General features: G+C 34.4%; 10 protein-coding genes and 10 non-coding genes across 22 annotated transcripts; 10 read left to right on the top strand and 10 right to left on the bottom strand.

The window, feature by feature from the left end:
• Nucleotides 1-118,086: 118,086 nt before the first annotated feature.
• On the top strand, nucleotides 118,087-118,248 carry LOC149418313 (U1 spliceosomal RNA). Its single transcript, XR_016303060.1, has one exon. It is a non-coding gene; the product is annotated as a U1 spliceosomal RNA (small nuclear RNA).
• A 95,689-nt stretch (nucleotides 118,249-213,937) lies between these two features.
• Jra (Jun-related antigen) lies at nucleotides 213,938-216,920 on the bottom strand. The gene has a single exon (XM_089638446.1). It carries the CDS (start codon nucleotides 216,595-216,597, stop codon nucleotides 215,767-215,769), a length of 831 nt encoding a protein of 276 aa, XP_089494572.1. The 5' UTR covers nucleotides 216,598-216,920; the 3' UTR covers nucleotides 213,938-215,766.
• A 6,016-nt stretch (nucleotides 216,921-222,936) lies between these two features.
• LOC149418311 (peptidylprolyl isomerase domain and WD repeat-containing protein 1) lies at nucleotides 222,937-260,932 on the bottom strand. The gene is made up of 9 exons (XM_089638733.1): nucleotides 260,474-260,932; nucleotides 259,797-260,096; nucleotides 258,265-258,352; nucleotides 256,758-257,204; nucleotides 255,995-256,187; nucleotides 241,623-241,857; nucleotides 232,184-232,372; nucleotides 229,694-229,845; nucleotides 222,937-225,367 (listed from the first exon to the last, which is right to left on the bottom strand). The coding sequence occupies exons 1-9, from the start codon at nucleotides 260,589-260,591 to the stop codon at nucleotides 225,224-225,226; spliced, it is 1,866 nt and encodes a 621-aa protein (XP_089494859.1). The 5' UTR covers nucleotides 260,592-260,932; the 3' UTR covers nucleotides 222,937-225,223.
• A 741-nt stretch (nucleotides 260,933-261,673) lies between these two features.
• CNBP (CCHC-type zinc finger nucleic acid binding protein) lies at nucleotides 261,674-264,576 on the top strand. Its single transcript, XM_089638732.1, has 3 exons — nucleotides 261,674-261,832; nucleotides 263,452-263,719; nucleotides 263,802-264,576. Exons 2-3 carry the CDS (start codon nucleotides 263,475-263,477, stop codon nucleotides 264,064-264,066), a joined length of 510 nt encoding a protein of 169 aa, XP_089494858.1. The 5' UTR covers nucleotides 261,674-261,832; nucleotides 263,452-263,474; the 3' UTR covers nucleotides 264,067-264,576.
• Nucleotides 264,577-274,922: 10,346 nt separating this feature from the next.
• Nucleotides 274,923-900,618, bottom strand: Ptp36E (protein tyrosine phosphatase 36E). Its single transcript, XM_089638731.1, has 17 exons — nucleotides 900,362-900,618; nucleotides 872,840-873,775; nucleotides 651,781-651,804; nucleotides 571,695-571,813; nucleotides 450,885-450,972; nucleotides 426,793-426,869; nucleotides 422,301-422,435; nucleotides 398,478-398,618; nucleotides 384,444-384,610; nucleotides 327,497-327,632; nucleotides 307,777-308,026; nucleotides 291,150-291,226; nucleotides 286,464-286,595; nucleotides 276,776-276,904; nucleotides 275,795-275,982; nucleotides 275,161-275,296; nucleotides 274,923-275,036 (listed from the first exon to the last, which is right to left on the bottom strand). Exons 2-17 carry the CDS (start codon nucleotides 873,066-873,068, stop codon nucleotides 274,956-274,958), a joined length of 2,109 nt encoding a protein of 702 aa, XP_089494857.1. The 5' UTR covers nucleotides 873,069-873,775; nucleotides 900,362-900,618; the 3' UTR covers nucleotides 274,923-274,955.
• Nucleotides 280,753-280,871, top strand: LOC149418309 (5S ribosomal RNA). The gene has a single exon (XR_016303029.1). It is a non-coding gene; the product is annotated as a 5S ribosomal RNA (ribosomal RNA).
• LOC149418308 (5S ribosomal RNA) lies at nucleotides 281,397-281,515 on the bottom strand. The gene has a single exon (XR_016303061.1). It is a non-coding gene; the product is annotated as a 5S ribosomal RNA (ribosomal RNA).
• On the bottom strand, nucleotides 281,838-281,956 carry LOC149418307 (5S ribosomal RNA). Its single transcript, XR_016303059.1, has one exon. It is a non-coding gene; the product is annotated as a 5S ribosomal RNA (ribosomal RNA).
• Nucleotides 282,280-282,398, bottom strand: LOC149418306 (5S ribosomal RNA). Its single transcript, XR_016303028.1, has one exon. It is a non-coding gene; the product is annotated as a 5S ribosomal RNA (ribosomal RNA).
• Nucleotides 283,250-283,368, top strand: LOC149418305 (5S ribosomal RNA). Its single transcript, XR_016303058.1, has one exon. It is a non-coding gene; the product is annotated as a 5S ribosomal RNA (ribosomal RNA).
• Nucleotides 283,691-283,809, top strand: LOC149418304 (5S ribosomal RNA). The gene has a single exon (XR_016303057.1). It is a non-coding gene; the product is annotated as a 5S ribosomal RNA (ribosomal RNA).
• LOC149418303 (juvenile hormone esterase-like) lies at nucleotides 583,741-586,932 on the bottom strand. Its single transcript, XM_089638725.1, has 3 exons — nucleotides 586,631-586,932; nucleotides 584,753-586,107; nucleotides 583,741-583,997 (listed from the first exon to the last, which is right to left on the bottom strand). The coding sequence occupies exons 1-3, from the start codon at nucleotides 586,847-586,849 to the stop codon at nucleotides 583,751-583,753; spliced, it is 1,821 nt and encodes a 606-aa protein (XP_089494851.1). The 5' UTR covers nucleotides 586,850-586,932; the 3' UTR covers nucleotides 583,741-583,750.
• LOC149418302 (esterase E4-like) lies at nucleotides 592,168-619,290 on the top strand. Of its 3 annotated transcripts, none has more exons than XM_089638728.1 (3): nucleotides 592,168-592,561; nucleotides 602,696-604,053; nucleotides 606,528-619,290. In XM_089638728.1, the coding sequence occupies exons 2-3, from the start codon at nucleotides 602,777-602,779 to the stop codon at nucleotides 606,718-606,720; spliced, it is 1,470 nt and encodes a 489-aa protein (XP_089494854.1). In that variant the 5' UTR covers nucleotides 592,168-592,561; nucleotides 602,696-602,776; the 3' UTR covers nucleotides 606,721-619,290. The 3 variants fall into 3 exon arrangements, with proteins under 3 accessions (XP_089494854.1, XP_089494853.1, XP_089494855.1); XM_089638727.1 differs by having other exon boundaries at nucleotides 592,168-592,806; XM_089638729.1 differs by having other exon boundaries at nucleotides 592,187-592,316.
• TRNAK-UUU (transfer RNA lysine (anticodon UUU)) lies at nucleotides 625,027-625,099 on the bottom strand. Its single transcript has one exon. It is a non-coding gene; the product is annotated as a tRNA-Lys (tRNA).
• On the bottom strand, nucleotides 674,942-675,014 carry TRNAY-GUA (transfer RNA tyrosine (anticodon GUA)). The gene has a single exon. It is a non-coding gene; the product is annotated as a tRNA-Tyr (tRNA).
• Nucleotides 765,552-768,935, top strand: LOC149418299 (uncharacterized). Its single transcript, XM_089638724.1, has 2 exons — nucleotides 765,552-767,792; nucleotides 768,013-768,935. Exons 1-2 carry the CDS (start codon nucleotides 765,638-765,640, stop codon nucleotides 768,099-768,101), a joined length of 2,244 nt encoding a protein of 747 aa, XP_089494850.1. The 5' UTR covers nucleotides 765,552-765,637; the 3' UTR covers nucleotides 768,102-768,935.
• Nucleotides 900,619-942,103: 41,485 nt separating the features above from the next.
• On the top strand, nucleotides 942,104-949,117 carry LOC149418297 (glycine-N-acyltransferase-like protein 3). Its single transcript, XM_089638730.1, has 4 exons — nucleotides 942,104-942,464; nucleotides 944,993-945,226; nucleotides 945,989-946,224; nucleotides 948,003-949,117. Exons 1-4 carry the CDS (start codon nucleotides 942,450-942,452, stop codon nucleotides 948,424-948,426), a joined length of 909 nt encoding a protein of 302 aa, XP_089494856.1. The 5' UTR covers nucleotides 942,104-942,449; the 3' UTR covers nucleotides 948,427-949,117.
• A 7,656-nt stretch (nucleotides 949,118-956,773) lies between these two features.
• Nucleotides 956,774-961,813, top strand: LOC149418296 (uncharacterized). Its single transcript, XM_089639088.1, has 4 exons — nucleotides 956,774-956,977; nucleotides 960,570-960,808; nucleotides 961,037-961,402; nucleotides 961,750-961,813. Exons 1-4 carry the CDS (start codon nucleotides 956,774-956,776, stop codon nucleotides 961,811-961,813), a joined length of 873 nt encoding a protein of 290 aa, XP_089495214.1.
• A 306-nt stretch (nucleotides 961,814-962,119) lies between these two features.
• On the top strand, nucleotides 962,120-1,152,641 carry Nckx30C (solute carrier family 24 member Nckx30C). The gene is made up of 6 exons (XM_089639087.1): nucleotides 962,120-962,905; nucleotides 1,046,123-1,046,312; nucleotides 1,066,377-1,066,573; nucleotides 1,069,534-1,069,666; nucleotides 1,070,455-1,070,707; nucleotides 1,149,033-1,152,641. Exons 1-6 carry the CDS (start codon nucleotides 962,120-962,122, stop codon nucleotides 1,149,271-1,149,273), a joined length of 1,800 nt encoding a protein of 599 aa, XP_089495213.1. The 3' UTR covers nucleotides 1,149,274-1,152,641.
• On the bottom strand, nucleotides 1,075,698-1,075,770 carry TRNAV-GAC (transfer RNA valine (anticodon GAC)). The gene has a single exon. It is a non-coding gene; the product is annotated as a tRNA-Val (tRNA).
• Nucleotides 1,152,642-1,153,433: the final 792 nt, after the last annotated feature.

Raw genomic sequence — 1,153,433 nt, 5'->3', positions numbered from 1 at the left:
CGGGATGCCATAGTCTCGCTGGCTTCGGTAAGCTGGAAGCATAGTCTCGCTGGTTTCGGTAAGCTGGAAGCTTAGTCTCGCTGGCTTCTGTAAGCTGGAAGCATAGTCTCGCTGGCTTCGGTAAGCTGGAAGCTTAGTCTCGCTGGCTTCTGTAAGCTGGAAGCTTAGTCTCGCTGGCTTCTGTAAGCTGGAAGCATAGTCTCGCTGGCTTCGGTAAGCTGGAAGCTTAGTCTCGCTGGCTTCGGTAAGCTGGAAGCTTAGTCTCGCTGGCTTCTGTAAGCTGGAAGCATAGTCTCGCTGGCTTCGATAAGCTGGAAGCTTAGTCTCGCTGGCTTCTGTAAGCTGGAAGCATAGTCTCGCTGACTTCGGTAAGCTGGAAGCAATTGGGAGTCTAAATATTTTATTTATTTAATAATTTTAAGTTAGCTCACATCGTCGTGTGTGCTAATAGTTTTAGAAATATATAAAAAATACAGTAATTGTAAAAAATTGATTTTTTTTTAATAAGACAAGGTTTTATGCATAGCATTTTCATTATATTATATAGAGATATTTTCAATTTGTATTAGTATTTCGGATGACTAATTATTGCTTATAATTATTTGTAAACAATAGATATTTTAAATATTTAAATGTAAGTACATATGGAAGTGTATAAATGTAAGTCACAAAAAAAACATCAATATTTGAGGAAAATATGTTTTCTCAATACCTCTTTAAACTTAATCATCTTCTCAATCTCAGTAACTTCCTTCGGGATTTTATTATACAGTTGGACGGCCTGGTAAATGAGAGATTTCTGGGTACTTGATTTATTTCTTGCTGGCAATCTGATTTTCCTTTCATTTCTCGTTCCTTGTCCGAATACCTTGTGGTTGTAATTTATTTTTCTATTCAGTTCCTAGACATCATCCCTATTTTATTTTTATGTATAAAAATAAGTACATTAAAATATATAGTTTGTTTTACCGACATAAAATTTAGCTCATTTAACATATCTCTTATCCGTGTGTATATGTTATATGTATGTATTTAAATGTTATAAATTGACATAAAAAGTAACCAGATGTAAATTACCAGACACTTCACAACATTTATCTTTCCCATCTCCTTCCCAATTATGGCTGCTAATGTACCAATAGCTCCGTGGTGTTGAGAAATACATACGTTATTTAAAAATACGCGAAATGCTCACGATGGAAATGAACGCAGGAAATTCATGAAGGTTTATGACAAACTTTGGCGATTGACTCTTCCTTAGTTTATCTGTTGCTTGTTGCGTTCTTCTCTTATCATTTGCCTGGCTTTGATTTACTATATTTAGTGTTGTTTTTGTCGTACATTATAATATAATAGTCATTGTCAGCTGACCACCGTACCACGGGACTGGAAAGCACCGGAATGTGAATATATTTACCCATGTGTACATTTATCTACGTTGATAATTTTTAAACATGTGATGTTAAAATAATTTTAGAACGCAATTTGTTTATAATAAAACGTGACCCAAATATAAAACCGCAAGACAATAACAAGATAATGTTGAAACCGTTTTTTGCAATATTAATTATTATTGTCAATCGTATTAAACTTGTTATCAATGACAATGACATATTATTAAATGGTAATGAGTACCTTAAAGTACCATAGAATAAAGACGAACATAAGAAATTCTTTGTTGGCGTGTTTTTTTGATCCAATACAAAACTGTGTTTCATCATTATTATGAAATTAAATTGGGATGCCGATATACAATGCCAGGCAAGTGTAAGTGAGACCGAAGGCTGGCTAAATGGCCTAGAATCAAAAGGTATTAAGACTTTCTACCGATTTGTAACATATTTCTCTTGAACACATAAAGTTTTTAAGTTTCTAAAATATTATTCCCTACGCAAAAAAAAATTTCAATATATGCTTCGAAAATTAATTAAAAAACACCTTTTGTTGATGTTTTTCTCTTGCATAAATCAAAACAGGCGGCTGGTGTTAAACGGGAATATAAACCTTATCGCCATCTACATAAAAAGTGTTATTGTTAGCAGCTCTATTCCAAATGTTACTCGATATGGTGCATTGCCTTAAAGTTAAATATTAATAAAAAATACTAATTTCGTTTGTCTATTTATCTGTAACTCTGGTTCAATGAACTCTAGAACTCAGATTTGCTTTGAATTTTTAAAATTGGAACTGATAGTGTGAAAAATTCAGCAAAGCGATAGACTAGGTATAATTTAATATTTTACCAGAAATTTTTTTATTCCCTTTTTCGAAATTGTGTAGAGGTACTCAGAAGTAAAATCACCCTGGTGTAAGACCAACATTTAGAATTAAAACATTGCTTGAAATGGCTTTGGCCGTGTTTGGTGACTAGATCTGAATAATCAGGTACTTACTCATCTTCATCCTTCCCATCTCCTTCCCCTACCAACTACCTTCAGCCTCAGAACTTACCCATACTGGGGAACTGGGGCTGCCATATTCTCACAGACTCCACACGGTTGGGAGCAGTTGGGACTCTTGTGTGTTATTAACATAAAAAAGTCACGCCTAATCTAACAAACTTAACCTAAACTAACCATTTGAAACATTTCTAACCAATCTGCTAACGGATTTGAAAGCGGGCAAGCACACTATTACCTAAACTGCATTCGAAAATAAAATTGCTGGAACTTGATTTATTCATCTGTAATAACACACGAATACGCCCATACTAACCGCTATCTAACCTTACCCCACTTAAATTCCCTCCACACTAACCACCAAATAAATCAATCGTAAATGCACATTTGCCACACTAAAAATCACAGGATATTATAATTCCAATTTCGAAAATGGGAATAAAATTTTTTCTGTTAATTATTATATTATACCTAGTCTATCGCTTTGCTGAATTTTTCACACAATCAGTTCTAGAGTTCATTGAACCAGAGTTACAGATAGATACACAAACGAAATTATTATTTTTGATTAATATTTAACTTTAAGGCAATGCACCATATCGAGTAACACTTGGAATAGAGCTACTAACTATAACACTCTTTATGTAAATGGCGATAAGGTTTATATTCCCGTTTAACACCAGTCGCCTGTTTTGATTTATGCAAGACAAAAACATCGACAAAAGGTGTGTTTTATTTTATTTTCCGAAGCTCAGACACAAATATTTAAATGTTTTACGGATCATTTTCTAAAAAACTTAATTAAAACCGTAACCGAAAAGGGGTTCGTAAGTAGGAGATTTTGAACTTTTTGAACAGTTTTATAGGCCTAATACTTTTTAAGTTGTTAAGTGATTAAGTTTATAAAAAAATTTATATGTAGAAATAATTTTGTCAATAGTTTTATTTACCAAATTTGAGGTTGTAATATAGGATTTTACTTATTAACTGCCGACATAAAGATTTTTTTGTTTTCAAACCAGTTATTCGAGATATTTGATTACGATACTGTCACACTATGACACGATATCTCAAACATTTTTTTAAATAAAGGAACATTGCTTCAATTTAGTGCATCATTATTAATAATGTCTGTAATCACAGAAGGTCGCCGTGGTCTTCAACTAAGCCTTGACGTGAATTAATTGTGTCATTAGAAACAAAGCGACCGCTCTATCCACATAAAAAAAACCGTAAATAATACCCAGAAGGCAATAATATTAAATGCACTTATTTATTTATTTATTAACCACTATAGCGAGGCCATGTATCGGATACAAAAATATAACAATAATAAATAAATACAAAACCCAAGCACTTATTGTAATCTGCTCACACGACTAAATTTGGAATTAACTCTTTAAAATATGTCGCATATACGCAATACAATGCATTACACAGTAACTAAAAACATGTAGTAACAAACAAAAAATATTGGCTTATTTGTCAACACCAGTAACACAATCTTTCTTTGGAATTCTCTAACTTTTGTGCCTCCGACTGCGCGGCCTTCTTTATTCAAAACTTAAGTTTGGATTTGAGGACAAAATACTTGACAAAACTTAATAATTATTTTTTTCATCAAAAGGTATAGCAAATATCTAGTACGGATATGAGATGCTTTATTTATGTATTTGTATTTTAAATTAGAAAATATAAGCCATTCAATAGTTCAATTTTTCACGATTGTAGAGGCAACTTTGACAATTATTGTGAGGAAATAATAATAATTAAAAAATAATCTTTTCCAACCTGCTATGTGAATTAATAATAATAATAATTGTATAATTTGTAGAGCGCCGTTTTTGTGAAAAATCACCTCAAGGGCGCTGTACAATTTATTTCTTAGGATCTACATTTGTTATTTAGAAAAGATACCAAAACATACTTACCTGGCAAGTCACTTCCGACAAACAAACTTATATTAAAAATAAAATAATTAAAACACTTTGTTTTTACCACGATAATCTTTATTTTTTATATAAAGTCAACATGTTTCGAGAACAATGTTCTCTTCATCAGGACAATTAATGTACTTAGTAATTAATGTACTTAGTACATTAATTGTCCTGATGAAGAGAACATTGTTCTCGAAACATGTTGACTTTATATAAAAAATAAAGATTATCGTGGTAAAAACAAAGTGTTTTGATTATTTGATTAATAAAATGGTGCCACAAAGTGAAATTGCAAAATTTGAAGAAGTTATATTAAAAAGTTTATGCTTATAAAAGATAAAACTGCACGCAGAGGACACTATATCAAAAAACACTGGTCATCGCATGACCTTAAGTCTGCTATAGTTTTTATTTTAATTTAACTGTATTTTAACTCTCTTAAAAAGCCTACAAATTGTTAGTTGTTATCATTTTTATTTATTTATTTTTAATTATTATTTTTATTTATTTTATTTTATTTTTAGTATTTTTTTACATTTTGTTAATTTAAATTGCCGTCGACTGTGAAAGTGGAGGTTTCTGAAATTATGGATACGACTGTCTGAAAGGGTAAGGGTAAGGGTAAGTTTAGACCTAAATTCTGTCGAGTCTGCGATCATTCTCAAATCATGCGGCAGTCCATTCCAGGCTTTAGGTCCTGACACGGCGAAAGCACGCTCACCGAACTTAGTATCTGGTGTGCGCTTTGGTTCCTTCAACCTTCCGATAGCTGATGACGTTGCTGACCTAAGGGTTGACTTCGGGAATTGGAATCTTCTGGAATACACAATTCTGATAAGTAAGCCGGAGCCATTCCGTTAAGTGACTTAAATACCATCCAGCATACCTTGAACTGGATTCTTTCAGGACATTTGAGCCAGTGCAGATTTTTGAGATGCTCTGAAATGTGGGAGTATTTATGTATGATATATTAATTAAAACAATAATAAAAAAGGCGTTTTTGTATCGGAATTTCAAGTTTGTATACGACATTGTGTTCCAAAGTAAATCAGTCATTTGAAAATTAAATTTAAACCCGTCAAAGTAGTTTTTCAATATATTTGCATAGTAAAAAATGTAAGTTTATATTTGTAGTAATTATTACCATTAAGTCACGAATAATTGGCAAACCTGCCACCCAAATCGTTAAAATCGATTTTTTAATTTCCCATATTTAATAATTGGAAACAAAAATAAATAAAGTAGTACAAGATTTTTGCTACAACTTTGATTAAAAAAATTCAGTTAATTTGGGTATTTCGGCCTCAAATAATTTTTTTTTTGTGAAAAAAGTCGCGCAGCCTTTATACTTAATGTATTTACTAATCATTTTTTTAATTAAGTGTTTTAAGTCTGACTTGCCTGTTTTAAAATCTATGTACTCTCTTCATTGAACTCCCTTTAAAATTCGTATTTTTATGTAAAAAATAATTTCCTTTTAATTGTATAATTTTGTCATGATAATGAATTATAAATTTTATTGTTATCATTTTGTAATATATTATCACTCAAATAAATAAAATAACCAAATTATAAAAAAAAAACTATATTGTATAAAAAAATAAGATAAACATATTATATAAAAACAAAATAAATATTTTGTATAAAAAATAATATAATCACATTATAAAAAAATAAAACAACATAAACATAAAATAAAATATTTAAGATCAATAATATTGAAACAGCATTTATTTTGAAATATGGGTATGGCGCGGAGCCAAAAATAGCATCCCCAATTGCAGTATGTTGTGAGGGTGAAAGGGGCAGAGAAAGGAAGGAGATGAGGTGGAGGAATTTGGGAAGTACTTGACTATTTAGATCGGGTCTTAAAACACGGCTAAAACCATTTTAAGCAATATTTCTGTGATATCCTTAAAGCTGCTGCCACACGCAAAGCTCACATCAACAGATAATATAAAGCACAATAGCTCTCGCCATACAATCCCATACAGACCCGACACACGTAAAAAGATAACGCGCTATAAGTGTGGTTCTGAACTTCGCTAACCGAATTTATTTTACGTAACCACTCCCGAAGCGATATTTGAAAAGTTATGCGTCCCCCTCTCCGCCGTAAAAAGGAGAGGGGGTCATTTTAATTACGGAGCTACCAACTAAGTTCCGTGTTCCCTTTGACAGCCATGACATAAGCAGCCTAATAATGCATTTCTTATTTATTATGTTAGCTCATATCGTCATGTGTGCTAGTAAATTTAGAAACATAAAAAAAAACTTTATTTGGCAACAGTACTTAACATATATTTAAAATATAAATATAATCAATATTTGAATTTGAAGTAAACAAATTTTCGCCCTTTCAAAATTAATCATATTTTTAATCTCACTAGGTATGTTTATATGGTAATATCATTCGGTTTTTTGATAAAGTTGGACGGCCTGATACCTACATAGAGAAGCTTCTACTTTGTTCGTTTGTTGATTGTTTTCAATTGTTTTCCTGGGTAATCTGGTTAACTCTCGTCAGCTCTCGTGCTCTCTTCTCGTTCACTGCCCTGGTGTTGGTCGAGCTGTCCAACAGATCCAGCAATAGGCGACAAGTATCATCCATTTCGAAAACGTGCTCAAGCTGTCAGTAAGTAAAGTTGTCACTTTGACAGATGAAATTATGTTCCTCGGCCGCTCTCGAATTCAACTGACCCCCTCTCCTACCATAGGAAGAAATATTTGATAGCGTCGTGTGTCGGTAGAAAAGATGATGCGCTGTACATTAACTTTTGATGTGAGCTTTGCGTGTGGCAGCAGCTTAATATTAATGATAGAGCTCACCCATATTTGACATTCGTAGTAGCCTATTTGGTTACCAATAGATGGCGTTAGCTGTGGTGGCCGAAGGGATAATAAATAAGGGAGGAACCTTGATGTCGTGGTCCATACTATACAAGCAGCCGGCTAATTCAGATATCATAGCCCATTGTCAATCTATCACATTAATAGTAAAGTATTTTGTTGAAGCCGGAGTTATATTTGATCAGAGAGTTAGTGAGAAACCCCGGAGACATCAATATCAATTCTGAATCTGTCTTTCACTAGGGCGATACGATATCTATTACTATTTTAGGCTAGTGAGAGACGTCACAGGGAGAGATAGAAAAATCAAGATAATCAAAAACCGAGTCAGTATAACAGAATAGTATCGATGAATGTGAATGAAGCAAATTTTATACCAAGACATAATAGTTGTGCGGCGGTTTATTTTGTATTTGTACCCCTTAGATGAATTAAATGTATGTCAAAGGTGTACGGTACCATACAGGGAAATTATGTAATTTTTTTTTATATTTAAATATTTTTGTCTACATTTTTTATTACATATTAGCTAAGACCTGATTTATCACTCGTCTGAATTCTTCACGCAAACGGTTCACAATTTTGAAAAAAATACTAAATTTCAAAGCAAATTTGAGTTCATTGAAGTGAATTTCACGCAGTAATAAATCACATACAACCGAAATTAGAAGATATGTTTGATTATTTAGTTATGGATTTCATTATATCATGTCTAACGAAGGATTCGTCCGAAACCGGTCGACAGTTTTAATAAATTAGTGGTTAAGTTTTTTTTTTCATTTCATCTGATTTTTATATAAAGTAGTAATCTGAAGCATCAGATATTTATATATTACTGGCTTTACACAATGTTTTACGAGATAAAGTCAGTAATGTTCCTTTTATTTTGAAGTTTTTAAAATTTCACAAATATATATCAAAATTCATGATGGATGATGATTTAAGAGAATGAGGGTGCCTTTTAGAAATTTCATTTATACAGTAACGTTCCTCTTGTTTTGAAGGTCAAGTATTTAAAATTTCATCAATCTCGAAATAAAACTGTAGATTTGTATAAGAACAATCCACGCCGACTACACTCTGCTTCATATGATATACAGCTAGTTTTCGAAAGGTGCAAAACATGGTGTAAACAAAGAAGAAGACAAAAATCCACTGACTTAATATGTTTTGGTTCTAGCCCATTTAGCATGAGCTTTGTCTCTCTTAAACTTACCTGGCACAGTATATCGCTATCCCATTTGATCTAATATAAAATTTGTTGATGATGAAACATAGTTATAAATTTGAAATTTAGGCAAAGAATAGTTTAACTTTTGGACCACGAAATTCGCCCTCATTGCATTTCTTTTATTCTTATTTATTCTATGGTTAAGTATTCATCATTGTTCAAGCAACGAATGATGATAGTAAGAGGATTACAAATATTCTAAGCTGACTTGTAACCTGGAAATATTCGCCGTTAGTCAAATGATGATACCTAGGCATATAATAAAATATAGTTGTAATAAGCCAATAAGTCGGTTATCCTATGATATATAAATTGTATTAAAATGAATGGTCTAAAGTTAAATTTACATTGATGTCGAATTTACGGAGGTATTACGAGACAGTACGCTAAAATAAAGCCAGAATCCTAAAGACGTAAGTGAAGTAGCCATGCACAAAAAAATTGCGACGCGCGGTGTTGGTGTATTGGACAGATGCGATTGAATTTGCTCTACAAAATTTCTAAAATAAAGTGGGAATCTTAACGACATAAGTGATGGAAGTCGCATAAAACAATATTTGACGCGCGACCTAACGTAATGGACAGACCTACGGTCGACTATGCCCTAGCAGGCCTAAACAAACGAGATTTCCGTGGGGTTTATTTTAAATATTTCTAATAAATGTTTCTAGAGGGATCCCTCGGGAAGTTACTAATTCATCATCTAGAAAAATGAAAACATTTTATAAAATTTTTAAACCGTTTTACATAAAATATTTGAATGGTAAGGTACTATTTTTATTAATCTTAAATATATACAACTTACATACGTAGGAATCCCTTTAAAAAAATTTGAGATTTTAGTAATACGTTCATCAGAAATAGTTAAAATATGAGCGTCGAGCAAACCCTCGTTATTAGAGACTTATGTCGCCTTAATTATAATTCGTTTAATTGATTGTGTTTGACGTCACATTAATTTCGAGAGCCTTCTGGTCACGTATTACCATATTTGTATATAAAATGTACTCAATAAACTTAATCTTACCAAATATTGCTATCGGCTGACACAGGTAGATAACGACTTAATGAATGTTAAAACGTCACAAATCAGATAAACAAAAAAAATGTTATTTGATAATAACATGTTACGTATGAACACGGAATGTTCCATGCAAAATATTTTTATAAGTTTTTTTTTCATTGAAGAAGATATTATTAATTAATATAAGCGAAACATGAACATGACACAGAAAAATAAAAAAAAAGTAACGGTCTCAACTGGGAATCGAACCCAGGTTCTCTGCCTTACCCGGACAATACGTTAAACGTTATTTTTGTCGATCTCATATTTTAAATTCAGAATTAACAATATTATCCTTCAACTAATTTTGCCAATTTTTTTGCAGCTATCTTTTTGAATTTTAATTTAATTTAACATGTAATTGTTGGGTTGTGTAATATAATGTGTATTTGTTTGGTTAGCTGGAAGAAATAGGATGTAACCTATAAGCTGTACCCTTTGTACCTACTCTGTATTTTTGTACAATAAATATCTTTTTGAATTTTCAATGATAACAAAGTTACAAAGAATTAGTTTGTTGCCTACATAGGGTCTCAAAAGTTAGTAAACGAAAAATTATTTTAATAAATTTTACAAAATCTCTTAATAAATGAATACGTTAAGAAGGTTAAATATTTGATCGAATATCTCTTAACAGGTGAATAAGTTAAGAGAAAGGAAGGTTAAATATTTTATCTCATATCTCTTAATAGGTGAATAAGTTGAGAGAAAGAAGAAGGTTAAATTTTTTATATCATATCTCTTAATAGGTGAATAAGTTGAGAGAAAGAAGAAGGTTAAATATATTATCTAATATCTCTTAATATGTGAATAAGTTGAGAAAAGGGAAGGTTAAATATTTGATCTAAATAAGTTTGAATTAAGAATTTACAGGAAACAAAAGAGAGTTTTTCACTTGTCACGTTTTGTATTAATTTTATGAGACAATAATGGTTTTAGATATATTTTAATGTCATTGGGGATGAAATAGTCCCATTGACTGCTGGGACTCAATAAAACAAATCGTAGTCATTGGATTTTTCCAGTGAAATTTATTTTTTCCACGAAGATATTTGAGATTCTCTGATTTAGGTACATTATTATTATAGGAAGACTTTTACCATTGAAAGCCAAAAATATTACACAACAAATTGAAATTATGCCATTGTTATTGATATAATTTTACAAATATTTAAACAATAATTAATGTTATAAATAATAACAATAAAACGGACGTGATGTTCCGCAGGCGAGTGTTTATTATATTTCATTGATTTGTTATGCAATGCGATGCAGTAAATAATAACAGATGGAACAATACGGAGAATTGCAAGAAAACGGCATTTGGCGGTCACGGCGGACATTTTATTATTTCACGACAAGATGGCCGTGACACAAAAGGCTTGATTGATGTATCAACTTCTGATTTGCATATTAAATTAAAAATGTTACGTATGATTTGTGTAAGTCATTTTAAAACAAATTATATAAAATATTTAATTGGGGAATGTTAATACGTTTTACAGTTCCAGTAAAATTACCAACATTTACTACAGGTATACCCCATATGTAGATTGATGCATAGTATAATCGTTACATTAGAAGAGCCGTGAAAAATCACGGGATATTATTTTTTTAAAGTTTCTTTATTCATTCAATTGTTTGTTACATGCATTGAGGATTTTTCGACCACCATGCTAGGCACATACCCGTGTTATGGAGGTCAATTGTAGGATTTTTGAAGATGAAAGTATTATAAAAAATTGTGGTGTCGGGATCATTACCATTCAAAAGACGATCAGAAATTAACCCTTCGAAACTTGAAAACTTTCGGTATCTGTCAAAAACTTAAACAAAAGAAGTACACATTTCAAATATTGTAATCATTAATTAATACAGTAATTTTGGTACCTACAATATTGCTTCTCTAAATCAATCACACATCAGTTAAAATTTTGAGAATCTAAGCCAAACCCAGTTTTAGATGTCATTAACCTGAGTTACACAGAGACACCCCAATAAAATTATTATTTTTGAGAGACTTTTTTTAACATCAAAGCAAATGATGTTACGACTTGACAATAGTGAAAATATGTGTTTTATTTAAAATTCCTGATAACTAACTGTGCAAATTTTAAGACGCAGGACGTCGGTGGATAGATTTTGACACTTTAAACATATTATCTGCATTGAATTTTCTCTCATTTTGGATTTATATGGGAAATTTTCAAATGTTCTGTTCGCGTCCTCGATTCATTGCTATGGAACATCGACCAAATAGATCCTTGAAATTGCAAAAATTTTTAGCAAAAATTATTCGCCTGAAATACCCATTCAAATTGAAAATATCTCCTGAGTGAAAATGATATATTTCATTATAATTTATTCAGATTTATATACTATACTGAACAGGCTTTATATTCGTTTATTTTCTGTACAGGTAGATACTATATTCAGGAACATACTTACCTGGGAGGTCAATTGAGATTAACACTGTTTAATTGTTTAGTAGAGTAATTTAGATTTATTTTGTACGCAGAATTGGGAACACTTTTATAATTGGAAATGCCATGATTAATTTCGGTATTTATTTAAATATTTTCCATGATATTTCATCAAAATGACAATTAAACACGTAAAAAGTGATATAGAGTCATTAAAAGCGATGAAACAAAAACTAGTTTAAATAGTTCCCTATTTAACCTAGTTTGTGTTTGATGATTTTTCATGAATTTTTTATCACTTTTTATATGTGTGTTGAACTGTCATGATGATGAAATTCATCAAAATGACAGTTTATCACCATTTTAATAATATTTATATATTTATCTTCATTGATGTGCGTGTTTAGGAGATTTAATTAGAAATTGTCGTCCTAAATGTGATTCTTCCCTCGGTATGATACACATTGAGGTAATAGGCTTCGAATTATATAAATTCAATAACAAGTGTGATTTGGATATATAAGACACTACAAGAACTAACACTATCTCTCAGTTAGGTATATGTAATAGTCTAAATGTTTTAATTTGGACCTGAATTCTGTTGGGCTTGTTATGGACGCATAGTTCAGAGATGAAGGGTGGGACCATTTCATTGATAGATTTAAACACCATCCAGCACAATTTTTACTTTCTGGATTCTTTCAGTGTATTTATAAGTACCTACTCAGGCGTCCAGCTTTGGAGCTATGCAAATAAGCTTCCTTTAATTTATTTCACGTTTTTCGGTACCGCGTGGCTCTCATCCATCTGAAGTCTGCTTCAGATCATCAGCCCATCTTTTCTGTGGGCAACCTACGATCTTCCCAAATTTCATGCAAAATAATAATTAGTTGAAATATTTACACTTTAGTATTAAAAAAAATCTGAATTTGTAGAATGCGTGTTATATTATATTTTGCAAAATTTAAGTGGGCAATTAGGATCATTAGCGTGTTACTCCGAAGTTCTCTGAGTAACACTATTCAACTGTTTGTAGCAAACAAATCAATTCTCGGAAGAGCTGTATCTGGTATGGAAATTTGGGAATGCTACGAGTGTGGTTACTCACGGCCTGCAATGACCGGTTTACACGATTCTTTTTTAATGATAAACTAATGTTTATAAGACAAGGATTTTTATGCATAGCACAAAGGATAACAAATTTGTGCTTATAATATTTTTTATACTTTGTGCTATGCATAAAAATTATTACTTTGTCTTATAAACATTAGTTTATCATTAAAAAAATAATAATATTTAACAAGTCACAATATTTCACCAACAAATGTAGATATAATATAGTAGAAAATAATAACTGAGGGAATACAAGAAGGCGCTGCTCAAAATCGCAATACCTTTGCACGAAGATTTCGTCTCCCACCCGGCGCAGCATGCCGCTTGAAGTCCCGAAAGCTCTTCTGGGCGGAAGGAGAGAGGCTCTTCCGATTACCTCTCACCCCAGAAGATAGGTGGAAACTTGAGTGGCAAACGGTCAACGTGGAAAATGCCCATCTCATACAGGACCCCGAGAGACAGCTTGGGTTCTCATTGCCTCGCAAAACCTGGTCTGCCATCAATAGGTTAAGGTGCTTCCATAGCCGCTGTGCTCACATGATGCACAGATGGGGTCTTAAAGAGTCGGTGATGTGTGAATGTGGCGCGGTGCAGATCACCGAACATGTGGTCAACGAATGCCCGCTCCATTCATTCCCCGGCGGGATTGATGAGGTCCACATCCGCGCCTGAGGCCCTAGAATGGCTCGCAGACCTAGATGTCCCCCTCTGACCCCCCCACCATACGAAAGAAGAAGAAGTAGAAAATAATGCATGTTAATAGTGATTTTGTTAAAATTACCATCGATTGTTTACGTGACAGCCATTATTATAGATGCAAAGTTTTAAGGTTAGTTTTTATTCGTTTCTTATTTAAACCGAAATATGAACCTATGATCATAAAATATGTGCTAAGGCCCTTACTTTGGGTGAAATTACAAAATAAATTTAAAAAAAAACATAAAAACCATTTTAATAATATTATGTCAAAACAACGTGAAAAAAATTCGTCAAAATATGTTCGTTTTTTTTTTAAATTAATTATTTTTTTAAATGTTTTTAAAATAAAATTCGCGTATTAAACGTGTCCATATTTTCTGTCTATTTACTGAAATTATTTGACACCTTTTGTCGTATATATAATATAATATGAAAAATACTATAAAATATGTTTATTATTATTTGTGAACGTGTATTGCTGTACAAACTTTGCACATAATGTTTTTATGGTTCTGTTATGTAAGTGTTCCCATTTTTAGACTATTTAGTATCTACCGTCCCAAAGCATTATTTCTTTTTTAAGGCAACTACATCTATAAAATCATCATTATAAATTTAATGTTCGTATAGAGAAAATGTTTTTTTATATGGATCTCGATGTACATAGGTTCCATATGGGGATCGGTATGAAAAAAGGATCGTGTAATCCGGCCATAACCTTCTGCTACAATCTAACAGATTATTAATGAAGATGAAGACGTGTGTTTTATTTTTACTGAGCATGGCCAGTTTATCAAGTTGAGGTTATTCGAAAAAAATATTTTCTTTCAAATTAATTAGAAGTATTAAGTATTAGAACTGCATAATATTGCAAACACTTTTTCTCCTTTTTTAAATCATTTTCTGAAGCCATATTGTAATGTGTGTTCTGAAGCCATATTGTAATGTGTGTAACTGTTTGTTGCAAAGTTTGTTAAGCAAACAAACAAATTCTCGGAAGAGTTGTGTTTCTGGTGGTATGTAAATTGGGGAATGCTGCTCCTGGCTGGTGGCTCACGACCAGGAAATTCAGCGCGGACGATCAATAAAGCCTTATGTCAATACGATATTGACGAAATCCATCATCTATGGTCAGTTAGCGATATTTGCGAGCACGGTCAATATAATATGATTCCGACAAAGATGTCGGATAAGCAGTTATGTCTAATTACCTAATGAACTAATTGACTCCCCTTTTGGTGTCAAAAATTACATGCGGGCTCACAAAGGTACATGTTTATTAATGATAATATTTCAATACGACATTGTCCATTTATTATTATTTTTAACATTTACATAGCCGTCTGACATTGATGAATGTCAATTAATAAAGAGATGCGGCGGTGTTATCAATCTCCGCGACTGTGCTTGGGAAGTTATTATAAAATCATCGGTAGTTACGCCGATCGATCCGATATTGTAAAATTATCGATTTAACTGTGCTTGACTTCCAGTAACTCTCCCCGCCCACTGCATATCCAATATGGCTTGCTACAATCTTACAGATGATAAATGAAGAAGAAGAAGACCCGTATTTTTATTTTTATTGAACATGATGAGTTCATCAAGAGGTGTTTTAAATAAATATAAACTTTCCCGATTTATAAATAGCCTGAAAAAATATAATTTTTTCCTACTGCAATCATTATAAGTGGAAAATATTATTGCGCATTGACTTAGCTAAAGAGAAATTGAACCCACGATGCCTGGAAGGGAACCACTCAGCTAATATCATTTATAGTAGAAAACAGAAGTGGCCCATTACTGAAACTGCCAGCAGTGCATTTAATTTTAAAATAATTGAATAAACAATACTGCAATGCATTTATGAAAATATCACGAAACATGAGTGACATGTGTGAATGTTGTAGCGCTAACATTGTAAATCAGTATTTCTAAATGAATAAATTCCAAACGCATTGGATTGCGCAAGATCAAAGTGGTGCAAATTTCACCTTTTTAGGTAATACATTAATGCAAATTTTGGAAGCGGAAATTAACCCACTTCTTAACATCCGATTGAGCTGAAACTCAATATATAGACTCGTTGTTAATGACAGTGCATTGTACCAATTTTTGTGGTAACCACGTTCATACACGTAAACATATACGCATTCCTCTGAAATTCGATGATATTACAGATTACAGCAGTTAATATACGCAATAAACGTCGGTCTTATCTAATTTTCACTATTTACGTCATTCACATCGTCCCATATTGACAATTATACTGTACAGACTTTTGTACACATTAAGTACACCCAAGTACATATTTGAATAAAATTGATCGTTTCATGTATTCTTCCTCGACATACGTACGCATCCCCGACTTCTATTACCATTCAACTTCGCGTCAGTTATTATTCTCCTTATACTCCTTTCTTCGTTTTTCTGCTTCAAACAAATATAATTTTTGCAAGCTTTAATTGAGAAACGCGGTCATTGCAGCGCTCTCCCGGAACTGAGAATTAGCCTAAACCGGAAATGCCATCGCCATTTCGCAAGCGGCCATTTGCAACATAAACTGCGGGTTTTTACTCGTCAACTTTAAATATTTACCATAAGCCAACATCCCACCAGCCAACCAACCAACGCCCGACACCTTCGCACTATATTAGTATCAATTAACTCTTTCTCAAAAGTGTTATTTCAATCGATTAGTGCTAAAAAGCTATGAGTGTAAACTCTTCTTTTATTTTTTTATTTGACTCCTCACAAGAGCATCCCTGTCTGTACAGTGTAAAGGCAGGGGAGTTATGTCGCCACCTGGTTGGGCAGTGTTGTGAGGCGGGTTAAGGTAGATTTATTAATGAAGAAGGAAAAATAGATGCCGGTAGCTCGTTCCACATACAAGTGTTCCACTCGTGTAAGTCGAGTTTCACGCATGCGCACTTGTACACCGGGGATCAATGCTGCTAGCTCTTTAGAGCAGGCTCCATTAAAATACCCGTAGAACAGACTCAGCATGCTCACATTGCATTAGAAATGGCGATCTGTGAGATTCTTAGGCTGGAGGGGTGAAGGAACTAATCGTTCTATTTTGATGTTAAATTCATCGTTTCAGTTAAAAAATAATAACATTTTATATTGTAAATTAATAAGAACTTTAACTTCTTTACAAAATATTGATCATTTTGGATGTTTAAAATAGGAATAAAATTACTAAGGAGCAAAAATATGTAATGAGAAATATCAATGATGGCAGCTTGAATTGATTGTCATACAAATCTCCAGCTTTATTTCGAGTTTGATGAAATTTTGCATACTTGCCCTTCACAGCAAGCGATAGGTCGCAATCTTCATGAGATTAAAAAAGCGCAGCGCACGCAAACAGAGCAGAATTTTGATACTTCTTGATGAAATTTTGCATACTAGACATTCAAAATATGAAGAAATTTGTTACTGCCTACATCTGTTGTAGAAAAATCGTTACTACCTACATCTGTTGTAGAAAAATCGTTACTGCCTACATCTGTTGTAGAAAAAATCGAGAAAATCCCAGACAATAACGGGGACTTCAGCTAGTAGTCAATATTTATAAAAATCTGCAAAATATTATAAACTCTAACTGTGCAAATACAAAAATCTACTTTATATATGATTTTAAGTGTTTGCGAAACATTACGTAGTAGTGCAAAAGCATGTGTTTTTGGTATGAAATTTTAATCTTATTATTGTGGAAAGTACCACTTAATAATAATACTTGGATGACTTGTATAGCGCCGTTTTTGTGCAAAAACACCTCAAGGACTTGTATCGCTTTGTGATTTGTTAGATTTAATCAATCAATCAGTATTAATTTAATTAATCTAGTATTAGTTTGTTGCTAGAGCAAAGCGAAACCGGTCGGTATATAAATTAATTTAAAACTCTTGGTTTTACACAAAATAATTTATTTATTTTATTTTTATGAATATTTTAGATGCTTTAATTAATTAATGCGAAACATTATTGGTCTTTGAAATAATCGTATAAAAAATAAATAAAGTTTTTATTGTGTCCAGAAAAAATTAAGGATAGGCCTATAAACTACTTAATTTAAGTAGTTTATAGGCCTATCTATTTCTTTTAACTGTCTAAGTTAAAGCTAAGTTAAAAATCTCCTACTACTAAATTAAGTATTAAATAGGCCTATTTCTTTTAACTGACTTAAGTTAAAAATCTCCTACTACTAAAATACTCCTACGAATTCATCTTCATTTATATTTTTATTGTACAATGTGGAAAATATATTTGTGTCCGAACTTCGCAAAATAAAATAAAACCCACTTTTTGGTGATGTTTTTTCTTGCATAAATCAAACCGGGCTGGCGGCCGGTGTTGAGGCGAAGCTTAATGCTAAATTACTATTTTTATAAATCTTTATAACGAATTGGTGTACGTTATGAATACCAAAAAATATGTTTTATATAATAAGGATTATTATTGGCCCGATTTTAAATGTTACACGACGTGGTGCAGCGCCTTAAAAAACGATTGATAAAGGCAGGCGGATTTTACCAGATGTGTCTTTTTATACCGAGCATAGAAATTAGCCAAAATATCTGCATTTAAATCTAAATAAAAAATATTTCACTAAGGTTTTTTGGCACTATGTGATCGATTTGCGAACTGATATTCAGTGGGTTTGTTGTTTTTATATGTTTATATCAATGCGTGGGTCTTTACCGCAAAATGTTTGAAAAACCGTCCATCCGGCAGACAGGCGTTCATTATTATACATATTATATTATTTCATCCTTGTATTATTTATTTAGTGGGAGGTTATACTCTCGATTATCCGGGTGCGCTAATGTGACACAATACATTTTTTAATAATTAATATATTTATTTTTTAAGATTTACCGATGGCAGCTCTCACCCATTCGAAGCTAACAGTTATCTCCAAATCGTCAGTCCATCTCAACTGTGGGTTACATCTGGTTCTCTTTCCCAAACAAGGACACCTAATAAAGATTGGATTATTTGTTTAGCGTCGTTTTAAAATTTTAATTAATTCAATAACTTATTACTTTGACTTATAACTATAACTAATCTTAATAGGAATTGAACCCAGGATCTCTTGTATTACCGGGACAAGCGTCTTAAACCACTGGGTGTCAGATTTTGGAGGATTGTGATTATCACCATTTTTAATGGGTTGTTGGCTAAATGATTCTGTGATTCTCTTGATAATTTTATGAACAAAACAGATCGCTTGCGTTAGAGGAGATTTAAGGCTAAACCGGCGCCTGGACCACTGGAGAGAGAACAAAATATTTGCCGCGCGAGGTATCGCGCGCAGGTTCACAGTGATACCAGTCTCACATGAATGGGGGTAAAAGTAATGTTGTTATTATTTTCAGGAGATGTAAACTCCCTATAATTTACTATACAAGATGTTCCCGAACTTTTCAGTCACGGAACTCTAAAATGCCGCCTCGATGTTGAAGGAACCCCAGCAAGATTCGGAACGTACATTTTATGTGCTTTTTAACTTTTTCAAAATATTAAGACAGACAACAATAAGATAAACCAGAAATTCTTCGATAGGAAAATTTTAAATATGTTTTTAAGTCCTATGTCCTCAATGTGTACCATTTCTACAGGACCTCCGTGAGTACATATGTCCAGAGCGAAATTCTTTCCTACAGAGACTCCTGTGTCGAGTTAATAAGATTAAAAGGCACCTTACGACCTGGCCGGGGTCTCCGATGTTAGAGCCGTAGTCATGGGCCTTATGGGACAAGGCGGAAGTTCGGCTCTGAATACAAAATATTATCATGCTATTGTGTACCATTCTTGTATTTCATATCATGTGATATTTAGTATTAATGGAACTGTACACCGCTAGATGTCAGCAGAGTGTGGGTGCATTCTTAATTTACGAGTTGATACGCGTCTTGAAGTAATAAAAAGGTTGCATTTTACGGTTTTGCATATTTTGCACTCCCACAAACGGCCCACAGAAATATACTAAGTTGGTAGGAAAATGTTGTACATTAAAACAAATCTAATTAGATATTCTATTGGATTTGAATGCTTAACTACTCAAATTATATTTTCTATGAAATAAAAATTCTTTGCTAGTTTCTGTAAAAAGAAATCTATGAATGTGTTTACACTCTCCAAGAAAAAAATATTAAATACATTATTTATGAGCTGTTTTTCACATGTTTTAAGTGATTCGAAACTTCTGCAGAAGAGTTCCAACCGAGTGATCGAAACCAAGCTTTCCGATTTGAGGAATGTTGGCTTAAAGGGTAGGGGAAGATCAATCGAAAGAAGGAAGGTTGGGAAGTTGGTACCTGATTATTGCGATTGGACCACTAAATATTGCTAAATCCATATCAAGCAATGTCAATTTTTCAGTTATGTAAATAAGTCTATGTGTGGGCTTGTCCGTGTGCCAGAAGTAACCTATTTAAGATAATTAAGTATTTTTTTTACTTACGATCGATCAAATGTTTTCAATTATCGGAATTCTTCCTTAAACAGTCCAATTTCCAATTTGAATAATTCATCAAATTTCAAAGTTAATTTTCAAGAACTGTTACTATTTCACTTTTGTTAAACATCTCGCAAGTGACATAATAACAGAACTTTAATAGAACTTTCACATAACTTGAAAATCAACTTTGAAATTGTTCAAATTCTCTGAAACAACTCGTCCTAGGTCAATTTAATTTACTTTTCTGAGGCGACAAGAGCTTTCATTTCAATCGGTAATGATCATATGATTATTGTGTGCAAAGTGAGTATGCTTTTTCTTACGTTTTCGATGTAATTTGCCTGATTTTGAACCAGTGACCTCCAGGTCCAGGGTCGAGGATTCTGTTACGAATGTCGTCAATGAACGAATAAATAATCTTTTACTCATGCAATAATTGTAAAATCACTTTGTGGCATCATCATACGTTCCTATAATAACACTTATGACATAAGAATAAACAAAAATATAAGTGGCAGAAGTTACTTAGTTTGTTATCAATATATATATTGATTCACCTACTCTACTGCAACTCATTCCCTTCAATGTCCCCTCGCAAAGACTCAGAAATAATGAACTGCTCTTCCTCAACCATCATTCGACAAATTATGGATATTTTTCACCATTGTCCATAATGTGTAGACTGGTTACCTCAAGTCAAAACCTTTTTTGGGATAAGTCTGAATAATTTTTGCCAGTCGCTAAACAAGTGACGGAATATTATAAGTGTCCTGTGGTCCTGACCCACGGCGTATTCTTGACTTGTCACTTTATTTTCTTATATTATATCTACCATATGTCCTTGCTTTCATGTACCTTTGTCTACTCCTGTATTTTACATTTTACTTTATTCGTGTTATTATTTTGTAATTTGGACGATGTCCGTTAGTAAATAATAAATAAAACTATAAAATAAACAATAATATGTAAAATAATTAGGTATTGAATTTATACAGGTGCTTGATTTACTGTAATCAGTGATTCCTGACAATATTTGGAGTAAAAAATGCAGAAAGAAATTTTGGTCTCTGGTAACATTTTTTTCAACAAAACATAAAAAGTCAAGTTGGTATTGGACAGATTTTTTTTGCTTAGTTTTGAAGAAAAAATGTTTGAAAAAAAATTTAAAGTTACCGGTACCAAAATTTCGTTAAGATTTTTTACCTTCAATAATGTCAGGAATAACTTCTTAAATTATATGAAATACCTCCCTTAACACAACTGTATAACAAAAACAAATATAAATGCAAACTACAGAATCAAGGTGTAATCAAGATACCTAAATGCCTTGGGTTCTATCTAACATCTCTTAACCGATTGCTGTGAAATTTTGACGCAACGTTACATTCAAATACGCGTGTGTTTTTATATACCTATATTAAATAAATGTCACACAGGACAGGTAAAAACATCGCCATCTGTTGGACGTAAAAAACACGAGCTATTGTTTCTCTATCTGCACAACAATACTGAGCAACGGCAATACGTTGCGAGGTACAGCTAGTTTACAATAAAATAAAATAGTACGTTACAAAGATAATTATTTTTCCTTAACATAATTTAATTTAAATTTAAAAATGCGTCTTGTCGATGCGATGGGTTCCCGAACTGTAAAGGGGAAGAAGATGTACATAATTTATGTTCATAAACGACAAAAAAGTCATCTAAACTTCATGGAAAAAAAAACTGCATCTTTATTGATTCTGCAAATAACGATTTCAGTTTACACCCGCTCCCCTTTGAAAAGCTTTGCCCTTGAAAGTTGGGCATTCCCTCTTTTGGGTGGAATCGATCTGCTTCGCCCCCTGCAACCCTGGTGCTACATGGGGCTAGTTGGGGTAGGGGCGGGGGGCGTCAGGCGCCCCGTGGCGTGAGGGGGGTGCTGTTTCTTGGAATTTCCATTCTTCTCGTGAAGTCACCCGCGCTACAACCCTCCCCCTTCCCACCCAACGCGTCTAGCCTCATTGGGCTGAGATTGTGTCCCCCCGTTTTGTTTACAGAACTACATATTATTTGGTGGCGAGAACAGCTATGCTATTACATTTTTTAACAATAGGTATATCTTCCAATAAATACTAAGTAGGTAAAAACTACTTTGCATCAAATTTTGTTTATCGAATCAGTCAAGCTAAGTTTTTTTTAGGAAAGTCCCGGAATGCGCAAGTAAATTTTATTTGATTAATTAATATTATTTCATAAAAAAAATACTGAGTGGAAAAAAGCGTTTTGATGCAATATTACCATTCGGAATTAAAACGTTGTTTAAATGGAATTAGTCGTGTATAGTGACCAGCTTTGAATAGCTAGGTACCTTCCTCGCCTTTGTCTACCCCATCTCCTTCTATTCCATCTTCAGCATCACGACATACCCCAATTGAGATGCCATAATCTCACTGGCTCCAGAGCAGTTGGGAATCTTCCCCGACTTATCTTACTCGACTAGGTTTTTTTCACAAACTTAAATTTCAGCAATCTACTATATGAATGGATTAACCTCTGCTCCAACTTGGCTGGTCAGATCTCATAGATTTTACGATAGATAGGATTCCTCAGTTGGCACCAACACTAAAAACCTGATAATTATAGTTTTTCCGCTTCTACCAATCCAACGCATTTATGAGGTGTGTGATGCAGTACGAGTATAATTGTATTGTAGTGTGTTGTTAGATAGCATGCGTACTGTTTGTTAGTGGAGTAGACTAGGTACGTCAATAGCGAGGAGACAGGAGACGGGAGCCATGGGCCCGGGCACCGCCGGGCAGTCTAGGCCAGGGGTCTGCACACTTCATCGGCGGAGGGGGACCAACCAGCGGTCGACAACTGAAGCTACTTCAAGGTTACTTAAAAATCAATAATTTGTTGTTTTTTTTATTTCTTGAAGTTCATGCATGGACTTGTACACCTTAATACAAGCTAGCTTTCGGAGCACTACCTACAACAATGCATTTACAAACATATTTGGGCTCCCGCGCTGTTGCAGCGCTTCGACAATGTTTTCCCACAGCCTTCCTTATGTTATGATTACTATTGTTATTCTTTAGCAAATGTAAGAACTCCATAGTTTGACCATCTATAAGTAGGAAAAAATATTCTATAAACCATTATTTGTTCTATGTCTGGACGACACCTACGCCAAAAGTCTCGCCGCCAACATTTTACTTCTCATCTGAATAGGGCTCCAGAGGTTGCTACACGAATCTGAATAATATTGTAATGTTGATCACAGCTGTTACAAAGGACTTGCAGACGGAAATGTTCGACGTAATAAACATTATTTTCTATGATTCTAAAATGGTATGTCTTCCTTAATATAAATTCTCGGTAAAGCTAATCAAGCGAATTTCTAAGGATAAACGATAAACCTCTTCCAACGTAATCCTCCCACTGAAATAATCTCCTACACCGGGGGAATCTACGCAAGTGGAATTTTGTCTCTCGAATCTTGATTATTTACTGAAGAAGCTCTATACGTACATATCTTCCGGTTGTATGTGTAGGTTCATTATACAGGGTGTATCGGCACGTACCCGACAAATTTTAACCAGCGATTCCTGAGCATATATGGAGTAAAAAATGTTAAGGCCACTTTGCTGTTGGGTATCGTTTTTTTTATAAAAAAATTTACTATTTATATTTTCACCACATGTCACCACTGTTTTATCCTTTGTCAAAGTTTGAAAACCCATCTGGCAATATTTCATTCGAATTCCGTTGAATAATGTACGTATGTACGTATGCCGCGCTTTTACAATCACAAAGAAATGGCATGGCACCATTCGTCTCATTTTTAACTACTATTATTTAGTGTGTACGAAAGAGCGAAGACCCTTTTCGACATATTTGCTAATAACAGCTGTTGAACACGAAAAGCAATGCCAATGACAGTGATGGAGTGTGGAAATTTTAAATTTTTTTTTTAATTGAAAAAAAAATGTTACCGGACAGCAAAGTGCTCATAACATTTTTTACTCCAAATGTGCTAAGGAATAGCTGGTTAAAGTTTGTCGGGTTAGTGCCGATACACCTGTATACCAGTTGCATCGTTGCATGTAAAACCACAAATGCCTCAAAATGGAAAAAATATCATATTTATTACAAGATCATCACTTTATAAAAAAATCATAACTTTATTACAAAATCATCGCTTTATTACAAAATCATTACTTTATTACAAAATCATCACTTTATTACAAAATCATTACTTTATTACAAAAGCATCACTTTATTTTGAGTTTTCTTCGATTCTAAGTTACAGAATTATAAATACTACAATAAAATAAATAGTTTAGGGGTCATCTAAATGTTTTCAACAGTACTTAGTATGCAGATATCGTAATCAAATCAGACAGGAACGTAATATTCACATGCATGGATTGCTTACATATAACTTATTTAAAAAACTTTATTGCTCCGTAAAAGAAAAATGAAGTTAGTGAAGTTGATAAAATAATCGTTTGGAACAAAATTAAAATTACAAATAGTAAAACTTTTTTGAAGAATGTAAAAAACTTTCCAATTATTTAAATACGATCAACGTATTAACTTGCTTACGTGAGTACGGCACAAAATAGTCCTAGCTGCTCCCAACCTTCTGGAGCCAGTGAGAATATGCACGGAAAAAAAATACTAAGAATCTCTTTAAACTATTCGTCTTCCTGTTAAAAAACGGTATGGTAGGCCATTAAGTAATGAATTGTTTATTGTTTATTGTTTATTGTTTATTGTTGTTGTTATACGCCCATAGGGGCTTTTACATAGATTATAAATAAGTTTTACATAAGTTATCGAGTTAGAATTTATACTAAGAGTTATAAAAGTGAAGAATTTTAAAAAAATATACAAGTAGTTTTTGAAGAATATGGCGTAAAGAAACATTTTAAACAACATAATATTTAACAATAACAAAGAACAAAATATAATATAAAACATTACAATAACATATCTAATCGTTAAATCTATTACAATAATTTGTATGATTCCACAAAGTGTTGGTTTAATTTGAATTTAAGATTATAAAGGGAATCATGGAATATATCTATAATACCACCAAACTTGTTGCCCAAATCATGCATCCTATTGGTAAGTGAGTTTGACTGATAGTTGGTTTTATATGTGTCGCAAAAGAATGTTGTATTTTGTCTAGTATTTCTTGTCGGTACATAGAGTTTAATAGCAGCAAAATTGATAGGTGTTCTGATAAACTTGTAGTAAAATATGAATGTTTTGTCACGATGTCCGAACACGTGTTCATAAAAATCATTTTGTATTTTGTCATGATATATTATAGAACTATAATAGATATATTCACGAATTTACTAACTCTTTATCAGGAAGCGGTTTGCAGTTCCGTTTTAACAGGATAACCAATAATTTAAAGAGATTTTTGATAAATCTGCAATACTAATTTTTCTCCGTGGGCATGAAGAGAAGTGACGGAAAGGAAGAGAAAGATTGGGAAGAACCTGGCTACTCAGAAGTTGTCCACAAACAAGGCTAAAGCCGTTTCAAGCAACGTTTCGATTCTGAGTGGTGGTCTATCACCAGGGAGATACTGAAATGTGCCATTTACTACCGCTCTGGAACATGCCGCATACATATTAAATATTATTTAAAATTAATATATTCTGAAATAACAACTAATTAATCGAAATCAACTTGCGCACGCCAAGATTTAAATCTTCGTAGCTAAGGATCGTAACTACTCACGGAGATTTCTCGCTAAAAACAATTAGCAGCATTTTTTTACTCTTGGAAAAACTGAGTAATTCTTCAAATATTAGCGAATATTGTATTCAATGATTAAATTTTACAATTTGAGGTTTTACTCGTTAGGTAATTCCAAAAATAAATTAAAAAATCATCCTAGACTTGTAGAAAAGTCAATAGATGTCGCACATTAAAATAAAAAAAGGATATATTTATCCACACCTTCTAGATTCCATTTAGTTCGGGAAGAATCTTATATAAAGACAACAGCCAATAAAAATGTGCTACAAGAAAATGAAGATGATTTTGGTAGTTCTTAGTCGAAGTATGATACTTTTAAATATGACCGAAGTCGTTAGAGTCGGATTAGCTCAGTGGTAGAGCAGAGCTCCAGCAAGGCTGAGGTTCTGGGTTCAATTCACACATGTGACTGAATCTTTTTCTGTTTCAAATATTCGTTTTAGAATCGCTAATATTGTCTTCAATAACTAAAAAGATAACATATTGTTGGACAGTAATAAAATGGCGTATGTATTGCTTTATGTACTAAATGAACTAATACATAAATCAATGTTTCAAAAGTCATCGTTGACCGATGATTATCAACCCCTGAACACGCCCGCGCCCTCGGCACACAGCCCACAGCCGTGCAGTAGGCAATAGGGGCCCTAACGAATATTTATGGGCGGAGGGTGCATGTTTTATTGGCGCTGGGGCGGCTAACCCTCCTACCCCACCGTACTACAACTGTACCCCGAGCTGTCCGTACCCACCATTATACTCGTACTCCGATATTATCTCAATTTCTCGATGGACTGTTTCCAAATCGCTTTTTTATTTTATTTTGATTTGTGTTATTGCGCAGAAGTAATTGGGATTCGTGTATGTAGGCACCATTTTAACTACAAGAAGAAATGATATATCCGATGCAGCGAAACTTTTGAATAGACAAATCTGGCATTGTGATATTATTTGCCCGAAGTTTGGACGAATTTTTTTTACGATACGTAATCTATTTTTATTAAAACTACATATTTAACTATTATTTTTTGGTTTCCGAGGATTGAATATTCCTTCCCAGGGACTAGCTCTTAAGCTCATGTGAACTTTAAAACTTTAAATAAGTTTGTCTGAGGATTGAATCTTCCTCTCCAGGGATTGTAGTCAACAGCTGCACCAAATCCCAATTGGGTAGAACCGACATTTCGTATATTAACTGCTGTAATGTTATCCGATTTCAGAGAAATGCGTCCGCATGTGGGTACGTGATTGCAAAAAAAAGTTGATAGAATGCATTGTCATCAACAACGATTCTATTTGCCGATTTTTAGCTCTTTAATTTTCGCTTCCTTGATTTACATTCATTCATTCTTCAAAACAAAAGTGAAATCCAACTTGTATTTAAAAAAGAGTGTTTCGATGTGGGTTTTTGTAGATTTGTGGGTATGTTTCATTTACAAATCTACAATTTTATTTCGAGATTGAAAAAAAATGCACATTTACTATCACAACAAAAGGAAGGTCACTGTCTATATGTGATTTCGAAAAACCACCCCATCCTCTTTTGTGATACTTCTTGCAAGAGTTTGCACAATTTCAAAATAAGATGAATATTCTTGTTTACACCTGATTTCTAAAAACTCAGGAGACTTCAGCTTGTACTTCTAGAGATTAGTCTCTAAATAGTAAAAAACAAAGTCCCTATGTCAAAGTCTGTCTGTGCGCTTAGTTCTTCTAAAGTAGGAAACGAATTGTGATGATTTTAGGGTTTTCACTATCATTTAGAGAATTTCTTCCAAAAGGTTTATATAGATATGCACATTATAGAAAGTAGATAAAAGTTTACGACAACGCCGGGTACACATGAGCTAGTAAATAAATAAAGTAACCTTTAGATCATCATCAAAATAGGTCATGACAAACTAAGTTTAAAAGTAAAGACATCATTTATATTATTTTAACGAGGAATTGTTTTACTCTGTAGATTATAAATATCGTTTTCTGAGATAGATTTAATTAAATAAGTGATTTTTCAAATCTTTGTTGCATGTTGTCATTCCAATTTTCATTTCAATTACAATTTTCAATTTGATTGTCGCGTGTTCTTAAGACTTTCCCGAAGATTTCTTTTAACAACTCGCGCATTCCTCTAAGCACCCATTTCTATGTATATTCACTTTAATCCCTGTATTAATCCAAGTCTAATAAATAAATATTTATAAACATAAACAATGGAAGTTGAAAGTTTTTTTTACTTCTACCATCGTGTAGAATCACCTCGTGAAGTTAGTGCACTTTACCCACGTACTAAGTTTATACTTGTAATTTACTTCAAAGACATCTTGCAACGGTAGTACCCCTAGTAAAATGAGCCGTTTATGTTTTAACACATTTTTTAGTAAATAAATTGCTTAAATCGATATTCTTTTATGATTTATCCCATCGAAACCAGTCTTTCGTACTTCTGATAATCGTATTTCACTACCATCAGTCTACCTTCGTTCTAAATTTCAAACAACCAACTATGGTATCAAAACCCCACTAGACAAGTTCTTATTAGAAATTACTGATTTCTGCCCTTGATTACTCGGTCCGTTAAAAAATAAATGTTAACATTATCCCGCACGGCGTTCCTGATGAAATAAATCAAATATCACATCAGTATACATAACAAGAATGAACTATCATTGCTTAAAATCAGAAAAAAATCATAATACTAATTATAAAGTTAGAAATTTTAAAAATCCATTACCTATTGTTTTATGAAGTAGTCAACCAATATGGGTCATTCGATATCAGGTTTTGAAATCATTTCGATCAAAATCAGCATGGTCACGATCACAAAAAGTGCTGAAACTGTAGTTTAGTAGCAGCGGTTTACAAGTAGTATTCTATTGAAATAGTTGAAGGGGTCTGTTGTCGTTCAAAGCTCGCCTCAGTAAATTAGCATTGGAATGACAAGTCGGGCGCCGCGCTGTGCCGAATAAAGCAATAAAGATACAAAGTTAATTATTAATGTTGGCTAATAAGCGCTAAGCGCCGCAGGCGTGCTTATTTAACCCTGTCATATGGAATTAAATATATTGGTAACCTTATTGAATGTTTTTATTTGCTTAAAGAGTAAGAAGACACGTTTAACCAACTCAGTGCATCAACGAATTAGTTTGTGTTTTTGATAGCTAAACATACGCCGTTTCAGCGTAGGGGTAGGCAGAGAGTCTCACTAACAACTCGGTCCTCGAATACACTCCTTGCTTCATTTGAATTCATACAAAGTCTCGTACATACTCTTCTATTCATTCTGACTCCTGACATGGCCCGACTTAAATATCTGGTTGACTTCATCGTGCCATGTCTTCCTCGGGCGTCCCCGACTTACCCCTAAACGAGGTTTAAAGAAAAGAGCCAATAATATAATATGTGTACAAACTATATGCAAACATGTAAAAAATTATTGTCAAATAAACGTTTTTATTATTATTATTATTATTATTATAATAGCTGAAGAACTGTTTTAGGCTTTGTTCAAATAAATAACATTGTCCATGTATAATAAAAACCTAGTAACATTGAAAGTACGCAGGCCCAGATGAAAAAAAAAATATCTGGTTAGTCGAAAGAGTCGTTTCTGTAGATATTTTCTGCAACTTATAGTATAATAAATTGTTTGTTATAAAAAAACAGTTCCTTATTTGTCTGCCAGCCGTGTTTGTCAGTTACTGCTATGGTGGCCAGTACCCACAGATAAGTGTGTAAATCTGATTTTTTCATTATAATCCGATGCCAATATGCCATGAATTATAAATAAAGTTTGATGTAACATAATAACATGTTGTGAAATTTTTTTTTCAGAAGTCTCAAAAATTCACCTTTTATGCATATTATGAATGAATCAGATACAAACATTAAATTGTAGTAAAACGTCAATGTCTTCGATACAATAATTATTTTTTGTTTTACCCTTTGGTTATTTCAGCGTTTTTGGATGGGGTCCAACAGTTTACTAAAACTTCCTTCATTTGATGAAATAATTAAAAATTTTAAAACTCTTAGAAAGAAGTCTTGTATCCAACTTGAATTTTACTATTAAAATTTTCAATGGAATTATAGACAGCCCTGATTTACTGATCCTAATCACCTTCATCAAACCAACTAGAACAATTGCAACAACAATATCAGTACTGAGTCAATTAAATACTCGCTTGTACCTAGATTGCATGCAGTTGGCAATTCTTTCGCAAAAATTGTAGATATGTTCAACTGCACGGAATAGTTACAAGAAGAGTATAAATAATATATTTCAATAAAAATAATAATTAACGTTAGCATAATACTATTTTTTGCATGTCTTATATATAATTTTAATAGCAATATAAAAAAATACATATTTCACATATTTGTAATATAATAAAAAGGGGCTTATAAAAAAAAATAAACTAGCCGACGTTTACCCGGCGTTGCTGGGAGAATTACAAATTTTAGGTGTGAAGTTAGGATGTGAATATTTTTTTGTGTTTTTTTCGGGATTTTTTTTTCTCCATATGTACGTAAGAATAGTCTTAATGTATAATTGACGAATATCTAGGATTTTAAATGCATAAACCTTCTGGAAGAAATTCTCCAAGTGATAGTGAAAATTCTATAAAAATCCGTTACGTAGTTTAGAAGAACTAAGCTCACAAAAACAGACGCGGATATCGACTTTATTTTACACTATTTAGAGATGAATACATTTATTAAATTTAAAAAAATCTATTTTGATCGGTTTTATTTATCTATGAATCATTTTTCATAATTTTATTGATACACGTGATAGAAGCAAAGTTAAAACAAATTAAGGAAAAAAAACCTGTCTAATATATTTTCCAAACTTTATATACCCAAGCGAGGCAATTATTAATCCCCGCAGTAATGACAGGGTTAACAGAGTTACCGGCGCGTCTCGACGCCCTGGTCTGGCGTCCAGGCGGGCGCCTTTGTCCCCCAGACCCGCCAGTAGAATTGTAGCCATTGTAGTCGGTGTCCTAGCGCCGGCGTCGCGACGGGGCTGGTAGCGCTGCCGCCGCCGGGACGCTCAAAGCTAATAACTCTACAGGAGTGTTGAGTGTGGAGGAGGTTTGCGTTTGCACTGTGCATGTTCTAGGAAATATTAATGTTTTACTCAACTTTCTATTTACAGGGCGATTGGAAACTTACGCATTTTTTGAAAATTATTTAGAAACAAATTAAAAATTTATACAAAAGCAACAAAACAAAAAACATTGTAAACAATATGATTGAAATTATCTCAAATAAATAATATGTTTACAATTAGCTACAAGCAACAATAATTAGATGAGATTTTTCACGGCAAAAAAGCATCATAGTGATTTAGTTTTATGGTATTATTCCGTGTTGAGCTACATTCTTCTTCAGCAAACGTTTTGGACATCGTTACTGTTTTCATGAATAGGGCAGATGTGTAATTAAACATTACATTATGTAATTACCATTACACATCTACTCTGATGATGGACTCTGTGATGCTGTCCGAAACGTTGGCTAAAGAAGGCGTAGCGCAACACGGCACAAATACCCAAAAATAAAACAATATAATAATTAATTTGTTAATTTTTCTACAGAGAATCGTTGCATACAAACAAACGGAGATGTTGTCCTACGTATACATACGCAAGCCGAACTTCCGAACTGAACCTCAACTTATAAGAAAGAAATTAAGAAACCGCGAATGTCGCGAAACGCCGCATACAGTTGCTTCGTTCCTTTACCGTAATTCGGGGCTCGGTTCGCGTTACGGCTCGCAAATGTATACGTACTATAACAATGTTGAAGGCAGAACAAAGTTACAACAAAACAGTTCAAAGATTTTACTCTTTTATTGATTTGATGAATTTAGATAATAAGTCATTTGACAATATTTAAATTATTCATTAATACACATCAGATTGGATTTTTGAGCGAAATAATGTAATTTGAGAATTTATCAATGTTCTGAAGTTCGCTTGTTTCATTGTTCAATCTTGAAATATCTTGGTATAAAATTATTATTAATCCTGTATTATTTAGGTGTAGGTATATTTGTCCAGAGCAATTCAAAATTTCTTGTAGATCTATCTCGATTGGACCTTCAATGTATTCAATGCATCATATTTCCCGTCCTGATCGACTTCTCTCATCCTCTATCCATCTCTCTCGGGGTCTGCCTGTGGGTCGCTTCCACTGTGACACAAACTTGGTTATAATTTAATTATCATTTTGGCATTCTTCCTAGACGTCCAGCCCATCGGAGTATTTGGGACCTGCAGAATATTATACCTAGTGGTTCTATATGGGCATTAGCTCAATTACTTCATGGATTTGACATCTACCTGACTGGAACGTATGCAGTTTGATATAGTTATTCCGAACTGCAGTTTCCTGATGATAGCCAACCTCATATAGGAGAGGACACTGAAAGAAGAAACAAGATCTTATAAGTATGGCATCAATCCACTATGACGGCCTCCGTGACCGAGGGGTAAGGCTCTCAACTAGCAATTCGAAGGTCACGGGTTCAAATCCCGGCGTGCGCAAGTGATTTTTGATTAATGAATTTGTGTTATTTCACAATTTATATATTTAAAATAATATATAGTATGTTTTCGGCATATTATATTTCGACCACCACAGAGAATTAAAAAGTTGCTTGAAATGGCTTTAGCCGTGTTTGGTGACCTGATCTAAATAGGTAGGTACTCCCCCACCTTCCTCTTACCCATCTCCTTCCCCGCCCCACTACCTCCAGCCTCACCAAATACCCCAATTTGGGATGCCATAGTCTCACTAGCTCCTAACGTTTCGGAGTAGTTGGGACTCTTGTGCGGTATTCACATAAATAAAAAACAATAGCTTCAAAATATGTTGTCTTAATATTATTGCACCTGATTTAATATAAAAATCATGTCACTGTGTACCGTATGATAATCATATTAAACTTCAATCGGAGAACTATCTGTGGGAGTTTTATTGTAGTTGAGCACCACGTGGGAGGGATTGTGGGGGGGGGGGGAGAATCCAACAACTTGCCTTGAACGACCTTCAAAAGCAATTCAATTCAATTATTTGGACTTCGCATGATCAGGAATTTTTATTGGTCTACAGAATATTAAGATATTTTTCTAATAAAATTGAAAAACAAACATTTCTTGAGAATTATTATTGCGGCATTTTCACAGCAATACCATAATATTATCAAGTATCTTGAAGCTCTTGAGTTTTATTCGTTATCAGAACGATCGAATTTATTAAAGTTTTATTTTTATTATAATAAGAGTATCAACCACTATTCTCATATCTTGGTCCTAAATTATATAACAAAATCTCTTCACAGCTGAAACTGTGTGAATTGTCATCCCACGGTCAAAAAATAACAAAATGGTTATTAGATCTAGGCAGAACTGATTTTGAAATATTACTAAAAATCTGACTGTGATAATTATTTATCACGAACGCCTAGTTGTATCTTCGCTTTTACACACTTATTTTCTCTCAATTTTTTTATTTTTCTTATAATCGCCATTAGTGTATTACCTACTTGATTTGCTTGTCACATTATTCAACAAGATAGTATTACTATTTTTTCCGACTTTATGTCCGGGTTAAATAATCCCCATAGGAAAAAATAAACCCTTCCACACACTTTTCCACAAATGATCATCTAGTCAATCAATATTATTCAAGTGCATTATATAAGCAAAATAAATACAAAACAATACAAAAACAACACGTCAACTCACCAGAGATCATATGGGAAAATAATTTACCGACTCCAGATATTTTCATATCAGATGGTTCGGCTCGGTAGAACTCCTAACAGGGCCTATAAATCCTACTGATCCCTCAACATAAATATTTAAAAATCTTTCGTTATCCTACATGTATTTAAAATGACTGATTTTTGCATTTTTATATATAATTTTTTTGATAGATCTAATACGCCTAAATTTTTAATGAGAGAGCTAGGTATAATGCCAGTAGCCGAAATAACAAATGGTAATATTTTTGTAGTCTGAGAATGCCAAATTCTTTGAATTGTATTACTTTTATGTATTTTGTAATGTCACTGTTATATAATTGCCATTGTGTACATGTATGATAATTTGAAACCTGTTAATTTGACTGTCCTAAAACGATAAACCTTCCTGGTTGGGCAGTCAAAAGCTTCCTTCCAAATAATGTAATGTATCTTTTCAATATAAAAAAAAATAAAATATGAGTTACATTTTACAAAATATTAAATTTAAGGTTCTTGATAAGCGAACCACGATTCTTGTTTTGGTTGAGGTAAACCAAATGACCTCTTCAGCAGGACTCTAACTACTCATTGTCCTGCACCGCAGTTGGAGAAATGGATGCATATGTCAGTCACTCCTGGACACACCAACCCCCAAATTCCTACCAACCACTCATACCTGTTTCCTTTATTTCCTTAAAAAGACCCCCTGAAGAGCATCCCCAAGAATGCGGTCTATAGACTTTAGAAAATTAGATCATTGATATTGAGAAATATTCAGTGAATCTGAATATTATATATTTACATACTTAGGTTGTATGCAGAGATGTACTTTATTTCAAATAAATCCATTTCAAATGGAAATGCAAAATGCAAAATGGGTATTTTCCATTTTGCATTTTAAATGCTTTTCTAAAAACCATTTTGCATTTTGCATTTTAAATGCTTTTCTCAATGCATTTCGATTTTAAATGCTTTTTTGCAACATTCTTCTTACTATCTCCACTCATCTTTTTTTTATAAGCCCCAAATATCAGTCGGTCCTCAACCTCGCTATGAGAGATAATTTACATTTATCACGTTGCTCCCTGGTAGGAGCCCTGGCAATTGAGTGATACCATTACAAAAAATACTGATTCAAATACTGAATATGGGGCCATGACGCTGTAATATTAAATGTTAGATAGCAGTTTCTATGTTTTTACGTTGGCAACATTTGTCCCGCGCAAATTTTTTGTGGTTCATAATCCGTAGTCGTGGCATTTTTTGATTTACCATCATGTAATATGTTTGTTCTACATTGATGTCCATTATTAAATGACAAAACTTTTTAAAAATTCTATAATTATTTTGATTGTTTGACCTGAGAAACCATTTTGCATTTTCAATGCATTTTGAAAATAGGTATTTTGCATTTTGCATTTGAAATGCTTTTCTAAAAACCATTTTACATTTTGCATTTTCAAATGGAAAAGTTTTGACCCATTTCCATTTTGCATTTCAAATGGTTTTGGGTACCCATTTTGCACATCTCTGGTTGTATGTATATAGGTATTAATTGGTTAAGTATACACTTAGATATAGCAGATCCCCTTCCTATAATTCCATATTCAATACGAGAATGACATAAAGCGAAATAGATTTTTTCACGTCTTCTTTATTTGCCATCATTATGTAGTAAAATTAATAATATGTTTACAATTACCTACAAGCAACAATAATTAGATATGATTTGAGGTTTTCACGGCTAAAAAGCATCATAGTGATTTAGTTTTAAGGTATTATTCCGTGTTGAGCTACCACCTTTTTCAACAAACTTTTCGGACTGCGTTATTGTGTCCATCATTAGGGCAGATGTATAATTACATATTACATAATGTAATTACCATTACACATCTACTCTGATGATGGACACTGTAATGATGTCCTAAAGTTGGCTAAAGAAGGACGTAGCGTAACACGGCACAAAACCCCAAAAAAATAAATAAACAAACAAACATTTCAGTAAATCTGAATATTTCTAGAGTGAATTGCTACCCCGAATTATAACATTTGTCACGTGAGAACGGGTCGCTTCAACGATTCGTACAGGGGTATAAAATTTGGCTACGTAGTAAAAAAGTAGTCTTCCTGTAGTAGTTATAAAATAAGATCTCTGATATTGTGAAATATTTAGAAAAGCTTAATGAATTGTAGATGTTATGACCATTTCCACAAATTAGAGTTATGTAATACGTGAACAGGTAAGGAAAGGTTAATGGTCTGTGATGAAAACCGGAGCTGAGATGCAATGCAGGTGTCCTGATTTCGGGGGAAAACCAAAGTAATAAGTGCAATCTACTATAATGGTCGTTGACTGCGGTTTACCTGGTATTAGGTGTCGAAATTTTTTTGTCGGTTTATCAACCAGAGTTATCCGTCGTAACGAGTTAATTTATCGTAATTTTTAAATACATCTATTTGAAGGTATGGTAATAATGATATTTGGATGATTAGGCGCTGTATGTATTTAGTTTATATATCTGCACTGACGATGCACACCGTAATGCTGTCCGAAGTGTTGGCTGAAGAAGGCGGTAGCGCAACACGGCATAATACCCCAAAAATAAATCATTGAAATTCATCTATATAAATTTTGTTTTTGTTTCCGGTAATGAATGAATGCAAATCTTGGAAGCGGAATTTGACCCATTTCCCGACATCCGATCGAGCTGAAACTCGGCAGATAGGCTCTTTATCAATGACTCATTTTTAAATATTTTATTTTGGTATGCATTTCTCAGAAAATTGATGACATTAAAGCAGATATGAAATAAACGTCGGTCATACCCGATCGGCATTTGGCGAGGTTTCTAGAATAGTCGACATCAGTTCCTGAGTAGGAAGGTTCAATCCTGAGTCAAACCAAATGATTTTGTTAATTTAAAAGACATTTTAAAGTACATGTATTGTGGTAATAAAAAATCGTTTTTGGCGGGATGATTTAAAAAAAACACGAACTCGTAAATGGTTAAGTGATATAGTTAATAAACTTATAATAATCTTTCTAAGTTCACATTTGAGTTACATTGTTATTTTAAATAAACTCCTCATTTACCTATATAGCATCCCCATGTCACAGGCCCCAAGAAAAATGATTTGTCTCAGGGCCTTAATTGTTTTAATTACAAACAAAATTGTTTTCATACCAAATACATAAATTGCCCCTGCGAGCTGAACCGCGAGCCGAACCACGAAACATGGGAAAGGAACTTTATGGAAACCAACCTCAAACGGCGGATCTCAAGTGTATACGCGCCATAATACGTAAATCAACATTTTGAAAGAACTCGAAACATAATTGGCCAGGAACGAACAAATAAAAAACAATCAGTAAAAAAAATATGTTTTTCTACAATACATCAATTTTTATTAATAGTATGTACTTAACATATGTATTTATATATTATGACTGAGGATTGACGCTTCCTCCCCAGGGACTGGCTCTTAACTGCTGTGAATTTTTAAAATATCTTTAGAATTAAAGGATTGAACCTTCTTCGCCAACGGTCTGGAGTCAACTGTGCTAATAACTGTGCCAAATCCCAATTGGGTGGGATCGACAATTATTTCATATATTAACTGCTGTAATGTAATCCAATTTCAGAGAAACGCGTATATATCCGAATGTGTATGCGTGATTGCCGCTGACAGGATGCGTTGTCTTGGAAAACGAGTCGATCTGCCGAGTATCAGTTCGATCGGATGTCGGGAAGTGGGTTAATCTCCACTTCTAAGATTTGCATTAATTCATGCATTAAATCTAAAACAATTTCAAATAGATATATTTAATAAAAATGTACAGATAATGAATACAAATTGAAAAACCGGACCACATAAACGCAATATACAAAGTAATAAAAGTGTGTAACAAATCGTATAATTTCTTAGGATCCATATTGAACCGGATACAACAACATTTCAATCAACGAGAATCAAATTAAACCATCAACACCACGAAAACTTTCACAACACCTGCTACTTTTACAGCATTATTTACTTGCCGGGGCAGCAGATTCAGGTAATAGATAGGTCTGTAATTCAACCTACCAGTGAATGCACAGAGCCTTAGTTGAAAAGTGAAAGTAGTGTGTTTTTTATTAAACTTTGCAAGAGCCGGAATGATTTGTAGTTTGTATGGGTACATTGGCTTCACTTGGCAATTAAACAAACTAAGGTCCGCTTCTTGATTATGCCATGAAGAATAAAAGACAACGGGTGGGAGAGTGTTTTATACGTAATTATTAATTGCAGTCAGGGCCGTCTTTAACATGATGGGGTCCCAGGGCCAGAAATCATCCGGGTCAACCATTAAATGATGTTTTCATATTTTTTTAACAGACTGCTTCCATTAACTAATCACATGAACAGTAACATTGGCCCGGTATATAAGTAGATCCGTATCCTCGTTATGTGCGACATTTCTCATTCAAATATGGGCTATATCAGCCGGTTAAGCCTAGGCAAAATAGTTCCCCTTTTAGACGTCGAGGCGCTAGCAGTAACAAATGTCAAATATGACATTTACGTGATTAGTTACGTACTTCCATCTCACCGAAACATACGTAAATTGCCTACTTTTATCAGTATGGACCATTATGTTCAACGAGCTATGAGGGATGTCGATGTTATTAATTGATAATCAATCTAAAATAGACAAGAGTCTGGTAAAATATTATAAAAGGGATTTTTTAACGTTCTCACAGTATTTTAAGCGGTTTTTTCGTCATATTTTCATGAATAATGAGCACCATGCTGACAGTAGAGAGCATAGATATACGACTCACGTAGACAGTAATTTGGTTTTACATAGAAAAATTCATTCGTTAAAATCTAAGACACCAGTTCCATGATAACTCAATACAATGACAATTCAACACACCTTTAAAAAGTGATGTAATTAAAAGCGATTAACCTACGTAACCTATTTATCCTATCTATCTCGTTTTATAGGTGTGTTGAATTGTCATTTTGATATAAAGTACCTACTAACATTATTTTATTAATTAAATATTCTTTACTTGAAATGCGTAATTATTTTGTTTGAATTTTAGACAGAATGCTTAGATGAATTAATAGAGTGAAGAAATGCTTCAGAGACAACGTGCGTGGTTTCACTGAACTAGGTCCAATGGACAATGGACACGCTAAAGGACTGTTCACATAGCTATTTCATTTGAACACACATATTCTTTCAATGCCTATCCTTTTCGTAAGCGGTATCTACTACATTTTTTGTTTGATTATTATATATGAATATAACGTGTCTTGTATTTTTATAGTGTCATTGGGTAGAAGTCATACATTTTCAAGTTTGCTTACATTAGAAAGATAAATTTCTTTTCCTGAAAGGCATATATCCTGGGAATATATTTATTTTATAAATACTTTCGGCTTCAACATTCTTACAATGAGGTATTTATTTTATGAATGTTTTACCTTCCAAATTAAATAGTCAAAAGTTAAATGAGTTAAATAAATTTAATGGTTAAAATAATTTTCAAAGTTATCATTGTTCAAAGCCTGCCAAAACGATCGAAATCTGATGGGGTACGCCTGACGTCATACGTACCTCGGTTTTCCGGATTCAAATGCACGCGGCCGATCGACCGTTAGGCACCGGTCAGAAACAATGCCGACCAATCACAGGGCGTTTATCGTTTTAATCGTTGTTAAATGACGATTCATAAATGCTACGTATAAATATACAAAATAAAACTGATATATTCGGAATCAGTATTTGTTGATCTACATCAATATATGTTTATAAGCCATAATATTGTTCACTCAAGTTCCTTATATGTCGTGTTTTGTCACGATTCTGCGTTAGTATCTACTTCAATAATTGTATACATTTATTGTCATGCCGGTTCATTCACAAGAATTTATTTAGAAGTTTTGGAACGATTTGACATGACTTGGCTGGGGTATCGATGTGAGGCCCGCAGCCCGCAGCTGGTCACATTCTGATCGGCCGACCCACATGGCGGTACAGGCCGGCGGAGGCGAGGTCAACGAGGGTCAATTAGAATGGTCCTCGGGGGACAATATAATATTATATTCATTCATACTAAATTTTATTGCCTGTATTGAATAATATCATTCATTTATAATTTCAACTAGATACTGTGTTTGTTCGTTAGATAAAATACTGATGATTTTAGCAACTATACCTATGTACAAAAATATATAACGAGGTCGCTTGGAAATGTCCTGGCTAATTAAAATAAACATCTTTCCACGTACTCAGAACGTGTTCCAAGTCCTGACAAATCTGTGCTCTCCGGGACAGGAGTACTCCTAATTGGGTGATACATTAATTTGTATCGGTAACCGATAAAACAGAGAAGTAACAAAATTGACTAGAGAATAATTTGGGTTAGGTCAGGTTACTTTCGGTAAAAAATCTTTTTTGAAATCTGAAATGGTCGTGTTTATTTGAAATTGGTGCTTTGTAATTTTTCAATATTATGGTATCTAACTGCCTGAAGAAAGTTTGAAAAAAGAATTGTCATTGGAAAAGAGATAGTGACGCGTCTTTGGACAAATTGTATAATTCCTTATTTGAAATTTAAAAAATGTTTAATAAAATATATGGTTTATAATTAAGTAGGTACCTACTTACAAACTTCTATAAATTCCTATTCAAGTTATATTGTTATCGAAATATCGTGAAACTATCAGCCCATGATGAAATAATAACAGAACTTGAATAAAACTTTCACAATACTTGAATTTTATCTTTGAACTGTTCAAATTCTGTCAAACAACCTGGTTTTTGAAAAGACCCGAGGTTTTTTGTTCACAGAACTACTAGTTTATGTTAGTATAGGTTAGGGTAGGTTAATTATTTATTTAAGTAATAATATATTACAAAATAATATTTATTTATTCATTCATTTTTTCCTCCGCTGCTCATCTCACAAGAGAATTCCTGTGTCGAGATGAGCAGCTTTACAATTATATTCAATCAAATAAGTAAATCACATAACACATGCACAGATGGATTACATCGAATATGGGGCTCCTAAGGTGATTCATAACGGAAGCCACGACATGGGCAATCCAACAAACCAATCCATCAACACTCTCAGCCTGTATGGATTTTTAAAAATTTATTTTAACCATTTGTTTGAATAGATTCAACTAACCTTTAGTTTTTATATTTTCACCGAGCATATTATAAAGTAACGGAGCTTTATAAGAAAAACTCCTTTGTCCAAAGGATGTTCTGGTATTCACCGGCTGATACATTAAAGAAGAACCCAATCTAGTGTTGCGAACTTTTTGTAATCTTTTGGCAGTATCAATGTTATTTTTTTAAGATAAACTAATGTTTATAAGACAAGATTTATTATGCATAGCACAAAGGATAACAAATTATTATGAGCAATAATTAGTTGCCTGAAATATCCATACAAATTGAAAATATCTCCCGAGTAAAAATAAATGCCGCCGACGGGAATTGAACCCGCTAATTAATTCAATATGTACTAGCACTTCAATCAACAATTTTATCACTGCTTATTATATTTTTTTCACCTGTAAACAACCAATTTTATTTTTGTAGGAAAGGCTTTGTGAGTGCTAATTTTCCCACTAGATGGCGTCGAGACATATTATATCTACATTTGTTGGTGAAATATTTTGACATGTCAAATATCATTATTTTTTTAATGATAAACTAATGTATATGCCGTCGGCGGCATTTATTTTTACTCAGGAGATATTTTCAATTTGTATGGATATTTCAGGCAACTAATTATTGCTTATAATAATTTAGTATCAATGTTGTTGAAAATTTTACAAAGAATATTTGTTATGTACAACTGCCATATTGACATGAACTCACTTTAACTATATAATAACTGTGACTAATACAAAAAAACCTTCTTTATGTGTATATTATTTTTTTGTGCAACATTTAAAGGCTCTAGGGTAGTCTTGTGACAAGAACCCCAAGATACAACATTATATAAAAACATTGATTGAACAAGCGCACAGTATATAGTTTTTAATGTAACTATGTCCAATATATTTCTTAGGGTTTTAAGATGTAGGATAGCTTTCTTATTTTGTTTGTTGGTACAGTAATATGATTGTTATATTATTTTTATAATACATTACTTCAACTAGCATTCTTCTCTTATCTTCAATGTTCCATAGATTAATAATACCATAGATTACCGACCCCTGGACTAGACGGACAGCGGAAATTGTCATGTGCCACTTTGACCCGCGAGTCCGTTGTCGCCGCGGGGCCACCAACCATCTAGTCCAGGCGCCCGGGCCTGTCTGCTGTCTGCTGTCTCTGCCACATCACACCACACCACAACCCAGTACCTACTCTGGCACACTGCAAGGTCAAACGCAACGCTCGTTGTATTCTACGTATTCACAGATGGCGTTAATTAATTAATTTTGTTTAAATACGCTTTTGCAAGGTATTGCTTTACAATATTAAGACAAATCATTTGTTTGCGCCCGTATATACGCAATATTAATATGAATCAATAGTTTTGTTCGTTTAAAGACTTAATTCTTTCGAGAAAGGCACACAAATACAATATTTTACCGATGATTCAATCCAATATTGTATTTGTATGCCTTTCTCGATAGAATTGAGTTTTTATATGGACAAAACTATTTATTCATATTCATATTGCGTATATGAGGGCGCAAACAAATAATTTGTCTTAATACTGTAAAGCAATACCTTGCAAAAGCGTATTTAAACAAAATTAATTAATTAACGCCATCTGTTAACACGTAGAATACAACGAGCGTTGCGTTTAACCTTAAGTACCTACTTACTCTACTCAGTCGTGGGTCGTACACCCATCGGCACTGTAAACACTTGGCTGCTTCATATTAAAAACAGTCCTCCGCAATACCGATCGTATTCAGGTAAGTTAATTGCAATATCTATTTTTTTAGATAACCTGGTGCCAGTAAGACCCTCATCCATGGCAATCCCATTTGGGGTATGTTGAGAGGCTGAGTTTATTAGGGAGGTGAAGGAGAAGTGGAAGAGAATGGTCAGGGCCTCGATTCTCGACGAAGTCATTCTACTCGAAAAACAAGTGGTTCGACCCACTCGTTGTTCGAGTGTTATGAATTTTGACGTTTGGCGTATGTAAGTATGTGCCTTTGACGAGACTCAAGAATAAGAATGTCGACCAATGTATGTACTATAGACGGTGATTGCGAGCGGCCAGGATTGGACAGTCGATACCCTGGAAGTATCCGAGTAAAAATGACCTGACAGTTCGGAGAACAAAACTCAAAAAATTTTCTATAGATTTTCACACTTAATCCACACTGCACAACTACACGGAGAAAAATTAATAAAAATCTGATCAAATTATTTTTAATCCGGTTAAAAATTGGAATGCAGGCCGTTTTCTGACAAACTTTTACAAAATTCCTAATATATCGGAACACTTTCATTTGCCATGATAATATAAAATATCATTCGTGTTTTACTAAAAGCTTATCAGGAAACCTATTAATCCATTCGTTAATAAGAAAAGTAATATGAAAAGATTCTTAATAAATTAGTAATGGTCATTTTTCTCCGTTTGTACACCTCTTGATATGGACAGAAAAGAAAGTTTTTTTAAAACAATGTCCCTCTTGGTTTATAATGTCACATTCGAAGATGCAGTGTAAGGAGAACGTGGGAGGGAGGAAAAACAAATGCCGGCAAATCGTTCCACTGCCGAGCTGTTGAGCTCAAGAATGGGTAGTAGAAACGACCCATTCTTGTGTGACAAGTGTCAAACATTCTTAAATTGATATTTTATTATTAAGGCTTATTAACTTATCATGAAGGCATAAATCGATTTCTCTCCGTGGAGGAGCTACCGTCGTCGACCTTGTAGGCAATGGTGCACAGTCGACAAACACTAAATAATCATAAAATAACGAACTTGAATAGAACCTTCAAAGAACTTGAAAATCAGCTTTGAAATTTGATGAATTGTTCAAATTTCAAAACAGATTTCCAGTTCTGTTAATGTTATATTCAAGTTCGTTATTTTATGATTATTTGGCTAGTTGTTTCACTAAACTGAAATAATAACAGAACTTGAAATTTGATGAATTCTTCAAATTCTGTGCAATAATCCGTCCTTAGTGTTACACCAATCATATAAGTCGAATAAATAAATTAAATAGTAATTATTCTTAATATGAATGCATCTCAAAAAACAGTCGCCGGAACGCGTTTATGGAATTTATATTGATAATGATAAATGATAATGAATGTGGGAACGCCTGTAATTAATTTAAATAGGTTAAAGAGTACTCACCCACTGTTGTAACTGGTAACAGTAATGTGGATAATATATGAATACAACCTATTGATTATAAACTGTAGTACACGCATAATTATAGTACATTGATATTGTAATGGTTTGGAAAGCAGTGATCGACAAACTGTAAATTGCAAGTGAGGTGTTTACGGGTGTTTGAGGTGTAATATAATAAAAGCAAACTGGAAATTTTCAATTGAAAATTTAACTTATATTGACATTTTTCTGATGATATTACACTATGAATAGTTGTTATATCTAAAATCAAATAAAAATACTGAATAAATCATTTTCAACTATGTGAAAAAGACTAGAAACTAGAATCTTAACTATTTGAGAGAGTAGGATTGCAACAATAACATTTGGCTGTCATCAGTTGTTTTGTTTTGCTCTATCTAAAATTAATTTTTTACCATTTTTTTTTGTTTTCTGGCAAAAAAAAAGTGTAGTGTGTTGTGCCTTGAGGTTTCTTCTCCCTCCTGATCTTCCAGGAGTCACTTTTCGCTGCTGATTTCCAGATATTTATAAACTTTTTTACTTCTGTCATTTTTCATACTATTATTGTAGTTGTTTACTGTTGTGAATAATGGAGGAAGATTTCCCTCCTGGACCCCCTACAAAGCCCCCAGATCCCTCTCCAGACCCCCCAGACGGGGAAAATGTAGAAATTTCTGACAGTGATTCTGTCATCTTGACTTCTACCAAAAAAAGGAAATTTACTCCTTCTTCCCCAATAAAACTTGACTCGCCTTCGACTTCACTGTCCCCACCAGCACTTTCTCAACTTCCTCCAACAAACTTTTATTCTCCTCATTCCCGTGGCCCATTCATAGCATACGCCCAAAAAACTGAGCAAGGAAAAACCATCCACCCTCTTGAATTTGGCAAATTCCTATCAAATAGCAAGAATCTTTCAATCAAACCTGGAGGTGTAAAAGCCGAGGGTCGCTTCCGAATCTCCGTCGAATTCCTCTCAGGGCCAGCTGCCAACAGTTTCATCAAAAATATCTTCATTTCATCTAATTCAAAGTTTAAGGCATATATCCCTACTTTCAATGTCACTCGCATGGGCCTGGTCAGAGGTATCTCGACCGATCTGTCCATCGAAGAAATTCTGTCTTCACTTTCAACCCCCCAACACATTGGCAATCCCATAAAAGCCAGGAGGCTAAATTACAAGGACTCCTCTGAGGGTATAATTTCCTGGAAGCCCTCCCAATCTGTCGTTATCACCTTTGAAGGTCAATCTCTTCCCTCCCATATATATTTATTCTTCAACTCATTACCAGTTGAAATGTATACTTATCCCACCACTCAATGTTTCAATTGCTGCCGTTTTGGTCATACCAAAGCTGCATGCAGATCTCAACCCAGATGTTTTAAATGTGGAGAAAACCACGCAGCTGACCAATGTCCTTCTTCCTCCTCACCTAAATGTTTTAACTGCTCAGGCTCACATACAGCTATCAACACTTCTTGCCCAGAACAATCTCGCCAAAAAAATATTAAAATTTCTATGGCCTCTCAGAACTTGTCTTTTCTGCAGGCTTCTAAATTATTCCCGCCTGTCAAAAAATCATTTGCTGAGGCTTTATCCAGCAACTCCTCATCCAACCCTCTTCCCTCCACTACAACAACTTCTTCTCGTTCAACTAAATTCACATACAAAAACGCTATCTCTAAACCGGCTCCTGGATACGATCAGCAACAACACAACTCACTGCTCTTAAATCCCAATGGTTCACCTCTTTCAAATGCCACAAATGGGTGTGCAAATAATTATAATCCGTCCTCAATGAACTCTCTTAAACTTTCTGAAAAACTCTCCCAAGACAATTCTTCATTTATCCAAACTCTTATTATTCTTCTAATTGACCTTATTTCTTCTCAAACTAATCTACCGTCCAACGCTGCTACTATTATTTCCACATTAAAATCATTTATTCAAAATGGCTCTTCAGGATGTCAGAATACTTCAGTGGAATAGCCGAAGTGCTATTTCTAACAAATCTGATCTCCTTAACCTATTAAATTCCAACTTTATTTCTTTGGCTGCTATCTCGGAGACTTGGTTTACTCCATCCACCCACTTTAATGTGGGAGGGTATTCCTGTCTCCGCGACGATCGCCCGGAAGGTTCGGGCGGCGGTGCTGCCCTTTTTATTAAAAAATCCATATCATTTTCCCCAATAATTAATATCAAACCCCCCAATGCTGACTTCCAAATGGTTGCAGCTAAAATAAAGGACACATCCTTTATTTCAGTCTATCTTCCCCCAACAGCCCACTTCAATAAACAAACTTGGTTGCAAATTGTAAGTCAACTAAGCCCTCCTTTCTTTATATTAGGCGATTTTAATGCCCATTCCCCCGTCTGGGGTTCTGCTTTCTCCGACCGAGATGGTCGAAGTGTGATGGATTTCCTAGATCAATCCAACCTTTTCCTTTTGAATGACGGATCTCCTACTAGGATCTCACGCCCCAGCACAAACCCCAGTGCAGTGGATCTCTCGATATGTTCTACTAGTCTGGCTTCTCTCTCCTCGTGGGTGGTGTCCCCCGACCCTTGCTCCAGTGATCATTTCCCGATCATCATTACTTATCAAACTTCTTTCCAATCGGACAAGTCTCATATTTCGACAAAGATTAAAACGAAACACACCAAATGGGATGAATTTAACTCTCATATGGACAAGTTCCTACTAAATTCACCCGCCACCGATATATTTTCCGTCAAAGATGATTATAATAACTTCAAATCAATGCTCATAACTGCAATAAATAAATCAAATCCTCCCCCTAAAACTAAATCTCTCAAAAAACTCCCTCCAACTCCCTGGTGGGATGAGGAATGTTCCAAAGTAGTAAGAATTCGGAAAGCTAAATCTCTTTCCTATCGTTACAATATGACTATGGAGAACTATCTTATATACAAAAACGCTGAATCCAATGCCAAAAGGGTATTGAGGTCAAAAAAAAGATCCGGGTGGTACAACTTTTGCAGTTCAGTATCTCCGAACACTCCAATTTCGGAAGTTTGGTCTATGATCCGAAGATTTCGATCCTCCTTCAGTTCACCATCTCCTCGAGCGTCCCATTCTAAATGGATAGATGAATTCTTGGACAAAATTGCCCCCCCTTCTGTTCCTAACTTAGATGAAATAACGCCCATCTATAATACTCCCATGTCTAATCATTGGCTAGACTCTCCATTCACCTTAATTGAGCTAAAAAATGGTTTATCAACAGTCAAAGACTCATCTCCAGGCAGAGATGGTATACCTTACAGCATAATCAAAAATAGTAATGATAATGTTCTAAACCACTTCTTAAGCATCTTAAATAAAATCTTCCAGACTGGTATAATGCCTGATGACTGGAGTTCTCAAATAATCATCCCTATTTTAAAAACAAACAAATCTCCAAATTTTGGATCCAACTACAGGCCAATCGCTCTTTCATCCACCCTCAGTAAACTTTATGAAAAATTAATTAAAAACCGATTAGAATTTTTTGTCGAGAGTAAACAGCTTCTCTCTCCATCTCAATTTGGATTTAGGAAAAAAAAATCCACTCAGGATAACCTTGCCATCATCAGCACTGATATTAATTTATCAATTTCTAAACAGGAAGTTTGTCTTGCCGTCTTTATAGATATAGAAGGCGCCTTTGACAATGTTTCCATCCCAATCCTGAAAAAAAAACTTCTAGGCCTTGGCCTTCCCCCCATGTTTGTCCAATCAATTATTAATCTATTTCTAGATAGAAAAATTTTCATTGAACTTCCAGATATTTCTCCTCAAAGTAGGTCTATTTGGAAGGGTTTACCACAAGGCGATGTATTGTCCCCCTTACTGTATAATATATACACATATGATATGCATGTCACTATTCCCCCACAAATAAAAATTATCGAGTTCGCAGATGACATAGCTTTCTTCTTATCATCCAAAATCATCCCTCTTGCCGTCAAATATCTTAACGAAGCCATGAATGCCCTTTGCACATGGCTCACGTTACATGGTCTTGAACTTTCAATCCAAAAGACTCAGTGTGTCACCTTCTCAAACCGCCATAAAAACCCCCCCGTTCAAATTTTATTTAAAAATTCTCCAATCTCCAACGCTTCTGAAGTAAAATTTTTGGGAGTAACATTTGATAGGAAACTTAAATGGTCTTCCCATATTAATAATTTAGTTACTAAATGCGAAAAAAATTTAAATATCATCAGATCATTATCTGGCGTTTGGTGGGGAGCTCACCCTACTTGCATTAAGTTGCTTTACAATGCACTTATTCGAAGCCATCTCGACTATGCCTGCCCACTTTTTAGTACTGCCTCAAAAAATGTACTTAATAAATTAGACAAAATTCAATCTAAATCTTTGCGAATAATAACTGGAGCGATGCAATCGTCACCCATCAATTCCCTTCAAGTAGAATGTTCTGATCCTCCTCTTTATTTAAGGCGTCAACTATTTGCTGACAAATTTGTTCTTAAATGTTTAAATTCTAAATGTCATCAGGTTATCCCCAGCGTCTCGTTGTTCATTGACTCAAACCATTCATCTACAATCAGAGCTTCAACTAAACCTATTCCTGACATCTGTAAAAATTTTAAGTCTCTCTCAGAGCTCCACATCATCCAAAATGATCTACTTCCCTTATACAAACTAAAATATAGTCACGTCACCCTATCCCCAACAATATTAGAAGGGATCGGAATCTTTAAAAGTCATTCCAATCTCCCGGCCCGAACTGTCAATAATATGTTCAATGACATTATTTTATCTAAATGGCCCAACTTTTCTCTTTTATTTACTGATGGATCCAAATCTCCCGACTCTCCTAACTGTGGTATAGGTATTAACGTTTACCACAATAATTCTAATGATAGAATATTTCATTCAATTTCAAATCAATTTTCAATATTTTCAGCTGAGTGCATTGCAATAATAGAATCTCTCAAATATATAATCAAAAATAATTTTGAACATTCCCTCGTTCTCTCTGACTCTCTCAGTTCCCTCCAAAAACTTAAATCCAGTCCTCTTCTTCATCCTGATGATCATTTTGTATGCCTTATTCGAGTGATGATAGCATCCATTCAAAGCTCTGGTAAATCTGTAACTCTGATTTGGATTCCTGGACATGTTGGTATCATGGGTAATGATATTGCGGATGCCTTGGCAAAACAAGGAGCGTCCAAACCTGTTGTTACCCTCGTAAACCACATTCCCTTATCTGACATTTTTTCCATCATCAAAGAAAGATCCCGCAATGTTTGGTCAGAGTATTGGCACATTGCTAGTCAATCCAAGGGAGCCTGCTATGCCTCAATTCAAAGGACTATACCATCAAAACCGTGGTTTCAGCAATTCCCTCATTTTTCCAAAAAAGAAATTTCTTCACTCATTCGAATGAGGATCGGTCATTGTTCCGTTCCTTCCCATCTTTTTAAAATTCACGTCCTTGACTCCCCAGATTGTACATTCTGTGGTCTAGAAGTGGGAACTTTAGATCACATATTTTTTGGTTGTCCCTCTCTAAACAAATATCCTCTCTTCTATCAAGCCTTAACTAAAATTGCCTCCCCTCCATTCAACATTTCATCTCTTTTAAGTCTGAACTCGACTCCAATTTTCATTATAATTTTGAAATTTGCCTATTTAAATAAAATTAATATTTAAATTCACCTTTCAATACACCTTTCTCAATAATTTTAAATGATGGCCAAGAACACCCTTGAAGGGTGAAAGCCAGAAATAATGGAAAAAAAAAACTATTTGAGAGTTTCGTAGACCTATTCCCGTCAGTAATTTCTAGGTTATCCAAATTATTTACATTTTATAAATTTTGCAAATTGATGACGTTTTTCATCGTAGAGGCCAAAAGATATTAGAAGTATCTTTGTAGAGGCCTATAAATCCATTATACTATAAAAAGAGAAAAAAATAGACAGCTAAAACGATAATTAAGGAACAGAGCATTTGATTCCTTAGAACAGGCAATCTGACTAGATAGTGGACCCATTTAAAATTAGTCAAATTGCGCGCCTGAAACACATATTTTAAACATTGTTCCACATCAAGTATTGAATGAGGTGTTGCAGTGTTCCGCGTCAAATATGAATGAGGTGTTTCAGTATCTTACATCAAATATTGAATGAGAAATTATTAATAAATTAGCAAAGAGGTGTTGCAGTGCCCCACTTCAAATTTTGAATGAGGTGTTGCAGCGTCCCATCTCAAATATAAGATGTTGTATTGTCCCGCCAAAATGTTTAAATGAGGTATTGTTTTCTCCTACCTCAAATATTGAAATGAGTACCTAGTATCACACAATTATAGATTGAAGAGCACTGGTATAGACGTATTTTAATACTGGTTTACGTTCCGAATAGCACGGATAATAACTATTAGGTCCAAGAGCAAGAACTCTTCGCTTAGCGGCGCATTTAGAATAATTCTAGGAAAGCATTGGGAGATCCACTTACTCGTACCGCCGCGCGCCGGGAGAGTTCGGGATTGCATAAGTAACAGTTATTTGGGTCATTTATAGTTTTAATTCTCACTAACAGTTAATAACTAAATACAGTAGATTCTCTGGTAACTTTTATTGATGACCTCTTAAAGATGGATTTAGCGGTGTTCCCCACCTTCCTCTACCTATATCCTTCCCCTCCTCGATACTTTCAGCCTCACAAAATATGAACATACCCCAATTGGAGATGTCATAGTCTCACTGGATTCAGACGTTTATGACTCTTGTGCGGTATTTACATTTAAAGCAAATCTTATATTTAACCGGTACAATAATATTATACTAAATAAAAATAGTAAATTATGCAAACAATAAATTTTCCACTGCTGGTAAATGAAATTATAATAAATACTAGCAGACGCGTTGCTCGACTTTACTCGACATTTTTTTCTTTCCGGAAGAAAATCTCTAAATAATAGTGAAAACGCCTTCAGAATCCGTTGCAAACACAGACATAGGAATTAATAGACGAGAAGATAATGGCGAGGGGTAAAATCAACTGCTGAAGAACGAAGGGAGTAAGGCTGACTGTGATTCGTCAATAAATCAATCTGACAGTAAATAGGCATCTCGCATTATAATATCACCATTTACTTCTTAAAAGTAAAACCTGCTTTTGAATGAATAGACATTTTTACATGGGAGCGCAAATTACTCGCCACGTTATGAACAAATTTGCGAAGTCCAAATTCGGCAAAAAAATTCGGTTCTATGTTCAGAGTCGAATATTTCGTTTAAGTATTTAGTTAAGACACTTTTATAAATGTTCATAATTTACTTCCCAGCAACCAACCAGCTTTGTGTTTCGCGTCCAGACGTTTCTCGATGTGATAGTATATGTTTCTAAAACTGATCTATATTATACGATGTGAATATGCTTAAAATAAAGTAAAATAATGCTTATATATGGAATGTAATACGACAATTGGGTTTATTCTCTTTTTCACATCTATTTTTACAAGTTTTCATAGTACAAGTCAACATTTTGCCGTGTTATTTCGTAAAATGAACCGATGATGCCTCGACCATAGTTCGCACAAGAATGATGACGTCACGTTTTCAAATTTCACTTGAGGCCATACGCGAGCACAGCCGGCTCCAATGGAACCGGTATGGGGAGTGGGGATAATACGCTTTTAATCACTTAGGGCAGGTCTACTAATATTCATATGTCTATGGTTGCAAAGTTAGAAAGAACTATACCCACAAACAGACAGACAAGGATAGCGACCTTATTTTAGTACAAGTTGATTTATACCCGGCTACAGGCTATCCTTAGAAGAAAGACATAGTAGACTTTTCTGTAGGCCTTTTTAAGATAAACAATGCCGTGGTATTTTAATGTATCTCAGAAGGTTTGGCCAGCGTTAGCTATGAAAAAAATATTTTATTTACTACTTGATTACAAAACATCAACTTTTCTCTACTTTCTATAAATATAATGCATGTATTATACATATTAACCTTCTGGAAGAAATTCTCTGAATGATAGTGAAAACCCAAATTTAAAATACAAATTTAAAAAGAACTGAGCGCACAAACAGACAGACGCGGAAAGCAATTTTGTTTTACACTATTTAAAGATAATAGAGATATCGATAGAGCAAAGAAAACTAATTGAAAATAGGTTTTTTAATCTGTTTATTTATAACTGACCACCATAACACGGGCATGGTTTTTTAATCTGTTTTTTTATAACTGACCATCATAACACGGGCATGTGCCTAAAATGGTGGTCGAAAAATCCTCAATGCATGTAACAAACTATTCAATGAATAAAAATACATAAAAAAACGGTACCGAAAATATTTAATAGACTACCAATGACAATGAAAAATAATAGCATTTGTACTGCCAAAGTTAAATATAATCTAAGAAATTTGCTATAAATAGAGATGCTTCATATTAATGCCCTACTGAAGCCCTTGTTTTACTAATAAGAATTCACACTACGACTTACAATTTTGCAATACCTCATGTACCTACCTATATCTATGAAGCTGTTGATATAATTGCTCGTTTGTACCTGTATGTTATATAATGATTGTTCATTTATGCCTGTATGTTATACAATGATTGTTCATTAGTACCTGTATGTTATATAATGCTTCTACTGCTACTTATACATTTATACGTATACTATTTCTATAAATTTAACCCATTGATTAACTGTTAATCTATCATCATCATTATTATACACATATGTCGTTTGCAAATGTACCACGTAATTAAAATAATGTTTTCAATAGGTAACTGCTGACAAACTAAGTAACTTAACCGATTTGATTGATAGTAAATAAATAAAAAAAAAACAATAAAGTAAAATTAAAAAAATATTTTTACTTAATATATTGTTTTAGTGACCACCCTACAGAAAACCTTTCGCGATCCCATTCAGGGTCGCGACCCATGGGTTAAGAATCCATGGTTTGCACTCTGGACGAGGCTAATGAAAATGATATCGATAATTAGCGCATATCGATTATTTAAGATTTGAACGGACTAAGAAGCGCCAATTCTCCTTCTGTTAAAACTGTTTTTTTGTAGATTCGTGTGTTGTCCTTCAATTGAAACATAATAGTCATAAGTATCTTGGAAGCACACTTTAAAATTAATCAAGTTGATAGCCTCGTTGGCTGCGTGGGCGCGCGCTTGCCTGCGGTTGCAAAGGTCGCGGGATCAACTCCGGCCCGGCAGCAAGAACCATTGAATTAAGGAATTTTGATAGTTCAACTCGGCCAACTTACTTCAATTAGACGCCATTTAAAAGCTGTAATAATTACAGTTAATCGTGAAATTAAAAATTATGCGGATAGACATTAGCAGTAAAGGATTTCACTTTTTTTTATATAACTGATGTGTATTAATAAATTTGCCACGGTAAGGAACCCCAATGAAAAATATTATGGCTTAGATAAAATTATGTTCATATTCATCAAAAGACGCTGATTCTAAATATACAGGGTGTATCGGCAAGTACCCGACAAACTTTAACCAGCTATTCCTTAGCACATTTGGAGTAAAAAATGTTATGGGCGCTTTGCTGTCCGGTAACATTTTTTTCCATTAAAAACAAAAAATAAATAAAAAAATCCACACTCCGTCACTGTCATTTGCATTGTTTCTCGTGTTCAACAGCTGTTATTAGCAAGTGTGTCAAAAAGTGTCCTCGCTCTTTCGTACACACTAAATAATAATAGTTAAAAATGAGACGAATGGTGCCGTGCCATTTCGTTGTGATTGTAAAAGCGCGCCAACGTAGGTACGTACGTACATTATTCAACGAAACTCGAACAAAATATTGCTAGACGGGTTTTCAAACTTTGACAAAGGATAAAACATTGGTGACATGTGGTGAAAATATGAATATAATTTTTTTATTAAAAAAAAATGTTACCGGACAGCAAAGTGCCCATAACATTTTTTACTCCAAATGTGCTAAGGAATAGCTGGTTAAACTTTGTCGGGTACGTGCCGATACACCCTGTATAGTAGTAGTTCCAGGGAGAGGTTGTGCGTGACATTGTCATTCAGTATCTTCTGCCCTTTTCGTTTTCATATTTTCATATAAGTCGTGTGAAAAGGAAGAGGGTGATCATCGATGACGTACGTACATACCTCTCTCTGGGACTACCATACACATTTTTGGAATTGAGCATAAAATATTTACGAATAAAAATCCAATTAAAATCATCATTATCATTATAACTGGGTTAATGAGCTAGCCACTTGCAATAACTTTTAATTGGCTTAGTATAAATCACAAAAATAATTTTTCCACAGTTAATCCACACGGCATCCTTAGGTTGGGTTGTTTGAAGTCCCGTCACATTTTATCTGCCCTCCCAATAACTACGATCATTTAAAATAAATGATTGATTCGCTCCTTTTCCCAGCCACGCAGTTCAGCAGATTTCATAAAGCCCAGCTACACTACTCGCGAAGTTGATCGAAGTTGATCGAATACGATAGTGTGGGCACGAACTTCACTTCGCTTCGGGCAACTTCGCTTCGCTTCGCCCGACTTCCGATTGTTGTCGGTAAATGCGCCCGAGTCAAAGGACTCGAAGCGTTACTCGCGAAGTTGCACGAGTGTGTGGGCACGCACTTCGAACTTCGGCTAACTTCGTCGAGGACTTCGTCGAAGCGTCGAAGCGAGTAGTGTAGCTGACGCTATAGAATCGCAAATTTCGCCGATTTGGAAAGAAGTGCCTACCTACACTACACTTAGATAGTTCAGCGTCGGCGATTTTTTTAATCGTCTACCAATTGGCGAGAGATTATTGACCTCCCGACACCCAAACCGCTGACACCGGGTATTGTCCCCACTAGAAACAGCGCAGTGAGCACATTTCTCTTCGGTTCATTATCCGGCATACTCCATTATTATAATTTTATCTATCTGCATCACAAATAACTAATTGTTAAAATAATTATTTATGTATTTCTTCCATACCCAAAGTTATTAATGTAGGTATTATTTTTATTTGAATTATACCTACGTAGAGGTAAACAATAATGATTAGTAAGTAGTACATCTTTGAATTGAGCTGGTGCTTTAATTATTTACTAGCTGTATCCCGCCACGCGTTGTTATGGCCCTTTCCAGAACTTTCAAGAGCATTTTCGGAACCTTCTAAACTCATCGACACACTTCGCCACCCAGAACCTTCTTGAACTTTCTCCTTCCAGAACCTTCTAGAGCATTTGAGAACCTTCATGAACTTCCTGGAACTTTCCAGACTCACCGTCACGGTCGGCTGGTCCATTCTGAAATAATCTGAAGCATTCGCTGCCTTTCCATAACAAATCACATTTTCGTCACCCACTCCCACCCAGGCTCAGCCACCCCAACCAAGCTCTCTTACTTTCGATGTGACACCAAGGGCTATCTACCATCATTACCACCGGTGGGTGGCAGTGGATGGTTGTGCAGAAAATTATGAAGGTAGGGAAAAACGATTTAAACGAAAAAGATTTAGTTTATTTACGGTTCACGTACCTTTATATGTATAGAGAATAAAACATTTTTACTTAAAAAAGGAATACAAACAATTATAAATTACACACTAATATGATAATTAAATTTTATAACTAAAAGTTAGAATCAGGCCTTAGGAAAAGATATGTTAACTAATAACTTAAACAATTAAACAACGCCTCCAATACAATCGATATTTTTAATAGTAGCCTTGAAGAATTCAAGAGGCATGTCAATGCCAAAAATCACTATTTATAACTTGTTATTTCCATTATTTTTTCTTTCATTGTTTCGTATCATCAGTCAGATAGACACACAGTCTGTAATACATAAAAAAATAAATAAAAAAACTATTGTCAAAAAATAAGTGAAATGCTTTCGGAGCTATTAAAAATATCAGTACTTCTGCGTATTGGTAACCTAACTGTGTATGCATGGTAAATAAATAAATTAGTATTGGCATTATTATTACAGTGAAAGATTTTAGTTCATGTGGCTCTGTTAAGAACATGAAATGTAATCCATTGCAATAATGCAGGGCTGCCAGTAAGGGATTAAACAAGAAAAATTACAGAAACCAATCGGACAGCTTTATTAATTTAAGATTTTTCATTCTACGGTTATTGTATAAATTTTCAATGGGAGTATTAAATTAAATTTATAACCTGAAACAAACGTCAAGAAGGGACTGTTGCCTAGCACAAAGCCAATATTGTCACGATAGTAAGTTTTAATCAACAATCTCGGTGATTAGTCGATACAGGCTAGCATCGCCAATTATATTTGACAGTTGACATCGATTAAAGTATGGTTAGTTTATCGTTTGCTGTCTAGTCGATTGGCATCGTTAAATAAAAATTTCTGTTCGAGTAAACATCAATGTTTACAAGAGATGGGAAGGCTGACTGGGATATTAAAGGTAGGGTGAATGCAGGTAACCATCGACCAAATATATCTACATCAATGTAGGTAACTCCATTAATGGAGGACTGAAAAAAAATGTCCAAAGAACAGAAGCTAGCAGTCCACAATGGAGTGCTGGAACTTACCCTGATATATGGAAGTGAGGCATGGAACTGGCAAAGAAAGGATGAAAGTAGATTGAATGCTAATGAAATGAGATCCCTGAATCGTATGTGTGGGTGATCAATGATCAATGATCAAAGGCTGATGGAAGCGTAATGCGTAAGATTTAGAAAGGTACACTTAGATTGTTTGGGCATGTAGAGCGAATGAATGAAGAAAGGAGTGGAAGGACAATATATGACGCATATGTGAATGGTTGAAGAAGTTGAGAACGCTCGAGAAAGACATGGCACGATCAAGTGAACCAAATACTTGTGTCGGGCAGTCAGAATAATAGAAGAGTGTGTATGAGACGATGTATGAATTAGAATGAGACAAGGAGTGTGTGCCAAGACCGAGTTGTTTGTCGGTCCATCCTCTCTACCTACCCCTGCGGGGAAACGGCGTGATGGTTAGTTAGTCAGTAATAATCATTTTAAAATCTCATAAATATTTTGACCATCGTCAATAAGCATTGCAATAAAAATCATTGCAAAAACTCGCGTACAGTACCTACAGCGATTGCTTATAGCAAAATTCAAGCGTTGAAATAAAATTAACAAATTCAAAGATTGAATTGAAGAGTTGTTTATTTCGATGGTACCTAACCTACGTTCAGTACTCGCCTCAAGTTCTTGAACTTGTCAACCTGTTTAATATTCCGATGGGAAAGTGTTGTGTTGTGTCGTGTACCGATGCTTTGCGCGGCGATATTAATTTAAATATCGACAATAGGCAGTCTTTAATGGATTCGCATAAATTAGTCCCGCCTAACGCGGCTCGCAGATGGCATACCAATTGGGCTCGCCAATACGGGAGGATAAGCCGAACCCTGCCCCCACCCACCCATCCACTGCACATCACACGTGAAGGGGTTGCTAATTACGGCATAGTTGGCGCCATAACTCCCCAATCTTGGGGAAACCTGAATTGTATTCGTCAGCGGCAATTCTAGAAAAGTTACCAATCATATTGACACTGTATGCATACATCTAATGCAATTGAAATATAATAGACCAATGTAATGAGTCTCTTGAATCCATTTTCACTCTGCATGGTTTTGAGAGATTCGCGTGAATATAAATTTTTATTGGGAACTGTAAGAAAAACATGTATGAAAATATGATTTTACAAACTAAACATCACAGCGAAAATAAACAGCGAAGACGCTGTAATGAAATCTATCTATAAAAATAAAACTATAAATACAAAATGAAACAAACACTCATTATCACAATAATCACTATTAATAAATATTATATTTTATTGTCCTGAAGAAGATTGAGTCCAATCGAAACCGGTCGAGGAATATACCTCAAAATAAAGTGGTTTAAAACTAAGTGTTTGTTTCATTTTGTATAATGTAGCCAGCCACAAAGTGTTTGCTTTCTTCGATAAAACTATAAATGTTCGTTTGTTCACAATCCTAAATCTAGGAAAATTCTTCACCGAATGCTTTGAAATTTTGCGTTCAAATACGCGTGTGTTTTTATATATTATATAGATATCACCAATATGTTGGAAAAACATGATTTTTTTTAAAAACAGCGCCATCTGTTGGAATTAAAAGCAAAAAGTGCTATTTTCTCTCTACCTGCACATACAAATAAAGCCCCAGCAACGCGTGGCGGGGTACAGCTAGTTGAGAATAAATACAGTGGAAGAACCCTAAACTATATTGTACCTAAAATATTAGAACTGCTAGTCAAAATTACATATAATATCGGAGAAACAGAACAGAAAAGATGTATACAGTTTTTTTTCTATTATTTATTTCCAATTTTTTTTTCGAACATAAGTTTACTCATTTTTAGAATATAAATTTACATACGCATTAAATTTAAAAAGAGCTAAGTTCAGGGAGAACATAAAGGCACTGCCTGTGCGGTAGAAATATAAAAAAATACTAAAATACAACATCAAGCAAGATGTAATGTAAATTATTAAGCTACGCTATAGTAATGAAATGTAAATTATTGAGTTAAGGTATAGTAATGTTATGTAAATTATGAAGTTTCGGTATAGTAATATAATAACGTTATGAAGAAGTGAAACATAATGCGTATATATATGAACGTGCGTACGTAGGCGGGCATTTTTCTTCGAGTGTGGAGGATTGTTGACATTGTCGCGTTTCGTTTATTGAGGGGTTTTCGAGTGCTTTTTTGAATCCGTGGTATTAGATTCGAAACACAGATGTTTGTAATGTATATGTGTGCATGTATATATTTGTATTTGTATGTCAATATATATATACGCCCTACTGACGTCCTTGTGTTGCTAATTGACATTTACATAATGACATTATAATGCTGCATGTACACGTATATCTACGAATCTATTGATATAACTGTATTTATATTTATCTGTTTTTTAATTCTTTAACTTATTATACTTATTGACGGCCGGCATAGTCCAGTGGTAACGCATTGGACTGCCATTCCGAAGGTCGCGGGTTCGAACCCGGCGTGCGCAAATAAATTTTATTTGATTAATTTGTGTTATTTCACAATTAATTAATTAAAATAATATATAGTATATTTGCGGCACGTTCCAGAGTGGAAGATACTACCAGTATCGCCCTGGTGTAAGACCACCATTCAGAATTGAAACGTTGCTCCAAATGGCTTTAGCCGTGTTTAGTGACTAGATCTGAATAGCCAGGTACTTCCCCACCTTCCTCTCTCCCTTCCCCACTTACCTTCAGCCTCACAACATCCCCCAATTGGGGATGCCATAGTCTCACTGGCTCCAGACGGGAGCAGTTGGGACTCTTGTGAGGTATTCACTATAAAAAAAAATAACAAACTGTTGATACACATTCACTTATACTGCACTGTCAATTTAACGTATTGATCTAAGCTGTAACTCTATCTATGTCCAGAAACTGTTAATATACGTTCATCATTATTATACAACTGGCTAAACCCCGCTACGCGTTGCGGTGGTTAGTCAGTCTGTGCAGATAGGGAAACAATATCGCGGGTTGCTTTTAAGTCCAACAGGAGACGTTGTTTTCAAAATTAATGTTTTTATGACATCTATATAACATTTTAATATATTTATATATAAAAATAATATATAAATAGTAAACACGTGAAAAAATATGAAATGTTATATTGTAGGAATTGGTGAAGCTGAAAGTATTGACATAGGAATGCCCTAGTGAGACATACAGATTATTTTTTTTTTTATGTTAAAAACTATTTTTTTATTAAATAAATAAATTTATACATATTTGACACAGCCTATCTTCTTACCTATCAAAAGATAGTTATACACTCAAATATTAACCATTCAATTGAACACCGTTAGTGAACTTTAAAAATCATTATGAATTATGATTTAGATCTGTAAAAAATATTAATAAAAGATGAAGTTAAACATTTAAAATAAGTATTGTATTATAAGCAACTACAAATACAACATTTGGCCAAAAAATTGTCAACTCTCATTCAAAACTCACAAAAATATTAAAACAGTTAAATCTCAAAAATAAAGTTTTATTCGTGACATAGGGAGATCAGAAATATACAATATATTGACACCATATACGTACAGACTGAAATCGAAAATACTAAACTCAACTAAAACACACATTTCCTATTTACATTATTCGTATTTCCAGCACCGGAATAAGAGAGAAAGTGGGACACACCCCATGATTTGACTTTTTGAAACCTTATTTATGTATAATCCTCAGACCCTGTATATAAATTTCCAAATTAGAAAAGAAATGTTTGGAATATTATATAATAGAAGAAGAATGGTGATTTTTCCACAACATGCAATATTATTGAGATTATATTATTGATTTAACTTCAAACAATAAATCTAAGTATTTATCTGAAATTTCTGACCATTCGCGGCCTTAGAGCGTGAGCACACAGAGAGCGGTCAGGAGTTCCGAGTTCCGCGTTCGGCGTTCATTAGAATGTACTGATACTATAACAACAACGCACACAGCGGGCAGTCAGACCGCGGCGGTAAAAACGGAACGCCGCGTTCTAAGAGTTCTTTTGCCGCCGAGGCAGAGAACGCCAGAACGCCGCGATGTTTGAGGTTACAAACACAGAAAAGTTAATTGAATTGGTTAGGGAAAGGAGTTTGTTATACGATTTAAGTGATGTAAATTATAAAAAACGCGAAAAAAAAGTAGAAGCTTGGTTTGAAATTGCTACTAGTAAATTTAAATTTTAAGTAAATTTTATTATTAGTAAATTCGCCTTGTTCTTCTCGCGTTGTGTTGATTGGGTGCACCCAATACTTTCTTTTCTTTTTAGAAGCTGTTAAGCTCCACAAGAGCAATATATTTTCATGGATGATGAACTTTCTAGTGACATGTTGCATATGCAAAGACCCAAACGAAACTAGAACGCGAGAATTTGAACGCTGCTTGTGTGCGTTGGAACTCTTGAGCGGTCAACGGTCACTAGAACGCAGAACTCTGACCGCTCTCTGTGTGCTCACGCCCTTAGAATTTTTTTCCCGAAATACTACTTTATTGAGATTTTATAATTGATTTAACTTCAGTCCATGTATTCTAGTATGTATCCAAAATAATTGTTTTTTTTTCGAAATACCACACTATTGAGATTTTACTTCAGACCATTATATTCTTGCATGTATCAAAACTTTCAGTCCGTTCGGCGCCATAGATCCTGCGAAAACAGCGAAATACCACTCTATTAAGAACTATATAACACTTAAAAATTCGAACCTAAGTGTAGTATATGGGCCTGAGAAAAAAATTTAAACAAATACAACTTTTTCTAGATTTTACTATAAATTTAACTTCAGACCGTATATTCTATACTATGTACGCAAAATTTCAGTCCGTTCGGCGCCATAGATCCTATGCAAAAACGGCTTTTAAATTTCGAACCCAAGTCTTGCAATAGGGCCTGTGAAAAAGATTTTTTTCCCAAAATACTATTTTATTGAGATTCAACTTCAGACCATATATTCTAGTAAGTATCCAATATCTCAGTCCGTTCTGCTCCTTAGTCACTGAGAATTGGACTTTAAACTTTCGAACCCAAGTCTTGTATTACCTGTGAGAGTGACGTTTTTTCCCCAAATGCTATTTTACTGAGATTTTATTATTGATTCTTAACTGTTAACCATATATCTTTTTACACTACCAACATTTCTGTCCGTTCGGCTACATCGATTATGGCTTTCAAAGTTCGTACATTCAAAGTTTCGTTGCATTGAAAATATAGATATTTCCCAAAATCTTACATTACTGCGATTTTTTTTATTGATATCTTCATCTTCAAATCACAAATTTTCGCACGTATCCATTATTTCAATCCTTTTGGCGAAGTAGATCCTGAGAAAATGGCTTTCAAAGTACGAACTCAACTACCCAAGTCTTACTCCTACATAAAGTTTAAAATGAAAGACCATCAACATTGTGTAAGTACCTTCATAATCTTATCTACCTCTGGTCGTCCTCAAATTTAACCAAACCGGTAATTCTAATCTTTCGAGGGATCAATGGCTGACAAGTGTGTTCCTTTGGTTACCGGCTTTGTTCCTAATCAGCTTTGTTAACCAGAGTTGTGTGGTTTACTGAAAACTAGCCGGAAGTACAAACGGTTGGCTTGGAGATTAACATCTTCTGTGAATTCTAACAGGTGCCCGGTTACCGCTAAATGTTTAATAATATTACCCAAAACTATAATACACGTAGGTTTTTTGAAACATTGAAGTAAGATATTAAGTAAGCTTATATAGTTAGGTTATATACTAAGTATCAGTGTATCAAGTATCAGTGATTTACTAAAGCAAACTTGTACTACATACGGAAAAATAGCTTGCGGGTGTCTCGCTTTTCATCAAACCTGAGATGCGTTCTCCCAAACTAGAATCACATTCGGTCAACGACAATTCTAGTTCATTAAACCGATCATATGAAAAATAAATTTAAGCCCATCAAAATTATTAATATTTTTAATAACATATTTCTTTTTATGTAGGAAAGGCAACACAATTTTTTAAAGTAATTACCATTAAGTCACAAATAGTTCCCAAAGTTTTTTTGCTAAAAAATATTTATTCAGTTTGGTTACATATTTTGGCCACAAATAAAAATTTCAGTTTTGTATGACAAAGTTTAAGAACTTTAACCATCTGCCACACAATGCTGATGTATTTATTAACAACAAAAGTTGGCTACCTCTAGATTTTAATCAGTAGTTCACAATTAATGTAGCATGATTATTATTATAATAAATATAACGTTTTGTTTTAATACGAAACGTGCGTGCGTCGTGAGTACTTGACTTCTATCGCACGTTCTGTTTATACCAACACGGCGATAATTAACGTCTGCCTAATTCGATTTACAACGCACTGAGGGGAGTACTCAGTACATCGGGTACACTTATAAGGAGATGGAGAAGGAAAAGAACGTGGGGATAGTTTTATGAGCTGTCGGGGCAATGACCCGAAGTAACTCCAGAGAATTATCTCAAGTCAACATTCAGTACTATTTGTCCACCGAACCAATTCACTTTGATTAGACAAATATTTGAACGAGAACTGACAAAGCAAGCCGACACTTTTTTAACAATGCTCATTATTATGTTATTGGAACAATGAGATACTCCAGTATTTTTTTTTTACTTTTGTAAAATATTCACGGTTCACAATAGGTATCGCGATCAGAGTTACTATTGGATTACTATAGTATAGTTAGTTATTAGTCTACAGAATGGTGGTACTCGATCTGTTATTAGAAATTGAAATCTCGTTGACATTAACAAACAATAATTAGGAGTGTGTGTTCTTCGACCTATTAAATTAGGGAATTTTTCAAACACGTGTTTTTATCTCCTTTCTTTCTCCCTTCAGCCTCACAACATACTAGAACTGGGTCAATCGACCAATTTTACACGGAACCAGGCATCCGGGTCGTGAGAGCGGGTAGAAATACCCAGGTGCTTACAATCTACGTGCGCTCGCCACACCACTCCGGTCCTGGAACCGGGTAGTGAGATTAGGTCGCGAGAGTGATTAAAAATAATCCCCTCTTTTTGGAAGCTCGTGAGCGGGTTTTGGATGAGCGGGTCATTTGCGATCGATCCAGGACTACAAAATATCCTAATTGCGGATGCTATAGGCCCTCAGGCTTCAGTAATTTGGGACCGTGAATATATAATAGATAACAGAAAGAAAATAGGAAAGATCAGTATACGAAATATTCTAATGACATTCTTACCTAGGAATTTAAATTTATCGGTAAATCTTATTTCAACACATGACAGATGTTTGATGATTCGATACTTACGTTGTTAGGGAAAAATAAATACAAACACTTCTAATATATTTCTTTGAAAAATCGGTGTCAAGGAATCATGTGTGTATGCTACACGTAGGTGGCAGTTGGGTACCGTCGCCGAGAGATCCGACGGAATATCTCTTTCTGTTACATGCATTGTAAATGAGAGTGAGGGAGAGGTCACAAAGGAGCTATCCGAGGTTCGCCTGTATTAATTGCCCTGACCTCTGGGGTCAATTCGTGGGCGCTGTAGGTCACGCCCATTGTTTATTATATCAATGGATCCTCTTCGTTTCATCCGTCGATAAGTTAATTATTTTTAATTGACGATAATCTGTAAATTATCGTATCTATGTTTGAAGTTATCAAGGATCAATGGTTTATTTATGTATTGTGTGACGGCCTCGGAGATGTCGACAGTTGGATATGGTTCTATTCATGATCCATCTACTTCTGAAAACAGCTTTTTTCAAATTTCGGTATAAGCCTCCACACTTCTTTAATATCCATATTAAAATTGTTAACATTGACAACGGTAAAGGTTTTTATCAACGATATCGGTAATTAGTATTGAGATGATCATTAGTCGGTTTGTAGACCCTTGCAAGCACTATCGAAAATTGCCAATGACATTTTTAGTTGACATTTGACATCGACTATCGAGTATGCATTTGCGGACCTTAACGCGAACCGAGCCACGAATTACGGGAAAGGAACGAAGCAACTGCAAGCGGCGTTTCGCGCCCTTTGCGGTTGCTTCGTTTCTTCCCCATAAGTTGAGGTTCTGTTCTGCAGTTCGGCTCGCGTATGTATACGTAGCATTATATGTTTATCGCGCCCATTCGCTCCATAGAATTCAACAATGTGAAAATTTCCGAACTTGTAATTTAAATGATCGGTTTTAGATTTGATCTTGGGGAAACGGAATTTGGGTAGGTATTCGTGATGTCATGAAAAGGGGCTTTTTTTATGGGAAAAGGGCCTTAACCGCTCACGGAACCAGTGGGACTATGGCATCTCTAATTGTGGTATGTTGTAGGGAGTGTAGAGAAGATGGAAATGGGGAAAAGAATGGTAGGTTAATACCTGACTATTCAGATCTGGTCAGCAAACATGGTTAGAGCCATTTCAAGCAATGTTTCAATTCTGAATGTTGGTCTTTCACCAGGGCGATACTGAGTGCGTCTACCACTATATCTTCGCACGACCAACAGGCACAGTTTTTGATTAAACACACACATTTCTAATGTAGGTGCATGGGGACATGTAAAGTGATGTTTTCTGCGCATTCCTGCCTCAAGTGAAAAATTATTTATCTTTAAAAACGTATAATTTTCAAAATTTGAACGTGGTAAGAATAAATCATATCAGACAAGCTACAATGTAAGTAGGTACCAAATTTATTTTATTAATTGGTGCAATATTTGAAATGCGTATTTCTTTTGTATAAATTTTGACAGATTTCGTAATTTGTCAAGTTTAGTATTTGAAAGGTAAATTTCTTCTTTTAAAAGGCAATGATCCTGCCTTGCATATTTGCTTCTCAAATAAAATTAATATTCATCATTAAAAAATATATAAAACAAAATCTTACAAATTACCATAAAATTAGCGAATATTAAAGTTGATTAAATTCCATGTTCCTACACAAGACAAAATGTAACATACTTCTGCAATACATACAAAACCAACTATCAGACACACTTACTAACCAATAGGATGCATGATCCGGGCAACAATTTTGGGAATACTATTGATATATTTACTGACTCCGTTTATAGAAGTCATCATCGTTTATCAAGCGTACTCTATACCGGCACTTTTTTGAATCCTTGAGAAAATAACTATTCTACATGGAGTATAAGAGCAGAATTTACATAGTAATCTAACGAATATTATACGCAAATTAATAAAACATGTAACAGCTACATAAAATAAACTAGAAACCAGAACAATACTACTTGTAAGACAAATCACTAAAATCATTAAAACTACATTATCAACTCTACTATAATTTGCTGGGCGTAAAACCAAATAAAACAATATATTATTTATGTTCATTAGAAAAATGAGTGTAATTATTAACCAATCTTTAAATTAGTAAAGCTGATTTTGTGGGAGGGAATTCCCTGCTATTAATGAAACCACAAATACGTGAACCTTTTAATTGAACGCTCAACAACTGATCGAAGCGATAACAACAAAGACATCAGATACAATAACAATATGGCCTTGTGAAATCTGTACCTAATGTGGAGGGCACGTCGCAATAACACAGACTTGTTATTGCAACCGAGGCTCTTTGGTTTATGGTGAATACAGTCTTTGTACCAAAATCTCAATGACCAAGCGGTAAGTTTGAGAGGTTGCGATTTCAATCACCCATGAGATCAAATTTAATTTATATGCCCTTGATCGCAGTACCTTACCCTAGAAATAGAATAAGTACAAACAAGGTTTATGCGTTACCTATATATTAGAAAATAAATGTATAATAATATACGTACTATCCTTTAATGTATCCATCCTTATTTTTAACAGAAATTGTCTAATTTAACACCTTAAAAGTACAACGAAAAATATTTACAGTGAAATATTGTTTTAACTAATCGCTGGTACTGTACTTAATCTACTTTTATCGAAAGAGTTTAACAAATATTTCTTTAACAAAAGTATTCTCGTAGAAGATCCCATGCACTTGTTTACACTCCGAAAGCGAGGACTTCTGCCTATCAGAACACACCAATAAACGATTCTGCATTGACCATCGACATTTTTAAAGTCACTTACAGACAGTTCAGCAAATATCTTTTGATGTGTGTCACAAAATAGTAAAACTGCCCTATGACCTTTTTTTACTTAAATTTAATTAAAATTTTACGTCATATATTGCTGTATAACCGTTTTTATGGAGAACTTGAATAAATTAATAATAATAAATATTTCCTACACGTGTGATTTATACCGATTTTAAAGAAAACTGAAATATAACTGCCAGTTTTGCAATGAAGTTTATATATCTGCTTTAGAAAGAATTGTGATATTTTACAACGTTTGATCAATTTTACCAAAAGTACGGCAAAATTGAGCTTACTTTGGGCGCACGGTCAACGGTCACGACCGCCACACTAAAAGTTTTTCGTTAAACACAACACACTTACTATCAATGTATAACGTTGCTTAAAATGGCTCTAGCTATGCTTCGTGACCTAATCTGAATATGAAGGTAGGTAGGTACTTCCCCACCGTATCATTCGATAGTTACGATCATTCGAGAGTTACGATCTTTTGAGATTAACGATCATTTGAAAGTTACCATCACTTGAGAGTTACAATCATTTGAGAGTTACGATCATTCGAAAGTTACAATCATTTGAGAGTTACGATCATTTGAAAGTTACCATCATTTGAGAGTTACCATCGTTTGAGAGTTACGATCATTTTATAGTTACCATCATTACGATCATTCGATTATGATCATCGATGTATGTATGTGAAAGAGGCAAGGAGTGTGTGCCAAGACAGAGTTATTTGGCGGTCCGTCCTCTCTGTCTACGGTTAGTAAATTTGTCATTTTGTTTACGATCATTTTATCTATGGCCTATGCTTTATATGCAAGCGTTGCTAATGTTATGATATATGTAATTTTCCACCGCAAGATTAATCATTTATGTTCTTTCCTTTTTAAGTTCTATTTTAAAAGCCATCAGAGAACACTGTAAACAGGTAAAAATGAAAGGTCGTCAAGAAACAGGTGTAACCACAAACGCCTCATTATCCCTTGACGCCAAAACCAATAACATTGTTTATCTGAATTCTGAGAAATGTGAATTTTTGCTTTGGTTTTCCGCGTGTAACGACCTTATCATCAGCCATTAATACATGCGGGATAAATAATATAATTTACATTACACAACTTATATAATACCTACGTGTGAACTCCGCCAGTACAGTTTGTACCAGTCAGTAAAATAAATATGTAGGTAGTCTTGGAGTCATGAAGATTGCTTGATATGAGCAATTTTTATGTTGGTAAATCAATATTGCATATGAAATCGATAGTGTGATGATAGGTTTTTTAATTACAAATATTTTATTTGAATTTCTGCTAGTAACATTACTATTTTCTATTAAATAATTAAGGTAAGTACGTAATAGTATTCATATACTACCCTACTACTCTTCCATGGAAGCGTTGGCTTGTGGTTGCAAAGGGAGTGTACCATTGATGTATTGTATTTAGTCTATGGAGTTGTACATTATTGTAGTTATTTGTAAGTAATTATTAATTAATAATAGTATAGGTACATGTATTGTAGTAAGTACATTGCAGTGAGAAAGATAAAAAATATAATTGTACTCCAAGTTTGGTAAATGTGATATAAATGTAATTCGTATCTAAATGAATGTAATTAGAAATAGTGGATGCAATCTGATAATAGTTTGAATAGTCTGTGGTTAGTAATAAGATAGATCATTGTAGAAATGTATCATTTATCTGTAGAGCGCCCTCGAAGTGATTTTGTACAAAACGGCGTTTTACAAATCATCCAATTTTTATTGTCATTGTAAAAAACATGATATTATGTAAATATGTAGAGTAGAAATAGTATTTGAGATATAAGTTATTTTTAAGATCAATTCATGTGGAAACAGATTTTTTGATAAGATTGTCACAAAAAATTTAAATATTTTTTCACAGTGTTCAATGTATGGGTTTTGTGATTAATGCTTCTAGTTTCTTTCGGTAGTCGATTAAAATAGTTCTTTCTTTGTAAATACAATAATTTTATAGGCATTGAAACATTGACCGGCCGGTGGCCGAGTTGACATCCTCCATCACAACGCAAGCAACATTTTCAGCTTACTGTGGTGGTAGTAGGAGATTTTCAAATATTGTCAGGTTATTCGTAACCCGGGAATGTTAGTCTTTCTTTTTTAAAAAAAAATTATATATAGGTACATTTGATTCGTTTACGGTTTTCAGTAATTTAAATATTTTAAATGATAATTAAATTAAGTAAATTAAATAGGGAATTTGGGACATGTATGAAGAATGTTAAAGTGGTAAAAGCGTAATAGAATGTACGGGTGTTATGATTGAAATGTATTGCAGATGTAAGTATCTAGTCCAAGAGTTCCAACTGCTCACAACCGTCTGGAGCCGGTGAGACTATGGCATCCCCAATTGGGGTATGTTGTGAGACTGAAGACAGTGGGGAGGGGAACGAGATGGTGGGGGAGTACCTGGCTATTCAGATCTGGTCATCAAACACGGCTAAATCTATTTCGATGCTGAGAGAGCCATCAAATGAATGGAGTTGGGATAGGTTTTCATGTTCAAAATAGATTTCCGTGGCTGCACTATTCAGTTTGGTAGCTAATGGATTGCTTACCGAAACGTATTATCGTTGATGGAAGAACGATTCTCCATATTTTATCTCCTCTGTTATTAATACCACATAATATGTATATAATAATATATGACCCACAAAAATCTTCGGGCCGAGCGTTGAATTTATAATTACGTTTAAATCGTCCTTCGCGGGGGCGGGAAAGGAGTCTTGCCTTATTGGGGAGAAAGGATACGAAACGTCATTTAAATTCCATGGATATTTGGGTTTCGCGAAGGGCTATAATTATTTATTAAAAGATCTCCCCACCGTAAACCCAACGATACCCGGTTGCGGTCAGAGTGTCAGTCAGTGCGGAAAAAACGAAAATTAAAAATGTTTGCCACATCAAAACACTTAAGGCGATGCCATACGTAGTAATGTAAAATCATGTGTTTTTGGTTTGAAAATTTGGTCGCCTAGAAATGTTTCAGATGCTTTAATTAAATATTGCGAATAGAATACATCTTGGCCTTTGAAATAATCGAGTATTTTTTAGATAAGTCTTTTTATAATCCCAGAAAAAAATAATGTATAAGCCCTATGAAAACTGCAAAGTTCAAAATCTCCTGCTTACGAACCCATTTTCTGTTATGATTTTATTGTATAATGTGGCAAATTAAGTTATTTATAAATTGATCGAAATTTTTTTAAATATTTATGCCTGAACATCCACAACATAAAATAAAAGGCACTTTTTGGCCATGTTTTTTTCTTGCATAAATCAAAACAGACGGATGGTGTTAAGCGGGAATTTAAATCTTATCGCCATCTACGTATGGGTTGTTATTGATAGCGGCTCAATTTAAAATATTACACGACGTAGTGCATTGCCTTAATATTCTTGTACTTGGTTGAGCATTGGACTACCTTTATCAGAAATCAAAGCATAATGAATAATGTCTTTTGATTCAGCAAATATGTAGGTACCTCCGGTAAGCAGATGGACATTGTTTCTGTAGTTTTTATTATATGTCCACAGTCATGCATTATGTGGAAGAGTTTGTAATGGAAGACGTTACACATTTTGGCTTGTACGAGTGCAACTCAGAGATGCAGTCTTCTGGGTGAAGATTACCCAGATGATAGCCAACCTCCGAAGAGCCAGAAAAACAGCAAATAAACAAGTTAAAACAAGTTTTGGCGCTAACAAAAAATTGTCAAAAGAAGCGAAGCCAAGAGTCCATAATGGAGTGCTGGTACCTACCCTGATGTATGGCATTGAGGCATGGAACTGGCAGAGAAAGGACGAAAGCAGAATGAATGCTGAGATCTCTGAGACGTTTATGTGGTAAAATCATGAACGATCGTTTGATAAATGTAGAGATAATGTGAGCGTAATGAGTAATATTAAGAAAAGGGACGATTTGATGGTTTGGGAAGATGGTTTTAGAGCGAATGAACGAAAAAAGGAGTGTAAGAAGAATTGAATTGAATGGTAGAAGAATTCGGGGACCTCCAAGGAAGACACGATCAAGTAAAACAGATACTTGAGTAGGGCTACGTCGAGAGTCGGAATAACGGAAAGTATGTATGAATGTGAAGAATGATTTGTTTGGTTGCCCGTCCTCTCTGCCTACCTCTGCGGGGAAACGGCATGACGGTTAGTTAGTTAATTATTTAGTCACAAGTTGCAATTTTTCCAAAAAATTGAAAAAACTACTTTGGGTTTCTGAATAAAAATTTAATATTTTATTTATTTATAGTTCCGTCAAATAATTCAAGTTTCCAGAACAGATAAAGTTAGTGGTTGGGCGTCACGATTAATTCAAATTTCTGTAATGATCATAAATAAACCATTATCACATTCCAGCAGGCTTTCTTCTCCCATTTGACTGAAGACAGGGCTCGTGTCATAATACGCTAATGCTACCATGAATATTAAACATTTAACAACTGACTACCACTGCATTAAACATTTAACTACTGCGGCGGACCTTCCCGCTCCACATTTGATTACAACTGGAATCGATTGCGTTAAAATTAACATGGAAAAGGAATTGTGGCAGCTGAATGATGAGATTTCTGGGGAAATTTCCCAATATCCGGGGAAAATGTATTCCACCGCCTCCCCAAATACTTTTATTTAAAGAGAGAGACATATTCCCGGGATACAAATAATCAAACAATATTTTAATATCCTCCTTCTACCAAGACTCCAAACTCCACACAGGAGGCATATCTATGCCATCTTTGGGGATGCTATATGGATGGTCGTTTTAAGGAGAGGAAGGTATGAACACGGGTCTTGAATAGACGTATGTTGTAGGATGGAGGAAACACAGATGCCGGTAAATCGTACGATCATGTGACAAATTTCAACGGCGTACAATGTGTTTCCCGGGATAAATGTCGCTTTTGCAATGATGGTGGACTTAGATAATGGAGGATCGAACCCCTTTGATTAATTGACTACTAATAATTTAACGATTTATCTGGTAGGTACCTAAATACTAAAGAGCTCCGGAGTTCAGTTTTTTGTTATTCAACATTTTTTGCATCACCTCACTGCTGCAGCTTCAAACAAAATGCAAAACAGACCGTACACCGAATCGTTCTTGACATTTATACCTACAATCTTAAAAATGCAAAACACTTGACCTGGTTCTTTCCGTCAAGCTGACAGAGCCGTCATTGTGTTGTATTTGATTGCCGCCGCCATTTTGCTAAGCGTCCCCCGATTGAATACAAAAACGGCGGGAAAATCAACAAATACCCAATAGTCTCTACTCTATGGTTATGTCAGGAACTTGTGAAGAATTTTAATTGCTTTATTATAATCGGAGCTGTCCGCTTATCACGACCAATAAATTAATAAAAATGCTGCTCTATTATTCGCGCATTTGAAAGAATAAAATACATTTGTAATGGACTGATAAACGTAATTGAATCACATAGCCAATCAGCGATTAATCAGCCATCTTTGACCAGTTGTAGATTGGCTGGTGATGATAGTGCCAGATAGTACGAGTATTATCGCGGGTTTTCCGAACATTTTAATATTGAAAACGTGCAACTTTTAAGTCACTTTAATTGATTAGATATGTTCTAGTTTTACTCGTTAGTATAAATACATAAAAAAATCTTAATTGTTATTTAAAGTTTTTTGAAGTGAAACTTCTTTACGCGCGTCATGCAATTTCTAGGACCGGAGTAAAACCGACTCATGACCGAAACGAAAATGCGGGTACCCCCACCACCGATTAAAGTTCATTTGATCTAGTCAAAGTTTTGAAGTAACATATAAATGCTTCTTAGCTCATCTCGACAACTGGCGTTGGTGGTGTAATGGTCAGCATAGTTGACTTCCAAGCAGTTGATCCGAGTTCGATTCTCGGCCATCGCACATTATTTTTTTGTTTTTAACGCCTTTTTCATTCAATATCTTATTTTTTAGTAGGTCAGAACATTTTTTAAAAGAAAATAATATTGCAAAATAATAAAAACACTTATCTCACTGTGATAAAACATTACTCCGCTAGAGCGCGCTTTGCGTTATTGTGTTGGATTAAAATTATTATCTAATCCGTATATTATGATAATTGTATTACATTTATTTAATTAATTTATTTATTTTGATAATATGTAATAATTTACAGAAAAAAAAATTAAAACTATCTCCCTCTGATAAAATATCCGTTCGCTAGAGCGCACTACGCGATCTTGTGTGGGATTCTATTTCTGTACATTGTACATTATTTTTAAAAATATATTATATTTTGGGTGTGATGTAGGTAACATTATAAAACATAACAAGCTCTCATATTTTCAGAACCTACATAATATAATCAATTTATGCGGCTTTGCTTACAGTTGGTGCTCAGCGTGGTTGGCTTTCAATCAGTTAAGCGAGGTTCGATTCTCGGCTGTGGCATTTTTGAAGTGAAACCTTGTTGAGGTGGGGGAGCCGCTCACGAACGTTCTCTCTCTTCTCTTCTTTCCTCTCTCTCAGACACCAGCGAACTGCGCCACGCCAAGCATCAGCTGAAACTAGAAGTTTCACTTCTGTCTTGCGTAGGCTTGACACACCCACTTTTTTTTTCCCGTTAAACTACCATTAAGCATTTTGTCAATAGGATGAACATGTTCAGTTACAATGTAAATATGTATACATAACATTATTACTAATTATAAATGAACATAATTTTGTTGCTACTTATAAGATATTCAGATATAAAGATATTTAATTACTGTCATATTAGAATACGACAGTAGTTAAATGTTTCTAATTAGACTTTAGATGTCTATTTTTTAAGGCTTTCTAATGGTACCGTGGGAAATGTATTTATTAAACAAATACAGTCTTTACTTACAAAGATTCCCTGATACGCCGCTGCAGCGTTGGTATAGCTATACGAGGAAGACTCATAATAACATTCATACAATTTTTTTTTAGTTTGGCAACATTTTGTTCCAAGCCTCAAAAACACGGTCAATTTTACATTTCGCGTTTTGTTGCTAACTTCACGTTTATTCAGATGATATTTGTAATTTCATTGATCCGTTGTGTTTTTATTTGCATAAAAATTCAGCCAATTCTATTGTGCGTTCCATTTTTGAAATATTTCTACGATAGTGCAGCAAACGGGTATTACTTTTATTTTTTTTTATTTTCATTACGCGACAGACCGATATTTGTCAAACTACGCGAAAAACGTCAAAATTGCCAGCATTTTCAAGGTGCTCTAGTTAGAGGCCAGCGATTATGAGTAACGTTTTCCACTATCCCGACCTTATACGTCCGTATAATATTTATACCATGACGGAAGATGTCTATTTTTGTAAGCGCTCTATTTTTATAATGTGTATTACAGATTTATATAATTCTACTACAATACACATGACATAATTTTGAATATTTAACAATAATATATTTTAGAGTCCTTTCCTAAAATGACTCTTGAAACTGTAATGCTAACTAATGCTGTAAATGTCAAGAGACCTAGAGATTTCATTTAGCAGCACCGCACTGTTCTACCATGTGGAATATAGAGCAAGTCGTAATGTCGACCCTGGCCGTAGTTGTTCGGTGCGAACAATTTATAGCATTCCAAGAGATGTGGCTATCAATAAAATATTTTATTATTTTAAAAGCTGTTACTGCAAGGGCCCCATTATGGCCCCATTCCTCCCAGAATGGAGACGTTCGTAGTACGTTTCAAATAATGAATCGCGGGTACTCACCATGTATTCTCATGTTAAGATCACTTAGATTTTTTTTAAATTTGTTCTTATTCTATGTATTTTTGCTGGTTTAGGGCCCAAACAGCAGAAGCGTATTCTAGTTTTGATCGTAAAATTCAGTTGAACATAGATGTCATCGCTTCGGGTTTGGAAATTATTGGGAAATGTATTTGTTGAACAAGTAATATTTATAAAATAGTCAGCACATTGGTAGAAGGTATCTACTGATTACGCCTAAAATATCCCAAGAACTTTTTTACAGTGAATTTGCAAATTATTCAAAATTATCCAAATATCACAAGCCAAAGTACATTAAATTTATGCAAATCCCCAGTTACGGACATAACAAATCCATCTTACTCCGAGGCGAACAAAGAGAACCGAACGTCGTAATTTTTATTGTTCATTTAAGTGAGCGTTCTTGAATTTAATGGTCCTCAGTCCATTATTCCATTTCTGCAGGTAGTAATTTATAAAATTGTCTAATAGTTGGAAACTGTCGAGTGCCCTAAAACGTTTTTGAATATAAATGTGTGAATTAAATGCTTTAATGCGTTACTTCAATCTAACTACAGTCATTTACGTGGACTGAGGCGTGTACTGCCACTAATAATATGTACTTGTAAAGACATTTATGGAAATTCTAATAATACGACCAATGTAGTTTCAAAAGTATGAACTTTTTTCTGGTTATGTCAGAATCTCTTTGTTTGTCATCTTAAGTTGTCTGTAAATTGAGAGAAATAAAATATTACTTTGAACTTTTTACCGAAGAATTTTGACTACGTGCACTGCATTTAAACATATTTTCCATTTAGTACATTTATATATATTAGTACATATTAGTACATTTTAGAAACTAAAGTAAAATAATATTAATATTTACGTATCAAAATTTATAAAAACTTTCCTCCCAGGTAAATTTGAAAAAGTAAGCACAACAGTACCTATACGGAGAAAAATGAGTATTGCTACTTTAAGAAGAATCTTGAAATCTGGTTAAAAACGGAATTGTAGGCCGTTAACGAATGAATTAATAGGTTTCCTGATAAACTTTTAGTAAAATACCAATTTATTATTACGATATCGGAACACGTATTCATAAAAATCCGAATATATTATCAAGCAGATGCATGAACACGTGTTCCGATATATTAGGAATTTACTAAAATTTTATGAGGAAACGATTTATACATGATTAGTATTTTTGTGTAGCGCCGTTTTTTTAAAAATAATCTCAAGGGCAATGTGCTAGGACAAGAGATTCGAAGAGATTCTCAATACTTATTTTACTCCTTATGGTGCCTTGGGTGTTTACTTGTTTACTCCATGATGTTACGACTACAGATAAGTTCAATGATAAAACTACGTTAGTTCACCTCTGCCAAAGGTCACCCCAAGTGGTTCGCTACGTTCGGTGACTTAGCCGGGGTGGACGGGTTCATGATGTGTGGTCTGTCGGGACTTGGTAGCCGATTGAGGAAGGTCTTTTGACCTCTCCAGCTGGACTCTCTGGAACCATCGCCTTGCACTGCAGTGGGAGGGATGAATTTATACGTCACTCCTGGACACACTTACCCCCAGATTACTACCCACCCTTCATATATTTTTTCTTCCAGTAAACAGACTCTCCATACAACATCTCTAAAGATGACACAGGCCTTGAGGAAAATCAATAATTACAGTCCGAAAGCGAGAACTTTACCTATCACAACGCGCCAATATCAACAGAGCGTCTCAATTGCCTATTCTGAATTGACTGTCGACATTTTTAACGTCACTTACAGACAGTTCAACAGCTGTCTTTTGACGTATGTCACAAAATAGTAAAACTGCCCCCGTAACCTTTTATACTTACATATACCTCAAATTTGTAATGGAGAACTTATAAAAATCCTTTACCTTATGTGGCTTCCAAAACGTAAAGGATAGGTCCAAAAATATTTTTCCGTAAAATGTGGGTCTTTTCCAGAATATCTAAAAAGTGTATATTTTTGTGTGTAATAGCTTCAACAAGGTTTAGTAAACAGTCCGCTGTTATTCATGGTGTCAAGACCGCATAATACCGATTTGTTTGGGATATATTTAGGTAATGAAAAATGAAAATCGCCGAACGAGTGAATTGCTTATTTTTCTGGTTACTGACAGAGGAGTGAGTCTATACACTCTATACTATACCTCCTGGGAGATTTATTGCTCCGTCAGGACTTCAGAGATGCTGGAATTACAAAACAGTAACACATATTATTTTGGAAATCAATATAAATTTACAATGTAAATATTATTCTTGTAATTATTTATCAAATGTCGGTCATCACTCTGTCTGTATTTAGGGATCTGTCTAATTAATTACAACCATATTAAAAGTAAAGCAAATTTTTCATGTTTCGCATGTAACTTTTTTAAAGTTGCGTAAACTTTGCAGACTGAATGTAACTTGGATTTATTTCCTACTGATGTTTCCATTTTAGTGATTTGTTAACATTAGCGGCCATATTCTGGCAAGGAGTAATATTCTTATCACTAAAATAAAATCTCATTTTATATTTTGTCTTGTTGGTACATTTGTTTGTAGATTCCGTTTCCGTTTCAAAATGATTCAGTAAATATATATTTCTTCAGTGTGAAATCGTCGTGTTTATTAGGACTTTCTCATTCGCACTTGTCATTGATATATTGAGGTTTTTGAAAATAATAAAAAATGTTACATAAAATAAAGGTTTTATAATTAGGTAGGTAGGTATTAAAGTACCTACTTATAAATCTTACAATTTCAGAGGAGATTGATTGATTTATTAAATAAGAAAATAAATTTAAATATTGAAGACAATATTAGTGATTTTTAAACGCAAATCTGAAACAGAAAAATCAGAAAAGGTCTGAAGACAAGGGTCCTGGGTTCGAGTCCCAGATGTGACCGTTTCCTTTTCTGATTTTTCTGTTTCAGATTTGCGTTTAAAAATCACTAATATTGTCTTCAATATTTAAATATTATAATTTGAGGTTTTACTCAATAATTTATTCCGAAAAATAATAAGAAAATAAATATAAAAAAACTTTATTTGACGGGATATGTATCTACTGTTCACAAAACTACTAGTTATGTGTTGTTATAGAGATTCGTTCTGTGACTCGACTGCAGTAGTGAGTGTTCGTGGGTAAGTTACAGTGTCTCCGGCTCCAGCTATGAGGTATATAGTGGTATAGGTATAACAGCAGGCGACTGAAACGTGTCTGAAACGATCTGAAACGATCTGAAACATCTGAAAACAGAACAAAACTTCCCCTGACTCACTCAACACTTATATGTACTATATTGAGATCAAGTGGTTCAACTTCTTACTATTACATTTGCATTCGGCGAGATTGTTTATTTATCGTTATATCAAACCAATTAAAACAAATTATGGCAAATTTTATTTATTTTCTTAGATTAACTACACTATGTGGAGAGTTGAAGAGTCCCACTAAGGAAAGGGAGGAGAGGAAGTTCAGGGAAGGAAAAATGTGTGTGGGGGGGGTCATATGGGGGTCAAGACCTGGACAAATCTCTCACCCCGTGAACTCGGACACCCCTGCTAATCACCAAACGTAGAGAACCACTTGAAGTGTTCTATGGCAGAAGTGTTGGTAATCCAACCAATGGTTCCCAGAGCGGAGGAGGAACCCGTATTATACATGTATATACACATTTAAACTTAAATTGAATAAATGTGTAATTTGATTCACACTACAAATATTATTTAATATGTATGTATAAGGATTTTATTAGGACGTAGGTAACTACAGGGTTTTCCAATAAGATGTGTTATTTTGAATAGCCCGCTATTTCGGTAGATGTTACTTTTGAAGCTGTCATTTTTTGACATTTGACAAGTAGAAACTACGCCATTAATAAAAATGGAACGATACACGCTTCAACAACGCATTGAAATTATTAAAATTCACTTGAGTGAATCAAATGCAAATCATCTTGAGTGATGAGGCCCATTTCCACCTCGGTGGCTTCGTCAACAAGCAAAATTGTCGCATCTGGAGCTCGGAAAACCCAAGAGTTATTGTTGAAAAGCCTCTTTATCTTCAACGTGTGACTTTTTGGTGCGGTTTATGGTCCGGCGGAGTCATTGGAACTTACTTTTTCGAAAATGAGGCTGGAGAAACAGTTACGGTGAATGGATTGCGCTATCGAGAGATGATTAATGATTTTTTATGGCCGGAATTGGATGGTATTGATTCGAACAACCTTTACTTTCAACAAGACGGCGCTACGTGCCACACAAGCAACGAAAACATTGATCTTTTACGGTTAAATATCAAAATAACACCTCTTATTGGAAAACCCTGTATATAACTTTAAAAACCACAAATAAATAATAAATAAATCTCTAAAGATCCTCCTGCCAAATTTGCTAGAAGAGACACAAGCATTCGTGCGTATAAATCACGCACAAAATTGATAGAAATTAATAAAAAATTAAATTAAAATATAATTTAATTTCATAGAAATAACCTTTTTTTAAATTTGAAACCCATCAATTATACAAAAATAATGTAAAAAATTAGTTGACAATGGCCTTATTGGATTTAGATCTACCATTTAAGTGCTAAAATTTTAGGTCAATTGAACAGATTACTTCGGTACTTCGGGCAAAGCCGGGTGATAGATAAGTAGTATTTGATTATAAAATCTGCATCGGTCTCAATAACCAAATCAATGTGAAAAAATCACTAAGCGATTAGTTAAGAAAAATAGGTTTCATTTTTTTACCTCCAAGACCTCCAATGCTCCCAATGCTCCAACCAAACCTACCGAATACACGTTTCGACGAGATATTAGTAGGTAATAGCGCCTCTAATTGTATAGTTCTATAAATACGAGTACAATATAGTTAATAATATATTTACAATAATAGTTAATAATTATTATACATTATTAGCACATTTATAGAATCCACAATTAACAAAACAAAACCAGACTTATTAGCACAATGTGTAACCACGTGCAGCGGAAAAAACACAAGCAAGATAATTAATTTGAACAGGTTTTTCAACAAACAGCTATTATAATATAATAAACTTTGTTGCTCTTTCAGTTTTCAATATATGTTTTATAAATAGACCAGCAGACAAGGGGAAAAATCAGCGTACGATTACATTTCGTTGGTTTTGGTTTAGAATTAATGTCGTTGTGTTCGGATTTTTACTAGTGGATTGTTTATATAATAATACATGATAATGAATCAAGAAATTTAAAATGATTTTATCTTTGAACGGGAAATCGTGTATTATCGATTTATTGTGCTTCCTAAATCCTCCTTATTCAAAGTATCTTAACATTCTCTTACAAATTACAATAGGTATGTGAAATAATAAATGCATTATTTATGAATCCCACATGATTATAACATGTGACGGGTGTGGATAACATTGATTATGTTTATTATAATTTAAGTACTTATAATAAGACAAATAAAAGTAATGAGTGGTGATTAACATTCCGATGAAAGATCATTATTATTTTATTGTACGTACATACGAGTAGGTACTTACGTATTACGTTTATGTTCATTATGCTTTTACAGTGATACTTCACACAGGCATTTTATACAATGCTTTTTTTCAAACTGATACGATGTGGAAACTATAGCGGGACCCATATGAAAAAAATATTGCTTTATTGGTCTTGCCAGTCCAAATTGCAACACGGACCGCGTTAAGAGGAAGCTACAAGCCAAAAATGTGTATATTCTTCGTATACCTTATATTGTAGGTAATAGGCGTTAAAATCGCTTGACAAACGGAGTCTAGAAACATTCGATTAGACACAAAAAAGTGGTTTTTATTTATTTTGTAACTAATTTTACAAGAAAGCAAAAAAGTCAATAAAATGAAACTGTCACGAATAATCTTAGCTATAATACTGTATTTTTTTTTTAAATTTTATCCTTTACGCATTCACACATTTCTATTGGAAAATGTTTTTTTTTGTAGTTTATATTTTTTATCGAGTAATTTATGTTTTTATTTGTATTCTACTCAAGCGAAACAATAGAAAAACCTTCAATTTATCTAAAACATATTTTTTGGTATTCATAACGTACACCAATTCGTTACAAAGATTTATCAAAATAGAGATTTAGCATTAAGCTGGCCGCCCTGTTTGATTTATGCAAGAAAAAACATCACCAAAAAGTGGGTTTTATTTTATTTTGCGAAGTTCGGACACAAATATATTTGCCACATTATACAATAAAAATATAAACGAAGATGAAGTATAACCTTCAATTTGTATAAAGCATATTTTTGGTATTCATGATATACACCAATTCGTTATAAAGATTAATCAAAATAGTGATTTAGATAAATTTTTCCAAGGGCCAAACAGGTTAAATACTTCATGAACTGGGGAATTAATTTTGGTATTCTGTTACTCGCAAGTCACTCGACATGGTTTTTTTCCACTGTGAGTCAGTGTGTGACTATTTAAATCAGACTTTTGTCAACATGAATAGTTACAGTTGGAACTATAGTGGTTTTCGTGTAGCTACGTCAGGACACGAGAATGGTTTTCTCCTCTGTGATTCTACTATTTTAATGAGACTTTTTTGAAAATGAATAGTTACAGTTGGAACAAGATAGCAGTGATCTCTTGATCACATGGTCATTTTTATTTTTATACTTACGATTTCATACAGATAGTTGCCATTAGAGAAGAAATAATATTTTAGGACGGTACTAAATCGTCAAAAAATGGCAACACCTTGGACGTAACATAAACCAATGTAGCGGATATCCGAAACACAGATCGCTGCAAACAGATATCCTATCCCAGTTTGTGCAAATACTATCGCATAAATTTGAAATATCCTCTATCAAGCCACTGAAATTCTGTGCACATGTCGCGATCAGTGTTGTTAAGGCATGTTTGGCGCCATTCGCCATTTCTCTCATTAAACTTTATGGCTGACAGATATTTTTCTTTTTTTAACCACCAACTCTGGGCAACTCTACGGAGCACGCTTTTGTGAATAATATATATGTACCTACCCACATAATATTATTATGCGATGGAGACTGTCGCATGGAGTGGAAAAATATTAATGTTTTCGGGGAATCGGATATGGATAGAAGTTGAGCGTTTGTTGGATTTAAATTAGCATGTAAAGTGGATTCACGAGTTTTTTTGACAGCTCTGAGAACAAAATGATGATTTCTTTCTTGGTTTTGAATGTAATAAATAATAAAGGTAATTGACCTGGTGTTATTACATCTGTTGTCGATCTGTTATAATATTATTTCTTGGAAATTGAAGACAATCAAGAATTGTGCTTTCTGTGCAACGAACTCGCTAATGTCGAAAATATAAAATATTTAGGAGTATCAATAGACATAAATCAATCACATATTAATCAAACCACTTCTAAACTAAGATATCTTGCCTACATAATTTATAGACTTGAGGAAATTCTAAACATTGAAAAATTGAAAATTATCTACTTTTCCCTGGTGCAATCTTCAATCACTTATGACATAATAGGATGGGGTGGTGCACCTGATACATTTATTAAACCTTTACAAATAATTCAAATACATATATTCAAAGTTATATATAACAAAAATAAAACATTCTCGACCGACTTATTATACAAAGAATCTAAATTATTTAATATTCGTAAATTATTTATGTTACAAACTATGAAATATATATTTAAAAACAAAAATTATTTCAAAATAAATTAAAACAGAATGAGCAAAATAACAAATGATTTATTTTACACCCCATAAACCAATACTAAATTAATGCAGGCACATAGCAGTTTCATTGGTCCTCGTACATTTAACCTTCTATCACTACAAACTCAAATGATAAATGAAATGATAAAATATGTAAAATAGGTAAAATTATGGCTGAATGACGCAGATATTGAAAAGCTTTTTCTATAAATTTATCTATCCTTCTACAACTCATTTGCTGTAACTTTCTAAACTGTAGTACATTATGTTTTCTCTTCATTTTTTATAATAACTAAAACCAAAAAAAAAAAACTTTTTCACTTATTCCACTTATGTATTTAATACTTTAGGTACTTGGAAATATAGTAATCGTTTTTATACTACTCACACTCAGGCAGTGCCTTAGTGGGTTTTTATTTCTTGTTTATACTATTTGTTATTATGTATTATATGTGTAAATAAATGAGAATAAATAAAGTTAAAAAAAAATGTAGACCCTTTTAATAATTTATTTGATTTGATACTACTAGCATCTTTGTGTGATTGCTTATTCATGTATTGGGTTATTGATTTGGTGTATTGCATGTGTTGTCGATCTGTTTAAATATGGCTTATTTCTGGCAAATTGAAGATGATTGTAGGAACTATTAATAATTTAATTGATTTGATTCTACCGATGTTTTCATATGATTGATTATTCATTTTACGGGTTAATTGATCTGGTTTATTGCATGTGTTGTCGATCAGTTATAAGATTGGTTATTTCTGGCAAATTAAAGGTGATTATAGGCACTGTTAATAAGATAATTGATTTGATACTACCAACATGTTTTGCACTATTGCTTATGACATAACCTAATGTATTACATATGTTGTCGTCTGTTATAATATTGAATGTGTACGAGAAATTGAATGATTATACCACAAGAATAAAGGGCAAATAAAATAAAAAGTTGAGACATAAAATATACATAATATATAAAAACTTTTTTTCAACGATTTTATTTCTATTTTATTTCTTGTTATATTTTTATTATAGCCACTAGTTTCAGCTTATTAAGACATCCTCAGACTGGTACTGTTATTCATTATTTACAGGTGAGGATCAACAGGAATGGTGAACAATGATTTTATTTTTATTTATATGGATTTTCCCATCTTCGTTGCTGTGTGTTATTTCACGATTGAATTTTTAATTATTTGGCTATTACCTGCAGGCTTAATTGCTGAGCTTTTAGAGAATCATTTACTATTTATTTAGGGAATACCTTAATTATAAAATCATCTGTAGGTAAGCCTATCGATTCGATATTGTAAATTCATCATTTCACTCTGCGCGGTGTATTACTCCAGTTATCAATCTGATACATACATTTTTGCATTCTTTTGGGGATATTTATAGTGAATACTTAAATTGACCTTTTGTGATACTATTAATCTATGTTTCTGTAGAGGTCGTCAGTACATTGATGAGATATACGACTAAGTTTACAGGTATAGCAAGATAAGATGTCTTATCTGCCCAATATACATATTCTCATGTTTTGTAGGTCAATTTAAACATCTCTCCTTATCGCTTGAGTATTTACATCTGTTGAAGATACAAGATATGTGGAACGTAAATTATTCCGATTTACTCGTACCTAATCTGGTCATAGATATTATATTGTTTCTTATTCCAATACAATACACATTCTTGGTTGTAGGTTATTATATCTTATTAAACTAACATTAACATAAAATTTTATTATTATTCAATTTAAAAATTAAGCACTAAGATAATTCTTTTTTGTAATAACACTTAGATGTAAAAGGGAGATAGATGTAATTGTCATTAAGGCTCCGTAGTAAGCGTTCAAAGAAGAAGATTGTTAGAAAGGGAGATGTGCAAATACGAATGTTAGAGGGAGAACGCTAATACTAAAAAAACGATTATAATTAAAGCCAAAAAGCGTACATATTTAATAAAACAGGTCTTATTTAAAATAGAACAAAAATCTGTGGACAAAATATGTCTAAAGTAGCATTTAAAGAAACAATGGAGTTTTTTTTAATACCCATAACATGTCAAATAACAAAAGAACATTTATTTTTGAAAAATTTTGAGCATGCTTTACGATTTTGTTTCTATCAAAGTAATTTCATGTAATTACCGTTTAGGCTCGGCAAATATAGATAGATATTATATGAAAAAATAACATATATTTTTTAATAGCTTAATAACTCAAAGTGTTGAAGGAAAATATCTTATAAATGGGTAGAAATTCGGAATGCGGGGATTTGAAGCAAAATTATTACAACACCTGATTTAATATTGACATTATGTTAAAATCTTTTAATTTTCACTAAAAGCCCATTATTTTTTCACTAACACATTACATTATTAAGAAGTTTAATATAAGGAGAGAAATGTTACAATAAAAGATGCTATGACAAAAATAGGACACAAAAACATAATGTCAAGTCAAGACAGGAATAAGATTTTAATGGAGTTCACGACTTCTACCATATCAATCCAAAATATTACTTGCGTAATGACTGACAAAAATCATTTGGGCTTACACTGAAAAATTCAAGTCTTTACATTATAGACATTGTAGAATGGTATCCACAATTTGTGGAGTGTTGATTGAGGAAAAACAAATCATTGTTTCCGATTAAAAGATATTTAGAGAATACAAATTTTAGATTTGCGATTATTGAAAAAATAAATATTATAAATTAAAACACAGAAATCGATACAAAATTTCATGTACTTCGATTTTTGTGATTTATGGTGTAGTACTTTGATTAAATCGTAAGAAATTTACAGATAATTTCGTCGCGTATGTGGAAGCCCGTGAAACGTGGATAATTAATTAATTGAATTACTGTTAAAAAGATTGTGCATAACTGATCTTAAGGAATAATAAACCCACGCACATGGTATATAAACGTAGATGAAATCCAAAGATAAATGAGGACAATCATAATGTATTTAAATTAACCCTGCAGGTGTCATTCGCAATATGACACTGTTCTCTATTCGAGTGATGACACTGGTCTAGATATAGTCCAGACGTTCTTCTAATATCTTTGGTCCAGACGTTGTCTCCAGACTCTCGTCAGGTATCTGTCTGCCGTCTAGACTCTGGAGCCAAGATCGTGGAGCCAGTGGAAGTGGATGGTGCAAGTAGTCGCCACCTCACCAGTTTACCAGATTACTCACGTGTGGTGATTTCAAGCTAATTATAAACGTGATGGTGAGGGTCTGACAAGATTTGCGTGGTGAAGTGAATTGTGATGATGCGAATATGATTATGTTATCGAGTTTGTTTTCTTCGCTTTATTTGTATGGTGGCGTAATATACGTTTTATTATGTTCTGTGAACAATTATTTAAACAACTGAAACAGCGCTCTGAGATCCCAGATAAATATACGAAAAATTAATCACTTGAAATGCATACAAAATTACAAAAACAATTATGATTTTGATTCTGTTTATTATTACATGGAATCATTCACAATACAAAAATGTGATATCCACTAGCCCAGATCCGTAAAAAATCACAGGGAGAGTCTGAATTATTCTTTGACAAATCGATGGGTATCAATTTATAAAATTAATAAAAAATCTCTTAAATATATTATATTCTACACGTAGAAAAAATGAGTATTGTTGATTTATTAAAATCCTGTTAAAACGTGATAGCCATACATTTCCTAACAAACTATTAGTAACTAATTAACTAACTAACCGTCACGCTGTTCCCCGCAGGGGTAGGCAAAGAGGACGGATCCGCTCTATATATACACTCAAACCATCTAAGCATCCTTTTCTTAATCTTACTTATTACGCTTACTTCTGCTTTGCATTTTTTGCGGATCTCCACATTTCTCACACGATCATACATGGTTTTACCACACACACGCCTCAGGGATCTCATTTCTTCAGCATTCAGTCTATTAGTTTTTATAATATATCGGAACACGTTTTCATGTTATTATATAATCACGAAATGCGAAAATATTTAGAATTTATATGAACATGTGTTCCACATTTATTTATTTTATTTATTTTACGCCTATTAAGGCGTTTACATATATATAACAATATTTACAAAATTATACTCGTAAATAGTGCAGTAAAAAACTGTTTAAAACACTTGCACAAAAATAAAAATAAATTAAAAAAATAATTGAATTTGATTCACACAGTATGCAGGTACAAAATACTAAAAATCCAAAATATTCCCCTACTTGATGCAAAAACTTCTATAAGGTATGCTTATATATTGAAATTGATGTACTAAATACATATATCAACAACATCGTAATATTTGTTTCCTAGCTGTTGAATCCGTCGCATAGGAGTGTGATATTGGGACGTTGATATAGAATTGCTACAATAATATTTTTTTTTTTTTTTTTTTTTTTATAGTGAATACCTCACAAGAGTCCCAACTGCTCCCGTCTGGAGCCAGTGAGACTATGGCATCCCCAATTGGGGGATGTTGTGAGGCTGAAGGTAAGTGGGGAAGGGAAAGAGGAAGGTGGGGAAGTACCTGGCTATTCAGATCTAGTCACTAAACACGGCTAAAGCCATTTGGAGCCACGTTTCAATTCTGAATGGTGGTCTTACACCAGGGCGATACTGGTAGTATCTTCCACTCTGGAACGTGCCGCAAATATACTATATATTATTTTAATTAATTAATTGTGAAATAACACAAATTAATCAAATAAAATTTATTTGCGCACGCCGGGTTCGAACCCGCGACCTTCGGAATGGCAGTCCAATGCGTTACCACTGGACTATGCCGGCCGTAGGTATATGGTAGGTACTGTCCTGTAACTGACCTGTTTTTCAAAAAAAAAAAAACTTTTTATAAACCATTACCGTAACACATTCGTGTTTTACTGATAGTTCATAATGAAATCTGTCAAACTCATTTTTAAAGGCCTGCATTCCCGTTTTTAACAGGAATACGAATATTTTATGAAATTTAAAAAAAAAAAATTATGTCAGCATGTTTTCTCCAAGTAGGTAGGTACTTTATCGCCTGTCTGAATTCTTCAAAGTTTCAATTCTTAAAATGTCACTTACATCTAAAGCAAATTTGGGTTCATTGAACCATAGTTACGCAAGACGCACAGACAACCGAAATTAATATATTTGATAATTAGCATGTGTAAGATTTTTACTCCAAGTACATAGGTATGCATGTAAATAAATATCTTTGATTACATCCGAATCATATTTTTCCCGTTTAATGTTCACATTCTTTTCCGGCAGCCTCAAAAAACAGTCAATTTATTATTTCACTTAACTAAAAATAAAAATATATTCATCCTAGACTTGTAAAAAAGTCAATATATGTCGCACATTAAAATAAAAATTGATATATTTATCCGAGACACTATTTAGATTGCATTTTGCTCGGGAAGAAGCTTGCAATCATACATAAAGATAGGAGCAGAGATGTGCAAAATGGGTACCCAAAACCATTTGAAATGCAAAATGGAAATGGGTCAAAAATTTTCCATTTGAAAATGCAAAATGGTTTTTAGAAAAGCATTTCAAATGCAAAATACCTATTTTCAAAATGCAAAATGGTTTCTCAGGTCAAACAATTAAAATAATTATTTATTTATTTATTACACGCCCTAGTGGGCTTTTCTTTAAAAAAAATACAAGCATTTTGTATCAGAGTAAACACTTAAAAATTAATACAATAAAGTAGAATGTAAACATAATAGCAAAAATGAATCCTCACGCATATAATTGAATTTAAAAGGTTCAACAAAACAAAATAGTAGAAGCGGAGAATGTAAGTATGGGTACATAGGTCTATTTGTGTCTAGAAGAATAAAAGTGATAGAATATACAACATTTATACTGATTAGTTTTCAAATGAAATATATCACCCAGATCAGAATATTTGTTTCCGAGATTGTGAAGTCTCGGAATCGGAGAATTTTGGTAAGCTAGTGTCCTGGTGTTATTGAAGTAAAAAGGTAAGAAATGTCGGCATGATTTTTTGGGAACATGGATATTGATACATTGAAGTAATTCGGGACAGTCAATTTTAAAATGTAGTATTCTTTGTAACAGTATTAAATCTGTGCTTATTCTTCTTTCTGAAAGTTTCAATAGAGACATTTTATCCAAGAGGTAATTGTAATTTATGTTTTGTAAAGGAATATGCAATTTATAATTTATAAACCTTAGAAACTTCCGTTGAATCTTTTCAATCTGAATGAATATCTGAATGAATATTAAAAAATGGAGACCATAACGTAGAGTTATACTCAAGTTGACATATGACAAGGGTTTTATATAACATAATAAATGTTCCTAAATTATTGAAATCTTTTGCAGCTCTCAAAACAAAGCCAAGAGTCTTTAGGGCCTTGTTGATAATATTATTAATATGACATACAAAGGTGAGTTTACTGTCGAACATAATGCCTAGATCAATAATTTTACTAACACAAATTAAATTTTCATTATTTAATGAATATTGAAAAAAATAGGATTACATATTTATATAATTATAGAATTTTTAAACAATTTTGTCATTTAATAATGGACATCAATGTAGAACAAACATATTACATGATGGTAAATCCAAAAACACCACGACTACAGATTATGAAACCACAAAAAATTTGCGCGGGACTAATGTTGCCAACGTAAAAACATAGAAACTGCTATCCAACATTTAATATTACAGCGTCATGGCCCCATGTTCAGTATTTGAATCAGTATTTTTTGTAATGGTATCACTCAACTGCCAGGGCTCCTACCAGAGAGCAACGTGACAAATGTAAATTATCTCTCATAGCGAGGTTGAGGACCGACTGATATTTGGGGCTTATGAAAAATAATGAGTGGAGATAGTAGGAAGAATGTTGCAAAAAAGCATTTAAAATGGAAAATGCATTGAGAAAAGCATTTAAAATGCAAAATGCAAAATGGTTTTTAGAAAAGCATTTAAAATGCAAAATGGAAAATACCCATTTTGCATTTTGCATTTCCATTTGAAATGGATTTATTTGAAATAAAGCATATCTCTGGATAGGAGCCAGTAAAAATGAGAAGATGAAGATGATTTTGGTAGTTCAATATAGTTAAGTATGACCGTAGTGGATAGGGTCGAATTAGCTTAGAGGTAGAGCAAAACCACAGCAAGGATAAGGTCCTGGGTTCAATTCCTAGATGGGTCCGAAAATTTTATCTGATTTTTCTATTTCAAATCGTTTGAGAGCCGCTAATATTGTCTTCGACGGTTAAAAATTAACTAATATAACTTTTGCTATCTACTATTGATCGTATCTGGGATTCAATAAATAGTTAAAATTATTATATTCAACAGTACCTGCGTACCTATTACAGAAGTAGGTAGTACCTGGACGGGTTGTTTCGGAGAATTTGAACAATTGGTCAAATTTCAACGTTCATTTTCGGGTTCTGTGAAAGTCTCTGTTATTGAAAGTGTCTGTTATTATATCATTAAAGGTTAGTTTCTTGACAACACTGAAATAATAACAGAACTTAAAAAAATCTTTCACAAAACTTGAAAATTAACTTTGAAATTTGAAGAATTGTTCAAATTCTCCGAAATAACCCGTCCAAAAGGTTAGACTTGGGAGACTTGAGACGTTAGAGGAAGGTTCAATCTTCAGTCAAATAAAAACATCTTTGAAATTGGCTTCTATTGAGATGGCACGACCAGGTCGAAAAATGAAAATAGATCTATTATAGCATACAAAATTATTTTTTTACAAGTTGTTTTTTTAATAATTTTAGAACCAGGCGTTGCTGGCCTGGTAATATGTAATGTTGTGGTTGTTTCTTAAATTTATTGTGATACTGCACAAGAGTCCCAACTACTCCCAAACGTCTAGAGCCAGTGAGACTATGACATCCCCAATTGTGGTATACTGTGAGGCTGAAGGTAATATTGAGGGGAAGAAGATGGTATGGATAGGGAGAAAAAGGTGGGGTAGTATCAGGTTATTCATATCTGGTCACCAAACACGGCTAAAGCTATTTTAAGGAACGCTTCAATTCTGAATGGAGGTCTTACACCAGGGCAATACTAAGAGCATATTCCACTCTGGAACGTGGCGCAAATATACCTTATATTATTTTGATTTAATAAATTGTGAAATAACACAAATTAAATAAATAAAATTTATACTAGATTAGATTTAATAAAATACAATCCCGTGATTTTTCACGGATCTATCGTTTTTACAAATGGCTAAAAAGACGTTGTATACATTTCGCCTTCACAAATTACTTTGCTCTGAGATTTTTGTAAAAAAAAGTATCTTTAATCTCTTGGGCAAGTTTAGGAGATATTCTTCGCAGACAACACACAACCGTAAAGTATTTTGGGGAGATATATCTCCCATCTTGACACGGTCCCATAAAAGTTATGCTATCCCATTTTGTATCATGGTGAGTAATATGATTTAAACAGTATTAGAAAGAGAGAATAACGCGCTTTCAGTTTGCATTAAAAAAATGCCATTAATGCTCCGGAAATTTTTTAAATAGTTCTATGAAACAATGTTAATTATTTGAAAAATATTTGTCAAAACTTTTTTAATGAATATTATGTAAAACGAAAAAGGTGAAGTAACAGTATCTTTTATAATACCTACGTTTTTCTAATTAAAAATTATGTGTAGCAATTACAGTTTGCATGATTTAAACCATCGGTAAGCGACATTAAATAGTTAGGATGCGTTGTTTGAAATTTGAAAAATTCACCAAATTTCAACTTTCATTTTCGGGTTCTGTGAAAGTCCTATTTAAGTTTTGTTATTATATCATTATAGGCCAGATGTTTGACAGAAATGAAATAATAACATAACTTGAAAAAATCTTGCACAGAACTGTGCAAAATGCAAATCTTGTTCAAATTCTCTGAAACCACCCTTCCTTAGTTTTTTTTCGTTAAAATTTTTATATTTGCATTTTTTATGTGACCTCAAATAGCACCCCTGCCCGTACAGTCTAAAAGCAGGGAACTATGTCACCACTCGGTTGGGCAGATTTGTGAGGCGGGTTAAGGTAGGGGCTGTAGAAAGGGCTGATTTTATAAAGGAGGAAAAATAGATGCTGGTCGCCAATCTAAATGACTGTGAATGGGTGTTCCGCTCGTGTCCATCGGTGCACCAGTGCACCGGTAATCAATGCTGCTAGCTCCTTAGAGCATGCTCCATTAGAATATTTGTAGAACAGACACATCACGCTCACATTGCGTCTGTGCATTAGAGATGGCAATCGGTCTGTTAACAATGGATTGTCAATCGCCCTCCTTTGCACAGAATCAAGTAGCTTAAACCAGCCCAGAGGTGGCTTCCAAATTCAATTGTTGGGCGTACCTACTTAAGGTTTGTATAGGATTAGCAGCTGGTCACTATTGATGAATCTGTTAGCCTTGTAGAAGATGCCCTGTTTCTTGGAAGCCAGATTTACTCGGGCTTCTTGATCTTGAGAGATTCTTGAGAGCCCCGATACTTGAGCTGGTACTTACTGCCAGCATTTCAATGGAGTCTTTATTGGAAAGATAAGCAAATATACCGATTTGTAATACTAAAATATGATAGAGTCTTTGTTCTGCTTTCCAGAACAATATTTTATTTTGAAATAGATAAAAAATAACGAATTTATCTAAATTTGAATGAAATGGGGAAATATTTCCTGTGCAATCTGACAGTTCACATATTATAAGACGTACATTGCAAAATATTATAGGCTTTGGAGGTTCACTAAGATTGATCTGCAACAGTAGAGGGCGCGTTATAACACACTATGTATAATAACCAAATTAATTCGCAAGATCACAACACAATGAATCACCGAGGTCCCCGTCCTTCTAGTCTCAAGTCTCTAGTCAGCCGTGATTTATTTGTAGACTTTGCGTGTAGGAGGCAGAGGAATCAATGAGCCAAATATCTGACCACAGCCAGAAATATTCGTTCCCAGAACTGACAACTACTGAGAACACGCTCGAGTGGCCGCCATTTCTGCCATAGCTGCCATTGCTGCGTGCCGCATGTCGAGCTGATGAACGATTTGAATTTCGAAACATCAAGAATTTTGAGCGGGACTCGTTATGGCGGGCGAGGGTAGGTACTAATTTTAAAAATTTCCACGATAGATATTTGCATTCCGGGGAACGCGAGGGAGGAAGAAATTAGGATATGTAAGGCTCTCGAGTCTCGACCATGAATCTATATTGTATGCTAATCAGTTTGTGGTTTTATTGTGGACTGTAATCAATATTTGACAACTATTGGAGTATATGTGGTTAGAGCAGTTCCAATTGGAATAGGATTCTGACTTTCCCTTGGTCTTTTCGATCGATATTATGGACTTGAGGGCACCACATGGTCATCACTGCACAAGCTTCCGTAATAGACTCGAATCGAATGCACTGAGGGGTACTACAGAGATTTTCTTAATAGAGTGGTAATGTATAAATAAATTGTTGAAATCTCCCTGAATTTAGGTTCTGCACACTGTCAGACAGAGACATGTAATTGGGCAACCGGTAACTGGGTGGAGGAATGCAGTAACATGTGTTAAAGAGAGGCACGTTCCCGAGTGTAAGATACTTTCGTAACGCACTAGCAAAAGACGAATTCAGTATGAAGACGTTGCTTGAAATGACCAGTCGTTTTGACCAGATCTGAAAATTTGAATAGCAAGGTACTTCCCCCACCGTTCTCTTCCCCATCTCTCTTCCCTTCCCACTACCTTTAGCCTCAAAACACACCGCATTTGTGATGTCGTAGTCTCACTGGCGCAAGATGGTTGGGAGCGGTTGATATTCTTATGTAGTATTCATTTTTTTTTAAGAATATGGAAATCCTAAAAGAATGAAAAGCTGATGTTAAAGCGTAATGAACAAGATTGGGAGAGGGACGCATTCGAATGGCGGTCGGGAAAGCCCCAGGAGACGTAAAAAGACCAAATGAATCCAACGAATTATGGCAGAATATAATATTGATGAAAACGCGAGACAATTAACAGTGCTCAAATTCAACCGGAGCGATGTTCCTGTTTACATGTTGATATTACCTTTGGTGGTTGTGGGGCATAAAAAATCATGATACACTTGTCGAACTTCGCCCCACGCTTAGTACTACGCAAAATATATAAATAACACTTGGTTTCAACTTAATTACTACAACAAATAACTACTTAAGTGGGGGAATGGTAAAAGATGCATTAAAGTTTGAAGGTTAGGAAATATGTATAATTTTTTTAATTAATCCAAACTCTCAACCTAGAAACCTATTCTGTGCCTGTTTACATCTTTTCCGACTTAAATAGTTATCTCCATTAGATGTTTAAGTTGAAATCAAGGGTTGTTTTTTAAAAAGTTTTGGCGTGATGCGGAATTTGATAAATTTACCTAAAAAATTACTAATTACACACAGTTGGTATTATTATATTATAAACATGACATTGTCTATGCCTACTTCTTCAGGATTGTATTTACTTCAAAACCTCTTCCTGAGCACTTAATCGATTGTCGACCAGAGTGGTTGACAAATAACATCGCATTTATAATCATGTTCCAATTAAACACCAAAATACAACATTTACAAAACAGTGGTTTTGTATAACAGAACTTTTTTTTTAAAAATTGGACTCGGTACAATGTTGCTGTCCAATGTCATTGAAGAAAATTGAGAAAATATAACAAATTTATCAAGAGAGACAGAAAGGATATAATATATTACAAAAGTAGCCCATTGCTCGTTTTTTCGAAATAGGAACTGAGTGTTCCGGTTGATATCATTTTTTGTTGAATGGCACTGGGAAGAAAATAAAATAAAAGTTATATTTCACATCCTGATGAAGCTCGACCGTAGCGAAACCGGTAGATGTAATAATAATAAAGTCGTGGTTAATAAACAAAGTGTTTTATTTGATTTAATAAAATAAAAGTGTTGTCAAATTCCAATGTCGAGAATATTGCGTAAACATCTGTAAATACAGACTATACGGATAAATGCAGTAACTCAATGGAATTCTTTTCTTGTTATCATTTTTGATCTACCATAAAAAATGTTGTTTGATGGTCCTTAGACTTTTTTTATGTAAAAAGCTTCCCCAATTGGGGTATGTTGTGAGGCTGAAGGTGGTGGGTAGGAGAAGGAGATGGGGAAGAGGAAGGCGGGTAAGTGCCTGGTTATCAGTCAGATCTGTCCACCAAATACAAGCAACGAATCAATTGAATGGTGGAACCAGGGCGATAACGAAAGTATTTTCCACTATGGAATGTGCCGCAAAGATAATGACTTCAACAAAATATTATTTATATACATTTGGAACAAATTTAAGGTGACTTTTTGTCCTTATTGGGATTCATTTCGAATTGCCTTCCTGTATTTCTACATACCATCCGTTCTATTCTTCATTTTTGAAAAGATATTTTCGAAATATGCCCAATTAAATTATATCAATGTGTAAATTAGTGTTCCCTTTCTCCAGCTATTGAAACTATGGCCAAAATACCTTTGAGGGGTGAAAGCCATGGTTCCATGATAACTCAACACAGCGACAATTCAACACACCTTTAAAAAGTGATATAAAGTCATTAGAAACGATGAAAAAAAAATTTAAACCTAACCTAACCTAACCTACTTAACCCAGTTAATAAAGTTTTTGTTTCATCACTTTCCATGACTTTATATAACTTTGCTGTAAAAGTTGACAGACTGCGTTGTCATCGACAACAAGTCTATCTGACGAGTTTCAGCTCGATCAGATGTCGGGAAGTAGGTTAATTTCCACTTCCAAGATTTGTATTCATTCATTCACGAAAACAATATCGAAATTCAAGTAAATGTTTTTAAAAACGACCTAAAATCACAAAATATATTCCTAATATATTATTAGGCATTTACCAACAAGCCAACAAATATATTCCTAATATATTATTAGGCATTTCCCAACAAGCCAACATCCAGCCCTCCCTTTACATTTATATTCACTATATTCCCCAAATAATCCAAAAATATTCCACGGTACGGAGAAAAATGAGTATTGAAAATTTATTAAGAATCTTTTCAAATTATACGTAATTCCGTTAAACACCCGATTGCAGGCCTCGAATGAATTGGTAGGTTTCCTGATAAACTTTTAGTAAACACGATTGTATTATCACGATGTCGGAACACGTGTTCATAAACCTAATCTTTTCGCATTTCGTGATCATATATTATCAAGGCAAATGCAGGTCCATGAACACGTGTTCCGATATATTAGGAATTTAGTAAAAGTTTAGGAAATAAGATGGGAACGCAAAATACACATTTACGTAGTTAAGAGTCCAAACAAACACACCTCGGGATACCATGCAATGTCAATAAGTTTGTCAATATCGCACCGATAAGCACCGATAGTCACAACGCGGTATAGGTAAAGGTACAGGTTTGCGTAGTTTCTATTGATAACTCTTATCATTATCTATCGTTTAGATACGGCTTCCAAACATTCCACGATAAGATCGATGCTGGTAGGTGTCCCTCCAATCAATGCGATAATATTAGAATTCGTAAAAACATTGCAAAAATATTAAAATTAAATATAAAAACTTTTGTACGTTTTTAGGAACCACATGCACATTACCGGTTTTAGACATTCATACACTGTCGCCGGAATACGCATTTCCGGTTTTAGCTATTCATACACTATTGCTGGAGTATACATTGTCGGTTTTTAGCCATTCATACACTGTCGCTGGAGTATACATTGACGGTTTAGCCATTCATACCCTGTCGCCAGAGTACACCTCGCCGGTTTTAGACATTCATACACTGTCGCCAGAGTACACCTCGCCGGTTTTAGACATTCATACACTGTCGCCAGAGTACGCATTGCCGGTTTTAGACATGCATACACTGTCGCCGGAGTACACATTCCCGATTTCAGCTATTCATACACTGTCGCCGGAGTATACATTGCCGGTTTTAACCATTCATACACTGTCGCCGGAGTATACATTGACGGTTTTAGCCATTCATTCCCTGTCGCCGGAGTACACTTTGCCGGTTTTAGACATTTATACACTGTCGCCGGAGTACACATTCCCGGTTTTAGCTATTCATACACTGTCGCCGGAGTATACATTGTCGGTTTTAACCATTCATACACTGTCGCCGGAGTACACATTGCCGGTTTTAACCATTTATACACTGAGGTAACAAATCCATATTAAAAATGACTTGTTTTACTTGTGTAATCATTGATGTATTTTTAGTCTATGTGTGTAATAGATATTTTTTTTTTTTTTTTACAGAAAGACAAACATTCCCGGGTTACGAATAACCCAACAATGTTTGAAAATCTCCTACTACCACCACAGAAAGCCGAAAATGTTTCTTGTGTTGTGATGGAGGATATATAATTCTTATATGTAAAGATTCAGGCTGCGTATGTTTGTGTTCGAAAAACTCGAAAAGTAGTAGATCATATCGCTTTGTTCTTATTAGTACCACGAGTGTTTAGAGAATGGTAGAATAAGTCCCTTGATTCGCCCGAAGTCCCGAGGAATACTAACGCAATATCTTTGCACCGGAATGACACATTTAACAGTATAATTGTGGTATACAGTAGTGAATGGTAGACGAAGTAGGAGACGCCCAAGAAAGACTAGCAATAGGGAAGCATTCCGGGGTCCACAAGTATATTATATTTTTCAACTTCAGATGCCATATCGGGGTACCAATTTAGTTGTATACTTTATTTTAAGTTTTTCCTTCACGTTTGAATGTGTTACATTTTTCAATCGAACTAGACAAAAATAAGCACTTGTTTTCATAGATAAATTACAGAGAGAAAACGCTTATTTTAAGTTGTCACTAACCTAGAATACCTAGAAAAAACATAACAATCCAATCCCTTTTTCTTTTTTTATGTCCTCTGGAAGGCAATTATTTAAACGGCTCCATCTATCTACATAATGGATCACTCGCCATGTCTACTTAAGGCGATGCACTACGTCGTGTAATATTTTAAATCGAGCCGCTATCAATAACGCCCCTTACGTAGATGGCGGTAAGGTTTAAATTCCCGCTTAACACCATCCGCCTGTTTTGATTCATGCAAGAAAAAAACATGGCCAAAAAGTGCCTTTTATTTTACTTTGTGGATGTTCAGGCATAAATATTAAATTTTTTTTCGATCATTTTATAAATAACTTAATATGCCACATTATACAATAAAATCATAACCGAAAATGGGTTCGTAAGTAGGAGATTTTGAACTTTAAAGCAGTTTTCATAGGCTTCATACATTTTTTTTTCTGGGCTTATAAAAAGACTTATCTAAAAAATACTCGATTATTTCAAAGGCCAAGATGTATTCTACTCGCAGTATTTAATTAAAGCAAATTTTCAAACCAAAAAAGACATGATTTTGCATTACTACGTATGTAATCGCCTTAACTGCTTTCAATGAGGAATTTTTGTATGACTCTCTTTTTTTTCCATTATTTCTGGCTTTCACCCTTCAAGGGTGTTCTTGGCCATCATTTAAAATTATTGAGAAAGGTGTATTGAAAGGTGAAATTAAATATTAATTTTATTTAAATAGGCAAATTTCAAAATTATAATGAAAATTGGAGTCGAGTTCAGACTTAAAAGAGATGAGATGTTGAATGGAGGGGAGGCAATTTTATTTAAGGCTTGATAGAAGAGAGGATATTTGTTTAGAGAGGGACAACCAAAAAATATGTGATCTAAAGTTCCCACTTCTAGACCACAGAATGTACAATCTGGGGAGTCAAGGACGTGAATTTTAAAAAGATGGGAAGGAACGGAACAATGACCGATCCTCATTCGAATGAGTGAAGAAATTTCTTTTTTGGAAAAATGAGGGAATTGCTGAAACCACGGTTTTGATGGTATAGTCCTTTGTATTGAGGCATAGCAGGCTCCCTTGGATTGACTAGCAATGTGCCAATACTCTGACCAAACATTGCGGGATCTTTCTTTGATGATGGAAAAAATGTCACATAAGGGAATTTGGTTTACGAGGGTAACAACAGGGTTGGACGCTCCTTGTTTTGCCAAGGCATCCGCAATATCATTACCCATGATACCAACATGTCCAGGAATCCAAATCAGAGTTACAGATTTACCAGAGCTTTGAATGGATGCTATCATCTCTCGAATAAGGCATACAAAATGATCATCAGGATGAAGAAGAGGACTGGATTTAAGTTTTTGGAGGGAACTGAGAGAGTCAGAGAGAACGAGGGAATGTTCAAAATTATTTTTGATTATATATTTGAGAGATTCTATTATTGCAATGCACTCAGCTGAAAATATTGAAAATTGATTTGAAATTGAATGAAATATTCTATCATTAGAATTATTGTGGTAAACGTTAATACCTATACCACAGTTAGGAGAGTCGGGAGATTTGGATCCATCAGTAAATAAAAGAGAAAAGTTGGGCCATTTAGATAAAATAATGTCATTGAACATATTATTGACAGTTCGGGCCGGGAGATTGGAATGACTTTTAAAGATTCCAATCCCTTCTAATATTGTTGGGGATAGGGTGACGTGACTATATTTTAGTTTGTATAAGGGAAGTAGATCATTTTGGATGATGTGGAGCTCTGAGAGAGACTTAAAATTTTTACAGATGTCAGGAATAGGTTTAGTTGAAGCTCTGATTGTAGATGAATGGGTTGAGTCAATGAACAACGAGACGCTGGGGATAACCTGATGACATTTAGAATTTAAACATTTAAGAACAAATTTGTCAGCAAATAGTTGACGCCTTAAATAAAGAGGAGGATCAGAACATTCTACTTGAAGGGAATTGATGGGTGACGATTGCATCGCTCCAGTTATTATTCGCAAAGATTTAGATTGAATTTTGTCTAATTTATTAAGTACATTTTTTGAGGCAGTACTAAAAAGTGGGCAGGCATAGTCGAGATGGCTTCGAATAAGTGCATTGTAAAGCAACTTAATGCAAGTAGGGTGAGCTCCCCACCAAACGCCAGATAATGATCTGATGATATTTAAATTTTTTTCGCATTTAGTAACTAAATTATTAATATGGGAAGACCATTTAAGTTTCCTATCAAATGTTACTCCCAAAAATTTTACTTCAGAAGCGTTGGAGATTGGAGAATTTTTAAATAAAATTTGAACGGGGGGGTTTTTATGGCGGTTTGAGAAGGAGACACACTGAGTCTTTTGGATTGAAAGTTCAAGACCATGTAACGTGAGCCATGTGCAAAGGGCATTCATGGCTTCGTTAAGATATTTGACGGCAAGAGGGATGATTTTGGATGATAAGAAGAAAGCTATGTCATCTGCGAACTCGATAATTTTTATTTGTGGGGGAATAGTGACATGCATATCATATGTGTATATATTATACAGTAAGGGGGACAATACATCGCCTTGTGGTAAACCCTTCCAAATAGACCTACTTTGAGGAGAAATATCTGGAAGTTCAATGAAAAATTTTCTATCTAGAAATAGATTAATAATTGATTGGACAAACATGGGGGGAAGGCCAAGGCCTAGAAGTTTTTTTTTCAGGATTGGGATGGAAACATTGTCAAAGGCGCCTTCTATATCTATAAAGACGGCAAGACAAACTTCCTGTTTAGAAATTGATAAATTAATATCAGTGCTGATGATGGCAAGGTTATCCTGAGTGGATTTTTTTTTCCTAAATCCAAATTGAGATGGAGAGAGAAGCTGTTTACTCTCGACAAAAAATTCTAATCGGTTTTTAATTAATTTTTCATAAAGTTTACTGAGGGTGGATGAAAGAGCGATTGGCCTGTAGTTGGATCCAAAATTTGGAGATTTGTTTGTTTTTAAAATAGGGATGATTATTTGACAACTCCAGTCATCAGGCATTATACCAGTCTGGAAGATTTTATTTAAGATGCTTAAGAAGTGGTTTAGAACATTATCATTACTATTTTTGATTATGCTGTAAGGTATACCATCTCTGCCTGGAGATGAGTCCTTGACTGTTGATAAACAATTTTTTAGCTCAATTAAGGTGAATGGAGAGTCTAGCCAATGATTAGACATGGGAGTATTATAGATGGGCGTTATTTCATCTAAGTTAGGAACAGAAGGGGGGGCAATTTTGTCCAAGAATTCATCTATCCATTTAGAATGGGACGCTCGAGGAGATGGTGAACTGAAGGAGGATCGAAATCTTCGGATCATAGACCAAACTTCCGAAATTGGAGTGTTCGGAGATACTGAACTGCAAAAGTTGTACCATCCGGATCTTTTTTTTGACCTCAATACCCTTTTGGCATTGGATTCAGCGTTTTTGTATATAAGATAGTTCTCCATAGTCATATTGTAACGATAGGAAAGAGATTTAGCTTTCCGAATTCTTACTACTTTGGAACATTCCTCATCCCACCAGGGAGTTGGAGGGAGTTTTTTGAGAGATTTAGTTTTAGGGGGAGGATTTGATTTATTTATTGCAGTTATGAGCATTGATTTGAAGTTATTATAATCATCTTTGACGGAAAATATATCGGTGGCGGGTGAATTTAGTAGGAACTTGTCCATATGAGAGTTAAATTCATCCCATTTGGTGTGTTTCGTTTTAATCTTTGTCGAAATATGAGACTTGTCCGATTGGAAAGAAGTTTGATAAGTAATGATGATCGGGAAATGATCACTGGAGCAAGGGTCGGGGGACACCACCCACGAGGAGAGAGAAGCCAGACTAGTAGAACATATCGAGAGATCCACTGCACTGGGGTTTGTGCTGGGGCGTGAGATCCTAGTAGGAGATCCGTCATTCAAAAGGAAAAGGTTGGATTGATCTAGGAAATCCATCACACTTCGACCATCTCGGTCGGAGAAAGCAGAACCCCAGACGGGGGAATGGGCATTAAAATCGCCTAATATAAAGAAAGGAGGGCTTAGTTGACTTACAATTTGCAACCAAGTTTGTTTATTGAAGTGGGCTGTTGGGGGAAGATAGACTGAAATAAAGGATGTGTCCTTTATTTTAGCTGCAACCATTTGGAAGTCAGCATTGGGGGGTTTGATATTATTTATTGGGGAAAATGATATGGATTTTTTAATAAAAAGGGCAGCACCGCCGCCCGAACCTTCCGGGCGATCGTCGCGGAGACAGGAATACCCTCCCACATTAAAGTGGGTGGATGGAGTAAACCAAGTCTCCGAGATAGCAGCCAAAGAAATAAAGTTGGAATTTAATAGGTTAAGGAGATCAGATTTGTTAGAAATAGCACTTCGGCTATTCCACTGAAGTATTCTGACATCCTGAAGAGCCATTTTGAATAAATGATTTTAATGTGGAAATAATAGTAGCAGCGTTGGACGGTAGATTACTTTGAGAAGAAATAAGGTCAATTAGAAGCATAATAAGAGTTTGGATAAATGAAGAATTGTCTTGGGAGAGTTTTTCAGAAAGTTTAAGAGAGTTCATTGAGGACGGATTATAATTATTTGCACACCCATTTGTGGCATTTGAAAGAGGTGAACCATTGGGATTTAAGAGCAGTGAGTTGTGTTGTTGCTGATCGTATCCAGGAGCCGGTTTAGAGATAGCGTTTTTGTATGTGAATTTAGTTGAACGAGAAGAAGTTGTTGTAGTGGAGGGAAGAGGGTTGGATGAGGAGTTGCTGGATAAAGCCTCAGCAAATGATTTTTTGACAGGCGGGAATAATTTAGAAGCCTGCAGAAAAGACAAGTTCTGAGAGGCCATTGAAATTTTAATATTTTTTTGGCGAGATTGTTCTGGGCAAGATGTGTTGATAGCTGTATGTGAGCCTGAGCAGTTAAAACATTTAGGTGAGGAGGAAGAAGGACATTGGTCAGCTGCGTGGTTTTCTCCACATTTAAAACATCTGGGTTGAGATCTGCATGCAGCTTTGGTATGACCAAAACGGCAGCAATTGAAACATTGAGTGGTGGGATATGTATACATTTCAACTGGTAATGAGTTGAAGAATAAATATATATGGGAGGGAAGAGATTGACCTTCAAAGGTGATAACAACAGATTGGGAGGGCTTCCAGGTAATTATACCCTCAGAGGAGTCCTTGTAATTTAGCCTCCTGGCTTTTATGGGATTGCCAATGTGTTGGGGGGTTGAAAGTGAAGACAGAATTTCTTCGATGGACAGATCGGTCGAGATACCTCTGACCAGGCCCATGCGAGTGACATTGAAAGTAGGGATATATGCCTTGAACTTTGAATTAGATGAAATGAAGATATTTTTGATGAAACTGTTGGCAGCTGGCCCTGAGAGGAATTCGACGGAGATTCGGAAGCGACCCTCGGCTTTTACACCTCCAGGCTTGATTGAAAGATTCTTGCTATTTGATAGGAATTTGCCAAATTCAAGAGGGTGGATGGTTTTTCCTTGCTCAGTTTTTTGGGCGTATGCTATGAATGGGCCACGGGAATGAGGAGAATAAAAGTTTGTTGGAGGAAGTTGAGAAAGTGCTGGTGGGGACTGTGAAGTCGAAGGCGAGTCAAGTTTTATTGGGGAAGAAGGAGTAAATTTCCTTTTTTTGGTAGAAGTCAATATGACAGAATCACTGTCAGAAATTTCTACATTTTCCCCGTCTGGGGGGTCTGGAGAGGGATCTGGGGGCTTTGTAGGGGGTCCAGGAGGGAAATCTTCCTCCATTATTCACAACAGTAAACAACTACAATAATAGTATGAAAAATGACAGAAGTAAAAAAGTTTATAAATATCTGGAAATCAGCAGCGAAAAGTGATTCCTGGAAGATCAGGAGGGAGAAGAAACCTCAAGGCACAACACACTACACTTTTTTTTGCAAGAAAACAAAAAAGAATGGTAAAAAATTAATTTTAGATAGAGCAAAACAAAACAACTGATGACAGCCAAATGTTATTGTTGCAATCTCGTATGACTCTCTTAGTAACATGAAATTAAATCAATTACAACAATGCTGGGCCGTAATAAGAGAAATTAATGATTTAAAAAGAAAAATTACACCAGACGCTGATTTTCTATCGGACAGCATTATTAATTTTAGATTTTGCATTAGACAGTTTATTCAGATTTTTATGTTTTGTGCTGTATTTTTTTCAATAGAATCTGAGTGAACCTTATAATGCGGTGACCAAAAGGTAAGTTATACTGTATTTAAATATACAAAAAATTTAAAGTAGATATAATATTCAATAGTATTCTTTAATTCTTATTTTTTTCGTTGAAATCGTGTCCATATTTAACTTTTACTACGTATACGTAATTAGAGTCTTTATCAATAAAATTAACAGTCAATAATAAGATTACAGTGTAAACATTATTTTTCTGCACACTTATTGAGAGATAAAACAGCTCCAATCTGTCGGTGTTATTTATTTCTCTGAAAATAGGATCGACAGTAAATTTTCCGCATAATACGACTGTCGTAATCTGCGTCATAAACCTTCAAAGGGACTTCACCGAATCTTACATCGTGTGAATTTTATTTGTTTGGTTTTAATCTTATTTTTTTTATTTTCGTACGTTATAAACGCTTTAATAATCATACTCGTAGGTAGTAGGTACGCACGTGTAAACTTATCGCAGATTTATTCATTTATCCCTGTAACCAGTGGACTCTGGACTGATGATAGGTTCCGGAAAACATGCGAGCATTCTGAAACATATTTAAACACTGGCTGATCAATATATCCATTTTGACTAAAATTTTAAATACAAAAATGTAGGAGGTACATCATAAAAAATATAAATATGTGTATTTGTATAAACACTGCAAGTGTTTCTTTGATATAGATAGTTTTAATTAGGTATTTCGTTTTATTGAGTCGGTAATTTGCGTGTGCGTCAAGTATTCTCATTATACTCCTTTCTTCGTACATTCGTTCTACATGCCCAATCCATCTGAGCGTCCCTTTTTTAATCTTACACACTATGCTTGTATCAACCTTGCATTCTTTGCGGATCTCCACATACGCCTCAGGGATCTAATTTCTATAGCATCCAGTCTACTTTAATCCTTCCTCTGCCAATTCCATGCCTCACTGTCATACTTCAGTGTAGGCACCAACACTCCATTTTGAACTGCTAGCTTCGCTTCTTTTCACAGTTTTTTTGTTAGCACCAACCGAGTTCATTAAGGCCCCGTAGTAAGCGTTCAAAGATGATTTGATAGTGAGATATGTAAATAGGAATGTTAGAGGGAGCGCATTAATATTAAAACAACGATAATAATTAAGCGAAAATGTTGAAAATAAAACACGATACGTTTGAAATAGAGCAAAAATCTCTAGACAAATGCTTTAGTTGCATTTAAAGATACACTGTTTATGCCTATAACATATTAAATAACATTACCAAAACGTGTTTTAAATAATTTTCGGAGCTTACTTTGCGGTTTTTTCTATCGAGGGAATTTCATATAATTAACGTTTCGGCATAACAAATGTATGGATATTATCTTTAAAAATAACATGTATTTTTGGTGACTTAAAAACTTAGAGAGTTCACGAGAAACTTGTTATAAATCGGTAGAAATTGATTAATGGAGTTACCTGCATTTTCCCTTCTTTGAATATCTCTATCAGACTTCCCATAATATCTAATAAACATACTTTCCAAGTGCACAAACTCATCCATCTGCCCCAAGTATTTATAAACTAATAAACGTATTTCAAATTTTATACAGCTGATAAACAACCGTTCACCATACTTGAATAATTGTTTATTAGGCCCTTATAATTCTATTTTTAATAGCTTTAAACCTCTTCCATATATATGTCACCTGGAGCTGACATCTACATAATACAGGTAAATAAATCTCGCGTATTCTAATGCAAAGTTTTGTCAACATTTCAAAGCAATCGGTAAAGAACTTGAGGAGATTAAAGAACGAACACTTACATTTTGAACGAACGAACACTTACATTTTGAACGAACGAACACTTACATTTTGAACGAACGAACACTTACATTTTGAACGAACGAACACTTACATTTTGAACAAAGGAACACTTACATTTTGAACAAACGAACACTTACATTTTGAACGAACGAACACTTACATTTTGAACGAACGAACACTTACATTTTGAACGAACGAACACTTACATTTTTATTTAAATAGATTACAATTTACCAAATAATTCCTTTTCATTTTCATTTTCTTAATTTTTCAAAATTGTATTACAATTTGTACCGTATCTTCAATATGGTATTAGTTTACAACTTGTTGATAACCAGAGATGTGCTTTATTTCAAATAAATCCATTTCAAATGGAAATGCAAAATGCAAAATGGGTATTTTCCATTTTGCATTTTGCATTCTAAATCCTTTTCTCAATGCATTTTCCATTTTAAATGATTTTTTGCAACATTCTTCCTACTGTCTCCACTCATCTTTTTTTCATAAGCCCCAAATATCAGTCGGTCCTCAACCTCGCTATGAGAGATAATTTACATTTGTCAAGTCCCTGGCAATTGAGTGATATCATTACAAAAAATACTGATTCAAAAACTGAACATGGGTCCATGACGCTGTAATATTAAATGTTAGAAAGCAGTTTCTATGTTTTTACGTTGGCAACATTAGTCCCGCGCATTTTTTTTGTGGTTTCATAATCCGTAGTCGTGGTGTTTTTGGATTTACCATCATGTAATATGTTTGTTCTACATTGATGTCCATTATTAAATGACAAAATTGTTTAAAAATTCTATAATTATTTTGATTGTTTGACGTGAGAAACCATTTTGCATTTTCAATGAATTTTGAAAATAGGTATTTTGCATTTTGCATTTGAAATGCTTTTCTAAAAACCATTTTGCATTTCAAATGGAAAAAAATTTGACCCATTTCCATTTTGCATTTCAAATGGTTTTGGGTACCCATTTTGCACATCTCTGTTGATAACTAACTTTACGTAATGGTAATAAATTGACTTTGTCATTCATTGTCTGTCAATATACATCTCATCACTCTTTAAATATCGTAACTCACTTCTTGAATGAAAACATCCTGTTCCATTTGAATGTTTTTACTTACAAATTGATATATGACATTCGTCAAGGTCTAACACCTATGCATAACCAATACATCAAGTTAATGTTGGCTCCGTAAGTATTCATAAATTCTCCTAGTGGACGTTTAGATGATTGGATCTCAAGAAATAGGTTAAATATAAAGAAATTCTTTTATATTTTCGAAGAGAATCTTGTGTTTATAGGTCAAATCCATATATTACGTAAGAGTTAATTAAAAAAATACATTACTGAAAACCACTGCGCTCAGTATCTTATCAAACCAATGTTCTTCTATGCGAAAACGTTTTTCTTGAAAGTTAAAAGTGAAAAAAAAAATTCAACATTTTATATATGCTATGATCGTGTTAGGAACATCGACCAAATATTATCTAGACAGGACGTGTGAACCTTCAAATTAACACCGAAACCAAAAAATATTGGTTTAAGAAAACAATTATCAAAAAGTAAATGCATTATCTCGCAGTGTAAAGATCGAAAGAAGTATATTTGTTTACCTTTTGTTGGTACGGAGCAAATTTGGCTTCCAGCAAGTTTGTCCCAACGCTAGCTTTGTGAAAATCATTTTTTAAATACGAATAGAGGGTATCGCGGATTTCAGCTAAATGGATTTAAAAAACCTTATGGATAGCTTCGCGGCGACGATTAAAGTTACAGTTGATAAATTACTTATATTTTTTTAGCAATAAAACTACACGCAACAAATTACCATCAAAACTTTTGCCACAAAATGACCGATCTTTGCTGTTTTCGAGTACGCTTTTAGCAGTGGCGCGAAGGCTTCCAGGCAGGCCGATAAAATGAACAAATATAAACAAGGAATTTGAGCGATAACTTAGGGAACTTGCATTTATATCTAAGCTTTCGAAGCAAAGCATCCGAATACGATGGGGATTTTTTTTTTCAAATTTCGTTTTCTATGCCACGCTCGCAATTATGGAGAAAGGGAAGGTGAATGTAAATATATATTAATTTTGTTTTAATTTGCAAATTTCAAAATTATATGAAAGATTGGAGTCGAGTTCGATGGGGAGTTATATTATGAAGTTACTCATATGTGGTGTTATATTATATTGAGATTTGGTATGAAAGGGCTAATCTATTGTTATTATATATCGATGGGTGGAAGTATATCATGTTTTGTGGCGTTGCGTTGTTTGTATTGCTGCTTTCTCTCGAACAAAATGAAATGTTTTACGAATAAAATGTAATCGCCTTCGACCAAATGAAGAATGCAATTTACTCTGCAAACCAGCCGACCGATTATAATAGTGCGCGTGTGCAATCGTATTCAGTACACCGATAGCAGTTTACTGCCGGTTTTTCATGAAGATAAAATAATCGACTTGATATAAAGCAAGAACATAAAAAACAAAATGTGATAGTTAAAAATTATTTAAAAAATAATGTATTTTTCTGAATATTATGAATACTTGGGTACCCACCTATCTACTGAGCCTCATTTAAATACATTTTATTCTATAAAGGGCTAATGCAGGAAACTTCATTAATTAAGGACTGAACGCGGTTGGCGATAGCAAAAAAAAAATGTTCAAAAAAGCGAAGCTAGCTGTCCATAATGGAGTGCTGATACCAAAGATATTAGAAGAACGAGATGTGCTATGAGCAGTTCATACTGTGTGGAATTGTTTGGCCGAGTGTCGCCGGTTTTGTTCACCAATACTACTGCAAACCTTCGCTTGCGCTAAGGTATCCGCACTAATACATAGAACAGATTTCTGTGCGTACACGTCCCGATACCGTTCAAAGTACCCTAATTAGGTAGTACTCCGCCTACGGTCCGACGGACAACATAGCATATCTCGTTCTTCTAATATCTTTGGCTGATACCTAGACTGATGTATTTTTATTTTTATTTTTTATAGTGAATACCTCACAAGAGTCCCAACTGCTCCCGTCTGGAGCCAGTGAGACTATGGCATCCCCAATTGGGGGATGTTGTGAGGCTGAAGGTAAGTGGGGAAGGGAAAGAGGAAGGTGGGGAAGTACCTGGCTATTCAGATCTAGTCACTAAACACGGCTAAACCCATTTGGAGCAACGTTTCAATTCTGAATGGTGGTCTTACACCAAGGCGATACTGGTAGTATCTTCCACTCTGGAACGTGCCGCAAATATACTATATATTATTTTAATTAATTAATTGTGAAATAACACAAATTAATCAAATAAAATTTATTTGCGCACGCCGGGTTCGAACCCGCGACCTTCGGAATGGCAGTCCAATGCGTTACCACTGGACTATGCCGGCCGTCAACGGATGTATGGAGTGAGGCAAGCCTTGTCATAGGAAGGTTGAAAGTAGACTGAATGTTAGGATTTAATTTGAATTTAAAATGGAGTTCTACAAATTAAATTTGATAACAATAAATAAATTAAAATATTATAAAGTTATTCATGATCCGTGTATGTTTGATCCTATTTGAAATACTCAATGCACCGAAATATCAAATAAATATAGTATCTAAGTATGAAACGGTAATAAAGCCTGTAATTTACAACAAGGCCCACCTATCACAAGTACCCACAGTGATGAGAATAATTATTTAAATCTGCTTGCACTTGTTGTAGAAACAAAAAAAATCATTTCACACACTCGTGAGCCCCGTTCATCTCCTCTTGGCGCGCGGCCAGCTCGGGGTGAATCATACTTCGGACCACGGACCAAAGGTGGCACTTGACTTCACTAAATTACTATTTTATTAACTAGTTGATATTGAAAGAACGATTCTTGGAAATCTGATGTGGACAGAGCTCATTTATTTATACTGGGTTTTACAGATGTTTTCACTTACGTGAGAACTATCCAGTTACAAAAACCTCAGTTAATTTACAGACAAAAATTTACAATTGAATAACAAATACATACTTTAACATAAAGGTAAAAATTTAATTAAATACAGGTTACGTACAATTAAAAAACCAAACAAATAATAATATAAATGTAATATTCGAAAATGTGTTACTGAAAAAATAAGAAAATACACAGATTTAGGAAATGAGATTAAAAGAATTTTGCATTCTCAGACTGTAAAAATATTACCATTTGTTATTTCGGCTACTGGCATTATACCTAGCTCTCTCATTCAAAATTTAGGCGTATTAGATCTGTCAAAGAATTTATATATAAAATTGCAAAAATCAGTCATTTTAAATACATGTAGGATTACGAAAGATTTTTAAATATTTATATTGAGGGATCAGTAGGATATATAGCTCCAGTTAGGACTTCTACCGAGCCGAACCCTCTGATATGACAATATCTGGAGTCGGTGAATTATTTTCCCATTTGATCTCTGGTGAGTTGATGTGTTGTTCTTGTATTTATTATGCTTATATAATGGACTTGCATAATGTGGATTGACTAGATGATCGTTTGTGGAAAAGTGTGTGAAAGGGTTTAGTTTTTCCTGTGGGGAAGATTTAACTCGGACATAAAGTCGGATAAAAAACATAAGCTAAGTAAAATGACAAATAATACTAGGAGAGACAAGAGACACGAGAGTTACAGTGATACATTATATAATTATCTAAACATATTATTTAGCAGCAGCAGAACATTTTTTTTTTGAATCTGAATAGATTATCGACGAAAATATCTACTTCAGCACACTCAATCTTAGTATACAGTCGACACATTTGGGTTAGAGGGCTTATCATCTAAATATTATTAACATTATGGAATTAAATTTCTGCTCGTTGTAAAAAACTTGGTCTGGATCACATTATTATGAGGAGCTCCTTTTAACATTTTATTTTCGGTAATTATGTTTGGCTGAAGCTGCGAAATCTCTCGAACCGTGAGTTACGGCGTTATGAAATTTGCACAGGTTTAACTCTGTATTATTTCTAAGTCAATGCAAATATTTTTAAATAAATTAAAAACGAAAATACTTGGTGTTAGGTCACTTTATTGATAAATTTTACTGTCTACCGGTTTCAATACCTCCGTACTATGATCAGGACAGTTAAAATAAAATTATGATTTAATTATCATAATTTTTATAACTGTGAAATATTAAAATTATCATACTAAGACGTCACATTTTAAATAAGAAAAAAAAATAATATGTTCTGAAACCAGTCCGAATCCGAAATAACTTTAAAACCCTTATTTCTGAACTAATATACATAATATGCACATATGATAAAATATTATTACATTTTCGTATAGCTTATTTGGAACTGCTTTTAATCTGTTTTCTTAATTCTTGGACAGTTTATCTCACAAATGTAATCCATTTCACAGCACATAATATCTGTAAATGCGTAAATACTTGCCAGTTTCCCTGTGTTCATTCCACGCCAATAAAGTTATTTTTCATCCCCTAAACACCCTTTATTAATTTGTCTCAATTCGTACATTTACCTAATTTGCATTATTTCTCCGGGTACCAGATAACTCATCAAAATAACAGTAAACCCACCTTTAAAGTGATTAAACAAAAACTTGGTTAAATTGGATAGGTTAGGTTTTTCATCGCTTTTAATTACTTCATTACTTCTGTCAGCTCTTACTAATCTCCAGAATTTGGCTGAATTCATACGGGCTTTAAAAACAAAATTATTTAAAAAATCCTACCAATAAAAACAGTAAATAAACTTCTTTTCGATATTTTATAATAAGCCATATTCTAAAACTTACAGTAATTGTTTGGTTTCGGTTGCCTCCTTATTGTACCTTTTAAAATGTCCGATTAGAAGATTCTCATTTCTGAGCACAAACTGCCTCCTGTTTTGTATCATGTTTTTAGTTTTTATATTCTTGTTTCGTCCTGTCCTGCTATTATTGTTATTCTAAGTTTTGTCATCACTTTGTATAAACAGTATATTTAGTGTTATAATATTAGATCTGTATTGGGTAAGGCACACTGTAGGAACAAAAATTTTAAGAACATGACCACTAATACTAAAATACCGTTTTTAAGTTTATTATAGTAAAGCGCAATTGAAGTGAAATGACACTCAATTGCGCTATATAAATGACATATTATTATTATTATTCATATAACTTTTTAAAGGTGTGTTGATTCGTTATTGTGTTGAGTTATTATTGAACCATTTTTCGTTACGTAACATGACGGTAAACTTTTTTGCCTAGGATAATATGAGCGCTGTCGTTATAATAATAAACTATATTTAATTAATTTTTGTCACCAGGAACCGAAGAGTTCAAAAACAAGTTTCAAGATCAAAACCGCATTGCTTGCAAAGTAAAGCAATTCGACGTGGAGTTTTTCGTGCTTCACAGGGAACAATACAGTACTTTTTATTATTCAGGTGGTATCCTCACGCAGTCCCATTTCCTTTCGCAAACAAGAAATTTGCTACCCCAGATATTTCCAAGAGCTATCGAACCAATGTAATATTTCTTGAAACCCGAGGTTGCCCCCGCACGAGCAGCCAATGCCTTTCTGCACCAGATCTTTTTTTCCTCCGTCACCTATTTGTATTAGCAGCGGGTTGTCCCAAGATTCATCTCCCGCTCTAATGTCTTCTGTCTTCGTGTGAGTTGTTTTCCTCAGGGGAAAGGGAGCAAAGCGAATAATAGAGTTACTGTTACTACCTCTCTACCTACATTATTATACCTTCACTACACACAACACGTAACAAACGCACGTGTCTGTGCTTGTCCCAATCGCAGGGCTTTATTTTTGTGTTACATCTGGAACAAAGGAGCTAAGATTCGGGATATTTGGACTGTATCGACTGCTGCAGGATAATGACCTCTTTTGGATTAAAAATGGACGAGCCCGGACGAAAGTAGAAGAAGATAAATGTAGCCAAGAAAACAAAGTTAATTTGGGTATCATGTTTCTCAAGTCTTAAATACATAGGGAAATAGTCAAACTAACGAACCATCAAGCCGATTCCCCGCAGGGAGGGATAGGCAGAGAGGATGGACCGCCTAATATCTGGGTCTTGGCACACACTCCTTCCCTCATTCACCTTCATGCATCGTCTCATACATACTGTGACTTTGATAGAATGGCAATGGAGTTATTAGCTTGGTTTAAAAGCTCTAGCTCCTTTCTCAGCTCTAGTTCAATAGTAGAATTTCAATGGTAGGAGTTCAATAGAAGGAGTTCTTAGCCAGCCGAGGAATTGAACTTTTCGGCTGGCTAAGTCTAGCCAAGTTTGGCTAGGTTTCGGCTTACTGAGGTCGTAGTACGACATTTTCAGATATTGTCAGGCTATTCGTAACCCGGGATTACTATAACAACAATTTAAAAAAATAAATTGTCAATAGTTGATACTTTATGAGAAAACTGTTGGTATTTTTCATGAAAATTTTTACAGTCCTAGATAAATGAAGCATTAATAAAAACCAAATTGGATTCCTGAAATGAAGGTCAAGGTACTGAAAAAAAATCTGAAGCACGGAAATTGTGTTCGTTTAGTGATTTATAGGTGTATTAAATAAAATTTTGGTTTTATTTTATATATTTTTTTATAATTTTTTCATGAACGTTTAAGATTAGTAGCACTAAGAAAAATATTATTTTTAAATTAAGGTATGAATACTGAAAAAAAATCCTAAAACACTGGTATGCGGTAAATATTTTTTTTTAATATGTGTTTTCTAATTTTTTATGCATTATGTTCTGGATGGAGCAACAAAGGTTCCTCTCCCGGAAACAAATCTCTTTTACCATAGTTATGTTTTGTCCATCAAAATTATTTTTTATGTACTCTCTGGAACATGTTATTATATTTGTAGCATTTTAAGGAAGTTAAATTGAATCATTGAAATAATCTTTAGGTATAAAGGTACCTAGATAGAAACAAATATAAAAACAAATTTCGAGAAATTGTAAATTTGCTGTGTTAATTTGAAGTTTCGTTTAGAATATTCGCGACTAAAACAAAATAATAAATAACTGCACGAAATCCTTACTGGGGTTACCGGAGTACCCCGTGATAACATCACATGGATTTGTAGATGAATTAAGTAATTTATATGATACATTCAAATCATTTTAACAGGTAACCAATTCTTAAATACATAATATAGACGGGGAAAAATATAAAACGTAGAAAATAAATATATATATTATAGAAATTAAAGATATTTAAGGACACATAAAAGAGCTGCTGTAAAAGCGAATGCTGTAGATTGAAGTTATGCATTACATACATGACATACAATATTTCTAAAATTAGGTAGTATAATGTTTAAAAAGGCAAATAAAGGTGCATTCTGATTTAAATTCAATTTCTTTCATGGGGTTATTATAACGTTTTAGTAACCATTTTTGGTTATATATTCAAAACATATTTTGTATAATATGTTCATTTCCTGAACCATCTTAAACCAAGGGCTAAGTTCAAGTTAAAAAATTTCTTTGATGCATTTTTACTATTGTTTTCAAAATTAAATAAACAAAAAAAATCATCATATCAACTACTAAAAATATTTTTAGAATGAGACAAATTTTTAGAAAATATGTAAATAATAAAAATTAATAGACATGATTAATAATAATTCACATTCACAACACAGGTCTCCTAAGTCCCCAAAAATAAAAATAAATAAATTATTAAAAATTATATCTCCAAATATCCTCAGCTGAAATTTTGCAATCTCTCTGCAACAATATTAATATTTTCTATGTATCACCCCAGTCAGGAGCACTCCTGTCCCGGTGTAGGTTAGGAACACATGCTCTGAGGATAGGAAGGAGGTTGGAGTTCAATCGTCCTGTATACATGATAAAACCTAAATTGGAAATTAGGATGGGCGGGAAGAAAGGTTTTGATTTAGTGTTGTTTTTTGCTTTCTTCTTCTTTCCTGTTCTTGGCTCTTTTTGGCACTTCTCGACTCTTCTTGGCTCTTCTTAACTCCTATTGGCTCGCCTTGAATCTTCTTACATCTTCTCCCTCTTATAGGCTCTTCATGGTTCTTGCTGGTCCTTCTTACGGTTACGCGTTAGGAAAGTGATGGGCTCCCTCAATCAACAGGTAAGAAACCTGTCACGGCTTCCACCTAGAGACCTCGCCCAGGGGGACGGCGTACCACCATTAAGTCGAGCAGAGGTTGAAATCATAATTAAGGGTTTGGGTCCGAAGAAGGCACCGGGATTTGACAGATTGAACGGCATAATAGCGAAGAATGTTTGGATCCACGCTAAAGAGGAGCTTTGGAAAGTTTTGGAAACGTGCTTGCGTAGAGGAGTATTCCCTACAGAATGGAAGAAAGGCGTGCTCCGGATTATACCAAAGGGGAATAACAAGCCGAGAACAGATATCGGAGCCTACAGACCCATCACTTTACTTCCAATCTTAGGTAAAATACTGGAAAAAATCATCAAACATAGGCTCCGTCTCACCCTGTCTCCACCCTGCGGCCGCCAATTTGGGTTCATCCCCGGTAAGTCCACTGAGCACGCCATTAAGTATGCGCTTGAATGGGTGAGGGTTTGTACCAAGAAGTATGTAATTGGAATATTTTTGGACATCTCGGGTGCCTTCGATCATGCGTGGTGGCCGATGATTTTAACTAAGTTGAAAAGTCGTAATTGCCCGCCTTTACTGTTCAATATTATTAGTGATTATTTACGTAACAGAAAGTTTATTGTGATGTATGGTGATTTTTTCATCATACGTGACGTTAACATGGGCTGTCCACAAGGGTCAGTCCTCGGGCCTGACCTGTGGAACATCCTTTTTGACGACTCCTCTAGGTTACCCTTGCCTGAAGGATGCATATCGGTCGACTACGCAGATGATAAGTTTCTTTTGGTCTCAGGGGACAGCAGAAAGGAAGTGGAGAGTAAAGCAGAAGAGGGTCTGCGTGAAATTCTTGAATGGGGTAAGAGAAACAGGCTGAACTTCGCTCCCCATAAGACCGTGGGACTCTTGATGAAGGGTATGCTCAGTCGTGCCAGAAACCCTACCATCAGAATGGGAGGCTCCACTATTCGTTTCGTTGAAAGCACCAGGTATTTAGGCGTCACTTTAGATAGATCTTCTTCGTTCCTAGCGCACGTCAAGAGCGTTTCTAGCAGGGCCCAGGCCCTATTCTTGAAATTGAGAAGGCTCTCAACGGCTGAGTGGGGATTGCGGACTCCGGCACTTCGCCTCATATATAGGGGTGTTTACGTGACGCATGTCTCGTATGCAGCTTCTGTGTGAGAGCACCGGCTGGATAATGCATTGATCCACTTGGCCCTCAAGCGGGGCCAACGGACTCCCCTGTTGGCTCTTTCGGGCGCATATAGGACTGTGGCTAATGATGCATTACCGGTTCTGGCTGGTACACTGCCGATTGACTTGGAAATAAGGGAAGTTTTGACAAAAAAGGCATTGACAAGAGGTAAGGCCGCTGTCCACCTGGGAGTCGAACTGACACCCGGTGGAGCGGTGTCCCTTCCTGGCTTATTGAAAGCCATGCGAGATAGAACGCTGAGTGTATGGCAAGAGCGATGGGATAGGTCGATGAAGGGTAGATTGACTTTCTCTTTCTTCCCTTCAGTTAAAAGCAGAATGGAAGGGGCGCACATAAAACTGGATCACTATATGACGCAATTGGTGTCCGGTCATGGGGAGCTCAGGGGGCGGCTACATAGTCTCGCCTTGTCTCCTCATCCGAACTGTTCATGTGGTGACACTAACCAGACAGCCGAGCACATTCTGTGGCACTGCGAGTTGATGAAGGATGCCCGAGAGGAAATGTTGGATGGCTTGAGAGGGATTACAAGACCGGCATGGAATGCCGATCTCGTGTTGAACAGAGAAAATTTTGAATGCTTCAAAAAGTTTGTAAAGTCCTGGGTAGAGAGATGGCCTGTGCTTAGAGTTGCTGATTTAGATTAAAATCATCTTTGTTTCAGGTGCCAAGCGTATTGTTCCTGTCACTCCACGGTTACTCCTCTTATAACAAATTTAATATTGTTTATGCGCGATTGCTTTATGTTTTATTTTTATTTTTATATACTCATTGGTTTTACTTTCTTTGTCTTATGGCATGATCGCAATGCATTTATTATTTTATTTGTTTGTTTTATTATTTCTTATTCATTTATTGTGTATACTGGCTTTTTACACCGTTTTTGCCAATTCTTTACACTGTTTTTTTTTTAATGCACATTCTTCCTTTTACTTTTGAATTTGGGCCTTATTTATTTATTAGGATCTCGTTGATAATGATAATACTGTTTCTTTTTGTGTTTTAGCTCTTTAATACTATGTTAATCTTTTTTTTCCCTTCTTTTTTTTTTCTATTATGAACGGTCAATTTGTTGTTGATCACAACTTATTTTCTACGTTTGTTATTTGCCTTTTTATTTGTTACTAACAAATTGGTTTATGAATAGGTTGTCGAACTGAACTCTATCGTACTGTATTGTTCATTTCCCCACCACGGGGGCGGATAGACCCTGTTCCTGCATCCAGTAAGGTGACATTAATCCGGGGCGGCTGTCCCACGAACCACGGGTGCCTCCCCCGGCATCATGAGCGGGCCTGGGGAATGTTTGCGCGAGCCCGGTCCCCTTCCGTCCTGCCTCCGGTGACCTGAGGCTCACTTCATTCCCTAGGGTCTTTGGGAGTATCTCCCCCCCCCTCCCCCCATTTACATTTCTTCGAGGGTACTCTCGGAAAACTGGCTAAGGGACGCGGGTGCTTGGGATCGTTGTGGCCAGGCCGCTTGCCACGCTCATTCTTGCCGGGACCGCCCCGTGATAGTGGGGTAAACTGCCCTCGATACGCGGCTTGTATATTTTTATGTTTCAATCATACTTCCACTTATAAAATTTGTGCTCCTTATTTATTATTTAATTTTAGATGCCAAACCACCAGGCGAACACATTTCATATGTGTTCTTATTTTGTGTTACTATTAATGTAAGTATGCATACATTATTTCGTACTAACAATCATGCATGCAGGGACATTGGAGGATCTAGATTCATTTTAAAATAAATGTAGCTTCTTTTTACAAAATTAGAGTCCTGACGTGTGCGGCTAAGGAGGTTAAACAATCAGTTTCCTCACACAGCCGTCGGGAAAGGGTAGGTCCCCTCCAATGATGGGCTCCCTCCAATGAACCTTCGTGCCTCCTCTTGTTTCTTCTTGGTTCTTCCTGTCTCTTCGTGTCTCTTCTTAATTCTTCATGGCTCTTCGTTTCTCTTCTTGGCGCTTCTTGATTCTTATTGACTCTTCTTGTCTCTTCGTAGCTCTTCTTCATTCTTCATGGTTCTACTTGTCTCTTCTTGGTTCTTTTTGGTTCTTCTTTACGCCTCGGATGCTTATTTATTTTCTCACCCCTTCTTGGCTCTCCTTGACTCTTCTTGAATCTTATCATTTCTTACCTACACTTCTAATCTGATCTTGTCTCTTCTAGTCTCTTCTTGCACCTTTTCGCTCATTCTCGGCCCATCTTGTCTCTTCCAGTGTCAACTTCTGAAATTACCCAACTTTATTAGAAACCTAACTAAAAAATTAAAAAATTAAATGTTTTGTATGAACAAAAATTCCTAATGGTATCACACATATTTATCTGAACACAAATTCCTAATAAAAGACACTATTCCTAATGGTATCACAGACGGAATTTGTATTTTTAATAAGTCTAAATGATGAGTTTTAGTTTTAATGAATTAAGTTGTAAAGCGCCCTTACCCAATAATCATTATTATTAGCTAGGTTTGAACAGCGAGGTAGACCATTGGTTAGTTTGACTGTGTAGAGATGTCAGCACTTTCGCACGAAGCTCGCGTAAGGATGCTTCCCGCCGCTCTATATATTGACAAGTAGGGGACAGTTACAGCATACTTACCTGGCGTAGGGGACACCGTGATCACTAAGGCGGTACCCCCAGGGCGAGGCTGTTCCATTGCACTCCGGTTCGGCTGACCCTTGCGATTATCCCTAATGCGGATAACTCGGGCGCGTAATTTTTGGTAGTCGGGACTGCGTACGCGCTGTCCCGTCATGAATCGCTTGAACGATATCTAGAGGCTAGAGGCGAGGAATCGGACTAACTCGTCTTGATACTTACACTGGGTACTAACGGTGGATCCTGTGAGTATTAGAGGTGGGCCCTATGAGTACTTTTCGTTACTAGGTACAATGAGTACAGGACAGGTACAGTGAAATAACGGTCTGTACAACATAATTCCCCACAAAAAAACAGAACTTCACTCTTCACTCACTGAAAAAATTTTGACCACAACCAAAAATTCATACGTGATACCCCACGATAATTTTCTAAATCCATGGGGGGGAGGTAGCTATGGAATTCCATGTCGAAAAATTCATTCTCCACATTTTTCCGGTCGCAAAATATCATCATAACAAATAAACAAATACCCATCAGGAATAACCGTCGAAAATACCCATCAAAAATACCTACTAAAAATATCGATCAAAAATACCAGGTGAAAGTACCTATTAAAAATATTTAGTCCCGGTATAAAATACTAGAGTATTTTGGAACCAGGACAACCAGGTATTTTGGAGATTAGTCACAAGTACAAAGTATCGCATTAAAATACCCGGTACTTTTACTGGGTACGATAAATAAGCCTCACCTCTAATGGGGGGGGGAGTAGTTACAGAACTTTGTGAAAATTTTTTCACCAAAAACAAAAATTCATATGTGATTCCCCACAATAATTATCAAAATCCATGGGGGGAGTTCCCTGTAGAAAAATTCTCCACATTTTTCTAATCAAAAATAAAAAAAAGTACCCATCAAAAATACCCATCAAAAATGCCCGTCAAAAATACTTAAAAAACCTATTAAAAATACCCATCAAAAGTACCTACAAAAATACCTGGTAAAAGTTAAAAATATTTAGTCCTAGTATAAAATACTTGTCTGTATTTTGGAACCAGGTATTTTGGAGATTTGTCAAAGTATCGCATGAAAATACCCGGTACTTTTACGTCTCACCGTTAGTCTGGTTAGGGAGGTATAAATTACAGCACATGAACCGGAACAGGAATATCGACCATCCCCATCTATACACACAAATATCTAGAGATATGAACTTGGCTGTCACTGCTATTCCAGTTACGACTGATGTGCCGGTTCTTTATTCAGATATTTTGGAACCGGCTCTGCCGGAGGTTCCTAGTGGTTTCTAGGTGTTAGATCCAGTTACACTAATAGTTTATTAAAAAAATGTTATTTTTGATTTAAAAAATTCAAAAATAACCAGTTCTGCTGAAAAACACTATCGGTTTCAGTGACAAAAAACACTGATTGAAAAAACCCTTCGATCATTTACGACTCCCGCCTGTGAGGGAAAATTTCTAATAATATTTATGATAATATATAGGTAGTCGCGTCCTGCAGGTTTGTATTCTTTCTAGCCAGTACAATATGGCTATTCTTTGTAAGCAAATTTGAAAAGGAAGTTGACACACATACACAGAATAATAAAAAGGTTGGGTCCTTAAAAGTAAATTATTTTTATTTGCAGACTGAAAAAATAAAACAGTCCTAAAAATAACAAATGTAATTAGCCCTATAAAAAAACACTTCCCAACCGTTACACTGTGTTTTTGTTTAACATTGTACAAAGCATGTAAAAGTTTAGACTCGAGTTGGTACTAATAAAAAATATTTTTAACTCTCTTTTTTAAATCCATTCATCATTTTGGCATCTCTGACAACGAACTCACGCATGCGCATTTTGTACGCGCTGTGGAAATTGAGGGCAACAGTGTGTTTTTAAATATTCTTATAGTTCAATATATTTACAACTTATTTGTGTTATTTACCATACGACTAGCAAGCCGAATATCACGGGTTCAAATCCCAGCGTGCACAATTAACTTTATTTGACTAATTTGTGTTATTTCATAATTCATTCATTTAAAATAAGATACTTATACAAAAATTAAATTAATATTTAGTATACTTGACTTACAGAGTGGAATATACTCTCAGTATCGTCCTGGTGTAAGAATTACAGTGATGAAACAATTTCTGTGAATTAGATATTTCATGTTGACATGTTTCCTTGTAATGTCTGGTTAGTGGTATGTATATTCCTTAATCACCAGGTGTTGTATGAAGTATATAAACGTGTGTATGTATGTAGAAATTTGTGTGTATAATATGTATGTGCACTGAACATGATGCCACGTTTGAATTTGGTCAGTGAATCCGAAAGAAAGTCAATGTTTGAGTTTAGACAAATATTATTGGGAATATGAAGAGCTCACTTAATTGGCGAATTAGATGCTGCATTTGCTGTGTAATTAGGCGTGTGGAATAACACTGTATGTCGTATGTATTTTATACCAATATTCAAATTGAATTTGACTGTCTAGATTTTAATCTTACAGAATGCGTTGCTAAAACTTATATCTACCATAAATAAACGTCATTTTCCAGTAATTAAAAGCAACTTCAAAACAAATTATATTTTTTCATTGTAAGAACGAGATAAAAATAACAGCTTTGTTGCAAATTCCGTAAATAAAAGGAACGGATTTTTATTTTTTTTAATTCTCTGAAATTTTTCGACGTTTTCGTTAAAAAATATCTGTGATAAGACTGATAAGCTTTTTTCAAATTTTTCCACGTTTGAAATTAAAATATCGCAAGTTTTAAATATTTAAGTATATTTTTTTTATTATTTATTTATTTATAATGTATTACAAAAAAGATGGTAAGTAACACATTATTCCCAATGAGTTGAGATAAAACTCATTACGGGAAGTACAGACACATAAAATACATTTTACAAGGATATTACACTTTTAAAAAAATACAACATATTGAAAAGGAAAAGAAAAATAAATAAAAAGGAAAAATACATTGTTAAGAATAGAGATTTTAGAAATACTGAGAGACATCTATACACATGAAACATAGTAAACCAACATATGAAAGCGAGCGAAAATTCACTGGTTTAAAAACATTTTCAGGAAATAATCTTTAAGCGTTTTAACTAATATTTTTTTGTTAGTTACTGATTGCTTTATTTCATTAGGTAATGCATTGTATTGTCTATATGCAATATATTGTAATGAGTTAATACCAAATTTTGTTGTGTGGGTAGACGATGCTAGGTGTATTAGATTTTGGGAGCGTGTTTTGTGCTGGTGTATGTCTGAATTAAATGCTGGTTTGATGTTAGTGTGTGAGGATCTATGTATGATTTGTAATATTGTACAAGTGATATTGTATTTAGGTAGAACCGTAAAAGGAAGTATGTTTGTCTTTAAATATATATCTTTGATATGTATATTCCACGGTAGACGGTAGATATTCCTTATTGCTCGATTTTGAATCACTTCAAACCCAAAAATCTAACAGCAATTTTTTTTCTATTTTTTTTTAAATTCTCGTATCTAAAATTAATAGATTGCCTGGATAAGCAATGTATATATTTCTTCATGAACTATTTTGTGAGAATTTCTTATTTGGTAAGGTTTTCACTTACACGGTTGTCTATCAATTGTATAAAATTATCACCACGTTTATTAGCAAGGCTGTATGTTTAGGGAGGTACTCAAATTGATGAATACTTTGCAAAAGACACCTTTGTTCTTGTTACTCAAAAAAATTAAACAATTTTCGTTTATTTGGGAAATAATTATAATTAATAACAACCAAACGCATTTTTGGAATCACTTGATTTGCAATCACAAGACACAGTATGCAGTCATCAATTCTTTTCCCTCAAGGTTTTTAGTTCTGTTAAATTCGTATTAACAACCACAGTCGAGAACTTTACCCCTCGACCACAGCCTCTATGGTAAGGTTCTCGACTTGCAAGCTGGAGGTCGCGAATTCAAATCCCGGCACTAGTAAATTTTATGTGTACAGTATATACTGTGAAATATACACAGTATATATATGACCACCATTCAGAATTGAAACTTTGCTTGAAATAGCATTGGCTGTGCGTGGTGACCAGATCTGAATAACCAGGTACCTCCCCGACTTCCTCTTCTCCATTTCCTTTCCCTCTCCGCTACCTTCAGCCTCACAACGTAGTCCAATTTGGAAAGCCATAGTCTCACTGGCTCTAAAATAAAATTAAAAAAAAAACTATAGATAAGCGTACAATTAAACATTTTGTGCGTTGGAAACCCTGCGTCGCTCAGTTAGATTGATGAAAGTGGTCATAAAGATTTATTTCTTAATTGAGAAAATTGTCAAAAACCAACTAAACACGGTGTGGATAAAAGTTATAAGGAACCGGTCCGGTTCGCTCCGGTCGGATCTGAAAGTTTCCTAGAGAATCCCATTATAAACCTACCAACAAATAGAACCTGTAATTTTGCCAAGACGGTGACTAACGCTCGTGTTGTCCAAACACCTCGCCCCGTGTGCAGCAGACTGATAATAGGAACCGTTTACCTAGTTACGAGATAACTTCTTCTAGAAGAGAGTCAAGAATAGAGACGGTGTACTAGAGAGGCTGTCAGGTAAAAGATGTGGTCTCACCTGAGAAATAATTATTTTACTATGTTTTTTTTTCTATCTACAATGTTCTCATCCAAGACAGTTTGTTTTTGTTCTTGAATCTAGTGGAGAGACAATATTTATAAAGAAGAACATATTTAGAAAGGGTAACAAATTTAAGCAAATTCCCATATGTATAAATATATGTTGTGCCATATAGAGACAGTCGGGGGCTCGTAGAATAATTTAATAGTAGCTTCGTTTTAAATATATGTTGTGCCATATAGAGACAGTAGGGGGCTCGTAGAATAATTTAATAGTAGCTTCGTTTTAAAATCAAAAGTAGATTCTTGACTTGAGAACAGATAGAGTATAAACCGGTTCGGGAAAGTTGGGATTGTTTCCCCGGTTCCCCACAGAGGTAGTCTGTTAGGACGGACCGCCAAACAACTACATACTATTCTATTATTCCGATTTTTACCAGCTACTAGTATTAGGTAATTAGATTAACTTACTAGTTATAAAGAAGTATCAGTACTTACTTTTTTCTAACTATAAGACTTAGTTGTAAGTCATTAGTTATAAAGCTTTTCCCAATTCACTTATTTATTGTTTTTGTGTTTAATTCGTAGAACTCCATTTTTTTAAATTTAATTAAAATCAATTTAATATTACAAATATTAAGTTCTGCGAGTATTTTTTGGTTTTTGTTATTGTTACAACTGTTTCGGCTTTCAAGGCCATTTTTAAACTGTTGTTTTAGTCACGTTTAGACGACTTATTTATATGATTCTATTTTACCCCCTCCCAATTTAAAATGATTTATTACCGGTTAAACCGATTTACTGATAAAATAATTGTGACAATAGATTTCATATTCTGTGGGGGTATTTTGAGGTCTGTTTTCCCCACATTAATGTTATCTTAATTAAAGATAATCTAAGGAAAAATCTAAATATACTTGAACAATTAGAAATCAATAAAAGATCCAATAACACTAATAAGACATTAATTAATAAAGTAAGGAAAAATATTTATTCCCCGCTTCTAAGTATGTTCACAAAACCTAAACAGTAAAACACATTTAAATAAATTAATAACTGCTACATAATTATTAAACATCTCATCTCATCTAAGTCTGAATTCGACTCAAATCTTTCATATACTTTTGAAATTTTCAATTTAAACAAATTAATATCTAAACTCACTTTCCCTCTCTTAATAAATTAACACCCTTGATGGGAAACCCAGAAACATTTTAAATAAAGCACCCTTTTGGGGTGCAACTTCTCCATGAATAAAATTACTACATATTTTGTATATCAGTGGTTTCTACGGGCCCCCAGGAGTCCTCGTGACCGCTGTGTGCGTGGAAAACTAAAATTAACTAATAAGAAAGGTTAAATATAAAGATAAAAAGAAAATTATTTTAGTTTCTGAATATTACAATTTTGGTGATTTTCTGAACTACCGTACTAGAGGCTCGTGCCCGTATTATTTTAATAGTCGCACATGATTTATGTAAGAATAACAAAATAATATTTTGTAGAACAAATAATAAAACATAAGTGAAAAAGATATGTTATGGTAACAATTTTTTTTTTAAATTACATTTATGTAGAAACCATATTAGAAATAAAAATAAAGATTAAACTGTTTGATAAAAAGATATTTTAAAGAAAATAGAAATAAAAAAATATTAATGGTTAAATTAAAATACATGCAAAATTGTAAGAAATTATTTCATATTATCATTTTTTGACACAGGTTAATCGTGGCACGTAATTATCGAGAAATGAACCTATTTACGGCGACATTGTCACATTTGAATTTAGTGATATAATTTTTTTTAAATGATTTAGTTAAAACTTTTCTTTAAACGGTTTTAGGAACTCATATATTCTTTAAAGAAAGCTCGCTCCCTTTCAAATAGTTAATGTTGAACACGGATAGTAAAAAGGGTGTACAATTATTTTTATTTTTATTTCATGCTAGAGCAATCCCGATATCTTACAAAACTCATTGTAGGACGAGAGGAACTTACAATACATAAGTGGGAGTTAATGGGTACAATTTTACATTGGTATCTTGATATCAAAATTATAATTTTCACATACGAAACAGTACAAAAATATCATAATTATAAGTTTCACATACGAAACAGTACAAAAATATCATAATTATAAGTTTCACATACGAAACAGTACAAAAATATAAAAAGGGAGGTTAAGTAGAACAAACAAAAAAATAAATAGACAGGAATTTACGAAGGTACTTACCCACTAATACATTGGTAAAAAATAGATAATGCTAGATTACAAATACAGGGGATAGAAAAGAAGAGAGAAAGAAACAAAACACGACAAGAATTAGGTATTTTCGTTTTTACATGTAAAAAAATATTCTTTTAAGGCCTTACTTTGAATTTTTAGATTATGCTGGCTGTATTTATATACATATCTGGAAGAGAGTTATAGAGTGTGTAGGCAATATAGTTAAAAGATTTTATTCCATATTTTATAGTGTGTGTTAAAGGAATGCGGATTTTATTGTTTTTTTTTTATTTTATTTCATTTTATTAACGCCTAGAAGGCTTTTACATATACATGTTATGGGTTTTGTTGTTCAGTAGCATTATAAAATATTTTAATTACATAGCATAATAAATTGAGTATGAACTTACATATCAATGTGTAGGGTTATTGTTATGGTGTTATTATTTTATAAACATAAGCAAGTAAAGTTTATTGTACAAAGTACGTCGGTTGAATATTTTACAGAACATAGGTTAAACTAATACATAAACTTGAGAAAAATATAACAGATATAGGTAGGTAGTTAAGTAGATACAATTCAAGTATATAGTTACGGTGTTATTGGAATTTGGACAATGAGTTCGATAAGTTTATATAAATATAGTGTAGTTACAAGAGTACAATAATTTAAGTAGGTAATACCCACAAGACAGGTAAGTTTGTTATTATTATTATAAAGATAAACACTACAGTTTGTTGTAAACCATCTTTGTAATCATCAATCTTTATTTTGCCCGATTGGGAATTTTACAAAACAAAGCTTAGTTAATGAAACAATAAAATATGCGTTTGAAAAAAAATTATGAATCTGTTACAAACATTCTAGTATACTGTATTTTAGTTTACTATTGTTATTCCGAGTATTGTGGTTGTGGATGTCTTGATTGTAAAGTAGCTTGATGTTAGTGTGGGTTGATTGTTGTTAATTTCTAGGATGATGGTCGTGATTTCATGTTTAGAAAGGACTGTGATTGTAAGGATAGCGGAAATTGAATAGATGTCATTGACATTGAATTTATTTTGGTGTTCAATTAATGTTCTTCCAAAAAAATATTGTATACCTACTGCCTACCAACATTATAATAGGTAGGTACGTATGTTTTGATTTGGAAAAATAATACTAATCACATTTTGCATTCGAATCAAGCGATATAAGTACTCATTTTAAAAATGTTTGCCAAGAGATGTCATGTTAAATGTCTGAAACAATCATAACTCAATCAGCCAGGAGCACTTATGAGCGATTATCCTAACCCACGCGCACATTTTTCGGTCAATTATTTATGAACATTTTGTCTGACAGCTAAGGTCACCGCAAGGCGTAAAGGGTCACCATTCACCATGGGCCCTATCTGACCATGGTGAATTATGCCAAAATTAGCACATAACCTAGATGATGAATTGTAATGGAAAACATATTTGTCCATAAACATACTAACCAATCGCAATGTAATTTGTACTAACTAACTAACTAACTAACCATCACGCCGTTTCCCCGCAGGGGTAGGCAGAGAGGACGGACCGCCAAACAACTCGGTCTTGGCACACACTCCTTGCCTCATTCACATTCATACATCGTCTCATACATACTCTTCTATTATTCTGACTCTTGACATGGCCCGACTCGAGTATCTGATTCACTTGATCGTGCCATGTCTTCCTCGGGCGTCCCCGACTTCTGCTACCATTCACATTTGCAACATATATCCTCCTTACACTCCTATCTTCGCTCATTCGCTCTACATGCCCAAACCATTCATTCATTTTTTTATACCAATTGTGTAATGTTGAACATCTCGGGAGGATGATAAATACACGATAAACAGATATTTGATACCAATTGTTGAGTGTTGAATATCTCGGGAGGATGATAAATACACGATAAACAGATATTTTATATCAATTGTTTAGTGTTGAATATATCGGGAAGATGATAAATACACGATAAACAGATATTTTATACCAATTGTTTAGTGTTGAATATCTCGGGATGATGATAAATACACGATTAACAAATATTTTATACCAATTGTGTAATGTTGAATATCTCGGAAGGATGATAAATACACGATAAACAGATATTTTATAACAATTGTTTAATGTTGAATTTGTTTAGTGTTGAATATATCGGGAGGATGATAAATACACGATAAACAGATATTTTATACCAATTGTTTAGTGTTGAATATAACGGGAGGATGATAAATACACGATAGACAGATATTTTATACCAATTGTTGAGTGTCGAATATCTCGGGAGGATGATATATACACGATAAACAAATATTTTATACCAATTGTGTAATGTTGAATATCTCGGAAGGATGATAAACACACGATAAACAGATATTTTATACTAATTGTTTAGTGTTGAATATCTCGGGAGGATGATAAATACACGATTAACAAATATTTTATACCAATTGTGTTATGTTGAATATCTCGGGAGGATGATAAATACACGGTAAAAAAATATTTTATACCAATTGTGTAATGTTGAATATCTCGGAAGGATGATAAATACACGATAAACAGATATTTTATACCAATTGTTTAGTGTTGAATATATCGGGAGGATGATATATATATATATATATACGCGATAAACACATATTTTATACTAATTGTGTAATGTTGAATATCTCGAGAGGATGATAAATTCACGATAAACAGATATTTTATACCAATTGTTTAATGTTGAATATATCGGGAGGATGATAAATACACGATAAACAGATATTTTATACCAATTGTTTAGTGTCGAATATCTCGGGAGGATGATAAATACACGATTAACAGATATTTGATACCAATTGTTTAGTGTTGAATATCTCGGGAGGATGATAAATAGACGATAAACAGATATTTTATACTAATTGTTTAATGTTGAATATATCGGGAGGATGATATATACACGATAAACACATATTTTATACCAATTGTGTAATGTTGAATATCTCGGGAGGATGATAAATACACGATAAACAGATATTTTATACCAATTGTTTAATGTTGAATATATCGGGAGGATGATAAATACACGATAAACAGATATTTTATACCAATTGTTTAGTGTCGAATATCTCGGGAGGATGATAAATACACGATTAACAGATATTTGATACCAATTGTTTAGTGTTGAATATCTCGGGAGGATGATAAATAGACGATAAACAGATATTTTATACTAATTGTTTAATGTTGAATATATCGGGAGGATGATATATACACGATAAACACATATTTTATACCAATTGTGTAATGTTGAATATCTCGGGAGGATGATAAATACACGATAAACAGATATTTTATACCAATTGTTTAGTGTTGAATATCTCGGGAGGATGATAAATACACGATAAACAGATATGTTATACCAATTGTTTAATGTTGAATATATCGGGAAGATGATAAATACACGATAAACAGATATTTTATACCAATTGTTTAATGATGAATATCGGAAGATAATACACACCCGATAAACAGATATTTTATACCAATTATTTAATGTTGAATATATCAGGACGATGATAAATACACGATAAACAGATATTTTATACCAATTGTTTAATGTTGAATATATAGGGAAGATGATAAATACACGAAAAACAGATATTTTATACCAATTGTTTAATATTAAATATCTCGGAAGGATGATAAATACACGATAAACAAATATTTTATACCAATTGTGTAATGTTGAGTATCTCGGAAGGATGATAAATACACGATAAACAGATATTTTATACCAATTGTTTAATGTTGAATATATAGGGAAGATGATAAATACACGAAAAACAGATATTTTATACCAATTGTTTAATGTTGAATATCTCGAGAGGATGATAAATACACGATAAACAAATATTTTATACTAATTGTGTAATGTTGAGTATCTCGGAAGGATGATAAATACACGATAAACAGATATTTTATACCAATTGTTTAATGTTGAATATATCGGGAGGGTGATGAATACACGGTAAACAGATATTTTATACCAAATGTTTAGTGTTGAATATATCGGGAGGATGATAAATACATGATAAACAGATATTTGATACCAATTATTTAATGTTTAATATATCGGGAGGATGATATATACACGATAAACACATATTTTATACCAATTGTGTAATGTTGAATATCTCGGGAGGATGATAAATACACGACAAACAAATATTTTCCCAAAAATAAACTTATTACTTAACTCAAATGACAGTATTTTCTATCCAAATGCTTTTAACCCCTCAGGCTAATTTGTTCGCTTTTCGGAACAGCTCTTGTGTCTCCCTTACTGTCATGGTGAGAAATGAGATCTAAACGCTGTTAGAGAGAGAAAACACGATGCTTTATATTCAAATCTAGAAGTTAACCACAGAAGAATTCAAATTTTCTCATCTATGAAACCAAAGGTTACACCCGCAATTTGAAAAAATATCAATCATGTATCAGGCAAAAAAAATATAGATGACAATAATGTTTGTAATACATTTGTCTAATAAAAGGTGTATTTATTTGCTATCAGTAATTTTATATACAAAAAACGTAAGGTAAGCCAGTTTATAATTTTTTTTTTGCATGAAAATTTTTAAAATTGTATGAATTATATATTTATTTCTAATTATAAAGCACATAAGTCTATTTTATAACATTTCAAAAGCAGTATTTAGTTATTTACAAAATAAATATTCAGTGTAAAGGTACCCAAAGAAAAGTTCGTGGACCCCATTCTGCATTTCGATTGTCATATTAACCCCTTATTCTAATTTGTTCAGTTTTGGAAACAAACAGCTATTACCCGTAAAGTTAATATGTTCGCCTTTGGGACCTGTTCACTTTCTGTGTGTCACTTTCTGTAAAAGTTAGGAAATATGAAATAAACGGCGTTAGAAAGAGAAAATGCCAAGCTTTATATTCAAATATAGAAGTTAACTATAGATAAATTAAAACGTACTATTAAATCAGAGGTTCCGAACGAAATTTGAAAAAATATATATGAAACTTTCTGATTTTAATATTGATTATATTTATGTAACGACAACAAAGTGAGATAAAAATTATGTTTTTAATACATTTGTACATAAATATGTGTATTGTTTTGGTTATCTGTAAATTTAATTCCGTGTTTAGAAGAAAAAATGTAACTTTTTCAAGTTCGCTTTCAAATTTTTTTATTTGAAAAATTATATGTTTATTTCTAATAAAAAAAAATTAAAGCGCATTTCATTACGTTTTAAAAACAGTCCAGTTGCAAAAACAGTCCAGTTGCAAAAACAGTATAGTTGCAAAAACAGTCCAGTTGCAGAAATATTCCATTGATTTGGATTTTATTATAAAATGGAAATACACATAAATTTACCGACCTACTGACAGAGTCTTTAAGAAATATGCCAGAGGCTTTTCTTAGACTTCGCAAAGATAGCTTCGCGACTTACGTACTTACACTGTGTTAAGGCGAAGTTTAGTGCTAAATCAACATTTCGATTAATCTTTATAACGAATTAGTATACATTATGAATACCAAAAAATATGCATTTGATAAATTGAAGCTGTTCCTATCATTTACCTTGAGTAGAATACAAATAAAACAATATCTACTCAACATAAAATTTGAATGTAAACTACTAAAAAATGTATTTTTTCAATAGAAATGTATGAATGCATAAATGAAACAACTTTAAAAAAATACAATATAATGGCTAAGATTATCTGTGACAGTTTCCCTTGAATAAGTTTTTTGCTTTCTTATAAAATTGTTTACAAAAATTATTAAGTACATACAAACAAACACTTTTACGCATAAAATCGAGCGTTTCTTGACGTCGTTTGCCAAGCGATTTTAATGCATATTACCTATATTCGTGACGATATAAGGCATACCAAGCACATTTTTGGCTTGTAAACGAATAAAAACGAATGGTATCAATCCTACGATAAACAAGTTCAAACTAAAATTAGTTCTAATCGCAAAACCCAGCAATCCCAGCATATTTTACCTCATGCACAATCATCATTACGCAACACGCGTGAATCACAACGCAGAAAAATCTGCCAATTTTGCAGCCAGCAAGAGATAAACTTGAAAACGCGGGTCCATCCGCATCCAGCAGAGATAACGGCTCCAACATCCAACATCGAGTTCCCCCGGCAGACTGATATAGATATAGACCGGGTATCATCGTATTTATCCATTTTCCGGAAACTGTGCGATCGCCAAGGGCGCCATCTCATCGCTATTACATTAGCTTACTTCCTGTTCCATAACTTGAACTGGTCGGATGTGCCGGTCCGGTCCATTCGTGATAACTGTCTTCGCTTTTGAGGATGATCTCAGCGATTCTAGCTGGAAAACAAATTAAGATGTTTAGTAAAAAAGTATTTTATTTCATTTTTTAAACGTTAAACTGCGTAGTTTTATGGCTGCATTGATGAAATTCATAGTATATAATTTTATATTTTTGATTGATTGGTTGGTAAATGCAACAAAAATACACTTTTATGTTTTAATGTGAAACCTCACAATAGTCCCAACTGCTCCCTTGGACATTTGTGAATGGTATCCATAATTTGCGGGATGTTAATTGAGGAAAAGCAAATCATTATTTCTGGGTCTACGGGATGGGATATTGAATGGATGAATTATAAGGGATGAGTTGCAACAAAGTATGTGAGTCAATCATAATGTTAATAATTTTGAAAATGCAGAAGAGATCAAAGTTCCTACGTTTTTCTAAAGAATAAAGATTTAATTTTACTTCAAGTTCATCCTCTTTTCAGCCTTAACCTCCAAGTGATTCCTCTTAAGAAGCGATACTGTACGGACTCAATATTATAGAATAGAGACCAAATAACGCAGGCATATTCTAAATTAAGGCGAACCAACGAACAGTAAAGAGTTTTAGGGTAATTATATTCTTGAAGTCACAGGTAATTCTATTGATGAAGCCAAGTAGCTAAGAGATTTATAAACCACATTATTAATATGTTTGCGAAAAGACAGCTTGTAATCCAAAGTGATACCAAGGTCCTTAATATAAAATTTAACTTGATATAATTATGCAATACTTCTATTCTCTATACTACTATCCCCCAACGTGTTCCAATATTCGATTTGTTAATATCGGTGTATGACTTTTGTCCAGCTAGCTTCTTTGCCACGCCAGAAAATTACTGCACATTAATTTTAGGAACTTTGTGACGAGAATTTTATAGGGAAAAGTAAAGTTGAAGTCCTTAGTTAAACAGATCTCTTCGCCAAACACAAATAAAGCCACTTCAAGCAACGCTAAAGTTACAATTTCTCTTAGATTCAACTTAAAGTTACTAGCTTCGCGCGTCACAAAACGTTAACGTAAAACGTAACCGCAGAGTTGAAACGCTATCGTATTTGAAAATAAATTAATGCAGATGCAATCTCTTCGGAAATACGTTACGGACGTCAGAGGATTACAATGACCTTTGGCTCAAAGATAGAGATGGCCGACAAGCAGTCTGATGGAAGAAGTCGATAACGTCCGAATGCAACTAATTAACACCTGTACAAGATTTATTCTGAGAAATTGTGTTTGCAATACTTATCGTTTTATTAACGAGCTGCTAAGAAAACTCAACAGATCTGACAATGTGAATCTTCTGTATTGAAATCAGCAAATATCTACCTACATATATCTAATGACAGAATGAATTCAGCTCATGTCTTTTGCATTCTAACAAAATTAAATATTTCATGTCCATGGTTGTCCTCGCTTAAGCACAAAATCGATTTGTGTACCACATAATACAGCGAACAGTGTGCTCCGACGTTCTGAAATTTACACAGCTTTTTCAGTTAAGAATTTCTCTTTAAACTTATAATGTTATTTACATCATGTGCTGCGCAGCTCTATAATATATTTTACTATCAAAGTCCTACAAGACGCAAGATCAAAGATCTATTCGATTCCACGCAGGAAGCTTGAATAAAGGAAATTATAAAATATATTTAGAAAAAGGGTGTTGGGTGGGAAGTAACCACTTTAACGAAATATTTAAATACTGCAATGAGTATTTGAAATATTATGTCATCTATATGAAATAATAGTTTTACGTGTGTTTAATTAATTTATTAGTGTTTACTGTGTCATTTCTGTTCTTTTTGCTTCTGAGCCGTATATTCCTTGGCTCTCCCTCGAGGGGTTTTCTAGAAACTTCCGCACATTAAAGTCCATCACATCACAGGGTGCCCACGCACCCGCTTTATTGTCCCATATCGCAGTTGCAAAATTGGCTGCCAAATGAATTAAAAAAAAAACTTGGCAAGCATTGGCGATTTCCCGAGAAAAAAATGCCGAACGGCGATTCCCCGAAACCAGAGTAGATCACATCTGTGATAGGAATCCTGTACTGGGTTATTCCCCTAATTTCAAAACATAATATAACTAAATTACATAGATAATTGATTGAGTTGTTACTGAAAAATTATAGAAACAGTGATTTTGTGGAAATTTTCCCCATATTTAGGGAAAAATATTTTAAAGAAATTTTCAAAGTATTTATTTCGTTTTAGGTGTGAGCATTGTGCAAGAGTCCCTTCTGCTCCCAACTCTTCGGAGTAAATGTGACTATTGCATCCCCAATTGAGGTGTGTTGTAAAGATGAAAGAAGTGGGGAGGGGAAGGAGATCAGGAAGAGGAAGGTTGAATTATTGTTTTTTATATTTAATTATACAGAGTTGTTCATGGCTGCTGCCTGATTGATAGAGAAAACTCCAAAAAAAGACAGTGTTTCATTTTATTGAAGAAGAAAATAAAACTAATAATTCTAAATGAAACAGAACAAGGCAAAGAAAAATAAAAAATGTAACGGTCTCAACTGGGAATCGAACCCAGGATCTCTGTCTTGCCGGGACAACGTCTCTAACTACTCGGCAATTGGGACCTAATAATTTTATTTATTTATTTATTTAAGGAGAAAACACAGATACAGACAGTAATTAAAAGATAGTTTAATAAAATAATAACTTGAGAATTCGCCTCATCCTAACTATTTCTTACGGATTGACCTGGTAGATAACAATACAAAAATATTTTTTACATGTAAATAAGGAAAAAGTATATAAGAAAATTATTTTGTGTCTAGACATTTACGTCATTACTGTCGATCTCATATTTCATGTTCAAAATTAACAATATTATCTTCAACTTATTTTTCTCATATTGTTGATGTTTATCTTTATGAATGATTAAAAAGTTCTAAATAATTTATTTGTAACCTAGATAGTGTCTCGGACATCGATTATATAGATTCATCAATGGTCTTGAACAAATATATTCGATTTATATTTATATGGGATACCAAACGAATATTCAATTTTATTGGAATAACTTATTTTTGGTAAATTTTGAAGAAATCACATTGACGCAATATATTATTGAAGAATACACATCAACGTTATATATCATTGAAGAATACACATCAACGTAATATATCATTGAAGAATACGCATAAACATAATATGTCTTCAATGATATATAACGTTCAGAGATGTGCAAAATGGGTATCCAAAACCATTTGAAATGCAAAATGGAAATGGGTCAAAACTTTTCCATTTGAAAATGCAAAATGCAAAATGGTTTTTAGAAAAGCATTTCAAATGCAAAATGCAAAACACCTATTTTCAAAATGCATTGAAAATGCAAAATGGTTTCTCAGGTCAAACAATCAAAATAAGTATAGAATTTTTAAACAATTTTTTCATTTAATAATGGACATCAATGTAGAACAAACATGTTACATGATGGTAAATCCAAAAACACCACTACAGATAATGAAACCAAAAAAAATTTGCGCGGGACTAATGTTGTCAACGTAAGAACATAGAGACTGCTATCTAACATTTAATATTACAGCGTCATGGCCCCATGTTCAGTATTTGAATCAGTATATTTTGTAATGGTATCACTCAATTTCCAGGGCTCCTACCAGGGAGCAACTTGACAAATGTAAATTATCTCTCATAGCGAGGTTGAGGACCGACTTTTATTTGGGCCTTATAAAAAAAAGATGAGTGGAGATAGTAGGAAAAATGTTGCAAAAAAAGCATTTAAAATGGAAAATAATAATAATAATAATAATGATTTATTGTCTTCTTTTCTTATTAACACATAGATATAATGATATCCTCACTGGGATCTCCCGTGCTGAGGATGTCATTTACATATTATAATTTAATTATAAGAAATTAATATTACAACAAAGTATAATGTAGTATATATATATTTTTTAAGTAATTTTAAAATAAGTAAGGTACTGTTTTTTGGTATAGTTCAGTTGATTCTTTTTTAGTCTGTGTTTGATTTCAGTAAATTTTCTATTTCAGATCTTCCTATGTTAAGTATCCAGCTTTTTATTTCAGATTTAAATGTTAAAGTGTTGAGGTTTTTGAGTGTGAGTGGTATTTTGTTGTAGAGTTTAATACTGTGATATAAGAAGCTTTTTTGCCCAAAAGTTGTATTTGTAATTATTTGTTGGATAAGTTTTTGATCATGAGATCTAGTGTTTCTATTGTACGTGTTTGTTGTTATTTCTTGTGTTTTGTGTTTATGAATGTAAATGAGTATAGTTTTAGAATATAGTTGTTTAATAGACATGATGTTAAGATTGGTGAAGATTTCGTTAGTGCTAGTTCTTACAGGAACTTTCAGTAAAATGCATTGAGAAAAGCATTTAAAATGCAAAATGGTTTTTAGAAAAGCATTTAAAATGCAAAATGGAAAATACCCATTTTGCATTTTGCATTTCCATTTGAAATGGATTTATTTGAAATAAAGCACATCTCTGATAACGTTGATGTGTACATCGATGTAATATATCATTGAAGAAGTACATAATACTAATAAATCTTCATGAAACAGAACAAGACACGAAGAAGAAAAAGATTTCTCCGGTTTTGCGGTAGTTTTTTGAATCTAAGGAATTTCTGGGGAAAATTTCACTTTCTCAAAGGGAAAATATATTTGAGACATCACATCACAGCTTATAAATTCATTTCACGAGGTCCTGCGCAAAACTTAGTGCCAACAGAGTTAATTCGAGTGATTTCAGATTGTTCCTAGAAAGATGAGTCCATTCATTGATTCTGTTTTGACACTTTGAATGCTTTTGGCAAGTGGTGTGTTGATACTATTGATATTAAACGGGTAAAATCATTTTGCGAGGTGAATTTCGTTTGGAGACTTGGAAATCTCTTGTCAACTGGTAAACAGGTACAGGATATTCTCAGGGAACAGGCGCAATTGGAGCAGTCCGCTTCGGGCCCGATTTGCCAAGGAGCAAAGAAGCCAATACCTGGTTTTTACTAGCGCCATGCGTCGTTTGGCCGGCCCTGAATGATAACATGTATGTGATTTTCACGTTTGATTCATATATTATTTATATTAGTGATGTTATCAAAAGATGAGTCTTCGAACAGGAGAAGACATATGATGAATGGTGAGAAATTTGGGATTAATTTGTTAAATTTGGACACTGTTGAATTTGGCCGTCACTTCTGGTCTGGAGCCCCGAAACACTTGAAACATAATCTTTGACTCTGTGTAAAAACAGGCGGTCTGTTTGATAGATTCCCATCTAGCGCAGGCGTCTGGTGAGAAAACCGGAAGATGCTCCGTATTGATGGAAGATGCTTCAAAGAACTAGCATCATTGATTCTTGATTGACACTTGTCACGAGAGATCGGGTAGTTTCTATGACTCGTTCTTGAGTTTAACAACTCGGCTATGGAACTTGGCTCGATATACCGGCATCTATGTTCCCTTCCTCCTACGACATGGGTATTTTCAATACCCATGTTCACTCCTTCAACTCCTCAAAAAGACCCTCCACACGACATACCAAAGGTAACAGAGAGCCCGAGTGTAATTATTTTCCTCTGTGACTTCTGTGTCAAGTTGATGCAAAAAAAATCTTTACACTTTGAAAGTAACTGCACGGGTAAGCCACCCAGTGAGGCCAACATTACTAAATTGTAATTGTGAGAAATGTAAGATATTGTACCAAAAAAAATTCCAATTTTGAAGTAATGTTACTTTGTTTCACACTGTGCACATTTAAAAAAAATAATAATTGCATTGTTTGAAAAGATGTGATACTATCTTGTACCTAAATTCCGTGCAGTTTAATAGAACTGCCACATTTGCGTATTTTTTACTAACTTCATGTAATCTCGGTATAAGCGAGTGTTTTAAATGCTCAGTTCTGGTGTTATAACAATTAAACAGGATTTTGGAACGAGTAGCTTCCGTTGGTATGTGAAATTCAATGAGGTTAAGGGAATTAGGGCTGTCTATACTATCGACGCATAATCCAAGTAACATTTGTAGGCTGTAACAATTTTCATTACACAATTTTACTGAAGTGACGTGTGTTGTGGGCGTGTCCGTGTTCCCTAAGCAGGCTCATTTTACCGTACATACGGTGAAATTAAATGATTTAAAAAATCTTTCACGAGCAGATAATCAATTTCACTGGCTGGTGTCTGTGAATTGATAGATATTATAAAAATTGGCAACATTGGTTTTCATTCTAGTCACTATAAATCACAATTCAGTGTTTTTGGGTATTTTATAATTTCCTTGAAGGAAGTAGGGAAGTGCTATTTGAAAGAAATGTCAATTTGAAAGAGAAAACTGTTTGCAAAAAATGTATAAAAACCTTTTAAAATAGGTAAATAAATACAAAAATATATATAGGAAGTAGGTTAGGTAAAACTGACCTTACTTCAGGTACCGCAGACACGCCCAAAACAAAATTCTGTGGAAAGTGCCCTTTCGCATTCTTGGCCCAAGGGCGTGTGTGCAAATTTATTAAAGGGATTGTTACGCCACTGCCTGTGGGTGCCTATTTTTAATAATGACGGTGTAAGTCTGCAAATGACGACTTAATAATATTATGTCTGTTATTAGGCCAATGTTTCAATGTTACATTTCCTATTCTATAGACCGGCAAACACGATCTATAAATATATTTACATTCTATAAATCTCGCAACAGGTACCATACCCCATGATTTATGAATCGTAAATAAATGTATGTAGAATACTCTTACATATATAATTTATTTAATAACGTAACGTCCCTATATACGTACCAGTGGCGTGCCGTGACTTTTACATTTTCAAGTATAAAAATTTTGCCTTACTTTTTTACAGTTGAAAAGATACTATAAAATATAGTCCGGTTAGATATCTATTCATACTATCAGCTGTATCACACAACGCGTTGCTGTGGCCCAGTCGGTCTGTGCAGATAGAGAAACAATAGCGCGTGTTGCTTTTACTTCCAACAAATGGCGCTGTTACAGACGACATCTATAGATATATAACACACGCTTATTCGAATGCAACGTTGTATCAACATTTCAAAGCAATCGGTGAAGAACATTCGGAGATTTAATATTTTACCTGTTACAGACGACATCTATAGATATATAACACACGCTTATTCGAATGCAACGTTGTATCAACATTTCAAAGCAATCGGTGAAGAACATTCGGAGATTTAATATTTTACCTGTTACAGACGACATCTATAGATATATAACACACGCTTATTCGAATGCAACGTTGTATCAACATTTCAAAGCAATCGGTGAAGAACATTCGGAGATTTAATATTTTACCTGTTACAGACGACATCTATAGATATATAACACACGCTTATTCGAATGCAACGTTGTATCAACATTTCAAAGCAATCGGTGAAGAACATTCGGAGATTTAATATTTTACCTGTTACAGACGACATCTATAGATATATAACACACGCTTATTCGAATGCAACGTTGTATCAACATTTCAAAGCAATCGGTGAAGAACATTCGGAGATTTAATATTTTACCTGTTACAGACGACATCTATAGATATATAACACACGCTTATTCGAATGCAACGTTGTATCAACATTTCAAAGCAATCGGTGAAGAACATTCGGAGATTTAATATTTTACCTGTTACAGACGACATCTATAGATATATAACACACGCTTATTCGAATGCAACGTTGTATCAACATTTCAAAGCAATCGGTGAAGAACATTCGGAGATTTAATATTTTACCTGTTACAGACGACATCTATAGATATATAACACACGCTTATTCGAATGCAACGTTGTATCAACATTTCAAAGCAATCGGTGAAGAACATTCGGAGATTTAATATTTTACCTGTTACAGACGACATCTATAGATATATAACACACGCTTATTCGAATGCAACGTTGTATCAACATTTCAAAGCAATCGGTGAAGAACATTCGGAGATTTAATATTTTACCTGTTACAGACGACATCTATAGATATATAACACACGCTTATTCGAATGCAACGTTGTATCAACATTTCAAAGCAATCGGTGAAGAACATTCGGAGATTTAATATTTTACCTGTTACAGACGACATCTATAGATATATAACACACGCTTATTCGAATGCAACGTTGTATCAACATTTCAAAGCAATCGGTGAAGAACATTCGGAGATTTAAGATTTTTAACAAACGAAAAAAACGAACATTAAAATTTTTATTTATATGGAAGTTAGATTCCTTTTTACACAAACGATGAAATGACGTGCGTATTTTCTCGAACACTTTTTTGACGCTTACGTAAATACCTATATTATATCGAAATTATTGCTGTATTGCAAGAAATAATTTTTTTACCACTAGTGGGTCCCGGATTCACTATTATTATTATTATACTAAGAATTGAAGTGCGGCTTCTTACTTTACTACTTCATACATCAATCTGTTTTAGCAATTGGATAATCTTGTATTTTTCGTTTCTCATAATAAAATCTTGTACCCTTTTCCAAAAAAAATCCTTAAAAACAACTCTTTATTTATTGTTGCATCATAATAAAATGCGAACATTTAATAAAAGATCAAGGTACGCCACTGGCACCTGGTGACTAACATAAAGACATGAGCTGATATTAGCTACGTAAGACTAGTCACTGTTACGTTATGAATACGTATTTTTACCCCAAACATGACGTAGTTTGTTGTGAAATCGGGTGAATCTTACGCACGTTTTTTTTCCCTCGGACTATTACTACATCTTACTACTTACTACTAATAATTAACTCAAATCCTTGAAAAATCACGGATAGTCTGAATTTTCGACAAATCAGCTACAAATTCAAAAATGGCAAATAAAATGTATTATATTAAAAGTAGGAAGATAATTTTATCTATTCATTTATTTAGTAGTTGTAGTGTTGCGCTGAAAGGCGTGTCTGTTATTAGTTATTCGCGAGACTTCTTAATATTTTCTTCTTCAATGATACATTACATTGATAGGTATAACCTTCAAAATAAGTTGAAGAAAAAATGTAACTTCATTTGGTTTCTGAATATTCATTTAGATTCCTAGTTGTGTCCTTTATCTTTTTTATGTTTCTGTTTCGTTTACAATATTTTCTTCTTCAAAAACAATTTAACGCTTGTTTGAATTATTTTTTAATTTATTTACTAACGCCCTATTGGAATTTTACATGACGTTTATAACTTAAGCCCCTTACTAATAATCGAGTTTAAAACACGTTTATTAGTAAGGCCCTAAATTGAAGACAACAGTTTAACGTAAATAAAAAAAATACAGCACAAAATAAATATACTTTTTGAGTTATTATAGCACCAATTTTAAAGAATCCTTGAAATTTATGTACTTTGAAGAAAACGAGGACCAAACACGGATGTAATTTATGTACGTTGAGGAAACGAGGACCAAACACGGGTGAAATTTATGTACGTTGAAGGAAACGAGAATCAAACACGGATGAAATTTATGTACGTTGAAGGAAACGAGGACCAAACACGGATGAAATTTATGTACGTTGAAGGAAACGAGAATCAAACACGGATGAAATTTATGTACGTTGAAGGAAACGAGGATCAAACACGGATGAAATTTATGTACGTTGAAGAAAACGAGGACCAAACACGGATGAAAGTTATGTACGTTGAAGGAAACGAGAATCAAACACGGATGAAATTTATGTACGTTGAAGGAAACGAGAATCAAACACGGATGATATTTATGTACGTTGAAGGAAACGAGGACCAAACACGGATGAATTTGAAGAGATTCTTAATAAATTTGCTATTATTTAATATATCAGTATGTTTTCTCCGTGTAGCAGAGGAAGGATGACTGAATTCTGTATAAATGAGATCTTTGAGGCGTATGTGTGGTAAAACCATGTATGATCTTGTGAGAAATGTGGAGATCCGGAAAGAATGCTAGGCTGATGTAAGCGTAGTGAGTAAGATTAAGAAAGGGACGTTCAGATGGTCTGTATAATATATAACGCAAATTTGTTCAGTAGAAGAAGTCGGGGACCCCCGAGGAAGAAATGGCACTATAAAGGAAATCAGATATTTGAGTCGGGCCATGTCAAGAGTCAGTTTAATAGAAGAGTATGTATGAGACGATGTATGAATGTAAATGATGCAAGGAGTGCGCGCCAAGACCGAGTTGTTTGAAGGTCTGTCCTCTCTGCTTACCCCTGGGAAATAGTGTGACGGTTAGTTAGTTAGTTTTAAGTTTTTAAATAACAGAACAAAAGTGTTTTTAATAATTTCGAAGCCTACTTTTCGATTTTTTTCAATCGAGGGAATTTCATGAAATTACCGTTTTGGCATTACAAATGTATAGATATTATTTTCAAAAATAACATTTATTTGTTACTTAACTTAAGAGTTAAATAGAAATATATAAATACGGGGGCTTAAGATTCCCACTTTATCTAATAGGGCAAATTCAACCGCAGATCTATCCAATACATCAGGGCCGCGCATCGAATATTTTTTTGCACGGCTGCTTCACTTACGTCGTTAAGATTTTGGCTTTATTTTAGGGTAATGTCTAGTTTAATAAGTAAGTGATACTTACTGGTACAGGCCAGTCAAGGCCAGTAAAGTAAACGCTTAGAGCTGGCTTAACGGTAAGTGTGAGTGTAGTTTGTAGTAAATAGTAAGCTTTTATCGTCATATTTATTATCAGTACACATGGGACAGAACTCAGACCACTCGCTGTTGTGACTTGTTAAAGCTATTACCTGTAGTAGCACAGTCACCTTCATTGCTGCTTGAACTCTTAAAATAATAATGTTACAAACATAGAATAAAAAACATTACAAGAAATTAACTGCGGGCATGTTTCGCTTTCAAAAAGTCTGACCATTTTTCTCTTAAATTTCATGTGCAGAACTGTGAAACATCATCATTATATGTATATACTATGAAACCTATCAATTCATTCGTTAAGGGCCTACAATCTCATTTTTAATTTGAAGAGATTCTTAATAAATTAACAATATTTTTCAGCGGTAACTTTTTTCCGTGTATCTCAAGTGATACGGCAGACTGGAATTGTATGCTCTCAGTGCAGCTGAATTAAAAACTTATACATTGACCTAAATAAATAAATAAGTAATATCGAATAAGTATCTCGTTAATTTCTCTTGTTCTGTTTTATAGTAGGGTGTTAAAGGGGTAAATCAAATTATTCACCTTAAATATCATTAAGACAGGTCAGTGGTCGTTCCACAAACTTGCCCGGTCTCCATTGTTCAGCCAAAACCGAAGCCTACTGTAGTGCACAGTAGATAATCTGCCACCCACTATGTTTTCTATTATCTCCCAGTGTTCAGGCACAGAAAGACATTAGGGGAATTATTCTGAAACAGTAAATCCAATTAGTATTTTAGTCCTATGACAAAGTCGCCGGCTGAAGTAACGGAGGTTGGCATCAACTCAAGGTCGAGGACCGACACATTATTATAATGCATATTATATTATACTGAAAAAGATAGTCTTAAATGCACACGATATTGCCTGTTTCCAAGTGCATATGTAATACTGATTGAAAAGTGTAACTTTAAAATATTATGATTTGCGCAGATAATTTACTGAAGTGTTAGTTAAGGTAGGGGGGTGGAAAAAGGGGAAAGAGACAGGGAGTATAAAACCAAGACATTATTGGTTAAAACATCTATGTACCTTCTAGCCCAGACTCGTGAAATATTGCGGTGTATTACAATTGTGAAATTGATCATTGTATGTTGGATAAAAAACTCAGACCCTGAAAAATCACGAAATCCGAAGAAGAAAACTAGAAGTGCCTTCAATACAAATTTGAATGGCAACAAATGTGCAACTTATTACCTTTTGGTTTCAGACCATTTTACACGCAGTCTGTCTTTCTTACACTTGCATGAAATTGCATATCGCCATCCCATTTGTATGGAAACAAAGGCCATAATCGGGCTTATATTTTGATCACGAAACATGTGTTATTCTTTATTCCACCGCCGTATACGAATTATTTCAAAAGAATTGATGCTCTTTGCAAATCTTGTTAAATATTTATATTGGGATTTGTTAATTTCATACCGATTCGAGTGGGATTGACAATGACATCACGCGTACCCCATAAAATTTCGATAGTTTTGGCGGGAAAATTGTTTTAACATGAAATCGTCATTTATAAAAAGGGTTATTAAGTTAAAATATGAATTTTCATATATTTTTTATAATGACTGGAATTTCTTATTTCCCACTCTCCCACTCCTCTGGGAAGAAAGCGCCATTTCGGCATAATTTATGACACAACCATAATAAAACTTTAAAATTACGTACTTCCAGTTAAGTTCTCTTAAAGTTTACGATTTGCAGATAAAGCAAGTTCCACGATAAACTTCATTTCCTTTTCGAGAGCATTTTGCGATATGTATTTTATCTTTCTCCGTAATCTTTATGTACCGTATCAACAGCAACCACAAATAATAGTGACTCCTTTGCCTTCAATCGTAAGGCATATCATTAATAATTGATTAAGTCCTGTTTTAACTGTTTGGCATTTCATTTGCCTGCAAATTTGTTTATTGAAAATCTGCTGCATCCACTTTATTATTCGAGCAAGCCTTACTTTGACTAGGTGGCTAACTTTGACCACAGTTCAGTAAAGATTCTTTTTTCAAATGTGAAATCGTAGTGTTTATTCGGATATTCTTATTCGCATTTTTTTATATTATGGTCTGAAGAATGTTTTAAAAAAGAATACTGTAATTTTTTTAATAAGTTGTATAATATAATTCTTCATTTGAAATTTAAATGTTTTATTTTTCATACAATATATAGTTCATAATTAAGTAGGTAGATGGAAACAGTGGTTTATTTATGTATAAGCATTACTTAAAAATCTTATGATTTCAGAGAAATTTTCGTTCTGATTTACTAACCCCTCGGGCTAATTTGTTCGCGTTTGGGAACAGCTCATATAGGTCTCATAGAAATCGTTGTATATCCTTTACGGTTATGGTGAAAAATATGATCTAAACCTTTTTTGTTGTTTGTTTTTTAGGTGTTATGCCGTGTTGCGCTAACTCCTTCTTTAGCCGACGTTTCGGACAGCGTTGCAGTGTCCATCATCAGGGCAGATCCGGTAGATCCGAAGATGTGGAACATGATCTAAACCGTTTTAGAAAGATAATACACGCTCCACGCTTTATATTCAAATCAAGAAACTGAAAATTTTCGCAATGTTTTTTACTAATTATTTTTTTATAAAACGATAAAAAAAGAGATGATAATAACATTTATAATACATTTGTCTCATAAAACATACTTGTTTTAAATTATTTTTTCGCTATCGGTGATTTTATTTACGAAAACGTAAGATGACCAATTAAAATAACGCATACGTTTGCATTAAATGCTAAAAAAATTAAACGATATTTCTAATAATAAAAATCGAACGTGTATTTCATTACCTTTCAAACACAGTTTTTATTTTTCGGATACGTTCCGAAATATTCCATTTATTTGGATTTATTGCAAAGCGGATAAACTCCGAGCTTCTTCGAGAATATGCTAAAACTACTACAAGCTATTACCGTGATATGAACATATGAAATTAATCATATGCAACTTTGAGAACACTGAAAAACACTTTTGTTATGCTAAACAGTCTATAATTTCCTTCATTACTCCGTGATCTCGACGAACTGAAAGCAGCTTTCCCTTCACTCGGATCCAGACGTAAACAGCGAAGCACAGCATGACATGTGTTCCGTGTTTTTGTGCGCAATATGGTTGGTTGCTGTTTCTCCTCGAATAATTTTGATCGCCTCGTCGCGCGTCGATGTGAAACCTTGACCCTGTTAGCGCAAGTTGATGCCTGATCCCGTATTAAACGCTGTGTGGTGTGTTTACTCCTACGTACTTATGTGCTCCGTGGATAGCATTATCTTTATGACATTACTGTACTCCGATGGATCGCAAGGTTTTCTCTTTGACACATAATTTTTGTGGCGTTATTTAGAAAATAACGTTGTTGCAGCCTAAACTGTTTACAGATTACAGCTTCATACGATCATTAAAGTGAAAATGTAAATAATTTAAAGGAGACGAAATGAAATGGTGTTTGTTGGAATTGGGTGATATTGGGTGTGTAGGAATGAAGAATGTATAGAAGAAAGGAATAAAATATGACTAATCACGTACCACTGTATCTTTGCGAAGAAGGTCACAACACAATCACAATATGGTGAGTTCCATCGTGATACCTCGAGGTAATTATCGCCACATCAAAACGAATGTATACATACATTTCAAAGTGAGGTAATTTCCTTTACAAAAAACACCAACAGCTTGCTTCAAAGGTATTCCCAATCCATATTCTGTTTTCAAAACAAATGCACTCGAATTTGCTCTATGTTTTTGCCAATGTTCCAAATTTAAAATACTTTTTGATGGTTAGGAATAGGTAGGTACTGGATAAATGACATCCCGGTAGGAACTAAGCATATTCTCATTTTAAACCAAACAAACGTATTAATATTGTTATCTTCTGTCTAATTTACTGAAGCCAAACGCTTATAATCCCAATGTTGTTGAGCATTTGTGCAAATCATTGGCAGAGCGGTAAGTTCTTTGCTTCACTGAGGTTATAGGTTCAAAACCCTGGCTTGGTAAAATAAAAACACGTGAAGTTTTTACTGTAACTTCAAAATATGGTAGCTACATTCTAGCCCAGACCCGTGAAAAACCACGGGATATTCAGAGAGACGCTACTATGTACTAATATGTCGTCGAAACGTGTTCTACTATTATCACGCGAGTCAGTGCGCGTAGGTTCCGGTCGTTCGGCGTTAGAACATTGAAGATCATATAGACTTATTTGAGGTCAAAATTTGAAACCTTTTTTTCGCTTCTTGTCTCATCTAAATAAATACACCAAGAGGGATGGCCTGACTACCCGACAATTCAGTTCCAATTTTAAAAATGGTAATTAAAATCTTTAAAAAATACATTTCTTCTAAAATCTTATAATGTAGGCAACTACTTTATCGCTTGTCTGAATTCTCCAAATAAAGCACAAGTTCTAGAGTTCATTGAACCGGTGTTACACATAGACGTACAACCACAATTAGTATTTTAAATATTATTTGAACTTTGTTCCGTAGTGGAAGTGTGGAACATACAATCAGTATCGTATCGTGAGACCATCGGTTTCCTGGTAAACTTTTAGTAAATTATGAATATATATATTATCACGATGTCGGAACACGTGTTCATGAAAATTCGAATATTTTTATATTACAATGAAAATTCTGTGTATCGTCGCACGTGACGAGACAATTCGATAAAACATTCTGAAAAAATATTATTTTTTTATAATGATAAACTAATATTTATAAGAAAAGTTTTTTTTATCAATAGCACAAAGGATAACAAATTATTAAAAGCTTATAAATATTTATTATAAATTATTAAAAAAATATATTAGTCTCCTGAAATATCCATACAAATTGAAAATATCTCCTTGAACCCGCACTTTCTGATTTCAGGTCAGGTGCTTTGGACCACTGAGCTACGTCGGCTTATTTCCAACACGCCAAATAATTCAATATGTACTAGTACGTCAGTCAACAACTACTGCTTATTATATTCTTACTCGGGAGATATTTTATTCTTAAATAATTTATACCCTGATTCATGTTTTCGTAATTTACTAAATAAAAGTTTATCAGGAAACCTGTTAATTTAATCGTAAGGCCTGCAATCCCGTTTTTAAACGGAAATTCCAATTATAAGAAGAGATTCTTAATAAATTAGAAATAGTCATTTTTCTCCGTGAATAATATTGTAAATTAATTTCCGGCCTTGAAAATATTTTAAAACTAAATTTCGAAACCTTAAATATTACCTACCGCTATAATTATCAATTTTAAAACAAAGTGAATTTAGAAAACTTCATAAAATTATCACACCCTGTATTTCCGTGAGTTGGCGACATTTGGGTGCAGTTCGGCCCACATAACACTCTTTATTACCGATCGGGCAATAAAGAACACAGACTGATTTGATAAGATTTGAGATTTTCACGGCCATAAGTATTTTCATGATTATTTTTTGGGATAATGATTAATTTACTAAGCCTTATTGCGCTTCCTCCTTCTGTGCTCAACGTTTTGGACAGCGTTACACCTTTCATCGTGTGGACAGAAGACGTGTCACACAGCAGGGCATATGTGTCGCATAACCGGGTAGATATGTCACACATCAGGGCAGACGTGTCACACATCAGGGTAGACGTGGTACACATCAGGGTAGACGTGTCACACATCAGGGTAGACGTATCACAAATTAAGGTAGAGGTGTGCAATGCCTGATGGGGAGACTTTTTGACGCCCTTCGTCAAAACCAGGAGTCGCCCACATAGGTGATCATCGTAATCGATAATATTCGGATGATTTGAATTTTTTTAGTTTGTTTGTGCCCGCATAGGGCCAGCCCTTCTAATGGGCCTGATGTTAGCTGTCCAAAAGGTTAGCTAAAGTGGTAGAGAGCGCAACACGACATAATAACCCAAAGATGTATAGCGAATAGATTGAATTTTTGCTATCATAATTTATTTGTATGAGAATAAATAAGTGGTTTATTTTTACTCTCGAAAAATATATATTTATTAATAAAAAAAAAGAATATATTTTTAAGTTGATGAACAATTTATCATTGCGATTTTTTTAGTTTGTTTGTTAGGCTACGTTGGTGACAGCCGTCTTACTAGACATTGGCGGTTCTATGTCATAATTACGTGGTCGCCAATTGGAACCGTTTCGGAGTGGGCGGTCAGATCGTTTTTTCAAGTCAATAATTCTGAATGAAAATAATATATTTTTAGTACGATTATTAAAATCAATAAAATTAACTTGAAATCTGCCATACATTTTCAACGATATTCATAGTTTTTTGAAACACCCATTATTATTGCATAGTTATTGTTTTTAAATTTGAGATTCCTTTTGCTTCCTTTCTATTTGCAAATTAATTTTATTAAAATCAGTCTTAGAAAATTACTGCCACAAGCCACAAACTCAATTAATTTTTGTTATTTTCAAATGTGGTCGCTTGACAACAGACATTAATTTTATGATAAACAATACATAATTTAAAAGCATTATATTCTGTCTAATTCGTTGTGTTTGAGTCCGCGCTCACTGTGCGTTTATATTATAGGTAATCTGGTGTTTGTAGAGATTATAGAGTGGGGTACAAACTGTACATATAATTATTATAATAATACCAAAAATATTATGTACCTAAACTATCTATCTAGAAATGAAACCAGTATGTGATTTATATTATTACGTAATATACAATCTAAATATAGGAACGTTTGCTGTACCACCAATTTGTTACCACCAGATTTTGAATATTTTTTTGTCAGGAAGCAAATGATTTATGACTTGCGAGACAACCACTGTAACGATTTTTAGCTTATGGCAAGTTTGTAAAACGTCTTGAGTGATCGCTAGCCATAATGTGCCATATTTACACGTGACCTAAAAATATGGCAAGTTTGTAAAACGTCTTGAGTGATCGCTAGCCATAATGTGCCATATTTACACGTGACCTAAAAATATGGGATAAGCGGTAAAATTTAGGTGGATTCATTGGCTTTAAGCCACAGTAAGCAATTCAAATGTGAGGAATTATAAACATTAAATCGAAAAACGAACACCCATCGCAACACACGATGTATGAATTCACAACTCCGTAGTGAATACACTTTTGTTTTTATATATATATATATATGTTCCTTAATACATATTTAGCTTTCCGTAATTCACACTATTAATTTGAATTTACCTTAATTTAATCAAAAATCATAATTTATTGTAAACTATGTAACACAACTGTATTACTTGTTAACTACTTTTGTAAAAGCCCATTGGGGCGTAAATAAATAAATATTAAATAAATAAATAAATCTAGAAGTGAATCGCCGAAGAAATGTTGATAAAACCGAAAGTTCTGATTGCAATTTGAAAAAAAAAAGATTTTTTTTTAAATGAAAATTTGTAATAGGTACATTATTTTTATTAAATTGCCTGTGTTTTTACATGGTCATTTTACTTACCAAATAAATAAATTTACAATTTTAATATATCACAAATTAAAATTGTATTTATAATACAAAAATTTGAAAGCGTATTCACCGTATCACCTTTCGAAAGCAGTTCTTAATTTTCGGATACGTTCAGAAATATTCCATTTATTTGGATTTTATTGCAAAGCGGAAATACTTATGTAAAAATTTGGCAAAGGACTTAAAATATTTATGTACCTACCTACATATCTACGAATTCTAAATTGGTTATCAATCATCTTCTGTCAATGAATTTCGTCAACGATTTCCTTCAAAAAAACTACTTTGGAAAACCTTTCTTGTTAAAAACCCATTGATGTCTAATATTAGTCTATGTAAAAACCACTATTAATTCTGCTTGTTCTAAATGTGCTTCCTGTGCAACGAACTCGCTAATGTCAAAAATATAAAATATTTAGGAGTATCAATAGATATTAATCTTAATTGGAAATCTCATATTAATCAAACCACTTCAAAACTAAGATATCTAACCTACATGTTTTATAGACTCAAGGAAATTTTAAACGCTGAAAAATTGAAAATGATCTACTTCTCCTTGGTGCAATCTGCAATCACTTATCGCATAATAGGATGGGGTGGTGCACCTGATACATTTATTAAGCCTCTACAAATAATTCAAAAGCACATAATTAAAGTCATATATAACAAAAATAAAACATTTTCGACCGACCTATTATACAAGGAATATAAATTATTTAACATTCGTAAATTATTTATATTACAAACTATGAAATATCTATTTAAAAACAAAAACAATTTCAAAATAAATGAAAACAGAATGAGCAAAAGAACAAATAATATATTTTACACCCCCCAAACCAATACTAAATTAATGCAGACGCATAGCAGTTTCATTGGTCCCCGTACATTTAACCTTCTACCACTACAAACTCAAATGATAAATAAAAAGATAGAATATATTAAAGAGGTAAAATTATGGCTGATTGACGCAGATATTGAAACGCTTTTACTATAAATTTATTTATCCTTTCTACAACTCACTTGCTGAAACTTTATAAATTATTGTACATAATGTTTTTCTCTTTACTTTTTATAATAACTATAAACAAAAAAAACTTTTTCTACTAATGTATATTATACTTTAGGTACTTGAAATATAGTAATCGTTTTATATTACCCACACTCAGGCAGTCAGTGCCTTAGTGGGTTTTCATTTCTTTTGTAAACTATTTGGTATTATATATTATGTTATTTTATACTATCTATTAATATGTATAATATGTGTAAAGAAATGAAAATAAATAAAGTAAAAAAAAAAATAAAAAAAAAAAAATTCTCTAAGACGTTTTGTCTTGACGCGTGATAGCGGGCAGTCATTAAAAAGTATAAAATTTAATCCAAGAAAAACGTTATTTACACAATAAAATAAAAATTCCTTCAAGAAAAGTAAAAACTTTTTCAACAAATCGAGATAAGCCAAAATATATCAGACATTTACCAATAAGAAACGAACATAATTGATTCATACGAAATCTTGCCATAAAAATACAACACGGTTCTGATAAGAAATTTTTTATAATATGATAAATCTCTGTCGTATTTATTTTATTTATTTATTAAGTCTTCACGAAGTTTCATAAAAAAATATTTAAATTTCGTTCGGAACCTTTTATTTCATAAAGATGCACATTTTAAAACTTCTATTTTAATTTTTTTTTTATTTGGTACAATATTTTTTACATTTTAAGTTTCCAGTAATGTAGGACTCACTGGGTGACTTGCCCGTGCTGACGACTTCATTTTATAATATGAAAATATAATCTACATAATACATTTAAAGAGAAAATAATACATTTAAAATTAATAATATATTTAAAATTAAAAAATAATAGATTGAAAATAATCTTGTGTGTTTTTGAGTGATGTGTGTTTATATTGGTTTTGTGTGTTACGTGTAGGTTTTATTTTTATTTTATGCTATGAAATTTTGGTAATATTGTCTTTTTTGTTTTTTAATCCATTTTGTAATTTTGTGTGTGAATTTATTTTTATTTTCCTCAATTTTAATTTCAAGTTTTACACTGTTGAAAGCTTTTATAGCATGGTATTGGTAGTTTCTTTGTCCAAAGCTTTAATTTATTGTCGGAGTTTTTATGTTTTCTTTGTACGCTTGTCTAACTGGTCTGTTAGTGTTATTTTGTGTACGTTGAATTTTTTTTTTAATATAAAGCGTGTTGTTTTCTCTTTCTCACATCTTTTACATCATATTTCTTACAATGACAGTAAGGGAGATACAATGATTTTTATGATACCGTGTGAGTCGTTCTCACACGGTAAGCGAATAAATTATCCCGGAGGGATAAGCAGGCTGTCCGCCGTCCATCCTCTTTTCTCTTCGGAGAAGTTTTAGTTAAGACGAAACAATACCCTAAAATAAAGCCAGAATCCTAACGACGTAAGTGAAGCAGCCACGCGCAAAAATATGCGAAGCGAGGTCATGGTATATTGGATAGATCTGCGGTTGAATTCTCCCTATCAAATCTCTAAAATAAAGTGGGAATCTTAACAACAAAAGTGATGAAGTCATATAAAAACAATATTCGGCACGGGGCCCGCGGCGTAATGGACGGGACCTACGGTTGGCTTTTCCCTAGCAGGCCTAGAAAATCGATCTTTCCGTGGGTTTTTATTTATGATATAACAAGTACGTAGATATAAAAATTTACAAAAACTTCATTTTGTAAAAAGCAAGTAAGTTATTGCAAAAATAGTGTCAGCCGGTGAACGGCGGGCAATTGGCATTGTACCCCCGGCAATCTGTTTTTTTTTTTTAATTTATACTGATTTGGAAGTGATAACTAAATGGTTTTTGCTTTCTGTTCATTCAATCTGGTCGGATGGTTTTTTTATGCATTATTGTATTTGTTTTTTATAAATTTATACCACGCAGGAGTCCCACTGCTCGGAGCCAGTTATACTATGGCAGCACCGTATTTTGAGAGGCTAAAGGGAGTGAAAAGGGGAATAATAAAGGAAGAAAGAAGTTTGGAAAGACCTGGATAGTGAAATTTGGCCACTAAACACGTCTAAAGCCACTTCAAGCGATGTTTAGATTCTGAATGGTGGTCTTTCCCCAGATCGATACTAAAAGTATCTAAAACTCTTTTTGGGAAAACAATATTTTTATTACATTATATGCATAAATATTGTATCTCCTTCAATAATACGTAGTTTCATGTTAAATTAAGTAAAGTCCATGCCAAAAAAAAATGTAATTACGTAAGTTACAGATACTATAATATGTAATTAAAAACGTATTTTCATATCACAAAACCTAATGTTTCCAGATTTGCAAACTTTCAAACTCTGTTTTTCTCAATATAATATCCCATGGAGATGCAATATTTTAACTCTAAGCTATGTCGTTATGTTGCTTCCTGTAGACCGGGAATTTATGCGAATTTAGAATTGGAATTTACCGGCAGCACCTCTGGATAAACGGACATCCAAGTACACTCGAAATAATTTTCATTTACACACGTACCGAATGTTAAATTTTAATACAAATATATAATGTTAGTATTCTTCGTCTGCATCGAGGCGTGTGCCGGATTATGAAGCCGGCTGCATATTGAATTTAAATGGGCTGACATTTCAATACAATTAAATGCAATATAAATGCAATAAACCAACACAATGGGCTGCTAACGGAACCAAAATACTAATACGAAAGAAAAAATGTCAAGGCACACTAGCGCAATATATTTTGCCAATGATTAAATTGATTAAAAACCCATTCAGATGAAAAAAAACTAATGTATAATTATTATACGGATAAGACTTCTAGAAATTTTAATACTAGAGTTAAGGAGCACCTTTAGTGTTTGAATAATAATTATTATTCTGAATTTCAAATATTTTTTTGATAAAAATTTACATACAATGCTAAAAGGTCTACAATTAGATAACTTTGAAATTTTAGAAACTATTAATTGTCAATTAAGAGGAAGCTACAAGCCAAAAATTTGTATATTCTTGGTATACCTTTATTGTAGGTAATAGGCATTAAAATCGCTTGACAAACGGAGTCTAGAAACGTTCGATTTCATGCACAAAACTACTTTTTATTTATTTTGTAAATAATTTTATAAGAAAGCTAAAAAGTTAATCAAGTGAAACTGTCACAGATAATCTTAGCTATAATACTGTATTTTTTAAAGTTGTTTCCTTTACGAGTTCATACACTTCTATTGAAAAAATATTTTTTTTAGTTGTTTACATTTATATTTTTTATTGAGTAATTTATTTTTTCATTTGTATTCTACTCAAGCGAAACGATAGGAAAACCTTCAATTTTTCTAAAGCATATTTTTTGGTATTCATAATGTACACCAATTCGTTATAAAGATTAATCAGAATAGTGATTTAGCACCAAGCTTCACCTTACATATTATTAATGCCTGTTTTCCTAGTGAGTTTAATTGAGTTTTTTATTGCTTTTTTTGTAAACATTTTTTTTAGTTATTTGGAAATCTTAGTTATTACTTGATTGTGTTGTGTTAATGTATAAAAGTTTTTGATGTATACGAATACAATATTGTATTTTAGAAAGTATTAATAGTCAATTAAATATTATTCATACCTAAATTAATAATAATGATTTTTTTAATGCTTTTTGTAATTGTTTTAGTTATTTAAACGTCTTAGTTATTACTTGACTGTGTTGTGTTAGTGTATAAAAGTTTTTGATGCATACATGAATAGAATATTTTTCATTTTTTTAATAATTATATTTATTTTAAATAATTGTTTTTTTTAAATGATATGTAATTCGACGGTCCCGAAGAACAATGTCGGATGTGCAAATTTCAGTTTAAAGTTTCGTTTCTGCATTTTTACTGCTTTTGATAATATGGGGTGATAAAAAATATCAAACAACACTATGTTTCTTGTTCTCAAATTCAAAAAAAAAGGAGTTAGCGCAACACGGCATAACACCTCAAAAACAAATAAAGGAAAAACTTTTGGCCGTGAAAATCTTAAATTTTAATTTTATTAAATTAAAATGACTTCACGAAGTGAATAATCGATCATTGAAGAAGTAAAAAATAAATGTTTATAAACGAATTTCTGCTGAAAAGAATATACCTAGACCTGTGTGAACTATACCGATTTTGTAAGTCCCAAATATTTACAAAACCTTTCGACTACTCTGCCCCAGAGAGGCCAGAATGAATGTTTTATCCATTTCATTCGTGGTAAGGACAAATAGACCTTACTTCAAAGACCCCACAACACACTTTCCTCGGTTTAACTGTACGATGTTGTTTTCTAATGGCATTTTATATTTTGGTATGTTATTGTTTATCGTGCAAGAGTATTCATTACCTAATAATACACAAGCAAACAAAAGTTCGTTAAGTATGTTATTCAGGTATTTCAATGGAGTTTGCGGGATCGGCAAGGGAAAAAATAACAGTCTTTTTTTTATTTTCAATTTCTTATTTTTTTTTCTTTTTTTTTCCTTAGTTTCATCGTATTCGTTATATTTAAATTCGACTTTATGATCGACTTGATAATAGTAGAGACAGTGATAGATAACGAAATGGAAATAAGGGAAACACGAAGGCTTACTGATTCTATTTAGTGTGGGGATATACGTAAAGTTTAATGGATGATAATGTGTGGTGTTACCACATTACAAATTCAATATCGATTACCGTCTACTAAGAAACCCCAAAACTACACTACAGTTTACTTTGACAGGCCAAGAAGTGATATATTTCTTTCCAAAGAACTAACCTAACCCTCTCACAACCTCTTGTGCGAATGTTTCTACTATACAGGATGCGGTAGCACGTACCCGAAGGACTTTAACCAGCGATTACTGAGCACAATGTGGTGCGGTGCAGACCTCCGAACATGTGGTCAACGAATGCCCGCTCCATTCATTCCCCGGCGGGATTGATGAGGTCCACATGGCGACGCATGAGGCCCTAGACTGGCTCGCAGACCTAGATGTCCCCCTCTGACCCCCCACCATACGAAAGAAGAAGAAGAAGACTGCACATTAGAAGTAAAAAAAAACTTGATGTTATTTAGCTGTCCGATGACATTATTTTTTCAATTAAAAACGATAAAATATGTATATTTCACACGTCACCACTGATCACACTGGCTCGTGTAGACGAGCGACGGGTTCACGTGATACGAACTCTCTCTCCTCTGTTACCGTGCTGCTGAAAAGAGGCGGAGTGCATATCACGTGACCCGTTAGGCTGTACTCAGTTGCGGCGTGTGATGGAAAAATGTTGTTTTGTTTTCAATTGAAAAAAATATCTTCTTACAGTAAAATGACATTCACATTTTTTACTCCAAATATGCTCAGGAATCACTAGGTACTCGTACATGCTGTTACACCCCATATACGTAATATTCACTGTAGTGGCAATATAGCAGACTATTTAACTAACAATAGTGCACGGAACTTTCAAATTTCTCGAATCCCTTGTTTTCATTTGATTTCACTTGACCCAAAATTTATCGTATTTGTTGTTGTTATAATATTATTATTATTTATTGTTGTTTTTACTTGTTGTTTTATTATTACACATTGTTGAACACCGTTATTGTATGGATGGTATTTATTCTTTGTAATTTCATTTATGTTAACCGTCAGTTGGTTGCGTATATTACATATAAATAAAATATTTTCACGAATTGTTTTTGCCTTTCAATGATTATTTTTACTCCACAAAAGTAATCGATATATTTTATAGCTTTTTATCTCTCATAAAAAAATATACCATTCCTAAGAGAAGCATTCTTGTATTGGATATAATACATCCTAATCAGACTTTTCGTATTGGATTTACATTATACGAAATCTGTCTTATACCGAGGGACGAATCACATTTAAGAAGATGAATTCTGATCAAAACCTTATACTGTAATACCACCCAGCTAAAAATGACCTTTCCTTTCGTAAACACACTCATTAAAGAACATAAATATGATTAAAATAAATTCAAGAGAGTCCAATTATCTCCAATTTTTCTATTATGTCTTGTGCGCGCGAACCGTATCTAAATTTCTCTAATAAACAATAAACAGTGTTAATCTCAAGTGACCTACCAGGTAAGTATGGTACTGTATATTATCTGCCTGTATAAAATGTAAATAAATCATAATAATAACATATGTACATTCTAGCATCACGTCCATCAATCAAATGCACTGTACATAGACGAACCGGTGAATGCAATCTGTTAGACATAAATTGATAATAGTTTGACAAGTCTATAGTTAGTAATAGATAATTGTAGAAATGTTACGCCCTTGGGGCGATTTTTCACAAAAACGACGCTATAAAAATCTTCCAAATATTAATAATATTTTTTTTAATTAGTTGTTTATTCATTATTTCCCCATTATTTTGTGCACATGTACGTATAGAAGTAGAAACTTTTTTCGAAATTCCCAATACATTTTAAAAGTACATAATGCCCATAACTCATAAAATAATTGACAGGTAATCTGATATAATATTGTAGTATTTTACAATAAAACATAATTTATGATACGTCTTCATTGTTCCCAGGATTTTCAAAGGGTTTTCAAAAACAAAGAACAACATTAAAAATTAAACTTCCGATGTCTGCTGCTAATACAAATGGGAAATAACACACCTGAAGAATAGTAATTACTTAACAATAACAATAATGCATTACGACTCCTTTAAGGAAGTGATTAGGATTACGGTCATAAAATAAAGGCTTAGCATGTTAAGTGGCTAGAGAAACCCCATTTAACCCTCCGTGTGCGGAGATTACCTATTCTGTAGGTAGCTTAAAGGAAACGCATTATATAATCTCCACTTTAAAAAGGTGTTATACCCTAGACTGTGCTAACGAGAACCCCAATGCGTAGGAACTTACTTATAAAAATATGGCATCGATTTTTAATTCACACTGTTCCATATATATTTCTATACATGTTTCTATGCATACCATACACGAAATACAGTCTAAACTTTTTACTCGGACATATCTGTAAATCTTGCAATGCCATAATAGATATTGATATTTTAAACTGTACCCTTAAGACGTTTAAAATCAAATTAACCTTAGAATTTAATTAAATCAAAACAAATATTTCCGTGTTGTTCGCCTCTTTTATTTTTATTAATTTTTCTCAACTTTAAATTTAACCAAAAAAATGTAAATGGAACTTAATTTCTTTATTTTATATTCAACATATTTAATGTAAATTTAATTCACACGTATTACTTTATGTATCCGAAATAAACTCAAATAAAACAATATATTGATTTCAATGCGTTGAAAATCAATTCATCAGATCCAAATTTTAATGATATTTTTCTCGTATTAATTATGTATGTATAAGTGTAACATTGTTACTTTAACCGGATATAGGTAAAAATGTACCAGCAGTTTACAACGGTTTTGTGAATAAACCGTTTTCTATTAAATGGATGACAAATGAAAACATTTGCAAAATTTCTAGATCGTTTTATGTTATGTAAATACTTGTCAATATATTTGTCCTTGGCAGTTCTTGCCTAACCCAATAACAACGATTAATCGTTTACTGGCGTCCAGAGGGTTAAGTACTTAAGTCGCTCAGGTAATATAATTTATTTACTTTAGCCAGGTAACCAGATATCGAGTGCATCATTAATGCAGTTCTGATGCAATTGCAATTAAATGCAATGAAGCACTTAACAGATTGCAGATGAGATGACTGTGGTAAAGTTAATAATTTGATCAAGAATCTTACATTTACCAGGAGTGCCCCAATCATAAAACTGCCAATATAAACAACTGCTCTATGCAAACATCAACAAAAGATGTGTCTGGTCCGAGTGCAGTTCTGTAGAGTTGCTCCAGGCTGCAGCTTGCAGGGCGAAGATTGCCCTGATGATAGCCAACATAGATATACGACAGGAGAGGGTATCAGAAGAATAAATATTTGTTCTACGCACTGCAAGGAATTTTAGAGATAACCGGGTGCTTATAGTTTTATATATTTCCTTAGTAAGGAGTAGACTTGAAAGTGGGTCGGTGATTTGGAGTCCACACCAGGTAAAGTATTCTCTCATGTTGGAGAGAGTTCAGAAGAAATTCTTGAGATTTCTCTACATGAGGGAGTATGGCTACTACCCATGGCTCTATCCCACTGACTTTCTTTTGGGTATGCTCGGAATGAACTATATACGGGTCAGGAGAGATGTGCGCATTGCTACACATTTCTTTAGACTGATTCGTGGATGGTTTGAAAACTCGGTCATCATGGAGAGCATTCATTTCTATGTTCCCGATGGTTATCTACGTCACCGACAACATAGACTATTTTATCTCCCGGCCTGCAGAACTAACTTGCCAATGGTCATGCCTGTGGGGAGAGTAATCTTGCTGTTGAACAGAATCAATTCGGATATCGACATGTTTTGCATCAATGAAGCTTCCTCTAAAAGGCAAGCTCTATTATCACTGGTATAGTTGATATACACACTGTAAATATTAATCTTAGAATTCTTATTATAAAATTATTTTAAAAACGAATTGAAATTAACAATTTTGTAGTGTTTTTGAAATTAATAAACAAATTGAATTGAATAATAAGATTTTTCATAGGAAAAAAGTATCGTAATTCATTTATGTGTTGTGTAAGCTATATGTATTCATATAAACTATGTTCATAAGACAAGGTTTTATGCATAGCATAAAGGATAACAAACTAAAAGCAAATAAGCAACAATTAATAAACATTAGTTTATCATTAAAAAATAATAATATTTCACAAGTCAAAAATATTTCACCAATAAATGAAGATATTATATGTCTCGACGCCATCTAGTGAGAAATTTAGCACTAACAAAGCCTTTCAAACAAAAATAAAGTTGGTTGTTTACAGGTGGAAAAAATATAATAAGCAGTAATTGTTCATTGAGTTACTAGTACATATTGAATCATTTGGCGGGTTGGAAATAAGCCGACATAGCTAAGTGGTTTCAGAGCACCTGCCCGGACATCAGAACATTTATTTTTACTCGGGAGATATTTTCAATTTGTATTGATATTTCAGGCGACTAATTATTGCTTATAATTATTTAAAAATATTGTTCACCAAATCGCACTTCATTAAATTAAAATTAATTACTATAATTTAAATCAACAATATTATTTACACTTAAGAATCAATCTTTATTTACCTCATTTATAAGATTTAATTTTTATTGATTATCAATGAAGAATTTTCATTTTATTTATTACACTTGCTTGAGGTTTTTATTAGCGTAGCAAGGCTATGCACCGCCGCGCGCCGTTTGGCTCAGGGCCGTCCTGGATGTGCCTCCGAAAAATGGTGGACGGGACTTTACTTGTAGTTATTATTTTCATTACACATGCACACAATACAAAATCCTTATAGATCATAATATGATATGAGTACATTATACGCACAGCTTCTCTTGACTTTTCATTGAATTCAACTGAAGCAACTTTCATTTCTGTATTGTGGCCTTTCGGCTTTCACCTGAGGATAACTGAAACTACGTATGCATTTATTTGTCAGGATACAATGATACCCACTACCTACAGCCGTACAACGGTAAATACCAAAGATAATAGAATATAACAAATACATTGTATGATAAAATAAATATTCTTTTGTGGAAAAATATTTTTGTATGAAAAAATAAACATTGGAATGTTGAAAAAAAAAATTATCTTTTTTACTTGCACTATCATGTAAAATCACCCCCGAAGTTAGCACATTTTAGCCCCGGACTCCATTACGTATTTGAATACTGTCAGTCTAGGAAGGTATTTCAGCATCATCTTGATAGCTTATCCAAAGGATAACGTGTATTGATAAGTAAACAAATAAAAGGTCACATTAGGTAGAAACTCGGCTAACTTATCATAGGGTAGACCGAGGCTATTCGGATCACTTTTTATGTTTTCTTGAACAAAATTAAAACTAATACATTTTCGAAAAAAAATTTTATTTAATATTAAGCATTTGTCATTTTTATATGTTTTAACTTTAATGATCAAAACATAAAGTAACTTTAAAAAAACATATGACTATTACTGTAGACCTCTCCACCGATCCGAATCACCCCATATATATGTGGTGATTCGGATCAGTGGTGGGGCTACTCGGATCAAACCCGAAAAAATAGTTAAGTATGAAAAAAAAACAAAACCCGAAAATAGGTTTTAGAACCCATAACTTATATGGAAGTATTATGACACTTATTACACTCTTATTGGCTTACACACCACATAAATAAAAACTTTATTAAACACTTTCTTGTCGTAACATTTTTTGTGGCACCATTCTTTGCAAGAAGAACATTGAATCCAATCTTCCTTTGGAGGATGAACAAAAGCTTCATTGCAATAAATGCAAAACCACTTTCTTGAAGCCGATGAAGAAGCTGTTATGAAAGATTTTTTAACTTTAAGTCCCGGGGTACCTTTTCCTTTGAACTGTAATTTTGGGCGGTTTTGGTTGCATTCCAATCATAAATTCATCCTTCTTACGTTTACTCTTATATAGGACAAATGGAGGTATGAATGATCCAACTGCATTCATATAAGCCAAAACAGTTACATTTTGACCTCGCTCGACACTTGTCATTGATACGGGACGATTATTTAGGGGCATGCCGGTTTTGTCCATATTATAAATGCATTATGGCCTTCCTTGTAATTGACAGTCTCTTATTACCTTTTTCAGTGTGTCATAAAAATTTTAAATTTTGTCTGGATCCATTCCGTTAATCTTTGCTCGAGATAGACCTTCTGGTTTTCTTATGGAGAGGTATGGATGACGCGTAACGATGAAACCAATCTTGACCTGCAATTCCAACTTCTGAATTAAATCTTCGTTGAGATTGATTACCAAGACGATTACAATAATCAAAAACGTATTTCCTTACCATTTTTGGAGTAATGCCGAATCCAAGTTTAGATAAATAAACCAATCTTTCCGCAAACTGTTTTTCAGATTCAATATCTATTGCAGGTCTTGCTCCTGGATTAGAGATGATCCCGGTGATTGAAGTCGTATGTCTTTGTAAGGTCATGTATGGGATTCCGTAGCTCACAGCAGCACTTCGTAATCCCATTTCACCGGATTTTACTTTCCTAACGGCTTCATCCATTGCAATTTTCGACCATGATTGATAAGTTGTCTTTTTCACATAATTGCGCACCATCTGTTTCAAATAAAAATATAAAACAATTAACGCATCGAATTCTAAAAGCATTCAAATATGATCCAAATAGCCCCCCCACCGTCGGTCCGTTTAACCTCACATTTATTAATATGATATTTACTCAAAGTAAAGTACAAAATCATACAAAATGCAATTTATTGCGCTTTAATTCTGTGTACTGTGCATTTTATTGATAAATATATAACATATGAACATGACTAAATAACTTACCTTTTCAGAAAAAACACTAAGAACGCAGAGAACAATATTACATCAGGCATTTATTTGAGACGTAACTTGTACGATCTTCACACATATCGATTTTTAGCAGTCAACCCACGCAATCTGTAATATCGGTAATTTTACTATTATGGCATCCGGTAGATGGGGAAGCTATGTCTAAATTCTTTCATTGTCACTTGGTTACAATAGCCGAGATATATCCATATTGCTTAGCTTGATCCGAATAACTCACCTGATCCGAATAGCCTCGGTCTACCCTATATATAATATATAGCCAGTATTCACAGGTTGCAGTACCGAATCTTGGATAATATTAATAAATACACCCAAAAAAATCGTTATCCTCTAGATAAGCTATCAAAAGGTTGGTGATATACCCTTTAAACTCTGGACTAGCAAGCTGGAAGTCGCGGGTTCAAATATTAAATGATATATGATTAATTTATGTTATTTCAAAATTTATTAATTTAAAACAGTATTTTGTTTATTTGCGGCACGTTCCAGAATGGAATATACTGTCAGTATCGCCCTGGTGTAAGACCACCATTCATAATTGAAACGTTGCTTGAAATGGCTTTAACTGTGTTTGGTGTCCAGATCTGAACAGTCAGGTACACCCTCACCTTCCTCTCCCCATCTCCTCACCCTCCTCATTACCTTCAGCCTCACAACACACCCCGATTGGGGATGCCATAGTCTTACTGGCTCCAGGCGGTTGTGAGCAGTTGGGACTCTCGTGCGGCATTCACACTAAAAAAGAAAAAAAAAATGGGTTAGCCGTAAGAAATAGGAAGTACCCGTAAGCTAAAAATATGTACCCTTTTGTGCATACTGGTAGAATTATTATTTTTTATTTGAAGAGTGTAATTAAATATTTGGTATTTTTGTAATTATTATTAAGTTTGATAGATTAAACATTAAATTTATAATATATTTGCAATGAAGTCATATAACCTTTTTAATGTTTATGGTACTTATTCAATTTTATTTATCTTTTATGAACCTTAAAACGTTCACGTTTAATATCGGTCACCATTCACACAGATTAAAAGCAGCCTTTAGCAATTACTTGTTAATAGTCCTTACGTCTGAAGATTATCTGTGATTGCTGTGCTGATCATAAAATATAAAAGATTATTCAAGATGCATTATACTGTGTCCGCGTCCAAAGGAAATAGGTTGCTCCGTAAAGGAGGTATTTATGTCATACGCTTTTTATATGGGCGTAGTTATACAAGTAGCTTTATCATCCTAACTAACCATCACGCTATTTCCCCGTAGGGACTGGAAGAGGCGATTAAACGCCTCAAAACTCTTTCTCGACAGATCAACTTTATTTCTGATAGATTTCTTCTTTTGAGCGTCCGTGGTCGAAAGGGAAGTGCGAATTCGGAAGTCAGTGGTTCAAATACCGGCGTCCGCAATAGTGTTACGTTATTAATTTATAATGTTTCCCACTTAATTCATTTCAATTTTTGAGTTGGTATGGGTACCACAGAAGCGGAAACCATTTATTGGATAACCAACACCCCTGCAATAGATCACCCCAAGTGGTTTGCAACGTTTGTTGACTTAATTTTTTTCCTGATGGTTATCTCCGTCACCGACAGCATAGACTGTTTTATCTCCCGGCTGCAGGACTAACTTGCCAATGGTCATGCCGGTGGGGAGAGCAGTCTTGCTGTTGAACAGAATCAATTCGGATATCGACATATTTAGCTGAAGGTGAAGCTGCCTTTAAAAGGCAAGCTCTATTGATGCTGGTATAGTTGATAGACCGCTTGTTTATTATGTAATACCATTTTACAAATGTACTTAAAAAAGAATTTAAATGTAATTTTGTAATTATTTTAAAGGAATAAACAAATTGTATTGAATTGAATTGAAAAACAGTGATGCTTGGGTTCATGTGAGGTTTGTCCAGGTCTTGGGGCGGATGGGTTTGACCAATAACTGCCTGACAGGCCAGTTCAAGAGAAACTCTCCACCAGAGGGCTCTCTCAGAACATCGCCTTGCACCGCAGTGGAACGGATGGATTCATACGTCCGTCACTCCTGGACCCCCAGATTCCTACTCACCCCTCTTGCCTTTTTCCTTCCCAGAAATTCCTCTCCTTCCTTCCCTAAAAATACCCTACACATAGCATTTCCAAAGACGGCATGGACCCTGAAAGGAATTATTTGCCTCAGGGCCTCCTGTGAAGCTAGTATTAAAGCGATCTCATATTCCAGGTGACCTTCGAATTCGGAAGGGGCGCGGTCTATTGGGGTGGGTTATAGAATACTTGAGAACCAATCAGAGAAAGCCGAACGCCAGATTTACATTTAAACATTTCCGAAAATGGGTTTGTAAATGGGATATTTTGCACTAAACAGTTTTTTTTAGGCCTGATACTTTATTTTTTTCTAGGCTTATAAAAAGTCTTATCAAAAAATGATCGTTTGCTGACAAGGCCAAGATGTTTTCTTCTTGCAGTATTTAATTAAAGCATCTGTAGTATTTCTAAGCAATCAAATGTTCAAACCAAAAACAGCTGATTTTGCATTACTTGGTATTGGATCGCCTTAACAAAAATACATTTGCTACATACTTGTTCCATAGTGGAAGATGCTATCAGTGTCGTCCTTATGAAAGACCGCAATTTAGAATTGTAACGTTGGTTGAAATGGCTTTAACTGAGTTTGGTGACCAGATCAAATACTCCCCAATCTCACAAAATACCCTAATTGGGGATATTTAGGCTCCAAACAGTTGGGAGCATTGGATCTCTTGTGCGGAATTCTCATAAAAAAATATTAAATCTTATACTGTGATTCCAACTTCCAACGGTCATCTGTAGTGAACCGTGTCATTGGTGATATCTAAAGGCCATGCCACACGCACAGCGCACAGTGCACAGCATATTAGGTTAAGGTTGGAGATTGTAATGATAATGTTGGCCATCTCTTTTCACGACAATATTCTCATAAATACATTTTAATCTTCTATTCCGACTCTTGACATGACAAGATACAAGTACCTTTTTAATTTACCAACTTCCTCACCTTCTCCAGTCCGCAGCATCTTTATCTCAAACCGGATGCTTTTCTGCTATAAATAACTCGCCAGGTAAATAATAATATATCTTTATTTAAGAAATTTGCAACTATCACTAAGAATAAAAGTCCATATTGTCCAGTTTCAGATAAAAGAAAGCATTTATGTCGCCATAGCAGTTCATAATGATTTACCTTCTAAACCTCATTCATTTAAAATACATAATTGTCTAGGACCGAAACCAAAAGTATCACTTTTAATGGAGTTACCGTCATAAAAGGAACCTTCAAAACAATAAAAATTCCTGGGTCCTCTTTTACGAAGAAAAGGTTATGAAATTCTGCGTAAAATATCTCACTTTTCAAATACACTTGCAGGTTTGCAATATTATTAAAACCACTTGAAAATATCCTTTTAAATTACGATATAATGACTTAAGCCTAATCGATTTTTTAAACGGCTCTCAACACTAAGAAATAGTATTTATTTTTATATACATAAATAAGGGTTTGTTATGAATACAATGAAATAATATATAAACACTTGAACATGAGAGAGAGGGAAAGAGGACTGAGGGAGAGTGGGACAAAGGGTAGACCACTTTCTATTATAATCCAAGATAATTGCGGTTTCAAGCAATATAAATACCCATTAGTAATACAATGAAAAGTGTCAATCTATTAAATATATTACTATTGTCTGAGAAAATATTAACCCCTATGTGTGAGAGGATATACTTGAAAATTTATAATAATGTTTCTGAAAGTAAATATAACATACACATGGTGGTTTAGTACGCTAAAACTGTGTAAGTACTTTGAAAATAAATTTTCATAATTCATAATTATGGTAAAGGAACTAGCGCGAGACGTCGATTGCGGTTGGTTCGTTCCTTTTCCATAATTCGCGGCTCGGCTCGTAGAAATTTTGTCCTGTTTACACGTAGCATAATAGTTTTGATAATAATAAAATAACTTGGCATTTATTTAGCGCAGTTTAGTGTCATTTCACTTCAAGTGCGCTTAACTATAACAAACTTCAAAACGGTAATTCAGTATTAGTGGTCATGTTCTTAAATTTATTCCTACAGTTTGCCTTACCCAATACAGATCTAATATTATAACACTAAATATACTGTTTATACAAAATGATGAAAACATTTAGAATAACAATAAAAGCAAGACAGTGACAAGTATATTATAACTAAAACATAATTTAAAACAGGAGGCAGTTTGTGCTCAGAAATAAGAATCTTCTGAGCAGACATTTTAAAAAGGTACAATAAGGAGGCAACCGAAACCAAACAATTACCCCAAGTTTTAGATAATGGCTTATTATAAACTATTGAAAAGTTAAGATTTATGAATGGTAAGATTTTTCAAATAATTTGGTTTTTAAAGCCCGCTTAAGTTCAGCCAAATTCTGGAGATTAGTAAGAGCTGAGGGAAGTCTATTCCAGATGAGCGGGCCTGTTACACTAAAAGAGCGATCATAGTAAACGGCTCGATTTGACCTAGAAAGTTACATTAGACGATTACTAAAATCTAGATCAGCTGACCTTAGAGTAAGCTGTCTATTGCTTAAGTTTTGTCGGACACATAGTTACAAAACAACTACTGATATTAAAAATGTGTATTCGTTCTTTGGCCGCCTGCAGAGATAAGTATGTCAAGTTTTTATAAATGCAATAGGTATCTACTTACCATGATCAAGTTATTATTTCAGTCGATATTCATTTTTTACTATATTAACATTTTCCACTTTATATATAATATAAACTTTATTGCTTCCAAAGTACGTAGGTAATAATGCATTCTCAAGTGGACTATATTTATTTAGAAACAGTAAACATGTTTTACTAAGTAACCATCACGCCGTTTCTCCGCAGGGGTTGGCAGAGAGGATGGACCGACAAAAAAATGGTCTTGGCACACACTCCTTGTCTCATTCACACACATACTATGCTGTTATTCAGACTTTTTTAAATTTCCCAATTCAAGTATTTGGTTCACTCGATCGTGCCATGTCTTTTTCGGGCGTTCCCGACTTCTGCCATTCACATTAGCATCATATATTCTCCTTACACTCCTTACTTCGTTCAATCGCTGCCCAAACCATCTAAGCGTCCCTTTCTGAATCTTACTCATTACGCTTACCTACATGAGCCTTGCATTCTTTGCGAATCTTCGCATTTCTTACACGATCACACATGTTTTTACCACACACACACCTCAGGAATCTCATTTCCACAGCATCCAGTCTACTTTCATCCTTCCTTTGTCTAATCCAAGTTTTTATTTATTTATTTATTTATTGGTAAAGGTAAGAGACAAACAGCTTATACATAAAATACAAATATAAATATATACATGTTAAAAACAGTCAAGCCAAAAGAGTCTCCTATATTAATATTGATTGGAGATGGAGTTTTATTGCATAAAAAAAAATAATAAAAAAAAAAAATATATATATATATTTTAGGTGAGGAGGGGAGGAATAGGAATTTAGGATGAGGATAGGAGATGCTCTGAATACATTCCATACTATAGTATTAATTTTCGATCGTACGAGTTACTTCTATTCGATATTTGTGAAGTGTATTGCTAAAAATATCTATGTTTTGAAATTTAGTATTATATTGGGCACATATACGTGGAATTGGTGAATTTTTTCTAAAGTTAGTTCTACATGTAGGTAAATGAAACAAATGGGATTGCCGTGTTGATCTTGTTGGAATATGAATATTTATTAAATTCATTAGCTCTGGTGAGTCGAGGCCATTGTTAAGAATTTTAAATAATAAAATTTGGTCAAAAACCAAACGTCGTGTATGAAGTGAGTTGAATTTGTGGTAATTAATAGAATCGGCGTAATTTGAGAAATGTAAGTTTTGTTTATAATTAATGTGTTTAAAAATTTTTTTTTGAATTCTTTCGATTCTTTCAATGTGGGCTTGGTAAAAAGGAGTCCAGATCGGTGTGCAGTGTTCTAGGTGGGGACGGATGAACGCTGTGTAAAGGGAATATAGAGTCTTAAGGTTGCGGAAAGGTTTCGTTAAACGTATTATAAATCCTAGCATTTTGTTGGCTTTGTTGATGATTGCATCAGTGTGTTGAATGAAGTTTAATTTCACATCCAGTATTACCCCAAGGTCTCTGATAGAATCTACTTCTTTGATTTGTGTCCCGTTTAATGTATAATCAAAGGAAATTTTATTTTTGTTACGTGTAAATGATAATTTATTGCACTTTGAGGTATTTACTACAAGTTTATTTGATTCACAGTAGTTAAAAAGACGATTGAGATCCTCTTGAAGTTTAATGCAATCTTCGATTGATTTGATAACTAAGTAGATTTTTTTATCGTCTGCATATGCTAGGTAATTGGCATGTAAAAAACATTTGTGAATATCATAAATATACACATTAAATAATAATGGCCCTAAATGAGAACCTTGAGGTACACCGGAGGGCACGGAAAAGAAACTGGACTTAGTTCCCGCAACTGATACACATTGAAGTCTGCACCGAAGGTATGAAGTGAGCCACCGAAGTAAATCACCATGGATGCCTATTTGACTTAATTTTTTAATTAAAATGAAATGGTTTACTTTATCGAAGGCCTTAGAGTAATCAGTGTAGATTACATCTACTTGGTTTCTATTGTCCATATTGCTCGTTAAATATTCCGTGAAATTTACCAAATTTGTTAGTACCGATCTTTTTTGTAGAAATCCGTGTTGCTGGTTTTGTATGTTGCGAACAATTGTTGTATAAATTTGATCGTAGACAATTTTTTCAAAGAGTTTACTAAATACAGTTAGAATTGAGATTGGGCGGTAGTTTACAATGTTGCTTTTAGAACCTGTTTTATGAATAGGGATTATAGTTGCTTCTTTAAACTTTGTAGGAAATTTTCCTGCTTTTAGTGACATTCTAAATATATTAGTTAGGGGGTATGAAAGATTTTTTGCACATTTTGAGATAAAGTATGGCGATATACCATCACTGCCAGCACCCTTACTAATGTCTAAATTCTTCAGGTATTTATTGATCAAAAAATTGTTTATTTGTACGTTCCCAATCGGGTTATGATTATTCATATAGGTAAAACTATCGACTATACTGGGATCATTCGTGTCCTTATCATTAACGTAGGTGGACTGAAAGTGTTTAGAGAAAAGTTGACACACTTGTTGAGCACCGGTGCCTGACTCATCTTTAAGGTGCATGATTTGTGGGATGCCATTTGTTTTACTTTTGCTTTTAGCATAGTTCCAAAGTTGTTTATTATTTATAAGAATATTAGATTCAACTGAATTTATGTACTGAATAAAGCAATGCTTCTGTAAGTTTTTTTGTTGGGTACGTTTGATTGAAAACTCTATGTAGTCTACTGGATTATTATTGGATTTCCATTTTTGATGGAGTTTTTGTTTATCTTTAATGATTTTAATTAGAGAAGCTGAATACCAGTTTGGAAATTTTCTCTTTTTGATGATACGTTTAGGGACAAACTGGTTGATGGTACTGTTTAAAATGTTGTAGAAAGAATCGACTACTACGTCAATATCCGAATTTTCCTGAGTAAATGACCAGTCTGTCATTGACAGATGTTGGTTGATTAGCTCGTAATTGGCTTTTGTAAACTGATAAATTTCTTTAGGTGGGGCGTGAATAATAGGAAGTATATCGATTTTTAGCATAATTTTGAGTGATGGGTGGTGCGAGTCTTCGTTGACAAGAGGATCGCATGCACGATATACTTGGCATTCCTCATTACAGATAACTAAATCCAGGATTCTGTTATTTGCATTTTTTATGTAATTATATTGTTTTAATTCAGAATAATGGATTGTGTCAGCAAGTGAGGAACTAGTTGAGTTCAAGTTTTCAGGTGTCAAGTGTAAATCATTGTTATGTATATTCCATGTTACGGTGGGCATATTAAAATCTCCAATTACAAGTAAAATGTCATCGGGATGTTGATCTTTTACGTTAGCAAGTAAGCAAAGGAATGAATTGAGTGCAGTTTCATACCCTTGTCCCTGTGGGAGATAAACACAGGCTACATGGATAGTGCGTTTGGAGGTATAGTTAGAAGGGGGAATAGTTACCCAGATACATTCAGCATTGCAGACCAATTCTTCGCGAGGGTAAGCGTTAAGATTGTTATGTGTTATGATCATCACTCCACCACCTCGACGAGAATCTTCTTGGTTGTTTATGCTATTAATTGTAATGTTATTTGATCTATCCCGTCTGAAAACGCTGTAAAATTCTGTTGGTGCCAGTTCCGGATCTAAAATAGAATTAATTAGCCAAGTTTCAGAAATACCGAATATGTAACAATCGTCATTCAATAAAATATTATTGTGAAATATGTCTGTTTTAGTGCGTAGTCCTCTACAGTTTTGATACATAATAGTAATCATCGTGAATTATGTAAGTTTTTCTATAAGTGTAAATAATTTTGGTAAAGATAAGAGATAAAAAAACAAATAATAAATGCAGAGTTTTATGAAGGACACGCATGATGTTAAACTAAACTGGTGAAATAGTGAAATATAAATGTGAGCAGCAAGTACGGAGAGCATGTTAGGAAAGAGGGGGGGAGTGAGAGTGGAATGGGGGAATGGTGTAAGGTTGTGGATAAATAATACGTCGATTACACGACGAATTATAGAATTACAAAACATATGATTATAAACAATATAAGAAGATAACAAAATATAAGGAAATAGAAAAAACTAATTAAAAAAAAAACATATAAATTACTATATTCAACGGAAGGTTAAATAAAAATAAAAATGCAAGAAGTGCGCGATGATCTTAATAGTACGGTTGTATGTTAAAAGAAATATTTTTAGCATAAACAAAATATTAATTTATAAGATATATAGGATATATAAACATGTCTAAAATTACATCATAGATACCTAAGTGAATTGTTGGTATATGTGAGTCGTGAGTTACTTGTGAAATACACGTAAATATTATACATATACATACACATACACACATATGTTTATATATTTTTTAATCATTGGTGAAATATTATAATATTTTTAATATACGCAAAGTTCAATACGTCATATACCTACATACTTTTTTTTCAAATCAATTACAAATTACAACGACATCTATGAAGTTAATAGAAGGTGACAATATGATTAAAAAATTTATAATGGTACAGGTATATATAAAACTTCAAATCATAAAAAAAAAAGTTAGAGCAGATAAAGGCAAACTAAATTTATCAATAAAAACTGTTTACGTGCGTAAAATAGAGTTGAAAGATAGACTTACATTTATATAATAACATCATAATATGAAAAATAGAGTAGAAAGACTTACATTCACATAATACTATCACAATACGAATGTAAATCTTCATAATATCATATTGTAAACGAAATGTAGGTACCGAGACGCTAAGTTAAAAGTTTGTGTGTATAGTTCGCGGTGGAGTTCACTTATTTATAAAAGTACGTAAATTAATATATGTTTTGTGTGTCTGTTGCGCTGAGTAAATAATAAACAGGTAAGAGATACGTACATATACATTTATATATGAACATATTTTTTAAATTATTTTTTATTTCTATGGATAGTGAAATATAATAATATTTCTAGTAGGTATGTGCAGTGTTCAATACGTCACATACCTATATAAATTTTTCAAAGCAATAACAAATTACAAAGGTATATATGAAGTTAATTGGAGGCGACAATATGTTTAAAAATATATAATGGTATAGGTATATATAAAACTTCAAATCATAAAAAGAAGTCACAGCAGATAGAGGCAATCTTAATTTTAATGCTAAATGTATCAATAAAAACTGTACACGTGCGTTAAAAAGAGTACAAAGATAGATTTACATTCAATTTATAACATCATAATATGAATGAAAATCTTCATATCATATTATAAATTACAAATGAAATGTAGGTACCGAGACGCCGCGAACTATAGTTCACGTCTGTGGGTGCAGTCACTACTATTTTGTTGATATATTAATATAGGTATGTGTCTCTAATTATTGCGCACAGTAAATAATAAAGAGGTAAGTAAATAGATTATGGCCACAAGTGCATAATAATATACAATTGATACTATAGGTTTGTGTAGAACATAAGGGATAAATACCCGTGTTATAGAAGAAACAGGATAATAAATAATAAAATATAATGAGTTTAAGAAAATTTTATCGAAATAAGAATAATAAGCAGGCCAAATTCCTAGTATCGAAATACCCACCCAAATGCAATATAATTAGTTGTTATTAATTACAATGGGTTATACATACCTCAATGACTTAATGTGGTTATGGAAGTAGCATTTGGATAAGTTATTTGATTAATGCCATACTTCAGGGTAGGTATCGGCACTCTATCTTGGACTGTTAACTTAATCAGCGTTTCCATCTCTTGTAAACATATTTCCCAAAAACCCAACACCCACCAAATAAAATGAAGTACACTTAAATATAATTATTTTTTTAGTGTGAACGTGTGGTCACCCCATTCTTATAATACACAAGATTATAAAAACACTGTGTTTTATAAACAAAAATATTGACAACTCAACAAAACCGAAGGACAATGTCCGATAACAAGATTTATCGTTCAAAAAAAATTCCGTTGACCCTTCACAGTCTCATGTGCTTCTGGTACCTGGCACTGCTGGCACCTGAGCTAGAGAAGCCATTCTCGTAGTCATTGAACCTCTCAGGAATGCTTCTTCTAATGCAGTACCTACTTAACAATACATAATAGATATCTTTCTAAAAGTTCCTACGCATTCTTATGAAAATAATGGTTCCTGTCTGCGTAACAACGAACATCTCACGACTTCTTTTTCGATAGGACAACACAGATAAATTTTTAAAAGTTAACCTTAAATGTCACGAGTTTGTTTATAAAATCGTGAAAAAATGTTAAAACAAAATTCAGATAATATTACTGTTATACATGTGCTAGACTGACTCTATTTTAAGGTTACCTATTTGTAATTATGGTTTATGTATTACAAGGTCAAAGATGAGACATTTTTTGTTGATTCAGTGAAAAAAAACGATCTAAAATACAGATCGCATTTTGAAATTGAATTTCGCCTTTTGAAATACAACAAACGCTAGCTAATAAAATTTTAACTGAAAATATTTAATTTTGATTGGTGGATAGCCTTGATGATAGCAGATTTGTATTTATTTACCTACTAAAATATATGTTTACTTTAAATTGAGGTCAAACTTTTCATGAACTGTGAAAAGTGTAAACATACATAAACATTGCGCAAATAATTAATTATCGTATTAGGTTGACGTTGCCATGTCTTACAAAACGGTCACCCCAGATGTTTTTGTGATAACGACAACTAGGTATATGTTTGTAAACAAAAGATGAAACTGTACCTAAATACACGAATTAAAAATATATTTACAGGTAACTTTTTTAATATTAAATTTACTGTAGAGAAAATACAGATACTGGCAGTTATAAACACACAAACTAATATTCATAAAAAAAAGAGAAATACCTGCTTCCTCAGCTAATTCTCGTAGATTTAATGCAAAATAAGTAGGTATAAGGTATACTTTCTCGACACAGGAAACGAGCGCCGAGTAAACCACAACACAACACAAATATTATAAAATTAATAATAATAATTTTACGTAAACTTAGCTGTAAAGCAGAGTCTGTACCCTAAAGCAGCTATAACACTAGAACGGTAAGCTCTGGCGTCATGAAATTGGCCCATTTTTTTCTGTCTGGAACATTGATGTAGGTATTATTGTACTTAGATGAGACGTGAAGCGAAAAAATATATTCGCTTTTTTACCAAAATTTTAACTAAAACTGCCGAATCCGGTATACGCGCACCGCTTATCGCGTTCTAATAGTGGAACAAGTTTCGACGAGTTTTTAGTACACTGTAGCGCCTCTTGGTCTGGAATCTATATGTCACTATTTTTAGATCGTGACGTCGTTTCCATTATGAGCTAGAAAGCTCTAAAGTAATCATGAGTACTACATATTTTTAGTATTTATAAAATAATTCAGCTTGAATTTCTAAGATATATTAACAATAAACTATAAATTACTGTAAAATTATTCAATTTCTCACACAGTAGAATTTTTTCCGGCTTGACTTTTATTTTTATATTTAAATTTGTTAGTTGAATTTCTATAGACAGCCCTAATTTACCGAGCCTAATCACTTTCAACATACCAACTAGAACTACCCGAACCAAAATTATTTTTGATTGAGGCAACAATATCAGAACTGAGTCATTTAGTTACACGCTTGCACGTAAATTAAATGCAGTTGGCAATACTTTCGCAGAAATTGTAGATGTGTACAACTGCACGGAATATAGTTACAAGAAGGCTATAATAACATGCCTCAATAATAATAATATACTATTTTTCTGCATGGGTTCTATATAGTTTCACTAAATTATTATGTTTATCACAAATTCCTTGTGAAAATAGGTACCTACTCCAAATTTTAGTTCTTGTTTAGAATTTATGTTCTTTGTATAACTAATGATGTATGCCAGCAGATAAGTACGAAAACGTGATTATGGCTTTTGTTTACCAAACAATAAATTGTAAACTTTCCCCCGAGAGTTCAGTTCCCTTTGTGTTTCAAATTTGGAAGTTCCGCGTACGAAGCAAACAAATAATAATAATGGCTTTCTGCGAAAACGGACAAGAACTACTATAGTCAGACAAAGACGAAATTACCATTTAACCCAATAAAAGAGCAAATTCATTTGCTCAACCAAAAAATAAGACATTCAAAAATGTTTTAAACCCTTTTGCGAGGTGAGTTTATTTACCTTGACGATTTTCTTTCGTTTTTTTGTTGACACTTTTGAGCTCAGATAAGAATTGAAAGAATTGATGTTAGTAGATGGTAATGCTAGTGCTTTTTGCATATTTTTCCTACATCTCTTTGTTGTTGGCTCAGTGTCGATGAACCTCAGCTACTGTCTGCTTTCCCGGGACAAAGGGCCTGATCAGAATATAATAAAATTTTATGTGAAGTTTTTTTTTCGATGGTGCTCTGTTTTCACAAAAAAACACACCTTAGTAACTTTATTTGGAAGAATTTTATGGACTCTAGCACTGACGTCCACTCAAGATATTAACGTTGCTACGTAAGCAGTATAATTTGCTTATTTAGCAGAGTTAGGAGCATTGCACTCGTAATTCGACACTTTTATCACGCGATAGAATTTTTATGTGTTTACACTTTTGAAGAGGTAATAAAAATATCGACTAATTTAAGCGCATAGATATTTAGAAGGTAAATAAGTCCCTATTGATTCTAACAAAATATTGAAGCAACTCTACTCGCAACTTTAGTAAAAGACTAGTGCAGACAAGTGAAAAATCACGGGATATAAATTATAATTATACTTATAAAATGTTATATTATAGGTAGGTATTTTATGGATTTATCGCTTTATTAGAATCAATTCCAATTTTTAAAATGACACTTCAATCCAAGGAATTGATAGTAGATTTGTAGTTTTTCAAATTTATTTTGTATTGCAGAATTTAGTCGCTAGCGTCGAGGGCCCATAGTACTACCAAAGACATTGACCCAACATTATATTGTTGGCCGAGTTGTTCAAAGCGTTGAGTTTCCACTCAGGCGTAGCGCGTTCAATAAGCTGGTAGTCCTCCATCATTGCACAAGCAACATTTCAGCTTATAATTACATTTATGCGAATAGGAGGCATTCAAATATTGACCGATTAATCGTAACCATTTTAAAATTTAATCCCTTTTTTCACTGTTTTTTATACTAAAAAATTACGGTAATGGAGGTTTTTTTACGTTGACGGATAATTTTCTATAACGATTAAAAATGTGCCTCTTTCGATTTGCTGTCAAAACGATATGTTCGTTTTTATTAGTGAATTCGGCGGCGTTGACGTCACGCCGGGCTAGGTTGGTGTCTGCTGTGTTACCAGAAGTTGGCGTTTCCTTTGCCATAATGATGTTGTAGCCAGTTGGAACCGTCTCGGAATTTGCAGCTTTTCAAATCAATAATTATAAATGAAAATATTAAAATTGCACATTTTTAGGAGAATGATCAGAAGCAGAAATATAAACTTTAAAATTTGCACACATTTTAACGGTATTCATAATCATATATACAGGATTTTCCAATAAGAGGTGTTATTTTGATATTCAATCGTAAAAGATCAATGGTTTCGTTGCTTGTGTGGCACGTCTTGTTGAAAGTACACGTTGTTCAAAACAATACCATTCAATTCCGGCCATAAAAAATCATTAATCATCTCTCAATAGCGCCATCCATTCACCGTAACTGTTGCTCCAGCCTCATTTTCGAAAAAGGTCCAATGACTCCGCCAGACCATAAACCGCACCAAACAGTCACACTTTGAGGATAGAGAGGCTTTTCAACAATAACTCTTGGGTTTTCCTAGCCCCAGATGCGACAATTTTGCTTGTTGACGAAGCCACCAAGGTGGAAATGGGCCTCATCACTCAAGATGATTTGCATCTGATTCACTCAAGTGAATTTTAATAATTTCGATGCGTTGTTGAAGCGTGTATCGTTACATTTTTATTAATGGCGTAGTTTCTACTTGTCAAATGTCAAAAAGTGACAGCTTCAAAACTAACATCTACCGAAATAACGGGCTATTCAAAATAACACCTCTTATTGGAAACCCTGTAGTTTGTGAAAATACCCGATTGAGGTATGTTGTGATGATGCTGGGAGTGGGGAGGGGAAGGAGATGGGAATGTAAGTATCTGGGAGAGTTTGTCTGTCTTATAAAAAATAAAAATATCAAACAAGTAAGAAAGAATTAGGTACACACAATAAATTCTTTCCGCCACAAAACAGTTACAAGGTTGGAAAATAGGAAAAATCCAAGTTATTTTCCATAAATGACAAAGGTAGGAGCAAAATGAATTGAATTTGATATTAAATGCATTTGGAATAACCTTGATACTGCACTGGTAATGCAGCTGCACCAAGTGTTGCAGTTATTGCTATCACGGTTGAACAAAAACAACGAGGCGCGTGCCTTTATTATATAAATGTGTAAATACAGTATGCTACGCAGTAGGCAGTTAGTTAGGATAAGTTAGGTTAGGTAGATACAGTATGCTACGCAGTAGGTAGCTCGTTAGGTAGTGGCCACTGGCCACTGTCTGGTCAGAGCGATATGCAAGCCCTGTGCAAGTTCTAAGTGTAAGCCACCAGTGTAAGACAAAGTCAACAGTGGCTTTGTTCTGCACGGTTTCGATAAAACTTTAAGATAATCATATTAATGATAAGGCTCTTGACTAGCAATCTGGAGGTCGCGGATTAATTATATTATTTCACAATTTCATCATTTAAAATAATATAAGGTTTTGCAGCACTTTCCAGAATGGAAGATACTTTCAGTTCAAGTGGTAAGACCACCATTCACAGTGTTTGATGACCAGATTGGAATAGCCGGGTACTTCCCCACCTACCTCTTCCCATCTCCTCCCCTCCCACTAACTTGAGCATCACAACGGTTCTATGATAACTCAACACAATGATAATACTACCCACTTTTAAAAAGTGAAATAAAGTCATTAAAAGCCATGAAAAAAAACTAACCTATTTATCCTGGTCTTTTGTTTCATCACTTTTCTTGATTTTATATCACTTTTTAAAAGTTGTGTTGAATTGTCATTGGGTTGAGTTATTCGGTTACCCCAATTGGTGATGCCATAGTCTGACTGGCTCCAGACTGTCAGTAGCAGTTGGTATTCTGTATCCACTCCAAAAAATAATAAAATATTAATTTCAATTGACTCAGATTTTATTCTTTTGTGAAGTTTGGCCAACGTTTTCGACACCAAAAGGCTGGCTAAAGAAGGAGCATAAAAAAAATAAATCACGATAATACTTTTGGCCGAAGAAATCTGAAATCATAAACAAATTATTAATATTTATATCTGTAAGAAATAACTCTTCAAAGACAACAAATATCTAGTTTAATTAGGTACCTATTCCTATATTCTATAAATTAATCATTATTTATAAATAACAGAAGTCAGATAATATACATTTATAGTCGAGCATCTTCTCGGTGACCCCCATAAAGAAAAAAATATTCACACATAATCAGTACTACAATAAACACGGTAGTTTAACCATTTAGCTAGCCTTGAAAATAATATATCAATTTATAAAAACACAATTATCACAATGAATGTTAAGATTTATTTAGCGAACAAAATCATACCTACATTATAACTTACTACAATACATGGCTGGACACAGTGGAGAGATAAAACCTAGGACCGTACTATGGGCGTGTGATAATTTTAAAATATCAAGTAGATAATATCGGGTAGGTATGCAGATATCCCGAGAATGGTTACGCTGTCGATAGCCGATATTTAAGGCGATGTCATACGTAGTAATGCAAAATCATGTGTTCTTGGTTTGAAAATTTGGTCGCCTAGAAATGTTTCAGATGCTTTAATTAAATACTGTGAGTAGAATACATCTTGGCTTTTGAAATAATCGAGTATTTTTTAGAAGTCTTTTATAAGCCCAGAAAAAAATAATGTATGGCTTATGAAAACTGCTTTTAAGTTCAAAATCTCATACTTACAAACCCATTTTCGGTTATGATTTTATTGTATAATGTGGCAAATTAAGTTATTTATAAAATGATCGAAAAAAAAAATTAATATTTATGCCTGAACATCCACAAAATAAAATAAAAGGCACTTTTTGGCCATGTTTTTTTCTTGCATAAATCAATACAGGCGGATGGTGTTAAGCGGGAATTTAAACCTTATCGCCATCTACGTAAGGGTTCTTATTAATAGCGGTTCAATTTAAAATATTACACGACGTAGTGCATCGCCTTAATCAAAATAAATAAGACATTCTTTTACGGTGGCAACACTGGCGGGTACTGTGCATGGTTCAACACTCCTAAACGTCAAGCGACAAACGGCGACTTACAAATACGGATAAATTGACAATATTATGAATTAAAATATTAACTTTAATATGCATTAGCTGTCCGCTTATACTTTTTGACACAAACTAGGAAGTTGATCAGTTAACGAAGTTCTTAGCGTCTACTTTTTTTCCTGAAATTAATTTTGTAAACTCACTGGGAATAATACATTATAACTTATTATTTTGTAATGTATTATTTTGTAATAAATAAATACTTTTGTTAGTACGACTTCTTTCAATTCTAAGAGCTTCGTTAGTTTGCCTCCGTTAATTAATAAGCCAGTAATTTTGCATCATACGATATTATTTAAAAAAACGTGTATGTGTATATGACACTCTGGAGGCCGCGCTAAAATCAGACGGCTTTTGTCTATCGGCCGTCGGAATATTTCTAATCAATTATTGACCGTGCTCGCAAATATCACCAACTGACCATAGATGACGGATGAATACAGTATTGATAAAGGGTGTAATCTATCGACCGTGCTAGGTCCCCTGAAGTATCACAAGAACCACTCTGAAACAATACAATTGGTGTTCAGTGTTCTTTCAAATCACACATCACACTTCTAGGGATTATGTCTGCTCAGTGTCTGCACATAAACACACTCGTGTATTTTAGTTTGTAATATAAAATATATAACACAATACTTCAAAGGAACACAACGCCATTGTGTAGTTGTGATAGTCGACACAAGGTCAGGAAGATAATCATATTAGAGTGAAAACCTTGGCAACACCGTTAAACCGTAAAATTGCTCCGACGCAGCCTGCCATGGGAGTGGTAACATTACAAAAATAAATAATATGTACAAAGAAAATTAGTTAAAAGGGAGATAATGAATACCTACCTGTAAACATTGTTCATTGTGTATTTTTTTATACATTAACCCCATACAGGAGACCCTGAGGGCAAGAGATCATCAATAGTTTTACTCTGCTACGAACAATAATGCTAGTCTCATACGAGCATATTTTAACTCGACCATTTTGCATGTTTTCGTCTGTCTGTAAATTTGGTGCCAACAGCTCTACTGAGAAATGCGTGCAGCTTTAAGTTCAAATAGGAAACAATGAAAAAAACGATGGTATTTAGGAATGCGGTTCTCGCCATGCATGACATTCCCCGCTCAAATTTAAGCGTGCTAAATCTGCCGCTCGAACTTCGATAAGCCACAGAATAGTTCAAATTTTAGACGCCGAGGCGTTAGCATTTGGTATCACATTTCAATGTAACCGAAAATTGCGTAAATTGCCTAATTTAATCAGTAGGGACTATTATATTCATCGAGAGTTGAGGAATGTTGATGTTATTAATTGATGATCAATCTAAAATAGCTTTGAAACGTTGTTTCAAATGGCTTTAGCCGTGTTTAGTGACCAGATATGAATTGCCACATACTTCCCCACCTTACTCTTCCCCATCATCTTCCTCTACCCATTACCTCCAGCCTCACAACATACCCCAGTTGGGGATGCCATAGTCTCACTAGCTCCAGACGGTCGGAAGCAGCTGGGACTCTTCCGCGGTATTCACATTAAAAAAACAATCCGTAATAATCAGGATAATTAAATTGTGAAAATCGTAGAAAAGAGAAGGAGATGGGTATGAGGAAGGGTGGGAAGTATCTAAATGGTTATTGAGATCTTGTTACCAATTACTCAAAAAGCGTTTCAAGCAAGGCCAACATTTTGATACTGATAGTAGGTATATATATTTATATATCACATTTAAGAAAGTGAATTTTGATCAAAACCTTGTACTTTAGTACCTCAAGCGTAAAATTTGCTTTTTCTTTCGTAAACACGCCCATTAAAGAACATAAATATATATAATTAAAATAAATACTGGAAAGTCCAATTATATCGTAAATCGTGTATCTAAATTTCGCTAATAAACAAATAGTTAATTTTAATTAGGTGTTAATCTCAAGTGACCTACCACTCCTACCAGGTAAGTATGGTACTGTATATTATCTGAATATATAGTTAGTAATAACATAGATCATTGTAGAAATGTATTATATATTTGTACAGCGCCCTTGAGGTGATTTTGCATAAAAATGGCGCTATCCAAATATTATCATTATTATTTTATTATTATTATTATACCTACGTCCCATTACTAATGCAATCCCATTTTCAGTAAACTGGGACAATTATTGTTTATTTCTGTGTTTGGGTAGAGACAACTAGGGTCATGTCTATTGTGATTTCAACTCGACCAAAGAGAAAGTAGGACTAATTCACTAATAGGAAGTTGAATTAATACCTCGGTAAATTTTATTATTGGCAAATTATTACTGGTTGTTAGTTGTTAGGATGCCACCAACGGTACGAGGCGCTTAGCAACAATAAACTAGAGAATAACTTAAACAGCTCTTTAAATGTCTTCACCAGAAAACTAAGCTAACTAAAATGACGTTGTCATAAAAATCCAACATCATTTTATTTTATTCGACAAAAATGTTTTTTACTTTGTTCCCTTGGAACGAATTGCCATGGTGACCTAAATTATAATAATTTATAAAGTATGCTTTTTATTTTATCTTCTATATATATGTTTTAACCGGTCAGTGGTTGAGTGGGCATAGCGCTTGGGTGTCACCCGAGCGTCGCGTGTTCGATTCCTCGGCTGGCTAAGTCCTCCATCACAACTCAAGCAACATTTTCGGCTTTCTGTGGTGGTAGTAGGAGATTTTCAAACATTGTTGGGTTATTCGTAAACCCGGGAATGTTTGTCTTTCTTTTTAATAATAAAGAAAGAAAATATATATATAAATATATATAAAAATATCACGTTTCTTTGTTGGTTCTTATACCAATCATCCGATTTCGCTCAAAATTTCATGGTTTGTTCTTATGAGTGCCAGGAGTGCTTAGAGCGTGGTTTGAATAGTGTAAGAAGTCGATGACGCTCGAGAAAGACTTACAATGCAATAATATTATTTCCACCTTTAAAATGCACCCAGTTTTCAAGTAAACTAGAATTCACAACCTCAAAACTTTATCCCAAACCTTTTATAAATCCCCGAGCAACGCCGGTACGGCTACACGTTAGCTACACGGCTAGTATTAAATAAATCATAACCAAAATTTCCACTGAAATCATAACATTTGGAAGAAGGTTCATAAATACCATATGTATATTTTTACACATATATTTTTTTTCAAATTTCAAATAAGGAATACTACAATTTTTTCAAAGAAACGTCAATACCCCAATGACAATTCATTTTTCAAACTTTCTATAGGATGGCACGAAGGTAGCATAATATTTAAAAAATGCGAACAATAAAGCACGACGATTTCACATTTCAAAAAATAATCTTTAATGATCTATTAAAACGGCCACCATCTTGAAACGAAAACGGGGCGTAAAAATAAATTTACAGACAGACGAATTTCAAAATAGTCTAGTAAAAACATGATTTCACTACGCTCTGAAAACTAACTAACCAGGTGAGTTAAATATAATACTACTAAAAATATATTCCGTACAATTATGATCTATAACAAGCGGTTTGAAAGAAAGCTGATGTCGCCAGTTGACATACAACCCTTCGACTCCTAGGCCTCAGACAAGTTAATTAAACAAGACAATTAATTTTCTCTTCAAGAAAGAATTTCGGTCTTAGGTCTAGGTATTGCTAATTTATTAAGAATCTCCTCAAATTATTGGTATTCCTGTGAAAAACGAAATCGCGGGCTGTTTTGATGAACACGTGTTCCGCATCGTGATAATGTATTCGTAAATTCGTAAAATTAGGGCCTGTAATCTCATTTTCAACCGAATTAACAATAATTTGAAGAGATTCAAAATAAATTAGATATACTCATTTTTCTGCGTACATACGTACGAAACAGAGCAAACGAATGGTCCTACCGCTGAGAGCTCCGTTGCAACCTCTCTTTCCGTTGCAAGCCTCGTTTATGAGAAAGAGTGAGAGGTTTCAATGAAGCGGTACGTCTACAGTGCTGGCACATGGCAACACCAGCACATGGGATTAAATAATAAATGTCTGCTAGATTCACTAATGCCAAAATCCGTGGACCAAGTTCATCAAATGATCTAAATTTAATACTGGCGACTAGTGATGGGACGTATTATATAGATGGGTAATTACAATTTCGAAATGTTTTTTTTTTGTTTCCGGCTTTCACCCTTCAAGTGTGTTCTAGGCCAGAGTTTCGAATTATGGAGAGAGGGAAGGTAAATTTAGATATTAATTTTGTGTAAAATTGGCAAATTTCAAAATTATATGTAAGATTGGAGGGGAATTCAGACATAGAAGAGATGAGATGTTGAATGGAGGGGAGGAATTTTTAGATAAGGCTTGATAGAAGAAAGGATATTTATTTTGGAAAAAATATATAGAACAAAGGATGTACAATCTGAAGAGACACGTAAATTTTTAAAAAAATGAGAAGGAACGGAACAATGTTCAATCCCCATTCGAATAAGTGAGGAAATTTCTTTTTTGGAGAAATTGTTGAAACTATGGTTTTAATGGGATAGTCTTATGTAATTAGGCATATCAGGCTCCTTTGGATTGACTAGCAATGTGCCAATACTCTGACCAACCATTGCGGGTTCTATCTTTGATGATGAAAAAATGTCAGATAGGGGAATTTACCTACGAATTAGGGTACAATAGTGTTGGATACTCTTTGTTTTGCCGAAGTTGTTTGCCTGCTGTTTAAGTTAATTCGTGAGAAATAGTTTGGATGCAGGTGAATTCTCTAGTTGATGTTTCGTATATATTTTTGTCAATTGATATCTGTATCTGTTTTTTCTCCTTAATAAAAAAAAAAAAAAAGAAGAATCCATTACCCACGATGCCAACATGTCCAAGAATCCAAATCAGAATTACTGTTTTACCAGAGCTTTGAATGGAGGCTACCAGCACTCGAAGAAGGATCATCAGGATGAAGAACAAAGTGATCATCAGGATGAAGAACAAAGTGATCATCAGGATGAAGAAGAGGATTGGATTTAAGTTTTCGGAGAATTCTTTTTGTCGGGGTTCAAAATTTGCAGGAACTGGTACACAGGTACCTACTGCTTGGTCAAAATGGGTTCTAACGAGTTATTAGTGGAAACACGCACGGACAGGAATTAATCGATACAAACGACTCGGATAATTTATTTTTATACTATTAATATAGTATTTAACATAAAATCATTTCTTATATAATACTAGCTCTACCCCCGCCATGCTTTGCTGTGGCTGTCTGAGCAGATAGAGAAACAATATCCCGTGTTGTCACAGATGACATCTATATAATATAGGTACATAAAACACATACGTATTCGAATGCAACGTTTTGTCAAAACTTCAAAGCAATCGGTAAAGATCTTTCAGCTATTGAAGATTTTGAACAAACGAACCACATGTTTATTTATATAGAAGATAATTTGGGCGTGTGGTTCTGGGTAATTCTGGGTGTTGTGGTTGTGACGTTGATTGTCATGTTTAATGATCCCCGCACATAATGGCATTACAGTTTTGGAAGATTAATGTTTATATTGCTTATAAGACACTTGACAAAAGTCTAACGATATCACAAATATACAAACCGACTCCGAGAGCGAATTATTTGAACCATTCTTCCATATTCATAAACATTTAAGAATAATCAAAAAATTGAGGTGATTTATTTTACAAAAATGGCGCTATTCAAATTTTTCAATTATTATTCTGATATCGCTATACAAAAGTACTATCGTTTTTGCCCTTAAATGCATGATTTCTTAAATTAGAATAAAAAAATATATTTTGTTAATTATGGTGTTCTCAAATGACAGAAAAATGAATTAGAAAAAATTCACTTTTATTTTTCTATTTTTCATGAAAATCATTCTTTTCGGGAAGATATAATAATTTAATAAAGAATAAATATTTTATTCAACAGTTAATACTGGAAATGGGAAAAAATGCTCTGAAGATGGGTCGGTAAATTGTGTAAAAGTTAGAAATTCGATTAGAAAGTTTATTAAATGCTCTTTTTGACATTTTCTCATCTGGGATGCTTTTTGAAAATAACAGATGGCGCCACTTCCATTTACAACGATCTTGGTGTAATCATTTACATAATAATACTATCAGATGTAGTTCTATCACAAGATGCATTTAAGGGGTTTAGGGTGTAACGCGTGTTGCGTTTCCTTCTCATTTAGCCACCGTTTCGGACAGCTTAACAGTGTCCACCATCACAACTGCCCTGATGATGGACACTGTAAAGCTGTCCGAAACATCTAGGAGAAAGCGCAACACGACAGAATACCCGAAAATCAATCATGATAATTCCACCATTAAGAATTGAAATGTCGTTTGAAATGGCTCGAGCTGCATTTGGTGACCAGTTCTGAATAGCTAGTTAGTTACTTAAAGTGAAATGACACTGCACTATAAATTCTATGTTATTATAATTACTCCCCCTTCCTTCAGGATTGGTTTGTAAAAACGTTGTGAGTGATGGCTTGCCATAATTTGCCAAGTTTATAGATAATACACCAATTTATAGATATGACACCAATTCATAGATATGTCATCAATTTATATATGTGACACCAATTTATTGATTTGACACCAATTGATAGATAAGACACCAATTTATAGATATGACACCAATTTATATATATGACACCAATTTATATATGTGACACCAATTTATTGATTTGACACCAATTGATAGATAAGACACCAATTTATAGATATGACACCAATTTATATATATGACACCAATTTATATATGTGACACCAATTTATTGATTTGACACCAATTTATAGATACGATATCAATTTATAGATATGACACCAATTTATAGATATGACACCAATTTATAGATATGACACCAAATTATAGAAATGACACCAATTTATAGATATGACTCCAATTTATAGATATGACACAAATTTATAGATATGACACCAATCGCTCGAGTAGATATACTAAAGTTAAATAAAGTATTTCGAGTACGGACATCACTAATAGAGGCACATGGTCGGATAGTTTTTGACATAATGAGTCGTGAGAAATGCTCAGTGACAGCTTTCCATGCGGTGTTATTTTAATTAGATAAAACGAAATGAAAAATAGTCAGCGGTATCGGTTAGCTGTATAGCAGGGGCTCGCAAATGATGGCCCGCGAGCATCTTTTGACATTTGTCGATGACCCCTACTGTTTTTAAAATGAAAATAATTCCAATATTCCCAACTGTTATTTGCATCAAACAAGGAGAATTTATTTATTGAATCCGTAATCAGGTTAAAAACGGGATTGCAGGATTAAATTCTGAATCTGAATTAACAGATTTTCTGATAAACTTTTAGTAAATAACGAATATCAAGGTAAATTATCACGTGCATGAACACGTGTTCCGATCTATTAGGAATATAGTAAAATTTTATCAGGAAACGGCTTGCAATTCCGTTTTTAAGTAGGAATTTCACCGTGAAAATAAAAAATACTCTATAGAAGTTATTTATCTCTTTTCTAATTACGAGTACAAAGAAATTGTATAATAAATAGCACTACCAATATATATACGCGCATGACAGATGTTTCGCCTTCCGATAGCTTTGTCAAACTTTTTGATGATTAAAATAATTACTGATATAAATTAATTGATTAAGGATCATCAGTGTCATTTCTAAAAAGTCCATTGTCAAAACTATTTTGTCCTTCAATGCGGCAGTTTGAAATTCGAACTTTTCCTTATTTGTTTTCCTTCCTTTCGACTTTTGTGGCTTTATCTATAATATTTTGACCTTTTTTAATAGACCCTTCATGCTTTGTAAACATTTAAATATTGATATTTGCTACCGACATAATGCTCTAAAAGTTGTTTCACTGTTTCTACAGCAAATTTAAAAAAGTCGACTTACATGAACGACGGCTCAATTGAACGGGAGCTGCGCGCAGAGTCCGTAAGAGCCATGAGAATGCTGTGTTTGCCCGATACGGCTCCCCGATACGGCTCCTCCGATACGGCTCCCCGGTACGGCTCTCCTGCTATGGCTCCCCGATACGGCTCCTCCGATACGGCTCCTCCGATACGGCTCCACCGAAAGGGCTCCCAGCCCCCAACTCCCAGCTCCCAGCTACTCTTGATACCGGTAAGTCGCCTAGTACCACTAAGATGCTAGGAAGTTAGTAGGTGTAGGTACATAATATGTCCAAGTCCAGATTTCGGACTGACAGATTTTTATTTTTTTAATATTTATTTTAAAATAGATATATCCTTAAAAACTCCTGTGTACTGCTGACGTGGAAAGTACCTAGAATTCTCTTTGTTGATCAAGTAATGTTTATATATTTCTAAGTCTTCGTAAACAACACTTTAAATATAAAATAAATATTACGGAAAGCAGTTTTAAAGGAGAGGTTCAACGTTCCCAATAACTCTGTGTGTCAAGTGCTAATGATAACTGACATGACATTTATGACCTTTATTTTGCACGTGCTCGAACGAATACCAAGAGAATAAATTATAAACCTCGCTTTCATTTTTGGATTTCTGTGTTCAGTTACGTATATAATAAACATGTACATTTCTACCTATTTATCATTATCTATGTACATACTCATCTCAATCTCTATTTCATGATTATGTATGCCCGCTTTCTGACCTAAGAACTGCAAATAAAAATTTTTAAAAAAATTCTTGACATTATAATTACATATTGGATAATATTATTTTATTTATTTATTTGTGCTATTTCAAATTGGTACATATTTATCCATCTCCTAATACAATCCTTACGTGTATAAATCAATCACATAATTTCACATAATTTAAATTCAAATTTGATTGTGTTTTCTTCTCATTTAATTTCTCCTGGTAATTCGCCAAATATACATCGCCAAATGTACATAACGACTTTTGATTCTGGGTTTTTTTTTCTGAAGGGGAGACTCATTTAATTTATTTCCTCGTCTCATGTATGTGTTTCTGCTGCAGGTTTTCAATTATTCTTACATATTCGTTCTTAAACTTTATAAAAAAATAATTGTTTGTGTTTCGTATAAAAGTTTAATCTTCATAAAGAACATTAAGATTTTTTTAATTTGGCACTATAGTTATAATACCCGATAACTATGGTGGGGATCTTATGCAGAATAGTTCTAATACCCGATAACTATGGTGGGGATCTTATGCAGAATAGTTCTAATACCCGATAACTATGGTGGGGATCTTATGCAGAATAGTTCTAATACCCGATAACTATGGTGGGGATCTTATGCAGAATAGTTCTAATACCCGATAACTATGGTGGGGATCTTATGCAGAATAGTTCTAATACCCGATAACTATGGTGGGGATCTTATGCAGAATAGTTCTAATACCCGATAACTATGGTGGGGATCTTATGCAGAATAGTTCTAATACCCGATAACTATGGTGGGGATCTTATGCAGAATAGTTCTAATACCCGATAACTATGGTGGGGATCTTATGCAGAATAAGGTTGTTAATCATCTGGCTATTCAGGTCTGGTCACTAAACACGTTTAAAGCCATTTTAAGAAACGTTTCGATTCGATGTTTTTTTTATAATCAGGACTATACCGACAGTGTATAAAACTCTTAAGGGGTATTCACCATCCTCTTGATAACTTATCTATAGGATATCGTAAATTAATAAATGCTAGCAATAGGTATAAAAATCTCGGCTGACATATCCAATACACTATTCATAGTTTTGGGTACCTACTGAATAGAAAATCGGATTTTTAAATAAATAAAAAAATCGAAAATATACATTATTCTATGGATAAGCTATCAAGTGGACGGTGAAATACCACATAAATCTCTTTCAATTGAAGTAGGTCCTGCATCAAATAATGTGATATTTATATTAGAACATTTAGATGAAAAGTACGTCATATTTTGACAACTTCGTCGTCAAGTGAGATACCAACTTATGAAGATAATTATTGTGGTTTTTTTGCGCTATAACTGTGGATAATTTATTAAGAGTCAACATATTTTTTTTAGTCGAGAGTTAACGTAAATTACGTGATCGCTCACAAAGGCCGCGCATTATTTATTTATTTATTTAGGGTATAATTACAGATAAATCTTTTTTGAACAAAATAATTATTCAGTGATAAAATAATTAAACTTACTAATTTGATAACTAAATTTACAATCGGTCATAGGAAACAAAATGTTAACTATTTAAAAAAATATAAGTAATGTTTTTTTGTAAGTTCTTTCTGTGCTTTTAAAATATCTGATAGTTCTGTAAATTGGTTATCTAAGTTGTTTACGCGTGGTATAAGGGAGGTTATAAAAGAATTGCTATTGATATTATTGTTGAAGTGAAAGATATTTTTTAGTTCGTGTGACTATATGAGAAACATGAAATAAAATCAATCGCAATAATGAGGGCTGTGAATAAAGAAATTGATGATTTTAAAAAGAAAAATGACAGATACCAAACTTCTAATGGTAACTTCTTCAGTAATAAGTAATAATTGATGTCGCACATTAAAGTAAAAATGGATATATTTATCCAATACCATACATAAAGATAACAAATAAAATTTGGTAGTTCTTAGTCAAAGTATGATACAGTTAAAATATGACCGAATTAAACTCAGTGGTAGAACAAAGCCCCGGCCACGCTCGGGTCCTGGGTTCAATTCCTAGATGAAATATGCAAATGCTTTTCTAATTTTTCTGTTTCAAATTTTCGAGACGCAAATATTGTCTTCAATGAAGATTTTTTTTTCATTATATTTTCATATTTTGCATTTCTTCTTATTTTTGAGAATTATCGTTGATTTTTTTTTGTGCGAAAAGTTACGAGGTGGTCGTCGGCAATTATACTCGAGTGCTTAAATCTGAAGATCCGGTATTTCAATATTTATTTGTTTAATGAATATTAATGTTCACATTTCGCTATTCGCGCCTGCAAATTAAATCTTATTTGTAAATTTCATTTATTTACATAATTTTTCGGTTCGCGTCGTTTATCTTTCAAGGTTGTCTGATTTAGTAAATAAAATCGAGAAATTCTTAAAAACTGTATGTTGTACGGTTGGTCAGTAAAATATTACATTATGGCTTAGAGGAATATACTCGCAATATCGCCTTTTTGATAAATCATTATTCAAAATCAAAACGTTGCTTGAGGTGGCATTTCATTTTATTTAGAAAGCATATAGTTTTACGTGTGAATTAATTTTACGTTTTAGTTGTACATAAACTTAACCAGTTAAGTTCCATTTACAATCTTTTTTATGGTTACAGCAAATGGAAAGAATAGACGAACAAATAAATAAAAAATGGAAAGAATAGACGAACAAATAAAAAATAATCGTTTTGATTTAGGTACATTGTAAGGTTAATAATTTTTTTAAATTTTTAGGGTACAGTGGAAAACTTCAATATCTCTTAGGCTTAGTTTTGCAGATACGTCGCATGTAAAATAAGGTATGAGGTCTTAAGTATGCCATATATAGTAGTTCAAGTGTAAAAGGTTTATTGGATTGTTTTGTGGTGCGTAGAATGAAGCCCGTTTGTTTGTAGGCTTTTTTCTAAGATGTGTTCAAAATGATCTCTAAATAACAATTTAGATTTAAGTAATACTCCAAGGTCTCTGATTTTTTCAACTCGTTGAAGAAGAATGTGGTTCAGTTGGTTAGTATGGATGATTTTTACATGAAAATGTGATTTCTATTTAATATTCATTAATTTTTATTAATATTTAATGTTTTTTTTACAATCATCTATTGAATCGTCCATATGCATTTGTATATTTTAATGTCTGATGATATGTTTGATGTCATTAGAGTACAAAGTACAAGCAGGGGCCCTAAGTAGCCAGTTACTTCAGAAACTTTCCCTTAGCTTTACACTTGGCTAATTGGGGATGACATAATCTCGCTTATGAAATAATTTATTCAAAATAACTATAGTCGATACCTATATTTGTGGCACGTTCTAGAGTGGAAGATATTCTCATTACCGCTCTGGTGAAAGATCACTATTCAAAATAACTATAGTCGATACCTATATTTGTGGCACGTTCTAGAGTGGAAGATATTCTCATTACCGCTCTGGTGAAAGATCACTATTCAAAATAACTATAGTCGATGCCTATATTTGTGGCACGTTCTAGAGTGGAAGATATTCTCATTACCGCTCTGGTGAAAGATCACTATTCAAAATAACTATAGTCGATACCTATATTTGTGGCACGTTCTAGAGTGGAAGATATTCTCATTACCGCTCTGGTGAAAGATCACTATTCAAAATAACTATAGTCGATACCTATATTTGTGGCACGTTCTAGAGTGGAAGATATTCTCATTACCGCTCTGGTGAAAGATCACTATTCAAAATTGAAACGTTGCTTAAAATGACTTTAGCCGTGTTTGGTGAATAACCAGATACTTCCCTACCTTCCTCTCCTCCACTACCCCTCCCTTACATATAACATACCACAATTGGGGATGACAAAATTTCACTTGTTCTTTATTTTATTAACTTGTCTTTTATTTTATTAACTCCACACATGAGACAGGCCCTGAAGCAAACTTCAGCTTTGGGGATGCTGTGCGGGGGTTATTTTTAAGGGAAGGCCGGAGAGGAAGAATAGATATAAGGAATGGGTACGAATCTGAGGGTAATTGCGTCTAGGAGTGACGGGCGAATGAATCCATCCCTCCCGCTGTGGTGCAAAGAGATGGGTCACGGGAGTCCGGCTGGCGAGGTCAAACCCAAAAGTGCCTGAGTGACGCCACACTGAGTGGGTAGGTGCAACCGCCTTCAAGACCTGGACAAACCTCACCCCTGCTCACCCCTGCACTCATCATAGCAAACCACCTGATGTGACCTCTAGCAGAGGCGATGGTTTAATTCAATTCCAAACTATAAACTTCTTTTTAGGATCTCATACCCTTTAACTAAATATACCTGCCTGAGAGTAGCATTCTTGTTTTGTTTACAATAATCCCCTAATAACACTTTTCTTATTGCATTTATATTTACATTATTCGAAGCCTATATATATTTAAAAATCTGTCTCATACCAAGGGAAGAATGACATTTGGGAAGATAAATTCTTATCAAACTCTTGTACTTTGTACCGCTCAACATAAAAGTTGCTTTTTCTCTCCCAAACGCGCTCATTAAATAACATAAACATTTTTTAACAATACGTAACAATCTTTATTAACTAATTACAATTCCCGGTTAGTGGAGAATTATTCTCGAGTCTAAGTGGGTAGTTAGTCAATTTACTATTTTTTTTTTTTTTATCATTATTTTTTTTTTAATGTTCTCCTATAATAATCAATTACTTGTGTGTATGGGATGAGGTATTATTTGTTTAGTTTTTTTTTAATTTTAGTTGAGGTTTTCAGGATATTTTTTAATTGTGTTTTGAATTCTTTGAATCTATCATTAAGTGATCTTATATTTACTGGCAATTTATTAAAGAAATTTGTTCCTAAGTATTTGTAGTTTTGCTGACCCAAAGTTTTTTTACTAATCGGAATGGTAATATGTATTTTGCCTGAGATTTGCTGTGTTTTTTAAAAGTGCGATTTTGTTTAGGATATCCTCTTTGTAAATTTGTAAGTAAATTAAAATTTTTAACATACATTAATAAAATAAATACCAGAATTAATAATATCATTTCCAATTACACGTGTTCCAATTATATTCTCTGCGTGCGAACTGTATATAAATTTATCTAATAGACAATGAACAGTAATAACCTCCCAGGTAAGTATAGTCCAGTATCTATATTATCTGTCTGTACAAAATGTAATATACGTCTATTAGCAGTATCACGTTCGTTGATTAAATGCATTGAACATTTAGTTTTGTATTAGTAATCGACGAACCGGTGGATGGAATCTGTTAGCCATAAGTTGATAATAGTTTCTATGGTCTATGGTTAGTATGTTAGTAATAGGATAGATCATTGTAGAAATATTTTATATTTTTACAACGCCTTTGAGGTGATTTTTCACAAAAAACGGCGCTATACAAATCATGCAAATATTATTATTATTATTTTCCAAATTGAAAAATGTTGTTTAGACGAATTATACAGCGTAAGTAGTTGTTTACACGTTTGAAAATCAACCAGTATAATAAATAAATACAATTTTCATTTCTTCAGCAGAAATTGATCAAACATATTCATATTTCGAAAATCTGTCTTGACCAAATAATCAATTTCGTTAACCCGTTTGGGGCTTAGGAGTCGAAAGGTCTTACGCAAATTGGCGACAACACTGTAAAGTGGTGGGCTCCCTCCAATTATCCTTCTTGCTTCTTCTTGATTCTTCTTGGCTCTTCTTGGTTCTTATTGACTCTTCTTGACTCTGCTTGGTTCTTTTTGACTTTTGTCGTCTCTTCGTGGCTTTTTGTCTCTTTTCGGCTCATTTTGTCTCTTCTTGTCTTCTTTTGTCTCTTTTTGACTCTTCTTGTCTCTTCTTACGAGGTTTGATCGACAGGTATACACGTAACCTAGTAAGCCAATAATGGAACTTAGAATGTGAAGGAATAAAGGAATTTACCGAACGTTGGTTTCTCGCTTCCTTTTTTCCCATTTCTTGTTTCCAGTTTCTGTTCTATAATATTCTTGCTACTTCTGATCTTCTCTTACCTTCATAATATGATGACTCTACTTTCCTCTTGTTGCTTCTACTAACCTCTTCTTGGTTCTTCTGGTTTCATCTTGCTTCTTCTGTCTTCTTTTTGATCCTTCTTAGTTCTCCTGGTCACTGCTGACATCTTCTTATGTTTGCTAGCCTCTTCATGATTCTTCTTCTTAGTTTTTCTGGCATCACCTTATAGATCACAAATACATTACTTGATAAAAAAGCAATGACAAGTAAAAGTAATTATACAATAATAATAATAACAACAACGAAATGAAGTTTTCAAAATGGATGTAAAAGTTTTTCTTAGAATATTCTTCCATTAGGTAATTAACGGAAAATAATATTAATATTTCTTAGTAGCTCTTGCAATTAGCAGCAAAAACCTTCCTAATTAGTAATTAGGTAAACAAGAACTAACATTGTAGTGAAAATATTTTGAAAGTGTCATTATTATTTACTGAAACCACTTTAGATCCAGTAGTTTGAGTTGGAAGTCCGTAGCCCAGTGGTTCCCAAAGTGGGTGGTATAACTGGAGAAATCCATGGCGGCATTGAAACGGTAAGATTGCAGAGAGAGAGAGAGCGCATAAGAATGCATTGAAAAAAAGAACGTTTAAAAATATACATTTTAAGACTTTTAACAGATTTTGTGTTAAAGTTTCTTTCATTATAGATTGCTCAACTGATGATCCAATGGAATAGTGATGGAAGACGTATATACCCCATGATAAAAGCGACACGGCTGATGCGATTGCAGCACCGCTGGGTGTTTCAGGCTGCAAGCTGCAGAATACAAATTCCCATGATGTTAGTCGGCCTCCGATGGGAGAGGGCACCAGAAGATTAAGGAGAAGCTTAATGCTAAATCAATAGTTTCGATTAATCTTTATAACGAATTGGTTTACATTATGAATGGAAATAAAAATTAGAATTTACTCAATAAAAAATATAAATGTAAATTACTAAAAAAAAAATTTTCACTAGAAATGTATGACCGTATAAAAGAAACAACTTTTAAACAATAACATATTATAGATATAAGATTATCTGCAACAGTTTCCCTTGATTAAATTTTTTGCTTTCTTATAAAATTATTTACAAAATTAGTAAAAATCACTTTGTGGTTGAAATAGAGCGTTTCTATACTCCGTTTGCCAAGCAATTTTAATGTATATTACTTATATTTGTGAAGATATAAGGCATACCAAGAATATACACATTCTTGGATTGTAGCTTCTCCTATTCTAGAATAATACCTACATAGATTAAAATTTTCGTTAGCAATGTCATTTAACACTTTCAAGGTTAGTGTGGTGTGGGACCGAGTGGGTGGATATTTCGGATCTTTTTGACGAATAATGGTCTGAAGAAAATGGTCTGGGCTGTGGTGTTCTAATTACTATAATAATTACTTACTTAGTTGTAAGTCTCCAGTTTTAATACACAGTTGTTGCTATATATATTTCGTATTAAGACCCACTTGGTCACAAATAATATACCGTATTATTCTAGTATTAATCACTAGTTATAAGATTTAGATGTAAGTCACTGTCTTTGTTGTTAGTTGCTAACTATTTATAAATCTTAGATATAAGTCACAATTAATAAATATTAGCTGTAGGTTGTAAATTTAATTTTTAAGTTATAGGTTATATTAATTATGTCGTAAGGTTACTAATGTGACTAAGGGTGATTTTCCCTCAATGAAAAACCTATCAAATGTGTAATGTGTGGAAAATTTATCAAATTTACAAAAAAAATGCGTTGCGCTAGCCTTAGATTCCTCTTATCTCCCGCGATATGGGTCTGATGAATGGTGGCCTGAAGGCAATATAACTATGAATATATATGAAATAAAAAGGCGAATAGGTAAATAAGTTAAAGAAACTGTGCACTAGCTCATAAACATTAACATTGCTGTAACTTATCTGTAGCACATTCCATACATTATCCAGCGCGTGTTCGCATATCTCAAACTCGAAGCACAACAAAGAAACAGTCTTCCGAACTTCGTTTATTTTTAAGTCTCAAATCGAAAACATTCCGAACCCGAACGAATTTGAAAACATCTCCTTCGGTAGCGGATTCCTTTGTTTTTGGTCAATGACATAACAGAACATTTAACATTGGAGCGGGCAACTTGAAAGGAAAATCACGAATAATCTGTAGTGTTTATTATTTAAAGTGTTCTGAGTACTCGTGTACATTGGAATCTCTCACTTTATTTGCAAAGCGTTGTTAAATTCATAGTTTGAATTTACACCAATAAAAGACAACGTGGTTCACGATTATACAGCGAAATTTAAAGTTTTTGGGGAAAAGCTTTCAAGGGAAACCTTTCCATAAAATGTTTGTCGTGTGGGAGACAATACCTGGATTCTTGCGTTATTTCAAAGGGTATTGGAGTTGTTTGAAGTCTGCATACTTTACCTAGGGGGAGAACATTTATAAAACCATAAGGTATTTACAGAATGTGCGTACATTATAAATTTAAATGTGAACATCGATAGAAAAATCTATTAAGCAGAACTAGAGTAGCAGAACTTTGCTTTGAATTATGTCTTAGGACTTCGCTTGAATCTAGAATTTAGTAATTCATTGAAGCTTGGTAATGCAGAAAAAAACATAACGAAATATTATATTCCCGATAAATAGAATCAAAATAAATGGTAATCATCTCGACCTAAATATTACGCGGCGCGTAATGTGAATAACAGTGAAAACTATATGTATGTATGTATGGTTCAAACGGTCTTAAATCAGGCTAAAGGCCGGCTTTACCGCATCAACGTTGAACTGACGCGTACGAATCTAAATAGTAAGATGGTAAATGTATAATTATTACGGTCATTGTGGGACTTAACTTTTTTTTTGAAATTATTGTATCTTTAGCATACCTATCTTGTTTTATTGGATGGTACAACTATTGATAGTGAACTTGGTAAAGCTTTATATTATTACTGAATAGTAATTTTAATTCAAGTAAACAGTACTGCAGGAAAATAATTGTTAAGGCGATGCCATACGTAGTAATGCAAAATCGTGTGTTTTTGGTTTGAAAATTTGGTCGAATAGAAATGTTTCAGATGCTTTAATTAAATACTGCGAGTAGAATACATCTTGACCTTTGAAATAATCGAGTATTTTTTTATATACCTAAGTCTTTTTATAAGCCCAAAAAAATAATGTATAGGCCTATGAAAACTGCTTTAAACTTCAAAATCTCCTACTTACGAACCCAATTTCGGTTATGATTTTATTGTATAATGTGGCAAATTAAGTTATTTATAAAATTATCGGAAAAAAATTAAATATTTATGCCTGAACATCCACAAAATAAAATGCACTTTTTGGGCATGTTTTTTTTCTTGCATAAACCAAAACAGGCGGATGGTGTTAAGCGGGAATTTAAACCTTATCGCCATCTACGTAAGGGTTGTTATTGATAGCGGCTCAATTTAAAATATTACAGGACGTAGTGCATCGCCTTAATGAAATAAACTGTTATTTTAATCGTCTTTGAAACCGAGTGATCGTTCTCACAAATATAGTAAGTATGTTGTCAATTGACGTGTCATTATAATTCTGCTACACCAATTATCTATTGTTAAAATAATTAATAAGTTGATTATTAACTCTTTTGTCAGAATACATTTAATCTTTGTGAAGAGTAAACCCTGGTCCCCGTTTTTAATAGTCTGTTACTTTTTGTAAACTTTGAACACTGTTCGAGATCCTCTTTCCTCTAAGGTGATTCCCAAAGAGGTTGTTTGCAAATAAGAACGAAGATTTACCTGAAGACGCTGCGTGGGAGAGTATACCTGGCCATTTTTAGAACCGGGCTATATCGAACAAAACATCTTTTTAAGCGGTGAATTAAAACCGTGGGTGGAGTTTTACGGGTATATTCATTTTATGAAGTTATTTGTGTGATACACCTTGCTCTTTACGTACAAAATTATTATTTTGCACTGAGAGTTCAAAAATAACACTTGTAAATAAATTGTTTTACGGTACTTAGCCATATTATGTTGAAGGTTTTTCGGCTATACGACATTTTTAGACTTTTTCGCGTTTACCTAGCGATGAAGGGAGCAACAGATACGATACGATATGATTGTACCACCCCAGCCAGGAACACTCTTGACCGGTACCTGACTTCTTGAACTTCTTCTTGGCTCGTCTTGGCTCTTCTTGCATTTTCTTGCAACTTCCTCACCTTCTTGGCTTATTTTGGCTTGTCTGGCTCTTCTTGTATCTTCTCGCCCCTTCTTGATATTGTTTGGCTCATCTTGGCTATTATTGCGTCTTCTCGTCCCTTCTTGGCTCTTCTTGGCATGCCCTGGCTCTTTTTGCATCTTCTTGTATCTTCTCGCCCCTTCTTGATATTGTTTGGCTCATCTTGGCTATTATTGCGTCTTTTCGTCCCTTCTTGGCTCTTCTTGGCACGCCCTGGCTCTTTTTGCATCTTCTTGTATCTTCTCGCCCCTTCTTGATATCGTTTGGCTCATCTTGGCTATTATTGCGTCTTCTTGCCTCTTCTTGACATTGGCTACATAGAAAATCACGCTGAAAGCCCTCAACATATTTAATAGTTTGTAATAATTATTAATTAATTCCTATAAAATTTGCTTTTAGATGTATCATTAGTATACATAGTATCATTTTCTTAATTTATTACCTTATTTGCACACTCTGTGCTATATGAAGTGTATAAATATGCACAATTATACAAAGTCCTACAAGTATGTATTGTTCCCATCAACTCTAATTATCGGGCGACCTATTCAATCTATGTGTGTAGATACAAACAAAACATGATATCTACCTATAAATACTAGTATTGCAGCTATTTAATCTTGGTAAGTACATACATCATGTTCATAATACAATATAAAATAATGAGAAGGTGCCTACCTTCAAAGCACGTAAAGTGATAAGTTAAAGAGTACCTACATTTAAAGTACCTACCTATATAACAGGTAAGTAGTTATTCTAGGACGAACAACGAATTAACTAAATGTATCTACTAACTAGGGAAGAAAACTATCATAGATAAGACAGTGTTTCAAAATACACCCAAGGTTATCGTGTTATCTTATTAGTATCTAGCCACAAGGAAAAATAATGTAAACATAACAAGTTATTAGTAGACACGGCATCTATTTATTATAAAATCTATTTACATTTTACTGCTTGTGACCGCCAATAAAGTAGCGTATAATTGAATATTATTTACTTCGATTCCAGTTTGAGAATGGCGGCTAGGATATGGATGTGTACACATTAAATCATCTCAGTCGAGACGTTGGAAATGTTTATTATTTCTGTGAAAACAACTCTTAATTTACTTATTTGCTAGCATCCCAATTGGGTTATGTTCTGAGGGAGGAGGTAGTGGGGAGATGAAGGAGATGGGGAGGAGGAAGGTGTGGGGTTATTCAGATCTGATCACCAAACATGGCTTAAGACATTTGCCAGCCAACGTTTCAATTCTGAATGTTCCACTCTGGAAATTAACGCAAATACACTATATATTATTTAAAAGGAATGAATTGTGAAATAATCAAATAATATTTTTTTGCGGACGCCGGGATTTGAACCCGCGACCTTCGGCTTGCTAGTCAAAGCCATACCCCTCGACCACAGAGACCGTCATCTTTGAAGTTGACATTTTTTAGAATCTAGATCAATTAGAATCTAGAATCAAGAATCAAGTTCTATTATTATTTCAGTTTTGTTAAACAACTAGCCAATAATGATATAATAACTGTTGGGGACGGATATAGCACCGTCGCAACGCGGAACAATAGGATTGGAAAAGGTTCGGAATGCCGACTTACCCTTTTCTATTCTTCCACGGTTTTCAATTCTTCTTTGCGCTGGTTCACAACAATTCACAAATTTCACCATGCGCGAGCTCACGATGGCTTTGATTTCGACACGGTCGATAAAGGGGGCTCCGTAATCAAACGATGTTGACAGGACGAATATTTTTAATCAACTAACGTCGGCATAGGAGAGGAGAGGAGGGGAGAGGTCGATAGGCCACAATAATTTTACAAAGGATATAAAGGTAGGTAGCACGATGCCAGGTGCCAACATTTCCGCCCACCTAATTTGAACGAATTAATAATTATGATACAAAATTTAATAAAAGATAAATTTAAATATATACATAGGTAAATTGTTCATTCAAGTTGTATCCGTAATGCCTCGCAGAAAACAATTAAAAAAAATAACTTTTCCTAAATTAAGTATAACTTTTCGAATAATGGTTCCTGGACCATAACAAAAATTTTGGTTTTGAAAAATATTTAAAATTGCTAATAACTCCTTTGGTCTAGAATCTGAGTAAGAAACAAAATGAGAATTAGAGTATAGACATCTAAACAACAACAAAAAAAATATATATAGATTCCAATGGTAAATAAAATAAAAATAAATACGACAAAACTGGAAAATGAAAACGTATTCTATTTTAGATGTATATCTTAAGAACTATCACTAATAATAATTTTATTCTTCCGGTAACGGGCAAAGCTTTATCACTGGTCGAACCAACGAACCAGATTGAGTTTTAACAGTAGCTACCCTAACTATTCCATCCTTACCGGGATGAACGTGGATAATTCGTCCTAATACCCACTTCATCGGTGGAAGACGATCGTCTTTTATTAACACTAATTGACCTAATTTAATGTTTGGATTAATTTTGCACCACTTTGATCGTTGTTGAAGCGTATTTAAATATTCTAAATGCCAACGTTTCCAGAAATGTTGCGACATCTTTTGGAGATGTTGCCACCTACTTAAACGATTAGACGTGGTGTCAAGAAAGTCATATTCAGGCAAACCTAGTAGGAATCCACCGATTAAAAAGTGGCCCGGGGTGAGTCCATTCACATCCTCGGGGTCTGAGCTCATTGAACACAAAGGGCGGGAGTTGAGGATGGCCTCAATTCTAGTGAGAACTGTCGCAAATTCTTCATAAGTTAGAACGGTCTCACCTATCACCCGTTTTAAATGGTATTTTACAGATTTTATCCCTGCCTCAAATAAGCCTCCGAAATGAGGACTTGCTGGAGGGTTAAAAGACCAAATAATGCCGCTCTGAATTAGATGATTAGATATAACATCACGCTGTGATGCCAAGAATTTATTTATACCGAGTAGGTACCGATTTGCACCGACGAAATTGGTTCCGTTATCGCTTATGATTTCAGAACATAACCCTCGACGATCTGTAAACCGGCTAAGGGCTGCAATAAATGCTTCAGAAGATAAATCAGACACGATCTCTAAATGAACTGCTTTCGTCGCCATACATACAAATAGACATAAATAACCCTTTGACGTTTTTGCTCCCCTACGTTTGTGATCTTTCAAGGTGAAAGGTCCTCCGAAATCTACACCAACTCGAGAAAAAGCACGGCTTTGTTGCACTCGAGAGGGAGGTAAATCGCCCATTAGGGGAGGTAGCACCGAAGATTTCATTTTATAGCAGACAATGCATTTCGACAGTTGTGAGCGAATTTTGTTCCGTGCAGCCACTATCCAAAATTTACGCTGAATAGTGAATTGAAGGCTTCGTGGCCCAACATGAAGATATTGTTTATGATAATAATCTATAATTAAATAAGCTAAATGACAGATTTTCGGAAGTAAGATCGGAAATTTACTTTCATATGACAAATTTGAATACTTGAGTCGACCGCCCACCCTGATAATACCGTGGCTATCAAGAAACGGTTTCAAGTTTTGAATTTGCGTTGAACATGGACTGCTATTTCGCATATTACGTATATCAACAGAAAAATACGTTTCCTGTTCAATGCGTACGATTTTCATAAGCGAATCATTTAATTCGCGAGAACTTAGATAAGTCGAGTTTGAATTTCCACTACCAGGACGTTTCTGACAATTATTTACGAAACGCATTATCCAAGCGACGACGCGTTGCAATTTATAAAATGAAGAATATTTACTAATAATCGAATTAGGTACTATTTGAGATGATACAAACGTTTTAAGGTTGCATGTTTTGAGTTCTGGTATTTCTCCGTCAGATTGATTGTACACAGCTGAACAAGGCCAGAGTGCTATTGGTTGGTGAAGCCATTTTGGTCCCGTAAACCACGAAGGGTGTGATATAATGTCTGCTGGGAAAAGCCCTCTTGAACCAGAATCGGCACAATTTTCCTCCGAGACAACATGCTTCCAAACAGCATTTGGTGTATTTTCCAGTATTTGTACAACCCTATTAGCGACAAATGTTTTCAATAAATATGGTGGCGTTTTTAGCCACGCTAGTACAATAGTCGAATCTGTAAATAGAAAAACGTTTTCTATTTGTTCGGCAAACTTTACAGATGACATAATATACTTTACAAGTTTCGTGAGAAGAACGGCCCCACATAATTCTAGTCGTGGAATTGACAGGGTTTTCAAAGGAGCGACCTTCGATTTTCCCATTAAGATGTGAGTGGTATTGCTATTACGCTCTAATAAATATACCACTGCAGAATAACCCAATTGTGAAGCGTCACAGAACCCTACGAGGAAAAGACGACTTGTCATCACCGTGTTGTAATATCTAGGAATATTCAATGTTCGAAGTAATGAAAGTTGACTTACAAATTTACTCCACGTATTATGAATATGTGGTGGAACATCACGATCGTCCCAATCGACACCTAACTTCCATAGTTCCTGTAATAGACATTTTGCGAAAAATGTCACTGGGGTGATGATCCCAAGTGGGTCGAATAAACGAGCTACCGTTGATAAAATTGTTCTTTTTGTACATATCTCATTTAAAGGTAGATCGACCTTGTAGGTAAAACTATCAGTCGTTGGACTCCACTGAATGCCTAATATTTTAACAATTTGATCAGTTCCGGCGTTATCAAAAGAATGACCATCTTGCTGGTGCTCTTGCGAAACGTGATCCAAAAGTGAAGGTGTATTAGATTGCCATTTACTAAGTTCTAATTTCCCAAGATTTAACAATCCAATGATATCTTGTTTTAGTCTGAGGGCTGTGCTAATCGTTTCTGTCCCTGTTACCAAATCATCTACATAAAAATCATCGCATAGAACCTTGGCAGCGTCAGGATACTTTGATCCTTCATCTTGTGCTAGCTGGCGAAGGGTACGAATGGCCAAGAATGGTGAACTAGACAACCCGTACGTTACAGTTTGTAACTCGAAATCATTAACCGGTTCATTCTGAGATTCTCTCCACAAAATATTTTGGAATTTACGCTGAGATGGAATAATTAATATTTGCCTATACATCTTACAAATATCAGCTGTAAATACATACTTATGAAAACGAAAATTTAAAATCATACGTGGAATTTCAGTTTGCAATTTTGGACCGTTCAATAATAAGTCATTTAGATATAAGTTATTTGGTTGGGTTTTTGCCGACCCATCAAAAACCACACGTAGTTTTGTAGTTTTACTGTCAGGATTCAAAATACAATGATGAGGTAAATAGAATGCATCTAAATTCCGAGGTACCCGTGTCATGTGTCCCAGACCCTCATATTCTTGTATAAAATTTTCGTAATTAATTGCTAACATGGGATCCCTTTTAAAACGAATTTCTAGTTTGTTCAATCGCGATTCCGCAAGTTTTAAGGAATTTTGAGAAGGCATAATTTCTGATTTTGTTAATAATGGTACAACATATCTACCATCACATTCTCGATAGTGATTCGAAGCGTAGATTGTTTCGGCTAATTCGTCGTCCGGATTACTCGTCACAATTGAAGGTGTTTCTTCAATTTCCCAAAATTTTCTAAGAGTATTGCTTAACGAATTTTTTTTTTTACAAATAAAGACGAAGGCGTTTGAAATGACGAATTTTCCATCTTCCCCATTATAATGTAACCGAATACACTGTTTACAGCACATGGAGAGCCGTGAATTATTTCATGGCCACTATTAAATATATCCAAGTATACGTCAGCTCCTAACAAAAGGTCTATTTTGCCCGACATGTAATATGATTCATCAGCTAATTTTAAATTTTTAAATTGTGACGTTCCACTCGATGGTAAATCATATGACGGATGATTAGAAGTGATTTCTGTAATCACGACAGTTTGACATTGAAGAATAGGCCCTTTTTTATTTCGAGGTTTTATAAAACATTTTGTTTTTCCATGACAAGAATTTCCTAAACCGTTCAGTGAAATACGATGTTTTTTAATTGACAAACCCAAGAGCTGAGTACATCTTTCCGTAATCAGAGAGACTTGGCTCCCACAATCCACGACGGCGCGGATAGGTATATAATCATTATACTGATTTCGGACCTCAAGTTGTACAGTTCCTAACAAAACGGTAGAAACGCTCGGAATCGTTGTTGCGGCCAGGGCTGCACTTGAATTATTAAGTTCATTTTCGCCCGATGGTTCGGCGGCAATGTGCAACATTGAATGGTGTTTTTTATTACAAACCTGGCATGTAAATTTTGATACACAATCTTTTACATGGTGTTGTTTCAAACAATTGAAACAACGGTTTAAAGTTTTAATTTTGTCCCTCCTTTGATGGGGATGGGGAGATGTAAAAGATGCACATTTGTAAAGAAAATGTGCACCTTTACATAATGGACAATTAAGGTTATTATAATTCTTATTGGCAGATAACAACGTTTTAAACGAACCTTTTTTCTCTTTTGTAGTATGTGGAGATAACATTTCTAAAATACGCGTTTGATTTCTCAGAAACTCGAAAATTGAATCCAACCCTGGAATCTCTTCACCGGGCAATTTGGATTCAAATTGACGTTTAGTAGTCAGATCCATCGATCGTATCATAATATGACCAACAAATTTATCAAAGATATTTTCTATATTCATCGCTTTTATAGCGGCGCAATTCTCTTGAAACGTACTGAGTACCCGCGCTATACCTGACGCAGACTCGTTTTGTAATATTTTGAAATTAAGAATTTCATCAACATAATGCGTGAAAAGAATTCTAGAATTTTGGTATTGATTTACCAGAATATTCCAGGCAATTTCATAATTCTCTTCGATAAGAGGCAATGATTGTATAAGTGCCAGTGCCGGCCCTGTAATTACCGATAAAAGATAATGGTATTTTTCTACATTAGTATATGCATTGCTGTCATGTATAAGACTTTTAAATAATGAATGAAATGAGCACCAACTTTTAATGTTACTATCAAAAGTGGGCAGCTTTATCACTGGTGCACGAATAATCGAATTACTTGCCGTTTTAGGAATTGAATTTTGATTATTACTAGTGATAACGCTTTTCATTTGCATGATCTCGAAATACATTGAATCAACATTATTCGCAATGTTTCCTAGTTCCGACATTTCTGTAATCTTGTCTAATGACAGTAATTGTTCCTCAATCTCGTTTTGAACTGATTCAAATTCTTGTAACCAATCTTTTAACTTTTCACATCTAGCAAGAAACGTATCTTTTTTCTTACTATCATCATAAGTGCTCGCTATGAGCTCTTGCGTAATACGAATACGAGATACTATTCGCTCACGTCGGGATTGCAACAAAAGTACTTTTTTCTCAGCCATTGTATTGAGAAATTAATCTGCACAAAAATGCCGAGTGAATACAACAATTTATTTTAAATATTAACAAATTTGTCACCAGTTAAGTATTTTTTACTACCTACAGGCAATTTTCGCGAACAGCACGGCTGACGCGAATTTTACACATAGATCAACTTTTATGAACAATTTAACCTTGAAATAATTAAATTAACCACAATTTTTTCAATTAATATAAATTATCAGGCTCGAATGACCAATGTTGGGGACGGATATAGCACCGTCGCAACGCGGAACAATAGGATTGGAAAAGGTTCGGAATGCCGACTTACCCTTTTCTATTCTTCCACGGTTTTCAATTCTTCTTTGCGCTGGTTCACAACAATTCACAAATTTCACCATGCGCGAGCTCACGATGGCTTTGATTTCGACACGGTCGATAAAGGGGGCTCCGTAATCAAACGATGTTGACAGGACGAATATTTTTAATCAACTAACGTCGGCATAGGAGAGGAGAGGAGGGGAGAGGTCGATAGGCCACAATAATTTTACAAAGGATATAAAGGTAGGTAGCACGATGCTAGGTGCCAGAACTTGCATGGAACCCACAGAACTTGAAAATCAACATTGAAATTTGATGAATTGTTCAAATTCTGTGAAACAACCAGTACTAAATCTTCCCACTTTTAACGGTATTCAAAGTTTGCGAAAAAACTCCATTGTTTTGCATAAATTGTAATTGCAATCTTTTAAATACATCTATTTATACTTCACTTTTGTTTTAGTGAATGAATGAATGTAAATCTTATTGAAATTAACCCACTTCCCGACAACCGATCGAGCTGAAACTCGGCAAATAGACTCGTCGTTAATGACACTGTATTCTATCAACTTTAGGTGACAGTCACACATACACACATATACGCATTTCTTTGTTTTCATTAGATGACATTGGAGCAGGTAATATAAATAAATCTCGGTCCTACCCAATCGAGATTTGGTTCAGTTGGTAGCGCGGTTGACTCTAGTCCCTAGGGAGGAAGGTTCGATCCTCAGCCAAACCAAAAAAAAACAATTCTAAAAGAATATATATTTATATTTATTAATAAAACTACTTTGTACATAATGTAATAATTACTTTTACAATGGGTTGTTTTGTATCTTATATATTTTTAAAACGTCTATTCATTATTTACTGTTTTTTTTCCCCACCTAGTATAAGAATGCAACATGAAACGTGATTGTTTTCAATCATGCAATTAAATAGTAAATCATTCTTCAAGTCTAAACAGATTACAAAATGTCCAGTTTTCCTAACTGAAGACGAAGGAGTAACTAATGAATGATCGATTTGCAACTGAAGGTAAATTAACTACTCACAGCTCTGTAACCTTCACTACCGTGGGAAACCAAAACGTCTAAAAGATAAGGAGGTTATGTTGCTTTGCTTCTGTTAGTTGGTCGAGTGGTCCAAGGAGTAGTGTTCCCACTTCGGCGTCGCGGATTCATTCATCTGCCAAGTCCTCCATCATTGCATAAGAAACTTTTCTTCACAGATAACTCCCCACAGGAGGCTTTAAGAAAAAATCTTCAGGGCCTATGTCGTCTTTGGGGATGCTGAGTGGAGAGTCTTTTGAGGAGTGTATGTAAGTAAACAAGACAAAATAATATACATTTGTACAAATTTGATGAAAGAAATTAAGTAGAAACAGAAAAAACACCTGTTATTCAGTGACCTCATTAAAATATGCACTGCTTGAATTTTTAATTAGTACAGCTTAATACTTCAAAAGGGGCAGATTAAAAACATCAGCTAACACAGCTTAAGAATTTCCAATTAGTACAATTGTAACAATAATACGTACTAGGGAACGTTGATCTAATAGTAGGAAAATAAAAGTGAGTCGACAAATATATCAACATATTATTATATAAGGAAGGTGCAGATCTTTCACTAAGCATAAATTATTATATAAGGAAGGTGCAGATCTTTCACTAAGCATAAATTATTTTCTGAGTGGTGGATTCTCAGCAAGCCCTGGTGAAAAACCAACATTCCTATTTGACTTAAAAAGTGTTGTTTAAAAAATATTTTCTTTATATGAGTACCGCACAAGAGTCCCAACTGCTCCCAACCGTCTAGACTCTAGAAGCAGTGAGACTATGGCATCCCCAATTGGGGTATGTTGTGAGGCTGGAGGTCAAGTTCCTGAGTAGGACAACTACTAACCTCGCCAAATGCCGCATATTAACTGCTCTAAGTTACATGAGGGATAGAATGCATCGTCATAAACAACGAGTTTCAGCTCGATCGGATGTCGGGAAGTGGGTTAAGTTTCGCTTCCAAGATTTGCATTAATTCATACCCAAAAACAAACATTCAGTGAAATTCGAATAGATGTATAAGAAAAACGCCTGTAATAATATTAATCCATTCCACCAACTGCTTTCTCTAGACTTCTATAATCCAATAGAAAACTTCAGTTATCTTTATATAACTTACTTAGTTCGAGTAGATGAATATTTACTATGCATAATATTATCAGTTCTTCTTTGTTCCTGTTTGTCGATCATCCATTGTCTCCTCACAATGTGTTGTTGATAGAAAAGCAGTGGAAACTACCGTAGTGGGATCTGTTATTGCGTCAATACGAAACAATTAACATTCTTATGGAAAATATACCGTTTGCTATGAGATCTCACCTTTATTAAAGGACTATAATTGCACAGTACCACTGTCTAGGGCCGGTGGAATTATGGCATCCTATTTTGAGATATGCTGTTAGGAAAAACATGAATTATTAAATTATATATGGACGTTTATGGCCCTCCATACCAACAAACTATTATTGTAATATTATTAATTAATTATATGATTCAATCGAAGATCATTTTTTTAACTCGACCATTTGGCATCTCATCCGCCTGTAAATTTATTTGTTACGTTCCGGTTCCGGTTGTCCGGAGTGTCCGATGGTGGCCGTATTGGATATTACCTTTTTATCCCGTCAGAGTTCACATGATCGTGGTTCCTACTACGATCTGTAAAATCAGAATAATCAATATTATGATACCTACGGGTCTGCATAAAAATTGAAAAAATAATTATTGTCATAGAGATGGGGACATTTCTTTAGAAAAATTGTATTATTCCTTTTTAGTTTTTTTTTTAATGTTTTGTATAATATTTATGGTTTATAATTAAGTTGGTAGGCATTTAATTACCTACTTAATAATCTTATGATTTCAGAGGAAGTTTTTGTTTTTATTTTTTAGACGCGAAGTCCACCGTTCAACTACTAGTACTCGTACTCGTAAGTAATAATGTAATATTATATTAATAAATTGGTAGCATTTGCGGCACTTTGCAGAGAGATAGATTTAATTTAGATAGAGAGATAGAAGTTCTACAAGCGTAAATTTTTGACATAATATTACGTGTTTACTGTGTTGGATAAACCAACGAAGGTTATGCAAAAATATCTTTTACCAAAATATGAGAAAAAGAATTAATTGAGTAGATGCTAATTACTCTCAGCATCACACGGAGAAAACTTACCTACTGTTATAAAATATTGCTAATTTATTAATAATCTATTCAAATTATTCGAATTCCGGTTAAAAGCGGGACTGCAGGCATTTAACGCATGAATTGACAGGTTTCCTAAAAAAAACACATGGCGATGTTGGAATACGTGTTCATTAAAAATTTAATATTTTAGCATTGTGTACTATCATGACAAATGCAGGTGCATGAATATATTATGAATGTACTAAAAGTTTATTAGGAAACGGCATGCTATCCCGTTTTTTCTCCGTGTTCCCCTAGAAAGACTACCATTCACATAATGAGGAAACGAGAAAGAATGGTCACCTTTCACATGAGCTTACTGTACCTACCAATACAAGTGACATCTCATTATAATTAGAATATCGAGGAAAACGCTTCCTCGTGTGTTCCGTTGGCTGTAGGTATTGAGTGTCTCTGCAGTCCGTCCAGTGCGATGGGTGCGTGGCCGTGGTGTGGTGCGTGGTGCGTGGTGCGTGGTGCGGAGTGCGGTGGGTCTTTGTTCGAGAAAGCACACGACAAAGACAAGCTATCAGCATCAACCAAAGGGGGGTCTTGGCAGGAGATCTATCACTGAGACAGTCGAGCCGAACGCACGCACTAGGGCTGCCTACCTACCTACCACACATATTACAGTATTTCTTAGTACACAGAGAAAAATTATTATTGCAAATTTATTAAGAATCCCTTCAAAGTATCGGTAATCCTGTTAAACACGGGATTCCAGGCCCTTGACGATTGAATTAAAAGGTTTTCTGATAAACTTTTAAGTAAAATACAAATATATTTTGACCGGTCGGTGGCTGAGTTGATATCGCGTTTGGGTCCCATCGTAGTCTGTTCAATTCCTCGGCTAGCTAAGTCCTCCATCACAACACAAGCAACATTTTCAGCTTACTGTGGTGGTAGTAGGAGATTTTTAAATTTTGTAAGATAATTCGTAACCCGGGAATGTTTGTCTTTCTTTTTAAAAAATAAAAAATATATTTTGATGTCGGAACATGTGTTTTTACAAATCTTAATATTTTCGTATTTCGTCATTATAATGTTCTTGTATATTGGGAATTTACCAAAAAGTTTATAAGTTTAAAACGGCCTGCAATCCAGTTTTTAACCGGATATCCAATAATAATAACAATGTTCTTTAATAAAAAATTTGAAACGTATTTTTCTAGTGAAATCTTGCACAGGATCGGTAAACACCAAAGATAATTGGTATTATAATATCTTTTTGTTATATCTGCCTATAATTGCTAACGTGACGTATTCTACCAAATAACAATAAAATATATGAAATTAACGAGATGTTTAATTATTGGTATAAAATGCTTTACAACATAATCTCCCCGCCCTGGATGGGTGTTCCCTCCCAGAGGCGTGCTCCTGGCACTGTTCCAACGCTCCTCTGCTTCAGCGATGCTCAATTCTCTCGTTATTGCCTCATAAAATAAATCGCTACACGCAACCAAAACAATAGACGTACAATACACAAATTTCACCATGTTACTTCACACACATGTCTTACACTCACTCCCAAGAGAAAGAGATTATAACATATTAATAAAAAAGTACAAACCAAAGAGGATATTATCTTTTTCAAAGACATGCACTACTTTCATTCCAAATTTAAAAAGCTTAGGTAGGGATACACATGACTATATACTTTCCCTTAGTACCTACATTTGTTCGAAATTTAAAAGCTTGGGTAGAAACACAAATGACTATCTGTATACTGTCAGTACCTACTTTTATTACTAATTTAAAATTTGGGTAGTAGTCTATTTATTATTAGAGGACACCTTTGTGAACATTTGTACTACCAATTTATATTCAAAATTACAAAAAAGCTGCAATACCTTAAAATACAGAGGAAATCTTTTGTACAGATTTCCAATAAATACATTACACGGAGAAAAATGACTACTGCTAATTTTATTAAAATTTTCTTTTAAACTTTTAGTAAATTCACAATATATCGGAACACGTGTTCATGTACCTGCCTTTGCCTTGATAGTATATTAGGATTTTTATAAAAACATGTTCCGATATAATACGCTCGCATTTTACCAAAAGTTTATTGGGAACCTAACAATTTATTTGTTAAGTGCCTACCTTCCCGGTTTTAACCGAATTACGAATAATTTGAAGAGATTCTTAATAAATTAACAATATTCAATATTAGTAATTTTTCTCCGTGTAATGATTTGCACTACCTGCCTTGATCTTCTACTTTTATTCAAAACTTGTGTAAGAAATACGAACACAGAGGACATAATAGTTGGTAAAAATTTCCACAACGTACCTACTTTTATTCCAAATTTAAATACAGAGGATCTTTTTAAAGATTTGCTCTAACTAGGTAGGTACTTTTATTCCATATTTAAAAGCTTAAATAACAGAGCTTAGATAATCTTTTGTAAAAACATATTACATCACTTTTATTCCAAACTTAAAACGTTGGTTAGAAACTAAGAATCCCTTAAATATGCAGTTTTAAAATAAATCAATCCATAGCTGAGGGAAGATGAGAAAGTTCCTGTGTTTGTCGCCTGCGAAGATAAGTATGTCGAGCTGTATGTCCCTACCTACTTACAAATTTCTTCGATAAAAATGTATGTTTCTCAATTGGCGTGTGTAATGCGAAGAAGACACATTGCAATTGGCTCTGCATCGCAATATATAATAATATTATCAATAATCAATATTGACACTGTCCGCAATGATAAAATTGCTGTTTACATTTTTACCTACTTGCTTCATTTCAGCAAATATATATTTTAAATCGTTTAAAATTTCTGAAACATTCATTTTATTTTTGTAAGTTCCATAACTAACCATCCATCACGCCGTTTCGCGAAGGGGTTGGCAGAAAGGACGGACCGCCAACCAACTCGCCTCATTCAAATTCAAACATACTCAACCCGACTCAAGTATCTGATTCACTTGATCGTGCCATGTCTTCCTCATTGATGTATTACATTTAGATGAGACATGAATCGAAAAAAATGGTTCCGTTTCTTTACGTCAAACTCTCTAATTAAAACTACCGAATCCAGTCTACGCGCACTGCATTGCGTTTTAATAGTGGAACAAGTTTCTACGAGATATTAGTACGCAGTTGCACCTCTAATTGTAGCTCTATGATCTTCTTCGGGCGTCTCCGATTTCTTCTGCCATTCTCTCCTCGTTTATTTGCTCTACATTTCCAAACCATCTGAGCGTATCTTTCTTAAACTTAATCATTACGCTTAGATCCGTCTTGCATTTTTTGCGGATCTCCACATTTCGATCCACGATCCACGATCATACGCCTCAGGGATATCATTTCCACAGCGTTCAGTTTGCCAGTTCCATGCTTCGCTGCCATACATCAGGGTGGCTACCAGAACTTCATTGTGGACTGCTAGCTTCGCTTCTCTGGACAATTTTCTGTTAAGGCGATGCACTACGTCGTGTAATATTTTGAATCGAGCCGCTATCAATAACACACCTTACGTAGATGGCGATAAGGCTTAAATTCCCGCTTCACACCATCCACCGGTTTTGATTTATGCAAGAAAAAAACATGGCCAAAAAGTGCCTTTTTTATTTTGTGGATGTTAAGGCACAAATATTTAATTTTTTGTTATTGTCCACATTATACAATAAAACTACAATCGAAAATGGGTTCGTAAGTAGGAGAATTTGAATTTTTAAGCAGTTTTCATAGGCCTATACATTTTTTTTCTGGGCTTATAAAAAGACTTATCTAAAAAATACTCAATTGTTTCAAAGGCCAGGATGTATTCTACTCGCAGTATTTAATTAAAGCATCTGAAACATTTCTAGGCGACCAAATTTTCAAACCAAAAACACATGATTTTAAATTACTACGCGTTCATTCCTCCTGTATTTACCATTCCATCTCTCGTAAACATACTTCCCAATTACACAAACTCTTCCAGCTACCCGGAGTAGGTGTTCATTATTTTCAACTAGGTATATTGCTATTGCGATGTATACCTATGTTGTACACTAAATTTAAAGTTGTTTTTCTTTTACATAATCATCAAATTTAGTACGTACTTGTATAAACTTGCAAAATATCGGTAGCTGTTAGTGCAATATTATTATTTCTTGTTTTGTTTTAGTACCTACAATATTTATGACTAAAAGTGATTCATATAGGCACCAAGTTAGGTATGCGTCACTTCTAACCCCATTATCATAACTGATAAGAAGTTCGATATGAACTAACTATTATTATTTTAAACCGTATTTGGGCATAAAACACAGCGTTAATGAGTTTTGCATGGTCTGGGTTCGTAAAACTTGATAAAGCAGCAAAGATAAGATGTTTTTCAGTTGCGACTCTGTGAGTGGAGTTTTCGTTTGTGTATAACACAATATTAGCGTATACATTTGCCATAGAAGAAGAAGATAATGCTAATAAATCTTAACGAAATATGAAACAGAACAAGACAAAGAAAATAAAGATAACGGTCGAAACTAAGAATCGAACTCAATCTCTGTCTTGCCGGGACAACGTCTCTATCCACTCGACCATTGGGACGTAATTATTTTTGTCATATTTGTCCATTTCGTATTTCAAATTAAGAATTAACAATATTATCTTCAACTAAAAATTACAAACCAATTCTTTAGAAATTTGTGATCGTTAAAAAAAATAGTTGTGTGAAAAATGGTCGAGTGGATAAAGACGTTGTCCCGGTATGACAGATCCTGGGTTCGATTCCCAGTTGAGACTGTTATCATTTTATTTTATTCGTATTTTTGTTTAGATTTGTTAGTATTATCTTCTTAAATGATATATTACATTGATGGACATAACCTTCAAAGTAAAAAAAAGTTGTTCCAATAAAAAATGAGTATAAATTTATTTAATTTATGCATTTTTCCCGCAGACGATGTTATTAGAACATATGCGAAGAGGTCTGTTGTATTGTATTATGTAGTTCGTTTGCTTCTTTTGTTATTTTCGCGTGGCGTTGTTGCCAAACATAACAATGATAATATGTTATTTTGTAGATCATTTACACGTTTGTGTGTGGGTTTGTCTGGTATCTCTTATCACGACATTATACCAATATAAGGACAAGGGGGTGTAGTAACATTATATAAAAGACAGGAAATATATTTTGTCATTTTCAATTTATTCAACTTCTTTAAAAATATATAAATATCTTATATAATATCCGTATAAAATTATTCTTTGAAATATAAACATTTTAGAAAAATGTATTCCCTTTCAGGAATATTACAAGGCATTGGTTACAGTTTTCTTTGTATTTTTCATTAATTATCAGATGCTGTTATAATAAATAATTTTATAAAATTATGTATCTTTTTAAAAGAAAAACAATATATTGCAAAGGCATTTGAAATAAATAAAAAATATAATTTTAAGCAAAGTACGTTCTGATATATGATCAAGACAACAATTTGGGTTATTTCCTAAATCGTCCAAATAAAAAAAATAAAAAAAACAGGAATATAAATTTTGTCTGGAGAAAAATAAATAGTGTTATATTAATTATAATAGTTCAATTTAAAAGAGGCATTGCTTCTGTTAGATTAATAATAATTGTCGATTGCAGGGTTTAGTTAAATTCTTAATATAATATGGCATCATCTATGTAATAATATACTTTTCAAGTGTTTATATAAAAATAGCAAAAGTCGGTGAAATCCTTCCTGTTTGCAAAATATTGCGAGAATAAATATGTACATCGTGCTGCAAATGAAATCACAAACACATCACATAACGTGGCGTTTGGTGAAAGGCACTAGAAAAGTCGACAGGATTACTTTAGCGTTTTTAGGACAAGTTTCAGTTGCATAGATTTCTGTTAAATTTCTATTCAATCTCTATTTGTAAAAAGGCCCTGGTTAGGAAATACATTGAGTTGTCTCGATAGCAAATTTTGTAATATAAAGAAGCGTTTCTCATATAAAAATATTAATTACGAAATGTACAAATGTAAAACTACGACATACACTATCTTATAAAAAAGGGTAAACATTATTAAAGTATTTCATTGTATACAATACATACAAAATAACATCATGATCACAAGTGCTTTTTCATAAAAAATACTTTCCACAAACTTCGCATTGACTTTCATATATCGCCTCCTTATCTCACCCGATAGGCCACGGGCAAACAGTCTCAGTCATATATTATAATATACCTAGTAAGTTTGTTGTATCGACTGACACTGGCAATCACAATGCTGATACAATAATCTCTACAATAGTCACTTTACAGTCACCACACCAACACACCACCATTTGAGAGGACATACATCAACTCATTCTGCCGGCAGCCCAGTATTATTATAAAAATGAAATTCTTTCGAGAGCCGTGACTAGATGCGAAGTAAACGTACAAAATAACTTAAAACAATTCTCGAAACATCCACTCCACGTCCATACTTCAATTTGTTAGAAAAGTCATCAACAACGTCACAGACTGGCTGTTTGCTGAGAGGCAGAAGAGGCCGGAGGTATTAACAAGATGACTTGAAATGGCACGTCCCTTGGTAACCTTGCGAGATGAACAGAGACAACACGCTATTTCACAAGTCGCGAGAAAACTGGCAGCGGAATGTCGGCCGACTGTAAACACGGACAGTTTCGGGGAAAACTTTGGCCGTTTGAACAAAAACTACAAATTGGACCGGCCGCGGCTGACCTCGGGAAGTCGGTTTCCTTTATTTGCACAACCATAGCCACGGCGGAAAACACACAGGAGTGTTTTCGCAACGTTTCACCGCTGTCGAACATGGCGCAACCAAAGCCGTGTGTTGTGAAATATCGTTGTTATCTCGGCCTCGGCCATCGGGAACTTTGTTCGACACGCAGCACATATCATTGCCTGTGACACCGTAACAATAAATTATCTATTCACAAAGTTGAGCACACTCGATCCACTTCGAGTCCTGATCCACTCGGTAGACGATCACAGCAGGCGGAGCCTCTTCCTCGTCCGAGGATCAGAAGGCGTTGTTGTTGGGCATGATGTGGCAGCCGCTCTGTACGTGCTCCATTACCTGCTCCTTCAGCAAACATACGTGTTCCTTCAGCTTCATCACCACCGTGCTCAGCTCCGTGTTCTCTCCCTTCAGTAACTTCACTTTGTCCTCCAGCTTGGAGATCCTCTCCAGTTTTCTCCTGCGGCATTTGGAGGCGGCCACCCTGTTTCGTTGTCTCTTGCGCTCAAGCTTTATCTTTTCCTGGCACTCCATGTCGATGGGGGAGAGGGGCGGGGAAGAGCCGATGCTGGGAACCGTCTGGGGCTCGTCTTTGATCATGATGCCCGGGTCCCCGAAGGAGTTACCCATGGGGTAGTGTTGGGACATGGGCAGGTGGTCCAGGTTGGTGTAGGTGGTGTTTCCTGGCAGGGCGGAGCCGCCCATGAGCTCCACAGGCTGCAGCGCACCCTGCGAACTGTCGCTGTGGTGCAGCTCATTGAGCGCGTCCACAAACCCTCTGGCGTACATCTCCTGCTCCTCCGTGGGTTCTGGAGGGAACAAGATCTGTGTGGTTGGGGTGGGGGTGGCCATGCTGTTCTGGGCGATGATGAGTTTCTCCAGCTCGGGGGTGGCGAGCTTCAGCATGTTGATGTCGGGCGAAGACAGGACGGGGGCGCCAGACATGACTCCGCCGAACTTTGGCCTTTTGAGTCCTTGGGACCTGGCGTTGTTGAGGTCCAGGGTGAGGGTTCTCTTGAGATGGTTGACGTTGTTTCCAAGTGGATGGTACGAATGCTCGTCATAGAAGGTGGTTTCCATCTTGAAAGGGGCAAGAGCGCTGTTGCGAACCATGTAGGTGGCTCTACCGCGGCCGCTACGTACGCAATAAACTTTATAGAAAGGCGAATCCTCGCACTGCGAAGTGTTCAACTCGCGAACTGTCAAAAGACAACTGCCGACCCGACTCGGGTTGTGTCGGGGATGAAAATAACAACACTGGTGACTCACTGACACACCACTAGATCAATAGGCGACAAGGTCCGTGATAAGAAAGGCACTCACAACTGACGACCGAACGCTACCAAATCAAATTTACTTCTGTCGACTACGCCTGTTGTAACACACTTTATATCTCGTGACTCACAGAGTCTATTCATAGAAATGAGCTCACTTCCCCGTACTTTGATTGGCCGAAAGTGACGACACTCGCCGGTCGAGTTTGTAATGCGCTCCTGTGATTGGACAGAAAAAGTTGTACGAGCTGTCGGGAGAAGGGGTGTTTATGATAATTCGTGCACCGCGGCTATGTTCACTCCGCTGAGCCGCGGCCAACTTAATTTATTTTTCAGAGGAGGCGAACCCATTATTAAGTACAATCTTTCATTTCGCGAGAAGATTATGATCGACTAGCTTACTTTTCTTGAAAAAACAAACGTTGATAACTTCTAGTAGATGATTTCTTAGGAAGTTAAATCAAGATTTCATAAGTACCATTATATCTAAAGCGTTTTTAAATTAACATTTTCTGTTTTTATATTCATATAAAATACCTTTTCTTTCAAATCCTCAAATAAATTATTTTCATCATTTTCGCAAGCCTTTATTTTCTTTTTCAACTTTTTTCACAACATAAAAAAATCTAGCAGGATACTTACTAGATATTCAAAAAATGTTTTATTTTTGATTTATCTCATAAAATCGTTGTTCAAAATTATTTTGCCATGAACAAACATTTCATATATTCATTGATTTTGAAATAACGTGAAAGAAATTTGCTCAATAATAAATTGCGTTTCTAAGCACAAATATTATTTATGCAGATTGTATCAAAAAAATGAGAACTAATTACCTAATTAGGTTTTATTTCCATTGTGTATATCCATATTCTAACTACAATAAACAAGAAATGAAAAAAGTTGGGATTTTATTAGGTTTTCAAGTTTCAGTAATAAATTTCTACGAATAATGAAGTTGAGAAACTGAAGTACCTACTCCTGCCCAAAGACTGGGTTAGTACCCAACACATTTTACGTGTACCTGCCCACCATTTTAGGTTATGGTAGATATCTACTTTTATTAAAAAAGGTTTGAGTCTCTGCTGCTGCTGGTGCACATAAAATAAATTTGGTTTATTGGTAAAAAGTTCTGGGGCAAGTTCATTACATATTTTTATACATAGAAACTTATTTTGTAGAAATAAGTTAAATAAATAAATTCAAAACTAAATAATCTGTAACACTAGACTGGCACCATCAAAATGATGTTAAACAATTAGCCATGAAAATTCATTAGCATTACATATGAATAACATAACCATATTTGAATAACTTCATTACGAATGGAAAATGTTGCTTGTGCAACGATGGAGGATTGAACCAACGACGCCTGGACGGGAACCCAACACATTTTCAACTCAGCTACTAAACTGAATGTATTAAATAATACATCACCTTTCAAATTCAACGCCCAGCACCGGGTACGAATTATTTGCACTTCACATATTGTATAAATAAAATTTATTATTCATTCACAAAGAGCACCAAAGATGGCAGTATTTCCATTTTTACAAAATTCATATGAAATCCATATTGTAATGCAAAAGTTTTCATTATATTATTTTTATAGCCTTTATCCACGGCTTCCCTAGTGTGGTAATAGGGAGAAATTATTGTACGAAGAATCTTCCCACGGTAATGAAATGTTTTTCTGGATGTAAAGTAGCCTACATCACTTCCTAGTCCTCCAACGATCCCTATGCAAAATACATGTAGTTCGGTGGCTCTGTTGCGACGTGAAAGTAGGACAAACAAACAAACACAATATTGCATTTATAATATGGGATTATTATTATTTTTTTTTCATTGATTCACGAATACCACATACCCAAGCGTAAATTCATTTACCTTGTAATTTAGCTTAGCTTACTTTAACTCTACTAAGTGGGTATTTCATTACCTCTGAGTAAACTGTTGAGTAATTACTTTTCAAGTAACTTTAACAGGATTAACATGACTGTAAAAACCGACATTTACTTGCGTTACTCAGTAATGTTAAACAGATTATATACACTACTTAACCATTGGAACACAAGACCCTTTTTCAGGGAATCAAAAATGAACTCTAAAGTGTTTCAAGTACACGAGATTCTGTCAAAAAAATTTATGCACTTTCTCACAGCATACAGGTTTAAATCGCATACCAAAAAATTCCAGCTAGGACGAAATTCCATTGCCAGCAACGCATCAACGGTTTGTCGGCGAAAAAAATTTCTTGTCACTGGTGCACAAACGGTTTTCTAGAGTTAACAAGTAGCATTAGTCGACAGTTTACTTGGAGGTTGTGAAATACTCCTGTATACATAAAACTAGTATATAGCTATCTTTACTTATATCATGCCCACACCCAGGAAGCGCCTTAGTTGGTGCCCATTACTTACATTTTATGTTAAACCCTTCAGGCCTCTGGCATATTGACGGTTATACTTCGTAAAGATGCTTAAAATCAGAGAATTTGTGTGTATTTCCGCTTCTAAATAAAATCCAAATAAATGGGATATTGCTGAACATATCCAAAAACTAAAAACTGTTTTTGAAAGGTGATGAAAAACGCTTTCAAATTTTATTATTAGAAATAAACATATCATTTTTTAAATATTAAAATTTTGAATTAAAACAAAAAGTTTAAAAATTTGGTTATCTTAAGTTTTTTCATCTAAATACTGAACTAAAATTACTGATAGAAAAAACCACAAATTTGATTGAGCAAAAGTATTATAAACATTACTGCCGCTTCACTTTTTTATCGTTTCATATAAAAATTATTGATTAAAAAATTCTCAGTTTCATAAATTCTAGTCGGAACTTTTGGTTTCATAGAGGTGTACATTTGAATTATTTTGTGGTTTAAATTTATATTTAATATTTGAATATAAAGCCTGGTGTTTTCTCTTTCAAACACCGTTTAGTTCATATTTCTAACTATGACGGCGAGGGAGAAAACGATAACCATAAGGCCGTAAGCTGTTCCAAAACTGAACAAATTTGGAGGAGCAGTTAAAATTTTATATTATTTTTGAGGAGTTAATATTTTAAATTTATATATTATTATATAATTTTAATGCAAATCATTTTAAAGAGTAAACATTATTTGTGCATATCGATAGTATTGAAAGTTTCAACAAAGTTTTTCGAACTAGTCTGGAACACTTACCTACAGTTCCCTCTTACCCTGAAATATTATACATATTTTATATAGATTCTGGGTACTTAGCGACGTTTAGCAATTCTGTTAAAATTTGGACTCTCGATCCTATTTGATAATGTTCTCTTTATGTTTCATTCTTCAGCTTCTTGATAAAAATTAAAATACAAAATCTTATTAAATAGAATTATTTTTAAATCCGTCCAAAATTACACCGTTACACAAGCAAAAGGTTCTCTTTCAAATTATTCAACTGTACTTACGTGTAAAAATAATGGAAAAAAATAAAGAAAAAAATTTCAAACCCAAGACCCAATCCAATCTGTATACATTTCCTACTGTTAAAGGTTTGTGTATTGACTACCACACTATGTACTATTATATTAGTAAACAACAAGGTTTTGTACTAAAATGGATAGATCAATAAAACAAGGGATGTTAACAAAACATTTTTTATTCTTACAAAAAGTAGTTAAAAAATAATCGCAATTTTCACACGAAATATAAATTCGAAAATAAATAAATATTACATAACATAAATTATTTATTTGTTAATCAAGTATTGCTAGCTTGTTGAACAGAAATCAAATAACATAAATGAATATGGTATAGGATGCAATGTTTCCAAATTGAGAATATAAACTAGTCCCAGCGTGAGCTTGTACGGACGGCATCGATGTTCGTCATCTTCCTTCCCACGCTTCTTTGTGAAAATGAAAAAGACAGAAGATACGACGAACGATGAAGTCACGTATGATATTTCGCTGGGTTTTTTTGCCAACAAATAAATTATTGAACATTATTTTTTTATAAGCAGCTTTAGAAAATAATACATAACTATCAATTACAAACTCTTTATCCCTCAGGCTAATTTGTTCGGTTTTGTGAAAAAACAGCTATTACCGTAGAGTCAATTTGTTCACTTCAGCTCATATGGTCTCATAAAAATTGTTGTCTCCCTTATTGACATGGTGAGAAATAATAATACTAAACGGTGTTCCAAAAAGAAAACACTATGCTTTATATTCAAATCTAGAAGTTAACTACAAAAAATGTGAAAATTTAAAAGCGCATTTCATTACCTTTCAAAAACACTTTTTATTTTCGGGATACATTCAAAAATACTCCATTTATTTGGATTTTATTGCAAAGTGAAAATACAAAAAATCCTCCAACTTTCTGACAGCATCTTTAAGAAATATAACAGTTAATATGCCAGAGGCCTGATGGGTTAAACAAGATAATATTAATTTTCCTGTTTGTTAATTATAATTTTAACTCGTTTCAAAATTACAGAAAATTCAAAAGTGTCTTTTTTCTCTTGTCAAAAAAATACTTATGCATACAAAGATGAACCGATAGAGGTGTGTAGATGAGTCTGTGTACCTCAACTAAGAATAAAACTTCCTTCTTTCAGGTTGATCAAACATTTTCAATTAAGTACTGAACTTCTTTCTTGAACAGCTAATTGCCTTTCTGGAGCCTATTCTTTCGAGGAAGGTTTATTTCAAGTCAGTATAGATTACATTTCTAATAATTATCAATTCAGTGACGATAAGCCAAATTACTGCATTGCTTTTCAAATCACTACTTTTACAAACACTTGGATACTCTTGTAAGATGATGATTAAGGCTTCTAAATACCTGTGTAATAAATTGTAATAAAAGATAATTAATATAATTTTTCAAAATCTGGTAAAATTTTAGAATAATTCAATAGTAAATATGTATTCAACAATTCATATAAAAATTACAAAATATCATTTTGCAATTCGTCACATTATAATGCGGAACATTGCCCACGCATGCCCAATTTCTACCCATTTATAACAAGTTTCTCGTTAGCTCTTTAAGTTTGAAGTTCAAAAAAAAAAGTTCTTTTTAAAGATAATATCCATACATTTGTTATGCCGAAATGTTAATTATATGAAATTCCCTCAATAGGAAAAATCACAAAGCTGCGAAAATTATTTAAAACATGTTTTTTTTTAATGTTATTTAATATGTTACAAGCATGAAATAATTCAAAGTGTATCTTTAAATGCAACTAAAGCATTTGTTGAGATATTTTTGCTCTATTTCAAACGAGTCGTGTTTTATTAAATATTTTCACTATTTTCAAATAATTATTATCGTTTTTTAATATTAGCTTGCTCCCTCTAACATTCGTATTTACATATCTCCCTTCCATCCATCCAAACCATCTTCGAATGGTTACTACGGGGCCTTAATAAAGAACAGTAAATATAAAAAGGTATTATGATGAAATATGTATATTGTTTTAATAAATTCATTGGCTTCTTTTTGCAACTACATAATGTTATTGTGCAGAAAGATGTTAAGGTTAAACGCAACGCTCGTTGTATTCTACGCATTCACAGATGGCGTTAATTAATTAATTTTGTTTAAATACGCTTTTGCAAGGTATTGCTTTACAGTATTAAGACAAATTATTTGTTTGCGCCCTCATATACGCAATATGAATATGAATAAATAGTTTTGTCCATATAAAAACTCAATTCTATCGAGAAAGGCATACAAATACAATATTGGATTGAATCATCGGTAAAATATTGTATTTGTGTGCCTTTCTCGGAAGAATTAAGTCTTTAAACGAACAAAACTATTGATTCATATTCATATTGCGTATATACAGGCGCAAACAAATGATTTGTCTTAATATTGTAAAGCAATACCTTGCAAAAGCGTATTTAAACAAAATTAATTAATTAACGCCATCTGTGAACACGTAGAATACAACGAGCGTTACGTTTAACCTTAAGGTTAAACGCGACATACGTTATAATCTATGCGTTCATAGATGGAGTTAATTTAATTATTTAATTAAAATACTCATTGAAAATTATGCTCTAAAATATTGAGACAAATTATTTGAACCACGCTTACAATATTATATTCTTATGCCTTTCTTGAAAGAATTAGTTTTTATATGGACAGAACTACTATTAATTCACAATGAACACACACGTGCTAATAAATAATTCCTAATAATATTCTTAAATTTTATTCATAAAATAATTAAATTTACGCCATCTATGAACGCGTAGATTATAATGTATATGTATTAGATTGACGCTTAGCTCTGACGAAATATATATTTTCATTAAAACTGAAAATAATAAATTATGCACTTTCTTCAAAGAAAACTGAGCAAACGCTAAGTAAAAGGCAACATTTAGTCTATTCATTTCCCTTTCACCATTATTTTACAACCCGGAATGTCACATTTGATTGTTCAATACTTATCCAAGGTTACATGAAAATAGACTTCTTAAATTTAAGTATTTTATGTATCGGTTACACCAATATTGCGTAAGCCAAATTTTGACTCATAGTTCAGTTTGATTATCGAATGGTTAACATTTATGTAAAAATCAATTCAAAATACTGAAAACTTAAATGTAGTCACATAGTAAATTACTACAAGATGACAAATTGAACTTAACCAAAATTATTTCCGTTATAAAAAAATATTAATGCCCAGTTAACATTGTCATCAAATGGCAAAATTTTGTTTTATTTTGCATTTAAAGGGTCCCTGTTAAACTCCGATTCTAGATGCACTTCAGCTCTCTATCAATTTATTGTAATAGCTGAAAAGCTTAACAACGTGATAATTGTCCACTTCTGCTGATCACAATTTGTTCAAAAGCTTAAACGGACTTAGAATAGGCATTTAACGGGAACCATTCTACTGTCAATAGAAGAAAATGGAGCGGAATGGCCGAATTTGATGACTTTGTCACATGAAAATTTCTGCGAAATAACTGGGCCGAAGAGCGAGAATTTCTGCAAAACAACTGGGTCAAAGAGTGACAATTTCTGCCAAACAGCTGGGCCAAAAAATGAGAATTTCTGAAGAGAGTAAATTTTCATAATATATTTAATAATCATACACTGATTATGATTGCAAAAAATATATATAATATACAGTTTGAAATCCGGTTAGGTATTTTAATTCAATATAACTGTGAAATTATCGCAAGTCACACAATGTCATAAAGATAAGGCAATTTCGTGGTAATTTTAGCAATACATAATTCCTTCTTCATCACTTTAAGATTACGATAAACTTCTTTGCGTGAAATTATTTCATTCAGTCAAGAACAATAATCTTATTCAACATATTTATAACTTGCAAGAACTTAAATACAAAAAACAATGCTTTTTGATATTGTTAACCCTTTCATAATGCACATGTGATTTGGAACATTCAAAAATATTTCATTACAATTTGTAGAGGTTGTCATATAATCAATCCAATTGCCATTTTCTAACACTTTTCATTTCTTTCCTAAGTATTGATTGGATACTCAAAGCTTAACCTCTGGTGTGCCGGCGTAGCCTCAGGGCTATGCACATATTTGAACAAGTCGCGTGCCGACATGTATTATGGCTACGGCATCCGGCATTACATTTTCATGGGTATATTCTTAAATCCAAACATGCTAGATAGTAATTTTATAAAATGAATTGTCGATGTTTTGGAAACAATTTGTAACAGTGTATATTTTTTTTAATGTTACAATAAACACAAATTGGGTGATAAATAATTATTGGTAACATTATCGACTTAATGGTTTGAAATTTTCACGGCCAAAAGTATTACAGTGATTTGTTTTTGGGGTATTATGCCATGTTGCTCTACCTCCTTCATTAGCCAACATTTGTTGGCTAATGTACTGTGATGTGACACATCTGGCCTGTGATGCTGTCTGAAGCGTTGGCTGAAGAAGGAGGTGATTTTGGGGACACTGACTTTGTTCTTGAGATATTTGATATTAATATTAAACCATAATTATAGTCATATGTTTTCCATACTTTTGAAGTTTTGTTTTTACGGTCCCTTAAAGACTGAATTTGTTAAATGAGCCAGTTTATCCTATGTTTTAGGTTTCCTGGCCCTTGAAAAACTTATAAAAGAGTTTCAATATACACATTACTTTTTACAAACAAAATGGCTTAAACAATGACATTATTCACACTAAATATTACAAAAATCAATATTGGTGAATTAATATAGTATTTTATATGTGATAGTGCCAACTACTAAAGATTTAATAGAGCAGTATCTATTTTTATACATTATTTAAAATCAAAACCTGCTTCAGAAAGAAAACATCATCATGAATAGGCTAAAACTTTTATACATTACACTGTGAATGATCACAAAAATCCATTTTGGTGACGATACACTTGACCTCGAAATCGCATATTTTGAGAGTTTGTTCCTGTTCTGTACGTTGCGAGTGTAGAATCACTTGACCGTGACAGAAACGATCCGAACATCGTCGTACGGTTTGTCTGTTTTGGGATTGGTCTTCACATTGCTGATGTTCTGGACTATCTCCATGCCCTTCACCACGCGGCCGAACACCGTGTGCTTGTTGTCTAACCAGGGCTGGAAACATACGGAAACAAAACAGTTTAGAATGGTATAAAAATGCAAAAATTAGTCATTTTAAATACATGTAGGATTACGAAAGATTTTAAAAATATTTATATTTAGGGATCAGTAGGATATATAGGTCCAGTTAGGACTTCTACCGAGCCGAACCCTCTGATATGAAAATATCTGGAGTCGGTGAATTATTTTCCCATTTGATCTCTGGTGAGTTGAAGTGTTGTTCTTGTATTGTTTTGTATTTATTATGCTTATATAATGCACTTGCATAATGTGGATTGACTAGATCAGAGGTTCCCAAACTTTTTTGTGTCGTAGACCCCTTGCCATGTTTTTCTGTTTTTGGTAGACCCCCTACTTACCAGAAACTTCTCAGTGAGCATACGCAATGAGAAGATCTGGTCCATGCACCCCCTTCCACTCATTAAATGCTGTTGAAATGAGATCCCTGAGGCGTATGTGTGGTAAAACCATGTTTGATCGTGTGAGGAATGTGGAGATCCGCAAAGAGTGCAAGGCTGATGTAAGCGTAATGAGTAAGATTAAGAAAGGGACGCTTAGATGGTTTGGGCATGTAGAGCGAATGAGCGAAGATAGGAGTGTAAGGAGGATATATGATGCAAATGTGAATGGTAGCAGAAGTCGGGGACGCCCGAGGAAGACATGGCACGATCAAGTGAATCAGATACTCGAGTCGGGCCATGTCAAGAGTCAGAATAATAGAAGAGTTTGTATGAGACGATGTATGAATGTGAATGAGGCAAGGAGTGTGTGCCAAGACCGAGTTGTTTGGCGGTCCGTCCTCTCTGCCTACCCCTGCGGGGAAACGGCGTGATGGTTAGTTAGTTAGTTAGCCCTACTTACCTGATATTGATTTTTTTGTAAATTTCTAACTGTAGTGAAGTTTAGTGTTAAAAACTTAAAGTAAAAACAGATGTTCAGTTTTATACATTTATTAATTGAATTTAAATTAAAACTACTCAAAATAAAATTTTGTATCTGTTATATAAAATAAACTAAGCAATAAGTAAATGTTTTTAGTGGGAAGGATGAACCTGATGCTTTAATAATAAATTATCAACATTTGGAGTCAATTTTGTAAGGTTTAATCTTAAGTCTCCTCGGCTAATGATGTCCAGTCTGTTTCTTTTTTTCGTTAGGAGATTGGTAACATCGCTGAACCCCCTTTCCACTAGGTATGACGATGGAAAGGAAATTAAAAATTTCCTCGCTTTATTCCATAATACGGGATAAGTAACGGGTATGTTTTTTTGCAGCCAGAAGTGCTGATATCCGTGCTTAAACTGAACCTTAAGTTCTTCGTTTGTACTTATTTCAGTCAGTTCCTCTTGTTTTATGACATTCGTTTCTTCTATGTCACCATATGGGTTAATTATCCACGGTGGTATTACCATAGTCAAAACATCCTTAAACCTAGTTTCAAAATCTGAATAGAGGGCATTTAAATGTTGAACGTAGGTTGAAACGTCGTCTTCCTGGCAGTTTGTCTGTGACAAATTGGGGAACTGGGAAAATTCGCCCCGTCCAATATTTTGCTTCATTAGTTTAACTCTGGCAAGAAACGCTGATAAGATGGACTTTGTTTTAATCAAATTTAGACTGTCGCCTTGTAACTGCAAATTAACCATATTAAATTTTGTGAACAAATCTGTTAAATAGGCGAGGTCTGTTTTCCACTTCATTAAATTGTCTTTTAAAATTTTATCTTTAGTATCCAGAAATTCTAAAATAGTCTCAAAAAGTGCAAAAAATCTTGTCAAACATTAGCCTTTCGACAGCCAGCGTACTTCAGTGTGAAGGAGTAATTGATGAAAGTGTTTGTCATTTTCTTCACACAACTGCGCAAATAACCGCGTATTCAACGCGTTGCTTCGGATTCGGTTTACTGCATCAATGACTAATTGAAGAGATTCATGTAATCTAACACTCAAATTTTTAGCAACTAAATGTTGTCGATGGATGACACAATGTATTGCTAACACCCCTGGCACATTTTGTTTTAAATAGCTTATAAATCCACGATAATGTCCAACCATGGCAGGTGCTCCATCTGTAGCTACTGACATTATATTTGATAAAGGGATTGCTTTTTCAATGAAGTAATCCTTCAAAACATGAAATATTGATTCACCTTTAGTGTCGGTTAAGTGTAAGTAAATAGGTACTATCAGTGTATGTTGAGATCCACTATCGTGGACCCCCATTTTCATTTTATGGACCACCAATTATTTTTTTCGCTGACGTAGACCCCTTGCAAGTTGTCATAGACCCCTGGGGGTCGATATAGACCACTTTGGGAATCACTGGACTAGATGATCATTTGTGGAAAAGTGTGTGGAAGGGTTTAGTTTTTCCTGTGGGGAAGATTTAAGCCGGACATAAATTCGGAAAAGTACATTCTAGCATCACGTTCATCAATCAAATGCATTGTACATATGGCTTTGTATTGGTGACCGACGAACGGGTCGATACAATCTGTTAGCCATAAATTGGTAATAGTTTGACTAGTCTATAGATAGATAATTGTAGAAATGTATCATATATTTGTACAGCGCCCGTGAGGTGTTTTTGCACAAAAACAGAGCTATCCAAATATTATTATTATTCACGTGATATGGAAATAACAATAATAACAATGTTTTATTCTAGCATGTTTGTGTGTGCGATGAACTATCCACCAAAAGTGCAACATGTGAAATTTTCAAATTAAAATAAACGGGCATTACGTAACACAGTACCCGCCCAAATATGTGTGTGTAGTAAAAACATCACTCAAGTCACGGGTGTGGTAGCTTTATATGTATCTAAATAGCTTCCTATCATAATTAACATTGTGTTTATATGGACCAGTTCATGGGACAAGATTAATAATTGGCCTTGAGTTCATATTACTATGACTAAATGACCCTCACCCATATAATTATTTCTAAGAATACATATTTAAAACTACATAACCTAATGAGAAATTATTTAAAAAATAAATAAATTATTCACAGACTAAGGTTGGGGCTTTTCAAACTCCGTAATATTTGATAAATGTCAAATATGAACAGCGCCATTATGAATTTTTTAGGGTCTCTGGTAAGCGCTGATTCTCGGCCTGTTTCAGCTTTTGATCAAATTATTATCAGCTGTCAAGCATAACGACCATGTCGTTATAGTTGTTGGTTGTTCACATTTTGATCAAAGGCTAAAATGGACCAAGAATCCGCATATAGGGACCATTCAAATGTCGAAAATTCAAAATGGCGTTGATCGTCGATTTGATGATCATCAAATTTAATGTGATGGAGTTTAAAACACCCCAACCTAAATTTAAATACATTTTGTAATAACAACAAATATAGCAAATTATTGTATAATCTGTCCAAAGAGCAATTATTGTTTTGTGCTTCCTAATCTTAATCGCATACAACCAATTTAAATTGGGGTTTAGAGAGGAACCCCCCATTTCAGCACTTTGCAAGAATTTGCATAAAAAAATGTTTTCATAACATGAAAAGTTACATAATACTTTGTTTGTTTTTTTACATTAGCTCCACAGAGGAGACCCTGAGAAAAATAACTTCGCTCAAGGCTTACATCATCTTTGGAGATGCTGTGTAGATGTAGATATATTATGCTTAGCATCGAACCTGTGCTATTCTTCTGAGGTGACTTGGGCAGTCAAGTCAATGCAAGAATACTGACTTCCACATAAAATACTGGTGGTAATTGCAGAGGAAAGATTTCCATTTGGCTGTGACGGCCGGCGTGGTCTAGTGGTATACGCTTTTGACTACAGATCCGAAGGTCGCGGGTTCGAACCCGGCGTGCGCAAATAAATTTTATTTAATTAATTTGTGTTATTTCACAATTAATTAATTTAAAATAATATATAGTATATTTGCGGCACGTTCCAGAGTGGAAGATACTCTCAGTATCGCCCTGGTGTAAGACCACCATTCAGAATTGAAACGTTGCTTGAAATGGCTTTAGCCGTGTTTAGTGACCAGATCTGAATAGCCAGGTACTTCCCCATCTTCCTCTTTCCCATCTCCTTCCCCTCTCCAATACCTTTAGCCTCACAACATACCCCAATTGGGGATGCCATAGTCTCACTGGCTCCAGACGGGAGCAGTTGGGACTCTTATGCGGTATTACTGTAAAAAAAAAAAAAAGACAAAGCTGGGAAAAGCAACTTAGAGGCTGCTGATGTAGATCACTGGATAAACCTGAACTTAACAATTTGTATAACTTGTCCCTGACACTAGTAGGACAAGAGATGGAAGATGATGAAATTATATTTTAATGGATACATACCGTAGGTGCGAGTGTGATGAAGAACTGGCTCCCGTTGGTATTGGCCCCCGCGTTTGCCATACTCAGCGTGTAGGGCCGATCGTGCTTCAATGCCGGCCGGAACTCATCTTCAAACTCCCCGCCCCATATGCTCTCGCCTCCCGTGCCAGTGCCTGCAATTTCAGAATGGTAACGGTAATGTAGAAGAAATTAACTTTAACAGACATATGTACCTAACCTAACTAAAATGTATATCGTAAGCACTCACCAGATATTTCACAGGTAGATCTTTGAGTTTCTAAAACTTGGTAAAATGTTTACTAATCATTTTATCTATGTACTGTTTGTTTCTAAAATAATAAATTGTCTATACATATTTATTATATAGCTACAAGATACATTTTGTATCTGTATGCTTGTCTTTTCGGTTTTTGCCTTTTTAAAAGTGTGGCGTATGTGGCACAATGCTTTACAAAATACGTACATAATTCTTTTTACTTAAAACCACAAAACACAAGTGTGGGCTAGGCCATCTGTATTAAGCATTAATGAAGCTTGAATCAAAGAAAAACCAGGCCAACAATACAAATATTAATAAATAGTGGTATAAAACAAAGTTAATGAATTTTATTTTACATATAACGTCACAACACAAAGTGTTTGGTTTTGGTTTCCAAAAAAATATTATATTACTTCTTTTAAGGATTTAATCTTTAAAAAAAGAATAAATAATATTTTTTATTATATTGATAAGAATCATACACACGTTTTAATGGGGTTGTGAGTGTTTTTTATACTATTTGCGTTTTTAATTAATAAGTAACGCAATTTTGTTGAATGTACATTTAAAAAAAAAGTATATTATGGAAAGAGGTAATAAAAAATATTTTCTGTGATAAGTTTTACACAACCATAGTTAGTAATAAACGATCCAGATTTTAATGAATCAGGATTATCTGGATTGCAATCTTCTTGACGGAATTGGATAAGGCGGAGAAGATGAGATGAGATAAGAGACTGCCTCCGTGGTCAAGGGGTAAGACTCTCGACTAGCAAGCCGGAGGTAGTGGGTTCAAATCCCAGGGTGCGCAAATACATTTTATTTTTGTTGTCTCACAATACACTAATTTAACCTTTGGAACACCAGACCCTTTTGAGGAAAATCAAAAATGACCTCTTAAGTGTTTCAAGTGCAAGCGATTTTGTTAAAAATTTCTATGCATTTTCTCATGGCATACATGCATTAAATCGCATATCAAAAAATTCCAGCTAGGGCGAAATTCCAATGCCAGCAGCGCAAGAATAATTCTTGTCACTGGTGCGCACGGTTGTCAACGGTTTTCCGGAGGTTAAAATAATATATTTAATATTTGTGCCACGTTCCAGAGTGGAATTACTCTCAGTAAACATTGCTTGAAATGACATTGGCCTCGTTTTGTGACCAGATCTGAATAGTAAGGTACTTCCCCACCTTCCTCCTCCCACCTTCCTCCTCCCATCTCCTTCCCCTCCCCTATACCTTCAGCCTCACAACATACCCATTTGGGGATGCCATAGTCTCACTGGCAGTTAGACAGTTGGGACTTTTGTGCGGTTTTACAAAAAGAAGTTTAATTGTGGTATATTGAGATTTATCGCATTTCCATTTCATCTTCTAGGTAAGCCAAACTTTCAAAAAGTCATTTTAGGAACCATGCCACTCCTCACAAAAATCTCATTTACCTCAAAAGTCAAGTAACATAATAATTTATAGTAAGTAATTGGTTGTAAGAATCCATTACTATTACTAATTATCTAATTTATTTTCATTTATCAAACATAATACACATCACATTTATACTAACGTAATGCGTGCATAGTCTGCTAGTCGATAATCATGTAAAAAATTACTTATATTATATATCTATTATCAAAATACTAATTTCAGATGTCCGTATGTCCTGCGTAACTCTGGTTCAATGAACTCAAATTCACTTTAAATTTAAATGTCAGTTTCAAAATTGGAACTGACTGTGTGAAGAATTCATATAAGAGGTAAAGTAACTATGTACCTATAGTATAATATTTTAAAAGAGTGTCATTTTCAAAATTATTACTGATTTGTTAAGAATTCAGACTATCCTGTGATTTTTCACAGGTTTCCGCTGCTAAAATATAATTTCATTTGTGAATATGTGCGTATAACGGTTTACATTTTTCAAAATTGGAACTGATGGATGTGTTAAGGAAATTATCAAGGGCATCTAGAGGGAATGAAGGAAGAAAGGAGTGTAAGGAGAATATATGGCACGAATGTGAATTGTAGAAGTAGTCGGCGACGCCCGAGGAAGACATGGCACGATCAAGTGAACCAGAATAACAGAAGCTTATGTATGAATGTGAATGAGGTAAGGAGTGTGTGCCAAGACCGAATTGTTCGACTCTTCTCTCTTCTGTCAGATTTCATCTTGGTATATCGAGAACTACGATTTAACTAGTATATAAAATTGGGCAGAAGTAATATAAAGTTACCAGTTGGGTCACCCGTCTGCACCATGAACCCCTTTATGACGCGATGGAAGACATGTCCGTTGTAGTAGCCGTTCCTGCTATGCACGCTGAAGTTCTCCACTGTCTTGGGCACCTCCTTGCCAAACAGGCGCACGTGGATGTCCCCCAGCTCCGTGTGCAGGATGGCCTTGTCGTACAGCCGCTGGACACCTGCAACATGAGAACATGGAAGGGTTGAGTTATTGCCAACTGTAGGGAGTTATTATAATAGATGTACATGTGAAGACTGTCGAAACAGACATATATATAAGTTTACGTATCTAACTAAGTAGTTAGCAGAAAATAACATGTTCCACAAAAACAGTGTTTTTTGTTGTCGTTTTAATAACTTCTCCAGGAGGCTCTGTAGGAAATCGTTTCCCTCCGCATAAGTCTTCTTTGAGTATGCTGTGTGGAGGGTCTTTATGAGGAAAGGAAGGACTGAACCTGGGTCTTGAAGAGAATAATTTATAGACAGGAAGAAACACAGAGGCTGGTGAATCATTCCAGTCAAGATGTGGTAATTTGTGGTAAATATCAACCGCAAAGAATTTGGATAAATGGAAAGCAATTGCAGATGAATTAAAAGAATATGTTTCCTTAGATAGAAGTAGCCAAATCAACCATTGAGTGCTTCACCGGGATTTATTTGAGTTCTTTGCAACTAATGGAACAAATATACATATTTTTTTTAAGCTATTCTTTGGCTTACCAAAATTTCATCTACATTTTTAACTAAAAATAATGTCAGTAATCACTGGTTAAAGTAACGGTTAACTGGTTAAGTGAGTTCCTTAACACCTGTATATACAAATAACCTCTTAACTAAAGTCGCAAACACTGAAATGACAAATTCACAGACTTGTTTCTGTTAATTGCTACAAGGCCAGAAAAACAAACACATTCAACACATTCATTGTTTTTACATTTTTGACATTCAACTGTCAATGAAAAAATGCCACCGATTTGTAATCATGAATGTGACAATTTTTTTAAATTTTATTCATACAAAAGTGTATAAATATTTGATAAAAACTGTGAAGAATAATTATTTATCTTTCCAATGACGAACATATCACTGATGCCCTGGTCAGATCTGTCCTTCAGAGGCTATAATAATGGAATATAATGTTTGTGGCTAGTAATGTCCTTCCAAGGCCTGAAGGGTTAAGATAGATGAGGTAAACAATAAATGCTTATAAGTAGGTATATAATAAGTATATTTCAAGTTAAAAGTTCCAAATGCAAATTGTGTAAATAATAAACAGTTCTTACGAGCATATATAACGTTAACTTTATGCAACATAGAAGGTAAGAACATAATAAATATAAATAAAAAAGCAAACAATGAGATCCTGTACTCAATACAATGATTGAAAATTGAAAAATTAATAGGCTTAACGACTATTAAACTTTCAGCACATTAATTTCGTAAATCACCCTAACATCAACTTCTAATAGCGATAGATTTGAAAGATTGCCAACTATTAAACTCGTAAATTTTTCAATAAACTCACGATGCATGTATAAAAACTTTAAATAGATAATAAAATTTCTAAAAATGTGACAATTTGTTTAAATTGATTGATTCTTTTAGAGTTGTGGGTGCATTTTATTGAAATTTGATGGAAATTCAGCAAACCGCTAAAACGGTGCGTTTAAAAATAAATTCAGTTTACATTCTTCAGATGGTTTTCAGTAGGTCACTGAACGAATCATTCTGGTTTATTTTTATGCAACCAGCACAAAGAATAATATAAACTGTTTCAACAAACGATCATTTATTATGATTCATTTTACTGTAGATAATTCATCATAAGATTTACGAAGTATGATTAAGGAGTAAAGAATTACTGATAACAGGAAAATAATTGGAAAAGCACACCCATTCTACAAAGAAGCGAAAAAGTTTCTTTGTTTAATAAATTGTACCGATGACGAGTTCTGTGGCAAAGCGGTAAAACCTTTGACAATGGACCTAAAAAAGTGGTTTGAATTAAGGCTTTTAGTTTTTCAAATTGAATTTTTTTTTAAACTTTCTTCCAGAGAGAAAAAATGTCTTTCGCTATATTTAGTAACAAGATCTGATTTGTATTATCTTTTTAAAACTAAACTAGATTTTAGTTTTAATGCAAATAAAAAAAAAATATAGGTATAAACTTTCTTCCAGAGGGAAAAAATGTCTTTCGCTATGTTTACTAACAAGATTCGAATAGCCAGGAACTTTCCAAAACTTCTTCCCCTCCCCAACTTCCTTCTGCCTCACAACATCCACCGATTGGGTGTGCCATATTCCAACTACAGACAGCGTGATTTTAATTGCGATGTAAACAAATTTAAAAAACTCGCAGTTTAAACAATGAAAACTTTCTTTTTCTTCAGAGCAAATCAACTGTAAATAATTCGAGAGAAAGTAGGAAATCAAGAGCTCAATCAGAAACGAACCGTTAAAATTGTAAACCAACTGAAGAAACATTGCTGACACACTATTGTATTAATTTTTGTATACACATTTATAATCACAATAATTATTATTTATTCATACATGTTTGCTCATCTTGCAATTCTTCTAAAGTCACATCGAAGGTGCCTAAAGGTTTTCTTTTGCAGCAACCACAACGGAATAAATCCATTATACAAAGACTTATATATGATAAACTTCACTATACATGGACTAGTACATGTCACAACAAACACTGCATCCATGGAAATAAACGGTACACATGCGATGGTCTGTGTTTTCACTTTTACAATTCATCCGATAGATGTGTACAAAACTTGGCAGCACTCTCATAATAACTCTGCCAAGTATCAGAGGCAGACTAACGCGGGAGTCAGTTATTATTTCACTCTGACATGTGTGGCTTACTATTGTCCTGCATTGTGAAATGAAATTAGCATTAAACTATAAGTATGACTAGCTTTTCGGGCTGGCTGTGAGCATGTCGGTATGTTATCATATTATTCACGACCATAAACTAAAAACACCAGTGGTGTTAAACACAAAACTTAGAGGGTAAAAAAATCAAACAACTTGTTCTGTCAAATTCACATGGGCAGGTGAGCATTAAACTGTGAAATGTTGTAAAGGTCAGAATATAAGTAGGCAGGTACCTGTTTGTTAATTTCAGGTTTATTGATCAAAGAGAGTGTTGCCATGACATGCGCGGGGTGGGGAAAAAATCAATTATTTTATCAGATGGGGCTTTATTTTTGGAGAATGAATTTCTAGCCCAAAGAATTAGGGCAAATTTTTCATTCATACAATATAATATTATTATTATGTACGTTTGCATTTGTAGGTTTTCATTGAATTATAGTTATACAATATTCTATTGATAAGTTGGCCAATTTTATTAATTGAATAGCTGTACCACGCCATATGTTGCTGTGGCTCAGTATGTTTGTGCAGATAGAGAAACAATAGTCAATATACTGTCAAATTACCCATCTGGTAACACATCTAATACTTATTTTTTCTTTAATTTTAAAATATTTTGCGTTTGTATGTAGAATTATTTTATGTTTGTGATTACTCTTATGTTTGCTTCAATCAAATGTAAATTGTTAACCTCGATACAGGCTTCGTCCTAGTGAGGTTGATTTTTATGTGAAAAAAAAACTTGTTTTATGTATAGTGAGATGCAATAAATAAATAAATATTGCATGTTGCTTTTGCGTCCAACAGATGGCGCTGTTTTTACCTGTCACAGGTGGCATCTATATAATATAGGTACATAAAAACATACGCGTATTTGAATGTAAAGTTGTGTCAAAATTTCAAAGCAATCGGTGAAAAACTTTCCGAGTATTTAAGATTTTGAACAAACGAATATTTGCATTTTTATTTATATAGATAGATAAATATGTTTAATTTATCAAAATCGATCATTTATTTATTTTATTGAAGAAGAAGATAATACTAATAAATCTAAACAAAACATGAAACAGAACAAGGCACAGAAAAAAAAATAACCATCACAACTAGGAATAGAACCCAGGTTCTCTAGTCTTACCGGGACAGGCGTCTTAACCAACTTGACCGTTGGGAACTATTTGCTAAACGTCGATTTGTCGATCTCATATTTAAAATTCAGAATTAACAATATCATTTTTAGCAACTAATTTTTCATAAGTGTTAATTATTATATTATTTACGAACTTAAGTGAAAAATATTATGGATAAAAAAACATAGATCAACAAACGCTGATTTTGAATATATAAGTTTTATAATATTTGTAGAATTAATAAATCGTCACTTAAAAACGATTAAAACCAAGTATTAACCCGAGTGGGAGGAACGTATGACTTCACGTCATCAGATTTCGATCTTTTTGGTAGGCTTTGAAAAATGCAAACTTTTTATTATATATTTTTTTTTAAATGTTTACTGGAATTCCTTATTATAAAGTGTAACTCGTTTTATATTATCTTACGATAGCTGTTTCGCCTTTCCATTTCCTTTGGGTAAAGTAAAACAGTTTGATAACGCCTTCGATATGCAAAACAGCAGTCCCGCGAAATAACTAAACAAAAAACATATAACAGAAGACAAAATAAAACATAAAATGTTTACATAAAACAATTAGTTAAAGAGCTGCTTCAGCCTTCTTTACGTTTGTAATGGAAAAGGAGGTTAATATCGAAGTGAAAATCTGAACTACTTATGGAAATAATATTTCTTTTAACACTTTGAATTTTTAAAAAGGTATTATTTTACAAAATATCGGCAAGAATACATAAAATTTACATACCCTGACTGCAAATTAGCCTAATGAATAACATTGACATACTAATTTCATATTTTGGTTGTACATTATTAGAAGCTATATGGCCGTGATCACGCCTACGTTACAAATTAGAATAAATTTTGCAATGAAACTGCAAAAAACTTTTATATGGTTTACTCCAATTTACAGCATGATAAATAAATAACATCCATTTTATTATATTATGTGATATTAATTGAAAAGTCTAATGGATCATATAAAAATTGTATTATATACAGTAGTTAATAATATTGATAAAAAAATATGTAAATCAATACATTATTATTCATTGCCTTTCTAATTACATGAAATACCCCACTTCAAGTAGGAAAAGAAAGCAGAGTATGGAGACACTATGTAAAAAAGAATTCTGTGCAAACTGCGGTGAAAATCATTCATAATATAATAATGACTTTTTTGCGTGAGGGTAAGAATTGCTTGTTTCAAGGAATTGCATAGTTTTATATCCGAGCTTCTGGATATTGTACCATGTAATAATAAATCGGAACTCTCTATGACAACTTGTATAGTAGGTACCTCCCCTACCTGCTTATATGGATCATACTCAGTTTATTACGTTATGTACTATGCACTTAACATTTTACTCCTGAACAACTTACCTTTCAAAATGTATACTTGTAAAAGCCTTCTAAGTGTGAATAAATAAATATATATTTTTAAATAATATCAAGTACATTAATTTTTGTAATAAACAAAACTACAACATTTTTGATGGGTTTATGAACTCAGGGGGTGCATCTAATGCTGCGTATATATTTGCGAGCTGAAGCACAAATGGAACCACAAATAATAGGAAAGAAACAAACCAACTCCAAAATGCACAAAAGGCTGTTTGCTGTTGGTTTGTTCCTTTCGATCGGCTTGCAAGTGTACGCAGAATTAGATAACTTTTTAAGATAAAATGTTCTGTGTCAGAGCATTTAAACAAACTATAAGAACATTTTGCAACCTTAGTATCGTAATATGGCTCCACAACTGAATAGAAAAATGACAAAACAGACTTTTGAAAAGTGATAAAAACATAGACATATGAATATTAGTAGACCTGCCCTAAGTGATTAAAAGCGTATTATTCCCCACTCCCCATACCGGTTCCATTGGAGCCGGCTGGGCTCGCGTATGGCCTCAAGTGAATTTAGAAAACGTGACGTCATCATTCTTGTGCAAACTATGGTCGAGGCATCATCGGTTCATTTTACGAAATAACACGGCAAAATGGTGACTTGTGTTATGAAAACTTGTAAAAATAGATGTGAAAAAGAGAATAAACCCAATTGTCGTATTACATTCCATATATAAGCATTATTTTACTTTATTTTAAGCATATTCACATCGTATAATATGGATCAGTTGTAGAAACATATATTATCACATCGAGATACATCTGAACACAAAGCTGGTTGGTTGCTGGGAAGTAAATTATGAACATTTATAAAAGTGTCTTAACTAAATACGTAAACGAAATATTCGACTCTGAAAATAGAAGAAATTTATTTTGCCGAATTTGGACTTCGCAAATTTGTTCATAACGTGGCGAGTAATTTGCGCTCCCATGTAAAAATGTCTATTCATTCAATAGCAGATTTTACTTTTAAGAACTAAATGGTGATATTATAATGCGAGATGCCTATTTACTGTCAGATTGATTTATTGACGAATCACAGTCAGCTTTCCTCTCTGCGTCCCGGAACTCTTGTTTTAACCCCTCGTCCTTAACTTCTCGTCTATTATATTCATATGTCTGTGGATAAAAAGCTAGAATAAAAACCTAACCTAACCAAGTCAACCTAGTTTTTTTTTCATAACTTTTCAAAAGTGTTCTGTTTTGTAACTGATTTGTCACTGTTCTGTACTGTCTGGATACCTTATAATATAACATGAAATATTGACTTTACATATTATGATTTCTTTTCTGTGATCTTATTGCTGTGAAGAGGAAAACTTAAAATGAATGTGTAACAGTGCCTGACTCAATCAATAAAACCGTGTTTTCACAGCTGAACAATTATTTATTGCTTTTTAATCTAATCTAGAAACCACACTTGCCTTTAAGCCTAAAGAATGTCTCATAAATTATATGCATAAATTGAAAACAAAACCTTCAAACCATTCAACAGTGATCATGTGAATAGGTTGTGGTAGAAATGCTTAGGTAAAATTTAAATACATATATGTAAATATATGGAAATAGAAATTTAGTGATAAATCTGATAGTATTATTATCTTAATGACTGTACAGTTTATGATTGTTGTAGACGGAAGTGGCGCCCTCTGTTATTTACAAAAAGAACCGTTGAAGTTTTCAAAATGTGACAGCGGGTTTTTATTTGCTAGTTAGTTTATAATGAGTACATATATGTATTGAGAAAACATTATAAATTCTACAACCATTATTCCCTCTAAGGTGTGCGGGTGTGCGGCCACTTGTCTGATGAAACTTGTCCACACACATGTTTTCATCTTCCGCACACATCTCAGGAAAGGAACCTGTCACCAGATTTTTGTTTTGGGAAAGTAGTTTAACAGTAACCAAGATTTTATGATAGGTCCTCAGGGTTCGCACCTTATGTTAAGTGTTTTGAACAAACACTTTTTACTGTGACTGTTTCATTGTTGTGTAACTGAGAAACAATACATATCCTTCCGAGGCAACCATAATTTCGAGAAAAATTCGTCAGCCAAGTTTGTTAGACTTCTTCTTGTTCGTTCTTTCGTGGGCCGGTAAGGAAACGACATAAACAGGAATATAACAGTAGCTACACAAATAATCGTCATTAACTAGTACCAATGTATTTCCGATTAATAACCAACTGGACTGGATTAAGAAGGAACATTATGGGGTAAGAAAATCTTCTAGTTTCGTAATACATTAGCTTGGTTGCTTAATTTTATCTACGCATTGTCACGAAATAAATCAAACACTTTCAAAAGACCTGCGAACTTAAATTAAGAAGCTGTCAGTTGGTACCATTGATAGTTGCGCATTTCGCGCGGTTGACAGTTGTCAACACTGTACAGCCCACACTCCGACAGACACGCTCGGTAAATCATCGGCGGCCCTTCCTCACTACAGATCTGACCTCAGCCTTGACACTATGTGTGTGTGGTTAATTACAAAGACGCTCTCAAAACATGGTCGATTTAAACGACATTTTTGTGCGTAATACCTTAAAAAAACCGGTCTTGAATTATGTGCCGTTTTACAATTGAGATTCGTACGCGCAGTGGCGCGTACATCACGGAAGATACTCCGTCATAACTGTGTTTCATCACCCACGAGTTGCATCATCCAGTCAACCATGTAAGCCGTTATATTATCATTTCCTCATCATGTGCCTTATTTCTTGAATGTTTTGATACACAAGCTTGCCAGCCAGAAACATTTACGAGAGAGTTTGTTCTAACAGTCAGGAATTTATTTAGGATGTTAATTGTGTCTTCCATTTGTGTACTACAGTGTATTTGTGCATGTAAATATATTAACATATAATCCCAATTGAGTTTCATTTTGACGAATATGGAGTAGTCTGACTTGGCATCGTTCCCCGTATAAAAGCCTGTTGGCTGACCCTTACCAGAAAGATTTGGATTCTCCAACCTCTACTCTGAGCTATCACTGAAACCTACGCAGGGCACGATTCACAACAGCATGAAAGTGCGTATTTGCACACTCATATCTTTTTTATTTAATATCTTGCACAGATAAGTTGATAACACATTAAAAAATTAGAGGGAACGTTGTCTACAACATATATATATATATCCACACAGGAGGAAGGACTAAACTCGAACCTTGAAGAGATCCATGTTACAAGAAGGAGGAAACGCAGAGAGTGGCAAATCATTCCACAGCCAAACTGTTAAACTCAGGAATAACTACTTAATAGAAGCGACACATTCTAAAGTGACAAATTTAATGTCAACCGCATACAAATGTTGGAAGCGCGCTTGGTATGATTCCTGGTTGTGCACCAGTACCAAAGGGTTCAATGGCGCTAGTGTCTACTATTGAAATACCGGTAGCATTCCCACCTAAGGGGGGGGGGGGATTAACTACACAAAAAAATTGTTCCACACAAATTGAATCGCTGCATGCCGTTGCCTCGTAGTCAGCACGGTCACGGAAAATGTTTATAGGTTTTGTTGGGACAGAGGGCTCGATAACAGTGACAGTCCTGATATATCAGGACAGATGGCAACCCTATTACCATCTAATGTACTCTTGATACCAGTGACGTGCTTTGATCTATGACCAAAGGTAGGCTATTATATTATGTATATAGTTTTCGCATGAATAGTGCATTGAATATTTGAAAAGTGCCGAAGTGTTATCATCATACTCAAAAGTATAAATTTGTCAAATAGAATCAATACAACAATATCTATGCATTGCTATTGTGTCAAAATTGTTTTTCACAAATTTATGGAAGACCTTAAGATAATTTATTTTTATTTTCTTTAATGATTAGTTTTTATCAGGGCAGGCACAGAATTTCAGCTTTTAAGCTCGCCACAGCATAGTTCCTACTACGAATTATAGATGATAATATTCCATCCAATCAACACAATACTTCAAGTGACAAAGATTAAAGCTGAAAACTCTTGTAAAAAAAAAACACAACAAACATACCTTGTCCTTCCGTAGCGGAAATGATATCCTCTTTGGACGGCTTCTCGTTGAAGATATCTCGGTCGGTGTCGGTGCTCTTCAAGTCATCGGGCCCTCTTCTCGAGAAGATGTAAAAGCGGTTCTTCTTGAAGGCCGTGCAGAACAGGGTGGGGTCAGGGGGTACGGCTGCCAGGGCCGGGTTGTCCGACGCCTCCATCTCCAGCGATACGGCACCTTTGGATTTGTGCCCACGGCCCTTTGGTTATTTCAAACGGTTATTGCAAATGAGGGGTAATTGTTTGAAATTATGGTGTGGCTAAACAATGTGGATAGAGTTATGATGTGATGAAACAGTATGGTGTGATTAAGGCGAAATATTATCTGGTGTGACAAGACAATCTAGTTAGATACAATGTAATGAGATAAGTTATTGGGTGATGGCGCAATGTGGTGTGATTAAACTGTGGTGAGAGACCGTGTGGTGTGACAAAGCAATATAGTTGATAAATTATGGTGTGATGAAACAATGTGGTGAGATACATTGTGACGTGATGAAATACTAAAATGTGACAGTGTGATGAAACAATGTGGTGAGATCATTGATGTATTTATACTAGATTAGCCTTGTCTAGTTAAATCCATTTTAAAAATGACACCACATAGCGTACGTCACAAATATGGAGATGAACTTAACAACCCAACTCTGTTTAAACTCCTTGTACAAACGTTCAAACTCGTAAGCGAAACCAAGGAACAGCGTTCATTTTTTTACCGAGTTGTTGTTGTAATTTGAATACAAAACCGTCACCAAAAATAACATTTTTTTGCTTAACCAGGTCTGAATCAGGTAAAGGACTAATAAATAACACAAAATGATTTTAATTTTCACATTTTAAGTATTGGATTCTGTACACTACATATTGAACCAAAACGGGAAACGTACAAATATTTACTATTGAGTAGAAGTTTTATGAATTTACAAAATTATTTATATAAAATAGTATATAATTATCAAAGAAAGCGTTTACTTTGTGGCTTGACACTTTAATCAAATGAAAAGTTATTTTGTTTTTAACCGCTTCGTTAGGTTTATAAGACGGCATTATAAAAAACTAGTCTAGGTACTTATTAATAATGTATAAAATATAATATCAAAATAAAGCGAGAGAAATCATATTAGACGAGGACAGAGCTTCAGAGAGGGTGTGGTGGGGTGAGACAAGGGAGGGTGGGGGTTACATGGTAATAATATCAATTTATTTATGCCCATTAAATAAGCTTTTATATTTTTACATTGTGTTTTTCTCCTTTTTTTAATATAGGCACAACTTTACATATCTATGGAAAAAATTATGATTGTACCTTCTTTCCCAAGGATTGGAGTGAACGGCGCCAACAACCTTGCCAAATGCATGCCGATCGGACCGACATTTATTTAGTATATTAACTGCTGTAATGCCATACGATTTCAGAGAAATGCCTATTCGGTTTATTTTTGTAGTACCATTTTTGTGAAATATATAGATGGTGCTTAATCAAAGCTAGACAATAACAACAAGTAATTAAAATAACCTCTCTCAGATTAAGCAACGATACCTAATTTGTGGGTATATTACATTCTCTCCTCCACACATAATGCTCAAAGATTATAAAGGACCTGAAGGAAATTGCAGTCTAAACGTTTGGGATGAAAATGATTTGAACACAAATGGCTTCCTGATGATGGTACGGTCAACGTGTTCCGATATCGTGATAATTAATGTATTCGAAATTTACTAACAATTTAACAGGAAACCTGTTTATTCATTCGTTAAGGGCCTGCAATCCCTTTTTTAAATAAATTAGAAAAACTCTATTCCGACATCGTGATAATGAATGTATTCGAAATTTACTAAAAGTTCAACCAGAAACCTCTTCATTCGTTCGTTAAAGGCCTGCAATCCGCTTTTTTTAAATAAATTAGCAAACACTCTTTTTTCCGTATTTGTAAATATTTATTTACTTATTTTGTAAGAAACAAACAGCTTTTATATAATATACAATGATAGATATAAATATACAAGTTAACTGAAGTCAAGCCACAGAAGTTTCTTATGTTAAAGTTCATTAGAAATGAAGTTTTAATATCTTGAAATTAATTTGGTGTTAAAGGAGGGGGAGAGGAAGAGGAAAATAGAAAGAGGATAGGAGATGCTCCTGATACATTCCATACTCTCATATTAATAATCGATCGTACGCATTACTTCACAATGATATTTCTTTAGGTTATTACCAAAAATGTCAATGCTGTAAAATTTTGTATTAGATTGTGCACATATACGAGGAATTGGGGAATTTTTTCTAATGTTATATATAATAAATATTACCTAGTTATTTTCACAAAATTGAATCCGGATTGCTTATATCCATTTCTCAATTTTTTCTCGGTTTGTGGGGAAACCTAAGCGAAAATAAGACATTTTAAGAATAATTATCGGAATGTATAGAAAATATTTATTCCTGTACCTAACATTTTAAGCCTACATGAATGTTCCTTTTCATGTAACATATCTTCCACCACCTTCATCACCTCTACAGCAATAGTTATAATAAAAAAAGGTAAGTGTAATATATATATATATATATATATAAATACTTAGTAATATATATTTTTTCAATGAAAAGAAAAATGTAATTAAAATAGTAAACACAAAATAAATTACTCAACGATGCGATTTTTTCATATAATTTAACACGCAAATAATTGTGGACTTTTTTGTATTAGGCCTTTTTGTATTGTGGATTTAATACGACCCTGAATAGAGACAAGACTAAAAAATAACCAATACTTCTAAAGTTTTTTGCGCGAATCAAGTAAAAACGCGTGATTTTAACCAACACATCAATAATTATCATGTGGCAAGCTCGTGCCATGTACTATTGTTTATAGGTATTCGTTAAAAGCGTATAACACACTGCATGACGTCATGATTGTGACTAGTTTGAAAGATGACGTCAGAAAATTTACTTGTCGTTAGTGAAATTCTATTAATTTCTGATATTTGTTAATGCGTTGCCTTCAATCTATCGGTAAGGTACTTATATTTTTTTTTATTCAGATAACTGATTACATTTTCTAAAATAAAGTCCGCGATAGGTACAATCTAAAATATTTGGAACTGGGTTATTTTTGTGATTGAAAAAATGAACTTGCCCAGCATAGCTGACAAGCAAAATAGCTTAACTCTAGACCAACAAAAGGTAAAACGCAATGCACAGTGCCCATTTCGCATTGCGACACAATGTTTGCGTGCGTCTTTTCATAAATGTGCACGTGAACCAAACCAAAATTGTGTTGAGGTTATTTTTCAATGGTTACACGGCTTGTCTAGTTGTATTTAGTCTATGGGTGAGATACATTGTGACGTGGTGAAATAGTAAAATGTGACAGTGTGGTGTGATGAAAAAGCATTTTGGAGAATTCTTGTTCCTATGAAATAACCGCCGCAAGTGAGCCCGAACAGTTGCCTGGGGCAAACCTTTGTGTCGGTCATAATAATAAATGTAGCATTTGAAATTACAGTATAATATAGTATGAAATCAGACTACCAAAAAAGAACAAAGCCAATGTGCAAAAGAGTTTACTCTACAAAAAGATGAAATACTATAATGCGATGCCGGAAACTATAAAGCCTGCACCAATTAGTAGATTTAAGATGTATTGTAGGAGCCACATTAAGCAAGAGAAAATATAGTACACAAGTAATAATTAATTAGTAATTTTTTAACTTTGATGTACAAATCGCTCTTTCTGTCGGATAGCGATGAGTCATTCATGAACAAGCCGCACAATTGTGCTAGCTCTTTTCCATGAGTCGTATTCGTACGACTCCCGGTAAACCGTACAACGGCTCAATTGAACGGTTACCCTTTTTTATCAGGAGATATTTTAGAGAAATAGCGCCATTAAAATTATCTAAGTATTAATTGTCATTACATACTCAGTGATGAAAATGGCATCTGACAGTCTGACATGTGGCCTTGGACATGTGTTCTCACACGTACTTACTACTGCTTAGCATCTTTCTCCCGTACCGGTAACAAGAATCGTACAATCATTCATACCGCTGTATCGGGCGAACACAGTATTCTCTCATACGCTCTGAGCTCACAGCTCCCGTTCAATTGAGCCATCGTTCAAAACCCCTTTGACCCGTACGGGCTGGTACCTATAGCTGGCTCCCGCTCTTAATAAAATGAGTCATGATTGGACATGGTGTATTGAACATAACTACTAATTGTTGAAGAAAGAGCAATGGGCATTCATCCCTAGAGCATCTGCAAGAAATCTAGTTCTTGTTCGTTGGTATTCTTTTGGTGTAAATGGTAAAAACGAATTATCTTTACACTAAAAATCAAGAAAGAATGTTCTTCTTCCAGGTCTAGCTCTATGTCGGTTTTGGTCTGAATCGGCCTTTAACTGAAATTTTTAAAAATTATGATAAGAACCGTCTGTGCAAAAAGAAGGACTGGGGAAATCATTGTGTTTAAAGTATGATATGATATGTATATGAAATTTATGGAAGCAAATTACATAAAACATTATGATACAATTAAATATTTGGAAAACTTGGCTAGATAGGCATGACAGAAACAATATAGTACCTACATATACATTGTATATTAACCAATGTAAAAGCATTTATTGTTAAAGCGATGATGAACATTTTCATGGTTCATTTTGGATCATGACTCATGTTACGGACGTACTGCTCCGGGCTCGGCCACGGTCGCCAATCTATAATCTACGCCAATCTGTCTAATCCTAAATTGTATAAAATGAAAGAAATGTATAAAATGTATGTCTGAACCCCTATGTAAAAATGAATATGTAAACAATAAATGAAACGTCGGAGCTTGGCTAGGAGACACGGGCAGAGAAGTATACCGAGAGAGCTGGTGGATTAATAGCATTTAATTAGCATAGCATTTAATTCGGGCACGGTTATGAGAATCGTGCTTATACGAGAGGGAAGAGAGTGGTCACTTATGTATCAGACGTGATGGTGACACACAAGACTGTAGATAGGGCCTGTTACGGACGTACTGCTCCGGGCTCGGCCGCGGTCGCCAATCCATAATCTACGCCAATCTGTCTAATCCTAAATTGTATTAAATGAAAGAAATGTATAAAATGTATGTCTGAACCCCTATGTAAAAATGATTATGTAAACAATAAATGAAACGTCGGAGCTTGGCTAGGAGACACGGGCAGAGAAGTATACCGAGAGAGCTGGTGGATTAGTAGCATTTAATTAGTATAGCATTTAATTCGGGTACGGTTATGAGAATCGTGCTTATACGAGAGGGAACGTTCGGCCGCGACCCGAAGCAAAGGGCCGTGCGCCGTCATAGCGTACGAGGTGGTTTGCCGCCCGAACGTTCCACCAGCGCGATTCTGAGAACCGTGCCCGAACAGAGAGAGGCCGTGGTCACGTTCGACCACAGGGCCCGAAATTACCGGCCGAGAGGCGGTAGCTAACCCGGCGGCGGGCCGCGGGCGCGCCACAAAACACGGGCCTCGATTCCAGGAATCAAAGAGAAAGCAGGCCCGTGTGAGCGTCGCTCGGCCAGCGAAGGCCGCCGGGGTCTTATAAAACGGGAACAGTCCCTTGAAACATTAGATATCCAGCAACCTCCACCAGCTCTACACTTCTCTCTGCTCTGCCTTCTACCTCGCTCCGACTTCTGACTCTACTCGCCTTCTCTTCTTCTTCTGACCCTCGCCTCACCCCGGACCTCTCTGCCCCTACGAAAGACCCGGACTCTACAGCAAGGACGAGTACTAGCATCGGACCAGCTACAACGGCTACAGAGACGCCCCGTTCTACCCCTCCACGCCACTGAAGGAAGGCATCATACGCCTCCACGGATTGGGATCACCGCCCTGTTTACAGTCTTGTGTGTCACACATTACGTCTGGCACATAAGTGGTCCTTCGAGCCGGATCTCTCCGTGGAAGATGTCACCTTCACTGCGCTCTGGGAAGAATAGCGCTGACGGGGACTCATCGCAGGGAAGCGATGATCCCACACCAACCGGGGCGGCCACAGCCGCGCCCCCCGGACTCCGGCCAACCGCCCCCCTGGCCCCCTCTGATCCCCGAGCGGACCTACTGCCTGGTCCCTCCGGCGCATCACCACCACAGACGCCCCCTGCCGCGGCCGACGTCTCGTCAAGAAGCGAGGCTTCCAGCGAGGACACGCTCCGGCAGGTGCAGCTCGAGCTGAGAGCTGAGAGGCGGCACAACCGGAAGCTACAGGAGGACCACACCCGACAGATGGCAGAACTGATCGCCACGCTGAAGGGCCTCCCGCGGACCGCTTCCCCTGCAGCCTGGCAACCGGAGACACACGCCCCAGCTCCACGGGCGGAGTACCCGACGACGGCGGCGCCATCTAGCGGCTTCGGGCGAGACCCGGACTACGCAGCGGAGACGCGCGCCACAGCTCCACGGGCAGAGTACCCACCGACGGCGGCGCCATCTAGCGGCTTCAGGCGGAACCTGGGCTACTCAGCGGAGACACACGCCACTGCGTCGCGCCCTGGCTACTCAGCGGAGACACACACCACTGCGTCGCGCCTGGGCTACTCAGCGGAGACACACACCACTGCGCCGCGTCCTGGCTACTCAGCGGAGACGCACACCACTGCACCGCGCCTGGACTACTCAGCGGAGACACACACCACTGCGCCGCGTCCTGGCTACTCAGCGGAGACGCACACCACTGCGCCGCGGCTGGGTTACGGGCCGACGCCGGCGCCCCCGGGCGTACCTACTCGGAGCTACGCAGCGGAGGCGCAAACCATTGGCCTTCCACAGACTGCGGCGCCCCCTAGCGGCCCCGGTCACAGCCATACCTTCACAGTGGGGGGAGAACCCACTGTGCCACAAGCCACAGCCCAGACTACCGATGTTTTCGGGAACTCGCGCCGCGCCGTGAGGGCTCACACCGGGACGGAGAGAAACCATGCTGCGGATCCACTCACGGACGGCGCTTCCCCAGGCGCCGCGGCGCTGCGAGGTGGACCAGAGCCGCAGTACGGCTATCCCGGTGTGACCCGCGGGCCCGCCCAGTTCTCAGCATTTCCCCCGAGTGCAGACTCGCCATCGCAGCCCCCTATGGATGGATACGGGGCCTTCAACCGCGCAGACGAGGCAGCGAGGCAGACGCGGGACTGGGTGAACCAGGGGAGTGTCCCTCTCGCCCAGGTGACGGCCATGTTTGCCGACGCCCTCCGGCAGTCCCAGGCCGGCGGTACACCCCGCTCCCACCCCGAGGATGAGCGGATGGCGTCGCTCATCGCCCGGCAGTCCAGCGCCAAGGACCTGCCGCCATACGCTGGCGACGCCATAGAGTGGCAGGCCTGGAAGGCACAATTCCTGCAGTCGACGGCCACCTGCGGGATGACGGCGGCCGAGAATTTGATGCGGCTACAGCGTGCCCTGAAGGGAAAGGCGCGCGAAGCCGTCAGCCCTCTCCTCCTGGACCCGGCGCAGGTGCCGGAAATCATGGATGTCCTGGAGCACCGCTTTGGGGGCGCGCACTCGGTCGCCGCGGTCATGTTCGACCGGATAAAGCGGCTAACCCGACTGCAAGAGGACGCATCGACCGAGGCTCTGGTGGAGTTCTCGGGCACGGTGCAGAACATCGTGGCTTCGCTGGGGAATCTGCGGGGCGATTACCTCTCCAACCCGGCCCTCCTCAGCGAAATCGCCTCGAAGATGCCGTTAGCCCTACGCCTCTTGTGGTTGGGTAAGGTGGCCGACCAGACGCACGCGGCCACCGTGGTGCAGCTTGCCGCGTTCCTGAAGCGGCTGACCAACGCGGTGCCGCGGTCGGGCCTCACCGACAATGGCCGAGCAGCGCGGCCGAGCAGCTCGGTCGAACATCAGCGGGCCGCCCGCCCGTATCGTGAAAATGTGCACGTGATCGACGAGCGGCCGGAACCCCGCAGTGAAGTTTGGTGCACACTGTGCAAAGACGACTCGCACAAACTCTACAAGTGTCCCCGATTCGCCGAAGAAACAATCAGTGCGCGTTGGGAACTTGTGAAAAGCGCACGGTTGTGCTTTAAGTGTCTGGACGGTGTGCACCAGACAAAACGGTGCGAGTACCGGACCAACTGCGGAGTGGGGACGTGCAGGGCCCCGCATCACCGCTTGCTGCACGATGACGCATACACTCGTGACCCCGAGACGCACACAGTCACGAACACGTGGGAAAGTGAGGGACAAGTGCTAATGAAAGTGATTCCCGTGACATTGTGCGGCCCCGGGGGCCGAGCGACCGTGCACGCGCTGCTTGACGAGGGCTCTGCAATAACCCTAGTCGAGGCAGATGTTGCAGACATCGTTGGAGCCGCGGGTCCGATACGTGGCCTGCGAATTCGGGGCGCTAATGGGATGTGCTCATCCGATGCTACGTCCCGGCGGGTGAGACTGTCGGTGCGCGGCGACGGAGACGCGTTCACGGTGACGGCCCACACCGTAACAGACCTAGACCTCCCGCGACAAACAGTGGCCGGCCGCCGGCAGGTGAAACCCCGGCTGCTGATCGGACAAGATAACGGGCTGCTTATCGTGTCGCGGGAGGTGCGGAAGGAAGAGAGCGGCCAGATGACGTCCCGGACAGCCCTCGGTTGGATCACGCATGGGAGCACCCGGCGCGACGCCGACGCCGACGCCGACGCCGGGACAACGCTGAGGATGGCTTGTCCGAACGCCGCCCCACCGGCCTCGCTGCCAACGCCCGGGACCACGCCGCCGGAGACCAACCGTGCCACCGGGGACCGTGCCGCCGGGGACCATGCCGCCGGGGGCCTGTCCCGACGCCGCCCCACCGAACTCGCCACCGAGACACACTCGCCAGAGGGACCGGACGCCAGGGACCACGCCGCGCCCGCAAGTCGCAGCACGCCTCCCGAAAAAGGGTGTAGCCGAGCTCCACGGGGGGAGTGTTACGGACGTACTGCTCCGGGCTCGGCCGCGGTCGCCAATCCATAATCTACGCCAATCTGTCTAATCCTAAATTGTATTAAATGAAAGAAATGTATAAAATGTATGTCTGAACCCCTATGTAAAAATGATTATGTAAACAATAAATGAAACGTCGGAGCTTGGCTAGGAGACACGGGCAGAGAAGTATACCGAGAGAGCTGGTGGATTAGTAGCATTTAATTAGTATAGCATTTAATTCGGGTACGGTTATGAGAATCGTGCTTATACGAGAGGGAACGTTCGGCCGCGACCCGAAGCAAAGGGCCGTGCGCCGTCATAGCGTACGAGGTGGTTTGCCGCCCGAACGTTCCACCAGCGCGATTCTGAGAACCGTGCCCGAACAGAGAGAGGCCGTGGTCACGTTCGACCACAGGGCCCGAAATTACCGGCCGAGAGGCGGTAGCTAACCCGGCGGCGGGCCGCGGGCGCGCCACAAAACACGGGCCTCGATTCCAGGAATCAAAGAGAAAGCAGGCCCGTGTGAGCGTCGCTCGGCCAGCGAAGGCCGCCGGGGTCTTATAAAACGGGAACAGTCCCTTGAAACATTAGATATCCAGCAACCTCCACCAGCTCTACACTTCTCTCTGCTCTGCCTTCTACCTCGCTCCGACTTCTGACTCTACTCGCCTTCTCTTCTTCTTCTGACCCTCGCCTCACCCCGGACCTCTCTGCCCCTACGAAAGACCCGGACTCTACAGCAAGGACGAGTACTAGCATCGGACCAGCTACAACGGCTACAGAGACGCCCCGTTCTACCCCTCCACGCCACTGAAGGAAGGCATCATACGCCTCCACGGATTGGGATCACCGCCCTGTTTACAGTCTTGTGTGTCACACATTACGTCTGGCACAGGGCCGGTGATCCCAATCTGTGGAGGCGTAAGATGTCTTCCTTCAGTGGCGTGGAGGGGTAGAACGGGGCCGTCTCTGATGCCGTTGTAGCTGGTCCGAATGCTGTTTTCGCGTCCTTGATGCTGAGTCCGGGTCTGGTCCGAAGGGGTAGGCAAGTCCGTGGTCCAGGGTGAAGCGGGGGTCAGAGTGAAAGAAGGCGAGTAGAAGCAGAAGTCGGAGCGAGGTAGAAGGCAGAGCAGAGAGAGAGGTGTTGAGCTGGTGGTGGTTGCTGGCTATCTGTCTTTTCAAGGGACTGTTGCCCGTTTTATAGGCCACCGGCGGCAGGCGCTGGCCGAGCGACGCTCACACGGGCCAACTTTCTCTTTGATTCTGGGAATCGAAGCCCGTGTTTGTGACGCGCTCGCGGCCCCGCCGCCGGTCTGGTTACCGCCTCTCGGCCGGTAATTTTGGGCCCGTGGCCGAACGTGACCACGGCCTCTCTGTGTTCAGGCACGGTCCTCAGAATCGCGCTTGTGGAACGTTCGGGCGGCAAACCACCTCGCACGCTATGACGGCGCACGGCCCTTTGCTTCGGGTCGCGGCCGAACGTTCCCTCTCGTATAAGCACGATTCTCATAACCGTGCCCGAATTAAATGCTATGCTAATTAAATGCTATTAATCCACCAGCTCTCTCGGTATACTTCTCTGCCCGTGTCTCCTAGCCAAGCTCCGACGTTTCATTTATTGTTTACATATTCATTTTTACATAGGGGTTCAGACATACATTTTATAGATTTCTTTCATTTTATACAATTTAGGATTAGACAGATTGGCGTAGATTATAGATTGGCGACCGTGGCCGAGCCCGGAGCAGTACGTCCGTAACACTCCCCCCGTGGAGCTCGGCTACACCCTTTTTCGGGAGGCGTGCTGCGACTTGCGGGCGCGGCGTGGTCCCTGGCGTTCGGTCCCTCTGGCGAGTGTGTCTCGGTGGCGAGTTCGGTGGGGCGGCGTCGGAACAGGCCCGGACTCAGCATCAAGGACGCGAAAACAGCATTCGGACCAGCTACAACGGCATCAGAGACGGCCCCGTTCTACCCCTCCACGCCACTGAAGGAAGACATCTTACGCCTCCACAGATTGGGATCACCGGCCCTATCTACAGTCTTGTGTGTCACCATCACGTTTGATACATAAGTGGTCCTTCGAGCCGGATCCGGACTCAGCATCAAGGACGCGAAAACAGCATTCGGACCAGCTACAACGGCATCAGAGACGGCCCCGTTCTACCCCTCCACGCCACTGAAGGAAGACATCTTACGCCTCCACAGATTGGGATCACCGGCCCTATCTACAGTCTTGTGTGTCACCATCACGTCTGATACAACTCATTTTATAAAGTGCATGATGAGAAACAATCATCAACAATATTATGGTATGGATTATTGCGCTATTTTATGATCAGAAAATAGTTTGATGAGTAAAATTGTCATGGTATAATAGAGGGATGATATAAATTGTCATGAAAAAAATAGAGGGTTGATGTAAATTTCCATGAGAAAATACAGTGATGATATAAATTGTCATGAGAAAATAGAGGGGTGATATAAATTGTCATGAGAAAATAGAGGGATGATATAAATTTCCACATTAATTGAACATTATAAAATAAATGAGAAAATAGCGGGATGATATAAATTGTCATGATGAAACGATGGGGTGATACAAATATTCATTATAAAACGGTGGAAACATTTTGAACGGTGCTAGTAGGTATAAAAACATTCATGTGCGCCGCGATGGTGTTGTTGGACTCGGAAACAAAACTTTACGAACATTACCGAATGCCCTCGTTTGACATAATATCTGCTCTGGGTCTGTGGGCTCCGAACCAAGGCACGGCAGATTTACTCACCTTTATAATAACATCAAGCGCATCACAATATTTGATTTATTGTTATAAAGTATATTCATAACCTCATACTTAAGCTCACATTTTAACACAACCTCAAATAAGACATCTGCCCTGATGATGGACACTGCAATGCTGTCCGAAACGTTGGCTAAAGAAGGAGTTAGCGCAACACGGCATAATACCCCAAAAACAAATAACAAAAATACTTTTGGCCGTGAAAATCTTAAATCATATAAGTATATTCATGTTTTATTTACTTTTTTCCGTATGTCGACAATTATTTGGTGTTAATATAAATTATTTGTACAGAACGTACACATATTCTAGAACCCACCGATTTTAAGTAAACTGCCATTTTAGAATTTAAGATTACTTTATTTTGTGCCGCTTGTTTTGAACATTCCTAAGCCAAAGATGTATGTACATATTTAGTAAATATTATTTCAAGTCCGTATTGTACTAGACACTTATTCACATTTTTTTACGATTATTTTTAAACTTCATACACAAATAATTGAGCTAATTCTTTTCACAATGGTCTTCTAGCCTATGTCATCTTATGGGATGCTGTGTGGAGAGTCTTTTTCGAGGAAAGGAAGGAGAGGAAGTTCTGGGAAAGTAAAAGGTATGAGGGTTGAGTAGGAATCTAGGGATCAGTGTGTCTAGAAGTGACAGACGTATGAACATATCCCTCCCACTGCGGCACAATGTTCCCCAAACCAGCCTTTCCCGATCTGGCAAGCCAGGCAGCTAGTGGACAGGCGCATGCTGTACACACCTCACCCGATGAAATCAGGTGAGCCCTGCTAAATCACTGGGTGTAGGGAACCACTTGGGGTAACCTATGGCAGAGGTGTTGGTTATCCAATAAATGGTTCGCGGGGCGGCGGTACCCAAGCCAACCTCGCAAATTGACTCCCAATTGCGAAGGTTTGTTAAAATTGTCATGAACAGAGGGATGCTACAAATTGTCATGAACAGAGGGATGCTACAAATTGAGGTGAGAATAATAGCAATGAAAATTATAGCAGTAGGAAAATATTATTTTATAAGAAACATAGTCATGAGAAACATGAAAATGGTATATGGAAATGTGATGTTTTATAACAATGAAGTTGTGTGATTGTGCAACTTTTTCATGATAAAATGAAGGGATGATATAAATTGAGACGAAAAGCACAGTGGTGAAAAACAAACAATGAGAAATTGTTTTATGATAAACTTTGTTATAAGAAACACAGTGATGATATACATGATGAGAAACATAAGAGAAAAGAATTGTAGCAAAAAGATAATTAAATCAATGCGGAAACATTTCATGATAAACATTATGATGTTTATCATGATAGTGAAAAACAAAGAAATGAGTTTTTTTTTAAATGTTTTGATGAGAGTAATAGAATGTGCAATGAAAAACATTGTGATGAGAAACAGCAAAGAGGAAAAATAGCAAAAAGTGCTGTGATGAAAAACATGTACATGAGATTTTTTTAATTAAACATTGTGATGAAAAATATTATATTAAATGTGAAGAGTTCAAATAGTCATAGAAATCATTGTATTTCCCGGCCATTTTTATAAATATGAAAAGGTGTTAGAAAGAGAAAACATTAAGTTTTATATTCAAATATAGAAGTTAGTCCCCAGAAAAATTAAAATGTACACCTCTATGAAAACAAAGGTTCCGACGCCAATACGAGAAAAATTTATGAAACTTATATGAAATGATAAAAAAGTAAAGTGTTTATATGTAATGCAGTCAGTAAATTTAGTTCAGTTTAGATGAAAAAATGTAAGATGAGCCATTTTTAACTATCCCGCAGCCAAGTGGAGTAGGTAGTACCCAAAATTACTATCCTCCTTATATTAGCTTAAATACTTGAAATCATTTTAGTATTTTAAGTATTTCTGTGCAAATACATGAGTTACCATTAATAATTGACTGAATAATTGGGATTTCTATAGTTTAAAAGCCCATAAGACAGAAAAGTGCATGGGGTCGTCTGAAGACCCACTTGGTTACAGACGTTTTGTTTGGCATCTTGGTCTGTCAAGAGTTAAAAAAAAATTATGTTTGATTTCAAAATTTGAATACTTCAAAAATTACATGTTTGTTTCTAATAATAAAATTTGAAAGTGTATTTCATCACCTTTCAAAAACAGTTTTTAGTTCTAGGACACATTCAGAAATATGCCATTTATTTGGATTGTATTGAGAAGCGGAAATACACACAAATTCTCTGACTTTCTGACAGCATCTTTAAGAAATATAACGGTCAATATGCCAGAGGACTGAAGGGTTAAGCATTGTGATAACTATATTATAAATAAGGGAAGAACCACTGACGTCAGAAGAGATTGACGTTCCCTAATGCAAAATGTGAGGATCATTTCGTTAAGTTGGAGGCAAACCACGTGACTATCTTTTCGGTACCGGCAAGCAGTCCCTAGCCTAGTAAAGTTTGCTAAAGTAAGGTAACGGTTTGCAGTGCAGTCCTTTGTGGGAAAAGTGCAAACTGTAGAGGATGGACCACCAAACAACTGTTTGGGCACACACTAGTTGCTTCATTCTCATTCATATATTGTAAAATGTTTGCGTGAATTACCTGGAAGAGTGCCAGGTGGAGGGGGCGGAGGTTTTCAGGTTTCCCGATCATCTTGATGCAGCGGTTGGTGACCAAGTTCACCAGCTTCACCCCCAGCATGGTAGAGTAAAGGATGAAATTGCCACTTTCGTCAAACAGTATGTTGGCAAGGTGCATAGCATCTGATCGCTCCAGGTCTCTCTCCGAAGCCATTCTAAAATATTAAATAGAAAGTAAAGATTTCAATTTTTTGCATCTTGACATAGATAATAGAAACAGAGGAAGATATGGCATGGAAGCATGCCGACTGTCACTGGACTACAACCCAACTGATCTGTTTCATAGAACGAACCGTTTGAAAATGGAAAGGAGTTGTTGCGTGTTCACACTTATTATGCTATATTCTATGGTTGATTCTTTAGTGTAGAATAGAACGAAAGTGAATCAACATTAGGTTTCTATTTTTATCTGGCGTTCTATGGCTTAGAACGCCTGTTCTTACTGACCTATTTCATAGAATAGATGAGGTGGGAATGCACCATAAATATGTGAATTATATATAATTACATTGTATGAGGAAATTCTAGTCAAAATATCAATTCATACATTCATGCATGCATTGTTACATTGCACTATAATTATCAAAAAGACTCCCATTCTGAATGGAACTGAAACTCAAAACCAACCTAGTAGTATAAAAGAATTATTGTGAGAATAAAACAGAATATAGAATTAATTACATCCACATATACTTCAATTATAAAAAATTAAAAAACGTATTTACCGTCTTCCGAATTCCATGTTGGGAAGCTGCTGAGTTTGATGCTGAAGTTCCGTAAACCTCTGCAAAGTCTCATCGAAGACCCTCGACAGCTTTCCTGTCACAAAATTAAACACCCTAACTTTCCTATCCACAGACAATGCTGCCATTTTTCTTCCATCCGGAGAAAACGCCAGCCCAGTTGGAAAAGTTTTATTCTTAGCAAATTCAAAAAGATCTGTATCAAGTTTCGAGTCGAATGAAACATTCTTTGGGAACTTGAATTCTTGCTTGGGTCCAGTCCAATATTCGAGGATTCCCGCTTTATCGACCGACACACAGATGTCAAAGGCTAGGTTGTATTTGATGACTGTAACAGGCTGGCGATGCAACGTTTCAAAGACGTGGAGCGGGTCTTTTGTGCTTTGGATGCCATTGTATATGAAGATTTTATTTGTGTTTGCTTCTGACCTGGAAAAGAAAAATAATAAGTTACTTATTTATAACAAAGAAACATATTATTCTTCATATGGTGGAGGTCAAAGTATGATGTTAAGGTTAATTCTTCCGTCATTTGTAGGATGGCAAATGACCATGATTTATAAATGAAACCAAAAAAAGGTAATGCAAAAGATACAGCAACAAATAACGGCCCAAGTGCATATCTCTTAGCTCTTTTTGCAATGATATGTATGTAATACCTGTACTGTTTAGTTTTTAAATACAATGTATTAGCATAATGGGGAAATCTATAATTGGTTTCTCAGTTAAGGCGAGGCATCATGAAGTAATGCACAATCAAGTGTTTTTAGTATGAAAATTTCATCGCTTAGACATATTTTAGATGCTTCAATTAAATACTGCGAGTAGAACTCATCTTAGCTTTGAAATAATCAAGTATTTATTGGTAATTCTTTTCTTACTCCTTTTCTAAGCCTAGAAAAAATAAAGTATCGGGTCAATAAAAAGTGCTTTATGATATTATTGAATAACGTGGAAAAATTAAGTTCTTAAGAAAATTATTGTACAACATTTCAATATTTGTGCCTGAACTTCGCAAAATGTATAAATGAAAACACGCGGCTAGTGTTAATAGGGAAATTAAACCTTATCGCCATCTACATAACGAGTATTATTGTTAGCGGCCCTATTCCAAGTGTTACATAACATGGTGCATAGCCTTAAGTTAATCGCACACGTAGAAACCAAACACACTGAAAACTGTCGATTTCCTTAAAATAAAATAAACATCTACTTGTAAAAAAGTGTTTTTTTCTATTCTATTAAATACATCTATGTATTTTCAGTTTTCAATCTAGTTGCGTCATCTCTTGGGCTGGCTAGTAGCAATTCGATTGAACCCTTCCCCCAAGGAACTGGCTCTTAAACTGCTGTGAGTTTTCTGTGTCGGGAAGTGGGTTAATTTGCACTTCCAAGATTTGCATTCACAAAAACAAAAGTAAAATTCAAACAGATGTATTTAAAAGACTGCACCTGCTTTCTGGAGAAATGAATAACCAATATAACTCACAATGCCAGGGCGTTGATAGCATCACCAGAAGTGTGGATCCATTCTGCGCAGTAGGGTTCAAAATCTAGCTTTATCATGTTAATCATGTCTGGAAAAGAAACAAAAAATAAGATAATATAAGCATATTATGCTTCTACATTATTCAAAAAGTCATTACATTTATAATATGATTGTTGTTTGTGTTGTAATATGGCAAATTGGTATGACATTTCCCACCTAGTACTACATTTACAATGGAGTAAAAACTTAGGTAATTAATTTGAGATTTGAGGTTTGAAAAATCATTTTGAGTATTTATTATTGTATCTTTCCAAACTTGGAAAGAAAATACATCTTTGAAAACATTTTAAATCGAGAGAACTCAATTTTTTTTATTAAATACATGTATCTTTTTCAATTTGGGAGGCGGGTATGGGTACTGCCGCCCCGGGAACCATTAATTGGATAACCAACATCCCTGCCGCAGTTTGCCCATCTACTCGTGGCGAGTCGAATTGAGAGACTGGTTGAGGGAGACCTTTTGACTTCTTCAGCCGGACTCTTCCTCGCCTCATCGTCTTGCACCTCCGTGGGAGGGATGGATTCATTCATCACTCCTAGATACATTGACCCCAAATTCCTACCCACCCCTCATACCTTTTTCCTTCCCAGATCTAACACCGATCCCCAAAAAAAATGACACAGGCCCTGAAGGAAAATATTTTCCTCGAGGCCTCCTGTGCAGTGGCGGCTTGTACACACAAAAATGGGTGGGCTAAAAATATTGCCACTACATTCCTAACATACCTAAACCTTTAGCAGTAAAGGATAAGAGCAATTAGCAATTTTGAAGCTTATAACGACCTGCTGGAATGATCGGTATGCAAACTGTTAAAGTGGCGACATCTTTCCGAAGAGTATTGGCGAGCGCCGTTCATGTTTCGGAGAAATTTAAATACTATGGTCAACATTCATATAGATAATAGATGTTCCCTGGTGACATTTCTTAGTGAGCGATATGGAATTCGCTCGGACAATGTGAATTGTGACACGTGATACAAAGAAAATTCTTTTATAGAATTACGTTTCTTACTGTTTTTTGCTTCGATTTTCGCTGATGATCAAGAAAGGGACGCTTAGATGGTTTGGGTATGTATAGAGCGAAGAAAGGAGTGTAAGGAGAATATACAATGCTAATGTGAATGGTAGCAGAAGTCAGGGACGCCTGAGGAAGACATGGCACGACCAAGTGAATCAGATACTTGAGTCGGGCCATGTCAAGAGTCAGAATAATAGAAGAGTATGTATGAATGTGAATGAGGCAAGGAGTGTGTGGTGTGACCGAGTGGTTTGGCGGTCCATCCTCTCTTCCTACCGTTGGTTGGTTAGTTAGATATTTATCACTTTAGATTGACTGAAATGTTGGGTGGGCGCTGCTCCAATGCTCGTTGGCGCTGCAGACCACTGCTCCTGTGTGGAGCTAATGTTAAAAAAATATATCTTTTGAAGCTTCAGTAATTTGATGTTCAATAAATAAGAAATATGATGCTTACCAAAATTTATAACATCAAATATTTTAACAGATTTATCGCTGGACGCTGTGCAGAGGTACGTCCCGTTACAGTTGGAGGCCAGGGCTGTTATCGGACCCAAGTGGCTTCGGAAATGCTTCACAAACTCTATTTCCTTTTCCACCTTCTTCCAGAACTTCAGGTGACCATCACAACTAGCTGTCACAACAAAATCTGTCTTTGTCACTACACAATGAGTAACAATATCTCTGTGCATATAGCTTTTCTCATAAGATTCTGAAGAAGGCAGGTTTTCTAAGTACAGCGCCTCGTACTGTAAAACTAAAGAATGGAAAATATTTCATTTATCATAAATATTCATTGTCTCTAAACATGTCGAATTCTGCTTCAATCATACGCAAAAAAATATAAATAGCACTTGGTTTCAACTTAATTACTAAAAGAAAAACATCTATTTATACCTGGGGAGATTGAAGGATAGGATATACGCATAAATTATTAAAATAACCCAAACTAACAACCCATTTTGTCATGTACCCACGACTTAAATAGTTATCTCAATTGAAATCAATTGTTGTTTTTCTTCCAAGAAACTTCGCATGCAGCGGAATTCTACAAGTTTACCAATATTTAATTTATCATAAATATTCATTGACCCTGCTATAAATAAATGTCATTCTCCTACTACAATTAATTACCTTTTCGCTTTTTTTGAGGTTGGGGTTTCGCCGCTTCTGAGGGCATTGGTCCGACCCAGTCGCTGTCAGATTCATCTCCGCTATCTTTTGTTTGTGTTTTAATTTCTGAATCAGACATGTTAAGTTATAGAAGGTTTAAAGAACCAAATGTGTAATTGTTATGAACTGTCAAGTTTCCATTGCGACGTAAACAGTCATTTGAATCTCCATTTTAGTTCATTTATATAGGATAGGTTTTGCACAGCAGATGGCAGTTGACACACCACTCGTAAAATTACGACAAACTTATCATCATCATCGCCGAAATGCGTTCTGCGGATATCAAAGAAGTAGTGATGATAAATTATTACAAACAATTAATAATGATGCTTTTCATGTAAGATGTAAACACATACACATTTTTGGTAAAAGGAAAAGAGCCCTTGGCCATAAGATTATGATACTAAAACTCCAAGGTAAACCACTTATCACAATACTACTGTAAATTTTTTGCACTTTATATCTAACATTAAATGAATTCTGAAATTATAATTCGTTAATTTTTATCCACCAAAAGTAAAATGGGGTTTGTAAACTTTTTATTTTTTAGTTTTCACGTTATCGGTTCTAATCGGCACTAATCTTAACGGTTAGATAACTAATCTACGTCAAATGTAATAGGAGTAGAGCTGCTATTGCACAATGTACATCGTGAATCGTGAATCTCTTACACCGTACGTGTTAACCGCGAGGCCCCTGCGCAACAACTGGTTTACGAATGAAAACATATATCTATTTTTATTTTTTTTGACGTAACGATTCACTGAAATGTACTGCACTTGGGAAATCCCAAAGTATAGTTTGAAAATATTAATAATGATAAGTCTTTCTTCCTTGGCCAATAACAATGATATTTTATTAATAAATTCACTACATACTCCGAATTTTTCAAGGAAAGTTTTTTGTGTACTGCAATACACAAAATTGTATTGCAACTTAAAATTAATTTCAACAAATCGAGGTCTTTTTTATCAAGAATTAAAGAATATTATATTTCGAAATTTTGTAAAATTATTATAATTTCGTATTATGTTCGTAGGTAGGTTCGGGGTACTTTTTAAAGGGATAATCGCGTTTATCCATCCCTCGCCCCGTGTTCACAGTTTTCAGTGATGAGCCAACAGCCGTAGCCACACTTCGCGTGCATTCATATGCATTCTTCCGTCCTTTGCGATTCCATAGTGGTCGGTAGCGGGCATTTTTGTGATCGACGCTTCTGCAATTCGGTGGTGTTATAGATTTAGCATAGTTATTCAGTTTTTATTACTGCTGACTTTGATATAAATACTTTGTTATTTCATTTTAATATAATACTTAAAGGTAAGCACATCGATTTTCAGCATATTTAACACTTTAATCGTACTGTACCGGTTGTGAAAACACGTGGTTTCCGTACACCTCGATATTTTTAATACGAACGTTTTATTCCATTATATTCTGTTCCTCGCTTCCTATTTGTCGTTATTAGCGTATTTTGTTTGCAAACGATATGTAATTCTGCATATTGTTCGATACTACGCGTATGGCCCAAAGCATGTGTCATAAAAAGGCGATGTAACGTATATAGAGTGCATTAACATTCCTTCCTTCGCTTCTATCCGTTGTTGCACGCGAGATCTTTTTATTTCACCGCGAATTCCTAGCCGGCGAACAGTTTGAGCCGCACATTCGCCGATTGACATTCACAATCGGGAATCGACTACGCGCGTGTGCTTTCGCCGCTTTCCATTAATTTAATAGATTTTCACCCTCGCCGTCAGGTTGGTCTTTTTATAAATATTCCCAAACGCATTCTTTTTTAAAATACGTCAAATCGCGTAATTTCTCTAAAAACGAATCGATCAAGTTTAGTGCTTATTTTATTTTTTTCTTTAAATAAAAATAAATTATTCTCCGATATTGATTTCCACATGTTCCGATTTCAAAAATTGTTGTTTAATTTTATTGAACGGCATTTCACGTGTAATAGATTTTAACCTTATTTTAGTGTTTTTTTTGTGAATGATATATGTACTGTTATAGTTATCAGTGAGCTACGGCAATTTATTAATCTTTTTCAAATATCAAAAGTGCAACTTATAAATTATATTCGGTTTCCCGGTAATTGGCGATTATCATTACATTCTATTCAAATTAGATCAACTATGGCATCTTATCAAGCGTTTTATTTGTGTGCTTCCGATTTCATTAAACGAGCAATATAATCAACATGTTTTCCATATAATTTATAATATTCCCACATAATAAATTATCCCCTGCTACACAGATAATTTTGTACCAACATTTCGTGTGAGTATTCAAATAATAAGTTTTTATTTTTAGTTGTTTAGTTTTATCTTATCAATACCGCACAGCATAAAATTCTAAACAGCAGTTCATTGAACACTTCATACTTTAATTCAAGTTGCATGCCATTATTATTCCAAGATTGAATCCGTTATCTTTTCTTACCACGAAACTTACATTCTGTGTGCATAGGACGTGTAAAGAAAGATGCCATGCTTATGATTTATTCAAAACCACATGGCAAATTTTTTTAGAAGCATTATTTTTGACCCATTTTTAGTTAAATTTGTGTACTTCCAACACATGGTTACAATTTCATTTAGTTACTGTATCTCACTATTGATAAAGCTGTTTTCTCAATTAAAAATCTTTTCCACACCTTGTTTACCCCCATATCGTAATCAACATGCACTGACGTTCAGTACTAAAATTTCACAGTTTTGGTTGCGAGTTCACATCTTCATGTAGTTATTATGAATAACATTGGACATACATTTTTGGTATTTTTCTCAGTTGTAGAACTGATTGCAAAAGCGTGGTTAGGTTAATTTTTACTGTGCCATGTTTCTTTATGCTCCGAAGGGTTCTTTACGTTCCTTATCAGACCAAATAGTGCATTTGAAGGTTGTATTAATTAATGTATCTGTTCACAGATCACCACATCACACCAGCAAGCATGAGTTCCACAGTTTGCTACAAGTGCAACCGACCCGGCCACTTTGCCCGGGAGTGCACCCAGTCTGGGGCTGGAGGCGGTGGTGGCGGCGGCGGAGCCCCCGGGGGTGGCAAGGAGCGCGGGGGCGACGGTGGCTACCGCGGAGGGGACGGCGGCTACAGCCGGGGCCGCGAGAAGTGCTACAAGTGCAACAGGCAAGGACATTTCGCCCGGGACTGCAAGGAGGAGGCCGATAGATGTTATAGGTCAGTACTCAATTGCTTTTGGAGGTTACGTGAATTGGTTGTTTGATTGGAGTGAAGTCTGACTGTTGGTGTCTGTTTGCAGGTGTAACGGAACCGGACACATAGCGCGTGACTGCACGCAGAGCCCCGACGAGCCGTCCTGCTACAACTGCTCCAAGGTGGGCCACATCTCGCGCAACTGCCCCGAGGGAGGGCAGGAGCGCGAGGGTCGTTCTTCGCTGTCTTGCTATAACTGCAACAAGTCTGGCCACATCAGCCGCAACTGCCCGGATGGCGCCAAGACCTGCTACAACTGCAACAAGACGGGGCACATCAGCCGTGACTGCGATCTCAATGATCGGAACTAACACTGCCCTGGTGGCGCTAATCTTAGGGGTTCCGGTTTATTCTTTCAATTCAGCAAATTTTCTATGTGCGGGCGACCTGGCTCCGTCAGCCGGCTGGGGGGCGACGACACAAGCCTCGGGGGCCGTGACCGAGCCTCGGAGGGCCCTGCAGTTCCAGGAGAGATTAGATCTTAAGACAGTTAAAGGTGTAAGAAAATTTCAAAGTTATGTTTTTAATCATATTTTTGCGAAATAGACGGAATGGAGAACTAAGTTGTACATGTTGAATTGTGCACCCCCCTTTGTCCTGTATATATCCGTTACTTATATATTTATATATCACTTATATACTTACAAGGCTGGCTGGAGATGTTGCGCTAGGATGGTTGTCCCGTGTCGGGGAAGGGGAGATCATTACATTAATATGTGGAGAGGCCTAAGCGTTACATTTTGTGAAATTACAGAGTATTTATATATTTTGTACAAATAATTGTTTTGATAAGATAAAATCTAACTGATTTATCTCCAACACTCACTGTGTTTTCCTTCAGACGGGAGCGAGGCGAGGAGGAGTTCCTTTCTTAACTCCGAGGAACGGCCCTTCAATGTCCCTCACACTTCATTATACATCTCCGGGACATTGAGGGGTCGGACCCACTACTTCCCTCACCATCCATTTGTAAGTTCCTAATCCCTTGGAGGAGGAGGAGGGTTCACTTGGGAGATGTAGACAGACGTAGATCAAGCAACCAACCAACAAACAACTCCATGCAAGATATGCCATGAAAGATAATCATAACTTTGGAAACAATTAGTTATAATATTTGCTTAAATATTAGAAAATTCCTGTAATTGTCTGCATGCGCCTGCTCGCACTAAGCGTGCCGGCCGTGTGTTCTTGTCATCTGACGAGGACTTGTTTAGTAACATAATACATTTCCTTAAACTCATTCTGGTGTTTATCAATCATATCTTCTCTACTACGATCATCACAGCATCTCAGCTCGGAGTTAAACGTTCATCATGGCTAATGTAAGTATTGGGTTGCAGAGGTTTGTATTTACATGAATATGGTCCCTGTATCCCGTACGACCATATATTGTGAAGTGGTTTCGCAATAATTTAGTCATGTCATGGGTAAGCAATCGACATAAACTGAATGCTGCGGAGATCCTGCGCAGAAAATGTCCACTATAGTAATGTAATGGTCTGCAGTTCCGTTCAGTGTGGAGCTTTTCTGTACAGTGTTCGGTTTATGTTGATGCTTGCCGACCCGTGGGACTGGTTTAAAAAAGTTAATAAAACTTCTAAAATCACTTATGTTCTACTTGATTGCTGCATTTCAGTGAAGCACAGCACTCCCACAAAAGTGATAAAATTTTCGAAATCGTGTTGATTTTGGAAATCAATTTTCCGAAATTCGGATCTGGGAATTATGATTTCGACTAGAAAATCAATAAGCTGGGCACGAACGATCTTGCAGAATGGCTGATTGGGATTTGAGAATGGTGCTGGGAGAGTTGTGTAATTGCCACAAGAAATAACTGTTCACGCGTCATTTGTACTAGATACAATTAAAGCATTAGTAAATTTATTAATAAAAAGTTCATTATCTACCGGAGAATTTTGGCTCATTGGGAATACTCTTAATATAATTGGTATGGCAAACAGCTTGTGTATCCTGCTTGCTTGTGGCAGTTTTGTACTTATAAGGTTTCTTATCATGGGTGGTCACAGATTGATAGATGGACAGTATCATGATATTCAAGGGCGTTCATTCAAGAACTTTATTTGATCAGTTTGTCAGATGGACATTGTATTTATAACATTGTCAATAAATTCCAAATGTTATCAGCTAACTTCCACGTCAGAGATAACATGAAGGATACTCACACCCAGCATTCGTATTCATTTGTGGAACGATAATAATATTGTTCTTTATTTTAGTAAGAAAATAACCAGTGCTGTTGAAACTTGAACATGTCATGGTTTCTCATATTTCAGTCAAGAGTAATTTTTTTATTCTCACAATGTTTTCAATTTAATTCTTCAAACATAGGATAATAATTGGACCATAAATAAACTACTCACAATTGGACAATCAAAAATGGGATTTCAATAAAACTTATTATTTTTTAAATAATAGCCTTGTTACTACTGTATTTAATCATGAACCTATTTTCTATGACGGTACTTACCTAAACCTAACTAATGTGGTCGTATGTCCTGTTCTGAGGACTGTTATTTTTCGGTACCTACTTTGTGTCATTGTCCCAATATATTTCATGCGTTGCAGGAATTTTTTTTTCTGCTCGCATCAGGGAACGCTTTGAATGTTTTCATATATATTGGTCAACCTCTACAGGGGAATTGTTGGAATAATGATAATATACAAAAACGTATTTTTTACAAAATATATATTTGAATGGGTATTATATAACATACTTCTATATGCCTATGATAAGATCTGGATACCAGGTATATGAGAATACAGTTACAATCATTGTGGTACCAGATGCTAATATTTTATTTAGAAATTCGCTTTTTCATCATCTCTTAGAAGAGATCGACTAAATAATGTACACACATAGTCATAGTATAGTAAAATATCTACCATTTTATGCATTGCTAAAATTGGCAGAAATAATTATGTACAATATATATTATTATTGAGGACTCTCTTGTGACAAATCTGAAAATAAGAATGCAAACAACTGATAAAATGGAATATGGATTAATCGGTAATGTTACGAAAAACACCCAAGCAATATTATTTCATGTTTAGGGATATTTATTGCTATCGAGCAAAGAATTATCGCCAATCTTAGGAAGAATAACATTCTTCTATTATAGACATTACGGACACTTTATTTTGGCAAGGCTGAGGCCAAATGAGCTTAATTTTGTGAGTTGTGAGTCTCGGGTTTTTTGTGTCACGTAATTTACGTTGCTTTCGGTTTCATATAAAAGTACGGTTTGTGCCACGCGGCGACGCAAAATGAGTTGTCTGCCGACCCACTCGTGTAATTACGCGACTCAAAAAACGCAACTCACTAAATTACGCTCGTCTGGCCTCAGCCTTAATGAAACAGTCATAGATTGTTATACAATTAAATATATGCATCTACCTACCTACCTACCTTGAAAACTGACATTTACATAATTTTTTAAGAAAAGAAAAAAACGGGAATAAGGTTTCCTACAACCTATTCCTAAGATTATTTGAAATACAGCTTAAAAATACAAAAAAATTATTGCATTAGCATAACGAAATATTAGGTAAGACATAAGTAATATAGATATTTATTTATATATGTGTAAAATGTTTAAAAATACCGGCCAATTGTACACTTTTTCCTATACTTAATCTAAACATCTGAAATCTGTAAAACACTAATAAATATTATTGATCAAATGGATTATTTCTAGGATTTTGCAGCTTCAGTTTGACATGCTTAATTTTGCAGTCGGTGGCGCCGCCACTGTAGATATTCGGTATACCATTGTTAAATAAATCCCCGGACTTGTAACAAAGCATAAATAATAATAATCAATTAAAAAAAACCCCGAGGATAATCACTTTTCATGGATTTCCAATTTATATATTATTTAAAGTGTTATATTATCACCAAAATATAAGAAAAAAAGCTTTGATGAAACCAAATTAAAAACCGTAATAGTAAAAAACAGGACATTTTTAGTCCCCTTTTGTCTGCTTGTAAAGTTAACAATGTTAAGTTGTAAGTGTTGTTTTTCAAAGTTCTGCTTTATGCTGCTGTATCGTGAAGTACAGTAATACATTATTTGTACAAATAAACTTGCTGGTTTTGAAATAAATCAAAACTCACTTTTGTTTGTTTCGATATCATTTTGAGTTCTATTTTAACCACATAAAAAGAAATTACTACATACAACTTTCTTCAGTAATACACTTTTAAATGCTTCTCATCATTTGTTTTAATCATGGAAAATGAAATTCTGGAAACGCATAATTGAAAAATAAATAATTGCACGCCTTTATTTATGCAAACTGGAAACACCACACTGCAAATAAAACTTCAATTACACAGATAAACAAGATAATACAGACAATTTGACAATAATATATACATAGATAAAGAAATAACCATTATTTCACCCCTAAACACATTATTTTCAATTAGTCAAATCATTTTCTCAATGAATGCAGTTGGACCGTAAAATAATTGCTGGAAGAGTATTTGCTAGTGCTGCTTGAATAATGTATATAAAATAAAACATTTTAATACAAGATCAAATACCACAGATCTAATACTTATGTATTTATATGGGTATTTATAATACCACAACACTATCCTCGAAGCCCATAATTCAAATCTAAATATATATTTTTATTACTTAACACTATAAAATAAGGATTTTCTCAATTGAAAGAAAAGTAACACATACAAATCTGTCTACATTTTGTGCTTTTGAAGCAAAAGGCTTTCAATTGTGAACGAAAAGCGTAGTTAGTTCCTTAACGTTAAGAATCTGCTAATATCACAGGCAGATAAACATCTCTTTTCCGTAAAGTTTAATGATGGACCGCAAAGTTTTATTATTTATAGACTTCAATGTACACATACCGTACTTAACAAGAATGTGTTTTTATAAACGAGTGAGTGGAATAGCTAATTAGTAAATTTGTGGGTCGAAAGACAGACAATCATTACTTTATTAATTTAAGAGTGTTTTTATTTTCTCTGGTCCCATTTTGTGCAGGATGTTGATTTAGTAGTGTGTGGCATTAGGAGGGATGTTACTATTCAAGTTTTACTAGTTTATTAAACAAGTTAAAGAACGATACCCGGGAAACGCTGCGTTGTTTCGTATAATATGCACGCCTTTTGCCAGGGCTTTAATATTTCTATCAATAATAATTTAGACTACATTAATTGCTGTAGAATATATGCAAGCCTTTACACGAAATTTTGCGGTTCTCGAAGCATTATAATATTAAAGTCTTTCGTAAGGCTGCTATTATTATTCTTTTCTGGCAAAAGGTTCACAGATAACGAGGTAACAGGCCTATCTTTCTTCTAATATATTGTGCTGTGACTATGTTATTATGAAATTAAAAAGTGTATATCTCTAAACCAGTGATTCTCAAAGTGGGCGAAGCCGCTCTTGAGGGGTGCTGGGATTGTGACAGATAAGAGTTATGGGTAGACGCAAGTGTGCGGAAGAATCTGTAGGAAACGTGATTGATTCTTGTTCATGATTCCTGCACCTTTGATTGTATCTTACTGAGTTTCATGAATTGTTATCGTTAATATTGATTTTCATGGTAGACTGCTACATTATATTAATGTCAAATTTCAAAACTATATTTGGAGAACACTGTAACAGCATATATTATGGTTTTGGCTGGGTTTTCAGAATCTCACCGCTGTACTTTCCGATGCTTGCTCATAATAACGCAATTAAACACAAAAACATCAAATGAGGGTGCAGGAATTGAGATGAGATACACGAAGGGGACAGGATTATTATTACTAAATAATTTGGGATCACGGATCTAAGCGAACTGCAATGTTTTACAAAGGTTAATGTTTTGAATCAACAATTTGGTAAAAAAAACACCTAATTTACATTCCAAAGCAAACCCATATATATTTTTGAATATAAATCAATGTAGTGTAATCAGAATTGTAATAAGAATGCGTACTTAGTTGATTTTACCATTTGCAAAACGATATTAAATTTTATTTTTCGATGAACCCAAAGTAAAAAATAAAACCAAAGTATTACAATAAAATTGCATGAAATAATATCAAAATATTAAATCGAAATTATGTATTTACTAAATTTAGATTATTTCAACATAACAACAGAGAGTGCTGTGTATTTCTGATTAATTGTTGATCAATATTTATTTTGTCATCATCTGGCTGGTTGCCAAAAAGTTTTCCAAAGTGTAAATATTTACCATATTATTATTTATTGAAAGTATAGAGTAAAATAATAATAATGTTGATTTTCACAATTCAATAATTGAACAGATGTTTCAATACATACATTTTTGAATAGTATTTAGAGCACCCTTTCAAGGTTACAGCTATAAATCTGAATTTTAATGTCTGCTTCCATGCATCAACTTTCAAAAACGATCAATTTACATATTATATAAAAAAATCTTACCGAAGAAAAAATCTTTAAATAATGATCTTTTCTCCAGCATATGAGAGACATCTATGATATTGTAAAGGAACTTCACCTGCGTGTAGCTTCTAAAATGTTTCAATAGGTGACTCATAGTAACGATTTCTGAACAAGAGTTACTGCGATTATTTCGATAAACAACTGTTATATTTTTACCGTCTTACTGACTAGAACACATTGGTTGGTGTGGTAAAGCCGTCCTTGAGAGTGGTTCAAGACCGTTTTAACCAAACAAACGCCACTGTAAAAACTAATAAGTCAAGTTTTTCACCGTTCTGATGTTACGCGCCGCGTATATTTACACCGCGTTTATAAGTAAGGGGGTCAGAATTAAGTAAAGGAATAGAATAATTATTTAAATTCCACTAAATGATTTCTACATTATGTTTATAAACCAAACAAAAGACTATAAGGAAAAATAAACGTTCCCGAACAAAATACAAAAAAATTCTCTCCACCTGTAAAAATTAATTCGCTGATATCCCTCTACTTCAGCAATATGTTGTTAAAAAATATTTTTGATGCAAATAGACTGATAGCATGGCCATAGGCCATAGATGACGCATGTATGACATATTTGTGCAGGTAGGTATAACATCTTAATTTGGCACTTTTTTTTCAACCAATGTAAACTTAATCTAAAAAAAGTTTAAAAAACAAAATTTCATGGACAGTCTTTTTACAGTATTTACCTCCACATTTAAAACACCAAATTATTGATAATTGTACATGATAATATATGTTGTAAGGATCAATAATGTAAAGATTTACCTCCTTTTGGAAAGTATGTACACAATTAGAAACGAAAATTTATTAATAAAAATAATTATTGTAAGGATGAATTAAATGAAGTGCTAATACAGTTTTTAATGGCCCTCCACCCTGGACACCAAACTCTCGTAAAAGTGTTGCGACATTGTGTATATTTTATAGAACAGTTATATTTATGGATTAGCCCAATTTTAGATATATTTATTCCTCTTTTGCTTCTCTGCAACCACTTTTTTACTTGCCCCCCCATCTTCTTAATTTACTGTAATTCTGTATTCATTTCAGTATGTATTTATGTTATTTACTACTAATAAACTCTGTTATATTTTTTTCACAACTGAGAAACAACCATTTACCCAACATTTATGTTGGTTTATCAGTTGTGTAAAATTTTAAACAATTTTATTAGTAAGGCCCCACACAATAAAATGGTTTTCAAACATTTTTTAACACAATGACAATTGAACACACCTTTAAAAAGTGATAAAAAAGTCGTGAAGAGTGACGAAACAAAAACTATTAACGTAGTATAGGTTACGTGTTGAACTGTAACTGTGTTGAGTTACCATTGAACCAAACAAACTCTTTTGAGGCTTTCCTGTATATAAATTCAGTACTATGACTTTTGAAAATAAATAATTATGAATTTTGACAACACTTGAGACAAGCTTTTACACAGATAAAACACCAATGTTTGCAAGTGACGAAACGACAAGATAGAATGATATTAAGATACATTATTTCCTTGCCAATTTTAGTATGTTAGGAGCATTTTTTAAGGTTCAAGGTTCAAAATACAATAAAATTGAGACAAGTGCGATGCGACGCTACGGATTTATACATTTTACGACACTTTTACTTTTACGTGCATCTTGCATTTGGTGGTTATGGTCGAGAGTCGGTAATACGAGAGTTACCAGGAATTTACATCGTTTTAATATTACAATGAAATATTTGACACAAAATTGTAAGTAATATTTACCCAAGTTGTATTTCATAATAATTAAGTACCTACTTACTAATTTGAATAACATTTCTTTAATTTATCTACTATTAAAAATATTTAAAGAAACTACACATATTTAAATAAAAACACACACACAATTATGCATTATATTAAGTATTATCTGTGCATAACTATGTAAGTATAGATGATGCAGACTTAATATATATATATAAATTCATTATAAAAACAATTCTAGGGTTGTAGACAAACGCTATACACATTTAATTAAGAATTATTGGCAATGGTACCATTATGTTAAATTAACCAAAAGTTCAAATGACGGGAAGGCACTACATCAATAATTACTTGGATAATTTCAAACAACTAACATGTTAGTAAGTTAGTCAGTTAGTTTCACCTACATATAGAACACTGGGATTGTAAGTTAGTTACGATTACGTACAACACTACTGTTATGTTAAAAGAAAATAAATGTTTAAATAAATCGACACGTATAGAGACTTCTCTTAATATAAAGGCTTAATATTTTGGACAATATCGAATCACAATAAGTACACATTGAACGAACACCGAATGTTTTTATATATTTAGAAAATGTAAGTTAAGGTAGGTAAAAATTTGACATCTTAAAAAGATGTGGATTTAATTCATTTATACAAATGGATCGAGTCAGTTTAAATTTCAATGTGTCATAAAAATTGACCTTTTTACGTATGTATTAACTACCACGGTAATATTTTATTCAAAGTCTAATCACAAACTTCTAATATCAAAGGGGAAAACATCGAGTTCTTTTATGAACTGCAACAGAGCCGGAGTCACGAACTTTCTTTATCTTGAAGAGCATTGACTTCTCTCTTCGGACTGACAGCTCGGGCAAGTCTCTCACTTTATCATAATGGTCCGACACTTTATCGCTGTCCAAATAAGAAGAATCTATGTTCTGTATACTGGCGTCACTGTTTGTCGATAGCTTTCTCGGGTAGAACGGCTCGAGCTTGTGCATGGAAGGACGACTGCAAATTATAATCTCTTCGGGTATCAGAGAGTTGTTCTTTGAACATTCGGAAAGATTGATGGAGTCTGATTTAGCTTCTATCACCGGAGAAAGGGTTCTTTCGGAATACTCAAAATGAGATTCAGCAGCATTAGGATCATAAAAATGGTCAAACTTTTCAATAAATATTTCAGGAATTTTATCCATCGCACTAATTGGTTCTTCTTCTAAAGTTGTTGAGTCGCTTTGCTCTGAAATAAAATGTTGTTCATCTCGGCGAATACTGAGTTTATTTTGAACTGTTTCTGTGCATTTGGACGAATCATCTTTTGAAGATATTTTTTCTGGCGACACGAATACAGAGTCCGAGTAATAGCTCTTTGAGTCAAAGTTGGAAGGATTGGTTCCATCTGGAGATGACACGGAAACAAATTTACTGGTATTGGGGCTTTCATCATCGATTGGTCTAAAGTCAAGATTGGTCAAGTCAAAAACAGCTCTGCTTTTATAAGTAAGGTCCCGCTTGATGGAAGATCGTTTTGATTTTATTCCGGAAGAAGAAAAACATGGTTCATATATGTCAGAAAGGCTCGTTCGATCGGATCTTGGTTCCTCATAAAGAGTGAGATTTCTAGTCTCTGTTGCGTCTGAAGGCGAATCGTCCTGATTGGATAAGTCCTCGATATTAGAAATGTCAGGAACATCAAAGGTGAACTGTGTTCCCTCCTTGTCAGGGCTCAGTAAAGGAGCCGATTGAGAATGATCTTTAATATTATTAATTGATTCCATGGAGTCGTCGATTTCGTAGTCGATGATGTCGGTTATTTCCGGTGGCAGTGAGAACGGAACGTCGAAACTGAAATGTGTTCTATGGTGTTTCTCCACATAAAATCTGTTGCCGGGAGATTTATAAGAAAGGTCTGTCGAATAATCAAACTTCTTCCCGGCATGAATGCTGTCCAATTTTTTAGACGCGCTATTCTTTTTAATGGCTCCTAAACTTAAAGATATTTCTTTATGGGTGCTAGTCGTATACGTGGCCTGATCTAGATTTGTTTGTTCGTCGCTGGTCGAACACTTGACTTGAACAGTTAAGTGGGAAGATTCCAACGATTTACTATATTGGTAGCATTCTTCGTTCCTTCTACAGCACATAGAGTATTCACCATTATCACTTTCATGTCCATAGAGCGATACGAAATCTTCGGAGCAAAACTTTTCAAATAACTCCTGGGAACTAAGCCTAGCGGAACCGGTTGTATTGTAAAATGCTTCAGTCGGAGAGCGATCGTATAAGGCGTTGGCACTCGATCGTTTAGGTTTTTCCGCTTTGCTTAATTTATAAAATTTTCCTAAATGTTTTTCAAATAGACCACTAGGGGCGCTGCCCCCAGAGTCATTGGTTTTTTCACCTAAAGAACTAACACTCTTTTGATCGTGTCTTTTCTTGGCGATGATCCTATCAGAGGACGTTCCTCTCATACGTGTCGACCTGAAGGAGTTATGTTTATCATAAGTTTTATCACTAGGGTTAGTCGCAGCTTCTACAATTGTTAGTACGTTAGTATCGGACAAGCTAGATTTATCACGGTTACGCTTAGCGCAGGTTAGTTCACACTCGTGATCACACCTCGGGGGCCTTGCAGCTTCCGGGCTGTAGACGCGTTCTTCCTGGTGTTCCCGCTCTCCCTCGGGTGGCGGCGAGGGCGGCGGGGAGGGCGAGTCCGGCGGGTACACCGACTGGTCGATGCGGATGGACTTCCTGAGCGGCGGGCGCGGCCGGCGAGCGGGGGGCCCCTGTGTGAAACGGAAGCGCGGTGGGCAGTCCAGCGTCTGGCTGTGCGCCAGGAGCCTGGCAGCCCGAGGCGCGGGGTCCAAAGAGGCTCCCACGCGTAGAAGTCGCCGCCGCCCGCCGCCTTCGTCCGGGGTCAAGGGCAGGGCAGCCCCGCGACCAAACTCGATAAACCAAAGCTCGTCCTTCAGGTCGCACTCTCACTTCTTCTCCTTCATGTCTTTGTTGAGGTAATGCAGCACGTAGTGCAGGACGAGGTCGTAGCAGTACTTGTACTCGGTCTGAAACACAATACAACATCATTTCCAAAAGGATAATTCATAAATTTTAGTTAGAAGTAACGAACAATTAATATTTCGTATTCAGTAGCTAAAAAGGATGAATAGGTTTAAGTTTTGATAGTACCATATTTTCTATGAGTTGCGGACGATGCCTTCTGACAGTTTTGACCGCCTGGAAGATGTCCACCTCTCCGTGCTGAATGACCTGCTCAATACACGCGTTGGCTGCGCAGTACACGCCAGCCCGGCTCCTTCCGTCACTGGAACATTAAACACGAAGAAATTACAGGCATAAATAAGTAAACGACAGTATTTTGACTCTCGGTTAGTTTCATGTTAAAAATAGCAGTTTGAATGCTATATCCTCAAACTATGTAATATTTATTCGCGAGGGTTTAACCAATCTATTTGACGCATTTCTGTTTTGGTTCAGTCAGTATGATGGTGCCAGTCTAGTTAGTGCTCTTTCCGTGACTGGGCTTCTATGTGATATGGATAATCATAATAATAATAATCATAATAATAATATGGCCGGCCCTTTGCAGGAGTAATGAGAGCAGTCCGACTTGGCGACTTACCGAGGCGCCAAGGAGCCAAGGCGCCAAGCCAAGGCTAATAATACCTAACACCGAACACAGCGCCCTCGTGGCTTTTACTAGCGCCAGGCACCGTTTGCCTCAGGGCCGGCCCTGAGAAGAGGTGTGATTTGACTGTGAGAAATTTGTTTTTATAATGTGTTCCCACCAAATGAGACTTACGGTGAGACAACGCAGACAGGTCCATAGTCGGTTCTCTGCCTCCAGCGTTCCACCATGTTCATGAGCTCCACCAATGAATTGGTGGAGGTGGGCACCTTGTGGCCCATGGGCCAACAGGTCAACTGGAACAGTTGGACTGTCTTGGGGGGCGCCTTCACTCCGGCCATCAGCTCCGTGAGGGATACGATCTTGAAATGGGAAAAGAAAAACATTATAATAATCCATCTCTTTTGAGTGATCTCCTCTTTATTCCGTTTAAATATGCCAATTTAAGTAAAATAACATTCGTACTGCCTTTCTTCATCAATTTCAGAGAATGTCAAGAACGCTCTAGAAGGTTGAAAGCTAGATATATAAACTTAACGAAAATAAAGTTTTGAGAGAAGTGAAGAATTCAAAATACCAAACCAATGTCAACAAAAAAATGTACTGGAAAACAAAGAAATGTACTGGAAAACAAACAAAAAACTGAACCAAATAGTGTTGATGGAATTGGGTAAAAGTAGATGTAGGATATAAGCAAAGAATGGGAGGAAACAAAAGGAAAACCAAATCACTTACCAAGGTAGCATGTGCGAAGGAGTTCGGACATACAGACATAATCACTTATGTTTTTAACTACAGCCCGACAGTAATTCCGAGCGTGATTGACGAACGACATTTTCTTCACAAAAAATAAAACCAAAAACGTGCTTCCATGATAGTACTAATTCCATCTTCTTGAATCCAATCTTGGTCCAAAAGACAAGAGCACTTGAACTTGTACAATATTCTTGCAATTGTTTCGTTTTCAAAACAGTTTCCAACTAGTAGTGATGGTTAGGGAAAGGTAGGAACTAAATAATGACATCCTGATAGGAACCAACTATAATCTATTTTAAAACCAAGCATCCATAAACATGGGCACTTGTCTGAATTAATTGCGGTGGAAATATAAACTTGAGAAGATCACAAAATTTATAAGTCGAATTTTTTGTTTACCTTTTTGTTGATACGGAAGACCCAAGTTTTGATATTGGTGTAGTGATTGTGGGAGACGTGGTCGATTGTGAAGACGGGGCCGTACTTCTTGGAGTGCCTTGTGTCGGGCCAGAAGGCGGGAAATTGTTGCTGTAATAAACAAATTATGACTGATTACATTACATTAGTTTATGTTTTAAATATGATTATTTTTATTTGATAACTATGAGTACCCGGATACCCCTAAAATTCCTTACAGTGCGCAAAATAATTCCAAACATTCCCAATGAAGTGCTACAAGCCATCTCAAAATGAGCATGAAACTTTAGCCTACTATCAAACATGATTCCAAGATCATTCACGGTGGAGACATTTTTTAAACTTTGGGCGTCCATTGTAGACCTAAAATATCAGGTTTGATGCCCTGGTGATTGACAAAATTAAACATTTTAACTCAATCCGTTTTTTTTACTCCAGTCAATAATACTGTCAATATCTGACTGGAGTTGATTGCAATCTTCTAAATCTAGTACCTACTTCTAAGAAAAGTTGAAGGTTAAGTTTTAATCAGCAAAGAGAAGAAACTTTGAGAGCAGAATTACTTCTAAAATATCATTAATAAATATGGAATAGAGGAGTGGGCTTAAATCAGAGTCTCGGGGTACTCCTGATTATACAACAATAGTACAATGAAGGAATAGTCCATGAGACACAAAATGTTTCCTGTCTGCGAGATGGCTAGCAAAAAGGTGAGTAGTCTTATTGAGAATCCTATTATAGCCAATTTTTTTAGTAAGACGTCGTGATTAGCAGTATTAAAGGCCTTTCTTCCATTAAAAATCTACTTGATGGTCTTTATCTAACAATTTCGATACGTAATCCGTAAACACCAACAGGTTTTTTTCCGTAGATCAACATTTTCTAAATCCATGCCGTTCCGAAGTTGGGAAAGTCTCCACTTGTTGTAGTGTGTATTATGAACAATCGATTCGAACAATTTAGCCGGTGTAGATAGTATTGCTACCGGTCTAAAATTTTCCATCGAAGTCTAGGTAACGTTTTTATATATTGGACCAATTTTTGATATTTTTGAGGAATCAAGAAAGACACCGTTCACTAAGAAAAGATAAAATAAGATTCTTGGTGGCAATTTTGAAAATTCGGCAAAACCTTCAAAGAATAATACTGGAAGAAAATCTGAACCAAGTGATTGTGTATTTTTTCTAATGGAAGATTCTATATCTTTCATCAATTTGACTAATATCGACATTCTGGGTTCCTTTTATATTCAATTTGGCAGCTATATTAGTATTTAGGTATTGAATACTCATTACTTTACATGGATTGGAAGTGTGTCGCAAAAGCGTTCAACATCCACTCCTCGAGCTTCCTAATCACGATGCATCATGGTCCACCACCTTCTTTACGTAGCAATTCGACGAAGTCCCTAAACATCTTGGGTGGTTTTTAGAAAACTCAGTGACCTTCCCCTTGTTTTGAAGGTTAAGAGTGAAAATTTTCACGAACCTCTGAATAAAACTGTAGATTTGTATACGAATCATTGTCGCTGCAAATTTCCACCTGCTACAGACCCTTCTTTATATCATTTATTTCTTCACGTTCTCCAAAAAACGATTACAGCAATATATTACGGAGAAAATTACAAATTCGAGGTGAATGTAAGTATTGTCTTTTGTCGTATTCATCATTAGTAATTATGTTTATGTTGCTTCTCGAAATTCATAATACTGTTTTTTTTTTTTGAAATAACTTAGTGGGTAAAACCTACACATAAAGATAGCAGCCAATAAAAATGTCAGGTGAAAAAAATGAAGACAATGTCGTAGTTCTTATTCGAAGTATGATACAGTTAAATATGACCAAAGAAGATGGATCCACTTAGCTCAGTTGGTAGAGCGGTGCCCCGGCAAGGCAATGGTCTTGGGTTCGAGTCGTAGGTGTGACCGTATCTTTTCTGTTTCAGATATTCATTTAGGAATCGCAAATATTGTCTTCAATAATTAAATATCATAATACTGTGTTCATGAGACACAAAATGAATATTTCGGTACTCCTTTAATATTTATTTATATTAATTATTCAATTTTATTCTATAAAACACACACTGAAATAGGTTATGTTTGATTAAAAAACTTATTAGCAGGTAGCAGTGTGTTGTTACTTTAGTATTTTCATAAATAATGTTCTGAATTTATTTGAAAGTGCATCAAACTTTTATCGTACTCTGTTGAGCAAACAACCTATTTTATTTTCCAGATGTTAGGTCGTTTGTTTAGCACGGAGACAGTGGTACAAAACCCGTGGCCAACATAAAAAAATATCTATTTATACTTGCAACGAGAACGTTAAACAGTGAATAATACTGTAAAAACGTTGACTGGAGTTCCCTAAGAATTGCTAATATTTACAGAATCTCTTTAAATTATCGTAATCCGGTTAAAAACAGGATTGCATGCCTTTAACAGTATGTTGGAAAACGTGTTCATAAAAATCCTAATATTTTCGCATTTCGTCATTATATATTATTAAGGTACACGCAGGTGCATGAACACATATTCATATGTATTAGGAATGTAGTAAAAGTTTATCAGGAAACGGCCTGCAATTCCGTTTTTAATCGCATTACCAAAATTTGAAGAGATTCTTAATAAATTTGCAGTTGGTCAGCTTATTACCTTTCAAATGTGAAAAAAAACAAAATGGCGTTGAGTGGCCGTTTAATGACTTCGACAATTATACTGAAAGACAATTCTAATGCGCATAAGAAAAAGGATTCAAATAAAATTTAAAATTAATAGATATGCAGATGTGGCGGATTTATTTAATTGCACGGAATGTAGTTACAAGAAGGCTATACGATCATATCTTTTCAATCAATATAAATTTAACCGTTTACTTATACTTATATTCCGTATATACATACTTGTATCTTCTACTTTTACGCCCTTCTAGATTATTTTATGAATTATTGTTTTGGGTACTTTCTGTCGTCATTTTACGTTCAAATGCCGGAGTTAATTGTCATTGAAAAAAAAAAATTAATATATATATATATTTCATAAATGGTTATGCTTATACACTGTGACATGCAATTATAGTTATTTATACCGGGGATATTAAACAATTGCTTCTTCTTGATACTTCTTGAAGTGCTGGTGTCAATAAAATTAAAATTATTTTCCATTCTTTCTCTTCCCCACCTCCTTATTCTCCCAATCTCTTCAGTCTCATAAAAAATTCCAATTGTATGCCACTGTCTAGTCTCTAGCCCCTCTGACTTCGGGCTTTTATTTATTTATATATAATTTCTACATTTATTTATAACAATTACAGGTAATATAGCCTAAGACGTTATAATTGTATCATTTATGCAGTGTATATGCAATGCCAAAAATCTCGCAAATGCGCTATAGGACACAAAAAAAAATGGGTGTGTCAAGCCTACGCAAGACAGAAGTGAAACTTCTAGTATTCTTCTCTCTCTCTCTTTTCATTTCATTCTCTCTTTTTTTCTGTCTATTGACATATTTATAAGTAGCATGTGATAAAAAAAATTAAAAGTTATAAAAAAAGAAAAAAAAAATTAGTTAAAGCGGGGATCGAACCTCGGTTCTTCACGACCACAGTCGTGCGCTCTGCCTGTAGACAGCGAAGATGAGTTAGGAGAGTGAGTTAAACTAGGTATATAATATTAGCTAGGCTCCTATAGCGAAATGATCCCGTTTTTTCGTCACGGTCATGAGTCGGTTTTACTCCGGTCCTCGAAATTGCATGACGCGCGTAAAGAAGTTTCACTTCAAAAAATTCCTGCAAAGTTATGGATGTAATTACGATCTTTTTCAAGCGCGTATGTAATGATTATTTTTATCAACGTCGCATACACCTTGCTAATGTTTTCAGTATTATTAGGGCTTTTTTATACTAATTTTCATATATTTATTGGCAGGTAGAGTAGAAATTAATATTGTTTAGCGTTTGCCAACGACCATACCATGTTGAACACACCGGTTCTCGTCCGATCACCGAAGTTAAGCATCATTGGGCGCGGTCAGTACTTGGATGGGTGACCGCTTGGGAACACCGCGTGCCGTTGGCCCATTTTTTATGGTAATTTCATGTTTTTTTGAAGTGAAACTTCTTTACCCGCGTCATGCAATTTCGAGGACCGGAGTAAAACGAACTCATGACCGAAACGAAAATGCGGGACCGATTAAAGTTCATTTGATCTAGTCAAAGTTTTGAAGTAAAATATAAATGCTTCTTAGCTCATCTCGACAACTGGCGTTGGTGGTGTAATGGTCAGCGTAGTTGCTTTCCAAGCAGTTGATCCGAGTTCGATTCTCGGCCATCGCACATTATTTTTTTGTTTTTAACGCCTTTTTTTTTTTCAATGGTTGACCATAATATCAATCCACTAAGTAATATTTTAGGCCTGTAGCATACTTGAAAAGTTAAAGAATGATATAAGATTGTTTATGATGTTAACGATAAAAAAATAATCAATCCACTAAGTAATATTTTAGGCCTGTAGCATACTTGAAAAGTTAAAGAATTTTATGATATTATTAATGATAGTAACGATAAAAAAATAAAAAAAAACATAAAATTACCATAAAAAATGGGCCAACGGCACGCGGTGTTCCCAAGCGGTCACCCATCCAAGTACTGACCGCGCCCAATGTTGCTTAACTTCGGTGATCGGACGAGAACCGGTGTGTTCAACATGGTATGGTCGTTGGCAAACGCTAAACAATATTAATTTCTATTCTACCTGCCAATAAATATATGAAAATTAGTATAAAAAAGCCCTAATAATACTGAAAACATTAGCAAGGTGTGTGCGACGTTGATAAAAATAATCATTACATACGCGCTTGAAAAAGATCGTAATTACATCCATAACTTTGCAGGAATTTTTTTTTTCAATGGTTGACCATAATATCAATCCACTAAGTAATATTTTAGGCCTGTAGCATACTTGAAAAGTTAAAGAATTTTATGATATTATTAATGATAGTAACGATAAAAAAATAAAAAAAACATGAAATTACCATAAAAAATGGGCCAACGGCACGCGGTGTTCCCAAGCGGTCACCCATCCAAGTACTGACCGCGCCCAATGTTGCTTAACTTCGGTGATCGGACGAGAACCGGTGTGTTCAACATGGTATGGTCGTTGGCAAACGCTAAACAATATTAATTTCTATTCTACCTGCCAATAAATATATGAAAATTAGTATAAAAAAGCCCTAATAATACTGAAAACATTAGCAAGGTGTGTGCGACGTTGATAAAAATAATCATTACATACGCGCTTGAAAAAGATCGTAATTACATCCATAACTTTGCAGGAATTTTTTTTTTCAATGGTTGACCATAATATCAATCCACTAAGTAATATTTTAGGCCTGTAGCATACTTGAAAAGTTAAAGAATTTTATGATATTATTAATGATAGTAACGATAAAAAAATAAAAAAAAACATGAAATTACCATAAAAAATGGGCCAACGGCACGCGGTGTTCCCAAGCGGTCACCCATCCAAGTACTGACCGCGCCCAATGATGCTTAACTTCGGTGATCGGACGAGAACCGGTGTGTTCAACATGGTATGGTCGTTGGCAAACGCTAAACAATATTAATTTCTACTCTACCTGCCAATAAATATATGAAAATTAGTATAAAAAAGCCCTAATAATACTGAAAACATTAGCAAGGTGTATGCGACGTTGATAAAAATAATCATTACATACGCGCTTGAAAAAGATCGTAATTACATCCATAACTTTGCAGGAATTTTTTGAAGTGAAACTTCTTTACGCGCGTCATGCAATTTCGAGGACCGGAGTAAAACCGACTCATGACCGTGACGAAAAAACGGGATCATTTCGCTATAGGAGCCTAGCTAATATTATATACCTAGTTTAACTCACTCTCCTAACTCATCTTCGCTGTCTACAGGCAGAGCGCACGACTGTGGTCGTGAAGAACCGAGGTTCGATCCCCGCTTTAACTATTTTTTTTTTTCTTTTTTTATAACTTTTAATTTTTTTTATCACATGCTACTTATAAATATGTCAATAGACAGAAAAAAAGAGAGAATGAAATGAAAAGAGAGAGAGAGAAGAATACTAGAAGTTTCACTTCTGTCTTGCGTAGGCTTGACACACCCATTTTTTTTTATTTTTTTATCGTTACTATCATTAATAATATCATAAAATTCTTTAACTTTTCAAGTATGCTACAGGCCTAAAATATTACTTAGTGGATTGATATTATGGTCAACCATTGAAAAAAAAAATTCCTGCAAAGTTATGGATGTAATTACGATCTTTTTCAAGCGCGTATGTAATGATTATTTTTATCAACGTCGCACACACCTTGCTAATGTTTTCAGTATTATTAGGGCTTTTTTATACTAATTTTCATATATTTATTGGCAGGTAGAATAGAAATTAATATTGTTTAGCGTTTGCCAACGACCATACCATGTTGAACACACCGGTTCTCGTCCGATCACCGAAGTTAAGCAACATTGGGCGCGGTCAGTACTTGGATGGGTGACCGCTTGGGAACACCGCGTGCCGTTGGCCCATTTTTTATGGTAATTTCATGTTTTTTTTATTTTTTTATCGTTACTATCATTAATAATATCATAAAATTCTTTAACTTTTCAAGTATGCTACAGGCCTAAAATATTACTTAGTGGATTGATATTATGGTCAACCATTGAAAAAAAAAATTCCTGCAAAGTTATGGATGTAATTACGATCTTTTTCAAGCGCGTATGTAATGATTATTTTTATCAACGTCGCACACACCTTGCTAATGTTTTCAGTATTATTAGGGCTTTTTTATACTAATTTTCATATATTTATTGGCAGGTAGAATAGAAATTAATATTGTTTAGCGTTTGCCAACGACCATACCATGTTGAACACACCGGTTCTCGTCCGATCACCGAAGTTAAGCAACATTGGGCGCGGTCAGTACTTGGATGGGTGACCGCTTGGGAACACCGCGTGCCGTTGGCCCATTTTTTATGGTAATTTTATGTTTTTTTTTATTTTTTTATCGTTACTATCATTAATAATATCATAAAATTCTTTAACTTTTCAAGTATGCTACAGGCCTAAAATATTACTTAGTGGATTGATTATTTTTTTATCGTTAACATCATAAACAATCTTATATCATTCTTTAACTTTTCAAGTATGCTACAGGCCTAAAATATTACTTAGTGGATTGATATTATGGTCAACCATTGAAAAAAAAAAAGGCGTTAAAAACAAAAAAATAATGTGCGATGGCCGAGAATCGAACTCGGATCAACTGCTTGGAAAGCAACTACGCTGACCATTACACCACCAACGCCAGTTGTCGAGATGAGCTAAGAAGCATTTATATTTTACTTCAAAACTTTGACTAGATCAAATGAACTTTAATCGGTCCCGCATTTTCGTTTCGGTCATGAGTTCGTTTTACTCCGGTCCTCGAAATTGCATGACGCGGGTAAAGAAGTTTCACTTCAATAAATCTATTTTTTTATCTACCGCATTCAAAAAACACGTAGCTCTCTCCACAGGTGAGTTCATAAATAAATTAGTGTGGCTTGCTCTACTATATAGAAGATTGTGTTGACGTCCTCGAGAGTGAGACTCTGGTACAAAAAAATTTCATTTCGGACTGTTGTGCCGTAATCTCGTAAAAATGAAATTAATTCCACATTACTTGTCGATGGCTTACAGTTAAAATATTTCTCAGTACTTTAAAGAAAGCCTTCATTGCTTAAAATATTGCATCATTTCCCAAACTTACCGTCGAAAATATTTAAACATATATTATTTACAAATTTTAAATCCTTCAGGCATAATTTTATGTGCAGAGAAAATGTAATTTGTTTTTATGCTAAACGAAAGCCTATGCCAAAATATTATTAAAATATTAATATATGATATTAATTTGTTTATTTACTGTTTTTGTGTTGAATTCGTAGAACTCCATTATTTTTTTTATATTTAATGTAAATCACATTTCATAGTATTATAATTAAGTTCTGCAAGTATTTTTTGATTTCTGTCATTGTTTCATACTGTTTGGATAGTTTGAAAATGGCCTTGTAAGCCGAAACAACTGTAACAATAACAAAAACCAAAAAATACTTCCAGAACTTTGAAGGTTTACAAATTTTTTTAAAGTTTTCTCAATAATATGATTTATGGAGATACAATATTTTACAAGCCATCGTTGGGTAAGTCTTGATTCTTTGTCAATGTCTTTGAAGCAATACGAATCAATTGTATTTTTTGCGGTCCGTGAACAGCTGGAGAATTTATGAAAATTAGCTCCATTGGTAAAAAAAGTTGTGCATCGCTAGTTCCGGCGGAGGTCGTTTCGAGCAGTTTCCGTAAATAAATATTACAAGATACGCCTCAGTCTCAAGTAAAACATGCAGCCCGGACGGAAAAAATAATCCACCTCTAGGTTTTACACGAATGAGCAAAACTAAATTATTATGCATTTCTTCAATGGCCCTACACACTGCTAGTGCAAATTGTGTTATAGTTCTACGAAATATTAATTACATTCTCTAGAAGATTTAATTAAGTTATTTCCAGTGGAGTTCTTTGTACAGTCCAGGGGAAACAAAGAAAACTTCGAAATGCTCCACAGGTTATTTAAGGTTCTCAAAAAGGAACGTGTCTTATAAAAATTCAACCAAAGATATTAAAATTAGTTAATTTATATAAACGTTTTTATTACTAATAAAAACTTTTATATTAATTATATCTTAGAAACCAACCAGTGAAAAACAAAGTTTTTTTTACCGCATAGGTACTTCTATTTTTATTAATAGATTAGCTGAAACCCTGTATGAAACTGTGTGTTTAAAAAACATAATTTTTTGGTTTGATTGAGGATTGTACCATCCTCCCCGGGGACTAGCTCTTAGTTGCTGTGAACTTGTAAAATGTATTTTAAACTTATTGTATCGAATTTTCATAGTGTCATCCATTTTTAGAGAAATGCGTGTGTGTGCGTGGTTACCGCCAAAAGTTGATTTAATACATTGTCATCGTCAACGAGTCTATCTCCTGAGTTTCAGCTCGATCGGATGTAGGAAAGTGGGTTAATTTCAACTTCCAAGATTCCATTTCATTCGTTAATTTATTTGTTTATTTAATAAAGAAAATATATGTATTTAAAAATCATAAAAGATCTCTATTATATAGTAATCAATATAGTCGCATTGAAAATCCGAAAAAAAATCTGTGCAAAATTCATGGTGGCCAGAGCTCACCGTTTAAAAGTATTTGCTGCTTCACCGCCAAGTTATTTATGTCTGTAAGTAATTTATTTATAAAGAAATTCATGCTAAATGTTATTATGATACAATTACTTCTCTACGACAAAAGCTTGAAGATATTGTGCGGCGCGGCAGCGCTCTTATGGTCGTACACCAGCGGCCAGAAGTCGTCGCACTTCTACTCCTAACCACAATGTTGGAGGTATCACAAACAGGTGGTTATCTCCTTCACCGTACACGTCAAGAAGATACTTTTAAATAAAAATGACTCTAAACTTACTAGCCACACAGTGTTAGTAGGCAGTGTGCGGGTGCGTACATGTTGTTAGTTATATAACTGGATTACATCTGGATAGAGGAGAGCAACAAACAACAACTCACCGAGCTGTGCGGGGGTATGCAGAGCACCACCACGGCAGCGCACTCGTAGTCGTACACCAGCGACCAGAACTCGCCGCATGTCCCCTTCAGAGGCCACTCCGTGACAATGTACTCGCGAGGCTTCGTATATCCCTGGAAACAGAACAATATATTATATCTACAGCTTGACACGGTTAACCTTGAGTTAAATCCAAAGATATTAGAAGAACGAGATGTGCTATGAGCAGTTCGTACTGAGTGGAATTGTTTTGCCGAGTGTCGCCGGTTTTGTTCACCAATACTACTGCACACCTTCGCTTGCGCTAAGGTATCCGCACTAATTCATAGAACAGATTTCTGTGCGTACACGTCCCGATACCGTTCAAAGTACCCTAATTAGGTAGTACTTCGGCTACGGTCCGGCGGCCAACATAGCATATCTCGCTCTTCTAATATCTTTGGTTAACTCAGTTACCAGAGTTAACTCTTCCGTTGGTAGATTGAAGATATGGGTGCAAAATAAATACCTGGACGTAAGATCCTTTATCAGAGAGTATTAATGATTATTTTAGGACCGAAAAAAGGGTGGATATTAATGGAAGAAGATTGGAACATGACTGAGGAATGATGACGTGGAACCGTATCCAGTGGAGAGCTTTTGTGGAGAAGGCGCTAATTTGGGTTCGAGGGTTGGATTCTGCATTACACAATTAGTAGAGTATATAAATTATTTGAGATTTTTGTGGTAATAACCTGTCTTGCTCTTCCCACTTCTAAGTCTTGCAGTGCCTATCACCATGCCACATCTGCTCTGATGTTGGAGGCAGGAGGCTGGAGTTGGAGGCTGTTTGACACATCGTCAAGAAGGGAAATGAAGCTTAATAGACTAAAAGTCGGTTATTCTACGAGTCTCAAATATTAAAGATAATGTTTTATTAAAATCCCATATATATCGTAACACTAATTACGAGTATAACAATTTATATTAACGACTTCCGCACTGGCGGCCAATTTTACGTAAAAGTATAAAATACGGCAAAAATTGTGATTAAATCGCCCATTTATAGCTTACAAGCTGACATGTACCTGGTGTTGCTCGAGGACTAAAGTTTATAAATGATTTGGTGTAAAGTTTTGAGGACGTGAAATCTAGAGTACCTGACAACTGGGTGCATATTTACGGTGGAAATAATATTATTGTATTGTAATAAGAATTTGTTTCACTTGATCGTGCTCTGTCTTCTTCGGGCGACCTCGACCTCTTGAATCATTCACTTCCAAGTCGTACATTATCCTTACACCTCTTCATCACTTACATCTCATTTTACCACAAATAATTATTTGATTCATGTCTTCCTAAGGCATCACCGATTTTTTCTACCATTCAATTCATGTAGTTACATAAAATTCACATACTGTTACTTTAAAAACTAAATTATATCGACTTTAATTCGATTCCCTATTTTATTCCAGCGTCGAGAAAATGCGTTAAGACGATGCTCTACGTCGTGTAATATTTTAAATTGAGCCGCTATCTATAACAACCCTTACGTAGATGGCGATAAGGTTTAAATTCCCGCTTAACACCATCCGCCTGTTTTGATTTATGCAAGAAAAAAACACGGCCAAAAAGTGCCTTTTATTTTATTTTGTGGATGTTCACGCATAAATATTTTTTTTTCGATCATTTTATAAATAACTTAATTTACCATATTATACAATACAATCATAACCGAACATGGGTTCGTAAGTAGGAGATTTTGAACTTTAAAGCAGTTTTCATAGCCCTTATACATTATTTTTATAAAAAGTCTCTAAAAAATACTAAATTATTTCAAAGGCCAAAATGTATTAAACTCGCAGTATTTAATTAAAGCATCTGAAACATTTCTAGGCGATCAAATTTTTAAACCAAAAACACATGATTTTGCATTACTACGTATGGCATCTCCTTAAGTCTTTTTCGAGCGTTCCCGACTTCTTTTTTCACTCGAACTACTCTTCAAACGCCCTTGGTACTAATAAGTACAAAAGTTTAATTATTTTTATTCGCAATCGGACGAATGAAAACAAAGAAACATTAATTTTTATATATATAGATTGTCAAAAATTTGAAAAAGGTTTGCTGCCTTAGGTTTTTAATCGATTTTGGTGTTTTCTTAGCCGACTAAATAAGATTTTTATACAGATATAATTCAAAAATATAAATAAGAAACTAAACCATAGTACGTGATAAGAAATGAACCTATGTCAGGGTATAAAAATCTCAATAAAAATGTGTTTTCGTAAGGGTGCTTTTTCGGATTTTTTGCGTTTGTTTTGGTAGCTAGTATTTTAAGCCGATACCCGAAGTGTGAATTGTTTTTATTTTATTTTTGTTTATTGGAGCAAAAACAGTTATATTTATATAAATAAATAAATTTTACATGTTTGCATGAACCAGTAAAATTTCCACATAAAATTCATATTACATACAGAAATAAACATCAGAATAACTGAAAAAAAGAAAATAACTTAGATATCTTTCACACAGCAGGGGGAGAGGGTATGTAATTAACAATTTGATTTAATTTTCTCAAATATGCATTTAGTAAATTGAACCAAGGACAAATGGAAAATATCAGCGTTTGTTTGATTGTATATTCGGAACTGGACAGTGGAAATTAACATTTTCCAGAAGGTAGTCGTTATCAACAGCGTTGTGGATAATTTAAAAAAAAAATTTTGGTCGGATCTTTCTTCTAATGTTGATAGCATGTGGAATACTAATGAATCTTTTAAATGCTGGGGTCATTAGCACGTATGCACGCGTATAATTCCACCCTTTATTAGTCGTAAAGTTTCGCAAAACGTTTTTTATAACTTAATTTAAACAGAAACGCTCTTTCATAAAACCTTCCGCAATTTCAACTGTACGTAGATTTTTTCATTGCAGTAATTTCCCTTGAAGAATGCAGAATACATTTCGTGTCTAACGGACTTCCCACGGAATTAATACTGTGGCAACTACTGTAACTGAGTGAAATTCGCTGAACAAAAGAATTTCATTCCACTGTTGGGACGACAAAGCGGCAGATACTTGAAAAAATCGTTTAAAATTTTCATACTCTCCAACTATTGTCTTTGTACTATGGTGTACACGTTTTACGTGGTGCAAAATGGACCTCTATTGCGTAGAGACATCTGGAGAATTTTATTCTAGGGAAAAAAAAAGTCTTTTGGGAGATGATAAGCTTTATAGAATATGCAACACACACACATACTTTTATCTCTGTAATGGTCCTTAGGTGTTTGTCGTTTCTGTAAATAGAACCTCTTTTAAATAATTGTTTTTGCCACAATGTAACCTACGGTTAAAAACATCTATTTCTGACACCTGTTGTTTTTACTGAAAAACTAAATTAATGTGTTGAACTTGATTTAATTTATAACTAGCTGACGTGTATACGGCCTTGCTTGTAGTCTTACGAATGATTTGGGGTAATGTTTTGAGTTTGTGAATTCTTCTAGAGTACCTGACACCTGGGTGCATTTTAAGGTGGAAATAATATTATTGAATTCTAATGAGAATTTGTTTCACTTGATCGTGCTATGTCTTATACCTAAAGCCTCATTTTACCACCCATGTAATCCACATTACCGGTAAATAACTACATTATATCGATTCTAATTCTACTACGTAACTCATTCCAGTGAAGAGATCAGGCGTGAAGTCTTCCTCGGAAGTCCCAGTTTTTCTACCATTCAATACTGTATACTGCATTTTTACTAATAAAAAGTACGTTATATTGATTGGTTTTGGGGTATTATGCCGTGTTGCGCTACCTCCTTCTTTAGCCAACGTTCGACAGCATTGCAGTGTCAATCATCATGGCAGATGTGTAATCAATTTATTTGTCCATCATCAGGCGGAAACGGCTCCAAATACAAATCACTATAATACTTTTATTTATTTTATTTCAGAACAACTGTGAATAATTGAAGCGAACTAGAACGGCGTGAGCTTTGGCGTCATGCAATTTAAACATTTTTTACAGCTTATTGCTAATTTTAAAGCTTCAAACAATATGATGGAAATGTCGCTTCGAGCGGAAAAGTCGGGTAAATTTTTTTTTTGCAAAATTCATGGCATCAGCGCTCACCGTTCAAGAGCAATTGCTGCTTTACAATAATTTAAGATGGCTGTTTGAGGAGATCTCTAGGCCTATGGTTCTACATTTATCGTTTGTTTGTAAAAATATTTAAATTACGATATTATCAAAAATACTGTAGGTCCGTCTGTGATTGTGCTCTGATTCAAATAACTTGCATAATAAAATATTATAGAGACTAATCATAAACTATATTAATAGAAAATTATTGTAATTATCATATTCAAAATTAGAACTAGTACCTACCCTATGTAGGGTAATTTTTTTTACCAGAATATTATTTTAATTTTTAATTTGAAAAGTGTATTTATTTTGTTTAAACTTAAATAGGTAAAGGGTCTGTTAGCTAAAATCCAATAATGATAAATCCAACAATTTTAATTTCCCGTGATTTAATTAATCAATTTCAAAAGTTTTTATTTTCTCAGCAGAAAGTTAGTATTGTCCTTTTGCGGAGGATCTGAAATGACTCTTCCATTGCATCGGTCTTCTTGTTTCTCAGACTAGCTCAAAAGAATTAATTGGTTGGTACTGTTGGCAGGTACAATTTACTTACGTCAACGAACACCGCATTTATGTAGTCTGTGAAACTGTTGCCTTGGAACGAGGTCAGATAGGGTCGGAAGTTGTCGGCTGCAAAGAAAAAAAAGATTATTTAAAAAAAGGGAAATCACGTGTATATGTAAGTGCACAACAGGAAAAGAGGTTGACATTAAAAATACAAAGAATAAATGCCAACCGTCCAATAACGGTGTACAACTATACATGTTGTTCCTGCATTCCCCCACCCAACCAGTTTCCCAATTACCTGTCCCTGTCTGACAGTGTGGAGTACCTACGTCAGTGACAGGTGCAGCAATTTATTTATGCATGAACAGTCTGTTAGCAAAATTGTTACGGAAGGTAAGTTTTTAGATTCTCACGGCCAAAAGCATTTTTGTTGTTTGTTTTTGGGGTGTTATGCCGTGTTGCGCTAACTCCTTCTTTAGCCGACGTTTCGGACAGCGTTGACACATCTTCGGATCTACCGGATCTGCCCTGATGATGGACACTGCAACGCTGTCCGAATCGTCGGCTAAAGAAGGAGTTAGCGCAACACGGCATAACACCCCAAAAACAAACAACAAAAATTGTTACGGAAGTTTATGCAGAGATGACCAAGCAGTGTTCCTCAAGTTTATTGTATCCAGAGATGTGCAAAATGGGTACCTAAAACCATTTGAAATGCAAAATGGAAATGGGCCAAAACTTTTCCATTTGAAAATGCAAAATGCAAAATGGTTTTTAGAAAAGCATTTGAAATGCAAAATGCAAAATACCTATTTTCAAAATGCATTTTTAAACAATTTTGTCATTTAATAATTGACATCAATGTAGAACAAACATATTACATGATGGTAAATCCAATAACACCACGACTACAGATTATGAAACCATAAAAAATTTGCGCGGGATTAATGTTGCCAACGTAAAAACATAGAAACTGCTATCTAACATTTAATATTACATCGTCATGGCCCCATGTTCAGTATTTGAATCAGTTTTTTTTAATGGTATCACTCAACTGTCAGGGCTCCCACCAGGGAGCAACTTGACAAATGTAAATTATCTCTCATAGCGAGGTTGAGGACCGACTGATATTTGGGGCTTATGAAAAAAAGATGAGTGGAGATTGTAGGAAGAATGTTGCAAAAAAGCATTTAAAATGGAAAATGCATTGAGAAAAGCATTTAAAATGCAAAATGCAAAATGGTTTTTAGAAAAGCATTTAAAATGCAAAATGGAAAATGCCCATTTTGCATTTCCATTTGAAATGGATTTATTTTAAATAAAGCACATCTCTGATTGTATCGATGGAAAAGACCAAGGGATAGTTAGAATACTTTCCAATTCTAATTGTTAATCATAGCTACCCCATTAGTTGGATCACATATTGATTACAGTCAACAATAAAGTAGTTAAAGCAGGAGATCCAAGAAATTTAGTAATGTTCTGGGGGCTATGCTATCGCTAAATATGTTCGGAATCTTACCACTGTGTACAGTGGATTTTATAAAAAAAGTCGACACATTTGAATTAGAGGTTTGGAGAAGGTTAAGTTGGTTAATTGGAAAGGAATATGGAAAGTTTCGAGGTTTCTTAGTAGACGGTGATTTATATTGATTTAATTAAACAATGATTGCGAAATAAGATTAGGTAGTAGTGTTCACTTGACAACGCTGGGTCCACAAAATATATATGAATACCATTTTAAACTGGCACTAATAGAGAGAAACTAATAAGCGAAGGGGTTTTTTAAAATACATAGATACTCGTATGTTTGTTTCCAAAATCCTACAATGGAGACTCAACTAAATTCAGGGATCCAAAAAGGTACACTAACGTCATCAATGACGGCATGATTGAATAATGTTGTGGTTTAGTACAGTCTCTCTTTCCAAACTTACTATTCCCCATCTCCTTCCTTTTTCACACTCCCTACAGCATCACAATATACCCCAACTGGGGAAGCCATAGTCCCACAGGCTTCGGTCAGTTGGGAGAAGTTGGAACTTTTGATGTAATTTTTTAACGTAATTTTAGTTTTTCCAAAACCAGCCGATTTACGTAACTACGTAATTTATTTATACATTACGTGGGAAAACATCTAACGTTTTGATTAAAGAAAATTCATTTATTTCAAACAGTATTTGTAATTCGTTTTTACGCCTCTATCTCGAGAATGATATCAGATTCTAAATTAAACCTGTTTCTAGGTATTATTTGATCCCTTTATATAACAGAAAAAGATCCCGAGGAGATTGGTGAGGTCACTAATCGATTTTTAAAACGAAAAATACTACAGTAAGCAATAATCAATCTTTGGTGCATATAACAGATCCGCCAGTGTTGCTATCGTATAACCATTTCTTATTTCAATTTCGGTTCGGCTATCGACAGCGCAACCGCGCGAGGGTTTTCGATATGAAATCATCGGAAATTGAGCCTATAGATCCGATATTGTTAAGTTATTAATTTGATCGTGCCAAACCCCTGGACATACGTCACCTCGTGAATCCGGGCAACCCTGCTCAGTCACCAGCGAACCAGTTTAGGTCAGATGTTGAAGAGTTAGTTTAGGTCAGGTTGTTTTTGGGAATGAATGAATGTAAATGAATTGATTCACTTCCCGACATACGATCGAGCTGAAACTCAGCAGATAGACTAGTTATTGATGAAAATGTAATCTATTCACTTTGGTGGTAAAAACGTATTTCGGATCACATTACATAAAAAAAGAAATAAATTTCGGTCCTACTTGATCGGTACTAGACGAGTTTGGTAGAATTATCGACTTCAGTTCCTTGTGGGAAGGTTCAATCCCCAGTCATACAAATAAAATAAAAATTATCTTTAAAATAGATTTACTAATTTAGATATTATTTGAGATTCACGGCCAAAAGTATTATAGTGATTAATTTTTGGGGTATTATGCCGCGTTGCGCTACATCCATCTTTAGCCAACGTTTCGGACAGTATTACAGTGTCCATCATCAGGCACAACACATCTGCACGGTATTATAGTAAATTCTTTTATTCAATATTCTGTTTTGTCATGGAACCATCTCTTTTGTTGCTACCTTTACATCACTATCAAGTACCTGATATTCTCTCGGTATTAATAAAGTCTATACCCATTTATAAGCCGCCGAAGTAGGTATTATGTTATTCCCTTCTTACGTAATACTAGGTATTAGGTACCTATATTTTATCATGAAGTGATGAGTCATTTTAGTAATCCTCTTAGCCAACTAATCAGAGTAATCCTATTATATTCTAGTCTAAGTAGTCACGTCATCCAGAAGAAGAAGTTATTAGTTAGTAAATAGATAAATGTGCTTCTATTGGTAGTTGGTAATTAGACAGCAGCAAGTATTATAAACAGATACAGGACTTAAGTCGAATGTTATTAATGCTGTAAGAATGGTAGTTTTAACCTTCCCGTTGCCAACAGGGGTACTCTGAAATTACTAACTTTCATGTGTAATTTTAAATAGAGAATTAATAGTTTTGATATTTTTTGTATTTCAATTTGGCAGGTGTGTATGGATACTGCCTCCCCGGGAACAATTTATTGGAAAACCAACACCGCCGTTGGTAGGTCACTCCAAGTGGTTAGCTATGTTTGGTGACAGGCAGGGGTGCCCGTGTTTATGGTGTGAGCTTTGTCTAGATACCCAACCGTAATACCTCTATCCTTCCCAGTACTTCATCTCCTTCCTTTTCCTTAAAATAACCTCCACACAGCATTCCCAAAGGCGATATAGACACTGAAGATTTTTTCCTCTATGAAGCTAGTGTGATAAAAATCTACAAAACCCGTAAACACACGATCTACCATAAAAAACTAATCTACTAGAGATTAAAACAGATTGTTTTGTAGTTGAATTCTATAGGCAGAGTGTCTCCCATCTGGGTGATGTGCGTCATCTCACTCGCTCGCGCTATTACCAAAGCATGAAGGGGTCCTTCATAAGAGGTAGCGACTAGTCAGTACAACCCCGGCCGTCGTCGACCGAAAGTCAACGTTCGTTGATTAAAAAAAAAAATCAACAATGTTAAGTTAATTTTTTCACAAAACACAATAAGGGTAAGGGATAACTTAGTCACCCCTCATGACAACACAAGTTTTTTTTTTTTTTTTTGTTACTATATTCCGAGGGCTTAAGGTTTTGAATTCAGGATGGTTTAAAAACAATCGTAATATGTCTGTGGCTTGCTTCCAAAAAGACCAATGTCATTACTTGCTAAAAAGAACAACTTCTGCTAATAGTGAACATAACTTTAAAAACTGACATTGGCTTTTTTAGAACCAAACCACAGATTTATTAATTAAAAATTTATTTATTTATAGAATTTGTTGAAATTGTGAGTTGAAAATTGGCGCGAATCCAGAAATTCAAATATCTCATGGCATGTTATCTTAATCCCATCTAGTGTAATCTATTGTGATTTAAAAGAAAAATAACATTTCCTAGGATCCTAGCGCTAGGGGTGGAGCACATTGAAATCGATAACTTACAGAATCAGATCAGTAGGCGTAACTACCGATGATTTTATACCGATTTACCGATAATAGTCGCGATTGATATCCAAACCGATGTCGATAACGCAATAATACACTATTATATTGTCACGAAACAGATCTCTCAAACACATTTTAAAAACCCCGCGAAACTAAATTCAACGCAGAACTAGGCGGTGCAGAACGGCGCGCATCTTACTGCCAAACCTTTGCCCATTATGTGCCTTCTTTTAATGTCTGTTAAACACGTCTGCCAGACGGAGCCAATATGAGAAAGAGATTTGTTCAATTCAATCAGCCAGGAATAATTTAGGACGTATATTGTGTCCCCATTTTGTGTTATTCTGTGTGCCTGTTGACTGTAAATACACTCATTAATCATTCCCATAGGTGTTTCATTTGACGAGGGAAGTGGAGTCTTGAATTGTTGAATGTTCCCCGTGTAAAGACATAACCTGCCGACCCAAACCTGAGCTAAGTGATTAGAGTCCCATGATTCTACCTACTGACGCTGAAAAAGCCGGCACTGGCTCCAATCGTGGAGTCCGCAAACCCCAGTTCGTAACAATATATATACACCGGAAACACTGGCGCCTATCTCTATGAATTGACATTCCTAAACGTCAGACAGCTACGTAAAAGGTAAAAATAGTAATAAATTAACAATGTCGTGTGTATTTTTTGACAATAAAAAGCGAGTTAATTACGATTTCTTTCAGTTCTAAGATATTAGTTAGTTCCCCCCCATTCATCAATAAGCCTAGTTATTTTGCATAACCAACGTCATTATCCAAAATGTCGTGCATATTGTCAGCTTAGCCGACACCTTGGAGACCGCCCTAAAAGTAACAGCTTTTGTCAGAATCATACTCTGACCGTGCTCGCAAATATCGTTAACTGACCATGGATGACGTTTTTCTTTAATATCGCATTGACATAGGACAAAGGGCTTTATTGATCGTCCGTGCTAGACCTCCTGACAGGCTTATAAGAATGTCTACATTAGAAATTATTTTGTCAATTTCACCACAAATAAGAAATAAATTGGCTTAAATTGGGCACATGGACACGCCCACAATACACTCTTATCAGTTTATTTTCAGTAATTTTTTTCTTTTCTTTCCCTATTTTTATTTCTTCGAACAAAACTTTCAAAAAAGTCCCAAAAAACGTGGCAACAAACTGCTGAGTAAATGTTCGCGTTAAAGTTATAGCGTCTAGCGACATCTTGCGTTGACTAATGGAGGTTTAAAAACTTTAATAGAAAAATTCAGCCTCGAATTTCACACTACATGTCTAACGAAGTTTTTCTCCGTAGCAAATTGAATTATTCTTCTCCCGTTTTCGTCAAATCTTCATTCAAAAAGACGAGAATGTAAAAATCACTGAAAAGACAAACTGATAGAGGCGCGTTATGGGCGTGCCAGTGTGGCCGAAGAGAATTTTATATGCCTTAACGAAGGGCCATCATTCAGAATAAAATCATTGCTTGAAAGGTCTTTACCCGTGTTAGGTGACCAGATTTGAATAGCCAGGTACTTTTCAAACTTCCTCTTCTACATCTCATTCCATTTTACAATACCTTCAGCCTCACAATATACCTAAGATAAAGATGCCATTGTCATACTGGCTCTGGATCCGCACTCTTGTGCGGTATTCACATGAAAAAAACCAACCGTGAAAAAACTACTTTTTAAAATAAATTACCTCTATTTTAAAATGTCTTAAAATTCATTTTTTTGTTTACCTTCCTACCCAGAAACTGCAGTCTACAACTTCACCAACCTTGTCAGATGTAGGATCGTCATTTATGTAATACCATCCGATTTCAGAAAAATGGGTAAAAGTCCGCGTAAGTGCATATGATTGCCACTAACAGTTGACAGATTGCATTGTCATCGACAACGAGTCTCTCTATCGAGTTTCAGCTCGAAAAGAAAACAAAATTGAAATTCAAAAAGCTTTATTTAAAAAAGTTTTATAGTCAAAATTAGTGTAAATATTTAAAGAAAGGACTTACTTAAATTGGCGACTACCGTTTTAATTAAAATCAATATAGTTCACACTTCTAGTGATTTGTGAACAAATCATCTCATTTCAAAGTTAATTTTCAAGTTCTGTGAGATTTCCATTCAAGTTATTAGTTCAAATACATTAACCATCTAGTCATTAAGGATATACATACTAACAGAACTTAAATAAAGCTTTTACAGAACATGAAAATTAGCTTTGAAATTTAATAAATTGCTCAAATTCTGTGAAATAAACTATTCTTACGATACTGGTGATAAAAACAGACAAAAAATACGTATATTTTTACGAACTACCGAGATATATTTACTATTTATTAGGAAAGAACTCACATGAAATAGACTAAATAAAGCAAAGTGGGATTACTTAGCATCAAAGTTAACAGTTTTTCCGCTTTCGAGATATTTGCGAAGATAACAATAGTAAAATGAAATATTTCGTGATTGGCTCTCTTTTTTATAGGACAAATAAATTTTAAGATATAAGAAGAATATACAAAGAAAAGGACAATGCAATTTGATCCATTTTCATACTGCTATAGGAGAATGGTTTTGAAATCTACCCTCACAATAAAAACTAAGTTCTATTAGCTAAACTGAAACCTATTTATATATTTAGGAGAGAAAAACCGGTGTCAGTGTGTTAGTGTGTAGGAATTCCCCATAATTTTTTTTATTCAAAATGTAAGGCAAGGATCTAGTAGGCAAGGATGTGAGCTGCTTATGTATTTTAAATTATGAAAAAATATTACCCAATCTACTTGTTTAACATAATTAAACAAAAAAAAAGTTTTTTGGTCAAATTTTTTATTTTAATTTAAGGCATCCAGAACGCTTTTTTAATCCTTTTTATTTTTTGTTTTTGATTTCCTCATATATACATTGAAGGTAGAGTAAAATGGTTTTAAAAAAAAATCAGAAATAATTGTCTCTAGAGTTAGAAATAGAAAACTTTAATGAATATATTTTTTCATTTTATACATAGATAAATAAAATAGCTCTTGTTAGCGCAGTATGTATGGGAGTAAGTAGGTATTCGCAATGACTTGATGGATTGAAAACCTCAAATCTGTAATTATTCCGTAAAATCCCCAATGTCATCATAACCGGAAGAATTTTTACTCCTACAACAAGAAGATGTCGTAAACTACCTTTAATTTATTACACATCTGCCTGATGATGGAAAATATATTGCGTTGTCAGAAACATTGACTAAATAAGGAGGTAGCACATCACGGTATAATACCCCAAAATCACTCTAATACTTTTGGCCGTGATAATCTCAAATCATATCTACCTTTAAACATTCAAATCCAATGTAAACAGATTGTGATGTTGGACGGATTGATGTATGATATACAGGAGAAAGCGGAATATAACTTAAACATTCAAATCCAATGTAAACAGATTGTGATGTTGGACGGGTTGATGTATGATATACAGGAGAAAGCTGAATATAACTTAAATATTTAAATCCAATGTAAACAGATTGTGATGTTGGACGGATTGATGTATGATTTACAGGAGAAAGCGAAATATAACTTAAACATTCAAATCCAATGTAAACAGATTGTGATGTTGGACGGATTGATGTATGATATACAGGAGAAAGCGGAATATAACTTAAACATTCAAATCCAATGTAAACAGATTGTGATGTTGGACGGATTGATGTATGATATACAGGAGAAAGCGGAATATAACTTAAACATTCAAATCCAATGTAAACAGATTGTGATGTTGGACGGGTTGATGTATGATATACAGGAGAAAGCTGAATATAACTTAAATATTTAAATCCAATGTAAACAGATTGTGATGTTGGACGGATTGATGTATGATTTACAGGAGAAAGCGAAATATAACTTAAACATTCAAATCCAATGTAAACAGATTGTGATGTTGGACGGATTGATGTATGATATACAGGAGAAAGCGGAATATAACTTAAACATTCAAATCCAATGTAAACAGATTGTGATGTTGGACGGATTGATGTATGATATACAGGAGAAAGCGGAATATAACTTAAACATTCAAATCCAATGTAAACAGATTGTGATGTTGGACGGGTTGATGTATGATATACAGGAGAAAGCTGAATATAACTTAAATATTTAAATCCAATGTAAACAGATTGTGATGTTGGACGGATTGATGTATGATTTACAGGAGAAAGCGAAATATAACTTAAACATTCAAATCCAATGTAAACAGATTGTGATGTTGGACGGATTGATGTATGATATACAGGAGAAAGCGGAATATAACTTAAACATTCAAATCCAATGTAAACAGATTGTGATGTTGGACGGATTGATGTATGATATACAGGAGAAAGCGGAATATAACTTAAACATTCAAATCCAATGTAAACAGATTGTGATGTTGGACGGGTTGATGTATGATATACAGGAGAAAGCTGAATATAACTTAAATATTTAAATCCAATGTAAACAGATTGTGATGTTGGACGGATTGATGTATGATTTACAGGAGAAAGCGAAATATAACTTAAACATTCAAATCCAATGTAAACAGATTGTGATGTTGGACGGATTGATGTATGATATACAGGAGAAAGCGGAATATAACTTAAACATTCAAATCCAATGTAAACAGATTGTGATGTTGGACGGATTGATGTATGATATACAGGAGAAAGCGGAATATAACTTAAACATTCAAATCCAATGTAAACAGATTGTGATGTTGGACGGGTTGATGTATGATATACAGGAGAAAGCTGAATATAACTTAAATATTTAAATCCAATGTAAACAGATTGTGATGTTGGACGGATTGATGTATGATTTACAGGAGAAAGCGAAATATAACTTAAACATTCAAATCCAATGTAAACAGATTGTGATGTTGGACGGATTGATGTATGATATACAGGAGAAAGCGGAATATAACTTAAACATTCAAATCCAATGTAAACAGATTGTGATGTTGGACGGATTGATGTATGATATACAGGAGAAAGCGGAATATAACTTAAACATTCAAATCCAATGTAAACAGATTGTGATGTTGGACGGGTTGATGTATGATATACAGGAGAAAGCTGAATATAACTTAAATATTTAAATCCAATGTAAACAGATTGTGATGTTGGACGGATTGATGTATGATTTACAGGAGAAAGCGAAATATAACTTAAACATTCAAATCCAATGTAAACAGATTGTGATGTTGGACGGATTGATGTATGATATACAGGAGAAAGCGGAATATAACTTAAACATTCAAATCCAATGTAAACAGATTGTGATGTTGGACGGGTTGATGTATGATATACAGGAGAAAGCTGAATATAACTTAAATATTTAAATCCAATGTAAACAGATTGTGATGTTGGACGGATTGATGTATGATTTACAGGAGAAAGCGAAATATAACTTAAACATTCAAATCCAATGTAAACAGATTGTGATGTTGGACGGATTGATGTATGATATACAGGAGAAAGCGGAATATAACTTAAACATTCAAATCCAATGTAAACAGATTGTGATGTTGGACGGATTGATGTATGATATACAGGAGAAAGCGGAATATAACTTAAACATTCAAATCCAATGTAAACAGATTGTGATGTTGGACGGGTTGATGTATGATATACAGGAGAAAGCTGAATATAACTTAAACATTCAAATCCAATGTAAACAGATTGTGATGTTGGACGGATTGATGTATGATATACAGGAGAAAGCGGAATATAACTTAAACATTCAAATCCAATGTAAACAGATTGTGATGTTGGACGGATTGATGTATGATATACAGGAGAAAGCGGAATATAACTTAAACATTCAAATCCAATGTAAACAGATTGTGATGTTGGACGGGTTGATGTATGATATACAGGAGAAAGCTGAATATAACTTAAATATTTAAATCCAATGTAAACAGATTGTGATGTTGGACGGATTGATGTATGATTTACAGGAGAAAGCGAAATATAACTTAAACATTCAAATCCAATGTAAACAGATTGTGATGTTGGACGGATTGATGTATGATATACAGGAGAAAGCGGAATATAACTTAAACATTCAAATCCAATGTAAACAGATTGTGATGTTGGACGGATTGATGTATGATATACAGGAGAAAGCGGAATATAACTTAAACATTCAAATCCAATGTAAACAGATTGTGATGTTGGACGGGTTGATGTATGATATACAGGAGAAAGCTGAATATAACTTAAATATTTAAATCCAATGTAAACAGATTGTGATGTTGGACGGATTGATGTATGATTTACAGGAGAAAGCGAAATATAACTTAAACATTCAAATCCAATGTAAACAGATTGTGATGTTGGACGGATTGATGTATGATATACAGGAGAAAGCGGAATATAACTTAAACATTCAAATCCAATGTAAACAGATTGTGATGTTGGACGGATTGATGTATGATATACAGGAGAAAGCGGAATATAACTTAAACATTCAAATCCAATGTAAACAGATTGTGATGTTGGACGGGTTGATGTATGATATACAGGAGAAAGCTGAATATAACTTAAATATTTAAATCCAATGTAAACAGATTGTGATGTTGGACGGATTGATGTATGATTTACAGGAGAAAGCGAAATATAACTTAAACATTCAAATCCAATGTAAACAGATTGTGATGTTGGACGGATTGATGTATGATATACAGGAGAAAGCGGAATATAACTTAAACATTCAAATCCAATGTAAACAGATTGTGATGTTGGACGGGTTGATGTATGATATACAGGAGAAAGCTGAATATAACTTAAATATTTAAATCCAATGTAAACAGATTGTGATGTTGGACGGATTGATGTATGATTTACAGGAGAAAGCGAAATATAACTTAAACATTCAAATCCAATGTAAACAGATTGTGATGTTGGACGGATTGATGTATGATATACAGGAGAAAGCGGAATATAACTTAAACATTCAAATCCAATGTAAACAGATTGTGATGTTGGACGGATTGATGTATGATATACAGGAGAAAGCGGAATATAACTTAAACATTCAAATCCAATGTAAACAGATTGTGATGTTGGACGGGTTGATGTATGATATACAGGAGAAAGCTGAATATAACTTAAACATTCAAATCCAATGTAAACAGATTGTGATGTTGGACGGATTGATGTATGATATACAGGAGAAAGCGGAATATAACTTAAACATTCAAATCCAATGTAAACAGATTGTGATGTTGGACGGATTGATGTATGATATACAGGAGAAAGCGGAATATAACTTAAACATTCAAATCCAATGTAAACAGATTGTGATGTTGGACGGATTGATGTATGATATACAGGAGAAAGCGGAATATAACTTAAACATTCAAATCCAATGTAAACAGATTGTGATGTTGGACGGATTGATGTATGATATACAGGAGAAAGCGGAATATAACTTAAACATTCAAATCCAATGTAAACAGATTGTGATGTTGGACGGATTGATGTATGATATACAGGAGAAAGCGGAATATAACTTAAACATTCAAATCCAATGTAAACAGATTGTGATGTTGGACGGATTGATGTATGATATACAGGAGAAAGCGGAATATAACTTAAACATTCAAATCCAATGTAAACAGATTGTGATGTTGGACGGATTGATGTATGATATACAGGAGAAAGCGGAATATAACTTAAACATTCAAATCCAATGTAAACAGATTGTGATGTTGGACGGATTGATGTATGATATACAGGAGAAAGCGGAATATAACTTAAACATTCAAATCCAATGTAAACAGATTGTGATGTTGGACGGATTGATGTATGATATACAGGAGAAAGCGGAATATAACTTAAACATTCAAATCCAATGTAAACAGATTGTGATGTTGGACGGATTGATGTATGATATACAGGAGAAAGCGGAATATAACTTAAACATTCAAATCCAATGTAAACAGATTGTGATGTTGGACGGATTGATGTATGATATACAGGAGAAAGCGGAATATAACTTAAACATTCAAATCCAATGTAAACAGATTGTGATGTTGGACGGATTGATGTATGATATACAGGAGAAAGCGGAATATAACTTAAACATTCAAATCCAATGTAAACAGATTGTGATGTTGGACGGATTGATGTATGATATACAGGAGAAAGCGGAATATAACTTAAACATTCAAATCCAATGTAAACAGATTGTGATGTTGGACGGGTTGATGTATGATATACAGGAGAAAGCGGAATATAACTTAAACATTCAAATCCAATGTAAACAGATTGTGATGTTGGACGGATTGATGTATGATATACAGGAGAAAGCGGAATATAACTTAAACATTCAAATCCAATGTAAACAGATTGTGATGTTGGACGGGTTGATGTATGATATACAGGAGAAAGCGGAATATAACTTAAACATTCAAATCCAATGTAAACAGATTGTGATGTTGGACGGATTGATGTATGATATACAGGAGAAAGCTGAATATAACTTAAATATTTAAATCCAATGTAAACAGATTGTGATGTTGGACGGATTGATGTATGATTTACAGGAGAAAGCGAAATATAACTTAAACATTCAAATCCAATGTAAACAGATTGTGATGTTGGACGGATTGATGTATGATATACAGGAGAAAGCGGAATATAACTTAAACATTCAAATCCAATGTAAACAGATTGTGATGTTGGACGGATTGATGTATGATATACAGGAGAAAGCGGAATATAACTTAAACATTCAAATCCAATGTAAACAGATTGTGATGTTGGACGGGTTGATGTATGATATACAGGAGAAAGCGGAATATAACTTAAACATTCAAATCCAATGTAAACAGATTGTGATGTTGGACGGGTTGATGTATGATATACAGGAGAAAGCGGAATATAACTTAAACATTCAAATCCAATGTAAACAGATTGTGATGTTGGACGGATTGATGTATGATTTACAGGAGAAAGCGAAATATAACTTAAACATTCAAATCCAATGTAAACAGATTGTGATGTTGGACGGATTGATGTATGATATACAGGAGAAAGCGGAATATAACTTAAACATTCAAATCCAATGTAAACAGATTGTGATGTTGGACGGGTTGATGTATGATATACAGGAGAAAGCGGAATATAACTTAAACATTCAAATCCAATGTAAACAGATTGTGATGTTGGACGGGTTGATGTATGATATACAGGAGAAAGCGGAATATAACTTAAACATTCAAATCCAATGTAAACAGATTGTGATGTTGGACGGATTGATGTATGATTTACAGGAGAAAGCGAAATATAACTTAAACATTCAAATCCAATGTAAACAGATTGTGATGTTGGACGGATTGATGTATGATATACAGGAGAAAGAGGAATATAACTTAAACATTCAAATCCAATGTAAACAGATTGTGATGTTGGACGGATTGATGTATGATATACAGGAGAAAGCGGAATATAACTTAAACATTCAAATCCAATGTAAACAGATTGTGATGTTGGACGGATTGATGTATGATATACAGGAGAAAGCGGAATATAACTTAAACATTCAAATCCAATGTAAACAGATTGTGATGTTGGACGGATTGATGTATGATATACAGGAGAAAGCGGAATATAACTTAAACATTCAAATCCAATGTAAACAGATTGTGATGTTGGACGGATTGATGTATGATATACAGGAGAAAGCGGAATATAACTTAAACATTCAAATCCAATGTAAACAGATTGTGATGTTGGACGGATTGACCTATGATATACAGGAGAAAGCGGAATATAACTTAAACATTCAAATCCAATGTAAACAGATTGTGATGTTGGAGGGATTGATGTATGATATACAGGAAAAAGCGGAATATAACTTAAAAATTCAAATCCAATGTAAACAGATTGTGATGTTGGACGGATTGATGTATGATATACTCGTACAGGAGAAAGCGGAATATAACTTGTCGTGAATTCATTATTCTCTACCTTCGTATTTGCCAGTGCAGCAAATTGAAACTGGCATATTCTCAGTGGTCTCAACTGCAACGGATGAGTCTTTTTGTCTCCATTATTCTAATCTGGGCTTGTCTTATGTTCCAGAAACTAAGATTTAATATATTAAGGAATACAGTCCAACGGGTTTAGCGGATGTGTAATATTTATTTATCCCGTATATTTTAATATAAATTAACATAATTTTGGGACTGGTCCTTCGAGTGTGTTGCAAAGAATTTATCTCCAGCAGCAGCTTTAAGATCTGGAAAGGAAAAAGGTATGAAGGGTGTCCAGGAGTGACGGACTTATGAATCCATCCCTCCCAATGCGTGCAATGCGTAGGGTCCAGCTGGAGAGGTCCGCTCTCTTTTCCGAATCAGACAGCTACTGGACAAGCATCCGCCGCCAAGACCTAGACAAACCTCACCCCATGAACCCGGCCACTCTTGATAAGTCACAAAACGTAGCGAACCATTTGGGGTGATCTATGGGTGTAGGTTATCCAATAAATGGTTTCAAGGGCGGCGGTACCCATACCTGCCTTCCAAGTTAAAAATTGGCATTATTCCAATTATGTGGATGGTTTATTATATTTTGTGAAACGGTGCATTTCTATTACGAATGGTGATATTTTACCAGAGTGGTACTGCCACTATCTACCACACTTTACGACAGTATACTTGATGTTTAATAAATTTAACGATCTAAACCTGAATTGAAGCAGTACCTAAAGGAAAGCGAGTTTAATGGAAAATGTATGTCATAAGTGTGGAAAAGGAAGTTATTTCAGAATATGAAATATGAAGTTGAGATTGTTTGAAGAGCTTCGACACACTTTTGACTTGAACGAAATAGAAATGTTTTGTGATTTTCCAAGCGACATTTTACTGCCAGTAGGTATGTAATTCCCAGAGCTATTGACGCTGAACCTGGGAGTTCTAGAAGCCACCAGGCGAGATTCTTTTGTAAGAGTAACTCACTGCAACAGTAATCACCTACTCCTGCTGTCTATACAAATAATACTTAGGACGCCGTGCAATTTAATACTGTCAGGGCCGCCACGAGGGGAACTGTCGCCTGTGTGCGAGCAAATGCCACACTATGTTTGAAACAGTTTATTAATTCGTTCGGTTCAAAGGTTGACGTCGGGTAGAAGTTTGTCTTTCCACTCATTTTACGAACTCAAATCCGATTCCGAGCTCTGCCGAGTGGACTCGATTCACTGGACTCCTTCCTTTGATTATGTTCGGTCCGCCAGATTCACCGAATTTTGTGAAATCAAAAGTAGTGTTGAAGACTCACCGAATCCGGTGGAATCAAACGCACTTTGTCGTTCCGCCGGACTCATCGAATCTGCTCATTGAGTTCGTTCAGCTGAACTCGCCAAGAGTTAAAAGATACGAAATATCTGAGATGAAATCGGAACCAATTCATCGATCGGTGTCGTGTCGTGTCGAATAATGATTGTAAATCATCAAACGCTCAAACAGTTGGCGTTCTAGCGATCTTTTTTTACGAGATAATACACTTTCTTTCTGAAAAACGAAAACCCAAGATGTTAAGTGAGAGCGAATCCGGCTGGATTAGTTCCATTATATTTTGAGAACCCGGACCGATTCAAACGCCTTCGGAATCATAGTCATTGGATTATTTCCGGCCGGAACGACACACTTCTCCCCACTAATCCCAGATTAATTAATCCAGATTTCAACTCAGATGTCGCAGGTTCATTCGTCTGACCAGCTTTCATCTTCATCATTGTTCGAACAATGTTTGATATTATTAGCCGAGCATATTACAGCCTAATTATACCTACCGAAAGAAGTCATCTTATTTTCACTTTGTCTAACTGCATAACCACAGTACAATGAGAGAATATAGTAGTGGGGATGGGAAGGAGATGGGGAAGAGGAACTACCACCAAAGCACTACTAATACATCGATAATGACTCAGACCCAGACATTATAAAGCAATATACTCACATAATTATATTCTTCTCCCTGTTGTCCTCCTGTCCGAAGCTAGGGGTCTGCGCTTACTCCCGCTAGAGGGAATTGAGTCAGACCCAGCGATTGAATATGTACGCAGATAATTCGATATACTCACGTGGCACCACCAGCACGTCCCTGTTCTTCTCTCTGTTGTCCCCCCTGTGGCCGCCGGCGCAGTCCCCGATGGTGAAGCGAGGGGTCTGTCTGCAGATCTGCGCGTATTCCCGCTGGTAGGAGTTGAGTCTGGTGGCGGGGTCCCGCTGCGCCTTTAGCTTCAGGCACTGTGACAGCTCCTTGACGGGGAACCAGGACACGCCGCACACGATGTGCTCCTCCAGGGTGTCGTACACGAACTTGTACTGGTCCTGAACATACGAAAATAAATCACATGATTGAGTTATAAGAGTAAATGGTTTGACTCCTTGGCCTCACATAGTCCAATGATATTGATTATTTGTTAGAAAGAAGATTTTCAGCAATCCACGGTAGCGCCACACATTTATGAAAATAACCGAAATTTTGAATACACAAAAATGAACATTTTGTAAAAAAATATATTTAACTATAATAATAACATTTGTGCTGCGAAGGCCGTGTTTTAAATGATGTTCGCATATTTTCTACAGGAAAATAAAAATGCAGGCAGAAAAGACATTAAAAAAATATATTTTCACAGAGACCAAACATTCCATTGTTGAATCGCAACTATCTTACCGGTGCAGGCCTTATTATTTATAATTGCAGAAAATATTGATTCCAAGTAATATAAAAAAAAATTGCGAATTACCAAACGTTATGCCGAAAACATAATATATTGAGATACTTAATAGCGATATCAATCAAGAGTTGAGCATGTAGATTTTTATTTTTAATTTATTTATTTAACGCCCAGAAGGCTTTTACATGTAGGTTGTACAATTTTAATGACAGTTTTGAAATATAAGAAAGAAATAATAAAAATGAGATTACATTAAAAAATAATATATGCGAGAAAAAAAATTAAAAATAACAAGAGAATAAATTTAAAAATACAGCGATTTGACTGGTTTACAAAAATATAACTTCCATTTAGGAATAGTGTTGAAATAAGTCTTTTACGTAATCCACAAAATTCGCAAAGTTAATATTAAATATATCTACATCATCTAAGTATTGGTTTCCCATAGTGTGAAACCGTTGTATTGGGGAGTTCGCAATGTAATTGCGCTTATGTGTGTTGCAGTGGAATAGTGTATTTTGTCGTGTTTTTATTGTAAGTATTCGTAAGTTTATGAGTTGCAGAAGTTTGCAAAAGTCGAATTTAGAGTTTAGAATCTAGAATAAAAAGGTTAAGTCGTTTATTTTACGCCTGTCTTCCAATGTGTGTATTTTTTAGAGTATTTAATAAGAAATGATATTGTAAGTCTTCTAGTGGGATATTTAATTTAAAATTTATAAAATGTAGATTTTTTTTTTATATTCGCTCAATGTTATTAATGTGAATTTTGTAAGAGAGAGACCAAACTACTGAGTTGTATTCAATTATGCTTCTAACTAGAGATATGTATAACAGTTTAATGGCTTGTATGGAGTTAAAGTTTTTAGTTGTTTTTAATACGGAGCCTAGTGTTTTCATGTCTTTGTTTACAATTTGGTGGATATGATTGGCGAAACTTAGTTGTTCATCCAAAATAATTCCGATATCTCTCATTTCCGTGACTCTTTCTAAAGCTGTATTGCTAATGGAATATTCAAATAAAACAGGATTTTTATTTCTGCAGAAAGTCAGGGTTTTGTATTTGACTACATTTAAAAACAGATTTGGTACTATTTTAGATTATGTATGTCAATAGTAATGATCTGTTTATTAATAATTAGTAATAATATTATGTATACACTTATATTTACAATGTACTTGAACTTCCTGTTGACAAAATGCTTAATTACAGTCGGGATAGTACTTTTGAAAAAATATCAAACCGTAATTTACTATACATTTATTTTTAGTAATAGACGTGTTATTTTTTTTTGTTTTATCTGAGGATTTAACCTTCCTCCCCAGGGATAAACTAAAATGAGTGAACCGCGCTACCACTTAGTCCAAATACTAATTGGATGGTATCGAGATTTATTTCATATATCGTAGCCGTAGATGTCAAGGGAGTCAGGCCAATTGGCGAAAATGAGTTACGTAAACAAAAGCAATTAAAATCACAATGCATGCATAAGAGGCCTGACACAATGCAGGTAAAAGAGTCTCTTAAGAGTCTCTCTCAAAAGGCCTCTTATGCCTGCATTGTGGTTTTTAATTGCTTTGTTTACGTTACTCATTTTCGCCAATTGGCCTGGCTCCCTAGATATCTAGCAGGCATAAGAGGCCTGACTCTTTTGCCTGCATTATGTCAGGCCTCTTATGCCTGCAGTGTAGCCTCACTCAATGCAGACATCATAAGAGGCCTGACTCAATGAAAGCCACAATGCAGACATAAGAGGCCTGACTCAATGCAGGCCACAATGCAGACATAAGAGGCCTGACTCAATGCAGGCCACAATGCAGTTATAGCAAATAAAATGTTGCACTTTTGTCACCAAAAATCTTTATCCTCAGTTTTCTCAGCTTTGTGATTTTGTGACTTAGCTCGCTTGACATGTACTGCGACGACATTAGATGCTGCAAATTTTTACAATGTCATCTATTTTAATAGAAACGCGTGTGTGAGCGGGTGTGCGTGATTGCCACCAAAAGTTGATATAATTCATTGTCATCGTCTGCGAGTCTATCTGTTTCAACTCGATCGGACGACGGGAAATGGATTAATTTCCACTTCCAAGATTCAAATTCATTAATTCATTCATTCAACAATACAAAATTGACATTCAAATAGTGTATGTATTTAGAAATCAAAATCTTTTCTCCTCCTTTACATGTACTAGTATATCATCTCATTCTCGAATCACCGCGTCAATTAATTTGAAATTGTGTTCTGCCTGCTCGAATACAATTTTATCAGGGCCACAATATAATATTATATAAGATTATATGTGAGCCATGTTCGTACGAGTACACCCCACCAAATTTTGAATATATTGGCTGCTAAAATTCATTCCACCCACATTCATTGTTCGCCTTAATACGGAGTCAGTGGTGTAGAAATTTCTCGAAAAAGTGTATTTTATTATTTTCCTCGGAGATGTAATTTAGAGACGCGTGTACATTTTCCATGTAAAGTGGTCGTTATTTTAATGGTTGATTTTGAGCGACTACCATTGTAATGGCTCTCTGCGCGAGCAATAAAAATCTTGTAAAATAAAAATGAATTTTAAGATTCATTCGAAGACATAATTGTAATGATAAGGCTTTTACCGGTGCACTCACCCCAACTCAATGTTACTGATCAAACATTTAAAATCACAGAACATACCAATTCAAAGCCATGGCAACGATTTAAATCGATACGATTATACTAATATACTTTCGCAATAAGTGATCGCAAATTCACTACGCGGCATAATTTAAAATTAAAATAAAATGTTAACGTTTTTGTTATTGTGACAACCATGGACATAATAAATTATTGGCAAACAAACAAATTGGTAAAATTAATGCAGTTGGTCATAATATGGAAAACACTCAACAACAATAATTAACTAGTTAATAATGATTTTTCATGTGTTTTATTTCACATTACTTATACAAATATGTGTTTCATTTTCATTGTATTTCTAATTCATATCATATTCAATTATAATTGTAAAGAACAATTCAGTAAAAACATTATTATTATTAATTAAAGCGCAGACCCGTGAAAAATCACGGTATATTGTAATTGTAGGATTGGTGAAGTTGAGAAATTATGTAATGAATACATCAGAACCCGAAAAATTGAATATTTTATTTGAATACCATTCAAAATGTCTGCAAGATATAAAGCTTATATATCTGATTCAAATCATTGGACTGAAAACATGTAATTTTAATAGTTTCATTAATAATTATTATTGATTTAAAAAACCGCACATTCCGAAACGGTTCTAACTGGCTACAACGTCATTATGAAAATTAATTACCGTTGGCCGGTAAGACGACAGTCACCAACGTCGCCCGGCGTGACGTCAAGGCCGCCGAATTCACGAATTCAAACGAATATGTCGTTTTGGCGGCAAATGGAAATCGGCACATTTTAAACTCTATTTTCAAGGATCAAGAAAAAAATATTCACGAAAATATTCTAATTTACAGTTAGGTGTTTTATCGCTTGAAGATGCGTGTTTGAATTCTTGACACATCATTTTCAATTTTGAAGATGATAAAAATGTATTTTTAATTTTTAAAAAAAATGTAGGAACTTTAACATTTGTCTGAATTATTCACACAATCAGTTCCAATTTTGAAAATAAATCCGATTTCGGGACCTCTGCATGGATAAGCACCCAGGAGGCCGACATTATAAAATAATGATTTAAAATATATTAAGTACTATATCAAATAAAAAAATTTACTACCATCATTACGAACGGGAAATGTTGCTTGTGCAATGATGGAGGATAGCAGAAGAATTGAACCCACCCCATCTGAGTGGGAAATTAAGTGCACTTTCCATTCCTAGATTTGTAATTATTCTATATGAATGACTAGTATGGAAAGCCGCCATTTCTTTATTGTATTTTCCACTCAATAGTATGTGTGGGTCAAAGAATGCCACATCTTGTACAAATGTGCCATTCTACCGTCATTATTATTCTGGGAGTAACACAGCCATATTATTGTTAAAGGCAACTAAGGGGGATATTATAATAATATGTCCGCCATTTGCCTTCAAAGTTCCACGGGGAAATCTAGAAGCCTTACTTTGCAGGATTATTAAACCGTTTGGGAATAATTCTTAAATAGAAAAATCAATAAAAGATACTAAATTGAATTTATTAATTAAAATTTAAGTTTTTTTTCAAGTTTACCCCAGGGTAAAGGGAAATTAAAGAGAAAAATCAAGAAAAATAAGTCTGATCATATTATACTATCAATCCTTAACACGCATCTTCAAGCGTGGGGTCAATGTAATTGATTTGGTTTTATCAGGCATTTAAAAATAATGCCCTTTGTTCAACTTAGCTCCCTCGTGCATTCCTGTGAGGAGATTCGGATGATCACACCTATTCAAATAATGACCCATATTAAAATCATGTGAGAAATGTAAAATTTTATCAAATAAATAGAGAATTGGCTGGTACAAGTAGTCATTCTTCATCCGACAGATCTCGGGAAAAGTAATACGTTGTTTAACTACATTCCTACTGGTCCCACAAAGTTTGTGCTGGCATTACAAGCTGGAATCTGCCTGAACAACTCTGAGATCAAGGTGTCCATGTGTGCCGGTGTCTTGTTGAAATTCCATTTTTTCTTATCCCATACAGTTATTAAAAAAATAGATAATGTTAATTAAGTGTTAATCTCAAGTGACCTACCAGGTAAGTATTGTACTGTATATTATCTCCATAAATAGTTAGTAATAACCTATATCACTTGAGAAATGTATTATAAATTTGTTTGACGCCCTTGAGGTGATTTTGCACAAAAACGGCGCTATACAAGCCATCCAATTATTATTATTATTTGTTACGCCGAAACATTAATTAAACTAAGGTCCCTAGATAGAAAAAAATGCAAATTAAGCTCCGAAAATTATTAAAAACACGTTTTGTTCCGTTATTTAATAAGTTGTAGGGGTGAAAAAATTCACAGTGTATCTTTAACTACAACTTAAGCTTTTGTTGATAGATTTGTGCTATATTTCAAAGTGATTTTTTAATAAATATTTTGACCATTTTCGCTTAATTGTTATCGTTTTTAAATTATAGCGCTCTCCTTCTAACATTCGTATTTACATATCTCCCTTTCAAACCATCTTTGAAAGCTTACTACGGGGCCTTAAGAAATCGAGCTTCATGTAAAATAAAATATCTTTACACAAAATAAGTTATGGCATCTTAAAAGTTGTGTCGTTTTATTGGACTACGGTGTGTAATATAAACCTCAAATAATGGTGTGCTTTTATTGACAACGCAGGGGAATATAAAAGATTATGTTTATTCAGTTCCAGAACGAACAAGTGGTAATTCGGGATAAAGCTGATTATCAGATGTGTAATCCCGACCTTTGGGAAAATGTACCCGGGAATACAATGCCCTGAAGGACAAACAAACTTCAAATAAGTTCAACAATTTAAAATGATCTTTCATCGAATTACAGGTTACAAACCGTTTGGTTGGTACTTCTGAAATGATGATTCATCACAACCGGTCTATGTGAGTAATATATCTATAGTCTACACAATCAACATCAAGATTGACAATTCGTGGTGAATTCCCCACATTGCGGTGAATTTTTAAAGTTTTTTCAATAATTGAGATTTTTGCGGTGAATATGCGAGGATTCTGCCTGAACGAAAGAGAAAATCCGAAGAACATAAATGCTAATTTAAATAGAATTTTGTTTCATTTTGAACGTAAAGGAACTTGTAGGGATTTTGTGCGAAATTTGAATATTTCTTATGGGTATTTTAGAAGATATGGATAGAAGAGCGCTATCCTCTACACGCACACCGATTCATTGTGTGTATGAGAGTGTATTTAAAAACAAGAGCGTCGTTTCGAGCAGAGCGCCGATTCATTTGTGTACATGAGAGTGAATTTAAAAACAAGAGCGTCGTTTCGAGCTATTGTTTTTTAATACATTGCAAGTGTTTATTGATTTTATTTTGTTTTATTTTAATGATTATCAAACATTTTGATTATATTCAATGCAACTTTACGAATCTAGTTATTTGGGGAGTGATCTGAAATGGCAAAGGTCAGCCACGATAACCTTTTGCGGAATGCGATAAATAATCGTTCAACACTTCGAGAATTTTCTATCCCTTTTTGTATTGGGCTAGGGCAGGGGTGGCAAACCAATAACAAGGACTTTTTCTGTGACATGCGGGCAAAGTTCGTATTTTTGTGAAAAGATCTCGCTTCCAACATTCTGCTCATTGGTTGAATGTTGTGGCACTTATGTCGTCTGCTACTGCGTGCGATGAATTTCACATCGAAGGACGCAATGTATTAAAACACTTTCAGAAACAACAATATCGAATTTTTTGTATGTTTAAATACATTTGTTTGATTTATATTTTTGTTTTAGGTAATGAATGAATGCAAATCTCGGAAGCGGAGATTAACTCACTTTCGTTTATCCGATTGAGTTAAAACTCGACAGATAGACTCGTTGTCGATGAAAATGCATTCTGTTAACTTGGTGGCAATGACATACACGCGGATTCAATTTCCTGAAATCGGACGAAATTCCAATAGTTAATATAATATAATAAAAAAACAATCCTAAACGATCGGCATATTGCAAGGTCGGTAACGCGGTGGACTCTTGTCCCTGGGAAGGAAGTTTCAATCCCCATCCAAACATACTTATTTATATATTGGCATGTATATACATTTTATTTTTGAAGCCTTAAAAGCCATTTCAGCTCAAAAACAATGAGCCACCACTGCTTGTACTAAAAACCACCAACAAGAAAACCATTGAAGAGATACAATGTTAGGAATATTTTATGGGCGTGTCCGTATTCAGAAACATTACATTACTTCCGGTGAAATTGACCAAACATTTTAAAATATAGAAGAAATCATTTTAATTAACCTCATATAAATACATAATTTTTCAAAAGAATATATAAAATTGAAGACAATATTACCGACTATCAGGCGAAATATGTTAAACATAAAACACTAAAAAGATTTAATCGCATCTAGGAATTGAACCCAGGAACTCTTCCTTACCGGGGAAATGCTCTGATCACAAAACTAATTCGATCATTTTATTCTGAGTTTCATTTTAATTTTTTAATGTGAACTGCGAGCAACCAACATTATCTTCATTTTCTTAAAGTATGTTTTTTGGGCTGCTGTATTTATTGTATGATTGTAAGATTATACCAGAACTAAATGCAAACTAGAAAGTGTCTTGGATAAATATATCCATTTTTATATTCACGTGCGACTTGAATGAATATTCTTTAATGTCTTGAATGAATATTTTAGTAGCAGAATGACTTAATGAGTAAAACATGAAATCGAAATATGTAATCATTGAAGAAATACTAACGATTCTCAAATGAAATATGTGAAAAATTGAAATAACCAATCGCACATTAATAAATTAATTTAATCAATTAATTGAATCTTTTTATGTAATTTTCTGTTTCAAATATTTTGTTTGAGGGTCGTTAAAATTGTCTTCAATTATTTGATATTCGAAGGAAGCAGATACTTTAGGGTGTGAAATTATATATTAAATGAAAAAAAAACACACTTTGTAATACACCACTTTTTTATTGAATTACTCGTAATAACTGACAGCCAATCGGGTTTCGCTTAATTCAAGCCTTATACCTGGTTGGCTGTCTGTTATTAATTCAATAAAAAAGTGGTGTATTACGGAGTGTATTTTAACTTTAAGTTATTCCACTAGAAAATTATAAAATGGACACAAAAATTTTCAATCCAGAAAGATTCAACAAATTACTCTATTAGTATATATAATACATAAAGAACACAATACCAAAGAGTTATAAACTTTTATTCTAAAACAATTAAAACTTTACTGTAGAGAAATAACGTACCGTCTCGTCGATATAAAGTAATCATTCTTCCTGAACAAATTTCCGAATCAAATTTTCAAATTGCTGAACGGTGGAATTTCTAACAGAAAGTGTAATGACAAATAGAATATTTATTACTTTCTTTTATTCTACTTCGAAATAAAATGTACAAAGTTGAGTTATTTCCAAGTTCCAGTAAGGTGATTGATTTTGATTGAACATTTTCCTGGACATTAGCATGAGTAAAGAAGTCTTCGTCATCACACAATTTTGTAAATTGGGCGAATTTTCGGACGAGTTTGCGAATTTCAATTCTTAAATTAATACTATTGTCTACTTATTGGCAATCTACTTATTGAGGTAAGCCATTTAAAGAAAATTTAAATTATCTTGATAAAAGTTAAAGGCAAGAATAGAACATTGTTTGAAACTTCAAAGGAGCCTGTTCTATATATAAAAAAAAACAATGAACCAGCTTTTTGAAAAGTATTAAAAATTTGTTACGTCTGACGTTCGTGAGATAAGAAAGGAAATTCGTCAAGACTCAAAAACTTTTATGTCATGTATTTGAAGGCATGTAATTTTCGATCAGAAATAATAGAAAACCTTTTATCTGATTCATTTACTAAATAATAATAAATAATAATAATTGGATGACTTGTATAGCGCCGTTTTTGTGCAAAATCACCTCTATGTTTATGTTATAACTTAACTATTTATGGAGATAATATACAGTACAATACTTACCTGGTAGGTCACTTGAGATTAACACTTAATTAACATTATCTAATTGTTTATTAGCAAAATTTAGATACTTATCTTATGGACTCGATCAAGTCTTCATAATTTGAAGATCTGCATTTGCAAATCGTATTGTTTAAATTCGAATTGGTACCTATTGGGTTGTTAATTAAAATGAATTGAATTTTGCGCTATCGTGTATTATATTATTATGAATTCATTAGGCAATCTCTCATATGCAAGATTGGAGGATTCCGTGAAAGGATTCGTAATGACTCCTTATATACTCGTAGATTGTACAGAATTTATCAATCCAGTCGATAAGTTGGATCTAGTTTGGCTGGCATTGTTAGGTTCGCATTTGAATAGACAGGTACTTATTATCCTTCCTTCTCCCATCTCCTTCCCGTCCCCACTTTCTTCGGCCTCACAACATACCTGTATTGGGGATACCATCAGAGGCAGCTTTATGGGTCCAGAAATGGTAGGTGAATATAATCTTAAGGTGAACGTTTTTGGAGGGTCAAAGTCCATGTAACTGCGAGGGCAAGCCGCTACTAGATGCCTTAGTCTCACTGGCTAAGGATAGTCGGGAGGAGTTCACCTGGAGGAGTGGCCTAATTCACATGAAAAATACTCTAATGGATTCAAACAACTTTCATTATTTTTTCGATTGTATTTAAAACATTGTTATTTTTGTGTATTTTGAGATTTATATCGTAAATGCCGCTTTGCTAAGCCCTCATATCAACTACAAGACCGCATCGGTGTACATTTTTACAGGCTCCATAAACCGTCTCCCATAAAGTCTTAATGACCGCGTTTTAACAATATTATAATGTCAAATAAACACCTCGATAAAACGCTAGCCGGGTTTCCGCATGGCTTCTCTATTCCTAGAAAGATATTACTTCACTCCATCCCAATAAAAAATGTTATGGCTTTTAAGAAAAATAAACGAAATGGATATAAAAGCTTCCACGATCGTAGGTTTTTTTGGTGATATCGAGATCACTGCATGTAGTCACTGTGGAGTATGATAGAAAATCAGGCTGTTTGTATAATTATCTAGATAATCGATATAGTTTTGTCTCCAGGGTAGATCGATAAAACCCTATATCAATACGAAATCCGTATTCTATGGTCCGATATAATAGGTATGATTCTGACAGTCGGTAGACAAAATCCGCTGCTTTGAGAGCGGCCTCCAAGGTGTCAGATAAGCTGTTAACAAATACAAATTTTTGGATAATGTCATTCGTTATGCAAAATAATTGGCTTATTAAGTAATGGAGGTGAACTAACTTAGCTCATATCATTGAAAGAATTCATCTAAGACACGATTCGATCGATTCCATTCCAAATTATTATTATTTTTAAAAATTTAATATAGATATAAGTGGGTACAGTGGTACATATGGGTACAAAATATATTTATAATTGTAATCTCACCAAAGAAGAAACTGGTTCTTGTCACTTGTGCTTGGTGAGCGAGTTCCTTGGATATAAAAAGTTGTTAGTTTTTAGTGTCTTAAAGTTCATTGTGGACAGCCAATGTACATTAAAGTTATTATTTTATTTCGACGTTGTCACTTTATTAGTATTTTTAACTTTTAAATAGCCGTCTGGAATTTAGGTATGTCAATTTATAAAAAGATGTGCCAGTGATGACAGCGTTTGTCGGTTTCTTACTTATTGCATTATAAATATTGGTCTGGTTATCAACAGCGCAACCGTGCTCGAAAAATCGGTATAAAATCAATTTTTTTCATAATAATAACTAAACCTAAATATTGTGGTAATGAAACATACTAATTTCGTTTGTTTGTGATGTCGTGTGAAATATTCCTTCGTGAGATTATTCACATTTAACGTACTTTTAATTTTCAAAATTGGAACCGATTTACAATTTAAAAAAGTGATAAAGATGGTAACAAAATTATTTTATTTAAAATAATAAATTAATAATTCCGGACACGAAATAAATATGTGAAGTATTTCTTTTGTTAAAAAATTGTGACAGGTGTTTTTCAAGTTTACTAACTATGATCATTCAAAATGTAAATTTTGAACGTCTCTCTAATTTGTCGACAACACAAAAATTATATTATAAACAAAAGAAAGTGAACAGTTTTTATTTTTGAGCAGAAATGATATTTTTTTATGCGAAACCGTCCCAACTGCTCTTAACCTTCTGGCGCCAGTGAGATTATGGCATCCCTAATTGGGATATGTTGTGAGGCTGAAAGTAGTAGGGAGGGGAAGGAGAAGGGGAAGAAGAAAGGCAAGATGGAGAAGTGGTTGGCTTTTCAGATTTATTCACCAAACACGGCCAAAGCCACTTCAAGCAACGTTTCAATTCCGAGTGGTGGTCTTACACCAGGGCGATACTGAGAGTATCTTCCACTCTGGAACGAGCCGCAAATCTACAACATATTATTTTAAATGAGTAATTTGTGGAAAATACAAGTTAACAAAATTTTGGGTTTGAACCTGCGACCTCTAGCTTCCTAGTCGAGAGCCTTGCCCCTTGACCACGGAGGCTGTCAAATGCCATTACTTTTATGTAAATATTTTCTAAATACTTTCACACTCATAAATCCTACAATTACAATATCCCGTGATTTTTCACGAGCCTGCCCTAGATTAGTTATTAAATTTACAAAGATCCTTGACTGTTAAAATTTCCGATTCGCATAATACCTCTTTTCTTTAATAATTTCTAAAGCAAGAAACCAGGTTATGAAAGCCCCGTAAATAACATTTTCTTCAGCGTGATTAATTTCCATATAGATAACCAACCCCACTAAATAATACCATCCCCTGTGAACGGAATATGATTAGCCTCCACGCGTAGCGACATACTATATTTCCCACTAACTCAATTATTATATTTAACAATAATTTTCGCTATTTTAATTGCATTAAAATTCAGAGGCAGAGGTCTCAGTTGATTCGCCTGCGCCATGGCTGACAAAGCGATTCCATTAGCGGGAAACAAGAGAACAAAATGAAAGAACACCGAGAAGGAGATTGAGAATCACTAGATGAATGGATCTCCTTCCTTGGAGGCTGGGTGCTCGATTCAAATAATCTAGAGACACTGAAGAGATAAATAGATAGACGTGTGATGAGCGTGACTGCGTACCAAAAGGAAGGAAATTAGTTGTATTGTGTTGATAAATGAGAACGAAGCTTATTAAAATTCTTATTGTTATTTAACTCCTCAGGCCAATTTGTTCGGTTTTGCAAACAAACAGCTATTTATTTAAAATTTGATTGGCCTATTTGAAGCCCAGCAATCGAATGTGTCGAATGGTCTTAATGTAAATTGACGGTAATTTTCTTTTCAGAAATCAGTATAAATCACACTCTATCATTTTATTTATTCAGTGCAGCGAATTGAGAGCACACGAAGACGATCGGAATAAATCTACACTTCTAATAATGTGAGTCGGAAATTTGTTTTCAATCGCTTGAACTTGTATCAATTTGTTAAAAGTTTTTTTTCCATTCAAGTAACCAAATTTATTTAAAAGTATTGCGAAATCCATGAATCAACCGAAGATTGAAGCTTTGAGGCAACAACAGAGAAATGCAGCCCTTCTACTACATAACAATGTAGATATACAGGGTGTAAAGTGCTCTAACTTCGGGACGTGATTGTACATGATGATAGAAGTAAAAAAGGTATATGAATTTTTACAAATTTCGTTTTTTTTGTTGAATTTTCCATATAAAATATTTTTTTTCCCTAGTAAAAAATCATTTTTTTTTCTTGAAAACTATTTTAAAACGTTATAATTTTAAAATTTACCATCAAAATCACCTGTTAAAATTGTGCTCCTTTTCCTAAGTGTTCTTCTCATTCTTTTGTATGGTGAGGGTCTTAGAGGGGATCATCTAGGTCAGTGAGCTACTCTTGTGCTGCAAGTGTCTCTCTGTGGACCTCATCAACCCCGCGAGGGAATGAAAGCAGCGGGCGTTTTTTAACCACACTCATATTGCTGACTTTTTAAGGCCCCATCTGTGAATCTTGTGGGCACAGCGGCCGTGGGAAGACCTTATCCTATTGATGGCAGACCAATAGAATAGACCTTGTCCTATTGATGGCAGTTAGTGTGGTCGTACACGAGATGGGCATTTCTTACGTCGGCCGATCGGTACTCAATTTTCCACCTATCTTCTGGAGTGAGAGATTATCGGCAGAGCCTCTCTCCATCCACCCAGAAAGATTTTCGGGACTTCAAGCGGTATGCAGGGTGAGAGATGACATAATCGTTCAAAGATCTGCAGCGACTTCTTGTATTCCCTCAGTGTTGCAATTTCTCACCTTACATTTGGTGGGATTATATTTGCAAGTACAGGGATCCAAGAGAAAGGTGTAGATTTTAATTTCCTCTAGTTAAATTTTAATTTTTTCATAAATAATTTACCCAAAGGAACATTAAAGTCTGTAGAAAAAACTGTATTTATTAATTTATTTAAGGGTAGCAAGACCAGATTAAGCAATTTTGCGTTTGAATCTTCGTTTGAATTTTTTGCAGACATCGCGATACTAACGTGAATTTGGTCACTGGTTTGGGTGGGTCGTTAACGGTTTCTTTGATTGCTAACGTTTTCTTTCATATTCGTATTGATTTCACCGACGAAACTCTGGTATATGAGATATCTCCACATAAATCTGAGCGGAGTGTCTTTGTAAAGATTGTTCGCATTGATCAATGTCTTGAATGGAATCTGCTCAGATAACAAAATATGAGAAATATCAATGCATTAAGTCGAATTCAGAAGGGAGTCAAATAATGGCTGTGAGATTTTTGGCGTGCGAGTTGGAACTAGCAAACAAAAGATGATGAATTATTTCCAAGTTCCTCTTGCCTATCTCTTTATTTTCGCCACACCATTTAGTCTCACAACATGCGCCCACTCGTACAGGACAGCTTGGACTCCTGGCGCTCTTATCTTCGTTCATCGCTTTACATTTTTTTTTCGGGAAATCGACAGTTTAAATTTAATCAGTTTGTACATTAGTATTATATAGTAAAATAAAACCAATTATAATGACTATTTATATTATATATTAAAATTGGTAACCGGAAAAATCAGGACAACAGACTTTTGTGAAGTGATGAAAAGAAACTAATGTTGTTAAAGTTTACTAATGTTGAATATTGCTAATTTATTAAGAATCTCGTCAAATTATTCGTTATCAGGTTAAAAACGGGCCGGAATCGATATGTTTACTAATAAACTTTTAGTAAAATAAAAATGTTTCATCAATAACTCGTAACACGTGTTCATACAATTTCTAATATTTCCGCATTTCTTCATTGTCAAGGCAAATGCTGGTGCATGAACACGTGTTCCGATAAAATGGGCATTAATAAAAGATCAGGAAAGGGCATCTAATCCAGTGGCGGCTCGTGACTTTTGGGTGTACTAGAGTGCTAATATTACAAAAAATGGCATTATTAATGCTGTTGTAGCTGAAAACGATTTTCGATTCGAAATTCGATTTTTTGTATGAACATTTTCAGGAAATCCGTACGGGGCACGGCCAAACTGAAATTTCCTGAATTCTTCGTGCAAAAAAACGAGTTTTCGGGAAAAATAAAAAAATCGTTTTGAACTAAACAACATCAATACTATCGAATTTTTCAAACTTAGAACTCTAACACACTGAAAAGTCACAAGCCGCCACTGCTGCAAATCCCGTATTTAACTGGATTATAGAGAATTTTTTTCTACTACAATCAGATTTTTCTAGTTTTTTTCATCACTTTTTGATGACTTTTCAAAGGCGTGTTGATTTGTCATTGTCCTGAGTTGTCATGGAACCGTCACTCCTGGAGATATTGGCCTCCAGATTCCTACGCACTCCTTATCCCTTTTTCCTTCACAGAACTTACTCTCCTTCCTTTAACTAAAAAGACCTTCCATAAAGCATCCTCAAAGATGACAAAAGCCCCAAGGGAATTTTTTTTTCCCTAGGGCGTGTGAGAAGCAAATGTAAAAAACATTTAATTTCACTTTTGTTTTCGGGAATGAAGGAATAAATGAAAGATTGAATGCAAATCTTGGAAAAAAATAATCTACTTAACCTAACCTAGCCTAACCTTACCTAACCTAACCTAACCTAACCTAGCCTAACCTTACCTAACCTAACCTAACCTAACCTAACCCAACCTATCGAGCTGAAACAGCAGATAGACTCATTGTAGATTACAATACATTCTACCAACTTGTGGTAGAATGTATTGTAATTTTGACAAATACGTATTTCGTTTAAATTTAGTTAATATGCGAAATAGATTTATTCCTTCCCGATCGGCATTTACCGAGGTTGATAGAGTTCAGTTCCTGGGTAGGAAGGTTCAATACTCAATCGAACTATTATTTTTGTTTTATTAAAAAACATTTATAAATTCACGTATTATAGTAAAAAAAACTTTTTAACGGGTTAATTTTTTTAAATTTATAAATATTACAATAAATACGCGTCGTTTACTGTGAGTAGGGTTGCCATCCGTCCGGGTTTCCCCGGATTTGTCCTAGTTTAGAAGGCGTCCGGGGAGCGTCCGGGCGGGGTTTCATTTGTAGTCCGGGTTTAAAATTTTAAAGTCTTGGGCCGCCCGCCACACACGGACTGTGGATATTTTATGTTTTAAAAAATTAATAATGTAACTTACATTCCAGTAAGTCTAAACTTGAAAAAATTGTCAGTTTTGTTGCTTAAGATTTAAGAAGACTGAATTTAGTTCATATTATAAAGAGGTATTTTGTTGTGTAAATGGCTGCTGATACAAATTTAAAGATAATAATTATTATTCAGTTTAAAGAGTTACCTCAAAAATTGTAAGACTGAATAATAAAATGGTCCCAGTATTTTTAAAATTTTTGTAAAAATTTAATTGAATTTTGCTAAGTTTAATACTTTAATAAGGTTTAGTTTTCATAACAGAGTATATTAATAATTTATGTTTTATTTTAAGGCTAGCTTTAGACTTGTAAGTTTTTTCGTAAATTTACGACTTCTAGCCAATGGGCATATTGGATTTTCAAAATGCAATATGCCCATTGGCTAGAAGTCGTAAATTTACGAAAAAGCTTACAAGTCTAAAGCTAGCCTAAGAATGAAAAAAATTCTAACTGATTATGAAAACAATGTGTAACAAACTGTAATAAGATTTTGTTTTGTTGGGTACATTTAAAATGATGATAAAAGATGACACAATTTAATTTTAAGGTCTGAAAATAAATAAAAAGTTGATATATGACATTTTAAACTGTTTTTATTACACTGAATGTGTTTAAAAAAACCTGTTGACATGTCCGGGTTATGGGCTCTAAAATCCGGGGTTTTCACGCCTCTTGTCCTGGTTGCCAAATTTTAGAGATGGCAACCCTAACTGTGAGACATATTTAAAATCTTGATTATTTTGTCAATAAGATTACATTTACATTACATTGGTTTGATATTTTCATAAAATTTATGAAAATTGTATTTTTTCAAAGGCTAGTAGTTTCAGAAAAATCTTTTTTTATCTATGTCAATGTCGACCACATTATTCAAACGCATTGACATAGTAAACAAACATTTAATTCATCGAGGTCCAAAAGGCATGAATTTTTCTGAAATATTTTATGAATGAAAATAATTTTTATGCGAAAAATGCTGAAAACCATTAACTCACAAGGAAGTTCCTAATTTTGAACTTTAAATTATTGAATTGTGGTTTGGATGATTTCGCATAGCATTGTCCATCTAAGTTTCACTTTCTTATTATTATTCATTACACTAATATCACCCCTGAAGTCTATTTATTTTTATTTTTTGTTTAAAAATAAAGATAAACGTTCCCGGGTTACGAATAACCTGACAATATTTGAAAATCTCCTACTTCCACCACAGTAAGCTGAAAATGTTCCTTGTGTTGTAATGGAGAACTTAGCCAGTCGAGGAATTGAACACCCTACGCCTGGGTGGAACCCAAACGCGATGTTAAGTCAGCCACCGACCGGTATAGATAGTGGACTTTGCTGCATTCGTCCTTCTTTTGTTTCACACTTTGTTCATCAATATTTATTTTAGTAACAGCTGCGTAGCATGAAAATATCGACTCGAAATAATCATTCATTCTTGTCGGAATAAATCTCTCTGGAATCTCTGCAAAATTACTAAACATTACGTATTTAAAAAAAAAGCTAAGCCACTAAAATTTGTCTTATAAATTATGGTTTCGTCCGATAGCGTCACATTTACTCTGTTAGCGCTATCAGCCTCCATTGTACCCGCAACAATAATAATTTTTCATGTTCCCTTACCCCGATTCTCCTTTATCATCTGCTATACCCTGTAATCTGTACCGCTCCCACTAATATAATATATGTGTGTTTTATCTCACGTTCACGAGACGCGCAGGCGATGTGAGAAACAAATGTAAAATTACCAAAATAAAATAGAGACGGAAAAATTACAAAATTTTACTATGAAGTAGAAAACGTGTTTGCAGCCAAATACGTCATTTTTTTAGGAACGGCGATTTTTAAATATTTGCATTTTTGATTTTGTACGAAATTCATTCCTAAATATTTCAGTGGAATTCGGTTGTGAATTTGAATATTTATGGCTAAGGACGGGTTGTTTCGGAGTATTTGAACAATTCATCAAATTTCAACGTTCATTTTCAAGTTCTGTGAAAGATTTTTTCAAGTTCTGTTTTTATTTCAGTTTTGTCAAGCAACTAGTCTATAATGATATAATAACAGAACTTGAATTAGACTTTCACAGAACCCAAAAATGAACGGTGAAATTTGATGAATTGTTCAAATACTCCGAAACAACCCGTCCTTAGTATTCACACACGGACATGTACGGCCGAGGAGGATGCCACAAGAGCATTTCTGAACGCGTATATGTATCTGTCCGGCAGACATACATAAATAAAGACCTTATTTCAATCAACTACTGTAAGAAGTTAAAATCATTAATCGCAAAACCAAACATTGAACACTGTTTTAAATACAAACTTATCAACAAAACTGTTTCCGCGTGAATCCATCTTAAAAAAACCTTAAAAAAATAGCAGATTTATTTTCCTTTAATGACAATTTATTCTTCAAATAAATTATACATACTATTATGTATTATATTATGTACTACTACTGGTAGTATACTACTAACATTAATATCACATTTACGAAACGTGTAATAAATTTATTTTTAACTTGCTCAGAAATGTACAATACGCACATAATATAATATCCTATAATATTATTAATTACTGATTAATAACTACAAAAATGTACTGTACATTCCTCTTAAAACAATAAGCTAACTCTTCCACGCAAAAGTAGTATTAATATCTCAAAATACGTAGAAACCTAACGTAAATACTTTTTGTAACGGTTAAAGTAGTTTTGTACATTTTTGTAACCTATTAAGGCATCCATGTCTACGAACGCAGGACATCGTTGATCTTTAACTGGTTACGCAAATTAACCAACTAATCTGAGGCCAGCTTCACGCTATGAAATTATGTACCATGGACGGCCTATATAATTGGATGCACGGCCTTGAACGAGCAGAGATCCCGAGCCGGTTGAAGGTTAAATCCTGGTAGCGAGATGTGTCGTCCCTCCCAGCGAGGTCTTAAAATAATCCTAGGCTGAAAACCTGATAACTATTTTTTTTACATTAAATCCCTAAAATCCTATATCACCTTCTAGATGCTGTGTGGAGGGTCTTTTTTAATGAATGAATTGAGAGGAAGTTCTGGGAAGATAAAAAGTATGATGGTTTAGTAGGAATCTAGGGATTAGTGTTTCCAGGAGTGCCGGACATAAGCATATTTCACTGCGGCGTAATGCGATAGGTCGAGAGACTAGTTGGAGAGGTCGAAAGGTCTCCTCAAATCAGCCTCTCCCGATCTGGCACTCCACGCCGCTTGTGGGCAGGCGCATCCTGAACACACCTCAACTCGGGCACCCCTGCTAAATCACCAAACGTAGTGAACCACTTGGGGTGACCTATGGCAGAGGTGTTGGAAATTAAATTATTGATCACCGGGGCGGTGGTACCCAAACCCGCTTCCCAAATTGAGAGGTGTGGCGTCCCTTTCAGCGAGGTTGAAGAGTACTAAGAGGAATTCTTAATCTTTCATACATAGTCGGAGATACCGTGAGTACCGTGTCGCCATTTCCGATAAGTTTATTGTATTCTTTACAAAAACAATTAATTCAATGTTATATTTTATATGTATTAACCTCATTTCATAAATTTTAAAAATAATTTCAAAATATATGTCTAAATATTTATATACAGAAATGCTCGTCGCTCGGTCTATGACAGCATTCTCTGCCGGAAATTTCCGTACGTCAATAATTGGCTTATGTCTTGTGTAGTGCTGTAGGGTTTCCCGGTAAAAAATAAAAGGGTACTAAATAAAGGAAACTTACGATGTTCTCAATGAGCCCTTTCCTGGACTGTCTCAGTTTCTTCATATAGCCGAAGACGTCGAAGGAGTCTTCTTCTTCTGCCAGCTCCATGTTAGCGTCTATAGCCAGGTACACACCGGACCTGCCCCCGCCGTCACTGTAACAAATAAACACTAACGCTGTAGAAAAGATACAACATCACCAGGGAGTCATGGCCAGACCAGGGTGTCATGAGTCATGACGACACATGCGGGTTCAATCATTCACTATTAAATCAATAATAAAATACTTAAATTGAATATTTGTGGAACGTTCCAGGGTGGTAGATAATTCCATTATCATCCTGGTGAAAAGCAACAATTCAAAAACTAAACCCTGCTTAAAATTTCTTCAGTCGTGATTGGTGATTAACCAGGTACTTTCCCACCTTCTTCTATTTTTCAATGATTTTTTTTCTTTTTTTTTTCCAATATCATCCTGGTGAAAAGCAACAATTCAAAAACTAAACCCTGCTTAAAATTTCTTCAGTCGCGTTTGGTGATTAGCCAGGTACTTTCCCACCTTCTTCTATTTTTCAATGATTTTTTTTCTTATTTTTTTTCCAATATCATCCTGGTGAAAAGCAACCATTCAAAAAATAAACCCTGCTTAAAATTTCTTCAGTCGTGTTTGGTGATTAACCAGGTACTTTCCCACCTTCTTCTATTTTTCAATGATTTTTTTTCTTATATATTTTTTTTTCAAGCATTCCTTTCTTGAGCACAAGCGCCAACTTAAGTCAAAAAAGAATATAATTATATCGGACGTGCAGAGCCAAAGTCATTATGAGATAACAAGATCTCAAGTTTTTACGATGTCCTTAATATTTTTGATAAAACCATTTAGATATCTGCGTCAAAATAAATATGATACTATAATATTATTCCACATCCTTAATGTGCGACTGCTATAGTTAATATTAATGGATTTTCGGCGCCACCATACATTTAAAAACTAATGTTTTTGTTTTGTTCAACACAGTGAAGAGATAAGGGTGATCGCTAATTACTCTCATTGAACATGTGTGAAATTTAATGTATAATTTTGTCCAATAAATATAGAAGTAACTGGTACAAACAGTCACTTCTCATCCAAGAGTTCTCGGGAAAGTAATACTTGTTTAATTTAATGTTTTCCTACTGCCCCTGCAAAAACTCTCAGATCAAGGTGTCAATGTGTGCCGGTGCCCTATTGAATTTGCAGTATTTGTGCGGGCTTCACTAACTTGGTCCCGTACAATAATAATGCACTAAATTTAACATTGCAAAAATGTCAATGATGCAAATATGCCAAAAAATAATACTACCTAATAAATTTAAAAATACAAAGTTCTAGATTTCATTGAATAGACATACAACCGAAATAAATATTTTTGTTTGTTATCAAAGATCAAGAGCTGTAAATAACACGATAATGTGACAGTTTGGAGGAGTTCAAATACGATTTCTGAATTCATCAGTTATAATCAGTTGATTCACAATAACATACAAACAATTCATCTGACTAATTGATTCGGAAATTGAAATAACAACCCCCAAAGTAGGGAAAAGTTAGCTTTACAGAGAAAGACAACTCCCAGGAAGATTATGAAGTAGGTAATATAGATGGAGCTTCTATAACTTGGAGTCCACTAGGGACATGGACATTTGCTGATTTAATACACTAGCAGATAAAAACACGATTCTTTTTTAAAACGTCAATGGTTCTTTTTGAAAATAACAGAAGGCGCCACTTCCGTCTACAACAATCCTCAACTGAATACACATTAAGATAATAATACAGATACTGATTCAGACTCCAAATTAATTCATCCATAAACTCATTGATTTAAGCATTTATTTTGGCTTTGGATATACAATGTAACACTGTAAAAGTGTAAATACGTGGAATTATTTATAGATGACGTTGTGTTCGATACATCATTTCCAAAGTGTAACAAATCAAAACGTATAATTCTGAGATAATTAGAAAACAAGATTTTGGGCTCGTTTGAACTTTTACCATACGTCTAATTTTTGCAAATATATATTTATATTTTCAATAGTATAAACATTATTATATGTATTTCTAACTAGCTGACGTGTAATCGGCTTTATTCGGGTATCGGAAATAAAACCAATGTCAATCGAAAATAAACACAGATTAGGTACCACTTGTTACGTTTTGGAACTAGTAGATATCCGAATTCTAAAATCATCATACCTAACTCGAAACTATATTTTTTGAGTTATTACACTTTGGAACTAAAGCATCGAGATAATATTAATACTACGAAATTTAAATAAATTTTATTATTAGTTCAACTATAATAATTTTATGTTAAAATATTACATCATAGGTAGGTACTTTATCTCCTGTTGACACAATCAGTTCCGATTTTGAAAAAAAATTAAATTCAAAAGAAATACTAGTTCATTGAACCTGATTTACAATCACTAAGGGCGGGTTGATTCAGAGAATTTGAACAATTATTCAAATTTAAAAGTTAATTTTAAAGTTCTGTGAAATATTTTTTCATGTTCTGTTATTATTCCAGTTCTGTCAAGCAACTGGCCTAAAATAATATAGTAACAGAACTTGATTAGAACCATCACAGAGCCCGAAAATGAACGTTGAAATTAGATTTGATTTTGAAACCCATCCTAACTGACTGATTTTTAAAACGATCATTCATATATTTACCACATAAACGGATCAGAGATCTCATTTATACAGCATTCAGTCTGCTATCATCCTTTTTCTGTTCGTTATATGCCTGACTACTATCGGGGTTGGTATCAAAACTATATTATGACCGACTAAAGCCATCCATTGCCCTTTTTTCCATCCAGGAAAGTAATATAACTTTTAACCGTGGCAGGCGGGGTAAACAATTTAATAATTAGCGGCACAACACACAAGCCATTAGAACAGTGGTTCCCAAAGTTAATAACTCACAATGAACAGATACGCGGTGTACAAGTGAGAGCAAGATAAAAATCAACGTAGCGCAGTGCTAGTTGTTGTTGGTTTTTTGTAGTATTTTTTTTTTAAGAGTCCCAACTGATCTATGGCATTCCCAATTAAGGGTATGTTGTGAAGTACCTGGAGATCAGATCTGATCTCACCAAACACGGCCAAAAGCAATTTCAAGCATCGTTGCAATTATTAATGGTGGTCTTACACTTATACTGACGGTGTAAATGTTTACTAAAGGTGTTAATTCGAAAATTCTGTCGTATTGCTAATTTGTTAGCAAAAATTGTAATTGTTTTATAGATAAAATTGGCAATATTCGTTTTGGAAAGGCAGTGTCCTGAAGCAAATAATTTATATTACTTTATTTTATAAATGTAACAATTATTATATCCTGTGATTTTTCACGGTTCTGGGCTAGTCATTCCAAATCATCAAAGCTTGGGGTGATTCATCCCCCGTTATATTGATTAAAGATCAAGACGACGATCAGCACCATTTTTAATTTTTATATTTGAACGATCGAAATAAGACATTTCTCTGCCTGATTCAGCTTTTGATAAAAAATTATTAGTAATCCGGTTAAAATCCGGATTGCAGGCTGTTTCCTAATAAACTATTAGTAAATTCCCAACATACCGGAACACGTGTTCATGCACCTCAGTTTACGTGTTAATGAGAAAATGCTGAAAGTTTATGATTTTTATGAAAATATGTTCCGAAATCACGATAAGACATTCTTATTGTACAAACAGTTTATTAGGAAACCTATGAATACATTTATTAAGGGCCTGCAATCCCGTTTTCAAACGGATTTCGAATAATTTGAAGAGAATCTTAATAAATTAGAAATATATTTTATTAGTAAGTTTTCTACGACTTTTATGTATGACGGCTCAATAAAAAATGATCAAATGTGGGAACCATTACAATATAAAAAATTCAAATGGTGTTATTGATAATAATTGTCAGTTTGATTTTCAATAAAATATTATGGAAGTTGAAACAACCCAAGCTAAGTGTGAGTTAACATTAACAATAACCCCTTTCTTCCGCATAAAGAGCCCTTAGTTTCATATCAAAGACGCTCGGTTGTACAATAGTGGCAGCCTGAGCTGTGACACTTGACGGCAACCTTCAGACACAGTTGTGCGCCTCGGAGGGTCGGAATAATGAAGGAGCGCCGAAACAATAGTCCTTTTCAATAGACCTCGGCGTCGCGGCGCAAGGTGCTCAGAATGCGCCACGTCAACAGTTGAAAGACACTAATTCAGAGTAGGTATATTTTAGAGCAAAACGGTATGCATTTAATTTAATGTATTATTTATTTATGTTTTGCGTGAGAATTGTATAAAATTATTTAGCATATTAGGTATATTATTGAACGTTTGAAAAGTACTCAAACCATCAAAGTTAACCTTCTGTTATTCTTGGTGACCGGTGATCTCATCAAAATGACAGTTCGACACACCCATAAAGAGTGATATAAAGTCATGAAAAGTGATGAAACAAAAACTAGGTTAAATAGATTCCATAGGTAACTATTTAACCTAATTTTTTGTTTCATCACTTTCAATGACTCTATATCACTTTTAAAAGGTGTGTTTAGTTGTCATTTTGATGAAATATCATGGAACCGTTTTATCACACATTCGCCTAAAGGAATATCATTTCTGCACTCAGTCTGCTTTCGTCCTTCCTCCTTCCAGTTCCATGCCTCTCTGCCATTCATCAGGGTATCATGGATTCATACGTCCGAGTGACTTTTTGATTTTGACCCCCGGACATAGTATCCCCAAAGATGACATGGGCCTTGAGACTTTTTTCCTCGAGGCCTCCCGTGTGGAGCTAATGTAAAATAATTACTGTTTTATTAATAATTATTCTTATCTTTAATTAAATCTCATCACCAACAAAAACGTAACTATAAACACCAGAAAATTCACTGCAATTTTATTTAGAAAGAAATCCCGGCACTTACTTATTATAAAAAAATCTCTCAAACACTTTTTACCTGATGATTTTGAATTAAAAAAAAAACCCTAGAATCGCTGACAGAGTTTGTGAGAAAGTGTTAGCCAGAAATTCAGGCAGAAAAAAGGGTTAAATAAACCAATGAATTTGAAATTGAACCCGGGGAAGGTTTTGCGGTATTTTTTATAAAAAACTTAAATATGGATTTGAGGACAAAATACCTAGAAATTATTTTTTATTTGATAGGTATCGTAAATATCTAGTAAGGATTTGTGCTACCTTATTTATTTATGTTACCAATTATCAATTATGAGCCATTGGAGACATCGATTTTAACGATTTTATAGTCAAGTTTGGCAATGATTTGTGACTTAATGGTAATTAATAATCTTTTCCTTCCTACTAATCAAATAAAATGAAAATAAAATAGAATTTTTAAAACACGTCTTTTGATAGGCTTAAATTTAATTTTCAAACGACTGATTTAGTTTGGAAAATAAATTTTGTCGTACTTATGTAATTTTTAAATTGAGATACAATAAATATATTTTTTACGGTTTTTTATTTTTTTATTTATATTTCATTAAATTTAAAAAGTAGATAGAGAAATAATAATTTTTTAATAATTACCATCAACTAAAACATTGTCGAAATTGCCTCTAAAATCGTAAAAAAATTAAATTCTTTAATGGAATATATTTTATAATTTAAAGCACAAATAAATAGCATACATCAGTACTAGATATTTGTTATACCTTTTGATTACAAAAATAATTATTAAGTTTGATCGAGTATTTTAGTCGAAGAAGGCCGTTCCTCTTAAAGGATTAAATTACCAGTGCCCTTGTTGTACTCTGTCACTCCCTTCACCAAGGCTTAAGTAGCTTTAGTCATATTAATATAATATTGGTCAAGATTGGGATTTAAACATAATAATGTAATTTTTAATTGGCAGTATTCTTAACTAAAGCAAAAGTTTTGTGTGCTGAAACAAAAACAGTTGTGAGTTCTGGTGTTATGATATTGGAACAGCTTTTATTTACAGCATTGGAATATCCCTGTAATTGTCAAAAACAAGACCGTTACAGAGAAAACTTACTGATATGGAATTCTGTTAATTTATCAAAAATCTGGTCAAATTATTCGTTTTAATGTTAAAAACGCGACTGCAGGCCTTTAACGAATGGATTGACAGAGATTCTAGTTAACAAAGGATCAGTTAAGAGCGAATGTTTAATGGGGACGGTGAAAACTACGTCGGATAATTTACTAAGAAAAGAATAGGTGTTCTCTATATATTCTGAATGACTAATATTTTAACAGAAAATCGGCGTGCTATCTCTTATTTGACAGGATCATTTTTCTCTGTGTAGATACTTTCAGTATCGGTTTTGGTGAAATATTCATCGTTTGGTGTCCCAATCTGAACAGCCAGGTACTCCCCAATACCATCTCCTTTCCCACCATGTCTACCCTCATAATACACTAATTGGGAACGTAATAGTCCCACTTATGGACAGTTGGGACTTCTGTACGATATACCATGAACTATAAATTGAGATTTTCACGACGAAAAGTATTATAGTAATTTATTTTTGGGGTATTATGCCGTGTTTCGCTACCTCCTTCTTTAGCCAACGATTCGAATAGTATTACAGTGCCGATTATCTGGACATATGTGACTAAAACCTCTGCCCATCACATCTGACATCGCATCTGCCCTGATGAAGTACACTGTAATGCTGTCCGAAACATTGGCTAAAGAAAGAGGTAGCACAACACGGCATAATACCCCCAAAATAAATTAGTAAAAAGTATCATGAGTTAAATAAATAACATTTTAGAAGTAGGTATGTCCCAAAATAGTGGATATAGTTACAACAAAATGGACATAAATCCTAGAAAATATGTGCATCGGAGCAATTTGATGGTTATTAAAAAGATACCTATTAGGAAGGTGATTGTCTCACATAAAACTATTGGTTGGTTACTTATCTGACAGTAATACCCACAGATAATAATATATCTTCTATATGGGAAAACGTTATCAAAGAGTTTTCGGTATCGTCAGGATATAATCCCGGATATTGCGCTAGCAGTGGGTTTTTCTTCATGGGAAACCTTTCCAGGATTATAATACGGCCTTTAATTATATTTCTCAATGTCATTATTTCTCTGATATTAATCGGAGGAATTTCAGTGGAAGAAGGCATTATTCCTCGTGATTATTAAGGAATTCCCGGAAAATTGTCTTTATGTTATATACTATTCTTATAAAACCCAATACTTAAGTACGTGTAATCTTACAAGGAGTCGATAAGTCACCTTTGTCTGCAAAATATTATCCAAACGGGTCCGATAAATCATCGTAATTGATTTATATTTGTTCAAAGGAATATATTTTATGACTTACTAACTGGAGTCCTCGGATTTTAGAAATCAGATAAGGACAGTAATGTTCTTCTTATTTTCAACGTCAGGTTATTTCGTCAAGAAATATCAAACTTCTATTTTAAGAGAAGTCACCTCCCTCTTGTTTTGAAAGAGCTGTACATTTGTTTAAAAAACAAAACCACACCGACACAGACAAACTTCTTTATGTACGGAGAAAAGGGAGTATTGCTAATTTATTCAAATTATTGATAATCCGTTTAAAAACTAGATTGCAGGTTATTTCCTGATAAAGTTTTAGTAACTTCTTTAGATATATATATACATGTATTTGTCTTGATAATTATATCATGATGAAATGCGAAAATATTCGGATTTTCATTACGTGTTTTGACATCGTGATAATACGTAATGAGATTCGTAAGTTTATCAGAAAACCTGTTAATTCATTCACTGCCTGAAGTCTCGTTTTTAACAGGATTACCGATAATTTGATGAGATTCTTAACAAATTAACAATACTCTATTTTCAGTATACAAAAATAAAACTTTGCCAGTTAATTTGACTATCCAAAAAACGTGATCTCCCCAAATATTCTCACCTGAAAAGTAAGAAACATATTTATTTAAAATTCTGATTAATTTTTTTTTGGTAATAAATAAATAGATAGTTTAATTGCAGAAAAATATTATCATCAGAGCATATAAAAGACAAGATCGACAAACAATGTACTTGGAAATTATCATAAAATGAACATATAAAGATAGTGTCTGCAACTATCTATTTTTAGTTATTAGACTTTAAAGTTGGAGACCCTAAATACCTGAAAAAACCCTTGACTCTGTGCAGAAACGGGTGAAGTTAATTTTCGCAACAATTTTAAATCTTTCTAATCATTTCAGACTTGTACAGAGATAGGAAAAGGCCCAAGATTGGTTCAGAATCCTTGATGTTCCACTCAAACCAAATAAGAAGAAATAAATAAGACAGAATGTATAAGACTTATAAAGATCCGAAGTAATTTGGCATTTAATTAGAGGGATTAATGTTCTTAAAAAAAAACCAAAAGCCAAAAACTTTTTAAGTTAAAATTTTCTCCGAGAAAAGGAAAACTTTGAACTTAAAGGCATTTATCACACACTGGCTCCTGTCTACATTACTAGGGTAGGATTACTGAGGGCGAGATTAAGAATTGAAATGGTTTATGGTTCAGAGTAAGCCTTATTAATTGTGTGAGTTGGAACCTTGTTTCTTGGAAACATAATAAGACAAAGTCTACTAAAACATTAATGAGAAGATCTTAGTTACTTTGGCTGAATTTGCTATGATTCTTTTGAGGGTGTATCGATCTATACCCAATAATTATCCAAAATTTGTTCTCATTCTTTCTTTACCCTGCTTATTTTTTTCTGCCTCACGATATGACATGTTATAAAATTCATTTGTAGGTAAGTGGCTTTATTTATTTACAATTTGTTTTATGGAAAATTGATATTATTGGTATTTTAATAGTAACGAAAAAATTGTCACGCTGTGCTGCCACAAGGCAGCTTGTCGGCAGGTTCTACAATTTTTCTTAAATTTAATAAACACAGCATAAAAATTTTGTTGGTAAATTTATTTTCTCGACAATGTCTATCTGTAATGCACTGGTCTCTTGTATCATGTTTCCACTACTCATCACGTGGATTATCATTTGGGTAAATTTTGTAGACATCTCAAATTCAAACATACTTGGGTGAGTACATTTTTATAAATTTTTTAATTCCTCCGAGTATCAAAACAATTGGGCAAGTCCTATTTTAAAACATCCGAGTCAATGCCAACGGCATCCGCGGTGAAAAAAATATTACAAGATCTTAATATTTTTAAAGTACTTCCCGGTAAAAAAAAATTGTAAGGCGTTTGTCCAAAGAAGAGATTCATATTCCAAACTTATAAATGTTGTTAACCGGAACTTACACAAACACAACCGTACTGTAGAAATTTAACTTAACCTCAATGACATTATGTCAGTGATTTCTTGAAATGGCTTCCGCCGTGTTTAATGACCAGATCTGAATAGACAGACACTCTTTCCCATCTCCTTCCCTTATCCACTCGCTTCAGCGTCAAAAAATAGGATGCCATAGTCCTTCTGGCTCCGGATAGTCGGAAGCAGTTGGGACTATAACGAACCTCAATACAATTTCATAATATTTCGTTATGTTTATTTGGATATTGAGAGAAAATTACAGAAAATTTTACGTGGAATTAAATTTACAATTATACTCACGTTAAGTAGCTTGAAAATAAATAAAATAAACATGTTTATTAAGTTCATATTTTAACGGCCTCCGCGATTGATTTAATATAATCCTTGGCTACGAATCTGGAGGTCACGGGTTCAAATCCAGGCGTGCCCAAGAACATTTTATTTGTTTCATTAAGAGTCCAAAAGTTGTCGATTTAAATGGCTGTAGCCGTTTTTTGTGACCTTGTCTGAATAGACAGGTACTTCTCCACCTTTATCTTCCCCATCTCCTTCACCTCCCCACTACCTTCAGCTTCGCAATGTACCCAATTGGCTCAAGATCAATGATCATTGGCTCCAGACATTTGGGAGAAGTTGGGACTCTTGTGGGGCACTTTCATAAAAAAATCTTTGAGTAGGTGGAGTATAATTTTATTTTCTACCGACTTTGTCCATGAAGATGATGAACAACATAATAAATTATCTATCTACCTGCAATGAATATTCTATGCATAACATTTTATACATTTATTTTGAGCAATTTAATCCAGGTGGCTGCTGGAAATAATTCCGTGAAATGAATCTCACGGCAGGTGACGTGGGACGTTTATTAATAAATTCACAAGAACATTATTCCCTAAACAGTAGAGAAGGTCGGGTTACCCGAGGAGATAACTTGGCTAGCGGATAAGGTAAAGTGCCGTGAGATGACGGGGCGGGATGCTGTGCGTGGTACAAAAGGAACACGCGAAACATACTTCAGAAACACGTGTTTTCACGGTACAAAGCGAGGTCACACGCCCTCGTCTGACGCCCAGAAAGTTTTCAGTTATTCGAGATAGCTGAGTGGTTTTTAAAATAATTTTAAGGGGAGTAATTTCAGGTTAAAAATATCATGGGAGTTTTCAAAATATATTTTAGCCTTGACGGGTTTTTACGTGAAATTTTTTCAATTTTAATGTCTTTTACATCATTCTGTTTGGAGTCAGTGTGACTCGTTTCCTTTTTTTGGGGTGTTGTGAGATTATTTAATTTATTAATAATCTCTTTAAATTTTTAATAATTCGGTTAAAACGGGATTGCATGCCATTTCCTGATAAACTTTTAGTATATTCCAAATACATCGGAATACAAATGAAAATAAAAATACAAAAACACGAAATGACAAAACGAGAAAACACGTGTTCCGACATCGTGATAATCCATTTGTATTATTGTAAAAGTTTTTCAGTGAACCTATTAATTTATTCGTTAAGGGCCAGTAATCCCGTTTTTAACTGGATTTCCGATAATTTTAAGATATTCTTAATAAAATAGCAAGAATCATTTTTCTCCGTGCTTAACAAATGAGAAGAAATGGAAGGAGAGGGTTGAGAAGTACTTCGCTATTTAAATGTAGTCACTTAATATTGATGCATTTTGTTAATTGTTTCTTCACGTAGTATTTTTTATTTATTTGTATTTTTGACGCCTTTCTACTTTTACGAAATATAACTTACAGTAAAAGATATAAACTTTAACATGGAATTAAAATTGCGTAAATAATAAAGCGCCTTTGTGAGTATATAAAACTAGAAGTTAGAAGTTAGAAATAGAAGTTAAAAATATAATGCATAAATAACAAATCAAAATGAGATCCTGTTTAAGGAATACAATATTGGAATGCCAAAGAAAATTATACTCATGTGCAAAAAAATATAGCTAACTAACTTAGATGAACATCTATTATGTATGTAAGTATTCTGGGCAATGAGGAATACATATGGTAGTTAATCCCAAAATTTCTGAACTGAAATAAATTCGGACTTGTATCTAGTATTACGTAGTGGAATCCAAAAGCTTATCAATGCAGGCAATTCTGTACTATAAAATGCATCATTTAGAATATTATATATAACTACTAAGGACCGGTTGTTTCGGAGAATTTGAACAATTCATCAAATTTCAACGTTAATTTTCGAGTTCTGTGAAAGATTTTTTCTAGTTCTGTTATTATTTCAGTTTTGTCAAGCAACTAGCCTATAATGATATAATACCAGAACTTGAATAGGACTTTCACAGAACTCGCAAATTAACGTTGAAATTTGATGAATTGTTCAAATTCTCCGAAACAACCCGTCCTAAGTCAGAGATAATTCTTATGTCTGACAATTTAAGCATATTCACTTCATTTAAGGCGATGCCATACATAGTAATGCAACATCATGTGTTTTTGGTTTGAAAATTTGGTCGCCTAAAAATGTTTCAGATGCTTTCATTAAATACTGCGAGTAGAATACATCTTGGCCTTTGAAATGATCGATTATTTTTTAGTAGCCTTTTTACAAGCCCAGAAAAAATAGTGTATAAGGCCTATGAAAACTGCTTTAAATTTCAAAATCTCCTACTTACGAACCCATTTTCGGTTATGATTTTATTGTATAATGTGGCAAATTAAGTTATTTATAAAATGATCGAAAAAAAAAATTATGCCTGAACATTCACAAAATAAAATAAAAGGCACTTTTGGCCATTTTTTTTTCTAGCATAAATCAAAACGGGCGGATGGTTAAGCGGGAATTTAAACCTTATCGCCATCTACGTAAGGGTTATTATTGGTAGCGGCTCAATTAAAAATATTACACGACGTAGTGCATCGCCTTAAAAAAAGGTCGAGAAATGTCGGTAACAGGTCAGCTAGTTAATCTATCTTTACCCCATATTTTTCATTACCAAAATTGTTTTCATTTCAGTTTTTAACCTCACTAGGCTAGCCAATATTGAGGATATAGATGTAGCCATTTCAAGTAACTGAATGCTAGTTTTTTAGCAAGACGATTCTAACGGTATATTGTGCTTGTAGATCTAGGAAAAAAGGAAATATTAAATAAATACACTTACATTTTTAAAAGAAAGGAAAGATAATTAAAAAAATAGGCATAAATACAAAATAAAGAAGAAAGATGTACAATATTTTCAGAAGTATAATATTATGATTCTTACTTCATACGAGCCTGTAATGATAACACAGAGTTCATTCTGATATTCACTCAGTTGCAAATTCTGATATTCACTCGGTTTTAAATTTAAAAAAAGAATTTTCACAATTTATTATATTAAAATAGATAACATATAAAACATTCAAATTTATAATCTTGTAAAAAATATAAATAGTGAATGGCATAAGAAAAAAATATTGCAAAATATATTTTTTTGTATTTCTACACCAATGAAGAGAACTAGCTCTTGAGTTTGGTGTATCAGTAAAAAGTAATATCATAAAGTGTATAATAATACAGGATGTGGTAAAATATTGAAAAATAAATATGGTTCGAAATGAAGTTACTGCATTTTGTTGATGATGTTAAGTGTGTTCTGTTTTTTTTTAATAATTTTACTTTTTTCTTGAATAATACCAAATCTGGTATTTTTTTAAATTCTTCGGGAAGACTATTAAAATATTTTATCCCTTTGCAAATATAATTATTGTGTAAAAAATAGAAGAATTTGGATGGTATATTATAATGTCTTAATGATAAATTGAGTTTTTTAAGTGTTTCAATGTATTATTTTTAAATGTTTCAATGTATTATTTTTAAGTGTTTCAATGTATTATTTTTAAGTGTTTCAATGTATTACTTTTAAATGTTTCAATGTATTATTTTTAAGTGTTTCAATGTATTATTTTTAAGTGTTTCAATGTATTATTTTTAAATGTTTCAATGTATTATTTTTAAGTGTTTCAATGTATTATTTTTAAGTGTTTCAATGTATTATTTTTAAATGTTTCAATGTATTATTTTTAAGTGTTTCAATGTATTATTTTTAAATGTTTCAATGTATTATTTTTAAATGCTTGTAATATTGAGTGTTATATTTTGTCTTCATTATTTCGCACAATTTTGAATAATGTTGCTGAAGGTAATGTAGGTTGTTTTTTCAAAATTACTCTAATAATTAGTATTTGTACCACGTTTAAGTCTAGGTTATATGGACATTGTATTTTTTGGAACTACACAAATATACCTACATCAATATAACTGATTTCGTTTCCCAGGAAATGTAATATTGGTATCGGGGAATGAATAAAGTAATTTCGACGAATTGAAACGTAGCTTGATACTTTATGAATAGTAGTAACTTTACTGTATTCGTAGCGGTTTTGTTCAATCAGGCGCTTCCAGTAGACTGCATGATAGAGGTGTTGTATTTGAGCCCACAAACCTAGGTTTCATACTATCAACTTGCATAAACAAACTATTTTAAAGAAAAACATTTCAATTCGGGGGGTGGGTATGGGTACCGCCGCACCAGGAACCGTTTATTGGACAAACAACACCCCTGCCATAGGTCACCCCAAGTGGTTTCATACGTTTGGTGACTTAGTAGTGGTGCCCGGTTTTATGGTGTGAGGTTTGTCTAGGTCTTGCCTGTGAGCCGGATAGGAAGAGACTGGTTGAAGGAGACCTTTTAACTTCTTCAGCCGGACGCTCTCGACCCATCGCCTTGCTCACAGTGGACGGGATGGATTCAAACGTCAATAACTTGGACAATAGACCCCCTGATTCTTACCTACACATCATACCTTTTCCTTCCCAGAACTTGCTCTCCCTCCTTTCCCTAAAAATACCCTCCACACAGCATCCCCAACGGTGACAGGGCTCAGGGCGTTCTGTGTGGAGCTAATGTAAAAAAAGAGCCAGATTGATGAAAAGCTTGTAGCATTTTTATCAAAAGAAAATATGAATGAATTTTAAAAAATCTCACAGCTACGGCATGGTGAAGATAAAGGAAAAAACGTCTATTTGTTTAACCCCTTTGGCAATTTTGTGAGATATTCTTCACAAACAACGAACACCCGTAGAGTCTTTTTGGGAGATATATCTCCCAGTCTGCGGTCTCATAAAACCAATTATCTCATGTTGTATTACGGTTAGATATATGATTTAAACAGTGCTAGAAAGTTAGAATCGTGTGCTTTTAGTTTGCGTACAAAAAATACCATATGCGCTCCGTAAAATTTTGAAATAATTCTATGAAATAACATTTAGCCTTTGTAAAATATTTGTCAAGGCTGACAAAATAAATATTTTAAAAGTGACAAATATTTTCATGATGCGTTTTGTGAAATTAAAAATATTTTTTAGTTTCATGTTAAGTGATAATTACAGTTTACACGATAAAACCATCAATGAGCGACTTTAAAAACTTTATCTATGTTTGCGTTCTAAATTTTCATATTTTTAATTTCATATGTAATTTTGTAATATTAAAATTTGAAAGAGTCTTTGGTCTGCTTTCAAAAACCGTATTTTAATTTGAAATACGTTAAAAAACAGCCAATTTATCCGAAAGCGAAAGTGATGCGAAAATATTAAAAAAAAAGTGCATTGAAAAATGTACTTTTTTGTTTTGTTATGAGGTTTTGGGGGTTAATACGTGTGATGGATGAGTGATAATACATTTAGGGAGAAACAGGCTTATGTACACAATTTGTTTAATTTAAAACTATCTACTATTTTTATGTGAAACCGCACGAGAGTCCCAACTGCTCCCAACCGTCTGGATCCAGTGAGACTATGGCATCCCCAATTGGGGTATGTTGTGAGGCTGAAGGTAATGAGGAGTGGAAGGAGATGGGCGAGACGAAGGGGGAGAAGTACCTGGCTATTCAGATCTGGTCACCAAACACGGCCCGAGCCATTTCAGGCTACATTTCTGTAGTACCTAGTATTAAGTGATAAGATATCTTTGAACCTATCGAGCTACCTAAAGGTACTGCAGCCGCCTACAAGAAATATCTACATAACGCGACTATATAAATGCAGCGATGAGTGCGTCAGTCAGTCAGTCAGTCAGTCAGTCAGTCAGTCTTCTTACGAATTTTAAAGCCATAATTAAGATACCTTTATAAACATGTCGGGCCGCGACCACTTAATATTTTTTACTCTTTTGTGTAGTTTAAAAATTATCACGGCTGGTTTATCCCCGTAACAAAATAAACTTATCATAAAAAGTTTTATTTTCATCAACGTCGAACACATCCCCAACCTTTTTAATGGTGTTTTTGCACCAGGGCGATACTGAGAGTATCTTTCACTCTGGAACGTGCTATACTATATATTATTTTACAAATATACCATATATTATTTTAAATGAGTAACTTGTGAAATAATACAAACTAGCAGTTAAAAACCCGCTCCGCGGGTTTTTTTCTGCTAGGCCCTGCGGGCGGCACTTTTACAAGCTTCGCCCATTTTAAGTGATACTAACGACAGTTACATTTAAAAGATAGATATTAGGTCATTCACAGAGAGAGGGGAGTATATATTGTTAAAACACGAAACAGGAAGGAGTTAATGAATAATAACATGCTAAATTTACGCATAATAAGAATGACAGTTGTTTGAATAAATGAAATTTTACGTATTTGTGATGGATTATTTCAAATTAAACACTATTATTGACTACATGTCTACAACTGATATTAACTGTTATCGTACCTAATATAATTAGCTCATAGGAGATTTGCAGTGCTTTAATATGTGTTACAACCGTCAATGTCTATAAGTTGAATCAATATTGAATAGTTTGTCACAACAATTAAAGATAGTTATAACAAAATTGAGTGAAATGATAGATTATTACATATTGATTAATTGTATCCGTATTTATGAATAAAATGAGGGTAATTGTGCGATGAGATTATCAGTCGGTTTAATTAAAAGGTGTTAATTTTACTCCAACTGGTGGTAATTTTTTACCTATAAACTGTTACTGTATATAATAAAGTTTAAAGTTAGATTATAATATACACCTTCATCAGGAGAGTAAAAATCTATATATAAAGGTAGATTATTACAATATAGCGCCCCTGAGGTGATATCTCGCAAAAGCGGCGCTATGCAAATTGTCCAATAAATAAATAAATATAATGTTTACATTTTATTGTGTTTACACCGAAGTCAAAAATTAAATTTAGATTGCAATTGGAAAGAAGAAGTGGAAGGAGGGGGGGGGGGGGTAAGAGTAGGCTGGGTTTATAAGAATTAGGAATAACAATATCGTTAGACGGGAAAGACCAGTTAAGTGGGAAAATATTTAAAAGAGAGTTTATAAAATAAATATTGTTACTTTTATATTAACATGTTTCCTAATTTCTAAAATTTCAAACTTATTTATTTGCGATGCTTTATATCGTGTGTGAAGTATGTAAGACCTGATTTTTTATCGAAAGTGTGATCATTATTCAAAAGATGATTTGCAGACTCAGATTCACTATTTCCATTTAGACCCCTGAGATATTCTTTAGTTCTGACTTATAAGTTTCTATTGGTTCTACCTTTGTAAAAGAAATTACAAATAAAATATAAAATATATAATAAATACATAAATACATAAATAATAATGAAATATGCCATTACAAAGTGATAAGCTTCCAGAAGAAATCTTCTTATTAAACGCTTGTGGTCGAGTAGTCAAGTATTGTAAGCTGCATATTTAAATTGGTTCGTTTTTATACCGTCATTTGTCATTTGGTTTGTTTTTATACAGCCAGAGGTGCGCTCTGTCGGCCATCTACAGCCGTGCGTATCGGCCATATTGAAAGAACGCGTGATTTTTTATAATAGGTCAAACATAATCACGTAACTGTGGATAATTTTCATTGTAATGTAATTAATCCAATGGATTATGAACTTTCTAAAACATATTTTCTTCGATATTATCCAAAAATTATATGAGCAGAAACGAAGCTTTTGAAGAAATCTGGTGATCCTATTTTAGTATGAAATCGGGTCTTAATTTTCAAGTTAGCGGAATTTACCCGAAACATATGTATTATTTGAATTCGACCAATCAGAGGGCCCATACCGTCCAGACGATGGCATAATAATATTATATATTAATCTAATAAAATTTACTTGCCCCTCGGCCACGGTGGCCGTCAACATATATTATTCATTGTGTAAGAAAGAGCTGCAGCATTATTATGATAAAGGACGTACATTTTATATTTCATTTGTGCCTTTGCCGTAGGAATTATATTATATCCATTATTGAAAGAAATTACCGACATTTTCTTTCAATTCGGTATAATTAACACTTATTTTACTATTTATCGCGATTTCACACTAAAAAAGAACTCGAAAAAATATCTATGGTTTTTAACCTTTAGTCGCCGGAGCGGGTAAGTGGAGCACGGAGGAGACAAGGTAAGTGGGAAAGGCGGAGAGTGTGGTAGGGCGGGAAGTACGATAGAGCGGGAAGCGTTTAGAAGTGGGCGGAAGGAGCGTTGTAGGGTATGTATGAATGAAACAGCTTGCCATCACGCCCGCCGAGCTGTCCTAGCCGCCCCTTGCCATCGGCGTGATATTTTATTCGTAGGCATCGTAGGTGTTGACAGTGCCGGATTAGGCCCTGAGGCCTTTAGGCGGTTTAAATATTGGGACCCATCTCAAACTATCGCTTTTTCTGATTTATTTACTTTATTTTAACATCACGAATTGAAGTCTAGCTGAAATCCCCGACGTTGCCTAGTCTTCACAAAGAGTTTTTCGAAATCGGACTTAAACAGTGATCTTCCTCTTGTTCTTGATTTATATACAAATCAAACAAATTCTGCCCGCTTTCTTATATGCATATATAAATACATAGATAAATTGTTTACGCCTTTGATGTATTTCTCCAATCGGACATTGTAAAACAAAACAGCATTTAACATCAATTGAATTTACTGAACTACTATATAATTTTTTTTGATTTAAAATACGAGTAGGTACGTTATTTTACACTCCTTTACAAACTTAAAATTATGAATATGTTATCATTACTAAATATTTTATTTATACTTCGTTTTAGTAAAAAAAAACTATTTTTAGAATTAAAAAAAAACAATCAAATGTATACCCCCTAGGCATATGTAATATAAAATAAATTCAAACATACAGGATAAAAGCACCGCCAGTAACTTTTTAGTTAATACAAAATAAATATTTAATATGTTTTTAAATATAATTTTTATTATTTCAAGGTGAAGCTTCAATATCACTTATTCTCTTTTAAGTCTACTAAAAATAAATAAAATATTTATTGTTTTGGTGTTTAATTCGTAGAACTCCATTTAATTTTTTAAAATAAATTAAAAAAAAAATTAATAATGTTATAATAATTATTAAGTTCTGCAAGTATTTCTGTAATTTTTACAGTTTTTAATGTGACAACTGTTTCGGCTTTTGAGGCCATTATCAAACTGTGGATATGTCCACACGGCGACGACTTATTTATATGATTTTATTTATCCCCTCCCATTTAAATTTCTATAATGTTCAAAAATGATTCATTAAGAATTGGAATAACCAAATTTTTTTAATTGTTTTATTTATTTATTATATTTATTTATTATATTTATTTATTATATTTATTTATTATATAAGTACATTTTTGTTTATTTGTTACAATATATGATCAAATATTTAAAGACTCCTCTTCCATAGAAGCATTAGCTTGTGGCTGGAAGAGGAGTGTACATTGTTTTATTACAATAAGTAAGTAATTAAAAATAAAATTATTTTAAACTTATTTGAAGTGAGTTATTCTTAAGATTAATTCAATTGGAAACATTTTTATTTTTTGTAAGTTTGTCTTTAAAATATTTTTTCACAGTGTTTATTATTTTGATGTTATCATTAATGTTTCTCATTTCTTCAGGTATTCGATTGAAAAAAATTCTTGCTCGGTAAGTGTAATAATTTTGTGCAAAGGAAGTGTTTAATTTTGGGCATGGAAAAACATATTTAAGTCGAGTACGGTTTTCAGTTAGAAATTGATGCTTGTCTTTTTCTTTTATGATTTGAATTAATGCATTTTTAGTATAAAGATCTTTAAATGAAGGCACTTGAAATTCTTCAAATAATCGATCCGTTGGGTAATCGGAAGGTTTTTGTAATATTATTTTAATTATTAACCTTTGTACCACTTCTATTGGAGTAAGGTTAGTTTTTGTGGATCCCCAACTAATGATACCATATTGTAGAGTTGATTGGACCAAGGAATTATATATTTTATATATAATTAATTAATTAATTAATTACCATTTTATACTAGAATGTTCTAGTAGAACACTAGAACTAGAAGAGTAGTATACTAGAATTAGAGATAAATAACAATTAGAGATAAATAAAAGAACTAATGATCCAAACATAACCCTAATCAATAATCAAACAAAAATGATCAATTCTCCCCTGCTTAATATTTTCAAAAAACCCAAAAAATATAATTCCTTAACATAATCACCCACGTACCAACAATTGAGAAAACCCTTAGGTCATTAATTTTAACAGGTGTGCAAACACTGCTGGATTTCCAAATATTTTGGTTATTCCAATTCTTAGGACGGGTTGTTTTGGAGAATTTGAACAATTCATCAAATTTCAACGTTCATTTTCGGGTTCTGTGAAAGTCCTATTCAAGTTCTGTTACTATATCATTGTAGGCTAGTTGCTTGACAAAACTGAAATAAAAACAGAACTTGAAAAAATCTTTCACAGAGCTTGAAAATGAACGTTGAAATTTGATGAATTGTTCAAATTCTCCGAAACAACCCGTCCTTAATGAATCATTTTTGAACATTATAGAAATTTAAATGGGAGGGGATAAATAAAATCATATAAATAAGTCGTCGCCGTGTGGACATATCCACAGTTTGATAATGGCCTCAAAAGCCGAAACAGCTGTCACATTAAAAACTGTAAAAATAACAGAAATACTTGCAGAACTTAATAATTATTATAACATTATTAAATTTGATTTATTTTAAATATATTTAAAAAAAAAAATAATATAACTAAAAAAACGATGGTGTTAATTTTTTTTGTGTAGCAAAATTGTTCCTGGGCAATGAGGGGCTCTACATCTACGCGCATTTGTGGGTATCTGTAAATATACTGCGTTAAATTTATTCCAAAACATTTGGACAAAACTGAAAAAGTTTGAAAACTTCTCGGGGGCTTAGGTTTGGGAACCGCTAGAATTAACTGAAGTTAATATTTATACTTTTAGGAACATTGGATTTGGATTGAAACTTAAGATTCATTGAAGTTTTGTATTCCTCCTCTCTTCCCTAATAGGAACCAGCCCATGTGCTACTGTTCATGTTAAGTCCGGCCCTGGGAACTAGGCTCCAGACATTTAGGCACTCTCGGTCAATAGATTACGCATTTCATAGTTGTTCGTTGAACTGCCCGGATAAACGTGTGAACGATTGTGCGAGTATTGATTCTGACCTTACTTCTCGGCTCCATTCATTCGTGATATTGCGTACTTTATCTCGAGACGTAGGCAGATTTAAGGCAGGACAGAGGATTTTATTCTTAATTAATCTGAAAGCCTCTCAAAAGTTTTGAAATATATAAAAAATTGAGAAATTTTTATTACACCTAAAAACGTATTCAATGAATCTACCTAATATAAATATATGAATATGTTAGTAGTAGAAATTAGGGGGTGATAAAATTGTAGCGTTTAAGCTGAAAGTATTAAAAAAATTGTTTTAGGATCACCACTTTTCAAAACAAACATTGTCAATTTTAGAGACTATCAGTAATTCACACTTCTATTGAACACCGTTAGCAAACTTTAAAATAATTAAAACGATATCTGTCAATAATTTAAACAATATAAAATAAATAATTAATTAATTTGAATAAAAATATTTTATTTTTGAACCGGAATTACAGACAAATTAACAAACGAAATAATGATTAGTTTTTATTGTTAAAAAACGTCGTTTCTTCTCAGTATAAGTAGTAGATACTCATTACGATTCGGGACCAGATCTGAATTTTATCTTTTCCCCCTTCCCACTCTCTACAGCCTCGCATTATACCCTAATAAAGGGGATGCCATTCCAGAACAATCTTCAATCCGATGGACCATTAACGTCACGTAAGTGCTCAATAAACATATATTTTTTTATTAGTATTTATTTGACTTTTTTTTCATTTCTCTTATGTTACTAATAATTTTATATATTTTTTTTCTCATGAATAATTAATATTCTTACATGAATATTGTATGTATGTATTTACGTTCACTATAGAATTTTACTTCGTGCACTATTAATTTATCGAAAAAGGTACGAGAAATCTGGGGGTCAGTGTGTCCCGAAGTGACGACACATTAATCTCTCCCTCCCACCGCGATGCAAAGTGTAGGCTCGAGAGAGTCCGGTTGGAGAGGTCAAAAGGTCTCCCTCGACCAGTCTCTCCCGATCCGAACGCCAAGCAGTTGGGGACAGATGCATCCCACTCATCCCACTTAATTTTTTATAATTTTTTAATAAATAACATTATTATTACAAGTTATCATCCATTGTGGCCTGGTCATTGCTGGCTTTACTTCTTTACCTTGATGATAGCCAATAAGGTAAGATTCTTATCAGCGGGACTTACGTATGTTTCAATAACACTCGAATCTTCTTCCATAGATATTACTGTATGTGATACACTAAATATTTTAATACTGTTTATTATGTTTTTGTCTGCACATCTTGCAGCCTAACCACCGTAGAGTCTTTTAACAACAAAAAATAGAGTCCTTTTGAGAGCCCTGAAGGAGTAACCATCTGTTCCTTATACCAGGGCGGGTAAGCAGTGGATAATCTACGGTGTACATTACTGTATACTGTGCACCAATGTACATGTACATTACTGTATGCAGTACATTACTAAAGTGGGACACGATGATGGATTACCCACCATTGCTGATAACTATTCATCTAGCACCTAAAGATTGGTTTACCGATAGAAAATAGTCAATCTACGTAACGCATCAATCTTCATCAGACGCGTTGCGTCCAGTTGCGTAAACACATAAAAAACAAATAAACGGGTAGTAATGGCCTCTGATAGCCTCCGTGGTCGTGGGTAAGGCTCTCGACTTGCTAGCCGAAGGTCGCGGGTTCAAATTTTATTTGATTAATTTGTGTTATTTCACAATTTACTCATTTAAAAAAATATATAGTATATTTGAGTGGAAGATACTCTCAGTATCGCCCTAGTGTAAGGCCACCATTCAGAATTAAAACGTTGTTTGAAATGCCTTAAGCCGTATTTGGTGATCAGATCTGTATAGCCAGGTAATACTCCAACCTTCCCTTCCCCATCTTCTTCCCGTTCCTACTACGTTCGCCTCACAACATACTCATTGGCTCCAAACGGTTGAGAGCAGTTGGGTTGACTTTTAAGCGGTATTTATATAAAAACGTAATCTAACTAACTTTACAAATCTTTAATCTTTTGAGTAATGTTTTTTTTTGATTTTATACTCATCTTCTGTTTTGTCTGCAGGATCAAGCTCATATTACAAAAAAATATCGGAAGTAACCAGAAATTTTCGTTTCGTTTCTTTTCAAAAATTTAAAAATAACAAAAGTGAAAGAGGTTATGTGCAAGCGAGACAGAATGCTTGAACAGTTTATACATATAATGGAATGAATTCGTGTCTCACCCTCTCTCTTTAATCTGATAATGATCGATTCCTGTGTATTTGAGAAGTATATTTACGAGAGATGGGAAAGCTGACCAGAGATATTGAAAGAAGGGTAAATGCAGGTAACTCGATTAATATGGAGGACTGAACGCAGTTGGCGCTAGCAAAAAGTTAGCAGTCCACAATGGAGTGCTGGTACTTACCATGATCTATGGAAGTAAGGCATGGAAAATGCTGGTGAAATGAGATCCCTGAGACGTATATGTGGTAAAACCATGTATGAGTGTGAGAAATGTGGAGATTCGCAAAGAGTGCAAGGCAGATGTAAGCGTAATGAGTAAGATTAAGAAAGGGAGGCTTACATGGTTTGGGAATGTAGAGCGAATGAGCGAAGAAAGGAGTGTAAGGAGAATATATGATGCGAATGCGAATGCTAGGAGAAGACATGGCACGCTTAAGTGAATCAGATACTTGAGTCGGGCCATGTCAAGAGTCAGAATAATAGAATAGTATGTGTGAGATGATGTATGAATGTGAATGAGGCAGGAATCGTGTGCCAAGACAGAATTGTTTGGCGGTTTGTCCTCTCTGCCTACCCCTGCGGAGAAACGGCGTGATAGTTAGTTAGTTTTATCAATTCCCGAATAAAATACCTCACACATCTTTAACCGATACTTGCAGCGCGTGGTGTTGTTTTTCATAATAGTTTTAATAGGATAATAATGAAGATAAAACAATAAGATTATTTATTTCTTCGTAAAGTCCTCCGAGCGTCCTTATTTAATGTTAAGAGCAATGAAAATTCTTCCCGAAAATGGCACTCCGGAGCTGAGAGCAAAATGCTTTTTATTATCATCGCTACAGGATGTTTAGTACGAATATTAACATTAGCATTATTAACACAAAAGGGGTAATATTCCGGCATTGTCGGTTTATATTTGGTTTTATAAAGGTAGCTTTATGAAGCCAGTTAACTGGGTTAAAGAGGTGATTAAGTGTGATAAGAGAATTAAGAAGATTAATGACAGAAGAATATTAAAGATGAGATGATAATGATGAGTCGTAAAGGTTATCAAATGCCAAAGCGGTGGCAATTTGAAGGTAATATAAGCTTAATTAATGTGCGAAATATCTTCATTATGAGGTAGATGGCTTAAGATTTTGATCTGGTTTGATAATAATGAGAACATTTTGAAATACCTCAGCTTATATATATATATTTTGGAATGACTTAATGATTGAAACCTCAAAATGTAATAGTTAATCTTTGAAGACAATATTAGCGAAAGTTTGAAACAGAAAAATCATAAAAAATACGGTCGCATAAAGGAAATGAACTTTAGCCTTGCCGGGGTGCTTCTCCGCTGAGCTAATCCGACCCTATTTCCTTCGGTTATATTTTGCTGCTACTACTAAGAACCTCGAAAACGTGAACTAGTTAAGCATCTTAAGTGTTCTTTTGTTCTAGTTTCTACATTACGTGATGTTTGTCCAATATAGAAGGCTGGACAATCATTGCATGGTCAATCACGACTGGGTTTTCCAAGTTCGCGGAACATTTAATTAATAAAGACCATACTTTAAACCGTGATACAAGAATTAAAGTCCTACATAAAAAATGCAATAGGTTTAAGACTAAACAGTTTAGAAGCTTTGGATATCAAAAATTGGTAAGTTCAAAGGTTGAAATTATTATTAACAAATTAAATATAACTGTCAGCCCAATTCTTAGGATGTTCCCCATTACTTCACTTATCCCAAATTCCCCTCCCCCACCTCTCTCACATAACTGCGCACTGCCCCACTTTAGGACAGTTATAGAAATTATGCTATTGAATACAGCATAATTTCTATAATTGTACTGATGATGGTACGGAGGAACTGAAACCGGTAGACAATAAAATTTATCAATAAAGTTACCTAAAACAAAGTATTTTCATTTCATTTAAACATAAACTTAATTTTCATAACGCATATTTTTTATTGGCTGTTAACTTTATGTACGATCTCAAGATCCTTCAAGAACTAAATGGAATCTAGAGAGTGTGTTGGATAAATATATCCCTTTTAAAATTTTAATGTGCGACATCTATTGACTTTTCTGCAAGTCTTGGAAGAATAATTTGTTTATTTTTGAAAATTTCAAACAAATTTGTACGAAAATTGAAAAGATAAGGTCTCATCCCAGAATCTAGGAATTTAAATGCGACCGTTTCTTTTTTTTGATTTTTCTGTTTTAAAATTTCGCATCGTTTTGAAAATCATCTGTGTAACCGTATTATTCTTTGAAAACGGATATTTTTCTGTGTAAGATTGCGAACTGTCTTACGGACTCACCAGTTCTATTAGAAAGAATTGCATTTTATTGCCCTGAACGCATTTCCAGATCAAATACCTGATTTTAAATACAACATTTCAAATCGAAATACGCAAAGAACTCTTTTCTCATATGTATCAGCAAATCTTACTATACCCTAAGAGGTACATTGAGGTATATTTTGTTCATTGGTCACTGTGAGATATCACGGGCATGTACAACTCGTACTGGAAAATGTAGGGAAAGCAATGGTAAAACCTTTCGTAGTCGTATAAGTTGGCTTTTGATGTTGAAAACTCAAGGAGCATTTGCGCGTCATCTTCAACTCCGTTCGTTGAGTTCGTTTGCGGTCAGAAGTATTCGGGCGACATCGACAGCTTCCACACCTCCCTTCCTACTTCCCGCACGGGAAAAATACTTCACACTGATATTGCAATATTTATATATAACTCAATGAAGAGGTATTGATATTTTCCACTACACCCTTAAAATATTTAAAATAAAATAACTTCATAATGTGATCATTTAATAAAAAAAAATCGTTACTAGCTGTATCTCGCCACGCATTGCTGTGGCTCAGTCCGTCTGTGCAGACAGAGAAACAATAGCGCGTGTTGCTTTTACGTCCAACAGAAGGCGGTATTAAAAAAACATGTTTGTCCAACAGATGGCGCTGTTTTATTTAAAAAAAGCATGTTTTCACTATGTCTCATATGCGAAATCTATATAATATAGGTATAAAAAACCCACGCGTATTCGAATGTAACGTTGTGTCAAAATTTCAAAGCAATCGATGAAGATCTTTCGTAGATTTAAGATTTTGAACAAACGAACACATTTTTATTTACATAGATTGCTCGTCTATTTCTTTCATTAATTTTTTCTTTACAACTTTTAATATCTACTTGCTTCCTAATCTGTAACCAAAAAAAATAACTGTAAATGGAACGTAACTGGTTTAATTTATATTCAACATAGTGAAATTAAAATTAATTCACATGATAACCTAACCGTTACCTAAATAAACAAAAAAATATATATACCAAATAAAAGGGTTTGCATTAATAGTTTAGTTAAGACAGCTGTTTAGTAAGAGTCCATGTGAAATTTCCCATTATATTGCACAGCTGTGGCTATGAAGAGGTTATTGATAAAAGGTAAATCTATCAGTTCAGTGTCAACGGCTGCGTAATAATCATATTATATCTTACAAAAGGAAATTGAAACTTCACACACTGGAAATGCAGTTTCCTTTCGGGAATAAACTTTCAAAGGATTGCTTTTTCACACGCGGTTAGACGATTTCATCCATTAAAAGTATTTTTAATTTCTTTTCAGCATTTCCGTCAAACATTTTTGCTCGTATTCGCTTGTATTTTTCTGTTTTTCAATTGATACCTTCCGACTGATTTTCACATTGTTTGACATTTGTCGATTGGACTACGTTCCGTGTCTGTCTGCTACATTTCCAATTTGATCCTTTTGACGCAAGGAAAGAAAGGATTACAGGACACGGGGTGAAAAAAATTGCAGCAAGAAACTTTCGCTGCAATTAGGGATGCTGAATAAAAGCGAAAAAAAAGTAACCTTAGAATATTATGTGAAATTAAATAATTTTTTATCTCAAATCTAATCACTGTAAGGAACTAATAAGCGATACTCTCAGTATCATCTTGGTGAGATAACACCATTGACGACCTGCGTGGTCGAAGGGTAAGGCTCTCGATCATGAATCCGGAGTTCGTCGGTTCAAATCCCGGCGAGCGCAAGTTAATCTTAGTTAATTCATTTGCGTTGTTCCACAGTTAATTCACTTAATCACACAGGCCTCTTGCATTTTGACCGTTATATTTCTTAAAGATGATGTCAGAAAGTCGGAAATTATTTGCGGCGTATACCAGATTAGAAGATGCTCTTATTATCGGCTTGGTGTAAAACCACCATTCTGAGCTGAAACGTTGCTTGAAATGGCTTTAGCCGTGTTTGGTGACGAGATTTGAATAGCCGGGTATTTCCCCATCTCCCTTTTCCCTATCTCCTTTCCCTCCCAACTACCTTCACCCTCACAACATACCACACTAGGGGGTGCCATAGTCTCACTCATTGGCGGCTCGTGACTTTTGGGTGTACTAGATTGCTAATATTACAGAAATGTCATTATCGATGTTTTTTTTTCGTAAATTCGATTTTATGTTTGAAGTTTTTCAAGAAATCTGGCAGCGGCCAAACTGAAATTTCCTGAAAATCTTCATGCAAAAAATCGAATTTTCGAAAACAAAAACCGTTTTTAGCTACAATAACATCAAAATGCCATTTTTTGTAATATTAGCACTCTAGTACACCACACAGTCACGAGCCGCTACTACTCTTACTGGCTCGAGACGGTTGAGAGCTGGAATGAATCGAAACGTTTTTACCACATACAAGAGGTCTTAAATATGACAGAATATTCGTACTATAATTCCTGTATCCATCTTTGTTGATACAGGAATGCACCTGAGAAGCACGCCTATAAATATTTTTAAGTACCATTTAACAATTTAAGTAACATTTAAAAAAAAATATCTCTGGAACTTATCAACTTATATTGAAAGAGGTTAACTTACATGTGCCTAACAAGTATACTCGTTGGAGATCCCATGCAATTTTTTATACTCCGAAAACGAAGAATTCTGCCTGAGCGACCCAACTGCTTAACAATTCTAAATTGACCATCGATATGTTTAACGTCACTTACAGACAATTGAAGTATGTTACAAAATAGTAAAACTGCCTCCATGACCTTTTATACTTACATGTACATCAAATATGTAATCTTCTTCATAATATATTGGTGCATGACCGTTTTATGGAGAACATTAATACATAAATAAAATAAACAAGTTGATCTTCCTCTTCCCCCTCATGAGATGTTCACATTAAAAAGAAGAGCTACATTTTCAACTTTTGTGCGCACGTCTATTACAATATATCTGATGCGCACTCCACTCTGTACCAAATAAGGTTGTATGCAAATGGTATCCTACAATATAATTCATTTGATGCACACTCCACTCTGTACCAACTAAACTTGTATTCAAAGGTATCCCCCAATACTATTTGATGTGCACTTCATTCTGCACCAATTAACCTTGTATGCACAGGGTATTCCACAATGCAATATATCTGATACGCACTCCACTATGTACCAACTAAACTTGTATGCAAAGGGTATCCCACAATGCAAAATATCTGTAGCGCACTCCACTATGTACCAACTAAACTTGTATGCAAAGGGTATCCCACAATGCAATATATCTGATTAAATGGATCACCGACTACTTAAAAAACCGTCCTCAAGTGGTAAAAATCAATCGTGTTAAAAGTGATCAAGAGATTACAAGCTTTGGAATCCCCCAAGGTACAGTGCTTGGACCAATTCTATTTACTATATATGTAAACGATATTTTTGTTCAACCTTTACATGGTCAAATCACGTCATACGCCGATGATACAGTATTAATAATAAGTGATAAGACTTGGGAAAAAGTAGAATTAAAGGCCACAGAAGACATCAACACGCTCAAGAATTTTTTCGACACCAATTTACTGTCACTTAATAATGAAAAGACATTTGTAATTCCATTTGCAATCCATACAAATGATACTCCTAAAAATTTTAACATTGTCATACATAATAATACTAAAATTCACAGCCAAAACTATTGCAAATCAAACTGTACAGTACTAAAAACAACAAATGAAATTAAATATCTAGGAGTAATTATTGATAAAAATCTGAAATGGAAGGAACAAATATGTCAAGTAGTAAAAAAAATTAGAAAATTAATATATATATTTTTAAGAATTAGAAACTTTCTGTCGATAAAAAATCTATATTTAATTTACTATGCCTTAGTTCAATCCACTTTACAATACGCTATTATTAGTTGGGGATCCGCGTATAAATGTAACCTTCTTCCAATTGAAATTATACAAAGAACAATTATTAAAATTATATTAAAAAAATCCTTTGACTACCCAACAGAACGCCTGTTTCAAGAATTTCAAGTACCTACATTTAAAGACCTATATATTAAAAACTCATTAATCCAAATTATAAAAGAAAAAGATAAATATCAATTTTTAAATGAAAACAGAACGCGACTTAGACATGTTTTTCTATGCCCAAAACTAAATACGTCTTTTGCACAACATCATTATACTTACCAGGGAAGAACTTTTTTCAATCGTCTACCAGAAGAAATCAGAAGCATTAATGATAAAACCCAAATACTGCTCTCTGTCAAGAGACACTTTAAAAATATTCTGAAAAAAAAAACTACTGTCACTTAATTAATCTCACAAATATCCTTAGTTTTCCATAACTTTCTTTCTTTATTAAAATTTATTATATTAATATATTATCCTTCACTACTATCAAAAAAAAATACTACAGCAAACATACATTTATGTACAATGAATTATCTAAGTACTAACTAACAACAACATTTATGTACACTCCCCTTCCATACACAAGCAAATGCTTTCAATGGAAGAGTAGTAAAAAAACCCAAGATGTAAAATGAATTATGTACAATGTAAACTTATTATTAAAAATAAAAAATAATTCCAAAAAAAAAAAAAAAAAAAATCTGTTGCGCACTCCACTATGTACTAACTAAACTTGTATACAAAGGGTATCCCACAATGCAAAATATCTGTAGCGCACTCCACTATGTACCAACTAAACTTGTATGCAAAGGGTATCCCACAATGCAATATATCTGTTGCGCACTCCACTATGTACCAACTAAACTTGTATACAAAGGGTATCCCACAATGCAAAATATCTGTAGCGCACTCCACTATGTACCAACTAAACTTGTATGCAAAGGGTATCCCACAATGCAATATATCTGTTGCGCACTCCACTATGTACCAACTAAACTTGTATACAAAGGGTATCCCACAATGCAAAATATCTGTAGCGCACTCCACTATGTACCAACTAAACTTTTTTGCAAAGGGAATCCCACAATACAATATATTTGATGTCCACTCCACTCTGTACCAACTAACCTCGTATGAAAAGGGTATATATACCACAATACAAAATGAGATAAAAGATTACCCCTTTATCATCAGTGCTTTATTTCTTTAGAGATATAATGCGATGATATAAAAAAAACAAAGAGGGTTGTGAACATATCCACCCAATATTTTATCCGTATACCACGACTTTTTATGTTCGTTCATTCCTTGTTACATTATGGCATTAGCTTTTAGGGTTTTCAAGCACTGAAAAGGATGAATATATCCCTGGGATCCGAGATCTTTACGACCAACCGGAAAAATAAACATAACATTTTTATGTGTAATTGAATAAAAAAATTTGTAAAGTTTTATGCCTTATCTCGTTTACTGATTTAGGCATAGGTGAATCTTCTATAAAATGCTTACTTCCGTATTTAAGAGGTGTATTTTATATCCACTGGTACCAACTTACCCTGATGTATGGTAGTAAGGCATGGAACTGGTAGAGGAAGAATGCAAGTAGAAATGAAATCCCTTTTGACATATGTGTGGCAAAATCACGTGTGATCGTGTGAGAAATTCGGAGGCTCCGAATTGCAAGAGTAATGAGTAAGATTAAGCATTAACAAATAATAAAAAGATAATAAGAAAGGGAAATGCATAAAAACGAATGTTAGAGGAGCGCGCTAATAGTATAAAAAAACGATAATATGTAGCCAAAATTGTGAAAATATTTAAAAACACACGACTCGTCTAAAATAGAGCAAAAATTGCTCGACGAATGCCTGAGTTGCATTTAAAGATACATTGTGATTTCTTTCATACCTATGAAATATTAAATGACGAAATAAATTGTGTTTTCAATAATTTTTTAATCTGGTAAATCTTCGTGCCGAGATTCCAAGAATATTTATAATGATGGTACACGGTTGGACTATAATAATGATTTATTAAATTATTATTGCGATCACCGTAAGATCGAGTATTTTAACTTGATATTTTTATATACATTTTTTAAAATTTTGTTTTTTTGCATAAAGATTTTCAGAAAATCGGTACAAACTGAAATTTCCTGAAAATTTTCATACAAAAAACTGAATTTAAAAAAAATCGTTTTGTACTAAATAAAATCAATAATGTAGAATTTTTCAATCTTAGAATTTTATCACACTCAAAAGTCACGAGCCGCCACTTATGTTAACATCATTTTCTTATGTATGACCATTTTCAAAATTACGATCAAATGCGCTTGGTGATAATTTCGATAATTTTACGTTTAATCTTTTGAATATGATTTTTTTGCTTACGATTATTTGATTATAATTTACGATCTTTTTGCTTATGATCAAAACGGCGGTTACCGGTTTGTAGTATGGGACGAGTCAACTTTAAACTTTCTACATTATTTCTACACCGGATAGTTTAACCCTTAGAAGACGGCTAATATTTTGTAAATATCTCAAAGCCAAATATAATAATGAAAATTATATTTTAAATAATTGACAGGCATCTACAATGTCAACTTAGGAATTTTCATGGACAATATTGAAATGCGTTCAAAATTTCTAAAACCTAGCTCTATGCACTGCACATTGCAGTGCACCTGAATGTAGTCATGATTTCACTGAACTGCTACTATAGTTGGCCGTATCCTAAAGGTCAAACCGGTTAAATAAAATACTTTTTTGCTGATTTCTGAAAAATAAATTCCTGTTTAAGTGGACTTTAGCTACCTACATTCTTTACCCATTACGCTTTACCTTTTTGTAGATGTTTTTTTTCCAGTAATTTAGATCAGCACTTTATGAACGCCTAGGGGCATTATGGGTGTATCATTAAAATTCGATAGTTATGGAGCTAATTTATTCAATTTTTACAATTTTTTTTATAATTTGGTTCAAGATTTTTCATATTTCAAATATGTAGGTACACAAATAGATTTTAAAACAATGTTCGCAACAAAAAGTTATTCGTTATTATAGTGCAGTGTTAATTTTCTTCTGAAGAAGGTATACACTTGATGATCGGGTATTTTCAATGATTACTTCGATTCGTCTCTAATTACGAGTTTATTTATCATCGTGGGATAATTACAATGAATATCTGGCAGGACTCACGTACGTTCTATAGGAGGCTCTAATGTATTCCGTTACTGAACTTGTACTGAGATACTCGCCTAAGATCGGCTAGTATCGGAAGTACTCGTAACTATACGGGTATGGCCGACATGTTGTCTCTGTGATGTGGCGTAACTACTGCTACCTACGGAGTTATCATAAAACCACATAAAGTAAAAGGCAAGAACATTAATCTTTTAACTGTAACGACATCTGTAGAGCTGTATTGAAACTACAAATATTTATCAATACTTAAGTTTTAATAATAAAAGTCACTTAGTCTATCCTGGGAATTAAAAAGATATCACGATATATTTAGATTTCAAAGGCTGCTAATCTCTTTGTAAATTGATGGAAAAAACACAAACAAAAGGATTTAGAGATTTTTTTTAATTCCTACCGGAATAACCTGGGTTTCAGATGGTTAACTTCTACCGACCTCTGTTTTATTTTGACTTCCACTTTTACAATCTTCAAGATATCCAATTGAAATTTCTTCCGCAGAATATAAAATTACAATAATGGCGGCTTGGTGGGCTTTGTACCTACCGTGAATGTATTAACGGGAACGGTAAGCTTGTCGACTTTGTAAAATACAAAAATGGCGCGAAATTGAATAAAATTCTCCATCTCCGCTCAGTCTTCCCGCCAAAATGCTCTCTCCCATCAATCCTGTTTGTATAAATTTGAAAATCATCCACCAGTGTTTATTAATTTAACGATTCGATTTTTAAATCAAAGGTAGAAAATAGTTAATTCTAAATAAAAAATCTTCGTTTTGAATTCGATTCTTTTAAATATTGATTCAGAGGAAAAAGTTTCGCGATCATCATGAACTACGGCATCCCCAATGGGGTATTTTAACAAAATATGAACGTGTTAAAATGTGTGGAAGATTTATGGTTTATTTTTCAGTTCTGATCTTTGTACTTATTCATTTATTTGTTTATAGAACGGAGACGGTTTACATGTAGTTCCCGTGAGCACTTAGGCCATAGGCCCATTGTGATATCTACCATTTTATCTCATTCCTTTAACAGTCACCCGCCCCTTTTATAAAGTTCACCAGGGTTGTCATTGTATATGTGGCTATGTCTTCTGGTTCCACAATGTGTTTTCCCAGGTCTCATCTCTCCTCTCCATTCCCTTATGGTTTCGTGAAGGCCCCGAATATGTGTAATTTTAATATTTTCATTAATAATTATTGATTAAAAAGAAATATCGAAAACCGCAGATTCCGGGACGCATCCAACTGGCTACAACGTCATTATGGCATAGAAAAAGCCACTGGCAGGTAAAATGACTGTCACCAACGTTGCCTGGCGTGACGTAAAAGCCGCCGAATTCATGAATAAAAATGTAGTTTGGGCGGCAAATCGAAAATAACACATTTAAAATCGTTATAAAAATATTTATTCCTCAAAATAAAAATACTTTCATTATCGTAATTTTTTACTATCGAGGATAAAAAAAATCCAAAAGGGTGTTTTCACTGGTAGGTTGTAAGGCTATATGGAGTGGGAGGGAGATGGGAGAGGAAGGTTTTTTAGTTTAATTCGACACAAAAACAGTCACGATTCCTCTAAAACTAATATCTATTTGAATATAAAGAAGAAAATTGTTTTTATATCTCGAACATTAATGTATTATATTTAGATGAGACATGAAGCGAAAAAGTAGGTTCCACTTTTATATCTCCTAGTGACCTCCAACTCTCAAATTGCTCTAACTAAAACTACCGCTTATCGCGTTCTAATAGTTAAACACGTTTTACCGAGATATTAGTGCGTCTAGCGCCTCTGATTGTGTAGCTCTGTGGTCTTGAACTCGATTTTAATGAACCATTTTCATTCTCATTTCACTTAATTTCCGTGATAATATTTAATATAGATGTATAAAAAATCTATTTAACTAATGATGATGGCAGGAGTTTTTAAAAATATTGTCAGGTTATTCGTAACCAGGGAATATGTTTTTCTTTCCAGGAAAAAAACTGTCTTTAAATAAGACAAGCACTGATGGAATTGGTAGAACTACTAACGGGTTACTGCCATTTCAGGAGACACAACATGCAGATGCTGGAAGTGGAAAACACCAATCGATGCAGGAGATATGCAACGGATGATATGACTCCAGTTCGTCTACGTTGATAATGTCCCACCTTGATGGGAACAAGGTTCACTTACCTGGGATGACACCTTTTAGAACTAGGAGACGTAACCAAATATCCAATGACAACTCTGGTTAGATTTAAATGGACTCCTGACCTGATTGCGTCAGGGAACTATCGTAAAATGTCATCGGATCATGGGAATACCGCAAAAGAGTCCCAAATGCTCTCAAGCCAGTGGGGTATGTTGGGAGACTGAATATAATATGGAGAAAGAGATGGAGAACAGCAAGGTGGGAAAGTACCTGGCTTTTCAGATCGGGTCATCAAACAAGGCTAAAGCTATTTCAAGCAACGTTTCAATTCTGAATGGCGGTAATACACCAGGTTGCATACTTTGTATCTTTCGGGTTAACAAACCAGTAAGTTCGTGGTTTAAGCTTTCCTTGCTGGTGCCGTCAACTGAGTGAACAGCGTCTCTAATTATAAAATATCTCTATAAATATACTAAACAAAGAGTTTTAGTTATTCCTCCGCAATACATTTATGTATTGCATTAGGTAATTACAATAAATAAATATTTATCGAGTGGATAGCACGGATGCCGTCAAATTCGTGTAAATTATTGGATGATAAAAAAAAAATTAGACAGTAATATTAATTCATAAAATAAATTAACAAAGTCAAGGACAAAAATTTCAAACAAATTCAGATTCAGTTTAACATATTCAAAGAGAATAGTAATTGCATATTATGGAAAACCTTGAAATAAATAAAGGTAGTAAGCTTGACATTAATCAGAAGATAATCACGATAGGTGGAAACAGGTGAAACGCGAGTAACATTAAAACTGATGAGTACTAAATAAAATTTATAAATACCGAAAACGGAAATTAAATTGAAAATACAATATGAAAATACGTAATGTTCTTCCTGCGAGTCGGGCAGAAACCACCGAACAGATGAATCGTTAGAAATGTGTTTCCTGTGCCCGAAGCAAGCTTCATTTTTCCGTAGTTCTAGTGCAATTGATCAAATATTTTTAATAGATAGCAATTGGGTACGGTGTTTGCATAAAAAAATTGTCGAAATTCTTTCTTGAGTGCTGACCCGTTGTCGAAATTTTTAAACTCGCGATTACCTTCATGGTCGAGGGGTCAGGCTTTTGACTAGCGATTCGGACTGTTCAAATTAAATTATTTTTTTTTAGTTCACAATTAAATTAATTCAGTAAAAACAGAGTAAGGCCCTGGTGAAAGCACGATTGAAGTTTAAGACAAAGCTTCAAATGACTTTAGCCGTTTTTGGTGACCATATTTGAATAGTCAGGAACTTCCCCACTTTCATCTCGTTTATCTCCTTCAAACATGCCCCGATTGAGGATTCCATAATCCCACATGCTCCAGACGGATGAGGAGCAATTGAGACTTGGTTATGTTGTTATTGTTTTTTTCTAATCTGTTTATAATATACTTGTAGCACGCTCAAGAGTGGCAGATACTTTTTTATCGCCCTGGTAAAACACCATAATTTAGAAGCGAAACTTTTCTTGAAAATGCATTTGCCGTCATTAGTGACCATATTTGAATAGCCAGTTTCTTCCCAACCTTCGTCCTCACTCTCACAACGTACTAAAATTGTAGATGCCATAGTCCCGCTGAATTTGGGCTGTTGGGACTCTTATGCGGTATTCATATAAAAAAAGAAAACGTACATAAATTCATTTTCCTGTATGTGACTCATAGGTCGAAATTTTATCCAGTTTTTTTTACTGTAAATACATTTTTTTAGTATACAACACAGGAAGGCGGGTGAAGTTTAAATATTAAATTTATTCAAAATATGATTTATAATAATTATTATATAATTCAGATTGATTTATAAGTATGTTATTATATTATAGATAATTAAATTAAATAGAAAATATGAATATGGGAAGGGTGTTTCAGCGGTCAGAGTAAAGAATGTATGTGTGTTATGATTGAAATCCACAGCGTTATTTGTGTTTCAAAAGTGTGGAATTTCGGGTTTTAGGTTATCATGGAGAAGGTAGAAGATTTTAGGAGCCAAGTAGATGGTAGATTAGCTGTCTTTGTGCTGACATAGTATATAGCTTAAGAACATTGTAGTGTTGGTTAGTTATATTAGATCTGGTGGTGTAATGTGTTGTAATAGAGTTTTTTTGTTGAATTTGAACCAATAAGAACTGTGTAAGCATAAGTTTTAGAGGAAGTTCACGTACTTTGTGTAGAGGATCAATAATAATTTGAGCACAGCCACCCCAAATGAGCCTATATAGCCTAATACCATAATAAGGATTGGCAGAAAGCGTAGTATAATGTTTTAAGTGTTGTAGCTTGCAAATGCGGAGAGTTAGGCTGGCATGGCACTGTAAACACTATTTTTCAAAACTGTATAGATTACACTTCTAGTGGTTATCAATTCAGTGTGCAGAAGAAACAACACGAGTATCAAGTGTCAGATTTAATTTCCCGTCTAAAAATACTAAATATAATAATAACATTTTAACTCGTGTTATAAATTTCTTAGTTATATATTTGCGCAAATTTGGCAAAAGCTTCTGGTAAAACGTCAAAGTTAAGTAGTAGGCCAAAGTAACCCATTAAATATATTCATGAAGATACATAAATTATGTCTTGATCATGTCGTTAATTTCTTCATTAAAAACCCATTAGGTCTGGAGAAGCTGACAAGAAGTTAGTTTGCCTTTATGGAGTAATGGGTGATACGAATATATCTTACAAAAAACATTCAATAAATAATAACAAGTCTTAATTAAATAGAATTGATTGAGCGTGGCGAAGTTCTGTTTTAACTCGATTGTTTTGCATTTCGTCTGCCTATAAAATTGTTAGTACGTTCCGTTCGTAACGATTATTTTTTCATGTGTTAAATCATTGTGTTTATTTGGACTTCGATGTTCAATTTTTTTTAATAGTATAATACCTAACTATCTAAAGAAAGTTTGAAAATCGAATTGTCACTGATATAGTGAGTTTATTTGGATAAATTGTAAAATTAATTCCTTATTTGAATTAAAGAAGAATATTACAAGAAATAATTTTTCAATTTTATTTATTAAGTAGGCAGGTATTTAAGTACACACTTAATGAGTAATTGGATGATTTCAGAAGAAATTTTGGTCTTCATTTAGGTAATATAAATAAGAAACAAACTTTTTTGGAATTGAGATTTACTAACTGCTCACAGAACGACTAGTAAACATGTTTTTTGACATTCAAGTAAAAGATGACATATATGATTTGATATTTTCACGGCCAAAATTATTATAGTGGTTTATTTTTGGGGTATTATGCCGTTTTGCGCTACCTCCTTCTTAAGCCAACATTTCGGAAAGCATGACAGTATCCGTCATCAAGGCAGATGTGCAAACTGTTTACACATCTGCCCTGATTGGGGTGAGGGGTGAATATTCGCAAATATCCGATACGTTATCCATTCGGGAAATTTCGGGTGTTCGATAAATGCTCCACGTCTCGTCGTGATAGTACGTCGATTAATTCAGATTTTCTTTATTAGTATTGTTTTAATGTTCAAAAGTCGTGCATTATTTTTAACGGAAAAAAGTACAAAAATAATGCATGTACGTTAAGATTGAGTGCATATTTTAATATAAATAATTGTTGATAATGCGTCTAAATGTCTCCACTGGATTTTTTCTAAATTAATAATTTATTTTCCAAAAAATTTGCACACACGCCACTTGTGGTTGTTTCGTTCTTTTTTCATAATCTTAGCATCAGATTTACACTAGTAAAAATTGCTCGATTAATACGTAGGTAAGTACCTGCAGACAATTCAAGAAAATAAACCTTTGAACTTTAAAACAATAGTTACTTTTTTGGTTGTGTATGTGTTCTGCTTAACTCCGGTTCCATGAACTGTGGTACTCGGATATGCTTCAAATTTAAATGTTATTTCAAATTTCGAACTGATTCAAGCAATAAAATACTCACCTATTCCCAAAACTTACCAATTATTTCTATAATTACAGAAAATAACATTAATTGTCATTTTCAAAATAGGAACTGTTATGCCAAGAATTTTGTCTGTTCTATATTTTTTTCACGGGTTTGCGATTGTGGATGCAATTATATGCATCTCCCTTTGAAATATGTTCCTGCCTCCCTCCACCCAATTACCTGTCCCTGTCTGACAGTGTGAAGTACATACATACATACCTACATCAGTGATATTGCAACAATTTATTATACATTTCCAGTGTTAAGAAAAACCTGTGCAGTATACACATTATTAAGTGTTCAGTGCGTTTAATTCGAGTCTAATACGTAAGCTTGTGCAGTGATTGATTACCGCAGTGTATCTCAAAGCCATAATACCGATATACCGAAGACGAGAGGTAAGTCAGAATCTCTTTCCAATTCTAACTGTTAACCACATATAATATTTGTGTCAAATACTTATCACAGTCCAAAATAAAACCACAAACTACAATAAAAGTTTTGCGAAGCCTGCGCTAGTTATGCAGTAATTTTTGAATGTTAATTGTTCTTAAAAATTTAAAAAACTTCAAAATAATTAAAAGAAGGTTGTAAATTTTATTCATCGAAATTTTTTGATTATATAGCCCTTTTAACACGGTTTAGCGTAACTTTACATTCGTACAATCTTAATATAAACTCACAGGGAGTTGATGTATGTATTTGTTGGCACAACACACAAGACTTAATTAATACGTGCCCGTTAGCACTTGGCTAGAGATTGTCTTTGCCAACGCGTGGTTCGTTGAATTAACGCCCCCTCTATATTGTACCTCTATATAGGTACAAGGCACAAGGGTAGGGTGAAAATCCTTTTGTAAGAACCTCGTATAGGGTGGTTAATAATATTTTTAATTAAAATTTATTTTTATTGACATAAAACCATGAAAAATAAATAAAACCTTCAAAGAATCGTGAAAAATCATGTGTCACTTTGAATTCTTTATAAATCAGTCACAATTAAAAAAAATTATCTTATAAAATAATTTTCTGTAAAATATTAAATTAAGTCAGGTAGGCACTAGGTACCTACTCTATTGCTTGTCTGAATTCATCAAGTTAAATTAAATTCAATGTTAAGTTGAATTCATGAATTCATTGAACAAGCTTTTATACAGGACACACAAACAACCGAAATTAGTATGTTTGATGACTTGCTCCGTGGTAGAGCGGTGTGTTTCTTGGCTTCTGACTACTCTACAACAAAATCCCACTCTCAATCTCAATCAAAACTCACAACAATATAAAATTTAAATCCCAAATAAAAAGCTGGATACAAAACATAGGGAGATCGCAGGAAGAGAATATACTGACATAAAGTACAGACTGAAACTGGAACCACTCAACTACTTTAAAATACCGTGTAATATATTATAATTTTTGCAGAGACAAAACTTTATTTTTTAACTTCCGATTTAGTTGTCCGGGTTAAATCTTGCCCAAAGGAAAAACTTAATCCTTCCACTCACTTTTCCACAAATGATCATCCAGTCAATCAACATTATGTAAGTGCATTATATAAGCAAAATAAATACAAAACAATACAAGAACAACACGTCAACTCACCAGAGATCAAATGGGAAAATAATTCACCGACTCCAGATATTTTCATATCAGAGGGTTCGGCTCGGTAGAACTTCTAACAGGGCCTATAAATCCTACTGGTCCCTCAACATAAATATTTAAAAAATCTTTTGTTATTCTATTATGTTTATGACCGACTTTTGCATCTTTATATATAATTTTTTTGATAGATCTAATGCGCCTAAGTTTTTAATTAGAGAGCAAGTAGGCCAGTGCAATTAGCGATTCGCGATCGAAGTAATTCCGGTAGTCCTAATTTTTTTATATGTTATATAAACTGATCCCCTGATGTAAAATCTGAGTTTCCGACCTTGGCGCACCTGTGCTCGCGCCGCCATTTTGATAAAACTGGCCGAAATCGGGCCAAAATCTAGTTTTTCCCAAATATCTCATTTCCAATGCAAATTTCGGCTAAAATATGTTGAAAAGTATAATAGAAAATAAAATAACCTACAACTTTTGTAAAAACAAATTTCTTCTATATCTAATAGGTACCGAGGTAGAAAGTCGTAAAGGTGCGTATATTTTTGAAAAAACAAGTTTTTTGCGTGACTAGGTTTGGTTTTTTATAAATACCTCGTTTGCAGTACAATTTTGTGAAAAAATTTATTGGTAATAATTTTGTAGAAAATAAAATTTCGTTAAAGAAATAGGTATATAATTTATATTTTTTATCTCTATTACGTATCCAAACTCTAATCCACCAAAACCAGGCCAAAAATTGAAACAGAGGTTAGGTGTTTTAAACTTGGCATTCCTTGATTTTATTTTTCTTTAACAATTATTGTTCTAAGAACATATACGTTGACAACAATCGTCATGCCTGTGTCAGACCTAGCTATAAATATAGTAGATAAGACTATTTCAGCATATTGGTCGCCATACATTCCCAATGGGAAGACCACTAAAATTGGCCAAGCCACTACATTTGTGCTCGCAGCTTGGTCTGACATGCCTATCAACGTAATCACAACATACATTTAAGATTATTAATACAATTAAGATGATAAGGTACATAAAAAAGATAAAAAATTGGTATTTTTGTAAAATTAACATTTATTGACATTCTTTTCTTTATTAGTTAAGTTGTCAGCATAACAAAAAATAAAATTAATGGTAGATCAGTTTAGACAGAAGTACGAGCCCTTGACTATAGTTTCTTACTTCTGGCCCTGAATAGCTTCTTCATCTGTCTCATCACCCAAATTTGTGGCAACTGGATCATCTTATTCCTCGTCATCGTCATCAACGAAGGCTTCTACAGCATTCTCGCAGGAGTTGCCATTGCAATGAATGCAGAATAGGGAAAATTTCAAACCCAACTTTCTGCAGGTGCACTTTCCAGCGCAACCTTTTTTGCATTGACATGATATGAAGTTCAGCAAGGCCTGAGGTGCAGCTTCCTTCAACATTGTTACTGGAGTAAGTAACCCAACAGCATCCTTTTTCCACCCCCATTCAGTCGGATCTTTATCGTGACCAAGCCAAGTCTGCACTTGCAAGTATGTTCTTGAAGCGTGTTGCTGGACTGCATCTTTGGTGGGTGGTATATGGCCTGGATAAATTGAATTATTTATTTTTTACTCCTTTGACAAAAATGATGTACCTTAAATTTTCCAAATTTGATTTCTCGTTGCCGCCATACAAAAGTTCAAATAGTTGTTCGGCAGCCAAAGTGATTGTTTCTGTCTTTGCTTTTGGGTCTTGAAATACACGAACAAGTTCATTCACTGAGTTTGTGAAATTTATGTTTGCCTTGACCGAACGGAGCTCCAGTTGTATCGCAACCACTTATGGCATGAAGGAATAAAATGTTTTCAACTATTTCAATGTGTTTAAAACATTTGTTCGAGTACAACGCGTTAGGTGATTTACCTTTTCCAACATTTTGGTAATATACGTTGGGAGGTGAGAGAGCTGTGAGGAGTGCCAGCAGATCAATATCCTGACGAACGATTATGACTACATCATCTTGAGATGACAACGAATTTGCTGTGTTCACTATGAGAACGTCAGCATCCTCTTCAGCTTGTACTGTCGTTATGTGGGATCGTGCAAATGAGGTTCTGAGTAGGGAAATAAAACGAGACTTGTTCTTCTCATTTCCCAGAAACTTTTCCTGTGGCACTTGTGGGTGCATGCTTTCAAAAAACAAAACTTCAGCCGAAGTTGTAACTCTGGCACGCCGTGCTCTATCCACCCCTTTAGTGCTTTTTTTCCATAGAATCTGGGTATCCATCGAATACCACTACTGCATTGGATCCATAATGATTTTGTACATACCTGACACATTGCTGGAAAATTACTGAAAAAGGTTGAGCACGACCCCATACAACTTTGTGCAGTAAATATCCTACATCAATTACGTGTATTTTACTGCTTTCCAGTTCTGTATTATTTGTTAGAGGGTTGAATGATGAATAAAATATAGACTTCGTTCCTTTGCGCATGCCTTCCTCTGAGAAAAGAGACAATGGTACAGGAGAGAGTTCATATTGAATAGCATTAATGGATCTATTGCCATAGTCACACCCTGATTTTTGACACTGCTGGTCACCGCCGCAAGAGAAACTATCGCATCATTACGTTTTAAGTGTAGGTTTCCAAAGTTCTGGTTGATAACTTTAGACATAGCTAATTTCCCCATCTTTTCAGCCATGTAACAAGTGACTTTGCTATCCCCGATTGTGCCACTGCTAATAGACATAATCACGTTTGTTTTAGGAAATGGTTCATGGCAAGCAAACCAATCAATGAGAGTTTGAACGTCTCGATCATCCCTCTTAATTCTTGTAGGCCTCATCTCTACATGTTGCTCTGACGTTCCTGATTCAATCCCACAGAATGACTCGATACCCTCACAAATGTTATGAAGATAAACGAATCCAGCAGTCCAACGAAGGATGGAACTGTCTGTGAAGGGAACCGGAGGGGAGGAATAGAAGGGTGGGGGGGTGGGTAGCCCCCCTGCCCATACCAAAGTGCCCTCTAGTAAATTTATAGATGTAAGTATTTAAAAATGCAAACACAAATCTAATAACGTGATAATAAACCGTGATAGATTTTCTGTGCGTACCTACCTAGATTTGTTTATTCTTTATATTGGTAAAAAAAACTATATAAACATAAAAACTGCACAGCTTTTTTTGAAATTTTATGTTCTACATAACTGGTATCAATAAAATTTTCATGAAATTCCACTGGAAACGAGGTATTTATAAAAAACCAAACCTAGTCGCGCAAAAAACTTGTTTTTTCAAAAATATACGCACCTTTACGACTTTCTACCTCGGTACCTATTAGAGATAGAAGAAATTTGTTTTAACAAAAGTTGTAGGTTATTTTATGTTCTATTACACTAGTTAAGATATTTTAGCCAAAATTTGCATTGGAAATGAGATATTTGGGAAAAACTAGATTTTGACCCGATTTCGGCCAGTTTTATCAAAATGGCGGCGCGAGCACAGGTGCGCCAAGGTCGGAAACTCAGATTTTACATCAGGGGATCAGTTTATATAACATATAAAAAAATTGGGACTACCGGAATTACTTCGATCGCGACCCCCTTTTTGGCGCTAATTGCACTGGCCTAAAGGTATAATGCCAGTAACCGAAATAACGAATGGTAATATTTTATAGTCTGAGAATGCCAAATTCTTTTTATTTCATTTCCTAAATCTGTGTATTTTCTTATTTTTTCACTAACAGATTTTTGAATATTACAGGAATTTGGAATAGCGACATCAATGATACATATAAATTATTTTTTAATTTTGTCATGTAAAACTATATCGGGTCTATTATGACTAATCGCTCGGTCTATTAGTATAGTTTTATCATAATATATTTTATAAAATTCGTTTTCTAAAAATGAATTTGGTTCGTATTCATAATATGGTACTACATTACGGCAGTCAATCAAGTTATGTTTAATTACCAAATTTTGGTGAATTATTTTTAAAACTTGATTGTGCCTAAATGTATACTCGGACGATGCTAATATAGAACATTTCATATTATATTTATTTATTATTACTTTGCATTATTCACACTACAAAATTTTAATAATAAATAAATGACACCTCGGAATGGGAGATCCTAGAGAGGAAATCATTATCTCTATTTGTTACAAAAAGGAAGATACTAAAACATTTATTGGTTTTATTATTATTGGTTACGCCAATTTGCATTAATTTAAACATACATCTTATGCACACAAATATACATACATGCGACCACTGTACTGAGATAGTATTGTTATTCCTTTGTCCTACCTACTTCCATTCCTACACCTTTTTGTGCGCATTGTGTAGTCAGTCTGTTACAATATCTCGCATAGATCACTATAAAAAAAAGCATCCGCGCGAGATCTTACGTCGCTTATTTTATTACATCTTTCCATCAGCGCCAATATCGTGCAAACCGTTACGTGTTCAGTGCCATTGCTTTGAGAAGAACAAACAGGAAGAAACCAGTGCCAATGTTCCTAATGGTAAGTCCTTCCTTCCTAATTATTATTATTATTATTATCCACACACTTCCTTCCTTTTATAACAATCTCAGGCGAAATTACGTAATGATATTTTATGGACATACGTAATAGGTACTACAACTATATATAAAATATATAACTATATATAACTAAAAATATCTAATTATACTGTGTATGTCTTAACAAATAAATAAATAAATAAATTCAATATATTATTGTCTTATGTGCAGTGGTAATTACACTAAATTCAAGGTCCTTCGAAAAACATTTTTTACACTTCTTAAACAACAAAACACAACTTTTACACACCAATTATCGTTCTAGTATCTTATACTTATTTTATTACATCTTTCTATCAGCGCCAATATCGTGCAAACCGTTACGTGTTCAGTGCCATTGCTTTGAGAAGAACAAACAGGAAGAAACCAGTACCAATGTTCCTAATGGTGAGTCCTTCCTTCCTAATTATTATTATTATTATTATCCACACACTTCCTTCCTTTTATAACAATCTCAGGCGAAATTACGTAATGATATTTTATGGACATACGTAATAGGTACTACAACTATGTAATAACTAAAAATATCTAATTGTATCTAATTGTACTGTGTATGTCTTAACAAATAAATAAATAAATAAATTCAATATATTATTGTCTTATGTGCAGTGGTAATTACACTAAATTCAAGGTCCTTCGAAAAACATTTTTTACACTTCTTAAACAACATAACACAACTTTTACACACCAATTATCGTTCTAGTATCTTATACTTATTTTATTACATCTTTCTATCAGCGCCAATATCGTGCAAACCGTTACGTGTTCAGTGCCATTGCTTTGAGAAGAACAAACAGGAAGAAACCAGTACCAATGTTCCTAATGGTGAGTCCTTCCTTCCTAATTATTATTATTATTATTATCCACACACTTCCTTCCTTTTATAACAATCTCAGGCGAAATTACGTAATGATATTTTATGGACATACGTAATAGGTACTACAACTATATATAAAATATATAACTATATATAACTAAAAATATCTAATTATACTGTGTATGTCTTAACAAATAAATAAATAAATAAATTCAATATATTATTGTCTTATGTGCAGTGGTAATTACACTAAATTCAAGGTCCTTCGAAAAACATTTTTTACACTTCTTAAACAACATAACACAACTTTTACACACCAATTATCGTTCTAGTATCTTGTACTTATTTTATTACATCTTTCTATCAGCGCCAATATCGTGCAAACCGTTACGTGTTCAGTGCCATTGCTTTGAGAAGAACAAACAGGAAGAAACCAGTGCCAATGTTCCTAATGGTGAGTCCTTCCTTCCATTCAATGTATTATTGTCTATGTGCAGTGGTAATTACACTAAATTCAAGGTCCTTCGACAAACATTTTTTACACTTCTAAAACAACATAACACAACTTTTACTCACCAATTATCGTTCTAGTATCTTCTGTCTTTTTCGTTTTCATACAAGACGTTTTAAAATGAAGAAATAATTCAAAAAAAATAAAACATATAAAAATATACCATTATTCGTGTTTGATAACTAGATCTGCAGCAGTCTCTGATAATTGTCAGATACTTTCATCCTTCCTCTTTCCTATCACCCCTCCCCCGCCTACTCCCCTCTGTTTCATAATATTCCCCAAATGGGGCGCCATAGTCTGACTAGCTTATGGGAGTTTTTCCCGTAATTTGTGGTATACAATGTATGTATACAATCAGATAGATGAATTATAATGATAGTGATCGAACATGTTTCAGAATATCGAAATACAGATACGATTTTTGTAGTTTATAACCGCAAAATAATGTAGCGTATTATTCAAAATCAAATATGCTTTATTATCATACGGAATATAATAGGGTATATACATACATTTATCCATAAATCAACAATAAATTAAATGAATTAATGAGATCATCGAATATCGTCTGATTTAATCAGAGGATATTGTAAATACAATGAATTTGGTAGAACTGTTTAATTAGAATAAATAATTCCCATTGCTATATTCAGGTAAAGAGTTGACAGGTAATTTCGTTCATTTCTATTGTTTCTCAGTTTGTGTTTTAAGCTGTGCGTTGTGTTGTTATTGAATTTTAGTCTGTAAACAGATTTAATAATAAATAATAAATAATAAAAAATAAAAAAAACATCCCGTAAAGACAAAGATTTTTTACTATAATACGTCTTTTAAAAATTCTTTTTTTAGTTTGACCCAGGATTGAACCTTTCCGTACATGTAGGAACTGCGTACATGTTCGCGTGTGTGTTACTGTGTATACGATTGCCACTAATTGATAAAATGTATTGTCATCGACAACGAGTCTATCTGCCGAGTTACAGCTCGGTGAAATTAATTTCCGCTTACAAGATTGGAATTCATTAATTACGGAAAAAAATTAAATTCAAATAGATGTATTTAAAAAATAATAAAAAAGAAATCTGTCGGTCTATGGAATACCTAGTCAGCGAGCATAGTTACTTATAAATTAATGTAATCAGCGAGCATTAGTCACTTATACACTAATACAATCAGCGAGCATTAGTCACTTATACACTAATACAATCAGCGAGCATTAGTCACTTATACACTAATAAAGAAAAAATATAATATCTATCACTGACACTAAGCCAATTTTTAATCGTTTTTTTTAAACAGATATTTTGGCACTGCAATCTGCAAAAATAAATTACAGAGAGTGAAATAAATCAAATATTTTTTCAAATTTTCTATAGATTCACAAAGACTTTCTGAGTTCGAAAATGTTTGGCACCAGAGTCGTTTTTGTTTTAGGCGGGCCTGATTTTGTTCAAACGCTAATGAAGTTTTACACACGCTCACATATTACTGCTGTACGCAGAGAAAAAGCTGGAATTTGGAACCGTGGGAATAATGTACGCTGTTCACCACACAATTCGTAATATAAGCTCGGGAGGTTATCCCTTGGAAGGGTGGGGAATTTCGTAAGCCTTTTCTTCGCTTACAATAGGAATAGTCAGAATACGGTGTTTTTTTTATTTTCAGTTTAATGCCCAATCTCTCCTCGTATGGCTTCGTTATTTGGTTTCACCAGCTTTATATACATACGTATGCATACGCAAGCCGAACTACCGAGCTGAACCTCAAATAAGGAACGAAGTAACCGTAAATGGCGCAAAACGACGCTTGCAGTTGCTTCTTTCCTTTCGCGTAATTCGTGACTCGGCTCGCGTTTGAACTATTAAAATTTGATGTTTTACTCATTTAGTTATTCCAAAAATAAATATTCATCATAGACTTGCAGAAAAGTCAACAGATGTCACACATTAAAAATGAACTAAATAACTAACTAACCATCACGCCGTTTCTCCGCAGGGGTAGGCAGAAAGGTCTTGGCACACACTCCTTGCCTCATTCACATTCATACATACTCTTCTATTGTTCTGACTCTTGACATGGCCCGACTTAAGTATCTGATTCACTTGGTCGTGCCATGCCTTCCTTCAAATATAAAGATAGCAGCCAATAAAAATGTGCGGAGAGAAAAATGAAGATAATGTTGGCAGTTTTTTATTCGAAGTATAATACAGTTAAATATGACCGGAGGAGATAGGATCCCATAAGCTCAGTTGGTAGTGAGGTGCCCCGGCGAGGCGAGGGTCCTGGGTTCAACTCCTAGATGTGACCGTATATTTTTCTGATTTTTCCGTTTCGAGTTTTCGTTTAAAAATCTAATATTTTCTTCGATAATTAAATTTTAACTCATTTGTAAAAGTTTCTAACTAATAACCATAACAAAATATTTGATTTTTGAAACATGCTGAACTTTTTCGCGGGATTTATGATTTACAATAAAGTTTATTTAACTTGCTGTTAAAAATTCGCTCGCTTTTGTAAAAAGGACCAGTAATTCATAAGCAGATTTCATTTTCGAAGTCATAGTGATTATAGAATGCGATGCAAAACTGTCGAATTCATTTTTTGACAAATGTTTGAAAGGGAGACGCCCATGTCACTTTTCTGCTCCACGCAACATGGTTTGTTCCCTTCACTCTTATTTTCTGCTCCACGCAACATGGTTTGTTCCCTTCACTCTTATTTTCTGCTCCACGCAACATGGTTTGTTCCCTTCACTCTTATTTTCTGCTCCACGCAACATGGTTTGTTCCCTTCACTCTTATTTTCTGCTCCACGCAACATGGTTTGTTCCCTTCACTCTTATTTTCTGCTCCACGCAACATGGTTTGTTCCCTTCACTCTTATTTTCTGCTCCACGCAACATGGTTTGTTCCCTTCACTCTTATTTTCTGCTCCACGCAACATGGTTTGTTCCCTTCACTCTTATTTTCTGCTCCACGCAACATGGTTTGTTCCCTTCACTCTTATTTTCTGCTCCACGCAACATGGTTTGTTCCCTTCACTCTTATTTTCTAGTCCACGCAACATGGTTTGTTCCCTTCACTCTTATTTTCTGCTCCACGCAACATGGTTTGTTCCCTTCACTCTTATTTTCTGCTCCACGCAACATGGTTTGTTCCCTTCACTCTTATTTTCTGCTCCACGCAACATGGTTTGTTCCCTTCACTCTTATTTTCTAGTCCACGCAACATGGTTTGTTCCCTTCACTCTTATTTTCTGCTCCACGCAACATGGTTTGTTCCCTTCACTCTTATTTTTTCGTGTTTTCCAAGTTTAGCATTCGGAAGGTAAATTTCTTTTCGACTTATAGTATACTATAATATGTCAACAAAATATATAATTATATTTTAAAGAAAATTAACAATATTATTTGCTTTAAAAGGCAATAGGATGTAAGTATTTTAATATATTTCGGTATAAAGTTTATCTGGGCAGGTTCGATAGTGGAAGATACTCTCAGAATTGCCCTGGTGAAAGACCAACTTTCAGAATTGAAATGGCTTCAGCCGTGTTTGGTGACCAGATCTGAATAGCCAGGTACTTCCCCACCTTTCACTACCCCATCTACTAACCTTCCTCTCAGTCTCACAATATACCCCAATAGGGGATGCCATAGTCTCACTGGCTCCAGCCGGTGGGAGCAGTTGGAACTCTTGTGTGGTATTCACATAAAAATAAAACACCTCTTTTGGGGAAAGCAACTCCTGAGAAAAGGACCTGCCAAAGAGGAAAGGGTTTAGACGATGATAAGATATTTCTACATTTTTTTGTAAAAATAAACGGCCTTCTAAGAATATCTGAACCGCTAGGAATGAATGTTAAAGGTAATTCCAAATCTTTTTATTTTTTCTTGGAAATAAACAGAAGCATCACAGTCATTTGTGAAGTGCTTAATCTCGCAATTAACTCCCAGTCTAAGAAGGTTTCTGAAATTAAAAAAAAAATAAGAAAAATCTCCAACGTTTTAAAATCCCTTCTTAAAAGACACCCAACTACCATTAAAACCCTTTTTTGTTACTTTTAGGAAAGGGAAAGTTAACGTTATATTTAAAATAAAAGTTGACATAGTAAATTTAAGTAGTCATAATAAATAAAAGTTGTCATAATAAATCAAAATTGTCATAATAAATCAAAGTTGTCATAATAAATCAAATTTTTCATAATAAATCAACGTTGTCATAATAAATCAACGTTGTCATAATAAATCAAAGTTGTCATAAAAAATCAAAGTTGTCATAATAAATCAAAGTTGTCAAAATAAATACAAAGCCTTCATGTATAATCTAGGTCTTTCTTCGAGACCAAAGTTCACTCCTTCCCTTCTACTAAATACTCCTCACACAGCATCCCCAAAAAAAACCACCCGGGTTGGAGCGAAGAGGAACTTCGGATAAATTCGGATTTGAGACTAAAATACCCGACAAAACTGAATAATTTTTTTTTCATCAAAAGGTGTAGAAAATACAAACATTAACTATTTTTTATATGGGTTTTAAATTATGAAATAAAGGTCATAGGACAAAGAAATTGATTTGTGAGATAATGATAATCATAAAAAAATAATAATTTCGCCCTATGCACGCAAATATAATTAAATATAAAATAAAAAAATGTTTTTGATGGGCTTATGTTTAAATTACTAATGACCCATTTCCGATGGAACGTAAATTTTCACCCAAAAAAAATTATCTTTTAAAAAATCCTCTAAAATCATGGAAAACAGAAATTTTCACCTTGAATCCAAATTAAAGTTATGTTCCTCTTGATACAAAAATAAAAACGTCGACATTCTGCAAATTGTCTTTTACCTACTTTTAATTTGTGTAAATTCGTAATTTGTTGACATTGGACTGTTCGTGATGTGTCAAGAAGTGGGAGAGCATTTTACAAAACGTATTAAACCGCCCCAAAACTCGGATCAAGAAATGAAAACTACAGGCTACAGGCTACAGGGGATGGGAAACACATGGGGACGAGAAGTAAACCTAATTAAATAGGCGTAAAATGGTTCACACTTAAGTCTGCCAGGACCGAAATACCAGCTGCCTTGGCACTGAGGACAAAATGAAAATGCCAGCCTTAGACAAGACCTTATTAATTAAAATGGATGTTATTTTGGTTGTCATTTTATTACGTTTGTTAAAGATACTTTGTGAGTCTGAATTTTTAATGCAGTCGAAGGGAGGGCAAATAAAAAAGGACAGAAAAACAATGATTTTTTTATTACGCTTAAGCCTCATCTCTAGCGTTAAGAAAAATAGGTAATAAGAATATTTGTGGTTTTCAAATGTTCAAAGATTGTGCAAACATGGAAGTTGATCTTAGCGTAAAATACATAAAATAATAGAGGTCATATTGTCACATACATCAGAAGGACATCGAGGTTGTGGAGGGATAAAGGCGAGCGATATCTGTTAGCGCAGGTATGTTATCCAGGCGTTTACACTTTTGCAACATAAACGTTAAGGCGATGCACTACGTCGTTTAATATTTTAAATTGAGCCGCTTTCAATAACAGCCCTTACGTAGATGGCGATAAGGTTTAAATTTCCGCTTAACACCATCTGCCTGTTTTGATTTATGCAAGAAAAAAACATGACTAAAAAGTGCCTTTTATTTTATTTTGTGGATGTTCAGGCATAAATATTTAATTTTTTTTCGATCATTTTATAAAAAATTTAATTCGCCACAAAATACAATAAAATAATAACCGAACATGGGTTCGCAAGTAGGAGATTTTGAACTTTAAAGCAGTTTTCATAGGCCTTTTACATTATTTTTTTCTGGGCTTATAAAAAGACTTATCTAAAAAATACTCAATTATGTCAAAGGCCAAGATTAGTATTTTACTTGTAGTATTTAATTAAAGCATCTGAAACATTTCTAGGCGACCAAATTTTCAAACCAAAAACACATGATTTTGCATTACTACGTATGGCATCGCCTTAGAGAATATGGTTCAACGTATTCTGCACATCGTTGTGCACGTCAGAACAGTGGGCAGAATACACTGCATTACAATGGCATAAGTTAAAAGTCGCCTACAATAATGCTTATCGCCAACTATTCCAACCTACCGAGGTACTGCAGCTCTACGAAAATGTTTCTGGAGGGACGAGTGCAATCTTTCAGAGCACTTCTCCGCCAACGGATGTGCGTATTACACCAATCCAAGTAAACCATAATCACTGCCATGGCTGTCTTAATGGAGTACCCCTGATGGAACGCCAGGAGACGGGAGACGGTCAAATATAATTAACAATTATTTGCGTAATTTATAATTACTGTATTTAACTTTTTTTGACTTTTCGACTTTTCACTTTGAATTGTATTGCAATATCACTGCATTAAGAAAAAAAAATTATATTATTACTAAACCATACAATATTTACAGGTGAAATCAATACCACTGTTCAGAATCAAAACACTGTTTGAAGTGACTTTAGCCATGATGACCGATGTGAATAGTCAGTTACTTCCCTATTTTTCTCTTACCCATTTCGTTTCTCTCCCTATTCTCTTCAACACACTGCAATAAGGGATACCATAGTCCCGAATGATAGACTCTGTATTAACGTAAAAAAAATAATGTTTGCGAATAACATAAGTGAATAATGCTGCATGTGCAATGATGGAGGACTTACTAATGGATAGCAAAAGATTAATCCCTCGACGCCTGGCTGGGAACCTGATATCTTGAATCAGTCACCTACTAAGCGGTTCCCTGATATTGTTATTAAAATTATTGTAGGATTTGTGAAGCTGACAGTAATTATAAAATATTTACCTTTCTAAATCAAATACTGTCAATTTTCTTATTAATAATTTATCAATTACATAAAAACCGCACAGAAAACGATCTTAAAGGTAATACTAAAAAAACATAGACTGACTGATACTGACCAAATATTCAACAGCTGTGACGTACTAGATATACGCCAATTATACGTTAAAACACTACTAAACTACATTTTTGACAAAAAAAATTTCAACATACACAAAATAACACTAACAGACCAGTTAGACAAGGGTACAAAGAAAACATAAAAACTCCGACAGTAAATTCAAGCTTTGGACAAAGACACTACCAATACCATGCTATAAAAGCTTTCAACAGTCTAAAAATTGAAATTAAAATTGAGGAAAATAAAAATAAATTCACACACAAAATTAAAAAATGGATTAAAGAACAAAAAAGACAATATTACCAAAATGTCATAGCATAAAATAAAAATAATACCTACACGTAACACACAAAACCAATATAAACACACATCACTCACAAACACACAAGATTATATATTAAATGTATTATTTTATCTTATATTAAAGATTGTATTTAGATTATATTTTCATATTATAAAATGAAGGCCTCAGCACGGGCAAGCCACCCAGTGAGGCCAACATTACTGGAAAACTTTGAAATGTAAAAAAATATTGTACCAAATAATTTTTTTTTTTTTTCATGAACACGAGTTTCCGACACCAAGAAATATATTAGTAATTTACTAACATTTTATCAGGAAACCTGTTAATTCATTCGTAAGGCTTGAAATTTCGTTTTTTGATCAGAATCACTAGTAATTTGAAGATATTGTTAATAAAATAACAATAGTATTTTTTATCCATGTACCGTTAGTCAATCTAGTTTGTTACTTTGGTAACCTTGAAAATGGAAAAAGCGCAGACCTTTGAAATATTACAAATTCTGCAATTACTTGTCAAGATTAAACCTAATAAATATAAACCAAATAAATACACATTTCAAATAAAAAAAAAATAAAAAAATTGAATATAACAGTGTCGAAGCAAATTTCCAAGGGAATGTTTGTATTTCTTTTTAAAAAAAAAAATTAAAAAATGCATGTGAGTAAAATTTTAACTGTATAAACACAAGTATACCCACGAACTGCCTATGTGGGATTTTTTTGGTTAATCTGCTAAATGTATTATTTTTTATTTATTTTACTAAATGATGTAAAATTTATAATCGTAATCAGATCTGGAGTACGTAATATTGTAATAAATTATAAACACAATATTACATACTTTAGATCTGATTACGATTATATATTTTACTAAATGATGTAAAACATATAATCGTAATTAGATCTGGAGTGTGTAATATTGTAATAATTTATATTTACAATATTACATACCCCAGATCTGATTACGATTATATATTTTACATCGTTTAGTGGGTATCATTGAACTTACCAAATACAAGAGGTCCATGAAAGAATATTTCTCTGATGGTTTGCGAATAACGTTGTGTCTCTATTGTTTATATCTCTATTATGATTTGATTTATATGGCTATAAATGTATTGTTTTGTAAATTTTTCGTTTTATATAATCTTTTGTTTTTTTTTTAAATTTTTTTAAATTTATATTTCTTTTTTACAAATTTAATTTACTTATTCCATATTATGCTGTCTCAGTAGAGGTAAAGTCACAAGGAAGAAATAGATAGGTAATTGGTTTTATTCTGGCTATATAATACTTATCTACAAACTGATTAAATGTAAACTGACGATTTCCCGAAAATTAATAAATTAATAAATAAATTAGTATCATACGATGAAAGAATATTGAATGGCAGATAAAAATAAGGGAAAAAAACATTTAAGTGCCATTATTATATTCAGAGTCGGAAAAGCTTAAACAGAGTTTAAGCAGACATTTCAGTGCTACTCCAGTTTTTCTCTCTCAAGGAAGTTTTGAAAATTGTTTCTGCCAAGAGTGCCTCGGAGAGATTAAATGAAATGTGATAAAGATCCCTCTAAGAGAGTTACTAATCTCAAATCTAAAGGGGAGTCCTTGGGAGGGAGGAGAACAATAGAAAGTGGGGAGGTTACAAAGGCGGAAACAGGGATTTACGTGGGTGTGTTTGTCTCTTTGTCGTTGTTAATTATTAGGCACGTTTTGAGTGCAGCCATGAATAATATAAATAGAGCGATTTTTTTTCAACGACTGTGTACGTATTAAAGAAAACCCTTAAAAAATATATATTTCTTGTTTATTGGAGAATTTAGATTTTTAAGACAGATTTTCAACAACCATTTTCAGAAAACTTTCAAATAGTGAAACTATGAAATTTGCATAACACATATTGACAGTAAATTAATTTAATTAAATATTCTAGGCAGAATTGCGACATTTGACAACGAAGGAAAAATAATTTAATAACTTTTCGTGGGTTTTTATTCAAAATATTTTAACGATCTTGTTTTGTATATGGCATGCCACGATTATTGAAGGGATATTTTAAACCGGGTGGGTTAAGATAAGTAAAGTTAGGTTAGGTTGGTTAGATTGTTCGATTTTTTTGTATTTTCCCTTGGTACCTTGTTACGCACAAATTATCTCCCGTATCTTATTCCTTACTTATTTAGTTGGCATTCTAATTGGAATCTTCCTTTTTCGATTACGGGACACTTTCGTAGTATGTGTATGCTATCCTGCTTTGTTTCAGTTTAGATTAGGTTAGGTTAGGTCAGATCGGGATTATTTAGATTTTTCTGTTCGTGAGACAGGTTAGATCAGGTTACTTCTTACCACAGTGCTAATTATTAACACATGGCCCATAACGTTTTTTGTAGGGAAAGCTTTCAGCTAGGTTAGTTTAATATGTCCATGATAAAAGGTAACATTCTTCTGAAATACATACACAACCAACTCTCAGACACACTCACCAACCAATAGGATGGATGATCTGGGCAACAAGTTTGGGAGTACTATTGCAATATTTACTGACTCCATTTCTAAAATTAGAAAGAGTATACCATCTACGAATCTACGAGTATACCATCACTTTGTAGAATCTTACAAATTATAGTAGCGTTGGTAATTTAGTTTTAGTGATTTGTCTTATATGAGTATGTGGCATTGTTTTAGTTCCTATATTATTTTTGGTTACTTTTACATTCAGTACATCAGTTTAACGTTATTTCATGCTTTAAAAACTTTGTGTATAATTTTCGATAGCTCACTAATCGCTGGGTATGTACAATTTATTGCTGTAATGTCACCGGCGTAGGTGTGTACAACACACTTGTCAGACAGGTACAGGTAATTGGATGGAGAAATGCAGGAACATATTCTAAAGGGAGATGCATAGGTAATGCACGGTGAAAAATGAGTATTGATGATTTATTAAAATCCTGTTAAAAACGTGATGGTATGCCGTTTCCTAGTAAAATATTTGTACATGGTACATAATAGAATTTTTATGAATACGTTTTCCGACATCCTAATAACACATTCGCGTTTTACTGGTAGTTTGTTAGGAATTTTGTCAATTCATTCGTTAAAGCCATTTATAACATGAAAACTAGATTAAACTTTCTAATTTAAATGATTTAACTCAAAATTAGACTCACAAGAACAATACATAACATTACTATATTTTACCGCAGGATGCATAAGCGCAACCATATTTGCTAATTCTCCGATTCAGTGGTTTCACTCCATGGGAAACCAATACTTAGGTGATGTTGACATGTTATGTTGACTTGATGAATTTTGTGGATCATATCAAAAACCTATTCTAATCCTATTCTTAAACCTTTAGTTTTACCTTTGTAAAACCTGTATATAAAGAAAATTGTTTATTGTATTTTTATTTCATGTACATATTATTTGTTTATTGTAGTTTTAATTTTTATTATTTCTCTCTCATGTTATAAATTATACCACATATTAGCTATATTTCATTATCAGTAAGTTTTTTATCGGGGGCAACGCTAGGTTAGTATAGAATAAAAGTGTGTGTTTGATAAACGAACAGGTAGTTGACTTACTTGCAGTGCACGACCATGGGCCCAGCATCCGTCGTGCTCATAAGCCGGTGCCCTACCACGGCGCGGACACGTCTCCGGAACTCCAGGATGGCATTGGAGAAGGGGCAGGTGTGCGAGTGCCACTGCGTGTAGTGGAACTGGAGGATGAAGCGCTCTTCTATCACTTTCTGTTGGGAAAACACACAAAACACTGATCAGACTACGTTTCATGTTTCATTTCAGATCTGGTTGTACTATTTGCTACTTAATTAATAGCCCTGCCATCGTCACCACTATTAAATTCAATGTACCGACTAGGAACGCAAGTAATAATGTAACATTGTTCTGCGATATATACACAACCAACTATCAGACACACTGACTAACCAATAGGATGCATGATCTGGGCAACAAGTTAAAAGGTACTATTGATATATTTATATTTTGACTCCATCTAAACTTAATCTATACCAGCATTTATTTTACGTTAACCCCAAAAAGAAGGTCCTAAGGAAAGTAATTTCCCTAATGGCCCATGTCATCTTTGGGGATTCTGTGTGGAGGGTCTTTGAAGGAAAAAAAGAGAGAAAGTTCTGTGAAGAAATAAGTTATGAGTGGTTGGTAGGAATTATTATTTATTGTTGAAAATGTAGTTTTTGTGATTTGTTTTAAACTTAGTATTATTCTGGTTTCTATTTTATTTTATGTTACCCCTACATGTTTTAATAATATTGTTTCATATTTAGTTTATCAGTTTAACGTCATTTCAAGCTTCAAAAACTTTGTGTATAATTTTAGATAGCTTACTAGGTATATTCTGTTCACATAATTCACGTAAAAGCTCAGCTGGGCGTAAAAACAAATACATCAATAGTAGAGAACAAAGCCGACCGCCAAATTACGAAGTCAGGAAGTCAACTTCACTGATTAAAACAGTCTTATAACTCTGTTTACATAATATGAATGCGGTAAAACAACATGCAAATCAGCAGGAACGACGAGTATAAAAACAATCGCCGCCATTTGCAATCTGTCGTTGTTTGATGGCACTGACTTGATCACGAGACACTTCAAAATCTTGGCTTTGGCATTTAATGTATGACGTTTAGCCGCCAACTTGAAGATTTCCACCCTGCCATGAACTAACATGGAATTAATATAAAGTAGGGGAGACCGGGGACAATTGTTACAACATTTTAAAACAATTAATTCTAATAAAATTGAAATATAAAATTCTTTGCTTGTAGTGAATGTATAACGCTATTCCACCCACTATATGATTTCTACACCGCGAAGAACTACGAAATTATATAAATTAGGGGAGATCGGGGACAATAGTAACAACATTTTGGATATTGATTTTGAGAAAGAAAAATGAATTTAGTATTTCAGTATTATTGAACAAATTTTGAAATACAAAACGTGATGCAATCAAGAGATATGGAATAAAATTGGTAAGCCCAACAGTTTTACTTACGTACCCTGTACCAGGTATTATAAAAGTTTTTTCAGTATTAAGTGATAACAAATTTTTTTAGTATGTTTATGTCTAACTCTGCTGTTCTTTGGGTTTCATTCCAAGTTAATCCCTCAGTTAAAATTGCTGTGTCGTCAGCGTATGAAATAAGTTTAGACATAATTGAGAGTTTAAAAATATCGTTGACATAAATGATGAAAATAATTGGACCTAGAACAGTTCCCTGCGGGATGCCAAAAATTTTCCTTCTTAATAATTCTTTAAAAAATATTTGTTTTTCTTCTAAAGAACTCTTTAACAAATATTTGCAAGCAATAATTAGTCACCTAAAATATCAATACAAATTGAAAATATCTCCCAAGTAAAAATAAATGTCCGTTGCTGGCATTTATTTTTACTCGGGAGATATTTTTAATTTGTATTGATATTTCGGGCGACTATTTATTGCTTATAATTATTTATTTGTATTCTACATATTATTTGAGAGCAACGTGTTAAGGAGAACGGCTGTGAGGCCTTTTTCAAATATACTTAAATATTGATGAGAGGCCAAAACACTAGACCAAACTGAATAATTGCTTTATTTAAATCAAAATATGTCGCAAATATCCAGTATGGACATATGCCACTTTATTTATTTGAATTCAACTTTACAATAATTTGCGAGTTAATGGTAATTATTTAAAAGTAATATTTTGAATTATGTACTTTGTAAATATAATGAAATATAAAAATTAGAGTCAAAAACTTTTTTTGAATTTCAAACGATAGATTTATGTTGGAGCACAATTTTGTCGTGTATAAATTTAAAATGTCATCAGAAAAATATATTTTTACGATGTTTTATACTTTCTTTTATATTTTATTATATTTAAAGACATCGCAAAAAGTATGAAATAAATGGAAGTTATAAGCTCATTTTTTGGATTTCATAATTTTTTGAAATGAAAATCGTCTCACACCACCCACATTGTTTCCTCCGAAATTGTCACAGAAAGATTGCAGATTCATAGGAGACAATTTGGTCAAGTACGGTTGTCACCTACTACGGAAGGGTATCGGCGGAAAAGGGACTTATCTCACTCAAAAGGCTTTTTATGCGTCATCCACCGTAATAGCCAATAAAACCCTTTTCTCATAATATTTCCAGAACGGCTTTGCAGATGAAAAAGCGTGTCAATGTTCGCGATGAAATGAAGACATATATCATTTTATTTGTTGATCATCATATCAATTGGGCTTTATGTTTCCCATTGACCCGGCATTGCCCCGATCCTCGAAATAAATACAATTTAATCAAATTCATCATAGGTACTTGTTCGGGCATATAACCGATTGTTATCTGCAATAATATATTACCTACCTTTCCGGCCTGTAACCTTGTCACCAGGAGACGGGAAGTGCCTACAATACAATTTCTGCAAAGTCTCTGTTAACAGGTTGTTAGGTTGCAATTCCGAGTTAAGTGCAATACGCCTCGGAGTTTTTTACGTGCTGGCAGAAAGAGAGAACATTGTGGACACCAAGTCCAAATGTCATAGTCTAACTGACTCAAGGCACTTGGAACTATTTAAAAAATCAGTTTTAAAGTTTTAATAACTATTGATTTTGGCCCTAGTGAATTATTTGTTCCTCTTTTTTATGTGAATACCGCATATTCGCAATTGAGGACGAAGATCAACACCGCGTAGATTTAGTTGACGGCAAATCCTCCGACGATGGTCAACACCAGATAGGGCGGAGATGGACGATGGTGGAGTGGTTGTGACGATGAAGTCGGTGGTTCTACACTGCGTTGGTGGAGACTGAAGTTATGGGTGGTATTCAGCACTGGTAAAGACCATAGGTCTTCAAGTACTTCAGTGTGAAGTAAGCCGAAAGTAAAATGGACCTGCTTGGCTGATGATGATGCTCTCGAACCACTGTAAAGCCAGTTACGCTCGTATGTACCTGCAGCTCGATGCGGGAGTTAGTTTCGGGCCGCGATGTGGTGCGCTGTGATACGAAATGTTCTATTTTTCATTCCTGCCCATTTTATGAATTGCGTCAAATCTCCCTTTTACCAATTCAATTGTCGCAATTTGACACTTTTCTAAAAAGCGGAGTTCAATAATTCGATATTCGTTGATTATTCCATTGTACGTTATTCGCACTCACATGTATTAAAAATCCATCAATACCTTCATTAGCATTCATTCATCGCTAATAAAATACAGAGTGCGCAATTCAAAATGAACTGATTTTTAGTCCTTATAAATCGAATTTTTGAAAACGCATTACTTAATATGACTGTTAAAAATCATAATACCAGATTATGCGATTGATAATCAAGGTAAAAAGATTGATGAGATGTAGTATAGAAAAACGTTGCACTTTTTTATTTTTAAAATTTACATCATGTTTTCCTTATCTTCATGTATGCTGATTTTCTAGAAAAATAAAATAAATAAACTAAAACATCTTCATGTTTGTCGAAAGTAAGTTGTGTTGATGTCATATCGACGCCGGAAAGGCATTTTTTTAAATCAAAAGTGTTTTAAATATACAGTTTTGATTAGAATTTATGTCTGAAATTCTAATCAAAACAGACAAAAATTCTAATCAAAACTGTATGATTAACTCATTTTTGGACAAAATATCCGGCGTGGATATAATGATTTTAATAATATTAATGATTTCCTCATCATCATGTTTAGTAAGCCATTTTTGATGCCGTCATTTGTCTTTTAATTTCACTTGGAAGGACATAATATAGTTTTGTAGCATAGAAGTGATGGTTTTTCTGGCAAAAATGTATGTAATTTTGGAATGTTTAGTATTTTGAGGTTTTTGTCTGTGTAGTGTAGGTGTGTGTTGGTCAGCAAGGTAATATTTTTTCCTTTAAATTTGAGTAGAGTTTATAATACCGAAAACATAAAAGTTTTTAAACATTTAATTTATGAAGTTCTTATGGGTACTTTAAGGATTATTTTGATTATTACATTTTGTGTTTTATGAATTCGAAATCTATACTACACATCTAAATCTAACTATATATCGAAATAAACTATGGGGCTATGTAAGTCAACTACATTTAGTTTTAATAGAGTGCCTTTGCCAGAACTAATTGTTTACAGTTGTACTGAGAAATTGAATGGAGGACTCGTTGACAAGATTGCTTCAAATGAAGAAGATTTCATTATATTGTTATGATAAAATTAATTCATTACAAAATCAACCCATTCCACGCGGAGAAACAGGACTGCAGGCCTTTAACAAACGAATTGACAGATGTAACCAACGAACTCTCAGTAAAACATGAATGTGTTATGAGGATGTCGAAACACGTGTTCATAAAAGTACTAATTTTGTCGCATTTATTCATAATTTATTTATCTGGAAAAGCGCAGCTGAATGAACACATGTTCCGATATATTCTGAATGGAGTATTATTTTACTAGGAAATGGCTTGCCATCAAGAATCTTGGAAGTGGAAATAAGCCCACTTTCCGAAATCCGATTGAACTGAAACTCGGCAGATAACTCGATGTAGATGACAATGAATTCAATCAATTTTGTTGGGAATCTGTTTTAAAAGTACAGAATTAACTTTAACATTATATAAATCAATTGTGCAAAGTATTCTCGAATACGCATCAACAATTTGGTCTCCCAATTATGAGATTCATAATTATAGGATTGAATCCATACAAAGGAAACTAACCCGTATAATTGCTTATCGTGAAGGTTTATCTGGTCAATTTGGAACATATAATGACTGAATTTTGCACTATAAACTACACTCATTGACGGTCAGACGTAAACTTTCTGACGTACTGCTTCTACACAAAATTATACATGCATCAGTTGATACACCAAACATTTTATCCCAAATTAACATCAATATACCATCAAGAAAATCAACAAGGAGGATGAAAGAAATTTTCTATATTAAAGCCTACCACACAAATACAGGATATTTTTCCCCTGTACCGCGAACATTAAGAAATTATAACATTATACATGGCTCTAATAATGAAATAGACATTTTTAATGACCAATTTAAACACTAAAAAAAACGTATTACCTTTAATCATATTAAGCTGATATTGTGAAGCCCTTTATATAAAGAGAAGCAACATTGTACCTACATAATCAGTGTCTCACCAGTACAGGTGTAACAATAACAAATCGTTTATGAACATATTTGTATTTTTATTTATTTATTTATTTTTATTTATTTATTTATAATGTATTACAAAAAACATGGTAAGTAACACATTATTCCCAATGAGTTGAGATAAAACTCATTACGGGAAGTACAGACACATAAAATACATTTTACAAGGATATTACACTTTTAAAAAAATACAACATATTGAAAAGGAAAGGAAAAAAAAATAAAAAAGGAAAAATACATTGTTAAGAATAGAGATTTTAGAAATACTGAGAGACATCTATACACATGAAACATAGTAAACCAACATATGAAAGCGAGCGAAAATTCACTGGTTTAAAAACATTTTCAGGAAATAATCTTTAAGCGTTTTAACTAATATTTTTTTGTTAGTTACTGATTGCTTTATTTCATTAGGTAATGCATTGTATTGTCTATATGCAATATATTGTAATGAGTTAATACCAAATTTTGTTGTGTGGGTAGACGATGCTAGGTGTATTAGATTTTGGGACCGTGTTTTGTGCTGGTGTATGTCTGAATTAAATGCTGGTTTGATGTTAGTGTGTGAGGATCTATGTATGATTTGTAATATTGTACAAGTGATATTGTATTTAGGTAGAACCGTAAAAGGAAGTATGTTTGTCTTTAAATATATATCTTTGATATGTATATCCCACGGTAGACGGTAGATATTCCTTATTGCTCGATTTTGAATCACTTGTATTTCTGATATTTGTTTTTTAGTAATAGTGCCCCAGATACTAACTAAATAACTCAGATGGGAGTGAATCATCGCATAGTATGTGGCCCTTAGTAGAGATGTAGAGAGAAGACCTTGGAGTCGGTACAGTACGCCGGTTATTGGGGATATTTTAGATTTCACATGCTCAACATGGGAATTCCACGAAAGTTTAGAGTCTATTAATAGCCCTAAATATTTCGTGACTTCTATATTTTGGAGCTTCTCAGTTCCAAGTGTGATATTCATGGGCACATAATCCTTATTACCGAAAGTTAGGTAGTGCGTTTTTTTTATATTGAGGCTCAATTTATTAATACGCAGCCAATTAGCTAGAATTGAGACATCTACATTCATTTGAGACTCCAGGTCACTCAGGCTTGTACTATGATAATAGATTACAGTGTCATCCGCATAAAGTTGGAGGTTTCCAGAGATACCACATTTAGTTATGTCATTGACATATAGCAAGAAAAGCAGAGACCCAAGAATTGATCCCTGTGGCACTCCACATGTGATTTTACCTAAGCCACTCGAGACACCTTTGACTTCAACAAGACAAAATCTATCATCTAAGTAGCTTCGGAGGAGATTTAGGGGCTTCCAAACAATTCCCAAATATTCCAATTTCTTTAAGAGTATTTCATGATCGACCGTATCAAAGGCTTTTTTGAGATCTATAAATATGGCTGCCACATATTCACCCTGGTCTATATACTGTTGAAGGTTGGAGATAAAATCAAAGGCGGCACATTGAGTACTAGAATTTTTCCGAAAGCCATATTGTTGTGGTGTAAGGATATTATTCGCAGATATGTATTTTAGGAGTCTATCTTTGATTATGGTCTCAAATACTTTTGAAAAAACCGATAGAAGTGATATAGGACGGTAGTTAGAGATACATGTTTTACAGTCTCCTTTGTGTATAGGTATTATCTTCGCTAACTTTAATTCATTTGGAAACTTTCCCGAGGACAGTGACCAATTAAAAAGTTCTGTAAGGTGACCCGCTAATTCTTCTTTACAAGTCTTAAGAACTGATGGTGTTACTCCATCGAGTCCCGGTGCTGCTTTCAGCTTAGTTTTAGAGATGATCCTCAGTACCTCATCTTTGTTTGTCCTAGCCATGTACAAGGATTGGCAAGCCTTCGGTTCCACAAATACGGTATTACAGTCATCCGGGAATGACGGAGTGGTAGCTGCTAGCTTTTTTCCTATTGAGAGAAAAAACTCATTAAATGCGGATGCTATTTGGCTCGGATCCTTAATTACGCAGTCATTTACCACGAGGGATTCTATTTCGTTAGTTGGTTTATGTGTTCGGTTTGATAGAATAGAGTTTATGATTTTCCAGGTTTTAGTGGGGTTATTTTGGTTTTGTTGAAAGCTGTTCGCATAATATTTGTGTTTTAGATTTCGCCTATAATTAGTAATGGTATTTCTCAATCTCTTTTTAAGTGTTACAAGAGTAAGATTACCAGGGTCTTGTTTCCACTGCTTGTGAATCTGGTTTCGTTCTTTGATTAATGTATTTAATTTGGAATCAAATCACGGAGTATTCAGTTGTACCCGACTTCTTAATCCTGTTTTTGGTGTAGTTGTACCTGATTCTATTGCCTTTTTAATGTGATAATTGAAACTTTTAAAAGGGTCTTCTGAGTTGCTTAAGTTGATCGTGAAATTGTTATCAAGAAGATAGGATTTTACTGACATACTGTTGATGATAGGTCTCGTAATCCGGGATTTGGTTCTATTATTAAAACATTTTTTTAAGTTGTTCTTATAATCAACAATAAGTATATTATGGTCACTAAGTGGATCATCAATATTCGATATAGTAGTCTGAATGTTTTGCCTATTTGATAAGATGTGATCTATTAAGGTGCAGCTTGTATCAGTGACTCTCGTGGGAAATGTTTTGTTATGTATTGAAAAATTGTAAGATTGTAAGATGTTGCAAAAATTTAATGAAGAGTGTGTGGATATGGATATGTCAATGTTAAAGTCTCCGAATATTAATGTATCTTGTCTACTTTCGTTCAGTATTTTTTCTAGATGTATTAGAAAATCCTGCATATTTGTGTTGGGTTTTCGATAGATAGCATAGATGTTAACTGGTTTCATATCACTGCTACTAAGCGTTATACCTAAAAAGGAATTTTCATTTGAGAAATTTTCAATAATTGCACACTCCATAGTATCAATCACATATATTGCTACGCCGCCTCCTCCTTCGTTGGGGCGAGAAGCAAAAACACTTTTGTAACCATTCAGGGAGTAAAACTTTTCCTCTCCAATCTTAAGCCACGTTTCCGTAATGACGAGCACGTGTACAATGTACCGCGAACTTCTTACTTTTTCTTCGATCTCATCAAACTTATTACGGATGCTTCTCGCGTTCATATACATTATTCGTAGACAGTTCGTCACGGGATTATAATTCTCGATGGTGAGGCACTTATGCTCATGTATGTTACACTCTATAATCTATAGTTGCAAGGTCGTTCTTGAGTGCAGCGATGTAGGCCGGGCAGTTGTCCCTATCTGCAGTTGAGTGATCAGCAGGCTTACCAAATCTGGTGCATGTCGCGCAAACTGGTTTGATGGTGGAATTTGGGCAGGACTCACCAGTATGATTCTGTTGAGCACAATGTCCACATGTGGGTTTGGTATCTCTGCAATACTTGTATGAGTGACCAATCATGTAGCATTTGGTGCAGACAGTAAGGCCAATAAAATCTCGGACGCGGCAAATAGTCCAGCTTATAAATACTTTCTCTTGCTCGACTAGAAATTTACGTACGGTAGCGGGTAGTGCGTAGATACGGTGACAAGCGTTACCTGTGCGAGCACCAGCCAGGTGACTTAGTTTACAGCCTGCAATAGTTTCTTCAATGTCTTCAACGTTGGGAATACCAGTGAGAGCCATCCTTAAAAAATCTTCGTCGGTCAGGTCCCGGGGAACATTAAAGAATATCAGTCTCGGTAGACGCTTTGACGGTAGTCGGGCCTTCAGTTTGCTCGAGTTGTCGAAGCAAGGTGCATTTAATAGCTTTTGTTGATCGCCCGTGGTTGCCGTATTGATCAGGATGCCTTTATTTCTTATTTTTTTATTCCCGTGACCCGAACGCCTAGTTCAGATGGCCGAATTGTATCTTCAATCATTTTTTTCGTACCGTCACTGTCCTTTGTGGCGTCCGCATCCGTTGGAAAGATGCAAACGGCAGGTCTTGGTGGTCCGACGCGATGTCCTTGTTGAGTGATTGGTGGGGGTTGGTGAGCATCATATGGCTGTTTTCGGGCGATGTCAGCAAAAGAGAGGGTAGCCTCCGTTGCCACTGCCACTCACCGCATTACAGGCCCGAGATCAGACTCTAATTGTATGATTTTTTGCTCAAGGTGCCTTTTTTCCCTCTTCTCGTGGCGTATTTTTATTTTTGCCATTCTAAGTTGTGCTGTAACTGTAGCTAAATCCGCACGCATCGTCTCTCGCTCCAACAACAGCTGAGATACGGATCTGAAAACTTCCGATACGTTTCTAGCGATCCTCAGCTGCTGGTCTTTTGAGACCTTAGATTGCTTCTCTGCTAACACAAGTTGAAGAGCTGTCGAATGTGCTTGGGTTTCATTGAGCACATCTACTCCTGAAGCGCAAGGATATTCCGCTTCGGTGACGTCCGAGCCTTTGGATGACGTAACCGAGCTGTTTTCATCCGCATCCTCAATCGTGACGCACTTTCCTCCTATATCCTCTGGACTAGGAGACATCATGGTGCTTATGTGTCGTTTTTTAGGACGATTCATTATTAAACACTACTTTATAAGGACACATAAAAAAAAAACAATGTTTGAAACAAAGTATTAGTTCTGTTCAGCTTTGCGCCTGAAAATTCGTAGGTGGGCAATCGGTCTAGCTCTATGTAAATCAAAACAAAAGTCGCCGTATCGAGTTTTTATATCACGATTTTTTTATATTTGCACTAATTGAGCACAAATAACTTTAAACAGTTTATCACTATGAATGTATCTACGAAATCCACTATCGGTTTTACCGAAAAGTTTCTGTTTTATTCACGAAATTATCGGATATGTTTTTTTGTAGGTTCTGGATGATTTTATTTAAAAGAAAAAATACACAAATGTATACTAAAAAGTATTTTGCGAGATAAGAGTAATCTCTTTCGACGCACAATTGTCACTTTAAAAGGATTTAATACAGAGAATTTAGATAGTTTCGATTGTAAACAAGGGGTATCACAAATTCACAACACAGACGCAACCAATAGGAGCCCTGAATGGTGAGCTCATAATTAAAGCGGCCAATCCGCGCACTTTATCCGTTGTACACAACACTTTGGTTTGGGATGCAGTGAATTTTATAGTTTATATTATTAAAAAAACAATGGTAAAATGTTAAAAAGTCACTGGAAAACACTACCACGTGTTAAACTTTCGTTGTTTTTAACGACGATTACGTTTTATCTTCCGTCGGATTTATTATAAAGTTGTTTACTATTATTAACGATAGCTTGACAGAGCACGACGCTTCGCTTCGTAGGTACGATTATTATATTTACCTTTTACCCATTCTTATTTGTTATTTACTTCTGCAAATTTAGCTTATTAATTTTGTTACTATTATTGTTATTGTCATTTTGTTATTATTATGTATTTAAACATCCATGTATGTAAATTTTTGGGTACCATGCCTGTTTTATGTACTTAAATAAAAATAAATAATACACATGCGGACATATACGAAGCGCGAATAAATCTATGACATTGGATGACATTACAGCAGGTAATGTACGAAATAAATGTCGGTAATATCCAATAAGGATTTGGCTTAGCTGTTAACGTTGTTGACTTCAGTCCCTGGGGAGGAAGGTTCAATCCTCAGTCACACAGTTTTAAGATATTTTAAAAGTTCACATCAGTTTAAAAGCCAGTCCCTCGGGAGGAAGTTTCATTTTCAAAACAAACTATTTTTTGAATTGGCTACTAGCCGGCCCAAGAGATGGCACAACTACGAAAATTGAAAATAGATGTATTATCGTAAAAAAACTTGATGTTTTTACGGGTTGATATTTTTTGCTGCCACTTCTCTCGTGAAATGTCCCCTCACCCAAATCTGAAATAGAATCCCTACCGGGATATCAAAAAGGACCTTCCAGCTTAGAGCAAACCTTTATTTTTAAAACTGGGTCTCTTAGAGACCCTAGGGAAATCGAGGAACGCGGGATATTTACTGCCACCACGCAGCAGAAGAATAGAGCAATTTCTGTCCTGTAAATAGAAACACTTACAAATAGCATTGAGGTAGAATAGGCTAGATGAGCGCCACACCACAAACTTTGAGTGGCGATTGACTTAATTATTTTGAGGGTACTCTTCACTATTTTTAGTTTATTAATTACTAGGGCAGACTCTTGAAAAATTATGGAATATTATAATTGTAGAATTTAAAGTGTTAGTATATTTGGATCATTGCCTTTCTTAAAAAAAATTGTAAATTTTAGAAAAACATCGTTGTTGATTTAAATAAAATTATGTTGGTTACGATTTTGAAAATAGCATTTAAATTAAAAGCAAATCCAAGTTTGAGATTTCATTGAATTGGAGTTACAAGACAATCACAACCAAAATTGGAATTTTTAAACTTTTCTCTGTCATCAAAAGTAGACTTAAATATCAAAGACGTCGTTGCAATATTGTTTCTATTTAAAAAGTAGTAAAATATTTTTTTTTTGATATTGCATAGTTATGAATACATTGTGTTTTGGAAATGCTTTTGTCGTACAAAAATATAATAAAAATCACTGATACAATATGTTCTTCCTAGTAATGTGATCAATAATGAATTCAAAGAAAATGGTTATCGCTAATTTAAACCACACCTTTCGACTCCTACGCCTCAGACAGGCATTGGCCTGTCAATATTTTTTTCAATTTGTTTATCAATTGAAAAAAAAAATCACCAAGTTTTAAAATATCGATATTTAAATATATATGATCAATGTCGCGAGAAATAAGAAAACTTGAGTTTAATCCATTTACACGGATACGCCTACAACATGTGATAAAAATTAGTTAAGCATGTGTATTTTTTTTCAATTTTAAATATTAAAAACAAAATTGTTTCAAAGGGGCATTTCTTGTATTTACCATTTCAATGGTTAAATTCATACATGCTCCCTGCGGGTAGACAGGGGGCATTATACCCTTTGTGCAGACTAAAGCGTCTACGGCAAACAATGAAAATGAAGACAAACGAACAGGAATACGTTGTTCTAGAGTACAAATACTGTAGTGATAAGTAATAGCCCCCCCCAATGCGAACAAAATTATGTTTTGCGTAAATTAACAACAATAATCAAAACAGATGTTCAAAATAAAATTAACCAAACAGAGAAGGAATATTATACAGTGATTATGCGAATTTTTTGAGTGTGTTTAATGATTCTCAGTCTAATTTCTAGGAAGGATGTAGCATCACTGCTGATACTTTATAAACATCTGAACGGTTTATTATTGGTACAAAAAATTCTGGCTAATATACAATTTGATGTCGCGAATAATTTCACGCGAAGCCGCCATCACAGGCCGAACTAACTTACCAAAGCCGATGCCCTTGCGAAGACTCTCTAGGTTGATTAACTACCTTGCAGGAAGTGCGGAAATTTTCCACATGTTCTACAACGTATTTAAGCATAAAGTATTATTCAAGCTTTAATTGTGTGTAGGTGTAACCTTTTTAGTCCCACATGTAACCTTTTTGTCACACATGTAACCTTTTTTTGTCACTTATGTAACCTTTTTTGTCCCACATGCAACCTTTTTTGTCCCACATGTAACCTTTTTTGTCCCACATGTAACATTATATGTTTATTGTGCCTTATATTTTATTTTTAATTTTCTATATAGATTTTGCAGTGCGTTTGTATGCTGTTTTTGAAAAATAAATAAATAAATTAAGAAAAAAACGTACAGAATCAAACTTTGCCTTTTAAATTTTGATTAGCGACCAGATCTGCTAGAAATTCCAACAATACGAAGGTTTTTCCACCTAGCCTTATAAAATAGTATTTAGTATAGGTAACAGACGCTTTTAATATAAAGTTTATCCGATATCTATTCAATTGTAATTGTAGGCACTGCAGTCCTTTGGCTTTTGATTTTTTTTTGATTATATTTAAATTCTTAAATGAGATCTTTACCGATTGTAAAGAAAATTGATTACGCTATTTTACATGAGGGCTTTCGACTTCAGGGCATATAAAACATATATATGTAGTACATAATACCATTACAATACACACTTCATTTTATACAATCATAATATTGGTGGATTTTTTTTCACTATCGCTTTTATTGTTGTATTATATTTAATTTTATCTCAGTTTTTTCAGATAATCTTTTCATTGAATAATAAAATGGGGTCCTCAGCACGGACAAAAACGGGACAGCAGGCCATTTCCTAAAAGATATTAATGATTTCCGAATACATAGGAACACGCGTTCATGCATCTGCATTCGCCCTGTTAAATATATGATGACGAAATGCGAAAATATAATGATTTTTATGAACACGTGTTCCGACGTCGAGTTAATGTCTGAACTGAACTGAACTTTGATAATTTATCATTAAATTTCAAAAACATTTTGTTTGAGTATACTCACTCCTTCAGCATCTTTCTTGTAAAGTCGGAAGGTTCTGATGTGGAAGTTGGCCAGTTCCTCTTCCTGAGCCACTCCTATGTGAATTCCTCCGTAGTTCTCGTCCTTGTCCTTGGAGGGCGGCCAGTACTGGACGCACATCACCTGGGGAAAACAACAACACATTCAATTCAAAATATTAAGGATATAATGGAAGAAGATATCGAGTCTGTCAGAAGAAAGGTTCAACAGCTATATAATTGTTTCAAGTGCTTTTTTAAAGAATTTAAAAAGTATTGGAATATTTTAAATATCATTTGTGTACCCGGCTTCAATTGGAGGTATGAATCATTTGGAATAAAGCTTTGACCAAAAATAAGTAATTTGCCGTACATAAGTATTTGGTTTTACTTGATCGTGCCTTGCCTTCCTCGGGCGTCTATGACTTCTTCTAACATTCTCTTCCACATCATACATTCTTCTTACATCTCTTTCTTCGTTCATCACGCACGCCTCTTTTTACAATATGTAATAATTTGTATCGTGTCTTTTACAGGCGTCCCCATCTTTTTGTAACATTCACCACTGTATATCACATTGTTACTTTAGAAAAACTATATTATAACACCCTTGGTATTTTTAAGAACAAACTATAAAGTAGTTTTGGAGTCTATAAGGCACAAACAAAGACACATTCATTTTTATATAATATAATAATAAAATTTGGCTAGTTTATATAGCGCCGTTTTCGTGAAAAATCACCTCAGGGGCGCTGTACAAATATATTTCTTAAATAATTTATACTAGAACTACTGATTTAAAACTAGTGACTTACACTATACATGTTTGTTTTAACTAGAAATCAAAGTTTCATTGTATAATACTATGCTAAATGTGTGGAAAATCAACTTCTATTATTATATAATTTTATTATTATAATACATCTAAGACTAACATCTAGTGACTTATGACTAAGTCCAATAACTACTGTCTTACGACTAAGGCCTATTTAGATATATAGATTATGTATTCTAGACGGTGAATAGACATCACAGAGATCTCAAAAAAGTACTTTTTTGGATCTGAGCATTTCGATTTTTTTCAGTCTTAAACATTTTTTGGAGCCGAATCTGAGGGCTTCGACGCACTTTAAAAGACACTAAAGATCTTATGTGAACTCCCTACTCTCTAGTGACCGATTAAAAATAATGACCATGATATTAACAATAATAGACAGCTCAAATAAAAAATTATTCCACATAATCGACTAAATATGATTTAGATTCACCAGTTTCCCGCTTTACCACTGGTTTCCGGACACCAAGTTTATTATAAACACATCAGTAAGTAATAGATTCTATATTCTGTGGGGTGCTTTGAAATCTGTTTTCCCCACATAAAATTTTAATATTTTCTTAATTGTTTAATAATGACGTGACTGTTATTTGATTAATTAAATGTGTTATATTGTTTACATCTTGTAAAAATACTGAAAAGTGGGGAGTAAATCGGTATAACCGGTAATAAATCATTTTTGACATCTTAAAAATTGAAATTGAGCGGGAGTAAATAGAATCATGTATATATAAGTTGTCTCAACGTGGCCTAACCAAAGGTTGAAAATGGCCCTGAATGTCAAAACAGTTCACACAATTATAAAAATACTTGCAAAACTTAATAATAACATTATTAAATTTGATTTACTTCAAATTATATAAAAAATGGATTTGTTCGAATTAAACACTAAAACAATTTATATAAACGTAGGTAAAATTCGGTAAGGTTCTGTAAGATTCTGTCATTTCTCAAAATATAATTATGATCTGAATCTTTCTAAGAAAATGAGAGAATAAGGTCGTAAAGATACCATTATTATAGGATGATGGATACATATAGGTCGGTAAATCATTTCAAGAATGAAAAGGTCAGAAGACGAATGACATCATCATTTAATCCAAAGCTTTAAAATAGCAGTAGGTATTTTGTTTAGTTTTGAAATGAGAGTATGCTTAGTTCCTACCGTGATGTCATTTATCCAGTTCCTACCTATCCCTCACATCATGTTGAACGAAAAGTATTTGAAATTTGGAACGATGGCAAGAGCATAGTGTTAATTTGATTGCAATTGTTTCGAAAACAGAAGAAGGATTGGGACTACCTTGGTAGCAAGTTGTTGGTGTTTTTTGTGATCATATTCTCTATAAAAATTAAAAAGAAGGAAATTGATTTGAAGTGCCTAATATCGTTTTGAGTACTCATTCGTTTTGTTGTGGTGATAATTACCTCGAGGTATTCGGGTGGAACTCACTATATTGTGATTGTGTTGTGTGCTCCTTCGCAGAGATACAGTGGTAAGTGATTGGTCATCCTGCGTTCCTTCTTTCCATACCTTGTTCAATCCTAAACGTATTATCACCCAATTCTAGCAAACACCAATTCATTTTTTTATTGTCATTAAGTTTAATTTGTAGAACTCCATTTTAATTTTTATTTTTTATATATTCAATAATATTGTTATTGGGTTTATAAAAACAGTTTATTTTTAAACAAGTTCTGCTGTGTAATTATTACTTTTCAAAAATATAGAAACAGCTGTCACGCGTAATAATAACTACACAGCAGAACTTGTTTAAAAATAAACTGTTTTTATAAACCCAATAACAATATTATTGAATATATAAAAAAAAAAAAAAAAACACCAATTCATTTTGTCTTGTTTAAATTATTTACAGTCCACTTCTCGTGTCCATTTGAAGCTTATTGATTGTTTCGGATGCAACATATATAATTAAATTAAATCAATTATTGGTAAGCCCGTAATAAGCAGAATTTCTGTTCATTGCGTACTCGGTAACAGCGAAACACGAGAGCGAGCTTGTAAATTGTGGTAAAATATATAGTTTCGAGCAGAGTGCGCCGATTTTGCAAAATGGATGATAATATCATTCCAGTGATGGTTTGCTATCGGAACCGTAAATAGTCGAACCGGGTCAAAACCGGAAACAACGGACAGTGAACAGTGAACGGTGCAATAGTTTTGTAGGACATGTTACTATTTTCAAGAAAAATGAATTTATGGTCATTTTTAGAAAATTATGCCGTGTTTGTTTCACTGGTATTTAAATGAAAGGCGCTATTGATCCCATCGGAGAAACGACTAATGCCACACATGTTCCATATAAAGCACATAATAGAGTATATTGAGCACAAGAACTACGAGTCGTATTTACGATTTTTCTAGGCTCAGGGGGCCTAGCACAGTATAATCGAAAATTTTACAATATTGGTTCGATAGGGGTAACTACCGATGACTTTATTTCGATTTCTCGAACACGGTTGCGCTGTTGTAGCCATACCGATATTGATAACGCAATAAGTTAAAAATTGACATACGCTGGCAACACTGGTGGTATATAACACTATATAAATCAACAATATCAAGTTTAAAGAATAACTTTAATATTTTTAATTGACAGTCCGCATGTACTTATTGACACTAAAAAGGAGATAATAAGTTCATGAGGTCTTTAGTCGTAATTAAAAAATATTTTTTGTTTCTGCAAGTTGAAACGGAATAAATTATTGATAGTGATGATGAATCTATTACTGATAGATGAATCAATTATGTCTATGGATCATGCATATAATTTCTTTCAATTCTAAGACCTTCGTTAATTCATCTTCATTCAGTAATAAGCCGGTTATTTTGCATAACGAACGACATTATCCAAAAATGTGTGCATATTGACAGCTAATCTGATACCTTTGGAGTTCGCGCTAAAAGCAGCGGCTTTTGTCTACCGACTGTCAGGATCACATTCTGACCGTCCTCGCAAATATCGTTAACTGACCGGATTAACTGACGGATTTTATCAATATCATATTGATACAGGGTTTTATCGATCTACAGTGCTTGATACCCTGTTCTGTTTTAAAGTAAGTAATTAATGTACCTAAGGGTGTGGCGTCCGAAATTTGTTTGGCGATGGTTCATACGTGCCTGAAAACTTCAGCAGTAGTCTTCACGACTTCTTCAAGATACCACTTGGCAGAACAGATGTTTAACCATAGCATAGCATGACAATGGTGCTATTGAATGACATTTCATAAAAGTAAATACATTTAATTGTTACTGTTCGGGCATATTTACCAATTGTTATTTCCAATAATTATTCCCTACCTTTCCGTTCTTGTAACCTTGTCACCAGGAGACGGGAAGTTCAACAGTACAATTTCTGCAGTGCCTCTACAGGTTGTTAGGTTGCAATTCCGAGTTAAGTGCAATACGCCGTGGAGTTTTTTTTTCGTGCTGGCAGAAAGAGGGAAAATTGAGGACACCAGGAATAAGGGTAGGACTTTCATTATTTTGGTGGCATCCTCTCATAGTTTCATTTAATTCCCCTTTCGATATTCTATATTTTAGAATGAAACTCACGGCCGAAAATATATCCCGTAAAATATTCAAGGAGCTATTAAAACAGTTACCTCCTAAATAACTTTAAAACATTTTTGTATGGTCGCATACCTATATTGTATGCGAATCAGAAATAGAATTGTTTTGTTGTAGACTGTAATCAAAATTTGACACAACTTTTCAAAAGCTGTAGTTAACAGTTAAAATTGGAAAGTGATTCTTACTTACTCTTAGCTTTTGGTATACGTCTTATTGCAAATTGATATTGTGGCCTTGAGGGACACAGCACAAGCTTCCGCAGTAAACTCGAATTAAACGCGCTGAGGGAACACTCAACATGTGCACTGCACAGAATGTCTTAAAAGATTGGAAATGTATAATAAATTGTTGCTATGTCAATGATGTAGATATGTAGGTATTCCACACTGTCAGGCAGGGATAGGTAATTGGGTGGAGAGAGGCAGGAACATATGTTAAAGGGAGATGCATATAACGTTCAGTTACCTACAGTCAATCACTAAATATATTGTAAATGGATGATTGATTTGTCATAAAATTATTTAAATGGCTGTGAAATGTCTTGCTAGCTTTTGAGATTCCTCCATCTTAAAGCAGATGTTTCTTCATGTTTGGACATGATATTATAAGACACATGGAAGAGATGGAGTGAAAAGCTGTGCAAATTTCATTTACCTGATTTTTGCTTTATAGTTAAGATTTCAAAAGTATAATAATAGTTGTGAGAATTGGAACAAAAGCCTGACCCTTGTACACACATTATCAAAACGTCTCGCACTTCGATTTTCTTCTACCAAGTGCGTGTACCAGAGCTGTAAGGTCAATGACCTGTGATGCGTAACCTTTTTAAAAGTAAGAAAAATATATCCATTTTCCAAATTTTTACGAGTGCAACACGGACATTATCCGATAGCATTGTGCTTTGGGCGCGGTAATACGAGCATGCCCGAGGTAAGCTTAGTAAAGAAAAAAATAAGGAATAACGTTTGACACGAAATTAAAATTTATTTATAAACATAAACCGCAATGGAAATTTGGAGTTTCAATTACAAAATATTTTAACGATTAAAATTACTTATTTTTTTTTATTTTTTATCTCGATAAAGTATTTTCACATTTTATTCTTTTAAAACACCTAACATATATGTAAAAATGATAATATTGTTACAAAAATACATGAATGGCAAAAGATTTTTTTTTAAATATTTTTACACCAATGAAGAGAACTAGCTCTTGAGTTTGGTCTAGAAGTAAAGAGTAATGCTATAGAGTGTGTACAAGACGCATAAAATTATATTATATAAATATGGTTCGAAATGAAGTAACTGCATTGTTTTAATGATGTTACGCGTTATAAACCTACCACCCTCGTCAGAATCCATTTAGAATTTTGTTTTGTTCGCACAAACAGGACTTCAACTCGTCTTGGAAGGAGTTAAATAATAAAATGGTTCTTTAATATTAATCAGGGATTTATTATATTGGTGACTCGATAGTCGACCTAAATAGAAGCCTGCTTATTGGAATTTGGGCAAGTGAGATTGTCTGAGAGCCTTCTCACTGGCCATGGCGACAACTGGCCACTGGCTCCATCTTGCCGCCATCTGTGCGTGCATCTACAAAGCTTCCCAACAAATTTAATTCAATCAAATTACCGGGTTTTATTATTATTAAAATATACACGTGGTTTCGTGCAACAGCATGTCCCGTTTCCTTGCAAGAGCGTGGTCCCGTCTTGCGAAGCTTCCTATGCAAGATTCGTTTTTACCCCCCCAGGCTCGCAAAAGAGCACAGCAAACATTGTTTTACTATGCACATTGAGCGATAGTAAAAATTGGGGCATGGTTTGTGTATCACTGACATACTAGTAGATAGCAGACACATATTTCATGGTTGCTGATAAAAACATAATGGAAATCAGTGTTCGAAGTTAAGCGGAAGCACATATAAAAATGAGCCGGGGATTATATGTTTTCCGGAATCCGGCGATTGCTTTCACCGATGATTAGTTTCGTCAGGTTATGTTGGTATTCCTTTTTTATTGGGCATCATTAAAGGGAAATAAAGCCTGGACATATATTATATTAAATAGAAAATTTTGGTCAAAATTTTGTTCTGATTTTCGATATGGGCTGGTGTGACAGATATATTGATTCGGTTTCTGAAAATTTTTTAAAAAGGTCAATGAATTTTTTTTCTTACTTAACCAAGACAATACTCTAGAATAAAGCCAGTGAATCGGCTATGTTCAAAAATATGCGTCACGCAGCTTGTTGGTTGCTGACTCCTTTTGTACAGACCTGCGGTTGAATTTTCCTTATCAAATCTCAAAGCTCACATTTTAATTATTTATGATAAAGGTATTAGTAAAATCTCCAATGTTTCTTGAGGGATTCCTCGAGAAGTTACTAATTCATTGTCTAGAAAAAATAAATCTTGTTTTACAGCTAATTTTATAGTTAAAACGTTTAAAAAAAACATTATAACCGTTCAAAATAAAATGTTTCAATCGCAAGGTCCTATTTTTATTATATTTATCTTAAATACAATAAAATATAATATTTATATATTATATTATAAAATATTATATTTATCTTAAATATAATGAAATAAAGTATTTATATATTATATTATAAAATATTATATATATCTTAAATATAATAAAATATATTATTTATATATTATATTATATTTATCTTAAATATAATAAAATATTATATTTATCGGTTCCATGGGGAACCCTCTAGAAATCTTTGAGATTTTAGTAATACGTTCATCAGAAATAATTAAAATGTGAGCGTTGAGCAAACCCCCGTTATTAGAGTCTAATGTCGCCTAAGAGGAATACATAATCTAAAAATATGTACATTATTAGTGTGCCTTATATTACCACGAATATAGGTAATAGGCATATAAATCGCTTGGCAAATGGAGTATCGATCGATAAAACCCCACATCAATATTTAATTTGTCAGTTAGCGATATTTGCGAACGCGCTCAGAATATGATTCCGACAATCGGTAGACAAAAGCCGTTACTTTTAGCGCGGCAACTAAGATGTCAGATAAGCTGTCAATATGCACAAATTTTTTAACGATATCGTTCTTTACGCAAAACAGCTGGGCTATTAATGAACGGAGGTGAACTAACGAAGCTCTTAGAATTGAAATATATCTAATATACATAGACTTAATTAATAAATCTAAGAAGGTAACAATTGATTCCGTTTAAAGTCAGGAAAAGAAAAGTTGGTAGTTGTGACTAAATACACCATAAACTAATTTACTCCCTTTTTAGTGTCAAATGTCCATGCGGACTGCAAATATATATTTAAGTTAATATTCTTTATTGTCAATTAATTGCTTGACATTTAGGAATGTAAAGTCATAGACAGATGCGCCAGTGTTGCCATAGTTATACGATTTCATATTTATATCGTGTCAATATCGGTTCGGGTATCGACAAAGCAACCGTGCTCGAGATATAGATATAAAATCGTTGAGTCTCTTGATTCAATATTGTCAAGTTATCAATTTCATAGTCTTAGACCCACTGGTTGTCGATTTAATTGTCTTAACTGTCTAAACTTAACCTAACCTAACCCAACCTAATCTTTAATTACCTAACCTTACCTAACCTAACCCAACAAAAATGTTACAACAAAATTGCGAAGTATAGTTTAAAATTCCTGCAAAACTTCAGATCTTTAATTGCATAACCGCGTATTTTCTACGAATTGCTTTGAAAAAAAGTATTTTACTTTGGATAGTAAAAGCAAGAATTTTCCGGCTCCCCCTTTGAAGAGTTTTCAACCGCTAAGCAAGTAATTCGCCATTAAAACTGCATAAACAAAGCTTTGATTAAATTGCAACTTCAAGAGTCTCAGCCATGCAAAGTTCTACAACTTTTGTCGCGTTGCTTTGCACAAAATATTCTTGCACTATACCACTTAACTACTTACCAACTTTAAATCTATAAAATATGAAATGTAATGTAGCACTGCAATAAGTAGGCGGAGAGGGCAATAGAAGGTACCGAGAAAATATGTTTGGCTAAAATGTTTATTTTTCTCTTGAATGTAAAGATGTTCAAGTGTGAAAGATACTTTGAGTATCGCCCTGGTGTTAGACTACCATTAATTATTAAACGTTGCTTAAAATGGATTAGGCCATGTTTGGTGACCAGATTTGAATAGTCAGGTACTTTCCCACCACCTTATTTCCTTTCCTTCCTCTCTCCACTACCTACAGTATCACATAATACCTTAATTGCGGATGCTATAGTATCACTGGCTCCAGACGGTTTAGAGCAATTGGGACTCTAAAAAAAGGCCAAGATGTGAGATACTCACAGTATTTAATTAAAGCCCCACCTTCCTCTTACCACCTGCATCCCCTCGCCACTACCTCCAGCCTTACAAAATACCTCAATTGGGGATTCTATAGTCTCACTGGCTCTAGACGGATAATATTAGCGATTATTGTCAAAACAAAACACATGATTTTCGTCACTTCATTGCATTGCATCGCCTTAATTATTTTGAATGGAAATTTTACGAATTGTAAATAACAACAATGTATAATTTTTTTATTTTTTGGTTATAGTCCGTTGTCTCCCCCGATTAGAATGAAAACTGATATCGCAATTTTAAATAAGACCTTCAGATTTTTACGACCAAGTCAGGCCATTGAAATCATCGGATTGATTTCATCAGAAGTACGGAAAATTATACTTATCCGAAGCACATGAACACGCTCATAGCACGATTCTATCTATCTGTTCGGTGTTTATCTTTGTGAGTAAGTAGTGGGTTCGAAAAGAGAAAACTGAGAGTCGAAGTTTAGTGCTTGAGAAATCAATTATATAGTTTCGGATTAAGCTGGAAATCCATCAAAACTTAATTATATCCAAAGTACGAGAAGTTGATGGGTAGAAAATAGCCTGCGGCGCATTTAACTTACAATTGAATCTACATAATTACACTTTAACAATAAGTTAAAAGTGGGTCAAATCGTAGGAGAAATCGAGGTCTTATTTTCGAATTAACTCATTTGCATTAGTTTATTATTCTTAACGCGTTAATAGTATAAAGATATTGTATATTGTCCTCCACGCTAGCAGTTCACCTGCTGTGGAAGACAATATTCAATGGTAATTTACTTAATAATAGCAGTGGACTTAGTTATGATATATAAAAAGTGGACAACGTAGTTAGTTATATTACATAAGACAGAATGTGCATCTAGAAAACGAAGGGTTTTATCTCGTTGAGGTAATCTTAATTGCCCTTACATGGCAGTTCACATGTACTTATGACAGTAAAAACGGAATTAATTAGTTTATGAGGTCATAAGTCATAACTAACAACTTTTGTTTCTCGATGCTGGCTGGTACGAAATGAATTGATCGCGTCTTAGTTGAAAGTCTATGGATCATAAATGTTTTCTTTCAGTTCTAATAGTTTATTTAGATCACCCCCGTACGTTAATCAGCCAGTTATTTTGCATAACAAACGACATTATCCAAAAAAGTAGTGTATTGACTGCTTATCTGACACCTTAAGTGCCGCGATAAAATTACCGAATTTTGTCTACTGACTGTCGGAATCATATATTGTCCGTGCTTGCAAATATGGCTAACTGAACATACATGATTGATTTCGTCAATATCGTATTAACATAGGGCTTTATCTATCGTCCGAGTGAGTTAGCATAGTACCTACTTAATATGGATAGAAGCTTACCCAGCTCGAAGGACTATTGACAGGATACTTCTGTGAACCTGGCCACTAAACTTCTACGTCAAATTTAATAATGTTATTATTAAGACTTCGGAATTCAAAAAGAAGAGAATAACTTAAAATGGTTTGAAAGGTAGGTACGAAAATTCAAATGATAGAGGAAGCGCACTTAAATTAAATAGATTATAATTAGTAAGCATAAGCGAATATATTTAATGAAACATGTCCTATTTAAAAAAGAGTAAAAATATCTTGACTACTGGATCTTTACTTCAGGAAGGAGAGTAAGTCCTCAGAAGGAAAAGGTAGAAAGGGTGGAATGGGTAAGAATCTAGGGATTAATGTGTCCAGGAGTGACGGAAGAAGGAGAGACCAGTTGACCTCTCCAACTGGTCTCTCCTAAGTCCGTCACTCCTGGACACATTGATCCCTAGATTCCTACCCTTAATTCATACCTTTTCCTCCCCAGAACTTCCTTTTCTTCCTTTCCTTAAAAAGAACCTCCACACAGCACCCCCAAAGTTGACATAGGGAAATTCTTTTCCTAATGGATTTCTTTGCGGGGTTAATGTAAAAAAATGAAGTTAATTATTTAATTTAAATAAAAGTGCTCTCATATTATGACAACTCAATTATAGGCAAAAAATCATTTTCAGAGCAGATTTTAATTATATAGTTTTCGAAATTTCCATGCTCTCTGATAAAGTGGAAAAATTTAGTCTATGAGCTGGATAATTTATCATTATGAAATATTTATAAAGTTCGCAAACACGCACAACAGTTCTCGGGAGAGCATTTCAAATCCATTAACGAAATTAAAAATGAAATAAGTCGTCGTGCGCACAAATTTCCACAAATTCAAACTTTGCTCTACTAATGTTTATAAGACAATGTCATTTTTATGTATAGCACAAAGGAAAGCAAATTTTTATATGCAATAATTTCTCTTCTGAAATATCCTATATTTATTTTGCATGCTTTTTTGCATACTGTTATAAGTTGAAATCTTGTATTAATTTGTAATAAGTAGAAATAAATAAATAAGTTTCATTCAAAAATCACCGTTTATTACATTTTACATATGAACATAGTAATCTTCTTTCGTATGTTGGAGAGTATTTTGAATAGGAAATCCACCTTTGATCGACAGGTTCCCTCAATATTCAGGGACAATATTTTTAATTGTTCCCCTATATTTACCGATTCCCCTTGGCCGGGAGACCTATCGGTCTTCGGCCCCTTAAATAACGGCATAGTTACTATATTATTACGTAACAAATGTAATAATAGTAATTTTTGAATGAAATACAAATACATATTGAATTATTTAGCGGGTTTGCAATAAGCCGACGTAGCTTTGTTGTTTAGAGCAGATGACCGGGAATCAGAAGACCGTGGGTTCAATTACCGTCGGCAGCATTTATTTTCAATTTGTATAGGTATTTCAGGCGAATAATTATTGTTTATTATAATTTGATTACCGACAAACTTCAAAACTCTTCGTACATGCTGTTAGAAATGAGTGTGATAGTTATGCTATAAAATGATTGAATAAAAATTATTATTTATTTTAACGAAACCAATTGAAAAGTTTATTTATTTAGCAGAAGGGTTTACCAAAATACGTTCATCTTAAAACGTGTTGTTTTGACTCCATGGGTTATTCCCTTCGAAGGAACTTGTCAGAATCAAAACGTAGCCTATGTTTTATTTATAATTTATTTTTACTGGGTTTTTACAGATGGTCTCACTTACATGAAAAAACCCAGTTACAAAAACCACGCAATAAAATCTATAAAAAATATTTAAAAAATCTAAACATCTAAATAAAGATTGAAAAACAAAACAAATAAAAATAATAATAAAGAATTGTGAAAAATATAAAGCTCACTCTATAGTACGAGAGCCCACGACCAAAATTTTTGTCTCATAGCAATACGGCCAAAACCGCATCAAATCGATAGATACGATTATCCTGAACTCGAAAATACCAATATCAGACATTTTCCGCGTAGCGTTTGATCTGACCGAATTTTCAAAATTGTCAAAGAATTTTACCGAACTGCATCATAGCAATATGTCTGATTTGCAGACTGTAGTTGAATGATAGTTCTGAGATACCGGAAACATATTTTTCAGACGTTAGTGGTGTAGCGCAAACCCGTAAAATCACTTAAAAATGAGACAAAAAAAATGTCTCATAGCAATACGTCTGAAAATCTTTTTTATTAGTAAATTTTGGTTATTTGATGCGAACAAAACAATTTTCAGACGGAAATGTGAACGCATTAAATTTTGAGACCGTTTTGAAAATGTTAACAAATTTTACCGATCGGTATCATAGCAATATGTCTGAAAATTGTTGCACATGATAAAATAAGTTGTCCACATGTGCAAAAAATTTATATCAGACAAATTAAGTGTAGCACCTTCTCTATCAGACAACTTTTCGATACTCAGATATCATTTAAAAATCGTATTGAGGCATCTTGAATTTTCTGTTACAAACCAATGAATACGTTGCGACCCTGAATTTATTAGATGATAATTAACAAAGAATTTACCCGAAACCGTAACATTGAAGTTGAAGGACTGAAATAAATCGCACAAAAGGAAACTGGGATGAAGTTGAAAAAAAAACGGTTTATTCAAAGTTACAAAATATTCTCGTATTCAATCGCTGTCGGATTCGGAATCGTCGTCTTCGAAATCACTCTCGACATCGCTCGGGAGATCTTCAACGTCCTCTTCTGTAAAATAAACATCGTTAGTGAAAATCACGAACTTATTTATGAAATTAACAGCAAAAGCCATGTAAGCCATCGCTCTGGATGTCGATGCACCGTCATCAAAAACATTACTGACGACATTGTCGTGAGAAATATTTGAATCCTTCGGAATCCTCACAGCCGTGAAATTTTTGTAGCACGCCGAATGGTATCCTATGTCCGTGTCGATACCACGTGGCAACTCGATTTCGGAGCAAATCGATTTCCTGCTTACTCTCTGTTTTTTACTCCGATATTCGGCCACTTCTTTGCACTTTTTCAGCGTCTCTTCGGTAAATTTTTTCACTTTCTCAATCGTTGTTTCTTTACAAAACACACAACTCAGGTCCGACATTTTAAACCACCACAACCGCACAACGTATGACAACTAAGTGAGCGTCGTTCCAACGTTTGGAGCAGCTGGCGAGTGAGCTGTATAATAGTAAGAAAGGGGCAGGAGCGTAACAATCGCTGAGGCTGTTGAAATTAAATACTGATTCATTTGATAGTTTTGGTTTTTATTTAAAGCACACTTGAGTAACTTTTACAAAAGAAATAAGTAATGACATCTGTCATCTGTCAAAGTACATATAATAGACAAGGGAGATTCTTGAATATCTATGAAGGCTGTAAATTTAAAAAAAACATTTAACAGAGGCGTCGGCCAGGCGACTCCGAAACGTTATTTTCGTTTTTGGGAGTATATGCTACACTTAAAGTGTCTGAAAACAGGTTTTTGGTAATCATGGCAGCAATACGAAAAGTTGAAAAAAAAATTATCTGTATTGCTATGATACAGGTCGGCTAAATTTGTTGACATTTTCAAAAATGCGCTCAGGCTATATGCTACGCGCAAAATGTCTGAAAACAAACTTTTTCGTAATACAATTATAAAATCTATGTACATTTTCACTATCAGACGTATTGCTATAATACCGACTGTCTTTTTTTTTGACACAGCAGAAATGGCCTCCCACGCAGTTGCTACACTTTCGACCGTTACTACACACCTAGTCGGGTTCAGAATCATACAATCTAACGATTTTATAGGGTTTTTGCCGTATTGCTATGAGACATAGTTTTGGTCGTGGGCTCTCGTACTACTAGTGACAAATAGTTCAAATACAAATAAGATTCGAAAGAGACACAAAAGATAAAATAGAGAAACAAGTAACACAGAGTACAGGGTTTTCCAATAAGAGGTGTTATTTTCAATAGCCCGCTATTTCGGTAGATGTTACTTTTGAAGCTGTCATTTTTTGACATTTGACAAGTAGAAACTGCGCCATTGATAAAAATGAAACGATACACGCTTCAACAACGCATTGAAATTATTAAAATTTACTTGAGTGAATTAAATGCAAATCATCTTGAGTGATGAGGCCCTGTTCCACCTCGGTGGCTTCGTCAACAAGCAAAATTGTCGCATCTGGGGCTCGGAAAACCCAAAAGCTATTGTTGAAAAGCCTCTCTTTCCTCAACGTGTGACTGTTTGGTGCGGTTTATGGTCCGGCGGAGTCATTGGACCTAACTTTTTGGAAAATGAGGCTGGAGAAACAGTTACTGTGAATGGATTGCGCTATCGAGAGATGATTAATGATTTTTTATGGCTGGAATTGGAAGGTATTAATTTGGACAACGTTTACTTTCAACAAGGCGGCGTTACGTGCCACACAAGCAACGAAACCATTGATCTTTTACGATTATCAAAATAACACCTCTTATTGGAAAACCCGTATAATTAGCACAACATATTTTTTAGCAACAGCAGAACATTTTTTCGGAATCCGTATAAATTATCGACACAAATGTTCAATTTCTTTTATTTCAAAATTTACTCTTTTAAAATAATATGTAGTATATTTGCGGCACGTTCAAGGGTGGAAGATACTCTCAGTATCGCCCTGGTGTTAGACCACCATTTATTATTGTAAAGTTGCTTCAAATGGCTTTGGCCGTGTTTGATGACCAAATCTGAGTAGCCAGGTACTTCCCAACCTTTCTCTTCCCTATCTACTTACCCTCCCCAGCATCTTCAGCCACACAACATACCCGATTGGGGAGCAGTTAGAACTCTCACATTTAAAATAAAACTCTATCTACTATATATCTCTTACATTTAAAATAAAACTCTATCTATTTTACAGTCGAAAAATTTGAGTCTGAGTGCTAAAAAAGCGATATTATTTATAAATATATTCAGGTGAAACATGCGATGGCGTCTTAAACAATGGGTATTGGAAACATTTATTTCAATATTGCCAAGACATAATCATAGGGTATCAAGATGGCCGTGAAATTTGAACAAAAACTTTATTAACTGGGTTATGTAGGTTAGGTTAGGTTAAAAAAAAAATTTTCATCGTTTCTATTGACTTTTATATCACTTTTTAAAAGTATGTTGAAAGTCACTGTGTTGAGTTATCATGGAACCCTCGGCGGTAGATCCAAATAACGGGTTCGACTTTGTAAAACACAGACTAACAACTAACCATCACGCCATAGGTAAGGAGGATGGACCGCCACACAGCTCTCACTTCTTGTCCCATTAACATTTCTTTCACGATTATACGTGTTTTTGCCACGAAAACGCCTCAGGGATATCATTTCTACAGCACTCAGTCTGCTTTCGTTTCTCTGCCAGTCCAGTTCCAGCCTCACTGCCATACATCAGGCATCATACCAGCGCTCCGTTGTGGCCCACATAAAAATCTAATCATATATTTTGCTAGCATGTTCCAGAGTGGCAGACACTCACAATATCGACTTGGTGAAAGAGCACCTTTTAGAATCGAAATTTTGCTTGAAATTGGTTGTCTGACTACAACTGAAAAGCTGTGTACTTTAAAACCTTAATATTCTTTATCTCCTCTCCCTCCCTAATCAATTTAGCCTCAGAACATACCTAAAAAGGATACCATTGTCCCACGGGCTTCAGACAGTAGGGACTCCTGCGGCTTTATTTTTTTAAATGTTGGAGTGAATATTTTGGGGCGAAAACTAAGAATAATCCTTGTTCGACATCTCAATCAACGTCGTTTGAATAAGAGTGAAAAAATCTAAACTTTGTTCGATTTTAAAATGTTTTTTTTGATAATGAAAACGTTTCGTGGATGCCCGTCCGTAATTTACACCTCCCTTTAATTAAATCACAAACTCATCAGTTGCCTCATCTCTTTTATTTCAACAGAAGAGTTAATTCATGGCTGCTCTTCTTTTTATTTAGCTTTTTCCTTTGAGAGAGGAGGCAAAAGAATGCTGCGGAACTCTTTGAGGGATCTCCACCCAAGCATACATCCCTTTGTGGCGGTACTGGCTACCTGGTTCCTACCCTGTACCTGCTACCCGGTACTTACCCTGTACCTGATACCTGCTCTGTACCTATCTGTACCTTCAGCAGATACACGAGATACAGCGAACGTTGCAGGAATTTAAAAGCACGGAACAATGTGATGTGAAGGTGCGAGTGGCAGGAATTTTAATTCAATCTTTTGTGATAAGGTACGGGCCATATCTACCTTGTTTCTATTTGCATACAGGCCCGGATTAGCAATGAGGGTGAAGAGGTTACAGCACAAGGCTCAATCTCACAGGTCATATGCCATATTATGTCACCGAAGAATCCAAATAAATGGAATATTGAAAGATTAAATTTCTCACCATGGTAATAAGGGAGACACAACGATTTCTGTGAGCTGTTACAAAAGATAAAAAATTAGTCCGAGAGGTAAAACTCACAGGTGGTAATTTCGGTCGTGATAAAATGAGAGAATTCATTATCAGGCAATAAATTTAGGGTACAAGAACAATTTTAACAAAGTGACGGATTGAAAAAAAGCATTGGTAGCCTACATACGTGATATGGCTTGATGATCTGAAAAAAACTGGTGGTTTCGAATTAATGGGGGCCGCTAAAGATCGCCATACACGGAGAGAATTAAGGAAAGCTTAGGTTCAAAGTTGGACGCCAAAAGATGGAATTAATTGGAAACGTATCAGCAACAAAATAAAGGCGTGCAATAAATGCCCAAAGATTCACAAGTTAGAGTGTGTGGATTAATTCAATTTTGTTAATTTTTTAAAAAAAAAGTCAAAACCGAAGATGTATTCAATGTAAAAACTTTTATAAGATCGGAATAGACTTCAGGATCTCGATACTCGACGAAGTCATTCTACTCGATCAACGAGTGGTTGATGAGTTGATGTTTGGCGTATGTAAGTATTTACCTTCGACGAGACTCAAAAATAAGAACTTCGACCAATGTATGTACTTTCGACGGCGATTGCGAGCGACCTGGATTGAAGAATAGATACACTGAAATGGAATTAAAACTACCGTTCCAAACGTAAGCATAATCTTAAGGTTTTTATAAAATATTATTATAAGTGTAACTCCAAGAAGTAAAGGATACCAAGAAGGGTACCAAGTAGAACTAAGGTTTACACATTGCCACAAATAATAAATCTAATTAGGTTTTAATAAATTATTACCGATTTCATCAAATTGAAACAATAACTCACCAAATTCGGTCCTGAGAACATAATTCACGTACAATATTTTTGTATGAAACTATTTTCACAGAGAGAAGTACCTAGTTACACAAAAAATAAAATTAAAAAAGTAAAACGAAGCTTGAACTCGCCTTTAACGAGAAAATGACAATAAAAGCAAAAAAAATATAACGAGATACTTTTGCCTTACTATTTCTCCACTCTTTTAAAAAGTTGAAAAATTCTGCAATAAAATTATCTAAACATCATGCCATATTTCATCACAGAGCTAAGCAGAAATTATGGAATGCCTCATCTTTGTCGTAGAATGCACTCTTTTCCACGTCCACACTCATACACACTTTTCCGTTATTCATCTTTATTAAAATATTCCCAACATTCTTACTAAATTAAAACATATAATATATATTCTGTTATTTGGTATATTATACTTAATGTGCCACATTTTCAAACTACCCAACTGTTCCCAGCTGTTCCAGACAGTTTTAAAATAATGAATGAATAACTATGAATATTAAAAAACATGAAACATGATTTTAAGCTCAACCCGTAAAATCATTCCTCCTCATGTACCCTAAAATTGAATAGAACAACCTGTAAATCCTGATACAGGAGAAATATCTTTGGCTGTGCATTGATAAACTTATAATTTAAAGAGCATATTCAAGATATTAAAGATAAAATCACCCCCTTAATTAGCGTATTTAGCTGGATATCATATCTGTTACCAAATAAAATTTAAAAAAAGTCTATATTATAGTCTCGTACATACACATTTAAACTATTTGATTGAAATCTGGGGAAACGCACATGAAACATATATAAATGAAATACAGGTAATACAAAAAAAAAGTAATCAAAAAGATATTTCACTTCAAACCTAGAACATCAAAAAAAAATATGTGTGGAAACAAAACTGTTAACATTAAAAAATATATATGAAAGTCAGTTTTTATCTCTGTAAAAGAGGTTTAAATTTTCAAGACTTATCGCTACAGAAATTGTCCCAAGCGGATTGAACAACACGTATAAATACAAAACGCAATTATTGGTCCCGATTTGAAAATGCTTTCAGGATGTCTCTGGTATTAGACCCTCGTTATGTATGGAAATTAGATTTTTCTTTGTTTAGTATTCAGATCTGAAAAGCCAATTGTCTGCACACCTTTTCTCACCCCATCTATTAAAAGATTTCGAAACCATGCCACCTATAAAACGTAACTTCGGTCGAAAAAATTCAAAACATGTAGGCAAATAATCGAAATAATCTAAAAACTGAAAAATCGGAAAATTCAAATAATCAAAAATTTTAATAATCGGAAAATACCAATAACCGACAAATTAGTAATAATTGAATAAAAATAATAATAGTAAAAACTTGAATAAAACGTGTTGTTAATTGAATCCTCACTTTAAACTATGACTGTAAGCATTTAGTAAAATTTTAAAGATTTAATCATTTTTATAGTCTGAAAATATCAATAAACAAAACATATTATGTACTCAGTTGAAACTGTAATTAATCCCGACTTTTTAAAATGACCTACGTTTTGTAAATAATCGAAACCTGTTATTATAAAATATGTAATGCATTGAATACTTATATAAAGTTAATTAATTCTATATCCCCATTAACTAACCGTGTTCAACATTGGCTATTTGAAAGGGGCGAGCTTTCTTTAAAGAATACACGAGTTGCTAAAAATAATCTATCATTTATTTATATTTTTTTTATATCACTAAATTTAAAGGTGACCATAAATAGGTACATTTCTAGATAAGTACGCATCATGATTAACCTGTGTCAAAGTGACAAGAGGTACATTTCTAGATAAGTAGGTACGTACCATCATTAACCTGTGTAATAATTGGTATAATTTTGAATGTAGATTAATCTTACTGTTATATTTTCATTTCTATTTACTTAAAAATATCTTTTTGTTAATCAGTTTAGTCTTTATTTTTAATATGGTTTTTATAAAAATATGTTCTTTTCGATTATGTTTTAAAATCCAACTACGCATCAATATAGCATCAACAACATTTTCCTAAAAAGAGTTGAGAATATTAAGGATCTTGGTATTATTTTTGACAGGCAACTAACATTTGTTCCTCATATAAACGAAATAACCAACAAGGCCATGAAATGTTTGGGTTTTATATTAAGGACAGCGAAAGATTTTAAATTAATAAATTCCTTCAAACTGCTATTCACTGGTTTAGTTAGAAGTAATCTAGAGTATAACTCAACAATCTGGTCTCCATTTTATAAGATTCACCAATTAAAAATTGAAAGAGTGCAACATAAATTTCTGCGATTTATTAATTATAAATTAGGAATTCCAAACGAATATCTTAATTACACTTTCCTCATGAACTTACTAAATTTAACCGATTTATCATTGAGACGCACAGTGTGCGACTTAGTATCTCTTTTCAAAATTTCGAATGGCAGACTGGACGCCATTGATTTGACGAGTCTTATATCGCTCCGTGTACCTACGCGCGACACTAGACAGACCGCTCTATATAATGTTCCCATATCTGCTAACAATTATTTTCAAAACTCACCTATTCAAAGACTTCACATACTCGGTAATAAGTATAGCTCAATTGATGTTTATCATCACCAATCAGTATACAAACTAAAATACAGTATACTAGAATGTTTGTAACAGATTCATAATTTTTTTTCAAACGCATATTTTATTGTTTCATTAACTAAGCTTTGTTTTGTAAAATTCCCAATCGGGCAAAATAAAGATTGATGATTACAAAGATGGTTTACAACAAACTGTAGTGTTTATCTTTATAATAATAATAACTAATAACAAACTTACTTGTCTTGTGTGTATTACCTACTTACATTATTGTACTCTTGTAACTACACTATATTTATATAAACTTATCGAACTCATTGTCCAAATTCCAATAACACCGTAACTATCTTGAATTGTATCTACTTAACTACCTACCTATATCTGTTATATTTTTCTCAAGTTTATGTATTAGTTTAACCTATGTTCTGTAAAATATTCAACCGACGTACTTTGTACAATAAACTTTGCTTGCTTATGTTTATAAAATAATAACACCATAACAATAACCCTACACATTGTTATGTAAGTTCATACTCAATTTATTATGCTATGTAATTAAAATATTTTATAATGCTACTGAACAACAAAACCCATAACATGTATATGTAAAAGCCTTCTAGGCGTTAATAAAATGAAATAATAAATAATAAATAATAATAAATAATTATTTGTTCTACAAAAAAAAATTATGAATTTCTTACATAAATCATGTACAACTACCATAATACGGGCATGAGCCTAGTATGGTAGTTGAGAAAATCACCAATATTATAAGTTTTTTGAATTTATAAAAAACATCATCACGCTGTGTTCCCGCAGCCGTGGGCAGGGAGGATGGAAAGCAACACAACTTATTATACATTACGAAAAAGATTCCGAAATATAAATGATAGTTTAAATGATTTTAAAATGTATTCGATAACATAGACACAAACAAATGAAAATAATATTAAAATAACACAAGCTCAGCTTAATTTTGGGGGTGCATCCTATGTATTATATTATATAAAATGATTATTAAATTGTAACATATTTGTATTGTAAATGACGTACTCGTAACATTACTCTTTTTTGCATGAACATGTACAAAATGTTTCTCTTGACACACACAACTAGCTTCATTCACATTCATACATAGTCAAATATCTATATGTACTCAATGTACTTTTCACTTTTTTTCAATTTTTTCTACCAATAACCAAATACTTTCTATAAACTCCTTAGATAATATTAATTGCTTAGACACAGCATCAGGCTGATACCAAAATTCTGTTGAGAAAACTGGCACATGGAATGTTACTTATACTTGTAAATATTACATGTAATGTCCAAAATATTAAAGTGGCCCTAAACTTCGTACTAGATAAACAATGGAACGCTTTTCGGGCAACTCTTTTAACAGGCCGGTGGGGGAAACGGATCTCTGGCCGTTTGTCTGAAATCCTGCCACGTTTTTTTAGAATCGCACCTCTGGGAGAGTCACCCAACCAACTTATGGGCTTTGACCGAAACAAATACTTGTTGTTAGGGACCACCGACCAGATAAACCTATAGAAGTATGTCGAGGGTGTGTCCATGTACGTAAATTAAACATTTTTTTCTTATGCGGAACCGTACCAGAGTCCCAATTGCTCCCAATCGCCTGAAGCCAATGAGACCATGGTATCCCCAATTGGGATATGTTGTGAGGCTGGAAGTATTGGGTCGGGGAAAGGGATGGCAAAGAGGAAGGTGGGAAAGTACCTGGCTACTCAGATATGCTCACCAAACACAGCTAAAACCATTTCAAGCAACGTTTCGATCATGCATGCTAGTTTTTCACTAGAGCGATACTCACAATATTTGTCACTCTGGAACGTGCCGCAAATATGCCATATATTATTTTAAGGCGATGCCATACGTAGTAATGTAAAATCATGTGTTTTTGGTTTGAAAATTTGGTCGCCTAGAAATGTTTCAGATGCTTTAATTAAATACTGCGAGTAGAATAAATATTGGCCTTTGAAATGATAGAGTATTTTTTATAAAAGTTTTTTTATAAGCCAAGAAAAAAATAATGTTAAAGCCTATGAAAAACTGCTTTAGAGTTCAAAATCTCCTATTTACGAACCCATTTTCGGTTATGATTTTATTGTGTAATGTGGCAAATTAAGTTATTTATAAAATGATCGAAAAAAAATAAATATTTATGCCTGAACATCCACAAAATAAAATAAAAGGCACTTTTTGGCCATGTTTTTTTCTTACATAAATCAAAACAGGCGGATGGTGTTAAGCGGGAATTTAAACCTTATCGCCATCTACGTAAGGGTTGTCATTGATAGCGGCTCAATTTAAAATATTACACGACGTAGTCCATCGCCTTAAATGAGTAAATTATACAAAAAACACAAAATAATCAAATAAAATTTACAAGCGCACGCCGGAGTTGAACCCGCGTTCTCCGGCTTGCTAGGAGAGAGCATTACCCCTAGATCACGGAGACCGTCACAAGTGATTGACTAAAAGAGGTAAATAGGCACCCCGAAGTTATAAAGCGATTGGTGGGCTGATGCTTAGTTATTGTTAAGGAACTTACTTAAGTGAAAACCTATTATTGGTTAAATAATTAACACTTAATACACCATACTTTGTAATTATTATAACTGTTGGTTTTCCAAATAAAAAAAAAAAAAAAAAAAAAAAAAACTCTGAAGAAATAAGTGTTATGGATCAAAATCCTAAACTCTTTCTAGAATAGATGATCAGCGTTTCCGGGGCCTAGGAGTTGAAAAGTCTTATGAGAACTTGCGACAAGAGCTTTCTTTACTGTACAGATCACACTTCTAGCGGTTATGTGTTCAGTGATGAGAACTACCCCCCTTTAAAAATGGTGCTCTAAAACGTGCCAAATAGCCAACAAACGGCCAAACAGACGTGATATGAATACATTTATTTGGACCCTCTGGTTTCACTTTACAGAACAGAGTTATTACGTCTGTGATATCTGATGTGTAAATTAAGTTATGTGTTTATTTATTTTGTGGACGTTTAAAATAGCATTTGAGTATTGTAAACGTTTTGTTGGAACCCGTTGGGGGGCATTTTTCAAAAGCTGCGGATTTGAATATTGATAACGTAAATTTTATCAGATATTTTTGCCTTACTACCTTGTAGCCATGTAAATTATATTTTGTATACAACATAATGAAAAATATTATTTTTCTTCTATCCGCAAAGTTCGATAGCTCTGCAAAAAGCTTACCTTGATGAAATCAAAGGAATTATGTGATGTATGAATGGCTTACCTTGATGACGCCGAACTCGTATATGACTGGCTTACCTCGAAGAAGTCGAAGGAATGATGTGATTTATGAATGGCTTACCTTGAAGAAGTCGAAGGAATGATGTGATTTATGACTGGCTTACCTTGATGACGTCGAAGGAATGATGTGATTTATGCCTGGCTTACCTTGAAGAAGTCGAAGGAATGATGTGATTTATGACTGGCTTACCTTGATGACGTCGAAGGAATGATGTGATTTATGCCTGGCTTACCTTGATGACGTCGAAGGAATGATATAATGTATGACTGGCTTACCTTGAAGAAGTCGAATGAATGATGTGATGTATGACTGGCTTACCTTGATGACGCCGAACGAATGATGTAATATATGACTGGCTTACCTTGAAGAAGTCGAAGGAATGATGTGATGTATGAATGGTTTCCCTTGAAGCAGTCGAAGGAATGATATAATGTATGACTGGCTTACCTTGAAGAAGTCGAATGAATGATGTGATGTATGACTGGCTTACCTTGATGAAGTCAAAGGTCTTGGTGAGCATAACGATGGCCGCTGCCCTCTCCTGCCATACCATTCTCCAGAACTGGGTGACCGTAAATTCGGTAGGACCCTGTGTGACTATGTAGGCGTTTGGCTTTAGAAGGCTCTGCAATCGTTAAACAGGAAACTTTATTATTTTCTACTACCAATATTTTCATAGGACAAGTTTTTGTGATAAGTAACATACTCAAAACAAAGATAAATAATATTTAGGTACTTTGTCGAGGATGGAATGGTTTTTTATCTGTTTTAAACACTTAGAAAACAAAGATCGAAAAAGCCTTGAAATAATATATATTGTAATTTGATCCTTGACTCCCCTATCCTTTTGGCGCCAAGAATAAATTTAAGATTCACAATGAAAATATTAAGGTTACGCATACATATTATGGTAGTACCAATATGCTTAATATGCCTATGACATCGTATCTCAATCTGTGGGTCGCAATTTGTCAAACAAAATAGTCACGAACACCATAATATATAAGTAATGTATAAAAACCATTTTTTATCAAATAATGTATATAATTAAATGTTACATATACCTAATTCCTAATAAAATAAAATAAATTTGTTATTAAATTAATTAATGCAACGGTTGAGTTTATTTTTGACTTAAGTTTAAACGCGACGCTCGTTATATTCTACGTGTTCATAGATGGCGTTAATTATTTTATTTGATTAAAATACGCTTTTCGCAAGGTATTATTTGACAATATAAAGACAAATTATTTGTTTGCGCCCGTACACACGCAATAAGAATATGAATAAATAGTTTTGTTTGTTTAATAACTCAATTCTTACGAGAAAGGCATACAAATACAATATTGTACCGGTGATTTAATCCAATATTGTATTTTTATACCTTTTTAAAAATAATTTTACACACAAAACTATTTATTCATATTCATATTGCGTTTGTACGGGTGCAAACAAATAATTTGTCTTAATATTTTAAAACAATACCTTACAAAAAGCGTATTTTCATAAAAATAAATCAATTAACGCCATCTATGAATACTTACAATACAACTAGCGTCGCGTTTAACCTTAAAATGTTTTCGTGGTTCGACATTTGAAGCACACATAAGTAAATCATTTTTAAATGACGTGACGGTTTATTTGGTTAGTTTTTAAAGCCACTATAAACGACAAGCTTTTTTCAAACAATTAATTCATAAAACGGGCATTTTTCTAGTTTGGGGTATCTTAATAAATAAATAAAATAATAAATTAGTCACTTATGAGTCTGAAACAGGTAATTTGGCAGCTGCAACAATATTTTCATCAAATGGAACGAGAACTCATATTTTAAAGAAATTATCGTCATCAAATGGGAAAAAATCAGTTGTTGAATTTCGCCCCTCAACATGTTTAAATGCAGTAAAAAGTCCGAACTGGTAAAAGTAACATGAGAAAAAATGAATATGATTTAAGATTTTCACGGCTAAAAATATTTTTGCTATTTGTTTTTGGGGTGTTATGCCGTGTTCTAATTTAAATAACATATTTTTTTTTTTATTTATTCATTTTTGGGAAAATCAACAGTTTACATTTTTACAGATTGTACATAAGTAAAATAGCCAAAATAAAACCAATTACGGATTTCCTCCTTGTGATTTTACGTAAGACAGCATTAGAAGAAATAATTAAATTTATGAGAAATGTGAAGTTATAATTATATAAAATAAAAGAATTGTATAAAATAATAGAACAAAATAATACAACAAAAATAAAAATAAAGGGGAAAAAAAACTAAAATTTATATAAAATAAAAGATTATCGATACATTGGTAACCATAAGAATACAAACAATATTGTGCATATAAATCATATCATAACCATAACCATTTTGATTGAGGTTATGATAATCTCTATCTCGTCTGTAAATATGGTACCGTGGATCGAAAAGTTCCTCATTAAAGATTGAATTGTTAAGCCATGTTTCACTGAGACATATAATGTCATAGTTGTTTAATAATACATTTTGAAGAAAAATATGTGTCTTGGTTCTGAGACCTCTTAAGTTTTGATAGTATAATTCTAAAGATTCCATTGTATTAAGTAGTGTATTAAGTATAGTGCAGTTAATATAAAGTTGCTGGAAAGTTAGTTGATGGAAATATTGTATGTTTTTAGTTTTTCTAGATCATTATAATTATTTATGCAATGGTGATTTGTGTTTTCATTAAGTCTTACATAAATTTTACAATTTTTGATCCAACAGAATTTGAATTTATTAATTTTGGTAAACTCTCTGACCTTTTTGTAGAGTACTTTGTTTTTATGAGTTAAATGTTCATTTATATAGATCCGTTGTTTTCCATTAAAGTTAATATCCTCTGCTGTTAGGCCCCTTCTTGTCCGGATTGCTGCTATGATTTCGTCTGTCTGTTTCCTGCCCTTTAGTTTTACTATAATATTCCGCGGTCTTCCTTCAATCTTCTCCTTGGGGGTGACTCGGGTGGCGTATTCAATGTCGTCGCTTACTATATTTAATTCTGAATAGATCCTTTTGATAATCTCCGTCAGGTTCTCTTGTTTTTTTTCTGGTATCCCAATGATCTCTATGTTATTAATGCGTGCGTGTTGTTCGTTAGCATCCAATTGTTTTTGTAATTCTTTAAATTCACTTTGTATTACGGCGTTTTGTTCAAGAGTTTTTTCAAGGTTGTTTTTTTTTTTTGTATCAATTTTTTTTTCTAGAGTTAATATTTTATTTTTTAATTCCTCGATTTCTTCTTTATACTCGTTTCTGATGATTTCCAGAAATTGTACCTTAAATTCTTCAAACTTTTTGTCAAGAAGTTGGAGGAGTTGGGTGTCCGTAGTATTTAGTGTTTTTGCAGTTGCTCGTGTAGTCATTTTGGCACGAAATATTAATTAGTATAACTTCACTTCACTATTAAAGCTATTAAAATATAGATATTTAGATTTTAGCTAGAATTTTTTGTTTTATTTTGAGATATTTCAAGAGTGAAATAAAAACACGACAGCTGTCATTGAATGTTATTGTTGTATTATATCTGCCCTGATGATGGAAACTGCAATGCTGTCCGAAACGTTGGCTAAAGAAGGAGTTAGCGCAACACGGCATAACACCCCAAAAACAAATAACAAAAATGAGGAAAAATGGCTTGTGGTTTGAACTTGCCGCACATCGGCCTTCGTGAAAAGTGTAAATAAATCATTTTTCACATTATAAAACTTTGATAAACGTTAAAATAACACATAATAAAAAAACTTTTTAAAACCACTTTATTGTACATATTTTTAATATATTAAACCAACAGGTTTCGGTTCACCCTGAACCTTCATCAGGGTTATTTAAAAAAACATAGTTTTGTTTGACGAAGTTTGTCATTTTTCTGGCTACGCCACATTATCAGCTTTGTTCTGCTCCCACCAACCATAGAGCAGAAATTCAAATTGTACGTTTGATTTTGTACATGGAACCGCTCGCACCTGGCGACAATAAATTGCGGTAAGTAAGAATTCATCCGTCATCGACTCAAGATCGAAGATTTATTTACCGGAGAGAAAACCGCCGTTAAATATTATTTTTCTTAGCACATGCTCGCCGATTGTGTGCATTAGTTCATGTAAAAAAAGTGATTTGTGATTCATCGAACTTTCTTCCCAAGTGCGGGCCTCGCTGGATATCAACTTTACTTTGTGTGTTGGTTGCGGAATTACAAGTCTCCCTGGAACAGAGAGATGATATAACGCCTTTCTCTGCCCCGAATTAGGGTGACGCATTTATAGCGTCATCGCACAAATATACTAAATCAATAACAATATTTAGGTTTATTTAAAGTTTTATTAAAAATACATACAAAAGTGGTATTAATAAAAAAGTTATTTTATTCTAATTATTACAATTATGTATATCCACAAAGTGTTTTCTACATGTGAAAAACATATAGTGAGGATGTTGTAAGGTTTTAGACTTTCTTTTTGGTTTTTATGTGGGTTCCAACACTAAAAAGGTTGAGAAACAATGGCCTATGTTAACAATAATTCTCTACCCGCAAGGATTTAGGATAGATTCCTGGAATTCGTAATATCATTATCGCAACGAGTCGAGGCGACGTTTCGTCATATTTGAGAGTCTTTCACTCCAATAATTTTGAGAGTCTTTCACTCCAATAATTTTTCATAGACATTGAGATACTTGTGAATATGCTTACCGAAGTGATTATTTTTATTAAGTAATAAGTGCTATTATTATTAAAGAGAAAAATTTGGCTGAAGTCGTGAAGGACTCAATTATAAATCAACTTCACAGAAAGGCAAAGAATTAAGTACACAGAGTACGTCGAATCAGGTACAGGTATAGCAGAGAATCGACATTTAACGAAAAATTGTATTTGCGCCCATCGTCAATTTGTTGTTTATCATTTTATGAAGTTTGAAACCCTCCATCCTAAATCTTTACCCAAATATCTAAATTTTATACTTACATCTATATATGAGGCATTAATATAATCTGAATCCGGCTGTCCCTCTATCGTGTTAAGCACCACTCTGTTGTAATCATCTGAAACAAAACAAATCTTAAATAATAATTTATCGGATATACATGCATTTTTTAGGTTAGCTTTACACAGGAGGACCTTAGAAAAATAATTCCCCCCCCCCCAGAGCCTATGTCATCTTTGCGGATGCTGTGTTGAGGGTCTTCCTGAGGTAAAAGAAGGAGGGGAAGTTCTGCGAAGGAAAAGGTATGAGTGCCGCGTAGAAATTTGAAGGTCAGTGTGTTCAGGAATGACGGACGTATGAATCCATTCGTCCCACGGCGATGTTCCGTGAGAGTACTGTTACTCAAAAGGTCTCCCTCAACCAGTTTATCCCGATCCGGCCCGCTAAGCAGTAGGTGAGTAGATTAGACACACCCGCCTCAAAGACCCGGACAAATCACCAAACGTAGCAAACTACTTGGGGCGACCTATGGCATAGGTTTGGTTACCCGATAAATGGTTCCCGGGGCGGCGGTACCCATTCCCGCCCATATATTATTTCGATCTAAATGGAAACATTATTTGAATCTGTTATCCCTGGCATGTTCTAAAACACAACATGCGCATTAGAGTTGTTAGGGTAGTGTTCTTGAGTTAATATTTAAAGGGATTCACGGTGGTAGTAGTATCACTCCCCTAAGACCTCTGAAACCCAGGAGCGCAGTTTTAACTCAGGCTATGGTTTCTATACCACCTTACAGATGTCGGTAGAGTGTGTAGATTTTTGTTATTATTTTTCAGTTTATGTAGTTTTAAAACATTTTCATAGGTGGCAGTAGTAGCGCCACTTGACAGAGACAACACGACGGCTGTATCCAAATGGTTACGTGTAACAGCATATCTCTTGGTCGGCAGCTCAGTACGAGCTCCTGCCCTCGCCAGAATAACTCTCTAATATAATTAGTCTCTTATAGAAAGGACGTATGTCCTGCTAGATTGAAATTATTGTAATTGTCTCACGATAATAAAGTAACTCGTAATCTTTGACTGACCGAAATATTTATTATAAACTCCCAATCATCAGGTGGATTCCAATTTAAGACAATTAACGATACAATGGTATACATAAATTAAGTTTGTTTTTAGGCACCTTCAAACCAAAGCTGTTGTTTAATTACTTACAATCGTATGTTCTTACCTATAAAAATAATACAGATACATAATTTATTTATTAAGAAATTTATGTCAAAACGATTCTTCCTGACACTCCGCACAACGCACGTGAGTCGTTCTTCTTACCCGAGCCTGGAGAGTTTTGGAAGTATTTTGAGTAATAAAGTTTGCTGATATTATTCGTACATACAAAATGTGATGGTATTGAGCATTTAAGAATTAGTTGCAAGATGACATTTTAAACTCTGAATTTTAAAAATGAGATCATCAAATATGAAGTTTAGTAAATAGGTCCTAATGGTTAAGACGCCTGTCCCAGTAAGACAAAAGATTCTGGGTTTGATTTCATGTTTCAATTAGATTTATTAGTATTATCTTTTTCTTCTATGATATATTTACTGATTTATTTGTTATCGTTTGTTTTCGCCAATACTATTGCTTCAAAATCCAAGATATTTCGCAAGTATATGCGCTAGACGGAGGTAATTAAAAAAGTTACCTGTAAGACACATTGATCTGCATTTTTTGCAATTTATCGAAACCCCAATCCCCAAGATGCCCATCTATTCTTACAAGAACGCCAATTACTTCTTCAGCGTACAGTGGAACTATAATATAATAGATTTAGAAGAAGCAAACAGAGATAATAAATGAGAGTTACAATAATGTCCATCTTCTCGCATAAGATGCACGGTGCTAATAAGACCCAACCTTCTCAATTTCATTCCCCCACCCACTTTTCTCTGCATCACTCATGATCTGACTCTGATAAAAGAGTTAAGAGTAAATGAGGGAAAATGTGATGTATGGTAATAAGGTTGAGTATTTAATAGATAGATGGCGCTAGTCATAAAGCTTACTCCAGAGTCCGTCAGATGTAGCTAGGGTGTAACAGGTACTTGTTATATTATATTGCCAGAGAGCAAGCTCCTCGGGAGCCAGAGAATTACCTAACCTCGGGTTATGAACAGTGTACTTTAATCCAGACCTTTTTACTGTAACGTAAATAAACACAATCATAAGAAGAACTTTTTACTGATTTCAAAGAGTTTTAAAGAGATAACACCGAACGTCTGCATAGTAAAGGCAAATATAACAGAAAGGAAGATTAGGAAGTAGGGAACCTGGCTCTTTGGATTTGGTCACTGAAAAAAGCTAAAATCATTTAACGAAAGCTAGAGTATCGAAAATACTTATCAATACAAGGAATAATAATATTATAAATGTGCCCACATCGGTTTTTGAACCGGTGACCTCTGAGTCTAGAATTGTATTCCCATAACATAAGACAGTAAGCTTATGTTAGACAAAGCCTTGTCTACCATAATACAAAGATATTCATAGCATGGCAGCAAAAAATAAATGTACCTATCAAAACAATCATTTATTTATTTATTTTTAAACGATCTAAATGACAGAGTTAAGTAAAAAAAAAATATGATTAATAAACACGATAGTAAAAACAATTTGTGGTTACCATGTTGATAATTGATATTAAATTTTGATGTACACGACGTTCGTTATTTTATTTAATTAAAATGACGTAACAAAATGAGTTTGCTATTGTTGAAGAAGCATCTTATTATGTAATACTACTGAATGTACCTTTATAACTAGGTTAAATTAGGTTACAAGGCTGATACAGATATAACCCGCCCTTAGGGGATGAATGGTAGCGTGTTCGTGGACGGTACTCTAGAAAACAGTCAGTCTCTCACTGTCGATTTTAAATTCTTAACGAATAGTAGCTTCTAGCTCCTCTTACCGTAGAGCAGGAGTTGAGAAACTTTCCAGTGAAAAGTGTCGGAAAATAAAGAAATATACTGTCATATAACAGATTTTAGGCGCAAAGATCCTACAGTTGCCAACTTGAGTAGCGGGAATTATCAGGCTAGTTGCTGGGTCAAACGTAACGCGCAAAAGATCCGCTACAGTTCCCCCCACCCCCGGCGACCGAGCTTCTCGTTCCTCCTTCTTACGCGCCGACCTCTGACCTAGCTGGACGTGTGTTCGTTTCGGCGCCCGCGTTCCAATTCGCACCGCTCGGCCGAGAAGCCAAATGTACGACAATGTCGCGCTTTGAACATCGACAGGCTGGCACCGTTTGTTTGAAACACGGCGCACCGTCCTGCAATCAACAGGATACCCCGACAACACCATGCTGTGAGTCTCTTACATTTCCTATTACCCTTGAATGTGTCCGCTAATAACCTAAATTCGTCCACGCTGCCTGTCGGTCTAGAGAGAGCTGTTAATTATTTCCCAGAGAGAGATTAGGGAACCCTTTGATGATAATTCTAGTTAGGATGTAACAACCTGTATTCTATTGTCATTCCCCCATGTAATGTCCATTTTGCCGCTCAAATACAATGTTGATTTATAAAAACCTAACCTCTTTCATTTGGGGATAGCGGTTGTATGGGAGTGTTTTGTGTAGACGGTGGGATATGGATTCTTGAGCCCCGCGCTGACCCCGAACCCTGACTATGAGAGAGACGTCTCATGCCCCGCTTCTGAGCTGGCCGAGGGAAAGTCAGGGCCCCCCCAGGTCCGACGCGCGACACTGGCGACCAACTTAGGGCAGAATTTTTTTTTAAACATATCCTTCCCGACTGCACAAAATTGCCTTTACGATTGCCCCCAATTTGAAAACATGTACTATGCAATTTTGTTGCCAAGCGCATTTTCGCCGCGAGAACTTTTGTTTGTTGTCAAGCGCATTTTGCCGCGAAAAAAATAACGATAGGAATCCTCTCGAACGAATAAAAGAGACGCGCGAAATTCCCGCCAAAACGCTGTGATAACGAAAGTTTGAACATAATGTTTCTTCAATAACATAGATTCTGTGTTCTTTGTTTAAACAAAACAAACCCACTGTTTTAATTTCGGCATAAATTGCACCATAATAATAACAGTCAGGATTTAGAACTGTGAAGCCAATTTTTACACCGGAAGTGATTTTTTTTAAAAAAAAAGCACAATACACCCAACGGCCCATCGAAGCTGATTTCTAAAAAATATATCAGCTACAACCTGTAAAACACAAATAATTCTTTATCCCGATTAATTATATAGGTACGGTGTTTGTCCATATTCTTTTTTCAGCATTGACTGTTATAAAAGTGATTTTAAGTGAATTGTTTCAAATTAACTTCAGAAGTGCAGTGTTTTTTTTGCAAAGAAGTGCTTTCTCGACGCAATAATAAGAACGTGTGTTCAATCTCACGATTTAGTGCCAGTAAATGAAGCAAATATAAAATCTTTCCATCAAAAGTGTTTTTTCGCTTCTAAAGTGCTGTGTTTTGTGCCTTTTTCGTGCCTTTCCTCGAGTGCAGTGAATATAAGTGCGAATAGTGCCCACAAAATTAAATAATGCAAATCCTAAAGTGTCCCCCTGGCCAAATTTTCTTCAAAAAAACTTAGAAGAATTTCGGAGTTTTTTTTTTTCCTTTTTTAAACCATTTTTTAACAATGAATTCCAATCAAATGGCTACATCTTTGGACATGGGTGTCATTCCCAATGTACACAACTTATCCAAAGTGCACCTACAAGCCGTCTTAAAAGACAGAGGAATATCACCACTAAACAAATCAAAGTCGGCATTGAAAGCATACGCTTTGTTATTCAACAAGAAGTTCATCAGGAAAATAAACCTATCCGTTGCAAGTGAAGACAAGGCACCCAATACCCCAGTTTTGGAAATCCCCGTTTCTAACAAAGAAACCAGGACACATGTTACAGTAAAACAAGACAATGCACCCATCACGGCACAAGAAAAAACATACGATCTCACTCCTTGGAAGATCAAATATAACGGTGTTTCTGATGTACTGGATTTCATTGACCGAATCGAAGAAACGGCCTCAATTAAAAATGTTCCATTTGACGTGCTGCAGAAAAACTTTATAGAACTAATATCTCCAGAATTAATCCCGTGGCACCGAATACAAAAATCAAAATGCAAGGACTGGAATAAACTCAGATCAGCCCTGATCACTAGCTTCGGCAAATCAGAGGCCCAACACAGAATTAAATTATCGTTACTATCCATTAAACAATTAGTAAACGAAACTGTGGCAACATTCATAGAGAGGGCCGAGTCCATCAACATCAAACTTTCCCACCCTGTCCCGGAAGCCGAATTATTACCAGTTATAACTGATGGCCTCCTACAAAGATATGAAAACATTATCACCTCACAGAAAATTGTGTCGTTGGCCCATTTAAACGAAGTTTGCCTCATTTTGGAATCCCACCAAGACAGGAAAAACAACAAAACCACCACGGACAATATCACTGTACCAAGCCGTCCTTCTGGATTAAAACCAGAATTTGACAACAAAAAAGTTTGCTCCTTTTGCAAAAAAGTAGGTCACCTAGCTACCACTTGTTTCAAGCAGGCCAAATTTCTGGAAGCTAAAGAACCCAGAACCTTAAAGAGACATCGCTCCAGGGATCGTTCTCCTCCACGCGACGAACTGCGTGAAATTTTCAAAAAATCAAGAAATAACATGGAAAGGTTGCAAGACCCTCACTTTGTTAAACCTCAAGTGGATTTCTCTAAACCCCCACCGAATTTTCACGCAAGAAAACCAAAAAACTAAATAATAACCTCTCAGGTATTCATTCTGTACCAAGGTCTAAGGAATGGACTGATTGGTTATCACACATTAAATATTTTAACCAGACCTTAAATGTTTCTTCGGTTTGTTGCAAACAAGCTAAAGATGGAAGACCTTATGCCCTTTTCTCCGTTAACAATGTCCCCTTCTCTGGACTACTAGATAGTGGTGCATCTGTTAGTTGCCTTGGCAACAATGCCCACCTGCCTTTTGTTAACAACGGTTTTAAAGTTTTTTCCAAACCTACACTCGTGACAACTGCGGACAATGCTCCCCAGACAGTCATCGGTACTCTGCAATTACCAATTAAATGTAACAATAACACAGTTACAATTAACTTTCTAATAGTACCCTCTATATCCCAGAATTTCATCCTTGGCGTTGACTTCTGGAAGGCTTTTAACGTTGCTCCACAAGTATTTAATACTCTTGGCCAAAAACCTCCGGTCGCTCAAGTTGGTGAGATTCGCACTATAATTCCTCACGAAAACCTAAGCACTGACCAGGCTCTCCAATTAAAGGAAATGATCAACAAATTTGAATCAATATCTTTCGAAAAATGCGGACTGGGTTTAACTAATTTGGTAAAACACCACATCAAAACCAACGGCCCACCAATCAAGCAACGCTACTACAATTTAGCCCCCCAAAAATTGAAACTTTTAGAAAATGAACTTGATGAAATGTTGAAAATGGGAGTGGTAGTTCCCAGCAGAAGTGCTTGGACCAACCCAACCCTTTTGGTTTCAAAAAAAGACGGCTCTGCACGCTTTTGCCTCGACAGTAGACGATTGAACTCTTGCACTGAAGCCGACGCGTACCCACTGCCTTTCGTTCACGCAACTTTAGACAAATTACGCAATGCCAAATTCATTTCTTCCATTGATCTAAGCAAAGCTTTCTGGCAAATACCTTTAGATGCGGAATCCTGCGAAAAAACTGCTTTTGTTGTACCTGGTAGGGGAATGTTCCACTTTAAAAGGCTACCTTTTGGTCTAAAAAATAGCCCCGCCGAACTACAGAGGCTGATGGACAAACTATTCGGCCCTGAAGTTGACAACAACCTATTCTGCTACCTTGATGATCTCATCATCGTTAGTGACACCTTCGAAAAACACCTGTTAATGCTGGAAAAAGTTTTTCAACAACTTAAATTTGCTGGTTTAACCATCAATTTAAAGAAGTCTGAATTTTGTAAGTCTCGCCTGCGTTATTTGGGATTCATTGTCGACGAAAAAGGTCTGAGAACAGATCCTACTAAGGTGGAAGCAATGGCAAATTTCCCCCGACCCAAAAACGCGAAAGAAGTCAAAGGTTTCCTTGGACTTACAGGTTACTATAGGAGATTCATTAAAGACTTTTCCACTATTTCGGCCCCATTAAACAAAATTACTGGTATCCGTAAAGGTATCAGCAACTTTCGTTGGTCTACTGAAGCCGAAGAAGCTTTTACGACTTTAAAAACTGCTCTTCAAACAGCCCCTGTCCTGAATTGTCCTAATTTTGAACTACCTTTTACCCTCCATACGGATGCTTCTAACGTAGGGATCGGTGGAGTCCTAACTCAGGAATTCCCCGATGGCGAACACCCGGTAGCCTATTTTTCCCGCACCTTGAATAAACACGAGAAAAATTACGGAATCACCGAAAAAGAGTTACTGGCAGTATTGGATTCTATTCACCATTTTCGCGGTTACATAGACGGTAGCAAATTTACTGTAGTCACAGACCATAGTAGTTTGAAATGGTTGATCTCTCTAAGTAATCCCTCCGGCAGACTCGCTCGCTGGGCTTCTCGCTTGTCCCAATACACTTTCAATGTCATCCACCGTAAAGGTGCGGACAATATTGTCCCAGATGCCCTGTCAAGAATTGAACTTGCCACATTAAACATCGATACAATTGCCTCTACCCCATCCACAAAAGATGAATGGTATCTCAAAATCTATGAAGGATGCAAAAACAATCAACAAAAGTTTCCCAATTTTATTATAAAAGAAGGACAATTATATCGCAATTGTAAGGCCCCACTGTCCATCCTTGAAGATTACTCTTGGAAACTCGTTGTGCCCCTCGAAAAGAGAAAACAAGTAATCATCAACAATCATAGTGCCCCCGACTCTATACACCCAGGAACCTTCAAGACGTATAAAAAGATTTCCTTGAAGTATTACTGGCCTGGTCTTTTCAAGCAAGTTCGCAACTACATCTCCAAATGTGAAACATGTAAAGCTTACAAACATAGTACGGCACCCCCTGCCGGCCTAATGGGAAAACCCAAACGTGCTGATAGACCCCTCCAATCGTTATCTATGGACCTCGTCGGACCTTTTCCCAGGAGTTATTCTGGACACATGCATATACTCAGCATTGTGGATATCTTTACCAAATTTTGTTGGATCTTCCCCTTAAAAAGAGCCAACGCCGCCGCCATTGTCAAACTTGTGGAAAAACACATTTTCATACCCTACGGAACACCCAAAACCGTAATAGTTGACAACGGAAAACAGTTTATAGCACAAGAATTTAAAGATTTCCTTGCTAAATACGGGATTAAAGATATTTATTATAATACCTTGTACACTCCCCAAAATAACACTGTCGAAAGGTATAACCAGACTATTAACACAGCTCTGGCCATTTTGGTTGACAAAGACCAACGTAATTGGTGTAAGAATTTAGATAAAATTCAAGCTGCCATGAATAACACTGTTAACCTATCCACTGGTTACACCCCCTTCTTTTTAAAACACGGTATGGAACAGGTGGTACATGGTTCATTGCACTGGAACACGAATTTCCCCACGTCAACCACCTCCACAAGCAATCCTGCCGTTGATTACGCTCATCGTTTGGAAGAACTTACTGCCATTTATAGTGAAGTTACTGATGCCCTATTGCTGGCCCACCAAAAAAGTGCGGACAGATATAACCTACGTAGGAAACACATCACTTTTAATGTAGGCGATGTTGTCTGGAGAAGGAATAACACCCTCTCTCAAGGAGCCCTGTACTTCTCTGCCAAGCTGGCACCCCGTTTTGTCAAAGCCAAGGTTGTAAGAAAAATATCGGACTTAGTTTACTACCTGTCCGACTCCTCTGGCAAACATACTGGTAATTACCATATTAAGGACATTGTAAAGTCTGGAAGTGAGGAGACAGTTGAAACTGCCCCACCACCCCAGCAACTTTAAACTAACCCATTGTGTATTATCACAAACTATTGTAAGCTTATGAAGTCTTACCATAATTAGGCGTGTAAAGTGTCAACTACATGTCAACCTATTCGTCAAAAACGAGTTTAACCTACCTTTGTAAATAAATGTATATTAACATATTATGACCATGAAATATTATTCCTGTAATAACGTTCTTTCCCTCACGACAATCGTTTTCTCTCTTTTTACGTTTTATTTTCTCACCTGTTCTGAAACTGATCATTTTAGAATAGAGACACGTTTTCGAGTTACAATCGCCGGGAAGTCGCGAACCCGCTTTTGCTTCTCAACTTCTACACTATGCAATGTTTATGTCATGTCACCCCATTTTCGTTTCATTTTGTTCCCTTCGTCGTGTTAGAAAGAACCACCCCACTTTTGTTTTTGTTCCTTGTAAAATAACGATTGGTAATCACTCATAAGAGTGCCATCCAAAAGAGTTCGGATTTTGTAAATTCCAAAGTGTTAAATACCGACCTTTTTTTTAAAAAAAAAAAGAAAACCTGTCAAGTACAGCCATTAATTCTTTCTTGTCCAATTCAACGTTACCTTGAGTATGTAAAACCCTATAGTGGTCTCAAAGGCAAAAACCAAGTAGCAATTAATCACATAATTGTCTTCTTTGTATGTACATAATTTTTTTCATTTTTTTCAATTTTTTCCTTTCAAAAATTGATGGCGTCCTACCCAAGCTCACATTTACCAAAAATCGGATTTTGACACATCCATTTTGGGAAATTGTATTTATAAAAGAAAACCAAATGTCGGTCCTATAAAACCACATACCATAACTGGACTCGCTTCAACTAAAAGTATGTAAAACCCATTAAGGTCTTTTATTGTATGACGAGATCTCGATTTCTTTTCTCTACTGTTACGTCACGTATGTCTCGTACCTCACGTTTCAACCCTACGGGACAGGTTAGTAAAACCTTACGGTTATCCTGATCTTCGAACGCAAATAATTATATCACAACGTAAATCAACAGGACTTTGTTCGATCACCGTTGCATAATATAAACACCCAACCTTTGTCTCACCATTTAACCAAGTGTTTGCAACCCAATTGCACGCTACAATGAACAGTATGTAAAGCCATTATGGGCCTGTTCTCACCCATCGCACGATGTAAGTAGAAATACCTCCTACCATCATCTTGCACCTTGTAACAAATGAAGTAACATTGAAATTGTTTATCTTCTCTATTGTTCCATCGTACGCCTCTCCAGGCTACGGAGTTAGTCAATCTAACAAATCTTTGCAAACAGTATCAAATGATACTGCTAGCTTTTGTTGAATTATATTTAAATGTAAAATTTGTCACGCGATAGGAGAGATCCTTAAAAAATCCACCACTACACGAGAAGTTCGTTACAATTACTTAATATTTATAACCATGTGTTATAATTTGGTCGTGTGACATTAACTTGCCATGAGTACCGCCTTTGTGTATAATTTGGTCGTGTGACATTAACTTGCCATGAGTACCGCCTTTGTGTATAATTTGGTCGTGTGACATTAACTTGCCATGAGTACCGCCTTTGTGTATAATCTGGTCGTGTGTCATTAACATGTCATGAGAACCGCTTTTGTGTATAATTGTGTACAACCCTGTACACGAGACGTGGAGACGTAATAATAATACTTACCGTGATTCGTGTGAACGACATAATATCGACATCGTCATCTCCTTTAAGGAACTGTTTTTACACTCTTTGACTTCTGTCTATAATTGAGTTGTACCTTGCATATACTGCATACTCGTACACTATACGTGAAGACGTTACAATACTCACCATGAATCGTGCGAACGAAATAATATCAAACCTTTATATGTGAACTACGTAAGTATTTCACAGAAACCTCTTTGTTCAACGCCAATGCCCGTGGACTTCCTGTTTTTGCTGCTTTCCAAAAAGAAAAGAAGCCCAGGAATATCTACTATCCCAAAAGGACTAGTTTTCAGCTTCACTGTCAATTATGGGGCATAGTGCCGCAGGAGTTAATCGATGGGCACAAAACCACTAAACTCGTCGTCTGGGAAACGAATAAAAAGAATCCCAGGTTTGTGAAATTGGAACTAGGGTCTGTCTTTTCTCACAATCATGTAGAAGTTTAAAACGACCCCTAATCTTTTGCCAAATACACGCAAAAGATTAGCCTCTTTAGTACAATGTGTATTCAAATACTGTTTAAAATTAATCCACTTTATTAAAATGTAAAGAGTCAGGAAATCTGCTGGTTGAATATGTTTCACTCTCACATAGAGGTTGAATTGGAAATTAGTCCAGTCTCTAGCAAATTTCGTAACTCAATTCCCGTCCTTTTTCCTCCCCCTCCCTACCCCCATGCCCTCAGGCATATGTATGAAGTGGAAAATCTGTTGTCGACCATATTTCGCCCTCACTTCGAGTTCGAATCGGTAATTGTTCCGGTCACCAACAGGCTTCCTACCTCACCTTTCACGTATGTTGTCATTTTTTTTCTCTCCTCAACGAAACACATTCATGAATTTTGAATATGTATGATACGCACTTGGCGTATCGTCTGTCTTTTCTGACAACCTTTATTCATGAATTAGTTTCCCTGCTGTTGTCGTGACTCGTTCACGAATTTTTTTGTCTTGTTCTTTGAAATCCTACGAAAATGTTACCACCTGTATGTTAACATAGGCCAAAGAAGGCCGGTTGTTTTTTCAACCAAGACAGTTTGTCATTCGGCAAACGCCAAGTCATCCTAATAAAGGATAATGTTTATGTAATCAAAACTAGTTAGGAACCTCTCTCTACCTCTCTCTCACACTCTTCGTCACTCTCCGGACCGGCAGTTAAACCTCGTTTGTTTATTTTTTCTGGACACATTTTGTTTCTCTCCAAACTTTTCTTCATTGGTCCCTAGGCAGGTAAACTTCAAGAAATTTGCTTTAATAATAATTCCCCCGGATTTAAAAAGAAGCCCAGGCGGATGCCATCTCCAGCAGCCAAGCTGAGCCTCACCTCCTAGCAGCCTGCGCTGTGGTTACAAAGGCCCCTCGACTACTACTCGCTACACACTTGTTCCATCTTGTTCCATCTTGTTCCTGAAAGCACAGACAATACCACTCATATGTATGACGTTTGTCACACCACTGCAAGCCGAGTTGTCCCACTATACTTTATGACACTCTGAACTACCTTTCGGACACGCTAGTCCCGGAGTTCAAATTTCTTGCCCTCAATGCCAATGCCAGTTATACCGTCTCTTGCTCTGTCATGCAGTGACACATACCAGGTCATGGGTGAAACATAATTACCCTTTGCCCCTCCAGTAAACACAAACTGCGCATCTCTAAAAAGTTATCCTAAGCTACATTATGCTCCGATAACCAACACATACGATCCGTGCCCACCATAATAGCACATAGGACTCGTACTGGCATAACTACGGAACCTGGACTACTCTCTCCAATGACCACTGTAACCATAGCCGCAGCCCCGCAAACCACAGCCCCACTTCGCAAACATCAACGCCCACAACGAAGCAAAGTGTTCTTTCCAAGGCCTAAGTGTACTCCTGAGTGTTATCTCAATGGGTCAGATTACAGTGATAATGTAATCTTTTAGAGTCGGTGAAATCTCGTTTCCTTCGCAACTCTTCGAAACCAAAAAACCAACGCAACGCAAACTTAGCTTCCAGACCAATGAAACCCTAGAATCACACCTTAACATTCCGTCTCTTGTTTTTCAATTGTATAATGTTGTCTATTGTTTTTTCAATTGCATAACCATGCCCTTTTGTCTTTCAATTGTATAATGTTGTCTATTGTTTTTCAATTGCATAACCATGCCCTTTTGTCTTTCAATTGCATAATTTTGTCTTTTGTCTTTCAATTGCATAACCATGTCTTTTGTTTTCTAATTGCATAATTTTACTTGTTGTTTCCACACCTGCTCTCTCCCCAAAATTATTTGCTCCAAACATGCTATGTACCCTTCCTCATTTCTCCCCACAAATATTGTTACCTAGCCTATGGCATAAGCTAGTCATTATGTTTTAGCTAGGCATCTCTCTGGCCATCCAAGTCTCTCAAACTAAGGGCAACTCTTGTTTTGTCAAAAAACCCCAAGGGAGGCACATAGAGGATCTTTTAACCCTGATGCTCCATTACCACGTCGCCCTTTTTACGAGCGCGGGGGGAGGTGTCATATAACAGATTTTAGGCGCAAAGATCCTACAGTTGCCAACTTGAGTAGCGGGAATTATCAGGCTAGTTGCTGGGTCAAACGTAACGCGCAAAAGATCCGCTACAGTTCCCCCCACCCCCGGCGACCGAGCTTCTCGTTCCTCCTTCTTACGCGCCGACCTCTGACCTAGCTGGACGTGTGTTCGTTTCGGCGCCCGCGTTCCAATTCGCACCGCTCGGCCGAGAAGCCAAATGTACGACAATGTCGCGCTTTGAACATCGACAGGCTGGCACCGTTTGTTTGAAACACGGCGCACCGTCCTGCAATCAACAGGATACCCCGACAACACCATGCTGTGAGTCTCTTACATTTCCTATTACCCTTGAATGTGTCCGCTAATAACCTAAATTCGTCCACGCTGCCTGTCGGTCTAGAGAGAGCTGTTAATTATTTCCCAGAGAGAGATTAGGGAACCCTTTGATGATAATTCTAGTTAGGATGTAACAACCTGTATTCTATTGTCATTCCCCCATGTAATGTCCATTTTGCCGCTCAAATACAATGTTGATTTATAAAAACCTAACCTCTTTCATTTGGGGATAGCGGTTGTATGGGAGTGTTTTGTGTAGACGGTGGGATATGGATTCTTGAGCCCCGCGCTGACCCCGAACCCTGACTATGAGAGAGACGTCTCATGCCCCGCTTCTGAGCTGGCCGAGGGAAAGTCAGGGCCCCCCCAGGTCCGACGCGCGACAATACTTAAAAATGAAAATACCTAAATCAATAAAATTTTATCGTCGTGGGTTGCGTCATATTGAATAATAATATTTGTACCGATATCTATTTACATAAATAAGAATGTCTGTAGCAGGCGGGAGGGCTTTTAGTTTTGGCGGGGATTTGATTTTTACACAATTATACAGTTCCGAATTTAATGAAATTTTGAAAACTTGACCCTAAAAACAAGAGAAAGACTTCCATTGGATTTCCTAAAACTTTGGGCAAAGGCCGGGAAATGCCGGGTACCTCTGCCAGTTTTCAAATAAATCCAACAATGTTGACAAAATTTTAGTGAACATCGTTGGACGTTGTTTCCAATAATTTGATGCTTTACCTATATAGTGCTAGCACACACATAGATAATAATATGTATTGCGATCGTGCTCTTCTAATGTGTATTGCGATCGTGCTTTTTGAGTATCGTGCTCTTCTAATATGTACTGCGATCGTGCCTTTTGAGTATCCTGCTCTTATAATGCGGTTGCGAAGTGGATTTGAAAAGCCGCAAATGCTTATGCAAAGTGCCGCTTGCGGGTCGCGAGCCGCGGTCTGTCGGCCTCTGCCGTAGAACTATCGCATCGATTTCCCAGAAACGAGCTTTCTAAAATCCAAAAGATCGCGTTATAAATTGAAGTTTAGAGTGAATTTATGATCACTCTCGTTCACGTAAATTTAAAAAAAGTATATTTTATCGTACAAATGAGTTATACATTTTGTACTTTTCTAATTTTAAAATATTCTATGAAAATTACAGTTTTTTTACAGTGGGACTATGCCATCACAAAATGGGTTGTGTTGTGAGTTGTGAGGCTGGGAAACGGGGAGGAAAATGAGATAAGACAGAAGAAGGTTGTCAAGTACCTAAACGGCTAGTCAGATTTTTTTATGTGACAAGAGTCCCAACTGCTCCCAACCGTCTGGAGCAAGTGAGAATTTTGTATCCATAATTAGGGTATGTTGTGAGGCTGAAAGAAGTGGGGAGGGGAAGCAGGTGGGGAGAGGAAGGGGAGGGAGTACCTAATATTCAAATCTGTCACCAAACACGACTTAAGCCATTTAAAGTAACGTTTCAATTCTGGATGGTAGTCTTACACCAGAGCGATACTGAGAGTATATTCCATCCTAGAACGTGCCCTAAGTATTCTTTATATTATTTTAAATGAATACATTGTGAAATAACACAAAACAATTGATCTTGCTAATCAAGAGCCTTACTCCTCGACCACGGAAGCCACACATGATTCAAGTAATTTCAAGCAAATGTTTCGATTCTGAATAGTGATCGTTACTGAGAGTATCTTCCCTTCTAAAATTGCTGAAATTATGAATTCAATTTTTAATTTTTATGAAAATTTTGGAAAATCGGCATAAAATATTGCTAATGAAAACGGATGCAATCGAAACACATTTAAACAACGGAAGCTTTCAGTCGGGCGCAAATATTGGGAAATTTACTATAAATGTGTATGGAAATTTAATTAAATGTTACCTGGAATTAATTAGTAAAACGATACAGGAGCTCGAAAATGTTAATTTTATCGCTTTCATATTGACAGGACTTTGATATATTACGTGAGAAATGAATTGAAATGAAAGCGAAGATTGCTTTAAAATATCAGCACGATATTATATTTAGCGATGCCATCTAGGAAGGTGGATGACACTTTATTGTTTATGTGTGTATATTATGCGTGTTTTCCACTCAAGTGATTTTCGGCATATTATGCCGAGTTTGCAAAACGTCTTGAGTGATCGCATACCATAATATGCCATTGTTGAATGTCATAATTCTTGCAGTTTTTCGTGGGTTATATCTCAATATTGTCTAAATACTAGTACGTAGGTAATAGAATATTTTATGGTAGTTTTAAAATAGATGTAAACTAGATTCAAATTTTTAAATTTTATCTAAATAAAATATACTTATCATAAAAAAAAATTATTCGATTTGTATTTGTTTTCTATATAATAATAATAATAATTTGATGACTTGTATAGCGCCGTTTTTGTGCAAAATCACCTCAAGGGCGCTGTAAAAACTTATAATACATTTCTACAGTGATCTATGTTATTACTTAACTATTTATGGAGATAATATACAGTACAATACTTACCTGGTAGGTCACTTGAGATTAACACTTAATTAACATTATCTAATTATTTATAGGCGTAATTTAGATACAGGATTTAGTACATAATTGGAAAATTGAATATAACTGGACTTTCTCTTAGGAATGGTATATTTAATTTAAGGGTACGACAGCTTAAAAAGGTGAGTTTTTAGTTTAGACCTGAATTCTGTTGGACTTGTTATGGATCTTAGTTCCGGAGGGAGTTTATTCTAAGCCTTCGGCCCAGATACTCCGAAAGCGCCAAACTTAGTATTTGGCTTGCGCTTAGGTTCTATCAGTCTGCCTACAGCTGATGATGTTGTTGATCTAAGATTTGTCTGCCTCAGACCAGTGTTTTCCGGGACGCATAGTTCAGAGATGTAGGGTGAGGCCATTTCATTGATGGATTTAAACACCATCCAGCACAGTTTGTACTGGATTCTTTCAGGGCACTTGAGCCAGTGAAGATTACGAAGGTGTTCTGAAATGTGCGAATATTTTGAAACCCCGGTTATGAGCCGTGCTGCTGCATTAAAAACTGATTGAAGGTTGTCAATTTGATATTTTGGAAGGCTGGCATAAATGCCGTTGCAGTAATCGAGACGTGAGACTACGTAAAAGTTGATAAGTAGTTTTTTTGCTTCTGTAGGAAGGTTTCTTCGGACAGACTTGAGTTGTCTTAGGTGAAAAAAACCAGTGCTTACAGTCCTATTTATTTGACTTTTAAACGATAAGTCTGAATCTAAATTGACACCGAGAAGTTTGACTGTTGTTTTTGGGATGATTTCGTTGCCGGAAATAGTAATAGGTGAATTGTCTATGAAATGTCGACGTTTGTTTGTGGCTGCCCAGAGAAACTCAGTCTTAGATGGATTGAGCTTCAGCTTGTTTGAAGACATCCAACGAGTTATTGCTTCTAGACATTCAGTTATACGGATTTTGAGACTATTGATTTCATTTGGAGCGCAGTAAAAATAAACTTGCTGATCGTCAGCGTAGCAGTGAGACAAGAGATCAAATGACTCGATTATTTTGGCGACATCATTTGTAAAAAGGATGAAGAGTAGTGGACCCAAAACGGATCCCTGGGGTACCCCTGAAGAAAGTGTTGCGAAGTTGGACAATTTATTTCCAACCCTCACGGCTTGTAAGCGATTGGATAAATAGGATACCAGCCATTTTTTTATATCGGAATTCAAACCAATATAAAATATAAATAGTAAAATATAGGTGAATTCATTGGCTTTATAGCATTATAATTAGTTTATATGTGTCAGTATTAAAATACATTATTTTAGACATTATTTTACCGATTTAAAAAAAAATTACCGGTTGTTATTTATAAGGGTTATTTTTTTCTATTTTATAATTTATGTTTTCTAATGGGAATACTGCATAAGAATCCCAACTAATCTCCACCCTCTGGAGAATGTGGGACTGTAGCATCCCCAGTTGGGGTAAATTGTAAGGTTGAAAAGAGTGGAGAGGTGAGTGATATGGGGAAGAGAAAGGTGGGAAAGTACATGATTCAAATCTGGTTGCTAAAGACTTCGATTTTGAATGACATTTTACTGAATGTTGATAGTATCTACTAATATGAATCTGTATGTGTAATTTTATATGAAAAATGTGTTACAAGGTTAAATAATAAAAATCATTTTTTTCCGCACGCCGGGGTTTAAATTGGCGAAAATCCAAAAAAAAAACACTCTGGATAATTCCTTTATCGACCCATAGTATACATAAAGTCCTCGGTGTGTGCATCCTCTATTTACTCGCCTCAGTAAGATAAACAAACCAATATTGACGTCAACTCAAACTGTCACTTATGTATGCAACCGACATGGAACAGATGGTGTTAGTTTGGAAAACGTTAGGGCAGTACCGGATAATGGGCCCAATTTGGTTGAGTGGTTGTATCAAAATGGTAGAGTTGAACCGTGTGGAGATGCGTTGTATGCTTATATACAGGGCTTTCCAATAAGAGGTGTTATTTTGATATTCAATCGTAAAAGATCAATGATTTTGTTGCTTGTGTGGCACGTAGCGCCGTCTTGTTGAAAGTAAACGTTGTCCAGATCAATACCATCCAATTTCAGCCATAAAAAATCATTAATCATTTCTCGATAGCGCAATCCATTCACCCTAACTGTTGCTCTAGCCTCATTTTCAAAAAAGTTTAGTCCAATGACTCCGCCGGGCCATAAATCGCACCAAACAGACACATGTTGAGAGTAGAGAGGCTTTTCAACAATAACTCTTTTCAATAACGGTTTTCCGAGCCCCAGATGCGACAATTTTGCTTGTTGACGAAGCCACCGAGGTGGAAATGGGCCACATCACTCAAGATGATTTGCATTTGATTCACTCAAGTGAATTTTAATAATTTCAATGGGTTGTTGAAGCGTGTATTGTACCATTTTTATTAATGACGTAGTTTCTACTTGTCAAATATAAAAAAATGACAGCTTTAAAAGTAACATCTACCGAAGGCTATTCAAAATAACACTTCTTATTAGAAAACCCTGTATAAGGGGCATGGCTATCAAGTTGAATGGTTGTACCGCCAGAGTATTCAACCAACCACTCCAACCTACATCCAAACCACTTTGAATTGAATCAACCATCGTGTCGTTTGTACGCAACACTCAACGGTCGACACACAACGGTTGAACCAACCAAATCGAGTGGTCTATAGGGTGTGTAATATTATTTTGGATTTACAATTACATCCCCTTGACATAGTGTTTTCTAAATAGATATTAGAATTACGATGTTCAAATTGGATGGAAAATGCAAGAGAGAAAGAGTGCGTGCTAATTGGGCTAGAACCAAACGGTACTTAATAAGTGACTACACCGGTTCGTATTTAAATCTATTTGGAAGGCATTTACAGTGTATACGAAATTAAATCAATATTTTAAATCCATTATCGCGAGTTCCCTAAAAGGATTGCGCCCACGAACCGGTGCTGACTTTGCCTGATGGGCAGTCCAGCCCTGCTTGATGTGTCAACTGACTCCCGACTGCCCCTTATCCAAATATGTGACCCGATTAACATCATCATCCCCCGGTGCTAGGCAGATATCGCCAGTAACCAGATTAGACGTCGATTCCGGCGGATGGATGACACCCGCCTGGTCCCTGGTCCTGGGGGTGCGTTTAACCCCGACGATAGGAATGGGCGGACGTGATCGCTCTGGAGTGTTTATGGTACCTGCTCGTGGCTGTTAGAATTGATAAGCATTCTGCGAAATTACATTATAAATTCCGTTGAGTGCCATTTGAATTATTATTTTTGACGTGATATAAATATTTACCAGGGTAAAGCTTAGAAAAAAACATAAATAATATTAACATATGACAAAAAATTTAATAAAAAATCAACCCGTTAAAATAAAAGTTTTTTTACGATAGTAGGTACATCTATTTTAAAATTTTATTTTTATTTTCGTTTGACATTTGAAACTTCCTACCCAGAAACTGGAGTCAACAACTCTACCGATTTCGCCAAATGCCGATCGGGTAGGACCAATATTTTTTTCGTATGTTGACTGCTGTAATGTCATCCGTGTGAATAACGTATATGTCTGTATGTGTATGCATGATTGTCTCTAAAAGTTGATAGAATGCATCGAGTCTCTCTACCGAGTTTCAGCTCAATCGGATGTCGGGAAAAGGTTTAATTTTTACTTCAAAAATTTGCATCAATTCATTAACGAAAACAGAAGTCAAATAGTTGTATTTAAAAAGATAGTTAACTAGAAGATAGCAAGCATGGAATAGTGAAGATAACTAGAGGTGTCAACCATACAAATTTGAATGGAAAGAAATGTACCACTGACTTTTAGTACCTTTTATTATAGACCATTTAGCATGTGGTCTGTCTCTCTTTGCACTTGCTTGAAATTGTATATCAGTATCACATTTAAATTTCGTAATCATGGTGAAACACAGTTTTGTTGGGAAACATAGGCCAAAATCGGGCTTATATTTGGATCACGAAACACGCCCACAAGGCATTACTTGTGTTTTTCTTTATTCTATGACTAGTGACCCGCCCGGCGTCACACGGGTGCAATGTATAATGAGGCGTAATTAGTGTCCAAGGGATTTAGACACATGAACTATTCGATCCATTGTTTGGCGGTTTGTCATTTACAGTTTAAAGTTCTCAAACGTGCGTTTAGCAATAATTTAAAAAAAATTTCACTTTATACAATGTGTTCTGTTTTTTTTTTTATTAATATTTTATATTATTGTAGAAAGCAATCACTTTGTGGTTTGTTATATTTAATCAAAATAAAACACTTATTTTGTGTAAAACCATGGGTTTTTTAATTTATTTATTAATTTTTCCATTGTCTTGTGGTAGCTGCTCATTACGAGTTTTGAACAACAACTTGTAGACAAGGAAATTTCCTTATTGGTTTTAAATTAAAATTTATTTACACATGGCCAAAGGTAGGATATTTTTAATGAAAGATAAATTTCATCAGCACGTTTACCTCTTTACTCTCATCACAACCAATAAGATTTGACGAAAGTCACCAGGGAACAAAATTGTATATCCATCCATAGGTGAGTTTTTGCTGCGAAAATTGCGTGTTGTTCTGTCTAATGTTTCCACGGAAGTCTTGTTCGACTTTGTAATTTCGTACCAACAATTAATAATAGTTTTGTATCCCGCGGATTAGTAACAACATCACAGTGAAATAACGGTTCCACGATAACTCAGCACAGTGACAATTCAACACACTTTTAAAAAGTGATTAAGTGTAACCTAACCTAACCTAACCTACATAACCCAGTTAATAAAGTTTTTGTTTCATCACTTTCCATGGCTTTATATAACTTTTTAAAGATGTGATGAATTATCATTTTGATGAGTTATCCAGTCACCGAAATAACACCCTCTGTGCTTTTTCTAAATGATGGTCATGCACGTTGAATGATGAAAGTAGTGTTAATTCAGTAGTGTTTCGGAACTGCAGATGTGAGGATCGGATTGATATGTTTCCACTACAGTTGGTGATTGTATGCTGAACGTAGTTTAATAATTACCTTAATTTATATATTGGATTGATTTTATTGAACGCACAGCACGCATTAGCCTAGTGTGATAGTCAAAAGAAAATGTTGATTTGAGCGTCCAAATTTTTTATAAGTCGTGAGTTATAGGGAACGACCCACCGGTTATCAATTTCATAGTTTCGCACAGTGGAAGAGATTGTTCAAATTCGTAGAGACGCCTGCGTTTGTGCGTGCGGTTGACCGTTTCGCACAGTGGCAGATTGTCCACATTCGTAGAGACGCCTGCGTTTGTACGTGCGGTTGACCGTTTCGCACAGTGGCAGATTGTCCACATTCGTAGAGACGCCTGCGTTTTCGCGTGCGGTTGACCGTTTCGCACAGTGGCAGATTGTCCACATTCGTAGAGACGCCTGCGTTTGTACGTGCGGTTGACCGTTTCGCACAGTGGCAGATTGTCCACATTCGTAGAGACGCCTGCGTTTGTACGTGCGGTTGACCGTTTCGCACAGTGGCAGATTGTCCGCATTCGTAGAGAAGCCTGCGTTTGTACGTGCGGTTGACCGTTTCGCACAGTGGCAGATTGTCCACATTCGTAGAGACGCCTGCGTTTGTACGCGCGGTTGACCGTTTCGCACAGTGGCAGATTGTCCACATTTGTAGAGACGCCTGCGTTTGTGCGTGCGGTTGACCATTTTATTGCGAGAGATTTTTTAAATTGCGATATCTTCTTAGATATTAATAAAATAATTTTTATCTACATTTAAAGCCAAATGTTACTAATATGAGTACTAGGGTAAGAATTGAAACTAAATCGGACTTCTGGACTCTTTTTTTTTGCTGCGTATAAATTTAAATCTAAGACATTCATCTAAATGATATGCTGTAATTTTGATCTACATTAAATATCCAAAGTAACTAAAATATTTACTTGGATATGAATTAATATTATGGTAAAAAAAGCTTCGCAAATAACCCATTAAAAGTAAAGGATAAAAATAATTCCTGTGGGTTACCCTCAGGAGAGAGATATATACCCGAAAAATTTTTCTGTAGTCCTTTTTAAGATATACAATTCTGTAGTACATTATTTTGATGTATCTCACAAGGTTTAGCCAGCGTTACCAATGTAAGCACCCGAAAATATATTTTTTACGACTTATTACAAAACTATGAATTTTCTCTACTGTCTATAAATATGATATACGTGTATTATAAATTCTCTTAGTGATGAAAACCCTATCAAAATCCGTTGCGTGGTTTAGAAGAACTAAGCGCACAAACAGACAGACGAGGATAGCGACTTTATTTTATACTATTTGAGAGGAGAAGATTAGAGTTAGAAAAGTAAAATAATTAGTTAGAAAGCGAGTAAGATAGATAGTTTGGAATTAATATCGATAACGATTATGATGTGTTCGACAATATACTTAATTAGACAAAGGAGATTTGCACTGAATAATTAATTGAATAAATTAATAGATACGCAAAATACTGATAACATTAATAATATATTTTGAATTATTTTTAAGCAATAATTATTAAAATGAATAATATGCTACTACTACTTAGAGTGAATGAAACCCATATAAATTGAAAAAATCTTCCGAGAAAAAAAACATGCCGCTGACGGGAATTAAACTCACAGCCTTCTTTCTGATTGCCGGTAAGGAGCTCTACCAATTGCGCTACATTGGTTTATTAAAAACCCGCCAAATTATGAATTAATATATTATCATTTGAGATTTGTGATATTCTTCTTTAGTTCGTAGTCAGTCAATAAAATACTTCTATCTGGTTCACTCACTTCAAAATCCACTCTGACTCCATCGAAAAAATTCAGCATAAATTCCTAAGATTCATGAACTTTAAACTCGGTCTACCAATTGAAACATTAAACTACAATCACTTGATGAAAGAACTAAACTTATTAAAACTCTCAGATAGAAGACTTGTTTCCGACTTGATTTTTATTTATTAAATTATTAATTGTATTATAGACAGCCCTGATTTATTATAATTCAGTCTAATTACCTTTCATGTACCTACAAGAACTAGTCGATCTAAAATTATTTTAAATTGCAACAAAATTATCAGGACTGAGTCATTTAGATACTCCCTTGTACCTAGATTGGATTGCAGTTGGCAATGTTTTCTCAGAAGTAGTTGATGTGTTCAACTGCTCGGAATGTAGTTACATGAAGACTATAATAACATATCTCATAAATATATATTAATGTTAGCTTTTGTTATATTAGTGCTAAATTATTATAATTATATCACATGTTTGTAAAAGCCACTATGATCGTGTAATATAAATAAAAAAATTAATTATGTAAACCTACGAAGTTAACTAAATTTATCTAAATTATCAGAAAGGCGAAAAATATTTGATCTTCTTTTATTGTATAAAATTATTAATCCTATATTTGACAGCCCCGACATAAAAAGTTTGCTGTCACTGCATGAACCTCCCAAACATACTAGATGTTATATTTTATTTCACAACAATAACTTTGTATTCAATTCAGTTATCGAGAGGGTACATAGGCTGGGCAATGAGTTTATGGATGTCGCTGATATGTTTGTTCTAATTCTAGACCAATTTTCGGATCATGTAAATAACGAGTAGAATTTAAGCAAATATGCTTAATTAAATATACATTATATCTTTTATAATGCATTTTGTATTTTGTATAACACGTATATAAATTTAAAGAGTTTCTTTTAAAGTTAATTGTGATAATAACTTAATTTAAGTTTACCATATTTTAATGATTTATTATTTGTGTTATACTGTGGTTTTAAATTTATGTTGCAATCTTTATGTAAAACCCCAGTAGGGTGTTGATAAATAAATAAATAGATATGCATAAGAACCTTGTCTCGTAAACATTAGTTTATCATTATAAATAAAAATATATTTTGTCTTTGAAACATTTTTCCAGACAAAAATTCTTTTCGGTTGAAGCAAAATAAAAGATGATGATACTTACACGGTATTACTTTTTGATTTTGGTTTTTGTCTATATTCGTCTTCTTGGTGGCGTGCCTGCAGGAGTGGGTGTCCACCTTCACAGCCGTCTGAAACAAGGAAAATTGCAAACATTTTTAAAAACGTCTATTTGTCTTAGTAATCATTTTTTTAAGTTCTTACTAACTGAAATCCCGGCGTTGCCTGAGTTTTATACAGTTTTTAAAAATGAGATGTAGATAGTGACTTTCCTATTGTTTTGTAGGTCAAGTGTACAAAATTACATCAGTCTCGGAAAAAATGTAGATTTGAATAAAAATAAAATCCACCAGATTTGAAGAAACTGGATGAGGGAGACATTTTTACCTCTCCAGCAGGACTCTCTCGACCCATCGCCTTGGGAGGGATGAATTCAAACGTCCGTCCCTCCTGGACACACTGGCCCCCAGATTCTTACTTACCCCTCGTACCCTTTTCCTTCCTACATCTTCCTTTCCTTCCTTCCCTTAAGAAAACCTCCCCACAGAATATTCAAATATGACATAGGCCCTGAAGGAAGTTATTTTCCTCAGGGCCTCCTATGTGGAGGTAGTGTAAAAAATAAATCGAAATCCCTTATATCATTTTTAAGTGAACACCGTATAAGAGCACCAACTTCCTCTGGCTTTTTTTTTCATTCCCTTTATTTCTTATATTTATCATATTAATAAATCAATAATACCATTTAATTACATCATTTCCATTTTAGTATATTATGTGGCTTCATTCCGCAGACCGATTACATTATTTGGGAGTATTAGTATTCCCATGGTAGACAAGGTTGACGCAATTAAGACGTTCGTTAATCACTATCGAAAGCTCTGTTGATGCGAATCAAATTACTACTTAATTATACTGTCAGAGTGACAGCTTTGCTAGTCGGCTTTTAAATATCTCTGTCAATATTAGGGTTAACTATTTTCTTTGCTGTTGTATATTAGTTAGCATAAGAGGGGTGAGAGCGAAACCTTGAGGAATATTTCGGGGGTTTAAGATCACAGCGGCCTATCTACAAAAACATAGTTTTGAGATACACTCAAATAAAGATTGGAATGCTCATACACGGAAAAACTTACTGATATGAAATATTGTTAATACATTTCTTGTAAAATTATTCGCTTTCCTGTTAAAAATGTCACTGGAGGCCTATATCGAATGATTTGACAAATTTCATAACAAACTATCAAAAATTAAACTATATAAATAAGTTATGAGGAAGTCGGAATACTTGTTATACAAAATAATGATAGTTTTCTATCTCAATCATTATATTTATTCGAACAAGGGTACCTTGAACATATGACATGAAATATTCTGAATGAATAATGTTTATTGGGAAATGATCACGTTAAATAAAGTCAAGTTTTTAACAGTATCTTGATAAAAATATGGCAAACTGTAATTCTTAAACGGCAGTATGTAAGAGATATAGGTTGGTGTCATTAATAATTTTTTTTTTTTTATTGCCGGTAACCCGGGCGTTTATTGACATCAATATTTGTTTACAAATTATGTGCGCTACCCGACTCACTAGACAATTTCTGTTCTGAGCCGGAATGATGATTATGGCATTACCGAAACAAAGCTTAACTCAAAACACCCGAAGTATTGGCATACAAAAAAGCGAGCAGAGTAGTAGTAGAATACGACGTACTGTCACTAGGTAGTCCATCATATTCTTATGTGTTTCCGCGTTCACTGTCTCGCTTTATTTTATTCGAAAAAAATTGCGATAATTGTATTGATTGAAAAAATAAGCGATTTTTGAGTAGATGCGAATGGAAAGAAACTCCACCAGATTTGATTTTTGCTCGAGAAACACGTTGCGTCGCTATGATTCGCCCTGGTCGCTTCATGTCCGGAATGTGCTCCGTATCGCTCTGCTGTATTTGAACTGCTCAGTGAGTAGCGAGCCAAATGCTGTTGTCCACCTAGTTGTGTTGGCACGCATCGATACGATTGCCTAGATCTTCGCATTGATATTAGTAACGAAAATTGGGAATTGTTGTTTTAAAACCGTTAAGCGACGTGTTTGTGGCAGCTGGTGGCAGTTGGTCTATCCGACAGGCTTATGTGCGATACTAAACGGAGTAAATCGCCAGTTTATCCACTGGACCCAGTTCACTGCAATCACGCGCGTTGTATCAGTAACCTATCTTCCCTTTTAATTTATCTTAGATCTAATGGTAGGAACATGAAAGTGAACCAACATTAATATATCCGACAAATATTATTCAGTTGGCCACTTCAATCAGCGGAAGATGATAATATTGGCTATTTTCATATAACCAATGCGTAATTCATTTCCACCCTAAATAAAATTTAAAAAAAAAACTAAACACAGACTATCTTTATTCACAGAGCAGTGTGCGCCGCTGAAATAAATATATACAGACTATCTTCAGACATAAAGCAGTGCACGCTGCTGAAATAACTAAATACAGACTACCTTCAGACATAAAGCAGTGCACGCCGCTGAAATAACTAAATACAGACTACCTTTAGACATACAGCAGTGCACGCCGCTGAAATAACTAAATACAGACTACCTTTAGACATACAGCAGTGCACGCCGCTGAAATAACTAAATACAGACTACCTTTAGTCATAGAGCAGCGCACATCGCTGAAATTAGGTATTTAGTGAATAAAAACAAAAACGGCGATTTTTTGCCGATTTATACTCGTAGGTCAGATATTCAATCAAATCAAACAATTACAATAATTTGTTTGCTAGTGTTAAGGCGAAATAAATAAGGAATATATGAGTAGACTGACCCCAAAAGTTTCAGTTAATTTGAACCCAATTATTTCAAAGCAAACATGAACATTAATTTAACAGGGTTGCACCGCTTTTTGACCACTCGATAAACTAATTAATTTTAACACGATTTCCGGACTAAATCATTAATTGGGCCAAGCTTTACCTGATTTGATCGAATAACCGTTGGTAATTACATTATTTTATAGTTGTTAAATAAATAGTGGACTGTCATTCATAATTAGCTAGTTCGGGGTTTAACTAGGGGATGGGTTGAGCTAAACTAGGTAATAAATTAGATCATGACCCGCATATGCTAGACGCCCAAATTACTTCATAAAAGGTTGACACGTGAACCGAATAGGTGAATTTATTTCACAAGCCGCAGGGACCGTAAACCCATATTGATTTTAATTCTGTATTTGAGGTTACGTTGAGAGCTGATGTACATGTCTATTGTAACAATAATTGATGAAAGCAATACCGTTTTATACACAGTGTCCGGAAACTCGTAGTACAAGCGGGAATTTAGAGAATCTACGAGATCACATAAATAATACAAAAAACTTTGTTTTAAAGATCTGAGAACACCGTCCGTGACTTAAATTATTATTATTTTTTAATGTGAATACCGCACGAGAAGAGTCCCAACTATTCACGACCGTTTTGGAGCCTGTGAGACTATGGCATCCCCAATTGGGGTATTTTTTGAGCCTGGAAGTCGCGGATAGGGAAAGGAGATGGGAAATGTGAAGGTGGGGGAATTCCTGGCTATTCAGATCTGGTCATCAAACATGGCTGAATTTTAAGCGACGTTTCAATTCTGAATGGTTCTCTTATACCAGGGCGATACTGAGAGTATCTTCCACTCTGGAAAGTGCCGCAAGTATAAAATACAATATATTTTTTGTTAATTAATAACTAAAATTAATCCAATAAAATTTACTTGTGCACGCCGCCGGTCTTCGAACCCGTGACCTTCAGCTGGTTAGTCGAAAGCCTTTCCCCTCGACCATGAAGGCGGTCTAAATATAAAATTTAAATGAATATAAAAAACTAAATAATAGCATCCTGTAAATTACGTTTGCTAATCAATAGAGAAAACTTGCTGTTAAAAATATTGCTATTTTATTAAAAATCTAATCAAATTATTCATTTCGCTGTTAAAAACGGGGTTGTAGGTCATTAACGAATGTATTGATAGGTTGTGACGATGTCCGAACACGTGTTCTGAAGTCCTAACATTTTTCCCCGCGCACTTATTTGATGTCATTGTCAAATCATATGAAAATTTTGGCAATTCAAAGACATTGTTTCACAGAATTTGAATAATTCATCATATTTCCAAGTTGAATTTCAAGTTCTGTAAAGGTTCTATTCATGTACTGTTATTATTTCAGTTTTGTGAAATAACTGTGAAATATGAAGGTATATTCTGAACATAAATAAAAAAATTACCTGTCATTGTATTTGTTGTGCCTTCTGTAAAATTTTACAAATATGATGCATTCTACAAATTCAGCCAACGATATGTGCTATTTCATAATTAATAATCTACATGTAGTACCTACATATGCGGCACGTTAGACTGGTAAATACTCTCATTATCGCTCTGGTGTCAGACCACTATCCAGAACGGAAACATTGATGGAAATAGATTCACTTGTATCTGGTAAACAGACCTGAATATCCAAATACTTTACCACCCTTCCCACTTTCCCACTTCCCTTTCCCACCCCACTGCCTTCAGCCTCACAATACACTCCAATTTGGAATCCCATAGTCCCATTGGCTTCGGACGTTTGGGGTCAGTAAAACTCTGCTGCATTCAATTAAAAATAGAACTGAAGAAAGGATAAGTTCTCTTTACTTCAGTCACACGGACACGTCCATATACATTCTTTACAGATAGCTTTATCACTAATAATAATAATAAAAAACCACTTCTCATTCGTTAATTGGTGTTTCATTTGCACATTGAATAAAGACTTTACAATTTCTGTTTCAAATTATTACTAATAAAAAATGCCTTTAACTGGCTGCGAAAGAACTGGCAACGCCACATTTTGGCCAACTGACACATCCCGTCTTAAAAAATAGGTTATTTCTGACATATACTATTTTAATTGACTTTTACTGCCTTAATTCAAAAAGAATTCCACGAAAATGAAACATTTTAATAGAATAAATGTCTTATGCTTATGTGGGTAAGCAAAAATCCAAGAAATCAAAGATTAAATAGCGCAAAAAATGAATCTTAAATGTCAACTTTGTATTACTCCCCGGGAATTTTTTTTAACTATACAGTTTATATAAACGAGATAAAAAGTGAAATCACAATTTTTTTGGAGATTCCTTAAATAAAAGGAATGTATTTAAAAAAATTCGTAATATCTACAATTTTTCGATGTTTTGATAAGAAACATAAACAGTTTTTTTTCTACATTTTTGTGTTTAAATATTAAAGTAATATTTAAAATACAAAAATCAAAAGGTTATTAATATTAAAATATTACCATTTGTTATTTCGGCTACTGGCATTATTATACCTAGCTCTCTCATTAAAAATTTATGCGTATTAGATCTATCAAAAAATTTGTATATAAAAATGCGAAAATCAATCATTTTAAATACATGTAGAATGTAGGATAACGAAAGATTTTTTAAATATTTATATTGAGGGATCAGTAGGATTTATAGGCCCTGTTAGGAGTTCTACCGAGCCGAACCCTCTGATATGAAAAGTGGAGATATTATATTAGAAACTATCTGGAGTCGGTGAATTATTTTCCCACTTGATCTCTGGTGAGTTGACGTGCCGTTCTTGCATTGTTTTGTATTTATTTTGCTTATATATTTGAATAATGTTGATTGGCTAGATGATCATTTGTGGAAAAGTGTGTGGAAGGGTTTAGTTTTTCCTATGGGGAAGATTTGACCCGAATATAAAATCGGAAAGTAAAAAAATATCTTTTAAAATGGTACTCTCTTTTGGGACATCTTCAAACAGAAGAAATACATAACACCTCAAATAACTTAGAAATATTCCGAAATTCGATGAGAAATTTCAATACACATAAATAAACTTTCTGTATAAACAATATATTTATCTTTCCATGAAATATTTTATGGCAGTTATATGTCGGTTTATATAAGCATAGATTTTACATATACGTTTGTTTATCAATTATATAAAATATTTATTAAATTTATTAGTAAGGCTGTTCGTGAATAGCACAGATAGTGTTTCTGCCATTTTCCATTGAAGGAGATGAATCCGAAATCCATTAGCTGGGCTAACGAGCAGTCTTCGGTTAAAACATCCTCTCTCCCTCCGTACCTGCCTTCAATTCGCTGTAGGGATTGCTAAATTACCGGTAACTCTGTAGATAGCGCGGTTAAAACGGTTTACCGTTTATCGTGAAGCTATAAGTTGATTCACATGGTAATAGTTTATTAGAAAACGTTGTCCGTGATGTGCGTTAGTTACTAATGTGTGAATTTTCCAGCGTAAAATCTGGTTCAATAAACTCAAATTTGCTTTGAATGTAACTGTCATTATTGCATATTGAAACTGATGTTTCAAAAATTCTAAATAATATCCAAAATATACAAATAATAAATTACACAATGCCAACATTTTTATAAATCCCAATCAGGAATTATTAGATTCCTGGTCAAATAAAATTATTCACGCAAAACATTTCAATTATCTCAACCAAACGTATGTTGTAAAATTCTCGTCGAACAAATGGTTGAGTATTGGAGAGTTGAGCGCAGAAATTGAAGGATTTATGTTTGCCAATCTGGATAGAGTCATTACTAAAAAATATAGGAAGCATATAATCAAAGATACAAATCTAATTAATGAGTTATGTAGAAAATGTTTGGCTTTTCCGGAAACTATGGGACATATTATATCGGGATGTTCTGTATTAGCACCTTGAAAATGAATTTTATAAAATATATTATGATAAAACTATACTAACGACAAAACAACTAAACAGACCGAACGATTAGTCATAATAGATCCGATTTAGTTTAACATACAAAATTTAAAAAAAAACTTATATTTTTGATGACGCTATTCTAAATTCATGTAATATTCAAAAATCTGTTTCAGAAAAAATAAGAAAATACACAGATTTAGGAAATGAGATTAAAAGAATATGGAATCTCTTATAAGAATATTACCATTTGTTATTTCGGCTACTGGCATAATACCTAGCTCTCTTTCCAAAATGTAAGCGAATTAGATCTGTCAAAGAATATATATATATATATATATATATATATATATATAAAAATTCAAAAATCAGTCATTTTAAATACATGTAGGATTACGAAAGATTTTTTAAATATTTATACTGTGGGATCAGTAGGATTTATAGGTACAGTTAGGAGTTCTACCGAGCCGAACCCTCTGATATGAAAATATCTGGAGTCGGTGAATTATTTTCACATTTGATCTCTGGTGAGTTGACGTGCTGTTTTTTTATTGTTTTGTATTTACTTAGCTTATATAGTGCACTTGCATAATGTGGATTGACTAGATGACCATTTGTGGAAAAGTGTGTGGAAGGGTTTAGTTTTACCTGTGGCGAAGATTTAACCCGCACATAAAGTCGGAAAATAAAATATGGAAACAAAAAAAAACTGCTAACTGCAATTTAAAGCCAATGAATCAACCTAGATTAAAGTGATCGCTCAAAACGTTTTTGTAAACTTGGCATAGGATACCAAAAATCTCTCTAGTGGTTAAAGGTAAGAGAACGTATGTTATAATCTACGCATTCACAGATCTAGCGTTAATTGAATAATTGTATGAAATGAAACTATTTGCAAGATATGCTCCAAAATTTTAATACGAATTATTTGTTTGCGCCCGTGCATACATACATACCATGAATTCGTATACATAGTTTTTATGCGCACGAAAATTATACTAGAAAATTCTTTATAGAAACGCATACAAATACAATGTTGTATCGGTGATTCAATATCAGTAACATGCAATATTTTAACGGTATTTCAGTAATTGGTTTACCGCAAACCGGTAACGCATGGCCTACCACCCCACCTGGCCCACCTCAGCAAAGATAGGTAATTCACTTGGCCGAGTCACCGCCCCCCGGGCTTTGGGCGGACAATAGCCTAGGATTGGATTTACGAAGATAAATAATGCGAGCTTCGTTTTGTTCAAACGTTTTATCATCTTCTAGCTATTGTAATTGGTTTTCTTTTAAGGGATTTTTTAACATTCGGGCACATTTTATCAATTAATTTGATTCGTAGCCTAGTATTTCTGGAAAACCAAGTGTTTCTTGAAAGTTTTATTTTTTAAATTTTCATTTATTCAGCAACATACCTACAGTAAAATATCACAGGTCTATTCGGAATAAATTTACAACCACCAGACTAAATAGGTACGTAAATTCATACACATGGCCGCGTTACCTCGGTACTATAAAAGGTATTAGCCATAAAATACAAAAATATATATATAAAATCGTTTGAAATCCCACCAGATTTCGCTTGTACCCAAGATTCATTGGGGTTCTGCTGCACAGGAAACTCTTCATTTGAATATACGTGCCTCTGGTATTGGGTGTCCCCTTGAGTCAAACAAACCCTTTCAAGAGAACGCGCTAACTGAAAGCAGGAAATGTGATTCCTTTACAATTCAGGAGCTCAAAAGCAGGGAATATTATTTTCGCGTTGAATTTCTACTCTGATGAGTTTTTGTGTTCAATAAATACACAGATAACGTTCCAGGGCGTTCGTCACTGAATACGAATGGTTTTATTATTAAAAAATAAAATTATTGCACTAATAAATATGGCTTCCATCGTATGGTAACATTGGAATAGAGAAACACCGAATAAAACGATGTACTCCACGCTTCGCCCGAGGTTTTGATTGGAAATTAAGGGTAAGACAGTATTGCGTTTTACGCCGTATTTGTTGAGTATTAAATTGTTTTTTCTGCAAATATATCTACATTATCAGTTGAAAAGAGTTGCGTTGTATTAGAATTTCCAGACAGAAAACTGTGCATGTTTTGTTTTGTGGACCAAAACAAGAGTTTTGGTCACTTACTTCAGAACTCGGATTAGGTATACTGATTTCATGGTCAGTTGTTTCACAAAACATGAATTCATCGAATTTCAAAGTCAACATTTAAGTCCTGTGAAAGTTCTATTAAAATTCATTTACTATTCAAATTCCCTGAAACAACTCGCCCTAAGTTCAGTTCAGTTAAGGACGATACTAGAGTATCTTCCACTCTGGAAATGACCCAAATATACTATATATCCTTTTCAACATCATTGCCTTTTTAACCGCATGTTTAAAAATGTACTCTTTTTCTTCTATTTTACACACTACATACGTTATTTATTATTTTCCTTCGCAAATTTATGTAAATTTAAAACCTCACAAATCTGTTAACAACATTGCAATGAAATAATTTTAATGTGTATTTCTCACTTAAGTAAACTGGCCCCTAGACGTTTAATATTATAGTCAAAATATTGTGCAACATATTGCTAGAGGACACACACGTTGTAATATCACTGTCCAATAATTTAGTTTTCAACTGACACTTCTACAGTCAATAACTCAACTCGTCGAAAAGTAAAGATCTTTGTTCGTACTGTTAATTTTTATAACAGCAATTAATCAATAATATTTACTTGCGCACGCTGGGGTTTGAAACCGCGACCTCCGAATTCGTAGTCCATGATCGTTATCACTCAACCACGGAAGAAATATCAATCCATCGTTAGAAATAAATATTAATGTTTTTGTTTTTTGTAGACATTTATAGATTTTCTCAAATTTAAAAAGAGTTTGTTGGCTAGTATTTAGGGCTGTTAAAGCATTTTACTGCGCGGAGAAAAATGAGTATCACCGATTTATTAAAGTCTGTTAAAAATTGGATTGCAGGCCTTATCCTAATAAACTTTTAGAACATTCATAATAAATTCGAACGCGTGTTCATGAACCTGCGTTTTTCCTGATTGTATCCAATAATAAAATGTAAAAATATTATTTTCTTATGAACGGCGATAAAACATTCATGTTTTCATGAAAGCTTATAAGGAAACCTGACAATTAATTTGTTAAAGATTAGCAATCCCGTTTTTAATAGAGCTACAATCAAAGGCGCTACTGTGTACTTAACGTCGAAACTTGTTTCAACAATTGAACGCAAAAGACCGTATTCGGTAGTTTCAGTTGTAGTTTAGTGTTGGGAGAGTAAGAGGTCAGTTGGAGGTAGAAAAGCGAAACATATTTTTCCGCTTCATATTTCATATAAATGTACAATTGATGGTTTTAAACGGATTACGATTAATTTTAAGGGATTATTAATAAATTAGCAATATTTTATATCGGTAAGTTTTCTGCATGTGCATTACGGTACAATTAGTCGTTCTTCAAATGAATCTTTCTCCCACCCTGCCGGGAAATGATGTAGTCGTTTGTTTGTTAGTTGAGTTAATATTTGGCAAGTGAATTTTGTAATCACTTGACAGGAGTTTGCCCACGGGATTTGCAGCCCTTGATGGCCGGCTTTTGTCCATGTGCACACTATTCATAAGCCTTATTTGCTGAAGCATGCAACTGACTGCTGCCACTGTTCAAATTTCAGCGTTCATTTATGATTGGTATATGAACAATATTCACGTTTGATCAGAAACAACTACCTAATTTCATAAATTATTAATTAAAAACAATATAAAGCATACTTGCGATACGATCCAGAGCGGAAGAAAGTGAAAGTGTCCTCCTGGTGTAAGACCACCAGTGAGAATTGAAATGTTACTTGAATGGCCTGGCTGCGTCTGGTGACCAGATCTGAATAGCCAGGTATTTTTCCATATTCCTCCTCCCCATCTATTTCGCCTCCCCACTACATTCAGCCTCAAAACAAACCCAATTTGGGATGCCATAGTCTTACTGGCTCCAGACGAATTATTTTTTCTCCGTTCACAAAAGTAGTTGAGTATGTCTAGTATTAATTCCGTACAGAAGGCCCAGAGAGAGATAATTTCCTTCAGGACCTATTTCATCTTTGGGGATGATGTGTGGAGGTTAAAAAATAACGAAATTTAGGACGGGTTGTTGCAGAGAATTTGAACTGTTCATAAAATTTCAACGTTCATTGTCGGTTTCTGTGAAAGTCCTATTTAAGTTCTGTAATTATATCATTATAAGCTGGTTGTTTGACAGAACTTGAAAAAATCTTTCACAATATTATTCAAATTCTCCAAAACAACCAATTCTTAATCATTCTCTAGACTAGACAGTGGGCTAGTGATTTCGCCAAGTATGAAAAATATAAAAAGTATGACAGTTTTATAACAACAAACGTCAAAAATTCATAATTTTTTTTAAATTTTGAATTTTATTTCTTTCACTAACTGTCTCGGCTGATCGCACTAACCGAGTGGAGAGTGAGTGAAGCGCCGAGTTGAGTATGCAGATGGAGGGGGTACTTACTAGACCAACTAATCGGGCCTTGCTTATATCCGCTGTCTCACCTTAATCAGTCGTCCGCTATCATACCGAGTACTGATTGTACTGAGAAAATCAGTCGAGCACTCGGCCGAATGCGTTGTCTCGGCCGAGAACTCGGCAGGTGTAATTTAGGCATTACTGTTTAATGGTGTTAAATAACCGTAAAGCTCAAATGGACAGTGCATTTATAGAAAACGCTATCTCTATATAAACGCTGTCTCTTCGCCGCACTTTTTATTCCCTTCTGAATACAGTTTAATTTGTCACAGAAATTATAACATATTATAATAATTTCATAGTAAAGGGTGGTGCAAAAGTTTTCACTCAATTCCCTAAGACATTGCTTTATTTTTATATAAAAAAGATAGATTTGATACATTTATTTCGCGTTCTTGTGGAGTATTATAGCGATACATGTGAACGTGTATTCTGCTATGTTTACTTAACCAATTTAAAATTAATGACAACAACACACCATTTGCAAAAATGAAAGCATTTTTAGTAATGACAGACTAATGACCGTTGCGTGACCTTTTATTAACAAACAAACATTCTCAATAAATTAATGTACCAAAAATAGATTTCCCGTACACCACAATATCTTCAAAAACAGATTTATTTTCTCACATAACCTAATATTATAAATACTTTTATAGTTTATCCCCGCAGAAGGCAGTCATAAGCCATCGACATCATTTATATCTAAATAATTCTCATTCTCACACGTCTTGCGCGAAAACGTATAAAGTAGAAAATACCGGAATAACGAATATTTTCTATCAATTACCCGTCGAAATTGTCTAACGTACCTACATTATCGAGAAACACGTGAAATAAAACAAAAGAATACCTACTATATCGGACGTGCAGAGCCAAAGTCATTATGAGATAACAAGATCTCAAGTTTTTACGATGTCCTTAATATTTTTGATAAAACCATTTAGATATCTGCGTCAAAATAAATATGATACTATAATATTATTCCACATCCTTAATATGCGACTGCTATAGTTAATATTAATGGATTTTCGGCACCACCATACATTTAAAAACTAATGTTTTTGTTTTGTTCAACACAGTGAAGAGATAAGGGTGATCGCTAATTACTCTCATTGAACATGTGTGAAATTTAATGTATAATTTTGTCCAATAAATAGAGAAGTAACTGGTACAAACAGTCACTTCTCATCCGAGAGTTCTCGGGAAAGTAATACTTGTTTAATTTAATGTTTTCCTACTGCCCCTGCAAAAACTCTCAGATCAAGGTGTCAATGTGTGCCGGTGCCCTATTGAATTTGCAGTATTTGTGCGGGCTTCACTAACTTGGTCCCGTACAAATTGGTCCTTCGTGCCGGTTCTACGCATTACGCCTTTAATCGTGCTTCAGTAAAGATGCCTTCGCTTCGCAGTGGCCATAAAATCTCTACGTCATCCGGGGCGTCGCGATCAGCAACCAGCGTTCCCGCAGACCGAGACAAACGTATGTCTCGCCGAGCCCCGGACCCTACTTCCAACTCTCCGACTGATGTTCCCATTAGCCAAGATGCACCCCAGCAAGCTGATCAAGCTATGCTTGCCTCGGACTCCATTGAACAATCAACCACAGCTTGGGGTCCCATCCTGACCCACAGTTTCCCGGCCCCCCAGGAGTCCGACGGAGAGGATGATGACCAACGGTCAGAGTCAACTGAGGATGCAATACAAATGTTGCGCCGTGAGTTGCGCACTCGAGAGAAGCAGCACGTTAAGCACACCGCCAACCTACTTGCAGCCCTGGCAGCAGCAACAAAGACATCCGCCGCACTGCAAGCAGGCCACCAACCTGCCGATTCCAGGTTCACAACTACCCAAGCCCCCGTGGCGCCTGGAGCGTGGCCCGCCTCGAATGCCGGCTACGCTATCACAGCACCCGGGCAAGCCTCGAATGCATGCCCGGTGCAAACAGCGCCTGGAGCGTGGCCCGCCTCGAATGCCGGCTACGCTATCACAGCACCCGGGCAAGCCTCGAATGCACGCCCGGTGCAAACAGCGCCTGGAGCGTGGCCCGCCTCGAATGCCGGCTACGCTATCACAGCACCCGGGCAAGCCTCGAATGCATGCCCGGTGCAAACAGCGCCTGGAGCGTGGCCCGCCTCGAATGCCGGCTACGCTATCACAGCACCCGGGCAAGCCTCGAATGCATGCCCGGTGCAAACAGCGCCTGGAGCGTGGCCCGCCTCTAATGCCGGCTACGCTATCACAGCACCCGGGCAAGCCTCGAATGCATGCCCGGTGCAAACAGCGCCTGGAGCGTGGCCCGCCTCGAATGCCGGCTACGCTATCACAGCACCCGGGCAAGCCTCGAATGCATGCCCGGTGCAAACAGCGCCTGGAGCGTGGCCCGCCTCGAATGCCGGCTACGCTATCACAGCACCCGGGCAAGCCTCGAATGCATGCCCGGTGCAAACAGCGCCTGGAGCGTGGCCCGCCTCGAATGCCGGCTACGCTATCACAACACCCGGGCAAGCCTCGAATGCATGCCCGGTGCAAACAGCGCCTGGAGTGTGGCCCGCCTCGAAAGCCGGTTACACTATCACAGCACCCGGGCAAGCCTTGAATGCATGCCCGGTGCGTACACTGCCGGGAACACGGCCCGCCTCAAATGCTGGCCACGCTATCATAAAACCCGGACCCGCCTCGAATGCACGCTCAGTGCACATACTGTTGGAAACTACGGGACACACGGCACCCGTGGCAAGCATTCCCATAGCCGATTATACTCTACCACAGTACCCCGAGCGACAGCCCCAAGCAGCAGTACCTGGAGAAGTGGAATTTACGCATAACAGATCGCAGCAATTCCCTACGAGTCAGGATTTTTCACCACTGTTTCCGCCACTGCCTACGGCCGATGAGACAGCACAGCACACTCACGAGTGGGTGCAAAAAGGCGCTGATCAGCTGTCCCAGATCACCTCAGCAATAGCAGAGGGTTTTCGCACGTCCCGTGCCCAAGCAAGCCCTCGCACGATAGAGGACGATACACGGATGGCCGCCTTAATCGCAAGGCAGACCACGGCCAAGGATCTTCCCCTCTTCCTGGGTGACCCGCTCGAGTGGCCCACATGGAAAGCCCAGTACACCCAATCCACAACCACTTGCAGAATGACTTCATCTGAAAACCTCATCCGGCTGCAGCGTGCACTAAAAGGGAAGGCTCGGGATGCAGTCGGCCCTCTCCTCATGGATCCCGCTCAAGTTCCAGAGATCCTCTCTGTCCTCGAGCAGCGATACGGTGGCGCCAGCGCAATAGCCACGCTGATGTTGGAAAAGGTGAAAAAGCTGCCGTATCTCACAATAGACGCAACCCTTGAGGACCTGGCAGACTTCTCCGGAACCGTCCAGAACTTGGTGACATCACTTAGGATCCTTAGGACTGACGGATACCTGACCAACCCCACCCTACTGAATGACATCACAACAAAGATGCCGATTACGCTACGGATGACCTGGCTGTATGAGACACGTGGTCTTACGAGTCTAGCTACAATAACTCAGCTGGCAGCATTTCTGAAAAGTATGGCTAACGCTATACCCAACAGCGGGATGATCGACCCAGTGCGACCTCGACCGCGACGGACCGAGCAGGTGCATGTAGTAAACGGTGAAGAAGTTAAACCAGACTCTAGACCTGCTGAATTTGTTACATCGCGTAAGAGGAGTGAGCCTCGCGAAAATAAAATGAACAATACGCGTAAACGCAAACTGTCTAGTGAAAGTTGCGGCCAGTGCGGTGGCAACCACAAAACTCGCGAGTGCACCGAGTTCGCGGAGAAAAGTCTCGCCCTCCGGTGGACAATGGTGCGACAGAAGAACCTGTGTCGTAAGTGTCTGGATCGACACCACTCACGGGACTGTAAAACCAAGGCATGGTGCGGCATAGGAGGGTGCAGATCACCACATCACCGTTTGCTTCATGACCCACAGTTCGTACCGGAAGGTGCTGTCGGTGAGGTTAACTTGTGACGCCAGACGACGGACCGGAGCGTGCTGTTAAAAATTGTGCAGGTTATGTTGGGCGTCCCCCAAGGAAGCAAAGTTTTGGTGTTCGCGCTCCTCGACGAAGGCTCAACTGTGACACTTGTCGACGCTGACATCGCGACACGGATCGGGGTGAGCGGCCCAGTCCGCGGCATACGGATCCATGGCGCCAAAGGGATGTGCACCTCTGACACACTCTCCCGCCGAGTGAAGCTGACCATAAGAGGATGTGATAGCAGTGACACCTACTACATCATCGCCAACACGATCTCCGACCTCAACCTGCCAGAACAACAGGCCCAGGGAAACCTTGTCACCCCAAAACTTTTGATAGGGCAAGACAATGCTCATCTGATCGTTTCACGGGAAGTGCGCGAAGACCATGACACTACGCGAATAGTGTCACGAACCGCACTGGGGTGGATCGCCCATGGGGGTGTCGGGACTGGCAGTGACAATAAATCCACGACGCTGGCACTACAAATTGAATCAGCCGCAGATATCCGCCTAAGAGAATTGGTAAAATGCAACTTTGCCGTCGACTCTCTTGGCGTAACTGCCACGGTGAGAACCCAGGCAAGCGAACAAAGGGCCATCGCACTAATGAACACGACTACCCGGCCTCTTCGCACTGGGAGGTGGGAAACTGGCCTCCTGTGGCGTAATCCGGAAGCCACATTGCCTGACAACCGGCAGTGCGCGCTGAAACGACTTCATTCCCTTGAGAAGAAGCTGGCAGCAGATCAGAATCTGGCAGCAGCCTACAGCGACAAGATGAGCCAGCTGGTCAACAAAGGATACGCCAGGAAGCTGTCTAAACTGGAAGCGTCAACAACCGCACCCAGAAAATGGTACCTGCCGCACTTTGCGGTGACAAACCCCAATAAGCCAGGGAAGATCAGGATAGTGTTTGACGCCGCCAGTCGATGCCGAGGGACCTCCCTTAATGACCAGCTGCTTACCGGCCCTGACCTGCTGTCTTCCCTCTTAGGGAATATTCTGCGCTTTCGAGAGGGAAACATCGCCATTGCCGCAGATATCAAGGAAATGTTTCTGCAGATCAAGATAAGGCGGGAAGATCAGCTGTCCCAACTCTACCTCTGGAGATTACCGAACCAACACGAACCTGATACTTACCAGATGTCATCTATGATGTTCGGAGCCACTTGTTCACCGAGCAGCGCCCAGTTCGTCCGGAACAAGGTAGCCGGGGAATACGAACATGAAAACCCGATTGCCGCAGCAGCCATTCGTTCTAAATTCTACATGGATGACTACCTAGATGCGGTAGACAGTTGTCAGGAGGCTGCCTCACTCGTCCACGGTGTGAGCACCCTCCTCGCGAAAGGAGGATTCCACCTAACTAGCTGGGCATCTAACAGTCCAGCTGCCATAGCCGGTGTTCCCACAGAAGACCGGGCCAGTTCCACAGTGCGGATCAGCGGTGGAGGTACGGAGACGGAACGAGTGCTCGGACTAGTTTGGGACCCGTCCACTGATAACTTCCTGTACTCATTCCAAGAGGCGATCACCCCAGAAGTGGCCACGCGACCCACGAAAAGGCAGCTGCTCTCAATAGTAATGAAAATCTTCGACCCAGTAGGCTTCATTTCCTGCCTTACAATCCGGTCGAAGATACTGCTGCAGGCCGTGTGGCGCTCGAGTATAGGCTGGGACAACCCCATTACCCCTGAACATACCCAGAGGTGGACCGAATGGCTGAGCCTGTTGAATACACACAGCATTTCAGTTCCGAGACGCTGCCTCCATCTCAAGCAGAACAGCGTGACCCTACATCTCTTCTGCGATGCGTCAGAACAAGCCTGCTGCGCTGTCGCCTATTACACCGAAGAAGTAAATGGATCCCTACAGGCGACATTTCTGGCCAGTAAATGCAAAGTGGCGCCACTGAAGCCCCTCTCCATTCCCCGCCTTGAGTTACAAGCCGGACTCATCGCGGCAAGACTAGCCCAGACCATCCACAAGGAAAGCCAGGCCCGTATATCCCAAACGTACTTCTGGACAGACTCTGCAACCGTATTGTGCTGGTTACGAACTGACCCACGTACGTACTCTGCCTTCGTGGCAAACAGACTGGGCGAAATAGATGAGTTAACCAACATACTCGACTGGAGATGGGTGCCAACCAAGCTCAATCCCGCTGACATCGGTACAAGGGACTCAGATGTGCCCGACCTATCACCCAAAGGAAGGTGGTTTACCGGCCCGGCCTTTATCATTTTACCTGAGAGTGCGTGGCCAAAAGAGCGTGCACCTGTCAAAAGGCCCGACGACCAGACACTAGAGGTTAAGCCTCACTACGTCGGCCTTCTATCAACTGCAAGGGAAGCCTTACCATCCATCGAGAGATTCTCCTCATGGCAACGGCTGATTCGTGCAACAGCATGGGTTCTCCGCTTTGTGAAACAATGTCGGATGAAAGTTAACAAATCTGTAGGGGGCCCACTGCGAGCGGAGGAGATCAAGGAGGCGGAAGACAGATGGATAAAAAGGTCTCAGGAGGACGCCTTCAATACTGACATGACCACCCTCAAGCAAGGCCAAATGCTGCCGACTGGTAGTCGTCTGAACCCATTAAACCCCTTCTTCGGACAAGACGGCGCCCTGCGGATGGGTACCCGGCTGCGAGCTCTAGCGAAAACGAAGTGTGTAGCACGGACTCCCGTCATCCTGGATGGAGACCACCCGTACACTCAGCTCCTGATTCGCCACTACCACCAGAAGGCGGACCATCCCAGCACGGAGAAGACGGTCGCAGAGGTGCGGGGCGATTTCTTTGTACTGCGTCTGCGCACTACAAGCAGGAAGATAGCACACGCCTGCCCCACCTGCCACATAAGGAGAAGCAAACCCTCTCCACCACTAATGGGGGCGCTACCACCACCTCGACTGATGCATCACATCCGCCCATTTACACATTGCGGACTCGACTACTTCGGGCCTATGGAGATCACGGTTGGCAGACATCGGGAAAAACGATATGGAGCCATCTTCACTTGTCTCTCGACCCGCGCCATTCACTTAGAACTGGCCGCCTCACTGACCGCAGACTCGGCCATCATGGCCATACAGCGGATGACTGCGCGAAGGGGACAACCCGCAGCCATGTACTCCGACAACGGAACAAATTTTCATGGAGCCGATGCAGAGATGAGAGACGCTCTGGTATCATTGAGCCACGATGCCAGAATGCTTGATGCCATAGCCACCCAGGGCATTGAGTGGCATTTCATACCTCCAATGACGCCCCACATGGGGGGAGCTTGGGAGAGGCTTGTACGGTCAGTAAAAAGAGCCCTGAGCACCACACTTAAGGAACGGGCACCTAGAGAAGAAACCTTACTCACGGCCCTGGCAGAGGCTGAATTCACAGTGAACAACAGACCACTCACTCACATATCAGTTGACCCACGCGACGAAGAGCCTTTGACCCCCAACCACTTTCTTCTAGGGTCGGCTGGAAAGCGTCCCCTCTTGTCCATGTTTGGCAAAAAGGAAGAGGAAATATGCCTTCGCCGCCAGTGGCGTATCGGCCAGCAACTTGCAGACATATTCTGGAGGCGGTGGCTTCTAGAATACCTTCCCACCATGGCAGCTCGGCAAAAATGGCACAACCCGGTCACACCCATTAAGAAGGATGACCTGGTGGTCATTATGGACTCCACGCTGCCACGGAACAGCTGGCCGCGTGGCCGCGTCCTTGAGGCCGTGCCCGCCGCCGACGGACAAGTCAGGACAGCCCGTATCCAGACAAGTTCCGGAATATATGTTAGACCGGCCATTAAAATCGCCGTCATACTACCTGCTTCAACAACACCAGCCGATCCAATCACCAGCACGACAACACCTGCCTAGCCGAAACCCCTTGCAATGACATCAACTGCAAACACGAGACGCTGGGATGAAACAGAACACGCCCGACGGAGTAGCTGGGCGCAGCAGAGACTGCACCGTGGGGAGTATATCGGACGTGCAGAGCCAAAGTCATTATGAGATAACAAGATCTCAAGTTTTTACGATGTCCTTAATATTTTTGATAAAACCATTTAGATATCTGCGTCAAAATAAATATGATACTATAATATTATTCCACATCCTTAATATGCGACTGCTATAGTTAATATTAATGGATTTTCGGCACCACCATACATTTAAAAACTAATGTTTTTGTTTTGTTCAACACAGTGAAGAGATAAGGGTGATCGCTAATTACTCTCATTGAACATGTGTGAAATTTAATGTATAATTTTGTCCAATAAATAGAGAAGTAACTGGTACAAACAGTCACTTCTCATCCGAGAGTTCTCGGGAAAGTAATACTTGTTTAATTTAATGTTTTCCTACTGCCCCTGCAAAAACTCTCAGATCAAGGTGTCAATGTGTGCCGGTGCCCTATTGAATTTGCAGTATTTGTGCGGGCTTCACTAACTTGGTCCCGTACACCTACTAAAGCCCAAAACAATAACTTCATTTGGAGAAAGAAACTTCAGATATTTTGCGCCGAAACTGGACAATAACTTTCCCGACGAAATAAGACAAATAAAAGTTTAAATCAATTTGAAATCTCCACTAAACAATGGTTATTCAGTGAAGGTCGCGTAATAACCTTAGATCAGCGGTTCCTAACCTGGTAGGGTAATTACCCCCGCGGGGATAAAACAGCTATTCTGCGGAGGTAATAAGGCAAATAAAATCAAAGTAAATAAAATTGTTAGAAGATATAATTTATTGTAATTAATTAAGACTTTATGTATTTGCATGTATTGTTTTTTTTTATTTTATTTTTATTTAAGTACATAAAACAGGCATGGTGCCCAAAAATTTACTTACATGGATGTTTAAATTCATAATAATAACAAAATGATAATAACAAAAATAGTAACAAAATGAATAAGCTAAATATGCAGAAGTAAATAACAAATAAGAATGGGTAAAAGGTAAATACAAATATGTTCATAAACGATTTGTTATTGTCACACCTGTACTGGTGAGACACTGATTAGGTAGGTACAATGTTGCTTCTCTTTAAATAAAGGGCTTCATCACAATATCAGCTTAATATGATTAAAGGTAATACATATTTTTAGAAGACTTTAAATTGGTCATTAAAAATGTCTATTTCATTATTAGAGCCATGTATAATGTTATAATTTCTTAATGTTCGCGGTACAGGGGAAAAATATCCTGTATTTGTGTGGTAGGCTTTAATATAGAAAATGTCTTTCATCCTCCTTGTTGATTTTCTTGATGGTATATTGATGTTAATTTGGGATAAAATGTTTGGTGTATAAACTGATGCATGTATAATTTTGTGTAGAAAGTTTTGTTTTCTTCGATAAGGTTTTAAATGTGGGTGGGGGTAAAATCAGTTTCCCTGATAGGTCATTAGGGTATTCCCCCACCTTCCTCCTCCTCATCTCTTTTCTCTCCACACTAGCTTCAGCCTCACATAGAACATGTTATAAAACAAGAACAGATAGATAGAGACTCACCTCAAATGGCCTCACTAACTATCTAACTCTAACACATGGTAAAAAAGCAGTTCTTTGTTTGAATGATTATTTGAAATTAAGTCTCCTTTGTGAGTAAAATTGAAATATCTCTTTTTAAGTAAGAAACAGTGAATTATATACCATTTTAAAATGAGCAGAAAACTAGCTGTTTTTTGCAATAACGTGCCAGGTCAGTGTGGTACATTTTCTTACATTGTGGAGAGTCAAAATTAGATATTTTTTTATAATTTGGTAAAAATGTTTTTTTTAATTTTTCAATTTCATACGAATCGACTTTATTTTTGGACTGTTATCAATAACAGCATTATTCGGGATTGCGTGACAGAAATTTTAATTATAAAATATGTACTTTTGTAGTTGTGCATTAAAAAAACTGACCAAAGGTGCAGATTTTCCCCAAATTCATAAAATTACGAATAACTGTAAATATTTTGAGGTCTGACAGTGAGAAGTAGAAAGGAAATGTTTTTACACACCACTACTACAAAAGAGACAGAATAAGAACAAAGAAGAAGTAGGAATAGAGAAAGATTTGGAAAATGACGCGTTGATCGAAATGGTGAAAAGATGAAATGCTGACGCGTCCATATTTGATCTGCTTATATTTTGGATTTTGTTATGTTGCAATTCAATTCATTTCAATTTCAAATTGAAAACCACTTTATTCTACAAGATAAAATAAAGATGAAACGTTCAAAGAGATTCATTTTTGCCTTTGTTTCGTATATTCTTCCAGCTAACCTACTAATATAGTTACGTGAGAAGTAAAACAAAATCTTAAGACTGTTGCCGTACAAAGGTTGTATGTTGCGCCAAAACCAGTTGGGGTGTTGTACACACCATATTATTAAAAAAACGTGTTTTAAATTTTATACCACTCATAAAAAACTATTTACCCCGTGTTAATGGTCAAGGTAGCACTGTAGGAATGGCTTTATTAATGCGGGCCTTGAATAGGCCTGGGTTAAATTAAGGTTGAAAAACAGATGCCGGTTGTCCGTTATTGAGACGAATTAATAATAATTATTAAGATATATTATTAAAAGAGACGAATTAATTATTATTATTAAGATATATTATTAAGACAGACGAATTAATTATTATTATTACGATATATTATTAAGAAAGACGAATTAATTATTATTATTATGTATGCTAAATTTTAAGATATATTATTAAGACAGTCGAATTAATTATTATTATTTACGAAATATTAAGATTTATTATTAAGACGGACGAATTCATATTACTATAAGATATTATATATTATTATAAAATGAGACAATATTAAAATGTGATTGAGACAAGAAGTGTGTACCGTAAGAACGAGTTGTTTGTTTAAAACGGCGTGAAAATGAATTAGTTATAATAAACGCAGGTGTGTGAACACGTGTTCCGATATTATAATGAATTTTCTAACACTTTATAAGGAAGCGGCTTGTAGTCCCATTTTTAATAGGATTACCAGTAATTCGAAGACTTTTTTAATAAATCACCATTACTGATTTTTCTCCGTGTAGCGTTGCTTCCCGTCGCCCTTATATTGCTTCCCAAATCTCACTCCACTTTAATACAATATTTTCTTTTCTGGGCATTCGATCTACTATGTGGTGCCAAGTCACTTTTATGGTTACCTTTATTTATAAATCCGTTTAATCAGCGATTGTCAAAGTGTATCAGCTTCTCAAGGGAGATGCGAGTGTTGTGGTTGTACCAACAGGATTTGGGGAAGCAAGGGAGGAGGTAAAGGTGCGGAACGGTAACCACCCACTGTTAAATAAACCATTCTCCTAACAGTGGGTAGAATACAAATGTTGTCGATGATTACGAGTAAGAACACCCTAAGATGTTGTCAAAAGTAAAATAATCATTCCAAAGGTAATCAACACTTCGTTCGAATTTGTTTATAAAAATCGAGTTTGATAGAATGCTAGACTTCTCCAAATATTACTGATTTATTTATATTATATTTTATTATCTGTGATGTCTGGTAATAATTTGAGCTTTTAAGCTATAGATGGCGCTAGTCATAAAGCTTACTCCAGAGTCCAACAGATGTCACTAGAGTAAAACAATTACTAGTGAGATGAGATTGACAGGGAACATGCTTCTCGAACCAGAGAATTATCAACCCTCACCAACACAATTATAAGTAGAACCTTTTACTTTTTAACAAAAAGTTCCATCCCTTAAATCTGCTAAGTAAGACAGATATATGTACTAACACGAATTCTACAAATAAGTTCCAATTATTACATCAAGTGGTTATAAGAACAATTTTCTGATAACATTACATAATATAATAAGTAGATAATACAATCAGTTCCAATTTTGAAAACGGCACTTAAATTTAAAATAAATTTGAGTTCATGGTATCAATTGTTACATAAGAAAAACCAGAATTAGTAGATCCACTTTTAAAAAAGTCAATATAAATAATTTTCCGTTGAAATATTATATTTTAGGTAGGTAATTTATCGATTTTCTGTATTTTAAATATTTGCAATATTGGAAATGACACTTAAATTCAAAGCAAATCGAAGAGTTCAAACTGAAGTTACAACTGGAATTATACTATTAAACTATATTTATTTATATAATACCTAAAACGATGATATACCAATGTACTAACTGAATAAACAAATCAAACTGAATACTACTCAGTTTGTAAGACACTACCTATGTAAAAACAACTGAATAAATGAATCATAAAAACAAACTATGGAAAAAAAATTGATTTACATGTAAGCATACAAAATCTAACTTATAATCTCAGGAAATGAAGCTGAATTTACGATATTAATGTAAGAGTTCACCCACAGATGGCATTTGGGTTGTCTATTAGGATACTCGTATATGGCGTTTATTGGAGTAACTATTGCAATGACCGAGTAGATGATAAAAAAGTGGGAACCTCTCGGTCGGGGTCAATATTATTCCAACCGCCTCCTAATTAAGATTTCTGAGCCATTGACTAATCAGAGCCCATTGTCAATATATCACATTAAAAGTCCAAGTGTTTTGTTGAAGCCGGAGTTTTATTTGATACGAGAGTTTGTGAGGAGCCCCGGAGACACAACAAAAAACAACACAACCGATTTTTCAAGAATTTGACAAGAATTTAAATAAGAACAATGTGATTAGGTAGATATACAAAATTATTTTAGTGAATTTTAAATTCTAGAATATTCCAAACATTATTTATTTCAGAGAATTTTGTGAAAAGTTCGAAAATTTCTATTTCTTCATTCAAGTTAATTTCGGAATGATTTGAAACATTTGAAGAATTACTTTGTTATTTTGATAAAGCACATTCATACAAAAACATTCACAATAACGTTAACTAGAAGTTGCAAATTTAATATTAAAAATATTGATTTCGGTGTTTATTCTGTCTGTAACTCCAGTTCAATGAACTCGTGAAATTTTGCTTTAAATTTGAATGCCATTTTCAAAATTGGAAGCTTTTGTTTGGCGAATTAAGACAAGTGATAAATCATATACCTATAATAAAATATTTTTAACAAAAATTTAATTTGATAACCATTTTCAAAATTGGAACTAATTTGTCGAAAATTCAGATTAATTTTTCACTGGTCTGCGTTGTTTTTTTTAAAATAACAACGGCGTAGCTAGTAACATATAAACGTTAAAATATAGTTGTACTGAATTGTTATTATTGGCACTAACCAAGGTAGGGGGTCTGGAGGAGATTTAATAAAAAAATATAAAGGCGAAAATTCAGAAAAGTTTGTGAACTACAATGTTAGACCAATGTTCTTACGCGAAGGTTGGCGGTCAAGGATTCAAAGCTCCCCGGACTGATCCCGGACTGTGATAAAACGATTTTCCAATACCTCCAATTTAAAAAGCGCTCGTTATTTCTGATAGACTCTTACCAATGAGTCGGTTTAGCGCGGAATCAGCGGAACTCACCGCGGAATATTGACTGTAACATTCACACACGACACCGGAACAAATCCCATCGCCAAATATTCGAAAATTTGTCGATAAAAGGCACAAGGGTAAAAAAAAGATCTTCAAGTATAGTATTATGTCATTAGCGATTCTCAAACGAAAATTTTATATAGAAAAATGAGAAAAAGATACGGTTGAACCATAGAATTGAACCCAGGATCTTAGCATTAAGACCACTTATGATCGCAAGATTCTTCCTGTATTAAATGCAAAAGCTCTATGGCCAATCTATGCCTAGACTCGCAGAAAAGTCAATAGATGTCGCTCATTAAAATAATAATGGGTAAACTTATCTAATACACTATTTAGATAATGTGGGTAGTTCTTATTCGAAGTATAATACAGTCAAATATGGCCGGATTAGCTCAGTGGTAGAGTCCCGTCAAGGCTAAGGTCATGGGTTTAATTCGTAGATGCGAACGTAATTTTTTCTATAGTGATTTGTTTTTGGGGTATTATGCCGTGTTGCGCTACCTCCTTCTTTAACCAACATTTCAGACAGCATTTCAGTGCCCATCATCAGGGCAGATCTGTAATTTGGAGTATCTTTTTCTGTTTCAAATTTTCATTTGAGAATCGCTACTTTTGTATTGAATGATTAAATAATACAATTTTAGGTTAAACTCATCGTTATTCCAAAAATATATATTTTTAATGTCTTTGCTCTAAAGTTATAATCATAAAAACTTTTATCTCAATTCTATTAATTATTATATCTCGAATCGTAAACCCAATTTATTTGGTTAATCATTTGAAATATATATAATCTCGGAGCTTGTACTGGATCCCGAATGAGTCATCAAAAAAAGATGTTACGAAATTTTTCTCTGAAACCTCTCCACAATGAAGAAGTACCCCATTTTGGGGAGATTTCGAGTAGCCGAGCAGTTCTCCTGCCCGCCATACACCAAATGGTTGTAAAATCATTCTAAATTTCGAATGTCCCAAAAAATCCGACCATTTCTAATACCAACTGGCACACCTCCTCGATTTGCGGCAGCCGAAAAGATTTTTTACCATCATACAAAATTCTAAAATCTTGAATTGTAGATTTGACAGAACAGAATGCAGCATTAGCTAATGTAGGTACAGATTTTTGTAAGTATATATTTTTTTAATATTATCAATGTGTTTTGACTTTCCATTATTTACTTGGGACAAGTTATATCAAATTGGAACCGCATTCATAAAAGTCACCGTGAATGACCAATGATAGTGTCAACATTCAGTTTATATTTCCACTTAAATTTGACTTACCAATGGTCAATGTTTTAATTACGGCACAGTACGGTCGCTGTCAATGATTTTACTAATGAAACAGTTAACACAATTTAAAATAACAAAATTGAAGATATCTTCAGATTTATTTAAATAAAAAGATTTTTTTGCTAAAGCAGGAACAGAAAACATCTAATGTCAGTGTACATTCTTGCATTACTTTCTAGCGCGAAACAAACCGAAAACTTTTTATCTATCTCGCGTATGAAGCTTTTACACACAGTGGCTTGTATAAATACTCTCTCTCTCTGGTTTCAATCCTGGGATTGGTTTGCAGCAATTTCATCTAATCTCCTCTTCCATTCTTCCCTATCTTGTGCGGCTCTTTTGACTTCTGCATATGATGAGCAGCGCACGTCCACCAGCAGGTCCTCCAGGTACTCTCGGCGTGGGCGTCCCCTAGAGTTGGTCCCCTCGGTCATACCCTCCATTATGACATGCAAGAGGCCTTCTTGTCGTATAACATGGCCGATCCATCTTGCACGCCTTTCGGACAAGGTCCTGAGCAGGTGCCTTCCTCCTTCGATTCTTTGGAGAACCTCCTCATTTGTAATATGGTCTCTCCAGGAAATTCCTAACAGTCTTCTATAGGACCACATCTCAAAAGCCTCTAGTCTCCGTTTATCTCTTTCGGATAGGCACCATGTTTCGCAGCCGTACATCAAGATACTCCATACATAGGTTTTGATGAGGAGTATTCTCAGTTTTAGGTCTTTATTATTCGATTCTATTATTTTCGACCTTTTATTGAATGCAAGCCTAGCCTGATGTATACGGCTGTCGACCTCGCTCTTAGACCGACCGTCCCATGTTATTTTGCTCCCGAGGTAGACAAACTCCTTGGTGTTCTTTAATAAATACACAATGTCATTATTCAAAAAAATTACCGGTAATAGGTAAATTACTTGTAGTCTAAACTTCAGTTGAATATTTCAAAAGGACTGTCAGGAATGTCGGCCTCTTTTAGCAATGCACCAATTCAAAGCGGTGCTATTTTGGCGTGAAATTAGGGATGCCCTGCTACCCCAAATGTGATCGTGTTCACCCACTTGTGAACATTCCCTTTGAGCTCGCGTCCCTCCTATTTTGATCTCTTCGGGGTCCATAAAGCAATCAGTCCTGAGGGACCGGTTTAGGTTTATCGAACACACAGGAATGCCAAAGAATATTTAGTCTGTACTGTGTTTACTTTACAGTTTTTTTTCAAAATGCTGTCATTCGATGCTACATCAGAATATAATTTTTTTAATTTCCTCTGACAAGATTAGAGCAGAGGTCCCCAAACTTTTTTGCTCCGTAGACTACGTTCCGATTTTTTCTGTTTTGTGTTGACCTTTCCTAGTATTGATTTTTCAGACCGAAATTTCACTCTATTTCAGAATGGGTTGTATGAGGTCTCCGCAATATTTTCGATTCCACTAATTCCGCAAACAATATTTTCAAATCCATTGGGGGTGGAGGGGGGAAATTTCAGAGAAGACACCAATTCCCCACAAAATTTTCATATGGCTAAATTTTCGCTAGAAAATTAGAATGTTTTTTCACTAGAATATTTCACGTTTTCCCAGAATTTGACCTCTTAGTCAACATTTCAGTATTTCCATAGACATCACATCACATTTCTCATTAGGTGAAGAGATATTGTGCTAAGTATACCTCGGGCGTCCCCGACATCTCCTACCATTCAAATCACTTTCTTAACACTCCTAAAACTAATAAAAAACAAACTTTTAAATTGTCAGCAATATAGGTCCACTACTTTTCGAGTTTTACGATCACAAACGAACGTAGGCTGAATGTTCATATATTAAGATAAGAAGAAGGTAATACGAGAGCGTTCATCGTAAACTTTTAAATGAAAAGAGAAAGGTTGGTGTTCTTTGTTTCTAAATACCTTTATATTATATGTCCGACGATTTTAAATAAAAGAGTTACAACGAGTTTTATGAGGATGATAAAGCACTATACCGCCTGAATGGTTCATTTACGTATTTCAACCATTTTATAAATATGAATAAACTAAATCGTTGACATGATATGGAATAGTTCAGAATCTTATTTGATTGATTCAGTCTTTGAGATCTTCTTGCGTATGTGAGGCATGTCTGGGGTGGAGCCGGGAATGTTTTGGTTAGGCGCACACCGCGGCCCTCGATATTTCCAAGGCCTTTGCTAGAGTACAGCCCTGAGGGTAAAGCAAACCAACGTCTTAAGGACCGCGTAATGTGTACGTGGATTACAAACATTTTGAGGGTGATGTTTATTATGTGATCTCCGCACAAGTGTCGCAACCGCCCGGAGCCATCCCCGATCGGGAGTATATTGTTGGGTGGAAGGAAGTTAGTAGGGGATGAAGTTACTGTGTGTAAGGATGATGTCTGGAAAGCTGAATACTTGGTCACTGGTATTCATTCAAGTTTCGATTCGGGATGGTGGTTTTTTCCACAAGACGACTCTAGAAATAATCACCAATCTTGAATGTCGTAAAAAAATAATAGACTTTTCCATAAATAATACGTTAAATAACTACCAAAATGATTTAAATCTTACCTACTTTTAAAGATTTTCAGTAGAAGACGCAGGTGTCCCACAGGGATCGGTTCAGTCTCCGACATTGTTTTTTTGTGTCACATAAATAGTACTTTTAAATGCATCGTTTTACAGTCATAAATGCTTTTGTTTGACAAACCTTCATATATCGGAGAAATATAATAGCTCGAAGGGTACCGAAACCGATTTCTGACGAGTTCTTGTATATCATAAAGCAGATACTTTTAAGGACCAGTTTCACTCTTTTCATCTATCATAAAATCGCTTGTGCAACAGAAATAATACATTTAAACCGAAAATCAATACAACACAAGCCATTTTAGAAAACAAGGATAACGTTTTGCTCAATATTGATATTTTGTTTGTACAATGATTCCGAATAGTACTTAATAACAAGGAGGCTACCAAAAAGACCTACATATGAACTTGAAATTCAACATACTGTTTAATACGCTGTCTGTGTATGCTGTGCTGTGTATTTTTTAAAATAATATTTTTATTCTTGCTAGAGCAATCCCGATGAGTTACAAAAATCATCGTAGGACGGGAGGAACTTACGATACATAAGTGAGAGCTAATATGTATAATTTTACATTGCTTTTGATAAAAAAAAATTAGTTTCACATACGACACAGTACGAAAATAGAAAAAAGAGGTTAAGTAGAACAAATAAGAAAAAAAACTAAAATGAAAACAGACTGGGATATACACATGAGCAAAAAGCCAAGGTACGAATTTACAAAATACTTTTCATTATATATTATGCACAGTACCTACACAGAGAAATATAGCAAATTAATTAAAATCCTGTTAAAAACGCGATGGCAGTCCGTTTTCTAGTAAAATATTAGTCCATTCACAATATATCGGAACACGTGTTCAAAAATATAATGACGAAATGCGACAGTATTATAAACATTTGTTCCGTCGCGTCGTCCACATAGCACACTCGTGTTTTACCGATAGTTTGTTAGGAAATCTGTCAATTCATTCGATAAAGGCCTGCAGTCCCGTTTTTAACAGGCATACGAATAATTTGACTGGATTTAAATTGAATTTTGAATTTTTTATACTTATAAGTAAATGAAATTGTTATTAAATCTCCTGTGAACGAATCCTTCATCAGGAGTTGCTACTTGTGTCTTGCCCGAAGTCAGTAAAACCAAGAATATGTTATTATCTTTAATTTTTGGATGACATTGTGAGACTGAAATGTATGAAACAAAGCAAAGTTGGGAATACTGGGAATATACATAACTCTATATATATTCGATAGCAAAGAATAACAAGTCATTTCAGTCCTCTGTAACCAGTAGCTACAATTTCTAAATTGAGGTATTATACGAACTGAGCTAAAGTTATATAATATTATTCCAGATACCAGGAAATGATGGGTTGAAACGGTAAAGAAGTTGGAAAACCTACAAATGGGGAAATCTCTTTATACTTTATGACGGCGCGAACACACCATGACCGATAAAGTGATGGGTAAAAGATTGCCACATTATTGGCGGAAGAGAACGACCAGAAAACTCCCACGCTTTCGTTATCTGCTTTACAATTGGACCATGTCATGCAGAAACCAGCCAACGCACACATTGGCAAGTTGAGATTATCGCATTTGAATGTTATCGGAATTTAAAAAAAAAACATATATATAAAAATGGTACGATTTAGAATTTTTCGATATTACAATAAATTTCGTCGTTAAAGCGAAAATACCTCCCATGCGAAAAAAACGTTATTTCCCAGGAGGACCTAAAAACTGATTTTTAAGAGTTAGAGATTGTTTTTTAAAACATTGAAAATACGCTCTGTAATTTTAAAGGCGTGTATGTAAAAACGTATATTTGATGTTTAAAAAACAATCTGTATCTAACTATTAACCATTGGTTTTAAGGTCCTCCTGAATAATTAAGTTTTTGACACGTGGGAGGAATTTTCACGTTGATGACTATTTTTCGTAGGTCAAAATGTTGATTATTTTGTCGATAAGGTTACATTTTATTATTAAAAGATATTTTTCCAAAGTCTTGTATGTTTTCGATGTTTTGTTAGGAAATATGTTATGGTTTCAGTGAAATTGTTTTTCTTCTAGTTCATCCATCATTCATACCACATGAATTTTAGTAAAACATTTTATGTATGGATATAGTTTAATCTGGAAAATGCGGAAAGCTGTTAACCCACAAGGATACACTGGCGTACACAGAGTTTTTAATCATGGTAAGATGTAGGAAAAACAACTTATTCATCGGTATTCACACAGGCGTGGTACGTTTTCCCTACATTTTGATAATGATTAATAATAACATTCTATTCTTTTTTCCTGTTTTTCTTTTAGTTTAAGTTGAATTAATCAATTTATGAACAGAAAATACATTAAAAAAAACTTTTGTACCTTTAAATGTTACATTTTATCAAAACTGCTCATATTGCGTTGCTATCTATTTTTTACAATTTTTTATTTGATCCTAAATTTTGAATGTTGTTATATTATTGGATAATGATCATAGTTACTAACACAAATAAATAAAAAAATCAAAAAATAACCGACGACTGAGCTGTTGGCTATAGACGATTTTGATTGGGTTTATATATGGCATAGAGAGTATTTAAATAACGACTTCATTTAAACATTTTAAGAATTTCTAAAAATATAAAATGCAAAATATTTTTCGATTGAACAAATGCATGAAAGAAAGCCAACATACAAATTTGAAAACTATTTCGTTAGTAAAGTTGTACTAATTAATAGAGGTACCAACAGATGGCACTGATTGTCATATTTGTAATTGAACCGAAAGGCACGGCCTTTTTAAACACGCAAACGAGTCTTTCCTTGAATGTACATCGCGTCTCTCTTACACATGCCTGACATTGTATATCGCCATCCCATTTCAATTTCATAATGATGATGAAACACAGTTTTCCATTGGAAATATAAGACCCCATTGCCCATACTTTTGGATCTCGAAACAAGCCCACATCGCATTTCTTGTTTATTCTATGGGTGACAAAATGTACCAACGTTATCTCACAAAAACCTTCCACAGAGAGGTTTTATTGGTATTTTATTTTTCGCGGCGGGAACACCGAACGATAACGCTATTGGTGGCTGGGAAATAGGGGAAAATATAAAACGAATATGTTCGAATAAAATAAAAATAGCGCATTGTGACTGGAATAAAACAATCCACATAAATGAAACGCTCTATTCAATTTTTGTTAACTAACTTAATCCAACATTCTTACTCTCCCTCTTTTTTTTGAGCGTTCTTCCTCAAGCCCTGGCAGTTGATGTGGAACAGAGATTGAACCGAAAATCGTATAAATGAACGCGATTTCAAATTTTAAAATTAATATACTTACAGCATCAAAATTGTAATCTTTCATCACTATTAGATTTTTTTTCTGCCAATGGCCATAGAGCTATGACATTAGAGGTGTTATTGCGTTCTAATATCTCTTTGAACGTGTTCCACTATTAGAACGCGATAATCGGATTTTGTGGTTTCCGGACGTTTGGCATTAGACAAAATCGGACATATTGAACGTATAAAAGTATTTTTTGTATTTTTTCGCTTCATGTATCATGTAAATTATAATACGTCATTGCCAATGGAACGTCATCAATGTATTTTGTACTTCTTCGCTCCATGTGTGTGAGAGCGAGAGCGTCCTATGTGAGAAAGAAACAAAGATATGTGACCGTTTTACCGTGGGTAGTTGTTTTTTTTTACCCCACACAGGAGGCCTCGGGGAAAATTATTTTACTCAGGGTCTATGCCATCATTAAGGAAAGGAAGGAGATGAAGTTCTGGGAAGAAAGGTCAAAGAGTCTCCCCAAGCTGGCCTTTCCAGATCAAGTCCACCATACAGCAGGTGGGTAGGTGCATTCGTCACCACAACCTGGACCTTCAATATTTCCAAATATGGAGACATTGTCTCTTACGCTGACGATACAGTCCTACTACTAAAAGCAAACACCTGGTCAGAACTAAATAACATGGCAAATACAGATATCAATGAACTAAAATTATGGTTTGATGAAAACCTGTTGACTTTAAACTCTAAAAAAACTTATTATTTACCATTTTTCATTAAAAAACAAGAAACACCTAAAGAAATAAACATAATTATCCACTCTGTGAAAAATACAGAAAACCACAAATGCAATATGTTATGCACAAACATAGAAAGCAAGACCGATATTAAGTACCTAGGCATAACAATAGACCAGCGTTTAAAATGGTCCCCACATATAAATATTCTGAACAACAGAATAAGGAAACTAACATATATATTTAGATGTTTAAGAGATATTTTAAACGAAAAATTACTTAGAACCACATACTTCGCTTTCTGTCAATCAATTATACAATACGGCATTATAGGCTGGGGCGGTACATATAAAAATCAAACTCAAACAATTTACATATCACAAAAACTAATAATAAAAACCATATTAAAAAAACCCTATTCATATTCGTCCGAACTTTTATTCAAACAATTTAAGGTCAGAAAATTAAGTGCATTATACTTCTACCATGCAACATTACAAATTTATAAAAACTATATTCAAAATAAAATTGCACCCTTTAAAAATAACAGAAATCTTAGACAAACGTCACTACTTCCTACTCCTAAATGTAAAAAAACAATAGGACAGTTCAACCATGAATATCTCGGAGTTAAATTTTTTAACTCATTACCAGAAAAAATTAGAAACATGAATGCAAATATAAACGAATTCAAAAGCCACCTTAAAAAGTATTCCGAACAGTTGAACTGAATCGTACCAAATATAAACAAATATAACAACACCCCCATACACACAAGCCCTGCTTATTTATGGGGGTACATCGAATACTTATATTATGTAATTAATAACCTACTATATTGTGTAATTATATTATGTAATTGTTATATTATATAATTCGTGTATCTTTTTTTTACTAATAAAAAAAACTAAAAAAAAAAAAAAAAATATATATATATATATATATATATATCACACCCGATGAACAGGGGCACGAACCCCTGCCAAGTCACCAAACGTAGCGAATAATGTTTCAGAATAAAACAGAATTCTACATATTAGGTTCTTCTAATATCTTTGAGGTCAACTATTAATAAAAATACTAATTTCGAATGTAGATCTGTCCATGACTCCGATTCCGTGATCTCTATAACTTAGATTTGCTTTTAATTTAAATGTCATTTTTAAAATTGGAACTGATTATGTGCAAAATTCAGACAAACGATGACGTAGGTCATATAATTATTGAATAATATTATGGAAAAATATTTTAATAAGCTTTTTCAAAAGTGAAAAAATCATTGGTTTGCGCCATTTCTGTGTTGTATCGCCGTTATAGTGAACAGAACCGTGACTACAAAATGACCTGAAATTTTTTTTTTCAGAAATATAAAAGCTGTTTGTGAAAAATCAATATGAATAAAATAAACATGGACGGTCGTTCCAATTTTGTCGCTTTGCTAAAGGAAGGCAAAGTTGGGGAATGGGGAAGAGGGGGGGGGGGGGGAGTGGTAAGGCAATAATATGACGCGCTGTACAAAACTGATATTTGATGAAGACAAAACGGCTTTATCAGAAATATTGAGGCCGGTAAGAATACCTACTATATAATTTTATATGCTTGTCGAGATTGTTATGACTTTTCTGAAAATTCAAAAATCCGACGGTATATTATTTTAGAAAATGGGATTCGTTTCTTCATGAGAACTTGGTTGGAAAGTACCAGGAAATTAAGATCTGGTCACTACAAACAGCTAAAAGCTATTCCAAGCAACGTAACGTTTTGATAAGGAATATTGGTCACCAGGGCGTTACTGAGAGTATCAAATACTTGACGTGCCGAAAATACCAACATACCTAAACCATCACATTTTTTTACGTTAATTTTATTTATTTTTTCATTTTCTCCATAAAACGGTTTTGAATCGAGCAATCCTAAATAGTATTTCATATACGGGTAACGCATAAGCATCTGTTGTACATTTTTTTATTTTTAGTTAATGTTTTGGTTCAAATAGGGCTTAAATAACAAGGGCTTCTGATGTTCTCCATATTGCAATTACGTTAGTAAATGATATGTGAAGTAACACACTTTTATATCTATCTTCTTTTATATGTATATGTTACAGCCAAATTAATAAATCTGGATATTGTATATACAATCCAGCCATTATTTATAATCTCTACCCAATTTAGACAAAGTGATAATTGACACAGAATTAATCACATTAACTAGCAATTTTATATAATATCTTCGAAGACTTGGATAAAGTAATAAAACAACTACCTAGGTATAGGAAAAGATTATAAAATTATATTTCAATTTGCCTTTAATTTTAAAGTAAATAAAAACTAGGTTGGGTTATTATAGCTTACGTTAGTTTAGGTTGGTTTATGATAGGTTAGGTTAGGTTAGGTTGGGTTAGGTTGGGTTAGGTTAGGGTTAGGTTAGGTTAGGTTAGGGTAGGTTAGGTTAGGTTAGGGTAGGTTTGGTTATGATAGGTTAAGTTAGTTTAGGTTGGGTTATTATATGTTAGGTTAGGACAGGGGAATAATAAGTCAGCTGGACCGTATTTACTACTTTGGCTAACTTTGACCCGATATTATGAATAATATCCGGATAAAGTGATTAATTTATCACATTGTCTAAACAATTTTGTTGTTATATAAAATGACCAGTCGTTATGTATAATAGCTATTTAATCACTATGACTCTAACATATATATTATATAGAAGTAAGGATGTCCTGCTGTGTGTTTTTTGTTTGTTTTTAAATAAATCTATAGTTTTATTCTGAGATTGATGAAATTTTACACACTTTCAAAACAGGAGTAAGTCAAATTTGTAAACCGGAGACTTCAGATTGTTATTAGTTATGTATAAAATATTTATTAATTAGCGCGCAGAGGTCTTCGAAAAATTCTGTTTTCTAAATGAGTTATCACCAGACATACAAATGGTATAGAACCGAAGAATTCGAAAGAATAGTAACTTCTTTTTCATTGAAAAACCAATCAAAAAGTTTTTTTTATTGAAATCTTGATTCAAAATTCTGTCGAAAAGTCTTGACATGCCACTTAAAGGTCGGCACCACTGAACATACTATAATCCTAGAAGTGTGATTACATCAGATTTGAAAGAAAAATTGACGACGCCATTTTACATCAAGACTTTTCGAATTATAGGCTTCAGATAAGCCAATTCTTATTATACACGGTTACTGGAGGGGTAGACAGAGAGTAAAGACCACCACAGAAATCTGTCTTTTTACACTTTCTTTGTTTCAATCACACTCATGTATCGTATCATAGGTAGGTACATACTCTTCAGTTATTCTGACTTGATGGAGGCCCTTACAGTAACAGCATTAAAAATAATAAACTATTTTATTGACAGCTTATACCTATTGAAATGCAATAAATTCTTCGTGCCGAACAACTACCGACAGGGTGACATCACGATTTGTTCTATTTTCCACATGGCAGAGTGAACGTTCTGGCCCAGCACAGCATGACAAGAGGTATGGTGCTGCTAAATGAAATCTCTAGGTCTCTTCACATTTTCATCCCTAATGGCCCTAATGGTTTCTAGGTTAGGTTAGGTTAGGTTGTTAAATATTTAAAGTTATGCCACATGTATTGTAATAGGATTATATAAATCTGTAATACGCATTATTAAAAAAAAACTGTTCAACTACTCTACAACATTTTCAAACCATCTAAGTGTAGAGTGCTTAATTTAGTTCATTACGTTTTCGTCAGTTTTGCATTATTTTAGGGTGTCCACATTTTTGGTTACTCAGTCAAACGTGGTAGTACAGACATACGCCTTAGAAATCTCATTTCTATAACATTTTTTACTTTTTTTAGGCACACGGACACGCCACATGATATTTATATAGATTATTATCTTCAGTGGTAGGCAAGAACTTTTCTGGCAAATTTATTTAGCCAATGACGGCCGGGATTATCGATGGAACAGGTCACTTGGCGCGTAAAATCCACTAATATTCTAAATTCGAACGGATCATAATTCAGGGACTTTGAAGTTCAAAAAGTAAAAATGAATAATTTATCCAGGATTTTTGAAATTTTACGCCCAAAATTGATGGAACCTTTATCTTTTTTCTACCCTACTTGACTTTAAGTGCGCAAACCTTTTAGGCATATTGTTTTCATAAACCTTGTCGGTGAATGCTTTTGGTAAGACGATACTAATATTTCATAATTATTAGGTACAACTTCATTGATTTAAAATTTGATCAATTTCTGATTTATGTAATAGGGAACTAACCTTATTTATCTAGCGTTTTAATAGATTAAAAATTTAGTTTTCATTTTTATTTATTAGTAGCTGAAGTCTCCGGCGTAGCCCGAGCTTCTAATTTAATGTAGACAGTGATCTTTCTCTTGTTATGAAAATCAAATATGCAACATTCAACTGGTCTTGGAAGAATACTGTAGATTTGTATGAAAATCAAATCCACGCCGTTCGACAGACATTCTTCATTAAACAAATAGACTAGCTGAATTCACCGATTGCCCGGGCTTTACCCATATTTTTTTGTTATCAGATGTACACAATAATAATTTATCTTTTATTTTGAAGTGTGCAAAATTTCATCAAGAAAGGGTGGGGAAAAATGATGGCATGATTTTTGCAGACCTCCACCTTCTTCTTGTTTGGAAGGCCGAAAATGGGTGGTTTTTCAAAATCTCTTACAGACAGTCACCTTGATCTTGGTTTGAAGTCCAATTATGCAAATTTTGATCGATATCGGAATAAAACTGTAGATTTTTTATAACAATTAAAGCCACGTCGACCGCCCTCATACCCGCCACAGACTTCTTTATGTAAATATATGTTTTAATATTATTGAAGTTCTTTGAAATTATTATCAAGGCGAAACAGCTACATATGGAGAAGTTGTATTAACTCAAGATCAAGCTTGATCAAGTAAATCAGTATAAAGTGATTACTACTTAGATAAACATAAAATATGACAAAGGGGAAGAAGACAAGAAAGAAACATGTTGCATTAGTTGCAAGTTTACAAAACGTAATAATTAATTAAAACATTTTTCGTATAAATATTCGAATAACCACAAACACTTTTTAAGTTTGTTCGACTTTTTCCAAATGTAAAATGTCAAAAAAAACCTTAAAGCTACGGTCTAAAAAAAAATTCACCAATAAATAAGAATATCGATTCACTTGTGCGGCGAACCGCTAACACACATAAAGCCATACTGACTCTTGGCTTTTATCAAATGAAATAAAGTTTCACTGAATAATGGGAGTAAATAGTGACATCATTTGATGTAGGCTCATATAGGACAAATTCGCCAGAGAGGCGCCTTGCAGCCTCTAGATAAAAAAATGGCTGCTTAAAACTACCCCTTACAAAAAGGTACAATTCAAATTCATCTACATTAACATTAACATCTCTGATAAATAAATGAACCTCTTTTTGCGTGGTTGTCTCAGACCTTTTTTTAGCTTTTATCTGTTCAAGTTAGTTTTTCTTTTGTAGTAAAAGGGGGTATGTTGTTTTTCTATTAAGATTATTTTCACAATTTGGTGTCAGAAGACGGTAGAGAAAATTGGGCTGGGGAATGGCAAATGAGGAGGAATTTTTTTTTGAAAACATTACGTTAATGCTACACTACAGCTTTTGTACTCTTCGCTAGCGTTACTCGCTATTGAATAATGCAGTACTTCCTTGGAAGTCTAGAATCTAAAGAAAATGGTGAAATGTAGTATTAAACATTTACTGTGGAATTATTTTATAAACGATATGGCTCTTAATGCTAGAAGTCAAAAACCTTTAATATCGACTAGGGCGGAAGGTGATGATCTATATTCCTGTAACGTTGTCCCAGTTGTTTCGCAGATATTCATGTGTGACAAATTCATAAACTATAATAGACGAACTTAACCATATGTTAGTTCTCCTCTTCTGATGACTATAACTTGTTCAAAAGCAGAAACGGAGGTGGAATTGGCATTTAAAGAGAACCTTTCAAATGTAAAAAAATGGCCATTTGATGATATTTTTTCACGGTGATATTATCACTATAAAATAATCAACACACTCAATTTTCAAAGAAGCAATTTTCAATTTTCTGGACAGCTTACCAGACACTTAAATAGCTACCTTATTGTCTCTCTCATACATGCGTCCATGCAGTCTCGAGTTAGTTATAATAATGCTGATCTCACACGAGCGCAATACTCCCATGGCTTGGCCTATTTCAGCATATCATTCGCCCAAGATATGCTGAAATAGGCCAATCCACGGAGTATAGCGCTCGTGTGAGATTACCGAAATTGAACCCTGTTGACTCAATGAATTGTAATTTATGTTAGCATCGCTATATGACCCGTGCTGAATTATCACAAAGATATAAGCGAAAAACTTGCGTAAAGCCCGGATAACGCCGGGAACTTCAGCCAGTAAATAAATAAAATTAGGTGGCCATTTAAAGTTTATTCTATTATATTGCTGAATTTTTCGTTTTGGGACAGTCAATAACTACATAATTTACAATGCCAATCAAATAAGAACAATATTCCCACATTTAAAATTTATGGATTCAACAAAATACATAGATACTAACAAAATTGGCACTATACACCTAATTTACATACTTCTGGGTGCATATTAAAACACAAAAAATGGTGTAAACATTGTCGTGGCTGAAAAACGTTTTTGTCGAACAGGTTCTCAAGAAGGTGTAACTCTTCCGGTTGACTGGAGACCGGAAGAAGATTTACAGGAAGTTCTCTGTCATTCTCGGAAGAATAGAACTCTCGGATTCACTCTGTTATCTCTCGCTCGACATTGAAGAATTTGAAATAAAACCTCAAATAGATTTTGACACTTGGTTTATAAGGTGATAAACGAAACAGCTCAATCTTTCCCCAACTTCTCGGTAATTGGGTCAGCCTGACACGTGAGGCCATTTTACCGTTTCGGAAGATTTACAAAGATCCGATTAGCCTTTTCAATTCATCTTCGAGAAAAACGACCGAAGATTTGGACTTTTTCAATTTATACTTCTGGGAAAAAGACAGTTCGATATCTTGTTAAAAACATAGTTATTTCGATAAAAGATAATAGTTCCTCGTTTTCTCTTTCTCTTCTATTTATTATCTTTATTTAAAATATTTTTCACATTCTTTCCTGTTTCCTTTTCTCTTCCTCCAATATCGTCCTTACACCAATCAACACCATCACCAAATGCGGCTCGTGGCTGAAATACCTTACAGCAGTTTCACTTTCATAACGTATTTACCATCTAATATAGGCGTAGCAAATTAATTAATAGGGTACTGCAATTCATTAGCTTCACTGTGTTAATTTTGTGAAATCAGTGAATAAAAAATATTATCAGCGTTCACTAAATCATCTCGATAGTAAATGACACGCAATTCATCGCTGAAATGTCGCCAAAACATTTAAATTCTAGAGAGTTAATATGTGAATGTTATAGCGCTAACATTGTAAATTGGTATTCATAACATTTTCCAAAACCGTTGTGCAAAATTCAGTCATCTTCAAGGCGCTTCGCGCATGCGTCGATAGTGCACGGGATGTGTTATATATCTGCATTGCTTCAACACGTGATTTATCGTTATGAACGTAATCTGTCTCTCTCATTTCATCGTTTTGGCGGACCGAGCTGTTTCGATACTGCTTGATACTGTCCGATACTGCCCGATACTGACCGATACTGTACTCGTGTATTATGGTAAAGCAAAGTTTTGTGCACAATGAAATATGCACGACTCGTTTCCTATTGCGCGGTAGTCTTGTAATAGAAGATAGCTCAAATATTGACCTGGCGGGAATTATTATTAGAGCGTACTTTCGTAGATTGTTAACTGGATCACGGTATTATGTGAAGTCTGAAGACAAGCAGTGCAATACACAAATGCACATATCAAAGAACTGCATCTGATCATCACATCAGAGTAGTACCACCACTCCTTTCAGTTCAACGTTGTCTCCCTAAATTCCTCATTGTTTGAATATTGTGTGGGTCTCCAGACATTCCAGTCAATTAAATTTAGATCACACACACACAGATAAACATACATTTTTTTTTAATTGCCAGCAACCCGGGTGTTTATTGCAATAACATGATTTAAAATTTCATTTTAAATATATGCTCTCATTATGCTATATTATTACTGTTATGTCTGCTTTAAATATATCTAATGGAAAAAATAAATAAAATAAATAAATTACAAACATGAAAGTAACCCGCCTAACAAGAAGATTTCAGTTCTGAGGCGGGTACAATAATACATATTATATCGTTTAGGCATTCAGAACTGTGCAATGAACACGGCTAAGACTATTTAAAGCATATTTTCGATTCTGAATGATGGTTTTTCACTAGGGTGACATTATTAATCTCTGGTTTTGCGCTTGTCAAATCAATATCATCTTGATCTTCAAGTATCTAGCTATGCTAATATTTTTAAACCTTGCATCACCGCACTTTTATAATTTGAATTTTTTTATGAATCGATTTTATTTGCCTAATAATTTAGAATTTTATCTAATTTTAATTTATGATTTTGTGGCCGCAATGGGTTATTTTTTAATAATAAGGAAAAACCTTACACAAAAACAATAGTTTACTCTAAAAAATCGATTATAGTGTAATAAGAATAAATATAAAGATAACGGAAGAAAAAAATAAAATAATGTCCAAGCAAGACAGCCCAAAAGGGATCTGTCACTACACTTCTGTCACCGCATTTGTAGCGAAAATATAGATTTTTCTCACCCCTTTCACCACTCTTCAAGGGTTTTCTAGGCCAACGTTTCAAATTACGGAAAGAGGGAAGGTGAATTAACATGTTAATTTTATTTGAATGGGCAAATTTCATAATTACATGGAATATTGGAGTCAAGTTTAGACTTGACAAAGAGATGAGATGTTGAACGGAAAAAAATGCAATTTTAACTAAGGTTTGATAGAATAGAGTGTATTTGTTTTAAGAGGGATAGCCAAAAAATATGTGGTCTAAGGTTCCCACTTTTAGACCACAGAAATTACAATCTGGGAGATAAGCACGGAAATTTTAAAAAGGTGAAAATGAACTGAGTTATGTCCAATTCTCATTCTAATAAGTGAGAAAATGTATTTTTTGGAGAAATGGTGGAGTTGTTGAAACAACTATTTGGATAGGATATTCCTTTATATTGAGGCATAACACGCTCCCTTGGATTGACTAGAAAAGTGCTAATACTCTACCCAAACATTACGGGATCTATCTTTAAAGATGCAATAAATATCAGATAGGGGGATGTGGTTTATGAGGGTAACGGGTTGAATGCTCCTTGTTTTGCAAAGAAATTCACAATATCGTTACTTACAATGCAAAAATGTCCAGGAATCCGAATCAGAGTTACGGTTTTTTTCATAGCTAAGGAGTCTATCAGCACTCTAATATCAAGGTAAAGAAGAAGACTGGATTTAAGGTTTTGAAGGGAACTGAGTGAGTCAGAGAGTCACAAGAAAATTATCTGATTTATTATTGATTATATTTACATTTGAGATATTCAATTATTGAAATTTAATCAGCTGAAATATTTGAAAATATTTTGATCATAAGCTATCATAAAAAAAAAGATGCCATAAGGAATATCCTTCTAAAACACTTTGCAAAATATGGGGCTATTACATTCACGATATCAATGCGTATTATTTTTTCATCCTGTTCCTGACGAAGAACACCGGTATTGAAAGGGTTAAATGACGTCCATTTTGAAAAAAAAAACACTTTTCTACGGAAAATAGGTCTCCCAGTGCCTAACGAGCATTTTCCTGTTTGTTTAGAAGGAAATAAATTGAGAGGTTTCGTACACCTAACCTTACTACCTTCATGTAGTAGATTGAACATGTTAAATGAAAGGAAACTAATCTGAACTGGGTTATTGCTCGCTGAATGTATTTATATTAAGACTAACGACCACAAATAAATAAATGTTGCTTTTATTAGTTCTGATTGTGGAAATATGAAATATATTGTTTTTAAGGGGAGTATTATATAATATTTTTATATTAGAAAAACTTATTGATTAAAATCTTAAATCGTAATACTTCGTCATTGAAGGCAATATTAACGAATCTCAAAGGAAAAATGTGGCACAAAAGAGACAGAAAAAAGCATTCGGTGGAAATCCGGGAATTGATCGTAAGGGGATTCTGGAATTTTTTTTCAATTTATATAGTTTTATTCAGTTTCAGGCTAATAATTATTGTTTTTTATTTATTTTTCGGAATAACTTTATTGAGTAAAACCTCAAATTGTAATATTTAATTATCGAAGACAATATTAGCGATTTCTAAACGAAAATCTGAAATAGAAAAAATCAGAAAAGGATACGGTCACATCTAGGACTCGAACCCAGGACCCTTGTCTTTCCGGGACACCGCTCTACCAACTGAGCTAATGGGACCCTATCCCCCTCGGTCACTTTTAACTGTATCATACTTCGAATAAGAATCTTGGTTGAATCTTGCGATCATACATAAAGATAGTTGCCAATAAAAATGTGCGGTGAAAAAATGAAGACAATGTTGGTAGTTCTTATTCGAAGTATGATACAGTTAAAAGTGACCCAGGGGGATAGGGTCCCATTAGCTCAGTTGGTAGAGCGGTGTCCCGGAAAGACAAAGGTCTTGGGTTCGAGTCCTAGATGTGACCGTATCCTTTTCTGATTTTTATGTTTCAGATTTTCGTTTAGAAATCGCTAATATTGTCTTCAATAATTAATAATTATTGCTTTAAATAATAAGTTTTATTTATATATTTGAAATGAATGTGAAGAGGATTGATATGCGCAAATCATTTATATTGTAATATTCATATTGCATTAATTTTGTAATATTTATTGCCTAATTTGTACTTTTAAAATTCTTTATGGGAATTTCGATCAAAATTGATGAATTTAGGCAATTTGTAATGTTGGATGATTAAATCGTTTTAGTATTTACACCCGGTTTAGACTAGTATTTGCACCCGGTTTTTGTACCGTGGTTTTTATTTTCAGTTTTACACAGATAGGTTTGCAAAAAAATAATATATTTCTTCCTTGAAAAAGTAGAAACATTTTTTAAATACATCTGTGATTATGTCAATTTGTATACATATAAGAAGGCGATGAATATGACGAAAAGATTTATATATTCCAATTTTAAAAATAAACTTCTGTTACAAGTTTATGCTACCTCTTTGGACTCCTAGGCCCCACTCAGGTCAGATTGTCTGATCGAGGAAGAGTTTCAATGATTTTTTTTTATTTTAAAAATATTAAAATATTACAATTTTGGTGACTTTCCCAACTACCACACTAGGCCATGCCCGTATTAATAATAATAATGAAATATAACGGAAAATGTAATTGTTAACTTAAAAAAAGCACAACATATAAAAACCATATTAGAAATAGAACTAAAGATAAAAATAAATAAATGATAGAGTAAAAACCTGTTTTTAAACAGTGTTAGGAATTCACGCATTCCTTAAAGAAGGTTCGTCCCCTTCAAATAGCCAATGTTGAACACGGATAGTAAAAAGGGATATAGAATTAATTGACTTTATATCGGTGTTTAAAGCATTGTATATTTTAGGAGCGATGAACCAGAATTGTCGCTGAGCGAATGTTGTTCTAGTTTAATGGAGCACGCATCCCAGGTTCGATGAAAAACGGGTGTGTGCTTGATGTTGTGGAGACACCAGCAGGTTATTTTTCCCTATGTAGCACAATCTTGTCTTAATAAATAACTGCCAAATATCTAAAACCCTAGTTTTAGTATTAAATAGTTCGTTTGAGTGGTAGATAGTAGGTAGGTACCCCATCCCATAATAATAATAATAATAATAATAATAATGGCTACTGGCATTATACCTAGCTCTCTCATTAAAAATTTAGGCGTATTAGATCTATAATAATAATAATAATAATAATAATAATAATAAATAATAATAAATCGGAAGCATAAAAAATAATAATAATAATAATAAATAAATTACTAGTATGAAAAGGGATGAGGTTTATAAGTATTTAGGATACCCACAATCAAATAGATTAGACCATAGTAGTATTAAAAATGATATTAGGATTAAATTTCAAACTAGAATCAGGAAAATTTTAAAATGCAATCTATCTGCTAAAAATTTAGTAAAAGCAATAAATACTTGGGCAATACCTCTATTAACGTACTCATTTGGCATAATTAAATGGTCTAATACAGATTTAGATAACTTAGAAAGATTAATTAGAACTACGCTAACAAAATTTAATTGCCATCATCCAAATTCAGCTATAGAACGAGTTAATTTACCTAGAAATTTAGGAGGTAGAGGTATAGTCAAAATAACTTCTTTGAAACATAATCAGGTAGAAATGCTAAGAACTTTTTTCCATAGGAAAGCTCATAGCTCAGAAATGCACAAAATAATTTGCAAGGCAGATAGAAATATTACACCTTTAAATTTATACGATGAGAATGCCAACATTTTTATAAATCCCAACCAGGAATTATTAGATTCCTGGTCAAATAAAATTTTACACGCAAAACACTTCAATTATCTCAACCAAACGTATGTTGACAAAATTTCGTCAAACAAATGGTTGAGTATTGGAGAGTTGAGCGCAGAAATAGAAGGATTTATGTTTGCCATTCAGGATAGAGTCATTAATACTAAAAATTATAGAAAGCATATAATCAAAGATACAAATCAAATTGATGATTTGTGTAGAAAATGTTTGGCTTTTCCGGAAACTATAGAACATATTATATCGGGATGTTCTATATTAGCACCGTCCGAGTATACATTTAGGCACAATCAAGTTTTAAAAATAATTCACCAAAATTTGGTAACTAAACATAACTTGATTGACTGCCGTAATGTAGTACCATATTATGAATACGAACCGAATTCATTTTTAGAAAACGAATTTTATAAAATATATTATGATAAAACTATACTAACAGACCGAGCGATTAGTCATAATAGACCCGATATAGTTTTACATGACAAAATTAAAAAAATAACTTATATCATTGATGTCGCTATTCCAAATTCCTGTAATATTCAAAAATCTGTTAGTGAAAAAATAAGAAAATACACAGATTTAGGAAATGAAATAAAAAGAATTTGGCATTCTCAGACTATAAAAATATTACCATTCGTTATTTCGGCTACTGGCATTATACCTAGCTCTCTAATTAAAAATTTAGGCGTATTAGATCTATCAAAAAAATTATATATAAAGATGCAAAAGTCGGTCATTTTGAATACATGTAGGATAACAAAAGATTTTTTAAATATTTATGTTGAGGGATCAGTAGGATTTATAGGCCCTGTTAGAAGTTCTACCGAGCCGAACCCTCTGATATGAAAATATCTGGAGACGGTGAATTATTTTCCCATTTGATCTCTGGTGATTTGACGTGTTGTTCTTGTATTGTTTTGTATTTATTTTGCTTATATAATGCACTTACATAATGTTGATTGACTAGATGATCATTTGTGGAAAAGTGAGTGGAAGGGTTAAGTTTTTCCTTTGGGGAAGACTTAACCCGGACAACTAAATCGGAAGTTTAAAAAAAAAAGAAAAAATTAATAATTAATTAATTAAATATTTATGTTGAGGGATCAGTAGGATTTATAGGCCCTGTTAGAAGTTCTACCGAGCCGAACCCTCTCATATGAAAATATCTGGAGTCGGTGAATTATTTTCCCATTTGATCTCTGGTGAGTTGACGTGTTGTTCTTGTATTGTTTTGTATTTTTTTTGCTTATATAATGCACTTGCATAATGTTGATTGACTAGATGATCATTTGTGGAAAAGTGAGTGGAAGGGTTAAGTTTTTCCTTTGGGGAAGATTTAACCCGGACAACTAAATCGGAAGTTTAAAAAAAAAAAAATAAAAAAAAAAAAAAAAAAAAAAAATAATAATATCGCTTAGCAACGCTAGTTTAGGCATATACTTTGCATTTGCTCTCTGATTATTTTTTGTAATATCAGATAGAAAAGAATTAGCTTTGATCCCAAAAAATATAAATATTTAAAGAAGAGTATATCAGATAACGCATTAAATAAACTGCCAGTAAGCCATAGGATATTTAGGTAAATAAATAGGATTTAAAAATAAAAATTTTTTGAGGACCCCAGTAACCAAGGTAAACAACAATATTTGACATTCATTTGAAAAAAATAAAAATATATTTTAATGGTATATTTTTATGTTGATAACATTTTTCTGGAATATAATATATCATAGATTCGTAATGTTGAAAGGTAGTTGAATTGGAAATTATAGATTTGTTATGTCGAAAGGTAGTTTGATTAGAATATTTAATTTAGTCACATTGAAAATTATTTATTGATTTGGTTACTGGAATGTAGTAGTAAAGATACAATCATCTCCAAGTTGTTTTGCAAAATGACAATGTCATTTGCAACCAACGTAGATGAACAGGGGATTATTATGTCATCTGTACAGATGAACATGGATAGTCTAAGACCCCAAAAAACAAAAGCAGGTATTCCTAGACAGCGTATGAAATGGACGAACGATGTCAATATGTTCATTGTTCGTTCATATTTTTATGTAACCAAAGTAGAAACAGATATGTTGTTATACAGGAAAAAATTACATTTACTTTTCTCACAAAATTATCCGATTGCCCAAGTAAGCGAACAAAGATTAGCAGACCAAAAGCGAGCTATTTTCAAAAATAATTTAATTTCTGTAGTCACATTAGAACAGATTAAAAGAGAAGTAGCAGATAGATTGCAAAGAGGAAATAATTTAGAACAAATTAACACAAGTAATGTCATATCAGATGCATTGAATGTAGATAGTTTGGATAATATTCTAGTCGAAATGTCCAATGATATTACAGTAGATTCAAATAACTTAGACGTTATTTATAATCTTAGGGAAATCAACATTGCAAATTTAAACTTTGTTGATGAAAATATAGTAGAATTAGCTAACTTACTTCATAATAATATAAACAGATATATAGATGTAGAGCCAACAGTTAGACCAAAATTACCGAAATTGCATACGTCAAAGAAATTATCTAAATTAATTTTTGAATTAAATAACATAATTTTACCAAAAATCATATTTGACGAAATTAGTTTTTTAGATCTTCATACAATAGTATACGCTAGTGCGATTACTGTTTGTAATAAGTTAGGAATTAAATTATCATCCTCTGACGATAGATCATATAGTTATAGTAAACCAGAATGGCAGATCAGATTAGAAAATGATGTAGTATTTTTAAGAAGTAACATAGCTAGAGTAATAGAATATAAAAATGGAAATAGAAGTAGGAAAATTTTGAGACATGTAGATGAAATTGGTAGAAAATTTGGTTATAACATTGATAGTCATAATAATGAAAATATAATCAATGATTTATTGGATTTATTAAAACAAAAATTAGGGGTAAAAGCTAGTAGATTAAAAAGATATAATTATACGTATAATAAAAAAATAATAATAGATTATTCCAGAAAAATGAAAAAATATTTTGTTCCAAACTTGACGATAAACAAAATATTATTTCGAATAATAATATTCCATTGCCATCTGAATCAGATATGCGCGATTTTTGGACTAAAATTTGGAGTAAAGATATAAAACATAACGAGTCAACTCCCTGGATAGAAAATGAAGAACTCAATTTTTCAGGCATTGAACAAATGAGTTTTTCTAATATATCGGTTGAATTGTTAACCAAAATTATTAAAAATACACATAATTGGAAAGCCACGGGTTGCGATTGGATACATAATTTTTGGTACAAACGTCTGACTACTTTACATCCTCTTTTGGCAAAAAATCTTTCAAAATTTGTCAGTCAACCACAAAATTTTCCTAATTTTCTAACTAAGGGCATTACTTATATGTTACCCAAAAGCGAAAATATTAATAATCCCTCTCAGTACAGACCCATTACATGTTTACCGACAATATACAAAATTTTGACCTCTTGTTTAACAGATTTAATATATACTCATTTAGATGAAAAAAATATTTTATCTGAACAACAAAAAGGTTGTCGCAGAAAACATATGGGATGTAAAGAACAATTAGTTATTGATTCTGTAATTCTAAAACAGATTCAAACTCGAAAACGTAATTTACATACTTGCTATATAGACTACCAAAAGGCTTTCGATAGTGTCCCGCACTCGTGGCTGATCAAAGTATTAAATATATATAAAATTAACCCCATTATTATTAGCTTTTTGGAAAATATTATGTCCTTTTGGAATACCAATTTACTTATCAATTTAAAAGGTAAGAAAATAGTAATACCGGGCATTTCAATTAAAAGAGGAATTTTTCAAGGAGACTCATTGAGTCCTCTTTGGTTTTGTTTAGCATTGAATCCTCTATCTAAAATGTTAATTAAAAGCAAGTTTGGAATAAAAGTTAAGGGTAATACAAGGGAGAGTAGTACAATTTCGCATTTATTATATATGGATGACATAAAATTATTTTCGAATTCTGAACAAAATTTAGAGAAAATGATCGAGGTAGTTAAAAACTTTTCAGATGATATCAAAATGACTTTTGGTTTAGATAAATGTAGAACGATCCATATAGAGAAAGGCAAAATTGTAGATGGGGACGAGAGTATATTTAGAAATTTCCAAATTACTAGTATGAAAAGGGATGAGGTTTATAAGTATTTAGGATACCCACAATCAAATAGATTAGACCATAGTAGTATTAAAAATGATATTAGGATTAAATTTCACAATAGGATCAGGAAAATTTTAAAATGCAATCTATCTGCTAAAAATTTAGTAAAAGCAATAAATACTTGGGCAATACCTCTGTTAACGTACTCATTTGGCATAATTAAATGGTCTGATACAGATTTAGATAACTTAGAAAGATTAATTAGAACTACGCTAACAAAGTTTAATTGCCATCATCCAAATTCAGCTATAGAACGAGTTAATTTACCTAGAAATTTAGGAGGTAGAGGTATAGTCAAAATAACTTCTTTGAAACATAATCAGGTAGAAATGCTAAGAACTTTTTTCCATAGGAAAGCTCATAGCTCAGAAATGCACAAAATAATTTGCAAGGCAGATAGAAATATTACACCTTTAAATTTATACGATGAGAATGCCAACATTTTTATAAATCCCAACCAGGAATTATTAGATTCATGGTCAAATAAAATTTTACACGCAAAACACTTCAATTATCTCAACCAAACGTATGTTGACAAAATTTCGTCAAACAAATGGTTGAGTATTGGAGAGTTGAGCGCAGAAATAGAAGGATTTATGCTTGCCATTCAGGATAGAGTCATTAATACTAAAAATTATAGAAAGCATATAATCAAAGATACAAATCAAATTGATGATTTGTGTAGAAAATGTTTGGCTTTTCCGGAAACTATAGAACATATTATATCTGGATGTTCTATATTAGCACCGTCCGAGTATACATTTAGGCACAATCAAGTTTTAAAAATAATTCACCAAAATTTGGTAATTAAACATAACTTGATTGACTGCCGTAATATAGTACCATACTATGAATACGAACCAAATTCATTTTTAGAAAACGAATTTTATAAAATATATTATGATAAAACTATACTAACAGACCGAGCGATTAGTCATAATAGACCCGATATAGTTTTACATGACAAAATTAAAAAAATAACTTATATCATTGATGTCGCTATTCCAAATTCCTGTAACATTCAAAAATCTGTTAATGAAAAAATTAGAAAATACACAGATTTAGGAAACGAAATAAAAAGAATTTGGCATTCTCAGACTATAAAAATATTACCATTAGTTATTTCGGCTACTGGCATTATACCTAGCTCTCTCATTAAAAATTTAGGCGTATTAGATCTATCAAAAAATTTATATATAAAGATGCAAAAGTCGGTCATTTTGAATACATGTAGGATAACGAAAGATTTTTTAAATATTTATGTTGAGGGATCAGTAGGATTTATAGGCCCTGTTAGAAGTACTACCGAGCCGAACCCTCTGATATGAAAATATCTGGAGACGGTGAATTTTTTTTTTCCCATTTGATCTCTGATGAGTTGACGTGTTGTTGTTCTTGTATTGTTTTGTATTTATTTTGCTTATATAATGCACTTACATAATGTTGATTGACTAGATGATCATTTGTGGAAAAGTGAGTGGAAGGGTTAAGTTTTTCCTATGGGGAAGATTTAACCCGGACAACAAAATCGGAAGTTTAAATAATAATAATAATGTTAACAAAATTGATATGTTAATAAATGTTGATATGTTAATATGTTATAAATTCGTATGTTGACAAAATTTCGTCAAACAAATGGTTGAGTATTGGAGAGTTGAGCGCAGAAATAGAAGGATTTATGCTTGCCATTCAGGATAGAGTCATTAATACTAAAAATTATAGAAAGCATATAATCAAAGATACAAATCAAATTGATGATTTGTGTAGAAAATGTTTGGCTTTTCCGGAAACTATAGAACATATTATATCGGGATGTTCTATATTAGCACCGTCCGAGTATACATTTAGGCACAATCAAGTTGTAAAAATAATTCACCAAGATTTGGTAATTAAACATAACTTGATTGACTGCCGTAATGTAGTACCATATTATGAATACGAACCAAATTCATTTTTAGAAAACGAATTTTATAAAATATATTATGATAAAACTATACTAACAGACCGAGCGATTAGTCATAATAGACCTGATATAGTTTTACATGACAAAATTAAAAAAATAACTTATATCATTGATGTCGCTATTCCAAATTCCTGTAATATTCAAAAATCTGTTAGTGAAAAAATAAGAAAATACACAGATTTAGGAAATGAAATAAAAAGAATTTGGCATTCTCAGACTATAAAAATATTACCATTCGTTATTTCGGCTACTGGCATTATACCTAGCTCTCTAATTAAAAATTTAGGTGTATTAGATCTATCAAAAAAATTATAAATAAAGATGCAAAAGTCGGTCATTTTGAATACATGTAGGATAACAAAAGATTTTTTAAATATTTATGTTGAGGGATCAGTAGGATTTATAGGCCCTGTTAGAAGTTCTACCGAGCCGAACCCTCTGATATGAAAATATCTGGAGACGGTGAATTTTTTTTTTCCCATTTGATCTCTGGTGATTTGACGTGTTGTTCTTGTATTGTTTTGTATTTATTTTGCTTATATAATGCACTTACATAATGTTGATTGACTAGATGATCATTTGTGGAAAAGTGAGTGGAAGGGTTAAGTTTTTCCTTTGGGGAAGATTTAACCCGGACAACTAAATCGGAAGTTTAAAAAATAATAATAATAAATAATACTTGATGACTTGTATAGCGCCGTTTTTGTGCAAAAACACCTCTAGGGCGCAAAACACCATAATAGCATATATTGCTACGGATTGGAAAATATTGGATCGGATTGTTCGAATGAACCGAAATTAAGCATTGGTTGAGCTAATTTCTGTCACACAGACACGCCTACAATACAATTCTTTCAGTTTATGTCGTCAGTAATAGACAGAATTTCGCTCAACCTCACTCGTACAGGGAGCAAAATGATTATTGCTAATTTATTAAGAGTCTCTTCAAATTATTGATAATCCGGTTAACAACGGGAACGTTTCCTAATAAAATGACGAGTATACACGTGTTCGCGCGCGTGCTTTTGGCATGATAATATTATAAAGAAACCATTTATTATTTATTTCGTGTCAATATCGGTTTTGCTATAGACAGCGCAACTGTTCATGAGATATCTACATAAAATCGTCTTAGTGTCGGAACGCCCACTGTAAAGTTATACTTTGACCGTGTAAATAGACCCCCAAGACGTAGCTAATGCTGTGTCTACGTGTTTTTTTCTATTTTATAATGTGTCCTCTCCATTTTCGTTCGATTTTGCATGCTTAATCGATTCTATTTGTATATACCACGAATTTTCTCTCGAAAACGTAATTCATCCAACGGCTCTCTTTCTAACGAGGTTTGAATGTAGTAATTGATATTATGTATGTATGTACATCTTGTACAAAGTCAACAAGAATACCCGAAAAGGTTTGTCTTTAAAGTGGTTACCTAAAGGTTTTTTCACTGAGAGCTGAAATTTTTCCATCGGTTGTTCTTAGTTCGTGCGACATATCCTGTCCATTTCCGTAAAACCATTTTCACGTGTTCAATTGTAATAAATAAACGTACATACATGAATTATGATGTAAATCGTGTAAACGGGATTACTAGTTCCCGAAGTTATCTATTTATGAAGGTTCTAAGTTCTTTTGAAAGTGTTATTCCCAAGTTGAAAAACTATTAGAATAAAAGTTCGCTTAAAATGTTTAAGGGAATATTTCCTTGTGAACTGGGCGAATAAAATTTTTATAACGGAACAGCGGAAGAAAGAAAACGGAAAACGGAAAAGTTCCGGAAAAGTCTCTGTAGAAATTTGAAGCAATGATAGTTGTACAAAAACCAGAAGGTTGCGTCCCTAATGACTAAAAGTCTGTGAAATACGAAGATTTAATTGAAGCCTTGATTAGATCAAAGAGTAAATTTAGTAACTTTCTGAGAACGGAATTTATTAATTTCGACTACCATTGCCTTGTTTAAAACATTATTAATTCGAAGAAAAGTAATAAACAATATGAAATAAACTATTTTTTTTGAAAATGCGATGGCCATCATTTTTTTGTTGTGATGTATTATCTGCAATATTATCTGCAATGTTTTTAGTACAAATACTCGTTTGATATTTTCACATTTACACATAAGAAAAATTTGTTTGCTATTCTAATAATTTACTATTAATAATGACGGCCTCCGTGGTCAAGGGGTAAGGTTCTCCACTAGCAAGCCGAAGACGGGTTCAAATCCCGGCGAGCGCAAGAATATTTCATTGATAAATTTGTTTTATATCACAATTCGTTCGTTTAAAATAATATATAGTATACTTGTGGCACACTCCAGAGTGGAAGATATCAATATCGCCCTGGTGTAAGACTACCATTTACAATTGAAATGTCACTTGAAATGGCTTTTGGTGACCAGATCTGAATAGCCAGGTACTTCCTCTTACCATCTCCTTCCCCTTCCACTACCTTCAGCCTCACAACATACCCCAATTGGGGATGCCATATTTTCACTGGCTCCAGACGATTGGGAGCAGTTGGGACTCTTATGCGGTTCCAAATTAAGAGATAAATAACAAAAAAAAACAAGTAATAGAATTCGTTATTTGATTTTTTTTTTCACAAAATATGAACGAAAATAAAATTACAAGATTTCACTTGACTGTATTGACCTTATGGCAGATTATATACTACTCTGTGGAAACTACTTATGTTTAATTATATAATATTTTCATAAATATATAAACACATTATCTGGTAAAACGGTACGACTTACAAAAAAAAGGTAAAGATAAATAAGCAATTATATTAATTATAACTTTAAAAAAAGATACAATGTAAACAAACGATAAATAAATAAATAAATAAAATAAACAAATTACGATAGTAGAATCAGCTAGTGGATGGCGAAAACTGCGTCGGTAAACCATGTCAATGTATGTCAATACAGCCAAGCAAAATCTTATTGTCCATTGCATTTTCAATTGAATAAAAAACATATTTTTCCTGAAATTGTGACCATCACAAGTCCATTTTATGACAAAAAGGACCGTAAATAAAAATAAGGCTCCATTTATATTTGTTTCTCTGGAAGTTGAGAAAATCTCAGAAAGCGTAACGGTAATCTTTTATAGCTTTACCGATAAAGATCGAGTTTGCGGCCTTCAGACCAGAAAGCAGTGACCTACATTCGGAATTATAATTTTTTGAGTGTTTATCGGTCTTCAGTTCTGCTCGTAAAGGATTGTTTGTGATGCTTCAATCTCTGTGATTATCAGACAAAATATTTAAATACGTTTACTTAAGACGAGACAATACCCTAAAATAAAATCAGAATTTTAACTGCGTAAGGGAAGTAGCCTTGCACATAAATATGCGACGCGCGGCTTTGGTTTATTGGACAGACCCGCGGTTAAATTTTTCCTTTAAAATCTCTAAAATAATGTTCAATCTCTAAAATTGTCATGTAAAAACAATATTCGGCTCGTGGTCTGGCGTAATGGACGAACCTACGCTCGACTTTGCTCTGGCAGGTCTAGAACATCGATTTTTCCGTGGGGTTTATTTTAATTATTTCTGATCAACTTTTTACTAAAATCTCAAATATTTATAAAAAGATCTCTCGGGAAGTAACTAATTTATGGTCCAGAAAAATAAAATCTGGTGTTTACCGCTAATTTTATAGTTAAAAAACGTTTAATAAATTATCAAACCGTTTAAATATTTCTTATTTTTATTGAACTTAAATATAAATTACTTACATCCGTAGGAATCCCTTTAGAAACATTTGAGATTTTAGTAATACGTTCATCAGAATTAATTAAAATGTGAGCGTCGAGCAAACCACCGTTATTAGTCTTATGTCGCCTTAAGATGTCTTTTACTCTTTAGCAGTTTGTTTATTTCTTCTGTTGTTTTATATTTCGGCAGAGCGATAAGATTATTGGATAAAGTTCCATCGTTCCTACGATCAGGTACCGGTGACGGCAGACGAAAAAGAAATCTCAATTCCTTTGGTGAAAATAAATTGCAGACATAGTCTCTGAAGATGCACAAATGGGTATATAGGACTCAAACTCCTAAAAGATCTTATGCACGCGGACAAATCCAAAATACAGAACTTTCACTCCATGGTAGCTGGATATAAAATTTTATACCCAGCTGTCACAAGCTCTGACAATCTGGCATTATAAAAGCAATGTAAATCATTCAATTAACGTAGGCACTGTAGTGCGAATCCTTACAAATGAAAATAATAATATAAAATTGCTATTATTGCGAAAGAACTGGATGTTGTTTGTTAGTGCTCACGTAATAACGATATGGACACAGACGGAAATGAATGATGAAACTACAGAAGTTAAGGGTAGATGGCTAGTGATGAAACTATGCCGGTTAGAACTAGATGGCTAGTGATGAAACTATGCCGGTTAGAACTAGATGGCTAGTGATGAAACAATGCAGGTAAGGTGTAGATGGCTAAAATTAAGGTTTGATAAAAAAAACCTTCCCACTCCTTGCTTACACAAATAATGACACGTTTGCATATTTTTTTCTTCTTATTTTTCAACTTTCTTACCTCGTCTTTCGGTTCCTTCTATCATCTACTTTGTTTTTACTTTCTTTTTCCCCTTTCATTCCTTATCTTATCTCATTGATCGCCTATTTACAAGTACAATTCACTGATATCCAAATCTGTTTTGTTCATGTCATAAAGTTTTTGTTTTGATTTCCAAACCTTCCGTTTGTCTTTGACTTTTCCTACAATTTCTCTAATGCTTTGTCGTAGTACCTCACATCATAATACTAGAAGCTAGAGAAATATATACCTGGTTATACAATATTAGGATTCCTTGATTAACACTGAATTTGGTTACTTAATACCCAAGTGCCATAAATAAGATACCAGTAGTATTTCACAGCAATTCCCAGATTTGCGCGCAATATTATTGCAATCCAATTTGCGTTCGCTGGAGTTTCAGTTCTCAAAACTTACTCTAACTGGAATAATAATCACTGGAAGCTTGGAATACCGTTCCATCTACATTATAAACTCCGGGATGAATAGAGATAATCAACAGATTCGTTGAACCGTTAGATTATATTAGTCACAAGTCACAGTACCTCCATAGGTACAGGTATACTCGTAATATAAGAATATATATGAGCAACAACACACGCAAAAAAAGATGTCATTATACACGATAGAAACCCAGGAAATTTGGCATTAGAAACAATGATGTCCAATCTAAACCAATTCTAATTACATGACTTGTGTAAATACCTGAAAATATACGAATACATTCAAATTTATTCACCGAGTGTGGCAAAGTCCTGTTTTAACTCGACCGTTGGTTCGTATGTTCCGTTTTCGGTTTCAAAAATCTGCTGAATCTTTAGTATTTCAACAAGCCTTACTTTGACTAGGTGGCTAACTTTGCCTGAACTTTTCAATATTATGGTACCTATTAGCCTGAAGAAAGTATGACAAAAGAACAGTCTTTGAGATGGTGATGTTTCTTTAGACAAATCGTATAATTCCTTTTATTACATAAACAATTGCATAAAATATTACATGGCTTATAATTAAGCAACTAAGAGCAATTAAGAACCTACTTACAAATCTATGATTTTAGAAAAAGTTTTTGTTTTGATTTATTAAAGAGAAAATCAGAAACGCTATTATTTGGAAGCAATGTCTACTGTTCAGAGAACTACTAGTTGACTTTATATGTGACAGAATAGATCAACGAAATACTAAACATAAAATCATCTGAAGAGCTGTCTTCATAGCAAATTGGATATCGTATTACATTTGAAATGACCCTAAAACAGTTTAAACATACTTAAGCCTCATGTATCTCATTTCTGCTAAAATCATTCTATTTCGTTCCCATCTCTGCCAGTTTCACACGATCTATCATAATTTCATAATGGATTGCCAACTTCACTTTCTACTGCATTCAATCCTCCATTAATGGAATTTCCAGCTTTCACCCATCTGTTCATATCCATATCAGCGTTCCCATCTCTCGTGAACAAATACGTCTGCCTCGACACAGGTGTACCCTAGTGAGACAGATAAAAAGATAAAACACACGTAAAAAACTTCATATTAATAAATAATAAAAAAAATAAAATAAAAAACTCGCCTTGTTGCTAAACATATTCACTGACAACAAGGTTTGATAAATTGACGTTGCGCATTATCAGGTAAAACATTGAGTTGTTTAGAACACACATTACTTCTAGTTTTTTGGTCAAACGCATCTGAGGTGAAAGAACAAGTGTGGCCTTTTTAGTATATGAATTGCATATATTATTTACATTACGTTTCGTCGTTTTGATGACATTTACGTACAACATTTTAACCAGCCAAAAATAGGCTTCAACTTGGTTTTACATTGTTACGAATACAGGGTAATGGAAATCGGTGTCTTACTGTGGCAACAATAGTAAATAATATTAATATTAAGAGTATTTCGTCAAAGTAAGCATAAATAAAGCCATGACTACTCCAATGCAAAACATTAGTTTCTGATCTGTAAGGGATGGGGTTATTGTTATCAGAACGATAGGATTTATTTTGAAACACTTTGTATCCTAAATTTAAACTGTCTTGTAACAAAAGGCTTGCTTAGTTAATAGAAAGATACTATGCCGACTGATTCAGTGAAGCTTGATAAGTCTGGCAGCAATCATCTCAGCTTGATTTCCAACAAACAATCTTTTCGTTAGTTCTAAAAGTGTCAATGTTATCCCTAAGACCCAGTTAAAGCCAGTAAAAATCAAGGATCAGAAGATGTTAGATTCTCAAGGTTCAAGGATGAATAGTCCCCAGCCAAGAGGGTTCTGCTGATCCGGACTGTTGAGCGCAGGATGGTTTGTTGCTCCGATTTCAACTCTCAGGTTTTGCGATTGAATCGCAGGCTTGACTCGACAACCGTTGTAACCCAAAAAAATTCAGGGTTGACAATGTAACCAATACCCAATGGTCAATGCGGAAATTTTGGAGCTACTACACACCGAAACCGAAATGAAAGTGAGTATAATACAAAGACATAAAATACAATTAAAAAGTTACAAATCCTTTACGTAACAGGTGTATACTGTATTGAAAAAAATAAATACTAACAAATAATCATATTACTTCTTACACAAGTGAACATTTCTGGTTCTTACAATACAACAGCATAATTTCCCCGAATCCTTCAGATATGAACTTTCTCGTTTAATTTCTTATTACTTATCCGGTACTTGTGTTGCCACGACCCTGCAAAAACCTAGATTTCAGTAATTATGTTGCGTATAATACTTTTCCCTGGACCGCCCCATAAAGGTTCCCATACTGACCCGCAGGACGTCGCCGTCGCCACGACGCCGGGCGACAGATAAATCCTTGGGTCCAGCGTCCAGCGGCCGCCATAGGCGTAACGCGGGGACAACTTATCTTCTCGATGTAAAATATTACAATGTTTAAAGCGCGGCAGGAAGTCGTACGGTTGGAAACGTAATAATTGTCAGCTACATTAAACAGTACAGATGAACATTAAAAAAAGTGGGTGTGTCAAGCCTACGCAAGACAGAAGTGAAACTTCTAGTATTCCTCTCTCTCTATTTTCAAATTTAATTTATTCCTCTCTCTCTATTTTCAAATTAACCGTATGAACCACAATCAATTACGTATTTCACTCGTATTACACTCACGACGCAGTATACTAACCAAGCAGCTGATGCTTGGCGTGGCGCAGTTCGCTGGTGTCTGAGAGAGAGGAAAGAAGAGAAGAGAGAGAACGTTCGTGAGCGGCTCCCCCACCTCAACAAGCGCATATGGTGAGAGAGGGACAGTGAACGGTGAGCGGTGGTGGGGGTACCCGCATTTTCGTGTCGATCCTGACTCGGTTTTACTCCGTCCCCGAAAATCCATTACGCGCCTAAAGAAGTTTCACTTCAAAAATGATAATTACAGTATTTTTACAATTTTTTGTGCGTTATTATGACAATTGAGAAGATTTTAGTATTTTTAATATTTTTTTCGGCTATTTTTAAAAGATTTTCCCTAAAAAATGCCGTAAAATCCTCGGACCAGATTTGAGATTTAAGGCAGAAAGGCGATTTCTGTAGTAGGATGCAAAGGCGTGTTTTACACGTTAAATAACGTGGGTACTTTGAGCGAAATTTTTTGCATAAATTTAATGTATAAATGTAATTTCATGTCATGAAAATAATTGGTTACCTTACAGACTCCAAAAAGTCAGCGATTTATGTGACCCCAGCGAGAGGTCGTACACGACATCATCGTTTTGTGTTTTAGTTATTTTCTTTATCAGATGACGTCACCGTAGTTGTCATTCTCTCCGCGAAGATATCTAGATCGGATTCAGATGACTTCAGAGTCAATAAGAACCTTTTTGGTCAGTTACTTAAATAAATATTTAAAAAATCGATTTTTTAATAACTGTACGAACATACAATACCTAAACACATGAAATTCTGAACCCACGTTAGTTGTTCAATCTTATGTTGGAATAAAATAGTAATAATAAGTTTTGTATTGATGATTTATTTTTTACCAGCTGACCATTTACATTTTTTACCCGGAGTTGCTCAACTTTTCTCTACTTTTTATAAATAGTGTATAATATATATTTACCTTTCGGAAAAAATTGTCTAAATGATAGCGAAAACCCTATCAACATACGTTGCCTAGTTTAGAAGAACTCAGCGCACAAACACAAAGACGAGGAGAATGACTTTGTTTTATACTATTCAGAGAGTTATTTTATTTAAATCCGCTAAAATGACATAATAGTTTGTCAGCAGGTCAATTTCACAGCAATAATTATAACAGTAAAGAACAAACATGGTGAGAAACTACAATATAGAAAATAGAGATAGAAGAATAACATTACGAGTGACTAGAATAAACGACGTAAAATGCACAGATATATAGATATAACAAAGAAAACATACTCATAGTCTTAAACGCACTCAAAGGCACAAAAGATACTCAAACACACTCATAGGCCAATTTTAAACCTAAGATTAAATGCATAATGTCCTAAGGATTCTAATGTATATATATCAATATTTAAAAAAAAATGATCGTAAATACTACCTTTTTAGCATTTTTTGAGTTCAATTGTGTAATTTGATTGGCTTTTAAATACATCTTTTTTATTTATTTTTATTGTGTTTATTTCTTGCTAGAGCAATCCCGATGAGTAACAGAACTCATTTTAGGACAGGAGGAACTTACAATTCATATGTAGGAGGTAGTAGGAACAATTTTACAACGGTATTTTGATATCAAGTATAAGTTTCACATTCAATACAGCATAAAAATAAAAATTAAAATAATGACACGTTAAGTAGAACAAACAACAATTTTAATCCAATCTTAATTTGGATTTTGTATTCGGTAATTAATTAATGCAAATCCTGGAGGCGGATAAAATATTTGTCGATGACAATGCATTCTATCAACTTTTGGTGGTAATCACGTACTCTTACGCATTTCTCTGAAGTTGAAATTACAGCAGTAAATATACGAAATAAATATCAGTCCTACCCACTTGAAAATTTGGATCTGTTGTCAGCGCGGTTGATTCCAGTGAGGAGGGTATAATCCTCAGTCGAACCATAAAAAATGCATTTTTTAAAAGTTTTAATGTCATTTTAAAAGTTCACAGCAGTTAAGAGCCGATCCCTGGGAAGAAAGGTTCAATCCACTTTGCAGGTTGATTTTTCATATACATTGGCATCACATTTATATCATTTTGTTTTAGGTCAACATATTTTCAATTAAAATAGTCATTAATAAAAGCATTATTATATTAATTGAACCTTTTGCATAGATTTGACATCTGTAAGTCGCCCTTGTGTGTTATTACCATAAATCAGTTATTCGAGTTTGTTTCTGGATTCGTGGATCGTGCCATTTATATTCATAACTTGTATTTCCATATCGTCACCCTTTCTGTTGATTTAACAACAGCCTGGCTATAAATATTCAAATATTATTGTGAATTTTGGTCTTTTATGGCAGAGGCGATAAAGAATTATGTAAGCGTTTTTGAGAAAGGCTTAACGAATAACTAAGCAATCTTTGCCCGGTGACCTGTACTGTTTCCAGAGAATATTGTATAAATGAAATACATGGAAAATAATTGTTATTATTATTGGTTTTTGTTGAAAAAAAGGCCCTTAACGAATTAATTGAAAGGTTTCCTGATAAAATTTTAGTAAAATACGAATCTACTTTCACGATGTCCTACTCTATTGACATCTGGTGAGCGATATCGAAGCTACAACCAAATAACTACACTACAAAATGTCAATGTGGATCTTTAATAGAATCGTGGGTATTAGTTACCTACTCCAGTTCATGAAACCAGAGGCGGATTTGCAGTATTGGCCGCCCTAGGCCCCAGACCATGTAGCCGCCCCTTTCTCAGTACCCATCATATTGACCAGGAGTATCCAAACTTTTCAGTAAGTTCCTAGGGTCAAAACCGTTTTAAGAATTTTTAGAATATTTAGGTACTTAGGAAGTAATTTCTTGTTATCATCTGTGACTTTTTTGTCACGATTGGGCAAATTCGCCTCTGCATGAAACGTATACATTGCATTGCACATTAGTTAAATATCTTCAGAGGTAGTAAATAGTTGCTCTTGGATACATCAACTATGTATAGCCAAATAGTTTTGATTCAACGCGTTGTTGGTGATTTGAGAACAGCATCATTGGACATTTGTTGAACCCATGTAAAAACCCCATATAGTAGCTTCATATAATTATATCAAACTAACAAATTAATACATTGAGTTTTACACAAGTACATAGTCAAACGTATAGACCCTTGTTTTCCGTCGTCAGGACACTGAAGATTTATCGCTATAAATGTATTGTCAACATAAAATAAACCAACACCCACTAAATCAATTATTATGGTAAACCATCCAAAACGGATCTGCTAGTTGTGTAGACCTCTACCTATGCAGAATCGTCACCACTGAATAGAACATCCGTAGAAGTGTGAGCTAAATAACCTATAAGAAAGAAAATTACTTTCATAATATCAACACTATCTGCACATTGTATATGTCACTAGTAAGGAGTCATATCGAGTATAATTCCACAATTTGGCCTCCAAATTACGAAGTTCATTCACACACCATTGTAAGAATACAAAAAAATTCTCAAAAAATGTAAATTTTAGAGTTGGTATTCCTAGAGAATGCGAAGATTACGACAACCTACTTTCCTCGTTAAATTTATTAAAATTATCGAAAACGAATAATTATTTGCGATTGAAAGTGTTTGTTTAAAATTATGAATTGATGTTGAATTTACCCCTGAGTTGCTACATTTAATTTCATTCCTGGCAGGACTGTTACAAGAGAGTAGCTTCCTTATTATTTCAACAATTCTTCTTCAACTTCGCAATATTATGCGCCTATTCCGATTGAATTCCATTAGTAAACTTGAAAAGATACTACATATGTCAAAAAATAGACATTTCAAATATAAAATTAACTTCTTCAAATTTTGCAAATTTACTTTGTGGCACCATTTTATTAACGAAATAATTAAAAACATTTTGTTCTTACCACGATAATCTTAATTTTTTTAAAATCAACATGTTACGAGAACGATGTTCTCTTCATCAGGACATTAATATCAGGACGGCCGGCATAGTCCAGTGGTAACGCATTGGACTGCCATTCCGAAGGTCGCGGGTTCGAACCCGGCGTGCGCACATAAATTTTATTTGATTAATTTGTGTTATTTCACAATTAATTAATTAAAATAATATATAGTTTATTTGCGGCACGTTCCAGAGTGGAAGATACTACCAGTATCGCCCTGGTGTAAGACCACCATTCAGAATTGAAACGTTGCTCCAAATGGCTCTAGCCGTGTTTAGTGACTAGATCTGAATAGCCAGGTACTTCCCCACCTTCCTCTTTCCCTTCCCCACTTACCTTCAGCCTCACAACATCCCCCAATTGGGGATGCCATAGTCTCACTGGCTCCAGACGGGAGCAGTTGGGACTCTTGTGAGGTATTCACTATAAAAAATAAAAAAAATTAATTGTATTAAAACTAAATTATCTAAAAACTATAGTAATTATAGAAAAAAAGGCGAGGGTAGAAATGGAAATAGTGGGGAGGAGGGGAAGAGAGGTGGAAAGGGAAAGAGCTTAGACTTTTTTTTTCATCGTAATTTTTCGACTTTGATCTTCTAAGCTCCTTCCCTTTCCACCTCTCTTCCCCTCCCCCCACTACTTCCATTTCTACCCACGCCTTTTTTCTATACTTGATAATTTAGTTTTAGTACAATTAATGTCCTGATGAAGATGACATCGCTCTCTAAACATGTTGATTTTAAAAAAATACAGATTATCGTGGTAAAAACAAAGTGTTTTTAATTATTTCATTAATAAAATTATAAAATACTTTTGTGGGGTACCGACTTTATCGTGTTTCTGAATCTTTCTCACAATCAGCTGAATATTTAAAAATCAAAACATATCCCTTTTCCGGAAGCCATTGAACCGGAGTTAGATAGAGACACTTTATTTTTAATTCTTAATGTTTGCATTTGAAAATGTTGGATCAAAAAGTAAAAGTTAAAATGAATAGCCCACACAGACGCCCATGAAACATTTCTTCAGATTTACGTCTTCAGTGCTATTTACATATTCATAGACAACCTGTAGCTCTTCATCAAAAGGGAGCTACTAATTATATAGGCCTCTGCTAATTTATGCCTGCTACGTCCGTATGATAATTGGATTAGACTTAGGCCAGGGTCCGTCCTTTGTTACATTAATCACTGGCATTGTTCCCGAGATTAGGGTGCTAGGCATAGACTAGAGAAACATTAAACTCATTTATTTATTTAATTAATAACCACAATATGAATTTAAATTCATACTGTGGTTATTAAATAAATAAATGAGTTTAATGTTTCTCTAGTCTAATAATTGCATGTAAAAGCAAACAAGCGTAATCAACTACGATAAATAATTAAAAAAATATAACAAATAATTGTGACAAAAATAACAATCAACAATTAAACGTTAAATGACAATATATAAAATTAATACAAGCTAGAAAGATATAAAAGAAACAGATGCAATTAAATTCTTATAATAAACAAGTATCAGTAATTTTAATTAAAATTGATTGAAAATAAATGATAGTATAGCCTTCTTGTACCCATTTTCCATGCAATTAAATAGATCTGCCATATCTGCGTATCTATTACTATTTTTTTTTTATTTAATTTGTTTCATCAAAATTATAATGTTTTTTTTAATGTTTTATTTAATTAATTTTTTTTTCAATTATAAATATTTTGATATCTTGAATTGTCACTTCTAAATATATTTTTTCATTCATTAATCCTGCCTTTTGTCATTGCTTTAAGATACCATTTTACTCTAATAATTTACATTCTTTAAATAAAATTTCGTGTTATTTTTTTTAAATTGTCATATTTGTGAAAAATAACCTATAAACTATAGACAAGAAAATTATTAATTTATGGCTCACAGATTGCATCCTCGGGTTCATCGATCAGTAACAAAAAAGTATATTCATTTATGGCTAACAAATTGCATCCACTGGTTTGTCGATAACTAAAACAAAACTTTATTAATTTATGACTAATAGATTGCATCCACCAATTAGTCGATCACTAATACAAAACTATATTAATTTCAGATTGCATTCACCAATTAGTCGATCACTAATACAAAACTATATTAATTTATGGTTAACAGATTGCATTCACCAATTAGTCGATCACTAATACAACACTATATTTATGGTTAACAGATTGCATCCACCGGTTCTTCGTTCACTAATATAAAACTATATTGATGAGGGAAAGGCCAAATGACGTAAGCGACAATTTAGTCAAAAATAAATTTGATCACTGAAAAATGTCAATGTAAGAGTTTACACAAATGTTATTGAATGTATGAAGAGCACGCTTAATTGGGAGATAAAAATGAAATAAAACTATAAAGCAACATTATAATTAATACAATTTTAATATCCTTTTGAATTTGAATACAATTTTAGTTTGTTTATCCTTGGTTTAAGAGAAGCTTAGATTGGGTCGTTTCAACCTCCGTCACATTTGAATTAAAGCTGAAACGATAGAAAGTCGGCGGTTTGTGGACCATTCATTACCAAATTTTAAAATATTTTAAAATCATCGATTTGATCATACTTAAATGTAACAGGAGTTGAAACATCATACCCATAGTATTTTTAAGGTAATTTGTCTATAATAATTATAGCGTTGTATGGCGCACTTGGGGTGATATTTTACAAAAATGTTCCATCGAAAATTGGTGTTATTATCATTAATGTAATTCTACAACGACAACCATTTTAAAGGCCATTTTAAAACAGGATTTTAATATCCTTTTGAAGAATGCTAATAGTATCCCGTGACAAATGTAGAAGAATTTCTTCCTGTTAGCATGACAGGAAACTTCTTTTCACAGAAACGGAGAGATAAATTGCATGTTTTCCCCATATTCCCAGAAAAGAAAAACTGTCATCCTTAACTTATTACGAAAAGAAGTAGCTGAAACGTTTAAGTGGAAGAAGAAATTTTTAGTTTATACCAGAAGAAGTAATATAATAAACAAAAAGCAAAATAACAATCCATAGAATAAAAAAAATCAACTCGCAAAAATTTTTATTTTTTTTTGGTTTGACTGAGGGTTGACCTTCCCACACAGGAATTGGAGTCGACAACTATACCAACCTTGCCAAATGACGATCGGGTATTATTTCATAAATAAACTGCTGTAATGTAATTTCAGAGAAATACGTGATTGTCACCAAATGGTTGATGATAGAATGCACTGTCGTCGAAAACAAGTGTATCTGCCAAGTTTCAGCTCAATAGGATATCGGGAAGTGGGTTAATTTTCGCTTCCAGGATTTGCATTCATTCGTTTCCGAAAACAAAAGTGAAATTTAATGAGATGTATGTTTAAAAAAATAAGTTAAATATTATTGAGCATAAGAAAATAGTCGTTTCTCGAGTCTATTTGACTCCCGTCTCCAGAAGGCCACCAGGTGGACTCCATTAAGGCAGCCATGGCAGTTATAGTGGTATTCTTGGATTGGCGAAGTCTCCTTGGTCGAGGGGTAAGGCTCTCGACGGACTATTCGAAGCTCTTTTGTTATTTCACATTTTATTCATTAGTATACTTGCGGAACGTTTCATAGTGGAAGATACTCTCAGTATTGCTCAGGAGTAAGACCACAATTCAGAATTGAAACGTTGATTGAAATGGCTTTACCCGTGTTTGGTGACCATATATAAATAGCCAGGTACTCCTACACCTTCGTCTTCCATATCTACTTCCCCTCCCCTCTTCCTCCAGCCTCAAAACATACCCAAATTGGAGATACCATAGTCTCACTAGCTCCAGACGGTTATGAGTAGTTGGGACTCTTTTGCGGTATTCACATAAAAAAGTCTGCCCCATATTTGATTTAACTGTAAGGAAAATTATAGAAGATAAATTGTGTATTGTCAGCGCTGGGAGTATTTTTTCTCCTTGTTTATCAGTTTTCCTCCTGTATTTTGTTCCAAATGTACTATTTTCTACGTAAATACCCCTGGCGTTCTCCTTGTAAGTATTCTCAACTCCCCAGTTGACCTAGTTGGCTTATGTAATCACTCCAGAGAAGACAAACAAGTGAACATAACTAAATTTAGCTCGGAGCTACCTACCTTGTAGGTAATTCGATTTTGTGACTAGATATTAGTAGAATGTTTCCCCCACCTTAATTAGTATGTTACCCACCCACCCCCACGAATGGTTTAATTTACCAAGTACTTATTTAACCTTTCCAATACCAAGCTAAAAAAACATACTTCCACTCTCAAGATGATACGTCAGCGTTATCGTAATAATTGCGTTATAAACAATACAGTTTTTTTATAATAAAATATATTAATAATCCTTTTTTTAATTAAACAATGTAATTTCCTTATCAGTGTGACGTGAATAACATTTTTCAAATTTGGAACTGATGTATTGTGAAAATTACAAAACTATAAAAATAAATTTTTCAATCCAGACAAGTGTGGTGTATTCTTGTGTTGCAGTACCACGCTATAAGAAAAATACATAGTGCAATCTAGAATGTGCGAGATCTTCTGTATATATATATACCTACGAGAATTATAAGGAAACCGCCAGTATATGTACTTGTGGCCGGGAATAAATCGTACACTTAAAAACGTACGTTTTAGCGAAATGTTTTAATAGTTTCCGACCAAAATTTCAGAGAAACACCGCAAAAAATAAAAGAGTGTATATTTTTAGACAACGTATTTTTGCACTTGACACTTGGCCTGTATTTTTAACTATAACGAGAATCGAGCCCCGAGAACAAAACCAAAGAGCAGGAATTTCATCTTCTTTATTTGACTGTTCTCGTGAAATCACGTCTTTTAAATTTTATTCGACCAACTCGGTAGCGTAGCGTGAGTTTCCCGGAGTACTTTGGTCCGAATCGTAACTTTTGCAGACCAAAAATATTTATATAAAATTTCATATATCTTTTGTAAATCATTTCGAAAATTGACTTTGACAACAACGGAATATAACACTGAATTATATCAAATTGCGAAGTTAAAAAAACACTTGAATACTGTGTACTAATTTTAATAAAACAGTGCTATTACCAAATCTTTAGGAACTTTTTTTTTGCAGCAGGGAAACAATCAGTTTACCAAAACCACAAATATATATAAATAAATACACGTCGTCGTTAAGAACTTAATGACTATATTATACTTCATCCTTGTGGTTGTTTCCAGTGCACAATAAATACAGGAACACTTTTTTATTGATGAGAAAACACAGTAACTGTAGTATATATTTCTGTATATGCATGTAAGTATGTGTTGGTATGATCGGCAGATTGGAAAAGAAAGCGTCGTCATTACTATTCAGGGGTTACGAGTGACAGGTAATGTGGTGCCGTAGGTTAGTGTACGCCAAGCTTGTATTGCAAAACGTGATTTGTGATAAATCTTAATATAAAAAAGTCACGTGTCACTGTGTTCGTCAACGCTAATTTGGACCCGATAAGTGGCGCTTTTGTCGAGATCTAAAAATATATACACATATATATTTTTTAACGATTTCTCATCCAGAAATACATAGAACCACAAATTTAAACTTCCCAACATAGAAGGCGGTCTGTGGCAGGACAACTTCTGCCCGGGACCATATGAAGCTAGACTTATTAATTCCTTCGCCCTGATATATTCAGACCAGTGATACTCAACCTTTTTCTTCTGCGGGCCACATTCATATGTTTGTAAAGCTACGCGGGCCGCAACACTATACTGGTCAGTGTTGCCAACGGTGTGAGCTTGATTCCCCCTTTTATTATTCGAAATCCATGGGGGGGGGGGTTGTTAGAGAATTTCTGTAAAACATAATAATTCCCCACACAAAAATTCAAAATGAGTGCTCCCCACAAAATGTTTGAAATCCATGGGGGGGGGGGGGTTGTTACAGAACTTCGCTGAAAAAAATTTCCGCACAGCCAAAAACATCCATGGGAGGGGGGGGGGGGGGGGGTAGCTACGGAATTCCATTTTCGAAAATTTCCGGCCGCGAAAAATATTATATCATATTATATTATAGCCTTCGTTGGTAGTAACACTGGTAAGCATTTAACTTTAGAACTGTCAAAATTTTATGTGTTGCCACGGGCAAAATTATTTGCGCGCATGTTTGTCTGTCAAATTTTTGTTTTTTAGAGATAGATCTAGCGTGTGCAGTTATGGTGTGCAGTAGCAACACTCTTATAGAATATTATATTATATAGATAGTATATTATACTTATACTATCCTCTTCGAGTTTCAACGTCTGTACATCAAGGTCGCAATTAATCTCAAATTAACGTGATATAGAATGCCAGATTTTGTAAATCATGTTCCTGATATTAAATGTATGGAGGGCCGCACAAAATAGCTCGGCGGGCCGCATGCGGCCCGCGGGTTGCAGGTTGAGTATGACTGATTCAGACGTTTTTTCAACTTGAAATATACTTTACTTATGTACTTTATACCTAATCATAAGAATTTACCGAGAACCTCAACTTTATCTTAAGTTGGTTACTTTAATTTTTTTATACATGGGAACATACATATTTTTGGCATTCTAATATTGTATTATCTACATAAACATGATTTCATTTTGATTTGTTATTTACACATGTTCTCAACTTATATTTACATTACTTTACTCTTTAAAACGCTCATAAGGGCTCATTCTTATTTATGCAAATTCTAACTTCTCATGTTACAGTTTAGGTTTTAAGTTTTGGTATCTAAGCAATATTATGTAGAGCCGAATAAATACATAAATTACACAAAAATACACACAGTACAGATACTTCACCTGCATCCTAAACTATTATTTATGTATACGCCCATTGGGCTTTTACATACATAGTCATTAAAAAAAATCTGAAGATTGTAAGTTCACAATAGTAACAGCAATAATGCATATAACTATATCCATTTGACATATTATAACAGCAAGTTAATAGTTAATGCATACAATAATTATTTGTAGGTATAAACCTGTTGTACAAAAATAAGAATATGCCTACTCCTAAGGTATACAAACGTAAATTAGTTAAAAAGTTATGTAAAGTTTATATGTACATACTAGGTAGTGGCAGCAGTAACATGATATCATACGACACATAGTGTATGAGGCCTTTGAATTAGAAAGTTAACGAAATAATTATTGGCGGTATTGTCAACAAAATATAGAGCGTTTGACAGGTTATCGTGGCCTGTTAAATCGAGGGCGTTCGGTCTGCCATTTTACGTACATATTTAACATAGTTTTTATAGAAGATATTGTGAAGATTATAAGTATAGAGTAGTAATAATATTTACAATATTTCTCACAGATTGACGTTTTATTTAGTATGTTGATTAAGTTGTGTATTTGTGGTAATTATACCATTTCTACTAAAAGTTTTTTTCTTAATTTGACTATCCATCCCCCAATTGGTGATGATTTTATATAATTTGAATATGGTCATCATAAACATCGATTTTTGACCAGATGTTGGTGAGATTCGTACGCCTGTGCGGCCGGGGCGGTCCAGGTAAAAGTTTTAAATCTCTTTTTCCAATCTACGGCAAGCCGAAATCCACTCGAGGCAGGAGTTTTAACACTTTTCAACTTCCGATAGGAAGCTAGACATTGTTTTTAACCGGTTTCCGTGGCTGATTTTAACTCTGTATACTAATAATTCAGTTCATTTCAAGTCTCCACTTAAAGTTTTCTCATGTCATCTTGGTTTCATATCTCAACTTTCCTCTGCCCTTGGGCTCGTTCCCTAGGTTAAAAACAGTTCAGATTTCATTCAACGTATTAAATGTATTACACCAATGTTGTCGATAGTTGTTCGGATCCTGTAGTGCGTAAGTAAATTGTATTCATTGATTAAGTTATTTTTGGTACAAGTAAGTACCTTTAAAAGCACACAATAAAATCTTTAAACAAAAAGAGATTACAAAAATGTTATAAAGTGTAGACATGTTAAAATATGATTCAAATTAACTAAAATTTACAATAAGGCTATAAGAAACAAATTGTAAACTAATAACTGTTACAAAATAACTAATAACTGTTTAAAAGAATTTAAATATGTTTTATGCTTTTTTGTAAGTTCATTCGGTGTTATGTATTATTAAAATATCTGCTACTTCCACATATTTTGGTTGCCTAAACTGCATATACATGGTATAAGGGAGTTTATGAACCAATTGGTTTTGACATTATTGCTGTAGTGGAAGACATTTTTAGTTTCGTTTGACTCTAATTGGACCATGAAACGAAATCAATTGATTTGAAATTCTAAATCTAATGATTTGACATCAGAACATAGAGCTACAATTAGAGACGCTACTGCGTACTAACATCTCATCGAAACTTGTTCCACTATTAGAACTCGATAACTAACTCATTTTTATTTGCGTACTCTATATGTGAAAATTATTGTGATCGGATTGTTAAATTACAGGATCTGTATTTAAAGCATTCAAATTCCAATTTTCAGTTGAGTATTATTGGTGATTTCAATTTGCCCGAAATTAAATGGTTACCTGGCACTTCATTAAAAAATAATGTTTTTCCCCTTATAATTATAAAAGCCAGAAAGCACACACTTTTGTCAACCTTCCATCAATTTGTAATTTGAATCAATTCAATTATGTGCTGAATTGAAATAAACATTTACATGATCTTGTTTGCCTGTTAAATTTAACATAGATATACATATAGCACCAGAATTAACCAAATTAGATCATTATCACCCTTTATTAGAAATTAATAAAAATGTTTCAAAATATAACTTCGGGAAGGGAAACTACGATGAATATCTGCAGGATCTATTGTCCGTTAATTGGAGAACTCTTTTTAAAAATAGAAGTGTGAATAGCAAGGTTATGTTATTTTATGAATAATTGTGGGAAATAATTAACAAACATTAAAAAAAAATAGTGACCAGTCGGATTATAAGGAATTCTCTAATGACAAAAATATACAAAATGTGTGTTATAAATCATACATCAACTCTGTCGAAAGTGGTCTAATAGATTAATCATTACGAAAAACTAATTGTATTCCTAAAGTGATGCATTTTTATGACATTTCCGCAAATGATGAAGAAGACTTAGCAAGCATGTTCTCTAAATATTTTTCATCTATTTATACCAATCAATTACTAATGATTTAATGCCAAACATGACTGAACACAACCAAAGCAATCTAGGTAAAATACATATTAGTGCAGATGAAATAAAATGTATTTTGAGTAAAATAGATTCCCGTAAAGTTTGTGGAACTGATAAAATTCCTCCGTATTTGTCAGTTGCTGTGTAGATTTTTATGTTTACCGCTTTTTGTTATGTTTTATGACTCTTTAAATACGGGAAATTTTCCTGACTTTTGGAAAGAGGCACTTACGGTACCAGTATTCAAATTAGGTGACCAACATTTAATAGAAAAATTCCAATTAGTTTGCTATCATGTTTTGCCAAGGTTTTTGAATCTCTGAAATAAGAAAATATTTTTTTACACTTTAAAATCTGGCAACCTGGGTTTTTTCCTCACCGATTTATCAATTTAAATCTTTTGGAATTTTGTAATAACGTGTGTTATTCTTTCCATGAAAGATTACAAGTAGATTTAATTTATACCAAATTCCAAAAATCTTTTGATAAAGTTAACCACTCCATCTTACTAAAAAGCTTGATCAAATTGGGATACATGGAGACCCATTTCGCTGGGTGAAATAATTTTTATATAACAGAACACAACTAGTGCTTATTAATGGATACAAATCATCTCCCATATTTTTGTAACTTCTGGTGTACCACAGGGGTCAAATCTTAGCCCCCTACTTTTTCAAATATTCATAAAAGACCTTGGTTCAATATAAAACTATGATTATGCTTTCTTAATCTTTCTTACCTTAAAATTATTCGTAAAATTAAGTCTGTTTCCGATCATCAACTGCTTCAAAATGACCTCGTCACAATCAATAACTGGTGTAATGTCAATGATTTGCACTTAAATGTTGAAAAATGTAACCAAAAATCTTACACTCGAAATAAAAAAAATTATATTATATAAAAAAGTTTCTTCTTTAAAAGATTAAGGAATCACTCTCGATTCTTAATTCATATTTGATGTTCACATTAATAATACGTGCAAATCACTTAAAATGAATATGAATGAAATTAATTAAGGATTTATTGACAGAATATGTAAACCTTTCAATAAACCTCAATAATTATGAACCCTTTACAGTGCCTTAATTAGAAACTTGAATATGGAAGCACTTTTTGCTATCCACATTACTGTAAATATGAAAACATCGTAGAATCGGTTAAAAATACTATCTTTCGAATGTGGTCTATACATAGGTATAACCATCTCAGATCATACGACGTACGTCTTGAATACTTGACAAGATTAATTCAATTAAAATTAGAAGGCAGCTGACTGATCTAATATACATAAAATAATTTACGGCCATCTTGATACTGCAATATGTGAAATAATTTTTCCCAATTCCCATTTATTAAGACGCTATGGCGAGTTTCACCTGAATACATAAAAAATAAAATCACCTGTTTTAGCCCTCTGACATCCACTTGTTTAGGGAAATTGGGAATTTTATGCGGTATCCACAAAAAAATGAGCAAGTAATATTTTTCGTTAAATTCTGTCAGTAGGACGAATTAAAAAAATCGTCCTAATAAAAAGTCTTTTGTGGCTTTTGTAACCTGGGAACTTTTAAATATATCTTTCTTTCGTACTGACTTAACATATTTGAAATCCTGATTCGACAAAACCCTTTTTGAATCCTCCATCGAAACCAAGTCAAGAAAACCAAACCCTATTCAGTTGATATCATCTTTAAAAACAAGGGTAGTCACGTTTACTCTCAGAACTACTGCAATAATTCACTGTTGCTAGGCAGTGATAAATGCGATACGGCACGTGAGATCCAATAACAATAATAATAAAGTGCCCCACACACGATGAAACTCGAAACTCTTCTTAAATAAAATCACCGAAGATATGTACCTACCCAACCTTTTGTGTTATGTGAGAACTACTTTATGATCGAGAGACTCGCACTTGTTTACGTACGAATAAACATTTTATAAATAAAAATTATTTCATGGTGCCATTTTCTACCTCCCACATAAAATACCAAGCTCAAGTACTTACCGGAAAAGGGGTTTAGAACCTTTTTAAGTTAAAATATTATGCACCTTTATCCATATTTTATTAAACTTATAATTGTTTGACTGAGGATTGAATCTTCCTACCCAGGAACTGGAGTCAACAAATCTACCAACCTTGCCAAATGAAGATCGGGTAGGGCCAACATTTATTTCGTATGTTGTCTGCTGTAATGTCATATGATTTCAGAGATACGCGTATATGTCCGCATGTGTGTACTTGATTACCACCAAAAGTTGATAGAATGCATTGTCATCGACTATGGGGCTATTTACCGAGCTTAAACTTGATCGATTGTTGCAAAGTGGGTTAATTCCGCTTCCAAGGTTTGCAATAATTCATAATAATATTTTTAAATACGTCAATATATTAAGATAAATATCATATCAGTCATAATATTTACAGTTTAGTGTCATTTCACTTCAAGTGCGCTTTACTATAACAAACTTAAAAATAGTAATTTAGTATTAGCGATCATGTTCTTAAAAATATTTCTACAGTGTGCCTTGAATGAATTATTAATTTGCGTATGTAAACACGCAATATGCATATGAATAAATAGTTTTGTCCGTATAAAAACTCGGCATACAAATACAATATTTGATTGAATCACTGGTATATTTATTGATTAATTTTAATCCTTTAGAAAATGAATTCGGCACATCGACCTCAGTTTTTCCGCCCCTGTCCTAGATAAACGCAGACATAAACATGTCTCATGAAATTTTACGCGCTGTATTTCATGTTCAACGTCCTAGATTAATTTTACTTTCATAAACCCTGGAACTATCATACAAATGATCCGATTACAAATTTCCGTATCATCATTGTTTTAAAGGTTAATGGCAAAGATATTATCCAGGAAGTTTAACAAACTTCACGTAGGATATACATAGCTTCAAGAGATCGGGTGATTCTTTATCGTTTAAAATATCGGAAAGTGTAACAAAATATTTAGCATTCCATAAGCTCTTTGAAGCGGCGGTACAACGCGCCGCACCAGGCCGCCGAGCAGAAAAGTCTCACAATATACAGCGCTGTAAACTGTTACGGACTTGACTTTTCTGCGCGGCGGCCTAGTGTGGCGCGTTTTACTGCCGCTCCGAAGGCGTTTTTTTTGTACAAAATCTGGTTAATAAGCAGAAGGAGGGAAATTAATCATCTTGCACATGCTTAATATCGTTTGAAGTACTCATTCGCTTTGTTGTGATGATAATTACCTCGAGGTATTACGGTGGAACTCACTATATTGTGATTGTGTTGTGTGCTCCTTGGCAGAGATACGTAAGTAATTGGTCATCTTGTTTTCCGTCATTCCATAACTTGTTCATTCCTACAAATACTATCACTCAATTCCAGCGAACACCAATTCATTTCGTCTCGTTTAAATTATTTACAGTCACTTTCACGTTCATCTGAAGCCGTAATTCCCAAGTAGTTTCTGATGCAAATCTATGTACAAAAGAGGATAAGTAAACTCATCAAGATGAGAACTTCTATTTTATAAATAAAATAATACAATTCTATTATGGCAATAATTAGAAAGTTGTTGTCAATTATTTTAACTGACATATTTGGGGTCGGTTTTTAAGTATACGAAAAAGGCCAAGTCAAGATGCGTATAGCGTAATGTGTCACCTACCTTATACTCAATCTCAACGACTAATTTGTGATCTTTTCAGACATTACGGTCAGTCGAAAAATTCAGTTCAATAATTGAGTTCATCAAAAATCAAATATTTTTACAATATTGGTAAGCCGAGTGTTAACATGCAAAAAGAAGGTCAACGGTTGTCACAAGTCATGTTCCTGGGTAATTTAGCAAAGTCATCATTTATCTTGTGAAATGTTCCCGAATTGTTATCATGAATTATTTATCTACTCGCTTCCTGGAGGAAAATATATGGAAATTGAAGATTGGGAAACTACCATAGCTACCTCATGAATTCGCCCAGCATCCATCTTGAATTGTCAGACCGCCCAGCAGATAAATATCTCTCTGCCTTATTTATATTCTGATGATTTATAGTCGTCGAGTGGAGAAAAATAATTTATTATTTGTGAAATTTTAATGTTATTTATTAGATTTGGATATTGGCATTAACGTTTCAAACAGTCAAAAATATGAACAAAAACACATATATTTAAAAAAAAAGATATTCTTGCGTTTCTTCTAGTCCAACTATTTTTTACATTGGTTCTGAGGAATTAATTTCTCTCAGGGCCTTTGGCATCTTTGGGGATGCTGTGTAAAGGGTTTTTTTTATGGAAAGGAACGAGAAAAATTTTGCGAAGGAAAAATATATTAGGGTCAGTGTGTCCAGGAGTGAGGGATGTCTTAATTCACCCCTCCCACTGAGGTGAAAGGCGATGGGTGGACAGAGTCCTACTGAAGAGGTAAAAAGATCTCAAGACCTAGACAATCCTCACTCCATGAACCCGGGCACTCATGCTAAGTCACCAAACGTAACGAACCACTTGGGGTGAACTAAGGTAGAGCTGTTGGTTGTAAACTGAATGATTCCTGGGGCTGCGGTACCCACATCCGCTTCCGAATTGAAACACCATCCTTACTGAGAGAATGTAACACTCACAAGTAATCGATACCGTCTATTAATATTTTTGGGATATAAAATGAAAGAGCATATTGAAATGACAGCTTCTAATAGTTTAAATATTTTAAATAAAAAAAAAAAAAACTGAATATTAAATGTTAAATAAACGGAGGGGGTGAAAAGTCGCAATATTGTATGCAAATCAGTTTGCGGTTTTATTGTGGAGTGTAATAAACATATGAACATACTGTTGTAGTAGCAGTGGTTAACAGTTAGAATTACTAATGGCCTTTTATATCAAGTTTACGTACTCGTAATAGACTTGAATTAAACGCACTTAAATAACATGTTCACTGTACCGGTTTTGCTTAACAGACTGGTAATGTATTAATAAATTGTTGCAGTATCACTGAATGTTGGTACTCCACACTCTCAGACAGGGACAGGTGATTAGGTAACAGGTAATTGGAGGAATGCAGGAACAATAGTATTAAAGGGAGATGTATATAGTTGCGTTGACTCCCAGGAGCTCTCGTCAGTAAAATAACTTATGATTATCCAAAGAAATATGTCGTTAAGTCAATATCAAATATATTTAAATATAAATTATTCCATATGGCGCCATATCTTTTGAACGTAATGATAAAGTACAAGGAATCAGTAAAAAAGTTAAAACCAAGCATACATTTGTAAACTATACCAGCTGATTGCTTCGTTCACGTATCTCGCTTGCGTCGCCATCCTGTTTAACTCTCGGAGAATCCATTCCCTGTTGCCGCTTGCTTTAGAATCCAAATTAGAATCAGAATGCAAACATTGTTTAAAATTGGTATAGCTGATATAGCTGTGTTTCGTGACCAGATCTGAATAGCAACCCATTTGTGGCGTCACCTTCCCATTTCCACTTCTGTCGCATAACATACCCCAATCGGGATGTCAGAGTGTCACTGGCTCCGGACAGTTTTACCCCCTCGTGAGATTTGACATCGTAACAGATCGACTACCTACTGAATAATTGAAGAATGTTTATCTTTTAAAACCACGAGTTTTTAATAATTTTTAGAAACGACAGGTTTCGCTTTACTCAAGCATCTTCAGGGTACAAATTTTTACTAGTAATACTATACTATTACTAGTAATAATTTGAACCCTGAAGATGCTTGAGTAAAGCGAAATCATTCTGTTCTAAAAATTATTAAATACTCGTGGTTTTAAAAAAAAAAAAAAATTATTTTATTTTATTAAATATGTCAAACCACAAAGTGATTGCTTTCTACAATAATGTTTATCTATTACAAATAGTCCATACAGTTTTTTACATACCTACTGAATTTATAATACTAGTGACACAACTTTACAAGTAGGTAGCACGTGGATTCTCCCAGTTTCGACCTGATATAAAGCACCATTAAGAAGAATGGTCAAGCGGCGTTTTTAAACAAAACTTAAATTTGGATTTGAGACTAAATAATAACTAAATAATAATACTGAAAAAAATATCAAAAGGTATAGTAAATTTCAAGTACGGATATGCGCTACTTTACTTATTTGTGCTTTAATGATAATTTTATTTCTTTAATGCCTCATACACCATAATTTAAAACACAAATAAATAAAATAGCCCATATCTGTAGTAGATATTTGCTCTAACTTTTGATAAAAAAATCTTTTTTTTTGGCCTCTAATCTAAATGTAAGTTTGGTATGAAAAAGCCATTCCCCAAGTATATATTGCAATAAAGTTTAATATGAAAAACTTCATTTTAATTTAAAGTTTTTCTTTTGTTTATTTCGAAGTAGTTTTATTTAATTTATATATAACAAGTTTTTCTGTGTAATTTTTATTACGCGTGACCGCTGTATCGCCTTCCGAAGGCATTATCAAACTGTCTAATACTTTCAGCAGGCGAAGTCACTTGTAAAAATAACTACTCAACCGAACTTGTTTCTAAATAAACTGTTTTTTTATACATTCAATCGGATTCAATAATTCACATAATTTTTATGTGACATATCACAAGAGCTAAATAGTGTAAAGATAGGGTAAATGTGTCGCCAAATAATTCGGTAGCGCTGTGAGACGGGTTAAGGTAGGGGCTGTAGTAAGGGATTTATTAATGCGAGTCTTGAAGATTACATATATGAAGGAGAAAAAAAGTTTGGTGACCAAAACAGTATAGCAAAGTACTTTCTAACCTTCCTCCTCCCCATCTATTTTCCTTCATCACTCATTTAACACGACAAACAATATTTTGCTATAAAACTTCGTAACAAATTCGTAAAACTTTTGCAAGCTAGCATCGAGAGCCGATAATTACTTTGACTAGCGAAACAAGCTTTGTAACAAAAAAACCGTCAACAAATTAATTACGAAGGTTTTAAAAAATGACGTGAAAATTGAAGTAAGTTCTTACGTAATTCCATTTTGCTAAGACCCGTAAAAGTCCCTTTTGAATAGCTACCTTTTCGGTACGGCATTCAGTTCGCGTTCCGAGCGATGCTTTCAAAGGGGAGCTTTTGATGCGGTTCAACCTACTGACAAGACTTAGAACGGTCACAAGGGTAGTTTCTCCCAAAGTTAGGGATGCACCTCGTGTGTATTTTGTCCCTTGTCTTTTATTTTGCGGTTAAATGTTCAAAGTTTAACCATTTTTTGGGAGATAGGGCTGCGGTGTTTTAAGAAGACTTTGAGTGGAAAATTCTCTTCGCATATTATGAATATTAGAGTTTGAAAGGCGAACATTTCAAATAAAGCAGGGTGTTTAGGATTATGTGAATTCTAAGGGTTTGGAGAACAAAGACAAGAAATTTCACCGAAAAATGTGGTACAACCATGTGAATTTAATTACATGAACGAACCATAAAACTTTTACATGAAATGATAAATTAAAATAAAAACATTCCGTGTCTTGTAAACATATAAAAAAAAAAATTACAAGCATATTGCGAAGAAAATACATTAAAATTGATTACAAAGAAATTACTTCATAATAGCAACAAAAAATAGTTCATGAACACAAACAGAACTCTAAAACTGGCAAACCTTTGTTACCTTACGTAATAAATGATTTTGAAAAAAATTTCCCAAGTTATTTAACAAATAATATTTTACTGTGTAATTAAAATTAGTTTTGCAAGAATGTTCCCAAGGGGTTATTCCATTTTGTAAAGTTGATAATAAATAATTTGTAAAATAAATATTAAAAAAGTAAACTTATCCATTTTCTAATTTGCATCATATTTTCTCAAAGCATAGAGATACTCCGCCTTGGTGAAAGTTGTCTGTATTAGATATTTTTTGTATTTTTATTCTTACAATATATTCCTTATTTCCAATCTGGTAACAAAGCCACGATGAGGCGACGTTCGTTTAGTCTATAAAAGTTTTGGTAATATATTCTCCCCAATGTGTTTTTTAGAAAGCTTCCGTAAAGTGCGGTTAGAACTGTACTGAATCACTAAAGCCAGAATTAAAAGTTAGTTTTCAGTTGCTAGAGTTATAGTAGGGGGAACATATTATTAGCTCTAGCCACTGAATGGAAAATCCTTAGAAGTGCAATATTTTTGGATATATTTTTGAATGTGAACAACTCTGCGATAGGTTCACCCCAAATGGTTCGCTACATTTGGTAACTCATCTATTTTTGGGACGGATCGGGAGAAGCCGGTTGACCCATTGACCTTTCCGACCGGACTCTCTCGACCCGTAGCAGTATGGATTTATATGTCCATCGCTCTTGGATATAATAAATGCCAAATTCCAACCCACCTTTCATGCCTTCTCCTCCTCAGAACTTTCTCTCCTTCTTTTCCTCAAATAAAACGTCCACTCAGAATCTTAAAAGATGTCAAAGGCCTTAGGCCGTATGGAGTCAATATAATTTTTTTTCAAATTTCAGCAGGGGTATAATTAACAATATAAAAACTTACGTCGATAATAATATATATTATTTTTCGACTTCTTGGGGCCAAAAAGTCCATTGAATCAATTATTTGTCGGAGAAAGTTTTCAACATTTATTTAATATCCACGGTATAAATAAACCGTAAACAATAATTACACGTAGGGGAGGGTGGGGCGTGTTGAGACGGGGGCGTGTTGATACATCGCGTTTAAAATTCCCGCTAGTTGACTTAGCTACCCGCGCATCGCGCCGTTTCGTGTGAACCCCGTATCGCCAGTTTCTGTCAAAACGGTGGTGCCGTGTGGTCGATAGAATTAAAGTTATACGACAAAGTAAGATTTGTAAGTGCTAAACGAACTTTTCCAAGAAATTTTCGAAGTCGTCTGCCAACCTGCTAACACTCGGTAAGTCGTTATATGTTTTTTTTCTCCACAAACTGTATCTTTTGACTGTGTTATTAGTTATAAATGAAATGCGTACGTCAAGTATGTTTACTTGCATGACCATTTTTATGTAAAATCGTCGGGTGGGGCGAGTTGTTACATCAAGGCGGGGGCGAGTTGAGGCAGACATAACTCGCCGCTAGAATTTAGTTTTTTTTAACGTTTATATAAAATATGCATTAATACAATATGTGTTATGTAAACAGGCGTATTTTTTTACATATTATGAATGTATATATGTACCATTATTACCTAGATACATTTCCTTTTTGTGCCTATTTGTAATTTTTTTTTCAGTCTTGCAAAATGGTCCGAAAATATAAAAAAAAGACGAATAGAGGGGAAATTCCAGAAAACGTTTATGAACAAGCTGCAGCTGAAATCATTACTACAAACGTGTCACTTCGAAAAGCTGCAGTCTCTTTTGGAATTAATCATATGACACTAAAGCGGTTCATCGAAAGGAAAAAAGCTAGTCCTCTTACAAATTGTAAGGTGGGATTTTCCAATCCTGGTCAAGTTTTTACTCATGCACAGGAAAAAGAACTTGCAGATTACATCGCAAATTGCAGCAAAGTTTATTATGAGCTTAATACAACTAATGCGAAAAAGCTTGCGTATGAGTATGCGTTCCAAAACGTAACAAAAATTCCGGAAAATTGGAAGAAAACTCAAAGCGCTACAAAAGATTAATTAATCAGCTTTATGAAAAGGAATGCGAATTTGTCTATCCGTGCACCAGAAGCCACGAGTTTGAGTCGTGCCACTAGCTTTAATAAGCACAATGTGGGTTTATTTTATGATAACCTACCTAATATTCTTGATAGGTTTAAGTTTGAATGCCAAGATATTTGGAATCTTTTTTTTTTTTTTTTTTATTTTTTTTTTTTTTTATTTAGGAGAAAAAACAGATACAGATGTCAATTGACAAGAATATACAAAACATCAACTAGAGAATTTACCTGCATCCAAACTATTTCTCACGAATTAACTTAAACAGCAGTTAAAAACATTTACAAATATTTTGACTTATAAATAGGGGAAAAATATATACATAAGAATATTATTTTACAAATAGAGATATGAAAGAAATGCGCAATATCCTTATAAGAATTTACAAATTATTTTTGAAAAAATTTAGAGAGTAAAACAAAAAAAAAATATATATATATATATATATAAATAGATAAACAATGTTAAACAGAAATTAAAAAATATATACATATTTAAACAAGTATGTCTAAGTTTTTTACTGTGAACTTTGTAGGAAAACAGTCTTCATTTTTCTACTAAAAGTAGTGCGTGTATCAAAGAATAAGTCAGAGTCCTTGAGGTTTTGGTTCTGATTAAGTGATTCGCACATTCTTCTGATTGGATCCCTGACACCAGCATTTGTACGCGTCCTGCTAATGTGGAATAAGTCGTTAAGCCTTGTTACTCTGGGTGGTACTTTGAAGTTTATTAATTTCAGTAAGTCGGGACAGTCAATAACGTTGTTACAGATTTTATACAGAGTCATGAGATCAAGGTATGTTCGCCGGTTAGATAGAGTGGAGACTTTATAACTCGAGAGCATATTTATGTACCCGCGTTTGGGTGCGCTCATTCTGTAATTGAGGCAACGCAGAAATTTCTTTTGAATACTTTCAATATTTTCTTTATAGATATCGTAAAGTGGATTCCATATGGAGGTGCAGTATTCAAGTTGAGAACGGACCAGAGTGTGGTAAAGAAGAAGATATGTTTCAGGTTTTCGAAATTCACGGCTGTTTCTGATGACAAATCCTAGCATGCTGTAAGCTTTATTCACAATATTATCAATGTGCGCATCGAAGTGGAGTTTGGAATCAAAAAGAACGCCTAGATCTCTTATACAGTAAACGCGCTCGAGTAAATAATTACCAATACAATAATTGTGTTTGATAGCGTTGTGGTTTTTAGTAAAACTTATTTGTTTACATTTATTGTAGCTTAGGTAAATTTTGTTTTCATTGCAAAACGTTTCGAACCTTACTAAGTCGCTTTGTATGAGCAGACAATCGTTTAGATTCCGAACAATGGCAAATATTTTTATGTCATCAGCGTACAAAAGATATAAACAATGCACGAAACATTTAGTAACAGTGTTAATAAAAAGAATAAACAACAGCGGACCCAGGATTGACCCCTGAGGCACGCCAGAAGTAACTGGTTCCCATGTAGAAGTGTGTCCTCGTAATGATACGGCTTGTTGTCTTTTTGTTAAATATGAGATAAACCAACGTAATAAATTTCCTCTAATTCCGTTGTACATAATTTTTTTGATAAGAATAAGGTGGTCAACCTTGTCAAAAGCTTTTTTGAAATCGCAATATATTGCATCTACCTGGTGGCCTCGATCCATACTAGTAAATAAGAAATTTGAGTAAATAAGTAAATTACTCATGGTAGATTTGCCTTTTACAAACCCGTGTTGTTGTTCAGTAATTTTGGCAGCAAGCTGGGGATATATATTGTTATGGACAAGTCTTTCCAATAGTTTAGGGATCGCCGAGAGAATGGATATTGGTCTATAGTTTTCCACTCTTTGACGCGAGTCACCCTTGTGGACCGGTATAATATATGCCAACTTCCACCTATCAGGGAAAACTCCATCACTCAGGCATTTATTAAATATTATGGTAAGCGGCACACACAGTGACGACGCAGCAGATCTAAGGAAAAACGCCGGTATTCCATCGTGACCCGCACCCTTGTTTATGTCCATCGATTTTAAACAATGCACGAAACATTTAGTAACAGTGTTAATAAAAAGAACCAGTTTCCGACAACCGTCGTGTCGGAAGGACGTACTGTTAAGATATGTCGTGCAACGCATGTAATATCATTATAAACGAGTGCCTCGCGTTTATCCAAAACAAGGCGGACACTCTCGATGAGATCGCGATCACGCAATTATGTACCTCCGCCTTCTCGGAGGAGGAAATAAAGAACGCGAAGACCATCTTGTTCGACAAACTTCCGGACAAACGAACTCTGCGGAAAGGAGACGGCAGGATTAGCCGAGATCTCCAGGACATCCTGAAGGCTTTGAAGGAGACAGACCCTGACAGGCTACCTGTATTCGTTGCCAGACAGCTACATAAATTGCCTCCCGTCAACTTTGATAGTGTGGACGTATCCAAACTTCTAAAGGAACTAAACGCTATGAAAATGGAAATAACACACATTAAAACCGAATTAAAAGATTCTTCGGCCACAAGAAATGATGAGTTAAAACAAGAACTGGCTTTAATAAAAGAACAAATTACTAAAATTCACGCTCCAAATAAACAAAGCGATTTGGCCGAGAACTCGCAACAAAATAGTGTCGAAAATGTAGGTAATCCTCATCTCAAAAGTAAACAAATACCGACAGAAGAATCCTACTCAACGGTTGTGACCAAGAACGCATACAACAATGCAACTAACACACCCAAGAAAAATACTCAAGAACGCACCGAGCGTAGAAACAGTGATCGCTGTGATCGACCGAGTTTGCACTTCGAACGGCCCGAAAACAACAAACAGAGAACGCGCGAGCACGGCCCGCGGCCCGAACCCCGGCCTTCCGCGACGGGCGAAAACGGATATACATTAGTAACGCGGAAAGCTAACCGAAACTTGAGAGGTAAGGCAACGTCAACAATATTAAAGTCGGCCGACTTAATCTCAACGGTTTACATTTCGCGGTTTACCGTGGAAACCACCGAGGAAGACATCAATGCCTACCTAGCAGAAAAGGGTTTGGAAGGTACTAAGATTGAAAAAATCAAACCTTTCCGCCCTACGCCTTTTAACAGCTTTAAACTTTCTGTCAAAGCGATCGAAGTAAAGAGATTCCTGGCAGAAGAACTCTGGCCGGAGGGAATTGTATTCCGAAGATTTATAGAATCGCGCATATCAACCAAACATCAAAATGACAAATAACAATTTAAGAATTATATCCGTGAACTGCAGATCAGTTCGCAGTTCTGTAAAATTTATACATGATCTTTGCGAATCACACGATATTATATTAGTTCAAGAAACGTGGTTACTCCCTACAGATATTGACTTCTTATCGCATATACACCCGGATTTCAACAGCTTGGGAACCTCTGCCGTTAATATCGCCGATGGGCCACTCCTAGGAAGACCGTACGGTGGAGTGGGGATAATCTACAGACAAAATTTAAGGGTTACCGCAATCCCAATGCATAACTGTCGGATGGCCGGACTCGAGGTTAGTTTGATTTCTGAAACATTAAGTATTTTTACAATCTACATGCCAACTTGTTCAACTGACAACTTTGAGGAATATTCTAACTGCCTTGCCTCCCTACAAGCAATAATTGACGATAAAGATTACATTAACACAATTATTATTGGAGATTTCAACGCTAATCCCGACTCACTCTTTGGATTGGAGCTAATCTCTTTCTGTCAAGAATTTGAATACGTATGTGCCGACATCGAATTATTACCTGCGGATTCTTACACCTATATCAGTGACGCACACAGCTCTACCAGGTGGTTAGACCATTGTCTGGTAACGAAAAATATTTTGAAGCAAATTGTTGATATGAAAATATATTACGATATTGACTGGACAGATCACCGGCCTCTCGAGCTGATCTTACAAACAGATGGAATAGCAACAACGGAAGTGTTTACATCTGAGTTGAGGGATCCAGCACTATGAAATCCGAATAATATACTCGATATCGGAAAATATAACTCTTACTCGCAAACCTATCTCCTCAAAATCAAGTCAAATAAAACATTTGCTGAGGATGGTGGCAACCCTACACACGCCAAAATAAAATACCTATACGGCAGTATAGTAAATGCTCTGCGTAGCAGTGCCATTTCTGTGTTTACTAAGCGTACTATCCAAAAACATAAGCAAGTATGTGGGTGGAATGAATTTGTAGCGGATAAATACGATGAATCCAGACAAGCGATGCTCACTTGGATAACTAACGGGAGACCAGGCGAGGGTCCTGTCGCAGAGGATAGAAGGGCAAAGCGTGCTGCCTTTAAAACAGCACTAAAACAATGCCAAAATAACTCGACTCAACTCCAGATGGACAAAACAAACTGTTCAAACTGTTGACAATTCAAACAAACTGTTAAACATGCGTTCTAAAATCTCGTGCAACATACACGGAGAGACAAATCCAGAAGTAATTGCAAACATTTTTAAAGAACATTTTGCAACTACTACACCGACTATCGACTCAAGTGAATCACATTTAACTGCTTATGATGATATCGATCTCACCATCACAACTAACATGATAAAATCGGCCATTAGTAACATGAAATCTGGAACGTCTGCAGGACATGATGGTTTAAGCACCGAACACGTCAAACATGCAGGGTCAACGATTATGGGACTTCTGGCAACACTGTTCACCGACATCATAAAGAGTGGCTATCTACCCAAAGACATGACGAAGACAATTATTATACCGATAATAAAATCCAAACTGGCAGACATAACTTTACAGGAAAACTACAGACCGATATCCATCGCCACGGCCATCGCTAGAATATTTGAACGAGTTCTCTTAGATCAAGTCGGATACCATATGACAACGAAAGATAATCAGATGGGTTTCAAGAGAGAATGCTCTACTGACTCAGCTATATTTTGCGTAAAAAGAACGTTAGAATACTACAGGAAGAAGAAAACAACAACTTACGCATGCTTTCTGGACCTTAGTAAGGCATTCGACAGAGTTTCCCACCCCTTATTATGGAAAAAACTAAAGGAAAGAGGGATACCATGGAACGTGGTAAAAATTCTCGAATCATGGCACCGTCAGCAAGAAAACCTTGTAAAGTGGAAAGACGGATTCTCAGAACCCTATTTCTTGAAAAGCGGGGTCAGACAGGGAGGATGTATGTCCCCAGTACTGTTTAACCTATACATGGACGAATTAACCCACAGATTAAACAATGCTGGAGTGGGCTGCCACATCGGAGGTCTATGTGTTAATAATATGAGCTACGCAGATGATATGGTTCTGATGGCACCGTCAATACGGGGATTGAGAATTCTCCTGAAAATCTGTGAAGAATTTGCTCACGAAACCAACATGATCTATAATGCGAAAAAAACAGCACTGTTGGTCATAAAACACGGAGAAGGCCCAAAAAACATTCCCCCTGTCTTTTTGAATGGTGAGATTCTGAAAACAGTAGAAACCACAAAATATCTAGGACATGTCATCAACAACAAGTTAACGGATGATGAAGATATTGACAGGCAGAGGCGTGTACTGAGTATAAAATGTAACATGCTCAGTAGAAGATTTGGGCTCTGTAGTCCACGAGTGAAAAGGACGCTCTTCATAGCATTTTGCACCACCCTGTACACATGCGAGCTCTGGGCTAATTTCAAGAAAAGAACAATGGAAAGGCTTCGGGTGCAATATAACAACGCTTACCGATTGATGTTCGGACTCCCCAGGCACTGCAGTGCCTCCTCTATGTTTACAGAAGGGCGAGTTCCAGGATTTGCAGCTCTGTTAAGAACCAGGATTGCAGGACTGAGGGGAAGGATAAACCATTCCAGAAACATTCTTATCATAGAATCCCGTCTGACTTCAGGATCGAGCATTGAAGACCATTGGAGAAAGATACTTGCTCCCACAATCTTAGATCCGATGGATTCCCGTGTCTCTCTGGTTTAATTTCATCTTTATTTTAATTTTTAATTTTTAATCCCTTTTTATTTATTTTACTATATGTAAATATTATCTGTACTTATATCCTCTATGGGATGTGTGGGATTGCACTAACCTCCCCACATCCTGGAATAAAGAATTTATTATTATTATTATTAAACTCGAGTGCACTTCTTTTTCCGTTAGTTTAATTGTGTGAATGTGCGCAAGTCCAGAGTCCTGAACTTCCTCAAGTTGGTCAATGTTAATAATTGGGTCATTGATAGAGGAAGGTTCAAATGTTGACTTAAAGAATTCAGAGAACATATCACAAATTTCCTGGGCATCGTCAGATTTGCGCCCTTCGAAGGACATTGCAGCAGGGTATCCATCAGACGATTTTAATGAGGATATGTATGACCAAAAGCTTTTGATGTTATTTTGAAATGAACTTTCGATGTTGTCAAAAAATAACCTTCGGGTTTCATAAGTCAATTTTTTGTATGTAGCACGTAAGAAGGAAAATTCACGATAATCAGAAAGACCTTTATATGTCTTCCATTTGAGCCAGACTTTATCTTTTTTCCTTGATAACCTAATAAGTTCTGGAGTAAACCATATGGGGAATTTGTCATTTCGTCGTGCCAATACTGGAATAAGCTTATCAATTACATTGTTTATTTTTAAATAGAATCGATCTACTGCTTTTTCGGCTGATAAATTTGCGATTTCAGATAACCAATCAATACAATTAATGTCCTCATTAATCTGAGCATAATTAGCTTTCCTGAAATTGCGCCTACGCTGTATTTTGTTTTTGATTTTTGGTTGAATTACGAAGGATATATCAAATTCAAGGGCTGGGTGGTGTCTATCCTCTGAGATGAGAGGGTTGTTGCTACGTGTAACATTTGTTTCACGACTGTAGAATACGAGGTCTAAGTATTTTTCATTATGGTTAGGTATACAGTTATATTGGAATAAGTCCATCAATGACATTGCTTGAAGCAACGTTTTCGATGCAGCCGTATTTGAGGAGGCGAGACCTTGACTGCTGTTTTCGGAAAATGACCAAGTCAGAGTTGGTAGATTCATATCTCCTAGTACACAAAAAGTATTATTTGGTTGTGATGAATATACAGATTCCAGGTTTTTGGAGAACGTATCATAGACCGTAGGTTGTGAGGCAGGAGGTATGTATACTGCACATATGATGAGATTGAAAGACCTTACCGGAATAGAAATGAAGATTTGTTCGATTTGACCATTTTACCAGTCATCGAGCCGGGAAGATGCAAGCTCCTTGCGCACTGCTACCAAAACACCGCCTCCATCCATTTTACCAGTGAGTGTACGGTCCCTGTCACGTCGGAATACCGTGTAACGCGAATCTATGAATTCAGCAGTATTTATATTTGCTACAAGCCATGTTTCAACTATAACTATAACGTCGTAGTTATTCGATAATACATTAATTAGTAGCTCCTGGGTTTTGGTCCTAATACCACCACAGTTCTGGTAATAAACGGTTATAGATGATGATGAGATCATTTCACCAGAGTGGGAGTGCCGTTTGACATATTCCACAATCGCACGAGTGATACATTATGCAGGGCATATGAGGCTTCGAAATTACATAAAAAACATAGACTACTTATTAGATCAATGAATGTGAAATATGTTGACATTTTAGAATGTGAATGAATATGTGAGAAACATGGTATTGGTTTAAAGTTATAGGGATATTGCGCGCTAAACAAAAATATAAAGTAGCTTTGAAAGAAACAAATTACAGGATACAGAATACTGTGAGAAAGCGGATACCAAAGACAGCAGTAACATGTTTGTAGTCACATGTTTTGCTGATCATGTGTGATTATCTTTTGAAGGTCTCCCTCACGGCGAATGGTGAAAACCCGAGAGAGATCGTTTCTCTTCGCCAGAATACTGCCGTTCCGCACCCATATGTATTTAAAGCCGTTAGCTTTTCCGGCGGCTCGTGTTTTGGCAAATAGGATTTTATTTTTCAATGTAAGGTGCTCGTTTATATAAAAATTGGTGGTGGGAGCACCAAATCCTAATTGTTCCGTGGTAAGGCCGCGGCGAGTCCTTGCTGCAGCGATGACATCATCACGAAGTCGTTTTGTGGATAGCTGTACGACTATATTGTGCGGACGGTTGGAGGGCGAGGAGTGGCCGCGAGCGACGCGATGCGCAGAAACCACATAGCTACTTGGAAGCGGGACGTTAATGTTGGATCCTATTTTCTCTATTAATGTCATCAAATTTTCGCCCTTTGCTTCGGGAATCCCATGGATGTCTACATTGCATATTCTGCTGCGCTGCTCCATCTCATCTTGTGCATCTCGGAGTGACTGGACTTCTTGCCGGAGGTTTGAGTTTTCTTCTTGGAGAACGCTCACACATCCCAGAATTTTTGTGTATTGGTCCTTCCACTCGTTAGATAGCGCATCTAATTTTAACTGAACAGCGTCAATTGCTTTCTTGTTTTCAGTGCGCATGATTTCAAGTTTCGACTCAAAAAAATTGATTAATGAGTCAGTGTCAATGTTAATCATTGACTGATGCGCCGACGGTGAATCAATAGGGCCAGACGTGGTTGCTAAAGGTGAAGATGTATCTTTCTTTGCACTGCAAACCTTGCGAGTTTTAGACATTTTGGTTGATTTATATCTTAGTTTGTAGGTAGGTTTCTTATAGTTGTTCAGAAATACCCCTTATTGAGTTAAAATTAATTTAACTTATTTGTCTATGACAAAAAAAAACCTCTTCACAAATTCAAAAAGATTTCAAAAATTCAAAAACATAAATTGTCTGTGGTTATAGCTTACAATGACAGTGAATTCGTTATGCGTAATTTTTCAGGGCAATATGTAAAGTTGTTTCGCACTGTCAACACGAAATACACTATTATTTTGATTAATTTTTCACTAGTTTATATGTTTCAACTTTGATTACTTGCTAAATTTGCTTAAATTTCACTACTTTTGTCATTAAATATGGATCTGTCAGAATCAGCTGTTGTTTTCACTTGTCCATAGACAATCCAATGACAAAAAATCTTGACAAAACAGGTGTAACGACAGTGCAGAAGCCAACATTAGCTGTGAAAGGGGCACGGCAAGTTGGAGCAGTAACATCAGCAGAAAGAGGCACGCTCATTACGATGCTGATTGCAGTTAGTGCTAGTGGAAATTCTGTTCCACCACTCTTAGTATTTCCATGAAAGTATTTTGAAAATCAGTTCATTACTGATGGACCACCTGGATGTATTGGAGCTGCTCATCCAAGAGGTTGGATAACAGAGGAGAGCTTTTTACTTTTCATCCAGCACTTTACAAAGCAAATTCGATGTACCAAAGAAAAGCCCGTTTTGCTACTTCTTGACAACCATTCATCCCATTTATCGATAGCAGTATTAAACTACTGCAAAGACAATGGTGTACATCTATTATCATTCCCACCTCACACAACGCACACGTTGCAGCCCCTAGACAGGTCGGTCTATGGACCTTTTAAACGATACTTTAACAATGGTGCGGATGGTTGGATGAAAGAACATCCAGGGCGGACCATGACAATATATGATCTGCCTGGCATTATCAAAAAAACTCTTCCGCTTGCTATCACGCCAAATAATATAATGGCAGGATTTAATTCAAGTGGAATTTTCCCGTTTAATAGGGATATTTTCACAGATGAAGACTTTCTTCCATCGGAAGTTACAAATCGTTCTGAGGTGCCTTTGACAGACTCCTCTGCTGCTGATCTCACAAGAACACCATTGCAAGACCTAACGAATGCAGAAATTGAAGAAAAATTGTTGGACCCTCAACCATCAACTAGCGGAACCATTAAACCTGGGTGTCAGAAAACGCCAGAACAAATCCGGCCATTACCCAAAGCTCAACCAAGAAAGAACTTTCCAAATCGTAAAAAACTTACGAACGCAATTTTAACGGACACCCCTACAAAGAAAAAAATAGAATTAGAAGACAAAATAAGAAAGGAAAAGAAAGAGAAAATTAAAAAAGCGTACATACATAACTAACTAAAAAAAACAAGCACCCAATAAAACAAAGGTGGTGTCAAAAACAGAACTACATAAAAAAATATTTTAGACGTAAAAAAACGAATTTTGGTGTCCACATCATCCAGTGAAACTGAAGAGGAACTACCACTTATGGAAACTGACGACAGCGATGCAAACGAAGAAGAGCAATGTATATTTTGTCGTAACCCCTATTCTAATGATATTTCTGGTGAAAGATGGGTGAGGTGCATAAAATGTCATAAATGGTGTCATGAGTTATGTGCCGGAGTGGATGAATACATTCCTGCCTTCATCTGCGACTTTTGCTTGACTGACTGAGATTTATTTTAAATGTTTTTATTTTTTTTATTACATTGGAGGTATACTAAAACTACTTTTATTTAACTGATAATAATATATTATCGGGACTTTCGTTTTTACCAATTTTATTTCGTACCTACCTAATGCTTTTACTTAATTATTTGTTCGTCTCAACACGCCCCACCCCCGTCTAAACTAGCCCCACGGGTGGGGCGTGTTGAGCCAATTCCCATATTCTGTAAAATAATATTTTGTCACTTTATTGGTATGTTAACAAGGTTAATAATACCAAAATAATGTAGCTAAAGAGTTATTTGTTTCCATTAAAATGTCAAACCTTTGATTTCATTAAAGATTTTTCTACTACACTCAGTTTTGTAATTTAGTCACAACACGCCCCACCCTCCCCTATCAGTATATAAACATAAACAAAAAATAATACTTTTTTTTTTTGTTTGTTTTTTTTTTTTTTTTTTAATACATATTACAGTAAATAATAAAATAAAAAATACAGAAAAAAATAGAAAAGTTCCAATAAACTACTTTAAACAATGAACTGTAGCATTTGATCGTAAAATGACAACAGAAAGTATAAAACTAATACAAGCTTTAGAAGGATATAAAAATAGTGGATACAAGTAGGTACATACAAAATATAAGTTAACTTACGTTAAATTAATACTGATTGAATAGATATGATAGTATAGCCTTCTTGTATCTACCTTTCTTGCGTATCTATTACTAACTTAATGTAATCTCGGTACAAGCGAGTAGTTGATATGCAGTCTTGGTATCGTTACATTTGAACAGGATTTTGGAACGAGTAGCCCTAGAAGTTGTATGAAATTCAGCGAGGTTAATTAAATCAGAGCTGTCTATACTACCATTCCACAGTGCTTTGATTTAATGAACCTCATTGAATTAATTTTCAATAAATGATAATGTTTGATCATTATCACCCAAAGGAAGATAAAATGAACTTGATGCGGGCACAAAGACACGCCCATAACACATTTCTTTCGATCTATCTCATCGGTGGCTCTAGGCATGTGATTTAAGCATTCGATGGTTTCACGTTCCTGCTGCGAAGTTAAATACTGAATATATTGGTCCATATTGGATTACGAAAATGTTTTCACGTAAGTTTTCTAGTCAAAATGAGAACATTTTCCAACTGAGAAAGTTTTCAACTAACAAAATTAAACCCTTTGAAATGATTAAATAAGATGTAGTGAGATTCAAAAAACCTTTTTGCCCAGCAACAATGAAATTAAATTAAGGTTTTTTGTAGAATCAAATCAAATGAAAAAGGTCGTTTTTATCAAGCATAATATAATATTATTTTATATTCTTTACGCACTTTTGATTGAAAGGAGTTTAGTGGAGATTTTTCTACAAAAGTGGACATTAATTGTTTTGTGTAAAACTGACATCGAACAGAAATTGATTTAGAAACAATTTCGAACATTCTACAATTTCAATGGGTAGATATTTTATTAGAAAAATTCGATACCCTTTACTCATCTGTCTTTTTCAATTTTATACACAACGTGTGAAAAGGACGAAAATATGGAATAATCAAACACGAAAATTTGTTGGTGTATGGGTATTGTGAAATTTTCCCTCGTAATGCGTAACATTATTCAAGTTCAATGAACTTATAATTTTTTACTTAAAACTACTTATTTATATATATATATATATATATATATATATATATATATATATATATATATATTATAAACAATACAAAACAAAATGAACCTTTGTCTGTCCAACTGGGAAGGATTCCCGTTTCAGGACAGCCAAATTGTGTATTTAGTACATAATATTCTTACAATGGAATGGCGATGCTGTCAAAACCAATTTTGAGAACATTGTTGATTGCATTCGAAGTGAAAGGATGGTTTCTTTATCCTTGAAAGAATCGCAAGGATGTAATTTATTACTAGGGTCAATTTGGATAACAGTAGTATCTGCATTCAGAACAGATGAATAGTTTCTTTCGGGACATCACAAGTCTGAGATTCTTTCCAGGGCATTTTGGAGAATATTTACAATTGTATAGTTAGAATTTCCACATTTATAAATCAATATAAGACATAGGAATCCCATAGTACTATATTTTTAAAATTTCTTAGGTGATAGAAATTACACATTACTAGACCAGAATATATGCCGTATTAATATATTGGAACTACTTATCACATCAGACGAGCGATTCAGTACTTATCAAGATAATTTAATGAAATAATAACGCATTATTTGAAATGTGTATTTGTTTGGTTCAAGTGCTTGACAGATGCTTAGTTGAATTGATATAGTGAAAATACTTGTACTTGTAAAGAATTTAAGGTCAGAAAATTAAACACGTTATATTTCTATCATGTAATATTACAAATTTACGAAGATAATATTCGGAAAAAATGCTTTAAAAAATAATAGATTACTCAGACAAACGTCAATGATAATACTCCCAATTCCGAAATGTAAAAAAATAAGAGGGCAATTTAACTATAAATATCTTGGAGATTTTTTTTAATTCACTACCAGAATGAATCCGAAATAAATAACAAAAAGATTTTAAACTTCACGTTAAAAAACTCATTGAAAACATAGAATGAATAATTTGGCATACCTATTACTTAAAAAATAACGAACAAATTAACATATCTCCCATACACACAAGCCTAGCTTTATTATGGTGGTACACCTTTTGTTTAAAATAACATGAAATAATGACTATGTTTTCTGTAAATTATTTAACAGAATTTTTTTGTGAATAAATATTAAAAAAACCTTACTGAGTCACCATGCGTGATTTCACTAAATTATGTAGGTGGAATAGTGGACATACTTTAGCGACCCGTCCGTATACATACGTATTACTATGAATATAAATATAATATGTGTGTTTTTCAAAATTGTAAATGAATTGAGCTCGACTGTTGTAAACCTATTAGTCTGGTGAATTTAAGAGTACCTACTCGACACACTAGGCATAAGGACATTTCAATATCACCATTCACAAACAAATTATACAGCAAACTCGTCAAATCCTCGCCTACATAGTTTAGAAAATGAATATACCAATCAGATCTACATTTTTAATGTAACTAATTTGGCGTTCAAAACATACTTGAACATTTTTTTAATGTCAAGATATTATTTCTGATAATTTCATTTTATAATAATTATTACTTTTGACTAATCGTAAATCAATGCAATGTATGAAATCTTTTTTGCAACCATTTTTTATAACCCTTGTGTACAATACCCAATGTACCAAATGTAAATGCCCCGGGTGCGTATAAAAAGTTTAAACAAATAAATAAAGTACGGTGCTACATTTTTTTGTTTGATTAGTACAAATATATTATTATAATTTGGAAAGGTAAATTTCTTCTTTTGAAAGGGAGTGATCCTAAGCGTTCAAGTATTACGTAAGCAGATTTATTACAATTATTTACCCCCTCTTCCCCCTTGTCACAAAAAGTAAGAAAAGCTCTTACCCCCCCCCCCCAACCTTACGTAAAAATTGGTACCTATATGCATTTTTATGTTAATGTATTCTGTTTTTTTTATTGATTCATAAGCAGCACTTACAAAATAGACTTAGGATAGAGGACTTTAATGCACATAATATTCTTTTAAACAAACTTTATTGACACAGTATTCAACATAGAGTAAGGTAATTCCCCCATTCGCTTCTAAGCGAGTACCTAAACGTATTAATTATTTATGGGAATCCCCGAATATGTATTCGGTTTTCAAACATAGACAATGTGTGGGTTGCCAATGTGTAAAAAAAATAACTACTGCTGAGCAGTGCTGATGTAATCACTATCTCAACCCCCCCACCCCCCATGTCATCAAAAATAAGCAAAGCAAACACCCCCCTGCCCCCCTATAGTGCTTACATAATTATTATTTTTTTTATAAATTAATGTTTTTTTAAAGACAAGATTTTATTTATGCATGGCAAAATGATTTTATTTATGCTTACATAATACTTGAACGGCCCCTAACGTAAATATATTTTTTTAATAAATACTTTCAGCTTCATAAATCCTGCAATTATAATATTCCGAAATGTTTCAAGAGTCTGCGCTAAGGTAAACATTGTAAAACAAATAAAACAAATCAGGTAAACACATCGCAGTGGCAGTAGCGCGTCTCCCATTTCCCAATATGGCCTTTAGTTGCCAGTGTTCAGTGAATGGTTTTATTGGACTGAGGGTCTCACGGTTGGGTGGCGGACTTCAAAGCACTGGCAATGGCGGGTTAAGGTAGACGCGTGCTGCAAGCTGCTGCTTTGCCGCGCTCTGATTTGCCAAAATACACTCCCTAGTCACAGTTACGTCACTGTAACTGTTATTTATAGCTGGAACCTGCATTTTGTCACTGTGACAGATATTTTCAGTAAATTGCATGATATTACATAGTTTGATATAACAAATACAATAGGCTGATCCATAAAAGTTTTTTTTAGAATGTTGATACATCAGGCGTTGAAATTTGGGTATTGTAATACAATTTTTTGTTGACTGAGGTTAGCGAAGTTCTGTTATAAGTAGCTTAAATTTGTTTGTACATTTCTTTTCCATTTTCAGGTGGTCGCCGTTTTAATGGTTCAGTAAAGACTATTTTTTAAATGTGAAATAAATCGTCTTCTTTACTTGTATCTTTTAATATTATGATAGCTACCTGCCTGAAAAGGTTTTAATTTTAAGAAAGTTATTGATATAATGACATTTCTTTGGAGTTTTTGTAAAATTCCTTATTTGAAAAAAGAAGTTGCATAAAATATAATGAAGTACGTAGGTGTTTAATCAGAGAACTACTAGATTTTCATCCTATTTCTGTCAGTAATTCAGTTATTCAGCAGAGGGAAATTATTTTCCTCGGTGTTTCCATGTTGAGTTAATATAAAAAAAAGAAAAGACACACCTGAAATTAAAATGTGCTGCCATGTAGTTAACTATAGAATAGAATTAGCATCCTCGCTGGTACGATACCCTGTTACCACACTATCCAACATCTAAAGCGGTCCATAAAGCAGTCTGTCGGAGCTGCACCATACAATCTCCCCCCACGTCACCCACCACCCGCCTCAAAGCATCTACATAATCGGATTTCCATTTTCATATTTACTGATGACACAATCTGCCGCCCAGGCGCGCCGGCCGCTGCTCGTGGCGCCACTGGTACTGTTACGCTGTCATATTGCCTATGTAGTGAACTCTTATTCGTATTAGTGACGGCCAATATTTAGATGTTCCTTTTGAAATATTAACGATTTAAATTATTAGAAACATGTTATTTGTACACGGATAAAATGTCCCGTTATTAATTCCGATTAATTACGAATGAATTATATATTATTATCATGAACGGTTCCATGATAACTCAACACAGTTACAATTCAACACACTTTTAAAAAGTGATATAAAGTCATTAGAAACGATGAAATTTTTTTTTAACCTAACCTAACCTACATAATCCAGTTAATAAAGTTTTTGTTTCATAACTTTCCATGACTTTATATAACTTTTTAAAGATGTGACGAACTATCATTGTGATGATTTATCCCGTTACCATCATGAACGAAATAAACGTTAATGAAAATCCGAACATTTTTGTATTTCGTCATGATATATTATTAAGGAAAATTGCCTTACATTGGAAAATTTCAGACAGTTGAAAATTTAAAAAAAAAACAGTTTTATTTAAGGAATTTGCAAGAAAAGTGCCAATTTTTATGTCATTCATACAATGAAAAAATACTCATATATATCGCCTTGTATTTGCCTCGATTATCATATATTCGGACGTAACACGAGTTCCGTCATCATGATAATATATTCGTAATTTACTTAAAGAAAAATTCATAACTTATTTGTAGGGCCTGTAATTTCGTTTTTTTGCTGATTGGAATAAACGGGTCTTCTGCTGTAGAACTATATAAAATATACTCGCGTAAAAAAACAATCAAGTTTTTCCCTCGGACGGATAGCCGACGTTCATTGACGGACACTGATAATAATTATTCGTCGAACCGTTTGACGTCGCTAAGTTACTGAGTGGCGGGATGGATAGGGCTTGGGCTGCATCGCAATTAAATGAATTTTACGTTATATTTTGTTCACGCTATTTGTTAATATCATTTGGTTTTTTCAGAATACACCGGTATTACAAATTACTTGATACAATTTATTGTTTCTGAATTTTGTCAAGCATTGATTTCATTTTGAACTTTACGTACTCCAAAGTTTCACAATGTACACTTATAACGAATTTACATTACAATAATTGAATTAAGAATTAACTCGAAAAAACTTTTATCAAAAAACTTTTTTTTTTAAATTTTTTTTTTTTGGTTTGACAGGATTTAAAGTTCTGCAATTGAGTCACTTCACCAAGTTGCGTTTGTAAAATAATTAAATAAATAAGATGTCTATGTCAGCGTTTAAAAAGCATCTCGACACGAAATTAATCGCGGAAAATCTCGCGAAACCGTTTAAATTCACCAAGCACGAGTGCCAATGTGTGAATGTTGTAGCGCTAATATTGTAAATTAGTATTCCTAAACGAATCCATTCCAGACTCATTTGATTATGCATAATCGTTAAAGTCATTCAAAATTCACCAATCTTGTAATCTTGCCTTTTTGTCTTCAAGATGCTTCGCGCATACGTCGATAGTGCACCTGATGAGTTATATATCTGCACTGCTCAAGTACGTAATTTTACATTATGAGCGTAATCTGACTCGCTCAGGTCACCGTTTGCGCTTGCGCGGGAGTCTTGTACTAGAAAAATAAAATAATGACCTGGCGGGAATTATGAACGAATCTTACTTTTGTATATCGATGATTGGGGCATACATATCGTAATACGTTAAGTGAAGACTGAAGACAAGCAGTCCAAAGTAAAAATCCATATAGCAAGGAACCGCCTCTGCTAGCAGCTTTTCCCAAACAAATTTTATTAATATTCTAGTGTCCTTTCTTAGAGGTAGGCTATAATCAGGGTCTACCCTATAGACATAGACTGTACCCCAGAACGTATTTTTCTATATAATACTTATTTTTCTACATTGCATAAGTTAAAAAACAATGATGTGCGGTTTTTCCCTTTATCACGGTCTAGATTATATCAACTTTTCATTTGATTTCATTGAGGTAATTTTATATTTGTCACGACACACAATATGTCTAACTCTTCGCCTATAAATCACCAAATTAAAATCATGCAAAACATGAAAGTACGCGCAGTGAAATAGGGAATAAATAATTCTATACATCAGTTTTGGGCCCGTTGATGGCTGCCCAGGGGCCCAACCAAAGTAAGGGTTGTTTCGCCCCTGCATGCAAATATGCAATATGAAATTATGCAACTTTACCCATCACAGTTTCTCTGACGGGCGAAGTTTCAGTTACAAATATTCTGCAGACAGCAGATGCATTTCCAAATATTGTTCGCACAAATTCAGCTGGTCGAAAATTATTTGCATCGTTCAATGGACGTCGGAGCATTTTTCATATAAAATGGTAGGAGTGAATTTAAAAATGTACATATTTGACTAGAAATCGTTCACACGTCTACTATTATTGCCTATTTTTATTTTTGTAATAACTTATTGAGTACAACATCAATTGTAATATTTAATCAATTATGACAATATAGGCATATTATAATTTAGTTAATTTTAGTAAAAATATACTCTCAGCGTCGCCCTGGTTAAAGATCACATTTCGGAATCGAAACATTACTTTATTGTTTTATTTTATAAATTTGAAAAGATTACAATTTTTGTGATTTTATCAACTGCCATGTTATGCTCATGGTCGTATTATGGTGGTCGTACTATATTTTGTGACATGTTATGGTAATACAAAAATTGAAAAAATACAAATTATAATAGAAATTATATTAAAAATAAAAATGAAGATTAAAAGGATTAATAAAAAGATAATGTAAAGAAAATAGAAGTAAAACTATTAAATGTAAGATTAAATTACATTCAAAATTATACCAAATTATTTATATCATTATCTTTTTTTAACACAGGTTAATCGTATGTATTTATTTAAAAGTGTAAATGTTTACGGTCACATTGTCACACTTGAATTTAGCGATATAAATTAATAAACGATAGAGTTAAAACCCCTTTTTTAAACAGTGTTAGGAACAACTCATGCATTCCTTAAAGAAGGCTCGTCCCCTTCAAATAGCTAATATTGAACACGGATAATAAAAAGGTATATAGAATTAGTTGGCTTTATATCGGTGTTTAAAGCATTGTATATTTTGGGAGCGATGAACCAGAATTTTCGTTGAGCGAATGTGGTTCTAGTTTAATGGAGCACGCATCACAGGTTTGATAAAAAGCGGGTATATGCTTGATATTGTGGAGAAACTAGCAGGTTATTTTTCCGTGTGCAGCACAAGATTGTCTTAGTAAATAACTGGAAAATATCTAAAACCCTAATTTTAGCATTAAATAGTTCTTTTGAGGGGTGGGTAGGTTGGCATTTAAATGTAATTCTCAAAATTAGTTTTAATACTGTAATAACTGGATTTCAATGGTTTTAACCTTGATTTGAGATTTTCACGGCCAAAAGTATTACAGTGATTTAATTTTATGGTATAATCGCGCTACCTCCTTCTAAGCCAACGTTTCGGCCAGCATTACAGTGTCCATCGTCAATGCAGATGTATCCTTGACGACACGATCCGATTAGCCAGGGTCTTCCCCATCTCCTTTCCTTTCCACTCCAATCAGTCTCACAACATACCACTTAATTTGGTGATGTAATAGTCCCACTTTAATCGGATAGTTGGGACTGGGAGTGTTGTATTCACATAAAAAAACAAGAAATCCTTTAATTATCTGCTTCCAACCAGAGAATGGAATAATCATTGCTACCGCCTGTTCCTAAATATCGTAGCCTTTGTATTTATCTCCTTAATGATAATTATGCAAATAAATGTAAACTACATGCAAATAGAAGTAATCATTTATTAAAATATGTTTTAAATTACACGATGAAAGTATAAATCACCCCCTTTGGGACAAACGATGAAAGTATTCCTTTTTAAAAGAGGATTTATGGCCACAGAAGTGTAGTTTAATGCAGGACCTTATAACAGGGTAAGAAGTTAAGTATATTTATTCCCGTAGTGGCAAAAGTGTGAACTATGGTGGGAGGAATGGCCCAATGGGAGAAAGAAATTGACGTGAGATTAGTTGATTATTGATGAAAATCTCTTTGAGGAAACATGGTACCAATAGTTAAGAGTTGAATGTTTGATAATGGTTTAGAGTCCTATAATATTTGATTTGTTAAATTATCACTCTATCGGGAATTTTAAACTAGCTGAAGTCCCCGGCGTTGCCCGGGCTTTACACATAGTATTTCGAAAATTCATATAGACAATGAATGACCTTCCTCTTGTTTGAAGGCAATGTGTGCAAAATTTCATCAATCTCTGAAATAAATTGTAGATTTGTATAAAAATCAAAACCTTACCGCCTGCCGGGTGTCTGCGCGGAGCAAATGAGTATTGATAATTTATTAAGACTCTTATTAAATATTAATAATCTGGTTAAAAACGGGATTACAGACCTTAATGAATTAATTAACAGGTTTCTGATAAACTTTTAGAAAACTAAAGTTATCAATTGCCTTGATTGTAAATCATGACGAATTGTGAAAATATTCGGAAATTCATGAACACGCACGGAGAAAACTTAGTGACATAAAATATTGCTAATTTATTTAAAATCTCTTCAATTTATTCGCATTCTTGTTATCTGTATTTTGTATCTTCCACTCTGGAACGTGCCAAAAGTATACTATATATTATATTAAATGAGTAATTTGTGAAATAACACAAATTAAGTCAAATCACACGCTCGCTACTAGGCCGAGTACTGACTGCACTGATCACATCAGCCGAGCACTGGGCCGAATGCATTAGAGGCCGAGAACTTGGCAGGTGTGATTAAGGCATACGATGAGTGAGGCAAAATGCTTGAGAAATTTCCTATTTACAATTTTCGTTTTCCTCTGAGAGTAAAAAAGTTTTAAATAAAAATTAATAAAATACTTTGTTTTAACCACTTTTATTGTTTATTACCAACATGTTTCATGAGCAACGCTCACTTCTTCAGGGTTTTTAAAAAAACTGCTGAGTTTTTTTAAAAACCCTGCTGAAAAAGTTTGCTGAGTTAGAAGAAGTAAAAAAGTTTATTTCTTTTTATGGACAGTAGCGAGTCAAGAAAGGTCTTTTCAAATCTTTCAGAAATAAGACCTTACAGTTACCAAGAACCGCCCCTGTCTGCGTTTGAAAAGTAACAAACAATTTGAGGTTTTACTCAATAAAGTCATTCCGAAAAATAAATAAGTAAATAATTTGTTTTCTGAAATTATTTTATATTCTGGGTATAAGGTCTAAGTAATAAGCCATGCTTTGAATCAGCAATGATTTTATTTGCATTTACACACGTTTTGTACAATAAATGAGGAATGTTATTTATTTATTAAATAGGTACTTTCCAAATTTGCTCAATCTTTCAAACAAATAAGAGTAAAATGTTTGTTTTAACTTTAAAATTATTAAACAAAAAAACATTACATGTAACATTTTTGGTTTTCATAAAAACAATCAAATGTTTTAAATTATTGATTTGAAAACACAAGATTGTTAGTTTTGTTAGTGGCACTTTAATAAAAAAACTTAATAATAAATATGTAAGGTTAGTTACACTTTATTATTATTATCAAATCAATTAAATGACTTACAAAAGAGGAAAAGTTTTTTCACAACCTTTTTGAAAACCAATTTTATAATTTATAGCCTATCGTAACACTTCCAAGTTGATACCAAGTTACTTATTTTTAATTCTTTTCAGTCTACCATAATCTATGAAAATAATTTGTACAATCATTATTTAATAGACATTAAATTGGCTTCATTTAAGAATTTTAGTTAGAAATACGTCTATCTTTACTTGTACAGTTTTTTGAAAACCATACTAGGTAACATTAGTATAATATCACTTTTTATTTATTTAAATTTTTGTAACGTTTGTGTTTTATTTCGAATTTATTCCTTTACAATCATGGATAATAGAAACAAGGGAGAATATGAGATGGATGCATGCCGGATGTCGCAGAGCTACAATCAAACTGCACGGACTGTCAAAGCAGCAGAGACAATTGAAGTTATTTTTATTTTAATTAGTTTTACGCCCAGCCGGGCTTTTACAGTGTAATGAGATAAAAATAAGTTTTGAAAAGAAAAAAATGTGGAGGTTTCGATTTGTATAATCTACCGATTGTTATGAAGGTAAATAATAATTTCAATATAACTTACGAACTAATTAAACACCACAACGTATCTCAGCAGGTGTTGGCAGATATGATTGACCGCCTCATAACGGTTTCCTGGCACACACTCCTTGCTTCAATCATATTCATACATGGTCTCATTTATGGTCCACCATGAAGCCTGTGGCAGACCACGCTATAAGCGCACTATATTTTCGTGGCCGATTTCAGCATATGGCTCGCCATATATTCCCACTGGCAGTGTATGGCAAGCGATATACTGAAATAGGACAAATCATGATACCCGAGTCTATTGGCATGAACAGGATGCGTATTTCCTTTTCCGTGTTTAATGGAGGCAGTACTCCCTTGAAACACGCACGGGTTTGTTGAGCTAATTTTCTTTCGAAACTTGTGTTCAATTGAAGGCGCGCGTCCTCCAACCGTGCACGGGTTTGCAAAGCAAACTGCAGTGCACTCAATTAATGCTCGTAATTATAAACCCGTGCACGATTGAAGGACGCGTGCCTTGAATTGAACACGAGTTTAGAAAGATAATTAACTTATTAAACCGTGCTTGTTTTAAGTCAGTACTGCTTCCTATTGAACACGGAAAGGGAAATACGCTACCCAGGATCAAGCATTTGATTCATTTTGTTGCGTCATGTCTTTCTTTGGGGTTCTCAATTTCTTTTACTGTTCTATTTTGCGTCACTTACACTCCTTTCTTCATTTATCCTTTCTACTTTGCCAAACCATTTAAGCGTATGTTTGTTGACATACTCTCTTCGCTTCAATCATATTCATAGATCGTATCGTATATACTCTGCTATAATTCTGACTCTGGACATTGATTCGACTCAACAATTTGATTAATTTTGTCATGTCATGTTTTTTCTGTGTTTCTGACTTTTCATCCTCTTTCTAATATTAATGAAATATCTTAAATATTAAAAAAATCCGCGACAAAATAATATCACCATCAATACATTTTATGTTGAAAAGTGTAAAGACAGTAAGTTCTTAATAAGAAAGAATCTTGCCCAAGACCCGTTGAAGCGATTTCGATTTGAAACAGTGACTTGTCTATAGTTTTCTTACTTTGAACTCTAATATAACGTGTGACAGCTAGACAGTCAATATGACCACTCAAGAATTATAAGGAAGTAATATCCGCAATGTTTCTCCTATTATGTTGGTTTGATAGAGCCGTCCCTGTAGTAATAACGCACATGTCTTTTGAAGTTTAGTGATGTACAAATTGTCTTTGGGGAGCTTCTACGCGCTTTGTATAGTTATTGTTTGGAAATGAGAATATTATGATTAGTTCCTAACGGGGTGTCATTTATGCAGTTCCTATCTATCCCTTACCATCACCGTGCTGGAAAAGTATTTGAAATTTGCAACTATGTCAAAAACATTGTGCCAATTCGAGTGCATTTTGTTTAAAACAGAAGGAGGATCGGAACACGATTGGGACTACCTCGAAAACAAGTGATTTGTATTTTTCGTGCACATAATTTCGTGAGAAAGCAAAAAAGAAGGAAATTAAGCATCTCGGAGGAGCTTAATGTCCTTTAAGTACTCATTCGTTTTGTTGTGGCGATAATTATCTTGAGGTATCGCAGAGGAACTGACAATATTGTGATTGTGTTGCGCGCTCCTTCGAAGAGATACAATGGTAAGTGATTGGTCATCCTGTTTTCCCTCCTTCCATACATTGCTCATTCCTACACATACGTAATTGCACCAAAAATCACTTTATTTCGACTCGTTTAAATTATTTACAGTTCAGTTTCATGTTCATCCGAAGCTGTAATTCGTAAGCAGTTTCGGATACAACAATTATTACACAAAATTTTCCATATTGTAGAAGAATGTTCATATCAGGCCATACTGCAATACTTCAATTTTGCTATCAGTTCTGTTGTGGAATGCTAGACTGGCTTCTTTAGATTTTTAACTTTTATTAGTAATTACCGCGTTCCGTCCTCCATAAATGCAGTTTAATGCATTCAACCCTCTTTCATTGTTCTTACTAACCTTTTCAGTACTATCACTTTCCGTACTGACTATTACGTAGTTGTGATGTTTTTTGTAGATTTTGGTGTAAAAATTTATTCCAAATGATAAAATTTCCGCCTCTGAAATGTGTTCCCTATACAGCACATCGCGGAAAAGGTTTATGAAAAGGCTCTGCGAAATCAAGGATTTTTGGTGTTTACATTGAGTTCGTCTCAAGTAACGTACAGCTCAAAATTGGGCCAAGGCCTTCTGATGAAAATAAAAGTACCGATCCTGAGAAAAAAATCTTACCGTTAAGCGCAAAAAATAAACATTTTTGATTTTCAAAACATTTCAGTTGATAATGTTTATGATGCGTTCTTGACTTCTGTTGTATTACTTTTATTATTATTTATGAAAGATGTGTGGTATGATCACGTAGACTTTCAAGTAATACTCCGCTATAGTATATGTGAGAGAGCAATCTACCTAATACATTCGTATTTATAACTGTATCACCTAACCTAACGTATCTGTCTCGCTCTGTAGGTACTGACAAGAGTCAACCACACTACTTATTTATAACTGTGTCACCTAACTTAACATATCTGTCTCGCTCTGTAGGTACTGACAGAGTCAACCACATCACTTATTTATAACTGTGTCACCTAACCTAACATATCTGTCTCGCTCTGTAGGTACTGACAGAGTCAACCACACCACTTATTTATAACTGTGTCACCTAACCTAACATATCTGTCTCGCTCTGTAGGTATTGACAGAGTCAACCACACCACTTATTTATAACTGTGTCACCTAACCTAACTTTTGCTGTTTCGCTCTGTAGGTACTGACAGAGTCAACCACACTACTTATTTATAACTATGTCACCTAACCTAACTTATCTGTCTCGCTCTGTAGGTACTGATAGAGTCAACCACACCACTTATTTATAACTGTGTCACCTAACCTAACTTTTGCTGTTTCGCTCTGTAGGTACTGATAGAGTCAACCACACCACTTATTTATAACTGTGTCACCTAACCTAACATATCTGTCTCGCTCTGTAGGTACTGACAGAGTCAACCACACCACTTATTTATAACTGTGTCACCTAACCTAACATATCTGTCTCGCTCTGTAGGTATTGACAGAGTCAACCACACCACTTATTTATAACTGTGTCACCTAACCTAACTTTTGCTGTTTCGCTCTGTAGGTACTGACAGAGTCAACCACACTACTTATTTATAACTATGTCACCTAACCTAACTTATCTGTCTCGCTCTGTAGGTACTGATAGAGTCAACCACACCACTTATTTATAACTGTGTCACCTAACCTAACTTTTGCTGTTTCGCTCTGTAGGTACTGATAGAGTCAACCACACCACTTATTTATAACTGTGTCACCTAACCTAACTTTTGCTGTTTCGCTCTGTAGGTACTGATAGAGTCAACCACACCACTTATTTATAACTGTGTCACCTAACTTAACATATCTGTCTCGCTCTGTAGGTACTGACAGAGTCAACCACATCACTTATTTATAACTGTGTCACCTAACCTAACATATCTGTCTCGCTCTGTAGGTACTGACAGAGTCAACCACACCACTTATTTATAACTGTGTCACCTAACCTAACATATCTGTCTCGCTCTGTAGGTATTGACAGAGTCAACCACACCACTTATTTATAACTGTGTCACCTAACCTAACTTTTGCTGTTTCGCTCTGTAGGTACTGACAGAGTCAACCACACTACTTATTTATAACTATGTCACCTAACCTAACTTATCTGTCTCGCTCTGTAGGTACTGATAGAGTCAACCACACCACTTATTTATAACTGTGTCACCTAACCTAACTTTTGCTGTTTCGCTCTGTAGGTACTGATAGAGTCAACCACACCACTTATTTATAACTGTGTCACCTAACCTAACATATCTGTCTCGCTCTGTAGGTACTGACAGAGTCAACCACACTACTTATTTATAACTATGTCACCTAACCTAACTTATCTGTCTCGCTCTGTAGGTACTGATAGAGTCAACCACACCACTTATTTATAACTGTGTCACCTAACCTAACATATCTGTCTCGCTCTGTAGGTACTGACAGAGTCAACCACACCACTTATTTATAACTGTGTCACCTAACCTAACATATCTGTCTCGCTCTGTAGGTATTGACAGAGTCAACCACACCACTTATTTATAACTGTGTCACCTAACCTAACTTTTGCTGTTTCGCTCTGTAGGTACTGACAGAGTCAACCACACTACTTATTTATAACTATGTCACCTAACCTAACTTATCTGTCTCGCTCTGTAGGTACTGATAGAGTCAACCACACCACTTATTTATAACTGTGTCACCTAACCTAACTTTTGCTGTTTCGCTCTGTAGGTACTGATAGAGTCAACCACACCACTTATTTATAACTGTGTCACCTAACCTAACATATCTGTCTCGCTCTGTAGGTACTGACAGAGTCAACCACACCACTTATTTATAACTGTGTCACCTAACCTAACATATCTGTCTCGCTCTGTAGGTATTGACAGAGTCAACCACACCACTTATTTATAACTGTGTCACCTAACCTAACTTTTGCTGTTTCGCTCTGTAGGTACTGACAGAGTCAACCACACTACTTATTTATAACTATGTCACCTAACCTAACTTATCTGTCTCGCTCTGTAGGTACTGATAGAGTCAACCACACCACTTATTTATAACTGTGTCACCTAACCTAACTTTTGCTGTTTCGCTCTGTAGGTACTGATAGAGTCAACCACACCACTTATTTATAACTGTGTCACCTAACCTAACTTTTGCTGTTTCGCTCTGTAGGTACTGACAGAGTCAACCACACTACTTATTTATAACTATGTCACCTAACCTAACTTATCTGTCTCGCTCTGTAGGTACTGATAGAGTCAACCACACCACTTATTTATAACTGTGTCACCTAACCTAACTTTTGCTGTTTCGCTCTGTAGGTACTGACAGAGTCAACCACACTACTTATTTATAACTATGTCACCTAACCTAACTTATCTGTCTCGCTCTGTAGGTACTGATAGAGTCAACCACACCACTTATTTATAACTGTGTCACCTAATCTAACTTTTGCTGTTTCGCTCTGTAAGTACTGACAGAGTCAACCACACTACTTATTTATAACTCTGTCACCTAACCTAACCTATCTTTTTTTTTTTTTTTTTTTTTTTAATTTTTTTTAATTTTTTTTTATTCAGTTTTTTTTTTATTTGTACATTATTTTCTCTTACTTAGATCTGTGATGGACTCGCCCTGGGATAAATTTTTTTTATTGTTGATTTATTATGGTGGGAAAGAAATTTTCAGTTGATTTCACGAAGTAGGAGTTTACCAGATGTTGGCCTTAAAGCTGCTTTAGAAACAAGTGTTTAGATTTATTAGGGTAGAGAAAAAAAAAAATAGGAACATGACTGTATCGTCAGAGACCTCCGTGATGGTGGTTAATAATAGTAAGCCGAGCTAAAATGCTGGTGGGCCAACACGCCACTGGACTGGGGGTAGTCAAGTTTCATCCTTTGAACAAAGAGTTAGACATTTCACTGGAGGAGTAACAATTTATTGGTTTTGAGACGATTTAAAATTAATGTGACAGGTTCTAGGGCCATAATTGATGTGTTCCTTTAGTGCATTTCTGTCTTTTGAAAACAAAAAGCATTCAGAATTCAAAAGAACATAAATTAGAAATCGCATATGGTGATTTGGGGGGTTGGTTTGAGAAGGGGGAGTCTGGATTTGAAAGCGCGGGGAGACGGTCGGGACAGTCAGCGTTGAAGGGCGGAAGAAGCAAGTCGATAGTCGTGGTTAAGGAGCGCGGGCGGGTAGTCAGTTTTTGGGAGTCTGGATTTGAAAGCGCGGGGAGACGGTCGGGACAGTTAGCGTTGAAGGTCGGAAGAAGCAAGTCGATAGTCGGTGGTTAGAAAAAGCGGTTCAAGATAGTCAGTTTGAAAACGTTGGGAGGCGGGAAATAAAGTCAAGGGGGTCAGAGTTTCAAGGTCTGGGAGACGGTCAGGAATAATCAGGATCGGTCAGCGTTTTAAGATAGTCGAGTTAGTAAAAAACTAGGAAGCGCGTCAACAAGAATTAATCGTCGGGACGCGAACACGGCTAAAATCATTTAGTGTAGAAGGTGCGGTTTTCTAACAGCATGAGTTTTCTGCATGTGACTGTGTTTGTTTTTTTTTTTAATTATTTGGATTGTTGACACTAAGATGTATCGGTAAGTCTATTATAATCTAATTATTAACACTTATTTCCTTAATGTAAACCGAATAGTCCAATTGTATTTTAAAGTAAGGGTATTTAACTTGAGCACTATAGGTCCGGACCTGTTAGCAAGGGAGGCCATAAATCACCTAATGCGTTGAAGTGACCGGGTCTTGGCGATTACAAAAGGACTAAGAGCGGTTACCCTGAAGCCGCTTAAGATCATTCAACAATAGACATTGTTTATGAGCTAGACAATTTTGTTTTCTGCAATTTAAGATGATTTAATAATTCTCCAGTAATAATATTTAACGATTAGGTTATACGGAATTCATAAAATATATTTAATTAAATATAACTTATTCAAACATCACTCTTTTCATTCATTTTGAATCGGGATAACGCAGCGGGTTACAGCTAGCCGCCGGGAGAATTCATCTGTCTGGCATTCCTATTCTATGAAGTGAGATTTTCATTTTTCATAAGTTTGACGGGGACGGAGTGTACGAATTTTCCGTAGGCTGTCCTATCTTACCAAAGCGACAAAAGCGAAGGGAACGAAATTTGTAATTTGGCTTGCCTAATAGGGACTCTTGTGTTAGCAAAGTCGATAACCCTGGATACCGATATAACGTCTATTTTAGTATAGCAGCGCCGGCTTTTTCCCCTGCTATTGGTGTGGTTGAGTTATTCCCGTACAAGCACCGGTGTCTGTCGAAGGTGTTGGCGGACCAGCCTTAGATAGTCACCTGGAATAGACCCCTGTTTCGAGTATTTTCAGCTGGTGAGAGGACGCTTTCACTGAGTTCAGATCGAAGGGAACGAAAATTGCTAATGGGCTTTCCTACTTGAGTTAGCTGGTAGACGAAGGAACAAAGCGGATAAGGGCTATGCTATTCTTGGCTGGCGTGTGAGGAGGATTTTCTCGCTGACAGAACGAAGGGATCGTGACGAATATGAAGTTGTTTCGGCGTTTTCTGACGTCCTTCCTGTCAAATTCAATAAGTACTTACCCCACTATAGGAGGAGAAGTCATCCAGAATTAGGTTGGAAATTGACTCCGACTGAAACCGTTTGAGCTGACGGAGATCGGATGATTTCAGATTCACGACCTGATGATTCCAGTATCCCTGATCCTTAGCGCCGGAAGTCGAGGATATCAATTTCTACCATTCTTTGATATTTGAAGCGAACGGAGGGTAACAAACGATAGAGCGAATGACCATGACTTTGAAGTGGGGTAAAATCTCCCGTCTAGGAAACATTCGTTATGTCGGATGGACGCCCCGTTCAAATTAAATATTGACATGACTATTTTGAGTGTGGACGAAAGACTTGAAGTATGTTCTGTATTGTACATATGATAAATATGTGTCATTACCTCTACTGGAACGAGAAGCTGTATAGACTGGAGCCAGGAGCTATTTGGAGTAGCGTGACTGCAGAGGCGAAGTCGAACAAACTGAAGCTGAATTCATCATTATCCTTACGAGCGTAAACCAGAGGGGTGTTCACGGGACTCCCGAACTCCTGACGTTGCTGATGCAAACCACTTCAGTATATGTTTATGTTTGAGGTTAGTAGAGTGGACTCCTAATTTTCGGCATGCTGGCGAAGCTCAACTCATCATCGATTTGGGGGAGGTTGACGCGACCTAAACCTCGCGCTACCCACGTGACCCAAATGGTTCCTGACACCAGGCTATCATGCCACCGGACCAGAGCAGCTCCTTGTACCTAACGGTATAAGATGAATCTTCATCATTCATCATCAACATCAACATCAACAGCTACCACCAAGGACCCACATTCCACCTTCATCACCCTCCGGCAGGAGGCAAAACATGTCATTATCTCATCTGTCGCTGAGCGATATTCAATTCATTTCTGGAGGTGTTGGGATTGGACCATCAACTTGGCTGCTCTCGAGCTGGTCACGTTGATGGATGGGATTTGGACGGAGACCAATCGAAAGCAACACATGTTTTGTCTCTAGCTATTCCCGAAAATACCTACTCATAGAAATAACTCACAAAACTAACAATCCATAGTCAAATCATTAACTTAGAATCTTGTGCATCTTGAATTGAATTGTCTATAGTGAATTTTATGTACTTAATTTGTAATTAATTGTCTCATTATATTAGCACATTATCAACTGCAGCAACCGGAAACGTTTGGGCGAGCAAACAAGGTAGGAAAAGGTAGTTAAAATCAGGATAGTCGGTCATTGTCTTATTTTCAAACCATACAGAATGTAACACGCCTCATCTAAAAAGAACCAAAGTTACCACAACCAATTAAAATGATCCTTCAATGAATTAATCCCTGTCGAAACAAAAAATTGACACAACGTGACATATTAATTCGTTAAGATTGAAGGGTTGATAAACCGCGAGAAGTTGCAAACCGAAACGAGCAAAATATTAATCCGTTAAGAAGATCTATCTGGCTTCTTTCCTTTGTTTAAAACATTACAGTGGTGCCGTGACCAGGAGGTGAGGTTTTAAAATGTTTTACATTCTGGATGGTTCAAGACAATGAAAAAATATATATATAAAAAAGCCAGGTTTAATAGTTCAGTGTTTTAAATACAAAACTGCGAAAAGTAGTGAATTTCTACAGTAATAGTTGAGCTATACGTGAATTTATCAGTAGGGTAAAAATTAATTTATTTAAATTCCAAATAAAAATATACGAACGAAATTTTATGATGTTATCCAACCTCCGATAGGACACAGTGAGTAAAGGTATTACATTGTGGAGGGAGAAAATAGTTCCTTCAGTAGTAGACCAAACACCAGCGCATTAGTTTATTTGCTTTAAATGCTAAATATCCGTAATAAAAATATCCGTGAATTTATCAGTAGGGAATAAATTAGATTATTTAAATTTTAAATAAAATTGTAAAACAAAATTTTGTATTGTCATCCAACCTCCGATAGGACATAGTGAGTAAAGGTATTACATTGTGGAGGGAGAAAATAGTTCCGTCAGTAGTAGACCTAAACCAGCGCATTGGTTTATTTGCTTCAAATGCTAAATATCCGTAATAAAAATATCCGTGGATTTATCAGTAGGGAATAAATTAGATTATTTAAATTTTAAATAAAATTGTAAAACAAAATTTTGTATTGTCATCCAACCTCCGATAAGACATATTTATTAAAGGTATTACATTGTGGAGGGAGAAAATAGTTTCTTCAAGTAGTAGACACAAACCCAGTTCATTCTAGAGGCTGATGTCCAACCTCCGATAAGGGCTGAAATAACAGATAAAACTTTTTTTATGTTTCCTTATTCATTGAAATTATTTATTACATGCATTTAGGATTTTTTCGACCGCCATGCTAGGCACATGCCCGTGTTACTTTGAAGGGAGACGAAAAGGGAAAGCAATTTAAACAAACATTTTAAAGTCAATAATAGACGTACGGTGAGGAAGACCCTAGGGCCAAGACGGTTGTAAAATCATAACAAAGATGTATTGTACTACTAGACCGGAGCCTCTTCCCGGGGGGGACAAAACCAAATAATAGCTTATTACGTCACTTACTATGAACTTGACCATTTATAAGTGGGTCGACGGAACAGATTTATATTATCTTGAAATGTTAGAAAAGATTCAGTGAACAATAAAAGTGGGCACTGGTAGAGTATTTATGTTTCGTTACCTAACGGGTATTCTTCCATGAAAAGAAGGCCGTGTCCTTGTGCAGTGAATATCTACAATAAATTGATTCAATTTTGATATAACCTAACTTGCTAATTGAATAAAGTGATGATGAGGACATTACGGCGTGAATCAGTGATTAAGTTTTGTGATTAAAACAATTAAATTCTTTTCAAATTAAACAAAAAGTATGTACTACAATAATAAACGGAGGGATCAACATAATTTAATAATAAAAAAATAATCTAACTCATCTTAAGCACAGTTCGAATGTAAAATCGATCGGGGCCTTCAATTCAAAACGGTTGAATAATAATAGGATTCCTGAAACGTAATAGAAACACGAGTGTTAAGATTTTAATAAAAGTTGCGTATTGAAATAAAGGGTTCGATAAAAAAAAATATGTATACATATAAACATATTTATACCTAGGGTTTCCCTGATAATTTTCAGACTCCCCATCGAATCAACATTAATTACCTCGGTAGTGTCATCAACATTACTAAACCTTTCCCTGTCCCGATTTTCGACCAACGATTAAACTTCATAATTGGAGAATTAGATAGTTTCGCTGTAATAATATCACACAAATATTAGCAAGCCGAAATGGTTTTTTTTCCTGCGCTATCGCGTGGACGAAGACGCCAGCGTGAACTGAGCGGATCAGCGCGGCATACTGAAAGCTTCACTCTTTCGCGGTTTTATGCAATGTAAAAAGGAATGATAGACAGGGTGAAAAGACATTAGAGATTCTGGGATGAAAGGGGCGTAACTCGCTGTTGGAGGCGTCTAGCTGAAGGTAACCTGCGAGGTCCCTGCAAGGTTATGTGGAAGAGATGTTCACGCGATATTCCGTAGGAATAAACCCGTTAAAGTTCTATCAAGTACTCTAATGGCGTCGACCTGGAACCTGATGTAAGCCAACGCAATCTTGGCTTAATTACAACAGATTCTAAGAGGTGAAGTGTAGGTCTGACAGCACGTGGAAGGAGGGCTTCATCAGACGAAACTTACATGACACATTTTCGCGTCAGCATCGTGATATGGGATGCAATTACTTTCCCCATTTAGAGACAGTAAAGTAGGTTCACAGAAGTGAATACGCTGGAACAATATCTGGAAGTGTTGGGAAGTCTCAATTCGTTTTCCTTCAGGCGTGGTGGGTTCTGGTAGGTCACGGTACCTTTAAGAAGTGGGTCGCCAGCTATTAGAGTATAGCCTAAGACACGCTGAGGTCAATGTTTGAGTTCTGATCACCATTCACCGTTATTGTTTGGCTAATGTAAGACAGCGTAGTTTGAAAGAGATTTCATTTGTATAGTTTACCCCTTTTTCCTTCCCCTCCCCCTCCACACTTCTTTTCCCATAATACGACTTAGATGTTCAACAAAACTCTTATCAAAATATTAGTAGCTACTACAATATTAGGTTCCTTGAGTTAGCTTTTCACGAAAACGGCGCTATATAAATTATTCAATAATAATAATTATTATTATCAGGCGTCCTGTAAGGAGCAATAGGAAATTAGACACACGGTTCTACGAGAAATAATTTATCAATTAAATTGGTAAAGAGATTATCCACTCTAATTAGACGGAACTGAATTACCGCAAAACATATAGGTACACTAATAGATTTTTCATATAGAAGGAGTCCTATTCACATGAATTAAAACATCAAAACAAATTACCCAACGCTTAAAAATGCGAATAATTAATACGAAATAACTCTCAAGATCTCGGTTACTGTATGCTCAGTCATAAAACAATTAACAACGGCGCTAACACAAAAAAGGTAGCGAGGGCCCCATAACGGACCTACCAGAGGTTTAACTGATAGCGTGTGGCCAAGGAAAAAAAAAATAAGAACGTCGAGCGAGACAGGGGCGGATTGGGAAATCTTTCGTAGAAAAAAAATATATATATAAAAAAATAAAATAAAAAGTAAAAGGGATTAGGAGTTTTAACAATTTTAGCGACAAGAACAGGGCAGTGGGGAGCGAGTGAAACCTAGGAAGGTTGGGAAAAAAAATGTATTATTGGCGAGTTCAAACGTGTTCTGCTGCTAAGTTGATGGAACAATAATAGCTGACAATAGCTTATCTCCGTATCTACTCCCACTATTATTTTTCCAGAAGGGAGCTGTGATGGACTCGCCCTGGGATAAATTTTTTTTATTGTTGATTTATTATGGTGGGAAAGAAATTTTCAGTTGATTTCACGAAGTAGGAGTTTACCAGATGTTGGCCTTAAAGCTGCTTTAGAAACAAGTGTTTAGATTTATTAGGGTAGAGAAAAAAAAAATAGGAACATGACTGTATCGTCAGAGACCTCCGTGATGGTGGTTAATAATAGTAAGCCGAGCTAAAATGCTGGTGGGCCAACACGCCACTGGACTGGGGGTAGTCAAGTTTCATCCTTTGAACAAAGAGTTAGACATTTCACTGGAGGAGTAACAATTTATTGGTTTTGAGACGATTTAAAATTAATGTGACAGGTTCTAGGGCCATAATTGATGTGTTCCTTTAGTGCATTTCTGTCTTTTGAAAACAAAAAGCATTCAGAATTCAAAAGAACATAAATTAGAAATCGCATATGGTGATTTGGGGGGTTGGTTTGAGAAGGGGGAGTCTGGATTTGAAAGCGCGGGGAGACGGTCGGGACAGTCAGCGTTGAAGGGCGGAAGAAGCAAGTCGATAGTCGTGGTTAAGGAGCGCGGGCGGGTAGTCAGTTTTTGGGAGTCTGGATTTGAAAGCGCGGGGAGACGGTCGGGACAGTTAGCGTTGAAGGTCGGAAGAAGCAAGTCGATAGTCGGTGGTTAGAAAAAGCGGTTCAAGATAGTCAGTTTGAAAACGTTGGGAGGCGGGAAATAAAGTCAAGGGGGTCAGAGTTTCAAGGTCTGGGAGACGGTCAGGAATAATCAGGATCGGTCAGCGTTTTAAGATAGTCGAGTTAGTAAAAAACTAGGAAGCGCGTCAACAAGAATTAATCGTCGGGACGCGAACACGGCTAAAATCATTTAGTGTAGAAGGTGCGGTTTTCTAACAGCATGAGTTTTCTGCATGTGACTGTGTTTGTTTTTTTTTTAATTATTTGGATTGTTGACACTAAGATGTATCGGTAAGTCTATTATAATCTAATTATTAACACTTATTTCCTTAATGTAAACCGAATAGTCCAATTGTATTTTAAAGTAAGGGTATTTAACTTGAGCACTATAGGTCCGGACCTGTTAGCAAGGGAGGCCATAAATCACCTAATGCGTTGAAGTGACCGGGTCTTGGCGATTACAAAAGGACTAAGAGCGGTTACCCTGAAGCCGCTTAAGATCATTCAACAATAGACATTGTTTATGAGCTAGACAATTTTGTTTTCTGCAATTTAAGATGATTTAATAATTCTCCAGTAATAATATTTAACGATTAGGTTATACGGAATTCATAAAATATATTTAATTAAATATAACTTATTCAAACATCACTCTTTTCATTCATTTTGAATCGGGATAACGCAGCGGGTTACAGCTAGCCGCCGGGAGAATTCATCTGTCTGGCATTCCTATTCTATGAAGTGAGATTTTCATTTTTCATAAGTTTGACGGGGACGGAGTGTACGAATTTTCCGTAGGCTGTCCTATCTTACCAAAGCGACAAAAGCGAAGGGAACGAAATTTGTAATTTGGCTTGCCTAATAGGGACTCTTGTGTTAGCAAAGTCGATAACCCTGGATACCGATATAACGTCTATTTTAGTATAGCAGCGCCGGCTTTTTCCCCTGCTATTGGTGTGGTTGAGTTATTCCCGTACAAGCACCGGTGTCTGTCGAAGGTGTTGGCGGACCAGCCTTAGATAGTCACCTGGAATAGACCCCTGTTTCGAGTATTTTCAGCTGGTGAGAGGACGCTTTCACTGAGTTCAGATCGAAGGGAACGAAAATTGCTAATGGGCTTTCCTACTTGAGTTAGCTGGTAGACGAAGGAACAAAGCGGATAAGGGCTATGCTATTCTTGGCTGGCGTGTGAGGAGGATTTTCTCGCTGACAGAACGAAGGGATCGTGACGAATATGAAGTTGTTTCGGCGTTTTCTGACGTCCTTCCTGTCAAATTCAATAAGTACTTACCCCACTATAGGAGGAGAAGTCATCCAGAATTAGGTTGGAAATTGACTCCGACTGAAACCGTTTGAGCTGACGGAGATCGGATGATTTCAGATTCACGACCTGATGATTCCAGTATCCCTGATCCTTAGCGCCGGAAGTCGAGGATATCAATTTCTACCATTCTTTGATATTTGAAGCGAACGGAGGGTAACAAACGATAGAGCGAATGACCATGACTTTGAAGTGGGGTAAAATCTCCCGTCTAGGAAACATTCGTTATGTCGGATGGACGCCCCGTTCAAATTAAATATTGACATGACTATTTTGAGTGTGGACGAAAGACTTGAAGTATGTTCTGTATTGTACATATGATAAATATGTGTCATTACCTCTACTGGAACGAGAAGCTGTATAGACTGGAGCCAGGAGCTATTTGGAGTAGCGTGACTGCAGAGGCGAAGTCGAACAAACTGAAGCTGAATTCATCATTATCCTTACGAGCGTAAACCAGAGGGGTGTTCACGGGACTCCCGAACTCCTGACGTTGCTGATGCAAACCACTTCAGTATATGTTTATGTTTGAGGTTAGTAGAGTGGACTCCTAATTTTCGGCATGCTGGCGAAGCTCAACTCATCATCGATTTGGGGGAGGTTGACGCGACCTAAACCTCGCGCTACCCACGTGACCCAAATGGTTCCTGACACCAGGCTATCATGCCACCGGACCAGAGCAGCTCCTTGTACCTAACGGTATAAGATGAATCTTCATCATTCATCATCAACATCAACATCAACAGCTACCACCAAGGACCCACATTCCACCTTCATCACCCTCCGGCAGGAGGCAAAACATGTCATTATCTCATCTGTCGCTGAGCGATATTCAATTCATTTCTGGAGGTGTTGGGATTGGACCATCAACTTGGCTGCTCTCGAGCTGGTCACGTTGATGGGTGGGATTTGGACGGAGACCAATCGAAAGCAACACATGTTTTGTCTCTAGCTATTCCCGAAAATACCTACTCATAGAAATAACTCACAAAACTAACAATCCATAGTCAAATCATTAACTTAGAATCTTGTGCATCTTGAATTGAATTGTCTATAGTGAATTTTATGTACTTAATTTGTAATTAATTGTCTCATTATATTAGCACATTATCAACTGCAGCAACCGGAAACGTTTGGGCGAGCAAACAAGGTAGGAAAAGGTAGTTAAAATCAGGGTAGTCGGTCATTGTCTTATTTTCAAACCATACAGAATGTAACACGCCTCATCTAAAAAGAACCAAAGTTACCACAACCAATTAAAATGATCCTTCAATGAATTAATCCCTGTCGAAACAAAAAATTGACACAACGTGACATATTAATTCGTTAAGATTGAAGGGTTGATAAACCGCGAGAAGTTGCAAACCGAAACGAGCAAAATATTAATCCGTTAAGAAGATCTATCTGGCTTCTTTCCTTTGTTTAAAACATTACAGATCTTACAAAACTGATCAATCAGTTTAATTGTAAGAAATCTCTCACTTTTTCTATTTATTAGCTTATAACAATATATTTAATTTCAACTTGATATCTTGGTACCACAATATTAATTGTTTTTATGTTTGACGGAGGTAGAACGATCTAATTTTCGTTTTTATTTTTGAATGACATGTCTCATTTTTAATATCTTCTGGTAATGAGTTAAACAATTCCGGAATTTTATGTCTTTTTGTTCTATCTCCGTATACATTTTGCGATATTTTAATAATAAACATTTGTGCTTCTCTATGCCTAGTAGGGTAGTTATGGTTTACAGGTTTTTTGAATTCTGTATTCCAGAATTCATCTAGCGTTAGTTGGTAATCTATCCTACTATGTATAGAGAGCACATTACACAAAGAAAACATTTTTTTATAATCGCCTACACATAATTGTATTTTTTTTTTGCCTGATATCAATTTTAGGAAACGGATTTGTAATTGTTCTATTTTATTTAAGTACGTTTTATACGTTAATCCGTAACTATTTACTCAGTATCCTATAATTGATTCCGCTAATGCATTATATATACAGTATAATATATTTTTATTGACAAAGTTTTTTAGGTGATAAAATTTCCCTAATATGGATCTTAATCTATTACATACATTTTCAATGTGATTTGACCAGTTAAAATTGACATCTATTGTAAGACCAAGGTATGTATATTGGTAAACTTTTTCTATGTTTGGGCATTTACATGGCAGATATTGGTTTTTTGTGTGAAAACAATCGTATGAATGACTTTTTATATGCAGTTCTTTATCCTGACAACTTGCATATGGAGAGTGTATAAGCATATATTTTTATTATATCTGTATCGCTCTGTAGGTACTGACACGACACTACTTATTTTTGCCACATTTTCCAGTATGAACAACATGGAATAATAAATTATTATAATTTACTTTTTAACATATATATATTATATGCTTTTCACACAATAGTGTTGGGTATTTTAGGTAATTTACAACTAAGCTTGTTATAGAAATTTATTTTTGGGGTATTATTCCGTGTTGCGCTACCTCCTTCTCTAGCCAACGTTCCGGATAGCATTATAGTAACCATCATCAGGGCCGATGTGATACTTTTGGTCGTGAAAATCTCACATCATATCTAACTCACGTTGTTTTTGAAAATCCGTTTGTTTTAACTTAAAGAAATACTTGTTTCCAGATATTTGTTCCATCGACCAGCAGTATTCCTCGTTTATTCGAACATTTGGAAAAAATACGTTTTTCGGGAAGAATACACAAATTTCAGAGAAACCAAATTAATTTTTAATGATTTTACAAACATTATAGACATTGCGTATTTGAACACACTGTAAAAACTTGTTTGAGTTCAATACCTACTTTCAAATGATTTTTTTCTGATTTAAAATCCACTACAAAGTAGGAATACGTTTAAAGTACCTAACGAGTATCGAACGAGGATGCAGGGATTGTACAATTAATTATAAAAGTAAATTAATTATTCATATTACAATGTTATTATTAGTATTCATTCAGATTATCAGTTTCTGCAATTATAATTAAATTTGGCAATTACAATTTCTGCCCAAATGGCTCAGATGATGATCACACTTTTTTATTTTATTTCGAACACAACGCTCTCAGTCTCAACGCTATTATCGTATCGCTAAAGTAACGCATTTTGACAAAAGGAATAAAGTAAAGCCACTCACTTGGTACTCCAGCTTGTAAAGGCAGGGGAACTTTCTCCTCTGGTCGCACAGCTTCACGAAGTTCTTCAGCTCCACGGGCCTGTCGGGGATAGTAGCGGATATGGAACCGTTTTCGTCAGCTGCAAAAAAGAAAATAAAGAAGTTATTTTATTTGTGACATTATCAAACCTTTATTATCGCCGCCCCATGAACCATTTATTGGTTAACAACTCTGCCATAGGTCACCCCAAGTGGTTCGCTACGTTTGGTGACTTAGCAGGGGTGCCCGGGTACATAGGGTAAGGTGTGTTCAGGATACGCCTGCCTACAAGCTGCGTTGGGAGGCTGGTCACAAGCTGCGTAGTGCCGATATATGTGTGTCCGTCGCTCCTGAACACAATAATCCCTAGATTCCTACCCATCTATTATATTTTTCCTCTTCAGAACTTCCTCTTCTTCCTTTTCTTAAAAAGACCCTCCACAGAGCATCCCCAAAGATTACACAAATTATTCTCCTCAGGGCCTCCCGTGTGAGGTTAGTGTGAAAAAATAAAATTAAATACATCTATTTGATTTTCACTTTTGTTTTTGGTGACGAAAAAATGCAAATCTTAGATGCGAAAATTAACTCACTTCCCGACATCCGATCAAGCTGAAACTCAGCAGATAAACTCGTTGTATGACAATGCATTCTATCAACTTGGTGGCAGTGATATATAGCCACACGGACATATATTCATTTCTCTGAAATCGGATGACATTACAGCATAACATACGAAATAAATGTCGATCATATTCGATCGGCATTTGGCGAGGTCGGTAGAGTGGTCGACTCCAACTTCTATGAAAGAAGGTTCAATCTACAGTCAAATCATTTGTATTTTTAAGTTTTAAAATACATCTTTAAATAGATGTAATATATTGTTTTTATGGGATGATTTTGTAAATTTTTCACAAGGTTAATAAATACCTTTCGCTGAAAATGAATTTAAACAGTATAAGTGGTTTCAGGAAATATTTTTTCTGAATATTTTAAAATAATGTCACTATCCGCTTTTCTCTGTTTGTGCGCTTAGTTCTTCTAAGCGACACAACGGATTTTAATATGGTTTTCTCTATAATTTAGACAATTTCTTCCGGAAGTTTTATACTGGAATATATTGATAGAAGGGTACACTTCAGCTGGTTTATTATAATATGGTTACTAGCTGACGTATGCCCGGCATTGTTTGGTGTTATTTTGATGTATCTCACAAGGTTTAACCAGCGTTAGCAATGTAAGCGCCCGAAAATATATTTTTACTACTTGATAAAAAAACTTTTCTCTACTTTCTATAAATATAATCAACCTTCCGGAAGAATTTCTCTAAATGATAACGACAACCTGGTTAAAATCTGTTGCGTAGATCAGAAGAACTAAACACACAAACAGACAAGCGCGGATAGCTACTTTGTTTTATACTAAATTATTATAAGCAATAATTAGTCACCTGAAATATCCATACAAATTCAAAATATCTACCGAGTTAAAATAACGCGCCGGGTTGATTTATTTTTACTCGGGAGATATTTAAAATTTGTATGGATATTTCAGGCGAATAATTATTGCTTATAATAATTTGTTATCCTTTGTGCTATGCATAAAAAACGTGTCTTATAAACATTAGTTTTTATTTTTTATTTTTTTTTATTAGTCAAAAAAAAGATACATGATTTACATTACACAATATTGAATAAAGTACAGTTATTAATTACATAATATATGTATTTGATGTACCCCCATAAATAAGCAGGGCTTGTGTGTATGGGGGTGTTGTTATATTGGTTTATATTTGATATTATTCAGTTCAACTGTTTGTCATTAAAAATTGTTTTATACTATTTAGAGATTAGTTTTGTCTCTTCGATTTGTTTTTGTAAACATACTGTAATGTTTTCCGCCTCCCCCAAGTTTCTTACTAACGGATCAATCTTCTGCTCGTTTGATTTGCTTTTGCAACTTCTCGCGGTTTATCAACCCTTCAATCTTAACGAATTAATATGTCACGTTGTGTCAATTTTTTGTTTCGACAGGGATTAATTCATTGAAGGATCCTTTTAATTGGTTGTGGTAACTTTGGTTCTTTTTAGATGAGGCGTGTTACATTCTGTATGGTTTGAAAATAAAACAATGACCGACTACCCTGATTTTAACTACCTTTTCCTACCTTGTTTGCTCGCCCAAACGTTTCCGGTTGCGGCAGTTGATAATGTGCTAATATAATGAGACAATTAATTACAAGTACATGAAATTCGCTATAGATAATTCAATTCAAGATGCACAAAATTCTAAGTTAATGATTTGACTATGGATTGTTAGTTTTGTGAGTTATTTCTATGAGTAGGTATTTTCGGGAATAGCTAGAGACAAAACATATGTTGCTTTCGATTGGTCTCCGTCCAAATCCCATCCATCAACGTGACCAGCTCGAGAGCAGCCAAGTTGATGGTCCAATCCCAATACCTCCAGAAATGAATTGAATATCGCTCAGCGACAGATGAAATAATGACATGTTTTGCCTCCTGCCGGAGGGTGATGAAGGTGGAATGTGGGTCCTTGGTGGTAACTGTTGATGTTGATGTTGATGATGAATGATGAAGATTCATCTTATACCGTTAGGTACAAGGGGCTGCTCCGGTCCGGTGGCATGATTGCCTGGTGTCAGGAACCATTTGGGCCACGTGGGTAGCGCGAGGTTTAGGTCGCGTCAACCTCCCCCAAATCGATGATGAGTTGAGCTTCGCCAGCATGCCGAAAATTAGGAGTCCACTCTACTAACCTCAAACATAAACATATACTGAAGTGGTTTGCATCAGCAACGTCAGGAGTTCGGGAGTCCCGTGAACACCCCTCTGGTTTACGCTCGTAAAAATAATGATGAATTCAGCTTCAGTTTGTTCGACTTCGCCTCTGCAGTCACGCTACTCCAAATAGCTCCTGGCTCCAGTCTATACAGCTTCTCGTTCCAGTAGAGGTAATGACACATATTTATCATATGTACAATACAGAACATACTTCAAGTCTTTCGTCCACACTCAAAATAGTCATGTCAATATTTAATTTGGATGAGGGCGTCCATCCGACATAACGAATGTTTCCTAGACGGGAGATTTTACCCCACTTCAAAGTCATGGTCATTCGCTCTATCGTTTGTTACCCTCCGTTCGCTTCAAATATCAAAGAATAGTAGAAATTGATATCCTCGACTTCCGGCGCTAAGGATCAGGGATACTGGAATCATCAGGTCGTGAATCTGAAATCATCCGATCTCCGTCAGCTCAAACGGTTTCAGTCGGAGTCAATTTCCAACCTAATTCTGGATGACTTCTCCTCCTATAGTGGGGTAAGTACTTATTGAATTTGACAGGAAGGACGTCAGAAAGCGCCGAAACAACTTCATATTCGTCACGATCCCTTCGTTCTGTCAGCGAGAAAATCCTCCTCACACGCCAGCCAAGAATAGCATAGCCCTTATCCGCTTTGTTCCTTCGTCTACCAGCTAACTCAAGTAGGAAAGCCCATTAGCAATTTTCGTTCCCTTCGATCTGAACTCAGTGAAAGCGTCCTCTCACCAGCTGAAAATACTCGAAACAGGGGTCTATTCCGGGTGACTATCTAAGGCTGGTTCGCCAACACCTTCGACAGAAACCGGTGCTTTTACGGGAATAACTCAACCACACCAATAGCAGGGGAAAAAGCCGGCGCTGCTATACTAAAATAGACGTTATCTCGGTATCCAGGGTTATCGACTTTGCTAACACAAAAGTCCCTATTAGGCAAGCCAAATTAAAAATTTCGTTCCCTTCGCTTTTGTCGCTTTGGTAAGATAGGACAGCCTACGGAAAATTCGTATACTTCGTCCCCGTCAAACCTATGAATAATTAAAATCTCGCTTGATAGAATAGGAATGCCAGACAGATGCACTCTCTCGGCGACTAGCCTCGATCCGCTGCGTTATTCCGATTCAAAAATGAATTAAAAGAGTGATGTTTGAATAAATTATATTTAATTAAATATATTTTATGAATTCCGTATAGAATAAGTTGAATTCCCAAGGAGGATACGACAACTCATTTTCAAATAACAGGCATTGAAGCATTTAATTTACCATTCTATCCGTTACTATAAAAACACTGCATAAATACAATGGTTTGTGTTCTATAAATTTTGGCGCTAAATATAACTACTAGAGAATTATTAAATCATTTTAAACTCATAAACAATGTCTATTGTTGGATGATCTAAAGCGGTTTCAGGGTAACCGTTCTTCGTCCCTTTTTTAATGGCCAGGTCTCGTAATTTATGACCTCCTTCGCTAACGGGTACCTATAGTGCTCAAGTTGAATACCCTTACTTCAAAATACAATTGGATTATTTGGTTTACATTAAGGAAATAAGTGTTAATAATTAGATTATAATAGACTTACCGATACATCTTAGTGTCAACAATCCAAATAATTATAAAAAAAACAAACACAGTCACATGCAGAAAACTCATGCTGTTAGAAAACCGCACCTTCTACACTAAATGATTTTAGCCGTGTTCGCGTCCCGATGATTAATTCTTGTTGACGCGCTTCCTAGTTTTTTACTAACTCGACTATCTTAAAACGCTGACCGATCCTGATTATTCCTGACCGTCTCCCAGACCTTGAAACTCTGACCCCCTTGACTTTATTTCCCGCCTCCCAACGTTTTCAAAACCTGACTCTCTTGAACCGCTTTTTTCACCCTCGACTATCGACTTTCTTCTTCCGTTCTTCAACGCTAACTGTCTATCCGCCCGGGCTCTTTAACCACGACTATCGACTTCCTCCTTCCGATCTTCAACGCTAACTGTCTTGAACCGCTTTTTCTAACCACGACTATCGACTTCCTCCTTCCGATCTTCAACGCTAACTGTCTTTCTTCCCCCGTTCTTCAACGCTGACTCTCTCGACCGTCTCCCCGCGCTTTCAAATCCAGACTCCCCCTCCCCAAACCAACCCCCCAAATCACCATATGCGATTTCTAATTTATGTTCTTTTGAATTTTGAATGCTTTCTGTTTTCAAAAGACAGAAATGCACTAAAGGAACACATCAATTATGGCCCTAGAACCTGTCACATTAATTTTAAATCGTTTCAAAACCAATAAATTGTTACTTCTCCAGTAAAATGTCTAATTCTTCGTTCAAAGGATGAAACTTGACTACCCCCAGTCCAGTGGCGTGTTGGCCCACCAGCATTTTAGCTCGGCTTACTATTATCAACCACCATCACGGAGGTCTCTGCCGATACAGTGCATGTTCCTATTTTTTTTTCTCTACCCTAATAAATCTAAACACTTGTTTTAAAATCAGTTGTCCAACATCTGGTAATCTCCTATGTCGTGAGACCAACTGAAAATTTCTTTCCCACCATAATAAATCAACAATAAAAAAAATTTATCCCAGGGCGAGTCCATCACAATACTCGTATTGTAGGAATATTATTAATATTGCGTCATTTTTTCAATGAACAGATATTTCATTGCGGCAATTGAAAATCACAAAAAATACCGTAAATATTAATCGAGACAATGGAGCTAAACTCAGTAGTTCTTGGTATCCGGTAATTGACATCTACACCAGAACTAAACGCAGAAAACCACTTTAAAATGATAAATTCATGTCAGCTCTTAGAGGGTTGGCGCTGGCATCACGGTATCACAGTATTAGTAACAGTATTAGAGCACACCTCTGCCCTGATGATGGACACTGCAATGCTGTCCGAAACGTTGGCTAAAAAATGAGGTAGCGCAACACGGCATAATACCCCAAAAACTAATCCCTATTAGATATTTAATTATTTTAAATTAAGTAAATGATAATTCGTGGCGGAATTCCATTTCAAAATTAATAATAACTTATTTCCACTTATGTAGGTGTGTTATGTACGTTTTTTTGAATAAATAAATAGAAATAATATAAAATGCTTTTTGAAATTAAAAACGGTTCCATGCTAACTCAACACAGTGACTATTCAACACACCTTTAAAAAGTGATATAAAGTCATTAAAAATGATAAAAAATAATTTAACCTAATCTAACTTTACTTAACCCATTCAATAAAGTTTTTGTTTTATCACTTTCCATGACTTTATATAATTTTTTAAAGATGTGATGAATTATCATTATGATGATTTATCCGGTCACCCACAAAAATATTTATTATAAAGGTTTCAAAATGTTCAAAGAACTCCCTTTAAATGTTACGAAAGCCAAAAGGTTATGACTCAATGTTGGGAAGTCTAAATACTATTACGTAGGTAATAGAATATGTTTATAGTGGTTTTATAATAGATGTACACTATTCTAAATATTCTTTAAAAAAAAAAACCTTGAAGATTACTGAAGTTATTTTTATTGTACTTAGTTACTTGGTTTAACAAGTGTAGTAATAGAGGAGCAATAATTACTTTTCACAGATGTCGCGCTGTTATTTTGAGAAAATAAAAGATTTGCAGATTAACTGTCAAGATGAATGAATAATATAATTAAATATAATCATTAAAGAAATCCTCCTAAAGGCAAACGGTGGAAGAACGTTAAATATATATATATATATATATTTTTAAATAGTGTTACGTCAGTAGTATTTTTAAATATTATTGATTGCTTTTTAAAGAGCTAGGCTTTGTTAAAATCAGTCAGACTCTAGAATGAACCATAATTAACTAATTTTTTTTTAAATGCAAAAAGAAAATGCCATTAAGCCTGGATCTTCAAGCACCATTGACAGTAATTAGCAAATATCTAAAACAAACCTCTAACTGCTTCTTAATCCTTATTCGCCACTGAAGATATAAACCTACAGAAGTGTGTTGTGCCTGGCTCAAAATAATTAGTAATGGATTTATGGACAGCCCTGATTTACTGAGCCTAATCACCCTAAGCGTACCAACTAAAACTACTCACAACAACAACATCAGGACTTAGTCAATTAGATATTCGCTTGTTCCTAGATTTCATGCTGTTGGCAAAAATTTCGCAGAAATTGTAGATGTGTTCAACTACCCAGAATATAGTTACAAGAAGGCTATAATAACATGCCTCAATATTAATAATAATACTATTCTTCTTCATTGGTTCTATACAAGTATCCAGGGGTTAAGGTACAAGGAAAAAATAAATATAACTTTTTAAAAATTCAACGCTTTAAGGTAAAAAAGATGAAATGAAAAAAATAATATCATAAATATTTTTGTATGAGCAAAAAAACAACGGTATTTATAAAAAAAATATTTATCTTTGTACAACTTCTTCCTTACAGAATCACCAATTTGTGCACTCTAATTTTAAAATAGAACATTTTAATTCGTGATTACTGTTCCACTAAATTATTATGTACATATAACATGTTTGTAAAAGCCCGTATGGGCGTATAATATATTTATAATAATATAACATAAATATATTTTTATCTCATTTCGGGTGACATTGATTAAACATTTTCAAATATTATTTTTTTTCGTAAGATGTACGTCTTGATTCAATAATAATACACTTAAATTAGAAGAAATTGGTTGCTTTGATATGTTTACAGAAAATAATTCACAGTCATCTTAATACTACATTATGTCTTTTATAGTGAATACCTCACAAGAGTCCCAACTGCTCCCGTCTGGAGCCAGTGAGACTATGGCATCCCCAATTGGGGGATGTTGTGAGGCTGAAGGTAAGTGGGGAAGGGAAAGAGGAAGGTGGGGAAGTACCTGGCTATTCAGATCTAGTCACTAAACACGGCTAAAGCCATTTGGAGCAACGTTTCAATTCTGAATGGTGGTCTTACACCAGGGCGATACTGGTAGTATCTTCCACTCGGGAACGTGCCGCAAATATACTATATATTATTTTAATTAATTTTAATTAATTAATTGTGAAATAACACAAATTAATCAAATAAAATTTATTTGCGCACGCCGGGTTCGAACCCGCGACCTTCGGAATGGCAGTCCAATGCGTTACCACTGGACTATGCCGGCCGTCAAATTTAAATGTCTTGGCAGTATTGGAGTAATGGTCCTATTGTTTATGACGCAACAACATGTTGCACCTGAATACATCTAAGAATAAGCCCGTCGTTCCACGGGTCGGTAAGCAATATATATATCATGGAACCATATATATAAATATATATATAAATACATTAGAAATTATGAAAAAACTAAAATTTTAACCTAACCTAACCTAAACTAAACTAACCTACTTAACCCAGTTAATAAAGTTTTTGTTTCATCACTTTCCATGACTTTATATAACTTTTTAAAGATGTGATGAATTATCATTGTGATGATTTATCCGGTCACCATATATATGTATCGTATAATCAATAAACCAAATGCTGTAAGACGTCGACTGCTTTACGTTTTACATTGATTGCTTACCGACCCGTGGTACGAAGGGCTAAGAATAATATTGCCTGTTTTAACCATAGAGCTACAATTAGAGGTGCTACTTCGTAATAATATCTCGTTGAAACTTTATAAGAACGCGATAAGCGATGCGTGCAGACCGAAATCGATAATTTTAGTTAGAGCGTTGGGAGAGATTGTGGAGTCAGTTGGAGGCAAAAAAGAGGAACCTATTTTTTCGCTTCATGACTCATCTGGATACAATACATCAATGATTTTAACCCTTTTACCCAAACGTGTCGATATTTTAAGATAAAGTGTGCTGAAGTAAGCAAGTTCGTCGATAATTAATAGTTTCAGAAAAAAACAACATTTTTTAGGTTAAATTACGTTACGTATTACGCGTCATTTGAGTGAGTTTTTTTAATATTGTAATTTTAGGTAGATATTACGTATCCTTTGACGGAGGAGGTATTTGTGATTTTGTAATTTTAAGTTTCTATTATAACCGGATTTTTCTCTCTTGAGTTTTCGGCGAATATAAGTTTAAACACTTTGACATTGATGGGAAGGTTCAAATTTATTATTGTAGTCCAAAAAATAAATAAATAATTGACGTATAAAACGCTACTGGCTGGTACGATCTATGTTACCGACGTTGGCAGGCGTGACATCAATAATGCCAAAAAAATGTCGGCAAATCAAAAATGGCACATTTCAAATCGTTTTAGAAAATGTATTCGTCAACATAACAAAAAAATTAAAACGTCTGCTTTATCATAAAACCAGTAAAAATACCCTATCGTATATTGTAAAATTAATACTGGAAGTCGGCTTTTTATTTTATGTATCTTTTAATATATATAAATGATTTATGAAATTTTTAAATCCCAGAATTTTTTTTTTAATATATAAATACACATTGAAATTCATGGATCGAAACATTTTCTAAGGCAACAGTATGTATTGCATTTGTTTCAACGTGACTAATGTGTAACACACTCATTTTAGACTATAGCAAAACTTTTTATAAAAATATTAAAAACAAACCTTACGATAACCTTATCAGAATCTACAAAATAAATTGCAATCAAGTAACATGTTCACTGTGCAACAAATGCGCTAAAGTTCAGTAAATATTAAAATGTAGGTGTTACCAATGATACAAATATAAATTGAAAATCTCAAATAAATAAAACCAACTCATAATGTAGTTATTTTACATACCTATTTTAAAGACTTAAGGTAGTACCTATTCAAATTGAAAATGATCTATTTTTCTCTTCCTTAATTATAAGATAAATGAGATAGTGAGATTGATGCAAACTTATACAAAACTTCAAATGAAAACAAATAAATAGATAAATTATTTTTGTGTAATACTTTATATACTTTATTCTGTACTTTTGTGTTGTTAATTATTTATTTGTTTGTTCTGTATGACTTATGCGCAAGTCGTGGACTGTAAGAACCAACTATATTGGACTTATTGGCAGTCTTATTTAATTTGACATCAGTTTTCTTTCATATTATATATCATACTTCTAGGTCTAGGGAAGTTCAGTGTTCTTCACGAAGATAGAAGATTAACATTGATGGATGAGCGTTCATGTTAAAATAACCATTCAGGTAACACGGAGCAGGTAAAAACTTAAATGTGTTTGTGTTGACTGGATAAAGCAGACTTACCAAAGTTCTTGAGTAACTAAGGCGATTCCTGTCGAATCAATATCGTCTTTTTTTGTTGTTTGTTTTTGGGGTGTTATGCCGTGTTGCGCTAACTCCTTCTTTCTTCGTCTTATCTATAAAGAAGAAATCGGCCTGCTTCTCTGAAGCCACTGATGTATTTAACCCAATGACTGAAGCAACAATAATTATGGACCTAGAATTTTTATAGATATTTAAAAAGAAAACTTTTTAGAGATTTACGTCAGGTAAATGGAAAGCTATAGAAAAAAAATCATTTTCATTATAAATCAGAAGTTTGTCTGAGGTAGCAAAAAATAATGAACGGTCTCCGTGGTCTAGGGGTAACGCTCTCGGCTAGCAAGCTGTAGGTTGCGGGCTCAAATCAAATGTTATTTGATTAATTTGTGTTATTTGACAATTTATTCATATAAAATAATATATAGTATATTTGCGTAACGTTCCAGAGTGGAAGATACTTACGGTATCACCCTATTGTAAGACCACCATTCAGAATTGAATCGTTGCCTGGAATGGCTTTAGCCGTGTTTGGTGACCAGATCTGAATAGCCATGTACTTCCTCACCTTCTTTTTCCCATCTCCTTCCCCTCCTCACTACCTTCAGCTTCACAAAATACCCCAATTAGGGATTCCATGGTTGATTCCAGGGTCTCACTGGCTTCAGACGGTTGGGAGCAGTTGGACACTTGTGCGGTTTCACACAAAAAAAAAATTACATTACGATATTTCAAGTCTCATGCTTTGACTTTTGTTCTTTTTCATCACGCATGTTTATATTACCTCGTTTTTTGTATATTTTTATGGTAGAAATACATATATATGTGGAATAATTTTCTCGGTTTGCCCGCGTAACGTAGTTGGTAGACATAAGAATTGATAAGCACCAACTTTATCTTGACTTCTGGACCGAACAGTCACGCGAAAGCGTTCAGTTTGAAACAAAGCTCAAGATATAAGGTCTCTGAAGATGGACAGTGAGATCTGCCCGAAACGTCAGGAGTTAAAAAGTCCTTTTAAGAACTACGGTACGCGGATAAACCGAGAAAATTATTTCACATCTTAAACCCGTGAAAACCTTAACCATAACACATATATATATATATTAGGTCAGAAAATTAAGTGCATTATACTTCTACTATGCAAGATTACAAATTTATAAAAATTATATTCAAAATAAAGTTGCAACCTTTAAAATTAACAGAAATCTTAAACAAACGTCAATACTTCCTACACCGAAATTTAAAAAAAACAATAGGACAGTTCAACCATAAATATCTCGGAGTTAAATTTTTTAACTCATTACCAGAAAAAATTTAGAAACATAAATACAAATATAAAATAATTTAAAAGCCACCTTAAAAAGTATTCTGAGCACTTGTACTGAATCATATCAAATTTAAATCAATATAATAACACCCCCATACACAGAAGCCCTGCTTATTTATGAGGGTACATCAAATACATACATTATGTAATTAATAACTGTATTATATTGTGTAATGTAATTCGTGTATCTTTTTGTTATTAATAACAAAATAATATATATATATATATATTATATTTTCTATGTTGGCGAGCTGTATCAACTATTTTCCTCAAATTACAGATATTGTAAAAGTTTTACTAGAATTTGTTTGCTATTGGTGATGGCCGTTAATTTACCACGGTAAGATACTACTATGTGGATAGAACAACACATCGTAGAAGAATCTGTGGCCCCTATATCATTTCCTCTATGGCAGATCTGAGCTGAACCAAGTGACTACCGATACTCTCAACTGGCTGAATAATTCAGCATCCCGCTATGACAATCAAATTCTATCACCAAACATGCAAAAAAAAGAATCTTATAAAATTATATTTTAAATACACCACAGAGTCTGACAAACAGATCTATAAGGGAGTGAATCAAACGTTTTGTATAAATGCATTTATTATTAAAAAAATACAAATAAATTACAATTCATCTTTGCCATTTTTTTCAGTTTCACTCTCATCTTTGGGTTTGTCAATCAAGACGCCATCGGTGGCCAAAGGATTGTAATATTCATACATAGCGTCCCAGAACTCGACATTATCACCGTGTGGGTCCCTTCCGACCTCGAGGATCTCGTCAATGTCCAGAAAGTTCTGCCTTCCCTTCTCAGCTGGCTGCCATTTGAAGTCTCCTAGGACAGAGTCTTCTTCGTTGGGCGTTGGATTTCTAGAGGACAAAACGCAAACATGCTTATACATTGGTATAAGGATAATAGGAACAATGAAGATGGGCCATGAACGTTATTAGTATGAAAACACTAACCCATAACTACTACTAGAAATCGCATGTACGCCCGGCGGCGGCGTCCTTCTTTGTCTCTAATTGCATAACAAAGACATTATTTTCATTGGTTTCGTTGCTTTTTTCAACGACAGTCAGCACGATTTTCATCCCATGTCTACCTTTGTTTTTATTATCTATGGGTGTAGCAGAGGGAATAAACATAAAGTAAGGCATCTCCTGTTTTCGAACATGGTAGAATTTTTTTTACTTTAAATTACTCGAACGCTTTCAAAATTTATGTGAGCATTAACTCGAGACAGTAATTTTGCTATTGAAATTGAGTAGGTAGGTACCTATTGATTAAAATAAAATATTTTTTTTATGTTTACATCACTTGAAAGTCAAATAAAGTGATACATCCATTGCTCCATTATGCTTTATCGTTTTTTTCTTTTTTTTTCAAATAAGTACAAGATATGGTATGATCAAGTAAATAAAACACTTGAGCAGGGTTTGAAATAAAATAAAATGTGTGATCTATGACTGTGGATGAAACAATGAGTTTGTCCTCCTTTGTAATGACAGCTTTTAAAAGTTTGTAAATCCCAACAATAATATTGAAACAAACAATCAATATTACAAAACTTCTCATTTGTAAAAAAATCTGAGAGCAACATATAGGTAATTATTAAACGTACCCAGTTTTAGCGAAGTTTGTCCAAAGCCTAACTATCCTCTTAATTGTTTTCAAGTCCTTGGGTTCTTCCTCAGCGCTGTGGAGAGCTGTGTACTCTTCTTTTAATTTGTCGCACTTGAAGAGGTAGCATAGTTCGTCCTTTTCTGAGGCTCCAGCGACTGGTTGGTCTAATTTGTCACGAACAGGCTTAGTCGCTTGAGCCTTGAAGTAGTTCAGACCTCCGTCATAAGAAAATCTGTAGAAATAAACCGGAGCCTTCAATACTTTAACGTATTCTTTAACAGATTTGTCAATCGGTATGATATGTTCGTCGCTCATGTAGTTCAGGAATTCTTTCAAGACTGTAGGCTTGTTTGGATCAATAGTCTCATTGAAGTAATACCATGTCAGTCTGTATTGAATTTCGTAGTGATAATCGGAAGCGAACTTTGCAAATAATCCTCTCAAAGGAAACAAATGCGGAAATCTCTTCGACAAAGTTTTAACAAAGTGTGGTCTTTGGATGTAAAAAGTATTGTGCAAAATCCCTTCTTCTGAATTGTATCCAATCATAACAGGAATAGTTGGGTCAGGGATTTCTCCACTTTTGAAGATCTCTTCTGGAAGTTTGGTTATGAATCCTTCTTTTTCAGTAGTGAGGGCTGGAGAAAAAACGACTACGCCGATCTGTTTGAAGATTGTTTCGTCCACGTCAATAGTTCTAGTTAAATTTCCTTGGAGGCACGCTGGATCTATTTCATTAAATAGTTCCAATAATGTGGCTTCACTTGTTATATCGTATCCCATAATTTTGGACAGGTAAAATGCGCGTTCTCTCGGTCGCCATTCCAAGTACGAAGCAATGAGACTGGTGCCACTTTGAAGAATAGCTCTGTGAAATAAGCCCTTAGCGATGGGGGAGAGATATAAAAGGTCTACTGCTACTCCTCCAGATCCTTGTCCAAAGATAGTCACCTTGTTCGGGTCACCGCCAAAAGATTTGATATTGTCCTTGACCCATTTAAGAGACAGCACTATGTCCTTCATTCCCATATTTCCAGGGTATTTTTCATTTTCCAAGTTGAGGAAACCAAGAACACCAAGTCTGTAGTTTATTGTGACAAGGATGACGTCTTCGTCCATGAAATAATCTGGACCATACCAGGTGTCATCTCCGGAACCTTCGCGGAAGAAGCCTCCGTGGATAAAGACCATGACGGGAAGAGACTTGTGCTTCAGCGTGGGGGTGTACACATTCAAGAAGAGGCAGTCTTCTGATCCAATGCCCTCCTCAGATGGGTATTCTGCTTGTAAACAAAAATCTCCATGTTCGTAAGCAGTTCTAACTCCTTCCCAACCAGAGTGAGGTTTAGGTGGCTGAAACATACATAAATCTGGGTTTATTCATTTTGATCATTGACTCCACCTGAGAAGAAGACAAAATATTCAACAATTTGTTTTATCAAAAGCAATATAAACGCTTGTATTCAGTTCAGTCCAAGTTTCAACACTTTTTTTAAAAGAAATGTGATAAAATTAATTTATTTAAAGAGGACCTAAGAATATATTTGGAAACTCCATAGCTCACGATGAATTTGATTTGTTAAATTTTTCTAAAACCAGAGTTTTTTTATTGAGACACACAGATTTTCTGCAGTAAAGAAGTGTTTTAAAGTCGTCTATTCGTGACATGTCTATATCATTTTTGAGGATCAATTCAGTGGCTGTATAACTGATAACGATTCATTGCAAATCAGTTTACCGAAAACACAGATTATGAAGGAAAAAAAACCGTGCGGTAATTTTAAGGCTCTTTTAACGAGTTATGTTAAAAATACGGTAGGTTAAGATAGAACAAATTCCAGAAGTAACAAACTAAATAATTTAAAAAAAAACTCACCATGAATTTTAAGTCTCCCACCGGTGGTTGCGCGTACGGAATTCCTTTGAACGCATAGAACTTTGCACTTTTGGACTCAGTATCGAAAATCTTTCCCATGAGTCTTCCTTGTTGAATGTTGACCATGCCGATATCATTACAAAACGTTGAAACAATAAAGTAGTTGAACAATGAGAACGCGGCCAAAGCGCGGAAACTCATCAGGGGAGAGCCACCCATTTCGCTTAAGTTAAATTTAAAAGTATGCAGGTAATTTAAATTAAACTTTACATTTAATTACTGCCATGTGTACAGCGCGTAATGAATACATACGTGTCTCTGACAGTTATCGGAGATTTCGATATCGTATTGACCACGATTTGAGTCTTATCATTATGAGGACGTGTTATCATTAAAAAATGACAGCTAACCTGTATTGCAACCGGTAAAAACGTAATGTTGATGTTTTTATCAGATGAATTTGAGATAAGGGGTTTTAACCAGGTTATTTAATAAAACTTTGATATTTTTTATTAGTTTAATTATAATTTTGATTATTTTGTAAATGAATTTTATTGTTTCATTTTATCATACTTTTTCTAAATACCTCGCGAGTGAGTTAATAAATAGTAGAGTTTTTTTAAATATTTTTTTTATTAATTAAACGTTTGAAATTAAAATTTACAATATATTATTTTGAATCTTATGATTTATACTGCTCTTTCATAAGAAGAGGATGGAAGAGGTGTGTACATAAGCTATATGCATAATTTTGTGAAAGAGTATACATTTCTGTTCTTATTTAGGATTAAAAAAATAAATTGATACTAAAAAATACAATTACAGAATAGTGAAGCATTGCATTCATTAACTGGGAAGGATTCCCGTTTCAGGTTTAGTTCGTATTAAGTAGGTAATGTAACACATACACAACAATAAATTCATAACATTGGAGAAATTACTTTCATGTTTACAATATGAGAGATAACTTAGGTAATCATCTTAATTTTATTCTTTGTTTCTATGATGTGTAATAATATATGTAATCCATGATGTGATTTGTGATAAAGAATTATTATTTTAACAGATTTAAGACATCTTTATGGTACATATTATTTGAGTTTGTGAAGTGTGGTAAGAATTTTAAGTCTAGCGGCCAAAATATTAAAAAAATTATATAAACGTACTAAACATTTTTTGTTTTTCTGTAAATTAGCATATGTTTGCTCTCGACTTTCCCTCAGTCCAGAAGCCAATTTATCCAGAATCCGATTTCCATATATCGGTAAACAGTTTTCGCCCTAAGTAAGAGTATTATTGTCTTAGCAGTAGGTGGAACTACTGGATTCCCCCCTGAATGACGGGTGTGGTGAAGATGGTCTCCATCGATGGAATATGATCGATGGAATATGGCCGATGGAATATGGTCGATGGAATATGGCCGATGGAATATGGTCGATGGAATATGGTCGATGGAATATGGTCGATGGAATATGGCCGATGAAATATGGTTGATGGAATATGGCCGATGGAATATGGTCGATGGAATATGGTCGATGGAATATGGCCGATGAAATATGGTTGATGGAATATGGCCGATGGAATATGGTCGATGGAATATGGTCGATGGAATATGGCCGATGGAATATGGCCCATGAAATATGGTCAATGGAATATGGTCGATGGAATATGGACGATATATGGTTATGGTAACATCGTAATCATGAAAATTAAACTAAAATAATAATATGTTTATGAATTTAGAAAGAAGAAAGAAATAAATTATGGAGTAAAAATAGAATATTACAGGATTATTTGTATGGTTTTCAGATGTGAATAGGGGAAGAACTTATTTTAGGGTACCAACCTCTCACTAATGGAAGAGTAGTATTCAAACCTCATAATATGAAGAAACCCAATGTAAATACAATTTTATACGTAATTACCTTATTTCTTTAGTTAAAAAAAATGCTACGATTGAATAATTTCGCAACAAGACGATATTTTACAATTATTTATGCAATGCTCTTTGAACAGTTGTAGGCCCAGCAGTGTACTTGGTGAAAAAGAAAACAATATTTATGACTCACTGAGTCAATGATGTGTTATTTATGGCGTGGACTTCTTTAGTAAAACCACGCAACGCAAACAAACATTGGTAAACAATTATTTTTCATCAAAGATAATTTTCAGAATTCCATTTTGATTTTTAATTTTACATTATTTATTTATCTTTTTTTAAGGCAGAGCTTAATGCTAAATCACTATTTTTATTAATATTTATAACGAATTGGTGTACATTATGAATAGCAAAAATATGCTTTAGATGAATTGAAGGTTTTCCTATCGTTTCGTTCTAGTAGAATAAAAATAAAAAATAAAAACTACCAAAAAAAATTTTTTTCAATAGAAATGTGTGAACGCGTAAAGGAAACAACTTTAAAAAATATAATATCATAGCTAAGAGTATCTGTGACAATTTCACTGGATTAACTTTTTTGCTGTCTTATTAAATTATTAACAAAATAAATAAAAAAACAGTTTTGTGCTTGAAATCGAACGTTTCTAGACACCGTTTGTCAAACGATGTTAATGCGTATTACCTACAATATAAGGTAAACCAAGAATATACACATTTTTGGCTTGTAGCTTCCTCTTAATGGAACATTTCACAAGAGCGCCCCTGTCTGTACAGTTTAATGACAGGGGAGCTATTTCGCAATCCGTTTGGGCAGCGTTGTGAGTGGGTAAAGGTAGAGGCTGTAGGAAAGGATTGATTAGTGCGGGTCTTGAAGAGGCCCGGATTATACGAAGCAGGAAAAACAGATGCCGGTAGCTTATTCCATACACGAGCCGTCTTGACACAAAAAATGAGTCGAAGAAACGATCCAACCTCATGAAGTCAATAACTGTGAACGGGTGTTTCGTTGGTGTACGTCAAGTTTCACGCACGTGCACCGGTGCACCTGGGATCAATGTTGCTAGCTCCTTAGAGCATACCTGTAGAACAGACTCAGCATGCCTACATTGCGTCTGTGCATTAGAGATCTGTTAACAATGAATTACGTTAACAATAAAAACGGTTTATGAATACGCGGTATTGTGGAGGATTCAATATTTTTGAATAGTTTCAATAGTATATTTTTAGCATATATTTGTTGTACATTTGGTACATCAATAAATAATAATAAATTTCAATCAAATAATATAATATAAATATAATTCCATATTCAAGAAGATGATTAACATAAAGTTATATCTGATAATGCCTTCATGGGGCTAAACAGCTGTCAAGCGTGACAAAAATTACACAGCAGAGATTGTTTATAAATAAACTTGTTTTGTAAATTTATTAAAAATCTTATCCAATAAATAAAAGAATAAAAAAACATGGTTTCATATAGAGTATCGACAGTATCGACATTTTCAAAGAACCTCCATGCGTTTTCTCGATATCATTATACGATATTGCTCTTTTGGCTTGACGTTAAACCAACATGATGTGGACAAAGCGATATTTAATTACTCGCGTAGTCTCTCATAGAATACCACCACACAGGCGGATATTGATTGAATATCCAATGGAAAGTACGAAACGTCGGCGCACCGCTGTGGCACTTGACTATGGAGATTTTTCTCACTAAATTACAGTGTAAAATATGTCGAATTTTAAATGGGGTTGCATAACAAAGATAAGACAATGAACGAAGGGATCTTTGATAATTTTGTAAAGAGAAACACTCTTCCATAAATACCTTGGCATAAGATATTGTTCCTAAAGAAACAGCGTTCAATTTTGGTATCGAAATTGATAAAACCTTGAGTGTAGAAGCAAGCTAAATTTAAGCCAAAAATGGTACTAATTAACTCGGAAAAACCTAGTACATTCGACCAGTGTATCAAAGTAGAGTTTAATCAGAAGTTTAGACTTTTCCTTGAATAGCTATTAATAAAATAATCATTTAACATGTTATGTTACGGTAAAAGTTTAGTTAATTGTAAATAAATATTATGATCAAATACCTCAAATGTAAATATTTGACATGTGGGTCAAAAAGCTCAATAACGGGTAAGTTTGGCTAATGGCCGGCAGTTACATAACAAGAGATTCATTCATTAATTCATTATTGTAGAATATTTAAGTCGATAACTTTAACGATCGGTTGATGTCATGAAAAAGATACGGATTTTAATCGACATTTTTTGATAACAGAGCAATATTTATACCTTTCAACGATAGAAACTTTGCCTAGTTTAGAAAGATACCCTCATCTTAGAACCATTTACTGTCAATGTCACTGGTGCTGGCGTGAGTGTCCAGTGCACCTTTCATTCAAATGCATGACAGTGAAAACCTACCACACCGAGGATGCCATCCGCACAAGCTGTGCAAATCATCGTGTTCAACCCGTAAAGGCGATATCGACTGTCCGAGGAGACTATTTTGTGAAAAATATGTTTCCACGATCGGTATGTATCGGACAGCAGAGACTTATTACCTAAAATGTTTTAAATAAGAAATTGTTCAACTTATCTTGATAAGATTCCTATCACCGTACACGTGTTATGTTGCTTTTACAAAGTTGAATAATAATACATCGTGGATAAATAATTTTTGGCACCATAACGCATAAAAAATGTATTAGTTTCATCCAGGCTCCCATGAATTCCTTCAGAGATAAGATTATAACCTTATTAAAATGTAAGCAGAATTCTTGCCTGAACAGACAATACAATAATTACAATAGTGTATTATCCAAGGTGGATATTTTCAATTGTGAACTTACCAGATACAAGAGGTTCATAAAATTATATTTCTCTGATGGTTTGTGAATAATGTTATGTCTCTATTGTTTATATTTCTATTATGATTTGATTTATATCTACAACCTCTCTAGATGGCTATAATTTTTTTGTTTTGTAATTTTTTTGTTTTATATAATCTTTTGCTTTGTTTAATTATTTTACAATTTTAATTTACTTATTCCTTTTTGTGCTGTCCCAGTAGAGGTAAAGTCACTAGGAGGAAATCCATAATTGGTTTATTTTGGCCATATAATACTTATGTTCAAACTGAAATAAATGTTAGCTGTCGATTTCCAGAAAAAAATATAAATAATAAATGTGTAAGCACTGTACACTTTTATCCCCATAAATATGAAAGCAATTGGCCGGGCTGGCCCTGCGAGTCAGTTATCCGATGAAATTTGTGGGGTCTGTTTTTCATTTGCAAATCCTTACCGGAGGTATCCTCAAGAGGAAGTCGACTACAGTCAATGTAACTGGTCACTGGTCACTGACGTGAGGGTCCAGTACACCTGTCTTTCGAATGTATGGTTCATAAATACGTTTTCAAATAATGTAAACACAGACAATCAACATTAGTCTATGATGTTCTCCAAAGACAGTGCAAATCAAACACGATGCTGAAAGGCATTAAAATCCAGTCGATCGCAATAAAGCAGAATGTGGTTTGCCAAACATTATGTTCCTAAGTAAACGAATCGTGAGCAATTAAACCGTGTACACAAATTCAACAACACCTGTACTGTACAAACTACCAACAGCCAGTAACTAATGTGCTGTGGTTGAGTACAATAATTGAGAAGGAATGTCATTAACGAGAAATCTTTTAGTGTGATATGGTGAACGCTTTGTTGAACAGTGGGGGGAACTGCGAATCAAATCGACAGTTTTAATATGAAAAGTAATGTGTTAAAAATGCGTGTATTTGAAAACAAAAGTTTTAAGCCTTTGTCAATGAGCTGAATTAAAGAGTTTTTGAGTTGTTGGAAATTATTGATATTCATTGTGAAATCTAGAGGTTGAAAACGCTAAATGAAATTAAAACAGTTAGTTAAATATCGGTGAAATAAAACATAACGACGTGTAATAAAACAGCGCAAAATAGTGTCGCGACAAACAATTGCGACGAACTGGTGGAAGCATAAAGTAATTAACTTTATTAACCAGTAAAAATGATTGCTTCATTTTCAAAGATAACATTGACGTGGTTGGTTTTGCAATTAGTGTTGGTTGACAAAGCATGGAGCGAAGAAATGACAGGGGGAACGGTTGTGCTAGTGAGCCAGGGTAAACTGATGGGATTAAAACTGAAATCTGTCCAGAAAACGCCCTATTACTCGTTCCAGGGTATTCCGTTTGCGGAGCCTCCAGTCGGGGAACTTAGATTCATGGTTGGTAGACAATTTTATATATTACTAGCTGACGTGTTTTCAGCTTTGCTGGGGATTATCCTCAGGAGATAGACATATACCACCGTGGACTTTTCTGGACGCCTGTTTAAGATATACAATTCCATCCTACATTATTTTGATGTATCTTATAAGGTTTAGCCAGCGTTAGCAATGTAAGCGCCGAAAAAATATTTTTTTACTTGATTACTAATCATCCACTTTTCTCTACTTTCTATAAATATAATTACACGTATTAAATACATTTTCTTGTGGAAGAAATTATGTAAAGGATAGTGAAAACTCTATTAAAATTCGTAGCGTAGTTTAGAAGAACTAAGCGCACAAACAGACAGACACGGATAGCGACTTTATTTTGTACTATTTAGATATTATAACCTCCTACCTGATTCGTATTATTTATCAGTTTTATCAGTAACTGGTCAACACTCCAGAATTTAAAGGGGTTGTTCCGAAGCTCAAATGTCATTATATAATTTTCTAATATTTAGTCTAAAACTTAATGTTTTTAGATTTCGTGTTATACTTTAACAGGCGTGTAAAAACTAACTACTAGTCCCTGCGTTTCGCGTTCCACTTTTCTTAACATAGATTATTCTAAATTACTAATGAAACACTGTAACTTTGTTCCGACGTTGTTTGGTAACTGTTGGTTAAAACAGTTGACATCTCTTCTGGTGAAGACATGTTGTACCGAAACCAATTGACATGTTGATATTAATTAAAGTAATGTAAGCGAAGTTACAGTTTTCAATTTAATATTATTCCGGTACAAAACATTTTATTTCCAAAAGGTTTTATTTGTAAGGTGACTATCTACCTTTGTAGTTTTACTTAATAAGAAACAGAGCCAAGATGAAGAGTGTTACAGTAATGGCCTCGTTAAATTAATGATACCAAGAAAAATAATTGATAAGTTTTATTCTAGAACACACATCACTGGTAACAAAAAACAACGACCCTCGAATTCCTTAATTATTTCATGGTTGTTATTGATCCGTTATTTAGAGAGAGAAGAGGAAGAAAATGGGCATGCAAGCCTATTTATAAACTAATTCATTCGAATGTATTGGTATATTTAATCACAATTATTGTCCTTAGGGGAGACATCTGTCGGATATTTCAATTACTCAATACAGATACAAGTGGCATTTTTCGTTGGTTTGATTCTTGGCTAAAGTCTGAACATGCTGCCAGGGCACGGAAGAATTTATTTTTTTACACATAAACAAAAAAATAATTTTTAAAAAATAACCATAATATAAGCAAAAATAATTTGAAAAATAAACATAATATAAATATGGACAAATTAATTTGAAAAACAATCATAAGATGAATATGAACAAAAAAGTTCTAAAATAAGAGAATCATAATATGAACAAGTTAATTCGATGTTCCTAGGTCATCCTTCAGGTAGGTTGCCAATTTTTCTCCTTCTTATGACTGCTAGCAAAAAATTTGATGGTCCAAGGTCATCCTTCAGGTAGGTTGCTAATTCTTCTCCTTTTTATGACTGCTAGCAAAAATTTGATGGTCCAAGGTCATCCTTCAGGTAGGTTGTTGATTTTTCTCTTGTTTATGACTGCAGGAACTTATTTATTCAGTCCGGGGGGTACATCGGGCGTCCCTGTAGCAATGCTTGAATCCCTTTCCATGGGTAATAAACATATTTTGCTGATAGGTCTCTTAAATGTTCCTTGTGCGGTTTTGAGGGTAACCACCCACACTTTCCCGTCAGCTCCAGGGTGAGTAGCTAGGATCCTGGCTAGTTTCCACATATTAGGCGGCAGGTTGTCCTCCTTTAGTATGACCATGTCGTCCCTTTCAACAGTCCTGAGGCCCTTGTCTTCCTTCCATTTGGTACGTCTTTGTAATTCTGCAAGATATTCCAGTTTCCACCTGCACCAAAATGTTTGAATCAGTGCATTTAATTTTTGATATTGATTCAATCGATTATATTGTATCTCCCGAACATCCTTCTCAGAGATAGAAGCTATCCCTCCGCCAATCAGGAAATGATTTGGAGTCAAAGGATTCAGGTCAGTCGGATCGTTGGACAGAGGAGTGAGCGGACGTGAATTTAAACAGCATTCTACCTGACACAATAAAGTATATAATTGTTCAAAGGTTAAACTTGAATTATCGGTTATTCTTTTTAAATGATATTTGGCGGATTTCACTGCTGCTTCCCAGAGTCCAGCGAAATTCGGTGACCGTGGTGGAATAAATCCCCACACTATTGACAAATCAGCTAAATATTTTTGAATCTTGTCATCAGATTTCTTTAACTTATCATACAATTCTCTCAGTTGATTATATGCTCCCTTAAAATTGGTCGCATTATCTGAATATATTTTAAAGGGTTTGCCCCTCCGCGCAATGAAACGTTTTAAACAATTTAAAAAGTTGTCAGTGGTGAGGTCTGTTACCAGTTCCAAATGCACAGCTTTCGTTGAGAAACAAACAAAAATGCATAAATAAGATTTCACCAATGGAGCCTTCCTGGTGATACCGCTTTTCATCATGATAGGACCTGCGTAATCAATCCCGGTAACCTCGAATGGCCTGCTAGGTGTTATTCTGTTTTCCGGCAAGTCACCCATGATAACTTGACTGGTTACTGGATTTTTTCTGAAACATACTATACATTTATGTAATATTTGCTTAACAGTGGTTTTTCCGGCAATCGGCCAGAACTGTAATCTCACTAGAGATAACAAAGTTTGTGTCCCTGCATGTAAATGTACATAATGAAGATGTCGAATAATTAATTCTGTTAACTTATTATTTTTTGGTAAAATTATTGGGTGTCGTTGCTGGTATGATAAATGTTTTGCCTTTGTTAGCCTGCCCCCGACACAAATTAATCCATTATTTATAAATGGATTAAGCGACAAAATAACGCTACGTTTATCCAGTGAACATTTATTACTCAAAGCCCTGAACTCATCCTTAAAATGGTAGCGTTGAATTATTGCTATTAGACGATGCAATGTATTGTCCAGCTCCGGCACGCTTAACCTCCCGGTTAATTTACAGTTTTTTGTGTTACAATTATTAAAGAAACGCAATATATATGCAGTTACTCTCTTTAGCTTGTTGAGAGAGGAAAATTTTGAAAAGATGTCCCACTCCGTGACATTAGTAGACACGCATACCGCCTTGGTTTTTATCTCTGGAGGATTTATACAGGAATTTTCTGGCTTCGGCCAGTGATCGGCCTCTCTTATTAGCCAATCCGGACCCTTCCACCAAATATCTGCTTGTAATAGTTTGTTTGCTGTAACTCCTCTTGATAAAATATCAGCGGCGTTTTCCTGCGATGAAACATGTCGCCAATGGGCGGGATCGCCGGCCTCTTGTATCTCGGCAACCCTGTTGGCCACAAAGGTATTCCATCTAGCTGGCTGTCCTCTTATCCAGCATAGTGCGATGGTAGAGTCACACCAGTAGTATGTATCCACCTCAACCATGTTGAGTGCTTCTTTGATGTTTTTTAATAATTTCGTTAACAGCACCGCACCACAAAGTTCCAATTTTGGCAGGGATATGTTTTTTAATGGCGCTATCCTGGACCTGGAAGATATTAACTGAGAGTGCATCTTACCCTCGGCGTTCCTGGATACTAGATACGCACAGGCTCCGTAGGCCTTTTCTGATGCGTCGCAAAAACCATGGATTTGTAGGCTGTTTTGACCCCACAAGATTCTTCTCTTTATTTTCAACAGGTTTATTTGAGATAAATTTTTCATGTAATTTTCCCAATCTTTTAATATTCCCTCGGGTATTTCTTCGTCCCAGGAAGTCTTAGATATCCATAATCTCTGCATAATTAGTTTTGCTACAACCGTTACTGGTCCTAGCAGTCCTAAAGGATCGAACGTTGAGGCGATACTTGACAATATCCGCCGTTTGCTTTGTACGGTACATACTGGTTTTTTCACTACATATGAAAAGTAATCAAACTCACTGTTCCAGATTAATCCTAGTATTTTTTCTTCTTGGGGTTCTTTAGATATCAATCCTTGCATATCTTGACCTGGTTCGGAAGATAATTCTGCCACGTTCGATCTCCATTTTCTTAGATTCATCCCTGCAGATTTTAGTAAACTGATTACCTGTTGTTTTAGAAGGTGGCACGATTCAACGTCATTTCCTCCCGTTAATAGGTTGTCCATGTAAAAGTCATTTTCAATGACATTGCTTGCTATAGGAAATGAAAGTCTATTTTCAATACCTATTTGCTTCAGGCATCTTGTCGCCAGGAAAGATGACGGTCCTAATCCATAAGTCACTGTCCTTAGCTTGTAATGCTTCAAATCCTCATCCTGTGAAAAGCGCCAAACAATTTTCTGTAGATTGCGGTCGCTTTCCTGCACGTTTATCTGACGGTACATTTTCTCTATGTCCGCAGTTATGACTACAGGATGTTTTCTGAAATGTAAAATTTGCATATTTAAATCCTTTTGTATGTTAGGTCCGACCATCAGAGCATCATTAAGGGAAATACCAGAAGATGTTTTTGCCGATCCATCGAACACCACGCGAACTTTAGTAGTGGTGCTTGACTCCTTCATCACCGCATGATGTGGTAAAAAATATGATCTCGCATCGCATTCGGATTTTCGGCACTCTTCCATATGACCCAATTGTAAATATTCTCTCATAAACATGCTATATTGACATTTCAATTCTTTATTGGTGGAAAATTTTCTTTCCAATGTATGAAACCTTTTTTCAGCCATTGACAAAGAACTCCCTAGTTGGTCTATACAAGGGCGGGTTGGTAAGGCTACCGTAAATCTGCCCTCCGTGTCTCTACTATGACACTCTGTAAAGTTGACTTCGCAAGCCTTTTCTTCAAAATTCTGAGGTTTCATGGCATCCACCTCTTCTAATTTCCAGAATCTTTCCATCTGGTTACCTATTTTATTAATGGCTAGATTACAATTAATTGATACTGGCCTTGTTTTAGTGATGATGTCGATCGCTCCGGAAACAATCCAACCGAGTTCAGTCCTTTGAATAGTTGGCCCGCCCTCCGTTAAGCGTATTCGATCATTATTCATTATTTCCCAAAAAACTTCCGCACCCAACAGGATGTCAATTGGAGACGTGACATTGAAATCCTTATCCGCTAGTTGCAAGCCAGATGGGATCTTCAACTCTTGTTTCCTGAAGGTCATTTGGGGTAGGTCGGTTGTTATAGCCTGCAATACTAAACAAGAAATTTTCTTATTATAATCACTATTCACTGCTAACATGTCAATTGTAACTCTTCGATTGATATGTGTGATGCGATTTTGTATTCCAGACACCGGCATATTTATTTTTTCTGTTTTTAATTTTAATTTTTTTGCAAAACTCTCTCTTATGAAATTCGATTGGGCGCCTGAATCCAATAATACCCTCGCTTTGTGTAAACGGTTGTCGCTACCTACGATATTCACGATCGCTGTAGATAATAAAATTATCTTTTCATTTTTATTTAACACCGTATGATTTGCCACTGATGTCGAGCTGTGTGCCTCTTCATTTGTGTTTTCACTATTTAATTCATTAACATGTATCAAAGTATTATGTTGATCACTTGCACAGATTTTACATTTGAATTTATTTTTGCAATCTTGTGTAAAATGTCCTACCCTCAAACATTTGAAACAGGCTCGGGCCTTTCTTAAAAATTCTAATCTTCCCTGGATATTTAATTTGAGAAATTTTTTACAATAATACACTGGATGATTTTCTTTACATAGGATGCATCCGTGTTTGGTTGCTATCAATGAGACAGACAAATCTTTCTTGCGATCATCACGTGTTGTAACATTCTTGTAGGTAGGCCTTTTTTCTTGCAAATTTGTGAACTCCAGTACCTCAACACGTTTGGTTAGACATGTAATAAATTCTTTCAAAGTTGGGAGTGCACCATCTATTGGCTGCTCTTCCCAAAATCTACGAGTTGATCCATCTAATTTATTAGATATTAAATATATCATAATCGCGTCCCAGGAATCAACATGTAATCCTAGATTTTTTAACGCTTCTAAATTTATATAAGCCTGATCAATAATATGCCTTAACGCGACTGGACATTCTTGTTTCATATCTTTTAACTGAAATAAAGATGCAACATGCCTATGAACTATTATTTTTTTATTCGCGTAACGTTCCTGCAGTATCTGCCACGCAGATTCGTAATTGTCGTGCGATATGGTCAAGGAGGCAATCAATTTAGCTGCGTCTTTTTTAAGGCACGATTGTAAATAAAAGAATTTTTGAGAATTGTTTAACATATTATTTTGATGAACCAATGCTTTAAAGGTCTCAGCGAATTTAGCATACTCAGTAATTTCACCATGAAATTCAATAAGTTTCAAAGTTGGTAATTTAATTTCACATTTTTCATGATTTACTGAATTCAATAAACCTTTTGCTAATGCAAGTACAGAGAAATATTGATTTTCAAAGGATTCACGTTGACTTACGTGTTCTGCCTCGTCATCCGAAAGTTCTTCGATTTGAGATTGAATTTTTTCAAAGTCATCTAACAATTTTTCGACCTTTTGATAACGTAATTCTAGTTCCGTTTTATCGAGTGTCTTTAAAATATCATTAAACCTTGTCAATTTCGCTTTCAAAACTCCACGCTTGTTGATTAACGGCTTTAACTTTTCCATCTTTAATGGCAAATAATAAACAATTTAACTTTTAACCTCAAACAACTGACAGTTTACGAATGAAAACACGGCGGTGTTAGTAAAAATGCTTCTCAGTGCCAGGGCTGACAACCTTTTAAATCAGAACTGATCAGAACGGAACAACCACTCACCACTGACAACCTTTTAAATCAGAAATTCGCTGAAATTATTTTGTAGCGAGATTTTACCCGGTAATTTTGAATATTCGCGTGAATTATTTTTAATTAAATAAATCCAATGACAAAACTCTTACAATTGAGATGCTCATTTAACAATAATCGTATCAATTTGCAATGTAGGTAGCTATTAAAATTTTATGCAACTGAAAAATCAGAAACAACAATAATTTTTTTTTAAATCTTTGTTGCATATTTAAATATTTCATTTGGGATAATTTGAAATAGGAAGGATTCGGGATTCGGTCACAGTTTTTATAGGATGGCGTTGGGATACTTATCTGATGATGATCTGCATCTTCTTGGTTTTTTGCTGGTTCATATTTCGGCTTTCTGGTGCACGATGCGGCTCGATTGGACCATATGTAACAGTATTGGCCTCGTTAAATTAATGATACCAAGAAATATAATTGATAAGTTTTATTCTTTAAAACACACATCACTGGTAACAAAACAACGACCCTCGAATTCCTTAATTATTTCATGGTTGTTATTGATCCGTTATTTAGAGAGAGAAGAGGAAGAAAATGGGCATGCAAGCCTATTTATAAACTAATTCATTCGAATGTATTGGTATATTTAATCACAATTATTGTCCTTAGGGGAGACATCTGTCGGATATTTCAATTACTCAATACAGATACAAGTGGCATTTTTCGTTGGTTTGATTCTTGGCTAAAGTCTGAACAAAGAGAAAAATAAATTATTTTGTCGTCATGGGGATTAATTTTTGGGTTATTATGCCGTATTGCGCATCCTCCTTTTTTAGCCAACGTTTCGGACGGCGTTACTGTCTCCGCCTCAAGGAAATATGTGTGTATTGTGGTGCGTAAATCTTCCTAGGGCCGGTATAATAATGAGTCAAATTAAAATGGTTTTCAGCGTTTAGTTTTGATGTAGCCATTAAGCACTGAATTCCAAGAACTATTAATATTAATGTTTTTTTTAAGTTTTTCCGTAATTAGGTATCCTCGATGCGTTTTTGGTATTCCAAGGATTTCAGGAACATCTGCCCTAATAATGAAGACTGTAATGTTTTTCGAAAAGATTAAAGGAAGCTCAACAAACCACAAAAACCCAAAACAATATCACAATAAGGAAGTTGAGTCCATTTTTTTTATTTTTTTTTATCAATGTTCGCATTCAAACTTAAATACTGTTTTTTTTTTTTTTTTTTTAAAGTTTGTTTTCATAGTTAAATTAATTCTCAAAGTTTAAATTTTATTAAGCCCGCCAAAACGAGCGGAATCCGAGCGGTAACAGGCGGGGTGTAGTGTGACGTCATTAGAACTGTGAAAACCACGTCGCTTAAGCATTATGTATGGAAAAAAATTTAATTCTTCAACAAGGAATTCCAGTAATTTTTTTACCAATGTTAACCGTCTATTATAATTGATGTTATTAAAAAAAAAAGAATATTGATTAAGATTTCATAGTTAAATTAATATTTTAAGTTAGAATATTTGCTTTTCACGCCCGATACGGTACTTGTACGGTATCGCCGTCGCTACTTGTTGACGTTCCCCGCGCGAATTCAGGACCACCGCGCAGAAAAGTAAAGACCAAAAGTAAAATAACGGTTTACAGCCCAGTTCACTGTGAGACTTTTCTGAGCGGCCGGCGGCCTGAAGTGTATCACATGCTTTGTGACATGTATAATAATAAAAACATCTAAGTTATGCAATAAACAACATATTATTATAAAGCACTATACGAATATGTATCTTTAGAAATCCATTTCATATAATAATAATAACAAATACGTACATATATTTGACAAACCCAAATAAACCTTTGGCCTATACACCTCTCTCATCTAAATCGACCATCTCTCATGTAATAGAAAGAGATGCACCATAGGTGTTCCGTTGTACGTACAAGTCACGACACATGTGACGACAGAATTCTTTCGACCAATCGTGGAGCGTATACAGTATATTGCTATTGAATGCTTTTTCAAGAACGTTTAACTAATTGTAAGAATAATAATATAGAAATATATTTATATATTTAGAATCGATATTTTTTGATCTACATGAACATATTTTTTATAAGTCAAAATATTTTTCACTCAACTTCCTTATTGGCCGTGAAAATCTCAAATCTTTTCTAATTGTTTCGTCGTATACAGAAGATTGTCCATCAATTGGGGTGAAGTGTGCGTAATTGTTTTAAGACTTACTGAAAAATTAAATAATTAAAACCATCTATAATATCGATATTCATAGAATATTACAGCATTCAGCGACAAAATATAACGATTTTTTATTGAAACAGCACACACTTTTATCGCATTTATGCGCGAAGGCTGAAAGGTTCTTATCTAATACTTAAATCGTAAAATGCTTTTATAATAACAAACCTTGTATTTTCTCCTACCTCAGCCTTAACCTGTTTATGCTCACGCACTCTCTTTGGCAGTATTCTGAGAGGAGGATCCCTCGTCTTTCCTTTCTTACTTTCCTTCCTCTCTCCTTTCTTCCTCGAGCAAATAACGTTTAAATATTAATTCGTTTTTTTCACCTGAGTACTGTTTACATCCCGTCATGTAAAAACGGTTTGTCGCCTTCACCGGATTGAGTCATCGCAAAATTTGTATACAGTATTTGATACGAGAGAATTCAACCATAAAATTTTATAAAAAAACCTTTTTATCATTAGTGAAAGTAGCTAACCGTAAAGCAAGCTTTTATGACAGTTTTCGTAATAATCCATATGATGGAAAAATGTAGGATGGCAGAAATTATAAATCTTGAATGGTTGTTATTTTTTGTGGCATTATCTAAAATGATGACTAAATTTGTAATATTTTGCTAGCTCAGTTTTTGTAAACATTTTACGCCTAAATTACACCATTACTGTAATAAATGGTCATTTACTTAGCAGATGAGCGGTAAACTGACATCGTAATAATGCTTGTCAAATGAAAAAAAATATGCAAGAACTAACCTTTTCAGAGGTATATACATATTTAAATATATGCTTTTCTTATTTCAGCCCCCTCAAACAATCACCAAATGGGATGGCACCTTCAATGCAACAAACAACGGAGTCAGATGTCCTCAAGAGGATCCTTTAATGGACAGGTTTCCCAGTGGAGACGAGGACTGTCTCATTCTCAATGTCTACACACCAATAATTCCTAAAGAATCCACAACGCCATCCACACTTCCTGTTATGTTCTGGATCCATGGTGGTGGTTTTGCATCAGGATCTTCCAGCACTATACTCTTTGGTCCCGACTTCTTCATGAACGAAGATGTCATCTTGGTCACAACAAACTACAGACTTGGAGCGCTTGGGTTCTTGAACACCGGGGATGAAGTAATATCTGGCAACATGGGACTCAAAGACATAGTCCTTGCTCTCAAATGGGTCCAAGATAACATCCACGTTTTCAACGGCGATAAAGACAAAGTCACTATATTTGGAAATAACGCAGGAGGAACAGCAGTTTCATTACTTATGCAGTCTTCTCTAGCCACTGGCTTATTTCATAAAGCAATCTGTCAAAGCGGAGTTTTTGAACTTCCCCAACTATTTTCAGATAATCCTAGAAAAAGGGCATTCAATCTAGGCAAGCTGTTGTACAAGAATTCAGATACCTCCGAAGAGTTGTTGAAGAATTTGAAAAAAGTAGAAGCAAGTGAAATAGTCAAAGCCACCCCGAAAACATTTGATAGCACTGAAGTGAGAGATGGTCAGAAAAGTATTCTACCGTTTGGACCATCAGTTGAAAATGTTACAAAAGATGACGAAGCCTTTCTAACAACATCGCCAGATAAATTCTACAGCACAACATCACTTAGCACAAACATACCGTTGATGATTGGATTCAATTCCCGAGAAGCAATTGTGTTTTTAAGAACTTTAATAAACGATCCAGAAATTTTAGAGAAATTAAACTACAACTTTCAGTTTTCTGTTCCTTTGAGAGGTTTGGAGTTTATTTTCAACTCTGACGAATACAAGTATGTTGCCGAGAAAATCAAGCGCTTTTACTTCCAAAATGGAGTAATCACTGACAAATCGATGAGCGAGTATGTGGATTATGTTTCAGATGGAATATTTTATCCGATTCATAAAATGTTGACACGCCACTTGAAAGCTTCTTTTGCCAATACATATTTCTACCGGTTCTCTTTCGACGGAAGTCTGAATTTTTTCAAAAAATCTACACTGAATGATAACAACAGTATCAAAGGAGCAACTAATGGCGATGAAATCTGTTATTTATTTAAATGTGAGAGACTAGAAGAGACTTACAAAGAACTTTTAGAAATTAAGGAAGAACCAGACGAGCTTCAAGTATCAAAGCAAATGGTGCATTTGTGGACAAATTTTGCCAAATTTGGGTGAGAAAAGTAATTTACATTAATTCGCTATTACTAATGTTTTACTCGGGCGTCTCTGGCTTCTTACACCATTCACTACTGTATACCACTATGTTACTGTGAAAAAACTACGTTACATCGAGTTTAATTCGGCTCCGTTTCTCATTCAGGTGCAAAGACATTGCGTTAAGAATTCCTCGGGCGTCCCCGATTTCTCCTACAATTCAAACCACTCCCTAAACACTCCTGGCACTAATAAGAACACTATTTTAAATTTTCAGCGATATCATTCGACTACTTTTCGAGTTTTGCGAGCAAAAACTTAAGCACGCTGAATTTTTATATATTAAGATTTATTTATTAGTTTCTATTCTTTTACATACAGTTTACATAATAAGGACTAGTTATACAACCACTATCTGTATCGGTTAGTAGAAGTATTTTATAAATATCTCACCAGGAGAACCTATGCTGAGGTGTTCGCATGTTTTAGGTAAAGTGTTATTACGCCGTAATAAATATAAAAAACATGCATCATCCTTGAGATTCTCTAGGATCATGTGGTTCTACCCATGGTGGCAGTATTGTATCCATATTAGGTTAGTAGCACTTACATCATAATATTGCATAGACACAATGTAGTAACAATTTAATTCAAATACACTTACTGATGTAATTAACCAAAAACATAGTATTAATTCCAATTAAATTGTGTTGTGTTTGGTTTTGGGTGAATAGGTTTTGGAAAAATTGTGTATCTTTAATTTTTATGCCTTCTATGATGTTTTTTTTCATTTTGTATACTGGTGAATTATCAGAAGGTTGTTTCAGATTAGGTGTAATGCAGTTATAAAGTTTAATGGAATAGTACTTAAAGGATCTTTGTCCGTGGGTATAGTGTTTTTTTTGGAATTTTAGGGGTTAGGTTTGTTAAAGACCTGCTTTTTATTGAGGACTGAGATTGTAAGGGAATACGTAGTTTGAACTTTTTTACTGAAATTAATTTTCATAGCTACTTGCATTCCATGTTATACTATTAGTAAAATAAGGTAATCGCTTTACCGTGCAATATCATGCATTATTTCATTCTGATGATTTATTTTTATTCTTAAGTCAATATTTCTGACATCGTTGTAGTGTGAGTAACGATAATTTTTATCATTGATAGACAAATCCTCCCATCTTCTGTCCTATCGTAAAGTAATCCGAAAATCGATCGCGGATCAGTTCGTTATTAATGATATAAATTATTAAAGAACCACTGAGGGTGGGTTGTTTCCTAAAATTTGAACAATTCATCAAATTTCAACGTTCATATTCGGGTTCCATGAAAGTCCTATTCAAGTTCAATTATTATATCATTATAGGCCAGTTACTTCACAGAACTGAAATAATAACAGAACCTAAAAAGAACTTTCACAGAACTTGAAAATTTTGCTTATATAAAAGAAAAAAACATAATAGTAACAAACCTCAATGAAAATAAACAGGAAATAAAAAAAAGTAACTGCCGCAACAGGGAATTGATCCACTGGGTCTCAATAGATCAATTTGGAGAGTGTAGTCCCGGTAAGACAAAAGAGCTTGGTTCAATTCCCAATTTTGAAATTTGAAGAATTGTTCAAATTTTCTGAAACAACCCGTCCAAAGTATCGCATGGTTGAAATATGTGGAAAATTGTATAAGCCGTGCTTAATGTCCACCCATTCATTCGCATTTACACCCAAATTACGATTTCCATTATCTCCGTGAGACAGTAGTTGGGACTTTTGAGTGATAAAAGTCTAAAATGTTATAGAAAAAATACCGATTATATTTTTCTATAAAACACTATTGAACTGTTAAATATTACGAAAAAATACTTATGGTGGAAAAGAGAAAATACCTTTTCAAAATTAAATAGATAAATATAGAATATGAACAACACCAGAAATGTATTCGTTCCATGTAGATAAGAATGAAAATCAATATCGCCGCTGATTTGGCATGCTCTGCCTTACACATCGATCTTACACATCGTGTATGATTTTTTAATTTAAATATAGCACCGGAGTAGAGTGTAGGAGTAGGATAAGAGTCCCGACTACTTCCGTCTGGATCCTGTGAGACTATGGCATTACCATTTGGAGTATCTTGTGAGGCTGGAGGTAGTGGAAAGGGGAAGGAGATGAGGAAGACGAAGGTGTGGGAGTACCTGGCTTTTCGAACACGAATAAATCCATTTCAATTCTGAATGGTGGCCTTACACCAGGATGATACTGAGAGTATCTTCCACTGAAACAGAACTGAATCAGATCTGGCGATCATTATTTTAAATTTAAGCAAAGAATAGTCACTTATTGTGCATAGCCAATAAAACCCACTTTTCTCATTAAATGCACAGCATTTAAAGTCAATTATGCCAACAAAACATGCCTAGAAGATGAGAGATGTTAACATAAAACTATTTGTAAGTCAAAGGATAAAGCTACAAGTATTTGATTGATTGTTTTCAGAAACCCAACACCCCACAAGGACGAAACCCTCCATAATTTAATATGGAAACCCGTTTCCCTGGGAGCCTACAACTTCCTGGATATTGACAAGGAGCTAATGATGGATGCCAATCCGGGATCAAGGAATGTGGACTTTTGGGACGGAATCTTCGCTCATTACTCAAAGGATTATTTGATTAAAACCGAGTTATAATGTTGTTGATCCCGCGGCGGTGATAAAATTTTTAGCGTTTGTAACTCAATTTGTTAAACTGTTTCGTAAAAGTAAAGCGGCCGGTTAAATTGGCGAATATTGTTAGTTAATTTGCTGTGGATAATGGGGTGACTCTTTGTCAAGAAATCTAGTCGATGAATAATTATACTTTGAATAATTCGCAAATAATCATGGGAATTTTCGCAAATGAGGGATACATTGTCATTGAATTTGATTTATTGAAGTCCTGTTAAAAACGTGATTGCAATCCATTTCCTAATAAAATATTAGTCATTTCATAATATATCAGAACACGTGTTCATGCCGGTGTCCCTCTCCTGAAAAATATAACGACGAAATGTTTCAATATTAGAATTTTACATGTTCCGACACCCTAATAACATTTTCGTGTTTTACCGACAGTTAGTTGGGAAATCTGACAATTCAATCATTAAAGGCATGTAGTACCGCTTTTAACAGGAATACGAATAATTTAACCAGATTTTTAATAAATGAGCAATAATTTATAACAGTAAGTTTTAAGTGCTAAAAATCATATGGAATACTTCATAATTATTAGTCTGATTCTGATCATCGTAGGTAATTATTTTTTTTTCAAAGAAAATAATCGCGAATAATTATAATCATTTCGAATTTGGCTATGACGTATTTATAGACAGCAGCTGTCACCGGGACCCCTTACAACGTTGGCCAGTGTGACGTCACAAGACGTTCTCAGCATGAACATCGTCCTTTTTGGCGGCATATTTTTTTTAAATAGTTATAGAAATTGTTTTCATCAATTTAAACCACATTAAGGACGGGTTGTTTCGGAGAATTTGAACAATTCATCAAATTTCTGTATCCACTTTCAAGCTCTGTGAAATACTTTTTAAGTTCTGTTTTTAGTTCGGTTCTGTCAAGCAACTAGCCTATAATGATATAATAACAGAACTTGAATAGGACTTTCACAGAACTTGAAAATGAACGATGAAATTTGATGAATTGTTCAAATTCTCCGAAACAACTCGTCCTAAGACGACGGGATGGTTCACGAATTAAGATAAACATGTTTTTAGTTTAACTTATAATTTTCAAGATTTTTAAATAAAATATTACAAGACATCCTTGAGTTTTGTATAGCAAACTTTTTATTAGCTTAAAAGTAAATATAGTATAAGGGATTTAAAATTGCTCCATACGAATCAGTTCTTGTGTACTTTACGTGTTTACTTTGGTGAAGTTGTGATATCTGCTAAAAACATTAATTTATTTATTTATTTACGGTACAAGTCCCTTTAAATAGAATAAAATATTTTTCATAAAAAAAAAACATTTCAAAACAATTATACAACCTATTAATTTGATTCAAATTAACTGAAATCAACAATCAGGCTATAGGAAACAAAATGTTAACTTATAGCTTTTAAAATAAAATAAAATGTCTTCTTGTAAGTTCTTTCGTTGCTATTAAAAATATCTCTATGTAACATTGATTACCTAAGCTGTGTTTGCGTGGTATAAGAGAGTTTATAAACAAATCGGTTTTGACCTTTTGACATACTTGTTGCAGTGAAATATATTTTTATTTCGTGTGATTCAATCCAATTCAAGAAAGGCATACAATACAATATAATATCGGAGAATCAATCCAATTCAAGAAAGGCATACAAATAGAATATAATATCGGTGAATCAATCCAATTCAAGAAAGGCATACAAATACAATATAATATCGGTGAATCAATCCAATATTGTATTTGCATGCCTTTCTTGAAAGAATTGATTTTTTTGTGGACAAAACTATTTATTCATATTGATATTGCGTATGTATAGGCGCAAACAAATAATTCGTCTTAATATTTTAAAGCATAACTTGCAAAAAGTGTATTTTCATAAAATAATTAAACTAGTAGCGTCAATGAAAGGACGTTACGTGCTACCTTAATGCTGGGATCACACGAAGACGATACAGAAGACAATACAATAGTGTCTTGTATACGTGAACAGCCTCGACCGGGCAGAACGGGACAGTGGGACAATACTACATTTTACCGTAGTTCAAACGCGGAACGCTTTCGAAACGGATTCACGACGCCCGCGTTACAAGCGAGTTCGCGAAAAATATTATCTTTCCATCGCTTTTATACCAAAGTGTATTGTGGTGTTCCATTTAAGCGACATTTTTAAGCATACGAGATCCGAGCGCCTAGAACCGAGATAAGTACGCGCGGAGCGACTGGCTATTTAATTTATTTTTATTTATTAATTAAATTAAATACATGTAAATAGCAAAAATTACAAGATAATAAAATTGCAATAACTGTATAAGTATATTAAAAATAAGTGCAAGTGTTATTATGAATTGTAGTTCGATATTAGTTCCTATCTAGGCAGATTGCCCGTTCTAGGAACTAAATTATATTGTTCTACTGTTTTGTCAAAACGCGTGTTGACAACGCGGCCGGGTATGGTGATGGGGGTAAGACACTATCCTGCTGAGATAGCTTGCCGGTTTATCTCTGCGACAATGTCTTGGTTCATTGTCCTTTGCTCTGAACTACTATTCAGACCAGGAAAATGGGTCCGGAGCTGGGACAGTATTTTATTGTCCTCGTGTGATGTCTGCATAATAATCTATCAATATTTTTTTGATGTTTAACTAACTATTGTACCTATTCTTATTTGACCTTATTTTTATTCGACATGTATTTTGTTTGTAAAAGCCCTAGATGAGTCCAATAAAATAAATAAAATGTTTATGTCAAAACTAAATGAGGTTAATATTTGAATGCTCGGCTCCCAGTTTACTGAATTTGAATATTTAAGATGCTAGTAAAAGTTTTATGTACGATTATGCGGTGAAGTAAATCTTTAAACAGATGTTTTATTGACCATTAAAACTTAGTCGGTAATCATCTATCATGTTAATGTCATCTAAAAATAATTTATAATAGTTTTATCCCTTTTCTTGTTTTAATTATATCTGTTATGCTCAGAATATCACGAAAAGAGTGGCAAATAGTACAAAAATGTATAATTATTTTTTTGGAATAACTTATTGAGTAAAACCTCAAAGTGTAATATTTAATTATTGAAGACAATATTAGCGATTCCCAAACAAAAAATCTGAAGCAGAAAAATCAGAAGAAGTTATGGTCACATCTAGGACTCGAACCCAGAACGCTTGCCTTGCCGGGGCACCGCTCTACCAACTGAGCTAATGGGATCCTATCTCCTTTGGTCATATTTAACTGTATCATACATCGAATAAGAACTACCAACATTGTTAATATTGTCTTCCATATTTAAATATTACAATTTAAGGTTTTACTTACTAAGTTATTCCAAAAAATAAATATTCATTCTACACTTGCAGAAAAGGCAATAGATGTCGTACATTAAAATAAAAATAAGATACGTTTATCTAAATACGCTGTCTAGATTGCATTTAGTTCGGGTTGAATCTTGCAATCATACATAAAGGTAGTTACCAATAAAAATGTGCGGTGAGAAAAATGAAGACAATGTTGGTAGTTAGTAAGATTTTCGTTTAAGAATCGCTAATATTGTCTTCAATAATGAAATAGTATCGATTATGATTTTACGCTATAAATATGTAAAAAATTCAGATACATTTAAAAAACACAGTTGATTTATTATTATCGCCTCTACCGAAGCCACGGAAGTATTTTATATATAAAAAAATCGGTTTTGCCATTATTACTCACATGTTTTTATTTATTGAAGGTGGGTAGTAAACTGTTACATCCCCAATCGGGAGAAAATTGTAAGGCAGCAGAATTTTAAAAAAGTTCGAAAACAAAATGAGTTAAACAAAGTACCTGGCAAGTCAGTCTACAAGGTAAAAAATGAAAATGGCTGATTTATCGAAATCCTGCTGAAAACGTGTGGCAATTCATTTCCCGATGAAACATGAGTCCATTCAGAATATATCGGAATACTTGTTCATGCAGGTGTCCTTTTCCTGATAAATATTATGATAAAATGCGACAATTTTAATATTTTTATTTCATAATACATTCGAGTTTTACTTATACTTTGCTACAAAATCTGTCAATGCATTCGTTAAATGCATGTTTTTACAGGAATACATATAATTTGACCAGATTTTAAATAAATTATCAATATTTTATATCAGTTTGTTTTATCTCTACAATTAAGTTGATTTAATTTTATTAAGATAAATCAATAAACAATAATTGACAAAACAATTGATGGGAGGTTCTTTTAACACTTTTTTTAAAAAGCAATATTGATAAAGCAAAACCATTTGAGAAAATAAAACTCTTGACAAAGTTGTTTAGCTTCAAACATCGAAGTGAAATTATTATGCACAGCTTTGTAATATTTGAAGGCACATATACAACCATCTACCCGGAGTCTCATCTACCCGGAACCAGAGGCTCTATGGTATGATGTGAAGCTTAAAAGAGTGGAGAGGGGAAACATATGGAGAAGGTATCTGGTAAATCCACCGCTCACGGATTAGGTGAGGTTAGGATACGTTAGGTTAGGTTAGGTAACTTGAGGTCTCGGTTTATATTAACTTGATGTTATTATTTCATGTAAATAATAATAAATTATTTCGGGATTTGAGGTTTTTATGGCCAAAAATATTTTAGTGATTTATTTTTGGGATTTTATGCCGTGTTACGCTACCTCCTTTTTTAGCCAAATTTTCGGACAGCATTATAGTGTTCGTCATCAGGGCAGATGTGTAACCTGATGATGGACATTGTGATGCTATCCGAAACGATGGCTAAAGAAGGATGTAGCGCAATACGACATAGTAACACATAAATAAATTATAATTTAAAAAAAAAAAAAATTGCAGTGGTTGACTCGTGAGTGGTGAATAATAATTGTAGTCGGCGGCTAGTGGTCGGTGAATTTTAATCGGTAAATTTTCCTAGAAACGATGGAGAAGGGGGTGGTTGATAAAACTAACTAAGAGTTTTGTTAGTTCGCCACGATTCATTATTACACCAGTTATTTTGCATAACGAACGACATTATCCAAAAAGTTGTGTATTGACAGTTTATCCGACACCTTTGAGGCCACGCTAAAATCAGCGGTTTTTATCTACCGACTGTCGGAATCATATTCTGGCCGTACTCGCAAATATCGCTAGCTAACCATGGATGACGGATTTTGTCAATATTTTAATAATAGTTTTATCTATCGGCTGCGGTTTGAAATCTAACACAATTTTAGCAAATAAATGGTTTTCGCTTAAAATATATTTGAAAACCGGAAAACATTTAACTGCGCGCCACTGGAATTAAGGACGGCTTGTTCAGTCCACGAAAATTCATCGCTTCACCACTGGTTAATCTTCCCACCATAACTAAGAAGTAGACTGTTTGGGTCTTTGTTTGATGTCGAGGTCAGAAAAAGGATTGACCTTTGGTTTGAGTTGACCTCGGACCAGCCCGGCTTTGAATGCCTAGGGAATAATAAGGGATCGTGTCAGGGGATTTGCCTTGTACGCTTTTCATGGAAAGGCTCTGACTCTGGAATCCACGTCACCTACGTTTCTACGATGTATACGTGAAGAAATGGGAATTGCGTGGGCTCCCGTGGGATATTGAAAGCTGTATTCACTCCTTGCCTTATTCACATTTGTACATCGTCTCATACACACTATTCTATTATTCAGACTCTTGACATGGCCTAAGTCCAGTATCTGAGTCACTCGATTGTGCCATGTCTTCCTCGGGCGTTCCCGACTTCTACTATTCACATTTGCTTCATATACTCGTAAATTCTCCTTACATTCCTTTCTTCGTTCATTAGCTCTATATGCCCCAACCATCTGAGCGTCCCTTTCTTAATCTAACTCATTACGCTTACATCAGCCTTGCATATTCCACATTTCTCACACGATCTTACATGGTTTTTCAGGGATCTCGTTAGTTTGAATGCCATTAGTTTTAATTAACAGGTCCTAGTTGTAAGTCACGAGGTATTTATAATTCTTACTTTATAAGTATACAGCTCGGTGGAGTTGTTCCGGGCTGCAGCCTGCAGGGTGATTAACGATTGCCCTGATAGTTACCAACCTCCGATATGAGAAAGCGTCAGAGCAAGATAATTGGAAACTTAAAAAAATCTTCAAAATCTCTTCATCATCTGGTATTTTAATTTCAAATACTACATACGCGCATTTTGATTTGTAGGGATGTTTTAAGCGCTTGGAAAATTCACTCAATTTTCACGTCCTAACACAATGTATGTTATTGTACCCTTTTTCGCGTTGATTGGCAGTTCATGTAAAAATTTCTGTATCTATAAGATTTTTGTTAATACAGCCCTGTACCAATAGTAGAAATTATAAATGACGTTGCAAGGTACAAAAATTTGCATTTACTTATAAATTACAGATTGAACAAAACTGTACGCAGAAGTCGCTTCTCACAAACACACAGATGTGATCATTGTATGCAGTTATGATATAACCAATAATAAAATGTTGACCTTGTAACAAACATATTAAATTTAATGCAGAATCTCATAGTCACCAATACGTCCTAGCGTTAAAAATATTATTATTATAATTTACTAATACGTTCCTAGGCTCTATCAAATTTTATCATTTACAAACAAATACAAAATAAAACATAGTTAAGTACCTGGCAGGTAACTTCAGAAAACACAGTTTATTATGAAGTCTACTACTTTGCACGCAGATGACACTATAGTAAAATCACTGGACAATACATGATTTTTCATTTGCTATTTCACCCTCCATTACTGTTAATATAACATTTATGAGGAAATTAGTCACAAAAGTCGGTTTATTTTTTTTAAAAGACTGGAGAATTTAAGAATCTTTAGAACGGGATATTTTCTATGAAACGATCTTAAAAGCTTACAGTTTCTTAGTTGTTTTCATGCAGACTAAGAAGGTAAAGACTGAATCTTTATGGGCATGACTGTCTAAAAAGGCGAGATTTAAGTTTAGCTCTGAATTTTTTCGAGGCTGTGATCATTCTTAAATCATGTGGCAGTCCATTCCAGGCTTGAAGCCCAGAGATTTCGGAACATTAAAAAGATAATCAGTTATATATAATAAAAAACTATCTATTTACCAAGAGTTTAGAAGTAGTTACTATACTACTAACGGACTTTCGTGATTTTAACTATTCCATCCACGATAGCTATAAGGAATAGAAAATTCCCTTGAGCCAAACCCTTTGTTCAGGAAACAGTATTTTGCATAGGTAGTAAAAAGATTTTGAATTTGAATTTCAAATGTATTTTACCTTCAGTTGACTATCAAAACCTTCGCGTAGTTTTTGAAATACAAATGTTCGAAATGAGTGAAAAAAGTTTACATATTGGTTTATTGATATTAGCAAGTAAAATAGACTTTGACATCACATATTTTTAAAGGAGTTATTATAATGACTAAAAGAAGTACTGAGATTTTTTTTTCATATTCACTTAGTTTTATTAGGTAGAAGCAGCCATTAGAAATGTGAAATGACATTCGTGGAAATATTTATTTTAAGAATAAAATACATTATACTTGTCCCTCATAGAAAACAATTAAAACTAAAATTTACATGCAATAGTAACTCATAATTTTAGGAATGATTTAAAATCTGTGTGGTTATAAATATTCAACATCAAAATATTAAAAATAACCTGAATTCTACCTATTTTTCGATTTATCAATAGTTACGGACGGTTTTCGGCTGGTTTTAAGATTAATTTTTGCTTTATTTATTATGACCTCCAAGAAAGATTTCTGCTAAAAAAGGCATTCAAAAATAATTTACTACATTTTATCTGCCCTATATTGCGCCTTTAAATTGTGTATAAGATATTTTACTTTCATCTGGAGTACCCCAAGGTTCCATTCTGGGCCCACTACTCTTCACTCTGTTCATAAATGATGTCGCTAAAATAATCGAATCATTTGGACTATGAACATTATGAATACATTAGCCCAATGAAACATTTTAATATTTGATTTGAAGTTTTCAACTCTTCATTAAGATATGGTCGTAAATAACATAAAAAAACATAATAGCCATATTAAGCAACCTTTGGACTCTGAATAAATTGTGTGCTTTCACGAGGGCAGTAGATACTGAAACTAATGATAAATATAGATAACTTTCTAAAATGATGTGAAAATCAGATACCTTTTCAAAAAACACTCAAAATCAATATATAATATCTAAATCACCTAAATAGGTTATCGAACCAGTGATGACTGATTCAGAAGTCAAGAAGCTTTCCGTTCTGCCGTGGAGCCTCTAAAGCCGCGTAGCGTCTAATGACCCAAGTATTCTTCCCTACGATATTACTAACACAACGCTTTTCAAAATGATCCACCCTATTTTATATTAAAATCTTTTGATACGTATTTTCGGAATACGATTTTTACCGTTTTCTCTGTGAACAGAGAAATACGTTGTTTTGTTAATATTTAGAAGATACATTAGACAATTTAGCATATTACTGAAGAATTTAATATCACATAAAAAAAACATTTTCTTTACTTACATCGTCCATTGGAATTTAATATTTTTTCCAAGAAAGTAATATTGTAAATGCCAAGTCTAAGAACATTTTCAAATAGCACATTTGGGGATCATGTTGTAATTTTTTGTTTAAATTCACAAAAAAATCTGTATCTTTAAAAATATTTGTTCGTATTCTGGATGAAATTACCAGCTGGAAATAAACGTACCATTATTTAATTTTATTTTATTAAGTAATTTTTTTCTTTCTTTATAGTACAGTTATTTTATCAATAGATGAATTTAAAGACTAAATTACCATAATACGGACATGTGTCTAGTGTGGTAGTCGAAAAGCATGTAAAAAACCTGTATCCAAATATAATTTTTATGAAAAAGAAAAAAAAAAAAGAAATATTTTTTTTGCTTTAACTGGGAAGTGAACCTACCTCCCTAGGTACTGGCTTTTAACTGCTGTGAACTTTTAAAATGGATTTTGAAACTTAAATAAAAATGGTTTGACTGAGGATTGAATCTTCTTCCCCAGGAAAAAAGACTAATTGGATAATACCGACCGATTTCATATGCTGTAATTTTTTAGAAAAATGCGTGTGTGTGTATTACAGCCAAAATGATATAATGCATCGTCATCGACAACGAATCTATATGCCGAGTTTCAGCTCGGTCGGATGTCGATGTGGGTTAATTAACATTTCCAACATTCATTCATTAATTTATTAATTCAATCTAGAAAGCAAAATCGTATTTCAAATAGATGAATTTAGTAAAAAGTTGTTGAAACTTACCAAATCTAAGTACCTAACCCATTTGGGGCCAGAAAGAAGGACTTGATTGTTTGTTAAAACTGACCAAATAAGTACCAAATCCAACAAACATACAAGCTGGAATAAAGATTCCACGCAGGTACACACAATGAAAGACTAAATAATATTTCCTGCTGGAATTCGTTTTATTCCTGCGAGGTTTAACCTAGTGATTCTTTCCAGGGGCATTACCATTGGTAACTTAGTTCTGCACCAGGAAAGAATCAATTGCTGGTGTTGGTGGCCTTGCGTGAAATTATCCGGGACATCCTCATTTATTATCAGATTCATATTCTAGCCAGAATATCTCGTATTGATAATACGGAATAAAGGAAAATACGCCATATCTACTAACATATAATGTAAGTGTCCCCGAAGGGGTATTCAGAGAGAAAACTATTATTGATTATATTTTATTTTATTTTGTAAGAACCAACAGTAATAATGTTTTATAACGTATAGTGAAATATGTTTAATTTTAAACCAATAAGATGTTTTCACAATTATTAGTGCTTTCACACAAATGAAAGATTGAAGTCCGTTAGTCTAAACATAAAGTTTGAGGCGCACAGTTTACACCCGCGCTATTCAAGCGGGTTCCATACAGAGCATTGGACCATCCCATCCCATATATATCGACGTTTATTATGCGACCGTATATCCTCTCCGCATACTTACGTTACCAATGAGGAAGTACAACAGAAATAATCTTTTGGGGATCAAGCGTCCCAGGAATCAACTGGCAGAGGATCAATATTCAGGTAACCATATTATCTTTGATTTCTCCGTTTTGCTCTTACCACTCTTAGATACTAGGGGGTGATACCACCCCTTGGTAACCACGGCCCTAGAGATGACCTAACTAATCAAACATAATAACTGTCACTTTATTGCGTCTATTTTTATCCAGGACCTTGGCTTTATCTTTGTTTTGAAACAGTCCATGGAATTTTACGTCAATGATGACGTCAAACGTCTTCCCCTCCGAATATCAATATATTGGTACCTACGTAGGTTCACGTAAATGTTACGCAATATAACCTCTTTATATAAATTGATTAAATAAATTATCGCTAATAACTCTTAAGGCGACCTCCGTAGTCGAGTTTCGTGGTTGCATGAAAAGGCTCTCACTGTGTTTGGTGATCAGTTCTGAATACCCATCTCCTTCCCCTCCCCACCACCTTCAGCTTTACAACTTACGCAAATCGGGGATGCCAGCGTCTCACTGGCTTCAGATGGTTGGGACTCTTTTGCGGTATTTAAATTTAAAAAAAGGCATATCGAATCTTAAAATTGTGAAGTATTTATAACCATGCTTAAGGGCGTTTATTTATAGACGAAAACAACAACTAACACTGTCATTGTTTGTTGTAATTTACAACGGAATGTTGTTCATCATTATAATGTTGACATTATAATTAACATCACGCCTTGTTGTTTAGAATAACAAGAACGTTGAAATAGAATCGGGTAAAACCATGTGAAATTATTTACGTCTCTTTGATGTAAAAAGGTCCATTCCTATTAAAAGCTCATATTTATTTTTTTTCTTTTACACATTCAATAATATTGCTCTTCAATTTACAAAAAAAGTTTATTTAGAAATAAGTTCTACGATTTGATTGTTATTACTCGTGGCTATTTTGCCTTCTCATTATCTTCTGATATCAAGCTGTGGTGAGGTCACGTGGAGATAGATTTATATTATTTCCATTTAAGTACTTAAAAAAAAATATATATTTTTATATCCAATCTTTTATTAAATTATTATAAGCAATAATTAGTCGCCTGAAATATCAATGAAAATTGAAAATATCTCCCGAGTAAAAATAAATGCCGCCGACGGGAATTGAACTCGAACCTTTTGACGTCCGGTGAGATGCTCTGGACCACTGAGCTACTTCGGCTTATTTCCAAAGACGGTGCGGCTTCAATTCCCGTCGGTGGCATTTATTTTTACTCGGAAGATATTTTCAGTTTTTATTGATATTTCACGCGACTAATTATTGCTTATAATAATTTGTTATCCTTTGTGCTATGCATAAAACCTTGTCTTATAAACATAAGTTTAAAATTAAAAAAATAACAATCTTTCATTGATTTCTGAGTAAAATATCAGAATTTATCAATGGTTGGTATTAATTCTCCTTTTAAGTTTCCCTCAAATACTGTTTTGTTTAAATTTGACTAAAGGTTTTTAAAGTAACGTGTTCCGAGGTTTTCTGTTTCCTAGATTATTAAATTGTTAACATGTATTTTTGTGTTCTTTAATAATAAATGAACTCGGTTTAAACATATCTAGGAGTGGCGAGCGGATTATATTTTTTTTGTTTATTTATCAAACTAGCTTTAGGATTATTAGAATTTTTATTAAATTCTAAATATTCGTTTTTATTACGGTCTTTATTTTGTATAGTATGTAACAGAGTTGACTTATTATTATCATTGAGTAAGTGATTTTTTTTATTCATGAGATGTTAAGCAAATTTTCACGGAATTTATTTATTTATGATCGAAAGTGTTTTATATATATTTTTGAGGATTGTGATTATCACCAATTTAAATAGATTGTTGGCTGGATGATTCTGTGATTCTCCAATCCGCAGAACCCAAGTTTGCGAGGTTACTCTCGGTGTCAAAAATCAGAATTCGAATATTTTAAATTAGTTTTTATTTTAAAAAACTCACGTTACAATACTTTTATGAACAAAACAGATCGCGTACGTTAGAGGGGATTTAGGGCTAAACCGGCGGCTGAGACCACTTTAGAGAGAATTAAATATTTGCCGCGCGAGTTTACAGTGATACCAGTCTCACGAAAATTTTGGTAAAAATAACGTTGTAATTATTTTCGGGAGATGTAAACTTCCTATAATTTACCCGACAATATCCTTTAATTCTAGATTTAAATCATGTGTTAAAGGACCGGCCAGTTTGTGCAACATTATATACAGCGTTGCATTCGTAACACTGGGGTTTATAAATACCGCTATTTGTTAGTTTGGGTACTTTGCTATTTAAGTATTTATCCACTGGAGCGATGTGTCATATATATAAACATACATTTAATTGAAACGATTTGTGTCATATATATCATTTAATTAAAAAATTCCTATATTATTAATATAATAAAATTAATATATTATTTTCTCTATATAATATAGTATTTAAAATAAAGATCTAATAAAGATCCAGTCTCCTTCAACGGAAGCAATCTTCCGAACAGGCCTACCATTGATATGCTTGGTGTAACTATAAGTGACCAGCTCAGGTACGGGGGCTCCATTGAAGCCAGAGTAAAGTTGTCCTCTCAGAAGCTGGGCGTACTGTACAGGGCCCGCAGATACTTTAATAGTACACAACTGCTGACCCTGTACAAATCGCAAGTGCGCCCTGCTGTCGAATTTGGCAGCCATCTCTGGTCCGGAGCCCCTAAATACCTGAAAAAAACCCTTGACTCTGTGCAAAAATGGGCGGTCCGTTTGATAGATTCTCCAATCTTAACAAACGGACTGCAATCTTTAGAGCTCAGGCGTCAGGTAGGTATGCTGTCCTTGTTCTATCGGTATTACAATGGAAGATGCTCTGAGGAACTAGCGTCATTGATCCCTTCGGCACCGGTGCGTAGTCGGGATACACGCCAAACGCGCGCCCAACATTTGTACACGGTTGACATTTGTCACATGAGAACGGGTCGCTTCTACGATTCGTTCTTAAGTTCAACAGCTCGGCTGTGGAACGAGCTGCCGGCCTCTGTGTTTCCTCCCTCCTACAACATGAGACTCTTCAAGACCCATGTTCACTCTTTCCTCTCCACAAAAAGACCCTCCACACAGCATCCCCAAAGATGACATAGGCCCTGAGGGAAATTATTTTCTTCAGGGCCTCCCGTGTGGAGTTAATATAAAAAAAATAATATATTTATATATATAAGTAAAGTATATAATATAGTATTCTCAATAGAATTTTGTTTCGAATTGCATTACATATTGCCGGGTAAAGATTCTCTTGATGGTAGCCAACTCCCGATAGGTGACGGCATCAGAGGTGACTATTAAGACTATTAAGTATTGTGTTTGTATTAACACTCGAAACATCGTAAATCATAGCTATAAGTAGAAATAATTCAAAAGGAAGATAATTTTCATAATATCGACCATGTCTTGATAGCTTTTTAATTGTGTTACGCCGAGTTTAAGCGTATCCCCGGGCCGTACCGACTTACGTAATATAAGTTAGACGCGTTCCTTTGCTCCGAACTTTATTAAACTTGGTTTGACAAATTGTTATCCTCAAGTATACTATTAGGAAGAATATTTAAAATTTTGCGTAAAAAAATAAAATGACTATCACTTAAATTGCAAAATGGTTTGGTTAAAACGCCTGGTTTGTGTAAAAGCTTAAAAGAGAAAGGAAGAATCAACATATATTCTAATAACACTTAAAAATTAGGTTTTTAATATTTTTATAATGGCTAAAAGGATTATTATTTTTAAATATGAGTTAGTCTTTCCTGCTGTAACTAAGTTTATACATATGGTGGTCAATAAAACTTTTACTATTTTATCATTGCATAATTATTTCCATCCACTCGAGAGATTTTTGGCGTAATATGCCAAGATTGCAAAAACGTTTTGAGCGATCGCTTGGTCATAACGTGCCAACTTTATAGATCCTAAAACTATGGGACAAACTGTGAAATCTAAGTGGATTCATTGGCTTTAATCAGCAGCAAAGGTTTCATATGTATCCATATCCATATTAAGTAATATGGTAAATGTATACACACATCAATCGATCGAGTGGATAATAATAATAATATTTGGAGGATTTGTGTTGCGCCGTTTTCGTGCAAAATGCGGATCAAGAGCGCTGCACAAATATATAATACATTTCTACAATGATCTACGTTATTATACCAATTTACTGCATTTGACTTAGATACAACCCTTTACTCTGTGCAGAAACGGGCAGTCCGTTTGATAGATTCTCCTGTCTTAAAAAGCGGATTGCAATATTTAGAGCACAGACGTCAGGTAGGTGTGCTGTCTTTGTTCTACCGGTATTACAATGGAAGATGCTCCGAGGGACTAACCTCATTGATCACTTTGGCACCGGTACCTCAGGAAACATGCCAAACGCGCGCCCAACGGTTGAAATTTGTAACATGAGAACGTGTCACTTCACGACATGTTCAGCAAGTATAATAGCTCGGTTGTGAAACGATTTGCTGGTCTCTGTGTTTCCTCCCCCCCTGTAACATGGATCTCTTCAAGACTCTTATTGAAAACGAACTCTTCTTCTCAAAAAGACCCCCCACACATCATCCCCAGAGATGACATACGCACCCTCATCGTATGGCGGATGTCATCTCTGAGGATTATTATTTGTAAAAAAAATACTTTTCATAGTAAGGCTGTATACGTTTTAAATAACTGAAATCAGGATGCTAATTTTGATGTTTATTTCTAAATAAATAAATAATTTCAGTACGTCATACCATCACCGTGTTGTTTTTACCAGGGATCATGTGTTTTTTTATTTCGTAGTTTAATTTGAGCGATTTTGATTGAGTGTCGTAACCAATGACTAGATTGACTGTAACGTATTTTGTAATATGAAGAATAGTCAAGACTATTGAAATAAAGTAAGAGCAATTATGTAAATTGTGTAATAAACTAGGTCACAATACTGATCCTTATGGTAAACCTATGATAATATGAAATAATATCCACTATTTAATGTCGTAGTTGTAATTGAAGTAAATTATTAGCAGTAAAATAATTGGATTACTCGCAAAATGTGGTAGGCTGTGTTGTGGGGAAAATATATTTTTAGGATAGTACACGATGAAACTTTATTTTAAATGGAACGGGGTTTGTTTAGCATTTGCATACGAAAAAAATTCTGTTGAAATCCCTTTAAAACATAACGTAATAAAGTAAATTTCATTATGCTATTTCCTGAAATAATTTAATGGCTCGGTAGTTTCCGGCTAATTCCCGCCGGACAAAGCCATTTCCCATTTCAAACTGAGAACAAAACGCGGTAATTTTATTGTTAACTATCCATTCAAAATACCTACATGCTTTCATAATTTGGCATTTTTTAAATATTTTTCAGGATAAATTTGATAATAAGGTTACTATGCGATCTGAAGGGTGGTAACACTTATGTAAACGTTTTTGATGCCACAACTAAGGGAGTTACAAAAATTGGGAAGATGCTGGTTCAATTCTTGCCTGTGATAAAAACAAACATAATTTATTATATTAAATCCACACAGGAGGTCATGATGAAATAATTTTCCACAGGACACGTGTGATTTTTGGGGATGCTGTATGGAGGGTCTTTTTGGAAAATGAAAGAGAGGGAAGTTGTGGGAGTGAAAAAAGGTATGACGGGTGGGTAGAAATCCGGGGTCCATATGTCCAGGAATGACGGACGTATGAATACTAGGGTGTCCCAAAAAAATTAAAGTTGTTATTTTTGAACGCATACCCTCTTATTTTGTTTTAATAATGACAAAACACTTATAAAAAAAATTTCGTGTACTTTGGACAACTGCAACCCGTGCCGAATTGCATCGAAAGATGTCAGTACTTGTACATTAAGATGCCAGCGAGCAAACGTGTCGATGAGCTTGTAGTAACTTGCTATTTTGTTAGTAAACGAAAATCACTCGTTCAGGCAAGATGTTGTTAGATTTACGCACTTCTAAAAAGAGTATATTTTTAATAGGAATCGTAAAAAGCCAAATATCGGGTTTTAAACTGCCATCTAATGGACAAGTTCTTGAAGTTTTGTTCTACAATATCCGGAAACTGAATTTAACTGTCAATATATACCAAATATAGCCATAGTTGGTATTAAAAGCTGTGTTTGAAGTAAAAATCAGTCAAGTGACTACAAGAACTGACATCCCACTCCTCAAAAAGTTTCGAGATAACTGGAAAAATGTTGATCCCGATAAAATTCAGTGCTACCGAGAAAATCTCACATTGCACCTTACCGCTTCCGAAATCGATGATTTGCTTGATTTTACCGTACTGCACAAACTGACTGAAACTGACAACAAAAATACTTGGAGATGACAATTGAGAGTTGTTAGAGCTCTGTGTGATAGTTTTAGGAGGAGATACAGCGATAAAATTTAAGATTCGGCCTCCAGGTGCTCGATGGATGGCAAAGGCGCTTTATTCCTTGAAAATATCATTAATTTGTGCGTAATTTAAAATTACCGGTAAGGATAAGGCGGCACTTTTAGACATTTGCCTGTTCATAGTAACATCCTATGTCAAGCCATGGTTACAATGTATTATAGCAGTTAAAGCACCTTACCAGGATTTGTGCTTTTTGAAATCGATGAAGGCTTACGAAAAAATTGATGAAAACATCTCAATGGCAGCTTTATTTCTGTTCAGTAAGCAGTTATGGTATTTGAACGATGAAGGATCTATTTTATCGCTGTTTGACGAAGCTGTGGATCAAACAACTAAAATAAAAATGCTCGAAATATCAAAAAAAATAATTTATCAACCCATGACAAACGTTACATCCCATCGAAGGAAGATCTTGATGGTAATTTGTATGGTAAGTTTATTAAGTAGTTTAAATTATGTTTTGTATTGAGGTTTTTGTTCATATCATAATTTAGTGACTTTTGTTTCAGAGAAAAATATTTACGACTTCATTTCAGTCAAGAGCAAGTATTTGTTTGATCGTCTGAAAATAGATGCCAGTTTTCTTAACGAATTCCCTACGATGTGGTCAAATAATGCTTCGTATCAAGAAGTCAGAAAGAAGGTGTCGCCGCTGAGGGTAGTGAATGATACAGCTGAAAGAACTGTTAAGTTAATGCAAGATTTTCATGGCTTAATCTCACGATCGAAGAGAAACAAAAATAATTTTTATTACGATGTGTTCAGGAACACCGGAAGATTTATCCTGACTGTAAAAAAAAAACTATGAAGAAAAAAATTAATCAATTAACCATGTTTAAATATAAAATACTACATAATTGAACATTTGTGCATTTTTAAATTTTATTTATCCGACAAAAATGAATGTTGAAAATCCTTCCATATTAACTCTGTACCATATGTTTGGCATCAAGTCGGCACGGGTTGCCGGTGTTTAATCAAAATAAGATTTATTATATGAGTCATTGGGATCAAATGGAATAAAATAAGAGGGTATGCATATTTAAATTCATGAAAAAAAAATTCTTCCTTATGTTCTGGGACACCCTAATGAATACATCCCTCCCACTGCGGTGCCAGGCGAAGGGATGAGAGAGTTCTGCTGAAAGGTCAAAGGGTGTCCCTCAATCAGTATCTCTAGTAGGTGGGAAGATGCATCCGCCGCCAGGAACTAGACAAATATCACCCCTTGAACCCGGACTGCACCACGGTTAAGTTAAAACAGAACGTAGAGAACTACATTAGGTGACCTACTATGGCAAAGGTGTTAAGGCCATCCAATACATGGTTTCCGGGGGTGAAAATACCTAAAAAATATTTAGTGAAAAAAAAAATATTTGAATTGAAATATTTTTTCTGAAAATTGTGATATATGTGAATAATTCCATCATCTCATAGTCACTTTATATTGGGAATTGCATACGGTATCCTTTGCAAAGAAGTGTTATTTAAAAATAAATTATTTCCAGTTTTACGTTACAGAAAATGTTGGCGTCATGTATCTTTTATCAGGAGATTTTTCAATGTGGATGAGTGTTTCAGGCGAATAATTATTGCTTGTAAAATGATAATTTATACGGTTATACCAAGAATGCAAATCCAGGGCGTTGAATTCGCTGTACCCAAATTTCGCAATATTTGAAATGGTTCAACGAGTCTCTTAATCCATCAGAATTGACAGACCTTAGATTTAAAAAAAAATCGGCAAATATAATTTTTTTTGTATGATGATATGATGCAGTGATCTAAAAAATAATAAAAAAAAAAACAAAAAAGTAATCGCCCGAACAGGGACTTGAACCCTGGACCCTTGGATTAAAAGTCCAATGCTCTACCGACTGAGCTATCCGGGCTGGTGACAAGTAGAGCAAAATATTTAATCGCGTCTTATTACTTCACTGTGGCCATAAATCAAGCGGAATGAATAATAATATCGTTCTCAATTTACCCAGATTGCTCAAACCCACATTTATGTTTGCTCTGTTTGGCGCCTTTGTGATGACTGCCCGTTTTTATGAACGTGCAAGCAATCTAGACACGCAGTAACGATTTTAAAATTACTTTCGTGATTTTTTTTATCGGCCTAACCCTAAACCCTTACTTTGTGGTGGATCTTTACTTTGAGGAGAGGATGTAGTGAACATGGGTCTTGAAGAAACCCGTGTTGTAGGAGGGAAGAAAAATAGAGGCCAGAAAATAATTTCACAGCCGAGCTGTCGAACTCAAGAACGAGTCGTAGAAGCGACCCATTCTCATTTAACAAATGTCAACCGTGTGTTTCCTGGCTATGCACCGGTGCCGAAGAGATTAGTAACGCTAGTTTATCGGAGCATCTTCATTTATAATACCGGTAGAACAATGACAGCATACCTACCTGACGCCTGTGCTCTAAATATTGCATTGGGTTTTTTACAGGTATTTTGGGGCTCCAGCCCAGAGGCGGCTGCCAAATTTATAGTATCATAACAAGATAAAATGAGACTAGAAGTTCGCATACATTCTCGGAAGGAAATTTTGATACCAATCCTGATATGATGAGGATCAACTGGAAAACGAAAGCAAAAGTAGACTAAAAATGTAGAAATTTCTGAAGTGTGTGAATTGGTGATCTAACCGTGTATAATGGAAATTTACATAATGCGATTCTATAATTAGTGGACGTTTAAATAGTTCGTACTCGATTGTAAGCAAAATATAAACCATAATATGAAATGACGGAAGAGTCGTTCAGTTGATTGCCCCGGACAAAGTTGGTGTAAACAACCAAAGCAAAGAGTGTCTATCAGACTCTCTGTCTCACTATGGTTGGTTAATAACTTTATAGCAAACTAATGAAATATAACTGAGTAAAGGTGAACGAATACACAAATATAATATACTTGTAAATACTGCTCGTTTACATCGATCATATTTTCCCAGTTGTTAGACAGGTTAGCAGTATTGTTCTGGGAATTACGTACGTTTATTAAAAAATGGTAAAACGCTGAAAACATTATCACGAAAAGGATAACATAGAGGCTACGGTTATATCCTCTAAGGATTATAATACAACACATGCGACGAGTTATAATAAAATAAACATTTTGTGGGAGTGAAAAAAATATTAAAATTAAGTCATGAATGAAAACATACATTCATTAAAAAAAACTTTTGATGTGAAAAATAATCTATAAAAAGGTTTCGGATTAGTTCTGGGTCGATCAATCATTTTACACGACCTGGGTCGATTATGACCCACTGGCGAAGTGATCGGGTCAAAAGTTACTGATTCTTGATCGGTACTTTTGGAAAAAACAAATTAAGAAAGAACAAACAAATGTCATTGATAGATCGAGATGCCGCTGCCATTTTTACGTAGGCCATACATGTAATTAAAATTTATAGACCAGGCGTAACCGTCTACATGAGCTGTAAGCGCGGTTCCAGACTAAAATCACAGTGATAACTTTTTTATATTTGAGACGCCGCGCCGGGTCTATAAAATTTATACATCTATGGACGCAAACCACGCTCATCTTAGGTGCTGACTGAGTTGAGACCTCATTGATCGAATGATATTTTCTTTAAAAAGTACCCGATCGGTTTTAGTGGTTCGTGATTGGGTTAAAATGTTTGGGTCGCTCACGGTCGAACCAGAACTATTTCAGATATAGGAGTATTAATCTATTCAGAAGCTAAAACATTCCCGTTTTAGTATCCTGAAGAAAGAGCCATTGTTTGTTTTGTTTTCATAAAGAGAAAATGAAGAAAAGGAGAAAATGGAGTATTGTTCTACAATATGGGTTGGTTATTTCATAAAGGATATTTCCATAGAAGCCAAGTAAATGTGATCTAGGGTAAAAGGAATGCAACAATGGGACAGGTACAAGTGTGGAGCCACAAGCAATAATTACCAAGAAACGTTGATACAAATTACCTACAGAATTTTTGGTAGTGATTATAAGGATATTGTTAATATATTTAACGTATAAATCACAAAATATTAACAGTTCTTGGTAGAATTTACATCGGTAAGCAGAACAACTAATCCAATTGAATAAACTGCTTAGCTCTGCTTCGACTAATTTAAATTTATTTATTGTACTACTCCTAATCAACTATTTTTCCATCTGGCATCGTAAATAATTTTGATCGTATATTTTTGTGCTTAATAAATATGTGAAAACCCAATATAAATCAATAATACAGAGATTGAACAAACCGAGTCTAAACAATCGGTCGTAGACAATTCTCATCTAATTACAATTTATTTAGGGAACATAAATCACAGTTGAAAAGAGTTGAAAAGATACACGGGGAGGAAATCAATCTTTGCACTCACGATAAATTAATAGGTCTTATTAATAAACCGTCTATTTAAGAATGTTTTATCGATTTTCCTTGATAATTTATCATGACGATAACAAGAATTTTCGTTGTGTTACAAAAATAGCCACGATAAGATATTTGTAATTTAGTAAAAGTTTATCAGAAAACCTGTGAATTTATTCGTCAGGTCTGCAATCCCGTTTCTAACTCGAGAAATTCTTAATCGTTCAAAAATACTATTTATTCTCCGTGTATTTATTCTAATGCAGCAGACAAGCATTTCCATTCTTATAGTTTAGGAAGTGTACTTGAATCAAACTCGATCATCTGGGCTCCACATGAATTAACATACACTTTACGCATTGAAAGAGTCCATAATTTTTTTTTAAGGTTTTTATTCTCGCGGCTCTATGGACGTTACCCTTGACTTTACCCATCGATTTATATATTAGGCATGACCAATTACCACTCCCTAGAGACACGTAGAGATATTGCTTTGCTTAAATATTTTTTCCAACTAATAAACGGTCACTTATCTAATAATGAGATACTGGCCCAATTTTTTTTTTGTACCAGAGTCTCACTCTCGAGGACGTAATCACAATCTTCTATATAGTAGAGCAAGCCGCACTAATTTATGAATGAACTCACCTGTGGAGAGAGCTACGTGCTTTTTGAATGCGGTAGATAAAAAATTAGATTTATTTTTTGTGTCCTATAGCGCATTTGCAAGATTTTTGGCATTGCATATACACTGCATAAATGATACAATTATAACGTCCTAGGCTTTATTACCTGTAATTGTTATAAATAAATGTACAAATTATATATATAAATAAATAAAACTACGAATGAATGTAAAAATTCAGAAAAAAAACGAATTATTTTGAAGGGTCATTAGGTCGTTAAGTTTCAGCTCGAAAGGAATTACATAAAACCAATTAATAGAATTAATTATGTCACTATGGTTGTCGCTAAATAAAAAAACATTAACAAGTAAATTATTATCCTTGAGAATGAATTTATTGGTTTCAAATACAAACCACCTGTAGTTGTAGGTAGCGGGAACTAGAGGTAGGGGAGGCTGTATAACGTTATATAGTAAATCTGATAGGATGTGTAGCCATAGAGTCCCCGCCGAATCTCGGATGGGACGTGGAAAATTTCAAATTAACTACAGAGTGCCCGCTCGCCCGGATAGCGGAAAATGCGGGGATGTGACGCAAGATCCACAGACGAAAGGTGCGGTCAATTCATCTTAATATAAGAAAAGTGTTTGTTTAATAACTACTATTGTTGGTGAATAAATGAAGAATAAACCCAATTCTAATGAAGTATCTACGTATTCGCTACAAATAAGAGTACAGTATATATTTATTTTTAAATATAAATAGCTCACATTCCGCAATGTAAGAAAACAAAAAAATAAATAACATATTTTATTAAAAAAATTAGACCACAGATTTTACCATATTTTGTCAAAAAAAGCGATGTTAGCAGTCCAGACTGGAGTGTTGGTACCTACCCTGATGTATGGAAGTCGCCTAGAAAGGATACAGGGAGACTGGATACTGTATAAATGAGATCCCTGAGGCGTATGTGAGGTAAAACATACGCCTTAATACATACATGCATAGATTAAGAAAGAGACGCTTATATGGTTTGGACATGTAGAGCGAATGAGCAAAGAAAGGATTGTAAAAGCGAAGGGTAGTCGGGGACGCCCGAGGAAGACATGGCACGATCAAGTGAATCAGATACTTGAGTCGTGCCATGTCAAGAGTAAGAATAATAGAAGACGATGTATGAATGTGAATGAGGTAAGGAGTGTGTGCCAAGACCGACTCTCTGCCTACCCCTGCGTGGAAACGGCGTGATGGTTAATTAGTTAGTTAGTTAGATGAATAGCATATCTTTCTTACTATAACTTCAGTTATGTATAAAAAGAAATATAAAAAAGTTCATTATTTTACTATTCTTACGTTATTAAAGAAATAAATAAAATCGTTCCACCTTACTAAAATACATATTCACAATATAAATGTATATAAATAATTATAAAAATATTCACCATACAAATATATTCACAATGAAAAAATTACATTCAAATATATTCACAGTGAAAATATTACATTCAAATATATTCACAGTGAAAATATTACATTCACATATATTCACAATGAAAATATTACATTCAAATATATTCACAATGAAAATATTACATTCAAATATATTCACAATGAAAATATTACATTCAAATATATTCACAATGGAAATATCACAGTAAAAACATATTCAAAATAAAGCTCATTTTCTTTGTGAATATTGCACAAGAGTCCCAACTGCCCGCCCAATAACATTCTTAGTTAGAGGAAAGCTGTGAAGATTGAGATAGTGAGGAGTTGTAAGGAGACAAGTGAGAGGACGGTTGAGAAGTACATGGATATTCTATTCAGATTTTTCACTTAACACTATCTACAAACTTTTCGTGAAAAATAAAAAGATTAAATATACATATTCAACAGCTCGATACTACTCTTCTGTAATTTTAAGATTTATTTTGTGATACCCCATAAGAAAGATCATCCCTATCTTCACTATGCACAGCTATATCATCTGGGGGTCTACCATGGTAAAATCGATAACTTAACAATATCGGATCGATAGACTTGAGACTTCCAACTAATTTATATCGATTTCTCGAGCACGGTTGGACTGTCGATAGCCAACCCGATATTGAAACGAAATAAATAATAAATCGGTTTACACTGGAGGATCTGCATGTGGATTGCCATTTTTAAACGTCAAACGCATAACTTGGCATTGAAATATTACCTTTCATATACTTTGGCAGTCCGCACATACGTTTTGACATTTTAAAGGAAGTTAAATAGTTAATGAGGTCTTTAGCCACAACTTGTGATATTTGAATAACTTTTCGTTCTTCCAAGCATAATCGGATACAATTGATCGCGTGTACGGCTTCTTTCAATTCTAAGAGTTTCGTTAGTACAACTCCGTTATTAATAGGCAAGTATTTTTGCATAAAAAACGAGTTTACTGAAAACATGTGTATATTGACAGCTTATCTGACACATGCGAGGCCGCGCTAAACGCGGCGGCTTTTATCTACTAATCGTAGTATTCATGTACCTACTGACCGTGCTAAAAAATATCGCCAACTGATCACAGATGACGGATTTAGTCAATATCGTATTGATATCGATCGACCGTCCTAGATAGCCTGGTTGGCAAAGTGAATTGAGGCTAGTTATTGAAGCATTATATGTATTAATGACATCCGTTATCATGATGCAGACATCACTGTCAAAGGATAATGTTTTTTTTTCATCTTTCTTCTGCCTCTTCAACAGCAAAATAACCCATCTGTTAGAAGGCTTTCACGGGGTGCTCTGTAAGGAAAAACCAATAAACTCACTTGGTTAGATTCACATTCGCTTTCGTTTGATGTTGCCCATCGGCAGTATCGCCTGTTTACTGTTTAATGGAGCACGAGGTATTATTATCTAAGTATGATATAGGTCTGACATCCACGTGCTTCATATTTTACCTGTACGAATCAACGTGGTAGAGTAGATAAAGAATGCTGACATACAGGAGAAACTGAATTCTCGAAATTAAAAGCTATTTTTTATGTATTTGTAATGGGCCTAGTACACGTTGGGCCAATGCGCTTGCCCAACGTGTACATGTCCACTTGGGGCACGCACTATGCGCGCGTTGGCCGAGCAACCCGATTACTGTCAGTTTTCGTGCACACATCAAAGGGTCTTGGCGCTAACAAACCAACAGCATTCACATGTTGGCCCCGTCCAGCGGAGACAGTAAGTGTTGATTATGGCTTATTTACTTTTACGAATTACGATGATTAATAATTAAAAGGTGCTGTAAAAATAAATCGTTGCGGCTGCGATAATTTTGACATGCATCTAGTAGTCGAGGGGTAGGACTCTCGACTAGCAATCCGAAGGACGCGGGTTCAAATCCTGGCTTGCACACGTTAATTTGATATGAGGATTTGTATTAGTTCATAATTTATTCGTTATTGAAATTTGATATATTATCCAGGGTGTTATTGTACGTACTTGACTCACTTTAACCAGTGAATCCTGACATTATTTGTAGTAAGAAATGTGAATGAAATTTTGGACTATGATGACATTTTTTTTCAACTGAAAACATAAAAAATCAGTTGGCATCAGCTAGGGTCGATGTGAGGAGTATGGCGGTTACTTGGCTAAGTGATCAGTGATGAAATTTAGAAGATAAAAAAAAAATTCTTCACATTTGGTAAAAATTAACAAAGGTCACCGGAGACAAAAATTTAATGTTGTAACATTTTTGATAATTATTCGGGATCGCTGCTGGCCACGCTAATATGTTTTTTTTTAATTAAACCTTTTGACGAACCTTAATTACTATAAAAAGAAACTATCTGTGTTTGGGAAAATGTAAATTTTAGCATTCTAATTTTCAAATACGTAAAATGAACATTCGCTTTCGTTATATAGGATGACAGCAATTAAAAATAATTTCTCTTGATGACTTTCTTATATTGGTATTCATGATATTAATGATAAAATTTCCCAAATGCAGATAGTTTCCTTTATAGTAATTAAGGTCCTTTATAGTAATTTGACGGCCGGCGTGGTCTAGTGGTATACGCTTTTGACTACAGATCCGAAGGTCGCGGGTTCAAACCCGGCGTGCGCAAATAAATTTTATTTGATTAATTTGTGTTACTTCACAATTAATTAATTTAAAATAATATATAGTATATTTGCGGCACGTTCCAGAGTGGAAGATACTATCAGTATCGCCCTGGTGTAAGACCACCATTCAGAATTGAAACGTTGCTTGAAATGGCTTTAGCCGTGTTTGGTGACCAGATCTGAATAGCCAGGTACTTCCCCACCTTCCTCTTCCCCATCTCCCTCCCCTCCCCAATACCCTCAGCCTCACAACATACCCCAATTGGGGATGCCATAGTCTCACTGGCTCCAGACGGGAGCAGTTGGGACTCTTGTGCGGTATTACTGTAAAAAAAAAAAAAAAAAGGTGAATCAAAAGGTTTTATTTTAAATAAGCGTCGCCAGCGATTTTGAATAATTACCACATGTTTTACTCCAAATAATATCACGAATCACTGGTTAAAGTACGTCATTTACGTTAACACCCTGAATTGTGTAGGTAGTAGGTAAAGGTATAAAGATATAAAGTTTTCAATTTTAAAAAATTGTTCTGCGTTATTTTGTTATTTGGCCGCTCGTAAAGATAAGTGTGTTAAACTGTGGAGGTAGGCAGAGTTGATGTTATGTAAAACGACGGGAAAGTCATTTTGTATGCGACGTCTGGAAATTGCAGTTACTTCTAAATGTAGGGTAGAACAACAAAAATTCGAACAACAACTTACAATTTGTGGAAATGTAAAACCGATGTATTAAAAAGATTATTTCGGTTATTGGTGCATGGGTTATGTGTTATATTCCTGTGTAATGTGTAAAAATTTTCAAGTAAATTTGGGAGGGGGGTTTGGGTACCGCTGCTCCGGGAACTATTTTTGGACCAACACTTCTCCCATAGGTCACCCCAAATGGTTCGCTACGTTTAAAGATTTAGCAGGGGTGCCTGGGTTCATCGGGTGAGCTGTGTTCAGGATACGTCTGCGCACCAACTGCATGGCGTGCAAAATCGGGAGAGGCTAGTTTGGGCCGTTTCGAGAGACCGTTTGATCTCTCCAACTGGTCTCTCGACCCATCGCATTGAGGAGGGATATTGTCATATGTCCGTCATTCCTACCCAACCAACATACCTTTTACCTTCCCAGAACTTCCTCTCCCTCATTTCCTTAAAAAACACCCTCCATACAGCATACCAAAAGATGACATGCCTAGTTAGAAATTATTTTTCTCGAGCCATCCTGTGTGGGGTTAATGTAAAAAAAAAACTCTCAATTTTCAAAAATTGAACTGATAAGTATTAAATCATATCAAGCAAGCGATGAAGTAGATATCAACATTATTTTTATAATATTATCCCGCGGATGACCAAAATAATTCTATATTTGCAACGTGATTTTATTTTCTTCATTTTTGACATATCTGAATCTTAATAATTACTTTTTTAGTTTACTAACGGTGTTTATTTCAAATGGTAAATTCCTGATCATCTCTAATTCTTGTTATGATTAGCAAGGATCCCGAAGCAAATATTAGTTCCAATTTCGATAATATCACACTCGCACAATACAAGGAGAAAAATGTATTGCTAATTTATTAAGTATTCTCTTCAAATCATTGTTGATTCTGATTAAAAACCGGATCACAGGCCTAAGGAATGAATTAATAGAACAAAAACCTCCTTTTAACAAAATTCTTTGCAACACAACGCCACTGACGTTCCGATGGGTCATCGTTGAACTTCTGTCTTCTCAACATGGGAGAAAATAAACCCATCGCTATATGAAGAGAAAAACCCGTTCAATACTACATATTGAGAGAAATCCAAGATCAGTACCGACTGATCTTAACCCGCCAAATAAAAACGACGTTAAAACACAATTATTTGCAACAAGAGATCGCCGTGTGTATTCATGCATTCATCTAACATGATCGATGTACGGTCCCCACTTGACATGAACAAACCAATATACAAAACCACTTATGGCATTAACTAGAACAAACTTTGAAGTTTTTATCGCAATCGATGAATGGTATAGGAACGAGTTTGGGAGAAACAAAGAAACATTAATATTTATAGAGTTAAGGGACGTATTTGACTTATTTTAACCAGTGATTGTAGTGAAAATGAAATTGTGGAATCCGCTGACATTTTTGAGGAAAATGAAAAAAAAACAGAAGGTATTGGACATTTAGGATCGGGGTGAGGATGTGGAAGAATTTTTTTGTTTGGTTTTGAAAAAAAAATTAAGTTAAAAAACCTGAAAAAATTTCAAATAGTGTCAGGAATCACTGGCTAAAGTACTTCTCCTAACATCCTGTATATATATTCATATATAGTTTGAAGTGTGCTTCTGTAGAAAGAAAATTTCTCAGTTTTCATATTGACAAGTCTAGTTATATCGTGGGTTTTTTCAAAGGTAAAATAACAACTAGTAATGAAAAAAAAAAGAAATTGACTCGTGCATGGTTTGGGCACGTACGGCGGATTTACGGAGAATGGAGTACAAGAAAAATAATGTATTTTGACAAAGGAGTCGGAAAGTTCCAGGAAGAAAAAGGGAGACACTTAGGACGGGTTGTTTCGGAAAATTTGAACAATTCATCAAATTTCAACGTTCATTTTCGGGTTCTGTGAAAGACTTATTCAAGTTCTGTTTTTATATCATTGTAGGCTAGTTGCTTGACAAAACTGAAATAAAAACAGAACTTGAAAAAGTCTTTCACAGAACTTGAAAATGAACGTTGAAATTTGATGAATTGTTCAGATTCTCCGAAACAACCCGTCCTTAGATTCACACGTAGAGCGGATAGACGAGAAAGGTCGGCCGAGTATTATTTAAGAACTATCGTCTAAACAGTCTTTCACTGCGAATCGGTTCGACTTTTGGATTGCTAAACACGCCCACACCACAGACATACGAATATATAGACTAGAAATTAAAGGTGAGGGGTAAAATCAACTGTTGAAGAACGAAGGGGGTAAAGCTGACTGTGATTCGTCAATAAATCAATCTGACAGTATATAGGCATCTCGCATTATAATATCACCATTTAGTTCTTAAAAGTAAAATCTGCTTTTGAATGAATAGACATTTTTACATGAGAGCGCAAATTACTCGCCACGTTATGAACAAATTTGCGAAGTCCAAATTTGGCAAAAAAAAATTTCTTCTATTTTTAGAGTCGAATATTTTGTTTACGTATTTAGTTAAGACACTTTTATAAGTGTTCATAATTTACTTCCCAGTAACAACGATGCGCACACTTGAGAATCGCTACATTCAACCAATGTTGGCTCGATGTAATAGTATATGTTTCTACAACTGATTCATATTATACGACGTGAATAAGCTTAAAATGATGCTTACATATGGAATGTAATACGACAATTGGGTTTATTCTCTTTTTCACATATATTTTTACAAGTTTTCATATCACAAGCCACTATTTTGTCGTGTTATTTCATAAAATGCCTCGACCATAGCTCGACGCTAGTTCGAACAAGAATGATGACGTCACATTCTCAAGATTCACGGGAAGCCATACGCGAGCCCAGCCGGCTCCAATGGAACCGGTATGGGGAGTGGGGAATAATACGCTTTTAATCACTTAGGGCAGGTCTACTAATATTCATATGTCTATGGCCCACACCGATTTTCTTGTGTCCTTTATTATTTGGCAATAACAAATAGGCAACTACAAAACTTCAACCTTACTCGAAGAAAAAAGATCCTTTTAAAAAAGTGATAACATGCCAATTTCCTGATAAAAATTAAAATATATCTTTTCCTAGTAAATATCTTGACGGAATACGACAATATCAGCATGTAAATACCAATATTAATAATTGTATGAACACATGTTCCGCTGTCTCATGGTACTCTGTCAATTCATTTGTTAAAGGACTGCAGTCCCGTTTTTAACAGGAAAACGAATAATTAGATAAGATTTCTAATAAATTTACAGTTTTCTTCATGTACAGGGTTTTCCAATAAGAGGTGTTATTTTGAATAGCCCGCTATTTCGGTAGATGTTACTTTTGAAGCTGTCATTTTTAACTTATATACATAATAAAATAAAAGAAGTGATAAGAAATGATGTGTAGTTTGTGGCAAGTGTGTGATGAAATAACACCTCTCATTGAAAAAACCTATATTTATAATTAGATATAACCAGATTTCAAGGTTAAGGGGCACGTTGCCATTATGATGGGATTTAATCCCTCAATGGGTAACATGATGATAAAAGAAGTAGTAATAAAAAGAGTTATGAATTACAACATATTATTTATTTCTACAGCGTACAAAACCAGAGCAAACAAGAGATCTCAAAATATTCATGATTGAATTTAATCCTAGGGCGTGTGCGTCGGACCGAAGGCCTTCCGCATCGGACTTTTTAATAATAGGTAGCAATGTTAAATGGTGTGACTAGAAAAGTGAAATTAAGAATAAGTAACATGAGAAACGTGTGTGTGTGTGACAAAAGTATTCTGACCTGTTATAAAGAGAAGAGGGCGCCAAACGTCATTTTACATGACGTTAAATTTAGATGAGAAAGCAATGACCAGCAAGACGAATTATAATATGTTGCGTCATTCTTCCCCAAAAGATCGATGTCTCGTAATGTTTGTCCAATGTCGTTTGTAGCGTTCGCTGCGTCTTCCGGGATTGCGTCTATAGCCGGCGGGAGCCGTAATGGTACTGGCCGCTCGGGCGCGCTCGAGTTGCCGTCTCCTCTCCTCTTGTCGGAGTCCAGTGTTTACACACTCCGAATAATCTTGAAATGTAGCGGGTAGTAAAGAACTGCTACAATGCCCCCTCAGCCAAAAGACTTATGCCTATAAGTCTGAGGTTCGCCTGACACCTCGTGGCCAACAGGCCTTGAAACCACTCCTGCAGTAGAAATCAGTAGTTGCGTAAAGGAGGGCAGCAAGGGGCTTCAAAAATGACGACATGAGTTTCCGACGTCTATGTGGTGGAGCACCTCAGGCTCCAAGTTGTCCAAACAGGGCCCGTCCATTTCAGTTTCAGAAGTTGCCAGAGAAGGACAGCAAAGACGGACAGCATACTAAGATGATAAGTGATACTTCAGTCGCACCAGCACGGAAATGAAGAAGAAGCAAAGCAATCCAGATGATCCTGATGAGCGCATCATGTAGTACGTTGAGGGAAGATGATGATTGACTTGTTCAGTAGCACAGCACGGAGATGAAGAAGAAGCAGAGCAATCCAGATGATCCTGATGAGCTCATTATGTAGTAGGATGAGCGGAAGCAGAAGAAGTCTTCGTGAGAATGTTGGATGTCTAGCCTACCCGAACTGGTCATTGATTAAAGAAGCTAAAATTTATTAAAATAGCAAGCCCTTTTCAAGGAAAGAAGGTGCACACCTTACAAGCAAGAATTATAATATATTTACTAATTGAAAAAGGTGATGCTCAAGTTGAAAACCTGAATAAAAACTCTAACAAACTGTTTTGTACTAAAAGTGACAGTTGTACATAGGCGAGGTAACCAACAATGAAAAATAAATTCCAAGGCCCAAAAAAAAATATAATAGTAAAACGTCATGATGACAAATGCAATTAATATTCAAAGGAAAATTTTCTTAAATAAGAAGAATTTACCGTAATATCGAAGATAACAGCTAAATAGTGTATAACCATACAAGTGAATGAAGCTAATAATCAAACCAAAAGCAATGGTAATTAAAAGTTTTGCACTACTTGACAATAGATGGCAGTAGTGTAGAAATAAATTTTAGATAGAAAATCAATAAATTTTCTTGTTAAAAAAATATTGAATAGAAATCTAGAGTTTATAGAGAAATTATATTGAAATTAATCTAATCATAATTATTTTATTTTCAAGCACATATTCTTCCGTCACAGAGCGAACCAGTGAATGACTGAAGAATACCGTAGAAAATTGACGAAACAAAACACAAAACATGAAATACGTAAACATATACATGACATAACAAATACATAAAATATGTCTGTTATCAGCCGATCAGCTATCATGGTTTTTTATCTATTATGAGCTGAATAAGCTATCATGGTATTGTATCTATTGTGAGCTGAATAAGCTATCATGGTATTGTATCTATTATGAGCTGAATAAGCTATCATGGTATATGTTAAAGCTAAAAGCTTGTAACATGGGTGTTATCACAAAACGAACCCAGTTATGGTGTATTAGAGCGCATTATTTGCAGACTCAACCATATATGAGAACCAAATCCTCAATAATCGAAATAAACCAACACAAGTACATACACCGACAACACAAGACAGGACGTCATAATGTTCACCTTACTAAAAAAAAATTAAAAGAATTCAGAACAAAAGAATATTGTTAAAATATGAATTCTTGTAAACGAGCCCACTGATCCGTTTCGGAAAAGTAATAGAAACTCTGACTACCCGTTGATTGTAAAGTTGCAAAAAAAATATAATTCAATAAATAGAATTTTTAAAATGTTCATAAGAACAATAAAGTAAAGTTGAAGAAAAAAACCATCAGAACACAAACCCAAGAAGTTGAAAATATCACGAAGTTAAAAGTTAGCGCAGAAAAACCAAAGATGGCGGTAGCAATATTATAAAAAACCCAAAAAAATAATTTCGCAAAATTATTACCAAAACGAAGAATTTAAACAAAAGCGCGGTATAAAACCACAAAAGAGACCTAAAATATAACCATGAGATCCTCTTAAACGAAGTTGTAAATAATGACGTGAAAAGAAATTAAAAATTATTAATTAATAAAAACTCCAAAGTCCGAAAACATTCAAAAAGCGTGAATTGAGATCTAATAAATCCTCAATGTGAGATAGATGACAAAACTCACCAATTAAACAGTAACGCAAAATGAAAAATTTAAAAATCAAGAATTTACGAAAAAAATTAAATTTAAAAATTAAAATTCCAAAATCCGATAGCATTCAAAAGGCGTGAATTGAGATCTAATATATCCTCAATGTGAGATAGATAACAAAACTCACCAATTAAACGGTACAGAAAATTGAGAAATTTAAAATTTATAATCGAGAATTTAAAAAAAATTAAATGTAAAAAAATTTAAATTTCAAAATATTTTATGAAAAATAATTATTTCCTTATTAATTATTATAATATAAATTACGAAGACAATTTCCAAGAAGGAACTCAAAATAAATGTATAATTTATTAATATTCACTACAAAATAAAATCGGAAATTTATTAAAAATATTTGCTACTGCGTAGTTAAAATAGATCATTATTATAGACTCGCCGTTCAGTTGCGATCGGAATGCAATGATCCCTCATTACAAGCTGGATTACCAAAACCCGTGACAATACAATGCAGTTCAACATTGGAGTCAACAATATTAATGTTCAACACTAAAAATTCTCAACACTAAATTTTGATGAGAGAAAAAAAAATTTCTACCGCGGATAATTATTATTTAAATAACAGCAAACATCGTGAAATTAAAAATGATAACTTATGAATTATTATTATCGGGATTGTAAAATGTAACATTGACATTTCAAATAAATTATTATGAAGTTAAGTATTTTGCGACAAAAATTAATATGCAAATTTCGAGCAAATGTGCCAAATAAATCCTCCGAAGAGTTGGACACAAACGACGAAATGTAACAATTAAATTTTATGTAAAATTATTACGAAGTTATGTTATGTAACAAAATTAACGTACAGAATTTCGATCAAATGTACCAAATAAATCCTCCAAAAAGAGATGGACACAAAGACGAAAAATGTAACATGAATTTATATGAAATTATTACGAGACTATGTTTGTAACATATGATTAACTCGAAAATGGAAGAATTTAATTTGGAGAGATTTTCAAAAAATAATTATTAAAGATTATAGCAAATAATTAATTGCGTGTGATTAATTCCAATATATCCTCTTGAAGAAATGGTAATTAAAGCACAACATAAATAATCAAAATTTAATAAAAGATAGGAAAGTTCCCTTCCCAAAATGAATATTACAAAAAATAATTTATTAATTGTGTCGAAACACGTCAGCAATTCCATTGTGGTCACCATAACCCGTCGGTCAGAGTGAACAAAACGGAATTACAACTAACCTTCCGTCAAATAATATTATTACAACAAAAAGGAAAAATCTCCCAAATCAAAAAAAAATTCCACATGGCAGTTATGATTAAATTACTTTGAATTTAACAAAAAATTTTTAAAAATATACGCGATCAAAACCTTTCAAAACGTAATAAAGGTGAAAGTAATTAGCAAAATAAAATTACGACGCATTTTGCGTGCAAAATGATGAGTCACAAAACAATAATAAACCGTGAACATAATATTTCACTTACCTCGCTATAAAAGCAATAAATGTTATTGTAAGCCGTGTTTTGTGCGGCAGCAAGAATCTAGAGCGGTCCTCGCTATGAAATTTTACCCATATTAGCAACAGAGTATTGTAAACTGCGTCTCGTCTAAACGCATAGTCAATAGGTGTACCTGAATAGCTAGAAACACAAAAGTAAGCATAGTGCAGCGATTAGTCACGTCCGTGGACGGAGTACCATTCTAAATAAAATTATCTCAAGGTGAACAATACGAAGTACAATCACAAAATAAAAATATAAAATAAATAACGAAATTCGTTATGAATCCCGGAGTACCAACGGCATAGAATTTAATATATAAAAATTAATTAATTATATAAAAATAATTAAAAAAAAAAATAAGTTAATAAAAAGGTTAAAAGCAATATTAAAAATTCTTAAAAATTGAATACAATTTTTAAAAAGAAACTCTGCCAGGGGACGACGCAATCCAGGAAGACACACTCCAAACGACATTAAAAACACGAAGAACAGGCCAAATACTAATGTCACACATGAAAAAAAAATCAATCCAAAATGCTAACCTAATTAAAATGTTAAAAATATCCGAGAAAAAACCACGTTGTGCGCCATTATAACCAGATTTCAAGGTTAAGGGGCACGTTGCCATTATGATGGGATTTAATCCCTCAATGGGTAACATGATGATAAAAGAAGTAGTAATAAAAAGAGTTATGAATTACAACATATTATTTATTTCTACAGCGTACAAAACCAGAGCAAACAAGAGATCTCAAAATATTCATGATTGAATTTAATCCTAGGGCGTGTGCGTCGGACCGAAGGCCTTCCGCATCGGACTTTTTAATAATAGGTAGCAATGTTAAATGGTGTGACTAGAAAAGTGAAATTAAGAATAAGTAACATGAGAAACGTGTGTGTGTGTGACAAAAGTATTCTGACCTGTTATAAAGAGAAGAGGGCGCCAAACGTCATTTTACATGACGTTAAATTTAGATGAGAAAGCAATGACCAGCAAGACGAATTATAATATGTTGCGTCATTCTTCCCCAAAAGATCGATGTCTCGTAATGTTTGTCCAATGTCGTTTGTAGCGTTCGCTGCGTCTTCCGGGATTGCGTCTATAGCCGGCGGGAGCCGTAATGGTACTGGCCGCTCGGGCGCGCTCGAGTTGCCGTCTCCTCTCCTCTTGTCGGAGTCCAGTGTTTACACACTCCGAATAATCTTGAAATGTAGCGGGTAGTAAAGAACTGCTACAAATATATGTATAGTATTAGGCCTATGTAATCAACATCATTTGACCGCCAGTGCAGATCAGTATCTCAAAGGCAGCATCTGGTAAGCTTGCAAATGAGGCGGTCAGCACAGAAGTGGCGCAACTCACAGAAACGCATGAAATCAAAATAATTTTTCATTTGTAACTTACAAACATTTACATAAAAAATAATCAATGATCTAAGCTGCTTTACATCGCAAAAACAACGGCAACGCTGTTCATCTTCTCTAACATAAATATATTTCACTATCGATTTCGATTTTAATAAATATTTTTAATTTTTGTTAATTATTTATAACTAAATATTTTATCCGGTTTATAGAAAAAATTCAGTTTTTTGCAATTTATAACTTAGACTCTTTTAAATCCTAGATTGTAAAAGAATTTGAATAGTGGAAAGGATCCTTGTTTTATGATATAAACTTTATTTTAATGGAGGACTGAGCGAAGCTAGCAGTCCACAATGGATTGCTACTAACCCTGATGTATAGCAGTGAGGCTTGGAACTAGAAGAGGAATAATGAAAGTAGACTGACTGCTGTAGAAATGAGATCCCTGAGACTTATGTGTGGTATGATGGTGTGAAAAATCTGGAGATCCACAAAGAATGCAAGGCAGATCTACAGGTACGTAATTAGAAAGAATAAGAAAATAGTGCAATGAAAATATATGACGCAAACGTGAATGGTAGAATAATAATAATAATAATAATACGGGGACGCCCGAAATGAATCAGATACTGGAGTCAGGCCATGTCAAGAGTCAGAATAATAGAATAGGATGTATGATACGATGTATGAATATGAATGAGGCAAGGTGTGTGTGCCAATACAGAGTTGATTGGCGGTTCGTCCTATCTGCCTACCCTTGTGTGGAAACTGCGTAGTTGTCTGTAAGTTACACGGAGAAAACCTACTGATATAAAATTAGAATCATTCGTTTTCCTGTTAAAAATGGGACTACGGGCCTCTCGATACATTCTGAATGATTAATATTTTGTTCCATATTGCCTCTCTTTCCCCTATCCGTTTTACCTTTTCATTGTTGTCATTGTCTTTGTCTATTATTTTTTAATGACACCATTGTCTATGTCTATTATTTTCTATTGACACCATTGTTTATGTCTATTATTTATAATTAGTTTTATTAAAAACCCTGAAGAAGTGAGCGTTGCTCATGAAACATGTTGGTAATAAACAATAAAAGTGGTAAAAACGAAGTATTTTATTAATTTCGATTAATATTTTATCAGCAAATCGGCACGCTATCTATTTTTAACGGGGTAATTTTTTCTGGGTATTTAAATGGAAAAAAAAAGTATTTTAAATGCAACACCAATACGGAACTGTCCTCCCGATGCCAAGAGTAAACACGGAACACTGATATTGGATACTCTGATCAATCTGTACTTGGCTTCACAGGATTGTGCCTGGAAAGCAGTCGGCAAACAGAGTGCACCCACACCAGCACGCGTTGCACTGTAAATGCACTCCCCACTACACACTGCACAATGCATACTGCATAGGGCGTAGTGCACACACTGTCGTGTGTCGTTACTATGTAATTTGCTACTGCATGCGGTTATGACGTGGTGGAATTAAGGCGGCCAGATGCAAAACAGATTGGGAATTTTTTGAGATTTTTTTTTTTTGTAATTACTTAAATGTTTGAAGACTCTCAACTGCTCGGAGTCAATGCGGCTATAGACGCCTGAGTTGGGATATGCTGGAAGGCTGAAGGGAATGGGGAAGGATAGGAGATGGAGTAGATGAATGTTTAGAAAGTCAAAGGTTACTAAAACTAAAGACATTTCAAGCAACTTTGTGACGGACGTATGCACATATCCCTCCAACTGCGGCGCAAGGCGATGGGTCGAGAGTCTAGTTCAAGAGTTCAAATGGTCTCCCCAAACCAACGCGCCACGCCGCTGGTGGGCAGGCGTATCCTGAACACACCTCACCCCTGCTAAATCACCAAACGTAGGGAATTACTTGGGGCGACCTTTAGCAGAGGTGTGGGTTATCCAATAAATGGTGTCCGGGGCGGCGGTACTCAAACCCGCCTACAAAATTGTAAATGAACTTCAAATGGAATTGTCTTTCCAGAGTTGCAGATAGTAACAAGTATCACCCTCGAGAGAAAACGCCTTTCAGAACTGATGCATTGCGTTGTCGGTAATGGATTATTCTAAATTGATTTATAATATTTTTTTACTATTAATATTTTTAATTACTCATCAAATATTAATTTATTTAAAATGAACTAATTGAAAATTTTGTGTTTTAAATTTAAAATATATTTATTTATTAAAAATGTATGTACTAAAAATTGAAGATTTTTCTCTTTAGTCTTAATAAATTCCATATCATATAATAATTTTATAAAAATATATAATAATAAATATTTAATAATAATTTAATAAAAAGTATTTCACCAATAAATGAAGATATCATATGTCTCGACGCCATCTAGTGAGAAATATAGCACTAACAAAGCCTTTCCTACAAAAATAAAGTTGGTTGTTTATAGGTGAAAAAATAAAATAAGCAGTAATTGTTGATTGAGGTACTAGTACATTTTGAATCATTTGGCGGGTTGGAAATAAGCCGACATAGCTCAGTGGATACAGAGCACCTGACCGGACATCAGAAGGCACGGGTTCAATTTCCGTTGGCGGCATTTATTTTTACTCGGGAGATGTTTTCAATTTGTATTAGTATTTCGGATGACTAATTATTGCTTATAATTATTTGTTATCCTTTATGCTATGCATAAAAACTTGTCTTATAAACGTTAGTTTATCATTAAAAAAAAAAAATAATAATATTCCATATTACTTGCTTGGATGGAAATCAAAATTTGCAATGCAGGTTATCTTTCTTGAATGCAAATAAAAGTATAAATATGTTACATAGTAGTGCTTTAACGAAAACTTAATTAAAATTTTTGATAAGTTTAACATTTTAAGAAGTGGCTAAATAACACCAACTTTCTTGTCCTAAAACCTTTACTGACGCCTTAGATTTCAAAACGATGCAAACCTTATATTGGCAATTTGTTGTACTTACGTTGTTCGTAAGCTGACTCCTTCATCCGATTTCGCGGCAGACAATTATTATTCAACGACCAAAGTATGTGGCTCCTTACAGGGACACGTATTTGACATGTGCCCATGTGGGTAGGCAGGGTAGGCTCTGTGGCCACGGTGGTAGGATGTAGCCAGCACCACTGCATAGAAAGACGATATTCGAAATTTCATAGAAACGCTACCACGAGATAAATTAATCTTGAGAATCATCTGCGCTACCACATTATATTCTCTTAAAAGAAAGACAAACATCAGGGTTTTTATGACATCAATTTTTACGGAATGAAAATGATGAATTTCATATTTTTATTGATAATCTTAATTCGAGGGCTTGGGATCACAGAAACTGGTGTTTTGAGTTAGGCTTTATAACACGAGGTCTTGTGTTTAACAGCTGGGCTTTTTTATGTGAGGGCTTGTGTTCAAATCTGGGGTTTGTCACGATAGGTCTTATGTTCATCAGTTGGGCTTTTTTAATTATTATTTTTTTTAAATTTATTAATTTGTTTAATATTTGTGTTTTTTACAGTAAATATACAATGTTTACAAGTCATACTGTTTTAATTTATACTACACTTTCATCTAAAGCATTTGCTTGTGGATGGAAGAGGTGTGTACATTTGCGAAAAATGTACACTTTTTGTTCTCTTTTGTTTTGGGCTTTGTCACGTGAGGTCTTACGTTTATCAGCTGGGTTTTATAACACAAGGTCTTGTGTTCAACAGCTCGGCTTTGTTATATGAGGGCTTGTGTTCAAATCCGGGCTTTGTCACGTGAGGTCTTATGTTCATCAGCTGGATTTTATAATACGAGGTCTTGTGTTCAAATCTGGGCTTTGTCAAGTGAGGTTTTGTGATCTACAAATGGGCTTTACAATATGAGGGCTTGTATTTTGCACGCAGCTGCACTTTGTACCCTGAGGTCTTGTACTGAACAGCTGGGTTTTGTAATATGAGGGTTTGTGATCTACAGTCGGGCTTTGTGACATACGTTCTTGTGATCAACAGCTTGGTTTTTGGAATGCTTAACCCGGCCCCTGTATTTCATTTCGCCGCCACCATGGATCTTTTTAAGACACAAAGACAAATCCGTTGTTTTCTCGACGTGAGCCTTCACGCAGAATTCCATTTCTTTGTCCGCCTGCAAGCGCCCCCACTACTGCCGATCTCACACTGTTTCCTTTCATACAATCCACCTTACACTCCTTTGTCCCGCAGGTTGATCCCTTTTGTCAGTTTTTGCCCACTTTTGCTACATATACCCAGCGTAGTCATCCCTGTTTCAGATTGTTATTACGGTTTCTTAAACCACCTTCAATATTTTAAATACTTGCTTAGGTTGCGTACTCATCAGCAAACTGTAACTGTAAGGCGCGTCGTCTCATCGCGAGTCGCTTGCGATGCTCTATGATTCTTGTTTACCGTAAAGCGTTACAGTTATGGTTACAGCTCGATGATGAGTACGCGGCTTTACACTTTAATTTGCCAAAGTAAATAATCAATATCCCACTTAAAGTCTCCAATTTGCCATTGTTCCCTTGGTTGTGTAGTACATTATTAGCTCCCAACCACCTGCCGACTAACAAGCAAAATTTGATGGTTCCTGTTGTATCACGGATCGTGTTTTCTTGAAAGATTTTCAAAAGGAGAAAGAAATCCGTTGGATGTGTTTAATGTTTTTTTACACACCACAATTTTGTGAAATCATCAACATTATTGTAGAAACAATTCTGTTTAAAGTTCAGTTAGGTTAAAATGGATGTAAATCACGGGAAAAATTGAAACAATATTAAAGATGTATGAGCCTGTGAACCTATACGGGTTTCAGTGGCAAAATTGTAAGATTATTGTCTTTTTCATGTTATTGGAGTACTATCAAAATTGTTTGAGTAATTCTTATATATTATTTTCAGGCTGCAATGCCATTTTCATCTAAAGATCGGAGGCTTTTAAATATCAATTTATCTATAAGACAAGTCATGCAACTTAGTGGTAGATTTTTTTATGTGAATACCGCACCCAAATCTCGACTGACTTCAACCGCCTGGAACCAGTTATGGCATCCCCTATTGGGGTATGTTGTGAGGCTGAAGGTAGAGGGAAGGGAAGGGAGATGGGGCAGAGGAAGGTGTGGAAGTATCTGGATATTCAGATTTATTCACCAAAAACAGCAAAAGCCATTTTAAGCAAGATTTTAATTCTGAATGGTTCTCTTAAACCAGGGGGATACTGAGAGCATCTTCAACTGTGGAACGTGCTCCATAGATACGTTATATTATTTTAAATTACTGAATTCTGAAATAACACAAATCGAACAAATTAAATTTATTTGTACACGCCGGAATTTTAACCTGTGACCTCCGGATTGCAAGTCGATAGCTTTACCATGGCCTTGGATGCTCTCAGCATCATACTAGTGAAAGACATACCTACCTTAAGAATCGTAACCTTGCTAGAAATGACTTTATTCCTAATTGATAACCAGATCTGAATATCTAACCCAACTTTCCTCTTACCCTATCTGCATCTATTCCTTACTTCCCGTCAAGACTCACAACCCCAATTGGGGATGCCACAGCTACAAACTGGCTACCAACAGTTGATACAGAAACAGAAAAACACATGAAATGTTGTTTTTCCCAATTTCTTCACTCCAAACATTTAGCGAAGCCGAAAAGTGCATTTAGTGTACTGGACACTCACGCCAGTGACATCGAATGTAAATGTCGGTTTCCTCTCTAGTGTACCTTGGGTAAGGAATTGCAAATGAAACACAGACTTCACAGCTGAATGGTTGGGCCAGATGTTTTCTTGTTTATTGACCTAAAATTAAACAGTTTCTACACGTAATAATGCAGAGCAATTATTCTGAACTCTAAAAGGAATGCCTGGAAGCTTGGATGAAACAAATACATGTTTGAAATGAATTACTAATGTCCTACGGATTGTTTTGCAAGTAATTGAACCTTGCAAAGACAATGTGGCACGTGTGCGAAGATTAGAATATTATCAAGATGAGTCATCGTGCAAACAGATAAACAATTACTTATTCAAAACGTTTTAGGCCTCTTCTGTCAAGTACAGTCAGTATTAGTAATTATTATCGTAAATCATAAAGTTGTTCTTCTACTTTAATATTTTTCATCTTTACTCTTTATCCCATTTCTATAATCTTGGAAATTTGTCGCGTCTACTACGATGCCAATTAAAAAGCATCGGGGATATTCTAGAAACACAATATTTTCCATAAAGTGTTCTCCTAAGTCATTGACAAGCTTTCCTTTGAAACTTATCCGGCCTTTGCAATTTTCTCGATGGAGGCTTGCGAGAGCTTTTCTCAATTATTTTTCTGTTGACGTTTTGGCTTTTGGTGCTACGGTGAAGATCATAGAAGATTACAACAAAACTCGAACTTGGAAACTTGGATACTGGGACTGAAATTTGTTCGGTTTATGTAGAAATAATAATTAAATTGTACGCGAAAAAAGATTCGAAATCAGTTGTCAATACAAAAGTAAAAACATTTAAAAAAAAAAACAAAATTTTACCGTCTTTTCACTATACACAATTTGAATACTGAATTTCTTTGTCATCTGAGCAATAGAACTTTTGTAGATTGAATCAACTTTGTATGGCTCTGATGAAATACCACCATTCAAATGTAAGTTAAATGACCAGACAGATAATCTGTAATCTTCAGATTTTCAGAAAGAGCCAGTAATTCTAAAACTTTCTTCCTTCACAACATACTGGTTTGGGAGTCGGATGGATAGATTCACAACTCCATTGCTCATGCATAACTTTTGCACTCCCAGAACTTCCTCTCCTTCTTTTTCTTAAAAATCCCCTCCATTCAGCATGCCCTAAGATGACATAGGATCTGAGGGAAATTATTTTCCTCAAGGCATTCTGTGTAGGGTTAATGAAAAAAATTGTTAAAGGCTTTGGGCAGTTTGGACTTTACTTTGTAACACTAGCATAGAATTATTTTAATTGAACATTTATTTGTAGTACTTTGAATTTTGAAAATTTTCCTTACAGCGACCTACTTACTAAACAATCAAAAATCACATTTTTATTTAAGAAACTGTTAGTTGCCAGCACCGGGCTTTGAACCCATGTCCTTCGGATACTAAGCCAACGAGCCTACTGCTCTTCCAATAATTTAAAGCATGTCTCTATGTTTCATTCAGCCTCTGACCAAACATAATTATCCTTCGAATCATTTTTTTTTCTTGAGTGTTTTTAAATAGGAAATATTTAAGTCAAATTAATTACATTAACAATCATCAGATTTAATTTGACGACATGTGGAAGTGAAATGTACCATTAAAAAATTTCAGGGTGTTCAACTTCCAAGTAATATATAAATGTAAAAATGACATTTAGACATCGTACATCGAACATAATTACGAATATTTTGATATCTAAACACAATAAATGCGAAGTTGCTGTTTACTCAAGTCTCCTCTGATCCTTCTCGAATACTCAATGTCGATGTTGAAATGTGTTTTAAGTGGTAATACCCATCTGGTGTTCAGACAAATTTCTTTAGAATTACGACGTAACAGCAAAATGTTTTCCATTTGCCATTGAGAATGTTTTTTCCCCTTCGGTGGATTATGCGTAATAAATTCTCTATCTTTTTTTATTATTTTACTTTTTCGCTTCGATATCTTTTGTCGATTTTGCTTGTACTAGTATAAATTGTGAAGTGGGTTTGGGTACCGTCGCCCCGGTAACCATTTATTGGATTACCAACATCTCCGCCATTGGTCTCCCCAAGTGATTTCCTACATTTGGGATTTAGCAGGAGTGCCAGGGTTTATCCACCCATCTCACGACCCATCGCTTTGCGCTGCGCTGCTATCTAAATATATTTATATATATATATATAGATATAGATGAACCTAACCTATAATAATCCAACCCAACCTAACCTAACCTATATCCTAATAATAATCCAACCTAACCTATAATAATCGAACCTAACCTACAATAATCCAACCTAACCTAACCTTACCTATAATAATCCAACCTAACCTAACCTAACCTAAAATAATCCAATCTAACCTAACCTAACCTATATCCTAATAATAATCCAACCTAACCTATAATAATCGAACCTAACATATAATAATCCAACCTAACCTAACCTAACCTATAATAATCCAACCTAACCTAACCTATAATATTCAATCTAACCTAACCCAACCTAAATCCTAATAATAAACCAACCTAACCAAAATAATCCAACCTAACCTATAATAACCTCACATTTTTTAATTTTTCTATTTTATAAAACATACCTAAATATCTTTATTTTATTTTTCGTGTTTGGCTAAAATAGTACCTACCTAGTATTTGCAAATGGTAATAAATCTAGCCACTCGTATCAGGAATACCAACAAGAGAAAATGTCATCAACAGAAATCATTCCAGCTGTCATCCCATACAACGAAAGTGAATTTTCGATTTACGTAATTAAAAATTAAAATGCTAAAATTAAAAATATCCCAAATGCAGTCAGATTCCTTTTATAGTAATTGAGGTAAATCAGAAGGTTTTATTTAAAAATATTTCGTGTAATCCGTGTCCAGCGATTCCGAATATTTACCAAAAATAAGAGTGTCTGTACCGGGCGATGTGGATTTGATTCTATACAAATACACTTTTTTTTTAGATTGATGAAATTTTGCACGTTTGACCTCCAAAACAAAAGGTAGGTCACTATGTACAAGACATGTCTAAAAACACCGCCATCCCCATTTATCACCCCTTGAAGAAGAACTTTGATACTAATTGATGAAATTTTGCACACTTGACGTTCAAAATAATAAGAAAATTACTTTCTAGTGATGAGTTCGAAAAAGCCTGGGCAACATAAGGGACAAGTAATTTATAAACATAAGAAAATATGTGTATCTGAAAACAATCATGCATTTTTCTATTATATATTTAGTTGAAAGCGTTATAAATCATTAGCATTTAATAAAATATTGCAGAAATAATAGTACACCTAAAATAATTTTTAAAAACAGGTAGGTACAAAAGCATATAATTATACTGTAAATCATTAAAAAAATTAAAATTAGAATAACAAAAACACGCGTTAATTACTGTTATGAATCAAAATAAATTAAATTCTCTACCAATATAAACAGCTAGCGACTATATTAATATATCAAGTCCCATTTGCCAAAATACTGTAAGATCTGAAAACTATTTTAGTAAAGGAAATGAATACGGGTCGGTAGAATTTACTCCCTTTTCAGCACAAATTATGTTTTTAAATTAGACGTGTACTTTAAATTAATCATTACTCTTTATTTAACCACTCCAGCGATTTTTAGCATATTTTGCCAAGTTTGCAAAAATGTTCCAGCGATCGCTGGCCACAATATGTCAAATTTATATAACCTAAAAAATATTGAATAAACGATGAAATCTAGATGGATTCATTGAATTTAAACCGCAGTAATCAGTTTAATATGTTTCATGAATAATATTTTAAGGAATGCTATTAATTAAATGATATGGTAAATGAGTATATATGACATCAATATTTTTATATGCAGGTAGCGTAATTTTTTTAAATCTTACAACATTTTGACTTTTCGGACTTGATAACGCATTCTACATTAAGGCGCGCCGCTGATAACTCCGTTTAAACCTCTCCCTCTTTTACACAAACGATGAGTGAAATTGGTAGAGAGATTCCAACGGATCACACAGCAGCAGGACTAGTTATCCAGCGCCATCTATACTACGCTAAGCAAACTAATTTGCTTATAGCATTTGGACTTACTCTCAGCCTTGAATTTTACTCGGTCTGAAATACACAAAATAAAAAATTAATACATGGATATTTCGTTTCAAATTTTCCTAGATAATTAATTGAGTTCAAAGGAAAACAATCCCATTCAGCAACTGTTTGCTGCTTAAGCTGAAAATAATTATATTTTAACATAAGTATCTGAAATGCAAACAAATTAATATTTCCCTCGGACGAATTTGTGCTAAGAAAATGTTTAATGAATTGAAACGTATATTTGGGTACAATGCCAAATTTGTATCATTAATATTTGTGCGTTACAAATTACGCGTTTAGGAAATATGAATTTACCGTCGTTTGGTGTATATTGATGATATTAATTTGATGTTTAGTTTAAAGATAATTCATGATCTTAATTATAAAGCAGTAGTTTTATTGCCTAAAGCAATGCATATTCTCGGTGAGCTTTGATAATCTTTCAATATCACAGTCTTTGTTTAATGGAAACGATAGTTTAAGATTTAAATATAAAAATAATTGGATGACTTGTATAGCGCCGTTTTTGTGCAAAATCACCTCAAGGGCGCTTTATTTAACGTTACTCTTCAAAAGTCGGAATTTCGTAAAATAGTTATTTTAAAGATACTTCATGATCTTAATTATAAAGCAGTAGTTTTATTGCCCAAAGCAATGCATATTCTCGGTGAGCTTTGAAAATCTTTTAATATCATAGCCTTTGTTTAATGGATACGATAGTTTAAGATTTATTTAACATTACTCTTCAAAAGTCGGAATTTCGAAAAATAATAAAAAAAAATTTACCCGGACACCCTGTATGTATTCAAAAATTTATTTAATAAGAAAACACCTATTTTGTAACATAGCACAGGCTATCGAAGAATTTTAGTCCGGGGAAAGTAGAAGAATATCTTTTTTCTATAAATAAAACGCTAGCGGTACGATTATTGGAAAACGGTGGCCAATAAAAATTTTGTGTTTAAAATTCAAGCTACGAAAAACTTACTCCACCATATATGTAATTATTTTACAACGCAATCCTACACATATATAATTATTTTATAACACAATCCTCCATATAAATATAATTATTTTATAATAAAATCCTCTAAACGTATATATATATATATTTTTTTTTGATACTCTAATATAGTAATACTCGTATGTTTGAGTCTAATTGAGTCGTTGACTTACAAAACCCGCTCTAGAATTTTTCGGACATCTGTAGATGTCACTGGTTGGATCACCTTTTATATATAAAAGATACGTTTTTTGCAAAATAATAACATAATTATACTTTTGATATTTAGCGAAAAATACTAATAATTTATATATTTTAAATTTTCTTCGAGCACTTTTTGTGATTGTAAAGGGTAAGGAGAATTTTCCTGTGGCAGTTTTGCAAGCCAATGACTCAATTCTTAGCCGTTTTGTTTTTGACTCATCAATCCGATCATTGTGCATTCCGCAACCTTTTGGGTCTAGCGGACGTTTTCGGTTTCATAAAGCTCTGGTTAACGCGACTTTTTACGAAAATTGCTGGTCGGCAATATGTATTTTATAGCAGGTCAAGATTACGCAGGATTGTTGTGTATTACCTATTCTTGTCGACGTATTTGTTGTCTTGACGGTGGGTTCGGTCGGCTACCGACATTAAGAAAATATTGCTGGGGCCATATCCATTTTCTTCTTGCTTGCTTGTATGCGTGTCTCTGTTCGCCACCTATCCGCTACCAAAACCATCATAATGTCGAACGTGATTAATATTGCTCGGGGTTGTAAATGATTAAGAGTAATGTTTTGAGATCGTGACTACTAGGATAAACATCGAATTTTATCGACTTTCTATAAATATTATATACATATTATATAAAAAACCTTTCGGAAAATTCTTTAAATGATATACCCTATCAAAATCCTTTGTGCAGCTTAGAAGAACTAAGCACACAAACAGACAGACGCAGATATCGTCTTTATTTTAAACTATTTTAAGATTTTGCGATTTTTTTTTGGTAGATTTTGTGCAAAAGATCGTTTTTAGTGTTGTGAATTTGTCTTATACATTACTGCAACCTTAACTGGACACGGCAATATTGATTGATGATCGACCCCTTGACTACCATAGACGGCAATAATAATATCTTGCTCATTGACCAGCAACTGTAAAGAATAATAATATTAAAGTTCTCTCGTATAAATAAAAAAAACGTAGTTCACAATCGGTACATTTTTCCCGAAATGAACAACTGAAATGAGCTTCGACCGACTCTTTAACGTTACCAAATTTTAAAAAGAATTGTGCTACACAGAAAAGGCACTAGTTATTAATGAAAGCAATCCACATCTCTTCAACTTGCTTGCTTACTCATTCATCGTTCATCCAGTATCTTGATCTTAATAATTGTTGAATTTAATAGCCGCCACTGTTGTATATTGGCGGTTCGTAGCCGACATCAATGGGGTGGCCTAGTGACAACCTCCGTGGTCGAGGGGTAAGGCCCTCGATTAGCAAGTTGGAGGACGTGGGTTCAACCTAGGCGTGCGAAAGTAAATTTTATCTGATTAATTTGTGTTACATCATAAATTACTCATTTAAAAGAAAATATAGTATATTCGCGCCACTTTCCAGAGTAGAAGACTCTTTTAGTATCGCCCTGCTGTAAGTACATAATTCTGAATTGAAACGTTGCTTGAAATGGTGTTGGTCGTGTTTAGTGACCAGATTTGAATAGCCAGGTACTTTCCCGCCTTCCTCCTTCAATATATCCCCCCACCCTACGTACAACCTTCAGCCTCACAACATATCCCAATATCATAGTATCACTGGCTCCAGACGGAAGCAGTTGGGACTCTTGTGTAAAGATATGAAAAATAATCATAGATTAGAAAAATTAAAGGAAAATTTACTTCTCCGTAAATTTTTGGTGTTTTACATAATTATGTATATTTTATCTAAATCAGAAGGAATTTCAACAAAAAATTCGTGACCTAGCAACAAGTCAACATTTTGCGATTTATTAAAGCGTCTGTGGCTACTTAATATTGTTTCTTAGGTTATTTAACAGTTGTTTTAACATCGAAAATCACAATTTACCAAGTTATTGCGGTTTTTCATACAAAAAAAGAAAATACCCAGTACTTAACATCATCAAATTAACAATGACAGAAAAAAAATCTATTGACTCTCGCAAAACAGTATTCCGTAAAAAAATGCTGTTAACAAATCTCATAATGTCTGTGCACCCGGGCATCTAACAGATTCCGAAGATTTGTACACTCGCACGGTTAACCACTAAAGCATCACGAGTATGTTTTGTATGAACTAATTCTTTGAACAGAAAGTTCCATAGTCGCTTATTTTAAATCGCACGTATGGGATTCATTTTAGACGCACCCTATTAATACGAAAGAGATGTTTATTTTAGTACGGAATTGAAAAGCGCGCTGTTTAAAGTGTGTTAAAATTATGGCTAATGCGACATAACACTCTAATACCGGGGGTTTACTCGACGCTTACATTTTTTTTTCTGATGAACATATTACTAAAATTTCCAATGTTTCTTGAGGGATTCCCATGAAAGTAAATTATTTATTTTTAAGATTAATAAAAACAGGACCTTACCATGAAAATATTTTATGTAAAACGGTTTGAAAAATTTAAAAGCACTAGATTTTATTTTTTAGACAATGAATTATTAACTTCCCGAAAGATCCCATTTGAAACATTTGAGATTTTAGTAATACTTTATTCATAAATAATTAAAATAAACCATACGGAAAGATCGATTTTCTAAGCCTGCTGAGGTAAAGTCGACCGTAGGTCCATCCCTTACACTGCACCGCGCGCAGAATATCGTTTTTACACGACTTCATACCTTATGTCGTTAAGATTCTCATTTTATTTTAAAGATTTGATAGGGGAAAATCAACCGCAGATCTGTTCAATACACCAGGGACGCGCGTCAAATATTTTTGTGCACGGCTACTTCACTTACGTCGTTAAGATGCTGGCTTTATTTCAGGGTAATGTCTCGTCTTAGTACAAGTTAATACGAGATAATGTGTGACCTCGGATCCGAAACCGATACACTTCGAAGGTCACCTTACACGTGGCAAAAAACGTGTAGGTAAGTAGGTAGATACATGAATAAATATATTAAAATTGTTCAAGTGGAAACATTATACTTAAACCTCATTAAATATTAATCTTCCCCGTAACATTTCTCTCGCAGAAACCATAAAAACGATTTCGTTATTCGCAAAATTCTACATGGCAGATTGAGTAATTTTGCGTGCATTGGACAATTTAATATCATTTAGCAAGAAATTAATGTGGTGCAGCTTTCAGACAGACAAAGGATGAATTTCTATGAAGATTTACTAATGGGGGAATGATATATTTTTTATTACATCTGTTTGAATTTCAATTTTGTGTTAAGTAATAAATGAACGATTTTTTTTTTTTTAATTAACACGTAACGGGAGCCCCTGAAGAAAATAATATCCCTCAGGGACTGTGTCATCTCTGGGGATGCTATATGAAGGTTGTTTTCGAAGAGAGGAAGGAGTGAACATGGGTGTTGATGTGACCCGTGTTGTAGGAGGGAGGAAACATAGAGGCCGGGAAATCGTTCCACAACCGAGCTGTTACACTCAAGAATGAGTAGTAGAAACAACCCGTTCTCATGTGACACATTTAAACCGTATACATATTTTAAAGCATCTTGTGAAGCATCTTCCGTTTAATACCGGTAGAACAAGAACAGCATACCTACCTAATGCATGTGCTATAAAGCATGTGCTCTAAGCATTGCAATCCGTTTATTAAGAGGGGGGTATTTTTGCACAAAGTTAAGAGTTTTCAGGTATTTTGGGGCTCCTGACCAGAGGTGGCTGCCAAATTTAACAGCAGGGCGCGCTTATGATTTGTACAGGGTCAGCAGTTGTGTACCATTAAAGTATTTGTGAGCCCTGTACAGTACGCCCAGATTGATGATTGATGATTTTAAAATCTTTATAAAAAATAAGTTCTTCTTAAATGAAAAGCATCTCAATGAAAATTTAATTGAAAGTTCTAGTGGGGCTGCTCCTCAACTCAAAGCGATAAATAATTATATTTATCTTATGATTTGGATTATTGTTTCAAGATCTATTTGTAACTTTAAAATCTTCCAATCTATTTAAACCAGTCTATAAACCTAAATTATTTCGTGAAAACTGGCCCTTAATATCACGAATTTCAATAGAACATTACCTTATTTCACATAACACAGCTCAGAAACGCTTTCAATTACGCCCAAAATATCCTAAGATGGCCTAAACAAATTTGGGGCCCTTTGGGTACATAATTTGCAAAGAATTGCTGACTTTGTAGATAGAAGGTTCAGAAATTATAATTTAACTGACTCTCCGCCCATTATCTCGATAAATAAAACATCGCAGCCTCTTTGCTCTGCTTTAAGGCTCTCAATTCTCGCGCGATTTCTTTGGCGCCGTTTTTTCTCATTTTATTACTTTTAATATTACCGGGCGCGAAGTAAATTTCGCCAAAGAGGATATTTCCGCACAGCCGGCTCAAAGAAAACGTTTCTCAACATCCATTACTTCGGTAAGAATTCAAGCTACATTTTTAAATCCGTTTGAAACCAAATAATGTATGATATTTGTGATAGTTCGAGCTACGAAACATAGACGGCTCTGGAGTTGATAGATCATAGAGCTTATAGACTTTTTCGAAAGATGTCGGTGGTATATAGGTTTGCAATTCCATGCTCAGAACCCTAGCATCAGAATGATTTTGTGAGCACAATACAGAGGACATTGGTCTCCGGGCCGTCCTACGCACTCGTTCCTGGTTATATTGGTTTCTTGTCTAAATTAAAACTAAAGTTTTTTTTGTGAAGATGGCATTCATTATTTCAAGATATTTGAAAATGATACATTATTTATGGGTTTTTGGTACCATCCTAACTGTCTAAAGCCAATTGGAGACTATGGCATCCTCAATTGGAGAACGTTATAAAGTGAAAGGGAGAGTAAAGGAGTAGGAAGAAAATGGGAAAAAGAAGGCTGGGAGGTAACTGATAACATTCAGTCTGGTCTGGTGATCAAACACGGCTATAGCCATTTCAAGCTACATTTCGATTCTCCTTGGTTGTTTTTCACCAGGGCAATGTTGAGAGTATCTACCACTCGGTTATACATATGGTATATACAAGTAACATTGTTTCAATAACCTTATACGTAGGTACACTTTAGTTGATATATTTTTACTTGCGTATTGTATAAAAATGCAAAAAAATCTTTCAATAAAAGCCCTGATAATGAAAAAAGTCATGTTTCACCAAAATTTTAAAGAATTTTTATCAATTCGGTCGCCTAAACTTTCAATCGGTATATACTTCAACAATTTTCAACACCTACACTTTGTTTAAGAAGAAACAGAAGTAAAAAAGACCAATTTTCAGGTGACGAAACAAGGAACCATCTTTTGGGAATCCCTGAACTATAGATTGCTCCAATCGACGTGATTTGTAGGTCGCGAAATTGCTAAAACCAAGAAACATTAATCTTCTATGGAAAATAAGGAGCAAACAAATCCTTCTTTCTTGATGTTTCTCTTTGTGAAGAGAAAAGGCTTTTGTGATTCTAGGCTTTTCAGGAAGGTTGAATGAACTCTTGTTTTTTTCTATTTCCTATTAAGCAAGTGGAAAAGTTACTAATTTTTCAAAACAGTTGTTTAAAATTAAATTATGTTATTACATACACGTTTAAATAATCTCCTTTGTTAGGTAAACTATAAACCCTTTTCAACATAACATTTTATTTTAGATAGACAGTGAAAGGAGCGTCTAGAGAATAATATGACATACCCACAAGTGCGTTGTTGGAGAAGATGTCTGAAATATTCCAGTAATCTGCAATTTGGTCAAATTAAGCAAATTCCTTTAAATACTTGTATAAGTTATATTTATCTACTATTTAATAACGCCCTGTTGGGCTTTTACGTAAGTATTATAAATTATCTTTTAAACAAAGTATAAAAAATGAAGATTTAAAAAATAAAGCGTAAAATACAATATCTAACTTACTAACCATCACGTCGTTTCCCCGTAGGGGTAGGCAGAGAGGACGGCCCGCCAAACAACTCGGTCTTGGCACACACTTCTTGCTTCATTCAAATTCATTCATGGTATCATTCATACTCTTCTGTTATTCTATATACAGACTCTTGACATGGCTCGACTTGAGTGTCTGATTCACTTGATCATGCTATGTCCTTCTCTGGCGTCTCCGACTTATGCTACCATTCGAATTTGCGTACAAAATACTTTTTAAGTTATTATCATGCCATCTTTAAAGTAGCCTTGAAAAAAAAGTAAATACTACACTTACTAAAAAGTGCTGAACTAATTTGGCTTGTGTCAAAATAATATATACTCTAATCTTATAAATTATCTTGTGTAATGATTTTAATTGAAAGTATCAGAGAAATTTTTAAGTTCATTGCCCAGTCTATGTATTCTCTCCATAAAAGAATTGAACAAAACGTTGTGGTTGTGAAATGGTAAGGACAACAATTTTTTAATGTAGATAAAGTGCAATCAAATCTTAACAAAATTTTCAAATCAAATTATTTCGATAAATTGAGCATACTTAAAACTTACACAATTGAATTCAATTACAGGAATTTTGAAAACTGAACTAAATATATTTTTAAAGTTACCATTTTGCAAGCAAAGAGAGTCAAAATGAGGAGACCAATTTTCCGAATTATATTCTACCTGAGATGTGTAGAATAATTTTATTGATTTTAGTTTAAAGTCTTTTGCGATTGTTAGAGTAAATAAACAAATATATTTGTAATCCATCACTGGTAATAGCTGTAATATGATTCAAGAAGCGTAAATCCGAGTCAGGGATAATGCCAAAGTCGTTGAATTCATAGACGCTTTTAAGACTGATATTATTAATTGAGTAGTCGAATAATAAGGTGGTTTTGATTTGTGGAAACTGATCATAAGGCATTTGTCGACTTTTGATTCACATTGTTTACGAGGCTTCATTTATAAAGTTATTTTAAATTAACGTGCATATAAATTTGCGATCGATTTAAAAATCTTAAATAAATTCCATTATTAATAGAAATAGAAGTGGTCCTAGGTGGGAACCTTGGTAGACCCCAGAAGTTAAAAGAATGTAAGATGTGGATGTAATTTTTACAGATCGTTTCATTTTTGACAATTAAACAGTACTTTCTCGAATGGTTTTGAAGTTATTCCCAAACGTTTAAACATTTTTACTAAGATGCGATGATAAACAGAATCAAAGGCTTTACAAAAATCAGTCTAAATCGAGTCAACTTGGTGACCTTTGGACAGAGCATTAAAACCAAAATACTTAATAATAAATCTGTTTAACCGAAGAGTATTTATTACTTGAGATTACTTACGAATTAATTAAATAAGGAATGTATCAAAAAAGACAAAGCGATATGCATGAATTCCATAATGTGTTCTAATTCCACGCTATTAAAAAATGAATTTTGAACCTTCAAGAAACGCTTCAATCCGACTGCTGACGTAAATGTCTGTAAGACCGAGTGATTCGAAAATGTCGAATAACTTTTTTACCCGCCATCGAATTGAGTTGAGATTTTGTGTACTTTCCTCATTGGGAATCCCCTACCGTATTAGTCCAACCCACGCCGGTGACATGGACGCACATCTTGGAGTTTGGGCCAACCCTCTGTGTGAGATCGGGGTCACAAAATATGTAAGTCAAATAGTTCTAATTTAATCGTTGAATTTTCACTTTTTGGTTTTATTTCGATAGTCTTGATACCATTGCAATTGATATTTGTATCCAGAGAACGTACTGCCAACATGCACTAGCTGCTTGGCTCTTGAAGAATAGTAATTTTCGGAGAGTATTTTTATTTGACAGAGGCTGATTAAGCTATAAAAATAATGATTGCTAAACGTTTTGATATTTTAAACTAAGCATTTAAATAACTTGGTAATTTGTAGTGTTTTAAGTACAAGTGCATAGATTAAAAAAACGGGATGTGATTTATGATATATTATCTTTGTTTTAGTGTTAAAAAAATATATATTTTTAATATTTCACCGCGTTAAAGTAGGAAAGAGTATTGTTTATTTGTAAAATTCGTAGGTTCGAAAACACGGTGAGTAGAACAGTCGGGCGTAATCGAAGATAAAAGTCAAATTCACGTCACAAGTGGCGGGTTAAAGCACGATTACGAGGTCGGCGGTAGACTGCAGACCGCAACGGTAGACCCTAGACTTAATACAAGACATGCTAATTAAAACATTAAGTCTGCGGTCTGCCGCTTCGGCTTTCAGTCGTTCAGAATAACATTATGCACAAAAAATATTACAAACCTACGATTTGCATGGAATAGTCGATTCATATCATTTAATTCTTTTAAAATTACAGTTATGTTTTAGTTACGAAATACGATCGTTCGACTATGAATCACTTATAAATATTTCAAAATCTTTCATCATCATCAGAGGATTGAAACCGTGACGCCTTAGTGGGAACCCTTCCCTTTTAACCGCTCAGATACCTAACTAACTAACTGGTGTGATTCAGTGCGATTTTTATTTATGAGGTCTTGATTCTCGAGCAGAATATACAACAAGATTTAAGTATGATCTAAAAAGTGTTGCAGGACTAGGTTAAGGTTAATTCTATCTATATGCACGGTGTCCGGAAACTTGTGGTATAAGCGGGAAACGGGTATATCTACGTTACATAGAGAACACGAAAAAGTATTAATATTTAACTAAAGGATTAAAACACTTTTGAAGCGTAAAAATAATTAAACATGTTATTTACAAATTTGATCTAAAAAATACCGAATGCTCAAAATCTGACGGGCACCATGCTCGAGGGGTACTGCTCTCGGCTATCAAGCCGGAGGTCGCGGGGTGAAATCACGGCATGCGCAAGTAAATGTTATTTGATAAATTTGTGTTATTTAACAACATGCTAATATAAATTTATATTCTCATATAGTATATTTGCGCCACATTCAAGAGTGGAAGATACTCTCAGTATCGCCAGGATTGAAACGTTGCTTGAAATGGCTTTGGGCATCTTCGGAGATCAGATCTGAATGGCCAGGTACTTCCCCGCCTTCCTTTTCCCCATCTCCTACTCCTCCCACTACCTCCAGCCTCACAAATTAACCCAGTTGGGGATGCCACAATCTCACTGCCTCCAGTCGGTTGAGAACAGTTGGAACAGGTTGCGAAAAAAAAATTATCACTAAATCCATATTCTGCTTGTGCTTAGAATTTCCGGACACCGTTTTTTTTATAATTTCATTTATAATTAAATAAAGTTAACTTAAAAAATATAAAAAAGAGATAAAAAATACATATTTTCTTTGTTCCGTAGAATGAACTAAAAGAAAAGCCGTAAAAAAGTTAAAATAAACTGGTTTTCCGCTGAAGTTCTCACATCGCGTTCAGCCACCACTTATTCAAAGCAATTTTCTGGCCCAACTACAGTCTGTCAATATACCCCGATGAAGGCGAGAAGACCCTTTTGCAATAAAAAAGGGAAAATTCAAGGATTCTCAAGTGATAGTCCTTCCACTTTGTATTCAATTTGGGTTCAGGACTTCAATTTGCAAAATCGTAATCCCTTCCAAACTATTTTACGGATTCTTCTCAGTTTGGATGAATAATAAAACGAAATTATAAATTGAAACAAATAAAAAAACTCGAGACATTTATACGGGATGGATTTTGACCGGTTTGATTTTTTTTTTCGAACGAAAACTTTCAAATAATATTTCTGCGGGTAAGCGGGGCGTGATGTTCTGTTAGTTGTTTTAGTTAGTTGGATAAAAAGGCTTATTTTATTGCCAGCACTATTTTTTAATATTAACCTAATAATTTGTCATATGTAATAGGCCTAGTACACGTTCGCCCAATGCCTTGGGCCAACGCGATGGCCCACAGTGGGCTGAAAATCGCCTTTCATAGACATAGAGACTTGAATTTTCAAGGGTATTTTTTTTGGCTAGAAATGGATTCTGCTGATCATTACTATGCTATAAAATTTCGTACGAAGCAATTGCGTGTACAAATGAAAGAGTTATCAATTTTTTAAGAAAAAATTGTATGGCACTGACATTAAAAATGAGGAACGAGAACCAAGAGGAATGAGGAATGAGAACCTTATGATTCCAGAGATAGCCTCATTTTTAATGTCAGTGCCATACAAATTTTTCTTAAAAAAATGATAACTCCTTCATTTGTACACGCAATTGCTTCATACGAAATTTTATAGCATAGTAATGATCAGCAGAATCCATTTCTAGCCAAAAAAAATACCCTTGAAAATTCAAGTCTCTATGTCTATGAAAAGCGATTTTCAGCCCACTGTGTGGCCGTTGCATGCGTTGGCGGCTAACTACGTTACACGTAGGACGCGTCTCCAGTTCGCAATACGCGTTCAGCTGCCTCCGCTGTCATGTTGATTATTGCGTGAATGATTTTATACGTTTACAAATTACGATGATTAATTCTTAAATGTGCTGTACAAATAAATTATCGCGCCTGCGATGATTTTCACATCCATATAGATTTGACGGCCTCTGTGGTCAAGGGGTAAGTCTCACGAATAGCAATCCAAAAGGTGCGCACGTAAATTTTATTTGATGACTTCGTGTTATTTCACAATTTATTAATTTAAAATTAGTAAAAAGTATACTTGAGGCACGTTCCAGAGTGAACGATACTCCTAGTATCGCCTGGTGTAAGACCAGCATGCAGAAACGTTTCTTGAATGGCTTTATTCGTGTTTGGTGACCAGATTTGAATAGGCAAGTACTCCCCCACCATCCTCTTCCACTTCTCGATCCTCTCCCCATCTTTTTCCCCTCTCCGATACCTTCAGCCACACGAGAAATTTAAAAAAACAAGGGAATGCCATAGTCCTACTGGCCCCAGACGGTTGGGAGCAGTTGATATTGACTCTCGTGCGGTTTGACATAATAAAAAGTAATTTACTCGTCTTCTTCAAAACTTGATTTACAGAACAAAACTCGGTACCATTTCTATGACGTATTGGAAACCCCAATTAGGGATGCCATAGTCTCACTGGTCCCCCAATGGCCACATAAAATAAGATCTAATGACCAAATCGGAATACGGTATTTTCATTGTTTTTTCTACTCTCAAAAAAAATTAGGAAAAAAATACGATAGTGCAGATATATATATATTTTTTTTTTGTTGACGAATACAGTTTATGTGAAGATTTACGTGCCATTTTAAATGACATAAGCGTTTTACGTTAGTGACAACGTTCACACTTTGGCGAGTTGGCGCCAACGTAGGTTCAATGCATTGGGCCAACGTGTACAGGCGCTATAATAATTGGATTTTGCCAACGCTGGCCGCTCGGTACGCAATGTTAGTATGGGAAATTGATTGTTTTCGGATATTTACCTCAATTAATTATTAATTTTGTTCAGGTGGTCTCCCCCGACAAGGCCGCAGAAGACAAATACAGGAAGTGGAATATTAATGAGCATGACAAGAGTCCCAACAGCTCGAAGCCAGTGGGAAAATGTCGTAGGGTTGCAGGGAGTGGAAGGATGAATAGAAGAGGAGAAGAAAATTAGGTATTTCTCGGCACCAAACATGACCAAAGCTATCTCAAGCAACTTTAAGCAATATAAGGCAATAACGATAGTATCTATCATTTAACAAAATATGGTCAGTCGATTTTAAAACGTATATTGTTATTCAACTTAAGAGTTGTAAAGAAAAATAAGTGATGGCATGAAAACTTGCATGAAATGAGGGCTTTTTTCAAATTAGCCACAGGAGACACCGAGGAAAATAATTTCCCCGGAGTCATTTGTCATCTTTGGTGAAGCTGTATGTTGGGTCGTTTTAAGGAAGGAGAGGACATTATGGGAAGGAAATGATGGGTGGGTAGGAACCTGAGGATAAGTGTCTCCAGGAGTGACGGACATATGAACGGAATACGTAAATGAGTTAATTGAGCGACGAGCATTACCCTAAAGATTGAAATCTTTACCGTTTTTGGGTGTCGGCCTCTGTGATCCAGGGCAAGGCTCTCTCAACTAGCAATCCGGAGGTCGCGTCGCTGAGCTTAAATCCCGGCATGCGTAAGTAAATTTATGTTATTTCATTTTTTGCTCGCTTAAAATAATATTTAGTATATTTGCAGAACGTTCCAAAGCGGAACGTACTCTCAGTATCGCTCTTGTGTAAAACTATTACTAATAATCGAAACGTCGCTTGAAATGGCTTAGGACGTATTTGGTGACAAGATCTGAATAGCCCGATACTTCTCCACCTTCCTCTTCCCCTTCTCGATCCCCACCCCACTACCTTCAGCCTCACAACACACACCAATAGGGGATGCCATAATCCTACTAGCTCCAGCCAGTTTGACATAAAATGATTTACTCTTGTTCCCCGACCCCTGATTTACAGAACAAGACGTACTACCATTTATATGACGTACATTCCCAGCCGCTGTTATATTCGTAAATAAAATAGACAGCGAAATGCAACAACAATAAAATTATTATTTTCAACATGTTTTTTCATCAATCCAGAAGATATAATGAACACCCTCCGCGCCATACCTCCTCCCGCCCTTCTGCACCCGCCCTATGGCACCTGACCCCGCCTAACCGAGTGAATTTCCGGAGTTGGGCATTTAAAATCGATCGCTAAATGGGATATCCGAGCGGCGCACATAAACCTCGGCGGCGCGAATAAATATCTTCGCTCCCCAGACAGCGCACGCCTGAAGGCTTTCAGCTTTTTAATTGCTTTGTTTTTTACCACTTTTATGAATAACCTTCCAGATATCAAGCTCAAAACCTTAGTTTCGATTCCAATATGACACGCTGCGTTACCGTAATATTTGAATTATGTACCTATGAATATATTTTCCGTGGGAATATATCCTAGGGAAAAGTAAAAAAGATTCTTTATTACTATTTTTATTTAATTTGTCGAAGAAAATTTTTTCTGAAAGCTTACCACTTTGTGATGATATTATTAATTACATTTAAATACAAATAACTTTGTTTACATCACTTTAATATATATAACCTCTACATGTTTCATGAACAAAGTTCACCTCATCAGTAGTAAGTATATACACTCCTCAGGAGTGTATACTTACTACTGATGAGGTGAACTTTGTTCATGAAACATGTAGAGGTTATATATATTAAAGTAATGTAAACAAAGTTATTTGTGTTTGAATATAATATTTTTATTTATTGTTTATAAGTAAAATACAATACAACTACAGATCTAAAGAGAGTATATTATGCTCTATGCCACTCTCTACTGGAATATGGAATAATAGGATGGGGCTCAGCATCATCAAACAATCTTAAACAACTAAAGAAAACTCAAAATTGGATCATAAAGACTATATCAAAGCTCCCCGTAAGGACGCCAACTACTGATATTTTTAATTTGTTTGATGTTCCAAGCTTACAAAAAATCTATGCTAAAAATATTTTAGTTCATCACTTAAAAAATAAACCAGAGGCAAACCCCTCACACGATCATAAAACCAGAGCCAAGCAAACAGACATGCTAAATATTCCTAAATGTAATTCTACCTTTGGACAAAGAAACTCTGAATTTTTAGCAATAAAATTATATAATAAACTCCCTCTTAACATCAAACAAAGGAAAACGAAAAATAACTACATTAAGGACATCAAATCTTGGCTTAAGGAGATATCGGAAAAAGAACTAGCTAATATATTTAAAACATCATCTTAGTCGCTGAAAACGTATACTAACATATATAGTCCCCCTCAGCACAGGATCTCCTAGTGAGGAGGACTTCAATGATCTGTTTTAATTTTATATATATATATTTTATTTCATGTGCCATACAAAAATGTACCTAATTATTTAAAAAAGTAAAAAAAAAAAATAAATAACCTCTATACAGGCTCAGTCCTAGTGAGGTTGATTTTTATGAAAAAAAAGGTGTTTTATGTATAGTGAGATGCAATAAATAAAAAAATAAAACATTTAACATAGTAAAGTATATGAATTCAAGTCAAATAAAGGTAAGTCATTAATCATTATACGAAATGTTTTCATTATGCATTATTTAGCTTTTTATTAAAATATGTGAAAGGTATCGAATATCAGATTGTAACTATCGAAAATTACTAGCTGCCTTTTTGACGGCAATACAATAATTAATCAACTGTATCTCATGCTGTTTTCATAGTTTCCCTTTCAAACACCGTGACTTACTTACATCCATCACTAAATCATTCTTCATACGTACTTCGTTAATCCTAGACATGAGCGACTCTACATCCTTCACTCTATTAAGAATTAGCACCGCATCATTAGTATAAAACAGGCAACATACTTTTAGTTACTCATAATGTTTAAATCTAGATAACGTCGATTGCCATCTTGGGTACGGGAAGATTTTATGATTAATACAGATCAAAGAAAGGTGGATCTTTCTTCCATTACTTCTGTCACTGAAATTAGTGTAAAGAGAACAAATTCAGCAGAAACTCGCGTAGACTCTAAAGAAGAATAACGTCTACTTTACTTATTCTTATTTTAATTCAATTTATCCATTGCTGAGAAAAGAACATTCTTTTACATTTTTCGTAAAATGTTTTGGGTGGTTTAGTTCCTTTATTCATTCTTTTGAGACTTAAAACACAACTAACTAACCACAGCATATCTTTCTTGGCAGACATCACTTAAGAGTCGCAACTGTTTGGAGCCTGTGGGACTATGACATCGCCTAATTGAGGTATGTTGAGAGGATGAAGGGAGTGTAAGAGGAAGCAATTTCAAAGTACGATTTATTTTTGAATTACGGTATTTTAACAGGGCAATTCTCAGGAGTACTTACTGACTCCGCTGAATAAGTTGATGGTGGTGCTGCTTTGCAACACTCTCGAAAGATCAGTCCCAACATTATGTCAAATGTTATTGTAATTTATGAGATAAATCCGCTTACTCGATGAACAGTACTCTTCAATATATTAAATCTGGGCTTCTGGAACATAAGACAACCCCAAATTAGAATAAAGGAGAAAAAAAAGACTCACCCGTTGGCCACTGAGAATATGACAGTCTCAATCAGCTTTACTGGTAAATGTGAAGGTAAAAATAATGTTATTTTTGAAAAGATAAACTCATATTTACAAGACAGGGTTTTTTTATGCAGAGCAAAAAGGATAACAAATTATTATAAGCAATAATTATTAGCCTAATACATCCAGAAAAATTGACGAAATCTTCCTAGTCCGAGAAAAATGTATTGTCCCGTCGGCGGTATTTATTTTTTCTCGGAAGATTTTTTTCAATTTATATGGGTGTTTCAAGTAAACAATTAAAAAAAATAATGTCTTCACAACAAGTTATATTCGGCCGTCTCTTGTTTATTACACGTCAATCCTTTCCGGTGGAGATCTCTAATAGGTAGTTTATGACATTTACTCCTTCTTGTAACAATTATTCCGGTCATGTTGATATTTTTAGGTAGATAGGACAATTAGAGGACATAATAATGAGGCTTCTCATCCGTCAAGTATGTGCGAATACCTACCTACTCCCATATATATATAGTGCGAACATTTACATGACTACTTCGTCTCTCACACGCTGATTTTCTACAAGTCTTGTCTAGTATTTGATTACCTTTACAATATCGTAAATCCCTTAGATCTATTTAACTTGTTCTCGTCATTTGTCTCTTGTTTGCTCATCAGCGCTACATTTAGCAGGGGCACTCGGGTGAAGGGGGTGAGGGGTGTTCACCAGCTGCGTGGCGTGCCAGATCGGGAGAGCCTGGTTTAGGGAGACGCTTTGACCTCTCCAACATGTCTCTCGACCCATCGCCTTACGCCAAAGCGGGAGGGATAGATTCATACGTCCGTCACTCTTGGACACACTGATCCTTAGATTCCTCCCCTCCCCTCATACTTTTTTCCTTCCCAGAAATTTCTTTTCTTCCTTTCCTCAAAAAGACCTTCCGCTTAGTATTTTAAAAGATGACATAGGCCCTGAGGGAAAACAATTTTCTTCATGTCCTTCTATATGGGGTTAATAAATACACTTATTTTTATACCCCTTTATTAATCTTGTTTATTACAGCCTTGTAATGTATGGAATTTCACGTGGGTTAAAACGTAATTTTTTTTAAGATTTAAAGATTTTACGTCTAATAGATGGCGCTGTTTCTCAACAATAATCATGTTTTTACTTGTCACAAGAGACTTATATAAAGTATATATATATATATTTTATATATATATTTTTTTATTATCAAAATATATATATATATATATATTGTTTTTATTTTTTCATACATTTGTTACTAAAATTTTGTTTATTTTTGTCTACCGGTCTCGAAACGTCCGTGTCATAAACTTTTCTTTTTTGGTTTAAATTTAATTTAATGTTGTTATTATTTTAAATTTACAGATGTATTTTTTTTTTAAATGATATTATTGTAAAGCTGCACATCTTGATACAGGAATGCCCTAGTGAGATGTGCAGAGCATGCTTTTTATGTAAAAACTGTTTTTTGAATGAAATAAATAAATAAATAAAATAAATAAATAAAACACACGCGTATTCTAATGCAACGTTTTGTGTCAAAATTTCAAAGCAATTGGTGAAGAACTTTCGGAGATTTAGGACGGGTTGTTTCAATTCATCAATTTTCAATATTAATTTTCATGTTCTGTGGAGGTTTAATTAAAGTTCTTTTATTATATCATTATTGGACAGTTGTTTTACAAAACCGAAAAAAGAACTTAAAAATCAACTTTTAAATTTGATGAATTTTTCAAATTCTGTGAAATAACCCGTCCTTAAATTTTAAACAAACGGACATTAACCTTTTTATTTACATAGATAGATAGATAGTTAAACAAATGTAAATATTTCATTCTGTAATTACATGAATGCAGCTATATAATATGAATACATACGACAGTAATAATTTTACATGATAGAGCAATAAAATAATTTTTTACAGTTATTCTATATTAGAATATTTTATATATTTGGTCACTAAAATTAGGATTGAACAGTCGTTTTAAAAAAATATTCGATTATTATTCGATTCTTCGTTTTCAAGCCATTGGGAAGGAGCTTGTAAATTTGGATACCTTCATACACTATATCTCAGTCGCGTATCTCTTGACACTTATTACACTTTAAATACTTCAGTCGTCTATCTTTTGACCCTTATACTTTAAACACCTCAGTCACGTATCTTTTGACCCTTATTACACTTTAAACACCTTAGTAGTGTATCTTTTGACCCTTATACTTTAAACACCTCAGTCACGTATCTTTTGACCATTATTACACTTTAAACACCTTAGTAGTGTATCTTTTGACCCTTATACTTTAAACACCTCAGTCACGTATCTTTTGACCCTTATTACACTTTAAACACCTTAGTAGTGTATCTTTTGACCCTTATACTTTAAACACCTCAGTCACGTATCTTTTGACCATTATTACACTTTAAACACCTTAGTAGTGTATCTTTTGACCCTTATACTTTAAACACCTCAGTCACGTATCTTTTGACCCTTATTACACTTTAAACACCTCAGTCTCAGTTTTTTGCTTTTTGAAATTAAATTAATTTCTATCAGAGAAGCAAGTAAGCTTTTTCGTGACATTCAACAAGAAAACCATTAAAAAAAAATTGAGTCAAATAACATAATATTGTTAGTTATTAAATTTTTCGAACTACCAAGAATAAACCAAAAACATATAAACTCCTCTGACGTCATACATATGGCGCTCTTTACATTTCAAAACAGGCCCGTTTTCACGAGACAGAAAAGCTTTTTTTCTACTGTAAAAAATACTGATATTTAAGTAAAAATTAGTAAAAAAAATGGTTCAATAAAAAAGCGTCATATTATTTTGTTTATGGAAGAGTGGCGATCAGAACATATTTAGTGTAGTGGAAGATTCTAAAGATTGCAACATTTTATCTCGATTTTGGAGACGCCGTAGATAAACAAGGTTTGTTCATTTTTGTCGGCCCGTCTCAACTGATGCACACACTCACACGTACGTGCACGTGACAAGTACGGGTAGACGTAAATATTGACACTGAGAAAGGGGTGGGTGGGTGGGAAAGTGTTGGGGGATGAATTGCCCAGTGGATTTTCTCACGCGGTTATCCTCAACCGAGGTCTGGCAATGGACACGTTCATTGGAAATATACGAAACGAAGAAATATTTTAAACGAAGTATAAAAATATGTGCTTTCATTTTCTTACGATTATTAAAAATAATTTAATCTTCATCCTTTTTTTTAAAATTACTTTGAATTTTTATTTACAGCATATCAAATTATACCGAAAATCGAAAAATAAAACAAAAATTATACCTATATTAGGATAAATGTTTTTAACTGTTTATGATATTTATATAATAGGTTTCATATTAAAAATAATCGTGTTAATTACCTTCTTTATTGTAGAACTCCATTTTATACATTCTTATTTAATAATATTACTATTTAATTTACAAAAAAAGTTTCTTAATATAAAGTTCTGCTGTGTAGTTATTATTATTATGCGTGACAGCTGTTTCGCCTTCCAAAGGCATTATCAAACAACAGATCAGTTGCAAAGTTTATGAACTTGATGTCCGGTTCAGACCATTTTTTTTTGAAGAATTTTAGTCAGATGTTGTTATAAAAAATCGGTTTTTGGTAAAATGAACTCATAATTATAAATTGTGGCTAGCAATATTGATCCCCGGTGCACCAGTGCACATGCGTAAAACTCTGTACACTTGTACACTTCTGTTTTTACGAATTCATATAATCCATGTTTCTTGTTTATATAAAACACTTACACTGGGTTCTCTTTTGAGGTATATAGATGTATTCAAATAAATATATATTTATATGTATTTTTGTATACGTCTAGTTTCAGAGCCTTCAATACGGGCGTTTATTTTTTATAACACAATTTTCTTCACCAGCCTCACTAGACAAAGTCTGTTCTGAGGCGGGTACATATATAAAAGAAAAATTAATTAACTTCCATCAAAACGAGTGTTTATTTTATTTGTGTAAAGCTTTCTAAAAACCATATTTTGCTTTTAAAGCCAAAAAGTTTCAGATAAATCTGTTTTTTTTTTAAGTTCATTTAAAATTTAAATGAACTTTCCAGAAACTCTGCCTAAATATGTAGGTCACTCTATAATTTAAAATGTACTATGTCAATAGAAGAGATTATTGACACGATCCAAAGTAATTATAAACATTATTCATAAAAAAATATCAAACCAAATTATTAAAGTTTTCAAACCTTCCAAAGAACAACAAAAAAAAAAAATTACACTTTATTTTTCACCTCAAATAAAAAAAAAAGAATTCGTATTATCTCAGCGATTATAGAATCCGGAACAACAATGGCGCCATTGTCCATCAAATCACGGATGGTGGGTATTGCCTTCAACGGGCGGCAGGCTGCGCGGCGGATGCCATTTCCGGTGGCGCCGCCATCTTGTTTCCGCTTCTCTTCAGGACGCACTTCCGGTATTACATCCTGAAATATTTGCTCATCGGCGCCGTAATCACAACCGCCGATTGCAACACACGTCTGCCTTCGCGATTCTTGATATTACAGAGCTTGACAAGAGACTTTCCAGCGATACTGAAAATCAGTATTATGTTTGAACTAGCAAAGTTTTACAACCCGTGAATTTTCACGGGTTGTAAAATACCACAAATAGCAATTTAGAAAAAAAAAATGGAAAAAGATATTTGTAATTAAGTAAATGTATAGATAGGTATATATTATACATATATTTTAAATTGACACTATCAAAATTCGAGCCTCTATCAACTGCTTGGACTATTACATTGCAGTCTATTAGACGAAGTGCGGCATAAATTTAATTGTATTAACTGAAAATAATAACAATTATGTTTTTTAATTTTAGATTGTTTCGTTTACAAATCACATCGCAACCGAAATTATATTATTATTTAATGATGGGAGGGTGGGAGGGAGGAGACGGGAAAGAGAAAGGTTTGGAAGTGTCTGGTTATTCAGATATTGTCAGAAAATAAGGCTAGGACCTCTGAGTTACCTCGCTCCCAATGTTTCTCTTCAAGACCCATGTTCACTCCGTTAAAAAGTCCTTCCAAACAGCATCTCCAAATATGACATCAGGCCTCTTGTGTGAATGTAAAAAAGCCATTTCAATGCAACATTTAGATATTTTTATAATTTTTGTGTAAATACCGCACTAGCCCCAGTGTCGCAACTGCTGGAAGTCAGTGACTTTGGAATTGTTAATCGAGGAATATTTTGAGGCGGAAAGAGTGGGGATGGGGAAGGGAATAGGAAGGTTGTGAATTACAACACCGATCAGAGCTGGTCACTAAATACAAGTACTGCGTGGTGGCCTCTCACCACGACGGTAGTGAGAGCATCTACCACTACGAAACGTGCTGCAAATATAGCTATATAATATATATAATTACAGGAGAAATAAAATATTGTTTACGCATTCCAGTTTTGAACCTCGAACTCGAGCCCGAGTCAAAGCACTTAGCAGTTCGGCCAAGGAAATCGTCTAAATGACTCTAGGTTGATAACGATATAGTTAGAAGTAATGTTGATTCATCATATCTGTTAGAAATATTTGCATTTATTGCTCTAAACTCCACACATGATTTATTCAGTAAAGCACGTAGTTAATCTAAATACGCGCAAACTTCATTAACGGGGCGTATCTGTAAACCTTCAATACCTTACGAAATGTAGACATTTTCAACTGTACCTTGAAAACATACAAAATCACACTGGCTAAATCTATGACATGACGCGACAATTGTAGATAATTATTCTTATTCTTTTCACTATTTTTATAATATCCTTTTATTTTTTTGTTTACAGTGAAGTAACTGTGTATAATTGTTTGTATACCGAGATTATAAATTATACTTAAGTCAACTTGAGTACAATTCTCCCGTCCAGAACCCACATTTTAATATTCACGTACTAGATTTTGAAAGAATATAATACATTATTATTTTTTTGGTAAACTAATGTTTAAGACACGATTTTTTATGCATAGCACAGAGGGTAACAATTATTTTACAAGCAATAATTATTAGCCTGAAACACTCATCCACATTGAAAAATCTCCTGATAAAAGATACATGACGCCAACGGGACTTGAACCCGTGTCCTTTCGATTTCGCCATAGCTCAGTGGTCAGAGCTGTCGACCGGAAATCGAAGGACACGGGTTCAAGTCCCGTTGGCGTCATGTATCTTTTATCAGAAGATTTTTCAATGTGGATGAGTGTTTCAGGCTAATAATTATTGCTTGTAGAATATAATATAAATTATTATATTTTATAAATTTTAAAATCTGTATTTCATCAACTTTTTTGAACTAAAATACTCTTTTAAATGATATCAAGTATTTTAAATGGCTTTGTGTTTCTGTATAAAATTCTAAGGACGGGTTGTATCGCCGAATTTGAACAATTCATAAATAATATAATAATTCGGAATATTTGAAGTCGGGATTTATTTCAATGCAGAAATTCTGGAACTAACTCTCATAATACGTATTCCTCTCTGGGAAAAAAATATACTGAGTCAGTGAACATTTTAATTTATCACTAAACAAGTACAAAATATTATTACTGAGGCAGTTCAGTTATGGTTAATAACTATGTATTTTATCCCTGTATGGTATGATGTCCTTCTACCGGTTTTACAATAGAAGATGCTCGTCCTTCGCCACCGGTGCATAGTCGGGAAATACGCCAAACGCGCGCCCAACATATGTACACATGAGAACGGGTCGCTTTTTCGACTCGTACTTGAGTTAAGAAGCTCGGCTGTGAAACGATTTGCCGGCCTCTGCGTTTCCTTCCCACTACAAGTAAACTTTAATCCTTGCTTTCCTCAAAAATACCCTCCACACAGCATCATAGCAGTTTACTCAGGGCCTCTTGCGTGGAGTTAATGTAAAAAAACATATAATAACTATGATAAATTATTATAAGCAATAATTAGTCGCCTGTAATATCAATACCAATTGAAAATATCTCCCGAGTAAAAAGAAATGTCGCCGACGGGAATTGAACCCGCACTTTCTGATGTACAGTCAGACGCTCAGGACCACTGAGCCACGTCGGCTTTTTTTCAACCCGCAAAATAATTCAACATGTATTAGTACTTCAATCAATTTATTATCCTTTGTGCTATGTATAAAAAAAAACCTCATCTTATAATCATTAGTTTATCATTAAAAAAATATAATAACTTTAGCTATGCTACGAGAGTTTTCTAGAACGCTCGCCCATACAAAATGTATTGTAGCGGGAACAATCTAGTCGCAAAGCTAGTGTTCTGCGTTCCGACCTACAGTTCTGAAAGTTCTCGATGCACCCGGGCGGATGAGGTGCGCCCAGAAGTAATTAGCCAGTCTTTAATTCGCAGTTTTACGAGTGAACAACGCTGACTCGAATAAACGCTGTGACAAAACACAACTTGCATATTTTATTGTCTCCTCACCATATCCCCAAATAACTATGCATAATTACTATTGATATAAAAAACCCTTAAATGGGTGTTAAAAAAACATTATTGGAACTTAATTTGTTAACATTTCGAAGGCAGTTATTCGATAGCGAAATATTTCCCACAGTTCTTTCATATTGTATTTTGAAAAAGTTCAAATATTATATTCATTTTAGCATTTTAAAAATAACTTAGGACGGGTTTTTTCATAGAATTTGAACAATTCTTCAAATTTCAAAGTTAATTTTCAAGTTCTGTGAAAGTTCTAAGTTATTATATAATCATGGGTTAGTTGTTTCATATAACTTGAAGAAACAACCCATCCTTAAATTCCTTAATACTAGAGTCGGCTAAATTCACCCCTAATTGATCAAATTAAGAAATAATAACCTTATATAAATAAAATAATTTGGTGTTCGAAAATTTTTTACTCTTTCAGTATTACCCATGAATAAAATCAAGATTTTTATGTTGCTTCGAACAGATTTTCGGAAGATGGAAAGTCAGAGTTTTGACATTGAAAAATAAGGGTGCGGTTACCCTGTTCTATTTGGGTCATCTATGGCAACTTTGAGAGCAAAGCCTTGTAAAAAATATGGCCAAAAATGTCAATTTGAACATTTTATATGAAAGGGAACTCAATTCTCGATCGGAAGATATTTCATTCGGATATCTTGAGTAAAAACAAATCGTAGAATTTTATGTATACTGCTGTTTGTGTATACCTACTGCTGTTTGATAAATTGGAAATTTTTAAATATTTTTTTATTGTGAATCTGAAGCCTGTGAGAATATACCATCCCCAATTGGGTTATGCTGTGAGGCTGAAGGTTTTGAAGAGGGAAAAGAGATGGGGAAGATAATGGTGAGAGAGTATCTGGTTATTTGTATATTGAGTCACCAAACTCGGCTAAAGCTATTTCACGCAAATTTTCAATTCTGAAAAGTGGTTTTTCATCTGGGCGAAAGTAAGAGTATCTTTCACTCTGGAGCGTGCCGCTAATATGCGTACCTACAATAGTTACTTAGAGAATAATTTAAAAAAATTATAAATCAATTTAAGATAAATTACTAGCGCGCGCCCGGGATTGAAACCGCGACCTCAGGATGCGTACCCAAGGATCGTAGACAATTAAGGACGTGTTATTTCTCAGAATTTGAAGAATTCATCAAATTTCAAAGCTGATTTTCAAGTGCTATCAAGGTTCTATTCAAGTTCTGTAATTATATCATTTTGGCCAGTTGTTACACAAAACTGAAACGATGAAAGAAATTGACTAGAAACTTCACAAAATTTGAAAATCAACTTTGAAATGTGATGAATTGTTCAAATGCTGTGAAAAAACCCGTCCTTATTGTACAACACATATGGAGCGTGTAATAAATAAGTAATCTCTCAACAACGGAAATTATCGTAACCTTTTAAGCATCGTAAGAAATTGTAATATTTTGAATAAAGGAATGGTAATCACAATTGTAATAAAGATAACTAACTATCTAACTAACCATCACTCCGTTTTTCCACAGGGGTAGGCAGAGAGGACGGACCGCCAAACAACTCGGTCTTGGCACACACTTCTTGCCTCATTCACTTTCATACATCGTCTCATACATACTCTTCTATTATTCTGACTCTTGACATGGACCGACACGAGTATCTGATTCACTTGATCGTGCCATGTCTTCCTCGGGCGTCCCCGACTTCTGCTACCATTCGCATTTGCATCATATATCCTCCTTACACTCCTATCTTCGCTCATTCACTCTACATGCCCAAAACAATCTAAGCGTCCCTTTCTTAATCTTACTCATTACGATTACATCAGCCTTGCACTTTTTGCGGATCTCCACATTCCTCACACGATCAAACATGGTTTTACCACACATACGCCTCAGGGATCTCATTTCAACAGCATTTAAATAATGTAATAAAGACGGACTTGGAAAATTGAACTCATGGTAATCTTCACAGAAAAGTATCTAGCAAGGTGGCTTGTTCATGTACTTAGAATACTAGAAGATTGTCTTTCATTGAACTTCTGAGGGTGGTTCAAGAGGGAAGGCGAGGGAGGCCAAGCCCCAGCAAAGTTGGGAGAAGCAACCCCAGAGTTTGTTCGAGGAGAGGTTTGGCCTTCTATAAACGGAGGCCGTCGATTTAGCGCGGGACATGGACATCTAAAGCTGCCTTGTCGAGGTGATAAACCCATAACCCGAATAGGAATACGAATAAAATATGAGGAAGTAAATGAGAGAAATGTGAGGGAGGAATGGTTGTGCTGAAACGGTTTCAGTTTTCTTATAATATTTTGGATGATTGTGATTATCGCCACTTTAAATGGTTTGTTGGCTGAATGATTCTGTGGTTCGCCAATCCGCAGAATCCAAGGTTGCGTGATTACTCTCGGTGTGTAATAATTAGAATTCGGATATTTCCAATTTAGTTTTTTATTTTAACAAAACACACGTTACAACAATTTTATGAACAAACGACTTTTAAAGCTAACCCGACGGCTAGACCGCTGGAAACAGAATATAATTTTTTTCGCGCGAGGTATCGCGCGCAGGCATACAGTGATGCCAGCCTCACAAGAATGTGGGTAAAAATAGTGTTGTCATTTTCTTCGGGAGATGTAAACTCCCCATAATTTACCCTACAATATGTTGTGATAAATGTTACAGAATGTTACAAGTGGTTAATTTAGTATGATGTTCCATGTTTTACTTTAATACTGCGCAAGAGTACCAACTGCTACGAACCGTCTGGAGCCAATGAGACTATGGCATTACCAATTGGGGTATATTGTGAGGCTGAAGGTAGTGGGGAGGGGAAAGAGATGGGGTAAAGAAAGGTGAGGAAATACCTGGCCATTAAGCTATTTCAAGCAATGTTTCAATTCTGAATAGTGGTACTACACCATGGCGATACTAAGAGTATCTTCCACTCTGGAATGTGTCGCAAATATGACTTATATTATTTGAAATGATCAAATTGAGAAATAACGCAAATCAATCAAATAAAATGTAATCGTACGCAATGGCGAAAATAATGATTTGAACCCTCGATTATTTGAAATTGCTAGTTGCTCGACCACGTAGGTCGTATTCAAAAAAGGGAAAAGGTCAAGACATAATCTCTGAAATCAATAATAATAAAGTAATAATAATGAATATATTTTTTTTTTATTCTCGTGAACATTGAGGACATGTCTGTGCTGTGTTTTGTAACTCGATGTTGTAAGATTTTAAAAGCTTTATTTTGCTTTTATACAATGATATCACGTTTATTTTTGAAATATCATTTTCCGTGAAAGCTCTCACGTCTACAAATGAGATTAAAACTCAAAATCCTCCTCTCTACATTATTCAAAAAGCAGTTTGGCGAATCCTTTATCCAAACAAAAATCCCAGTGCGGTTTTCTGGTTTCTGGTACCCATTTGCCCGGAGCGCATAGCGTTCGGGAGGTTAATCAGGACCCTAGGCCGGTTCCCATAGCAACAGGTGTTCGAAGCCTGGCGAGGAGGTTGCTGTGGGAGGGACCCAATGGTTGGGGGAGGAATGTACAGTATACACCGCAGTGCCTAGTTCAAGGATAAACTCATTGCGAACGTGATATGGATACAGCGAAGAATTTCGAATTGAATAGGCAGGAGGTCACCATTGATGTTGTGATCTTGGGTTCGATTGGGAAGGTATTCTTGTATGTTTGAGGTATTCAAGCGTTTTATAACTGGCCAAATAAAAAATAATAGATTCGTATAGGTAAGATACCTATGGGTATTTGTTCTCGCGCTTTGTCTAAGGGTTTTAATAGAAATTCTTCAGAATTTTCGTGTTGTCTTTTTAGAAACAAAGTCAAATATTTTAATATTCACTCTAAACATTCTTTTGTCATGTAAAATGTAATATTCCGTCATATTAATATTTTTCAAAGCAACCTAATAAACTCCAATATACACAACAATGAGAGGAGAAAAGGTTTTTTATAATCATTGTTTTTGGTATTGGAATAAATAAGTCAAATAACAATTTATGTTTTTGTATTTCTCAACAACGTTACTGATGTAATCATAGAGATGGCTCACTTTATGCTGTTTTCAACGTGTACAAATTGATATTATGTTACCTTGTGTCATTTAATACAAAAAATCTTACGAAAATTGTAAAAGCCCCGTTTTTTGTGCTACCCCATATTTCAAATTTGGAAATGATTACAAAATCAATTTATTTTTACATTTTTTGGTGTTGATGCAAGTAATGAGTGCGTCTCCCTCTAACATATATTTTCCTGAATTCCACCCAGTTACCCAATTACCTGTCCCTGTCTGACAGTGTAGAGTACCTAAATCAGTGAAATTCGCAACAATTTGTTTATAAATGACCAGTCTGTTAAGAAAACTTATGTAGTGTAACCTCAGTGCCTTTAATTCAAGTCTGTTACAGAAGCTTATCGAGTGATAGCCACGCAGTGTCCCTCAAGTCCATAATATCGATCGAAAGGATCCAGTCAGAATCCTTTCCAATTCTATCCGTTATTACAACTATCCCAATAGTAGTGTCAAATATTTATTACAGGCTACAATAATAGAACAAACTGATACACATCATAGAGAGATAGAATTTGAATTCTATGTAAATGTAAATACAAACATTTTTTGTAACTACACAACAGTGAATAGAAAGAATGATTGATTCGGCTTAACAGAGAAATTGCGGTTAACATAATAATTTGTTTCGCATCGAAGTAAATTGAAGGAATAAAAAACTGATTGATTTGGGTCAATGTTATTTAATTAGTTTTTAAATTGGTTTCATACAGTGACTGCGCTGCAACCCATCCCCTGCTGGCTTACCCCAACACACCGCCCAACGCACTGGCGCTGGCAACACCCCTAACGGCTAGGGGTGGCCAGCTGTTGATAAATAAAATTTAATACGGTACAGCCGAGCAAGGATGGATGGGAATGAACTGTCAAAAGAATGCGTCAGAAAAATATATTATATTATCTGTAGGTGTATGGCGTTTAAATGAACGTTCATTTTAAAATTCCTACTGAATCTACGGACTTCGCATGGCGAATTAGAAAGAAATATGGGTTAACGTAATAAACACTTCGATGAAGTCCACGTACCAAATTGAATTATTAGCAATTAAATGAAAACTTATATTTATACTTCGCAATGCGATTAATTTTAGGGTGTTGTGTCCCAGCACACGCACATCCATAAAAGTTTTATCAATAATGTCGATAACTTGTCATTGTTACAGATTGCAGTTCGAAAACGAAGAAACAACAGTTAGGTTCACGTAAAAAAAGCCATCTTATTTAGTAGATATGGAATGTTGTATACTACAGATTTTACCGAAAATAATAATTTTTGTACTTTTATTTTTATTTTTTTATTTATTAAAACACAAATAACTTAGTTTACATCACTTTATTTCGATACAAAATCTCAACATGTTTCGTGAACCAAGTTCACATCATCAGGAGCACAAGTATACTAAAGTTATAATTAAAAATTAGGTCTAGAAAGAAGAGGTAGAAGGAGCGGAGAGGGGTAAGAGTGGGGGAGGGTTATTCAAAGTAGGAATTAAAATGTCATTAGACGGGAAAGACCGGGTAATTGGGAAAATATTTAAAATGGGGTTTATAAAAATTTTTTGTTTATTAATAATATCTGCTTTCATATTCACGTGTTTTCTTATTTCTAAGATTTCAAAATTATTGATTTGAGATACCTTGTAACCAGAATGTAGTATTTTAAAACCTGAATTAATATCGAAAGTATGGTCGCTATTTAATAAATGATCCGCAAATTCTGATTCACAGTTTCCCTTTAAAGCCCTAAGATGTTCTTTAATTCTGATCTCAAAGTTTCTATTAGTTTTTCCTATATAAAAGGAATTACAGTCATTACAGTTGAGTTTATAAACACCTGATTTTTTAGTTTGACTATCAATATCTTTATTAATTATTATTTTTTTGGTAAATTAATGTTTTAAAGACAAGATTTTATTTATGCATAGCACAAAGGATAACAATTATTTTTATAAGCAATAATTGTTGGTATGAAAGAATTATTGCTTATAAAAATATTAAACAATTATTGCTTATAAAAATAATTAATATCTTTATTATTAAGAATATATTTTTTTAATTTGTTATCCGTATAAAACGCCGGTTGAATAGTAAAGGGGATGTTTTTATTTATAATTTTGGAAGTATCATTATCTACAAATAGAATTCTACGCCATTGTTTGTTTGTATCTTTATAAATAGGATAAATATAAAGTTTAAAGAGTTTATGTTTAATTTTTTTATTTAGTATTTCAACTATCAATTTATAAGGATAGCCGTTATTAGATGCTATTTGTTTTATGATATTTAATTCTGAAGTATAATTAGGATCCGACAAAGGAATCGAAATTAATCTATTAAGCATAGAATGGAAAGCTGCGACTTTTTGAGAAAAGGGATGATTTGATGAATTATGTATGATAATATCAGTGTGCGTATCTTTACGGAAAATATTGAAATCTATTTTATTATCTATTATTGTTAAATTTAACGACCATACTTTCGATATTAATTCAGGTTTTAAAATACTACATTCTGGTTACAAGGTATCTCAAATCAATAATTTTGAAATCTTAGAAATAGAAAACACGTGAATATGAAAGCAGATATTATTAATAAACAAAAAATTTTTATAAACCCCATTTTAAATATTTTCCCAATTACCCGGTCTTTCCCGTCTAATGACATTTTAATTCCTACTTTGAATAACCCTCCCCCACTCTTACCCCTCTCCGCTCCTTCTACCTATTCTTTCTAGACCTAATTTTTAATTATAACTTTAGTATACTTGTGCTCCTGATGATGTGAACTTGGTTCACGAAACATGTTGAGATTTTGTATCGAAATAAAGTGATGTAAACTAAGTTATTTGTGTTTTAATAAAAAATAAATAATGCCATCACAAAGTGAAAAGCAGTTAGAAGAAGTTTTCTTCGAAAAATTATTAATTTTTGTACCTAGTAAAACCTTTAACGATTTGCTTATGCTAAAAGGCCTGGATTGAGTCCAGCACTTTTTGCACAATGTCATTTCAAGGAACAAGTTTTGTGAAATGATACTTCAACGGATCAGAGAAAACGACTTGATTCTCTTCTCTGCCATTTGAATACCTATGATTCCAATGTAAGTTCAAATGTCCCTCACAAAAGAGATACTACACAGCAGAGAGTACTTTCTGCAGAAAGTCTCCCGTCTCTATGCTTTAATAGGGCCACACTAGGATAGTTCACCCGCACTCATCACACACTCACACACTTGTTAGAAGATCACAGACAATTCTGAACATTGATGATCTAAAAGTAATTGACAAATCATTTCAAACCATCTAAACATTTTTTTTATTCTGAGTGGTGGACATTTTCCTGTGTGATACTGATAATATCAACCGCTCTATCAAACTAGGTAACGACATAAAGATAATATTAATATTGTTACCTTGAACTCATTCCTTCTAAAACATAATTCCGAAGTACTTTCCGCAGACCGCGAGTAAAGTAACTCTGTATATTTAGTGAATCGGATCAAACTCATTATAACTAAATATCTTTTCCGTTATTTTACGTGGTCTTTTTATGATACAAAATATTATGTATTCATTTTAGCGTACTTCATTTTTGCTCGCAATGAATAATCTCTTCCTTTAAATATTTCTCTGAATAATATTTACAGTAATGTTTTTTTTATGTGAAACCGCACAAGAGTCCCAACTGCTGTATGTTGTTGACTAAATGCAGCGGGGGGGGGGAGATGGGGAAGAAGAAGGTGGGAAAGCACTTGGCTATTCAAATCTTGTCACCAAACAAAGCCATATCAAGGAACGTTTCAATTCTTAATGGTAGTCTTACAACAGGGCAATACTGAGAGTATTTTCCAATTTGGAACGTGCCGAAAATGGACTATATATTATTTTAAACTAGTTGTCGTGTACCCGGCGTTACTGGGGGTTATCCACTGTGGACTTTTCTGTAGGTCTTTTTAAAATATACAATTCCGTAGTACATTATTTTGATGTATCTCCTAAGGTTTAGCAAGCGTTACCAATGTAGTACTCGGAAAAATATTATTAAGACTTGATTATAAAACATCGACTTTTTTCTACTTTCTATTACAACAATATGCATGTATTATATATGTAAACCTTTCGGAAGAAATTGATGGTGATCTGAACTCTAAATGTTGTTGAAACTCTAAATTGGTTTATTTTCTGTTACGTTATGTTATGTTATGATGTGTAATCAATTTTATCCTGTAATTTGTTGTATTTATTAATAAGTAAAATGTTGTAATATATGGCCAAGATCACTCTTAATGGGTGAAAGTCAGTATAAAGAATAAAATATAAAAAAAAATCTATTTGCCGTACATAATAATAATATTTGAATGATTTGTATAGCGCCGTTTTTGTGCAAAATCACCTCAAGGGCGCTGTATAAATATATAAATACATTTCTACAATGGTATATGTTATTACTAACTATATATGGAGAATTATCTCCAATTATTTATTAAAACAGTACAATACTTACCTGGTAGGTCATATGAGATTAACACTTAATTAACATTAACTAATTGTTTGTTAGCTAAATTTAGATACAGGATTTAGGACGTAATTGGAAAATTGGATACAACTGGACTTTCTCTCAGGAATGGTACATAGATAGATAGGTACAATTTATTTTTATATTCATAATATTAATAAGGTGTACTCCATATACATATATTATTATGTTCCTATATATTTTATCGAATTAATGAAATATCGCGTGCTCTTCGATGTTTACCGTGAAGTTATTATAACGAAAGGCATCATTTTACTTTATAAAATGTGAAAAATCGTGACAAAGTAGAAAATGGTTGTACCACTCAATTTCGTAATGTTTAATTAATTCGGTTAATTACAGCAAGTTGTTTTTAATCGCTATAAAAGAAATCGGTATGCGGAAGTTTAAAAAGCGAAATATTAACTTTTCCCGGTAAAACATGTTTTAATCAAATAATTGTTTGAATTAGGAAATGAATAGGCGTGGCTAGAGAGGCACGGTCAAAGTGTTAAAAGGTTAAATAGAGGAAGATGTGCGGGGTACAGAGATGGGCAAGAGGAAGATTTAGAAAATATTTGACTGTTATTTTATGTGAGTACCACAAAAGAGTCCCAACTGCTTCCAACCGTCTGGAGTCAGCGAGACTATGATATTCTCAAAAGAGTCCCAACTGCTTCCAACCGTCTAGAGTCAGCGAGACTATGATATTCTCAAAAGAGTCCCAACTGCTTCCAACCGTCTAGAGTCAGCGAGACTATGATATTCTCAAAAGAGTCCCAACTGCTTCCAACCGTCTAGAGTCAGCGAGACTATGATATTCTCAAAAGAGTCCCAACAGCTTCCAACCGTCTGGAGTCAGCGAGACTATGATATTCTCAATTTAATTGTGTTTTGAAGCAAAATTTCGCGAGGATTGGAAGGGAATGGGGTAGAGGAAGGTGGAGTAGTACCCGGTTATTTAAATCTAGTCACAAAAAGCGATAAAGCCATTTCAAGCAAAGTTTTCAATTGTAAATGGTGGTTTTCACAAGAGCGATACTGAATATATCTTTCACTCTGCAACGCGCCGGAATTAAAGTACATATTATTTTAAATGAATACATTGTGAAACATTCCACACAAAATATACAAATGAAATTTAATTGCGCACTCTGGAAATTGAACTCGCGGCCTCTGGATTCGTCGCTAGGGTTCGTAACCATTCAAACAGGGAGTCCGTCCTTCAGAGACTTGGATAGCAAATATGATAAAAAAACTAAAGAAGTTGCAGGCACCAGAGTGTTGGATAGGTTCTCCAAGTATCGTACAGGTGAAAGATAACTGTTCAGAATCGAAACGTCGCGACACGTCGCTTGTAAATTCTTTTGTCGTGTTTGGTGACCAGATCTGAATAGCCATATTTCTTCCACATATTTCTCTTTCAGCCATACAATATCCCATTCAGGGATACGATAGTCCAATGGGCTCCAAACGCTTGGGAGAAGTTGGGGCTCTTGTGCGGATAAAACAAACGTACTGAATCCGAATGGTGGTCTTTCAACAAGACAATACCGATAAGATAAACTACTTTGGAACGTCTTGTAAAAACATCAGAAAAATCGCATCTAAGCATTGAACCTAGTACCTCAACTTTGCCGGGGCTTTGCTCTGAAAATGAATATAAGGTTGGTAGTTATTAGTCGAAGTATGATACAGTTAAAGATGACCAAAAGGGATATGGTCGGATTAGCTCAGTGGTAGAGCAAAGCCCCGACAAGACTGAGGTCCTGGGTTCAATTCATAGATGCGACCGAATCTTTTTATGATTTTCTGTTTACAAATTTTCGTTTGAGAGTCGCATATATCATTTTCAAAAAAACCTGTGACCTCTGAAAACTCATTCGGTCACGGAGGTTGTCTTAAATTCAAATAAGTAGAAAATTCAAATGACAATGCACTGTTCGATATTCTTGTATATTAGTATTTTTTACAATTTTAAAGTCTTTTGTGAGAACACGAACATCAAAACTTACTAATTTATTGTTCACCGTTTATTTATTTAGAGCTATTTCTTTGCCTAGGCAAATAATGGTGTTGTTCATTTCAATTTGGAATAAAGACACTATCATCAGTCGCACAGTCAATTGGCCGAACAGAAAGACGCTGATCAAATAGTGGATAAATTTGTAAAATAGAGAATTTATTGTTTGACCGAAGGTGTATTTAAAGTAATTAAAGTTTGTCATCCTTGTATGAGTTGGAAAATGCGCTGACTTAGCTAACTTGGCTAAACCCTGCTTCAAATAGGGTAAAAATATTGGTAATGGTTGCCCGCTTAACGAAATTTTGAGCTAGAATGGGTGTGCGGGCATATGGCCGATTATCATTTTTACAATTTTAATTTAATCCAGATTCGCCTTCCATACCCGCCCGATCTATTTTTGGTCCAGGTGACGAAAGGTATCGTAAGTTACAAGTTACATGTTTAAATCCGCGTTGCGTGCAATTTGCCGTGGAGTGTTTTGTCCTTTGAGGGAACGAAGATGAGACCATCATCCATCGCGTTATCATTTCCTTTCCCTTTTTCCATTCATTTCGTCAACAAGAAACTCGCGGCCTTAGATAAAATTTCCACGAGCTATCAAAACAATGGGTGTAGATAATTTGGGAGGTTAAAGAGAATACAAAGGCTTAGGAAGTACCAGGCTTTTTGAATGCGGTCACTACGCAATACCATTAAATATCTTCCACTCTGGAACGAGGTGTAAATAATTGAATTAAACAATTATAACCACCCGGCCACGTAGTGATATATCCGTCACTAATAACGACATTTTAAATTTATTTGCAGATTTCTTCAAGAGTGTATATGTTGAAGACAATGACAACATATTATCTGATAAACCCCAATTTACCGAAAGCTCACTCAACTTGCATAACATCCATGTGGTAGTAAATGATGTTGTGACTTTTATCAAACAGCTGGATACCAGGTCGAATTCGGGGCCAGATATGATTCCCTTAATATTACTTAAAAACTGTATTCATGTTCTAGCTCTTCCTATTACTATAATTTTCAATTTATCCTTATCTACAGGTTGTTTTCCTGAAATTTGGAAAAGTAGCTTTATAACACCTATTTTTTAAAAAGGAGATAAATGTCAAATTGAAAATAATAGACCCATATGTATTATATCATCACTACCTAAACTTTTAGAAAAGATTATATTAAGTTAAATCATGCATCAAATTAAACCAATTATATCAACATGGTGAAACATGGTTTTATGCCAGACAGATCTACGTCATCTAACTTATTGCTTTACGAAAATTTTATTTCTAACGCACTGTCCAAGGGTCTTCAAGTTGATACAATTTATACTGACTTTAGCAAAGCCTTTGATACTGTTTCTCATCGCATTTTAATGGAAAAATTAGCACACTTGGGAATAAGCGGAAACTTTCTCGAATGGCTTAGAAGTTACTTATCATACAGAAAATTATCTGTAAAAATTAGCGAAACTATTTGAATTGAACGTCAAGTTGAAATATTTTATGATATGAGATTGTTTTTTCGGAACCCGAAGGGCTTTAAAGTAATTTATTAAAATTAGGAGCAGAAAATGGCAAGACCCATTCTTTCATTGATCTAAGAACAAAGTTTCTCGGAGTAAAATGGTTTTCAAAGTTCTCACAAAACGAGTTTGTAAAGTTTTGCTAGAACCCACGTCTATTATAATATTACGTATGTAAAGTAGATATGTACATAATACATACATATTCAATTTTCTCTACAAGGATTACAGAATGATTTATTAACAATACAAAACTTTCATTTTCCCTTCGCTTTCCTTTTTGCCAGGTAGAAAATAAGATTGGGCGAAGTGAAGGAAAGGAAGAATGAGACGAAGAAATGGGATATTTGAGTGATAGCATTGAAAAGTTTTCTCTTAGGAAAGATGATTTTGAAAGTAGAGATAATAAAATAATTAAAAATATTTTTTACGAAAAAAATGTTGCCTTGTTTTCTATCATAAGTATATTCATACAAAGAAACGTTACTTGGAACTTACATTAATAATTCATAAGTTTTTATGATGAAGAAATTGAATTTCCAACTGTGAATTTTACGTACCGATTTAACATTGCCAGAATTTCACACTGATGAAATTAAATACGGAGAATTAACACATGAAAATAATTACCCACGGAGAAAAATGAGTTTGTCTGATTTCTTAAAATCCTGTTAAAACGTGGTGGCAAGCCATTTTCTAATAAAATATTAGTTTCTTGATAAATATAATGACAACTGCGACAATATTAGATATTTTATGAACACTGGTTCCGACATCCTCATAACACATTAATGTTTTACTGGTAGTTTGTTAGGAAAATCAATTCACTCGTTAAAGGCCTGCATTTCCGATTTTAACAGGAATACGAATAATTTGTCCTGATTTTCAATAAATTAGCAATATTTAATATCTTCAAGTTCAAAGCGTTAGATATATCTTCACATTGTTTGCCATAAAATCCCATATAGACCTGTCACACAAAAGATGATGTGTTATAAGTGTGGGCGTTGCGACGATATGCGCCGTGATCTGTTAGCCAAGCCATGGCAGGAGAGGGGGTCAGAACAATTTACGGAGCGCCGTAACTACGCGGCTGTCATCTGTCAAAGTGACAGATCCCATACGATGAAATAACATTACACGGTAGTTCCCTAGTTGATCTGACCCCCTCTCCTGTGGAAGATTATAGCGTAGTGTGTCACTTTAACATATGCTACGCCCGAATTATGCGTGCATAATATAACGTAATGTGTCTAAGGCTTTAAGCACTGAAATTTTTTATCCTATTAGCAAACTTTTCACCATAATACGGGCATTTGCCTAGTTTGGGGTGTTAATACAAAATAAAAAAAAATAAAAAAATGATATTTTCGACTAATATGGTTCTAGTAGATGAAACTCTCTTCATATTCAATTTTGTCCTAAATTAAATTGGTACCTACGTGAAATTCACGCCTGTGTAATTTAAATATAAAAGTATGTAATGTAAGAGAAAACATCAAAGGGATGAAAATAGAGCGATAATTATTTTTGGATATGTAGTAGTTACTTTTAGAAAATGATTTGTCCTTGTAAGAAAAAAGTTTTTTTTTTTCAATCATTCAGAATTTGTTCAGTTTTATTTGTTTTTAAATAAAATTTAGTTTAATTTTAAATCTTTTTACAAAAACATCTATTTGGAGGATATTGCGAGGCAGAAAGATGTGTATAGGGAAACGAGACGAGAAAGTGGAAGGTTGGAATAGAAGTGTCTGCTTATCTCGTTCTGGTCGCTAAAAACAGCTATGTCATTTCTAGCAACACGTGGCAGCGTTTCGTTGAATGATGATCTTTCATCAGAGTGATGAAAGATCTACCCACTACCCTTCTGTCATCAAAAATAGAAAAAAGCTTATTTGAATACAAATAAAATATAAAATGACTTAAGACTTATGAGCTTATATAGGCTGTTGTTACCAACCGCACTGATAAACTGTTGAGTTGAAATTTTGGCTAAACATTGATTAAATACACAACTACGCTCTTCCCAACGCATCTCACGATCAAGTAACAACAAAAACAGGGGAAAGATTTAATTTATGAGTTATAAACATTACTAGGGTTCTGTGCAGAGCTCATTGGTGAATATTTTATTTATGTAAACGTAATACAATTTCAAGGAATTCAGATCTTTATGATCATGAATGCTTTTCCCAGCAGCGAGATGTAATTTGATGAAGTAAATTAAATTGCAGGTTGGCGATGAAAACTACAAAATGCAAAGCAAAATCATCTGGAAAAAACGTCGAATGAATTTAAAGTACTTGATTAGAGATGCTTTTACTTAAAAACTTGATATCTATTTATTTATTTATTTATTAACGCCGATTATAGCGACTTTTACAAAAGAATAACAATTGTTTTACTTATTATAAATACAGAATATACATAGATAAAAAAATATAAATATAAAATACATAAAAGAGAACAAAAGAAACAGTTATTATAAATATATAAACAATTCATTTACAATAAATCCCGGATAAATTAATACTTTAAAACTGTATTTGGTTATAGTCAATCAGAGAAGCGCTGACATACAGTTTTAATTAAGTGGTGTTTGTATGAGGATAAACTAGCAATGTTTATAGATTCATCCGAAACATATTTATTACCAAGTACATGTAGGCGATTCATTATGGAATTGAGTTCAGCGACAAACCACATAAATACTCACAAACCTAGTATTATTATGGTATTTCATCATCTTATGTATAAAATTAGGTGAAATGATTGATATTTTTTTAGTATATTATTATTTTATTGAATACAAATTAAAAGGATCATCTAAAATTTTCCATTTATGGTGTTTGTGCAGAAAATGCTTTTACTTTCTAAGAAATGTTTGTAAAGCCAATGTTTTTACTTTAAAAAATGATTGTGCAGCCTTTTACTAAAAATATTGTGAAAAAATACTGAAACGCGAAACATCATACAAACATTTTTGGTTTTATATTGTAGGTAGTGTAAAAATAAATAAGCATACAGTTACCGCTTTCAAAGTTTCTTGTCACTTCCTAGTGAAGTTAAAAATACTAACGTAAAAAAAGATACAATGTAAAGAAACAATATGCAATACAAAGTTATAATTTGCAAAACTAAATACGTATTACGGGATAATAGATTTCAAAAGAAAATTACAAAGGGTTTTTTTTCAGTAATAAAACATTTCCATTTTCATTATATCTATTCATTATTTCACCATTTTCAGGAAACATTTATTGGAAAAAAATTAAATCGACGAAACAACTGTCAAATTCTATACAATTCTATGAATTGTCCAACCCTAGAGATAAAGCAGAAAATTCTTAAGCAGTGAGCTCAGACTCCATGGAATTATTTTTAGCTAGTAAATTTATTTTTATGGACCATAAAGATCTGAAAAATGTACTTTACAACAAATCAGGCAAGATGCTATTTGATTTTTTTAATCCGAATTTACAACTACAAATTTTAAAAATATGGGAGTCATTTGAAATGGCTTTAGCTATGTTTAGATAAGAAGAATATGTCTAAACCATACTAAATGCAACTACATTTCTACCTGGGCGTCTTGTATAGGGCTAGCAGGTTCATTTACGGTAACCAGCTGCTAACACTATATAGATATCAAGTTCACCCAAAAATTGAATTTGGGAGCCATCTCTGGGCTGGAACACCACAATACTTGATAAACCTACGTGATTCGGTGCAAAAGAGGACGGTTCGTCTAATTGACAATCCATTGTCAAAAAACTGATTGCCATCTCTAATGCACAATATGGGCATGCTGACTCTGTTCCACAGGTATTTTAATAGATCCTGCTCTAAGGACCTAGCATCATTGCTCCCGGTGCACCTGTGCATGTGCGTGAAACTCGACGTGCACGAGCGGAACACCCTTTCACCCTTCTGAGAACGGGGAACGAGAACGGGTCGCTTCTTCGACTGGTTTTTGTGTGAGATGGATCGTTTATTCAAAAAGCTACTGGCATCTGTTTGCCTCCTTCACATAATCCGGGCCTTTTCAAGACCCGCATTAATAAATCCCTTCCTAAAGCCGCTACCATAACCCGCTTCACAACGAGGCCCAACCGGGTGGAGAAATAGCTCCACTCGATTTACACTGTACAGACAAGGGTGCTCGTGCGAAGTGTAACATTAAAAAATGCAATTTTGTTTTTACATATCTACAATGGTGAGAAACAAATTCTTAAAATATGGGAGGAATTTGAAATGACTTTAGCTTTGTTTGCGTAGCAGATAAGAATACCTTTGTCTTAACCAATCTGCATGCCAACAACATTTCTATCTTTCTCGTAATATTCCGCAAATGAAGGTCACATAATCCCATTGCTCCGGTGATGTGTTTCTTGTGTGTCGTATAATAAAAATAAATACAAACGATGTGTTTCCCAGGGTAAGAATTTTAAAAATTAAAATGTATTTTCTCGCAATAAAATTACCTACAAGATTGCCTTTTTAATGATTATTTCAGGCCACTCTCGTAAATTGTTTTTTAACGTTCCTTTTGAAATGGTAAATGGGAAGATGCGTTCCTTCAGCTTGGTACTCATATATTATTACAAGCCTCCATTGTCCAAAGCATTTCAATTAGTAAGAGTTTAATAAAAATTCTTCAAAAATACAATAAAGGAAATACATCGAATATTTTGCGAGAGTCGTTCGACCGAGTTCAAAAGAGAAGGTACTTAAATTAAATTCCAAATGAACCTGCCTACGGATATATTTGCAAGAGTTTTCAAAATCCTTGTTAATTATATGTTATAGAAGGCTAAGTATTTAAAAAAATACCCATATCTCTCCTTTTTATATCTCTCATTGTTTTATGTTATTCTTCTTCATTGAAGAGATAAAACAACGAAAGTGTGTGTGGCTTGGGAGTCATAAGGTCTTAAGAAAAAATTTTGACATCAGTTTTATTTCAAATTGGTATAGATCAACTCTTCTGTGGTATCTCATTGAAAAACACTAAACAAACAATATTGCAACATGTAATGTACTGATATATTGTTAGTTATCTTCTTAACGCGATCGGAAGTTTTCAATAATATTTCAGTCCATCAAAGATTACGAGTTAGGTACTTTATTTTCGTAAGATAATTAAGTACAAAGAATATCTTGCACGACATACTCATCTTTGATTTGCGTAGGCGTATTGCCTTTCAAAAACAAAAAAATAATAACAGCTCGATACTCATTTTTTTCCGTTTTCACAAAAACACACACATCGACTCACTCAAACGACTGTCAACTAAAAAATAAGCGTCGAAAATGGTCGAAACTTTGGTGAGTAACTGTCAAAAATGCACAGCTAAATTCACTAGCTTTAATTGACGAGTACCGCCATCTTTGCGTTGAGGTCGGAAACTTTTCAGACCACCCTCGTACATCCGTTCTATTGAAAACTAAGAGTTATTCTAACTAGTGAAGCAACTTGAACTGAGCTCCCTGCCTAGGGATCGGCTAGCATCAACTGTACTCGTAATCATTCAGGTATAGCCGACATCTTGCCTCTGTCATGTGGGTTAAGTACCACCACCTATGGAAATGTTTTAAAACTAAATAAACGGTATAATAATAAACTTGTTTAATTTTTGACAGAAAAAGAATACATCCAGGTCTAATACCCTCAGTTTCGCCTTTCACACCACCATTCAGAATTGAAACTTTGCTTGAAATGGCTTCAGTAGTGTTTAGTGACCAGATCTGAATAGCCAGGCACTCTCTCACCTTCCTCCTTCACATCCCCTTCCCCTTCCTAATACCCTCGATCCATACTCCAGTCGGGAATGCCATAGTTTCAATGGTTCCATACGGTTGGGAGCAATTGGGACTCTTGTGCGGTATTCACATTAAAAAATATATAAAAAAAGACGCTGCGAGCTAAAAACAGTAGCAAAATCCGCACAAAGTTAAATACTTGGGAATCATAATCGACAACAAGTTAAAATTTAACACTAACATTGAAATTTTAAATAAAAAATTGCGAAGAAGGTTAATTTCTTAAGTAGGATAAAGGGAAAATTGGACACTAAAACAAGATAAGGATAAGGATATTGGTCTACAATAACACTATAGCATCCCATCTGAATTATTGCACAAGTGTAATCTTTCTGAGTAACAAAACCCAAATTAAGAGAATGGAAATAATCCAGAACAGAGGCATGAGGTCAATACTGTGTTGTAGCCAGGATAAAAACCATGCAACGTCAACTCAATCTTTTAAGTGTGTGGCAACGATTAGTTCATAATACCTTAGTGTTTATTTATAATTTAAAAAATAAAATGTTAACTGACTATATGTCAAAGAATGTTACAATTAATAGTACAGTTCATTTATATCCTACGAGAAACTGAAACGATTTTTGGCTTCCTAAAACAAATTTATGGGGAACATAAAACAATATTTATTATTCAGGTTTTAAAATGTTCATTGAACTCCTTGTAATTGTTCAGGAAGCTAAAAGTTTGCAGTTTTTCGTGAATTATGTCTCAATGTTGTGAAGTCCAAATTTTAGTATGTAAGTAGTAAATAATATTATAGTAGGCCTAGAAAATAATATATTAGGTATAAGATGTAAAATTTTATAACTAAATAAAATAAATATAAAAAAATAAAAGTTCATGAAGCCAGATCTCACTGTCAAAGAATTTTTGCCGATTATCAATCCCTCGATTTATTTGGTTACTCATCGGAATACTTAATTTTATTTTTGAAAATCTCCTAATGTTAAAAACCACCTAATTCTTTAGAACTGTTAAACATCTGTGATGAGGCATTTATTAAATAAATCGACGAATTAAAATGCTCCCTCTGTTAGATAAATCTAGGCCTGCCATTTCCATCCATCCCTACTTAGGAAGATAATACTATTCTGAGACGGAAAAATGTGATTTTTAAATGTAAAATTTAAAACGCTGAAAAAGATATCAAAGACTTTTCATTTCGCCTGAAAAATGAGCTTCAACTAAAAACCAGTGTGAATTGACAGATGCCAGTTTTTTTTTAAATTTAAGGCTCCGTTCGATTTTCAGAACGATGTTGACTGTCAATCATTTTGACGCCAGGATATTTATTGATGTTTTGAAACTCAACCTTTTTTTTACAGTACTTATTTTTATAAAAAAAAACACTAAACGTGTGTCAACAGTTTTTTTGTGGTGAGGTTTTTCATTTACTTATTCATTACATAATGCCTAACAAGCTTCGAATTTGTCGCTTAACATTAAGGAAAGCTTCACAAAAGAGACGCATGCGCATCAACAATTTGTTAGTAATCGAAACATTTTGGTTGGAAACATATTTAACGCAAAATTGTTTTGCATTGTAGCAAATTGACTAAAGTGGTTATTTCTAGGTGATTTAAAAAATATATGTATATTGCACAAGAGTCCGAACTGCCAGCAAATGAGGTATTTTGCGAGGTTTAAGGAAGTGGAATGGAGAAGGAGATGGTTAAACGGAAGGTTTGGTAGTACTTGACTTTCAGATCTGGCCACTAAACACGGCCAAAGCCATTTCAAGCAACGTATCGATTCTGAATGTTGGGGGACGATATTAGGAGTATCTCTACCACACGGAGAAGTATGAAAATATTGAAAAAGTTGTAGCATGTCTATTTTCTGTGAAATATTAGTCATTCAAAATAAATGTAGAACAAGTATTCTTTTCCTTGACGTAATTCGACAATATCAAAATGTGTATGAACACGTGTTCCGCAGTCCTCATAAAAAATTCGCTTTTAACGGATACTTTGTAACAAACTCTGTCAATTCATTCGGCAAATATCTGCAGTCCCATTTTTAACAGAAAAACGAATAATTTGAGCAGATTTTTAATAAAATAACAATATTTCACATCAGTAGATATTCACCGTGTACTGTGCAACTTGACGCAAGTGTACTATTTATAATGAATTATTTAAATTTGTGGTAAAATAACACGAGGTAAGCAATACGAAAAAAATATAAAATAAAAATAAAACACTTTGTTTAAAAACAACGAATTATTGTAAATTTTATTAAGGCCGACCGGTTTCGTTTGGTAGCTTGGTTCAGGGTTCAAAATTTAACTAGTCAAAATACAATAGGGTGTGCTTATAATATATACATATCATAGAGTGAGACAAACATTATAATAATAGGACAGTATAACATTAACTTAAAATTTAGCATAGTAACAAAGCGTCAATTGAACAGGTGATTGAAGGATAGTGGGAAATTTATGAGTTTATGGGGAAAATCCCTAATATTGTGCTATTAGACACATTTAACTGATTATTGATAATTTTTGGTTTGGTTTTAACGGCTTTCTTTATTCGAGGCATTATAAATTATTTAGTTTGTTGCCATGTCCATTTTTGTGTAAAATATTAGCACCGGTGTTTTGATTGAAAGTATGATTCTTATTTATTAGGTGATTGGCAAATTCAGAAAAAAACCACTATTGTTTATTGATAATATATATAGCACTGGGTTTATATATATAGCTTAATTTCTACAAGATACAATTATTTATGTAGAGGGAGATGGTAAAGGATGCATTAAAGTTCAAAAATTTTTTCAAATCAAAGTTAAGTTATGTTTGAAGATTTATGAAATAAGTATAAATTATTAAAATAATCCAAACTAAGAACTTTAAACAAATTTTGATTTTCAAAACACATTTTTGTGTAGAAATATAGGCCCAAATGGGGGAAATATTTGAATCACAAAACACTTCTAGTATTATTCTTTATTAAACGCTTTTATTTATTAGCTACACGTCATACCACGCGGCTAATCAGCGACCAGTGTTGCAAGTTTTAATTAATCATGAATTGATTGAAACGAAACCGCAATCTATCCGAAGAGCGGTGCCTACCTAACAGTGCACGGAAACTACGGCGGAAATAAAGAGATACACTAAAATGATATGAAAAATTGTGGATATGAGGCTTTTTTATTACGTCAGGTTGTGATATAAAATAGATAGCGGCTGTCATCCGTGGTGTCGTAGGTGATGCCACCAGGTCAATCAGTGACAAGTGTGGCATAAAATGATGCTAACGAAACCGCCTACTATCGATCTATTCGATTGGAGGTTGCTATATGGATATATTAGGTTGTAGGACGAAATATAAAATCTTGTTATTAAAATACTATTAATATCATTGCCTGAGTTAGGTCAGGTTACTGGTATACGTGTATTTAAAATGCCACGCGGCCAATCAGGGAGCAGCGGTTCTAGTTTTATATATTTATTTATTAACACCCTTTTTAGTATTTTTTAAAGTGATAAATTGAACTTATCGACTGACTCGATATAATTATGAGAAAATCATAAAACGGTGGTTAGTCATAAAATTTACGCACTGAATAAATTCTGACTTCTAGCATTGGATAGTGGAATCTGAAACCTTATTAATGCAAGCAGTTCTTAACAATTAAATGCAACATTTCAGAATATTCATAACATTCGAAAAAGTGTTGAAAAAAAAACTTTCAACGAAAAGGCTGAGCAACACATTAGTTAATGAATTAATCAAAAATTAGTTAATGAATTAATCATAATCAATAATTAATAGTCAAAACATCCTAACGAAGCCGCCATCTATACGAATAAGGGTAACATGACGGCCTCCATGGTCGAGGGGTAAAGCTCTCGACTAGCAAGCCGAAGGTCGCGGGTTGCGCATGTAAATTTTATTTGATTAATTAATTTGTGTTATTTCACAATTTATATATTTTATTTGATTAATTAATTTGTGTTATTTCACAATTTATAAATTTTATTTGATTATTTAATTTGTGTTACTTAACAATTTATAAATTTTATTTGATTAATTAATTTGTGTTATTTCACAATTTATAAATTTTATTTGATTAATTAATTTGTGTTATTTCACAATTTAAAATTTTTATTTGATTAATTAATTTGTGTTATTTCACAATTTATAAATTTTAAAATAATATATGGTATACTTGCGGCAAGTTCCAGAGTAGAAGATACTCTCAGTATCGCCCTGGTGTAAGACCAGCATTCAGAATTTGAATGTTGCTTCAAATAACTTTAGCCATGTTTGATGATCAGGTATGAATAGCCAGGTACTTCCCCACCTTACTATTCCCCATCTCCTTTCACTACATACAACCTACAGTCTCACAACATACCCCAATTGGGGATGCCATAGTCTCACTGGCTCCAGACGGTTGGGAGCAATTGGGACTATAATCTAAACTAACATAACCAGGGCCGGCCCTGAGCCGAACTGAACGTGGAATGGAAATGTAGATATATACCAGAATGACAAAGAAAATTGCAGTCTTAAAACATTATTAGCATTGATTGGGATTTATCGAAGACTCATTTGAAACTTATTCAAATCTTTAGTTACAAGACTCACCCCCTCACAACGCTACCCAACCGTGTGGCGGATAACTCCTGTGCCTTTACACTGTACGGTCAGGGGCATTCTTGTGTGGTGTCACATAAAAAAAGAAAACGCTGCGCTAAACTCGTGATTTTCTTCAGAGGCAAATTTGTCACTCTTTATTTTAATTTTCAAGACAATAAAATTATTTTTGTATGTATATTATCATTTTCTGGGGAAAACACGGGGATTCTGGGCATTTCTTGACTATCCAACCATATTGAAAAAATATATATTATAGAGAACGTACCATATTTCGTTTTCTTCCACAGCAAATTTTAATGAATAAATTCTATTTTTAAAACACGAATGAAAGAGAAAATCCGATAATGAAAAATAAATTAAAATTTCCATATAATTTTTAAAATTTTGGAGATAAAGATAAAGGAACTTGTGGAGAATTTGAAAATTTCTTCATCTTCTGTGGATATTCTAGAACATAATATGAGTTGGCAACCCTGGTCCACATTCATATTAATTGATTTTAAATACCGGTAAATTGTTTATCAAGTGGGGCCATGTACGTGTTTTTGCACTTTGCTTCAGTACAACAATATTAGTGACGAGATGTTTAAATTTTACCTAGAATTCTTCAAAGTTAAAAGCGGGTAATCTTAACAATAAAAAACGTATGGACTCCCATACAAAATACAGCGCCGATTGAAAAAAAAAACTAGGCTCTTTGAAACTGGTAACTAGTGATATCACAGGTCACGTCCATAGATTTGATGCGATTTCAGAAGAACCGAAAAATTATTATATATATTATTTTAAGTATAAAAATTACTGGTTTTTTAGTTAAAGTGTCATTATTGATAAAAACAAATTTAAAAAGTATTCGAGTTCATTACTGCTGCAGAATGATCAAGAAAAAATAGGTAAGTATTTTATCACTTGCTTGAAATGTTAATATATCAGTTCCAATTTTGAAAATGACAATTAATATAAATTTCTGCCAAAATATTAAATTATTTGTTTTAGGTACTTTATCGCTTATCTGAATTCTTCTCACAGTTCAAACCCGAGTTCATTGAACCATAGTAACACAGAACAGACACACAAACTGAAATTAGTATTTTTGATTATTCTGTATTACACCGACAACCCATTTTGTTTTCCTGGCAGCTTCAAAAGTTCTAAATTGGTCCATCAGAGAACAAAAGCTGCAGATCAATCAAAACGGGGTCTAAATGTCAGCGACCTCGGGGTCACCTCGCTCGTATTGAATGGACGTAATCTCCTGGAATGAAGAACATGTTTGTACAAATTTAATCATCGAAAATTTCAATTCAATCAAATTAATAACTTTTGTCAAGGAAAAAGCTATTTTACCGAATTCATTGGTTTTAATCAGGATAAAATTTGGATACGACATATTTGAACGAGGTTAATGTTTCCGAAAAGACAGGTACAAAAATGTAAAAATATTTTTTTTTTGTGGAACTGATATACGAACCATCAGAGCTCAATACAAAGGTGTGTTTAGTACACCCAATAAAAGATTCTTTCAATAGTCAAAAGTGTCTCCAGAGTTTTCTAACAAACTATCTTATTCAATAAACACTTGGATATTTTACTGTGATAGATTGACAATAGGCTCTTAACTAGCGAGGCGGTTGGAACAATCTGGACCTCAACCTAGACGTTCTGACCTTCTCGATTATCCTCATAATCTCGACATCTAATGCCATTTATGGGTAAGAAAAAAGACTAATCTATTGAGCTCATACACTCATACAGAAAATTACAAAAAGCACATTACTAATACCATAAACCTGAAGAAAAATCGACAAGATTATGGAAAAACGGTTGATCTTGAAATTATGAAGGGGAAAAATAGAGATTTTAAGACTAGTATAGATCTTTCTTGTTTGTGGTCTGAAAGTAAACCCATTGTAAATAGAAAAACTTATAGATCTCAAAGAGATACAGCAGCTTGCATACAAAGATACTTGATAATATATTCTGTTAACAGCTGTCACCCTTAGTAATAATTGTAGAGCTACATTGTTTATAAATAAATTGAATAATATATAAATGGATGTTTCCTTGTTTGTCTCATATAGACTCAAGAACTACTAGACCGATTTTGCTGCAAATCTCAAAGTACTTATTGGTGTCAGGAGTATTTAGAGAGTTGTATGAATGGTAGAATAAGTCGGACACACCCGAGGAAGACTTACCGCATTATCTCTGCACTGGAATGAGATACGGAGTCGAATAAAAGTAGATATAATGTAGTTTTTTTAATAGTAACATTGCGGTATACAGTAGTGAACTGTGGAAATAGTCCGAGACGCCCGAGGAAGACTTTTGTCGTATTAAACGCATTTCTGTCCTGCAATTAGATAATCGGATAAAAATGGATATACTGTAGTTTTTTGAATAGTAACAATGTGATATACCGAAGTGAATGGTGGAAGATGAGCACGTCCGAGGTAGACATAGCACGATCAAGTAAAAAAAACTCATAAAAAGTAAACTTTTAAAATTCTTTAGAATAATATTATTTCCCCTTTAAAAACAGACCCAGATTTCCGGAACACTAGAATTCGCAACTTAAAAACATTACTCCAGACATTCCATAACCCGGAACAACCCCGGGTACACGTCAGCTAGTTGAATGTATAAAAGAAAAACTTTAAATTGAACTTATGTTGAAAAATCTTGGACAAATAATATCACACAAAGATCAAACCACTAAAGAAATCGAGCGAAGAGTAGCAAATGGATGGAAGAAATACTGGTCTTTGAAAGAAATCTTGAAATCCAAGGAACTAAGTATGCAAATAAAAAGGAAAGTCTTCAACACGTGTATAATTCCAATCATCACCTATGGATGCGAAACTTGGGCACTCACCAAACGCCACAGAGAAAAGTTGGAACGCTGCCAGAGAGCCATGGAGAGAAGTTTGACAGGAATAAGAAAACAGGACAGAGTGAGATGTAGCAAAATAAGGGAGATAACTAATGTTGCCGATATAGTTACCCGAATAGACCAACAAAAATGGAGATGGACAGGTCATATGATCCGAAACCCATAAGAGAAATGGTGTAAAAATGTCACTGACTGGTATCCCAGAGATGGCAAGAGAAGTAGAGGACGTCAACACATGAGATGGGAAGACGACCTAAAACTCACGGCTGGACATCAATGGAGAAGAGTAGCGCGTGACAGGTCCCAATGGAAATTGTTAGAGGAGGCCTATGCCAAGAGGCAAACTGAGCTTCGGGATATATTATAATAAACAAAACATTTCTAATATTAATGTACCTAACAGAAGTTCAGAATAAAAGGTTTATTATTATTATATTATGTTGAAAAATATAAATAAATGATCAAACTCAACGTATTGGCCTTTAAAAAACTAATTGGTTTTAAAATTCGGTCCAGTAATGGCCCTAAGCCATAGAAGAGGCAAGTACCCAATACTGGGACACAGATGATTGCTACGATAGTAAAATGACCCAGATTTAACTAAATAGATTGCGTCAGTGTTTTGTATCGGGGAAATCCTGTTTTTATTATCACATCGATAGGCCATTAAAAACGAAATACGTTGTTTTTTTTAACCTTTTTTGTACCTTCTACGTTGTTGATGTTGGAATTTATAGAAAAGGGTAAATTTTTACATAATAATTACTAGCTAAATTGCCCGGCATTGCCCGGTTTTTTATAATCGGTGACCGGATAAATCATCACAATGATAATTCATCACATCTTAAAAAAGTTATATAAAGTCATGGAAAGTGATGAAACAAAATTTTTATTAACTGGGTTAAGTAGGTTAGGTTAAAAAATTTTTTTTTCATCGTTTCTAATGACTTTATATCATTTTTTAAAAGTGTGTTGAATTGTCACTGTGTTGAGTTATCACGGAACCTTCATAATCATATATGGACAGTAATTTTCCTCTGATTTTAGAAACGAATTTTGTGTAAGTGTCAATTTATCCCAAATGATTTTCTACTGAAATCATGTTTTTAAGAACACATGTATATTATGGTATATATTATATTTTAAGACTCTAGACTAGAAATCCGAAGGCAGCGGATTCAATTAACGGCGGTATATAATTTATAGTTTACTTGCGACACGCTCCTCAGTGTCACCCTGGCGTAAGAAAATAACTTTAACCGTGTTTGGTGGCCAGATTTTAATAGCCAGGTACTCTCCCACCTTTCTCTTTAACATCTCTTTCTCCTCTCCGCTACCATCTGCCTCACAACATACCCCAATCGGCTAACTGGCTCCAAACGGTTGGGAGCAGTTGGAACTCTTATGCGATATTCAAATAAAAAAATCAATTTAATAAAAATTAATCTGATAATAGAAAAACGAAAATCACTGTCGTTTGTGTCTGGAAATAAAAATTCCGTCTTATAAAAAAAGTATTTTCCAGGTACAAAATAATTAGTTTGGCTTATTTCAGACGTGGTTCTATCAAAAGATTTCAAAGGAATAACTTCACAGTGATAATGCAAAGCGGATATTGGGGTGAAATTTCAGTGAATTGATGAAAAAATGTGATATTTTCTGTCTTGGAAAAATAAAATCTCTTTTCTAATAAAGAGGCTTTTGATTTTTCACGTTTGTGTATTAGCTTTTGATAAATTCATAATTTTAAATGATCGATAAGTTGATGACTTAATATTTGTCACGTGAGGTTATTATTTATTCCATTACTTGCATATTTTTTATATGGCAAATAAACATAAGATGAAGTACATAATATTATGGTTTAACTAAACATACTCGTACTCATTTTGTGATTCATATTTTGGGGTATTATGCCGTGTTGCGCAGATTTGTGATGATGGACACTGTAATGGACGCTTTCCAAATTGTCGGTCAAAGAGGTCAATAGGGCAACACGGCATAATACCCCAAAAATAAATCACTATAATAGTTTTGCGAGTGAAAAATCTCAAATCATATCAAACTATTTTCGGTTGCATGCGTACCTTCCTCTTCTCCATCTCTTTCCCCTCCCCACTACCTTAAGACTCACAACATACCCCAATTGGGAATGTCATAATCTCACCAGCTCCAGACGGTTAGGAGCAGTTGAGACTCTTGTGCGATTTCACATTAAAAAATATTAATAATAATACGTGAAGTAATGAGAAATATTCCTGCTATTTCTATCGTAATGCGAGAAACTATTCGATTTCAATAAAATGTTAATTTTCAAAATTGGAACTGATAAGTAAAAATCAAATCAGACAAGCGATAAATCAGGTAATTTAGCTGAAATTATTTATAAAAAGATCTTTGAAAGGAAGAAATTTACCTTTCGAATGTTGTTAGTAAAAATTACGAAATCTGTCAAATATTTAAACAAATGAATTACAAATTTAACATAAATAAAAAGTATTCGTTAATAAAATAATGTAATTTTACTAACAATATTATTTTATTAACGAATACTTTTTATTTATGTTAAATTTGTAATTCATTTGTTTAAATATTTGACAGATTTCGTAATTTTTACTAACAACATTCGAAAGGTAAATTTCTTCCTTTCAAAGATCTTATTATAAATAATTTCAGCTCCTCAAATTCTACATTTATAATATATCCCCTGATTTTTCAGATGGCTGCACTAGTAGCTTATAACAATTTATTTAAAAGATTAAAACAAATGAAAATATTTTAAATGTTTATCTTTAGGTCAATAAAAGCACATAATATATTACAGCCAAAGTCTACTTTAACTTGAACATTATATTTAATATCCCCAGACCAGCCTCTCCTAATCTGGCACGCCACGCAGCTGGTGGGTAGGCGCATCCTGAACACCCCTCACGCGATGAACCCGGGCACCCCTACTAAATCATCAAACGTAGCGAACCATGTGTGGTGATCTATAGCAGAGGTGTTGGTTACCCAATAAACGGTTCCCGGAGAGGCCAAACCCGCCTCCCAAATTGAAATCAATATTATTATTTTGAGCCCGAAAAATTAAAAACAAGCGTATATGACATCATAGAAAGAATTATTATGTATTTCTTAACAAAGCGTCTCTCCTAGAACACTGAACATAATTAATTTACCTCCCATACAAAATAAGAAGCACTACAAACTAAAGCAATAAATACCGTAAAACAACAAAGCGAGATCCTCCCTTAAGATTTAATTCTGTTTATCTAACGATCTTCATTGTACTGGTTTTATTGGTAACCTCATGCAGTTCATAGCTAGCTACAGAACACAAAACGTTCCCCACCAGAACAGAGGCTGTTCTCGTATGTCAGAACTTTACCATTTGGGGTTTAGATTTCGTGTTACGAGTTGTGCAAATGAGGTAGCTACCTGACAATGTTCTACGGCGGTAGTGCTTAATCAGATGTGAAATTATGTTTTTGGTGTTTGTGGTAATTTGTTGGAGATGTTGAAAATGCTCTACAGTAATTTATTTGGAGATTATAAATTGCCTTTAACTGCATAGTAATGTGATTCTGCATTATTATGTGGTCCGGAGCGGAAATATGAAAATATTAAACAATGTTTAAATCATTTGAACCTTTAGTAGGGAAAAATATATTCCAGCCAAGTCTTTTATTTATCAAAGAAAGTAAAATTAATTGATCCTCCGGAGTTTTTGTTTTTGTTTTCTTATTAAAGTAATGGGTGTACCCAGAATACCTACCAATTCCAAAACATGTTTTAAGTTATTGTGCTTAATTTATCTACTCCATTTATTTATTTATTTTTGAATTAAAATTAAACCCAATTGAAAAATGTTTACATTAGGTTCTCCAAGTACACACGCATTTTCAGTTTTTTTATTATAGTGACAGCTGTTTCGGCGTTCAAAGCCATATCAAACTGTTAAAATGCCGAAAACTGTCACAATAATAAAACTAAAAATGCTTACATACTTAACAATATTATAAAATCTGATTAAAAAATTCTATACCCAAAAGGCGTTTTTTTTCGACATTTACTGCTTTTTTACTGAACTAACTAACTAACTAACTAACCATCACGCCGTTTCCCCGCAGGGGTAGGCAGAGAGGACGGACCGCCAAACAACTCGGTCTTGGCACACACTCCTTGCCTCATGCACATTCATACATCGTCTCATACATACTCTTCTATTATTCTGACTCTTGACATGGCCCGACTCGAGTATCTGATTCACTTGATCGTGCCATGTCTTCCTCGGGCGTCCCCGACTTCTGCTACCATTCACATTTGCATCATATATCCTCCTTACACTCCTATCTTCGCTCATTCGCTCTACATGCCCAAACCATCTAAGCGTCCTTTTCTTAATCTTACTCATTACGCTTACATCAGCCTTGCACTCTTTGCGGATCTCCACATTCCTCACACGATCAAACATGGTTTTATCACACATACGCCTCAGGGATCTCATTTCAACAGCATTTAATCTACTTTCATCCTTTCTTTGCCAGTTCCATGCCTCACTTCCATACATCAAGGTAGGTACCAGCACTCCGTTGTGGACTGCTAACTTCGCTTCTTTGGACAATTTTTTGTTAGCGCCTACGGCGTTTAGTCCTCCATAAACGGAATTACCTGCATTTACCCTTCTTTCGATATCTCTGTCAGCCTTCCCATCTCTCGTAAACATACTTCCTAAATACACAAACTCATCCACCTGCTCCAAGTATTCCCCATTCACAATTATATTGCACACTGTTTTCGTACTCTCTCTTTCAAACACCATTACTTTAGACTTACTTACATTCATCATTAACTCATTCTTCATGCATACTTCGTTCATCCTAGACACGAGAGACTGTAGATCATCTATACTATTAGCAATCAGCACCGCATCATCAGCATACAACAGGCAACATACTTTAAAATTATTCAAAATTATTTAAAATTATTTACTGTTGTAGTTAAAAAACATACATATGTAAAATCAACAACCGTTAATATTTATCCAATTCGAAAAAAGCAGAGAGCCCGGTTCTGATGATCATGTAAATTTTATAGTTTTTATATAAAAATGGGTGACCTCCTGAAAGATTGAAACACATATATGGACTAGATATTTTACTAATAATACGACTAATTTTAGTCATTTCAATATCAAAGCCGGACATGGCACAAATGATATATTTGCAGGCTGAATGCTGTAGAAATGAGATCCCTGAGGCCTATGTGTGGTAAAACAAGGCATAAAGGTAGGTAAAAAAAGGCTTTAATATCATATCTTTTAAATCATGACCAATAATATGTAAGTCTACTCATACTTACGTAAAAAGTCAAATAAATATGTAAATAAAATGAACTGCCTAGGCCCTAGGGCAACTGAGGAAACTTGGGTCAATAATAATATTCAATACGGTGAACCAACAGCTTGATTGACACTTACCTACTTACAACCAAAACCTGAAAATAAATGTATACATTTTAGCTATTGTAATATATTATATCATGTATCTATACTATCATATATTTCAATCAATACTAATCTAACCTAGTCTACCTATAAGTTTTGCATGTACTTGTATCTCTAACTTTTTATATCCATCTAGAGTTTCTGTTAATTGTATATTTTCTGATGTCATTGTTTATAATTTACAGTATATGGTAGGTTTTATACCGTTGATATTAAAATAAATAAAAACCATGGATGATCGTGTGAGAAATGTGGTGTTTCGGAAAGAATGCAAGGCTGATGTAAGCGTAATGAGTAATATTTGGGCATGGAGAGCAATAGAGCGAAGAAAGGAGTGTGGGGAGAGTAAATGACGCAAATATGAATGGTAGCAGAAGTCGGGGATGCCCGAGAAAGACATGGCACGATCAAGTGAATTAGATACTGGAGTCAGCCATGTCAAGAGTCAAATGTGAATGACGCAAGGAGTGTATGTCAACTGCCTACCCCTGGGGGGAACGGCATGATTTTTAGTTAGTTATATTTGTTCATCTAATTTGAACTATTGACTTTCCCAATGTGATCATTTAAACCAACCAAACTTCACCCTGTCAAAACATTCTTTAATAAAACACTGCGAGCGCATAGAAAAAAAACTCCGGCCGATTCCCAACATAATTAAATTCGCAATTCGCGGAGCATAAACGCTATTAAATATCTGATGGGAATATTTAATTGTAGATCGCTAAGCCGGAGGATGACAGGTAAAGAAATAATTCTTGTACGGACGAATCAGGAAGTTGCGAAAGCCTATTTATCTTAAGGGCGGGGAATGGGAATCCCTTCAGGAAAGAGGTTGACAACCTTATAAACCAATATTTGGTCGTAGTTTTCAAGAAAATAAACAAATTTTGCGCCTAAAAAGTACGAGATTTTTCTTCTTCTTTCGTATGGTGGGGGGGTCAAAGAGGACATCTAGGCCTGTGAGCCATTCTAGGGCTTCAGGCGTCGCCATGTGAACCTCATCAAACCCGCCGGGGAATGAATGGAGCGAGCATTAGTTGACCACATGTTTGGTGGTCTGCACCGCACCACATTCACACATCGCCAACTCTTTAAGGCCCCATCTGTGCATCATGTGGGCACAGCGGCTATGGGAGCACCTTAACCTATTGATGACGGATCAGGTTTTGCGAGGCAATGAGAACCCAGCCTGTCTCTCGGTGGGGTCCTGTATAAGGTGGGCATTCCCCACGTTGGCCGCTTGCCACTCAAGTTTACATCTATCTTCTGGGGTGAGAGGTAATCGGAGGAGCCTCTCTCCTTCCGCCCAGAAGGACTAAAAATGTACGAGATTTTAATTTGTAGTGTTTAATTTAAGTTTTTCTTTTCAAGGTTATATTTTTTTGCGGTCTTCGATAAAAGAGACTAAATTCAAATATGATTTAAGATTTTCACGGCCAAAAGTATTTTTGTTATTTGTTTTGGGGTATTATGCCATAAATAACAATATAACCATAAATAACAATATAACCATACAAATAACACGTCTGCCCTGATGATGGACACTGCAATGCTGTCCGAAACGTTGGCTAAAGAAGGAGTTAGCGCAACACGGCATAATACCCCAAAAACAAATAACAAAAAAAGAGACTAAATTCGTTTAAAAAATTTATGATGCCTAATTTTCATCGAAGATTTTAAGCAGTTTGTAAATTATGTTCTTTGAAACAAGCTTTTCACATCTCATTATGATATATGTTTTAGGAAAAAATTGAGTACTGCTAATTTATTAAGAATCTCTTCAAATTAATCCAGTTGAAAATGGTATTGCAGGCATTATCCTGATAAAATATTAGTAAATTCTTAATATATCTGTATACATTTTTTACGTGTCTGCCCTAGTATTATGTATATAAAAGACCTTTCGAAATTTCTCTGCTAATACATGTAATGTTATTTACCTTTTACCTCAAAACCTAACCTTAAACTTTTAATATAAATCATCTTAATATGCAAAAATTCAGCCTGCGTATATTTGTGAACGCAAAACTCGAAAAGTAGTCCACCGATATCACTGAAAATTTCAACATTTGTTCTTATTAGTGCCAGGAGTCTTTGGAGAGTGGTTTGCAGTCGAATTAAAGTCGATGTAATTTAATTTTTTTAACCATAACATTGTGATGTACAGTAGTGAGTAGTGTAAGAACTCGGAAACGCCCAGTATTATATAAATATAACATTTGGAATCTTTCTTACATCTATCATTATTGCTTTCAAGCAATTTTATGCTGACAAGTGACAGCTTTATTTGAAAATAAATCATTTTCATAAGACTGTGGGAACCGGACCATACGCACCGATGTCAAAACATTTAATTTGTTAAGTGAGTGACAAAATACTGATTTCGGGAAATAGCTGTTTTTGACATAATAATCAATCTACGCATAGACGGTTATTTATCTAATCTCTATATATATAAAAAATGAATGTTTGTTTGTTTGTTAGTTTGCCCCCTAAATACTCCAAAACTACTGGATAGATTTCTATGAAAATTTAAGAGTTTGTTCTTATTAGTATCGGGAATGGTAGAAAGTAGAAGTAGTCTTAACGTATTATATCTGCATTGTAATGAAATATAGAGTCGAATCAAAGACGAAATAATGTATTTTTAAGAGTAATAATCTCGACTTCACGTGAAAACAAACGTGAATCGAATGGCAGAAAAAGTCAGGAACGCTCGAGAAAAACACGATTCAAATAATTATTTGTGGTATAATGAGGCGTTCATGACGAACAAAGAAATAGATTTAAGGAGAATATATGACTTGTAAGTGAATGGTCGAAAGAACTGAGGACGTCCTAGAAAGACAAGGCATGAACAAGTGAAACAAATACAATACAATAATATTATGTCCACCTATAAAATGACACGCAGCTCTGGATTTCACAACCAAAACTTTTCACTAAAGCATTTATAAGTCCCTGAGCCACGCCGGGCATACGTCAGCTAGTGTATTTAAACATCCCGCAAGGAATAAATCAATCACCCAGAAATCTCTGATGTACCAGAGCGAAATACCGAAAGAAATTATTGAGATTAAAAATATGATTAATTTTAAAAAGGAATTAAGAAAGAATGTCCACCTCAAATATTTATGTGCTTAAGTTTATAATGTTTAAAGATATATTATGTTTGCCAAAAATTGTAAATTTTTGAAACACAGCAATTTAAAATTAATAAATAGAATAAATTAGAGGGTTGCTAGCTTAGATAAATTATGTCAATGGTTGCTAGTATTGATTTGGTAGATAAACCAAATTGTAATAAAAATGATTTACTCGTTCGTCAGTACCTTTCTTGGCCGCCTGTAGATTAACATATTATGCTGCTTATGGAAATTATATGGGTACGTTGCAGATTGTTGGCCATCTCTGCATTTTGGTATGAGGAGGTTGGGTGTGAAATCCAGGCTTTGGTGTTGATACGGAACTTTAAATCATACCCACGCAGTTACCTCTCTTGGGATTAGATTGTTATTGTCAGGGAAATGATTAATTAACAACTAAGGAGGGATTTGTGTCGAGCAATTATTATTATTACTTATACACGTTGAAACATTGTTTTGAAAATAAATCTACGCAGAGTAAACATGTCCCAACAATAGTGTGCATATGTTTTATTTAAATTTATGTGAATACCACACAAGAGTCCCAACTGCTCCCAACCGTGTGGATCCAGTGAGACTATGGCATTCCTAACTGGGGTATGTTGTGAGGCTGAAGGGTATTGAGGAGGGTGCCGGGCTTTTCAGATCTGGTCACCAAACACGTCTGAAGCCATTTCAATCAACGTTTCATTTCGGAATATTGGTCTTACACAAGGGCAATATTGAGATTATCTTCCATTATAGAACGTGTCCCAAGTGAACTATATATTATTGTAAATGAATAAATTGTGAAATAATACAAATTCATCAAATAAAATTTACTCTCGCATGCCGGGATTTGATCCTGTGAACTTTGAATTGGAGAGCCTTACCCCTCGACCACGGAGGCCGATATTGTAGATAAACATAATACTTATGATTAATTAAGTTGCCTAAATTCTATTCTTTAATAATTGCAAAACAGTTTCGTGGCTTCATTTTGATTAAATGAAAATAATTTAAAATAAATGAAAAAAATTGCTTTGATCAAACCACTATGTATATATTTTTGTATCAAAGCCGACCGATTTCTGAATAACCGTTCTTTTTTCAGGGCTAAATAAATACTTGTAATGTTATATCAGAATGTACGTCCGTAGAGATATTGGAACACCAGTCAGTATTATCAATGACAAAAACAAACACATCTTATCTCACACACCCAATAACTTGTAAAAGAACTGTAACTATTGTATTTATGTTGATAAAATATTTTTTACTTTACTCAAAATTCATTAACATCACTATTTTAACTATTAATCTCAACCTATTATATGAAACAGAAGGGCACAGGTATATGGTTACAGGGGAATTTAAATTATTTAATTTGTATTTCTCTAGTTTTCTTTTATCTCTTTACCCAAACACTACATTTAGTTTTAGCAGTAACCAATATAAATCATGTACTATGTATCTTCAATTCATAGTTACACTATATACCTGCTATAATTATGTAAAATACTTACAACAACTAAATCCCTATAACACCTGTGTACTTTACATGCTTATGCTTATGTTTTATTTTCTCTATATACTTATGTTCTATATGCTTTATATGCTTATGCTTTATATGCTCGTGATATATACTCGCAACAACTATATGCATACTCTGTATACTTATGCCAATGTTATGCATACTTTTCACGCTTATGTTAAATATCCGCAACAACCAAATCCATATATCACTGGTATACTTTATATGCTTATGTTTTATTTTCTTTATATGCTTATGTTTTTTAATCTCTTTAAGCTCATGTTTTATTTTCTCTTTATGCTTATATTTTATATTATTTATATGCTTATGTTATGTATTATTTATATGCTCATGTTATACATTCGCAACAGATATAAGTACACTTTATTCACTAATAGACACGATACCGATATAATTATAATAACGGAGCGTAATTCTTTTAATTTAATTCTTCATAGTTTTGGCAAGCTTATGGATGTATGTGCTATCAATTGCTCTAAATGAATTAAAATTAATTTTAAATGGATGATTTTATAGCTAGCCAAATAGAAAATTTCTACAAAATCCATGAATACGAATGTGCAAGCACAAAGACATGTAATGAATTTTTCCCACACAAATTTAACGGTTTATTCATATTACACCAAAATATTCGTAGTATGTTTCAAAATTTTGATGAATTTATTATTAAAATCAATAATCTAATATTACAACCAGACTGTATAATATTAACAGAGACATTTACAAATGATGAGTCACCAGCTTTTCAACTTCCTAACTATACATACATCCCAACTAAAATAAATATCAATAAAAATAGTGGAATCGCAATATTCGTTCACACCAAATTCAGTATTGTCACGACTTTAGAACACCCAATATTACTGACTAACTGTATTCAAATCGAAATTAAACTCGATAAATATATTTACCACATAATTGCCATTTACAGAACACACGAATCAAATATTTCACATTTTATAACTCAACTGAAAAATATATTACTACCGCTTAAAAATAAAACCTGTTTTATCGCGGGTGATTTTAATATTAACATTAACGAAAAATCAGAAAATATTTTCAAAAATGAGTTCCTAAATTGTATGACTGAATTAGATTTTAAATCATGCATAAACAAAAATACTAGAGAAATGCACGGACAAAAATCGTCTTGCTTAGATCATATTTGGATAAACATAAAATTACAAAACCTATATAAAATCAAAACAATGATTTGGCAAACGAATATTACTGACCACCACACTTGCTTATTATTGTATGATAATGAAATAAAATCACAAATTAAGGCTCCAATTACTATTAAAAAAACCACAAATATTGCCACTTTAGAGAAAAAATTGAAAGCAGAAACTTGGTGTGCGATACTACAATCTAACGATGTCGAACAATGCTCAAATATGTTTGAAAAACAAATTATGGATCATATTGAAACCTCCACAACAGAGGTCTCATTATACACGAATTCAAAATTCAGACGTATAAAACCTTGGATCACTTGTGGCCTAATAAAATCTATCAGAGAAAAAGAAAGGCTATATAAAAATACAATTAAAAATCCACACGATGAAAATGCTAAGATAGTTCTCAAAAAATATAGTAATAAATTAACCGCTTTAATTAAAAAAAGTAAAGACGACTACTTTAAAAAAATAATCTCTACTTCAGAAAACAATCTAAAAGTTATTTGGAAAACGGTAAATTATGCAATTGAAAATAAGAAAAAAAATAATTCTATAAAATATTTAAAACATGAAAATAATATCATAGATGTATCCAAAGACCCAAAACTAACAGCAAACATTTTTAATTCTTATTTCTCTAAAGTAGGAAACAATCTCGCTGATAAAATCACTAAATCTGTACACACACCAAAAACTATAACAACTAATACCCAAAAACAAAATACACTATCCACTTTTAAAAACACTACCGAAACTGAAATACAACTTGTAATAGAAAGCATGAAAGACGGATCCTCTCCAGGTTTTGACCACATTTCTGTGAAAATTCTTAAAGAAATGAAAATGTATCTACTGAAACCACTAAACCACCTTATCAATCTCAGTCTGACTAAAGGCATATTCCCAACAAATTATAAAAAATCTATAATATCCCCTATCTTTAAAACCGGCGACCCGCAAAATGTTTCAAATTATCGACCGATATCACTAATATCGAATATAGCAAAAATATTTGAAAAGATTGTGAAAAAAGGGTTGTTGATTTTCTAGAAAACAATAAAATATTACATTCCAATCAATTCGGATTCTTAAAAACAAAAAGCACACAAGATGCAATAGCAAATGTAACATCATTTATATACTCTGCACTTGACGAAGGAAATAAATGCGCAGGAATATTCATAGACCTAAGAAAAGCATTCGATAGTATCTCACACGCAAAGCTTATCAAAAAACTGAAATTAAATAACATCAATGATAAAGCCGTCCAATGGATAGAAAGTTATTTGAACAATCGTGCACAATTTGTTAAAATAAATGACCAAACTAGCGACCAAGAAACATCAAATTTTGGTATCCCACAGGGCACCGTGCTTGGACCAATATTGTTCATTTTGTATGTAAACGACATATTTATTCAACCATTGCATGGCCAAATTATCTCTTACGCTGATGATACAGTCCTTATAATAAAAGAAAAAACTTGGGAAAAAATTAATCTAAAAGCTACAGAAGACATAAATAATCTAAAAATATGGTTTGACAATAACCTCTTGTCGTTAAATAGTGATAAAACATATGTCATTCCTTTCGAAATTAACACTAACATTGTACCTCCAAATCTTCAAATATTCTTACATAATCATTCTCTCGCACAACACGATACTAATCACTGCCAACAAAAATGTTCACTTCTGAAAATAGCGGATAAAATTACATATCTTGGAATAATCATAGATAAAAACCTAAAATGGAAAGATCACATCGACCATACAATAAAAAGAGTTAGGAAGTTAATTCATATATTCTTACGAATACGAAACTTCTTATCAACGAAAAACCTATACTCAATATACTACGCATTAGTACAGTCTATTCTTCAGTATGCCATTATCAGTTGGGGAGCAGCTTACAAAACTAATCTGACCCCCATAGAAATTGTTCAAAAAATTATACTAAAAAAACCTCCAGATTTCCCAACTGACAGAATATTCGAAGAATTCAAAGTTCCAACATTTAAAAACTTATTTATAAAAAATTCAATTATACAAATTATAAAAGAAAAAGATAAATACGCATTCATAACTGAAAATCGTACTAGACTTAAACATGTATTTGTGTGCCCCAAATTAAACACTTCTTTTGCACAACACCATTATACTCACCAAGGAAAATTCTTTTTCAATAACCTACCAATAGAAATCAGAAGCATTAGGAACAAAATTCAATTGTTGAACTCCATCAAAAAGTATTTTAGAGAATGTCACACTAAAAATCTTACTTGTTTTTCTTCTTACTGAATACATATATGTTTACATATTTTAGTTAACGGGTCTGATTGCCATGTGTCTATATTACCTACACACACATATATATTGAAATACATGATTATAGTAAATAGTAATTGTAATTATATGAAATGTATTAACTGTATTAACTGCATTGTATTAACTGTACACGTGACTTTATTTGTACATAATATGTGAAATGTTAACTCTTCTTCCATCCACAAGCTAAGGCTTTTAATGGAAGACCAGTAAAATTATAATATATTATGTTGTTTATTGCATTAAATAAAAAAAAAAATAAAAATAAAAAAAGTATTTCTGAAACCGGTCGGCTTTGGTATGAAAAATAAATAGTGGTTCGAACAATGTAACATTGTTTCATTTATTTGTAATGGAAAACTACAATGGTATAGCGACATTTAAAAAACAATTACCATTACAAGGGATTACAATTATTAGACTCATTAGAAATTTTTATTGTTAGAAAAGTTTTTTTTTATAAATGCAATAATTCTTAATTTTCAGTATATTTATCGTGATCGTGATCGTGGAAGCTTTGGTTCTGAAAGGCGTAGATAAATTTTATTAAAATAGGGGCTTAATCAAAGATAATTATTTTATTTGGCTGTTTAAATTCGCCTATCAGTAGGAAACAGAAGCTTTCATGTCTGCAAGAAACACTCAATGAAAATGAAAAGCATCTTGTTATGAACCCAACTGCTAAACTGCCATGGTTCACACTCTCCCAAAAAATGTGAGGCTCGCTAAGCCGCATTTGATGTAGTCAAAGTTGCTGTGACGCACAAATGGGACCTTAAGGATTCTTAATGACTGAATGTGGATATACATAAACTACTCAACACATCCAGGAGAAGAATTTCCGTTCCTGTTTCCTGCAAACAAACGTGATCTGACTTCCAATTCCGTCGATTGGCTGAATAAACCCACTACAATGATTCAAAATTCAGTAATTCGATCTCTCAATACAGTGTAAAGGAGATAAAGTACGCAATTTCGGTTGTCTTGATTAATATACCGATGACTAACTATGTAAGTGGTGATATTGGTTTCCATTCAAATCTACAAGGAAGGCTATAACTTTTAAATAACATGATCCAAGTGAAATATGTTCCAAGTAACTATAAAGCACTGCTTTACTTTACCAAAAACGGAAGCCTGTACTGAAAGTTGAAAGTTTTTGGCCACCCGTTAGATATTATTATGTAGAATTGAAGGAAGACTATGAATATCCAGCAAGTTGCTTTCTCGCCGGAAAATCGAGCACGTCTGCAGGATCCGATATTTCTACGTGACAAACACGAGATGAATAATTTGATTCGCTGGCCCCAAGGCCACGTCTCCGTTTCAAGTGAGAAACGTGATAATATCTCTGATTCGCCAGACAATTGAGGCAAATGAGGAAAAATGTCACGCAATTGGGTGTGTGATTTGGACAGTTGATTTTTTAAATGAGGGATTCTTCCCAACATTTCTCGCGTTGACGGCATATACCTATGATTAAAAAAAGGAGAAGCTAAGGACCCTCAAATGTATAATACAAGTTTTTTATTAAGCATAACTGATTATAACTACAAAATCGACGTGGTACACATAGGTCTATCGGCCACTTCAATTTAACATGCCATTAGGGATTATTCAATTGCGCTTGACGAATAAAAAATTCTAGGAATTTTGACTTTGACGGAGACAAAATATATCTACTTTGTGTATAAATAAATAGGTGCAAGTATTAAATTACTTCTAAATAAAAAATTCTAGCAATTTTGACTTTGACGGAGACACAATATATCTACTTTGTGCATAAATAAATAGGTGCAAGTATTAAATTACACGTGGACGGTATTGAACATGAAGAGAATTACATCTACTAGAATTGATATTATAGTATTAAGAAATAAGTATTTTTGTAGTCGAAATATCTACACTTCTAGAAAAATCTAAAAAAACATATTGACCGGACTAACTGGAACCGGCTAACCGGACTTACATTATGGATATACCCAAATTTAAAACATCTTTTAGATAAATGAACTATAAATATGTACTTCTCTCCTAAGCTGTATAATTCACTTCCAAAAACAAAAATGAAAACGGGTAATGTTAATGATTTCTAAACAAAAATCAAAATCTGGCATAAAAAATTCATAGAACACAAATTAGACAACGTTTTGAAAAAAAAAACATGAAAGAACGTGAAATAAAGAGTTATTAAACGAAACCTAGTCCGCCCCAGAAAAGGAACCCTTGGTGGAAAAGCGTTATGAATTATATTTCATTTTAAAATTTGAAATTCATTGTGTATTTATAAAATATGTATATGCGAATTGAAATTTAAAAAAAAAAATCAGTTAAAAAAACTAGAAACAATAACTGCAAATTCACTTTGTGGTGGCATTTTAATTTAGATACAATAAATAACTTTGTATAGGTACACCATTATTTTATCAAAATCATTGACACGTTTAAAAACCAATGGTTTCCTCTTCAGGATAAACGTATGATGAAAAATAACAAAATAGGAATATGCAAACATGTGTAGATGAATAAGTACCTATTTACAAAAATATTACAATGATAGGTTATTAATTAATTATTTTACAAAAAAATAATGTAAAATAAATAAAATTACTATAAAACAGGTAATCATTGCATGAATCAAGGGTATATAAAAGTTTTATTTTTATTTTTTATGTGAGCGCAAAATAAAAAAAAAACAAAAGTTTCTTATTTATTGCGTTGTCAATATCGGTCTGTCTATCAACAGCGCGACCGTGCTCGGTAAATTCGTATGAAATCGTCGGTAGTTACGCCTATCGATCCGGTATTGTTAAGTTATAATTTTTATTGTGCTAGACCCCCAGAAGATGAAAAATCAGTTTTTGATCACTTACGTCTACGGTGTACACATAAATCTATATTTATGAATGTAAATACCAAAAGCTTCCTTCATATAGATGAGGGTATATAGGCATGTTTACATTATATTTGTTAAAATATTTTTAAACTGAGTTTGCCCTTTCATCCACCCCAATCTAACTAATCTTAGTATATTTTGTTAGTTAAACTAAAAGATAACATTTTCATTAAACCAGCAAATATCGGCTTTCAAAACGTTCATTGCAAGCTCGCCACAAAACGGTACCCATAAACCAAACTTTCGTTGCGAATTAACTGAATAACATCTGTATGGACCTCAATTAATATTAAAACAATGGACTACCTTTGCCTAACGAGTTTTGCTTAGTGAAAAATTCTTGCGATCCTCTCTGTTAACTCAGAAATTCGTTTACGAACATACCTTCAACCAACACAATGGAATATAATCTATTATTTGTTTTTCAAGTAATTTGACTATTTTACCATAACAATTTGATATGTTCATTGAAGAAAAGTAATTAGAGAAAAGTAATTCGGTAAAAAATTAAATAGAATTTTCATCAATGGGAAGAAAGTACTTGAAACGTAACAGGTCATGTTACCATTTACCTTATTTATCTTTGAAAGACAAACATTCTCGTGTTACGAATCACCCGATTAGAGTATATGAAACACTCCTACTATCATCGTTATTAGCGAAAAATGTTGGTTGTGCAATGTGTCCATCACATTTGATTTTGATGATTTTGGACTTTGAGTGGAAGAATTTGGTATGCGGGTATGGGTACCGCCGCCCCGGTAACATTTACTGGATAACCAATACCCCTGCCATGGGTCGCCCCAAGTGGTTCGCTACGTTTGGTGACTTGACAGGGGTGCCCGGTTTCATGGTGTGAGGATTGCCTATGCCTTGGTGTCGGATGGGTTTGAACACCTACTGCGTGGCGGGCCGAATCGGGAGAGGCTGGTTTGGGGAGACCCTTTGACCTCTCCAATTGGTCTCTCGATCCTTCGCCTTGTGTCGCAGTGGGAGAAATATATACATGTGTCCGTTACTCCTGGACACACTGATCTCTAGATACTTTTTACTCTTCCAGAACTTGCTTTCCTTCCTTTACTTAAAAAAGACCCACAAGCACAAAACAGCTTAAAATATGTTAGAAATTATTACATGGATCCGGTACCAATGTCGCATGGTGAGTGATTATTGAATACATAAAATTAAAAAGACACTAAGTGCCAATTAAAAAAAAATAATAAAATAATAATGCAGAACTGTTCTTTATGCCATCGCAAATAATCTAAAATGCCACAATAACCTATTACAAAACATTATTATAAAATTTTGTAAGAACTTGTACGTTTTCTTTTAAAATCGGCACCAAATACCATTCATTCCAACTGTTATTTGTATGTAAATGATAACGGATAACGAACAACGGACATATGGCAATAGATTCTTTTGATAAAATATGTCATAAACATGGTGAAATATTGTATGGTAATTAAATAAAAAGATAAAAAAACAGGTGTTTACGTGAAATATTCTCGGTTTCTTCACTAAATCCCCTCTAATTCAGCTTAAGTTTTTTGGCACTTAGTGCCAATTTTTTATTTATTATATTCAATAAATTTTAGCGGGCGGAATTAGTATATGCTAGGGAATAATTTGAGGTAAAGATAGATAAACGATATAATTATGTGTATAAGTTACGAGCATTTTTTTTCTTAAATGACGTTGATTTTTTTATTTTTTATTAAAACACAAATAACTTTTGATTTATTATTATTATAAAGTTTGGTAAGTGACCGATTAGTGGTTAGGTCGATAAATGCTTCTGATTCCCACTTAGGCATACGTAGGTTTAATTCCTCTCGTAGCTTTGTGTTCATGAGAAGAAGCAACATCTTCCGCCTTTTAATGATGGTAGTAGGTGTTTATATAATATTGTCACAATTCATTTCTGGGAATTTCGATTTTTCTCTTGAAACTAAAAACGATCTCTTGAGCTTATGACTTAAAAAATAAAGAAATTAAAAAGATTCTAGATTTAGGGTCGACAGATTGGACGAAGGTTTTACTTATTAAATAAATATCTATATCATCCACTAATGGTTGCGGGAGGGATGGATAAACCGTACGAGGGTGTGACAGCCGTACTTTATATTTTAACAAGTAATGGAAAATATGTATGGCCATGGCATGAAAAATACACGGGTCATGTTTGATAAGCGGCTGGGATGGATATTATGGTTATTTTATGAAGCGAGATTGCCACAGATTTGAAAAAAGATTTCATTGTTAACTAATAGCTATTTGTCTCTTGTTACCAGAGCAAAATGAAAAGTAATTTCAGATGAATTTTTTTTTTCAGTTAACATTTTTTTTTATTTTTTTGATTATTCGATATCAAATCATTTGAACCAAATAAACGACCTCCTTGAAAAATTGAATTATTAAGTTGAAAAATTCAATTATTTATTTATTATTATACGGAAAAAAATGTTTTTTTAACCTAGGTATGCCGAGAAACCCCCATGCTCTGGCTGATACTATTATCGTAATAATTTATTTGGTTTTTTTCAACAAATTATTATAAGCAAAAATTATTAGCCTGAAACATTTTTATAGATGTTTCAATTTATAAAGATGTTTCAGGCTAATAATTATCGCTTATATTATTTATCCTTGTGCTTTGCATAAAAACCTCGTCTTGTAAACATAAGTTTATCTTTTAAAATAATGTTTTTTTCAAATGTACTAAATTTTATCATCTTTCCGGAAAATTTGTCAATATATTAATATTTTTTTATGTGTTTATCCTTTAAGTTTTCCCATGTTAGCTATTTATGTTCACAGAAATATTGGTTGTACTCTCTAATATTATTAAACAAAATAATGTAATGAAGAAATTTGAAAATATTCTTGAGTGTTATTATATTTTTGAGCTACATAAGCGTTTTCACAATAAAAATAAGTCATATTAGTCTTTCCTGTAAGTAAATACATTACTATGATTTTTGAAAACGAAAAACTTTGACAACAAATTTGCGATGCGCTTTGAGCTATCCTTGGGTCGATCGTGAAAGACTCGCTCATTAAAACCCGTTAGCAAGTTTCCAAAGAGAGAGCGCGTTATATTTTAGTCAGCCCCGGTTTAGGAGCGACCCGGGTTGCCGACTGCCAACTGCCGGTGTGGCGTGGCGAGTGACCATAGAAGCTAGAATAGATGATGCATGAATTTTGTAGACCTGGCATCACGCCTCGAATCATTTTCTCGAGACGTACAAAATTTGTAAATTTAATAGAGATAGTAGTTCCTGATATCTAAAATAGGCTATCATTATGGTTTCAGTTTCCAGTTAACAGATACCTGCATAGAACATAGAACCGTTTCTTCTTCCAGATACTTTTGGAACGGGTCCCGATGACGGGAAGGTTAATCGGTAATAGATTGATAAAAAAATATAAATTCATGCTTCGAATATATTACCTACCTACTTCTAACGAACGTGAAAGAAGCCGGGTGATGGGTAATCGGATTTCAGGTTTCAGCGCGCCCTTAAACAACCCGCTCACGACGCTAGTAAGTCTAGAGCGACCCGGTAGTATAAAATTCGATTTACCCAGCTCTAAATTAAGCATTATAAAAAATATTGGCCCGATTATTTAACGTTATTTGCCTAACTAATTATTTGCTGAACGACTGATATAAATCATTTACACAAAAAAATCAATGCGTTGACTTGAGTTGACAAGTCTCGACATTTTGAACAAAGTAGAACGGTATCCATAATTAGTGAGTGTTGATTGAGGAACATCGTCGATTGAAATGAGTTATTGCAAAGAACTTTGATAATCTAAATAAACAAAAATGTTGCGATGAGTTGTTTCAGAGAATTTGAACAATTTTTCAAATTTCCAAGTTAATTTTCATGTTCTGTGAAAGTTGGAATGTAAAAGTCGATGTAATGTAAAAGTTTTTTTAACAGAAACATTGTAGTATACAGCAGGGAATGATTTTTTGAAGTTCTGTTATTATTTCAGTTCTGTCAAGCAATTTGCCTACAACGATATAATAACAGAACTTGAATAGGACTTTCATAGAACTCAGAAATAAACGTCGAAATTAGATGAATTGTTCAAATTGTGCGAAACAACCTTTCCTTCTTCGTTTATTCAAAATTTTAAATCTCAATCTTGACAATTTGACACAAAGATGCACTCTAATACGCGAATGTTTTCTATATTCGTATATAATGCAGAATTCACCTGTGGCAGGTAAAAACATACTTTTTTCAATATCGCAAAATAAATTTCCCTCTCTGTATAGACACACTGTGCCACAGAAATGCGTAGTGGAGTAGAGCTAATTTTAGATATGCGTGTAAAATGATTAAAACTTTAACTTAATTTGAGATTTTAGCTACAATTACACACTAATGAAACATAACTTTGCCACACTAACATCAAATAATTTTTCTGTTAATTTGTAGAATGTATTTATTATTTGGTAAATACATGCCTTATAATTAAAAAAAGACTTTTTAAAATTTACCTAATTTAAAAGCCGGTCATGGTGCTAATAAGTTTTTATTTTATTTTTTTATTATTTATTGTTATTAAGTTTAATTTGTAGAACTCCATTTTAATTTTAATTTTTTTATATATTCAATAATATTGTTATTGGGTTTATAAAAACAGTTTATTTTTACACAAGTTCTGCTGTGTAATTATTATTACGCGTGACAGCTGTTTCGCCTTCTGAAGGCATTATCAAACTGTGGGTAGCCCACTTACAGACGATACATTTATATTATTTGTAGATATGTATTTTAATTTCAATTACTGATTTCTTAATTAATTTCTGAGTAAAATGTAAGAAATTATTAATGGTTATTACCCCAATTACTGTAATGTTTAAATTTGACTGAATGTCTTTATGTTAGTTATTCCCAAACGATGACTAATAGGGTTATTTTAATAGCATAATTAAGTACTTCATAGTGCACTCATATTTGCACTAGGTTTGAAGATATCTAGTAGGGGTGAACGAATTATATTTGTTTGTTCATTAATTAGAATAGCTTTCGGATTATTAGAGTTTTTGTTAATTTCTAACTGTTCTAAAAGATTCAGTTTACGGCCTTTATTTTGTACGTGTAACGGAGTTGGTTTATTATTATCACTATGTGAGTGATTTTCATCTAGGAGATGTTTGACAAATTGATATTGTATTTTATTATTATTTTTAAAAGATCTTATATTATGTTCTTTGAACCTAGTATTAAAGGACCGGCCAGTTTGTCCAACATAAACAGCGTTGCATTCGTCACACTGGAGTTTATAAATGCCGGTATTTTGTAATTTGAGTACTTTACTTTTTGAGTTTTTAAGAGATGATCCTAAGTTGTTATTTGTGTGGAAGGCAATATCTAAGGCCACACTTTTTGAGGAATTTTGCGATTTTATTAGATGTCGGTCCGATGAATTCTAAACACCCGAATTTATTATTCGTGTTATTATTAGTCGCTGGGTAAATTAATTTAAGGTTATTTTTATGTTTGTAATAATAATTAAGAAATCAGTAATTGAAATTAAAATACATATCTACAGATAATATAAATGTATCGTCTGTAAGTGGGCTACCCACAGTTTGATAATGCCTTCAGAAGCCGAAACAGCTGTCACGCGTAATAATAATTACACAGCAGAACTTTTTAAAAAATAAACTGTTTTTATAAACCCAATAACAATATTATTGAATATATAAAAATAAAAATAAAATTTAAAAAAAAAACTAATAAGTTTTTATTTGGTGAATATGTATTAAAAATTAGAACATAGAAAATCATGGTGGCAGAGATGCATTTCAAATTTAATAAATTATAATTATAGAATAAATTTTTGAATGCATCATTCATCGTGAAAACTTTTTTTGTTCTTATCAAAATTCTAGTAAAATGTATCATAATAAAAATTATAAATAAATTAAACTGCTACGCTTTACTTTACTTTACTTAACAACGCTGCACTTACTGTAACTAAATGGAAATACCATAGAACTCATTTTTAAATCTATAGCTGTTTTATTGTGTGAATACCGCAAAAGAGTCCCGATTGCTCCCAACCGTCTGGAACCAGTGAGAATACATGAAATAATAATAATAATAATTGGATAATTTGTAGAGCGCCGTTTTTGTGAAAAATCACCTCAAGGGCGCTGTACAATTTATTTCCTAGGATCTACATTTGTTATTTAGAAAAGATACCAAAACATACTTACCTGGCAAGTCACTTCCGATAAACACACTTATATTAAAAAGTTTATGCTTATAAAAGATAGAACTGCACGCAGAGGAAACTACATCAAAAAACACTGGTCATCGCATGATCTTAAGTCTGCTATAGTTTTTATTTTAATTTAAATGTATTTTAACTGTCTTAAAAGCCTACAAATTGTTAGTTGTTATCATTTTTATTTTTTTATTTTTAATTATTATTTTTATTTATTTTATTTTATTTTTAGTATTTTTTACATTTTGTTAATTTAAATTTCCGTCGACTGTAAAAGTGGAGGTTTCTGAAATTATGGATACGACTGTCTGAAAAGGTGCGTTTTAAGTTTAGACCTAAATTCTGTCGAGTCTGCGATCATTCTCAAATCATGTGGCAGTCTATTCCAGGCTTTAGGTCCTGACACGGCGAAAGCACGCTCACCGAACTTAGTATCTGGTGTGCGCTTTGGTTCCTTCAACCTTCCGATAGCTGATGACGTTGCTGACCTAATGACCCAATTAGGATACGTTGTGGAGCTGAAGGTAGTGGCGAAGGTAAGGAGATGGGTAAGAGAAAGGAGGGGAGTACTTGGCTATTCTGATCTGGTCATCAAAAAGCTGAAGCCATTTCAAGCAACGTTTCGTTTTTGAATGGTATTCGACATTTTGATTACTGATCTACGATATTGTATTTGACCAATGAAGGAAACTAGAAATTATTAAAAAGAGAGATATTAGATGTAAACTAAGGACAAACAAATATGCAAAAAATAATGAGATAAGTGCTTAATTTGATTCCAATATAAAGTGAATATACGATTTCAAAATTTTTATGCATAAGATTACGAAAAAACAAATGCAAAAATACTTCATGGATGAAATTGTTTTTAATATAAATGAACATAATAATAAATAAAATCAGTTTGTCGCATAGTGACTGCTTAATGTAAAGAGGTCTAAAAAAATGCCCTAAAATGGTATATAAAATTCCTAAATGTCTGATAAATATATTATTTTATCAAACTTATGCTTTCCGTAAAAATATAGTATTATAAACAATGAAACTACGTAAATTTTTATAAAATCACGTAGTAAAATGTAATATCAACTAATTCAATTCAAACATTTTTATTTTAAAGTTGGCCTGGAAGGCCGATAAGAGAAACAAATGCGGTTTCTACTTCATAGAATAATTTGTTTTAAAATTATACAAAATACTAGCCATACGTTTTGATCGAAAAAATATTTTTTTTTCAGTTTAGTGTTTAGTTGGTAGTAAATTTTGGCCTTAAATCTAAAAAGAAATCGTTTATCAATTCGAGAGGCGTGTTTGAGTACCGCCGCCCAGGGAACCATTTATTGGAAAACCAACATCTCTGCAATAGGTCACTCCTAGTAGTTCTCTGAGTTTGGTGACTTAGCAGAGGCGATGCGTCTTCCCACCAACTACATGGCAGACCAGATCACGAGATACTGGTTGAGGGAGACCTTTTGACCTCTCCAGCAGGATACAGAGAAAGGGATGGATTCATACGTCTGTCACTCCTGGACTCATTGACCCCCAGATTTCTACCCACCCCAAATGCCCTTTTCCCACCCGGAATTTTATTTCCTTCCCTCCACACAGACTACCAAAGATGACATAGGCATTGTGAGGATTAATTTTTTTCAGGGCCTCCTATCTGAAGCTAGTATATATCAGGCGCTGACTTCATTCATTCCTAATAATAAAGATATGGTTTTCGTGGTTATTATTTGGTTTCAATGAAAATAAAAATGTAAACATTTTGTTAGTATTCAGCTTTCTTTCAGAAGAATAAATCAAACGTCCAATAAAAGATGAATTTAATATCTTCAACACAGTATAATTAATTTTACAATACGACAATACGAAACCACCATCCATGAAGGATAGATACGGTTTTATGGTCCGTTTGTATATTGCGAATTTCGGCATTGATTGATAACTGAAGCCGATTCTGTCTTCCTGTCTTGTTATTTTATGAAGTCTCACGGTTCAAGCCATAAATCATACGTTTTTATCTCCGAGAGTGGAATCGATGTGCTCTAACTTGTGAAAAAAATGTGCTAAAATAAGCTTCCTTAAATCGATATCTAGCAAAAAAAGTTTAAATGGCGATAATACTAGCAAACCTGTGAAAAATAGCAGGATGTGTTAAGCTGAAAGTATTTTTTATAAAATATTTTCCTCAGAATAGGCCTGACAAAAATAATAAATAGGGAAACGATCAGAAATTTATCTTTCGAACGAACACTGTTTGTACACTTAAAAAATCATCAGTCATTTTTTTCAGATTTAGATCCATAAAAAATAGAAAAATATAAATACCTACACATTTTAAATACAAAATAATTATTAAAATAAAATAATTTTGGTACCAAATCAGTTAAATGTTTTTTTTTTATTTCACGCACGTTCAAATATCGTCTATATCGTATTTTATATACTTTGACCGCCACAAATATTATTTGAGTCACTTGATCGTGCCATGCTTCAGGATCTACACATTTCTCACATTATCGTACATGGTTTTTAGCACATATACCACTCAGGGATCCCAATTCCACCATTCAGTCTACTTATATCCTTCCTCTGCTCGTTCCAAAAGTAAATTTAAATAAAAAATTAGCAAATATAATAATAACCGATAAGCAATCGATTTAGATAGCTAATCAATCCAAACCACCCTTTTAAAAGTTTATTGTTGTTTTTGTTGATTTCAAATATTATTTTTGAATTTACTGTTAACGTGTTTCAAATGTACAAAATAAAAAAGCTCTGAAGTAAATGTCGCTTCCTTCGTCAGAAAAATTAAACTCAAATGCAATTTTTCGATCTGCGCTCTCCCCACTGACTTCCGTTAAATTTAAAAGTGCTGCAGCTTTTTACCCTTTTCCCAGCGAAAGCTCTTTTATTTATTAGGTTCAAAGCAATGAAATAGATGTCTAAAGGTTGGACTATCGGTTGAAAGAATAGCACCAAATCAATATAACAAAATATCATCAATACTACACGAGGTACAAGGCGGAATAAGAAGAAAACCAAGAGTTTAAGTGAAAACAAGATTAATTTTTTTAAATATTGAAGACAATATTAGTGATTTCTAAACGAAAATCAGAAACAGAAAAATCACAAAAGAAAACGGTCACCGTTTCCTTTTCTGATTTTTCTGTTTCAGATTTTCGTTTAGAAATCACTAATATTGTCTTCAATATTTAAATATTACAATTTGAGGTTTTAGTCAATAAAGTTATTCCGAAAAATAAATATTAATTTTTTTGTTTGTTAAGTTCTGGGGGCTATCGCTAAATGTGCCAATCTTGCCACTACAGTAGATGCTGTATAGTCGACACATTTGCTCAGGGAAGAACGTTAATTTTCTTAAATGTCAAGGAACATGGAAAGTTTCCGGGTTTCTTAGGAGGCGGTGATTGACATTGATTTAGATGGTGTCAAAGAGGAAAGATTCTGCAGATATCAGAGAAATCAAACGTTTTTTAAATTTTTGTTGTGTGCTAAACATTTTTGAGAAAAAAATATATACCTAGTATTAGAGTAGGCACATTTGCACAACGTTCCAGAGAGCATAATGTATAATGTATCGATTCTTCAACTGTCGGCATCGATCAGATAGGAATCTTTTTTCATGGCTTTAGTCTGGCTCTAGCGGTCCCATAGGAAGGTGTGTTCACAGTTCTCCGGGAGCAGTGTATTGGCGACGTGAGGGTACGTATACATTTGCGAACCGTACCACTAATTATGGGAATGGACGAATCAACTGCAAGCAGCGTTTCTCGCCATTTGCGGTTGCTTCGTTTCTTTCCCATAAGTTGAGGTTCAGTTCGGCAGTTCGGTTGCGGATGTATACGTAGCATTATAAAGCACGGGAACAATTAAAGATGCCTAAAATAGTATTTTTGAATTTTCTAGAGGTCATTTTTGTTTAGTCCCAACTTTCGCCACTTTAACGTGTACTTTAATGTTTAAAAGATTACCAACCGATTTGGAAATGTGATAATTCCCCTAACTCCGGGTAGTTAAAAATTGCGGAGATTTTACCTAAGGATTTCTATTTCAATGGAGCAAAGTGATTCCAGGTTCCCCCTAAAAGGTTTTAGATTCACATTACCCATCATGACTGTGAGAAAGAACTCGCCTGCATTTCGCAAAGTGCACAAATCCGATGGAATTCAATTTGCACCGGAAAAAATAAAAAATAAGGGAAAATAAATGATCCATAGGCATTGAATTTAATGGTCTTCCACACTAACCACCTTATACACGTAATCTATTACTAGAAATCTAAGATTCAATGTAAGATTTAACCCATCTTATGCTGACGTTGCAAAAAAGCGTCAGAAGGTCAGTCTACAGGGTCATTTTTTCAGAATTTAATAAGTATTCATTAAAAAGGATATGACAAACGTGTCTATGCTTACTGCTAGGGATGCGTTTTAAATTAAGCTATTAAATATTTCTAAAGATTAACTTTATTCAACACACAAAATTTACAAACCGATTTATCAATAGGTTTCGGAAAACGCGAGAGGTAGTCTAGGAATTGCGGGTTGCACTTCTGTGTGAATAATCTTCCGACCAGGGCCTTCAAGATGCACTGTTGGTTTTACGGAACGTGCATGCGTCCCAGTGTGTTGACAAACAAGATCTTGCCAGTGTCCAGAAAACTTACAAAGGCTTACCTTACCATTGGGCAAAACAGGAAAAAATAAATTTTAAAACCAATGTAAACAGACCCATTCAAAGTTGGGCAAAATACAGCAGTCAGGTACATACTTTGCTTTTGAACAATTATTATCGTTAACAAAATATATCATGGCAAATATATTAATTAATTTTATTTATTTCTAACATAAAAGTGCCTTGTGGGCGAGTTTCATGGTCCAAATATTTGCCCAATCGAGGGTTAAATTTCTAATACAAAACTGTATTTATGAAATTCAAATGAGATGGAGAGTCAGGCGAGTGTAAATGAGACGGGGTGCTGGGCTATTGGGCTAAATGGAATATTTCTTTCCATTCAAATTTGATATCTAATTACATAACTGAATGAGGTTTAATAATAAAAAAAAACAGACAAACACTTTTTAAAGTTGAATTAATGATTTATTTAGAATAAATTCAAAGCATAACTTTTTCTTAACTTGTATTTTCATAATTGTGTTCTTTTTGATCTGCAGTTGCTGAGTTGGCATCTGTTTTCCCGGTGAAATCAAATCCCCGCCTGGCTAAGTCATCCATCAAGAAACAAGTAATATTTTCTGCCCATTTTTATGGTAGTAGGAGAGTTTCAAATATTGTCAGGATATTTGTAAAGCGGAAATATTTCATATCCAAATATCTTAATAATCTAACAACTGGAACTGGTAGCGGTGAAATATGGGTTAAGTTACATCGAAAAAATCGATAATTCATCATAAAAAAGGTTTTAAGCGAACCTAAGTCAGAATTTGTCGATATAAAAAATATTTTTTATTCGGAGCGTCGATGCCAATTTATAACTAAAATCTTCGACTAAAAATAGTTTTACTAGCAATACTTTTACGAGTGTAGAGATCCGTTAAATTACTTGTCTAGCTGCGACATTCGATAGGTCGTAATGGGTTGTAACGTGTGTCTTGCAGTTATAAAAATTCTGACGATGACATTTCGCGTGAATTTTACTGACGTCAAATGCAGTTTTATTTCTCGATAAAATGCACTTTGACGGGCGTACAGTGTTCCGAGACATTAAAGTTATGTAATTGCAATCACCGGGCAGTTAACTATGAGATGGGAATAAAAATTTGGTTGAATCTCTTTGCGCTGACGATAGCTTTTGCTGGCGAATTTTCAGCGGGTTTGTTATTATCAGTCTTGCCGAGGCTTAGCTTTACCTTTGAGCTATTCAACGCTCTTCGCTTCGTTCATATTTACATAACTATATAATACTTCGACTAAGAACTACCAAAATTATCTTCTTTTTATTATCACATACTTTTTGCTATCCGTCATCTTTATGTGTGATTGTAAGATTTTTCCCGAACTAAGTGCAATCTAGATAGTTTCTTGGATAAACGTACCAATTTTTTAGAAGATTTCACAGGCTGCGGGTAGTGACACTCGTTTGAAATAAATTAAAAAATATATTTGAAATACCCAATAAATGTAGTTATTTTATGGATTAAAACACATCATGGAACATTTACAACCATAGAACAAAGAAGAAAACAAGAAATCCCAAAAGGACGTGTTTCCGAATATTTGGCCAATCGGCCCTTAAATTTTTAATGCAAAACTGTTTTGACGAAATTCAAATGAGACGGAGATCTACGATGTCAGACAGACATGTCGCGTACTAAATGGGTTAATGAAATATTCGTTTCAATTCAAATTTGTATGGAAAACACTTTTAGTTTACTTCTTTATTTTATTCATAAAACTGAATTTCACCGTGAATGTTTACAAATCGGAAATAACTGATTAAATAATTTAAATCAAATTGGCATTTCTATGAATTGTCATTCAAATTTACATTGGTAGAGGGAAAAGCTCTTGACTTGCAATCCGAAGGTCACGGATTCAAATAATAAATACATTGTATTTGATTAAAACATGTTATTTCACAAATAAATTATATTTTTGGCATGTTCCAGAGTGACAGATAATCTCAGTATCGCCCTGGTGTAAGACCACCATTCAGAATTGAAACCGTGACCAGTCATAAATATCCAGGTTTTTCCCCTCTCGCTATCTTCAGCCTCACAGCAAGGGGTGACATAATCCAACTCCTGACGGTTGGGAACAGTTGGTACTCTTGTGTGGTATTCACATAAAAAAGTAGATAAAAATTCGAAGGCAGGAAACAAGTATTAACTATTTTTCCACATACTTCAAATTGTTTTCGATCTCCAATAATAATATAAATTATTTCTCAGCAAATAATTATTTGTTGACAATGACTTTGCAATACATCTAGACTTGCTAATGTCTCACAAATACAAGATAAAATATTGTAAGTAAGAAATACTTATGTTTCTAGTAAATTCCTTATTCAATCTTTGTTCATGTATGACATATTATATATTCAAAGAATGTGTGCGTATGAACGAAATAAACGATAGTTCGAATTTGTATGGACCATTGTACGGGCCATTCTACATCAGGTATGTGACTGAGATAATAAAATACACTTATGCGCTTGCACTATAATACCAACACGGAATACTATATGAGACGATCTACGCTATAAAATTATCTTTCTTATACTTTTTTTGTTCCTACGTTCTTTAATGCCGCTGAAAATTTTCGTAAAACATTCGAAATAATTGTATTCATCACACACATTTTGGCACTTTTTAATGCGATTTACTTAGAGGCACATGACCTTACGCGACGTTTAGTAATAAAACTACGAAATCGAAAGCACTACAATTGTCTTGCTTTCGACTTGCCGCTTTAAGATTTTTACAGCGTGTCTATATATATATTGTTATGCCCTTTCATTTCGAGATAAATATCACATTAAAAATGTGAATATTAATTTTGAAGGAGAAATTTTTATAATTGTTTAGGAAATAGTATTTAATAAAAAAATTGGAATTAGATACACACGGATTTGGTTTGTAGTTTTTTATACAACCGCATATAGTTAGCCGCAGGCTTGTTAACTTTTTTATAGATATATTTGGCACAAAAAAAGATATTTCTGTTTGCTCTGAATTTTTAACGATTGAAATTTTGATAATGTAACTAAATATAGGGTTTTCCAATAAGAGGTGTTATTTTGAATAGCTCGCTATTTCGGTAGATGTTACTTTTGAAGCTGTCATTTTTAATTTATATACATAATAAAATTAAAGAATTGATAAGAAAGTAATAAGTGATAAGAAGTGATGTGTAGTTTGTGGCAAGTGTGTGTTTATGTATATAAAATAAATAAAAATTTAATTTATATACATAATAAAATAATACCTCTTATTGGAAAACCCTATACAATTGATAATCTTCGGATGTTGGATATTAATCTACAGCAGTCTTATTTTCATAAGCTATGAATACCATTAAAAATGTGTGGTGGATTAAAGGTTTTTTTTATGATTATCGTTAAAAAAATATGTATTTTTAATATTTTAATATAATATTATTGATTTTAAAACGATCTAAAACCATGCAATCCGAAACGCCTCCAGCTGGCTACAACGTCACTGTGACATAGAAAACGCCAATGAATGGTAAGACGGCTGTGACAAATGTCGCCCGGCGTGACGTCAACGCCGCCGAATACGCAAACAAAAACGAACGACCCATTTTGGCGGCAAATCGAAGATGGCACAGATTATAATACGTTACAGAAAAAAAATAAAAAATAAAAATGCCATCATTATCGTACTATAATTCGACGGCCTCCGTGGTCGAGGGGTAAGGCTCTCGACTAGCAAGCTTGAGGTCCGGGTTCAAATCTTTCATACCACTTTGATTTCACAAATGTAAATTGTGTTATTTCAGAAATTACTCACTAAACATAATACCTATATTGTATATTTTCGGCACGTTCCAGAGTGGAAGAAACTCTCAGTATCGCCCTGGTGTAAGACCATCATTCAGAATTGAAACGTTGCCTGAAATGGCTTTGGCCGTGTTCGGTGACCAGATCTCAATAATCAAGTACTTCCCCGCCTTCCTCTTTCCCATCACTTTCCCCTTGCGGCTTCTCAACATACTCCTATTGGAGCTGCAATAGTCTCATTGGTTCCAGACGGTTGGGAGCAGTTGGGACTCTTGTGCGGATTCACATATAAAAAATATTCTTAATTTTTTGTGATAATAAAAAAAAATCGTGAAAATTCCTTATTTTCTGAACAATCGCGTTCATTATTTATGTTTATAGAAAAAAGCGCACAAAGAGTTCTGTTTTATTTCAAGAAGTAATTATTATTTTTAACCCATAAATAAATTCACGTTTTGTAGATAAAACGTTTAATTAATTTATTTAAATGCGAATACATATTTTTAACCGTCAACGTTTAAAAATAATCGTTGTAAAAGAGTGCGCAATGACAGAGAACCGAAGCTGTTAAAATCCCAGGATTTACGTGAGTCACATTATTTAGGGCAATAATTCTTTCGCCAGTGGAAAATATTTACATTGAAATTCCTGCAATGTTTACCTTTCGCAGTAAATAAAGCTTTCCGTGGGTTGGTTCGGAAAATCAGCATGGTTGTTTTACCTGTACATGCGTCATTCTCCTCATTTTTACATTACGTCATTATTGTATTGCTCCTCGAATGGATAGTTACTTCTTTTTTCATGTAATAATGCACAACTTCCTGGTGTCATTGGGACTATGGATCATGATGTTACCGCGGGATTAGACGGCAACAATTAAATTAATTGATTTGTATTAAAAATACTTAACCAATGCTTGTAAAGGATGGGGTTTTTTTTTATTTATTTATTTATTTATTTACACATATACGGCACAACACGTGCCATTAACATAATTGACATACTTATAATAGTACAACAACATGAAGAATAACAGTATAAATGTTAGTAAAATTTAAGAAAATAGGTAAAAAGTAAGGTAATAAGTAGTGTATAAAAACTATAATGTATAAAAGTAAATTGTAAAGTGAATAGTTTAAAATATAAAGTATTAAAGTACAAACCATAATTTATTAGGAAAAAGTAAAAATAAAAATAAAAATTTAAAGATTGAAATAAAACAATAAAATGTACCAATAAGATACCTATCTCAAGGTACCGACAATGATTTAAATATAAAAAGTAATAAATCCTGGATTATGTTAACCGATTTGATAAATTTTACAAGTACTTATGATTTCAAGTGCATTAATAGTTTTAGAAGTACTGGTAGGCATATTATGTTTACATGATGTATTTACGTGGTACTAGCAAACAAATTTAGTTTAACGCATCTTTTGTATGAAGACAGATTACCGGCAGCGTGATCAATATTAGCATATTCATTGCCTAAAATATGCAAGCGATTTATGGTTGAGTTTTGTTCTGCGTTCGTCATAGTATTGTCACAGTGGAAAGGTGTTTTGAGTCGAGTCGGTCTACTAGGTACATGGTAATTTATTAATGAGACCAATTCAGGGGAGTCAAACCAGTTATTGTTTATTTTAAATAAAAAAATAAGATCATTGAGTATTCTTCTATCTTTTAACGATAAGAGTCTCATTTTTTGTAATAAAGATTCATAGTTTATGTCAACCGCAGGAATACCTAATTTGAAATTAATTGATCTGAGAAATTTGCGTTGGATTCTTTCAATGGAGTTTGCATGGCTTTTGTAGAAAGGGTTCCATATGGGGGAATTGTATTCTAAATGACTCTTAACCAGAGTTGTATATAGTATTTTAAATGTTTGGATATTTTTAAAATCTTTACAAATTCTTACAATGAAGCCCAGAATTTTCATTGCTTTACCCGTTATTATATCAATGTGATTGGTAAATAGTAGTTTAGAGTCGAAGGTTATTCCAAGGTCCCTTATTACAGGTACTGACAATAAACTGTGATTGTTAAAAGAGTAACTATATTTGATAGGGTTTTTAATTCTAAAGAAACTCATGATTTGACATTTTTTTATGTTAAGTGTAAGTTTGTTAATGGTACACCATTCTACGAATTTTATAAAATTGGATTGGAGGGACAAGCAGTCGTATATATTTTTTATGATTTTATATATTTTCATGTCATCAGCAAATAATAATATGTTAACATCAGTGAATATGGAAGTGACATCGTTTATGAATAGTATAAACAATATTGGACCAAGGTGCGAACCCTGAGGCACACCACTAGTGGCTTCAAATTCGTAAGATAAGTGTTCTTTATTACAGACAGTTAGTACACGTTTTGATAAATAATTCTTAATCCAACATAATAAATTACCACTTATTCCTAATTTAGACAATTTATTTATAAGAATTTTAATGCAAACCTTATCAAAGGCTTTACTAAAATCCGTGTAAATTGAATCAACTTGTTCTCTATTAGCAAGAGCACCAGAGATAAAATGTTCATACAGTGTAAGGTTAGTTAAGGTAGATCGTCCAGAGATAAAACCATGTTGAAATGATGAGATATTAAATTTTATGCAAGAACATATTTTTTGGAGAATTAACTTTTCAAAAATTTTTGGTATTGACGATTGTATGCATATTGGTCTGTAATTTTCAACTAAAGACTTGTCTCCGCTTTTAAATATAGGAGTGAGAAAGCTATTTTTCCATATTTGTGGGAACTTGCCTGTTAAAAGTGATTGATTAAATAGTAGGTACAGAGGGTAAGAGATACTACTCCCACAGTTTTTTAGAAATACGGGGGGAATTTTATCTGGCCCTGAGCACGATTTAGGTTCCAGTAGTTTGATACATGCTGCAATTTCTTTAATCTCAATATGTATCTGAGATAGTTGTAAATTTATATCGGACTCAAAGTTTGGAATGTCTTCATCAGGGATATCTGTTTCATATACATCCTTAAAAAAATCTGCAAACAAATTGACAATATCTTTGATTTTACAGGAAGTTTTCAGTTTATAGTGCATAGTTTCAGGTATGCCAAGGTTGTTGTTATTTTGAGCTTTACAATAGTTGAAAAAATGTTTTACATTGTTACCAATCGAAAATTCCACATTCTTAATGTAATTATTATAACAAATGTTTGATAATTTATTACAATCTTTTCGCAGCTTGCTGAAAATAAATCAGAAAGATTTGTTGTTTCTTTGTAAATTTTATGCGCTTTTTTCTTCTCAATTACTATGTTAATGAGGTCCTTGCTAAACCAGCGAGGGAAATTTGAAGATAGTTTATAACTAATTGGGACAAAGTTTTCTATGGTTTTATATAGATGATCGTAAAAGGCTTTAATATTCTCATCGAGATTACCTCCTTCTAGTATAGACCAGTCAGTGTTATATAGATAATCGCGTATTGCTACATAATTGGCTTTATTAAAGTTAGGATATTGTGTCTGGTTTTTAATTTGGCATTTTATAGGGTTACATAATACAGTAATATCTAAAGGTGGGTGATGAGAATCAGGGGGAAGAACTGAATCGAGTGACTTTTCAACCGCAGTTGACAAGTCGGTACAAAGAACAAGATCTAGTAATCTATTATTGTCATTTTTTACATTGTTTAATTGAACTAGGTTAAGGAAATCACATAATTCAACTATTTCTTTTTCTGTGTCAGTTAAGCTAGAGTTTTGAGATAATGTAGAATTGTCGCGGGTACCCCAGTTGATTTTTGGTAAATTGTAATCACCGATGATAGTGATTTTACTATTTGGAAATTTAAACGACAGTTGTTCAATATCCTCGAAATGACTTTTGTATACACTTATTTCTGATGATGGTGGAATATAAACAATGCCTATGATATTTTTTTGATTTTTGCCGTTTAGTAAAATGTAAACTTGCTCCACATTAGAATTTTTGGTTTTCAGAAGTTTTGAAGGATGTATCTTGTTGACAGCTATCATGACGCCACCGCCTCTAGATTTAGCGCTGGTTTGTTGACTTCTGTCAGACCGGTAAATATGATGGTGGGGTAGACCAAGCTCAGCAGAGTTGATGGATGGTTCCAGCCAGGTTTCCGTAAGAATGAGGATGTCATGTGGCAGTGTTGGGGCATGTATTTTAAAGTCCTTAAGTTTAGTTTTCATGCCTCTGATATTTTGGTAATAGCACTTCAGTTTGTTTACATTGTGTCGTTTTTTGGAAGGGTTGTAACAATAGTTGGTTTGGAGTTTATGTACTTTATGGTAAGGTTTGGTTCACCATTCTCTTGACGCAACAATAACTGCTTTCTAAGCTCCACCAATTGATTCCTTTGGAGGATGGTTAAGTCATTACTTGCTTTGATTCCGTCTTTAAATTTGGTGCTATTACGTAGGAGAGTTCTCGGTGCGATATTGTTTGTAAATTCCAATTTAATTTGACGATTTTTGTTGGCAATTTTCTTGGCACCCAGTCGGAATACTTTGACGTTGATTAGATCTAATGACGGGTCGATAGCTTTTATAGCCGAAGAAACTTTGTCTCTATCTTCCGTAATGATGACTGCCTTTTCATCAGACAAGCTCTCGGGAACGTTATATAATATGACGTTGTTAGATCTGATGGCCCTATCTTCCATTTCGGTGACAATATCACCCATATTAATGTCAATCGGGTTGGTCCTGCTGAGTTGCGTATTATTTTTCATTGAATTTAATTCTCCTTGCATTACTCCAAAATCGACTACCAATTCTGCAATCGTAGCCATAAGTTCGGTTGTTTTTGGTATTATTTTTACGATATTTTCCTTAGAGAATTTATTGCTAGGCTCATGAACGATTGAGATCAATCCACTGATTATCGCATTTACTTTGGTAATGTACTGCGAAGCTTTATCACTCAGAGCCATTGTTATTATTTTTTTTTTTTTTTTTAAAGTTGTGAACCCCTGGATTTTTGGTAGGGCGTGTAAATACTACCGCTGGCGGCGCGGGCGGTGTAGGTGCGGGCGCGGGGTGCTTATAACAACTGTCACTTGATTACACTAATCCTTGTTTTATACACTTTTAATGCACTATATACTTTTCTGACAATTAGTCAACTTTAAGCCAGTGTTAATTTAATATAATTAGGTGAAACACTTTGAATTTAATACTTTTTATAACTGCTTTAGATGATTTTGTTAGGATAAAAATAATGCGTGTGCACTCTCCGTATTGTTGTTGTAGTTTAAGTTTTTTTTATATAACAGAAAGAAATAGTTATACATTTAAGAATTATGTTCAATACAAATTGCATCCTAAATTAAACTATCTGGCAAAAAAGGGCTTATATAAGTATGGAATGTGGTACTGATTGTCAGTACTTGAATTGGTGATAATCTGGCTTGTAAATAGAACAGACCATCAGGGAATATTTTAATTCCCTATGAAAAAAATGGATTGATCATTGAATTTACTCTGCAGGAGAAGACAACTTATAAACCAGCCACCAAATACATATAAACAGAAAGACTCACCAGAGAATCCCACTTGCAATTGAGTTCTTCTCCTTGATCTTCAATTTCTGCGGCAGACGGCAAATCAGCACAATAATTTATTCGAATTCGCACTATGAGATTATAAGATGTCAACCAGCTCTCAAGAGAGTAGAATTATTAATAATGATGAATCAGCACATTGTAATAATACGCACTGCACATTATTGTCAAAAAATATTTCAAACATTTTAGTCTTCAATAGACCTCTTTTAAAAAATGATACAACCTGGATGAATCCATCTGATCAATGCAAAGGTGTCGGTAATCCGTTATCACTCACCTGCAGAGCAAAATCCATCCAAAAATGACCAGAGATGTCTCTTTTGTCCATTATATATATTAAAAATTAATTAATACAAATATGTTTATATTTTAAAAATTAATTCACACTAATTTTAAATTAAATTTTAAATCGACTGCTTCTCCAAGAATCGTCTTGTTAATGCTGTCCCCAAGACCAATGACCGTGATAGTACAGGATCGGAAGGTGCTTTTTGATTACTCATAGTCTCAGGATGAAGACTTCAGGGTTAAATTAATGTTGAAGAATTCGAGCAGATCCATTAGTCAACAGCCAAAAGGAATGCTTAATGCTCTGGCTTAAATGCTCCTTTAATTTGAATTTCTTAGATTTTGTGATCCGATTGCAGGTGTTCCAAACGATGTGTCCCGAAAAATTCCAGGGTTGGCACCAATGCACAGTAGTTAATGAGTAAAAACTGGAGGATGGATGATGAATGGAGGATATGAACCGAATGAACCGACACGAACCGATGCGACCGAAACCATAGACATAAATAAAGTAGAAGGACCCACACATCTTGTTAGAATGCGTAATTAATGCGATTCTCTATGAATGGCATTGATGCCAAATCAAGAGTGAGTGGAAATTGCCTGGCAACAATCTTGTATAACAAAACTTTTTAAATGTTTTGTATGCAAAGTGGTATAAAATTTGTATGTGATACAAGAGTTCCCACTGCTCGGAGTCATCAAGACTACGGATCAGAAACCTAAAAAGCCCTGGACAGAGCATTAGTGCGATTTTGTGTGAATGACGCAAGAGGAGAAATTGCCTGCATGACTAAATCTTGTATGAAAAACTTTTGAAATGATTTGTATGCAATGTGGTATACTATGAACTAAATTAATAATAATTATTATATTTTATTTTTGTATTGCTACTTGCATATAATAACGACGTATGATTTTTTGAGTATTTGATAAAACAGGGAATGGAACATGTCATGACAAAATTATGTAGGTAAAGGCATTTTCCAAACACATTCTTCGTCACCCTGCGGCTTTAAATTGTTTCCGCATAGTTCCGTCCAGAGTCCTAGCTCTCCAGAGCCACGTTATGAGGTTGCAGGTAGTAAGGATTGGACGGAAAAGATCAAGAACAGGGCTAAGAAGTACTTTACTATTCCGATATCTATTTTAATTCTTTTTCCAACTGTCCAAGGCTCTGGGACTATTTCACTGTGCCAATACTGATCGGGTTAAATTTTGAGGTTGAAGGGAGTGAGAGGAGATGGAAATGGGACAGAGAAAGCATCTGGCTAGTCCGATCTGGTGGCTAAATATTACTTTTCAAAACTGCTTTTCAATTTTGAATGGCGTTGTTGCAGTAGGGCAATACTGCATACTTATAGTATCTACAATTCTGGAATGTGCCGCAAATATCATTTCTGCTTCTTTTTGATTATGATAAAAAATTACTTGGTGAAACACTAGGTAGGTACTTATAAAAATAATACAATTTACATGAGAACTCCGCGTCGGTACTCTAATTTGATAATTTATTAAGGATCTCTTAAAATTAAAGGTAAAAACGGGATTGAAGGCCTTTTGACGAATAGTAAAACACGAACGTGTTTTTGCCATTTTGTAACGCGTGTTCATAAAATATCTAATATTTTCGCATTTCATCATTGCATATTATCAGGACTGTTTTAAACGTTTATCAGGAAATGGCTTGCAATCGCATTTTAACAGGATTTCAATAAATCAGCAATACTCATTTTCCCACTTGTAACCCACAAACTCAGGATCCGTGGAGATGGATCGTTAATGAATATGATGGTGATTTACTTTTTGGGGTATTTTGCAGTGTTGCGCTATCTTCTTCTTTAGCAATAACGGCACAATAACCCAAAAATACATCATTATACTGCCGTGATAATCTCAAATTATATCTGAGTTAATGAGTACTTATCTAATATCCTTTGCTAGCCGAAAATGGTGTGACCTAAAAAAATATATATTTATTGATATATATATATATACAAACACACAGATTATCTGCTTCAAAGCTTAGTTTAAATGTTAATGTTATTATATGCAGGGGAACTTCGAGTGGTTATCTGGAATGTAGTTATTCTCAGCTCTTCTGGGACCCATGGCTTGATTTATCTAAGAATAATGTTATTATGTTGAGTAAATTGTTGATAAGCGTGGGAATATTGCGAATGATACTAGTTTATCAAACTTATAAATTAAGCTTTCGGTACTGGTGTGGGTATGTATGTTTTACATATTAATATTAACCTCAGCCAACCAAGCCCTTCTCATTACGAAAGTATTGTTGCGAACGGATTCTTAAAATAATAACTCCTTTTCACAATAATACATGTGTGTTTTTATTTAGACTACAAACCTGGCGGCCTGGAGGCTTCTCAAAATCTCTATGTTTTTCGAAATCTGACGGCTCTCCGTATCCAACAAACTCTATAAACTACCGATATCTGTCGGAACTCTATAACCTTTATGATCTATCAACACCAGACTCCACCCACGAGTATGTCTCATGGATCGAACTTCCACACTTTTAACAGTAGTTGTAAAATGGCATTTTGTGATGAAAGGCTTTAAATCACAGTGAAAAAAAAAACAGATAAACCATAGCTGCGAGAAAATATGCAAATTATTTATGAAAAAGGACATGCTAACGACATCTGGCGGAGAAAGAATTGATCCAGCTTGCTTGCAGTAGACACCTGTAATAGTTGAAATTAAATCACGGTTCCGGGACTTAAGCAGAGAGGTCGTAAAATCGTCTAGGACGACTGGTACTTCCCCTTTCCTAGGCCTATAAATAAATATTGAATTGTGTCAACCAATAGATCTGAACAAAGAGCTATAAAATTTTGAGTAACCAATCAGTGAACGGAGAGGCGTACACCAAATACAGACAAAGGAATAAACTTTGGATCGGGCAATAAAAAAGATAATTAATGGCTTCTTCTTTCCCACAGAAATTAGAGGTGAACGCACTTTAGGGTCAACATCGACTTTCAAGGTGACAAACTCCTGGGAATGTTTACAATAACTGAAACATTTATGGGGTATCGAACCATTGAAATCGGGTGCTTGAAAGTTTTACAAGTTGTAAAGCGCACACACAAAAATGCAATGAAAAAAATTATAAACGTGATAGTATAAAAAAGGACGGGAAAAGCGAAGGAAAATCACTGGCAGAATTTTCAACTGTAGTACAATTATTTATGATAGAAGGAGGGTGTCATGTTCGATAAAAATCGTACTAAAGAGAGGAGTGAGTGTTGGAAACAATGGAAATTAATCGTTATCAATTTAAGATGAAACGGACATATTGGTAAATCAATCTTGAATGAAAATCTCGCAAAAAAAATAGACATTTTAGAAAAGTGCGGCGACCGAATGGAAGGAAAATACAGAGATTTTAGCTGCTACGAAGGTCCTAGGGACGTGAAAATCGAGTATCAGAAGAAGACAGTAAAACTAAACATATATCGATAGATTAGATTCAGGAAAAGTAGACATTTTCATGATTATTAGGTTAGATATATATTAGAGTTACCCAATATTACGGAGGGATCGAAACAAGATAAAAGGTTGGCGGTCTCATGTATATTTTGAAGGATAAACAATCGGAATTTGAACATGATTTTTATTTACGTTAAGGTAATAAACGATTAGAAAAGCGATTAACTTTAACGTTGGTCTTATGAAGTATTTAGATTAGTCAAAAGAGATTAAAATTAATAGGTTTGAAATTAAACTAAATTTACGAGTCTAGTACCAAAATTTTAAACATAAACAGATGTCAGTGCATATGTTTTATGTGAATCCTGGTATGAGAAAGATAGAAAATTGGGCGGAGATTGGGTCAGGCAATAAAAATGACAGATATCCCAGAGTCTAATTAGGTATATCTCCCATAGAAGTGTGGAAAACTATATATTAATTAATAATAAATGAAGTATGAAATTTCCCAGCAGACCACACACATCGGTAAAAGTGGAGAAAAGATAAAAGGAAGGGTAAAGAACGGAGATAAAGAATAATCCAAGTGGAAAAAAGTGATACAATTCAAATTTATCCGTGAAATAAATAAATACGACTTGGAAAATGAGTAATTATAAGAGTTATGAGAAATGACATAAGAATCAAGAAGAAATTGTGCAAGAAAACGTCGCGGATAAAAATAAAATTCAAAGATAAAGGAAAAACTCAAATCTGCGTCATGGAGATAGAAAGTACGGGTGGAAATGGAAAAGCTCATATAAGTAACAATAAAATTAAGTAGAATTTAAACAAATCGAAATTCAAAAATGCGTAGTAAAGATTTCGACATGGATTTAAACAATTTCGCACGAGATGCATAAAATTGAGATCTGTATATATGTTATTGAGGACGGACCTATCGCGAATTGAGAAAAAAAAGGAACGCAAAATCATGAGATTTTAACTACATTTTTGTATGAACAGAGGACAAAGGGAGCTTGGGCGATTAACACAGACTTACCCGATTCGGACCCTATCGACTTAGATTTGTGAGATGGAAACTGACCACCGCCTTGAGCCGGAAAGCAGAACATCTTATGGAAGCACAATCGATATTGATGGAAGGGGTGTTTGGATTTACGAGTTGATAGGAGATAGAATTAAGCATCAAGAGAAATTCAGATACGTCTTTTGGAACCTGAGAGGGGTATAAAAGATGGAACACATCAGTCAGGAGACAGTCGCGCCGAGGGTTTGAAAAGTTGTTACGTGGCAGTACTACGTCTATTGGTAAAATTCTAGTGAAATAATCTAAGTGTTAAATTCTGAACAAGTCCCTGGACTTAGAAAGTTTTGTAAAAAGTCTTAAATTCAGTTTCTAAATTCTGAAAACCCCACCAGTGAAGTTTTGTTAAATCAGTTTAATTTGGTTAAACAGTGAAAATAAATATAATTTAAACTCAGTGCTTAAAAGTGTTAAGTGAAGTGCAGAAAGTGATTACGGAATTAAGAATTTAATTAAAATTTAAAAATAATTATTTCATTCAAAGTGAAAACATTCAAATTAAATTTAAGAGTTTGTTATCGTTAAATTAAAGTGGATGTGCTCGTGAATTGATATTTAAAAATAGATTATAATTTTGTTTAAAATTATTAATAGTAAATACTTCATCTTAGGTTAAAAGAAACACAAAACCAAAAAAAAAAAGGATTCGATAATAATAAACGTTAAACCTTTGTTCTAAAATTAATAGTAAGAGGAAAAAAATTTAATTTATTAAGAAGTTAATTAAAAGTTTGCACAATTCGGAATAAATTTTCTTATAAAAATATATAAAAAGAAATTTAGAATTAATAAATTGTTCAATTAAAATCCATCGTGCGTATAGCGACAGTGTTAAAAGTGTTTGTCGTTTTAACCGGAATTTTAATCATCAGTCTATCATTTCGAAAAAGAATTTGAAACAGCTATCATTCAAAAGCCTAAACTAGAAAGGTGTTATTAAATCAACGGGTTTTCTGGATTAGGATTTCGTTCGGAAGAAAAATTAAATATCAGCTAATTTATATGATTCAAGCGAGAATAAAATATTAAATAGGAATAAATAGTCGAAAAGATTTATTTTGAAATTAGTTGAAAAATACAATTAATTAGGTAGGATTTCTTCATCAAGGTTGTTGTGTACTACCCGACCGGAAATACCTTGACGTGGGTGAGTTTTCCTTTTATAAATAATTTTCAGGTCCCAGGAGACACAGAAGGGCTGTGAAGTGGAAGTATATCAATTGAATATTAAATTAAAACAACAAAACAAAGGATCACTGGAGAATTGGGTCAACCGCATAGTTTGAAAACGACCTTGGCCATAATTAGTTAGTCACAAAGGATTTTATTAATTACCCGAAACAGCTGGAAGATGCGTGTTCTCAAATACTTATCAATCACAAACGACAATTGAGAAATCACGGGTTAGCCAGATTTATATCAAAAAATTACATGAAACATTTGAATACCATTGATTAGATAATCGCACAGTTTTTATTAGTTACCTGAAACAGCTGGAAGCTGCGTGCTTACAAATACTTATCATTCACAATCGACAATTGAAAAATCACGGGTTAGCCAGATTTATATCGAATAATTATACGAAACATTTGAATTTTATTGATTGGGTGCTCATACAAAACCCCATCAGTTGCCTGAGATATTTGAGGGTCGAGTACTCTCTAATGTGGCAATCAACCACTTGAAACAATTGGAAAATCACGGGATAGGATGAACAAAAATTAATGTTGAACCCTGGAGGAAAAATTTAAAACAAATACAGTTCATCAAACAGGAGACAGTGGTCGCTCCTACAACAAGACCATTAACCAAACCAAATAGAGATGACGATTCTCTTAAATAAAAACGTCAAAACCAAACAAACAAAAGCCTGGAGTTCGATAGCTCTCCAAAACAAACTATCAAATATGACCTTATTCTACTAGTATTTATTAGTATCACCTTATTAGTACGTATATATTCGGTTACCAGACCTAGAGCTTCGCAGAGTTCTTGGCGCGAGATCCGAGCTCGGGATGCGAGGTAGATAGCCTCGTATTGCGAGTTATAAACCTTTCCCAAACTGTATGTATACATATATTTATTCGTATGTACTGTTTACTGGAGAATGCGGACCTGCATACAGCTTGCATTTTAGGTCTTATAGACCACACTCGCATTTTCTCTTAAACGTGGAATGAGGATTCACGACCCGTAAGTCCACACCAACCGTGAGTATATGATTGTATATAGGACGAAACCGGTTCGCCCTAAGTAAATTGTAGTCCAAGGAGGGGTCGGAATTTGGGGGTATCGGGACTCGAGGGGAAACTTGAATGCAGTACATGATGACGTGGAAGGCTTTTTGGGACGCGATAACTTAGGTATCAATCAAAGAGCCGTGTCAAAGGATTGTGCAAATTTCTTGTTGACTCACGATCATCTCGTTTACTTGCAGGAGGATTTGGAGCCAAATTATGCCAGCAAATGGGCTATTCCGAGTTCGTCAAATATGCAATTAACTAATTACATTAACCTACTAAATCAATCTTTATATGTACCTTATAGCAGCAGAATCATAAAGGAGTGGCGCCAAACTGACACAAGAGTTTACTAAAATCAAATTTACTAACAATTAACCATTTGAGTTATATTTAATTACCTGTCCAAATAAACATGTATAATATCTTTTATCAGCGTTTAACTACGACTTTGTTAGGGTGCAGGGAATCAGAATAATTACATTAGGAAAGTTAGCTCATTCAGGGAATTCATTTAAGTCTAGGTTTGCAATGGAAAGACCAATTAAATTGTGAAACTCAACACCTCGATCAGAACCAAGGGGGTTACCACAAAAATGAAGGTAATTAAAATCCTATATCATAAATCAAAAAAATTACACAACGTTTGATGGAATTTAATTACAATATAAATACGGAAATATTTGCGTTCAAGTTCGTAAATAACGTATTAATTAGTTGAGTACATATGTCTATGAAGATATATAGTACAAGAGAGCTTTAAGTAGCTTTCTGTAGATATCAAAGAAAAGGGTCCAATTTTCATGGAGGCTTATGTGTTGTAGGGGAGGAATTTTCCATCCCTGCGAACACATATGCAAAGCCTTAGAGGAAAAATTAAATATCGGTCATAGCCAAGAGAGAAGAAAATTTTATATTGTTTTAAACAAATAAAAATAAAAGAAAATGGTGAAAAGGCGAAAATATTACAATTTTGATATCATATTATTTTTATTCATATAGAGGAATAGAATTGTCGGAGATCAAATTGGGTTGCTGGAGTTAGTCAGAGTAGCAATGGGTCATGACTATTTTATTAAGAGTTGGAGCCACGGTGTCAGCTCAATATTTTCGTACGGCTTAAAGAGTCGACTCAATTAAACGACGGCTCAATTCAATTAGATCCGTGAACTTGGGGCATATAAGCAATGAGAATATTGTGATCGCACGAGGCAACTCGCCAGATACGGCTCTCCCGGTATGACTCCCCCGATACGGCTTGCAGCTCCTAGCTCCCAGCTCCCAGCGTATAGCTGGGATAGTACGACTCTTGGTACCGGAACCTTGGTCGGACTGCCAGATGCCGTTGACGTCTCTGATTATGTAATAACAAATTAATACATGGATAATTTTAATAGCGCTATTTTGCTCAAATAACTCCTGATAAAAAAAGAGTAACCGTTCAATTGAGCCGTTGTACGATTTACCAGGAGTCGTACGAATGTGGCTCATAAAAAAGTGCGGCTTGCTCGTGAACGACTCATCGCTAATCCGGAGTCACTTGTTCAGCCAAGCTTATAAGAAACTGGCGCAGTGGACATTCTTCTGTAATGTTGTATAATGTAACTGTCCACATTCATACAATAATTATTGAGAATGTTTAAAGCCCAATTTAATTATCAAAAATATACGCAAAGCTACTGTGATTGTACCCAACTGTGACTGTAATTCCAATGAAGAGATAACCCTAGCAGTTCAGTATAAATATGTTTGTTTTTAATGTTCGAGCTCTGTAATTGAGTTTGCCATTACTCTTCAGGAAGGAATGTTGTATTTAAATTAACCGAACCTCTACTTATCTCAACTCCACTGCGAAAAGACAGTCAGAAAGAAGCCGCAATTAAAAAGTTTGACAGGAGATGGGAAAAAGTTTTTAATATTGATCAAAAATTTTGCGTTTTAATTTATTATAAAGGGGACAATATTTCGCAATAACGAGAGTTTTTGTTTATTTCTGCCAGTTGTTATTTAAGTATTTAATTTCTTTATAAAATAATTTTATAAAAAAATCCTATAAGGTTGAGGAATAAGTACTTTAAGTATCAATCATTGGTTTGTGGAAAACAGCTACTGCCAGGGGCGGCACTACGATCTGCTATGAATACCAATTGGTAGAATAGACGTATTGTTTCTGCGCAGATGATACAGGTGTGATGCTGCTAAAAAACATGTATTTTGATATCTTCAATATAAGCCTTGGAGGTTTCAAGAGAAAGGCAAATAATGTGTATTTAGTATTCGTAATTAAGTAAGTCGTAATTTTTATAAATGTTGTTGCATCCGAAACTGCTTACATATTTTAGCATAAATTGACTGTAAAAAATTTAAACGAAATAAATTTGTGTTTGCTGTAATTGAAAAATACTAACAAATTGCTTCCTAGTTGGTCCCAATCCTTCTTCAGTTTTTAAAACAAATGCACTCGAATGTGCACTATTTTCTGGCCATGGTTCCAGAATTAAAATACTTTTCCAGCAAGGTGATGGTTAGGGATATATAGGAACTGGATAAATGTCACCTCGGTAGAACTAAGCATATTCTCATATCAAAACCAAACACATGTATTAGGCTTAATAACTTACCACTTACGTTAACTTTTATATTAAAATAACCCATTATTGTATTTGTGTTATTGTTCATGTTGAAGCATAGTAAATAGACACAGTCCGTTATTCACATTAAATAATCAACACGTCTACTTGGCGAAGAGACCATTTACTGGTGGAGTAAGCGTGACGTCATATTTAATTGATTAACTCTACATGTTCCCGAGTTATTTATCCGCCTCCTAATATTTTAGCAACACCAAGAAACCACAAAAATACTTTGATTGTTAGCGTAACTAACTAACTAACTAACTAATCCAGAAATTCTTCATAATTGAGTGAGATCGCGTCGATGTGTGATGTAATAATATAATTAGTATTTCTAATTTATTTTTATTAAATAAGAAGTTTATTAATTTCATCCACTGTTTGCCGTTTCTCTGCATAAATAAATTAAGTTTGTCCGTTTTGTCTTGCAGTACCGTACCAGATGGATGCCATGAATAATACCTAGTTAACTGCTGTTCCTTACCGTAAAATCGTATTTAAAAAGCCTTCTAGTGGCTAAATTCTCTTTATTTCTTTAATGAAGGTGAATTTCAATCATTAAAAACATTTTTAGCCCTAATTGGACTGCGAAGCATTCCTTTAACTGGGAAGCATATTTTTTCCACGGAGAATAATAGTAAGCAATAAGAGTTTTCTTTTTCTAAGACACATTCGCCCGAGAGATACAGAATATATATTTTTTTTTCTTTATTTACTATTAAATTTACAATTTCATGTTATAACATTACATTAAGTTTGTTTTCTTTTTAATACATTACAGTACATCGTGATACACCTCTTTTTAGAGCAAATGTTCGTGTTAAAAAGGCGGAGAAACGCGTGTAAATAATGATTTTATATATTTTTTTCAGAGAGTGTAAAGATCACGAAAAGAATTATCATTTTTTTTTACATACAAATATACATAATTAACAAAATTGTATCAAATAGAAAAGAGAAAAGGATCTAAAAGATGGAAAGAGATAAGAATAAGAAATAAGAGAAAAGGATTTCAATATAATAATAATTGAGAGATTATATTGTATTTTTAAGTATAAACGATTTTAATATGCTATTGATATAGTGTTTTTATTGAGCTTTTGAATTTTTTATAATTCATTTCCAATCTTAAGTTAAGAGGTAATTGGTTAAACCATTTGACACTTATTATAAAATTGAAAATATTTATAAAATTGTTGGGCTGTGGTGGTGTTACAGCGCGGGATAGTTATAGAGCCATGAATACTTTGTCTATTGCTGTTCGAAAAAGTTATTAAGTTGTAATAAAGTGCAGAGTCGAAACAACTGAGATTAATATTCTAGGGTTGAAAGAGTGGCGTTTTAAGTTTATTTTGAATTTTCAAATGAATATAAGTAGATGTATGATATTCTAAAGCTTGATTGCCTTACTTAGAATTTGGACTTTGACCCAAAGTTCCTGCCTTATTAAAATATTACTAAATATATACAAGAAGCTATACAAGCGGTTAGGAACTTTTTGATTTTCAAATGAATGGGGAGCAAGAGCTGTATTGATTTTCCCTACCGATGTGTTTACTCAAAGTAGGCTGATATGAAAAGCTTACACGTCAATCACATTTGCATAACATATTATCTGCTGTCAAATCGCATATAACTCGCGCGAACGGGCCCGCAAATCGTTTGCGATATTTTTACATTAAAGCAAACTGACAAACTCCCCTCAGTTCCCGTAAGCCCGTGAGGAGGGAACCTCCCTTAACTAGTATTTATATAGTGTACCTACATGGAACACGCTTGGCGGGGAGGAACATGTGGGGTACAGATGGGAGGAGGGGTGGTTGCTTCGTGGCTCGGCTAAAGTAAAGGATGACATTTTTAAATAGGTTGTCTTCCTCCATATCCGATAGACGTTTCGTATTTGTGTATGTTTGGAAGAAATATCATTAAAAATTATTAATTCACTAGGCCAACAAACAATATCGGAAGTGCAAATACTACTGGTTATGCTACTTTTCAGTAGAACTGTTTAAATATGCATAGAGAAGAAAAAATGTATTTAATTAATAAATCACAAAATGTATACGGATATATAGCAAAGATACATAAAATTCTTAATTTTTTTACGCATCAACTGAAGACAAAAAAGAGACATCTTTTTCTGCAATAAAACAAAAGTCAGGTCTTTCTACACCCGTAGAACGTGAAAACGAGAATGGTATAGAACCAGCATAGAACGGACACAATTAGGCTGTATAACCATAATGTATAAGAATAAGTTCTGGAAAGGAAAAAGGTATGAGTGGTGGATGGGAATCTAGGGATCAGTGTGTCCAGGAGTGACGGATTTATGAATCTATCTCTCGAATATGGTCGAGAAACCATTTCGAGAGGTTAAAGGGTCTCCCAAAATCAGCCTCTCCTAACCTAACATGCCACGCAGCTGGTGGGCAGGCGCATCCCGAACACACCTCATCCGATGAACCCGGACACCCCTGCTTAGTCACCAAACCTAGTGAATCACTTGGGGTGACCTATGGCAGGTGTTGGTCATCCAATAAATGGTTCCCGGACGGCGGTACCCAAAACCGCCTCCCAAATTAGCCACTTGGATTGGAACTGAGAAAGATGTTTAGAAAATATATTGTACATTTGTATGTATTAGGTGTAGGTTGTGGGACTTCACATAGATTGGAGTTGATTGCATGTAGGTTGTACATAGATGAATACATAAAGGTTGTAGATGACTATATATAGGTTGTAATGGATGTAGGTCTTACATAGATGAATACATGAAGGTTGTAGATGACTAAATGTAGGTTGTAATGGATATAGGTTGTACATAGATTTATACATGAAGGTTGCAGATGACTATAATATAGTCATCATATGTTTGTTGTCCGCACCATCGCACCATCAAGGGAATGGAATAATTGAGACGAGTCATATCACGAGTTATAACAAAATACAATTTATGATATAAACGAACAAATGAGCGTATTCCAGGACTCAATTATAATTACTTGTGGGGAAATTACTAGATGGTTATAATAATAATATTTTTTATTCCAGGATGTGGGGAGGTTAGTACAATCTCACACGTCCCATATATGTATACATATTTTTTGTACAGTAGTATGTGAAATTGAAAAAATATATGACAGAGAATAAATTAACAACAAAGTAATTAACAACTATGCAGGGCTTGGTCTTGAGTGAGCTTGGGCCCAGCGCTCACTCAGGAGTGGCGCTTGGTGTTGGTAGGCTGCGGTCACCAACGTATTGGCGGAGGCCATTAGCCGCATCCTGGCTCCAGTAACCCGGTGTCTCGTCAGGCCGGCAAATCCATTAAGTCCTAGTTCCGTGAACATTGTCGATGCGCTGCTGTATCTTCGGTATCCAAATATGATTCTACAGGCGTCATTATATTGAATTCGGAGTCGTTTCATCGAGCAAGTTCGGTAGTGACACCATGTCTCACACGTATACAGGCGTGTATTATTATTATTATTATTTATTTACGTGTTTACATAATATTATGCTGCACCATCGGGTTAGCGAAAACAGCTTTTCATGAATGGAAAGCATTAGTTAGGATGTAAATACTCATTTCTTCTATTTTAAATGCTGCTCATTATTCTAAGCAGCTGATCTTCAAGTGAAAACAGAATTATGCTAGCTACTACACGAGACAAGAGGAAGTATAACTTGTCACATTTGTGGCAGCCATCTTTGTGGGCGAAAAGTACCTCACTTACATTCATACCACGTTTTCCACACGACTCCATGAGAGTGAGGAACATAATGGGGGGAAATGGGGCATGTTGTGGCACTCACGTGATGTAGGTCCCACGGACCCTTAACGTGATTTCAATGGAGAAAGTAAAAAGGGAAGGAATATAAGTACTACCAACATCGGCGACATCTGATGTCTGTGGAGGGATTCCGTTGAGTTATTTAGGTAACAATTGATCTGTCGGAATACGAGCGCTCTTCAGAAAGTTTCTAAAATAAAATTACGTTTCCGTCACATATTTCCGTCTTGTAAAACGGAATAAAAATACATTAGGATAATTCTATTTTACGGTACGACCCGCTGAAGATATATAGGATAAAAATTTACACGCGGCTTCAAACCCTTTTTTTTAAAGAGAGACTACTTTATTTATTTATATCCAACATGTTTTACAACTTTTTATGCTCTGTGTGATCTTGTAAAACACGTAACTGAGCATTTTTGGAACTTTAAACCTATTTTTTAGCAATAGGTAGCTAATTACTGTTTTAACTTTTCTTTATAATTCAAGTGTGACGAAACACGAAAGACTAGGAATTGTTATGGATAATTGCTAATTCGAATCTGTAAAAAAGGTTACTAATCATATTTAACTACTACTGCCCTTTATCTGAGAATAAGGTTTGAAGCTCCGCTGTCGTCTTGCTTAGACTTCACCGATTATATGATAAAGCAGTTTTTCTCTATTGATAAGGTAGGAAACTACTCAGGAGATACCTAAACATAAGCCTCTGTCAATGCTTTGTTATTGTATTAGTTGAATCATTTTTGTATAAATTTGGGTAGCTCCTGAATTACTTTCTGTATTTTGATCAGCGGAACAACAGCAGTTCTCTGAAAAACTAAACGGTAGACCGAGCCATTCCGTGAAAACCGGGTAGTAATTAAAAATTTCCTAATCATCATGTATATTGTACCTGTGTAAATAAACTAAAACAAATATTTAAACAACCTGGAGTGTTTCTTTATTGAAGTGACCTTATAAAACCCAACAGATTCTGTTTTGTGTTTTAAAAGTACCGCAGTTAAGGTTTGAAACAGATTCCAGGTAAACAAACAAGCACTGTTTTTATACAAGGGTTTACAGCTAGAAGATTATAGTACTTTAGTTTAAAAACATTGTAAGAACATCAATTTTCAAAACCCAGTTGAAAATATCATTACGTTGTTTTTTTCAGATCAAATAGAACAACATATTAAAAACATCGATTCTGCTTCTTATAATACGATACATTATAGAAAAATATAATAATTATTTATATTAATGTTCTTTTAATTTTTTTTATGAAAACACATATTATTTCTGCAAATTATTGCCAAGTGCTTGCAATCTAGGTAAAAGTGAGTATTTAAATCAATCATTTCTGATATTACTATTGCAATTGAAAAAATTCCATCAAGTAGTTCTGGTTGATATGTTAAAGGTGAATAGGTTCAGTAAATCAGGGTCAGTTCTGTCTATAATTCCATAACAATAATTTTAAAATATATTTTTTTGTGGATTAGCCCATAAATAGTTTTTAAAAAATGGGAATTATAATATTCATCTTAATATCTACTCAATTTGTATAGTTACACATTCAGACATTTCTATCTTCCCATTCAATCATCCTATGGAAACTGCTTAAAAATACTGACAACTCGTGGAAGAATTGTAAAAAATAAATAGTAAATAAACAGTTTCTATTGGGCGCGAAAAATCTAAGAAAACGAGACCTTTGATATTTGCCATATCGAAATGATTCAGAAACCTTTGATTTATTTGATACTCAATGCTACAAAGCAAAAATCATAATTTAAAAAAACCGTTCAATATTTTTTTATCCATTTATTTTACCGGCTTGCGAGAATTCATCGCATTAATAAATAACACCAACGACCATTAATAAATCAATAGCGAAAGATACACGAATAAAAAGCAAAAGCAACCGACGATAAGCAATCACATAAGCAGTAGCGCACTTCACACTTCATAAATGCCAAATATAATCCCGAGGTATTTAGAGAGGGGTTGGGCAGCCCCCGACCCCCTACAACCCTCTTCAACTGGGTCAATTTGGACACCCCGCTTCGTTATGTCATGTGGTGAAAGTATTTTTTTGATAATATTGTAATTTTTTTGGTGTTCTTATTCATAACCCTTTTTAAAATCTTGTTAAGTATAGACTGCTTGATGAGATTGAAAACTAACCCCCTTTACTTATAAACGCAATGTAAATATAACGCGGCGCGTAATTGACTTTGAAAACGTTTGTTTGATTAAAACGGTCTTAACTCTTAAACCCTACCTGGGGTACTGGAGTACCCCCCTGGTGTTTAAAATATCCACAATTTTGAAAATATTGCACTGTTGCAAAAATCGCTCTAGCTAATCTACTATCGATAATTAGCGCGTAAATACGTCGGTAAGCCGTGACCTCCCGGCAAGTGCAGTCGCTTCCACAGGTGTTCTGGGGTACCCCAGTACCCCGTGGTAGGAATAGTGTTAGTTCTTCCTTCCAGTTATACTTCAATTACTGAAGTTGTTTTACGACATCTCTCTGGTAATTTTACACATTATTTATGATTTACTTTACTTTGTGATAATGGCTAGAGTACAGTGTTGATAGAGAGGGCCTGCGCCCAGTAACGCGACATTCATGGACTAATAATGTGTTATGAATGTAATGACAGTGTATGCAGTGTAATGAGGTGTCTGAATTGTTTCAGGTATGGCATCCCAGACACGAAATCTTGGGGGGGGGTGAAATTTCAGCTGCTTTGTTGGTTTCTGACGACGAAAAGCTAAACCTAGGAGAAGATTCAGAAGATGAGCCCGACGGTGTTATCGAGGATTTCTGGGACCATTCTGAAGTCACATCTCATGAAGACGGTGATCAAGTGGAAGGAGATGAAGAGTATTTAGTGCCTGACAATGATGGGGCTGGTATAAATGAAGAAGATAGGCGCTTGGTTCGTGTGGTAGATGCTCCATTAGTTCTGTACAGAAAATGTCATAATAATTTTATGGAACTGACTGCTCCCGTACAAGGTCTTAACAGAAACCTGACATGTAACAATTGGTTCACGTCCATACCTACGGCCAAAAAATTTCTGGAAAAAGGGATAACATTAGTTGGAACTGTAAAGAAGAATAAACGAGAAATTCCTCCTGTTTACTTGGACACTAAAAATTGAGAAAGATGCACCTCAATGTTTGCCTACGACGAACCTCTCACACTTTTGTCGTATTGTCCTCTGAAGTCAGCTAAGAAGAAAGCTGTAATCATGCTGTCCACCATGCATGACAGCCCTGAAAGGATAATGAAGTGTACCTTCCAGAAAAAATACATTTCTATACCTAATAAAACCAAATGCCTGGTGGATGTGTTCGACCAACTTTGTAAGAAGTACTCGACGTCCAGAAAGACCAAAAGGTAGCCCATGTGTCTCTTCTACGGGTTGCTAAATGCCGTTGGTGTCAACTCTTGGGTCTTATTCAAGCTGTCAACTAACATTGATAAAGAGAAAATAACTAAGCGGCTTGAATTTCTTAAGAGTTTGTCAATGGCACTCATAAAGTCTCATATGAGAGCAAAATTTCAATGGCCAAGATTACCCCGGGATATCAGAGAAACTATACGTGCAGTCTTGAATATTCATAGTGAAGATCATAGGCCGGTCCCTGATAATCTCAAACCTGGTCGCTGCTGTTTTTGTCCGCGCACAAAGGACAGAAAATCTCGATCTGTCTGTAACACTTGTCGCCGCCATATTTGTGTTGACCATCAATACAAAATCTGTCCTTCATGTGACGACAAAAATGTCTATTAGTTTTCATTAATAAATTTTATTGTCTTTTCTTATTACTTTGCCATAATACAAATAATATTTGAAAAAATATCAAATACTTTTATTTTATTAATTTTTTTCTGCCCGGGGTACTTCAGTACCCCGTGGTAGGAATAATTACATTCCCAGAGTGGTAGGGTTTAAGAGTTAAACCAGGCTCAACGCCGGCATTACCACACCTACGTCGAGCGGGTGTGTAAGAATCTAATTAATAAGATGGTTTATATATTAATATGATACAATAGTCCGCTAATCAAAATATAAAATTATGTTCACCACTCAGGTCTTGACAAAAAATATATATATTTCTTTTAACTAGAATATCTACTAGTGATTATTGGTACTGACTAAATCTGTTTATTTTAAATGTCTGACCATTATAGAAAAGGAGGCCTGAGTGGTTTAAAGGATAAATTTAATGCAGTAAACCTACGTAATTTGAAAGACTTATCATTATATCATCATCGATTATTTCATTGCTAGGCCAAGCAATAACAATTTTTATGGTGCTTGATCGTAATAGTATTTTGACAAAGTTTCATGTAAACTATTTTATTCACTTTAAAGCTAGAGGGATAAGGACAACTTCTTTTGCGGTTTTTTGTGAGGCTAAAATTATTGGTAACAAAAATGAGATGTAGATTGGATTGGAAGTACCTGGCTGTTGAGATCTGGTTACTAAGCATGGCTAACTATTTTAACTAGTTTAATTTGGATTTTAAGTGGTACCATCTTAAAAGATTGGTACTTCCCAACCTTCCTTTTCCCCATCTCCTTTGTATAAGTAAGGAGGTCAATAAACGAGTGTCAGTTAGCCCTACACAATGCGCTGTACTCTAAAGGGCAATGTCTACTGATATGCTGATTTATAGAATTCACTGGAAAAGACGGACGACCGACTGCCTATCACCAGAATTGAGCAATCTCCAATGATCTCTGAAGACATGGTTGAGTTCAACAGAGGGCGATGGAGCGAGTCCTATTTAGTATATTTTTTATTATATAATTTTAGTTCAACTGAACTAGTTAATATTATTCTGTTAAACAAGATTCTACGTAATCAAATCGTTGTCATTTCTTTACGTATCGGAATGGCTGAAGCGGTAGCCATATGGATACTGATGCCAGACTCATGACTCGTACACATAAGTGGATAAGCCACGCTTTTTAGAAATAATTTGCTGGCGCCAAAAGCAAGTAGGCTTTTAAAATCCTGCCCTTCTCCCCGAGGGAGGGAAGTTGCCTTAAAAGGCTTATGAATTTTTCATGTGGAGGCGCCTCCGAACAACCGCCATACAACAAAATGTTGTACGATACTAGTTCCTCGCGTGTACCTTGGAGTTTCGGAATAGATAATTCCTAGAAGTGTCATTGACTGTCGCTAAATTACAGCATAAGACTTATCCACTACTAGATCCTAGATATGTCAATGTAAATATAAATCTGTTTGAGAAAGACGAAAAAAATAATTACTTTATTCTACATATTTAACCTACTCCACGGTCCCGTTGACTCGAATGACTGAATGACAGTTAGGCAGCTAGGAATTCGTGTGCCATATAAAAAAAGCAGAATAATCAACATTTAACTCTTAAGTGTTTTTAAATGTTTATTTTCTTATTAATGTTTAATGACAGGAAAAATTATTTGGAAACTCTAAATCACTTTCATTTTCTTCATTTCATAAAAAACGAGTTTTAAAAAAAATTTCATCATAGAAAATAATAAACAATAGCATGAAAAAGATCAAGAGGAGTTACAAATACAAGCTTATTTAATTTGTTGTTTCTTTTCAAAAATTGAAAGATTTCAACACTCGCTTGCCATTGAGGTATATAGACGGAGCCAACACTGGCGTTCGAAGTAGGGACCACAAACATCGGTCACTGTTCGCAGTGAGGTACCACGGGCTTCAGTCGGTTTGTCTGTTACGAGCGCTCGCCGGCACAGATCTCCGGTAATAACTTAATAATGCCGACATGCACGCTGAAATATTGTACAAGTCGTACTGGAAAAGATAGAATAGTATAAACTTCTATCGGTAAATAGGGGCTTAACATAAACAATAGAAGTGTAAATTGGCTTTTTAATGTCAAAAAACTCAAGCAGCACTTGAAGTTGGTGCGTCGGTAACCCAAATGTTCCGAACGGTGGCACGGCGAGAGGTCACCAGCGACACCTTTCGTTTAGTTCGTTCGCGGTCGGAAGGATTCGGGCGACATCAACAGCCGCCACACCCCCTTCCCACTTTCCGCACATTTTACACTGATTTTGAAAGGAATATCCATATACCTCAATGTCGTTTGCACACAAAAACGTACTTAAAAAGTTTCCAAATTTAATCATATCACAGAAAAAAAGATATAAAATTTCCTTTTTAAATAAATGAAAATGTATTAAAAATATTTATATATGTGCATAGGTTTTTTTTTCGGCAACAATAATATGCAGTTTGGTGATATTTTGAATACAATAAATTCGTAGTCAATATAATGGAATGATGCGTTTAAAATATTTTATCAGTTTCAACAGGGGCAAAGAAAAATGAATTAAATTACATGGACACGCCCACAACACAATTCTTCGGGCTCATCTCTTCAGTGTGCTCTGAGACTTTATGTTCCGCGATTCACCTGCCCCGAGAAATCCTGATGGGATTTATTCATTATTTTATATCCGTTCCCCCGACACTATACTTCATTACAAGTATTCTTTATTGGGGGGCGTTATATCTACAAGAAAAGGATTCTAGGGTGAACTAACTATGTATGCTTCGAGGGAAATACATGAAAATGTATTCTGTTTTAGGATGGTGAGGTGTGCTCTTAAAGATACTTTTTTTGCTACTTCACTGTAGTTATTATGAATAATACGTACATACGTTTTTCTGTTTAGGTTTTTTTTTCCTTTTCTATACAAGCGAACATTTGAGTCTAGATATTATTTGAGCAGAGGTTTATAGTGTTGTGCATCGATCCCGAACCAATATCTGAACACGAATTCGGGGAGCTTCTTCCGGGAACATCACCAGATGCCGTCAAGTGCACGATTTAAACTGCAAACCGCATGCACATATTTATACAAGCATATTGTCTGGCTGGAACCTGTGGAGTTTTTTATGACAACAATAGAAGCACAATAATTGCCGCCAGAAACGTATGGAGTTATCTGTCTTTGCTGTTCGCTGTATGCTATCCGCTGTTCACTATTCGATATACGGCATTTTAGCTTGTTTCGCTGTTGGCTGTTTGAAGTTCTAAAATTCTACTCACAGTGATTCAATTAACTAGTGATCTTAGATTTAAAGAAAAGGTCGCACAAGAAAGTAAATATCAAATCAAAAAAACAAAAAAATGGGTACCTAACCATTTCATGTTTATCGTGGAGTTTGGGTCTTTGAGATTTACGCATTACAATTCGTGTGCGACATACTCTCTCGCATTTATTTTAATTCTATTTCAGTCGACTATTTATTTACACGTCGATTAATTTAAATCAAACAGATATATTTATCAGCATTATCTGTGGATCTCATATCTAATTGTCGAACCAATATTAAGTAATCGTCTGCGATAATCCTTTTGAAAAGTCCCACGTGAAATAATTAATTACAAACATAGGTGAATGAGTATTGGAAATCCGACATTTATGGTCCGGGCCGTACTAATATCGGCTTTACGACCGGTGATAATTCACTGTTATGCTCAATATGGTCGTTATTTGAAACCGAAATAATTTATAAGATAAATTGTAAAAATTTATCGAAGTATTGACTGGAAAATATTATTATCTAATGACTACATTTTAGGATTGCTGTAAACGGAAGTGTCGCCTTCTGTTTTTTTTAAAGAACCGTTGAAGTTTCCAAGCAGATTTTTTCTGCTAGTCTTAATTAATTAATTGCAAATATATATTATTTTGTATTTATATTTTTTTACTGTTCTTAAGCGCCCTTAACCTTAACGTTAACGGGGGGAGCATAATTTAACCGAATACTGTTAACCATAATAATATGGCACATAATTCTCGTTTGGGGATGTGTATTATCCCCTCCGGTGCGGAAGGGTTGAAGTGAACAAAATGGCGCCAAATATGAATTAACAGAATGCAATTCTTAATTTGTTAGAAAGAATCCATTCTACGAGCTTCCTAATATATTAAAAACAAATGAATTTTAACATTTCATGGCACCCATAATTTTTAAAATTGATTTTAATTATATTTCTTGTATAAAAACATGTTTTATAATTAACTAGCGGACTTATGCCCAGCCTTGCTCGGGGTTTGAAGTAATGTTTTAAAGTTGCGAATTCTAGTGTTGGTACTTGAAAACAATGTCTATTTTTAAGGTGGAAATAAGATTATTCTAAAGAATTCAAAAAGTTGACTTTTTATAAGTTTTTATTTGTGCAATGTCTTCCTTGGGCCTCCCCGAATTCCGCCATTCACATTGTTACTGTTAAAAAAAATATATATTTTGACTTTTATTCAACTCCGTATCTCACTTCAGTGCAGTGAAAATGCGTTAGTATTCCTCGGGCGTCCCTGAACTTTTCCACCGTTCACTACTGTATACCACATTGTTACTATTAATCAACTACATTATAGCGACTTTCTTCGACTCTATATTTCATTCTAGTACAGAGATAAAAGATCTAAGTCATCACTCTGCCACCATTCAAAAAGTCTATAAACACTCCTAATACTAATAATAACAAACATTGAAGTTTTCAACCAAATCGGTCTATTAGTTTTGAGTCTATAGATGGGAAAAACAATGAATTGTATATAATATAGATGAAATATGTATGAGATTATAAAAAAAAATAAGTTTTACAAGAAGGTAAAAAATGGAAATTATAACAAAAAAATTAAACAGGCCTGTACGAGGGTATACTATTTAAGTATGACTGTATGAAAAAATGCAAACGTTAAACTTATCTTGCTTACAAAGCGTTATCTACTCAATTGACATGTTAAGATAATTAATTAATGTTCGTCAAGTGTCACCCTCAGTTTTGCAATCTCATCTCTGGAAATCCATTCCTGTATAGTCCCGAGATATAGCTAATGGATTTATCTGATCAGCGAACACATTATTAATTAGGACATTCATTAACATGGCTAATCCAGGGCTGTTCCTTCCTCCGATATTGATCCATCTCCCAGAAGTTGATCAGCTGGTGTTTAATTGATATAACCGTTAAAGATTTGTTTGGCAATTATTATTGAAATTATTTCAAAATGGTTAGCATTAAATTTAGCTTTTTAAATCAACGAATAAGCGATATTCTTCAATGAAAGAAAGGTTTTCCATGAAGATATAATACAAGTACTTTTGCCTTTGGAATTTTTACAAATGGAGATGAGATCTCGGCACTCTGTTATCTTGTTTAACGAAGCAAAAAAATAATCTCTCTACAATTTATTTTTATATCAAATGTGTGTTTTTCATTAAAAGCTCCCTTCATTTGGTATTTTTTGTAGATATATCAAATGATGGAATTTTTATTAAAATTTCGGTGAAAAAAATCAAATTAATTGACTGAGCGTAGTGAAGCCCTGTTTAAACTCGACCATTTTCCATATCGGCTGTTCTTAAATTTCTTTTTGCGTTCCGCCTCCGTTTTAAGATGGTGGCCGTTTTAATGGTTCGTCAAAGATTATTTTTTAATGTGAAATCGTCGTGTTTATTTGCATTTTTTCAATATTTTGATACTGAAGGAAGTTTGAAAAAAGAATTTTCGTTGAGATTTAGAAAAATCGTTTAGTTCCTTATTTGAATATTATAAAGTGATACGTAATATATATGATTTATAAATCAGTAGGTAGGTGGTACTGAGTACTGAGTAGGTCGGCTAACTCAGATGACAGGCGTCTTATACAAGGAGAGGAAAAACTAATGTAATGATGTTGATGTGCCATAAGTTTCATTGTGCTTCGACATTTATATTGTTGACAGATAGAAAACTAGTTGACAACAAGCAATCGACACAATACACACCTGAGGAACGTGTAATTATTTTTACTGCTTGTTTGACTAATTTTCGGTCTGTTTTTTTTAACAACGTCCTGCACAATGTGCGCGAACAATTACGTATTTGACTGAGTGTCTCCTAGACACGATGTTTACTAGTCATTGACTCGGATAAATAATTTTGATATATTAACAAGTTAGTAATAGTAGATTATAATAAAATATAGATATTTTTTTTTTTTTTAAAGAAAGACAAACATTCCCAGGTTACGAATAACCCAACAATGTTTGAAAATCTCCTACTACCACCACAGAAAGCCGAAAATTTTGCTTGTGTTGTGATGGAGGACTTAGCCAGCCGAGGAATCGTGAGACCCAAGCGCTATGCCCACTCAACCACTGACCGGTCTTATATATAAAAAAAACATGTTGATAAAATGTACTGAGCATAATGTAGAGGGCCCGCAGATACTTCAATAGTACACAACTGCTGTCCACTAATATAGTTGGCAGCTACTCCTAGTCTGGAGACTCTCGATAGATTCTTCTATCTTAACAAGAGTATTGCAATACTTAGAGCACAAGGTCAGGTAGGTATGATGTCCTTGTTTGACCGGTATGACAATGAAAGATGCACCAAGGAACTAGCGTCATTGATCTCTTCGGTACAACGCTAAACACGCGCCCAACACGGTTAACATTTGTCACATGAGGCCGGGTTACTTCTACGACTCGTTCTTGAGCTCAACAGATCGGGTGTGGAACGATTTGCCAGCATCTGTTTTTCCTCCTTTCTACAACATGGGTCTCTTCAAAACCAATGTTCACTCCTTCCTTTCCTCAAAAAACATCCCCACAGATGACATAGACCCTGAGGCAAATAATTTTCCGCGAGGCCGCCTGTGTGGAGTTAATGTTAAAAAAAGATAAAATGTTATTAAGGAGGGTAATTCCACACCTAAATATCAGAAGTCACCAAACCTTGAAATTAGATTTACAATAATACATCATGTTACACGAAAGCACGGAAGCATTCACCTTACCTAGTAATGTACCCAGTCTCTCAAGTGATCACGAACCACAAAGGTGTGCTAACATGTTATTTAGACGACTCTAAAGATTCATCCAAATATGCTTATTGCTAACATATTAGACCAACTTGCAAAAACAAAGTATTCTAATTCATATGACTGTTTAAAAAAAAAAAGAATATTTTAACTTATACTATATTCAATTTTATTGGAATAATTTCTTCAAATTACCTTTGATGGTTATACCAATCAGTGAAAATATCATCAAAGAAGATAATAATACTTTTATCTTAACGAAACCTGAAGATGGAACCCAGAATCTCTGTCTTACATATACAACGCCTCTAACCACTCGACCATTGGTAACTAAATATTTTCATTCATTTTCATTTTTGTCGATCCCATATTTAAAATTCAAAATTAGCAATATTGTCCTTGAATATTTTTTTCGTTTCCTTTTTATTTTTTTGTGTCTTAGATTTATTCGTATTGTTTTCTTCTTAAATGATAGAGAAATTATTTTAATTTAAAATAAAACAATAACTTTGTACACCACCACATAGCACCACTTTTATTTTTATACTAAATGCCTTAAATAAAAGTGATGTTTACTCAGTTATTGTTTTATTTTAAATTATAATGCCTCATCACAAAGTATCTGCTGCATATGAATAAAGATTAATAAACTATTTATTTACAATTCAAGATTTCTTATTTAAAAAATATTATTTTTTTTATAAGACATAGTTTTATGGAACCAGTTCCAGAAATTTCATTACTAAATGGCACTATTCCTCTTGTCATACTATAGTGTGCTAGAACACATGACCCGCTGTGTGGTATATTGAAAAAATAATTGCAATGATTTTTCCTTCGGTATATATTTTTAAGATTGTGAATACCACACAAGTGTCCCAACTGCCTAAACGCAGTGGTAATGGAGTAAGTTGTGATGCTAAAGGAAGGAAGAGGAACGTTGGAAAGATCCGTGATATCTGTTCAATTTTGCAGGCTACCGACATCTGTAGTCTAGAAATTTGAAGTTACTACGTTTAACCAAAATGGTGTGAGTCCTTGCTTAGAAAATAGTGTCAATTTGGTCGGTATAGCAGGTTTCATTTTTACTGCTAGAAATCACAATGACAAGTGTTTTATTTACATGTAGTGGGTTTTGAAGTCTTTAAAAAGGCTCGCATTATGTATTTTTTCGTTCTTTTCTCAACAATAACTCGATAATAAACAAGCTCATAAGTCAGAGCGATCGTAGCAGTGTTATTCGCACAGTTTCCTTATAAATATTGTACCTGTTTCAATAGTTTGAAATAAATGTAAAGTGGTATCAAGAAAACCAGTTTTTATTCAAAAAGGATCATCCCCAATTTTTAACATTTGATCCTTCAACCGGATTACGATCAGGAGATTGTATGTAAAAAAAAAAAACAAAGAACCAGCAGCCAAAAGGATACAAAATTGATTGAAACTGGAAATCATTAAGGAAAGTGGACCACATCGCAAATCTGAGATAAGTATTCAGTGCTTTCCTTCCTATCATCCATTTTATGTTTATTCAGGTCTCATGTAATTTAAACGAGATTAATCTTAAATAGAGTCAATATTATAAATAAAATCACTACCCACTTGAAAATAAGAATATAATATTATTGAATAGTGTTCTCAAATAGTATTGTCAAGATTGTCGTGGTATTCTTTCAAACGGGTGTTTGCTAAAATAAAATAATTGTCAACCGATATTAACAAAATATAATTAAAAATGGAAAATATGAAGTCATTAATAAACAAACGCGGCGTAATCAAAGGAAAACTAACCCGATTCGCGGATTCCTTAAATGCATTGTCGGTAAATGAAATTAAATTAAGATATGAGCGGGTGAAATCATTGTTAGATGAATTCGAAGCAGTTCAACAGAAAATTGAAATGCTACCGGATTCAGACGAAATTGAAAATTATAGTCAACGAGAAGCTTTCGAAAACCAATATTTCTCAGTTTTGGCAACGGCCAAAGGCGCGATCGAATCCGTCGATCAAAGTAAGGTGGAAATTAAACTACCCAACCTCCAATTACGGGAATTTCATGGCGATCAGAAAAATTGGGTTAATTTCGTCGAAACCTTCAAGACTTTAGTCCATAGCAATAGTAATTTAAGCAACGTACAAAAATTCTTTTATTTGCAATCAACTTTAAAGGGAAACGCATTAAAGATAATTGCTAATCTAGAAATTTCTGAATTAAATTACATTTCCGCTTGGGAATTATTAAATGAACGTTATGCAAATTTAAGAACTACCGTTCATAAACACATCCAAGCTCTATTTTCATTAAAAGACATGAAACAAGAAGAGCCTGTAGCATTGAGGTATCTAATTGATGAAACAAACGTTAGTTTAAAGGCATTACAAAATATCGGGGTCAAGGTAGATCAATGGGATCTATTGGTTATTTATATAATATCAAATAAATTAGACACAGCTACCCGAAAAAATTGGGAACAATATATATTACAAGACGAATTACCGACGTTAAAGGAATTCTTAAAATGTTTATCTGCTAGAGCCCAAGTATTGGAACTGATGAACGCTTCTGAGAAAAAATTTTCTAGCTTACATAAAACACAACTAGGCAACAATAATTGCAAAAAAGATTCATCAGTATTTTTAGCGGTAAAGGCTAACAACTGCATTTATTGTAACGAGAAAGGTCACCATATTTATTATTGTAAAAAATTTCTGAAATTAAAATTACATGAGAGGATTGATGCTACGAAATCAATCCAAGCTTGTTTTAAATGTTTAAAGGTGGGTCACCAGGCACAGAGTTGCAAGGCAACCTTTTCTTGCAGGCGTTGTGGCAAAGATAATCACAACACCTTACTACACAATGAGGTACCTCTGCGGGAGGCCTCCAATATGGATGCTGATAACGAGGTTTCAGTATCGAATTTTTCTGCATCGGATAAAGCAGAAAAAATAATATTATTGTCAACTGCCAACATAGGAGTTGTGGGTAGTAACAATAAAATTTTTAAAGCCCGCATTCTGATTGATTCAGGGGCCCAGTCAAATTTTATGAGAGCAGAATTTGCTAATAAATTAAATTTACCATGTGAATTGATAAACAAACCCGTTTCTGGGATCCATAATAACATCACTCACATAAAAAAGAGAATTTCAGTGGAGATGAATTCGCTTCATACTGATTATAAAAGTGAAATATCATGTCTGATTTTACAGGAGATTACAACAAATTTACCACAAGTGACAATGGCGAAAAAAGACTTCAAGTTACCACGAGGATTGGAGCTAGCTGACCCGAACTTCAATATAGCTGCACCCATCGACATCCTGTTGGGCGCGGAGAGCTTTTGGGAAATCCTAACCAACGATAGATTGAAACTCGAATCGGGACCAACACTTCAACGTACGCAACTGGGATGGATCATATCAGGACCAATCCACATGTACCCAAAGCAAAGGCCTGTATCAGATTGTTGTAATTTATCTATAAATAAAATAAGTCACCAAATAGAAAAATTTTGGAAATTGGAGGAGATTAATCCCACTAAGATTCTAAATCATGAAGAAAAGGCTTGTGAAGCCAGTTTTGCTAGTACTCATACTAGACAAGACGACGGTAGATACGTAGTAAGTTTACCGCGTCGAGCATGCATTGATCAGCTGGGAAGCTCATTGCTCACTGCTGAAAAAAGATTTAAAAATATAGAAAGAAAATTTGTGTCAAATCCCGAATTGAAGACACAATATATACAATTCATGCGTGAATATGAGGAATTAGGTCATATGGAGGTGTGTGACCAGTCAAAGGGGGATCGTGAATCCTATTTTTTACCTCATCACGCTGTAATAAAAGAATCAAGCACTACTACTAAAGTGAGGGTCGTTTTTGACGGCTCCGCCAAAACTTCAAATGGAATTTCTCTCAATGACGCCTTGATGACAGGACCTGTTATACAAAAGGACTTATGCACCCAACTATTGCATTTCAGGAAACATCAAGTAGTACTGACGGCTGACATCGAGAAGATGTACCGCCAGATTAATGTGTGTGAAGCGGACCGTGACCTGCAGAAGATAGTGTGGCGCGAGTCGCCGCAGGAGGTGCTCAAGCATTACCGTCTGAAGACAGTCACATATGGTCTGGGGCCTTCCTCTTTCTTAGCCACTAGAACTCTACGGCAAATTGGTATGGATAACAATATAAATTTTCCTAGAGCTAGTCAGGTCATAGAAAATGACTTCTATATGGATGACTTGTTAACCGGAGGAGATGACATGGAATCCTGTAGAGAGTTAAAAGAGCAACTAATCAACATCTTTTTGTCTGCGGGGATGACCTTGAGGAAATGGAGGTCCAATGTCTTGGAGTTGTCAGCCGAGTCGGGCCAAGCTAAGATTGCCGAATCAGGCAATTCTGAAAAAATTATTACTGACAATCCAAGGACTGAGAAAATATTAGGATTAATATGGAATAATGAATCTGATTATTTTTCTTATGTAATAATGAAACCATCAAGTCGAACCGAGAGTAAAAGACAGATATTATCTTGCATCGCATCAACCTTCGATCCATTAGGTCTTCTAGGACCGATTATAGTTGTAGCCAAATTGATAATGCAGAAGTTATGGCAGTCTAAAGCAGCGTGGGATGATCCATTGCCTAATGAAATATTAGCACCCTGGAGGTCCTACCTTCAAGAATTAATTCAACTAAATGTGTTGAAAATACCAAGAAAAATTATTTGCAGGCAATCTACATATCTACAACTACACGGTTTTTGCGACTCATCTGAGAAAGCTTACGGAGCCTGCGTTTACATGGTGTCAGTGGACCATGTCGGTAAGCGGCATTCACATTTAATAACGTCCAAATCAAGAGTGGCGCCATTGAAGTGTATTTCCCTGCCCAAGTTGGAGCTTTGTAGTGCTGTGCTACTGGCTAAATTAATTAAAAACGTAAAACAAGCGTTAAATATAGTGGAGATCGACACACATTATTGGTGTGACTCCATGATAACGTTGTGCTGGCTGAAAGGTCAACCTACGAGATGGGCTACTTTCGTTGCAAACCGAGTAGCCGAAATACAAGAACTTAGTGATCCAGATCTATGGAGACATGTATCATCAGCCGACAATGCAGCAGATATACTTTCAAGAGGAACCACTACAGATAAATTGATAAATTCTGCAATATGGTGGAATGGACCAAGTTGGTTGACCGAGGGAGTCAACGCTTGGCCTATATCAAATATTTCGTGTTCAAACCCTCCTGAACTCAAAGGCAAAAATATTCTATTATCCACAGATATTCAAGAATGGGAGATATTTGAAAAATTCTCATCATTTATTAAATTGAAAAGAGTTACTGCGTATGTATTGCGATTTGTCAATAACTGCAGAAGTGTTAAGGGTAAAATTTCCGACAATTTAAGTGTGGCTGAATTGGAATCAGGCTTGAAATGTCTATTGAGATCAGCTCAAATACACGCCTTTCAAAAGGAATTGAAAGAATTAAAAAACCATGGCATCGTCAACAAGAAAAGTAATTTAAAATCTCTTAATCCCTTCTTACATGATGGTCTAATATATGTAGGCGGTAGGTTGAATTTGGCTACACATTTATCTTACCAACAAAAACACCCAGTTATCTTGCCGGCTAAACATAAGCTAACTGAATTGATAATACGTCACTACCATTATGTAAACCTACACGCAGGACCTCAAGCTTTGTTAGCTGAAATACGATTAAAATTTTGGCCCATCTTTGGTAAAAATACTATTAAAAAGATATTACATAAATGTGTTGTATGTTTTAGATGTCGTCCCCGAACCGGTCATCAAATCATGGGAAATTTGCCACCCGAAAGAATTACGCCGAGTCGTCCTTTCGCTATCACCGGAATAGATTACGCCGGACCAATTCTAATTAAAAGTGGGACGCTGAGGAAGGCTTCCCTCGCAAAATCGTATTTATGTATCTTTATTTGCTTCTCAACCAAGGCCGTTCACTTGGAATTAGTTTCGGATTTATCTAGCAATGCTTTTTTGAACAGTTTAAAAAGGTTTATATCCCGTAGGGGACAACCTGAAAAGATCTTTTCCGACAATGCTAGTAATTTTAAAGGAGCTAGCAGCAGACTCAAAGAGCTGTACACCAGCTTGAGGGAAAACAACGACAATATTCAAAATTATTTAGTGAACAGAGGTATTGAGTGGAAGTTCATAACCCCTCGAGCCCCTAATCAGGGAGGTTTGTGGGAAGCAGCAGTGAAATCAGCAAAATTCCATTTATATAGAATCACTAACAATTCTTCATTAACATTTGAACTCTTATATACCTTAATTTGTCAGATTGAGGCCTGTTTGAACTCCCGTCCATTAACTTCCTTATCCGACGACATCCATGATTACCAACCTCTTACCCCAAACCATTTCCTTATAGGCACTGAATCCTGTATCATTCCTGAGAGAGACGTCCGGGCGATACCGGACAACAGACTAACTCAATATCAGAGGATCAGTTCGCTAATTCAATCTTTTTGGTCTAGATGGAAGCAAGATTACCTGATGGAACTACAAAAGAGAACTAAATGGCAGACCAGCACTCAACGGGCACTGCAAAAAGACGATCTGGTGATTTTAAAGGAAGATCATTTACCTCCACCTTTATGGAAAATGGCCCGAATTCTGCATACACACCCTGGAGCGGATGGAGTAGTACGAGTTGTTACACTAAAAACACCCCAAGGAGTCTTTGTGAGGCCCATCACAAAGATATGTCTGATGCCCCTGGATTCAGACACTAAACCTGTAATTGACGTCCCGGACCTTACCAAGGATTGATTATGTACATTACACTATGATGCTTATCTTCTCGACTCCACCTTGGATGGATCAAGCAGAAGACCTGAGAAGAAAGAAGAAAAAAAAAGGAACAATAATTGTGTTGTGTTCAGTGTAAACTATATTACTTGTGTTATTGAACTATTTAAATATGTAAAAATTAGTATGCAGACGTGTGTAATTTAGTCATTTTTGAATTTTTTTTTGGTTATTTAATAGGATTAATAATTTTCTAGTTATTTTTAGTTTATTAATAGAGTAATTCAACAGCATTTATACAGTTAAATTTATAAGTTTACCAGTAGGGCATAAAAGGGAGTTTTATTTTGTTAATTTCTGCTATTTTGAATTATTTTGTTAGTATTTTTGTGGTATATTTAGATTAAGAATTTTTAGTTTATTCTGTTTGGTTTATAGTTTATTTTAAATAGATTATCATTCAAAAATTTAGTGCAATTTTTGAATCCCGCCCCCTGGCAATATGTTCAATTTTGCAGGCTACCGACATCTGTAGTCTAGAAATTTGAAGTTACTACGTTTAACCAAAATGGTGTGAGTCCTTGCTTAGAAAATAGTGTCAATTTGGTCGGTATAGCAGGTTTCATTTTTACTGCTAGAAATCACAATGACAAGTGTTTTATTTACATGTAGTGGGTTTTGAAGTCTTTAAAAAGGCTCGCATTATGTATTTTTTCGTTCTTTTCTCAACAATAACTCGATAATAAACAAGCTCATAAGTCAGAGCGATCGTAGCAGTGTTATTCGCACAGTTTCCTTATAAATATTGTACCTGTTTCAATAGTTTGAAATAAATGTAAAGTGGTATCAAGAAAACCAGTTTTTATTCAAAAAGGATCATCCCCAATTTTTAACAATATCTTCGCAAAATATATATGTACGGGACCAAGTTAGTGAAGCCCGCACAAATACTGCAAATTCAATAGGGCACCGGCACACATTGACACCTTGATCTGAGAGTTTTTGCAGGGGCAGTAGGAAAACATTAAATTAAACAAGTATTACTTTCCCGAAATCCCGAGTACTCTCGGATGAGAAGTGACTGTTTGTACCAGTTACTTCTCTATTTATTGGACTAAATTATACATTAAATTTCACACATGTTCAATGAGAGTAATTAGCGATCACCCTTATCTCTTCACTGTGTTGAACAAAACAAAACATTAGTTTTTAAATGTATGGTGGCGCCGAAAATCCATTAATATTAACTATAGCAGTCGCACATTAAGGATGTGGGATAAGCATTGAGGCGTGGAATAATATTATAGTATCATATTTATTTTGACGCAGATATCTTAATGGTTTTATCAAAAATATTAAGGACATCGTAAAAACTTGAGATCTTGTTATCTCATAATGACTTTGGCTCTGTACGCAGTGTTGCCAACTCAACTACTTCAAAATATGCTAGAGTGATGGGAAAAATATGCCAGAAATATGCTAAATTACTTTAAAAAATGCCAAAATAAAAGCTAACATAAATTTAACTTAGAAATAAAATCAGTGAGATAAAATATCAATATCTTCATCTTCATCTTCTTCATTAACAGCAGCTGAAGTGGAAGGCTGAGAGACGGAGTTATAACTTTCTTTGGTCCCAATGCAGCGTAGTACTTCGTCAGGAACAGTGTAAGAATAACAGCACTTTCCTGCTCTCTTTAGGCCAAATCTCACGTACAAATTGGAATTTAGGGTTCTCACCGCCAAACGATTTCGGAGTTTTGTTTTGACCAGACTCATTTGGCTAAATACACGTTTTATGTCCGCATTTTAATGCGGCAATGTTAAAATAGACATTGCAAACTGACATAAATCACCGAAGGGGTTATTATTAGCTGCATCTTTATATTGCATGACTTCATTCTAAAACTCTACAGTGGAAGTCAAGGATTCCCATTTAATGTGAACTATGTTTCTCCATTGAGACACCAGTTTTTCAATCGATATCATTTTTGTTAGTTAAAAAATTGATTTTTATTATTTTCATGTTTCTGTAAAAATAAGCCAAATAAATATGCTATATGCTAAAATAGTTATGTAAATAACATAATAGTTATGCTAAACATGGAGTATTTATGCCAAATTTAGCATATAATATGCTAACTTGGCAACACTGTCTGTACGTCCGATATAATATGGTTATAAGACACGGCCAAAGTTATATTCTGAATGTGAATACTCTGAAACATGTGGCAATAATTATATTAAATGTGAAATATCACAAATAAATGGGTACAGATTTGTAAGCACCCGGGTTTTGAACCCGTGACGGGGGACAAGGAGCTTAAACTCTCGGCCAAGAAGGTTGTCTGGAGACACCCTTAAAAGGATGAAAACGGAATATATCACTAAAAACCTCCAGTAGAAAACGTTACATAATGTTCTGGATCACTAGGTAATTACAGGTACCTTTCCTGCATTAATAAAAAGCTATCGCATTTCTCCTGAATCTCTAATTTAATTATTTCAGTGCAACTTGCAAATTGCTTCGCCGGTGAATATTCAATTACCGTCGTACTTAACAATTTTCATCTTGTCTTTGCTAAGAACAACGAACGGTGCACAATTTTACGCTAACTTATAGTACAATTTTTTTCTTTTTTAATTACGAGTTCAGTGATCATGCACTGAGAAAAATGAGTACGCCTTTTTTTAAATTGAGATAATACTGTTAAAATCTGACTGCGTGATCATTTTCTAATAGAATATTAGTCTTACTAATAGTTATTATGTGAATACGTGGTCAGAGGTCATGCAGGTGGACTTGTCCGAATGTAATGGACGAGAAACGAGAAGTTTTTTTTGTTGTTTGTTTTTTGGGTGTTATGCCGTGTTGCGCTAACTCCTTCTTTAGCCGACGTTTCGGACAGCGTTACAGTGTCCATCATCAGGGCAGATCCGGTAGATCCGAAGATTTTAAAACTTACCAGAGAAACGAGAAGTATTATTATTTTTTTGAACACGTGTTTCGACTTCCTCACTTTACCGATAGTTTATCATGAAATTTCTCAAATCATTCGTTCTAAACCTTCAGTCTTTTTTTTAACAGGAAAACGAAAAATTGGACCAGATTTTATTGAATTAACAATATTTTTAATTTCTAATTTGAGATAGGTCGATAGTTTGGAAGACAGGATGCTTGACTAGCATCACAGACACATCACATCACAAAGTCCACAGCAGATACCTGTCCGACATACACACTTTTCTGAACAAAAAAAATGAAATTTAAAAACAAAAAAAATCATTGTCTTCTTTGTGGGTGTATTTCATTTTTATGTTGAGTTCTAGCTATTATCTAACTATCAGATATTATATTGAAAATTTCTCTACCAATTATCTAAATGATTCGAATTCTCATTTTTTCATAATTATTATTTTGAGACAAAGAAATATAACGTTTTTATATAAAATTTTAAAGAAAGACAAACATTCCCGGTTAGGAATAACTTGAGAATATTTGAAATCTCCCATTATTACCACAGAAATGTGGCTTGCTCAGCCACCGACCGGTCGTCGTTTAGATATGTTGCTTAAACTGCTACTTTTTCATTTGAAATACTCTTATATAGTATATTTTATTTTGCCATTATTAACAGCTCCGAAGCAAAGTTACAATTTTTTACATCCGACGTTTTTCGTTAGCTTTATTTTCAATTTCTAGTTTTGCTCACTCAAAAGATTTGGCGTACCTACTAACATAAGATGAGACATAATACAGCTTTTTTTCTATTAAAAGTTGTTCAAAAAAGCCTCAGTAAATTCAGTCGCGTGAAATTTGGGTACAAACGAGTCGGAAAGTGATTATCTGGACTCACCCAGTTTAGCCGTTATATAGCTCTGACTGACTTGGAATTAGCTCAGAGTGACAGTGATAATATTGTGTTTGGCTGACTTTAGTAATACTGACATAGCTCAGGTTATATTTAACAGAGTTCAGATTGGGCCTGTTATAGCTCTGAGTGAGCTAATTTAGCCCGAGTTAGTCACACCGCTTGACACGGAGCCAGACGATTGAGATTCGATTGTCTCGGAGTCTAGGCCGTAGTTTTAATTACGGAGCAGACACTTCAGTAGGGTGATGGAAAACGCATACTAATTGGTCGTAATTATGTACTGCATTTATTTGTTCCACGGACAAATATTCATTTTTAACAGGAAATTAGAAGTATTTATCGCAAATTATCCTAAAAAAGATAGTGCATAAACACGTCAATTAGGATAAACTTCCCCACCAAACACCAAAGAAGACAAACTTTACCACCAAACACCAAATGATAAACTTCACCACTAAACACAAAAGAGGTTAAACTTCCCTAACAAACACCAAATAATACAAACGTCACCACCAAACACCAAATAGGACAAACTTCCCCACCAAACACAAAGAGGACAAACTTCCCCACCAAACGAATAGAATATCGGAAGAAGAACTAGCTAATATATTTAAAACATCATCTTAGTCGCTGAAAACGTATACTAACACATATAGTCCCCCTCAGCACAGGATCTCCTAGTGAGGAGGACTTCAATGATCTGTTTTAATTTTATATATGTATTTTATTTCATGTGCCATACAAAAATGTACCTAATTATTTAAAAAAAGTAACTAAATAAAAAAAAAAACACCAAATAAGACAAACTTCACCACCAAACTACAAATAGGATAAACTTCTCCACCAAATAACAAATAAGACAAACTTCATGCAATTCACAAAGAACAAAGTTTTGTTTTTACTATAATACATCTATTTTCAAGTGTATTTTAAAACTGATTAGCTAGTAATAATTTTGGTTTAACTGAGGATTGTACCTTTCTTACACAAGCAGAAGTCAACCGCGTTAACAACCTCGTCAAGTGCTCAAGTAGGACCGACATTTATTTCGCATGCGAAATGCGTGTATGTCCGTGTGTAGGCGTGATTGCCACCAACAGTTGATAGAAGAAATCAAATTGATGTATTTAAAAATACATTTCTTGCAATTAGCCTAGAATTATCTGTTTCTCATTCTATTTTAATATTTATCTACCTATTAAAAAAATCATACATTACGACAATAATGTCATGTCAAGGCCTGAACATGATTTTGATGAAGTCCGAGATATCGCGTCAATATAAATTATGACCAAGAAATTCATTTGCTTAACGACTGACAAAAATCATTCAAACTGGACCCCCTTTTTATAAATAATAACGATGACTCGTAACAGAATTACAATAACTTTGTAAACTATCTCACAAACAAAATTATTTTTTACAGTTCAACAATAATAAAAACAAATAAAACCTGTCTTTCTGGTTGGATAACAAAAGACTTGTTAAAAATTTTATTAAAAAAGAAACAAACTTTACTTAAAAATGAAAAAGAACCCTGTAACCTATTACTGAAAACAGAACTAAAATACGTAACCAAATAACTATAAAAAAACGAAACTCTAAAAAACAACACTATGGCAGACTATTTAAAAAAATGTGAAAAAAATACCAAAAAAACTTGGAACCTAAGTAACAACATCATCAAGAATCAAACAAACACGCAAAGTAAACCATGTAAAAAACAGAAAAGATATGCGAATTCTTTAATAACTACTTTTGTACTATTGGCGCCCCTTTGGCTGGTAATATAATAAACAAAAACACCCATGAACTGGATGAGAGAATTACATTAAAGTATGAAAGTACGGAGTCAATATACCTACAACCCGCAACTGAACCCGAAATACTAGCTATTATAAAATCCCTAAAATCAACCGCGAGTGCTGAACATCATCAATTAAAATGTGTAACAGTACAAAAACTTGCCCTGCTATTAACACCTATACTAACTAAGCTGATTAACCTGAACCTAATAGAAGGTCAATTTCCGAACAGTTGTAAAATCGCAAGGGTTATCCCAATATATAAAGGGAGCTTGAAAACTCATACTTCAAACTACAGGCCCATTTCTGTCCTACCAATTCTATCAAAAATATACGAAAGAGTAATATACGATAGGCTAAACAACTTTCTCAAAAAAAAAATCATTTCTATATGCCAAACAATACGGTTTCAGAAAAATGTAATGTAATTCCAAAGCGTTGATTTGAAAAATCGATTAAGTATTTCTTCGGTATTTTGAAAGCGACATCAAACTGGATGAGCCAAAAGTGGTTAAACATTTATTAAATCCAAAAGTCTTTCCTAGGCTTAAGTTTGTCCAATCTGACATGAGGATATGAGTAATCACCTTTTCTTGCCTTAATCTATAATAAATTTCTGGTATGAAACGATGTTGCATAGATTTAATATGTAATGATATTTTGGCTTTAGGATATAGGCCTTCCATAAAAAAATCGTTCTATATGTATTTCCGGAATCTCATTTTGTGTAACGATTATGGTTTGTCAGTACACAGCTAAAAAAAGGTTAAAAAATAAACTATTTTATTTTGACAAAGGGCATGCATGCATTTTCCTTCACTTTAGCCATTCTTAATGTGAATAGACGTTTACTAGAGTATTTTGAGAAAAGATCGAAGGAAATCGGAACAAGTCCTGGAATAGATAAGTCAACTTGTTCCCGAGCTTCCAATTTGAGAACGTAAATGTTTATGTCACTTGCTCCGTGGTGCTCCCGAATGCAGGACCGAGCCACAGAAACCTGGTCTCAATCGAACCAGAATTAACTCGTGCTCGGCGATGCAATGCGTCATCTCACTGACATTAAACTACTGGCAGTGAAATAGCTGGAGTGTAAAACGATTTCGTAATAAAACAGGTGTACGATTTCTGCTAGAAATGCAGATGGTTTTCGGAGAAACTGAAAAGGAAAAAAAGGAGAATATTTGGCAATTGTATATTGGAAGGAGGAAGGAAACATAAAAAAATTAAAAGGTATACCAAAGTCATGACTTTAAGCACTATAACAGCGGGTATGGATGTTTTTGTGATAACTCAGTAGTTTTCACGTGAATAACGGGCAAGAGTCCCAGAAAGAATTTCTCTGACCCGAAGTGAACAATGAAACTACGGCTTATTTACCTGAAGCGAGTTGGAAGGGGGGGGGGGAGAAAGAGAATGAGAAACGCTTGGAAATACCTACTTGGCTTTTCGAACTTGGTATTTAAACAGCTAAACACGGCTAAGCCCATTTCCGTGGTAAGCAGTCGTTCACCAGGGAAAATGCCTAGAATATCTAAACACTCTTAGAGCAATCGTTCAGTTAGTCAAACAGCCGGTAGGCAATAACCTTTTGTGGGGTGTTTGTCGTGTGCATTAAGTTCGATAATCAATATTCCACTAATAAGCTCATACATTAAAATAAAATTAATAATTATTTTTAGTACCATTTTCCGAAAACTATTCTCAATGGTGATCTATAGTGAAAATAATAATATAAAACCAGTAGGCGAAACTTCTTATTAATTATTAAAGATTTTGAAAAGGCCTGCAATGATTATTCGGTTGGCTAATATTATCAATACTTTTTAGGATAACTTCCACTCCATTAATTATCTTTCCAGTAAAGCTTTTAGGTTGTATTACCACACTAAGAGATATACGTTCAGAAAGAAAAGCTTTTACGTACAAGAAAGCTCTAAAACCACCGTATAACATTCCACAAAGTGGGAAACAAAATGATTATAAAGCGAATTCACGTCTACCAGCATTTTCTAGTTATTACTCTTTCTACATCTAGTCTAGAATGTATAGCTTTAGTTGCTTCATTGTACGGTTAGATACGCCCGAAGAGCTTTTGACATTTCACTAGGCAGTAAGACGACCTCGGCTCAACGGGAAAGACCTACAAACATACGACACACTTCCACGTGAATATTCTAGACCTAGACCACATCTTACTTTCAGCATCGTGAAGAAGGTAGCGCATATATACTACTCGTATGCAATAATTTTAATACGTGTGACAGAACCAGACCACAGAACTTTGACGTAAGGCCTAAGAAAGATATGTATTTATTTTATCCCTTTAAACGCTTTTACATATAACATACCCATTAACAGTTCAGTAGATAAGTATGACTGATATAAACATAGGAAATTAAAATTATTGCACAAGAAAGAAAAAAATAATCTGCACTTAAAAGTATCAATATAATTTTTTACTTTTAGATAACGTTACCATTCTACACATCCAGAGCTCAATATTTTCATCAAATAAATAAATTATTTCTAATTTGGGAGGCGGGTTTGGTTACCGCCGTCACGTGAACCATTTGTTGGGTAATCAAAACCTCTGCCATGGGTCGTCGGGAACTCATACTTTACTTGGAAAGGACTCATTTTGGAAAGAAGTCATTTGATAAAACCTCTCAACCATTCATTTGATAAAACCTCTGGGACTAAAATATTACATAAATATGGGATTGGAATTAGGTTTAACAATTTAGAAGCCCTCGAAATTAAAAAAAGCCGTCAGTAATAAATCAAATATTATCAACAATCAAATCAATTTAACTGAAAGTCCAATATTTAATTTATTCCGTTAACCTCTGATAAAACTGTTTCCTCCCTTCCCCCTCCCTTCCTACCCATCCTGTAATCAGTCTCCATCCTTTCTCGTTCTAGCACTAATAAGGTGTCTGCTCTTTTATTTCTATCTCTTTCACTCGTCACTGTTCTTTTATTTCTATCTCCTTCACGCATTGTTTTATTTTCTTCTATATATATATGTGTCTGTATGAAAATAACTTTAGTTGATATAATAAGCCCTGACGAAGCTTGAGCTAAGCGAAACCTGGTTGGCTGTTAATATTAATTCATAATAAAAGTGGTGTTTTACAAAGTGTATTTTTTGTTAAGTGTAGGTTATTAACTTGAAAACACTTTTCAAGTTAATAACCTCTTTTAAATACAACCCCGGTTTTGTCTCTATTGCTCTCATCGCGGAGAAATACAACACCAATTTTGTCTCTATCGCTCTCATAGAGAAGACATTTGGAAAAGGAACGGATGACCTTACATAGTGAAGACGGGTTCAATCGTCAGTTTATTTACGAATAAAGTGATGTATACAGATTTCGGTTTGGGAATTTACCAAATAATTTATTATTGTTTCTTAACTTTTGCATGTTTGCATTTGTAACTTATTGTAGTTTTTCTTTTGCACATTAAAACTTTTTTTACATATTTGACAGTTTGTTCCAAAAAATCTTAACTATTTTACAGCTCAGACATGTGGTTTATATTTATTTATTCATTTTATTTTAGGGAAATCAACAGTTTTACAATATGGTTGTTTTAAACATAGATATAGATTTCCCTATAAAAATAACACACAATGTGTTTAAAAATAAAACAGTATAGGTGTTGTTGTAATTATATATTTAAATAAACAGAATATCTTATTGCAATACTCCATAATATATCATGACGTTTTATTTGGTTTGGTTTAGTAGGATATGAAAACATTTTTAAGTGAGGTTTTTTTCACAATACAATTAAAGAAATCTACATCATAGAGAAAGTTATTATACAAATTGAACACAATCAAAAGGACTGCATTTTGATCTGAATGATGCCACAAAGTGAATTTGCAATTATTGAAGAAGAAATTGCTAAATCGATAGTGCGATTTCTGTCGAAGACACGGACAAATAAATTATGTTTTTATATTGCATAAAATGGAGATAACACATACTATGTAAATATACTTTCCGGTTGACTTACCCTTTTAGGTGCTTAATTGATAAAAATAAGTAGGTACTTAACACTTCACCTATTTGCAGTGCGTTCAAAGATATTTTTCAAAAAATGCACTGTAAGATATAATATATGTATATTATATAATATATATGTCTATAAAGTATATGTATATAAAGTAGGTATTTCTATTGAAAAATTATAGTTGTTCCCAGCATACATAGTAGAAGGCATTTCATCAAAATAAATTAAAATAATAGTTGTTCCCATCATACACAGTAGAAGGCATTTCGTCAAAATAAATTAAAATAATAGTTGTTCCCATCATACATAGTAGAAGGCATTTTGTCAAAATAAATAAAAATAATAGTTGTTCCCAGCATACATAGTAGAAGGCATTTCGTGAAAATAAATTAAAAATTAAAACAAAATATAAATGTAATTATGCTAGGTTAAACGAGATGTATTTAAGTATTTGATTGCCTCTTAGATTTTACCGAGAAAACTTACTGACATAAAATATTGCTAATGTATAAAAAATCTGCTAAAATTATTTAAAATGAGGACGGCGGAACACGTTTTCGTTGAATTTCTAATATTTTGGTATCTCGTCATTATTTATCAGGAAAAGCACACCTGCATGAACACGTGTTCGGAAATATTCTGATTGGACTTTTAACAGGATTTCAAGAAATCAGCCTTACTCATTTTTCTTCAAAGAAAGAAAACATTTGTGTGTCAAACCATCATTGTCCAGAAAGATTTTGTTGGTTGACTACACCAAAATGTTTGCTTTAGATGTGATTTATAATATTTAAATTGCATTTTATAGTAGAATAGATTAGGCGATTAGCAGAATAATTAAATTATTAACGTTTTCGACTTATCACGACAAAAACACACGGAGTTAAATTTCCATGGTAAAAACTTGAGTGAAATTACTGTAGCATAAATTATTCCATCTCTGTTCCCCCAAAATTGAGATAATTCTCGGTGATGGATGACTCTCATCTGTCTTGTAGAATATGCTTCCCGGGTTCCAAAGAACCGCCTAACGCCAACGAGTCGTGACGGATTCTGTGGACATTCTGGCTGCTTCCTATTTCTAAATTCCACATTCTACATTCACAGGGTATGAATATGTTGCTGATAAACTTATGTGATTATGTACTCAAGTTTGTACTGTGGTGAATTTGTATATATAATACTTCGGGGTTATCTAGAGTTGAAATCTTAATGTTTATTTATTTATTTATTTTGTAAGAAACAAACAGCTTTTATATAATATGCAGTGATAGATATAAATATACAAGTTAATTGAAGTCAAGCCACAGAAGTTTCTTATGTTAAAGTGCATTAGAAATGAAGTTTTAGTTTCTTAAAATTAATTTGGTGTTAAAGGAAGGGGAGAGGAAGAGGAAAATAGGAAGAGGATAGGAAGAGGATAGGAAGAGGAAAATAGGAAGAGGATATGAGATGCTACCGATACATTCCATACTCTCATATTAATAATCGATCGTACGCATTACTTCATATCGATATTTCTTTAGGTTATTACCAAAAATGTCAATGCTGTAAAAATTTTTATTATATTGTGCACATGTACGAGGAATTGGGGAATTTTTTCGAATGTTTGTTCTACACGAGGGTAGATAAAATAAATCAGATTGTCGGGTTGATCTAGACGGAATATGAAAATTTATTAAATTGGTAAGTTCTGGTGAGTCCAGACCATTATTTAGGATTTTAAATAATAGGATTTGATCAAAAAATAGACGTCGTGTTTGGAGGGAGTTAAAATTATGAAATTTAATAGATTCGGTATAATTTGAGAAGTGTAAGTTTAGTTTATAATTTAAGTGTTTAAAAATTGTTTTTTGAATTCTTTCGATATGGGCTTGGTATAAAGGAGTCCAGATCGGTGTACAGTGTTCCAGGTGCGGGCGAATATATGAGGTGTAAAGGGAATATAGAGTGTTTATGTTGTGGAAGGGTTTTGCTATGCGAATTATAAATCCCAGCATTTTTTTGGCTTTGTTAATGATGTCATCAGTGTGTTGGATAAAGTTTAATTTAACTATGTAAATAGTTTAGTGACTTGTCTCATCATGAGGTATTTAAAATAAAGATCGAAATGTGAATCTATGAGAAAATGTAATTATTTTGGTTTGTTAGCATTGCATTTTCGATTTATGACTTAACTAATGGTTTTGGGAACAAACAGTCATTACCCTAGAGTCAATATGTTTGTCTTTTGGAACAGCTCGTATAGTCTCGTGGAAATCGTTGTCATCGTTAGAAATATAAAGTAAACGGTTTCAGAAAGAAAAAAACATCAAACGTTTCATTCAAATATAGAAATATACCAAAACATCAGTAAAATGCACAACTCTATGAAACCAAAGGTTCCGTCCATAATTTGAGAAAAATTTATAATTTTTTTTATATGAAACGACAAAAAATTAAGTGACATTAATATTTTCAATACATTTGTCTAATAATTTTTTTCAGAAATACACACAACATCTTCGACTATCTAAGTAATATCACGGTTAACCTATCAGTGGCCTGATAGGTTAACGGCCGTTGTTCCCAACTTTTCGAATGATGAATCTCAGTCTCCGATCAGCTAAATGATTTGTTCAGTAACGTTCAATTCGCCCGTTTCCAAACATCTTTACGGTCCCAGATCTTAAGTGGTCCTTTCCACTTTCATGGGCAGTAAAATGACATGTAAAATTATATATATTTTTAAACAAACATGTGTTATATGTTAAAAATAAAGTGTTAGCTTGACTTTAATGAAACCGTGTCTTGGCGTTGCGAATATGTTTCACTCTGTCGACACTTTTTATAACTGTTCATTTACCGATGCAGGCTTAATCCAGTAGGTTGGCTTCCTTAAATCGGGTGAGCACTCAGTCGTCACCTTTCCGTTGGAAAGAGTGTAGTTGTGCGTTTGAGCAGTGTTGAGCCGAAATTTCGGCTCAACAGTTGATCATTAAGATTGAGAACAGCGGCCGTTAGAGTTGTCAATGCTTTTGTGTGAATCAGGTTGCAAATTTCAAAGACTGTTCGTTTATTTCACCACCGAATAACGTAAAAATGCTATACAAGTTAAGTAATGATGCTAATAAGGACCCTCGTCAAAAGGGTACTATTTTGAATTATTTCCTTATTGGTAATGGTTTAATATCAATAATATCTATTTGTAATAAGCATTTACTTTGTGTCTCGTCATAATTTACTATAAAAGATATAAATTTGTTTTAGACCACTTTAATTTTAATTGCACTCTACCGGTTTCGGAAGCACCCTTCCTTTGTCAGGAGAATATTGTCAATAGTATCTATTTGATGAATTTGTATTATTTCACAATTTACTCATTTAAAATAATATCAGTATCGCCCTGGCGTAAGATCACCATTCATAATTAAAACGTTGCTTGTAATGGCTTTGGCCATGTTTGGTGACTCTTTCCTCTTTTGCATCTCCTTCCCCTCCTAACTACCTTCAGCTGCACAACATTCTCTAATTGGGGATTCCGTAGTCTTACTGGCTCCAGAAGGTTGGAAGAAATTTGTCAATCAGCATGGTGTTACTTGACTTGGTTTAACCAGTATTGTATATTACCAGTTGACAGTATTTGGAGTAAAAAAAGTAAATAAAATTTTGGAATCCAGTGACTTATTGATGTTTTCTTGAAAAATAAAACATTAAAAAGACACTATTTCAGAATTTCGTTTGAATGTTTTACTCCAAATAATGTCAGAAATCACTGGTTAAAATACGTCAAGTAAATCCCTTAATACCCTTTATATCGGATCAGTTAGCCGAGTTTTCTATCCATTACGAGTATTTATTTTTTATAATAATGGATACTGATTGACAGCTTATCGAGAGAATTTTGAAATACCCATTAATAAAAATACAATCACTGACTAGTGCCGTTGATATTTTTTAAAAGTCACACAAGAATTATGTACACTGTGTCAAAATGGAATTTTTTTGGTTAAACTTTTGCTTAGGAAATACGAAAAAATAGGGGGTAAAAATATTTCTAAAGAAAATCTTATCTCTATTATTTTGGCTAGCTTCGTTCTGTAGATTGAAGCTCAGTTAAGAGAAACTACAGAAATCTAATATACAGTTTAAAGTTAGAGTCAGTGCCCATCTACCCATGTTCCCGAAGTGAGAACCTTAATACTCCAAACACGGTTCAGAAACTAACTTCTAAGTATTGTGAAATCTTCTGGTCTCGGGTTGGCTTCGAGTATAAGCGTCCTTTTCAGCGTAAACTCGGATATCTGAGATAAAAAATATATCTTCACACGGCTTATCGAGGGGTGCTGCAACGTTGCAGCGGATTTCTTAATAAGATTCAGAATATCTGGGATATAGACAGTTAGATAACTTTATGCAATGTGATATAATGCTCGAGAAATTTCCGTTTTTATATTTGTAAGTATATTATGTACGTGATAGGGTATTTTACCCATGTACTGGTAATGAAAGAGCGCGGAGGTTTACACAAATTTATATTGGTAAAAAAGGCACAAAGGTTCGATCGAATATTTGTAGAAAAAGCCCCAATTTCCTGTTACACAGCGTGAAGATCTTTGACTCCGGGACCGAAGTCAACATCGCAATCATCTTCAGAAATAATATATTATAATAAAACAAAAACAAAAACTTTTTACCACTTTACTTTTACAGACTGTAACCGGTTTCAGCTAGTTAAAGCCATCTTCAGACTGGTAGACTTTAGAAATGGAAAACAAACAGGCTTTTTCTTGTTTGTACGACATAGGTAGTTGTTTTCCGTGAAAAAAATACGGAATGTGACATGATTAAACTAGATGAAAACCGTGAAATTTGGTTTCTACTGGATAAAAAAATATTATACATTTCACAACTTCTGTATAAAAATAAATGTTTCTTTATAGTGATTTATTTAGGCTGGCCGCATACATACGTTTTCCGTATTCGATTTCCGAATTCGTTTTCCGTATTCGGAATTCCGTGAGACTAGCGCAAACGTTCGTTTTTCTTCATTCGGAATGTATAAACGTCAGTACCAGTGTTGCCAACAAGGGCGATATATCGCCATTTAGGCTACTCAGAGCTAGAATCGGCGCCGAAAAAATCTAAAAGGCGACTGATCGCCAATTAAGCTACTTCAAAAACATCAATTTTAAACATGTCCCGAAATTCTCTAGCCACCCCCCCCCCCCCAATGAAATTTATTTTTTTCTGGGGACAAATTTTATATTTTCTTGAAATTCTCTAGCCACCCCCTCCATGAATTTTTTTTATTTTCTGGGGACAAATTTTATTTATTTTAAAATTCTCTAGCCATCCCCCCCCCCACGAAATTTTTATTTTCACGTAAAAACATGTCCCACCTAACAGCAAATTCGGCTACTTTACGGCGATATTAGGTCAAGATCCGTTGGCAACACTGAATTACTGAACGGAAATTTCCGAACGTTTGCGTCGGCACAAACAAAATGTATGCAATAGTTGCGTTCCACATGACGTCATTAGGTTTTTTCCATTTGGTTACTCCGAACGCGCCGGCTCGCATTCGGCACGTGCGTAAGGAATTTGTTCCGTTCGGAACTAAAACGAACGTGTGCGGCAGTTAATGTATTTTCTACTGATTCCGTGCATTCGGATGTCCGAATACGGAAAACGAATTCGGAAATCGAATACGGAAAACGTATGTATGCGGCCAGCCTTACGGATATTGTGTTGTGTTCCGCTACCTCTTTCTGTAACCAAAGTTTTGGACTGCATTGCAGTGTTCATCATCGGGGCAGGTGTGTATGAATGTTTCTTCATCAAATCGGAATGTTTCTTTGTTTGTCTTCTATAGATTCAAAACTACTGGATCGATATTGCTAAATATTTGAAAGTTTATTTTTATTAGTGCCAGAAGTGTTGAAAGAGTTGTTTGAATGGTGGAAGAAGTCGGAGACGCCCGAGGTAAACTTAACGCAGGGAAGACTTTATACACGTCAACTCTGCACTGGAATGAGATACGGAGTCGAATTAAAGTCGATATGATGTAGGTTTTTAACAAGTAGTTGTTTCAAAGACCCAATCCTGTCTGATTACGTCTAAAAGGGATCCAAATGATAATCTAGTCTCCTTCAACGGAAGCAATCTTCCGAACAGGCCTTCCATTGATATGCTTGGTGTAACTATAAGTGACCAGCTCAGGTACGGGGGCTCCATCGAAGCTAGAGTAAAGTTGGCCTCTCAGAAGCTGGGCGTACTGTACAGGGCCCGCAGATACTTTAATAGTACACAACTGCTCACCCTGTACAAATCGCAAGTGCGCCCTACTGTCGAATTTGGCAGCCATCTCTGGTCTGGAGCCCCAAAATACCTGAAAAAAACCCTTGACTCTGTGCAGAAACGGGCGGTCCGTTTGATAGATTCCCCAATCTTAACAAACGGACTGCAATCTTTAGAGCACAGGCGTCAGGTAGGTATGCTGTCCTTGTTCTATCGGTATTACAATGGAAGATGCTCTGAGGAACTAGCGTCATTGATCCCTTCGGCACCGGTGCGTAGTCGGGATACACGCCAAACGCGCGCCCAACATTTGTACACAGTTGACACTTGTCACATGAGAACGGGTCGCTTCTATGATTCGTTCTTAAGTTCAACAGCTCGGCTGTGGAACGAACTGCCGGCCTCTGTGTTTCCTCCCTCCTACAACATGGGACTCTTCAAGACCCATGTTCACTCCTTCCTCTCCACAAAAAGACCCTCCACACAGCATCCCCAAAGATGACATAGGCCCTGAGGGAAATTATTTTCTTCAGGGCCTCCTGTGTGGAGTAAATATTAAAAAAAAAAAAAAAAAAAAAAATGTCAATTTCAATTTAACAATGTCAATTTCAATTTCATTTTTAACAATGTCAATTTCAAGTCAATTTTAACAATGTCAATTTCAATTTAACAATGTCAATTTCAATTTCATTTTTAACAATGTCAATTTTCTACATCATATGATAGTAGAACAAGTCAAGGAGGCCCAAGGTACATATGAATCAAATAATTATTAGGACGATATGGCACGATGAAGTAAAACAAAATTTAAAAATTTTCGTCAAAAACATTTTTTTTTAAAACTGTTTTGTTAATTTTCACAACTTTACGCACAGCAACATACGATATTATGTAGAAAAATCATTACCACTTTTATAAAATAATTTTTTTTTATTTTGTGAATGCCTCAGTAAGATAAAACAAGTAATGGTGAAATAACTTACAATACAGCGATATTTTTAATTATTATCATTTTCAGCAACAAATTTTTCTTTAACTTATTTTGAAGTCTATACACATCAATATAATATTATATCATTGAAAATAAAGATAACACAAATAAATCTAAACGAAACATGAAACAGAACAGGACACAAAATACAAAAAAATACAGCTATATAATATGAACACACATGACAATAATAATTTAACGAAGTAAAACAATAATGCATCATATCTTTACAGTTATCCTACATTACAGGACTTTATAATTTTGTAAACTACAAAGTTTTTTTATAAAAAAATTTGTGATCATTCAAAAAGGTAGATGCAAAATATGGGAAAAATTAGTTGCTAGATAATATTGTTAATTGTAAATTTGAAATAAGATATCAAAAAACAAGACGTTTAATAAATAGGTCCCAATGTACCGGTAAGACATATCCTGGGTTCGATTCCTAGTTGTAACCGTTATCTTTTTATTTTCTGTGTCTTGTTCTGTTTCATATTTCTGTTCTTCAATGATTTATTAGAATTTTGTTCCCATATCGAATATATAAAAACACCAGCGAAGTTCTTTGCAATAGAGAATAGTTTCCGTTGAATCGAACTAAGTTCATCCGCGTGTATCCAGTAGCTCTAGGATAACTTTAACGGATAATTTTCTTTCCGCTAACTTCCACGGGAATTTCTGTTAAGTGCATTGGTACATCGTGTAAAACTTATAAGCAAGAGTCAAAACAGTTTTGCACGGGGTAGTTAAAAGTTGTCTGCGTTGTAATGATCTTCTGCTGAAAACGCTGCGTTCCTGTGTGGGTATATTTTATGGTACTAATTTAGTGTTCTAAGGTGCTAAAAAAGAGCCATAGAAAGAAATGAAGATATGGAATGGAAGCGTGACTGTCACCGAACAACTACTAAACTGCAGACGATACTCATTTCACTGGACAATATTATGGCGGTCCTACACGATCGGTATTTAGCGAGGCTTTTTATTTTTATTTTTTATTTTTTTTTATTTTTTTTTATTTTAGGAAACAAATTAATCATTTATATATTTAGCATAAACAGCAATTATTTATATGTTATACCAATAATGTTCCATTAATTCTAGTCGTTGATTCAATATTTGCACCTATACAATACATTTACCTTGAGACATTCACATGTAAAATCTTTTAACATCCCAGTTTGTCAAACCTCTTATGGACAAAAAAGCTTTAAATACAATGCTATTAAGGCGATGCCATACGTAGTAATGCAAAATCATGTGTTTTTGGTTTGAAAATTTGGTCGCCTAAAAATGTTTCAGATGCTTTAATTAAACACTGCGAGTAGAATACATCTTAGCCTTTGAAATGATCGAGTATTTTTTAGATAAGTGTTTTTATAAGCCCAGAAAAAAATAATGTATAATGCCTCTAAAAACTGCTTTAAAGTTCAAAATCTCCTTCTTACGAACCCATTTCCGGTTATGATTTTATTGTATAATGTGGGAAATTAAGTTATTTTTAAAATGATCGGAAAAAAATTAAATATTTATGCCTGAACATCCGTAAAATAAGATGAAAGGCACTTTTTGGCCATGTTTTTTTCTTGCATAAATCAAAACAGGCGGATGGTGTTAAGTGGGAATTTAAACCTTATCGCCATCTACGTAAGAGTTGTTATTGATAGCGGCTCAATTAAAAATGTTGCACGACGTAGTGCATCGCATTAAGCTATTCAATTCTTTACCTATTGACGTTAGAAACACAAATCAAAACTTTATTTAAAAATAAAATCATTGATTACCTCCAATAAAAATATACATTGAACTATTTCATAACATACTAAAAATTGTGCCTACTGTGTATATACAGGGTGTATCGGCACTAACCCGACAAACTTTAACCAGCTATTCCTTAGCACATTTGGAGTAAAAAATGTTATGGGCACTTTGCTGTCCGGTAGCATTTTTTTTTCAATTAAAAACAAAAAAAATTAAAATTTCCACACCACATCACTGTCATTCGCATTGCGTTTCGTGTTCAACAGCTGTTATAAGCAAGTATGTCAAAAACCGTCTTCGCTCTTTCGCACACACTAAATAATAATAGTTAAAAATGAGACGAATGGTGCCGTGCTATTTCGCTGTGCTTGTAAAAGTGCGCCAATATAGGTACACACGTGCATTATTCAACGGAATTCGAATAAAATATTTGCCAGATGTGTTTTCAAATTTTGACAAAGGATAAAACAGTGGTGACATGTGGTGAAAATATGAATAATAAATTTTTTATTAAAAAAAAACGTTACCGGACAGCAAAGTGCACATAAGATTTTTTACTCCAAATATGCTAAGGAATAGCTGGTTAAAGTTTGTCGGGTACGTGCCGATACACCCTGTATATGTATAATACGCCTTTTGGTCAAACTGAAACTTTATTAATTAATTACTTAAAATTATTATTGCTTCGCCTCCACCTTCTACATTAATTCTTGATTTGTATAATTTAAAAAAAAAAAAAAAAATACTGATTTTATCTGGCATTTTCACAATATTGTATTAGCTAAAACCTACTTAACAACCACTATGTAAATTGCCATCTCAACACAGGCGTTACACACCTAGTGAAATGGGCAATACGTCACTATTGTAACTAAATGAAATATTAAAATAAAATAAACAAATAAAATAAATAAATTTATAAATGAAAAAGAAATAATCATTATAAGGAATTATAAAATGTTATAAAACAATTAAAGACAGTTAGTAGTAATAGAGTTTTCGCATGATTATACTAAGAACAATAAAATAAACTAAGATGATACCATTATTTCACAAAAAAAAAAAGTTATCAAAGTAAGTTGCATTTTATATGTTTTCAAGTTACCGTTGAAAATATCTACATCTCTAGAGGCATTGTGAGTTTTACAGATACGTTCTATTAAAGAGTTTTACGCAAGGAAGGTTCAATTCTCAGTCAAACCAAATATACAAGTGTTTATACCTTTTTAAATAAATGTATTCTAGTAAAAATAAGTTGTTTTTTACTGGTTGATTTTTTGCTATAAATCTAATATACTATTCCACCTAGATATATGTTTTTCTATATATCTAATATATTTTAAGACCTAGATATATGTTTTTCTATGTATCTAATACATTGTTCCACCTAGATATATGTTTTTAAATATATATAATATATTGTTCCACCTAGATTTATGTTATTCATATTTATTTTTTACCGTATTTACTTATTTTGTATTTACATACCCCCAAATAATATATTATTTAAATCAAGGAGTTTTTTGTTTTTGTTTTGTTTTATTGTTCTTAAAGTTTCTTCCCGTTAAACCACAACAAAGCAGTTTGTCAACAGGATGTGCGGGTTCAATTACACTGTAAATATATATAATATTACTAATTATTACCGAGTACACATTTAGGCTTAATCAAGTTTTAAAAATAATTCACCAAAGTTTGGTAATTAAACATAACTTGATTGACTGCCATAATAAAGTACCATATTATGAATATGAACCAATTTTGAAATATATTATGTTAAAACCATATTAACAGACCAAACGATTAGTCATAATAGACCCGATAAAGTTTTACATGACAAAAATAACTTATATTATTGATGTCGCTATTCCAAATTCCTGTAATATTCGAAAATCTGTTGGTGAAAAAATAAGAAAGTACACAGATTTAGGAAATGAGATAAAAAGAATTTGGCATTCTCAGACTATAAAAATATTACCATTTGTTATTACGGCTTCTGGCCGAAATAACAAATGGTAATATTTTTATATTATACCTAGCTCTCTTATTCAAAATTTAGGCGTATTAGATCTATCAAAGAATTTATATATAAAAATGCAAAAATCCGTCATATCAAATACATGTAGGATTACGAAAGATTTTTTAAATATTTATATTGAGGGATCAGTAGGATTTATAGGTCCAGTTAGGAGTCCTACCGAGCCGAACCCTCTGATATGAAAATATCTGGAGTCGGTGAATTATTTTCCCATTTGATCTCTGGTGAGTTGACGTGTTATTGATCTTGTATTGTTTTGTATTTATTATGCTTGTATAATGCACTTGCGTAATGTCGATTGACTAAATGATCATTTGTGGAAAAGTGTGTGGAAGGGTTTAGTTTTTCCTGTGGGTAAGATTTAACCAGGACATTTAACAAGTAGGAAGAAAATATATATGCATGATGTTATTGCTACTTATTAGATATTCAGATTATTATTATTTGCACACTGTCTAAAATAACACTAAATCTACATGCTAATAAATCACAAATATTGATTGATAATAATGATTAGTATAAGGTATTTCTACTTATCTGAATCTATTTGGGAATTTAATTTTTTTATGTTACTTCGCAACTTGTTGAACATTTTGGGCACGTTATTTTCTAGGGTTTGCTGTCTGTATTTATTGCTATATTTTGCAACAAGCATGCCTTCATTTTTTGTGAACCTAGTATTGTGTTCATGTTCCAACTTATTTTTATATACAAGTCAGATATACGCTGAATCAATATTTGGTACCATAGTAAGGCCTGCACAGGCAAGATATTTAAGTTTCGATACAACAATGAAATGTTAGTCGGTGTGAAATTTTTTTTTTTGAACTACTAATTTAACCATAGAATTTTGAAATGATTGTAGTTAATTTAACTTAGTTTTACAAGATGTTCTCCAAGTGGTTATTCCATACCGTATAGTTGATTCTGCTAGTGATAGGTAAATGATTTTTTTAAATATTCACAGAAACAAAACACTTCAGTTTATATAATCTACCCACAATCACTCTCAGTTTTTTACAAATATTGTTTATTTGAATGTCTCATTTAAAATGGCAATCAACAGTCACTCCAAAATAAACGTATACATTTACCATTTTAATTTTATCGCATTTGCAGGGTTGCAACAATGCAACATGTTTTGATGAAAACATGTAAATTTGTGATATATTATTTCAGGTATTATCGAAATTAAAACATGTGGAGATCGTATGTGTATCAATTTTTTTTGGTATTAAAGATTAGGCCTGCTCCATATGAAAATTTTATTAGGGACGTCTTAAAGTTTTGTTGCATACATTGTTGTTCATCAGATATGACAAGAGCCGTGTCGTCAGCGTGTGAAAGTGTTTAGCATGTGAAAAAAGTTTTTTTCATATAATGAAACTAAAAATAAAGAGCGTGGGTGCCAAAATTGACCCCTGAGAAACACCAGCAAACTTTTTTCCCACTAATTTTTTCTAATACTTTTACACATATATGTCTATTAAATTAATAATTTTTAAACAAATTTAGTAGGTTTCCTCTGATCCCAATTGCTTCTAAAATTATCAATAATTTTTTAAGTTGTTTGTGGTTTTTTCGAATCAATGGTAATTGATACGGGGAATATATAAAATGCATGACTCAATAAAGCTTACTCTCAGAATGTTTTCATGTTAAACTAAACCAAGAAAACTTCCAATTTTTTTATAAAGTAATAAAAAAAATCTTTATGAAAAGGGGGTTAGTAGAAGTAGAAATAAATAAAAATATAAAATTAATTGTCATTTTTTTGTGAAATTTCAACTCAAGGGTGGGTGCTTTATCGTAATATTTTCCTTTATATTTGAATAAGTTCCATTTTTAAAGTGTCCTAAACAAAAGCCGAGGAGCTGGTTTTGACAGGTAAAATAGTGGCGGAAAAGCAAGGCGGGAAATAGGGGATGAGGGGAACTTTGAAAATTGGTTGAATGCTAGAGAAATGAGATGAAAAATCAGGAGAGATTCAAACATGGAATTAATGTTAAATATATCGTAAAGAAAACCGTAAAATTATTAATTATTACCGATGCTGAAAAATTCTAAACAAAATATCAATTTTAAATAATGATGAATATTAATGAAAACTATGACAAAAACTTACAGCTCCATCATATTATCATTTCAATAAACCCACTCTTCTTTGAAGTTTCTGTTGAAAACTATTTACTTCTGACAATCTCAAAAATAAAACGTTTTTCTCCTATATATGTTATGGAGATAACAGATATTTATTAAACATACTAATTTAGATTGTTGGTGTATGGGTAAGTAAGTGTTATGAAATTTCACAATTTTACGCCATTATATGAAAATAGTTATTTAGTTATTTGGACACCAGTTAACAAAAAAATCGTTCCCCTAACTATTTCACAAAACTTACGAGTAATCTAATAATAATTCATCTAATTACTTGCAAAAGCACAAGTGTCAATTCGTCTTCGGAACTATTTAACATTCAACTAAAACTTGGTTCATCGCTTCAGACACTCCACAAGTTTGTTCTCACTTGAAGACTGGCTTGACTAACTAGCAAGCCTTAGATACAGTAGCTAGCTATTCTAGCTATAGTTGCTAGCTAGCATTAGCACTAGCTGGCTTGTTACGTGAAAACATAGCTACCTCGTTAGTCAAAGCTGGCTTTTTAGACGGGGGTAAAATTCCCTACGCAATCTAAAGAAGTGATATTGTATTATATAGTTTGGTTTGTATGCAATCAAAACAAGATGAATTACTTAAGTAAGTAGTAAGCGTTCAAAAAGAAAAAGTAGACACAGACAAAATATTTATGTAAATGTGAATTTTAGACGGAGCCGCGCTATGTAATCAATTAAATTGGCTAAGAGAATGTTGTGAAAATTTTATTTAAAAAATTTCTCGACAAAGATCTTAAATTTCATTTGAAGAAACACTGTGAATTTTTTTCATATCTAAATCCATTGACATAAATACAAAGACGTGTTACGTTCATGCTAATCGAATTACGGAACGCACGAGAAAAGAATAGCCATATCAAATTTGTGCAAATGAATGAAATGCCTACAAATAACATCATACATAGCTAAATGAACGGAACGCATTAGAAAGAGATAGCATATTAAAGAAATATGTGTACGGGTGGAAACGGCTATATTATTATGAATGCCCCTCGTTTCTCTTTCCTCCTCGCGACAGAAGTTTCGAGTTTTAAGCTGCTCACACACGGGCGAGCGTGTCCGCGGCAAGCATGACGCCACAATGTGTGTTATACCGACGTTATGCTATGACTGCTCGCCCGTCAGTGAGCGGCTTTTAAAAGAATAGTAGAATATATAAATAAAGACATAATATAGATGGATTGATAGTAAGTGGCTTCAGCACGGTTTTATGATGCCTTCGGAAAGAAAAACAGCTGTCATACGTAATACATTAGATAAAAGGCTTCTAAGTATCTAAGCATATTTTTTTATTTAGAAATTAGTAATTTATTAATAATAATAAATTTATTGTCAATATACAACAAAAATATCTCATAGTCCCATTTTAGATATATTCCTAATAAGCCTGCGTTTTATCTCCTCCCCCACTCTTTACTAATCCCTAGTAATGTCTTAAGCCCCACTTTAACACTTGTAATATATAATTAATTATTGAAGAGAATATTAACGATCTCTAAACGAAAATCAGAAAAGGATACGGTCACATTTAGGACTCGAACCCAGGACCCTTGCCTTGCCGGGGCACCGCTTTACCACTGAGCTAATTGGACCCTATCCCCTTCGGTCACATTTAATTGTATCATACTTCGAATAAGAACTACCAAAATTGTCTTCATTTTTTCACCACACATTTTATATTGGCAACTATCTTTATGTATGATCGCAAGATTCAACCCGAACTAAATGTAATCTAGACAGCGTCTTTTAGATAAATCTATCTTATTTTTTATTTTAATGTACGTCATCTATTGACTTTTCTGCAAGTCTGGGATGAATTTTTTTTTTTGGAATAACTTTATTAAGTAAAATCTCAAATTGTAATATTTAATTATTGAAGACAATATTAGCGATTTCTAAAAGAAAATCTCAAAACAGAAAAATCACTTATAATATATGTTCACCAATTATTTTGCAATGTAATATTTTTCCCTGAGGAAAGGGCGGTTATTCCAAAAACAGTCGGCTTTGGTATAAAATATATAGTGCTTCACACAAAGTAATTTTATTGCTTTATTTATTTATAAATTACAAAGTTAAAGATACATTCAGAATTATAACATTATATCAAATTTATTATTTAAACTTCTGCGCGTTCTGCCATAGTAATGCAGGTTATATGTGGATATAATAGACGTAGTTTAAAGTGAATTTAGTGTGTATTCCCTGTAGCAGTTAGTTAGAGCATTAGCACGACAGGAAGAAGCGGGAGGCTGTACTAGATCCAAACACGAGAGGTTTCCATGTACATTAAGAACGCTCGAGAAGAAGCTGTTGGTTGAACCGAGGTACTGACACTTACTCGATCATTTAGTGTCTAGGAACTAAACTTAGTGCTGTAGTAGTTTAACAGCAGAGGTATTCTCTCCGTAATTAGATATTAAAACAGTGAAAAACACTTTTTAAACACAATACTAAACTATCATAACCTGATACGTAGTATGTAGTAAGAGGGAATGGACTGCGTCAGCCTTCAGCGAAAAATCATAGTCTGTTCTAGTTATGTTCTAGTTTCAGCCGAAACCGAAGCTTATTTAAATAAATTTTTACTTTTTAATATACATAGTTAAATAAAAAGTAAAATAAAATCACATTGTTTTTAGTAGCACTTTATTGTAAACATTATTAAACCAACTGGTTTCGGTTCACCCTGAACCTTCATCAGGGTTATATTAAAACATTAAATCAATAACAGAGTTACAGTGTATTTATAGGTAAGATAGAAGAGGGAGAGAGAACATCAACTTTGGTTGGGGGGGTTGTTGGTGAGGGGGAGGGAGGGGTATAAGTAACGGGGCTACTTAACAAGTCTAATTGTTTATTTAGTATTTATTTTTGGAATAACTTACCTTAAGTTGAGTTAAACCTCAAATTGTAATATTTCAATATTGAAGACAATGATTATTAAACAAAAATTTGAAATAGAAAAGATAGGTCGTATCTAGGACTTAAGCCCAGGATTTGGTTGGTAGAGCGACCTCCCGGCAAGGCGATGGTCCCGGGTTCAAGTACTAGATGCGGCCGTATCCTTTTGTGATTTATCTGTTTCCAAGTTTCGTTAAGAATCGTGAATATTGTCTTCAATAATTGTTTATTTAGAAAATTGGTTTAATTTATTTTTAGGGATTTTTTATTTCAACAACTTCTAGATTGTTCATAGGTAAATCTATCCCATTTCTGTGCAGCACATCTCTACCTGAGGATTTATTGAAATAGTGATCTTTATCTATTAGGTGTGTAGCGAATTCTGAATAAACTACACTATTTAGGCATCTTAAGTGTTCAACCACTATTCTTTGAAAATTTCTTGCAGTTTTACCTATGTGAAATGCTGGGCAATCAATAAATTTCAGCTTGTAGATGTCAGAATGGCTTAAAATATTTGCTTTTTCCTTTGTTCAAAAGTTTGCATAGGTTATTATTGGTATAGAAAGGGTTTTAATTTATGTTGAAAATTTTGAAACACAAAAAAATGCAAAATTATTCATGAATAAAATTCCACACCAACCTTGGTTGACTCTAGTGTTGAGTATACTATTATTATATAGGAATGATTTGGGCATATCCATTATTTATTGCAATGTATTTGATTACAGAGAGTTCTTTAATTAAGTTAGTGTTAGATGGAGGGATAGTGACAAGTCTGTGAACCATAGAATGGAAGTTTTCTGCCAGTTTCGCGTCCACAATGTTAAACATTTATGATTCCCAAAGTTATCTTAATTTTTGGAGAGAAAGAACTTCATATTTTATTTATGTGAATGTTGCAACGAGTAAGAATATGCTAAAACGATATTGTGTCCGTCCATATCCTCTGGCCATCCCTACAGGTAAATAGCGGAATGGATATTTAGCTAGTGTAGCGATGCTACGAGATTCATCTATAACGTCTCGCCTATACAAAAAGCATCGTAACAGGAATACTCCAGACAATGCGAAGCGTTCCTACGTACCTACCTTTCTACTGGCTACCGACGTCTAGAACTATCTACGACAATACGTTGCGAGTTGGACTAGCACATTACGCGCATTCGCTAGAAGGTGCTAGCCTTTTGCCTAGGCATAATTCCAGAGCCGACAAAAGTACCAGAAGCACCCAGACTGAACGAGTTGTCTTCATTTTACCCGCGATCTTGCGTAGCTACTGATGCTATCGGCCGGGCTATATAACTGCCCGATGCAGCGAGCAGTCAGTCAGTCATCAGTCAGCCAACAATTAGCAAGTATCAACGAGTGACAACCCGCGCACCTCCGCTACGCGCAGGACAATATACCCGGCTCTGCACGGTTCATTTATGGACTCCAACGGGATCACAGCGCCCTGGCCCCATCGTTCCTGGCCAGCGCTTCATCGGATCACACAGCGCCCTGGTTCCAGCACATCTGACCAGCGCGACATCCACGCACCTAGACCACGCGGTATCCTCGCTGGTATATGCATCTCCCGCACAACCGCACATTCGGCTTCCCTGTCAGTATTGGAGCACCCGGAAGACCCATGGCCTTCACCAGTACCTGATACGTCAACAAGTCCGGTCACCAGCAACGGCGTCAACTCACTGACCCGCACATTGACAAACACTTCACCGCCTGCATCCGGAGTCTTTATCATCGGTTCTCAAGTCATCTCATATACGGCAACCTGACTCAAATAAAACACTGTGACCTTCGCAACATCTTTCATTTCGTGACTCCTCACACAGATCCCTATATTTATTATAAGTCAAAAGTATATGTGTATGGCTGCACATAATTCTTTATAATAAACATAGCTGACTTCAGGTGCCGTAACTTCTTTCTTCGTTAAAACAAAAAGTTCTCAAAAGACTTCATAATCATCCTTAACCTTTGTTTTTTTGAAAATCGTTTCGTACAAAGCTGTTTACCAAATGGATCTTTACGTTAATTGAAAGGAAACTGTCGTAAAGAGTTATTTTCAACATTAATCTTCAAATTTTAAGCATGACAAAATTATTCGAGAAAAGGGTTCCAGTTCCTTTTTATTATTTTGTAAGAGGAACATCTAGGTTAGTGAGCCAGTCTAGGGTCTCAGGTGTCACTCTGTGGAGCTCATCGACCCCCCCGGGGAATGAATATATTTGTGCATAACATAGACCCATCGGCTAAGGTCCTCCTTATCCTGTTGTTGGCGGACCAGAGTTTAGGAGGCAGTGAGAATCCAGGCAGTCGCTCAGTGGGGTTGTGGACGAGGTTTCCACCTATCTTTTGGAGTGAAGGTTCCGGTTCACGTTATATATTCCGAAAACTCTAAGCCACTGTGCCATATGCCATATAATGCCATTAAAATGAACAGTTTTGTAAAAATATATTCCGGTACTGCAGCTTACAATAGTATAATTTCAATTTATAATTCGGTCGTCTCATATCTAGTACTTTACACGAAATTATAACTTATTACTGTGTATAACGTATTATTCTAATTACAAATTCTAGTGCAGTACTTTACACGAAATTATGACACATTACTATAAATAACTTATTATTCTAATTACAATTTCAAGTTCAGTCATCTCGTGCCAAGTACTTTACACAAAATTATAACTTATTACTTATTACTAAACATAACCTATGATTCTAATTACAATTTCCAGTTCAGTCGTCTCGTGTCTAGTACTATTCACGAATTTATAACTTATTATTCTTATAATAATTTCTAGTTCAGTCATCTCGTGACTAGTACTTTGCCGGAAATTATGACATACTCGTATTTCTATAAATAACTATTATTCTAATTACAATTTCTAATTCAGTTATCTAGTGTCTAGTAATTTACACGAAATTTTAACTTATTTTAATAACTCCTAACATTATATTTATGTGTATAATATGCTAAAACAGTTATTTAATGAAAATTGCTGCTTTACCTACCTGCGAGATATTCATCTTGTCACCAAACTGCCTGAGAGGAATTTGGGCACTTACTTACATGCCCTGTTCAGAGACGTGAGAAATTTATTCATATCCATATCAACACTTTTCTAAAAGAAAAATTTATAATATCTCAGTCATAAAAAATAATTAACTCACGTATTCACTAGTTGCAACACGGACAAATCAACAATTAAAAAAATATTTGAGAAACATTGTATAGGTACTGCTCTAAGGATAACAAATTATTTTAAGTAATAATTATTCGCCTGAAATACCCGCATAAATTGAAAAAGTCTCCCGAGTCAAAAAAATATAATATACTCATAAACAGTGCAGTAGAGAAGTACCTAATCATTATACTGTTTCCCGGTAATATAGGCAGAGAAGGTAAACAGCCACACAGCTCTTTCTTCGCACACCTTATCACTTTTCAATCTAATAGCCAATACAGGATGTCCGGGGGAAAAGTACACTATTTTCTGGAGTTGATTCTTTGTGCACTTTACCTTTGGACACCCTGTATAATAATATGTCTAACTGTGATGATGCCAGAACTCACTCGACTGTTTTTTGACAAATTTCAACAATTTCTTTGCCGTACGTAGTAAGATAGCCGCACGCATCGTACGCGTGCGGCTATCTTACGTCGTATGGCCCATACGCCTTGCGCCATTCACATTCATACACAGTCTTCTGTTACTCTTGACGTGACCCGACTTAAGTATTTGATTCAATTCGTTCAAACACCACTACATAAAACAAATATTTTTACGATCAGCAATCTGTTTATCAGAAAAAAAAAAGTTTTAGAATGTGACTCAGACTATGAATTCAAAATGAAACATATTTTAAATTCAATCTTTGATAAAACAAAACATTCCTCATCAATCGATTACCAAATAATTCGTTTGTTTTCAATTTAGAAACGCCGATCATTTTTTATTCGATGATTAATGGTTGCTCCGATCGCTTGAATATTTTGTTATTTACAAAACGTGCGAGATATTCCGTCGAGATGGAGTCATTTTTAATCACAAGAACTTTCGGCGGAATATTCCACTTGCCCGCTGTAAAACAGTCCGCCCGGCCATTAGCGCTTTGTACCTAGAATCCATAATTAACTTGCGTCGGGGTAAAAAATCAGGCTTTAACGGAAACTCCCCTTGGAGGTAGTAAAAACACTTGTAAATCCGTTTGAGCCTGAAAAGTGGCAAGAAAAAGTTGTGACCGCTGATGTCTTAATGACAGGAGGCAAGTGGGGTGTGTTTTTATCGTGTTTAGTTCCACCCCTGTTGGAAAGTTTGACTCGCACGCTTAGGTTTAGTGAACACTTATGGATTTTGTACGTGTTTGAAATAAATACGTCATTATGTGAATGAGTCGTATGACAGTCATAAAGAATTTGTACTATATTCAAATTACTAATTAAAATAACTTATTATTTCCGTTCATAATCCAATATCTAGATTTAAACCGCTGATCAAAAATGTATTTGAAATAAGTTAAGCAACTAATCATTACACTGTTTCCAGCAGAGTAGGCAGAGAAGATAGACAGCCACACATCTGTATTCAATCTATTCGCCAATACATAATGTACGGGATACGTAAGTGAATAAAGTCGGGAGGTGATAATACACGAAAAAAGTAAATAACATAAATAACTTATTTGAAATTACATAATTTCGAAAAGTTCTAATTTTAATCTTTTTACTTGCCTTTACTTTCATGACTGTAGAATACACTCCCGAAGTTAGTGCACATAACCTTGGACCTATAGTATGATTTATTCAAATAATTGTGAGACAATACAGTAATGTATTTGAGTAGAGCGAGACAGATGTATTATGGTAGTATAAAAGTCCATGTAATCATCATAATAAACTTTCTCTCACACATCCCGGTTCACAACTAGATAGCACGCGTAATATCTGCACTCGGCTTACCAATAAACCCAAGTAATCTATACTCTTAATAATCCCGAAACAGTAATATAAATATAATTTTTTTTTTGTAAAAAAAATAAGATATCGCATCAATATATAATCGCAAGACCTGCTCTAATTTCCCGCAATGTTTTTGTTCTCAAATGATTTTAAGTAATTAACGTTTTTTAAGGCTTCTTCTAAAATCATTTAAGAGCGCCATTCAAATTATAATATTGTCTTGAACATAAATAAAAATGTTTTAAAGGCTTGACTACGCCCCTCCTATCCCTGCTGGGCTTTACGATATCCTTTTCACGTTATAACCTTTTATTTGTGATAACTGCATTCAGTCCTCCGTTAATTAAGTTTCCCGTTTCCACCCGTCAATGTCCTCATCAGTTTTCCTGATTCCGGATTTTTTCTGAATGACTAATATTTTATTAGGAAATGTTCATGCAGTCACATTTTTAACAGAATCTTGATAGCCGTATTCATTTTTTCTCCGTGTGGTCGGTCACCTCTGTGATAGATTGTGTTGAACTGTTTATACGAATTCAAGTGCCCATTAGACAACCCAAAACTAAACATTAACTAACAAACTAACCATCACGCCATTTCTCCGGAGGGGTAGGCAGAGAGGACGGATTGCCAAACAACTCGGCCTTGGCACACACTCCTTGCATCATTCATATTCATACATCGTCTCATACATACTCTTCTATTATTCTGACTCTTGACATGGCATTACTTGAGTATATGATTCACTTGATCGTGCCATGTCTTCCTCGGGCGTCCCCGACTTTTGCTGCGTTTGCATCATATATCCTCCTTATACTCCTTTGCTTTGTTCTACATTAAACTTGCAACACCAACTCAAAACAAAACACAATCTTTCACCGCGCTTAACGCAGTTTTAATACTTCATAAGGTGAATTTTAATTATTCAGTTCAGCACCTGATAACTTCAAACCAAAATCAATAAATAATAATCACACGATATATAGACTACATCCACCCCATTTCCCTCCCTCCCACCATCTCATTCCCACGTGTCATTGTAACTTTTTGTCTTTTGTAATCACTTATTTAACGAAATTTTTTGGGGTGTATTAATTTTAGACTTTGAATTCCTTTAGTAAAATAGATTATGATTTTTTTATTACCTTCATTAAAATTGTTTACGTTAAATGACAGAAAAAACATTTTTGATTTCATATTTTTTAATAAAATTGAAATTATTAGTTGGATATATGTATTTATTTTTATTAAAACTCATGTTCCTACCATTAGGTGTAGTTTCCTTAGAATGTATTATTGTGAAAATTATACCATGTATCAGGATACAATTATGAAATAAGTAGATTACAAACCATTGGTTACTTTTATGCTATTTTAACTGATGTTTTGATATGCTACCAATTAAAAATTTCAGCAGTGATGTCATGCATCTAAATGGCACTTGTGCCATTAATAATTATAATTGATTCAATTATTATAAATTATATTTGATCACACCTTATTAAATATATTTAACAGTTTTTTTAATTTTCTTTTTACTCTAGATAAAAGAAAATTGCTTATTCACTTATTTAACTAGAAATAACTTATACATTACAGATAAATACATTCTATAACGATATTCACTTTCATTGTTTTGTTGATTGAGCATAAAAGTAAACAATTTTTTTAATGTAACTACACTTTTTTCATGTTGTTCGCCTCTTAACCAGTGGATTGCTTGCCATAGTGAGTATGTATTTTTAGAGTAGTTTATTTTATGCAGTATGTAATTTAAATGTATTTTATCATGTTGCCTTGTAAATTGTGTGTGTACTTGTGACGTTTTCATGAGTTCTGTATTTGTATGTATGAGTTTATCATTTATTTTGTGCTTTAAAAATGTATTATATTCACATAATTTTCTTAATGTAATAGTTTAGTTTTCATATATAATTTGAGGATGTTCTATGTTTGAAGTGATATAATTTTTTGATTACTTTGTTTTGTGTTACCTGTAGTTCATTTAAATATGTTTCATATCCATTCCCCCAGATTTCAATCAAGTAGTTTAAATGTGTATGTACGAGGCTATACTTTAGATCTTTTTAATTTTATTTGGTAACATATATGATATCCGGCTAAATACGCTAATTAAGGGGGTGATTTTCTCTTTACTATCTAGAATATGCTGTTTAAAAGTTAGGTGTTTATCAATGCACAGCCCAAGATATTTCTCCTGTATCAGGATTTGCAGGTTGTTGTATTCAATTTTCAAGGGTATGTGAGGAGGAATGATTTTTCGGGTTGAACTTAAAATCACGTAACCTTTTTTTTTAACATTCATTGTTAGGATATTTGATTGGAGCCAACTGTTATTTTTTTCTCGGTGCATTTTCTAGTAAGATGTTTAAATCTTTACCCCAGTAGAAAATTGCAGTATCATCTGCATATAAAAAAATTCATCGTTTCAATCTAATTGGGTGATATCATTTACATAAATTTTGAACAGTAGTGGTCCTACTATGGATCCCTGCGGAACTCGTTATTACCCGCTAGTTTATTGGAAGGTGGTTGACATATTGACTATTAATGCTAACGAATTGTTTTATGTTGCTAATATATGATTTGAATAGATTAAGAGCAGGACCAACTACACCAATTTTCTCGAATTTCTTGAGAAGTATATCAGTGGCTTACTATTTGAATGTCAATTAGTTTTGATAAAATATAATTTCCACCATCAATACTGCTTCTACGTTTACTGATAAAGTGATTATTAAAGCCATATTGTTTTATTCTTTATATAAGAACGATTTTTTTTATAGAAAGTTGTTTAATCTAGATCTTTCGTAGATTACACATTCAAAGATTTTACATATTGGTAATATAAAAATGGGTCTGTAATTTGAGGCATTCGTTTTGGACCCACCTTTGTGAATTGGTATTACCTTAGCAATTTTACAACTATCTGGAAAAGTTTCCTCTTTAAAACACGGATTAATTAACTTTGATAAAAAAGGAACCAATTCTGTGGAGGGATTTTAAACTGTCTTACATTTGAGTGTATCATTACCAAAACTTGCATTTAGTTTTAAGGATTTTACTATTTTACTTATTTCTAATTCTGTGGTAGGTTGAAGATATAATGATTCCATACTATCATGCATACACATGCTATTTCATTGGCTAGGTTGTGTGTATTTTTGTTATGTATATTATCAGCTAAGGAGAAGCCAATGTTACAAAGTTGGTTTTCCAAAAAAAATAAATTCAATAAAAAATAGTATTTCATGAAAGTCTGAATAAAATCGTCCGTTAAATAAGTTCGGTTGAAAAAAAAACTTAAAAAGCAGAGAAATCACTGAATAGATATAATTTCCTCTATCCACTTCCGCCGCTGTATGAATTTTCCTCAGTAGAAGCGAAAGCTGTGTGTATTTCGGAGGATTGTCAATCCCAACTCACTCCACTACACATAAATCACTCGAGAAGCTTCCAAACTCGAGAACTGGAGAAGTCGAGAATCGTAGAGATTCTGGATTTGTTTCGCGAATAGAATTTTAAGTACTATCGATTTAGATTTTTCGATGTTCAACCTACACTGTGAAAAGGAAGAGATCTTTAGAATTAAGAAGAAGCTACAAGCCAAAAATTTACACATTCTTGGTATACCTTATATTGTAGTTAATAGGCATTAAAATCGCTTGACAAACGGAGTCTAGAAAAATTTGATTTTAAGCAGAAAACTGTTTTTTATTTATTTTGCAAATAATTTTATAAGAAAGAAAAAAGTTAATCAAGTGAAACTCTCACAGATAATCTTAGCTATAATACTGTATTTTTTAAGGTTGTTTATTTTATGCGTTCATACATTTCTATTGAAAAAATATTTTTTTAGTAGCTTACATTTATATTTTTTACTGAGTAATTTATTTTTTTATTTGTATTCTACTCAAGCGAAAAGATAGGAAAACGTTCAATTTATCTAAAGCATATTTTTTGGTATTTATAATGTACACAAATTCCCTATAAAGATTAATCAAAATAGTGATTTGGTTTTTGGTAGAAAGATTACTCATATTAAATATTGCTAGTTAATAAAGAATCCATTCAAATTATTCCGGTTATAAACGGGATTGCAGGACTTTAAAAATTGGATCGATAGGTTTCCTAATAAAATTTCATTAAAACACGAGTTGTGTTGACGAGATGTCGGAATGCAGGTGAATGAGTATGTGTTGCGATATATTGGGAATGTACAATCCTGTTTTTAACCGCATTTACATAAATCAGCAATACTCATATATTTCCATGTGTAAACTAAAAAAACGCAAAAAATTTGAAAAATTACAAAATTCGACTTTACGTGTCAAGATTAAAACTAAGAAATTTAAACAAAAGAAATACACATTTCAAATACATTATTTATAAGATAGGCCACAATTTAGTTAATCTTAAGCACCTAGAACTGGTATTCGTAGCACTAAAATAATAATCACTTCTTAGTACTTCCTGATACCCAAATCAAATAATACCAATCTAACATGGGCACTTATTATGTAGGAATATACTTTATCGATTTGTCGCTTTGATTCGATCAGTTCCAATTTTCAAAAAGACTCTTAAACTCAAAGCAAATCCAAATTTTTGTGTTCATTAAACCAGAGTTACAGACAGACACACAACCGAAATTAATATTTTTTATGCCATTGGTGTTGAGAGGTCACTGAGCATCACTCCAAATGTGGAATACGTTTCATCTATTCACATATATTTTGAATGAAATAAATATTGCCACGAAATCTTTTTATTCACACGTTATTGGAAAAAGCTCAACAATAGATCGGGGCACTCTTCAACGGAATAAAGAAACGGCTCAAACGTCGCTTTTAATCAATTATTCAATGTTTCTTGTCTGCTTACAATAATCACTATGGAAGAAATAAGTAAGAACTATTTTATTTTATTTTTATTCGGTTTTACGCCCAGCTGGGCTTTTATATTATTTATAAAAAGATAATATACCTGACTAGGAAGCCAAAGAAAATTATACACAAAGTTTGAAAAATATGAAATAACGTTAAAATGATAAACTAAATATGAAACAATTTTAGTAAGACATGTAAATGGAACAATACTACTACATTTAATACAAATCACTAAAACATCTAAATTACCAACGTTAGTAAAATTTTAGGATTTAACAAATTGCTGTTATATATGAAGTTTAATTCTATAAATTGAGTCAGTAAATATATCAATAGTACCCTCAAACAGAATCCTTTTTTTATGTGATTACCGCACAAGAGTCCCAACTGCTCCCAACCGGCTAAAGCCAGTGAAACTATGGCATTTACGATTGGGGTGTGTTGTAAGGCTGAAGGCAGTGGTGAGAGGAAGGAGATGGGGAAGAGGTCACCTAACACGGCTAAAGCCATATCAAGCAATTCTGAATGGTGGTCTTACACCAGGGCGATATTTAGGGTATTTTCCATTCTAGAAGATGACGCAAGTATACTATATATTATTTTTAATTAATCAATTGTGATATAATACAAATTCTTCAAATAAAATTTATATGAGCGCGCCAGGATTTGAACCCGCGACCTACAACTTCTTCAGTTTTCTAAACATACAGGTATAGATTAAAGCTCAGAAATTTATCTTTCGAAAGAACACCGTTGGTAAACTTGAAAACTCACAAGATCTATCAAAAATTTACACAAGAGAAATATTAATTATATAATAGGTACCTACTTTATCGCTTGTCTGAATTATGCTTCACAACAGTAGTTCGAATATTGAAACGGACACTCAATTTCAAAGCAAATTTGAGATCATATTTCTAAATTTTCACGCATGACTATGATTAATATTTCACACACGGATAACCGAAATTATTATTTTTTTGATTGCTTCAATTTTGGTAGTAATGGAATTCGTAAAATAGAGTCTTCGTATAGATTGTTTTGAGAAGGACTAAGGCATAATAAAAGTTTTAGACATGAGAGGATTTCGTCAGAAAACAAAACCTAAATTATTAACCGTTCATGAATTTAGTTCCAGGTGTGTCCGACATAACTTATCCTTCAGCAACTTTAAGGGTTGTTTGGCCGATTCACCCCAAATTGCGTGTTGTATTGGGTTGTTTAGTTATACAGTTAATCTGCTATAATTATTCTAAGGCAGGTTTCCGCCGGTAATTCCTCAGGGTCCCTTTATGATTGACCCTCTCCTTCTGGCCCTTAAATATGCAGAGCGGGGGCAAGGGGATACAAACTAATAACTCGCAGAATAATTTAACAAAATTCTGCAGAATTAGGATGGTCACTAAAACTCTAACAGAAATTACAGACAGCTTAGAGACAAATCTGTATTATTTCATTTAACTAAACCAATGGGCTATTTAAATATACTATGATAAGTTCAGTATGTGCTATCTTTTTCATACACAATAGGTGAAATATAGGTTATTTATTGTTTTTGTGTTTAATTCGTAGAACTCAATTTTTTTTATATTTAATTAAAATCAAATTTAATAATTTAACCGAAATTAATAGAAATCAACAAATGTGTTCTAAATATAGCTTTCAAAACCAATAATAACATAGGAACAAACCTTAAAAACTAAGTAGAAATCCTAAACTTAATAATAGTGGCACATATCAATTAAAATGTGACCACGCCGACTGCAACGCTACTTATACTGGACAGACGGAAAGGGCTAAATCAACTAGATTCGAAGAACATATAAGATGTTATAATAATAAGAGCACTTTTAAAAATTCGTGGAACATCATATCGCTTTATAACAATAAACTTAAACCCTTAGATATAGCAAGAAAGGGCCTTAAATAAAATATACTTGAACAAGTAGAAATCAATAAAAGAACCAATTACCCTAATAGTATATTAATTAATAAAGTAAGGAAAACTATTTATTCCCCGCTTCTAAGTATTTTCAAGAAATCTAAACAATATAACACATTTAAATAAATTAATAGCTACCACATCATTGAATTAAATAATTAAGATAACCTTATTGTGGGGAAAACTGACTTCAAAATACCCCCCACAGAATATGAAATCTATTATCACGATTATTTTATCAGCAAATCGGCTTAACCGGTAATAAATCATTTTAAATGGGGAGGGGGTAAAATAGAATCATATAAGTAAGGCGTCTAAACGTGGTTAAAACCACAGTTTGAAAATGGTCTTGAAAGCCGAAACAGCTGTAACAATAACAAAAACCAAAAATAAACTTAATAATCATATTATTGAGTCATTGATTGAGTTTTTATTATACTTGAATAAGACATTCATAAAACTGATGAAATTTGATGAATTGTTCAAATTCTATGAAACAACCCATCTTTAATTTATAAAAAAAATTAGCTTGCGTATGCAAAATTCGAAAAATATAATGCCAGGAGTGTTTAGACAGTGGTTTGAATGATAAAAGAAGTCAGGGACACCCGAGGTATACATAACACAATTTTTTTGCACCAGAATGTAAGAGTTTTTGAACAGTAACATTGTGGTATACAATAGTGAATGGCGGATGAAGTCGGAGACGCATATTATAGATATTAACATTGAATGGTCCATTAGTATAAAAAAATGATTGAAAAAACCATTTTAAAGGATTTTAAATTTAAATTTCAAACGACTGATTTACGCGGAGAAAACTAACTGATATAAAATATTGGGTTCCATGATAACTCAACACAGTGACAATTCAACACACTTCTAAAAAGTGATATAAAGTCATTAGAAACGATGAAAATTTTTTTTTAACCTAACCTAGCCTACTTAACCCAGTCAATAAAGTTTTTGTTTCATCACTTTCTATGACTTTATATAATTTCTTAAAGATGTGATGAATTATCATTGTGATGATTCGGTCACAAAAATATTACTAATTTATTAAAAATCTGTTTAAATTATTCGTATGCGTTTTAAAAATGGGAAAAGAGGCCTTTAACGAATAAATTGTCACGATTCCTAGTAAACTCTCGGTAAAACATGAATATGTTATTAGGATGTCAGAACACGTTTATAAAAAAAAATTATAAACATTTCTAGATGATATATATTAGGAAAATGACACCTTCATGAAAAAGTGATCCGATATATTCAGAATAGACTAATATTTTTATAAGGAAATGGATTGCAATAACAGGATTTCAATAAATCAGAAATACTCATTTTTATCCGTGTACGTTTCAACATTATATATGTATGTCGAATATAAATTAAAATTTACGCCGAAAATTCGCATTATTTCCATTTTTTCATTAAATAAACGTAGTAGGTTGGGTAAAATTTTTAAAATAATATTTAGTATTATTAAAGAAAATATTGCCGAAATTTTCTAATGGCCTACATTATATAATCAAAAACATCCGTACTAGAAAATTTGATTTTAAAAATATATATATTTCAGGTTGATCAGGTATTTTGATCTCAACTCCAGATTTAAGTCTCGTATGAAAAAAACAACGCAACCATTTTTTTTATACTTAATATCATTGAATCAAATAATCTGCATTTTGGGCATAATTATAATTCAAAATGCAGGAACAGGTTTATAATAATAATATAGTAATGTCACAGACCCGTGATATACAGGGAATTAAACATAAATTATTAAAAAATTACATAAATTAAGCTATTTTTCACATTAAATTTAAATTCTATAATCAAACCCTGATCAACTATGCTAAGCATTACACCACCAATTATTTTAATAACGAAGGCATACATTTTCGTTACAGTAATGTAATGAAAATATGAGGATTTCACGCAGGAGTATTCACTTCACTCACCGACAACCGAAATTAGCATATTAGATAATAATGATAAAATAATTATAAAAATGGGATGTATTGGGATGGTGGGAATTCTAGGTAGGCTGAAAGTCAAACAGTTGCTTTGTAAAAGACGAAAGGCTGATTAACGCGTTTTGTTACATTTATATCTTAGTTTTCATTATTTCTTTAACGCTTTACACAATGTATACATACACACACCCTCACACACACACACACACACACATCATCTCACACGCACACACACACAAACACGCGCGCATACATATACTACAAAAATAATAAGTTTAGATTTTTTAAAATTGATTTGAAAGCTACTTGAAGATAATTGTTAGATGTGTCTGGCATTTATATTTGACATTGCTTGAAAAAGTTAAATCGCAGGGACCTAAAGTATTTAGAATTGTGCGTGGTACATTTGCAGGAACAAACGTAAATTAATAGGTATTACTTTGAACCTCGTTCCGGGGTAGAATGCCAACGAATTTTTTTACCCTTCATGTTAACTACACTGGAGGCCCTGGGGAAATCATTTCCCTCATGGTCTACGTCGTATATGCGGATGATGCGTGGAGGACCTTTTTAAGAAGAGAAAGAGCTAGAGTTTTTAGCTTTTTGAGAGAACCATGTCGTAGGAAAGAGTTGTACCTATTACCGGACGTCTGTACATCAAATACTAAAATTTATTTGTTAAGAACACCCTAGTAAAGAATCCGCCGTTCGTGATCGAAACTTTGCTTGATATTACTTTGATCATGTTTAGTCACAACATCTCGTACCAAGGTTCTAACAAAAAGGTTACATCCCACATATTGGTTGAAATTTACGTTGTTAAAGTTCATTACTTTTTTTATTCAAGAGCCATCTAAAAAACGCTTACGTTCTTTGAAAGCTCGGAGATGATTATGCATCAAAGTTCTATTTAAAACAATTTATGTTTATTTTTTAGAGCAAAAAGGTTTCATTTGCAAATTTTACGCGCAGCTAAGTTCCATCTGCCAAAGATAAAATACTATTGGTGCAACATAAATCCATTTTCGTTGTACTTCGAGCTCAGACCTTGGGACAATAAGGTCTGATGTCATTAACATGAAATTGAGAAAAAATTACATTTATGAAAACGGAAAATGCTAAACGTATTGAAATTAAATTATTTTTGTTTGTTTCCTACTATTGTAGCTGTAGGCAGACTGATGAAACCTAAGCGCAAGCCAAATACTGGTGATCTCGCTTTCGAAGTATCTGGGCTTGGAATAAACTCTCTCCGGAACTAAGATCAAAAACAAGACCAACAGAATTCAGGTGTAAACTAAAAACTTACCTCTTTAGTCTGTCATACCCTTAAATTAAATATACCACTTCTAAGAAAAAGTCCAGTTGTATCCAATTTTCCAATATGTCCTAAATCATGTATCTAAATTTCGCTAAATAATAATCAGTTAATATTAATTAAGTGTTAATTTCAAGTGACCTACCAGGTAAGTATTGTACTGTATATTATCTCCATATACATATAGTTAGTAATAGCATCAAACAGATCATTGTAGAAATGTATTATATATTTGTACAGCGCCCTTGGGGTGATTTTGCACAAAAACCCGCGATACAAATCATCCAAATATTATTATTATTATGAGTTTAGCTGATTTTAAAAGTAAGAAGGTTCTTTTTTTTTTTATTCGTCATTCAAACTCTGAAAATCAATATTTCAGTTTAATTCAAATGGCGTCTGTCAGCTGCTTTTTAACCCCTTGAATTCACTTCACCTTTCCGTCCTCCTTTCTCATTCATACATCAAATATTTGATTCACTTGAACGTACCATGTCTTTCTGGTAAAATCCCCAGCCTTTTATTCCTTCCACTCGCACAACAAAATTACTCTGAAATTCCTCTATTTATCTTACACTTACATTTGCTACTAAAAAAACATACAATTTCATCTAACATAGGAAAACATCGTTTATAAGACTTTTATTAAAGGAGTTTTAAATTTTACATGAATAATGAACTGCCATTATACTTTTAATTTTTTGTGTCTTGTTCTGCAACATTAGTTAAGATTTGTTAGTATTATCTTCTCCTTCAATGATATATATCATTTCAATGAGTATATCTTATTATAAGTTATTCCAATAAAAAATATTGAACATTCATTTAGACTTTTCGAAAAAAGTCTACAGGTATCCCTTATAAATAAAATTCGGATATATTTATACGAGACACTATTTTAAAAACCAATTCTTTACAACTTTGTGATCACTCAAAAAGATAGCTGCCTAAAATATGGGAAAAAATTAGTGAATATGAAATCGACAAAAAGACGTATAAAAGACGGTTCCAGTGGTCAAGTGGATAAAGACGTTGTCCCGATACGACAAAGATCCTGTGATCGATTCCCAGTTGAAACCATTATCTACTTATTTTCCGTTTTTTTATTAATTTTCCGATTAGATTTGTTAGTATTACCTTCTTTAATGATAAACAACCATTTACCCTACATTCATGATTTTTATCAGTTGTGTAAAACTTAAAACTGTTTTATTAGTAAGGACTAAACTATTATTTTATGATTTCTCTCGTCAAATCTTAATCAGCTTTTCTCGCAATAAAGAAATTAGTGAAAAAAACTCCCAGTTTCCCAGGGAGCTGAAATCTGAGCAGCCGCGAAATCAATAACCCCAGTTTCTAAAAATAGGTAACGCAGATACACGTCGTAAAATTAACGTTAGTTACACTTTTAATCTGTGTAAGAACTGCTATATTAATAAGTGATGTGCTGACGTGTACCCGTGACTTTTCTTTACTTTCTGTAAATATAATTTACATGTATTATATACATAAACCGTCCGGAAGAAATTCTCTAAATGAAAACCCTATCAAAATCCCTTGCGTAGTTTGGAAAAAATAAACACAGAGACAGATGTGGATAACGACTTTATTTTAGTACAAGCTGTACCCCGCAACGCATTGCTGAGGCTTATCTTGCAGATAGAGAAAAAATAGCGCTTGTTGCTTTTACGTCCAACAGATTGCGCTGTTTTAAAAAAAACACCTTTTTACACAGGTGATATCTAAATAATAATATTTGAACAAACGAACATTTACATTTTTATTTTTATAGATAATATAGATTTCTGACATCAAAAAAGATTTCTACATAGATTTCCAGAGGAAGACTTTTTTTTTATTACCATACAAGAGCTCCGTACTGTCAGAAGGTAGCGGGACTATGGCATCCTCATTTGGAGAATATTATGAGGCTGAGTGAGTTGGGAAGTACCTAGTTGTTAAGATCTGACCACCAAACACGGCCAAAGCCTTTTTAAATTCATTGTTTTCAGGTGTAGTTTGTAGAACTCTTTTTAAATTCATTGTTTGTAGGTGTAGTTTGTAGAACTCTATTTAAATTCATTGTTTTCAATTGTAGAAATCTATTTAAATTAATTATTTCAGGCTTAGTTTGTAGAACTCTTTTTAATTTAAAAAAATTGAAACAATAACTAAGATATATATAAGTATTTTATTTCATTGAAGAAAAAGTTTTCCTAGGTAATAATTATTGTCTACCACAACTTTTTACAAGTAAACGGAATTTTAAATTTAATAAATATAGTTTTTATAAAAAAATATTATTTGACGGCTAAAGCCATTTCAAGCAGCACGGTGAATGGTAATGGCCGTCTGTCACCATGGCGATACTGAAAGTATCTACCATTCTGGAATGTACCGCAAATATACTATATATAATTTTGAATGAATAAATTGTGAAATAACACAAATTAATCAAATAAGATGTAATTGCGCTTGCCGGGCTTTAAACCCGCGACCTCCGGTTTCGTAGCGAAGGATCGTAACCTCTCAACGACGGACGTCGTCATGAATGTGGATGATGCAAAGAATGTATGTGAGATATGTTATGTAGATGCTCTCATCAGTTGTAGATACTTTCAGTATTGGCCGGGTGAAAGCCAAATATTACTTGAAATAGATTAAGCCATGGTTACCAGATCCAAATAACCAATTACTTCGCAAGTATCATCTTTTCCATATCCTTCCTCTCCCCAATTCCTCCAGCCTCACATATTATTCCTTACCGCGAATGCCACAGACCCACTGGCTCTGAGTAATTAGGACTTTGTGCTGTATTCGTACTAAAAAATCAATGGTCCGTCTGATTGATTCTCCAATCTTAAAAAAGGATTGCAACCTTTAAAGCACAGGCATCAGGCGGGAATGCTATCCCTGTTCTACCTGTATTTTAATGGAAGATGCTCCCAGAAACTAGCGTCATTGATCCGTTCGGCACCGCTGCACAGTCGAAAGACACGAGCCCAAAATTTATACCCTGTTGATATTTATCACCTGAGGACGGGTCGTTTTTAAGACTCGTCCTTGAGTTCAACAGATCGGTTGTAAAATTATTTGACGTCCTCTGTCTTTCCTTCCTCCTACAACATGGGCTTATTTTTTAAGACCCAGGTTCATTCTTTCTTTTTCTCAAAAAGACCATCTCCTGAGCATTTCCAAGGATGTGTGAAATTAACGTAAAAAAACGTCCGCCTTGTTTCCCTTACAGACGTATAATACCTACTTAATATTCTGTTCAGTGCTTACTCGAATGATCATAATTCGTTTTATTTCACGAGATAAAAAGATTTCTTCATAAACTCAAATAAAATAAAACCAAAGATCAGCAGAATTAAGGAGCTTTGGACCTTCGTCACGTACAAATCTCCTTATTACAAGTCCAGAAAATGCTTAAGTACATAAAATAAATTGATTAAATTATTTCCAGGACTATCTTTTCGCGAAATAATACAAGTAAATTATGGCGAGGCTTATACTTTCACAAATAATGTCGAGTATTCTAGAGAACACTATCTTATTTTATTATTCTATTTCATAATTCAAAAAAATTCCATTTCCAAAAATGTCAGTCTTGAGACGTCAATCTGTTTTCAGAAGCTGCAAAAACTCTCAACCCACAGCTCTGACGTCATTTGTGTAGACTCTCAAACTTTCTACCCGGCTTTGCCTGAGACTTGGATTTAAGAATTTTGAATTTGGAATCGCGTCTTTTTTCAAATTGTTTTGAAACTCCCTTAACCACTCGAGTTATTTTTGGCAGATCATGCCAAGTTTGGAAAAACGTTTTGAGAGATCGGTTGCCATATTTAAGCAAAGATAAAAATATCGTTCCAATGTAATTTATTATGGTTTTGCTTATTTATAAAATTTCAAGCCTTTGATTTTTATTGCTGCATCTCAAAACTGGGTTTCTATTTAATAGAAAATGTAATAAAACAACAGAAGATCAGTAAAATTGCGAAGGAGGTCACGATACATACATTTTGCATAATTCTGGTTCACGCAACTAAAATCTTGCATACATCGGGCTCATGGAACTAGAATCTTTCACAATTATTCTGGATCGTGAAAATATTGCATAATTCAGGTTCATGAAAGTAAAATCTTGCATAATTCAGGTTCATGAAACTAAAATCTTGCATAATTAAGGTTCATAAAACTAAACTCTTGCAAAATTCAGGTTCATGAAACTAAAATCTTGCATAATTCAGGATCATGAAAGTAAAATCTTGCATAATTCAGGTTCATAAAACTAAAATCTTGCATAATTCAGGTTCATTTAAGTAAAATCTGGTTTAATTATTTATTCGTATACTCATGTTGTTAGGTTGCTTTAAAAAAAATTATGTCATGCTTTGCATGGGATTTTCTCCCTTTCTTTTTTGACTTCCTTTCTCAATTTTATTTTATTTCCAATTATAATTTATGTGACTATGTCGTAATAATTCAGACCGTTGTTTCATGCACAGAACAGAACCAATTGGAGATATTTAACTTTCTCGTCAGCAATATTTAAGAATATTGGTTGGAATCGCTGTTTTATCACCGTCAAAAGCATTTGCAAATTTAAATGTCCATAATTGTAAAGTACAAAAACTTTTGATAAATGCTACCCAAGATCATTATTAGGTATAGAATAAGAAATGGAGAGCAAAAAACGTAAACCTTTCTCGATTGCAATCATTACTAAGAAATTCACTGGGCAGTGTCTTCAACGAAAAAATAAAAGAAACTTGAATTTTAGCATTTAAAAATTAATGTTTCACTTTGGGGATGTTTTCACATCATTGATGATGAAGTAGCAATATTGTATGCTAATCACTTTGTGGATTTATTGGGAGTGCAATCAATATTTGACAAAACTATTGGGGCAGTTGTGGGTAATAGTTAGAATTGGATTCAGACTTACTCTTGGACTTTTTGATCGATATTATGAACTTGAGGGACACTTCTTGGTCATCTTGGACTCCAATGGAACGCACTAAAGGAAATGTTCACTGCACCGGTTTTCTCATGTATAAATAAATTGTAGCAATATCACTGAAAGTGAATACTCCACAATATCTGACAGGAATAGGTAATTGGGTAACAAGTAATTGGGTGGACGAATGCAGGAACATATGTTAAAAAGAGGTGCATATAGTCGCGTCAACAGATGTCTTCATGGCAGAGGGGTAAGTTATTAGGCTTTGTACCCCTCGTAAATACTGATGCCAGTTTATTCGTATTTCTAGATTATTCTTGCTTTATGTTCAGATACTCTGAAAGGGCGTTATTCCATCTCAGTAACTATACTGGTAACATGAAGGCATTTACGTGTAAGTTCTTGATTTAAGATAGTATAATCATGGTTATTTCGGGTCCCACAGGATCATTGCGTGTTTTATATGAACGATCGGAGAGCTATACTCAGAAAAAAATCAAGTGGTTTATTTGAAAGAGCCCTCTTCATTCGCTCATAAAATTTCTAAGCATTTCTGAGCTTATTTCATAACACTTCCCGGGGGAAATTATCAAATCACTTCTACGTACATTTACATAATATTAAAGAGATAGCACGAAAAACGAATGTAGCATTTTATGATTTCTTGTGATATTTAAAAAAACCATTATTCTCTTTGATATAATATATATTAGTAAGGTTCCGTCCACATAAGCTCGCACAATGCGCTAAAAGAGCTAAATAAAGTGTGCCGGTCTTCTCATCAATGTTAAAGTATTTAACTAACTTGCTACTTCTTGTTTTGTTTTTTATCGGCTAATAACTATAAAAATGACTAACCACTTTGTTTGTCTAACGAATGGTCACTTTAAAGCATAATATAATAAATATTATTGTTAAACGAAGCGAGTTACGTTCACAAAAGCTCACTATGGATCTCTCACGAGTTCTACTGTATAGGTACTTCAATCTAACGGCGCTTGACGTTATTTAGCGACAAAGACGCGATGAAAATAAAAACCTTGAATCAAACCACTGAATATAATAATTTGAGGCTTTACCCCTCGCTGCGCAGGCAATTGTGTAGTGGTAGTTTCTAATTACTCCGGAGAGATGAAATAATTATAATATTACGTCTAAAAATAATTTAGAACCTTATTATGAACCACTGAAAGTTTTAAATGAAAATTCATATTCCCACGTTAGTAACGCTTTAAATGTAATATGCGGGAAGTTAAAACTTAGTTAGAAACTTACTAAACAATATTACTATTGGAGTTGAATAAATGATAAAACGGTTATACAACGTGTTAACCTGTAAATAATATGATTTTGCGATTTACCATAATAGTTGTGAAGAATTATATTTTTAGATAATATGTTTTTAATATTAAGTACCAACCTTATCTCTTATCCACTAAAGATATGAAAATATAGAAGTGTACAGTGGGTTTAATAAGGCCATGTCTTCTTACTCCGGGTTAAATCGATTAAACATTTTAAACTACCTAACTAGTTTTTTGAAAAGAAAAAAACTTTCATAAACCTATCTATGGGCCTAGAAGTCAAAAGGTTTTGTAAGGTTGAAATAAAAATGTATTTACATTACGATAGCTGTTCTTTTTTTTAAATGAGAACATGGTTGGTTCCTATCATAATGGTATTTATCCAGTTCCTACCTTTCCCTAACCATCACTAAATGTTTAAAAATGAAACACAGTGCAAAAAGATTGTGCAAAGTTCGAGTGCTTTTGTTTTCAACTGAAGAAGGAAAATGACTACCGTGGCAGCAGATTGTTTCTATTCGTTTTCGGGGGGGAAGCATCCTTTTCTTGTGTGCTTGTTGTTTGATGGCAAATACCTTGAGGTATCGTGGTGTGATCTGTTGTTTATTTACAAATAAATACAATTAAGTGAACTTGTTTTGTCAGGTTTGTATGCTCGCTTTGAGACTTTACCCCAACTAACCTTACTTCGAAATTATGCTGCAGTGGTAAGTTAATGGTTAGTCATTTTCCTTCTCATATCTTTTTTTTTATGCTCTACATTTACTTTCACTCAATTGTATCAAACGCCATTTAGTCATTCAGATGTTTCAAAGTCCATTTAAAAGTTCATCTGAAACATCATACTTTGTACGCAGTTTTGGATGTACCAATAAATAATAGGAGAATTGCATTTTTTATGTTTGAGAATTTATAACTGAAAATATGGAAAAAGTTTTAGATTTTTCAATAAGTACACTTAAATTTTGTAGTTAGTTTGGAGGGATTTTAATAAATCTACGATATTATTATAAAAGGATATCAAACTTCACGTTACATAAAATACACTCGTGTTGATTTCCAGAATTAAACTCGTATTTGTCCAAAAATTGTAAAACAGGAATGGCGGTGAAAACTGAATGAATTTTCAACTCACTGTGAAACTCGCTGAAATTTTTGAGAGCCATTAAAAAACATGCCTATAGTAGAAAGGGTGATTGATATGTTCCGAGTGGACCAAAATAAAGCTCACTTGGCAGAGATGAATTGGAAGGTAAACTGAATTACAAAAGTAATCAAATGGGTTCTTCCAAAATATACTTATGTAGATATGTAAAAACGGTAAACTTTGTTAAATCAATTTTTATTTAAAACACCAAATAACAATATTACATCGTTTTTAATTTATCAATAAAATTTTATATTACTTCCGATGAAATTGATTAAATATATCCAAATATCGAAACTCTTTTTCAAATCTGTATCTGTCTGGGGCCTAAGAGTCGAGGTGTCTTTGAAATCTGTATATATCATACTTCTAGAAGTTTTCTGTTCGGTACATCGAGAGTTGATTGAGAGAGAATTGATTGCCCACACGATAATTGAACAGGCCTTATTAATAATAAAAAATCAATTTAAGAATGTTTGATCATAATCATGACGATACAAATAATGTTCGTAGTAATGCAAAAAATTAGAATTTTCATGAACACGTAGTCCGAAATCATGATAATATATTCGGAATTTACTAAAATTTTCACGATACCTTTTAATTCATTGGTAAGGCTTGCAATCTGCAATCCCTTTTTAACCGGAATTACCAATAATTTGAATAGATTTTTAATAAGTAAGTAATAGTAATTTTTCCCGTGTGATAAACGTGTTTGTGAATCACATGGTTAATATTTTAAAGGTACGTTTTGATTTGTACTTTAAAATTTTAAATGATAGCCACTAACTTTGGAATAAAAAAATTAGAACTAATATTTAAATTATTCTCAAGTAATGTTCATTTTGGAATACCGGTTACTCACATTTAGAATATTAGTCATCTTGCCAACCATCCAGTTATTTTTCTGGTAATATTATATGTACCATGTTAAAAATACCTGCTTAAGGATTGGAAACCTCCCAGTCCGCCCCTGGCTATCGCTGTTCCGCATGTACCCCAACACTTCGGACGCCCTCTACATAATCCATCATCAGATACGTCATCAAATACTGTTTTGGAAGGTTTTGTTTCCGAGTACTTTCACTTCATAATGTATTCCACATGTCACACCCGTCGTTAAGAGATTAAAAATATGTCCATATTTATTCGCCTGATTTTGAATAAAGACCATTTGAAAGGTTATATTCATATATTGTGATTCGGATTGACACTGTGAATCTTCAATTGGTGATTTATTTTCGGTGATCTAGAAAAAACTCTAATGAAGTTTTAAAACAAAGCAATTTTAAAATAGATATTTATTTGCGTAGCCAATCAGACGTTAGGTTGCAGCCTGGAAAACAAATGACGCTTTGAGTGAGCCAATAGTGGTCTGTAATATTACTGAAAAGGATCGGTTATAAAAACCATTCATATCCTAGTTAAAATAAACGTTTTTTCTATAAAAGATGATACTAAGAAATCTAAAAGAATTATGATACAAAAAACACAGCAAATAAACTGTTCCGTAACGCCAATTGCTTTTGACAGGCCGTGTACTAACCAATCGTATCGTCAGAATTTGAACTGTATAGTTTAAATTTCGCACATGTCAGCTGGATCCACGGAGGCCGTGGGCCGAGCAGTCGCACAAAAACCGTTCGTCCCGTCATAACAACATTGCCGGTTCCTTATCGAAATAATTATCTTACGTATTTTTTATCGCAATTTAATCTAAAATAACGAGTGCTACCAACCACGCTAAACGTTCCAGTGCTGACAGATGATGCTCACTATGCAGATTTCACCATCTCCTCCCGGTAAGTTGATTGTGAATTAACGTTATGCATTGTGTTCTCGCATCGCCTGTCACAAGCTATATAATTAATTTATACTTTATCTGTGTGGAATAGCCCTGTAAAGGGCGGCTATTCCAACCCCTGTTCGTTTTTCGAACATTTTTGGTGCCGAAACTAGGGAACTTTAAGATTATAATCTATCTATGCCAAAACGGATAGTGCTGTGGAATGTTTCTTAAATATTGAATAATAATCAATTCGAACAGTAATTAGGTAGGTACCTAGCGCTTGAGTATTTACGACCTACCGCGCATATAATTATAATAGATTAAATTATTATCATTTATTTTGTTTCGTTTTTGGGTACGTTTCCAATCGTGTTTATTCAACATGGCCCCAGCCATTCAAATATTGCGCCGGAAACGGACATTAGCGAATAATAGGTTAGTCAAGACACATGAAATAGCAAAAAGCGCTTTGCACGATGCAACTAAGTGCAACTTACTGTTAGCGCATTATACTACTCTGGAAAAGATAGTTCTTGAATTTGAAACGTCTCACGCGGAAATATTAGCTTTAGATGACACAAACGAAATTGATGAAGATAAAATTCGCGAAACCTTTGACGAGATGTATTATCAAATTGTGGAAATTTACCAGGAGTTAACCAGTCAGTCTCTCGATTGTAAAACCGCGAATGCGTGCACAAACGTTAAATTACCAAAAATAAACATTCCAATATTTTCTGGAAATGTCAAGCAATGGCCCGAATTTTACGACATGTTTAACGCTCTCATTCATGAAAACAAATCTTTATCCAACATCGAACGCATGCAGTATTTGTTCTCATGTTTATCTGGAGAAGCTTTAGGGTTAATTCGGACATTTCCAGTACAAGGAGCTCACTACGTTGAAGCATATCAAAGATTAATCGCGCGCTATCGTAACGCGCGTGAACTCGCATTTACGTGTTGGCGGGAAATGCTAAATTTAAATTTTCCGTCTACCGATCCTTTTGAATTTCGTCGCGTGTTCGATGTATTTAATGAGGATTTAACAATTTTAAAAGAATTGGATCTCCCAAATAGATAATTGGGACTTCGTGCTTTGTTATTTAATTCTGTCGAAATTAGATTCACCTACAAGATGCGCATTCGAACAACTGCAGTCTCCTACCGACCTGCCTTCATATTTGAAACTCAAAGAGTTTCTTTATAACAAATGCGAAGCTCTTGTACGAGACTTACATTTTTCGACTCGCGATAGCAGTACTATTGACAAACCTCTTGCACGGAACTTTAATCAGGCTGCCAAAAAACGCACTTCAGCGCTTCTTTGCGATCTTAAGAAAGGACAGCCTAAAACAAATAGGTCCTCGAACTCCACCACTTACCTGAAATGCTCCTGTTGCGGGGAAGACCACTCCATTTCCAAGTGCAAGGTATTTGCCCTCAAGTCAGTTCAGGATCGCCTACAGTTTGTTCAATCACACCGTTGGTGTTTCAATTGTCTTCATTCTTCTCATTATCTTAAAGATTGTAAATCTTTGTTTACATGTCAAAAATGTCAGCAAAAACATCATACTTTGCTCCATCGAGACGAAAACGCTTCTTTGGAAGATCAGTATCAACACTCCACGACGTCTACGGACCAGGAGCCTTCTTCCGACTCTAAAATTCAGGTCCTGACCAACTTAGGAGACAAGTCCATAGTACTATTGTCAACCGCCAATGTTGGCATTCGCGATTCGTCCGGCCGTTTCCAAACCTTTCGCGCATTGATCGATTCAGGCAGCCAAGCTCACTTCATCACCGATCGTGCTGCGGAGCTTGTAGGCATCCCTCGTCAAGCCAGTTCTCAGAGAGTTAGCGGCTTAGGCCAATCTTCCGCAACCACGTCAGGAATCATTCAATTAGAGATCGGTGTTAAGGGACGGGTTCTCTTCAACATCAAGGCACTTACGCTGCCTAGTATCTGTGGCAACATGCCAACTGTTCGTCTAGATAAGTCATCGTGGCATCAGTTGAGAGACTTGCCTCTTGCCGATCCTGACTGTCACAAACCGGGACCGATTGATCTTCTTTTGGGTGCTGAGGTTTTCTCTTCTCTTCTGAGACCTGGTAATTTGAATGGTGGTCCACGTCAGCCATCAGCTTTCAATTCTGCATTTGGTTGGCTTCTTCTAGGTTCAGTTGGTTCGAACACTGCTCATGAAACGAATTCTTTCATCGTTACTAACGAAGACCGGCTCCACGAAGAGGTCCAGCCACTGTGGGAGTTAGACACCATTCCCCAGTCTTCACACCTCACTCCTGAGGAACAACTTTGTGAACAAATGTACTACACTGACCACTCACGGGACACTTCGGGAAGATACATCGTATCCTTGCCTTTCCGAGAAAGGGGAAGGGATATCTCTTTTCCAGGGTCGCGTGAGATCGCTTTACGTAGATTCCATTCCCTCGAGCGCAAACTCATAGCAAATCCAACCTTACGTGAACAATATTCTGCTTTCATGACTGATTATTTACACAGTGGTCCCATGACTCGTGTTCCTGGAAAAGATTTGCACAAGGGAAAGTATCACATACCTCATCATTGCAATCTTCGTCCAAGCAGCGCTAGCACTAAGTTAAGAGTGGTTTTCGACGCCTCAGCGACGGATGTGAACGGATCCTCGTTAAATGATACCTTGCTTATCGGTCCAAAGCTTCAAAAGAACCTGCTGGAGCTTTTGCTAAAATTTCGTATACCATCGGTGGTGTTTACTGTTGATGTACGACAAATGTATCGCCAAATATTGGTTCAAGAACCAGATCGTGCTTTCCAAAGAATATTTTGGCGTTTTCATTCGTCGGAACCCACCCAAGAGTACCAACTAAACACTGTAACCTATGGTATCTCCTCCGCCCCATTTTTAGCCTGTCGTACTGTCAAACAGTTGACCAAATATGAAGGTTATGATTTACTGCTAGCGCGTCGTGTGCTAACTTCGAATATTTACATAGATGACATCGTCACCGGTTGTAACAGCTTGGAACAAGCTCAACAAACGAAAACCGAAGTTATCGAGCTGTTCAAACGAGGTCAATTCGAATTGCTGAAGTGGGCTAGTAACAAACCAGAATTACTCGCCGATCTGCCTCCGGAATACTGCCTCAATGACTTGGTGTCCATGGATGTTGATAACTCTCACATTCTCAAGGTATTGGGATTAAAGTGGGAGCCACGACATGATACATTTTCATTCGAAGTCTTATGCCTCGATCGCGAGTTTACTAAACGCACTATCCTCAGTGAAGTCGCTCGGGTTTTTGACCCTCTCGTTTTTCTATGCCCTTTGACGTTTTTCGCCAAATCTCTAGTACCAAAGTTGTGGGTTTTAAAGGTTGGGTGGGATGACACCCCCTCTGTTGACATTGTTCGTCAATGGGATCGTTATACTAAACAATTACCGCTCTTGAAGTCGTTCAAAATCCCTCGATGGGTGTCATTCCCTCACATGGAGTCATGTCAACTTCATGGCTTCTCAGATAGTTCGGAATTTGGATATGGCGCGGTAGTTTACTTGCGAATCATGGATGTTGACGATAAAGTCCAAATATATTTGGTTTGCGCCAAGTCTCGAGTCGCCCCCACAAAAAAGATTTCATTGCCTCGCTTTGAACTGTGTGCGGCAGTTCTTCTAGCAGATCTATTAAAATTCGTCAAAGATTTATACGTACCATTACTTCCGATCTCCAATACCTTTGCGTGGTCGGATTCAACCATCGTGCTCGCCTGGTTACGTTCTCTTTCGTGTCGCTGGAAGACTTTCGTGGCTAACCGTGTCAGTCACATTCAAGATGCTCTCGACAGGACTTCCTGGCATCACGTGTCATCTGGAGATAATCCAGCGGATGTCGCTTCTTGTGGTCAATCCCCAGCCGATCTGATCGATCACACGTTATGGTGGGCGGGGCCTTCGTGGCGGATCCAGTCATTCGATTCTTGGCCGTCTTTCGATGGCAATGTCGACGAAATTGAACTTCACTCTGAGGAACGAGTTCGATCGTTATTTGTCCAACAGGACGAAAATCTGGTGGACCTATTACTAATTAAATTTTCTTCGATTCAGAAGATCCAACGCATTTTCGGTTACTGTCTTAGATTCATCTACAACCTACAGAATAAAGAATCTCGTCGTTTGTATCTTTCATTAAACCGTGCCGAAATTCACACTTCACTTTTGACAGTAGTTAAACGCACTCAACATGTACATTTTAATGATGATATCACGCGCTTGAAAGAGGGCAACCTTATGTCGAAACAAATGCGGAAGCTTAATCCCTTCATTGACGACCACGGTGTGCTCAGGGTGGGTGGCAGGTTATCTCGATCTGGGCTCGAATTCGAGTATAAACATCCTGCCCTACTTCCTCGCGAATCTAAGCTTACTTCTCTTGTGATAGACGCTCTACATCGCTCTACATTAACCAAATTATGTCCATTGCCTAGTCAATGTGACTAATCATCTTCGCTTCCGCGGCGCATTCTTTCTTATCATTTTCATTATTATTATTAATATATATTTTTTTTCTTTTTCTTCTCTCTTTTCAATATTTCTTCGTTCACGCAACGTTCCACAGCATTGCCCGTTTTGTTTCTAAATTTTCTTTAAAATACACGTTGTTGTATTTTGGTGGGCGGAATGTTCCGTAACGCCAATTGCTTTTGACAGGCCGTGTACTAACCAATCGTATCGTCAGAATTTGAACTGTATAGTTTAAATTTCGCACATGTCAGCTGGATCCACGGAGGCCGTGGGCCGAGCAGTCGCACAAAAACCGTTCGTCCCGTCATAACAACATTGCCGGTTCCTTATCGAAATAATTATCTTACGTATTTTTTATCGCAATTTAATCTAAAATAACGAGTGCTACCAACCACGCTAAACGTTCCAGTGCTGACAGATGATGCTCACTATGCAGATTTCACCATCTCCTCCCGGTAAGTTGATTGTGAATTAACGTTATGCATTGTGTTCTCGCATCGCCTGTCACAAGCTATATAATTAATTTATACTTTATCTGTGTGGAATAGCCCTGTAAAGGGCGGCTATTCCAACCCCTGTTCGTTTTTCGAACATAAACAGATAAAGATTTCAACTGGGAATCAAATCCAGGATATCTTTCTGGGGCAGCGTCTTTATCTACTCTCCATTGGGACCTAATTATTTTACGTCACATTTGTCGATCTCATAATTCAAATTCAGAATTAACTATATTATCCTGCAACTATTTTTGGCAGCTATCTTTTTGAATGATCACAAAGATCTATAGAATTGGTTTGTAACCTAGATAGTGTATCGGATAAACAAATTCGATTATTTGTATTTGTATGTGATACCTATAGACTTTATCAAAAAGTCTAAATGATTATTAAGCTTTTCTTTAACTTTCAAAGGTTATACCCATCAATTTCTTTTTCATTTTCCTTCGGATTTGCCCAGCACCGATTATATTTATTAAATATTTAAAATTTATATTAAATATTTATTTTTTTACTCTATAGAAACAAAATTAGTGAGGTTTAATTTTAGAAAATCAAGTAACATCACGTGATTTTTCTTGCGTTTCAAGTCGTTACATATCTGGACACAACTATTACTATTACTATTACTCGGGAAAGAAGTAGGTACATATCTGGATACAATTATTACTATTACTATTACTTAGGCAACAAGTAGGTACATATATAGATACAAATATTACAATTACTATTACTATTACTTGGGTAACAAGTAGGTATGTATATATCTGGACACAACTATTACTAGTATGTCATTAAATCTAAGCTATCCTGAGTACCGCACTCCAATCATGAGCTGTCATGTTTTCAACAAAGGGAACTGATCAATTCTAAATAATGTGCGCGTCATACTTTAGTATAATATAGCTTTCATTACCTTTCAAAAGATTCATTTAATTATTTGTTATATTACATCAAATAGAATAAATGATGAACAAAGGCATAACGTGAGGCCTAAAAGAAACGCATTATGGCATAATGGCAGTAGTTACGTAGTTTGTTGAACCAAAGACCTTAGAATTTTCCAGAATACTTGGATATTAGTGTATTATATTTTCACCACTTTTGTCTCGTAATAGTAACTCTTATCTTAATGTACTACGATTAAGACTTTATGATATCTGTATTGTTGAAGATGTATGCGGTGAAATAGAACTCATTTCATTATTAATGAGATTCTTTCTGAAAATATACCACTAATTTATTTGTATATTTTTCAGATCTGAACATTTTTTTAAATACATCTATTTGAATTTCACTTTTTTTCAAGATATTGAATGAATCTTGGAAGCGGAAATCAACCCGTTTCGCGACATTCGATCAAGCTGAAACTCGGTCAAAAATGCATTCTTTCAACGTTTAGCGGTAATTAGGTACAAGCAAGAGGATATACGCACTTTTCAGATATTTGATGAAATTAAAGTGCACTAAATAAATTTCGGTCTTATCAACTTAGGATTTGGTCTGATTGGTAGCGCTGTTGATGCCAATCACTGAGTAGGAAAGTTCAATACAATTTTTGTTTTTAAATTTTACCATACAACATTTGAAAATGAATGTATTGTAGTATTAGATGAATTAAAAGAGAACAAAGATTACTAATAGAACGGGTGTGGTTTCACTGAACTAGGTCTAGTGGACATACTTGAGATTTACTGCGTTTATTATCGCACGTAAATTTTTTGGTAAGGCAAGTTCTCGCTCTAAACAATTTTTTTTGAGAGAGACGCACAAATCATTCTAGAGCAAAAACCAAAACCGATGGAATTTTTTGTCCATTCGTACGTGCTCAAAAATTACTTACTATTCCAATAAATGCAATAATTCACGTGAATTTTTATTGCATGCTCGTTATTGGCTATTATTCTATTATGCGTTTTGTTATTTCGCTTTGCACCTAGAAACTGGAACGTGCGATATTTGTTGCTCGATTTGTATGAAAAACAGGTTGATTTTTTATTCATAATTTAATAAAATAAAATAAATTAAAACGGATGCCACGGAAAAAAAATGCTGACAGTCAGTTGAAAAGCTCGCAAAATAGCAAAACTGAATATTAGCGATATAATGGTGAAAGCTTAATAATTATACACACTATCTGTTTAAGTGATACAGCACAAGATTCCCAACTATACACGGAACTCAGTGGAACTATGTCATCCCCATTAGGGGAAAGTGGGGAGAGGAAAGAGATGAAGAAGAAGAAGGTTGGGTAGACATTGCAAAAGTTGTTACATATATGAAAACAGTAACAAGTTGTTCAGTGTATGGAATCTTTATTAAAAGAACACTATTTAGTAATATGTGAGTGTTTACATTTAGGCACCTGCATTCATCCTGCCAATTTCTCGTTATCCAATTACCTGAGTACCTATATACCTGCATGAGTGACATTGAAACAATTTATTTTAATTCAAAAGTATGTTATGAAAACAAGTGCAGTGTAATCTTCCTTCAATGCTAATTAGAGTCTATGACGGAAGCTTATGCAGTGATAGTCAGCAGTGTTCATTAAGGTCATAATATCAATCAAAAAGACCAAGCATCAGTCAGAATATCTTTCCAATTCTTATTGTTAACCACAGCCACCCCAATAGTTGTATCAAATATTGATTACAGTCCACAATAAAATCAAACTGATTCATGAACTATATTTGCGACTCCAATAGTTTTACATAAAAAAAACAAACCCACACCGGGACACTCTTCTTTTAATATAAATATAATGACCATATTGTATCGGTTTTTCAACACACACGTTATTTTCAACTTTTTTATATGAAAATGTTATCATAGACTTAACTTATGTTGTCACTTAAGAAACAAGTTAACTTAATAAGCAATATATATAAGTTTAGATTTAATACATCGAAAGTTTTGCACTCGATATCAAAGGATATTGGATACGGTTCCGGTAATATCTCTCAAGATAGTGGGCAGCTATTGGTTTTTAATAAAACCTATATTGATTTGCCTAGCGTGTAAAGCTTTCAATACAGCGCGATTCAATGTGAGCTTCGGGGATAAAGCACCGAAGAAAGGCTATACATAAGACGTGAATGGAAAAGAGAAGTATAAAACATATATTATATATTCTGTGCCATTTGAAATGAAAGAAATAAATCAGATATCTTCTAAAAGACTAATGGTACTCCAGTTCCACCCCTTGAAATGTAGTACACAATACCTTTATCAAGAAGATTCCATTTGAAAAATAATCTACATGAAGTGAAATAAAATACTTGGTAAAATTGTTCATGATTTACTATTAATGAGGTATTTTTAAAGTTTAGGCAGAATTTACGAGAGGTTTATAGGTCAACACTATGCTATCATACACGGAGAAAATGATCCTGATAAAAAAGTGACAGCATGCCAACTTCCTGATAAAATATTAGACATTCAGTAAGGTGGATGCTCCTGCCCATCAGCTGGGCCAAATCGGGAGAGGCAGGTTTGTGAAACTCTTCGACCTCTCCAGCTGGTTTCTCTCGACCCATCGTCTCACTGTAGCGAGAGGGATGGATTCATACATCCGTCACTCCTGAACAAATTGAGCCCAAGTATTCCTACCCGCCCCTCAGAATTTTTCAGAGGAAGTTCTGGCAATAAAACGACATTATGTGTAACAAATGATTAGTCGCCTGAAATCACAATAAAAATTTAAAATATCTCCCGAGTAAAAATAAATGCCGCCGACGGGAATTGAACCCGCACCTTCTGATGTCCAGTCAGGTGCTCTGGATCACTGACCTACGTCGGTTTATTTCCCTTATTCTCCTCCCTCCCTCTACTGTGGTGGAAGGCGATCGGTCGAGAGAGTCCTGCAGGAGAGGTAAAAAGGTTTCCTTCAACCAAATCCGACCCGCCATACAGTGAGTCACCAAACGTAGCGAACCGCTATGGCAGAGGTTTTGGTTATCGAATAAATGGTTCGTGGGGCGGCGGTACCCATACCCGCCTTTCATATGAACCATTGTGGGTAAAATTACACATTATGGTCCATCGTTACAAACACGTTATTCAATATTACTTCTCCCTTTCACATCGGTAGTGAAACGAACCATCGGGTTGTTATTGAGTGATGTATATTGAATACTATGCGAACAAAGCTTTCAAATATTCACTTTGCCATGAAATATAATATCATGGTTATCATTTAACCGATGGAAGCTGCATTTTACGGTAAGGCAAGGAGACAGGTAGAAAGCTTTCATAAAATCTAAGACTCTTTTATGTCGAACTCCTTTGATAGGAAAATGCATGTTATGTGATAGGAGAGACGGAATATCTTATGGATTAACGTGATGGCATGATATTTCTTTACATTCCGTCCCATATTAAAATTTAATGACTTGCGATGCATGTAATGGAGAAAACACGACATGATATACTAAAATTATGCTTTTTAAAAAATAATATGTACCTACCTACATAAAAATACAGCTGTGTTCTATATCTCTTTTAGACCCGAACTTTATTGACAAACGGTTTTTATGGTAAGAAAATAAGAAGATAAAAATATTACTAAATTATATATTTATTGGGAAAAGCAATATTCACAATACTGAGTCTCAAAAGTGCCAAAAAGGTATCGGTAGAGCAAAATATTCGTAGGTATGTTAAAAAAAATCACTAAATTTGTGATGAAATTTCAAGAAACAACTTTTGATTTTACATTTTATGCATTTAGTGCGAGATCACTTTGTACATCCCTCTATTTATATAATATAGTTGTATAATTTAACATGCTAAATAATGTTTTTTCATGTATCTAGCCATGATCGCAATCGATCGAGTCAGGTCACAAACCTATAGAAGCATTTATTATTTATTTATTTCACGCCCTAGTGGGCTTTTCTTTAAAAAAATACAAGCATTTTGTATCAGAGTAAACACTTAAAAATTAATACAATAAAGAAGAATGTAAACATAGTGGCAAAAATGAATCCTCACGCATATAATTGAGTTTAAAAGATTCAACAAAACAAAATAGTAGAAGCGGAGAAGTTATATGGGTTATATAGAAGAATATACAACATTTATACTGATTAGTTTTTAAATGAAATATATCACCCAGGTCAGAATATTTGTTTCCGAGATTGTGAAGTCTCGGAATCGGAGAATTTTGGTAAGCTAGTGTCCTGGTGTTAGTAAAAAGGTAAGAAATGTCGGCACGATTTTTTGGGAACATGGATATTGATACATTGAAGTAATTCGGGACAGTCAATTTTAAAATGTAGTATTCTTTGTAACAGTATTAAATCTGTATTAAATTCATTTGGACCATCTGAAATTAAATATTGAACTTACCCTCACAATTGTGAGTACAGGGTCCGAAAGCGATATAAGTCTTAAAATACTGAGTATATTCAAATATATAAAGATAAATTTTGCTGTTAAAATAATACATTACGTCAACTTGTTAACTTGACTCCATATCTCATTCCAGTGCAGAGATAATCCTTTAAGTATCCTTCGCACGTCGTATAAGTGGAAATCATTAAAAAAAAATAACAGTATTTTATAGCATACAGATTTCTCCATGTATATACAAAGAGGAGTGCAGTAAGAATACTAAAAATTGACACAGTCGGTAGTCACTTAAACATAATATAATAACCAATCGTCCTACCGATTTTAATTACACACGGTGCCCAGAAACTCAGTTAACAAAAAAAACGATTTTAGTTGTTCAACAGATTTACATTATTTTATGCAATTAAAAGATATTAAAACAACATTTGGAGCCAACAGCTTATTTTAACACCCTAGCTTTTGGATTTTTGAGAGTATGTTCAAATTTAATCTTGAACGAAAGCTATAGTGAAAAATGAACACAAAATCGACTCCAAATGTTATGTAGATTCACTAGTTTCCCATTTATACACCGTGTATATATACAAATACACAATGAGGATAATCATGATCAGTGATCAGTTGAATAAAATTTCCTGATATCCTGAATCTGAATAATTTGTGAAGTATACGGATATTTGAACTGACATCAATGATAAATTCAATTTTATACAGTTTCAGGATAGACTGCTGACGAAATAGATGATTTAGTATTAAAAATTATTTTGCTACAAAATAAAATTTTCAATTTGAAACTACTTTCTACAATCAAAACATCCGGAAACTGTTTGCAAAGTAGGAGCCAATATTTTATTATTCAAAGGTGTTTAAACAATTCATTAATTGCAAATCAAACGTTCTTGATTTGAAATAACGCTTCGAAAAAATATTTCGTTCACTGAATCGGAATTATCTCTTCACTGATTCTGTTATAATTTAAATTATATATTGTAGTTGCTGCACCGCTAGTATAAACTGGGACGCAATTTCCTCGTGGATTGTAATAATTCTGTTTATTCTCGAAGGATATTCGACCTGGAATCTAATGAAGGGTTGGGAAGAATACTAATCAGGGGGAAAATCTCTTTGATATTCTTGAAAATTTTTCTATCAATGTTGCTAAGTATTATTGTTGCCTGGTATTGGACGGCGAAAATGTGTAAAAAGCACTACAAATTGGGTGTATTCTTCTATTGGGGGTTAGCTATCACGGAATTCCTCACCGTGCAGACTACACCTTTGACCAATTCACATCTGATGCCTCAAACCAGTCTGATTAATCTGACTATTTTCCACAATTAGCGTGGTGCAACAATAGCAAAATGTCTCTATATTACCTACTTCTGTATTTTACAATCGTATAATTCGTCAAAACCGTTTTATGACCATTATCAAAAACGGGGCTCAGTTCATGGCCCGTCTACCTTGTTCATATTATCTTCCAATGACATTATTAGAAATCAGTTATAAAGATTTAGTTTCTTAAACTACTGGGGCCTTACCAATAAACGTGTTTCAAATTTTACAAAACCGATAAACAACCAATCAGTATTCATAAACAGTTGTTTAAAATTGATAACTTGTTTATTATTTAGGAGGTTCATCATTATGCCAGCCAATTTTCCAAATGTACAACACAGGTACACAAATTAAGCGTGTGTGCAAAACTGGGCAGCAGTTCTGTCCGCGTTTAGCTTACTGAGTTTACCCAATTCATGGGAAAGGCGAGCAGAGGCAACATTCAAAACACTTGTGTACTTTGGGAACACTGATATTATTGGAAGCGCTCTCATTGCGTCTCGGTACGAATAGTTACAGATGTGTTGTGTTATTGTAGAGTTCTGGCTTATTTATGTTTGCTTGGAGTATGGAATTTCAATGAAAACATCATTTACACAAAATTCACCTAAAATATCGACAAATTTAATATAAGTTTACCAGTTTTCAAGAGATACCTTTATGCTTTTATTTTTTTATTTTAACATTTCATTTTCTTATTGTTTAGGAGCTACCGCGTATATTATTTTTATTTATTTACGATGTAAAACTAAATCTTATTTTTTTTGTACCATGCACTATGTATGTATAGATTGTTATTTTTTTTTATTTTTTTATTTATTTATATCTATTCTTGAATACACATTTTACAAATAATTACAGTGGTTTATCTTGTAGTACAGAGAAAAAAGTACAGAAAAAAAGGTATAAAAAATAAAGAACATATGTTAATATAGGTAAAACTGGGTGTGGGTGATATTGGATGTTACGTGAACATCTCACTAGGAGAACCTGTGCTGAGGTGTTAACGTCTTTGTGATTAAGGGTGACAGGTATTTATGTGTAAGTTTTATAGGTAAGTTGTTCAGGATTACAAGTTATCATAGACAGTTGTATTGTTCAAAGAAGTACAATAATTTTATTTAATAAAAAAAGTACAAAATAAGTACTTAAGGTACAATGAACGTAGTTATGGAGCAATGTGTAGTAACTTTGTTGATATTTGTAAAAAATACAGATGAATATTTTGTTTTAAAGCGTGTTTGTATTTAGCAAACCTTTATTACGTCAGCTTAGGTATTTTACGACAACATTAATACGACGATAAAAGGTGCACATAAAAAAGCATGAAAGCTTTATATTATTCATTTGTAAATTATATATTATGAAACTACAATATTTAATTATTTTTTTGATATTTTCAATTTGAAAACTGGTACCCTTTTCCACTCTAATGATTTTTGGCATATTATGTACAAGTTTGCTAAACGCCTTGGGCGATCACTTGCTATAATGTGCCAAATGTATAGAACTAATAAAAATGTGGGATAAATGGTCAAATCAAGGTGGATTCATTGGCTTAAAACCGCATTAGGCAGTTCATATGTTTTAATTTTAATATTTTAGGAGTGATATTAATTAAAGTGAAAACCTAGTACCCATCGCACGAGTGGTTAAATGCAACTATATACATACCTTGCACTATGTTTATTTCTTTAAGATTTTTTAAAATTTTGTTATCTAAATATTTATCAAAACTTTTTTTGTCTGTGTATCGTACATTAAATCATATAAAAACCCGTCGGAGCGTCGATAATAATTAATAAATGAAATGAATAAATGTAAATAAATTTTCTAATTAATTTAACCAACTGACATTATACTTAAATAAAAATATTTTTTTCTTATAACCACTTTATTTTTAAGTATAAAATTATAAGCATAAAATAATAAATAATTATTAGTTTATTTTAATAATAAACTTATAGGTTTATAATAATACTGTCTTGAAGAAAGATTGGATATAAGCATCACTAGTTCACTTAATATATTCATTTTAATAAATTAATTAAAGGAAAAGTAACTTTTCATACGTAATTCATAATCATTTACATAGAAAAAATACATAATGTCCGAATACATAAAATATGTTAACTCCAGATAGCAAGTATTGAGAAAAATAATTTCCCTCGGGTAAATATCATCTTTTGGGATACTGTGCGAAGGATCTTATTTAAGAAAGGAGGGAGATGATGTTCTGGGAAGGAAGAAGGTATGAGATGTGGGTACGAGTCTGGGGGTCAGTTTGTTCAGGAGTTAAGGACGTTTGAATCCATACTTCCCCGAACGGCTTCTCCCAAACCAGCCCGAGTGTTAAATTCGTACAATTCAATTCGCTCTAAAAATTATCATTTTGCAATTTCACATAATATTTTTAATTTCATAACTTTACACAATAATATACACAAGTAGTTGTAATTTAAAAGTTCTTCTCTCTTTAACACAAGCATCTGCTTTATCACAAAATTGTGATAGTAAATCAATATTATTATGTCGTAAAAAAAATTATGGAGACATAAAAAGTAGCAATAAAAATATATGTTTAACAAGCTTCTTACTGAATGCTGGTACAAATACTAATTGCATAAAAAATACATATTTTTTAAACCTAGACCACAGATTTTCTAAAATTCCTCATAAAAATTATATTTTCTACAATTTCCTTTCATTTTCAGTTCATTAATAACAAAATTATCCTTTCTTCAGACGATGGCAGCTGTTAATTACAGTCAGTAACATCTGTAGGGAGTCAAACCAGCCTTTGTCCTTTTAAATTGACAGAACCCATTAATCATGATTTCCGGATCTCGGTGGCGGAAAGGGGCAGAAGAGAGAAGCTGGTATAACCGCTTTTTTTACATTGGCCAAATTACCTTTTCTGGAGGTAGGTACTCACTCAACCCTTTCACGTTCTCTCTAATGCGATCTTTTATGATCTTTACTTAGATGCCTAACTATCAAACCTGCAACTTTTTCATGATTATAAAGTATTTCTTTTATTTTTTTTTCATATGAAGCAAATTCTTTGTGATTTGAGGTTATTATTTAAAATAAAGCAATAATTTATAAACTAATTTTATTTTTTATACGTACTGCTGACCGGATTTCGTTACAACCGTAGCTTCTTCAGGAAAGTAATAATATTGTGTTCAAATTGATACTAGGACCAATTTTTCGCAACCTTATTTGAAAACTTAATATATTGATAACACGTGTTGCTTGTAGATTTTTGTACAGTATTAAGTGCCCTGAAAAAGCTATGGTAATTTAGCATTAAGGCGAAGCTTAATGCTAAATTACTTTTTTGATTAATCTTTATAACGAATTGGTGTACATTATGAATACCAAAGAATATGCTTTAGATAAATTGATGGTTTACCTATCATTTTGCTTGAGTAGAATACAAATAAATAAAAAAAAATCAATTAAAAATATAAGGAAACATCTTTTAAAAAATACAGTATTATAGCTAAGACTATCTGTGACAGTTTCACTTGATTAACTTTTTTTCTCTCTTATAAAATTATTTACAAAATAAATAAAAACCAGTTTTGTGCTTGAAATCGAACGTTTCTAGACTCCTGTTGTCAAGCGATTTTAATGCCTATTAGGTACCTACAATATAAGATATACCCAGAACATACACATTTTTGGCTTGTAGTTTCCTCTGAAAGTGTAAAAAATTAAAGTGTTGTTAGCTTACTTACTGTTTTGTTCAAAATCATAATTTGTTTCATTTTATCAGAGTCAGTATCGCTATCTAAAATTTAGTTATCAAACATTTAATAAGTTTAAGATAAGATAACAATAGATACAATAATAAGTTGCTAATTTTCCGAAATGGAGTAATGAGAATAATACTCACTCGAAATAGATTTTTAAAAGTAACTAAAATGTTAAAGGAGCTAAATTGGCCAACAGTGTAACGGATACTGAAATTGGACGCAATGATATTTATACATAAAATAATTAACAACCTGTTACCAAAATACTTTTCAAACAAAATAATACACAACGAGGACATTCGCAGACATAACACAAGGACGTGAATTGAATTTGGAGTACCAAAAAAGGACAAAAGCCGATACGCAAAACAGTTTATCCTAGAAAGGGGTGAAATATTATAATGCGCTAACGGAAACTATTAATACTATACACAATTGATTGTTAGAACAACAATAAGTAAGATAACATGTAATAGTGCGTAGGTTGTAAACTTTAATGTACAAATATATAAAACGAAATAAATAACTAAATTAATTATTTTTATTTTTTATATTTAAGCAATAATTAGTCGCCTGAAATATCAAAACGAATTGAAAATAACTAATTATTGATAATAATTATTTATTATCCTTTATGCTATGCTTAAAACCTTGTCTTAAAAACATTAGTTTATCATTGAAAAAATAAATAATAATATTTGACAAGTCAAAATATTTCACCAACAAATGTAGATATAATATATCTCGACGCCATCTAGTGGGAAATTTGCACTAAAAAAGCCTATCCTCCAAAAATAAAGTTGGTTGTTTAGAGATGAAAAAATATAATAAGCAGTAATTGTTGATTGAGGTACTAGTACATATTGAATTATTTGGCGTGTTGGAAATAAGCCGACGTAGCTCAGTGGTCCAGAGCACATGACCGGACATCAGAAGGTGCGGGTTCAATTCCCGTCAGCGGCATTTATTTTTACTCGAGAGATTTTTTCAATTTGTATTGATATTTCATGCGACTAATTATTGCTCAATTGCTCAATTAAATAAATTAAATTTTAAAAATTTGGTTGGGTAGAGTAGGTAATAAGTTAGGTTACACAGACACTAGCTATTACGTAGCATTGTGCAGTGATCACACGAGGACAGTACAATACTGCCATGTCCCAGATCCGTACCCATTATCCTAGTGTGAACAGTAGTTTGGAGAACTGAATAATGAACCGAGACATTGTCCCAGAGGTGGACGGGCAAGCAATCTCCGCAGGATTGTTTTACAATGATCTCGGCTCTCGGCGCTCACGGTGTTCGGATCTCGTATTTTTACTTTAACACGTTGCGTAAATTGAACACTATAATACATCTTGGTATAAAAGACTCAATATTTGTAGCGAACTCGCTCGTAACGCGCGTCTTCATGTATTCATTGCACTGTCCGGCGAGGTCGAGGCTGTTAACGGAACAGAAATAGACAATCTTGTATTGTCCTCGTGTTATCCCGGCATCGGATTCAATTGAAATTCTTATCTTTAAACCACTCAATACGAAAAAGCAACTCCGTCACCATTACACAAATATCTACATTTATCCATCGATTCTATGAATAATTTATAATGAAGACAGGAAGCGAAATGTTTAGTATAAGGTATAATTTGGGTGGCGGGTTTGGGTACCGCCGCCCCGCGAACCATTTATTGGATAACCAACATCTTTGGCATAGGTCACGCCGAGTGGTTCGCTACGTTTGGTGATTAAGCAGGGGTGCCCGGGTTCATCGGGTGAGCTGTGTTCAGGATGCGCCTGCCCACCAGCTGCGTGCCATGCCAGATCGATAGAGGCTGGTTTGGGGAGATCCTTTGACTTCTCCAACTGGTCCCTTGATACGTCGCCTTGTGCCGCAGTGAGAGGGATATATCCATATGTTCGACATTCCTGCACTCACTGATCCCTAGGTTCCTACTCAACCCTCATACCTCTTACCTTCCCAGAACTTCCTTTCATTAAAAAAGATCCTTCACCTATCATCCCAAAAGGTGCCATAGGCCCTGAGGGAAATTATTTTCCTCGTGGCCCGCAACATGGGGTTAGTGTAAAAATAAATAAATAAAGCAATCAGAAAATAGAAATTGAGACACAAAAATCCGTAGGAAAATGTATTCATGTTAGGAAATCAAATCTACGATTGAACTTCATGCTAAGTATGCATTTGCGAGCCGGAGCGTGAGCCGAACATAAATTATGTTCGTTGTTGTTGGTTTGTTTCTTGTGGCATCATTTGATGTCTCAAACTTTGACAATAATTTGGTGGCCAAAGTGAAGGGCCGCCAAGTATGTGAAGACGCCACATTTTTTCATTTTTTAAATATGAAAATAAATTATCAAAATATTTCCATACAAAAGAGTGTTGAAACAAATAAATATCTACTCCGGGGCTAAGCCGGGTACCGCTAACTGCTAATACTGCTAATAACACTTTTTTTTCAAATAATGCTTAGCATATTCCTCAATTTAATTAATAACTGAAACTAATAACTAACACGTAGAAAATGAGTATTGCAGATTCATTACGAATCTCTTCAAATTATTTTTAATCCGGTTAAAAACGGGATTGCAGGCCATTTCTCTATAAAATTTTAGTAAATTTATAATATATCGGAACGCGTGTATATGCACCTTGAAAACATATATCGACGAAATGAGAAAATATTAGGAGCTTTTACTAACACTTGTTCCGATATCATAATAATACATTGCGCAATTTACTAAAACTTTATCAGGAAACATAACAATTCATTCGTTAAGGGCCTGCAATCCCCTTTTTAAAAGGATAACGAATAATTTTAAAAGATTTTCACTAAATTAGCATTTCTCATTTTTCTCCGTGAATTAACTGATAGAACGAATTTCAATTCGCAAAATTTTCAGATATTTTCTCATCATAAAATATTATATAGAAATTCGAGGATCCTTCCAGAAAACCATATCTACGTTTCATAAGTTTTTCAAATAATATCCACTCGAGCGATCGGTGCTCGGTTTTCGATTTAATTAATATCGTTTCTCAAAATATGAATACGGAAATATATGAACTGCCTACTGTGGTTTAAAGCCAATGAATTAACCTAGATTTCACCCAGACCATTAGTTCTATAAATTTGGCACATTTTTGCAAAGAAATCGCTCAAGACGTTCTGCAAAGTTGCCATAATATGCCAAAAATCGAGTGGCTACACAAATGTTTTTTTTAAATGTGTCGAATTGTGATTAAATTCCAAACCAAAAACCACAAACTGATTCGCATACAATATTTGCGACTCTACGCATGGAGTGCACTCTAAGCATACCCTTTGCTATTGCAATCATCATTTATTGCATATTGCGTTTCAAAGTAGATGTATGAACACTCATTGTATTATATTGAATGCAACAAATAGGAACATCAATCGGGTAATAAACTCACCAGTAACTGAATTCGCGCTATCCGGCTTTATTTACGGTGACATGGGACGTAAATTATTTTCATGCACTCCTATCGTAAATAAAGGTAAGCCGACAAAGACTTTGCTTTGTTATTAGATAGAATGATAATCCTATAATAATGATAAACCACGAGTTACAAAATACTGATATCACTAAAAAAGATACACATGGATATTTTCTTACCCAATTTGTAAACAAATGTTCACTGTGTACACTTAACATGTATTTTTGGTTACAGTTGAAAATTCCTTAAAAAAAGATATATTATTTTTGTTATAAATAACAGTCGTACTAAAATTAAAACTAATATAAAAGCCTGACAATGTTGCCCAGCCGGTGTCGATATAATTGGTATGCTGACTTTTCAATACCTATTTGAATTTGACATTTTTTCGGTACCTGAATTGAATGAATACAATTCTTGGGAACTTAAAAAAATAACCCGTTTCCCAACATCCGATCGAGCTGAAACTCGGCAGATAAACTCGTTGTTGATGATATTTTTTTATTCATTCACACACATTCGCAAACAATGGATGATTTGATAGCAGTTAATATACGAAATAAATGTAGGTCCCACCCGACTCGGATTTAGTTCAGTTATTAGCTCGGTTAACTCATCAGACCTTGGTGAGTAAGGTTCAACCCTCAGTCAAAACAAAAAAATATATAAATATTTAATTCAATTTCTAAGTTGACGGCCCAAGAGTACTACTAAGTACCACTAAGTCGAAAATTGAAAATAGGTTCTTTAGCAAAACAAAAATTTACGGTTAAAGATTTACACGGGTTGATTTTTAAATGCCTTAATTTCTAAATATAAAAACCATTTGTTTGGTGAAGATATGTGTTAGTTGTTCGAGATGGGTGTTATAAGAAGTACATAATAGTATTTTATTTATAAAGCTGATAAATAAATAAAGGAACTGCGTTTCAATTTATTTTTCTTTTTAGAAAAAGGCAAACATTCCTGGGTTTCGAATGATCTAACTTACCTAACAGCGGAATTGAACCCACTTTGCCTGGGTAAAAATCTGACCTGTTTATCAACTCAGCCAATAAACAATGTAATTAAAAAGAATTCATTCCAATGATACTTACTGCTTTTGAAATAAAAGTATATTTTTATTTTATTTGAATACCGCACAAGGATCCCAACTGCTCCCAACTGTCTGAAGCCAGTGAGACTATGGCATCCCCAATTGGGGTATGATGTAAGGCTGAAGGTATTAAAGAGGGGAAGGAAATGGTGAAGAGGAAGGTGGTGGAGTACCCGGCTTTTCAGATACGGTCACCAAATACGGTTAAAACCATTTCACGCAACGTTCCAATTTTGAAAGGTGTTCTTACACCAGGGCGATACTGACAGTATATTCCACTCCGGAACATGCCGCAAGTATACTGTATATTATTTTAACTGAATAAATTGTGAAATAACACAAATTCATCAAATAAAGAATACTTGCGCATGCCGGGAATGAACCAGTGACTTTCGATTTGCTGGTCGAGAGCCTTATCCGTCGACCACGGAAGCCGTGTATGTTCTCGATTGGGATATATTGCAAGATTAAAGATAATGAGAAGGGGAACGAAATGGGGATAGGAATGATTGGAAAGTGTTTAGCTCACAGACATAGGAATTATTCATATGTCTATGGTTTAGCTATATAAAATATATCTGGTCACTAAATTTACTTCAAACAACGTATCGAAACTGAATGGTGGTCTTTCACCGGGGCGTTACCGACAACATACTACCCTATAATATCTGGTTTTTCCAACTGCACTACTGTAGTTGTGAGGGTAGTAAAATCACGCCCCACGAGCCTCCGCTTGTCGAAGTAAGGCCTTCATGCCTCCCCAGGCAGTGGTGAAGCCTGTTCGCATGTATTGCTATGAAATCAATGTACCGCACCGGCTCATGCTTCATAATGATTAATCGAATTTATGAAGCGCTTTATCAACAGATCTAATTTATGCATGCCTTTAATAATTGTTGATTAGCTGAAACAAAACGAATGATCCATATGCAGTCGTGTACGGATACGGTTAAAGAAAGCACTTTAGAAGAGTCAAGCTATAAAGTTAGGAATAGGCTTTTATAAACTTAGACGGAATTTCACCATCCTCTCGATAAGCTGTCAAAAGTACTTTTTAAGAGATAACATATACTTTCGATTCAAATTTCAATCGATAACGAAATTAAGTCCGATATAACGATACTTTAACGGACAAACCTATAAATAGTGGTTACATATCGGATAAGTTAGCGGAGTATTCTACCTATTATGTATAATGGCACCTGATCGAGGGGATTTGAAATACCCCCTACTGAGTTTTGATAAAACACTTTAATCCACAAAATCAGAATTTTGCACGATGTGATAAAAATAATAACGTACTCCTCAACTTAATTTCAAATCTCGCATACAAATAAGAAGGATAATATACAATAGAAAACTTTTTCAAAAATAACGTATTGCCACTAAAAAATGAATTCCTAGTTTAAGAATTACGTTTTAACAAAAATTGATAATTAAATATTATCATTTTTTAACTCTTGTATTTGTGTTATCATTTTTTAAGCAACATAAAATTAATAGTTTAGTTAGTCTGTGCTTTTCTAGGGACTTTCTCGTCATTTACAGCGTAAATAATAATGATATTTGCGCCGTTTTTGTGGTCATCTGCAATTTGAAAAATCTCTTTATTTACCTAAAATATTAGTGTTTTAGCGCAGGCCCAAGAAAAATCACGGGATATTATAATTCAATTTTTTGAAAAGAGTAATAATTTAAAATAATTTTCTGAAAAAATATTATACTATAGGCAGGCTGTTTTATAGCTTGTCTCAATTATTGTTTAAACACGTTCCAATTTTTCAAGAGTTCCAATTTTGAAAATGATACTTTCATTTAAATTTTACTTACGTGAATAATTTCACCCAGGAATAACGCATATCACAGACAATTTAAATTAATATGTTTGATGATGGATGATTTCAACGACGTTCAATCCAAGTTAAAAAAAAGCTTCGTTATTTAACGTGCTTCTCCTGTGTTGGAGTTATTCACTAGCTTTGTAAAGTGCCTTTGAGGAGAGGTGAGAACAAAATGGGAATAGGTATATAAAAATAAAGTATTTTTACTATGACACATCTATTTTTAAATGTATTTTAAAACTTTTATTGAGAATTCAACCTCCCTTCCCAGGAACTGAAGTGGACAGCTCTACCAACCTCGCCAAATGCCAATCGCATAGGACCGACATTTATTTTCCGTATAAGCTGTAATATCATCCGATTTTCGACAAATACGTATTTTTCTGCGTGTGTGTGCGTGATTGCCACAAAAATAAGGTAAAATGCCAACGAGTCCATTTTCGGAGACTCAGCTCTTTCGGATATCGGGAAATGGGTTAATTTCCGCATCCAAGATGTGCATTCATTCATTACCGACAGCAAAATCGAAATTTAAATAGATGTAGAAAAGTAATTTTTAAAAAATAATTTCGTTGTAATTTGTACCTCAGCAAATTTTGGACCCCCAACAATCTGACCTCTTTTCGAAAAAAGCTAATGTACCCATATAAACGTATCTAATTCCAATTTGAATCTCTATTCATATTTTAAACTAGGCTTAAGATAAAGAGTTCGTACTTGGTGAATAGGTACTCTCCGCGGACCCCATCAAATAGTACCTAAGGTTTTCGTTACAGTGGCAGTAGGACTAAACCACGAAGTAATCCGGGTGTAATTAAATATAAATTGAATTGTCCCCTCAAGGATCGTGGGTGAGGTAAGCGAGGGTTGAGCCTAGATCAGGATAAATTAGATTTAAAAATGGATTTAATTATAAAGTTATTTATTTAATTTAAAATAAAATTGCAGAGAAGTTAAAATATTAGTATTTACGATTTACGAGTAGTTTAATCCTTAACAACCCCGTACCCATCCAATCATTTGCCACCAGCAGACGGGAAGTACCGGACAGTACGTCGACCGTCAATACGGATTCCGGCGGAACCGCTCGTGCGGTGATCTTCTCGCGTATGTGACGCATGTTTGGGGGCGGTGCCTGGAACGTCACGGTGAGACCCAAACGGTCGCACTAGACATATCCAAGGCCTTTGACCGGGTCTGGCACCGAGGACTTGTCAACAAATTGCATTCTTACGGACTTCCCGCATCCCTGTGTACGTGGATTGCTGACTTTTTAAGGGATAGGTCGATTCAGGCGGTTGCTGACGGTTTCACCTCTTCCTCGCACTCCATAAATGCTGGCGTCCCACAGGTATCGGTTCTGTCTCCGACTTTGTTTTTGTTGCACATCAATGACCTTTTGACATGTGCACCGATTCATTGTTACGCGGATGACAGTACAGTTCATGATAGCTTTTTGTTTGATAAGCCCCCAAAGGGCACACAAACTCCAACGGCTCGGAGGGCTTTGAAGCAGAGAATGGACGGTTACCTCGAGAGTATTTCCTCCTGGGGTAAAAATAATCTCGTCGAATTTAATGTTTCAAAGACCCAATCCTGTCTGATTACGTCTAAAAGGGATCCAAATGATAATCTAGTCTCCTTCAACGGAAGCAATCTTCCGAACAGGCCTTCCATTGATGTGCTTGGTGTAACTATAAGTGACCAGCTCAGGTACGGGGGCTCCATCGAAGCCAGAGTAAAGTTGGCCTCTCAGAAGCTGGGCGTACTGTACAGGGCCCGCAGATACTTTAATAGTACACAACTGCTGACCCTGTACAAATCGCAAGTGCGCCCTACTGTCGAATTTGGCAGCCATCTCTGGTCTGGAGCCCCAAAATACCCGAAAAAAACCCTTGACTCTGTGCAGAAACGGGCGGTCCGTTTGATAGATTCCCCAATCTTAACAAACGGACTGCAATCTTTAGAGCACAGGCGTCAGGTAGGTATGCTGTCCTTGTTCTATCGGTATTACAATGGAAGATGCTCTGAGGAACTAGCGTCATTGATCCCTTCGGCACCGGTGCGTAGTCGGGATACACGCCAAACGCGCGCCCAACATTTGTACACAGTTGACACTTATCACATGAGAACGGGTCGCTTCTACGATTCGTTCTTAAGTTCAACAGCTCGGCTGTGGAACGAACTGCCGGCCTCTGTGTTTCCTCCCTCCTACAACATGGGACTCTTCAAGACCCATGTTCACTCCTTCCTCTCCACAAAAAGACCCTCCACACAGCATCCCCAAAGATGACATAGGCCCTGAGGGAAATTATTTTCTTCAGGGCCTCCTGTGTGGAGTAAATATAAAAATTAAAAAAAGTACCTTTTAGAAACACCTTCCGATTGCCTTATAGAGCAAATTATGAAAACAGACAATTTAGCTGTCACCGAAACACGTTGGTACCTTTTTTAAGTGCAGAGTAAAAACATAAAAAAGAGTAATAATTTAATTATCAACTATACCAGCAGTAACGGAGCTTGCATTTTAAAGGCAACTTCAGTGATGCTTTTTTAAAGTGACATTAAAAATAGTTTTCTATTCAAACATAATATTTTAGGTAGGTACTTTTCACTTGTCTAAATTCTTTGCATAAAGAGTTCCAATATTGCAAATAACACTTAGGTATATTCAAAACAAATCTGGAATTACGCAGGACACATGCACAAGTAAAACCAGTATTTTTGCAGTAGCGCAGACCAGTAATAAATAAACGAAATGAATTCTTGTCAAATCAGTTACAATTTTGAAAATGACGATAAAAATTATTTTCTGTTAAAAATATTATATTTTAGGTAGTTGCTTTATCGCTTATCTGAATACTTCACAGGATTAGTTCCAGTTTTGAAAATGATACCTAATTTCAAAGCAAATATGATTTTCATTGAACCAAATTCATTTATCAACGGAAATTAGTATTTTTAATGATTACACTGTCCACATACATAAAAAACTTTTTTGTTTATGTATACCTACCTAATTCCAATTTTGAAAGTTTATTAAAGATTCACGCGTCGGTCATTTTATTCTGCTGACAACTCTTGTGTCAATCTCCGTCACGTGTGAAGTGGCCGTGCGCCAAGCGTACTTAATAGCGATGTTAACATCGTGTTTCTGGAACGGGCTATTCCGGGAACACACATGGGAGTGACGCTTGGTTACGCGTATTTTTTAATGATATATGCGCTGTTTTAAATGAGATGTCACCCCGAACTAAACACACTTTAACTGAACATTATGTATTATGATTAGGTGCTCAAATAAATTCACAGGTTACCTGGGAGCTTTAGACAAAGTTGAAAAGCTTTTTGTTTTCTGACACCTTTACAGAGTTACGATGCCAGTACTGTGTACAGCCGTGGGAGTAAGTATAGACATTTTTTTTAAGATCTTTAAAACCTTTTTCAAATATTATTTATATTATACGCCGACACGGGATTTTATAAACATGTCATATATATAATGAAGTAAAATTTGTATAAAATCCATTCAGAAAAATTCACGCTAACCTTAGTTATTACTATTGAGGTATGTTATTATAAGTCTCTTGTAAGTATATTCCGTGCAATTGAACACATCTACAATTTCTGCGAAAGTATTGCCAGCTCCATGCAATTTAGGTACTAGCTAGTATCTAAATAACTCCGTTCAGATATTGTTGTTGCAAATAAAAAAAAACGATCGAGTAGTTCTATTTGGTATGTTGAAGCTGATTAGGCTCAGTAAATCAGGGCTGTCTATAATGCCAATAACATTTTTAAATAAAAGTCTAGTCGGAAACAAGTCTTCTTTCCAATAGTTTTAATAATTTTAATTACTTTATCAAGTGGTTTTAATTTACAGTTTCTATGGGTAGACCGAGTTTATAAATATATAATATATAGTTATTATCAGTAGGCGGTTACTGTATTTGTCCTGTTCCCGATGATAGCCAAATGGCGACACAGCCAAATTGAGATTAATCTTCGACTAATTTGATGAATTAAAGCTAACGGGTGAATGAATAATTGTTATTGACCGCCAAGAACAAAATGCAACATGTATCCAAAAAGCTTCGTAATATCAAGACAATCTTGCAAATTCAACAGTGACCAGCTGCTAACCGTGTACAAACCTTGGGTGTATGTACGTGAATTGATTTATTTTATTTTGGGAGACAGTTATTACAATCTTTAAGTACATTCCACCTCCAGCCCCCCCTGTGTTGGAGACTCAAATACTTGACTAACCTTCTTGACTCTGCAAAGCAAAGGAGACCGTTTCGTCTGATTTAGAATCTATTAACGGATCGATCGCCATCTCTAACAGACACATAGACGCAATGTGTCGGTTTATTAGGTACTTCAATGAAGTCTGTTCGAAGAAACTAGCCGGATTGGACCTCCGCCGATGCACCTGTGATAAATTCGGCAGAAAAGAGTGATACATTCGTTCACATTAAAGTTGATGTCGCCTTCATAATAGTAGATCGTTTATATCTGCAAACGTTCCTTTGTAAGACGGCACGAATGCGTACCTAACGTAATGTCATCCGGCTTTTCTCCCTCATTTAATCCGGACCTACTCAAGAGTCAAGATCCGCATTAACGAATCTCTTCCAAATCCTTGTTTTTTATCCGGATCACAACTTCCAATTTTACTTTTACTTAAGATAATAAGGGGGTATAAGAATGGGTTAGTATAAAACTTACTAATAAACACGTGCATGCGTACTGCGTATACCCTCCGTAATACGACAGCATTATAAATTTACAAATTTTTAAACTCCCCGATCCCAAGGTATAGAAACGTAATACGATCGTAGACGAAGATCGCGGACTTTTGTAACAATCTGGTTGATTTGACAAATATCCATCAGTTGCGCAATGAAAATATAAAAAAGCAGTAACACACATTTGCAGCACTATCAGAGGAATATTTTAATTCGAAATATCAATTTACAGAAGCAAATAGGGACGGAATACATCATCGAATTGGCTGAATGTCGAGGCAATCCAAAACAGACAATCGATATCCCAAATGTCATCTGAAGAAATGAGAAGTTAGCAACAAAACGCAAGCGAAAATTACCGTGTTTTTGATGATTGGAACAATCTTTATTGAAGATTTTAACCCAAGCAGTACACGATCATCTTCATCGTATAGCTATACCAACGCTGCAACGGTGTATTAGGGAATCTTTATCCGTTTAAGTTCACAAACTTAATTGGCACTATTTAATTTGTGTACAGGTGTTCCATCCTTTTTTACACCCCGATGTATCTTTTTACCCTAACAGAAGGGATAAAATAAACAAAAGTTGATGAAAATAAACCACTTAAAAGAAATAAAACACTTGTAAAATTCTTATTTTTGTAGCAGAATAAAGGCCGGTTGAATTTGTCTTTGTGCGATCTCAATCACGTCTTCGGAATGTAGAACAATTCGGTAGATTTGGCAAGCGCTTGGCCGATAAGCGTGACTCGCGCCAAGCACTCTGTAATTTAGCTCTTTTGCGCATTGTCGTTTGGGAACGTATCTCGTGTTATTTTGAGTGGTAATACGAGGGAATATATTGTATCTAGTTCGTAACAATCATTTCACTTGAGTCAAATGGCACGATATCAATCATTAAAATTAAGCAATAACTCTAATCTTTATCCTATTTTGTATATATATATAGATACTGGTACATTTAAACCCAGGTTTAAGTATTAACTTTCAATTTATTGTATTATGTATTTTTTTGTACAATAATAAATAACTTATGTTCCCAAAGCTGACATTATTACAGCTCATGATTACAAACTTCACACAATGTTCAGATCACTATCCAACAAGAAACAAAACAACTTTCGTGCATTGTTTTTAGATTTGAAGCTTGGAATAAAATTTAAAAAAAACGGTAATTGACAATTACTTAATTTACTTCAAAATTAGATTTTTGTCTAGGAATTACAGAAAAAAATCGTTTTGAATGTTGTGGATTTTATTATATTGTACTTTCCTAAATTTGTTCAGACCGAATAGGAATATTCATAAAATTAGCAGAGTTATAGAATTTAGACGCAGCTGTGTGAGTAGCCATTAAGTAGAAGAAAGTAAAGAGAACAAGAAACAAGGACTAAAGAAGAGAAGCCCTTTCTTACCATAATCAATTTAATGAGAGATAGGAAGAAGCTGTTTGTTGCCCAGGGTTTTCTGATTAACCACTAAAGTTTTCATTTAAACCTCATTAAATACACAAACTTTCGCAATTTCTTCAAAACCGTGTTTTAAAAATTGGTATCTTAATTTGGTGTGTAGCTTCAGTGAACTGTTTTTGACTTTTTAAATATTAAAACTAAGATAAAGGGAAAAGGTAGATAAAAATCGATTTTTTTTCAACATGCCTCCATTTTGTGAAAAATGAATTTGTAGTTGAATTTGCTATTGAGGTTTAGAAAACTCATAAAGATTATGAGTAATATTTTTTAGTTTCTTTTTTTCAGATATTTACAACTTCCAGAAGATTGGTTGAAATTGAGATGTGTTTTCAGAGCAGCGTTTTATGAATGTATATTAATAAATTATAGATGTAATTATAAGTTTGAACACAATTTTTTAACAAGTTTTCAAAGAAATAATGAATATGTTTACAAAATTTTAAAAAGGAAAACTGCAATGAGTTTAAAATCGTTGCATTCTAAAAACTATCTTCAAAATAGCGTCCTAGACAACAACCCGCTACAAGAAGATTATATTTTACGGTAAAAATGTCCAGTTATTCTATTCGAACGCGACGCCAGAAGCTTATACTTATAATGTAGAATAAGAAGTACTTGGCATGATCGCAGTTTTAAAATGGCCTTAAGCGCCGAAACTGTTGTTACACCAAGTTATGCCACTTTTATTATATGGCTACAGGCAAACTAGCACCACTCTTATATTTCACTGTCATAACTCAGCCCATTGCTAGACATCCAGCAACAATGCATGGCTGAACATTAAACACCGAACAGTGAACAATCGCAGCGGAAACTTTCAGTTCTCTCGCTTGAAACATCAAACAAGTATTTCATGTTTACTGAACGATTTCAAATAGTGATTTTAATACATACATAGAATTAATCACGACAACCAGCGACGGTACTTATGATATTAAAATCAAGTTCTTTTATAGGAAGATTTATTATTTATCTAAGATTATTTTGATGCATAATCGTATCAATGAATCATTCGAAAAGTGTAAATTAATACCCCAGACGGAAAGGATATGAGATATAAAGAAGATATATTTTTTTAATTTAGCCATCTTGAAGCTGGCATACTTTGGGGCCACAAAATTTTGGAATCTAGGTTTATATTCTGCTAAAGAAGCCCAGATTTAAAATATTGTGGAAAAATAAAGTTAAATATAAAATTAATATCCATCGAGTTTAACGGATTCGTAGAAAAATAAATTTTCCTCAAAATATAAATTCAATTAACATAGTTTTGGTTTTGGTCCTTCGACATCGCTGAAAGGGCTTATTCCAACTTGACAGCACCTTCTAACACCGACTCATGCAGTGAAGTCGCAGTGTCGCGACACCATTTTTTGGTGCTACGTGGATATTGGTACAATATTGAGAGATGAACAATTATTGTTTCGTGGTTAAGTTTGAGTAACCAGAAAGTCGAAAAGTAATTTGACTTTTGTATTATATTAATAATATGAACGGAAAGTAGCTGAGTGATTAATGTGTCTGTATCCTCACAGGCGAATCCATTACTACTAAATTCACTATCATTGCGCGATCGACATTTTTCACTCATTCTGATGGTAGTAGAAGTTGTCCACATATTGACAGATTATTGTTAACTCAGGAATATCTTTATTTAATACAATGTATAAAGAAAACATTTTCAGCAACACTTATTTATTTAAAGGAATTTCATACAACTAACAAAATTCAAGTAAAAGTAGGTATTGCGAAATATATGATTCAATTTAAGATTTATGATACAAAACACAAACAATTTAAAATACATCACTGCATAATACATTAATTAAAAAAATTCTTGAGCTTTCTTTGTTCCAATTTCTAATTTATTTACATTCGCTAATTGAACATTTTAACATTATTTGCCTGATTCGGTCGGCAAAAATGTTTTTTAACAAACACAAAGTACATCTCAAAAACAGTTGGAAAGCATTGCATTTTTTATCACTAATTCATTACTGCTCTTTGAAACTAGTGTGTGATTGTAGATTGTATACATTGAAAAACACAAGACATGTCAAGAAAACAAATATTTGAAAAATCAATCGGACTCCTACAACTCCTATTTACCGTCAAGTCTGGACTTTTACTGATGTTTACCAAATCTGTGTTGATATGTAATTTTAAACGGATACAGGTTACACTGGTATCTCTTCAATATCTTGTCTTGCTTTACTAAACTGAGTGAAACAAGTGTCTTCAACCCGCTTGGTTTATAGTTAAGTAGCTTATATCACAAATCCGTTTATTTCTGTAGTTATATATTAATACAAATGGTATTAATTCAATCCAAATAGAGTACCAATAATCTTACTTTAAATGATTTTTAATCGGTCATTAATTTCAGTAAATTAAAGACAATCTCCCGCTGGCAACCGGCAAAATAATTTTCCTTGGAACAATCCAATATTTTCTATTTTCCGTGGTGGGAATTGGTCTGATGGATATTTAATTGTTTGTCAATAAAATGATTACTATCGAACTTGGAGAACTTAACGTTGATTGGGATTCCGAGCAAGTAATATATCAATACAAATAAGCTTCTATAATCGATTTATAACACATCTGATATGAAATAAATACGTGTATGAAAATTATAACGTCACATCTGATAACAAACAAATCCCAAATGCTTTGGGAGGGGGACTGTGATAATCACCGTGTCTTTAAAAACAACTTCATGGTTCAATCTGTTAATAAACGTATTTGAAAATCGAATACAAAAAATAACTCGTGACATGAAAAAGTTAACCGCATCAGGCTGTATCTTCAGTTTAATTCAGGTTTACATCGATTTGGAGTTAATCGCATGGTGCAAATTATCACAGAGCTTTTTTTTAAATATTTAATGTTATATTTAACCCCTCAGGCCTCTGAAACATTGACCGTTATATATCTGGCATAAGGACATTGTCAGCGGGTCGAAGAATTAATGTGTATTTTTTCACTTTGCAATAAAATCCAAATAAATGAAATATTTCTCAATTTATCTAAAAACCAAAAATTGGTTTTAAAAGATGATAAAATACGCATTCAAATTGATAAAAAGAAATATTTAATTGTTTTAACTGCGAAATTTGAAGGCAAACATGAAAAAGTTTTAAAAATGACTCACCTTATATTATTTCGTCTAAAAACTGAACAAAAATTACACTTATTTTAGACTTGTATATTATAAATATTACGAACACCCTACTTTTTTATCATTTCATATGAAATTTTTAACTAAAAAAATTAATAAAAAATTCACGAGATTTAAAAAAAAATTCTAAAATTACCTTTGGAACCTTCGATTTCATAGAGGTGTCCATTTTTATTCTTATGTGGTTAATTTCCATATTTTAATATAAAGCTTGATGTTCTCTCTTCCTAACACCGTTTATCTCTGTTTTCTAACCATGACAGTAAGGGAGACAACTATTTCTATGACGTGAGCTTTTTCCTAAAGCGAACAATTTGAATCTATGGGTAATAGCTGTTTGTTCCCAAAACCGAGCAAATTAGCACGAGGGGTTAATACAATTTAAATGTACACGTTGGTATTTGGTAAAGAAAATTTTCAAAATTCGTTGATTTTCACAATATATTATGAAATTCCGGTAGTTCCTTACTATTTTGTCGTAAAGTATAGACAGATATTTATGAGTTATGCACAAATAAATTTACTCGGATTTACCCTACTTCGCTCGTTCCGTTTAGCCGTAAAACGTACTTTGGAAATCAACCAACGGATAAACCCTGTTCATCTTGCTGTGATCTTTTAATGATGATGAATTTAAAACATTTCTCATCATACTAAAAGGCATTTGATTTCCTTTTGTCGGGATGGGAAGAAGATTACAACTGAGAACTTTAGTGAGACTGTAATTATTCAGAAACGAAAAGTTGCATGAAACGGGCGTAGACATATTTTGTGATCAGAATGAGTTTCATAATTTTCCCCCAATGAGATGGTAACTTTCTCTGGAACAATTGTGGGTAATTACATATAAAAAAGGCATTTTAAGAGGTATTATAACATTAATAATTATTTTTATTATTACAGCCTTCTTGTAACTATATTCCGTGGAGTTGAACACATGCATAATTTCTGAGAAAATATTGCGAACTGTATTCAATCAAGGTACAAGCTAGTATCATAATGATTCAGTCCTAATATCGTTGTTGCAACTCAAACGAAATTTCTAGGTAAATAAAATGATCGTATACAAAAATATCGTATGCAAAATTATCGTATACAAAATGATCGTATACAAAATGATGGTGTACAAAATGATCGTATATAACATGATGGTATACAAAATGATCGCATTTAAAATGATCGTATTCAAAATCATCGTACACAACATTTTGTAATCGATCGAATACAGAATGATAGTATACAAAATGTTCGTATGTAAAATTATCTTAAACTCATAGATAAATAATCGTACATTGTAAACATAATAACAATAATCACCTTCAACATACCAACTAGAACTTAATCGAAATTTCGTTTGAGTTGCAACAACGATATTAGGACTGAATCATTATGATACTAGCTTGTACCTTGATTGAATACAGTTCGCAATATTTTCTCAGAAATTATGCATGTGTTCAACTCCACGGAATATAGTTACAAGAAGGCTGTAATAATAAAAATAATTATTAATGTTATAATACTATTCTTCTGCATGGATTTGATATAATTTAATTAGCAATTTTTACATCATGATTACTGGTTCCACTAAATTATTATGTGTATCATAATGTTTGTAAAAGCTCGTATGGGCGAATAATATAAAAAAATAGCTTATTAAAACTACAGTCTTTGATATTTTATTACTGACTGTTTGTTGTAAAGTGTGAAAATTTTTTAAAGTATAATACAGAACGAGTTCAAAAAATCTTAATTTTTGTAAATTTATTTTGTTCATTGTGGCTCCTCATTATATAATTATGATAATTTTCTTATTCATTGTCATACCAACATGAGATAGAGCAAAAATGCTGCTTTTTTTAATCTTTAGTGTCCTTAGTAGGTCTAATCCCCATGTGTTCCAGTTTCGCAAACAGAGATCGAAATGGCGCTTGAGCCGTGTCCTGTTATGTACAAATTTATTTATTCATTTCAACAGTATGATTATATAACCATCAAAATGCGACGACAAAAATTAATTGTATAAAAGAGTAGGAAAAAATACAATATTGACTGAAATATGCAGTTATTTGTAACATTTGATAATAAAGTCAGATAGTAGAGTTACAAATAATATGTAGACAGTTACATCAGAAAGTAAATAGAATTCCATAATACAAGTTCGCGATTAGTTATGTTTATGTTTACGTTTATGTAGGTTATGACATCTTCGTCCTCAATGGTTTCCTGAGAATATGGGCTGGTATTTATGACATGTCTTCCTTCATCTTCGTTCTCCGTTATGCTACGTATACATACGCAAACCGAACTGCCGAACTGAACCTCAACTTATGGGAAAGTAACGAAGCAACCGCAAATGGCGCAAAACGCCGCTTACAGTTGCTTTGTTCCTTTCCCGTAATTCGTGGCTCAGTTCGCTTTTCGGTTCGCAAATGTATACGTACCATTACAGAATCCACGTATAATAGCCACCTGTATATTTGGATACCACAATTGATGTACTTTTAGTGAACGAATAACACAGTTAAAAAAACATAATTTTTCCTCTACCTCGTGTTGATGTGGAAATTCACAAAACCATAATTATATAATGAATAAACAGAAATAGCAAAATAAAAATACAAACATACGAATTTTCACGTTTTTTTTTTAAAGTTCATCTTTCCGCGCCGTAACTTGTTTTATATTACGCTTAGCAAAATTAACAAACTAAAAGTATGAAATATGAGACATTTCATCTTGTTTTAGTGTGCGTTGTACAAATTTATCGTAAGATCAACCGTTGAAGAACTATTTGATAAAAAAAAACAATTGTTGGCACCTATCATACAAAATGATGACCTTAGCGGATGTCACTCAAGGTCTTAAACTATCTTTCAGAGTACCAACCTTTACAATATATCATCAAAATATCTTTTATACCACTTTTTGCAATCCAAAAACCCCTACTGACTGGACTAGAAGGGATATTGAAAAAGATGAATTGCAACAAAGTAGGCAAGTCAATCTTACTGTTAATAATTAAGATGAGATCAAAGTTCTTCATTCATTTTTTCTAAAGAAGGAAGGTTTTAATTAATGACTAAATTTATAGGTTACCATTTACTTCACGGTAACACCCGTATCACTTTAAACTATGAATCATCATAAATAATGTAAACCCCCATAGTCCATATGGGGGTTTAATAAATAATAAAATATCCATTTCGGTGTATTATCGGTTTTGAACCGACCAAACGTTTAAATCCAATATATAAACATACAAAAAGGATTAAACGTGTTAAAACAATCACATCTAGCTCATGAAAAATAGAACAATACATGGACGTCTCTCAGCTGCAACTTCAACCCTTAAATGTTTACGATGCCTTCCACTTTATTATTTCAACGAAGATGTAACCACCTCCGGTGTTGCATCATGGAGCATCCCCTCACGTACTAAGAGTTTCATCCAAGGCCAGTATCCGTGATCTCGGTTAGACTCCGTCTACGTACGTCGTACTACGTGGTACATCTAAGCACTTTACGTTGTCTACGTTGTACGAGACAATAATGAAATCACTTGAAACTAGAAGGTTCTTTATCGCCGTAGCCGTTTAAATCACTTCAACAAATGAGATTGCTCTTTATTGTTGTCTTTAAATCTTTGTAGTGAAAGCTATTTGTGAATTGAACTACATTCGATGATTCGATCATCTTACCAACAGAAAAGATTGTTTTTGAAAAACGATACGAACTAAACATACAAGGTGTCCAGGAGTAAAGTTAACTACACGATATATATCCCATTATATGTATATCCCATACATAATGGGAAGGCTGAGAGAGATATTGAAAGAAGGGTTTATGCAGATTAACTTCAGTAATGGAGGACCTAACGCGGTTGACCACAGAAACGAATTTAGCGGTTCACAATAGAGTGCTGGTGCCTACCCTGATGTATGTCAGGAAAGGATGAGATGCAGACAGAATGCTGTAGAGATAAGATCACTGAGGCGTATCTAAGTAAAACCATGTACGATCACGTGAGAAATGTCAAGATACGCAAATAATATAAGTATAATGTAAGCGTAATGAGTAAGATTAGGGACGCTTAGATGGCTTGGGCATGTAGAGCGAATGAAAGAAGAAACTATTGTACGGAGAAGATATGCGCACATGCGACGCCCGACGAAGACATGGCATGATCAAGTGAATCAGATACTTGAGACCGGCCATATCAAGAGTCAGAATAATAGAAGAGTTTTTTTATTATATTTTTATATTAACTCAACACAGGAGGCCCTGAAGAAAATAATTTCCCTCAGGGCCTATGTCAACTTTGGGGATGCTGTGTGGAGGGTCGTTTTGTGGAGAGGAAGGAGTGAACATGGGTCTTGAAGAGTCCCATGTTGTAGGAGGGAGGAAACACACAGGCCGGCAGTTCGTTCCACAGCCGAGCTGCTGAACTTAAGAACAAATCGTAGAAGCAACCCGTTCTCATGTGACAAATGTCAACCGTGTACAAATGTTGGGTAAACCGTGTACAAACGCGTTTGGCGTGTATCTCGACTACGCACCGGTGCCGAAGGGATCAATGACGCTAGTTCCTCAGAGCATCTTCCATTGTAATACCGATAGAACAAGGACAGCATACCTACCTGACGCCTGTGCTCTAAAGATTGCAGTCCGTTTGTTAAGATTGGGGAATCTATCAAACGGACAGCCCGGTTTTGCACAGAGTCAAGGGTTTTTTTCAGGTATTTAGGGGCTCCGGACCAGAGATGGCTGCCAAATTCGACAGCAGGGCGCACTTGCGATTTGTACAGGGTCAGCAGTTGTGTACTATTAAAGTATCTGCGGGCCCTGTACAGTACGCCCAGCTTCTGAGAGGCCAACTTTACTCTGGCTTCGATGGAGCCCCCGTACCTGAGCTGGTCACTTATAGTTACACCAAGCATATCAATGAAGGCCTGTTCGGAAGATTGTTTCCGTTGAAGGAGACTAGATTATCATTTGGAAAATGATAATCTAGTCTAGTGTGTATGAATGTGAATGAGGCAAGGAGTGTGTGCCAAGACCGAGTTGTTTGGCGGCGCGTCCTCTCTGCCTACCCCTGCGGGTAAATAGCATGATGATTAGTGATTTTAATAAAAAATTAATATAATATCACCTTTTTTACTTGTACCTTCATTTAGAATCACCTACTATTCATTATAAAATTATCTATTTATTTTAGTTTGAGAGCCTTGCTACATTCAGTTCTATTTAACTAACTATACAGCCCAATATAATTTTGAATAATTATTCGATAATCTTCCTACCTACATAATAACAAAGATAATTTTCAAAAAAAAATAAAACACCCATCTGAAATTATTGCATACTAACAAACTTTAAGAACACCCAGCTGAAATCATTGCATAGTAACAAACTTTAAAAATACACAGCTGAAATCATTGTATAGTAACAAACTTTAAAAATACACAGCTGAAATCATTGCATAGTAACAAACTTTAAAAACTCCCAGCTGAAATCATTGCACACTAAAAAATTGTAAAAACACCCAGCTGAAATCATTGCATACTAACAATTTGTAAAAACACCCAGCTGAAATCATTACACACTAACAATTTGTAAAAACGCCCAGCTGAAATCATTTCACACTAACAATTTGTAAAAACACCCAGCTGAAATCATTGCATACTAACAATTTGTAAAAACACCCAGCTGAAATCATTGCACACTAACAATTTGTAAAAACGCCCAGCTGAAATCATTGCACACGTTTGCATTTGTTTTTTAAAAATGGCAGCGTTAGTCCAGGTGATCCAAGGTCGACAACTTAGATTTTACCTCATGGGACCAGTCTATAAAAGATTTTTTTAAATGGATTTTAAATAATTACGATCGCGACCCTTCTTTGCGCTATTTGCGCTGGCCTATAGCAGTAATCAATATATTACGTTCACCAAAAATGGTGGTACAAATGGCTTTATGCAATCAAATTGCCTTAAGCCATCCGTTAAATATTATGTTGTTTCATTTTATGGTACAGAGACACAAGATACCCCTGTAAATATAATATCCTCAAATATAATTTGAACACAACATTAGCTGATAACAGACTGATGATCGATTTACCAGTAATTATATAGAGCGGTAGTTAAGGTGTGATGGGAGTGACCTTCGCCTATTCCTGTGCTCCGAGTGCCTGCGGAGTGCGTGTGTGTCAGGGTTAGACAAATCAATTATGAACATGTCAGCTGCTGGCTGACAAATGAGACCGGTGAGAGATGTGGTACTTTTTACATCAAGTGCGGCAGCTTTCACTTAACCATCTGATATTTTAGCCTGCGAGTGATAAAATAAAAATTGCACTTATATGAGTACAAAACTGTATGTTATTTGAAGGAATTTTTTTAATAATCTAGTCATCCCAGCATTTAACGGTACTGAATGTCTATCAGCTTATAAACACATTATTATTAAATCTGTATGTCAAATATGAACTTGGCAAACATTAAACGGAGTATGCGAACTATTTCTACTACTCTTCAAAATATGTTTGAATAAATAAATATTATAATACTTAATTTAATATTATAATACTTAACTTAATATTATAGTACTTTGTTTAATATTATAATACTTGACTTAATATTGTAATACTTAGTTTAATATTGAAATACTTGGTTTAATGTTATCATACTTAAATATTGTGATACTTGGTTTAATATTATAATACTCAACTAAATGTTTTTCTATTAGACTTTTGTCGATTCTTATCCTAATTTTGCGTAATAGAGATTGTTAATTAAAGTAACATAGTTTATAGGCTAATGTGAACAACAATTTCATGCTTTTTTATTTAATTGATTTGGATGATATTGGCAGATCATATATTTTTATTTCATTTACTTAAACTTCATGTTACCTACGTTTCGTAAACTCTTGTTTCATGTTACCTATATTTTGTTAACCTATGCATTGTTAAATCTTATATTTTATGTAATCTGTATATTCTCATATATTATGTAAACTCTTTATTGTTATTGTATTTAAAAAACATAATTGCATTGTATGTAAAAGCCCTATGGGCGTTTAAATGAAATAAATAAATAAATGAAATAAATTTGAGTGGAATTGTTGCGATGGAAATGAAGAAGCTTAAAGAGACTTTATTAACTAGTTGCAGAAACTTTAAAATACGTTCACGTAACTACTACAACTACTCAACCTTATTTCATGGTACATCTTTTAATCAGACTCTTATATATTTTCAACTCTTGAACAGAGCATAATTGAATATGATTCAAGTGATAGTGTCTCGTCATGTCTTCCAGAAACATTACTGAATTCTACATTTATTCTTTCCGCACTCATTTATAACTGAGTGTGAGATAGGTTTACATAAATAAAAAATAAAAACAAAAGGTAAGACACAAAAAAATTCTAAAAGTACTAAATCTGAAATCAAGAAAAGGTCTTTGAGGATTCATCTATATAACCAGATTAGTGGATAAAAAATGTATATCAAAAGGTAGCACATGTAAAATGTATCCATTTCAGCCATTGTAGAAAGAGTTGTTTACTCCGAGGTTGAAATCTCAAGCCAACCCAACCCGGGCTAACAAAGTAGGGGTGATACTACCTGCGCCACCCCTAGAATAAGGGAGTAGCGACTGGTTACCTTCAATCTCGTATCCGGGTCACGGCCAAAGGGTTGGCAGGCACCACTTTACTTCTCTATTAAGCATCCCCTTTCGATTAACTTTTTCCTATAGCCCGCCGCCTCATGTACCTTTCGCAACAAGGGATGATTGTTAATCCCTTATTGCTTAGCTCTGCAATAATCTCACATCGAAGTACTTAAGGCCTCACTCGAGAGGAAAGGTACTTGAAACCCCACTTTGGAGAGTACTTGAGGCTCACTTAATTGCTATTCCATTGTGTTACTTCGCTACTTCGTCGACTGATGTGGGAAATGTTTCTGACTTTTCAGAAGGAGATTTTTCTGAGATAAGAAATCTTTTGGTTGCTTCTTTGCAGTTGAATCTTGATAAAAGAATTGTTTTTAGCAGCTTTAAAGGCTTGATTAAATTTAATAATTTAGGTTTATAACTTGCGTTATCGTAACATAACGCCTTTCTATCTGCTTTAAAGAAAATAAAAAAGGTGAATGTTTATTTTTTTATTGCAAAAAAGGCAAAGAACACACACTAGAAGAATTTCATAAAATATGCGATGAATTGTAGATTTGTGACGTGGGTTGCTCCACTTGTCTGGTAACTCTTGCATATTTGATATATGGATTGCTTGGTTTTATTTACTACTTCGTGTTTTGTAAAAATAATGAATTTATATAAATGCTTGATATCTGCTAAAATTACATGTGTTATCAACAATGTTGGCGGATCGCTTAAAGGTAGTTGTTGACGCAACTATATGCATCTCTATCTGCTCCCAACCGTCTGGAGCCAGTGAGACTATGGCATCCTCAATTGGGGTATGTTGTTAGGCTGAAGTTAGTGGGGAGGGAAGGAGATGGGTAAGAGAAAGGTGAGGGCGCAACTGTCGCCAAACACGGCTAAAGCCACTTCAAGAAACTTTTCACTTCTGAATGGTGGTCTTACACCAAGGCGATACTGAGAGTATCTTCAACTCAGTGCGATACTAAGAGTATGTCCCTTTAACACATGTTTCTGTATTCCTTCATCCAATTACCTCTCCCTGTCTGACAGTATAGAGTAACTACACCAGTGACATTTATTATATATCAACAGTCTGTTAAGAAAACCTGTGCAATGTAAATTTGAAGTGTTCCTCAGTACGTTTAATTCGGGTCAATTACGGAAGCAGCGTTAACCAGCAGTGTCTTTCAGGATCATAATATCTATCGATAAGACCAAGGGTAAGTCAGATTCCCGTTCTATTCTAACTGTTAACCACAGCTACCAATAGTTGTGTACCCAAATATTGATTACAGTCCACAATAAAAACACAAACTGATTCGCACATCTTAAAATAATAAACGGTGGCCCGTTGGGTACGCCGGATTTAACATTAAAATGAAACACAGCAAATTGTTATTGACTTTGGCATTTTTTTATTGATTTATAAAAGTAGTAAATATATTGAGATTAATTTATGAAACGATATGATGTGGGCCAAATGGCCACCGCGCCGCCGCGGCTGTTCTGGCATACCCTGACCCTTTTGATCAAATTTTTCAAAGCTGATTGAAGAAATGAAGGAGCTTTCGTTCGTTCCCCTTAAAATTATATCTAAATCAATTTTTCAAAAAAGGTTAAATTAGTTTTCATCCTGAAACTTCTCTGTCTTATACTTGATTTGTAATTTTCTGTTAAAGTAATATTACGAAGGGTTTGAGGTAAACCCTTTTCAATAAGCCTCCTGGCTTTATTTTGTAAGTTGAATGTAGCAAAAACTCTCGAATTTTACATGAACGGTAAACATTCTATAATTTTTGTCGTAACCAGATCTCAATTTACTTTCGGAAGCATTTTTGAATGCGTGCTTTAAATTTCTTTTTATTTTAGATTTAAAATTTAATGAAACATATTTTAATTTTGTAAATACCAACCTCTTCTATAATAGTACTAGACTAGCGAAGACCTGTTAAAAATCACGGTTGGTCTGAGTTCTTGTAAAATAAGTTCTAAGTTAAAAAACTTATTTTTTAAACCTATGAAAAATAAAAATATCCTTAATAAGTGATAAGTAAGTACTTCATAGCTTATCTGAATTCTTTACATAATCTGTTCCGATTTTTTTTAATAACACTTTAGCAAATTTGAGCCCATTGAACCAGAGCACGTACAAATCAAAAGTAGTATATTTGATATTGGGTTTTTCCTTATAAATATCAGAGTGGTTAAATGGACGACACTCTCAGACACCCTGGATAAAGAGCACTATTCAGAATCAAAACGTCTCGCCTGCAACGGCATTAGTCATAAACATGCGAACAATCGTAAATAAGAAAAATATTTTAAGTTAGCGGGGTTCCTGCATGTTAATACACTTCACTTGATGACTTACAAGTCGAAATGGACTTTTTACTTACTCTTTCAGCACTTAAATTAATGTCGATAACTCTGGAAACCGCAATGCTACCCTTTCACGTCTAGCACCCCCTCACATACCAGCGAAAAAAAAATTTCAATACGATATAAAGAAAATTCACAAGTCTTAATATGTCACCAATTATTAGTAATAATAATTATTAGGTCGTTTCCTTAAATATACATTAAATCACTTTGCGCTGTGCGCTTTTCAACTATTACATTTCAGCATTTACACTTAAAATTATAAACATTTAAGATTTATTATTAGAGGCTTAAAACTATTTCAATTTAATTAGTGACTTAAAACTAAGTCTTACAATAGCTAGAAATAAATTAACAAATGAATTAACAATAAAATATAATATTTTGGTCATATTATAATTAACGAAAAACACAAGTTCATCTACTTAATTGATATTCCGGGAAAATATTGATGTAATACAAGCATAGGAAGGCTATGCACACCTTATTAGAAACATACTCGACTTAAAATCATGTACTATTCTTTTTGCAAATCGATTATTGAATACGGAAAAATTGCTTGAGGAGGTGCAATATTACCAGCCATAGATTCAATATCGAAGGTCGATATATATTCAATGAGTTACGTACACTGGATATCCCCATAACAACAATCACTGCAAATACATTCAACACTGTGTTCCGTATACTCAATATCCACATAATAATAATCACTGCAGATACATCAACAAAATTTAAAATACTGGATGTACAAAATCAATCATTTTTGGTCCTCTCTTTGGTAAGAAAATAAGCCAATTTTACTAAAATACACGAAGCACGTGGCATAAAATCAAATACTACTTACAAAACCAAAATAAATACAACATAACCTAACTTAAATATGTCAAATCTGTAAAATAAATCAATGATCTCTAATCCCAATACAGTTACCAATACCAACCTCATTTAATTCTATAAAATATTTTTTCTCCCAACTTATCGAAAAATGTAATCTATCGAAATTAAACGAAAAATGTTCATATTGTTAAAATAAAATATTCTTTGTAAACTAGCAAATTGAGTACATTATTAAATAAATTTATTATGGGAATTTACAGACATATGAAGATCATAGTATTTCAGAGCTTTACAGTAGCTAGCGTGTTTGAAGGAACATCCGTGGAGTAAGGTTCCTTATCCGATTTGTTAAGTGTGGAACCTTTTAACCCGAAGCTAAGTCCGTTTCTGGAATTGACAAGCTTTAAGCTTCGGGAGAAACTTAGAATACTGCGGAGGCTCTCTTTACAAATTTTAAAAGGGGAAATAATAATGTTGACTTGAGTAGGTTGAATATAGTAATTAAAGTAGACAATTCCTCAAGACTTAATTATAGGCGTAAGTTTATTGGCTTATCGATCTGGTTTGTACGTGAATAATAAATTTGTATCTTATCATGTATTTGAATTTAATATTTTAGTATGAGTGAGCCAGACTGACGTGATATATTAAAGCAGATTTTTTAGAAATCACGCATAGACAGTTATTTATTTCTTATTTGAACGTTAAATGTGCAAAATTTCATCAAGATATATCAAAATTCTACCAAAGGGCTGGGAAATGGTTTTTCGAAATCTCATGTAAATATTAACTTTCCTCTTGTTTTAAAAGTTTCTTTATATATTTTTCAAATGTTTCTAGCTTTCACTCTTCAATAGTGTTTTAGGACATCATTTCAAAATATGTAGAGAAAGAATGTGAATTTATATATGCATATGCATATTTTTAAATAGGCAAAAAAATAATAAATTATTTATAAAAATAAAAAAGGCTAACTGTGAAAAATTTCATCAATCTCGAAATAAAATCTTAACAAAAAATCAACCAGTTTGTACTATAATACATTGGCTTTTGTTAGCATTTTTTTATTATTTGGTTTGACTGAGGATTGAAAATTCCTCCCGGGATTGGCTCTTAACTGTTGTGAACTTTAAAAATATATTTTAAATTGGGCTACCCAGGGACTGGAGTCAACTGCGCTAACAACTGAGCCAAATCCCGAATTGATAGGAACAACATTTATTTACCGTTGAAATTAAATGCGAGCATGTATGCGTGCTTACTAATGCATTGACAGCGAGTCTGTCTGCGGAGTTTCAGCTCAATTGGACGTCAGGAAGCGAATTAATTTCCACTTCCAAGACATGTATTCATTCATTCACGAAAACAGAATAGAAATATATTTTTTTATGTGAATATCGCACAAGAGACCCAACTGCTCCCAACCGTCCTCGAGCCATTGAAACTATGGCTTCCCCAACCGGTATATGTTCTATGGCTGAAGGAAGGAGAAGAGGAAGGTGGGGAAGTACCTGGTTATTCAGATCTTGTCACCAAATACGGCTAAAGACCTTTCAAGTAACGTTTAAAATAATTAAATTATCGCCATCTATGAACAGATTATAACGAACGTCGCGTTCAACCTTAAGATATTCATTATAACATGTTTAGCGTATCCAAATTATAATCTAATCATTTTATTTTTTAAATACATAAGTAGGTAATCGGTGAAAGCAAAAACCATTCTCATTCATTTTCTTATTTAATTTCAAATTCTTTAAGATAAAAAAATACTCTTGGAGTAATAATGAAATCGTGCTTCGAATATCGAACAATCAGAAGGATTTACTTTCAGAGAGTTTTTTTTCAAATTTGCGAGAACTGAACAAAAAACAAATTTTAATCAGGAATCCGCAAACTTCCGCAATGTTATAATGAAAGGCTTCCCCACAAAAAGTCTCACAAAAATCGTGGAAAGTTCTAGAAAATCCCGAAACCATCAAACGGTACATTTTAGGAAAGGCTCATCGAATAAAGTTCAGCACTGTCCGGTACGTGACGATTTCCGCTGGGTCAAAAAAGGCACCAAAAGTTCGAGCGCTTTCGCCACAAAGGGCGGAATATATAGAGGTAGGTAATGTCGGGCGGAAATACGAAGGGTAGGTAAGGGAAAAGGTTGTTTGGAGGATTATTAGATAACGAAAGAAGTAATTGGGCTCGAAAATATACGAGTTTTGGGGTGCACTCGAAATTTAATTGGACAAAAATTATGATAATTTTTACAAGTTTACAACCTATTTTATTAATGTAAGTACGCGGTGAAAAAATACGAATATTGAATACTGCTAATTTATTGAGATCTCCTCACTATTAGTAATCCGGTTAAAAACGGGATGGCAACCTTAACGAATAAGTTGATAGATTTTCTGATAAACTTTTATCTTTACACAAATAAGAGTGTATTATCACGATTTCGGAACACGTGTTCATAAAGATCCTAATACTTCCGCACTTCGTAATTGTTTATTATCAAGGCAAAAGTAGGTGCTTGAGTACGTCTTCAGATTTATTGGGAATTTATTTAAAGGTTATCAGATAATGGCCGGCAATCCCGTTTTTAACAGGATAACCAATAATTTAAACATATTTTGGATAAATTTAATTTAATACTCGTTTCTCTCCGTGTATTTTAAATGTGGGTATATAAATAATAATATTTGGATGACTTGCATAGCGCCGTTTTTGTACAAAATCGCCTCAAGGGCGCTGTACAAATTTATAAAAGACAACTGGGAAAAAATGGTAAGGATTACCAAAAAGAGATACAAAATAATGTATGCGGCCAAAAATTCCTCTGTTAAAATAAATTACGTAAATTGTAGGGTCTGCATTCTTCTATAATTAAATAAATCTCAAATTATTTATACTGTCGTCTTGCACAAAAAATGTTTTGAGAATGCCTACCATGGCTGGTTCTTGGTAGTATGTACGATGTAGGTTATAAATATATATATCGTTCATATATATATGCATCTCTCAAGCAATACGCAGAAAGCAATTATTAGCCTTTGGCATCTCCAGACGAGTTCAATTTAAACTTATGCCATGGATCATAGCATATAGCAAGAGGTATTGAGTCAATATTCAGAGTCAGTATTTTATTTTAATAAATGCACAACTCCAACAGCTCGGAGGACTGTGATGGCTGAAGCAGAGAATGGACGGTTACCTCGAGATGGTTTCATATTGTCTAGTCGAAAGTAATGTTTCAAAGACCCAATCATGTTTGAATACGTCTAAAGGGGGTCGAAATGACAATCTAGTCTCCTTTAATGGAATCAATCTTCCCAACATGCCTTCCATTGATATGCTTGGTAACTCTAAGTGACCAGCTCAGGCACGGTGGCTGCATCTAAGCCAAGTCAAGTTAGCTGTACGGGGCCCGCAGATATTTTAATAGCGCACAACTGCTGATCCAGTACAAATCGCAAGTACGCCCCACTGTTGAATTTGTCAGCCACCTCAGGTCTAGAGCACAAAATTACCTGAAAAAATTCTTTGACTCTGTGCAGAACCGGGCGGTCCGTTTGTTAGATTCTCCTATCTTAACAAGCCGATTGAAATCATTAGAGCATCAGGTAGGTATTCTGTCCTTGTTCTACCGGTGTTGCAATGGAATATGCTTCAAGGGACTACCGCATTTTATTACTTCGGCACCGGTGCATACTCGTAAAATACGCCGAACATGACATTGACATTTGTCACATGAGAACGGGTCATTTCTTCGACTCGTTTTTATAGCTCATGTAACATGGGTTTCTTGAACAACCCATGATCACTCGTTCCTCTCCTCATAAAAACTCTTCCTCATGGCCTCCATGGTCGAGGGGTAAGGCTCTCGACTAGTAAACTTGAGTTCGCGGGTTCAAATCCCGGTGTTTTATGTGATTAATTTGTGTTATTTCACAAATTACTCATTAAAAATAACATATAGTATATTTGCGGCAAGTTCCAGAGTGGAAGATACTCTTATTATCGCCACTAGAGACCACCATTCAGAATTGAAACTTTGCTTGATATGGATTTATCCGTGTTTTGTGACCAGATCCGAATCAGGTACTTCTTCACCTTCTTCTTCTCCAGATCCTTCCCCTCCCCACTTCATTTAGCCTCACTACACGCCCCAATCGGGGATTTCATAGTATCACTGACTCAAGGTGGTTAGAAGCAGTTGAAATTGGCTTCAGGAATGTGACCTGTTTTGTGGGATTCATACACAAAGGGTTTTTGCGTGTGAGATGAGTTTTTCTCATCTATAATGTCTTTAATATATTTCTTATCATATACCAGTCCCCAAGCTTTTTATATTCCGATTCAAATCCCCAACGACTTAGACGAAACATTAATTCGAATGGAAATAAGTTTATTTCGTATTCATAACGGTCCGTCCGCTGATCCGCCTCTCAACAATGGGAGCGACCTAACTCACGTGTCCTATCTCAGATATGAACGGTTAAAACCGTCGTATCGTCTACATGACGTAAGTGAGCTGATCCCTATTTGATAAAATACTCGAGAGTTTGATATGGTATAAAAATTATCCTTATCTATGAATAATCTGAAATCAACCCAAGCAAAATGTACCTTTTACTGAAATTGTTTGTCAACGCCATTGTGTTTTATTTACGCTTAGTTTCGATCAATTTTTAAATGTGCAGTAGTCGTTGTTATATACAACTTCATTATCATGCTACATTTTAACTACAGCTCAACTTTTCTTTTCTGGTGTAACGACAGGGAAAAAAATAAGATGACAATTCTCTAAAATAGTGCAATGAGAATAGTATTCAGACGAAATAGATTTTCAAAGGTAATTAAAATATCTTAGAGCAAAATTGGCCAGTAGTGAAACAGATTCTGACCTTGAACAGGATAACATGTTTCAAACGAAATGCTGTTCAACAAGAACATTTACACACATAACACAAGAACGTGCAATGTAATCAAACACCCAAAAAGGACAAGGCCAGTACCTACGCAAAACAGTTTATTCCACGAAGGGATGAAATCTTGTAATGCGCTGCCGAAAACCACAAAAACTCTACAAATTAATAAATTCAAATTGATTGCAAGAAACAACATTAAGCAAGACAAAATGAATTGATTTATAAGTAATAATTACTAAATTGTAAACTTTAAAATACAAACACCATTAGATTAAGCCATTAGTAGTCATAGTTGCTGTGCGTTTATGATGCGCAATTGAGCTTTAAGCCCCCGCCTACCCAATTTCTACCGATTTATAACAAGTTTCTCAATAACTCTTTAAGTTTATTTATCATTTACACAATAGTGTTCCAAAAAAAAAGAAAAAAAATTTAAGATATGCCGAATCGTTGATTATACGAAATTCCCTCGATAGAAAAAAATCGCAAAGTAAGCTCGGAAAATAATTGAAAACACATTTTGTTCTGTTATTTAATATTTCTCAGTTTATCTGTAAGTGCAACTAAAACATTTGTCGAGGGATTTTTCTCTATTTCAAACAAGTCGTGTTTTAATAAATATTTTCACCATTTTCGCTTAATTATTATCGTTTTTTTATATTAACGCGCTGCCTGTAACATTCGTATTTGCATATCTTCCTTTTAAACCATCTTTGACCGCTTACCACGGGGCTTTAAAAACAATTATGTGATAGTCGACACAAACTGATTTTATTAAAAAAGTATATTTTGCGTATTATGGTGTGAAGACAGGGGACCAGGACAAATCTTGGGCCCCGCATGGAGTTTGTTCAGGGTGTGCTGAAGGACTTAGAATGTTGTCAAAAGGTAAAGTGAAATCATGATTTGGAGAGAGCCTCAAAACCACAGCGATGACTGCTACTTTTTTTCGTGCAATGTGCAAGGGTATAGTACCAAAAATAAAAAACAAATTTGCTACCCAAACATGGATTCAGCACTCCGCCCAGTCCCTCACGGACCTAGCATTCCTACACCACAAGCACCCCAAAGCCTGGACGATTTGCCACCATCAGAAAGTGAATCAGAAGAAAGTTCTAGTGACGAGTTTCAAGTAGGCGACTCTAGTGGACCTCAACAATTTTCTCAAGCTGAATTAAATGACATGATCCGAGATTTGGGACTCCCAAAAAAATCTGCTGAATTACTAGGATCCACACTGCAAGAGAAGAATTTATTGACACCTGAAACTTCTTTTGCTTGGTATAGAAATAGAGAAAAACATTGTGAGCCTTATTTTTCTCAAGATGTTGAGCTAGTCTATTGTTCCGATATTAATGGTTTAATGTCCACGTTCAAAGTTCAACATATAGCTGAAAATTGGAGACTGTGTATTGATTCCTCGAAAAGAAATATAAAAGCTGTTTTACTTCACAACGAGAATAGGTACGTATCAATACACGTCGGTCACTCAGTGCATTTGAAGGAAACTTATGGTAATGTGGCATTGATCTTGGATAAGTTAAATTACAAGGAATTCGAGTGGACAGTGTGTGGGGATCTTAAAGTAATTTCTATGATACTTGGACAGCAAGGTGGTTACACGAAATTTCCCTGCTTTCTTTGTGAATGGGATAGTCGTGACAAAGCTAAACACTGTAACCAGAAAGTGTGGCCGAAAAGAACATTAATGGTCGGAGAGAAAAACGTGCACTTTGAATCTTTGGTTGATCCTAAAAAGGTTCTTCTACCACCGCTCCATATCAAACTTGGCATGATGAAGCAGTTTGTGAAAGCATTGCCAAAAGATGGCGAGACATTTAAATACCTTTTAAGCAAGTTTCCTGGTCTGTCTGAAGCAAAGCTGAAGGAGGGAGTTTTTGTTGGTCCTGACATTCGTAAGCTGATGAAAGATAACAACTTTGAAAATATGATGAACGTCGTGAGAGGTCAGCATGGAATTCTTTTAAAGATGTAGTTACGAAGTTTCTAGGGAATCAGAAGGACCCGGACTTTGAAAATATCTTAGAAAATATGTTGTTCAATTTTTAAAATCTGGCATGCTTAATGAGTTTAAAACTCCATTTTTTGAACTCCCGCTTGGATTACTTCCCGGAAAATCTTGGTGCAGTTAGTGAAGAGCAAGGTGAGAGGTTTCACCTAGATATCAAGGAAATGGAGAGAAGGTATCAAGGTCGATGGGATACAAATATGATGGGCGACTACTGCTGGATGCTGCATAGGGAAAATATAACGTCCCACAAACGAAAAAGCACAAAACGAAGCTTCCAAACTAAAAAAAGCAGATTTTATAAAGATGTATAATTGTATATAATGTAAATAAAATATATTATGACTTAAAATTAATTAAATTTATGATTTTTTTCTTTTAAACATTCCCTACAGAAGTAGTGTAAGGCGGGTTTTGCCTATATTTTAATTTCCACTTTGCGGAAAATCCTTACGTGATGGGTCAAAATGGATGGCATTCTCGAATTCAGCATACCGAAATACATATAATTCATCCATTACCATTTTAAAAAAATGTAAAAATGTCAATTTGCAGACCTGTGTTATCTAACCTTAATGCAATTTTACCTCTAGGGTAGAAAGCGAAGATGAACCATCAAATAATGAGTAATTTAGTTCTAATTTTTTTTTTAAAACCCCTTGCATCAAAACTGTCACCTCGTTATAGCGTAATAAGACAAGATCAACAACATCTGGCTTTTTAATATCAAAACTCTACACGTTCTCAAAATGTCTAGATTTAAATATGGAATATAGAATTCGTTTAAGCAAATTCTGTGAGAAGAGGAAACGAAATCAGCTTGATGATGAAAGAAATGGATAATACGTTGCAGTAGGACATCCAAGCAGCCGTTTAGTGACAAAGTTGTTCAAAGCGTAAGGTTCTCACCATGGCATCGCGGGTTCAATCCTCTTCTATAAGTCCTTCATCATTGCAAAAAAACATAGATTTGTTTGTAAAACAAAGACACATTTTAAGGTTACGTGTAACCTGACAGTATTTGAATTCCTCCCTATTTAATCAGTATAAAAGGAAAATGTTGCTTGTGCAATGATGGGAAGCTTAGTTAGCAGAATGAACCGGCAAGACACTTGGGTGGAAGCCAGACGCTTTGGACTGCTCTACCAAATTACTGATAGAATATGAACAGGATATCTGCCAATTGACCGGGTTGAATGCTTATTCTTTAGCCAACGTTTCGGACAGCATTACAGTGTCCGAAACGGATATATAAGGGTAGATGTGTAAATATCTTTACACCCTGATGATGGCTGAAAAAAAGGTAGCCCAACATGGCATAATACCCCAAAAACAAATCACTTTTAGCCTATTCTTTCAGTTTTAATAGGGTACTACTAAACACCTTACATTTTTTCTTCTAAACACTGAACCAAAATTACTGATATTATACATATTTTATTAGACTTTCAAAACATTTTTCTCAAAATTCCGTCGGAACCTTTGGCTTCATAGAGGTACACATTTTAAATCTTGTATAGTTAACTTCTAGATTTGAATATAAAGTGTAGGGTTTCCTCATTCTAAAACCATTCATTTCATATTTCTCAGCATTACAGTCCGGGAGATTCAACGATTTTCATGAGACCATATGAGCGGTTCCAAAAAGAAAACAAATTGACTATACGGATAATAGCTGTTTATTAAAAAAAACGAACAAATTAGCCTGAGGGGTTGAGTATTTAATTATTGCTCCATCACAACAACCTTTTTCAACCCGTACGTTTTCATCAAAAAGTTTATCTATCTACGTGAATAAATAATAAAAAAATTAACATGTTTGTATTTTTGAACTCATTTTGTTTGTTTTAAAAGTTGTAAATAACAAACATTTCGTTTACCCTAACTTCTCCAAGCGTCTATTATAATTGAAATAAAAACAACTAGATTGCACCTCGTACCATACCTAAATCACTTTTATGTTTCTTGATAATGTTGTAGTATGTAGTCCTTTCTTATCGTTATCTCATGCGATATCTTTACTAGAAGTCGTTACAGAAAGGATCTCCAGTCTCTTATAATTGTATCAATTAGACCTTCTAATTCAAATACCGATATTTCATTATTTATTATAATTGTTATAGTTAGTTTTAACAGTTAAAACAATTTTCAAAGTTTTTTTATTTTTAGAATCTCCCAAAATCACATACTGATTACTGATTCCGAGTAGACGTGACGTGTTACGTCACCAGTCTCAAAAAGCTTACTCTTTTTTTCAACCAGCGCTGTATTTTGTGGGAGTTGAGACGTTTTGATTGAAGAACACTAGGTAAAATATTTCTTTAATAATCTGATATTATTGTATTGAAACAAAGTGCAAAAATACACCCATGACCGCACCTGAAAAACCTGAATTACTACGAAAGAAAATACATTGTAGGCCATAGATATATTACTCACGTAGACTGGTTGTGATGTCAGAACGTGTTAGAAACAAAAGATTTAGTCGTAACAACCGAACAGTCTGTTTCAATGTGATGGTGTTTTATTCGTTCCTAAATTCGATTTATAAATGCTACGTATAATATTATGTAATAAAACTTATCTATTCAGAAACAGCGTTTATTGGTATATGTGAATATATTTTTAAGACATAATATTGTTCACTGGAATTCCTTGTTTACCTCTTTTAGTGGCTTTATTTTAAAGTTCCTGATTCCATCTACAAAAATAATATTTTATGTGTAGCATTTATTACTCAATGATATGTCGTATATTGTTACATTGTGCTTTTCTTGTAGTGCCTAAATCGGGGAGTTGCTCTTTATCATTCCGTTGTGTTGTGTTTATTTTCTGAGTTTTTGCCCCAAATGCTTGAAAGTAAGAGTTTAATTAAAAAGTTTTGATACGTTTTCCGGTCTCATAGCATTTTATATTATTTTGTATTCTCTGAAAGTACTTAATGCAAAAATAATTACGGTAGTTATACGGGCTAACGATTTTTTTACGCCGTTAATATAATTAAAAAAAAGTTATAAAAAATATCTTTATAAACCAGTGAGGTATCTTTAACTTAAGTAAAAAAAATTGTATTAACCGTTTTCTGACTGGTATAAAACGTTATTTTACTAAGCGAAACTGATAACTGATTTCGAGTTCAAGAATGTAATATATTATACCTCGCCTCGCCGCATCGTTTTTCGCGTCACATACAACAAATAAAAAACTCTTAGGGCGTGAGCACACAGAGAGCGGTCAGAGTTCTGCGTTCTAGTGACCGTTGACCGCTCAAGAGTTCCAACGCACACAAGCGGCGTTCAAATTCTCGCGTTCTAGTTTCGTTTGGGTCTTTGCATATGCAACATGTCACTAGAAAGTTCATCATCCGTGAAAATATATTGCTTTTGTGGAGCTTAACAGCTTCTAAAAAGAAAAGAAAGTATTGGGTGCTCTTAGAGCGTGAGCACACAGAGAGCGGTCAGGAGTTCCGAGTTCCGAGTTCCGCTTTCGGCGTTCATTAGAATGTACTGATACTATAACAACAACGCACACAGCGGGCAGTCAGACCGCGGCGGTCAAAACGGAACGCCGCGTTCTAAGAGTTCTTTTGCCGCCGAGGCAGAGAACGCCAGAACGCCGCGATGTTTGAGGTTACAAACACAGAAAAGTTAATTGAATTGGTTAGGGAAAGGAGTTTGTTATACAATTTAAGTGATGTAAATTATAAAAAACGCGAAAAAAAAGTCGAAGCTTGGTTTGAAATTGCTACTAGTAAATTTAAATTTTAAGTAAATTTTATTATTAGTAAATTTGCCTTGTTCTTCTCGCGTTGTGTTGATTGGGTGCACCCAATACTTTATTTTCTTTTTAGAAGCTGTTAAGCTCCACAAGAGTAATATATTTTCACGGATGATGAACTTTCTAGTGACATGTTGCATATGCAAAGACCCAAACGAAACTAGAACGCGAGAATTTGAACGCCGCTTGTGTGCGTTGGAACTCTTGAGCGGCCAACGGTCACTAGAACGCAGAACTCTGACCGCTCTCTGTGTGCTCACGCCCTTAAATCGTAACTCTTCGCCTTGTAAGTCTCTAAAACGGGGTTAATACATTTTGATCATATTCAATCTGACGTTTTATACTTATTACAATAAGAAAAGACATACCATTGATAGATCCATTGTAAGAAAAATATGCGTTACAACGGACCTCTCAGCGGCAGGAAAACACTAACAACAAAAATATATAAGTATTTAAATTAATAAATAATTTGAAAATATTTCATCGCCTAGAATTTGAAAGCCCTTCACGCTAATCGAGGCAACCAAAATCTTATGAAACGTATTTACTCAAAACATGGACATAGTTTAAAAAAATATTTATGTCACTGCAACAAAGATACATGGTAGATTTTTTGCGATTTATAATACCTCCAGATTGAATCTGAGAATTTTTAATAAATTTTAATGAATTTGGTCGCTAATGTGGAGGGCTGTTTATATTATTTTTTAAAAAGGCACTCACCAAAAGAAATCAGTCCACTATTCAGCATGCTCAGCTTGATCGTGTTGGGGATGGACACCAAACTCGTTGCGCCACTGATGTTCTTCTTCTTCTTCGGCTTCTCGAGATCTGCATACCTGGTAGTGCTGCGGGAGCGATGTTTCCTTTGACTGGTCGCCACAGAGGATGCACCGAAGGGCGAACGCGTTCCGCCACTACCCACCCCTGTGGTGCCCGTACGCGTGGACATTACGACACTGAAGTACTAGTTTCGAATTGAAAAAGATACCGAGTTTGATTATAAGTAATGAAATTATAAAGAGTTCTAATTTTGAATAACACTCAATAAAGGATTGGATTTAAGTTATTAAACTATTATCTGTTCTAATTTTGAATAACACTGAACATCTGGTTGGATTTTAAGTTATGAAACTTCTGAGTTCCAATTTTGAATATCTCGAATACCAGGTTGGATTAAAAGTACCTATCGAAATAATAAAGTGTTCCAATTTTAAATAACGCTCAATTCGGGGTTGGATTTAAAATTATTTGCGAGTTCCAATTTTGAATAACGCTCAATACCGGCTTAGATTTTAAGTTACAAAGCCTCTCAGGGTTTAAATTTCGAAAAACATAAATGTACTACCGGGTTTTGGTTTTATGTATTAACTATAACCGCATGGGTTATACAAATAACACTCAATATCGTTTTTTTCAAGTTATAGAATAGAATGACTATTGCATTATAATTTATATAGTATACTAAAGTAAATGGATTATTATTGAGTAACACATTTAACGTTTATTTTTAGGGACACCGATTAAACGTTATATTTATTTGTTTTGGTTAATTTATTGTTTTGGACACTTATATATTTTAAAAACACTTTTAGGTAACACTATCTACTTATGAACACTACCTTAGAACTATTATTTATTCGCTTAATTATGTGGTTTCTGGAAAAAAAGAAAAAACACTCTTAACAAAACATTAAAAAATAATTGGAATATGAAATCTATTGTCACAATTATTTTATCAGTAAATCGGTTCAACCGGTAATAAATCATTTTAAATTGGGAAGGGGTAGAATAGAATGATATTAAAAAAATCGTCTAAACGTGGCTAAAACCACAGTTTGAAAATGGTCTTGAAAGCCGAAACAGCTGTATTAATAACAAAAACCTATAACTATAACTATACTTAATTAATTGTACTATCAAAGTTGATTTTAATTAAATTTAAAAAATAATATTGTGTTTAGTACATCCGTTATCATCATGAAATAACAGCGAGACTAATAAAAAAAATCACTTCAAGACATCTAAATGGTGTTTTTGTTACACGCTGATGAAGACTGTAAAAAAATGGTACAAAAATTCTGTGTTTATCTTATAAACCTTCTATGAAGTGTTTTTTTTCAGGGTTAATATTATTTTTATTCAAATTGTAAGGTTTTCACATACACGGTCGTTAATCAATAGAACATAAAATATTTTTTTAATAAAGGTGTAAATCTTGAACGCAGTTGTAGTTATATAGGGTGTATCGGCACTAACCCGACAAACTTTAACCAGCTATTCCTTAGCACATTTGGAGTAAAAAATGTTATGAGCACTTTGCTGTCCGGTAGCATTTTTTTTTCAATTAAAAACAAAAAAATTTAAAATTTCCACACTACATCACTGTCATTGGCATTGCGTTTCGTGTTCAACAGCTGTTATAAGCAAGTATGTCAAAAAGCGTCTTCGCTCTTTCGCACACACTAAATAATAATAGTTAAAAATGAGACGAATGGTGCCGTGCCATTTCGTTGTGATTGTAGAAGTACGCCAATATAGGTACACACGTTGTAACGGACGTAGTTGACCACATTATTTAATTTCATAAAAAATTGTTTTACTTTTATAAAATGTGCCTACCCCACGCCACTGGCAAAATCACCACTCCCCGCCACTGGCCATTTTGTCCAATTTTCGGCCCAGGATTTTTTTTTTTTTTGATTTTATGGATTCTTTCGTAATCCTCTAACTAGCTAGGGCTTATAACAATACCCTTCATGTTTCTAGCTGACTAGTACTGCGGCTCATTTGGCCTTATTACTATTACCATCTGATGGTTGTATTTACTTGACTGATTTTATATTACATTAATGAGTTTAAATTGAAAACTTTGTCTACGAACGGCATCGATACCGCGTCGCCGGCTTACCTGCCGCGTGGATCAATGTCCAGCATTTTTTCCATGTAAAAATTACTAGGAAAAATCAATTTTTAAATGTTACAAATGTATGTATTTTACTTGTTCATCCCCTCGGCGGTAGTCAAATAAACACTATTTTCGATATACTACCGCTGAGGAGATATTAAAAAAGCTGTTTTTCACCCATATGTATAACCATTTTTCGAACAATATTTTTACCTTTTTTGCGTGTACAAAAATCCAGGAACCTCGTAGCATAGTGAATCTTATCTCTTTCTGAGCGCTATGTTACGGGGGACCTCGGAAAAATACTAACTTAACATGTTTTACAAATTTGATCGCTTTGAGATCATTTTTACACATTTATTTACAAACATTTCTTATTTTTTGTCGTATCTTGACAAACAAAAAATCTAGTTGTCAAGATACACATTCCTATAACTACTATGCATTTAAACTATGTAATTGTCATTCATGTAAGCGTTCAAAATCTTTTCTAACTCGCAAATTTAAGCGACCACTATCACCAGTACTGCCGACAAAATGAATATGCAACATTTTGTCGGAGGCTATAAACTCATTGTTGGCGCGGGTATAACCCCCCACCACTTTTGGGCTCCTAGCCCAATGTCGGGCGCGAGTCAGGCTAATTAAATATAAGCAGCCACATAATAAAAAATAAATCAGTTCATCTTTACCACCGAAACCAAGCGTTTTATTTATCTACAAGTGACTCCTGCCCAACATCTGCCTCACCACGCCAAGTCTTCTGCTCCAAGATCTTCTGGTGTTACCTCTTCAAGACCAGCCGGCCCTCCTCTGGAAAACCGCCAACACCAGAAGCGAGCAGAGACGACAGCACACCCAGTGCCCAACATTCACCAAGCCTGGGTGCGGGAGGCAGATTTCATCATCAAATATACTACTATCATCATCATCGGCCGTAAAGGAGCATTCTCATCGGTTGAAGACACGGTTTGGACCCGGCGCCTAAATCTACAGTCTTGTGCGGACTCCCGTCCAGTACACACGTGCATTATTCAACGGAATTCGAATAAAATATTTGCCAGATGGGTTTTCAAACTTTGACAACGGATAAAACAGTGGTGAGATGTGGTGAAAATATGAATAGTAAATTTTTTATTAAAAAAAAACGTTACCGGACAGCAAAGTGCACATAAGATTTTTTACTCTAAATATGCTAAGGAATAGCTGGTTAAAGTTTGTCAGGTACGTGCCGATACACCCTGTCTGTTTTTATTCTTATATCTCCGGACTTTGCCCGAGATATACATAAACCTTCTTCAATAGTGTTTTCTGGCATATATTCTAATGACAGTAATATTTGATTTTATGAACTCCATGGCTCACGATGGAAATGATGTGTTGCGACCTGAAAATAATTGACCTACAAAATCAGAAATTTGTATTTATCACGTCAGAGCTCGAGAGTTTTAGTAAGACAAACAAATATATTTTCTTCTTCAACATTAAGTTAGGTTGTACAAAAAATACCAGGTTCTGTCAATTTTAAAAGGTTTTTATAAACGACACAACTCGCAAAGAGAAAACTTTGAAAATTTTACTATTAAGGTAATTACTAAAATCGAATTTCACACTTATATATTCAAAATGGTGGAAAACATAAAATCATTATTTTACCATCACATAGAAATAAAGCTCAACAGACTTTCGTAGTTCTTCATGTAAATTCAGCTAATAGAATTCCTGGTGGGTGAATTAATTAACATACCTTACTAACAGCTGGGAGTCAATTAAGTTAACTAATCAAAGTACAGAGATAACAATAACAACCCACAGATCCGCATTTCATTTCACAACCCCTAATTGTAATATTCATATATTAAGTAATTTGATTTACTATTAGATGTACACATGTTATCAAGTAAAAAATCTATGTGTCAAAAACGTGCGGTAAAAAACAGTGACTAACCTAAGTTTCAGTAAATCTAGTTTCGTTGCTCACAGGCAAATAGGCTGCATGACACTGTTTCGATACACAACATAAATTGGATTCAACTAAGTACTAAAATTGTAGCTTTACCATACATTTATAGGATTCAATCCATACAAAGGAAACTAACCCGTATAATTGCTTATCGTGAAGGTTTATCTGGTCAATTTGGAACATATAATGACCGAATTTCGCACTATAAACTACACTCACTGACGGTCAGGCGTAACTTTTTGACGTACTGCTTCTACACAAAATTATACATGCATCAGTTGATACACCAAACATTTATCCCAAACTAACAACAATATACCACCAAGAAAATCAACAAGGAGGATGAAAGACATTTTCTATATTAAAGCCTACCACACAAATACAGAATATTTCTACCGTGTACCGCGAAAATTAAGAAATTATAACATTATACATGGCTCTAATAATAAAATAGACATTTTTAATGACCAATTTAAGCACTTCAAAAAAACGTATTACCTTTAATCATATTAAGCTGATATTGGTAATGAAACCCTTTATTTAAAGAGAAGCAATATTGTATCTACCTAATCAGTGTCTCACCAGTACAGGTGTGACAATAACAAATCGTTTATGAACATATTTGTATTTACCTTTTACCCATTCCTATGTGTCATTTACTTCTGAATATTAAGCTTATTCGTTTTGTTACTATTTTTGTTATTATCATTTTGTTATTATTATGTATTTAAACATCCATGTTTGTAATTTTTTGGGCATCATGCCTGTTTTATGTACTTAAATAAAAATAAATAATAAATTAAAAATACCACTGTAGACACACTTAAAACCTTAGAATTTGGGGCATTTAACCCGCTACTTAAACAATAACAAACATCCAAACTTCTTAAGTTGTGGACTTTTATTTAATTAATCCTATCGATTGTCAAGGCGATTGGGGCTAATTGAATAAAAAAACATTCCACTTATGTCCCTGGGAAGCCCGAAAAAGCTTAGAAAAGCCCGGGAAAGCCTTCAATGGGCCTCGATTTAGCCAATAAATATCCCGGGATAAATGGATTATCGGCGATTTGGTGGTCAGGCGATTCGCGGATGATGGAAATTAAGAAGTTGGGACAAGCTACAAACATTTCCTCCAAAGTCTGATCAATTAGTAACTTCAATCAACCATAAGAAAATTGCTATTGAAATGTTTGCTAAGGGTTATTTTATTTTATTTATTATTTAACGGTTAGTTTGAATACCGCAAGTATTTTATTTTTTAAGTGAAACCTCGTGAGAGTTACAGCTCCTCCCAACCGCCTGGAGCTATTGAGACTATGTCAATCCGATTTAGTGTAGGTTGTGATGCTGGAGGTGGTGGGAAGGGGAAGGAAATTGGGAAGAAAAAGGTGAGATCTGGTAAAGACATTTCAAGCAACGTTTTAATAATAGAATGGTCTTACACCAAGGTGATGCTGAGAGTATCTTTCTCTTAAAAAAGTGCCAAAAATCTACTCTATATTATATTAAACGAGTAAATTGTGAATTAACACAAATTAATTAGCAATACTTTCTAGCAGGAGAACAATTATTATGTTCTAACACTTTTTTTAACATTGCTGAATAACTTAGTAGACTAGCCTTCAATAAATTTCCGTGCCCCTGTTAGATCTTCTCATAGAACTCATAGACATGGACTCCACTATGTTTTCCAATTCGAAAACCACAGTTCGAACTATTCATAATATAACTCATCACCGACGCATCTTCACCGTACTGCCACATACACAGACCTTTTCGACACATTAAAAACCTTTCCGTCCTGCATCGAAGCAAAATAAAATTAGTTCTGAATGCACATGGAGGTCTAGCACGGAGATAAAGTCCTAGGTCAATATGATATTGTCTAAATCCGTCATCTATGGTCAGTTAAATATTTGCGAGCACGGTCAGAATATGATTCCGACAGTAGTTAGATAAAAGCCGCTATTTTTAGCGCGGCCTCCGAGATGTCGAATAAGCTGTTAATATGCAAAACTTTTTGTATAATGTCGTTCGATAGGCAAAATAACTTGCTTATTATTAAATGGAAGTGAACTAAAAGCTCTTAGAATTGAAAGAAATCATATACTCGATCCATAGACTTAATGAATTCATCTAATACGAGATCAATTGATTCCGTTCCAATTTGAAGAAACAAACGTTGTTAGTCATACATAAAGACCTCATGGACTAATTAATACGGTGACCGGGTATGTCATCAAAACGACCTACAAAAAGTGTAATAGAGATTGATTTAGAGTCATGAAAAGTGATGAAACAAAAACTAGGTAACTATTTAACCTAGTTTATGTTTCATCACTTTTCATGACTCTAAATCACTTTTTAAGGGTGTGTTTAGTTGTCATTTTGAAAAAATATCATGGAATCAATCAATTCACCTTTTAGTATCAAAAATTATATGCGGACTGCCAACGTGTATTGAAGTTATTACTTCAAATAGACATCATCAATTTAGTAGTATTTTTAACTTTTAGGTAGCCGTCTGATGTTTAGGAATGTCAATTCTTAGAAAGATGCGCAGGTGTTGCCAGCATATGTCAATTTACATTATCAATATCGGTCTGGGTATCAACAGCGCGATCAGTATGAAATCATCAGTAGTTACGCCTATCGATCCTATTTTACTTTACTAGACCCCTGATATGTATTTCTAAAATCTAATGTATTTTTGTAATACTCGTACCTACTCCTATTTTTATCATATTGTTGTCGTCATGTATTATTATAAAAATTAATGTTTGGGTTATTATGCCGTATGGCGTATCCTCCTTCTTTAACTAACGTTTCGGAAATCGTTACAGTGTCGATCGTCAGGGCAGATGTGTAAATTGTAGTGAATATAGATCCCGTGTTACAAGCGTTAATACTCTCAAAGCGGTTATATCGATAAAATTAATGTGGTTTCAAAAAAAGAAAAAATATATTAAATGTGGCAAAAGACGAAACAATAATGAATAAAGAACAAATAATATACTTGATAACATAAGTAGGTGTGTAATAGAACAATATTTGACAAGTCGTATGTATGCGTGTAACACAGAAACTTATCTTTTAATAGTTTTGTATTTGAGTGTGAGGGGGTTTATTGGGAACTTTGTGGTGTTTGGGAACTTTGAGAGCTCAATCGTAGGGTGAAGCACACCCAGAAATATATGATCATCAGAAACCCATAAGCTCTTTGTTGCGAGCCTTGAAGCCATCAGATCTCTTCGCAGGGATTGACAACATTACAGAAGAGTAAGTTGATAACATTTATTGTATACAATGTCATGTATTTTATTAATAAATTATAAACGACCTGTCAGTTAAGTGAGAGTAAAGTTGATGAGTTTTGTTAAAAAAAATGATATAATGTCATGGCAATAAGGCATTAACCTGGCTGAAAAGGGATGAAAGTAAGTAAGAATGTAAGTAAAAAAGCGTTAAACTTACGCTATATTCAATCTTCAAGTACTTTGTAAAAACATGTATTTTGTCAAGGAAGGTAAGAAAAGTTCATGTTTAAGTTCATTTCTTTGCATACAAAGCATTTTTGCATTAAAACAATAATATTTTTTTAATCAAAACAATATTATTTTAGTATTGTGTTTTATTTATATTATTTCATACCACTATATTATTTTTAATAACGCCAACGGGTTTAAGAACAACCGTTAATTTTTTTGGAAAATTATGATTATTTGAAACAATATAATATCGAAATTGGAAAACTTATCAAATACATTTTTGAAATTAAATAATATTTTATTTTTTTATTTAATTGGAGAAAAATATAATACAAACAAATCTAAACGAAATATGAAACAGAATAAGACATAGAAAATAAAAAGGTAACGGGTCAGCGAGGAAACGAACCCAGGATCTCGATCTTACCGAGACAACGTAAGAAAAAAAAAATAATAAAAAAGAACATTTATATGTTGTCCCGGGAAGACAAGTTCGATTCCCAGGCGAGATCGTTTTTTTTTCTGTGTCTTGTTCTGTTTCATGTTTCTTCAAGATTTGTTAGCGTTATCTTCTTGTTCAATGATATATTACATTGATGGATATAACCTTCAAAATTTAAAGAAAATAATTTCCATAAATAACTGAGTTTTATTTTAAATTATCAATATAAAACAACCTTTGGTTTTAGTTTTCCTGAATCGGTTAAGATATAAGAAAGCATTAAAAGACCTCCAACATTAAATTTTAATTTCTCATTTATCTGCTTTCACACTCTGTTAGGGCATACAGCCGATTGTTATCTTCAATAATTTACTCCTACGATCCCGTCCTATAACCTTGTTACAAGGAGACTGGAAGTACCTTCAGTACCACTTCTGCTGCGCCTCTGATAACAGGTTGTTAGGTTACAAATACGCCGTGGAGTTTTTTCGTGCTTGCGTAGAGGGAACATTGAGGATACCAAGACCAAAGGTACCACTTTCGTTATTCTGGTGGCATCCTCTCATAGTTACAATCCGTTCCCCTTTCTATATTTTATAAACAAGAAATTGGCGGCCGGAAATATTCCGGTATATTCCAAGAGCTATCGAAACACACTTCGGCCTAGAAATTTCTAGCGTAGTAATTGTTTTTCCTTCTCAAACTGTTGTCAACCTCTGTGATACAGTTTATTTCTTTAACAATACAGTTGCTGTTGGGTGTGTGACGGTGGAGTATATAGTAGCCATCAGCACTTCGTACAAACATATACCATTCAATGTCCATGAAATATATATTATTTTCCACCAATATCCTATTTCTACAGCTTCTTCCCGCCGAACTTTCCTCGAACGAATTTTCTTTGCAAACTTCTTATGTTATTATTGAATTTCACCCCAGAGAAATCTCACGTACGAAAATTATTCGTAATGGTTCTCGTAGCGTTATGCTTACAAATAATCCAATTGTGATGCTAACTAAGAGGGAAACATAAATATCCAATACAATCCAAAATGGGAATATATACGAGTTTTTGTACCTACAGTGTCATTTCGGTAATAATAAATTTAGACTGTAAATGCCTTCGAGTAAGAAGATAATCCAAAAGCCTTTATTTTGAAACTAGCATACAAAATCTATACAGGGTGTTAAGGGATGTACTTGGCCTACTTAAACCAGTGACTCCTGACATCATTTTTAGTAAAAAATGTCAAAAAAGTTAAAGTAAGTCAAGTACATCCCTTAAAATTCTGTACAAATATGAATGTTTCTTTTTTTGTCCCCTATAGACAAAAACTAATGGACCGATTTTGCTGAAAGTTTCGAAGATTTTTCTCAGTGTTAAGAGTGGTTTTAATGGTAAAAGAAGTCAGGGACGTCCCGGGATTACTTACCGCATTATCTCTGCACTGTAATGAGTCAAAATACAAATTGCGAAGCGCATATGATACCGCTTTTGTTTAAAGAACAGAACTTATCAGTAAATTTAAATGATTCATCACTTCAAGGGAAATAAGTATCTAGAAAATGATGTCTTTTATTAGTGTATTTCATGCTTCAATTGCACTAAGTTTATGAATATCAAGAACAGTTCATACAAGTATCAGCACTTAATTCAAGGATCTTGAACGTGTAGTAGGTACACCATTAAATCTTTTTAGCATTCTCCCTTCCTCCTTGAGATAAAATCTCAATAGCCCATTTCGCGGACGCCCATCAAACTGTTTAAAAAAGTAGCTCCCGTTGAAGGAAAAAGTCTAATCTGAAAAGCAAATACCCTTCAAGAGCGTTGGGGCAATCGACGTGATAAGTATTTAATGAAAAGAGCGTACTTAAATACGATCGATTTACGTTAAATTAAACGTCGTTCACCGGAGTAAGGTTGTGTGAAAGATGTTCCCTGTTGATATCAAATTATTTTTTAACATTGATATTGAACTAAAGGCTCTCCAGCTTAGAGGATTTTGTAATGCTGGGAAGGGAAAAATACGGGAAAAGGATTGGTTCGGAAGCACCTGGCTATTCAGATGGAGTTACCAAACACAGTAGATTCCCTTGTAACATATAAAACAATGAATATAATAGTAAAGCCAAATTTAATACTTTAAAATTGTAATGGTTAATAAATAATTAAGGTACAAAAATATAAATGATCATAAAAACCAAAAGTAAATAAAAAATATACTTTCATTTAACGAAATATCCTTTTTTTAATTATAAAAGGAACTCTATTATTATTTAATTTAATTTAAATCTCAAGGGTGGTCTAAACACTCGAAGATGATTCCTAAGAGTTTATTTACAAAATGTCAACATAATATTATATTTAAGTTAGTCGAATAATTCATGAATTTATAGAACGCCAGTTTGTTAATACATAACAAAAAAATAATCATTTAAATACGTTAAATGTAAACCCAAATTTATCATAAAGAAAACCAAATAATAAGATTGCTGCTTTACGAGTCGAAATACGTTGCGTCGCATAGTGGGTTGAAAATCGCCTTTCATAGACATAGAGACTTGAATTTTCAAGGGTATTTTTTTGGCTAGAAATGGATTCTGCTGATCATTACTATGCTATAAAATGTCGTACAAAGCAATTGCGTGTACAAATGAAGGAGTTATAAATTTTTTAAGAAAAATTTGTATGGCGCTGACATTAAAAATGAGGCTATCTCTGGAATCATAAGGTTGGCCGTTCTATCCTTGCACACAGATAATACTACTATTTATTTGTATTTTTTTGACATACTTCATATTGTGGCGCAAGGTGCGATTTTTTTTTTTAAATCCTCAAAGTTGAAAAAAACCCTTTTTAATGTTGATGATTCATTTTAATGCTAAAATGCATTAAAATGAATCATCAACAAAAAAAAGATTTTTTTTCAACATTAGGATTTAAAAAAAAAAAATCGCACCTTGCGCCACAATATGAAGTATGTCAAAAAAATACAAATAAATAGTAGTATTATCTGTGTGTAAGGATAGAACGGCCAACTTTATGATTCCAGAGATAGCCTCGTTTTTAATGTCAGCGCCATACAAATTTTTCTTAAAAAAATTATAACTCCTTCATTTGTACACGCAATTGCTTCGTACAACATTTTATAGCATAGTAATGATCAGCAGAATCCATTTCTAGCCAAAAAAATACCCTTGAAAATTCAAGTTTCTATGTCTATGAAAGGCGATTTTCAGCCCACTGTGCGTCGCCATTATTCGCCATGGTCGCCTCGTGTCCGCAGCGTGCTCCGTGTTGCTCTACTGGATTTGAATTGATCAGCGATTAGCGTGCCAATTGCACCTGTCCATCTCGTTGAGTTGGTACACATCGATACAATTGCCTCGATCTACAATATTAGTAACGGAAGTTGGGGGTTATTGTTTTAAAACGTCCTAAATCTAACCTACCTAACTTTCTTGAAGGATTTTTGAGAATATCGCACAAGTGACTCTTATATTCGTTGATGTGAAGCTGGAGGGGTTATGTGGGGAAGAAGGTGTGAAAAGGAAAGGTTAAGAAGTAGGTTCTTGGCTATTCGGAAATGGTCAACAATACTGGTCACTAAACATGGATAACGCCATTCCAATAATGAACGTTTTTTCTTAATTCTTTTGAACGAGGTGCAGATAAATATGCAATATGGTATTTTTATTTTTAGAAAAAACATCGTAATTTATTTTATTAGTTGGGCACAAAAACAGCTGTTTTGTCTTCAAAGAGGCATTGTAAAACTATGGTGAAACCACTGATAGACGATATATAAACAGTGTCCGGAAACTCGTAGCACAAACGGGAAACTAGTGGTACAAGAGGGAAACTGGCGAATCTACATTGCATTTGGAGCCGATTCCGTGGTTTAACTTTTTATGACTTGAGCTTTCTTTGCGAACTCAATTTGCTCGACATCGAATCCGAACATGGAATTTTTACACGGTTAATATCAGCTGTTTATTTTATTTATTTATTTATTTTCTTCAGAAATTTCTTTCAGAATGCGTCGAGAGTAGGTACACCCTGCCCAAAAGCTTCTTGCTTATTCAGTGTTTGGAGACAAAGAGCTTAGCGCTCTGATTGATTTAAAAATATCACGTTTCAAGTCGATTAGATCACTCGATACGACGCGCAACGCGCGACTGTAAAGTCAATTCTCTTTAGGATCATATTATGCTTCGGTTTACTCGTGCGAAGTGAATGAGTTTTGTAGGAAAAGTTGGCAGACAGCGTGGAATGTCTTAGACACTTAGACGGAACTACCGCCGAACGTGCGTCAGATGGTGCGCGTGTGTTTATAATACGAATTAGTTATGTGGACGGAATCATGAAGTTTCTTATCATCTAGAAGCAGACATGTTCCACACTCTTTCCTCTTCTGTATCCGCTACTCCTGGTAATAAATAATCCGAACTCTGTGGTTAGTTTTTGTCTCAAGACCCAGAGAATTGGGATTCGAAAATGTAAGGAATATATCCAGATACACTGGACACGGATAATAACGAGAAATAACTATTTTAGTAAATAACAGAATAGAACACTTGCCGTTTATTACACGTTCGTTCAACGTTGGTGTGGTAAATCCGGCATCCACCCTGGTTTAAGACCGTTATAACCAAACAACCGCCATGGTAATAAATCAATTTTAAACTGTTCTGACCCTATGTGCCGAGAAATATTTACACCACGTTTTTTAGTAAGGTCGTTAGACATTAAATCCTTCCGACCACTCCGACATTTAAAAGACTCTTTCGCATTCCAAAAACTATCAACACTAGATGATAGAAGAGATATATCCGACCAAAAATTCTTATCCAAAATCACCCACAACGCCGTTGACAACGACCTTCTGGAAAACGTTAGTTTTTATTATCCTCTAAGAAACACACGACCAAACAAACTATTCAACATCCCATACTCAAAAACTACACCCAACATTAATTATACAAAATATTATAATATTTTTCAAAACTTCGATATTTTATATTTTTCCTCAGGTCAATTTCAATCAGAAAAAAATAAATAAAATTGTTATTTACGAACCCTCTACCCTATATCAACCCTCTACCCTCTATCAACCCTCTACCCCCTATCAACCTTTTACCCTCTAACAACGGGTGTAAAATATCCAAGTTATTTTCTCAACTTTTTTTTTGTTTTAACTTAATGTTTTTACTTTTTCATTATGTTTTTTTTTCTGAATGTAATAATAATTTTATGCGAAAACTTTACTGGTTCATGCAACAATGTAATATGTAAAAATTTAAATACAATATTTAGAAGTGTTTTAAACTAAAAAAAGGCGAATAATTTGACATATTTTCTTCACGCTCCACGTTTTGACATAATAATATTAATATAATTATATTAGACTAGTTGTTTTAATATTTTTTTATTAAACCCGAACCTAAGAATCTATTTTAGGTACTTAGGTTCAAAGTTTGTGTTAAATAAGAAAAGAAAAAAACTAACCTTAAAAACTTCACCTCAATACAATTAAACATTCAATTTTAATTTTACCGAAATAACTAATGCAAAGCTTTTTTTCAGTTTCTGGTGACTGAAATAGTCATTCCTCATGGTTATTAAACTGATTCATTGTATTTTCTAAACAATTTGAGTATATTAAGCGTGTCCAGTGTATATTAATATTTACCAAATGGGTTTTTACCTCATTTAAATCTCTTATCCAAAACTATTTCATAGAATATTTAGTCAACCATGTGTGGATGACATATTCCCTTTGCCTCCAAGAGGGCAGAAAAGTATATACATGCGTTATGCGGTAAAATATATATAGATGCGACTACCGCAGAAGAGTCCCAACTACTCCCAACCGTTGGTAGACCGTGAGACTATGGTATCCCCAATCGGTGTATGTTACGAGGCTGAAGCTAGTGGGGATGGAAAGGGGAGAGAAAAGTGTGGGAGTACCTGGCTATTCATATCTGGTCATTCATATCAAAGCCATTTCGAGCAACGTTCAATTCTGAATGGTGGTCTTACACCAGAGCGATATCGAGAGCATCTTGCACTACGGAACTTGTAGCAAATATATTATTTTATGTGAGTAAATTGTGGAATAACTCAAATTATATCAAATAAAATTGGCTTGCGCACGCTACCTTCGGTTTTCTCGTCGAGAGCCGCATCCCTTGACCACGGAGGATATTTTGATTACGCTAGCCTTCAGTTTTGCACCATTCATTTTAGTTACTCTAAGATTGGTTGACACCTGAACGGCACCATAAAGTACTTCGAGTTTCAGATTTTAATCACTATTACATAATTTACTGCGACAGTTTTTTTTTACATGACAGTACATAAAATATCGCTTGTTTGACTTATTTTCGCTTTTACTAATCAAAACAGATCTCTAGATTATAATGTGCACATAATACGAGAAACTCAGTATCGTCAACGCATCAGAGCACAATTTTATCCCAACGCTATCGTGTTTAACAATAAAAATGACATCGGCGTATTCGGTAAAATCGTGACATTATACATCATAAAATAGAGCAAAAGTTTTTTTATTTATTTTATAATTAGCCTTACCCCGTCACGCGTTGCTGTGGCTCAGTCCAATTGTTTATATACAGAAACAATAGTGCGTTTTGCTTTTACGTCCAACAGGTGGCGCTGTTTTTTTTTTCAAAAAAGCATGTTTTTACCTGCCATAGGTGAAATCTATATAATGTAGGCATATAAAAATAGACGGGTATTCGAATGCAACGTTGTGTTAAAATTCCAAAGCCATCGGTGAAGAATTTTCGGAAATATAAGATTTTGAACATTTTTATTTTATAGATTTCGTAATGCCTTTACTAGAATTTATTTTTTTTGCTGGTGTCTACACAACTTTGATAGTACGAATGTGAAAAAAATATACTCAGTATGTAATGTTTAAAATATGTATTATTTCTTGTTACAGCACCGTCTTTAATTCCTTTTGCTAGCCTCAACCATTGCAGAACCAACTTTTACCGCTTATAAGGGTGGTCGAAGCATTGAGGTGTATAGATAGAGACAAAATTCCGTGCAAAATCAGGGTAAAATGTTGTTCCCGTACGGGAAGTAGGAAGGGGGGTGTGGCGACTGTCGATCTCACAGTGAACAATCAGCCGATGTTTGCGGCCATACTTCGAACGCCAATGTTGGCTCTATCTCTCGTATATACCTCAATGGGTAGAAGGAGTTTTTCAAATCAGGTTATTCGTAATCCGGGAATGCTTGTCTTTTTTAAAGATAAATACACCTCGCAATGTCCAGAGCCCGGGAGGTAATAACTCTGAAACGAAGGTGGTCAGAAATTAGATTATCGTTCTCTTAGTATTTTTTTGTTAAAGTGGCCTAAAGATCTACTTTTCAACTTTTGAATTCATACTTATTATTCATTACCAAACCTCCGTGCCTACTGAATTATTATACTCTTCGTATGACGCGTCGTAACGTCGCGACGTTGAAAATTGTTTCAAGAATCTATAATTTAAAAGAATGGCTGAACATTCTAGAAGGAGAGTACAGTCATAAACATTACCGAAGAACAGACCTGAATTCCGCCTGAAAGTATTACATCCCAATATACCACTGAAGAGAAAAAACGGATGGAAGCTCGGCGAGTGCATACCCGTTTGCCCGAACTATGTTCAATTTTACCTTTCTTTTGGCGAAATTGGTCGAAAAATTTCGATTCTTCTTTTTATTTTATCTTTTTTTTACTAAACAGATAAGAGATCTAATAGATTTCAGTTGGAAATCAAAGTTGAAAATTTTGTATCACCAACATTCGACTTTGATGCGATAAATATCTATCGGGTATTAATCGAAACATCTTACCACGAATTCAAGTTAGTTTGTCGATCCCGTTTGATGAGATTTCACTAGATAGGCTTGTATACATGTCGATATAATAAATGAATTAATGAAATGGGTATCGCAAAACACAATTATTTCATCTTCTCGCTTATGGTGGGGGATCAAAGGGGAAGATCTAGGTCAGTGAGCTGGTCTAGGGACTCAGGTGTCGCCTTGTGGACCTCATCAACCAGCCGGTGGTCTGTACCGCACCGCTTTCACACATCGCCGACTCTTTAAGGCCCCACCTATATATTATGTGGGATCAACAGGAAGGAGAGAACGTTATCCTATTGATAGTGGACTAGAGTTTACGAGGCAGTGGAAATTCAGGCTTTCTCTCAGTGGGGTTTCTTTCTGCCACTTAAGGCGAAGCTTAATGTCAAATCACTATTTTGTTTAATCTTTATAGCGAATTGGTGTACATTATGAATATCACAAAATATGCTTTAGATAAATTGAAGGTTATCCTATCGCTTCGCTTGAGTAGAATACAAATAAAAAAATAAAATACTCAATAAAAAATATAAATGCAAACTACTAAAAAAAGTATGTTTTCAATAGAAATGTATGAACACATAAAGAAAACAACTTTTAAAAAATACGGTATATAGCTAAGATTTTCTGTGACAGTTTCTATTGATTAACTTTTTTTACTTTCTTATAAAATTATTCAGAAAATAAATAAAAACCAGTTTTTTGCTTGAAATCGAACGTTTCTAGACTCCGTTTGTCAAGCGATTTTAATGCCTATTACCTACGTTATAAGGTATACCAAAAATATGCACATTTTCGGCTTGTAGCCTCTTCTTAAGTTTCCACCTTTATTCTGGAGTGATAGGTAATCAGAGGAGCCTCTCTTCTTCCATCTAGAAGGGTTTTCGGATCTTCAAGCAGCATGCAGCGCGAGTGTCCGCTGCGCTGTTAGCGATATCGCCAGCACGTTAATTGTTACCGCGTGTGTAGGTAGGGCAGTGAGTGATACGGTATCCAAAATAAGTGGGCTTCTGACTACAAATTAGCCGCTACCTAAGGGGCCGAAGACCGACAGGTCTCCCGGCCAAGGGAAATCGCTAAATATCGGGGAACGATTATTAAAAATATTTTTCTTGAATATTGAAGGAACATCTCACTCAAAAGTACATTTCAAAATTATTTGAATGTGACATTTCAAAACGATAAAAAATTGCGCAATAATAGATAAAATGTGCATGTGTTGTAATAATATAGATATTGATAAATTTATCTATATATTCAGCTAAACCGGGCGTCCTAGTGAAATTGACGTCAACAGCTTAATTCACTTATCGTATGTATCTATTCTGCTTAGTTGTTTTTGTGGCTGTGCTAGACCCTCAGATTAGTATTGATTACAGATTACACTTCTACGGATTCCCTGTTCAGTGCAATATGCAATGTTCCCCGGATGATTTGCCTCCGGGCGGTGGGCACCTACTATTGACACGTCACTTTCGAAATACATTTTGGCAGCCATTCAAAAAATGCGGCCATCGTTTACCGAAACTTGGCAACACAGGAGCCAGTGCGAGGCGGGCAACGGAAATTTACAAAACCCATCGACTTTCGGAGCATCGTCACCAGTAAACTATGTTAAAGCCTGCCTTTTAAAGTTACTGAAAATAATAAATGTTTATCAATATTTTGTTAATAATCTATTAGTATTGAATTCCGCAAGTCTTAAATGATGGTGACATTACTGATTATTTGGAAATCCGTTAATAATAACCGGGAAATTAATAATTTTCTCGCGTCATTGATAATACAGGGTTTTCCAATAAGAGGTGTTATTTTTAATAGCCCGCTATTTCGGTAGATGTTGCTTTTGAAGCTGTCATTTTTTAACATTTGACAAGTAAAAACTACGCCATTAATAAAAATGGAACGATACACGCTTTAACAACACATTAAAATTATTAAAATTCACTTGAGTAAATCAAATGCAAATCATCTTGAGTGATGAGGCCCATTTCCACCTCGGTGGCTTTGTCAACAAGCAAATTGTCGCATCTGGAGCTCGCAAAACCCAAGAGTTATTGTTGAAAAGCCTATCTATCTTTATGGTCCGGCGGAGTCATTGGACCTTACTTTTTTGAAAATGAGGCTGGAGCAACAGTTACGGTGAATATATTGCGCTATTGAGAGATGATTAATGATTTTTTATGGCCGGAATTGGATAGTATTGATCTGAACAGCGTTTACTTTCAACAAGACGGCGCTACGTGCCACACGAGCAACGAAACCTTTGATCTTTTACGATTGAATATCAAAATAACACCTCTTATTAGAAAACCCTGCATATTAAAATATTTTGTAAATGAAGACATGTCATTTTCGGAAGAGAAACTTGAATGTTATTTTATATTATAGATAACATGTATATTGTATGTACTTTGAATATCGTTTAATACCAATCGATACTCAAAACGCATGCTTTTACTGTAAAATCTTGAAAGATATACATAATTCTTAGGCAAACAAACTTTTTTTTAATGGTTGGGAGTATATATACAGGCTGCTACAAGCAGTCGATATCGACAGTTTCAAGCAGTGATAGCTTTGCGTTCTGCAAAAAGTTTGATTTTTTTTTAGGTTTAAATTTAACATCAGAAAGATAATTTGATTACTGTGAAAATAACGGAATGTAATATTAATGAACAACAAGAATCCAAATCACGGCCCAAAAGGTTAGTAAAACTGGTTAAATTGTAAAAATAAAAAGTAAAATAAAAGAGATGTGTGGGCGTGGGCATTTAGAACACCCATTTTCAATGTAATTACGGGGAGGTATCCAAAATAATTATTCCGTTTACGAAACGTGTAATTGATTTAAAATATATATATATATGTATTTGTATAATAATTACTCGTCATAAAATACCTGTGCAAGTTCACGCGCATAGCAATATCCACGTTCAAGCAAAAGCATAATCAATGCAAGCACGGGGTTCAGCAAGGTTTGTGAACAGGACCGCTCGATCTTGTAATAATGGGCCAAGCTGTACTTAAAATATTCACAGCAGTCCAATCCAATCCCATTGGAGGCGGAGATGTGTAAACAATCTGGAGTTTCCCGTGAACTCGGCCATTAATTCCGCCAACCAAATGCCAATTCAGCGGTGTTTTCGACGCTACTTCAGGAAAAACGTTCAATCGGTGAGGATCAGATGAAATGTTCACTTTTAATTCTTTTGACTAACAGATCCATAGAAAATTTTTCTAGGATACGTTTTTGTCTTAAAAATGTCTTAAAAAATATCTTCACGGAGAAAAATTACTATTGCTTATTTATTACGAATCTCTTCAAATTTTTAGTAATTCCGGTTAAAAACGGGATTGTAGGCTTTCGAATGAATTAACAAGATTCCTGAGAACCGTTTATTAATTTTCGAATATATTATCATGATATCGGAACACATGTTCAATTAGAATATTTTCGCATTGCAATGAAAATTCTTTGTATCGTTATATCAAAGCAAATCAATACAACATTCTTAAATTGATGTTTTATTAATAAGACCTGTTAATACATCGTGAGATCAATCGATTTCTCTCCGTGTAGCAGGTATTGTTACAAACGACAATTTAGACACTCTTTGGATAGATTTTTTTTAAATATGGAATTAACAACATGGCGTGTTCTCTTTCATTTAATTTTTGTGATTTTTCAAAGCTATGAAGTTCACAGGGGAAATTATACTGCGCTTCTCTCGTTACACCAGATTATACCGTTTACCCCTTATATTTATATATTTTTTATATTCAATTTCAACTAGAATTTTAAAATTTTTACTATTTTATTTTTTAACACAGAGACCATCTAAATGAGCATGACATCACAAAAACAAAATTCAAAATACTCCTCCATGCAAGATGAAAAAATAATAGATTGAGAATGCGTAGTGCTAAAAATAAGTTTTATTTAATTAGATGTAAAATTAAATTGTTAATTTAAATTTTAGTGTAAGTTTCTACATGTAAATATAGATTTCATTAAGATAGTAGTTATAGGCCATAGTCGTAAGTCACTTATCATTTATGGAGTAGTCATAAATTAATTGCGTTTCTTTTCTACGATATGTCGTAGTTCGCATTTAGTTATAAATAGATCTCTTGGCACTAAAGAAAGTTTTAAAATTCATTTGACAATGTTTAACAGTCATTAATATTACTTAATGCTTTGTATCTTCCTGTCGTCCGCAAAAATTCAAACTTGGATATCGTTGAAGATAGTAAGAGGGTCATTCACAAACTGTAAAAAAAATATTGGCCTCAGATGTGACCCTTGGGGGACACCAGATCGGTCTATAATTGCTCACCTCATTTTTTATTTCAAAGATCGGGGTAAGGTAATCTGTATTTTTATTTTTAAGGAAAGTATCCTGTTTGTTATAAATAAATATAAATTTATTAGTATTAACAAAAAAGCGGAATTTTTATTAAGTTTCGTAGAAGAGAGGACATGGATAGTTTTTTTTTCCGTTCAATCACCCTAAAACAGTTCCAACTACCCAGAGCTAGCGGGTCAATATGGTGAAGCTAATGGAAGTGGGAGGTTTACAAGCAAATATCGACCGTTATTTTATTGCAACCTGTTGGGAAGTAAGAGCATCATAGATGCAAGCACAGATGGCAGTGCATAGAGCTTGCGTGGAAGTCCGCAAGATGGAGCCAGTGGCCAGTTGTCGCCAGGGCCAATGGGTAGGCTCTCAGAGAAACTTACTTTTTCATATTCTAATTAGTTAGCTTCTAGTTAGGTCGATTATCGAGTCACCATTATATTACGCGGAGTAATAATAAATCCCTGTTTAATCTAAAATAACCAATTATTCATTAACTCCTTGCAAGATGAGTTGGAGGCCTGTTTGTACGAACACAACACAACCTTACAAAAATGCTATCGATCTGGGGTTTGATCATGAATATTCCTACATTTTCAATCACTCCGGACTGAAATAGCCGAGAGTCAAGAGTCAGGAATAAGGAATCAGGTGGCGGACTCGGCTATGGAACCAGTGGAAGAAACGGCAGCCGTTTGAATCACTCTTAAGTTATGAGACTTGCCATAAATATTCCTAGTTCATTCATGAAACCAAAATAGACCAAGGCATGCGCTCCGGCGCGCAGCGGTTGGAACCAATTCTGAATAGAAAATAGAACGAATCGCTCAAATTCAAAAGGCGGATTTACATAAATTATGCATTTTATTGATGTTCTGCTTATTATCAATGTCTGTCGGGGTATAATTGAATTCGTAAATGATAGAATCACATACTCTTACTAAAATGTTTACAGTGATAAGGAAGTAGCTACGAAGATAAAAATCAACCCGTAAAAAATAATTGATTTAAAATAAAATAATCTATTTTTAAATGTCTTTTAAAACTTTGACCGAGGATTGTAAGTTCGTTTTCAGGGACTGGACTCAAATGCCGACACTACATCAAAAACATACGATAATACCGACACATATATCATACGATATATACCGACATATATATATATCATACGATATATACCGACATATATATCATACGATATATACCGACATATATATCATACGATATATACCGACATATATATCATACGATATATACCTACATATATATCATACGATATATACCGACATATATATCATACGATATATACCGACATATATATAATACGATATATACTGACATATATATCATACGATATATACCGACATATATAGCATACGATATATACCTACATATATATCATACGATATATACCGACATATATATCATACGATTTATACCGACATATATATCATACGATATATACCTACATATATATCATACGATATATACCGACATATATATCATACGATATATACCGACATATATATAATACGATATATACCGACATATATATCATACGATATATACCGACATATATATAATATGATTTATACCGACATATATATCATACGATATATACCGACATAAATATCATACGATATATACCTACATATATATCATACGATATATACCGACATAATGTCGGTATATATCGTATGTTTTTGATGTAGTGTTAGAAATGCGTATGTGTCTTCGTGTGTGTACGTGGTTTCCACCAAAAGTCGAGTCAATCTGCCGAGTTTCAGTTCGATTGGATGTCTGTAATTGGGTTAATTTCTACATCCAAGATTTGCATTAATTCCTTTCCGAAAAAAAAGTGAAATTTAAAAAATTGTCTTTAAAAATGCTTACATTTTGTTTCAACAAAATTCATTATTTCATGAAAATGAACTAAGCCAGGGGACATTTTTAAGCCTTAACAACACTTTACTAATACGCACTTTTCTACTTTTTTATAGAAACTATTGTAAGATGTGGATGTTTCACGACGGTTCTTCAGGGACGTTTGTAATTATAACAAAATTAGTTCTAGCATCAATCAATGATAATTTATACTTGGTTTTTACTGACGATCTCACTTACGTGAGAACAATCCGGTCATAAAAACTCAGGTAATTCACAAATAGGTACAACAATTTAAAAAATCTACTCAAACGTAGGATACATTAATATTCATACATGTAAATAAAAATACAAAATCAAAAAGATATATGAACGCTCACTCAAATGACAAATAGTAGAAAAATAAATAAGAGACATAACATACGTTTTAGCAACAGCAGAACTTTTTTTTTGAATCCGAATAATGGACAAAAATGTCTACTTTAGCACACTCCTATCTTATATATATTCGAAATATTTGGGTCAGAGCGCAAAAATAATGGATATTATTTTAAATGAATTCAGGTTAAATATGCTCAGGCGTCTCAAACAATGTGAATTGGGAACATTTATTTCAATATTGCTAAGACATAATGCAGTGTCAAGATGGCTGTGAATTATTTAGTGTAAACATATTAGATCAGTCAGTTACTTTCTAAGTTTAGGTGTATTAATCTTTAAGTATCCAAGACGTTTATATATATATATATGTGCCACATTTGAAAGATAAAAGTCTAAGCATTTTTAAATAGTTCTTTGTTATGTGCCACGATCAACTGAATCAAAAAAGAAAAAATATATAAAACGAAAGCAAAAAACATAATAACAGTTAAAGCAGTGAATATAAAGATAGCGATATTATACTTTACATATTTAGATAATAGTTGAATAGATAGAACCTACCTCTTATGCATCGTTGATAAGAATACTTAAATGGCTTCAGATTTTGACGAGTTTATATTTCATTTATTGGGAACTTACTTCTATTGAGTTTCTTTGTCACAACATTTCTAAAGCATCTTTCGAGAAGTCATTCAAGTGCCCGAAACATGGGGTGACTTTCTTCCAACTACGGATACAACGACAGAGGTTGACTATGATATTGTTTTGCAAAGAAAATAAGTTTTGGTACCTACTCAAGACCGTTTAATAGCCGAGAAGACTAATACTTTGGTTTCCTGCCCAGATTCGTGGATTAAATCTTCTTGTATTTTTAACAAATGTTTATTTTCCCAGCAAACGTATTAAAACAAACGTACAAGTAAACATTGACTGCAAACTCATTGGTAGAGCAAAGAGAATGATACTTGTCTGATTAGAGACCGAATAATTACGAAATTTAATTAAAATTGAAACCTTATGAACCTTTTCAAAATGGTGCCTATTACATTATGAGGAATAAATGATGTAATTATTGGCGTTTATCGTCAAATCATTAAGTTTTATATTTGCTTTTATTGACACAATCCCTGATTGTTTTTGTCAACCATTTTTAGCGGCATTTGATTTTTTTTTTATTGTGGTATAAAAATTACTTAATTAACCTTTTGATTGTGGGACGAGAATTAGTGACCCGACGACAATTAACTTCATGAGCTTTGTTAAAATGCCGGAATAAAAAAACTATCTATATATTTTGTTGCGATTGTTTTCTTTGTTTTGCAATCTTTTATTCACACACATTTCATGTTTACATCGCAATACTTTTAATACTTTTCCCCAGAATAACTTTATCTAAAATAAATTGGAAAACAACTGTCAAAAAATAAAACGCAAAATCTCAAAGATAATTTATTTCAAAGCCGTCAGAGATGCCACATTCACCAAATAAAAAGTCGTTTCTAAACTGTTATTCGCGCATGCAATTCAGGTCTTAACCTCCATACAGTTCCTTTATGCACAAAGGTTAAAATTGAGTTTTAAAAAACATGCATTTTAGTAGAATGTTCACCGGTGAAACAAACGGTCAAACTTGAATAATAAACTATTTAAAAAATCATATATTTTATGACTCTAGGTTGAGAGCTGTTACCGAGGACACAAGAGTTTTCAGAGGGGCTGAGGTCGAAACTGACCACTTTCTTGTAGTGTCGAGAGTAAACCTCTTTCGCGGTTGGCGCTCTAAAGTGAAAACGGTACCAGCTCCGACAAGAGTCAAAATAGAAAAACTGCAAAACGATAATGTGAGAAGTAAGTATGTGAATTGTGCAGAGATAAGATTGAATGCGAAGGAAATGGATGGTCTAAGCATAGACGAAACATGGAACCACATAAAAGTGTGTCTTTGTGAATCTGCTAGGGAGGTTTGTGGAATAAGTACGCAAGGTAGGAAGAAAGGTGATGCATGGTGGGATGATGAGATTAAAGCACTGGTCTCAGAAAAGAAGAAAGCATGGTTGTGTCTGATTGCGGCTGGCAGTGCTTCCAGCGAAGAGAAGTATCGAGCGAAAGAAGTATATAAGGAATGTAAGAAAAAAGTAAGAGTTGGAGTGAAAGAACGAAAGAAACGCCTGGAAGAGGAAGAAGGAATGAAAATGACAAACCATTTCCAAGAAAACATTATTTTTATTCCATCCTCATCACTAAGCCTCAAACAAATAATATACTAGTATATTATACCAAAAATGTTCGTTTTAAATAACCAACTTGAAAAACTGATGACGCATTCAAAAAGACATTTATCTTTGAATTAAAATAACATTGACATTGTGTCAAAACAATATCCCTCAAAGGCAACATCGTTTCGGAAACAAAATGCTTTGAAAAACAAACCATTTTTTAAATAAACACTGAGCACACTCAGACTAAAGCGAATAGTGTTAGATGGCTGATTGAAGAGATTTGAAAGAAACACGATGTCGCTAATTAACACAAGACCTATCAACTCTTATGGTACGTATACATTTGCGAACCAAAACGCGAACAGAGCTACGAATTACCGGATTGGAACGAAGCAACTACAAGCGGCGTTTCGCGCCATTTGCAGTTGCTTCGTCCTTTTCCCATAAGTTTAGGTTCAGTTCGGCAGTTCGGCTCGCGTATGCATACGCAGCATTAGGCCCCCGAAAGGCCTAAGAAAATGTTTAAATTTTTTATCATTGAGGACAATATTTGCGACTCTCAAACGAAAATACATCTAGGAATTGAACCCATGACCTTATCCTTGCGCGGGCTCTTCTCTACCACTGAGCTAATTCGACCATCTTTCCTTCGGACATATTTATCTGTATCATACTTTGACTAAGAACTCCCAACATTTTCTTCATTTTCTGAATGCAAAATTTTTTTATTTGCTACTATCTTTTTCACAAGATTATACTTTTTATGAAATATTTTCCGTATTATAAAATGTTTGAATATATTATTCCGTAGTTAGAAATAAATTACACCTACTACTGGCACAGACACAACAATTCTAACGGTTTTTCTTCACTGCCAGAGAAGCGGACAGTTAAAATGTTAATTGACTTAACCTAGTCCTGTTTTAACTCGATTGTTTTTTTTTGCTTTTTATCTGTTTGTCAATTTGCTGATACTTTTCATTTACTATTAGAGATGGTGGACGGTAGTCCAATAGAGAATCTTTTTCGAATTTATAAGTATCATCTATATTTGGAGTTATTTTCGCATTTTTTATTATTATAGTAGTACTGAAAATAGATTCATCATTAAGATAGTGACGTTTCTTTGGATAAATTGTATAAGTTCTTACAACAAATAAAAAGTGTTGTATGAATATTTGGTTTCTAATTTTTTAGTTGGGTTAGTAAAAAATCTTATGATTTCAGAGGTAGTTTTTATGTGGGTTTTCAACTACAAACCTTATGATTTCAGTGGAAGTTTTTTTTTCATTTATAAAATTAGAAACATACTTTTTTGGATGCATGATCTGATGTTCACAGAACTACTAGTTTAAAGGTGGAGAAGCATTACGCTATACTCATCATGGCTTGCCCTATTTCGGCATATCGCTCGCCAGACACTACCAATGGAAATATACAGCGAGCGATATTCCGAAATGGGCCAAGCCACGAGAATATAGCGTAGTCTGTCACAGGCATAAATCATTAACGAGAACGTGCGTCCTGTAAAATTTTGATTGATATTAGGTCTTGAATTTGTACCGTAATGGTTGTTCATTAACATGAACCTCTGTCATCCGGTTTGACCATATAAGTTAGGTCTTCAACGGGGTAACATTGATTATTATGTGAATTTGAGAAACACAGTAGTCCAGTGATGGCCGCCCTCAATGGAGTAAGTGGTCATTAATTCAATTTCCTTAAACGTGTATTGAAATATCCATTAGAGGAGTATTTCAAAGTGGGGCATATTCGGTCTGGATTGGTTTTGGAGAATTATTTCCGATATTCTTATAGGACAGAAAATCTATGAGTTGATATATGAAACCTCCATAAGAATGAGAATAGCATCATGAAATTTGCACAGCTCACAAAATCACTTTCAAAAAATTATATAAATGCTTCAAATTCAAAATCCAATCAATAGAATAACAAAAATACCTAATGTTTGTTTTTCTACCTGACTTCGTCCCAGTTTCAACAGTCTTTAAACCGATGTTTAATGGCATTTATCAATATATTTACATGGAACACAAAATACCACTTGATTACATACGATGTAAATGACGCTGTTTAAAAATAGTTGACATGACCTAGAAATTTCAGGGAGAAAATTGTATGCAGTTTTAATTAGGCGAAAACACACCACAAAATAAATTTACACCTTCGTGAACACAATGAGGTTTTCAGTCTTATTCATATTATAAATAGTTGGTTAATCTAAAATTTTCAAGAACAATCATTAAATATGAGTTTTATAAAAGCGGATTGGGTGAACTGAAAAATTTAATGGGCGTGTGTGGTTTTTGCTGGTAAATGAAAACCGTTTTAAAAATATATCAATAAGGTTTTAATAGTCATTGGAAAACTAACGCTAAGTGATCTTATAAAATATTGTTAGAGAATTAGAGAAATACACATTCTTGCATTTGTTTCTTTTTCGAGAATATGTTTTGTTTAATTATTAAAACCAATTTATAGTTTTTTAACATATTTGCTTGACAAAAACACAAAATTGATTTCAAAATAAATTATTTGTGTCAAAAAAATATTAGTTCGATTAATTAATTATCAGTCAAATACCCAAACAGCTGTTCGTGCGCGAACCCAAAATAACTATTTACAGGTCAGGGCTCAGATTCTCAGCTAAATACTAAGTCTATTAATATATAGTATACACATACCTGAACCGGTAATGCTATATCACTCACTGACAGGAAAAAAACACCATAAAAGATTCACTCAATTCAAACAAACAAACACAGAACTAATCCACATAAATAGTTGTAAACGGTTTATATAGGGATAAATTAATATAAAGGCAAAATGAAAAGCGCGCGAATTTCGGATAACATTCTAAAAATTTGAAAATGATGGTTGCAAAACGCGTTAAAGCCTGACGTTTTCTTTCTCGCGATTTTTTCAAACGGTGTACTTTTGAATTTCGTCGGCAGAGCGTGGGCGCTGTTTACTACGTCGCGGCGCTTTCAGCACTGTCGGGATGAGCTTTGGGATACAGCTTTCGACGCCCGACACAGCGACGCCAGTGTTCCCGTCTCACCCGACCTCTCCGTCTTGCCTTCGGAGCGAGAGAGACGCCGCGCGCACTTTGCGCGGAAAGCTTGCAACGAAACGCAGGGATGCTCTCACGAGATATCGAGGGGGGCGTGTTACGGTATGCCGGCTGAAACTAAATCCTGAAATAAAAACCGAAACAAACAAACTAACTGGGAAAATAAGCAACCCGCAGGAAAAGAGCACAGTGATCATATGAAATGCTAATTACAAGTCGTATTAAGCAAAAATATTTTAACAAAAGCGTTTATACTATTTCATTAATTGAATGCAATGCGGATTGGGACTATAGGCGGGCTTGAAAAAGCAAGCAAACTAAGGAAAATTCGTCAAACCTCAGCTAAATGTTTTATTATGTAAAGGCGTATTAGGATTGGTAAGTTTGTTATTAATGCACCTTTTTAGGAATGCGTTGATTTTAACTGATATTCAGACTTCTTGGGAGGCGGATTTTTATATGGACCAAGCTTGATGGAAAAGTTGAGCCACCAGAGAAATGTGTTGGGGCAGAACAGGAGAAGAAATGGTGTATTAATTTAATCCCTTGTATCGGGAGCAATTTATTATTATTGCGTAATTAGGGGGCGGAAGTGGCAGGGGTTGATATTAAATTTGCTAATTGGTTTGTCCATAGAAATTTAGATGATTTCAAATAAGTAATAATAATGAATTTTTAATGAGGCCAATCAAATTAGTGATGCTACCAATTAGATGGAAAATTACGTAAAGGTACGTGTGCATTCCAATAAGTTGTTTCTGGCTGAATTTTAAGGGGGAAGATGTAGTGGCGGGGTCATTTAGCGCCAAGGATTATGGCTCAAAATCTAAATTGCAACAATCCCTTATATATTTTCTATGACGCACATCTATGTAATGACGTTTTGCAAAATATAAAACCTTTTGACTTATTTGTCACAGTCTATAATAAAGTATATATTACAGCGTAGGGGTTTTCGCTTTTGACATTGAATCAGGAGATTGCTTTTCATCTCACGCACAGTATGAACCATTTTTTATTTTAATTTCGAACGCTGAGGCGAGGAGTGTAGTTGGTAAATGGCTTTTTTACGTGTTTTGAAGCTAGGGGAATGGTGGGAAAAAGAAGAATATAAAACAGAAAAATGTGTGAAAATACCTGGCTATTCAGATCTAGTCACAAAATAGCACTAAAATTATTCAAAGCATCGAATATGGTTTTTGAAACTATCTAGTCTTTGTCCAACAACACAGAAAAGGCGAACCGCATACCTCGCAAACAACATTGATTATCCTTTTTTATACAGTGAATACCGTACAAGTGTCCAAACTCACCCCTTCTAACTGGAGCCAGTGGGACTATGGCATCCCCAACTTGGGGTATATTGTGTAGCTGATTAGAGTGGGAAGGAGAAGTAGTTGGATAAGGCGAAGGTTTGGAAGTACCTGGATTTTTAGATATAAACACTAACCACGACTTAACTAGGGTGACTTTCGGAGTATATACCACTCTGCATCATGCTAAAAACATCAAATATATTATTTTATGTTATTTATTATTAGCTCAGACTCACGGACAAAAATCACGGAGAGTCTGAATTCTTGACAAATCAGTTCCAATTTTGAAAAAACGAAATAAAATAATTTTCTATAAAAACATCATATTTTATTTATTTATTAAATACGTTAAGCTAGGCGAATTCCCTTATTATGGTAGTACCATTATAAAAAAAGATAGTGTAATAATTATAAATAGCTGTTAAAAACCTGCTCCGCGGGTTTTTTGCTGCTAGGCCCTGCGGGCGGCACTTCCTTGGGCTTCGCCCAGTTTAAGTGATACTAAAAACAGTTACATATATTAGGTCATTCACAGAGAGAAGGTGAGTATATATTTTTAAAACACGGGACAGGAAGGAGTTAATGTATAATAAAATGTTCAATTTAGGTATAATAAGAATGACAGTTGTTCGGATAAAACTTTACCTTTACCGAATAATTACCTAAATGGTTAAAGGTAAATTAATAAAGGTAAATATTCGGAATCGCTGGACACGGAAAATACGAAATATTTTTTAATAAAACCTTCTGATTTACCTTAGTTACTATAAAAGAAATCTGACAGCATTGGGGAAATTTTTAATTTTCAATTACATAAAATGAAAATTCGTTTCCGTTGCATGGGATGACAGCCAGAATAATTTCTATTGATGATATTTTCTTTTGTCGGTATTCCTGATATGAGCGGCTAGAGACAATTGCAGAAGACAAAGATGAAACAACTAAGGATACATTTTATAACAAACTGGAGCAGACATATGACACCATACCATCCAATGATATTAAAATGGTTATTGGAGACCTTAATGCTAAAATCGGTCAGGATCCGGCAGACCAACAGGTTACAGGAAAAAACAGTCTTCATATGGAAAGCAATAACAACGGATCAAGGGTGATTGACTTTGCAGAATCACGAAACATGATAATAGCTTCAACACAGTTCCCAAGGAAGAATATACATAAATGGACATGGACATCACCTGGCGGCAGATACCATAATCAAATAGACCATATCCTAATTGAAAGAAGAGGGGCGACCAGTATCACAAATGTAAGAAGTTACAGAGGAGCTAACTGTGATTCGGATCACTATTTGGTAGTAGCCAGCTATAGATGCAGAATAGCAAGAGATAGAAGAGGAAATCAGCCAAGTATCCCAAAGCTAAACATCGATGCTCTTAAAACACCAGAAGGATTGGATAGATACCACGACTCACTGTCAACAAACCTACCAAACCAACTGAGTGATCAGCTCTCCTCAAACGATTTAGAAGAGGATTGGACCAGTCTGAGAGATGCACTGCTGACAGCGGCAGAATCAGGCATTGGAAATAGACCTAGGCAGGTTAGAAATCCCTGGTTCGATGAGGAGTGCATACAGAGCGTCTGCAAGAAAAATGAGCTAAGAAAATTATGTATAGAAAGAGGAACACGATCAAAAAGACAAGCCTACGAACAAGCACGAAGAGATGCTAACCATTTGATTAAAAGAAAGAAGAGACTATATTTTAACAACATATTGTTGAAAATGGAAAATGATTTTGTTAATAACAATCCACATGAGGCATATAAAGGCGTCAATGTATTTAAAAAGGGCTTCAAACCCAACACATCCCTGTGCAGAGATAGTAATGGAGACATAATAGGAGATAAGGAAAAGATTAAAACTAGGTGGAAAGAATACTTCCAACAGCTCTTGAATCCCAATAACAACCTGACAGTCGAACCAACTCACATTCCGGAGGAGCTAAATAATGATGAAACGACTAGAGCACCATCGGTGGCAGAAGTAAGGGCTGCCCTAAATAAATTGAAAAACAATAAAACACCGGGAGGAGACAATATCCCGGCAGAGCTCTATAAATATGGAAACGAAGATCTGAAAAACCTGCTACACAATCTTATTGTTAAAATATGGACCGCCGAAAGAGTACCAGAAGAGTGGCAAACTAGTATAATATGCCCCATACATAAAAAGGGAGACAAATTGAAATGTGAAAATCATAGAGGAATATTGTTACTTTGTACAGCGTATAAAATCTTCACAACAATTTTGAAAGAAAGACTAGAACGTCATTCAGAGAACTTGCTGGGAGAGTATCAGGCAGGTTTTAGGAGGGGGAGATCCACCACTGATCAACTCTTTACTACTCGACAAATCCTGACAAAATGCTGGGAATTCGATATAGATATATATCAACTATTTGTTGACTTCAAACAGGCATATGACAGTATAGATAGGGAGAAAATATATGAAATACTCCTAAATTTTGGTATACCGCCCTAAATAGTCAAGCTTGTAAAAGCAACGATGGTTGGATCACGATGTCGAGTAAGGATAGGAGGTGAAACAACGGAGGATTTTAACGTCTCCCAGGGGCTGAAACAAGGTGATGGCTTAGCTCCCACTCTCTTCAATATAGTTCTGGAGCACGTCGTGAGGAAGACAATGATTGCTACCGACTCAAACATTTGCTACAAAAGCAATCAAATAGTTGGATATGCAGACGACCTTAACATTGTTGGAAGATCCTTACAGGCTGTAAGAGAGGTGTTTGACCCTTTGGAGACTGCAGCAAGAGAGGTGGGCTTGCAAATCAATGAGAACAAAACTAAAATCATGATGCAAACCAGAACCCCACACCGCAGAATAAAAGATAAAGTGAATTTTAAAAACTCCTATAACTTTGAAGTGGTCGAAGAGTTTGCCTACCTGGGCTCCATCATAACGCAGGACAACGAAGACCCAGTAGAAGTAAGAAAGCGCATCACAGCCGCTAACAACACTTACTTCGCGTTGCTGCCAGTGTTCAAATCCCGAAACGTCCATAGGAAAACCAAAATAACCCTGTGTAAAACAATTATTAGAACGGTCTTGGATGTGAGGCGGGAACACTGACAGCAAAGTCTGCGGAACGGCTGGACACCTTCGAAAGAAAGGTACTTCGAAGAATCTTAGGAGCGGTGCGAGAGGGAGAGGCATGGAGAATCCGCCACAATAAGGAGCTATATGACGTCTACCAAGCTCCCAGACTCTCTACTCATTTACGGCTCCAAAGACTAAGATGGGCCGGACATGTGCACCGAATGCCAAGCACACGTGTACCAAAGAAGGTTCTAACAGGACACCCGGGAGGCAAACGAAAGGCGGGCAGACCTAGGCTGAGATGGGAGGACGATGTCAGGAAAGATGCCAGAGGACTACCATGTTGCAGATTGGAAGACGACGGCCGAGGACAGAGGGCGGTGGAGGCTCATGTTAAAGGAGGCCAAGGCTCGAAATGGGCTGTAGCGCCATTGAAGAAGAAGAAGAGACAATTGCACAACTTAAATTTAAAAAAAATGTAATACAATATTCCGGCTAAATAGTGCGTACTTAAAAAGAATAAATTATTAATTTGGCTATTATTATCATTATTATTTAATTTAACCTAACCTATAATAACCTAACCTATACTAACCCAACCTAACCTAACCTAACCTAACCTAACCTAGCATAACGCAACCTAACCTATCCTAAACTAACCTATCCTAACCTATAATAACCCAACCTAACCTATAATAACTTTTTTTTAATATTTCTTTATTTATTAAACTAACCTAAATACCTTTATTTTATTTTTCGAGCTCATTTAAAACTGTACCTACTCTTGTCTTAATATTGTAAAGCAATACCTTGCAAAAGCGTATTTAAACAAAATTAATTAATTAACGCCATCTGTGAACACGTAGAATACCTCGAGCGTTGCGTTTAACCTTAAATAAATGAAATTGTACGTATTCGTATATCGCTCTTATGCGCTCTGTCGGCCAATAGGGAAACTACTCCAGCGGCCGGTAAAGGAGGGATTGACATTTTCAAGAAACCTTAGAATGTTTGATTCTTGACAAACGTCAAATATATAAAAAGTAATTGTGAACAATTTTAATGTAAATTAATTAATTAACGCCATCTGTGAACACGTAGAATACCTCGAGCGTTGCGTTTAACCTTAAATAAATGAAATTGTACGTATTCGTATATCGCTCTTATGCGCTCTGTCGGCCAATAGGGAAACTACTCCAGCGGCCGGTAAAGGAGGGATTGACATTTTCAAGAAACCTTAGAATGTTTGATTCTTGACAAACGTCAAATATATAAAAAGTAATTGTGAACAATTTTAATGTAAATTAATTAATTAACGCCATCTGTGAACACGTAGAATACCTCGAGCGTTGCGTTTAACCTTAAATAAATGAAATTGTACGTATTCGTATATCGCTCTTATGCGCTCTGTCGGCCAATAGGGAAACTACTCCAGCGGCCGGTAAAGGAGGGATTGACATTTTCAAGAAACCTTAGAATGTTTGATTCTTGACAAACGTCAAATATATAAAAAGTAATTGTGAACAATTTTACTGTAATGTAATGTAATTCATCCAATGGATTTAACTTTCTTAAACATATTTTCTTCGATATTATCCAAAAATTATATGAGCAGAAACGATGCTTTTGAAGAAATCTAGTATTACATGAGTCACATCCTATTTCAGTATGAAATCAGGTCTTAATTTTCAAGTTAGCGGAATTTACCCGAAACGTCAGAGGGCCTAGACCAGAGATTCCCAAAATTTTTTGCCCCGTAGACCACTTGCCAAATTTTTTTTTTCCGTAGACTCCCTGCCTGCCGAATATTGAATTTTCCTAAAACTATTAACGTCCCATGTGACAATCATTTATTTTTTTAGTAAAAATATTCCCTTGCCTGCCCAACAACCGGGTGGCGGTATAGTTGCTCTGTCTTTACATTTTGCAGTCAGGGGCACCCTTGTTAGGTATTACACCAAATGAAAATGAAGGAGGATAAGCAACGGAAATTTATTTCTGTAGCTAGCCCTACGGAACTACCCCTTAAGCTCTTTGTCAGTGCTTATTCCGGTCAGTTCTTCTTGTCACATGATATCCAATTCTTCAACGTTGCATTTCCATAGTCGAAATGTCCTTAAACTTAGTTTTGAAGTCTGTGTGAAGTGCATTTAAATGTTTAGCGTTATTATTACTTGGACGTTTTTTTAAAACAAGTTGGGGAACTAGGGAAATTCGCAGCTTCCAATGTGCAATGTTTTGCTTGAATATATTATTTTTGACGAGAAAAAGAACGTAGACTCTATTTATATACCTCAATTAACAACTTTACGAAATATAAAAATACGAATATCAAATAAGTAATTTCTCAGTCTATTATATTTGTGTTAGGTCTATTGTGTCATTCATCCTTTATATTTGTGTTAGGTCTATTGTGTCATCCTAAATGTTGACTTGAGGTAAATGGGGGTCCGTTCGTATGTACCCCCATTTGAATCTCGTGGACCCCCAAATTATTTTCTCGCTGACATAGACCTCCAGCATGCCGATATCGACCCCTGGGGGTCCATATAGACCACTTTGGGAACCTCTGGCCTAGACCGTCCAGACGTTAGCGTAATAATACTATCAGAAGATACAATGATATATATAGGTTTTCCGCGGGCAAAGTGCGCTAACTGTGATTTTACATGATGGTAGAAGTAAAAAAGATAAATACCTTTTTTCGAAATTCCAACTTTTACCTGAGAAGAATATTTAATTTAAAAAACTACCTTAAAACGTTGGAATTTCGAAAAAATTTATTAATCTTTTATACTTGTACTATAATGTGGAATAACCCCCCCCCCCCCCTCCCGAAGTTATCTCACTTTACCCCTGGACACATGTACATGGAGGAAAACTAATAATAATTTATAAACTAAAATAATTATTATTTGACATATTCGTTCCATTATTTGGGCAGCTGTCCATTTCATTGGTGGCTTAGGGATTTGAGTGTATCGGTGTTGGTAGAAAAACCAGCAGATTACAGCAGACATCTTGAGGTGATTTCTCTGGAAAACGACGCTATAAAAATTAGAAACATATTAGTATTATCTACTTCTCCAGTCCTCAAGTTCAGCCCTGTCCAGTTCTCAAGTCCAATCTTCTTTACACACTTATAACCTTCACATCTCAATAACAGAGTTGTCTCAAAGTCAGGTTTCATCGATAACAGGGATAGAGACGGAATGATGGGTCATTATCTGTACGAGACAGTTATAAGTCTGTACACATACTTTATACGATAAGGAGCTGGACACAACTTGTCAGAGTCAGAGTGTTCTTACAATTTTTCGTAAATATGAATTTTATTGAAAATATTTCATTATCTTTTCCCCGATTTTCACAGCGATAGATTTAGTTAAAACAAATACCCTATAATATTAATAATACGTCCAACTTCAGATAAATAGTGACAATATCAACCACTCTAGCCGGTAGAGGGGGCTAGTGTAGCATGTTTACTTTAACATTCCTTTCAATGGCAGCAAATAGAATTTATTTAGTACTTATTGGCAGTTTTTTGCATTTTCTAAGTTGTATTTTGATCAATTTTGATAGGAAATTTATTTTTCTCAGGGCCTCCTGTGTGGAGCTAATGTAAAAAGGTAAGTTTTATCCGTGCACCAACCGAAATTAGTACTCAATCGTATTAGAAAATAATGATGCAGTCTAAATTTCGAGGATTTTCTGAAATTTGTGAATATTTCAGAGCTGGCGTGCTGATTGGCTGAACGATAGACTTGTTGATATTTAATCGTTTGGAATTATGAAGGCGGTGGGGAATTAGTGATGACTAGGCGTGTGGTGAGCTTGGGTTACTTAAAGCTTAACATATTGATTACGTTGGGGCTCCTTCATACACTGGTACTTAAAACATTTAAAACGGTAATAAAACATTTTATTTTCAAAATATTTTTTGTGAACCAGACTTTTTACTCCCTGGCAGCTTTAAAAGTTGTAACATCATTAATTTTTCTTCAGCTTCAATATTTCAAAATACATATATTAATACTCAGTTTCTTTGTTTTATTTGGTCGCTTAAAATTAGGCGAAAATCGACCACTCGACCCCAAAGTCGCATAGGACACTAGGTTCGTTTTGGCATGCGAGAAAAAAAGTCCCATTCAATTGTTTTTTGCCGAATTCCTGGCGAGCGAAAATCGACCGCCGCTCTCACGGAGCCGCTTCGACTCGAGGTTCACTATGGCGGGACGCGTTTTGGGCGAAATTAAGCCAGAGTTTGTATCGAAATAATTCCCGGAAACTCGAGAGGTTTCGTTAGGGAATCGATGTTGTCAAAATCGTCCCGGAACTATGGCGGCGCGCCATACGAGAGCGCTGATTTTCTCTTCTTCGGCGGCCGGGACGGCGACACTCCAATAAGTTAATTCGCGGCCGGTCAATCGGCAGAGCTTCCCGGCGACAAATCAACTTTTCACCGCGAGTGTTGCAACACGCACGGTTTCGAAACGGCCATATTTTGGTGCATTTTCTCAATGTTTCGTTTTCATCGATCGCCATCGATCTGTAAAACTGTTTTTCCTTCACCGTTTATATTTTTATTCAATTTCGAGCGCACCCCGAACGCGAAATCATTAAAAAAAAATTCTTGCGCCTTTTTGCTCGAAAATTTTGCGTTTTTCGCATTACTCTAACGCAAATTAAAAAGACGATTATTTTTGATCGAGCGTCGTGTCTGATTTAATCAGGTATCGTTGATTTTTTTTTTAAATATCACGAAAAAAAAAATTAATTTCACGATAAATATTACGAATTTCCTCATTTATCGGGAAAGATTTTTAATTTAAGTGAAATTGTTTTTCTTTGCATAGTGGTATCATTGGAAAAAAAATAATCACGTGGTAACAACGAAACCACGTGGTACGATTTATTTATAAAATCTACATGGTCATCCTAATGATTAAATTCCGTCGCAAACACGCAGTCTGCAGGTGAAATTATCGAAAAAAATCATCGTCCGAAGGTTAAGGAACGTCTTTCGGCCGTCCTACAGATGGCGCTCGGTTCAAAATGTCTTACAATAAGCGGCTTAAGTTTTGACATTTGCAATTTGAACCGAAAAATGCCAACAGGCGGGCTTTTGTATAATCAGAAATCAGCCAATCATAGACAAGCACCGAAGAGATGTTTTATTACATAGTGATGTTACTTCAAAGAAACGATAAAATCTGTGTAGGTACTTACTTTGGCAGTATATTTTTAAAAATCGATAGTGCTTTTGAACGAAATAAAATAAATGGAAAGTTTTTAGATTCTCACGGCCAAAAGCATTTTTGTTGTTTGTTTTTGGGGTGTTATGCCGTGTTGCGCTAACTCCTTCTTTAGCCGACGTTTCGGACAGCGTTGCAGTGTCCATCATCAGGGCAGATCCGGTAAATCCGAAACGTCGGCTAAAGAAGGAGTTAGCGCAACACGGCATAACACCCCAAAAACCAACAAAAAAAAAAAAAAAAAATAAAGTTTGGTAAAAATAATTTGGCACGGGTACCGTCGCCCCGTAGTGAAAAACAACATCAATAGCGTCACGCAAGTTTATTATTTGTACCAGGAGCGCAGAACTTAATAGGGTGAAGCGATGTTAATTGTTTTATAAAATAAACATTTTTTTAATCAAAAGTTTTTCCAGTTTGAGTGTTTGTAATATTAATCATTAAATTTGGGAGGCGGATGGGTACCGTCGCCCTGGGAGCCATTCATATTTAAAGTTTTTATCTCTTTATATTTTAAATTTTGTCAGTGACGAAAATCACTACCGAGTCGCAGTGACAAGTTACATTTTTATTCTTATGTCGACATCCCTAGCTAGGGACGCTTACTTTAATTGCAATATCTATGGTTTTGAACTTTCTTTCGATTTCCGATTTTTATGTGTTAGAGCTGTGTTTTACGCATTGTCTGAAATTTTTTATTGATTTTACTGAATAATTATGAATGAAAGTTCGCAAAGTAGTGTTTCGGGGAGTGAGTTGATAGATCAGGGTAAGTGTGCTATAAATGCTCAGTGTGAAAGGCGAAATTTGCGAAAATGCTGTGTTCCCACACAAATTTGTGAAATAACTTCTGAATGCATAATCGGCGATAGGAAAATTATTGATATGGATGTTGTGTCAGATGATCTTGATAAGAAAGAGGAATTAGCTATTGATCAAGTGGGAGAATGTATCGCCGATACCAGTTCTAGAGGGTCGGAAAATAGGCGGGAAAATGAAAATATGAAAATGTTTGGTAATGAAAAATTCAAAGCGAATGAAAGTAAATTAAATACAGGAGAAAAAAAACTAACTTTAAATCAAATAGAATATCAAAAGAAAAAGGCAAAGAAAGAAAGTAAGAAACAGGCTGAAAATGTTCAGAAAAGCATTATTGTGGAAGAAGAACGCAAAAATAAAATAAAATTGAAAAACAAAGTAGCTTATGAAAAGAGAAATCAGAAAAAGAATGCAGAATTTGAATGCAAGAAGTTGGTCGAAAATATACTGGCTGAAAAAAAACTGTCTGAAAAAAAACTGAATGAAAAAAAAATGGCTGAACGGAAAGAACTAGAACGCAAAAATAAATTATGTTTGAATAAAAAAGCTGCTTTTAAACAAAGAAAAATCGATTCGAAAGAAAAAAAAATTCAAACAGACAAACAAAACTATCGCATTAAACATGCTCAACGTAATGTCGATTCAGTGGCGGATGAAAGTCCATCAACATCGCGAGGTGTAGTGGAATTCATGGTTGATGAAGCATTTCACCATGAAGTAGTTTTTGCGCCAAATGGAGATTCTGCACCAACGAGAGCTGTTGCAGGATTCGTGGTTCATGAATCACTACACGATGAAATTGTTTCTGCGCTGCATGAAATTCCTGCACCGACGATGATCTCCGACCCTGGTGACATATTAAATTTACAATACAATCGCATTAAACATGCTCAACGTAATGTTGTTCCAGTGGTGGATGAAAGTCCATCAACATCGCGAGGTGTAGCGGAATTCGTAGTTGAAACATTACATCATGGAGCGGTTCTTGCGCCCAACGCTCCTGCACCAACGAGAGCTGTTGCAGAATCCGAGGTTCGTGAATCACCTCATGATGTGGTTTCTGCGATCAACGAAATCCCTACACCAGCGACGAATGTGACTGCATCTAACCCTGGTGACGTATTAAATTTTGAAACAGTTTTATTGCCCAGAATAGTCCTTCCACGCAATAGGAGCAGTGTTTCTTCATTCAAATGTGCCATTTCAGGAACTTCAAATGCAATGTCTCCTTCTGTTCATTATTTAGGAGTTTTGGATCGTGAATGTACCGTAAACCACTGTCGAGCGGTTCATTTTGCAGCAGAGAGAAGTCGTCTGAAACATAGTTGTTGCCACTCTGGAAAGGTCTTCTTCAACCCACAATCAGACTATCCAGCCGAGTTTAAAGACTTTTTGCTAGGTAATGGTGCCCGTGCTAAGAATTTCAGAGCTTTCATCAGACAATACAACAATGCCAGCGCTTTTGCTTCTTTTGGTGCTAAAATTGTCAACGTTCCAGGCAGGGGTCCGTTTTGTTTGAAAATTTCAGGCGAGATATGTCATCTTACTTCAACCACGATGGAGCCAGAAGCAGATCGATCCCCCTCTTATGCTCAGTTATATGTATTTGATTCAGACACGGCAGTCACTCTTCGAATGAATCATCCGGCTAACGTGAATTGTGTCCAGGAAATCATGTCCATTGTAGATAGGGTAATCCGTCAAATTAGTCCTTATGCAGGTAGCTATATGAATCTTCAAACGGCTGTTGAGGAAGAAGAAGCACGTTGCAGAGAAAGCGGTGATCCACAGCGTATCGTTAGTTTGTTGTTTTCGCGTTCTTCATCCGATGATCAGCGCCGATATAATGCTCCAACGAGTCCGAACGATGTAGCTGTTATTTTTGTTCAAGACCATCAAGGCAATCTGCCTGCCGAAATTGATATAGCCATTTTTCCCAATAATAGGCCTCATAGCACCCAACGCATCAGTATGTTATCTCCAAATTTAGATTCCATGGTCTTTCCTTTGCTATTTCCTTCAGGAGAATGCGCGTGGTCACCAGATCTTCAGCACCACCCAGATTTTGCGACTCGTGTTCGGAAGAATGTCACTTTGCTCCAATTTTATTCGCACAAAATTGCAATTAGGCGTGCTATTTTCAACCCCATTCATTCTTCAGGAAAGTTGTTTCAGCAGTACATCGTCAATTCGTATGTTCGCTGCGAATCCAGTAGACTCAGTTATTTGAGGTTACATCAGCAGGAATTGCGCGTCGAGTGTTACCAGGGATTGTTGGATCATTTGAACAATAGGCATGTAGATCGTGACATTCGTGCAGGAAATGTCGTTATCTTGCCGTCGACCTTCATCGGTGGCCCTCGGCATATGTCTAAATTATACCAGGATTCCATGTCAGTGGTCAGAAAATACGGTCGGCCTGACCTGTTCATAACGTTAACCTGTAATCCAAAATGGCGTGAAATAGTTAATGAGCTCCATCCATGGCAAAGTGCTTCTGATAGGCCAGATTTAGTGGCACGAGTTTTCCAGCTGAAGGTTGAAGAGTTCATCGATGATATTGTTAAAAGGGAAGTGTTCGGTAAGGTTTTAGCGTACGTTTACGTAATTGAGGAACAAAAGAGAGGTTTGCCACATCTTCACGGTTTATTCACTCTTGGCGATTCAGACAAGTTGTATTCCCCGTCCGATATAGATAGTGTCATCAGTGCAGAGTTACCCGACAGAGAGAGGGATCTGGATTTATATAGGACGATTCTAAAGCATAATATTCACGGTCCATGCGGCGCAGTCAATCCTAACTCAATTTGTATGGTTGACGGGAAATGCTCTAAGAAATTTCCTAAAGCATTTCGCGAAGAGACTGAAGCGGATTTAAACGGCTACCCGGTGTACAAACGGCGTGACAATAGTGCAGAGGATCATTTGTGTCGTAGTCTCAAAGTAGACAATAGGTTTGTCGTGCCCTTCAACCCATATCTGACAAGAAAATTCAACGCCCACATTAATGCAGAAATTTGTTCCTCCGTCGTTGCAATTAAGTACATTCATAAGTATCTCGCTAAGGGTCACGATTGTGCTCGCATGGAAATAAGACTTCTTCAAGAAGCAGCTGAGAGCACCAGCAACAGTGCGATCGTTCATGATGAAATTAGTCAGTTTTTGGATTGTAGGTTCATCAGCGCCCCGGAAGCAGCTTGGCGTATTCTCGAAAATCCAATTCACGGTCAGTCCCATACCACAATTTTACTTGGTGTACATTTGCCGGGCGGAGAACAGGTTTATTTCAGAGAAGGAAATGAAGAAGAAGCACTAGCGCTCAGCCACATTACGACTTTAACTGCTTGGTACAATTTGAATCGATTAGATGACTCTGCCCATTCCTATTTTTACCAGGATATCCCGAATTTTTTTGTTTTCAACAGCAATAAGATCTGGAAAAAACGCAAACAAGGGGGCGACAAAGTTATCGGGCGAATTGTTTCCGTTTCACCACGTAATCGAGAACTTTATCATCTCAGAATTCTCTTATTGAAAGTCAAAGGTGCTACTTCTTATGAACATCTCCGAACGGTTGACGGCGTCATTCTTCCTACTTTCAGTGATGCAGCCCGTGAATTGGGACTGACGGATAATATCAACGAATGGGTAAAGTGTTTAGAAGAAGGGGTTGTTTTCATGATGCCGAAGGCACTTAGAAATCTTTTTGTTGTCATTTTAGTTCACTGTCTTCCCTCTGATCCACTGCAAATTTGGAATACTTTCAAATCAGCCATGTCGGAAGATTTTCTCAGAAATGTTGATAGTGCAGACTTGGCGGTGAATCTGGCACTTCTCGAAATAAGTGACGCCCTCCTGAACGAAGGTTCTTCTTGCATCGCACAAGGTCTACCGGAACCTGATAGAACTGTGAATATAGACATTAGTCGTGCAGACAATGTAAATGAAGGAAACCTGGCATCTGAGATGCAGTCATTGTTGAACGCCCAACAACGAGAAGTGTTTGATTCAATCCTCCAAGTGCTCTCGGATAGATCGATTGAAGGTTCTTCTAGGTGCTTCTTCATCGATGGTGCAGGAGGAGCAGGAAAGACTTTTTTGTACAAAACATTAGTTCATTCGTTGCAATCGCAGGGGTTCAGCGTTTTAAGCGTAGCTTGGACTGGAATAGCCGCAATTTTGATTCCCGGTGGCAGAACGTGCCACACTGCATTCAATTTGCCTTTAAATTTAAATAGTTCGATGACGTGTCGACTTTCAAATAAAAATAAAACTTTAATAAGAAACGCCAAATTAATATTGTGGGATGAAGCTCCGATGGCTCCTATTTTAGCTTTTGAAATGATAGAACGTGCGATAAGAGATGTAATGAGAAACGAACTGCCCTTTGGCGGGAAAGTTATCGTTTTAGGCGGAGATTTTAGACAAGTCTTGCCCGTTTGTCGTAGAGCTTCCCGCGGAAAAATTGTTGCATCGTCCATTAAAAGGAGTCCGCTTTGGAGATTATTTAAAACAATCCATCTAAATATCAATATGCGTACTGCGAGCGACCAGACTGTGTTTGCCGAATGGTTGTTGGAGTTGGGAAATGGAACATTACCAACTCCTCAAAATTGCGTACCGTCATCAATAGTTTTACCATCAAGTACGATTTGCCAAGATGTTATTAGCGCACTTTACGGAGATTCTCATTCTATAGCCGATTCCAATTTATTCAGTGACAGAGCGATACTGTGTCCCAAAAATGTAGATGCACGTAAAATTAACGAAAAAGTCTTAGAAAAATTAGAAGGTCCCTTGAAAACATTTTATAGTATTGATTCCGCGAGAGATGACAAGGGTAATCCAGATCCCGAGGAGCAGGTCAGATTTCCATTGGAATTTTTAAATTCTTTCAATCCACCCGGTTTACCTGTTCATGCCTTGAATTTGAAGATTGGAGCCGTAGTAATGCTGTTAAGAAATATGTCCATCGCAAATGGCTTATGCAACGGAACTCGAATGATAGTTAAAAATTTTTCAGATAACATTTTACAGGTTGAAACAATCACAGGAGATAAAAGGGGGAGCATTCATTTTTTACCTAGAATTATATTAGATACTTCCGCAGATGTAACTGTTCCTTTTAATCTTTACAGGCGCCAGTTCCCAGTTCAACTTGCTTATGGAATGACAATTAATAAATCGCAGGGTCAAACTTTTAATCAGATTGGTGTTTATTTACCAGAACCCGTCTTTACGCATGGACAATTGTATGTAGCTTGCTCCAGAGTCAAAACAATAAATTCATTAAAAATCCAAATAGTCGACGGAAGTCGTCAAGGTGTAAATCAGGTCGGTGTTACAACCCAAAACATTGTTTACAGGGAAATTTTAGATTAGGTATTGTCGTTTCATATCTATTTAAACCAGTAAATTTAATCTATTTAAGACTAATCTTCCCATTTTAAATTTATTCGCAGGGTTAAATACATACAGTGTGACTTGAACTTATCATTTGATGATAACGCAAACCTACATTTGTCACTATTTGAGGGAACTGTTGATTTTTATCATTAGGAAAATTTAGTTTCAGATTAAATAGATTCCCAAAAGCATTTAACTATTTTTATATTCTGTTTAAACTTTAAAAAGTAAAACAAATTAAACTCAAAAGTTGTTCTAAATATTACTAAAAAAAATGACTTGACTAACCTATTAACCACAAAAAAAATATTGAATATCTCTGACCACTATTTAAAATGAAATATAGATTCAGTTATAGAAAAGTAAACATCTACGATAAACGAATAATTAATTATCTCACACATACTTTGAAAAAGTATATCTTATATAGAAACGTTGCCTAAAGAAGGAGGTAGCGCAACACAGCATAATATCCCAAAACAAATCACTATAATCACAGAGATTATTATAAAATATACTTAATAACAGCATATCGTTTCCATACTGACCTATCAGACTAAGTAGAAGAAAGATAAAAAGATCTCCCGAGAGTGTGTTTTATTTTAGCACAATTAATGAAATGTTTTTTCATCATTTTCTAGATAATTATTAAAGCGATATTTGAAAAGTAACGCAACTTCCTTTGACACTACGACCAGTGTTACTCGAATAGAATTTTGAAGGTACAGGCCTTTGTGGCGAATTTGAAAAACGATATTGGCGATAGCTTCATAATTCATTTGGCCTTCTCTCTTCTAGGAAGAAAGCTTTCGTAGCATAATGTTTTATATTCAGAGATTGAATCAAATTTAAATTGCAAACTTTAAAATGCTTATCTCTATCAAAGGTTAAATTCTTTATTAAATGAAAAAATACGCAGTCAGATCAGATAAATTATTATTTAACAGATGGCCTTGAATTAACATAGGTAATTTCCAATAATTTACCTGCACAGTAAATTCCTTACAAAGATAATTTTGAAGGTAGATCAATAAATATTACTTTATTTATAAAACAATTCCTAGAATTCAACGATTTACAAATAAAATTGTATGTGGACAGTTTGTGTTAACGATTTAACATATTTTTAATATGTTTAAATAAAAGTTTCTCTGTTAATTTTAACATTCTATACCTTGAGAGTACTTCATATTCTTATTTTTTTAGTTATAACACAAAAATAATTGTACAATATACGTAAATACAATTTTTTTATCAATGTATGTATTACGCTATCTTATGTTGGATTTTAAAATATATAAACACAGTTTATTATTCAAGTAGGTACTAACTGCATCAAGTGCATAGTTTCTTTCAATATAATTGTTCTTCTAATATCAACTGTATCTCTTTGTCGACATTATGTCCCGTAAATCATTTTATAGACAAATATATTTTTTACCACACAACTGCAACGCAAACTGATATAATTTGTAACATAATCAATGTAATGAAATATGGTGAATATATAATTTGTAAAATGTAATTAAATGAACTCTTTTTTTTACAATGATCAATAAATATAAAAATAAGTTGATATAAGATTACATATTATATTATATATTATTTTTCTGGCTGATATTTGACATGAAATATGAATATATGAAACGCAATTAATATGGGTTTCTTTCTGGTTCTTCCCATATTACTTATATCGAATCAGATTTAAAAAAAATAAATACACTTTAATGAAATTAAAACTTTGTTTGATTTTTACTTATTTCCAAAATCTGTTATTTTATTTTCCCCCTTTTTACACTAAATGCATAGGAGGCCTGAATGAAAATAATTTCCCTCGGGGCTTATGGCATCTTTGGGGATGCAGTGAGGAGGGTCTTTTGAGGAAAGAAAAGAGTGAATACAGGCCTTGAAGAGACTCATGTTGTAGGAGGGAGGAAAAGCGACCCATTATTTTAATTACAATTTGAAGAATTTCAAAGATAATATTCAAATTCTGTTATTATTTAAGTATTGCGTACAGTTCTCCCAGTGAAATAATAATAAAAAATTACATTTGATTAATTGTTCAAGTCCTGTGAAACAATCCATACTTTTACAAGTAGCGTGTAAATCTTAACACAGCATAGATTTGTTGGTCAAATACATTGTACCTACATATAGTTTTGTATTAATGATCGACAAGTCGGTGAATGCAATCTGTAAGACAGATGGTAGAAATATATTACAAGTCTGTTCATCGCTACGCAAATCATCCAAATTCTATTTTTTTATTATTAAAAGCCAGTTGTTTTATAGAAATTCAAATATAACATTCAATTGCCATCAGAGAGCCGTTCAAGCAATTTTGGTTGCGTTGAACGCTGATTTCAGTTTCAGCTTTATTTGGATATGTTTGTGGTTATTAAAAAAAATTACGTATGTATTATGGTAGATTATTCTCCCTGCAAATGCTTATGAAAATACCCTGGGAGAAACAAGGATTATTATTATTCGTAAATATTGTTCACCTTTAAATGGCTCAGATTTTGGAATACACACTACGTTAAAACGTAATTATGACACGAAACGACAAATTAATTTTGAATACATTGTAAAAGATGCATTTCAATTCTATTTTTATTAAATTAAAGTTTAAAAAGACTTCCTTATGTGCACGAATTTGACGTTTTGTATCAAAGAGTTTACTGAAACACAGTGCATTTCCCGTAAGCTTTTGCTGCAAATTATGGTATAATAAACATTAACCTGCACAGCCTCATAGAAACTATAAAATAAATCGAAGTGTTATGAAATAATTATTATTAACCTGCAAAAAAATGCGCATCCTACACTTCAAACATAAATATTGAGTTCAAATGACATATGGAAACCACAGATCGATGATAAAATAGATCGATGATCGATAAACAACCAGTGTTTTGAGAAAAATATTTATGGCTAATCAAACTTAAAAACGTTTTCCAATAAATTGGGTCCACATACAATGATAAAGATTTTTCATTTAATAATCAAAAATAACATAGGTAATGCTTCATTCACATTCTGATTTTTTTTAAAACGAATAATATTTTTGCGTTATAAATATTAAGTAGGTTGAAGTAACGATTTTTTTTTATTAAAGGTTTTTGCATTTCGCGATTAATAATAATCATTTAATTTAGGGTGGCGGTCATGAGAACCGTCGCCCCGGGAGCCATTCATACATAGCATGATCTCTTTATTTTTTTAACCAGTAGGTAACATATTTCGTTTTGCATATATTTTTTTTTTTTATTAAATTAATGATAATTCTTATAAAGCCATTTCTGCGAAAAATTAGCTCGGTGACGCTGTAATCTACCAGGAGCACAGACGTTTGGGAAAGTAATTTACTATTAAAAACGGTTTATTCAATTGTTTTTTTTTTTTTAAATAACCTTTTTTCAGTTAAAAGTTTTTACATATGGGTACTGTCACCCCGTACTGAAAAAATGATCAGTATATTTCTTTCTTTAATTTTGTAGTCCCACACTCTTCGTCTCATCTACACCCAAACATCAAATGGCTTAGTACATTTACCCATTAGTTGCCTGCAACGGGCAAAAAGCTAATTTTAGGCACATACATTCAAACATACATACATTTGAATAAATTTGTGGTCACACATTCATTGCTTCATTCACATGCAAACATACATATAACATTTTTAAAAGTTTTTAAATTTTGCGTGTTTTTGAGGTAAGGTTAGGTTAGAACATGGGAAAAGGTATTAGATTTAAATCACAAACCAGTTTATACAAACCAAGCGTAGCCCACAAACTACTTGAAAACTGGGATATAACTCTAAAGGGGACGCGAGCAGGCGTTATTAAAGGGGCAAATTTTTGCTACAGAAAATAACATGGAAAATAGGTATTAGAATTAAAACACAAACCAGTCTATACAAACCTAGCGTAGCCCACAAACTACTTGAAAACTGGGATATAACTCTAAAGGGGATGCGAGCAGGCGTTATTTAAGGGGCAATTTATGTTAAAGAAAATAACATGGAACATAGGTTTTAGAATTAAATCACAAACCAGTCTATACAAACCTAGCGTAGCCCACATACTATTTGAAAACTGGGATGTAACTCTAAAGGGGACGCGAGCAGGCGTTATTTAAGGGGCAATTTATGTTAAAGAAAATAACATGGAAAATAGGTTTTAGAATTAAATCACAAACCAGTCTATACAAACCTAGCGTAGCCCACATACTTTTTGAAAACTGGGATGTAACTCTTAAGGGGACGCGAGCAGGCGTTATTAAAGGGGAAATTTACATTACTTAAAAAATTGTAGTCCCACACCCTCGCCTCATCTACATTCAAATACTACACCACGCGATTAATTTTTACCCATCAGTTGCCTGCAACGGGCAAAAAGCTAGTTTATAATTAATAATTATCATTGAAATGTAATCACTGAATGCTCTTTATTAACCCTAGATTCATAACCATTCGTCCCACAGACCGCGCAAAACGTAAATTTGTTTCTAGTGTCTCGAGTGAAAGAGATAGAATGATGACCTCTCAAGTACCTTCCTAGATCGCTTGTTCATTAGCAACGCGGGTGCGCTTGCCTCGCAGTGAAGTCCTGTGGACAAGTTATAGGCCTTTGAACGTCTGAGAGACGAATGTTTATGAATAGTGTAACTTTTGAAGAGACTGCAAGTTATTTTGAAAACATTTTTTTGATGAGTTCTGGCTATACAGAGTAAAAGTAAGAATATGATATTATTCTATATGAGTTATTATTTATAGTGACATCTTATTTTATCGTTCAAAATGTATTATTGTGTGTATTTTACATCAAATCTTTTTAATTTATTTTAGAATGGATGATCGGCGAATTGATGACTATTTGAATCGTTTATCTGATTCTGATGATGATGATTTTACCATTCAGCAAAAGGATGTAGAAATCAGTGATGTCGAAGATTATGTGGAATTAGATGAAATGGTCCCGACAGATTCCGACAGTGATAACGACATGATTACGTGAAAGACACGAAATGCCAACTTTGAAGAGATGCCTAAAAAGGAAAATCGCCGAAGTTTTAGATGAAATGCCTACCATTGCCACACCTGGTCTAAGTGGTACTCAAAAAAAGGTTTGTGGTTATTGTGATTATAAAAAACGGCATATGACAAGGTTCCAATGCAAGCAATGCAAAAAGTATATGTGCATGGACCATCGCGGCCTCATGTGTGTGGAATGTAGCGATGAAATTTAATTTTAACTCGTTTATTATTTTTTTATTATTATTTAACATATTAAAGAGTGCCATACTTAATTAATTTATTTTATTTACAAGTACCCCAAAACTCGTCACTTAAATTTAGTCGTCTGTGAGACGAATGTTTATGAATAATGTTCCTCTTAGATAAGGTTATGAATCTAGGGTTGAGGGTTCAAAAAGAAGAAGAAAATGTCAGATATGTACGACTGTTAGAGGGAGCGCGCTTATGTCGAAAAAAGATAATAACTAAGCGAAAATCGTCAAAATATTTAATAAACATAACTCAAAAATATCTCGACAAAAGACTGAGTTGCGTATAAAGATAGACTGTGAATTTATTTATGCATATAACATATTAAATAACAAAATAAAATGAGTTTTTAATAAATTTCAGAGGATATTTTTCGATTTTTTTCTCTCGAAGTAATATTATATAATTACCATGAGGCTCTACAAATAGATGGATCTTCGAAATCAATGCATTTTTTAGGAACTTTAAAAGTTTAAATGATCAGAAGAGATATTTTATAATTCGGTAAAAATTGTTTAAATGATCACGAGAAATATGTTATAAATCGGTAGAAATTCTTTAAATGTTCACGACAAATATTGTATAAATCGGTAGAAATTTTTTAAATTTTCAGGAGAAATATTGTATAAATCGGTAGAAATTCTTTAAATGTTCAGGAGAAATATTGTATAAATCGGTAGAAATTCTTTAAATGTTCAGGAGAAATATTGTATAAATCGGTAGAAATTCTTTAAATGTTCCGGAGAAATATTGTATAAATCGGTAGAAATTCTTTAAATGTTCAGGAGAAATATTGTATAAATCGGTAGAAATTCTTTAAATGTTCAGGAGAAATATTGTATAAATCGGTAGAAATTCTTTAAATGTTCAGGAGAAATATTGTATAAATCGGTAGAAATTCGAAACGCAGTGCTTAAACTCAAAATGTGGTTTCTATTAATAATTATTATTATTTTGTAGAAAACGAATTTAATAAAATATATTATGATAATACTAAACTAACAGACCGAACGATTAGTCATAATAGACCCGATATAGTTTTACATGACAAAATTAAAAAAATAACTTATATTATTGATGTCGCTATTCCAAATTCCTGTAATATTCAAAAATAAGAAAATACACTGATTTAGGATACGAGATAAAAAGAATTCGGCATTCTCTGACGATAAAAATATTACCATTTGTTATTTCGGCTACTGGCATTATACCTAGCTCTCTTATTCAAAATTTAGGCTTATTAGATCTATCAAAGAATTTATATATAAAAATGCAAAAATCTGTCATATTAAATACATGTAGGATTACGAAAGATTTTTTAAATATTTATATAAAGGGATCAGTAGGATTTATAGGTCCAGTTAGGAGTTCTAATTAGTATTTAATTAGTTAATTAATTAATTAGTATTTAGGATCACATCAGATAGGTAATATAATAAAAAAACTTTGATTTATTTCAGGGTTGATTTTTCCTTCTACGTTCTAATTGTATTCAAAATTTATCTAGCAAGACGAATGGAAAAAAAACCAAATAATTATAAAATATTATGGAGGTGTATTTATATTCCGCGTTGAGGATGGCTGAATTAGCATATTTTTCATTTTAGTTTGTCTAATCCCCATAAGGTTACAGGTGGTGAGTCGGCTCAATATTTCTTTAAGCCCATTAGCCAGAAAGGTTAGGGCCACAAATCGGATTTGAAATTAATTCCGCTCATTGAATACTTATCAATTAACTATTGGACTTGCTTAGGATATAGGTTTAAAATAATATTTAATTATGTTATTAAATGTTGCCTATAGTTCACACAGTTGCGTTGTGAGTCTTCGGGGGAGAATGTTCATTAAGCTAAATCTATCCATAATCAATATATTCCTCCGTCTAACACGTTATGGAAGGACTGCTTTAATTTAACAATATTTTATACCACTGGTATCACTGCTAGACCAGTAGCGGTAACCATGACAAACATAATTCATTCTCTATCTAACCGTAACCGACTACTCCCCACCGTCGTTACACCGCGAGTTCCGTGTGAATCCTCTGTAAAAATTATTCTCGTAATAATTTTATTGTCAGTAAATTCGAGAGTTTTAATCAACAACTGAATACCGATTCACAGATTAGGAAGTTCTGTTATATTCCAACTTCTCTGATGACAATAAAACTATCTACAACGTCTTGCATGTAAATGAAAAAGACAACCAATACTAGGATGTCAAATGATTGATGGCTTATGCTTATATTAAATAAGATTAATATTAGATTACATTCTATATAAAAAAATCAGAAAAAATACGTGTGCATCTGGGACTAGAACCCAGAACGGTGCTCTACAAAGTTTGGCGTAAGCCCAATGTATTTTATTTAGTTTTTTTTTAAATTTTGTTAGAGAATCGCGAATATTGTCTTCAATAATTAAATATTACATTTTGATTTTACTCATTAATTTATACCAAAAAAATAAATAAACTTAATTATAACACTTCGACTGAGAGTTGACATACTATTAACCCTAGATGGCTAACGTTGTTATTTAAGCTAACCATTTGACTTTTTGACGCATTTTTTAACAAGTCTTAAGTTTTATTTTACATTCCTTTAAATTAAATACAAATGGAACGAGAAAGCTGATTTCAGACATTCTAATTTCAGATGTGCATCTGTGAATCAATGAATTCAGATTTGTTTTGAATTTAAGAGTCATTATCAAAATTGGAAATGGTGTGAAAAATTCAGGCAAGCCATAATGTACCTACCTGTCAAAATTAGAACTAAAATCTCAAGAATGCAGACCATCCCATGAGTTTTCACGGGTCCGCCTAATAACTAGATATAGATACAAAAAAACAATAAACAACGTACACTGTTATCTTATGATATCACGAATCACCATTAATCCTTTTTAGATGTATGAATCAATTAATGATTTTTTGATTTGATACACGGCTAGATTAACTTATTCTGTAAATATATTTAATATGCTATTTGAAGAACATCACAGTATTTTGTTCGTTTTGTTTTAAACTGGAACATACACAACGGAGCCATTTTGCTCCAAACCGTTTGTCTGAATCCATTTAGACACGGTCCAAATAAGGGAGACAGGCCTGACCATGTGGATTATACATAAAATAGCTATTTATTTTTTCATCATCCAGAACAAAATCACGTCCGTTTGAAGATGCCGTACTTATGACCCAAAGTTTGAATTCACGTACACGCAGAGCCGGAGAGATATTGGCTCGTGAATTTGCCACATTCGGCTTAGCCGAGCTACGACTTTTTGACTCTGCTCGGTGGATTTTCGATTAGCCTTGGAGTTTGCCAAACCACGCAGACCTCTGAGTTTCCCCACACACTATGAGTTTTAGCTCGGCGCGAGGCCGATGTGTGTGTCCAGTTTTACTTTCAGATGCTTGGGACGGTCTGCCGTGTACGCGGTCATTCCGCTTGATCGCTTGTCACGTAAACAAGTGTGTAGTTACGTAATTTGCATGGTACAAGTTCTTGGGTCAAAGTTACGTGCAATGCACATATAATGAGAACCGCTCTCAACCTCAAAGGTTGACCGCCAATGATGGGGGCACAACCCCCTTACCAGAAACCGTTGAATCGATGCTTGAGACGTGACTTTACACATGGCGCTTGTCGAGTAGTTGCCGAAATAGTTTCCCGAAAACAGTGCATGTCGGTGGTTCCGTGAGGGAATGGGCGTTTTGCACGATGCTAATTTGCATCCAGTTACCATGTGGGTCATCTTTTTATATGGATTTGGCATGAAAAAAGGGGCGTTTCTCAAGGACATCGCCGTAATTGTGTACATATTTATATTTGCAACAATACACACCTCCCTAAGCGTACGTTGTTTGGATCAACTCTAATTATGCGACCTATGCCTTTAATATTGGCTGTGAAATTACAAGGATTTTGTCTACGCATTTCAAAATTATTTTCCGACTAGTCCGAAAAAATCACGGGATAACCAAAATTAATGACAAATCATTTCCAATTTTTAAATTACAATTTAAATAGTTTTTCGTTGAAATATTATATAATAGGTTGGTATGTAATCGTTTGTCTCAATTCTTCATAATTTTTTTGTAAATAACATTTAAATTCAAAGCAAATTCGAGATCAATGAACTAGAGTAATGCAAGACCCACAGACATTTGAAATGAGTGTTTATGACGAATGCAGACTGAATTTTTTACAAAAATCAGTTCCAATTTTGAAAATTTCACCTAATATCATAGCAAATCCGAGTTCGAGTTCATTGAACCAGAATTACAGACAGACACAAAGTTGAAAATGGTATTAGTAATGATTCATAAATACGCTACAGTGGTTTTAACTTTATGAATTAAAAATCGAAAATTTTCCCTCTTTTAAAAAATACGGGAGTTTTCAGTTTGGAATTCGATTACAAAATTAAGCGAAAAATGAGTGTCATTAGAAAGGTCTGGCTCATTGAACGTTTGTGACTCGGGAAAGTTAAATAACCCCTACTGATCAAAGGGGAAACGTACAAAGCTGAAAATACTGAAATTTATCCAAATCCTGAATTCTGAAAAGAGCTTTTTCGAATTTTTCTGCTCTTGCTTTGGGAAAATTAAGGTCCCTTTCTTCTTTCTAAATATGGTACTGAAATTTAATAAATAGGTAGAGTTAGTTGAAAAACCGCCCCTTCTAAAAGTAAAACTTATTACAGGTTTTATCCTGTTTTTAAAATAGGGATACGTTCCAGACAACACCGTGCAAAACAAACCGTGTTACCGTCACCTCAGTTGGACAAGTTTGCATTTTTTTTCAAAAATCATTTTTGAATTCAAAAAAATTTTTTTTTGCTCGTAAGCCAAACAACTTTCAGTGCCATTTGTTTAACATTATGTTTTTAAAACTTGTCAAAAAAAGATAACACTTACTGGTTTATTGACAACTAACTTGGGGACCCGGGGTTCAGGCCATATCTCAAGGTACCAACAAAATGAAAATACTTTGTACAGTTATACTGATAAACCTTTTATTTGGTGACAAGGTTATGCATAATATTACCAAATTATCTTAAAACTATGGAATGGAACAATTGTACGCTAAAAGTTATTGTCTCTGTTTCATTACGTTTGAAAGAGGTACCATATATTTCAAAGCCCTCACTGCTGTGCACCGCTGTGAGACGTTTGGGTTTCTTCTCTCGTGTCCATTGCATTGTTCAACCCTCCGGAGCAAATTTGCATTCGGCCTTGCCGCTAGGTGTGGGTAAGAACCACCCACACATCTCGGCGTCTCGTCTGCTCTCCCACCTGAAGTCCACGGCTCTCCAGCTGAAGTGAGGAGTTCTCCATACTCAAGTGCCAGTCTCTCTGTTCCCTATTCCCCTCCTTTTTCGTCTTCCCCCCTAGGCTGTAGTTGATCATTCCTTTTATGGGCATGTCCGTCAATCACCATGTATGGTGATCCTTCTGATTGCACGTGTTTCAAACTATATTGCTGCGTGATCGATGTGATGGTGTATCCTCTATGAATTGTAGTCGTTAGGATGCTTGATTAATGGGGGATATGGCCAACTCATAACAAACTTTTATTTATTTTATAAGGCTTCATTTGGAACCTTTTGCAATTATTCACATTTTGTTTGTAACTGACAGTTGATCGTTTTTACGAGGAGCAGGTTAGTTCGTCACTTTAGTTGGATACACGGAGAAAAATCAGTATTGCCGATTTATTAAAAATCTCTTCAAATTATTAGTAATCCGGCTAAAAGCAGGATTGCGGGCCGTTTCCTGACAAACTTTTAGTAAATTCCGAACATATCGGAACATGTGTCAATGCACCTGCCTAGGCCTTAATGACGAAATGTGGAAATATTAGGATTTTTATGATCACGTGTTTCGACGTCGTGACAAAAAGTTATTAGAAAATCTATCAATTCATTCGTTAAGGGTCTGCAATCTCGTTTTTTACCGGATTACGAATAATTTGAAGAATATCTTAATAAATTAGCAATATTCAATATCAGTAATATACAATATTATTACTGTACAGGGGTAATTTTTCTGAACAATAAAACACAACTAAAATAATGTAAATAATTCAGAACAGAGGCATGAGGTCTATATTATGATGTAGCAGATATATTAGGACCACACATTCCAGCGCCAACTCAATCTTCTAAGTGTGTGGCAACGTTTAGTCTATAATAACCTAGTTTTTATATATAAGTTAAAACATAAAAGGTTACCAGATTACAAGTTTAATTATGTTAGCATTAATAGTACAATCCATGGCTATCCTACGAAAAGCTGCAACAATTTTAAGCTTTCTAAGACAAAGTTATCGGCAACACAAAACAATATGTATTGTCAAGGTTTTAAAATGTTCAATGAACTCCCCGGAAAAGTTAAGGAAGCTAAAAGAATTTGCGAGTATTTTGTCTCAATGTTTTAAAGTCCTAATCTTAGAACGTAGGTAATAGGATTTTATTATAGTAGCTTTAGAATAGGTTTGTACTCGATGTAAAATGTTAAATTTTATAGCTAAATAAAATCAACATTTTTTTATTCTCCATGTAGGGTTCTAATTTCACCTTACCAGAGGTCACGTAACATATTGAAAAATGGAACTGTAGAACTCTGCGTTTCGTTTTATAAGAAACTCAAATTAAATAGGATTTTCTAATTGAAAGATTTATGAAGCTGAAAGATTTATGGATGCCTTTCAAAAGAAGAATTTTATTACTTATGAAATGTTAGTAAACTCGAAAAATTACGACATATATCCAATGACATTATAAAAATATTAGACACGTTATATTTACACTAATCGAACAACAAATACATGTAAGATCACTAACGAAAAGGATAGCCATTCAAAGAATATTTATATGAACGCGCCACTAAAGTGTGTTCACTGGACCTAGTTCAGTGATACCATGCGCGTTGTCTCATTAACGTATCTTTTATCTAATAAGCATCTGTCCAGCATTTGCACCTAGGAAATATTATGCATATTGAACCATAAATATGATGTGAACAATATTTCGAAAAAGCATTATTTTTTTATGCACCTATATAATTATTATATTAATTATTTGAACCTTTTAATTTGATACTCTTCGCTTGTCTGATTTCACAAGTAGTTGCAATTTTGTAATTAAAATGTGATTTACATTAGGCAGAATAGCATTACATCACAGACAACCGAAGTTAGAGTGTTTAATAAAAACCGATATTTCCATTACTTTTATAGACCGAGTTATATCAAAATTGTAAAGCTAAATATAGAATTACATTCAAAATCATCAGATGGCAATTCAAAAATATTTAAACATTCCTAATTAAGAGATAAGCTGATAGAAGTTTGCTGTGATCGTGGCGTTTTGGTACGAAGTTTAGTCAAATCTTTGGGAGACACTGATCAAACTTCTGCTATATCTACATTTTTTCTTGGACAACCTTTCAATTTCATCAGGAGTCCAAAGGTACCATTTAAATTGGTGACGGTATGTATTCAGGGCTGGCCGTGCGTGGGCACAATTGCAACCGCTCAAGTCGCCAGGCGCTAATAATACCTAACATCTACATAACAGTCCTTACATATCGCCCTTGAGATTTTTTTTCACTTATTATTATTGATTACATTATCACCTACCTAGGCGTCTACTGGTTTTGACAAGGAGCGCCAAAATTGTTCAGTGTTACGTCAAATTTCGTAACTACACACTTGCTTGTACAGTGTACAAACAGGGGGCTATATCGCCACTCAACTGAACAACGTTGTGAGGAGGGTTAAGAAAGGGGCTGAAAGAAAGTTTTTTTAACTCGGGCTTTTGATTAGGCCCGGATTAAACGAAGAAGAAACGATAAACGCCGTTTTTCAGACTTCCATTTAGACGTCAGAAGGCAGGAAATTACAATATTGTTATGATATTTCGTTAGACAAGGCAGTATTCGACCTTCGGATTTTTGTCGAGAAATATTTCAGAATTTCTCGTAAATCATTTCACTCATCAAAGTTCTATAATTTCATGCAAATTCTTACTAAGATATTTGGATAAAACTAGTATTTTAAAGCAAATTAAAAATAAACAATAAAGCAGATCATAATTGCCCGAAATCCTTGAAATATTTCATTTATATAAGAAAAGATTGAATAACTTTTTGTGAAACCAATTACAAGCAAAACTTTAGCTGCTACGAGGCGGACTGGGCTTTATTTGGACCTAGGCAACCTATACAACTACCTAGGGTGAGAAATATTAGTCGGCAACACTTCACCGATTGTTTTTTCCATGTTTTGAACAAACTAATGTATTTTTAAAAATCCGAAGCAGGTCTTTCCAATAAGCGGCAATAAGGCAGAATTTAAAAAAAATTCTAGACACTTTCTCACATTACATGGGTGGTAAAATATGGTATTGAACGTCTTTACAACATTGCTTTTAATATCGGGTTTCAGTTTAACGCGTTTTTTACGTATGACGGAAATAAAATATTAAAAACCACCAAATAAAATTTTTAACATTAATATAAAATTGAAATACTTTGTGTACATCACTTTCATCAAAATCTAGGTACATGTTTCAAAGCCAATAATGGCTTCTTCGTCAGGATTATGAAAATTAACGAATTTAAAGAAACAAGTATAGACAAATAAGTACTTATAGAAAAAATATGTAACGAGAAGTGATTTATTAGTTATTAATATAAAAAATAATTGAAATAGATAACAATTACATTTATGTTATCCGAAAAAAAAACATCATGATTATTATTAATTAAAAGTGGTGAATAAAAAGTGTTTCATTTTCATGTAATTAAAATGGCGCAACAAAGTAATTTTGCAAATATTGTTATTTTTTTATTGTTAGTTTTAACTTTTAGCTACTATTTTTTAAACAAATGCAATTTATTATTTTTTTAAATATTTATTGAACACAGAATTTAAAAAACTTTAAAAAACATTCAGATAATGCTTAACAAACTAACGTATTATTCTATCATAAGCATTGGAAACAATATATGATCGCTGTTGTTGGAAAATATTGTGGTCACAAAAATATAGAAAAAAAATCATTCATTGACACTTTCATAATAATTGAATACTAATACCTATTAATAAATTGAAAAACTGGTTCGATAAAAATCTCCTGTCCTTAAACATTGAAAAAACAAGATTTATTCCATTCTCTATCAATAAATTAAAATTAAAATTGTAATACACAAAAGTTAATGTAGCAGAACTAATTGCAATCAAGCATGTTCTATACTTAGGGCGACGTACAACATTAAATATCTTGGGGTATATATAGATCAAGATTTCAAATGGAAAATACATACTTTTGAACTTGTCAAAAGAATTATGAAATATATTTATATACATATTTATGACCGTATTAGACTAGAAAACCTATAAAAGTGTTTTATGCAATTTTTTAATCTACATTACAGTATGGTATTATTGGCCGGGGAGGAACATAAGAAAATATTTTATATCCAATTAAAATAGTTCAAAGAGCGATAATTAAAGTAATCTTTAAAAAAACATGTACATTTTCCAACAAAATTCTCTTTTCAATATTCAATGCACCCACAATAGATAAAATACAATTATTCAATACAACAATTTTTTAAGGTTAAGTAATTAAATAACTTACAATTCAGTATATTAACAAGATATCGGAATAATATTAAAATACCAAACATATTCAAAATACCTATCTCTATCTAGTTATAACTTACTTTAAAAACCTTCCTTTAAATCTAAAAATACCTATCTTTATCTAGGTATAACTTACTTTAACAACCTTCCTTTAAATCTAAAAGTACCTGTCTTTATCTAGGTATAATTTACATTAACAACCTTCCTTTAGTACTAAAATACCTATCTTTATCTAGGTATAACTTACTTTAACAACCTTCCTTTAGTTCTAAAATACCTATCTTTATCTAAGTATTACTTACTTTAACACCTTCCTTTAAATCTAAAAATACCTATATTTATCTAGGTATAACTTACTTTAACAACCTTCCTTTTAATCTAAAAATACCTATCTCTGTTTAGGTATTACTTACATATACAGAGATACTATATCCACAGTCCACGTATCTGTATTTTTCTTAAATTAAAATCTATTATTGATAAATCTTGCTTTCTTCTTACTCATCTTTTTGATATTATTTAAAATATTTTACTCATTACTTTTATGATTTTTTAAAATTGAGCTAGAATTCCCTCATCAAACACCAAAGCCTTGTCTTTTAATGGTTAGGAAAGGCAATTTTTTGTTTTACATTCGAATATAACTCCTCGATCTGGTCCCCCCACTACAAATTACATTCAGATTCAATCGAAAAAATTCAACATAAATTCCTAAGACACATTAATTTTAAACTCGGTATTCCCATTGAAAATATAAACTATAATTACTTGATGAAAAATCTAAATTTATTAAAATTCTCAGATCGAAGAATTATATCCGACTTAATATTTATGTTCGAAATTGTAAATGGTAGTATAGACAGTCCTGATTTAATTAACCTCATTGAATTTCATATACCCACGAGAGCTACTCGTTCTAAAATTTTGTTTAAATACAACAATATCAGGACTGAGTATTCCAAACACTCGCTTGTACCTAGGTTGCATGAAGTTAGTAATAGATACGCAGATGTGGCAGATCTATTTAACTGCACGCAAGGTAGGTACAAGAGGGCTATGCTATCAAATCTTTTCAATCAATATTAATTTAATCTAATTCTACCTTATTTGCACTATAGAAACTTATGTACTTGTATCTCTTGTTTACTTACTTACTTACTCTCTAATGTCATTTCACAATCAAATGCCACATATATTTGTAATTCTTTTTTTTTAAATATTTCTACGATTTTCACTGTGACATGTTATCATTGTTTATGGTATATTTATACCGTTGATATTAAATAAATAAATAAATACTGTATGACATGTAAACATTATATCACAGTATTAGTTCTATAATCAACGTGAACGGTCGCGCGCAGCGAAGTAAAGTACTGTCGCAAAAATTGCAAGCGCTGCCGAGCGCCGAGCGATTTGCGCCGAGCGCAGCGATTTAACACATTATGGACACGGCCATTGTTAATATAAAAACTGAAATACAAAAAATTACAACAGTGAAAGATTCGAAAGCAAAAACGAACCTAGAACAAAATGTTTATATATTAGAAGAGCTTTGGAAAACTGAAAAAATTAAACACCAAAATGAAATAATCAAACTACAAAACAAAATTATCGAAAATTACGAAGAACTTACGAAGAAAATTGAAAAAGTCGTAGAAAAAAACAATAAAATACCATCTTACGCGCAAGTTCTAACAGCAAATAAAAAAGAAATTTCAAAAGAAGAGAGGTTCTCAATAATAATATCATCAACTAAAAAAACAACAAAAGCTGCAGAAATATGTGATAAGATACAGAAAGACATCAAACTAGACCAACTTAAAATTGGAATAAATGGATTAAGAAAAACAAATAAAGAGCAAGTAATCATATCCTGCCCAAAAAAAGAATATACCAACACTCTTACGGAGGAAATTAAAAAACTCAATTATAACTTAGAAATAAATGAAATAAAAAAGAAAAAACCCAAATTAATTTTGAAAGGACTCAAATCGAACTTGACGGAAGAGGAAATAGTAAATGGGATACTCACACAAAACGAAGGGATTCAAGACATTGTAACGAAAAACGAAGAAAATAAAATAAATTTGATTACTGAAATAAAATACAGACATTCTAAGAAATACCAACGTGGTACTCGGGATCAAGAAGATGAAGAACAAAACAAATTCTCGAACTATATCGTGGAAACCAGCGGTACAACACGAAAAAATTTGCTATCCTTAGAAAAGATAAATATCCAGTACCAAAGGGTTAACATAGTGGATTGTGATCCTTTAACCCAGTGCTACCACTACTGCAAATTCATGCACACAGCCGCCAGATGCCTAAATCGAATGAATCCATCGGTGTGCCCGCATTGCACGGGTGATCATACTTTTGCTAAATGCCCTGAAAGAGAAAAAACACCGGTTTGTGCAAATTGCACATCGCAAAATAATAAATATGGCGAGAAAAATAAAACAGACCACACAGCTTTCAGTAACTTATGTCCGTACAAAAATAAAATGCTGAAAGTAGCAAGAGACAGAATAGACTTCGAAGAAAAATGACAGAATTTTTATATAACGCACTAGACGAAAAAAATAATATTGACGAAAAAACATATAGCAGCTATCAAGAATATCGTACCCACCAAAACGATCTCAATCTCAGTCCTTTAATTCTACACATGAATATAAGAAGTTTGGAACGAAACATGGATGAATTTTTGACAACAGTAAATAATGATCTCAGGAAGCCCGCTTGCATTGTGTTAACGGAAACACATTCAAGTGGCGAAGTGGCGTACTATATACCGGGATATACCTGTGTATCTACTACAAACCGAATTAACAAAAACAGTGGAATCGTTATGTTCCTACAAAATAATTGTGACATATTGTGCGAGGAAGAAATTAATGTGAATGGAACAAACTGCTTACACGTACAAATGAAGTGTTATAACAAAAAAATTGATATTATCTCTCTATACAGAACGCACTCGTCTACTGTAGGTTTGTTTATAGAAGAATTAAGACATGTGTTATTAAACTACAGAAACGCGAATACAATAGTTTTAGGTGACATTAATTTAAATATATCGCACGATTATACATCGAACGATAAAGATAATTACTTAAATATGATGGCGGAATTGAATTATGTGTCGTGTATTAACTCTTACACCAGAAACGTCAATGGGCAACGTCCATCATGCATTGATCACATTTTCACAAATATCAAGGATATAAATAATTTAAACTCGGGAATTATAAAAACCTCAATTACCGACCATTACATGACTTTGCTACATTACAATTCAATAATACCTCAGGCGATAAACCAACATTGCGGACAAACTGCTAATAATAAGAAAGAAATATCTATTGTTAATATCGAATCTTTGAAAAATAAATTGTCATCGGAATTATGGTTAGATATTCTCCGAAGTGAAAACGTCAACGAGTGCTGTAAAATATTTGAAAATAGATTAACAAACTTTATAAATGATTCAAAACAAATTATTCCAAAAGGAAATACAGCAAAATTTCGTAAAATCAAACCGTGGATAACACATGGGCTTGTTGTGTCCATAAGACACAAAGAATGGCTTTATAAAGAAACAAAAAAAAACCACTAGACATTAAATTAAATGTTCATTTTAGAGAATACAAAAATAAATTAACCACGCTCATAAAAAACACGAAAGAAATTTATTATAAAAACAAACTTGATGATTCTGAAAATGACAGTAAGAAAGTTTGGAATATAATCAATGAAATCATGGAAAATAAACAAAAAACCAAAAGTAATACTATTAAGAGTGTAATACAAAACAATAACATAATTAACTGTATTGAAGAACCTAAAAAAGGAGCAAACGCTTTTAATGATTTCTTTGCAAATATAGGAAAGAGTCTAGCAGAAAAAATTACCGTGAAAAAAATAAATAATATGTATATTGAAAATATTCCGAATATAGAAACTAAACTTGAACTCTTCGAACCAACCAATCCGTCTGAAATTGTACAAATTATATCAAAAATGCGAGGTGGTTCTGCTCCGGGATTTGACGGTCTCACCGTAAAAACACTAAAAATCATTAAAAATTATGTTTCTACACCAATCTCTCATATTATAAACAATAGCTTTAAGACAGGAGTTTTCCCGAGCACGTATAAGAAAACCATAATCTCTCCAATATTTAAGTCCGGTAGCCCGGAGGACATTTCTAATTATAGACCCATTTCACTCTTATCTAATATATCGAAAATTTTTGAAAAAATTGCTAAAAAAAGACTAACTGCATTCTTAAATAAAAACAAAATTATAAATGAAAATCAATTCGGTTTCACAGAGGGAAAAAGTACCCAAGATGCCATTGCAAAAATTTCATCTAGTATTCAGAGTACCCTGGACAAATCAAATAAATGTATAGGAATTTTTATTGACTTAAAGAAAGCATTTGACAGCATTTCCCATGAAAAACTTATATTAAAATTAAAACAAAATGGCATTGACCACTTAGCCCTTAAATGGATAGAAAGCTACTTAACAGAGAGACCTCAAATTGTAAAATTAAACCAAACTTTTAGTACACCACTAACAAGTACATTTGGAATTCCTCAAGGCACGGTCCTCGGACCATTACTATTTTTAATGTATGTAAATGACATTTTCCAACAGAAAATCAAAGGTGAATTAATCTCTTATGCTGATGATACTGTTTTATTAATAAAAGGTCAAACATGGGAACTAGTTAACAAACTTGCAAATGAATGTATTAATATCTTAAAATCATGGTTTGATAATAACCTACTCACACTTAATGCTAAAAAAACAACATATGTATTATTTTCACTACAAAAAATACCTAAACACGAAGTAAATATCATAATCCATGATGAAAATTGTGACAATATCAACTGTCAACTACTTAATCCTATGTGTACTGTAATCAACTCTTCTTCTGAAATCAAATATCTTGGTGTGATCATCGATGAAAATCTGAAATGGAAAAGCCATATTAGGGAGTTAGTAAAGAGAATAAGGAAATGTATATATATATTTGTTAGGTTAAGAAATATTTTAAATGTGAAAATACTAAAAAATGTATATTATGCTCTTGTCCACTCCCTGCTTATTTACGGAATCATAGGTTGGGGAGGATCTTATAAAAACAACCTAAACTCAGTAAAAGTCTCGCAAAAAATTATTATAAAAGTAATACTTAAAAAAAACTCTACTTTCCCAACAAAATTGCTTTTTAAATTGTTTCCAGTACCAAATATTGATGATATATTTAAGCAAACTTCCATTATAAAAATGTGTAAAGAAAAAAATAACACAGAATATCAAGAATTTTATAAACTCATGAGAAATGGAAATCAATTTATTACGCCAATCTTTAAAACAACTCAAATGCAAAACCATTATATTTACCAAGCCATAAAAAACTACAATAATCTCCCTTCCGAATTGCGCTGTATTACGAACCAACAAGAACAAATAAATAAAATCAAACTTTTTTTCCAAAAAAACTTATATTAAACAAAAATAAAAATATATATATATATATTATTATTATAATATATATTATTATATTATTATTATTATATCTCATTATGAATTATGAATCTAAGTAAGAATCGTGGCTCCCTTATCAGGCACAAGAGCTCCTCTTTTCTGATAAGGTATACATGACCATATATGAACCTTAATATTATATTTTGCAAAATATGTATGTATTAATGTAACCCATATGATGTATATTAAAATAATAAAAAAAAAAAAATATATATATATATATTTATTATGAAAGATACAAATGTTAAATAATAAAATGAAAAAATAAAATAAAAAAATTATTAATCTCTCTCTTTTGACCGTAAACATCAATAATATGAATAGTAAATCTCATCGATTTTGAATAAAAAAACTTATATTTAGATTTGAGCCAAACTACTATAACTTTTTAAATCAAAATGCGTATCAAATATCTAGTACGGATATGTGCTACTTTATATATTTATGTTTTAAATTGTAAAATATAAAGCATTTAATAATTCAATTTTTCATGTTTTTAGAGGCACTTTGGCAATTAATTTTTTTACAAAAAAATTACACTTTTTGTACTGTGCAAATATGATGACATAAATAATAAATAATTAAAATTACTAAAAAAATCATATTCTTAGCCGTAAATTCAAATTATAAAAGACTGATTTACGTTGAAATAATAAAAAAATGTCGTAAAGAAACCTCAATTACTACAAAAAAACCTTTTTTTTCATTATATTAAAACAGTAGGTAGGGTAAGGTTATTTATTAACAATTACAATTAACTAAGAAGTAATAATTTTTTAGTGGCCTATATTTTATAACTAGCCGCACCCCGCCACGCGTTGCTATGGCTCAGTCTGTCTATGCCGACAGATAAATAATAGCGCGTGTTGTTTTTGCGTCCAATAGATGGCGCTGTGTTTCAAAAAAAGCATGTTTGTACAACAAATAGCACTGTTTTTTTATACATATTTTACCTGTAACAAGTGACATCTATATAATATTGATGATATATTTAAAAACATACGCGTATTCGACTGCAACGTTGTGTTAAAATTTCAAAGCGATCGATGATTTTGAACAAACGAACATATTATTTTTTTAATTTTATTAATTAAAAACACACATTAATAAATTAGCACGTATCTTTACTAGATAATATTTGCAATTAAAATTAATTTTGCAAATAAAAAATATTTTTTATTTTGTCCTCAAATCCTAATTTAAGTTTTGTTTGAAAAGGGCAGCGCCGCCGTTCCCCTTAGGATTTTCGGCAATTGTTTGGGATGAACAGCTTTGTTTCCGATGAGTTAAAAAGCAATTTTATCCACAGTGACATCTGTAGTAGAAAATTAAAACCAACTAAAGCCAACTATAATTTTACCAGTCGCCGTGATCAAGCGACATGAGTAAAGCTTCGCATATCTTTTCATAGATGTCATACAATGGAATTTTAGAAAAGTTTTATTATTGGACACTGATAATGAAATTTTATATTAGATATATGTTAACTGTTATTTTTATCAAAAAGATAAAAAAAATATTAAAGCGACTGGTCATGCTATTTTAATTATTACGTACGATCCATAGTATGAAAATGGTGGGTTTCTGAAAACCCATTTGTCATGCACATTAATTGAAATTTATCAATATTTATTTATTAATTATAGCTCCACTAATTAGTAAATACCAAATCAAGAACAATTTTTTAATATGCTTAAAATTGTCGAATATTTTAAAAACCTTGTCTTGTGGCGATGTGAGGAAGAAGCCCGTCGTCCCACGGCTCGGTAAGCAATCGACATAACCGAGTACTGTAAGACCCTGCGCAGAAAATTATGTTCGTTTTAGTAAGGTAACGGTCTACAGCACTGTTCAGTGTGGACTCCCCCGTCACTCTATTATTTCACTTTGTTCTTTTTTGTGCTTACAGGTACTGGGGTGTGGGTTCCCTCCACCAACTATTTACCTGACACTTGTTACTTGATTGTTTGATGCTTACTGTTCTGTGTTGTCCTTGGATTAATACCTGTAAGCGCTCGCATACCGCTTCCTAACACCGTATGCGGGGACATTGAAGGTCTAGCTTCATTTATATACTTTGTAGAGCCGTTTATTCAAAAATTAGATTCATGCGAGAGCTCCGAAGGGGTGACCATAAGTCACCTATACCGGGGTGGGACAGGGCGGGTGTAACCTTCAATGTTCAGTGTGGAACTTTTTTGCACAGATTCTTCCAGCAGTTGGTTTATGTCGATTGCTTACTGATCCGTGGGACGACGGGCTAGTCAACCATGACCAATAAGATCAGAAATATTTGGTCAAAGTCTTTCGGGAATTCTAGATCTATGAATCTAGGTCAAATCTAGGATACTCATGTGTATGTTTTATGTGTGCACTATATAAGTGAAGCCTATTTTGATGTAAGAAAACAAAAAAAAATTAAAAAGATTTTGCCTTGGTTACCTACACCAAAACCTCCTTATCCTAAAGCCGGGACACTCATTCAAAGCAGCCTCCTAACTTGCATGAGATCCTACAAAATATTGGTTTAATTTTTTATTTATTTATGAAAACATTTTTAATTTTTTTATTAATTAAAAAAAAAAATTGAGGTTCTCATGCAGGTTAGGAGGCCGATTTAATTCAGTGTCCTGCTATTGTGATCTAGAAGGCTTTGCCTACACCGGGTTCCATAATAACTCAACACAATGACAATTCAACACACCTTTAAAAAGTGATACCTAACCTAACCTAACCCAACCAGCGTAACCTATTTAACCTACTTTTTTATTTCATCACTTTTTATGAATTTCTAGCACATTTAAAAGGTATTTTGAATAGTAATTTTGATGAGATATCCGGTCACACCTACACCGATATACTCGTAAATTATGAAAAAAATGGGATAATATCACAGACATAGGAATTAATAGACGAGAAGATAATGGCGAGGGGTAAAATCAACTGTTGAAGAACGAAGGGAGTGAAGCTGACTGTGATTCGTCAATAAATCAATCTGACAGTAAATAGACATCTCGCATTATAATACCACCATTTACTTCTTAAAAGTAAAATCTGCTTTTGAATGAATAGACATTTTTACATGGGAGCGCAAATTACTCGCCACGTTATGAACAAATTTGCGAAGTCCAAATTCGGCAAAAAAATTCGGTTCTATTTTCAGAGTCGAATATTTCGTTTAAGTATTTAGTTAAGACACTTTTATAAATGTTCATAATTTACTTCCCAGCAACCAACCAGCTTTGTGTTTCGCGTCCAGACGTTTCTCGATGTGATAGTAACAACTGATTCATATTATACGATGTGAATATGCTTAAAATAAAGTAAAATAATGCTTATATATGGAATGTAATACGACAATTGGGTTTATTCTCTTTTTCACATCTATTTTTACAAGTTTTCATAGTACAAGTCAACATTTTGCCGTGTTATTTCGTAAAATGAACCGATGATGCCTCGACCATAGTTCGCACAAGAATGATGACGTCACGTTTTCAAATTTCACTTGAGGCCATACGCGAGCACAGCCGGCTCCAATGGAACCGGTATGGGGAGTGGGGATAATACGCTTTTAATCACTTAGGGCAGGTCTACTAATATTCATATGTCTATGGATAATAAAGTGTTATAATATTCCATTAGATATTAAAGATTATCAGTTGATAATGAAGACTTATCTATCATAGTCGCCTTTCCTGGAATGGGGGATAATCTCCGTTCCAGGAGCACGAGGATGAATACATTAGTCTTTTGTGTAGCCATTAGTACAAAGGTCAAAACAGTTAGTGAACATCTCTTAGATAGAAATACCTCTGAGCCGGAATGTCTTATCTTAATCCAGAAGTCGTCAGCCATTAAACGAGTTTTTCATTCTGATTTCTAACCGGCTAATAGTTTCATCGGTTTGGTAATTGTTACGAGTTTTTTTATTATGAGAGCGCGTATATGTATCGATTAATAGCCTCATGATAACAGTTATTGTAAACCGTACTTTCGCAATAGGAAACTGCAAGGGGTGTTCACCGTTCACTGTTCAACACGGAGCAGCTTGTCTAATGTATGATGCCACCAAATTTAATATTGTCATTCGTTCCTCTTCTATATTGTGATTCCCTACACTGGCTTCGAGTCACAGAAAAGAATTCAGTATAAAATTTGTCTTATGGTGTATAAGACAAATTACATCATACTTGATGGTCTGCCATCTAGTTTGAGGTCAGAAACTAGTTGAAATGTTTCACTTTAGGTGAGGTCCACCTTTACATTTATTTTGGTTAAATTTTTAGGCAAGTTTATGGTCTAAACTAATATGGTCTGGTAATGATGAATAAAAAAAATCCTGTAATCTACTAGGTTAGGTTGGGTTGAATTTCGAGGCTAGATTTTTCTTCATCACTTTTAATAATTTAAAAACAAATCATACGAGGCAATTACGTTGTGGTTAAGCATTAATTTTTTATAAAAATATACTAATTTAATCATTTTAAAATATTCTTAATAAATTTGTAATACTCGTTTTTCTCAGTATAATGTATCAAATTTACCTTTTTTCCCATGAACAGAACTCATAATAAATTATAACCGTACGAAGTTTGATCTTTGCCCAATTGAGAATAAATTGATAATGTCTCTATTTCATGCAAATTTTCCAGTTAAGTGTCCAGGCCAATGTTATTAATTATCTTATTCAAGGATAAATATCCGCTTTAATTTTTTTTAGCAATTTCATCAGAGGCAAGGAAAACAATGGCTTAATTCGGAAACACCAACACGCCCACAACACGATATCCTTAGTAGGTATTTTTGACAAAATATAATATGAAGACTAATCCAAAATGTTTAAGACAACTGCATTATTATTATCAAGAGAAGACATTGATTAAAAATGGCCTTTGTTCGTCACTTTAGCAATCGAGGTTAGCAATGCCAGATCGTGAGAAAGTTCGCAGCGTTCATCTAGTTATCTAGTGCTTCCCTGAAGTTGCTACTATTTATATTTCTGTGAAAGGAATCGAAAAACAATTGAGCACTTTAATATATTCCTATTTGCTTTATTTTGTGATGGATTCTTTTGTTTTTGTGAAAAGTTTTGAATTCTCTTTTTGAAAACTTAAATGTTATGAAGTAACTAAATCATGTTTTAAAATAAATATCTTGGTTTATTTGTGAGTTCGGTGTTTTGCAGTATCATATATTGCTTCGAAAATACGATTTAAAAAAATAGACTAGAAGTGTTTTTTTGTAAGAGTTTCAGAAGATAATTATTTATAGTGCAGTGGAAATTATTAATGCAATGGAAAACGATAAGGTATGAAACTAAAAAAAATATATAATAATTTTAGGGAATCTAAAATTGTGTTCCAGGGGTAGTTTTAATGTTTATAAGACAAGTTTTTTGATGCGTAGCACAAAGGATAACAAATTATTATGCTATAATTAGTCGCTTGAAATATCCATACAAATTGAAATTAAGGCGTGTTGGAAATAAGCCGACGTGGCTCAGTGGTTTCAGAGCACCTGACCGGACATCAGAAGGTGCGGGTTCAATTTCCGTCGGCGGCATTTATTTTTCCTCGAGAGATATTTTCAATTTGTAAGAATATTTCAAGCGCCTAATTATTGCTTATAATAATTTTAATTAAATACTAATATTGTTTTATTACACACGCGTTGATTAAGGTTGTTAATCTTAATTGTTAATCTCCGTTATCAGTGCACCTGGAATATCTATCCAGTTAGGTTAATTTATGTTGCCAATAAGGATATAAGCCAAATTTAAGCTGAACGGTTGTTCCGTAAGTAATTTAATTTAATTTAAAAATAACAAAACAATCTATTTATACATCTAATTGAATCTCGATTCTGTTTTCAATTGAATGAATAAAATGGAATCTTGGAAGTGGAAATTAACCCACTTCCCGACATCCGACCGAGCTGAAACTCAGACAGACTGACTCGCTGTCGATGATAATTAATTCTATCAACTTTTGGTTGCATCCATGTACACTAAGAAGTTGGATTACTTCGTATTTAATGATTTAAAGCAGACAATTTGCGAAAAAATGTCGGTACTATCTAATTAGTATTTGGCTTAGGTGTTAGCGGTGTTGACTCCAGTCCCTGGGGAGGGAGGTTAAATCCTCAGTCAAACATAAAATAATTAGTTGGCTACGAGCTAGACCATGATATGGTGTGATTAGGTCGAACATTAAAAAAAAGTGGGTGTGTCAAGCCTACGCAAGACAGAAGTGAAACTTCTAGTTTCAGCTGATGCTTGGCGTGGCGCAGTTCGCTGGTGTCTGAGAGAGAGGAAAGAAGAGAAGAGAGAGAACGTTCGTGAGCGGCTCCCCCACCTCAACAAGGTTTCACTTCAAAAATGCCACAGCCGAGAATCGAACCTCGCTTAACTGATTGAAAGCCAACCACGCTGAGCACCAACTGTAAGCAAAGCCGCATAAATTGATTATATTATGTAGGTTCTGAAAATATGAGAGCTTGTTATGTTTTATAATGTTACCTACATCACACCCAAAATATAATATATTTTTAAAAATAATGTACAATGTACAGAAATAGAATCCCACACAAGATCGCGTAGTGCGCTCTAGCGAACGGATATTTTATCAGAGGGAGATAGTTTTAATTTTTTTTTCTGTAAATTATTACATATTATCAAAATAAATAAATTAATTAAATAAATGTAATACAATTATCATAATATACGGATTAGATAATAATTTTAATCCAACACAATAACGCAAAGCGCGCTCTAGCGGAGTAATGTTTTATCACAGTGAGATAAGTGTTTTTATTATTTTGCAATATTATTTTCTTTTAAAAAATGTTCTGACCTACTAAAAAATAAGATATTGAATGAAAAAGGCGTTAAAAACAAAAAAATAATGTGCGATGGCCGAGAATCGAACTCGGATCAACTGCTTGGAAGGCAACTATGCTGACCATTACACCACCAACGCCAGTTGTCGGGATGAGCTAAGAAGCATTTATATGTTACTTCAAAACTTTGACTAGATCAAATGAACTTTAATCGGTGGTGGGGGTACCCGCATTTTCGTTTCGGTCATGAGTCGGTTTTACTCCGGTCCTCGAAATTGCATGACGCGCGTAAAGAAGTTTCACTTCAAAAGATGTACTGTAGTTTATAAATACTTTGTTTTTTATGGGTTGTTTTTTAAATTCATATGAATTTAAATGCATAGTCTTACAGATCAGGCAATTAGAGTTGATCCAAAGAAAAACACTTAGGATTGTGTGAATTTGTGCGTATTCACTTCGCGATAGTGATTTCCTTGCCAAACGTCACAAAGAAGTAGAACATCACGTACCTACACTTCCAAAAATATATTTTAAGTTTTTTTACATAACCTAAAAGTATTACATTATGTTCTCTATTTTATCTTATCAATACTCCAATTTCATCAATTCACAAATTTAAAAAAAATTATGGTTCACTGAAAATTTACACATTTAAGTAAAATAAATCTGTAATAAATTTGCCTTCCCTCTCTTCATAATTTAATATTATGGCTAAGAACACCCTTGAAGGGTGAAAGTCAGAAGCATTGATAAAAAAAGTAATATAAAAATGATCTATTTATCAATTTCTTTTGAATTTTTTTTTAATGAAGTAGAATAGTTATGAAACATGCTATATATGTGAGTACGGTTTTTGGGTCAACCATACCAGATGAATTGGTTTATCAATATCTTGTCTTGATGTGTATTTTCGTATATAGCCTGCCAAAACTGAGTTTTATGCTACAATGATTTATCATATTACCATTAAAATCATTATCAATTATTTCCATTTTGCAGCGCAAAGAACTCGTTCCACAATACCCGGATATCCTGCAGGAGGTGCCGGTATCGGAGTGGCCCCTGCTGAGGGACGTCTTCAAAGACGACTGGCCCTTCGCGATCTACCCCTACTATATCGTGCAGAACTGGATCAACTGGATGAACAAGGACCCTCACTTGGAGGAGGTGAAGATCTACTGCCCCTATGGAGACTGGAGTAGCGGAACTATGATCGTTGAACACAAAGCAGAGGTAGAATACCCGCAAATTTCCTTCAATTTATTCACTACTATCAGAAGATGGTGCTGTTTTTCAAAAAAGCATGCTATTAGAACAGGTCGCTTCTACAAATCGTTCTTGTGTTCAAACTCTGATGTGAAGGATTTGCCGTGTTTGCTGTGTTTCCTTCGTCCCAAAACATGCTTCTCTGCAAGATCCAGTGTTCATGAAGGAAAATAACTTCCCTAAGGTCCACAATGGAGTGCTGGTTCCTACCCTGATGTATGGCAGTGAGACATGGAACTGACAGAGGGAGAACTTTGTGAGTACACTGAATGCTGTAGAAATGAAATCCCTGGAGCGTAAGTGTGGTAAAACCGCGTATGGTGGTGTGAAAAATGTAGAGTTTTGCAAATAATACAAGGCTGATGTAAGCGCCATGAGTAAGATTAAGAAAGGGACGCTTAGATGATTTGGGAACGGATGAAGAGAGGATTGAAAGGAAAAACGATAAAAGAAGTCAGGGACACCCGAGGAATACGTGTGATCATGAAGTGAACTAAGTATTTGGGTAGTCGGGCCATGCCAAGAGTCAGAATATGGGAAGAGTATGTAGGAAACAATGTGCGAATGTGAATGATACAAGAATTGTGTGCCAAGATCGAGTTATTTGGCGGTCCATCCTATTATCCTTTAGTACCTACGGATACACAATACCTATACGTTTTCACCCTCTCAAAAGGAAGCCAATTTCTTGAACTTCAAAAAATAATCGTCTCATTATTATTATTTTAGTACGGATACACAATATACCTTTTCACCCTTGAAAAAGGATGCCAACTTCTCAAAGAGGCACTCACCACAACCTCGGTGTTGGACTGGTCCCTTGGTCCATACGTCTACGGCGTGCATCAGGACCAGTGGGATGCTGTAAAGGCCTCTCTGGTCCATCATAAACTGAAAACGGAATATCAAATAGAGAGTGGATATCACTGGATCTCCAAGGAGGTGGCATCTCAGTTTGAAGTGGTGTAAGTAGATTTATTCAAATTTCTTGTCATAGTTTTCTAGGCTTTACATTTATTGGATAAATTTACGTAAAAAATTGCGTAATATTTATAGGATGCATTAAAAAATTGAAGCAATAAATCACAAAAATAATCTTATTTTCAGTTCTGTAAATATTTTTTTATCGATTTCCATGTAGAATTTCCATTTATATTAATTTAGGTGTGTTAATTGTATAGTTATAGTAATAATATAATGTGTGTATGTATGTAATTGATCATTAACATCCTGTTGACAAACTGCTTTATTGCAGTTTAACGGGATTGTAGCTTGAAAACCAATAAAAAATTATTTTTTTTAAAACATATGGATCAGTGCAAAATTTAATATTCTTAACTAAAAGGAGCGGCGCTATTCACATCTTCCGAAAATGATGAAAATGTGACAATGTATATATAGTGATGAATATAGTGTAACTGGCTGAATTACGTTTTTATTTTATTTTATTTATTTATTTATTTTATTTATTAATCTTAAGTTAGCTCACATCTTCACAATTAAAACTAACAATTATTAACATAGAAATTGCTGCGTGCACAGAATGGTAGAAGTTTTTTAAACAACAGTTTAGATATTCACGCTTTCAATCGTTTTTCAACATATTTTATAGTAAATTAACCTACAACTCTTTTTATAATAATAATAATATTTGGATGATGATGCGCCGTTTTTGTGGAAAATCACCTCAAGGGCGCTGTTCCGTATGGTTAAACGCAACGTACGTTATAATCTAAGAGTTCATAGATGGCGTTAATTGTATTATTTTATTAAAAATCAAATTTTGTAAGTTATGCTCTTATTTGTTTGCGCCCGTATTTGTTGGTGTAAAACACAATTCTTTCCAGAAAGACGTAAAGATAAAATTTTTGATAAACTTATTTATACATTATTGTATTTATACGCCTTTAATAATTAATAATTCAACTAACGCCATTTATGAACGCCTAGATTATTACGAACGTTACTTTTACCCTTAAGACGAGGTAAGTGAAGCAGCCTTGCACAAAAATTGGATAGAACTGCAGTTCAATTTGTCCTATTAAATCTTTAAAATAAAGTGGGAATCTTAACGACATAAGCGATGAAGTTGTGTAAAAATGATATTCAGTGGGCGGCCTGACGTAATGGACGAATCTACGGACGACTTTGCTCTAACAGGCCTATTCGGTGGGAGGCCTGACGTAATGGACGAATCTACGGACGACTTTGCCCTTACAGGCCTATTCAGTGGGCGGCCTGACGTAATGGACGAATCTACGGACGACTTTGCCCTTACAGGCCTATTCAGTGGGCGGCCTGACGTAATGGACGAATCTACGGACGACTTTGCCCTTACAGGCCTATTCAGTGGGCGGCCTGACGTAATGGACGAATCTACGGACGACTTTGCCCTAACAGGCTTATTTCTGATGAAAGTTTTACTAAAATCTCAAATGTTTCAAGAGGGATCCGTCGGGAAGTAACCAATTATTGTCTAGACAAAATTAAATCTGGTGCTCTCCGCAAATTTTATGATTGAAAAAGGTTTTATAAAATTTTCAAACCGTTTTATATAAAATATTTTAATATTAAGATCCTGTTTCTATTGATCCTAAATATAAATAATCATTTACAATCAGTAGGATCCCTTCAGAAATATTTGAGATTTTAGTAATAAGTTCATCAGAAATTATTAAAATGTGAGCTTCGAGCACCCCCGTTATTTTTACCGCGTCTTATGTTGCCTTAACCTACTTTCCAGGTGTCCCCCGGAAGTCTATATAGCACCCCTTTCAGCAGAAGACGTCCCCACAATCGACAGGCTCTGGCCCCACAGTTTCCCCGGATCTGACGACTTCCTGAAGCAACTCCTCTACCAGAACGGAGGCCTGGGTCTTTACCTCAAGGAAGACCAGACCCTCGTCAGTTGGATCATGAAGAACCAACTCCTGGGTCTTGGCACCCTTCAGACCGTCGAAAGTCACAGAAGGAAAGGGTATGCCAGGATTCTCATCATGGCACTTACCAAGAAGATGGCAGAGGAAGGAGTGGATGTTCACACCTGCATAGTCAGGCAGAATGTGGTGTCTCAGACCCTGTTCAAGGGTCTAGGGTTCAAGTACGTGGATCATCTCATGTTTGAAAAGGTACGAGAGTTTGACAAAGACCAGCAACATGCCAGATGATTCATTTCAGATTTTTACAATCTCTACATTTAAATTTTTTATCTTGAAAATGTTTGCATTAGTTCATGACATTTTTTAGTGAGATTTTTGTAAAAAATCTTATACAGGATGCCCGGGGGTAGAGTGCGCCAACTTCGGGGATTTATTCTACATGATTTTAAAAATAAAAATGATAAGCATATTTTTTCTAAATTCCACTATTCTAATGTAGTTTTTAGGTTTAAACAATTGTTTTGTTTGTATGAGAAAATAAATATTCTTCTATGAAAATTATTTTTGGTTGAAAAAATATACATTAGAATTTCGAAAAAAAGATATTTATATTTTTTACTTCCAACATTTTACTTCAAAATAGAAGTATGCGAGCAGTATTGAATTGTAGTAGGTATTCTAAGATAATTATTATGCAGATAAAACTTGGAATGGTGTGAGACATCGAATAATTTACAATACCCCATAGACATATGAATATTAGTAGACTTGCCCTAAGTGATTAAAAGCGTATTATCCCCACTCCCCATACCGGTTCCATTGGAGCCGGCTGTGCTCGCGTATGGCCTCAAGTGAAATTTGAAAACGTGACGTCATCATTCTTGTGCGAACTATGGTCGAGGCATCATCGGTTCATTTTACGAAATAACACGGCAAAATGTTGACTTGTACTATGAAAACTTGTAAAAATAGATGTGAAAAAGAGAATAAACCCAATTGTCGTATTACATTCCATATATAAGCATTATTTTACTTTATTTTAAGCATATTCACATCGTATAATATGAATCAGTTGTTACTATCACATCGAGAAACGTCTGGACGCGAAACACAAAGCTGGTTGGTTGCTGGGAAGTAAATTATGAACATTTATAAAAGTGTCTTAACTAAATACTTAAACGAAATATTCGACTCTGAAAATAGAACCGAATTTTTTTGCCGAATTTGGACTTCGCAAATTTGTTCATAACTTGGCGAGTAATTTGCGCTCCCATCTATTCATTCAAAAGCAGATTTTACTTTTAAGAAGTAAATGGTGATATTATAATGCGAGATGCCTATTTACTGTCAGATTGATTTATTGACGAATCACAGTCAGCTTCACTCCCTTCGTTCTTCAACAGTTGATTTTATCCCTCGCCATTATCTTCTCGTCTATTAATTTCTATGTCTGTGCAATACCCTAATATTTAAATTGAAGCCAAAAAAATAAGATGCTCCCAAAATAAATGTTGAAGAATGTTAATTTTAATGTCGGAATACATGGCTACCCCACGAGAAACTGTGGAGATTTTAGACTTCTAAAAACAAATTTGTCGGAAACCCAAAATAATCTCTATTTTAAAGGATTTAAGATTTTTAATGGATTACAGACAGATGTTAAAGAAGCTAAAAGCCTTGCTGCTTTTCGTGAGTTACGCCTAAATACGATAAAGAATAATTTTGAGATGTATTGTAAAATGTCATTAAGGTAATAGAAATAAGTTAAAAGGTTTATACTAGATATAAAAAAAGGTTTATACTAGATATAAAAAACAAAATAAAAAACATTATTCTTTTTTAAAAACACTTTGAATCACCTCATGAAGTTAGCGCTCTTTACCTGTTTCTGGAAAACATTCGAACATATTTGAATATTTCCTAAAAACTAGTATTAAACAGCAACCAAAACTTTGTATATATTATTTAAATATTACCGAAGTTGGTATGTCAAATTATCTAGTATAAATTACCGTAAAACATTTTAATATTTGTTCCCGAACTTCGCAAAATAAAATAAAACCTTATCGCCATTTACATAAAGAGCGTTATCGTTAGCGGCCCGATTCCAAATGTTACACGAAGTGGTGCATCGCCTCAATTCTTACTAGTTATGTCCACTTACACATAACATAATATATTATATTGTGTTATTGTGTCAACTTATACATTACACAAAACGTAATATTGTGTTGTGTCAACTTATACATAACAATGTTATGTCGACTTATACATAACATATTATTATGTTATGTTGAGTCAAATTATACATAACGTAATATTGTGTTGTGTCAACTTATACATAACATATTATTATGTTATGTTGAATCAACTTATACATAACGTAATATTGTGTTGTGTCAACTTATACATAAGGGGCCGTTCAAGTATTATGTAAGCACTATAGGGGGGCAGGGGGGTCTTTGCTTTGCTTATTTTTGATGACATGGGGTGTGGGGGGGTCGAGATAGTGATTACGTCAGCACTGCTCAGCAGTAGTTATTTTTTTTACACATTGGCAACCCACACATTGTCTATGTTTGAAAACCGAATACATATTCGGGGATTCCCACAAATAATTGGGAAGGGGGGGTAAGAGCTTTGCTTACTTTTGGTGACAAGGGGGAGGAGGGGGTAAATAATTGTAATAAATCTGCTTACGTAATACTTGAACGGCCCCTAACATAATGCTGTATTGTGTTATGTCAACATCGCATAGTGTAGTATTATGTTATGTCAACTTATACCAAACATAATATTGTGTTATGCTGGGTTGGTAACTGTACCCAACATGTGTATACAAAATTCAATCTATGTTTTTTGTCACATAAATAAAATTACTGTAAATCAGAAAAATAAAATATAAAATCTCAGTGGCAAGACTGAGGTCCTGGATTCAATTCCTCGATACGATCTAATGTTTTTCTGATTGTTCTGTTTTACATTTTTCGTTTTAGAGTTGTTAATATTATCTTCAATGACAAACACTTCTGATTGCCAACCATTTTTTATCTATATGTAATATTGGTAATTAAATGGTTTAATTATGACTGTATTCAGGAACATGTTAAATTGGTATTTTGTATAAATGTTTTTTTAATTATTTTTTATTTATTTATTTAATTTGGTAAATATAAATGTGAACACATAAAAAGTATTTTAGTTTTATTATTATATTATAACACTACTTTCTTATATCATTTTACAATGTCATTTTAATGAAACTACGCTATTGTATAAAATAATCCACCAACTCATAATTTATAAAATAACATAGGTATTTTTCATTACTCGTATACGATGAGGAGGGCCGTATACTGATGAGGTAAAAATATTTACTGATAATAATATACATGCAAGATTTTTCTAGACTGGCACCATTTTGTTCCAATCCTCAAAAACACTGTAATTTTTGCATTTTGCGTTTAGTTGCTACCTTAATGTTTCTTCAGATTACATTTGCGATGTCATTGACCGAGTCTGCTCTGAATTGCTTCGAAATTTAGCCAATTTGATTAAGCGTTCCGTATTTGCTTTGGTAAATCGATTTAAAATATTCCTCTGATAGTGCTGCAAATTGCATATTGGTAGGGTAGCCGGTTAGTCCTAGTCCGTATCGAAAGAAAATATCCCACAATACAACCCAAGTAAAATAATATTGGGAGTATGTACTTGTATTGGCTGGCAATACTGGCCGCTAGAGGCGCTAGTGTAGCAAGTTGCATTCAGTGTGCATTCATTTCATTCCTGACAACAATGGCGGCAAATAAATCAATTTATTTGTAACGGTGCGGTATATCTGTACAAACATAATAGACGCTTTAATGTTTTTTTTACATTTGATCAAAAAGCAGTAAGGTCGCATGTTGGTTACCAAATATTTATTTTTTAACTTTCGATTTCTGCAATTTTAAAACTTTTCACATAAAATCCATAAAAAACCAACCCGCTGAACTCGCGCCGCTAGGAGGCGCTAGTGTAGCATTTATCAGAATGTTATGAGAAGAATTTGGAGTTATTTTAACAATTTTACAATCTCAATCTCAACCTATAGTAGAATAGTATTTTTTTGTGAATAATTGGAGACAGTATAGGAAGGTAAAAAGTTACATTTGTATGGCGCCCTTGAGGTGATTTTTCACAAAAACGGTATTTTCAAATTATGCAATTACCATTGTTATTGTTATTATTGGTTAAGTCGTATTAACTTTTGCAAATTTTATGCTGCGTATAAACAGGACAGAATTATGGGAAAGGAACGAAGCAATAATTGCAAACGGCGTGAAATGTTCATACGAACTGTTAAATACCGAGATAATGGCGGTCTGTAACGAAGGATCGATGGTTCCGTGGTAGAATCGGTCTCCCGGACGCGGGGGGCTGTTCGAGTCCCGTCCGATCCACCCTAATTTTTTTAAAATTATTATTTTTATACACATATATTATTTATGCCTATTAATGTAAAATTAATTAATAATTAACTAATAAAGTTAAAGAACGATAATTTTATTTCACTTTTAATAATCTTCTAAGTATTAAGAATGGTGAACACCATCTCGCCCTACTGCGCAGGGCTTAATACCACATACTAAATCATTATTTAAAATCTAAAGCCCACTTTTTATGTGAATACCGCACAGGAGTCCCAACTGCTCCCAACCGTCTGGAGCCAGTGAGATAATGGCATCCCCAATTGGGGTACGTTCTGAAGCTGGAGGTACCGGAGAGGGGAATGAGATGGGGTAGGGGGAGGTGAGGGGGAGTACCTGACTATTCAGATATGGTCACCAAACATAGCCACTACCATTCAAGGTAACGTTTCAATTGGAATGAAATGGTGGACACCAGTTATTGAGAATATCTTTCCCTCTATTATTTTAAATAACATAAATGAATCAAATAAAATTTACTTGTGCACGCCGGGATTTGAACCCGCCACCTCCGGATTGCCAGTCTAGAAGTCTTACCCCTCGACCACGGACGTCGTCACTTGAAATGAAATAGCACTAAAATGCGCTAAACGGTAAATAATAAGATAATATGTATTGCAAGATTTTTGTATGTTGGTAATTCAATGACACAACGCACTGCTTGTAACTAGTCCAATGGGATTGCAATTTGATTGCAACAGTAACAACTAAGTTAGCAGCTAGCCGACAGTGTGTATAGCTCTTCAATAGGCTGTGACTCTGATTAAAGTCACTTACAAAGTAAATCCTGTTTGTGTGTGACAACACTGTGCCACGAATGTGTAAGTATTTCAATTGATTGAATAACATTATTATTTCAATAAAAAAAAATTGATACTGATAATGACATAACAGGACTTTATAAAAACTGATAATTTTAACAAAGGAGAGTTTCGTTTATCTGATGATTATAATGACGTTGGTTTAGGTCTGTAAATTAAACCAATAAATCATTCTAACGCACGAAGCAAGATAATCTATCTACATTTCCACTGTCTTTTTGATAATTGTGTCTTAAAACGTAATACAAAAGTAATAATACGTAATAAAAATCAATTATCACTTGTGAATAACTTATCGCGCAAACAGCAAGTCATTGCTTTATCGAAAACTGTTGAACCAGAACAATGCACATGATTTGTAGATGGATCAATGAACCCTATATTATATAATTAATCTTTTGTGGTAGGTACTTACTTACGAGACTTATGTTACACACAATGTATTTATAAGTATCAGTGTTTATTTTTTTTATATTCGGGTCATCCATCGTACAAATTTCGGCAAATAGTCAGAAAATAGGGACATGCTTAGAATGCAATTTTTATTAAAAAATAAAACTTCTAAATAACTATTATAATAAGAACTATTTTAGTTTCCTAAAATGGAAAGTGTTGCTGAAAATACTCCATTACTAAAGTGTCACATACAAAAAAATCATAAAAGGCCGGCCCTGTCAGGTCCGTTCCGTGCGCCAGCTTGCCAAGGCGCCAAGGAGCCAAGGCGCCGAAAAAAACCTTGTGCCCTTGAGGTTTTACTGGCGCCAGGCGCCGTTAGGCTCAGGGCCTGCCCTGGTGATGCCGAATTGCATGTTTGTAGAATTATAAAATGAAATAATCAAATTAATGTCATAAGCACCTGTAAGTAATACTTCACCAAATTATTAAACTGAAGATCAATTTCAATTGTTTTTAGAGCTTAACTAATTATATGTACCTACCTTGTATTGTAATAAAAATTCAATCAATTCAATGTCATCGTTTCAACGTAACAATATATCAATTTTTGATAAGATTGCCTAGTACAGATGTATTTTTTGATTACCACAAAAATTACAGTACTTATTTTCTAAATTATTTGCTGTGAGTAAAATTATACTTCTAATTTTCATGACCACCAAAATAGTATATTTATCTGAAGACCTGCCAGGTATTTACGTTTCCGTATCTGTTTGTAAAGAATAAAATTGTTTTTTCACTAAAACAGTGTTATATAAATTATCAAATTATTATTATTAAACATGAAATGAAAAGGTGTAATATATTTTATGGATTCCTAGATAATTAATTTGAAATACACAATTATTATTCAAAATTAATAAAAGAGTACTATAGAGACATCTGTGAGAATCGCATGGAACGATTTGTGTCAGCACTTCATGTAAACTATTTTACATTACGTATTTTGCCGGCAGAGGCTAAACACGTGAGTGGTTTATTTATGCTACAAACATAGCACGGTAATACTTACAATAATTATATACTCGTACATGCATTCGAAAAAAATTTCAATTTAAAAAAACACAACTTTTTTTATATGATTTGAGATTTTCACGGCCAAAAGTATTATAGTGATTTGTTTTAAGGGTATTATGTACCATATATAAAAACAAATCACTATACACAATTATTTTATTTATTTTTCATTTCACATACTTCCACAGATATATTACAATTCATAAGAGGAATGGTGATAAGCAGAGATGTGCAAAATGGGTACCCAAAACCATTTGAAATGCAAAATGGAAATGGGTCATAACTTTTCCATTTTAAAATGCAAAATGCAAAATGGTTTTTAGAAAAGCATTTCAAATGCAAAATGCAAAATACCTATTTTCAAAATGCATTGAAAATGCAAAATGGTTTCTCAGGTAAAACAATTAAAATAATTACAGAATTTTTAAACAATTTTGTCATTTAATAATGGACATCAATGTAGAACAAACATATTACATGATGTAAATCCAAAAACACCACAACTACAGATTATGAAACCACAAAAATTTTGCGCGGGACTAATGTTGCCAACGTACAAACATAGAAACTGCTATCTAACATTCAATATTACAGCGTCATGGCCCCATGTTCAGTATTTTTTGTAATGGTATCACTCAATTGCCAGGGCGCAACTTGACAAATGTAAATTATCTCTCATAGCGAGGTTGAGGACCGACTGATATTTGGGGCTTATGAAAAAAAGATGAGTGGAGATAGTAGGAAGAATGTTGCAAAAAAGCATTTAAAATGGAAAATGCATTGAGAAAAGCATTTAAAATGCAAAATGGAAAATACCCATTTTGCATTTTGCATTTCCATTTCAAATGGATTTATTTGAAATAAAGCACATCTCTGGTGATAAGATATACCTAAATTTTGTGATAAAATTAAATTATTAATTCAATCAAATTACCTTTCCGTACCATTAATTAAAAAAATCTCGATATAAAAAAAATTAACGAGTCTAATTAACGTCTTGAATAGCTATTCTTTTTCTTTAACATCTAATCACAAGTTAGTATTGAAGAATTATTTTTCTAACATTGCCTAATAACGTCACAAAAAACATACTCCCATGTTCATTATTTGAATTCAAAATTTTTTCTTATATCTTTTGTTCCATAATACTGATAGCAACGATAATTTTGCTGTAATGAAACGACTTAGGTAGGTACCTTTAAAATCGCGATACAGGTTTCGGTTGGACTCCAACCAATGGAATATCAATTAAATATTTATTTTAGTTCAAAACAACTGTTTAATTATTTTAAGTAATGGACTGCTTCCAAAAAAGTAAATGTATATTCGGCCCCAGCAAAAGGCCATCGTGAGTTATTCGTTTATACGCCAACTCTAGTGGAGTAGAAAAGGCACTATCCAACACGGCTACCATCTTGACAGGAATGACTGGTCACAGGCCTAAGCCAAACGGCGCATGGTGATAGTAAAAACTCAAGGGTGCTGTGTTATGTATTATCAGCGCCTTGATTCCTTAGCTCCTTGGCGTTGGGATAGTCGGCGCCTGGAGCAGCCTGGAGCAGACCGGACACGTAACACACAAACAAATTTACGGACTGCGAAGTCGCTCGAGTTACATAAAACTCTGCTAAGCTCAATCCATTATCTTTCCACTGAGGCGTTTTGCCTGAAAGCGAAGAATGCGCTTAGAAATCGAAGACAATCCTTACTTTGAGAAACAAACTCCTTTTCATAAGAAATTATGGAGCTCGATTTATGATACTGCAGTCCAGTGACTGTTAAAGAATCAAATTTGATCAACATGTATTATTTGGAATCTAAATTGAGAAGTTACATTAACATCATGTTGTATTCATTGTTGAACAGATCACAATGGACCCACTTCATGTAATTCCCATGGATGACCTTCCCCAAATAAAGGATTTTCTAAACAAACAATCTCCTGATAGAGTGATGGCGCAGAATTGGATTGCGACGAGGATAAGATGGGAGAAAAATGATCCAGGAAAAAATCCATTCTTTGTTTGTTGTCCTGGAGGAAATGTTAACGATGGACTCGTTTTATTTGGAAAAACGGTAAATATTAAATCAAACATACTGTGATGTCTAGGGGAGAGTCTTGCGTACCTACTAGTCACCCAAGCTAATTTTCATTGTACTTACTAAAACCTTTATTTTACTACACAACGTGTGAATAATGTATATTTTCTTTCTCATTGTCAGTAAAAATAATTAATCACAGCTTTATTTGTCAAAAAAATTGTTTTATGATTAAAAAAAGGGAATTTCGAAAAAATTAATCCAGGAAAAAGTGTCTGATAGTATCGGTCATAGAACATTAAAGGCGTTTTTTTACATTAACCCCACACAGGAGGCTCTGAGAAAAATCATTTCCATCAGAGCTTATGTCATGTTTGGGGATGCGGTGTGGAGGGTCTTTTTTAAGGAAAAGAAGTAGAGGAACTTCTGGGAAGGTAAAAGGTATGAGGGTTAGTTGGGTAGGAAGGTTTGGTAAGGACGGTTGTCTGAATATAACCCTCCCACAATGCGATGGGTCGAGCTTTCAAGGGATCTGTAGAAATTCGAAATGCGGATCTTAAACAGTAGATGGTTTCCACTTCATTAACTCGTAGGTAGGTGATGCAGCAACCACGACCGAAAAAAACATCAACTCTATGTATTATGTTAGAAACGCTAAACGAGCAAGTGACCGATAGTGCATGCTGTCCGATGCAGCCGGATCTCCTCTACTAATAATTATACCATGAAATGGGATGGCGGAATATTTGTCAATGGACTGTAATTATCATAGTATAGTATTATCTAAGGAACATTGGATGACCGTTTACAATATTTGATAGCCATATTTTATTTATAAATAAATTAGAGATATTCCGCCGTCTATCTGAAAAACAAAGTGTATCAACAGGAAACTGTGTTTTACTTACTATCTTTGAACGGGCGGTTTAGATATCATTATTATAAAAAAGAGATAACTAACTACTAACCATCACACCACACAACTCAACTGGGCACACGTTCCTTCGTTGATTCATATTCATGAATATTTTCGTGAATACTTTTGTGATGTAGGTATACTAAAAGTAGGGATATTACTGATGTAACGACTCTTCGCGAGTATTTGATTAACTTTATCGTAAATGTCTTTCTCATTGTCTTTATCCGTAATATATTCTTCCCAATCTTGTTCAACTTTTACTTCAGCCTTGCATTCTTCCCGCTTTCCTACATTTGTGAAACGGTCATACATGGTTTTACACTAAGGGATATCACTTCAAACAATCAATCTACTTTCGTTCTTCCTCTGATAGGTTCATGCCTCCCTGCCATAAATCAGGTATCAACACTCCAATAAATATTGTTAGCCTCATTGATTTTTAATAGTAATTGTTGTATTCTTGAATGTAATTTTCTTCATTCATCATTTTTCAATGTCCTTATCAATATTCCTGTCTTCGTAAATATACATGACTGAATGTTCCTCTATTCAACCAATTTAGTCTTAGTAAACTTAATGTAAGCTTGGGATCTATCAAATCTTGTTTAGAAAGAATTGATATACATAAAGGCCCAAGACCAGATAAAATACCTCCCTTGTTTGTAAGATGTTGCTCTAGCTCGTCGATTAATACACTTTTTATTATATTTAACGAATCATTATCTGCAGGAACTTTTCCAGATTTATGGAAAAATGCACATATTGTTCCAATACATAAATTTGGTGATCAATCTTTTTTGAAAAATTATCGACCAATCAGTATTTTATCGTGTTTTGCAAAATTCTTCGAATCTGTAATGTATAATTTCATATTCACACACTTTAAACCACAATTATGCATTAATAAACATGGATTTGTTCCCAACATATCTACTAATTCCAATCTTCTTGACTTTTGTGATTACGTTTGCGATGATTTTAACGAAAGAACTCAAGTAGATTCCATTTACATAGATTTTAAAAAGGCATTTTATAAAGTAAACCATTCTATTCTACTACAGAAGCTTGATCGTATAGGTACCCACGGTGATCTATTAAGATGGCTTAAATCTTACTTAATAAATCTTAATCTAAAACACAGCTAGTAATTATAAATGGGTATGAGTCTCCTCCCATAATTTTAACCTAAGGTGTACCTCAGTGGTCCAATCTTGGCCCTCTGCTTTTTTAGTCTTTATTAATGACCTTGGCCCCATGTAACGCTGCGATTATCTTTTATTTGCTGATGATATCAAGATTAACCGTAAAATTTCCACTGATTCTGATCAAGTTATGCTTCAAGAAGATCTTTACACAATACATAGCTGGTGTACTCAAAATGATATGTTTCTACATATTGATAAATGTTACATTATAACCTTCACTTGTAACAGAAGACGAAATAATCGTGCATATTTAATTAATAATGTTCAATTAAATGCAGTCACCACTATTAGAGATCTAGGAATTTAATTTAAGTTTGATGTACATATCAGTGATATCACGAGTAAATCCTTGAAAATGATTGGATTTATACATAGAATATCGAAACCATTCAAAAATTCCCAATCCATTATAACCTTGTACCACTCATTGGCCAGAAGCAAATTGGAATATGGTAGTGTTATCTGGAACCCACACTACTTGAAATATTCAAAAACTATTGAATCTGTACAAAAAAAATTCTAAGATTGTTATCATTTAAACTTGGACGTGCCTTACTGCAGTCTTACGAGGAACGACTCCAATACTTTAAATTTACGGCCCTGGATAAAATAAGACAATTTGCTGACTTAATATTTCTACAAAAAATTATTCATTACAAGCTTGAAACAACTCATTGTCTGAGCAATATTCTTATTAAAGTTCATAATAGACGTAATCTAAGGAGGCAGAATATATTCCATGTAGAAATATTTAAGAACAATATTGCATACTTCAATCCATTGTCATGAATGTGTCGTCTGTACAATTCTATTGAGTGTAACTATATAGATATATGCAAATAGTCTCGCTTATTTTAAAAAGCAAATTAGCAATAGATTGTGAATGTTTGTTTGTTTTTTTTATTTGTTTTTTTCTGTTGCTTTTGTTTTTTGGAGCATATGTTGATCTGTATGTTTTGTTTTTGATATCTCTTTTTTTGCCTTTGCTCACGTTTTGCTGTTTATATATATTTTTAATACATAGTGTATAATGACACCTTAAACTGTGCACGATGTGAACATTTTCAAGTGGATTGTTGCATATGTATATACGTTTTTTGCAGCGCTTATCTAACGATTTTTTATTCATGTTAATAGTCTGTAAATGTTCCTAAACAATAAATAAATATATTGAAAATATGAAAGTTCCTTAACTGTCTCTTGTCTCAACGGTAGTGTTCTTTTTCAAATGCCGTAACTTTGGAGTTACTTAAAATATTCATCACTACATAAATGTTTAATTCATCCTTGAAACGAGAGACTGTGGATCTTCCATACTATTTGAAATAAACATCGCATCATCAACTACAATCAAATACAACTACAATATCAACCATACAACAACAGAATGCAAACTTTTAGAGTTTTTAGTTCCGCGCCTAGGTCTGTAGCTTTAAGATCTTGCAGACAGTTAATTATTAGTAAAAATCGATTTCTAATGAAATTTATTTTTGTTTTTAATCAGGGATATAAGACCATTTATCTCACAATTCACATCTTCCACGATGATACCACCAGCCTAGAAGCCGCTCTCCTCACAACCAACATGATTGACTGGACGGAGAAAATGTCCTGCGGGTTACCGAAAGGATCGGAGGTGTGGTTCAAAAAGATTCTAAAAACTCTAGGATATGTGGTACGCCATGAGAGTCTGAAGCATTATTACAAATTATCAACGGACATGGCAGATAGATTTGAAATCAAGTATGCCATTTTTTTCCGTTATGGCTAATTATTACGAAGGAAAAACTTTGCATTGAATAAATCAATTAAAAAAAAACTGTTTAAGAAAATTATTAGGTTTTAAGTAAATTAATTGAGCATTTTTACCGACCGTCAGAAAAAAAACTGAACCCTTTCTGTAACTTAAAGCCAGTGAAGAGGAGTAATTTGACGCTGTCTGGTTCACTGACATTTTTTTTTTATTTACAGGTGCCCCGACGATGTTTACATAAAACCGCTAACGCAAGAAATGATCCCTGAAATAAACTCCCTCTGGCAACATAAGTTTGAAGGATCTTTGCATCATCTGTCAACATTTCTCAGACTTGAACATGGTCAGGGAATCTTCTGCAAAAGTAACAATGAAATGATGTGTTGGGCCATGAGATCTGAATACAGCAATATAGCCATTCTTCAAACAAAAGAGAAGTACAGAATGAAGGGTTATGCGAAGCTGGTAGTCAAGGATATTTGTAAGAAAGAAACCGAAAGGAATGATGCTGATATTTTAACATTTATCGTTGACGGGAACACATTCTCAGAAAAGGATCTAATATTTGGTTGGATTATGACGTGGTTAGGAATGATGATAAATAATGTGTTTCTTTTCTTTGGAATTTTACCCAAATATCACTGTTTTATAAAAATATAATGTTTTTTTGTTTTCAATAATTAATCATAAATTTTAAGCTTAGGTAATAATTTTTCAATCGTTTTTCATAAAGAAAAACATTAAGACATACCAGTTAAAAATCTGTTATTTGTGAAGGTATTTCTGAACTGTTATAATTTAATGAGTTGAAGCCTAAAATTAAGATGGACATAATTTTTTGTCTGTAACTGTGAAAAAATAAAAAAGTGAAATATCGTCATTTATTTATTTATTGAGATATTGTACTGTGTTGCTCTTCCTCCTTCTTAAGCTATGTTTCGGATCACATATCCCCCGATGATGGACTCGGTAACGCTTTCCGAAACATTGGCTAAAGAATGAGAAAGACATGCTTTTTGTCGTGAAAAATCAAATCTGAAATGGAATAAAGTTAAAAATTGGTTTTCTTATACTCATCGGTAGTAAATAGGAAATGCGATCAAGTCTCTCTCTCTTGAAGTGAGGTTTATTTAAAGAGGTAAGATTGTCGACTCCTGCGGGAGAGGGTTGGCGGGAGAAGGGGGTGAAGGGGGTGAAGGCGGGCGACAGAGGGCGCCTGCGCCCGGCGGACCTCGGGCGGGGGGGAGAGCGGGGAGCTATCGAGCCACGGGGCACGGCGGCAGTGCGCGGCCGGCCGCCCTATGCTGCCCAGCCTGCTCGTGCGCGCGGCCGCCCTGGCCGCCCTCAGCTCGGGCCAGGACTACCCGGCCCCGGACTTCCCGGCTCCCGATTACCCGGGCGCGGACTACCCCGGACTGCCCTCGCCCTCGCCCACGGGCCTGCACGATCTGCATGACCCGCATGACTGGCTGCCAGCCCACGCCAACGCCACAGAGCACCCGCCGCCGCTCTTCCCCGAGGACCTCTTCACGGAGGAGCAGCGCCGCAATGGCGCCATCGTGCTGCACATCCTCGGGCTCGTCTACATGTTCGTGGCTCTGGCTGTGGTGTGCGACGAGTTCTTCGTGCCCGCGCTGGATGTCATCATCGAGAAGCTGGAGATCAGCGACGACGTGGCGGGAGCGACGTTCATGGCGGCGGGGGGCTCCGCTCCCGAGCTCTTTACCTCCGTTATAGGGGTGTTCGTGTCCTTCGACGACGTCGGTATCGGCACCATCGTGGGTTCTGCCGTCTTCAACATCCTCTTCGTCATCGGCATGTGCGCGCTCTTCTCGCGCACCGTGCTCACACTCACGTGGTGGCCCCTGTTCCGCGACTGCACCTTCTACTCGGCCAGTCTCATGGCGCTCATCTACTTCTTCCGTGACAACCACATTCATTGGCACGAGGCGCTGGTGCTTTTCTGCATCTACATCGCCTACGTCAGCTTCATGCGCTGGAACACCATGTTTGAGAGACTCGTTAAGAAAGTGTTGTATAGGAACAGAGTGACGCGGGTGAGGAGCACCGACCAGCTGATGCCCGCGGTGAGCATTAATACCTTCCTTTACTTACTTCCCTTCAGAACCCTTTCTTGCCCTTTTATACTATTACTCTCATTGCGTGATACCACGTTATCTAGTTTCCTGAGACATGTCTGAAAGTCCGCCTGAGTCTGAAATAAATTGGAGCTCGTGGAAGGCTTATCTCAAAATCAAAACGAAGTTACCGAGTCTGTCTCGCATGGTCTTTATGAATAAAGCAGTATTATTTATTTTGTAACTTGGTTACTGAAACACAAAGCTCTTTATATAGCAAGCGTTTATGCAAATAGCTCAAAGCTTTCACAAGAATAACAATGAAATAATACTGATTACGAAACTACATCTACGTTTTCAAAAAATAGCGTAGTACGTTGTTATTACGCGAATGGCTACGCATTTTTTAGTTCGCATTTAAATTAAGAAAACCTAACACCATAAAATAATCGATTTATTTCATGTTAAAACATTTTCTATATTTCACCTTTCGATATTTTAGTTACTACCATTAAGTTTATGATGATCTCTTGTCAACTTTCAGATCAACAAAAGAAACTGCGCCACACTTTGTAGTACCAATGACAGTCGGAATTCTTGTGATCAAAATAATTAAATGTCTTTTCGTTTCGCTAAATATTAAGGATTTTCTGAATTCTTAGATTTGTTGAAGAAAGAGCTTGAAATTATACGGATAAAATCTTACTTCCGCATTTATATCATTTTGGTATTCTTGCTTTAACGACACTCAATTTGGATTGTTTTTATCGTAATACCGATTTAACACATGTATTATAATAATGTATTGGATAACATTAAGTTTCGATTCAGAAAATAATAAACTTTGAAACAGTTAAACAACGTAAAACAATAGCCATATTTGTGTTATCCAGTTTTGTTAACAAATCGAGGAAATTGAACAGCATAAATTAAAAAAAAATCTCCCAAGAATAACCCACAACAACGCCGCGCCGGGTATAAATTACGTCAGCTAGTATAGTAACAAATTGCATTCGAAAAATATCGGTGGGCAAATCTTTGAGTCAATGCGTTGCACCAATTCTTCCATTTTCAAGAGTCAACAATTGTCGTAAATTTTGAAAAAAAAATTGTGGTTAAAAGCAAACTTTGAATCAAATGATTGATCTTTACTTTTTAAACTATTCCAGAAAAAAAATCACTAACTGTTGTACAAAATTGTCTTTTTTTAAAGGCCAAATCTTTTTATGCCATGGTACCTCTTTTATAACAAAATGCAAATCTCATTCAAAAATCGCAGTAACTTAAAAACATTCTGAAAGTCAAATTGAAATACAGCCTCTTGTAGAAATCTGTACACACACAACTGCACCAAAAACAGTACATAATCCTTTTATAGGTCTACCCATTTAAATACATAGTGTTAAGGGATGTACTTGACTTATTTTAACCAGTGATTCCTGAGATAATTTGAACAACAAAAATGAAATACAAAAAAAATTTCTTCTACGTAAAACACAAAAAAATCAGTAGGTATTGGACAGTCACGACCGTTAGGGGTTAGTAGGTTACTTAGGTGAGTGACCAGTAACGAAATGTGGAAGTTTTTTTGTTTGGTTTTGATAATAAAAAAAAAAACATAAAAGTCATCGGATAGTAAGTAATTTTACTGTACATTTTTTACTCCACATAATGTCAGGAATCACTGGTTAAATTACGTACGTTAAATCAATTACGTCCTTTAACACCCTGTATACATTCTCTCAGCAACTCCACATAATTTAATTTCTGTTGATATTTAAATGAAATCCTCAGCACAGGAGATCCCAAAGACGATATGAGTATCTCAATTTGTTACAAAAAATATTTATTTATTTATTTATTATTATTAAAAATATTCGAAACGTTAGTGATTTATTTTTGGGGTATTATGCCGTGTTGCGCTACCTCCTTATTTAGCCAACGTTTCGGACAGCATTACATCGTCATCATGGGCAGATGTGATTAGCTAAAGAAGCAGGTAGCGTAACAAGACATAATACCCCAAAAATAAATCACTTTAATACTTTTGTCAGAGAAAATCTCGAATTATATCATTCAAAACGTGTTTTTCTCAAAATTTTGCTTTGACTTTTAACCATCTTACTGTTTAGTGAGGTTATATTATTTTATTTATTAATTTACCATATAAATTCATTTAAATAGATATTTTTAAATTTTTAATTTTAATTTAAATTTATACAAAAAAGGTTTTCATACTGTGTAAACATATTAATATGATAATTAACTACAATTTGCAATCAGATATAAGGTAGGCAGAGAGGACGGACCGCCAAACAACTCGGTCTTGGCACACACTTCTTGCCTCATTCACATTCATACATCGCCTCATACATACTCTTCTATTATTCTGACATTGCCCGACTCAAGTATCTGATTCACTTGATGGTGCCATGTCTTCCTTCAAATATAAAGATAACAACTCGGTCTTGGCACACACTCCTTGCCTCATTCACATTCATATATCGCCTCATACATACTCTTCTATTATTCTGACCTGGCCCGACTCAAGTATCTGATTCACTTGATGGTGCCATGTCTTCCTTCAAATATAAAGATAACAACTCGGTCTTGGCACACACTCCTTGCCTCATTCACATTCATATATCGCCTCATACATACTCTTCTATTATTCTGACCTGGCCCGACTCAAGTATCTGATTCACTTGATGGTGCCATGTCTTCCTTCAAATATAAAGATAACAACTCGGTCTTGGCACACACTCCTTGCCTCATTCACATTGATACATCGCCTCATACATACTCTTCTATTATTCTGACATTGCCCGACTCAAGTATCTGATTCACTTGATGGTGCCATGTCTTCCTTCAAATATAAAGATAACAACTCGGTCTTGGCACACACTCCTTGCCTCATTCACATTTATACATCGCCTCATACATACTCTATTATTCTGACATTGCCCGACTCAAGTATCTGATTCACTTGATGGTGCCATGTCTTCCTTCAAATATAAAGATAACAACTCGGTCTTGGCACACACTCCTTGCCTCATTCACATTGATACATCGCCTCATACATACTCTTCTATTATTCTGACATTGCCCGACTCAAGTATCTGATTCACTTGATGGTGCCATGTCTTCCTTCAAATATAAAGATAACAACTCGGTCTTGGCACACACTCCTTGCCTCATTCACATTTATACATCGCCTCATACATACTCTATTATTCTGACATTGCCCGACTCAAGTATCTGATTCACTTGATGGTGCCATGTCTTCCTCGGGCATCCCCGACTTCTGCTACCATTCGCATTTGCGTAATATATTCTCCTCATACTATAAACGAAGAAAACTTGCAGATATGAAATACTGTTAATTTATAAAATAATCTGTTCAAATTATTCGTTTCCTGTTAGAAATAGAACTGCTGGCCCATAGCGAATGAATTGAAAAAGTTCCTAACAAAGTATTAGTCAAAAGCGAACGTTTTACGAGGACGGGGGAACACGTGTTCATACAAATACTGTTATTGATATTAACGTACTGACATTTTGACATTTCGTCATGATATGTATTAGGAAAAGAACATAATATTTTATCAAGAAGTTGTGACATGCTGTCACTTTTTAACAGGTTAATTTTTCTCTTAACAACAAAATTTAAATTGATAACAATATTAAAAAATGTGAAAAGTTCTTTAGGTGATATTAAAAACATTTTTTTACTTCTGCACATTGGTTACCAAAGCTGTGTGTGCGTGGTGTAAGTTTATAAATTCAAATTGTAAATCTTAGAGCCACATAACTTTTTTTTAATGGGGTCACATTTCACTAAAGAGCATCTTCCTTCAGAAATATAGATGTGTCCTTCAGTTCTCGTATTTTGAAACAGATAATTATTTAGACGCATTTACCTTCGTATTTGGATGTTATTTTTCAGCTCCTTGTCCAATTAATTGTTAAATATACGTTGGATAAGGTTTTTATAAAGCAGCTGAACCTTTTTTTGACTTTTTGTAAAATAAGATGACGTTCTGCAATAACGATTATTTCGGTAGAATGTTGGGTTAGGTAAGGTGACGTTGTTAGGGATATAAGTTTTTTGAAGAAAAAAAATGATGTGATGTTATTTTTACTAGAATGTTTGTCATTGAAAAAATATGTCATATTAGTTAGGTAAGATGATTTAAAAATATTTATGTTTTTAGACATATTTCCTTTTGTCAAATGAGTGTTTAGTTGATTCCCTTTTGCCTTTTAAGCCCCCGCATAGCCAATTTCTACCGATTTATAACGAGTTTCTCGTTAAATCTTAAGTTTTTAAGTTCCAAAAAAACAAAATATTTTTGAAGATAATATGAAATTACCTCGATAGATAAAAATCCCAAAGTAAACTTATTAAAACACTTTTTGTTCTGTTATTTAATATGTTATAGTCATGAAAAAATCACAGTGTATCTTTAAATGCAATTAAAGCATTTGTCGAGAGATTTTCGCTCATTTTCAAACGAGTCGTGTTTTATTAAATATTTTCATCATTTTCGCTTAATTCTTTTCGTTTTTTTAATATTAGCGCGCTCTCTCTAACATTCGTATTTACATATCTCCCTTTCAAACCATATTTGAATGCTTACTACGGGGCCTTAAAGGAAGATAGCTTCCTTGTGCATCCTAAGGAGTTGCTAAATTATTCAAGACGAAATAAAAATTCACGAGAGATGCAGGTAAAATGCTGTGCTGTGCATATAAAATCAACCTGATCATCAATATGCATTGCAGTGTCATATATCATGCGCATTACTTTGGTAGTCTTGAATGTTGGCTCACTTTTAAAGGATTTTCATTACTCGTACATTTATTTTGAATATGATTATTTTTATATGGTTTTCATGTCCTTTTCAAGTCACCAAGAGTGTGTAATTTTTCAAATTCGGATATAATATGTGCATTGATTATTTTAAAACTGCACTTTATCATTCTCCAATGATTATTGTGGCCAACTGCATAAATAATTAGCCAATCAAATTTGCAGAGCAATCACATTTTTATTTTTGGATTAAATTAACGAGTAAAAATCTCAAATTGTAATATTTAATGATTGAAGACAATATTTACTAATCTCAAACGAAAAATATAAAACAGAAAAATCAGACCATGATTTGGTTGCATCTAGGAATTGAACCCCGGACCTCAGCGTTGCCGGGGCTTTGCTCTACCACTGAGCTAATTCAACCCTATCCCCTTTTGCCATATTAAACTTCACCATACGTCGACTACGAACTACCCACAATATATTCAATGATCAAATACATTTAAATCAGAAAGTCAGAAATCTTTTGATTTATTTTTATGGCTAGTTTATCTTAGGGTAATATGAATAATTGAAAATTCTACTTCAATTGATCCATTAAATTATTATGTGTATCCCTTGTTTGTTAAAAAAACCCATGTGGGCGTACAATATAAATGAATAAGTAATTTAATTAAATAAAACAAATTTTCACCAAAATAAAACCAAAATAAAAAAAATGGCACTATTAATTCTCAGAGGCCCACGGTTTTGGGAAACATTTGAAGATTTGTAAAAATTAAACAAGGTGTTATAAGTATCGTTTTTCTGTGTAAATTTATATTTCATACAAAAATATTTTTGCCACTCTCAGCTGTTTAAGATTTCGAAGAAGTCTTTTTTGTCAAAATTTTTCATCTTAATAAGTTGAAAAATATGTTATTGATAACCAATCGTGTTGTACACTTGAAACAGCTAATTTTGCAAAAAGTAGGTTGTTGTTAGTAGCTAGTTGCTAGTTATTGCTAGTTGATAGTTGTTGCTAGTTGCTAGATGTTAGTTGTTGCTAGTTACTAATTGTTGCTAGTTGCTGGTTGATGCCAGTGGAGATTTTGTATTTTTTTTAAACTTTAATCTACTTAATTATTTTTTACTTTAATTTTGTTTTTGTTTGAGTAAAGATTGAACCAAGTCTAAGACAACAAGTCTAATGAGTTTCAGCGCAATCGGATGTCCAGAAGTGGGTTGACTTTCGCTTTCAAGATTTACATTCATTCATTACCGAAAACAAAGGTGAAAATCAAAGAGATGTATTTTAAAAAAGTATTTCAACATTATTTCGTTTGTTAGTTCCGACTTTAGCCGCATGCAAAGTTATGTGAATCTAGTTGCACCTACGTGTAATATTGAGGTTTTTTTGGTAAATGATTCAGGTTAATAAAATAAATATTATAGTATTTGACAGTAATCAGGAGATTTGGGAAATAACAAAACTTATAATCATGACCTAACCTAAGACTTGTAAAATTATTCCGGAACGTGACGCGTAGATAACACCATTACATAAACTTGTTAACGTTTTCAAAACTTCTTAACTCATGAAGAAAGTAAAGTTGTTGATATTCCGGTTATGCTTAAAGATAAGGAATTGTCACTTACCTTAAAGTAATGACTTTTATTTTTTATGTGAATATTGCACAAGAGTCCCTACTGCTCCAAACCGTCTGGAGCCAGTGAGACTATGGCATCCCCGATTGGGTTTTCAGATCTGGTCAAAACACGGCTAGAGCCATTTCAAGCAACGTTTCAATTCTGAATGGTGGTCTTACGCCAGGGCGATACTGAGAGTACTTTCCACTCTTGAAGATGCCGCAAGTATAATATATATTATGAATGAACTGTCAAATAACACAAATTCATCAAATCAATTTTACTTTCTCACGCCGGAATTTGAACCCGCGACCTTCGGATTGCTAGTCGAGAGCTTTACCCCTTGACCACGGAGTTTCGTTAATTCGGATAGCAGTTCTCTCGGATGACAGCGAAAAGTCTTTTTTACAGTTAACGAAAAAGTCGTTAAAATCAAGGTATTTAAGTCGAACCGAAATCTGTGAATCTATCACGGAATCATCTTACGTTCTACTTTATAGATCAAATATTATACTTTCTATTTACTAAATAAAATAAATTATTAGAAATCCTTCTCCGAAATTGAATAGTTGGTAATGCCACAAACTATGTTTTAGTTTTTAAGCTTACCGTTTCCTCTAGCGTTTCCTTTTAACGATAATCTTCCTTACTTGGAACATAAAGAACATCCCTTTAACTTATCATTCGCACTGATTTGAAGTAAAGACCTGCTTTCAAAAATACTCCAACGCCAGATACTCTCATTTGTTGTGATCTGTCGGAGCTTACTCTTCTCCCCTCTCCTCCTCCCTCAAATCCAACCCCCTGACGCCACCCCAGTGAGGGGAGGGGAAAGAGAAGGTGAAGGGAGGGATTTGCGCCATTTTCCCCTTGAAAAAAGAAGAGGTGAAATCCGGAGAACGAATTGGAACCTTCAGAGAGATATAAAGTATGGAGAAATTTTCTTTTATTTGTCTGAAATTCAGGGGAAATATTTAATCCAATGGGTGAACGCGTGTCGATTATTCTCCATTGTCAACTAATTCCTTACACTTGTACGTCTACGTTTTGTCGACGCTAATATAATGGGTTTTTTATCCGAGAGCGTAATAATATGTCATTACCGCACGTCAGACGTCGTTCTCGCACAATTCTGATATCAGTAAAGCGTGGGTTTGCCTTTTTTATCATCTCGCGCACATCATCAGAGTCGTGACTTAATAAACAATAATTTCCTCAGTTTATTTGTCTCTCGGTCCAGAGGTGAGGACATTTAACTCCGCAGGCCTCGGGTGTATTCTGTCAGAAGGTCAAGTATTTCAACTTTGAAAAAATATATGAAACACATTTTTTTATTATTAGACAAATCTGTTATGAACTCTAATGCTACCTCACTTTTTTGTCGTTTAATATAAAAATAATTAATAAAAAAAGTGTCACGAGATTTTTTCAAATTGCGGTCGGAACTTGGTTTTAAAAAGGTGCAATTTTCGATTCTTCTGTGGATAATCTAGATTTGAATGTAAAGCGTGGAGTTTTCTCTTTCTAACGCGTTTAGATCATATCTCTCACCATATCAGTAAGGGAGATATAATGATAATAGCTTTATATACATATAGTGATTTATTTTTAGGGTATTATGCCGTGTTGTGCTACCTCCTTAAGTTAAGAGGTAGCGCAACGCGGCACAATATTCTAAAAATAAATCACTATTTTACTTTTGGCCGTGAAAATCTCAAATCATATCTGAACGTAATTTGTTTAGTAACCACCCTAAGATACTAAACACTTTGTCATTTCCTAACCTTTCTCATTCCCTTCTCCACCCAACTTTATTCAGCCTCACATAATTCCCAATAAAAGTTGCCATTGTCTCACTCACTGGCTTTGGACAGGTAAGACTATCTAGGTATCACACTTTTTTTAAAAATCGCAATCGGTAAATAATTGACTGAAGTACTATTTTAACTCGACCGTTTGGCATTTCTTCAGTCTGTAAATTTGTTATTTGCGTTCCGGTTCAAGATGTTATCCGTTTAATGTTTCAGTAAATATTCTCTTTTTGAATTGTGAAATAAATGTTAAATAAGAAGGTAGGTATTTAAGTACCTACTTACAAATCTTATGATATCTGAGGAAATTTTAGTTGATGAAATTAAAATTTTGCCTTTAATCTCCGCATTCATTCTTTAAAAACCTAACCTAAACTAAAGCAATACAATCAAAATATCTGTAAAATACAATATCAGTAATTTATTATCACAATATTTCTTCAAGTGGCTTGAACTATGCTAAGTGAGCAGTACCAATTACACTATAATATTAATAATACCTCCAACTTCTGACTTTTCTCATACATTTTGATGGCAACATTATGCACTTGTGCCTCCTAGCGGCATGAGTTGTGTGCCCTGGTTTTATTTCATACATTTTAATGAATTTTATGTGAAATACATAATTTATTTTATCTTAGTAAATTATGGAAATCGAAATAACAATAAATAAAAATTAGGTAATCTATATAAGACCGTTTGCTTTTATTGCTTATATATAAAACATATGAAAACGGCTATTAACTCAATAACTTGATGGTTTAGAGAAGCAATAAAATTGTTACATAATTGTGAGAAATTTCACAGCAAAAAAATCAATTTATTTAATAAATAAAAATATTTTATTAATGATATTATACAAAAATGTATAATATATTCAATAATTCAAAACACATTTTGCAAATGTCAAGACTGGCGATGATTTATAACTTCAATGTGTACAGAATACAGAACGCTATATGGGACTTCAACGTGTACAGAATGCAGAATACCATAATATATGGAACTTCAACATTGTCAGAATGCCATATGGAACTAACACAGTTTTTCTGAATTAACCTTAAAAAAATATTTTTATATTTTTTGTGGTATAATATACTTTTTATGTTATCGAGAACATTTTATTTGCTAGGATTTAACGAACTCACACTATATTTCACAAATTAACTTTTCGACGTTTTTTGGCATTCTGAAAAAGGAATGTTTTTGTTGTTTGTAATTATTATATCCGTAAACTTCACACACAGAACCTACTTTGTGTGACATTTATATATATTGTATTTATTAATACTGATAAAATACTATTAAGCAAGTGCAAAACACCGCCACCAAGTACTAAATAAATTCAATTTGCCGCCATTGTAAAGAATGTCAAAGTCAATATGCAACACTACGGTCAGAGTTGTTCATATTGCCACTACTTCACTAGAGTTGAACATATTATACGTGCCCGAAAACTTCAGCCGTAGTCGCCGTCATGACTTATTCAAGATACCACACGGCAGAAAAGATGTTCTAGCACAATATAGAATGACACGAGGAATGGTGCTGTTGATTGAAACAGTGGATGTAATTAATTCCTCTTTAAATAGCAATAAGATTTTTTTGTAAACTAATCTTCTCAGATGTTAAGAGTGTCAGAAGGAGAATATGTTAATAGTGTCAGAAGGAGAATATGTTAATAGTGTCAGAAGGAGAAGATGTTAAGAGTGTCAGAAAGGAGAAGATGTTAAGAGTGTCAGAAGGAGAAGATATTAAGAGTGTCAGAAGGAGAAGATATTAAGTGTGTCAGAAGGAGAAGACATTAAGAGTGTCAGAAGGAAAAGATGTTAAGAGTGTCAGAAAGAGAAGATATTAAGAGTGTCAGAAGGAAAAGATGTTAAGAGTGTCAGAAGGAGAAGACATTAAGAGTGTCAGAAGGAGAATATGTTAAGAGTTTCGGAAGGAGAAGATGTTAAGAGTGTCAGAAGGAGAATATTGTACTATAAATGGATTAATAATCTACCGAAGAATACAAGAATACATCTTTTTGAGATAGGGACTTCCTCACCTTCTTTCACCCCATCCAATAACATTTTTACACAAATACCGCAAAGGGTTTTCTTTGTGCATCAGTTGAAAGAAGTCTTGTGAAATAAGCAAACACAAAAAACGTTTTTACATTTTTACGTTATTACCGTAATTTCATTTACGTGTCATATGTAGAAGCAATCTTACTATAAAGTCAACACGTACATTAAACTTAAGGCTGGCCGCATACATACGTTTTCCGTATTTCATTTCGGAATTCGTTTTCCGTATTCGTAATTCCGTGAGACTAGCGCAAACGTTCGTTTTTCTTCATTCGGAATGTATAAACGTCAGTACCAGTGTTGCCAACAAGGGCGATATATCGCCATTTAGGCTACTCAGAGCGAGAATCGGCGCCGAAAAAATCTAAAAGGTGACTGGTCGCCAATTAAGCTACTTCAAAAACATCAATTTTAAACATGTCCCGAAATTCTCTAGCCACCCCCCTCCCCATAAAATAGCTGCGTTCCACATGACGTCATTAGGTTTTTTCCATTCGGTTTCTCCGAACGCGCCGGCTCGCATTCGGAACGTGCGTAAGGAATTTGTTCCGTTCGGAACTAAAACGAACGTGTGCGGCAGTTAATGTATTTTCTACTGATTCCGTGCATTAGGATGTCCGAATACGGAAAACGAATTCGGAAATCGAATACGAAAAACGTATGTATGCGGCCAGCCTTAAACGAACGTGTGCGGCAGTTAATGTATTTTCTACTGATTCCGTGCATTCGGATGTCCGAATACGGAAAACCAATTCGGAAATCGAATACGGAAAACGTATGTATGCGGCCAGCCTTAAGTTCCTATTAATTATACAACTCTATTCTAAAACAATACTCCTTTATATTCATAAATTCAAAACGTAAGAATTACCAATTAACACGCACATTAGAAACATTGGATCTTAGGGTCAAAAACGTATCCAACAAGTAACTATAAATACAACATTTGGACAAACAATAATACTAAACTCTATAACAAAATCCCAATCTCCTTCAAAAATCAAAACAAAATTAAAACATTTAAGATTTAAATAAAAAAGCTGATGACAAAACAAAAATAATTAAAAATATATTTATACTTTTTTCAGTAAATTATAATATTATTAATTATCTTTCTCACATCAATACAGTAACAAATAAAGGACTGAAAATGCTTGGCTTCATTCTCCGTAAGGGCAGAGACTTATCAATATTAAAAATATTTTATTCTACCTTAATTCAAAGTCAAGTCGAATATAATTCTTCTATCTGGTCTCCTCACTTTAAAATCCAACCGATTTCTTAGAAAAAATACATACCAATAGAAACTATAAATTACAACCACTCGATGGAAAAATAAAAATATTAAAACTCGTTTCCTACTAGACATTATTTTTATAGACAGCCCTGATTTATTGAGCCTTCAATATACCAACTAGAACTACTCGACCGAAAATTATTATGTATTACAACATATGCATTTTATTGAGTCTGGAAAATTCCAGATTCCACCTAATGTGGGTGCGCGTCAATCTTGCCAGTACGGCAAGATTCTACGCATGTCTATACCGCTCACCGAACCATAGCGAATCAGACACTTCCAAACTCTTCAAACATTTGAGCGATACTATTGATGATCTCTTGCCCCGCTACCCTTCGGCCGAGTTTGTTGTTCTGGGGGACTTCAATGTTCATAACGAACCATGGTTGAAGTTCTCAGACCCAACGGACTCGGCTGGCCGACAGGCGGAATCCTTTGCCATTTGCTACGGATTAGAGCAATTGGTTCAGGAGCCTACAAGGGTTCCTGATGTCCAGACTCACCGCTCCAATCTGTTAGACCTATTCTTAACTACTGTGCCACACGGTTATAAGATTGACGTCACAGCGCCTCTGGGATCATCTGACCACTGCCTAGTGACGACATCAATCCTCGTTAGCCTCAGTCCAACCAATGAGAGGCTGAGGAGAAAAGTGTGGCACTATAAGTCAGCAGATTGGTTCGGTATGCGGGCCCATTTCAACGCTTTTCCGTGGTCAGCTGTTTGTTTTCGGACTTCGGACCCTTCAAGATGTGCCCAGGAGATTGGTGAAGTCATCAAATCGGCGATGGATGGTTTCATACAATCGACTACTAAAGAAACTGGTGTGGGCTCAAAGCCGTGGTTCAGTCGACAATGCTCCGAAGCAGTTCGACGAAAAAACGCGGCTTACCGAGCCTACAACACATCTCGAACGCCCGAAAGCAGATCAGCATACAACAAATCGGCAAAGGAATGCAAGAGAATCATTAATAGGTTAAATTTCGAACACGACCTGCAGATCAGCAAAAAGCTGGCTGCCTGCCCGCATGGCATCAGAGCATTCTGGTCGCTTGCGGGCTCAATAGGTCGGAATTTTCGCAAACCCAGTTTGCCACCTCTTACCAGACCTGACGGCTCACTAGCAAACACCGCCACCGAAAAGGCTAACTTATTAGGGAAAATGTTTGCGGAAAACTCGACCCTCGACGACGGGGGTGCTGTTCCGCCGTCGGTCCCTCACTGCGGCTTCTATATGAAAAAGCTGAGGATCCGGCATCGGGATGTACTCCACGTCATACGGGGGCTCGATGTTAACAAAGCTAGTGGACCTGATGGAATACCTGCCCTGGTATTGCAGAGGTGTGCTGCGGAAATAGTTCCAGTTTTGACAAAGCTCTTCAAAATGTCCCTGAAGTGTGGCACTGTGCCCTCTGGTTGGAAAAAAGCGGTAATTCACCCTATTCCCAAGAAAGGTGACCGCTCCAACCCGGCCAACTACCGCTCCATAGCGATCACATCAGTTCTGTCCAAAGTGATGGAACGTGTGATCAACGACAAACTACTCACATACCTCGAGAAGAACAAAATTATCAACGACCGTCAATACGGATTCCGGCGGAACCGCTCGTGCGGTGATCTTCTCGCATATGTGACGCATGTTTGGGGGCGGTGCCTGGAACGTCACGGTGAGACCCAAACGGTCGCACTAGACATATCCAAGGCCTTTGACCGGGTCTGGCACCGAGGACTTGTCAACAAATTGCATTCTTACGGACTTCCCGCATCCCTGTGTACGTGGATTGCTGACTTTTTAAGGGATAGGTCGATTCAGGCGGTTGCTGACGGTTTCACCTCTTCCTCGCACTCCATAAATGCTGGCGTCCCACAGGGATCGGTTCTGTCTCCGACTTTGTTTTTGTTGCACATCAATGACCTTTCGACATGTGCACCGATTCATTGTTACGCGGATGACAGTACAGTTCATGATAGCTTTTTGTTTGACAAGCCCCCAAAGGGCACACAAACTCCAACGGCTCGGAGGGCTTTGAAGCAGAGAATGGACGGTTATCTCGAGAGTTTTTACTCCTGGGGTAAAAATAATCTCGTCGAATTTAATGTTTCAAAGACCCAATCCTGTCTGATTACGTCTAAAAGGGATCCAAATGATAATCTTGTCTCCTTCAACGGAAGCAATCTTCCGAACAGGCCTTCCATTGATATGCTTGGTATAACTGTAAGTGACCAGCTCAGGTACGGGGGCTCCATCGAAGCCAGAGTAAAGTTGGCCTCTCAGAAGCTGGGCGTACTGTATAGGGCCCGCAGATACTTTAATAATACACAACTGCTGACCCTGTACAAATCGCAAGTGCGCCCTACTGTCGAATTTGGCAGCCATCTCTGGTCCGGAGCCCCTAAATTCCTGAAAAAAACCCTTGACTCTGTGCAAAAACGGGCGGTCCGTTTGATAGATTCCCCAATCTTAACAGACGGACTGCAATCTTTAGAGCACAGGCGTCAGGTAGGTATGCTGTCCTTGTTCTATCGGTATTACAATGGAAGATGCTCTGAGGAACTAGCGTCATTGATCCCTTTGGCACCGGTGCGTAGTCGGGATACACGCCAAACGCGCGCCCAACATTTGTACACAGTTGACACTTGTCACATGAGAACGGGTCGCTTCTACGATTCGTTTTTAAGTTCAACAGCTCGGCTGTGGAACGAACTGCCGGCCTCTGTGTTTCCTCCCTCCTACAACATGGGACTCTTCAAGACCCATGTTCACTCCTTCCTCTCCACAAAAAGACCCTCCACACAGCATCCCCAAAGATGACATATTCCCTGAGGGAAATTATTTTCTTCAGGGCCTCCTGTGTGGAGTAAATATTAAAAAAAAAAAAATAAAAAAAATTAGATACTTGTGCCTAGATTACATGCTGTTGACAAAACTTTCGTAGAAATAGTAGATGTGTTTAACTGCACGGAATATAGTTACAAGAAGGCTATAGTGACATACCTCATTATATTAATAACTAAACATAGTATTATACTATTCTTTTGCATTGAAATTTTTATATAACTAATTTAACTTTTTGATTACTGTTCCACAAACTATTATTTATATCAGATGTTTGTAAAAGCCGGTACCAGCGTAGAGTATATAATAAAATTATTATTTCAATGAAATCCTCAGCACGGGAGGTACTAGTGAGGATATCGTTATATATATACTCAAAATAAAAAGAGGAATGTCGTTTCCCGAAGGGGAGTGCAGAATAATTGACCGAGTGTTAGAAATCACATTCTCGCTAAACAGTAGGTACACATTGTAATTCACCTCAATTCATCCATATTCGAGTGTTCAAACAGCCTCTAAAATGGTGAGCTAGTGAAAAATCAAATTCCAGTAGAACTAAACAGTTGCGTGTGCGCCCCCAGTGAATTAAACAGGCGGTGACTTTAACAACCCTCCACCCTCTAGTCTAACCTTCCTTCTAATTACTAATCCCAGATGAGAAAACCACCCCTTTCCTTACCTTCCCTAAAACCCCCTCCGCCTCGGGATAAATTCTAAATATAGTTTAAATGATTACAGGCGTATAGTAAAACTTTTACGGTAACATTATGAGCGTCTGTGTGTTGTGGCCGTGTAAACACAGCTTAACGACTCGGTGAACACCGTTTCTTTAATTTTTCAACGCGCGAAAGTTCATTAAGCTATGTTTACACTATGCGGGTAGTTAAACATTAACTATTTTATAGATTTCGTTTAGGCGTGCGTTTGCCGTTTGTGATTTATACATTTGTTTTGTTTTTGTGCAAATTATAAATGTGTATATAATAACTGTTTCATAAAATCCGATAGTAGTATGCAACCATCATAAAAATAAATCTAAGTACCTACTCAATCTTTGTTCCTACACAAAGTAATTGGGCTCCAATAATATTGTAGTAATTTGTAAACACAAACAAAGAATAATTTATTTTCTGTTGTCAAGTTTTTTGTACAACTCCAGTTTATTTATAAACAAGTTCTGCTGTGTAATTATCACTACTATGTTTCGCTTTTGGAAGGCATTATCAAACTATGGTTAAGTCTCTGACGGGCGATATATTTAATAATAATGATATTTGGATAACTAGTATAGCGCCATTTTTATAAAAAAATAAATAAAGAGCGCTATATTTTTTAAATTATTTCCACATGGGTAGGTACTTAATATAAAAAACATATTGATTTTATTTTTTTTACCAATGCCATTGTTATTTCCGAGTAAAATATCGGATAGTATTATTGTGATTAATTACGCTTCGTATTTTGTCTACTCATTGTATTGTTTAATTTTGGGCAAAGATTGTTAAAGTAGGGTGAATTGTTTCCAAATTAATAATTTGGACGAATCGGGGGTTTCGTTTTCCCCTGTATTATTATTATAGATACTGACAAAATAAATAGCGCTATTCATAAACTCCGGTGTGACGAATGCAACGCAGTATATGTTAGACAAACTGGCCGGTCATTTAATACTAGATTCAAAGAACACGCGTAATCGTCAGAATGCAACGCCGTATATGTTAGACAAACTGGTCGGTATTTTTTTTCAATTGTGTTTAAATGTATGTGAGTATTAAAAGAAAATGGATGTTTATAAACATCCCATTTTTTTTTAAATTTATAAATTTATTTTTAATTTGTATGGATTTTACGATCACTATTAACGAACTTCTATTTTACTACCAATACGTAAGTACATTAGACGCCCGGAATAGATTTATAAATCAATAAATTCAATTTTTATTTGTATCCCAATAATTATTTAGTAAAAGATACATTATTGAACAACAAATAATAATAGAATACAAATATTACGTACCAAATAAATTTTTGTTCATTTTAGGGTTGCCTACTTTTGAAACGTAAATCGTAAAACATAGTCTTTACGACATAGAATCACATAGTAGGATTTGGCTTCCTTTGCAAACATTATTAGCAGGCTCAGAATGTAGCATATCCATATATCATCCATTCGTCTTCAATTCTCGTAGTCTAGGATGCCGATACAACAAACCCTACGCTTACTAAGACTACAACAAGGCTTACTAAATGTCTGTTCTCACTACAAAGTAGTTTCATCTATATACTCGATAACATATGGTTTATTGTATCGAGATCCTAGAGTCTAGACCAGTGGTCGGCAAAGTGCGGCTCCGGAGCCGCATGCGGCTCTTTGGCTCCTTGAGTGCGGCTCTGGCACAAATGCTAAGGTCGCTCTGCTGTTTTTAAACTCCTGAAATAATTCCTCTATTGACAAACACCATTTCAAAACAACAATTTTAAATATGAGGGAAGCATTTCTCAGCAGGTTTCAGAAGTTTAAAAACCGCAGAGCTACCTTAGCATTCGTCAAAAATCCTCTTATTGACATTGGTAACTTTGAAGTACAATTGCAAGATTTAAAAAAAACAAGGAAATATGGAGCTCTAAATTTCAACGTCTTTGTATTGATTTGGAAATATTGGAGAAGAACAAATGTGATCTTAGTTCACAACACAAGTGGTCTGTTTTGAAAGACCTGGAGAAGGAAGACATGATCATTTTCAACGTCTGGAATAGTATTCCTGACTCTTACGATCAGCTGAAAAAACTCGGGTTTGTTATTTTTTCCCTTTTTGATTCTATTCATGCGAACAATCTTTTTCAAGCATGAACTTTATCAAGAGTAAACTGAGAAGTCGTCTTATTGATGAGAACCTGGAATCATGCTTAAAATTAAAAACAACAACATAAAAACCTGACTGACTGATATTTTCCAAGAATATGCAAGGACAATGTTCGCATTAAGTGTTTGTCAGTCATTGACATGATTTAAATTTATGGATAGGTACCTTACTTTCATATTATTGTCTATCAACGGATACATTTTTATTAAGGGTGAAATCACGTTTTATTAAGTGTACCCGTAATTTAATGAAGATCTAAAATTATAACAAAGGTTTACTAAATTAAAAAAACAGATTTGGCTCTCAGAATTTTTTTGAATCGTTGTAATGTACATATTTGGCTCTTTGGCCAATAAGTTTGCCGACCACTGGTCTAGACTATCGGGACTTCCTATCCTGCTCCTGAGTTCTTCCAACTAATTGCTCGTTTCTACCGGGAACTTGTTTGTTCGTGTTTTTCGGTGTCCATTTTCAGAATGAGTTTTGTAATAATAATCTTTATTCCAAGATGTGGGGAGGTTAATGCAATCCCACACGTCCCATATAGTTATACGTATTGAAAATAATAATAGTAATATTTTTTAAGAAATAGTAAAAGTAAATCTAAAAATAGACAGTTAATGTGAATGCAATCAATTTTAAGAGATACTAGTAAATCTAAAAATACGCAATTATGTCAGGCGTAGCCTCGGAGCTCGGGCCCAGCGCTCACTCAGGAGTGCCTCTTGGTCTGGCTGCGGTCACCACCGTGTTTTTGGAGGCCATTAGCCGCATACTTACTCCAGTGACCCGGTGTCTCATCAGGCCAGCGAATTCATTCAATTATAGTAAACATTGTCGAAGCGCAGCAGTATCTTCTGTATCCAAATATAACTCTACTGGAGTTGTTGTATTGGATTCAGAGTCGTTCCATCGAATAAGTTCGGTAGTGACACCAAGTCTCACAAGTATATAGGCTAGTACAAAATGCATTGAACAATGTTTTTTCCGGCAATCATATTGCACACTATGCTGATACTTCTCCCTTGTCGTTCAGTATCGCCATCGTCCGATAGATCTTCATTGATGATATGCCCCAAGTATTTTATGTTCGCAGGAGTATTTATTAAGGTATAGGGGAGCATCTTATCGGTATTTTTCCCTCGGTGGAACGTCTTCGGGTTGTTCATGCTGCTTTCTGTAAAATTCATAGATAATAATAATAATACCCATCCCTTGATCGACGGAACTAAGAGAATCATTATACAATACATATGTATATCATATTATAGTATATTAAGATGGTTAGCATCGTAGCATTGATGTTGTAGATTTACAAATCTTATTTTATTTTCCTCGTCTTCATTGACGTTTTTCTATAAAATTGTTCATCATCATCACGGTGCTATATCACAAGATGGGATTTGACCTTCTCCCCAGAAAAAAGAATCTCCAAGGCTGCGGTCCCTCGTCCTGAGTTCTTCCTCCCCCTAGTCTACCTCTTTGCCAGCCTTTCGCAGTAGGTATTTAAAACCCAAATCTTGTTGTATATTTACAAATATTATTTTTCCTGCATGGTTCACGAGTTGATAATGTACGCAAAATAATATATAGTGGGATATATAATTACTAAAACTAGTTAACTCTGAAATCAGCTTTTTACAATTACACATAAAACCATTTTTATATTTATCCTTTACATTCTTAAATACAAACACATTATTAAAAATAACAATTAACACGTGTATTAGAAACATTAGATCTCAAGGTCAAAAACACATCCAACAAGCAACTACAAATACAAAATTTGGGCAAAAAAGCCTCTCTAACATAAAGGCAATAAACTCTACAACAAAATCCCACTCTCATTAAAAACTCACAACAATATTATAACATTGAAATCTATATATAAATAGATAAAAATAAAAAGCTGGATACAAAACTTAGGAAGATCATAAATAGAAAATATACCGACACCAAATATAGACCGAAACCGAAATCAATCAACTGCACTAAAAAATCACCAAGCAATATATTTACAATTGTTTAAAAAAAATGCATTAATTTTCTCCTATTCCGCTTCACTCTTAATACGCAATATTTCACTTTCAAATAAATGGATTTAGCTTTATTAATTCAAAACACGATTTATTATGTCGGGGGAGACGGAAATATACGCACTTTTAATTTTAATTTCGTTTATTAAGTCACTTATGCGATATGTCAATTAGTATGCGGCGCCGCCGAAAGCGACTATGTTCATATCAAGAGTTGGATTATATTCATAATATCGTAATTCATACCAACAAAATATTTCATAGACACTGCTGCCAACCAAAAAAAATTTAGTATTGCCATATAAAATAAATAATATTATCGTGTATAATTAATCCATATTAATATGTAAGTCAATGTATTATTTATAAAAAATAATCAACATATAATTAAATAAAATAACCCGAATAACAAACAAATAGAATAAAATGTGATTAAACGTATTCCGTTTAGGTAGTTTAGGTTAGTTTAGGTTAGAACATGGAAAATAGGTATTAGAATTAAATCACAAACCAATCTATACAAACCTAGCGTAGCCCACATACTATTTGAAAACTGGGATGTAACTCTAAAGGGGACGCGAGCAGGCGTTATTAAAGGGGCATTTTTTTGTAATAGAAAATCACAGTTAGATTAGGTAAGGTTATATATATTAATTTAATATTTTCAAGATTTTATTTTCTTTAACTGAATTAGTTCGTAGGTAGGTACTGTACCTAACCCGCGCACTGGCTAGGTAAATAACTAGTTGTGGTATTTCCGGCAAATGTCACATTATTTTGTTTCTTTGAAATCTCGTGTGAAATATTGCGTAAGTGACTTAATAAACGAAATTAAAATTAAAAGTGCGATTTTTCCATCTCCCCCGACATAATAAATCATGTTTTGAATTAATAAAGCTAAATCAATTTATTTGAAAGTGAAATATTGTGTATTTACAGTGAAGCGGAATTCGTAACCTTTACCAAAAATGCTACATAATATATTTTTAAATAATTCGTATTAACCATACTACTACATTTTCATAATATATAAATGAAATCCTCAGCAAGGAACATCTCAGTGGGGATAACGCCGAAATCTGGACACACTTCAAATATGGAATAAAAAATATATATTTGTGGTAGATAGGTACTTTGAAATAATAGGTAGGTGTCTACTTTATCGCTTTTTCATACACACATATAGTACCTACCTACCAAGGAAATTGTGTTAGAATACTTCTATTTTTTTACTACTATCAATTCTATTTTTGAATACATTGTAGATTGGTACAGAGGTACTCATCAAAACCGCCTAAATCTCAAGGCCGGCACATTTAATCGAATCAGCCTCTTCACTTCTTTGAGAACCGCCTAATTTATTATTATTTATCTAACGAGTAATTAATATTAACTAAAACGTTTCGTATTATTTTGATGTGTTTTTTTAGTAAAAAGATAATTTTAAAGATATCTTAAAGGCTGACCACGAGGAAAAAAGCCAGACGGCAGGACACCGAAAAGCACGAACAAATAAGTTCCCGGTAGAAGCGAGCAATTAGTTGGAAGAACTCAGGAGCAGGATAGGAAGTCCCGATTGTCTAGACCAGTGGTCGGCAAACTTATTGGCCAAAGAGCCAATAGAAATAGGAATATAATAAAACACTTATTATTTTTTCCTCGTCCATGTATATACTGGATATACATATAAATATATATATATAGATATATATACTTTTTTTTTTTAAATGAAAGACAAACATTCCCGGGTTACGAATAACCTGACGATATTTGAAAATCTCCTACTGCCACCACAGTAAGCTGAAAATGTTGCTTGTGTTGTGATGGAGGACTTAGCCAGCCGAGGAATTGAACACACTACGCCTGGGTAGGACCCAAACGCGATGTCAACTCGGCCACCGACCGAGTCATGTATACCGAGTATACATGACTCATATATATATAATATAATGACATACATGGGGGTACATGTAGGTATGTCACAAACAAATATTCAATGTGAGTGAGGAAATAAAGTTATGGTTTTGTGCGTAACACGAAGTTGTATTAATTATTAATTACCCCGCGATCTCGGTCGTTTTTTGTCGGGTGCGTAAATTCATTTGAAGTCCACTTACCAGATAGCCATTAAAAGACGTTAAATTTTTTAAAAGAATTATAATTCTTAAAAAAATCAGTCTATTTATTTCGATTTCGGCTTATTCAACTATGAACTGAATTTCATGTTTACTCCCATTATTTAGCGTATTAGGTTGGTGTGTATGAATGAAACTGCTATTTCTGATAGATTTAAACTGCTATTGAACACGAAGGGTGATAAAATTTGGTAAAGTAATTAATTATTTTATAATGTGTACATCAGAATACACTCACATTCATATTTTCAAGTTGTCGGAAAGTAGTAAATATTTTCCGAATTATTTCGCATTTTGTTTATGTAAATTAAATTGCTTTTATTACATGTATCCTAGATTACCATAACGCCTTTTTCCGCAGGGGTCACATGGTGAAAACTTACTGTTTTGAAATTCTGTTAATTTATTGAAAATCTGGTAAAATTATTGGTTTTCCTGTTAAAACTATAACTATTATTATTCAATTACTATTAAAGTCCGGTGAAATTCCTTTTCAAGTGCAGTTATAATATCCAATACTGTGGAACAAGTGGCCCGTAATGAAATAATAATGCCAATCAGTGTCAAAATTAAAACTCAGTTTAATGGAATGTTTACATTAGATATAAATGTTTTTCTATTAGACCTTTTGTCGATTTTATTCTAATCTTGCGTAATAGATGTTGTTAATTAAAGTTACATAGTTTATAGGCTAATGTGAACAATAATTTCATTCTTTTTATTCAATTGATTTGGAGGATATTGGCAGATCATCTATTTTAATTTCACTTACTTAAAAACTCTTATGTTTCATGTTACCTATATTTTGTTGACCTATGCATTGTTAAATCTTTTATTTTATGTAATCTGTACATTCGTATATGTTATGTAAACTATTTATTTTTATTGTATTTAAACAAAATTGCATTGTATGTAAAAGCCCCATGGGCGTTTAAATTAAATAAATAAGATAAAATGATTACAGCTTCAACAGAACTTGAATTTTAACATTGAATGGTTAGAATTCTCTGAAATTCTATGAATTTTTGAAATTCTCTGAAGAAACCCATCCTAGGATTATCACCTGTGAATACAGGGTCCAGATAGACACAAGTTATCTAACCATTACTACTACTGGATAAAGTCCACCGTATTCAATGGCATTTGCTCGGATCGATACCCCATCGGCGTGTGGGTTCCTAGCGCCCACAAAGAGATCCCAATCTGAAAATTCACAAATATCCACGGGAACTCCTTATAACAGTTTACGAACGCTACGCAATTTACAAAACTTTACAAATACTGGCGAACTTAATAGGATTCAGATTTCAAACACACGCAACTCGGTGTTTTCTGGAAAGCGTTCATTATGACTTCGTATATTAATTAACTATTGTGTTGGTTTACAATGTTAATTGCACTCGAAGTAATCTCGACGAAAATCAATAAGATTTTTTTAGAAAACGCAGTTCGTAATTTGGCCACGTTTACTACACGTCTTGAAGAGTGGTAGAACTTTTCCAAAAATAGGGAAAATTATACGGAAATAAGGAACCACATATATTCAGGAATCTATTTGCTAAGTCATTGCTAAATCATAAACTACTGCTTATTATCTTGCACGGTGACCGGATAAATCATCTCAATGATAATTAATCACATCTTTAAAAAGTTATATAAAGTCATGGAAAGTGATGAAACAAAAACTTTATTAACTGGGTTAAGTAGATTAGGTTAGGTTAAAAAAAAAATTATCGTTTCTAATGACTTTATATCACTTTTTAAAAGTGTGTTGAATTGTCACTCTGTTGAGTTATCATGGAACCGTCTTCATATACAGTATTCTTAAGCAGCAGTTGGTTATTTTGTGCTGTAATTACACAAAAAAATTAATGAATCTTTTAACCTTGAAATTGCTCATTTTTACCAAAACAGAAAAACAGTCACAATGTTAAAAAATAGGCTTTTGGTTGATTGGCAAAGAAACGAGTTCTTCTGGTGGATAATTTATCCAAATTATTTACCCTTTGGCACCTTTCTATCATTCATTTTAATACGGAAATCCACGATTGAGTCGGTGTACCTACCTCTGAGTGGTTTTTGATGCTCTTCTACTGACTGTCCTTTGAGTATATGTAGTGGAGTACCAGCTACAACTTTGAGTATCAAATCTTTGATTCATAAAAAGCCAGAATTTAAAAGAAATAACATATTAGTAAAAATAACTGAAATTAATAACACCCTAGATAATTCAGCCCTTTTTTGTTGCGATCTACGTTTGATGCAATTTAAATCAATTTCAATTTTATAGGGATTTATTTTTGGCAGATTATGTTACCGTGTTCTCCTACCTACTTCTTTAGCCAACATTTTGGACAGCATTTCGGTGTCCATCATCAGAGCAAATGTGTAATGCACGTAATTACATATCTGCCCTGATGATGGACAATATAATGCTGTTAGAAACGTTGGCTAAAGATGTGATATCCCGAACATAAATCGCAATAATACTTTTGGCGGTAAAAATCTGAAATCATATTCTAAGGCTAGCTTTAGACTTGTAAGTTTTTTCGTAAATTTACGACTTCTAGCCAATGGGCATATTGCATTTTGAAAACCCAATATGCCCATTGGCTAGAAGTCGTAAATTTACGAAAAAACTTACAAGTCTAAAGCTAGCCATATACCATTTTTTTAACAAATATAAACTTATAAAAGACTTTCCGAATGATAAGAATCAACAGCATCAATTTATTGGCTCGATGTTGAGCTTAGTAAAATTTTCGCCGAAAAATTAAATTACACGACAAAATGTTGTTTATGTATGTAAGGAAGGAGGGGTACAGTAATAATATACTAGAAAAGTGGACAGTGAGATTGGGAACCTCTGGTCTAAGAAAAAGGTCTGGATTATTCAGACTACCCATTATCCAGATTACCTAGCATAATATTACATTTTGCGGGCATTTGTGTGTATGTGTGATCAAAAAAGTTGATATAATGCATTGTCATCGACAACGAGTCTACCCGCCGAGTTTCAGCTCGATTGTGTGTTGGGAAGTGGGTTGATTTCCACTTTCATTTTTTCACTACAACAAAAGTGAAAATCAAATAGATGTTATTAATAGATGGTATCGAATTCATATGCACATTTAAAAATTATAACAACATAACTCGGACAGTTTTTCTCACTACCTCAGGGCAGTCCCATCATGAATATGCGTTATAGTATACGCATATATTATAGTGTTCGTGCAACAAGAAGACTATTTTTATTAAAGAACTTGGCAAACGTGCAAAGTATTCCACACCAGGTAAAATAGTTACAAGAAAGATACGAGTGAGGTATCGTTTATTTTGTTTTCATTCGTGCTGAATTGAATGAGATCACTCCCAAGTCGATTGTATCAATATTTGCTGAGATAAGACAGGTTTTTAGTAAAAAAACATGAAAGAACAAGAGTTAACCGCCTAGAGGGGTGTTGCAACACTTTTGAATGCATTTTCATTTCACATACTCAAATCAAATATCCAAGCATTTTAAATGAAAATAAAAAATTTAGCTTTTTGTACTTTATCCGTTGATTTCCATGTTTAAAATTCTATTTTACATTCGCAAAATACATTAAAAATATGATATTTAAAATTAACATGTTAATTTACCAGCTCTTGGGATGTCCGGACAATGTTAAGATTTTCATTATTAAGAGCCTTGTAAAAAGTTCATTAATAAATGGTTGTTTATCATTTTCGTAAAATTAAAACGGTTTATTAGCAAGTCTGTAAGTATTTAGCTAGCATTAAACTAATTATATTTCGGTTGTAGTAGCATAACTGCATTTTAGATGTTTGCGATGTAAAGCACGGATCTCCGTTAGAATTTTAGATTTTAGATGTGAATAACACACAAAATTCCCAACTGCTCCCAACCGTCTGGAGCCAGCAAGACAATGGCACCCCTGATTTTGTATGAGACAATGGCATTCCCAATGTTGTTTGAGACAATGGTATCTCCAATATAGTGTGAGACAATGGCATCCTCATGTTGTGTGAGATACTGGCATCCCTAATGTGGTGTGAGATACTGACATCCCCAATGTTATGTGAGATGATGGCATCCCCAATGTTGTGTGAGATACTGGCATCCCTAATGTGGTGTGAGATACTGGCATCCCCAATGTTATGTGACACAATGATATCCCCAATGTTGTGCGAGATGATGGCATCCCCAATGTTGTGTGAGATAATGGCATCCTCATGTTGTTTGAGATACTGGCATCCCTAATATGGTGTGAGATACTGGCATACCCAATGTTATGTGACACAATGGTATCCCCAATGTTGTGCGAGATGATGGCATCCCCAATTTTGTGTGAGATACTGGCATCCCTAATGTGGTGTGAGATACTGGCATCCCCAATGTTATGTGATACAATGGTATCCCCAATGTTGTGCGAGATGATGGCATCCCCAATGTTGTGTGAGATAATGGCATCCTCATGTTGTTTGAGATACTGGCATCCTTAATGTGGTGTGAGATACTGGCATCCCCAATGTTATGTGACACAATGGTATCCCCAATGTCGTGCGAGATGATGGCATCTTCAATGTTGTGTGAGATAATGGCATCCTCATGTTGTGTGAGATACTGGCATCCCTAATGTGGTGTGAGATACTGGCATCCCCAATGTTATGTGACACAATGGTATCCCCAATGTCGTGCGAGATGATGGCATCCCCAATGCTGTGTGAGATAATGGCATCCTCATGTTGTGTGAGATACTGGCATCCCTAATGTGGTGTGAGATACTGGCATCTCCAATTTTATGTGACACAATGGTATCCCCAACGTTGTGCGAGATGATGGCATCCCCAATGTTGTGTGAGATAATGGCATACTCATGTTGTTTGAGATACTGGCATCCCTAATGTGGTATGAGATACTGGCATCCCCAATGTTATGTGACACAATGGTATCCCCAATGTTGTGCGAGATGATGGCATCCCCAATGTTGTGTGTGATAATGGCATCCTCATGTTGTGTGAGATACTGGCATCTCTAATGTGGTGTGAGATACTGGCATCCCCAATGTTATGTGACACAATGGTATCCCCAACGTTGTGCGAGATGATGGCATCCCCAATGTTGTGTGAGATAATGGCATCCTCATGTTGTGTGAGATACTGGCATTCCTTATGTGGTGTGAGATACTGGCATCCCCAATGTTGTGTGAGACAATGGCTTCTCCAATTTAGTTTGAGACAATGACATCCCCATTTGTATGTTGCGAAGCTGAAGCTATCTGGGAGGGAAAGTAAATAGGTGAGAGGAAGGTTAGGAAGTACCTGCCTATTCAGATTTGGGCACCACATAGAGCTTTTGCCGTTTCAAGCAACATATCACTTTTGAATGGTGATCTTTCACCAGGGCGATTTTGAGAGTATTTTTTCTGCTTGAAGGGGTGGGAAATCGGGGTGGTAGAAGTTTTTCGAAATATCATGTAAATAGTGAATTTCCTCATGTTTCAAATAATATAAAACTGTATAGCTCACTTTTGTGCTATTTTAATTCATTTGCGCATTATTGTAATAATCTTAAAAATATAAAATGATTTATAAAATAAGTTATCATTTTCTTAAAATTACTCCTACGGTGATCTTTACATAAAGGCCAAGTGTTCAAAATTTCATCAATCCCAAATTAAAGCTGTAGATTTGTTTAAAAAAAACAAACTCACAGACATTCGCCTCTAGGTACACATTTATTGTTATTTAGATTGATAGATATTATTTTTTTATAAATTTATTGTTGCAAAACAACACAAAATTGAATAAAAAATTACTTGTTTAAGCGGCGATTTGAACCTGCGTCTTCTGAATTCGCAGTTAAGAGCCTTGCCCCTCGACCACGGAGGCTGTTCAAGGTCGACCAGCAAGTCAAGGGCGGGTTCAAATCCCGGCGTGCGCAAGTAAATTTAATTTGATTCATTTGTGTTATTTAAAATTTTATTCAATTAAAATAATATATTCTTGCGGCAGGTTCCAGGGTGGAAGGTACACTCAGAATTGCCCCGGTGTAAGACCACCATTCAGAATTGAATCGTTATCTTGAAGATATGAATATCCAGGTATACCCCCACCTTCCTATTTCCAATCTCGTTCCCAGCCTCACAACATGCCCCAATTGGGGATTTATTTATTTATTAATCTTAAGTTAGCTCACATCTTCTATGTCACATTTGCCATAGTCTCACTAGCTCCAGACGGTTGGAAGCCTTGTTAGGAGTCTTGTGCGGAGTCAACATTAAACAACAACAAAAAAACACCATGGAGTACTTAGAAGGAAGTCGAAGAATCAATAACAAATAATATTAAATACTTAGGTAAGGTATGACACCTTTAAAACCTGACACTGTCATACAATAATGATACAACATAATACCTTAGAGAATCGATTTCACCTAACCACTGTAACCACACTGTAACCTATCTTACAATACAACCTACATAATTCAAAGTGTAGGTTGTACGTTATTCCTCATAATAAAGTTCGATATATTCAATGAAGGTTCGCGTGATGAACGTGCTGGTAAAATTTTTCAATTAATTCTCGATGCTTACCGACGGCCGCGTCTAGGCTAGGCTAGCCGCTGTTTATTTAGTAGGTATTACTGAGCAAAATACGAAAATACAAAGTTTGTAGGAACAATATTACATGGATCGCTTTTTGAGTCGCCTTTTATACATCTACTCGAATTTCAAATTTGTTTTCTTGAATTAATAAATTAACGAATAAATGGATTAAATTGAATCTTGGATTTATTAAATTGACTTGAATTAATAAATTAACGAATAAATGAATTAAATTGAATCTTGGATTTATTAAGTTTACTTGAATTAATAAATTAACGAATGAATGAATTAAATTGAAACTTGGATTTATTAAATCGACTTGAATTAATAAATTAAAGAAAAAATTAATTAAATTGAATCTTGGATTTATTAAGTTGACTTGAATTAATAAATTAACGAATAAATTAATTAAATTGAATCTTGGATTTATTAAATTGACTTGAATTAATCCACTTCCCGAATTCGATCGAGCTGAAACTTGAAAAATATACTCATTGTTGATGACAATGCAATCAATCAATTTTTGGTGGTCCTCACTCACTCACACACACGCATTTCTCTGAAATTGGATGACTTATATTAATAAGATTATAAATAATATAAGTCATCCAATAGTTTATTTAGTCGATGTACTTATAAACCACGTACTATTTTGGGTTTTCTAAATTTGTTCTTCTTCTGCCTACAAGTACAATTTCAAATACAATTAGTATTAGTATTACAATTAATTATTACAATTACAAATTGTGCGAATTTTGTACAAGTGGTTTTGTAGTGATGTAGATTTCTCGTCCAAAAAGTATGTTTTTAATTTTCTCTTATTTAATAAATCAGAACAAAAATTTTCTCTGAAATCATAAGGTTTGTAAGTAGGTACTTAATTTTTACGTACTACTAAGACCACGTAGTAAGCGTTCAAAGATGATTTGAAAGGGAGATGTGTAAATACGAATGTTAGAGGGAGTGCGCTAATATTAAAAAAACCCGATGATAATTAAGCGACAATGGTGAAAATATTTAATAAAACACAACTCGTTTGAAATGGAACAAAAGTCTATTGACAAATGTTTTAGTTGCATTTAAAGATACACTGTTAATTTATCATGCCTATAACATAATAAATAACAGAACAAAACGTTTTTAACAATTTTCGGAGCTTACTTTGAAATTTTTTTCTATTGGGGGAATCTCATATAATTAATGTTTCGGCATAACAAATATATAAATATTATCTTAAAAAATAATAAATATATTTTTTTGAAATTGAATACTTAAAAATTTAACGAGAAACTTGTTATAAATCAGTAGAAATTTGGTATGCAGGGGCTTAAATATAAACATAAAATTAATTATAAATGTTAACAGCCTCCGTGGTCGAGGAATAAGACTCTCGAATAGCAACCGGAGATCGCGGTTTCAAATCCTAGGATGTGAATTTAATTTGGTTTATTCGTATTATTCAGAATTTAATAATTAAAAATAATATATATTGAATATGGGGCGCATTCCAGAGTTCAAGATACTAGTATCACCCTTGTGTAAGACCATCATTCGGAATTGAAAAATTGCTTGAAATGGCTTTAGCCGTTTTTCTATGACCAGATTTGAATAGCCAGGTAGTTCCGCACCATCCTCTGTCCTCCATCTCCTTTCCCTCCCCACTACTTACAACCTCACAACATACCCCAATTATTGGGGACGCCATTGCCTTACTGTCTCTCTGCTTTGGGACTATCGAGATTCACATACAAATAAATAAAACATCTTATATTTTAAGTAACACTTTTTATATCCAAAGAAACGTCACTATCTCAATGTTTCTTTTTCAAACTTTCTAAAGGCAGGTAGGTACCATAGAATTGAAAAATTGCGATTAAGAAAATTCAAATAATCACGACGATTTCACGTCTGAAAATAACAGTCTTTACTTAGGACGGGTTGTTTCGGAGAATCTGAACAATTCATCAAATTTCAACGTTCATTTTCGGGTTCTGTGAAAGACTTATTCAAGTTCTGTTTTTTATATCATTTTAGGTTAGTTGCTTAACAAAATTGAAATTAAAACAGAACTTGAAAAAATCTTTCACAGAACTTGAAAATGAACGTTGAAATTTGATGAATTGTTCAGATTCTCCGAAACAACCCGTCCTTAGTAATTTAAACGGCAACCATCTTGAAACGGAAACTGAGAAAAATTACAGACAGGTGAAATGTAAGATTGTCACGTTAAAACAGTCAATAAAGCGAAAGTGAAGTATTCATTTTTTTTTTTTTTTTTTTTTTTTTTTTTTTTTTTTTTTTTTTTTTTTTTTTTTTTTTTTTTTTTTTTTTTTTTTTTTTATAAATTTAATTTAGATTAAATTTGATAATATTATTATTAAGTTCTGCAAGTGTTTTAGTTTTTTATTATTGTGACAGCTGTTTCGGCTTACAAGGCCATTTTCAAACTGTGGTTAGTCCACATTGAGACGACGTTTTTATACTATTTCAAATGTAAATTTTGAAGGTGCATACATTGATTTATTACTGGTTACACCGATGACATGATCTATTGTTGGTTAAACCAATCTATGTTTTCCCCTCAGTAAATGGTAATGGGTTCTTAATTATTTACTAATGACTTTATTGCTATGAATTATTTGGGTGCATTATACTGCTTGGGTTTTGTGAAAATACTAAGAAGTGGTGAGTAAATTATTTTCCGTACTTTATTAATTAGTGTTAAATTTGGGTCATTCGTTCGTTTATTGATTTCTAATTGTTCAAGTAAATTTAATCTAATGCCCTTTTTTTCTATATGCAATGGTTTAGGACCCTTGTTGTTAAGTGGGGTATGATTATTCACCAAGAGATGTTCTGCGAATTTTGAGGATGTGTTTTTATTATTATAACATCGTATATGTTCTTGGAATCTAGTTGAGAATGCCCTCCCCGTTTGTCCGATGTAAGTGGCGTTACAATCGGCGTGGTCACATTTTAATTCATATATGCCACTGTTATTGAGTATAGGGATTTTACTTTTAGAGTTTTTAAGGCTTGTTCCTAAATTATTGTTTGTTCGAAAAGCTATATTTAAACCACATTTTTTAATTTCTTTTGCAATTTTTTCAGATATTGGGCCGAGGAATTCGAGACATGCAAATTTTTCTATATTTTTGTTATTTACCGGATATATTAAATTGATTTTATTTTTATATTTCTTATTTTTTATTATTTTTTCAATGTTATTTGCCTCATAGCCGTTATTAATCGCGATCGTTTTTATCGTTTCCTTTTCTTTTACATAAGCTTTATTGTCTAAGGGAATGTTAATGAGTCTATGTACCATTGAATGGTACGCTGATAATTTATGAGACCAAGGATGATTTGAATTTGAATTTATTGTTGTATCTGTAAAAGTTGGTTTTCTAAATATTTCAAAGGTATGTTTATTATTACTTTTACCAATTGTCAGATCTAAAAAGTTTATTTTACCTTCAATCTCATGTTCAACTGTGAAGCAGATTTTATTATTAACGGTGTTGGCCCAATTAGTAAAGATATCTAACTGTCGGTTGGTACCATTCCAACATATAAGGATGTCGTCTACGTATCGGACATAATATACTATATGTTTAGCTAAGGGAGATTTAAGAATTATATTTTCAATATAATCCATAAATATCTCCGCTAGAAGTGGACTTAATGGTGACCCCATGGGGAGACCATCATGTTGTTGGTAATATATATCATTGAAAAGGAAATAATTTGTATCTACGCAGATTTTTATGAGCTGGAATAACTCTTTTCTTATTACCGGATTGATATTGCATTTTTCCAAGATATTTTCAATTATTATTAGGCATTCTTTAATGGGGATGTTGGTAAATAGGGATTTTACGTCTAGAGAAATGAATTTACAGTTATGCGGGAGATTGAAATTTTTTATTTTATTAACTAGTTCTATCGAGTTTTTGACACTGTAACGTGGTGAAAAATTTGTTAATTTTTTGAAGATGAAGTTAAGTCTTTTAGCCAGGTTTGATGTAGGGGCGTTAATAAAAGATACTACGGGCCTTATTGGATTATTCGCTTTATGGAGCTTAGGTTGGCCATACAGAGCTGGGGCTCTTGGGTTCATGACCCTTACGTTTTTCTTTGACCATTCGGTGGGAAATATGGCATTGCAATTATTTATAAGGATGTTGACGTTATTGACAATTTTATTGGTTGGATCCTTAGTTAAAATTTTAAAATCTTCTGGTAACAAGAAGTCTTCCACCTTACTGATGTAATCAATTCTATCTAAAATAACGATTGAGTTACCTTTGTCAGCTTTGGTTATAGTTAGATTATTATTTTTAATTTTATCTCTAATTTCTTTCAATGTTCGGGTTTCTGTACTGACAGCATATTTATTTTTATTGTTTATCGATTTTAGTGTTTTTTCCAAAATAACTGCCGTGACGTGTTTTGTTAAATTATTATTTTCCACTTTACGTAGAGAAATTTCAGTGTCGATAGCTAATGATTCTATTTGTTTGGGTGTTACTTCGCTAGGGATTTTATATTTAAAGCCTTTATCTAATAAATTATTTTCATCCGTTTCAAATGCAGTGTTTGACAAATTCACAGTTTTTTTATAAAATTCTATATTTTTCCTGGTGGGAATCTTAGTTATTTTCGAACTTTTATTTTTGTTATCAATCAAATTTTGAAGTTTATTTTGTTGTGTTTTAAATTTTTCAAATATAATTCCGTTAATATGTTCACGTGTATCAAAATCTAGGGTATCAAATTCCCATGCGTGAAGTTTAAATGTTAATTCTGAATGGATCACCTTTATGTAGTGAAGCAATGTGTCCCGTTTCCGACAGCACTCCTTTGTTTCTTCCTTCAGCCATATCCTCTGTGCTCTCACCACAGTGGCTATGGCTGCCGTAGATGTACTTTTGATGGAGATCTGCACGAACTTCGGAATCACATTACACTTCAAGCACTCTTGGTTAAACCACAAATTTTGAACTATTTTTCGATGTTTGAGTTTAAGTCGTCTATATAAGATCACAAGGGTAGCTATATCAACTACCTTTAATTTATTTATTGTTTTTGTGTTTAATTCGTAGAACTCCATTTAATTTTTTATAAATTTAATTTAGATTAAATTTGATAATATTATTATTAAGTTCTGCAAGTGTTTTAGTTTTTTATTATTGTGACAGCTGTTTCGGCTTACAAGGCCATTTTCAAACTGTGGTTAGTCCACATTGAGACGACGTTTTTATACTATTTCAAATGTAAATTTTGAAGGTGCATACATTGATTTATTACTGGTTACACCGATGACATGATCTATTGTTGGTTAAACCAATCTATGTTTTCCCCTCAGTAAATGGTAATGGGTTCTTAATTATTTACTAATGACTTTATTGCTATGAATTATTTGGGTGCATTATACTGCTTGGGTTTTGTGAAAATACTAAGAAGTGGTGAGTAAATTATTTTCCGTACTTTATTAATTAGTGTTAAATTTGGGTCATTCGTTCGTTTATTGATTTCTAATTGTTCAAGTAAATTTAATCTAATGCCCTTTTTTTCTATATGCAATGGTTTAGGACCCTTGTTGTTAAGTGGGGTATGATTATTCACCAAGAGATGTTCTGCGAATTTTGAGGATGTGTTTTTATTATTATAACATCGTATATGTTCTTGGAATCTAGTTGAGAATGCCCTCCCCGTTTGTCCGATGTAAGTGGCGTTACAATCGGCGTGGTCACATTTTAATTCATATATGCCACTGTTATTGAGTATAGGGATTTTACTTTTAGAGTTTTTAAGGCTTGTTCCTAAATTATTGTTTGTTCGAAAAGCTATATTTAAACCACATTTTTTAATTTCTTTTGCAATTTTTTCAGATATTGGGCCGAGGAATTCGAGACATGCAAATTTTTCTATATTTTTGTTATTTACCGGATATATTAAATTGATTTTATTTTTATATTTCTTATTTTTTATTATTTTTTCAATGTTATTTGCCTCATAGCCGTTATTAATCGCGATCGTTTTTATCGTTTCCTTTTCTTTTACATAAGCTTTATTGTCTAAGGGAATGTTAATGAGTCTATGTACCATTGAATGGTACGCTGATAATTTATGAGACCAAGGATGATTTGAATTTGAATTTATTGTTGTATCTGTAAAAGTTGGTTTTCTAAATATTTCAAAGGTATGTTTATTATTACTTTTACCAATTGTCAGATCTAAAAAGTTTATTTTACCTTCAATCTCATGTTCAACTGTGAAGCAGATTTTATTATTAACGGTGTTGGCCCAATTAGTAAAGATATCTAACTGTCGGTTGGTACCATTCCAACATATAAGGATGTCGTCTACGTATCGGACATAATATACTATATGTTTAGCTAAGGGAGATTTAAGAATTATATTTTCAATATAATCCATAAATATCTCCGCTAGAAGTGGACTTAATGGTGACCCCATGGGGAGACCATCATGTTGTTGGTAATATATATCATTGAAAAGGAAATAATTTGTATCTACGCAGATTTTTATGAGCTGGAATAACTCTTTTCTTATTACCGGATTGATATTGCATTTTTCCAAGATATTTTCAATTATTATTAGGCATTCTTTAATGGGGATGTTGGTAAATAGGGATTTTACGTCTAGAGAAATGAATTTACAGTTATGCGGGAGATTGAAATTTTTTATTTTATTAACTAGTTCTATCGAGTTTTTGACACTGTAACGTGGTGAAAAATTTGTTAATTTTTTGAAGATGAAGTTAAGTCTTTTAGCCAGGTTTGATGTAGGGGCGTTAATAAAAGATACTACGGGCCTTATTGGATTATTCGCTTTATGGAGCTTAGGTTGGCCATACAGAGCTGGGGCTCTTGGGTTCATGACCCTTACGTTTTTCTTTGACCATTCGGTGGGAAATATGGCATTGCAATTATTTATAAGGATGTTGACGTTATTGACAATTTTATTGGTTGGATCCTTAGTTAAAATTTTAAAATCTTCTGGTAACAAGAAGTCTTCCACCTTACTGATGTAATCAATTCTATCTAAAATAACGATTGAGTTACCTTTGTCAGCTTTGGTTATAGTTAGATTATTATTTTTAATTTTATCTCTAATTTCTTTCAATGTTCGGGTTTCTGTACTGACAGCATATTTATTTTTATTGTTTATCGATTTTAGTGTTTTTTCCAAAATAACTGCCGTGACGTGTTTTGTTAAATTATTATTTTCCACTTTACGTAGAGAAATTTCAGTGTCGATAGCTAATGATTCTATTTGTTTGGGTGTTACTTCGCTAGGGATTTTATATTTAAAGCCTTTATCTAATAAATTATTTTCATCCGTTTCAAATGCAGTGTTTGACAAATTCACAGTTTTTTTATAAAATTCTATATTTTTCCTGGTGGGAATCTTAGTTATTTTCGAACTTTTATTTTTGTTATCAATCAAATTTTGAAGTTTATTTTGTTGTGTTTTAAATTTTTCAAATATAATTCCGTTAATATGTTCACGTGTATCAAAATCTAGGGTATCAAATTCCCATGCGTGAAGTTTAAATGTTAATTCTGAATGGATCACCTTTATGTAGTGAAGCAATGTGTCCCGTTTCCGACAGCACTCCTTTGTTTCTTCCTTCAGCCATATCCTCTGTGCTCTCACCACAGTGGCTATGGCTGCCGTAGATGTACTTTTGATGGAGATCTGCACGAACTTCGGAATCACATTACACTTCAAGCACTCTTGGTTAAACCACAAATTTTGAACTATTTTTCGATGTTTGAGTTTAAGTCGTCTATATAAGATCACAAGGGTAGCTATATCAACTACCTTTAATTTATTTATTGTTTTTGTGTTTAATTCGTAGAACTCCATTTAATTTTTTATAAATTTAATTTAGATTAAATTTGATAATATTATTATTAAGTTCTGCAAGTGTTTTAGTTTTTTATTATTGTGACAGCTGTTTCGGCTTACAAGGCCATTTTCAAACTGTGGTTAGTCCACATTGAGACGACGTTTTTATACTATTTCAAATGTAAATTTTGAAGGTGCATACATTGATTTATTACTGGTTACACCGATGACATGATCTATTGTTGGTTAAACCAATCTATGTTTTCCCCTCAGTAAATGGTAATGGGTTCTTAATTATTTACTAATGACTTTATTGCTATGAATTATTTGGGTGCATTATACTGCTTGGGTTTTGTGAAAATACTAAGAAGTGGTGAGTAAATTATTTTCCGTACTTTATTAATTAGTGTTAAATTTGGGTCATTCGTTCGTTTATTGATTTCTAATTGTTCAAGTAAATTTAATCTAATGCCCTTTTTTTCTATATGCAATGGTTTAGGACCCTTGTTGTTAAGTGGGGTATGATTATTCACCAAGAGATGTTCTGCGAATTTTGAGGATGTGTTTTTATTATTATAACATCGTATATGTTCTTGGAATCTAGTTGAGAATGCCCTCCCCGTTTGTCCGATGTAAGTGGCGTTACAATCGGCGTGGTCACATTTTAATTCATATATGCCACTGTTATTGAGTATAGGGATTTTACTTTTAGAGTTTTTAAGGCTTGTTCCTAAATTATTGTTTGTTCGAAAAGCTATATTTAAACCACATTTTTTAATTTCTTTTGCAATTTTTTCAGATATTGGGCCGAGGAATTCGAGACATGCAAATTTTTCTATATTTTTGTTATTTACCGGATATATTAAATTGATTTTATTTTTATATTTCTTATTTTTTATTATTTTTTCAATGTTATTTGCCTCATAGCCGTTATTAATCGCGATCGTTTTTATCGTTTCCTTTTCTTTTACATAAGCTTTATTGTCTAAGGGAATGTTAATGAGTCTATGTACCATTGAATGGTACGCTGATAATTTATGAGACCAAGGATGATTTGAATTTGAATTTATTGTTGTATCTGTAAAAGTTGGTTTTCTAAATATTTCAAAGGTATGTTTATTATTACTTTTACCAATTGTCAGATCTAAAAAGTTTATTTTACCTTCAATCTCATGTTCCACTTAACAACAAGTTCCACTTAACAACAAGGGTCCTAAACCATTGCATATAGAAAAAAAGGGCATTAGATTAAATTTACTTGAACAATTAGAAATCAATAAACGAACGAATGACCCAAATTTAACACTAATTAATAAAGTACGGAAAATAATTTACTCACCACTTCTTAGTATTTTCACAAAACCCAAGCAGTATAATGCACCCAAATAATTCATAGCAATAAAGTCATTAGTAAATAATTAAGAACCCATTACCATTTACTGAGGGGAAAACATAGATTGGTTTAACCAACAATAGATCATGTCATCGGTGTAACCAGTAATAAATCAATGTATGCACCTTCAAAATTTACATTTGAAATAGTATAAAAACGTCGTCTCAATGTGGACTAACCACAGTTTGAAAATGGCCTTGTAAGCCGAAACAGCTGTCACAATAATAAAAAACTAAAACACTTGCAGAACTTAATAATAATATTATCAAATTTAATCTAAATTAAATTTATAAAAAATTAAATGGAGTTCTACGAATTAAACACAAAAACAATAAATAAATGAAGTATTCATGACTAATAATTACTCATTGTAAAAACAAAATAAAATTTTACCCGCTTTGAACACATTTCTTCAAACTGCTAGACGAAATTCCTAACCACCGTGTTATTGACCCCTTTAATCAATCACCGTTGTAGCTCAATTTCCCACACTTTTACCAATAAAATTATTGCGACGTGTACCCGGCGTTACCTGGGGTTATGTATGGTTTGGAGTAAAGTTTTGGGGTTGTTAATTCCAGTTTACCTGAAAACTGGGTCTATTTTTAAGGTGGAAATGATATCATTCTAAATAATTGATTTTTTAAAATATATTTCGTCTAACTTGATCGTGCCTCGTCTTCCTGGGGCGTGCCTGACTTCTACCATTCACTAGAGCATACAACATTGCTACTATTAAACCTACACTATTTCAACTTATATTCGACTCCGTATCACCATTCTGTTTAGAAATAATGCGTTAAGTCTTCCTCTGAGTCACCGACTCTTTCGACCATTTTAATCACTCTCTAAACCAGTGTTTTCCACGCCACGGTGGGGCATAACGCCTCATAGGTGGGGCACCACACTTCAGAGATGAGACAGGTAGGCATTCCACGTATAAAGGGGAATACTCGTCGGTCATATAATGTCTGAGATGTGCAAAATTGAAATATACGCTAAATTTTACTTAAAATATAATGAAACCCGTTGCAATTTCAATAAGTATCTAAAAAGACAGAAACTGTGCAGGATGTCGACAATATACTGCTTAATTGTGTAATACACAATGTATAAGTATAACGAGGAAATCTATAATTTGTTTCTCAATAAAGTAAATTGCACATGTATTTAACAACCAAGTAACTGTTAATTTTCCTAAAATAAAATATATAATTACAAAAAGAACATGATACATGATTTCTCCTAAGCATGAGTGCGAATTTGTAACAATAATCCGTTAGGTCCGTTTGATAGATTCCCCAATCTTAACAAACGGACTGCAATCTTTAGAGCACAGGCGTCAGGTAGGTATGCTGTCCTTGTTCTATCGGTATTACAATGGAAGATGCTCTGAGGAACTAGCGTCATTGATCCCTTCGGCACCGGTGCGTAGTCGGGATACACGCCAAACGCGTGCTCAAAATTTGTACACGGTTGACATTTGTCACACGAGAACGGGTCGCTTCTACGATTCGTTCTTAAGTTCAACAGCTCGGCTGTGGAACGAACTGCCGGCCTCTGTGTTTCCTCCCTCCTACAACATGGGACTCTTCAAGACCCATGTTCACTCCTTCCTCTCCACAAAAAGACCCTCCACACAGCATCCCCAAAGATGACATAGGCCCTGAGGGAAATTATTTTCCTCAGGGCCTCCTGTGTGGAGTTAATATAAAAAAAAAATAAAAAAATAAGCTATCCGGATATCCGTGAACATGAATGATCGCAGTAAGAACATGATAATAAGTTTTGCTTAGTATGAGTGCGAATGTGTCTTCGCTTGACTTTTGTGAACATGAATAGTTACACTAAGAATATGAGAATGGTTTATCCTAAATATGAGTGATAATGTGTGTAATAATTACAGTAAGAATGGTTTTTTTTAAGCATAAGTGCTATTGTGTCTCATTAAACGTGACTTCTGTGAACATGAACTATCGCAGTAAGAACATGAAAATGGTTTATCCTTAGTGTGAATGCAAATGTAGTGATTAAATATGTCTTTTGTGAATATGAATAGTTACAATAAGAACATGAGAATGGTTTTTCCTTAGTATGAATGCGAATTTTTGCCATTAAGCTTGACTTCTGCGAACATGGATAGTTACAGAAATTTAATTTCAGTTATAATATATGTATTAGAATAGATTTTATTTAATTTCATTGGGGTTTCATATGTTTACAAACATATTACAATATGATTTGAAAATTTACCTGCTGTTTAATCAAAACAGATGCCGGTGGGGCATCTGACTTTTGAAAAGACTACGGTGGGGCATGGCATAAAGAAGGCTGGGAAACACTGCTCTAAACACTCCTTATATTAATAAGAACAAACTTTGAAATTTTCAACGAAATCGGCTTTGTAGCTAGGAGTCTATAGGGGACAAACGAAGAAACATTAATTTTTATATAGTCATTGAATAATTTAATTAATCACCGATGTAGCTTAATTTCTCACTAGGAATATTCAACGTCCCAGCAAAATAAATACATAAATCAATTAAACCAACAACTGTCTCATCTCTTAATCTCGTCTATAGTCCTGGGATCCTCGTCAGAGCGGTGTATTGAGGGATCAGGGGTTAATTAAGGTCAAGTAAAGAAAACAATCATCAATTAGGATCAATCACCGTTACGAGATATCGCCCTTCGGAAAGCACTTGGACGGTTTCATGATCGAGTCATGCGACGTTTCTATTCAACTTTCGATGAATGATGACAGTGATGACCGATGAATTTACAGGCAAACGGCACTAAATAGATGTACCGATTTTAAAGAAAACTGATACCATTACCGAAAGCGAAATACCATTCGACTCCTAGAATCTAGACACGCCACACGGAGAAAACTTACTGATTTACTAAGAATCTTTAAAAATTTTACTAAAAGTTTATCAGGAAACCAATGTACTGTCACCATGTCGGAACATTTCGCATAAGTACGGTTTTTTTTATCACGATACTGGTAAAAAAGTAACTGCATGACTGCATAAAATATTAGTCATTCAGAACATATTTGTACACGTGTGCACGAAAGTGGCCTTGTCCGAATAAATATAATGGACGAGAAGCAAAATTTTTAATAAATTAACAATAGTTCGTATTAGTAAATTTTCTCCCTTCGTCATTATTTATTATTATGACAATCGCAGGTACATAAACACGTGTTCCGATATTATTACGAATTTACTAAAAGTTTATCAGAAAGCGGCCTGTAGTCCCGTTCTTAACCGAATTACCAAAATTTTGGAGACATTCTTAATAAATTAATTTTTAGTACTCATTTTTCTCTGTGTAATTAAATTGATTCTTTATCAAGAAATTAGTTTGATATTTGAAAATGTTGGATCCATTTTTACAGAATTAAAGTTATATTAAGTTTATTTCTGTAGACAGACATACCCACACCAAACATATATCAATTTTTATATATGTTCTATAAAACACACAATCACACAATGTTTGTATTTATCAACAAAGGTTTGCTTAATACAAACATACTTTACAACAAACTGTTCATGTTTATTTTTACAAATATTCTCTAACTACTTCCAAAGTGCGCTAAGTACTTATTTTGAACTCTTGTTAGCATATGCAATTTATTGAACTCTTTTGTATAGAACTTTATATGATAACTTTCTATGTATTGTACCTGCTTACATCGTTCATACTCAGTTTATAATGTAATGCTCTAAGCACTTATTGTTATATGAAAAGAATACTTTTCATAACCACTATTTAATCAATAAGATCGACATGTTACGAAACCAATGGTTTCTTCGTCAGGATAAACATAAAAATAACAAATTTAAAAATAGACAAACAAGAACTTATCGATAAAAAATATAAGGCTGGCCGCATACATACGTTTTCCGTATTCGATTTACGAATTCGTTTTCCGTATTCGGAATTCCGTGAGACTAGCGCGAACGTTCGTTTTTCTTCATTCGGAATGTATAAACGTCAGTACCAGTGTTGCCAACAAGGGCGATATATCGCCATTTAGGCTACTCAGAGCGAGAATCGGCGCCGAAAAAATCTAAAAGGCGACTGGTCGCCAATTAAGCTACTTCAAAAACATCAATTTTAAACATGTCCCGAAATTCTCTAGCCACCCCCACCCCCATGAAATTTATTTTTCTATTTTATATTTTCTTGAAATTCTCTAGCCACCCTCCCCATGAATTTTTTTTATTTTTTGGGGACAAATTTTATTTTTTTGAAATTCTCTAGCCACCACGAAATTTTTATTTTCACGTAAAAACATCAATTTTAAACATGTCCCACCTAACAGCAAATTCGGCTACTTTACGCTACCTTATGTATGAGAAACGGCGATATTAGGTCAAGATCCGTTGGCAACACTGTATTACGAACGGAAATTTCCGTGCGTTTGCGTCGGCACAAACAAACTGTATGCAATAGCTGCGTTCCACATGACGTCATTAGGTTTTTTCCATTCGGTTTCTCCGAACGCGCCGGCTCGCATTCGGAACGTGCGTAAGGAATTTATTCCGTTCGGAACTAAAACGAACGTGTGCGGCAGTTAATTTATTTTCTACTGATTCCGTGCATTCGGATGTCCGAATACGGAAAACGAATTCGGAAATCGAATACGAAAAACGTATGTATGCGGCCAGCCTTAAAGTTAGATTTGATTAGTCAGACAGTTTGAAAATGGCCTTGAAATCAGAAACACCTGTAACAATAACAAAAACCAAAAATACTTGCAGAACTTAATAATTATATTATTAAATTGGATTTTAATTAAATTAAAAAAAAATTAACTGGAGTTCTACGAATTAAACACAAAAACAATAAATAATAAAAGTTTTTGTTACATAATTGTAAACAGCATTCACTTTGTGGCTCATCATAATTTACAATAAAAACACATAAATTTGTTTTTGACCACTATTGTTTTATTTTCACTCTACCGGTTTCGGAAGAACCCTTCCTTCGTCAGGAGAATATTAAAAACAGTTTTTAATATTCTCCTAGAGTGAAAATAAAACAATAGTGGTCAAAAACAAATTTATGTGTTTTTATTGTTTTTGTTACATTTAATAACCACAAATTTAATAACTCTTTCATGATAATTTAATTTATTTTTATATAATTACTAATTAATCACCTCTCATTGTAATATATTTATAATATAGGTACCTACGTATTTATCTGTACATGTCTATTTTTAAATGTATCATTTAATTAAATTATGTTTATCCTGATGAAGAAACCATTGATTTCAAAACATGTCAATCTTTTTTGATTAAATTGTGGTGTGTGTAATGTTTTTTTTCATAATTAAAATTATGCCACGAAGTGATTATGCAATTATTGAAGAACTTATATTGTACGCCTGGACGTTTTACCTATAGCAATGTATATATGTAAAAGCCTTCTAGGGGTGAATAAATAAATCTCTTCATTAGCAGACGGTCAGTCTCATCGAGAAGTTATTTATCTCGTATTGGGAGATAAACGAATGCCAAAACTCAATAATTTTGGTAAAATTTAAAAAAAGAAAATATTCTAAGCAATTTAAAAAATATTTTATCAACACAAAAATTCACTTCCTGAATTATCGACTGTGGCAATATTGTGATAAAACAACTGTATTATGTTGCTGAAATTAACAAAAATCAAGATGATGAAATTAACAAACACGAAGATGATGCAATTAACAAACTTGAAGATTATGTAATTAACAAATTTGAAGATTATGAAAATGACAAAAATGAAGATGATGATATTAACAAACTTGAAGGATGATGAAGAAAAAAATCTGAAATGGACAAGAAAAGTTGGGAAATGGATGCAGGTAAGAATGGGGGAAGGGATGAGGAAATAATGGGAAATGGACAAGAATAGATACGGAATGTATGCCGGGAAGGATGGGGGGAGGCATGCGGAAGTTAAGAAGAAGTTGCAGTGAAGTGATGGTCAAGTTATGGGGAATAATAAGGAAAGGACAAAAAGGGACGGGAAAGGTATGAGAAAAGAATGAGGAATGCACAAAAAGGGGTAGAGAAGGTCTGAAGAATGAGGATGGAACTGTTGAGGAGGGAGTGGAAAGAAAAGAAAGGTAATGAATTTGAGGAGAAAAGATGCATTTTGCATTTTTTTAAACCGTTCATAATTTGAAGGTCGTTTAACAAATTGGATTGTAGGTTTATAAATCTTAAGTATAAGCCTCGACGTTTCCATATTTCCAAATGATTTTTTTCATAGTATTGATTACAAAGCAAAGCAAAAGCCGCCGCGTTAAGCGCCCTCGCGTGCAAGAATTCTAGCTTCAGAGCACTTTGCTTTCGTTAATTTGACTAGAGCAATTAAAAACAGAGAGCTTTTCGGGCTCGGCTGTGTGGGTGAACGAGCTTGTGTTGGTGTCTGTGGTGGTGTGGGTGCTTGCAACTTTAGCTCTGGAAGCGAGGCTCACGTTTCGGCAGCAGTAGCGTGCCGTCGCTTTCAATAACACAAAGTACTAATGGAATTCTTCTTACCTACATACATATCGAGATTCTTTAAATAAGACTTTGTAAAATAAACAAAATTCATGCGTTTTAAGTTTTCGCGTTGATGCTATAATGTAAAAGTTGTGTATAAAAAATTTGTCGAAAAACTGCGAGTTTTAATACAATTGGGATATCGACCTTGCAAACCATGCGAAAATATTAGCCAGGTATTTATTTACTGGCAGACTTGACAGGAAAAAAACTTGATAAACTTGAAAAGCTTATTCAACATTCTTTTACAGTTAAAATAAAATAAAATAATGTTTATATAAAGATTTATTTACAAAAATAATTTTTGTTTTCATGTGCCTTGACTAACGCTGTTGACGAAACTAATTGGCAATTTAACAATTGATTAAGCAAAAGGTTTTAAGTACATACCCAGATACAATTATAGTAGACATGCATTTTCAAAATGAACATATTCTAAATAATTCAATCATTACCTAATCAATCGCAGTACATAACTAAAACTACAGTCTGCATATTGAAGGTTGCCATATTTGCAGCATCTGTGATTGCTCCAGTTTGCAGAGAATTGGTCTTGACATAATGTGTAAATCTTAAAATTATCACCGAAACAAAAATTAAGTGCATTCTAAAATTACTCTTAGGTTGCCTTATTTCAAAATTAGGTATAAGAAAGCTTATCTACCTACTTTTTACAATTTTTCTTTATCGATTGTCTCGACATTAAAAGATTCTCTAAAAGATAATCACAACTTTGATTTCTACGGGAAATTTTCTTACGCTTTTAAAGTACCTATTTTTCTGTATAATATGATAAATGAGACGATGCGTAGGTTATTCGGCATTCGCTTGGTAATGAGGGAACGAAAGAAATCTTATCAAGGGTAAATAATTAATTGTAATGATGTGTAATGTTTTATTAGTAAATGACTCCGGCACACCACTGCAATTAATGCGTGTGTGTTAGTAATGGTTTTGATAAAGTATGTGCAGCTTTAGATGGCAGGTAGATTAGGGCGGGACTAATCGGGAAATCACGTGACAGGCCGTTAGACCGTTGCCGTTAGTCGTTATAACGCCGGCCGTTAGCAGGCTCCCTAACGCCGTTATTTGTTACACTTGCCAATGACGTTAGTTATTTTTTTTAAGCGTGAGAATCAAATTTAATGACGCATTTTCAGTTGATATTTGGAGGTCGTCATTCTAAGGGTAAATGGAAAAAAAATAGTGAGAAACTTTGTAAAAGGATAACAAAAATATATCAAATAATCTAAAAACTAGGATATGGAATACCTATCGCAGAGTAAGGACTCGCCTGTAGAGAATAAGTTTTTGAATATAAAACACTTATTTTGCCTTAGTTTATAATATAAGTATGTTTAATCTACGCGCTAAACCGTCAAGCTTCAGGGTGATGTTTCTGGATGGTCAATTTTTTTTTCAATTTATAGATTATTTTTTTGGATATCTTAAAATAATCAACTATCATATTGATCGGGGTATGGATGGTTTCTATTCAAATTTTGATGTTGTGAATTCTAGTCAATCTGAAAACTTGGTCTATCTTTAAGGTGGATCTAATATTATTCTAAAGAATTGAAGAAGTTGTTGTTTCACTTGATCGTGCCACGCCTTCCTCGGGTTTGCCTGACTTTTACCACTCACTACTGCATACCACATTATTACTATAAAAAACTAAATTATATCGACATTTATTCGACTCTGTAGATCAATCCAGTGCAGAGATAGTGTGCTAAGGCTTCCTAGGGCGTCCCCGAATCGGCGTAGTAGTTTTTGAGTCTATGAGGACAAACAGAGATACATTCATTTTTACATATACAGGTTGTTCGGGGATAAATTGCGCTAACTTTGGAGGGTTATTCTACTTGATAGTACAAGTGAAAAGGATAAAATAACAATTTTCGAAATTTCAACGTTTTAAGGTAGTTTTTAGGTAAAAAAATTCAATTTTTCGCATGGAAAAAGTGTTGGAATTTCGAAAACAGGTATTTGTCTTTTTTACTTCTACCATCATGTATAAATCACCTTCTGAAGTTATCGTACTTTACCCCTGGTCACTCTGTATAGAAGAAAGAGGACTTTCATGAAGATAATATAGTTATGATATTAGTAGGTATTTGAAAATATTAATTATTACCACAGACATATGAATTCATATGTCTATGATTATTACCAACATAATGTTGAATACTCTTTTTAAAATAATTATAAAATTAATATTATTGATATAGGGTAGATACTTGCAACATCAGGGTAGGCAGGTACTTCAAAAACCCAAGACTTGTAACATTATATTGGGAGTTCTCTTGAATGGAGAATTTCCAACGTAAAGGTAAGTACTTCAACAAAATTCGCTGCGAATTGCAAATCACAAGTTGGTTCTGCTCCAGGAGGGTTTGGCAGGATTCACTGGACTTAAGTACTTGCATAGAAGTTCTCAACTGCAAACTCTGTGTAAAACGAGTATTTTTAATGTGCAGAAAGACACGGGAGAACAAAAAAAAGAAAATGGAAAATAATATTAACAGATATATTTTTGAGACTATGAGATGACCTGATGTAATAGTTCCCTCTTCGGTTTTTATTCAAATCCTTCTTTCGAAGTCGAAATCTACCTAAAAATGGTCACATCACTGTTTTTTATACATACACTAACAGTAATGAATATTCTAAAAATATGATTTAACATTTTTTTATTTATTTATTAACAGACCGTGTACAATTACAACATATAACACACTACACTAAGTTAAAACAATGTGAAATGTTACAATATGGGATAAATAAAAAATTACAGCTATGATCAAAATAAGACACAAAACAATAGAGATAATGTCAAGTCAAGACAGACACAAGGTTTTGTTGGAGTTCACGACTTAGCACATCAATATCAAATATTACTTGCGTAATGACTGACAAAAATCATCAAGACTTCAACTCAGGACAAAAAATTCAAGGTCCTGAATTGAGTTGACAAGTCTGACCATTCTGGTGAATGGTATCATAATCTGTTGAGTGCTGATTGAGAAAAAGAAATTAATTATTTCTGAGTCTACGGGAACACAAATTTAGGTTAAATTTTAATGAATTTGAGCTTATTTCTGACCAAACTTATTTTTTAGTGGACGAAACCAAAGATTTTCGTTGTAGATAAAATTATATTTTAATGTTTTTCACCACTTATGAACGGTTTCAAAATAATACATATGAAAAATTATTCCACCATTGAAATGTTTTCAATTCAATAGAGTGGCATATTTACTTGCTCATTTTACATAAATGTTTTCAATTCAATAGAGTGGCATATTAACTTGCTCATTTTACATAAATGTTTTCAATTCAGTAGAGTGGCATATTTACTTGCTCATTTTACATAAATGTTTTCAATTCAATAGAGTGGCATATTTACTTGCTCATTTTACATAAATGTTTTCAATTCAATAGAGTGGCATATTTACTCGCTCATTTTACATAAATGTTTTCAATTCAATAGAGTGGCATATTTACTTGTTCATTTTACATAAATGTTTTCAATTCAATAGAGTGGCATATTCACTTGCTCATTTTACATAAATGTTTTCAATTCAATAGAGTGGCATATTAACTTGCTCATTTTACATAAATGTTTTCAATTCAATAGAGTGGCATATTTACTCGCTCATTTAACATCAATGTTTTCAATTCAATAGAGTGGCATATTTACTTGCTCATTTTACATAAATGTTTTCAATTCAATAGAGTGGCATATCTACTTGTTCATTTTACATAAATGTTTTCAATTCAATAGAGTGGCATATTCACTTGCTCATTTTACATAAATGTTTTCAATTCAATAGAGTGGCATATTAACTTGCTCATTTTACATAAATGTTTTCAATTCAATAGAGTGGCATATTTACTTGCTCATTTTACATAAATGTTTTCAATTCAATAGAGTGGCATATTTACTCGCTCATTTAACATCAATGTTTTCAATTCAATAGAGTGGCATATTTACTTGCTCATTTTACATAAATGTTTTCAATTCAGTAGAGTGGCATATTTACTTGCTCATTTTACATAAATGTTTTCAATTCAATAGAGTGGCATATTTACTTGCTTATTTTACTTAAATGTTTTCAATTCAATAGAGTGGCATATTAACTTGCTCATTTTACATAAATGTTTTCAATTCAATAGAGTGGCATATTTACTTGCTCATTTTACATAAATGTTTTCAATTCAATAGAATGGCATATTTACTCGCTCATTTTACATCAATGTTTTCAATTCAATAGAGTGGCATATTTACTCGCTCATTTTACATAAATGTTTTCAATTCAATAGAGTGGCATATTTACTCGCTCATTTTACATAAATGTTTTCAATTCAATAGAGTGGCATATTTACTCGCTCATTTTACATAAAATGTTCTCCATCTTACTCATTTCCTGCTTTTAAAGTAACGAACTGCGCATATACTTGTACATATTATATTAATATTTCTGCATATTTTAATTCCTCCAAGGACCTCTTTAGAAGCAAAATAACTGACTTAGTGACAAAAAACATATTACAAAATTGTCTTCAGTTCATGTGTAAGCTAAAAAAGTTCAAATGAATTTAGCACAAAAATAATCATAGTCAATAGTAGATTAACCAAAAATAGGAAAAAGTCGTCGCGAAGTGAAAGGATAAAAAAAACTTCCACCCGAGTCACAAGAAATCCATCAAATATTATGGATGTGAAAGCTCTGTCTAAAAACTTTGGTGGCACGTTCATATTCTCAGATATAGAGATCATTGTTCATAATTTGTTTTACTTATCCTAAACCACGCTTAAACCACTTGTTTCCCTCACATATGGAAGAATTATATCCGATTTAATATTTATATAATAGCCCTGATTTAAATAACCTAATTGAATGTCATATTCCAACGAGAGTCACTCTTTCCAAAATCCTGTTTAAATATAACAATACCAAGAGCAATAGCAGGAGCAGACTGAGTATTTCTTCGCTTGTACCTAGATTTAACATGACGTTATCAATAAATATTTCACTGTCTCCGTGGCCGAGGGGTACGGCTCACGACTAGCAATTCGAAGGTCGCGGGTTCAAATCCTTTCATGCGCAAGTAAATTTTATTAGATGAATTTGTGTTATTTAACAATTTATTCATTTAACACAATGTATAGTATACTTGCGGCATGTTCCACTACTTTGTACTCTCAGTATCGCCCCGGTGTAAGACCAGCATTCAGAATTAAACGTTGCTTAAAATGGCTTTAGTATTGTTTGGTGACCAGATCTGAATAGCCAGGTACTCCCCCATTTTCCTTTTACCCATCTCCTCCCCCTCCCCACTAGCTTCAGCCTAACAACATACCTCAATTGTGGATGCCATATTCTCACTGTCTCCAGATGGTTAGGAGCAGTTGGGACTCTTGTGCGATATTCACATAAAAATAGGTACAAGAAGGCTATACTATGTATCTTTACAACAAATATTTTTAACCAAATCTACTTATACTTGTATGTACTTTTTTATTGCTTAAATTATAACATCGTTACAGTAATAAACATAATATATGGCAAAAATAAGATAGTGAAATACATTTACAAGGATTCTACGCCAATTAAGAGAGCTAGCTCTTGAGCTTGGTGTAGGAGTTTTTTCATAATTTTACTACATTTTAGTGTACAATGATACTATAAAATAGTGTACAGTAAATATAATTTTAAATACTAGGATGTTGTAACGTTAAAAATCTATAATATGGCATGAAATGAAGTGATTGGTGATGTTATGGTTGTTAATTTTTAAAAATATAATTTTATCTTTTTTTAAAATGATATCAAATCTGCTATTTATTTTATTTCTTCGGGAAGACTATTGAAATATTTTTTGTAAAAATAATTATTGTGCATTTGTTGTGTTGAAAATAGAGGAATTTGGATGTTTTATTTATTTTATTTTATTTTATTTTATTTTATTAGGAACATTAACAGGTTTATAACATAACATGCATAGAGATAGAGAAAAAATAAGTAAAAGAATTAGATTACAACCCAATAACCAATGTTCACATCATGCAATAAAGATAAAGAAGGTTAAAAAGCAAAAAACAAACAAAGAAAACAAAGAAAGGTTAAAAACAAAGAAATGTTAAAAACAAGGAAATAATAAGAGAAAATGCATGTATATATACACGTATTTATACACGTATAAACACATACATACATATATATACATACACATGCATATACACTTATAAATACATACGTACACACATACATATACATAGTTGCATACATACATACGCATACATACATGCATACATACATACATACACACACGTACATTTGATATTAAATACAAATAATATGTAAGAGTGATAATGAATAAATGATGAATGTAATGTATTAAATTTAGAAAAGGGTTAATTATTACAATACTCTGTTAACAATTTTTTTTAAATCTCCTAAGGTACACGACAGGATATCAGCATCAAAATAAGTTTTATTATAATGATTGCAAGTTCTTAGAAAGAAAGAATTTTGCCTGAGAGTCGTTGAAGGAATTTCGATATGAAACAATGATTTGTCTCTAGTTTTCTTACTTGGGACTCTAATATTGATTGATGACAAAAGGACTGGACAGTCAATATGACCACTCAACACTTTGTGTAAGTAAATCATGTCCGCAGTGTCTCTCCTGCTTTTTAATGTTTTAAGTCCGTAGTGCTTGATAGAGCTTTCCATATCGTAATAACGTAATTGTCTCCTGAAGTTCAAGTGATGTACAAACTTTCTTTGAACAGCTTCAATGCGTTTTGTGTGAATGTTATAAAAAGGATTCCATATGGCAGAAGCGTACTCAAGATGACTACGGACGTAGGAGTAATACAAAATTTTGAGTGTATGGATATTGTTGAATTCCTTTCCAATACGGAATAAAAATCCTAACATGCTCAATGATTTCTTGACAATCTTATCCACATGTGCCTTGAATGAAAGTTTGTCGTCAATCAGTACACCGAGGTCTCGAATTTGATTGAATTTATTGAGTGGTTGACTGTTTGTAATATGGTAATTATATTCAATTTTATTTTTATTTTTGGTAAAGGTTATTACATAACATTTGGCAGTATTCGTGTGGAGATAGTTGACAGTACAATAATCATTAAGCCTATTAAGATCTTGTTGCAGTTTATAACATTCAGTAATAGAGTTAATAGAAAGAAATATTTTCATGTCATCAGCAAAAAGTAAAACTTTAGCATGCTTAAAGCATTTTACAATGTCATTGATAAATATAGTAAAAAGCAACGGTCCCAAGTGAGATCCTTGAGGGACACCTGAAGGTACATTGACAATCTCAGAATTGAAACCGTTTACTGCTATTATCTGGGAGCGTCCGTTTAGGTATGAAACTAGCCATCGGTACAAATTACCGTGTATTCCTAAAGCTAAAAGTTTAGACAATAATAGGCTGTGGTCGATTTTATCGAATGCTTTGGAGAAATCTGTATATATAGCATCCACTTGGATTCGTTTGTCCATTGATTTTGAAATATGTTCGGTGAATACTGCAAGATTGGATACAGTTGATCTTTTTTTCATAAAGCCGTGTTGATTATCAGTTATAACAGACTTAACACAGTCATAGAGTTGCTCATGAACAATCTTTTCAAGAATCTTACTGAAGATAGGTAGTTTTGAAATTGGCCGATAGTTCTGGACGTCGTTTTTAGAGCCGGATTTGAATACTGGTGTAATGAGAGCACATTTCCATCGGTCTGGGAAGATGCCTTCTTTCAGTGATGATTGAAAAAGCAGTAGGAGAGGCTTAGATAATTGCTTGCTGCACATTTTTATAAAGTAAGATGGCATTTTGTCATATCCTTCTCCCAACGACCATGAGATATCATTAATTATTTTTTCTATCTGTTCCTTGGAAATTGAAATAGTAGAAATATTTATAGGATTATCAGTTTGGGGATTATTAGCGAAAGCCTTTGGAGTAACATTATGATTATAAGTGGATGCAAAATGATTTGAAAACATATTACATATAGCTAAAAGATCGTTAGCAGTTACATTCATTACTTTCATAGTGTTGGGTAACCCCGTACTATTTCTTTTACTTCTAACATAGGACCAGAAATTCTTTGGGTCATGCAATATTTTGACTTCTGCATTTATTATGAATTGTCTATGACATTCGTTAGAAACTTTTTTTTGCCTCGTTCGCAGAACACAGAATTCATGATAATCTAAAGGATTTGACCATTTTTTCCACTTTTTAAATATTCTGTATTTTTCTTTTGTTAATTTTATTAAAGCCGGGTTATACCAATATGGATATGTGCTGTTATCCTGAACTTTTTTTGATGGTACGTTACAGTGAATAATTTCATCCAATATATCGTAAAAACGGTTAGTAGCTATATCGGTTGTTAGATTAGAAAATTCAGCATCCCAATCAACATTGTTGAGGACATTGTTTATATTTTCATAATTCGCCTTTTTAAAGAGATTTATTGTTCTTTTCTTACTTACCATGGGGATTTATATCTCTGTACTGATATCAATAATGATTAATTTATGATATTTACATTCAGGTATAAGATGTTGGGAGGTATGTGACACGATTACAGGGAAAGAGCTAAAAACTAGGTCTAAGAATTTGTGATTGTTGTTCGGAAAAGTACAATATTGTGAAAGCTCATTAAAACTAAGAGTGTCTTTTTGAATTTTAGAAATAATTTCAGATTGATGACTATTTGTCATTTTCATATTATTATCATTACTTATTGACGAGTTTATTAAAAGTAAATTGAAGTCACCCGCTATAAGAAAATTATCATCACGATGAAGCGCTCGCAGTTCACATAATTTATCCATAAAGTCATAAGTGTTACGGGAGTGATTGGCTCCAGGTGGAATATAAACGCAACACAAATTGATCCTTTTGAGATTTTTAGTAATAACTTTCACCCATAAGTCTTCAGCATTCGATTCCCAATCCTTCCGCTCTACAACTGTAAGGTGTTTCTTTAACGCAAGAATCACTCCCCCTCCTCTTTTATTCTCACTACGATCGCGTCTAAATACTATGTAACGATTATCAAATAGTTCCTCACTGGCGATGCTTTACACAAGCCAAGATTCAGTTATCATAATAATATCATAATCATTATTGGTAATATTTATGTAAAATGTATTCGTTTTGGAGCGCAGTCCTGTTACATTTTGATAATAAACGTTTAACATTATTAAGTGTAGAAAGCAAAGAAGAGAATTATGTTATTGCATCATTAACTAATGCGTTGAGGATGTGTTGTTTGCCGATTGCATTTTGGATGATAGTTTGAGGAGAGAATCTTTGGTTTTTACAAGCACAGAAGCAGACGTATCATCCTTTCTCAAGAATATGCGCCCACTCTTGACCCACACGTACTTGAAGCGAAGGTCTTTAGCGGCGCGCCTGGCAGCCGCGTGTACATCCTTGTTGTGTGGAGATAAGTGCTCACACACTCAAATTGGAGAGGAGTCCGGGAATCCAAGATGCTGACGATTCAATTTGTTATCAGCATTCCTGCGATTGAACGCCTTCACTGCTGATAGAAGTTCGTCACGCATACGAGGGCTGGGAAGAGCCAGAATAATATTCTTTGGTCGTGAACCTGAAACGGCGTTTGGATGATGAGGTGTTCGATGGCAGGACCTAATGTCATCTTCCTTTAATGTGTAATTGACAGCGGTACACAAATTTAACACTGTAGCCTTGATTACTTCATCCCTCTTTTCAGGAACCATCTGACTCTCAACATTGCAATTCCTGTTTGACTGCTCTATATCATTCAGTTTAGTGAGAAGTTCCTGTTGGCTCTGCTGAAGATGAGCATTCGCAGCATTAAGTTTTTTGATTTCTGCCTCATTTATGTTGCATATTTTATTTAGTCTGTCATACTCCGCAGAAAAGAATTGAAGTGAAGTTTTGAGTTCATCAAAATCCCCCAGCTTGGTCTTGATGTCCCCCAATTGTTCTACTATTTTACTTCTACTATGTTCTACTATGTTATGCTTATTCCTTAATGATGAGTTAAGTTTAAATTTTTTTATTACATTTGTAGCACCATTTTTTGTATCCTTCTATAGTTTGAATTATTTTCATATTTTTTTGTCATTTAAGATCAAATGCCACACTTAATTTAAAAATTATATATGTCTAGTGTTTGGTTATGCTTGTACACTGTGGCTTTATTATTATTTTTGGTATATTTATACAGTGGATACCCTGAGAAAAATCAGTACGGCTTCTTTTAAAGAGATAGCGTTAAAAATATCACTGAATGATCATTTCCCTATAAAATATTAGACATTCAGAATATATCTCAACACGTGTTCAAGCCGAGTTTCGTGTTTCGTGCCGAGAGACGAAACTATTATTATTTTGATTAACACGTGTTCCGATTTCCTCATAACATATTCGTGTTTGTTATGAAATTTGTCAAATCAATAACAGGAAAATTAATAAGTGGACTAGATTTTTAATAAATTAATAATATTTCATACCAGTAAGTTATCTATGTGTATTAAATAAATAAATATTTAGTATTTAACATTTATAGTGCGAAATTTCAATGAGTTGATTTTCATGAAAAATGTATTTTTTCGTCGTGAAAATAAGAAAACGTGATAACTTTTACTTAGGTATAATCGTACCTTTATTTTAGAGGTTTCCTAAACGAATACTTAGGCGTTTTTAATATTTTTAATTACTAGGTTGTTACCTAACCTGTAACAGATAAGCAGTAAATTGAAAATATAGACGACTCTCACAGGTAAGGACTATTGTTTCTTCTTGTTCCTATATTTCCAAGTATTTACGTCTTTAAATTAAAGCTTAAATACAGCATTTTCCATTCTTATATTTAGTTGTTAATTAATTAATTCTAGTGTTATTTTATATGGTGCAATGTTCCGCAATGTGTAATTTTCACCGTGAAGTTGTGGAACGTTTTTTAAAAACTTCTATTTGAATTTTAATCTTGTTTTCGGTATTGAATGAATGCAAATCTTGAAAGTGAAAATTAACCCACTTTCTGACATCCTGAAAGTTGAAAATAAGCTGAAACTCGACAGAAAGACTTGTTATCAATTACAATGCATTCATCAACTTTTGGTGGAAATCACGACTCACACACGAAAAAAAACGCATTTCTCTGAAATTGGAAGACATTACAGCATTTAATATACGAAATAAATTTAGGTCCTACCCGATCAGAATTTGGCGAGGTTGGTACAGTTGTCTACTCCAGTTTTTCCTGGGTAGGAAGGTTCAATCGTTAGCCAAACCATTTTTAAAGTAATATAATACTTTTTAAAATAGATGTGTTATAGTAACAAAACTTTATTTTTTACGGGTTTTCACAATATTAATTTGAATTAATTTATGATTTTTGTCATCAAAATCCCAAAAAAGTATGGATTATCGTGCCTAAAGGTTTCCGAAAGTCTAATCTATAATCGTGCTTTAAGGTTTCCTAAAAGCCAATTTTCTTGTTTTACGTAAAAGGCACGTTAAAATCTGATTGAAAACAGCCAATAAATTAATTAAAGGCCCTCCATTTCAACGCAATATCTTTAACCGAAATGATCGAATATCGTTCCTTTAATATGGAGCGGTTCTAATAATAACTAATAACGTTATAATAATACGAGTTGCTCATAGTGTGCGTGAGGGGATGAAGTTGATGTTGTGTTTTACCCTTGTGTGTTTCTATTATAATTACATTGTGTACAATGACGATTGGATTGATCGTAATCCATTCTATTTGATATTTTTATGGTACTTTAAATTGTTGTTTTTTAGGAAATTGTAATTGCTAAGATATTTTTCATTGTTTTTTTAGTTGAATCTGCCTACTGAATATGAATTCGAGAGAGAACGAATCAGTACTAATCTCAACTATATAAAAGAAATCTCACTTTTACGAAATAGAAAAAGCTGGAACGTTCTAGGTCAAGGTACGTAGATCTCCATATTTGGAAAAATATTTTATTTATTTATTTGTGTAATAATAATTACAACATTACATATTTATTTAAAGCTATCCTTGTCCAATTCATTGTAAAATTACTATTGATATAGTAGGTATGTAGTGCTAAAACCTTTTTCACGGGTGAATTCGGGTACATATTTGTACGACTTGCTCAGGAAGTCGTATAAAAAGTATAAAATATAGTCGTATAAAAAGAAGTCGTACAAACAAACTCCAGGAAGTCAACCTTGGACTTTGATTAATCGTAATCGTAAACGGCGTCCCATCACCGTACGAGGTAGTCAAAAGGACCAGGAGGAAGTGAAATACTTCCATCTTTACCCCTTGCATCCAGAGACTACAGTAGATGACTTAACATCGCACCTCAAAACAATAAGTAAATCTGTCAGTATCTCCTCATTTAAGATAACAAAAATCAAAACGAGGGGAGAATATGCGTCATTTAAAATCGGTGTACCCGGGTCAGCGGTGGCAGAATTACTGCAATCTAAGCATTGGCCTAAGCATTCGTTCTTAAAAGAATGGGTCAATAAGGTAATTACACCACGGCTACCAAATTTTAAACCTAGTTGACAGTACAATAGTTTTCATTTCTTTTACCAAAACGTTAGGGGACTGAAAACTAAATGTTCTCTATTTTATTCTAACGTTTTGGTAAACAATTACGATGTAATAGGGCTCACTGAGACTTGGCTGAACTCCAGTGTGTGCAACCAGGAGTTATTCGATGACAGCTTTCAAGTGTACAGAAAAGACAGAAATAGTGGTAGTGGCCACAGACAAGGCGGAGGCTGCCTTTTGGCTGTCAAAACTAAGTTTAAGGCCGAACACATGCCTGATCTGGAAGCTGACATCGAAGACTTGTGGATAAAAATTACAATCGATTTGTTTGTTACTTTTATATGTGTAATATATTTTCCACCGGCATCAACTCTGGAAACATATCAACTATTCTTCGACAAGTTTCACGAAAACGTGGATCTTCTCGGAGGAAGGAATATTATTGTTTTGGGAGATTTCAACATCCATTCAGCGCGTAGCGGCAAGGATGTTGAAAATGACCTCAAATTTTTATGCGAAGTGTTTGGGCTCACCCAGAATAATGGTATTCCCAATTCTGAGTTGAGGATGTTGGATCTCGTTTTGTGTAACATTGAATTAAATGTCATACATAGCGATTCTCCCCTCGTATATGAGGACAAATATCACCCCGCATTAGAGTTCCGGTATTCTTGTAAAAAGCCTCCGAAGACTACCAAATTACCTAAAACTACAGACGGCACTTTGCGGGGATGGATTTTTGGTAGGGGTGATTTTGTCAAACTTTATCAGATGATGAGCCAATTGGATTGGCATGAACTTTCTAAATTCGATACCGTTAATGAGACGCTACACCATTTTTATTCATGTATATATAATGTATTTGACGCTTGCTTCCCTAGGAAACCTCCCAACAGAGGTGGACGTAGATATCCGAAGTGGTTCACTAGAGATACCATCAGGAGCATTGAGAAAAAACATGCTCACCATAAAAAATGGAAAGCTACTGGTGACCAAAATGAGTATGAAATGTTCAGTAATCTCAGAGCAGTTGTTAGAAGAAATGTTCATATAGCATTCCGAACGTATGTCGACTCAATAGAGAGTGATATCAAGCATGATCCCAAGGCATTTTGGGACTACGTAAAATCACTGCGCAAGGATGGTGGTATAACAGACATCATGATGCATGGTGATCGGGAAGTTAGAGGAGCGGATGTAGCCAATGCATTTGCAACCCATTTCCAATCAGTGTACAGTAATGAGCCTCCATTACTAAATCCCATTTCTGCTTCCAAGTTGAATGTGAAGGGAGCCCAAAACATTGATATAAGTCATATAGACGAATCAGATGTTAAATCTTCAATTAATAACATGAAACATACACATTCACTTGGGCCAGACTTTCTTCCAGTATTTTTTTTAAAAGGATGTGTTGAATTTTTAAAAATGCCACTAAGTTTTATATTCAACCTATCTTTAGATACTGGTATATTTCCTGATTCCTGGAAAGTCTCAAAAATTTGTCCCATTTTCAAAAGTGGATCAAAGACATCTGTCGAAAATTTCAGGCCAGTGGCAATACTTTCCGCCCCGGCTAAGTTATTCGAATCGATAATTCATAAACATGTGCTGTTTCAAGTAGAGCCTTTCTTAATATCGGAACAGCATGGGTTTAGAAAAGGTCGATCAACAGATACTAACCTACTGGTACTCACAGATTATGTTTCCAAATCTTTAGATAAGGGCTACCAAGTAGATTGCTCATATAATGATTTCTCGAAGGCATTTGATACCGTAAACCATGACATATTATTAAATAAATTGTCAACTATAGGTTTTTCTTTACGGTTTCTCATATTCTTTGCAAGCTATTTTACTGGAAGAAAGCAATTTGTATCTCATGGAATATTCATGTCAAAATTATTCCTTGTACTCTCAGGCGTTCCACAGGGCTCTAATTTAGGACCGCTCCTCTTTCTAATTTTTATTAACGATATTACAGAAAATATTCTGCATTCCAGGTCACTTCTTTTTGCTGATGACCTAAAACTATTCTTGGAAATTAAAACTTTAGAAGACTGCATTCGACTCCAATCGGACATTAATAGAATTGTTGACTGGAGTAAACGGAATCGGATCGAATTCAATATTTCTAAATGTTTCATTCTTTCTTTCACAAGGGCACGTCATACTTGGTTTTACCGGTATACCATGAATGCCCGAAGTTTAAAACGTGTCTCCACTATGAAAGATCTTGGCATCATGTTTGATAGTAGGCTGACATTTCATGCTCATATCGACATGACGTGTAGTGCTTCACTGAAAATGCTGGGCTTCGTCCTACGCACTGCGATGAATTTTAGAGACACCCGGGTTCTCCAAGTGCTATACATTGCGTTGGTTAGGAGTAGGCTTGAGAGTGGGTCGGTGGTTTGGAGCCCACATCAGGTGAAGTATTCCCTCATGTTGGAGAGAGTGCAGAAGAAATTTCTGAGATTCCTCTACCTGAGGGAGTATGGCTACTACCCGTGGCTCTATCCTACTGACTTTCTCTTGGGCATGCTCGGTATGAACCATCTACGGGTCAGAAGAGATGTGCATATTGTATCACACTTCTTCAAACTGATTCGTGGATGGTTAGTAAATCCGACTATCATGGAGAGTATTAGTCTCTATGTTCCTGATGGTTATCTCCGTCACCGACAGCATAGACTGTTTTATCTCCCGGCCTGCAGGACTAACTTGCCAATGGTCATGCCGGTGGGGAGAGCAGTCTTGCTGTTGAACAGAATTAATTCGGATATCGACATATTTAGCATCGGTGAAGCTGCCTTTAAAAGGCAAGCTCTATTGATGCTGGTATAGTTTATACACCGCTAACTATTATGTAATACCATTTTACAAATATACTTAAAAACGAAATAAAATGTAATTTTGTAATGTTTTTAAAGGAATAAACAAATTGAATTGAATTGAATTGAATTGAATTGATGCTTTGACGTTCCCGACTATTAGATTTAGCCGATGATTAATTTGAACAAATAATTTAACAACCCAAAACATGTACAAGGTTCTAGTGAAAAGTAGTTTGTCATACCTAGAATAAAATGAGATGGCTAATTAACCCTTAACACTAGAAAGACCGGGTAATGGTCTATACCTATAAAGACCACAACGGTCATTTTGACCGTTGAAAACATGCGAGTTTATTATTGTAATTGTGTAATATTTGTTACAATATTGAATAAATAAAACAATAATTATGTATTGAAATGACTTACTTCAATCAATTAGGTGCACATTTAGTACAAACTGTTGCTTTTTTATAATATCCGAGGCACTTTCCGCAAACAGATTTCTTACAATTATCACATGTGTCAGTTGTTTTATTTTGCTTACATTTTTTATTAATTCTGTCGTCTTATAGAAGTTTTATTTTCCGGTTCCCTTTCTGTCAATTCTTTAGGAGAAAATACAACTGGACCAGCTCTGGTATTTGTATATGCTGACCTTAGTTCTTCAACAAGCTGTAGAATAAAATTGTAACGAGATAATTTTTTTTCGTTATATTTTTATAAATTATCCATGCATTTATAGCGGCTAGATCAAGTGTAGTGTTATAGAAAACGTGCATATGTCACCTTCTACTTCCAGCTCTTACGGAATATTTACGAGCCATTTGGTCGATTATATCGACACCATATTTTGTAGAATTGTAAAATTCAATCGTTTCGGGAATTTTCTTTGTTCCGTCGCCAAATTGAACATCTGGATGTACTGTATATTTTTCTTCAGTTTTCCTTGATAAATAGTTAGTGTAGTACCATTGTTATCCTTCAAAATAAATGATTCATAACGTAGAGTACAAATGGTTCCTATGCATCGTTCTAACAATACTTGTTTGTTCAGCTCGTAATTTCTCTGCCAGCTTCATCGAAATAAAAAATTGTCAGTTGATGTTTAGTCCCTTTTTGAGATAAGGTTGTAATAGTTTCATTATTACATATTCTGGTAATGACTCATTTGAACGTTCCTCAGTTTTACCTAAATGTGGAAATCCATTACATAGGTATTTAGTATCTACATCCACCAGAAGCCAATACTTTATTCCAAATTTGTCAGGCTTATTTGCTATATACTGAGTAAACGGACATCGAGTTTTTCTAGGAAATAGCTGTTCATTGCCCGTCAAATTGCCGATGAGTCAAATTACCAGGAACGTAACATAGATTACAGTTTTCAATGAATTTGTTTCTAATTGCCGATGCTATTGCAAATTTATCAGTTGCCAGTCGTGAAGATCTCGTAGTTCGCAAATCAAAACGCAAATATTTCATAATTTCTTTGAACCCTATAATGTCGACCTGCTCAATATTCAGGTGGCTAGCATTATAAGCCCCGCGAGCACAAACAACAGCAATAAATGCATCAAGCTCATCCAAAGATATGCCCCAATTATCATTGTTTGTCTGACGACGAGCTTCTGTCTCGGTGCACATTTTTATATGTCGAAGGGTCGGTTCATCGATGAATAATCGCCAAGCAGTTAGAACTTTATTGTTTTCAACATATCGCTTCGCATAAGGTGTTGGGCCTGCAACTTCTATTTTTATAGTTATAGAGAATATTTTGACAATTACGTCATCCTTGCTGGCTGGAAGTATTCCACAGACCAACATGCGGTAGGATACTAACAACTGACACCCACAGTACAGATCGAGTAAGAATGATACCGAAAGAAAGAGAAAGGTAAATTAGTACTAACATGTGTAAGGTGGAATGGGTATATTTAAACTTAGATAAAGAAGATCCTAAACAAACCCAGCTTCAAATGGCCCTAGCGGTCACATTGACCTCGGCGGTCTTTGTAGGTATAAATCATTATATTTCGATAAATAAATAAGGTACGAACCTGTTTTTTTCACCATGGTCGCTAAATCATGAATCATGAAAAGTAAAAAAAAAATCAGATCATTACTATAAATTTTAAGCAAAATATCGTCATATTACATCGAGAAACGGTCAAAATGACCGCTTCGGTCTTTCTAGTGTTAAAGCTAATTTGTTAACTTATTTGGTCTCACAGAAATCATTGTGTATCCCTTACTATTATGGTGAGAAATATGATCTAAGTGAGGTTAGAAAGAAAATATACAACGATTTATATTCAAACCTATAATTTTTTTTTAACTACGCGATTTTTTTTACATTAAATCCACACTGGAGGCCCTGAGGAAAATAATTTCCCTCATGAGGATGCTGTGTGGATGGTCTTTTATAAGGAAAGGTTAATAAAGTTCTGGGAAGGTAAAGTGCATGAGGGCTGGGCTGGAATATAGAGACTCAGAGATCTATCAGACGGACATGCGAATATATCCCTCCCACTGCGGCATAAGACGATGGGTCGAGAGACCAGTTGGAGAGTTCAAAGGGTCTCCCCAAACCAGCCTCTTCCAATCTGGCATGCCAAGGCGCATCCTGAACACACCTCACAACCCAGGAACCCCTGATAAATTACCAAACGTAGCAAACCACTTGGGGTGACCTACGGCAGTGGTATTGGTTATCCAATAAATGGTTCCCGGGACGGCGGTACCCAAACCCGCCTCTCAAATTGTAACTATCCAAGTATTTTTTACAGAAGATTAAAATAAAAACATCGAAAAATAGTGCAAAACCTGTGATTTAAACCTCGGCGGCTATGAAAAGTGTGCAACGAGCTCAGAGGATATGGCTGATGGAGGAGTCAATAAAAGGTTGTCGAAAACGGAACAAATTCTTCACTACATCGAGGTTTTGTATTCGTATTTAAATATATCATCTGTAAATGAACTAACTACAGTTTTATAATGCTTTCCGAAGCAGCTGTCACGCGCAAAAATAATTACGCAGCAGAACCTGTTTATAAGTAAACTGTTTTTTTTTTATATATAAAATTGAATAATAATATCATTGAATATGTAAAAGAAACTTCAAATCAAACTTGACAACAATAAATTCTTAATTTCCTTTTTTCGTTGTATCATAAGCATTGCTGATGAATTTGTGTAACTAAAAATCATTTAAAACAAAATAAAGCCAGAATCCTAGCGGCGTAAGTAATTGAAAAAGCCATGCGGTTAAATTATCCCTATCAAATCTCTAAAATAAAGACGGAGTCTTAGGCTGGCCGCATACATACGTTTTTCGTATTCGATTTCCGAATTCGTTTTCCGTATTCGGACATCCGAATGCACGGAATCAGTAGAAAATACATTAACTGCCGCACACGTTCGTTTTAGTTCCGAACGGAACAAATTCCTTACGCACGTTCCGAATGCCAGCCGGCGCGTTCGGAGAAAACGAATGGAAAAAACCTAATGACGTCATGTGGAACGCAGCTATTAGCCCAGTCAATGAAGGTTTTGTGTCGGAACTAATTCCCCGGAAGCTGAATTTCTCACAGATGTTAGAAGACCTTTAAACATGTATTTTTACAAAAGTCCCCGACTTTCCCCCTTGTGCTTCCTTCCCCACCCCCTCTTGAATATATTTTTCAAAGCCTTTCGGAATACGCTAATATCTCCTTAATGGTTTTATTAAATCAGACTATTTATTTTTTGTTTAGTTTTTAATTAGTTGTTCTATAAAATTGTATTCTTTCATTTTTGCGAGAAAAGCTATACAATCTCTACAATTTATTAGTAAAGAAAAAATATCAGTTTTTAAAATAGTATTTCAGAATATATTTGCACATAACTTTTTTCTGAGCCTGTTAACGAAAAAAAATAAATCAACAAAACTTGTAGACAATATTTTTAGCTATAAAATAATGTATATAATAATGGGTTTTAATTTATAATAAGGCACGTAGGCTGAATAAGGAGCACGGCGCGCGGCAGCGGCTCGAACGCGCAGCGGTTCGCGGCGCAGCGAGAAATTACAAAAACCTAAGGAAAGTAATGATTAATTCATGTGTTTGCTTTATTTTTATAACAAATTCATCTAAAGTTGAAGAGTTTTATTGTTATTTACCAGTTTTAGTTCGGAGGGGGGGGGGGAATATAAATATTTTCCCCTACCCAATGAAGCGCTTTCATTATCCACCAACCGCCGTGCCCCGGTCTGGATAAACAGTCGTATTATGTTGTATGATTGTAACTTATTATTTAAATAAAGTTATGTGAAAGAAGCCAAAAATACCTAAGACAGCGTGGGATTACCCTTTCATCACATTAAAATATTGCAGACTTATGTTATGGCGAAGTTCTAAAAAATCTTTTGTGGAAATTCTCACTTGTTTTATTATGTGCACTTATCAACAATAAAATACCGAAACAACAAATCACTTAAAATAGTGCATAGATCTAAAATGGTTTACTTTCAAACAAGCTTCTTAAAATATTATAATGACAAAACGGTTTGTAAATTATATACTTATCAATATCTATGACAAAATTAGGCAAATATTCAAATAATTTTCTAGTCAAGGGAGTCTTCCATTTCTTCGTCATACTGGGGTGTGTTCAGACATGATAATCCGTTACAGTTGTCGCACATGGCAGAGTAGGTAAATCCAGATTTTCTGCAGCCACAGTAATTTCCACATCCAGACTTGCAGGAACAGGACACCAAAGAAAGAAGGTCATCAGGAGCAAATGGTTTCATAAATTTCTTCTTTCCACCATTTTCATTTACATTTTCATACCTCCATCCCCAGTTTATAGGGTTTAGTTTGTTTCCTAACCAAAACTGTACTTGCAAATAAACTCTCAACAAATTTTGATGACACTATTCTGAAGTCGTTGGTAGTTTTGCCAAGTCAAATTTAGATTTAAAAGCTGATTTTGTCGTTAGTCTGGTAAACTTATAGTATCGAGCTTCGTTTAAATTAGAGAAGCTACCAAGACCATACATGGCGAGAGCGAATTTTTCTCCATTTTGCAACAAGTTCTCTTCAGTTGCATCTTTTTTCCAGAAATGCCTCAGCTTCGCGTTTTGCTTCGGGATTGTTTTTCATCATGTCAATAGCTTTTAGCTTTCCTAACCCATATAAAGGTGAGGTCGTATCACAGCCCGTAATAGTGCGTAAATAGCATGTGATTTAGAATATATTTATGTATCATTAAAGGTTTCTTTATGATGTAGAAAGTTCTTGAAGGGGCCTTTCCACCAACATCTTTACAGAAAAAAATAGATTTTCCTTCAGGAGCAAGACTTAAAAATAATACCAAAAGATCACTATCCGTGCCAACAACAATCACTTTTGAGAAGATGTTGAGTTTTTCGATGCCGGTTAGTACAGTGTCAATATCGGCATCACCTGCGGCCGTGACTGTTTTCAAAACAGATTCACTAAATTCATGACACAGTATTTCAATCATTATTTTTGTTGTTATTAGATAAGAAAGCTTCCTTCTTAGTCAAACAACATGTAGTGAAGTTTAATCCAATATCGCACGATGAGTTGTTAGCCGACCTTCGTCTTTGCTCTTCATATTTTACAGTTGGTTCTTCAGGGTATCCATCGAAAACGACAATAGAATATTTGCCAAATATAATATGGACGAAACGTGAGTATGATTTAATGATGTCTCCGTAAGAAGTTTCAGTTTCCCAAACAACAGAGTGTAGGAGGTATCCCCCATCGATGACTATTGCAGCATTTTCCAAATTAACTTCGTCATGAATACTTTCGCTAAATACTTTCGCCATACATGATTTTGTTCCTTTACGAAGGAAGACTTCATCAAAAATAGACGGGGGTCTTGAAGCCAATTCATATCCTAAGTAGGTCTAAAGCTTGCTAGGACTATCACTAATGCACAGTATTCTGTTAAATAACTGCTGGGGGTTTACTGCAACTTGTCTCGTCCTAACACTTGCGGATTTGAATCTTGCTAGGTAGTCACCATGTCTTTCCTTTTCAGTCTTATATATCCAAAATTACATCCTTTCATTTTTTGAACAGCTGCCAGGCCCACCTCATAAGCATTATCACAATTGACACTATTATCTGAAACAAACCCTAAAGATAAAGACATCAACTCCCCTGAGAGCTTGGCGAACGGGCTGTGCTGTCTTAGCCATGATGTATATTTTCCTATATCTAGCTCACCCCTTTTCTTCCGTGATTCGCGCAGCTCAACATACTGTTCACTAAAATCAAATTCTATACCTATGAATTCTTCAATGCTCTCTTGCACTTTCACGCAGTAAGTGATTCCAAGTTTCCACTTTGAAAAAGCGCCGTCAGTGATTCCGCGCCCATGTGTCAAACCGCCAACTGATTTCATTGGTCGCATGAGACACTGCTCGATGATGATGTCCGTCCACGTACCGGACCAATATCTGTCGCTTCTTCTTATTATAAAGTACCCATTTTTAGTGAATAGTTTATATTATTCTTTGGTTATTCTTGATTCGAGTTGCAACATACCTTGAACGTACATATGTGCTGATTTTGCGTATGGTAAATGTCCTGCCGAGTTGAAAAATGGAAGCATATCAACAATAGTATTTAGGTGCATTTTCCGATTCCCGGACTTCTCTGCAAATATAAATCTAAGCATGAGGTCGATGCAATGTAGAAGGTAAAGCCACAACTTGGCAGTCCTACTCGATGATTCCTTAATCCTGTCTTCACTTGCTTCAGTATATGGAATCGTCTCTTTTAGATTGTCATCATTATTAAACTCCTCCATATCTTTTTTCCGCGTAACTAAATCTTGATACATATTTCTATTTGTCTTAATTTACCATCAATATCTTGCTATTCTTCTCTCATTACGTGGAAAAGAGACGCTGCTGTTTAAGTGTAGGCTCTGTTTGCCCGAGAATATTCATGACCCTGGAGCATGTAGGACTTGTGAGGACGCGTAAACTGATTCTCAAAAATTTCCCACATACTTTTATTTAAATAATAAGTTACAAACAATCATACAACATAATACGACTGTTTAGCCAGACCAGGGCACGGCGGTTGGTGGATAATGAAAGCGCTTCATTGGGTAGGGGAAAATATTTATATTCCCCCCCCCCCCCTCCGAACTAAAACTGGTAAATAACAATAAAACTCTTCAACGTTAGATGAATTTGTTATAAAAATAAAGCAAACACATGAATTAATCATTACTTTCCTTAGGTTTTTGTAATTTCTCGCTGCGCCGCGAACCGCTGCGCGTTCGAGCCGCTGCCGCGCGCCGTGCTCCTTATTCAGCCTACGTGCCTTATTATAAATTAAAACCCATCATTATATACATTATTTTATAGCTAAAAATATTGTCTACAAGTTTTGTTGATTTATTTTTTTTCGTTAACAAGCTCAGAAAAAAGTTATGTGCAAATATATTCTGAAATACTATTTTAAAAACTGATATTTTTCCTTTACTAATAAATTGTAGAGATTGTATAGCTTTTCTCGTAAAAATGAAAGAATACAATTTTATAGAAAAACTAATTAAAAACTAAACAAAAAATAAATAGTCTGATTTAATAAAACCATTAAGGAGATATTAGCGTATTCCGAAAGGCTTTGAAAAATATATTCAAGAGGGGGTGGGGAAGGAAGCACAAGGGGGAAAGTCGGGGACTTTTGTAAAAATACATGTTTAAAGGTCTTCTAACATCTGTGAGAAATTCAGCTTCCGGGGAATTAGTTCCGACATTGGGTCTTTTTTTCCCTTCATTGACTGGGCTATATTGCATACAGTTTGTTTGTGCCGACGCAAACGTACGGAAATTTCCATTCGTAATTCAGTGTTGCCAACGGATCTTGACCTAATATCGCCGTTTCTCATACATAAGGTAGCGTAAAGTAGCCGAATTTGCTGTTAGGTGGGACATGTTTAAAATTGATGTTTTTACGTGAAAATAAAAAAAATTTCGTGGGGGGGGGGGGGTGGCTAGAGAATTTCAAAAAAATAAAATTTGTCCCCGGAAAATAAAAAAAATTCATGGGGAGGGTGGCTAGAGAATTTCAAGAAAATATAAAATTTGTCCCCAGAAAAATAAATTTCTTGGGGGGGGGGGGGGGGGTGGCTAGAGAATTTCGGGACATGTTTAAAATTGATGTTTTTGAAGTAGCTTAATTGGCGACCAGTCGCCTTTTGGGTTTTTTCGGCACCGATTCTCGCTCTGAGTAGCCTAAATGGCGACATATCGCCCTTGTTGGCAACGCTGGTTCTGACGTTTATACATTCCGAATGAAGAAAAACGAACGTTTGCGCTAGTCTCACGGAATTCCGAATACGGAAAACGAATTCGTAAATCGAATACGGAAAACGTATCTATGCGGCCAGCCTTAACGACAAAAGTGATGAAGTCGTGTAAAATCAATATTCGACGCGTGGTCTGGCATAATTGTCGGACCTACGGTCGAGTTTGCCCAAACAGGCCTATAAAATCGCTCTTTCTGTGGGGTTTATTCCTTTTTGCAATACTGATAAAAGCTGCCTTTTAAAAAAATCTTAAGGTATTCAAACGTTGCATCTCAAATGTCGACGCAATCCATTGTAAAGTTCTGTATACTTGTATTCGGTTATATCGAAATGAATATAACTACCTATTTGTGTTTGAATTTTTGTAATATCCTCATGATCATAATACGGGGCTAAAACCTTTAACGAAACCTTTTATAATTCTCTGCGCATTACCAGGGAATTATTTATACACGAGCTTTTATTGGAAAAGCAATCAGAGGTTCCCCATCCAAGGCATTAAGCCCTTTTATATATACTGTTCCTAGTGCCCACACTCAAATAATAGAAGATTTAAATATACATGTTTATAGATACAAACGTAACCACGAAGTAGACGTAAAAAAACCTTTATAATAAGGTCAAACAAATTTAATATCACATTAAAACATTGACTTTTGTATGTTGTTGTATTGATGTACCGGGTAGTCGATTTAGAAGGAAGTTATATATATTTTTTAAATATGAATACTAGATATTGTAAACTATATTATAACAATGGAAGAGAGTAGTGGGTGGGTGAAGGACATTGGAGAAAATATGACAAGCGGAAGGTTAGAAGCTTGGCTATTTGGTAATACAGGGTTTTCCAATAAGATGTGTTACTTTTGAAGCTGTTATTTTTTGACATTTGACAAGTAGAAACTACGCAATTAATAAAAATGGATAGACACACGTTCCAACAACGTATTGAAATTATTAAAATTCACTTGAGTAAATCAAATGCAAATCATCTTGAGTGATGAGGCCCATTTCCACCTCAGTGGCTTCGTCAACAAGCAAAATTGTCGATTCTGGGGCTCGGAAAACCCAAGAATTATTGTTGAAAACCCTCTCTATTCTCAACGTGTGACTGTTTGGTGCGGTTTATGGTCCAGCGGAGCCATTGGACCTTACTTTTTCGAAAATGAGGCTGGAGCAACAGTTACGGTGAATGGATTGCGCTATCGAGAGATGATTAATGATTTTTTCATTGCCAGAATTGGATGGTATTGATCTGGACAACGTAAACTTTCAACAAGACGGCGCTAAGTGCCACACAACCAACGAAACCATTGAGCTTTTACGATTGAATATCAAAATGACACCTCTTATTGGAAAATCCTGTAGTTTGTCGAATTGACCAACAATTCGAAGCAAACAATTTATTCCTAAAAGTGGAGGTTTAAAATAGTTATCCTCATTTTGAGAAACAGTAACAAAGCTGTAAAATTGAGTTCGATGAAGAGAGCCTTATTTTCAAAACCTGACACATTATTTCTAAATGCTCAACCAACACGAAATACTTCTAAGCAACACTATTTGATTCCTCAACTACCTACCTACTCCAAACATTCATAAAATATACAAATTGATACAAAATAGCCACAAAAATAACTGCTACTATTTTTTTTACTCCACACAGGAGGCCATGAAGAAAATAATTCTCATCAATGTCCACGTCATCTTTGGAAATGCTGTGTGGAGGGTCTTTTAAGAAATGATCTTCTGAGAGAGTCCTGCTGGAGAGGTCGAAAGATCTCCCTTAACTAGTCTCACTTGTTGGGGCCTGCCAAGCAGTTGACAGCCAAATTGTGTTGTCAAGGCCCGGCCAAACCACACGACATGAAACCGAACACCCCTGCTAAGTCACCAAACGAAGCAAACCATTTGGGGTAACCTTTGGTAGAGGTGTTGTTTATCCAATAAATGCTTCCCGGGGAGGTGGTACTCATACCCGCCGTCTCCCAAACTGTCTATTTTTATCGTCGGTATGGATAAATTAAAAAAAATATATTAAATTTTTCTACTTCACCACCGACATCTTTATTTGTTATTAAACATAATAATTTCGGTGGTGTGTCTCTGTGTAACTCCGGTTCAATTACCTCTAGAACTGGGATGTTCTTTAATTTTAAAATTGGAACTGATTGTGATAACGTTTAAGACAAGTAATAAAATATGCACTAAAATTATTTTATTACTGGCGGACTTACCCGGCATTACTCGGGGTTATGAATGGTTTCGATATTGATTCACTTTATCAAATCTACTATTCAAACCTCTCTCTAAACACTTCTGGCACTATTAATAACAAACTTTGAAATTTTCTTAACCTATAGGGCACACATATACGAACATTCCCTTTTATTTACATTTATAGAAGATTAATTAACAATACTTTATTCCGAATACGTATTACTTTTTTCAGATTTTTGACATTTCGTTATTATTCAAGTTTACTACAACAGGGTTCATTCGAAAGGTTAATTTTCTGATCGTCTTTTGAAAGCCAATGATCCAGAGGCATTTTTTAATAAACGTTTTCAGATTCACAAATCCTACAATTATAATATCCCGTGATTCTTCATGGGTCTGCGCTAGAATAATATATTTAATACAATTATTTGTTAGTTACAATCTCTCTAGAACATTGATGAGGGGTATTATATTTAGTTAGCTGCCACTTACCTTTCAAGTCAGTCCCTTGATACGACTAAAGCACTAACATTTAAAAGAATGTAGGCCATTTTTGTCCCTGGAAAGGACCTGTTCCTGTTCACGCTATTTGTTAGCGGAAGCATTTACTCTGGCCGTGATGTAGATTAATAGGAGGCACGTACGCAATATAAAAGCAGTGACGTAGCGAAGAACTCGAGGACCCAGGGCATTCGGATGGACAGTCTAACGTTGTATTATGGAAAATGAATTTGATAAATTATATCAAAATTTTGTAGTTTTTATTAAATTACTAGCTGACGTGTACCCGGCGTTGCTTGGGGACCTATGGATGGTTCGGGGTAACATTTTGAGGTTATGATTTCCAGTGAACCTGTCAACTGGGTACATTTTGAAAGTGGAAACACTATTATTGCATTGGTATGTGTGTTCACTTAATCGTGCCATGCCTTCCTCTTCTACCATTCGCTTCCCATTACTTGGGGTTATAAAGGGATCCTCACACCTCTTTTTTAGTTCTTCACGTACGTCTGTACACTTCTTCCACAGTTCTAACTATACTCTAAACACTTCCTGCATTAATAAGTACAAACTGTGAAATATTTAGCAAAATCGGATGAAGGGTATAGAAACGCTTACGGGACAAACAAATAATATATCTCTTTTTATGTAAATAGAAAAAAGGATATTACCCGGGCTATGTTGTATCGGCCAGACATATAAAATACATAATTTTATAAAATACATATAATTTAAACAGAAAGAGAAAACATTAACATTTCTCTTTGAATTTAAAAGTTTACAATAGACGCTATTGTATATATTTTTTTTAAAAACAACAGAAATTTGCCGGAATAAGATTTGCCTGCTTAAAAAAAATGTTTTTATATTAAACAAATAAAATTAAGTGACAGTGCTTATAACCTTAATAATACCTTTGTCTAATTAAATATTTGTTTTTAGTTTCGGATAAAGTGGTAAATGCAGTTCAGAAAAATCATTTGTAAGCGATATATATATGTCCCTACTTTTAATTTACAAATAACTGTCAGTATAGCGCCCTTGGTGGAAGCAGGACGCGTCCTAACGCGTCCTTCAACCGCTTTGTGTTTTTTTAGTATTTTGAAGGGAAATGAGGCAACATCCCTTTGAAATTATTTTTAAAATCAATCAATCAACATTTGAACTTAAATAAAAATAAACTTAATAATTATTAGAACTTTATAATATGTGATTTGAGTGCAGTGTTTTAAAAGTGAATATTCCGAAATTTGCTCAAAAATATTGGACATTCGAAACGAACGGCGATCGGTAAATGCACCCCAGATGTTTTCAACGAAATTCTCGGAAACTGGGCAAGTTTGAACCCTGGCAAGTTTTTTACTAAGCCCATGGTAATTTATTATCCCGACCGTCGCTTTTTATTGCGGGCAGAATGCACCACTTCAACAATTACCAGGAACAGGATTACATTGAGATAAATGATGGACTTGCCGAACATCATAGCGGTGCTGCCAGGGTCTCTTATCTATGTGAGGTGTCAGCGCTTTATTAGCAGCAGATACATACCTGGACGTTGTTGACATACCTGTTGTTGGACACGGTGGACTCTCTTGCTGCAGCAGCTGGTCCAGTTCCTTAGGACACCAACACCTAGGATTCTTGCTGCAGTCTCCATCTTCTATCTTCGTAGAACGTCACAGCGGTGGTGCCAAGGTCTGGTATCTGTGAGAGGATAGTGTGTCAGCGCTTTATTAGCAGCAGACACATACCTGGACGGATGACGTACCTCGTGCTGGCACTGTTGGTGGACGCGGTGGACTCTTTTGCTGCAGCAGCTGGCCCAGTTTCTTCACCACCTAGGATTCTTGCTGCAGAGTCTTCGTCTTCTTTTATCGTGTCACCTGTTCCTATACTTCATTTTACTTAACATAACTTCACTCTATTTTTGTAATATTTATATGTTCTGTAATACCTGCATCAACTGTAAAGCGCCCCTGAGGTGATATCTCACAAAAGCGGCGCTATACAAATTATCCAATAAATAATAATTGTTAAAATTTTGTTTGTACCTACGAGTACGACGACATCACCACAAAAAAATCAATAACAAAACTATTTACGCAATGCACCCCATACGAACCAATCTATTTTTTTCCTATTTAATTTGCATAAATCGAGGAATTCTTTATTTTTAAAAATTCTTTTTCAGAAATATATTTTGTAGTCAAGTACCTACATCGTTTGATAAAAATATTATTCTTAAAAGAGTATAAGGGAATAAATAAATTAAGAAATTAGGCATTCGTACTAACTTTTGCCTCTCTTATTTACTTTTTAGTAATATTACAGTTTTCGTCAAATTTACACGTCAATACGTAAAAAAATTAAGTGAACATGAAAGAAACGCAGTTTGGTATTTATAGGTTATTCCTGATAACATGAGTTTTTCTACGACCCCGGCTGCCCAAGGCCGTTACGCCACTGCTAAAGTGTAGAATGTAACATACAACCTTATTATGTCAGGTCCTAACCACACTTAGAACAAAAAGTTTTTTATTGCGTAAAATAAATCGACTCTTCCGAATTGAGCTGTGCAAACATTTTCTGAAAATTTTTCGTTAAATTTTGTCAAAAATGAGGTAATAACGCAAATAGTTGGCGGAATGCTTTCTATTATGTGGCAAACAATGTCTCTTCTTATCTCGTAAGTATCTCTCGCTGGAAACGTTATTTTTTCTACTCCATAATTTTTTTTTTCCCACAATCGTAATATTTTTTTAAAACTTTATTTAGTACAATGACAAAAGAAAATGAAGGCGAGTAAGATATATTGAATTAATTATTTAAAGCAACAGAGAACACCTTGAATGTATTTGTGCAAACCGACAGTATCATTTTTCCATTCCATTTGGTAATACTTAATAAGTAACTAAAGTCATTTTTTTAATTAATATTATACACCTTTGACTTAAATAACACGACTTTTTTGAATGTCGTTTCATAATAATAATTTTCTAAGATAAAATTTTTCAAAGTTCGCTAAAACGATATAAAATATATGGTGAGGTAACGCGTGACGTCATACGTATCTCGGTTTTGTCGGTTAACGGTTAGGCCATTACATGACCAATCCCAAAAATAAATAATTATCAAGGATGGAAAAATAGAGTACTTTTAAAATAATTTGTATACGCAGTGGTTTGAGTGTTCTTGTGCGAGTTCACAAATTTTCCATTTAAGTTCTGTCAGAACTCACCGACCAATTACAGGGCGTTTTAGTCTCTTTTGGTTTTAATAGTTTTTTATTAATATTTGTTAATTCTAGGTTACTACTAAAAATTATATAAAATGTATGATAAAACTTATGTGTTCAGAATCAGCATTTAGTGTCTAAGTTACTATAGTATATTTTCTCTGAAATTGCCTCACAGATCATAAATAATCGGCAGGATTCACGATAATAATACGCCATACCTTTGAATGAAATAAAAAACAACATTCCTTTTACTATTATATTTTTTATTTGATATCCAAAACAAAGTTGTATAAAACACGTATCTACCGCGTGTGGTTTATAAATAAAAAATTATAGCATTAACTCAAAACAAAATACATATTATAAATGCTCTGTCCAGCGTTCTTTCACTTCAAAACGCTTGCTATTGGCGGCGAAAACGTAACGATTTTTTTAATGAGCGTTGAAACACATTTTTAAATATTTTAATCGTCAACGGTAACGCTCGTCCAGTCCTATCTATACCAGCGTAAGCTGTGTCCTAAATTTCGAAATGTGTTAAATAATATGAGTTCATTAGCGAAATGCTCCGCGCTATCGGTGACGAGAAAAATCCACACAAACACGAAATTACCTACTGCGACATCGCATAATCCTGTGTTAACGACACTCGACAAATCTCTCTGCTTGTGTTCTATTTCTCAAATTGCATTTTTTTAGAGAATTGAAGGGTGTTACTTGAATGGCACCCAAACGTTTCCTCCAGGCTTTTCCTCAGTTATTGCAAAAAGTTAAATAATGTATAAAAGTTATAACACAATTGTTGGTTAAATGTTATTTATTTAAGGTCAGTTCATATATAGTAAAAATTGTCACAATGTATCAAATCACAATAATAATTAACTGAGCACGGGATCGGAGAGAACCTTGCCGATTAGTCTTTGGGAGCAACAAAACTGGCTTGTGCTGTTATGGTAACGGGCGACGGCGACTGTGTTCTGCTTAGAGGGTCGTACCATAGGACGAAGCGCAACTAAGGCAGCAGTCGGGGTCTGGTTGGTGCTTTGCTTATGGAAGTAGAATACTCCTTAGAGGGTCGCGCCAAAGGACGAGGCGCAACTAAGAGAGTGTACTAGCCAAGGGCGAGCTGCAGACGAACTGGCTGAATTGAGGTCCGCAGCTCTTTATATAGGCCATTCCTTAAGCGTAAAAACGGTGCGCTACAAAGTTAGATATCCAAATGTTTCATTCCCTTGTAGAGGCACGTTACTAGAACGAGCAAGTCTTTCAGTATAGACAGCGCGCATTACACCTGGAACCTTCTAGAATCATGACGATCTACCTGCGACTTCCTGAATATCCCCGCCACTGCGCCGCGTGGCTGGGAATTCAGATTAGTAGGAGCGCTCATCAACAACTGCGACGGGTCCCGTCGCCAGCCCGCTCCCCGTCGCGCTACAGCCTACTACTTGGTTTATTTATGATAGTACTCATTCGGTCAGCCGCAATAACTGAGCTACAATAGCTACTGGCGAGCGTGCTCGCTGCGTCCGTCGTTGAGGTCCACCGCATCTCCGGCTTTCATGGTTTCAAGGACCGAGCAGCATCTCACTGGAGGATCAGCGAGACCCGCGGTCTTCACCACCAGTGATGAAGATCACTATCTAGTCTCCGCCAACATGGCGTCATGCTACCGAGTACTTTGCCACGACCACTCTCCACCATCTTTCATCTCGCTATCTAAAGTGTTGAGCAGCGGCCTGGTGGATTTGCCGTCGACTATCTCCACCACCACATTATTGAGCATCGGTCTGAATGAGTTCATCATACAGTCTCCGCTCGCCGCACCTATAGCTCGGATTTACATCCCGCCGTTTGTAACCTACCGTTTGTTACTATCCCAATGGGATGCGAGCCCGATACAACAACAATGATTAGAAAATAAAGTCACTGCAATACTACAAACTAAGTCATTGTTTCTATCCTTCAATTATCCACACATTGTATGCTGAAGAAGACCTCGTTGATCTCGGAACGTGCTTTTATAAGATATTTTTGCTTGCATTTTTTTGGTTTCGTGACTGTTATTATTAGTTTAATTAACCTAACATAAGACCTTTCAGTGAAGGTCGCGAATCAATCAAACATTGACCCACAAAGCAACCTTTAAAAATTCTTACATTTTGCAACCACTGAATTCGCGAACCATTAATTATTTGGCTACCCTTTCTCAGCTATATTCCCAAACTGTCAAATATACAGCCATAAATCTCAGCGAGAATTTTCCGCGTTCCCAAAACAGCAGCTTAAGAACTAATAATGGTTACATCTCGCTACCGATCTCGCATTGAGTGAGCAGAGTTGGCTGAGAAAACACCGAATTGAATTAAGACAAAAGAGTCAAGTATAGTCTTTGTTCAAACGAATACTCGATCAATCCGTTATTTTTTCGGGGTAATTAAGCTGCGATTTTATTTTAATTATATTGTGTTTAACACGAATCTTAGTCAATTCAAGAGGATATTTTTTTGTTAAGGAATGACTTCGTTCTTTGCAAAATGAATTCGTTTTATGTGAAAAGAATTATTAGTCCTTTGAGGGGAATTTCTGTATCTATGAAAGCATTTGTTTTATTTGAGAAGTTCCAGAGCAACGTATTTTGAGAGGTATTTATTGAAATAAAAAGGGTTCTTCGCTTGTTACATTTAAATGCGATTTTAATATGGCATATAATCATTCATAATATTTTTTTGATTGAGAATATAAACATTTTTTTAAATAATCTATCACTTCGCAAAAGTAGCAACCCGTTGATTTCTGTAACAAAAATTGTGATTGAATAAAACCTAAATTTGAACATTATTATTAAAAAATATATATAGTACAAGCGTAATAATATAAGTAGGTACAGGCAAGAAATGACACCAAATAAAACGATTTTTTACTAAAACCAACACGTAGGCAGTACCATTCTTGATAAGGTGATATTTTTATTGTTGTCTTTAACTAACCCTAATTGATGAATTAAATGAATGACGACACTACAATCTTTGTAACGTGCATGGGCACGATTCTTCAACTCTGCAAATGCAGTGCTCTGGCCCCTTGGGTTAAACGTTTTAGAATTGGCAAAAGGCGCTATTGATAAATGTCTGTAATAGTTTTATTACAGATAATGTACAATGTAAGTAAAAAACAAAACACTGTTAGTTTGAAATATTTCAAATAACGTTTTCTTAATTTGTATGTACTTACATGAATACGGTCTTTAATCACTTCTTAAAAAGCTAATAAGCTTATTACGTTATACTTACAAATAATATTACACAAAAAATATTATTTCTAAATAACTGAATCATGTTCGAACTATAAACCTGTACCAAATTACACACATATTTCAAAATGCATTATTCTTTATCAATTATAGTAAACTTTGTTAGGTTATGATAGTTTAGGTTGGTGCATAAATGTAATTTAATTTATAATAATTTACTTTCAAAACTATCACGTAGTTCAAACACGTGTTATTACTCAAGGAATGAAACTTTTACCAGTAAAAAATGTTGCTATATTCGACCTAATCCTTTTTTATTACCCACTATCGATAGTTCGCATAAACCGATGGTTTTGCTCCTCTGATGCAAGGCCCTTCTATTACAGGGGAAGGTAATTTATATAAGCTACAACTCTGCACCGCCACCAAACATCCCCACCCCTGCCTTCTTTCCTCCCGCCCAACAGTCCTACACAATCTCCCGATTCATCCGCCCAGCGTTCTAGAATCAATACTCTCGGATTCTGGCCCATGCTGTACATTTGTACAATGTACAGTATGGGGCAGAACGGTATTGTATTCAGTTTCACTAAACTGGTTAGATCAGTACCTTACTCCCTCGTTTCAAATCTAATGGTGTTTGTACTCGTATTATCGGTAATGTTTTACAACTAGCTCAACATATCCGTAGGCTAAGGCAGATGCAATATTGTTATGACCAGTGGCATGCCTACATCATAACAACTGCTATGAGCTTCGATGTAGATAATAGTTTATCTGGAGAGTTTATGTAAGCCTCTGTTTGTATATCCAGTTATTTAATATTTCATGGCATTTCGATGCAACATAAGCGCAAGTTAAATCATTAAACAACATTTACAATCCCGTCGGTATAACTAAACTTGGTGGTTATTGCTCGTTTATGATATTTAGGTCAATCACCAAGTAAATTTTTTATTGGGTACACGGAGAAAAATGATTATTGCTGATTTATTAAGAAAACTGATATTTACCATGATGTATGGAAGTGAGGCATGGAACTGGCAGAGAAAGGATGAAAGTAAACTGAATACTGTAGAAATGAGATCAGCGAGGCGTATGTGTGGTAAAACAATGTATGATCGTGTGAGAAATGTGAAGATCCTTAAATAGTGTACGGCTAATGTAAGCCCGATGAGTAAAATAATGAAAGGGACGCTTAGATAGTTTGGGCATGTAGAGCGAATGAGCGAAGAAAGGAGTGTAAGGAAAATATATTATGGGAATGAGAATGTTAGCAGAATTTGGGGAAGCCCGAGGAAGACATGGCACGATCAAGTGAATCAGATAATCGAGTCTTGCCATAATAGAAGAGTATGTATGAGACGATGTATGAATGAGAATGAGGCAGGAAGTGTGTTCCAAGACCGACTTGTTTGGCGTAATGGTTCGTTAGTTAGTTAGTTAGTAAGTCTTATGTTTCTCCTTTAAGTAAATAATTATTCTTATGTGCAGATTTTAAACTGGTAAAATTTATACTACGATATTACGATACGTTACAGACTGCCGTACGCTTTTATAATATACGCATAATCATGCAGTCTCATTCATAGACGGTTGTCTTTTTCATACAATAATTAGACATATCACTATTACGTTTCCTTACATAAACCAATATCAAACATTTAGGGTTAAGTTGTGTTTTGAGAAAAACCGAGGTTAATGATAGTTACTACCATAACGAACTAACCATCACGCCGTTCGTCCGGGGGTGTGCAGGGAGGGTGGGCGCCACACAACTCTATCTTAGCGCGAGCTACTTGCTTCATTCATTCATCAAACTCATGCATAACTTGCAACCTCTTGTACATTATCTTCTTTTATTCTGACTCTTGACATGACCAGACTCAATTAATTGATTGACTCATGAATTGTCTTCTTCTACAATAAATTGACTTCACATTAAATATTATGACAGGATCACAAAACATATTTTAGTTATAACCAGCATATTTATCTTTTAAATGTACATCAAGGATAAAATATATAAAATATAAATATATAAAAACACGTGTATTCTATTGTTTTCCTAGAACAAATGAACAATAGTGACCTATTTAGGCGAATAGCGAATAGAAACACAAACAAACACATGTTTTTAGGACGTTGAATGATGCAAATGTGCGCTTTTTGTTTTAACGAAATGTTCACTTTGTTTCAGAAAGTGAACATTTTCTACATTCACATTCAAAATGTCTATTTTTTCAACGTGAAAAATAGCTAGGTACATTTATTACCAATTAATGTTTTTTTTACATTCTCATTTGAATCTCTTTTACGTACAGGAATGGATAATTTCCAAAGTCAAAATCTTTTCACCCCAAACCAACCATAACACATAAATTCTACTAATCTACTTTTGTTTAGTTTTATTCACTTTTCGTGTTAACTGCATGATTAAGTTCATTTCATGTAGTATACTTTTATTTTTTCTTTATTCAGTTGATTGTTTATTATTCATTGAGAATGTTTTCACATGCCCGTGTTGTGGTGGTTGATTATATATAAAGTGCACACCCCTCTAGTGTTTTAGAGTCATATATGGCCACGCGGCCATATTTTATAAAAGTATTTTAATCTTTTTTTCTATCATGCGGAAAAGCGTAACTTTGTTGACGTTAGAAAGAAAAATAGTAATTATGGTAATTAGAATACAATTAATTTGTTTTTAATACCACTTTATTGCCTCAGCACGGGCAAGCCACCCAGTGAGGCCTACATTACTGGAAAACATAAATTGTAAAAAATAATGTACCAAATAAATAAAAATAATATATATATATAAATATATATATATTGTCAATATATAAAACCAACCAGTTTTGGTTCACCCTAAGAAATATTGAGAAATATTTAATTTAAAATCTAAATAAAAAAATATGAGAAAATATAATTCTAATTCTGGCAGAAGTTTTAATTTTTTCAAGTTTTCCTAAAATATTTATAGGTACTGGTTGCTAGTAATAAAATTCCAGGAATTTCCAAAATGAATAATTTATATTTCGTGTCGTCATGGTAACAATAAAACTTTAAAAAATAATTTTATTATACAAAACGAATGTGTTTTCAAAATGTTTTCAAACGAGTTCTCTCGATTTTTCTACGATTCGAGTAAAAAATTGAGTAAAATGTCTTCAGCGTTTTTTACAACATTTTGACGTTTGATATTAAAATTTTACTATTAAGAAATAGTCATATTTATTTTAAATGCGTACACTGGAAATAATGTCATCTACTTTCTAAAACAGTATTTGTTTTTAAAGAAAATTTAAAAAAAGATGCATATAGCGCACTTGAAATACACATAAAAAAGTGCCGAATGTACTGACGGATTAGAAGAATATTGAATATTTTGTAGAATTGTTAGTATATTGTTGCTACTAATCTAATAAACAATACTGCCGTCATGGTTAAACCACAGTAATCTCCTTCAGAATTTAAGTGACGATGCTGTGTTCTTACTTATGACAGCATAATAACGCTTTCCCTAAAATATGCGAACACCTTAGCACAGTTCGCTTGGTAGGGTCTTTACAAAACACAGAAACAGTTACTGATTATTAACATTATTTTTATAGCTGGTACTTATTATGTAAAATGTATGTAAGAGAATAGAAATGAATAAATAATGAAGTACCCATGAAAGTAAATGATTGGTATTTATAGACAATTGTGGCACATTACGTTCAGTTTCAGAACGATTCATTTTGACATTGTGATTTTTACGTAAATTTAACTTTTCTCATAATACATTTAGTGGTAACTACTCTGTCTCAGAAAAGGGTACAGCGAGTGGGTGGAAAACTGGGGTTAGTGAGTCTTGGAGTGACGGGCGTATGAATCGAAAACTCCCACTGTATTGCGAGGATTGAGAGAGTCGGCTGGAGATCTCACGGGGTTCCCTCAACCAGGCTCTCCGATCCGGCAGAAGCATATGACTCCGTGACCTAGACAAACCTCATCCTATGAAACCATACATCCCTGCTAAGTCATGCATGCAGATATTAGAGGTATTAGTTATCCTATTCATGGATCCCGGGGCAGCGGTACTTATAACATAAATGGTTGCCAAAGATGTAATTTAATTTATGCAAGTTTAGGTGTAAATATTTTACTTTTACACGAACTCCGTAGTAAGCCTTTTCTTGTAGTGGAAGAAACGATAAAAAATATCTCAATTGAATTTTTTTAAGTTTTCACGCTCGGAAGTTTTTGCGAAAAAGTTTTCCTACAAAAGGGTTTGCCTGAAAGAAAAGGGACTCGAAAAAAACTGCTTAAGTAGTGGTTTGACCTGGAAACGATACCCTTGGGGTCTGATATACGTGGGATTTTATTTCAAATTCCTAGTTCATGAGCAAAACAACTCAACTAACGAGTTATCATATTTCTTGGTAAGAATATTGTGCATTAGAAGTTTATTTCTACAATAAATACTATAAACAACATAATACACCACCCGAGCGATTAGTGAAATATACATACATTTACCACACTATTTAATCAATACCATTCCTCAAAATAATAATTATTATAATAAAAATAAAAAAAATTATTTGCCAATAGATAAATTTTACATATTTTTTAACATAGGTAAATTCTATTGACAAAAAGGTCACTGCTCAGCTATGCATTCCGGATCTCTCCGGGAATGCAGCTGGTTTTCAGCAGTGCCTCCAATATAATAATAATATTTACATATTTAGGTATAATAATGAACAATGAAATAATATTAACAATAAAAAATCAAATCAACACAAACAAATAACAATAAAAATATCAATAGTAGGTATACAAATCAGCAAAGCTTTTTGAAGCAATGCAACGATGTCGATATTCGAATCGACAGTGGTACTTCGATCCAAAGCTTTGACGAAGAATAGCTATAACTACCCTCAAATACAATAGTTTTATGTTTGGGGAGAACGATTAAGTGGTTTCTTTGACGCGTACTATGTGTATAAGAGTCACGGGACCACTGCAATCTGTCAAACAGATAGGCCGGAACCTTTGAATTCATCAAATTGAACATTTGACACAATTGGTGTGATTTCCTTGTGTTCGACATATTTAGAATGCGATGCCAATAGAAGTTAGGCGAGATATGATCCCGTCTCGGGACATTATAACAATATCGGACACATGCATTTTCTCGTTTACTTGTTTTAGGGTTTTTTTCAGTAAAGAGGGACCATATACTGTGTCTCCATAGTCCAATATTGAGAGAACAAGACTGTCAGTAATAATCTTTCGTAATTTCATTTATATACGATCTCTTATATTATATAGCAGACGAAGTCTCGAATAGCACAACTGTGACTTGTTTTTAATATGTTCCTCATTCCTCAATTAACCGTCCACCATACTATTCCAAGGTTGCGCGCAGATTCAACAAAGGGAATAGTGGTTTCACATATTTTTACATCATCAACTTCAACAAAATCAACTTTTTTGGATGTCCTCTCTCCAAACCAATGTCCTCTCTTCTATCAAGCCTATCTAAAATTGCCTCCCCTCCATTCATCGTTTTATCTCTTTTGAATTTGAATCCAATCTTCCATATAATTATAAAATCAGCCCATTTTAACATAAATTATTATTCAAATTGATCTCCCCTCTCTCCATAATTTTAAACAATGGCCTAAGTTACCCTTGAAGAGTGAAAGCCAGAAACATTTGAAAAAAAAGTTTTCAATCATTTTATAAGATTCTAACATCACTTTGATTGCGATTTATATAATTGGGAGGTCTCTCATTGTGTTACCCTAACACTAATCTTAATCACCCATCAGTTGCTCCTAATCAAAGGGATATTCTTCCACTACCTCTTGCACCTCTGCACGAACTCTAAAATGGGATCAATTAAAACAAAGTATTCGGTTGGTACAAGTGCAAGCCTTTATAAGATATAAATAAATAATAATGGTTATATTGTTGCATCAAAAATAAGATTTTAATACGATTTTTTTTAGTGTTTAAGACGAGATAATACCCTAAAGTAATGCTTGAATCATAACGACGTAAGTGAATCAGCCGTGCACAAAAATATGCGACGCGCGGCTCTGGTGTATTGGATAGACCTGCGGTTGAATTTGCTCTGTCAAATCTCTAAAATAAAGTGGGAGTCTTAATGACATACGTGATGAAGTTGTGTAAAAATTTGAGATGCATTTTACAAGTACATGTTGGTGATGTAAGTATGCATTTCACAAGACAACAATAATAACTAATTTGGTTGTGTATATTTGTTTCAGCAGGGAAACGCGGCCACGTCTAGCGAGACCTCCGTGGGCACCAACACGGGCGGAGCGGGAGGGGCGGGGAGGGCGGGGTGCGCGCCGCCCGTCCCGCTCGTCCCGCCCTCCTCACACCACCACGGCAGCGCCAAGTTCCGGCACGGCCTGCTGCAGCTGATGATACATACCATAGACCCAATGCACGATGGTAAGGACCACCCTACAGAACCACTTGTCAAAAAAACATGTTAATAATACAATTTTGTAATATTTCACCCCAAGAGGTCCTTTGGCCTATTCGTTGTGGTTATTTGTTACATATGCTCGGTGGTAAGGACCACCCTAGTGGTTGCCTACTAGTAGTAAGTATTTGTTATTTTTTGGTGATGAGCATTGTTCTTTGATCAATAGTGTTTCAGTGGCTGGTTCAAAGTTAGATATTTGCCATAATTGAACTTTTATTGTTTTGTTAAATAAATCAATAACGGTTTCAGAAAGCTAAATTAAAAGAATTTAATATAATTTTTCAAGAACGAGGCAAACATCAAATAGCCACGGTTGACGTTGGCTTCTTGAGAACGGGCCGTTTTTACGACTCGTTTTTGTGTAAGTCGGCTCGTATGTGGAACGAGCTACCGGCATCTGTTTTTCCTCCCTCCTATAATCCGAGCCTCTTCAAGGCCCGCATTAACAAATCCCTTCCTACAGCCCCTACCTTATTCCGCCTCACAACGCCGCCCAACCGGGTGGTGACATAGTTCCCATGTCTGTACACTGCACAGGCAGGGACACTCTAGTGAGGTGTCACATAAAAAAAAACCCACGAAATCGTCCCCTAGAATGATTTTGTATGGTTTTTAATATTTTTTTATTGGATAAATCACAGATACAGACAGTAATTAACATGACAGTAAAAAAACTTGACGAAAATTGAGTATATCGAAGTTCTCTTTTAACCCGACCGTTTTGCATTTTGTCTGTCTGTAAATTTGTTTGTGCCATCCGTTACAGTAAATATAAAATCTTCCTGTTTATTTGGACATTCTTTTTGCATTTTTTTAAAGATTTTGACACCTACCTAAATGCCAGAAGAAATTAAGAAAAAATAATTTTCATTGAGATAGTTACGATTCTTTAAAAAAGTTGTGCCATTCCTTATTTGAAATAATTTTAAAAAATTACAAAAAAAATATGGTTTATAGTTAATTAGGTGGGTATTTAAGTACGAACTTACAAATCTTGTGATTTCAGAGTAACTTTTGGTTTTGATTTATTAAATAAGAGAAAATGAGTTCAGATACTTCCGTGAATGCAAGGTCTACACTTTTAGAGATTGTATAGACTACTAGAATAAAAATATGGTTATTTTGACACAATTGAAGGAATGTTTGATAAATCTTGAATATCAATTTCATTTTGGAGTTTTTCTTCTATTTTTCCTGTTATACTGTTATATTACGGTTTTAAGCTGTACCACTATTAGTATTGTTCGCGCAATATATATCGATGGTTAGGAAACCTTGATATCAAATCCTGCAATTATCCTACCTACCCATCCTGTGATGTCATCGTGACCGGAATAATTGTTGCAGGGAGAAAAAAGATGTTAAACCTACCTTTCAAAGTGACAGTGTGCTGAGCGGAGCTCAGTGTAAACGTGTAAAATAATACCTCCGACAGGGAGGATTGATATGTAATATAAAAAGACTGTGGAATACAATATTGTGAATTCTGTATTTCAACATTCATATTACTAGAAAGCATCCAGAAGGTGACATACTTTGTGGCCCCAACTGCGATGGGTGAGTCACTTTTTTCCAACATTTCAATGTGGACTTATCTTATGTTCCAGAAACTCAGATTTAAAACATTTAGGAATACTGTCCATCGAGTACAGCGGTTGCATAAAACTTAACTGTCACTATTAAACAACAAAATTGCAGTTGATGTCGTTTTGGGACTGGTCCATTGAGTATGCTACACAGGGCTAATCCCAGCCACACATTCTAACACCAACTCATACAGTGGGGTGACATTTCATTTTCTGGATTATTCATCGAAACGATACTCCGAGATTGATTATTATATTTAGTTTACCTACTACAAAGTTTCCGGATACGTGGTTACTAGTTGCAAACTGAGATGTGAGAGGGAGATCATACTAAAACACGGTATATTACACAATTATAATACATCTCTCTCTCTACACTAACAGAATCAAGCCAAAAAAAATCCCCTTTAAATATATATGTCATTAATTTATGCAACCATTCGGTAACCATATTTATATATGTATACAGTGTGCAGCACAACATACAGTGCTTTTTTAAAGGTTTTTGGGGGTAGGAACCTGTGAGGGGTCTCATTTTGTCTTGAGGGTCTTGCCGTTTTCAGTCGATACCATGGTTTGGTTTGTCTGCACGATTCCTGAAAATGGTCGTTCTTTCGTCCCAACCTAGCGGGTTTTCCAGCTGCAATTTACGAAGGAAAATTTTAAACATCGGCCTCACACTTTGGAATCGCCTACATCAATGTATCGCTGCTTGAGGCCATCTTTCTAATTTTATCTTCAGGATTTGATGCATAAAACGGCATGATGTAATAAATAATATAAAATAAACCCCATTCATTTAAGTTGCGCCGTTTTTTTAATAAGCCTTCTAAACTGCACTGTCTGTTTTGTGGTACCCTGTAATTCAATGGTATATTTAATTGCACATGCGGTTTCTTCATCTCCCATAGTTATTAATTGAAGTGTCAGGACGGTATGAAGTTTACAGTTAGTTTGGAAGATCCTCGATCATCCTCAGAAAGTTTTACGAATCTCGCCACCAAAGTTTGATGTAATGTTATCTGGTAGCTAACTAAACGGAGACTAAACCATAAACTTTTCATCTGGAACTGCAGTAGAGTAATAGGTACTTGTAAAATTTGATACTGGATATCCTCGTATCGCGGAATTGTGTGACTTTGGATACTTTTTAGAATATTATTAATTTTCCCGAAAGTTTCACACAATTAATTTTTGTTTTTTAAACTTGTGCATTTCAAACCTGAAGTTATGCTATTTGAACGGTATCGGTTAAACCTCAATTATCGGCCTGTTTCAGTTATTGACCAAATTGAAGTAAGCTGTTGCACACTTTAATCAAACGCTGACGGAATTTCAAAATGAAGCAGATTGCCGAATCGATTTTAAAATACCGCAAATTAAATTGTGATCTAAATAAAATAACAGTTATTTAGGAGTTGCTGTCCCCATTAAGGTGTCGTGGATTCAATTCCTAAACTATCTAAGGACGGGTTGTTTCAAAGAATTTGAACAATTCATCAAATTTCAACGTTCATTTTCGGGTTCTGTAAAAGTCCTATTCAAGTTCTGTTACTAAATAATTGTAGGCTAGTTGCTTGACAAAACTAAAATAAAAACAGAACTTGAAAAAATCTTTCACAGTACTTGAAAATGAACGTTGAAATTTGATGAATTGTTCAAATTCTCCGAAACAACCCGCCCTAAGTCCATGGTAATAGGAATTTTTAATTTATGTCTCTCATTTTAAATATGCGAAATGCTCATTCAAGGTCAATGAAATATTCATTTTCAAAATTGGAACGGATTAGTATAAATCTTACCAGACAAGCGATAATGTATGCACCAAAATTATTTTATTGAATTATAATTCTTTATTCGAAATGAGTATTTAAAAAACAAATGCTGGGCAGATGCTCAAAAATGTCTTAATTTTTCAAGTTTTCCAACATTCGAATACAAGTATTTTTTTATAACGTTTTTCAGCTTTACAATTATAATGTTCCGTTATTTGTCTACGCAAGTAATATCATATGTACTGTAATATAAGCTCTCATGCACTCGCGATCACATTCATACGCATTTAAAATTATCGTAATATTAGGTACTTACAATCTAATGAATGTAATTTAACCGCTATTATGTGGTTTATCCTTGGAAATTGGATATTCTATATTATATTTTATGATTCGTGAACGCAATTATGTAATATATATCTCTATTTGAAATCATACAATATTAATATCATATTCGTTGTTGGCGGATTTTTATTATCTTTTAGTTATTTTGAACTATTTTCATTTAAGTTTTTAATGTAGGTATGAAATGACTGGGATTCTTTTAAACCGAGATCATAATTGTCTGTAGATTAGTAAGTAATTCGGGTGGTGGTGATTGAAGTCATTTTTTTTATTTTTCGGAATAACTTTATTGAGTAAAACCTCAAATTGTAATATTTAAATATTGAAGACAATATTAGTGATTCCTAAACGAAAATCTGAAACAGAAAAATCAGAAAAGGAAACGGTCACATCTTGGACTCGAACCCGAGAAAACGAAAACGTGACCGAGGGGAATAGGGTCCCATTAGCTCAGTTGGTAGAGCACTGTCACGGAAAGACAAGGGTCCTGGGTTCGAGTCCCAGATGTGACCGTTTCCTTTTCTGATTTTTCTGTTTCAGATTTTCGTTTAGGAATCACTAATATTGTCTTCAATATTTAGAAGTCATTTTTGACACGACGATATGTTTAAACTTTGAAAATGCACTCTTTTGTGTACCATCTTTCTCTTCGACGAAAATAATTTACTCCAGGGCCTTTTGTGTGGGGTTAATATAAAAAAGTCTTGCAAATGAGCATTAATGAGCTAGATACATTGGAAATGTATTAACCATAGAAAATGTCTCTGGGTGTTCACAATTGCCACAGAAAAAAACAGCATCCATGTTTTTCTTACATTTCTTTATCTGATCGTTACCTGAAAAATTCATCAAATTGTTATAATTAAAATTTTCCAAACATCCAAAAGTTAGAGGTAATTAAAGTACTGTGAATCAACGCGCTTATAATGGAATAATAAAAGAACTTGAATAGAACCATCATAAAACATGAACATTGACTTTGAAAACTGATGAATTGTTCAAGTTCTATAAAATAACTGGTCCTAAGTCAACAGGAAATTCCATAAAATAACGTGTTAGTTGACAATGAAAAGCATCAATCACCTTTCTTACAACTCTGAACCTAACCTAACCTAACCCTTTGTAGTGCCAATGAGTTAGGAATCCAACGAAATCGCTTGTCTTGATTACCATTGTAAAATTATTATTTTGTTTTGAATCTTAATGTGGAAAAATAGCTGTGCTAGACTTTTTTATTAATGTCTAACCCACCGTTATAACGATGGGTCTGTCAGACAATTTTAGGAAGTTTCGTAAGGTTATACTCTACTTTCGGTTACTAAAAGACGGATGCAGATAATAATAATACTTTAAAATTAAGTGCAAAAGTAAAAGTTTATTGAAGTGTTTTGAACTTCTCCATACTATTTATTAACATTCATTTGAAACCTCTCAGAGTGTCTCAGAGATCGATGCAATAGAAACGATAATGTTTTTCCTTTGTTCTAGTAAAATTTATTTTGAATGTGTTACAAAATTAAATTGTTCTAATTTAGAAAATGAGTTTATAAATGCAGTTTTTTTGTACACAAAAAACAAAACGTTTTTTAAAAATGGCTTTACAGAAACCACTAATATTTAGAGTTTAGAAAAGGGGTTGGTTTAAATAAACTCATATACTTATTGACTATTGATAGTGATGAAAAACGGAGAGGAATATTTTGTACAACAGTTTACTTGAAATAAATTAAAACCATAATATATAATAATAATTGACCAATAATTTGTTAACTTTCCAATTCTCTAAAACAAACAACTATTCTTGTAGAAATCTCTGTGAAAGCCTCAGAAAAAATCGTCATGTCAGTTGGACCCTATTTCCTGGAAAGGGTTAAATCCATCCAATAATGACGTTGAAAGTCACCAATCAGTCTCACATCCCTTGGTAAAATACATCGGAGACAGGTGGAGGGCGGCACGGCGTATTATTTATGGATTTAGGTTAAGCCAAAGATATTTTTAACCCGTCGGCGTTTTGGCAAACTAACTCCTTCATTTGACTTCATAACTACGCACCCCCTGGGCCGTGCAGCACACATCTCCATTACTGCTTCCGCTATCATTGAATAGAAAATCTTTAGAAGCTACATAGATGTGCACTCTATAATGATTTAAAAGGAGAACGATATCGTCAATTAACACAAGACCATCCAGAAAAGAATTTTGATGAATTTAAAAAAAATGTTTGATCAATTTCGCCCGAAGTTAGATAACATTGACGTATCTTTGAGCACGCAGATACGCCCACAAGACAATCTAACGGTTTATCTAAATAGTGCCAGGGCTTTTTTTAGAAAAATCTGTATTCCATGGAGCGGCTGCTCCAGTATTTATAGCATAATAAAGTAAGTCGACCCTTGACTTATCCGATCTTTATGTTTTCAAGCAACATCGCGATGGGCACAATCATCAGACCATTGATATGCGAGATCAATTTGCTATGGTAAAAATGATACATTTTCGTTTTTATCGTTTCAAAACTATCGAACGGGACAAAAATGTACCTAACTGAAATATCTAATATGCACTGTAATATGCTGAATATTCCAAATTCAGACGTGTTATGATCTACCCTAGTGTCGATTAGCAGAAATCTTGATTTGTTGACATTGTTGGTCGAGGTTGCTTATTATATTTGGCAGTTCAGAAGACTTGCATTGATACATTTTAAATGCCAAGGTGACATGCAAGACAACTCCTTAGACCACATCTGTGACACAGACGTTGCTGATCCAAAACCCTAATCTCATCAGGTGTAAAGAAACTTTCATTAGCAACCTGGTAAGAGATGAGATTACAAACATGTTTATTTTGGCTGAATATTGTAAAGATGCTGTTTTGGAGAACTTTAAAAAAAATTTTACGGCTGTCGTAAAAAACGCAATCGACAAAATAACTACAACCGTTTTAAAGAAACTTTTTCTACTAACTAGGGCGTAATCGTAAGGAAGAGTGATTCATCCCCCTTTAAATCCTTCCCTCATAATTTATTCTAATATTAGTTAATTAAGAGCGACGGAGCTCATTAGATTACCTATGTTTTTATGCGCGCTGGTTTAAATTGTTTTTTTTTATCAAGTATTAGTCCTATAATAAAGCCTCGCTTAATCTTAAAAGTTTGTCACAGCCTGGATGGATTATTTGCCTAATGCCTTGGCGTTGCCAAAATTATATGTAGCCAAAATTAAACCATTTAAAACTAAGCATATCTGATGGACAATGAAATATAGAAGTTAATTATATTGTAAAGCTTTTTAAAAAGAGTAGTTTTGCAGATAATATAAACTTTAATAAGTACAATAAAATTCTACTAAAAAAATGCTCCACTTAATTTTAGTGGAAAAGCTAATAAATTTAATTTCTTGCGACAGGGTCAGCGATAGTATTTTCATCTGAACTTGAACTAGTTTTCGGGCTACCGTTGAATAGTACAACTGTAGATACGCTCTCTCCCGAAATTCGTTTGTTTGGTCGATAATATGGAAACGATGCGTAATTATTAACCTTCTCCCACCATCCTCCCCTCGCCTAAATGGTTAGACAATAAAACGGCTGCACAATGGAATATTTTATTTTTATTATTCACAAATCTCCTTATTTCGAACAAAGGCTATGCGATCTGCGTGGCTAAATGATTTGTATTGCACAACATTTTAAACCCACGATATGGTGTACAGATTTTTTTTAATATCTGGGTAGTTTGCTTTTCTGTAAAACAAACAATCTGTTATACCCCTAGTACACGTTGGCCGAACGCATTGCGCAGTCTGCACAATCTGTTATACTCCTAGTACACGTTGGCCCAACGCATTGCGCTGTCTGCACAATCTGTTATACTCCTAGTACACGTTGGCCCAACGCATTGCGCTGTCTGCACAATCCGTTATACTCCTAATACACGTTGGTCTAACGCATTGCGCCATCTGCACAATCTGTTATACCCCTAGTACGCGCTGGCTCAACGTGTAACGACCACTTAGCCGTTTCCCACGATGGCCGCCAACGTAGGCCAGCCAACCTGAGTATTATCGGTTTTCGTGCACACATCAAAGGATCTTCGCGCAAACAACATTCTTACGTTGACGAATTGGCGCCAACTTTGGCCGAATGTAGGGGCATCACAGTTTTTTAGTTTTCTCTATCTGGATTTTCTAGGCAAGTAACATTCTCAGATCATGTCGTCATTTCAATATTTTATCGCAAAAAATTTTATTCTGCGCGCATTTCTCACTTCATTCCCACTCCTACGTGATCAGTTTTTCGTACACTCGACGTGACTTTACTCTGATTAACTTGACGAGCCCTTTTTTCATGGAGCGTTCCCGTGTTTTCTTCCATGATCAAATAACAATATTAATTAATTAATTTATTCCAGAAGGTGTATTTCAGGGATAGTGCGGTACATTCCATAATTCTGTAACTGTACTGAGTTAAAAAAAAAAAAAACAATACACAAAATAAAAACAGAAAATTAGTTAAAAAAATAAATGTATGCAAATAGTCGTTTATAGAGGTTAATATTTGACTTTCTCTCGTCTCCTGTCGGACCATCAGGGAGGATTCTTACTAGGCAGCCATAGCAGTGATTATGAAAATTACTCTGAAAGAGTGCGCTCGTCCCTCCAGGAAAATTTCCGTAGCTCTGCAGTATCACGGTAGGTGAAATAGTAGTTAGCGATATGCATGATTTAGCTAATGTCATTGGGATGCAGTGCAATCTATACACAGTTCTGACGTTTACATTTGTAATGCTAAAACTCTTCCCGAATTATCTCCTAGTAGATTTAAACGGAGTTAATTTGAAATGGTAACTGTCTTCGGTATACAGAAGGGAACTACTGTATTCGGTGCACAATTGACATTTTCAAGAGAACATGCCTGTTTTACGACTCGTTCTTATGCAATGATTTTTGCTTCCTCCCTCCTACAACATGCGAAGGCGCATACTTATAATTTTCTCTCTTTAAAACACCCACACACATCTTGTCACTTCTTTTGTATCCTATGTACATATAAAAAAAATTGTAGAATCTTTTTCTCCTTTTCTAAAGCGAATAGAAATTTCCGGTTTTCGTTTTTCTAATTATTGCTGATATAACTGGCTTTCTATGCTATTTTTTATAATTTTAAATCTACTCGTATTTACTCGTTAGTAGCCATTTTTGTACTTCAGTGTAATTTTGTGTTGAATCTCGACCGAATTTATCTTGTGATTTTTTTAAAATAAAAAATTTAAAAGTTATGTTTTTAATGTTTATTTTTCATGTATTTTTAAAGACAATGTACGATTTGTGTGAAATTTAAACACGCACTCTGAGTTCTATCAAATGAAAATAGCAACAACTTCTAAAGTATTGAAAATGGAAATCAAACAACTCTACCAATTTCCTTTACCTTACCTCGCCAAATATTTTCTACCACTGCCAGATCTGAAAGAGTTAAACATATTGTAAATACAGCTATTTTCAATATTCAATGTACACCCAATAGACAAAACGTATACAAAATATTCAATTTAATTTTTTTTTTTAGGAAAAGCAAATAAATAACGTACATTCAATATATCAGCAAGATATCAGAATAATATCACATTCAAAATACCTATCTCTATCTAAGTATAAATGACTTTAACAACCTCCCTTTAAATCTAAAAATACCTATCTCTATGTAGATAAAACTTACTTAACCATCTTCCGTTAAATCTAAAAATTGTCGAAAATATTTACTAATTTTAACTAAAATTGAAACATTTTCTTAAAGAGGTGATATCTCACAAAAGCGGCGCTATAAAAATTATCCAATAAATAATAATAATAATAAAAGAGTCCACATACATCGTTATTATATTTTTTTTATCAAATTCTAAAATTTATTTATCGATAAATCTTGCGTTTTACTTACATATCTTTTTGTTATCATTCACAATATTTTGAAAATTGAGCTAGAATTCCTCATACAAGTAACTCACACAAGATCCTTGTCTATTTATGGTGAGGAAAGACTATTTTTTGTTCCACATTATAATAATGTATGACATATAAACATTGTATATTTATTACAACAAATGCAAATATTAAATAATTTAAAAATATTAACTTCTTCAAATTTTGCAAATTCACTTTGTGGCACCATTTTATTAATAAAATAATTAAAACACTTTGTTTTTTCCACGATAATCTTTATTTTTTATATAAAGTCAACGTGTTTCGAGAACGATGTTCTCTTCATCAGGACAATTAATGTACTAAAAACTAAATTGTCAAGTACCTATATAGAGACAGGTGTGGGTAGAAAAGGAAGTAGTGTGGGGGGGGGGGTTGAGGGGAGGGGTGAGAGGTTGAAAGGGGAGGTGCTTAGAAGATCAAAGACAAAAAATTACGATGGAAATATGTTTAAGACAGGGTTATTAGTAAAATTAGTGTACTGGACACCTACGCCAGTGACATCGACTGTAAATGCCGGTTTCCTCTCGGGGGTACCTTAGGTAAGGATTTTCAAAGAAACACAACTTGCGAATGTCGTCGGACAACTGACTGATTGTGGCAGTTGTTTGCATATTTATTGAGTTCGAATTGAACACGTGTTAATGTACATCAAATATTCTTATCTCTAAACAGGATGCATGAGAGCATTAAGGAAACAATAAAAATAACCAAATTTTAATTACTACGGTTAAATCCCATTTGATACATGATACGTGTCCGGTGATAAGCTTCAAAAGGGATTCGGCGTCGTTAAATGCGTGATAACAATAAATATCCATTTCCTTAATTATTTTAATGATTATGTCCATCCGCCTGCTGTCCGGTACACCCCCAACGTGAAAAAGTATTTTTCACCAAATAGTTTCCTCGGACAGCAAGGTATCTTCTTAAGGTGTGAAGAACAATGGTTTTCATAGGTGTGTTGGTGTTTTCCAACTGTAGATATTCGTTGAAGTTTCTGTCGTTGAGAGGTACTGCTATGTTGTCTTCAATTTCAATTAAAAATCCGTATCTTTTGACGGCATGAAGTGATCGTTAAAGTAATCAGCTTTCATATTTCAGCAGAATGAATGAAGTAAAGGGCGGCCTTCGGTTATGTGACCCACATGTCAAGTGTTTACATTTGAGGTATTTGTTTATAATAAACAAATCTTTCGTTTGTAGTTCAAGTTCGTGAATCAGTGTTATTGTTATTACTGTCTCTCATGTGACTCTTTTTATTGGGTTTATCTGAACCTTATCTGGTTCCTTATTATTTATTCCAATCTTTATTTCAATTACGCTCTGTGTAGTTTATTCCTCGCCTCAGAGGATGAAGTTAGCAACTTGTACAGCAACAACCTTTTTCTTAAACGATTTCCACTCTCGTGCCATTTGGATTACTTCAGCGGTAGATTTGGAGGGGAAGTACAGGAAAACACAAGTATTTGCAGTAGCGTCGGAAAATTCACTTTTTCCATCTGGCGTGCCAATGAACTTCGATTTCGTCATATTATATGTGCACGGTTCTTCCAGGTGATTCTCCCCCGGCAGAAATAACCTTTTCTGGTATTCTGTTTTCATTTCCACCTGGAGAAATATTTCTTTCATGTTTGCAGCAACGGCAATTCTTTGTCCCGTATCTAGGAACCGAGTTGATTCTCTCCATTGGAGCGCCGTGATGGGCGCAACATAAACATTATCTTCATTGTTTTCTCGTGTAACAAAGCTGTCACCATTATCTCGTTCGATTAATATTTTTAGTGGATACACTTCTTGTGCCGCTAGTGTTCCGATTTCACATGGATTAATTTGCTGATAAGTATCATTCGGCAGATTTATTAATTTCACAATTTTCAAAGATGTCACAATTTTCACAGATTTCACTATTTTTACAAATCTTGAATCGTCCTCGTGAATGGTGTTTCCGGGGCTCCATACGCCTCCGGATGATAATGCGGCATCATTAATTTCGCTTTCCATCAGCGCCATATTATGTGCCTGGTTGTCGACCCCTTTCCTTGCGAGTCGTTTCTTTTCGCCAACATTACTTAGCGACAATGTTTCGTAATATTCTTCATTTTTATGAAGATGCTGCACAAAGGTTGTTTCCGGTATATCCTCAGGCAGTAGTGTGAGAGTGGACTTCCAGCCACCCTGACGAGTTGCACTCTGTGCATTACCATTTTCTTCATTTTTATGAAGCTGCCGCACAGGGGTTAACGTTAGCTGTGGCTTTTCTATCACAGCCGTGGAATCCTCTGGCGGATCCTGAGGCGGGAACGGTATCTCCGGTATATCCTCAGGCAGTAGTGTGAGGGTGGACTTCCAGCCACCCTGACGAGTTGCACCGTGTGCATTTTCATTTTCTTCATTTTTATGAAGATGCCGCTCAGTGGTAAACGGTAGCTGTGGTTTTTCTATCACAGCCGTGGAATCTTCTGGCGGATCCTGAGGCGAGAACGGTGTCTCCGGTATATCCTCAGGCAGTAGTGTGAGGGTGGACTTCCAGCCACCCTGACGAGTTGCACCGTGTGCATTTTCATTTCCTTCATTTTTATGAAGATGCCGCTCAGGGGTTAACGGTAGCTGTGGCTTTTCTATCACAGCCGTAGAATCCTCTGGCGGATCCTGAGGCGAGAACGGTGTCTTCGGTATATCCTCAGGCAGTATTGTGAGGATGGACTTCCAGCCACCCTGGAAATCTGCAAAAAGTGCATCCAAATACCGTGCAGTCTCCTCTTCTTGTAGACGCTGTGGGCGCCCATCTTCTTCTAGTTGACGTTGTAAGCGCCAATCCTCTTCTATTTGGCGTCGTAAGCGCCAATTCTCCTCCTGTAGTACTCTAACTGTTTCCCAAGAAGAGCGTGAGTTGCCGCTGTCTTCGGATGCCGGCACTAATCCTCTCCTGGAAGCAGGTGCTTCTGCGCCTTTCCAGGAGCGCAGTGAAGGTGTCATGTTTCTTGATTTTCTGAGGAAAATCCGGCTCGAAGGACCATAAATGTACTGGACACCTACGCCAGTAACATCGACTGTAAATGCCGGTTTTCCTCTGGGGGGTACCTTAGGTAAGGATTTTCAAAGAAACGCAACTTGCGAATGTCGTCGGACAACTGACTGATTGTGGCAGTTGTTTGCATATTTATTGAGTTCGAATTGAACACGTGTTAATGTACATCAAATATTCTTATCTCTAAACAGGATGCATGAGAGCATTAAGGAAACAATAAAAATAACCAAATTTTAATTACTACGGTTAAATCCCATTTGATACATGATACGTGTCCGGTGATAAGCTTCAAAAGGGATTCGGCGTCGTTAAATGCGTGATAACAATAAATATCCATTTCCTTAATTATTTTAATGATTATGTCCATCCGCCTGCTGTCCGGTACAATTAGTTTGATTATTAATAATAAATTAAATTTTTTATAAATATTAATTATTAATAAATTATTAATAAAATTTATTATTATTAATAATAAATTAAACATATTTCCATTGTAATTTTTTGTCTTTCATCTTCTAAGCACCTCCCCTTTCCACCTCTCACCCCTCCTCTCAACCCCCCCCCCACACTGCTTCCTTTTCTACCCACACCTGTCTCTATATACTTGACAATTTAGTTTTTAGTACATTAATTGTCCTGATGAAGAGAACATCGTTCTCGAAACATGTTGACTTTATATAAAAAAAAAGATTATCGTGGTAAAAACAAGGTGTTTTAATTATTTTATTAAAAATATTTTAAAAAATAATAACATTTAATTCAGTTCTGAAAGAGTTAAACACAATTATATTTAATGTCACGAACAATGTACCTAAATAATGTAAATAAAATCATACATTTAAAAAATATTTATATTATATACCTCCTACATATGGATTGTAAGTTCCTCCTGTCCTAAAATGAGTTCTGTAACTCATCGGGATTGCTCTAGCAAGAAATAAACACAATAAAAAAATAAAATAAAATAAAAATATTTAAATATTTAATTTAAATATATATTTATACATATTTAGTTTACAATTCAAATACAAAAAAATGACATTTGTAATGATAGACTTTAATAAAAAATACTTGCCACACGCCACTTTTTCGATTTATGTGGGCAAGGTACCCGAGCAAAGGTCAGCTTTGATCTTCCTCCCCCATTCGAGAACTGTTCGATTTGCGGCGCGATTAAGAGCGAGATTTGAGGCGAGCTTTCACGCGAGGCGGGCAAGTTAAAAGGCTCCGAGAGCCCTCAGCATTTGGCCCTCAGCTCTGAGCCCTAAGCCCTTGTCTCTCGGGGCAGTCGAGGCTACGAGCGAAGGCCCTTCCACTTATACACAATCCTCGCTGCATCTGGCCTACTGACTATTCCCTCGAGGGGTCTGCGATACTGTTTGAGGCCGAAGTCACGTAGGTTCTTGACCTTCGGGCCAATTAAAAGATAATTCGTTAGGATGAGGTAGTTATACAACAAACTTTTGAGACAATTTTTAATGATAACGGGGTGAACTTAAAAGAAAAAAAATTTCTGGGCAGTTGTGGAATTCTTTGTCGATGGAAAAATGTGCAAATGTGCAATAAATATAATTAGTTAATATAATAGCCCTTATGAATCTAGAGATAAGTGAAACCTGGTTGGCTGGCAGTTATTAATTTAAAAAAGTGGTGTATTACAAAAAGTACGTATTTTTCGTATTTCGTATCGACTCATAATTTTTTGTGGGACAGAAATAAAGATAAACATAAAATTTATACCCACAGAATCTATAATTCTATGTAGGTACGCATATTATAAAGTAGATTTACTATTAGTATTCATTTTTAAATAGCTGCGCGCTCCACACGCTCTTCGGTCCTATTCAAAGTGGGTCAATGGAAACAAACTACACACAATATTATTGAATAGACTACATTTGCTGAATAAATATAAAATAAACTTTTCTGTTGTAGATTGTATTTGTTTTATGTACTTCCTGTCTTCATATTATATTATAACACGGTCATATTATAACAAGTATTGACGGCTTCCGTGGTCGAGGGGTAAGGCTCTCTACATGCAAACCAAAAATAGCGAGTTCAAATCAAATTTTATTTGATTAATTTGTGTTATTTCGCAATTTACTCAATTAAAATAATATAAAGTATATTTGCGGCGGGTTTCAGAGTAAAAGATACTCTCAGTAATGCCCTGGTGTAAGACCGCCACTCAGAATTGAAACGTTGCTTGGGATGGCTTTGGCCATGTTTGGTGACCAGATCTGAATAGCCAGGTACTTTCCCACCTTCCTTTTACCTTTTTCCTTCGCTACTCTTACAACATACCCCAATTGGGGTTGCCATAATGTCACTGACTTCAGACAGTTGTGAGCAGTTGGGGTTCTTGTGCGGTTCAACTAAAAATAAAAATATCAATATAATTTTTGTTTTATGTAATTCTGTTAATTTCTTAACATAATCAGAGAATCTACAATTGGTTGTATTTGCTGATTTACCAAAGATTAGTAAATTATTTATGATTGCATAAACAGTAATACAAATCTTATAACTGAATTAATGACACCCTCCTCCTCCCATACACAAAAGCATAGCTTTTCATGAGGCTACATACTTGAAGTAGAATATCAATATGATTGTAGTCATTTTTATTTTGGTTTCACATTATATTTATTATTATTATTATAATAGATTAATATTAATATCACTTACATTTTCCTTTTGTTACTATTTTTGTTATTACCGTTTTGTTATTATTATGTATTTAAACATCCATGTATTTAAATTTTTGGGCACCATGCCTGTTTTATGTACTTAAATAAAAAATAAATAAATAAATATTTGTGCTTTGGTGTTATCATTATTTTTGTGTGTTATTTATACGGGACACATTTCGACTTTTCTACAAGTTTAGAATGAATATTAAATATAATTGAAATATTTTTTTAACATGCTTCAGAAGGTTATACCGATTAATGTAATGTTAATCATTGAAAAAGAAGATAATACTAATTAATCAAAACGAAACAAGTAACAGAACAAGACACGTAAAATAAAAAGGTAACGGTCACAACTGGGAATCGAACCCAGGATCTTTGTCTTACCTGACAGCACAAAAAATGTTCAAAAGTTACTCTCGAGAAACTTCTTAAATGGGCAGTCAAAACATTTTATTTATCAAAAAATATGTTTTCTGTTCTAATTAAATAAATTAGAGATTTACTGACTATTGATTTACCAAAAGTAACTTTTCCGCAACAAAGAATGTAAGTAAATGTCTGCATTTCGTCCAGGAAACAGCCTGTCGAAAAGCTCCCGACGTACACAAACACTTGTATAATGCATGCTCTGTAGAATCTTTTCTTCCGAAACATGTGCTCTACAAATTGTGGCATTAATTTGTAAAGTAGCTGTGGCCGTACAGATCGTAGGTACAACATTACAGTGACGGAGCGATAGCGATTCGTCAGTTCCATGGAAATAAATGGAAAAACTAGCCCTCGCCTTTTCCCCATTTTTACATCCGCAAACATGAATACCACTTACTTCTTCTAAATTTACAATCGATACTTGGATATAATTTGAGCTATGTAACACAAAAAATCATCAAATAGTCAGATCTATATTTATGAAATTTGCAGAGGCTTTTATCTCGGTCTTGGATCATTATTATTATTTATTGATTATTATTTTACAGTTAAGGACCTTATTCTGCCACATTCAATATATTTGAATTCTCGTCACATTTGACAACGTCACATTTGACAACGTCACATTTGACACAGTCACATTTGACATCGTCACATTGACAAATTCACATTTGACAATGTCACATTTGACAACGTCACAAATCTATTTTTTTAGCGCCGTCAAGAAGTTTTTCAAGGCTTTTTTCTGTGAATGTCATTTCAATCGTGAGCTGAGCAGTCTTTACAACAGCTGCGAAGCACAACCTTATCGCACGAACTAATAGCCGCTATGCAAACTTAAGAGAAGTGCTTAAAACACAGATATGAATAATCGCACCCACCATTTAAACTTTCCCAATGGTCCTCAAACTGTGAATACGTTCCCCACATCTAAAGAATAATTTATACATTATATGAATAATCATTAAAACAGATAGTCGTAGTTCTGCGAAATGACGTCAAGTAATAAAATTTAAATGTTTGCTTCAGTATTCTGCCTAAAACTGTAACAACTACAAATAATTGACCGGTAAAAGTTATATCCGAGATTTAAATTTACAAAATTCTTTAGAAAAAACATCTTTTAACCTATTCATATTTTTATTTATTTAAAATATTATTTTTTTAAATAATATTATTCACAAAATCTTTTTAATTTTAATTTGTTTTTATTACTCTTATATGAATTTCAAGGGTTCTTTAAAATAAGTGTGATAATAACTTAACAATGTATTAGATTTAATACTTTTTTTTTAATATGTTATTCTGCTGTTTTCAATTACGTTTACAGTCTTTATATTAAAGCCCAATTATGTCTTGAAAAATATTTATAAATAATTAATGAAAACGGTTTTTTTACTGATTATTTTTATTTGAGCTTCGTGTAGGATAGCTCCGTTCTGCAGAATGACGCTCAATTATAATTTAAATATGTGTGGGAAACAAGATCATTCTAGAACAGTTGGGTCCCCGGACCGTACTTTAAGAACAACTGCCCTTCAGCCCCCACCTTAAGTATAATTAAGGGCAGAACCGTACTGATATGTTTTTTATTCGTGTTTTACAAAAGAAAAATTGAAACCGGTAAAAAATGTAATATAATAATTTTGGAAATCTAATGAAGGGAATGTTTTTATTCTGAATGATGAAAGGCAAGTTCAAAAGAAGGTTGGATATTGACCTCTTCAGATCTGCTCAAAAAACCAAGCTCAGACCAATATCTTTGCTCAGACCAAATAAGACTTACCACGTTTCGATTCTGCGCGAGACTGAGAAAATCAGGTGCCAGAACGAGACACACATAAAATATTCATATGAACAGCCATCTTTAAGTTCTTCTTTTTTTTCCTCTACTTTTTTCGTTTGATAGATTACCCTATCTTAACAAACAAATTGCGATATTTAGAGGGCAGGCGTCCTTGTTCTACTGGTATTTCTGTGGAAGATGCCCCGAGGAACTAGCGTCATTGATCCTTTCGGTACCGGTGCACAATGGAGGAACACCCGATTGATGAAACATGTATATGGTTGACATTTGTCACTTGGGAACTAGTCGTTTCTACGACGCTTTCTTGAGTTCCACAGCTTGGCTGTGAAACGATTTGCTGGCCCTTGTGTTTCCTCCCTCCTAAAATAGGTCTCTTCAAGACCCATGTTCACCCCCCAAAAAGACCCTTAACGCAGTATCCTCAAGGAGGAGGCCTTGAGGGGAACTATTTTCCTTAGGGCTTCCTGAGTGGAGTTATGTAAACCAAAAAACAAACAAAAAATCCTAAATATCGCGATAGGCTGAACAATGAACTTGTAGAGATAGCCAGTGCTAGAATACCTAAAATCAAAACCAAGTGATGGATTTCCTTGGTGCACGATTTCCTTGGAGTGTAACGCGATTGAGGACTGAAGACAAATGGCGAGGCACTGCAGCCAATGGAGAAAATTTGTGGAGGAAGTCAAATTTCACCCTGAAATGTAGCACCGCGCCGTTTTGATGATACCGTGTTAAAAGCAGATGAACATGCTGATAATCTAGCTGAGATTTGAAAACTTCACCTCTGGGTGCTGAACCAAAAATCTCATATTCATGCTACGGAGGCGGAGGTCTTCTAATAACGGTTATATTCTTCCCAAAGAACTTTTGTGTTTTCAAAACTGAAAATATGCCTAAATCGACCAGCATTTCGCTTGCTAGTTCGCTCCTGTTAGAGTAAAAACTATTTTGAAAACGTTCAACTTTTTCCACGCTTTGATTAATCCTTATAAATAATTCAGATCAAACTGTGCCGCTCTAAACGTCGGGGCTTATTAGCATGATACGTAGATTACTAGGCCGGCCGTTCCTCAGTCAAAATGTGCTTTACATCCAATTATCCGAATGTTCGCCAATCGACTTTTGAATGGCAAATTTATTCTGCGCATCTATCTCATCATGAAAAAACGACACAGATTAAGGAGACAATTTTGCATGCGGGATCACATATTGACAAATCACCCTTTTACGTTTTCACTTGCGTTCATTACTTCGGATTCTCTATCTTCCGAGATGCTATTTTACTTTTTTTAAGAATCCTCTTCGGTGATGTGAATTTCTTTTTAATTCTTCTTACTTCTAGTATTAAAAACGGAAAATATTGCATGCGCAATAATTAATGATGCTGGCAGAGTATTGAACCAGTTCTGGACCGCTCTAAGACAACGCAGAGTTATCTTGCTTCATACTTTTCAAATAACCAAGAGTTTCTACTGTTCGAGTTCTAAGTTTTGCGAGTTACATATCTTCTCCAGAATGTGTACATTGCCGTGCCTGGCTGTCCAGTATCCATTTCCATGGTATCCTGAACATTCATTGCCAGCACATCTTGAGGGCTTCCATTCTTTTCTTTTCGCTGGCTTTTAGTATTCATGTTTTAATACAGTGTAAAAATATGTATTTATTAATTAACGAACTTACGTCTTATTTACAATACCAGTAATTAGAATTTAAAAAAAATGTATTTGAAAGCAATGACAAAAGACAGAGATAAACATATTGAGAGAAAATAGAATTGATGTGTAAGTCAAGACCTAGCTAGAAGTCATGACAATTAACAGATTTTTTTCACTTGCTTATGGTTTTGACCTATCTTAACCAGTCTCCATACTCTATACAACGCTGAATAGTATCCATAATTAGTTGAGTATTGGTTGTGGAAGAGCAGTTCATGGTTTCTGAATCTATGGGAGGGGATATTGAAAGAAATGAAAGTAGGTAAATCAATAATATAATTAATTTCGAAAAAAAACACATGTTTTCAATGGAGAAAAATTTAAAGTTAGTTCAATTAAATCATATTTTGAGTAATTTATTGACTCTTTCAAATTAGAGAATCAGCGCCCCGACGCGACGTCTTGGTCCATACCTTTGCATTTTTCTTACTGTGTCTCAGTGTATTCTGTAGACTGATATTCGAGGGTTTCCACCACTTTCCAGAACCATTTTATGAATCAGATGGTCCATCAATTAGTTCTCATCACAAAACTATACTCTTTCTCACTCAGAACTCTGCTTGTTCTTGGATCTTGAAGCTTGAAGAGAGACATCGTTGGCAGACAGTTGATAGTCTGTTGTTCTGATCTTATCTCAAAAAGAATGTTTGTTGTTCCAGGCAAGGTGGACGAGAAGGCGACGCAGCTGCACGCTATCGCCTCACTGAAGGTGCTACTGGACGCCACGCGTCCCGGCGGCTCTGTGAGCGGCGCGGCGGGCGGCAGCGGGGCGGGCGCGGCGCCATCGACGGCCAGCACCGCGTCGGCCAACGCCAGCGACCTGCCCAACGGGATAGCGCCGGACCCGCAGGACATGGTTAGTAGTTAGGCCTGTCAATAACTCTAAAAAGATTAACAATACGATTATGATGGAAAACAAACACATGTGGATTTCAAGTCAAATTCTTTCTTATTTTGTAAAATCTTTCTCTTTATCTTATTTTGAATGTAATATATGGACAGGTAAATATCAGATTTAATAAATAGGTCCCAATGGTCGAGTGGTTTAAGACTCCGGTCCCGATAAGACAAGAGATCCTGAGTTCGATTCCTCGTTGTGGCCGTTATCTATTTATTTTTCTGTGTCTTGTTCTGTTTCACGTTTCGTTTAGATTTATTAGTATTATATTCTTCTTCAACTATGAATTAAAAATATTTTTTAAGGCCTAGCTTTAAATTTTGAGTGGTGTAGAGTTGAGCATCCAATGACGTCATATAGTTAACTATGACTTCGGAGCGGAGCCGCCGGAGCGTTTGGATTTTTGGATATTACTCATTTTTCTATCAAGATTTTACTGATTGTGTCAATAATTGTAAATAATATACGAAAAACTAATATTATATTTACATAATTACTGAATGTTTGCGTCATAATACCTTCTTACCTCATGTCTAAGCATAATTGAATACAACTCAGTAGTTTGGTCTCCCTCTTACAAAATTCACATTAATAACATTGAGGGAATACAAAAAAAATTTCTACGTTTTATAAATTTTAAATTAAATATCCCACTAGAAGACTTACAATATCATTTCTTATTAAATACTCTAAAAATACACACATTGGAAGACAGGCGTAAAATAAACGACTTAACTTTTTTATTTTTTTATTTTTTTTTTTATTATTTATTGAGTTAGTTTATACATTTGAATATAAACTAATATAAACAAGATCATATTTCATTTTGTAATTTTACATATTTTTACAATAAATATTACATTTCTTTTTAAATACATTCATTCTTCCTTCATTCTTCAGACTTTCAGGCATTTCATCATACATTTTTAGTCCTTTGTACATTAGGCAGTTCTGTGATTTTGTTTTTTTCATATGTGGCAATCTAATCCTATTTACATTTCTGGTTTCGTAATTATGAACATCTCTATTAAAAACAATTTCATCCTTAAAATATTTTGGCATTTGGTTGTTCATGATTTTATGTACAAAAATTAACACATTAAATAATAGTCTCTTTTTTATAGAAATCCAATTTAGCTGTTCTCTCATTTGATCTATGCTTGCGTATTAATATTATATTCAAGATTCTAAATTCGACTGCTACGAACTTCTGCAACTCATAAACTTACGAATACCTACAATAACAAAACCACAAAATACACTATTCCACTGCAACACACATAAGCGCAATTACATTGCGAACTCCCCAATACAACGGTTTCACACTATGGGAAACCAATACTTAGGTGATGTCGATATATTTAATATTAACTTTGCGAATTTTGTGGATCACGTAAAAGACTTATTTATTTATTAACGCCGATTATAGCGGCTTTTACAAAAGAATAACAATTGTTTTACATATGAATACAGAATATACATAGATAAAAAAATATAAATATAAAATACATAAAAGAGAACAATAGAAATAGTAGTAAATTCAACACTATTCCTAAATAGAAGTTATATTTTTGTAAACCAGTCAAATCGCTGTATTTTTTAATTTATGTTCTTGTTATTTTTAATTTTGTTTCTTGCATATATCATTTTTTAATGTAATTTTTTATTATTATTTCTTTCTCATGTTTCAAAACTGTCTGTCATTAAAATTGTACCACCTAAATGTAAAAGCCCTCTGGGCGTTAAATAAATAAATAAATGTCTTATAATATTCTTAAATCTTCTTAAAATACTCATACGTAAGTGGATTTCGTTTACTGACACCCTTTTTTGCTAGTTCAAAAATAAGTGATTAATAAATTGATATAAAATGAGGATTTATTAATATCTACGATAAATATAAAATAAAGTTATATTATTTTACCGGATATAAAATGTTTTATTAATATGTTAGATGTGAATGACGTTTTATCAAAATGATAGATATAAAATTAAGTTTAATTAAAATACTAGATAAAATTAATTAATATGCTAGATATGTAATTAAGTTTTATCATAATGATAGATACAAAACGAAGTTTCATTTTAATATGCTAGATATAAAATGAAGTTTTATCAAAATGATAGATATCAAATGAAGTTTTGCTGATATTATAGATATACGAGTATAATGAAATTTTATTAATACGCTAGATATAAAATGAGGTTTTGCTGATATTCAAGATATATAATGAAGTTTTATTAATACGCTAGATATAAAATGAAGTTTTGCTGATATTCTAGATAATATAAATAAAATTTTCTGATATTCTAGATATACAGGGTGTATCGGCACGTACCCGACAAACTTTAACCAGCTATTCCTTAGCACATTTGGAGTAAAAAATGTTATGGGCACTTTCTGTCTGGGCTGTCCGGTAACATATTTTTAATAAAAAAATCATATTTCACCACATGCCAACAATGCTTTATCCTTTGTCAAAGTTTGAAAACCCATCTGGCAATATTTTATTCGAGTTTCGTTGAATAATGTACGTCCATACCTACATTGGCGCGCTTTTGCAATAACAATGAAATGGCATGGCACCATTCGTCTCATTTTTAACTATTATTATTTAGTGTGTATGAAAGAGCGAAGACGCTTTTTGACACACTTGTTAATAACAGCTGTTGAACACGAGAAACAATGCCAATGACAGTGACGGAGTGTGGATTTATTTTTTTTTGGAAAAAAATGTTACCGGACAGCAAAGTGCCCATAACATTTTTTACTCGAAATGTGCTGAGGAATAGCTGGTTAAAGTTTGTCGGGCACGTGCCGATACACCCTGTATAATGAAGTTTTATTAATACGCTAGATATAAAATGAAGTTTTGCTGATATTCTAGATATAAAATGAAGTTTTATCTTATCCCCAGGATGACGATCCTCCACCGGCGCCGCTAGACATGTCATGGCCTGAGACGTGGAAAAAACGTATCACTTACCTACTCATTGCCCCCATCATCTTCCCCCTCTGGATCACCCTCCCCGACACCAGGACGGCGAAAGGTACCTATATATAACACTACATTGTTTGTTAGAAATCGACCAAAGAACATGGTTAGTCTTTAATTTTGCATATTTCAGATCATGTGGTACAATATTTACTATCCAAGTTTCTGTAGCTTCTACGTATTGCAATGAATTGAAGTTCTTCTGCTTGTAAGATTTATCATTTTATCGAACTCTACCTTGAACTAAATTGAAGATCTAGCTTCACCATAAGTCACAAGAAATTTCCAAGATGTGTTCGGTGGGTCTTTATTACGGAATCATTCATGATTCAGTCTAGGTAAATAATGGTTCCCCGTCACTTTCATCGGTTCCATGCTGTGGATCGCGCCCTACTCCTACCCCATAGTAAAGTGATATTCTGGGGTAAAGACTATGGTGATTATTATTATATTTTAATCATGTGTTATGTAGAAACGCTGGTTCCCAATCAACTTCATTTGCTCAATCCTATGGATCGCGGCCTATTCCTACCTCATAGTGTGGTGATATTATGAAATAAATATCATTATTATTCTTATTCTATCTTAACCATAAGTTCTTCCCAGTCAAAAGGTAGTTCCCCATCACCTTCATCTGCTCAATCCTATGGATCGCGGCCTATTCCTACCTCATAGTGTGGTGATATTATGATATAAATATTATTCTTATTCTATGCTAACCATGTATTCTGTCCAGTCAAAAGGTAGTTCCCCATCATCTTCATCGACTCCATCCTAAGGATCGCGACCTACTCTTACCTTATAGTGTGGTGTTATTCTATTTTAACCATGTGTTATGTCCAGGTAAACGGTGGTTCCCCATCACCTTCATCGGCTCCATCCTGTGGATAGCGGCCTACTCCTACCTCATGGTGTGGTGGGCCAACGTGGTTGGTGATACGGCGCGCATCCCGCCCGAGGTAATGGGACTGACGTTCCTGGCTGCGGGCACATCCATCCCAGATCTGATTACGTCCGTCATTGTGGCGCGTAAGGGCTTCGGCGACATGGCCGTCTCCAGCTCGGTGGGGAGCAACATCTTTGACGTAACAGTCGGGTAAGCTAACACATTTTTTTTTGCCGTCATTTTTACAATGTAGGAAGGTCCTCGAAGGAGATTCCTGTTAAGGATAAGAAATTGTCCTTTACCTTAATATTATCAACGACTTTTACGTTAACTGCGATTTCTACGATTACAGTAGGTGGATTCCCATTCTCTATCCCTACCCAAGGACATGTTACTTAATATTCCCATCTCCTCATTTCAGTCTTGACACAAACCACGGCGAGTGAGATAGCCGCGTAGAGATCGTCACATATCAATCGCTCCAGTCTATGTTAATGCCATAACGAGTGGGATATGTATTCTATGAATATGTCTAACTTCTGTTCTTAATTGAATTGTCCTTAACCTTAAACTTAACGTCTTCTTGTTAATGCGATTCCAGTTTCTGGGACGATAGCGAAAAATTCGTTAATTTTATGGTTAAGAACAATTCTTTACTATAACCTGAAACGCTCCTCTGGGGTAAATTATTACCCTCAGATCCTATGTTGTCTTTGAGTCTTGGGTCTTTTTGAGAAAAGGAAGGGGTGAAGCAAGGAGGCTGGCAAATTATTATATTCGACGGTATAAATATAATTTCTAATCCAAAACCTAGCAAAGCGATTGTCTTTATTCATCGACATTACATATTTATCATTCTTAATTTTTCAATATTACTTATCTTCCGTCTTGCACACATGAGTGTTGCGAGTTTCCAGTCAATAAGTGCCTTCCTGAATAAAAGTGCTCACTTTATGAATGATTAGCTGTAAAACACGATGCACACATGACGCATCCTTATGAGTTCTATTCTACTTCGAGGCGTTTCTTTTTGTTCGGAAACAACATCATGACCAACCTAATGAACGCATTACAAAACTGGATCTCTTAATACTGTAAACTTGGATATTGAGCCTAAAAATAGTGCACTGATGCGGATGATCAGTTCTGTAAAGTGTCCTGAACACTGAACAGGCCATATTCTGACAAAGAACTAATGCAATTGAGCATGCTTACATCTCTTCTGTTCGTGAAAGATTGCACTCAGCATGTGACAATGTATTTGACAGTTCCAGCTGAAAGGTGCTTTCAGCATTTACAGGATCAGTAAGAAAATACTTTTCCTAAATTGATTAATCAATATTTTCAGCGAGGTTTTGTAAAAAATCCAAAATATTTTGAGCCAAAATCTAATTTCTTCGATCACGAATAAACATCAGAAAGAAAGCCCTCGCCAGTCAATCGAGTTTCAAATGAAAAACGGGTAAAAAGGATAAACAAAATTAAAATCAGGGTGAGTTGTGACCCTATCTTATCCAGCCATCGTACTTGCTTCTTAAGAGATAGTAAACAGTGGCCATTTCTGAATTGTTTTAATTCTGCTCGACATTTTACGCTTCATTCTTTACACCCGCCTTTCCGGGTCAAGTGAACTCAGCTCTCGCCATTGTTTCCATAGTATAAGGGATGATGATATTTATTTACAAAATGCAATTTGATTTTTTCGGCCAAAAAATTAAAGTTTGCTTCAATTCTAATTATAACAAAAATACGAATTGTATATTTTTGGTCATTTAAATTCATTACAGAAGGTGTTCAAAATAAAACAATTGTAGTAATTAAAATAATAAAATTCAGACACACTTAAATGTTTAATTTAATTCATTATTTATACCTATGTCCCATTATATTCTAAAAATATGATTAAGAAAATCCAAACAAACACGAAGATTTCCCTTTTTTAAATTTTATAATCTGTACTAAACGTCACAATCTTAAAACGGAACAGACGTGATATCATAAAGCAAAAATGCATTTATTTTATTCCCACAAACAAAGTGGTTTGGTTGGTAAAACTATCACCTAGCAAGATGTGCCTTTGTTTATTACTGTGTAATAAAATGTAGAAATTCAAAATGCTAACGAAATCAATAATTATGAAATGCCCCACGTTGGGCGCCATTTAGTAATATTTTTTTTAACTTATTTTTGTTATAATGTTGTTAAATTATTAATGGACTGTATTCAAAAAAATCACAACCCTAGACTGAATATTCTCCCTTCGATTAATTTAACAAACGATAATTACCCGGCAAAGGTACAAATTCACTGACCTAAATTATCGGAATACAAAACTGTTCAACGTTGATCGACATTTAATAGCAAATACATACCATCAAGGAAATATCAAATTAAACAATGATATATAATTATTTATGGAAAGGAGATGAAACTATTTGAAATATAATCATACCCTTTAATACAAAATCAGGTCCGTCATTCCTTGGCACCTCTTCTTGTCGGTATGTTTAGAGTTTTAGAACATCAATGGCCTAAATTAGTGTTGGGTTACAGCGCCTACTTTGGGCGCCATTGAAAAGTTGTAACATTAAGTATCTAATAATTATTAAAATGAATTTAAAACTCACTAAATCACAATGAAATATCTAAAAAAACGGTATCTTCAAAATGCATTCGGGGATTTAATATTAGAATAAACCAAATAAACAAATAATTTTAAAGTAATAATCAATTTACTCCTATTCTCTGAAAATGAGGTTTGGATAAGAAATATTTTCAATTTGGACAAATTTTTGTTTTGTAAATGCCTTCGTCGGGCGTCCCCAACTTTTTCTACCTTTCACTACTGTATACCACATTGTTAATTTAGAAAAACTACACTATATCGACTTCAATTCAACTCACCTTGGTGACCCTAACAAGATCAAACTCTGAAATCAACGGAATTCGTCCAGAAATTTTGTAGGTTTAGGGTACAAACAAAATTTTACATTGAAAAAATATTAATTTGATCTCCTTGAAATATCACAGATGCTTAATACTACCAGTATAATTTTACAGCTGATATTGTTAAGAGAATATTTTTGTAAGCCAAAAAAATTAGGTTTCAGGACTGTAAAAATGTTTTGGTGCGTAAAATCTTCTACTTATAAAAATGTGTCTTCCGATGAGCTTATATTTTTTAAAATGGCCAAATTCGTTTTTCAGACTGTCCGTGATTTCTTTTTTGCTGCAGTTAGACCTTGACATGTAACATTCGGAATCCGATGAAATCACTATTTACAATAATTATCTAAATAACTTAATTTTCCGCGCTATACAATGATACCATATTAGACAGGGGGTTCGTAAATAAGATTTTGCATTTTAAAGAATTTTTGTGGGACTTGGTTTTATATGGTTATAAAAAACTTGATTATAGCACAAGCCAATATGTTTTCTACTCACAGTATTTAATTAAAGTATCCATATTTATTTATAAGCGATCAAAATTTAAAACCAAAAATACACATTTTTGCATTAGTTTGCATTGCATCGTCTTAGGCTGGCCGCATACATACGTTTTTCGTATTCGATTTCCGAATTCGTTTTCCGTATTCGGACATCCGAATGCACGGAATCAGTAGAAAATACATTAACTGCCGCACACGTTCGTTTTAGTTCCGAACGGAACAAATTCCTTACGCAAGTTCCGAATGCGAGCCGGCGCGTTCGGAGAAACCGAATGGAAAAAACCTAATGACGTCATGTGGAACGCAGCTATTGCATACAGTTTGTTTGTGCCGACGCAAACGTACGGAAATTTCCGTTCGTAATTCAGTGTTGCCAACGGATCTTGACCTAATATCGCCGTTTCTCATACATAAGGTAGCGTAAAGTAGCCGAATTTGCTGTTAGGTGGGACATGTTTAAAATTGATGTTTTACGTGAAAATAAAAATTTCGTGGGGGGGGGGGGGGGTGGCTAGAGAATTTCAAAAAAATAAAATTTGTCCCCAGAAAATAAAAATAAAATCATGGGGAGGCGCCGATTCCGCTCTGAGTAGCCTAAATGGCGATATATCGCCCTTGTTGGCAACACTGGTACTGACGTTTATACATTCCGAATGAAGAAAAACGAACGTTTGAGCTAGTCTCACGGAATTCCGAATACGGAAAACGAATTCGGAAATCGAATACGGAAAACGTATGTATGCGGCCAGCCTTAAGGTATAATAAGATAAAAGTCTTCAAAACACACCCTTGATTCAATAAACCCCCTTCCTCTGCCCTCACCCCTACTTCTCGGTGACCTTAGAGCGGCACTGACCTAAATTAGTTTAGGAACACAATACAACCCCTCTCCGGGCGCCTTTCCATGTGACCACGTGAGCACCCCCTCCTCCCTCCCCTCCTTCATTCCTCGTTGCAGCGCGGGAGGCGGCATATTCAAATGGGTGCCATTTGGCCGAGATTATACTTGTATTATAAAGGAAAGAAACGATAAATTTTCTCTGTAAACATTACGTTTTTTTGCGTTTTCTTGGTGTTTTGTATTGGATCTGCTGGAGTGATTTACTTTATCTAATCAGTTATAAATCTAATTTAATGACTAGTTCAAACTTCACTGTTTAATAAGTAAATGGAAAAAAAAATTACTTTAAAATAAATTTTCATATGCTCCATAGCTAATGAAGGGAATGATTTAGGAGTTGAAAATGTGGTATTTACCTTAAAATGCTCCATAGCTAATGAAGGGAATGATTTAGGAGTTGAAAATTGTGGTATTTACCTTAAAATGCTCCATAGATAATGAGGGGAATGATTTGGGAGTTGAAAATTGTGGTATTTACCTTAAAATGTTCCATAGCTAATGAAGGGAATGATTTGGGAGTTGAAAATTGTGGTATTTACCTTAAAATACTCCATAGCTAATGAAGGGAATGATTTAGGAGTTGAAAATTGTGGTATTTACCTTAAAATGCTCCATAGATAATGAAGGGAATGATTTAGGAATTGAAAATTTTGGTATTTACCTTAAAATGCTCCATAGCTAATGAAGGGAATGATTTAGGAGTGGAAAATTGTGGTATTTACCTTAAAATGCTCCATAGCTAATAAAGGGAATGATGCATGAGTTAAAATTGTGTTTATTTTTATAAGCAATAATTATTAGCCTGAAACACTCATCCACATTGAAAAATCTCCTGATAAAAGATACATGACGCCAACGGGACTTGAACCCGTGTCCTTTCGACTGTCGGTCGACAGCTCTGACCACTGAGCTATGGCGGCTTATCTCTTATCCGCGAAATAATTCAATATATACTAGTGTTTCATTGAACAATTACTGCTTATTACATTTTTTCACCTGAAAACAACCAACTTTATTTTATATGAGAAAGGCATTGTAAGTGCTTACTCTCTCACTAGATGGCGTCGAGACAAATTGTCTACATTTTTTGGTGAAGATACTTGAACTTGTCAAATATTAATTATTATTTTTTATGGTAAACTAATGTTTAAGACAAGATTTTTTATGCATAGCACAAAGGGTAACAATTATTTTTATAAGCAAGAATTAATAATTATAATTATTGCTTATAAAAATAATTGTTACACTTTGTGCTATGCATAAAAAATCTTGTCTTAAACATTAGTTTACCATAAAAAATAATAATAAAAATTGTCGTATTTAACTTAAAATTATAATCAGAAAAAGCTGTATAACCGTTCAAGCTAATTTGAAACTCATATAGTCTCACATAAATCGTAGTGTCTCCCTTTACATTTGGTGAATAATATTATCTAAACGGCGTTAGAAAGAGAAAATACCAGGCTTTATATTCTAATCTAGAAGTTAACTATAGAATAATCAAAATATGCACCTTTATGAAACCAAAGGTTTCGACCACAATTTAAAAAAAACTTCGTAAATTTTTTATCATTTATTTTTATTTGAAACGAATTAAAGTGAGGTGATATTAGTTCGTTATCCGTTTGTCTAATAAAATAAGTGAGTGTTATATATTTTTACGCTATCAGTAATTTTAGTTATAAAAGCGTAAAGTGAGACATTTTTGTGTTTTTTTTTTTTTTTGTGTTTTTTTTGTGTTTTTTTTTATTTTTTTTTTTATTAATATCAATAGCAAAATTTGTACATTATGTAGGTTTAAAGTATAATATAAGTATATTTTTTGTATTTTTTTCACAGTCCTCCTCACTAGGGTTTCCTGTTCTGAGGCGGCCTGTAGTTTTTCTTAAATTTTTGTATTTAGTTTTGAATTGTCTTTACATTGTCTTCATAATGTTTGTAAGTTGATTATTACTTTGATCTCTAAGCCATGTTTTGACTTTTGTTTTAAATATACTCATTTCGTTTATTTTTTTGGTTTCATTTGGTAGAGCATTGAACAATTTTATAGCATGGAATTTATTATTTCTCTGTCCAAAGGATGTGTTCAAACTGGGAGTAATCAGGATATTTTCGCTTTTTGCCCTGGTTGTGTATTTATGTTGGGCAGTGGAGTATTCGGATATGTTTTTTTTCAGTTTAAATAAAATATTTTTTGAATATAGTTTCTGTACATTGTAAACATTGAAGTTTTTGAATATTTCTTCTGTCGAAGTTCTAAGCGGAACTTTCAGTATAGTCTTTAATACTCCTTTTTGTGCTATATTGAGCCGCTCTGTGTGAGTGCTCAAGGCAGACCCCCATCCAGTTATTCCGTACTCTATTTGTGATTGACACAAAGCATAGTATACTTTTTTAATATCGTTTATATTGAGGATATTGCGAATGTTTCTAAAGAAGTATATGTACCTGGTTAGTTTTTTTGTAATTACATCTATATGTGAGTTCCAACGGAGATTATCATCAATTTCAATTCCAAGATATTTGATGTTTTGGAGTGTGCTATAGTGGGACAGAGGCATGATGAGCCTTGATTTTTTTGATAAATTCCTTGGCATGAATGTAATTTGAGATTAAGGTCTTCTGACGGCTGCCCTCTGGCTGTTTTAGAAAATGTCAGATATTTTGTTTTATTGACATTAAGCGTCAGGGAGTTTCTTTTAAGCCAGTTTTGCAGGAGACCAAGTCCGTGTTCAGCTTCATGGAACATTTAATGGAAGTACTCCGACCTTCTGATAGAATATTCCTGAGCCCTGAGGAGATCAAATATCATGATGTTCTAACTTGTCACTAAGTATAAAACCTTTTAAATATTGATTTACTTCTTACAAATAATACAAGATGTCAGACCATTTCATGTACATGCAAATAATTTTAAAGACATTACGTTTGAATGCATTTGTGCACACGACAGTATCGAAAGTTTAAAAAAAAGTAACTTGTTTGGAACACCTGCCCGCAGTCTTTTCTTACCCTGCAGATGCCCAGAAATAAAATAACAAACTCGCCAATGTTATTTTAATGATTTTTATCACATTCTTCAGCTTTCTAACAAAACCAACATTATTATTAATATTTTTTATCCATCCAGTACACCACTACAAATGCTAGGGTCTCTATAAAATGATTTGCCTATAGGTACCTATTTTGATCGTTTAATAAGGAGACTAAAATAGGATAATAGCGGATAGAAAAGCATTTAAAAATTTGCGTCGTTAACTCGGTTCTTTTCGTAGCCTTGTCTCCTTATATTTTCAACTGGGCTCATTTTTGGATTTCACTAAGGTTAAATGGGCTTAAAGTAGTGGGAAGCCTTAAGACTCTCGGCTGAAGCAATCTGTATTCGGGGATTTTATGATGAACCTAAAACGAATAGCCCTTTTTGTTATAACTTATTTTCATGCCGAATGTACACGTTGGCCTAATGCACAAGTTGGGCCAATATTGGCGCCAACTCGCCATGTCTTTTAGGCGGGAAATCCAAAATGACACATTTTAAATCGTTATAACTATAACTAAAAATTATAAAAATAAACGAAATATACTTACAAGAGTCCCAACCGTCTGGCGCCAGTGAGACTACGGAATCCTCGATTGGGGTATGTTGTGAGGCTGAAGGTAGTGGGAGGGGAAGGAGATGGGGAAGAGGAAGGCGGGAAAGTACCTTTGTATTCGGATCTGGTCGCCAAACACGGCTAAAGCCATTCCAAGCAACGTCTCTGCATTGTGGTCTTACACCAGGGCGATACGGAGAGTATCTTCTCCTCTGGAACGTTCCGCCAAGTTTTCTATACATTATTTAAAATGAATAAATTGTGACATAAAACAAACTCATCAAACGAAATTTGAAACCGCGACCTGCGGATTGCTAGTTGAGGTCGAGACCCCTCGACTACGGAGGCAGTCAAATCTAGATTCATGTAAAAATTACCGCAGCCGAGACAATTTATTTATACAGCAAGTTTAATTATTGATCATCGTAATTTGAAAACGTAAATAATTACTCACGCAATAATCAACACGATTGTCTCCGCTGAACGTCTATTGCAAAATGAAGACTGGGCCAACGTGTGAACGCTGTTAGCGGATTGGCGCCAAGATCGATGTATGTACGAAAACCGATAATAATCGGCTTAACGAGCAACGTTGGCGGCCAACGCTTGCAACGGCCAAGTCGTCGTGTACACGTTGCTTCAGAATATGGCCCAATGCATTGGGCTAACGTGGACTGGCCGCATCATGTACATGTTAACTTATCCGACACCTAAAATGTTACAAATAGGCGAAAAGAACATCTGTCAAAAAATAAAGGACGCACCTAATGATTTGGACGGTTTTTTTAGTTAGATTTTAAAACTTACTAATTTTAAGTAGATTGACTTTAGGAGGATATACGGATTCGGAAGCTTCCATAAAAATGATATTTTGAAGTGAAACTTCTTTACGCGCGTCATGCATTTTCGAGGACCGGAGTAAAACCGACTCATGACCGTCACGAAAAACCGTGATTATTTCGCTATAGGAGCCTAGCTAATATTATATACCTAGTTTAGGTCACTCTCCAAACTCTAGAGGCAGAGCGCCCGACTGTCATCGTGAAGAACCGAGGTTCGATCCCCGCTTTAAATAATGTTTTTTTTTCTTTTTGTGATTTTTTTAATACGAGGAAAAGTGATAAAATGCTCTCGTGTTGCGACTTTGTCAGGAATACATATAAGAAGATATCTACATGATTTGTAATAATGTAGTAAAAAATTACATAAATTTGTTAATTTTAACCGAGAGTCTCCCGAAATGTCTAAATCCATTTAGTGAGACTCTAGACCGGCAGGTGTTCACTCGAGTAATTGGCTAGAAGTAACGGTCGGTACCTATATGATATTTTGGTTGAAATATAGCTTACAAATCGAGCCGGTAGAGTCGCTCGGTATTTTGATTAATTATTTTTATTTTGAATCATTAAAATTACCAATCAAGGCCGATAACGCGACTAATTACCCTCGCAGACGTGCTTGATAAGTTTTTTTAGTAAAAAACACAGCCGTAAGTGAGTTTTTCAAAATTTAGAAATGTTTTTCAAATTCAGACTCCATACGGGTATGAGACTGTTAAAACACGATAGATCTTTTCCAAAACGGACAAATATACGGAAATATTTTGAAAAACGACAGATATGACTTCACACTGCCGATATATCTTCGATTCGACCCTATATAAAGCGTTAATGAGACGTTATGTGATATTATTCATTTGCCGTGTTTGAAAACGAAAATTTGCGCGGGACAAGTCAATTGAGGAGTACACGTTGTATACGCGGTTCTCGTCGCGCGAGATACCTCTCCTCGCGGTCTAGAGGCAGAGCGTTCGACACTCGTTATGCAGAACCCGGGTTCGAATTCCATATTTTTATAACTTTTATTTTTTTTATCACATGCTACGTATAAATATATCAATATTATGAATCTAGTTAAACGTTCATTTGTTAACAACACGCCTATAAATAAATTTATGCTTTTTAAAACTATAATGTACAGCATTCTGAATAATAATAATATGAAATGAAAAGAGAGAGAGAGAAGAATACTAAAGGTTTCACTTCCGTCGTGCGTAGGCTTGCCACACACTGAATTTTTTTATATGAAAGCTCTGAGAAAGGGCATAACAGCAGTCTCATCATGTTTTTCAGAGTGAAAAAATATATCATAAATTTTTATCCCCGTTTGTTGAAGATTGCGGCATTATGGGTTCTAGATGGGTATGGGATCTGGGACTTGGCACCCCGAGAACGTCGGCGCTTCCTCCGCAGGTGTTATCCGACCGTAGATCACCCGTCTTCCTTTGTGCTCCTGGCACTTTGGTCCTCTGAGCCATAAATCAAGCCCACAATCGCCGGAGGCCGGAGCGGAACGGAGCGGGAAAGGGCTTCTGGACGTGTTTTTGAAGAATCGACGGAATTGATAACGTATTGGAAATGTATCTTTGATATCAACTTGGGTAGTAGGTATAATCAACATTTCCCATTCATTTAAAAAACTAGAAAATTAATACCTCTGGTTTCATACTCTTTGCTTCATTCTCATTCATATATTGTCTCATAAACACACACTCTTCTTTCTCTTGACATGACTCAAGTATTTGATTCGCTATTCTTCTTCTGGCAGTAGCTTCATTAAAAAAACTGCGTAAAACATTTTAAATCTGTTTTTTAATTAGGTTTTAAAATCACGAAAAATTTTGCTGTGTATTCTGCTGTGTATACTCGCTAAATTGGCGCTAATCAGATTATGAAATTAGCTGCAGGGAAAACTGCGTATTAACACGTCAGGTAATACAAACAACGGAGGTACAGGAATGTCGTATGTGTACAGTACCAGGTACAGTGCCTATACCTGTTTGTTGTGTGTCGTATATGTACAGTACGTAGTGGGTATCTAAGTGTATATTACCGGTCATTACAGTACAGGCACCTCTGGCTCAGGGGAAGTGTCAGGCGAGTTAGCCCTGCCGTGATAACTGGCGCGTTTACCCTTCTAGTGTTTGTACGTCAGTGTAAACTTAAAAAGTGTCAGTACTTTACAGTCACGGGAATATTAAATGTTCACATTTTTTTGTATTTAATTTTTAATTTCCGTCAAAGTGTATATAAGAAGACTTAATTTTGAGAGGCTGGAATGAGTACCGTCGCCTCAAGAACCATTTCGTCACTTAAGTTCTAACACCGCGGAAGTCAAAAATAACAACTTTTCAGAAAAGCAAAAAAACCGTGCCTCTTTATATATCGCAATCAAAGTAAATATATTTTTAATGAAAATTTATAAAAGAAAGGTTAATATAAGATTTTTGTAACGGTTGTTATAAAAAATCATTATTTGGATTATTTTTTTGACATACGCAGTGTTACCACATTATAATAAATAAAATAGGGGGACTTACGCGGAGTTATTATAAATACTCTGTAACTGTCTTGAAATATTTATTTCAAATAAAATAAAAATAACGGGTAGACTTATACCTCATAAAAAAATACAAAACATAAAACATACATCTACAATTATCTTAACAGATCTTCTTAACTTTTCGTTATAAATAATTAACAAATTAACTTTATTACACTGTTTTTCAACCTTGATACTTATTTGGTATAAAATCACATCAAAAAGGAACGTCAGTATTAAAAATTTAAAATCAGTTCTACCTTACAAACATAATCAAAAATAACAAAAATTCAATAGAAATTAGTAATTATTAAATATTAATGAAGTAAAGCATCGTAAAAATGGTGACAGTCAGGAGGAATAACTGACTTGAGTTCTTGAAGATGTTTCCATTTAGATTCATTTATTTTTTTATGGTTATTATAAATGACCTTGGGCCTGGTCTTGTCCTTTTATTTTTGGCTCTTCTGGGCAAATTCTTATAGTCATCCTGAAAGCTCAACTTGTAGTTAATAAGGCCATTAGGGTTATACTCCAAAACCCTTAAAATATGTGACTGTAGGATCGTTTGCGACTAGGCCAGGCCGGATTGACTCATACAAGAAATCATTTTTGTTTGAGTAGTCATAAACAAAGTCATAAGATAAAAACTGAACGAAAAAAGGTTGTTTTCGTCGGGCTTCCTAAGAAATCGAGGCATACTGGGAGGGTAAGTATATCTCCTTATTTTTAAGCCTACATTCAATTGCACTGTGGCTAGAGTCACACTCCATTTGGGTATTACCCTTTCAAGGAATTTTTGCGTTATTACGACGTTTTATTCCATGGCTAAATCTAAAAGAGCATTAGCTAAAACAACGTTTCCGTTTTGGGATGTACATCCATCAGAAAATAGGATAATTGGCATAGGTTTTTCAAAAAGTGATTTTCTCAGGCAATCTATGACACATGATGTAAAAACAGAAGCCACTAATCCTGCGTTGTGCTCGGCAAACCAGTAACAATGGACATCTTTTGCAGCTAGATTATTTTGATGTTCGACAGTGTTACATAAAAAAAATAACAATCTGCGTCCACAAAAATAAAAACAAAACGATAACAGTCGATCATAATCATCACACCAGAAGTAAGAGCAGAAACGACCTTTCTATTCCAACTAGCAATACTGCGGCTTATCAAAAAGTTTTCTCATACCTGGGACCAAAAATATACAACAAAATCCCCTCTCAATTTAAACTATGTGAATTATCAGCCTTCGGTACTAAAATTACTAAATGGTTATTAGACTTAGGTAGGACAGATTCCGAAAAATTATTAAAAAACGTAGTCTGAGTTGATTTCCTCGATTTTGTATTTTGTATTTACCTAAAAAATATTTTTTTTATTTTTCTTTCTTACATTGATATATTATATTTTTATTTTATATTTTACATGTACCTATCTGGATTTTATTGTTCATTACTGCTAAATTGTATTTTCCTAAAAAAATATTTTCTTTCTATTTTTCTTTCTTTCATTTATATGTTATATTTTAATTTTATTTTATATTTTACATGTACCTACCTGGAATTATGTACACGCAACCTGCCAATTTGACTGTCCTAAAACGGGAAACTTCCTAGTTGGACAGTCAAAGCTTCCTTTTATATTTGTATATCTTGTATGTAATAAATGTAATAATAATAAATAAATAAATAAAATAAATAAATAAAAAATTAAACATTGTGAAATTATGAACACAGAGTTTTGTTTTGTAATACAAAGCACTAGCCTGCAACATCGGACATAATTTTACTGATTGGAGATCGTGCGTAAATACGTGTGCTTCTCCTGCTAATGCTCGGTCCTTGTCTTTATTTTTCTCCTCTCTAGCTGCTTCTTTTCGAATGACGTGATTGCGATAGATATCTTTACTTATATTACCTGCTTTGAACGCACAGCATGTGTAACATTGATCTTTTTTTTGGCTGGAATAAGCTTAAATTATTTTTATAAGCAATAATTGTTCGCCTGAAACACTCATCCACATTGAAAAAATCTCCTGATAAAAAATACATGACGCCAACGGGACGTTGGCGTCATGTATTTTTTATCAGAAGATTTTTTCAATGTGGATGAGTGTTTCAGGCGAACAATTATTGCTTATAAAAATAATTGTTATCCTTTGTGCTATGCATAAATAAAATCTTGTCTTAAAAACATTAATTTATCAAAAAAATAATAAGCTTAAATTCTTTTCCTTGAAAATTTTGTCAAAGGACCATCGGCTGACGGGTTCTTTATTTACTGAATTACACTTATCACAATAAATTTTGAAAAGATGTTTCTTGTTTTCGATGAGAGGCTCGACGATATCCTAAATATTCTATTCTTTCCATTCTAAGTTTCTTGCTATTATTTTTAGTCCAGTTTTTGTTCGCAGAACATCCCTTAGAACGTCTTTTTCGACCAGAATTAAGATCACCATGTTTGACCTCGTCATTCACTAGCAAGGGACTCGCAATCGGTAATGGAAGATCTGTTGTTTCTTCCATTAATATAGGCTCTATCACACTTGTTTGTCCAAAGTTAATTTCAAGAGGTTCGACATTCGATGGTAACAGAGGCGAGTTGAACTGTAGTTTCTTCCGTCATTAGACTCATTACAATGACATGGCATTCGAAAAGTTCATGTACACTCACCTCGCCGCTTATATTGGTATTATCTGGAATTATAACAACAGGCAAGTTGTTAATGTCGAGGTTTTCCAAATTTTCCTTGGGTGTGATATTTTCATTTTTCTTTTTAGGTGGTATTTTTATTCCTAGTTGTTTACATATTTCATCCATCTCTTCATCATCACTGCTGTCGTAATCCATGGTGCATTGATATCTGTAAATTTAAAAGCTTGTTAAAAACCGTTATATAAAACACCGCGTAAGTCACTTCTACATTAAGCAGAACACCGCGTAAGTAAAATACCAATTTTCATCTTATTTTTTACAATAACGTAATTAATATTTAGACTTAACTATACTTAAAAACCAAATATAAAGACTTTATCCCTTATATGAACACATAATATTAGTAATATGATTTAAAGTTACCTTGATTTCCAATGTATTTATTGGGAGCACACGTCGCGACCTGTCACAATACGAAAGCAAACTGACTTACGCGCTGTGTGCATGACGATTCCCGCGGCACGGAGATACGCTGTGTATTTGTTTTCAAAATAAAACGCTTTTATTAGTTAAAATCTTTGTTTCTGTTTGGTCTAGAAGGTGCGTCTTCCGATTCTCTATAGAATGACATGCAAAAGTTAAAATGGCATTATTTGGACTTTCGCGGTGTTAGAACTTAAGCGACGATTTATTGGATAGCTAAAACCTCTGCCATAGGTCACCCTAAGTAGTTTGTTACGTTTGGTGAATTAGCAGGGGTGCCCGAGTTCATCTGGTTGTACCGTTGGGCGTCAAATGTACCGAGATTTATTGGTGTGTGATTTCTGAAAAGTGTGTAAACATAAAACTCATGTGTTGCACAATATTAAATAAGGGAATCAGAAATCAAAGAAATGCGTCAATGCTGAGAACAAAATTTATTGAGTTTAATTATCAAAATACTCATCTATTAAATTACATTAATATCAAGTTAAATAGCAAGAGACTCTACGTTCTTTATTAAGATCAGGGCATGTTCAGATCGTTAAACAAAATCTGACTAGTGATGCGAAGATACAATACTAAAATGTTAATCTGCGGGTAGTAAAAATTAAAAGGATAAGTTTCACATCTCAAATATTAATCCTGCTTGATTATATAGGGCGCCAGCTCTTCCCAAATATCTTGTGAAGAACAAATTTATATTATTTAAAGTAAACCATTTTGTAAAATCTAATTAGCATGATGACAATCGCTCACGTTTTTAATGGCGCAAATCTCTCTGGAATCCGTTCCGTGACGCACCTCCTGACTGTTGTCCGATTCCCCTAGAACTGGCTTGCAATCTCTGAGGTCTATGAATATGTACCCGGCCGTCGCTGTGTTCACAAATGCACGCTTCTTGTGTTAATTAGTTCTTCCAAGCGCTTGACACCGGGGCGAGTAGTTTCAAATCGTTACATTACTCCCTTCCCTTCAAAAAAATTTCCAAAGGAAATTTGAGGCCCTCCTGGCGCCTTTACACATTTCAAGACAGGAAGCTTGCTCATCATGCCAATAGGTGATATGCTCTGGAAGAATTGATTTCAGAATGTATCCTTGAAACTAGGTAATTTATATCCAATATGAAGGTCACGTACAGGGTCCAGGTCTTGAAGGCAGAAGTGGTGATTATCAGCTTAGAGGTCTGTTTGGTGATTGTATGAAGGCGAAACTCCTCCTCCTAATCTGGCCATGATGAATTTTAAAACTGCTGGGATGAGCATCCAAAGAGTGTACAGATGAAAGCCGAAGATCAATGTAGAAGAAGAAAGTTGAAGTTCAATTTTGATAGTCTTCTTGATATTGTCCAGTGCAGATGACAGGTCCATTTTGTATAAAGATGTCCATGTGAATATGAAGTTCTTCCTTCCATGTAGATTGTAATTGTTTTGGCCAAAAGCAGCAATGAATTCCACCGGCAGTATATGTTAAGGTCTTGAATTTGTAGTGATGATTGCGATTTAACGTTGATGTTAATTCTTGATGTTGCGAAGACTAAGCTATACTATAAAATGGTTTACTGATGAAAATTAGAAAAAAAAATTAAGTTAGAACTGATTGTTTAGTTATAAAGTTATAGATTGAAGTTTCCAAACAGCCCACCTAGATGTCACTCCTCTAAAATAGAATGATATTTTAAATATCTTTATAAATAAATTTTATTATAATTTTACTAACAAGTTATTTCAAAGTTTAAAAAATTTAAGCTTTAACTGTGAAATAGATATTAAGATTTCTATATGAAAATGAACATTATTATCCTTCCCATAGATCTGAGTAAAAATAAGTTTGTCTTTGATATTGATAAAATTTGAGAAATAAATTAGCTTGTGAATAAACAAATTCTGTAATACCCCAATGTAGTATAGTATAAATCAAAATTTAAATTTTCAGTTAAAATGTAATCCGATGATGAAATTAGCAGTAAAATTGAATTATTCTTATTCTATTTTGTAAATCTCTAAGAATAAAGAACCAATTAACATTCCATGATTCGATCAAGAACAAGGTATTGATTGAATTATCGAATGCTAGTTCGACTTGTTGAGGTCATTCCGAGCTCAAGAATGGCCCCCGCAACCCGAAGAAGGAAGCTTTATTATCTTTAAAATAAAATTAAAAGTAAACCGACGTTGGCATATGCCACATGCATTTTTTTTTGTGTTGAGGATTTCAAATCTCTCTATTTAATTAATTTATATTTATTTTTATTCTAATTTGTAAGGATGAAAAACAACATAAAATGTGAATCCAAAAAAAGAAAAAAAAAAAAAACCCAAATGGATAAAATAAGCACTACCAAAAGAAATTACATAGAAAACCGTTGGCTGGGTTTCATAACTTCCTAAAGTTACTAAATAGATATTCTAAGCATCTGATTGCTATCATGTGATGAAAATAGTAACCCAATGCCAAAGATTCTGAATGAACTCTTCGGTTTGCCTTCTAACTCAAAGCAACATAATAAATAGTACTAACTATAAATCATTAAATCTATTATAAGAAAATTGTAACCAATATCCAGCAGATCCTGCAAGGAATATACATACTCATTTGATACTATAGATTAATGAATGGGATAACCCAAATTAACATTAATAATTTGATAAATATAGGCACGGTATTGTACCACATGCAATTGAAAATGCACTATTTCTCCAGCTTATAGTATGTAACATCCCCAAAGGGCATAAAAACTTATTAATAATAGCATAATGATACAGAACAAGACAAAGAAACAGAACAAGACAACGAAACACAAAACCCAACCGTATTCTACTATAAACTATCTTGAAGATACGCCCACCATTTCGGACTAGCAAGCGCATCTTGAAACCAGTTAATTACATAACCATTTCAGAATGAATATGATAAAAGTACATATGAAAATCATCAAAATCCCAAACGGATGTACAATGTACTCACACACCTCCAAACTTACTCAAAATTTGATGACTTGAATATATAAATTTACAAAATTTAGTACTATGTACATTCATATGCACACATTCAATGCGTAAGGGTAAGGGTAGGTCACCCTTGCACACTGAACAAGTATAAAAATAGCAAAATACATATATTAGTAATACCTGGACACGGACAAACAAAATAACATCATAAACAAATATAAAATTGCATTCAATGTGAGAACATAAGTTTTAGTCATGCTCTCACGTTAAATGGAATCTTTTAATCGCTTCCATTATTGCGCATAGTGGAAACAAAAATATATAAAATTATTAAAATACGCACCTGCAAGCATATTACATTATTAAATTTATTGAGAAGAAATTTTTGCTTTGATATCCAAAAAGAAAGTTTCCTATAAATCCTCTATAATAGAGAAGGGAAATGACCAAAATAGTCCAAATTTATAAAAAAAAATCAAATCAATGGACACTAACCATAAAAAACACTGTTTATTAGTTTCCAACAAATCCTCTATATTCTGGAAATAGTATGAATTACTGAATTTACGACAATTTAATCCTTTACTTTAAAAAAACAAAAAAAGAAAACCCAAAAACAAAAACACGCTCTCACAAGGAAATTAACGTTATGATTTTCCATTTTTAATAAATTATCACCTTCCAAAAAAAAAAAACACACTATCTACTATTTCATCAGGTGCACACTCAGAGGCTTATACAAGCATGGCGGCATTTAAGAAAATGTACTCTCAGAGGCTAAAAAGCATGTAGTACTTTTCTCCCGAGAAAAATTGCAACAAAAGCCAATTGCTTTCACTATATCACATAGCACATAGTACTCCTGTCTCATGTAGGCAAAAACATCCACAAGCTACAGGCCCTCTATGCCCTATGGACATTAGATGTAAATTTATATATATCATTCCCACCCTTACAGTCAACCCTTACGAGCTGTACAAAGCCTCAGCGGTTTTATTTAAAAAACATGTGCAATGTAAAAGAAAAATTCACTTTCAGAGGCTTATACAAGCATGAAGTGACATTCCCACTGTAAGATACAGGCTAATATTTTTATATTTTATATTTTAAATTGAAAATCAAACGTTAAGACCTACCCAAACAAAATTTAAGGTTCTGGTAGAATTTCTCCACGACAGCAAGCCAATTAGACCACTCCGGAGTCACACGGCACAGTAGAGAAGACGTCTCCTCGCCCACTGCACAGGTAACCCGGGCTGCTAGTTTTCTTTCGGTTACTTGCATCTGCAGTCAGGAGCCTTTACACCAGGTTGACCACAGCGGAAACATCTCACTGGTTCTCTGAAATTCACGTTTTGAGCGCTTTGATTGTTGTTATGAAATACCTTTAATTTCTTTGACAATAGGATTATAATAGTTATTATTGCATAGGATTACATATATAGGATTATAATAGTTATTACTGTAAGAGAAAGTTTATTTATGTATCTTGGCAACATGTTACCCATTAGAATTTCTACTATTTCCTCTTCCGGCAATTTCTTAGAGAGGCGATTATTCAATAGTAAGACTGTAGTTATAAATGAACCCAGGTTTTCTTTGGGTTTTTGACATGTAGTTCTTAACTGAGCTACAAGACGTTTCTCATGGTCCAAGAGTTCGAACTCCTCCTTCAAACCCGCAACAATCTCTGACCATGAATTAAAAGTAAAACGGTTCACCCTGAACCAGTTCAAAGCATCGCCTGTGAAAAATTCAATCGCGCTAGAAAATAGATTATTGGTACTTACACCACGAGAATCTGCTAGTTCTTCTACACGTTCTATGAAATTGCGTACGCATGTGGATCCGTCAAAAACCAGATTCCATTTGTGCACGGGGAATGGCTTGCAGGAAGAGGATTGCGTTTCCGCCTGTCCCTCCGGCGAAGCTTCATTTTTATTCAGCATTGTCACAGAATCCTGAATCTTGGCCTGACTCCTCGTAACAATTTGCGGTTCCGACATGACGTGAAGAAACTATGCTATGTAGGTATGAAATAAATAATTAGCACATGTACCAAATATACACGACGACAATAATCTTGCCTCGTACCAAAAAAAAAAAATTTGACTACAGCGTACTGTAAGTCAATAAACAGTGAAAAACGCAGAGCGCTTGAGTTCTAGAGGGGACATTCAAATATAAAAACTTTGTAAAATGATTATTTAATTATGGAATATCATCACGAAACAGATCCCCGGAGCATCAAAACCGCGAGCGACTGTCATCATAAATTCACAAATTAGCAAGATTAACACTTGAGATTTTTAACTACACTAAAAAACATTGAGCACAAATTTACATCCTACCCACAAAATAACACATCACTAGGTTTAAACCACGTTGGGAGGCCAAATGTACCGTTGGGCGTCAAATGTACCGAGATTTATTGGTGTGTGATTTCTGAAAAGTGTGTAAACATAAAACTCATGTGTTGCACAATATTAAATAAGGGAATCAGAAATCAAAGAAATGCGTCAATGCTGAGAACAAAATTTATTGAGTTTAATTATCAAAATACTCATCTATTAAATTACATTAATATCAAGTTAAATAGCAAGAGACTCTACGTTCTTTATTAAGATCAGGGCATGTTCAGATCGTTAAACAAAATCTGACTAGTGATGCGAAGATACAATACTAAAATGTTAATCTGCGGGTAGTAAAAATTAAAAGGATAAGTTTCACATCTCAAATATTAATCCTGCTTGATTATATAGGGCGCCAGCTCTTCCCAAATATCTTGTGAAGAACAAATTTATATTATTTAAAGTAAACCATTTTGTAAAATCTAATTAGCATGATGACAATCGCTCACGTTTTTAATGGCGCAAATCTCTCTGGAATCCGTTCCGTGACGCACCTCCTGACTGTTGTCCGATTCCCCTAGAACTGGCTTGCAATCTCTGAGGTCTATGAATATGTACCCGGCCGTCGCTGTGTTCACAAATGCACGCTTCTTGTGTTAATTAGTTCTTCCAAGCGCTTGACACCGGGGCGAGTAGTTTCAAATCGTTACATGGTGAGGTGTATTCAGATCTTGGGAGTTCATCAGCCCACCTGCCGGGTGGCGTGTGCCGTCTTGTAACATAGCGGGAAAGATGGATTCATGCGTCAGTCACTCCATGACATACTGACCTCTAGATTACCACCCACCCCTCATACCTTTGTCGTTCCCAAAACGTCCTCTTCTTCTTTTCCTTAAAAAGACCCTCCACAAGGCTTCCCCAGAGATGACATTGGAAACCGTGAGGGAAATTATTTTCATCATGGCCTCCTATATGTGGTTCATGTAAAAAAGGTGGAGGGGGTTGAAATAGTATTAAATTTGATGAAGATTTATCAGTTGTGAATAACTATGGGAGTTTAAACGGTACCCATTAAACGGCGATTTTTGGCTCGTTTCAGCTTTTGATCTAAGTATAACTGTCATTTTTTACACACACACGCATAAAATACGTCAATTTTATGAATTAGACCGCGCCCAGCATGTATTGTAGTAAAATTGCAATCAGTTTTCTCATTAAAATACTTACAACCATAATTTTGTCCCTGGCTGTACAGTATACTTGTGTACATTTAGTGCATTAATAAAAAAGCGTTAGATCGTTGATTGAACAGCTAAATCCTTTCAGAAAAATCCACTTTGAAAACAGTAAAACACTCTGTGTAAACATGTCAAGAAAATCATTAATTATCTGCATTAAAAACAGAATAATCTACAAACAGACGTTACTTCAAACAGTACGTTTATTTTCGTAATATTTTTTTAAATTTTACAATTTGTGAGGTGAACATGGAACCATTCATTAGATAACCAAAACCTCTGCCTGTTTCCTACGTTTGGTGACTTAGCAGAAGTGTCCGGGTTTCGTGAGTGATTGTCCACGTCTTAGCGGCGTACGCGACTGCTATATACATGATATGTTCATACGGAATTTACTAATAGTTTAACAGGAAACGGCCTTCAATCCCGTTTTGAATCGGAATACCAAGAAAAAAGAGATTTGTAATAAATTGAAAGATGAAATAGGCTTTGAGGGATAACAATTTTCTCATTATTAGATTTGTAACACCGTGTAAGTGTTTTATTTGGCAGTTTTAGGGATCCATGCATTTTTACAAGCCATAAAATAACGCTGAATAATAGGCTAATAGGCAAAGGGAAAATTATAATCATTTTCCTTGCAGTTAACGTTACTGGCGAATAATTTAACCTAGTTGAAAAGTTTTCAGTTGGGTAAACCGCTGATATTCAGTTCAGAATAACTCTAAACAAAGTTGGCACAGTTGAAAAGGGAAAATTATTGTAACAGCTACTGAACTTCTGTTCTGAAACATTTCTGTGATTGTTTATTGTACAAGTTGATCTACTGGAATGTGGAAATATTGCAATGTCACTTGTGGAAGTTATCCATCCACCGGATGGCAGTCGAAAACAACCTTATATTAGATATTTGTTTGAATGATTCGTTATTTTTAAGGCATAACAGAAGTGAAGTTAGACAATTCTTTACAGATTTCACGAAATCTTTTGGAATTTTATGAAATGGAAAACTTTATTGCAAAAAAACATTGACAAAAGAGCACTGAATTATCTATCATACGGAGAAAAATGAGTACGGTTGATTTGTTGAAATACTATTAAAATTGACTGAATTCCCATTTCCTAATCAAATATTAGCCATTCAGAATATATCTTAACACGTATTCACGCAGGTGGCCTTGCCCATTAAATATAATGGAAGAAATGCGAAAAAATTATTAAGAACACGTTTCACGAGTTTCTCAAAACATATTTGTGCTTTACTGATAGTTTGCTCTGACATCTGTGAGTTCACCCGTTAAAGGCCTGCAATCCCGTTTTGAACAGAAAAACGAATAATTGACCAGATTTTTAATAAATTGATGACTAAGAATATTTTTTTGGCTTATTAATTCTTACAAAATATTTTATTTTTTATTCTTAAATTTGTAGATTTTTATAATTTTATGATTTTGTGTTGACTGTACGCCATTGATAAATAAAACGATCTTAATCCATAAGTATGATTTAGGAAGACTAAAACTGTTACTTTCGTTATTTTTTTCGTATAGTTTTTTTTTTCATGTTACATTTAGAATTTTTTTAAAGTAGCGTTATGTTAAACGTTTCGCCATATTTCCAGATTTAGCTAAAGCCTTTGGTTCGTTGAATGAAATGAGTTTTTATACTGATAAAATTATTTCACCATATTCATATTGCGTGTGTACTTAATATTTTAAAGCATAACTTGTGACCATTAAAATATGAATTGTCGCCATCTATGAGTGTACAGATTATTACCAACGTTACCGTTTACCCTTTAAAAAAGTCAAAATGGAATAAATAATCTATAGCGTTTTAATACAAAAAACATTTATTAAAAATTGCGTACGGTTACCTCAAGTGACTACATATTCTTCTAATCCCTTCCCACCATTGTCTTCGTCCAAGAGCTCTACGATTCCAAGCCATTGAAGCATCCCTAGTGTTAAATGAAGAGGAGAAAAAATTCACTCTGACTAGAATTTTTTTTAGAATAACTATATTAGCGTTTCTTAAATGAAAATTTGTAAGAGAAAAATTAGAAAAAGATACGGTCACATCTAGGACTTGAACACAGGACTGTTGCCTTGCCGGGGCGCCGCGCCGTTCTACCAACTGAGCTAATGAGCTAAGTGAAAGACGAGTATCCTGGGTTAAGTCCTAGATACGACTTGATTTTTCTGATTCATATTTTTGTTTGAGGCCCCACAGTAAGCGTACAAAGATGGCTTGAAAGAGAGATATGTAAATACGAATGTTAGAAGTAGAGCTCTAATAGTATAAAACGATAATAATTAAGCGAAAATGGTGAAAATATGTAATAAAACACGACTCGTTTCAAATAGAGTTTGAAATCTATCGACAAATGCTTTAGTTGAATTTAAAGATACACTGCAAATTTTTTCGTGCCTATAACGTATTAAATAACACAACAAAAAGTGTTGTAAATAATTTTCGGAGCTTACTTTGCGATTTTTTTTCTATCGATGGAATTTTATATAATTAACGTTTCGCCGTAATATAGATATTGATATTATCTTCAAAAATAACATATGTTTTTTTGGAACATAAAAACTTAAGGAGTTATCGAGAAACTTGTTATAAAACGGTAGAAATTGGGTCTACGGGGGCTTAACAATCGCCAATATTATCTTCAATAAGTAAAGACTTTTTTCTTTGGCAGCGTGTTTTTTTTTTTTTTTTTTTTCGGTATTACCTTTTTATTTATTTATTTATTTCTATACATACATTACAGTGTCTACCAAATATTTACATTTGTATATAATATATAAATTTAGAACTGTTGTTAATATTTTGTTTTATGCTGGGTGTGAGGTAGGTTTGAGTAGGTGACACTGTGGTGGGTAGTGTTATATGTTTCGTGAACACCTCACTGGGAGAATCTGTGCTGAGGTGTTTACGTGGTTATGTTTGAATGGTACATGTATTTCTTATATAAGTGTAAGTTGGGATTTTTTTTAATGGTTATTGTACATTGTTATTTAAAGAAAAAGGAAAAAAATATTTATTTATATGCACATACATACATACACCCATGTATACACATACATACATAAATACACATATATGCAGGCATACACACATATAAATAAACACATGTATACATACATACATTCACATTCATCCATGATTTTGTTATGTTTGCATTCCTCTTTTCTTATAATAAAATAATTTATCGTTTCATCTCCCTCCCTTGTAGGCATTAGTTATATACCGACCCAAATTTCAATTATTACACAATCTCCACAATACATTACTTTAACGTCCAGCCAATTTCTAATCCCACTATTATTTCTCTATATTTTTCCCTCCAATATTCAACCTGTCAAAACCAACTCCTTTGTTTTTGGATGCCAACGTGAAAAATGGAACACATTCACATTGACCCAGATTTTGTTAGTTTATATTTTTATATAATAGTTGAATCTTAATTTTAATCTTACCAAATGAGCAAAAGTTTAACATATTTATTTAATTTATATGGTAACTAATTATTAGCGTACAAATAATAATACAAGATAGAATACAACACGAATTTCTAAATAATAGAAATTATAGAACAGGGATAAACATACAATTCCAAATAGTACCTACTTACTAAGAACGGGTTGTTTCATAGAATTTGAACAATTCATCAAATTTCAAAGTTGATTTTCAAGTTCTGTGAAGGTTCTATTCAAGTTCTGTTATTATTTATATAGTGACATAACTTGAATACAACCTTCACAAAACTTAAAATAAGATTTGAAATTTGATGAATTGTTCAAATTCTGTGAAACAATCCGTCCTAACACGTGCATTCGGAAGACAATGTCAAAGCGTTATTAATTTTTTTATGTGATATCGCACAAGAGTCCCAAGTGCACCCAACCATCTCAAGCCATTGAAACTATTGCATCTCTAATTGGAGTATTTTGTGTGGCTGAAATTAATGGGGAGGGGAAGGAGATGGGAAAAAAAAGGTACGGAAACACCTGGCTATTCAGATCTGGTCACCAAACACGGCTCAAACCGTTTCAAGCAACGATTCAATTCTGAATGTATATTTTACTGATAGTATATTTTACTGTGGAACGTGCCGCAAATACAGTGTAAGTAAATTATTAACTTAAACTTAACTTGCGCATGCCGGGATTTGAACCCGCGACCTCCGGCTTGCTAGTCGAGAGCCTCACCCTTCGATCACGGAGGCCTTCATTTTGATATTTGTAGCAGAATGTACTTACGTAAGTTTACAGTGAGCTTCTCGTATGCTTTTATTGTAAACTTCGCTAGAAATAATTATCGTGAATACAATTATTTTGCCTCATTATTTGTGAATTTTTATTTTGAAATTTTCCAAAAATAGTGACAGAACTAGCAGGCAAACGTTAATTTTGACAAAGTGACGAAACTCTCCTTACCACCTTCCCTTTTTCTCTCCCCACTGCCTTCAGCCTCACAATATAAGCCAATAAGGGATGCCATAGTGTCACTAACTCCGACCATTTGGGCCTCTTCTAGTGTTTCACACGTAAAAAAACCTAAGAATTTTTGTACTAAATATTCATTACCAAAGTAAAAAAAGTAAAGCCATCATAAAAAATATTATTTTTTTACAAATTTAATCATTTGTTTTTTCATTGATATTTGCTATTTCTACCATAACAATTTTGTAACATTGATACTATTCTCATTTTATACATAACGCTAGTGAGAAGAATTTTGGAATATAACTCTACGATTTGTGCTCCACATTACAATATCCATATTCAAGCGATTGAAAAAGTCCAGCATAGATTCCTAGATTCCATAGATTAGGTATATTAATTTAAAATTAGGTATTCCAAGAGAATCCGTGGACTATAATTTGTTATTAAACTAGACTAATCTCGTAAATTTATAAGATCGCAGGAAAATCTGTGATCTATTAATATTATATAAAATAATTCACTCGGTCCTGGATACCCCTGATTTTTTTTTTTTTTTTTAAAGAAAGACAAACATTCCCTGGTTACGAATAACCCAACAATGTTTGAAAATCTCCTACTACCACCACAGAAAGCCGAAAATGTTGCTTGTGTTGTGATGGAGGACTTGGACTGGAGAGCCAGCCGAGGAATCGAACACGCGACGCTCGGGTGAGACCCAAGCGCTATGCCCACTCAACTACTGACCGAATAGAACTAATACGATTTCATTGCCCTGGTCGCGCTAACAATAGACTGACTCTACCGTTCTACAATAATAACACACATACATTATCACATTATTACTCACCAATCAGTCGATTACACATTTTAGGAAATGAACATGCTAACATCGGCGACATTTATTTCTTAAAATTAGCGCAATATAAACATGCACTCAAAAATTATTTTTCCATAATGTAACTTTATATAAGCAATATGGACATGTTGAAATGAAATGATGATATTTATCATTGTTCTTTTTTTGTTATTTTTGGTTGTGATACACAAAATAATTGTATGTTATTTTTAAGTTTAAAACTACTATTATCTAATGATATTATTTTTCTTACTTTTGTACTCTATTATATGTTTATTTATAAAAAGCAGTATGGCCGTTTATGTATTTAAAATTAAAATTAAATTAAAATAAGTTTATTGATAATGTAAGTTATATATTATCATAAGCGATCTTATCCGTGAGGATAATGACCATCACTCGAATATATATTATCATAAGCGATCCGTGAGGATAATGACCATCACTCGAATATATATTATCATAAGCGATCTTATCCATGAGAATAATGACCATCACTCGAATATATATTGTCATAAGCGATTTTATCCATGAGAATAATGACCATTTCCTCGAAAATATTGAGATGCAACCAGCTTCCTAGATCTGTTAGTTCTGGCACATTTCCACGTTACGCCTTTATGCATATTGAAGTGTCCCTCGGGACGCCCGAAGGAAGGTTTACATCCCTCCCCACCCACCTCGAGGTGCCTCGCCTTGAGACATATCGCAGATGCAGCCTCCAATGTTACTTTACTGGAGCCATCGTTATTTCAATATTTAGCAAATAAATATTTTACAAAGTTTGTGTGCAATTCACACGACTCAACACATCTGTATATCTTATATATGTACACGTAGGTACCTAATATTAAAAAAGTAATTTTTAATATATAGACTTTCTAATATTAAAAAATTAACGTGTGCGTATTTTTGGTATATATACGTACTCAATATACAATAAAATTACAGATGCTATAAACATATTTAGAACGTTTTTTTGTTATTTGTTTTTGGGGTGTTATGCCGTGTTGCGCTAACTCCTTCTTTAGCCAACGTTTCGGACAGCATTGCAGTGTCCATCATCAGGGCAGATGTGTTATTAATAACACATCTGCCCTGATGATGGACACTGCAATGCTGTCCGAAACGTTGGCTAAAGAAGGAGTTAGCGCAACACGGCATAACACCCCAAAAACAAATAACAAAAATACTTTTGGCCGTGAAAATCTCAAATCATATATTTAGAACGGATTGTTCCATAGAATTTGAACAATTTATAAAATTTTCAAAGTTGATTTTCATGTTCTGTAAAGGTTCTATTCAGGTTTTGTGATTATATCATTATTGGTCAGCTATTTAAAAAAATATAATAAAAACAAAACTTCAATAAAATCATCATAAAACTTGAAAATCAACTTTGAATTCGATGAATTGTTCATATTCTATTAAACGAGTTGTCCTGGATTCGTTACAATGAATATTGAGTAACCTATGTAATTATAAAAGCCTTATGAACTCATAGCACATACACTAAATAAAATCATGATAAACTTTTAGTATATTCGAAATTGACAAAAAATGTTTCAGGAATCCATTCTTTAAAGTCCTGCAATCCAATTTTAAACAGTATTACCAATAATTTAAAGAGATTATTACCAAATTTGCAATTGCTTATTTATACCTGTAGGTTTAAACAAGCAATTGCAAAAACTCCGAGAGATGTCTATACCAAGTGAGATATAGCGACAACCTTCAGCCCAGCCGCAGAAGTTACAATACATACATATTAATTATGTTCTATGGGTTCTTAACCCCTTGGGAAAATTTTTTTAGTTTTGCAAACACGCTTTTGCGAACAGCTCCAATGGTTTGATAGAAATCACTGTCATAGTGAGAAAATAAATATGATTTATGCGCTGTTAAATGCAGAAAACGCTACACTTTATATTCAAATCTAGAATCTATAGAAGAATTCAAATGTGCACCTCTATGAAACCAAAGGTTCTGACAGCAATGGGATTTTGTTATAATTTTTTTATTATATGAAACAGCAAAAAAGTGAGGTCAACGTAATGTTCATAATAGGTACATTTATTTGTCTACCAAAATTGTATTTTTTTACTATCCGTAATTTTAGTCCAGTTTTTGTAAGGTGAACCATTTTTAAAACCCTTGTATAATGTTTGCAAAAAAAATTTTTTTTACAAAATTTTATGATTATTTCTATCAATAAACAAAACAAGATCTTTTTACTTTTAAACTGAATCGCAGCTCTGGCATGGTATGAGATTTTCTTTCTCTATTTCAATTTTTTTTTAATCTACCACATTAAGTGAATAACATCATTATTACCAGCCTATTTTCTAAATAATTCAAATGAAAGCTCGGTACTATATTCCTTGTTTACATTTACTCCTTTACAGGAGCTTATGTAATCTTTTAGATGTTGTGTGGAGTGTTTTTTTTTAAGGAAAGGCAGGAGAGGAAGTTCTGTGAAGGTAAAAAGTATGAGAGTTGAGTAGGAATCTAGGGATTAGTGAGTCCAAGAGTGACGGACACATGAATATATCCCTCCCATTGCGGCGCAAGGCGATGGATCGGGAGACCAGTTGGGGAGATCAACGGATCTCCCCAACTGGTCTCCCGATCTGGTACGCCACGCAGGTGGTGGGCAGGCGCATTCTGAACACATCGCACCCGATGAACCCGGGTACCCCTGCTAAATCACCAAACGTAGCGAACCACTCGGCGTGACCTATGCCAGAGATGTTGGTTATCCAATAAATGGTTCCCAGGCTGCGGTACCTAAACCCGCCTCCCAAATTGTAATGAACCTGTTCCAAATGCATGTCAGTAATGACAATCTTCTTATATCAATCCACTAATGTATTTAGCATAACTGAATATAATCATTAGAGGTGGGTCCTATAGGTATTTTTCGTTACTGGGTACAATGAGTACAGGTACAAAAAATACCGGTGACAAAATACTCAAAAGTATTTAATACCGACCTGAGGATTGATTCAGAATAAGTCATTCTAATGAAGTCGCATAAATTCTGCTCACATATTCCCCACAAATATTCTACGGGAGCTTGATTCCCCGTTTTATTATTTGAAATCCGTGGGGGGGGGTTGTTACAGAATTTCCGAAAAACATTATTCCCCACAAAATGAATACTCCCCACGGAATATTTGAAATCCATGGGAGGGAGGGGTTGTTAGAGAATTTCTGTAAACCATAATTCCCCACAAATTTTTTTCAAAATAAGTACTCCCCACACAATTTTGAAATCCATGGGGGGGGTTGTTACAGAACTTCGCTGTAAAAAAATCCGCACAGGCAAAATCATCATATGTAATTCCCCACAATAATTTTTCAACATCCATGGGGGGGGGTAGCTACGGAATTCCATTTCGAAAAACTTCCCCACATATTTCCCGTCGCTAAATATCAGATCAAATGTCACAAATGCTACCCCTCAAAAAAATAACTACTAAAAATACCCAACAAAAATATTCATCACAAATACCCATCAAAAATACCTACTGAAAATACCCATCAAAAATACCCATCGAAAATATCCATCAAAAATACCCATCAAAAATACCTACTTTTAGAGATCTGTCACAAGTACAAAGTATCGCATGGAAATACCCGGTACTTTTACTGGGTACGATAAATACGCCTCACCTCTAATAATCATCACATAATTCTGCTTTAATTAAAGTTGGAAAAAACTCATAGTGTATTCCGATGATCGGATTTGTGTAGTCGCTCTACAATGCACAGCCGAGTATCTAAGCCAGCTTTAAAAATTCACTCCCAAATGCAGATAAGCTGTAAAATCGCAGCTTTGCGGGACTAAGTTCCATCTACTGGGTACTGGGAGTTACCTACCAACTTTTTTAAGCTTCCGAAAGTTTTCATAAGCGATTGTACTGGGATATTGTCAAATTGTTTTTCGTAAGTTTCCTTATTCATATATTTATTTGTATTTAAATCGTCTCGGCAACAGGGTTATACTCCAAAACATTGAGATCAAAAAACAATTTATAAAATAGTGAGTAAGAATTTGTAAACGGATAATATTATTAAAGATATCTTTATAGATAACTTTGGACTCGATTTACTCTAAAACTAAAACTCAATCAAGAAAGTAACACCACAAGATTGACTCGAAAATTCAATCGTTTTCTGTTTGTACCACAAGTTTACGGAAACCGTATTGTATAAACAGGATACCTAATTTTAAAATTCGAAAACAAATTATTTATTGTTTTTGTGTTTAATTCGTAGAACTCCATTTATATATATATATTTTTTTTTAATTTAATTGAAATCATATTTAATAATATAATTATTAAGTTCTGCAAGTATTTTTTGGTTTTCGTTATTATTACAGCTGTTTCGGCTTTCAAGGCCATTTTCAAACTGTGCTTTTAACCACGTTTAGATGACTTACTTTATGATTCTATTTTACCCCCTCCCAATTTAAAATGATTTATTACCGGCTTAACCGATTTACTGATAAAATAATTGTGACAATAGATTTCAAATTCTGTTGGGTTATTTTGAAGTCTGTTTTCCCCACATTAATGTTATCTTAATTGTTTAATAATGATGTAGCAGCTATTAATTTACTTAAACGTGTTATATTGTTTAGGTTTTGTGAACATACATAGAAGCGGGGAATAAATAATTCTCCTTTTAATTAATGTTATATTAGGCTCATTGGTTATTTTATTGATTTCTAATTGTTCAAATAAATTAAATCTAAGGCCCTTTCTTTCTATATGTAAGGGTTACCGCTTACATATGTAGTAGATCCCTCGTTATATTGTGATAACGAAAATTTAAGTACTTTTTTATTTTTATTATAGTGTGTTTTGGAAACAAACGGTTTTACAATTTTACATAAATAATTACATTTTACATATTGCATTAACCAGTGAAGTTTCCACATAAAATTCATATTACTTACAGAAAAAACATAAATAAATAGAAAACATGAACCGAAACGCGAACCGTACCACGAATTACGGGAAAGGAACGAATCAACTTCAAGCGGCGTTTCGCGCCATTTGCGGTTGCTTCGTTTCTTTCCCATAATTTGATGTTCAGATCGGCAGTTCGGCTCGTGGGTGTATACGTAGCATTAGTACACACTGCAGGGGGAGATAGTACGTAATTAAAAAGTAATATATATATTTTATGTCCAGCATATTTTGAAAAGAACCAATTTCCCCTAGCTTCTTCCACATAGCCTTGTTTTATTAGAGTGATATAGATAAAATATTTGGTTATGCATGATAATATTATAAGATAATATGTAAATATTTTAGGTGTGAGTGAAAAAATCTAATAACGATTTATTTCCAAACAAAATTATTCGATTTTATTGCTTTTAACAGGCATGGATTTGTAATTTGGTGTGCAGTTTAGAAACGGTTGCATAAAATAAGTTTAGTAATGAGGTATAAAAATAATATAGCAGATTAATTTTACTATACCAATCTGAAGCGGAGAGAAATTAGTCTAAAATTTAAAAAATCTTTACAAAGTTATAAATGTATATGAAAGTGGCTTTTGATGCATTTAACGGACTCTTGATTGGTTTCGAGCCTTGGTATAAATAAAATGTTACATATTTCACAAATTTATTAATTTTGAATTATGTATTATTATATTAACGTCGCGTTCCAGAGTTGAAGATACTTTTAGTATCTCCCTGGTGAAAGACTACCATTTGGAATCGTTTAGCAATGTTCAGTGACCAGGTATGAATAGCAAACTACTTCCCCACCTTGCCCGTCTCCTTCCCTTCCCCACTGCCTTCAGCCAAAAAATATACCCCAATTAGGGATGCCATAGTAACGGTTGGGAGCAGTTGGGACTTTTGGGCAGTAGTCACATAAATTCGTTCAACGCGTGTGAAAATGATTAATATATGTAGATAATTAAGATTTTTGAAAAGCCACAGCAGAAAAAGTCAGGGCAGAAAAGGTCAGACCGGAAATTTTTTTCTTACCTACGCACATTCTTAAATGCTTAATCTTTTCCACGTTAATAGGTCAACGGTATAATGGCTAATATAAAATAGGTAGTAGTTAAATGCTAGGTTGTGTTTCATCTCGTACTGGCCGAGAGCCACTGGGGGCGGTAGTGGCGGTAGTGTTATACGGCAGGGGGGCGCTACGGCAGTGTGGCGAGGGGGGCGGAGGGAGGCCAGGGTCATGCTGCGGATCGATATGAGCTTTCTGGGTCGTCCGCCCCCCCTTTCCACTGAGTTTGTAGGATTCCCCCCCGGGCTGGGGGGAAACCCCTCGCCAGGGCTACCAGACACACGGATTCACCAGGAAATGTGATTTCGGGCCTATCCGGAGAGGGACTTTTCAATTTTCGATCTGACATCGATTGGGCCACCCAAAAATTAAAAAAATAATAGTTAAAAATACATCGTCTTTTAAAAAATAACTTCTACTACACTCTTAACGTGTAGATGAGCAAATCAGTAATCAAACATAATCAATAAATATTAAGATGAGCAAATCAATAAACATCCCAACAATATGAAGACGAGGAAATCAATAAATATAGTCAACAAAAAATATGAAGATGAGGAAATCAATGAACATACTCAAGAATCTGGAGATGTGGAAATCAATAATCATAGTCAACAAATACGAAGATGAGTATATTAAAAATCATTGTCAACAAATATGAAAGTGAGGAAATTAATAACCATAGTCAATACATAGGAAGATAAGGATATTTATAATCATTGTCAACAAATACAAAGATGAGGAAATCAATTATCAAAGTCAACAAATATGAAGATGAGTATATTAATAATCATTGTCAATAAATATGAAGGTGAGAAAATCAATAATCATTGTCAATACATATATAAGAAAATAAGATGAATATTTATAATCATTGTCAATGAATACAAAGATGAGGAAACCAATAATCATGATCAACAAATAAGAAGATGAGAAAATCAAAAAACTTGAAGATGAGGAAATCATGATGTAACACTAAAACAACTGCCTATTCACTTAATCCCTAGTGAGGAGGGCTGTTAATAAACGACTGTACTATGTATTAAAATTAATCATGAATTCAGCAGTCACGACTTGATATTGAAAAATAATGTATCTACAGAAATGTCAGCAAGTAGATCCATGTTTATAAGGTGATTAGGAGGATTCATATTCGGTTTCTGCAACTTTTATTTCCTGTCATCTTTTATATTATTAGGGTATTTCAAATATTATTTTCCTATATATATATATATATATATATATATGAGTCCCAACTGCCCGTAGCTATAGGTACTGAGACATGCCCATTTGAAAAAAAATCAAATTAATATTTTCAGGGTTCTTTCAGTTTGAATTTATTATTATCCATTATTAATGTCATATTTTTCATTCTCCACTCGCTCACTGAAAAATCACCGCCACTGGTATGCTGTGAAGCTGTAGTATAATTGACCTTTTTTTACCAACCGGTTTTGATTGAAATTTGCACAGAACAATATGGAAAAAACGATGGCGTACAATCTTGTTTTTTGACATTCAAATCGAAGTTTCAGAGCTGTGCAAATTTCACGAGGCAAAAAAATCAGATTTCTACTTTAAAATGGCAAAGTTACCATTGACTTCTATCGTTTATTTTCTTTTCAAAAAAATTCAAGAGACCACCCACTTCGCTATGACGTCACGACCCCAAATAAACGGGCTTATGTACCACCGGGGTAGATATGCCAACCCTACCCTTGCGCCCCTTGCCACAGGGCCTACATTGCTACAACCGCTGTGCGAGTAGCCAGCGATAGTCTACAAACTACACTCCACCTTACAAACACCATTTCAGCAGAAATTTGGAAAATTTGTCCTACATACGGCTACGGGACGATCATTCTAGGCCATGACCGCAAATAATCCTCTTCCAACACTTCTATAGAGGAGAAACATAATAAAAAACCAATGTTAGTATCATTGTATTAAAAAAATTGTATTATTATTTAAAAATCTCAAAGGACATTAATGAATGAATAGAAGTTAACTTACATATTTGATTTAAAAAAATTACCCGTAAAAACATCTATTTTAAAACTTTAAGAACTTAACTTTTGTTGGTTTTACTGAGGATTGATGCTACCTACCCAATAATACTGAAGTCAACAACCCTACCAACCTCGCCAAATGTCGATCGAGTAGGACCGAAATTTATTTCACATATGCTGTATTATCTTCCGATTTCAGAGAAATGCGTGTACGTCCCCGTGTGTGTTCGTGACTCCCACTAAAAGTTGAAAGAATGCATCGTCAGCTACAAATAGTTTATCTTGATCGGATGTCGGGAAGTTTGTTAATTTCCACTTCCAAATAGATGTATTAAAATTAGTAATAATAACAGTTTCTATCTAGTTACAATTAATACAAATAATATTGAGGTATTATACACGGTGTCTGGAAACTACAAGCGGGATTTTGATTCATATTTTTTTTTTATTTGCGCTTCGTTTTCGATTAAATTGAGTCCAAAGTTGATATTTTTAGGTCAAATATGAATAAGAAAAAATCGATCGCTAGGGGGTGAATATTAGTTTTTTAGACACGGCTTTAACCTTTTAGGATAAAATTTTTTTTTACAACTATTGCCGAAAAAAAAGTGTTTTTAAGTTCTCATGAAGTAGGGGATCGCATTGATGTCACCAGAATAGCATTCATGATCTAGATTAATGATGATGACCAACCTCCAATATGGAAGGGCACTAGAAGAAGAAGGGAAAAAATATATATTTTATGAATTAAAAATTCTCTTTTAGTTATTAACATTATGTGTCAAAGTAAGTATCTTCATATTATTTTTTTCCGGTATTGCAATAATTCCGAAGTTCTTCATTAGAAAAGGTCTCGATATTCACTTTCGGAAGCAGTTTGTTTGTACAAGATATTACCGAATAATAATAATTGCTATTCGCATATTTTGATTAATAACAAGAAGGTGATATAAACTAAAGTTCGCTCTTCAAAATTGCATGATTTAAATTAAAAACGTTTAATTCACGACAGAGGTTTCAGGCAACAGCCTTCGGTGTTTGTAGGAGGGACTTCACAAGTTTATTTAGAATGCATTATAAAGTTTCTGTCATCAGACGGAAACCACGAAAAGTTTACTTCAGATAAAGTAAACTACAACATTCACCTGAATCGAAAAGCGTCTGAACAAGCAGACACACAGAATTCATTCCTCTTTATTTACACGAAGTCGACGCGCGACGTGGAAGGACTCGTAAGTTTTCTCGTCGGTTTCTATGCGTCTGTCGGAAATCACGAAAGAATAATGAAGAACACACGTGGCTTTTATTATCTATGCAGTGGTTGACTAACAGTAAATATGACAACAGTGAAATATTCCCCAGGATTGCAAGAAATAGAGCAGACATTAAATTTTGCAAGTAAACTTTAATATTTTTTACAGTTTACTTTTTTCGTTGTATAAGAATGGAATTCCGCCACGAAGGTCAAGAACAAAAGTAGAAATATATGTATATACCTTTGTGTTTAACTCAACGAAATCAATTTATTAATTGTTTTAAATTTGAAATATGTCACTAAATTTAATAATTCTATTATATCGTTGGTATTTTGATTTTAATATTTAATATTGCCTTTTGTGGGAAACGATGAAAGTCGATACTATATATGTTTATCTGTTCAAAGTCAACTGATGAAAATAATATGTCGTGAGTGGTTTTTGATGTAAAGAATTGTGTATTTTTCAAATAGATTCAGTGAAACCATAATATTATTTAAGTTCCCTTACTGGTTTATTCCGCTAAATGTTATAAAAAAGGGGGCTATATGCAAAGCATTTCTGTATAACATATCTGAATTTTTTGCAGTTATTTAAGTTTATCGATATTTTCTTCTCTTGTCTTTTCCTAATTGCTGAGGATTGAACCCATTTCCCTAATATTATTATTGATAATCAATTATAATTGTCTCATGGTCTCCAATCTCAATCAAGAGAGAAATAAGACCTACTAATGAAATCTATTTTTATGGATTATCTCAGTTATTAATGCAAAAACCTTGAGAATAATGCTACATCCATTACGTTTGATAGTTTTTTCCATGTTCATCGCTTTAAATCACTATATCCAACTTTGAAGCAACCCAAAAGAAAATATTTTGATGGCCTCCTAATGTATCATTGTCAACCGGTTCGTAGCCTTTGGTTTATGAATAACTAAAGTAAGTTTAGGAACCTACTGCATAAATACAAAATAAGGTTAGATATTTTTAGAAATCAACACAGGTTCAAGTTGCACAATCGAATTTATATTCCAACAACCTTTCAAAACGTAGTGAAGAATGCCAATTTTTAATAACAATCACCTGTCATCGATCATTTTGGAAGATTAACGACTAACCCCAAACGCCAGCTCAATCCGAACGTTTAACTCCCGGTCAGAGGTAATCCCGCATTTAAAAAGGGACACTTTGATATCAGGTATCGCGACAGTTTAATCACGACACATGCCGTGTGTCGAGGGGGCGGGTTTCGGGTGTAAACCGTCCCTAATACAACCCCTCCACCCCACGCCTTACTACGCCATTCCGTAGGATATTATAAAATTCTGACTCTATTTGTGAAGCAAAATTTGTAGAAATGCATGTTTGAAACATGTCTTAGGAAGTTAAGATCTTTGTGGTGTTTTGCCGCCTCGCATTAATGGCGATGGTCACCACATACTTTGCTTAGATTCAGATAGTGTTCACAATATATAGAGTTAGTCATAATTCGAACTACAAATGTGTTACACTTTAGGAAGGTCGAGTACAAGTATAGAGTTGGAACCCAACAGGTATACGCCTTTTATTGCGTACCAACTATCGTACCATCTCATTCATACTGGTTTCTCTCTTTCATATTTGGAAATGAGTTTTCTTGCAGTCTTACAAACAAAAGTATAGGTAAACAAACTTCTAATTTAAAGTTAATACGAGCATTACGTTAAATATATCGTTTAGAAATAACATTGATGAAGTGTCCCGTGGCGTAGCTACAGCGTTCACATGGGGGGGGGGGGGGTTCGAGCCTGTTGGAGAAGGAAAGGTGTCCTAGGTAAGGTTAAAAAGGGAGAACTACTGTCCTAGGTTAGATTAGGTTAAAAAGAGAGAACTACTAGGTTAGATTAGGTTAGGAAGGGAGAACTCCTGTCCTAGGTTATATTAGGTTAAAAAGAGAGAACTACTGTCCTAGGTTAGGTTAGGTTAGGAAAGGAGAACTCCTGTCCTAGGTTAGATTAGATTAGAAAGGGATAACTACTGTTCTAGGTTTGGTTAAATATGATAAGATTTTCACGGCCAAGAGTATTTTTGTAATTTGTTTTTGGGGTGTTATGCCGTGTTGCGCAAACTCCTTTTTTAACCTACGTTTCGGACAACGTTACAGTGTACCATATTTTATTACTAAAACTATGAAATCGAAAGCACTCGGGCACACAAACACAACACACTTCTATCGTGTAATCTCTTCGGTGCACAGATAGAAATGAATAATAAAAATTAATGTCAGATAATCAACGAGTTTCGTTTCCATAAAAATATTTTTTTTAGATTGTGGGTAGCATTCTTCCAAGGTAGGTATTGTTTAACTTACTAAGCCCTTTGAGTTACCCACAATTTATGTTCATTAATACAGGAATCAAGCACGCGACCTTTGAACATTAAAACTGCTATTCATTTCCATTAATATAAAAAAACCTTGTCAAATAATAACACGAGTCTAAAGGTTTCTTTGGATATTGAATAGGCACAATCAGTGATAAAAAATATGCTAGACAGATCCTTTACTGTTTTCAGTACCTAATTTAAATAATAATAAAAGTTTCAATACTTTTTTATTATTCTTCAGTTGAAATAAAATACGGACACTCTTTTCAGTTAGTTGGACATTTTAAATCTTCTCAGTGCATGATAAAAATTTGTGTGCTGAAGACACTCGAATAATATGGTACTTAATTTTGGCGTATCTCCCAAAGCCTTTGGACGCTTGTCGGGAAGTTACCATGGCATCTTCCCCAATGACCTCAAGACCTCCAAAGAAGGGCGTTCCGTCTGATTGACAGTCCGTTTTTAATATACGAATTGCCATCTTTAATGCACAGACGTAATGTAAGCAGGCTGAGTCTATTCTACGGGTATTTTAAAAGATCCTGGTCTAAGGAGCTAGCAGTGTTGATCCCCGGTGCACCGGCGCACGTGCGTGAAACTCGACGGACGCGAGCGGAAAACCCGTTCACAGTTGACGTTGGCTTCATAAAAACGGGTTGTTTCTTCGATTCGTTTTTTGTGTAAGTATGTGGAACAAGCTACTAACATCTGTTTTTCCTCCTTCATATAATACTGGCCTCTTCAAGACCCGCATTTATAAATCCCTTCCAACAGTCCCTACCTTAACCTTGCCCCAAAACGCTGCCCAACCGGGTGACGAAATAGTTCCCCTGTCTTTACACTGACAGTGGCGCTCTTGTGAGGTGTCACATAACAAAAAGTCTTATTTCAAATGGTTTCATTGACCTACAAAATCCTTTCAAAAAATCTATGTTAATTTCATTATTTAACAAAGTTCTCAGGCCGCTAGTGTATTTTTCTTTGTCTGTGTCTTTGTCTGTTATCACTACCAATCAAATTAAAATTGTATACTTTCTGTACGACTTTGTAAAGAAATAAACTGCCACAGTTTCGACTGACGCACACAAACCGATTTTCTACTTTACAGTTAAGATAGATACATTACGTTCTTAATTTTTTACGGATTTGTTAAAATGTGAATTTGTTATTATAAAAACGAAAAATATGTAATCTTCAATATAGATGACATTTAAGTTTCACAAGATGAAATATTTCAATCGCTAAATACATTATTTTTGGTTTCAATTAATTAGAGCGTACCTAAAGTAAATTATTGTGCTTGTCAAACGCCATACTCATCAATCTTTCATATTAATCGACGTCCTGAAACCGAAATGAATGACGTCACTGCGAAAAAATATCATTATTTTAGCCTACTACGTCCGGAAAGTGATTTTACGCTAAAAATTTACGCGCAGAATACGTCAATTGCGTAAAAGTGCGTAAAAATGCGTACAAATTGTCCACGTGGTATCTTTTATTGATTGAAGCATGTTATTTAAGTTGCGAACTCCGAATGCTCAGTTTTCTAGTGTCGGAGACCTATACTTGAAAGCATCGAAATATTCAACATAAATTTATAATATTTTAGGATTTCCTACATTATTTATTCCTGTTCAGACTTTTAAAACAGTAGTAATATTATTTAATTGTTTTATTTTTTATTTTTTTGGAACATTTATGTAGTATTAAATAAACAATATATTTTTATAAAGGTTTTCCCTTTACAATGGCCCTTCACAATCGTGATATAAAAATAAACGACTTTCAAAAAATCTTATTTTTTGAATGATAAAAAAGTAATGTTTATAAGACAAGGTTTTTATGAATAGCACAAAGGATAATAAATTATTATAAGCAATAATTAGTCGCCTGAAATATCAACGCAAATCGAAAATATCTCCCGAGTAAAAATAAATGCCATTGACAGAAATTGAACCCGCGCCATCTGATTTCCGGTCAGACGCTCTGGACAACTGAGCCACGTCGGCTTATTTCCAACACGCAAAATAATTCAGTATATATTAGTACTTCAATCAACAATTACTTAGACATAAAACCGGTGGTTTCAACCCCTTAGCGACAGATTTTTTCAAATTTGAAAAACTTCGGACTAGATTTACTCCAACACGAAAACTTAAATCAAAAAAGTTTAAATGGCAATTTGGGAGGCAGGTGTGGGTACCGCCGCCCCGGGAAAAATTAATTAGATAACCGAGTAAAAACCACCTGTCTTAGGTCACCCTAAGTGGTTCGCTACATTTGGTGACTTAGTAGGGATACCTGGATTCACGGGGAGAGGATTGCCTTGGTCATGGCTGTGGATGCGTCTGCCCATCTACTGTGTAGAGGGCTAGATTTGGAAAGACTGGTTGAGGGAAATTTCTACAGCAGGACTATTTCGACCCACCGCAGTAGAATGGATGAATTCAAACGTTGGTCACTCCTGGACACACTGATCTTCAGATTCTTACCCACCTCTCATACCTTTTTCATATCCAGATCTCCTTAATTTTCTTCTTCTCTACCTTAAAAACCCTCCACACACAATCCCTTAAGATGACTAGGGCCGAAAAAATATTTTTTTAAATTATTTTCCTCAGAGCCTCCTGTGTAGAGCTAATGAAAAAATACCACAGACGAATAAATTAAACTGAATTCATTTATTCGTCAGTTTAATTTTTATCTCTTAAAAACTCTGAGAGATAAAAATTAAACTGACGAATAAATAAATTCAGTTTAATTTTTCTCTCTCCGACTTTTTAACCCGTGATCTTATTGTCCAATCTGATGAGCTCATCGCCCTGCAACGACAAAGGTCGTTTTGTTATGGTTTGTATATATTTTTTACAATTTTTCACTCCAGTCAGACAGGGATTTTTTTTTCGCAATTTGCATAATGTTATTACATCGGATCAATGCATAAATTACATTTTTAACAAACGCCTTTTTTACGATACGTCACCCGCAATCGCGCGTCTTTGCTACGCCGTAGGGCCGCATCGTGTCGCGTAGCTTCTACGCCGTAGAGAATTCAGGAGACGCGCCTATCTGATTACCAGTGGTACAGAATTTACAAGAATATCCTTTACGATATGATAAAAATACTTTTACACAGCTTATTAAAATAACATAAAAATTTTAGAGATCATTTTTTTTATATTTCTTAGCACTCCAATGACGATCATAAAAAAGTAATTGGAAAATATTTTATGGGGTGCACTCGTTCAATTCCATTTCCGGCGGCCGACGCGTTAAATTTCTTTTTTACACTGAACATATTAAAATCATAGAATGAATGAATTATTAAAAAAAAGAAATTTACACCATTTACAAAAAATGTGTAACAATGTATTCCAATGGTTGTAATGTTATAATTATTTTGAATGTATCTCTGGGATTTTTCACCCACTCTCATCAGTCAATAAAACACGGGCTTTAACAAAACACTTTGCATTTTTTATTGTGAAGGATACGCAATGAGCTCTGATATCTTAACTAGCAGGCGGTTGGAATAATCTGGGCAAAGACCTTGAAGTTGCCACCTTATTTATTAGCCTAATATATATATAGCCTTATCTAATGTATATGATAATGATTCTATCTATGATTAGCTTATATACTAATATCATAATAAGAATATTACATAAAACTTATTAATATCGCTTGTTGGTGCATGAGTAAGTAAGTTATGAGAAATATTCATGAGTAGGTGCTGTTATTATATAATTATTTACCAGCTGTATTATTTATCTGAAATAGTAACAAAACTTGAATAAAACTTTCACAGAACATGAAATTCACCATTGAAATTTTATGAATTGTTCAAATTCTCTGAAACAACCCGTCTCTTATATTAATTAATAGAGTGAAGTTACGTTACTGGGACGTAGGTACAGTTGACATACTATAGCGGCCCATTCTTATTCTTTGAATGGCTGTCGTTTTCATAAGCGGTGTTACATGTTTTGTTCAATTATTGTGAATATAACTTGTCTTGTATGTTTATAATGTCGTTAAATAGATGTAGTATTTATTAGTAAATTTACTAATTTAGATAGGTAAAATTATTCTCTTGACAGGCAATAATCCTCAGGCAACTTTTGAGTTTTCAAATTTTTACTTTCGGTTTCATACATCCTGACTAACTAACTAATCATAACGCTGTTTCTCCGCTGGGGTAGGCAGAGAGGACGGATCGTCAAACCTACTAAATCCCACAGTTATAATGTATTTAACGGATCTGTAGTAGTATAGATAAAACATATTGTATAGTTTAAAAAAAATCCCATTATTGAGTTGAGCTTGTGTGTCATTTTTTTATGTGAATACCGCTCAAGATTCCCAACTTTTTGGAGTCAGTGAGACTACGGCATCACTAATTGGGGTACACGGAGAAAAATGAGTACGGTTTTTTTATCACTTAAAAAAAGACTACATGATAATTTTATAATAAAAAATTAGTCAATCAGAATATATCTGAGCACGTGTTCAACGCAAGTGGCCTTGGTGACGAGATGCGAACGTACTATTATTTTTAAGAACATGTGTTCTGACTTCCTCAGAACGTATTTGTGCTGTGTTGTTATTTTTTTATGATTTTTTCAATTCATTTGTTATAGCCCTCTAGTACTTTTTTAACAGGAAAACGAATAATTTGGCCAGATTTTCAATAAATTAATAATTGTTCATATCAGTAAGTTTTTTTCCGTGTACGTTGAGAGACTGAAAGGAGATAGGGAAGAAAAGTGTGGGGAAGTACCTCGTTATTCAGAACTGTTCACCAAACTCGGATAGAACCACTTTTCGATTATTAAACTTGTTTCAATATTTAACAATTGTATGTTGTAAAGGTCATTCATAATTCCTGGTCTCTGCATTATTTCTGATGGCCAGCTGTCATTTGTAATACAATGCCATCGCGTGTTATCATTTTTTTTGATTCGTGATCATAAAAGTACAAATCTTGTTAACGTCTTTAAAATAGATCAGAAACAGAAAAAAACTATTTTTTTGTTTGATTGGACAGGGGCGTGCCGTATCTTTTAAAGCAGTTTTTGTGAATAAATGTTTATTTCAATGTCATGACCCACTACAGTAAATGTCATGTCATCTTATCTAGTAAGTTTTGGTTGGATAGTTGTTTAAAAATACCAGACAAATGTATTTTGTAAGATGACATTTGTCCAAGTTTAATAATTTTGCGTTTGATATTTTTTGGTACGTTATTGAATACCTGAATAAATTGAGGGATTCTATAAATCTAGTATATTGTATTATTTTTTGTTTTTAATGAGTTTTTATTATTCACAATGTACATTTGTTACGTATAAATTTTATAAAAAATTTATACGTAACAAATGTACATTGTGAATAATAAAAACTCATTAAAAACAAAAAATGTCTAGAAATTGTTACATAGTGAATGCCAAAGAAATACAAAAAATTATATTGTATTAATTAACATGAATAGAGATTTAACAAAAAAATGTCCAAAAAGAGAAGCTAGTGATCCACAGTAGAATAAACAAAGCCCACAAAAAGAAAAACAAGTGGTCCACAATGGAATAAACAAAGCCCACAAAAGAGAAGCTAATGGTCTACAATGGAATAAAAAAGCTCACAAAAACAAAAACTAGTGGTCTACAATGAAATAAACAAAGCTCACAAAAAAACTAGTGGTCTACAATGGAATAAACAAAGCCCACAAAAGAGAAGCTAGTTCTCCACAATGGAATAAACAAAGCCCTCAAAAACAAAAGCTGGTGGTCCACAATGAAATAAACAAAGCTCACAAAAAATATTAACCCTTATGTATGCCAGCGAGGCATGGAAGGATGAAAGTTGACCGAATAATGTAAAAATGAGATGCGTCAAAAATGTGGAGATTCGCAAATAATGTAAAGCTGATGTAAGCGTAATGAGTAAGATTAAGATTAATTAAATGGTTTGATCACCTAGAGCGGATTAGCGAAGAAATGAGTAAAAGAAGAATTTAAATGGCAGAAGAAATCGGGGTCGTCCAATGAAGACATGGCACGACAAAAAGAACCAAATACTTTAGTCGGACTATGTCAAGAGTCAGAATAACAGAAGGATAAGAGACGGTAAATGAATGCGTATGAAGCAATGAGTGTAGGCCAAAACCGAATTGTTTGCTGGACAATCCTCTAAGCGTATCCCTTAGGAGAAACGGCGTGATAGTTACATATTTAATTAGTATTGCTAATTTATATATCATAATATTTTCAATTTTTTGGTGATCTTGTTAAATTGCAGGCCTTAAGGAATGAATTAACATGTTTCCTGATAAACTTTTAGTAAATTACAAATATGCTATCACGATGTCCAAACACGTGTTGTGTTCATTAAATTCCGATAAATGTATCGTCTGTAAGTGGGCTACCCACAGTTTGATAATGCCTTTAGAGGGCGAAACAGCTGTCACGCGTAATAATAATTACTCAGCAGAACTTGTTTAAATATAAACTGTTTTTATAAACCCAATAATAATATTATCAAAAAAAATAATATTATCAATAATAATATTATCAATAATAATATTAGCAAAAAATCTTTCAAAATTTGTCAGTCAACCTCAAAATTTTCCAAATTTTCTAACTAAGGGTATTACTTATATGTTACCCAAAAGCGAAAATATTAATAATCCTTCTCAGTACAGACCCATTACATGTTTACCGACAATATACAAAATTTTAACCTCTTGTTTAACAGATTTAATATATACTCATTTAGATGAAAAAAATATTTTATCTGAACAACAAAAAGGTTGTCGCAGAAAACATATGGGATGTAAAGAACAATTAGTTATCGATTCTGTAATTCTAAAACAGATTCAAACTCGAAAACGTAATTTACATACTTGCTATATAGACTACCAAAAGGCTTTCGATAGTGTCCCGCACTCGTGGCTGATCAAAGTATTAAAAATATATAAAATTAACCCCATTATTATTAGCTTTTTGGAAAATATTATGTCCTTTTGGAATACCAATTTACTTATCAATTTAAAAGGTAAGAAAATAGTAATACCGGGCATTTCAATTAAAAGAGGGATTTTTCAAGGAGACTCATTGAGTCCTCTTTGGTTTTGCTTAGCATTGAATCCTCTATCTAAAATGTTAATTAAAAGCAAGTTTGGAATAAAAGTTAAGGGTAATACAAGGGAGAGTAGTACAATTTCGCATTTATTATTTATGGATGATATAAAATTATTTTCGAATTCTGAACAAAATTTAGAGAAAATGATCGAGGTAGTTAAAAACTTTTCAGATGATATCAAAATGACATTTGGTTTAGATAAATGTAGAACGATCCATATAGAAAAAGGAAAAATTGTAGATGGGGACGAGAGTATATTTAGAAATTTCCAAATTACTAGTATGAAAAGGGATGAGGTTTATAAGTATTTAGGATACCCACAATCAAATAGATTAGACCATAGTAGTATTAAAAATGATATTAGGATTAAATTTCAAACTAGGATAAGGAAAATTTTAAAATGCAATCTATCTGCTAAAAATTTAGTAAAAGCAATAAATACTTGGGCAATACCTCTATTAACGTACTCATTTGGCATAATTAAATGGTCTAATACAGATTTAGATAACTTAGAAAGATTAATTAGAACTACGCTAACAAAGTTTAATTGCCATCATCCAAATTCAGCTATAGAACGAGTTAATTTACCTAGAAATTTAGGAGGTAGAGGTATAGTCAAAATAACTTCTTTGAAACATAATCAGGTAGAAATGCTAAGAACTTTTTTCCATAGGAAAGCTCATAGCTCAGAAATGCACAAAATAATTTGCAAGGCAGATAGAAATATTACACCTTTAAATTTATACGATGAGAATGCCAACATTTTTATAAATCCCAACCAGGAATTATTAGATTCCTGGTCAAATAAAATTTTACACGCAAAACACTTCAATTATCTCAACCAAACGTATGTTGACAAAATTAAGTCAAACAAATGGTTGAGTATTGGAGAGTTGAGCGCAGAAATAGAAGGATTTATGCTTGCAATTCAGGATAGAGTCATTAATACTAAAAATTATAGAAAGCATATAATCAAAGATACAAATCAAATTGATGATTTGTGTAGAAAATGTTTGGCTTTTCCGGAAACTATAGAACATATTATATCGGGATGTTCTATATTAGCACCGTCCGAGTATACATTTAGGCACAATCAAGTTTTAAAAATAATTCACCAAAATTTGGTAATTAAACATAACTTGATTGACTGCCGTAATGTAGTACCATATTATGAATACGAACCAAATTCATTTTTAGAAAACGAATTTTATAAAATATATTATGATAAAACTATACTAACAGACCGAGCGATTAGTCATAATAGACCCGATATAGTTTTACATGACAAAATTAAAAAAATAACTTATATCATTGATGTTGCTATTCCAAATTCCTGTAATATTCAAAAATCTGTTAGTGAAAAAATAAGAAAATACACAGATTTAGGAAATGAAATAAAAAGAATTTGGCATTCTCAGACTATAAAAATATTACCATTCGTTATTTCGGCTACTGGCATTATACCTAGCTCTCTAATTAAAAATTTAGGCGTATTAGATCTATCAAAAAATTTATATATAAAGATGCAAAAGTCGGTCATTTTGAATACATGTAGGATAACAAAAGATTTTTTAAATATTTATGTTGAGGGATCAGTAGGATTTATAGGCCCTGTTAGAAGTTCTACCGAGCCGAACCCTCTGATATGAAAATATCTGGAGACGGTGAATTTTTTTTCCCATTTGATATCTGGTGATTTGACGTGTTGTTGTTCTTGTATTGTTTTGTATTTATTTTACTTATATAATGCACTTACATAGTGTTGATTGACTAGCTGATCATTTGTGGAAAAGTGAGTGGAAGGGTTAAGTTTTTCCTTTGGGGAAGACTTAACCCGGACAACTAAATCGGAAGTTTAAAAAAAAAAAAAAATAAAAAAAATAAAAAAAAATAAAATAAAAAAAAAAAAAAAAAATTAAATTCCGAATATGTTCGCATTTCGTAATGATTTATTATCGAAATTATTTATTACGAAAGATAAGATATGAATCTATTGGAATTTTTCTCCAATAGATTCATATCTAATCTTTCGTTCGATGTGAATTTATTAGAGAAAAACTGCAATAGATTAATTTTATATTATTCAACTCAATATGTACCAATCTAGCATTTTCCTTACCAACGAGCCTTGCCAATAATACGTAGGTACCCCTCGCATTGTCCCTAGCTTCCCTTTATGCGCCGCATTACTTCATTGTTCGCGAAAACACAAAATTAAAACTGACTTGCATAATATTCACTGTCATAATCAAACTCCTATCAAAGAATGTCTCTTTTATCCGCGAGACGCGAAGTCCTCCCACCTACCGGCACTGGAATCACTCCTTTCATAAAAGCAAGAATGCCTTTCATTTCTGAATTCAGATGTGTGGAAAATAAAGGCATCAACGGAGACATCAGTGGCGTGACGTGCAGATATTTAAATTTTAATAAATTACATTTTTTTTAATATGGTACAGATCATGGGTGGTAGAAACAAAGTTTAAATGTAGATGCAATTTGCAACAGCATCTACGAAACAGTAGTTCTGTGAACAGTAGACCTCGTATGCAAAACAATGTGTTTCTAATTTTCTGTTATGTAATACATCTAAAATAAAATTTCTGCTGAAATAATAAGATTTGTAAGTAGGTACTTAAATACCTATCTACTTAATTATAAACCATATATTTGTTTTACCTTTTTATTTCAAATAAGTAATGTATAATTTGTCCAAAGAAATTTCACTATGACAACGAGAATTCTTTTACCATTTTTTTTCATACAGGCAGGTACCATAATATTGAATAGGAAATTTTCTAGCGAATTTTGGCATGTTTGCAAAAACGTTTTGAGGGATTGCTTGCCATTACACCGCCTATCCCATATTAACTTTTAAAGTATTATATATTTAATACAATTGCTCAAAATATTAATATGGAAACAGTCACCTAGATTTCACCGCCTATCACATATTATTAAGTTCTATAAATTTGACATATTATGGCAAGCGATCCCTCAAAACGTTTTTGCAAACATGCCAAAAATCGCTCGAAACTTTCTTATTCAATATTACCTGCCTGTATGAAAAAAAAAATTGTGAAAAGAGTTCTCGTCGTGATAGTGAAATTTATTTGGACAAATTATATTCCTTATTTGAAATCAAAAGGTTAAACAAAATATTTGGTTTATAATTAAGTAGGTAGGTATTACATGACACCAATCGTTCGAGTGGATAAACAAGACAATTAATTTAGTATTTGAAAAAAAAAACATTCTTAACTGAACCGTTAAAACCGCCAACATCTTAAAACGGCACGTTTTAAGTACACAAAAGGTAAGGCACAAAATAAATTTGCCCACAGAAGAAATACAAAACGGTCGAGTTAACAGGGTAATGATTCATGGCCTATATCCCTTGTTTCTTTTATCATCGGTATGTTTTTACAGAGCGTGGGCGACAGATTTGAATCAGCAATTCCTGAACTTATTCGGAGTAAAAAAATAATGTTATTTTTTTTTTTATGTGACACCTCACAAGAGTGTCCCTGCCTGTGCAGTGTACAGACAGGGGAACTATGTCACCACCCGGTTGGGCGGCGTTGTGAGGCGGAATAAGGTAGGGGCTGTAGGAAGGGATTTGTTAATGCGGGCCTTGAAGAGGCTCGGATTATAGGAGGGAAGAAAAACAGATGCCGGTAGCTCGTTCCACATACGAGCCGACTTACACAAAAACGAGTCGTAAAAACGGCCCGTTCTCATGAAGCCAACGTCAACCGTGAACGGGTGTTCAGTTCGTGTCCGTCGAGTTTCGCGCACGTGCACCGGTGCATCAGGAATCAATGCTGCTAGCTCCTTGGAACAGGCTCCATTGAAATACCTGTAGAACAGACACAGCATGCCTACATTGCGTCTATGCATTAGAGAACCAATCTGTCTGTCAACAACGGATTGTCAATCAGACGGATCGCTCTCCTTTGCACAGATTCAAGCAGGTTTATCAAGTATTTTGGGGCACCAGCCCAAAGGTGGCTCCCAAATTCAATAGTTGGGCGGACTTGAGACTTGTACAGGGTCAGCAGCTGGTCACTGTTGAAGAATCTCCTAGCCCTGTACAAGACGCCCAACTTTTTGGAGGTCTGATTTACTCGGGCTTCTATGGATCCCCGATACTTGAGCTGGTCTGATATAGTAACTCCAAGCATTTCAATGGAGTCTTTATTGGGGAGAGTGCTCCCATCAAATTGCACCAGACAGTCATTGATCTCCCTGTTTGCCAAAATCAGACACGCTTGGGTTTTTGAGACGTTGAAACTGACTAAGTTGGCCTTACCCCAGGCACGACCCATCTCGAGGTGGTGGTCAATTTTTTGCTTCAAAACTTCCCGAGCTGTTCGAACATCATAGGTGGAAGGGGGGGGAGATTTTTTTTTTCATCTAAACCGAAAAAACATATTTCAACCAAGATCATCAGGTCTTGATTGAACAATTTTACAAAATGTTGAAATTTTGCCGTTTGCGAATTGAAATTATTAAAGTTATTATAAAATTATCAAATTACTAAAATCTAGAAGTTTCAAAATAAACTAGAGTCAGTAGATATATCTGCAATTCAATACAACGTAACGGAAATTAAAAAGTGTTTGTAAATTTTGGTCACAAGTTAGCGCATGTACGCATGATAATTTTTCAGTTTAGGTAAGCATTTTGCTGTTTTTACAGGCTAAAAAATTAAATTTAACAAGAATTTGTTTTTCAGCCACAACAACATTATTAAATCATATTTTTCAATCTTACCGCTCCAGCTCGCGAAATGTCTAGAACCGCCCCTGCTTTTCAGTATAGTGTCATCTTTGGGGTCACAAAAAATTCCCCATTCATATTATTCAAGAAATATTACTTTTACACGCCACTGGTTTGTATAAGGCAAGGTTGAAATTTTGGGAATGGGATTTCATAATATCCCGAAGGGTGGGTCACCAGTCACCAGTGGCAGTGGCGCAGCGATGGGGCCGGCGGACCGGGCCGGACCGATGTTCCACGTCATTTCACATTCATGCCGTGTGCCGCTCAGCTGTCATGTTAACCAGAGGCACGTGACTTTTCTTAAACGTTTTTATTGCATCACGATAGGAGAGATATCTTCTTTATTCCTTTGACATTAATGGTGTCCACACAGAAAATAAATTCATAATACAAGTGTTTGGGTTCATGACAGTAAAACAACGACATTTATAACAGAAATATTTCCCTTTTTTTAATTGAACTATTGTTTCAATTTTTACATGTGGCTCATGATAGTCGTAACACCTCAACTATGGTAGTAAGTCCCTACAATATGGGTCCCTTCAAGACCCTTGTTCACTCCTTCCTCTCCCTAATAAGACCTTCCACACAGCATCCCCAAAGATGACACAGGCCCCGGGAGAAATTATTTAAAGGCATCCCGTGTTGAGTCTATATAAAAATACAATAAATGAAACCTGGTAATAACGCAACTACACAACCAGTTTTACTCATTAGAGTCTTACGCGCCGGTTCAAAGTTGGCAGAGTTAAGCCAGCCTTAAGCCCGGTGTACGGCTGTTTTAACCATATTTAGGCAGTCGCCGCGTATCACCACGTTTAAAAGTAGGTTACAAATTATGATTCATTTTACATAGTAAAGATGCAGAACTTCTAAGCCAATATCCGAGCTTGGCATGTTTTGAATATCGTCAGTGCGATTAGGGGTGTGCTATTTGTTCTATCAGACCAGGGGGTCTACCACAGTGAGATCGATAAATTTTACAATATCGGATTGATATTATTCTTATAGATATTGATAAAGCAAATTGACACACGCTGGCAAAATTGGCGTATCTGTCTATGAATTGACGGTTACGTAAAAGTTAAAAATGTTTATAAATTAAGAATGATGAAATAAAATATTTAATTCTATATAAATTGGCACTCTGCGTTTACTTTTTTACAGGAAAAATGGAATTAATTAGTTCATGAGCACATAGTCATAACTGACAACTTTTGTTTCTCCGAGTTGGAACGGAATCAATTGATCGCGTCTTTGATGATTCAATTAAGTCTATGGAACGTTTATACGATTTATTTCAGTTCTTCGAGCTTAGTTAGTTAACTCCCATCCATTCATAAGTCAGTTATTTTGCATAACGAACGACATTATCTAAAACAGTTGTGAATATTGACAGCTTATCCAACATCTTTGAGAACGCTTATCATATTCGTGCCGTGCTCGCAAATATCGCTAACTGACTGTAGATAATATCATATTGACATAGGACTTTATCGATCGTCCGTGCTAGACTTTTTTATCTTTCGGAATCGTCAATGGAGATCCGCCGCAAACCACAGGCTCCGATGGTAGATCGAAATCTACTTAAATGCAAATCCCCTCGTGAAATATCGCCGTGGGTTTTTTGCGTTGTAGAATCGTTTACCCGTCTTCGGTTTTGAGATCTAGACCATCGAAATTCACAGAAAACAAATAATTTAAAGCGTTTGAAACATGCTAAAATGTATGGTACAATTTGATAGCGTGTTTAGAACTCAATATTTGTGCACTGTAGAGTTTAGCAAAATTACAATGTCAAACAATTCTAAAAAATATTCAAAAAGTCTTCAAAGCACAGACATAGGAATTAATAGACGAGAAGATAATGGCGAGGGGTAAAATCAACTGTTGAAGAACGAAGGGAGTAAGGCTGACTGTGATTCGTCAATAAATCAATCTGACAGTAAATAGGCATCTCGCACCATTTACTTCTTAAAAGTAAAATCTGCTTTTGAATGAATAGACATTTTTACATGGGAGCGCAAATTACTCGCCACGTTATGAACAAATTTGCGAAGTCCAAATTCGGCAAAAAAATTCGGTTCTATTTTCAGAGTCGAATATTTCGTTTAAGTATTTAGTTAAGACACTTTTATAAATGTTCATAATTTACTTCCCAGCAACCAACCAGCTTTGTGTTTCGCGTCCAGACGTTTCTCGATGTGATAGTAACAACTGATTCATATTATACGATGTGAATATGCTTAAAATAAAGTAAAATAATGCTTATATATGGAATGTAATACGACAATTGGGTTTATTCTCCTTTTCACGTCTATTTTTACAAGTTTTCATAGTACAAGTCAACATTTTGCCGTGTTATTTCGTAAAATGAACCGATGATGCCTCGACCATAGTTCGCACAAGAATGATGACGTCACGTTTTCAAATTTCACTTGAGGCCATACGCGAGCACAGCCGGCTCCAATGGAACCGGTATGGGGAGTGGGGATAATACGCTTTTAATCACTTAGGGCAGGTCTACTAATATTCATATGTCTATGCTTCAAAGTCTATCCCAGTTTTAAATAATACATTATATTCTGATATACAGGGTGTTAAGAGACATACGCGACTCAATTTAAGCAGTGATTTCTGAGGTTACTTGGAGTAAATAATCTAGTTGAAATTTTGGCTAAAAGTTTCACCAACGGCAATATACACACATTTGTTGCAAATACCATAAAACTGCAACAAAATAATGCGATGAAAATGGTGTTCATTATTTGTTAGTTATGAGAGGATGAGGGCAGGAAATAAAATCCTTCGCATACTTAGTTGACTGAGCGTGCGAAATCCTGTTTCAATTCTACAGTTTTGAATTTCATAGGTCTGCAAATTTGTTTGTACGTTCCATTTCCATTTAAAGATGGTAGTCGAGCTTATTGGTTCTGTACATGTATTCTTTTTTCAAATCATCGTGTTCATTTGGACTTTATTCGTACAATATTATTGTAACTACATCCTTGAAGAAAGTTTTAAAACATCAGTCAGTGAGATTGGACATATTTTATATATATCAGTCAGTGATAAGTTTTGGACATATTTTATGATTCCTGATTTGAAATAAAACAAAAAAATAGATCAAATATATGGTTTATTTGATTTTTTCTTATAATTAATTATTTGGGTAGGAATATAATTACCCGTGACCGGATAAATCATCACAATGATAATTCATCACATCTTTAGAAAGTTATATAAAGTCATGGAAAGTGATGAAATAAAAACTTTATTAACTGGGTTGAGTAGGTTAGGTTAGGTTTAATTTTTTTTTCATCGTTTCTAATGACTTTCTATCACTTTTTAAAAATGTGTTGAATTGTCACTGTGTTATCATGGAACCATAATTACCTACCTACTTACTATTAATAGTGTATTAAATCCGTGTATTTTAATGTAATTCGGAAGTTATGTTTTTGCGTAGTTTATTAAATTTTTCTTGGAGCTTTAAGGTTACGAATATGAACCCTGTAAAAGTACTCTTTTTTCTTAACAAGTAAACTGTCATCTCTTAAACGGAATGCAAAGATCTTGTCGTTTATCATTATAGCAAACCTATATTAAATAAGCACATTGAGGTCGTATATAATGCTTGTTTTTGTCCTATGTGTAAGTAAAGTGTTCAGTAATGCGCATACAATCGTTATGTTATATTTGGCATTAGTCAGCAGTAAACTGGAATATGCCTAGCCAATTTGGAATCCACAGTATAAACCACAGGTTCTCAAACACCCAAATTATTAATTTACCATTTTACAATACCATCAGTTACGTATATTAAAAGAAGATATTGCATATATAATTTCTTACATGAATTAATATGGAAATGATAGATAGGATACCCATATCCTATTTCTGGGATCAAATTCGTACTAAGTTAAAACAAATATGATAATAATACTTATTTGAGAGGAAATTTTGGAGTAATTTTTTTTAAATAAGAGAAAATTAGAATCATACTTTTTGAACTTGAGGTGTTCAGGGAACTAATAGTCATAACCTTCACGTATGTTTTTTTATTTTTTTTTTTTTATAGTGTATACCTCACAAGAGTCCCAACTGCTCACGTCTGGAGCCAGTGAGACTATGGCATCCCCAATTGGGGGATGTTGTGAGGCTGAAGGTAAGTGGGGAAGGGAAAGAGGAAGGTGGGGAAGTACCTGGCTATTCAGATCTAGTCACTAAACACGGCTAAAGCCATTTGGAGCAACGTTTCAATTCTGAATGGTGGTCTTACACCAGGGCGATACTGGTAGTATCTTCCACTCTGGAACGTGCCGCAAATATACTATATATTATTTTAATTAATTAATTGTGAAATAACACAAATTAATTAATCAAATAAAATTTATTTGCGCACGCCGGGTTCGAACCCGCGACCTTCGGAATGGCAGTCCAATGCGTTACCACTGGACTATGCCGGCCGTCATGTTTTGTATATATTTACTAAAAACCGTTGCGCCAAAAGTTCCCACTGGATATGAAAAATGTGTATCCGTCGAGCGCCAGCGTATCCTTGGTATAATTACATATTAATACATTCTGTTCGTAGGATTTTCACCCTCGGCAGACTATGGAGGATTAGGTCGCAGGATCTCGGCGTTCCAAAAGGTGAATGAATACCCACCGACGTAAGGGGGTAGGTATGGATAACGAAATAAAGGGGGTAGGTTGTATTTTTAGGTTCAGACTACAACGTTTGTAATGCCTTATGAATGAAACTGAACCTAAAATATGCATTTCGTTCGTACGAAGTCGCCGGCTAAACTGTCCAAAGAGAAACACAATGGACTAACATGATAGCGGCTCACTGGGATAAGGGAACGTAGTCTGGAATACGTGAATATTGTCTGGAATATGGGGCTGATGGATTGTGATCAAACTGACACTTCTAAGAAAAAAATTACACTTAGAAAAACCATTAAACATTCAATGTATTTGTAAATACTCTTTTTTAATTTATTTTTTCCTTCGAAAGATGAATAAATAAATAAATTAATTAATTAAGTGGAAATCAATCCGATTCCCGAAATCCGATCAAGCTGAAACTCGGCACATATATTCGCTGTCGATGACAATGCATTCTATCAACTTTTTGTGCCAATCACGTACACACACGTGCACACACACGCATTTTTCTGAAATCGGATGACATTATAAAAAATTAAAAAATAAATTTCGTTACCACCTTATTAGGGTTTGGCTTAAGGCCCTGTAGAAAGCGTTAAAGGATGGTTTGAAAGGGAGATGTTAGAGTGAGCGCGCAAATATTAAAAAACGATACTAATTAAGCGAAAATGCTGAAAATATAAGAAATCGCAACTCGTTTAAAATAGAACAAAAATCTCTCGAAAAATGATTTAGTTGCATTTAAAGATACACTGCGATTTTTGCCACATTTATAACATATTAAGTAATAGAACAAAACGTGTTTTTAATAGTTTTCGGCTTTTAATTTACTTTGCGATTTTTTTTCCATTGAGTGAATTTCATATAATTAACGTTTCAGCATAGCAAATGTAAGGATATTTTCTTCATAAATAATATTTATTTAAACTTAAAAACTTAAAGATTTAACGAGAAAATTATCATAAATAATTGAAAATTGGTTGCTGAAGTGATAGCGCGGTTCACGCACTTAAGTCAGTCCCTGGTTTAAAAAAAACGTTTATTTTTATAAACTAATTTTTAAGTTGACATTTCATTTTTCAATTGTGAATTATGGAATTTTTAAATGTCCACGGATAGCAACATATTTTTCAGGTGACCGTTGAACAAAAAAACATTTTCAAAAATGTTTTTTTTTGAGTGGAGCGAAATAAAAACTTAACCTTACAAGGTTTTTTACAAGTGGCTAGTGCTTATTTAATCATATAAGTATGCACTACCCCAAGGCCCTATAATTACAATAAAAATGTGAAATAAAACTGTATCTCGACAATTAAAATCATCACATCAAATCTATTTAAAGCATTACCATAAAAATTTCAATAAATCGTCGCTGAAGAAAATTTTATACAGCAAAGCTTGAATGAGAATAAGGCTTAAAATGTTATCAGCCATCTCCTATTGCTACTTAATTCGGGCGAAGTGCGACTTTGCCTACAAGTAAATGATATTTCAGTGACGCAAAGGATTACGTAAAGTATATAATAAAAGTATTTTCAACGTCACGATAGCTGAAATGTCACTCAAATGGTTATTCCAATGTACGCGGGGCGCAGGAGCGAACAGGATTATTTTTAGTGGGCCACTGAACGACTTACTGCACTAACAAATTATTATAGGCAATAATTATAATCAATAATAGAAATTGAAAATATCTTCCGAGTAAAAATAAATGTCGCCGATGGGAATTGAAACCACCCCTTATGATGTCCGGTCAGGTGCTCTGGACCACTGAGCTACGTTGGCTTATTTTCAACACGCCAAATAATTCAATAAGTACTAATACTTCAATCAACAATTACTGCTTATTATATTTTTTTCAGCTGTAAACAACCAACTTTATTTTTTTAATAATATCGGAACACGTGTTCATGCATCTGCGATTGACTTAATAATATGTAATGACGAAAAACGAAAATGTCAAGATATTTATGAACACGTGTTCCGACATCATAAAAAACATTGATATTTTACTAAAAGTTTATAAGCATCAATTCATTCGTTAATGGCCTGCAATCCCGTTTCTAATCGGATTAGGAATAATTTGAAGAGATTCTTAGTAAATTAGCAATATTTTTATCTTGTTTTCTCCGTTGATGATAACCATATGAATGAATTACAGAATTTATTTATTTATTATTCATTAAACGCCCTATTGGGCTTTTACAGAGGAAATTGATAATTTATGTATGTAAGTGTAACATAATACATGGATAATAGCATAACCATACACAAAAAAAACAAATGCTAATACTAAGATTAACATCAAATCCAAATAAAGTAATATTGTAAATAAAGCAAAGTTTCAAATATAAAGTAAGTATGTACATTGTACATTCGTATATGCATATAATAATTCATGTTTGTTGCAAACCAGTAAGACTGAAAACAGGAAAATAATTTACTCGTAAGGTAAATAAAAAATAAATAAATATAATATACTGATATGTATTATAAAACAAATTTTTAAAAAAGAAGAAAAATAATGTCTGTTGTATCTATAGAAAAAAAAACTTATAAGTAATGGCAAAATACCAACGCCGTAATTAATATCAAATTTAAATAATAGTACTTGAAATGGTAAAGTCAATCAAAGTATAATATCTATACATATCACGTATCGTCTAAAAAAAATAAACTAAGGAGTATGTGAGTTAAACGTTGGAAGGTATAGAGACAAGACTTTTTTTTAAAGCTAATAAATAACGTATAATTGTGATTTTATGTTTCGTGAACAACTACATAACTAACATGAAGAACTTAGATTAATAGACATTTTTAATTATCTACCCGCCATATCAGTACGTTAATTTTTTGGCTTGCAAGAATAAATAATAAAAGGTTAGTGAAGCTATGGCATTCCCAATTGGGATATGTTGTTTGGCTGAGGGTAGTGAGGAGTTGGCAGTAAAAGTAAATGGGGAAGATGAAGGTATGGAAGTACTTGGCTATTCCTAACCGGTCACCAAACATGTCTAAAGCCATTTCAAGCACAGTTTTAATTTTGAACGGTGGTCTTTCACCATAGCGATGCTGGGAGCATCTTCTACTCTGGAATGTGCCGCAAGCATACAATATATATCTTCTACATTGGAATATGCCGCAAATATACAATATATATCTTTTACTCTGGAATGTGCCGCAAATATACAATTTATATTTTTTTAATAAATTAATAATTGTGATTTATAAATTAAATGTAAAATATACATCCGGATCGTAGTCGAGAGTTAAAACCCCTCGACAACGTATGCTTGGCAAAATTAATTGTTTAAAAATATAAAGAAAATTTTGCCTGTGACCAATGTATATTTGGTTCAACAGCATTATGAGATTTATGTTAAAAATAAATTAAGTGGTAAATTAAAATGATATCATAGTCTTCAGTCCATCTCTGGTAGAAATATCAAACCCCTTTGCAAACTGGTGATGACGTAAATCAATTATTTAACTCTTTGTGTGATTATTTTAAGATATTTCGCAACATACAAATGCGTAGATTAGGTATGCGTAACGATTAAACACACGGTAAAATGTTACTATCGAACTAAATTGTTTTTTTTTACATTAAATTCACACAAGAGGCACAGAAGAAAATAATTTCCCTCGTGGTCTGTATCACCTTTCTCTTGAACTCAAGAACGGGTCGTAGAATTTATGGAAACAAACAATGGAAACATATCCGTTCTCATGTGAGAAATTTCAACTTTGCACGAATTTTAGGCGTGCTTTCCGTGCGTACTCTGGTGCCGAAGGGATCAATGACGCAAGTATATTGCAGCATCTTGCATTAAAATTCCGGTAGAGCAAGGTCAGCATTCCCAACTGACTACTGTTATCTAACGATTGTAATCCGGCTTTATATACATAGATGAGTTTTTGCAGTCAAGGGTTTATTATGGAGCTCGATACCAAAGGTGGGTGTCAATTTAAAAGTGGGGCTCATTTGCGACTTTTACACAATTATGTGCGTATATTCTACAACTTGCAAATGTATAAAGTTTTTTTTACGTATTGCGTTGCGCGTTGGCGTAAACATGCCTTTTTGGTTTCACGGTAATCAAAAGTAGATATGTACAGGTCAATTTTTGACATTTATTCGAAACTGCACTATTAGGGTGCGTATAAACTATGGAAAAAAACAACGCAACACGGGATGTCATCAAAACAAATCATATCTGGTCACCGAACTAAGGTAAATCGTGTCATACACACTGTACAGCATCTCAAGCTTGTGGGGATTTTTTTCGAATTCAGACACAATCAATCAGGTCAATTATGAAATGTTATCAATCTAAAATAACTTGACGTTAAAGTTTCTTATTGAAATTCTGTGCTAGGGTTCATTGGTTTTATAGGATGAATTCAAATAATCACTTACAGCGTACAACTGTACAGTCGCACAGTCACAGGCTACTTTCGATAGATGATATGATTTTTTTCAATTGTATGTACACTGAGAAAAATGATCCTGTTAAAAAAGTGACAGCATGCGAACTTCCTGATAAAATATTAGTTATTCAGAATATATCGAAAACACGTGTTATTTTCCTAATAGATATCATCACAAAATGCTACAATATAAGGTATGTCAGTATCAATATCAGGATTTGTATAAAGACGTTTTCCGTCGTCCTCACAAACATTTGCTTTTGACTGATACTTTGTTAGAACTCTTTCAATTCATTTGCCATAGGCCAGCATTCCCATTTTTAACACGAAAACGAATAATTTGACCAGAATCTTAATAAATTAACAGTATTTCATATCAGTCAGTTTTCTTCACGTATCTGTAGAGTTGTATATAACTAAGTTTCTTTGTTCATTCTAAATCATGAGAGAAAACAATTGCTCTCATTGTAATTTCAAAGTTTCACAGACGTTTTGCACTTGATATGCGAACGAAACTCTCGCACACACAATTTATGGCGTTTATAAGTACCCAATACATTGATCTTCATTTTCGCATTTCGTCTGAGTGTAAATTTGTTTGTACGTTCCGTTTCCGTTTCAAGACGGTGACAGCTTCAATGGTTAAGTAAACATTATTCTTTCAAATGCGAAATCGTGATTTTTACTATGACTTTCTTATTCGCATTTTCTTTTAAATATTATGGTACGTTTCTGCTAGTGGCGGTCCGTGACTTTTCCAGTGAACTGGGGGATGCTGTACTGCCCTAAACTGAAAGAATCCTGAAAGCTTTCATACAGAAAAATGAAATTTCGAAAAAACAAAAAAATATATATTTTCAGCTGCAATAATGCATTTATTAAAAATTTAAAAAACGTTGCCAAAAATATATGGTTTATAATTTGATAGATACGAGGGTATTTAAATACTTATATACCAATCTTATGATTTCAGAGGAAATTTGGGTTTTGATTTTTTAAATAAGAGAAATTAAAATTGGAAAAGCACCTACTTTTTTCAACGCGAAGTCCACTGTTAATAGTATTGCTACAATATCTATTCGTATGTATTTACTTAAAAAACCACCCGGAAAACCTACATTTATGAATGTAAGTTATATGCCAGTTATATACCACCTATGTAAGTTTGGATAATTCGTAGAATTTTTAGATTACGACTAAAACTTTTGTGAACAGTAGATTATTCACAAAACTACTAATATTTAACAATTTTATTTCAATGCTCTCCATTCCAATATGCTATTTGTCAATATATACTCGTACGTGTGAATAATTCTTGTTATTGAAAGATATTTAAAATGAAGTGTCGTTCTTTCCAATTGGTACTTGCAGCGAGCATTTTCCTGGCAACTGATCATGTATTGGGAAATTCTCCCCTGTCTCCCTCCCCGGTCATTAGGGCCGACGTGTTGAAGAGGGACGGAGCGCGCCGGAGTACGGTTATGTCCTAGTCGGGTAGGTTTTGTCCGTACCGCTTGGCCGAGAGCCAACTGACGGAATTTGGGAGTATGTAAAATGATAAACACAGTGGAGTTTAGACACTTTGAAGTCAACTCAGTTCTACTTCTACTGAACAGCAAGAAAGAGTAGGAAAAACGATCCGTTCTCACACTAATGACGTCAACCGCAAACGTGTGCTCCGCCCGTGTTCGACATCGTATAACATAAGAAGAAAAGCAATAACATATCATCTTTTGAATGAATGCAATACGCATTTTTTTTTCGCCTTTCTTTCCCTGATTGACCTACCCCTCCACGTTGTCAAGATAGTTTAGTAAATGTACTAACCTTGACCGAAGTTCTTACGCAGGCGATTCATTTTTTCGAGAACCATGAAAATGTAAAATTTTAACTAGTTAAAATAAATCCTAGGAATGATTTTATTTTCCAACGATTAAAAAAACTAAATCTTGGCCTAAACTGTGAACAAGCAATTTATTTTAATCATATTTTAAAGGTAAACATATAAGACAAGGTTTTATGCAAAGCAAAAAGGATAACAAATCATTATAAGCAATAATTATATTTGTGTTTCAGGCTGATAATTATTCCTTACAATAATTTATTTAACCATTAGCGTAGACCCGTGAAAAATTACACGATATTATAATTGTAGGAATTCTGAAAAAAATATTTGCTTGCAAAAAAGAAATTTCCTTTATTAATTTTATAATAATTAACTTAATTTTAGTAAATTGAATAATTACGCATTATATATCCATTGACACTTTATGTTTATAAAAATCGAACAAATAATGTAGCGCCGTTTACCATTCAAAGAATATTCGTGTTTGAATGAAATATATCTTCAATATATTAATTCATCAGAACATCGGTTTTAATTTGAGAATCGGGTGAGGCAACCGCCGCCCCGGGAACTATTTATTGGATAACCAACACCCCTGCCATAGGGGTTTAATTACGTAGTTTTACTACGTTTAAGGGGCGCCCGGTTTTATGGGGTGAGTTTTGTCTAGGCCTGCCGCATAGCTGGCCGAATCGGGGAAAACTTGTTGAGGGAGACCTTTTGACCTCTCCAGCCGGACTCTCTCGACCATCGCCTTGCACCGCAGTGGAAGGGATGGATTCATAAGTCTGTAACCCCCAAATTTCAACCCACCTCTCATAACTTTTTCCTTTCCAGAACTTCCTCTACTTTCTTTCCATAAAAAGACCGTCCACACAGCACCCCCAAAGATGAAATTTGCCCTGAATGTTTTTTTTCTGCCGGTCTCCTGTTTAGACCTTAAAAAATATTTAAACAAAAAAAAAACATTTCAAATGTAATAAAATAAATAAAGTCATTACCTACTTTATCGCTTGTATGATATGATTTATATACTTGTCAGTTGCAATTTTGGAAATGAAAAATTCATTGAACTTGTAAAATTTTTACGCATTATATAATAATTTAATTCAAATCACACACCCATGCACTCACAACTGAAATCAGTATGTAAAAAAATGTTCAATAATATACAATATAGAACAGAAATCTTCTAATGAGGCGGGTTCCTTACTTGTTTGTATATGATAATGTTATTTCAATAAACGCCCAGGTTACCGGAAATTTAAAAAATAAATAGTAATAATTGTTTGATTTGGTGTCCGAATACCTGCTAACGATTATTTGTTTTCTAAATACCTGCTTACGATTATTTTTATTGATTTCATCCCTAAATTGTAGTGAATTGATTTTTTGATTTCCGATGGGAAAACATTTTAAAATTTAATAAAATTAAATACCCTTTTTGACTCTATTTCATTTTCTAAATTCGTGCAGGTGTCGGCGACGCGGGAAATGTTCAACACTATCGCATCCAGCATAAATAATTGCGTTTTGTGAGTGACGAAGTATCCAAAAGTTTTTCGGTCATTCGGAGAAAGAATCATCGCCAGTTATACGAGGCTTTTATAGATAACTAGCTGACGTGTACCCGGTGTTGCTCGGGGACTTGTAAATGGTTTCGGATAAAGTTTTATATTAGTGAATTAGTAGAGTACCTACCTGATAACAGTTGCATTTTTAAGGTGAAAATAATATTATTGTATTGAAGTAAGTATTTTTTCACTTGATTGTGCCATGTCTTCCTCGGGCGTCCTCGGTCTCTTCAATCATTCACTTCTAAGTCACACATTCTACTTACACCTATTTCTTTGTTCAACGTGTAAGTCTCTTTTACAACAAATAATTATGTGATTCAAGTCTTCCCATTGGCAATTGGGAATGGCATCCCATTTACTTTACAAAACTACGTTATGCCGACTTTAATTCTACTCTATATATCATTCCAATTTATAGATAATGCGTTCAGTCTTCCTCGAGCGTCCTGTACTTATTCTACCATACAAATCACTTTCTGAACAATCTTGGCACTAATAAGAACAAACTTTGAAATTTTCAAATGAGACAAATATAGAAAATTTCTTTTTTTATATACATAAATATGGATTTAGGTAACCATCAAGGTTTATTATAAATGAAACAGATTTATAACCACCAATACTAAAATACAAAATTGTCGCTTCTGTGGTATTTATGGATCAATGTGTTTAATTAATCCAAACTTACTAACAATGCTATCCTGACTAAAAAACCTAAGCAAAAAGAATAACGTAATGCGAAAACTGGTATTCTCTTTGGTCTACCGCAAAAAAAACTATCAGACTCTGCATTTTTTTTAATTATCTCGTGTTCAAATACCGTATCGAGGTCACACGGAGGTAACAAGTCTACTGGGTTCTGAGAGGGGCTCACCCCACCACAGACAGCTCAGAGCACAAAATGAAATGGCGGGAAAACCTGTTAGGTTAGCGTGGATACCCACCTAGATGCTCTCAATTCCGTGGATCTGCTAGCCAAGAACTAGGGATATTAAATACTATGGAAAAGTTCTTATACTTTCAGAGCGCAAAATGAAATGGCGGGAAGAGTTGTTAGATTAGAGATGCTTGGTGTACTATGTTCTGTGGATCTTCTAGCCAGGAGCTGAAGACTTTGAATACTATGGAAAAGGTCTCGTAGATTGTAGATAACTTTGAGAAGTTTTTGTGAGTGTATATTTTGAATACCAATTGATCCTTACCCAGTAAGACACTTTACTAGGAAATGTTGTTCCGATACCAATATCCGTACCCAGTGAGACACTACACTTAGAAATGTTGTACCAATACAAATATTCTTACCCAGTGAGATACTTTACTAGAAATGTTATACCGTTATCAATATATGTACCCAGTGAGACACTACACTAGGAAATGTTGTACCAATACCAATATTTTTACCCAGTGAGACACTTTACTAGAAAATTTTGTACTAATACCAATATTCGTACCCAGTGAGACATTTTAATAGGAAATGTTGTTTCGTTCCCAAAATGTTTACCCAGTGAGACACTAAACTAGGAAATGTTGTACCAATTCCAATATTCGTACCCATTGATACACTAAACTAAGAAATGTGTGGCGGAAGGAAACAAGATAGAAAGGAGAAGAAAAAGTGCCTGGTGATATTCGGATATTTACACTTAATAATTAAAGTCAGTTCATGTAATAAAATTTCGTTTCTCTCAGTCGATTGATACTGAAATAATCATCAATTCTCAGCTGAGGGGCAGATATTTCAAAATATTAACTCTGCAAAATACTTTATCGATAGAAATTTTAAGTAAAAAATAATAAAATCAGGCGAATAACTTATTAGAACTGATTTCATTTTATTTTATTTAAGTACATAAATTAGGCATGATGCCCAAAAATACATACATGGATGTTTTTATACATAGTTATAATAAATATGATAATAATAACAAAAATAATACCAAAAATAATTAGCAAAAATAAATGACTAACAAGAATGGGTAAACAAAAGAAAATATATAATTATGTTCATTAGCAATAATCACCCATACTGATGAGGCACTGATTTGGTAGGTACTATAATATTGCCTGTCTTTAAATAAGGGACTTCATCACAATATATGCTTGATATGATTAATGGTAAAACATTATTTTTTAATGTTTAAATTGGTCATTAAAAATGTTTATTTCATTATTATAACAGGGTAAAGTTATATAATTTCTCAATGGATTAAAGTGAACATGTTAGAAAAGAAGTGGAAAATGATAGAAAAAATATTTAATTTAGGGTAGCAAAGCTGCAGTGTCCATTTTTTCGATGTACTTAGCTCTCGCCTCTTTGAAACACTTTTACAAAAATTTGGCTGCTAGTTTGAGACCGTAAAAAAACAATTTTTCTTCCAGAAGGCTCCAATGAAACAAAGACTCCATTCATAGTATTAAAGTCTCACGTTAGGAACTTACCATAAAGATCATCTACATTCTTTATAAGAGAGTAGTTCGGGGGAAGCGGAATAAAATCATTCTTAAGACAAATGATTCCGTAATACGGGAAAGTTTTCACGCTCTTTTTGCACGACTGTTTTTAGTTCCCTTTTGCAGCTTCTTTGACGTTACGAAGTCGGCCATTACCGAGGGAGGGGGGCGGAGCACGAAACCGACCTAAGATAATTTAGGGCAGTTTTTCGCAGGACATTAAGACCGGTCTTAATATTGGTGATTATTATAGACATTAATGGAATACGTCCTTTTTATTTGTTTCAGATGTCCATTAAAATGTTTTATACTTAGATATAGCTTGTCTTATTCATTAATATGTTTTTACCTGTCACAAGTGACATTTATATAATATAAGTGCGCGTATTCAAATGCAAAGTTGTGTCAAAATTTCAAAACAATCTGTGAAGAACTTTCGAAGATTTGAGATTTTGAACAAACGATAATTTATTTACATTTTTATTTATATAGATTTACTATATGGCACGTCTGGGATCAAATAAAAATAATAATTATTATTATTAGTATTTTTATGTTTATGTTTATACAGGTGTCCAGAAACTCGTTGTACAAGCGGGAAACTGGTTAATCTTGATCACATATAACCCAAAAAAATGTTCATTCATTCTATTCGCCAACTAAAGGTTAATAAAAACTTTTAGAGTCAGCTCTACGCTTCTATACTTTTCATAAAAAACATTAAGGCTCTGTAGTACGCGTTCAAAGATGGTTTGAAAGGTAAATGCGAATGTTAGAGGGAGCGCGCTAATATTAAAAACGACCATAATTAAAAGAAAAACTTGAAAATATTTAATAAAAAACCACTCGTTTGAAATACAGCTAAATTCTTTCTGCAAATACTTAAGATGCGTTTAAGGATATACTGTGATTTTCTCATACCTATACCATATTTAATAAAATAACAAAACGTGTTTTCATAATTTTCGGGGCTTACATTGCAATTTTTTTCTATCAAGGGAATTTCATGTAATTACCTTTTCGGCCTTCCGGCCTTTTCGGTACAGATATTATCTTCAAAAATAAGGATTTTTAAGGAACTTAAAACTTAAAGTGTGAAAGAGAATATATGTTATAAATCGGTAGAAATTCGGAAAGCGGGAGCTTAAGGTTAAACGCAACATACGTTATAATCTACGCGTTTATAGGTGGCGTTTATGCTATAAAATATTAAGACAAATTATTCGTTTTCGCCCGTACTAAAATCGACTCCAAATTTGATATTGATTCATCAGTTTTCCGCTTATACTACCAGTTTCCGAACACCTCTACATTGAGTTCATCTGGCGGCTGCAGCAAAACAAGTAGTTCAGTTTTGAAGGGCTATTACAGAAATTAAGTTTTTTTTATTTTATTCAGTAGGTACATCATGCCTTTTTATGAATCAAGTTCTGAAGATGACATCAGAAATGTGATGGCCTCCAGCAGCGATACATTGATAAAGGCGATTTCTCGGCCGTATTTTGGCACACCTCGACGGGTATAGCGGCGATTTCCTTCCGAATTCGATCCTTGACTTTTTCAAGGGGTGGGGCTGACGTTTAAAACATTTTCTTTCTGGTAGCCCCACAGGAAGAAGTCACAAATTAATGTTCAAATAAATTGAACGCGCGGGCTGCCCCACGTCACCACTCAGAGAGACGAGGAGCGCAGGCAACATCTGTCGCAGTTTCTTCATTGAAACAGAGCAGTATCGGCCGTAGCCCCGTCCTGTTGAATGTTTCAGATGGCAAAACTCCGGTATAGTCCGGACCAAACCATTGTGACGACTGAAAACGGCACGACCCTCCCGACACAATGAGACCCCTCCCAGGTTCCCACCCCACACGGGATATGAAAACTTAAAGGCTCCATGGTAGCGTTACGAGCTGATTGCCCTAGAAATTCCAGACGGAAACACATTGTAATTTTCATTAGGCTCAGCTCGCCCTTTCTGAGTTTTCGTTCTTGGAATAAAATTCTGGCTTCTTCGATAATAATACATTTAAATATTCCTGTGTATATAAAGGGTGTTAAGGGACTTACTTGAGTTATTTTAATCAGCGATTCCTGATATTATTTGGAGTTAAAATAGTAAATGAAATTTTTTGTCTCCGGTGACTTGTTCAACGCTTTTTTTTCTTCTTTACTGGTCACTCAGCCAAGTAACCGCCCAACTCCTCACATCGACTATCGACGATTTTCTAAGTGGTTTGTGAAAACAAAAACAAAAAACCGCCAAAAATGTTACCGGAGACCAAAATTTCATTTACATTTTTTACTCCAAATAATGTCAGGAATCACTGGTTAAAGTAATTCAAGTACGTCCTTTAACACCCTGTATAATGTGGCTATATAGGTAGGTTCTTTAAAGACTTATCAAAAACAAGTCCTAAACGAGCGTCGCGGCACATCCCAGTTCAGATTTTACTTGATCGTTTAGCCCGAGGAAGTTTCACGAGATTCTTTGGCTTCGGGCCCAAAGAATTATTCTCTAATCTGTTTCGAATAATGTGTGCAAGTTGAAGCAATTCAATTATTCTAACCGTGTAGTTTCTTAATTGAATAACATATTATTATTTTTTTGAAGTGAAACTTCTTTGCGCGCGTCATGCAATTTCGAGGACCGGAGTAAAACCGACTCATGACCGTCACGAAAAACCGTGATCATTTCGCTATAGGAGCCTAGCTAATATTATATACCTAGTTTAGGTCACTCTCCAAACTCAGCTTCGCGGTCTAGAGGCAGAGCGCCCAACAATCTCGAAATCTTAACGAGGAATACTCAACGCATGTCTCTACACTTAAATGAGATAGAGAGTCGAATAATGGTAGATATAATGATGCTGCAAGAAGTGAATGGTACGCTCGAGAAAGACATGAACCAAATAATAAAAGACATGGCACAATTAAGTGAAAAATATTCAGTATATAGCAAAATGAAGCGTATGTGATGAACGTAGAAAGGGGTTTGAGGAGTGCGTGTATGACATGGAAGTGAATGGTTGAAGAGGTCGGGAATACTCGAGAAAGACACGATACCATCAAATTAATCAAACAATTATGTGTAGTAAAATGTGGCGTATTTGGTGTAATGAAAATGTATGACATGGAATTGCAGGGTAGAAAAATCAGAGGACGCCCGAGAAAGACATGTATACTTTTGTACGATAAAATTAGGAGTATTTGTTTAACTAAGAAAGGGTGTAACGAGAATGAGTGACGTAGAGGAGAATGATTGAAGCAGTCGGGGACGCCCGAGAGTTAGACACGGCATTAAAAAAATGGCAATTCTTTGCAATAGCGTGTTTTTTTTCCACCTTTAAAGTGAACCCAGTGGGTCAAGTGTATTAGTATTCACATATTTATCGGGAACACAAAACAAGAGTTATTACAAATGTTGTAAAATGGAAAATGAACTTCCTTTAATAGTTAAGGAAGATACAAGTCTTTCGTGGGTTATCTCTCATTGTTGTGAAATCCAAGTTTTAGTACGTAGGTAATATTAAAAAAGTATTGCTAAGTAAAATATACAAAAAATGGAGATTAGTATGCCGTACAATAATTTAACTAAATCTGTGTGACCATATTCCCATTCTGTTGACATGGGACTAATGTGGTATTTAGACAAAATAAAAATTTTAATGCTTTTATATCTAACATAGATATAACGTACTAGCGTTCGTGGCGAGTACTTTTATGGAACGTTAAGAGTATTTCACATCTAAGGCTGAGCTCGCTTCCACTAAATGAGTATGTCAAGGCTTTCAAAATGCAACGTTTCCATGGATATATTATTTATGGCTACGTCTCCATTTTGAGGAATATGCCCCAATTCCGACCGTTCTCGCTTCACCCGGTTCTGACACCTCCAGACTCCAGGGGCGAACCAGTATTCAAAATACTTAAATTTATAAATGACGGCCTAAAACTTCGGAATGCTACGGCTTATTCAGGACCAAGAATGCCATGACGCAATATGTCACGTGTTAGAATAACAACTGATGTTCTGACACAGAATGGCATGAAAACAAGAATGGTGATTATGAATGGCAGATTTTGAACAATTTATTAATATCTTTAATGTAGCTCGGGAAAGAAATATATTACTTGAATGAAAGAAATAATCTTATTGATGTTGATGGATCAGCATGGGATGCAAAACAGTATGATGGTTATGCCTGACAATTGATTACAATTTAATGAAAAGTAGATACTGGCCGAGAATATGCGTTAATCGCGAGCTTGTCCCATTGACAAAAATCAAAATATTGATCGCTTCTCAACAACACAAATCTCTCTTTCAAATCCCACATATCTGACATTGTCTCCCGCGCCAACAAAATGCTTGGATTTGTTCTTCGTAATGCGAGATCATTTACTAATGGAATTGCAATACGGAGAACATATGAAGCATTTGTCCGCGGCATCCTGGAATACAGTTCCATTATTTGGGCCCCTTCTGAGCAAAACCGTATCTTAGAAATAGAAAAGGTACAAAAAAGGTTTATGCGTTACCTGTATATGAGGGAATATCCATACTATCCATTCCTGTATCCATCCTTGTTCTTAACAGGAATGCTCGATTTCAATACATTAGAAGCCCGCAGAAAAATATTTTTAGGCAAACACTTTTTTAAGTTAATCTCTGGTACAATACACAATCCGCCTATGTTGAAAGAGGTTAACTTTTATGTCCCTAACAATGATACTCGAGGGAGATCCCATGCACTCTTATATGCTCGAAAGCGAGGACTTCTGCCTATCAGAACGCGCCAATAAACAGAGCGACTCAACTGCTTAACGATTCTGCATTAGCCATCGACATTTTCAATGTCACCTACAGACAATTCAGTAACTATCTTTTAACACAGGTCACAAAATAGTAAAACTGCCTCTGAAAACTTTTTAATTTGTAATCTTCTCCATGATATATTGTTGTATAACCGTTTTATGGAGAACATGAAAAAATAAATAAATTAATTAAATTGTCAAAAATTATTTTGTAGATTAATCTAGGTTACTTTTTGTTCTGACAGTTCCTAGTGTGGGCTACCTCCTTCGACATATTTATATATTGGCTAACTCATTAAAGCCCTCGAAAAACTCGGCCCGTCAGATATGGCCCCATTGGGAAATTCCAGATATTCCGCCGGCTGAGTCCGCACATGAACGCCTAACCCTATTCCATGAATGAATGTGCAAGTTCTCTTACATTATTTAATATTTCTCGTGTAATGCTTCATGAAATATCCCCATTACATTCCGTGTTACAATCCGAATTTATACATAGATGATATTATTTATTTTATTTTTATTTATTTATTTAACGCCCAGAGGGCTTTTAATTGATTTAATTATAAAAAAAGTTCTCCTCTCGTCCAACCTTCATTACTTTGCCTATTACATTCCGAGTCTTACGAGTAAGAACAAGGAGGATGTTAAATTACAATATGTCACAACCATGTTTTTATTTATTTATTGTTTCTTCACATGGTAGAAATCATTATTTACATTTCAAAATTTACCATCACTAGGTAAATAATCGCCTGTGTTAAGGTTAATACATCCACCACCATTCATCCACCTCCTTCATGTTTGGAATGCCAAAAGTTTTCATAATATCCCCCTTACATTGCCTGCTACATTCCGAGTCTAATACGTAAAACCAAAGAGGGCGTTACATAATATAACGTCTCTTACATCCATTCATCCACCACCATCAATCTTGGAAGGCCAAGTAGTTACATGAGATATCCCCATTACATTCCATGTTACATTCCGAGCCTGGTGAGTAAAAACAAGGAGGATAATATAATATGTCCCTGACATCCTTTCATCATTGCAAGCTGCGTGAGATATCCTCATTGTATACCCTGTTACATTCCGAGGCTGAAGAGTAAAAACAAGGAGCATAATATAATATGTCCCTTACATCCATTCATCCGTGGAATCCATTCACTCTTAGAATGCCAAGAAACTGCATGAACTATCCTCATTACATACCCTGTTACATTCCGAGTCTGATAATTAAAAATAAAAAGGATAATTTAACATGTCCATTCATCCGTGGAATCCATTCACTCTTAGAAAGCCAAAAGCTGCATGAGATATCCCCATTACATTCCATGTTACATTCCGAGTCTGATGAGTAAAAATAAAGAGGATAATATAATATGTCCCTTACATCCATTCATCAGTGGAATCCATTCGCTCTTAGAATGCCAAGAAGCTGCATGAGATATCCCTATTACATTCCATGTTACATTCCGACTCTAATACTTGGAACGTAGAAGGTGTTTACCATCTATCATCACGGACAGGCGTGGCCACGTACTAAAGAATATCCCCAGAGAAGGAAATAAGTGTGATATATGGTTAGAGAATTGGAACAACAGGAAAGGGCCGGAGGAATACCTAGCGGTCATTTGTCGAACCATACACTCTGCAATGCATTCCTAGATATTAATAATTATAGCCAGCGCGTACTTTATGGACTTAACAATATTTTTTCTATAAATTAGTTGCCTTCTTTACAGAACCTAATTTTGTAATTTTTTGTATATCAATGTCACATACCTCCCTGCTTTTATATACATACTAGCGCAGACAAATCACGTGATATTATAATTGTAGCATTGTAAATATGAAAGCATTTATTAAAAAACATATTTGCTTCAGAATCATTGTCAGAAATTTACCTTTCGAATTTTAGTAAACTTAAAAATAAACCGTCAACAAAATTTTTAACAAAAGAAATATACATTTCAAATAAATAATTGTTAATTAATAAAATATTTTTGGTACTCACTTTACCGCTTGTCTGATATGATTTATACTTTCGAAATTTGAAAAATAATACTTCTTCTAACTCAGCAAACTTATTTTGTGGCACCATTTTAATTAAAAATTAATAAAATACTTCGTTTTAACCACTTTTAACCACTTTTGTAAAAGTGGTTAAAACGAAGTATTTTATTAATTTTTAATGAAAAATAATATTTCGCATTACGCAGGAATTAAATTTCAAATATCATTTAGGTTAATAATTAATTCTCACCTTGAATACACATTAACCTAAATCTATTGTTGTGTTATATTCTCTAAATTGTGTTATTTCAAACCGAAACTTGATGTACATATAGGAAATGAGCTGATCTATCCATTGCGCTTTTAAAATATCCAACTATATATAGGGTTCATCTGCATTTTCTACGTTTTGTCCGTAGATATACTAATATCGTATGTTTGCTTTCTTAATTCCTTTAAATGAAAAATGCGTAACGCATATCTTTAGATAAATTATATTAACTTATATATATAATTTTTTTTATCTACATATATATAGATAAAAAATCCAACGAAGCCTCACCACTCACTATATCATATCACTTTTGGTACTACAATCTAAGAAGATATCGTGCTCATTTTGAGGAGTACATTTCGTGCGCAATCTGGTGCCAAAACTGCGGTCCATAAAGCACCTTAATATCCCCCACGGTAAACAGCGGCCTGGGATGTATAATGTATTATTATTGTATACCAAGTACTGAAGACACGTCAGACCGAACCTGTGCTCCTTATATTATATTCAGGTCTTCCTTTGGCTTTCGCCCTGGAGAGTTGTTATTCACCTCTTCGGGTTTCTGCTCTCCCGGGTGCATTATGCATTATTGATGGAATTTTTCTCGCGGAAATATAGTAAATTCGCTGATCTCGTATTACCCAACGATTTTCCATCGGAAAGCTCGGATTTTCCTTTTATCTAGGCTAAGCTTGTATTGATGTGAAGCAAGCAAGGTGATAGATGATTTTGTTGTATAAATGTGTAAATTCGTGGATGAAATAAATATGGAGTGTTTTATGATATATGTGTGATGAAATGCAATAATTCTTATCAAATCGAAATAAGGACGGAGAAATGATAGTTAATAGGTGCAATTATTAGTTGTGCTACCTCTGTTTATAATTCGTGCATTTGATTGGTGTAACTCGATGTTCTCGTATATTTAATGAGACAATAAGATTTTTTGGTATATATACATAACACCGCAAAAGAACACCAACTGAAGGAGAGTGAAATGGTAAATGAAGGGAGATTGGGGTGAGGAAGGATGGAAGATATGATATGAATGTTTTCAGTTCAAGATTTGTTTACCAAACACAGATATTTAAGTACCTATAGCCATTTGAGGCAATCGTTTTTTTTCTAAATGGTGATATCTCACCAAGGCGATGCTGAGAGTAGATATTTCCGCTCTGCATTAGTCAAATTTAGAAGTGTCTAACCGGTTAACCGGTTAACCCCTCGGGCAATTTTGAGAGATATTCTTCAGATATCACAAACAACCGTAGAGTATTTTCGGGAGATATATCTCCCAGCCTGACACGGTCTCATAAAAGTACTGCTAACTCGTCTTGTGTTTTGGTGAGAAATATGATTTAAATAGTGTTAGAAAGAGAGAATACTGCGCTTACATTTTGAATTAAAAAAATTGCCAATAATTTCAATATTTCTCAATGAAACAACGTTTAGCATTTGAAAAATATTTGTCAAGGTTTGTAAATTGTTAAATAAATATTTTTTTATATTAAAGGACAAATAAGTGACAGTAAATTTTATAATACCTTTGTCTAAATATGTTTTTTTAGTTTCGTGTAAAGTAATCATTTCAGTTGACACTATAAAATCATCGGTAAGCGACTTTAAGAACTTGTATTATTTTTAATTGCATTTGTTGATTTTTAAAACTAAAATCTGAAAGAGTCTAACTGTCTACTGCTAAGAGTCTAAGAGTCTACTGCTATCAAGAACAGTATTTTATGTTTAAATGCATTCAAAAACGGTAAATTTATCTAGAATGTAGTAATGATTCTGACAGTTCTCCTAAGTGAAGTTACATTTAAAAATGTTAGTGGCTTTAGGGGTTAAATGAGAGACCCACTCTGTTTGCTTCTCAAACAGAGTTGAATGCTTTCAAAATAGACTCTAAATAACTTGGCACTTATTTTAATAGATTTAGCCAACATAAAAAAATATGATTTTCTTATTTATGTACATAATATGTACATAAATAGCATTACAGACTATTACGAAAACAAAATTGTGTCGTTTTTGTTTATTTTCGTAAAAAAAAATTAAGGAAGTAGTTACACTCCAATAGTATTCAAAATCAATACACTTTTAATTTTCAAATTTGGAACTGATGAGACTCATCAGACAAGCGACAAAGCAGGTACCAAAATTACATAAATAATTCTGTATTTTTTTTGTTTTCAGTTTCAGTGCCGGCAACCCGGGCGTTTATTTAATTTCATGGTTGTTTACAAGTTTTTTTTTGTTTGTTGTTTTTTTTTTGTTTTTTTTTTATTTGAAAGGTGTATTTCTTTCGTTTAAATGTTTAACAGTTCTAAATCTTAATAACTAAGCAATGATATTTAGCGTTCACTAATGGTGTTCTTTCGTAAGGGTAATTCTGGTCATCTCTCTAAAAAAATATATATATTTTTTTTATTTTTTTATTATTTTAATATACATGATATGGGTTACATTAATACATACATATTTTGCAAGATATAATATTAAGGTTCATAATATTGGTCATGTATACCTTATCAGAAAAGAGGAGCTCTTGTGCCTGATAAGGGAGCCACGATTCTTACTTAGATTCATAATTCATAGTGAGATATAATAATAATAATATATATTATAATAATAATATATAAAATTTAGGAGGTAGAGGTATAGTCAAAATAACTTCTTTGAAACATAATCAGGTAGAAATGCTAAGAACTTTTTTCCATAGGAAAGCTCATAGCTCAGAAATGCACAAAATAATTTGCAAGGCAGATAGAAATATTACACCTTTAAATCTATACGATGAGAATGCCAACATTTTTATAAATCCCAACCAGGAATTATTAGATTCCTGGTCAAATAAAATTTTACACGCAAAACACTTCAATTATCTCAACCAAACGTATGTTGACAAAATTAAGTCAAACAAATGGTTGAGTATTGGAGAGTTGAGCGCAGAAATAGAAGGATTTATGCTTGCAATTCAGGATAGAGTCATTAATACTAAAAATTATAGAAAGCATATAATCAAAGATACAAATCAAATTGATGATTTGTGTAGAAAATGTTTGGCTTTTCCGGAAACTATAGAACATATTATATCGGGATGTTCTATATTAGCACCGTCCGAGTATACATTTAGGCACAATCAAGTTTTAAAAATAATTCACCAAAATTTGGTAATTAAACATAACTTGATTGACTGCCGTAATGTAGTACCATATTATGAATACGAACCAAATTCATTTTTAGAAAACGAATTTTATAAAATATATTATGATAAAACTATACTAACAGACCGAGCGATTAGTCATAATAGACCCAATATAGTTTTACATGACAAAATTAAAAAAATAACTTATATCATTGATGTTGCTATTCCAAATTCCTGTAATATTCAAAAATCTGTTAGTGAAAAAATAAGAAAATACACAGATTTAGGAAATGAAATAAAAAGAATTTGGCATTCTCAGACTATAAAAATATTACCATTCGTTATTTCGGCTACTGGCATTATACCTAGCTCTCTAATTAAAAATTTAGGCGTATTAGATCTATCAAAAAATTTATATATAAAGATGCAAAAGTCGGTCATTTTGAATACATGTAGGATAACAAAAGATTTTTTAAATATTTATGTTGAGGGATCAGTAGGATTTATAGGCCCTGTTAGAAGTTCTACCGAGCCGAACCCTCTGATATGAAAATATCTGGAGACGGTGAATTTTTTTTCCCATTTGATATCTGGTGATTTGACGTGTTGTTCTTCTTGTATTGTTTTGTATTTATTTTACTTATATAATGCACTTACATAGTGTTGATTGACTAGCTGATCATTTGTGGAAAAGTGAGTGGAAGGGTTAAGTTTTTCCTTTGGGGAAGACTTAACCCGGACAACTAAATCGGAAGTTTAAAAAAAAAAATATATATATATATATATTTTTTTTTTTGTTTAATATAAGTTTTTTTGGAAAAAAAGTTTGATTTTATTTATTTGTTCTTGTTGGTTCATAATACAGCGCAATTCGGAAGGGAGATTATTGCAGTTTTTTATGGCTTGGTAAATATAATGGTTTTGCATTTGAGTTGTTTTAAAGATTGGTGTAATAAATTGATTTCCATTTCTCATGAGTTTGTAAAATTCTTGATATTCTGTGTTATTTTTTTCTTTACACATTTTTATAATGGAAGTTTGCTTAAATATATCATCATTGTAAGAAAAATATCGACAGATTCCCTTTTTTATAGGCAACGACCCTGGGGCAAATGTTTTATAAATATTTTCAGCTTCGCAAATCCTACAATTATCCCGTGATTTTGTATGGGTTCGCGCTGGTATCTAATATTGCACAATGACGATTTCACAGTATCTATCAGGGCCTCGATTCTCGACGAAGTCATTCCACTCAAACAACAAGTGGTTCGACCCACTCGTTGCTCGAATGGAATGACTTTTGACGTTTGGCGTAAACTATGTACCTTTCGACCAATGTATGTAATGTACTTTCGGGGGGCCTGGACTGGAGAATAGATACCCAGGCATGTTGTATCGCAATTCTCAGGGCTCCTATTCCCCTGAATCATTGTCCGCTCTAATTGATGGAATTCGACGAACACTTTACACGCGGCTAATGTCATCCGCCATGGAACAAACATGGCCATTATATTGTATGTTATCCCATACTAAACCGGAATGTGGATTAATGCAATTGGATATGCAATTGGTTTCAATAAACAAAAGTCTAGTTTTGAGGTAGATAAAATGAGCTCGATCGTATGTCATATGTAGGGAGCTGTGTTAATTTCGGCTTCCAAGATTTGCATGAATTAATTACCGAAAACAAAAGTAAAATTCGAATAGATGTATTAAAACAACGTACTGCATTAAATATCTTTTAAGCGCACTTGAAATGAAATGACACGAAACTGCGCTTTATAAATGCCATGTTATTATCATTATTATACCTAATTTATTTTTGTAAGTTCAGTGCTAATGAATATTATTTATTTTTGTCCTTGGTTTAATAATTACGTGAGTAAAATTGCGCTAGTGAAAGCCAAATCCAACATTGATAGCACTGATATAGCATGATATAGAATGATATCAGAATTTGGCAACATTTCCACATATCCACGGAAATTCTGGAATCCAATATTATTATTAACGACGGAACAGTGGAATATTGGTGCATTGCGTTAAATCCTTTGTTCTTTGTAGGGTGTGATTTAATACAATATATAACCGACACCCCAGCGGGCGGTGTGCACCACTGATTTTCAAATTTATTTAGGGATGATTTGGGGCTGTTTTTCCGGGTTGATTTTGGGGTTTGTTTTCGACGGTTTATCAATTGTTTTATCCCACGATAGCACCGACGTGACAGGATTTTTAACTTCGAAAAGATAATAATTACACGATCCTAATACATTTATGTCAATTGGTCACTTTTTTATATTTTATTTTATCTCACGGTAGTCATAGGATATACTCTTTTAAGAAGACACTTAATATAATGTGCTTAACTAGATTTCATGAGAGTTGATATTTAAAAAAATAATTAATTCTCAAAGGTAATAATATTCACATATTGAATCATTCATTCTATATTTAATCATTCTTTATTTTATTCAATGAATGAATACTATACATATAATATAGGTATATAAAAACACACACGTATTGGAATGTAACATTGTGTCAAAAGTTCAAAGCAATCGGTAAAGGTCTTACGGAGAATAAACATTTTTAACAAATGAACATTTCCTTTCTTGTTTGTATACATTTGCGGCACATTCCTGAGTAGTACCTAGATACTTTCAGTATCGCCCTTGCTTAAAATGGCTTTAGCCGTGTTTGGTTTCGCCTTTCTCTTCCCCATCTCCTTTCCATTCCCACTACCTTCAACTTCACAATATACCCCTCTCACTGGCTCCAGACGGGAGCAGTTAGGATTTGTTTGCGGTATTAACAAAAATATATGTATTTATTAATAGTCTATGATCTGTCATAGTGAAGAATAATTTAAATATATTAGTTAACACTATCTAGGTATATAAATAAAATGCACTGTTCGTATACGTGTGTGCCATAGACATATTATATGTATATATTGTGTGCCCTAGAGACTCCAAAACTACTGGACCGACTTCGCTGAAAATGTTGTTTTGTTAGTGCAAAGACTACTTAGATAGTTCGATAGTTGTATGAATATTAGAACGCTTGAGGAAAATATGCATAATACAATTAATAGCAAAAGCATTGTATTATGCATATTTTCCTCATGCTAAATGATAGAACGCATGAGGAAAACACGCATAAAACAATTAATAGCAAAAGCATTGCCGGGTGTACCTATGTTTATAAATCTTGATTCGTGATGTAATAATAATTTATCCAGAATCATGTGAAAACACAAAAGGGCCACTATCTCTCTTTCATCTCGCCTTCTGAAGTTCATGATATGATATGATATGATATGTTGCAGTATTGATTGATATGCAATTATTCAGAGTTTGATTGTATGGTGTTTCAGGTTACCAGTCCCCTGGCTGCTGTACGGCATCATCTACGGCCAGCCCGTGGAGGTGAACTCTGTTGGCATGGTGTGCAGTATCGCCATCCTATTCATGATGCTCCTGTTCGTCATCATGTCCATCGCCTGCTTCCACTGGAAGATGAACAAGGGTCTCGGCTTCTCCATGTTCCTGCTGTACTTCGTGTTTGTGGCCGTGAGCCTTGGCTTCGAGTACGAGTTCCTGGTCTGCCCCGTGTAGTCGGCCCCAAGACGGCTCCGTATAAAGCAATAAACTTTATTATATATCATAGTAAGGTCTCGTTTAGTGTTAATACAATGTAGGGAGACGCGCCCGCGGTGCCCCGTTCTCAGTTCTGCGGCCGGTTCTACGTTCAAGCGAGACCGGGCCGACGCGCCTGTGGCAAAGTTGATATTGACGGAGTACGAGTGGTGTCATTCGCTTACCGACGCCAGGTGAAATGCCTATACCTGCCTGTACCATTGGCGATAGATGCGCTCATCATCCACACATCCGCATGAAGTGTGCATTCGGCGACAAGCCTGCGTTTATGCGCTCTGTGAAGTATGGTATTGGCTACTGAAGTGTTCCGAGCGTGCGGTCTCACTCGCCAGTTTGCACCATGTGAAGTATGCGATTGACTACAAACGTGTGGTATCACGCGATAATCCGTGAGAAAAGTACGATGTGATCCGCTTCCTAGCGCAGACAAAGCGATGCCGTCCGCTCTTTGGCGCTACATGATATTGGCGACAAGCGAGCGGCGATAGAGGCAACCAAAACGTATTATGATATGTTGTGATATTGATGCTGCGGGGGTTTAAAGTGACGTTTTGTTGTCAAGGAATAAAGTGAGGGGCAAAATGAAGTGTTAAGTAATTACAATTTAGACGTGATTTTGCGGAATAACGCGTAGGTGGGAATAATACTTATATCCAAACTTTGGATCAACTTGCAATGCTAATCAGAAAGATTTAATACTACTTTAGTGTGCCTTTCACGACACACGATTCCGTGAGAAGACATAAATTGGTCAATTGAATATTCGTCCTGTAAGTATTGAAAGAATCAATCCCAAGCATGATTCACATTTCGTCAGTTGGTTATGTAGTTTGAGATTAGATCGGATCAAATATTCGCACATGAGAATGAAGAGTGGAGAGTTTTGAATTTACGCTTACTTTTATATTGATGCAAATCGTGATATGTATTTGAAACGAATGTGAAAAAAACGCCTAAATAAAATATTGTGTGGCTGAAAAAAAGGGCTCTCGTCTAAATTTTAATTAGATAAAAAAAGTTAGTTGACTTAGACATCTGCAAATCTTAGCTTGAGAAAAATAAATTACTATCGATTTTTTAATAACATAACCCCAAAATAATTCTAAAAAATCTAACCTTTACTAAAATACCTTCACGTATTGTATTTATAATGTAAAAATATTTACTATGCATGCATTTGGGAGATGTATTAGGCCCTATTTTAAATATCATGAGTACAATAAGTGATGCCATCGCTAAACGCCAATATCAGCTTTGTCCGGGTTGTTGGCAAATCGAGACCCCCTGGAGCTTTCCTGGGGAACAGGGGCCAGGGCCGGGGGCGGGGACCCGGGTAGGTGCGGGTAGGGGAGTTCGGGAACTAGAGCGGACCCGATCCGAGGTCTCTACCAAACAATCCCACGCAGTTGTGGCACTGAGGAACTACGAGTATAAGACACATTTCTAGTACAAAAATTGCACAAGGCCCAGTCGGGTGCCTTGCGGAACTCCGTCTGTTGCGTTATTTTCCTTTTGAAGTCCAAACGGTGGACACTGCAGTCCATAGCCAGAAATACAAACAATGGTGTATTGACAATTGAATGACTAGATAAATTATTATTGTTATCCTCTTATGTTGTTATTATAGCACGGAAGAGAATTTAGGCTGAGTAACCCAAATTTTTAGAATAACTAAATATTTTAAAGAATTTGTCTTGTGTGTTCACTTGATCTGATTCAGTTCCGCGGTATTTTAAAAATCAATAGTAATTATTTCTTCAATTTCAAACATTGTACATTACACATAGTCAAGTTGATTTCTTCAGCAGCATACATAGAATCGCTTAATCGAGCAAAGTACAGTTTTGTTGCAAAATGAGTTTTTTTAAATTAAAATGAATATTTGTGTTCCTAAACGATAATGTTGATCAGGTATGTGATTAGAAACGCAAAGGCTAGTTTTGGTAGATATCGAATAGAAATGTGTCAGTTGTTTGTTCGTTTGTTTGTTTGTTTGAAGTGTGTCCGCTAAGAGTGTCCAGTGCCGGGACATATCAGCCTTGTTGAGGCTCTCGTCTTCCCTAGGGCCCTTGGTTGGTGACCCCTGATGGACGAATAGTTTTTATATCGACCCCTAAGCTTTGGTCATCCTCCTTATATCTTTACCAGGTGAGACGTAGTGAGGGGCCGCGTTCCTATAGCGGCCCCGGTAGGTAGTGAGGATATAACGATATTTACTTTTGCATTTCCTCCTCTCTCGCCCTGAACTCTTTTCCAATTCTTCTCTATTCAAGATACGAGTAAGACATTGTATTTTAATGAAAGTATAAATTAGGTAGTCCATTGTTACTAGACAAATTGTTTTTATATAAAAGAGAATTATTGAAATATACATCATGATTATAATATATGTATGATATGTACGCAAATGTATCAAAACCCTTGACTTCGAGGAAATTATTTTATTTTTGTTTAAAAATAATAAAAACAGTGTAAAAATTAAAATGTACCTTAAAGAAACATCGAAATCAAATAATAAATAATACCTTCAGTTTGTATTCTATTCTATATATTACATATTTCATTACAATAAATTATTCGCACTACATAATAAACATCAACGGAAACGGAAACCTTGTGTAAATTATATTATGTAGCTTTGTAGATATTCCAAATGAGAGATGAGAAATGAGATGTTTGAATTAGGTAGTTACTTTTAGTTACGGAAGAAATAAAATGGTTGACGTCGAAGTTGGGGGCTTTGATACGAAGGTAATATTTATATAACGTGTACAAATAATGCATGTACAAAAGTATATGTACGCACACATGAAAACAAACACAAATATACACAATACACATGGATCCATGTGTGTAAGAGTACAGTTATACAGTATCGTTTTATAGTGTAAATGAATACACCCCTGGACTGTTATTAAAATGTATATAATATTATATCCATTATTTTGTTTTCACTTTCTCTGCCAGGGCCGAACTCGACAAATTAACCTCGAGCGCACAAATTTACAGTTATTTTTAGGAGGCACAAATTAAAAATGTTGTTTTTAAAAATTTTGTCTTAAATAAATAATGTTACTTGCATTTTTTTGTTTGTTTGTGTTTTGTATATAAAGAATCATTATTAAACCAACATATTTATGTGTCAGTCATTTACATAATGGAGTATTTATTCTAAATTGTGCAACACTTTGGTGGTAATAAAAAAAATATTATCAAATATATCATAGAACGCTAGGTTTTAACTATTTTCCTTAGAAATCTTATCAATATATTATAATTCATACATTTCTATGCTTATTATATTAAACATAAGCCGTTTTCTCTATTGTAATTCTTACATTCTTATTATCACCAAACTATTGCGAATTTTACATTTAAAAACATTGTGCAGTGTTTCAAACTCGCGTTTCTTTACTTTGAAATAAAATAACAACTGACTAACACGAATCACATTAAAATAAAGTCTTCCATTTTTTTTTAATTTCCGACAAATTATTGGTTTTAATTTGTGATTTCTCTAAAACTAATAAATTATTACTAAATCAGATAAAACATTTGATTGTGTAATTCCTAATGAAAATTGTTACGAAAGACACAAAGTAAAATGATTTTTCGTTCCTATCTACTATATTAATATTGTTTTTTGTTTGGACATGCCTAACCAATTTTAAGAATTTAAAACATCAATGGTCAATGGTAATAATATAGGTGTATGATTTGTATAATGCTATTTATTTCAAAATATCGAAACATGTTTGAGTTAGGTATGAATGAACTTTTGAGTACGGTCCTGACATTGATTACTTATTCACAATATTCCATAGTACCATATACCTATCCAAATTGCTCAAGTGGCACTTGATAACAATGAGATGACCAAATCCCTCCTTGGCGCAGCATGTCAAATAGCTAACAAATTGAAATAATCATATTCTTCATTAACTTGGTGGTACAGAAAATATTATAGATACGTACCCACTTTATGAAAAGGGAACTTGAGTTTATTTGGATTTGTCAAACGTTTTATGAAAAACTAAAAGCACAAAGGGCGGAAGATACCTCTGTTCAGATAATAAATAAATATGGGAAAACGTTGCATCGGTGTTTTACATCTAAGT

Source organism: Hesperophylax consimilis, chromosome 13, assembly GCF_061612785.1.
Source record: "Hesperophylax consimilis isolate HC1 chromosome 13, BYU_Hcon_1.0, whole genome shotgun sequence".
NCBI lineage: Eukaryota > Metazoa > Arthropoda > Insecta > Trichoptera > Limnephilidae > Hesperophylax > Hesperophylax consimilis.
Note: the sequence above shows the minus strand (reverse complement) of the source record. Positions and strands in the feature narration are given on the sequence as shown.

Excerpts from the sequence above, each read along its gene's own strand:
- Ptp36E (XM_089638731.1), bottom strand. The coding sequence starts at position 873,068 with ATGTCCACGCGTACGGGCACCACAGGGGTGGGTAGTGGCGGAACGCGT. Across the intron at positions 384,611-398,477 it reads ACAAGAAAGATGCTGAAGGA|AAAGTGATAGAAGAGCGCTT; the intron begins GTGAGTATACTC and ends TTTTCCCAACAG. Across the intron at positions 275,297-275,794 it reads CCTGTCTGCGTTGTCTCACC|TGACGGAAGGAGCCGGGCTG; the intron begins GTAAGTCTCATT and ends TTAATGTTCCAG.
- Nckx30C (XM_089639087.1), top strand. The coding sequence starts at position 962,120 with ATGCTGCCCAGCCTGCTCGTGCGCGCGGCCGCCCTGGCCGCCCTCAGC. Across the intron at positions 1,046,313-1,066,376 it reads CATAGACCCAATGCACGATG|GCAAGGTGGACGAGAAGGCG; the intron begins GTAAGGACCACC and ends TTGTTGTTCCAG. Across the intron at positions 1,066,574-1,069,533 it reads CGCCGGACCCGCAGGACATG|GATGACGATCCTCCACCGGC; the intron begins GTTAGTAGTTAG and ends TCTTATCCCCAG.
- LOC149418299 (XM_089638724.1), top strand. The coding sequence starts at position 765,638 with ATGTACCCAAAGCAAAGGCCTGTATCAGATTGTTGTAATTTATCTATA. Across the intron at positions 767,793-768,012 it reads TGGTCTAATATATGTAGGCG|ATGTCGTCCCCGAACCGGTC; the intron begins GTAGGTTGAATT and ends TGTATGTTTTAG.
- LOC149418296 (XM_089639088.1), top strand. The coding sequence starts at position 956,774 with ATGGACCCACTTCATGTAATTCCCATGGATGACCTTCCCCAAATAAAG. Across the intron at positions 956,978-960,569 it reads TCGTTTTATTTGGAAAAACG|GGATATAAGACCATTTATCT; the intron begins GTAAATATTAAA and ends GTTTTTAATCAG. Across the intron at positions 961,403-961,749 it reads TTTGGTTGGATTATGACGTG|CTATGTTTCGGATCACATAT; the intron begins GTTAGGAATGAT and ends CTCCTTCTTAAG.
- CNBP (XM_089638732.1), top strand. The coding sequence starts at position 263,475 with ATGAGTTCCACAGTTTGCTACAAGTGCAACCGACCCGGCCACTTTGCC. Across the intron at positions 263,720-263,801 it reads GAGGCCGATAGATGTTATAG|GTGTAACGGAACCGGACACA; the intron begins GTCAGTACTCAA and ends GTCTGTTTGCAG.
- LOC149418302 (XM_089638727.1), top strand. The coding sequence starts at position 592,588 with ATGATTGCTTCATTTTCAAAGATAACATTGACGTGGTTGGTTTTGCAA. Across the intron at positions 592,807-602,695 it reads TCGGGGAACTTAGATTCATG|CCCCCTCAAACAATCACCAA; the intron begins GTTGGTAGACAA and ends TTCTTATTTCAG. Across the intron at positions 604,054-606,527 it reads ACAAATTTTGCCAAATTTGG|AAACCCAACACCCCACAAGG; the intron begins GTGAGAAAAGTA and ends GATTGTTTTCAG.
- LOC149418303 (XM_089638725.1), bottom strand. The coding sequence starts at position 586,849 with ATGGGTGGCTCTCCCCTGATGAGTTTCCGCGCTTTGGCCGCGTTCTCA. Across the intron at positions 586,108-586,630 it reads TGGGAGACTTAAAATTCATG|CCACCTAAACCTCACTCTGG; the intron begins GTGAGTTTTTTT and ends TGTATGTTTCAG. Across the intron at positions 583,998-584,752 it reads ACAAACTTCGCTAAAACTGG|AAATCCAACGCCCAACGAAG; the intron begins GTACGTTTAATA and ends TTTGTCCTCTAG.
- LOC149418297 (XM_089638730.1), top strand. Across the intron at positions 945,227-945,988 it reads TCGTTGAACACAAAGCAGAG|TACGGATACACAATATACCT; the intron begins GTAGAATACCCG and ends TTATTATTTTAG. Across the intron at positions 946,225-948,002 it reads GCATCTCAGTTTGAAGTGGT|GTGTCCCCCGGAAGTCTATA; the intron begins GTAAGTAGATTT and ends CCTACTTTCCAG.
- LOC149418311 (XM_089638733.1), bottom strand. The coding sequence starts at position 260,591 with ATGTCTGATTCAGAAATTAAAACACAAACAAAAGATAGCGGAGATGAA. Across the intron at positions 257,205-258,264 it reads GCTATCAACGCCCTGGCATT|GTCAGAAGCAAACACAAATA; the intron begins GTGAGTTATATT and ends TTTCTTTTCCAG. Across the intron at positions 256,188-256,757 it reads AACATGGAATTCGGAAGACG|AATGGCTTCGGAGAGAGACC; the intron begins GTAAATACGTTT and ends TTAATATTTTAG.
- Jra (XM_089638446.1), bottom strand. The coding sequence starts at position 216,597 with ATGGTTCGCAACAGCGCTCTTGCCCCTTTCAAGATGGAAACCACCTTC.